The 869,418-nt window shown below is 42.7% G+C and overlaps 1 protein-coding gene and 1 non-coding gene across 2 annotated transcripts; one reads left to right on the plus strand and one right to left on the minus strand.

The window, feature by feature from the left end:
• The first annotated feature begins 23,736 nt into the window (after nucleotides 1–23,736).
• LOC124613267 (atrial natriuretic peptide receptor 1-like) lies at nucleotides 23,737–862,838 on the plus strand. The gene is made up of 13 exons (XM_047141959.1): nucleotides 23,737–23,864; nucleotides 367,856–368,021; nucleotides 462,505–462,579; nucleotides 517,461–517,617; nucleotides 565,874–565,999; nucleotides 604,317–604,426; nucleotides 651,047–651,235; nucleotides 681,656–681,791; nucleotides 691,826–692,062; nucleotides 716,359–716,443; nucleotides 727,816–727,933; nucleotides 862,605–862,706; nucleotides 862,830–862,838. Exons 1-13 carry the CDS (start codon nucleotides 23,737–23,739, stop codon nucleotides 862,836–862,838), a joined length of 1,638 nt encoding a protein of 545 aa, XP_046997915.1.
• On the minus strand, nucleotides 216,365–216,438 carry Trnas-cga. The gene has a single exon. It is a non-coding gene; the product is annotated as a tRNA-Ser (tRNA).
• Nucleotides 862,839–869,418: the final 6,580 nt, after the last annotated feature.

Raw genomic sequence — 869,418 nt, forward strand, 5'->3', positions numbered from 1 at the left:
AGAGCACCGTTTGTTATAGTACTACAAACGGAACGCTACGACATTGTTTCTTTTTTAGAAAAATTAATATTGTGTGACAGAGATGCGCGGACTCGTAATTGTCACGATCACCGAACTGAAAAGAATCGTAATTGATATGATCCATCGGTGTGCGTATGGTGTGATGATTATAAACTAATTGCTAAGAAGGAACAATAAAATTGTTCGTCAGTAATGGAAATCTCACGTGTTGGCTCCATCAGTAATTGAAGTGTGTGATAGTTGATGATCAAAATTAATGAACTGTGAACATTTTAATTGAAAGAGTGACTTGATGAACATTGAGCATTTAGAGGACTGTTTTACCGAAATAATATCACGAAGCACGAAAGCAAGATCGCATTATAGATTATCTCTGGATATGCGTCGTGCCGAAGTGAACAATTCTGCCTAGCAACGTAACAACTACTGATACTGAACCGGAAATGAATTTTTCCTCGTTTCAGTGGTGGGAAACGACGCAGTTGATGAACGATTCACTCAATACTGCAATAACTAACAAACCGGGCATAGCAAATCATCACAAAACCATAATAGACAATTAAAATCAGCAGTTCGCATCGCTGAGAAGACTGTGCGGGCTCGCAAACGGACTTTCATACATTACGCGAGGAACAATTCTCTTTAAAGATTTTCAGGTGCTGTTCCACGTTATCCGACGGGGACAACCATCACTACGCGTCGCGTCTCCATTCCACCGACAGAGCTGTAGCAGTAGCAGTAGCGGCTCAACATCAACAGCCACAACAAAAGGGGTGGGGGGACGTCACAGTATATTTGTTATGTATGAAAACCGCCGTAAAAATCGAAGACTTCAAAAGAAAAAAAAGTCGAACTTCGCGTAGATGTTATCGGTTTAGAAAGAGGAGAGAAAAGAATCTGCTTATGAAAAAATTGTATTGGATATGATTTAGACTTTAACCACGTAGGGCATAGTGAATTTACTATATAAGAGTATTTGTTTACAAAAAGAGAACCGTGCACGTTAGCCATGTGGGACAACGTGTCCCTATTTAAGTGGGTCACTGTGCCACACTGCCTTATTCGATTTCTTTTAGTTTGTGTACAAAAACGTTTTAAACATTCTCAAAATAATCCTTAATCTATGGATTTAAACCAATGTACCTACTTGTTTAGTAAGAGCATTATCTTGGAGTGCACAAAAAAATATCTTGAATAAGCAAAACTTTATTTGATTAAGAAGAAATCGTAAAACACGAGTACACACCTCCCTCACTCGACAACCTGAGTGAACTGATGCGTTTATGGATAGACGACGGTGCTGTGCCTACCAAACTCCTCGTTCTGTGGCGTATTCTAACGGCAGTTCGGCGAAATGATGCCAACTAGTCATGGTGCCCACATAGTCAATGTGTCCCGGTCGGCTCCACTTGTTCAGGAACTTTTGCTGTCCTTCAATACCGTAACGGGGTAGCAGGAGGAATTCATTTGTTGCACATGAGCGAGCTGTGCAGGCAGCAGTCGTTTCACTTCTCACTCGGTTCCCATTGAAATCACATTGGCGACAAACGTCTGTAAGGAAGTAAAAGTTTCTTAACGGTGCTAATTGGATGAAACTGCACGGTAGTTATGGCTATGACTACTACGTGCGTTTACGGTAACAGGTCGAGGGAAAGGCTTCTCCTCCAGGCAGGAGAGAAGGTGACGACGGGTACGATAACCGAGGTACAGTCGTGCTCAGAAGTATCCGAACGACTTGAATCGCATTTCGCCTGATTCGCATACAACCATCCTAACGCAGCTGTCAAGCAGGTCCTCTAATCGCTCCTCGGTACAGTCGTTTGACTATTGAAAATGGTTCCAACACGTCACCACTAGAAAACACTACTATGTATCGCAATAACTCAAAATGTAAAGTAATACCACGATACTACAAATATCAGGGAACACCTTATCACAGATAAGACTGTCCTTAAGGCTTGTAAGCTCACATTTATTACAATAAATGACATACCTGAAATGTTACCACTCTCATTATTACGTCAGATAGGTAATGCACGTAGTAAGTTTGTCGTATTCATGATTTCCTCTCCAAAGTAACATACCGTACTTATTATTTAACACAAAATTACATTAAAAATTTAAGTTTTTCACGAGCTGCTAGTTGAGAATATGTATAAACTTCAAATGACACGGCGAACTGTCTCGTTCTGCATATGCATTCAAACCCAGGTCATAGAGACTAAGCAGAGATTTCGTGACTCGCGAAAACTACCAGTCATTCCTGAGCAGGCATACAGAGAGTGATATACCTCGATTTCAGACAGTATCAGTTAGGAAATATCAACTTTAAATTACATAACGTAAATATTTTTAACGGACGTGAATTCCCACCCAGCCTCTATTGCCCCTGTCAACGAACTACGAGAGATGTTAAATATAGATTCTTCACAAGTAACTTGCTAGAAATGCCGTGAGGTAAAGCTTTGTGTTGGACAGAGATTCGAACCCAGAACCTATTCGGATTGCTATCGAAGCACAATCAACTGTGACATATCGGATTTTCTCGGCAGTAGCAAGATGTTTTAACTGAAATTACGAGACGAAACATTTATTTATTCCTTCCCAGAAATCCAACCCGACACCTATCGCTCTTATACTCTAGAGAAAACGAACGTTAAATATGGGTTTGTTACACCAGCAGCGACATTTGAGCATGTTTGAACTAGAAATAATATGACGAAGAGTTCAGTGCCGACTGGTAATCGAACCCCACACATCTCATTGTTGAATACACACAAAGAGACGTCAGCTACCGAATTTTTCTCCACCAGCAGCTCGGAATAACATCCTCGAACTTATAGTGATCTCGCAAATAGTTCTGTGTCTCACTGACAGTCAAAAACGTCAGATATAGATAGTGTTGACAACGAATGAAAATACACTAAAAATCAAAAATTATTATCCACCAGCAGATACGTGTTCTCAGGCTAGAGCATGATAATACATAATGAAAACTTTAGTGCCAGGGCAGGATTCGAACCCATTCACGCGCAATATGTGGAGATGTAGAGGAATCTGCAGATTTGAACAAACAACAAATTGTAGTCGAGCTGTATTGTCACGAAGGGATCAAATTACGCGATAAGGGCGGTCTGAGTTGCAATCCCAGTTCCGAACCAATTTTATAGACATACAGAAGCTCAAATAAAAGATGGAATAAGTGTCCTGTGACCCTACATAGCGTTTAATTCGTCACTAGAAGCAAATAACTAGTATAAGAAAGGTTACTGGTGATACAGGTTCTACATGTCGCCACTGCTGACTTTATTGTGGTTCAACCTAACGTCTACTTGGTAGAGAAGGAATATCATGTTTAATGTGAATTTCAGACCACAATACCATTACACATTCTTCACTTGGCGTAGCCAGAAGAGAATAGAATCTGTCTCTCCCTATGAAAAATCATCGGCAACGAATTCAGACCATGAGTATATGAAACTATCAGCAATCCAACAGACCACCAACACCTCTTCTCTGCGGCTCATTTTTCTATTGTAAGGCCGTTGCGCCACACTGGATACGAATTCTGACACACAGGCTCCTGGTAATGGTATGCAGCATGTTCAGTACATTCATTAACTTGGTTGACCGAATCACCACAAACTAGCTGCCTCAGCTACCCACTGCATACATTCGTCTCTATTTTGTAATCACCGAAATAAAATCACGCAACTGCCACCTACACAGAACTGCCAACAGTGTAAGATGCAGAAACATAAATAGGAAGTGTTCCTTTCCACTTGAGCTACTCTTTTGCGTTATCTGTTTGTTGAAAACATCGTGCAGTGTAAAAGAAAAGCTGTAACTGTCTGTTTCTCAGAAATCTACATCCGGCCATATGCATTATCTCACAACACTGAGGAATGCGGAAGTTCTGGAGGACTTTTTGTTGACTTCTCGAGCTGCTGTAGCTACGGTTCAGATAGTAGTGTAGCGGTAAGTGTAGTGCACTGTACACAAAACGTCGCGAGTTCAAATGCATTCATTGCTACATTTTTTATAACGCAATCCTGCTGTCTGCTGAAGTTATCAGCCTAATGAAACTTTGATTATAACCTCCCCCTCACTTATCGACCTTAATGACAGTGAAAAATTAAACCGCGTGTACCTAATGGTAATTTGGGAAAAGCAATCGTCACCGAAGTTAATCTGTCGGTAAAGAGGGAGGAAAGGGTTACATCTAAATGAAAGGAAAAATGCAAATGAAACTGATGGAAATTAATTTTGAAAAGGGGTAAAGTTAATAAAGAAATAAATGTGCGCCCGTTACGTTAACAATTAACTAGCGGTAATTAGACATTTGAGATTTGAGGGAAATTACGGTCGCCAGTCCTAAGGACAATTACTATAGTAACTGAAAAAGAAAGGTTATCACACATATAATTAGCACTAGAAGCGTGGCAACTGAAGGTTGACACATGTAGTGTGAAAACTGAAAGTTTGTCAGAAGTAATAAATTTCGCTACACTCTGACATAATTTAGCAATAGAATTAATAAAACCGGAAAATCAAAAGTTAATTTAGTGACTGAAGTTAATAGTGAGCTTTCTTTCTGAAGCACATCGAATCTACGCAATTTAGAAATAAGAGATTTTACTTTGAACTTGAATTAAATGATTCTGAACAATTAACAATGGTAAAATTTAGTACGTACCAAGCTGAGCTGCAGTCACAGGTAAGCTAAAATACGGTAACAAAACTCGCACTCTTAATTTGTGCTTGTGTAATCTAAATATTGTAGCCAGCTACGAATACTTAAAGTGAACTTTGAAATTAAAGCAGTGAAATGGAATTATGCTGGCGTTTGAATTTCAACGACACTCGGGTTCATTTCGGAAAAGGAAGGGACCCCGCCTGGCAATGCAGTTGGGACAATGAGCAACAAAGGTTCATGCTACGTTGCTGTAATTTTGTGATTCCACGCCCGGGTTCCCGGGTTCGATTCCCGGCGGGGTCAGGGTTTTTCTCTGCCTCGTGATGACTGGGTGTTGTGTGATGTCCTTAGGTTAGTTAGGTATAAGTAGTTCTAAGTTCTAGGGGACTGATGACCATAGCTGTTAAGTCCCATAGTGCTCAGAGCCATTTGAACCATTTTTTTTTTTTTGTGATTTGAACAGTTTGAAAAGCTGAGGTCTGCCATACAGTTCTAAAACTTTACGTGCTTCCAGTCTTCCTTGTTGGTTGATTGAAGGTTTGAAGCCGTCGATTGAGGATGTGGCGACAGTCACTCATTGTCGGCCGTCGCTGTTGCAGAAGCTGGATGTTGGCGCGCCTTCTTCTCGACACGGTCACCAGGCGAAACGGGCTCTTGATGTGCGCCAGCTAATGCTTCCCGTCCGCGACACCATGTCAGAAACTATTATCGCAAGTCGAGCGCAATTACATGCTGCCAAACCCCGAAAGCACGGCAACTCGCGGGAGCTACACACAACACACCTGCTCCACTCGCTACTCCAGCCAGACTCCCTCTGCCCGCGCTCCACGCGGCAGAGTTAACACTACCAAAGATCCTACACACTTTGATTCTTCACACGACCTATCGATGTAATCGTTCGATAGCAGTTTTCCCTAGGTAAGACCCAGCGTAAAAATACAAATAATCTTTACACAACAAACCAATTATGCATCGACATAAATGCATAAATACACTCCTGGAAATTGAAATAAGAACACCGTGAATTCATTGTCCCAGGAAGAGGAAACTTTATTGACACATTCCTGGGGTCAGATACATCACATGATCACACTGACAGAACCACAGGCACATAGACACAGGCAACAGAGCATGCACAATGTCGGCACTAGTACAGTGTATATCCACCTTTCGCAGCAATGCAGGCTGCTATTCTCCCATGGAGACGATCGTAGAGATGCTGGATGTAGTCCTGTGGAACGGCTTGCCATGCCATTTCCACCTGGCGCCTCAGTTGGACCAGCGTTCGTGCTGGACGTGCAGACCGCGTGAGACGACGCTTCATCCAGTCCCAAACATGCTCAATGGGGGACAGATCCGGAGATCTTGCTGGCCAGGGTAGTTGACTTACACCTTCTAGAGCACGTTGGGTGGCACGGGATACATGCGGACGTGCATTGTCCTGTTGGAACAGCAAGTTCCCTTGCCGGTCTAGGAATGGTAGAACGATGGGTTCGATGACGGTTTGGATGTACCGTGCACTATTCAGTGTCCCCTCGACGATCACCAGTGGTGTACGGCCAGTGTAGGAGATCGCTCCCCACACCATGATGCCGGGTGTTGGCCCTGTGTGCCTCGGTCGTATGCAGTCCTGATTGTGGCGCTCACCTGCACGGCGCCAAACACGCATACGACCATCATTGGCACCAAGGCAGAAGCGACTCTCATCGCTGAAGACGACACGTCTCCATTCGTCCCTCCATTCACGCCTGCCGCGACACCACTGGAGGCGGGCTGCACGATGTTGGGGCGTGAACGGAAGACGGCCTAACGGTGTGCGGGACCGTAGCCCGGCTTCATGGAGACGGTTGCGAATGGTCCTCGCCGATACCCCAGGAGCAACAGTGTCCCTAATTTGCTGGGAAGTGGCGGTGCGGTCCCCTACGGCACTGTGTAGGATCCTACGGTCTTGGCGTGCATCCATGCGTCGCTGCGGTCCGTTCCCAGGTCGACGGGCACGTGCACCTTCCGCCGACCACTGGCGACAACATCGATGTACTGTGGAGACCTCACGCCCCACGTGTCCACCCGGCCTCCCGCATGCCCACTATACGCCCTCGCTCAAAGTCCGTCAACTGCACATACGGTTCACGTCCACGCTGTCGCGGCATGCTACCAGTGTTAAAGACTGCGATGGAGCTCCGTATGCGACGGCAAACTGGCTGACACAGACGGCGACGGTGCACAAATGCTGCGCAGCTAGCGCCATTCGACGGCCAACACCGCGGTTCCTGGTGTGTCCGCTGTGCCGTGCGTGTGATCATTGCTTGTACAGCCCTCTTGCAGTGTCCGGAGCAAGTATGGTGGGTCTGACACACCGGTGTCAATGTGTTCTTTTTTCCATTTCCAGGAGTGTATATATATACAAATAGTAAAACAATTTCAATATACAAAGACACAGTAATGTTATATCTTCAGGTAACAAAACAAGGAAAAAGAAATAATAGTACAATAGATGGAAATAGAAGGATATGCATTTCCGGCGTTACACATTCACTTCTCAACCCAAAACAGTCGCATGTGGAAAAAGGGCCAACTACTGCGACATTTTGTTCTTTTCAAGTTTAATAGACGACCAGGGAGCAGATGCATCTCGAAACTTTTGTATTATGTTTGGGGAGAGCGCATCGTGCCAAAATACGTCAGAAAAGTATTTTTTGCATTATCTGTGGTGTGGTAGTGGCATTTGATTCTGCTTCAAACCTTATTTGACAGCATTAACTCAGAACAAGTTTTCTACATGCATGTAATCAGTAAATTGCATGTGCATTGTCAGACTGTTATAGATAACAACAGAGAAATCGCATATATCGTTGATGATTAATTTCTCTCTCATGTTTACAATTGTTTAAACAACACTAAAAGAAACCCCACGAAAATTGTGCGCTGTATTATAAGAAATGAAATAAAATTACCCATGATAACCTTAGACGAAAGGTTGTTTAAATAAAGGTGATCATGTGTTTACAAGCGTGCCTGTATCGAACCGAGTTAGTAAACTGCTATTCACTTAGATTTCGATTGGGTCTGTGTTTAATTGGTATGCTGTGTCATACTCAAGAGTTATGCAAATGTAGCATTTCATAGATCAAGTTATGTATTCCTAGAAACCCAAAATGTGCTTGTTAATGACAGAAAGAGGAATTAACTGTTGTGCAGCATTGTAAGCTTTTTCACCATTGCACTAGGAGCTGAAAGTATTTTCTTGCGCTTTCCTTATCGATGTTTGATCTGACTGGTTGTAGCTCTTTCACAGAAGGGATAAAAACATCAGAGTCAGCGAGAGTGGAACTGCAAACCAGAACAGACGCTATTTTCACAGATCAACATGTTACCACAGAGCTAGCGAAGTGTACATGTCTGGCATTCATATTACGAGACCAATAGTGACTATAACTCATAAATCGCTATTTATACAAAAAGATTAGTTGCGATTTCCACGTGCAACGACTTTCCTGGGCTGAAAACCGTAAATTTACAATCTTTTGTTACACCTCAAGCGATAATAACTCAGATTGTTCAATGGAAATGACAGGAAAAATCAAGTGAACTTTGAGGCTTAGTTCCGTGCATACCAGGAAGTATCGCGTCGATAACAGAGTTGCCAAACATACCTTGCCTTGTTGCCAAATCTCAGTTACAGTACCACAAGGAAGAAGACGAACCGATGTGTTCCTACAGAGGGCTGGGAAGTGACCATAGTTTGCGTCTCAAAGACGCGGCAAGCACGGCTTGGAATACGTCTGATTCGCATTTCTGTAACTAGGTTTAGGGAATGGAGCGTAATTACTAGTAATACTCAGAACTGAGTGTAAACTAAACATCATAAATCAGTAACTATCTAAGTTGTTTTTATATTTCTTTCGTAAGTGTACTCAAAACTAAAAAACCCATTTCATGGACGTTTTCGTGCCTGGCCGATAGTCGATCACAACAAACAAGAAAAATAAATAACAATGTTTGTGTGTGTGTGTGTGTGTGTGTGTGTGTGTGAGTGTGTGTGTGTGTGTGTGTGTGAGGAGAGAGAGAGAGAGAGAGAGCGAGAGAGGGAGAGAGAGAGAGAGAGAGATAAATATAAAAATGAATGAGAGAGAGAGTAAATAATTGTTGTAACGAAATTGCATCATGGTATGTAAAGAAATCTTTCATTAAAATGACACGTTGCACATCATTATGAAATGTCGTATTCATGATCTATGGAACAAATATTAATCGAATCAAATCTAATCTAATCATATTGCTGACTAGCAATGAAGAGTCAAGAATTACCGAAATTTTCGCCAACATAAGTAACCAAATCTAAACATGAAAATAAAAGACCACAGTTTTTGTAATAAACTGGGACTCCTATCAAGACCCTTTCGTTTCTGTTAACTAATCACGGAAGATGTCTGATATATCTCCATTCATAAGTAACAAAGTGTGCCTGCATTTAAAGATGAAGTGCATGATATGAAGTTCTGTGACGGATATACGAACCTAACACGTAATCGCATTGTTAACTAAGTAAAAGCAAATTTTATGTATCGGTTTTTCTTACCAGCTGCTAGGTGTTTCAATTTAAAGTAAGGTTACAAATTTTTGTGCCTGAGTGACAATCGAACCGTACAACTACCGTCCTACTTTATCATTCACGAATGTAGCTTAAGTATCAATTGGTTACTCACCAATAGCAAGATGTGTGCGAGGTTGAGCTGAAGTAACGACACCTATTGCGAATGTTGGCAACACATAAACAAGACATTAAAAATGCATGTTAATTTTCATTAGCAGGCCGGTGTGCACGTGATAGCTCTTGAAATGAAATTATGAATATTTTTGTACTGGATCAGTATTCGGACCCACATACTTTCCTTTGGAGGAGACCTAGAGGAGACTGCAGTCTTGGGAAAAGGAATGAAATGACTGAACTATACTGTTCCGAGAGATTCAGATCCTTGAGAGAGGAGATACGAATTCAGATTACAGTCCAGCTCCAAATTTTTCAACGTCTGTAGTTCAATTAAGTACAAGTAAAATAAGAGCCCTGTTCTTTTAAATGACTATCGGTTCATCAAATAAAATAAAATTTTCTAATGTAAGTAAGTTTACTGGTGACAGCATTTTTGTTTACTATGACTTCCGCGTAGGTCACTTCCCAACGTAAACCGGCTCTGCCCAGTTGGTAATGAAGGAAAGTGATGTTTCAAAAAATTGTTCAAATGGATCTGAGCAGTATGGGATTGATCTTCTAAGCTCATGTGTCCCCTAGAACGTAGAACTACTTAAACCTAACTAACCGCAAGACATCACACACATCCATGCCCGAGACAGGTTTCGAACCTACGACCGTAGCGATCGCGAGGTTCCAGAGTGTAGCGCCTCGAAACGCGCGGCCACTCCGGCCGGATGGAACGTGATGTTTAATGCGGATTCTGAATTATAACGTCTTTCTCTTGAGGTTACCAGAGGTAAAGTAAATCTGTTTGTGCCTCTTAAAAGTAAAAGCCAGAACCCACGCATTGAACCTGTGATAGTTCGTTCCACCAGACCATTGTGGCCACATTTCCCAGCCCCATGAGTGTGCTGTAAGGGATGATATGCTTAGCTTACAAAATTAGGCACGGTGGAAAAAATGCGAGTCTATTAAATGGTTAAGTTGTAAGTAGGCTGTTTAGGTTTTCTTATTGGTAACGCCACGTTGCGCTCTGTATTAAAATCACGCTGTGCTCTGTCAGTCTGTGGCTAGTTTGCATTGTTGTCTGCCATTGTAGTGTTGTGCAGCTGGATGTTAACAGCGCGTAGCGTTGCGCAGTTGGAGGTGAGCCGCCAGCAGTGGTGGATGTGGGGAGAGAAATGGCGCAGTTTTGAAATTTGTAAGACTGTATGTCATGAACCGCTATATATATTATGACTTTTGAACACTATTAAGGTAAATACATTGTTTGTTCTCTATCAAAATCTTTCATTTGCTAACTATGCCTATCACTAGTTAGTGCCTTCAGTAGTTTGAATCTTTTATTTAGCTGGCAGTAGTGGCGCTCGCTGTATTGCAGTAGTTCGAGTAACGAAGATTTTTGGTGAGGTAAGTGATTTGTGAAAAGTATAGGTAAACGTTAGTCAGGTCCATTCTTTTGTAGGGATCACTGAAAGTCAGTCCGCCCGGTAGCTGAGTGGTCAGCGTGACTGTCAATACTAAGGGCCCGCGTTCGATTCCCGGCTGGGTCGGAGATTTTCTCCGCTCAGGAACTGGTTATTGAGTTGTCCTAATCATCATCATTTCATCCCCATCGACGCGCAGGTCACCGAAGTGGCGTCAAATCGAAAGACCTGTACCAGGCGAACGGTCTACTCGACCGGAGGCCCTGGCCACACGACATTTCCATTTTACTGAAAGTCAGATTCCGTTGCGCTAAAAATATTGTGTGTCAGTTTAGTGTTGATCAGAATTGGTAAAGAGGGAAATGTCTGAGCGCGTTCAGTTCTGCTCAGCTGTTAGAAAATCAAATAATGTAAGAGGTTTATCAGCACAGTAATTAATTAATTTTTCTAAGGGGACGTTTCATACGTCGACCCTTTGCCGAGGATACCTCACTGGAATCTTCTGATTTTTTCTTGTAGTTTGTGCAATTAGTGCAGCCTTTGTATATTGCTAGCGCGTAATTGTAGAGAGAATTTCCTTTTTAGTTGTAGTTTTTCATTCTTGTACAGTAAAACAGTTGTGGCATGCATGTAGATTTGAACCAAGTATTTCGCAGCTGCGCTTGCAATTAACGAGATATTATTTTCAATGCTAAGACGAAAGCAGTGTGTTAGCGCCACCGTGTAATGAATTAACTAATGTTCAAAGTAGTAATTTGGTAACTGTGCGTAGGGAAATGGAGCGGGCTGCAAATAATGGTGTAGGCAGTGAAACAATTAGTGAACAGGGAAGCATTATCGATAGATCGGTCGGCAACAGCTTGCCTCAGGAATCCGAAATGACAGGACACAATCATGCAAATACTGTACATTCAGGTTTTGCGTCCTCCCCGTTTTCTCAAATAAGTCAAGACACATTTTCTGCTTTTCAAAATGCGAATATTGCCGGTTCAAATGCATTGCCGAATAGCACTGAGGAAGATGTTTCAGACACCAGTGCATTCTTATTACAATTAATGCAACAAATGGGACAAAAGCTTCAAAAGTTAGACACAATGGAACAAAATCTTCAAAAGTTAGACACAATGGAACAACACCAGAGACAAACACAGCAACAGTTAGACACAATGGAACAAAATCAGAGACAAACACAGCAAAAGCTTCAAAAGTTAGACTCAATGGAACAAAATCAGAGACAAACACAGCAAAAGCTTCAAAAGTTAGACACTACACTTGAACAAACACGTGAAGATTTAACTACTGAGTTACATAACATTGAATGGAAATGTCAAAAAGTCTGTAATGACGTAAAAACACAAATTTGTGAGCATTTTCAACCTATATTTTCGCGGCATGAAAATGCATTACAGAATCACGAAGCAGCCATAAAAGAACTGCAAACCATTGTTCATGAAAATCATGAGTCCTTGTGGGCTAAAATTGACTCAGTTGCATCTACCGATTCAGTTACGCTACTTGCAAAAACTCGGGAAAACTTAAAGAGCACAGTAGATACGATTTCAACACAAATGGACACTCTGAAACTTGGTTCAGAAAAACACACTGAGGAAATAAGTACACTATCGGAGAAAGTAGCCGAACTTTCGAATCAGTTCACTAACTTATCTGCAAAGGTAGATGATGATCTGAATGACACAAGACCTGTAGCCATCACTGACACAGAAGAGTATGAACAAATTAAGAAATTCAAACACAATCAGAATCAAATTAATACGCAACACAAAAGAGAAATCCGGGAAGTACAAGATCAGTTGGCACAAGTAATACAAAAATTACATATTTCAGAGGACACTCGCGCTCCAACACGGGAAAAGGAACTTAGAAATACGGAAAAGCCACAAAATAATAACACAGGGCATTTCGGAAATTATGAAAGAAATTGGCAAGGTGCACCGAATTTTGAGATGGAACCGCCGACACGACGTAACAATGACCGATATGCTACTCGCCGACACGACGATTTTGACTATAAGCTGTTCATTACTACATATAAATTAAAAACATTTAAGAATTCTGGCAACGACATTCATCCAAAAGCGTGGCTCCATCAATTCTCTCATTGTTTTCTTCCCAACTGGTCATTAGAGCACAGATTAGAATTTATGTGTGGCTACTTAGAGAATGAACCAGCTGAAAGAATGCTATCTATACGCATAGCATTTCACTTTTGTTTCTCATGAGGTAAGTACATTGACTTCTGCAGAACTTAGCTTTCGGAGGACGATAACTACAACACTTACACAGAATTATCTTACACCAAGACGCACATTTAGCGCTACAGGACACACATTTGAGTGATTAATTTTGTACTTAAACCATCTATTGTTCAAGATTTTTGAATTACAAAGAAAGTTTTCCGTGATACATTTCATTCCATTGCTGTAATCAGTAACACCTGAGGGCATAATTACATAAATCCTCAGGGGGGTACACGTTTACTTTGTGTACCATGTGTTTGGCACGCACAAGGAGCCCTAGCTAATATGGTATTTCCTTATACATATTTACACTTCGGTACCATATTTCTCTAACACATAAATTACACACCTACCTGATCATTTATCTGAGAGAGACAAACATTTTTTTTACTATGTCAGTGACACATATTTACGCAATTACACAGTTGGATAACTTCACACTTATGAAATTGTACACTCCTGGAAATGGAAAAAAGAACACATTGACACCGGTGTGTCAGACCCACCATACTTGCTCCAGACACTGCGAGAGGGCTGTACAAGCAATGATCACACGCACGGCACAGCGGACACACCAGGAACCGCGGTGATGGCCGTCGAATGGCGCTAGCTGCGCAGCATTTGTGCACGGTCGCCGTCTGTGTCAGCCAGTTTGCCGTCGCATACGGAGCTCCATCGCAGTCTTTAACACTGGTAGCATGCCGCGACAGCGTGGACGTGAACCGTATGTGCAGTTGACGGACTTTGAGCGAGGGCGTATAGTGGGCATGCGGGAGGCCGGGTGGACACGTGGGGCGTGAGGTCTCCACAGTACATCGATGTTGTCGCCAGTGGTCGGCGGAAGGTGCACGTGCCCGTCGACCTGGGACCGGACCGCAGCGACGCACGGATGCACGCCAAGACCGTAGGATCCTACGCAGTGCCGTAGGGGACCGCACCGCCACTTCCCAGCAAATTAGGGACACTGTTGCTCCTGGGGTATCGGCGAGGACCATTCGCAACCGTCTCCATGAAGCTGGGCTACGGTCCCGCACACCGTTAGGCCGTCTTCCGCTCACGCCCCAATATCGTGCAGCCCACCTCCAGTGGTGTCGCGACAGGCGTGAATGGAGGGACGAATGGAGACGTGTCGTCTTCAGCGATGAGAGTCGCTTCTGCCTTGGTGCCAATGATGGTCGTATGCGTGTTTGGCGCCGTGCAGGTGAGCGCCACAATCAGGACTGCATACGACCGAGGCACACAGGGCCAACACCCGGCATCATGGTGTGGGGAGCGATCTCCTACACTGGCCGTACACCACTGGTGATCGTCGAGGGGACACTGAATAGTGCACGGTACATCCAAACCGTCATCGAACCCATCGTTCTACCATTCCTAGACCGGCAAGGGAACTTGCTGTTCCAACAGGACAATGCACGTCCGCATGTATCCCGTGCCACCCAACGTGCTCTAGAAGGTGTAAGTCAACTACCCTGGCCAGCAAGATCTCCGGATCTGTCCCCCATTGAGCATGTTTGGGACTGGATGAAGCGTCGTCTCACGCGGTCTGCACGTCCAGCACGAACGCTGGTCCAACTGAGGCGCCAGGTGGAAATGGCATGGCAAGCCGTTCCACAGGACTACATCCAGCATCTCTACGATCGTCTCCATGGGAGAATAGCAGCCTGCATTGCTGCGAAAGGTGGATATACACTGTACTAGTGCCGACATTGTGCATGCTCTGTTGCCTGTGTCTATGTGCCTGTGGTTCTGTCAGTGTGATCATGTGATGTATCTGACCCCAGGAATGTGTCAATAAAGTTTCCCCTTCCTGGGACAATGAATTCACAGTGTTCTTATTTCAATTTCCAGGAGTGTATTTTTTCGGAAGCATTGTGATACTATGAGAGATTTGAATGATGTATTTGGTATGGGATCATTATTTTTAAAGTACGTTTGAGGTAGATGACACTATTGAAATGAGCAGAGAATTATTTTTAGGTTTTTAAATTATTGCAGAAAGCTACGACGTTTTTGTGATTTGGCTGAGTTTTTATGATGTTATTATTACGATGACAATGTGTATTATGCTGTTGAGGTATGTTTATGATTAATAAGCTGATGCTATATGAGGAATTTGATTATGCTATATATTTATTATGATGAAATATTGAAGAAGTGTCGACGAATATTTATATGTGTAATAAGGTATGGAATAATGAGTAGTGGTTAGGGACTCTGACTTGTGAAAAAGGATGTTGGAAACCAAGAATCATACTTTAAGAGTTATGAAATGTGTGTAAATGCGTGAATGTATCACAATGCCGGCGAAAATTTTTTGGACACTGTTGTATTTATAGGATTTTGTTTCTTCACATTTGTTACGCAAATTCTCGACCTGTGAAATTTTTTATATGAGACTGTCACTGTAGTGCAAACTGGTGTAAATATTTCGGTTAGAAAACTAAGCGATCTTGACATAATGCGTTATGGGTGACCAGCTGTGCGAGTCGCCTGGAGAAAAAGCCATTAGGTAGAAAAAAAAAGAGAGACCATTAACCTCACTATTGACATTCCTTTGTAGAAAGCATCGCAAATACGACACGCTCGAACTTGAAAACATATGATTACACTGTGGAGCTCTTAATTTATGATATTTACTAAAATGCCTAATGAAATGATGAGAAATATTTTACATCTATTGTCTTTCTAGTTGAGAAGTTGCTCATTTTGTTTAATATCTAGTTTCTAGCTGCACTGCAGCATCGGTTAAAATAAAATTTTATAGATGTACTAATATAAATATTTTATGCCTACAGATCCAGTAAATAATAACTTTATGAAGTACTTAAAAAAAGGAAGGAGCACAAAAAGACATTTCCAATTACAGGAATTGCATACAGAATTTTCTTTTCACATACTTGGTAATTTTTGGTAGAATAACTTCTTCTGGTGCACCACTTTAATTACATAGACATTAAGATGTGAATATACATTTCCCTTATCTGCATTGTTGTCTTTAGTGTAATATTTTTTCTGCTTGAGCTTTGTCATGTTTAGGTGTAAGTTATAGCATTTGCTGCTGCTGTTTGCGAGGCATAGTGTTACTGAATTTGACTTTGTAGTACTCTGTTAAGCCAGTTTTACTACGGATTTATTTTTCTTGTTTGCTGCACATTACCGTATATTAGTTGTAATATTGCATTAGCTTTGCTAATTTATGCTGCTTGCTTTGCCAATTTGCATTTTTGTTTTGTGCTGCTGCATTGCCTCGTCCCTTAGTTTAGCATCTGAGCTCAGTAGATTTAATTTAGCTTAAGATGGGGTAGGCCATGTAAGAGAACAAGTTGTGATGAATTGGAAGAAATGCACTGAGAAGCTGTAAGAAGATGGTTTGACCAAAAAAGTATTTTGAAAGAGGATATGAACAAAAAAGTAGGGTTTAGGGACAACAGGTTTAGGTAGGATATTCTTGGAAATAAATGATGAGGTAAGATAATGGAAAATAAATAATGAGGTAAGGAATATGTAAACATATAAATACAGAAAGCATGCTTGGATAGGTTTTTTTTTTTTTTGGTGGAAACAAATGTTGAAATAAGACGAAAGATCTATGGAATGAAGTTTTGGGTTGGACTGCAGTACCAAATGTTACACTGAAAACAAACCCTGTCCTGTATTTTTGTGTTATTACACTATGTGAATTCGTGTTTTTCCTGTCTGTGTTTAGCTAATAAGATTTATGTTGTAGAATTTTTCTGATAATATGTTACTTACCTTGTGAAGACACTTAGACATTATTTATTGCGTTTTGTTTTAATGCTCATGTGTGAAGTTGATGTTTCAAAAGTTATTCTGATCTTTTGTGTATTTACTTATGTCATAATTCCTGTAATGCTGATGTATATGTCTATTTCTATTGTTTTGTAAATCCTGTATTACTACAAATGTTATCTGTATTATTATGTTTTTAATGATGTATTTTGTACCTTTGTTATTGTATTCTTATATTATAAAATTGTAATTGACACCAGTTCATCAAATTAAGTAACTTGTAAGTTACATTTCACTGCACACGTTTCTGTTGGTCATAGTATATGGACAATATGTGAGAAGTAGGGACTGATAGTGTTTGCACGTGTGTTAATAATTCAGCATTTGTGAGTGCACAAGTGGTGGTTTATAGACTTGCTAATTCTCTGCAAGACTCTTCGATGGTGATTATGCACCTGCACAGTTGCAACAGATGGCTGCTGGCCATCTCTACAAGGACTACAGTGGGTGTACACCTTTGATGACCAACCAATACCATTATTTCTACAAGGACTGCAGTGGGTCTACATCTTTGATGACCCACCAATACCATTGTTTCTACAAGGACTGCAGTGGGTCTGCACCTCTGGTGGCCCACCAATACCGTAATCTCTAACAAGACTACAGTGGTCTGTTCTGTGATGACCTACCTACCAATATTCTTCAACTTCGACTGACTCTATTGTGGGTTTGCTCTGTTGTGGCCCATTACCTGTCTGCATGTCAAGAGTCAGCACTGTCTTTCCATTGGAAGAACAACACTACTTCTTCAAGACTGCATGGAAATCCATTACTTCCGTGTGCATTCTCTTTTACTGCTCAGACTTTGAGAAAACAAAAAACACTACAATTTTACTGTGATGAATGATCAGGACTGTCTTTACCGACTGTGAGAAAATTTTAGCTTTTGACCAAAATTGTATCAATAAGTGTGTGCATTTGATTTCTTTGTTATTGTAATTATGAAAAATTTTTTCAAATGTGTATTGGCCACTGCCCAAAACAATTTGTAAAATTTTTTGTGGGGAGCATGGGGGATATGTAAATAGGCTGTTTAGGTTTTCTTATTGGTAACGCCACGTAGCGCTCTGTATGAAAATCACGCTGTGCTGTGTGCAGTCTGTGGCTAGTATGCATTGTTGTCTGCCATTGTAGTATTTGGCAGTTGGATGTTAACAGCGCGTAGCGTTGCGCAGTTGGAGGTGAGCCGCCAGCAGTGGTGGATGTGGGGAGAGAAATGGCGCAGTTTTGAAATTTGTAAGACTGTATGTCATGAACCGCTATATATATTATGACTTTTGAACACTATTAAGGTAAATACATTGTTTGTTCTCTATCAAAATCTTTCATTTGCTAACTATGGCTATCAGTAGTTAGTGCCTTCAGTAGTTTGAATCTTTTATTTAGCTGGCAGTATTAGCGCTCGCTGTATTGCAGTAGTTCGAGTAACGAAGAGTTTTGGTGAGGTATGTGATATGTGAAAGGTATAGGTTAATGTTAGTCAGGTCCATTCTTTTGTAGGGATCACTGAAAGTCAGATTCCGTTGCGCTAAAAATATTGTGTGTCAGTTTAGTGTTGATCAGAATAGGTAAAGTGCGAAATGTCTGAGTGCGTTCAGCTCAGCTCAGCTGTTTGAAAATCAAATAATGTAAGAGGTTTATCAGCACAGTAATTAATTAATTTTTCTAAGGGGACTTTTCAAAGCAGAAGCAAGCTTCTGACGCGGAGATGGTGGTATTCTTATGTCAGCAGCATGTAATGACTCTTCTAGGCATCATTGCCTCGATGTGAAGCCATTTTGAAATTTTCACTAATTCAGCAAATTTCTTAGTTCGAGAAAAATCCACTGTGAAGTGTGAAGTTACCGGATAATTCGATTATTACCGTCACTATTACTATCATTTTCTTCATACCGCTGCTGGAACACATGTGCCTGAACATCATTTAATGCCTTTTGGTCATTATAGAAGTAGTTGTCCAAAAACAGGTTCTTTCCCTGTCTACGAAATTCTTTTCATGTTAATATCAAACATCAGCAATTACTCGTCGGTTTCGTTAAAACTGAAGTAATTGCTGAAGATGTCACTTGATAATAAAAACGCGCTGTCATCATTTACTTGCGCCTAGAAATGGCTGCCGAATACTGACAAACCAAAAGCCATGGGATCTTACTGATTTCCGATATACGTCGCTGTCAGTTCTTCCACATGATTTGGTCGACGTGATCTGTTTCAAGTTGTGTAGGACAGAGAATGTTTTAGAAAATTAACCTTTTTCCTTTGCAATAAACAGAAAGATTTTCATTCTAAGCTATCCAAGATGAAAATATTTCAATATTAGTTCAAGTTTAATATTCGCTTCTGTAATGTGGGAAAGTATTTCACAGTTGCAAAACCCGCATCCGACCCATTGACCTTACACTTAGTCGCTGACCATAAATTCTGGCTCAGAGTGACACCAGTTTAAGTAACCTAATGTAGCGAAGACTGTTTGCCAGTGCTCTTTCTCACCGGAAAATACACAGTTAACCCATTGGGCTCCATAAGTACACTGTAACAGTAATTTCTGTGTGTATGCAATGCATACGGATTGTAGAATTTAGTGGTGCTCTCCCTTCCACTTCTATATACAATATGCCTGATCTAAACGGGCCCTTTATCAATACAGACCCTGGGCAGTGCAACATCATACTGACAACAGTTATGTGCTTATACTGATAACCTCGTTGTTCGTTTTACCTGATTTAGTTACTGATTTATGATGCTTAGTTTACAGTCAGTTCTGAGTATTACTAGTAATTACGCTCCATTCCCTAAACCTAGTTACAGAAATGCGAATCAGACGTATTCCAAGCCGTGCTAGCCGCGTCTTTGAGACGCCAACTATGGTCACTTCCCAGCCCTCTGTAGGAACACATCGGTTCGCCTTCTTCCTTGTGGTACTGTAACAGAGATTTGGCAACAAGGCAAGGTATGTTTGGCAACTCTGTTATCGACGCGATACTTCCTGGTATGCACGGAATTAAGCCTCAAAGTTCACTTGATTTTTCCTGTCATTTCCATTGAATAATCTGAGTTATTATCGCTTGAGGTGCAACAAAAGATTGAAAATTTACGGTTTTCAGCCCAGGAAAGTCGTTGCACGTGGAAATCGCAACTAATCTTTTTGTTTAAATAGCGATTTAAGAGTTATAGTCACTATTGGACTCGTAATATGAATGTCAGACATATACGTCTTCACTAGCACTGTGGTAACATGCTGATCTGTAAAAAAAGCGTCTGTTCTGGTTTGCAGTTCCAGTCTCGCTGACTCTGACATTTTTATCCCTTCTGTGAAAGAGCTACAAGCAGTCAGATCAAACATCGATAAGGAAAGCGCAAGAAAATACTTTCGGCTCATTAACAAGCATGTTTTGGGTTTCTAGGAATACATAACTTGATTTATGAAATGCTACATTTGCATAACTCTTGAGTATGACACAGCATACCAATTAAACACAGACCCAATCGAAATGTAAGTGAGTAGTATTTTACTAATTCGGTTCGATAGAGGCACGCTTGTAAACACATGTTCATCTTTATTTAAACAGCCTTTCGTCGTAAGGTTATGATAGGTAATTTTACTTCATTTCTTATAATAAAGCACACAATTTTCGTAGGGTTTCTTTAAGTGTTGTTTAAACAATAGTAAACATGAGAGAGAAATTAATCATCAACGATATATGCGAATTCTCTGTTGTTATCTATAACAGTCTGACAATGCACATGCAGTTTATTGATTACATGCGTGTAGAAAACTTGTTCTGAGTTAATGCTGTCAAACAAGGTTTGAAGAAGAATAAAATGCCACTACCACACCACAGATAATGCAAGAAATACTTTTCTGACGTATTTTGGCACGATGCGCTCTCCCCAAACATAATACAAATGTTTCGAGATGCATATGCTGCCTGGTCGTCTATTAAACCTGAAAAGAACAAAATGACGTAGTAGTTGGCCCTTTTTCCACATGCGACTCTTTTGGGTTGAGAAGTGAAGGGAATTATAATCAAATTTTCATCAGACTGATAACTTCAGCAGACAGCAGGATTGCGTTATAAAAAATGTAGCAGTGAATGCATTTGAACTCGCGACGTTTTGTGTACAGTGCACTACACTTACCGCTACACTACTATCTGAACCGTAGCTACAGCAGCTCGAGAAGTCAACAAAAAGTCCTCCAGAACTTCCGCATTCCACAGTGTTGTGAGATAATGCATATGGCCGGATGTAGATTTCTGAGAAACAGACAGTTACAGCTTTTCATTTACACTGCACGATGTTTTCAACAAACAGATAACGCAAAAGAGTAGCTCAAGTGGAAAGGAACACTTCCTATTTACGTTTCTGCATCCTACACTGTTGGCAGTTCTGTGTAGGTGGCAGTTGCGTGATTTTATTTCGGTGATTACAAAATAGAGACGAATGTATGCAGTGGGTAGCTGAGGCAGCTAGTTTGTGGTGATTCGGTCAACCAAGTTAATGAATGTACTGAACATGCTGCATACCATTACCAGGAGCCTGTGTGTCAGAATTCGTATCCAGTGTGGCGCAACGGCCTTACAATAGAAAAATGAGCCGCAGAGAAGAGGTGTTGGTGGTCTGTTGGATTGCTGATAGTTTCATATACTCATGGTCTGAATTCGTTGCCGATGATTTTTCATAGGGAGAGACAGATTCTATTCTCTTCTGGCTACGCCAAGTGAAGAATGTGTAATGGTATTGTGGTCTGAAATTCACATTAAACATGATATTCCTTCTCTACCAAGTAGACGTTAGGTTGAGCCACAATAAAGTCAGCAGTGGCGACATGTAGAACCTGTATCACCAGTAACCTTTCTTATACTAGTTATTTGCTTCTAGTGACGAATCAAACGCTATGTAGGGTCACAGGACACTTATTCCATCTTTTATTTGAGCTTCTGTATGTCTATAAAATTGGTTCGGAACTGGGATTGCAACTCAGACCGCCCTTATCGCGTAATTTGATCCCTTCGTGACAATACAGCTCGACTACAATTTGTTGTTTGTTCAAATCTGCAGATTCCTCTACATCTCCACATATTGCGCGTGAATGGGTTCGAATCCTGCCCTGGCACTAAAGTTTTCATTATGTATTATCATGCTCTAGCCTGAGAACACGTATCTGCTGGTGGATAATAATTTTTGATTTTTAGTGTATTTTCATTCGTTGTCAACACTATCTATATCTGACGTTTTTGACTGTCAGTGAGACACAGAACTATTTGCGAGATCACTATAAGTTCGAGGATGTTATTCCGAGCTGCTGGTGGAGAAAAATTCGGTAGCTGACGTCTCTTTGTGTGTATTCAACAATGAGATGTGTGGGGTTCGATTACCAGTCGGCACTGAACTCTTCGTCATATTATTTCTAGTTCAAACATGCTCAAATGTCGCTGCTGGTGTAACAAACCCATATTTAACGTTCGTTTTCTCTAGAGTATAAGAGCGATAGGTGTCGGGTTGGATTTCTGGGAAGGAATAAATAAATGTTTCGTCTCGTAATTTCAGTTAAAACATCTTGCTACTGCCGAGAAAATCCGATATGTCACAGTTGATTGTGCTTCGATAGCAATCCGAATAGGTTCTGGGTTCGAATCCCTGTCCAACACAAAGCTTTACCTCACGGCATTTCTAGCAAGTTACTTGTGAAGAATCTATATTTAACATCTCTCGTAGTTCGTTGACAGGGGCAATAGAGGCTGGGTGGGAATTCACGTCCGTTAAAAATATTTACGTTATGTAATTTAAAGTTGATATTTCCTAACTGATACTGTCTGAAATCGAGGTATATCACTCTCTGTATGCCTGCTCAGGAATGACTGGTAGTTTTCGCGAGTCACGAAATCTCTGCTTAGTCTGTATGACCTGGGTTTGAATCCATATGCAGAACGAGACAGTTCGCCGTGTCATTTGAAGTTTATACATATTCTCAACTAGCAGCTCGTGAAAAACTTAAATTTTTAATGTAATTTTGTGTTAAATAATAAGTACGGTATGTTACTTTGAAGAGGAAATCATGAATACGACAAACTTACTACGTGCATTACCTATCTGACGTAATAATGAGAGTGGTAACATTTCAGGTATGTCATTTATTGTAATAAATGTGAGCTTACAAGCCTTAAGGAGAGTCTTATCTGTGATAAGGTGTTCCCTGATATTTGTAGTATCGTGGTATTACTTTACATCTTGAGTTATTGCTATACAGAGCAGTGTTTTCTAGAGGTGACTTGTTGGAACCATTTTCAATAGTCAAACGACTGTACCGAGGAGCGATTAGAGGACCTAATTGACAGCTGCGTTAGGATGGTTGTATGCGAATCAGGCGAAATGCGATTCAGGTCGTTCGGATACTTTTGAGCACGACTGTACCTCTGGCGCTGAAATATTAATCTGTCTTCCTTTCCCTTATTTTCCAGTCCGTTTTTGTTGACCCTCTGTACTGGACCCTCGACAGAGGCCTAACTTGCCATCACGTCAGTACGGCCCTCGCACCGAGGCGAGCGCCGTAAGCGGCCCTGCACCCCCGCGCGTGCGCGCAGCTGCCGGTGCGGCGTCGCGGCGTGAGGCGAGCGGCGCTGCGTCCGGAGAGCGCCAGTCGTCATGGCGGCAGCGGCGTCGGCGGCGGCGGCGGTTCTCTGGACGGCTGTGGCGGCGGCGCTGCTGGTGGCGGCGGCGGAGGCGGCGGTGCGGGTGGGCCCGCGGGGCGCCCACCGGTGGCCGCTGCCGCGCCGCGGCGGCCTGCTGCGGCCCGACAGCCACGTGCACTACAACGTGGGCGTGCTCATGGCGTCGCGCCTCGACTCGCCCTTCGACCTGGAGCGCTGCGGGCCCGCCGTCGACCTCGCGCTCCAGGAGATCAACGACAAGTACCTCGCGCCGCACGGCATTCAGCTCGACAAGGTGCAGGCCAGGTGAGGGGCCCGCTGCTCTGCTGACGCAGCCTAGCTGTGCCACACAGTGCCAGTCCTCAGCAGCAGCTTCCCGAATCCACAACTCCAGTATTTGGATTCGTACTTATAACTTTGTTTTGCCCAGCAATGCATATCACGAGCTTCGCGCCATGTCCGAGGCGGTCTTTAAGTTTCAATGAAAAACGAAATATTTACGTAGTGTTTGTTTATTATTATTATCCTCAATCAGAAACAAGGTTTTGCTGCTCGTAAATATAGCTGCCACCTCATCATATCTCATAAATGGTAATATAATTCGATGCTGTCAAACCAAATCACTACCTGGTGCTATTTCCACTGTTCTTGTAACTATTTATTAAGTAATTTATTTTTTTCCTGAATGATGCTACCACATGTGCTACATTCCACTAACAACTACAACTACAATTACAAAACGATATCCAATTGATGCATTTGTTCACGATTTGTGTATACAATTTTGTTTGAAAATACGATAGTAATCGAAAAATTGACAGTTGTGGTAGTACATGAAATATGTTCACAGTTGCGAATACCAGCAACCGTGAGCTGTATGAGGGAGTGACGAAATTTGTGCCACACACGGACTTGAACCCGGGACCGAGCGAGGTGGTGGAGTGGTCACAACACTGGACTCACATCCTGGAGGACGACAGCTCAAACTCGCGTCCAGCCATCCTGATTTAGGGTTTCCGTGATTTCTCTACATTGCTTCAGACAAATGGCGGGATGATTCATTCGAAAGGGCATGACCGACTTCCTGCCCCACCCTTCCCCTTACCCGACGGGGCCGACGACATGGCTGTTTGGTCCCCTCCCGCAAATCAGCCAATCAACAACTGAATCCGGATTTCCCACTTCATGCGAGGTGTCACATCAACTGCTTTGGCTATCCGTGTACGGTTCACAGCAACGCCCATACTTTCATATGTCACCGTTCCTGCGTGATAACCTGCGCTCGTACGCATTCCCGTACAGGGGAGGACATTTTAACTGAAACTCGTTCACTGGTACTGGCGAATAAATACGATATGCATGCATGGATATCCGAAGGAACATAGACTCCTTCTTCTTATCATTACAGGCACTGTAATATCATATTTATCCGGCGACACAGAGCAAAAAAATGGTTCAAATGGCTCTGAGCACTATGGGACTTAACATCTGGGGTCACCAGTCCCCTAGAACGTAGAACTACTTAAAACTAACTAACCTAAGGACATCACACACATCCACGCCCGAGGCAGGATTCGAACCTGCGACCGTAGCAGTCACGCGGTTCCGGACTGAGCGCCTAGAACCGCTAGACCACCAGGGCCGGCGACACAGACCAGCTGCTCTCAAATAAAATCTCCTCCCCTATACGGGAGTTACATAATCTGTGTACAAGTTGTTGGGCAGAAACGACGACATCTAGAAGTTTGGATCTGCTTGCGACTCGTGGGCGGAAAGCCAAAGCGGTTAAGGCGAACACTCGAGTAAAGAGCGAAATCTGGTTTCGAGTCCCGGCGCAGCACAAATTTTCATTGTCCTCATTCTCTTATACAAATATTGCTTGTCATGTTCGCAACATCAAATTCAATTTATATTCTTCATAACGGCTGCAATCACCGCAGTGCAGTGTTCTTTTAACAACACAGGAACTGCACTAACGTAGTTCTGTTACTACTAAAAAAAAAAAAAAAAAAAAAAAAAACCACGAAGTATGCAGAAAAATAGAAGACATAACTGTACAATATACAATATAATAAAAGGGAAGGAAAAATACAAATTAGCAATGGGCGAGTTCCCATCGCAACAGCGACGTAATTTGTACTGCGAGTATTCAAGTTTACACCCCAATAATAGATGGCTACATTGTACGAGGGCGTCCTGAAAAATAATGCCTCTGAATTTTTTTCTGGTGTTTCTAATATCGTTAAAGGTTTTACGTGTCACGCATACTACTCGGTCGACTTTCCCGCTTCGGTGATGCAATTTGCAGCCCTCTGTCGCCGAAGGGCTACGAATTGCAACGTGTAACGTGGCAGTGTGTAACGTAACAATGTCAGTGCGTGAGAGACACTCACAAAACAGGTAGCACGATGTCGAAGATTTCATCCACACGTGGAGTAGCGTCCCCTTCACCATGACAATATCATACCACGTCTACAATGAGCCGGCACCATTGATTCACTGTCATCGATCGTTCTCGATACTATCCCAACTTGTCCCCGTCCGATTTTCAGCCGTTTCCTGAACTTAAATAACACCTTCGATGACTTCAGTTTGGTAGCGATGAAGTGGTGCAAGCACAGGTGTGGTTCTGCCTCCATCAGCAAAATCAAATATTGGCCTCAGCAACAAATTGGTCCGACTGGGAAAAACCTATTAGTCGCCAGGGTGAGTATTGTGAGAAATAAATATGTAAACATGAAGAATAAAGACGTAGAGTGTTAATAAAATTTGTTTTACTTAAAAGGCTTTGAGAGTCTTCACATAAAAAATCCTGTTGCATTACTTTCGAGCACGTCCACGTATTACTGTTTCCATTTCTATCCGTTCTTGCATTTGGTGCCCAGACTGTGAAGCTATATACCTCATGTTCAAGTGAAGGGGCTTTAGTTGGAATTCACTACGGAGCACTGTTCTGCACAGTAAATTTACAACTGAATTTTGCACAGAAAATAAGTGTTTGACTTATGACAGATATGATAACAGCTTTTTTTTCTATCCTTTCTCTCTCTGTCTCTCTCTCTTTGCTTTGGTGACATTAAAGTGAATGCCGACGATTTGGACGCTTCACCGTAAAGCAGTGAGTTTCTCAAGCATAGTGTCGTCACTGACCCGTTCAATTTCACTACCGAGCACTCGAACTTCACTCGCATTCATTGTGGGGTCCTAGCCTCTCTTTTGCACACGCGGTGCCCTCGGAAGCCCACGTCGACGGTTTTCCTTATATTCTACTAGAGTCTCCCAGACATTTTATTTGTAAGATCGTTAATTATACGCCAGTTTCTGGAGCCTCATATAGCCGTTTACAGGCATGATGTCAACAGAACTTACTGTCCACAGACGTTAAGCGATGAGCAGCAGGCGACAGAGCAGTCTGGAGTCGCCACGACTTCCAGGCTCGCAGGCGCCCACCTGCCTGAGGCTGAGCCGGCCAGTGTGAGTGGGATATGTGGGTCGCCACGACTTCCAGGCTCGCAGGCGCCCGCCTGATTGGGCTGAGCCAGCCAGTGTGAGTGGGATATGTGGGTCGCCATGACTTCCAGGCTCGCAGGTGCCCTCCTGCCTGAGGCTGACCCGCCCAGTGTGAGTGGGATATGTGGGTCGCCACGACTTCCAAGCTCGCAGGCGCCCGCCTGCCTGAGGCTGAGCCGGCCAGTGTGAGTGGGATATATGGGTCGCCACGACTTCCAGGCTCGCAGGCGCCCACCTGCCTGAGGCTGAGCCGGCCAGTGGGAGTGGGATATGTGGGTTGCCACGACTTCCAGGCTCACAGCCGCCCGCCTGCCTGAGGCTGAGCCGGCCAGTGTGAGTGGGATATATGGGTCGCCACGACTTCCAGGCTCGCAGGCGCCCACCTGCCTGAGGCTGAGCCGGCCAGTGTGAGTGGGATATGTGGGTCGCCACGACTTCCAGGCTCGCAGGTCCCCACCTGCCTGAGACTGAGCCGGCCAGTGTGAGTGGGATATGTGGGTCGCCACGACTTCCAGGCTCGCAGGCGCCCGCCTTCCTGAGGCTGAGCTGGCCAGTGTGAGTGGGATATGTGGGTAGCCACGACTTCCAGGCTCGCAGGTGCCCGCCTGCCTGAGGCTGACCCGGCCAGTGTGAGTGGGATATGTGGGTCGCCACGACTTCCAGCCTTGCAGGCGCCCGCCTGCCTGAGGCTGAGCCGGCCAGTGTGAGTGGGATATGTGGGTCGCCAAGACTTCCAGGCTCGCAGCCGCCCGCCTGCCTGAGGCTGAGCCGGCCAGTGTGAGTGGGATATGTGGGTCGCCACGACTTCCAGGCTCGCAGGTGCCCGCCTGCCTGAGGCTGAGCCGGCCAGTGTGAGTGGGATATGTGGGTCGCCACGACTTCCAGGCTCGCAGGTGCCCACCTGCCTGAGGCTGAGCCGGCCAGTGTGAGTGGGATATGTGGGTCGCCACCTCTCGAAACATGCACCATGTCCTGACGGGAATCGATGTGGTGTAATTTTTATCTTGCCCAGAACGTTCCAGAAAAAAGAGTATAATGCTCAACCCATATCGTTACTGTCCCATTTACTCTTCCACGTTTCCACCCTCCAATGTTTTTTAACTGCTGTCAGCTTCTGCACATTTTCAATATTTCCTTCTTTGGCCAGTATGAAACAGCTTTGTGCTACCTAAGAGTCTGTCTAACGTATATCTAACAACTGGCGTAACCCTAGAGAAATGTTCAATGACTGTCCAGGCAGCAGTTTTAATCGAGATCCATTCTGACGTTGTTGTAATGGAGTTAACCAAGCCATAAGTAAGACGAAGGTGGCGATGTTTAGTTAATTATGATTTATACAATTTCAAATGATACTTAATGTCCACTTTAAACATAATTCAGTGAACCGAAATAGAATACGGGTACCGTCATCTATGATTGGCAGTTCTATTCCCATGCGTCGAACCGGTTTGACACGGGGTACAGTGGATAAAAAGAGAGAAACAAAGAAATTACAATAAAATGTAAAAATAAATTTAGAACAGAATGAGTTTGATATCAAAATTAACACATATTATTAGTAGATTACAAATCTGAAATCGAATTTTGTCTTGAGAGTTATTAATGCATTTTATTAAATATCTTCAGAGTTATTAATGCATATTATGGATGTTGTAATGAATTAATGTTAATTCAAGAATCGTCTTTTAAATGTAACTAGTTCTCTGAATTCGACTGGAATTTCGCAGTTGCTTCAAAATACTTTTTAAGGAAAGTGCCAAAAAAAGTTCTACAGTGTTCTCGGTATCAGATCTGGTGCGATTATTTCAGGGATGTTATCTCCGACAAAACTATTACTTCACTGAGAGTACAGTTCTGACTTTTAATAAATCTTAGTAATGTTGCGGACAACTTTTAAAAAGCAAACCAAGCGCGAAAACCCGAGGAGAGTCCATAAAGACCGATTTGAAAAGAGTCGGTTGTTTTAAACGAATGATATGTTGTTCAATGGAGTGTCCTTTACGTTACATTAGAACCACTTTTATGTAGTTCATGATGAAGGAAAAACCTTCAATTTGAAGCAGCCTAATAAAAATCCTAAATAGCGGACCATTCAACGGTATCTTCCCATACCGTCTCGAGGGCTGACCGTCCAGACGAACCATGGCTCCTGAAGTGCACTGCAAGTTTGTTTCATGAATGAGTGGAGTGCGCAGAATCCTACTCCCGTTTCATCAGATACACTAGTTACCTAGAATGATGGATAACGTCAACCAATAGTATAGTAATTTACTGGAAAACAGTCCAGACATGAGAAACTGGGGTCTGACATGACACTGACGGCGGGATCATTTTAAGACGGAGCACCGGCCCGGACTGGAGAAGTGAAGGTGAGGAAATCGGCGACACGTTGCAAAGGACACATGCGGCTGAAAAGCAGTTTCCGTCGAATTTCATTTCGGAAAGGCGTTCCAGTCTGCCACAGTATCGTGTCCCAACCAAGGTGCCATGATGTGATTCCCTCGAGCAATATTTGGGTAATAGGAACCAATGAAATACAAATGACGGCGTATGTTTGACAGAAGTAACATCTGGTGTGCTCTAAGGACGCAAATTTGGGCGTCTAGGGTTCTCGCTGTACGTAAACTATTTATCACATAGGATCAGAAGCACTATACAGGGATTGGTCAAAAACATGGGAACACCTACAGAAATGCACGCTTGAACGTAAATGCAGATGCTACCGAAGCCCGCCGGTTGCGCTGTTGTATTTGACCGCGAACGAATTCCGTAAGACGTCCTCAATACCTTGCAAGCGTCGGTCGTAGTCGTAACAGTGTTCTGTGTAGTTTTGAGGGCATTATGTCGGAGCTAAGTGAATTCTATCATTGGTAAAATCGTCGCTGCTCGTATTCTGGGTGCTACCGTAACCAAGGTAGTTGAAGTGTTTGGTGTTTCAACAGGCATCGTGCTGAAGATATATATACTAAGACGGTATCTGTTCTGTCTGAAAGAACAGATACCATCTTAGTATATATATATATAGTTAAGGCTAACCGGAAACTTGATCATCTTCTTCTTCTGTGCGGATCCACAAACAGTGCCCGAACTCTTATTATGGGAATCGGCAACGCACCGCGAGTAATGAGTAAAATGGGCGCGGGCACTACGAATGTAGTGCGGGACAATACGTTGAGAGTCCGCAGCTCGTGGTCGTGCCGTAGCGTTCTCGCTTCCCACGCACGGGTTCCCGGGTTCGATTCCCGGCGGGGACAGGGATTTTCTCTGCCTCGTGATGACTGGGTGTTGTGTGCTGTCCTTAGGTTAGTTAGGTTTAAGTAGTTCTAAGTACTAGGGGACTGATGACCATAGATGTTAAGTCCCATAGTGCTCAGAGCCATTTGAACCATTTGAATACGTTGAGAATGTGGATTTCGCGGGAGGCGTGCCAGAGATAAATCCGTGCAGTCGCCCTATCTTCTGTGTCCTCGGTGGCTCAGATGGATAGAGCGTCTACCACGTAAGCAGGAGATCCCGGGTTCGAGTCCCGGTCGGGGCACACATTTTCATCTGTCCCCGTTGACGTATGTCTACGCCTGTAAGCTAAGGGTTTTCATTTCATTGTAATCGTACTGAAGATTTGCACCGCATACAGGGAAAGCGGAAAAACGTCATCCGTGAATCCTCAACGAAAACGAAAGTATGTGTTGAGTTATCATGAAGGGCGGTAATTGGAGAGGACTGTGACGAATGAATGTCGCACTCGCGAACAATGCCAGTGCCAAAACAAAGCAAAGAGCTCCTTAAGCAGGGATCAGCAGGACCTCAGAACCACTCATCAGTGGTGCACATGCCAGTACGAGGAAAACGTCGTGGTAATAAAAGATGAACTATGGAGCATCTGTTAGGATGAATCTTCACTCTCTTTCCAACTTCTGGCCGAGTCTGAGTCGCGAAGCGATACAGCCCGCGGTTTGGTTATGAGTTGTGCAGCCATATCGTGGTATTCCGTGGGACCACTGCAAGGTAGCATAACTGCTGAGATTTACTTTGCTGATCATGTCCGTCTCATTACAGGATGTTTGTTTCGTAACGGTGACGCTGTGTACCAAGACGGTAGGGCCCCCGCCCACAAGGTTTGCTTCGTCCAGGGCTGGTTTTGTGATCACAAAGATGAATTTCCGCACATTCCTTGGCCACCACAGCCACTTAATCCCCATGTTATTGAGTATTTGTTAGCTACTTAGGAGGAAAGGGTGCGCGATCGCTGTCCACCTCCATCATTGTAATCAGGACTTTCCACAATTTACAGGAAGAACGATATTTCCGTGGAAACCATGCACGACCAGTATTTGTCCACTCCGAGGCGACTGAAAGCTACATGGAATGCCAATGGGTTTCCCACATCGTATTAGGCAAGATAATGTGTTGTTCGTGGTGTTCCCATATTTTTGCACACCCTCTCTTAGATTGTTCGCTCAAGATGTTGTTACCTGTAAGAAAATATCGTCGGTGGACGATCGTAAGGAAATGCAGAACGCCTAGAACAAAATTTTGAAATGCTGCAGCTCTCTTCGGATGTGGATAAATGCACGAGCACGTCATATCATATGAGGATTTAGAGTTAACACAAAGGCGCTGGACGTATACATAAAATCACTCTTAAGGAAGGAGCGTGGAAGATTTACTAATCAAATGCAGTAATGAACTGCAGCTCTCTTCGAATGCGGATAAATGCATGCGCGCGTCATATCATATGATATTTTAGAGTTAACATGAAGGAGCTGGACGTGTACATAAAAATTACTTTTAAGGAAAGAGCGTGGAAGATTTATTTGTTAAATTTGTAGCAGTATTCCGCTAAAATCCGGTGCATCTGTGAAGGTGATCATACAGTGCGCTAGTGCGAACGATTGTAGAGTACTGTTCCAGTGTTTAAAGTCCTTATCAAGCAGACATGAGAATAAGCGTTGGAAGCATTGAGACGCAAGCTGCGAGGAAGCTGATAGGTCGGTACAGCGCATACGAAAGTGTGACAGAAATACTCGGGGACCGTAATAGGGAATCCTTGCAAGAAAGACGACGTAGTTCTCGGGGAACCTTATTGCGTAAATGTAGAGCACAGGTATTCGAAGAGGACCGTGCGACCATTACGCTGCTTCCATCACAGTGAACAGTGGTGTCTAAAGCCATGTACAATACAGACGGTTCAAATGGCTCTGAGTCCTAGGGGACATCTCACGTCATCAGTCCCCTAGAACTTCGAACTACTTAAACATAACTAACCTAAGGACATCACACACATTCATGGCCGAGGCAGGATTCGAACCTGCGACCGTAGCGGTCGCGCGGTTCCAGACTGAAGCGCCTAAAACCGCTCAGCCACACCGGCCGGCACGATACAGATGGAACTATAAACGTATAAAGGTGCAGTGTATTACCGAAGCTGTTATTTGCACTCAGGTGATTCAACTGAAAATGTTTCTGACGTTGATGACGGTCACACGACTCAAATTAACAGACTCTGAGCGCGGAATGGCAGTTGGAGCTGGACGCATGGAAAATTGTATTTCGGCAATCGTTAGGGAATTCAGTATTCCGAGGTTCACAGTGTCTACAGTGTGCTGAGAATACCACACTGTCTCTCACCACGGAGAACGACGTGGTCGATGTCATTAAACGACGGAGAGCAGCGACGTTTGCGTAGTCAGTGCTGTCAGACAAGCAACACTGCGTGAAATAACCGCAGAAATTGTTGTGGGGCGTACGACGAACGTATACGTTAGGATATTGCCGCGAAATCTGGCGCTAAGGGGCTGTGGCAGCAGACGACCGACGCGAGTGCCTTTGCTGTCAGCACGACATGGACTGCAGCGCCTCTCCTGGGCTCGCGACCAAATAGATTGGAACCTAGACGACTGTGAAACCGTGGCCTGATCGTATGAGTTCCGATTTCAATCGGTGAGAGCTGATGGTAGAGTTCGAGTGTGGCGCAGACGCGCGGAGCCATGGACCCAAGTGGTCAGCAAGGCACAGTACAAGCCGGTGGTGTCTGCATAGCGGCGTGAGCTGTGTTTACGCGGAATGGTCTGAGTCCTCTGGTCCAACTCAACCAGCCATTGACGGGAAACGGTTATTTTCGGCTACGTGTTGACGACTTGCAACCATTTGTGGTATTCTCCCCAAAAAAGGAATTTTTATGGGTGACTAGGTATCATGCCACAGCGCCACAATTGTTCGCGGATTTTTGAAGAACATACTGAACAATTTGAGCGAATGCTTTGACCACCCAGAGCACCCGTCATGCATCCAATCGCACATTTATGGGACATAATCGAGAGTTAAGTTCGTAGACAAAATCCTGAACCAGCAACTCTTTCGCTATTATGAACATCTATAGAAGCAGAATGGCTCAATATTTCTGCAGAGGAGTTCCAAGGACCTGTTGAGTCCATGCCACGTCGAATTGCTGCACTACGCCAGGGAAAAGAAGGTCCGACACACTATTAGATTAGATTAGATTAGATTTACTTTCATTCCAATTGATCCGTAGTGAGGAGGTCCTCCAGGATGTGGAACAAGTCAGAAAAACAATACACGACAAATATTTACAACTACAAGTAAGCTAATGTACCATTCCACAGGTCCCAAGTGGAATGATCGTCATTTTTAATGAACACAAAGAGTCATTTTACAAATACTAATGCACTGAATTTAAAATAAAAAAGTTTTTTATTTATTTATAAGGTAATAAACATATAATACAACTACTGTAATACTTATTTACAATGAACACATTACTGGACTGAAATGGTGCAGAAGTTAGATTATACTTACACACACACACACACAAATTTTCTATGAACACATTACTGCACTGAAATTGTGCAGAAGTTATGTTGTACTTATATACAAATCAAAATTAGGAGGCATCTCATGACTTTTGCTATCTGAGTGTATATCTCGCACACAGATCATGAGCATTAGCTAACAGAGATTAGAACAATTGCGGAGCCATCTAGACAGTCGTTTTTCCCTGGATCATTATGCAAATATAACAGATCAGCATCGACAATATTAGTACGAAGTACTCTCCGACCTGCGTTTTACAGCGGCTTGCTGACAATATATGTAGCTGTACTTACTTTACAAAGAAACCATCGTGTCTTTTGGCTTACGTAATTCATGGAAACTGTGGAAGACCTAAACCTGGAGAGCTGGACGGAGATTTGAAAGAACGCCCTCTGGAATACGAGCCCATCGTCCTGCCACTGCACTATGTCGCTAAGGAAAATGGTCCTTATCGCAATTCCTTACTTAACCTAATTTCAGACATAACGCGCGAAAGCACCGCGACCACTTTTTATACTTTATGAATAAAACCATCCAGATGGCTTAATATATTTCTTCATTTATAACGTCGTTTCGGCTAGTGCCATCATCAAATCAGTAATTAAGATTAAACAAACATAAGAATTAAAGGTGTATATCATACAATATCATGCTGTAAAAGATGAAAAATTTAAGATCACATACCACAACTCCGAACTTGCGAAACAACGTTCAGTATATCAATAAAAGCCCTCACTAAGTGGGATGTCAACTGTCAGCTCGGCTTAAAAATATAATAGGCGTACAGTAACGAAAGACAAACCCGGAGTAGGTGACAATTTATGTTTCTTGGCAATGCTCGTTTCGACTCTTGCCAGAAGTCATCTTCAGATCCAAAGCTAATAACTGCAAATTGCATTTCGTCGACACGGCGAAGTTTTAGTCAAAAGTGACCCACACAGCGTTCCTCTTTTTTACTAACGTAACTCGATTTTTGCAAGAACGGTTATGGCGCTGCTCTCAGGAGTGCGGACCAAGATCCCATCCGGGCATCCAGATTTACGTCTACTGTCGTTTCCCTAAATAACTGCTGACGAACCCTTAAATGTTTTCTTTGAAAAGGATACGACAAATCTCCTTATACAGTGTGCTCAGAAACAGCTGAAATACTTGTATGGGTGCTGAAGGTGAGACTGCGCTGAGAAATTTAGGAAAAATAATTCAAACGTTCCACCGTTTGCGAGATATTTAACACTGAAGTTAGCCAATCAGGTTGTCGCGCATGCAAATTCAAGCACTTGCACGCTATGAAATGAAGTAATACACAGACATCTGTGAGTCAGTGAGTTTCCACTTGTTGAAATGCTCTTTACCAGTTAAAAGGAATCTTTGCCGGAAGTGATAAATTTAAGCTGGATGTGAATTAGCTACGTGTGTTCGGAAACAAACGAAGAACAAGTTTGGGGAACTGTCTCGGGCAGGCTGCTTGGATTTGCGCACGGAACGCCCGCATTGGAAAGCTTCAGTGATAAGTAGCTCAGAATCGCCTCAACACACCGAATTTTTTCATAACATTTACTTCTCAGCACAACTTTCCCTGCAACACTCTTACGAGATTTTCAGACTGTTTCTGTCCGTCATGAATACCCCCGTCCGATCTGAACTTACGCTCCGTCTCAAATTCCTCATCGTTGACGTGATATTAGGCCCTAATATTCTTCTTTCCGAGTGCTCCAACACATACGCGCATGAACACCTATTGCTCGTTCGACATAATCTAGCACAGGCGGCGCATCGACAAAATCCGGAGATGTCCTGTTTAAGACAAAGCAGTAAAGTGTAATAAGAAAAAGCGATCTTGAATGTTTCGTGTGTCAGTAGCTACTTGGTGTTATAGGTAATATACGAAAAAGTACGTAAAATAGATAGCAATGGTAACGTACATAAAAATTAAACTATACACTATCATAAATATTTTTCACGACATTCAGAGCAAATTTGCCATTCAGAGTACCGGTACAGTGGTTTAGGCCTCTTTACTTTGAAGAGCATGGATGGCATAGATGATAACAGGAAGACAAATGTAGTGAAAAGTCTTGTGTGCGCACTGACTGAGGCAAGCAGAGGATCTGACGTAACTATAAAAAGTTCTGAGAGTATCAATCCGAAGTAAGTTAACATTAGGTAACATGTTAGTGCAAGATAGTTGTTTGTAGACGAAGGTTTTAATGCATGTATGGAGGTAACATTTATTCAGCAATGTATGTCAAACGGCTGATGACCAATAAAAGATGCATATTGAAGTTTAAAAGTAGCACTGCCGATATATGAGCAAGTAACTATTTGAAGTCAGGAAATGACTATAAATGCATCGTGCGTCATTATCATACTATGCAAAAAATCCTCACTGATATGAGGAAATAGCTACTGTCCACATACCTTGTACGAACATGCCAAGAGAGACAAATAAACAAAAACGTTCTGGTGTTTACAAACAAGCTTATACCATCAAAAGCAGTTGATACCATACAAAACAGGAAATACAAGAGTGAAGACAGAAATATTTCCAATTCATTTACATGGAAATGAATCGGAAATATGTTGAAATGCTTTAAGGATAACTATAGATTTCAGGTATCATTGTTCATTCAATACATTACCCTTAGAATTATATAAATACACTCCTGGAAATTGAAATAAGAACACCGTGAATTCATTGTCCCAGGAAGGGGAAACTTTATTGACACATTCCTGGGGTCAGATACATCACATGATCACACTGACAGAACCACAGGCACATAGACACAGGCAACAGAGCATGCACAATGTCGGCACTAGTACAGTGTATATCCACCTTTCGCAGCAATGCAGGCTGCTATTCTCCCATGGAGACGATCGTAGAGATGCTGGATGTAGTCCTGTGGAACGGCTTGCCATGCCATTTCCACCTGGCGCCTCAGTTGGACCAGCGTTCGTGCTGGACGTGCAGACCGCGTGAGACGACGCTTCATCCAGTCCCAAACATGCTCAATGGGGGACAGATCCGGAGATCTTGCTGGCCAGGGTAGTTGACTTACACCTTCTAGAGCACGTTGGGTGGCACGGGATACATGCGGACGTGCATTGTCCTGTTGGAACAGCAAGTTCCCTTGCCGGTCTAGGAATGGTAGAACGATGGGTTCGATGACGGTTTGGATGTACCGTGCACTATTCAGTGTCCCCTCGACGATCACCAGTGGTGTACGGCCAGTGTAGGAGATCGCTCCCCACACCATGATGCCGGGTGTTGGCCCTGTGTGCCTCGGTCGTATGCAGTCCTGATTGTGGCGCTCACCTGCACGGCGCCAAACACGCATACGACCATCATTGGCATCAAGACAGAAGCGACTCTCATCGCTGAAGACGACACGTCTCCATTCGTCCCTCCATTCACGCCTGTCGCGACACCACTGGAGGCGGGCTGCACGATGTTGGGGCGTGAGCGGAAGACGGCCTAACGGTGTGCGGGACCGTAGCCCAACTTCATGGAGACGGTTGCGAATGGTCCTCGCCGATACCCCAGGAGCAACAGTGTCCCTAATTTGCTGGGAAGTGGCGGTGCGGTCCCCTACGGCACTGCGTAGGATCCTACGGTCTTGGCGTGCATCCGTGCGTCGCTGCGGTCCGGTCCCAGGTCGACGGGCACGTGCACCTTCCGCCGACCACTGGCGACAACATCGATGTACTGTGGAGACCTCACGCCCCACGTGTTGAGCAATTCGGCGGTACGTCCACCCGGCCTCCCGCATGCCCACTATACGCCCTCGCTCAAAGTCCGTCAACTGCACATACGGTTCACGTCCACGCTGTCGCGGCATGCTACCAGTGTTAAAGACTGCGATGGAGCTCCGTATGCCACGGCAAACTGGCTGACACTGACGGCGGCGGTGCACAAATGCTGCGCAGCTAGCGCCATTCGACGGCCAACACCGCGGTTCCTGGTGTGTCCGCTGTGCCGTGCGTGTGATCATTGCTTGTACAGCCCTCTCGCAGTGTCCGGAGCAAGTATGGTGGGTCTGACACACCGGTGTCAATGTGTTCTTTTTTCCATTTCCAGGAGTGTAACTACAAACTGAAACCTGTCCATAACTATTAATGGGAAAACCTATTTCTAGCTTATGAATAACTTTAAGATTCTGACCTAGACTAGTGAGATCGTGCTTATCATAGAATGGTTGCCATGTGAAAGAATCCACGTGAAAGAGGATTTATCAATTGCGTTGCTTGTTTGTGCGAAAGAGTCCAGTAGTTCCATGTGCTCTTTCCATCGTCAGTCAACATCCTCTATTTTGTCCTGCAATGTGAAGGATACCGGCTGCTGTACTATTCTTGCTGACGATACAATCTCTTAGGGCAAGTCCTGAAGTGTATCCTAATAACATCATCTCAGTTGTTTCAGTTTTTTTAAATCAATAAAACCATTCCGTAACTATTAACTAAAATCTTTTACAGCCTTATCTCCAAATGGAGATGGTGATAATGGATTTCACATCCTCATGATAACTTTCATATTGGAATCTCATCTGATGTTCTACAAAGTCTTTCATTCTGATGAACCCTGCATTCATTTACAACGGACAATAATTGATATTCGTACACGAATAGTCACGAGGAAAAAAACTACAGCACTTCAGATATCATTGCGATCCTGAAAGCTATGATCACAAAGTAAAAACTAAAATTGTTGCTGGATATGGAGCAGTCTCCGTTCTTAAGAGAAAATTGAAGCATTCTATGTCGCTACTTTTTCGTACCGATAGGTGCAATGGTACTCTGTTAGCCTTACAATTAATATTTAAGTGTAGACTCGTCTGGGAGTCACTTGTCCCTATAAGTTCTATCATTAGACACACAGTCAGCTCCGTATCTGACCTACGCAACTCATGTTGATGGACGGTGGTATTCCGACATTCCCGCGCCACTAGTGATACATCCACCGCCACAACATTCAAACGCTCACAGACAGCTTCGTTTCCAAAATATGACCACGCTTTGCACGAAAAATTAGGACGAGCCCAGAGGGAGGGTTCGTTGGTCACTGGCAACTCCGGTCCACATCGAGAAGCATGACAACTGTTCACTGGTTACATCTGTTGTAAAGTCGCGTTCCATACGAAAAGCAGGGTCTGCCGACTGCTCTTGAGCACTTTGTGTGCACACAGCTGCAGAGTGTAGCTTAAATTCATCTCGAATGATGCTTGGCTCCGGAATTCAGAGGCCATCCCCAGTCCCTATAGACTATGGACGGCGGCCAAGAATGCAGCACACAAGCAGTGCTCCTGCATGCTTGCATAGCTATCTTGCTCGCACATCCCCCACCACCATGTCACGCTGTCTGAGCGTGGGGATGGCGAAGAGGGGAAACTGCGAATGTGCCGCATTTAGATGGCGCACGACTTGGTTCGTAATTCATATGTCTCAACAACACAGATCTCAAAGGAAACAAATTTTCAGTGTTATTTAATAATTTTTGGCCAGCCAGAGACATAATATAATTGTTATCTGGTACAGATTGTCGGCATATGGACAGATTTTCGCCTTCAGGTTGCTACATAATTGTGACTTATTTAGTTCCATGATGAAGAAAAGCCTTTCACATATATACATTGATCGATATAATTCATCATATTAACAACCCAATAATGGAGACACAGGAAGTCTTCTCGAAGGAAACAATGTAGACTTCCTGGACAGTTTTAACGTAAAAGAACTTATCTTTCAAACAGAAATTACACTCACATCAATCAGTTCAGTCTGCTCATGGACAGGGACGCTTCCAACTGAAATGGTAAACGACCTCGCAAACAGCTCGAAAACTCATGTAAGACGCAATATCCTCAAAACGTTCAGAAAACTATTTTAAGGCCGCATACAGTTCTTCAAAACTCGAATTTTTCTTTAATTCCAGAGAACTTAGGAAATGAATGGCGTTTTTGTTGGAATTTATCCCACACAGAATGCAATTTACTTTTTAAATGTATCCCCATCAAACCAGAAATAAGTAGTTTCTCACTTTTCAGTGCCTTCTGTGGGCATTGTGCAGTCAAATACACCGAAAAGGCTAGGTGTCCAATCCATTCCAGATGGTCTAATTTTCGTTCCTGCTTTCCTGTTGCTTCATAAAATCAGCAGGGGCGGGTTTTAAATGGAAAAATCGTTCGAGGTGGGTACAATGGGTACAATTAAACTTTCGCTACTCGAAAGAACCAGTTTCCAGATCATCAGTTAATTCGAACTTCCGACACATCTTCTGCAACCCAGGTACAGAAAGAGGACCTCTCTGTGTTTCCTTAATTGTTCAAAACTTGTAAAGATTGGTACACTATTACTACTGTTTTGATAAAACAGCTTTACCCGTTCATGGTGTTCCGACACACTTTGGCTGACTGTAGTTGTAATGCAAACTGATGCTTCTGTTTAAACCCTGCGCCGCCGTACCAGTACCAATGTCTAACGGCAAGTGACGACACTAACGCTACCAACAGCACAAGTCGTGCAGCGCACAGCCTGGACGTAATACGTACAAGACTGCGTCGAAAACTTTCCGACTGACACTGCAATAATGAGCGCGACTTCAAGAAATTTGCTGTTCGTATCATCAATCTCAGCACGTGCTCTGTGCCTGCAAATTTAGCGCAAGGTACTACTTGGTGTTCAGAACAATGAATCCCACTTTATTTATTTATTGTTCCGTGGGACCAAATTAAGGAGAAGTCTCCATGGTCATGGAACGAGTCAATACATGGAATTATAACACGATAGTAGAAACAGATAAAATGGAATATAAAAAAACATATTCAGGGGATAAGTTTTAAGTTTAAATCAAGAAAATCAACAATGTAACACTGGAATTTGCTTAATTTTTTAGCTCTTCCAGGAGCTCCTCGACAGAATAGAAAGAGTGAGCCATGGAGAAACTCTTCAGTTCAGACTTAAAAGAGTTTGGGCTACTGCTAAGATTTTTGAGTTCTTGTGGTAGCTTATTGAAAATTGATGCAGCAGAATACTGCACTGCTTTCTGCACAAGAGTCAAGGAAGTGCATTCCACATGCTGATTTGATTTCTGCACCTGTCGATCGATGTAATTTTCTGCTCTTTCGTTATTTACTGCTGAGTGGAGAGCATGGCTGACTGTCATTCGGGAGACCAGGGTTCTATTCACGGTACTGCAAAGGATTTTTCCTTGGTGAGACGATTGGTACGGGGTTCATTCAGTCTTATGATGCCAACTGAGGCGCTACTCGAGCGATTAGTAGCGATTCCAAGGTCAAGAAAACCGACAATGACCGAGAGAGCGATGTGCTGACCACATGCTCCTCCATACCGCATCTGATGACGCCACTGACAGAGGATGTCATGGCGGTCGGTCGGACCGATTGGACCGTTTAGGGCCAGAACGCGCTACTTTATGTTTACCGTTTCAGCTAAGTCCTTAAATGCTTTCTTCATAGTGTTGTAACGTCGTTCCACAAAAATTAACGGTACCCATCGATTATGCTACTGCATAATACAAGTTAAGAATTCTCATCTTTCTCTTATTCGTGACGGTACATCACTACACTGCTTCTTTTACTGCTACTGGACCTGTGAGCTTCCTTTATACCATGAAAAAACAGCGAACCGTAAACCGTGCTGACATCACGATTTTGCCGAAATAAAGGATGTCATGCTGACAGAAAAATTTCATAACGCGTAGCTAAATGAAATGTCGCGCTATATGAAGAACTTCCGAAAAGAACATAGCAAAGCCAAGAGGACCGAGCCACGGCCCACAATCATGCAGCAAACAGTGCTCGCGTGCAGTTTTGCACGCCGTGGCCGACTCTTCATCAGCCGTTTGGCTGAACTGGTGAAGGCAGCCCGCCTCGCACACAGCATGGAGCAGTCTTTTTGTCTGGAGCCAATATAAGGACTCAGATGATTCTGCGACAAGCTTGGATGTGCATTTCTTGTTTTATGGTATTGGGTAGACACATGGGACATCCAGGCCGGAAAGAGGCGCAGGTAATTTGAGTTCTGCCGGCCGCGGTGGCCGAGCGGTTCTAAGCGCTTCAGTCCGGAACCGCGCGACTGCTACGGTCGCAGGTTCGAATCCTGCCTCGGGCATGGATGTGTGTGATGTCCTTAGGTTAGTTAGGTTTAAGTAGTTCTAAGTTCTAGCGGACTGATGACCTCAGATGTTAAGTCCCATAGTGCTCAGAGCCATTTTTGAATTTGAGTTCTCAAGACAGCTCATCGAACAGATCCGCGTAGCTCCAGATCTATATTGTTGATGTAGAAATATGTAGGACTGTGGGATATCAGTTTATGTCGGCGTCTTATGAACATTTTGGAGACTATAAAGTCTCGACTGTATGTGACAACACGGATTTCACAAACAAAAATCTAATGAAATTCTGATCGTCCTTGAGATCTAGAAAGCTGCAAATTCTGTGTCCATTGCCTCTATGAAGGTGCTCGTTAACATGCAGCACTGTTACCTAGTGAACAAACTACGATATTCTGGAACTCCGGAGAGTCTTTGTAACATTACTGAAGACTGCTTTGCCATTATAAATAGTATGTCGTTGTTAACAGGTAGAAGTGGTTACACGTGTGTCAAACGAGCGTTATTGGCCCCACTGCGCCTTCTACAAATGGTAACTTGGACAACATCAGGAGCTTAGCGAGACTCTACACAGGCGATGCTGTCGTATGAAGGGAAATCGCAACGACAGAAAATTGTACCAAATTCACGGAGACCTAGTTTCTCTCGTATGGAGGAGACGTCCTGGACGCTTATTAGAATAATATTCTCCTGTTTTACACGTCTTCGGACGGCCGGGGTGGCCGAGCGGTTCTAGGCGCTACAGTCTGCAACCGCGCGACCGCTACGGTCGCAGGTTCGAATCGTGCCTCGGGCATGGATGTGTGTGAGGTCCTTAGGTTAGTTAGGTTTAATTAGCTCAAAGTTCTAGGGGACTGATGACCTTAGAAGTTGAGTCCCATAGTGCTCAGAGCTGTTTTACACGTCTTCAAATAGCTAACCACGTCTTGGATATTGTGCCTGGAGCTGAGAATATTTTCAGTTCAGGGCAATGACCTATACCCTAAGACATAATGCCAGGGGACCGGCACGTACCATGTTGAATGACCACTAGTTGGCAGCAGTGATCTCTTCTAGAGAGCACCATGCGAGCACGGTATTCGTCGTTGATCATATGGTAATGACACTAATCAGCAAAGCTGAATTGCTAATTTCGTAGCCAAGATGAAGAGCCCATTTTTAGCTGGAGGTACCTTCGGCACGTGCCGTGGATAGGTAACACGTGCCTCTTCAGACCACGGAACGACCAACTGCTGCGCGTACAGACTGGGGAAGCAGCCAGCCGATGGCAAACCAGGTCCACGTAAGGCCGGAGAGCTGCATTATCGACAGCTGGTCTTGTTCTCTCGCCGTCGTAGGTACGGTTTTTGACCATTTTTCCACGGCTATCTAGGCAAATTTAGGGATGCTTCGCTCCCTCCACTTTAAAACACAGTCAGTAAATCATAGTAAACGTTACGGGCAGAACAACGTTTACACTGTCTCTATGCACCCTTGTTTCACCCACGTAGTTGATATCGACAAAAATAGCTATATAAAACATAAGAAGGTGTTGGAAACAGTCGTTCTTTAAATACTTTACAAAGGTTATATTTGAGGTTAAGGAACAATAAAACTGATTATAAATTTAGCCGATGGTCCATTATAATAGAGTAAGGCAAGTATCATAGTATTGTGGTGCCACACTCTCATTATTGGATATTATTACCTGAACAAATGGTTCAAATGGCTCTGAGCACTATGGGACTTAACATCTATGGTCATCAGTCCCCTAGAACTTAGAACTACTTAAACCTAACTAACCTAAGGGCATTACACAACACCCAGCCATCACGAGGCAGAGAAAATCTCTGACCCCGCCGGGAATCGAACCCGGGAACCCGGGCGTGGGAAGCGAGAACGCTACCACACGACCACGAGCTGCGGGCTATTACGTGAACAGACAACGTCAGTAGACGTCATATCAAACACCCAGTGGAAGAAAACTTTCGATCGCCTACGTACAGTAATTCGCCTTGACAGGTTCAGACATCTTTTCCAGAGGGGGCACGACAAAGAATTTGAATTACTTTGGCGAATTGGTTAAATTAACTTTCTGCAAGCCTTGAAGAAGAGAGAGATGAAAATCAAACATTTGCCTAACTTCAGTTTCATAAAAGTTTCGAAACTTCTCAAAAGTTTACATCTCAGCTCTTGTCTTTAAATATCGATAACTTATTCATAACAAACTTCAATAATTGTAGGAACTTCACCAAAACTTAAACGCGAAGAAAAGTTAATCTCTTTCTAACAAAATCAGATTCAAAAGCAAATAACTTTCTTTCACATAAATGTTTACTACAGCTTTCTGACAGGTAAATAAACCACTTCTTACTTTCAAAGATGTGTTTTATTTGAAAGTAGTTTTTACAATAACATTGCCGTAGGTCGTAAGTGTTCACAAGAAGGAGAAGGACTGAACTAACTACCATTACATTCAAGGTTCACTTTTTGGTTATTACATAGAATTAAGTAGATTTATTTTATTTGAATCAGAGGGCGATAACGCAATGGAGGTACGAATTTCCGGAGTTGTCATTACGTCACAAACTCGAAGCCGACGTCCGCCGTCTTACATTGCCCAAAACATTAGGCTCGACCGCGTTTAGACCTCCATGATTCACCGAGGTGATTCTTCCCCGCCGGCCGTTGTGACCCAGCGGTTCTAGGCGCTTCAGCCTGGAACCGCGCGACCGCTACGGTCGCAGGTTCGAATCCTGCTTCGGGCATGGGTGTGTGTAATAGGTTAGTTAGGTTTAAGTAGTTCTAAGTTCTAGGGGACTGATGCCCACAGATGTCAAGTCCCATAGTGCTCAGAGCCATTTGAACCATTTTGATTCTTCCCCGTGATGTCACTCTGACGTGCCCCTGTCCACTTTCGACCAATGGGGATATGTATACACTTTATTGGTCGTATCCCAAACAGCGGATTGTGCTTTGGTTGTGTGGAGACGTAGTTGTTCCATCACAAATGCCAGCTTGCGTCCTTCACTGGTGGACTAATCGATCCGATCGTAAAGGAATCACATTTGATTCGCAAGTGTAGCTGTTCAAGCAATATTTTCTTTTGTATATATGAACTGTGATTGCGGTGTGTACTTTTATTCTTTCCTGTGTTTTCCTGCAGAAACAGCAAACGCACAGGCCTTCTAGCCGCTCTGTATCAAAGGTCTTGTTCCCGCACAACATACGGCTACGTGACTGCGCTGATTGTTGGTGCAGCATCTGAAGCTCCAAATTCCTTCTGCCGACAATTACTCATTGTTTACATTTTGGCTTTGGCCGAAAACTTACAATACCCTTTTCGTCGTGCCCGCCTACTCTCGGCGTGTGAGTAAAAATTTATCCGCTTCACTGTAAGTTAAATCCCTCACGAATTTTCTTGTAAATAGTCCACTGCGCTTTAACAGGAATAATGACGCACGTCATTACGGTACCAGAAGAAAAAAATTGCATTCATTAGGGCTCATTATGGTTGTCTATAGCAGAAACAGGTGTTCACAATATTGCAACCGAAAGTTTTGATCAAATGGTTCAAATGGTCTACCCGACGGGAGACCCTAGTCACTCGACATTTATTGGTTCAAATGGCTCTGAGCACTATGGGACTTAACAGCTGTGGTCATCCGTCCCCTAGAATTTAGAACTACTTAAACCTAACTAAGGACATCACACACCTCCATGCCCGAGGCAGGATTCGAACCTGCGACCGTAGTGGTCACGCGGTTCCACACTGAAGCACCTAGAACCGCACGGCCACACCGGCGGGCAAAGTTTTGATCACTCGCCAATTGATAAAGAATTCCTGGCAAACATCAACGTTAATTTTGAAACTAAAATGAAAACGTTTTTCTTTGAAAACTCCTCCTACTCCGCAGAAGACTATTATTGATATGTGTAAATGGTGATCGGTAGGCGTTACTAACATGTATGTCTTTAATTTAAAAACAAGGAAAACTAACATATTATCAGCATGGAGGACAATTTACAAAAAATTTATCTTAATATAAAATGTCTCGCTCTATATCGTTATACAAATGATACTTGGAACATGAAACTCACTCACCATAGGTATATCTCAAAGCATGCTATAGGCTTACATTCAAAAGTTAAATGAAGTAGATGATCAAAATGATGATATGTTTGGTTACTCCTGAAAAATTGACTTACTGGCGAGAGATATTCCGGGAAAAGAAGCAAATAGGCTACTGTTAGAAAGGTGGGCCTATATGTTACACAGATCAGGCCACCATTAGTTAAATAAATGGCTTATGTACGGTAGAGCAAAATATCCATTCTGCGGGGTCTAAACCTCCAATCACATTTGCAGTACTTCACAATGCTGCAACATGTTTATTATTGGTCACACACTGACTGACGCATCACAGGCTAGACTTCAGAGTGAGGAGATGTGTAAACTACAGTGAGCCTAATGCACTGACTAATAAAACAAGAACTCTAATCTGCGTGGAGGTATACCTCTATGCAGTTCAGTTTCTTTGACATTTCAAGAAACGTTCACCTCGTTGACATGCAGAAGATACGACAGCAAGCCTTGCTTCTTTCCTCATTGCACATGTTTATGTGTTAATAAAGAACAGTAGGTTAAGTTTTTTGCAGACGTGAACATTAGAAAGTTGTGCATATGTGTTCAATGCAAACAAACAAGCTTCATTTGCTGTCGGTACAAAAACAGTAAAAGTGGCATTAAATGGATTACGAAAGCATCCTTTTCACACCACATCCTTCTCTTCTTGGTTATTCGAAATATATTATTAAAAAACAAATTACATTAACTAGCCCAAATGTGTCGTATTACTGGAGCAAATACGCTTTCAAGAACAGAAAAACGTTTGAAATTGCCTTTCTGACGCAGCGTAATTTTTAATACTTAATACAGCTGTAGCGCACGGTAGAAATAGTACACAAGAAGCAATCGTAAACAGTAGTCTGCAAATATTTTGGGCTATTTAAATCGTCGGCAGGCCCACCCCCCACTCTGGCTTCAAGACAACGTGAACCGTTAAGTCTGTAGCGTCATCTCCCTTCTCTTTTCTTAGCTCCATGGATAGCACACGCTGACAGGATCTTCTGTCCGCCTCCGGTAGCTGAGTGGTCAGCGCGACAGAATATCAATCCTAAGGGCCCGGGTTCGATTCCCGGCTGGGCCGGAGATTTTCTTCGCTCAGGGACTGGGTGTTGTGTTGTCCTAATCATCATCATTTCATCCCCATCGACGCGCAAGTCGCCGAAGTGGCGTCAAATCGAAGGACTTGCACCAGGCGAACGGTCTACCCGACGGGAGGCGCTAGTCACTCGACATTTATTTACAGGATCTTCTACCCCTCGACGACCTTCGCCTGGTGGACTGCAGCGGTCACCTCGATGCTTGGCTACTGCGCCGAAGATGCTACCGTCGTCGTGGTAATGCGCTCTCCCACATCATGAAACAGATACAAAACAACCCGTTTAGATACAAAATTGCAGTTGTAAAAGCACACAAATAATATTGACAATAATCTTACTAAGTATCTATTGTTATATTAGTAGAATACATCCAAGATATGATTACTCGCAAAATGAGCTGTAGGAAACATTGTGCAACTGTCTTGAAATATGATTACACTGGAGTAGAGTAGGCATCATTTGCTGTTTGACATAGTAACATCGTTACTGTTGATGGAAGAAGATACACATAACAAGTTTGAAAACGATTCGCATGTCCGACGACGTGTCTTGTTTGTACAGAATGTTCTACCTTTTTTGTCACATCAGATTAGAGTAAAAATTAACCATTTTCCTCATTGCCTTTGCCGTTTTTCTCTGGTGCAAATGAATACCTTAACTGCCTCCGTTGTGCCATTTTTAACGGGTAAATGATCCGTGACTGTTCGATCCCCGTTTCCAAGACGTCACGCTGCAAGAAATTGTGTTGATGCCTGCGACGGAGGATGCTGTATCCGGAAACTCTTCTTTCTGGAGCTATGACTGAAAAAATATTACAGTACATTTGATGTTACCAATAGCAGTCAACCTGCTCTGGAACACTTTTACACCTCCAAACCGTGCCGTAGATGATAAGGTTGATGCTCGATGTGGTTCCAGCATATTAAGTCCTATTGATTGAAACAGGCTGATCTACGTATGCCTCATAGATGGATAGGTGGTAGAGGGTCAATTCCATAAATTGCCTATTTACCCGATCCAAATTTATTCGAGGATATTATTTAGGGAGGGCAACTAAAAACAGTGTATACAACGCTTTGTTAATACGTCGTGGAAACCTGGAGGAGCTTACAGCCGCGTTTGGGGTTGCTTGAGGGATACAACAGTCGATGTTTCTAAGTTCAAAAAAATGTTCAAATTTGTGCTTAATCTTATGAGACTTAACTGCTAAAGTCATTAGTCCCTAAGCTTACACACTACTGAACCTAAATTATCCTAAGGACAAACACACACATCCATGCCCGAGGGAGGACTCGAACCGCCTCCGGGACCAGCCGCACAGTTCACGACTGCAGCGCCTCAGACCGCTCGGGTAATCCCGCGCGGCGATGTTTCTAAGTTTCCAGCGCGTCTTTATCTAATGATGGCATTGTGAAGAGCTTCTGCAACTGACAACTGCAACGTGTTATGCACAATACAACAATGATATTTCGATAGAGTCTAAAATCTGAAAGATTTTTTGAAATAAACCTTCTATTACATATTTTCTTACATTGATCTGAGACACGAGTCTCTATTTTGTTCAAGAATGTACAATAATATTTCCTCAGCCGTGACCGTAACAATTACATGTGGGCTCTATAGTTTCTAACAGTTGGACCGTCTCCGCGCTACGTAATACGAGAGAGGGATCAAGGAGGACGGGCTCGTACACAAGTTGTCAGGGTGTGTTGCTTAAGTGTAATCTTGTTTACGCGCCATTGCATAGAATTATGATCAAAGATTAGACAACTAGATAACATCATCATCACTTTCATATAAGCAAGAGGGTCAGTGAAGTTCACAGGAGGAGGCACCAATGCTGTACGTGTCATACATGTAATTGGCGTTCGGAGTGGCACCTTGTGCCAATGACGAGTGCCGCGAGCTACTGCGCCTCCCGCACCGGCCTGAATCAGTCTATCTAATAGTGTAAACGGTTTAAAATACCTAAAGTAGTTCGTGAGATTAGCCTTCACTAGTAGACACAAAAACGCTGCAGGGGATCTTACACAATGTGTAGAGGAAGAAGATATATTTAGTTGTATACATTCTGGCAATAACAGTTTTTTGCGGCTCACTGGCCTATTGTAAGTCAGTTACACGTCAGTTCGTGCCCGTACTGGACAACATTGAAGTGATCCGTGAAAATGAACAGGCTTGCAAGGATCGGTGAAGGTCAAACGGACGCATTCGATCGTCCACCAACAGACCTCGCTGCGAAATATGCCATTCACCACTATATGGCAATGACATCGTATTCACAGCGGCCGTTAATATTAATTCGTCACAGTTCTGCGAAATTGCACGAAACTTTAATCAATACATATCATACACTGAAGAGCCAAAGAAACTGGTACAGCTACTTAATATCGTGTAGAGCCTCAGCGAGCACGCAGAAGGGCCGCATCACGACGTGGCATGGACTCGACTAATGTCTGAAATAGAGTTGGAGGGAGCTGAAACCAAGAATCGTGCAGGACTGTCCATAAATCCGTAAGAGTACGACGGGGTTGAGATCTCTTCTGAACGGACGGCGTCCCAGGTATGCTCAGTAATCTTCACGTCTGGGCAGTTTGGTGGGCAGCGGAAGTTCTTAAGCTCAGAATAGTGTTCCTCTACCCACTCTGCAGCAATTATGGACCTATAGAGTGTCGCGTTGTCCTGCTGGAATTGCCCGACTGAGTGCACAATGGACATGAATGGATGCAGGTGATCAGACAGGATGCTTACGTACGTGTCACCTATCAGAGCCATATCTAGACGTATCAGGGATTCCATATCATTCCAACTGCACAGGCCCTACACCATTACGGAGACTCCACCGGCTTGAACAGTCCCTGCTGACATGCAGGGCCCATGGATTCATGAGATCCTCTCCCTACTCCTAAACCTCCATGCACTCAATAAAATTTGAAACGAGACTCGTCCGACCAGGCAGCATGTTTCCAGTCATCAACAGCTCAATGTCGGTGTTGACGGTCCCAGGCGAGGCGGTAAAGCTTTGTGTCGTGCAGTCATCAAGGGTACATGAGTGGGCCTTCGGCTCTGGAAGCCCATATCGATTATGTTTCGTTTAATGGTTCGCATGCTGACACTTGTTGATGGCCCGACATTGAAATCTGCAGCAATTTGCGGAAGGGTTGCACTTTGTCACGTTCAACGATTTTCTTCAGTCGTTGTTGGCCCCGTTCTTGCATGATCTTTATCCGGCCGCAGCGATGTCGGAGATTGGATGTTTTACCAGATTCCTAATATTCACGGTACACTCGGGAAATGATTGTACGGAAAAATCCCCACTTCATCGCTACCTCAGAGATGCTGTGTCCCATAGCTCGTGACCTGACTATAACAGCACGTTCAAACACAAATCTCAATAGCCTGTCATTGCAGCAGCAGTAACCGATTTAACTGCTCCAGACACTAGTTGTCCTATACAGACATTGCCGACGGCGACGCCGTATTCTGCCTCTTTACATATCTCTGTATTTCAATACGCATGCTTGTACCAGTTTCAGTGTATAAGTAAGTATACAATGTGCGTGCCACTAAAAGAAACGAGTTCCTGTGCGTTCAAGTGGTGTGGTAGCCTTCTATCCCGCATTCATGAAGAAGGTTCCCGTTTTTACCTCAAAGACTTGTTTTTCAAAATATAAGGGCTGGGAAGTTTTGCCAGAAATTTCTAGAACATTCCAGAAATAGTTCGAGACACTGGGGAAGATTCCAGAATGTTGAGGATCATCTCAAATCATTGTGGAACATTCGAGAACACTCCCGAATGTCATAGAATGTTCTGGAGCATTGTGGACCATTCGAAGCCTTTTTAGTATGTTCTGGGATTCGCCACTGGTGGGAGTACACAGTGGGTAATATAAAACAAGACCCCTCATGGGTTAGACCCTCAGTTTCTTATCAGTGACGAAGGGAGGAAACGAAACAGTGGTGCAGTGAGTGAATAGAAACATACAGTGAAGTGTGAGTAGGCAAAGCGATAGAGTGACTGAATAAAAAGTGAAAATAAAGTGTGAAAAGTGTGTGAAGCGTATTCACTGTATTTGTTATAAGAAGTTGATTTGATTTATACTTGAGACATTACCCAAAAGTAAAAGATGACAGAAAAACAAGACTTGCGAGGAAACTCTGCCGTAATGGGAGGAGCTCTACTCACTGACCAGATGACCGGCTCATTAAACTGAACAGTGATTTCTGTAACATAGAAACTGCTGAAAACGAACTCATCGATCAAATTTATTCGAACATTGTTCACAACTATACCTATCCAGAACGGCTATTCGAAGGATCAATTTTGATAACTAAAAATAATACTGTCGACGATATCAATTTTAATATTCAAAATAAAATTCCCGGTGAAGAGAGAATATGCAAATCGATCGAAACGATGTTAAACGTTATAGAAAGTGTGAACTTCCATACAGAATTTCTAAACTCTTTGGAAGTACCAGAAATGCGAATACACTAAATTCGTCTTAAAACTGGTATTCCGAACATAGTACTCAGAAAACTCAACTCGCCAAAACTATGCAAGGGAACAAGGGTGATCGTCAAATAGCAATCGAATAATATTACGGAGCCGGACTTATGAGTGGAAAGTACAAAGGACACAAACTATTTATCTCTATAATACCACTAATCTCTACTGCACTGCCATGCCAACTTAAAAAACTGTAATTTCCATTCAAATTAGGCTACAATTTTACAATCAGTAAAACGCAATGCCAAACTCTAAAATATTGCGGCGTCAACCTCAGAGACTCCTGCGTCTCTCACGCACAACTACATGTAGCTTGCTCTCGCGTGGGAAATTCGAAAAATTTTATATATATACTCCAGATAAAAAATGAAAATTGTTAATAATAAAAAAGGTTTGTAAATAGCTGGAATATGTTTTCAATAAAAGTTTCTACCTCTAAATAGTTAGAATATGTTTTCAGTAATGCTTTTTTACTTCTTATACTTTCTGACACTCCACTCCTCTTCACGTTTGTCACACATCAGCAAAAACACCCTGTGAGTGCAAAACAATGGCTCTGAACACTATGAGACTCAACTTCTGAGGTCATCAGACCCATAGAACTACTTAAACCTAACTAACCTAAGGACATTACACACATCCTTGCCCGAGGCAGGATTCGAACCTCTGTGAGTGCATTAGCGTCTCTAGAATCAGTGACTGGGATTAGGAGTTGCCCCTTATTCTAGGACAGAGCACATTGGCGCTTATCTGTGCACAAATTGTTTAGTTTCAGAATTACTGTTAAAGAAGTACACGAATTTGCATAAGTTCTGACGTGACAATGTTAGGACACGTGGCAAAATAACGCATTATGTCCTGTTTAGTCGAAATTACACTGAACACAACAATATCAGATTCAAACAGAAGGTTCTCCACAAGTTGAAGTTGGCCAATATTACGACGAATCGTCCAATTCCGGTTCTAAGTTTAGTACTATTTAGGATGACAGTCAAGTCTGCAGAGGGTGGTTAGTTTTTGTGACAAGATGTGCAAAAGATTACTCAAGGTTACTCGACTTCACAGTGGACACAAGCTAGTGAACCAACAAGTTTACGCCTCTGCTGGTGGCATTTACCTTAGCTGCGATGAGCTGTCGGCTGCTGGGCCACTCTCGCCCACTGAAAATCCTATAAAAAAGCTAATCAAAATCTTTGCTGATTTTATCAGCAGTTAGGCGAGAAAACATGCACTCATCCATAGTCTGGAAATATGGCGATATACACGTGCATGGATGGAGCATCATGTACACTTCAATGCCCTCTCAGTTCTCACAAGAACAATTAACTACATGGCTGGTTCGTTTCTCCAATGTTCGAGCTCAATGACTCCAACTAACTTCTAGCTGAATGTCAGCAGAAGTGAACGCTGTGTTCACACAAAATTCCTCATTTGGCGTCATACAGAGCGTGATGCACCCTTTTCTACACTTGACGCTGGTTCGGAGGAGAGTCCACGAAGTTTCGGGCTTGTGTCTTTAATAGAAAACTGTCCCCCATCTGTGTCCTTTCATGCTTCATGTCATGGCTTTTTCAGACCGATGGGAGCATTCCTTTCATCTTGTGGAAACTATCTCTGCCAATTGCAAAGGACCAGCCTTCAAACTGCATCAAAATTTCGCCCTTTCTACTCCTTCCGAGTTAATTCCAGCTAGTCGGACATTTATTGCCGACTCCTGACGCCTAAAGTTACACGCGTACATCACGAGTGCACCACGGGCATTTCATGTGATCAAGTGCATCGCTGGTCTATCCATCTGGAAATTTCCGAACGTAGTTTTCTAAAGCATTTCTCTGTAGCAAGCACCGCTGGCCCACTACCTGCACTCCTTGATGTATCTCCCTCCACATTTGTTATCCCTCTTGCCATGGGTCACCAACCCCTTTTTAAAAGAGCCCGCCGGTCGGGCCGAGCGGTTCTGGCGCTCCAGTCCAGAACCATGCTGCTGCTATGGTCGCAGGTTCGAATCCTGCCTCGGGCATGGATGTGTCTGATGTCCTTCGGTTAGTTAGGCTTAAGTCGTTCTAAGTCTAGGGGACTGATGACCTCTGTCCCATAGTGCTCAGAGCTATTTGAATCATTTTTTTTAAAGCGTTCCGTTGTACTTGGGCTGTGACGGCGCAACACATGTCTGCTCACAAACTAAAATGTTTCCTCCAGCAGCTTTTTCCACCTTTTGATCATTGACATTAACGATGGTTCGGTATGTTAATACTGTCGAATCGAGTGTCGTTCTTTTACATTACATAGTGTACATTTCAATAGGCAAATATGCTCATTATCGCTGAAGTATGTCAGGTGACATACTCATCTACTTGTTACAACACATAAAATCTCTCACGTAAGGTATGAAATTGACATTCATTCAATCTGCAACCTTACAACTTTAAAGTTTATCCTTTTATTCCAACTACCACATGATCTCACATAAACTCACTGAGCAAAGCCAGGTACCCTAGCTAGTAAATCCGTCTACCTATTTGTAGAAACAGTATCAAAATCTCTGCAGGAGTTCCTGAGATTAGGGGAAAATGTACAGACAGAGACCGAGCGAGCTGGCGCAGTGGTTAGCACACTGGATTCACATTCGGGAGGATGAAGGTTCAAACCTGCATCCAGCCACCCTAATTTAGGTTTTCCGTGATTTCCCTAAATCACTTCAGGCAAATGGCGGGATGGTTCCTTTAAAAGGGCATGGCTGGCTTCCTTGCCCATCTTTCCCTAATCCGATGGGACCACTGACTCCTTGGACCTCTCCCCCAAACCAATCAACCAACCAATACAGACAAAAGCGAGCAGGAGGCTTGAGTTTGTTCATAAATCAGTCTACATATTAGCAAGAACCATATCAAAGTCCCTACTGTAGTTCTTGAGATTGGCCAAAACATGCAGACGAAAGCCAGCAAAGGAGTTTACATAGTCCTAGCGACTCATCCTCCAGCCTCACAATGTTAGTATCCAGTAGCTATGGTCAGGCGACCTGTATGGCCTATCGCATTTAGTCTGCGCGCCACAGCCTACACTTACGAATAAGTTTCAGGAAGCAACATTAAGTAACTGAATATCATATCTTTGACATAACTTACACAATGCAAGAAGTGCAAGGCAGGAAAGCTGTCTGAAGGCATGAATGTTATGTGTTTCATATTGAATTGGCTTTTGGTGTGACGTTTCATGGTAATGATGGGAACACACTGTAGTATAAGTAGTATGTTAACAACCAGTGTAAATATTGTATGCAACTCAAGGATGTATGTGTTTGTGAATGATCCAATGTACATCAGAGGCTAGCAGAAGTGACACAGCTAAAATAAAAAATAAGAAAAACCAAGCATGATGTACACGTTTAGCTCGTTTTACAACTCTCTTCTTGTGAAGCTTAGTATTCACTATGATGCATTGTCGATACTTACTTCCGTAGTTCTTTGTCGAGGACTCTTTGTGACAGAGTTCTTCGGCGTGCCACGCAAAGAATCATGTGCGCATCTAGGTTTGATTTAAGGAAAGCAGAAAGCTGAAAGTTGAGTCGTCTGCTACACTGCTGAAAGAATGTTCTGTGCGCAGACGAAGACAAGTTGCTGAAGTAGTTTTTCCGAAAAACTTTTTGTAGCATAAAAACATAAAGCACTACATATTTTGGATTCGCATGTTATTTAGCTATGCAGTTGTTCCAAAACGATTACAAGGAAATTAGTGGTTAAAAATATTTTATTATTTCATATGAGGTTGCTACCTTTAAATTATTAGGTTAAAAGACTTGACCGCACCAGGATTTGCTCTCATGATCTCTTGTTTCAACCACGCACTCTACCGCTAGATTACATGTGAATACTATGCAGGCTGGAGGCACTGTTACTCTCCCAAGTTATGGCTTCGTTTCCGTAACTTAACTTTGATTCGTCTTAATTGATACAGTTTGTGCGAAATCTTTATTAATTATATACCAAAACATTCTTCATGAATCAGTGTATATGTTAGTCGAAACTGGGTCAAAACCAGTACAGCAGTTCCGCCGATTAGGCTGCAGATATGGATGGGCAGGAGCAGGCGACTTCTATACATCAAATGATAGATAAGAGAAAATGTTACGGCGTGAAGTCAGCACCAGCAAGCCAGTCGGGAACGACAGAGAAGAGATGGCTCTGAGAACAGATCAGCTGACCGACCTCCCTCCAGGACGTCAACGCGACAGCGGCGGCCACTAGGTGAAGGGGACATAAGCGGCGCGCCCTTCACGTGGCGGCCCACTTCGATAGCAGCTTCAGCGTTAGCCAATTAGTTATCTGACACATCGTAGTCTCTATCATTAGCAATCTCTATGTACCACAGTCTTGTGTTCGTCTGTTCTGACGAAGACTGGTTAGTTTGCATGTCGCCCTTTGCTTGCGACACATCTATAAAAGTTAAGTATTTGTACTTGTCTTGTTGTAATAAAACTACTTAATACGAGTTGTTTGATTATATGTATAGCGAACCGAGAGTGCAGGATTTCTAGACACAACAGAAAAGATGTAAAGAAGAGAGGAAAGTACAGTCTGCATTACACGCTTTGTGATGCAATTGCCGGCTTTGGCCAAATCAAGCTATCCTTAGATCAAAACACGGATACAATGCTAGGTATCACCTGCATCAGCTGGATGTCGTCAAAAGTGAGTTTGACTTTGAATTTTCTCTTTCGCAAGTGTTTAATGGATGACTGTCCACCTTGTAGGAGCGAACACCCTGTGAATTACGAAGATGAGTGGTTTGACATTTAATGTAGAACCTTAAGGTCTGCGTCTAGCGGTATTTTGCTTGGTTCAAGTTTTAAATACTGAAGAACGCATCGCGAGGAAGCTTTCCTCCTCTTTAAATCGTTCGGTATAATCCTGAAAACTAACGTTGGTGGCGTGGAAATGTTTTTTACATCTCGCACGTAGATTGCCCTTACGAGGATCCGGCAAAACTTCCATATTACTGATAATTTCTCCGCCTTTTGTAATCGTGTTTATAATCAAATAATCATCAAGAAACCGTTTAGATCAACGAGATACAGAACATACGCCTTTGTTATCTTACTGTGAACTGCATGTAAATCTGTATGTACTGTTGTTTTCATTGTTGTTCCGTCATAGAATCTTGAGTGCTGACCAAGATTTTCAGTACTGAAAATGCTACGCACCAGTTGACGAATGTGTTAATTACTTACCACATGTTTCGGGACGACACCACCCGATTATAAAATGCTATAAAACAAGGCACCTTTTATAACTGCGACACAACAGAATGTGTTCTAAGGTAAACGAGCTTCAAATGTAGGCTTGTCTCGGGTACTGTAGTTGCTGAATCTCAAAGGTCGTTCATTACAATGGAAACATGACGTGGAAAAACGCCAACAAAATTACATAGTGATTTTTGTAAGATGTAAAAGACTTCCCGCTGGCTTCCACTTTGAAGTCTCGAGTTTTCATGCTATATTGCTATGATATGGTACATGATTAGAAAATGTATTGTGGGATGATGCAAATCTTATTATGAAACATGTAGATCGTAGTGTAAATTATTTAGCTCATAGTGTAGATGGTAAATCAGCTAAAGGTTTACAAGAAACACTCTTGTCTTTTAGGTGCAGTAAACAAATTACTGGTTTCTCCTAAAGTGTAATTACATTATCACAGGATCATTAAATAATAAGTGAAATTAAACATTTTAAGTTCTTGGTACTGAATGATGATGTACGGCGTCTTTGGAAATATCATACTGAGGATCTTGTGGACAGGCTAACAGAATAATTTATAAAGTCGCTGACAATGAAACGTGAAAGTTTCTGCACTTACTTCCATTCTTCGATTTTCATTTATGCAACGGTATCAAATGATTGTGGAAAACTTTTACGATTTCTTGGCTAAAACAATTCTTTTTGAGTTGCAGTCGGAACGATCGACAGTCTCAGTTCATGAACTGCAGACTGTAGTTTCAGAGTCTCGTAAATCGTTTACCTTTATTTTATGGCATTTGTGTTTAATAATTTGTAGTCATTCAACATAAAGTGTAGCATTCACTCCGTGAATACTGCACGCAAAAACGATTTGCACTTGAATAACACACCCGCAACCACTAAACAGAAAGTCGTGGTGTGTTCTGCAGATTTCATTTCCAGTAGCCCACTAGCAGTACTTAAATCTATGAATGGTAAATGTTAGATAGCGAGATGAATAATGTTTGAAACGTTAGATTTTTAATTCTAAGTTGACAGATTTCTCTTGTGGCAGATTCCTTTTATTCTGTTCGCTGGTTTCTCGAGTCTCAGCTATTAGCTCTATTGTGTAACTGAAATACGTGTGCTGTCGCAGCTTTGTCTCGGCTAGTTGCACAGACCAGCTGTGAAAATAAATAAACATTTAGTACTTGGATGATTCCGCTTTCATTTCGCACCACGATACTAGCGCTGCGTGCAGCCGCGGCCTTTGGCAGAAAGACTGGACGTACAGCGGTAGCATAGGGACTAGGGCAGCACTGCGGCCCACTGCTGGATGCCGTGCTGGGGCGGCGCTTAGCTTAGCGCCAGAATAGCCAGGAAGTGGGCGCGCGCGACGCTGGGAAAGATGTGATAGCAGCGGCCGCCTCAAGTGCGAGCGCCACTTTACTGCCAGGACCCTCCCCCACCACCTTACTACCCCCCGCCCCTTCCCAACAGAGGCTGAGTGTGGTGGCGCAGTGGTTAACGCGTGACTCGTTCGAGAGGACACGGTTCTACTCTGCGTCCGGACGTACAGATACAAATTTTCCGTTATTTACCTAAACGCTCTAGGCAAATGTTGCTTTGAAAGAGCACGGCCTATTACCTCCCCAATCCCTGAAATTTTTCGAAAGAATGCCCGTCTCTAATGATGTCGGAGGAGCGTTAAATTCCTTCTTCTAGTCAAGTTGTGCAACAAATTCCTCTTCTCCTCGATTCTATTCACTACTTCCTCATAGTTACGTGATTTATCTATCTAATCTTCAGCATTCTTCTGTATCACCACATTTCAAAAGCTTCTATTCTCTTCCTGTCTAAATTCTTTATCGTCTGTGTTTCACATCCACACATGGCTACACTCTATACAGGGTGAAAAGTATTTAAACCGACAAACTCTGGGAGGTTGTAGGGGACATCAAAACAAATGTTTTCCCTAATGTCAGTTTTGCCTATGAGGAGTATTTAAACTGGTAGAGGAAGGTTTATCTGGCCGCAAATTAATTAAACCAACAAACACTTTTCCATTTTTTTATGACCAATAGACAACACATTAACGCAACCCAATTTCAATTACAGTAGATTTTCAAAAATGTCTCCATTGACACGTAAACAAAGGTTACACCGTCGGATCATATTCTGTCTGACGCGGGCAAAAGCCCCAGGAGTATCCCTGAATTGTTCCTGCTGCTGCTACTATCCGGGCAACCAGATCCTCTTCTGATGAAACAGTAGTTGCGTAAACAACGTTGTACATCTCTCCGCACACAAAAAAGTCCAGAGGGGACATATTAGGGGATCGAACAGGCCATGGTACAGGACCACCTCTGCCAATCCACGTTTCTAGGAACCGTCGGTCCAGGAACTGACGCACACGACTACTGAAATGTGCTGGCGCCCCGTCATGTTGGAACCACATGCGTTGTCTTGTAGGGAGCGGGACGTCTTCCAGCAATTCTGGCAATGCTCTGGCGAGAACCTTATAATACTGCCTGCCATTTAATAGCCTAGGTAGCACATACGGCCCAATTAAACAGTCCCCAACAACACCGACCCACACATTAACAATGAACCGCACTTGATGAGTGCTAGTAACTGTGGCTGTGTGTTATCTTCGCTCCAAACATGCGAATTGTGCATGTTGAAGACTCCATCACGCCCGAACGTTGCTTCATAGGTAAACAACACAGAGGATGGAAACTGTTTTGTCTAGACAAGACAGCCTAGACACAATGAGAGGAAGCCGAAAGGCACGCGCTTAAACTCACGCAGGCTGGCGTGAGGTCTGAAACAGGATACGTAATGAATGCTATAAAGAAAAGTACGTAGCTTCTGGAATACTTAACTTTAATCCATAATTGTATAACATCGCTCTTGTACAGATATAATCTCCATTTCAATATACTTGGTGATGGCGCCTTGCTAGGTCGTAGCAAATGACTTAGCTGAAGGCTATGATAACTATGGTCTTGGCAAATGAGAGCGTGATTGTCAGTGAACCATGGCTAGCAACGTCGGCTGTACAACTGGGCGAGTGCTAGTAAGTCTCTCTAAACCTGCCGTGTGGTGGCGCTCGGTCTGCTATCACTGGCAGTGGCGACACGCGGGTCCGACGTATACTAACGGACCGCGGCCGATTTAAAGGCTACCACCTAGCAAGTGTGGTGTCTGGCGGTGACACCACATTCCTCCCCCGCAAATCGGCGTACGGTTGTGTTATAAGGCTGCCGCCCGCCGTGGGGAGGACCTCATGTTGACGTATGCAACGAGGTGGGGAGCCTAACAACAGGCGAGGCTGTGCCACCCGCACCCGGCCATTCGGTCCGAGGGGAGCTAGGAAATGCCTGAAAACCTAGTCCAGGGTGCACGCCAACATGCGGTGTATGCGCCCGTAAAGAGACAGGAGGGGCCGAAGGGTCGACCTCCATTGCGGCGGGGCACCCGACGGGCGAAGACGACATCTGGTCCGGAGCGGGCAAGAAGTCCATGTCGGAGGACAGCTGGTCACGGGAAGCGATCGGCGACGCGTGACCCAGGGAGGCGCCCGGCGGCTGCAGCGAAGCGTCCACTGCGGGCGGCGCCGGCGGGAGAAGAGGCGGCGGCGGCGGCGGCGACGGCGGCGCGTCGCCATGGGGCAAAATGGAAGGGATGAGGCGAGCCAGTAGATGGGTCCCCAGGGCGCTGACCGGACGGCACCGTCGCTGAAAGCAGACGGGAAGCGGCAGAACCCGTGCGACGACAGTGGCGCAGCTGATTGAGATGCCGACGCACCTCACCAGATGCCCTCAAAACCAAATACACAGCGCGGCCGAGGCAGCGAAGAATGCGCACTGCGAGCCAACGCCGTGAACCTCGATAGTTGCGATAGAATACAACGTCGCCTGGTGCAAAAACAGGAGTCTGCCGCTGCACAGGAACCTGATGCGGCGGATGCAGCAAAGACATCAAGGTTCGATGAGGACGACCGTGGAGCAACTCAGCCGGCGAGCGACCATCTCGGGGCTGAGAGCGATACGATGACAAAAAGAGCAACAACGCGTCCTCCCGAGAATGCGACTCTTTCAACTTCGACATCTGCGACTTGTAAGTCCGGACCAATCGTTCAGTGGCACCGTTGGACTGAGGCGAAAACGGCGTGGATGTTAGATGTTGAATACCATTGGCCTTGCAGAATGACTGAAATTCTGCGGACATGAATTGTGGGCCATTGTCGGAAACAATAGTCTGTGGAAGACCTTCAATGCAAAAGATAGCGGATAACGCTTGGATGGTGGCAGAAGACGTCGTGGAAGACATCCGGACAACAAAAGGAAAGTTAATGAATGAATCGACCAGAACCAACCATCAAGCATTCCAGAATGGACCAGCAAAATCGATGTGTAAGCATTGCCAAGGGAAAGTGGCTTTTGGCCATGCAAAGAGTTTCCGCGGTGGTGCGGATTGTTGTTCGGCACACGCCATGCAAGAAGAGCACATATTCGTAGTCGCGGCATCGATTCCGAACCAAGTACAGTGCTGACGAGCAAGTTGTTTTGTTCGCACTATACCCCAATGTCCTTGGTGGAGAAGCCGTAAGACAGAGGACTGTAACGAACATGGGACCACGACCCTGGACTGATCATTATCAGAACGCAACAGCAAAACACCACGTCGAACAAAAAGTCTCTCATTGTGAGCAAAAAATTGTCGAGCCAACGGATCCCCGATCCGTGACTTTGACAAGGGCCACTGCGTAGCAACAAAACGCAGAACGGTAGCAAGGACAGGGTCAGGAGCTGTGGCTGTAGCTACACGACGAAAATCAATCGGAAACGAGTCGACCACGTCATCGGTTTCCGAAACAATGAACATGCAATAAAGTTCGGAGGAATCGAATGCTCTATCCTCAGCAACAGGCAAACGGGACAACGCATCGGCGTTTCCGTGCTTAGCAGTGGACCGATACAAGATATCGTAGCGGTAATGCGAGAGGAAAATAGACCAGTGAATGAATTTCTGCGCTGTACGTGGAGGTACAGGCTTGTTCGGATGAAAAAGCGACGTCAAAGGTTTGTGGTCTGTGATGATGGTAAAGTGACGACCATACAAGGAATCATGGAACTTAGTAACACCAAATACGAGAGCCAAAGCTTCTTTCTCGATCTGTGAATTATTTCTTTGCGCCGACGAGAGCAATTTGGACGCAAAGGCAATAGGGCGATCATGCAACCCATCTTTGTGCGCAAGCACAGGACCGATCCTGAAATCCGATGCATCTACCATCAACAAAAGGGGTTTCTGGGGATCGAATGGCGTAAGGCAAGTATTAGAAAGCAACGCCGATTTCAACTGGCGAAAGGCGCGTTCGCATTCCGTCGTCCAGACAAACGGAACACCTTTACGGCGTAAGCGATGAAGCGGAGCTGAAATGGAAGAGGCATGGGGAACATAACGATGGTAATAATTAATTTTTCCCAACACACTCTGTAGCTGCTTCAAATTCTGCAGCGAAGGCAAGTCCTGTATGGCACGGAGGTGCTCTGGACTCGGATGTATGCCTTGTGCATTGATTACATGTCCCAAATATGGTAAGTCACGAGAAAAAACACACATTTGTCCTTCCGCAAGCGAAGACCATTTCGTCGCAAGACCTGAAATAATGTTCTGAGATTGGCTAGATGTTCTTCTTCCGTCTTTCCGGAGATCACAATATCGTCCAGATAGTTTGCTGCAGTAGGGACCAACGCACAAACAGTTTGCAGATATTGCTGAAACAATGCAGGGGTGGATGCACACACGAATGGCAGTCTTTTGAATCGGTACAAACCAAGATGCGTGTTAACCACCAAGACGCGCTGGGATTCGTCGTCCACTGGTATTTGCAAGTACGCATCTGCTAGGTCCAACTTCGAAAAATAATTACCCGGGCACAGTTTGTCAAAAAGATCTTCCGGGCGGGGTAAAGGATAAGTTGCAATCACTAGTTGTGGATTCACTGTTTTCCTTGAAGTCCACGCAAAGTCTCAATTTTCCGGAAGGTTTTGGCAAAATTACTAAGGGTGAGGCCCAGAGAGAAGCCTGCACACGTTCAATTACACCTTGTGATTCTAAATCGTTTAATGTTCTTGCGACCTCATCACGCAATGCGTGGGGAACATTGCGCGCTCTGAAAAATTTCGGCTGTGCGTTTACTTTCAGATCCAAATGTGGTTTATAGTTCTTAGCGCAACCAAGGCCCGGTGCAAAAATGTCTGTAAATTCTTCACATAGACGAGAAACACTGGCTGAAGGCACAGTGTGGTTCACTGATAGGACCTGATTGACTATAGACAAGTTAAACAACTGAAATAAATCTAAACCAAACAAGTTCACAGCAGAAGAACGAAGGACGTAAAATGACACAAGCTTTGTTTGCCCCTTGTATGTTGTAAGAAGGCTGCACTGTCCAAACACAGGAATATTCTGACCTGAATAACTGTTTAACTTAACAATTGTGGCACGCAACGGAGGTGTGCCCAGTTGTTTGTATGTGTCTTTATTGATCAATGAAACTGCAGCTCCGGTATCGAGCTGGAATGGTATGACCTTGCCATTAAAGTCCAAATCTACAAAAAGTTTATTGTCCTGCTGACGACAAGAGCGACTGTCTCGTGCAATGTGAACAGATACTGGTACAGAAGCACTTGCGACTTGACGCGATTTCCGGCGATGTCGACGCACACTTTTTGTGGGTCGAACACAGTCACTGTTAGAGAGAGTGGCACAGGGCAGAGTGGAATTAACTACATGAATTTCCATGGGCGAAGGGTCACGAGCCTGAGTATTCTTGGTTCGATTCCGGTGCGAAGCAAAGGGCCTGGAATGGTTTTTAGTTTCCGATCTGAGCTTTATCTGGCAAACACTCTGAACATGTCCTTTTTCGTACAGAAAAAGCAAATAGCTTGGCGTGACGGGCAGTTCTCACGCGAATGTCTAGTAGCAGACCGCGGGCATGATTTCACTGCATTTGCGTGCTTGCGCGGCACACGTGGCTGTGCGGACATGCGCGAGGGCTGTTTACAGTTCCGTGCAGCTCGCCCGACGGGCCGGTTAATGTGACACACGGCTGGCGAAGTTGCAAATGAGTCCTGAGCAAAGTCAAGTGTGTCTTGCCTATCCAATATGTCCAACACTTGTTGAAGGGAGGGATTGACTAGTTTCAAAATTTGCTCCCGTATACGAACATCAGAAACGTTCTGTGCAATTCCATCACGCACCATAGTATCTGAATAAGGGAGTCCACATTCACACTCAAAAGCACAATCCCTAGTAAGGCCTTGCAAAGATGCAACCCACTCCCGATTAGTCTGACTGGCCGCACGTTTTGTACGAAAGAAGGTATACCTTTTTGCAACTACATTAACTGATTCCTTGAAATATGCATCTAATGCAGACAAAATTTCGTTGTAGGACAGTGTTGCTACGTCGCGTCGGGGAAACAATTTCACTATCACACGGTACGTCTGGACGCCGACACATGACAATAAGTGAGGCTGCCGCTCATTACCTTGAATTCTGTAGGCGGCGAGATGAAATCCAAATTGGCGTGACCACTCCGTCCAGCTTTCCATCGCCGCATTGAATTGTCGAAAAGGCGGTGCAACTGCGTGTTGTGGCTGCGGTAGCGGTGGAGCGGCGGCTGCCGCATCGTGTTGAATTGCACGTTAACCCTGGACGAGCTGTCCATGGGCATCCAATAACGCCTGCGTCTGCTGATTCTGCAAGCGATAAAATTCGGACAGTACATCTCGAGATAGTGGCGAAGCCATGACACAAGTAAATTAGAGCAATACGACCGTTAAATCGTCGTCGCCAAAAATGTTGTGGACTGGCAAGACAGCCAATCCACAGTGACGGGTAACCGAAAGGCACGCGCTTAAACTCACACAGGCTGGCGTGAGGTCTGAAACAGGATAAGTAATGAATGCTATAAAGAAAAGTACGTAGCTGCTGGAATACTTAACTTTAATCCACAATTGGTGAACAACGGTCTGACGGTACATGCATCACAAGATAAATAGCAAATGATAATGGCGTCTTGCTAGGTCGTAGCAAATGACGTAGCTGAAGGCTATGCTAACTATCGTCTCGGCAAATGAGAGCGTAATTTGTCAGTGAACCATCGCTAGCAAAGTCGGCTGTACAACTGGGGCGAGTGCTAGGAAGACTCTCTAGACCTGCCGTGTGGTGGCGCTCGGTCTGCAATCACTGACAGTGGCGACACGCGGGTCCGGCGTATACTAATGGACCGCGGCCGATTTAAAGGCTACCACCTAGCAAGTGTGGTGTCTGGCGGTGACACCACAGAAACATATGATGCATTTCGCACTGTTCCAGGTACCACTTCGAAAACTGTGCTCTGGGTGGATAATCAACTGGTTCCAGGTTGTGGACACGCTGTAAGTGAAATGGACGTAACAATTGCCCTCGAAGGACTGTTCTTACATTAGTCTGATTCGTCCCCATGTTACATGCAATTGCACGAGTGCTGATTGAAGGATCCCGCTCCACATGCTGCAAGACAGCTTTCTCAAATTGCAGCGTTCTTACTGTGCGACGGCGTCCCTGTCCAGGTAATCTGCTAAATGGCCCGGTCCTGCGCAGACGTTGGTACACAGCAGCAAAGGTCGTCTGATGCTGGATACGGCGATTAAGATATTGTTGTTGATAAACCCGCTGTGCAGCTCGTCCGTTGTGGTGCACTACGTAGTGCGCACCAACCATATCAGTGTAACTCACTCCAGGTGTAACGCTCCATTAGTAAACACAGACAATGCACTACTACACTGGTGGACAGCAGTTGCCTCCAACCAAAGATCGTAATACTCCCTCCAACAACTAAAGATCGTAATACGGCCTGTAACAACTGAAGTGCGTAATACGCCTTCCACCGGTTTAAATAATCCGCAAAGGGAAAAATGACATTAGGAAAAAATATTTGTTTTGATGTCCCCTACAACCTCCCAGAGTTTGTCGGTTTAAATACTTTTCACCCTGTATAAATATTTTCAGAAAAGACTTTCTGACACTTAAATCTATACTCGATGTTAACAAATTGCTTTTCTACAGAAACGCTTTCCGTGCAATCGCCAGTCTACATTTTATATCCTCTCTACTTCGAACCTTCTTAGTTATTTTGCTGCCAAATACCAAACTGATCTACTACTTTAAGTCTCTCTCTTCCTAATCTAATTCCCTCAGCATCACCTGATTTAATTTGACTACATTCCATTACTCTCGTTTTGCTTTTGTTCATGTTCCTCTTATAGCCTCCTTTCAAGACTCTGTCCATTCCGTACAACAGTTCTTCCAAGTCCTTTGCTGTCTCTGACAGAATTACAATGTCGTCGGCAAACCTCAAGGTTTTTATTTCTTCTCCTGGATTTTAACTCCTACTCCAAATTTTTCTTTCGTTTCCTTTACTGCTTGTTCAATGTACAGATTGAATAAACTGGGGATAGGCTACAGCCCTGTGTCTCAAACACTGCTTCCCTTTCGTGCCCCTCGACTCTTATAACTGCTTTCTGGTTTCTATACCAATTATAAATAGCCTTTCGTTCCCTGTATTTTACCGGGCCACCTTCAGAGGGTTAAACACCTAAAACATGCACCACAAATATTGCGGAAATGGAATGTGCTACTGACGTGAGGTTTTCAGAGAATGAATTGCTAGACAGAGGCTCGTATTGTTAGCCAATAAACAGTTTGTAATAAAACTTAGAAAGTGTATTTTTTGTGCAAACGTACACGTTTTTAAATGAAACAAAGCCTGTTGAATTTCCGGACTAAACACCAGGAAAATAACAATGTCAGTGGTCTTTGTTGCAGGATTCTAATGCGAGCCATTTCCGAGATATCGTGTTTTGAAAACTTCCCGCACCGACACTTGTACAATACCTGTGGTAGCACATACTAAAGAACAACACAGGTACACGCACTAGTTATGTGAATTCTGACCAGTAACGACACAAATAACTGCCACAGCTTGTGTTCAAAATTACCACTGGTAGCGGCGATAGACGCTTCCAGTGTGATATAGCAGGCCTGCTGCACACGTGGTAGCATTACAGCTGAGATGTCGCAACAAGCTGCAGTAATACGTCGCTGCACATCAACGGTTGCAATTGGTATGTCCTTGTGTACAGTGTCTTTCAGCATTCTCCACATAAAAAAGACTGCAGCGTCACATCCGGGGACGGACTGGCTGCTGATTGGCTAACAACATGAGTCGCTAACTACCAGTCCATTCTGTGCAAACCACACATCAATAGCACTTCCAATTTGCGTACAAGTTTTAGGTGAATTTCTCTGCGTATGGATATTATGGAAAATGCAAATCTGGATGACTGGACGGGAATTTGAACCTCAGTCCTCCGGAATTCTTGGTACTCCTAATTTTTTCATTTCAGACTACTTCTGAGACGAAACTCTTTAATTGCTGGTAGAGTGTTTCTTCACCTGACGACATGTGGTAGAAGCATCAATGCCTGAGAAGCATTCTGCTTGCGTTTGATTCAGCTCTCCACTAAATATATCGTAAGTTCTGCTGGAGTCAACTTCGTCCCCCCCCCCACCCCTCTCTCTCTCTGTCTCTCTCTCTCTCTCTCTCTCTCTCTCTGTCTGTGTCTGTGTGTGTGTGTGTGTGTGTGTGTGTGTGTGTGTGTCAGCTTATTATAAAATTGTGACATCTCAGTATTTTACCCTTTATTAAACGTCGCTGTCCGTAAAGGTTGTTCGCAATCAATGAGCTTGTCGTACAATCATTTAGAGTTGTCTCTAATGAGAAACGTTGTATCGCTGCTACAGCGGCAGGCGGGAAGCATCCTGCAACTGACAAGTGCCGGATGATGCTACAGGCGTAACCAGGGCAGACCATCTTGGCCGCTACTTGCTGCATACCATTGCATTCGTCCACGCATCTGTTTAAGGCGCGTCACACCGACCTCCCATATCTCGGTGACTCTCAGTGCGACAGCCAGGAACGTTGCAAGACGTTATTAACATTTCAACGACCATACAGAAATATTTCCTAGACACGGTGGAATAGAGACACCCAGTAATAGAAAAGATATATATGATTTTACTGTAGCGTATATAGTGTAAATAAATCTGTTAATGTTTCAATCATTTATCAAATGTTTGGAATTTTCAGGGTTTTCCCTATCATCTCGAACAAACTACGGACACCAAAGTAGGATTGCATAAAGGTTTCCTGCACGTTAGTTGCCTAATGTTACTGGGGTTTGTTGCTCACAGTCAAAAAAATTCTGCCTGACTCTTGAACTCTGCACTTACCTTAACCCCTGCATTTGCTGTAGACACCGAGGTTATTAGAGTCAGATCAGAAGTTGGGATAAGATAGAGATGACGAGGAAATCACTCATATTTTCTAAAAAAATGTCATCCCGGAATGCACGTTAATCGATTTAAGCATACCACAGGCAAATCTAAGTACGGGTGGCGGAACCGGCCTTTGTTGTCTATTGGCTCAACACCCGCATCATTTCATTAACTAACAGAGAGCTATGGAAGGAATCTAATGCAAGAGACAACTAGAAGTTATGGACGGAGGGGAGAAGAGAGAGACATTTCGCAATTACAAACTACAATATGTTCTGGTAGTACATCAGTATACGGAGAAGCGGAAACTGATAGGAGAAAAACTGAGCAATCACGGAATATGACTTCCAGAATATACAGAGTGTGTGTATCTGAGTGAGAGGTCGTGGGTCGGCTGGTCCGCATCTCATCCGTGACGTTTCGTTTGGTGCTGTCCCGGGCTTCTTCTGAGATATGGTACATCTCGTCTGTTATTAGGCACCGTTACGTGTGTTGGAGTATTCTTGTTTGGTCCCTCTCATAGTCACAGATATCCATGGTTGGTAACCACTCGAGTCTCCCACTGCGCGTCTAGTTATTTGTGTACATTTGGAGACTATTGTCACACATTTTTAATGGTGCTTTTATGGTACTTTTATTCCTGTTGCGGCCGGCCAGGGTGGCCGAGCGGTTCTAGACGCTCCAGTCTGGAACCGGGCGACCGCTACGGTCGCAGGTTCGAATCCTGCCTCGGGCATTGACGTGTGTGCTGTCCTTAGATTAGTTATGTTTAAGTAGTTCTAAGTTCTAGGGGACTGATGAGCTCAGAAGTTAAGTCCCATAGTGCTCAGAGCCATTTGAACTATATCTCTGTTGCTCCGCGCTACAGCTGTGGGTAATCCAGTAAAGCCGCGCACAGGGGCTCCGTTGAACTGCATGACAAGGTTCTTTACGCGCGCACGCTGTGTTTGACGAGAATTTTCAACATGCTGCTGCAGTCTACATTTGCACGCATGTTTACGTAAACGTGTGTTGCTACTTCCCTTCGTAGTTAACAATTCACATTACCGCCCAGCTACAGGGAAATTTGCCTCCAAGATCCAATGAGTCCGGTGCATGTGTCGCAGAAGTGAGTAGCAGTTGTATTTTTGACATACTATTCTATACTCAACTGATGATTCATCAATATGTCAGCTGAGGTTCCTAGTTCTCGTCCCATTTCAGCTGGGACGCAACAAATCCCTTATTGAAGTCTCCTTTCTGGTTTAAACAATCTTCTTGGCTGAATTTTGTGCATTCGATTCTTAAATCACATATAAAAGAAGCTTTGTCTGGCGGTGAGCGATGTAGTGCATTGCGTTGGAATAAGGTCTCGAAAAGTTGTGAGAAGCCGTGAAACGCAGAAAAAAAAAAAATTGAGCAACTCGACGTACCGACCCGACGTGATGCCTTCTTGGTTTTTTAAAGAATCAAACTTCTTGACACACAGCAACGAAAATCCATCACATTCAAGATGTGTTAGTGCTGCTGATAACCCGCATTGAAACTCATTGCCATCGTTGTATATGTCCTAATTTGTTGACACAATGCTAAAGACAACAGTTAATCAATTTACTTAACTTATTTCATGATCTGCAGCCCCTGTCGATTAAACTTTGAGTCATAATGGAGAACTACGTGCTCACTCTCGAGAGAACTATGACTTAAGCTTTCAGCGTACGAACAGAGCGCAGTGCTGTCCATAAGAATGGAATAAGAAAAGCCTCGATATTCCGCAAAATATGCACACGCGTTGATTTTAATCTTCCTTTCTTTTCTCAGAGTAATCAAATAGCTTCAAAATATCTAACCTGTGTTTTCACATGTGTTTTCGTTGCACGCCCCCCCCCCCCCCTCCACCCCACCCCCCTCCATGATGCTCGAACCAGGATGATCTTCTCTGCTGAAGTTTCAAGCTATAATTTTATTTACATGCTGATGAGCATTTCGTACAACTTCGATTATAATGTTATAATGGCTTGCTAAGAGGCATCTCAAAAGTTGATATTTCTCGTATAACTCTGCACCTCAAACCAAAGATACAAAATATAGTTCTTCAAAGGAAAAGGCCAAAAACCTTTAGTCTTTGTTTGGATCATAAACATAGGTATGGTATTGAGCCAAATGCTTTTTGAAAATCAAGAAATAACATATCTTCCCGACTGCTTTGATTCATGGCTTTGAAGATGTCATGTGAAAAACGTGAGTTGGGTTTCACACGATCGACGTTTTCGAAAATTATACTGGTTGTCATTGAGGGGATCTTTCTGTTCGACTTACTTCTTTATATTTGAGTTCAAAATATGTTCTAACATTCTATAATAAATGGATGTCAAGGGTACTGGAAGGTGGTTTTAAGGATCATTTCTGCGACCCTTCTTGTAGAGGAGTGTGACCAGTGCTTTTTTCCAGCCACTGGACAAGGTTTCAGTACTGAATTTGACAGGATTTCCATCACACAATACAGCTTTGTTCAGTTTAACCATTATAGCTGTATCTTAATGCCACTGGCACTAATATCTCTTCCACTCATCTCTGTAGTGATGCGAGGATTAAATTGAGACAATATTCCTAGATTCTACTTTCTGTAGGAACGTTAGAAAATGGGTTTAGCATTTCTACTTTGGCTGGCTACCCTCAATTTCAGTTGCTTGAGGACATATACTTGCTGCCACTAATACCCTGTAAATATGGCCATAGTGCCTTTGATTTTCCTGAGTGGTATTTCTAAAATATTCTGCTACTTCAGTCACTGAGGGCTCTGAGACAGAGGTTTTTGTCGTATGTGAGTAGTATGTGTTAATTCATCAGCAGTCCGTCTAGTGCTAGTTGTCTTTGTTTTCAATGTAAATTTAATATATTTTATTTTCTGCTTTTGTTAACTCAAACATAAAATATGAATGACTGTATCCAAGTGCATGAAACTTTATTTGTAAATATATTCCTTTTATTTTATTTTTGTGCAAAATTAATAGAAATTTTGTGTTATATGTAATAAGATGCTATGCCTGTGAGGTCAAAATTAATATCTGTGATTTATGATCCAGGTAGGAGAATGACAGAGTTTAGAGTGAAAAGATGGAGTGAGATGAGGGAGCTACGTTAATGGAGGAATAGTTTATATAACTGGGAAGGAAGAAGTATTTTGAAGCAATATTTAGACTGCGGCGTGTCAATTTAGTCAAGTGAATTAAACGAACCTCAAAACATTGTCATCCAGTAGAAAATAAAATAATGAAGATAAATTATACTTACAGAGCAAGCCTGTGAGAAACAGACCGAAGGTAATGGTAGCCAGTCCAACTTTACTAAAATACACATTAATTTCTATTGCAGTCTGCTGCCATATCTCGCATAACGTAAATTTTAAAGATGGTTTGAACATTTACCGCCAGAGGTTTATATTATAGGAGAAGTAGTAACGCAACTGTTTCGTCATGTAACTTTGATATGACATCAGCTTAAACTGGCTGCTGAGTGCAAGAAACAATAATCGACACATAATAAAACTTTTTACTCGACATGAATGTTTTAAATTCAGAAGACACTGATTAGTAAATAACGTATACTCAGATAAAGTCCTTTTTATACGATGCTATTACTATTCTTCATCATCATCATCATCTTATTATTATTATTTTTATTATTACTATTATTAATTTTCTACATTAATGAATTGGTGTCTTGTTTGAGTGTGTGCGTAGAGAAAATGAGGCAATGTAAACTCCGAAAGTTGTTGGCCGACGTACTTGTTGGTCGGTTCGCAGTACGGGAATGAAGTTGTTACCATAATGATATTAGTAAAAACAGTCTGGCTCGTACAGTCATTACAGCAATAAACATAAGCGGTTTCGGCCTCTAGTAGTAGGTCATCTTCAGATACTACAGCATCCAACTGACGATGATGACGCTTGGAACAGCTGTGCTGACCGTAGTTGCTGAGCAGTATTACGACTGGACTCAGCACAGCCATTGCAAGCGTCATCATCGTCAGCCGGATGGTGCACTATCTGAAGATGCGGTTCTACTAGAGGCCGAAACAGGTCATGTTTGTAATAAATGACTTTGAGATCTAGACTGTTTTTTTTCTAATTTTAGTTAACAGACAGATCGTTAATTCCCAATAATTCTATCGAAAATGATGTTACTATAGTGGTTGCCAACAATTTTGTTCAGCACAGTAAACATTTAAATAACAAACAAGATTGAGAACAAGGATAATATCCCACTTATGCCTACAGCGGAAGGCACCAAAGTAATAGCTTAGCGCCGAAAACGAACAGTCTTGTAGTTATCTGATAAGATGGGAGTCATGTACACGGGTTAGCATTATGTTAGCTTTATGCATTGTTCTCTTGACAGCCAAACGCATTTTATTTCGCATCTTTCTATAAGTCTATGCTTTTTTAAACACATGTTATGAATCAATCTCGTTCCCTTACAAGAGCCGGCCGGGGTGGCTGAGCTGTTCTAGGCGCTACAGTCTGGAATCGCGTGACCGTTACGGTCGCAGGTTCGAATCCTGCCTCGGGCATGGATGTGTGTCATGTCCTTAGGTTAGTTAGGTTTAAGTAGTTCTAAGTTCTAGGGAACTGATAACTTCAGAAGTTAAGTCCCATAGTGTTCAGAGCCATTTGAACCATAGAAGATCATGAAGGGTCCGTTCCATCATGAACTATCCTACCAGATACATATCTGTCAACTGCATGGCCAATTATTCTTTGAAACTTTCACAGGTATCCATGATTAAACAGGAACAAACATTCATGTAAAAGTGTAAGGTACGTCTTACTTATTAGATATTTACGTTGTTGAGGTGTCTTGCCCAAAATCTCTTCTTACCAGTGACTGAAATGAGGTTCGCAAAGTTTGACAGATGACCTGATTAATCTGGACGTTAGTGTCACCTTGAACGCATCGGCGTATGAAGCAGTAAATCGCAGTAGTCATTTCAGTTCGATTAAAATGCTTGATTATCAATACAAGTTGGAGGAAAAGGATTGCAACGAACAGTGAATTTCAATAGCTGTTTCGGTATTCATTTCACATACCGCGGTAAGTAACACCGGTACTTCGTCTAAAATTTGTTTTTTGGTCGACCCTCCGGTCCGGCCACATATGCGGTGCTGCACACAAAACAACCATACTTGTGGTATTAGCCCTTTAATAGCGCGGATCGTCTCAGTTCGGCAACAGGCGCGCTGCTTTCGACTGAGAACCACTTGTTGAGCCGGCACCAGCTGGTGCACGGTCAGCTCGCATTACGTTGGGCCAGCGGGGCAACAGGGCAGAGGGCACCGCACGCAGATGTGCGCGCTTCACCCTAGGCGCCACACTTCAGCGGCTGGCTGCGTTCACTGCGGCACCGACAATGGTCATCAGACAGCGCCACCAGAGGTGGCCAGACAACATTGGCTTACAGATGTGTCACAGTGCATCCGATCTGCTTCGTCAGTTTTTGGCACGGTCAAGCAGGTTAGCTTAGGTTACGTTTGAATGTATTCTGTGTATGTGGTACGTTACATTTTAACCTCTTAGGGTAGAATGGATGCCATGACACCTCTGTATTCAGAGACGAGTACTGAATAGCAGCTTCTCCTATTAAAAAGACGGCGAATACAAGTGAATGAGCTTTCCTGTCTCGAAAAGAACGTGACGAATACTGTACACTCCGTCCACAGTTATCGGAATAACCAGACAAGTTTAATGAATATACGAGATTACAAGAGAAACGTTCTGTTACAAACTCGAGACAATTCGTGGTAATCTTGAAAAGCAAATTATCAACACTACATTTCGCTGTATTTATTTAAAGTCGTGGAGACGTACGCCAATTAACTTCCAAAGACTGCCATTCAGCACTCGTGTGAAAGACAAGCATATAGTTTGGCATAAAATACTCCCTGTGAAAGACAACCACAAACTTAAGCGTAAGATACCCTGAACACCTAAAGCACTGAAAATTGGAAATACATACCGTACACTACGTCTGCCAACTACTTAATATTAACAGCCCTACTGCATAAAAATCCAGTAAGCAGTAATAATAATTTGTTGACAATTAATGCCAACCTACCACAAGAAAGATCCACTACAGTAGGGTAACATATAATTTGCGCCACCATTTTCACTTGAACAAATTATTTTTTGAGGTTATAATCTATCCCTAAAATTTCCAATGAAGATTTTGCCTCTTAGAAGTTTCCAATAAACCTGCGATTTCAGTCAATAGATTCCGAACTATATACCGATTATGATATTTTCATCCTCAGGATGCCACAAACTCACTCTTCCTTGGACTAAACTTATCAGTTTCTCACGCTCCTTATTTCATGCGGGAAAACGTCGGTCGCTTTGACTGAAGAAAACAAATCGATCCGATTTCATCTTTTGCTGTCCGAAGTCCGTACGTTAGTGCGATAGGTTTGGCTATAGTGTGACCGCACCCGTAGTCGCGTGCTGATTAGAAGAGGTCGATCGCCTTCGGCCAACGTAGGTGGTCGGCGGCACCCATGGACATGGGTGCCACGGTGACCGTAGCTTTCCAGGGATGAGTGGCAGGTGCAAAAGTGTACCTTGTAAGGTACCCACTTGTTGAAGTCACGTATCATTTCGTTATATTCCAGTTTTACAATTTTGTATCACGTCTGTAGGCATCATGTAGCATTCAATGAGTAAAGCGTTACTGCAGAACGCACAAATCGGCAGTAATATTTCAGTTCCCACGTTGGCTAAAGGAGCCGGTGGCCATTTGGCGTTACCTGTGGAAGGTGGTGTGTAGCTCTGTGGCTACACCTGAGAACGCCTGATACGTGAGTGGCAACGTATGTAGGGAAAGCACAGCTATTCTGGCGCGAAGCAATTAATCTTGCTTAATAAATATTTGCTTCTAAAATTCTTTTTATTTCAATGCAGATATTAGAAGAGGTCATAAGCACTTCCTTACAACAATATTACAACACCACATATCGATCACCTTTAAAAAAAAACTGAATACCGTTTAATCTAACGAGAATGTGTGAACAGCTACGAAATATCACGACCGTAAGTACGAGGTAGAGGCTGTGTGCCGTAGCCGGCAGTCGCCTATCAAGTTGTGTGTTAAGACCATGATCTCAGGAAATGGTTAGTTTTCAGTTAATCATTGTTAAGTGAATCTATACTATCAGCTGAATGTGTTAAGTACATAAATACGTCATAATGGGATCCCTTTTGAACGTTATTGTAACTACTATAGCTTCCCGCTTCATCACTTAAAAACACCGGAAGTACAATTGCAGTTTACAGAGAACCCGAATTCTGCGAGGGACACAGACTGTGACAGCTTCTCGGCAAAACAGGCAGGAAGAGTCCTACACCACGACTCGCTAAGATAGTCGCATTTTCTTAGTCTCAGCAAACCTCGGATGGAAATGCACGGTCAGTCATACTCTAGTCCTCTTACACCGTCCTTGGAGGGGGTGACGTGTGGGGAAGGGGTGGGGTTATTACAACCTCCTCCATGTAACGCTGCGTTCAAGACCAATGGATGATCACTGTCTGTGTCTTGTTGAACAAGCAGCAAGAGAATAGAGTAAACGTTTCAAGTTTTGTTTCTCTTTTCCTTTACAGTATGGTGGAAGACACCACCTAAGCATAAATCAATGTACCATACTACAACTAAATTAACAAAAAAAAAAAAAATAGCTATACAAAAAATTAATACACCTGCTCTTATAGCTCTCCAAACTTGCTAGATTCGTATCGAATGCGTACACTTGACCAATGTTTTGGTACAATAATCAGCCTGAATGGGTTTTCAGTCAATTTTCCACATTCATCTTGGTTACGCCCCTATTCCCATTGTTGCAAGTAATCTTCCTGTGGACACTGTATCGTTCAAATACGATGTGTGTTGTGTCCCTTCAAGAACAACCGCAGGGTTGTGTTCTCTCCACGAGTACAAGGAAGTGCAATGCTGGTTAACATCTCCAGTGTCCACGAAATGCTTTTGTGACGGCTGCTGTCTAGTTCAAATGGTTCAAATGGCTCTGCACACTATGGGACTTAACATCTGAGGTCATCAGTCCCATAGAACTTAGAACTACTTAAACCTAACAAACCTAAGGACATCACACACACCCATGCCCGAAGCAGGATTCGAACCTGCGACCGTAGCGGTCGCGCGGTTCCAGACTGAAGCGCCTAGAACCGCTCGGCCACACCGGCCGACTGCTGTCTAGTCTATTTATTTGTAGCTCTCGTGGACGATAAGAATCAATTCAGTCTGATCGCTGAGCTTTTTTTTTCTACATGCAAAAGCATAATTTACTTTTCATTTTATTACTTCCATGTAAACGTTTCAGCAACGGTAACCAGCCATGATCATCACAAAAATTGCACTTGGCCTTCTATATTGAACAAGGTCACTAATAAGTTTCAAATGGTATGTGGGTGAGTAAGTGAGTGACAAACTAGAAGTTTATAAAGCAATGGCTGCTCCTATTCTAATTTGTGGAAGCAAATCTTAAACATTAACTGAGAAAGAGCAAATACAGTGGACTCAAATGAAACTTTTAAGGAAAGTTAATGCCCCCCGGACATCAAATACACAAGCTGTAAGAAATATATTTGCTACATAAGTGTAAAAATAAAGTAATGATGCATAAAATGGAAAAAAATATAAACGGAATGGGGGAAGACAGGTAATCTATTATAAACTACTAGGAAACATAGATGCAGAACGACCGACAGCTTCAGTTTACACGCTTCGACCGAAATGACACCTCTGGATGACTCTTGTCCTAAGAAAACGATGCGCTTTTTATTGTGCTCACTTACACAACAGCTAACAATTCTTCCGTTCCTGACTAATGTTTACGTAATCACAAATCGTAGACTGAACTGAATATCGTCAATATTGGTCTTAAGCCATATCCAATTAAAAGGAGCGACCGTGCAGCTACTACTCCGCTCTTAATCCTAATTGGATTTTCTTCGTTGGTGGGCAAAACTGGATTCCAAAGCGTCCGTCGGATCGCTTTTAGCCGTGAGATTAAACCCTGCCAACACCGCCCATGATCCTGACACCCAGTGAGAGAACTAATTATCTCACTGCTCTGACGTTCGTATTTTTGAATAAACTTTCGGTCTGATGAATAAGAGGAAACTGCAGTTTACATCGTAGAAGCAGTTATCGGGTTATCGGCAGGGACGTTACTCATAATATAACTTGTATGTGAGGCATACGGAAGCGATGACCAACTGCTACCAGAAATATCGGCGTCGTTTCTGACCAGCTGGTAACACAGACGTTGAACGATGTAAATTAGAAATATATGAAGACGTACACTTGCATAAAAAAGAAAATAGTCACTTCGGAAGACTCTTATGTGAGACGTTATGCACTTGACTCGCGCCGGCCTGAGTGGCCGAGCGGTTCTAGGCGCTACAGTCTGGAACCGCTCGACCGCTACGGTAATCCTCGGGCATGGATGTGTGTGATGTCCTTAGGTTAGTTAGGTTTAAATAGTTCTACGTTCTAGGGGACTGATGACCTCAGCAGTTAAGTCCCATTGTCCTCAGAGCCATCTGAACCATCTGAACTTTGACTCGCGTTCACTAGGAGGAAGATCCGTAACTCCTTGCACAATGTGCAGAAATTTCTTTAACAGTCATTTTAATTGTTATATTGAATTTAAATCAGCTACACATAATATTTGAGTTATAAATCAATTATATGTTTCAAAGAGGACTTAACAACTTTGAAAATTCATATAAATTAATTCATAGTACTTACAGAGATGATTGTAGTGTCTATTTGTAGGGAAATACATCACGTTTTATCTCGCGTAGTTCGCTAATGCCGAGGCGCACCGTAAAGATGGGTGCCTTCACTGGACCCGAGCGTGCTGGCTGCGTGTTTTGGTTGGAAGAATCGAAGACGGCGACAACAGTTCAACTTAATTTCCGTACCAAGTACTCTAAAGATCCTATTTGTAGGCCTACAATTTATGACCGGCATAAATGTTTTGTAAACGAGGTGCTCGGTAAGACATGGGAAATCATCAGGTCGTCCAAGCACGTCTCACGACGTCGTTGAGCCAGTGGGACAACGTTTCGTCAACGGGCCTACGAAATCGACCCGGCACGCATCTTGCGAACTGCAAATCCTACATACGACTGTTTGGCGTGTGTTGTGAAACCGTTTGCATCTGAATCCATACAGATTGACGATCGTACAAGCAATAAAAGACATAAAATTTCTTGCAAGAACTTCTGTCAGGATATGTTAAATCGGCTACATGACGATGAACATTTTTTGGACAAAATCATCTTTTCTGTCTAGTCGCCTGTTCACTTATGTGGCAACGTTAACACAAATAACTGTTGGATGTGGGGCAGCAAAAATCCACTTCAAACACTGAAACATGTTCGTGATAGGCCTAAACTGAACGTTTTTTGCGTATTGAGCAGGGACAATGTGTTTGGCCTCTTTCTTTCTGTGAGACAACCATCAACATGATAGTGTACCTGGATATGTTATAACAATTTTAGTATCACAGATCGATCAGGATGGCCAAGAACGAAATATTTACTGCATGCAGGGTGGTGCACTACCCCACTGCCTGGCTGACTTCCGAGATTTTCTCAGTGACCACTTTCAAGGTCAATGAATTGGCCGTGATGTGCCAACTGCATGGCTCCCACGCTCCCCAGACCTGATACCACTCGATTTTTTAATGGGGATTCATGAAGGATATCGTGTTTGTACATCCGGTGCCGGCTTCTCTACCTGAACTTAGAGCAAGAATTTACGTCACCAATGAGCAAGTTACACCTGAAATGCTACAACGAGTTTGGGAATAAACTGACTTTCAATGGGATGTGTCCAGGATGAGCAACAGAAGCGACATACAACATCTCTAGTTTAAGGTAAAAAAAGAAAAACAAAAAACTGAAAAAGAAGAAAACTTGATGTGTTTACCTACAAAGTAACATTAAACCCAGTTCTATATCATCTTACAATAAAGTTTTATGAATTTTTGAAGTTGTGAAGTTCTCTTTGAAACACTGTAAACAACAATAATCAAGCCCATAGTACGGCTGCGGCTTAACTCGTTAGAACGCTGTCATCGTTAATTATAAACTCATCCTGATACGAAAGTGCACTAACCATGGTTCACCTTCTGCCCACTTACATCAGATATACATAAAGTACAATACTTTCTGCGACCTTCAGAAGAAACGAGATGAAAACCACTTGCTATTTTTCCGCAGTTGCTTCTAAACATGGCAAAACTGTTTACTGAAACCTTGTGAAAGTGCTCATACTCTATAGTTTCATGAAGATCCTCAAATATATGAAGCACTTTTTTGTTTTATACTACATAGTAACGTGTGTACTCGTGTATGAAATATGATATTCTACCTACGGTTGCATAAACACTCGAATTCCCAATCCTATGGTACCCAGTCTCTGGTGAGTTCTTTTTAATATTCTATTTTGCCTACAGTTGATGCATCAAGATCTGTTAGATATACGTATTGTATCTATGTGGACACTGTCAATTAATTTTAAATTATTGTTCAAACATTTTATGTGGGATATCTCTGTACAGAGATGATTTCATATTTGAATCAAGTTGTTGTCAGTACTGTTTATTAACCTAAACCGAAATTGAAAAGAAACTCATTTGGTGTTAGGTTTCACATATGAAGTTGTTACTGTATCCGTTGTTTTATCTATTAATATTTGTGGGTTCTGTTGTGTTGGCAGAAGAGCCAACGCCGTGTTACGAGAGGAGGCCGAAATGCACGCGTTTAGCTCACGCAGGCTGGCGTGAGGAGGGAAGGACTATACTGACGTGAGGTCTGGAACATGACAAGGAATTAGAATTCAGAAAGCGGACGTAATTAGTTTGATACTTAACTTTAATCCATTAATGATGAACGTCGCTCTTGAAGGTACATGGGTCACAATATTGTCTGTTCAGAAGACATAGTAACTGAATAGGGCGCCTTGCTAGGTCGTAGCAAATGACGTAGCTGAAGGCTATGCTAAACTGTCGTCTCTGCAAATGAGAGCGTATGTAGTCAGTTAACCATCGGTAGCGAAGTCGGCTGTACAACTTGGCGAGTGCTAGGGAGTCTCTCTAGACTAGACCTGCCGTGTGGTGGCGCTCGGTCTGCAATCACTGATAGTAGCAACACGCGGGTCCGACGTATACTAACGGACCGCGGCCGATTTAAAGGCTACCGCCTAGCAAGTGTGGTGTCGGGCGGTGACACCACAGGTTCAAATGATTGAAATGGCACTGAGCACTATGGGACTTAACATCTGACGTCGTCAGCCTCCTAGAACTTAGAACTACTTAACCCTAAGTAACCTAAGGACATCACACACATCCATGCCTGAGGCAGGATTAGAACCTGCGACATATAATGTGAAAAACGTATGTTTTCGGAGGTGTCCGGATACTATTGATCACACAGTGTATTTCCCACATACGGCAGAAAGTCTGTTGACATTATATCTATTTCTTCTTGCTCTTCATGTTTTTGGTGTGGTGTTTGCGCATGCAGGTTTCTCTTCATATTATGTTTTGTATATCCATTCTCACTGAATATTTCATCCATTTGTACCAATACACTCTGTAAGCTGTGAGGGTCGGACACTACACGAGCCCTGTGTACTAAAGTACACTCGTAGTTTGCGAAAGATGGCGCCAGATGGAGGCCTGTAAGTATCAGTATAAATCGCTATGGTTAGGCTTCCGGTTAACGCTATATCCAAAAAACCCGTCTTCCTTTCGTCGAACTGACACATCCAGAAATGGTGGAAAGCCATTCACTTCCATACCCATCGTAAATTTTACGTTTTCATGAATGGGTTTTAGATGTACATGAAAGTGGCCATGGGGACTAACTATGATTGTGTCATCTACATACTTTTAAAACTGCAGAGTAGAGTGCTTTTTCTTCAGAATTCTCCATTTAAATGGAGACTGCCTGTGGCAACATCGTCAATATATTCAAAATATTATCAAATAAAAAGTGAGCGGAGGTCAGTAAATGCTTAATTAATGTCGTTAATTATGCCAATGACAGAGATTCAACAAAGCTTCTTATGTAAATAGGAAACAATTTCAAAGCTTACCAACAAATCATAGCTGTTAAGTTTCAGAGTTTTTAACCTGAAAATAAGATCTGGTGGATTATGAATATGATGTTCACATGTACCTACAAAAGGTCTCAACAAAGAGGTTAAAGATTCTCGCCAATCAACAAGTCGGTGCATTTATGTCTCGCTATTTGTCAAATCGTCAATATCGGCAGAAGAGTTATACACTACTGGCCATTAAAATTGGTACTCCAAGAAGAAATGCAGATGATAAACGGGTATTCATTGGAAAAATATAGTATACTACAACTGACATGTGATTGCATTTTCACGCAATTTGGGTGCATAGATCCTGAGAAATCTGTACCCAGAACAACCACCTCTGGCCGTAATAACGGCCTTGATACGCATGGGCGTTGAGTCAAACAGAGTTTGAATGGCGTGTACAGGTACAGCCGCCGATGCACCTTCAACACGATACCACAGTTCATCACGAGTAGTGACTGGCGTATTGTGACGAGCCAGTTGCTCGGCCACCATTCACCAGACGTTTTCAATTGGTAAGAGATCTGGAGAATATGCTGGCCAAGGCAGCGGTCGAACATTTTCTGTATCCAGAAAGGCCCGTACAGGATCTGCAACATGCGGTCGTGCATTATCCTGCTGAAATGTAGGGTTTCGTAGGGATCGAATGGAGGGTTGAGCCGCGAGTCGTAACACATCAGAAATGTAACGCCCACTGTTCAAAGTGCCGTCAATGCGAACAACAGGTGACAGAGACGTGTAATCAATGGCATCCCATACCATCACGCCGGTTGATACGCCAGTATGGCGATGACGAATACACGCTTCCAATGTGCGTTCACCGCGATGTCGCCAAACACGGATGCAACCGTCATGATGCTGTAAACAGAACCTGGATTCATCCGAAAAAATGACGTTTTGCCATTCGTGCACCCAGGTTCGTCGTTGAGTACACCATCGGAGACGCTCCTGCTGTGATGCAGCGTCAAGGGTAACCGCAGCCATGATCTCCGAGCTGAAAGTCAATGCTGCTGCAAACGTCGTCGAACTGTTGGTGCAGATGGTTGTTGTCTTGCATACGTCCTCGTCCGTTGACTCAGGGATCGAGACGTGACTGCACGATCCGTTACAGCAATGCGGATAAGATGCCTGTCATCTCGACTGCTAGTGAGGCCGTTGGGATCCAGCGCGATGTTCCGTATTACTCTCCTGAGTCCATCGATTCCATATTCTGCTAACAGTCATTGGATCTCGATCAACGCGAGCAGCAATGTCGCGATACGATAAACCACAATCGCAATAGGCTGCAATCCGACCTTCATCAAAGTCGGAAACGTGATGGTACGCATTTCTCCTTCTTACACGAGGCATCACAACAACGTTTCACGAGGCAACGCCGGTCATCTGCTGATTGTGTATGAGAAATCGGTTGTAAACTTTCCTCATGTCAGCACGTTGTAGGTGTCGCCATCGGCGCCAGCCTTGTGTGAATGCTCTGAAAAGCTAATCATTTGCATATCACAGCATCTTCTTCCTGTCGGTTAAATTTCGCGTCTGTAGCACGTCATCTTCGAGGTGTAGAAGTTTATATGGCCACTAGTGTAATATCCCGGATGCACTCCCGAAAAATTTTGGAAAATTCGATTACATGGGAAAACTTCAAGAAACAAAATTCAGTGGTTAAAGTGTGTCTTCAATTAAAGCCGTTGCTGCTATCAGATGTGGCAACTCGTTGTACTCAGTTTCGCATCCTGTATGCTCTGATATCACCTACAAATTTAGTAATCTACTGATCCTATGGATAATAAGTAAAATTTGCTTTTACTATCCTTCCTCTTGTTACAATTGTAATAACCAGTAATGTACTCTCATACACACGGTGTAACGGGTATAAGGCAAATATTTTTATATGGGTACCTTAATATGTACACATATAAGTGTGTTGGTTATTTTTTGTCTGTGACGGACAGTCATCCCACAATCATGTCACGAAATTTACGACCTGCTGCTATCTGCACGGTTGTAGCATGCTGTGTGGTCGTAACTGCCCCGCAGACTGGACTAGGCCCACGAAATGCCGCGCGGGGTAGCCGTATGGTCTTGGCCGCCTTGCCATTGTTTTCGCGGCTAACCCCCCCCCCCCCCCCCCCCCCTTGAAGGTTCCAGTCCCCCTCGGGCATGGGTGTGTGTGTTGTCCTTAGCGTAAGTTAGTTTAAGTTAGATTAAGTGGTGTTTAAGATTAGGGAACGATGACCTCAGCAGTTTGGTCCCATACGAACTTAGCACCACCACGCCTGTCATATAGACTTCCCGTTTTGCGTCCATGCGTTCTCATTTCAATACCTGACCTGCTGCCCACAGTAAGATAGTTATTAACGGCTTGCATGTGCCACGCGAAAGAGGACGTACTGCCCAACCTAAAAGCATACCATTTGTAATAGTTATAAATATTAGTCTGCAAATGACGTAAATACTGATGTAATGTTGTTCAGTAAATTACCCCCTGGTATCAATAGAAACAATTGCACTTACAGACATTACACCTTGTATAATAAATAAATAATAAATGTCAGCCGGCCGGAGTGGTAATGCGGTTATGGGCGCTGCAGTCTGGAATCGAGCGACCGCTACGGTCGCAGGTTCGAATCCTGCCTCGGGCATGGATGTGTGTGATGTCCTTAGGTTAGTTAGGTTTAATTAGTTCTAAGTTCTAAGCGACTGATGACCTTAGAAGTTAAGTCGCATAGTGCTCAGAGCCATTTGAACCAATAAATGTCGAGTGACTAGGGTCTCCCGTCGGGTAGACCATTCGCCGGGTGAAAGTCTTTCCATTTGACGCCACTACGGCGACTTGCGCGTCAAACCTTGTAAATATGCTTTTATGAAAATTTCATGTGACGCGACTGACGACGTTTGAATGATGAATCGGAGCTTCACTACAAGAATTATGACCAGAAATGATTATATTCTCAATTATTTCAAACTTAAAGAATGGGTTGGAGGTTGTTACGTTTATAAGAGACACCAGTGGAATGGCTACTGTTTCACAGTTTTTGATCGTGAGCAGTTGCCTCTTCCATCTCAAACGAATGTGTGCTGATGTTTTACAACTGTCCAGATTAGTTAAACATTGCTTTTGAATAGCAGAGAGAGAAAAATATAGACCGTCGATAGGGTAATGGCAAGCACACCCGATTCATTTCACAGCTGGTTCTTTCGTTCGTTTGTTCATTCATTCATTCATTCTCATTTTGTGTTTTCTAAATGCCATCTCAAAGACGAAGTTTCAGGATAGTTGAACGAATCAAGTTATGCGTTGTTAGGGAGAAACTCTAAATGCAAGCGAGCTTTGCGAAATATGTCAACAAAATACAGATAACTGAATGCACCGCGACAGAAAAGATCTGCCGATCTAGTAAGGCATCGCAGGCAGACATGTCGCAACTCGGCGAGGTTAAATTGACGCTGAGCTATGCGGAAAATTTCAAGGTTAGTGCTGCAGCCGTTACCACGCATTGCTCTGGAGGGCTAATCTTAATCGAGATCCTTCGGAGACAAAACACAGATACTGAAGCATTTCATATCTTAACGAAGAATTTGTCGCTCTGAGAAGCGCGAACTTCCCGGTGGTGCATTCATCTTACCAGAACACTATAGACCCCTCTGGCGGCCGCTCCTCTCTATTTACTAAGGTGTGCAGTGCACGGCGCTATCGACCGGCCCATCTTGGCAGCCGCGCTATCCGTTACGTGGCGCGGCAGCTCCAGTTACGTCGGCCATCCTGCCATACGCAGCAGACAGACAGACACGTGCGCTGACCAGCAGTGGCGCAGCCATGGCGCTTACAAGCCAACATCGCCATCTCAGCGTCATATTGTAGGGGAAAGAAACCACACTTACAAAATATCAGCCCCTGCAGCCGTTCCCGGTGAAAATTAGGAACGCAATTCTGATCAGCGGAAAAATGCTCCTAATGCGAATATGTTCCTGTTTATTTAAAAGACTCTGACTGAAAGGTGGGTACGAGTTGCCTTATTCTACCTACCTCAGCATCTTTAAAAATTTTGGGATGCGAAGACATCACTGGTTTATATATATACGGAACTCACCTCAGAAACTGTAACACAATCACAATCACTAGTCCACCGCTCTATGTTACTCATGCCCTTTCCACTCCCAGTTGTCCTTTCTCACTCACTGATTCAGCAGAACTTATTGCCATTATCCCTTTGTGTGTCTCTCTCATTGTGTCCTGTGTCACAGCCGGAGTGCCCTTCGTTGTGTCCTACTGCTACAGTTTCCTCGCACTGTCACTGTCTGCCTCTTGCGCTCTCTTCCTGGTAATACCTCATTGCTTCCTTCACACGGCCGCTGTCTCTTCTCCTGTCACTATCTCCGCCTCCTTTGTTGTCATTGTCACAGAGATTGTCTCTCATTATCAGCGGCTCTCACCCGCTTCCTCTTTTTCTTTCACTTTATTCTTCCATTTCCCCCCCCCCCCCTCCCGGCACTTTCTCCTTCACTCTTTTCGTACCACTGTTCTATCACTGTCAACTGCGTTCTTCTGCTCTGCGTACCTCCCTTTCTCTAACAGTGGTGTGTCTCTGTCGCTCTTTCTACAGCACAATCACTGTCTACTATTTCCCAGTATTTTTTACTTGTCTGTCTGTCACTGTCACTGTCTTCTTGTCTTTCAGTAAATAAAAAGCGCGAGTATGGTCTCGTACGAAAATGTTTGGGAAATTTTTTAAAGGTTGTAAGGCAGAATATGGCAGTTGGTACTACACTTTTAAGACAGCGTCTTTTAAATAAACGGGAACATATTTCCACTTTTTGTACTCCGATAGGAGGGTTTTCCGCTGATTCCCTTCCTTTCCCTGCTATAGCAACGCATGTAACTCACATGAAAAGAAATGCATTGTTCAGTAAATTTATGTAAGAAGAGTGTCAGACCTCTCCGTTACAGCAAGTTCTTCAGTACTGCAACATGGGGTCCCCAGATGATGACAGTCACTTTACAGCATATTTTTCCGTGCTAAGTCACTTTATAAACTACGTTTTTGCCTCACACGGGAATCACGTGCGTATTTGACGTTTGCAAGTAGGATAACTTCGAACCTCTGTACCTCGGAAACACAACCAACCAACTGACACCGTTTGCCTAAGCAAAAGGAAGTGTGTATGGTAACATTCATACTTTGAACCTGTACTGTAGGATAATGACACTAACATGATCTTTCTGTTGGGTGTGCCGGCCGCTATGACCGAGTTGTTTTAGGCGCTTCAGTCCGGAACCGCGCTGCTGCTACGATCGCAGGTTCGAATCTTGCCTCGGGCATGGATGTGTGTGATGTCCTTAGGTTAGTTAGGTTTAAGTAGTTCTATGTCTAGGGGACTGAGGACCTAAGATGTTAAGTCCCATAGTGCTTAGAGCCATATGAACCATTTTTGTGTTCGGTATAGAAGCAGTCTTCGGCAAAGGACTATCCAGAACATTTGACCCAAACTTTTTATCGCCAGTGGAATCCCAGGTATGAGCTCTGGAAAACCCCATTCTTTTGGAAGATATTAGGTACGCAGGCTGTCACATGCATTCCGATGGCACGCACGTACGACCTTCTGAAAATACAAATTTTAAATTTTCGCAGCAATCGGTTGTTTGTCATTCGCTCCGCCCCACTGCAGCCGTTTAACCTCCGAGCACGAAGTAGTGTAAGATGTTTGTGAAATACTGTTTCGACATTGGTAACATGCTCTGTTCTTCGTGTGAAAGTGCGCCGTTTCCAACCTGTATCTGGTGTCAGTGATATTTTGTTTCTTCGGGTAGCGATTCACAAAGTGAATGAAACCAATGAGTGCATCATTAAACAAGCAAGTAGCGCTATTTGATTATTACCATTGCTGTTGTGCGTTATTTTCTTTGGCCTTTGAAGCTGGCACTGTTAATATGAAGTGCATTTTCAGGAGATGCGCCATTCTTCAACGTGACTGGGATGGTTAAATTCAAATCGAAAATCATAAACTTCATTCCATAATAATTCTTCAGTTTCATAGGTTTACTTGAGGGGTATATAAGGAGTGGAGAATGTGGTGTCACCGCCAGACACTACACTTGCTAGGTGGTAGCCTTTAAATCGGCCGCGGTCCGTTAGTATACGTCGGACCCGCGTGTCGCCACTATCAGTGATTGCAGACCGAGCGCCGCTACACGGCAGGTCTAGAAAGACTTCCTAGCACTCGCCCCAGTTGTACAGCCGACTTTGCTAGCGATGGTTCACTGACAAAATACGCTCTCATTTGCCGAGACGATAGTTAGCATAGCCTTCAGCTACGTCATTTGCTACGACCTAGCAAGGCGCCATTACCAGTTACTATTGATGCTGTAAAACGTGTACCGTCAAGAGCGATGTTCACCAATTATGGATTAAAGTTAAGTATTCCAACAGCTACGTCCTTTTTTGCTAAAGTCTAACTTCCTTGTCCTGTTCCAGACCTCACGCCAGCCTGCATGAGCTAAAACGCGTGCCTTTCGGCTTCCTCTCATAGTGGGTTGGCTCTCTTGCCAATCCACAACAGAGAAAAATTGTAACGAAATTTTAACCCTAGATAGATGGTGCCAGTAGGAACTAAAATTACTAATGTTATGTTGGTCGACAAAAGACTATTTTTAAACTACGGAAACTTGGCGCCATGCGCTCCGATGGACTCTGACGTTGAGGTGGAGACAAACAGCAAGACCTGTTCGACACGTGTGCGTATCACGTTGGGGCAGCGACGGGGCGAGCGACGTTTCTATCTGTGAACCACAACCATAGCGCTGCCCGTCAACCGACGAATGGCAACAGGGCACTCCCACGGCCAGTCGGAGCGCGTGGTACCAAGTTTCCGTTGTTTAAAAATGCTGAGTTGTCGACCTACACAACATTAGTAATTTTGGCTCCTACTGGCATCAGCTATCCAGGGTTAAAGCTTCGTCACATAATTTTTCTCCGCCTTGTATAGCTGCAGAATATCAATGTGTGAATACTGTTAAAATAATATAGAATATACATTTGTGTGAGGCTGATATACTATGCAACCTTAGTACTCAATATTTTTCGCAGAGAATAACATTTTTTCTCGAACCAGATTTCAGCACACTTTGAGCAGGTGAGTGCAGCACCCCCGCCCCCCTTTTCTCTTCCCTCTGGTTGTCAACTCGCTGCACAGCACAGCACAGCACGGTACGTGGCGCTCGGGCACCAGGCGTCCACAGAGGGGCGGAGCGGCTGCTGCACGCCGAGTTTGAAAGCCGTACTGCCAGCAGCTCTCAGCTGCGTACTGTCAGCATTATGGCCCAAATTTTCGCACCTGATCGATGCTGATATCTTGCGAGTGTGCTTCTTTCTCCATAAAATACTTGGTCAAGTTGATGATGCTTCCTTGTTACTACTGCCACCTAGGTCAAACTTCGACTCTAAATGGTACACAACCCCTCCACTCTACTTCGCCCCATTTTCGTTTTATTCGTTTATTCAGATCAATGTGAATATACAATGAAATTAAACAAACGCATTTCAGTAATTGTTTCTTGTTTGATACAATTCAAATTGAAAAGAAAATTGGAGATCTGTTAGATGATAATTTATTTGACATTAGGAAATGTAAAAGTCACCAGAGGGGACATTCTCATGGAGGAAAGGAAGGTTCAGGATTGGGGATTAAAATTCGGGGTGAAAAATCGTCTGTGATAAGATTTGTTGACTATACTGCTATCCTCACTGAAAGTGGGGAAGAATGGCAGGAACTCACGAATCTGACGAACAGTGTGACGAGCACACATTATGGGTTGAAAGTAAATCGATGAGAGAAGGAAATAATGAGGAGTAGCCAAAATGAGATTAGAGATGAACTTTACATCAAAGTTGGTGATCATATAGTAGACGGAATGAAGTAATTCTGCTACTTTGGAAGTAAAATAATATACGACGAACGAAGGAAGGAGGGCATAAAAAGCCGACTATCACAGCAATGCCTGCAGTCCTCGACAATACAATAGCTTGGGGCCACAGATTGCCTAGACACTGGCCTGGGCCAGAGAGTGGGAGAAAGAGAGTGCGCGATACATACGTGCGTACGATTAAACCCGTTCACTCAAAAATATTTCTCACCTTCATGCCTCCTCTGCTTTACCACAGATACGTGTCACTGATCTCATTAGTATTGCCGGCCGGGGTGGCCGTGCGGTTCTAGGCGCTTCAGTCTGGAACCGCGAGACCGCTACAGTCGCAGGTTCGAATCCTGCCTCGGGCATGGATGTGTATGATGTCCTTAGGTTACTTAGGTTTAAGTAGTTCTAAGTTCTAGGGGACTGATGACCTCAGATGTTAAGTCCCATAGTGCTCAGAGCCATTTGAAGTATTTGGTCATTTGTGTTAAGATTGCAGTACACGCGAGGTGCCTATTTGATTCTACCGCCCTGAGTGGAATGCATAAGTCCCGATAAACATTCACCAACCTGCAGTCTTCTATAGTTGTTGAACCTGCGCAGAAAACACTACGAAGGTCGTGAATCTGTTGTCTTGAGGCTGTAAGAACTCGTCGCAAGGAACTGTTATTTTAGAAGTAATTAAATTTCCAATCAGTTTGTTTATACGAGATGCCACTCGCTTTTTATTAACAGAACACGAGAAACTGCAGAAATACATTCCACTTTAGAGTCACAAATAACTCCTATTCTTCAACAAATTAATGAACTGAGTATTTACGTCATTACCGCTCTCACATTCACAGACTAGACGTTGCTGGTTGAGTCTTAACTGATACCGCGGCAGACAACACGTCCGTCCTCCGACACTGCCGAAGAACCTCTGTTAACAAACCACAGCTTACTGACAAAGTCTTAACTGCCACCAACCACGGCAGACAACATGTCTGTCCTGCGACACTGCCGAACTAGCTCTGATCTTACAGCCGAACCACTTCGCCTGCCATCCAAGTCAGGCAAGGTCCGAAATCACCGAAGTGCTTCGTCTACCTTTTCGTTTAGCACTTGTTTATTGTTCTGCTGGTTATTAATACTTGTGAAATAATGGAATGATAGCACGCTATTGAGAGGTGCTTTAAATTGAAATGCAAGTAAATACGCTGTTTAGTATTAATAACGTAAGATTATGATTTTGGCGCGGAACTTTCGAATGTAGCAGCCAATCCCGGAGGAGAACCACAATGTAGGCGATCTTTCTCACGATACCCTCTGTCATCGGTAGCTCACACCACATTACGTCATCTTGCCACAGCTGTCTTCTCAACTGCTCTAGGAAGAGCTTCTTGTAGCCCAATATGATGGCTAGGGGTAGCGTCTTTGATACATAATCAAAACGTCTTCAGTCCCGGGTTCGATCCCCGCCACTGCCTAAATTTTGATAATTAATCAGCATTGGCGGCCGAAGACTTCCGGCATAAGAAATGGTTCAAATGGCTCTGAGCACTATGGGACTTAACATCTGTGGTCATCAGTCCCCTAGAACTTAGAACTACTTAAACCTAACTAACCTAAGGACATCACACACATCCACGCCCGAGGCAGGATTCGAACCTGCGACCGTAGCAGTCGCGCGGTTCCGGACTGAGCGCATTAACCGCGAGACCACCGCGGCCGGCTCCGGCATAAGAAGTCAGCCTCATTCTGCCAACGGCCTTGTCAAAGAGGGCGGAGGAGCGGATAGAGGTTCAGGACACTCTCTTGTCCTTGGGGTGGGAAATTGCCCCTAAAGGCGGAAGAATCAGCAATGATCAACGACATGAGGATGCAGAAGGCAATGGAAACCACTGCATTAAAAACGCGTAACGTGTACCCACAGGACATGTGGCCTGTAATTGAAGAAGTGTCATGATGATCTCTCCATTGGCAAAAGATTCCGGAATAGTCCCCCATTCGGATCTCCGGGAGGGGACTGCCAAGGGGGAGGTTACCATGAGAAAAAGATTGAATAATCTACGAAAGGATAACGTTCTACGAGTCGGGGCGTGGAATGTCAGAAGCTTGAACGTGGTAGGGAAACTAGAAAATCTGAAAAGGGAAATGCAAAGGTTCAATCTAGATATAGTAGGGGTCAGTGAAGTGAAGTGGAAGGAAGACAAGGATTTCTGGTCAGATGAGTATCGGGTAATATCAACAGCAGCAGAAAATGGTATAACAGGTGTAGGATTCGTTATGAATAGGAAGGTAGGCAGAGGGTGTGTTACTGTGAACCCTTCAGTGACCGGGTTGTTCTAATCAGAATCGACAGCATACCAACAGCGACAACGATAGTTCAGGTATACATGCCGACGTCGCAAGCTGAAGATTAACAGACAGAGAAAGTGTATGAGGATATTGAAAGGGTAATGCAGTATGTAAAGGGGGACGAAAATCCAATAGTCATGGGCGACTGGAATGCAGTTGTAGGAGAAGGAGTAGAAGAAAAGGCTACAGAAGAATATGGGCTTGGGACAAGGAATGAAAGAGGAGAAAGACTAATTGAGTTCTGTAACAAGTTTCAGCTAGTAGTAGCGAATACCCTGTTCAAGAATCACAAGAGGAGGAGGTATACTTGGAAAAAGCCGAGAGATAAGGGAAGATTTCAATTAGATTACATGATGGTCAGACAAAGATTCCGAAATCAGATACTGCATTGTAAGGCGTACCCAGGAGCAGATATAGACTCAGATCACAATATAGTAGTGATGAAGAGTAGGCTGAAATTCAAGACATTAGTCAGGAAGAATCAATACGCAAAGAAGTGGGATACGGAAGTACTAAGGAATGACAAGATACGTTTGAAGTTCTCTAACGCTATAGATACAGCAATAAGGAATAGCGCAGTAGGCAGTACAGTTGAAGAGGAATGGACATCTCTAAAAAGGGCCATCACAGAAGTTGGGAAGGAAAACACAGGTACAAAGAAGGTAGCTGCGAAGAAACCATGGGTAACAGAAGAAATACTTCAGTTGATTGATGAAAGGAGGAAGTACAAACATGTTCCGGGAAAATCAGGAATACAGAATTACAAGTCGCTGAGGAATGAAATAAATACGAAGTGCAGGGAAGCTAAGACGAAATGGCTGCAGGAAAAATGTGAAGACATCGAAACGGATATGATTGTCGGAAGGACAGACTCAGCATACAGGAAAGTCAAAACAACCCTTGGTGACATTGAAAGCAACGGTGGTAACATTAAGTGTGCAACGGGAATTCCACTGTTAAATGCAGAGGAGAGAACAGATAGGTGGAAAGAATACATTGAAAGCCTCTATGAGGGTGAAGATTTGTCTGATGTGATAGAAGAAGAAACAGGAGTCGATTTAGAAGAGATAGGGGATCCAGTATTAGAATCGGAATTTAAAAGAGCTTTGGAGGACTTATGGTCAAATAAGGCAGAAGGGATACATAACATTCCATCAGAATTTCTAAAATCATTGGGGGAAGTGGCAACAAAACGACTATTCACGTTGGTGTGTAGAATATATGAGTCTGGCGATATACCATCTGGCTTTCGGAAAAGCATCATCCACACAATTCCGAAGACGGCAAGAGCTGACAAGTGCGAGAAATATCGCACAATCAGCTTAACAGCCCATGCATCGAAGCTGCTTACAAGAAAAATATACAGAAGAATGGAAAAGAAAATTGAGAATGCGCTAGGTGACGATCAGTTTGGCTTTAGGAAAAGTAAAGGGACGAGAGAGGCAATTCTGACGTTACGGCTAACAATGGAAGCAAGGCTGAAGAAAAATCAAGACAGTTTCATAGGATTTGTCGACCTGGAAAAAGCGTTCGAGAATATAAAATGGTGCAAGCTGTTCGAGATTCTGAAAAAAGTAGGGGTAAGCTATAGGGAGAGACGGGCCATATACAATATGTACAACAACCAAGAGGGAATATTAAGAGTGGACGATCAAGAACGAAGTGCTCGTATTAAGAAGGGTGTAAGAGAAGGCTGTAGCCTTTCGCCCCTACTCTTCAATCTGTACATCTAGGAAACAGTGATGGAAATAAAAGAAAGGTTCAGGAGTGGAATTAAAATACAAGGTGAAAGGATATCAATGATACGATTCGCTGATGACATTGCTATCCTGAGTGAAAGTGAAGAAGAATTAAATGATCTGCGGAACGGAACGAACAGTCTAATGAGTACACAGTATGGTTTGAGAGTAAATCGGAGAAAGGCGACACGGCGGCCGGCCGCAGTGGCCGTGCGGTTAAAGGCGCTTCAGTCTGGAACCGCAAGGCCGCTACGGTCGCAGGTTCGAATCCTGCCTCGGGCATGGATGTTTGTGATGTCCTTAGGTTAGTTAGGTTTAAGTAGTTCTAAGTTCTAGGGGACTAATGACCTCAGCAGTTGAGTCCCATAGTGCTCAGAGCCATTTGAACCATTTGGAGAAAGGCGAAGGTAATGAGAAGTAGTAGAAATGAGAACAGCGAGAAACTTAACATCAGGATTGGTGGTCACGAAGTCAATGAAGTTAAGGAATTCTGCTACCTAGGCAGTAAAATAACCAATGACGGACGGAGCAAGGAGGACATCAAAAGCAGACTCGCTATGGCAAAAAAGGCATTTCTGGCCAAGAGAAGTCTACTAATATCAAATACCGGCCTTAATTTGAGGAAGAAATTTCTGAGGATGTACGTCTGGAGTACAGCATTGTATGGTAGTGAAACATGGACTGTGGGAAAACCGGAACAGAAGAGAATCGAAGCATTTGAGATGTGGTGCTATAGACGAATGTTGAAAATTAGGTGGACTGATAAGGTAAGGAATGAGGAGGTTCTACGCAGAATCGGAGAGGATAGGAATATGTGGAAAACACTGATAAGGAGAAGGGACAGGATGATAGGACTTCTGCTAAGACATGAGGGAATGACTTCCATGGTACTAGAGGGAGCTGTAGAGGGCAAAAACTGTCGAGGAAGACAGAGATTGGAATACGTCAAACAAATAATTGAGGACGTAGGTTGCAAGTGCTACTCTGAGATGAGGAGGTTAGCACAGGAAAGGAATTTGTGGCGGGCCGCATCAAACCGTCAGTAGACTGATGACAAAAAAAAAAAAAAAAAAGAAAGCCAGAAATATTACGCCTGCTCCCTGTCCTATCGTAATCCAGTTCTGCTGGTCTACCTTCTAACTACACAGAGATTCAGTGCAGCTAGCTGTGTTAAAATTAGGAATGGATAACCGCAACTGTGGTTGGATAGGAGACAGCATTTCCGTTTTCGAGTAATTGATAATGGCGTTTTGTTGCCTTCAGTTTGCTGCTGCGTGTAATCCGTTTTCAAGATTTGGTTTTCTTCTCCTTGACGCTCCCGTCAGCTGTAATACCATTACCTGCACTAACAGATTACTGCCCGTCTGAATCATCTTAGCTGGCGGTGTATTGTAAACTATGCCAGCAGGTAGAATTTGTGACATCCTGTGTGAACGGTAGCTCACGGTGGCACAGCAATATACTATGTGTTGTGGCGTCACGTCAGTTCTGTGTGAACTGTGATTAATGTACAGTATTAAAATTCCGCTATCGTAAGGAATAAAAATTGAAATAAACAGTCACATATAAGCAAAAGTGTATTGTATCGATGAAACTACCAACACGAAAGAAAGAAACCATGATAGTGGGACTAGAACTAGAGGTGTGTAGTGTCGTGCAGACGGCGTGAGACCTGGTGTGGATTCGATTTCTTGGATGGACGGAGTTCCTCCCCAGCGACTGTCTCGGTCGCCCGGCTGGCGCCACCGGCTGTCTAGCCGCGCTCACCCTTGAACACAAAACCTAGCTTTGATTTTTCTTGCCCCCAACTTGTGTTGGTACTTGTATATCTCTGAGGCATTGTTTCAGCTTTTGACATCTCAGGGCATTGAAGCAGGAATACATGTACATCTGAAATATTGTGTCACGCAAACCAGAAACAAAACAACAGGATCTTTTACCTTAGAGCTTTTTGGTCACGTTCTGACGCGTTTGATTTGATAAACGAATAATTTTTACGGCATGAAATTGTTCAGCAGATGTACATTATTACTAAATTCATTATGGAACATTACCCATTCTGAATTTGAAGTGTTGTTGTTTCGAAGTAAATGTGTTTATAAATTTTATTCCTGTAAAGGTTCTGCGAGTGTGGATCACATTCCCATGTTAATCATACGATGGAGACGATGAACTTAACCCAAGTACTAACCTAAATGGAAACATTTTCGGGTGAACGTCTTTGAACCCGAAAACGTATTCATAAGTAAATAAATCAAGGGTACAAAATATCAAGAAAGTGTTCTATTAGATATTATTGTAATGTTCTGACGAAATATGACAGAGAATTCAGCTATTATATGGTCAAGTACACAGACAAAATGGGACACATTATCCTGGAAGATACAGCCCCTTGGTTGGGAAAAATTCCCTCAACATTTTAGAATTTAGTCATGGATTTTCCTCTCAATGAAGATGCTCTCGGAATACTGTCGAATGTGTTGCATTCTCCGAACGTCTTAGTGATACAATTACACTCTAAACAATGTAGAATGTGAGGAGTTGCGTTTAAAATATAGTTTTAAATGCTTTGCATTGAATGCCGAGCTTTTCCGTGTGACAAACAGCTTGATATTAAATATTATCTCCCTAAGTTCATTTACATTGGAAAATGAAATTGTATTGCGACAGAGAGGCACGCTGAGTTTTTAGTGCTTCTACCCCGCCAATCAACACTGATGAGAAGTACATAACATCTAACGTTGCATGAAAAATCATATAAGATCACATCATGAAAGTAGCGGAGTCTAGATTTTTTGTATCTCTCTTTGTCAAAAGGAAAACCTGGAATTTATATAGAAACCTCACATAAGATAAATCTTGTCGAAAGTGTCTACGAGCGACGCTGTTTCATTTTACAATAAATAGTGTAATTTATCTACAAAATATATTTCCTGCAAAATTATGAAGCTTTTTGCTGTTAACATTAAGATAAACATCCGTTCCATATTCAATAAAATACCCTCAACTTCACGACTTACGTTTTCATATGCCAGTAATGCGATTAAATGGCTACGTTATAGTGGTTCCGTAGCAGGTTCATTCACATTCTACAATACGTAAAAGACAGAACGAAGGTAAGTAGGATCACTTTTGAAGAAATCTAAAACGTATTCATCGTTGATGATGACCAATCGAATTCATTGTTAGAGTCGAAAGCTATCCACACCATAACGGCAGGTCGCGATATTCGTTCAGACAGATGGGCTCAGTGGCGTGTTACCACAGGTATTCGTGGCTGTGACGTCCGTCAACAGAGCCAGGTAGCAAGTCGGAAACTGGTAACCTAAAATTTTACAAAGAATTTACATTTCCGTCTCTTGCGGCCCTAGGTTTACTGGGCAGCACACATGACCCTTAAACCATTTGAGAATTTTCGCAAGGAGAGATTGGTTTGTATGCTTCCTCTAGCATTCTGCAGCTTGATACGGATACTACTGGAAAGTCAGTGTAAAACCCGATTCTGCAGATCACATTACACCTACATCTCCTGCTCAAGTCGCTTCACTTCTAGTGTCATTATCATTTCAAACTTTCCAATTCGCTAGTTCGTTGTGGGACGATTCGGTAACCTTTCTACGGGCTCGAATTCCTCTGAGATTCCCATCAGGTCAGCGTCTGCTACTGGAGTGACGGTGAAACACACGTCTCTCTTGGGGATCTTGCGAATCTCTTTTACTAAACGACCCTGAAAAAGGCCCCCCTCTAACGACCAATACTTGAGAAGCACTTGAAGAAGTTTCCATTAACCACTAAATTGTTTTTTTTCCTGAGCTTTGAAACTGCCCAGTTATTATCAAAGATTTTGTATTTGCTCTTCCTATTGCACTATTTTCGTGAACGCTGTATTTATACAAAATTCGTTGTAGTTGTCTTCTCTTTAGAGGCAACAGTTCTCTCTAACGCAGTCCTTCAGCAGGACTAGTTTCACTTCCGTTGTTGTCTAAGTGACGATATGTCCGCCAAACGCTGGCAAAACATCACGTTCAGTAGCTCCTGGAGAATCTAGTAAATACGAAGCTATCGTCACAGATGTACGAATCAAGCGAGAATCAAAAATTCATCCTGGTTGGAAGTACATAACGTTCTGCATGGCGGTAAATCACCACAGTACTGCAACGTGGATAGATCGAAGAACTCGTCTTGAAGAATCAACAAGCATTACGTAAGGACGGACCAAATGAAAACTACATTATTAAGTTCAAGAAATCCACACGGCCTTAGAAACCAGGGTCCAGTTCTATATTGTGGGTTTTTATTCCCGGGAAACGGTCCATATCATTTCTAGCTAACAAAAATTGCACTTACAGTATATCGAACACAGCGTACTCAATTGAAAGACGTTGTTGAAAGCGGGCGAAGCGCCCCGTGTCTACAGGGTGGTCCATTGATAGTGACCGGGCCAAATATCTCACGAAATAAGCATCAAACGAAAAAACTACAGAGAACAAAACTCGTCTAGCTTGAAGGGGGAAACGAGATGGCGCTATGGTTGGGCAGCTAGATGGCGCTGCCATAGGTCAAACGTATATCAACTGCGTTTTTTTTTAAATAGGAACACCCATTTTTTATTACATATTAGTGTAGTACATAAAGAAATATGAATGTTTTAGTTGGACAACTTTTTTCGCTTTGTGACAGATGGCGCTGTAATAGACACAGACATGTTGTTGTTGTGGTCTTCATTGCTGAGACTGGTTTGATGCAGCTCTCCATGCTACTCTATCCTGCGCAAGATGCTTCATCTTCCAGTACCTACTGCAGCCTACATCCTTCTCAATTTGCTTAGTGTATTCATCTCTTGGTCTCCCTCTATGATTTTTACCCTCCACGCTGCCCTCCAGTACTAAGTTGGTGATCCCTTGATGCCTCAGAACATGTCCTACCAACAGATCCCTTCTTCGTGTCAAGTTGTGGCACAAACTCCTCTTCTCCCCAATTCTGTTCAATACCTCCTCATTAGTTATGTGATCTACCCACCAAATCTTCAGCATTCTTCTGTAGCATCACACTTCGAAAGCTTCTATTCTCTTCTCGTCCAAACTATTTATCGTCCATGTTTCACTTCCAACATGGCTACACTCCATACAAATACTCTCAGAAACGACTTCCTGACACTTAAATCTATACTCGATGTTTATAAATTTCTCTTCTTCAGAGACGCTTCCCTTGCCGTTGCCAGTCTACATTTTATATCCTCTCTACTTCGACCATCATCAGTTATTTTGCTCCCCAAGTAGCAAAACTCCTTTACTACTTTAAGTGTCTCATATTCTAATCTAATTCCCTCAGCATCACCCGACTTAATTCGACTACATTCCATTATCCTCGTTTTGCTTTTGTTGATATTAATCTTATATCCACCTTTCAAGACACTGTCCATTTCGTTCAAGTGCTCTTCCAAATCTTTGCTCTCTGACGGTGTTACAATGTCATCAGCGAAGCTCAAAGTTTTTATTTCTTCTCCATGGATTTTAATACCTACTCCGAATTTTTCTTTTCTTTCCATTATTGCTTGCTCAATATACAGATTCAATAACATCGGGGAGAGGCTACAACCCTGTCCCACTCCCTTCCCAACCACTGCTTCCCTTTCATGTCCCTCGACGCTTATAACTAACATCTGCTTTCTGTACAAATTGTAAATAGCCTTTCGCTTCCTGTATTTTACCCCTGCCACCTTCAGAATTTGAAAGAGAGTATTCCAGTCAACATTGTCAAACGCTTTCCCTAAGTCTACAAATGCTAGAAACGTAGGTTTTCCTTTTCTTAATCTAGCTTCTAAGCTAAGTCGTAGGGTCAGTATTGCCCCACGTGTTCCAATATTTCTACGGAATCCAAACTGATCTTCCCAGAGGTCATCTTCTGCCAGTTTTTCCACTCGTCTGTAAGGAATTCGCGTTAGTATTTTGCAGCCGTGACTTATTAAACTGATAGTTCGGTAATTTTCGCATCCGCCAATACCTGATTTCTTTGGGATTGGAATTATTATGTTGTTCTTGAAGTCTGAGAGTATTTTGCCTGTCTCATACATTTTGCTCACCAGATGGTAGAGTTTTGTCATGGCTGGCTCTCCCAAGGCTGTCAGTAGCTCTAATGGAATGTTGTCTACTCCTGGGGCCTTGTTTCGACTTAGGTCTTTTAGTGCTCTGTCAAACTCTTCACGCAGTATCATATCTCCCATTTCATCTTCATCTACATCGTCTTCCATTTCCATAATATTGCTCTCAAGTACCTCGCCCATGTATAGACCCTCCATATACTCATTCCACCTTTCTGATTTCCCTTCTCTTAGAACTGGGTTTCCATCTGAGCTCTTGATATTCATACAAGTGGTTCTTTTTTCTCCGAAGATCTCTTTAATTTTCCTGTAGGCAGTATCTGTCTTACCCCTAGTGAGATAAGACTCAACATCCTTACATTTGTCCTCTAGCCATCCCTGCTTAGCCATTTTGCACTTCCTGTCGATCTCATTTTTGAGACGTTTGAATTCCTTTTTGCCTGCTTGATTTACTGTATTTTATATTTTCTGCTTTTATCAGTTAAATTCAATATTTCTTCTGTCACCCAAGGATTTCTACTAGCCCTCGTCTTTTTACCTACTTTATCTTCTGCTGCCTTCACTACTTCATCCCTCAAAGCTACCCATTCTTCTTCTACTGTATTTCTTTCCACCATTCTTGTCAATTGTTCCCTTATGCTCTCCCTGAAACTCTGTACAACCTCTGGTTTAGTCAGTTTATCTAGATCCCATCTCCTTAAATTCTCACCTTTTTGCAGTTTCTTCAGTTTTAATCTGCAGTTCATAACCATTTGATAGTGGTCAGAGTCCACATCTGCTCCTGTAAATGTCTTACAATTTATAACCTGATTCCTAAATCTCTGTGTTACCATTATATCATCTATCTGAAACCTGTCAGTATCTCCAGGCTTCTCCCATTCTTTCATGATTCTCGAACCAAGTGCTAGCTATATTAAGGTATGCTCTGTGCAAAATCCTACCAGGTGGATTACTCTTTCATATCTTACCCCCAATCCATATTCACCTACTACGTTTCCATCTCTTCCTTATCCTACTATCGAATTCCAGTCACACATGACTATTAAATTTTCGTCTCCCATCACTACCTGAATAATTTCTTTTATCTCATTATACATTTCTTCAATCTCTTCGTCATGTGCCGAGGTAGTTGGCATATCAACTTACTAATATAGTAGACGTGGGCTTCGTGTCTATCTTGGCCACAATAATGCGTTCACTATGCTGTTTGTAGTAGCTTACCCGCACTCCTATTTTTTATTCATCATTAAACCTACTCCTGTTTTACCCCTATTTGATTTTGTATTTATAATCATGTATTCACCTGACCAAAAGTCTTGTTCCTCCTGCCACCGAACTTCACTAATTCCCACTATATCCAACTTTAACCTATCCATTTCCCTTTTTAAATTTTCTAACCTACCTGCCCGATTAAGAGATCTGTCATTCCACGCTCCGGTCCGTAGAACACCAGTTTACTTTCTCCTGATAACGACGTCGTCTTTAGTCCCCGCCAGGAGATCCTAATGGGGGACTATTTTACCTCCGGAATATTTTACCCAAGAGGACGCCATCGTCATTTAACCCTTCAGTAAAGCTGCATGCCTTCGGGAAAAAATATGGCTGTAGTATCCTCTTGCTTTTAGTCGTTCGCATTACCAGCACAGTAAGGCCGTTTTGGTTAGTGCTACAAGGCCATATCAGTCAATCATCCAGACTGTTGCCCCTGCAACTACTGAAAAGCCTGCTTACCCTCTTCAGGAACCACGCGTTTGTCTGGCCTCTCAACAGATCCCCTCCGTTGTGGTTGCACCTACGGTACGGCTATGTTTATCGCTGAGGCACGCAAGCCTCACCACCAACGGCAAGGCCTATGGTTCATGGGGGGGGGGGGGGGAAGGGGAGAGGGGGGGAGGGGGGAGGGGGGAGGGGGGGAGGGGGGAGGGGGGGGGAAAGAGTCACAGACATATGGCTCACAATTTTAGACGAACAGTTGGTAACAGGTAGGTTTTTAAATTGAAATACAGAACATAGGTACGTTTGAACATTTTGTTTCGCTTGTTCCAATTTGATACATGTACCTATGTGATTTATCATTTCTGAGAACGCATGCTGTTTCAGCGTGATTATCTGTAAATACCACATTAATGCAATAAATGGTCAAAATGACGTCCGTCAACCTCAATGCATTTGGCAATGCCGCTATGTGTAACGACATTCCTCTCAACAGCGAGTAGTTCGCCTTCCGTAATGTTCGCACATGCATTAACAATGCGCTCACGCATGTTATCAGGCGTTGTCGGTGGATCACGATAGCAAATATCCTTCAACTTTCCCCACAGAAAGAAATCGGGGGACGTCAGATCCAGTGAACGTGCGGGCCATGGTATGGTGCTTCGACGACCAATCCACCTGTCATGAAATATGCTATTCAATACCGCTTCAACCGCACGCGATCTACTTGCCGGACATCCATCATGTTGGAAGTACACCGCCATTCTGTTATGCAGTGAAACATCTTGTAGTAACATCGGTAGAACATTACTTAGGAAATCAGCATACATTGCACCATTTAGATTGCCATCGATAAAATTGGAGCCAATTATCCTTCCTACCATAATGCCGCACCATACATTAACCCGCCAAGGTCGCTGATGTTCCACTTGTCGCAGCCATCGTGGATTTTCCGGTTCCCAACAGTGCATATTATGCCGGTTTACGTTATCCCTGTTGGAGAATGACGCTTCGTCGATAAATAGAACAAATGCAAAAAATCTGTCATCGTCCCGTAATTTCTCTTGTGCCCAGTGCCAGAACTGTACACGACGTTAAAAGTCGTCGCCATGCAATTCCTGATGCATAGAAATATGGTAAGAGTGCAATCGATGTTGATGTAGCATTGGCAACATCGACGTTTTTGAGATTCCCGATTCTCGCGAAATTTGTCTGCTACTGATGTGCGGATTATTCACGACAGCAGCTAAAACACCTACCTGGGCATCATCATTTGTTGCAGGTCGTGGTTGACGTTTCCCGTGTGGCTCATCACTTCCTGTTTCTTTAAATAACGTGACTATCCCGCAAACGGTCCGAACACTTGGATGATGTCGTCCAGGATACCGAGCAGCATACATAGCACACGCCCGTTGGGCATTTTGATCACAATAGCCATACGTCAAGACGACATCGACACTTTCTGTAATTGGTAAACAGTCCATTTTAACACGGGTAATGTATCTCGAAGCAAATACCGTCCGCGCTGGCGGATTGTTACGTGATACCACGTACTTATATGTTTGTGACTATTACAGCGCCATCTATCAGGAAGCGAAAAAGTGGTCCACTCAAATTTCTTTACGTACTACACGAATATGTAATAAAAATTGGGGTCACTATTTAGAAAAAAAGCAGTTGATATCCGTCTGACCTATAGCAGCGCCATCCAGCGGGTCAACCATAGGGGCATCTGGTTTCCCCCTTCAAGCTAGACAAGTTTCGTTCTTTGTAGTTTTTTCGTCTGACGCTTATTTCGTTAGATATTTGGCCCGGTCGCGATCAATGGACCACCCTGTATAAGAGTCGAAGGGAGGATGACTGGCTGAAGTGACGGATAATAAGCTCCGTCTAGGGAAGCCCACAACGCGGCCGAGGCACGCCTCCCTCCAGCCACGTCGACGGAATGTCCTCCTTGCTACAGCCCTAAGCCGCGTGGCCTTTTGCTGCGGCGAGAGCACCGTCCAGTGTGTGGTGCCTGTGGCGCACAAATCACCGTGCGGAACATTTTATTGGATTGCATTTTACTTTTCGAGCAGCGGGTCGCCAAAAATTTGGCGACGGATTTGCCCTCTGTTCTAGGTAATGTTCAAACGCGTGTGCTTAGTGTTTTTAAGTTTTGTGAATTGTCGTTAATTTTTAGCAGGATTTTAGCGAGATAGTACTGGCTCACCCTTACTTTTTGTAATTAGTGAGCCAGTAACATTTGTCTGTGCCTTTCATTTACCTCCCTTGTCATTTTCCTTGTGTTTTAATACAATGTATAGCTACTTTTTGCATGTGTGTGTGCAACAATCTTCGAGATTTTAACCACGTTCGCTTTGTTTTAATGAGTGCAAGGGCGCTGATAACCTCACCAGCTCCAAGCATGCATACGCATGCGCGCACTCACACACACACACACACACACACACACACACACACACACACACACACACAAAAAATAGTACAACAGAACCGTTAACAGTTATTGGGAAATCCAGGAAGACCTGAAGGGGAAGATGACCGGCGGTAAGACTGGCAACAGGCCCTAACAAACGTAATCAGAACGTAATCTTCTTAAACAGATGACAGCACAGATAGGTTTGACTACAAACTCAGTGATCAAGCACTATAGTGTATAGCAATGATTAAGTATCCAGGAGTACCTGTACGGAGCGATTTAGGGCGAAAGGACCACATAAAACTGTGCAGAAGGCAGACGCCAGGCACGGTGGAAAGCAGCCTAAGAAAGTGCAAGCCGCTCACGGAGGAGGTAACTAGCAAGATCCTGCTTTGATAGGTTCTTAACAGCTGTTCCTCGATCTGGGGTCTTTGTCAGCTGATACGTAAAACAAGTAAGTCAACCTAACACGTTACATGCCACGCAGTTATAAATGTTATAATGGCACGAGTAAGAGAAACGTTATCCATTTTCATCATACTTTTCAGCTCTTTAAGAAACGTGTGTATTTCTAAGGTGGTTGTGGGAGTGGCATACACTCGAAGTGTAAGGCTAAACCACTATTAGCCAAAGCAGAGCTCATAAAATTACCGGCGATTTTCCTTGTCGTTGACGGTGGAGCTTTTCAGTGAGAATTGAGGGACAGAGTCGGGCGTTGGTCACGCTGCCGAGCAGTTAGGAAATAATTAGCAGAACACGCTGTTGTAAATGCAGATGAAGTTGTTTTTTAGAAATATGGTCTAGTAAAGGCTGATTTGGGAGGTGTGATGACATTCAGGTAATGATTCCTCTGCAGTAGTAGCTCGCGTGTCATTTATGATGAGTTTAAAAGAGACAAATTTTTACCATGATATTCTTTATTAGTTTTGGTGAGTTAGTTTGGTTGTCGAGACGAGATTCAGCAAAGTTAGCTGGTCACATACTTTGCACTCAGTGCTATATATTCATCACTCCTTTACCATTTCAAGAACTAATTACATCGTAGAATTGTCTTTTTTTTTATAAGGAATGGATTTTTCAAAGATTGTTAAAATCGTTAAGGAATTAGAGTTTCACAATACAGTTTTTGAATGCTAGTCTCCTCTAGATCACTCAGATCAACCACTTCCACTGACTCCTCACGAAAATTTGTTTTGTAATTGTATTTTGCTGCATTGCACTTAATGAACACTCACTGAAAATAAACTATGATGTGCTTAGTATAGTTGCATTTCCTGACATTGCACTTGGGCAGATTTTATTTTCTTCAGCTGGTTCGCTGCTTCGCTGCATGTTAACAACATTCATTTTTGCGAGCAGTACCGAGTTTCCATTGCCGCGAGGTAAGTCACAAAAGTTTGTTGGGACGAGTTTCAAGTCAGAGACACGACACAGTAAGATCATTCACATTTAAGCCTCCCATCTTCAGGATGAGTTGAGATAAAATTCAGTTCAAATTTCATATCTTATGAAGACGTTTTCACTCTTACTGTGCAGTGTTACATTCCGCGTACGTATCAATTAGTGTTCAGAATTTGATGTAAGCATTTCGGACATCTATTCTTTCAAAATTCTATTTTTAATTTTGTGTAGAATTTTTGTTCTGTTAGTTTTGTGTGCTGGAATTGTAAGTCACGTACTGTGACGTCACGTATTGTAGCACTGTCCACTGCACGGCACAGTACAGAATTTTTCAGGACAGGTTATGGAGCATATAATTCTACGTTTTCTTATTATACACTCCTGGAAATTGAAATAAGAACACCGTGAATTCATTGTCCCAGGAAGGGGAAACTTTATTGACACATTCCTGGGGTCAGATACATCACATGATCACACTGACAGAACCACAGGCACATAGACACAGGCAACAGAGCATGCACAATGTCGGCACTAGTACAGTGTATATCCACCTTTTGCAGCAATGCAGGCTGCTATTCTCCCATGGAGACGATCGTAGAGATGCTGGATGTAGTCCTGTGGAACGGCTTGCCATGCCATTTCCACCTGACTCCTCAGTTGGACCAGCGTTCGTGCTGGACGTGCAGACCGCGTGAGACGACGCTTCATCCAGTCCCAAACATGCTCAATGGGGGACAGATCCGGAGATCTTGCTGGCCAGGGTAGTTGACTTACACCTTCTAGAGCACGTTGGGTGGCACGGGATACATGCGGACGTGCACTGTCCTGTTGGAACAGCAAGTTCCCTTGCCGGTCTAGGAATGGTAGAACGATGGGTTCGATGACGGTTTGGATGTACCGTGCACTATTCAGCGTCCCCTCGACGATCACCAGTGGTGTATGGCCAGTGTAGGAGATCGCTCCCCGCACCATGATGCCGGGTGTTGGCCCTTTGTGCCTCGGTCGTATGCAGTCCTGATTGTGGCGCTCACCTGCACGGCGCCAAACACGCATACAACCATCATTGGCACCAAGGCAGAAGCGACTCTCATCGCTGAAGACGACACGTCTCCATTCGTCCCTCCATTCACGCCTGTCGCGACACCACTGGAGGCGGGCTGCACGATGTTGGGGCGTGAGCGGAAGACGGCCTAACGGTGTGCGGGACCGTAGCCCAGCTTCATGGAGACGGTTGCGAATGGTCCTCGCCGATACCCTAGGAGCAACAGTGTCCCTAATTTGCTGGGAAGTGGCGGTGCGGTCCCCTACAGCACTGCGTAGGATCCTACGGTCTTGGCGTGCATCCGTGCGTCGCTGCGGTCCGGTCCCTGGTCGACAGGCACGTGCACCTTCCGCCGACCACTGGCGACAACATCGATGTACTGTGGAGACCTCACGCCCCACGTGTTGAGCAATTCGGCGGTACGTCCACCCGGCCTCCCGCATGCCCACTATACGCCCTCGCTCAAAGTCCGTCAACTGCACATACGGTTCACGCGGCGTGCTACCAGTGTTAAAGACTGCGATGGAGCTCCGTATGCCACGGCAAACTGGCTGACACTGACGGCGGCGGTGCACAAATGCTGCGCAGCTAGCGCCATTCGACGGCCAACACCGCGGTTCCTGGTGTGTCCGCTGTGCCGTGCGTGTGATCATTGCTTGTACAGCCCTCTCGCAGTGTCCGGAGCAAGTATGGTGGGTCTGACACAGCGGTGTCAATGTGTTCTTTTTTCCATTTCCAGGAGTGTATTTGGTAAAAATTAATTGCAGTCCAGCTATACAGTTTTAGATGAGTTCGGTGACTCATTTCACCAGATAGTGTTTATGTAAGCGCACCACATGCATTTTTCACGTTCACATTCACATCACATCACAGACATACGCGACAGTTATGGACAGGAACTAGTTGTCACACTCAATCGTCCACGCGGGAATTCTTTGGCACGTGGTATAGGTAGCGACTGTCAGTGGTGTGTTCGTTCCTAATGCGATGTCCGTGTAAATTACACCAAATTGATCTCCAATACTGCGTCGTGTAGAACTAATTTTTATTTCAAACTTTGATTTTTACTGCATTTAATTTTTCATCAACATACTCAAAGAAGCATCTTTAGCGAAATAGGTACTCTGTGGTTTGTAGCCAAGATATTTGCAATCGAATAACGAAATAAGGATGAAAATATGTAACCTGCTACTCAAAATTAGGAGAATTGATGTAATAAATTTACCGCAAAACAGCATCAAACCTCCGCAGTTTAAATACACAGCTGTTTGTTTATTCTGTTGGACTAACGGTCCTCGGACAGTGAGGAATTTTTCAGCGAAATGCTAGACGAGCATCGTGGCGCTCCGGAGCGAGGTCCGACTGGGAGTATTGTGAGAGGTGTTTTGCAGTTCCTGCTTCTGCCTTATAATCAGCCGAAACGTTTCACAGGCCTTAGCCAGAAACTGCCAATGGGAAATATTTTTAAAGCCCTTTTGGGTCAATACGTAACAGATAAATTTTGAACGCCTAGTGTATTTGTTTATGAGTGTACAGGGGAAAGTCGCTCTATGTAACGAATCATCGACGCAGTCACAATGAAAGTTACTGTTACGTTGTGTCAAACAATGGCACAATACTTCCTCAGTTAAATTGTCTTTGTATATTTTTCTACAGCAAATGCATTTGGTACTTTATATTAATATTTATTACAAGACATTTGAATAATTAATTACCACTTAATTTTGCAATTGTTCGCCTTTGGTCATTGGTTTCGCCTTCAGTGGGTGAGGCGGTTATGTTTGTACGCGGGCAGAATCAACTATCTTCCAATCTCTGGTAAATGCCTTCATCGCTATGGTATTATTCAAGCAAACTATTTTCATATTCAGGCAGTTCGAGAACAAAGATGAGGGTTTATCGATCTGCCAGTCAGAGATTGTACTATACAGAATAGACTGTATTAATTACGAGGGAAATCCTTTCAAAAAAGGGAGCTCCAGTAGGAAACAAGTGAATTTTTTAATACGAGGGTGCCCAGAAAGCAGTGCACCGAATTTATTTTTCTCAGCCGAAAACAATGCTGCGAATGCGAAACGTCACGTAAGAACTATTTGAAGTCTCCTGGCTGAGCGCGCGAAATTTGCGTCACTTTCGACAGATGGTGTAGCTGCACGACAGTTCCAAAAAGGCGTCTGTATATTATATACGTTACAAGCAACGTGCCGTCATTGAATTTCTCACTGCAGCGAAATAAACTGTGGGGAATATGCACAAACGGTTATGCGAAGTCTATGGAGCACCTGCTGTCGACAGAAGTGCAGTTAGTCGTTGGGCACGGAGGGTGAGGTCATCAGAAGGTGGTTCGGCGGAGCTCCACTATTTGCAGGGGTCGGGGACACCACCCACGGCTGTCACACCTGACATGTTGCAGCGAGCTGATGTTGTCATTCGCGAGGACAGGAGTATTACGACTCGGCAGTTGGCGCCGCATCTGTCAATCAGCAGAGGAAGTGTGGATATTATTATCCGCTCTCTTGGATATTCAAGGCTTGGTAGTGACAGGGCGTACACGTGCTGGAGAAAGGTCACAGAACGGGATGGATATTACTTGGAAAACTAGGGTGTGTAGATGAAACACCAGTCTTTCGTGTGTTTAATTCTCATTATGTTCAATGAAGAATTGTTGAAGAAAAATGCAGCGCATTACTTTCTGGGCAACCCTCGTGCAATGAAGTATGTTTGCAAACCTAGATGTGAAATAATTTTTCAAGAAGAATATTACGTCATTATATGGAAAGCAATATGAAGTCTCAGTAATGCAGTAATATGCAGTGTACAGATATACAGAAAACACATCCAAGACATATATAAATCATTCAGGTACCACGGTCAGGCAAAATGTGCACAGTAGATCAACACTAGACCTATCCTTACCTGCATAATGACTCCGGATAATTCTGTTAACATTAAGAAAGCCAACAAAGCATCATGTAGCATCAGTTTCGCAAACAACAATGAAGAATTACCAAAATAAATTACTATTATGACTGCTTAACTGAACAGTAAAGTGTGTTTATAGCACTGGAAATAAATACGCCTTAGTCAAGTTGAAAATATTCCTTCTTTCAAAGTTACATATATATGTGTATAATGAAGAGCGGATTCATAACCTATTACGCAAGAAACTAAAAAGAATTATTCCAGCAGAGGCTAAACCGGTACATACGGTAAGAAACAGCAGAAGAATTTTAACACACCATTTTCTGTAAAGTGCAGTGTGCAACAAATAGGGTTTAAGTATTTTTACTTGAAGCAATTGCAAATATTCTTATTGCCATATTTTTCATCTATTTTTCATTTCATAAAACTTACACTATATGGACGGAGACTGCCAATTAATTGGCGTTAGCCTCCAACTCAAACGTCGTCTCCACCAACACAGAGGCTAAATCCAGTCACAGCAGCCTCTCGAAGATTCTCGAACACTTGTGCAATATTTAGAAAGTGCAGTATTGCACAATCATTTCCTCTATTAGCACTAATTGAGAAACTGAAATGAAGAAACACATTCATTATGTATTGTGCACTATCGTTGTCGATGCGGGAGATGTTGGAAGCTCCAAAGTAGCGGACATAACGTGAAAAATGGATAGTTAGTTATATCCTCCAAAGACCATTTGAACGATTCTTTCATCGAAATGAAGTGGAACGAGTCAGCTTACAGGATATGTATACATTGATTGCTGTTAACGTTAATGAACACATTATTATTCTTAGTCCTACTCATGCAACTTCACTTTTTCTCTTTTTTTACTGGCTACCACTTTTTAACTTCGAATTCGTCAATGGAATGAAGGCAGTTGTCCGGAAGAAATGGTTTTAAATTAGATTCGGGACTTGCTTCGCTACCTGACAGACATTTTATGGTATTGGGCAAATTATAAAAAAAAATTTTAGTCAACATCGAACTTCTTTCTGAGCTACCGACAACTTTTTCTCTAGTGTTGTAGGTATGGACATTAATTATGAAGAATTTCATTACAAACATATGTATTGCGATGGCGCAGTTTAAATGACTAACTCCTTGAAGAGGTACATTCATGACGTCCGTGACTCAACACCACCTATTCTTACTGCTCGCTATTGTGCAGTTAATACTTTCTTTCTAAGTGAAGTTAACCCAAAAAATTATTCCGTAAGACATTAATGAGTGGAAAGTGCAAAATCCGCCAGGACGTTGATACGTTTGTTTTCAAGATTAGCAACTGTACTAAGAGCAAAAGTAGCTGAACGTGAATTGTTTGAGAATCTCAGTAATATGCTTCTTCCATCTCAAGTTTTCGTCATTATTTATGCCCAAAATACGGAGCAGTCTACGCTACTTACTGACTCATACTCATGGACGAGTGCTACATCAGTTCGTATGACTCTACTTATTTATTCCTTTCTAATGGGTTTTATTATACCGTTAGTGTCGTCTGAAAAAAGCACCAGTTTTGATTGTTAATGGCTAAGTGAAAGGTCATTCATATATATATATATAAGGCATAGGAGTGGAACTAAAATTGAGCCCTATGGGAGACCTGTTTCCGGGGCTCGAGGCTCTGTCATATGAGATGTAAAGTTTTGGTACGCATGGGCAAACATTCAGTGAGAAAGTGACAAAAAACTAAAAGAACAAGAAGTTACCGTATTTGGATTGAAACGGGCAAGATCAGACTGATGTGACACGGAAATGTGATCTGATAAACCTATACAGTACTTATAAAATACGTAAATAACGAAACTGTTCAAAATTACAAAGAAATAACATCATCGGGATCGAAATTTGTTGCTTCTAAATCAGAGTCCTACACGTAGATTAGACTGTATGGAGCGAAGGAAGATACGTGGGATATTTTTCTGCTCTTTCTGCATGGGACTGTTTATGCGTTCTCGGATTTTTCCAGCAATTTTTCACTAAAAGTTACATTAAGGCGACAACGTCGCTAAAAGTGAGACCATAGGTGAGGGTAATATGAACGGTGTTACAGCAGAAGCCCTATCACTTCATTACTTGCAGTAAACCCTAAGTCAGTCACTATGTCTAGCTTATTTTATTTTATATTTTCTGTGTGCTACAATACCTGCTTCAGGAACGTCACAGGTTTTACGCCCCCAGAGATTTGCCAAACTGTTCTGCACTTTGCTTCCCGAGATCTTCCAGACTCTTCTGATACTTTGTTTCCAATCACAGTGATACTTTCAACTCATTATTTAAGAATTACAAAGGTAAGTCTTGGTCATATAGCAGTTTCCCGAGAGCGCTTTTGACATTCAACACGAAATTCGCATTTGCATTGTATACGTAACTTAGAAAATTGCTTTTCTCTTGCTGTTTGTAAAACTTGAGAATTTTACCCATTTGCACGACTTTGTTGGTGATGAGATGGCAAAGAAGAGCAAAAGGACTGAACAGCCCTCACTTGATGGAGCTTGTTTAGTGGTTCTGCGTCTGTCTGCTTGATTAAGAGGCAGCCGGTATTTGCATGTAAACTGGAGCCGCGCTGCCCCGTGGCTCTGCGCAGCGGTGACATTCGCACAGGACACGACACGACTCGACTCGTCACGCCAGTTCCCTAGCGCCAGCACTTTTTTACGGCGTTGCGTTAATTGCGATCTGCTGTGTAGGCAATTGCATCTTCGGTCTCGCACGAATGGTTTTGTACTCTGTGGCTACCTATCACAAAAGCAGAAATAAACACTTCCAGTTTTTATGTCGGGATAAGATGAACTAATACCTGTAAAACTCTTGGTCCCAAACGTCCTTAGAGAAGGCAACATACAATAGAGATGCACGCAGTTTGGCGCCATGTAGGGAAACCTGTTTACTGCTTCTTGCATGGAACAAAAATTTTTTGTAAAATTACTGCCACTTGGACTTCTGATTGTTCTGATTGTAAAGATCATGTTCAATGAGTTACCGCTTTCCAAGTTTCAAAGTGACACAAAAAAAATTATTCTTATTCATACAATCTGAAGTAGAGAGTCAGTTTAAGCTAGGAGTACCCCAAGAGGGGATAGACCCATTGGATGGAACAAAAGAAGCCGGCCTATGTAGCCGAGCGGTTCTAGGAGCTTCAGTCTGCAACCGCACGACCGCTACGGTCGCAGTTTCGAATCCTGCCTCGGGCATGGATGTGTGTGGTGTCCTTAGGTTAGTTAGGTTTAAGTAGTTCTAAGTTCTAGGGGACTGATGACCTCAGATGTTAAGTCCCATGTGCTCAGAGCCACATGTCTTTGTGCATCGTGCCAGTAATGTGCTGGTACTTGTTTTTCGCATTTATATTGTAATATTTATAACGTTCTATTGATAAGGTAAGGAAAAATTATTTGGTATCTAGTTTTTCCTACTTAAAACCTCAAAACAAGTGTCATAATCCGTATCTCAGTACATTTTGATAATTTCTTTTATTTCCATTGGGCTTTGTGGATTCTGACCTACAACTGACATCACAGGTCGTGGCGGAACGGAGTATTGGTGTGGACTGAAGTTCCTTTCTACCCGCACTCCGTATCATTATCTTCTGTTGTTTAATTTTCGGTGTTCATATTTACTCTAACAGTTATAAGATATATTGTTATATTAATATTTTTATCTTCTCCAAGTTCCACACCAGTTCCCAACGATTCTCCACATGATGATGCCATTCCAAAATTTAATGAGGAGAGTTAGTAAAGGACCTACAAACAGAAATAAAGACTGTGCTGCGATTCTGTTTAACTATCCCTACAAAAACGAACTTCAGAGAGTTCATGAAAGCTTAATAAAAAGAAGCAAATTTAGGATGGAAAAGGTCAAATCAAGACCATTGACAAAAACAGGAAAAGAGATGTGCAAAATTCAAGTAACATATAATCTAATCTCGAAAATGGAGCAAGAGGGACTGACAGTGTCTTCACTATCTTTTGTGGATGTGCGCAGGTCTTCGTACGGGAAGTTGTAGCTTTGTTTGGTGTCAACGATTTTGTTTTCTTCCTTATGCTGGTATAAAGGCACCATTCCTCGTCAATGGTAATGGTACAGGATGGGAATGGTCGGTGTTCTTCACTAGCCAACTGAACACGAACAAGCAGAGAAGCACGTATGGCTACCTGCTCGTTTTTGTGATTTTGGCTTACAGTGGTATAGTCACATTTCTTCACATTTGCCAGTTCTCGAGTACGCTGTCGCTCATCATTGTGGATTGATACGTTTAAAGGATCTTCGTGAAATTCCGAATGTCTTTCTGATTCTGGAGAGTCACTAATCTCAAAACGGGCCTCCTTCGAACGAGAAAACCATTTTCTTGCCTTGCTCTGTCCAACTGCATACTCCCCATGCACGGCGCAAATATTTCTGGGTGCCTCCACGGCTGCCACCCCTCTACTGATTTCAAACAGAAGAATATATCTGAAACGTTCCGATTTCTCCAATTGGAACTCCATTTTCTAGCACCCACAGCTCCACACACTATGACAAAATGACAGTATGTAAACTTGAATGGCAACAATGAACTACAAATAAAAAAGGGAAGTCGATAAATACACTCATAGCAACCGGAATACCAACATGCAAAAGAAAAACGCTACGAGCTTATGCACCAACCTAATACAATAACAATTGTTGAATTCACATTAGGGAATTCGCACAGTTTTTCGGGATTTTCAAGACTTCTATATCGTAATGAACTTCAGAGATCTACATCTGCATCACTTCTCTGCAGTTCATCCTTGAGTGCCTGGCAGAGGGTTCTTCGAACCACAATCTTTATGAACTTTCTTAACTGCTGTTAGCTTCGGCCTACTTGATCATATACTTGCTCGACATTCATCCTCCACAGTATCAGTGGCTGTTTGTTTCCACCCACTCCCTGCCTGCGGTATCTCTTGACTCCTTATCTCCAGCTCCAGACCACTGCTTCTCTGGATATATCTACCTTCTGCAGTCCTCGCTACATGACCTTGCCAATTAAGTGTCCTCTATATCATTCTCCGCATAGTGAAGCACTGTCAGTGTTGATCCATCAGTGATTACTGTTTTAATATTTTTCACTCTTGTGCTTGGTGGTGGTGTACAACTTTTCTTGGAAGTGTCCGTTCAAAAGTTACCACTTTCTCTTCTAGTGTCTGCCACAAGATTGATGTTTTGTATAAACACTACAAAACTGGTGGCCAATTTTATGTTCATCTGTCTACCAGAAAGTTATTGGTTGAATAGAACACTGGTGTAGTCTATTATTAAACCTTCTTCCCTCTCATCTTACTGATTTTATGTGCTAGACCATAACAGGCTCTGTTTGCTGTCGACTGCCTGAACTTAACTTCGGTTTTATAGCTATGTGTTAGATGAAAATATTTTCCAGGAATTAAAACTCTGTCCTTCTGAATATCGAATCATTGACCGTTTGAGGTGCCTTTCTATCGTCATACTTACTGATTGTAATACACTCTGTATTCTCCTCACTTATCTGAATTCCTTCTTTTAGTGCAATGTTTTGGTACGTACTACTGACGTCAATGAGCTTTTGTCTTCTTTCACTACATCTACACAGGTACTCCTTAAGCCACAGCACGGTGCGTGATGGAGGGTACCCCATACCACTACTAGTAGTTTCTTGTTGCACTCGCGAATAGGGGGAGGGAAAAACGATTGTCTATATGCTTCCGTAGGAGCCGTAATTTCTCGTACCTTATTTTCGACATTCTTGCTCCGAAATGATTGTTGGAGCCAGTAGAATCATTCGGCGGTCAGCTTCAAATGCCAGTTCTCTAAATTTTCTCAGTAGTTTTCCTCGCAAAGAACGTCGCCTTCCTTGTTGGTACTCCCATTTGAGTTCCTGAAGGATCTCTGTAACACTTACGTGTTGTTCGAACCTACCAGTCCTCCTCTGAACTCCTTCGATGTCCTCCTTCCATCCGACCTGGTAAGGTTTCCAAATATTCGAGCAGTATTGAAGAATAGGTCGCACCAGCGTCTTATGTGCTGTCTCCTTTACAGGTGAACCACGCTTTCCTAAAATTCTCCCAATAAACCGACGTCGACCATTCGCCTCCCCTACCACAATCCTCACATGTTCGTTCCATTTAATATCTCCACGCAACGTTACGCCCAGATATTTGAACGACGAGACTGTGTCAAGCAGTACACTATTAATGCTGTATCCGAAAACTACAGGTTTCTTTTTCCTATTCGCATTGACTTACATTTTCCGAAATTTAGAGCTAGCTGCAACTAAATCAGGACCATGGAATCTGCATATATGGGACAGATTTGCTCATTCTAATTTTCTTCCTACTACTTCAAGTTTCATTGTGTCAAAATTTCTAGCGTTAGAGTGAATAGTACTAGCGTTATTGCATGCCCTTATCAGAGCTAGTATTCACCCCGTAGAGCTGAAAGTAACGTCCAATAGTTATAATCTTGCGGAATGTTTTCAGTAAACACGTTTCATATGCTCAACTTATGTAAGTCAGTAACTGAAGTTCTTAAAATCCGTGTGGTAGAGTTGGTGCAACTGAAAGAACAATGATTTCTGGTCAGATGAGTGTAGGGTAATATCAACAGCAGCAGGAAATGGTATAACGGGAATGGGATTAACTATAAGGTAGAGCAGACAGTGGGTCACTATGATCAGTTCAGTGACAGTGTTGTTATCAGAATCGGCTGCAGACCAACGCCATAAGCAATAGTTCAGTTTATGTACTGACGTCACAAGCAGAAGATGGAGAAAGTAAACAACGATATTGCCTGATAATTCAGTATGTAAAGGAATATGAATAATAATCATGGAGGACAGGAACACAAAATTATGGGACTGAATGGAAGAGTGAATTACGGCAAAATATGGGGTTGGTACTTGGAATGAGAGACGAGTTCCTCAATTTATGAGTTATATGGAATGTTTTGCGGCTGCGGCTGTATTTTAAATTTATGGCACAATTTCTACAGCTTCAGTCAAGAATTTACTAACATTTAATTGGCGCCAAATGTTTCGGCAGCATACTGCCAGCATCAGTGCATTCCAGTTACAAGTACCTTCATTAATCTGATATGTCACTAGTTTCATTTCCTTTTCTTTTTAGTGTTAATTTATGATGTGTTTGTCACTGTGCTCTTTGTGTGAGACAACTAAATTTCCCACCAAAATCATTCTGTTTTGGTATATAACCTCACTTGCACACACAACAAATGGCACTTAAGGTTAATATAATGTACATATTACTGGAATGCACCTGATGATAGCAGCACGCTGCTGAAACGCATCGTTGCACTTAAATATTAATAAGAAAGTTGCCGAGGCAGTAGAAATTATTTCAGAATAGAATTATACATAAAATTTCATGTATTAATAGTGAATACACTGTACAAAAACTTCAAGGGAGGAATTATACTTGGGAAAGACCTGTAGACCCGGCGAAATTTCATGTGGATTACATCATAGTCAGACAGAGATTCCGAAAACGGATATTGGATCGCAAGGCAAACTCAGGAGCAGATATATACTCGCATCACAATTTAGTAGTGACGAAAATAAAAAGTACAAAACCGTCCAGGAAAAAGTGTAATACAGCAATATAAATCACTCAGAAATGAAAGCCAAGGTGAAATGGGTACAGGAAAAATGTGGACAACACGAAAATTCGATGGTCATCGGAAGGACTGATTCAGAGCATAAAAAAGTCAAAACGACATTCGTTGAAACGAAAAGTGATTGCGTCAACTTTAAGATCGCAACGGGTACTTCACTGCTAAACGCAGAGAAGAGAGCGGATGGTTGGGAAGAGTAGGTTAGAAGTCCGCGCAAGAGGTAGGATCCGACGACGTGACAGAAGGAGAAATAGGAGTTGAAATGGAGTATTGCTGATCTAGTATTAGAGTCAGAGCTTAACAGAGGTTTGGAAATCTTGCAATAAGCAAGGCAAAAGGGAGACAACATTTCTCCAGTGCGAGGAAGTGGCAAGCAAGCGACTATTGAAACTGGTGTGTAGAATCTACACACATAAAAAAAGTTCTGCATCATCCCAGTTCTCAGAACTCATGAAGATAGACGTTGACTGTGGATATTGTATCACAGACACAATCCTTTTCACTGTTCAGAGATGTCACTAAACCCATCCAAAGATGTAAACAACCATGCATGAGCAGCGCCTATTAGACGGAGAGGGTCTGACAGCCGATCACTGCACCAGGAAGGAGGTACAACGGCTCGTGTTGTCTGTAGATCAAACGTGCCTAGGCGGTCAATACCGCGCTTCGATCGCGTCCGCATTGTTACTTTGTGCAAGGAAGGGCTCTCAACAAGCGAAGTGTCCAGCGTCTCAAACCAAAACGATGTTGTTCGGACATGGAGGAGATACAGAGAGACAGGAACTGTCGATGACATGGCTCGCTCAGGCCGCCCAAGGGCTGCTACTGCAGTGGATGACCGCTACCTACGGATTGGGGCTCGGAGGAACCCAGACAGCAACATCACCTCGTTGAGTAATGCTTTTCCTGCAGCCACAGGACGACGTGTTCCGACTCGAACTGTGCGCAATAGGCTGCATGATGCGCAACTTCACTCCCGACATCCATGGCGAGGTCCATCTTTGCAACCACGACACCATGCAGCGTGGTACAGATGGGCCCAACAACATGCCGAATGGACAGCTCGGGTTTGGCATCAATTTTTCTTCACCGATGAGTGTCGCACATGCCTTCAACAAGACAATCGTCAAAGACGTTTTTAGAGACAACCCGGTCAGGCTGAACGCCTTAGGCACACTGTCCAGCGAGTGCAGCAAGGTGGAGGTTTCCTGCTGTTTTGGGGTGACATTATGTGGGGCCGACGTACGCCCCTGGTGGTCATGGAAGGCGCCGTAACGGCTGTACGGTACGTGAATGTCATCCTCCGAGCGATAGTGCAACCATATCGTCAGCATATTGGCAAGACATTCGTCTTCATGGATGACAATTCGCTCCTCCATAGTGCACATCTTGCGAATGACTTCCTTCAGGATAATGACATTGCTCGACTAGAGTGACCAGCATGTTCTCCAGACATAAACCCTATCGAAAATGCCTGGAATAGATTGAAAAGGGCTTTTTATGGACGACTTGACCCACCAACCGCTCTGAGGGATCTACCCCGAATCACAGTTGAAGAGTGGAACAATCTTTATCAAAAGTGTCTTGATGAACTTCTGGATAGTATGCCACGACGAATACAAGCGTACATCAATGCAAAAGGACTTTTTACTGGGTTATTAGAGGTACCGGTGTGTACAGCAGTGTGGACCACCACTTCTGAAGGTTTCGCTGTATGGTGGTACAACATGCAATGTGTGGTTTTAGTGTTCAATAAAAAGGGCGGAAATAATGTCTATGTTGATTTTTATTCCAATTTTCTGTACAAGTTCCGGAACTTCCTGAACCGAGGTGACGCAAAACTTCTTTTGAGACTGGAACATACCATCAGATTTTCGGAAAAATATCGTCCATACAAGCCTAAAGATAGAAAGGGCAATTATGTGCGGGAACTCTCGCACTATCAGCTTAACAGCACGCAACCTGATGGCAAGAGTAATGTACAGAGAATGAAAAGAAAACTGACGATCAGAGATGATGATTATTTTGGATTTCGAAAAGGCAAGGGCAATTCCAACGTTGCGACTGGTAATGGAAGCTAGACTTCAAAAAAATCGAAACACGTTTATAGGACTTATCGATATCGACAAAGCATGTGGCAGTTCAAATGGCTCTGAGCACTATGGGCCTTAACTACTGTGGTCATCAGTCCCCTAGAACTTAGAACTACTTAAACCTAACTAACCTAAGGACATCACACACATCCATGCCCGAGGCAAGATTCGAACCTGCGACCGTAGCAGTAGCGCCGTTCCAGACTGTAGCACAGCATTGTATGGTGATGAATCATGAACTGTGTGAAAACCGAAAAAGAAGACAATCGATGCGGTTGAGATGTGGTACTGTGGAAAGATATTAGAAATTAGGTGGACTGATAACATGTGGGATGAAGAGGTTCTCAGCAAAATCGGCTAAGGAAGGAACATATTCAGAACACTGACGAAAAGCAGGGGGAAGATAATACGACATGTGTTAAGAAATCCGCGAATAACTACCATGGTGCTAGAGGGAGCGGTTCAAGGTTCAAACTGTAGGGGAGACGGAGATTGGAATATGTTCAATAAATAACTGAGGACGTTGGGTACATATTCACATATTCAACTCTGGGATGTATAAGTTGACACAAGAGAGAATTTCGTGACAAGGCAGATCAAACCAGACAGAAGCTTGATTAAGTGGTGAAATGCAGTAAAAGTAACTGATTAGCAATATCTAATTCTGAGGCTTTTTCAGTACTCCCAAGATAAATAGATGGTCAATGTGGATGTTTTCCAACAAAATCTGTGCAATTATTTTTTTATGTCTTCAGCTGTTGGTAGCATCTAGTTTACAGTTACAGAACTCTCTTCTTTTGTCTGGTATTTACCAACGCAATAGTCATCATAAATGAATGAATTATCCTCTTTAAAAATTGGGCAGGCTTAGGCAGACTATGGGTTTTCTCAAACAACCACGTGATTTCCTCCTTGCTTTATTTGGTTCATGAAGGTGATGACCTTCTCTTTAAGTCATTTACCTCTGAGTTTTACTACTTAAGTGGTGATTTTATTTTCACACACTTATTTAACTGTTTCCTCCATTCCCTTTTTCGTAAATGTACGGGCTTCTGCGTCAGTAACCGTAAGGTCAAAAAGTTCTTTTAGCTTTTCACAGATCGCTATTGGAGAAAATGTTCCATCTATTTACTTTTCGTCAGTTAACATCTTACCGTTTGTATCTTGTAAATGTTTCCGTTTCATGATTTTTCAATGCAGATTTCTTTTAACTCTTCCTACATCTCTCTCTGCTTAGACTGTTAATACATACGCTTTTTTTGTCACCGTATCTCAATCGTTGTTTTTCACTAGAGCATGCTTGTCTTCACTGTACATGTTTCAAACCAGTTCCTTCTCTGTCCTACATTCATCTCAGGATTGTTGCTGAAAGACGCTATGCTATGTTCGGCAGTTTTAAACTTCCTGGAACTTCAGATTTTCCACAAGGTTGCTGTCCTGAGCTCATGTGTTGTAATTACTATTTGTAACGAGTATAGCACGCACAAAACCAACATCACAATATAACGGATAATACTATGCGAAACATCAATAAACAAAAGCTGTAATAATAAAAGCTACAACAATATAGAAGCTGACGACAGAAGCTCTTTGTTTTCACGATAAAATGAAATTAGTGTGTAGGTGTTTAAACACCGACAATGAACAACATAAATATTTTAATACGTCTAACACAGCGCCGTACAAGAGAACAGCCACAAAAACCGTGACAGGTTGTATAAATTATGGTCCCTGCCAGCTGCTCAAAACAGCTGGGATCGTAACATGATACACAATAATAAACAAAACCCACTGGTGACAACACTTAAAGTGCGAAAGCATTTATTAAGAATCAGCAGACTCTGTGTATCATTAAGCCAGAATTCTCTCGAATGTTTCTTTGAAAGGGTAGGAATTAGACCTACAGCAACGAGGAGTTGATAGTGTCGACAGTGTGTACGCAGCGTATGGATGAATGTGCTCAGCGCTTGTGCTGTGTGGTGTCGTCCTTTGTCTGTGTTGCTCGTTACTGAAGAGAAAAGCGAAACCTCGTTGCCGGCACAGAATTTGCACCTCACGAGTAGTACCAAGACAACTGTCCAACGTATTGTACCAGCGAACGAATGGCATACCATGTGCAGTATTAAATGCTCTCACTTCGTGGAGCATTACGAAGAAGTACCGGCTTTAAACAAAGACAGGGGCGTAAACTCTTGCGACCAGATACTATTGTATGTTCACCCCATTGCCGACCTAATGGAGAAGGTGACATGCATAGACGAACGAGTCCACCAAATAACGTTTTTCAAAATTGACGCAAAATTTACTTCACTCATACATATGAATGGAAATAACATATTGGAAATGCGAATACATTTACTTTTGTGTTAAAAGGCAGTTCATTGCTGTAAATCAAATCTACACGAAGATATTCCTTTAAAAAGTACATTTAAATATGGACATGTTTTCATCTGCGTGAACCAAATGGACATGTTCGGCTTTGAATGATTTTCCAAAGCAAATATCTTGTTTCTTCAAAATAACCTATATCTTATTGTATAATACTAGCTAAAATAATCATATTACGCACTTGTAACAATGTTGTAGACGATATCGTGGAAAAAAATATAAAGTGACAAAAGTAACATTGATATTTCTTGCTAGTGTTTTCCAAAAATTCTGATTTTATTGTGACTTCACAACTGTATAAAATATTTAAAATCAGCCTAACGGAATACCAATGGCGTTACCTATTATTAGCAAAATTATTTGGGTAAGATTTATGCTTAAACATATCAATCAGAATCTTCTAAATACTCACAAGCAATTTGCTCTACCTCTCAGCTGAACAACATGGGTTTATCATTAACGATTAATGTATAGCAACTTAAAGCCTCTAGGTTTCGACAGTTTTCTTTGAAAATTGTTTTAGGTAAGCCATCAATATCTTTCTTCCTGTCATCTGAGATTGGATGACTGAGAAGTACTTCACCCTATTGTTGAGAAAAGAGTTTCATAATGGTCTATTCGTCGTTCAGAAGGTACTTCTGCTCTTGCACATATTTCTGGGACCTGTAGAATGCAGTTACCTCCAGATGAACGAAAATGCTCCCTATAGATTCGTAATTTTATATCTCTTTTAAGATATCTAAACTTCGTTGGTCGTTAGATAAGGATTTCACGTCTGTCACTCTCCAGTCTCGACCTAGGTTTCTTACTTCACCCATAGACTGGTAGACGTCATTATATTCCTTTGTTCATACAATTGTTGGCGTTTTTTCGTAGAAGTTTCTCTGTTGTTGTTGTTGAAGTCTTCAGTCCAGAGACTGGTTTGATGCTGCTCTCCTTAGTACTCTATCCTGTGCAAGCTTCTTCATCTCCGAGTAACTACTGCAATCAACATCCTTCTGAATCAGCTATGTGTATTCACCTCTCGGTCTCCCTCTATGATTTCTATCCTCCGCGCTGCCCTCCAACAATAAACTGGTCATTCCTTGACGCCTCAGAACGTGTTCTACCAACCGATCCCTTGTACTTGTCAAGTTGTGCCGAAAATTCTTCTTCTCCCCAGTCCTATTGAGTACCTCCTCATTAGCTACGTGACCTACCCATCTAAATGGAAATGGAAATGCCGTGTGGCTAGGGCCTCCCGTCGGGTAGACCGTTCGCCCGGTGCAAGTCTTTCGAGTTGACGCCACTTCGGCGACTTGCGTGTCGATGGCGATAAAATGATGATGAAAGACACACAACACCCAGTCATCACGAGGCAGAGAAAATCCCTAGCCCCGCCGGGAATCGAACTCGGGACCCCATGCGCGGCAAGAGAGAACGCTACCGCAAGACCACGAGCTGCGGATCCTACCCAGCTAATCCCCAGCATTCTTCTGTAGCACCACATTTCGAAAGCTTCTATTCTCTTCTTGTCTTAACTAGTATCGTCCATGTTGCACTTGCATAGATGGCTACACTCCATACAAAAACTTTCAGGCAGTACCTCCTGACGCTTAAACCTATGCTCATGTTAGCAAAATTCTGTTCTTTAGAAACGCTTTCCTTGTCATTGCCAGTCTACATTTCATATCCTCTCTAATTCAACCATATTCAGTTATTTTTCTCCCCAAATAGCAAAACTCATCTACTTCCTTGAGTGTCTCATTTCCTAATATAATTCCTCCAGTATAATCTAATTTAATTCGACTGCATTCCACTATCCTCGTTTTAATTTTGTTGAATTACATCTTATATCTTTCTTTCAAGATACTGTCCATTCCGTTCAACTGTTCTTCCAACTCCTTTGCGTCTCTGACAGAATTACAATGTCATCGACAAACCTGAAAATTTTTATTTCTTCTCCATGAATTTCAATTCCTACTTCAAATTTTTCTTTTGCTTCCTTTACTGCTTGCTCAATATACAGATTGAATAACATTGGGGATAGGCTACAACCCGTCTCACTTCCTTCTGAACCACTGCTTCCGTTTCGTGCCCCTCGGCTCTTATAGCTGCCATTGTGTTTCTATACAAATTGTAAATAGCCTTTCGGTCACTGTATTTGACCCCTCGGACCTTCGGAATTTGAAAAAGAGTACTCTAGACAACATTGTCAAAAGCTTCCTCTAAGTCTACAAATGCTAAAACGTAGGTTTTCCTTTCAGTAATCTATCTTTTAACATAAGTCTTAGAGTCAGCATTGCCTGGCGTGTTCCAGTATTTCTACGCAATGCAAACTGATATTCCCCGAGGTCGGCACCTGCCAGTTTTTCCATTCGTCTGTAAAGAATTCGCGTTAGTATTTTGCAGCCGTGACTTCTTATTAAACTAATAGTTCAGTAATTTTCACAGCTGTCAAAACTTGCTTTGTGTAGGATTGGAATTATTATATTCTTGTCGAAGTATGAAGGTATTTCGCCTGTCTCATACATCTAGCTCACCAGATGGTAGAGTTTTGTCATGGATGGCTCTCCCAAGGCTATCAGTAGTTCTACTGGAATGTTGTGTACTCCCGGGGCCTTGTTTCGACTTATATCTTTCAGTGCTTTGCAAATTCTTCATGCAGTATCATATCTCCCATTTCATCTTCATCTGCATCCTCTTTCATTTTCATAATATTGCCCTCAATTCATTGTCCTTGTATAGACCCTCTATACACTCTTTCCACCTTTCTACTTTCCCTTCTTTGCTTAGAACTGGTTTTCCGTCTGAACTCTTGATATTCATACTGGTTCCTTTTCCTCCAATGGTCTGTTTAATCATCCTGTAGGTATTATCTATCTTATTCCTAGCGATATATGCCTCTACATCTTTACATCTGTCCTCTAGCCATCCGTGCTTAGCCATTTTGCGCTTCCTGTCGATCTCATTCTTGAGACGTTTGTATTGTTTTTCACCTACTTGATTTACTGCATTTTTATATTTTCTCCTTTCATCAATTAAATTCAGTATCTCCTCTTTCACCCAAGGATTTTTACTAGCTTTCGTCATTTTACCTACTTGATCCTCTGCTGTCTTAATCATTTCATCTCTCAAAGCTACCCATTCTTCTTCTACTGTATTTCTTTCTCCCATTCTTGTCAATCGTTCCATAATGTTCTCTCTGGAACTTTCTACAACATCTGGTATTTTGAGTTTATCCAGGTCGTATCTCGTTAAATTCCCACCTTTAAAAAGAGATCACCAGGTAAGTTCGAAATGGAAAAGTGAGATGAATTTTTTTAACAGAACAACCAAGTGTGATTAGAATGGAAAACGCGTGACTTTAATCAGCGCTTCCTATTGGCCATGATGGACTAGATCTTATGTGTGCGAAACGTATATGTTGACAGGTTAGTTTTTACTCTGAACCATGCATTTTTACAGGACTTGTATTAAGAGACATGTCGTAAATCGTTTTAATTACGTGATATTTCTAGGCCTTGCTTATCCTATACGTACCATTCTCCTTTGTATCTCGTTTGGTTTAAATTCTGGACACGTTCGCCTTTGCGTCTCACCCTCTCAATTATGGCACTGAAATCTTCTTCCACCAGCGGAATACGAATAGTGTATTGGCTTGTCGATTGTCTTTGCATTGGCAACATCAGAGGTGGGTGCCTTCTACTATTGTATGATGAAAAGTACTGTGGACTGTTGCCTCCGGCGATTGTCCTAGTACGGGTACACAAGGGTTAAGTTGAAAGAAATGGGAGAGCCAACAGCTCCAGAGTTACGATTTCATCGCCAGTAGAGAGCTGCCAGTGCAACGGCTATCCGCGCAGCAAGGTCAGGGCTGAGGGGGCGCGACGCAGAGTCGTCACGGTCACGGCGTGGAGTGCTGGGGGTGGGGGTCGCGGGGAGAATAGGACAGTAGGGAGGGCAGCGTCCATCAGCCGATTGTGTGGCGGCTGGCTGCGTCACGGCAGACGCACCCCCAGGGAGAGAGAGCGGGCCGCCTCAGCCACGCTAAATCGACGCCCCGACTGGAGTGGACGCAAAGTGTCTTGGGAACTCGACGCTCTTGTGACACTCCAGTAACGCTTGCAGTTTAGGACCAGTCTGCCGTCTTAGAATCGTTTATTTAAATTAACCCTTTCGCTGCTACAGACGAGATCTTTGCATTCGTGCTGAGGCTGCTTTTGTAACGGCTGTACTGCTCGCCAAATGCCTGTGCCGAGAGACGGCGTTCCGGCAGATGTGAAAAATTTCTCATCGTTTAAAAAAAAAACTAAACAATTGATCTCAGAATGTCTTCGTTTGATAAAGACTTCATTTCTTTTCGTTGTATGACACAGTCACTGTGCTGCATAAAATTAAGTAAAACCTTGCGCGAAATTCTAACGATTTCGCAGAGGTAAAACTTTTCTTGCAGTTGACTTCAGTGCAGTGAATTGAATGTAGAGAAAATATAGAATTTTTATTTGAAATCGACTGCAGAAGCATATCTCATTTGGTTCACGAGTTATATCCAAAAGTAGGACGGTCGCGAGACGTGCCCATTCACGTCCTTGTGCATCGTGATAGAAACGAGGTTTTTGCAACTGACAGATCGCAGTGAGGCACATACGATGTATCATAAATGCTCTAAACTGTTTTATTCGCCGAGATGTGGAAGTAACTCGCCCGCAGCAGTGGGAGGTCTGCGGCTCAGGACGCACTCAGGCGTCCACGGTACTGTGGAAAAAGTGGGAAAACACAAGCGGCACGTGTGTACACGTCCACACCTGGGGAACGGCATAGAAGGGTGCGTGTACACGCCCACAGCAGCCAAACGGTTGATAAGAGCTAATGTCTGCCAGGCTAGTTGCTGTTCGTGGTATGAGGGTCTGTTAAACTGTGGCTGTTACATCCCATTTCATTTCTTAGTGTGCGTTTCCTTACTTCATGTGCATATATAAATAAAGCGTGGTCCATTGATAGTGACTGGGCCAAATACTCACGAAATAAGCATCAAACGAAAAAACTACAAAGAACGAAACTCGTCTAACTTGAAGAGGGAAACCAGATGGCGCTATGGTTGACCCGCTAGATGCCGCTGCCATAGGTCGAACGGGTATGAACTGGTTTTTTTAATAGGAACCCCCATTTTTTTCATACTCAAAAAAATGGTTGAAATGGCTCTGAGCACTATGGGACTTAACATCTATGGTCATCAGTCCCCTAGAACTTCTTAAACTGAACTAACCTAAGGACATCACACAACACCCAGTCATCACGAGGCAGAGAAAATCCCTGACCCCGCCGGGAATCGAACCCGGGAACCCGGGCGTGGGAAGTCAGAACGCCACCGCACGACCACGAGATGCCGACTTACATACTCGTGTCGTACGTAAAGAAATATGAATGATTTAGTTGGACCACTTTTTTCGCTTTGTGGTAGATGGCGCTGTAATAGTCAGAAACGTATAAGTACGTGGTATCTCGTAACATTCCACCAGTGCGGACGGTATTTGCTTTGTGATACATTGCCAGTTTTAAAATGGACCGTTTACCAATTGTGGAAAAGATCGATATCGGGTTGATGTATGGCTGTTGTGATCAAAATGCCCAGCGGGCGTGTGCTATTTATGCTGCTCGGTATCCTGGACGACATCATCCAAGTATCTGGACCCTTCCCCGGATAGTTACGTTATTTAAGGACACAGAAGGTGTTCAGCCACATGTGAATCGTCAACCACAACCTGCAACAAATGATGATGCCCAGGTAGGTGTTTTAGCTGCTGTCGCGGCTAATCCGCACGTCAGTAGCAGACAAATTGCGCGAGAATTGGGAATCTCAAAAACATCGGTGCTGAGAATGCTACATCAACATTGATTGCACCCGTACCATATTTCTATGCACCAGGAATTGCATGGCGACGACATTGAACGTCGTGTACAGTTCTGCCACTCGGAACGAGAGAAATTAAGGGACGATGACAGATTTTTTGCACCCGTTCTATTTAGCGATGAAGCGTCATTCTTCAACAGCGGTAACGTAAACCGGCATAATATGCATTGTTGGGAACCGGAAAATCCACGATAGATGCGACAAGTGGAGCATCAGCGACCTTGGCGGGTTAATGTATGATGAGACATTATGGGAGGAAGGATAATTGGCCCCCTTTCTATCAAATGGTTCATATGGCTCTGAGCCCTATGGGACTTAACTCTGAGGTCATCAGTCCCCTAGAACTTAGAACTACTTAAACCTAACTAAACTAAGGATATCACACACATCCATGCCCGAGGCAGGATTCGAATCTGCAACAGTAGCGGTCGCGCGGTTCCAGACTGAAGCGCCTAGAACCGATCGGCCGCTTCGGCCGGCCCCATTTTATCGATGGCAATCTAAATGGTGCAATGTATGCTGATTTCCTACGTAATGTTCTACCGATGTTACAGCAAGATGTTTCACTTCATGACAGAATGGCGATGTACTTCCAACATGATGGATGTTCGGCACACAGCTCGCGTGCGGTTGAAGCTGTATTCAATAGCATATTTCATGACAGGTGGATTGGTCGTCGAAGCACCATACCATGGCCCGCGCTTTCACCGGATCTGACGTCCCCGGATTTCTTTCTGTGGGAAAAGTTGAAGGATGTTTGCTATCGTGATCTACCGACAACGCCTGACAACATGCGTCAGCGCATTGTCAGTGCATATGCGAACATTACGGAAGGCGAACTACGCGCTGTTGAGAAGAATGTCGTTACACATATTGCCAAATGCATTGAGGTTGACGGACATCATTTTGAGCATTTGCTGCATTAATGTGGTATTTACAGGTAGTCACGCTGTAACAGCATGCCTTCTCAGAAATGCTAAGTTCACAAAGGTACATGTATCACATTGAAACAACCGAAATAAAATGTTCAAACGTACCTACGTTCTGTATTGTAATTTAAAAAACCTATCTGTTACCAACTGTTCGTCTAAAATTGTGAGCCATATGTTTATGACTATTACAGCGCCATCTACCACAAAGCTAATAAAGTGGTCCAACTAATACATTCATATATCTTTACGTACTACATGAATATGTAATAAAAAATGAGGGTTCCTATTTTAAAAAATCGCAGTTGATATCCGTTTGACCTATGGCAGCGACATCTGGATCTGGTTTCCCCCTTCAAGCTCTAGACAAGTTTCGTTCTTTGTAGTTTTTTCGTTTAACACTTATTTCGTGAGATATTTGGCCTGGTCACGATCAATGGACAACCCTGTATATATACAAAATACTGCATAATACAGTTTTCGCTGCTGCAAGACGATGAGCAACCTGCACTGCTACATAATGGCGCGGATTCCTCATCGGCGTCACCACCCCAAGGAAGTTTCGTCGGGTGGGGAAGCAAAAGGCGAAATTTAATGTAAAAAGTGAACTAGCCGTCTGAAGATGAACCTCTCGGTTCTAAATCGGTATCGGTCCTGTTTAAATAAATAAATATCATTGTAAATAGTGGCTGGTTGCTGTAATATTCTGTGTAGAAGTCAACCTATAAACAAATCAATCCTCCAAACCCTCAGATTTGAGACTCAGGACAACGACTGATTAAACTTACCTACCCTCCCCTTGTCGCAAGAAAAGCAGAAATCAGCTCAGCGCCGTCAAGTTAATACTACTTTAGTTACTTGAACTCTGTTATTACTGTGGTTTTCGCGAGTACTTTTCTGGTCTTTCAAGTAGCAGAAGAACAGAACAAAAACGCGTCACCGTATAGAGTTAAAGGAAACATTGTCACTTTTATCTGCAATCATTGGCATTAGACTTAATTGCGTGTATACTTTCACACAGCGTCAAAAATTTAAATACACTCCTGGAAATTGAAATAAGAACACCGTGAATTCATTGTCCCAGGAAGGGGAAACTTTATTGACACATTCCTGGGGTCAGATACATCACATGATCACACTGACAGAACCGCAGGCACATAGACACAGGCAACAGAGCATGCACAATGTCGGCACTAGTACAGTGTATATCCACCTTTCGCAGCAATGCAGGCTGCTATTCTCCCATGGAGACGATCGTAGAGATGCTGGATGTAGTCCTGTGGAACGGCTTGCCTTGCCATTTCCACCTGGCGCCTCAGTTGGACCAGCGTTCGTGCTGGACGTGCAGACCGCGTGAGACGACGCTTCATCCAGTCCCAAACATGCTCAATGGGGGACAGATCCGGAGATCTTGCTGGCCAGGGTAGTTGACTTACACCTTCTAGAGCACATTGGGTGGCACGGGATACATGCGGACGTGCATTGTCCTGTTGGAACAGCAAGTTCCCTTGCCGGTCTAGGAATGGTAGAACGATGGGTTCGACGACGGTTTGGATGTACCGTGCACTATTCAGTGTCCCCTCGACGATCACCAGTGGTGTACGGCCAGTGTAGGAGATCACTCCCCACACCATGATGCCGGGTGTTGGCCCTGTGTGCCTCGGTCGTATGCAGTCCTGATTGTGGCGCTCACCTGCACGGCGCCAAACACGCATACGACCATCATTGGCACCAAGGCAGAAGCGACTCTCATCGCTGAAGACGACACGTCTCCATTCGTCCCTCCATTCACGCCTGTCGCGACACCACTGCAGGCGGGCTGCACGATGTTGGGGCGTGAGCGGAAGACGGCCTAACGGTGTGCGGGACCGTAGCCCAGCTTCATGGAGACGGTTGTGAATGGTCCTCGCCGATACCCCAGGAGCAACAGTGTCCCTAATTTTCTGGGAAGTGGCGGTGCGGTCCCCTACGGCACTGCGTAGGATCCTACGGTCTTGGCGTGCATCCGTGCGTCGCTGCGGTCCGGTCCCAGGTCGACGGGCACGTGCACCTTCCGCCGACCACTGGCGACAACATCGATGTACTGTGGAGACCTCACGCCCCACGTGTTGAGCAATTCGGCGGTACGTCCACCCGGCCTCCCGCATGCCCACTATACGCCCTCGCTCAAAGTCCGTCAACTGCACATACGGTTCACGTCCACGCTGTCGCGGCATGCTACCAATGTTAAAGACTGCGATGGAGCTCCGTATGCCACGGCAAACTGGCTGACACTGACGGCGGCGGTGCACAAATGCTGCGCAGCTAGCGCCATTCGACGGCCAACACCGCGGTTCCTGGAGTGTCCGCTGTGCCGTGCGTGTTATCATTGCTTGTACAGCCCTCTCGCAGTGTCCGGAGCAAGTATGGTGGGTCTGACACATCGGTGTCAATGTGTTCTTTTTTCCATTTCCAGGAGTGTAGATTGGGTATCCTTATTTGATAATGATTTATTAAAAAGGTTATGCAGCAGTTTTGAAAAAACCTGTCCCGTAACACTCTACAGTTGCATTTCTTGCTGACTTTGTGTCTATCTTGTCTATGATAATGTGTCCATTGTGCTGTTCATAGTACCTCACCTGCATTTCTGTTCTCTTATTCAGTACTAGAGCTACTCCTGGACCATTCCTATTTGATTTTGTATTTTCAGACATATGTTCACTTGTCCAAATATTCTGTTGATTTTGGCACCAAACTTCACAAATTCTCACGATACCTAATTTCAGTCTATACAGTTCCTTTTTTAAATAGTTGAACCTACCTACATGGTTAAGGGATCCAACTCTCCACGTTGCGACGCACAGAGTTTCGGTTTCGTTTTTCCTGACGTCTACATCTTCCAGAGTATTCCCCGCCTGGAGAGCCGAGTGAGGACATTTCATTTCCAGAATATTTTTCCCAATAGAATACCACCGTTATTTAATTATACAGCAGAATAACGTCTGTAGTTTCCCTTTGCTTTCAGCCATTCGCAGTACCGGCACACCAAAGCACTGTTAGCTGATGTTAAGTGCAGATCTGTCAGTCACGCAGACTGTTACTCCTGCAACTAGTGAAAAGGCCGCTGCCCCTCTGCAGGACCAGTATGTTTGTTTAGCCTCTCCAGGGATATCCTTCCTTTGAGGTGGTGTCTATAGTATGGCTACCTTCCACTCGAATTAACTTTTTCTGTGCAACATTACACTGTAACACTTCCCCATGTAAACACCCTACGTGCAATCGTTTTTTTGCATCTTTTGCATCGGCTGTACAAATAATATCTGTGTAAGTCTCACATCATTATATTTCTCTTTGTGGCCTTCACCTTGTCACTCGATGATAACCTGAAAAGCCAAAAGCCGGTTAGTGACGAAATAAAAATTAATATTACAGAATATTAGCGTTTCTTATTTAATGTAATTGTCATGTTGTGCCAGCCACCGACAGAAAATCCAGTTAAACTTCATGTGGGTTACACATTCACTTAGTATTGCATGTGACATTTATAAAAATAAAAAAGCTCAAGAAATGAATCTACATACATGTACCTCAAAGCGAAATATGCTTTGATTCCAACTTTTGTTCTGACAAGTTATCAGGTGTATTCTTTTTTTTAATTTATTTGGTGGCCTTCAGCGGTCTACTGAGATGCCACAGAAGAAGAGATTTCTACAGTTGGTACCAGAAGTACAGTGAACGTCTGTCCGCAGCAGGGACATCGCTGCGCGCGAACCAATCACGCGCGAGAATCACGCCATCTGATGCGCCAGCACCACCAGGAAGAGACGCTCGCATAAGTAACCGCGCACGAGCAGAAGTTGTCTGTCGCTCGGATGATTCAAATGGCTCTGAGCACTATGGGACTTAACATCTGAGGTCATCAGTCCCCTAGAACTTAGAACAACTAAAACGCCGGTCGCAGTGGCCGAGCGGTTCTAGGCGCTTCAGCCTGGAACTGCGCGACCGCTACGGTCGCAGGTTCGAATCCTGCCTCGGTCATGGACGTATGTGATGTCCTTAGGTTAGTTAGGTTTAATTAGTTCTAAGTTCTAGGAGACTGATGACCTCAGATGTTAAGTCACATAGTGCTCAGAGCCATTTCTTGAACTACTTAAATCTAACTAACCTATGGACATCACACACATCCATGCCCGAAACATGATTCGGACCTGCGACCGAAGCGGTCGCGCAGTGCCAGACTGAAGCGCCTAGAACCGCTCGGCCATAACGGCCGGCTTGTCTGTCGCAAGTTGTAAGTCAATCCGAATCTTGCTGGGGAACTCGTGCAAAACGTTCGTCGTATCTCCAAGTCTTCAAATGAGATACAGTGTCCGATAGACAGACATTGGTTACTCTTCACTAGAAACAGAACAATGTATGGACAGAGACCGCCAGCCTAGAGACTAGTGGGTAACTGTTCTTCGAGGAGTACATCAAAACAGAATATTAGTTTTCTTTTGACTTTAGTTCAGAGAACACTATTTAGTTTGTGTTCATGGAACGCACCATTCTACATTGTGTGTGTCTCGCTCTGGAACCCACACACCCGTCCTACAAGCGACAGGGGGATTTCATAAAACTGGACGCGCCATGTCCACAACACTTTCCATATTACAGTTTAACCGAGAAAACTCGCTGATATTAGCTCTGCCAGATTTCTGCGTTAATTCTTACTTCTTTCCAGCTTTGCTCACATCTGACGTCGGTTCTCTCTCGATCCTGGCAGGTTCGCCACTTGTAAAGTTATTTACCAGTCATGGTGTGAAGATTTGTACAACTATCGTTGCATTTAGCTGCTGGCGCGAGGGAACGAGGCATACAAGGAGACTAGCCGTAACACACGCAATTCGTCAAAGCACTTGTGGCGATATAAACGTCGATCGGGTTTGTTATTCACTCTGGGATAAGACTTGAATTGATGTAAAATTTCGACAGTTTATTTCACCGTTCTTAATTCCCACCATCTCTGCTTCACTTATATACACTACTGGTCATTAAAATTGCTACATCAAGAAGAAATGCAGATGATAAACGGGTATTCAGTGGACAAATATATTATACTAGAACTGACGTGATTACATTTTCACGCAATTTGGGTGCATACATCCTGAGAAATCACTACCCAGGATAACCACCTCTGGCCGGAATAACGCCCTTGATTCGCCTGAGTCAAACAGAGCTTGGATGGCGTGTACAGGTACAGCTGCCCATGCTGCTTCAACACGATACCACAGTTCATCAAGAGTAGTGCCTGGCGTATTGTGACGAGCCAGTTGCTCGGCCACCATTGACCAGACGTTTTCAATAGGTGAGAGATCTGGAGAATGTGCTGGCCAGGGCAGCAATCGAACATTTTCTGTATCGAGAAAGGCCCTTACAGGACCTGCAACATGCGGTCGTGCATTTCCCTGCTGAAATGCAGGGTTTCGCAGCGATCGAATGAAGGGTAGAGCCACGAGTCGTAACACATCTGAAATGTAACGTCCACTGTTCAAAGTGCCGTCATTGCGAACAAGAGGTGACCGAGACGTGTAACCAATGGCACCCCATACCATCACGCCGGGTGATACAGTATGGCGATGACGAATCCACGCTTCAAATGCGTGTTCACCGCGATGTCGCCAAACACGGATGCGACCATCGTGATGCTGTAAACAGAACCTCGATTCATCCGAAAAAATGACGTTTTGCCATTCGTGCACCCAGGCTCGACGTTGAGTACACCATCGCAGGCGCTCCTGTCTGTGGTGCAGCGTCAAGGGTAACCGCAGCCATGGTCTCCGAGCTGATAGTCCATGCTGCTGCAAACGTCGTCGAACTATTCGTGCTGATGGTTGTTGTCTTGCAAACGTCCCCGTCTGTTGACTCATGGATTGAGACGTGGTTGCACGATCCGTTGCAGCCATGCGGATAAGATGACTGTCATCTCGATTGCTAGTGATACGAGGCCGTTGGGATCCAGCACGGTGTTCCGTATTACCCTCGTGAACCCACCTATTCCATATTCTGCTAACAGTCCTTGGATATCGACCGACGCGAGAAGCAATCTCGCGATACGATAAACCGCAATCGCGATAGGCTACAATCCGACCTTTATCAAAGTCGGAAACGTGATGGTACGCATTTCTCCTCCTTACACGAGGCATCACAACAACTTTGCAAAAACAGACATAATGTATGATGGGATAACAGCAGTCAGTGATTATAAGTAACATCACAACAACGTTTCACCAGGCAACGCCGGTCAACTGCTGTATCTGTATGAGAAATCGATTGGGAACTGTCGTCATATCAGCACGTTGTAGGTGTCGCCACCGGTGCCAACCTTGTGTGAATGCTCTGAAAAGCTAATCGTTTGCATATCACAGCATCTTCTTCCTGTCGGTTAAATTTGACGTCTGTAGCACGTCATCTTCGTGGTGTAGCAATTTTAATGGCTAGTAGTGTATGTATTGAATATGGTCATTGCTTTTGTATCACCTTCCTTCACTTCTGAAATATAAATCTGCTGGTACAACCAATTGCAGCTGACCACGGTACCATGTTACTGATCATTTAGCTAAGAGCGTCCAGCTTCGATGACTGGAAGAACAACAGAAATGTTGCCTGTTCGTTCTCACCAAGCCTAAATTCGGCTAGAGTGACTATTCGCTCCAGTGAACCAAGAGTCTACAATTTACGTCTTACCCTTGTACGAGACGGGAGGAAATGACCGCTTCCATGAACATCGTGACGTTCTCCAATAGTACGACCAGTTTTACTTCGTTATCATATGGCGTATCCTTTTGTCATACATTTTCTAGATGACGGTTTCGATGACTAATGGACGTTTCGGCAGAAGAGTAACCATTAGAAGGTGCAGTTTGCTGTTTGCTTTTCTACTGATTCACGTTAACTGATCTACATTTCTAGTTATGTTGTTCGAATGCTGGCTTAAGATTTCCTTTTCCAAGTAAAGGTACAAACAGCCCACGGTGTGTGAGATCATTGTCAGTAACGGGACTTGACCGTCATTCTTGAAGAACTTGGTTGCCGGCCAGCGTCTACTGATGGTCACAGTAACATCCCAACTTATAGCACACTGCTTGCCCCATCGTAGCGTCCAGAGTACACAGTTTAACATGCTGTACGTATTTTCGTCAAGTGCCAGAGAGGAAAATTGACGACTGCTTGTCTCTCCTACCTGCCTCTCGCCGCTGCCTCTCTGTTCCAGGATTCCGAAACATTCGTTCTCCCTCTTACACCATAACAATTAAAATATATACATTTAAGGCTGTTACTTGATGCCATCCGTACGTCTCGCTCCTTCACACTTTAGACGTGAATCTCGAGTATTCTACCCCATGTTTTATCAATGTAAGGTCGACATTAAAATGATAATAGATTGAACGGCGGCCGTTTTGAAGGGATAACAGTGGTTTACATTGTATAAGCTGCTCAGGGAATAGACTGGTGTCTCTAACATGTGTAAGTCAAGAAGAAGATTTTACGTTAATTCGTTTCAAGGTCACATTTTTAATCACAGCTGTTGCGGTATCTAATTCTGTTAATTAATAGCAAATAATTTTCTTATCTCCTTGTAACAGCAGACATATTTCGCAGCAAAATCACACATCTAGCCAATATAAAGAATCCCACCACGTAGATTTTGTAAGGTGAGGAAGATAATTGTTTTAAAGGAGGAAAAGGATTAGATTAGTATTTAACGTCCCGTCGATAACGAGGTCATTAGAGACGGAGCATAAGCTCGGAGTAGGGAAGGACGAAGAAGGAAATCAGTCATGCCCTTTCAAAGGATCCATCCTGGTATTTGCCTGAAGCGATTAAAGGAAATCACGGAAAGCTTAAAAACAGGATGGCCGGACGTGTATTTGATCCGCGGTCTTCCAGAATGCGAGTCTAGTGTGCTAACCACTGCAACATCCCGATCGGTGATTTGTTTTATAACTATGCATTTTAACTAAAAAAATTTTGGTAACACTTAGAGAATGTCATGTCCTTAACAGTACGGGCACAACATCATCCTGATGTTGTGGGTAGCGTTCCTCATTCAACTGTTAGCTCTCGTGAGTAATATCAGTCGTCTAACAGGTAAGACAAGGCACGTATATAATTCTAGTATCCACTTTTCCCAGTCTGGTTCAATACAAAGCATGGTCGCAATGGAAACAATCAAACTGGTCAACTGAGTGTGAGACGCCACTGTTTGCGCTATATGCGCTCCAAACAGTATGTCTGGGAACAGTTCACTTACTGACACAGAGATCCTTCACATTCTGGGAGAATCTGAAGAGGATCGTAGCGATAGTTTTGATGCTGATGAGACGGATGAAGATCCTACTTACGATTAACCTAATTGAGGGAAGAGAACAGACACACTGCACGATACATTACATTACTTTACATTAATGCTTGTTCCATGGATCATGAATGCGACATTTCGTAATTATATGGACCATGTGAGTTTTACATCAATTTTCATTACACAATATAATTTTCTTCAGTTACTACTTCTTATTTAATAATTCATCTGTTGAATAGGAGCTGTCATTCAGAAGTTCTTTTAATTTGTTTTTAAATGTTGGTTGGCTATCTGTCAGACTTTTAATGCTACTTGGCAAAATATTTTTGTGGCACCGTAATTAACCGCTTTTTCTGTGCCAGAATCAGATTTAACCGAGAATAGTGATGATCATCCTTTCTTCTAGTGTGGTAGCTGTCCACTTCGCTATTATTTTTGTATTGGTTTGGGATATTAATAACAAATGTCGTAAGTAAATATATCTACTGCGTAGGTACTGTGAATATCCCGACTTCCATAAATATCTGCGAGGAGATCTTGGGTGGACTCCAGCTATTATTCTGATTTCACGCTTTGTGCAATGAACACTTTTTCTCTTAATGATGAATTACTCCAAATATGATGCTATATGAAAGCAGCGAATGAAAACAGGCATAGTAGGCTAATTTTACGATATATTCATCACCAAAATTTGCTATAATTCTAATAGCATAAGTAACTGAACCTAACCGATTCAGCAGAACGTAAATGCGATTCTTCTCATGAATGCACACACCCAGAAATTTGAAATATTCTGCCTTATCAACAGACTTCTGTTCAAAGTCTACGTTTATCTGTGGTGTTATACCATTTACTGTACAAAATTGTACATACTGTGTTTTCGCAAAATTTGGTGAGAGTCCATTTGCGGAGTCCATTATTGATATATCGGAGCAGCACTTAAATAACTGGACAATTCAGAGGCTTCCTTTACCAGGATTCAGATTATCTGGCTGTTTTCCAAGGAGTTCCTTGTAGGGTGGGGGAGTGGCTATGTATGTAAAAAAGAACAGGATTCCACTTGAGTCCATAGACGTACGCCGGCACTGCATTGAACAGATATTCGAATGTTGTGCAAGGGTAGTAGAATTTAGTGAAACTAAACTTCTAGTTGCTGTTGTTTATAGGTCCCCTAACTCTGACTTCAGAGCATTTATGATCAAGCTGGAGAGGGTTTTTGATTCATTTTGTAGGAATTACCAGAAATATGTGACTTCAATATAAATTTTGTATATGATGATGCAAGGATGTTGGTAGGTCTCCTAAATTCATATGATCTGCTGCAGATTGGGTTTTTTTCAAGTAGGGTGCAGGGGAACAGTAGCACAGCCTTAGACCATATTTTTATTCATTCTCCATTACTAGACGGGCATTCTGTTAGTAAAAGAGTGAATGGCCTTTCAGACCGTGATACACAAATCTTCACACTAAAAGGCTTTTGTACTCAAACAAATGTCACATGTAATTACAAACTATGTAGGAAAGTTAATCCAACAGCAATAGAGAGTTTTTTTAAATCTTGTCAAGGACAAGAGTGGCAGGATATTTTTAATGCTGACAACAAGGATGATAAATACAATGCTTTCCTTAACACATTTCTCGCGCTCTTTGAGAGTTGCTTTCAATTAGCATGTTCTAATGAAACATGCTAATTGAAAGCAATTAGCATGTAGAAGTAGTAGGCAACCCGGGTGGCTGACTAGTGGGAAAAGGATATCATGTAGAACGAAGCGGGAATTATATCAAAATGTGAGAAGTAGTCACAATCAAGCTACGGTAGCCCATTACAAACAGTATTGTAAGGTGCTTAAAAATGTTATTAGGAAGGCAAAGAGTGTGTGGTGTGCAAAAAGAATATCTAATTCACAGGATAAAATTAAAACCATGTGGTCAGTGGTGAAGGAAGAGTCTTGTCAGCAGCACAAGGTCGACGATATAAAGTCAGTTTGTAGTAAAAATATTTCTGTTACTGATAAATCTGATATATGTACAGTATTTAACAATCATTTTCTGAGCATTGCTGATGAATTAAATATAAATTTAGTTTCTACAGGGAATCATATAACTTTCTTGGCAAACGCCTTTCAGAGATTGATGTCTGAAATACTCCTTTGTGATACACACAAGGGGGAGACTGAGTCTATAGTTAAATCACTGAAGACTAAGGACTCTCATGCATATGACGGAGTGCCTAGCAGAATACTAAAGCACTGTGCTGCAGATGTTAGCCCTGTATTTAGCCATATTTGTAATTTTTCCTTTAGGAATGGTCAGTTTCCTGAACGATTAATGTACTCAGTAGCAAAGCCGCTTTATAAAAAGGGAGAAAGAGATAATGTAGACAATTTTAGACCTATTTTTATGCCATCAGTGTTTGCTAAAGTTATTCAAAATTCTGTGTATGTAAGGATAATTGGTCGTTTTATATCACACGATTTGCTATCAAATGTACAGTTCGGCTTTAGAAGTCGTTTAACCACTGAAAGTGCTATTTTTCTTTTCTCTGCGAGGTACTGGGTGGGTTAAACAAAAGGTCTCGAACGCTAGACATGTTTTTTGAGTTAACTAAGGCATTTGATTGTGTTGATAAAAAAATATTGCTCCAGAAGTTGGACCATTACGGAATACGAGGAGTAGCTCACAATTGGTTCACATCTTACTTTAGCAACAGACAGCAAAAGGTCATTATTAACAATGTTGATAACGGCTGTGATGTGGGGTCTGAGTGGGGTACGTTCAAGTGGGGGGTGCCCCAGGGGTCAGTGTTGCAGCCACTTCTGTTCCTTATTTATATAAATGATATGCCTTCTAGGATAACAGGAACTCTAAAATATGTTTGCTGATGATACTAGCTTGGCACTAAAGAATAATCTGTGCAACATTGGCTCGATTTCAAATAGTGCAGTTCATGACCTAAGTTCATGGCTTGTAGAATATAAACTAACGCTAAATCACAGTAAAACTCAATTTTTACAGTTTCTAATACACAATTCAACAAAACCTGATGTTTTAGTTTCACGTTTGGCATATGATTAGTGAAACTCAGCAGTTCAAATTTCTAGCTGTTCAGACAGATAGTGAACTGTCGCGAAAAGCCCACATTCAGGATCTTGTTCAAAGACTTAATGCTGCCATTTTTACTATTCGAACGATATCTGAAGTGAGTGATCGTTTGACACTAAAATTAGTTTACTTCGTTTATTTTCATTTGCTTATGTCATATGGTATTATATTTTGGGGTAACTCTTCCCATTATAAAAGGATATTTTTGGCAATTTCAGTTTCGGGCAATAAGTGCTGTAAGTTCACGAACCCCTTGTCGACCCTTGTTCAGGGGCTGGTTATTTTGACATTGGCCTCTCAATATATATATTCCTTACTGTCATTTATTGTTAAGAGTATTAGCTTGGTCCCAAGAATAAGCAGTTTTCACTCAGTTAATACTCGGCAGAAATCAAACCGGCATTTGAATCGGACTTCCTTAACTCTTGTGCAAAAAGGTGTGCAGTATACTGCTGCATCCATTTTCAATAAGATACCACTCGAATTCAAAAATCTTAGCAGTAATCCACGATCTTTCAAATCGAAAATGAGGAGTTTCCCCATGGGTCACTCCTTCTATGCTGTCAGGGAGTTCCTTGAAAAATTAAGCTGATTCCTGCTGTATTGTTGATTGCGTTTACTTAAACTTATGGATTGACTTTTTTCGGGTTTATAAATATTTTATATTTATCTGTTATTACTCTTATGTTGCAATTGTACTGACACGTTCCAAGACCTTGGAGATTTGCTCCTCAGTTTGGTCCTACGGAACTTGACGTTTAAATAAATAAATCACCGCACTTGCTGGAACGAGGGCACGTGACACTGTCGAATGTCATGCGCCCCTCGGTTGCGAATGTTAAGCTTGCTGACCCACCAGGTGCTGCATGAGACAAACTGGAGAACGCGCCAAGACCTGCCTTCCCCCCTCCATATGCTGCGTTCCCCATAATAACAGAAACGTGACATTTCACGCACTCATCGACAATGGATAGATCCATTCCAGACACGCACTCAAACTTTGCGAAGGAAAGGTCACTGTGCGCAAGGAGGCTGAACGACCCTTTGGGGGTCTCTGCCAACAATGTCATACAAATTTCTCTTTAACTGTTCATCAGCCATAAGGGGTAGCGAATACTATGAATCGTCGCTTACTTTTCCTTTTGTTATATTGACTACTGGTTTGTAAAACTGTTTCAAGAACACAATAGCAAACAACAGCGCAATAAGAGAGTTACTACATGTATGAGACACCACACATACACACACCCCGTTCGCACACACACACACACACACACACACACACACACACACACACACACACGTGCAGAAAAATTCACTCATTCGAACTTCGTAGCGCGATTCCTCACATAACGGCATTACAAAAATGTCTGTCACAAAATTTCGTCCCGTGCATATTTCGGGCAGTCAATGGACGTTAACGATTGACAATCTGGCAACACTGTAAACCCAAGTATCGTAACTATTTCTGTCAAGATATTTCTGTAGCTCTGTGCGGTTTGTGCGCTTGATAGTGTTTTCGATTAGAATGCTTGAGGTTGAGGGTTCGGTTCTGGGTCGACGCTTATCTATTTTTATTCGCTAAAAGTAGTCTGTGTGGCAAGGTATCTAGCGTCGTAATCGTCATACAATGGGTACACTGGGTCTCCTACAAAACGTTTGTGGTTACGAACACAGAAAAGAAAATACAATCGTTGTGGACGCGAATTGTTTCACATCACTACAGCTACCATATTCCGAACTTGTTTTGTGTCTACCCTACCCCAACGGTCCCATCGGTTGATACCATTATTCTTGCCTCGTTCAGGTGCATTACATTTCGTTAAGGCCTGACGTCACCAGTAGTGCTAGCAACGCACTTTGCAAATAATTTCGATGGGACCGTTGGGGGAGGGTACACCCAAAACAAGTTTGGAATCTAATATATGGAGAGGTGTGAAACAACGATTGCATTTTCATTTCTGTTTTCGTAGTACGTAACCGTAGACGGTTTGTGCAAGTTCCACTGTACGCACTGTGTGACGATTAAGACGTCAGATAGCGTGCCACACAGACTACTTTTAGCAAATAACAACAAATGAACCTCGATCTAGATTCGAACCCTCAGCTTCCTGCATGTTAACTCAAAACACCTCCCAGGCTTAAACTTTAGCACAGCGCTACGTAGATATCCTGACAGAGGTAGCTACAATACAGTGTTGCTACATCGTCAGTCTTTAACGTCTTTTTACTGCTCGAAATATGTGCAGCACGAAATTTTGTGAGAGACATTTTCGTATTGCTAGTATGTGAGGAATTGCCTTGTTAACTTCAGTGCCGGTGTGCGAGCCTCTTGCGGGAATACAGAACTCGCAGCGAGCAAGCAGGTGAAAGGACAGTGGACGCTACTAGCGAGGACACTGTTGAGAATATGGACCTAGGTGGATGAGAACCGTTCCGTTATGCGGGAGATTCGGTCACGAGTGCCAGTCCGAAACAAATTTTCAACTTCCTCTGTCGAATTATTTCGATGCCTTATTGCGGCGGTCGTTCCTTCGAAATATAATACAACAGTTCTGATACTGTTCTTAATGACGCAGTCTCTTGTCGCAGCCTATTGTGCAAAATTTCCCGATATTTTAACTTACGCTGTTTAGCACTAAGTAGTTCCAATTAATTGTGAGATCGTGTCAAGAATCCTAACAATTCTAAAAATCGATTTATCCCGTACTATTCACAAATATTTACTTACTTATTGTCCGAAAAGTTCCATTTTCACATTAGAATATATTAACGAGAACATGAACTCACAACTCCTCCACTTGAGGTCTGAATCCCCATCTCAGCTTCATTGTAATGTTGAGACTGTTATTGTCATAAGGGTTGTTTTTCACTGTCTCTTCCATTTGATTAAATGTTAGTGAAAAGTAAGGGCAGAACTGTGTCTTACAGCTCTGTCTACACGATGCTTGGATGACCGCAGGCGTCGCTACATATAGTGGATTTTTTGCCTCCACCGATCACATGTCCACTGGAACAAAGCAAGCATCAATGGGCCAAGCCTGTTATTAAGTGGCAGTCCAACCACAGAGCCGCCAATTCTGACTGCAGCACCATGCGAGGAGGATCACCACAGCGGTGCTGCAATGAACTGCAGCGGTTGCAGCTGCAACCAACGCCTCCACTGACAATACCTAGGATGTTACACTGCTTTACTTTGATTTTGTGATGGCATCATGTAACTGTCGTCGGTGATAGACGATAGACTTCGAATAATTTCAGTCATCACTTACCACCGAGGGACAAGTGACCCCGGAGACTTACAATTCCTTTTCAAAATCGAATCAGGAATACCACACCTCGTGTATAATCAAAATTTATGGTATTCATCCTTGGGGATACTAATTGGGAAGATTTTATTACTTGTGTTTTTTTATTTAAAAAGTCATCTATTAGTATTACCTGGAAATATTGTTTACGTGTGTGCCCTCATTCTGGTTAGTACAGTTAATGGCGACAGTGTTATACGAGCCTGAAGTTTATGAAAATTCCAAGTAGTTAGTAATTTACAAAATTTTCGTGCCATTTGGCTTTTATACTAGTACTGCTTTCGCCGCTTCATTATGGCTGCAACCAATGTGGACATGACCACTTAAGTGCTTTTGTTGTTCCGAAACAAGCGGCAAGCACAGGAATTGCTCTTGGAGAAGATGGCCAGCGTTACCACAAGGCCGGAAACATACAATTGCCTCCCATGGATTGACACCACGGTCAAAGGCTTCTGTCCAGTGCTACTGCCTTTGCCTAGCTCCGAAATGAAAGCAGAACTAAGGGAAAATTACACAGCACGGTTTCAGCACCGTTTCGTCGCCCGTGATATCACACTTCAATTAGAGCTTACTCCGATGCTGAGATGTACAGACTGCTCCAACAGTTCTGATTCATGGGGCCGCAAGTCACATAACTTTTTAGTTGTCATGAAAATAACGGCAAAAGCTACTGCGAACTGATCGCTCAGTTACAAGGTCTTCAGTGTTCAAATCCGAAACGCAAACAGTCACGTGTGAACTCAATGGTGCACAATGTCACCGTTGTCTTTTGGCCATGCATGACGACGACATAAATGAGCTGTTGAAACTTAACGACTCCTCTTTGGCAGCATGTCTACCACTCTTTCGGGAATTCGAACTGAGAATGAGGTATCACAAGTATGGCATAACTCAGGATACAAGGCCGATGACTGCAGCTCTGCCCGTAGAATGAATGTGGACAGCAGGCACCTCCCGGACGCACACCGAGATGACAAAAGTCATGGGACAGCGATATCCACATGTGCAGAGAGCGGTTATGTCGCGTACACAAGGCGTAAAACGTCAGTGCATTGGCGGAACTGTCATTGGTAATCAGTTGATTAACACGAAATAAAAAGCAACCAGTTGCACAAAAGAAAAGCAATTTCTTTGCCAGTTTCGGGCAATGAGTGCCCTTCTTCTGAAGGTTATTCCTATCGCATTGTTTGCGAGCGTCAACAATTAGATGAATACAGCAAAATACTGTGATCCTAAAAAATAGAGGAGCAATAAGTAATACAATTCTAAATCCATTAATTCAATAAGAGCTCGTAGATGCTTCAATGTAAACAATTACGTGCTTGCTGACTGTACAGATTTACATACACCATTCAGCATAACCTATTAAATACAATACAGCTACGACAAGGGATATTCAGCTTTAAATCGTACATTACTTTTAATTTCATTGGGTTTACATTTTTTTCGCACATTCACTTTCTGCGCGATTACATTAGGTATTTCTTGCCCATAAATTAAATTACACAAATTTCAGATTTATCGGAGAAGTATACACCATAAGTGAAATAAACTGAACTCAAGGTAATGTGAACATATTTCCAAAGCGTTTAATCGAGTCAATCAAGAATCTGTATGCGAATTCGCATCAGTTACAATGTGACCATAATGATCATAATTTTTTCTCATGCTACTGACCTCAAGTCCATTTATTCACCTTATATGAAACTATAAAAAGTTTATAATCTTCTACAGATAATTCATTTTGTATTGTTTAATAGTAGTAACAACATCTTGTTTTTGCTTCTGAGTCTTGCACACACTACCTGTAACCATCAATGGTTAACCTGTTGGCAGGGGACTGTCCTATACCCTACGCTCAGCACATTATGGGTACAGATTCAATGTCGAGTGCATACAATTTTGCTCGTAGACTGACACATTCTGTGATAAGCACCACTCAGTACATCTTTCATTAATCAAAACTCCTTTTTATTTAGTAGTGAAATATCGTAGCAGTTATTTCCAGAGTAACTGAAAGTATCAAATAATGTATGGTTATCGTTCCTGATATCCTGGTACATGTTTGTGGTTACATTCTGAAAGATTAAGCTATTGGTGTCTGTGTAGCACAGTTTTACATATTGTTCCAGGAACCTTTTTAACGTGTATGCGTGATGAAATTCGAAAAAGAGGGTTTTCTTCTTACTGCTGTAGGTTACTAGGCTACATTAAGGTGGCTCAGATCAGTGCCACCTAAACTTTAGTTAAAAATTACACCTTTCTGAAAATTAGGTTTGCCAACTGACGAAGTTGCTCCATGTCTGCCTTCTCAGGATGGTGGGTTGCCTAATGTCTCGCATCTGCCACATAAATCGTATAATTTTTGCAAACTACTGGAAAAGATCTGTGGCCGCGCAGAGTGGCCGCGTGGTTTGAGGCGCTATATCACGGATTGCGCGGTTCCTCCAGCCGGAGGCTCGAGTCCGGCCCTCGGACATGGGTGTGTGTATGTGTTGTTCTTAGCATAAATTAGTTTAAGTAATATGTAAGTCTAAGGACTGATGACCTCAGCAGTTTGGTCCCTTAGGTATTCACACAAAGCACTATTGTGCTTGAATATTATCCAGGAACCTCACGTAAATTGTAAAACTCGATAAAACTTGCGAAAATCCAGTTTGTGTCGTAAACAGTTTCAAATTTCTGTAATTAATAACTTACGTTTCCGTATCATGTTTTCCGTATCATGTACGGTCAAAATTAGCGTTACGGGTTTCATACTATCGGATGGTGGTGACATTTTTTCCGGACATTTGAGAATACCTGAATGAAATTCCTTAGTACCATCTGAATAGTCGAGATCCACAGCACCTTACGTTGACATCGTCTGGTATGTTTCCCACTTGAAAGGTTTCAACATTCTATGGAGAAATCCATACAAAGTTTGACAGTGGAAGGTGCTGCCATGTTTCCCAGTTGTACAGACTACTCACATCAAGGTATAAGAAGTAAGATTTGTCCATTTTGTCATTGTTACCGGTCATGGATCTGTTGCTGGATACCGCGTATGTGCAAGAACAATGGACAGTGCCGGCTCTACTACCTAACTAGAGTTTTTTGATATTGGTTATAAACTGTAATTTTGAGTAGACCATCCCACCCCATGCCCGGCAAAGTAATGTAATATTACGCAGAATCCAGTTCATATGTTTTAAGGCAAAGGTCGCGAAAGTTTCCGTACATGTCAGCAAGGTGTGTCACGTCTGTTTTTAAATGTAAATTAGAATAGCCTTCAAGTATTTGACAGTTGAATATGCATTCGCTGCACGGTATTTGGTATTTGGTTTCTATATCTACTATCGTTTCGCCTGTTATTTCGGTTCAAAAATGGCTCTGAGCACTATGGGATTTAACTTCAGAGGTCATCAGAACCGTAGACTTAGAACTACTTAAACCTAACTAACCTAAGGACATCACACACACCCATGCCCGAGGCAGGATTCGAAACTGCAACCGTTGAAGCAGCTCGGTTCCAGACTGAAGCGCCTAGAACCCTTCTGCCACAGTGACCGGCTGCTGGTCGTAGCCACCGTGTAATTAGTAGGCAATACTGAGTGTTATATGCAAATGTACCTGATCAGAGTATGGACCAGAGTCACTTCTACGGCTGCAAGTAGCAATGGGTTCTAAAATGCATCCCATATCAGCATAGATTACAATACGCTGAATTTGGCAAATTTTACAAACACGTTCTTTCCGCTATGCGTCACCCCATTGACTGGTTTGAACTTTGCGCAGTCTCTAACTTTTGCAATGAAAATGGTGCAGACAGCGTTCACATTCTACAACTGGATGGTGACAAGCAGTGATGCTGGGTTCTGATCTCAAAAAGTTCAAGTAATAGATGTGATATAGATCTATATTAGCTACTTACAGCATCAATAGATTTACGTTTCTTGCGGCATTGCTTTATGATATGTAGCTATACAACCCAAACTTCTTTCTCATCTCTTTTGTAAAATATGACCATCCATTCATAATTAGAGGACTGCTTACCATAGGCGCTTACAGATATGCTTTCTTTCTGTTTTTCGAAAATTTGATCGAGTTTCACCTCCTAGATAACAGTATGTTGGTTAAGTTTAATTTACTTGCATCGGGGAAATGGCAAATTAAAATGACGGACTGCGTTCTTATTTACAGGATATAAACTTGCTAACATTGACCACTCAGAACTGGCAGTTTTACGTGAGTGAAAAATTTATTGCTGTCTACTTATCTGCTACCCCTTTTGACAGTTTCGTCTATAGTCCTGTATAAATTCCTTCATTTTCACTTACATTATCTCGCAACTGAATTGTATCATTCAACACCCAATTGGATATCTCTCTCCAAAAGTACTTTTAACTGTTGATCAGTAACGTAAGTTGAGTACAAATATTCACTATTTCATGCATTGTCTGCATGAAGATACATTTGCTTTTCTTCACCTGACTTGGACAAGAGAAGCAAGCAACCCAGTGAAAACTAATTTTAAAAGGATGGTTAATTAGATGAAATTTCTTCTCAGAACCACGACAATAGGCATCCAAGCAATAGGGTCCTTAAACCTAACCCTAATAGCTATCTCAGCTGTACGTGTTTTACTGCTAAATGCAGACTCAACATCAACCCATTCACGATCACTGGTCGCTTCCAATTTAGTGCGTTTTCATGCTGGTTTACCAGTTTTTCTAATGCAGTAATGTTACTAGGTTACTCGATGAAGTTCAGCCTACAAAGAGACTTCGATCACTGCAGTCTTTCAACAGCTGCTCGGTCGGACAGCTGCTTTCTGGCTTGTACGCTACTCATCTGGGTTGCAAGATGACTGATCGGCTGTGTTTGTGGCAGTAACTGCTCTCTCTAGCTGTCTGCAGATCCTGCAACACTGAATGAGAAAAAGCATGTCTTAGGAAACACAACGTAGCTGCTTTCATAGGTATCGTGATGTCGGACACAGAAATGATGTCTGAAAGGGAAACATGGACAACAAATGCCTGCAGGAGAGAAGAGAAGAATGGAAGAGGATTTGTGAATGGTATGCATAAGCCGAAACGTTTCAAGAATTAACATTAAGTGGAAGATGTAACATATATATCAGACTTAGGTTTGTTTTTGATAGTTGCCTCGCGTATCGAGGTTTCCTCACGATCCGTTACTTTGACAAGAGCCTCTCTGTTTTGATCATGTGTGATACATGGGTCAGTGCAGATTCTGCAACAATGAAAAAGAGGATGTCTGTGTGACAGCAAATAATCAGTAGGCGAAAAGATTTGTAATATATATTGGACAATTTTTTTTTTTTTTTTTTTTTTGCAGACTTGCTGGCATGTTCTAAGAAGAGGAAAGTGTTGAACAACTGCTGTGGTGGTTCATTACATATAATTCTCCAGAGTGGCTCGTCCCGATTTTATAACCCCCCTTCCAGATGAGTCAGCAGCTGCTGACATCTATGCGTGTGCATTGGTGCGATTTCATATTTCAATAAATAAATAAAAAAGAACGTAAGAACCGCCAGGTAAAGAGAAAATATATGATTTCAGACACTATCTTCCATTGCACATGTATAAGGCTTAGATCAAGAACGTATAGACACATGAAGCGGATAGCTACAGCAGACCAGTGAGGATTAGAAAAGAGACGAAATCTGTTCGGGTTAGAAGAAATTTGTCAGCTCCTATCTACGACAGAATAAGTTCATTTCATTACATTCTATCTTGATGGAGAAACAAGTTGTTAAGCTTGTAAGTAATACACAGTGCATTAACTGTAACTTTTATCTGATACTGACTGCGTAAAACTAATTATATGTGATTTCTAACGCAACATATGGAAGAAGAAAACCAGAAAGAAAACACCTCAGTTTCAAGAAAGGAGGTTAATATTAATTACTCTTCAGTGAGGGATTTACAGGAAGACAAACACAAAGTTGCTTCAGACTTCTACATTCCTTGGAGAATGTGTTCGACACAACCTAGCGCTCTTTAGCTTTCTCTTGAAAAGCGGATACGAGCAATCAGATGAAAACGAAACAGATGGGAAAAGCTAAGAAACTGTTTATTATTCAACAATTAAACGCCATAAATATAAATACAGTTATCCCTCTCTGAAAAAGACAGTCAACTTCTTCAAGAAAAATGGTAGCGATTGCCTCCTACGGATCCGCGGTTGTACTTGGGGGCATTCGCCACTTCTTCCGAAGAAAATCGATGGCCGCGAATTTCTTTCTTCAGAACTCCAAAAATGTGGAAATCGCATGGGGAGAGATAGCGACTGTAAGAAGGATGTGTAAGGGCTTCCCAGCGAAACACCTGATACCCCACAGCAGTTTCACTACCGTACAATCCCGATCTCCCCCCGCGCGATTTCTAAAGGCTGTCGATTTGCTTCAGACGAAGAGGTGCACGCCAATGTACAATCGTGGTTCCGTAGGCAAACGCAAACATTATTCCATGCAGGCACTGACCATCTTGTCTCACAGTGAAATAAAGACACTACTGGCCATTAAAATTGCTGCACCACGAAGATGACGTGGTCCAGACGCGAAATCATTCACACAAGGTTGGCACCGGTGCCGACACCTATAACGTGCTGACATCACGAAAGTTTCCAACCGATTTCTCATTCACAAACAGCAGTTGACCGGCGTTGCCTGGTGAAACGTTCTTGTGGTGCCTCGTGTAAGGAGGAGAAATGCGTGCCATCACTTTTCCGACTTTCATAAAGGTCGGATTGTAGCCTGTCGTGACTGCGGTTTTTTCGTATCGCGACATTGCTGCTCGCGTTGGTCGAGATCCAATGCCTTGTTAGCAGAATATGGAATCAGTGGGTTCAGAAGGGTAATACGGAACGCCGTGCTGGATCCTAACGGTGTCGTATCTCTAGCAGTCGAGATGACAGGCATCTTATCCGCATGGCTGTAACGGATCGTGCAGCCACGTCTCGATCCCTGAGTCAACAGATGGGGACGTTTGCAAGACAACAAAGATGTGCACGAACAGTTCGACGACGTTTGCAGCAGCATGGACTATCAGCTCGGAGACCATGGTTGCGGCTACCCTTGACCGTGCATCACAGACAGGAGCGCCTGCGATAGTGTACTCAACGACGAACCTGGGTGGACGAATGGCAAAACGTCATTTTTTCGGATGAATCCAGGTTCTGCTTACAGCATCATGACGGTCGCATCCGTGTTTGGCGACATCGCGATGAACACACATTGGAAGCGTGTATTCGTCATCGCCATACTGGCGTATTACCCGATGTGATGGTATGGGGTGCCATCGATTACACGTCTCGGTCACCTCTTGTTCGCATTGACGGCACTTTGAGCAGTGGAAGTTACATTACAGATGTGTTACGACCCGTGGCTCTATTCTTCATTCAGTCCCTGCGAAACCCTACATTTCAGTAGCATAATGCACGACTGCATGTTGCAGGTCCTGTACGAGCCTTTCTGGATACAGAAAATGTTCGACTGCTGCCCTGGCCAGCACATTCTCCAGATCTCTCACCAAGTGAAAACGTCTGGTCAATGGTGGCCGAGCAACTGGCTCGTCACAATACGCCAGTCACTACTCTTGATGAACTGTGGTATCGTGTTGAAGCTGCATGGGCAGCTGTACCTGTACACGCCATCGAAGTTATGTTTGATTCAATGCCCAGGCGTATCCATGCCGTTATTATGGCCAGAGGTGGTTGTTCTGGATACTGATTTGTCAGGATCTACGTACCGAAATTGTGTGAAAATGTAATCACGTGTCGATTCTAGTATAATGTATTTGTCCAATGAATACCCGTTTATCATCTGCATTTCTTCATGGTGTAGCAATTTTAAGGACCTGTACTGTATATTAACTTTTACGGCGATTACTTTTGAAATATTAAACTGCCCCTTATATGATCGCCGAGGTGAAATACTCCGAAGCGCCAAAGAAAATGGTATAGGCAAGCGTGTTCAAATACAGAGATATGTAAACAATTAGGGTACTGCACTGCGGTCGGCAACGCCTATGTAAGACAACAAGTGTCTGGCGCAGTTGTTAGATCGGCTATTGCTGCTATAACGGTAGGTTTTCAAGATTTAAGTGAGTTAGAAAGTGGTGTTATAGTCGGCGCACGAGCGATGGGACACAGCATCTCCGAGCTAGCGATGAGGTGGGGATTTCTCCGTACGACTATATCATGTCTAGGGCGCTGCAGTCATGGATGTGCGGCTGATCCCGGCGGAGTTTCGAGTCCTCCCTCGGGCATAGGTGGGTGTGTGTGTGTTTGTCCTTAGGATAATTTCGGTTAAGTAGTGTGTAAGATAAGGGACTGATGACCTTAGCAGTTAAGTCCCATACGATTTCACACACATTTGAACATTTGACTATATCACGAGTGTACCGTGAATATCAGGAATTCGGTAAAAGATCAAATCTCCAACATCGCTACGGCCGGAAAAAGATCTTGCAAGAACGGGACCAACGGCGACTGAAGAGAATCGTTCAACGTGACAGAAGTGCGACCCTTCGGCAAACTGCTGCTGATTTTAATACCAGGCCGTCAACAAGTGTCAGCATGCGAACCATTCAACGAAACATCATCGATGTGGGCTTTCGGAGCCGAACGCCTGTTCGTGTACCCTTGACGACTGCACGACACAAAGCTTTACGCCTCGCATGGGCCCGTTAACAGCAACATTAGACTGTTGATGACTGGAAACATACTGCCTGGTGAGACGAGTCTGGTTTCAAATTGTACCGAGCGGATGGACTACACGGGTATGGAGACAACTTCATGACTCCACGGACCCTGAATGTCAGCAGGATACTGTTCAAACTGGTGGAATCTCTGCAGTGGTGTGGGACGTGTGCAACTGGAGTGATACGGAAATCCTGATACGTCTAGATAAGACTCTGACAGGTGACACGTGCGTAAGCCTCCTATTTGATAACCTGCATCCATTCATGTCCATTCTGCATTCCGACGGACTTCAACAATTCCAGAAGGACAATGCGACACCCCACACGTCCAGAATTGCTACAGAGTGGCTCCAGGAACGCTTTTCTGAGTTTAAACACTTCCGCTGGCCACCAAACTCCCCAGACATTAACAATATTAGCATATCTGGGATGCTGTGCAACGTGCTGTTCGGAAGAGATCGCCACTCCCTCGTACTCTTACGGGTTTACGGACAGCCCTGCATACTGTCACTTCCCTCCAGCACTACTTCGGACATTAGTCGAGTCGATGCCACGTCGTGCTGCGGCACTTCCGCGTGCTCGCGGGGTCCATACATGATATTATTCAGGTGCACCAGCTTCTTTGGCTCTTCAGTGAGAGATAGAGATACACTGCCCATGGAAAATCTGTAGAAGACTTTTCAGGCAGGTCGAAAGAACGTTTCTGCATAGCGGAGATTTTAAAATGCTTGACCACAATGGTCAGCTAGCGGACAGTAACAGGAGAATGAACATCTACCTCTAATGAGTGTATCATGTTAATCTGTATACCACAAAAAACACAATTTGGAAAATTTGATGACCAAATTTCTGCTGCTGATTACTAAAGACACCTAACTAATTGTATTGTATAACCGACACATTGTAACGTCATTGGCAAATGCAGCATTACATGTTGCAAATTAAGTCTCAAAACGTGATACAACTGTCGTAGGCAGTGAAAGTGTTACTAATAAATTTCATCAGTGTACGAAGTCTGCGCAACCTTTCACTTACAGATTTCTTTTGCTTTTCGTGTCTCCAGATGTAGCGGATCGGCTTTTTGAATTCAGTGAGACGTCATATCCGAAACACATATTTAAAATTTGTTGAAATGAGCCCAATAATTATATTCAATGTGTAACAAAAATTGTTCTGTTACAGATGCACAACCAAAATCTGTATGTGACACATGTTAAGCATTTGCTTATTTTATTTTTAATGGCTGTTCCCATACTTTGATACAAGTTGTGGGTATAATCACACTACAGACAACGGAAAAAATATATTAACGTGCCTGCTATGATTAATTAATAAACTAAACAATAAATTGTTTGGCTGGATGCACTGCAAGTTTAAACAGTTTCATTGTACAGGCATACTCTCATTAAAATGGGAGGAGACAGATATGGAGCAGAATTCACACTTTTATTTATCGCCTTTCGTATTTGACTAGCTTGCATATAGGTTGGTGTATGCTTTGGTGATATTTAGCGTAATACATTAATGCATAACAGTGCAGCAGCACTATGCACACAGTAAATGGGTTGAACTGTAGAATTTAGGAGCTGTGGTTTCGCTTCACATATATGTTTTCATTAATACAGTATATGAATTTTTTTATCATGACAGCTGAAGGGAAGAATGTTCTTCCCAATGCTTAAACTCGATGACTAAGGTGCTATCGGATTACAAATAGACAGCACTCGGTAGTGTGTTTGCAAGCTGTATGATCAATAACATTTGATGGCGACAATGAAAACGAAAAATCCGAATACTTCTATAGACTCCAATACACAGTCATACAAGTCTTAGATGTGTGCGGGATTGCCTTCGCACTAGGAACGTCCACTCGTACACTCCTGGAAATTGAAATAAGAACACCGTGAATTCATTGTCCCAGGAAGGGGAAACTTTATTGACACATTCCTGGGGTCAGATACATCACATGATCACACTGACAGAACCACAGGCACATAGACACAGACAACAGAGCATGCACAATGTCGGCACTAGTACAGTGTATATCCACCTTTCGCAGCAATGCAGGCTGCTATTCTCCCATGGAGACGATCGTAGAGATGCTGGATGTAGTCCTGTGGAACGGCTTGCCATGCCATTTCCACCTGGCGCCTCAGTTGGACCAGCGTTCGTGCTGGACGTGCAGACCGCGTGAGACGACGCTTCATCCAGTCCCAAACATGCTCAATGGGGGACAGATCCGGAGATCTTGCTGGCCAGGGTAGTTGACTTACACCTTCTAGAGCACGTTGGGTGGCACGGGATACATGCGGACGTGCATTGTCCTGTTGGAACAGCAAGTTCCCTTGACGGTCTAGGAATGGTAGAACGATGGGTTCGATGACAGTTTGGATGTACCGTGCACTATTCAGTGTCCCCTCGACGATCACCAGTGGTGTACGGCCAGTGTAGGAGATCGCTCCCCACACCATGATGCCGGTTGTTGGCCCTGTGCGCCTCGGTCGTATGCAGTCCTGATTGTGGCGCTCACCTGCACGGCGCCAAACACGCATACGACCATCATTGGCACCAAGGCAGAAGCGACTCTCATCGCTGAAGACGACACGTCTCCATTCGTCCCTCCATTCACGCCTGTCGCGACACCACTGGAGGCGGGCTGCACGATGTAGGGGCGTGAGCGGAAGACGGCCTAACGGTGTGCGGGACCGTAGCCCAGCTTCATGGAGACGGTTGCGAATGGTCCTCGCCGATACCCCAGGAGCAACAGTGTCCCTAATTTGCTGGGAAGTGGCGGTGTGGTCCCCTACGGCACTGCGTAGGATCCTACGGTCTTGGCGTGCATCCGTGCGTCGCTGCGGTCCGGTCCCAGGCCGACCACTGGCGACAACATCGATGTACTGTGGAGACCTCACGCCCCACGTGTTGAGCAATTCGGCGGTACGTCCACCCGGCCTCCCGCATGCCCACTATACGCCCTCGCTCAAAGTCCGTCAACTGCACATACGGTTCACGTTCACGCTGTCGCGGCATGCTACCAGTGTTAAAGACTGCGATGGAGCTCCGTATGCCACGGAAAACTGGCTGACACTGACGGCGGCGGTGCACAAATGCTGCGCAGCTAGCGCCATTCGACGGCCAACACCGCGGTTCCTGGTGTGTCCGCTGTGCCGTGCGTGTGATCATTGCTTGTACAGCCCTCTCGCAGTGTCCGGAGCAAGTATGGTGGGTCTGACACACCGGTGTCAATGTGTTCTTTTTTCCATTTCCAGGAGTGCATTTTACTCCTTTTAAATGAACGTTGATTGACGTAAAATGATCGGGAATGAAGGTGCCAGATTTGTAAAGGAAAGAGTGTTCCATCTCATGGCTCGTGGTGTTTGCAGCTAACAGATCAGAGAGAGAGAGAGAGAGAGAGAGAGAGAGAGAGAGACGTGGAGGGCTCTCAAAGTTGCACAGCCAGAGCGGGTGCCGGACAAAGGCCGACCACAAAGAGGGCAGGCGGCCAAAGGGAAGGGCGCCCCAAGTGCTAGGGTGCTGGCTGCTGGGTGCTTTCTTCGCCGTCGTGTTCTGTTTGCAGTAGCAACTGTACCATTCGTTTCTCTCTCTTTTTTGTACTCGTTCACTGCTTATTTTAAACTATGATTCCTCCGTATTCCCGTAGATGTAAAACAAGAAACTTCCTCTAATGTCAACGTCTGCGACCAGATTACTTTCCCATTACGTAAATCACGGATTACACTGATAAATTTAAATCTTTTGATATTTCTAATTATTTAAAGTGAAAATTTGCATTCGAGGGGTTTACCAACACAATAATAGCGAAATGACACATGAATAAAAGACGTAAGACTGACATAGGATCAACACACTGCCATAGTTGGAATTAATGTAGATATGACTGGGTGGATGCACGTCCTTCCCCACAAGACTCGAATGACAAACTGTTACACAAAACACCAAACGGGGTCCTGACAATAGTATTGCGGTCTGTATCTTGGCGGTGTTCTATGTTACACATCCGGACGACCATTGAAAGCAAAATCAGTACGGAAAATTCTAGTGAAAGTAAACCTGAGAATGCAAAGGACGACTACGCGTGTACTCTAGAGGGTCTGGTTGGTTGCGATACTGAATAAATTATGCCTTCCTGATTCGTGTAGGACATGTTTGCAGATGAGACCTATTAAAATTGCCGCAGATTGTCGACTGCGGTGACTAATGCTCGCTCCTATGGAACTGATTGTGATGCCTTTTCTGATTATGACTCCTAAAATTCTATATTTGTAATATATTTTAGCTGTATGTGCGCATGTTGAGAAGACTGTGTTTTTAATGGAGTGTTCGGCAATAGTAGCAAACAATATCTCAGTACCGTACCTAAAAAGAGTGTCAGGACATATATTGGTTTATCGAACAGTATGGCACAGTGACAAAAGGGTCACTGCTACGAAGGTGGTCAGCAATCGGCAAACACATTGGTCGATCATTGGTCTTTTTTCTTCCTCATAGGAAACAGTGGATGAGTCTGTCTTGTGGTACACTATGTGATCAAAAGCATACGAACCACCCAAAATCATATGTTTTTCACATCAGGTGCATTGTACTGCCACCTACAGCCAAGTACTCTATATCAGCGAACTCAGTAGTCAAACGTGAGAGACCAGAACGGGAAACTCCGCGGAAATCACGGACTTCGAATGTAGTCAGGTGACTCGGTGTCGCTTGTGTCTTGCATCTGTACGCGATATTTCCACACTCCTAAACATCCTTAGGTCCACTGTTTCCGATGCGATAGTGAAGTGGAAACGTGAAGGGACACGTACAGTACAAAAGCGTACAGTCTGACATCGTCTGTTGACTGACAGAGACTGCCGACAGTTGAAGAGGGTCGTAATGCGTAACAGGCAGACATTTATCCAGACCATCACACAGGAATTCCAAACTACATTAGGATCCACTGCAAGTACTTTGACAGGTAAGCGGGAGGTGAGAAAGCTTGGATTTCATGGTCAAGCGGCTGCTCATAAGCCACACATCACGCCAGTAAATGCCACACGACGCCTCGCTTGGTGCAATGAGCGTAACCATTGAACTACTGAACAGTGGAAAAATGTTGTGTTGAGTGACGAATCCCGATATACAATGTTTCGATCCGATGGCAAGGTGTGGGTATGGCCAATGCCCAGTGAACGTCATCTGCCAGCGTGTGTAGTGCCAACAGTAAAATTCAGAGGCGGTGGTGTTACGGTGTGATCGTGTTTTTCATGGAGGGGGCTTGCACACCTTGTTGTTTTGCGTGGCACTAGCACAGCACAGGCCTACATTGATGTTTTGAGCACCTTCTTCCATCCCACTCTTGAAGAGCAATTCGGGGATGGCGATTCCATCTTTCAACACGATCGAGCACCTGTTCACAATGCACGGCCTGTGGCGGAGCGGTTACACGACCATAACATCCCTGTAATGGACTGGCCTGCACAGAGCCATGGCTTGAATCCAACGCCGACTTCGTGCCAGACCTCATCGACCGACATCGATACCTCTCCTCAGTGCAGCACTCAGGGCAGAATGGGCTGCCATTCCACAAGAAATCTGCACCTGATTGAACGTATGCCTGCGAGAGTGAATGCTATCATCAAGGCTAAGGGTGGGCCAATACGATATTGAATTCCAGCATTACCGACGGAGGGCGCCACGAGCTTGTAAGTCCTTGTCAGCCAGGTGTCCGGCTGCTTTTGATCACATAGTGTATGTCGATCGTATTGTAACACTACATACGTTGTAATAACGATTTTTTTTTAATGAGCACTATCACGGTGGTAAACATGACGCAAGCTACTGAAAACTTGTCTCAGAGCCTTGTTATCCTTTTACGGTAGACATTATAAAATATCGCTGAGCGGGTAGACTGCTATCGTTCCTTACATAACCATTAGCCTTCTGATTTGTGATCTGTCATCAATAACATTGTGTTGTTGGAGCTCTAACGATATGCGAGAGGAGTATTTGTGGGAGAATCTTAACGTCCAACACCTGCTGATATTATTGCAACCAGTATAAGTGTGGAGTGTTTTTGCTACCAAGTAATGCATTTTTGTTAACAGGTCTGCATATAGCAGCTCACAGGCAATTTTAGTACGCTTTTAATCCTGTGGCTCTTACGTGTCTTCGTCCGGTGGCTCACACTGTTGTCATTATTAATCGCCAGCTTTCACTGATACGGCTGGCGCCCGGGCGATCCTTGGCTACTCTTTCAACCGCCGCATTGCGACGAGGGAGGTCAAAAAAGCCGTTGGAAAACAACTGTGGAGCGTTACTCATCGGTGATCCCCCCCCCATCTCTTAGTTTGGCTATGATTTTTCCCGTGGTTACTTGGAGGCAATGAATGGCTCTTCATCTGGGAAGTGCGAGAGAGGTGTTGCACGGCCAAAGTTTGATCATCACTCTCAAGGCTCTATGCAGGCCGTTTGTACCAAGTCTTTTTATTTGACGCCACTTCGGCGGCTTGCGTTTCGATGATGGAGTTATGATGAGGACAAGACACGCATACATCCAGTACCAAGTGGATAAAATCGCCGACATGGCTGAGAATCGAACCCGATGCCCCGAGATCGAAAGTCAGCAACGCTAACCTCAAGCCCACGAGCTGTCATCGATTACGAGGCGGGTTGACGTGGTGCTGCAGCGCTGATCCACTCGGTGTCGTCGATCTCCGTGCAGAGGATTTACGTTGCATACCTATAAATTCTGTCTACTCAGTGGACGTAATAGAGCGTCCAAAAACTGCTAGAGCTGGAACTACCTCAGTACGGCACAGAACACGAGTCGAGATTTCTGTTTGCTCGTAAGCCAGAAGCAAATCTCAAAGCAAGAATTCATTCGTAAAAGAGCACTTCGGTGTGCCTCGGTGTCAACAGAGAAGCAAAGAAACGCCGCACTGCTTACAGAGAAACGACTTAAACATCTCCTAATGGCGAGACAGTGAGACTCTTCACTGGCGCTCATGTCAGTGACCTGCGTGCTCTGTCCTCTTTCAACACACGCGGGTGAGTCCTTTCACGCCATATGCCGGTTTCCAGGAGGGCCCGCCAACATCCGCATGTTCTTCTCTACCTTCAATTAATCCTCATGTACGTCACAAAATTATGCTTCCCACTACAAGGGTCATGAAGCTGCCAGCAGTTCGTACTCCGTAAAGAACACTGTTCTAGAACATTTCAAATCTCCACCTACGGCTAACGACACTGCTAATCAAATTCACTTCTCTGCTTTTTGGCTGTAATCGTCGCTCGCCGTTTCTCGTGAGAAGATCGGCAGAAGGTTAACTCACGTCCGCCGTTCCTCCGTACTAAAAGGACGCCTTTTTCTCGTGTTAAGATGTTGTCACTCTCCACCCTAAGCTGCCAGCCTCCGACTGTTTCTTAGTGGCAGGAGTGCGTCTAGCCTAAATTCACCGGCCCCGCCACAGTGAGACCGGCCTTTAAGACGTAAGGCCCCTGCCTGCACACTGTTCTCTATGGAGTATTAACACCATCCCTCTAGGTGGAAAACGTCACGTCCACTTTTGGGAACTGTCTTTGTGCCGATCCCCGTCTCCTAGGGAATGCGTAACAGTCACCACTCACTGCTGTCTGATTCCAGGTCAAATTAATTCCCAGGCACGCAACACTACAGAAAAATGGTAGTGCGTCGTACTACCCAGTACCAACCAAGAAACAATAATAAATTATACTATCAGCCATCATCAATCGCGAACTCATATCGAATAAAGTACGCAAACGAACTGATACAATACTACATGTAAGGAGGAAAAATATTGCGCGGTCGCAGGTTCGAATCCTGCCTCGGGCATGGATGTTTGTGATGTCCTTAGGTTAGTTAGGTTTAACTAGTTCTAAGTTCTAGGGGACTAATGACCTCAGCAGTTGAGTCCCATAGTGCTCAGAGCCATTTGAAAAATATTGCGGGCTCACAATCTAAACAGAAAGGAAAACAGTCAACTACTTTTCATCTGAAGAATTAAGGCGGCTGTGTAGAATGCACATTAGTTAAATTCGCATTTAGGCGATGGTCATAGTTATTAATTAGAATAGTGAACCACAATCATCTGTTCTGCAAATGTCAACCATACTCGATGACCTGGTAGCGTTACACGAACAGTGTCTGAATATAAAGAGAATTCATGGGGCTGTATGGTCTGGTCACGGTGTCATGTTCAGTTAGAGCTCCGGAACACCTTCACTGCTGATGTGGGCAACAGAAGACGGTATGCGCCCCATTAAACGTTGCTGCTCCACCCACAGAGCGCTCCTAGACCGCAAACACTGCAGCCCGCCACAAGTAAAACACCGCGTGACAGCTTCACTGTGAGGCCACAAAGCTGGTCCCGCGTGCCGAAGCATTTTGTCACACGTAAGCAGCGGTATTCATTAACGCCACACGGCGTTGAAGGAAATGGCTATTACTTGCTCGTAAGAGCGTATGAATTCGCGATAAGTGTGGCTCTCGCAGTGCTTATGGGGGGCTCTTAGTGTCAGTTTATTCCCAGAGGGCATATCAGTCGCTCTCGAGCGAGTTGCTCGCAAGTGTGTACACATTTTTATAAAAGGTTCATTCATCTGAAAAGCTGCTATGTAAATGAAAAATTGCTGATAAATATTTTTCGAAGCAGTCACCATGATGTGTAGCACACACCTCCCACTACATCGTAAGTGCGTGGATGCCTCACGAGAAGAATTTTTCTTTGTGAATGCAATCACTTGTACGCCTCGTTTTCCACCTCCGCATCGCTTTTGAAACGCCCGCCTCCCAGCGCTTCTTTCAGCCGTCCGAACACACGGAAGACGGAAGTCACTCGTGGCGAGTTCTGGTGAGTAACGTGGGTTTTCCAGACATTCAGACTTCATATCCCGTGTTGCTGCTACGTCTGAACGGACCGCACGGGGACGAGCAGTAACTAGTTACAACGAAACACCTCAGTCAGAAGTCCTCGTCCTCTGTACATGATTGGAGGATGAAGTTACTTCATAGTAGATTTGAGTACGAATTACTAGTCAGTGAAAATCCTCTTTCCATGCAAAGCTCCAAAATTAGTCCTTTTGTATCCCAGAAGAGAATGTGCATGATTTTCCGGCCGATGGTTGAGTGCGGAAGTCTTCTGGTTTTGGCGAAGAGCTGCGGCGCCAATGGTTGCTGTATCTGTTCGTTTACGGTTGGCTACAGTGACTCCAGGTTTCATCTCATGTAACAGTTCTGTGCAGATATCCATTACGTTTCAACTAGAATCGACACAGACGTTCCACACAGCCACCAACTCTATGATCTGTCAGCCTTCTCTGAACCAACACCAATATGTAAAATCTTGACAGTTTTTTCGTTCGTCATCACGGGATGTGCTTGGCCCATGCGCGAGGCAACTGCCACACAAGTTACACTGCTTTGAAAAGTGTACACTTGGTGCAGAGACACGCAAGAATCGCCGTGCTGTGCTTTCATCCTGACTTTAAATTCCACAGGTTTAACAGCCTCACTACTTACAAATGTGTCACATATTGTTGCTTCAGCGCGATGGAAGCCGATAATAGGGGAGCACTATTTGCACTGACACTATTTTTGTGACGCAACAACAATCTGCCTAGTGTTAATTATTTGTCGAAACAACGATACCTCCTACCAACAGCAAAACTGGTAGTTCAACTTTTAGGAATTCCACTGCACTTTATAAACTTTTCATTTGAATCACCCTCGTACTAGTATTTAGGCTAACAACCGCCCAACAATTTTCAATGCATTTATTGTTTGAGAGGTCTGTGTGAATTTAAATGAAATGACAGTTTCTCGCTGACCTTCAAGTGAATGCCAGTTTTCAGATGATTATTATTGGTCGAAAAAATAATGATCATCTATCTGAAATGTGGTAAGCTCATCGCACCCGTCAGAGTAGTGTGAAGTTAGTGACCGGCAGTCTCTGCGTTCCCCAAGCAACTGCATCGATACCACTACTGTTCGCAGCAAGTGAAAGACTAATTTTCTAAAGCTACTCGTGAGCAATGCTGTCGTTTCTGGGAACAAACATAGTTGCAAAATTAGTTCTTTCTCCCCTGAATAACTGAAAAGAATGCCACAATACAGTTAGCGCAGAAAATGTAGGTCTGATACCAAATAAGTTATCGAGATTAATAAACAGGGAGACTGCTCTTTCCAGAAGACTTCAGAAATAGCAACCGATGACGCAGATATAACGCTGTGCACGATTTATCAAACTGTAAGACGCGCGTCGCAGGTCTACTTGGGAATATCTGCAGCATCGCCTTCATTACCCTGCTGCAGCTCTGCCAGTGTATGGCCATTGTTTGAAGACCCCTGACCCTGCAACTTGCTCCATAGGTAGAGAGGTCAGGTGATCGGAGAGGCCACTAGAGTTTAACTTCATGTTAAAATCCTCACCTAACGGGGCACCGGGCGCCAAGGTTGTATGTGCGATGTACCTGGTGGTTATAATTAAATTTTCCCTATTTAACACGTTGGCAACATTGATGTGCAGAGTGTGGGGTGTATGATTTCGATGCGTCATAACGCAACCGTTCGGTTCCAATTATGGCCACCATATGCCGCGATCAGTCATCGTGATTCATAGCCCCATACATCTGAGCAGTCGCATTGCACTTGTTGACGTGTCAACACGAGCTTGGACAAAAGGAGCGGGGCATTATTGGTGAAGCACTATTATCAAAACAATAGTAACACTGCAGCTGCACATCGTCCATATCGCCGGCTGAAAGGATTACGGAAGGATCCTCTTTCCCCACCTGTCGTGCGTAGCATGATGAAGAAGTCCGAATCAACTGGAGAACTGGGCGTCGCTCCGGGGTGAAGCCTAAGACTAGTTTCACCACAGGTGGTTGATAAAGTCGCTGTTCCCAGAATGAGATTTTCACTCTGCATCGGAGTGTGCGCTGATATGAAACTTCCTGGCAGATTAAAACTGTGTGCCGCACCGAGACTCGAACTCGGGACCTTTGCCTTTCGCGGGAAAGTGCTCTACCACCGAGCTACCCAAGCACGACTCACGCCCCGTCCTCACAGCTTTACTTCTGCCAGTACCTTGTCTCCTACCTTCCAAACTTTACAGAAGCTCTCCTGCGAGCACTTTCCCGCGAAAGGCAAAGGCCCCGAATTCGAGTCTCGGTCCGGCACACAGTTGTAATCTGCCAGGAAGTTTCAAAATCGCTGTTACTATGGCAGGCAACGCTTCTCGCAATTCCCGATCGTCAGGCAGCGGTCGTGCTGTGTCGCAACAGCTGAACACCTCGTGGTTCACTATACAGAAGGTGCTTCGAATCATTCTCAAATGGTATTCGTACAACATCCATATCGTACAGCAGCTTGCACCACAGGACTCACGACGTGTTGATTTCGCTGTCCACTTTCTCGCAAGGATTGAAGTTGACGAGGGCTTGTCCTGGACCATCCTATGGACAGATAAAGATCGTTTTTCTCTGATGGGTGAGGTGAACACACAGAACTGCTGAGTGCGAGGATTTTCACCTCCAGTCACTGTACTTGAAGTTCCTCTGTATGGTAAACGTGCCACAGTATGTTGTGGCTTCATGGCTACGTTCATCATTGGCCCATTCTTTTCTGAACAGGTTGGCGCTCACGGACCAAAGATATGGAGTGTTACTGGCCAGCGTTACTGCGATGTGCTTCGCCAGCATGTCGTACCGCTCTACAGAAGAGAGAAACATGCAGGATGGGGCGCCACCGCACGTCTCTCGTGAAGTTCACCTGCTTCTCAGAGAAATATTTGAAGACGATCGAATTATCAGCCTCTTGTTTCCAAATGTTTGGCCGGCACGATCACCTGACCTCACTCCCTGTGATTTCTGGTTGTGGGGCCACCTGAAGGACAGGGCTTACCAGGGGAACATTAAGACATGCGCTGATCTGAAGCGCAGCATACCAAGAGAGGCATATCTACGGGCATGCTTCGTTCTGTTGTGCAGAACACAGTTCTGCCCTTTCAGACTCTTCTGGACTTTGATGGGCGCCATATTGAGCCCCTGTTGTAGCAGTAATGGTACCGGTACGCAATGGTATGATGTACTTTAGCAGCATATTAAAAGTGTTTCAGTTGTATTGAGTCTGCATTATTTCTCTTCCCCGTGTCCTTGACATAAACGCTACCAAATTTGGTTCTCATACGGCAATTACTTTGCGTGTTGTAGCATGTTAAAGTATGGACAGTTTAATTATAACCACCCGGTATTTTGCTGAGAATATCCGTACATTCTAATTCTAATTATCTATTCGCCGTCTGGATTTTGCTGGCTCGAAACTTTTTATTTTGGCAACTCTGTCGATATTTTTCACTATAGCTTGTGGACTTGTTTCAAGTGCCGTTGACACATAGATATTTCACAAACGATTCGATATACGGAAACAACATTTCTGCAAATAAGTGCGTGAAAATGAATGCGTATTTTTCTGTACAGTTAACAGAAGTATATTCTTTGTCTAAAAGATCAGTGAACCAACAATGTGACTTTCAATAATTAAGTATGACCCAAACGTGCGCTGTTAAAAAACTCCAACATATCAGAGCGCTGGAGAAAAGTGGCTGGAGAAGAAAGGTGGTGAATCAGGCTAATTTCAGTCATCATTCGTTTATTAATGGGGAAACAGAGATCATGTAGTGCTAGACACTGTACAGAATCCGTAAGGATGGAAGGCCACTTACGAGAAGTCGGCCTTCAATCCATACATTCCAGCTGCATCATGACGAGCCCTCGGAATGTGGTCTCTGTACCGCTGGACATTAATAGTATTCTTCCAAGTATCAGTTAAAATTTTTAACTCTGAACACCCATGAAACATCATGCCTGTGCGCATCAGTACTCCATTACCACCTAATGGTCTCTTTCCACCATGTCATTACAATTTCACCGGCTTGTTCCCTCCCTACAGACGAATGTGCGATTAGTTAATTAGCAAACTGGAACAGATTTAATCTCTGTAGAGCAAGTAATTGAGTTACACTCCCGATGTTTATGACTGCGCAACAGACGCATTTGTGTCGATAGTTTTCGAACGTAATGTCTGACACGATGTCTGACTTATAGACTAAGCCACCTGAGCATCCTACACATAGTTTATCGGGAATCCGAAAATCCTGAGGCATCTGTGCGATCTGGAGACAACAGTATTACTTCCATCGTCGGTATCGTGGTGCAGTTAAAGGAAAATTCCCTTCCTGCTAGGATTTGTTACTCTTGCTCGACTTTACACTGACTTAAGACGCCTATTTCCCCTGTCTTGGTGAAACGTTGAGTGACACAATGAACGATGTCGCGACTGCGGTCTGTGTATGAACTGCTTCGGAGGATGTGGGAATCCATCCCACAAACCAGTGTCCAAAAGGCGTCTTTGTGATTAACGTTGTACTTTGAGGTAGAGACTAAGCTCTCTTCGCAATGGCAGCGAAAACATAAGTAATACTTTAAGAACATATCGCAAAGATTTTTGTTATCTTTGACAAACCCGCCTCTTCGGAGGAGACAATTCTTTTTTGTGCTAATAGGAGAACTGCGGTTTGCGAGGAAATCTTTACTGTTAAGCACTATGGTTGCTCCTACCTGCCTTTTGTTACTTCTTATCCCTATTATGCTTAGCTTTCTAATAACGGTATACGATGGAATTATGCGAATGCACCTGAAATTTAATGCAGCAGTTATTGCGTCGTGAAACATGGAGATGCACATCAAGCGTGTACCATAAATAAAATCTTCTCGGTTTTCAAGCAACGTCAATTTGAATAAAATTATCGAGCTGTCGATATCTTCGTCATCATCGTCGTGTCTAAAACTACTGACATCCGGGGCTGTGCACTCTTTTTCCTTTTATACAGGGTGGAGAAAAGTTGCGTCACGAAATTTTAACCCTGAGTAGCTGATGCCAGTTGGAGCCAAAATTACTAATGTTATGTAGGTCGACATTGCACAATTTTTAACCTACAGAAACTTGGCGCTACGCGCTCCGATTGGCCGCGCGATTGCCCTCTTGATGAATGCTCTGGACAACTCATGGCCGTGAATGCTTTGCCTGCCGGAGATCGAGATGTATCCAAGGCGGTCCGCCCGCTCGGTGGTAGCACGCCAGCGTTCCACTATGTGGGTCTGGGGGCGAATCCACTGGGGTTCCGGTACATCCATTGTAGTTTCATGATAAGGCGTACCGGGAACAAACCCGTCAACAGCTGTTAGTTCGCGTACAGAGAGTCTTTTACAAATTGCGTCGGCCTTTAAAGGGTCTTTTTTGTAGCTAGGACATTGTTTGCCTAAAGCAGTTGCAAAACCCTAGTCCGTCACAGGATTTAGGTCTTGGACGGGGTGGAAACTAAATGGATCATCCCTTAAAACCTCCCAGATTAACCCATGAGTGACCCCCATATCGTGTCCAAATTCTCGAGTACTTGTCGAAGGTGTTACCTCGAAGCGCCCGAAAACAGTCTCTTCAAACGCAGCATCCCGTCGCGTTCGGTGTCTTCCAGCATCACCGCGATATCCAGCTAACGAGCCTGTTTCGACAAGCTGTTGGAGAACTGCTGTACGCGTTTGCGGGTGTGAGTGGCGTGGCGTCTTGCTGGGTACCGTTCCTCATACAACCGTCGAGCTTCATGAGCATTACTGTCGGCTAGTCCATAAACAAAAACCATATGTCTTTGTTCTTCAAATGAATATTCTGCCGCCATGCTTACTGTACGACTAAATCGCATGTGACGCGTGTGTGCTCCGAAGCGAAGCTTACGTGCCTCTGACGTGAGGTGGAGACAAACAGCAAGACCAAGTCGACACGTGTGCGTATCACGTTGGAGCAGTGACGGGGCAAGGGACGTTTGCATGTATGAACCGAAAACCATAGCGCTCCCGGTCAGCAGACGAATGGCAGCAGGTCAATCCCATGGCCAATCGGAGCTCGCGGCGCCAAGTTTCCGTAGTTTAAAAATGGTGCGTTGTCGATACACAGAACATTCGTTATTTTGGTTCCTACTGGCATCAACTATCGAGGGTTAAAATTTTGTGACACAGTTTTTCTCCAACCTGTATAGGCAAGATTGCAGCTTCTGGTACTAATCAGAGAGAGTCCAAACAATGGGTGCGACTGAGTTGGGCACCGCTGACAGTAGGTCAGGCCCGCGGCGTAACCGAGTGACGTCAGGCGTGAGGCGCCGGCGCCACGTTTGAACCTGCCGCTCCCGCCTCTCTGCAGGCGTCAAGGATCTGTCGTTGTTTCGCTTCGACATCCAAAGCCCACCAACGGTTTTATTCCTGAGCACGGTGGCGGAGATAGTCATCGGAAGCTCGAGAATTTTATTCGAACCTGCACGGCTTCAAATCTGGAAAGATTTTATTCAGACATGACACAGCGAAAGACCCCGAGAAGGGTGTACCAAGTTAGAAATATGGTGCTCTAGGAGAATGTTGCAGATCAGACGGGCAAATCGAATACCTTATTAGGAGACAGTGAATCGAATTGCGGAGAAAGTGAATCGAATTGCGGAGAAACACTTTATGGTACAACGTGACCAACTGAAGGGAATCGTTTATACGACTCATCCTGAGGCGTCACTTTGATAACTGAGGGAAGTGTGTGTCGGGAGGGGGTGGAGGGAGGCAATTACAGAGGGAGATCAAAATGCTTGTACACAGAAAGACAGGTTCCAGTGAATGAAAGGTTCAGTTATACAGAGATAAAGGGGCGTCCACAAGTTGGGCTAGCTTGGAGAGCTGCCTCAAACCAGTCTTCGGGCAGAAGAGCACACCAGCGACATGGCATGAAGCAAAGATTTGCTGTTTTTCCCAGTGTTTCTTGTGTGTATTACGTTATTTTCTGTTGAGTAGGAATTGGCATGCATGGAGAGGCCGTGGCCAGCCGCCTGCCGCCTGGGGAGGATCGGAGACGGCTCCTCACGCCCTCCCCAGAGCATCCGACGCGGCGGTTATTTGCCGGGTCCCAAGGCCGCTAGACAGAGCGGCGACACACACACACACACACTGTGCTACTCCGATCAGTCTCTCCATCTCGTAGCGCTGAAGCGATGCGGCATTCGTGACCACTCCGCTCTACTGCGCTGCTATTTCTATCTCTGCGGACAGACGGTCTGAAAGGTCATACTCCTCCGCCCGAAACATTCAGGAAGGCTACCTGCTTCCTTCTTCTTTTTTTTTTTTTTTTGGACAGGCGTCAGATTTGAATGTGCGTCGTCTAATTAATCAAACTCATAACTTATTTCGCTGATTATGACATTATACGAACGGAATCTTATGCAGCAGCTTTCGAAAGAAAATTGGGCTACACTGCAGCAGAAAAAACCACCGAGAGTTTTTCAATTCGTGAATTTCTTAATTTGGGTAAAAATGTCATTATGGCACAACTTTACTAAAGCAAAAAACCGGACAAGTGCGTGTAGGACTCCTGCTCTGAGGCTTCTGTACAAACTTAATAGTGTACATAAATAGTTCGTCCATCCCAGGAATTGAGAATCTCGAATATTTTTGCCTGTTATCGACATCGATTTCCTTCTCTTTTGCTTTGGGCCTTGTCCCGTGCCAATGCGGGGTCGGCCTTCGTTATGATGGATTTGGCAGCGTTAGTTGCAGAGGGTGGCCAGATGCCCTTCCTGCCGCCACCCCGAATCCCCCGGGATGTAAGTAGTCCACCACAGCTGTCTGCGTCTAGTGTAAGCCATGAATGAGTGCGAACGAGTTCAAATGTCTCTGAGACGTGTAACTGAGGCGAAACGTAGGGACCAGCCTGGTATTCATCTTGTGGGATGTGGAAAACCCGTAAAAACCACATCCAAGCTGGCCGGCACACCGGCGCCCGTCGTTAATCCGCCGGGCATATTCGATCGGGGACCAGCGGCCCTAGCAGAGTCCAGGAAGCAGCGCATTAGCGCTCTCGGCTACCGTGGCGGGTAGTTATCGACATTGATAATGGGAAAATATCGGTCACTGGAATTCCAACACTTTCACCAGAATGTTTTCATTTTAAGACTTAGATTTAAAATTTTGTGCAATTTGTCATTCATTCTTTAAATTTTTCAATTATTTTATTAATTTTGGAGTTTTATTAACTATGCGAATTAGAAATTGCAGATGCGTTTACTTCGTCTGCTCTCGTCCCAGTTGCGATTACTGGTAATATTTCACAGAAGTCTCCAGAAATGAATACGGTACAGCCGGCCATAGGGCTATTCATGTTACGCAAATGTCAACTTGTTCTGCTAATGATTCAACGAATGGAAGTGGAAGCCTGCATCAGTTACTACCATTACTTTTCTTTGAAACATCTGTCAGTGTACGTGCCTTAGGCACAACCTGTCAGGGAATTTTTGTATGTAGAATAAGCAGTTCTTAAAGGACCTTTGGCGCTAGTGCTAGCGTAGCGTGGTAGCCGTGCCGCCATGTGAGTAGCACCGCTTATAATGCAAGGACACCGTTTTCACAGTGGAAGGGAAATTCACTTGCACCTAGCTCAGCCAGTTTGCGTGAAATAACTGTAAATTATCTATACAAACTTTCTCTAGCTGTTACTGATAAATAGATTAAAATGCCTAGAGGAGTTGCTGTGATTTTTGGCAGGTTATAAATGCAATGTAACTGTGTAATGCCAAAAAATAACAATTTTAGCATCTTATTTTTCCTTTACTCTTTTTGTGAAATTTTGCTTCTTGTCAAATTTCATAGTTCTAGTCCAGCAGGAGGTAATATTTATGGTTAGATAAGCGAGTTTAAGATATAAAAAATAATCTGTTGATTGTATTGACTTAGAAGCTTAAATTCTTCTTACACCTCCAAGGCACGAGATTTTAGCTTGTGATGTAAGTTTGAAGTTGATACCTCTACTCATTCCAGAGAATAAGGAATCTTAACGGGTGGATAGACAAAAATGGCTCTGAGCACTATGGGATTTAACTTCTGAGATCATCAGTCCCCTAGAACTTAGAATTACTTAAACCTAACTAACCTAAGGACATCACACACATCCATGCCCGAGGCAGGATTCGAACCTGCGACTGTAGCGGTCGCAGGGTTCCAGACTGTAGCGCCTAGAACCGCTCGGCCACTCCGGCCGGCGTGGATAGTCAGACCGAAAACAAATGGCTCCGTTATTACTGATTGACGTACAGAACCGTAAAAGTGATGCTAGAGGTTCGAAATTTTCAGAACTCTAGGTATAAGCTAAATGCAAAAATGGGTAATATGCAAGATGTACAATAACCAAGAGGGAACAACATGAATGGAAGAACAACAACGAAGTTTTCGCGTAGAAAAGTGTATCGTAGGGAAGCAGTCTTTTGCCCGTATTGTGGGTTCTGTGCTTGGAGTGGCGTCACACCACCTCTTGTCCGAAGAAAAAGTTCAAAGCCGCACCTTCTGCCGGTAAAGTCATGACGACTACCTTCTGAGACTCTGAAGGCGTTGTTTAATGCCCTCCATCATGGTACATCGATCAGTTCTGAAGCGTATTGTGCTAGCCTCAGGAAATTAAAAGACAACTTCAGGGTGTTCGTCACAAGAAACATGCCAACCAACTTCTCCTTCTCCACGACAACGCAAGGCCTCAAGCAGTTCTGCACACCCAAGTGGAGCTCACAATACTTCATTGGACTGTTCTTCCTCATCCAGATCTACAGCCCGTATCTCGCACCTTCCGATTTCCAACTGTCTGGCAATATGAAGGATGCAAACAATGGGAAGCAGTACATGAATGATGGGGAGCTTATTGATAGAGGGCGGGCCGGAGCGGCCGAGCGGTTCTAGGCGCTTCAGCCTGGAACCGCGCGACCGCTAAGGTCGCAGGTTCGAATCCTGCCTCGGGCATGGATGTTTGTGACGTCCTTAGGTTAGTTAGGTTTAGGTAGTTCTAAGTTCTATGGGACTGATGACCTCCGATGTTAAGTCCCATAGTGCTCAGAGCCATTTGAACCATTTTTTTTATTGATAGAGGAAGACGTTGGCTCTTACGTTGACGAGTAGTGTGGTACCGTGTGGGCATACTGGCCCTCCCAGTAAGGTGGCGTAACGTGATCGAACTGAACGAAGGTGAAGTTGAAAACAGGCGTTTGTAACAAAAAGAGTGGGGAATAATGTGGTGTACTGGAATCCTCAATAAAACCAACGAGCTATCGAGAAACAAACTGTTGCAATACTTAATGAAAACCCCTCGTACCTTTTAACTCGGGTAGATTAAAAAAACAGTATTTTCAAATTAAACTGGAAACACTGTATAGCAGCAGGACTAAAACTATAAAGAGACTGCTCAAACTACCAGAAGGTTGCACAGCTGGTCTTACTGTTCCCCGTAGTTACATATACTAACCATTTAAAATTATTATCGTATCTAGATGAATACCATTTTCATGACAGTAATGTTTCACGTAAGATATACTACGCAAGTTAATGACATTGATATGTAATTTGAACCCAAAATAACTTGGCCATATCTGTGCAGACACCCAGGAAGAACAAAGGTATCGGTGGGAGCACCGTTCCGAACGACCGCCGTGCTTTAGAAGTGCAGTTGGACAAACGCATCCGGCACAAAAACATCTTGCATAACTTGTAAGCAACAGCTAGCGAGACTACAACCGGTGATATTAACAGGTTATTTTATACGACTAATAATTAGCCATAGGCGTTCAGTGCCAATAGTTTCTCACTACAGTACCGGAAAACAAATAGTAGCATAAACAGTGGGTGATCCAAAGCCAAATAAGTTTCACCATGCACTAACAGAAGGAAAGCTTGTAAAACATGAAAGGAGTGAAAAAGTACAGTGTAGTGGACAATACCCTTTACAACGATGCTGACATTGTAAAATAATGAACAAGTTTCACGTGCTAAATTACTTGTCAGTTCATTGACAACCTGTTCGTCAATATAACTCAACATAAAATTTTCTTCTCCTTCGCCGTTCTTCGCGTAGTGAAGTCTTGGGAAGTTCTTGCAGCTATGTTTCCTCTCTCCTCCATTATTTTCATAGTTAGCTAGTTGTTCCTGAAACTCTTTGTGGTGAACCATTTAATAACATTTTTGCTTACTCGTTTGCCTTTCCCAGTGTAAAGTTAATGGCATGGCATAAAACCATATCAGCCTCATCACGAAGAACTTTTCCTGGAGATATCATGCATGAGGACTGCAGTGCGGTACTATACAGTTTAGAGCTAGCATTGGGAATTCTGGAAGTGCACAGGTCAACAAGTGACAGTCGTCTCTGGGGAGCGCATCCCTTTGGAACATCGGCATGGACCCACCCACTACTTGGGACGAGAATGCATATCCATCCGGGACGACTTTTTTTGCGTGTGCTCTACCTTAGCACAGAGTTTTTATTTTCTGAGGACGCTTAAAGATATGCAATCCAATGTAGATTTCTTCTGATGCACAATTCTCAATACCTTCCACCAGTAGGGGAGAAATGAGAGGACTGACGCAGATGACATTGTGCAACAATATCAGATTTAGCCCCCAGCCTTTACCGATTCCTCTGGCGTCGCTATGCAAGATGATGGAAGTAGGTCTGTCCTGCTAATTTTAGAATCCAAGACTGTGCACCTAACCCACTTGTCCCAAGTTTAAAATGTTGGGAAATCATGGGTTCTTTCTTATCCTTCTAATTCCACACCTAACTGTGCAGCCCATATGGTTGCCAGGCTTATTTGGATCACTTGTGTTAGATTTATAATTCAAGATGGCAGAACGAAGCCATTTCTCATACTCCAGCAGCTGCACTGTAAGTGAGGTGAGCCACACAGGCGATCTCCCCTACCAGTACAGGAATGATGTAACGACTGTGGGAGCTATTTCAAGTGCATATACATTCCATAGCTGGAGGAGCATGCATCGCTGCATGACCTACTTTTCCTATGCAACGTTGCCAACCTGCTTGTGGAAGAAAACAGTTGATTCAATTTGCACGGTGCTGCAGTCGCTTCCTTCCCCCCCTCCCCTCCCCCCCCCCACACACACACACACAACTCCTCTAACATCCAGGCTCACCAGCCACACTCAGCAGACACACTCTGTACGTCCTAGTCAAATGTTAGTCATCATCATGAATGGTCATCAGAGATCCTCCACCCTCAAACCGAGGAAACTGGTTCCCACAGTCAGATGTAGGTTTCAGCCCCTATCAATGTTTATTCCACGTTCTGTATTTATTTGTGTTTTCTTTTCTCCCTCACAAAACACTCGATTCATCTGACTTTTTTTCGTAGAATTTAACTATACGTAACTGCATCACCTGAAAAAAGCAACAACTGGAGTTGCTGTTAATTTAGTCTGCAAATGATTAACATAAATTACAACATGAACAGCAAAGCATCCAGATTACTTCCTTGAGGCATGCCTGAAGTTACTTCTAGGTTTGTTTTTGACTCACCAGGACGTTAAGTGCTGCATCCTCACCACGAAGTCACATATCATACTTTCGTTAACGTCATTGGCGCGGTACTAGCAAGGGAAGGGTGAGTGACAGTACTCACTGACTTGTCTCAAACTAAGTGAGTTGAAGTAGGTAGCTACCACTTTCAAGTACCTACAATATATTGAAGTGCTCCTTAGGAATAGATGAAACTATCTCTATAGATATTGGTGTAGAATGAGAGGGTAGTTTTTTCTTTTTTTCAAAAATTTTCTAGTCAGTGGTGTGGCGCAGCGGTCAAGCACGCTACTTTATAACTTGCTTGGTTGTGTTAACTTCTCACTATTACCTTTTTCGTCTTTTTTTCATTGTATTTCATTCCTCTTGATGTTAAACTATTAATTATAAAAATTAAATATGTTTAAACGGTTCATTTTATACATAAAATAATGCATCCATTATAGTTCAGATTAATTAACTAGTATATTTAAACAGTTAGTTTTCATAAATGGGTGAAGTTATAAAAGAAAGAAGAATCCTAGAAGTACTCAGCACTTTTAATTTATTGTTAGAAGGAAAATTTTGAATTTTTTAGGGTGCTAATCGTCAAAGAAAGTTTTAAAACACAAAGGTTTAGCACAACATGTGAAACACCGTAGTAAGTGAGGCTAAGGGAGTGGTAAAGTGCCAAGCCACAAAAGCCAGAAAAAAAAATAATAATTAGAATTTTGAAGAGTGCTACAAGTAGTTATGTATTGGTGTAACACGCGAAGTTCGAGTAATTGAAATCAATGCTAGCAAATAAGCAGTACATCGTTAGAATTCCAAGTTGAACAATTCTGGTGATTCTGTTTCACCAGAGACTGGACAAAATGTTTTACGAACTAAGAGAAATAAATATTCCAACTAACAGGTGTTCAAATGGTTCAAATGGCTCTGAGCACTATGGGACTTAACTGCTGTGGTCATCAGTCCCATAGAACTTAGGACTACTTACACGTAACTAACCTAAGTACATCACACACATCCAAGCCCGAGGCAGGATTATAACCTGCGACCGTAGCGGTCGCGCGGTTCCAGACTAGCGCCTAAAACCGCTCGGTCACTCCGGCCGGCTAGGTGTTCAAGAAATGTACTTTTGGTTATCAAATCGAAAGAGGCAATAAGCCAGAGTAAAAAAGGAACTATGAACTAATGGTCGGCGGTGTACAAATTACACTTAAACAACAACGCTCGGCTCTCTTCAACAACGAGTAATAAAATTAATCCTGACTGCCAGCACAAGTAATATTGATAAATTACAGATTGGGTCCGAACCTGATGGACAGGAATACCTTTAACACGGGTAGACAGAAACTTTAAGCATTCTACAAGCTTGATTTTATTATCAACAGGGCTCAAAGCGCGCAAAAGGAAATAATAATGACATGAAAATTTATCGATGTAATCTAGGACGACTAGTAAACTCCCTTTAAATAGTACTGGGTTTAATTTAAGCCCAAAACACACAGTAAAAAGAACCCTATGCCACACCTCTGAATAGCAGCTCGTACAGTCTACACGTTAAGATGATCAAACAAGTCCATATTCCTCAGCCTTTCCACTTTTCCCGTGGTTTCTCTAAGTATCAAACAGCAGACGATACCAAGGGCGTCTTCCACTAAACGTCTAGCAACGTGTTTCTTAGGCGTGTAAATTGGCAGCGTAGCAACACATAGTCTCGTTCAAAGTGATACTCAGCTCCGGAATTTCCTTATAGCGCACATGTAGCACATAACTAACAGCTCTTGCCGTTAGATGGATTTCCTCCAGCGATCGGTGGTCAACGACTGAGAGCGAGCTGATGCGGGCAGTGGTTAAGGGGTATATATGAGAAAACACGTGTACATAAGCTGACGTAACTTTCACTGTTTGAGAGGTAAGTGAATCACTTTTTGCACATGCTGTCACAATGTTATTGGTTACAATTCGAGATATTTCAATTTTTTGTCAAATATGTTGATCAGGACGTTGTTGGACACTTTTACAGCATGTACTATCGCATGAGGAACATTTTCTCAAAGGTTTACCTTACCTATCACTTTCGAAACATGGTAGGCTTGTCTTAGAAACTAGATAAATAAATCTGTGCACCAGTTTTTTAATATCAAATTTATATCTGTTGCAACAATTTTTTAAATTTATTTGTATTTCACTAGAAAAATATTCTATCACAGGAAGTTATATTTTAGTACACACTTCAAAAAATGTTTTGCATCAACTCGGTTCCGAGAGTTCCGGAAACTGTACAGAAAACTGTAATGTAGATCAACATAAACACCACTTCCGCCCTCTTTATTGCTCATGAAAATCACACATTGCATGTTGTACCACCATACAGCGAGAACTTCAGAGGTGGTGGTCCAGATTGCTGTACACACCAGTACCTCTAATGCCCAGCAGCACGCTCTCTTGCACTGATGCATGCCTGTGTTCGTCGTAGCATACTACCGACAAGTTCATCAAGGCACTGTGGTCCAGATTGTTCCACTCCACAACGGAGAATCGCCGTAGATCACTCAGAGTGTTTGGTGGGTCACGTCGTCCATAAACAGCCCTTTTCAGTCTATCCCAGGCATGTTCGATAGAGTTCAAGTCTGGAGAGCATGCTCGCCACTCTAGTCAAGCGATGTCGTTATCCTGAACGAAGTCATTCACAAGATTTGCACGATGGGGGCGTGAATTGTCGTCCATGAAGACGAATGCCTTGAAAGTTTGCTGCCGATGACTAATAGTCATGGGCGACTGGAATGCAGTTGTAGGGGAAGGAGTAGAAGAAAAGGTTACAGGAGAATATGGGCTTGGTACAGGGAATGAAAGAGGAGAAAGACTAATTGAGTTCTGTAACAAGTTTCAACTGGTAATAGCGAATACCCTGTTCAAGAATCACAAGAGGAGGAGGTATACTTGGAAAAGGCCGGGAGATACGGGAAGATTTCAATTAGATTACATCATGGTCAGACAGAGATTCCGAAATCAGATACTGGATTGTAAGGCGTACCCAGGAGCAGATATAGACTCAGATCACAATATAGTAGTGATGAAGAGTAGGCTGAAGTTCAAGACATTAGTCAGGAAGAATCAACACGCAAAGAAGTGGGATACGGAAGTACTAAGGAATGACGAGATACGTTTGAAGTTCTCTAACGCTATAGATACAGCAATAAGGAATAGCGCAGTAGGCAGCACAGTTGAAGAGGAATGGACATCTCTAAAAAGGACCATCACAGAAGCTGGGAAGGAAAACATAGGTACAAAGAGGGTAGCTGCGAAGAAACCATGGGTAACAGAAGAAATACTTCAGTTGATTGATGAAAGAAGGAAGTACAAACATGTTCCGGGAAAATCAGGAATACAGAAAAACAAGTCGCTGAAGAATGAAATAAATAGGAAGTGCAGGGAAGCTAAGACGAAATGGCTGCAAGAAAAATGTGAAGACATCGAAAAAGATATGATTGTCGGAAGGACAGACTCAGCATACAGGAAAGTCAGAACAACCTTTAGTGACATTAAAAGCAACGGTGGTAACATCAAGAGTGCAACGGGAATCCACTGATAAATGCAGAGGAGAGAGCAGATAGGTGGAAAGAATACATTGAAAGCCTCTATGAGGGTGAAGATTTGTCTGATGTGATAGAAGAAGAAACAGGAGTCGATTTAGAAGAGATAGGGGATCCAGTATTAGAACCGGAATTTAAAAGAGCTTTGGAGGACTTACGGTCAAATAAGGCAGAAGGGATAGATAACATTCCATCAGAATTTCTCAAATCATTGGGGGAAGTGGCAACAAAACGACTATTCACGTTGGTGTGTAGAATATATGAGTCTGGCGACTTTCGGAAAAGCATCATCCACACAATTCCGAAGACGGCAAGAGCTGACAAGTGCGAGAATTGTCGCACAATCAGCTTAACAGCTCATGCATCGAAGCTGCTTGCAAGAATAATATACAGAAGAATGGAAAAGAAAATTGAGAATGCGCTAGGTGACGATCAGTTTGGCTTTAGGAAAAGTAAAAGGACGAGAGAGGCAATTCTGACGTTACGGCTAGTAATGGAAGCAAGGCTAAAGAAAAATCAAGACACTTTCATAGGATTTGTCGACCTGGAAAAAGCGTTCGACAATATAAAATGGTGCAAGCTGTTCGAGATTCTGAAAAAAGTACGGGTAAGCTATAGGGAGAGACGGGTCATACACAATATGTACAACAACCAAGAGGGAATAATAAGAGTGGACGATCAAGAACGATGTGCTCGTATTAAGAAGTGTGTAAGAGAAGGCTGTAGCCTTTCGCCCCTACTCTTCAATCTGTACATCGAGGAAACAATGATGGAAATAAAAGGTAGGTTCAGGAGTGAAATTAAAATACAAGGTGAAAGGATATCAATGATACGATTCGCTGATGACATTGCTATCCTGACAGAAAGTGAAGAAGAATTAAATGATATGCTGAACGGAATGAACAGTCTAATGAGTACACAGTATGGTTTGAGAGTAAATCGGAGGAAGACAAAGGTAATGAGAAGTAGTAGAAATGAGGACAGCGAGAAACTTAACATCAGGATTGATGGTCACGAAGTCAATGAAGTTAAGGAATTCTGCTACGTAGGCAGTAAAATAACCAATGACGGACGGAGCAAGGAGGACATCAAAAGCAGACTCGCTATGGCAAAAAAGGCATTTCTGGCCAAGAGAAGTCTACTAATATCAAATACCGGCCTTAATTTGAGGATGAAATTTCTGAGGATGTACGTCTGGAGTACAGCATTGTATGGTAGTGAAACATGGACTGTGGGAAAACCGGAACAGAAGATTAGCACTTGCAACCTACGTCCTCAATTATTTGTTTGACGTATTCCAATCTCTGTCTTCCTCTACAGTTTTTGCCCTCTACAGATCCCTCTAGTACCATGGAAGTCACTCCCTCATGTCTTAGCAGATGTCCTATCATCCTGTCCCTTCTCGTTATCAGTGTTTTCCACATATTCCTTTCCTCTCCGATTCTGCGTAGAACCTCCTCATTCCTTACCTTATCAGTCCACCTAATTTTCAACATTCGTCTATAGCACCACATCTCAAATGCTTCGATTCTCTTCTGTTCCGGTTTTCCCACAGTCCATGTTTCACTACCATACAATGCTGTACTCCAGACGTACATCCTCAGAAATTTCTTCCTCAAATTAAGGCCGGTATTTGATATTAGTAGACTTCTCTTTGCTAGAAATGCCTTTTTAGCCATAGCGAGTCTGCTTTTGATGTCCTCCTTGCTCCGTCCGTCATTGGTTATTTTACTGCCTACGTAGCAGAATTCCTTAACTTCATTGACTTCGTGACCATCAACCCTGACGCTAAGTTACTCGCTGTTCTCATTTCTACTTCTTCTCATTACCTTCGTCTTTCTCCGATTTACTCTCAAACTATACTGTGTACTCATTAGACTGTTCATTCCGTTCAGCAGATCATTTAATTCTTCTTCACTTTCACTCAGGACAACAATGTCATCAGCGAATCGTATCATTGATATCCTTTCACCTTGTATTTTAATTCCACTCCTGAACCTTTCTTTTATTTCCATCATTGTTTCCTCGATGTACAGATTGAAGAGTAGGGGCGAAAGGCTACAGCCTTGTCTTACACCCTTCTTAATACGAGCACTTCGTTCTTGATCGTCCACTCTTATTATTCCCTCTTGGTTGTTTCAAGGGTGGGCAAGGAAATTGGCCGTGCCCTTTCAAAGACATCGCACCCGCGGTTAGGGAACTCACAGGAAACCGTCTAGGCATGCTTTAATGACAGAGGCGTGTTCCTCCTTCCTGGTGGAATGACTGAAAACTGATCGGCTGTTGGACCCCCTCTGTCTAATAGGCGCTGCTCATGCATGGTTGTTTACATCTTTGTGCGGGATTAGTGACATCTCTGAACAGTCGAAGGGACTGTGTCTGTGATACAAAATCCCAGTCAACGGCTATCTTCAGGAGTTTTGAGAACTGCGGTGATGCTAAACTTATTTTAATGTATGTATGTACAAAGTCTGTAGGAAACTCCACGTTTTTATCTGTTGCTGCTCAGCAGAAAATGTTTCTTGCACATCGAAAATGAAACTTGAGGGAAATGCGGGAAAAAGATTTTATTAGGTTTGCATCCCGCCTGGAAGGTCGCGCGTGGATAGGAGCAGGAGCAGGAAAATTACGTCGGTACGGCAGTGAATAAAGGTGGTTTACTGGTGCAAGAAAGAATACATAGCTCTGCACAGATGCGAAGTCTTAGACACGTCGTGTGTAGAGCAAAGATGAAGGGAAGTGTCCTGGTTGTCTGCACTTGATGAAATGGGCACAATCTGTATCGGAGATCGTTACTATAGATACCACAAATAGTGTTTATGCCAGAACCTTAATGTGGCCACAATCATACATTTGGTGGTTTTGTCCTTCATGTAGCTGTTTTCTCCTAGTGTGATCCTTCTGGTGTGTCTTTTATGCAATACGCTTCACTGACGTTCCAGATCCTAATCTCATAAGGTCCTGATCCTTCCTGTGTTACCATCACTGACTAGACGGGAATCATAAATTTTAACAACAGTAGATGAGGAAAATGCTGTCTTTGGGTGTCTCTTGTCGGTGATGTTATTAAAGCTTTCTTCGGGATTTTGTGTTCCAATATGTGTGCATTTCTTTTATAAATCGTAGTTAATCGCATCGCAAATGAGCCGACAGCCTTCTATACCAAACTGATGTCTTCTATGATGGCAGGAAATAATAAAATATCGCAAACAAGTACAGACTAGCGTAGAATAGAAGGTGTGGCACTTCATATTGGTTGAAACAAGATCGCTGTTACATAATTTGCAGCACGCATTAAACTATGAAAATTGGAGACAAAAGTTATAACATGTTACAGAGCTGTCTGGTGGTCTAAAATATTCAATATTTTTGACCCGTTTTGCATACATAGCCCCGGAAGTCAGCGCGGCGGAGCGCGTGGAAGCCCTGTGGCGACATTCGAAGCAGGCCAGGTACAGGCAAACAGCTTACATCGCGCTTTCGATCACAAATCGAAACAACGCACGGAAGGAAGGAATATTAAAGTTTAGCGTTCCGTCGGCTAGTGGTCACTGGAGACGAGCCGCAAATTCTGATTGTTTCAAGGGTGGGCAAGGAAATTGGCCGTGCCATTTCAAAGAAATCGCACCCGTGTTTAGGGAACTCACAGAAAACCTAAATTCGGATGGCTGGACCCGGATTTGAACCGTCGTCCTCCAGAATGCGAGGCTAGTATACTAAACTTTGTGCCACCGTGTTCGGTAACAGCGCACGGGTCACCATTCACGTTTCATAAAAGCAAATTTTGAGAAAGAACGTTTTTACCGGAATATACTGAGGTGGAAAGCACACTTCATTCAAGGTTTTTAATTGAAGGTATTTCATCCCTCAGTTTTTATGCATACCGAATCACTCATATGAAACAGGAGCACCGAGTTGATTCTGCAAGGATGAATGTATTTTAACTGCATATTCTCTTGACGATAATTGTCGCTTTTGTTGTAGCTTTTCAGACACACTTTGTAGGATTTTCATTAAATTTTTGACTCGATGGTAGAAATATACAGCACTGGGTTGCACAAGAGGAGTACATTCGGGGTGGAATGAACTTCATAGTACGAGTTACTTCGTGTTTCTCATCATGCAATGTCAAATCTAGGCAGGCCGCGGTGGTCTCGCGGTTCTAGGCGCGCAGTCCGGAACCGTGCGACTGCTACGGTCGCAGGTTCGAATCCTGCCTCGGGCATGGATGTGTGTGATGTCCTTAGGTTAGTTAGGTTTAAGTAGTTCTAAGTTCTAGGGGACTGATAACCACAGCAGTTGAGTCCCATAGTGCTCAGAGCCATTTGACCTAATGTCAAATCTGCTTTGCCGCCACGCGAATCCATCAAGAGATGGAATTTATTCTTAGCAAATGTGGCTTTAATGTTGTTTCCCAGAATTTTGCGTACGGCTCTTTTATCAGTTTTCCTGATTTGGAGAAAGTAACGTCAACATTCTTATTATCTTCTTCCAATCTCTTGACAGTACCAGCAATTCGAGGACCAAATTTATTCCCATGCTCTTCCATAATATAATCATACAAAGGGGAACACTATTTCCCTGAAGCGAGAACCGCGCTGCTGCTGCGGTCGCAGGTTCGAATCCTGCCTCGGGCATGGATGTCTGTGCTGTCTTTAGGTTAATTAGGTTTAATTAGTTGTAAGTCTAGGGGCATGATGACCTCAGATGTTAAGTCCCATAGTGCTCAGAGCAATTTGCACCATTTGCACCCTGAAGCGATTAAGCTGCACTGTGCTGTGTAAGAGTGGGTGGTTTTGCAGGGATTGAGTTTTTTCACCTAAACTGTCTTTGCACTCTTGTGTTTTAATGAATACGCTGACTCAGACTGGTACCCAGTCTGGTGGTTGTTACTATATAATCTAGTTTGAAATTTGCCATTATGTGTCTTGTCCGAGCACAAAGCTTCTCTGCTGCTTTCGCCGTCTCTTCCAAACTTGAAATATCATTTTTGCAGAGGAATTTTGGTGATGATTCGCAGTCTTCCTGAATGTTTACGTTTGATGTTTTTTTTACCCAGGTATCACTAGCAATAAATTATTATATTTCTGACAAAGATGGAAATGCGTCTGCCATTGTCCGTTGTTGTAATGTTCTAGTTGTCACTTGCTCATAACAGCTTTGTGCGTCCTAAAATCTTTCGATGTTTCGGCAGTGACGAACATAATTTAGTCATTTCTACTGCCACATCCTCCACACTGGGAATCTTGCTTTGAATCATGGGAACTTCTGTTTAGGATGAGCATCAGCAAAATCGATCACTTTTTTCTTACCAGCCAAGTAAGCCGAAGCACGAGAGGAACTTGCCGAGGTAGTTTGTATTTCAAGATGGAACTTGTTGCAAATGTCGCAAAGTGTGTATGTGTGTGTGTGTGTGTGTGTGTGTGTGTGTGTGTGTGTGTGTGTGTGTATAGAGGGAGGGGGAGAGAGAGAGAGAGAGAGAGAGAGAGAGAGAGAGAGAGATAATGAGAAAATTCGCGTGCCTCGTCTTAAAGATTATGTTCGTCGAGTTTAATGTATAATTTAATATCTCCATTATTTAGTATGAAATTATCATACGTAATTTCAGTAACCTGCTCTGAAATTGCTGGACCCGTAGTTGTTGCTACAGAAACCATAGACGCAGTGGTATTGTCTGTGACCATTACTTTTTGTTTAGAAAGAGAAAAATCATAGTGGTAAGCACTGGCGAATTTTTCAAAAAGTCTTTATAAAAAGTTGTAGTTCCGATTTCCTCACCAGTCACATCACTGACAGAACAGGCTTGCTGGATTTCCATTTTCCGATAAAATAGGTAGTTTTTATGGAAAATCAATGCAGACACATGGCGAGACGCTATTGACATCTGTGAAGACTGTTACAAACTATATGGATAAAGGTCTAGTAAGGGCCGACTTTATAGAACCATAAACAACTCTTGTTTAAATATATTAATTTATTAAATTAAAGTAATCTTAGCTGCAAGAGTATTTTAGTTTGAAGAGTATAAATTCAACTGTTTAAATACTTTTTAATCTTGTAATCGATAGTTTAACATTTCGAGGAATAAAAGAAAATGAAAAAAAGCACTGTAGCAACGAGAATCGAACCCAAGCCGGTGCAGTTGGTGCAAAGTGCGCTTGACTGGTGCACCTCGCCACTAACTTGAAAATTATTGTAAAACAATCCCTCACTCTACTCGAAAATCTTTAGAGAGCGCTTTACCTTTTCCTGTGGCCCACTCAGGAGAGATATTCTACGGAGTTGAAAGGGGTATGTACCCGCCTATGCCGACACAGTTTGTGACACACACACACCAGTGAGTCCCACTCCGCGACCTCTAGTTATAAGCCAAATACTTTGGGGATTGTAGGTGAGAAACGTGCGAGTTGGGTTTACGTGTGAGTCCGTTCCTATCACCTGCTCCCAAGTGTTCCTTGCTTTGATACTGGACGTTACGTAATGACTGACATAACGTTAACTGCAAAATTTTGCCGATGTCCATTGACCAATGAGTGTGTACGTATCACTTGCTGTACTTTTTTCTTTCAGCCGGTAGTTTTTGTTTCTAACTGTTTTCTTACATTCTTGAGTAATACTTCCCTCTATCGTTTCTTCTTCTCCGCTTATGATCGTTGCAGTTCAGTTTCTTTTGTACGTTTTCCCTTTTAGTGTTGGCTGATAACTGAGAATTTTGTAGACAGTCTCTCGTTCGATAAGCTCTTTTAGTAACTCAGTTGTTGGTCCTCAACTAAAGTTTTTCACCAGTTTCGTCTTATGACATCTAAAAAGATAAATCAATGTATCTCAAGCATCAACTGTCCTTATCTCCACTGTTGAATGTTCAGCTCTTACATTCATTAGTTTATACATTCAGTTAGTGTTTTTGTCTCATTACTGTTTTTAAAGTAAATCAACTTTCCCGTCTGAAAGTGCATCAGCGTGTGTTTGTCTTGGCAGGTCTTGCAAGACTCTGACTTCCTTTCATTGCATGTATTGTTACTGGGATAACGAATTAATACGACTGATCCATGATGATTTCCAAACATATGTCGGATTCACCGATATACTATAGTTTTTACTCGTTCCACACAAGGTGTCTTCACAGTGAATGGTTAAATGACTTGGTACGTACGAACGTTTCGTCTTGTTTTACCCAAGTTTTTCTTAACAAGGAAATTTGCCATGTCGCAACATACACGCAAGTTTCTGACAATTTATTAGGTCACATGTTACCAGAAATCTTCTTTACTGGATTCATAGCACAGAGAGTTTCAAAGAAATATTTGAAACAATTGTCCATCACTCAACTTGACCATTTAACAAATTGTTGCGGCACTTTTCAGTTTCTTAGATTACTTTCAGAAGCTCAAATAATCTATCTAAAGGTCTGAGATTTAGATGCATTTCAGATGGAGCCATTTCTTCAGAAACCAGAAACTTCGTCAACAAATGTTAATGATGTAAAATACAATTTTATAGCGTGTAATTTCCAATTTTTAATCATTAGTTAAGTCAGTCTCCGATAAAACAACTGTATCACATAAACTGCACTATTGGGAATATGTTACTGTCGTGTTGCTATAATTTGATTGATGGCTTGTTGTTGAATGTCCCTGGTAATTAACTGAATGCACAACATTGACAGAGTCAGCTGGGACAATGCTACAGCATGAATTAGTACCTCTCTACTTCGTAATTAGCTGTAGATGCTCAGTATGTCACGCTAATTAATTACATTGACGGCTTTTGAACGGACTATTTCATTAATGTGAGTAGTTTCTGGCTACGCATAACTTCCTCTTAGTCCCTTGAGTGGAGAGATACATTAATGTCTATCAGCAGTGAAATATACTGGGGAGAGAAAAAGTCACGCAGGAAGATGCAAGCATCATATCTTCGCTCTGCAGTGGAGGCGTTGCTTCACTTGGGTACCGTCTGTTTTCTCCTGGATGCCACGGACTTGCACTCCTATTTAGATTACAATCATAATACTGCTGCTCAGTCAAGACGAACCATAATCACCTTTCTGTCGTCAGTGTAACTTTATTACGAGACAAGCGAGTCTAGGCATCGTTTCAAATTTCCTATTAAAACAAAAGAAATGGGTTACCCAGTTATGTCGTATTTTATGTCTTAGAACCTTTACAGGAATAATGAGTAAGGCATATTCACTTCAAACTATTTTTGTGCAGGTGTTCGGATGATCTATGGAGAATTTGAGGAAAAAACTTACGGAAGATACTGGAATCAGATGAATATCTGTTCTGTTGCAGACATCTAATACTATAATTAGTCTGGAAATATTCCGAATACCTAACGTTTTGATCATTTGCGTAATAGTTATCACTGAATCAAATATTCTTCACCGTTTTAGAAATCTGACACAACAGTCGCCTCCCGAATGCCAACTAGTGAATAGTTATAAGTTAGGACCGTACAGACCATCCTGACTCTTCTCTAGAAAGCCAAGCTCTGAAAAAGAGAAGATGGAAAGCTCAATTTCAAAATTCGCTACAGATCTAAGGGCCTACTGCATGAACAAGAATAGAATAACGATGATAAATAAGAAAACTTTCCACCGCGTTCAAAATTTAACCACTGTTAAATTTAGTTGCCAGGCCAATGGAAGTACAGTAGTCACACTAGTCGATTTTATAACTAGTGTATTCAAAATAAATTCTGAAGCACTCTGATGAAAAATTAAGCACCGCGAAGAGCAATACAGGGATGCGTGGGACTGTGTGAGACAATGACACGTCAGTCTCTAGAACAATTTGATGGAAGAATGAGTGAGGGCTTTAGCGGGACTTTGAATGGACCGAGTGAGCGCATATGATGACAGCAGCAGGATGCGCCGAAGTATTTATGTGAGTTTCGAAGAAATGCGCCCCACAGATGATACAATTAACATCAGGAGTAGGGAAAAGTGGGCACGGCCTCACCTTGAATTGTTGCCGGATTTATTCAAGATGGCGAATTCGAGACGTCGCAACATCACAGCGACGTCATGGTGGCATGTTCAAAATTCTGTGACGGCTCCCAAACCCAAGGTCCACGGTGGTACTTTTGAGGCAGCCACCACAAATTGTATAAAGCGTGGGTAGTGACCAGGATGTAGCTGTGTCTGTTGGCAGAAAAATCATTAATGACAAGAATTGCGCCAGCTACAATGAAGACATAACTTTTCTTTATTTCTGACGAAACGTGCACCAGCAATACAAGTCCAAGTAATATCCAAGAATAATCCGTGTGCTGAGCCTAGTCGACTACAATAGCAAATATCACACTGCAATGGCTCCGCTATAAACTCCACGAAAGGCTAGCAATAGACATCAGACTGTCCGTCTCGGGGCCAGCGCTCCTCCTTATATGCAAAAGGCAGAGGGCGCTGCGGACCCGAGCTCAGCCATGGCGCGATCTCTTCCGTCGGCGGTAACGGCCTGAGACGCCGACGGCCGCGACAGGAACTGTGGCCAGCAATGCCACGGTCAGAGCGCGCGTGCGCGAGTTGGTTGGTTGGTTGGGTCTGAAGATACAAAACAAAATGTGGCAGCGTCACTCGCTAAGCGCTTCCTATCGCGTTGCTAGTACCCGCGACCCTCCTTGCCATCTTTGGCGCTTGGATACCTTTTGTTATTGAGCACGAACTGCTTCAGGAGTTATTGCATCTGGTGTTTCAGAATATTGTCACGCACATAGCTTGAAGATGTCACAGGGACTAAATGTATCACTGCACAAACAGAGAGAGAGAGAGAGAGAGAGAGAGAGAGAGAGAGACAGCTTTTCAGATGACGTGAGAGTATTTAAACAATTACTCGTATTATTCTGAGGATTACCACCACTGCCACACTTGAACACAGACTCTAAAAAGTTCGCGATACACTTGTTAAACGGTCCCTGAGACATTTCGCTCGCTTCTCTGGGAAGTACCACAGCCTTTCCTTTCCTTGGAGCACGAGCTACATCAAGAGTTACTAAATCCAATTGAATGTATCTCTAAACTCACTTTCAAAAAGATCACTGCACAGTAGTTTGCTTCACTTTTGCGATGTATACCACCACACTGGCTCTAAACGAAAAGATCGCGGCAAACCTGTGAAACTTCTCAGTCTCCTTGACTACTCAGCTTTGGTAAAGTTTTTAACTACCCAATACATTTGCAGATCTTGCTTTAAAAATTTTGCTTCATACAAAGTACCACACAAAACACTGCGCTGTCTTCACAGCCGGCCGGTGTGGCCGAGCGGTTCTAGGCGCTTGAGTCTGGAACCTCGCGACCGCTGCGGTCACAGGTTCGAGTCCTGCCTCGTGCATGGATGTGTGTGATGTCCTTAGGTTAGTTAGGTTTAAGTAATTGTAAGTTCTAGGGCACTGATGACCTCAGATGTTAAGTCCCATAGTGCTCAGAGCCATTTGCACCATTTTGTCTCAGGTACGTATGGAACGTAAATAAATTACGGCAAAATAGACTTGCAAAAATACATCGCAAACATAAATGAGCGCAAATACAACGCGTGGAAACTCCGACGATCTTGCAAAATATTGTCAAATACACTATCACAGTAGTTTGCGACACGAGGCAGGGTGGTAACTGGGGGACTCGCAAAGGGGCGACGCGTCCTTCAGAGGCCACTGCTCCCTACAGAGTGAAGTCCAGACCGGAAGCAGGGTTTCTCTGGCTGTATATCGCAGCCGATCAGACCAGCGCCAGCTTGTCTGCGTGTTCTGAGCAGCATTCATCTTCTTCCGGGGGGGCAGTCCTATTGGCTCCTGTGCAGAACTTCCCATCAACCAGCCTTCTTGGCTGATTTCCCATCAAATCGGCGAGTCTATATAAACCCTACCCCTCCACTCCTTATCTTTAGTTTTGTGTGCGTCTGTTTGTTGCTGAAGATGAAGCCTTCAAAGACGTCAAACACCATCAGTGTTACCGGCAAACGACGTTTAATTGTAGAACAACAAGAGCATGAAGTGCTACGCAAGTAAATAATTTGTTTTTGTGAATATATGGTTGTGGTGTTGAAAGTGGAGAAAAATGTAGTATGTTAATAAGTTGTCGGTGGTACTTCAGTTTCTTTTCCTTATATTATAGCGAATGTCCAGGATTTTATCCTGGATTGCGAGGGTAGATGAGAGGAGGAGGAGGAGGAGGAGGAGGAGGAGAAGGAGTAGCAGGAGGCTGGGCCACTGCAATTCTCTCCTCTGGTGGAAAGCCTGCAACTAGCAACTAGTGCTGGAGGCTACTGCATCATATCGATTCTGGCGAGGAGGATGTACCTGAATGGCTCGGGGAAATGGACATAGATGAAGAGCTGGAAAGGCAGCGCGACCTAGCCCGTTTAGACGAGGAGGATGATTTCCCTGAAGAGGTGGTAGAAATATTGGACGACGCTGATGAGCTGCCCAAGCCGTGGAACCAGCGCAGGAAAGGTAATTACTCATTCCGCTTATAGGCATGCGATCGTCTGTATTCTTTCTTTCTTTCTTTCTTTCTTACAGCAAACGTTGTAATTATGTTTTTTTCTTTCACCTACAGTGGACGCATCTCCGCAGCACAACGTGGTGCTCACACCAGTGGTGGTTAAGCCTTCTTCCTCGCCAAATCGGTGTCCGATATGGCACACATCGCCTAGAGGGGCGCCGTTAGTCGCCGCAAGGGAAGCCGCCACCGCCGCCCCCGTTGCCCCAGCACCGCTGTTCTGGCGTCCGTGGGCGGAGCAACGAGCTACCGCCCGTCAGATTACCGGGTCAGGCTTGCAGCGCAGCAACAGCATCAGGAGCCATAGCCACAGACAGGTTCCTCCCATTGGCCTCACCTGGCAGCGCCACCTCGTCCTCCTCGTCAGAACCGTCGCCCAAGAAATATATGTCTGCCACGGCGGGTACCATTCAGCACCTCACCGACCTCATCATCGACGGTATAGACCTCACCTTGTCTTAGTAGTAATAGTGGTAGTAGTAGTAGTAGTAGTAATAGTAATAAAAATGATCATGTGGCTTGTGGCAGTGCCCTCTCCCGTCCTTTTTAGTCAAGGGCATCCGGTCAGAGACCATATTGCATTTAGAAAACTAGTTGATTGCAGACGCCTTTGAGGATCGAAACTCGTTCACGAGGATCCAGAATCCAGCAGGAGGATAGCGCGACCCTATCGGTTTTCTAAGGCCGCTTTTTCTGTCGTGGAAAACGAACTCCTCAAGGTGGTCAACGACCCACAGCATCCCGCGATTAAATGCAGTGCGGCGCTCTGCGTCGAACTGTCACACTCCCCCCCCCCCCCCTCCCCCTTTTCTCCACCCCGCTGTCCCAAAGTTGATTCCAGCAAAGAAGAGACAAGTCTTCATTATCTTTGGGGGAAATGATGTGATAACGCGGAGGATGTCACCGAGTGGTTTCGTAAATCCACCTTGACTGCCTTACTGGCTCTATTTTCCAAGGTGGAAGTGAGAGGGTCACCTAAATCACTCAGCCGAATACTACATCCGGACATCCAACAAATGTCCTGTGGCCCGGTAAATAGAGGGTCTATGTATATCAAGCTCCCTAAGGATATTACTAATGAGCAGGCTTGCATTAATCTCGAAAATAGAAAGGATCAGGCTTTTTCTGCATGGTCAATCCTGTCTTACGAGAGAAATTCCATTCTTACTGATCATCCTGAGCATTTTGGTACATACCATGTAGGTGATAGTATTCGTGGGTGCTATAACTTTGAGGGTATCGAGTTCCCCATAAGATCTAGGACATACCTAAATTTGAGGCGCAGAATACCGTAATACCGGTTCATGAATATGGCCTGAAGAGGAAAAGCAAGCCTGATGTCCCGGACAAGCATATTCTCGTGTGCCCTGTTTCTCAGAATTTGGCGATGAGTGTAAGATCAATGTAAACATGCTACTCTTCTCTGAAAGTGATAATTATCATTATCTTTGATCAAAGACATGTCCATGCTTCTCGCCTCTCATATTCATATTAGCTTGAGGTGCCTCATTGCCTTTTCCTCAGACAAGTTGTTGGTGACACATCTAGGAGACTTCGCTTCCAAGGACCCGGTACGTGGTATTATGCCACCTGAGGAAAACGAAATTCATGAAGTTTAAAAATGCTCACCACCAGGAGCGATGCCCGTTTGTAGTGTGCCGATTTTAAATGCCTTCTCGTTCCTGTGACCCCCTGTGAACGTGACCCCACGACCTCACGTACCACATTTACGGGAAAACACGTGCCATATGCGGCAGCGTACGAAATTGCATCATCCTATGATTCGAGTCTTAACCATTACAAGTCTTATGTCGGGGATAATCCTGCAGTTTGGTTGTTCACTGACCTCAAAAATCTTTCATGGAAGGATTAAAAGCTTTACAGCAACAACGTTCTCATGACCTCGAAGGAGAATGAAGATTTGTACAGCAACGATGTTCTCTGTCACGTTTTTGGGCTGCCATTAGACAGTAGGGACCACTGTCATCTTACGGGGAAGTTCCGTGGCGCAGCTCACAATACGTGCTATCAAGGTACAACATACCCGTTTTCTTCTATAATTTAAATGGATATGACGGTTACTCTCTAGTTGAGCATTTGGCTGATTTCGACATGGAGAAAAATCATGTCAGTGTCCTACCCGAGAGCGTCGAGAAATATATTTCATCTGAAAATGAATGAAACCAAGAATTACGCTGCGCTTTCTTGACGCGCTACGTTTTATACAGGCGCCACTCCAGACACTCACTGAAACTCTAACTCGGGGGGATATGCATACCACCAAAGATGCATTTTCCGACGAGAAAAACTTATGACTAGGGAGTTTTCCCATATGATTATGTGGATGGTGCGGCAAAACTCAACGAAACAGGCTACCCGACATAACGGCATCGTCCAGCAACCTTACAGGTGATGCCATAAGTGATGCAGAGTATGAGCATGCCGTGAATGTTTGGCAGGAATTCAACATCTCCACTTTAGGCGAGTATGCACGGCTTTCATGGACACAGACGTGTGCTTACTTGCGGACGTTTTAGAGGAATTCCGGAGTCTACGCATGCCCACATATTCTCTGGATCCCGCCTTTTATTACATGGCATCTGGATTGTCAAGGGACGCAATGCTGAAGGAAACGAAGTGCGATATCGAATTTTGGACATGAGGGATCCATGGGGGAGTTTTCCAATATGTCCTTAGGCAAGCAATGGCATACAACCCACGGATGGGTGATAGGTTCAACACATCCCTCGATTCGAGTTACATAATGTACCTGGATGTATATACCTTATACAGCGACCGATGACCTCGCTGTCTGGTCTCCTTCCCCAAACAACCCAACCCACCCTTATACAGCCACGTCATTCAGCAATCACTGCCGATTGGTGAGATTCGATGCAACCCTGAAGACAAATGTAAGGAATTAGATGGAAAATCATGGGGGTATGGCAGGTGATTCTGATGTAGGGTATGTGATGGAGGCAGAACTCACATACCCTATTAGCCTGCATGATGTTCACACCGATTTGCTGCTGTGTCCAGAGCAACTAGTTCCGCGAAGAGGCTCCACACCAAAACTGATGATGCTGGAGGATAAGCGGAGATACATTATTCATTATCGTAATCTACAACAGTGTCTGAGCTTGGGGATGGAGCTGGTTAGAATCACTGAGGCTCTCTCCTTCAAGCAGTACCCCTGGGTGAAGGAGTACATTGATTTAAATACGAGATAGAGAGCTTCCGCAACGTATGACTTTCAGAAAGATTTTTACAAATTAATGAATAATTTTCGGTAAAACAACGGAGAATTTGAGATAAAGACGTGAATTCTGATTAGAACCGAACGGAATGGGTGGGTTGGCGTAAGAAAATGCATTGCCAGATCAGATTTAAAGAGGGTCATACTGAATAAGAACTTTGCTGCTGTGGAGATGGCGAATACTGCATTAGAGTTTACGAAACCTATTTATGTGGGGATGTGCATACTAGGCCTACACAAATTCCACTCATTTCGCAGATCCTCAATTACTTTATATGGATACAGACAGCTTAATCTATTGGGTGTAGAGCTGCGATCCATACGGAGAAATGAGGTACATGGTAATGAATTCTACATGTCCTCATACACAGCCGATAATCCTTATGGTATTGTTCCTCAAAACAAAAAAGTTTCGGCCTTACGGAGAAAGAGGCGGATGGACGACTGTGGAGTTTGTAGGTCGCCCATTGGAAGGTGCCACCCAGAAGCGAGCTACGTGTGTGCATCGTATGATATCGAGAGCCATCTCTATCGAGTACTATTTCGGGTGCCTGTACAGCGGTGCTCGCGTTGCTGCACCGCAGCCGCCCCATGTGGTATGGCAGACTAGTATTCGACCGAGAGGACACGAGGTGAACACTGTGCTACAGTCTAAAATCGGCCCCTCGCTTCATGACGATAAAATGGTTATTCGTGATGATGGCATTGAAACTCTCCCGCACTCACACTACTCACCTGTAGCGAGAGAATGGGCGGGGGACTCTGAGAAAATGAGTGTGAAAGAGAGAGAGTCTACAGAGTAATAGTATGACACTTTTATCAGAGTGTAAGTGATTTTTCTGTGTGGGTGTGTGTGTGTGTGTTGTGTAAATATTTATGTGTACTATGTATGCATGTATATACACACACATAGACCAAAAACAAAAAGGGGTTATATATTCACACATCCTGTGTGTATAAGAAAAAAGTTAAAAAGCATAAACAAAAAATTTTAAAAATGGCTAAACAGAAAAAAGATACTTGTCTATTTATTTATTCATATGTAACGTATGTGCACCTCTAAATATATATCTACGCACCATGTGCTCCTGTAAATAGAATAGATTTTAACGCTTTCACCTGATGGTTCAAATGGCTCTGAGCAATATGGGACTTAACATCTGAGGTCATCAGTCCCCTAGAACTTAGAACTACTTAAACCTAGCTAACCTAAGGACATCACACACATCTATGCCCGACGCAGATTTCGAACCTGCGACCGTAGTGGTCGCGCGGTTCGAGACTGAACCGCTCGGCCACCCCGGCCGGCGCTTTCACCTGATTCTAGCTGTTTCAAGTCAGATTAGTTTTTAAACGTACCAATATAGCTCACAATCCATTAGAATTATTATTGTTGTAAAAATCTTTGCTATTAGAGCTGCTGAAATTAAATTCTAAGTTTTCAAGGTCCATGAATATTATTCTAACAGTTATGCTATTGGAACTGTGGAATTTGGTTGTAGTAAACGTATATCTGCATTAGTTTTTAGAGTGAACTTTGTCATTGTAAAAAAAAAATTGTCGACCAGTGTTGCTGTCATAGTGTTTAAGTTAAAAGTATCTCAGCATTGAAATAGCAGAGTCAAATTGGACCTCAAGAACTATATTGGGCCTCCAGAACTGAACTGTAATCTCATGAACTGATTTGTATTTGTGTGAGCTGAATAAAGGAAAAAACTTGTTACCATACGTCTTTTTTGTTGTTATTTACAAGAATGCTTTCCCCTATTGCATTATGTATGTATATATGTAAAGACTGTGCATGTCACACGCTAGTTTTTCTGAAGATGAGTGTTATTAAGGAGGTGAAGCTTAAGACCGAGAATAACTAAATACGTAGAATGGTTGCATGGAATTACGTCGATCGCGAAGAATGAATTGGTTCTTGAGGAAAACCACAGACATAGTGTCTGGGTAAAACAGTACACTATGAAAGCTGGAACCAGGTGAAGACAAATCATACAACAATTATGAGCAAAAATTCCTTTATTTCTCATCCCACTCAAAAGAAATTTTACATTTTCATAAGCATACCCAGCAAAGCTACTGTCACACATCTTCATCTTCTTGAGTTGATGGAGAGCAGAAAACCTGAAGAATTGCAGGTCTTCAACAGCAGAAATCTTCAAGATTCGCCTCATTTGTGAGATTTTCTCCTTCCGCATGAGATCTTCTTCTTCGCCTTCGCGGAGATGATGGTATCACTGAGGTCGAACAATGGAAGGGACGTCACCATACCTTTATAGCGTGTGCGAGGATCATCCCAGTGAATTCCATGGTAGAAATGTGTTAACCACATTGCACTCTTCCGTATTTTAGCGCATTTCACATCCTGGAAAGACCTCGGTGATGCAATGTTTGCTGAGAATGTCTCTATTATTTCGAGATCTTCTGTGCATGCAGAGAATGGAACATCTTTAAATATGAACTGTCTACCCTCACCATATCAGAAACCCCCAGCGTCTGCAATGGTGTTCACACTTAGAGATGCCATTATGGAATGCTCTAGGTATGGCACAGCACCTGTTCATTTATACAGCTCAGTGCACAACACTGGTGAGCGGGCAGCTACTGATCACACGGGCATGTGGAACTAGAATGTACGCGGCACTATGTTTCGGGAAATTTGCTGACGATTCTAATTCAATTTGCACGTCTATAGGTCAACACTTAATTATCTCGTTCTGTTTCTATCAGTCTATTATGATGATTGGTGACAGCTCCTTGAATTTCCGTGGACTGAGTAAGACAACTTCCTCCTTCTCCTTCAGCACTTTCATAGTACGAAGCCTCGTGTACATGTCATATGTAGACTGTATACATTTTCATCCCACTGCAAGTGTAAATTGTCATATGGATAGAATTATGAATTCAGGTAGACTTTTGCACTAGATAACTTTCTGTTGTCGAATACAGTGGAATCATTTGTTATATTCCCACTTATATCAGACTGAAACGCAAGTATGATGAATCAAGCTGTCTCTCACTACAAAGAGGTTTTAATAGCCCATGTATGTCTGCTTGCAGTCGGTAGCACTGTGTGCTCAAAAACCTCCCAAGAGCGGAATGTTAGTGATTCACATGTACCGGAAATCAGAAATTTTAAAAGCTTCAAACGCTCCTCGTCTGATACGCTGATATGAGGTATTTTCCATATTATCTTGCTGATTGTGATTATATTCTCCTCTTGAGCTCCTTGAATATAAGAGTTATTATCCGTCGCACACAGTACCAGAAAAAGTTCCTGTTTAGCATTAATAAGAATGTGCTTTATATCCTGAAAGTAGTCCACAAGTATTTTTAGAGGTATGTTTGCAGTAAATCGCTTGTACTCTGCATCTGCCGTCTCCACCGGATCGTCTATGAACCACCCCGCATTTTCTAAACCACACAAATCCGTGGGCGATACAGATATGTTTTAAGGGTTGATGTTACTCTCACATTCGGTAATTTCAGACCCACTGAGTTCATAGCGTATCTCTTGAAACAGGAATAGTAAGGCAATGTGTGTAAGCTTGGATCCCATTGTAGCGCTGCCGTCGGCTTTCTTGAATGATCCCTCCAAATATATGAAACTCTAGCATGGAAGCGTCAGCGCCGGATGAAAATCTTCATTTAATCATTCTTGTTAAATGTGGTTGAAGCGTAAGGTTTATGCGAGAAGTATTCCTGACGAATATTTCGCTCATCATACTCTACAGGATTATCGCTTTGCTGTTCGGCACTGGTTGTATACTGTACGCCCATTCTGCCTTAAATGTAATCGTACAATGATTTCCTCACTACGAAATTCAAAAAGTTTATTATTCTGGTCCACAATACTAATCTCCAAATAGTCCAATGTCTGAACTGTCACTGGAAGGTGTATTGCATTAGTCGGAGTCTCAACAGTCTTACACCCTGTTGCAACTGAGGGGAGAACCCGTAAATAGCATGAATCAAGACTCTCGTTGAGACAGGAGCTCGTTGCGATGTTACACTAGACTGTGCTGATGGGCAGTGTGTCCACAGTATGATCTGACTTGCAAATACATATGTTATTGGGTGGGGTCCACCTACAGCAAAGCACAGTTTTTTTTATCCCAAATGTGTTTCACTGCAGTTGCAGCATTACCAGTGGTCTTTTATTTCATGGCTTTTTACCACATGATGTGGTTTTCCTGACGTGTTATGTTTTTACAGTGACTGATTTCACGGTTTGTCTTGTTTTCTGTGTTCCTCATCTTCTTCACTGTGCTTTTGATGTCCTCCTTGCTCCGTCCGTCATTGGTTATTTTGCTGCCAAGGTAGCAGAATTCCTTAACTTCATCTACTTCCCGATCATCAATACTGATGTTAAGTTTCTCTGCTACATCCAATTACTTTCGTATTTCTTCGATGTACTCTCGATCCGTATTCTGTACTGTCGTATCCTGCCCACTCGTCTAATTTAGGGTGCCTAGAAAGCTGTTTCTCGGATAGCTGGACAACAATTCAAGCAAATTTTATTACTGAGGTTTATTACATTAAAATAAACTGAAATACTTTGCGTTTTCACAAAGAGCTGTAGTAAGCAATTGGCGACATGCAAATAATCAATGTCCTTTGATATATACAATTTAAATGCAAGCAAAACACAACAGTTCATACGACACGGCTAAAGCGTTTGGATGCCGGCTCCTCTTCAAGCGCGGCCCCGTGTAGGGGGGAGCGGCGCTTTATTGTCTTCGTATAGGGACCGCTCCTGTCGTGGTGTCTTTCTAGTAAGCGTGCTATTGGCTGACATCGTCTCACAGCCCTCTCTGCTGTAATGTTCCAGGTCGACGTCCCGGCGCTTGAAGTTACGCAGGAACATGTACTCATTGGACTTTGATTACAGTGAAATAGCTATTTACAGGGTGGTCCATTGATCGTGACCGCGCCAAATATCTCACGAAATAAGCATCAAACTAAAAAACTACAAAGAACAAAACTTGTTTAGCTTTAAGGGGGAAACCAGATGGAGCTATGGTTGGCCAGCTAGATGGCGCTGCCGTAGGTCAAACGGATATTAACTGCGTTTTCTTAAATAGGAACCCACATTTTTTTTACATATTGTTGTAGTACGTGAAGAAATATGAATGTTTGAGCTGAACCACTTCTTTCGCTTTGTGATAGATGGTGCTGTAATAGTCACAAATGTATAGCTCACAATTTTAGATAAACAGTTGGTATCAAGTAGGTTTTTCAAATTAAAATACAGAACGTAGGTACGTTTGAACATTTTATTTCGATTGTTCCAATGTGATACATGTACCTTTGTGAACTTATCATTTCTGAGAACGCACGCTGTTACAGCGTGATTACCTGTAAATACCACATTAATGCAATAAATGTCCGCCCCCGGTAGCTGAGTGGTCAGCGCGACAGACTGTCCATCCTAAGGGCCCGGGTTCGATTCCCGGCTGGGTCGGAGATTTTCTTCGCTCAGGGACTGGATGTTGTGTTGTCCTAATCATCATCACTTCATCCCCATCGACGCGCAAGTCGCCGAAGTGGCGTCAAATCGAAAGACTTGCACCAGGCGAGCGGTCTATCCGACGGGAGGCCCTAGTCACACGCCATTTCATTTTCAATACAATAAATGCTCAAAATGATGTCCGTCAACCTCAATGCATTTGGCAATATGTGTAACGACATTCCTCTCAACACCGACTAGTTCGCCTTCCGTAATGTTCGCGCATACATCGACAATGGGCTGACGCATGTTGTCAGGCGTTGTCGGTGGATCACGATAGCGAATATCCTTCAACTTTCCCCACAGAAAGAAATCCGGGGACATCTGATCCGGTGAACGTGCGAGCTATCGTATGGTGCTTCGACGACCAATCCACCTGTCTTGAAATATGCTATTCAATACCTCTTCAACCGCATGCGAACTATGTGCCGGACATACATCATGTTGGAAGTACAGCGCCATGCTGTCTTGCAGCGAAACATCTTGTAGTAACATCGGTAGAACATTACGTAGGAAATCAGCATACATTGCACCACTTAGATTGCCATCGATAAAATTGTGGCCGATTATCCTTCCTCCCATAATGCCGCACCATATATTAACCCGCCGAGGTCGCTGATGTTCCACTTGTCGCAGCCATCGTGGATTTTCCGTTGCCCAATAGTGCATATTATGCCGGTTTAGGTTACCGCTGTTGGTGAATGATACTTCGTCACTAAATAGAACGCGTGCAAAAAATCTGTCATCGTCCACTGGCAGAACTGTACACGACGTTCAAAGTCGTCGCCATGCAATTCCTGGTGCATAGAAATACGGTACGGGTGCAGTCGATGTTGTAGCATCCTCAACACTGACCTTTTTGAGATTCCAGATCTCGCGCAATTTGTCTGGTACTGATGTGCGCATCAGCCGCGACAGCAGCTAAAACACGTGCTTGGGCATCATCATTTGTTGCAGGTCGTGGTTGACGTTTCATATGTGGCTGAACACTTCCTGTTTTCTTAAATAACGTAAGTATCCGGCGAACGGTCCGGACACTTGCATGATGTCGTCCAGGATACCGAGCAGCACACATAGCACACGCCTGGTGGGTATTTTGACCACAATAGCTACACATCAATACGATATCGACCTTTTCCGCAATTGGTAAACGGACCATTTTAACACGGGTAATGTACCACGAAGCAAATACCGTCCGCACTGGCGGAATGTCACATGATACCACCTACTTATACGTTTGTGATTATTACAGCGCCACCTATCACAAAGCGAAAAAGTGGTCCAACTAAGTCATTCATATTTCTTTACGTACTACACGAATATCTAATAAAAAACGGGGGGTCCTATAAAAAAAAAACCGCAGCTGATATCCGTTTGACCTATGGCAACGCCATCTAGCGGGCCAACCATAGCGCCATCTGGTTCTAATGGCTCTGAGCACTATGGGACTTAACATCTATGGTCATCAGTTCCCTAGAACTTAGAACTACTTAAACCTAAGTAACCTAAGGACATCACAAACATCCATGCCCCAGGCAGAACTCGAACCTGCGACCGTAGCAGTCGCACGGTTCCGCACTGAAGCGCCTAGAACCGCTCGGTCACACCGGCCGGCAGCGCCATCTGGTTTCCCCCTTCAAGCTAGACGAGTTTCGTTTTTTGTAGTTTTTTCGTTTGATGCTTATTTCGTGAGATATTTGACCCGGTCACGATCAATGGACCACCATATATATATATATATATAATATCCTTTCACCTTGAATTTTATTTCCACTCATGAACCTTTCTTTTATTTCCGTCATTGCTTCTTCATTGTACAGTACTAGAGAAAGATTCCATACCTGCATTATACCCTGTTTCATCTGAGCCCTTCGTTCTTGGTCGTCCATTCTTATTCTTCTGTCTTGGCTCTTGCATATACATATTGTATTTTACCACAGCTTACCCCCATTGTTCCCAGAATTTGGAATATCTTGCACCATTTTACATTGTCTAAAGCTTTTTCGAGGTCAACAAATCCTACGAACGTTTCTTGATTTTTCTCTAGCGGTGCCTCCCTTATCAAATGCGCCGTCAGAGCTCTCTATCTGGTGCCTTAAGCTTTCCTAAAGCCAAACTGGTCGTCATAGAACACATTCCGAACTTTCTTTTCCATTCTCCTGTACATTATTTTTGTCAGCGACTTGGATGCACGAGCTGTTACGCTGATTGTGCGATAATTCTCGCACTGATTAGCTCTTCCAGTCTTCGGAATTGTATGGACGATATTCTTCCGAAAGTCAGACAGTACAATGCAAAGTCAGGCAGTATAATGCCAGACCCATACATTCTACTCACCAACTTGTTGCCACTTCCGCTAAGTATTTTAGAAGTTGTTGGAATGTTATCGATCCCATTTACCTTATTTGATGTTAAGTCGTCCAAAGCTCTCTTAAATTCTGATTCTAATACTGGATTCTCTATCTCTTCTAAATCGACCCCTGTATCTTCCTCTATCACATCAGACAAATCTTCCCCCTCATAGAGGCCTTCGATGTACTCTTTCCACCTATCCGCCCTCTCCTCTACATTTAACAATGGAATTCCGGTTGCACTCTTAATGTTACCACCCTTGCTTTCAATTTCACCGACGGTTGTTTCGATTTTCGTATATGTGAGCCAGTCCTTCCGACTATCATTTCTTTTCCGATTTCTTGACATTTTTCATGCAGCCGTTTCATCTTAGCTTCCCTGCACTTCCTGTTTATTTCATTCATCAGGGACATGTATCTCTGTATTCCTCAATTTCCCTGAGCATTTTGGTACTTCCTACTGTCAGCGATCAACTGAAGTAATTCTTCTGTTACCCATGGTTTCTTCGTTGTTACCTTCTATATGCGTATGTCAACTTCTGTGATTACCATTTATAGAGGCGTCCATTCCTCTTGAACTATACTGCCTACGGAGTTGTTCCTTATTGTTGTATCTATAGCTTGGGAGAAATTCATGCGTATCTCTCATTCATTAGCAGTATCCCATTTCTTTGCGTATTGATCCTCGTGACTAATCTCTTCAGCCTAATCTTCATCACTACTATATAGTGATCTGAGTCCAGATCCGCTCCTGGGTCCACATTGAAATCCAGTAACTGATTTCGGAATCTTTGTCTGACCATGATGTAATCTAAACCAAATCTTCCTGTATCACTCGGCCATTTCCTATTATACCTTCTCCTCTACCGATTCTTGAACAGAGTGTTTGCTATTGCTAGTTGAAATTTATTTCAGAACTCAATTATTCTTTCCCCTCTATCATTCCTTTTCCCAAGCCCGTATTGTCCTGTAACCTTTTCCTCTACTCCTCCCTTCCCCTACAACTGCATTCCTGTCCTCCACGACTATTAGATTTTCTTCTTCCTTTTTGTAATGTATTACCCTTGTAGTATGCTCACATACTTTCTCTATGTCCTCATCTTCAGCTTGTTACTTCCGCATGTGTAACTGAACTATCGTTGTCGGTGTTGGTTTGCTGTCGATTCTGGTAAGGATAACCTTATTACTCAACTGTTCACAATAACACACACTCTCTGTCCTACCTTCCTATTCCTGACTAATCCTGTTCTCATTATAACATTTTCTGCAGATGTTTATATTACCCTATACTCACTTGACCGGTCTCTATCATCCCTATCACATTTAAGCTTCTGCCATTCCACGCCCCGAATCGTAGAACGCTATCCTTCCGTTGATTATTCAATCATTTTCTCAGAGTCTCATCCCCCTGGCGGTCCCCTCCCGGTGATACGAATAGGGGACCATTCCGTATTCTTTTGCCGATGGGTAGATCATCAGGACACTTTTTCAATTACAGGCAAAATATCCTGTGTGCCGGCCGGGGTGGCCGAGCGGTTCTAGGCGCTACAGCCTGGAACCGCGTGACCGCTACGGTCGCAGGTTCGAATACTGTCATGGGGATGGGTGTGTGTGATGTCCTTAGGTTAGTTAGGTTTAAGTAGTTCTAAGTTCTCGGGGGCTGATGACCTTAGAAGTTAAGTCCCATAGTGTTCAGAGCCGTTTGAACCATTTTGTCCCGTAGATACACGTTATGTGTCTTTACGCAGTGGTTTCCATTGCCTTCTGCATCCTCATGCCGTTGATCATTGCTTATTCTTCCGTTTTTAGGGGCAGTTTCCCATAACAAGGGCCTGTGTCCTCTTTGAGAAGGCTGTTGGCAGATGAGGGTAACTTCTTATACCGGAAGCCTTCGGCCACAAATGCTGGTTATTGATCAAATCTTAAGCGGTGGCGGGTTTCTAACACGGGACTGAGGACGTTTTGATTATGAATCAATGAAGCTTTCCCTAGACCACGGGTCGACTGAAGTCTTTGCTTATTATTGTATATGCCTTGTAGAACATTTCATGAAGGTAAGGATCGCCCATGGTGTACAATCCCTGTGCAGAGACTACTAAAGAAACAGCGACTACTGCTCAACAAGTGTGAAACAAAGCAAAGGGAAATGCTAAATGAAACGTATTTATCTGTTAAAATGCTGTAGCAGAGCAGAATATTATCGCCTGGACTCTCATGAAGCCCACAGAAATTCTGATCAAATACAAATGATATCACTGGCATCAAACTTAGTGTACGTAGCGAAAGCATAACCTCTGGACTCCTTTTCACATATTCCTTTACACGCTGCGTGGGGCAACCGCGCGGTCTAGGGTGCCTTCTCACGGTCCGAGCGGCTCCCCCCGTCGGAGGTTCTAGTCCTCCCTCGGGCATGGGTGTGAGTGCTGTCCTTAGCGTCAGTTAGCTTAAGTTAGATTGAGTAGTGCGTAAGCCTTGGGACCGATGACCTCAGCAGTTTGGTCCCATAAGATCTTACCACACACACACACACACACAAGCACATTCCTTTACATAGAAAATTGCATGAGTATGACCCCAGTCCAAAACTCTCGTCGCTGCAAAGATAGGGAATATACACTACCAGGCAAAAAAGATGAAGTACTCGGAAGACATGGTCGGATGCCAGTGTAATTTCGTACACAAACACAATTTCAGTGGGGATGTAAGTGATCAGAGTTGCAGTTCTCTCTGACAGGTAGGACGGCCACCAGAGTGCCGTTCAAGAATCTGTAGAGGAGAAGGTATACCTGGAAATGACCGAGTGATACACGAAGATTTCAGTTAGATTACATCACGGTCAGACAGATTCCGAAGTCAGTTAGTGGTTTGTAATTATTACCCAGGAGCGAATCTGGACTCAGATCACTATGTAGTAGTGATGAAGATTAGGCTGAATTTGAAGACATTAGTAAGGAGGAATCAATCCGGAGAGAAATGGGATACGGAAGTACTAAGGAATGACGAGGTACGCATGAATTTCTCTAAAGCTATAGATACAACAATAAGGAACATCTCCGTAGGCAGTATAGTTGAAAAGGAATGGACATCTCTACAAATGGCAATCACAGAAGTTGAAAAGAAACACATATGTATATACGAGGGTCAGTCAAAAAGTAATGCCTCCTATTTTTTTTTTCTACGTTTAATTGTCAGGAAATTTAAATGCAATTACATAGGTTGAAAACCACAACATTGAGGATCATTTTGTCATTTTTCAATGTAATCTCCGCCCATCTCTACAGTTTTGGTCCATCTTTGAACAAGGGCATGTATCCCAGCACGGTAAAAATCACAGCTCTGCTTCCTAAGCCATTGACACACGGATGTTTTGACGGCCTCCTCATCTTCAAAATGAATCCCACGATGAGCTTCTTTTAGTGGCCCGAACAGATGGAAGTCTGATGGTGCCAGGTCAGGGCTGTATGGGGGATGAGGCAAAACTTCCCATCCAATTTTGACAATCTCGTCAGAGGTGTGACGACTGGTGTGTGGTCTTGCATTGTCATGCAAAAGAAGAACATCTGCCATTGATTTTGTTGGGCGAACTCGCTGAAGACGTGCTTTAAGTTTGTTGAGGGTTGTGACGTATTGTACAGAATTTATTGTGCATCCCTGCTCCAAAAAATCAACCAGAATCACACCCTCTGTATCCCAGAAAACTGTTGCCATAACTTTCCCTGCCGATCGCACAGTTTTGAATTTTTTCTTCCTCGGCGAGCTTGTGTGACGCCACCCCATTGACTGCCTCTTTGATTCGGATTCAAAAAAATGCACCCATGTTTCGTCCCCGGTCACAATTTTTTTCAGAAACTCATCTCCCTCCAAACGGAAGCGCTGCAAGTGTTGGGAGGCTATTGTTTTCCTTGCCTCTTTATTCTGATCGGTTAACATTCTTGGAACCCACCGTGCACAAACTTTTGAGTACCCCAATTGTTTAATAATCGTGATCACACTGCCTTTACTAAGAGAAATAATGCGACACACTTCATCTGCAGTCACCCGACGGTCACCACGAATGATGTCATCAACTTGCTGAATGTTGTGTGGAGTCACTGCACTCACCGGCCTGCCGCTCCGCTTTTCGTCAGTCAACGGTGTTTGCCCTTCAGCTTCCTTACAACGACGAACCCATCGTCTAACAGTGCTGACATCCACTGTCACAACACCATACACCTTCTTCAGTCTTTCATGAATGCGTATGGGCGTTTCACCTTCTGCATTCAAGAATTCAATCACACAACGCTGTCTCAAACGAACATCGATGTCGGCCATCTTACAAACTTCTGCTGTGCTGCCACCTGTTGACACAGAAAGTTACTACTGCAGTGGATTCCAGAAGGTTTGAGGAATGGCGCCAAATTCAAATTTTTCACTTAACTTAATTTCTTTAAGTAGAAAAAAAATGGGAGGCATTACTTTTTGACCGACCCTCGTAGAAGGTAACTGCAGAGAAACCATGGATAACAGAAGAAATACTTCAGTTAATCGCTGAAAGAAGGAAGTACAAAAATGTTCTGGGAAATTCAGGAATACAGAAACACATGTTGCTGAGGAATGAAATAAACAGGAAGCGCAGAGAAGCTAAGACGACTTGGCTGCATGAGAAATAATTGGCGATGGAACCGACTCATCACCCGCGGTGAAGTTAAGAGCAAGAGTATTAACATTAAGAGTGTAATGGGTATTCCACTGTTAAATGCAGAAATCGAATAGGTGGAAAGAGTACACTGGGGGGCTCTATGAGGGGCAAGATTTTGTACGTGACAGAAGAACAAGGAGTCGATTTAGAAGAGATAGGGGATCCAGTATTAGAATCAGAATTTAAGAGAGCTTTGGAGGACTTGAGATCAAATAAAACAGAAAGTACAGAAATCATTCCATCAGTATTTCTAAAATCATTGGGAGATGTGACAACAAAACGACTCTCACGATAGAATGTATGAGTCTGGTGACATATCATCTGACTTTCAGAAAATTATCATCCACAATTCCTAAAACTGCAAGGGCTGACAAGTGCGAGAATTATCGCATAGTCATCTTAGCATTTTATGCATCCAAGTTGCTTACAAGAATAATAGACAGAGGAGTGGAAAAGAAAACTGAGGATGTGTTAGATGACGATCAGTTTCGCTTTAAGAAAGGTAAGGGCACCAAAGAGGCAATTCTGGCATTACGTTTGATAATGGTAGAGCGGATGTAGGGAAAAAAAAGACACGTTCGTAGGATTTTTTGACCTCGAAAAAGCGTTAGAGAATGTAAAATAGTACAAGATGTTCTAAATTTTGAGAAAAGTAGGAGTAAGCCATAGGGAGAGACGGGTAACGTACAATATGTACATGACCAAAGAGGGAACAATAAGAGTGCAGCACCAAGAACGAACGGCTCGGATGAGAAGAGGTGTAGGGCGGGGATATATTCGTCCGTCCCCATTGTAAATCGAAGAAGCAATGACGGAAATAAAAGAAAGGTTCAGGAGTGGAATTAAAATACGAGGTGAAAGGATATCAATGATACGATTCGCTGATGATATAGCTATCCTGAGTGAAAGTGAAGAAGAATTACATCATCTGCGGAATGGAATGAACAGTCTAATGAGTACAGAATACGGACTGAGAGTAAATCGAAGAAAGGCGAAATAATGAGAAGCAGCACAAATGAGAATAGCGAGAAACATTACATCATGATTGAGGTCACGAAGCAGGTGAAGTTAAGGAATTCTGCCCCCAGGCAGTAAAATAACCAATGACGGACGGAGCAGGGAGGACATAAAAAGCAGACTAGCAATAGCAAAAAGGCGTTCGTGGCCAAGAGAAGTCTGTTGGTATCAGACATAGGCCTTAATTGGGGGAATACGTTTCTGAGAATGTAAGTTTGGAGTACAGCATTGTTTCGTAGTAAAACATGGACTTTCGGAAAACCGGAACAGAAGAAGCATTTGAGATTTGGTGCAACAGGCGAACGTTGAAAATTAGGCGGACCGATAAGGTAAGGAATGTTGAGGTTCTGCGCAGAATCGCAGAGGAAAGGAATATGTGGAAAACAGTGGCAAGGAAAAGGTACAGGATGCTAGGACACCTGCTAAGACATTAAGGAATGACTTTCATGGTAGTAGAGGGAGTTGTAGAGGGCAAAAACTGTAGAAGAAGGCAGAGATTGGAATAAATACATTCAGTAAATAATTGAGGACGTAGGTTGCAAGTGCTACACCGAGATGAAGAGGTTGGCACAGGAGAGGAATTCATGGCGGGCCGTATCAAGTCGACTGGTATATAAAAAAAAATTATCATAATAAAATAAAATACAAGAGATCATAAAGAACTTAAATGCGATCACGAATGGGTGTACTGAGATGTTAGAGCTCAGTATGTTGTCCTCGACGGCAGACAAGGGCATCGTTAGGAGTCACCCAGGGAAGTTGCATAGGACCACTGTTATTCTCTATACTCGTAAATGTTCTGTCGGACACCGTAAGCAGCAGTTTGCGGCTGTTTGCTGATGATACTGTGGTGTATGGACAGGTGTCTGTTGCGATGTATGACAGCTAGCTGCAAGTGTAGGAAATTGCAAGAAATTGCAAGAAACAAAGCCATAACGTTCGAGTACAGCTTAAGCACGGTGCCGATTGACACTGTCACGTGAGGTGTAATGTTTCAGAGCAGCATGAAGTGGAATAAGCATGTAAGGAAGGCGAACGGTTACTTCAATTTACTGGGAGAATTTTAGGAAAATCTGGTTCATCTGTAAAGGAGACCGTATGCAGTACACTAGTGCGATCCAATGTTTAGTACTGTTCGAGTGTTTAGGATCTGTGCCCGGTTGAATTAAAGGTATACATTGAATTCAGAGGCGTGCTGCTAGAGATGTTACCGGCAGGTACTAACAACGCCCAAGTATTAGGAGAAGCTTCGGGAACTCAAATGGAAACCACTGTAGGAAGGGAGACACTCTTTTCTCTCTATCGAGAGAATTTAGAGAATCGGCTTTTAGAGGCTGACTGCGTAACGATTCTGCTGCCGCTTACGTACATTTCACGTGTTTTTGTGGTCATCAGTCCTGAGACTGGTTTGATGCAGCTCTCCATGCTACTCTATCCTGTGTAAGATTCTTCATCTCCCAGTACCTACTGCAGCCTACATCCTTCAGAATCTGCTTAGTGTATTCATCTCTTGGTCTCTCTCTACGATTTTTACCCTCCACGCTGCCCTCCAATACTAAATTGGTGATCCCTCGATGTCTCAGAACATGTCCTACCAAACGATCCCTTCTTCTAGTCAAGTTGTGCCACAAACTCCTCATCTCCCCAATTCTATTCAATACCTCCTCATTAGTTATGTGAGCTACCCATCTAATCTTCAGCATTCTTCTGTAGCACCACATTTCGAAAGCTTCTATTCTCTTCTTGTCTAAACTATTTATCGTCCACGTTTCACTTCCATACATGGCTACACTCCATACAAATACTTTCAGAAATGACTTCCTGACACTTAAATCTATACTCGATGTTAACAAATTTCTCTTCTTCAGAAACGCTTTCCTTGCCATTGCCAGTCTACATTTTATATCCTCTCTACTTCGACCATCATCAGTTATTTTGCTCCCCAAATAGCAAAACTCCTTTACTACTTTAAGTGACTCATTTCCTAATCTAATTCCCTCAGCATCACCCGACTTAATTCGACGAAATTTGATTATCCTCGTTTTGCTTTTGTTGATGTTCATCTTATACTCTCCTTTCAAGACACTGTCCATTTCGTTCAGCTGCTCTACCAAGTCCTTTGCTGTCTCTGACAGAATTACTATTCAATCGGCGAACCTCAAAATTTTTATTTCTTCTTCATGGATTTTAATACCTACTCCGGATTTTTCTTTTGTTTCCTTTATTGCTTGCTCAATATACAGATTGAATAACATCGGGAGAGGCTACAACCCAACCACTGCTTCCCTTCCCTTTCATACCCCCTCGATTCTTTCTGTACAAATTGTAAATAGCCTTTCTCTCCTTGTACTTTACCCCTGCCACCTTCAGAATTTGAAAGAGAGTATTATAGTCAACATTTTCAAAAGCTTTCTCTAAGTCTACAAATGCTAGAAACATATGTTTGCCTTTCCTACACCTTTCTTCTATCAAGGGAACCTCCCCATCGCACCCCCCTCAGATTTAGTTATAAGTTGGCACAGTGGATAGGCCTTGATAAACTGAACACAGACCAATCGAGAAAACAGGAAGAAGTTGTGTGGAACTGTGAAAAAATAATCAAAATATACAAACTGAGTAGTCCATGGGATGCATAGGCAACATCATGGAAAGCATATGCTAAGGAGAGCCGTGGTCCCGTGGTTGTGTTAGCAGCTGTAGGATGAGAGGTCCATGGTTCAAGTCTTCCCTCTAGTGAAAATTTTACTTTCTTTATTTTTGCATAGTTATTATCTGTCCGTTCGTTCATTGACGTCTCTGTTCACTGTAATAAGTTTAGTGTCTGTGTTTTGCGACCGCATCGCAAAACCGTGCGATTAGTAGACGAAAGGACGTGCCTCTCCAATGGGAACCGAAAACATTTGATCGCAAGGTCATAGGTCAACCGATTCCTCCACAGGAAAACACATCTGATATATTCTATATGATACTGGTGACGGCATGTGCGTCACATGACAGGAATATGTTGTCGACCCACCTAACTTGTACACTTGGTGAATGGGTAAAAAGATTATTCTACCTTGACCGATTTAGGTTTTCTTGTGGATGTGATAATCACTCCCAAGAAAGTGATGAAAACATAGGAGTTTGTCACATAAACTGAAAATAAAAAATTAAACTTTTCACTCGATGGAAGATTTGAACCAAGTACCTTTCGTTCCGCAGCTGCTAACGTTACCACGACACCACGGAGCTCGTGCGATCCCACTGTCCTTGATGTTGCTTATCATCCCATGAACTACTACTCAGTTTGTATAATTTGCTTATTTTTTCACAGTTCCATACAACTTCCTCCTGTTTTCTCAATTGATCTGTGTTCAGTTTTTCAAGGCCTATCCACTGTGCCAACTTATAACTAAATCTGAGGGGGGTGCTATGGGGAGGTTCCCTTGTAAGATAATTCGTAGGGTCAGTATTGCCTCACGTGTTCCAACATTTCTACGGAATCCGAACTGATCTTCCCCGAGGTCGGCTTCTATCAGTTTTTCCATTCGTCTGTAAAGAATTTGCGTTAGTGTTTTGCAGCTGTGACTTATTAAACTGATAGTTCGGTAATTTTCACATCTGTCAACACCTGCTTTCTTTGGGATTGGAATTATTATATTCTTCTTGAAGTCTGAGGGTATTTCACCTGTCTCATACATCTTGCTCACAAGATGGTAGAGTTTTGTCAGGACTGGCACGTCCAAGGCTGTCAGTAGTTCTAATGGGATGTTGTCTACTCTATTATCATATCTTCCATTTCATCTTCATCTACCTCCTCTTCCATTTCCATAATATTGTCCTCAAGTACATCGCCCTTGTATAAACCCTGTTTATACTCCTTCCACCTTTCTGCTTTCCCTTCTTTGCTTAGAACTGGGTTTCCTTGATATTCATGCAAGTGGTTCTCCTTTCTCTAAAGGTCTCTTTAAGTTTCCTGTAGGCAGTATCTATCTTACCCTTAGTGAGATAAACCTCTACATCCTTAGATTTGTCCTCCAGCCATCCCTGCTTAGCCATTTTGCGCTTCCTGTCGATATCATTTTTGAGACTTTGTATTCCTTTTTGCCTGCTTCATTTGTATTTTCTCCTTTCGTCAATTAAAATCAATATTTCTTCTGTTACACAAGGGTTTCATCTACATCTACATTTACATCTACATGATTATTCTGCAATTCACATTTAAGTGCTTGGCAGAGGGTTCATCGCACCACAATCATACTATCTCCCTACCATTCCACTCCCGAACAGCGCGCGGGAAAAACGAACACCTAATCCTTTCTCTTCGAGCTCTGATTTCTCTTATTTTATTTTGATGATCATTCCTACCTATGTAGGTTGGGCTCAACAAAATATTTTCGCATTCGGAAGAGAAAGTTGGTGACTCAAATTTCGTAAATAGATCTCGCCCCGAAGAAAAACATCTTTGCTTTAATGACTTCCATCCCAACACGCGTATCGTATCTGCCACACTCTCTCCCCTATTACGTGATAATACAAAACGAGCTGCCTTTTTTGCACCCTTTCGATGTCCTCCGTCAATCCCACCTGGTAAGGATCCCACACCGCTCAGCAATATTCTAACAGAGGACGTACGAGTGTAGTGTAAGCTGTCTCTTTAGTGTCTCTAAGTGTCCTGCCAATGAAACACAACCTTTGGCTCGCCTTCCCCACAATATTGTCTCTGCGGTCTTTCCAACTGACGTTGTTCGCAATTTTTACACCCAGGTACTTAGTTGAATTGACAGCCTTGAGAATTGTACTATTTATCGAGTAATCGAGTTCCAACGGATTTCTTTTGGAACTCATGTGGATCACCTCACACTTTTCATTATTTAGCGTCAACTGCCACCTGCCACACCATACAGCAATCTTTTCTAAATCGCTTTGCAACTGACACTGGTATTCGGATGACCTTACTAGACGGTAAATTACAGCATAACCTGCGAAAAACCTAAGTGAACTGCTCAGATTGTCACCCAGGTCATTTATATAGATCAGGAACAGCAGAGATCCCAAGACGCTTCCCTGGGGAACACCTGATATCACTTCAGTTTTACTCGAAGATTTGCCGTCTATTACTACGAACTGCGACCTTCCTGACAGGAAATCACGAATCCAGTCGCACAACTGAGACGATACCCCATAGGCCCGCAGCTTGATTAGAAGTTGCTTGTGAGGAACGGTGTCAAAAGCTTTCCGGAAATCTAGAAATGCGGAATCAACTTGAGATCCCCTGTCGATAGCGGCCATTACTTCGTGCGAATAAAGAGCTAGCTGCGTTGCTCAAGAACGATGTTTTCTGAAACCATGCTGATTACGTATCAATAGATCGTTCCCTTCGAGGTGATTCATAATGTTTGAATACAGTATATGCTCCAAAACCCTACTCCAAACCGACGTCAATAATATAGGTCTGTAGTTCGATGGATTACTTCTACCACCCTTCTTAAACACTGGTGCGACCTGCGCAATTTTCCAATCTGTAGGTACAGATCTATCGGTGAGCGAGCGGTTATATATGATTGCTAAGTAGGGAGCTATTGTATCAGTGTAATCGGAAAGGAACCTAATCGGTATACAATCTGGACCTGAAGACTTGCCCGTATCAAGCGATTTGAGTTGCTTCGCAACCCCTAAGGTATCTACTTCTAAGAAACTCATACTAGCAGCTGTTCGTGTTTCAAATTCTGGAATATTCCATTCGTCTTCCCTGGTGAAGGAATTTCGGAAAACTGCGTTCAATAACTCCGCTTTAGCGGTACAGTCGTCGGTAACAGTACCATCGGCACTGCGCAACGGAGGTATTGACTGCGTCTTGCCGCTTGTGTACTTTACACACGACCAGAATTTCTTTGGATTTTCTACCAAATTTCGAGACAATGTTTCGTTGTGGAACCTATTAAAGGCATCTCGCATTGAAGTCCGTGCCGGGTTTCTACTAGCCCTCGTCTTTTTACCTGTTTGTTCCTCTGCTGCCTTCACTATTTCATCCCTCAAAGCTACCCATTCTTCTCCTACTGTATTTCTTTCCCCCATTCCTGTCAATTGTTCCCTTATATTCTCCCTGAATCTCTGTACAACCTCTGGTTCGTTCAGTTTATCCAGGTCCCATCTCCTTAAATTCTCACCTTTTTGCAGTTTCTTCAGTTTTAATCTACAGTTCGTAACCAATAGATTGTGGTCAGATTCCACATCTGCCCCTGGAAGTGTATTATAATTTAAAACCTGGTTCGTAAATCTCTGTCTTACCATTATATAATCTATCTGATACCTTTTAGTATCTCCAGGGTTCTTCCATGTATACAACCTTCTTTCATGATTCTTGAACCAAGTGTTAGCTATGATTAATTTACGCTCTGTCCAAAATTCTACCAGGCGGCTTCCTCTTTCATTTCTTAACCCCAATCCATTTTCACCTACTATGTTTCCTTCTCTCCCTTTTCCTACTCTTGAATTCAAGTCACCCATGACAATTAAATTTTCTTCTCCCTTCACTACCTGAACAATTTCTTTTATATCCTCATACATTTCATCAATTTCTTCGTCATCTGCAGAGCTAGTTGGCGTATAAACTTGTATTACTGTAGTAGACGTGGGCTTCGTGTCTATCTTGGCCACAATAATGCGTTCACTATTCTGATTGTAGTAGCCTACCCGCACTTCTATTTTTTTTATTCATTATTAAACCTACTCCTGCATTACCCCTATTTGATTTTGTATTTATAACCCTGTATTCACCTGACCAAAAGTCTTGTTCCTCCTGCCAACTTCACTAATTCCCACTATATCTAACTTTAACCTATCCATTTCCCTTTTTAAATTTTCTAACCTACCTGCCCGATTAAGGGATCCGACATTCCACGCTCCGATCCATAGAACGCCAGTTTTCTTTCTCCTGATAACGACGTCCTCTTGAGTAGTCCCCGCCCGGAGATCCGAATGGGGAACTATTTTACCTCCGGAATATTTTACCCAAGAGGACGCCATCATCATTTAATCATACAGTAAAGCTGCATGCTATTAGGGAAACATATAGACAGTAGTTTTTCCCTCCCCCTGTTTGCGAATGGAACAGAAGAGGCATTGGCTAATAATGGTTTAGGGTACCTTTCGCCCTGCACCATTCGGCGGCTTACAAATTACGTATGCAGATGTAGGAATTCGGCCACACGACAAAAACAACACTTCCTTCCAATTTCGGAGGAACTCAATGGCAAACAGCCTCCACTAGGAACCCTCTGGATGAAAGTGAGGGATCGCTGCCTCTAACCCAACGCTCATTTTCTTTGACTAATAGCTAGCGTTACATTTTTCCGGAAACAGAGTTTGGATCTGGTGGCTTGTTATTGTGGTCTAACGAAGCATCTGGCAGCCACGGAACCAGTCACTGGGGGACTGCCTCAGCTGGGAGCGGTAAGTCAGTTGCTGTGAGCAGGCAGTGCAGAGCAGTCGGCGCCAACGGCGGGCAGGCGTCTGCGCCCTCTCTGCGCCGCCGCCGTGGCTGCATTATTCATGGCCGACAAAGGCGCCGTTACACGCGCCGGCAGCCGATTCTGGGCGAGAACGTCTGGAGAGCAGCAGGTCGCCGAGATTGTGTGTGAGGGAGCGAACTGCACATCATCACCTCTGAGGATCGTTGGGTACTTTGTTACCGGAGATCTCTGTGCTACCGGGAGGGTGGACGGTGGGCTTCGAGCGTAGTGCTCTCGTGTCTGAAGACTCGTAGCGCCTACATCGGCCGCCATGCTGTATTTATACAATACGTCTAAATCGGTCTATAAGCGATTAAGGATTGTTTGCATATTTCGGGTTGTAAACCTTATGTCACCGAGGCAATATCTGAAGCAGCAACGTATTAGAGCATCAAAATATGGCAATACTTCATTAAATAACACACACACACACACACACACACACACACACACACACACACACACACACACACATACATACACGAGCATAATAACAGCCTCCTTCAAAAAATGTCGCTCTCTATCGCGATTTTGTCTGATTTTGCTCCTGCAAATGGAAACACGGAGCTATGACCAATTCGTTAATTTAAAATCAGGAAGGCGGATGTTCAGTCTATGACCCTCGGCAAATATACAGTTATTTGCAACACGGTGTTCGAAATCCCTTAATCGTCACGTTGTACACGACTCTCTGTTATTAAAATAGAGACATATTGCTGTCAAAAATGCAGACTGCTACCTTAAAAACACTTCATTTAATGTACTTTGCAGAGAAATTCATGGCCGGCCTGGGTGGCCGAGCGGTTCTAGGCGCTTCACTCTGGAACCACGCGACCGCTACGGTCGCAGGTTCGAATCCTGCCTAGGGCATGGATGTGTGTGATGTCCTTAGGTTAGTTAGGTTTAAGTAGTCCTAAGTTCTAGGGGACTGATGACCTCAGATGTTAAGTCCCATAGTGCTCACAGCCATTTCAACCATTTTTAGAGAAATTCATGGTCGCATTGGAAGTGGATCTCCTTATCTCTTTACACAGAGTGGCAACATAAGCTCTTGGCTGTGAATCACTTCAGATGCCAAGTGTGTAACCGTATGTATTATAAGAGCGTTGGAACTTAAATAGTGGCTACTATTTATTCACAACCGATACAAAAGTCTTACATGTTTTCACCTGTTTCTTTCCTTTAAAGTAGTCACCAGCGTTGTGTAGAACCCGTTGCCAGCGATTTGGAAGGTGTAGTATAACGTTAGCAAAACCTGTTGTGTTGATGGTGCGAATGGAGCGGTCTAAAGTAATGGTGATTCTCGTGTACGACTCTGATGGTGTTGTCCTAACGCATTACGTTCCTTCACGGCAGACCGTCAATGCACAGCATTACTGTTTGTTTTTGGAGCATCATGTGCGACCAGCTTTGCGAAAGAAGCGGCGACACTTTCTGCGCAAAAACCCATCATTTTGCACGACAGTGCTCGGGCGCATACAGCGCAAGCTGTGGCTGCTCTCTTCGGTCGATGGGACTGGGAAGTGCAGTACCATCCACCATACTCCCCGGACTTAAGTCCTTGTGGCTTTCATTTGATTCCGAAGATGAAGGAACCACTTCGTGGCATTCCCTTCAGAACTGTTCTAGAGATTCGACAGGCAGTAGACCACTCCATTCGCACCATCAACAGTACAGGCTCTGCTAACGGTATACTACGCCTTCCACATCGCTGGCAACGGGTTCTACACAAGGTTGGTGACTACTTTGAAGGACAAGAAAAGTTGCAAACATGTAACTCTTTTGCATTGGTTGTGAATAAATAGTTGCCACCATTTAAGTTGCAACCCTCGTAATTTGTACTAAGTGATGCACTTTTTCTGCGCAGGTTGTACTTCCGTAGTTTAGACGTAAATTTTATAATCTTAACTAGTTGTACCAGACCAAGCTTTGTTGTTGCTCAGTCTGTTTAAATGGAAAAGAAAGAAAATAGAACGCAGCCATTTCCACTATATATGGGAATTGGATGTATGTCCTAATCTACTTCTCTCCCCTGTCCGTCACCTCCTCCCCCTCTCTCTGTCCACCTTCTCCTGCCCCCTCTCTATGTCATTCTTCCCCTTCCAGATTTCTATGTCCATTTCCTCCCACTCCTCCACTTCCTCAGTCTCTCTGACCTTCAACCTTGTCTACTGTTACTGCAAATTCAGCTTCTGCAGTAGTAGTTGTAGTAGTAGCAGTAGTAGTATTCTAATCGTAAACCAGTACACCATAAGTACAACTTTCCTGTCTGTTAACAACGTTTCACTGTAGTATATTTTATAACATTTCGATATTATTAAATTCATATAAATTTGTGTAATGCATATATTTAAAAATAGGTAAATAGAAACAAACACACATATCACTGGAACATTGTATCAAAATTTCAAAGCAATCTGTCAAGAACTTCCGGAGACTAACGATTTTGAACAAACCAACATTTACATTTTTATAACGTTTACTCTTTTATTACACATATATTACATGTATACCAGATATCGGTCCAGTAGGTCTATAAACACGTGTATTCTAGCGTAAAATTGTTTCAAAATTTAAAAATAATCCGTGAAGAACTTTGGGAGATTTTGAAGAAACGAACATCTACATTTGTACTTTAGAGACTGTAAATGTTCCTAATCACAAATCGTCGAACGTTTCTAACCGAATGCTTTGAAATTTTAACACAACGCTACATTCAAATATGCGTATGCTTTTATATGACTACTTTTTTGTTATATAATAATATAATTCTTTTATAAATTTTATAACAGAGAAATGTTGTTACAAAAAAAATGTTAAAAAGTGAAATATGTGTTTAAAATACGCCTGTATCACGGTGCTACCTTGTGCCAAAATTTCAAAGCAGTCTGTTGTGTACATAGTTCCGCGTAGTCAGCGCGTACACAACTTTCCCACTAGAGCGCGCCCCGCTAAGCACAACAGCGCAGGCGCAGCGCTCATCCGTCTCTGCACTATGAGATGGCGCTGCCATAGAGACGGACCAAATTCTGCTTCCGCTGATCCGCGTATTAATATGTAACGCAGCCAATGAGATTGCCGCTAACGTAGAACCTTTTCTCCTCTCGGATCACACTCGCGCAGTGATACATGAACACGCGAGGTATTATAACGAGTGTACAGACCGCCGATTAGTCAGTCTTCATTAGTCTGTAGCAGTCTGTACGAGTTCTACATTTCTCTGTTCCAGTCTATAGTCAAGTTTCAGTCTGCGCCTAATAAGATTACCATATTCCTGTACATAGCCATGATGATAATTGTATAGACAGTTTTGTCAAGTATCAGAGATACATGTGAGAATAAGATTAACGTACCAATACCAAAGGAACTTCAGATTGTCAATTGTAAATAGCATCCAGAACCAAGTTAAGTAATTTTTATGCTTGTTATTTTAATAAATGTGTGTGAAAATTAACCGAGTTCTGTTTATAGTTGGTCACCATCAATCTGGTACTCTAAGCGTGCAAGTGGCATTTCTATCGTCTGACCCAACAGCAGAAGATAAACACGCCACGATAAGACCACGAGACATATTGCTGACACTCGCCTACTTCGTTAGAGCGACAAGTCAAATAATCCGATGGTGTGTGTACTGAAGGTCTTACAGTATGCACACCACACAGTCATTCCAGAACTTTCAGAGACACACGATTTTGAACAAACGAACATTTACATTTTTGTTTACATAGACTGATGTGTCAGAGCAAATGATTTCAACGCTGTTCCTGTGACACTTGCATTGTCGGATCATTTGGTACCATGCATTATAAGCGCTTTAAAATCTGACTGACATAGCCGGCCAGGGTGGCCGAGCGGTTCTAGGCACTACAGTCTGGAACCGAGCGACCGCTCCGGTCGCAGGTTCGAATCCTGCCTCGGGCATGGATGTGTGACATGTCCTTAGGTTCCAGAATGGGATTTTCACTCTGCAGCGGAGGTGCGCTGATATGAAACTTCCTGGCAGATTAAAACTGTGTGCCCGACCGAGACTCGAACTCGGGACCTTTGCCTTTCGCGGGCAAGGCTCTACCAACTGAGCTACCGAAGCACGACTCACGCCCGGTCTCACAGCTTCACTTCTGCCAGTATCAAATTCGCAGGAGAGCTTCTGTAAAGTTTGGAAGGTAGGAGACGAGATACTGGCAGAAGTAAAGCTGTGAGACGGGGCGTGAGTCGTGCTTCGCTAGCTCAGCTGGTAGAGCACTTGCCCGCGAAAGGCAAAGGTCCCGAGTTCGAGTCTCGGTCGGGCACACAGTTTTAATCTGCCAGGAAGTTTCATATCAGCGCACACTCCGCTGCAGAGTGAAAATCTCATTCTGGAAACATCCCCCAGGCTGTGGCTAAGCCATGTCTCCGCAATATCCTTTCTTTCAGGAGTATTAGTTCTGCAAGATTCGCAGGAGAGCTTCTGTAAAGTTTGGAAGGTAGGAGATGAGATACTGGCGGAAGTGAAGCTGTGAGACCGGGCGTGAGTCGTGCTTCGGTAGCTCAGATGGTAGAGCACTTGCCCGCGAAAGGCGAAGGTCCCGAGTTCGAGTCTCGGTCGGGCACACAGTTTTAATCTGCCATGAAGTTTCATGTCCTTAGGTTAGTTATGTTTAATTAGTTCTAAGTTCTAGGTGACTGATGACCTTAGAAGTTAAGTCCCATAGTGCTCAGAGCCATTTGAACCAGTTTTTGACTGACATAGTACCTAAGTTATCGATGTTTACTTTATCTCAAGACGTTTTCACAACTAAAATGAACGAGTGAAGTGTAAGCGAAAATCAGGCAGAACCAACTTTATAATCTGTCTGTCCATGTTTGGATCACACTTGAAATTGAAATTAGAAGGCAGAATTAGCGCCGTTTCTTCCACGAGTTGTGGAAGAAATGTTCTTTTTTCAGTAATCTTCCACTCCCGATGTAATAGATTTACGGGGGAGTATAGCTGGAAAGTATTTTACTTTGGACTCCCGTGCGAATTTGTAACCGCCATGTTGTAGTTGGCCAAGAAAGAAAATTCGAGGGTCGTTGGCTGGCGCTCTCATGTAGCAGCTGTTCGAGCTTAGATAGAAATTAGATGACTGTTTGCTACACAACACTTGACTGCATGAGAGAAGTATTTACAGTTTCTTGTTCAAAAAAATGGTTCAAATGGCTGTACGCAATATGGGACTCAACATCTGAGGTCATCAGTCCCTTACACGTAGAACTGCTTAAACCTAACTAACCTAAGACATCACACATAGCCATGCGCGAGGCAGGATTCGAACCAGCGACTGTAGCATCAGCGCGGTTCCGACAATTTCTCGTTTCCAGAGTCAAAGATAGTAGAGTAATGTAATATTACGTTCACCAAACAGCGAATGGCTTTTAGGAAGGACGCTCCACTATCGGTACAACTTTCGTTTTACCTCAGATAACCGAAAAGTAAAGAGAATTTAACCTTGAAACGCACTTTGGTTTCATAGACTTCGGGAATGCATGTGACAACGCTTTTGTCGAAGAGCTATGGAATAGAATTCAACTCAGAGGATGCTCCTCACATGTATTACTGGTAGGTAATAGTACTTATGAAAACACAGCAATAGTGACAGACATTGATGAAAAATTAACAAATCAATAAGCACCTAATAGAGGCGTGAAGTAAACATACAATTTACCTCGTACGTTATTCAATCTTTGATTTGGTAATGCCGTTTGGAGATGTTCAGTCCTGAGTTTTTGACAATCTCACATAAAAATACAATACATAATCTGAACCAGATATACATATATATAAATGTTCTTCTTAACACAATTAAAACAATGTATTGTCAAGTAAAAATTCAGGCTCAAATTGTAGTTATTAAGATTTTTAAAAGCTACCAAACGATATAAGACGCAAAATTCAATAAATATGAGGACATTGGGAAAGACTGGGAATAGTAATATTCAGTAAAGGTCTAACACGAGAATTACAGAAAGTGTCATGGTTATTTAGTGAAAGTTATTTCATTTACAGACAACAGTAATTTCCACTTGAAATAATAAAAAAATTAGGAGATGATGAGGTTAGTCTAGGCTTCTAGGAGTTTATTAACAGAGTCGCGAAATTCAAGAAACTGCAACTAAAATTTTTTTCTTCATTCTAATGGTATATAGCTGCTATTAGAAGTTTCAGTACAAGCGCTGACAGTTCGAGTGGGACAGCGTACCGGCTTATTGCTTCCAGAGTCTTCAGACGTTCTCCTTAAAGCCTCTGGCCCGTCACTGCTGCGATGCGATGTATCCCAGTCGCAGACGCAGTTTAATTCAATGAAAGGAAATGGAATCAGTGTCCTCCAGCGTTACTCGTCAGGTCGACATGCTGAGACTTTTCGGTGAAATTCGATGTAGCCACGTTCCTGCTAAGCTAAAAGATTTCTGTCGGAGCACTTCTTTTTTCCATTTATTATGTCCCAAGATTTGTCAGCTGCTGGCCAGTACCACTTTCATCACTCACACCCGTAGTTTGATGGAATTCGTTCTACTCTGTAGAACAATGATTACCTATGTGCCTCGAATAAATTAAAAACGGTCCTGATGTTTCTTGGAACAATGTCAGTCAGAAATATTAATACTATACTCGCAGCTAAGCTCTTCAGGGTTGCTGGCAAGTTTCTGATAATGTTTGGTCCTGAGTCATGAATAGCTTTCTGTACTCAGGCGAGTGGCTCAGCCTTTATAAAGATTGTCCTTCTTCCTGCTACTGTTTTCATGAACTGTGCTGTTGCCTTGACAGAGATATATTACTTACGTCACATTTCACTAACTAATAAATATACTGAGAAACATATCTTTGAACAGGCTTCTATAATACGTTCTTCAATTTACGCTGCATACAATTTGTAGTGCAGATGGAAAAATTTACCTTTGAATGTCAATTACCCCAACGCATGGTATCACATGACGTAATGAAATGTAAATCTGCAAACAGAGTCAACCTTTTAATGCTTAGAATGTTAAGAGGTTCTGAAAAGAATACGAATTAAGTGTGGTGTCACCGCCAGACACCACACTTGCTAGGTGGTAGCCTTTAAATCGGCCGTGGTCCGTTAGTATACGTCGGACCCGCATGTCGCCACTATCAGTCATTGCAGACCGAGCGCCGCCACACGGCAGGTCTAGAGAGGCTTCCTAGCACTCGCCCCAGTTGTACAGCCGACTTTGCTAGCGATGGTTCACTGACAAATTACGCTCTCATTTGCCGAGACGATAGTTAGCAGAGCCTTCAGCTACGTCATTTGCTACGACCTAGCAAGGCTCCATTACCAGTTACTATTGATGCTGTGAAACATGTGCCGTCAAGAGCGATGTTCACCAATTATTGATTAAAGTTAAGTATTGCAGCAGCTACGTACGTTTTTTGTTAGTCTCATTTCCTTGTCCTGTTCCAGACCTCACGCCAGCCTGCGTGAGCTTAAACGCGTGCCTTTCGGCTTCCTCCAAACTCCGTGGGTTGGCTCCTGCCAATCCACAAAATTAAGTGCTACAGATTTTGCTGGACGCCCTAGCCAACGATAAGCTAAATACAAATGAAACAAAAACGTGATAAGCAAAAACTAAATAAGCATTTGAAAACTACCTTTAGAAGAGTGAACATAACTGAAACATGTGCACTATTTATGCTATTTGGGTAGTGCATTCACTAATCAAAACAGCAGCCAGACGTCAGACGTTAAAATTAATGATTAAGAACTAATGTAGAAATAAAGAGTCTTAGCACAGAAATAAGATTAAAATGTCGGCTTATTTATTTGGTGTGATCTAAGCTAAATCTGTGAATCGTGGATCCTTGGAGAACAGTAAAAGAATAAATTAAAACCAGTGAAGTTGCAAATGTGGTGGGGAGTAACAAAAATATCAGGGAATGAAAACAAACGTAATGAGCAATATTCAGAGAAATCAAAGAAAAAGGACACTGATAATAAAAGACAAAAAATGAACTTATTAGATTAGCTGTTGTGAAGCCATCGTACAACTTTTTCATGAATCAGTACCGAGAATGTTACGCTTCAGTTGTTGAAAATGTATTATGTATTTACCACAAAATGTTTAGGGGCTTCATTATGAAGAATATACAGTTACTATCCCGTTAGGTACCATTAAAAGTAAGAACCCAGCAGCAAATATACATTTCCAAACGTATAAAACTATTTCTTGAGCACTTAATGTTGGCACAAAGCTCTCATATTATGTGCCATCATCTCGAGTCTCCACCGAGCGAGGTGGCGCAGTGGTTAGACACTGGACTCGCATTCGGGAAGACGACGGTTCAGTCCCGCGTCGGGTCATCCTGATTTAGGTTTTCCGTGATTTCCCTAAATCGCTCCAGGCAAATGCCGGGATGGTTCCTTTGAAAGGGCACGGTTGACTTCCTTCCCCATCCTTCCCTAATCCGATAAGACCGATGACCCCGCTGTCTGGTCTCCTTGTCCAAAAACAACCAACAACAATCTCGAGTCTCTGTTCTTTTGTCTTAATGATGGACCCCAGTACAAGAAGGCGAAGGAGCGGATCTCAGGCTTTCCATACATCGTCCCGTGTCCCGTGTCAAGACAGTGGTCAGCAACAGTACAATTTTCTGACTAACCCAATGTAGAACGACGTCTACGATTATCACATCTGTCTTTAACAGTGCGACACGTCTGCCCAATGTTAAGACTTCCCGCACTGGCACCGGAGTTTATACACTACTAGCCTCCTCAGATCTAGGTCGGCTTCAGCGGAACGCATCATCATTTGCACTCTTATTCTTGAACACCTGCTCTTTAAAAGGCATACCACCAACATTAGGGTAAAAATCATACTCCGTTTGTTCTGGCTGTTCTCAAGGTTTACTGCATGTTGTTCGAATTGCATTACGGAACTTCTTATCGGAGTACTCATTCTCGACAAACACAGAGCATACATAGCGAAGCTCTGCTGATAAGCTCTTTCGGCCTGAAGCAGGTGGAGTCCGAGTATAAAGCAGCATTAGGGCAAGTGATGGCAACTCGTAGCTTATAGACACAGGACTGTGTGTGTGGTCTGCGGACCGTTCTGCGACCCAAGGAGTCGGCTTCACCGACTGAACTGCTTTACCCTTGACGTCTCCCATAAGAAGGTTAGCTGCTATGAGGGGCAAAGAACTACACTGTGTGTTTGCTCAAAATCGATGGTCAAATAAAAAGTGAATAGAGATAAATAAATGTCTGGAATGATGTGAGTTGGCTTGTTCCACCTTAGCTGCTCTGAGTTGTAGTGAATCCATCAGAGGGACTCGTGTGAACAAAGATACCATGCCGAGTCTCACTAATGCGTCGGTTCTTCAGTGGTGCAGGTTCTTCAGTTACCCCATAAAATCTTTGACTTCCGAAATGGTTCAAATGGCTCTAAGCACTCTGGGACTTAACATCTGAGGTCATCAGTCCCACAGACTTAGATCTACTTAATCCTAACTAAACTAAGGACATCACACACATCAATGCCCGAGGCAGGATTCGAACCCTCGACCGTAGCAGCAGCGCGGTTCCGGACAGAAGCGCCTAGAACCGCTCAGCCACAGCGGCCAGCTTTTACTTCCGAATATGGTGTTCACATTTCACTGCAAAAGTACTCAAAAGATAAGCTAGATGTTTTGCTAGGTAATATGTTCTCATTTCTATATTGCTCACACTGGATCGATGGGGAACTTCTCCTTTACGTATAAATGGTGGGCCATAAAGTCTTGGTAGAAAATTTAAGATGGGCACCAAAGTAATTGGATTTGAGTAAGCCAGATGTCTTCCGTTGTTCTGCATCCGTGGAGCTCTTTGGGAGACGACGATATGCCGGGACTTGCAGTAAATCTGTCTTGCCAAAATAAGATTTCGCAGACAGTACTGTAGCGTCGCAAGTAGATGAGATTAGTATTTTTGTAGTTTCTTTTAGTTATCAAAATGATGTTCCTTTTTTAATGCTGACGCTCTGATTAGCTTCGAGCATCCTAGTTACGGCTCCGTAAGTCTCTCGCCCGATTTCTTCAGCAGTCTCCCTGGCAAGTTTCAAGACAGCCTGCTCAACGCACTGATAAAATCTTGATGGGCAAAGTCTTTGGAGTGTGCGTCAAATTTAATCCATTTTGCAACATTAATGTCGCAGCGTCACTCAGTGGAATGTCTGTGAGATTACAGTTCGTCTGAGTGGTCTATCTTCTTCCGATCTAAGGCGATGGGCCTTGGAAATCTGACTTGGCGTGACGGGCTGCCGCGTCCATTCCGTAGCGATCGCATTATGTTGTCCACCCATGGCAGCCACCCGGGTCTGATTCTTCCCAAGCAGGTTGTATCTCTCACCAGTGTTTTGCTGGCTCGTTATTCAGTCCTCGTAGAGGCCGCAGAGTCTGTATAGTGGGTAAACTTGCCAACCGTCGGTTTTGTCTGCTGGTCCAGACATTCCCATAAAAACGTGAGAGAGCATAAGTCTATTTCTCTTGTTACGAAGTCTATGGAACTCGTATGTCCGGTTAACCATCTGCTCCCCGTAGAGGTACCACATGTGCAGACTGATGCTTTCCCAACATAATGGCTACTTGAAAGGTTCACGTGCGTTGTGTCCCGAGGTATAGTCTAAAGTTGGCGATATTTCCACGAGTCAGCTGCTCGTCATCTTCAGTTGGGACTGTAGCCTGCTGCTGCGGATCGCCAGTTTACGCGCTGACTCGCTAGAAAAGTGTACGCGGTCTTCACATTATCAACACATGGAGGCCCAGCTGCAAGTCACGGATCCAGCTAAAGCGTTCGGTTTAACGGTCCTGGCTTCGATTCCCCATCTGTGTTTAACTCGTTGGATTCGTTTGTTTGCGACCGATGGTGCCACGGTGCTGCCAGTGTTAGTTGCCGTGCTTTGGTGGGATGAAATCCCATGTCTTTGTTATTAAGTCGACTGCTTCTTTCATGATGCGGTACCATGACGTGGACGCGCACGAGAGGATCATGTTCTCCGTGGATCTTGTCGAGTCCTCTCTCAAGACGGTGTTCGGCAACAACAGATTTTTCTGGCTTGCAAACGAATGCAACGAGTTAACATAGATGGAGATTCAAATCCAGGACAGTTGGGCTAAGCGCAAATTGAGACTCCTATAGGAAGTGTGACGTGACACGACACTACAGCCTGACGCGCGCGTTCCGCACGCGCGAGGCTGCTCCAACGAGTACTGAGACGCGTACACATACACGTCGCATACGCCGATTGACGACGCGCTGTGTTGACAAACTCGAACCGCGCGAAACCTATAATCTTCCTCAGACAATTTTACAGAAACTATTCAGTAAAAGTATTTGAGTTTTGCTTCACTTGTAGCGTCATATGTCAGCTTCGTGATGATGTGCTTATCATCTCGCTAACGGTCATACATATTGTGACATACATATTTTTGTAAGACACAGGGCAAAATTCGAAAAGTTTGCATTGAAAAATTGGGTTGCGATGATTTTGCATTTGGTCCGTGTTACACCATATGTTGTTGGGTATGAAATTTAGCTAAGATACTGAATTTTTCTTTAGACTTTGGAGAAGGTCTGTATGTCCCTCCGGTCTCGAGAAAATGGATCCTATGCAGCGCGTTCAGTGCCGATCGCACGCCCGCGAGAATGAATCATTCACAACATCCCTCTTATCTCTTAATCCGCTCTAGACATCGAAACGAGATTTTGGCGAACGATAACATACAAGGAGCGGAGTATTTTTCCAGTTCGTAAACAAACGAAACTTTTTTTATCTATGGCGATATATCAGAAGCTATACTTTCTATTTCATTTTTTTCCATTGACTGTAATTTTTTAAGAGTTATCGACAGCTAGTGAAACAAGAGTTTCCTAGTATGAAAATAAACATGAAATTTTTTCTCTTGTGTTACTGCAAACGGACACAGAGCTTTTGCGGAAGCTGTTGAGCTCTCGGATCGCCAATTACTTGTTTAATGAGGCACCCTGTTTCAGAAATCCGCTGCAATAGCTGCTGCGAGATGAGTTTGTGCAAATTATACTTAGTTTTAGCAAAATAAGTACAATTAAACGTGTTACCAAGAGACTGTGGGCATTACTCATAAATGATCATGTTCTTTCGAATGAGGAAAAGTTAATTCACACACAAATAAATCACCAATTTTGGTTCAATCCCCGTAACACATCGTATTTTCAACACTGAACGACTGGAACAGAAACCTACCCAGGGATTTTATTCCTTTCTTTTATCTGAGAAGTATTAAAATAATGACGAGCGTAGCTTTGATGATGATGTTAGGTTTGTGGGGCGCTCAACTTCGCAGTTATCAGCGCCCGTACAAATTCCCAACCTTTGCTCAGTCCAATCTCGCCACTTTCATAAATGATGATGAAATGATGAGGACAACACAAACACCCAGTGATCTCGAGGCAGGTGAAAATCCCTGATGCCACCGGGAATCGAACCCGGGACCCCGTGCCGTACCTTTGAGGCAGAACGACACACACATGTCAGATGCTGGTTACACACTTACGGCTTGCAAACTGATAGTGCGTGATTAGCGAATAAAATAGTTGTCTTTGAGATAAGTATGCAACTGATCCCTCGCTCAATACAATGGTCAGTGTATTGTCAGGAGCTGAGAATAATACGCGCAACAGGAATGTGGAAGCTAGTCAGGTTGTAACACCATAGCTCTAATGCTGTACTGATTTATTTTGCTTTTATTTCATTTAATGTTACATTGCTGTGCTTCTGTAAATGTGTTTTGTTTGAATAGATAACACAAAACTGTATACTCCTTTCTTTCTAAAAACTTTGAGTCATGGTGTGATTCTATGCGGTGTAGTATATTGTCGTTTAAATGCTTTGTCCCATTTGGAGGGAACAAAACCTACTGTATATGATTGTAATTTTGTGTGAATAATTTTTGGTAGAAATGTCAATACGTGCAAATGTTCTGTTTTATTTAATGTATTTGGTTGCTGTTATGTAAATTGCTGATCCTCACTTAGGATTCTCAGTTATTCAGTATGTAAAAGTTGTTGTGGTTCCCCTCGGGAATGGAACTGTGTAGCGCGCGCAAATTGTGGCTGGTCTATGTAGAAAAGGTGGAACTCATAGTCAGTCGGGGACGAGCTGCGAGTCGGGGACGAGCTACCAAACTGTGCATTGTCATGTAAATGTTGCATATCGTGCTGGTTCCGAGAGAGGCTTTTCCTGCCGCTTTCCAGTGCCTCGGATGGATGGATAAATAGCTGGAACTATTCTGGAATTTGTATCTATCATCGCCACCAAGAAATGACAGAGTCCAGCAATTCTGCCTGCAATTCCACCTACCAACATGCAGTTGCCACCACATTGCGCAATCATTGCAACGTAATACTATAATGATGTACAGTGAAGGATCAGCTTACTGGATGTGTTAGTGTGCTCAAATATAAGGTAATTTATGTCTGAATTTATGTACCTACCTTGATTTTTCTCCTCATCATAACACCTCTCAGGTTCCTCTCCGTTTGAACTAAAGTGATATCCGAGTGTCCTTACTAAAAGAAATTAAAGCCTAGAGTTTTGCTAATTAATGCCTCTTGAACTTAGTAAAAAGAAAGTTAAAGTTAATGTGGCAAGAGAGTGAGGAGTGAGTTAAAGTAAATGTTGTTTGCTGAAAATAATTTTCCTATTAAAACTGCTATTTAAAGTGCTGTTGCTAACTTCAAAATTAAAAGTTCTTAAGACTGAGGCTTATAAAGCAAATGATCACATTGTTGTCTGAGTCAGTTTCTTGCAATTTGGTCAGTATTGTGTTTCGCTGTAGTAAAAGTGAGAAAGCTGCAGTTGTGAAACGTTATATACTTATGTTTGCTAAGTGTTTGTCTATCTTGTGTGTTAGAAGTGCATATTAATAGTAATGTTATAAAGTCCATTCACTTTATGTAAGCCTGAAAGTAATAGGGTGTTTCGGTGTCTCTTATAATTTTGCAAATAGTTTGTGCTGCTCCAGTTGTTAGCTTCAATCTTAAAACATATGTGTGTGTCAGAGTTCATTGCACTCGCGTGTGGCCAAGTCTAGGTTGTGTTTGTCCGTTATAGTTACTTATACCTACTTTCTTAAACGACAATGTTAATCATTCTCTTGCCTAGTTAGGCTGGCGACCGTTTTCTTTATACGTTAAACAGTGCAGATAGGCAAAAATCTTGTTTGTTACTGTTCGAATATTTACGTAATTCTGACTTTCATTTCCGATAAGCCACCTCCGTTAGGTACAGCACGGTCAACCTAACAAAATTCCTCTCAGAGGGTAGCACTGCTCTGTCGCTTTATACCATAGTTGCTTTAATAAGATAGTTTCATTTCACGACCTGATTCCAACTTTAAGGTTATGGTATACCAGTAGCAGACGGGAGTGTTATAAGGTGTGCCTTATGAGAGGAAGAGTTCACATAGTTCGAGAAACATTGTTATGAAAGTGGATCTGCCTTTCTTAGCAATACATTTCAACAAATTAAATACGTCAAATCACCGCACTCATTCCGGATACTGTTACTTTCGGAATAATACCGATCACTTCTTTATTTGTGTAGCCCGATGTATAATTAGTTTATTAATGCTGAAATGCTTTTTCTCGTCAGGACGAGCCACTTACAACATTGTTCTTCGTGAGTGCTTTTCTGCTATTTCTAGCTTGCATTGGAAATGTGATGTCCATATGCACCTAGTAACATCCATATCCAAGTACTGATAGTGGAACTTAAGTACTTCAGATCTTGGACGCTTTTTACCAGGACCACAAAGGGGTCATACCTTTGGCGATTACGCCTTTTCGACTATTTGTAACAGATCGTAGAGGTTCGTCAGCATAACAGGCAGCAAGTAGATAACATTGTTTGGCTCTTCCTTATTCACTACCCTCACGATGTATCATCGGTCTCTTCTTACGATATGAAAACATTGTGAAGGTAGAAGATATAATCCCAGTGCTTAATGGTTCACCAGTTATTGATCTGCGCATTGTTCTTAACAAAATAATAAACAAAACAAAGCACTACACAGATATATGTAACAGAAAACTAATATTCACTAACGAAAAGAGATGGAGCGCTTAAACGGCGATAAACGAAACACTACTTACTAACAATAAAATTCAGTATACAGTAAGGCTGTATTTTTCAGATGGGCAATACTTCCACTGCCCATATGCGCCGTGCCGAAGTGAGCACATGGCAGGACTGCGTTCGCGCTCCACGCCTCACCTGCTCCGCAGGGCTCTCGCGTGGCGTGCGGCGCGAGAAACGCTACCACAACCACAACCACGACGTCGCGCGACCTGGCGAAGGCGCGTCGCGACGCAATTTCCGCGGTCCCATTTCAACCTGTGAAGTTACAAAAATGCGCTCTGCGCCGCGCCGCGCCACAGCCGCTGTAAGCGTCTCAATTTGCGCCTAGCGTTTAAAGGCGAGAAGCAACGGTGTGGCCGCGGGCGTTCCCTGGGGTCCACAGCTTGAGTCTGCGCTTTTCCGCGCCTTGCGTGCCGAGTCCGTGGCCCATTTTCCCGGCAGGGAGCGTTGGGTGCTGACGTCGCCTGCGCTGACGTTATGTCTGCGTTCCTTGGCGCCTGCGCTTATTAGCGAGCCAGCGCCTACAACGGTGAGCAAAAACAGCATGTGACGATCGCACTTGGCGTCTCTGTCTCGTGGAAATATTGTGCTGAGGCGGAGCTAAAGCAGCAGCTCTATTCGACTCGGCGCCCGCCCTGTTAGTCATTACTGATGCCGGAGGTGACAGCTCCGTGTACTAAGATTCGCACCCTGTTGCTCCCAAATCACATAACAATTTAACAGTGTATTCTTACTAATACCGTGTACGCGAAAAATAAGTAAAATTTCGTTATTTTCAACCATACTTTCAACCATACCTGTTGTTGTGAGCTTAAACTCTAACAGTGTTGAATGTTTTTGTGTTAGCAGAAGAGCCAACACCGTGTTACGAGTGGAGGCCGAAATGCACGCGTTTTAGCTCACGCAGGCTGTCGTGAGGAGGGAAGAACTATACTGACGTGAGGTCTGGAACATGACAAGGAATGAGAATTCAGAAAGCGGACGTAATTAGTTTGATAGTTAACTTTAATCCATTAATGATGAACGTCGCTCTTGACGGTACATGATTCACAATATTATCTGTTCAGAATACATTCTTGAAATAATTATAGAACTGAATATGGCGCCTTGCTAGTTCGTAGCAAATGACGTAGCTGAAGGCTATGCTACACTGTCGTCTCTGCAAATCGGAGCGTATGTAGACAGTGAACCATCGCTAGCAAAGTCGGCTGTACAACTGGAGCGAGTGCTTGGGAGTCTCTCTAGACTAGACCTGCCGTGTGGCGGCGCTCGGTCTGCAATCACTGATAGTGGCGACACGCGGGTCCGACGTATACTAACGGACCGCGGCCGAATAAAAGGCTACCACCTAGCAAGTGTGGTGTCTTGCAGTGACACCACAAATGTATTCGACATACGTGGCAACTGACGCTGTAATAGGACGTTATGAAAAAGAATCGACAGCTTCCCAACACCTCAAATGATGTAGAAATTATAATCTCTGTGTAATATTGTCGCTACATTTTTGTTTTAAAATAGTTGGTAGGTCTAACTCAGTTCTTTTTGTGCCATTGATTTACTTCCTGGTTCCTTTTCTGTCTGCACAGAAAGCAGAAGGTAACGTTGTTGAACCATTCAGATTAATTACATATGCTGCAAGGCTGTATAACATTCATTTAATGTTACTAATATTTCCTGACAAAACATTCTTTTAAATATTTTCACACGCTGATAACTGTGAGAGCCGAATGAATTTCGGTGTTACTAAAACGGTGACGTCACTGATCGACCGCCATGGCTCTTGCCTTAAAACGCATATTGCACAGTCAATAAAAGAACCTACGTTTGTTCAAAATTCGTTTCGCGGAATCAGATCCTTTTAAAAGAAGCATTGCTGCGCAAAGCAGATAGTAGCGTCTAAATACTAATATTTCTTTCATGGTCTCACTCACTCTGTTAGTAACGCACAAACAATCGTTGATTGTATCGATTTTACCCCACTCCCGTCATTAAGATAATTCTGCTTCGTCTTCTTGCTAATTGCATAAAACAAATAGCATTTAACCTTTCATTCAACAGGAGGAGGATTTATAAGGTGTTGTCAGAAGCTAGAAGAGGTTGTTGTCGAACGTCGCTGCTGCACGTAGGGATGGTACAACGCCAGAAAACTGAAACGAAATTGAGGAAACGCTACAAGGGCTGGCAGTTCACCCTTGAACGCAACTAAAAATATAACACATTGTGGATAAAAAGGCGGTGCGGTCCACTACTGATGGATAATATTATTTCCGATAAATCATTGGAAGTAGTAACAAATGTGAAATACCTATGAATAACCATTGGAAGGGATACAAGGTGAAATAGTAACATGAAACTAGTTGTAGGAAACAGGATGCCAGGCTGAGATACACTGGAAAATTCTTAAGGAAACGTAAATAATCCACGATAAAAGTGGCTGAAACAATTAATCGACCGATTCTCGAGTGTTGCTCATCCGTATTGTAATCTTACCAGAGTAAATTAATAGAAAATATAGAGCAGGTTCAACGAAATGTGGCACGTCTCTTTGAGGAATCGGTTAGTGAGCACGAGGGAGTTACAGAGATGTTAAACAAATCCTGTATCGAACACGACAAGAGAAGCGTTGTGGATATCGGAGAGGCTTATTGTAAAAACTGTGAGATCGTTCCTTCCAGGGAGAGCTATACAGGTTCAGCATTAATAAAACCGGCGAACTGCAGGGAGGAATTCCTGACTGTAAATGGATGAAAACAGGAGTCCGGAAATGCATAATTGTCACGGTAGATGGCGAAAGTTCGTCCGTCACGTACCGTGTGTCCTTTGTCTGTTAAGGGGCTGGAAACGGTCAAGAGGCAGCACGGCTGCACGAAAACAAGTACCCTGACAGACACCAACAACAGCACACAACGTTTGTAGGTCCTCTTAGACAGATGGACCTGCGGGGATTGTGCGTACACCAGATTTAGAGGACTTGGTTCTACAGGATATTCAGAACACTGGCACAAGTTGCAGGCAAGTGGCCAACAAACATGGTGTAAGCCAAAGTAGGATTATATGTATCCTGCATGACAGCGCTACTATCCCTGTCGGTTGCAATCCCATGAAGGACACTTTGAACATCTGTTGTCATGTGGATGCGATGCAGCTCTGTACTGTCTTTCGGGACGATTTGTTGTTGCACGCACACCGGCCATTTTCGGACACACCTCCATAGGATTTTTCTTCCTCGATTTCCCGTTAGCAATCTGTCCCTGCAGTTTCTTGGTTTTATTAATGTTCACCCAGTCTTCTTGCTTCCACAACATCTAGCTCAATAAGCAAGACGGGAGAACCAGGGGAGTTAGAGCTCATACGAACGCCTTGCGACTATCTTTCTTCCAACAAACCAATAGCGAATGGAAGCCGGAAAGAGGGAAATTGTAATGTTGCCAGAAGGACGCCACGCCACGCATCGTATGCCAGCTTGCGGGGTACAGATAGGGATGAGCTAAGAGGCGTACCGGTACGAAAGAATGAAAGAAATACATTAAATTTCACTTGTGGCATGGCGCTCGACAGCGCGCCACTTCCAACTTACACCCACTGCAGCTTACACTGCTTGCCGCATATGTTTATGAAATATGGCCTTATTCAAAGGGGTATCTAGAAAATTTCTCCTCGCATACTGTCTGAGAATGGGGTGAGAAATGGTTGGAAACATTCTGCTCTCCAGTCCTAGGCGCTGCAACATGACTATCACATGGCTACTTGTGAAAATGTTTATATGAAACTCACGCACATAAACGGCCTCTGGGATCATTCTCGGATCTCAGAAAGTTCTCCCCCGATAACTCATTCTAAGATGAAGCTCGTCGATGAGTGTCATGTTTGTGTGTGCAGTTGTACACCCTCCGATGTTGAGCTCTGTTTCACACAGAGCGTATCTGTAGACTTGCTGTGAGGATGTGAACAGGTGACACAGCAGACAGCCGCCAAACGCCGCTGGGCCCGCTAAAACTTTTGCTAGACCGGGCGGGCCGATGGCGGATCAATAGCTGGTGTCATCTGCGGAGAGCCGGCTAGTTAATTACGTTGGCCAAGTCTGCCCGGCCCTCTCGGTCTCCGCTAACTCGGCTATTAACGCTCTAGACGAGCAGCAGAAGAGTGATCTTCCAGACGGCGACCTCGCCGTGCTCTCTGACGAGGAGCGCTAGGACACTGTGGGGGCGTTGTCCTGCAGTGCACCGTCTAAGAAGCAGCCAATGGACGTTGGAGTTTAACGCCACGAGGCCGTCAGTAGGGCTGTAAGAGTAACGGCTAAGTCTTGTACCGCGTGTATTCGGTAACTTACACATTACAAAGTTCTCGTTACTCTCGTTACTGAATGTCATTAGATACAAATTTTTTCCTCTTCTTTTGTGCCCATTCTCTGAAAGTATTATTTTAGACACAAATCATACTTCGTATTACGTCCTGACTCTTATCTGGAAAAAAATAGATATTTTGCTCATTTTCCACTAGATAATGGCTGCACCACACAATCAGGAAATGTACTGAAGTGTTTCTGTGCACACAATTCAGCACACATTGTTGAACATGGGACACTGCTGCACTGCCACACCTGTGTGTTTCTATACTGACCCAATGAAATCGTCATGTACGACTGCAGTGGTGGACACGAGATCATTGTCATTGAACCGTGGTCCAACGGAAACGTGTCATCTGGTCAGATGACTCTGATTTTTTGTTACACCACATCGACGCCCATGTCCGGATACGCCGTCATCTTAGATTAGATCACCTGCCGGCCGGTGTGGTCGAGCGGTTCTAGGCGCTTCAGTCTGGAACCGCGCGACCGCTGCGGTCGCAGGATCGAATCATGCATCTGGCATGGATGTGTGTGATGTCCTTAGGTTAGTTAGGTTTAAGTAGTTCTAAGTTCTAGGGGACTGATGACCTCATGTGTTAAGTCCCATAGTGCTCAGAGCCATTTGAAGCATTTTTTTTTAATTTTTTTTTTTACAAAAGTCCACGTCTAAGAGACTGACAGCCCTGGCGGCATCCACCACCAAAATCTTTGCCTTGAAGTTGTATGACTGATACTGTACTTGGGCTATGAAATGTCCATTAAATTTTATAGTATCACTGCTATAACTTCGCATTGAGGTATCAACGGGTGGAGAGGAGTTCATCCCATCTGTAACTTATTCCCAGTCAATCATGATCGTGGAAGATCCTGTATTTATCTGCAGGAAAATTATCATTTTTTTGATTTTGACAGTTAGTTATAGACTTTCTGTGACGTGTGGTAACACTGACTGAATATATGCTACATCTGGGTATAGTTCGGCCATGTTGTCTGCTGCCATATTTGGAGAGTCCAAGTGTACACAGGCCACTGACGTTGATTGACACACTCCAGTTCAATGTCCAGATTTCGCAAAAGAGGTGTGCCAATAATGTCACTGGTGTTACAGATGACTGATAAAACACTGCCTACAGAAAAGAAGCTGTTAAAACCGCTGCTAGGGGGGTTGTGTCTGATAGGTCAGGTGTACATAACTGGGCTAGAGCAGTTGAAAATACTTATACGGGTTCCTTTAGGGTAGCCCTGATGATGGGAAGTGAAATTTCTGAAGTTGGGTACTTGAGTTTCAAGAGATCATTTATAAGACCATCATCCGGGGCAGACACTAAAGTCATATCTCTAACAGAAAGAAGCGGCATATGATTGTTTGCACTCTGGGTTAATGGACTAAAAACGGCACTCGCAAGATAAACCATTTATGTGGGATATCTGTGGTCTGTATGACTATATCTTGTGTTGGGGTGCTGCTACGTTCACGTGACACACAAAGTATTCAACTTGTCACTTGGAAGGGTATTGGGCTCTGCATCCGAATTTAGTAGTCGCACCGATGGTTTTCATATGGGACGCTGTGAACGAGGAAATGCCGCTACTTGCATGCAACGTGTGTCGCTCATGGTTCGATCTCCCTGTCGAATAGCTGGGAAGCTGGTGGCGCTGACCAGAAACTCTTCACCATGGAGCTGAATGCTGTGAGGAGGGAGATTTCTGGAGGTGACGTGGAGCTGGCTGCCAGATACTTGATCGGGAGTTTGTGAGTGCACTGCATCTGCTGAAGCAGTATCAACAGCTGGGCACAGGGATCCACCGATTTCACCACGCCGTAAGCAGCGTCATTATGAGAGTACTGTCAAGTGGAAAACACATGTAACATCGTTGCCAACTGACATGTCTGCAAGTGACTGCATGAAAAGTAGCCAGGTAACAATGACTGAACAAGATTATTTATCGAAGATGAATAGCACATCCGCTCCAGTGTGTATTGAAACAAAAGTTGTTCTTGAAGCAGAACAATAATGCTTCTGGCAGCTGATCGTCGGTTGGATTGTCACACTAAGTTTAGTAAATTCAGACTCCCCTGGGGAGAAATAATGTCCACAAACTCCCATAGGAAGCAAACCCGTTTGTAGTGATTTGGCAGTTAAACAGGAATAAATTTACGAGTCCAAAAGTCTGCCACGACCCAGCTCAGCTTCTTAGCTCAGGACACAAACACTCTAAATCTACAACTGGCGGCTGGCGGCTCGGATAAGAATTCTGATTGAGGGAATCCTTGCGGGATCGACGCTTGGCCGAGGATACTCACTTCGAGCGAAAAGGTCTGGTCTGGCCCGATCGCTGCCCTACATACTACTCGGCTCCACGGTAGAGCCGGGCCTAATTTCGATCACGTTTCTTTCGGAAGAGAATTATGTCTGCGCAGCCCACGGCCTCTAGCAGCGCTTGCGTTGCCTCCTGGTGGACGGTGGGAGCAGGGTCGTCTGTCCTCTGCAAAACGGTCCCTTCTCTCATTAACAATTTGTCCATTTTATTCTCTGTTAGTCGTCTCTGAAGAACTGATGTGATGTTGGCTGCTGACAGAGCAACCGTTAAGCCTCGATACTGAATTCTGGCGGAAGAAAAGCTGTGGGGGTGGGTCGTGAGTCGCACTTGGATAGCTCTGCTGGTAGAGAACTTTCCGCGAAAGGCAAAGGTCCTGGGTTCGAGTCCTGATCCGGCATATAGGTTTCATTTGCCAGTAACTTAGACATCACTGCACAGTCTTCTGAACAGTGAAAAATTCATTCTAGTGTAACTTCCTTACATGACCTAGCGCTGCATTTGTCATGAGACAATTGAAACTATATAATGAGAGTGATTATTCGTTTTGTTAATATTTACTGAAAATAGTAGCAGAACTAAACAGGATGTACTTAAGTACTGCTAACTTCTTTTCAAGGCCTTTTCACGTACGTTCATGAGATTGGCATGTTAGGCAGATGCCATTTTAAACCATTTTATATACGCCACATTCTGATTTCAAACGGATCACTCACAGCACATGCCTCTACTGCAGTCTACTAGAGTTTTATTTCTGCACGGAGACTTATTAGTCATGAGTGAAAGTTTATTGTTTACATGATGGCGTCAAAACTGAGTATATTTTAGTGCTCCTCTATTGAGCAGTTTCCTTATAAAAAACTAGAATGTGATAACAGACGTAAGGAACTACCTGTGATAAGAAGAGTTCAATTATTAGCAAACAAAAAAGTAGCAGATATTCTTGATAAACCTACTGTCAGAAACTCTCCACACTCCTGTGAACTAAAAGTAAACTCCGTCCGAACAGGCCTTGGAAAGGACAACGGTAGCGACCTGCTGGCGTGTCATCCTCAGTCCCCAGGCGTCACTGGATGCGGATGTAGAGGGGCATGTACTCAGCACACCCCTCTCCCGGCCGTATGTCAGTTTATGAGACCGGAGCATCTACTTCTCAATCGAGTAGCTCCTCAGTTTGCCTCACAAGGGCTGAGTGCACCCCGCTTGCCAATAGCGCTCTGCATACAAGATGGTCACTCATCCAAGTGCTAAGCCTGAAAGCTTCAGAAACTTGTCTCGGTGTTACTCTGACATACTTTTATGGTCAAAGTAAACTGAAGAATTCACACTTGATAGTTCTCGTTCTGATTACAAAAATTTTCAAGCTTTGAGCAACGTTGCTATGATTCAAGTAAAAACTGACCATAATACCTAGGAAATCGTAAGAATATTTACAGCCGCAAATATAGTTAACTGAATTAAACAGTAAAAGCATGAAATAAAACAAAAATAACCAGTGGGTCAACGTGTAAATGTTGATCTGTAACGCAGAAGGAAATGCTTTAAATCTTATCAGAATCAAAGTTTAATATTAGTAGTCTGGTTTTAAGATCGCAAGTAGGACAGCAAATTCGTAAGCTTAGTGGCACCCACAAGGTAATATAATTGTCAAGTGATGTCTCATCTCCATTTTATGAAGACATTAGTTGACTTAGACAGCTGATTCTTTCCATACGGGTGTGGCTCTTCATTAAACAACAATTTCACTGATTGTGAGACAGGTTAGTTATCCTTCTGATAATATTAGGGTCATGGGAATGATAATTCCACCACAAATGCAGATGCTAAGCTAATATACTTGATGAGAACACCAGTTTGTGCGTGAGTGCGCTATTGTGAATGTGTGCGGGCGCGTGTCTGTGTGCATGTGGTCCACGGCTACTTGGTTTGCACTAAATTCCGTTTCTGAAGAGCCTGGCAGAAACCGATAGTTATGTGTGACACAGGGAACGATGAAGCTTCAGGTTCACATTCACAAGTTACAGAGAGTGACGTTTGTTTCAACGTGAAAACTGGATCTGAAGTACGCCATTTTGTAAACCTGTCGTCCAATCAGGCTTCACGATGTGAAGTTTGTTTTACGCGGGCGGCTTTATTGTCGAAATCGATTACTTGTGGTGGGTACACGTCACACGTCAGGGTGTGAAGGAGTCGCCAACGACGTTGCGTGTGAATAGATTATGTCAGTGAACAGCTGACTGCATCGAGTACAGAGTTTTAAAATTCTGAGGACGTTGAAAGCTGAAAGCAAAACAGTACACGGGTTTTACAACACCTTCACAAAGAAAAGCTTACACTGTGCATAAATAAGAAAGTGAATAGACAAGAAACGTTTTTGAATGACAATTATTACAATACCACAGAAATGAACTATGTTGAAGAAAAACTTCTAGATGTTATTTGACAGTTACAAAGAAAACAGTACACAAACGACACGGTTAAAAATCACTATGTACTGGGTTCTAAATATTGGTTCATGCGTTGATATGTATATGCAGGGTGGGCAAATAAAAGTGGCCGGGACGAGTGGATACGACTGGACGTCAATGTATGCCTATAAGCACGGCCTGTGACGCGCACACTACGTGTACGCCCGCCAAGTGATCCACACCGGTTCACAGCGTAGTGCCGGCTGTGTCAAGAGTGACAGGAGCAGCGTAAAGGGGGCGCCGGTGGTCACAGCGGAGCAGCGGGTGTTCGCTGTGGAAAGTTACGTTACAACAAAGTCGTGCAAGCGATGTGGTCAATTGCTGAGAAGTTTATTGGTGTCAAAGTGCCAGCAATCAGTTCCATGGAACGCTTTGTCCGAAAATAGCGTCACACAGGATCGGATCTGAACAAGTCAAAAAACATTAGCACACGAGAAAATGTGGCTGCAGTTCACCAGAAGATGCTTCAGTGTCCTACTGAATCAACCAGACGGCTGTCGTAACAGACCTGCGCATGCCGTCGATCGTGCGGACGAGTACTCCAACTGGAGCAGCAGGCTACTTGCGCTCCCAGTTGGTCACCTAGCTGACCTGATGCGTCAGTGTGCGATTATCTTGCGCGGAGGGGATCTCAATTCTAAGCTGTATCGCAACACCTTTCACAGTCCTCAAGAGTTGCAGCAGAACATTTCGGAAGAGACTGCGGGAATTCCAGCAGTCCAGCTTCGATCAGCCTTCAGCAGCTTGCTGACTAGGGCCCAGAACTGCCAAGAGATAAATGGTGATCATTTTCAACATCTGCGATAGTTTAGTACTGTATTTGCTGTGTTTCTTTGGACCATGGAACTCTATTCTCCAGGCCACTTTATTTGCCCTACCACATTTTTTCTTAAGCAAATTAATGTTGATGTAGTTTTCCCACTTTTTCACTTCTCACGTTGTGATTAACGTACCATCCACTGTTTCTTTGGCTGCGGTTATTAACTGTTGTATCATTGCTAGCTCCTTACTGCTTTTACTGTGTTCCAACTTTTTATTCTCAGAGTTTACCTACACTGAGAGAAACAACCACGCTTCATCAGAATAATGTCCCTGCCTCACGCGCAGTCTTCACTTTCCAGATACCCTACTGATGCCAAACGACAGTATCTGAACTCTCCGGGTGAAGTGCTGCCGTTGCATTGTAAGGTTTAAGCCGTAGTCTGCGTACAGCTCTGCGATTAGATGCTGCTGGTGGCTGGCGTATCTGTTTGAAGTATTACATGGCGCAGCAGTCTGCCCACATTTAATTCTAAGGCCGCTGAAACCAATACGCGTTCTGCCGGCATCCAAGGAAGGCCTGCAGCGTATACAGCGATGAGAACCCTCCTTACTGGTACTGCAATGTCGGACAAAGCGCTCGCGCAGCAGGTGAAATGCCCCGTGTATATTCCTAAACGAAACTCGATCTTCAGTGAGTAAACTATCACCCATAAAAGCCGTCGGTGACGTTCTGAAAAATTTTTTAATCTCTCTCAAACATATCGAAATATAAGTAAAAATATAAAAGCACTAATCCACGTCTTGGCAACGGAAACGTTATGTTTCGGAACAGAATTCCAGTTGGTACGTATTACGAATTACTTATTTGTTACACTGATTTAGTATGGTTAGTGCAAGAAATGGGAAGTATTCGCGATGATTTCCTGAGTGCAACCAGTAAACTACCTGCCCTGGCATTAAGTACTAGGAGCGTTCAATAAGATGTGCAACACCTTTTTACTGAGAGGGCTTTATGCTAGCATGGTACCATTCTTTCATTGGCGGCGCCAGGAATTCATGGATGGGCCAGGCTCCAGGTTCAGCATTACTTGTGCTTGACAACATCTAGGTTACTTTCGAGAAAAAATTTAACATTTTCCTTAACAATGGAATGAAGCGAAAAGCTAGTTAACAACAACCGATGATCACAGAGCGCCATAAGGCCTTAAAAATTTGCTTCGAAATTTATCTCTCTTTTTAAAAAAAAAGTTTCAAAAGATCAACATCGATAATCATAGAGCGTCAGAAGGCTTACAATTTACTTTACAATTCTCTCTTTAAAAAATTTACAACAATATCAAAATCCATATTCAACAAGCGTCAGAAGCCTTAGAAATTATCTTGAAATTTTTAATTACTAAGACAAGGTCAAGATAAAACAGAGCCCCAGAAGGCTTAGAAATAATCTCTTTGAATAAAATTAAAAAAATACTTTAACAGAAATAGATCAAGATATTTTACAAAACAATTTAAGGAGTAAATACCTCATTGGAATTCAATATGGTTCTGGCCCACCCTTAGCTTTGATGACAGCTTCCACTCTATCAGGCATACGTTCAATCAGGTGCTGGAAGGTTTCTTGGGGAATGACAGCCCATTCTTTGCGGAGTGCTGCGCTCAGGAGAGGTATCGATGTCGGCCAGTGAGCCCTAGCACGAAGTCAGCGTTCCAAAATATAAAACATCAGAAAGGTGTTCTATAGGATTCAGATCAGGACTTTGTGTAGCCCAGACCATTACATGGATGTTACTGTCGTGTAACCACTCCGCAACAGGCCATGCATTCTGAACAGGTGCTCGATCGTGTTGAAAGATGCAATCGCCATCCCCGAATTGCTCTTCAACAGTGGGAAGCAAGAACGTGCTTAAAACATCAATGTAGGCCTGTGCCGTAATAGCATCACGCAAAACAACAAGGGGTGCAAGCCCTCTCCATGAAAAACACGACAACACCACAACAGCGCCGCCTCCGAGTTTTACTGTTGGCACTACACACGCTGACAGATGTCGTTCACCAGGCATTCGCCATACCCACACCCTGCCATCGGATCGTCACATTATTTACCATGATTCGTTACTCCACACAACGTTTTCCTCTGTTCAGTCATCCAATATTTACGCTCCTTACACCAAGCGAGGCGTCGTTTGGCATTTACCGGTGTGATGTGTGGCTCATGGGCAGCCGCTAGACCATTAAATTCAAATTTTCTCACTTGCCGCCTAACTGTCATTGCAGTGGATCCTGATGCAGTTTGGAATTCCTGTGTGATGGTCTGAATAGATGTCTCCCTGTTACACATTACGACTCTCTTCAACTGTCGGGGGTTGAAAATGGTTCAAATTGCATTGATCACTATGGGACTCAACATCTGAGGTCATCAGTCCCCTAGAACTTAGAACTACTTAAACCAAACTAACCTAAGGACATCACTCACATCCATACGGTAGCGCGGTTGCAGACTGTAGCGCCTAGAAGTCCTCGGCCACTCTGGCCGGCACTGTCGGAGGTCTCTGTCAGTCAAGAGACGACACCGGCCTCTACGCTTTTGTGCTGTGCGTGTCCCTTCACGTTTCCACTTCACTATCAAATCGGAAGCAGTGATGTATAATGACAGCTGAGGTCGCTGGTATGGAATACCTGGCAGTACGTGGCAACACAAGGCACCTAATATGAAAATCGTATGTTTCTGGGGGTGTCCGGATACTTGTGATCAAATAATATATATATATATATATATATATATATATATATATATATATATATATATATATATAGGGCGAGTCACCTAACATTACCGCTCGATATATTTCGTAAACCACATCAAATACTGACGAATCGATTCCACAGACCGAACGTGAGGAGAGGGGCTAGTGTAATTGGTTAATACAAACCATAAAAAAATGCACGGAAGTATGTTTTTTAACACAAACCTACGTTTTTCTAAATGGAACCCCGTTAGTTTTGTTAGCACATCTGAACATATAAACAAATACGTAATCAGTGCCGTTTGTTGCATTGTAAAACGTTAATTACATCCGGAGATACTGTAACCTAAAGTTGACGCTTGAGTACCACTCCTCCGCTGTTCGATCGTGTGTATCGGAGAGCACCGAATTACGTGGGGATCCAAAGGGAACGGTGATGGACCTTAGGTACAGAAGAGACTGGAACAGCACATTACGTCCACATGCTAACACCTTTTTATTGGTCTTTTTCACTGACGCATATGTACATTACCATGAGGGGTGAGGTAAACGTACACACGTGGTGTCCGTTTTCAATTACGGAGTGGAATAGAGTGTGTCCCGACATGTCAGGCCAATAGATGTTCAGTGTGGTGGCCATCATTTGCTGCACACAATTGCAATCTCTGGCGTAATGAATGTCGTACACGCCGCAGTACATCTGGTGTAATGTCGCCGCAGGCTGCCACAATACGTTGTTTCATATCCTCTGGGGTTGTAGGCACATCACGGTACACATTCTCCTTTAACGTACCCCACAAAAAGAAGTCCAGAGGTGTAAGATCTGGAGAACGGGCTGGCCAATTTATGCGTCCTCCACGTCCTATGAAACGCCCGTCGAACATCCTGTCAAGGGTCAGCCTAGTGTTAATTGCGGAATGTGCAGGCGCATCATCATGCTGATACCACATACGTCGACGCGTTTCCAGTGGGACATTTTCGAGCAACGTTGGCAGATCATTCTGTAGAAACGCGATGTATGTTGCAGCTGTTTGGGCCCCTGCAATGAAGTGAGGACCAATGAGGTGGTAGCCAATGATTCCGCACCATACATTTACAGTCCACGGTCGCTGTCGCTCTGCCTGTCTGAGCCAGCGAGGATTGTCCACGGACCAGTAATGCATGTTCCGTAGATTCACTGCCCTGTGTTTTGTGAAACCCGCTTCATCGGTAAACAGGTAGAACTGCAACGCATTCTCTGTCAATGCCCATTGACAGAATTGCACTCGATGATTAAAGTCATCACCATGTAATTGCTGATGTAGCGACACATGAAACGGGTGAAAGCGGTGACGATGCAGTATGCGCATGACACTACTTTGACCCAGTCCACCGGCTCTCGCAATGTCCCGTGTACTCATGTGTGGGTTCATGGCAACAGCACCTAACACACCAACTGCACCCGCTTCTCCTGTGACGGGCCATTTACGGACCCGTTTGCGTGCTACGACCATACCTGTTGCATACAGTTGGCGGTAGATGTTTTGCAATGTGCGGCACGTCGGATGCTCTCTATCCGGGTACCGTTCTGCATACACCCTGCAGGCTTCAGCTGCATTTCGTCGACACTCGCCATAGATGAGTATCATCTCTGCCTTTTCAGAGTTCGAATACACCATGGTCACAGTTCCTACAACACTACACTATCACAGACGTCTGGTAACACGGTGTACTACAGTTGGTGTGCGTGCGGAGACGAATGCAGGATAACAATAGCAGCAAGCGCTACATGCGGACACTGCGACAGCTAGACCAAACCCCAACAGTGCACTACAGCAACACTCGTAAACACGGTCGTCATCGTAAACATGTCCCTGCAGATGCTGCTCGCCGACCGTGGCCCGTGTTTGTTACAACACGCAACTGAACGTCAACTTTAGGTCACAATATCTCCGGATGTAATTAACATTTTACAATGCAACAAACGGCACTGATTACGTATTTGTTTATATGTTCAGATGTGCTAACAAAACTAACGTGGTTCCATTTAAAACAACGTAGGTTTGTGTTAAAAACCATACTTCCGTGCATTTTTGTATGGTTTGTAGTAAACAATTACACTAGCCCCTTTCCTCACGTTCGGTCTGTGGAATCGGTTCATCAGTATTTGATGTGGTTTACGAAATGTATCCAGCGGTAATGTTAGGTGACTCACCCTATATATATATATATATATATATATATATATATATATATATATATATATATATGTGTGTGTGTATGTGTGTGTATGTGTGTGTGTGTGTGTGTGTGTGTGTGTGTGGTGAACTAAACTTTTGATTTGGTTAAATTTAGTAACTGTCTGATCGCTTGAAACTGTCCGATTTGTGCAATTTTGAGGCTTGATTCCGGGAGGGGAAGGCAGAAAACGGCAAATTTAACGAAGAATGGGAAATTAAAAAGATCAGTGGACTGAACTTAGCTATAAACATGAGAGCTTAAGTAACCGATGACCCACAATCCCAACTCGGCACGGAATAGCGGTCCCATTGAGGAGCTGGTACCGTCCTCCGCCCAGAACCGCGGCCGCTACCTCTCCCATCCCCAAGTCGGCTGGCTGGAGAGGCACACAGGAACACTTTGTTGGACGGACGATAACCAGGAGCTAGGTCAGCATACAATATGGCTGACCAGCGCAGCCTGCAAAACTGATAACCTTCACAGATCCACCAAAAAGCACTACCACAGGCAACTCAAATAATACTAAAACTAGTCACTGTGCAGCAACAGCGACCAATTGCAAGTAATCAGGGGCACAATGAACCCAGAAGGGGTGTAACAGATCGTAACTAACTGTCCTCATCTCTGCATTCTTCCTTCTACTAATATACCAAAGGAAATGTAGTCTGTATAATAGAGAACTGAAAGAAGGAACGGTCACGATGTGATGATACTACACGAGTTCGAACATTAAATATTCTACGTGTACAGAAAAACTGGAGAATGTTTCTCCAAGCTTTCCAATGATATTATGTCCGAGAACAGCTAGCTATGCCTCGTTGTATTCGTCCACGACAAATTGCCTCATGAATACTTAAATCTGCCGGATGAGCATCCGCTTGGCATCTGCATTAATTTCAACAATTTTTTGAAAGTAAAGCAAGAGACACGTATACTACTGCTTTTTAAATTTTCATGTAAAACAGTAATCTTGAAAATTACCATGAAGTGCATGAGGAAAGGTCCTCTATTGTTCAATATGTGAGTGCCGTGTACCGCTACACATAAAAATTCTCTGTCATGATATTTATTTTTATTGTTTACTCATTCACAGATCTTTTCTAAGAGAGTCTGCTTTGCCATCGATGGTTGGTACCCGACTGTAGGTTAAAGTGCTTCGTTCCAAGTACTGTGTAGTACTACAGTGCGGCCTTGACGATTCGAGTAATATCTGAGCAGCTCATGAGAGAACTGGATTGCAAAGTGAAGTAGCGTACTGCGTCGGCAAGACAACCTGTTGTGACTTGGCAAGATAGCCAAGCCACTAGGACAGGAAGCCGAAAGGCACGCGTTTAAGCTCACACAGGCTGGCGTGAGGTCTGGAACAGTTAAAGGAGTTGAGTCTAGTAGAAAAAGTACGTAGCTTCTGGAATACTTAGCTTTAATCCATAATTGGTGAACATCGGTCTGACGGTACATGCATCTCAAGATAAATAGCAAATGATAATGGCGCCTTGCTAGGTCGTAGCAAATGACGTAGCTGAAGGCTATGCTAACTATCGTCTCGGCAAATGAGAGCGTAATTTGTCAGTGAACCACCGCTAGCAAAGTCGGCTGTACAACTGGGTCGAGTGCTAGGAAGTCTCTCTAGACCTGCCGTGTGGCGGCGCTCGGTCTGCAATCACTGACAGTGGCGACACACGGGTCCGACGTATATCAACGGACCGCGGCCGATTTAAAGGCTACCACCTAGCAAGTGTGGTGTCTGGCGGTGACACCACACAACCCAATCGAAGAATATACCGTTCGGGAACCTAAACGTTGAAATTATTACGTTTGTACATTCACTATCCAAAAGACTATAGAACATTCATTGACATGATGGGGGCAATAGTATGCAGGATATAACGTTTCGCGAGGGAAATGTTACTTGTGTTTAATGGTTTCCGTCTCTTCCAGTCACAAATGAAGACAGTAAAAGCTTGTGTAGAATGTCTTTAGGCGAGCTCCTGTTGGTTTACACTTTTTCCTCAGAATCTAAAGGATACCCACAGAGTCCACCGTGTAATCTTCTTCTTCCGATTTCTCAAGTATGTTTTCATAAGATATTCATTGCCCGCTACTTTACACCTTTTTTGATTCTTATACTCTCTTGCAAAACAAATAAATCTGTGACTATTTCTGAAATCCCTGGACTAGCAGGACAGTGCGGATGCGGTTATATTTGTGGAAACGGGCCAAAATAGGTCACTGTCAGTTGCAGTCAACATATAAATTTCTTAAAACAAGCAATAACACAATCAAGAATCAAAACTCACAAGGTTTTGACGAAAGACCTCCTCTGATTTGATTTTGATCGGCTGAAGGCCACGTCGAAAATCCAGGGCACAAGGCCTAAGCAAGGATTTGAGGTACAGGAGTTCTTCTGGAGGTTTCACTTCTTTAGATTTTTTATCTTCAATATAAATAGGCTTAAAGCCTTAGCTTAAATTTTTCCCACAGAACTCGGATGAAGGCCTCACATTAATCAAGAACAGTGTTACGACTTAAGGCCGAGACAAAGATTTTTTATCTTCAATATAAATAGGCTGAAAGCCTTAGCTTAAATTTTCGCCACAGAACTCGGATGAAGGCCTCACATTAATCAAAAACAGTGTTACGACTTAAGGCCGAGACAAAGATTTTCAAAGTTTAATCTAAATAGGCTGCAAACTCGGCTGAAGGCCGCATATCAAGAAAAAAATTCAACGGCTTGGCGCCTAGGAAGAGGAGCTTTCAATTTGAAAAGGCTAAAGCCCTTATCTCAAAATATTTTGTCTAAAACTCGGTGAAGGCCTCATACTAAAGAATAACAATCTTATGACTTAAGGGCAAGAAAAGGATTTTTAATTTAAGTGAGGTTAAAACTCGGCTGAAGGCCACACACCATTCAGAAAACAATTTCACGGCTTAAGGCCTAAAGGAAGGAGCTCCTAAATTTCAACTAAACGCTTTATCTTAAAATACTTCACATAACTCTCGGCTGAAGGCCACACACGAAACCCAAACAATCTCACGGCTTAAAGCCCAGACAAAGAAATTTCCAATTTCTAATTTAAGCTGGAAAACTCGGCTGAAGGCCATTCAAAAACTAGAAAATATTTCTTACAGCTTAAGGCCTAGAAAATTTTTTTCAGCTATTGATTTAAAAAGGCTGAAAACTCGGCTGAAGGCCACATACCAACTTCAAACCAATTTACGACTTAAGGCCTAGGCACATGGAATTTTCAATTTTAAGTTTTGAAACGCTGAAACTCGACTGAAGGCCAAATATCAAACAAGAAACAATTTTTTTATGGTTTAAGGCCTAAGTAGAAAAGCCTTGCAATTTTAATAAGCTAAAACTCTGCTGAAGGCCACACAGAGTACTTAAGACTAAACAGGAAATCACTATGTGAAACACAAGGAGCGTTGTTCAGAAGGTTCCAAGGATTGGCCTGGGAAGGTAACACTAACGCACGTTTAGGTGAAACAGGCAGGCAGACCGACAACCTCGTAATCGGAAGGCAACCCAACCGAAAGTCAGCTGACAAACCAACCAACGAGATCGGTTTTGCTCCACCTGACGAGCAAAGCGACAAGATGTCAATAGCACAACGTTCTGGATACTGGTGCCCAATCCAGCCAAGTCAGAATAAATGCCCAAACTAGCAACAGCATTTCGTCCGTCGAACTACACGCCGTGCTGGACAGCATCATCACGACGAGGAAAATTCATTGCGAAAAACTGCGTCAACGACCAGGGCAGGTCACCGGAACGTCAACGGCCACAAGGCAGAAGATACCGCTGGTACACTTCATTAATGAAGGAAAGAATTAAATTAAGTTAAACACCACACAGGAAGATGACTGTAATTCTAGCCGACTTAAATGCGCACACGTTGTTGCTCGTGGGAATCTCCCAGAAAGCGACAACCAGGATCAAACGATGAGATGCGATAGCAGCTGAGGCTTGATAGTAGGTTAAGTGAGTACTCAACTTTAGTGTCCAGGATCGGTGGGCGTCGAACTTCGCAACCCTCGCCAGAAGTCCCTCACAACCCCAACCACAGAGTGCACGCCGCCACCGGCTCTGGCCTGACCGCGCGCCACGGAGACTTCCCAGCTGCTCTGCCCCAACCGACCGACCGCCGCACACGGCACACCCGGAAAATCTGTCCGCCACACCATAGTACAGCAGTACTAGTATCGATACACGCTGCTGCTGCCACTCACAGAGAGAAGACAACAGCGCTATGGCGGTAACCGATGAAGAAATAAGACACTACTGGACTGCAACTAATGATAAAAGAAAGGCATGACTTGAGCCAGCCACTGCTCAATTTCGTTTAACTCTTTTCATTTTTAATTTTTCCTTTGCTCCTCCCTAGCTGCATTTACAAATTAAGTCCGCAGCTCGTGGTCTAGTGGCTAGCATTGCTCCCTCTGGATCAGGGGTCTCGGATTCGATTCACGGCTGGGTTTAGGATTTTCTCTACCCAGGGATTGAGGGATTGTGTTGTCCTCATCATTTCATCCTCATCATCATAATTCGTGACAGTGGCTAGATTGGAATATGTAAAAACTGAACTGTGTAAAATTTGGGACTTTGTATGGGCGCTGATGACAGTTAAGCGCCCCACAAACCAGTCATCATCATCATATGCAAATTAAACAGTTTATAGTCGAGAAAGAATCTTTTGTCTATTGACAGAAAATCTTCCTGTCGGATAAAAAATGTGATGGTCAGTTCCACACTCCAACCAGGAAACCACCGCGTAAAAATCACCAAAAGATGAGATAGCCACCTTCAGCAGCTGGCCAGCATATAAAACCACCCACCACAAACCACAAGGAATCAATATGGAGAGCTACCGCTCAAGCTGAAGGATCCGTCTGGAGAGTCTGAGTTGCCCAGTGGCAACTTAGATGCCTCTACACACGCTGGATTAGTCTAATCCTGACTTCGCAGTTCCTAGAAGAGCGATATTTAGAATCGCTTCTCGAAACTTTATAGTCACGCTTAAGCAGGGCAGCATCTGTAAGTTTGGAATTCTCAGCAGTTTTGGGACGATCTCTCTTAAGACAAATTAATACCCAGGTAAGTAGGATAGTAGTAAGAGTTCGAGACCATTGGATAGCGGGATAGGTAAACCACATAGCACGCTCAGTTCAGGAACAGGAGCCAGGGAATAGGCAGTAGGATAGTAGTGACATTTCTGGCCCAGTTTCAAGATCACTGATGAAATCACTTCCAGTGTTTCGCAATTGGTCTATCATTCTGGGTCACTTCCAAGGTCACTGATGATGTTACTTCCGGTGTCCTATTACACTCGTCATAGTATTCAAGCTTCACGGTCAACCTCCTCCCACTCCTTACCAGGTCTGGCCATGCACCTGAGGCACTGCTAACATCATGTTACCGTCAGCTTTGCGCATATTGCAACAAATGACCTAACGGATACAAATTATGCGTGTAGTGCTCCGATCCCTGGGGAGGCCGAGAATTTTTCAGACAGACCTCGTATGTATACAATATTTACGAGCATAAAAAAAAAGGTTCAAATGGCTCTAAGCACTATGGGCTCAACATCTGAGGTCATCAGTCCCCTAGAACATAGAACTACTTAAACCTAACTAACCTAAGGACATCACACACATCCATGCCCGAGGCAGGACTCGAACCGGCGACCGTAGCGGTCGCGCGATACCAGACTGTAGCGCCTAGACCGCTTGGCCACCACGGCCGGCTTACAAGCATACTCACACACACGTTTGTCAAGTGGTTCATTCAGCTAGCCCCCCCCCCCTCCACACACACACACACACACACGTCCACTACAAATATTCACATAGTCACTCAAAGAATGGTGGAAGTGCTGGAGAGTCCCAATCCCATCTCCACAGATGAACCGTTTATTGTCCTAATTCAACAGACAGAATTTTAGCTGCTGTGTAGACTACTTCAGGCACCACACGTGAAGCGGTGTTAGTGAACTCGAACAAGCACATCATGTAGTCGTCAGTCGTGAGAACTTTTGAGGCTGCACAATGAACAAACTTAGCCCTTTACTGTTCTTACCTTCATTTATGTGGTACGTGTTATTCTGTGACCTGAGGCCCACAAACTCCCCACTCTGCAACCCATTCACCTCGTCTTTTATCAGGCAGATGAGCTTCTTATTTTGAAGTGTTATACCATAAGGATTATCGGCCGTACATTCAGACACTTCGATTGTTTCGGGACTACCTAATTATTTCCTATGTTTCACAGCCTCTCACACAGCAGATGAAACTGTCTGTGGTCATATAGAGTAATTTGGGGTTAGCGAAGTTTGGTTTCGCAAACTAATAGCGAAAACAGTAAATGTGGAGTTTGGAACGGTCCAGAACATACATACCGATGTAGATAGGCTTCGTGAACTACACTAAATCTTAGCCATCTCCACAGCAGCTAGTGCATAATTGAAGATGGAGGCATGCTTCAAATTTGGCCAAGCGATGTAATCCCTTGCACCAAAAAGCCCATGACAAAGGTAAACTAAAATGAATTTCATGGTATTCCCTAACATTTTCCGTTGTTTTTCCGCAAATTGAGTTGTTCACTAATCTGCTAAAATCTGTTTCGAAAGTACACGTCCTGGACTCCATCTCTTCGGTGTTTAAATCAATGCACTCCAGTCAGCATGACTGGTCGAAGGAGATGCCGCAGGTGATTCTAACAGGTTTCATCGGCAACCTGAGACATTCCTGGAGGTTTCTGTACTGCAAATGTGTGTACGCTTGTTCCCCAGCGTTGTCAGCAGGTTTGGGATGGAACATTTCCACGGAACCATCCACTGCGGACAGAGCGGCTATTCGCGGTGGGCGGGATATCTGCCTCCAGGACATATCCCTTACTACCATTCTCAGCCTCCTTTACGAATTTTTCCGTCAGTCTGGCGATTTCCCAAGTGGACATCCATCGGAACCATCCAACTGGCAGAAGCTGCAGTATGGCTTGCCTGCAGAGGTTATTTACATCCAAGTAAAGGATGTTACTGAAATCGTAGGATGCTCACAACCCCTCCTCGCTCATTCACTTGTTATTCACATTCGCATGCTTTTGTGCGCACTGACTAAAAGCACTATGAATCTTACATTTGAAGAAGACCAGCATGTAATCATCCTTCTACAGTTCAGTGTCAATAAGCATCTTCCTTAACATTGTGTTCCAGAGTGACATGGCGCGGAGAAACAATCCTTCAAACCGAAATCACCAAAGTCCTCTACGAGAAATTGGGCATCATACCCATTTAAATCATCTAAGAAAACAAGTATATGCCCGGGCAGTTGTACTTCAAAATGCTTACAGTGTAGTCTGCGCAGCAGAATTCTTCCATTAGGTTGCAATGGTCCCCAAGTGGAGTTTCCCTTTCCAATCCAGTGGCAGCCCCGAATATTACAATCCAGTGTCTTCTTGTACTAGACATCTTTCTTCTGTGAGTTGGCCTTGTATACGTTGATGTTACACTATTGGCCGTAGAAGTTGCTACACCACGAAGATGACGTGCTACAGACTCGAAATTTAACAAACAGGAAGAAGATGCTGTGATATGCAAACGATTAACTTTTCAGAGCATTCACACAAGGTTGGCGCCGGTGGCGACACCCACAACGTGCTGACATGAGAAAAGTTTCCAACCTATTTCTCATACACAAACAGCAGTTGACCGACGTTGCCTGGTGAAACGTTGTAGTGATGCCTCGTGTAATGAGGAGAAATGCGTACCATCACGTTTCCGACTTTGATAAAGGTCGGATTGTACGAGTAGCCTATCGCGATTGCGGTTTATCGTATCGCGACATTGCTGTTCGCGTTGCTCGAGATCCAATGACTGTTAGTAGAATATGGAATCGGTGGGTTCAGGAGGGTAATACGGAACGCCGTGCTGGCTCCCAACAGCCTCGTAGCACTAGCAGTCGAGATGACAGTCATCTTATCCGCATGGTTGTAACGCATCGTGCAGCCACGTCTCGATCCCTGAGTCAACAGATAGGGACGTTTGCAAGACAACAACCATCTGCACGAACAGTTCGACGACGTTTGCAGCAAAATGGACTATCAGCTCGGAGACCATGACTGCGGTTACCCTTGATGCTGCATCGCAAACAGGAGCGTCTGTGATGGTGTACTCAACGACGAATCTGGGTGCATTAATGGCAAAATGTCATTTTCTCGGATGAATCCAGGTTCTGTTTACAACATCATTATGGTCGCATCCGTGTCAGGCGACATCGCGGTGAACGCACATTGTAAGCGTGTTTTCGTCATTGCCATACTGGCGTATCACCGGGCGTGATGATATGGGCTGCCATTGGTTACACGTCTCGGTCACTTCTTGTTCGCATTGACGACACTTTGAACAGTGGACGGTACATTTCAGATGTGTTACGACCCGTGGCTCTACCCTTCATTCGATCCTTACGAAACCCTAAATTTCAGCAGGATAATGCACGACCGCATGTAGCAGGTCCTGTACGGGCCTTTCTGGATACAGAAAATGTTCGATGGCTGCCCTGGCCAGCACATTCTCCAGATCTCTCACCAATTGAAAACGTCTGGTCAATGGTGGCCGAGCAACTGGCTCGTAACAATACGCCCGTCACTACTCTTGATGAACTGTGGTATCGTGTTGAAGCTGCATGGGCAGCTGTACCTGTAGACGCCATCCATACTCTGTTTGACTCAATGCCCAGGCGTATCTAGGCCGTTATTACGGCCTGAGGTGGTTGTTCTGGGTAGTGATTTCTCAGGAGCTATGCACCCAAATTTCGTGAAAATGTAATCACATGTCAGTTCTAGTATAATATATTTGTCCAATGAATACCCGTTATCATCTGCATTTCATCTTGGTGTAGCAATTTTAATGGCCAGTAGTGTATAAATCCCATCAACTTGCTATGTGTTGTCTTCGAGCACAGAGAGCAACCATCTTGCAGGATTACCCCAAGGTACGATTCAAGCTTACTGTGACTGCTGTCACAATAGCATACAACAGGATACGCTGCCCCATACAGCGAGTACCATTCTATGAAGGTGGTATCAGAAGCAGTGGTGTTGCCTTCACAATGTGCCATGGGAGGAAGGAGACACTGAATTTCTGCATACACAATGAAGGGACATCGGTCTTGGTGGTGAGCACTCTTAAACGTTAAGAAGTTTTTATGCTCGGTAGGCATTTCCGCACCTACTGGCTCGTGGTTCAAGCAATCAGACAGGTACCTCACCAAGTACCTGACAGGATACTCAATCTACTTGTATGGGGGGTCATGACCAGCTAATTTTTAAAGTTGCTTGATTTCTTTCTCTGCACTGCGGGCTCATGACCATCTTCTTCTTCTGGCTCACTATTTTCTATTACAGGCTGTAAACATGGGCTTAATATTGTGAATTCTACCTCTCGAAGTTTGGTAAGTTCTGGAGTTTGACAAGGAAGGAGGAGACTTTGACATTGTAATACAGGGTGATTCAAAAAGAATACCACAACTTTAAAAATGTGTATTTAATGAAAGAAACATAATATAACCTTCTGTTATATATCATTACAAAGAGTATTTAAAAAGGTTTTTTTTCACTCAAAAACAAGTTCAGAGATGTTCAATATGGCCCCCTCCAGACACACGAGCAATATCAACCCGATACTCCAACTCGTTCCACACTCTCTGTAGCATATCAGGCGTAACAGTTTGGATAGCTGCTGTTATTTCTCGTTTCAAATCATCAATGGTGGCTGGGAGAGGTGGCCAAAACACCATATCCTTAACATACCCCCATAAGAAAAAACCGCAGGGGGTAAGATCAGGGCTTCTTGGAGGCCAGTGATGAAGTGCTCTGTCACGGGCTGCCTGGCGGCCGATCCATCGCCTCGGGTAGTTGACGTTCAATTCAGACGATAAGGTTTCATAACTAACCTTTTTCGTAGGACTCTCCATACAGTTGATTGTGGAATTTGCAGCTCTCTGCTAGCTCTGCGAGTCGATTTTCCTGGGCTGCGAACAAATGCTTGCTGGATGCGTGCTACATTTTCATCACTCGTTCTCGGCCGTCCAGAACTTTTCCCTTTGCACAAACACCCATTCTCTGTAAACTGTTTATACCAACGTTTAATACACCACCTATCAGGAGGTTTAACACCATACTTCGTTCGAAATGCACGCTGAACAACTGTCGTCGATTCACTTCTGCCGTACTCAATAACTCAAAAAGCTTTCTGTTGAGCGGTCGCCATCTTAGCATCAACTGACGCTGACGCCTAGTCAACAGCGCCTCAAGCGAACAAATGTACAACTAAATGAAACTTTATAGCTCCCTTAATTCGCCGACAGATAGTGCTTAGCTCTGCCTTTTGTCGTTGCAGAGTTTTAAATTCCTAAAGTTGTGGTATTCTGTACTTATGGACGTTAAACTTTTTGTATATACTTGAAAACTGTGCATGATTTGCGTAATTTGTAGTACAAGCCAGAAGTGACTACGCAAGCAATATTCACCCCATTCATCCAGATTACAGACGTTAGCGTGTGCCTGTTTAGCTGGGGTTCAAATGGCTCTGAGCACTATAGGACTTAACATCTGAGGTCATCAGTCCCCTAGAACTTAGAACTACTTAAACCTAACTAACCTAAGGACATCACACACATCCATGCCCGAGGCAGGATTGGAACCTGCGACCGTAGCGCTCGCACAGCTCCAGACTGTAGCGTCTAGAACCGCTCGGCCACCCCGGCCGGCGCCTATTTAGAGCCAATATCTTGCGAAAGAGATATTAAATTGGTCAACCGATAATTAATTGAATAAAATACAAATGAGTATACATCTAGATGGAATAAACAGAGCTGAATGCCTTAAAGAAACCCTGATTCCCGCATTTCCGAAAAATGGCGGAGTATGACACTCTTAACAACGTTTTCCATACCACTCTGTGATTGAATTGGCTCTTGATATCAAGTCGGTTTCACCCCCAATTAGGATAGGATGACGCTTTTCTCCTCACCAGCATCGCTGTCCTCTTTTGGAGGTGCATCAGCTCAGAGTACAGCACTGTTTTACACTCAATGGTAGGATACCACAGATCACCGATGATTTTGGGCAGAAATATTTCTAAAATGCCTTGGTGGGTATCAAGCAAATTTGTAGGATCTTGATAGCTGATATTCCAGTTTTCAATATGGTCTGATGAGATCCTCTCTCTAAAAGCATTAGCACCCACAAAGTAGCCCAATGTGGTCCATAACATAGCATGCCGGGGCGCTGCTCCTGGTAGGCCCAGAATCAATGACGCAAACGTCCATGGCGACTGAGAAATGTTACAGATCGCGGAGAACGCGGCTGCATTGGAAAAAGAGCTGGTGTCATCAGCTCATACCATGTTGATGATAACAAACTGGGCTGTGATTGCGTTTGCAGTTGTGGCAAATACACTGCCGACAAACCAGGCAGGGGCATCTTACTATTCATTATCGGGTCAGGTGGTGGAGTTTTTATTGCCAATGCAAGACTGAGTCTGCGTAAATTCATCATACCTGCAACGGAAGAAAAAGAAGAAGAAATTCATCATCAGATTGCAGCCACGTAGAACACACACAAACACCCAAAAAAATCGTCTTAAATACGTACCTATAAGATCACTGGAGTCTAATTCGGGCCACGTATTAGCGCCTGACGGACAATCATCATAATCCATTACATAATATGGTTTCATCTTTGCTGATGCTGTTGGCACTGTTGATATTCGTGCTAGCACATCTAAAACTGCACTGAAACACCTCACACTTATGGCCAGAAACCGCATTCTTTTATTTATTTCAGCCAATAAGAGTTTAGTCTGCTTATACCTAGTCCTATGGTTTTTAGGCGGCAACACACCAACTTGCAGCAGTGCATCTCCAACACCACCTTACCTCATTTATATTGATGTTTTCAAATGTAGTATTATATTTCAGTAGTTGTATGCACAATGGCCCACTACGAGAGTGGTCGTGGAATGCAGCAATATCAGGTGATGAAACAGAGAATATTTTGTCTAGACTTTGAGGGTTACAGCATTTCACACGCGTTATCTGCGAGTACTGCCCACGCGTTTGGCGCCTCTGGTCTGTATTTCTGTGCTGGCTACAGCGTTTTCTGCAGTGAGCGACTCTGCGATTTTGTTATAATAATATGGACAATCTGATATTTGACCCCCAGTATGCTTATACATCCTCAACAGCAAACATCTCAGAATACATTATTTTGTATGAGCACACCAATGCTTCGAGTTTCTGTAATCGATTTATACAATAAATAATTAAAACTAAAGCCAGTCAGGTAATGATTCGCATTAGATCCCCACCTGAACAGGACAGCTTATTCATGTGCAGTAACAGGTTCAAAAACCACAGCATGTAGACAGCACCTAAAATGCGTTTCTGCGGCTTTTCTAACACTCATTTAAATGTTGACAGGATCCACTTTATAGCAAAAGTGTATTTGTTTATTTAAAAAAAATGCATGGTGGTAAAATGTGAAACATTAAAACCATAGGATGGTGACTGGCCATCAGCATACGTGATAGCCCTGAGATAGAGACATCGAGGGACCTTGTCAGTTCAGCAGTGACAGCCCTACCCTCCCACAGTAGCGATGAGGTTTTAACAGGAATCTAGGTCACAGCATCTCCAGAGCCCTGTCTATCCAATGTGTGTTAACTCCCCGCGATAACAATCAATTGATATGTGTCTAAAGTAATATATTTCCTAAAACTTATACTGCCAGAGAAAACAACCGAAAAAATTATTAAATTTAAGATTAATATTTTAAAAAGTTGGACAAACACCAAACAATAGTGGTAGTTACTAATCTATGTCAGCAGATAAAATGTATGCCACCCATATTGTGAACAGAGCCCCTCCATCGCATATCAGCAAAATTATCGTGATTTCATCAATAGTATCATCAACATGTATTCCAGGTGTAACGTTTTCCATTTATCGAATTACACCTCCTTGTATTGCATCCAAATATTTTACGATTGCAAATACATATAACTTGCAACTCACATACTGGGGTAGAATACAATATTCAATATCCAAATAAATAACAACTCTGTTTCCACATTCGCACTGAAAGAGCGGGAGAATGGCTATTTCATCTTGTCACTTTGTCTCTCTAGAATGCACTGTCCTTTAGCTATTAAAGCACACGTGGCGCCAATCCCTCTCTTGTATCTAGTTATCACATTAAGGACTTAAAACCGTTCTCTAACGCTCTAATGCTTATTCCGATTATTCCATCTGTATAATTCTCTTTTACCTGTAAACGTATATGCGATGTCATGTTACTCCCTTCATCTGTATAAATAACAAACTCCATATATTTCTTTCCAGTGGTCTGTGACATTTAGCGCAGGCCTCTCTCATTTTTGGAGTAAATGGTGCTGTGATTCTAATAGTACATAAATTGTAGCTTTCTAGGAAAGTCGCAAGGAGATCTTCAGACGCTTTGGCCTGCTTATGTCACAAATTTCGAACTCGTCCCATATAAAAATCCAGACAGCCTGTATGATTAGATGATATCTTGATTTTACTCTATTTTTGACATTTTTATCATTTTCCTATATGTTTCCACGTTTTTACGTTATTTCCACAGTTCCCACATATTCTAGCTTTTTGCATACACTCCTGGAAATGGAAAAAAGAACACATTGACACCGGTGTGTCAGACCCACCATACTTGCTCCGGACACTGCGAGAGGGCTGTACAAGCAATGATCACACGCACGGCACAGCGGACACACCAGGAACCGCGGTGTTGGCCGTCGAATGGCGCTAGCTGCGCAGCATTTGTGCACCGCCGCCGTCAGTGTCAGCCAGTTTGCCGTGGCATACGGAGCTCCATCGCAGTCTTTAACACTGGTAGCATGCCGCGACAGCGTGGACGTGAACCGTATGTGCGGTTGACGGACTTTGAGCGAGGGCGTATAGTGGGCATGCGGGAGGCCGGGTGGACGTACCGCCGAATTGCTCAACACGTGGGGCGTGAGGTCTCCACAGTACATCGATGTTGTCGCCAGTGGTCGGCGGAAGGTGCACGTGCCCGTCGACCTGGGACCGGACCGCAGCGACGCACGGATGCACGCCAAGACCGTAGGATCCTACGCAGTGCCGTAGGGGACCGCACCGCCACTTCCCAGCAAATTAGGGACACTGTTGCTCCTGGGGTATCGGCGAGGACCATTCGCAACCGTCTCCATGAAGCTGGGCTACGGTCCCGCACACCGTTAGGCCGTCTTCCGCTCACGCCCCAACATCGTGCAGCCCGCCTCCAGTGGTGTCGCGACAGGCGTGAATGGAGGGACGAATGGAGACGTGTCGTCTTCACCGATGAGAGTCGCTTCTGCCTTGGTGCCAATGATGGTCGTATGCGTGTTTGGCGCCGTGCAGGTGAGCGCCACAATCAGGACTGCATACGACCGAGGCACACAGGGCCAACACCCGGCATCATGGTGTGGGGAGCGATCTCCTACACTGGCCGTACACCACTGGAGATCGTCGAGGGGACACTGAATAGTGCACGGTACATCCAAACCGTCATCGAACCCATCGTTCTACCATTCCTAGACCGGCAAGGGAACTTGCTGTTCCAACAGGACAATGCACGTCCGCATGTATCCCGTGCCACCCAACGTGCTCTAGAAGGTGTAAGTCAACTACCCTGGCCAGCAAGATCTCCGGATCTGTCCCCCATTGAGCATGTTTGGGACTGGATGAAGCGTCGTCTCACGCGGTCTGCACGTCCAACACGAACGCTGGTCCAGCTGAGGCGCCGGGTGGAAATGGCATGGCAAGCCGTTCCACAGGACTACATCCAGCATCTCTACGATCATCTCCATGGGAGAATAGCAGCCTGCATTGCTGCGAAAGGTGGATGTACACTGTACTAGTGCCGACATTGTGCATGCTCTGTTGCCTGTGTCTATGTGCCTGTGGTTCTGTCAGTGTGATCATGCGATGTATCTGACCCCAGGAATGTGTCAATAAAGTTTCCCCTTCCTGGGACAATGAATTCACGGTGTTCTTATTTCAATTTCCAGGAGTGTATTTTCCATATTTTATGCAAAATTATGCTCTTATTGCTGACACTACGTGATGTGGTTTACTACTTTTTACTATCCATCTCTGATACAGAGTCCCAAACCAGCCAGAGTATCTAAAACTATTCTTCTTGCAAATAGTAACATACATAACATTAAATGCCAAAGCCAGCGCTAAAACATATGCACATAAATGGACTGTATGAAGATAGTGTTGATGTTTTTCTTATAAACACATACATAGCTCAGGTACACTATTTAGTGTCTCAGCTTTCGGCAGGGTCCTCCACGGCGCTGGATATTTTCAGGACAGGGCTTGGAAGTTGTTTGAAGAAAGCGATAACAGCAGATATAAACTTGTACGTTTGCTGCAGGGCCAACAGCCTGGCCTTAATCAACCAAGACGGCGTTGATGTCCTGGAGCTGTGACTGGATGAAGGGAAGGGGTAACTACAGACATATTTTATCCTGAATGCATGCAGCTCTACTATATGGTTCAATGATGGGTAAAATATTCTGCAGGTAAAATAGTGCTCCCATTCAGATCTCCAGATGGGGACTACTCAAGAGGATGTCATTATCAGGAGAAAGAAAACTGGCATTCTACAGATCGAAGTGTGCAATATCGGGCAGGTAGGTTAGCGAATTAAAAAAGGGAAGTGTATAAGTTACAGTTAGGGGTAGTGGAGTTAATGAAGTTCGATGGCATGAGGAACAGGACTTCTGGTCAGGTAAATACTTTTCATCAGGTGAATGCGGGTTTATAAATACAAAATCAAATAAGAGGGATTGCAGTAGTAGGTTTAATAATGAATAAAAAATAGGAATGTGGATAAGCTACTACGAACAGCATAGTGAACGCATTACAGTAGCCAAGATAGACAGGAAATCCACACCCACCACAGTAGCACAAGTTTATATGTCAACTATCTCCGCAGATGACGAGTCGATTGAAGAAATGTATGATGAGATAAAAGAAATTATTCATATAGTTATGGGAGGCGAAAATTTAGTAGTTATGGGACGTGGAATTTGATAGTAGAAAAAGGGAGAGAAAGAAAAATAGTAAGTGAGTGCGGAATTGGGGAACAGACTGAAAGAGGGAGCCGCCTGATAGAATTTTGCACAAAGCATAATTTAATCACATCTAAAGCTTGGGTTAAGAATCATGTAAGAAGGTTGTATATGTAGAAGGGACCATGAGAATCTGGAAGGTTTCAGATCGATTATATAATGGTAAGACACAGATTTCGAAACAAGATTTTAAATTGTAAGACAGTTTCAGAGGCAGATGCGTACTCTGACCACAATTTATTGTTTGTCAACTGTAGATTAAAACTGAAGAAACTGCAAAAAGGTAGAAATTTAAGAAGATGGGACATGGATAAATTGAAAGAAGCAGAGGTTGTAGAGAATTTCAGAGAGTGTTGTGGAACGATTGACCAGAACAGGAAAAGGAATACAGTGGAAGAAGAATGGGTAGCTTTGGGAGATGAAATAGTGAAGGCAGCAGAGGATCAAGTAGGTAAAAAAACGAGGGCTAAAAGAAATCCTTGAGTAACAAAAATAATATTGAATTTAACTGACGAAAGGAGAATATATAAAAATGAAGTAATTCAAGAAGGAGTAAGGGAATACAAACATCCAAGAAATGAGACTGACAGGAAGCTCAAAATGCCTAAGCAGGAATGGCTAAAGGACAAATGTAAAGAATTAGAAGCACATATCACTAGCAGAAAGACAGAAAATTAAGGAGATCTTTGGAAAATGCATCGCTGAATAATGTTTCTTTGGTCAAAGAATGTGGTGGCTGTGGACGCGCATGCGTGGTGTGGCAAGAGACATGTGGTGACATATCTGTGCATACACAGAACCATACTCGATCCCATTGTGGTGTCGTTACCTTGAATGTACCATATATTTGTGCATGGGCAGGCCTTAGGGGACAGGGAGAGGTGTGTGGGCAGGATGTGTAATCTAATACCCATGATCAAGGCCGTCTAGTATGCGCAGTTGCCTAATGTGTCAAGGCCATTTGTATGCCCCAGGGAGGCTAAAAAAGAAAAGAAGGAATGACTTCTAAGCTTTTGAAAAGCTCAATGTGTAATTTATTTAACGACATGTGACATCACCAACTCGTGACCATTTCTTGGCTGACGCTACAGGTCTCAAACACTATTATACACAGTCATATCACCAACCAATTTGTATTTCATATTCATTCCATAACCTCTAATAAAAGCAAATAAAATGCATCATTTGACAGTTTACACATATCATGAGTACGAATACACACAGGTTTATCAATAAGAACAGTTCCTGAAAAATAAGTTCCTGTAGAATCTTCAGATGGCATCATCATAAATGTCCAGTACCCAATTAAATCATTTGGAGTCCGCAGCTCGTGGTCTAGTGGCTAGCATTGCTCCCTCTCGATCACGGGATTCTGTGTTCAATTCCTGGCCAGGTTGGAGATTTTCTCTGCCCAGGGACTGAGTGTTTGTGTTGTCCTCATCATTTTATCATCATCATCATCATCATCATCATTCGTGGCAGTGGTTAGATTAGAATGTGAAAAAATTGGACTGTGTGAAAACTGGGAATTTGTACAGGCGCTGATCATTGCACAGTTGAGGGCCCCACAAACGAAGAATCATCAAATCATGTGGAGAGAAACTTTCGAAGTTGTAGCTAAAGAACGGAACGCTGTATCAAGATGAACGACAACAACAGTAAACCAGGCTTGAGAAGGTTGAAAAACATGAGTCAATGCAAAATCAAAATCGTCACCACGTAACACTGCTGAACAATGTAGCATATCAAAATTTCCAATGACATTAACATACATATTGTAGTCAGTCTCAACATCTAAAACATTTGTATCAAGTATGCCCAACCTGACACTGGCAGTGCCTCTGGTCTATGGGCAGCTCTGAAGGGAGTGAGTGGAGGGGGAAGGGTGTGACCCAAAAGCTCTGCCCAGAACACTAGCACAAGTGTCATATGACAGCAGAAGTTATAACATTTAACTCTTTGCAGTATTATTAGTACTGTCACAGGAAAAAACCATGTTTAACATTAAAACGTCAAGTCACACAGAGACAAGTATAACGAAACACATGAGTAAGCTTCTCTTCTAAACGTAGCCTTATGCCAGAATGTTCAAATCAGTACCTTCTCTAAGAATTTCCAAAAAATTTACTCCCAAAGTAGATTCTAAGTCTTACATTGCCTAAATTAACGTTACCCCTCTTAAAAGAAATTTAAAAGTTTGTGTGACCATGTAGTATATGACTAATAGATGCAAGTGTTTGACTGTTATTTCATATCTGAAGGCATTCCAGTATAGAGCAGTATTAGAGGTAATAATGGATCGAACAATTAACCTTTTGATTTCAGGCCTTTCATGTGGTCAAGACTATTTATAAGTGGTCACTAGTCTAATCATGCATGAAGTTAAGTTCATTTGGTTGTTCTAAAGTGAAATTGTAATTCGCTGTTTGGTATATATTTTACTGTACTTAGGAAATCAGAACCTGTTTCTCATGTACAACACAACTGCTTCTTTCCTTTTAGAGAAATTACACACTTCCTCTATGCTTTGTGAAAGTCATATTATTCAAGTATAAAAAAGAAAAACTGCCATGAGGTGTCTCTATAGGTTAAATTTGAGAGTCAGTTGTTATTTTAAGTTAGATAAGCAAAATTACTATGTTATGATGTAATATAGCCAAGTTGTGCGTGCCATGCTGCTATAAAACAGCAGTTTTCATCTCAGGCTATTTACTCAACGATTGATGTGTAAGCCACTATCATGCTAAGCGTAATATGTTGCCTCTGTCACTGGTGCATAGATACTAACTTCCTCCTTGTTCTACTTAGCTGGAGTATGGCAAATCATTCCACCTAGTCGCCATCGTGCTTTTCCATTCCATTTGAGAGGAATTGCTAGTACCTCTATTATATTCCACCTAGGCAACTTTAATGCCCTCAGCATGAACCAGTTCCCGAATCGAGAATATTGTTTTAACACATTTACCTTACTCAGAAATAAATTGTTTTCGAAAAAGGTTTACAAATTCTTCTTGTTGCAGTTTAGACAGATATGTACTTTATAACAAATTTGTCCAAACCTCTTTACTTTAACAGATAAGCCATAAAACTTACGACCGAATCTTATAAAGTAGGCTGTAAAAATATTTTTGTAAGGTTATATATACATAAGGGAGAATTGTGTTCATATGTCCCTGTTTGCATGATGTTTCATAACAGGTGTCAATTCAGTAACACAAAACTACATCTGCGTTATCTTTAACAACAAATCTCTTTAAAAATAACATTCTTATATATCACACATATCATTTATCTACTTAATATCCAAAACACTTGACTTTTACTCAGAAAATTTAATTTTAATAAGCAAAATTATTTACATACAAACACAAATTTTACAAAAATCTTAATTCATGCTGCCCCATATAGAGATATGATGGCAGTCCATTTTTTGTTTTAGGATATAGAAACCAATATTTTTGTTGCACAAATCTTGTTTGCCTCTTTATAAAAGTTAGGCATTCAGTTTAACACATTTCTGTCTTATTGCATTTCACAGACCTGATGTTGGCCCTTATATATATATATAAATTAGGCAGTCCATTCTTTGCTATGTGATTCCATCTTCCACTTCATACTACTCTGACTGTACAAAACATTTCTTAGCTGTCCACTATGTGTCACTTTGGGATTCCTTAAATATTTATATATATCGAAATCTGAAACTCTTGTGTTTCACATTATAACATAACACAATAATTGTACAACTATAATCATTATACAGTCCTATTCAGTTCTAGTTACATGTCTTCCTAGTCGACGATATTTGAGATCTCCAATGATTTTTTTGGATGTGAGGTATAATATAAAATATGCATTTGGGTGCGAAATCACCCTTATTTACAAAGAGCCATTATATATAAAATTCTCATCATTTGATGGTCCTCTTCAGTCCTAGTTACATATTCTCCTGGTTGATTATATTTGTGACCAACGATTTTTTGGATCTGAGGTATATATATTTCAATAGTTACTTCATTTGATTTCTCACATGTTTTAGTGAGAACTAACTCACCTATAATGAATTAACCACTTTTTACTTTTCATCATTTCTTTTAGCTCTAGTGTCTCCTTTCCTGTTCCAGTTCCTTTTCCTTGTCCAGAAATATTTCTTTTCTGGATGGAAACCCAAATATTTCTTCGATTAAGCTTTTGCTTTTGTAGCCTATCACTATTTTGTCATGTGTGAAACCAGTGCATTCATTTTGTAATTTTTTCATTATTACTCCAAAATTTGTAATAAATTTGTCCCAAGTTCTATGATTTAAGTAACTGCAAGTCCTATATAATATTCCAAATTCTCTCATATAACCTTCCTCAGGCTTACTAGATGTGAGGTATAATGATATGTGTGATACTTGTACTCCTTTTTCTCCATAATCTGTAACTGTAGTTTAACAATAAACTGTTATTCATCGTCTGACAGTACTGTTTTATTGTTCCTATTTCCTTAAAGTATTCTAACACTTTATTAAACACTGCTGTAGGTGAAGCTTTTCTTATTGGATATAATTTTACAAATTTTGAAAATACATCTTAAGTTACTAATATATAAATGAAATTTCCCAAAGTCTACTGATAGTAAGTAAAGGTTATTATTTGGTCTTAATCCATGTATAGGAGAACTTATGTAACTATACCTAAGGTCTTTGGCAATTATCACAAAATTTACGTTGTTCATTTACTTTTAAGAGTGTTATTGTGTATCCTCATTAAACTTGATATTTTCTTATTCTACTTTTTATTGTCCACAATGTTCTTAGGCTACTTCAAGTTGAGATGGCCAGTAAAATTGCCATTCTTCTCTACTGCTTCCCTTCCCCCTGTACAGCACTCCTTTAAACATTTTATAATACTTCGATATTTGAGGATATTCTGAACTATCAGATTCAATTTAAACAAATTTCCATACATCATCTTCATTCTGAAAGCTTTTATGTTTCTATAAACATTATCTATTCTGTTATTACCTGAAACATTTTTAAAAATAAAGCATTTTAAAAGTTCCTTCCTCGTGGTATTACTTGATAAATTGATATTTATCTTCTAGGAGCCAGAAGATTCATGTGAAAACTGGTTGTCTCTGCCTTTTGCGTAATGTATTTCATAATTAAACTGTTGGAAATATAAAGCCCAACACTATAATCTTTGGTTTGTTATTCGACAATCCTTCAAAAATGCAAGTGCTTTACGATGTGCATGTCTTATTATTCTGTGACCTCATAAATAATTGCGAATTATCTTCAATCGCCAAATTAAGGCTAATGCTTAATTTACTTTCGTTCATACTTCATTAAAGTTCCGCTAGTGAAAGCAGTTGTTTTTTGGATTATTTCTTCTAGCTTTTCGATTCCTTGAAAGATTTCTACTGTCCTATAATTATTACTATCGTTATTGATATAAAACGGTAAAGCTAAATCAGGATAATGGAGAGCATAGTTTGTTAACAATTCTCGTTTTATTTCTTTGAAATCCTTTTGACACTTACTAGTTCAAATAAAAGTGCAGTTCTTTCTCAGTAAACAGTTTCAAGCTTGACTGTTAAATGCTTGCCCATTTACGAATTTTCTGTAAAATTCACGTAAATCCTGAGAAAGTTTTTCATTGGCTTTACGCTTTTCAGAGTTTCAGTAGCTGTAATGATATGGCCTCAGAATTTTGTTTCTTGCCTAATTAATTCACACTTTCTAAATTTCAAAATCATAACCCCTTTTTGTAGAGCAATGAATACTTGTTCTAACATTTGACATTAAGCTATTAATAAATCATTTACATAACTTGTGAATTTTGTACTTAAAGGTCTTCCTAATACTCAGTCTAATGCACGAGTAAACATGGAATCCGACATGTTTAAATGTATCTGTATCTCATTGCAATGATAACACTTTCCAGCAAAGAGAAAAGCGATACATTTTCGAAATTCAGTATAAAGGGCGATTTGCCATTAAATGGCTGTCATATGTTACAGAATCTTTGGAGAATTTCGTCTGATTCTGGCCAATATATTTCTCTTCTCACAAATTTCTTCACTGTCCTGACATCAACAACTATTCACACTCCTCCATTCCTTTTTCTTACAGTAATCAGTGCATCATTTAATCACTGTTACTGTGTTCAATGATTTCTCATCCAATCATTTCGTCAGTTTCTTCTTGAACAGCTTGTTTTATGGTACTGGATATGGACAAACAAAAAAAGATTCATGTGGTTGTGTTTCCATATGGTATTCAAACTCGTTACCCTTCCAGGATTACCTGAAAGGCCTATAATTTTGAGAATTGTGACAATTCGTCTCTTTGAACTGTATCTAAATCAGGTTTTTCACTGACAAGTTTCCTAAATTCTTCTAGCATTTGGTCTAAGCTTTTAATGCTCCTGATGTGGTAGCCTTCAAATACTTCTGATAATCCATCATTTTACATCATACAGATAAATTCCTGGTCTAGACTCTCTTCTACTTCTTTGTAACCGATATTTAAGGTTTCCGCTTCATTCTTTATGTTGATAATTTTATTGGCTCAATTAATGATTACTTTCAGTTTATATAATCAGTCAATATCCAGAATTATTTAGGTTTATACATAATTTGTACCTCCTTATTCCTTCACTCGTTTAGCTTGTGCTTTGTATTGTAATTTATACTATTAGTTTGTTCTTTAAGCTGTTCGTTCATATTACTTGCTTTTGCTTGAAGTTTTCCATTAATAGTACTAGTTTGTGCTACTAAACTTCGCAGTACTCTACACAAATCTATCTTTGCCTGTCTGTTTGGTTCTGAATTGTTTTCACAACTGCTTCTTTTTCGTCTGACTCCAAAGTTTCTTTCTTCATCTGTGATGGGTTCAACATGTCAAAATGTTGACACTCATATTGAAAACCGCCTACAAAATTTTGCTGCTGTAATTTAGATTCCTCTGTACACTGATTATCACAGTTACTTGCTGACACTTCTGCTGTCCAATCTTCTCCTTGTATCCCCCTGTTCTGCTGTATTCTGTACTTCCTGCCTGCCTGCCTTTTGTTTCCTATTTTTTGAATACTGTTTGAACCACAGGTACTAATTTAATTTCCCGTTTATTTTCCTGGTAGTTACTGTAGTATGTTCATGAAACTGTACAATTTGTACCTCTACCGACTTTGCCCTGGTTTCAGTATCCTTTTATTAAAATGTGTGTCATAATGACAAACATATCACAGAAGAATGCTTTGAATAAATAGACAGACATTAGCCACCAAAAAGTCCTGTCACACGGCGGCAAATAAAAAACTTAACTCTTTTATAGTATTATTAATACCGTCACAGTAGAAAACCATGATTATCATTAAAACTTTCTGTCACACAGAGAAAAGTATAACACTACTCATGCGCAACCTTCTCCTCTAAATGTGCCCTCCTGCCAGAATGTTCGAATCAGTAACTTTTTTAAGAATTCCTATACAAGTTACTCCCAAAGTAGATCTTATGTCTTACATTTCCTACATAACGTTACCCCTTTCACAGGAATTTAAGTTTGTTTGACCATGTAGTGTATGTGTAATGGACACTAGTCTGAGACTATTAGTTTGTATCATGAAGGGATTACAGTATGGAGTAAAATTACAGGCAATCACAGACTGAATCAGTAACCTTTTAGTTCTACATCTTTGATATGGTTAAGATTATTTATGATTGGTCACTTGCCTAATTAGGCATGATGCTAACTGCATTTGGTTATTCGAAAATACAATTGTGATTTGCTATTTTATATGTATCTCACTGTACTCAGGGAAGCAGAACCTGTTTCTCATGAACAGCACAGCAACAAACTTTCAATCGTCCATTGTCAATTCCTGAGGGATTTTACTGCAGTTCCCAGATACCTTAACGCTTGCCCTATTCTTTGTGGAGGTATTACTCAAATTTGGGAAAGAGAAATAGGGGGTCCATATAATTGAGCAAGTTCTTCTTCTAAGCTTGTTAAACAAAATCACTATGTTATGGTACTAAACAATATTGACAAGTAGTTTGAAATTATCATTCTTACATTTATGCACAATCTCAGCAATTAAGGAGATGGTGGCACTTTAACAGTATTTTTACTGCGAATGCCCAAAACTTTCAACGCTTATGAAACCTTCACCGAACATAGTTCGAAAAATAAGACAAATTTAAATGATTAAGTTTTCTTTTGATTACAGAATTGGATTTAAGCAGTATCTTGTAACCACTTTCAGTATACTACTTTACTTTACATTATTCCTCAAATTAGCAAATTTTTTGTTTTTAAGTAAATAACTTTCTTCCTTTAACGTTTTCATTAAACAGATGTTTCCTTTCATTTAGTAACTAACATGTGGAGTTTAGCAAAATTGGAACTTCCTGTGTGGTGTCACCACCAAACACCACACTTGCTAGGTGGTAGACTTTAACTCGGCCGCGGTCCGTTAGTATACGTCGGACCCGCGTGTCGCCACTGTCAGTGATTGCAGACCGAGCGCTGCCACACGGCAGGTCTAGAGAGGCTTCCTGGCACTCGCACCAGTTGTACAGCCGACTTTGCTAGCGATGGTTCACTGACAAATTACGCTCTCATTTGCCGAGACGATAGTTAGCATAGCCTTCAGCTACGTCATTTGCTACGACCTAGCAAGGCGCCATTATCCTTTGCTATTTATCTTGTGATGCACGTACCGTCAGACCGATGTTCACCATTATGGATTAAAGTTAAGTATTCCAGAAGCTACGTACTTTTTTACTAGACTCAACTCCTTTAACTGTTCTAGACCTCACGCCAGCCTGCGTGAGCTTAAACGCGTGCCCTTCGGCCTCCCGTCCTAGTGGCTTGGTTGTCTTGCCAAGTCACAACATGCTGAATACTTTAAATTTAATGTTTCAGAAACAACATTAACTGAATGTTGACTGTAATACTCCCTTTCACATTCTAAAGGTGGCAATAATAAAACGCAGGGAGCAAAAGGCTATTTACTATTTGTGCAGAAACCAGATGTTAGTGATAAGCGTTGAGGGGCACGAAAGGGAAGCAGTGGTTGAGAAGGAATGAGACAGGATTGTTGCCTCTCCTTGATACAATTCATTCTGTTTATTGAGCAAGCAGTAAAGAAAAAAAAAGAAAAATTTGGCGTAGGAATTAAAGTCCAGGGAGAAGGAATAAAAACTTTGTGGTTTGCCGATTACGTTGTTATTCTGTCACGGACAACGAAGGGCTTTTAAGAGCAATTGAACGGGATGGACAGTATTTTGGAAGATAGATATAAGATGAACATCAACAAAAGCAAAACAAGAATAATGGAATGCAGTCGAATTAAATCAGATGATTCTGAGGGAATTATTTTAGGAAATGAGACACTGAAAGTAGTAGATGAGTTTTGCAATTTGGGAAACAAAATAACTGATGATGATCGAAGTAGGGAGGATATCAATTGTAGAGTGGCAATCCCAAGAAAAGTGTTTCTGAAGAAGAGAAATTTGTTAACATTGAGTATAGATCTAAATGTCAGCAAGTCCTTTCTGAAAGTATTTGTATGGAGTGTAGCCATGTACTGTGTGTAACTGAAACATGGACGATAAACAGTTCCGACAAGAAGAGAAAAGAAGCTTTTGAAATGTATTGCTACAGAATAATGCTGAATATTAGATGGGTAGATCACATAAGTAATGAGGAAGTACTGAATAGAATTGGGGAGAAGAGAAATTTGTGGCACAGCGTCACTAAAAGAAGGGATCAGTCGGTAGGAGACATTCTGAGGATCAAGGGATAACCAATTTAGTACTGGAGGGAAGCGTGGGGGGTAAAAATCGTAAACGGAGACCAGGAGATCAATGCACTAAGCAGTTTGAGAGGGATTTAGGTTGCATTAGTTACTCGGAAATGAAGATACCTTCACACCATAGACTAGCATGGAAAAGTGCTTTAAATTAGTCTTTCGACTGCAGACCATAACAACAAAATAAAAACACTTTATTTGGCTAGATTAACTTTTCAAAATTATAGTTCTTTATAATTTTAGGAAACTGGGAAACATTTTCACTAGGATAGGTATATGTCTGAGGTATATATCTGATGAAAATTGAAGTTATTTGTACCAGTGTATGATAGCAACAAATTATTATTTATAAAAACACACACATACAAAATTTACTGGTTCAAGCTGTTAGTAAAGTTCTTAACCTTTTGCCATAGGTGACATGTGTGGCATTTCAATATGGGGCTACACAAGCCATCCATTAGCAACAGTGACTTGTATTGGATGTTGCCATTTGTGGGAATGAGTAAAGAATCACACAGTAACAAAAGCCATTTCAGAATCAGACACGTATTACTACAAACATATTGTACAGCATTAAACAGTACACAGTAACCAACATATGTGACAAAGCACACTCTAAAACGTAACACACAATGGATAGAACATTATTGTGAATGTGTTGGTGTTCTTATTTGTCCATCAACAGAGTAATGTTCAGTACAGCTAATTACGTCAAATCTGCTGTTGATCGTTAACAAAACAGGCTTTCATCTGATTTCCACACATTGAAATATACACGTAGTAGATTCATTTGGAGAAGTCACCATGTTCTTGCTTATCCATGAAATGAATCATAGCTGCCAGATTTACTTTTTGCTCTAAGTTGATCAGAAGCAAAGTCTGGTACAAGACCGGTAACAGATCAGATTCAAGTAACTCGTAAGTAGGCGGAAACACTGGGTGACAGTTTCATGGTGGCAGAATGTTGTGTGACAACCTTGTGCAGAATGAAACAGGGTCATCTTGGGACATTCTGAGCCCCATAAACTATATTGTTTTCAGTTTGCGATTTTTTAGTCCAGCCATCATTCACTAATAGTCGTTGAAGCCGTTTTGACTCCTTTACGTCTCAGAGAACGGTCTATTCTTCTGAGATTTAGCAATAAGATGTTTCTAGTCTTCAGGAACCATAGATTTAAATAAATTTTTGTGATGCTCAGTGATGGCAATATTGTCACACGATAAGAAGCTAGACGCCATAAATTTATGGCATATTTCTGTAAAATACTCACTACGGTTGAAATACACATATAGAGAATAACTGCACCAATTGTTCTGATCAGCACAACGGTCTGTCCAAAATATAATGTCATTCCCTGACCATGGGTTAGGTTCTGAAAATATGTTACTATATGTTTCAATATACACGACGCAATTTCCTTAGAGTCCCGTTTGACAATTTATTGATGCCATAAATAAATAGAAGCATGCCCTGTACCCAAGCTGTGAACAGCAAAATTGTAACATGCGTACTGCCTTTGGTGGTACATACTTGAATGCGTTAAGGAAAGGGCAGTATAGTACTTCCTGTAAGTCAACACATAAAGTGGTACTACCGATGCTTGTAGTGTTATTTTCAGTTTTTTATAGGCTTGTTCAGTTCTATAGTGATGCGATTTACTCTCCTGATCTATCTTAACTGCTCTGCCTCATTTTCAGACATTGTAAGTTTAATGTAGTACAAATCACCCTGTCGGCATGTATCGGATTTGGCGCACCAAACCTTAAACGGTCAAATATTCCTTCCTACAATTTCAGGATGACTGTGATTTGAGGGTTTTGGGTAATGAATACTCTGTACAGATAAATCATGGCTTCAGTGATGCTTTCCCGTCACATTTCGACTGTAATGACTTGGAAATGTCGAGAAGCTCTTTTTGTGGGCTCGTACTAAATCGCGAACGTCATCACCAGTTGCATGAGGCTTATTTGTCTGTCTTTAGCAGCGATGTCTCCATTTTAAATTTTCTGTTGGAGAGTTTCTACTCGCCGTCAGCTTACAACAAGAATATAACAGAAAGTCTTTAAAGAAACTAGTTGTCGGCCACGTTGTAATGGAATTTGGCCTGGCTTCTAGATGTTTGTTCTGATTTTCCCGAACGTCTTCTCACAGCCTCATCTATACCGACATATTTATGGAGAACTGATAACATATGCGAGTTAGTAATCTCTGTGATATAAATCAGTCACAAAATCTATATTTGCAGTCTTTTGTGCATGATGCATTACAGATTGTAGTATAGAACAAAAGAAGAACGACAGCTGCTCAGATTATAAAGTTTTATTGAGATAACTACAATTAAGAAATATTAAGATTTAAATTCCATGGCTTTGAAAAGTTTAATACTCCTATATACAAATATTTTAGTCTCGAAATACGATAATAATGTCTTGCAGGGGTACATACACTAACCGGTGCAGACTTCACAGAAATCTGTTTCCCACTGTCTCTTAGATTTTTACGATTCTTATCTTCGCACTCTTATATATTTACCTTGTAATTCATGTTGTGTTCATGTTGAAAATAAAAAGTGATCACTACGGATTAATGTATTCGTTAGTGTTAATATGAGCGCAGAATCACATTGTGATTTTACATTTCTAATCAAAAAAATTTGTGATATTTGTTCATGTAACCAGCGTAAGGTATTGCAAACGACATATTTTAGTTTTCTTGGTCTCTCATTGCTTCCAACAGAAAGTAGAGCATGTGCTGTTCACCAGCACTTTTGAGCAACGTCGCGAAACCTGAACGCAGGAGGCCAAGCGGCGACTATCCATCACTGTCGTGTCTGCGCAAACTGCGCACTCCTCTAAAGAATCAAGTAGTTGTGAACCTCGTGTTCATTCCTACAACGCTGCGTCAATTATTGCGGACGATAAAGATGTATGATGCGGCACATGTCCGATTCCGATTGAGGGAAGAAAGGCTAAAAATGAAAAATAGTGCAGAAACTGGCCAAAGTTCTAGAAGAAAGTTCCTCAAGGCAGAAACAAAATTTTTCAAGGCTAACAGCACAGTCGATTACAGCTGTAGAAATCTTCCTATACAAGAGCAAGTCAGAAGTCGCCCTTTGTTCCCTAAAGGCAGACGTAGAAATTATTAGTATTGCGTTCCCAGTGCACAAGTCACGACCGTTTCCAGTGTAGGTGACACCTAGACAACAACAGAATTCAAAGAAGAGTTCTGAAGCCATCAGGCCATTCTGTGCTTGTCTTGGGTGGCCAATCTCATGCAGAGGTAATTACACGTGACATGAACATTTAGGCCTGCTTGAGTAAACCGACCATCCTTTCCAACAGTACTCACAATGGACTCACATTTGACAAAATCGTGATTCAAGAGCAACTTTTCCGTGTATTCCTAAATCGATCAAGTCGAATACCTTAACGTTCCCTTGAGAGGGAAGCATCTGATTTCCTTCCTCAGCCTTGCTTTGTTCGAGTTTATGATACATTTCAACTGACCTCGTCGTCGACGTCACGTTAAACCCTAAACTTAGTTCCTTTTCTGTGTACAAACAATCTTAACTCCCCTCAATGGCGCAGTTTAACAACTGGAAAGGATGATAAAAATGGGAATGAAATGATATTTCTTCAATAACAATACTTCTGCGCTGCAGTGCAACATGTATGAGTTAAAGGAATGTGTGGAGCGTCTCAGACTTCTAGTGCAGGTGAAATCTTTGCTGTCTTTGGACGTAGAGTCCAGAATTGGTTGGACCATATCAGCAGCATCACTCAAGATGCCGCTTATGGAGTTTAGACGGTAGCGGGTCTGTAGACGGAACGCGCAGTCGGGTAGCGAAGGAACTGTGTGAAGGTTCCAGTGCAGAACGTCGAGGTTTAAAGACGAACGTAGTAATTTTAGTCCCAAACGACCCAAAAGAACCGTTGATTAACCATATAATAAAACTAAAATTTGTCTCATTACTTCGCGTGTTTTAACATATTTACAACTATTATATCACTTATTATTTTAAAACTGAAAATTCTTTGTTATTTATTAAAACCGATAATTCTTTTTTATTCGTAATAAAAAACACCTTACAGGATAGAAAGTTATGCGCCTGTTGCTGTAGATCCATTTCTAGGGTACTGAGAATGAGCTGAAAATGTTCGTAGCCGATCAATACGGTATTTGCTGTTTCTTTGATATGTTTTTTGAATAGTGAATCTGTGAACTACGGAGCCATGCATTACAGGATTAAAATGCGGTGCAGTGGCTCACCTGTATCCCTGCATCAAGTGCACGAGTGCTGTGGAAAGTCTGAAGGACACGTAACTCCTGTGCGAGACACTCAGTTCATTACGTGGGGACGAAAGAAAACATTGCCGTGATTGAAGACCGTGCGTAGAACACGAATATCTCTGTAAACTAAAATAATCACTGTTTTGGATATCAGTGCTGGCTAAGCTAGCAGCATTGCCCATAGTTTGCAGCGACTCGATGAAGAGCATAATTATGACGCAGCGGCCTCGGAGAAAGCAATGAGTGAAGATTTGCTTTCTGAACTCGACGATGTGATAGCTTGCTCTCTGTGCATGACATAATACTGTACGCTCTATATCGCGTCTAACCACACGGGACTTCACCGGTTCGTAAAGCGGGCACTTTTTGTAAACGGACGCTCAGAGAGTAAACAATGATCCTCTAAACTCTAAAGTATCGAGCTCCCATATACAAAAGAGCTTCATACGTCTTATTGCTTCACAAACGGGTTAAGGTGTTCAATATTTGCCTCTGAGCAAGTAAGAGAGATAAAATTTACAAAAGGTTTGAAGTGGTGTATAATGTTTGTTGTAAGTCGCTAAGTTATGAAACATAGAATGAATAAAGTCTAGGTACTTCGTGTTCCGTTTTAAGCAAAAGCTAGTATCTCACTCATCTCAGTGATTATGTAATCGTATTTCCTGAGCTATGTGTCGTACAATCGTAGAGTGATGTAATTCTGCACGTACATTCAGTGATACATCCCGGTATTGTCTTCAAAAATATGAAGCGAATAGACTTAATAGTAAAGAAGTAATAAGTTAAAACAATATGCATGATGCTGAAGTTTTACTGTATGAACAACGAAGGTGTATTAAGGGATAAAATTTGTTTTCTTTTCATCGTTTTGGGACGTCAGCGAGAAGAAAATTATGTGTTAAGTGTTCTGGACGTGGCTAAGTGTTCCCATTCTCAAATAGTGGCTGAATATAGTCCGGATAATATGCCCGTCGTGAGCCACGGAGCCTCAAAGCGTATACACTGCTTCTAACTGTGACTTTTTTCTTACTGTGTTAACTCCTTAACGTAAGATTATACTTTTAATGAGTAGATAATGACAATATTTTGAAATTTTAATTTCGGTCAATAATTACGTGAAATATTGAAAATCAAACTTTTGTTGCCTCTCGAAGCCGTCAGATATTCTGCGACTGGTACTGGGTGACCGTGCCCGATATTAACCGATTAGTGATGCAGACAGGGTCGATGCTCGGGGCTGAGGAAGATGTCTGTAATGAAATGTTCGTCCGTTGCTACTAAATACGAGGACTGCCCAAAATGTAATGCACCGCATTTTTTTCTTCGACAATTCTTTATTGAACATAATGAGAATTATGGCCTTCCTCCAGCGCAAAACAAGGCCGTTTATGTCATGTCGGTACCTATCCTTGTCCTGGCGGCGGAGTCTGTGCTTAGCTGTGTGAATCATCTCCTTATCTTTCTCAGAATGTCTTCCACGAATAGTATTCTTTAATGACCCAAACAAGCGGAAGTCCGAGGGGGCTAGGTCAGGGCTGTAGGGTGTATGGGGTAACAATTCCAACCCTGGTTTCCAATATGTTCAGCAGTCTTCAGACTTGTGTGGGGACGAGCGTTATCGTGTTGCAGCAAAAAATCTCCTGGGTTTGATGTGGCCCCCAAGTTGCCGGAAAGGCGTCTTGAGTTTTGTTGATGTGTTGGCATTCTGACATTCTGCCTCTAGGCATCACATCAATGAGAATCACAGCTTCACAGTGCAGAGAGTGTTGATCATGACCTTACCGGCGGAAGCAGTTGCTTTGAATACTTTCTTCTGTGGGGAGTGGGAATGGCGCCATTCCATTGACTGTCGGTTTGTTTCGGGCGCAAAATAGTGAACCCAGGATTCATCACCTGCCAAAATCCGGGACGAGATGGCCTCTCCCTCAGCTTCAAAACGTTGCAGCAAATCGAGATAAATGTTTTTTTCTGTGCACTTTGTGATCCAGCGTTAGACAATGCGGAACCCTTATTGTACACGCTTTTGAATATCCAAGAGTACGCATAATTGCATCCACACTTCTTTTGCTGATTGACAGATGCAATGCCAACTGCCGAGCTGTAAAGCGTCTGTCCTCGCGAATGACAACATCAGCTCGTTGCAACACGTCAGGTGTGAGCCGGCCGTAATGGCCGAGCCGTTCTAGGCGCTTCAGTCTGGATCCGCGCGACCGCTACGGTCGCAGGTTCGAATCCTGGCTCGGGCATGGATATGTGTGATGTCCTTATGTTCTGAGTTCTAGGGGACTGATGACCTCAGATGTCCCATAGTGCTCAGAGTCATTTGAATTTGTCAGGTGTGACGGCCGCAGACGGTCTCCCCGGCCGCTGCAAATCGAGAAGCTCAGCATAACCACCTTCTCATGATCTCACCCTCCGTGTACAGCGACCAACTGTACTTCTGTCGACAGCAGATGCTCCATAGACTTTACACAAGTATTTGCGAAAATTCCCCACAGTTTCTGTCTCTGCTGTGAGAAATTCGATGACGGTACGTTGCTTGTAACGTTCATCACCTACAGACGCAGTTTTGAAACCGTCCTGCAGCTACGCTATCAGTCGGAAGTGGCGGAAACTTGACGCGCTCACTCCGGAGACTTCAAATAAGACATATGTAACGGTTGGCATTCGTAGCATTGTTTTCGGCTGAGGAAAAAAAGCGGTGCATTACTTTCTGTCGGGATTTTCTCTGCCTTGTGTGATGTCCTTAGGTTAGTTAGGTTTAAGTAGCTCTAAGTTCTAGGGGACTGATGACCATAGATGTTAAGTCCCATAGTGCTCAGAGCCATTTGAACCATTTTTTAACTTTCCGTCGAGTCTGATGAAACTTGTATTAGCTTAAGGTGACTATCCAGTCTTGGAAAAAAGTCGCGTACTAGTATGCCACGACATATACACTCCTGGAAATTGAAATAAGAACACCGTGAATTCATTGTCCCAGGAAGGGGAAACTTTATTGACACATTCCTGGGGTCAGATACATCGCATGATCACACTGACAGAACCACAGGCACATAGACACAGGCAACAGAGCATGCACAATGTCGGCACTAGTACAGTGTATATCCACCTTTCGCAGCAATGCAGGCTGCTATTCTCCCATGGAGACGATCGTAGAGATGCTGGATGTAGTCCTGTGGAACGGCTTGCCATGCCATTTCCACCTGGCGCCTCAGTTGGACCAGCGTTCGTGCTGGACGTGCAGACCGCGTGAGACGACGCTTCATCCAGTCCCAAACATGCTCAATGGGGGACAGATCCGGAAATCTTGCTGGCCAGGGTAGTTGACTTACACCTTCTAGAGCACGTTGGGTGGCACGGGATACATGCGGACGTGGATTGTCCTGTTGGAACAGCAAGTTCCCTTGCCGGTCAAGGAATGGTAGAACGATGGGTTCGATGACGGTTTGGATGTACTGTGCACTATTCAGTGTCCCCTCGACGATCTCCAGTGGTGTACGGCCAGTGTAGGAGATCGCTCCCCACACCATGATGCCGGGTGTTGGCCCTGTGTGCCTCGGTCGTATGCAGTCCTGATTGTGGCGCTCACCTGCACGGCGCCAAACACGCATACGACCATCATTGGCACCAAGGCAGAAGCGACTCTCATCGCTGAAGACGACACGTCTCCATTCGTCCCTCCATTCACGCCTGTCGCGACACCACTGGAGGCGGGCTGCACGATGTTGGGGCGTGAGCGGAAGACGGCCTAACGGTGTGCGGGACCGTAGCCCAGCTTCATGGAGACGGTTGCGAATGGTCCTCGCCGATACCCCAGGAGCAACAGTGTCCCTAATTTGCTGGGAAGTGGCGGTGCGGTCCCCTACGGCACTGCGTAGGATCCTACGGTCTTGGCGTGCATCCGTGCGTCGCTGCGGTCCGGTCCCAGGTCGACGGGCACGTGCACCTTCCGCCGACCACTGGCGACAACATCGATGTACTGTGGAGACCTCACGCCCCACGTGTTGAGCAATTCGGCGGTACGTCCACCCGGCCTCCCGCATGCCCACTATACGCCCTCGCTCAAAGTCCGTCAACCGCACATACGGTTCACGTCCACGCTGTCGCGGCATGCTACCAGTGTTAAAGACTGCGATGGAGCTCCGTATGCCACGGCAAACTGGCTGACACTGACGGCGGCGGTGCACAAATGCTGCGCAGCTAGCGCCATTCGACGGCCAACACCGCGGTTCCTGGTGTGTCCGCTGTGCCGTGCGTGTGATCATTGCTTGTACAGCCCTCTCGCAGTGTCCGGAGCAAGTATGGTGGGTCTGACACACCGGTGTCAATGTGTTCTTTTTTCCATTTCCAGGAGTGTAGTTCCTCAGTAACGTCAACGGATTAGATGCGTAACGTCAGAATTCATATACATGGTGATTCAGTTGAACCTACCGATTCATTTTGTCCAGTCCACGCCATGTCTGTATCAGGAACGGTATCCAGACAGGCGATACCAACCTAGTCCATACGAGTTCCTTCTCAGGGCTTTGGGCGATTGTTGGCAAACGGAATACAAGACAGGGTTGTCCTTGAGGTATAAGGTTTTTTTGGACTATTTACTTCTGCCATACTTACCCAAGTTTCTTTAATCTTTCTTTGTGTAATTCATGGTGCAGTCCTACAGGTTTTGGACGTCTCTATAAGTTTATTCTGGTTATGGTACTTAACCTGGAATAAGAGGTTACATACCGGAAAGTTGTTACTTCCATGCTTCTCACTTTGATATTCCCTGTTAATTTCATTTGCTAATAACACTTCATAAGGTAACGTTGCTGAAACATTTACGACAGGTTAAGTACTGTAAACTGAATAAATCTACAGAGACAACTAAACCATTAATGAGTAAACCTCTAATTACACAAAGAAATATTGAAGACACTTCGATATGTAAGGCAGAAGCAAGGTATATCTCGGTCCGAAAACACCATGTAACTGACGGCCAATCCTCACGTGTATTTTTTAGAGTTTTTACGGTTTGTCGTTCAAAACTCTGAGAGTGCGAATAGTGCGGACTGCAAAAAACGACCTCGGTTGACGCAGCTGAATCAGCCTCCGTAGCTAAACATGTAATTTATGAATGCTGCTTTTATAGTTGAAATTTTTATTTAGGTTTCGCTGTGGAGCTTTCTTTATTATAACCGAATGAAAGACGAACACACGTACTGGCAGACACTATGATTTTGCTTGTTGAATCATTAATAATCGTGATATTGATTTACAATCAGTAAATAAATATTTATCAACATTTCTGTTTATAGCACAAAAGACATTCGCCAATTCGAAATATACCTCTGTTATTAACAGTAAAGTTAATGACGCTCGTCAAAGATAAAGTAACAAGGTTAAACTATCTAGAGTAACGATATATTTACGTTACTATCTAAGATGGGAATTTGAACAAGTTCACTATCTCACTCAATTTTGCATTCAGGTACTTTTTTCTGTATTGCACATTATTATAAATAACAAATTATCACATAAATTTTTAATGTATTTTGTCTCACTAGGTCAGTTTTGTGAAGATTCATGTTAACATTACTCGATGGGTTCATTAAGTTTCTGTTTTTGTTGCCATACCGATGCAGCTTCCTAGGGAAGATATTCCCACTGTGAGGTACTTTACTCTATGACTGATGAGACGCAAAAAATTAACCCTGAACATACAAAAATTTCTCTATGTGTGCTGACCTCTAAATGAAATATTAACCCCGCACACGGGAGGACTGCATTATTTTGTCACCAGTGACGGGAACTGTATGTGAAGGGATGCTAATAAGAGACAGACTGTATTAATTGAGCACTGAATAGGTGCAAATGGACGCAATCAAGTGGTCATCCGGACCTCCCTGAACAAGAGGCCCGGAGTAGTCCTGGCTGTCCCTGCATGAGGCGTAATTGCTACCTGGAACACAAAATTAGTCTCTCGCTTCTCGCTGAATGTGGAATAAATCAGCCAGAATGGCTTCCACTGGTCGACGGTACACAGTTCAGCCTGCAAGTGCGCTAGTGAGTCGTGTACCGCGCCAGAGCACTTTTGAGCAGTTTCCATGTACCGGGTCACGACGGCTAAAGCAATGAGCTGCCAAAACATACTAAGAGGCAATGCAACTTCACGTCTTTATTCCCGCGGAAGGAAACGCCATCTTCTGTTATGACACAGTGGTCGGCTTTGAGCTTACGCACATGTCTTCATACACACAGCACATTCGTTTGATTGTTCATCTTCTGCAGTGATAGCTAATGATACTGATGTTAAGAATCAAAACATCCTGAATGAGTTACCCGTCACAGGTTTCAGAACACCAAATGTCCCTACGTTGTAGCAGAAACTCATTTATCAACACTTTTAATGACCTGAAATAGAAATGCTATCTGGAGTGTCCATGAAGTTTCATATCATTTCAAAAAATCGTAGCTTGGAAAATATTGGAGATGTAGCATCGTGATTTGTTGCAAAACATTTAGCAAGTCGCAAAGTTTTTTTCTGTTATGCCAGAATTTCACTGTTTGCCCCACTAGTCATTCATAGAACACCGTTCGATGTATATTTCTGCCCATGCGCGAGTCATTACTGCAACATGAACATTCCTGATTGCTACAATGGTTCGTCCATGAAGAGTAGCAGGTCACTCACTGGCGTCGTGTTCACGCGATTCTTGACGTAATCTCACAAAAAGAAATCTAGAGGCGTGACGCCGGGAGATAGCAGCCGTACGATGTTGCCATCGTAGCCAAGCCACCTCTGAGGAAACGTGTCGTTCCGCGTAGCATACACGTTCAGGCTAATGTGTGATTGCACCATCATACTCTAAGACGATATAAGGCTGCACTTCTTCGATCTGTGGTAATAGGAACTGTTCGAGAGCATCCAAGTAAACATTTTTCCGTTATGGATTTCTCTACGAAGGTAAATGGCCTAACACCATATCGAGCAGTTAGCGACAGCAGACATTAGTCTTCACAAAACATTTTGTAACGCTACTTACTCCGTTTCATGGTCCAAGGAGGAGGCAGTGAAACTAGAGATATATAAGATGCTAGAATGGGGAATAATTGAACCGTCAATGTCACCTCGCAGCAGCCTGTTACTAGCAGTTACCAAAGTTAGTGGAAAAATACGTCTGGTGTTAGATGCTCGTGACATTAATGTGGGCATCACAGATATGTTAACGTGTGTTGCGTAGCTTTTCGGTGCCCCTCGTGACACGCAAGTACACAGATCCTGACTGCAATACGTGTGTTGTTTCTTGACATAGTCAGACGGAGAGAAGCGACCTATAAATGTTGAAAGTTACCAATTCTTTCCCACGCCCGGGTTCCCGGGTTCGATTCCCGGCGGGGTCAGGGATTTTCTCTGCCTCGTGATGGCTGGGTGTTGTGTGCTGTCCTTAGGTTAGTTAGGTTTAAGTAGTTCTAAGTTCTAGGGGACTTATGACCACAGCAGTTGAGTCCCATAGTGCTCAGAGCCATTTGAACCGTTTTTACCAATTCTTATACATAATCCATTACTAGTAAATATCGCAGAAATAATTTCTAATCTTCATGACCAATATCGGCTAAAACAGCTAGAGATCCTCCAGATGAAAGATGACAAAGATATCAGTGTCTGATCCTTAGTCAGGTCTGCTACCGACACGGTGATTAGACACAGTTGTGTTCGTCATATTTGATCAGAAGATGGCCAACTGCTTAAGTTATCACGATTATAAATAATTGTTGCGGGCTTTACTAATAAAGAAGAATCCATAATTATTGTAATACTTGTCTTAGTGTGTTAAACTTTCAGCGTAAGACTTTATCTCTGAATGAGTGGTTGACAGATTTTTAAATTCGGTCTGTTATTAAACGAGGTATTGAAAATCAATTTCTTGTTTCCGCTGGTAGACATCAGGCAGGCACCTGCCACTAGTACCATGCTCCCTGCACCGTCTTAACCGTTCAGAAATGTAGGTAACACATGTTGAAATTCAGAGTGTAACCTTCAGCTGTCATTTATTTTGCACAAATCGTTACTAGTTTTGGTCAGTGATCATTATCAAGTTTTGCCTAAAACGAATAAATCAAACTATCAGAGATTACACAGTTTAAAGGGAAATATAACTTACTGGCATAAATTGTAGGAAAGTGATACCATGATTTGAACAAAAGTTATTTGCCCTTTCAGGCCCATCATAATACGTAAAAAATTTCTCACAATAATAGCAGTGTACGATAGTTTACGTCATGAAGCAAGTCCACTTCAACGGCTAGTAACGCAGTAAAACATGTAACTAGGCCTAACAGTGGAGGAAACAAAGACAATGCCATGTCAGTCAGCTATATGGTGAACTTCCATATACGGCGACGTTTGTGATCTAAAATACATCGTAACTGCAGAAAATAAATCACTTTAAACCGTAGAAAACCATTTAACGACGTCAATACATCAGGTAAGACCATACTGGTGAAATTTGGTGTATTACAAATCTTCGTAACTGCCGATAAATGAGTCCGCTTGGACATATTACTTGGCTAGGATTTTGTTATGTTTAAAGATAAAAACCAATATAGCATATTCTAGCAAGTAAACATCAGCTCACAAAATGATGCAGCGTAAAAAAGAATGCCAACCTCACACAGCATCCTAAATCAAAATATATTATAACACTAACATGCATTCCTCTTGAACAAAATTTATGACTTTTAATTCCACATACCCAATGGGAGACGCGGGGGAGTGGGCAGGTTGTGGAGAGGAGGGGGTCACTTTTCTAAACAGTAGAAATTTTTTGATGAAAAATGTGAACATAGAGACTAAAACTTGATCACAAAATTAATACCACATAGCCAAGGTGGAGGGCACGGTGTTTGTGGAGGGGTGGGGGGAAGACCTTTCTAAACAGTAGAAATTTTTTGATTAATGAGAGTGCAGAACGCAATACAGAGAAATCACACGAGACATAGGAACCCACGGGGGTGCTCATGAACATTAAAATGTATTTCTTTCAGTGGTTTTTTCGCTAATTCTCTTTCAAATGTCCTTAAAAATGTTTTCACAAAGTTTCGTTGACCTACGTTCACTTGTCTTCGTTAGGGACCTCCCCAGTAGCGAAAGTTTAATTATAACCTCCCCTTACTGAGGATGTTACTAGCAATACTCTCAAAAAAATTTTTAGTATCAGAATATTTTGGAAATCTTGTTCTTCTCATTCAGTGTTGCAAGCAGCCTCACCGAAGAACTGTTTGGTCATGACAAAATTCAGAGCTGTGATCATAGTCCATCGAAATACTTCAAAAGACCGAAGCCTGATCTGACTTTTTGTAAAGGCAATTTGAAGATTACAAAAAGAAGATGCACAACGGTGAAAGAAACACATATCGAACTAGCAAAGTAAATAATAGTTGGTTCTTCACTGAGGAATACAGCTAATAAATATGGAATAAATTTCGTGATGCTACAGCGTTTTTAAAAATAAAATAGATTCTGCTGGTAATAACATTTATAGCTACTCGCTATTCTGCTGTTTCATTAACTTGGAAAACATTATTGTACATAAAGTAATGGAATGTATATTTTAACATAAGTTAGTTTTCAAATTTATTGCTGTTCTCCACAAACAATACATTGAATCAATGTGTAAAAGAACGTTACATCCTCTTTCTCTTACTTGATGAAGGTATTCTTCTCAGTTTAAGAGCTATGTTCAGCTGTGCCTAATACTGCATACAAGAAATCCCACTGAGTTTGGTTAATGGAGAAAACGAGCACAGCGTGTTCACATCAGTAAAACAGGAATTCTACTCCACGTTACAGAACCTGAAGCAGCTGGGTGGTGTTTGAAGTGGAATGTCTACTGAAAATATTGGATAAGGGAGTAAGACACCCAATCTTAAGCACAAGTGGTAGAAGCAGGGAAGGCAAAGGGTAGGGGAGGGGGTTATTATGTAACACATTCGTGGTCAAGGGAAGGCCAGTGACCTGGTTCATATAACATCACGAATGCCAACGAAGTGTAGCAGGACCTAGGTCAAAGTAACTAACATAGGTCAATGAGCTTAGCATAGGTCGCAAATGAATACAAAGTCAGCCACAACCGCTATAGCAATACTATAGTGATGTATCAAGTATCATTCAAGTTTTCAAACATGTTCCCTTGATATCTATGTGAGTTATAGGTTAAAGAGAGGTCAGCCAAATTTTGTTTATGGGAGTGGCATGCATTCAGGACCAAGCACACATTTGGGAGCAATTATATCTTCATCCTCCCATTCAGTTACTGTTATGCAGTTTGATTTAAGACTCCACTGGGGGTTGGTTTATGAGCCCCTTGGGATATTCCACTACTCTGATCCTCCACCCCGACCCCTCCCACTCCCCCTCCTCTTCCTCCTCTACTACTCTGATCAAAAGGGATGCCAATCCTAGGACACTTTTTTTTCACCCCCTCTCCAGTTTAGTTCTGAGCTACATCCCCCCCCCCCCCCAGAAAATCCCCAGCCCTTGTCCCATCTACTGGGAAATCTCCAGCCATCCCCATCCATTCTACCCTTCCCCTCTCTACCCGTTTCCCCCCACTCCTCACACCCACATGGAAATTGGCTGGAAATGCTCAGAATGTGCAGATTTGTTGAAGTACCTCATGACAACAAATACAAATCATTGTCAGCTACTTTGCAGAGGACATATTAATATATTGTTTTTTTGTAAAAGTCAGTTTGTATATTCTTTATTTAGTCATTTTGTGGGAAATAGGGCTCCTCCTCTCACCTCCTCCACTTGTGGCTTGAAGAGAAAAGGTTGGAGTGGAAGGTCTGTCTTTATTTTTGAGAGAAAATGTATTCAACTGACGATATGTTGGTGTTGAACAGAGACGAGTTTAATAAGTCTATTTCCTGTAAGCACACAACTGTGGACTGCACCTGTAGCCTCCTATATGACGAAAAGGAAGAGGCAATAATGAATGATCATAGGGGGAATACTTTTCAGCAAATAATGGTGATGCAGCAGGACTGACTGAAGACGCATTTGCCGGCCGGTGTGGCCGAGAGGTTCTAGGCGCTTCAGTCTGGAATCGCCCGACCGCTACGGTCGCAGGTTCGAATCCTGCCTCGGGCATGGATGTGTGTGATGTCCTTAGGTCAGCTAGGTTTCAGTAGTTCTAAGTCTAGGGGAATGATGACCTCAGATGTTAAGTCCCATAGTGCTCAGAGCCATTTGAATCATTTTTGAAGCGTTTCGCAACTTATAATGATTGTTGCCTGTGCTGGTACAGCTCACATGTTTTGAAATGTCAGTCCACAGCGTGGAACACAACCTCGACCTTCCACTACCTAAGACTTAATGAACCAGAAGTGCTTGTCCTGGAGTGTGGGTCTTGTAAAGGGTTTTGTTCCTCTTTCCAATGACATGTCTGTATATGTTCACTTTACTGCATGTGCTAGTCCACGATACCACTTGAAATTGGCGAGAAATTACCCTACAACCACTGCTGGAAGAATTACCTACCATCTATCTACAAGCATGTAGTATGGTTCAAATGGCTCTGAGCACTATGGGACTTAACATCTATGGTCATCAGTCCTCTAGAACTTAGAACTACTTAAACCTAACTAACCTAAGGACATCACACAACACCCAGTCATCACGAGGCAGAGAAAATCCCTGACCCCACCGGGAATCGAACCCGTGAACCCGGGCGCTGGAAGCGAGAACGCTACCGCAGGACCACGAGCTGCAAGTGTGTAGTAGCTGAGGAGCATATAACTGGAGACATGTTAAGAAGGGACTGGTCAGAAAATTATCACTGAAATGTAGGAAGGCCAATACACACTACCACAACTGACAGAAAATGCTTCATGGCTCTAATTAAAGCTCAAAATTATCGTGAAGGAACAATCAACTGTACACGAAGAATCATAATGCAACACGTGCACTGAGAATTGAGAAAAATCATTTTAATAACACAGCTACCACAAAAAAAACTCCAAAAGATCTCGTCAGGAGAGTGTGAAGGCAGCTGCATATGTGTTCACCTCGATGTGTGTATACAGAGTAAGCAGCTTAGAACCTATCTTACCACCCTTCCTACCTCCCACCCTCCGTCCGTCACCTTTCCCCCACCACACGTAGCAAGGATTACCAATTTTCAAGGCCGTTTGTAATCCATCGCCAATGGTACACAAAGAGATGAATTTGCTGGCAGTGTTTCCAATGTGCAGAAATCAGCCAACGAGATAAACAGACACAACAACAGGACGTTTCCCACATGTTGTTAAAACGTATTTCCCAGAAAGACTGCCCCCCCTGGAACAATTGCCAAATACCTGGCTATCCGTCATGGATGAAGAACTGGATGGTCAATAGCAGCGTAGTTTTGTACATTCTGGATGTTTTGGCACTGTCTGAAAGTGGTCCTCAGTAAATTCAGCCTAATGAAAGGGAAATCTTGTAATAATATGTCCTGCTTAATTGAGATATGCCAGATATTGTCATCTTACTGTGGTGCAATCTGTCCACCGGCCCATGACAGACGGAGAGCAGTGTCCCACTTGCTGCCTTCCACCACTGCTTGCAGTTATAGCCCGTCATTGCCTGCATCAATTCTACGTCTTAATATAATGTGTCCAGAGACTCCAGAATGAGATTTTCACTCTGCAGCGGAGTGTGCGCTGATATGAAATTTCCTGGCAGATTAAATCTGTGTCCCGGACCGAGACTCGAACTCGGGACCTTTGCCTTCCGCGGGCAAGTGCTCTACCAGGCAAAGGTCCGAGTTCGAGTCTCGGTCCGGCACACAGTTTTAATCTGCCAGGAAGTTTCATATCAGCGCACACTCCGCTGCAGAGTGAAAATCTCATTCTGGAAACATCCCCCAGGCTGTGGCTAAGCCATGTCTCCGCAATATCCTTTCTTTCAGGAGTGCTAGTTCTGCAAGGTTCGCAGGAGAGCTTCTGTAAAGTTTGGAAGGTAGGAGGCGAGGTACTGGCAGAAGTAAAGCTGTGAGGACGGGGCGTCAGTCGTGCTTGGATAGCTCAGTTGATAGAACACTTGCCCGCGAAAGGCAAAGGTCCCGAGTTTGAGTCTCGGTCCGGCACACAGTTTTAATCTGCCAGGAAGTTTCTGTCAAGAGACTGTTTGGTAGAGGTTTCAGATGCTCCACTATGCCGAATAACAGTTTTGTGCATGCGTGTGTTTGTGTGTGTGTGTGTGTGTGTGTGTGTGTGTGTGTGTGTGTGTGTGTGTGTGTGTTTGTGTGTACGTGTGTTCTCATACCATGAAAAAATGAGGTATTCTGCTTGCCTGACAGAATGTCATCCTTATTTCTGTTATCTGGAAACTTCAACCAAAGTAAAATGCTTTGTTGGCAGTGCTCTATGTACATCCATGGGTATCTGAAACCTGGTCCATATAGAATATGCACACACTATCTTTGAGGGATGTTAGTGTTGAAAGAGAAGCATTTCTTCTATACAGACAGTGGAGGAATAAACAGTAGAGAAATTTTACACAGGTTACTTGCTCCTCTTGGATTAACAAACTGCATGTCTGCCTAAAGTTCTGCAGTTCTTAACAACTCAACTGTAATGCCAGACAATTTACCTAAAAAATGCGACTGAATAAACATAGACATTCATTTGCTGCATGCAGTATCACCATTGTGTATTCCTCAAGTGTGATTCTTATGTTTGCTACAATTAAGATTGAATCGAGAACACTGAGTTTTCCCCTGAATGTACTACAAAATAAGCGCTTAACCACCCAAAAATCCTTAACATACACAAGTTCCACATACTGCCCATATCATAAGGCTGGTTGGACTAAACAACACCATGATAAGTAATACTGAGCAAACACACCTGTACGGATACATGTGTTTCTCTTGTGAGTGGTACCAGTGTATCTTAGAAGAGAATGATGTAATCCTCTATAGAAGCGAACAACAATAAAAAATCACAATAGCAATGCCTATGTTATGCAGCGAGAGCATCCTGGCCTAGCTTCTACAGGAAGACAAAAAAGTGTAATAACATGACACAGCTATCAGAAAAAAAAGAAACCTTCCATTGGAACAGTGCGTGTGTCTTCACCTCGATGTGTGGATGCACACTAAGCAGCTTATAATCTGTGTTACCTCCCTTCCTACCTCCCCTCCTCCATCCCTCTCCTCCCCCACTGGTTTCCCAGGCCTGTTCTAACTTTTCACTGATGGTACACAAAGAGATCAATCCATGACAGGTGCTCTGCTTTGGTCGGCGTTCAGTTGACAATGATATATTGATTCCAGTCTGCAGCTGTACCCTCCCATAGGCAGAGATACTATTTTCCAAGCCTTTTATAACCTCTCGCTTATAGTACACAAAGAGATCCAGCTGCTGGTGATGCTCTGCTTTGGTTCATGTTGGGATGACAATGTTACAGGCAGTTTCATGTCTGCAGAAATGAAACGTATTCTGGGATACGTCAATCCCTGAAACAACAGCAAAACACTTGACTATTCATCACAGACTGGGCAAAGACAACCCTCCAGGAGAGAGCCCTTGGCTACATATCCTGGTAGGAAGAGGCGGCTCCAGGGCTGCACTCGGCAGAGGCGTGGGCGCCGTGACCAGTGGCTGTTGAGGTCGCTGCAGGCGGTCGCTACTAAAAAAACACAATAGCAACGACTATGTTATGCTGCGACAGTAACTAGGTTGACTGTCCCCCGCACCAGGTGTCATTAGCCACTTCTGGCAGCGCCATAGTCCCCAAGCACCCAAAATTAGTGTCTGTAGAAGACTTGTAAATAAATTGCTAAGCACGTAGGTATTACATACATTTCAGACACACAAATATGAATATAGAACAGCAGTTTGGTGCTATCTTTTCGCATGTTGAAAAAAAAAAAACACAGTCGTTTTAATACATGGCAACAATTTACATTCCCTTTCCTCGTAACTTCGTATCACCCAACTGAGTAAAACTACAAACTTGGTCTACAATACTGTTGTCGATGATGGTTGAGCAGACTGCCAAGGTCAGAGCTATGTAACCACATGTCTTATAACCTATTAACTTATGACACATATCTTGTACATGTCTGCTGTGCATAAAATCAATGACACATCCTACATGAATCGAAAACTTTCACTATTTTGTCGTGAAAACTACCGATCACAACTGAACGTCCTTATTTCGGAGCATCCATCTGAGTGCAGGTGAGAACTTTAATCTCCAAATATATTCAATTTATCAAAACATCTATGCTATTAAGCTATTGTGTGACAGAAAGTTTCATAGGAACAGATCTCATTAACGTCAACATACCTATTATAAGCGACCAGCTATTAAAAAGAAACACACACTCGTGATGATAACAAAATAGCCAATATTCCACAAGAACAGATACACCTTCAGAGTGATGGACAAATTTGTGTTCAGAATTAGTGTATGTTCAAGTCTTGTAAATCAACTGTCGTCGACATGGGTGTTATATGAATTTCAGTCGCATGAAATGGGATAGTATCTTTGATGTTATCTATTCACTTGTCAGGAAAGAACCACAATTATGTTTACATTCAATAGCAATCATTTTCACGTCTCTCTCTCCTCATTATTTTTATAACATCCAACAGAGTACAATTACGAACTATTAGAACTTAGCTAACGTCAGCTGGAAGAGAACTCGATAACACTTTTACCATGTCCCTCTCTTCCAACATATTGGAAACAAGTAGTATCCATGTGTTATTACTGAGCCTATGTGGTGATCCCATTAAATATACATGTATAGATCCACTGGATCAGGTGGCCAGTGATCCAAGTCCCTTCCACAGACCGGTATACGGTTTTGACGCCTGTACTGGGAGAATATCATGTCCGACAGACTGTCATTCGCACCAGAGGCTTCCTGTGTTGTAGTTTTGTAAGCAGTGAGATAATTTTTGTTTTGTTTTTTTGCTGTAACATGGCTACGCTGTTTATGACTATAGCTTCATACACTGTCATATATTTTCTTTTCACACCATGACTTTGGTCTATGTAAGGTGCTAAACCGACATTAACACTTTTCTATCCATTGGCTCTCACATAAAACTGGATATAGAATAGTGTGGGATGTGCTGCTCCCACAACACACACAGGTTGCTGGAGATAAAAGACAGAGGCGATTTTCTTACTGACAAGAATGTGGAAGACATCGCAACATATGGAAACTGGAAGAGTCTGCGGCATCGTGGAGCATTTGCAAACAGCTGTCTTCAGGTTATGACCTAAACACTGAATCTCATGTTCCAGGGTGATAAGTATTCCGTTTTTAAAGAAACCAAGGGCATTGATTCCTCATATTGCACCCAGGTACGTGATCACTATTTTGGCGTTCTAGGTGTTGGCCATCTTGAGCTACAAATCTCTGGACACTGCATATATTATTTAGATGGCTTACAATGCGTAACTGTATGTTGAATAGGAAGTATTCTGCAGGAATTTGCAAATCGCAAAACGTCGAAACATCCTGTATGTGTGTAACCCTAAGTAATTTTGTGTGCCAGAAAGTCAGACCACGACCCTAAACGTGCTTGTAGACTTGTAGCGGCGACTTCAGTGGCTTTTTTGGAAGAATTCGACACTTAAATGTCACTCAGGACGGCCAGGAAGGCTAGCGTCATTAAGTATCCTGGCCCCCAAAATTTTTGGACTGAGTCATTACTATACCACTCTGTGTCTTTCAAGATGCATTCTTTTCTATGGCTTACTATGCTTAACGACATGTAGGGGGAGCTCTTGGCATAACTGCAGTCATGGTCTGATGTTAGGGAGAATTAAGTGCTCATGCATAGAGGGATATGACAGTTTTGTCTTGACACCACGTCTCTGTTATACACTGTCCTTCCACTACTGAGACCTATATATCCTCAGACCACTTTCCCCACAGGACACACAATTGTATTTACTTTGGCCAGTACTCCAACATGTGCCCAGTTTTCAATACTGTTTACCGTAACTGCTAATAATACCCCAGTCATAACCAGATTTCCCCCTTTTTAAAGCTATATGTAAACCCTCTTCGCATTTCTGCAATTGCTACTTCTTTTTCGAGCTACAGTTGCCTTTGCCAGATACCTCAGTTCTCGTTTCATAGCTTCGATGTCATGTAGCTCCAGCTATCTATATTGTACACAAATCACATTGTTTACAAATGTTAGTTTTTCGCTTCAACACACAAGTATAGTTAGAGTGCAAGTAGAGTCATTAAGCATTTCCCGTCAGTTGTGGCAGCTTGTATTGGCCTTCTCACACTTCAGTGATAGTTTCGTGCCCTACCCTTTCTTACAACATATCTGTGTACAAGTTCTTCAGCAGCTATACAGTTGTAGGCTGGTAGGATACAACTCTTCCCACACGTCTGTGACGGTGTGCTACCCTGTCTCTTCATACCACGTATATGTGTGCAACTTCCTCAGCAGGTATACACTTGTACATCGCAGGCAGTTCTTCCAGCAGCGGCTGTAGAAGAATTTCCCGCCTATTTCGAGTGGTATTGTAGACAAGGGCTTGCAGCAAGATGCACATATACACACACACAATGATAAAAGGGGAAGAAAAATCTTTTCAAGCGTCCTCAGTTGAAGCCCATATACCAAGGCGAGCGCCTTTGGTTCATTCAGTCTCGAATAGTGGAATAAGACGAAGTTGTCCCCTGCACTGTGAATTGACGGATCATTTCAAAAACCATGAACAGCTCCAAAGCAGGCAATAGTCAATATGAGTTTCTAAGTGCATCTACAGTTCGTCCTGCTGCATAACCACTATTTCCTGAAAAGTATTTCCCCTAAGCTCATCCATTATCACTTCCTTCCATGCCCCACGCAGGAGGCTTTGGGCGTAGTCCTTAACAGTATGCTTAAAGGTAATACACTTGCTAAACTCTTCTCTGTCCAGTGCCAACATCCTGTCAGTTGGAAACAGACTATCTTCTTTGCGATTTTGTGGTTTTGATCCACTTGGTGTCAGTTATAGTACAGAATTGCAAGCTTCTCGAATCATATCTACAAACATGTACCTTCGGGCTTTTTCACACTTACTATGTTCCTTGTCACTAACCTACATATTCTGTATAACTTAGCCATTAGAGTTTCGTCACTGAACACTGTTTTTCTTAACTTTCACTACAGTCGACATGATCGACTTTAGATATTCAGCAATTGTTTAGACAGTTAAAAAAGTTCTCATTTGTTATTGCATCTCAGTTGCATAGTTTTTAATTAGATTGTATATGACACTGAGTAGAGAAGATGGGCTTCAGGCACAACTAATTAGGAAAGTTCTACATTTATGTACAATTCCAGTCCCTCCTATTTATTGCAAAATATTAGATGCTACATATATAATTTACTTTATTTTAGATCTGAACAGTGATCGAAACATGTAATCTAATCAAAAACTGTGTGAGTGAGATAAAATAATAAACGAGCTTTACCTTAATTTATTAACTTTGTTGAGTGATAACATAGAAAACTTTGATCATATTTAAAATTCTCAGCTAGATCTTATTTTTCAGCAAGAGAATAGCCACATTTCCTTCCTACGTTTGTGTCCAACTCATTTCCATTCTTTAATTTCATTTTCACTGTGTTAAAAGATTATATATATGTATACATTGGTGTAAGCCCTGTAATTATTCCATGCTTTCACATAGGATAGCAATATCATCAGCGAATCTTGTTGTTGATATTCATCCATCCAGAATTTTAATCCTGCTCCTGAATATTTATTGTATTGTCATGATTGCTTCTTTGATGTACCGACTGAACAGCAGGGCAGAAGGATTGCATCCCTGTCTTGCACTCTTATTAGTCCTAGCTCTTCTACCGTTCTTATTGCTCCTCCTTGCATCTTATACCTATACCATGTTACCTGTCTTCCTCTATAGTTTACATGTATTTTTCTGAGAATTTAGAACATTTTGCGTCATTTTACATTGTCCAACGCTTTTTCTAGGCCGATAAACCCTAAGTAGGAGTACTGATGTTTTAAAACTTCCTTCCACACTCAGCTTCCTCTCTGGTGCTCTAACCTTTGCGAAAGCCACACTGATCATCATATAACTGATCTTTAATTTCCTTTTCCATTCCTCTGTATAATATTCTTGGCAGCAACTTTGATGCATTATGTGTTAAGCTGATTGATCAATAATTGCCTGCGCTTGCCATTTTTGAATTGTGTGGATGATCAGTAACATCAGAAATTGAGTCCACCTTAATGCAAAACAGCTTGTTATTCGTTTATTTCTGTATTATCCCAAACTAGTTTCGGCGACGAATATCACCATCATCAATGGGGTTTTTTAATCTAAAACATGCAGAAAATGGCATGGTTGTACAAACACAGTAAAACATTGTTATATTTTTACAATTCGTCTTTTGAAATATACTTTTCTATTGGCACTTTCATCCTACCTTATTTATTGTATGTTACAGCATGTTTTAAGCAATTATTGGCGCTGTTCGCGACATATTTTCTGTGCTCTGTTTTTTCTGTTGCCGTCTTTTTTACTTAGCGAACATCATGTCATCTGCAACCATGTGGGTGGCTGTTAGTAAACAAATACTAAAAGGTGAACTTCGTATGTCAGCAGTATATACTTGGGGTAGTGGTAGCGTTGTGGAAACCAGTTAGTTACTTGGTGTGTAACGAGCTGTTGCTTAGCTATTCGTGTACTCACGTTCGCTAGATGGTATGTGGCTGCTTTTGTACACAGAAAAACAAAACTTTTGCACTTTGTTTCTGATCCAGAATATTACGCCATCTGGCTGTTCGCGTGTGTCATGAGAGACGTATCGCATGTGACGAGAAAGGCCATGAAAAACTGTAGCGCGAATTACGACGACTTCTGTTCATTATTATGCCTCTGTGTGTGATGGGGAAGTGCACAGAAAATATGTCGCAAACAGCGCCAATAATTGCTTAAAACATGCTGTAACATACGATAAATAAGGTAGCATGAAAGTACCAATAGAAAAGTATATTTCAAAAGACGAATTGTAAAAATGTAATTATGTTTTACTGTGTTTGTACAATCATGCCACTTTCTGCAGGTTTTAAATTAAAAAAACCCACTGATGATGGTGATATTTTTCGCCGAAAATAGTTTGGAATAATAAAGACATAAACGAATAACGGGGTGTTTTGCATCAAGGTGGACTCAATTTCTGATGTTACTGTTTTCTATGCAAACACGGACCAAATAGAATAGTTCCAAGATAACATTATTGTGTGAATGATATTTTTTGAAAACATGGAGGTATGTTTCCAGTGTCATAGAGTATACAAACGAAACTGAATACCTGTTTGGTTGGCTTTTCCCCGATTGTTTCTTTTTTTTTATTTACAGAGATTCCGAAGGGTAGTTGTCTATGTCGTTTGCCTTATTTAACAGCAAGTATTCCAGAGCTCTTTTAAACTCCTTGACACTTGATCTACTATCCCTTCCAAATCGGCCTCTTGTTCTATCAAGTCAGCGGATAGTTCCTCCTGCCCCTAACCCCCCCCCCCCCCCCAACACACACCATTGTTCTCTGTATGTTTATACACTGTCTCCTCTACGTCTAACTGTGAAATTCTTGCTTTTGACACCATCGAATACTGTTTTACTTTCCTATATTCTGAATTCTTCCTTCCAACGACCATTCACTTCTCGGTTTTTTCACATATTTCCTCTAGCTACTTCGTCTTAGCTTTTCTGGACTTCGTATGTATTTCATTCTAAAGTAACTTCAACTGCTGTATTGTTATTCTTTTTTGAGCATTTTTGTACTTTCTTCGTTGGTCGATCAGTTGAAATTTTCCTTCGGTTACGCAACGTGTTTCGTAGTTACCTTCCTTGTAAACGGAGACCTCCATTCCTTTTCAATTGACTCTCCTACCGTTTAGATTAGATTCGGTTTTAGTTCCCAAAATACCCGATCTGATTGTTGGGATGAAGTACTGTCAGAACTGAAATACCAACATTTTTAATTCAGATGGTCCAACAGTTTCTGTTAAGATATTCATCTATAGAGTAGAAGTCGCCTGCCAAAAAGTCTTTCAGACTCTTTATAAACTCAGCTTTATATGAAGCCAAGTTATTAATAGTTGGTGGCAATTTATTGAAAAGGTGTGTTTCTAACTACTGGACGCCTTTTTGGACCGAAGTAAGTGATTTTAGGTCTTTATGTAGATTGTTCTTACTTTTAGTTTTGAAACTATGTTTTGAGCTATTTGTTGGAAGTAGAGACATATTATTTGCAAAAATTTCTCAAGGAAGTAACATACTGAAAAGCAGTGATTAGAATACCCATTTCCTTGAACAGGTTTTTACGTGACATTCGTGAATCTACACCACAAATGAGTCTCATTGCACGATTTTGAACTCTGGAAACTTTTGTTATGTTTGACGAGTTACCATAAACATATGACCCTATATGACATAACACAATGAAAGTAAGCAAGTATACAAGTTTTCTTCAATATGTATATCTCCTTCATCTGACATCATTCGCATTGAAAATACAGACTTGTTCAGGGGCTTCAGCGATTCTGCGGTATGCGCTTCCCAACTGAATCTACTATCGAGTTGTAACCTTGTAATTCAAGAAATTTAACACTGTCAAACTCTTATGTCTCCATGTCTTCATATGATTTACGTATGCTGGAAAGAAATCTCTTACAGGTTCTAAGTACGTACTGTGGGTCTTTTAAAAGTTTAATGACAGTAAATCGGCTTTAAACCATTTATTATTGTCAGTGAAAATTTGATTTGTAGCCATTTATAAATCTGTACTTGACTTACTATTTATTGTAACGTTTGTATCATCTACAAACATAACAAACTTATCATCAGGAAATGTGATGTACAAGAGGTCATTAATGTACATAATAAAAAGCAATGGATCTAAGATGGAACATTGAGAAACATCACAAGTAATTAATCCCCACTCAGATGAAGACTGATTGCTTGATCCACAGGTATTTCGGAACGACAACTTTTGTTTCCTGTTAGTTAAGTAAGACTGGAACCATTTTGCAGCACTGCCAGTGACACTATAATATTCTAATTTACTTAAGAAAATGCTGTGACTCACTCAGTCAAAGACTTTTGGCAGGTCACAGAGATTTGCAATAGTCTCTAATTTTTTATTTAATGAATTAAGTACATTCTTACTGTATGTCTAAACAACCTTTTGTGGTATTCATTACCGCAGTGTCTGCAATCTTGCATAGTGTCAAACACAAGTCATCATTGCTCGTAACATTTGTGTCCTACTTCTCTCCACAATCAGTCTTCCTGACGATTCTTTTAAGCTACAGTCTGGTCTTTATCTCCTGGGTATGCCTTAACTCGCATATCTGATATCGGAATGCATGCCTCAACATGATGTAATAAGTTAGTAACTTTCTGTGTCTCCAGGCCGTTTCTGGACAATGCATTGGCTATTACCAGTTGACGTTAACTGCTCTCTTTCCTGCCACTTATTCTTACTACTGAGCTCATATTATCCCGTAACACCATGTTCAGTTCCTTCCCTACGACAGCATTCTAATCCCACTGATTACTAAAGTACCACCTCCGTTTTTAAATTGTGTTACTCGTGCCATGCCATCGCATGCTCTCTCTCTCTATCGCATTTTCCGCTTTTTACGACGCCGTATACACCTGGATAATGTTTGTTGGTGTTGGTTTGTAGTCGATTCTCATTAGAAAAAAAGCTGTCACTGAAAGGCTGAAATTACCTCTCTGACGTATCTCTCTATACATTGTTGTTGTTGTGGTCTTCAGTCCTGAGACTGGTTTGATGCAGCTCTCCATGCTACTCTATCCTGTGCAAGCTTCTTCATCTCCCAGTACCTACAGCAACCTACAGCCTTCTGAATCTGCTTAGTGTATTCATCTCTTGGTCTCCCCCTACGGTTTTTACCCTCCACACTGCCCACCAATACTAAACTGGTGATCCCTTGATGCCTCAGAACATGTCCTACCAACCGATCCCTTCTTCCGGTCAAGTTGTGCCACAAACTTCTCTTCTCCCCAATCCTATTCAATACTTCCTCATTAGCTATGTGATCTACCCATGTAATCTTCAGCATTCTTCTGTAGCACCACTTTTCGATAGCTTCTATTCTCTTCTTGTCCAAACTATTTACCGTCCATGTTTCACTTCCATACATGGCTACACTCCATACAAATACTTTTAGAAATGACTTCCTGACACTTAAATCTATACTCGATGTTAACAAATTTCTCTTCTTCAGAAACGCTTTTCTTGCCATTGCCAGTCTACATCTTATATCCTCTCTACTTCGACCATCATCAGTTAGTTTGCTCCCCAAATAGCAAAACAACTTTCCTAATCTAATTCCCTCAGCATCACCCGACTTAATTCGACTACATTCCATTATCCTCGTTTTGCTTTTGTTGATGTTCATCTTATACTCTCCTTTCAAGACATTTTCCATTCCGTTCAACTGCTCTTGCAAGTCCTTTGCTGTCTCTGACAGAATTACAATGTCATCGGCGAACCTCAAAGTTTCTATTTCTTCTCCATGGATTTTAATACCTACTCCGAATTTTTCTTTTGTGTATTTTACTGCTTGCTCAATATACAGATTGAATAACATCGGGGGGAGGCTACAACCCTGCCTTACTCCCTTCCCAACCACTGCTTCCCTTTCATGTCCCTCGACTCTTATAACTGCTATCTGGTTTCTGTACAAATTGTAAATAGCTTTTCGCTCCCTGTATTTTACCCCTGCCACCTTTAGAATTTGGAAGAGAGTATTCCAGTCAACATTGTCAAAAGCTTTCTCTAAGTCTACAAATGCTAGAAACGTAGGTTTGCCTTTCCTTAATCTTTCTTCTAAGATAAGTCGTAAGGTCAGTATTGCCTCACGTGTTCCAGAATTTCTACGGAATCCAAACTGATCTTCCCCAAGGTCGGCTTCTACTAGTTTTTCCATTCGTCTGTAAAGAATTCGTGTTAGTATTTTGCAGCTGTGGCTTATTAAACTGATTGTTCGGTAATTTTCACATCTGTCAACACCTGCTTTCTTTGGGATTGGAATTATTATATTCTTCTTGAAGTCTGAGGATATTTCGCCTGTTTCATAGATCTTGCTCACCAGATGGTAGAGTTTTGTCAGGACTGGCTCTCCCAAGGTCGTCAGTAGTTCCAATGGAATGTTGTCTACTCCGGGGGCCTTGTTTCGACTCAGGTCTTTCAGTGCTCTGTCAAACTCTTCACACAGTATCGTATCTCCCATTTCATCTTCATCTACATCCTCTTCCATTTCCATAATATTGTCCTCAAGTACATCGCCCTTGTATAGACCCTCTATATACTCCTTCCATTTTTCTGCTTTCCCTTCTTTGCTTAGAATTGGGTTTCCATCTGAACTCTTGTTGTTCATACAAGTGGTTCTCTTATCTCCAAAGGTCTCTTTAATTTTCCTGTCGGCAGTATCTATCTTACCCCTAGTGAGATAAGCCTCTACATCCTTACATTTGTCCCCTAGCCATCCCTGCTTAGCCATTTTGCACTTCCTGTCGATCTCATTTTTGAGACATTTGTATTCCTTTTTGCCTGCTTCATTTACTGCATTTTTATATTTTCTCCTTTCATCAATTAAATTCAGTATTTCTTCTGTTACCCAAGGATTTCTACTAGCCCTCGTTTTTTTACCTACTTGATTCTCTGCTGCCTTCACTACTTCATCCCTCAAAGCTACCCATTCTTCTTCTACTGTATTTCTTTCCCCCATTCCTGTCAGTTGTTCCCTTATGCTCTCCCTGAAACTCTGTACAACCTCTGGTTCTTTCAGTTTATCCAGGTCCCATCTCCTTAAATTCCCACCTTTTTGGAGTTTCTTCGGTTTTAATCTACAGGTCATAACCAATAGATTGTGGTCAGAGTACACATCTGCCCCTGGAAATGTCTTACAATTTAAAACCTGGTTCCTAAATCTCTGTCTTACCATTATATAATCTATCTAATACCTTTTAGTATCTCCAGGGTTCTTCCATGTATACAACCTTCTATCATGATTCTTAAACCAAGTGTTAGCTATGATTAAGTTGTGCTCTGTGCAAAATTCTACCAGGCAGCTTCCTCTTTCATTTCGTAGCCCCAATCTCTATACATATGCATTCATAATAAATCCTATTATCGTTACACGATTTCCAGACGCTGTTGTTATCCAGACTGAGCCCTCGTATTTCCCTTTTCAGATTTATAATTGCCTACCACATTCAGATTTGTGACGTTCCACGCTCCGCCATTTTGTTTGTAATTCAGTGCTTTTCTCATGATCACATGTCCCTCGGTAGTCTCCTCCCACAGATCCAAATCTGGAATCTTTTGCCAATGGAGAGATCAGTATGAGACATTTTCCTATTGTAGGTCACATTACCTGTGATTTCCATTGCATTCAGCATCCTCATGATTCTTCTTCGTTTGAGGGACTATTTCCCAATACGAAGGGCAAGAGGGTACCTGAGCCTCTTTCCGGTCCTCCAACCTCTTCGATAAGGCAGTTGACAGAACGAGTGCGGCTTCTTATATCATAAATCTTCTACCACCATTGCCGATGGTATTTTTTCAAAATTTAAGCCACAGATGGGTTCGAACTCGGAACCCTGGTCTTTTCGAATGACAGTCAGGGACATTATTCCTAAACTATAGTGATTAATAACCTCATTTATGTGACGATTGTTTCCTTGTGTACATTAATCACTTTCCTTCAGTGTACGCCTCCGTCGTTCTGTTACCATAGCCACTTATCCTCATCTTGTCTCCTCAGTTTTCCATTATTCGATTACTTGAATATTACTGTGCAATCAGTTTCGTATCACATGCGTCAAAAATGTCCAAAAGAGTACTTTACACGACAGCAGAATGGGAAACTGAAAGTCTATTAACTGAAGAACAGATAAACTCTGGGAAATGTGGTTAGCTAGTTATTATTTTAACGAAAAAAGGCAATGCAGATCGCAATAATTATTGATTGATTAATCATCCGGAATTGATAAATAAATAATTATTGCGATGTGGACTGCCTCTTTCGTTGTGTTGTTATGTACGATCGCTGTCGTTCCACTACGACAACAAAATTGTTTATTTATCTATTAATCGTTGCAAGATTAGTGTCGTTAAGTTTTGTTACACCTCACCGCTCGTTCTACATATTTTAAATTGCGTTCGTTACTAGACCATTTTTCAATAGGTTTTACTTAAAACTTTATTTATAACCTTGTGGAAATAAGAAACACAATCTATATTCGTTCATGAAAACAGAACAACAAAAATTATTAGAAGCAAGTAGATCGAAATTGCGGGCACTCGCAGCAACAGACGTGAAACATGTAATCGGAGAGGGAGGAAAAGAGGAATGGGATAAAACCCAGCCGATGAAGTGGATGGGAGAGAAAGTCGCGTGACTGGTTGAAAACCGAAAAGCGAAAGTAACGAAGAAGGGAGAAGATGGGAGCTTCTGCTTCCATGTTTGACGAAAGAGATCTTGCTGTAAACGTTAATTTTTTAGAGAAAAGTTTGACGAAATGAAGTGTTTCAGCGGTATTTCCTTAATGCACTGGCCATAGCGTAGGGCGCAGAGAGCAGGATAGTTTGTTCCAGAGACGGACATCAGCAACACCTAGGAGTTGGCGAATGGGTTTGTGTTACAGATAGACACACCTAGGACACTAGATACGTGAGAGAATATGCTGCCTTTGTGTTGAGATGACGGGTAAATGGTCTTTAGTTTTGGGTACTGGGGCACATTCGCACTAAGTAACCGATTAAATACGTTTAGGGTATGGAAGTAACATAATTTGTCTGGTCTTAACGCAGTAACATGGTCAAACTCACGGATGTTGCAAACAAGCGTTAGTGGTTAGTTATAGCCGTTCAGAGATTTCACTTCTCGTAACGTGTTGAATAATATGCCAATAGCTGAGGTTTGGCAGAACGAGTAACTGTACAATTTTGTTTTTCACATCCTTTGGAAGAAAGTTACAAAGCTTCTGGAGTGTATACAACTAGACGAAATTCCATAACTTGTGGACGGTATAGAACCAAACGGAAATCACCCTGCTTCGGCAACAGCATATTATCCCCAGTAGAGGGGGTCCCCCAAAGTTATACACGACCTCACCGGTTTCTTACACAATATTGGGATATGTTCGAAAAAAATAGGAAGCATATTCACGGAAATCGGAAGTAATTAATTTCTACTAGCATATTGAAACTGCTTGGACTTCTTAGCATTAGTTTTTAAGCCCCAGAGTCCATGCCCATTTTGGCGCTGAAGACAAATCATCATTCTGCTAGACGACGACTTTAATGACATCTTCAATTGTGACATTTGCATAGAAATGGTATTTACAAGATGCTGGAAACTACGAAATACCACTGACATGCGAAGAGGCCAATGATAATCCCAAGCATGACCCCTGTGGCACTTCTGTGATAAAATGCTTCGCTGAAGACTTTTGTTTCTCATAGACAACATTCTGCTGTCTGTTTCTCAGGTAGTTTTCAAATCACCTTACTGTACTAACGACAGATTTTGTATCAACGTTGACAGTATAAAATACCATACTGAAGTTTAATTTAGTCAGTACTGTCGTAGCGAACCTATTGCAGATCATCGGTTTCCTTAGGTAGTGAAATGTTTGTGCTGTGGTGTTTATATAAACTAAGCTGAAATCTGCTAAGTAAGTTGAATTTGCGTAAGTAAGCTGTCTGTTGATCATAAACAATGTATTACAGGGCTTTGTATACAGCAGATAAGTTGCTGACTGGTGAGTGTAGGTTTTTGTTCTTACAGACAGTCGGGCGATGTCTTTTTCCCACTGAGTGGGACATGCCCCACCTACGGGATAAAGTAATGGCGCTCCAGCAGTACTTAGCCTAATTATAGAGAGCAGATTCGAGAATGATTTTGAAACATTTATTGCGTTCGTTGATTTGGAGAGGATCTGAAATGCATAATGGAATAAAATGTTTTACGTTCTAGACAGACATCAACCGCTGGTACGGAAGGGTAATCCATTCTCTTTATACGAAGCAGACCGGAGAGGTGCAAGAGCCCATTATAGAGAATTGTTAGTCATGGGCAGAAATTAGCACCGCACGGTTCGGTAATGACAGCAGTAGTCGCCGAAAGTCAACAGACACAGTCAATTGAACGTGTGGTGAAAGATGGGTGTAGCATACACATAGACAGAAACAAAACTAAAATAACGGTGTCGGCAGCTAGTAGACACGCAGGATTGCTGAAGTTTAAAGATCGCAAGCAGCTCTTGAAGAGGTGGATGAATGTCGCTGCGCCGGGAACTGAATGGGCGAGAGGAAGCAATATGCGAGTAACAGCAGTGATTGCTCTATGTAAAATAACTTTCTATACGAAGGAACAGCAACTAATGTCAAAAATTGAGACCAGAACAATGCTCACGGGAATCTAAGTTTGGACCAAAGCCGTGTGTGGAATCGAAACAAAGAGAATGGGAATGAAAGTTTGGACAAAGGGAACTAGCGCATTTCACGACTAACACGCTAGCGGTAACCGTGCAAAGCCTGCCTGTATGCTTTTTTTCAAATTTCAATATCATTAAATAGTTTATATTATCCAAAATTATTCCAAAATAATAATTCTCGCCGTAGAAACTTCGTTAATAAATCAGTCGCTACAACAAACTTTCTTCAGATGTGCATTACTTTCGGTACTGAATAGATTACAGAATAGTCTTATTCGCTATCGCTTGCTGTACTAGAACAGAATTGCGGATGATATTTGCCGTAAAGGCAACCAAAACACAAATGCGTGGAGCACCACGAAGCTACTGCCTTGCACGCACACGGATTTTTCAGAAGCGGTACCAGAAAACACAGTTCGTTTAAATCAACAATATTTACTCTCTCTTCGATTTACTTCAGCTGCGATCCACACGCATTTAATCATTCGTGTGAAAGCATGTGCAAAAAAATTGATACTGAATTAAAGAATGTATGTTTATTATATTTTCCCTTGAAGCGATTTCTCTATTGGTTTTTAATAAGTTGGGAGGATATTAAGTTTCCTTCGTGCTATATTTAACCTGCCTGTAAAAATAATAACGGGTTTTGCAAAGAGGAGTACATTTGAGTGGTATAATTTGTATGATGCAGGTGCATGGTTTTCTTTCATCTACAACGATTTGATCATAAAGTGTCTGATCAGTCACCCCTCCACACGAATCAATAATTTAATTAATTTTTTTCCTGTCCCACGTTCAGGAGAAAGACACGCTGTAAAAACTCTTCGTTCAGCACTTTCGTGAACTACTCTGATTTTGTGCAGGTCACAATTAAATTTTTTGTTTCATGAGCCAACCCGTCAATTCTTTGTTGAAATATCTGATCTATTTCCCCGGATGGTTTGTGCACAAATAAGGATTAGAGATTAGATTAGATTGGTACTTGTTCCATAGATCATGAATACGACACTTCGTAATGAAGTGGAACGTGTCAGCTTAATGAAAGGTGTCTATACAAGATATTACATTAGACAAAATATTACATGACACTCAATTTTTTTTATTTTTTATTTTTTTTGTGGGGGTTGGGGAAATTACCCACTTACTATATCCAAAAATTCATCTAATGAGTAGAACCTGTTGCCATTAAGAAATTCTTTTAATTTCCTTTTAAATGCTATATGGCTATCTCTCAGACTTTTTATGCTATTAGGTAAGTGACCAAAGACTTTTGTGGCAGCATAATTTACCCCCTTCTGAGCCAGAGTTAGATTTAACTTTGTGTAGTGAAGATCATCCTTTCTCCTATTGTTGTAGCCATGTACACTGCTATTACTTTTAAATTCGTTCGGATTGTTAATAACAAATTTCATAAGTGAATATATATATATATATATATATATATATATATTGTGAGGCTACAGTGAAGATCCCTAGCCCTTTAAATAAGTGTCTGCAGGATGATCTTGGATGAGCTCCAGAAATTATTCTGATTTCACACTTTTGTGCAATGAATACGCATTTACTCAATGATGAGTTACCCACGAATATGATGCCATACGAAAGCAGAGAATGAAAACAGGCGTGGTAAGCTAATTTACTCAGATGTATATTTCCAAAATTTGCAATGACCCTAATAGTATAAGAAGCTGAACTCAAACGTTTCAGCAGATCCTCAGTGTGTTTTTTCCAGTTCAACCCCTCATCAATGCATACACCTAGAAATTTTGAATATTCTACCTTAGCTACCGATTTCTGATCAAAGTCTATATTTATTAATGGTGTCATTCCATTTACTGTGTGGAACTGTATATACTGTGTTTTGTCAAAGTTTAATGAGAGCCCATTTGCAAGGAACCACTTAATGATTTTCTGAAAAAAATCGTTTACAATTTCACCAGTTAATTCTTGTCTCTTGGGTGTGATAGCTATACTTGTATCATCGGCAAAAAGTGCCAGCTTTGCATCTTTGTGAATATAGACTGTCAAGTCATTAATATATATTAAGAACACCAGAGGAACCAAGACCGAACCTTGTGGCACCCCATTCTTGATTGTTCCCCAGATTGAGATGTCACCAGTTTTTTGCATATTATGAGAACTGTCTATTTCAACTTTCTGCACTCTTCCAGTTAGGTATGATTTAAACCATTTGACCACTGTCCCATTAATACCACAGTACTTGAGCTTATCTAGAAGTATTCCATGATTTACACACTCGAAAGCCTTTGATAGATCACAAAAAATCCCAACGGGTGATTTCTGGTTACTCAGAGCTTTTAATATTTCATTAGTAAAGTATATATAGCATTTTCCGTTGAAAAACCCTTCTGGAAACCAAACTGACATTTTTTAAAACTTTATTTTTGCAAGGGCGTGAAGTTACTCTACAACACATTACTTTTTCAAGAATTTTGGATAACGCAGTCAGAAGACAGATTGGGTGGTAGTTGTTGACATCAGACGTATCCCCTTTTCTATGCAGTGGTTTAAAAATGGCACACTTCAGTCTATCTGGGAAAATACCCTGCTTCAGAGAGCTGTAACATATGTGGCTAAGAATCCCACTTATTTCTTGGGAACAAGCTTTTATTATCCTGCTGGAAATGCCATCAATTCCATGTGAGCTTTTATTCTTGAGAGCGTTTATTATCTTCCTACTTTTAGAAGGAGAGGTGTGTGGAATTTCAATTGTATCAAATGGTGTGGGTAAGGCCTCTTCCATTAACTGCCTTGCTTCTTCTAATGAACATTTAGATCCTATTTTCTCTACAACATTTAAAAAATGATTATTCATAATGTTTTCGACTTCCAGCTTGTTGTTAATCAAGTTACCATTCGCTTTGATGGTGATGCCGTCAACCTGTACTCTTGGTTGCCCTGTCTCCCTTCTAATAATATTCCAAATTGTTTTGATTTTGTTATCAGAGGTATTAATCTCAGACATGATGCACATGCTTCTGTACTTTTTAATAATCTTTCTTAATGTAGCACAGTGTTTTTTATAATATTTGGCTGTTTCTGGGTCATTACTCATTCTTGTTGTTAGATACAGTTCCCTTCTGTGGTTACAAGATATTTTTATTCCTTTAGTAAGCCAAGGTTTTTTGCATGGTTCCTTATAATTAGATTTAACTACTTTCTTGGGGAAACAGTTTTCATATTCTCTTACAAGTGTATCATGAAATCGATTATATTTTAAATTAGCATCAGATTCTTTGTACACCTCATCCCAGTCTAACTGCTGAAGATTTTCTCTGAAATTTCTAATTCTTCTGTCATTAATTGAATGCAAAACTTTGGAGGTTGGTTTTGAATTAGTGGATGTAGCTATCTCATACACTGTAACTAGCTGAGCATTATGATCAGAAAGCCCATTCTCAACAGGACAAGAATTTATGTTTTTAAACCTATCTTGGTCTATAAAAGTGTTATCTATCAATGTGCTGCTGTCCTTTACTACCCAGGTAGGAAAATTAATTACAGATGACAAATTGAAAAAACCGAGCAAGAATTTCAGGTCATTCTTTCTATTACACTCTTTCAGTGAATCAACACTCACAAATAATAATTTGCTTTCCCCTATCTGACAGATAGCATAACAAGGCATCCAAGTTTTCCAGGAATAAATGAAAGTTTCCTGAAGGGGACCTATATACTGTTATAATTATAAAAGAGCCCTCCTTCAGTTTAAGTTGACAGACAGATGCTTCTATATGTTGCTCCAGACAAAACTTTTTTGGATCTAAGCTTTCTACACAGTGATAACTTTTGACATACGAGGTGCGGCTAGAAAAAAACCGGACTGATGCTGGAAAAAACATTTATTTACAATTATTTACAATTTCATGTTATCTCCTTCAATGTACTCTCCTCCTCGGTCTCTACACCGCTCCATACGAATTTTCCACTGTTCATAGCAATGCTGCAGATCATTTTCGGTAAGTCCATACATTACTTCCGTCGCTTTTTCTTTTACTGCTTCAACAGTCTCAAATCTAGTACCTTTCAAAGCTGACTTGACTTTAGGGAAAAGAAAAAAGTCACAGGGGGGCCAAATCAGGTGAGTAGGGTGGATGATCTAAGATGGGAATGTTGTGTTTTGCCAAAAACGTCTTCACTGACAACGCACTGTGAGCTGGGGCATTGTCTTGGTGAATGATCCATGACTTTTTTCTCCACAAATCGTTCCGTTTTCTCCGTACTCGCTCACGTAGGGTAGCCAGGACGCTAATGTAGTAATGCTGATTCACTGTTTGTCCCTCTGGTACCCAATCAATGTGCACAATCCCTTTGATGTCAAAAAAAAAACAATCATCATTGCCTTGAATTTCGATTTTGACATTCGTGCTTTTTTTTTGTAGTGGAGAACCAGGAGTTTTCCAATGCATCGATTGGCGTTTAGTTTCGGGATCGTAAGTAAAAAACCACGATTCATCGCAAGTAATAACATTTTGTAAGAAGGTGGGATCACTTTCAATGTTTTCCAGGATGTCAGAACAAATCATTCTTCGGCGTTCCTTCTGTTCAATTGTGAGACACTTTGGAACCATTTTTGAACACACTTCGTTCATGTTGAAACTTTCATGAAGAATCTGCCTAACACTTTCCTTGTCAACTCCTGTTAACTCAGACACTGCTCTGATTGTTAAACGGCGATCCTGTCGAACAAGTTTACCGATTTTTCAATGTTTGCACCAGTTTTTGCTGACAATGGTCTGCCAGTGCGAGTGTCATCACTGGTGTCTTCGCGGCCATCTTTAAATCGTTTAAACCACTCAAACACTTGTGTTCGCGATAAACAATCATCGCCGTACACTTGTTGTAACATTACAAACGTTTCACTTGCAGATTTTCCTAGTTTGAAACAAAATTTGATGATAACACGCTGTTCTTTCTGTACACTCAACATTTTCCGACGCACAGACAAAACGTCAACTACTTAAAACAGACGCCACGGGCAGACTGAGTGCAGGAGGCAGATGAAACTCGAGCAGTAGGCGGAGAGAGAGTCACGTGACAGGCCACGCGACTTTCAGCCTTATTGCATTCGTTTTATTGTTTCACCAGTACTAGTCTGGTTTTTTTCTAGCCACACCTCGTATTTAGCAACTCCTCGTCCCACCTTACTCTCTCTATTCATATGTGCAGCTAGTTTATAACCACTGATATTTACCTTTTCCATATCAGATACAATGTGATGCTCAGACAGGCATAGTATATCTATGACATTACCAGATTCAATGTCATCTAAACAAATCAGGAGCTCATCTACTTTATTCTTCAATCCCGGAATATTTTGGTGAAAAATGGTAACATTATTTTTTATTTTACTTTTGCGAGAATCTACTTTCTTCTATAATCCACCAATATTTTGGTTAAATATGGTAATATTATTATTTACTTTTCTGTTGTGAGATTTTTGTGAGTTTAGGACCTCTTTAGCAACTGCCTGCCTGAACTTCTCATTGGACACTGGTATTAGTCTAAAAAAGAGGTACATCCATGAGTACTTGTGTCCCCCCTTATGGAGTTCGCTAACAACTCTGCCAGTTTACCCTTCCCTTTCCTATTGAGATGTGGGCCATGCCTTGTGAAACGTAGGAGAGTATCTTTCCTCACGCATTTATATTATTCTGTGCTGTGAAAGAATGTTCTAATCTTGTCCGAATCTCTCTTTTTTTTTTTTTTCTTGAAAAGAAACGGTTTTCGCTCTATGTTCCGCAAGCGATCAACTGCACATCGATTTGTACTGGTAACCGCTTTGATCGGCATTAATTTCATAACTGAGATCAAAATTAAAAATGAGTGCTTCCATCCGTATGTGGAATTGTTCCACCGCTGATAATACTACGTCCATCGTTGCTAGCTCTATGGAGCTGCCCAAATGTTTGGAATTTTGAAACAGAGAAAGAGAAAAAATGGTTCAAATGGCTCTGAGCACTATGGGACTTAACATCTGAGGTCAGCAGTCCCATAGAACTTAGTACTACTTAAACCTAACTAACCTAAGGGCATCACACACATCCATGCCCGAGGCACGATTCGGACCTCCGACCGTAGTGGTCGCGCGGTTCCAGACTGTAGCGCCTAGAACCGCTCGGCCACACCGTCCGGCTAGAGAAAGAGACATTTGAAGAAAGTGTGCTTCCTTTCTTTCTGTCGTTTGGTAGCGTCTCTGTCGGGTGAACGTCTTTTCCTTTGACACCATTTAGGCGATTAACGTGTCGGTGATAATGAAATGATGATAATTACAGCACCTCAAGCAGTCCCCGAGCAGGCAAATTCCTCCACATGGCCCGCAATTGAACCCAGACCCCATCGATTGGCATCCATCCAAGCCGACACAGCAGATGCCGAGGCGGACAGAAAGTGTGGTGTAATGACTGGTTTATTTACGAAATTACTACAGCGAAAATGACTAATTTTAAATAATTTTGTATGGCACGTACTACTAAATGATGCCCTGTACGGTGAAATTGGAAAGAAAAGAGAGCACAGGGGGGTTTTGAATCCATACCGCCACAGTAAAAAATTGGACCTTAGCCCCTGTGTTACACTCGTTCGACCGAAACATAATTAGTGTTTTTTAAACCTTGTTAGAGAACAAGAGTGAGAGGATGTTTATAGTGCCGATAACATAGATATATGCCAACTAGCTCTGCAAACAACGAAGAAATTGATGGCATGTATGATAAGATAAAAGAAATTATTCAGGTAGTGAAGGGAGACGAAAGTTTAATAGTCATCGGTGACTGGAATGCGAGAGTAGGAAAAGGGAGAGAAGGAAATATAGTAGGTCAATATGGATTGGGGGAGAGATATGAAAGAGGAAGCCGCCTTGTAGAATTTAGCGCAGAGCATAACTTAATCATAGCTAACAATTGGTTCAAGATTCATAAAAGAAGATTGTATGCATGGAAGAATCCTGGAGATACTACAAGGTATCAAATGGATTATATAATGGTAAGTCAGAGATTTAGGAACCAGGTTTTAAATTGTAAGACATTTCCAGGGGCAGATGTGTACTCTGAACACAATCTATTGGTTATGAACTGTAGATTAAAATTGAAGAAACTGCTAAAAGGCTGGATATTAGGGAGATGGGACCTGGATAAACTGAAAGAACCAGAGGTTGTACAGACTTTCAGGGAGAGAATAAGGGAACAATTGATAGGAATGGGGAAAAGAAATACAGTAGAAGAAGAATGGGTAGCTTTGAGGGATGAAATAGTGAAGGCAGCAGAGGATCAAATAGGTAAAAAGACGAGGGCTAGTAGAAACCCTTGGGTAACAGAAGAAATATTGAATTGAATTGATGAAAGGAGAAATGCAGGCAAAAAGGAATACAAACGTCTCAAAAATGAGATCGACAGGAAGTGCAAAATGGCTAAGCAGGGATGGCTTGAGGACAAATGTATGGATGTAGAGGCTTATCTCACTAGGGGTAAGATAGATACTGCCTACAGGAAAACTAAAGAGACCTTTGGAGAAAGGAGAACCACTTGCATGAATATCAAGAGCTATGATGGAAAGAAGGGAAAGCAGAAAGGTGGAAGGAGTATATAGAGGGCCTATACAAGGGTGATGTACTTGAGGACAATATTATGGAAATGGAAGAGGAGGTAGATGAAGATGAAATGGGAAATATGATACTGCGTGAAGAGTTTGACAGAGCACTGAAGGACCTGAGTCGAAACAAGGCCACCGGAGTAGACAACATTTCATTAGAACTACTGACAGCCTTGGGAGAGCCAGTCCTGACAAAACTCTACCATCTGGTGAGCAAGATTTATGAGACTGGCGAAATACCCTCCGACTTCAAGAAGAATATAATAATTCCAATCCCAAAGAAAGCAGGTATTGACAGATGTGAAAATTACCGAACTATCAGTTTAATAAGTCAGATCTGCAAACTACTAACGCGAATTCCTTACAGACGAGTGGAAAAATCGATAGAAGCCGACCTCGGGGAAGATCAGTTTGGATTCCGTAGAAATGCTGGAACACGTGAGGCAATACTGACCCTACGACTTATCATAGAAGAAAGATTAAGGAAAGGCAAACCTACGTTTCTAGCATTTGTAGATTTAGAGAAAGCTTTTGACAATGTTGATTGGAGTAGCCTCTTTCAAATTCTGAAGGTGGCAGGGGTAAAATACAGGGAGCGAAAGGCTATTTACAATTTGTACAGAAGGTAGTTATTAGAGTCGGGGGGTATGAAAGGGAAGCAGTGGTTGGGAAGGGAGTGAGACAGGGTTGTAGCCTATCCCCGATGTTATTCAATCTGTATATTGAGTAAGCAATAAAGGAAACAAAAGAAAAGTTCGGAGTAGGTACTGAAATCCGTGGGAAGAAATAAAAACTTTGAGGTTCGCCGATGACATTGTAATTCTGTCAAAGAGAGCAAAGGACTTGGAAGAGCAGTTGAACGGAATAGACAGTGTCTCGAAAGGAAGATATAAGATGAACATCAACAAAAGCAAAACGGGGATAATGGTATGTAGTCGAATTAAGTCGGGTGATGCTGAGGGAATTAGATTAGGAAATGAGACGCTTAATGTAGTACATAAGTTTTGCTATTTGGGGAGCAAAATAACTGATGATGGTCGAAGTAGAGAGGATATAAAATGTAGACTGGCAATGGCAAGGAAAGCGTTTTTGAAGAAGAAAAATTTGTTAACACCTAGTATAGATTTAAATGTCAGGAAGTCGCTTGTGAAAGTAATTGTATGGAGTGTAGCTATGTGTGGAAGTGAAACGTGGACGATAAATAGTTTAGACAAAAAGAGAATAGAAGCTTTTGAAATGTGGTGCTACAGAAGAATGCTGAAAATTAGGTGAGTAGGTCACATAACTAATGAGGAGGTATTGAATAGAATTGGGGAGAAGAGGAGCTTGTGGCACAACTTGACTAGAAGAAGGGGTCGGTTGGTAGGACATGTTCTGAGACATCGAGGGCAGTGTGGAGGGTAAAAATCGTAGAGGGAGACCAAGAGATGAATATACTAAGCAGATTCACAAGGATGTAGGCTGCAGTAGGTACTGGGAGATGAAGAAGCTTGCACATGATAGAGTAGCATGGAGAGCTGCATCAAACCAGTCTCAGGACTGAAGACCGCCAGAAAAACAACAACATAGATGATAAATATAATGCTTTCCTTAACACATTTCTCATGCTCTTTGAGAGTCTCGCGACTGACGACCGCCAGAAAAACAACAACATAGATGATAAATATAATGCTTTCCTTAACACATTTCTCATGCTCTTTGAGAGTTGCTTTCCATTAGTACGTTCTAAACGGGTTACTAGCAGTAACAGGCAGCCCGGGTGGCTGATTAGTGGGATAAAGATATCATTTAGAACAAAGCGAGAGTTATATCAATACGTTGGAAGTATTCACAATCAAGCTACAATAGCCCATTACAAACAGTATTGAAGGTGCTTAAAATGTTATTAGGAAGGCAAAGAGTATGTGGTATGCAAATAGAATAGCTAATTCACAGCATAAAATTAAAACCATGTGGTAAGGTGTGAAGTAAGTGTCTGTTCGGCAGCACAAGGTCGACGATATAAAGTCAGTTCGTAGTAAATATATTTGTGTTACTGATAAATCAGATACATATACAGTATTTCTGTATTTAACAATCGTTTTCTGAGCATTGCTGGTTAATTAAAAAAAAATTAGTTTCTACAAGGAATCATATAACTTTCTTTGGAAATGCTTTTCCTAGATTGATGTCTGAAATACCCCTCTGTGATACAGACAATGGGGAGACAGAGTCAATAATTAAATCACTGAAGACTAAGGACTCTCATGGTTATGGTGGAGTGCCTAGCAGAATATTAAAGTACTGTGGTGCATATGTTAGCCTTGCATTTAGACATATTTGTAATTTTTCCTTTAGGAATAGTCCGTTTAGTGAACGGTTAAAGTACTCAGTAGTCAAGCCACTTTATAAAAAGGGAGGAAGGGATAATGTAGACAATGTTCTATTTCTATGCCATCGTGTTTGCTAAAGTTATTGAAAAGGCTGTGTATGTAAGGATAATTGATCATTTTATATCACACGATTTGCTATCAAATGTGCAGTTTGGCTTTAGAATTCGTTTAACAACTGGAAGTGCTATATTCTCTGTTCTCTGTGAGGTACTGGATGGATTAAACAAAAGGTTTCGAACACTAGGCACATTTTTTTGATTTAACTAATGTGTTTGATTGCATTGATCACCAAATATTGCTCCAGAAGCTGGAACATTACAGAATACGTGGAGTAGTTCACAGTTTGTTCACCTCTTACTTCAGCAACAGACAGCAAAAGGTCATTATTCGCGATATTGAGAAAGGCTGTGATGTGGGTTCGGAGTGGGGTACATTCAAGTGGGGGGTGCCCCAGGGATCAGTGTTGGGGCCACTCCTGTTCCTTATGTACTCTAGTGTTATGAGTAAATGTAAAATATTTCTGTTTGCTGATGATACTAGCTTGGTAGTATAGGATGTTGTGTGCAACAGTGGCTCGGTTTCAAATAGTGCACTTCATAACCTGAGTTCATGGCTTGTAGAAAATAAACTGACGCTAACTCACAGTACTTTACAGTTTCTAACATACAATTCAACAAAACATGACGTTTTAATTTCACAGAATGGGCATATGGTTAGTGGAAGTGAACAGTTCAGACAGATAGTGAACTGTCGTGGAAAGCCCACGGCTAGGATCTTGTTCAAATACTTAATGCTGCCACTTTTACTATTCGAACGGTATCTGAATTGAGTGATCGTTCGACTCGAAAATTAGTCTACTTTCCTTATTTTCATTCGCTTATGTCGTATGGTATAATATTTTGGAATAACTCTCCCCATTCTAAAAGGATACTTTTCGCTCAGAAACGGGCGGTTCGAGGAATAAGTGGTGTAAGTTCACTAATCTCTTGTCGACCCCTGTTTACTGGTCTGGGTATTTTGACATTGGCCTCTCAATAGATATATTCCTTACTGTCATTTCTTGTTAACAATATTAGCTTAGTACAACAAAAAAAAACAACAGCTTTCATTCAGTTAACACCCAGCAGAAATGAAACCTGCATTTGGATCGGACTTCCTTAACTGCATCCATTTTCAATAAGCTACCACTCGAATTCAAAAATCTTTGCAGTAATACACGCACTTTCAAATCGAAACTGAAGAGTTTCCTCACGGGGTCACTCCTTCTATTCTGTCGAGGAGTTCCTTGAAAAATTAAAGTGATTCTTGTCGTATTGTTGATTGCGTTTACTTAAACTTATGGATTGACTTTTTCCGGTTTCATAAACATTTTGTTTTCATCTGTTGTTACTTGATGTTGTAATTTCATGTACTGACACGTTCCATGACCTTGGAGATTTTCTCTTCCATTTCGTTCTACGGAACTTGACGTGTAAATAAATGAATACATAAATGTAGGACCCGTGTACAAATCTTCAGCATTGATGTACCCGGAAACTGGAGGCCGTCGCACGAAAAGCTGCTGACAGGGTACTTAGTACAGGTCCCTTTACAGCGTACATAAGATTCATAAACATCCATGATTAGCAGATGAAACGATCTCCTTGTGAGCGTCATCATGCAGTGTATGAACCAACGGGAGACAACAGTAAGCGGTGCCGCCTACGTTTTCAGTGGGTAGGGGTGCTTTGCTGCTGGTTACCTGAGTAGACGGGAATCCATCTGCGGGAACGTAGGGTGCGTGCAGTTAACGCACTGTTTCGTCAGACGCGACAGACACTGCGTTGGTGCGCAGAGCCACCAGAGTATTCACGCCGGGAGATGCTGGAAGCGGAGCAGTGAGCTGCGGTCGGTGAGATCAATCATTTCTCTGTGACGTATCTCACTCCGGAGCGATCAGACGGGATGAAGTGCTCCCACGCCCGCCTCCGATTTGGGCCCAACCGAATTAGCGTGGCTTTCTTCTCTGGCGAAAAGGTCGACCAGTATTGCTCGCTTTCAGCGTTTATCGATTTGAGTTTGGATATACGGGAGAGAGTGCTTTCGATGAAACAGCCCTAATGAGGTTCATTTATTTGCAAGGCCTGGCATCGCCAGGCCAGGAAGACAAAGTGATGCATATTATTTATCATAAATTTTGTCTTGATCGCAGTACAATGTAAGAACAGCTAGATGATAAGCAGTTTCGGTTTACAAGGAACCATCCTCAGATTATGCTTACACCGTAAATGCTGCTTAAAGACAGTGTTAACATCAGGACCATCGTTATAAACCATAACTTGTGAATAACCGAAGGCTGGCCAAGGTATGACTTAGCGTTTTAAAGGAGTAGGAACCTTCTTCTTTTATGATATTAATAGCTCCTTTTATGGGTATGTTAGTGCGTACGTTTTTTATATCCATTGAGAGGAACATGGTACTTTCAAATATCGTAATATTTTTAATTTCATGGGAAAATTGTTTTGTATTCCCATTCCATTTTTTCATGGAACGTGGGAAATTCTGTTAACATAAGTTTAATCTTCACATTCACTGTGGTATGTGTACATAGGTGGACTAGAACTACTCACGTTAGTCCAGCCATATAAAGATACCACACAATTAGGCAGTAATACAGCACAGTTTGTGAAAGGTTTGAAACCAACCTCATTTATACGCAAATTGTAATTTTCCAGCATGCTACCTATACGTCGACGCTTATTGCTTGCATTTCCTAGAATATGAGCGTTGTGATTTCCCAATTTCATTAGAGAACGCTTTTGAAGGAGGCAATGTGCAACTGGATGTAGAAGTGTGATTAGTTTGCACACGCATATCTACTCCAGCATGTGCAGTTGCAAAGCAGAGCCAGCTGGAACAGCAAGCTAAGTCTGTAACACGAAATGTAGGCGATGCCACTATGTAAAAATAGTTCCCATCATGCCACAATCACCGTGGTATGAGTCTGACGTGTAACGTATATATTGTATTGTAATGTATGTTTCCCGGGACCTAGAAACTACGGAGAGGCTCCGTCCCCGCCGCAGCCGCAGTGGTCTGCAACCCCACGACGACTACCGCAGTCCACTTCACCCCTCCGCCTCCAGGGTTATTGCGCGGTTCGGCCCCCGGTGGACTCCCCATGGAACGTCTCACACCAGACGAGTGTAACCCCTATGTTTGCGTACGTGGAGAAGTTGTTTGCGCAGCAATCGCCAACATAGTGTAACTGAGACGGAATAAGGAGAACCAGCCGGCATTCGTCGAGGAAGATGGAAAACCGCCTAAAAACCATCCACAGACTGGCCGGTTCACCGGACCTCGACACAAATCCACCGGGCGGATTCGTGCCGCGGAGCAGGCGCTCCTTCCCTCCCGGAAAGCCGCGAGTTGGACCGCACGGCCAACAGGGCGGGCGTAACGTATGTACTCTCTCATGACAATGTGCCGCCCCCGTTACAGTCACGCAAGATTTAGACAGCGAATTCATCGATTGCAGAGGAATGAATAATTCCTGTGCGACTGCAGCGCAGAGGGTGGCACCAACCACAACATCATCCGCTGTTATCCGCGATCACAATAAACAATTGTTTACTATGGAGTCCAGACAGTTGTGGAGAACAATAACTAATAGTGTGAAGACTTTGTTAGCAACAAATGATTTCATCGTATGCAACCGGGTATTCAACTTTTTAACCACCAGCCCTTTGCGTGTACACATTCGTGTTAGTAGATATGGGACTTACATCATTATAATACAGTTCGATAATTTTGTGCTATACACTGCTTCTGTTTTCATGTATTAGAGGCTGCTGAGAGGATGTTCTCCGAAGAGCAAAAACAAATTCCCGTTAAGAGCACAATTTTACATTTTCTACATTCTTCTGTATCATTTTTTGCGCAGGCTGATTCTGTCTGGAGATACAGCAGGATATTACTAATATTTTTAGCGAATAACATTCCCTCATAACACTCCCAGTACAAGGCTAGTGGCTTGCTCCGAGAACATAAATTTATGCTGTGTGTGGCCGTTAGGGTGTGCTGTCAGGTGAATCAATGTTTGCATGTACACTACGTAGTCAAAAGATGTCCAAAGACCGCGCTTTATGTGTTGTTGTATTGACTCTGAAACTTCATGTGCGAGTCTTGTTCTACGCTGTTTGCTTTGTAAACGTCAAATCTTCAGATTTTTCCGTCAAATCATAAGTTAGGCTTCTCGCTTTTCCTGACCCATTACGCTTGGGTTTTGGTTGATGCCAAATCTGTCAGCCCTTTGCCATTGCTGGACATGTGACAGACACGCGAGGGTGTACCTCCAACAGAGCGCCCAGTTTTTGACGTAAAGTGAGGGCTGTGTCTTCCTGTAGAAGTAACACGAAGAATATCGCGAGTGGTTTCACCAACATGTTTTACCAGCTGTTCGGTGCCCGATCGCTGATGGAAGATACTACTCGACACGTCTTCTCTGGTGATCACTGGGATGTACGGCTCGAGTCCGGTTCATGTCCTCCCCATGCATGGTTTCATCAAGTTTCTGATGTGGTGCACTCATAAAGCGTAGCGAGTGCAGAAAGCGCAGCTTAATGTTTGGGCTGATTCGCCTGAAAGTCAAGTGTATTGTTCAGTGCTCTCAGGCAGGACACTAACCTGTCTTATGGTGCCTTACCATATTAATACACATATGCTCCAGAGGATGTTACAAATTTAGCATGATTTCTGTGAAAACCTCCTTACGTATTTAATGAACACACTTTCAGTGTGCATTATATCCAGCAGACATGCCTTACATGTAGTTTACAAGACAATATAAATTTACTGACTTTCCATCGTGGGATGTCTGAAGGACTCTTCATGTGTATGGAATTCAGACATTGATGGTAGGCGTTATGTAGCGTGATACATCCTGCAAGATGTGCTTACAGGCACTACAGATTTCCTGACACCTCTGTCAGAGTACTGTATTTGGGAACAGGGTGTTTCTTAAAGGAGACACGTTTTCTAGTTCATCTTTAACAACGTTAAAGCATTATAACTTGTCAGCAAGTGCAGCGAAACGTATTTTAATGGCAAATAAAACACACATCTAGTACTGATAATGCAAACATGAGCTCGTTACAGTGTTCACTTTTTCTGAACCTTGTTTAACAATGCAAAAAGTTATAATGCACCAGTAATTGTTAATTATCTTTCGTTTTATACTTAATACTGTCCTGGTAATGCCTATGGCATATTTTCCAAATTCTAAGCTTGGACAGGTAGTGGTGGTAGTGACTGCAGTGCCATGGAAATTGGAACACCTATTTTTTTGAGTTGGAGAAAAATTCAGCCATCCATATATGATAGTGACGCTGATTGATCTTCAAATTCAAATTATTCGTTGTTGGGTTCGTTACATTCTGTTTCCCAGGCCATTTCATATGATCATATTGCATTATAAACTATGCTGATGAGATGAGGCTAAATATATAGCTATCAGGTATCAATTCTGGATCACAAATTACAGTAACTAAGAAAAGGGTAAATTTTGTGCAATAAATTATTCCCATTAAGATAATAAATTAAGTTATAAACTTGGCTAGAAAATATTGGATAGGAGCATAAATGGCCTACTGTGGAAGGAACGGAGAGAGAGGAAAGAGGGGAGGAGAGGGGAGGAGAGTAGAGGGGAAATACGGATAACAGGTGGTGTTTCTTTATATAAGTGTCATAAATCATTGCCCGAGAACACAATCAGTCTCCTTAGTCAGACAGTCTGTAGTGTGGAGGTGCACACTGTACCTGCCCCTCTTCCTCCTCTTTTGTCAATCACTGCGACGATATAGAAAATTTATTTTTGGTTTCACACACAAAAATAAATTTTCTATATCGTCGCAGTGATTGACAAAAGAGGAGGAAGAGGGGCAGGTACAGTGTGCACCTCCACACTACAGACTGTCTGACTAAGGAGACTGATTGTGTTCTCGGGCAATGATTTATGACACTTATATAAAGAAACACCACCTGTTATCCGTATTTCCCCTCTACTCTCCTCCCCTCTCCTCCCCTCTTTCCTCTCTCTCCGTTCCTTCCACAGTAGGCCATTTATGCTCCTATCCAATATTTTCTAGCCAAGTTTATAACTTAATTTATTATCTTAATGTGAACCACAACTAACGATATGGGCAGCTGCAGGATGGATGCCCTTCACGAACAGCGAGGTGTCAGCACGAGCAACGACGCGCCGGCGACTGGTTGCTGCTTTAAAGATCTCCTTGTTACAGCGTGTGTAGTCACACTGAATGTATGTTCCGGTGACACAACATGATCGTACGTAGTGGCATTCAGTCAACGAATGTTTATGTTAAGCATTGTGTGAACCTAAGTTAAAAGGCTCCTAAATTTCACCAACATCTCGTTCCATTCCTTGGCTCCACTTTTCTGGGCGGTCTGTTTCTTTACTATAGGATGCGATATCTACTACGGAAATCAGAGGAAAAGAGCCCCAAGATGAAGTGAGAATTGCACTCAGTATTGCTAACCTGGAAGAGAAAATTTTCTCAACGGAAAAACGCATTTCCATATACAGGATGGGTCACTAAGTATTGCCACCAAGAGTAACTCCGAAAATATGATAGAAGCTGAAAAGGTTGTGAAACCAAAGTTACATGGGCAACGGGGGCCATATGACGTTGGTTTTTTGTTGCTAGGTGGGGTCGCTTCAGAGATATGAATTTCAACTTTGTTTTTTTTTTTTAAATGAGGTGCTATAGTTTGGTACTTATTTTCTGATAGCGGCTATCGAGACGAATCCAACGATTTGTAACAAAGTACTTTGAAGGTCAACGTGGGCCACAAAGGTTGCATGAACGTCCATTTGCAGAAGGTGTTCGAAGTGATGACCACTGGTATCAGTGCAGTGCTGCAATCTTCTTTTCGTGGATTGAGTGGTATTTCCTATCACTTCGGCACCTACCGAAGCACATGCTCTGACAATTCTCTCTAATCTGTAACGGCCGACTTTAATCTAGAAGTAGAAAAAATGTATGTTAGACTGAGCAATAAATCATCTCTAATTAGACAGAGACTGTCACCGTGCTGACTAAATAGGAAAGCTGAACAGCTTGGTTCCATAGGACGGTCATGTAACGCAGCTGACGATAGTAAAACTAATATTCCACCTGAACAGAAAAATTGGTTCTGGTCTTAACAAAACAAGTAAGCGAAAATAGATTTCATTCGGATTTCCTCATTCAGAAGTCATACTGCGCTTAACCGTAGCGTCAGTGGTCTCCACCTAAAGTGGATGTCGAACTTCAACTATCTGAGCGCGCTGCAGTAAGGACGTGCCTTAGTTTCTTACCTAATTGCAATATGATTTCCGCTAAGATAACCATAACGCAAAAGAAATAATTTCCATTTCTGCGGCCATATGAACACATTACACTGGAAGTTCTGGAGAAGAGCAAAATGAAGTCTTTCGAAGCAAGTGCATAAAACGGTGACAGTTTTGATATGTAATTTCAAACCCCTAGTGAAATTCGGACCCTGAAAAGTTATTCAGAAAATTTGTTCTTCACTAGATTGAGATTTTCAGTCTGCAGCGGAGTGTGCGCTGATATGAAACTTCCTGGCAGATTGAAACTGTGTGCCGGACCGAGACTCGAGCTCGGGACCTTTGCCTCTAGTGGGCAAGTGCTCTACCATCTGAACTACCCAAGTATGACTCACGCCCCGTCCTCACAGCTTTACTTCTGCCAGTACCTCGTCTCCTACCTTCCAAACTTAACAGAAGCTCTCCTATGAACCTTGCAGAACTAGCATTTCTAAAACAGAGGATATTGCGAGGACATGGCGTAGCCATAGCCTCTGGGATATTTCCAGAATGAGATTTTCACTCTACAGCGGAGTCTGCACTGATATGTAACTTCCTGACAGATTAAAACTATGTGCCGGACCGAGACTCGAACTCGGGACCTTTGCCTTTCGCGGGGAAGTGCTCTACCACCTTTTTTTTCTTTTTTTTCTGCTCGGGGCGGGACGTCGTAAGACATCCATTTAAGTTCGTGACTGCCTGCCGCACATCTACGTCCGACAGGAATCGTTGACTCTACATGGCGTTCTTTAAATGACTGAAGGTGAGATAATCGCTTGGGAAAATTGGAAATTTGTGGTAACGTGTTTTCGGACCAAACTGCTGAGGTCATCGGTCGCTAAACTTACACAATACTTAATTTAACTTAAACTAAATTACTCTATGGATAACACACGATGACGGAGGGAGCACTGGAATCTCCGACGGCGGGAGCCACACGGACCGTGACAAGGTGCTCCTAGACCTCGCTGCTAATCGCTTGGGGAGGGATCGGTACTGTTAGGTGGGTGTTCGAATGTCTCCCACTTGTGTCTGCGTAACTTCCTCGTTAGGGCAGGGTCATGCGTTATCGTGCAGCAGCATGAAGTTGTCACACCATTCCACAACAGGGGTTTTCGATACACGTGCTGTCTCATGCACATGTTCCATTTTCTGGTGTATGCTGGCGTTTGTCCTCCAGCACCCAGGAAAAAATTAACAGCACGTTGGTCCTCTTTGGACGCTTTTGGTAACAACGTCGCCATAGTTCACGTTTCCGCCTTTACCGCACTCACGTCGGAAAGACACCAATGCCACACTAGCCCCTTCACCACATGGCGGGACTTATACACCCCCTCCGGAGTCGCGCCTCGTTGCATATAGTCTGCAGCAACGCCCTCAGACGGAAACTGTTAGATAGCCCCTTATACATATGATTCTTAGAGTGAAGTGCCATAAAAAATTCAAACGTTTCTTGAACCAAGCTGACATTCTTTGCTTTGACGTACCACTATTGACGGCAAAAACTACGAATGAACCAACAAAGTGCTCACTAAGTATAAACATATCGAAATGTACTACTTCTTCGGGCTCTCATTTATTCTAAAAAGTAGTAGCTCCCACAGAACGTTTGCTCCCCACTTGAAAAACCTGCGGCCACCATCTAACTAAAATCGGGCAGAAAAATATTAAAATTGAAGGAGAGCGCTTATCACTAACTTACAGTACGGACAACTTTCACGTACGGAAGGCACTGGCAGGAGGTACACTAATTACAAACTACTGAACTACACTACGAAGTAGCATACTACGTAACACATTAAAGGAACTTCACAAAAAAATCATATGGAATTTTCGGAATTTTGTGACGTCTCCATGGCATAATTCGCACGAATAAATACGACGCGGCAAAGAAAACTGAGAAACATTTCGAATTTTTGTTCAGCCTGTGTGTATAACTACAAATGATAATTCAGAATCATAGCAAAAATGGTTTTCATGCAGCCCACACGTTAATAGTCTCCTGTTATACAACGCACCACATGCAACGTGGAAGCTTCTTATGTTTCGCTAAAGGAACAAGTGACGAAGCAACATCTGCACGAACGGATACGTATTCTTCTTTACGAAACTTCATGATCTGTCTACACAGTTAAGCAAATTTCCGTATTCAAGTGAACTCTGCAATCGATTGTCATACATCGATAGGCCTGAAAAAGGTTAAAAAAGATATTTAATGTTCACAGTGAACGGGTTATCTAAAGGAAGGCAAAGACTGATAGCTTGTCGCAGTTTCCATCGTACTGTGCTGTACCGACGACGCGCTGAAGAGGAAAGTACACTAACTGGGACTTACTATTTAGTTAACTTTCGCCTTTTTTTGCGAAGACACTCAGTCTCATCATGCGAAAACGTTGTATCAAAGTATGTCCCATATTAAGAGCTATTTAATGCCGTCATTCCATTAGAAAGATCAGTTCAGTACATCAACCTGAGAAAATTAATTAAAGGTCACAAGTATGTGTCAAAGTATTCAGCTCTTTACAAATGAACATATGCTAGAAACCTTGTGTCCGATATCTGGAACTGCTTGTGAAATATCCACGGCCTGTCCATGTCGCGTGTGGCGTTGGCTGTACGCGCGGATCTCAGTGTTTGCAGAGGTACACACATACAAACACACTTTGTTTAAACTGCGATATAAAATGGGGCTGCGCCTGGCCCCAACGAAAATTATTGAATAAAACTGGAAAAACAGCAGCGATGTCCCTCTCTGCGGCGTGGACGGCTATTATTCCGTCCAACCCCCTGAGTTGTGCGATGAACAAATTCACTGCAGGTTGTACCGGGTGCGACACGTATCCGCAAAACGCAACTGGAATTAATGTTTATTATAACCGTAACTGTTATTATTGTTATCATTTGTTCATCATTGATACCAATAAAATTTGTAAGCTATGTAACCGCGTTGTTAATTCATGTCGATCAACGTCCTTATCACTACTGGAAGAGTGAGGCCACGATGGTGCAGGTCAGTGGAAACAGTGTCCGAAATGGTGATCAACACCGCAATGTGATGACGCAATGGCATAACGCGAAAATGCTTGCTAATTGGAACACCAGATAGAGAAACCACCATTATTATTACAAATGCCAATGAAATATTAGTTTTTTCTTGTTAGGATTTCATAGGCACTGAATGCATAACTGACATCTGATTCTTTCCAACACGTACGCCACACAATAGATTCGTTATGAAATTTGAGTTACCAAATACGTGTATATGAAATAAAAGTAGTTTAAGTTTCAATATGAGTAAAGAACAGACACAAAAAAAAAATTTCTCTTTGTTAAATGGGAATTAACTATCCATTGATTTATTCTTCTTTTCTCTCATCTCCTGAAAGCATTTACTATAGGTTTTTCTTCCCATAAACTACATGTTGTAGGCCTCGATTAAGTGGCTTCATAAACGACTTCCGTTGCAATTGGAATAAAGTGGTCCTGATATAGTCTTTACATCATTCTGATATTTTGATGAAAACACTGACCTTCTTCATCACCAATATCATACAAATTTTCAGTGAAGAGACAAGCAGGCTCAGGCTTGTCAAACAACCTAATTTTTGTACTTTTACAGCACGTTGACAGCAACAGAAATATAATGTGCATGCTCTTTGACGCCTAAGAACTCAATTACAATCTCCTCGAATGATAACGAAGCCTCCTTCTCAGTTAGAGACATTTCTTGATTCAAAGTTGGAATCGGGCTCATTTTTCGAATATCAGGTCCAACAACTGGTCTTTTTCGAAATTCCCTTAAATGGTATATGTTCTCGTAGAAGCACTTAAATACATTCCATATGTTTGAAGAAGCCATTCACAAACTGTTTCATTATGTTCAGCTTAATGAGTAAACGTGGCAATAGAATTATTTTTTTCATTTTTTTTTTTTTTTTTTTTTTTTTTTTTTTTTGGAGGATCTTGCGTGAAATGTTCCTCTCCGCAGGCTTCAAATATTTTTTTCCAGGCCATTTTATTCTGGAACAATGCTCACACCTTGCCGGTGATTTCATTTATTGGTAAATTGATACTTGATTAATGTTGATCTCTTGCCCACCTATGTTATTTACATTAGAAACATTTTTATAGTAAAGCCACGTTTTTAGCTTAGGGTCATACATAATATTTTTAAATATATTTCAGGCGTGAAGGGAATAACTGACTTTATTAATAGTGTGTTAAGATTTCCGTAACAACCATTCTTAAGCACAGATTTCTAAGCTATTCAACACAGACACAACATACCTTACTTTACCCCTGTGAATGATCCTGATCATCAAATTTATCTTCAAACTATGACGAGCACAATTTCTTTATCAAATATGTGATATTCCTCTAATGCTTGTTAATCACAAACTCACCACAGGAGTAAGTAAACAAAACTTTATACTACTTTCAGAAAAATTTATTAACCGTCTCCTGCACACCTAACTGTAAACAATTCCAAATACATTTATCAAAACTATCTGTTTAAAACACCTGAGAAAGTGTCTGCTGTCTTTCTGTACATACCTATACGTATATTCCTCATTTGTGTCGCCATACTGTCTGTAGTTGCATTACGATTACTTAGGGTATTTTCGATCTTCATGCTTCTAAGAGATTCTCTTCTCTGCGCTTGGACCAAGCGGATTAGTTTTTCATTCGTTAAGTCCGAAGACGTAAGCTTATCGTTTAGCTATCTTTGTGTAAATAACTTTGATTATAAATTGTTGAAAATTCAGTGAAACACATCAGCGACTTGTTCATCTGCATCGGATTGCGTATCACCATAAATATCTAGTATGACGTGAAAGAAACTTATGGTGATTTGGGAACAAGAAGATCTGGTCCCTAGTCTACTCGCCAAAAAGCAAACGAAATGCTAGGGAAACTTTTTACTTTTTCTTATTTTTTAATTTGCAGCCAGTAACTTGAACACAACAGCAGTAAAAATCGCTAACGTGATTTATTGGCTCCCTGATATCGTTGAAACAGCTAATCTACAGGTTAGTTCCATATTTGGCTTTTTATACTAATAAATTATGAGATATAACTTACATAGCATACCTTATGCCCATGACTTACCCTGACCGACAAGATTTTTCCCATAATATGGGAAGTATATTTTCTGCACGAAATCTGTAATATTGCTGGGTTCGTCCTTAGTCAAAAACTTAGGACAAATGCAGCCGAACCTATTAGAATAGTATTTACAACCAGGACTAGTCACTGTGTTAGACACATTCACTGACAGGTAGAAGGGCGAGGTTAGCTGTAAATATAGAAGATCCAAACAGCCTGTCATAGCAGCTACGGTATACACTGAGGTGATAAAAATCGTGGTGTACCTCCTAATACCGTGTCAGACCTACTTTTGCCCGGCGTAGTGCTCCAACTGGACGTGGCGTGGACGCAACAAGCTGCTGGAAATACCCTGCTGAAATACTAAGCCATGCTGCTTCTATAGACGTGTTGCCGGTGCAGGATTTTGTGCACGAACTCTCGATTACGCCCAATAAATGTTCGATGGGATTCATGTCAGGCGATCTGAGTGGCCAAATCACTCGCTCGAATGGTCCAGAATGTTATTCATACCACTCGCGAACAACTTTGGCCGAGTGACGTGATGCATCGGTTTTTGGGAACTGGAAGTCCATGAATGGCTCCAGATGGTCACTAAGTATCATAACGTAGCCATTTCCAGTCACTGATCAGTTCCGTTGGACCAGGGGATCCATGTAAACACAGTCCACACCATTATGGAGCCACCACCAGCTTGCACAGCGTGTCTTGCTAACAACTTGCCTCCATGGCTTCGTGAGATCAGCGCTACACTCGATCCCTACGATTAGCTCTTGCCAACTGAAATAGGAACTCATCTGACCAGGCCACGGTCTTCCAGGCGTCTAGGATCCAAGCGACGTGGTCAGACCCCAGGAGAGGCAGTACAGGCGATGTCGTGCTGTCAGGAAAAGCACTCGCGTCGGTCGTCTGCTGCCATTGCCCATTAAGGCCAAATTTCGCAGAAACGGGTAGGTTCGTCGTACGTCCCACACTGATTTCTGTGATTATGTCACGCAGTGGTACATGTCTGTTAGCACTGTCAACTCTACGCAAACACCGCTGCTCTCAGTCGTTAAGTGAAGGCCATCGGCTACTGCGTTGTCCATGGTGAGAGGTAATACCTGAAATCTGGTAATCTCGGCACGCTCTTGACACTATGGATCTCGGAATACTGAATTACCTAACGATTTACGAAATGGAATGTCCCTGGCGTCTATCCCCAACTACCATTCCGCGTTAAAAGTCTGTTAATTCCAGTCGTGCGGAAACCTTTTCACATGAATCATCTGAGTACAAGTGAAAGCCTCGCCAATGCACTGCCGTTCTATACCTTGTGTACTTCCGTCATCCCTATTTGTTCGTATCGCAATCCTATGACTTTTTGTCACCTCAGTGTCTACGAACCAGTGTCACTACTGCCAGCTAAACTTCACCTCTGTATTATCAACCGAAATAATTCGCCATAAGTAAGTATACCAGTGAAAATAGCTAAAAAAGCTTAGATAACACTGAGTGAACAGAGTAATAATGGTTGGTCATAGTACTTTTTTGGAAGCAAACTAAGTGACAATGGCTGAAGCAGAAAGCATATAAAATTGAGAATGGGGTATAGGTTAGTAAGGAAGTGAAACGTGGTTTACAGAGAGTACAAAAGGAAGATAACAGAAGCTTTTGAAGCCTGGCGCTACAGAAGAACGCTGAAGGTTACACTTGTAGAGCGACTAATTAATGAAGAAGCGGAAAGAAACTGCGGCACAGCGTGATTAGAAGCAGGCATCTGTTGATAGTATACATCAAGAGACACCACGGAATCGTCAACTTGATAATGGAAGAAATTGTGGGGGAAACAACTGCAAAGGTAGGCCAAGGCTTAACTAGGCTAATCAGGATCAAATTTATGTAGGCTGCGATAGTTATGCAGAGACGTTTGTACTGGATATACGGTCATCGATAGCTGTATCAGACCAGTATTCGAACTGAACATCATACAACAGCAACTGCAACGAATGTTTTTGTTACGGTATTAGGATTCCAGACACTAGGAAAGAAGTATGAAAACAAGATTACTTAAGTAAAGAATGTTGACGCAGACATCTCTGGCTCTCTGGCCACTGCTCTGAAGAACGCCATGGTGGATGTATCTGGAGTGTCATGATTTATGACAACTGGACATTTTCAGTCTGTCTTTGACTGTTTTTATTACCTCGGCAGTTTCAGATGGTAAAAACAGCGATCAGTAGACGGAAAATAATTTTCTATCCTCACTTCCAAGCCATTGCTCCCCGAAGGTTCTGGACAAGGGGTCCAACTGTTTTTATTTTATATTTTACGTAATAAATTTTTCGTTTGTTGACAGGTACATGCCTGTCCTCCTGATACATGTTGAAATCCAAGCACCGCGATACGGTAATACGCCTTTGGGGTGCCAAAACAAAATGTCGCTCGTGTTGTTAACACAACTCGTACATTATGCTTACTTGAATCACTTCCATGATTCCCAACCGTATAGAGACAAATATTAATCTGTCCTGAACTGAGTATTTCAATTAAGGAACTAATAGTCGTAAAAGAATATTTAATTTTGTATTGGCATAACCAACTCAACTCATACGTTATAGAACCAGATTAAGGTCAAAGCCACTGTTCGAACTAACAACCGCCTCTCTATCATACGCTATGTGATACAAAGTATCCGGACACCTGGCTGAAAATGACTTACTTACAAGTTCGTCGTGCCCTCCATCGGTAATGCTGGAATTCAATATGGTGTTGGTCCACCCTTAGCCTTGATGATAGCTTCCACTCTCGCAGGCATACGTTCAATCAGGTGCTGGAAGGTTTGTTGGGGAATGGCAGCCCATTCTTAACGGAGTGCTTCACTGAGGAGAGGTATCGATGTCGGTCGGTGAGGCCTGGCGTTCCAAAACATCTCAAACATGTTCTGTAGGATTCAGGTCAGGACTCTGTGCAGACCAGTTCATTACAGGGATGCTATTGCTATGCAACCATTCCGCCACAGGCCGTGCGTTATGAGCAAGTGCTCGATCGTGTTCAAAGATCCCATCGCCATCCCCGAATCTCTATTTAGCAGTGGGAAGCACGAAGGTGCTTAAAACATCAATGTAGGCCTGTACTGCGATAAAGCCACGCAAAACAACAAGGGGTGCAAGCCCTCTCCATGAAGAACACGACCATACAATGACACCACCGGCTCGGAATTTTACTGTTGGCATTACACACGCTGGTAGATGACGTTCACAGGGCATTAGCCATACCCACACCCTGCCATTGGACTGCCACATTGTGTACCGTGATTCGCCACTCCACTCAGCGTTTTCCCACTGTTCAATCCTCCTGTGTTTACGCTCCTTACACCAAGCGAGGCGTCGTTTGACATTTACCGGCGTGATGTGTGTCTAATGAGCAGCCTCTCGACCATGAAATCCAGGTTTTCCCACCTCCCGCCTGTCATAGTACTTGCAGTGGATCCTGATGCAGTTTGGAATTCCTATGTGGTAGTCTGGATAGATGTCTGCCTATAATACACTACGACCCTCTTCAACTGTCCGCAGTCTTTGTCACTCAATAGACGAGATCGGCCTGTACGCTTTTGTGCTGTACGTGTCCCTTCACGTTTCCACTTCACTATCACATCGGAAACAGTGGACCTAGGGATGTTTAGGAGAGTGGAAATCTCGCCTACAGACGTATGACACAAGAGACACCCAATCACCTGACCACGTTCGACGTCCGTGAGATTCGCGGAGCGCCCTATTCTGCTCTCTCACGATGTCTAATGACTACTGAGGTCGCTGATATGGAGTACCTGGCAGTAGGTGGCAGCATAATGCACTTAATATGAAAAAAATTATGTTTTTAGGGGTGCCCGGATACTTTTGATCACATAGTGTACTTTACACTCTCTCAAATACCCCCGTTGGCTTTTGTACAGCAATGGCCCTACAAACCGGTTCCTCTTCAGTTTGTAGTGGGAATTCATACACCAACTTTAACCAGTCCCAGAGGAAAAAAGACCTCGGAAACAACTTTGTATTATTTTTCAGTGTAGCGTCATCTCACCATCGGCAACGCACAAACATAAGCGATTTGTAAACAGGTTCTTCACATGCTTTGCCTATTCAAAACCTCATATCATCTGAAATGTTTCCCCTTAGACATTGGCTTCTATTCTAAAAATACTTCACTTTGAACCTTCTACCATCTGTATAAAGTTCACAATGGCTAGAAACCAAAGGTATATAATTGACGACGAAGAGAAAACGGTACTAAAGCAGTGCAATAGTTATTTTACTTTTATTACGTTGTATCTTCGTGTCAATGAGTCAAGAGTAAAGAAACAAGCATTGTGACGTGCAAGTACTAAACTCAAGAGTGTAATATTATGTAGCTCATAAGGAATGATAACAATAATATAATATTAATAATCTGACGGAAACAGTTAAATAAATCTTTTGCATAGAATACCCAATGGAACTAGATTCAGAATAGCAGCTGAAAAAACAAAATTCATGACAAAGCCAAAAAAAGCTCCTAAATATGTAGAACCACTTACAGGTAAAATAGAACGACTTAGCAAATTTACCTTAGCAGAATGGGCTAGAAATGTCTTAAATAGAATAAAACTGAAACATAATATGGTTGAACTAAAAACGCGTACAACAAGAAATAAAACTATACAAATACAGAATTAAAACACTATACCATAATGGTTGGACTGAAATGTTTACATGTATATGGATACTTAATTATCACTTATACAGCGGAAAATAATGAAGTGATGAAGAGCAGGCTGAAGTTAAAGAGGGTATGCAAGAAAAATCGATACGCAAATAAGTGGGATATGAAAATACTAAGGAATGAAGAAATACGCTTGAAGTTCTCTAAAGTTATACATACTGCAATAAGTAAAAGCTCAGTAGCCAGTTCAGATGAAGAGGAATGGACATCTCTGAAAAGGGCAGTCACAGACATTGGAAAGAAGAATATAGGCACGAAGAAGGTAACTGGGAAGAAACCATGCGTAACAGAAGAAATACTTCGGTTGATCGATAAATAAGGAAAAACAAAAAAGTTCAGGAAAATTCGGGAATACATTAATACACGTCGCGGAAGAATGAAATAAATAGAAAGTGCAGTGAAGCTTAGACGAAATGGTTGCATGAAACATGTGAAGAAATCAAAAAATAAATGATTGTCGGAAGGACTGACTCAGCATACACAAAAGTCAGAGCAACCTTCGGTTAAATTAAAGGCAAGGGTGGTAATATTAAGAGTGCAATGGGGACTCCACTGTTAAATGCGGAGGAGATGGCAGATAGGTCGAAAGATTCACTGAAGGTCTCTATGAGGGGGAAGATTTGTCTGATGTGATAGAAGAAAAAACAGGAATGGATCTAGAAGAGACGGGTAATCCAGTATTAGAACCGATAGACAGATTTGGACGACGTAAGATCAAATAAGGCAGAAGAGATAGATAACATTCCATCGGGATTCCTAAAATCACTGGGTGAAGTGGCAACAAAACGACTATTCCTGTTGGTGTGTAGAACGTATGAGTCTGGCGACATACTATCTGACTTTCGGAATGTATCATCCACACAATTACGAAGACGGCAAGAGCCGACAAGTGCGAGAATTATCGCACAATCATCTTAACAGCTCATGCATCGAAGTTGCTGACAAGAATAATATACAGAAGAAAGGAAAAGGAATTTTAGGATGTATTAGATGACGATCAGTTTGGCTTTAGGAAATGTAAAGGCACCAGAGAAGCAGTTCCGACGTTGCGGTTAATAGTGGAAACAAGACTAAAGAAAAAGCAAGACATTTTGATACGAACTGTCGACCTGGAAAAAGCGTTATCCAATGTAAAATGGTGCAAGATGTTGGAAATACTGAAGCAAATAGGGGTATGCTGTAGGGAGAGACGGGTAATATACATGTACAAGAGGGAATAATAAGAATGGCGATAAAGAACGAGGTGCTCGGATTAAAAATGATGTGCGATAGAGATGTAGTCTTTCGCCCTACTGTTTAGTCTGCACATAGAAGAAGCAATGGCGGAAATAAAAGAAAGGTTCAAGGGCGAAGTTAAAATTCAAGGTGAAAGCATATCAATGATAAGTTCCTCTGATGAAATTCCTATCCTCAGGGAATCCTCAGGATTGATGGTCACGAAGTAGATGAAATTAAGGAATTCTGCTGCATAAGAATCAAAATAACCAATGACGGACGGAGCAAGAATGACATCAAAAGCAGACCAGACCTGGAAAAAAAGGAGAATTCATGGCCAAGAGAAAACTGTTAGTATCAAACGCCTTAATTTGAGGACGAAATTTCTGAAAGTGTACGTTTGGAGCACAGTACTGTATGATTGTGAAACAAGGACTGTGGGAAAACGTGATCAGAAGAGAATCGAGTTATTTGATATGTGGTGTTACAGAAGACTGTTGAATATCAGGTGGACTGATAAGGTAACGAAAGAGGAGGTGCTCCGTAGGATCGGAGAGGAAAGGAATATATGAAAAACATTGGCAAGAAGAATGGATGCGGTGATAGGAAATCTGTTAAGAGATCACGGAATAACTTCCATGGTACTATAGGGAGTAGTAGCGCGTAGAAACTGTAGAGGAAGACAGAGACTGGAATACGGCCAGCAGATAATTGAGGATGTAGGTTGCAAGTGCTACTCGAAGATTAAGAGATTGGCAGAGGAGAGGAATTTGTGTTGGGCCACATCAAACCAGTCAGAAGACTGATGATTAAAAAATAAATAAATAAATAACTCTAATCTCTGTCTTCCCCTATAGTTTTCACCTACTACAGCTGCCTTTACTGCCTGGATGCTGTTCTCTGATGACTTCATACGTTTCCTATCGTCATGCCCCTTCGTATTTTCAGCATTGTTTTTATCTTCCTTCCCTTCCAGATTCTCTGTAGAATTTCCTTATTCCTTATCTTATCAGTCTACCTAATTTTGAAACAGCTTTAGCACTACATTTAGAACGCTCCGATTTCCTTCTTTTCCGTTTCCCCGATAGTCCTAGGTTCACTATAAATAATGCTGTGCCCCGGTCATACATTCAAAGCGAAAGAATATTAATGACAAGACTCGCCGATGACATTGTTATCCCCAATGAAAGTGAAGGATTGCAGCATCTGTTGAACTGAATGAACAGTCTAATGATTGCAAAATATGGTTTGAGAGTAAGTCGAAGAAATACGAAAGTAATTAGAAGTAGCAAATATGAGACCAGTGTGAAACTTAACATCATAATTGGGGTTTACGAAGTTGACGACGTTAAGGAATACCGCTATTTCGGCAACGATGTAACCCATGATACACGTAGCAAGGACGACGCATAAAAAAAAGGACAGGCAAAGAGGGCATTGCGGGCCAAGAGAAATCTACTGGTACCAAACACAGGCCTTAATGTGTGTATCGAATCTCTAAAAATATACGTTTTGAGCACAGCATCTGAGGCGAAATAACTTACTAAAGTCAATCGAAAATTAGGAAACATTGTTCACGTAAAGTGGATTCAGGCTCGTTTAACTAATGCACGTATCCTGACTTGAGATATCATCGTTTTACCAGATCATTCGTGGTGAACGTCGGGGTTTCCAAGCAGTTCTACTTTTTATTATATGTATTCTTTTTCTGTCTCGAGACCAATTTATTCCTTGTTTGGTGGTGATTTCATTCTATGGCAATAGCTTCCTCCTGGTAGTTTTTTTGTTTGTGTAGCTCTCTATTGAAAATGAGTGATGGGTTTTTGTGAGCTATTCCTAAATCCTTGTTGACTTGCCGCATCCACTGTATGGTTTTGGGACGTTCTACGAATGTCGTAGTTTTGCGAGTCTTGTTGTTGGGAGTCTGTGGATATGTTCGTAAAATTCCAATCTCCTTTTCTTGTATCCGCCACTAGATTTAGTAGTTCTTCGGTTGTTTTTCGGGACTGTAGTCTGTATTTATCCTCTGCTCTTTTGGGATTGAGTTTCTTCCTTAGAATTTAGCATTCTTTATTTAGCATACTTTCCAGATCATCATTTATGTCGAGTGTAACTGTGTCACTAGCGCACATCACTTCATTTTTGATACCTGTGTAATAATTCCTGCATTTTGTGTACATGGACATACATTTTTTGTTGTGGATCTTGTAGATTTTACCGTACACTCTCTTTCTTTGCCACTTTGCCCCCCTGTAGGTTCAAAAGTTTCGCCTAGGTACTCGAAGTATGTATCTCACTCGGTTTGTGGTCAGTTTTTGAGTAGCATGTTTTTAGCATTTGCATTTGTGTCCTTCGAAGAATATTTGAAGGTCAATTCTTTCACTGCATTCCTTGAGAGTTTCCATCCGTTTAATTGTTGTCGTGTCGTCGGCAGCTAGTATTGCTGACCGTCTGCGGAAGCTAGTCAAGAATTGTGGATGTACCTATTATCATTGTTAGCTCCTCCCGTCGAACAAATATCACCGGGCAACAACTTCAGTATCTCGTCTTCGTATGTCGTTTCCTGTTTTATTTTTTATTTTTTAGTACATCTTTAAAGTATCCCAACGTGGTTTTCCTTTCCTCCCTCCATGTTGTTCCCGATTTATTATATTTTCTTTTCACTTAAAACATTCTAAATGTAGTATTTTATTCTTAAAATAATTTCCTGTAGTTATTTCTGAATAATTGATATTGTTACTTTCTGTTTCTTTCCTTAATTCTGCAACCGATACTATTGTTTTCTTCCTTTTGCAAAAACACGGGAATATTTGTTTTATTTGTTAGTTACATGTCCAAAGAGGATTAACCTAAGTTTTTCCATTACTTCTGTCAGTCTGATATATCTTCTCCATATTTTTCACTGCCCGACCTTATGTTGTTTGCATTGTACCACCTCTTTTTCTAAAAACTCATCTTTCGAATATCTCTATTTTGTCCGCTTTTTCTATTCTTCAGTCCATATCTTGTGAACGCTATGTGTTCATTCCATTCGATAAATCCTGTAATTCTTCTTCACTTTCAATGAGTATAGCAGTGTATCAACAAATCTTATCATTGATATCCTTTCACTTCACTTACTCTTTCCACCTATCAGCTCTCTCCTCTGCATTTAACATTGGGCTACCCATTGCACTGTTAACATTACCACCGTTTTCTTGATTTCCTACATGCCAAGTCAGTCCTTCCAACAATCATTTCTTTTTCGAGCTCTTCACGTTTTCCATGAAGCCGTTTCGTATTAGCTTCCCTGCACTTCCTACTTATTTCATTCATAAGTGACTTGTATTAATGTATTCCCGAATTTTCCTGAACACTTTTGTACTTTCTTCTCTCATCGGTCAGCTGAAACATTTCTCCTGTTACCCATGGTTACTTCCCACTTACCTACTTTTTACCTATGTTTTTCTTTCTGATTTCTGTGATTGCCCCTTTTCAGGGATTTCCATTCCTCTTCAACTGAACTGCCTACTGAACTATTCCCTATCGCAGTATCTATAGCCTTGGAGAGCTTCAGATGCATCTCATCATTTCTTAATTATTTCGTATCCCACTTCCTTCCACATTGATTCTTCTTGAATAGCCTCTTGAATTTCAGCCTACTCTTCATCACTAGTAAGTTGTGGTCTGTGTCTATGTCTGCTCCTGCGCACGACTTACAATCCACTATCTACCTGACCGTGATGTAGCTAAAAATTTTCCTGTACCACCCGGCATTTTCTAAGTATACCTCCTTGCCTTGTGATTCTTGAAAGGAGTATTCGCTATTACCAGCTACAGTTTACTGCAGAACACCATTAGTCTTTCCCCTCTCTTACTCTTCGCATCTAGTCCATAATAATCGGTAAGAGTTTATTTTTATTTTTGTTTACATGACAAGTTCCAAAGGACCAAACTGAGCAGCAAATCTCCAAGCTCATGGAACGTGTCAGTACATGAAATTACAACATTAAAGTAATAATAGATAAAAATAAAATGTTTATGAACCCAAAAAACGTCAAGCCATATGTTACAGTAAACGCAATGAACAATATAACATACGAATCAGGTTAATTTTTCAAAGAACTCCTCAGCAGAATAGAAGGAGTTACCCATGAGGAAACTTTTCAGTTTCAATTTGAAAGATCGTGGATTACTGCTAGGATTTTTGACTTCTTGTGGTAGCTAGCTAAAAATGGATTGAGCAGTATACTGCACTCTTTTCTGCACAGGAATTAAGGAGGTCCGATCCAAATGCAGCTTGGATTCCTGCCGAGTATTAACTGCGTGAAAGCTGCTTATTCTTGAGAATAAACTGTTATTGTTAATAAGAAATGACAGTATAGAATATAAATATATTGAGAGGCCATTGTCAAAATACGCATGCCAGTGAACAGGGGTCGACAAGAGGTTCGCGAACTTATACCACTTATTGCCCGAATCGCCCGTTTCTGAGCAAAAAATACCCTTTTAGAATGGAAAGAGTTACCCCGAAATATAATACCATACGACATAAGGGAATAAAAATAAGCAAGGTAGACTAATTTTCGTGTCGAGCGATCACTTACTGGAGACACCGTTCGAATATTAAAAATGGCGGCATTAAGTATTTGAACAAGACCCTCAATATGGGTTTTCCACGACAGTTTACTGTGTATCTGACCACGTAGAAATCTGAACTGTTCAGTTTCACTAATCATATGCCCATTCTGTGAAATTAAAACGTCGGGTTTTGTTGAATTGTGTGTTAGAACTGTAAAAACTGAATTTATTTCCTACAGACCATGATCTTATGAACTGCACTATTTGAAACCGAGCCAGTGTTGCACGCAACACCCTTTACTATCAAGCTAGAGTCATCAGCAAACAGAAATATTTTAGATTTATCCGTAATACCAGAAGGCATATCATTTATACTACTCCTTCCCCTACAAGCCCCCCAGTCCCCCATGTCTTTTAGATTTTCATCTCCCTTTGCGTGCTGAATTATCCTGGTATACTTTCTCTGTTTCTTTATGTTCCGCTTGCAGCGTAGGTACGTATACGTGAACTAACGTTGACGATGTTGGTTTTCTGGCGATTCTGATGAGAACAACGCTATCACTAAACTGTTCAGAGTAACTCACTGTCTAGCCTACCATCCTCTTCATAACGAATCCTACTCCCTTTATACAGTTTTCAGCTACTATTGATGTTATCCTATGTTCATCTGACCAGAAATCCTTGTCTTCTTTCCACTTCGCGTCATTGAGACCCACTATATCTAGACTGAGCAGTAGCATTTCCATTCTCAGATGTCCTGGCTTCCCTACCACGTTCAGACTTCTGACAATCCACGGCCCGACTGGCAAAATGTTATCCTTTCGTTGGTTATTCAATCTTTTTCTCATGGTCATATCCTCCTTAGGAAATATCCAACACGTATTTGACGACGTTGGGTGTGCTACTCGGAGATGAAGACGAGGCTGTGAGAGGAAAAAAGTCGTGAGAACGAGATGGAGAAAGATTTAACGTTATGCGAAGCTTCAACCAATATCTGATATAATACTGAAGCGATGGTATGATGATAGGTATTTGATATGTGAGGACAGGCATTTAGAATACGAGTGAGACGGAAATCGACGAAGGAAACCTAGCGTGTTAAAATCACGTTGCTTATCCAGTCGCTGCCAACCTAACAAAGCATAAAAAGGACTGCTGTGGTCAGACAACAGAGAGCTAGATACGTATATTATGGAAGCAGTCATAATTCTTTCGAGTCACCACTGCAGAAAATAATGATCGTTCATTTTATCGGAGCCATTTGCAAGGAACAATTATCGAAGCACCCGTGCCGCGCCTTCCCCCTTGGCAGGATGCTGGGAATAGCATCACAGCCCCAGCCAGCCTCGTATCAGGCGGGCTGAGGGGCGCCCGCTGCCTCTGCGCGCCGGGCTGTGACGTCACGCGTCGGGGTCGTGCTGCATCGCTGCCTCCCGCGGCGCGCACTGGCCACCGCTGCAGCTGCTGGGGTCACGCCGCTCCCTGACCCCACACTGTGCATTACTCGGCTGACAGTTGCTTCGTGCCTCGTCGACTACCAGTTGTGATTTAACTGCTGGTGGGCCTAGTAAAGCGTTTCCGCGACTGTTGTCGTCTTCATTCCGAAGACTGTCTCCACATTAATCTGTGCGAAACTGTTGTAACCTGCATCCTCTTGAACCTGCTCAGGGCAGTCAGAGTTCGGTGTTCCCCTCTAGGTCCCTCTCCCCTCACCTTCTAACGCGTTACCACCACTACCAAACTGACGATTTTTTATCCGAGACCCATGTATTTCTTTTTCTCAAAAGTGTTTTACTTGTTATTGTCCATCAACATTTTACGTCCTCTCTAGTTAGAGCATCATCAGTTATTTTGTTGCCCTAATAACAAAACTCTTCTACTGATCCTACTGTCTGATTTCCTATTCTAATTCCCTCAGCATCGCCTGATGTAATTCGACTACTTCCCATCACCCTCATTTTACTTCTGTTAACATTCATCTTAAGACCTCTTTTAAAGATACTGCCCATTCCGTTAAACTGCTCTTCCAAGTGTTTTTACTTGAAAGATTTTATTTCTTTTCCCTGAAATTTATTTGCAAATTTTTCCATGGTTTCTTTCGCAGCTAGCTCAATGTACAGACAGACTGAATAACATTTGGGGCAGGCTATACCCCTGTCTTACTCTCCTCTCAACACAGCTTCCCTTTCGTAGGCTTCTTGTCTTATTACTGCGATCTGCTTTCTGTAGAACCAGACAACCTTTCGCTCCTAGTATTTTATTCCTGCTAACTCGTATCTCGGTGAAGATCGTTAAAAGCTACGAATGCTACATATACATTTAGTTTTAAAAAAATATATAACTTCGAAGTCGTAGGGCCAGTATTGCATCGTGCCTTCCTACATTTTTCCTGAACATAAGATGAATCTTTCCCCAGATAGACTGCTGTTAGTTTTTCGATTATTTTGCAAATAATTCGTGTCAGTATTAAGCAAATGATATTGTTGGTTCGGTAATATTTACATCTGTCGGAATCAGCCGTCTTTAGAACCACGTCAAGTGAAATACTTTTGTCATGGTTTGTTCTCCCAAGGATGTCTATAATTCTGGAGATTGACGTGTAATCCATGTGCCTTAGGGTCTTTCAACGATCTGTAATGCTTAGAGTATCCCATCTCCCATCTCTAGTCTTCATTATACTGCCCGAATTTAGTGTGGATCTGTGGAGACACACATTGTATTCTCTGACCGGAAAGTACGGTAGGAAAGCTTCTGCATTCATCATTTGTCCTGTTCACATGGGCGGCGTTCCTCTTGTATGAGACCAACAGCAGTTAGGATAATGGACGAGTTCCTCGAAGATACCAATGTTATGCACGACATTTTCTATGTATAACTATTACGGTCTTTAGAACGCTTCATAACTGATAGACAGGGGCTGTTCACTTTAAGTCACATCGACAGGAAGTATGGCAATATTCATAGAACGAATATGCCCCAAACACTTCAGGTGATGTCCAGCAACAATGGCTTTAAAACACTTGTTATTGCACTCTTCCCAAAACGAGGATTCAGCTGACGTGAACCTCCCACTTGATGCTGATAATAAAACTAATTCAATGCTCGTGAAGTCACTCAAGTGCTGTCTTTTTTATGTTTATATGTTAAGGATACAAGCTTCACAGGTGTAAAGCAGCGTTGAATGGCAACTGAAATGTCCATACCCACAGTACTAGAAAAAAGAATGACCGTTATCACTCAATAACATAAAATGACTGACAGTTTTTTGAATTTAATCTAAAATCGTTTCGTTTGGATAACTCTTTCTACTCTATAGGTTTTTTTGCTTAAAACCTGAAAGCTCATCAAATCGTTAATGTGATAAAGGTAGGCCAGTGTGACAATTAGGAATTTGTAAACAGCCAATCCTGTGAAACATGTCACTTGTATACAGGATGCCTGACTATTGTAGGTTTAAAGGAAGGGGCCAGTAAAGGATAATGAATTAGCAAATAATCCTCATAAATCTAGTTCTAGAAACCAGTGATTTGCCCGATACGACGTATTACGACTGGGTATGTGAACATCTTATAAAAAGGTACCCGAGAGTCCAACTGCAGATATGCACATGAGAGTGCATGCAGTTCATGACATAAGTTCCGGGGTAGTAGAAACTAAAATAAATAACAGTAAGTTTCAATTTTTAAAGTTTCTAACACACAGTTCAACAAAACCCGACGTTTTAATTTCACAGAATGGGCATGTGATTAGTGAAATCGAACAGTTCAAATTTCTAGGTGTTCAGATAGATATTAAGTTGTCTTGAAAAGCTGCCATTTTTACTATTCGGGCGATATCTGAAGTAAATGATCGAAAATTAGTGTACTTTGCTTATTTTCATTCGCTTATGTCGTATGGTATTATATTTTGAATAGCTCTTCTCTTTCTAAAACGATATTTTTGGGTCAGAAACGACCGGTTCGGGCAGTAAGTGGTGTAAGTTGGCGAACCTCTTGGCGACCCCTTCACCAGTCTCGGTATTTTGGCATCGGTCTGTCAATAGATATATTCTTTACTGTCGTTCCTTGTTGACAATATCAGCTTATCCCCAAGAATAAGCAGCTTTCACTCAGTTAATGCTCGCCAGAAATCCAACCTACATTTGGATCGGACTTCCTTAAATCTTGTGCGGAAAGGTGTGCTGCATCCATTTTAAATAAGCTATCACAAGAATTCGAAAACCTGAGCAGTAATCCACGCGCTTTCAAATCAAAACTGAAGAGTTGCCTCATGGGTCACTCCTTCTATTCTGCTGAGGAGTTCCTTGAAAATTCAATCTGATTCTTATATTTTATTGTTGACTGCGTTTACTTAAACTTATAGCTTGACTTTTTTTGGATTCATAAGCATTTTACTTTTATCTGTTATTACTCTTATGTTGTAATGTCATGTGGACAAATTCCATGACCTTGGTGATTTGCTCCTTAATTTGCTCCTACGGAACTTGACGTGTAAATAAATAAATAAAGTTAAATGAGAACATTTTTATCACTTTTTAATTTACTCCTCACTTACAGTATTTCGAAATATGCGTAACCTTAGACACTAACAGTGTTTTAACATTGGCATGGCTACACTTGTGAACATGCTGTATCGGGGTTAGTCACTGGTTTCTGGACCTATGTTTACCAGGATTATTTGACTGTTTCGCTGTCGTCTACTCACCCTTTTCGTTTGTACCTACACTTAATAGTGAGATAGCCTGTACATCCTGTAAACTGACTCATTCCACATCGTTTCGATAAAGAAATAATTCAAGTGATCTCTGTAACATGTATCACAATGTTTTTTGTCTGCATATGGAAGTCCTTATTCCACAAGATTCGTTACGTCAGTCTTTTGAAGGCATGCGATTCGTCAATCCTAATCCTTAGGCTTTTTAACAACCGTGCTCAGAGAAAATGTTAGCCAGGTAGGGAAGTACTTCACATTAATCCCAGATGCAGATGTTGTAATCTGGACAGATCGTATCTTCAGCGGTTTGTGCTAGTTATTTGGTTTTACGAAAGTTAACATGGAGACTGAATTTCAATCCTTGTGTTGATTTACTGACGTTGCACCACATCCGATGTATTGCGTATTACAGTTCGTCATTTTTTTGTAGTTGTGTTTAGTTTTATTCGAAATCAAACCAGTGCAAACTGCGTCAACGATACATACAGCTGTACCGTAGATGCAACCAACACGGAGGGGTATCTGTGGAGAGGCCAGACAAACGTGTGGTTCCTGAAGAGGAGCAACAGTCTTTCCAATACTTGCACGAGCAGTGTACATTTCATGAAAAGCAGTTGTTTAGCATCGGTTGTGAGATTAGTAAAAAACATTATGTTTGATTACTAATCGCTGGAAAATAGAGATTTGCGAATTTTATATTCGGAAAACTATTAAAAACAGAATATTGTCTAAAATCAACAGCACTGTGACAGATTAATATGAGAGGAAGAAAAAGGTCTGTGCATCCAAGCTAGTGGACGATCTTCTTTCCGGTAGTATTGGACAATAAATGGGAAATTTTGAAAGAGGGTTTTTTACTTAGCGAAACGCCTATCAGCACCGAGCGGATTAAAAGAAGAGGTATGCTGCAAGTCCAGTCCACAAATGTTATGGATGTGATATGGCTATGGACGAACGACGATCAGTTTGGCTTTAGGAAAGGTAAAGGCACTAGAGAGCCAGTTCTCCCGTTGCGCTTAATGATGGAAGGATGGCTGAAGAAAAATAAATCCGCGCTCATAGGATTCGTCGGCTTAGAAAAAGCGTTCGATAATTGAAATAGTGTAATATGTCGGAAATTCTGAGATACATAGGAGTAAGCTATAGCAAAGACGAGTGTGCAAGAACTAAGAGAAAACAATAAGTTGGAAGACCAAGAACGAAGTGTAGAATTAAAAAATTTGTCAAACAGAGATGCAGTCTTTCGCCATTACTTTTCAATCTACACATCGAAGAAGCAATGATGGAAATAAAATAAATGTTCGAGAGTGGTATTAAAATTCAAGGAGAAAGGATATCAGTTGTAGGATTTGCTGGTGACATTGTTATCATCAGTACTGTGAATCAGAATTACAGGAACTGTTGAATAGGATTAGGAGTCTAATATGGATTGAGAGTAAACAGACGAAAGTCAAAGGTAGTAAGATGTAGCAGAAATGAGATTATGAGGAAAATTAGCACCAGAGCGTGATAACGAAGTAGCCAAAGTTAAGGAACTATTCTATATTCGAAGCAGAACAAACAATGATGGTCCAAGGAAGGGGGAAAAAGCAGACTAGCAGATGAAAAGTGGACTAGCACAAGCTGAGAGGACATTCTTGGCTAAGGGAAGTCTACGGGAATCGAACATAGGCGTTGATTCGGCGAAGAAATTTTTGCGTATGGTATTGAATCATGCACAGTGGGGAAACGGGAACACAAGCGATTCGAAGTGTTTGAGTTGTGTTGCTACCAAAGTATGTTGAGAATTAGGTGTACTGATAAGATAAAGAATGAGGAGCTTTTTCGCAGAATCAACAAAGAAAGGAATGGAAAACAGAAGAAGGAGGACATGTGTTAAGACATTATGGAATAATCTTCATGGTAGCAGACAGAAATGTAGAGTGTAAAAACTGCAAGGAAAGTCAGAGATTGGAAAACAAGCAACAGATAACTGAGTACGTAGAGTACAAGAGTTATTGGATACGAAAAGGTTGGCACAGGTGACGAATTCTTGGTGGACAGCATGAAACCAGTTAGATGACTCAAAAAAGAAAAATAGTGAAACGACTGGCTTGTTTAGTAACCAGATAACTAAATACTGGTCCTCTTTAACATCATTGTCCTACGCTTACTTAATGCCAAGTGTACGCGCTGTCGCGTTTCTTTGTGTGTAAGAGAGATGGAAAGAGAGTCAGGGTCGGTAGGAGTGGACCACTGGGAATTGCTAGCATGCCTTGTATTGTATTTACATCCCACAAAACCTCTCAGATTAGACACTAAAGAAAGCTGCTCACCAATTTTTGGACAGAAACAAACTGCTAGGGAACGTTTTAACAAATGAAACAGGGAACAGTACGCAAAAAAAAATTTCCCCTACAGTTAATTGATCACCTAGCCACAAGGCTCCCTACACATATCCGGTTTGCTATAGTGTATTGTTAAGTACACCTCTGGGGACTTGTAGCTCCAAAATGTGTTTCGTGTAGACGAAGCCAGGAAAATATTCTCGTTCTCTTGCGAAAACATCATGCTAAAAATTCAAAGAAGTGCTTCATGAAAACAAATGATTTTCTTCTAGTTACAATATTTTAGCAAAAGTTGAGATATAGCTTTCAGTAACAATAGACTTGATGACAGGTAATTAATTTAAAATGTGTTTACCATACTGGATGAATAAAATTTGATGGTGTCGGGTCACCTTTTCAACTGACAGCAGAAGGTTTACTGCAATTTACATTGTTAGTCATTTTCATCATTACTAAGTGTGGCTTGCATGAACTGTAAAGAAGTGTGTTCGTGAAATGACCTGAGTGGCATAGCACTAAAGAGCCATGTGAATGGTGTTATAAATACACTGCTGGCAATTAGAATTGCTACAGCAAGAAGAAATGCAGATGATAAACGGGTATTCATTGGACAAATATACTATATTAGAACTGACATGTGATTAGATTTTCACGCAGTTTGGGTGCATAGATCCTGAGAAATCAGTACCCAGAACAACCATCTCTGGTCGAAATAACGGCCTTGATACGCCTGGGCATTGAGTCAAACAGAGCTTGGATGGCGTGTACAGGTACAGCTGCCCATGAAGCTTCAACAAGATACCACAGTTCATCAAGAGTAGAGACTGGCGTATTGTGACGAGCCAGTTGCTCGGCAACCATTGACCAGACGTTTTCACTTGGTGAGAGATCTAGAGAATGTGCTGGACAAGGCAGCAAGCGAACATTTTCTGTATTCGGAAAGGCCCGTACAGGACCTGCAACATGCGGTCCTGCATTATCCTGCTGAAATGTCGGATTTCGCAGAGATCGAATGAAGGGTAGAGCCACGGGTCGTAACACATCTGAAATGTAACGTCCACTGTTCAAAGTGCCGTCAATGCGAACAAGAGGTGACCGAGACGTGTAACCAATGGCACCCCATACCATCATGCCGGGTGATACTCCAGTATACTCATTAATAAACGGTCACAACGCCCATATAGTATTAGGGACAGAAAGTTGGCTAAAACCAGACGTAAACAGTAATGAAATCCTAAACTCAGATTGGAATATATACCGCAGAGACAGGCTGGACAGAGCAATAGTATCGAAGGAAATTGACGGAGATCCGATATGTGAAATAATTTGGGTGAAAGTCACGGTTAAAGCAGGCTCAGACATGGTAATTGGATGTCTCTATAGGCCCCCTGGCTCAGCAGCTGTTGTGGCTGAGCACCTGAAGAATAATTTGGAAAACATTTCGAGTAGATTTCCCCACCATGTTATAGTTCTGGGTGGAGATTTTAATTTGACGGATATAGACTGGGAGACTCAAACGTTCATAACGGGTGGCAGGGACAAAGAATCCAGTGAAAGTTTTTTAAGTGCTTTATCTGAAAACTACCTTGAGCAGTTAGAGAACCGACTCGTGGCGATAACATATTAGACCTTCTGGTGACAAACAGACCCGAACTATTTGAAGCCGTTAACGAAGAACAGGGAATCAGCGATCATAAAGCGGTTACGGCATCGATGATTTCAGCCGTAAATAGAAATGCTGAAAAAGGTAGGAAGATTTTTCTGTTTAGCAAAAGTGACAAAAAGCAGATTACAGAGTACCTGACGGCTCAACACACAAGTTTTGTCTCAAGTACAGATAGTGTTGAGGATCAGTGGACAAAGTTCAAAACCATCGTACAATATGCGTTAGATGAGCATGTGCCAAGCAAGATCGTAAGAGATGGAAAAGAGCCACCGTGGTACAACAACCGAGTTAGAAAACTGCTGCGGAAGCAAAGGGAACTTCACAGCAAACATAAACATAGCCAAAACCTTGCAGACAAACAAAAATTACGCGAAGCGAAATGTAGTGTGAGGAGGGCTATGCGAGAGGCGTTCAATGAATTCGAAAGTAAAGTTCTATGTACTGACTTGGCAGAAAATCCTAAGAAATTTTGGTCTCATGTCAAAGTGGTAGGTGGATCAAAACAAAATGTCCAGACACTCTGTGACCAAAATGGTACTGAAACAGAGGATGACAGACTAAAGGCCGAAATACTAAATGTCTTTTTCCAAAGCTGTTTGACAGAGGAAGACTGCACTGTAGTTCCTTCTCTAGATTGTCGCACAGATGACAAAATGGTAGATATCGAAATAGACGACAGAGGGACAGAGAAACAATTAAAATCGCTCAAAAGAAGAAAGGCCGCTGTACCTGATGGGATACCAGTTCGATTTTACACGGAGTACGCGAAGGAACTTGCCTCCCTTCTTGCAGTGGTGTACCGTAGGTCTCTAGAAGAGCGTAGCGTTCAAAAGGATTGGAAAAGGGCACAGGTCATCCCCGTTTTCAAGAAGGGACGTCGAACAGATGTGCAGAACTATAGACCTATATCTCTAACGTCGATCAGTTGCAGAATTTTGGAACACGCATTATGTTCGAGTATAATGACTTTTCTGGAGACTAGAAAAAATCTACTCTGTAGGAATCAGCATGGGTTTCGAAAAAGACGGTCATGTGAAACCCAGCTCGCGCTATTCGTCCACGAGACTCAGAGGGCCATAGACACGGGTTCCCAGGTGGATGCCGTGTTTCTTGACTTCCGCAAGGCGTTCGATACAGTTCCCCACAGTCGTTTAATGAACAAAGTAAGAGCATATGGACTATCAGACCAAGTGTGTGATTGGATTGTAGAGTTCCTAGGTAACTGAACGCAGCATGTCATTCTCAATGGAGAGAAGTCATCCGAAGTAAGAGTGATTTCAGGTGTACCACAGGGGAGTGTCATAGGACCGTTGCTATTCACAATATACATAAATGACCTTGTAGATGACATCGGAAGTTCACTGAGGCTTTTTGCAGATGATGCTTTGGTGCGTCGAGAGGTTGTAACAATGGAAAATTGTACTGAAATGCAGGAGGATTTGCAGCGAATTGACGCATGGTGCAGGGAATGGCAATTCAATCTCAATGTAGATAAGTGTAATGTGCTGCGAATACATAGAAAGATAGATCCCTTATCATTTAGCTACAAAATAGCAGTTAATTCCATAAATTATCTGGGAATACACATTAGAAGTGATTTAAAATGGAATGATGATATAAAGTTGATCGTCGGTAAAGCAGATGCCAGACTGAGATTCATTGGAAGAGTCCTAAGGAAATGCAATCCGAAAACAAAGGAAGTAGGTTACAGTACGCTTGTTCGCCAACTGCTTGAATACTGCTCAGCAGTGTGGGATCCGTACCAGATAGGGTTGATAGAAGAGATAGAGAAGATCCAACGGAGAGCAGCGCGCTTCGTTACAGGAACATTTAGTAATCGCGAAAGCGTTACGGAGATGATAGATAAACTCCAGTGGAAGACTCTGCAGGAGAGACGCTCAGGAGCGCGGTACGCGCTTTTGTTAAAGTTTCGAGAACATACCTTCACCGAAGAGTCAAGCAGTATATTGCTCCCTCCTACGTATATCTGGCGAAGAGACCATGAGGATAAAATCAGAGAGATTAGAGCCCACACAGAAGCATACCGACAATCCTTCTTTCCACGAACAATACGAGACTGGAATAGAAGGGAGAACCGATAGAGGTACTCAGGGTACCCTCCGCCACACACGAACAATACGAGACTGGAATAGAAGGGAGAACCGATAGAGGTACTCAGGGTACCCTCCGCCACACACCGTCAGGTGGCTTGCGGAGTATGGATGTAGATGTAGATGTAGATGGCGATGACGAATACACGCTTCCAGTATGCGTTACGCGCTGTCGCCAAACACGGGTGCGACCATTATGATGCTGTAAACAGAATCTGGATTCATCCCAAAAAATGACATTTTGCCATTCGTGCACCCAGGTTCGTCGTTGAGTACACCATCGCAGGCGCTCCTGTCTGTGATGCAGCCATGGTCTCCGAGCTGATAGTTCACGCTGCTGCAAACGTCGTCGAACTGTTCGTGCAGATGGTTGTTGTCTTGCAAACGTCCCCATCTGTTGACTCAGGGATCGAAACGTGGCTGCACGATCCCTTACAGCCATGCGGATAAGATGCCTGTCATCTCGACTGCTAGTGATGCGAAGCCGTTGGGATCCAGGACGGCGTTCCGTATTACCCTCCTGAACCCACCGATTCCACATTCTGCTAATAGTCATCGGATCTCGACCAACGCTAGCAGCAATGTCGCGATGCGATAAACCGCAATCGCGATAGGCTACAATCCGACCTTTATCCAAGTCGGAAACGTATTGGTACGCATTTCTCCTTCTTACACGAGGCATCACAACACGTTTCACCAGGCAACGTTGGTCAACTGCTGTTTGAGTATGAGAAATCGGAGGGAAACTTTAATGTCAGCACGTTGTAGGTATCGCCACCGGTGCCAACCTTGTGTGAGTGCTCTGAAAAGCTAATCATTTGCATATCACAGCATCTTCTTCCTGTCGGTTAAATTTCGCGCCTGTAGCACGCCATCTTCGTGGTGTAGGAATTTTAATGGCCAGTAGTGTAGCATTTCAGTAAGTAAACTTAAGGACATGTTTCATGTGTCTTCCGTAGACTGGAACAAATATAACGCTGAACGTAAGTATTTGTATACAAAGTTACTCATTAAAAAATGCAGCATCATGAAGGCAGCATGGAGCAAACGTCGAACTGGGGAGAAAGTTGCGTACTATTTACTTGGATATGCAAATTCAGTTCAAACGCACAAATTAGATAGTAGTAAAGCTATATAGATTCTGCTTATGTGGATGACGTCGGGTACTAATTTGTACACAATTGTAAGGAAAGATGGGCTACAGAGGTGCGGCAACCGTCGTCAAACGAAAGCTGGACAGGAGATTAACACAACAAACAGAAAAATTACTTAAACTGTATTTCTCCAAACATACGAAGACTCATTAAAAATAATTCAGGAAGAAGCAGATAAAACAGCAACAAGGATGAGGCAGTCTGAGCTAAAGCGCGAAAGATGGTGTACGAGCTGTGACTAGGCGGCTTTTGCGAAGCATCAAGTAGCAAAGAGACTCCAAGCACGAGTGGGTCGTGTGGCTGCCAGTGGCCATCCTATATCAGGGTGCCAGGGGGCGCTGGTGGTACGGAACAGCAGGAGGCATGTACCATGGGGACCATCGGATCCCACTATCGGCATCTGACGGAAACTTGAAATTCCACTACCAACTTTGAGTCAGCAGTAGGGTGGCTTCGATACGTGATACCATAGATGACAGTGCAGCTGTTTTCTCGTTGAGAAATTTTGGAGGTGTATGTTTGTGAGAAGACCGAGTTATGCCTCGTGTAATAATGTTAAGTGTCTACCAGTGCATGTCGAGATTCGCCAGTAGCAGGGTCGTGACCTGTTGAGACAGTGGTTTATCGTTCTGCGACACTGCTGCTTGCACTAGTCAGAATTTAACAACTGCCCCATGAACGTGGAGTGGACAGGTTCTGGGGAGCCATAAGGCCATGCACGTTGCCCGTGCTGTCCTGAAATATCTCGGTACAGGGGGTGTTCGACTGTTGGCCTGTTAGCACGTTCCCCAGGTCCCTCGCCCGGTAAATACACCTGGTCATGGATCCTCGACAGAGTGGCGCGCCGCAACTCGTCAGTCACTGTACTGTGTCGACTCTGTCACAGAGCAGTAGCAGCGTGCAATGAGAACCTGCTTCTGTCACCCAATCTCAGTTCGAGCCGATGCCCAACTAGCTTAAAGCCATTGTTCCCAGCGGTGGCAGCCTTGATCCTAAATTTAGCACCCTGTAGATACTCTTTTTTTTTTTTTTTTTTTTGGTCATCAATCTACTGACTGGTTTGATGCGACCCGCCACGAATTCCTTTCCTGTGCTAACCTCTTCATCTCAGAGTAGCACTTGCAACCTACGTCCTCAATTATTTGCTTCACGTATTCCAATCTCTGTCTTCCTCTACAGTTTTTGCCATCTACATCTCCCTCTAGTACCATGGAAGTCATTCCCTCATGTCTTAGAAAACGTCCTATCATCTTGTCCCTTCTCCTTATTAGTGTTTTCCACATATTCCTTTCCTCTCCGATTCTGCGTAGCACCTCCTCATTCCTTACCTTATCAGTCCACCCAATTTTCAACATTCGTCTATAGCACCACATCTCAAATGCTTCGATTCTCTTCTGTTCCGGTTTTTCCACAGTCCATGTTTCACTACCATACAATGCTGTACTCCAGACGTACATCCTCAGAAATTTCTTCCTCAAATTAAGGCCGGTATTTGATATTAGTAGACTTCTCTTGGCCAGAAATGCCTTTTTTGTCATAGCGAGTCTGCTTTTGATGTCCTTGCTCCGTCCGTCATTGGTTATTTTACTGCTTAGGTAGCAGAGTTCCTAAACTTCATTGACTTCGTGACTATCAATCCTGATGTTAAGTTTCTCGCTGTTCTCATTTCTACTACTTCTCATTACCTTCGTCTTTCTCCGATTTACTCTCAAACCATACTGTGTACTCATTAGAATGTTCATTCCGTTCAGCAGATCATTTAATTCTTCTTCACTTTCGCTCAGGATAGCAATGTCATCAGCGAATCGTATCATTGATATCCTTTCACCTTGTATTTTAATTCCACTCCTGAACCTTTCTTTTATTTCCATCATTGCTTCCTCGATGTACAGATTGAAGAGTAGGGGTGAAAGGCTACAACCTTGTCTTACACCCTTCTTAATACGAGCACTTCGTTCTTGATCGTCCACTCTTATTATTCCCTCTTGGTTGTTGTACATATTCTATATGACCCGTCTCTCCCTATAGCTTACCCCTACTTTTTCAGAATCTCGAACAGCTTGCACCATTTTATATTGTCGAACGCTTTTTCCATGTCGACAAATCCTATGAAAGTGTCTTGATTTTTCTTTAGCCTTGCTTCCATTATTAGCCGTAACGTCAGAATTGCCTCTCTCGTCCCTTTACTTTTCCTAAAGCCAAACTGATCGTCACCTAGCGCATTCTCAAATTTCTTTTCTATTCTTCTGTATATTATTCTTGTAAGCAGCTTCGATGCATGAGCTGTTAAGCTGATTGTGCGATAATTCTCACACTTGTCAGCTCTTGCCGTCTTCGGAATTCTGTGGATGATGCTTTTCCGAAAGTCAGATGGTATGTCGCCAGACTCATATATTCTGCACACCAACGTGAATAGTCGTTTTGTTGCCACTTCCCCCAATGATTTTAGAAATTCTGATGGAATGTTATCTCTCCCTTCTGCCTTATTTGACCGTAAGTCCTCCAAAGCTCTTTTAAATTCCGATTCTAATACTGGATCCCCTATCTCTTCTAAATCGACTCTTGCTTCTTCTTCTATCACATCAGACAAATCTACACCCTCATAGAGGCTTTCAATGTATTCTTTCCACCTATCTGCTCTCTCCTCTGCATTTAACAGTGGAATTCCCGTTGCACTCTTAATGTTACCACCGTTGCTTTTAATGTCACCAAAGGTTCTTTTGACTTTCCTGTATACTGAGCTGTCCCTCCGACAATCATATCTTTTTCGATGTCTTCAAATTTTTCCTGCAGCCATTTCGTCTTAGCTTCCGTGCACTTCCTATTTATTTCATTACTCAGCGACTGGTATTTCTGTATTCCTGATTTTCCCGGAACATATTTGTACCTCCTCCTTTCGCCAATCAACTGAAGTATTTCTCTTGTTACCCACGCTTTCTTCGCAGCTACCTTCTTTGTACCTATGTTTTCCTTCCCAACTTCTGTGATGGCCCTTTTTAGAGATGTCCATTCCTCTTCAACTGTACTGCCTACTGCGCTATTGCTTATTGCTGTATCTATAGCGTTAGAGAACTTCAAACGTATCTCGTCATTCCTTGGTACTTCCGTATCCTACATCTTTGCGTATTGATTCTTCCTGACTAATGTCTTGAACTTCAGCCTACTCTTCATCACTACTATATTGTGATCTGAGTCTATATCTGCTCCTGGGTACGCCTTACAATCCAGTATCTGATTTCGGAATCTCTGTCTGACCATGATGTAATCTAATTGAAATCTTCCCGTATCTCCAGGCCTTTTCCAAGTATACCTCCTCCTCTTGTGATTCTTGAACAGGGTATTCGCTATTACTAGCTGAAACTTGTTACAGAACTCAATTAGTCTTTCTCCTCTTTCATCCCTTGTCCCAAGCCCATATTCTCCTGTAACCTTTTCTTCTACTCCTTCCCCTACAACTGCATTCCAGTCGCCCATGACTATTAGATTTTCATCCCCCTTTACATACTACATTACCCTTTCAATATCCTCATACACTTTCTCTATCTGTTCATCTTTAGCTTGCGACGTCGGCATGTATACCTGAACTATCGTTGTCGGTGTTGGTCTGCTGTCGATTCTGATTAGAACAACCCGGTCACTGAACTGTTCACAGTAACACACCCTCTGCCCTACCTTCATATTCATAACGAATCCTACATTTTCTGCTGCTGTTGATATTACCCGATACTCATTTGACCAGAAATCCTTGTCTTCCTTCCACTTCACTTCACTGGCCCCTACTATATCTAGATTGAGCCTTTGCATTTCCCTTTTCAGATTTTCTAGTTTCCCTACCACGTTCAAGCTTCTGACATTCCACGCCCCGACTCGTAGAACGTTATCCTTTCGTTGATTATTCAATCTTTTTCTCATGGTAACCTCCCCCTTGGCAGTCCCCTCCTGGAGACCCGAATGGGGGACTATTCCGGAATGTTTTGCCAATGGGGAGATCATCATGACACTTCTTCAATGACAGGCCACATGTCCTGTGGATACACGTTACGTGTCTTTAATGCAGTGGTTTCCATTGCCTTCTGCATCCTCATGTCGTTGAACATTGCTGATTCTTCCGCCTTTAGGGGCAATTTCCCACCCCTAGGACAAGAGAGTGCCCTGAACCTCTATCCGCTCCTCCGCCCTCTTTGACAAGGCCGTTGGCAGAATGAGGCTGACTTCTTATGCCGGAAGTCTTCGGCCGCCAATGCTGATTATTTATCAAAATTTAGGTAGTGGCGGGGATCGAACCCGGGACCGAAGTCGTTTTGATTTTGAATCAAAGAGGCTACCCCTAGACCACGGGTTATAACCATATAAGTTGCAAATTTAGTCATGTACGCGTTAGATATGCAAAATTTCGTTATTTGCTGTCCTCTGTGTTAAAATTATAATGGCTGCTAGAAGCCTGTTGTGATTTGAAGACTACTTCTTGTTCATCAGGTGCCCCGTGGCTACGCAGGTTAGACTGATGCTGATTGTGTGGTGTCACCGCCAGACACCACACTTGCTAGGTGGTAGCTTTAAGTCGGCCGCGGTCCATTAGTATATGTCGGACCCGCGTGTCGCCACTGTGTGATCGCAGACCGAGCGCCACCACAAGGCAGGTCTCGAGAGACGGAATAGCACTCGCCCCAGTTGTACGGACGACTTTGCTAGCGACTACACTGACGAAGCCTCGCTCCTTTGCCGAGCAGATAGTTAGAATAGCCTTCAGCTAAGTCCATGGCTACGACCTAGCAAGGCGCCATTAGTAACATTGCATGTATCTAAAGAGTCTCACTTGTATCGCCACAATCTCCAGATGTACCAAAAGGATGGATTAAAGTTAAGTATTCCAGAAGCTACGTACTTTTCTTTATAGCATTCATTACGTATCCTGTTTCAGACCTCACGCACCCTGCTTTAGCTTAGCGCGTGCCTTTCGGCTTCCTCTCATTGTGTCTAGGCTGTCTTGTCTAGACACAACAGATTGTATAACCCCAGATCATAAGAATGACAGATTATCCCCCATGAAACTACAGACTACTCGTAAAATCAACTGCCGTGCGCATAGAAAACTTTATTTGATAATTTTGCCTGCTACACATGCTGTTCTTTAGAACAATCGGTATGATTGGAAATGAAGAACACACTTCGTATGCCGCGATCGCAGTGTAGATACTTTTATTGTTCCAAAATGACCAATTTCAACAGTCTTATGCTGGCGTCATCTGATCAAATCTAAGCGGAAAACATGAAGATAATAAAGGGTCGAGGGAGCCTACAAGTAAATTCACCAAGTATATAGAATACTAAATTCCACATACCTTATAAAACTTGTTATAAGATTGCCATGTTACATTACATGAAGTCAAAGTTTACATATCTTGATAAAAATACAGTAGGTAAAATGCAGTCAGTTGATAAAATGCGCGCGGCTGATAAAATCCTTGTACCCTCCACGTATACTGGCAGCGAATATGACTCTCCCAGACTTGCCGCACGGCACTGCGCTGCTGGCGGAGTGCTCACATGTAGGCGACAGATCCTTTACAAAGTTAACCCTGTCGCCGCTGGATGGTATGTGTGGTACAGGCTGAATGATCACACGCTGTGGCTACAAGCAATTACTAGAGGTGCACCTGAACTCGTCATGCGATTCGCCTATTGCTTATGGGGGAGGACTTGGGAATTTCAGTTCAGTAATTTACTTTAATGGTTGTCGAATGACAGTTTTATCTGGTAAAACAATATTTATTCAAGCAATGCACAAAAATTACTCAGGACAGATAAACGTCGACGTAAATGGAAATGTCGTGTGACTAGGGCCTCTCGTCGGGTAGACCGTTCGCCGGGTGCAAGTCTTTCGATTTGACGCCACTTCGGCGACTTGCCCCTTGATGGGGATGAAATGATGATGGTTAGGACAACACCCAGTTCCTGAGCGGAGAAAATCTCCGACCGAGCCGGAAATCGAACCCGGGCCCATAGGACTGACGTTCTATCACGCTGACTACTCAGCTACCAGGGGCGGACAACGTCGAGATTATAAAACAAGATAAGAAAACTGAGTTGTTATCAGGGGCGCCACCAGCATGATGGTAGACAATTGCGGTTGAGGTGAAGTCCAGGCACGTTAAGGACACGAATTACAATTTCAACCGTGCTTCTAAACTTTAAAATTACATAAAAAGGGTATGAATTCGAGTAGAGCACACAACAGGTCATTGAATAAAGAAGGAATAATAAAGGAACGTCATCAGTCGGATGAGCTCCAATGAGCTAACTCGACAACGAAACAAAGCATGGCTAACGGAAGATATCGTTTTTTGTAGATTGCCGTTGTATGAAGCACTTGTATCAAGTTAGGAGGACTAAAAATAAAAAACAAGATCTCCTCTTCCTTCAATATATCTGCGACCTCCAAAGTCGCGAGTGCGCATTGCCATCGAGGCGGCTGCAGACAAGTCTCGTCGAACTGCGGCCACTGCTAACTGTTGCTGTGAATCTCGGATCCCGTCATCCTCCTGATTACTAGTCGAGGATGCGACTAGGCCCCAAAGTGAAACTTCAAGGACTTCATAGGAGACCGAAGTCAAGAAAAACACGTACGAGCAGCCAGTCTAAAGTATAGTCACCAAGTTCAAATGAGAAGTCCAATCTTAGTATTGATAGTTTGCCTTCAGACCTCGGTAAGGTACCCGGCACACTCTTACTAGACAGTCCCAGAAAGGGCCTATGTGCTTTTCCAACGAGAGATATGGAAGTCCACTCCCTGCCTGCGTCCATAAACTTAAAGATGTATCCATCAATGAGATACATGTACACTCATAAGCCGTAACATTACGACCACCGACTTACTATCGATGTAAACCCGTCCAGGTAACATCAGCGTGATCTGGTGAGCAATGACTGCTAGTCACAAACACGCACGGTGCATGTAGCATCAGTGAGAGTAGTGTCCGTGTCTAGAATGGGGAAGACACGCGATCTATCTCAGATTGACCGAGGGCAGTTAGTGATGGCCCGGAGGCTTGGCACAATCATTTCTGAAACTGCACGACTTGGGGTTGTTCGCGGAGTGCTGTGCTGAGTGTTTTCAGCATTTGGCGAAACCAAACTAGACGTCGTGGAGTTGGGCGGCCACCGCTCGGATAAGTGTCGGACTTCGTAGGCTGGGCAGATTGGTAAAGCAGGACAAGCGGCGAACTGTGGCAGTACTAACCTCAGAATGCTGGACAGAGTACAAGTGTGTCTGAATGCACACTGCAGAAAACACTCCTAATAATGGGTCTCCGCAACCGACGACCATGAATAGGCCAATGTTAACACCACGGTGTTGGGGTGTCGGACTTCGTAGGCTGGGCAGATTGGTAAAGCATGACAAGCGGCGAACTGTGGCAGTACTAACCTCAGAATGCTGGACAGAGTACAAGTGTGTCTGAATACACACTGCAGAAAACACTCCTAATAATGGGTCTCCGCAACCGACGACCATGAATAGGCCAATGTTAACACCACGGTGTTGGGGTGTCGGACTTCGTAGGCTGGGCAGATTGGTAAAGCAGGACAAGCGGCGAACTGTGGCGGTACTAACCTCAGAATGCTGGACAGAGTACAAGTGTGTCTGAATACACACTGCAGAAAACACTCCTAATAATGGGTCTCCGCAACCGACGACCATGAATAGGCCAATGTTAACACCACGGTGTTGGGGTGTCGGACTTCGTAGGCTGGGCAGATTGGTAAAGCAGGACAAGCGGCGAACTGTGGCAGTACTAACCTCAGAATGCTGGGCAGAGTACAACTGTGTCTGAATACACACTGCAGAAAACACTCCTAATAATGGGTCTCCGCAACCGACGACCATGAATAGGCCAATGTTAACACCACGGTGTTGGTAACTACAACTGGAATGGGCACGTGGCCATCGTCTTTGGACGTTGGCGCAGTGGTTCAGGAGGTTCAAATGACTCTAAGCACTATGGGACTTAACATCTGAGGTCATCAAGACAGAACTACTTAATCCTAACTAACCTGGGGGCACCACACACATCCATGCCTGAGGCAGGATTCGAACCTACGACCGTAGCAGCAGCGCGGTTCCGGACTGAAGCGCCTAGAACGTCGCGGCCACAGCGGCTGGCCAGGCGCAGCAGTGGCAGAGCGTTGCTTTGTCTGGTGAATCCCGATACCTTCTTCATGGTGCCGATGGGAAGGCGCGAAACCATCGTCTTCCAGAGGAACAGTTCCTTGACACCTATACTGTGATATGGAGACAAACTTGCGGCGCTTCCATCATGCTCTGGGGAACATTCACGGCTACCCATGGCTCCAGCGGTGCTCGTGCAAGGCACCATGACGGCCACAGCGTATCTACGCTGGTTGCAGATCACATACACCCCTCCATGACGATCGTGTTTCCCGTATGGTGGTGGCATTTTTCCACAAGGTAGTGCGCCATGTCACAAGGCTAGGAGTGTGATGGAGTGACTCAAGAAACAGACTGGCCCCCAACCCGACAAATCTGCACTGAAACGAATACATCTGGGATGTAATTGAACGTGGGATGAGCTCATCTCCCCCATCCTCAGAATTTACAGGAATCAGTTGACTTGTGTGTGTGTGTGTGTGTGTGTGTGTGTGTGTGTGTGTGTGTGTGTGTTTTCAGATGTGGTGCCAGCTCCTTCCAGCGACTTATAAAGGCCTTATTGTTTCCATGCCACGATGCATTGGCACTGCTATCTGTGCCAAAGTTGGACACGCAAGCTACGACATAGATGATCGTAATGTTCTGGCTGATAAGTTTATATGGAACTGCAAACGAGTGTCGCCCTGTTCCCACAACCAGACTTGACTGTTGAAAATTCCGGAAATTTTGCTGGGCTTTGCACAGTATTCCCTCGGAAAGTGCAAAGTGTGCCAATTTCCAGACACGCAAGTGGTTATATATTCTGCTTGAGCAAATTTATCTAGAGACCACATACAGCACGATAACGGCAAGTGGACAGCTAAGGACTCCATACAAAGGTTTGTTAACAAGAGAAGTTCTCATCCCTTCCAACAGTAGTTTCCCATTCTGCTCCAGAGGCCATCAGCATTCCATTCCATCGCTCATTGTCTACAGAGGCTGAGTCAGGGGGATAATCCCTGAGAGGCTCACCCGTCTTCCCGTGCTCTCAACTAGCATGAGGCCTGCCTTCTTAATGACTGGCAGATATTCCAGAGCATGCAGAGGTTTCTCATGTTTTCGAACCAAAGTTCCCTCGCTCAAGACCAGATGTATTTAACAGAAAAAAGTACTTCAAGAATGAAATGTTAGGTACAGAGAGGTAGGTAAAGCATGTTCGTGCAAGCTATCCCCTGACCACTTCTGTGATCAGCACGCAATGCGAGCGAAAAGTCGACAAAGTGAAAACTGAATAGGATAGTACATGAAGCAACAGAGTCTCGTACACTAATTCCGTATGCAAACAGGATAAAATGTGCGGAGAAAGGCCTGAAATAGGCCTGAAAAAGGTTTATTTATTGAGAAGTTGTCTCTATAAATATTTCCGTTATGAATGAAACCTTGTTACTGTTATTTATCATCCTCGTTTACCCACGGAGAAAAAGTCCAGGAAGAAGTCGAACATTAATATGAGTCAGAGTGAATGATGATTGTAATAACAGTACTACAGTGGATACTGTAAAATTCCTACCGTTTTTTAGTCAAGAAAACGTATACGGCGCAAATTCTGTGGCAATGGCCACATTCATTTTCACAGTTACTCTCATCATTAGAGACAAGCATAGGTTGGTTTTCATATGTTGACTGTACTGACACAGATAAACCATGATAAACGTTATTCAGAATACTGGATGAGTACTGACTATGGTACTGGGGTGTAACCAAAGTGCACATTCCTCGGTATGTACTTCGTTGGTGCAGTGATGATTTTAGAGAGCCGGGGAGGTGAGGGGAAGATCGTAAAACGTGACAGGTAGCGTGTGCATCTGGGTGAGCATAAAACAGGCGCTGATTTACCTGTCAACTTGCTTATGGTGGTGACACTTAGACACTGTACTGTTCATTATGAGTAGCACAATCAAAACACTTCAGGTACTACATTAACAAGCGACGTGGCAGGTAGAGAGGAAATAAATTTGCTAGGGCGGGACAGCAGCAGAAACAGTGGCCCAAAGTGACATTTGCCACGGCTTTGCTAGTTGCCAGGACAAACAACGGCGGGAGCGTGTGGCGTGGGATAGACGCAGAGAGCACCCTGGCGGCCCTTCTGTCTCTCCCTTTCTCTGTGGTTCTGCAGAACTCATCACGAACCGACCGTCTTAGCAGCACAGCTCTGTAATATGAGGCTGTGCGGTCCGGTGTGGGAGGATTCTTTCCCCCGTGTGGACCACTCTGATGTCCTCTATATCCTCGTGGCTACCTACCGGCAGGGCCGTCACTAAGCGAGACGCTCGTGCAATCTGCTGAGGCGCCTGCGGCTGCGACAGGATTCCGCGAAGCCGGCCGCTGCAAATTAAGTTCGCCCGGGGCAGCCGAGCTCTCCAGACGGCCGAGCTGCGGGATTTTGTCGTTTTCTTCTTCGCTCGTAGCTCTGCTAAAATTTTCTCTAACCGCAAACAGTATTCCTTAAAAATACGAACTGATTACTCCGTAATCTGGTTCTGTGAATGCATTTTTCCTTTCTTGGCCACTACTTCTGTGAATAATTTCGCCGATGTTACGCCATCTGTGTTGTAGAAGATAGAGAACTGTAACAAAGGAAATCGAGTCTATACTTTTCTCAGTCGTCCACTATTATCTGCACCTACATCTGCATCTACATAGATACTCCGCTTGGCACTGTAAGGTGCGTGGCGGTGGATGCATGTACCACTACTTGTCATTCTCTTTTCTGTTCCACTTGAAAACAGACAGAGCCCTAACTTATCGTATCTTATCTTCGTGGTCGTTACGCGCATTTTATGTTGGCGGTGGTAGAACCGTTCGGCAGTTGGCTTCAAATAACTTCTTACGAACCTGCATTTGTGAAAACTGTGAGACCAGAAAGGATACATGCGACAGAAATTAATTGTGCACCGCAGGTAATGTCATGGCTTTGTCCAAAAGATTAATATGTAAGGGATTAAGATTTCAGAACTGTACATAATCTCTAAATCTGAGAATTCTGCATTGTTTGAGGCCAACATATACTGCAAAAAGTGCTTTCACTCGGCATATTATAGGAACAACGCACCTGGAATCTTCCTGTGGAAATTCTGTCTACACCATAGCACCGTTAGGCTAGTGTATTCTATAACGGTAAGTTTTCGGCATGTTTTCGCGACTAACCAGCAGTAATGGAACGATACTTCACGAAACTAGGATACTGACTTGAACTTCTAGATCTCTGTGATAAAAACGAGATGTGGCGATACAGTCGTCAGCAAGTAACATCCGAGCCACGTACTGTACCGCATTTGTTTCTACGTCTTGGGGTTCGTAGGACGAACATGAATGTCGCTCACAACGAAAACTCCTTCAATGGGTCAGATGGAATGTTGGTTGAAACTACGAGACAGTCCCCAAAGAAAGCCCTGCAGAGCAATCAGCTTCCAGTATGAAACGTCTGGAATATAGCGTCCGTATCAAAATATATGTATTAGTGGTAAAGGGAAACAAGGAACATTCGACAGGATGTCGCCTTTGTACGATTAGGAGCAGTAGAATTACGAATTACGAATCTAAAATCAGTGATACGTTTTCACAGTGGAATCCTGTTTATTGGAAAAATAATCGTTCATCAAGCTGAGCGGTTAGTTAACTGTAGGTTTGGGAGTTCTCTGTTGTGGTGCAAATGCATAAACTCCATAATTCGGGAAATATTGTAAGCAGTGATGCAGAGGAATTACTGAAGAGATAGTCGGATATAGATGTCCGAACATTACGAAGGGGTCAACATGGATCATGAAAAATGTAGCATTTATTATTTCTATTGAAGATGAAGGTAGGCTTTATTTATGCAAAAATGTGGCCGTGTATACCAAACTCCCTGCGTTGTTTGAAGTTTCAGGAACATGGCCACAAAACGCATGCATTGAAGGAACAGAAAACGTGTGACAGATGTGACAAATCACATATGGATTCAAAATTTTGTATGAAGTGCTTCGGCTAACACGTAGCATGATGGAATGGACAGTGCAAGCTTCGTCAGGGGGAACAGAAGGTCAGCAGATCAAAAAGTGCCTAATGCCGAGATGAGGGCAAGGCCTGAATTAATGTAGCCACCCACTTGCACTACATCTTTCAACTTAGCAGTTAACAAGTCTGTCATCAAAGACAGCATATCCTATCACAAGCCGATCAGCAGCATAAGCCCACATACACGAGAGCATGCTGAAAATTATGCTCCGAATTTTCTACGTGAAAACCAAGCGTGGTGCGCAGTGGTTAGCACACTGGACTCGCATTCGGGAGGACGACGGTTCAATCCCGCGTCCGGCCATCCTCATTCAGGTTTTCTGACATTTCCATAAATCGCTCCAGTCAAATGCCGGGATGGTTCCTTTGAAAGGGCACGGCCGACTTCCTTCCCCGTCCTTCCCTAATCCGACGAGACCGATGACCTCGCAGTTCGGTCTCTTCCCCCAAACAACCCAACCAACCCTCTACGTGAAAACTCTTAAAACGCTTTAAACAAAACAAACGTTATTAAGATTCTCCAAATTCTTTTTTTATGTCTGCATATTTATTTCTCAACGGACTAACCTGCGGCGAACACATTTGTCACAGAAAGAGAGAGACCAGTTTAACACCGCCATTTTAAAGTGTTTGACGTTGTTGGCGGGGTCAAAACTTCACCTCTGCTTGCACCGCTTCGTCCCTATTAAAGTGAAGTTCTCGAAGATGTCCTTTACGTTTTGGAAGCATATGAAAGTCAGGCAGGTCCAACTCAGAACTGTATGGAGGATGAAACTTCCTGGCAGATTAAAACTGTGTGCCCGACCGAGACTCGAACTCGGGACCTTTGCCTTTAGCGGGCAAGTGCTCTGCCATCTGAGCATGTGCGGTTGTACATTTCAGAAACAGGAAGCAGCATCTAGACAACTGGCGCATCCCTTAAGATATGTACATTAAAGGAAAATATGTCAAATGTATGATTTCTCTCTTCACCTCTATGGTGCCATCACATTTTACTGAAACAACATGAATGCCTGAGGAAAACAATCTTGATGGTGTCTGCTTCAAGATATACACTGAAGCGCCAAAGAAACTGGTTGAAAATACCGCTTCAGTTGTAAATTACTTTATTTTCACACGACTGGTTTCTGACTGTTATAAGCCCATCCTCAGGTGTCGTAGCTGTGCTGTGGTCCCTGAGCGCCGCGTGTACCATGCATAGGTATGCGTATTCAAATACAGAGATATGTAGACAGGCAGAATACGACACTGCGGTCGGTAACGCCTATGTAAGACAAGTGTCTGGCACAGTTGTTAGATCGGTTATTGTTACTACAATGGCAGGTTTTTCAATATTTAAGTGAGTTTGTAAGTGGAGTTATAGTCGGCACACGAGCGATGGGACACAGCATCTCCGAGGTAGCGATGAAGTGGGCATTTCCACGTACTACCATTTCACGAGTGTGCCGTAAATATGAGGAACCCAATAAAATATCAAATCTCCGACATCACTGCGGCCGGAAAAAGATTCTGCAAGAACGAGACCAACGACGATCGAAGAGAATCGTTCAATGTGACAGAAGTGCAACCCTTCCGCAGATTGCTGCAGATATCAATGCTCAGAAATCAACAAGTGTCAGCGTGCGATCCATTCATGGAAACATCATCGATATGGGCTTTAAGAGCTGGAGGCCCACTCGTGTAGCCTTGATGACTGCACGACACAAAGCTTTACTACTCGCCAGGGCCCGTCAACAGCTACATGGGACTGTTGATGACTGGAAACGCGTTGGCTGGTCGGACGAGTCTAGTTTCAAATTGTATCGAGTGGATGGACGTGTAGGGGTATGGAGACAACACTGCATGTCAGGAGGGGGTCTGTTCAAGCTGGTGGAGGCTCTGTAATGATGTGTGACGTGTGCAGTTGCAGTGATATGGGACCACTGATACTTTTTGATACGACTCTGACAGGTGACACGTACGCAAGAATCCTGCCTGATCACCTGCATCCATTCATGTCCATTCATTGTGCATTCGGACGGACTTGGGCAGTTGCAGCAGGACAATGCGACAGCCCACACGTCCAGAATTGGTGCAGAGTGGCTCCAGAAACACTCCTTCGTACTCTTACGGATTTATGGACAGCCCTGCAGGAGTCATGGTGGCTATGCCCTCCGGCAATACTTCAGACAATCGTCGAGACCTTGCCACGTCGTGTTGCAGCATATCTCCTCGCGGGGGCCCTACACGATATTAAGCAAGCGTACCAGTTTTTTGGCTCTTCAATGTCAGATGCAACCGTTGTGTCTACGCTGCTTAACAAATGAAAATGATTACATTGACTGGTCTTAGAGGAAAAATATTTTTTTTTCATTAGTAAGGTCACAGATCGCATTGGGAAAATGTTAAGCAAGTATGGTGTGGAAAGTATTTTTTTAGACCCACCAGGAAAATAAAAGAATATTTAGGATCGGCAAAAATGCACAACATTCTTTGGCTACACCAGGGGTATATAAAATTCCTTGTAGTTGTTTATTGTTTTATATCGATACCACAAAGAGATGTGTGAAGACCCGTCTGGTTAAAAATAAGAGGAATTGCCGCCTGGGTTCCACGGATCAATCGGCCGTAGTATCAGGGAGGTAAACAAGAAAATTCAGCGAGACGATCGTCATATCTAAAACCTCGCATTATTATACGCACATGTATAGAGAGGCTATCGAGATTGATAAACACCGTAATAGCTTTAACACGAAAGAGGAAGGTGTTAAACTGGATAAAATATGTATGTCAACGTTGCAACGGAAACGTGACAATCGATTACTTTCAATCGATAATGTCGGCATTATCAGAGACAGTCTCATAGCCGACGCCACGTGAAGGTCAGTGGATTCCTGTGCACTGCATATGTCATCGGCGCTTCTTCGAGTTCTCTTTGCATTTCGCCGCTTTACCTCGGAGGATGTCTCCCGCAATCGGAGACGAAACGTACGGGGAGAGTTTTGTACATCGACCACAGCCAATCAGCCCGGAACTTTTAAGTGAAGACAATACAGGCCGTGAAAGCCTACATTGTATGATAAAGTTGTGCTGAATTAACACACTTCCTAGACATCGCTGAGTATAAGGAACAGACGAACACGCACAAACAATATTCTTCACGCTAGCGGACATAAACTCGTTAAGAAACGATACTGTGTGACCTCAGAGACTGCAACTTTGCTTTACCTACCAGAAGAGGCTATTTTCTCCACCCTTCTCTACTCCCACCACTAGTCAATAATTTCCTAAAATAACAGAATGTAATAAGTGCCGCCACAACATTCTAGTAAATAACGCAGCCCAGCGCAGATAAAACAGCCTTTCCTGAAGAAAGTTTAGGCGATAGTGAACAATGGTTTTCACCACCGTCGTCAGGGTACTGAACTACATATCAACCACACGCATTTGTTCTGCGGCAAATTTTATTAAAATGTAGACTTTCACGGCCGGAAATATCATGTCCATTATAATTATCCATTCCACTTGAAGTATGTGGTCGTCAAACAACACTTAAACAGTTCTGAAACATCAGCAGGAAAAATTCGATACTTAATGATGTATTGGAGCAGCTGGATCGAATTTTTCCTGCTGATATTTCAGAACTTTTTAAGTGTTGTTTGACGACTACATACTTCAAGTGGAATGAAGAGTTTTATGAGCAAACGGATGGCGTAGCTGTGGGAAGCCCCCTAAGTCCCGTAATTGCAAACTTCTTTATGGAGAAGTTCGAACAACAGGCCTTAGGTACTGCCAGCAAAAAACTAAATATATGGTTCCGATAAGTGGATGACACGTTTGTGCTGTGGAAACATGGTAGGGAGGAACTAAGCCGGTTCCACGAACATCTGAACAGTATAAACTCGAGAATTCAGTTTACAATGGAGGAGGAGGTAGACGGCAAATTACATTTTCTCGATGTGCTTGTTTTTAGAAACGAAAATGGTAGTTTGGGCCACTCAGTATACCGCAAACCCACGCACAGGGACCGTTATTTCACCGGGATTCGAACCACCACCCACAACAGAAGGGGGGTGTTATCAAGACGTTAGCGGACAGAGCTAGAAATATTTGTGAACCTGAGTTGCTCGACGCTGAGATGGAACATCTCCACAATGCACCAATGACGAACGGATATTCGTCCGCCGAAATAAAACGTGCGTTGAGGCAGCCACGCAGAAATCATACTGATGTACAGGTTACTGCAAAATCTAAGGTTTTCCTGCCGTTTGTTAAAAATGTAACGGAAAGAATAGGGAGGATCTTGACGAAGCGGAATGTTACCGTAATTTACAAGCCCACCAGGAAGATACAGGAATACCTCAAGCCTGCCAAGGACGCTCGCAAGCCATTGGAAAAAGCTGGAGTGTATAGGATCCCATGCAGCTGTGGAGATGTTTATGTGGGTACCACTAAAAGAACTGTTTCTAAACGTTTGGAAGAGCACAAGGGAAATTGTAGAAGAGGAGAAACGGAACGATCAGCTGTTGCGGAGCATGCTTTCCAGCCAGGGAACCACAATATTCGTTTCGAGGAGACGCAAGTACTAGCGGCCACAAGCGGATATTACGAAAGGCTGTACAGGGAGGCAATCGAAATCGCTAAACACCCAAATATTTCAACCGAAAGGAGGAGGGCGTGAAATTAAACGGTATATGGATGCCGGTGTTAAAGAAGATGTGTACCATCCGTCCACTACTGGGTGATGGCAACGGCGATCGACGGCAACGGACAGCGGCCAAATGCACTGACGTTTTCAAAACACGTGACGTCACGCCGCGGCGTGGGAGCGCGCGGACACGGAATTTAGCTGCAGTCAGTAGCGAGCCAGTGGGTGTGTTGGACCTTCCATCGAGCTACGGACCCCCTTGAAGATGTCTCCCACAGTCGGAGACGAAACGTTGGGAATCGATACAGAATTCATCAACCGACCACGGCATAACAGCCCGGATAATTATAATGGACATGGCAAATTTTATTGTTGCACCGAGGGGCCCCTTAGGGATATGTCCGTCAGAATGGGAAGGAATCCAGTGTGCATTCTGTGCGCGTACTGGGAGGAGTCAATTCAGATTTGAAACCGGTGCTTGCGGATGACATGAAGAGCACAGGGTGCAGGTGATGGCTCATCCCGGTACTAACGACGTACGTCGCTTTGGGTCAAAAGATATTCTCTCTGTTTCCGTATGACTGATTGAAGTGTTAAGGGCTGGCAGTCATGCTTTCAGGATGAAGGCGAAGTTTTCATGTGTAGCATCGTCTACAGGACCGATTGCGGATCTTTGGCACAGAGCCGAGTGAAGGGTCGAAGTAAGAGGTTCAGACAATTCAAAAATGGTTGAAATGGCTCGGAGCACTATGGAACTTAACATCTGAGGTCATCAGTCCCCTAGAAATTAGAACTAACTAACCTAAGGACGACGCACAAATCCATGCCCGAGGAAGGATTCGAACCTGCGACCGTAGCAGTCGCGCGGTTCCGGACTGAAGCGCCTACAACCGCTAGGCCACCGCGGCAGGCTTCAGACGATTCTGCAACCATGCAGGCTTCAGATTTCTCGACTTACGCCATCAGATGGTGGGTTTCTGGGTTCCACTTAACAGGTCAGGAGTCCACTACACACAAGAAGCAGCTACTGGTGGAAGCTTTGTGGATCGGAATGGACACTCTTTTATGTTAGAGGGTCTCAGGAAACTACAGAAAGAGAATCAGGTTTGAAGGATGCAATCAAAAACAGCACGAGGGTACACCTTCAACAATCAGTATTGTAGTAGTAAGCTGTCGTAGCTGTGTTGGGAAGAAACCAAAGCTCCAAGCGCTAAGTGAAAACATTGAAGCTCATTTCATTAGAGGTACAGAAATCTGGCAAAAGTCGGAGATAAGTTCAGCCAAAACTTTTACAAAGGTACTAGCCGTTTTCAGAAAGGATTAATTAAATTCAGTTGATGGTGGCGTGCTTACTCCCGTTAAAAGTAGTTTACCTTGTAGTGATATTGAAGGAGACAGTTACTGTGCGTTAATATGGGTAGAGGCTATACCTGAAACGAGAAAAAATTAATAATTGGTACCTTTTACCGACTCTCCGACTCAGATGATGCAGTTGCTGAACAGTTTGTGATTAACCCGTGAAAAGATTTATTTCCACTTATAAATTAATTCCATGACGTTCAGTGTTAACGTGGCAAAACAAGGAATAACTATGTAAAAAAAAAACGAAGAAAACACACAGTGCAGATCGGAGCCATGGAACTGTCGTACAGTGTACACCACTGCATTGCACGAATGTACACTACTTGATCAAAAGTATCCGAACACCCCCAAAACATACGTTTTTTTTTCATATTAGGTGCATTGTGCTGCCACCTGCCGCCAAGTACTCCACATCAGCGACCACATTAGTCAGTAGACATCGTGAGATCGGTCAGGTGATTGGGTGTCACTTGCGTCATACGTCTGTACGCGAGATTTCCACACTCTTAAACATCCCTAGGTCCACTGTTTCCGATGTGATAGTGAAGCGAAAACGTGAAGGGACACGTACAACGCAAAAGCGGACAGGCCGACGTCGTCTGTTGAGAGACAGGCACCGCCGACAGTTGAAAAGGGTCGTATTGTGTAACAAGGCAGACATCTGTCCAGACCATCACACAGGAATTCCAAGCTGCATCAGGGCCCACTGCAGGTACTATGACACCGGTAAATGCCAAACGACGTATCGCTTGGTATATGGAGCGTAAACATTGGACGATTGAACAGTGGAAAATTCTTGTGTGGAGTGAAGAATCACGGTACACAATGTGGCGATGCGATGGCAGGGTGTGGGTATGGCGAATGCCCGGTGAACGTCATCTGCGAGCGTGTATAGGGCCGAAAGTAAAATTCGGAGGCGGTGGTGTAACGGTGTGGTCGTGTTTTTCATGGAGGGGCTTGCAGCCCCTGTTGTTTTTCGGGGCGCCTTCTTGCTTCCCACTGCTGAAAAGCAATTCGGGGATGGCGAGTGCATCTTTCAACACGATCGAGCGCCTGTTCATAATGCACAGCTTTTGGCGGAGTGGTTACACGATAATAACATCCCTGTAATGGACTGGCCTGCACAGAGACCTGACCTCAAACCTATAGAACGCCTTTGGGATGTTTTGCAGCGCCGACTTCGTGCCAGGCCTCACCCACCGACTTACGACACCTCTCTCCAGTGCAACATGCCTTGAAGAATGGGCTGCCATTCCCCAAGAAATCTTCCAGCACCTGATTGAACTTATGACTGCGAGAGTGGAAGCTGTCGTCAAGGCTAAGGGTGAACCAACGCCACACTGAATTCCAGCATTGTTGATGAAGAGCGCCACGAACTTGTAAGTCGGTTTCAGCCATCTGTCCGAATGCTTTTGATCAGATAGTGTAAGTTGGTGGTCCTAGGGTAGTGAGACTATGACGAACCGTTGAGTGTTTGAAAGTGACTAACGTTATTGATTGTTTCGTTATCTCTGTAGTAGTCTTGTATATTTCGTGTCCCCAGGGATCACTCTGACTGTCGTGTAGCAGTATAGTTCGCCTTACCTTGTGCAGTCATGTTCGTTGATGTGTCGCTTAATCTTATACCAAATACTAGCCCCCTTAACTTAATTTTCAAACTGGGGAAGAGGAGCTAATCACATCTGTGTCTTGCGTGGACGACGGTTAGGGGAGCACTCCCGTATTATATTTAGTAAAAAATGTGTGAGTAATGTAAGCCATACGCGGACGTGTGTTGCCATTGCAGAGTATCCAGACGTGCTCGTTTCCACCTCACGCCATCCCTTAAATGCCGCAGAACATCGCGGTGGAAACTCGACCGTCTCACGAAGAGGGACGACTTCTTTGTGAACAATCTCAAGAATGCACATTTTACTTGACGATCCTGCAGCCGTCGGAAGCATATTGGAAGGATATTCACGGAATTGCGAATTCTTTTAGCACCAGCTGTTTTGGAAGTGGCAATACTACCCCTGGGTGTCACATGAAATTTTATGCTGGACCGGGGCTCGAACCAGGATTTCCAGCTTTTCGCAAGAGGCAGCTTTGCCGTATAAGCTACCCGAGCATCCTACCTTGGGAAATGTTATAAGCTCTCTGCTGTTCGTGATCTACACAAACGATTCTTCGACTCTTTGCAGATGATGCTGTTATTTACCGTCTTGCAACGTGATGGCCTTCATCGGACCGGCAGGATTAGATTACACTGTGAGACGAGGACTTAGACGGCGTGACGTATCCAAGTCTCGGTTGTTCCGAGGGCGTCTCGGGTAGCCTAAATGGCAAGGCGGGCGCTCGCAGCAAGTGGGAAATGCAGGTTCGAGTCCAGGACCGGCACAAGGTTTGATAGCTATACCTGGTACAGCTGATTCGAAAAGAAATCGTAATTCAGAGATTATATTTCGAAACAATTTTAGGAATCTGCTATGAGCACGTCACCGTATAGCTACACACAGTACAGCTGATGCTAAGAGAATTCGTAATTCAGTAGATATATTTCGAAAAAATCGCAGGAATGTTATCAGAGCATGTCAACGTATAGCTACATCCAGTACATCTGATGTTAAGATAACTCGTAATTCAGCGAACATACTTCGAAAAAATCCCAGAAACATCATACGAGCAGGTCAACAGAGACTTAACGTTACTCTTGACTAAATTAGAATTATATTAATACCTTCAGCTGCTGACGGGCGCATATATCGACGGGGATAGGTGAAAATGTGTGCTTTGACCGGGACTCGAACCCGGGATCTCTTGTTTACATGGCAGACCCTCTATCCATCTGAGCCACCGAACGGACATAGTGCGACTCCACATCAATATAAGTATATTACTCTTGACTTGTCGAGCATAGTTTGGCTTACGTGAACAAGGACGATTGCTGTTCAGTGTCAGGCTGGTTGCCGTAAACTAAAAAACTGTGACAACATTTGGAAGAAAGCGTGGATCTTTCTGAAGAAGTTGTTTAAGTTCCCTGCAGAGTTAAATGCGATATTGCTTCTGACCGTCTTGCAGAACAAAATTAGCCGTAATCCTTCTTACGTCCAATGCTTCTGACAGAACACGTTCAAATGGACCCCAGAGGCGCAGCAGATGTCTCTGGTTGCTTCTCTACGATACTGCTGAATCATATTTTTCACGTTCTGTAGATTTTATGGTGTGATGTCAATTGACGGCCGAGCAGTACGGGCGTAACGTCAATCGGTGTTCACCGCTTTTGCAAAACATTTACACCAGTCGTAAGTACGTATCTGACCTAATGCGTCGTGCCCAAAAGCTTGCTTTGACATCTGGCGCGTTTTCCCGAGTTTAAAACAAAACTTTGTACACACTGATCAGCCATCGCAAAAATCGCAAACTCACGGTGTGCAAAGAACCGCTGCTTGTGTTTCAGGATACTCGTAATCATTTGCGCACAAAATTGTAATTTCCCAGCTTTTGGACACTTACTCGTACTATCACCGATTTCTGGTTTTATTTTAGTTCGTCACACAGTGGCGTGAAGCGCTCGTCTGCACTGAGCTGGTGGAGTAACGAGCCTCGTGGTTTGCCCGCAGTTACCCGTCGTGCTCCGGCGATATGGCGCCCGGGCTGGCCACGGACATGCGCTTCTGGGACAACGTGATGGCCTTCATCGGGCCGGCGTGCGCCTTCGCACTGGAGCCGGTGGCCAGGCTCGCCGCCTACTGGAACATCCCCATCATCACTGGCATGGGCGACCAGGTGAGCCACGCACTCTGCCACTACACTCATATTATGTATCGATGTTATACAGGGTGATTCAAAAAGAATACCACAACTTTAAAAATGTATATTTAATGAAAGAAACATAATATAACCTTCTGTTATACATCATTACAAAGAGTATTTAAAAAGGGTTTTTTTTTCACTCAAAAACAAGTTCAGAGATGTTCAATATGGCCCCCTCCAGACACTCGAGCAATTTCAACCCGATACTCCAACTCGTTCCACACTCTCTGTAGCATATCAGGCGTAATAGTTTGGATAGCTGCTGTTATTTCTCGTTTCAAATCATCAATGGTGGCTGGGAGAGGTGGCCGAAACACCATATCCTTAACATACCCCCATAAGAAAAAATCGCAGGGGGTAAGATCAGGGCTTCTTGGAGGCCAGTGATGAGGTGCTCTGTCACGGGCTGCCTGGCGGCCGATCCATCGCCTCGGGTAGTTGACGTTCAGGTAGTTACGGACAGATAAGTGCCAATGTGGTGGCGCTCCATCTTGCTGAAATATGAATTGTTGTGCTTCTTGTTCGAGCTGAGGGAACGGCGAATTCTCTAACATCTCCAGATACTGTAGTCCAGTTACAGTAGCACCTTCGAAGAAAAAGGGACCAAAAACTTTATTGGCTGAAATGGCACAGAAAACGTTCACCTTCGGCGAGTCACGTTCATACTGAGTTGTTTCCCGCGGATTCTCAGTGCCCCATATACAGACATTGTGACGGTTGACTTTCCCGTTAGTGTGGAAAGTTGCTTCATCACTAAACACAATCTTTGAAACGAAATATTCATCTGTTTCCATTTGAGCAAGGATAAATCACAGAAATCGAATCTTTTAATCTTATCAGCTGCAGACAGTGATTGAACCAATTTCAGACGATAAGGTTTCATAACTAACCTTTTTCGTAGGACTCTCCGTACAGTTGATTGTGGAATTTGCAGCTCTCTGCTAGCTCTCCGAGTCGATTTTCCTGGGCTGCGAACAAATGCTTGCTGGATGCGTGCTACATTTTCATCACTCGTTCTCGGCCGTCCAGAACTTTTCCCTTTGCACAAACACCCTTCCTCTGTAAACTGTTTATACCAACGTTTAATACACCACCTATCAGGAGATTTAACACCATACTTCGTTCGAAATGCACGTTGAACAACTTTCGTCGATTCACTTCTGCCGTACTCAATAACACAAAAAGCTTTCTGTTGAGCGGTCGCCATCTTAGCATTAACTGACGCTGACGCCTAGTCAACAGCGCCTCAAGCGAACAAATGTACAACTAAATGAAACTTTATACCTCCCTTAATTCGCCGACAGATAGTGCTTAGCTCTGCCTTTTGTCGTTGCAGAGTTTTAAATTCCTAAAGTTGTGGTATTCTTTTTGAATCACCCTGTATTCCACAATCACTTAGAATAATAATTATTATTTTTGAGTCATCAGTCTTCTGACTGATATGACGCGACCCGACACGAATTCCTCTCCTGTGCCAACCTCTTCATCTCATAGTAGGACTTGCAACCTACTTCCTCAATTATATGCTGGATGTATTCCAGTCTCTGTCTTCCTCTATAGTTTTTATCCTGTACAGCTCTCTCTTGTATCATGGCAGTTATTTCACCTTGTCTTTTCTCCTTGTCAGTGTTTTCCGTATATTCCTTTCCTCCCCCATTCCCTGGAGAACTTCCTCATTCCGTACCTTATCAGTTTCTCTAATTTTCGACATTCTTCTGTAGTACTATTGCCCACAGTCCTTGCTTCTCATAAAACAATGAAAAATAGTGTTAGTATATTGCAAGATGTTCATAAAAATACAGTGAAAAATAATGTTTAATCTATTGCGTCACGATATTAGGGGTTTAGAGAAAAGTAGATGAGCTTCTTGTTTGCTTAGAAGATTTAGAAACTGAGGATGGAATAGATGTACTATGTCTGTCTGAACATCATATAGTCACAAATGTGGAAAACATAAATGTAGGTGGATACAAGGTTTCACTGCATGTAAGTAGTGATACTATATACAGAGAAGGAGTTACCATATACAGGGTGTTACAAAAAGGTATGGCCAAACTTTCAGGAAACATTCCTCACACACAAATGAAGAATAGATGTTATGTGGACATGTGTCCGGAAACGCTTAATTTCCATGTTAGAGCTCATTTTTGTTTCGTCAGTATGTACTGTACTTCCTCGATTCACCGCCAGTTGGCCCAATTGAAGGAAGGTAATGTTGACTTCGGTGCTTGTGTTGACATGCGACACATTGCTCTACAGTACTAGCATCAAGCGTTGTTGGTGATGTCTTGATTGGGCCCCGTGTTCTTCCACCTACGCTCAGTGGAGCACGTTATCATGATTTCATACGGGATACTCTACCTGTGCTGCTAGAACATGTGCCTTTACAAGTACGACACAACATGTGGTTCATGCACGATGGAGCTCCTGCATATTTCAGTCGAAGTGTTCGTACGCTTCTCAACGACAGATTCGGTGACAGATGGATTGGTAGAGGCGGACCAATTCCATGGCCTCCATGCTCTCCTGACCTCAACCCTCTTGACTTTCATTTATGGGGGCATTTGAAAGCTCTTGTCTACCCAACCCTGGCACCAAATGTAGAAACCCTTCGTCCTCGTATTGTGGACGGGTGTGATACAATACGCCATTCTCCAGGGCTGCATCAGCGCATCGGGGATTCCATGCGACGGAGGTTGGATGCATGTATACTCGCTAACGGAGGACATTTTGAACATTTCCTGTAACAAAGTGTTTGAAGTCACGCTGGTACGTTCTGTTGCTGTGTGTTTCCATTCCATGATTAATGTGATTTGAAGAGAAGTAATAAAATGAGCTCTAACATGGAAAGTAAGCGTTTCCGGACACATGCCCACATAACATATTTTCTTTCTTTCTGTGTGAGGAATGTTTCCTGAAAGTTTGGCCGTACCTTTTTTAACACCCTGTATGTTAAACTTACTTTACTTTTTAGTGTCCGGGCATTGGTTTCCGGTGATGGAAGATTTGGCCGCTGTCCGACTGGGCAACGTTTCCGGGGAGCGCCGGCATTTTACTTTCTTACCATATATGTTAAAATTTGTCATAGTGTGAAAAATTCAGAAACCGAGAATTTTGTATAGAGTAACATTTAGAAGCACACACCTATGAGCTTACACTAAAGAATGACATTTTTATATTTGTAGCTGCATACAGGTCCCCATTGGGAAATTTACAGCTACTTCTGAACACCTTGGATTCTTTGTTGTGTTGTCATACAGAGGGAAGCAAATTATTGTTTTCACGGATTTCAGTGTAGATTTTTTGAAAGAATCTTACAGAAAGCATCACCTTGAAGTATTACTTGGTTCTTTAAATGTGGCATCAGTTACTGACTTTCCTGCTCACGTAGTACTGGAAAGGAGTACACTGATAGATAATATTTTTATAGACGAAGAAAAATTTAATCAAATAAAAACTTTTCCTGTTAAGAATGGTCTTTCTGATCATAATGCACAGCTACTACAGTATATAACATAGCTCCATAAAGTAATGCAAAAAAATCTTCAAAAAAGTGCACTCCATTTAGTAGTTGCAAGTTTTGGGAAAGCTTGCAACAATTAGACTAGAATGAGTTTACAGGGCACCTGATGCTAATTTAAAATTTGACCTGTTTCATGATGTCTTTGTAAGTATATTTGAAAACAGTCTACCTGAGAAAATAGTGAAATTTAATCATCTAAAAAGCCATGGCTTACTATTTAAAGAGATAAAATATCTTGTAAAAACAAAAGGAAAATGTATCTTATAGCTAGAACGATTAATGATCCAGAAACAGTCAAGTATTATAAAAACTACTGCACTGTATTAAGAAAAGTTATCAAAAAGTCCCAAAGTATGTGCATTATGTCTGAGATTAGCACTTCTGATGATAAAATCAAAACTGTTTGGAACAATTAAAACAATTTTCAATACTATTAAAAGGGATACAGAGTAACCGAGAACACAGGTAGACTGTATTGCTTTCACATTCAATGAAATATTTGTTAACAGAACATGAGAGTTATAAAATATTTTAATAATCATTTTTAAGTGTTGTAGAGTATATGGGACCCAGATGTTCATTATAAAATGCAAGGCTGTCTATGAAAGAGGCAATACCTATACAATTTGATAAAATTGCCGGTCGGTTTGGCCGTGCGGTTCTAGGCGCTTCAGTCTGGAACCATGTAACTGCTACGTTCGCAGGTTCGAATCCTGCCTCGGGCATGTATGTGTGTGATGTCCTTAGGTTAGTTAGGTTTAAGTAGTTCTAAGTTCTAGGGGACTGATGACCACAGATGTTAAGTCCCATAGTGCTCAGAGCCAATTTGATAAAATTGAAATTCAACCCACCTCTCCTACTGAAATTATCAAAATATGAAATTCACTCAAAAGTAAAGGCTCACATGGAATTGATGGCATTTCCAACATGGTACTAAAATCTTGTTCCCAACAGATGAGTAGAATTCTCAGTCACACGCATAGTAGCACCCTGTTCTGGATAGACTGTACAATGCTATTGTTAAACCATTGCATAAAAGGGAGATAGGTGTGATGCTAACAACTACTGCCCAATCTCACTTATGACAGCTTTATCCAAAATTCTTGATGAAGTAATGTATTCAAGAGTATCTTCACATATTTGCAAAAATTAAGTACTAACAAACTGTCAGTTTGGTTTTCAGAGAGACTTTTCATCAGGAAAAGCTATATATGCTTTCACTGATCAAATATTTAATGCTCTCAATAACCAAAATCACCCACTGGAATTTTTTGTGATCTCTTGAAGATTTTTGGCTGTGTGAATCATGAAATTCCTTTCGATAAGCTTAAGTTTTGTGGTAGGAATGGGACAGTGTTCAAATGGTTTAATGCATATTTAACTGGAAGAATGGAGAAGGTTGAAATTAACAGTACAGATAGTCTGCGTACATCAGCAGAGTCCTGTGGCTGGGCACGTATCAAGAATGGTGTCCCACAGCCTTCGATCTTGTGTCCTTATTCTTCTTAATATATACTAATGACTTGCCTCTCTATATTCATGAATAGACGGAGTAAGTTCTTTTCACTGATGATACAAGTATGGTAATCACACCCGCAAACAAGAGTTAGCTGAGGAAATTGAAAATAATATCATTCAGAAAATTTTTAAATGGTTCTCTGCAAATGGACTCTCAAGAAAGGAAAAGAGAAGTAATGGTACAGGGTTCCCTGCACCACTCAACGTATGCTGGTCTGCGGAGTAGGTACGAGTAAGTAGATGTAGTGCGGGTGCATGAAAATAATCGATAAGGACAGCTGAATTGTCCTTTATATACAAATCTGGTTTGAATAGTATTGTCAGCCCTCCACCTGTAATTCCAATCATTTTGACTATAATTAAACAGTCTGATTGTGATTACATTTCTTAGCATAAAATGAAAGAGTATGTTCAGGATAGGAAAGCTTACTTTTCAACAAGACCTGAGAGCACTGCGGAGGGAGTACTGGCCTTAAGCGATCACAGTGGAGCCTGTTATTTATACGGGGAACAGCTGCATCACTTAAGCCCTTAACAACACCCGTATATCGAAGTAGTTCCGACCAGTTCACGAGGGAGAGGATTTGATCTGTATTGAACTAGGCAATCTGTTATCTAATTTGTGAAGACTGTTCTGTAATTCTGAAGATACTGCTACTGGTGCCCCGAAAATTTTAGTATATTCCAAGGGTGATGCATTTTGTTATATGTGACATCTGAAGTTTTCCCGGCGTATTTATTCGGGTTTGCAGCCGGATCCCATCAACATTCTGCCACGATATTTCGGCCCAGAGATGTCCGGCTATCGTTAGGTGAGTAGACGAAGTACTGGAGAGACCTGGTGCACTCACGGTGTTTATAGTGAATTCCGCGTATGCGAATCGTACTGGCGGGTTACGGCGCATGCGTTAGGTGACATGCGCGAGGCAGCCAAGTAGTGAAATAGTGAGTGAGTGAGTGCTGCCCTCAGTGGTGAAGTGAGAACTGTCTAATAGCTGAGTATCGACAGAGCATGTCGATTCCACTGTTACTGCATTTTTTCTTTTTTTTTTTTTGGTCATCGGTCTACTGACTGGTTTGATGCCGCCCGCCACGAATTCCTTCCCTGTGCTAACCTCTTCATCTTAGAGTAGCACTTGCAACCTACGTCCTCAATTATTTGCTTGACGTATTCCAATCTCTGTCTTCCTCGACAGTTTTTGCCCTCTACAGCCCCCTCTAGTACCATGGAAGTCATTCCCTCATGTCTTAGCAGATTTCCTGTCATCCTGTCCCTTCTCCTTTTCAGTGTTTTCCACATATTCATTTCTTCTCCGATTCTGCGTAGAACCTCCTCATTCCTTACCTTATCAGTCTACCTAATTTTCAACATTCGTCTATAGCACCACATATCAAATGCTTCGATTCTCTTCTGTTTCGGTTTTCCCACAGTCCATGTTTCACTACCATACAATGCTGTACTCCAGACGTACATCCTCAGAAATTTCTTCTTCAAATTAAGGCTGGTATTTGATATTAGTAGACTTCTCTTGGTCAGAAATGCCTTTTTTGCCATAGCGAGTCTGCTTTTGATGTCCTCCTTGCTCCGTCCGTCATTGGTTATTTTACTGCCTAGGTAGCAGAATTCTTTAACTTCATTGACTTCGTGACCATCAGTCCTGTTGTTAAGTTTCTCGCTGTTCTCATTTCTACTACTTCTCATTACTTTCGTCTTTCTCCGATTTACTCTCAAACCATACTGTGTACTCATTAGACTGTTCATTCCGTTCAACAGATCATTTAATTCTTCTTCACATTCACTCAGGATAGCAATGTCATCAGCGAATCGTATCATTGATATCCTTTCACCTTGTATTTTAATTCCACTCCTGAACCTTTCTTTTATTTCCATCATTGCTTCCTCGATGTACAGATTGAAGAGTAGGGGCGAAAGGCTACAGCCTTGTCTTACACCCTTCTTAATACGAGCACTTCGTTCTTGTTCGTCCACTCTTATTATTCCCTCTTGGTTGTTGTACATATTGTATATGACCCGTCTCTCCCTATAGCTTACCCCTACTTTTTTCAGAATCTCAAAAGCTTGCACCATTTTATATTGTCGAACGCTTTTTCCAGGTCGACAAATCCTATGAAAGTGCCTTGATTTTTCTTTAGCCTTGCTTCCATTATTAGCCGTAACGTCAGAATTGCCTCTCTCGTCCCTTTACTTTTCCTAAAGCCAAACTGATCGTCACCTAGCGCATTCTCAATTTTCTTTTCCACTGCATAATTTTAGTAATTGGATTCCAATTTTTATCCAGCTGAAAGCCTCTATCACGATTCGTTAAATTGTCGGCAAGATGTATTTCCACGGATTCTTTAATTACAGACTCCCTGAAGCTGAAAACTGATGCTAACATTTTGGTGTTATTGTATTCCATTGAATGTCCCGTGGAAATACAATGTTCTGCTACTGCTAATTTTAAGGGTTGCCGCAGACTGGTGTGTCTTTCATGTTCTACACAGCGTTCCTGCACCGTTGTTGTCGTCTTATCTACACATACCGCGCCACACTCACAAGGAATTGTATAAACACCCGCCTTCCTCTATTGTAAATCGGCTTTAACGCATGCAACTAAGGCCCCGCTCTTTGCTGGTGGACGGAAGATGACATTAGTATTATTCTTCCTAAGCAAATCTGCCTATTTTAGAAGATAAGTTGCCCGCATATCGAAGGAACGCAGTTGATTTATAGTCATCAGTATCATCAGAGCGTTGCTTCTTGCTATTATAATTGTGCATGGCCTTCCGTATTTGACGCGAAGTATAGCCATCCTCTTTAAAAACCTTCTCCAGATGCAGTAATTCTTCGTCAACGCTATCAGCATCCATATTACAAGCGCCCGATGAATTAAAGTACTGAGAACACTTGCGGTTTGCGCAGGGTGATGGCAGCTGGACGCCTGGAGATATAGCTCTGTATGTGTGGGTTTTCTGTACACCGAATGTCCAAAAGACCCATCATTCTTACGGGGTACCAACACGTCTAAAAAGGGTACAGTTCCATCTTTCTCATTCTCCATAGTAAACTTGATTTTCTCATGTAAAGAGATTAAATGACAAAGGAATTTTTCCAGTTCTTGTCTGCCATGAGGCCATACAACGAAAGTATCATCTACGTAACGCCAAAAAACCGTAGGCTTTATGACGACAGACTCGAGAGCTTTCTCCTCAAAGTCTTCCATAAAAAGACTAGCCACCACAGTGGACAAGAGACTCCCCGTGGCGACACGATCAGTTTGTTCAAAAATTCGTTATTAAACAAGAAAGACGTTGAAGAGAGAATACGTTCTAACAAAGCGGTCAAATAATCACTGAACAAGTTACGAATAAGATGTAGAGAGTCAAATAAAGGCACTTTGGTAAAAAGTGAGATCACATCGAAGCTAATTAGTAAATCCGAGCTGCTCAGCTTAACAGTCTTCAAACGATTGATAAAATCCTTGGAATTACCTATATGGTGGCAGCACTTACACACATACAGCTTGAGTAAGGAGGCCAGATGTTTTGCAGTCGAATAAGTAGAAGCACCAATGTTACTCACTATCAATCGTAGTGGAGCTCCATCCTTGTGAATCTTGGGCAGCCAATACCGTCTTGGTGCAACAGTATTGTGAGGTCTCAGTCCCTTGATAACTTGCTTAGGTAAAGAACTATCGTTCAAAAGAGTAGCAGTCTTTCTGGATATACGGCTCGTTAGGTCATTACCGATTTTGCGGTACAAAGAATGACTTAGATGTCTATACAGGGTGTTACAAAAAGGTACGGCCAAACTTTCAGGAAACATTCCTCACACACAAATGAAGTAAAGATGTTATGTGGACATGTGTCCGGAAACGCTTAATTTCTGTGTTAGAGCTCATTTTAGTTTCTTCCACCTACGCTCAATGGAGCACGTTATAATGATTTCATACGGGATACTCTACCTGTGCTGCTGGAACACGCGCCTTTACAAGTACGACAAAACATGTGGTTCATGCACGATGGAGCTCCTGCAGACGAAGTATTCGTACGCTTCTCAACAACAGATTCGGTGACCGATGGATTGGTAGAGGCGGACCAATTCTATGGCCTCCACGCTCTCCTGACCACGACCCTCTTGACTTTCATTTATGGGGGTATTTGAAAGGTCTCGCCTACGCAACGCCGGTACCAAATGTAGAGACTCTTCGTACTCGTATTGTGGACGGCTGTGATACAATACGCCATTCTCCAGGGCTGCATCAGCGCATCAGGGATTCCACGCGACGGAGAGTGGATGCATGTATCCTCGCTAACGGAGGACATTTTGAACATTTCCTGTAACTAAGTGTTTGAAGTCACGCTGGTACGATCTGTTGCTGTGTGTTTCCATTCCATGATTAATGTGATTTGAAGAGAAGTAATAAAATGAGCTCTAACATGGAAAGTAAGCGTTTCCGGACACATGCCCACATAACATCTTTACTTTATTTGCTCAGTCGATACTCAGCAATAATGCTGTTCTTACTTCACCAGTGAGGGCAGCACACACTACCTGGCTGCCTCGCGCGCGTCTCCTCCCAACGCATGCGTCGTAACCCGCCAGTACGATTCGCATGCGCGGAATTTGCTGTGAATACCGTGACTGCATCAGGTATCTTCAGTGCTTCGTCAGTAGGGGGGCTACCTTCTTTCTGGCACATTTTGTTAGTGCGGGTTGCCTACATCAGGAGCAGGTATGCACTCAGGGGCTAACCTATTGTTCTCCTTTGATTGACAGGTACTTAGTCTGTTGTTCTGTTATGTGCTTTTCCGTATCACCCCCCTTTTGATTGACAGGCACTTATCCAGTTGTCCCCCCCACCCCCACCCCCTCCCCCTCCACCAACCCGCTTCCCCCCCCCTCGCTGCTAGAGCTACAGTTTCAGGTCTGAGTTATTGGAATAGCTCCTCTTACTCTTATCAGTTTGAGTACTTAATTAAATTTATGAATTAATTAACCTCTTACCTAGTGGTAAATCCAGTCCCCCTCCCCTTTCCTCCCACAGAAAATGGAGGGAAGTTCCATCAGGACAATGCAACATACCACGGCTACCTCCACTAACCTAAGAAAATGGTGGGAAAAAAAAGGGCACTTGTGCTACCTTTATTAACCTAAGTCACCCGACCACCTATTCCTAGGAATAGGCTGGAGAAAGCCTGTGCTGGATAGAACGGTCATAAGTCTTACTAACCTACAGTTCTGTTAAGTGGTTTTCCATGTCACCTCCATTTCCTTAAATTATTGTACCGTCTTTCACGCCAAATTAAGTAATTAGTTAGGTGACTGTTGTGGCCTAGCGGTTATAGGTGCTTCAGTCCAGAACCACACGCCTGCTACGGTCGCAGGTACGAATCCTGCCACAGGCATGAATGTGTGTGCTCTTCTTAGGTATGTTAGGTTCAAATAGATCTAAGTCTAGGAGACTGATGACCTCAGATAATAAGTCCCATAGTGCTTAGAGCCATCTGAACCATTTTTTGAACTAATTAGTTGTCCTTCCACTATTTTCTGGTACACTTTCTGAATTTCACATGCTTTTGAACGCCATATCTGGCATATTCCTCTCTGTCATCCACCCCCTTTAACTATCGTACTGCGTTTTACATAAAAATCATGCAAATTAACACAGTGTTACGCATTTAATCTGCTGTTCTGCTCAATGTCACCCACTCACGCACCCCCCTCCATCCCCCTTAACTATGTACAGCTAACACCACATTGATATAAAAAATGTATGCAAATTAATTAAATCGATTTTTTCACATGTATGGGGTAGTTTTTTTTAATTCACAGCATCCTATTGATCAGTGAAATTGATGGTATACAGTTTACACAAAAGATCGCTAATAAGAGACACACACCCCAAGCTCGACATCTGACACCACTGCCACCCACTCGACACCCGACGCCTCCACAGCCGCCGCCGACGTCAGCAGCGAAGCGTCGTACAAGGTGTCAGTTTGGGTCCCGCAATGATGAGGCAGTGACAACTGTTTCATACATGAAACCCAAGAAAATTCCAGTCGAAACACGTGTCCACCTAGGTACTGTTGCTGAGCAATGACGCATAACTGTGGTGCGGGTCTAGCGCCAAGATAGATTCCCCAATGCTTCCTAGTATAGCACAGGCTCCATTCTTCTCAGTGATCGTCACTGAATTTACCCCCCAAACTGCTGCTGGTGGTGGTGTGGGAGCTCCGTAGTAGTTTTTGCTGGAGTGCTATTAAGGAGGCAAAGTTTAAGATGGAAGATATCAAAATATATGTAATGGCTGCATCGATTTACGCCTATCACGCAGCAAGAATTGGGTTATGGGAGCAGAAGGCACGTGACCATGTCTGCTTCCAAAGATATATAGCTGACATGTCTAAAATTATATCTCCTGTACTTGAAGAAAACCACAGACAGAGCATTGGTTAAAAAATGGTACATCATCACATCAGGAGCAGGGTTGAGAGAAAAGAACACAGAGGTTGTGAGGTAAAAATTCATTTATTTCTGCTCCAACTTAAAAGTAATTTTACATTTTCATAAGCAGACACAGCAACACTTTTTTCGTACATGTTTTTGAGTCGATGTAGAGAAGGACACCCGTAGAATTCCAGGTCTTGAATAGCAGCAAACTTAAAGATTCGATGCATTAATGAGATCTTCTCATTCCCCTTCACACAGTCGATGGTATCTGTGTGATCGCATAATTTAAGCGCCATTATCATATCTTTATAGGGTACGCAAGGATCATCCCAGTGAACTCCATGGTAGAAATGTGTTAACCACTTTGCACTCTTCCATGTCTTAGTAAACTTCACGTACTTGAAAGACCTCAGTGATGCAATGTGTTGTGGCTTGGCAAGACAGCCAACCCACTAATAGGAAGCCGAAAGGCACGTGTTTAAGCTCACGCAGGCTGGCGTGAGGTCTGGAACAGGACATGGGAATTACACTAACAAAAAACGGACGTAGCTGCTGGAATACTTAACTTTAATCCATAATTGGTGAACATCGCTCTTGACGGTACATGTTTTACGGCATCAATAGTAACTGGTAATGGCGCCTTGCTAGGTCGTAGCAAATGACGTAGCTGAAGGCTATGCTAACTATCGTCTCGGCAAATGAGAGCGTAATTTGTCAGTGAACCATCGCTAGCAAAGTCGGCTGTACAACTGGGGCGAGTGCTAGGAAGTGTCTCTAGACCTGCCGTGTGGCGGCGCTCGGTCTGCAATCACTGATAGTGGCGACAGGCGGGCCCGACGTATACTAACGGACCGCGGCCGATTTAAAGGCTACCACCTAGCAAGTGTGGTGTCTGGCGGTGACACCACACAATGTTTGCTGGGAATGTCGCTATTATTCTAGCATCTTGTGTGTTTGCTACAAACGCAACATCTTTAAATATGAACTGTCTACACTCACCATCATAGAAACTCTGAGCATCTGCAATGATGTTCACACCTTGAGACGCCATTGTGAAACGCTCTAGGTATGGTGCAGCACTTATTCATTTATACAGCTCGTTGCACAACACCAATGAGTGGGCACCAGTTTATCACACAGTCATGTAGAACTAGAGCATACGCAACAGTGTGATCTGGAAAAATTGTCCAAGATGCAAATTCAGTTCGCACATCTATAGGTCCAGATTTAATTATCTCGATCTGTTTTGAGCAGTCTCTTACAATGATCGGTAAAAGCTCCTTGAACTTCCATGGACTGAGTAGACACCCTACTCCCTCTCTCTAGGCACTTTCATAGTAAGAAGCACGAAACCTTGCATACATGTCATAAGCTAAACTGAATACATTTTGATTCCACTGCAGATGTAAATTGTCACATGGGTAGAATTCTGAATTGAGATAAACTTTGGCATTAAATAACTTGCAGTTGTCCAACACGGTGGAATCATTTGCCATATTGCCTCTTTTATCAGTCTGAAACGCAAGTATGATGAATCTAGGTGTCTCTAGCTGCGAAGAAGTTTGATAGCCCATGTTTTTCTGCTCGCAGTCAGTAACACTGGGTACTTGAAAGCCTCCCACGAGTGGAATGTCAGTGATAGAAATATACCGGAATTCAGGCCTTTTAAAAGCTTCAAATGCTCCACATCAGATACACTGATGTGAGGCATTTGTGATCGTATTCTCCTCTTGAGCTCCTTGAATGTATGAGTTATTGTCCATCGCACACCACACCAGAATTAGCTCCTGTTTACCGTTCATAATAATCTGTCTCATGTCCTCGAAGTACCCCATAAGCATTTTAGAGGTGTCCATGCATTAAATCGCTTGTACTCTGCAACTGTCCTACCCTCTGGATAGTCTATGAACCATCCCACATTTTCTAAACTATGCAAATCTGCATGTGATGCCGAGACGTATGTTTTAATGGTCGATGTTACGCTGAAATTGCGTGTACAGTCGATCTCAGACCCACTGAGTTCATAGCGTATCTCTTGGGACAGGAATGGTAAAGCGTTACGTGTATGCTTGGATCCCACTGTATTGCTGCTGTCGGTTTTCTTGAATGATCCCTCTAGGTATATGGAACTCTTGCATGGAAGCGTGAGTGCATCTTGGTGCTAGATGACAATCCTAATTTCATCATTCTTGTTAAATGTGGTTGAAGCGTAAGGTTTATGAGAGGAGTATTCCTGAAATATAATTGTCTCATCATACTCCACTGGACTGGTTATGTTGAGTGAGGACGTCATTGCGCAGTTTCAAGCCAATTGTTTTAAGAAACTCGTAGTTCACACATGTTATCACTTTGCTGTTCAGTGGCGAAGTGATACGCTATGGATTGCGTGCACTTGTTTTATACCGTTCGCCCATCCTGCCTTAGATGCAATCAGTCAATGATCTCCTCACCACGAAAGTCAAGAAGTTGGTTATTCTGGTCTACAATACGCAGCTCCAAATAGTCCCATGTCTGAGCTGTCACTGGAAGGTATATTCCATTGGCAGGGGTCTCAACAATCTTATACCCCATTGAAACCGAGGGGAAGAATCCGTAAATAGTATGGATCAGACTATCGTTGAGGTAGACTCGACTCGGATTGTGCTGATGTGAAGCATGTCCACAGTCTGATCTGAGTTGTAAAATTTGCTTGAATCCTTCTTCAAAACCTGCCATTTTGTGAAACCCAGCAGGAGCTATATTGAACCTTTTTCAATTGTTGAATTTACAGTCCTTATTTCAGATTGAAGTGTATTGATGTTTGCACGTAGTTCAATAACTTTTCCAGACTGTTTTAAGACTTCGTTTAAATAGTCGATATCGTATGCACCTGGTTCTGTTTCCACAATATCTTTCTCACCATTAATATCCAGATGTATTTTGTTGTTAGTCTCAGTGATATTTGGGATGCTGTTGTACGTCTCCAGTCCAGTCAATGCAATACTCCATTCACCAATGCTCAAATCAATTGGCAGGAAGTAATTTGCACACAATACAGATGATTCTTCTTTTGTTCGCCCCCGGTTGCTGATAGGTCAGCTCGACAGACTGTCAATCCTAAGGACCCGGGTTCGATTCCCGGCTGGGTTGGAGATTTTCTCCGCTCAGGGACTGGGTGTTGTGTTCTAATCATCATCATTTCATCCCCATCGACGTGCAAGTCGCCGAAGTGGCGTCAAATCGAAAGACTAGCACCAGACGAGCGCTCTACCCGACTGGAGGCCCTCGTCACACTCCATTATTATTACTGTTCTTTTAACGTCAAAGTGTACGACATTGCATCTGAACCTCAACTGATGAAGGAATGTTTAAAGCTCTTCCTTACATAGCATGCTTCTTCTTCTTTCTAAATGCCAAGAGATTATGATGCGCAGATGTCCACAGAGGTATGCATTAAAATCCCGATAGCGCCTATAATTGTAAAACACATGTCTTCTATGACTGAAGTATCGTTGTAAATGTCAAAACAGTAGACGGTAACCGCATTTTTCATGACATATGATACTCAATGTGTGCCGAGGGCTCCAGCAACATCTAAATTCACAATACAACATTCACCAGTTTTCCACATAGTCTTCGGTAATGCATCCCGCATGAACACACCTTGGAATGCTGGTATGTTGAATTTGTTTCTAACAAACTTAAGAAGATCAGTATTTGTGAGTGGTCGATCTGGTAGGACCGCTAATGGGCTTTTTTTTCATTTATGAATAGACCAAGCCCTTTCCTGTACAGTTTCAGGTATAATCCATTTCCGATGGCTGGAGTTGAGGGTCGACTCCTTCCGGGGGATGCTAGCACTGAAACAGTGATCACGTACATGACTGCAATGTGAGGAAACAGTCGAAATGGAATACACAGCAATCAGATTCGGACTGTAGTTTGGAAACCCACGCGAACGCAGTAAAACTATTCCAATTTCGTTATCTTGTTAGTGAATTTTACTTAAAAATCATCGAGAGTGTGCTATAGTAGCAGCAGTAAAAAATTTATTATCACTGTGCGAAGTCTAGAGTTGTCGCAGTTGACCTATCTTACCTCCAAAATTCAAACTTGGAGGCTTGGCAGGGAGGCGCAGCACTCTCCCGACGTCATGGGTAGCAGTACTCACGTCATCAACTGACGTCAATCGCGTCACTGTGCGAGGTCTACTTTTCTGCGAGAGGCTGTGTTAATGTCAGTTTAGAACTTGACACAGACCTCGAAGTCGTGGTGGGAAAAAAATAAATAACATGTTTGACAGCGTGCAAAGCATGTTAGAGCAGAAAAATTAATGTTTCAAACAACGAGACATGGTCACAGGGCGCATCTCTTGCGACTTACAGTATAGTCATCGGGATACGATCATTGTCCTACAGTACAGATAGTGAAACTTTAAACTGAGGTGTGCAGTTGATCAAAACGTGTATATTTAATAGGACCATCGCATGTGGTCGATGACTGCACGTATGCAGTATATAGTATTCGATATATGGTAGGAGAGAAATGGTGTGAAAATCTTATCGAGTTGTCTATCAGATGAAGTTAGTGGAGCTTTTATAGTTGGTTATATTTCTCTGTTGGATGGTACAGAACAACGAAGATAGATGTGAATGGAGCGGATCTGTAGTACTTATATGTAGTTTGAGAGGGCGCACCGCAGTACCGTAGAAAAAATCATTGTCCTTCTAGCAGTTCTGGTTTTCATCGAGTGGTTAAAACACTGCCATGTCACTGTAACGCAGCTTAGCCCGTTTCTACATGGGTTGCAGAAGGTAGGAGATGTATTTTCCCCCGACTCCTAATCAGTGCGATTTAAATTGGAACGATGAGATTCGTAAAGCTGGAGAAATGGCTGCAGTTGCATGGGGGCTAATTAAAACGGGGTTGGGATTTTACTGTAGCAGATCGGCTCGAGAAAGGTGAGTCGTTTCGAGATATGAGAGTGCTATAAATATGATTCATTAGTGGCTGTAATAAAGGACTTCTCCATAGGATCCTACGCTGTTATGTGCATGAATACGAGGACTTGATTCAAAATCGGATACTGCATTTCTATGGGATGGCGTAGCACTAGAGATCTGAAAAGCTAATGTACATATCTTACGACATCATCCACTGTTTGCGATCCTTCTCAATCAAGCATCGCGTATAGTCCACTCGATATATCACGGAACCTCCGACATGGCATAGAGAGAGAGAGAATATCTCACAAATACTGGATAAATGATAAATATCTAGCCGCAGTGGCTTGGGGGGGGGGGGGGGTTGAAAATACCGGGTCCTTAGCAGAATAGTTTTCTAAATTGGAAGAATCTGGTTTATAAACTATATGCTTGTGTTCTGAGATGTGTGCAAAGGACATGACTGTGTCCAGTGGTAAGGAAGGCTTGGATTTGATGTGGAATACTGTGACAGCAAAGGGGAGAGTATGTCAAGTGATAAAACGGTACAGATATTTCTGTTTCCAGAGCCGTAAGCAGGGTGTATTTCGGATTCTTAGCTCATTGTCGAGTGTCATTCAGTTGTAAGTACAGCGATCAAATAGATATAAGTGATCGATTTGGTTGGATGATTCTGTCCATCTGGGGTCTGTGGTGGGGATGATTCAAATTTCCCGCTGACACTGGGAGGCCATCCGAACGCAGAGGGCTGTTGCAGTGCGGGAATGTATTTGACTTAACTGTGTAGTCGTCTAGACGACCGAATAGCGAACTAATACACAGTATGTGTTGGACAGCTTTCGTTATCAAGTGGCAATTTGACAAGATTGAATATGGATGTGTGTTTGCACTGGGTCATTATTCTGTTAACTTGTAAATTGTTCGGTAGAGTGTTTCTCCGCATTTGACTTCTTTATTTAGTTGAGAGGAGGTCTGTTGTGGAGTGTGCATCTAGCAGGTGGAAGACACGTTTTCCGGTTGTCTAGATATGAGAAAGACGTTATTTGACTTTGTTAAATTATAGGGCGTGATTTGGAATCTGCTAAATCACGGAAATATGTACTCGTGAGTGGAAATGTCGGTTTATACGTGAATGTGTTCGGAGAGGTGATGAGTTTCTAAGTCGAACGTGAAAAACTATATAGATTTTTGCTCATAAAACTGGACTTTATCTATTTTGGTGAAAAATAGAACATTTATTGTGATCGGAAATGTTTTGCTTTACTATAGGAGCGAAGTTTATGTTAAATAAATAATAATAATCGGGCGCTGAAGGGTTACTCTCGTCCGGCCCTGCTCGAGCGTACTACGTGACGTAAAAACAAAGTCTGCGAACGCGAGACGTTGTGGGGCTGTGACAGCTATGATTCGTAGGCATTAGGGACGAACAGGATGCACTTGAAGGGGAAAGCGGGGCTCTTGAGGTGAGGCATTACGAGGAGGCAGGTGCCGAGCACAGTAGCTCGATCTCCCACTGGCTTCGGTTAAGGTGTGTGTGTAGTGAACTCTGACGTCAAACAGCGATAGATGGTGTATGCTTCGAACTAACAGACTTTTTTGAACTCATCTCAGTCGAACAGTAGGATCTAGTGAGTTGAAAGTTTTTCCCCTAGCATGTAGGCGTAGAGTAGAGTTTGAGAGTTTCTGTCGATGGTTTCGAGTGGTATAATTTTTTTTTTCAAACAGGATAAAACGATTTGTCAGTTTTTTGCGTAGTATTGCGGTTCTTGTGCAGCGCTATGCATATATTTGTGTAATTGAAGCATGATAAGGTGAGTTGTATAGTCGGTTTTTGCGATTTTAAGCCGTCCTTAAGCAGCGGTGTGCATGTAGTTGTGTAATTATGACCGATTGTGATTAATAATGTAATTAGGAGGGATATTTGGGTCAGATTCCTGCATCTGCAGAGTTTCCATACGTTAGGCTTTCCACCCAGTAGAATTAGGGTTCGAGTGGTTGATAGGTTTTACTTGCACTGAGTGTTTGTGCATTGAATTATTTTCCGGTGTTTAAATGTTGTGGGCGTCTCCCGAATGCGAGAGTAGTGAGCTAGACACTGCGCGACCTCATAATTTACGAGTTGTTTGCGTCTCTGCACATCATCGTAATGCATTATTTTGGAGTACTTTCGAGATCTGTAAACTGTGTATTGTGACTCCAAGCATTTATGGTGAGTGTTTTGCATCGGCGTAATAAATGAATTAGTTGATATCCGTAGCTTAATAAATTGTCCAAAAAATAAATGAAGTACAATCCTTCCTCTCTCCAGCAGCCCAGAACATGCTGTTTCGTTTTTCACACCTATTTTCCCTCCCTCCAGACCGCCGGCAGGGTGAGTGTTTTGTATCAGCGTAATAAACTACGTGACATACGTCCCTCGATGTATGTAGGAAATGTGGTTGGATTGACCTTTAAAAGTAATTGAAACTAGGTAGTTAAAAGAATAGTGAACCCCTTTCCTTACCTATGTAAAGCTTTGTGGGACTTCGGCCTCACGTAAGGCTGGCGCAGGCGGACCTGAGTTTTCTTAGAGAAAGTGAGAATGTTTGAGTGGCCGCCATACGTCAACAGGTGACGAATGCAGGCGGGCGATAGAAAGTGTAAATGTCTGTGCCCGGCTGGGGACAACTAGTGTGAGAGTAGGCTAGTCGAGTGTTGTTCGTAGTACCAGCGCGCGACAACGTGACAAATCGCGAAGGGCAGCCTCTTGTGACGATAACACGAAACTAATGCTGTAGATAATAAATTATATTGGAATTGAAATTAAGCTCTTAGAGCAAAAAATTCGAAAGTCGAGGAGGATGGCGAGCACACTTGATAGTGGTACTGTTTTTAATTGTTTAAGTAAAGACTTATGTCCAGTCCATGTAATACAGCTATCGATATCTCAACCTCATGTAGTGGTAACGCAACACTAATGCTGTAGGTAGATAATAAATTTAAACAAATTTAAATAAATGTAAACAAATTTGTAGATGCTTAAAGAATTTTAAACAAATTTATAGAAATTATACTCGAATTAAATGAGCAGGCTCTAGTGGGGGCGGTACCATACTAACACTGCTCAGCAAAATTTTCCAAGAGGATGGCTAGCAAAATTGATGGTGGTAGGTTAGTTCAAATGGCTCTGAGCACTACGGGACTTAACTGCTGAGGTTACCAGTCCCCTAGAACTTAGAACTACTTAAACTTAACTAACCTAACGACATCACTCACATACATGCCCGAGGCAGGATTCGAACCTGCGACCGTAGCAGTTGCGCGGTTCCGGACTGTAGCACCTAGAACCGCTCGGCCACACAGACCGGCGGTTAGGTTAGCGGAGGTAGTCCAAATACCCTTTCTTTCATGCCATTTTTCTTAGGTAGCCCCATTGATCTACCTCCCCCCCCCCCACACACCAAGATTCAAACATCCGGCCAGTTCCTAGGACTATGTGACTTAGGTCTGTGGAGGTAGTCCAACTGCCATTTATTTCCCACAATTTTCTTAGGTAGCTCAGTTGATCTATCTTCCCGCCAAAAATTCAAACTTCTCGCGAATTCGTAGGACGAGGTGGCTTAGGTTAGTGGAACTAGTCCAATTGACCTATCTTCCCGCCAAAAGCCGCAATTTTGGACAACGGCCACACTTGATGGTGGTAGAGGCTCTAATTGTTTAAATAAAGACTTGTTTCCAGAGCTGAATGAGTGTATGTAATACAGCTATCTATATCTCGGCCCTTGTGGTGGTAACACGAAACTAATACTGTAGGTAGGTAATAAATTTAAACGATTTTAAAGAAATTTATAAAAATTATATTCGAATTGAATGTAAACTATTAGAGCAAAAAATTCGAAATTCGAGGAGGATGGAGAACACACTTGATGGATGTACAGTCTTTTTTTTTTTTTTTTTCCTGATGAAGTGCTGTTCCCTGTGACGAATGGGGTTTTCTTGTTTGAACATTCTGGATATCAAACTCGTTTCCAAAAATACGACATTCTTCGTTTTTGAGCAAAAGGCAGAATTTGTTCGAGTGTATTTGTGCCAATTTATTTACCATCGTTTTGAAGGAGTGCAGATTGGCGTTATAATATATGCGAGTCGACTCGTTCAGTTAATACCTCTCGTGTCGAGATGCCGAAGCATAGAGACAAGCCACCCGCTGTCTGCCAAACGTAAAAAGTTCTCCGAGTGCGGCCTTAGCAGTGCTTGGGTTGTATTAATAAGTCCGATCCCTGTTCAGTACAGCCGGCCGGAGCGGCCATGGGGTTCTAGGAGCTACAGTCTGGAACCGCGTGACCGCTACGGTCGCAGGTTCGAATCCTGCCTCGGGCATGGATGTGTGTGATGTCCTTAGGTTAGTTAGGTTTAAGTAGTTCTAAGTTCTAGGGGACTGATGACCACAGCAGTTGAGTCCCATAGTGCTCAGAGCCATTTGAACCATTTTGAACCACTTTACAGCTTCTGTCTCTGGATGTTCATTTTTAAAAATCTCAGTACTGGTTGGCGGGTGCCGCCTAGGGTTTCGCCGAAGTTGGCGGTCTTAGACGGACCATTTGAAGTTTCATGCACGCATGTGTCACTGCATCACCCTTCTGTAATCACGGCGAAGGAGGACGCAAAACAGAAGGGAAGGGAAGGTAAAAGCAGCCTTTGTTACTTCGGGTCACGTTCAAATTTCGTCGCACGGTTTTCAACGAACCCTAATGGTTCCAGCTTGTACACGATAGCGAAATTTGCGGTCACACTCCACTTCAAAGGGGTGCGATTACTTTTAATGGCGATGCCATCCACAATGTCTTCAGAGAAGGGTTCAAAAGTCCGATGGTGTCAGCCGTGTCACAGGTTGTCAAGAACGCCTTCGTGCGAACTATTGTTTCCGACCGCGAGATGTGTGGGAATCAACGACACAAGGGAAGAGATGGTCTCTTTTGTCCCCTGTATGACTCCTCCTGAGGCCTCTTCGTCTCGATTCTTAGCGGTGGTGTGTCTAAAATATTTTCGTCGGTCACTCACAAGCAAAACGCGTGATTTCAATCCTCGGCATCGTGATTCTGACCTCCATCGCAGAGGCGTCAAAAGATTGGGAGGAATGGGGAGAGAGGCGGTGATGACACGTCACATGTGGCGTTGAACAGAATTGTCGAGCAAATTGGTGCCAATGCGACATCACTGGCGTACCTTACGATTTGTCGACCCCTCCACTGTTTGCAACTTCGTACAGCCCGGGGATGACGTGGCAGGGCGCCAAGCTTTTGCACCATTCCGGAGAAAGGCTGTAGGTACCTCCGAGCCAAATTTCAAACCAACGCAACGCATTGGGAGGCAATTACGAGACTTCGAAACAGTGTTTCTTTAATTTTGCTGCACAGTGTAATGTGATGACTCTCATCGCTGCAGTTGACTCCAGGTTCTGGTCACGTAGTTCACTTACGCTGCCAGCTTTTATAGCTGCACTATGTGATCAAATGTATCCGGACACCAGACTGGAAATGACTTACAAGTTCGTGGCGCCCTCCATCGGTAATGCTAGAATTCAATAAGGTGTTGGCCCTAAGCCTTGATGACATATTTCACTCTCAATCGGATGCTGGAAGGTTTCTTGGGAAAGGCAGCCCATTCTTCACGAAGTGCTGCACTGAGGAGAGGTATCGATGTCGGTCGGTCGGTCGGTCGGTGAACACTCCAAACGTGTTTTATAGATTCAGGTCAGGACTCTGTGCAGGGCAGTCTATTAGAGGGTTGTTATTATCGTGTAATCACTCCGCCGCAGGCCGTGCATTGTGAACAGATGCTCGATCGTGTTGAAAGATGCAGTCGCCATCCCTGAATTGCTCTTCAGCAGTTGGAAGCAAGGAGGTGCTTAAAACCAACGTTGGCTGTGCTGTGATAGTGCCACGCAAAACAACAAGGGGTGCAAGCGACCACACCATAACACCACACCTGCGAATTTTACTGTTGACACTACACACGCTGGCACATGACGTTCACCGGACATTCGCCATACCCACACCCTGTCATCGGATAGCTACGCTGTGTACCGTGGTTCGTCACTCCATAGAACGTTCTTCCAATGTTAAATCGTAAAATGTTTAGGCTCCTTACACCAAGCGAGGCGTCGCTTGGCATTTACCGGTGTGATTTGTGGCTTATGAGCAGCAGCTCGAACACGAAATCCAACTGTTCTCACCTTCCGCCTTACTGTCATGGTACTTGCAGTGGATCCTGATGCAGTTTGTAATTCCTGTGTGATGGACTGGATAGATGTCTGCCTATTACACATTACGACCCTCTTCCACTGTCGCGGTCCTTGTCAGTCAACAGACGAGGTCGGCCTGTACGCTACTGTGCTGCACGTGTCCGTTCACGTTTCCACTTCACCGTCACATCGGAAACAGTGGACCTAGGGATGTTTAGGAGTGAACTAATCTCGCGTACAGACGTATCACACAAGTGACACCCAACCACCTGACCACGTTCGAAGTGCGTGAGCTCCGTTGAGCGCCCCATTCTGCTCTCTCACGATGTCTACTGACTACTGAGGTCGCTGATGTGGAGTACCTGGCAGTAGGTGGCAGCAAAATGCACCTAATATGAAAAACATATATTTTTGGGTGGTGTACATTCCGCCGTACAGTGGTGTAGACTCTAAGACAGTTCCATGGCTCCGAGCCGCACTGTGTTATTTTTTTATTACATAGTTATTCCTTGTTTTGCCTTGTTAACACTGAACGTCATGGAAACCACATGCACCTGTGTAATTATTTTTTAAGTGGAAATAAATCTTTTCACGGGTTAATCACAAACTGTTCAGCAACTGTTTCATCTGAGTCGCAGAGTAGGTAAAAGGAACCAATTATTAATTTATTCCCGTTTCAGGTATAGCCTCTACCCATATTAACTCACAGTAGCTATCTCCTTCAATACCACTACAAGGTAAACTACTTTTAACAGGAGTAAGCACGCCACGCCACCATCAACTGAATTTCTGCTCTCTCGGTCTAATGACTACTGAAGTCGCTGATTTGCAGTACCTGGCAGCAGCTGGCAGTACAATGCGCCTAATATGAAAAACGTATGTTTTGGGTGGTGTCCGGATACTTTGATCACATAGTGTAGGTAAATATTGATACATAAAACATGTCTTCATGGTTCAGCATTTATTTTCTAAGCGAGTCATCTAGGGTGGACGTGGCTCTCGTCCGACATGCTTACACACTGTTATCAACTTATATTTGGTTAGATTTTACAACAATAAAAGCACTGTAGGTTTGCCTGACCTACCACAACATCAATGCACCCTTAAATGACGCATGGTGTCCACAAAATATTTGCTTAAGTACATGACTCTTCGAACCAATTTAAGGGATGAGTTGTCACAAAACAAAGTATAAAAATGTATTTAACAATATAATCACGTTGCTCAAAAGCCGACTAGCTCTTTCTTGTTTTGTATGAGAATAACTTACAAGAACTTTTCTGTTGCACGTCAAATCTGTTTGAATTTATATTAATGTGGTTATATCCTTAAACCTGGCTGCCACCTTAGAAAAATAAAATAAATAAAATTTTCTCGAATTTAGAGTAATTTTCGTTTTCATTCCAAAACTACTCTTAGAAGCTATGGCTGTTTTAAAATATAGATTTATGTTTTATTACATGCATTCAACTGATGGATTTGGATTGCAGCTGCATGTTTAAATCATGGTATTTTGTCCTGCAGCATCTATTTGATAAAAATTACTTTTCAGATTGAATTTGAATATTAAACAGCAGTTTCATCTGTTACGCGATGGAATTTTGGATTTAGCCTTATGAAAGCTTTTACCCTACTATGGTCCTTAGTTGCTATCTATTCTCAATTCACGTCAGCAAAAGTATGGGGTCATAAAATAAACTCTATTTAGCATTCTAAATATAGATTACTTGCAGGATTATTGTAATAGTACTTCGGAAAGATTATATTGTGTGTGTGGTATTACTAAGCGCTCAGCAATATTGTATTGTTGTCAGAAATACGTCTTATGTATAAAAATCGGGAATTCACATTATACAAAAATTTTCGTTCTTAGGTGTCGCGACCGACTTTACTCTTATCATCGATTATTAAGTTACACCGTGCTACACAAGTCTATTCGCCTTGCGTTAGACGCCCTGTATCCCATGGGCGGATACTTTGGATGAGCAGTCTCACGGCGTGCCCGTCTGACAATGCTCCAACGGTGGCTTTATCTGTAAGTCTTGCGACGGAAACACATCATCATCATCATCATCTTCATCATCATCATCATCATCATCATTTAAGACTGATTATGCCTTTCAGCGTTCAGTCTGGAGCATAGCCCCCTTATACAGTTCCTCCATGATCCCCTATTCAGTGCTAACATTGGTGCCTCTTCTGATGTTAAACCTATTACTTCAAAATCATTCTTAACCGAATCCAGGTACCTTCTCCTCGGTCTGCCCCGACTCCTCCTACCCTCTACTGCTGAATCCATGAGTCTCTTGGGTAACCTTGCTTCTCCCATGCGTGTAACATGACCCCACCATCTAAGCCTGTTCGCCCTGACTGCTGCATCCATACAGTTCATTCCCAGTTTTTCTTTGATTTCCTCATTGTGGACACCCTCCTGCCATTGTTCCCATCTACTAGTACCTGCAATCATCCTAGCTACTTTCATATCCGTAACCTCAACCTTGTTGATAAGGTAACCTGAATCCACCCAGCTTTCGCTCCCATACAACAAAGTTGGTCGAAAGATTGAACGGTGCACAGATAACTTAGTCTTGGTACTGACTTCCTTCTTGCAGAAGAGAGTAGATCGTAGCTGAGCACTCACTGCATTAGCTTTGCTACACCTCGCTTCCAGTTCTTTCACTATGTTGCCATCCTGTGAGAATATGCATCTTAAGTACTTGAAACCGTCCACCTGTTCTAACTTTGTTCCTCCTATTTGGCACTCAATCCGTTTATATTTCTTTCCCACTGACATTACTTTCGTTTTGGAGATGCTAATCTTCATACCATAGTCCTTACATTTCTGATCTAGCTCTGAAATATTACTTTGCAAACTTTCAATCGAATCTGCCATCACAACTAAGTCATCCGTATATGCAAGACTGCTTATTTTGTGTTCACATATCTTAATCTCACCCAGCCAGTCTATTTTTTTCAACATATGATCCATAAATAATATGAACAACAGTGGAGACAGGTTGCAGCCTTGTCTTACCCCTGAAACTACTCTGAACCATGAACTCAATTTACCGTCAACTCTAACTGCTGCCTGACTATCCATGTAAAGTCTTTAATTGCTTGCAAAAGTTTGCCTACTATTCCATAATCTTGTAGAACAGACAATAACTTCCTCCTAGGAACCCGGTCATATGCCTTTTCTAGATCTATAAAGCATAGATACAATTCCCTGTTCCACTCATAACACTTCTCCATTATTTGCCGTAAGCTAAAGATCTGGTCCTGACAGCCTCTAAGAGGCCTAAACCCACACTGATTTTCATCCAATTGATCCTCAACTAATACTCGCACTTTCCTTTCAACAATACCTTAGAAGATTTTACCCACAACGCTGATTAAAGAGATACTTCTGTAGTTGTTACAATCTTTTCTGTTTCCATGTTTAAAGATTGGTGTGATTACTGCTTTTGTCCAGTCTGATGGAACCTGTCCCGACTCCCAGGCCATTTCAATTATCCTGTGTAGCCATTTAAGACCTGACATTCCACTGTATTTGATGAGTTCCGACTTAATTTCATCCACCCCAGCCGCTTTATTGCACTGCAATCTATTGACCATTTTTTCCACTTCCTCAAATGTGATCCTATTTCCATCATCATTCCTATCCCATTCTACCTCGAAATCTGAAACATTACTGATCGCATTTTCACCTACATTGAGCAACTCTTCAAAATAACTTCGGACAATTTCGTCGCTTTCCCATACATTTTCACACGGTTCTGTCTGAAGACAGACAGTATAAAAATGGTACTGCTTCCTATGTTGGTAGTGATTACGTTAAGTCTTGAACGGAGCAGCAGAGCAGTGTAGCTGAACGAAGAGCTTAGGCAGCGTGTACTGTAGTATTGGCGAATAATCTATCAGCAGAATACTCATATGCCAGAGATATTATTGCGCCTCATTCGAGCAGGTCACCAAGCGAAGTGGCGCACTAGTTAGCACGCTGGTCTATCATTCGGGAGGATGATTGGTCAAATCCACGTCAAAGCGTCCGGATTTAGAATTTCTATGATTTCCCTAAATCGCGCGAGGCAGACGCCGGGTTGGTTGTTTTGGAAGGGCACGGCCGATTTCTTTCCCCATTCTTGAATCACTCCGATGTTGACAGGACGTTATACCATCTTCTTCCTTCCGTTCTTCAAAGAGACTATTAATCGTCTTTTTTCACAACAAAATGCGCTTAAAATATGCTTTCTAAGCCATATCCTCCGTAAAATGTTTATCCTGGTGCTCATGACAGAGGACGTTGCTCCTCTGATGTTAGGAAAGTAATTACCAACCTTAACTTGATTCGCGCTCAAGTCCAGGGTGCGTTGCTGACAGCTGAAGGAGTCTGGAAAGGCACCGTGAGGAACAAGTTATTTGTCTCGCCTTTCTGAAGAACTGACTCTGCAGCAACAGCTGTCCAACTGGATTGGTAAAGCGAACACTGGAACAGCCAGCACTACAGTGGCTCGACTTGAGATGAACGACAGTCGGCTCTACTACCAAACTGTTAACTCGACTTATGTTACGATAAACATTTATTGTAAGAAATACAATACTAATAATTGCGCAAAAGCACAAATATGTCAGAGAAGACGGATTTTGCGTGAATAGTTATATTTTGTTTTTTTTCTTCACCACAGAGCTAACAGCCATCATGCACGAACATTGTTAAGACACTTCATTGAGACAGTAGGCTCCAAAAAACCGAGCCACGAACACATCTGGCCACTCCTTCGCACAGAAACGATACTGGACACTCTTCTGCACTGTGGCATGTGGATTTCCGTCGAAGCAGTGGTTTGAATTACAGGTGACGTCCATAACGATACTTATCAAAACATAGGGTGTCCCAGGAGGAATGGCTAATATTCAAGGATGTGAAAGGAACGATCATTCGAAGCAAAAAAAAGTCTGGTAAATGTGAGCTCTAAAACGAATACCTTAAGAGCTATGAGCATTTCTTCATACTCTATACTGAGAAACAAAGCTCTTCCACTGCAGTCTTTGGTTTCCATATTTTGGGGGAAGGTAGCATCGATGAAAAGAAGAAAAAATTCTGTACTATACATGGGCTCTAAAATGCATAGCTTAAGAGCTATGAGCACTCTTTCAGTAGAAAAGATGTGTTTCACGGTAGCGAAGATGAACCAAGTATGCAAGATGAGAAAGTGGTCATAGTTGTGATGATATGCTTTTTACAGCCCATGTATAATAAACTATGTTGCTTCGAATGACCGTTCATGTCATATGCTGGAATATCCGCCATTCCTCCTGAGTCATGCCGTATTTTCATTGCAAACGGTATTTGAGGAATTATTCGAAGATTAGTGATCGACAAAACTTTTATTGTCTAGCTTTACTTCCTGCAAGAAGTTTTTGTAGCCACTGGCGGTGAAAACATACAAGCCAGTGGGATGCTTCTTCTTCGCACTTTTTTACAAGGAACGTAGGTAATTCGTTCGCCATCTCTTCCTATGCCGCGCTAGCGTTCCGTCCGTAATCATCTTGTCACCGATGGGACGTGGCCCTTAACTTGCTGTGCTTGAAACTGTTGAGTGTCGCTTGGCATGTAACACGAAGTCGCCAGCGCTAGTCCTCTCTTGTACATCTCAACTTCTAGCAACGGTGTCTCTCCCCAGCTGATTTTTCTTTTCCGACTTTTATTTCTGTACTCCAAGTAGTGGAACGGGCTGTGTGAGATGAGGACCATTACGGAAACGCAGTGGTTTTGAGCCAAGTGTCATTGTAGGTTGGGATTGAGGCAGAGGGAATACCAGTTGTGAGTACTTGGTTCCGGAATGCCAGTTCCAGTATTCACCTGATAACCGAAGGAAACTTCCCTAAAATCCTTCAACACGGGCAATAAAGCTATTTTAATTTATTTCTGAAGTGTTCATGTTAATTTTCCTACACAAAAATTTTAATTTTGTGTATGTGTGTAGATGAGAGTGTGTTGTGTGTGTCAGTGAATGTGTGCGTGTGGGTGGCCACTGAAAACTGAACAAACCTTTATAATTTATGCAGTTTTCAACCACACAGTCTCCTGCTGGAAAGTATACCATTCTTCAATATGCACCTTCTGTAAGGTTAACAAGGAGCTCAATATCTCTTTTTCGATCCCATCATTACCACGTGCTTCATTCTGTGCTCACGTCATATTCATACACCATATCTCTTGTGTCTTCTCGTTGTCACTGTGGGCTTGTATCAGGGGAAGCAAGGAGAGAATATTGTTTAGTGGTCGGTAGCCTCTTTCTGTAACACAACTGTACGCATTAATAATAGGGTTCTTCATTCACATAAAAAAAGAGCTACTTAACTTAAGAAAGGCCGGGTGTTGTGGTACAAGGTGCCCGCATCTCGTGGTCGTGCGGTAGCGTTCTCGCTTCCCACGCCCGGGTTCCCGGGTTCGATTCCCGGCGGGGTCAGGGATTTTCTCTGCCTCGTGATGGCTGGGTGTTGTGTGCTGTCCTTAGGTTAGTTAGGTTTAAGTAGTTCTAAGTTCTAGGGGACTGATGACCATAGATGTTAAGTCCCATAGTGCTCAGAGCCATTTGAACCATTTTTTTTTTTTTTTGTGGTACAAGTTCTCCGTAATAGTCCATGTTAGCCTCTTTGCTGGTGAAATACAAGTCTCGCTGTGTACTTTTCTTCTGGTAACCAGGTAGTGACTAACTCTGAGCTGGAGGCTGAGCTAACTGTGGGTGCGGCTCCCACTGGGCTGAGCCTGATGACCAGACTCATTGCCTCAGTGGATGACTTACTGCCTGACTGAGCCATCTGCTGCGCGGCGGCAATCTAAATACTGGCAGTCGAGAGGTCGGCGGCGGCATGTTGCCTGCAATTCTATTTTTGGCCTCTCTCCTTATAGGCGCGTAGCTTGCACCTACTATCGATCTTCTAACAACCTCTTTGCGGACTGATGTGCTTGCGACAGCTTACGCCAACACATTCCTCTCCCCTGAAACGCCACACCGTTGCTGTGTAGTGACGCTGCGAATGACAGTGGGGAGGGGGGCAGGACGCTGGATGTAGAGATGAACTGGAAGCCGTGACTGTGGAGGACGGCGTACTCCCGACAGTACACCTCCATCTATCTGGCTTGCGGGGCAACAGGAACATCCTCCGGGAAACTGCTGCCGAGGCACACATCCAGGCCTGAGGGTGTGTCCTGGGGCACTGACGACGACGGCGACCACGACGCCCATGGCGGGTCTAGGTCCATCGAGTGAACAAGTGAGCACTGCGGGGGCGACGGCGCATCGTCCATCCGCTCCTCTTGAGGTGCCCTGGTGGCACCAGCGGTAGGCTGCGAAGGTCCCGTGAGGCTGTGAATGTGGGGGAAGAGAAGCAGCAGAATGACGGGGCGAATGACAAGCGCGGATTTGGTTCTGTTGTGGTGGCGTTGCACTCAATACATAAAAGAGCTAATGCTTTCCTGAATCACAGCTCTTTCCCAGCGGCCACGGCGCAAAGCGATATTTGCGGACCACTGGAGTTGCTGGATGCTGTGGTGGGTGCTGCAAGTGTAACAGCGTCCCATGGTGGCGGCCACGCAGAAGTTCCTCCGGTGATGGTTCGTCTCGTGGGTGGTAGCGATAGGAGGCGGATAAGCGTTGCAGCGCCTGTTCCCGTGTATCCGTGGCCATCCGTTGTTTAAAAGTGCGTAAGAAGCGTTCTGTTTCTCCATTGGATTGGGGGTGAAAGAGAGCCTTGTTGGATTACGAATGCCATTTCATTCACAAAACTGTTCACAGTTGATACGTGGTACTTACTGGAATTAAGGAAAACGTGGAAGGGAGGAACCACAAATATAACTTTCTTTTCACACAACCTGTTTATTTAACAATACATAAACTGTGTTTTGCTAACAATCGAAGGATTTAACCATAAAATTTTCTTTAACAAAATGAACAAATTTGCAAAATTCTTTTGAATAAGCTTTTAATCTTTGCAAAAGAAATCTGAAGCGCTGAACCTGAACCGCAAAACCGCAAACAATAGACAACGATTACAAGACGGCAGGACCTGCAGCCCGTCTGTTATCGGGTGAAACAGCGGTGTTTACTACGGCTCTGGACACAGTCTTTCTAATTAAAGGCCCTTCTGCAACACATGAAACTATATAACAGCCATTGATGACAAGAGTGATTTAGTAATTCAAAACGACACAACTTTTAATTTGAAAGCTGCATGTCGAAAGGTTCGGGGTTAAGATGCGCTCCTGTGCATAAAGGTTAATCAGATTATCAAACAATATGACAATGATCAGGCTTACTTCAAAACAACGAAACTCTTAATTTCGATGGGCAACCAAGGTGCGACTGGATCTCAACCCGTCCCTTCTGACAATTTTAATTTGACTAAAGCCCTGGTGACAGTTGGCTGTTAATATTTTCAAACTGATTGTCACTTATTAAGACCGCTCTGAAGGAACGTCTTGAGACATTACTTCTGAACACTTGTTAAAAGAGAACTCAATCAGCGGAACCACAAGATCCAGCTAAAATACACCAATAGTGACTCGGTCTTTCAAACACAGAAATGAACAGCATAGTACAACCGTTTGTTCAGATTATAACTAATGACTGAGAAATGCAATTACAATCAATGAAGTGAACCCGTTAACAGCTAAATATAATCACAATATCCCTCTTTTGTTTAACGGCAACCTGTGCCTTACTACAATTGTTCCGGCTGTACTTACGACCAAGAGAGGATTAATTAGAACATTAATGATAGGGTACAAACCAGAAAAGAAAGGCAATATAATAGCGAGACAAATCTTCAAACGACAGCTAGTGGCCTGCCGGAGTGGCCGTGCGGTTCTAGGCGCTATAGTTTGGAACCGAGCGACCGCTACGGTCGCAGGTTCGAATTCTGCCTCGGGCGTGGATGTGTGTGATGTCCTTAGGTTAGTTAGGTTTAATTAGTTCTAAGTTCCAGGCGACTGATGACCTCAGAAGTTAAGTCGCATAGTGCTCAGAGCCATTTTGACAGCAAGTGCGTTAGCACAATAGTACTGTCTATATTTACGACCAAAGAGTCGGCCGTGTAAAACTCTGAGGGTCGGGTACAAACTAGAAAATAATAAGGAGGCCAGGTAGACAATCACCACGAGGATTACTGAACGTTACTCCCCTTTATCAGCAAGCAGTTTCATGGATCCACGGTACGGCGCAGTGGTTACTGAGGGGTGCCGATGAAAGCCAGGTAGAAGAGGGCAGCCAGGCCACGAACGGTCGTCCGACGCGAATGTTGCCAACCGACAGCCGGGATGTCGGCCTGCTGCTTGTAGTCGACGCTGACCCCGGTGAAGTACTGCGGTATCTTCGCTCTGCGCAGGCCCTCCTTGCGTAGCTCGTGGCTTCGGCCGCTCGGACCTCGTGAAACCTATTGTCGCGACGCTATCGCCAATCCCCAAAATTCGTGCCTCACTCTTGGGCCAGTGAATCCCGTATATATATATCGGCAAGGAAAGACCTTCAAAGGACACAACCCACAGATACCAACTCTTCCTCATAGATATTGACATTGGGGCCGCAAGAGGGATAGTCGATACTACACCAAAGCCAGTGGCGCGAGACAGGTCTACTAACTGAATGGCGCCACTGCTCAACAGTCACGTGAAGTGAACTGTGGTCTATTGTCTGACACAAGTACTTCTGCCAAAGCTTCAGTGCAAAATATTGAGGAGAACGCTTGAATGGTGTTACGTGATGTGGTAGAGTTCATAGGCACCAAAAATGGAAATTTACTAAAAAAGTCTACCACTATGAGCCAAGGGGTATTCCAGAATGGTCCTGCAAAGTCAATGTGCACTAGTTGCCATGACTGTTGAGTTTTAGGCCAAGCTGAGAATGTCTGTTGTGGTGCAGATTGGTTTTCCTCGTATGCGCGACACTGTGACGTCATCTGTTCAATGTGGGTGTCCATGCCCTGCCAAGTACAGTGCCGTCGCGCTAGTTGTATTCCCCAATGTCCTTGCTGGAGCAATCGCAACACGTCCTTTTGCAACACTTTGGGAATAAACACACGCGATTGTCCACTGTCATTTTGAACTATAATCACAACGTGTTGAACTGAATGATTATACCGACTTGCAAAATACCGGCACACAACTGACTACTGTTCAATGGACGTGGTCAAGACTTGCGAGTGTAACGCAACAAAATCTTGAGATCTGTGCCTGCATCCGTGGCCTGTGCTATTTTTCTGTAGTGCAAGGGAAAATATTCCAACAATTCAGAGTCCTGCGCATCGATATGGCAACAAAATGCGGCAGATGCATAAAAATCAGAGTCTGGGCCTATCGGAAGGCGAGATAGGGTGTCTGCATTGCCATGCTTTGCCGTAGGCCCGTACACACTTTCATACTGATACTGCAGAAGCAACAAAGCCCATCGTTGCAAGTTATGAGCAGTTCGTGCAGGAACCGGCTTTGGCGGATGAAATATGAACTGCAAAGTCTTGTGACATGTCACTAAATGGCACTTACGACCATATAAATACTGATGGAACTTGGTGACACCATACACAATAGCGAGAGCTTCTTTTTCAATTTGTGAATAACTGCACTGAGTTTGAGTTAACAGCTTTGAGGCAAAAGCAATAGCTCTGCCTTGTGCACCAGTTCTGTGCGAAAGCACAGCGCCGATTCCGTAGGAAGAATTGTCAACTTGCAAAACTACTGGCTTGGCAGAGTGAAAATGCACTAAACATTCTTCACTGAGCAAAGCATTTCTGAGTTACTGAAATGCCTGTTGACAGTCTTTACTCCATACAAAAGATTCATTTTTGCGACGCAAGCTGTGCAATGAAGCCGCGAACTGAGCGGCACTGAATACGAACCGAATGTAGTACGTTATCTCGCCCAGTACTAACGGCAGTTCAAAACCAATACGAGGGACATGGCAGGTGACGGAATGCAAGAAAATGAGAGCGGAGGAGGTGTACACGCGGACTCATTAACACATGACCTAAGTGCTGTCGTTCAGTTTGTAAAAAGTCACACTTTTCGAGACGACACTTGAGTCCTGCTCCTGAAAACCCTCGAAAAAGTGTATGCAAATTGGCAGTGTGTTCCTCTGGTGTACGAAATGAGACTAAAATATCGTCAAGGTAGTTTGAACGAAATGGCACTTTCGCAGTCACATCTTCCAAGTAACCATATTGCAATGCCTATGTTATTCTGATGAGGCTGCACTGCTGCGACTACAGCCGCTGCGAAACACGTCATATGAATTCGCAATTGCGAATAATGACTACCACCAGTGGTAGAATGGAATGACGACAGTGAAAACTTGTGCAGGATCGGGACTCGAACCCGAATTTCCCCCTTTTCGGGAGCGGTCGCCTTACCATTTGTGTGGTATACACCACTTCTAACAAACACCGAACAACGCGCTCCAGTACGCGGCCGCCAAATACATCGCTGGCCGCATTTCTCTGGGCGGCCCGCTGCTTCCATCGCTGGCCGTCTTCACACGCACGCTCCCTTACGTGGCCGAGAAATACATCGCTGGCCGCACTTCTCCGGGCGGCTCGCGGCTACCATCGCTGGCCGCCTTCGCGCGCGCGCGTTTGTCAGCACACAGCAATTGGCTACGCCAGGAAACACTGCGATTGGTTTTCCCTGGAAAACAGCGACCCCAGCCGACGGCTCCATTAACTAGCAAGCCTTATATAAACCCGGCCGCCGCCGCAAACGACAGTTCTCATCGGGAAGTGCAGTACGCCGTGTTCCAGCTGCTTGTGGATGACTCGCCGCACCACTCGAGGTTACCTGGCTGCTCGGCGGGAGAATCTTGCGACTTCACTTGGAGAGACTGAACTTCACTCGACTTGGGAATAATTACGGGACGTGCACCCCACTATGCACATTTGGACATTGGTATAACCAAACTTTAATTATGCATTACTTCTGAGTGTGAGCCTGGGTAGACGCTTGGCTAACATAATTGTTAAAAAGTGATTTATGATTTAATAAACCAGACTGATCGAGGTTATTGTGTTATTCCTGGTTATAACAATTTGGCTATCCGTGTATGACTCGCAGCCACACCCAAACTTCCATATGTCATCAACCCATACGTCTACGATCTGTACTCGCACGTCCATGATGTGTATTCCCGTACAGATCAGGTGCTGTGCTTGAAAGTCGCCTGCCCGGTATCGGCAGATAAATACCGTATTGCAGTGTCTTTGTTATTTTGATGACGACGCACTGCGGTGACCACAGCCGTTACGAAACGCATCAAATGATATGTAATTTCTTTTCAATGAAAACGTGTGTACCTTGTCCTGAATCAAATCTTCTTATTTTATTATTTGGAACATAATGTTAACAATAGCTTTCTTTGACAGTTGGATGTATGAGTGGCTGGACTCACAAAAATGTGTGAGAGGGGTCTCTGAGATCCCTACCACAGAAAAAATACAATCAGCGATTTATTAAAGTAATATTATCAAATTATGATGGATTTCGTGGCACACACTGAACGAGAAGATATTTATTATATTACTGCGACCTTCCTTTATTGTGTTATATTTGCTGTGGCTGAGCTCTCTTGTAACGTTCTGTAGTTCCTGATTGGACGAGGAGAGGGTGACACGATTGGTGGGTAGCTTGTTTCCTCTTACTAGAACACAAAATGCACACGTGGTTAAAATATACTTTATTACAGTAACGAATTGAGTACTTAACTTCAATGATGTCCACTCTCAAGTTCCGTGCTTAACACCAATCAAGTAACATGTACTAATTCTTAAATCTTGTTCGAATGGTTCAAATGGCTCTGAGCACTTCAGTAGTCTTCCTTCACTTGGAGAACCATAAGATAAGGATTTGCCATCCTGCCCACCAGCATTCTCTGAATCACAGTTATCTTGCTTATTGAAAAAAACCTAAGCTTCAATCGATTCAGAAAATGTTGATTCTAAATCCTGATCACTTGTGCTCACTTCAGATGATGATCTGATGCTTCTGACAATTATATGGAACCCATGCAATAAGTAAAGGGTAAACATACCTTGCACAATAATACTATTTATAAAAGTAAACTTATGCTCGCCTGAAACAATTTGCTATCCTAAAGTATACTAAGTTGGAGGTTTTTCAGTACTTCTCCCTTTTCAACAACAGCTGTACGTGTATAGAACTGTTAATAGTTGTCAGTTATCGTGTCAACATGGTATTTCCATTAAGACCAAAGATGAACAAGTTATTAAAATATTATTTGTTCGCTAAGCGGTCTAAAAAAACCTATCAGGCATTACACGTGTAGTATCGCGAAATTAATAAAGAAAAATAACTAATTTGATTCACACTGGACTCGCATTCGGGAGGACGACGGTTCAATCCCGCGTCCGGCCATCCTGATTTAGGTTTTCCGTGATTTCCCTAAATCACTCCAGGCAAATGCCGGGATGGTTCCTTTGAAAGGGCACGGCCGACTTCCTTCTCCGTCCTTCCCTAACCCGATGAGACTGATGACCTCGCTGTTTGGTCTCTTCCCCCAAACCAACCAACCAACCAACTAATTTGATTTGCACCAAGTGACGTTTCTCCTAAAGAAAGTCAGTTGCACTTGTAACGATTACACTAACTGTAAAAATTTAAAAAAATTTAAGACAGTTCATTGATAAAATTGGAGCCTGCCGGGTCCAAAAGACCCCTGTTATATATGCAAGAGTTAAATTACATTCAAAAGTAAGTCAACATTTCTGAATTTTAAGCGAAGTTATGCATTTACCATTTATGTTACCATCTGTACTACTCATTTCTGCATTATGAACGTAGTTTGGATATTCGTCACAACCTTGAAAATTTGGGGCATGACTAATGACTATGTATGTAAGCAAAGCAGTCTGTCCTGACACACGACAATATAATGTACCGCTGCTAGTAGCTCAATGTTATAGATGGGGCAGAGATCATTTTTACAAGCAGTTTAATATTTTCAAACCACTTCATTCGACAGTCAGTATGTACAGAAATTAGCTACTGTAAAGGAAATACTGTGCAAATTTCAAAACATGTGGAAAGTAGAGGAACGTTAAGAGAACTTCAGATTTTACTGATATAAAGAAGCATTTGGAAATAATGTCAGGAGGAGCAGCTTTTTGATCATCATTTTTTCCAACATAGACGCTGTGCCCATCACGTACACAATGAACACCGAAACTACATGAGAAGTTAACTTTGGATTATGATGTGTCTCAGAGCAAATAAATCACGCTGGCACCTTTCTTCCTCCTCCCTTCACGGTAACGAATGTTACTGTTATCATCCGTGTTATTTTATTTCTAGTTTTGACAACAGCAAAAAATGGTCGTGTGGAATTGTTGGCCGGGAGAACCCAACCGGAGAGGTTCGGCCGCCGGGTTGCAAGTCAGGTGACTCCACGTTAGGCGACTTGCATGTCGGTGATTGTGAGATGACGGGGAAGATATCACAACAGCCAGTCCACGTACGGGGAAAATCTCCAACGCGGCCGGGAATCGAACCCGGGTCCACTGCACGGCTAAGCGGGCTGAAAAATCAGACATATCGCGAGACTGTGCTGTTCGTAGATGTCGGATTCGTCAAAATACGCTAGCGCACATACTCTTTCCGTACTCTGTGCAACTGAAAATTTAGTAGGCTGCTCCTTTAATTCACCTGCTAGATTGGCTACTGCAGTAGCTTCTCGAACAAAAGTCGAAAGTCGATAAACGGCTACTGTCATAATGACGTCACACATGAGTTGGACGGCGTAAGCCTAACATCCTCCGTGCCAGAAGAGGAGGCGCCTGGAACTCGGCCGGCCGTGGGCCGCGAGACGCTCCAGCCCTGTCTGCCGACGATATATGGCGGAGTGCATAACTCGCGATCCCCGCAGGGGCGCGGGTCTTTTGCCCCGGACGTGCCGGCGGCTGCCGCCAGGGGATCTGGCCGCGGATTGGCTGCCTGCCCCCACACGTGGACGACTGCTCTGCCCCAGCCGTCATCTCCAGCGCCAGGCAGAAGTTGAGGCACAACGAGGAGATATATTCCCTCCACCGCGGGTTTCCTTCCATTATTACAGGTCGCAGTGTCTTTTGTTTTTTGTGCACTGCAAGTGGCAGAGAGAGCTCTTTTAGGGGTGGCGATTATTTTCAGCCAGTTATCAGACGAGCCGGTAGTGCGACTGTAGGGGTTCCCAACTGAGAATAGAAAGGAATCGCATATGAGTCCCTGTAATTACTGGGAACTGAGGAAAACCACCAGAAGACCTTCGCCAGATGTAGGCCAATCTAAGTGCTTCAGTTTATTTCTCGTATGTTGTCTGTAGGGTCGAAAGATGTAACGTCAGCCACATGGAAGTCACTACAAAAACAGCATGAAGCACGTGCAGTCTTACACAATGTAGGTATACTGCCTAAGAGAGACATACCAGCTGTCCGGTAAAGAAGTCTGTTATTGCATTCCTCAGCCTCGGCTCAGAAATGACCAGTTTTGACTTCTTAATAAACCATCATCAGATGATCAGTTTAAAACGAAAAAAAGTGGACTCTTAATATATACAATATACAATTACGCACACTTGAATGCGTTACATAGTAACTCGCCAAAGTACAAAAGAACACTCCAGGCGAGGTACACTCATTGTGAACGTACCTGTTTTCTGGTCGTTGGACCTGAAGGCTTCAGTGAAGCACGTAATACTACTTGTACGTATTTGGTAACTGTGAAATCGCAAATACAAAATTAAAAATATTCCCAAAACTTATAGTGGAAAAACTTCTCTAAGTCAAACCCAATATAAAATTATGTAACTACTTGTGTAGGTAAACTGGATAGATGACGCCTCCCTGCAGACGCGATCCGCGAGTAGCGAACTGGTTGGTGGTGGTCGCGAGTGCAGCTACGCTAAACAGGTTCGCATGGAAGAGCTGATAAATCAAACTACCACTAGACAAGTGTGAGCCAGCAGAAAATCAACCGCTAGAAAGGAAAAGGCAAGAAAAAGGGGACAAATCATAATAACAAATCAGAAAAGACTTACAAAAAGTTTCTGTTGTGTAATTAACCTTGCACATTAATTACCTGATTTGGGTATTTTTTAAGTTGGTAAAATTTTCAATCTCTTCAGATATATCCAAATGGCATCCATTAGTAGTACAGTGACAGATATCTAGCTGTTGATCTTTCAGTCCTAGTTTATGTCCTCATATTTTTGAAATGAGAACCAAATCTGTTTTATACACTATGTGATCAAAAGCATCCTGACACCTGGCTGAAAATGACTTACAAGTTCATGGCGCCCTCCATCGGTAATGTTGGAATTCAGTATGCTTTTGGCCCACCCTTACCCTTGAAGACAGCTTCCACTCTCGCAGGCATACCGTTCTATCAGGCCCTGGAAGGTTTCTTGGGGGATTCATCGCAGAGTGCTGCACTGAGGAGAGGTATCGATGTCGGTCGGTGAGACCTGGCAGCATCCTAGGGATGTTTAGGAGTGTGGAAATCTCGCATACAGACGTATGACACAAGTGACACCCAATCACCAGACCACGTTCGAAGCCCCTGAGTTCCTCAGAGCGCCCCATTCTGCTATCTCACGATGTCTAATGACTACTGAGGTCGCTGATAAGGAGTACCTGGCAGTAGGTGGCAGCACAATGCACCTAATATGAAAAACGTTTGTTTTTTATGGTGTCCGGATATTTTTCATCACGTAGTGTATCTCTTGCCAATGAAATTTTATTCCTAATATGAAATTTGGGTTCACGTGCGTGATTCTTACTTCAACATACGGGTTAAAGAAAGTTACCTATAAGCAGCACTTCTGTTTCACTATATTCCTATCACGTATATGCCTTTCATAAGGTTCGACTTTACTTGCTGCTTCTGGATGTTGTGGGTTACTTGTTTGTCTGTGTAAATTGTTCTTATTTTGGCCTAAAGGGTTTCACCAGACCCACACATTCAACAAATTTATACTAACTTTTGAGTATTCTTCTTGGCCTAGCTTTCATAAATCTCCATTACCTTCTTATTTCAAGTAATTGCACTGCTATGATCGGTACGGAGGAAGCCAAAGCTAGCTTTTCATTCTGATGGAGTAGTCATATCGTTCTGACAGAGTGGAACCGATGAAATGCTAATGTAGAGGCAATCCAATTCCTTTTCTTTCATATTTCACTTATATCTGTCTTACTGAAATGAAAAAGCGCTCATGGGACACGTTTAGAACATGTGTCGAGGGTGAACTTGGTTTCAGCAGCGATGGACTGAGATTAATGAGTGTTGATGTTGCGCACGCACACACACGCACACACACACACACACACACACACACACATACACATACACATACACACACACACACACACACACACACACACAAAGTATTTTGTTTCTGTTATTTCCGCATAATGTAGGCAACGCGAAAACAATTGAACTGTTTACATACAGAACGTAAACGACAGGGTATACAGATAGACGCAGGAGAAGTCTTTTCCGCCCACCATTCCTTCCTTCATACAACTAACTGCAGATACAAATTCACTCCACTCAACGCAGGCTCTGCGAGCATCTAGCAAAATGGACTGTGAAGTGATGCTTCCAAAGATAGAATCCTGTAAACAACAGAGAAAGAGAGAGAAAGAGCAAATACGGGAAATAAATAAGTGTACACAAAAAGCAAAGAGTAAGTAACAACATTTTAAAATTCTTATTTAATAAAATTTTATCGTGTAAGTTACATACTGCGCACGGAAGAAGCTGGAACATTCACTAAGCGAAATACCTGTAGGGAAAATTGTGAAGAAATCGAAATAGAAATGGTAGTCGGAAGGACAGATTCAGCATCTACAAAAATCAGTTTTGGGTTTAGTTAAAATCAATGTGTAAACGCGTATAAGACAAAAACGGCAGATAGGTGGAAAAAAAAAGTGAATCCCCTCATGAGGGAAGGAACAGTACGGTGATGTGCTAGAAGAAGAATTTGGAGTCGATTTAGAGGGCATCGGGGATCCAGAATTACAGTCAGTCTGAAAGACATTTGGAAGATGTTATAACCAGTAACAACACAATAAATATATCACCGTTATACGGTTTATTGATACAACACTGATACAAATAATTTTATTACCAAGCGCCAAGTTGTAGATTAATACTTTATGGAAAATTATATAAATTGGTGGTGGTTATACCAATATCAAGGAAGTACAAGTGAAATGTAGAATTCCGGCGGAGTCAAAGGTCCGTTGACATATTAGGCCCAATGAACGCTGAAATCCAAGTTCCAGTATAGCATTAGTATTCTAAGTCCAGCTAAGCTGCCAAATCAACATCGAACAGCATGTCCAACACAGCGTAGCACTTCCGAGTTGTTGAGTAGAACGTAGCACGATGAGAACTGGCCTCTAGACGTCAGAAGCGGCGTTAAATAAGGCTCCGTAATTTAGGAAGCCGGCAGCTGGGGTGACTACATGTTCTAGCCGCCGAATACCTGAGTGTTATGGGTGGCCAATAGCTGTGGTTTGAAGCGCGCGCGCGAAGACGGCTTGCGAAATTAGCAGCCGGCCGCGCAATCAGATGTGCGCCCAACGATGCGTTTATCGCCACGTGTAATGGAGCGCGCCACTGCTCGGTGCGGAACCTTAATAGTGGTGGGTACCACATCCCTTCCCCTGGGGGAAGCGGAGAAGCGTCTGCTGCGATCGAACGCCACATCCATGAGGCCCTCCTCCGAGTCCTCAGCGGCGCTGGTGATTCGGGGCACAGGAGCACACTTCCCGCCTGGGGACGAACGTTGTATGGTATTGACCTTGGCAATGGAGCCGGTGGAGCAGGAGCAATCAGCAGCGTGTCTTCATCCTCATCCGAAATTACTCTTGGTCGGTGACCGGGAGATATTTGTAGTCCGGGATGGGCAGCCTCTGGGACTGGGCGATGTCTGTGGTAAGTCGCTCTTGTTGGTGTGTGATCAGCTGGTTATGGGAAAAAGGCAATTATAAGTCCATTGTTACACTGTCTGGGCGGCTTGGGGTGGGATGGAAACTAGATGACTGGTAACAGTGGTCTGGAGAGGGGTATGAAAATAACTAATGGGAAACTAGGCGGGGACGAATGTGATTGGTGTGTCACAAACCTCCTGGTCCGGAAGATGTACCCGAAAACCTCCCGGCCCTGGTGCTGGTTGCCGACCAAGGTCCCAGGGCGAAACATGGAAGCAGGCAATAGCGGTGCTGGCTGTGGCTTCGGCATGAGCAGGCTCAAGAGGGTCCGGGGCTGCCACCCATGGAGAAGTTCTGCAGGACGTTTGTCTCTGATGTGTGTGGACCTCTAATTGTTCAAAAAGAAAGTATGGTGGAGTGGTCCTGGAGGTATTTCTTCATCTGAGTTTTGGAAGTGCGGACCATCCTCTCAGGTTCCTCATTAGATTGTGGTTGGAAGGGGGGAGGGTGGGCGTTAGAATGCGGCGAATGCCTTGCTGGGCACAGAAATCACGAAACTCCTCACTAAGGAATTGTGGACCATTGTCAGTGACGGGCACTTCCGGCAGACCTTCAATCGCAAAAATTTTTTCTAAGGCTGAGATGGTGTTGGTGATTGACGTGGCACTGCAGCGGACAGTATACAGAAATCGGAAGTAAGCATCGACCACAATCAAGAACATGGCGTTAAACACCGGCCCGGCAAAATCAATGTGTTCAAAATGGCTCTGAGCACTATGGGACTTAACTTCTGAGGTCATGAGTCGCCTAGAACGTAGAACTACTTAAACCTAATTAACCTAAGGACATCACACACATCCATGTCCGAGGCAGGATTCGAACCTGCGACCGTAGCGGTCGCGCGGTTCCAGTCTGACGCGCCTAGAACCGCTCGGCCACTCCGGCCGGCAAAATCAATGTGTACCCACTCCCATGGGAGAGCACATAGGGGGCCAAGAAGCAAATGAATGTCTTGGGACTGGCTGCTGATTTTGCCAGGATAGACATGTTTAGGTAGGTAGTTTAATCTCCTGGTATATGCCCAGCCAGTAAGTGAACCTGGAAGCCTGGAGTTTAGTTGTGGAATCCCCCCCTCAGTGACTTTGGTACAATAGCTGCAGGACATGCTGACGTAAAGAATAAGGAATGAGTTGTCGTTCGGGCCACCCATGAAGTATGTGACTCCGGACTTGTTGGAGTATCTCGACATTACCGCTTGCGTCTGCGACCTGGGAGCTGGTAACGAGAAAAGAATCTGAGACGGCTTCTGTTTCTTCATCGATATGAAAACACAGAATCTCTTCTTAGTCGAACTTGGATCGGATCCCCATGGAAGGCAGGAGAGGGCATCAGCGTTGGTGTGCTTAGTCGTGTTGCGAAAGTGAATATGATCCTAGTAGCGCGTCAAAAATAAAGCCCAGCGCTTCAGGCGGTGAGCGGTCCTGTGTGGAATCTTTTTTGCTGGATTGAATAAGGAAATCAGCGGTTTATGGTATGTGACGAGATGAAATTTTGTGTCACAAACAAAAACGTGGACATTTTTTAATGCGAACATGATGTCCAGTGCTTCTTTTTCTATTTGAGAGCACCTGTGTTGGTGTCAGTCAGTGTTTTCGATGCATGGCCACGGGTGCTCAGAGCCATCCGCCTCCCTGCGAACCAGGACTGCCCCGACGCCTGTATCAGATGCGTCCATTGCAGTAACTATCTGCTTTGTGGACCAAACCGAGCGAGGCACGGGGCCGCCAACTATTGGGATTTCAACCTGTGGAAGCAGCGTTCGCAAGCTGTATACTGAGCCTGTCCTTCCGACAAGCACTGCTTTCTCGATTTCTTCACATTTTTACTGCAGCCATTTCGTCTTAGCTTCCCTGCACTTACTATTTATTTCATCCCTCAGCGACTTGTATTTCTGTTTTTCTGAGTTTCCTGGAACATTTTTGAACTTCCTCCTTTCATCGATCAAATGAAGTACTTATTCTGTTACGCATGGTTTCTTCGCAGTTACCTTCTTTGTATCTATGTTTTCCTTTCCAACTTCTGTGATGGCTCTTTCTTGAGATGTGCATTCGTCTTCAACTGTACTGCATGCTGAGTTATTCCTTATTGCTGTATCTATAGTTTTAGAGAACTTCAAACGTATCTCGTCATTCCATAGTACTTGCGTATCCCACTTCTTTGCGTGTTGATTCTTCCTAATGTCTTACACTTCAGCCTGCTCTTCAACACTACTATATTGTGATGTGAGTCTATATCTGCTCCTGGGTACGCCTTACAATCCACTGTCTGATTTCGGAGTCTCTGACCATGACATAACCTAACTGAAATCTTCCCGTATCATCCGGCCTTTTCCAATTATACCTCCTCCTTTTGCGATTAACGAATGGAGGATTCGCTATTACTAGCTGAAACCTGTTACAGAACTCAATTAGTCTTTCTCATTCCTTGTTCCATGCCCATATTCTCCTGTAACCTTTTTCTCTGCTCCTTCCCCTACAACTGCATTCCAGTCTACCGTGAATATTAGATTTTCGTCTCCCTTTACGCACTGTATTACCCTCTTAATATCCTAATATGCTTTGTCTTTCTCTTCAGCTTGCGACGTTGGTTTGCTGTCGATTCTGATAAGAACAAACCTATCACTGAACTGTTCACAGTAACACACTCTCTGCCCTACATTCCTGTTCTTATGCAACGGTTTTCGTTGCCTGCTGCATCCTCATGCCGAGATTATTGCTGATTCTTCCGCCTTTAGGGGCAGTTTCCCACCCCAAGGACAAGCGAGTGTGTGATCCTCCGTCCGCTCTTCCGCCCTTGTTGACAAGACCGTCCGCAGAATGAGGGTGACTTCTTATGCCGGAAGTCTTCGGCCGTCAATGCTGATTATTAGTCAAAATTTAAATGTTGACGGGTTTCGAGCCCGGGACCGAGTAAATTTTGTATTAATCAAGCACGCCACCCCTAGACCACGAATACTTCTTGAAGTAGGTACTGTAATTCAGAATGGTCACGGCTACGCCATTGTCTACTTATATTGAACTGCTTTCTATGCAATTTGCACTTCTACGAAAAGCTTATTGGAGGTCTCTTCATCGTCTATAGTGGCTACCAGATTAACATAAATCTGTTGGGTAGGAGGCTGTCTTGCACGATGCAACTTACGACATGCAGCAGGTGAATGTGTACCGTCTTGTACCGCAAGGAAGTAAGGGACGGTTTTTAATTTACAAGAACAGGAATCCGTTACTTGTCTTGAATAGAGTACATGTTTAGTGGTACAAGCTCATTAGTAATAGTCCTCTTGCAGACAATATCGGTAATCTTGCTATTATGAACTGGAGTCTCGCTATAGTCATTAATCTGGTCGGTATGTACTGTCGTAAACTGCGATGAACTACCTGTATACCCACTCCGTGAGTGGACTGACAGACGCCAACTGGATGAATGAGCCCATCACTGCGGCCCCTGGTCAGTGGCGGTGGCCAAAATACGTGCTGTCGAGAGGGCGCTGGCGGCGTGTTGTTAGTCCGTGTGTCTGGCCTCTCTCGTGATAGGCGGATCCAGCGCCTACTATCGATCTTTGTGCTACATCTTTGCCGACCGGCGATAGCTTACGTCAGCACATTCCTCCCCCCTCCTCCTCCTCCCCCCCCCCCCTCGAGTTACCACAGCATTTGTCATGTAAAGAGGAAGGGAACGACAGCGGTCGGGGGAAGTGGGGGAGGGACAGGAGGCCGGACATACAGATGAGACGGCATCCATGACTGTGGAGGACCGCGTACTCCCGACCGTACCCCGCCTTATGGTTTGCGAGGCAACAGGAACATCTTCCGGAAAACTGATGCTAGGGCACACGTCCAGGCCTGAGGGTGCGTTGCTTGCACCTACTATCGATCTTCGCGCAACCTCTTTGCCACCTGATGGGCTGTGCGGCAGCTTAGGCAAGCCACATTCCTCCCCCCTGAGACGCCCACCGTTGTCGTGTAGTGAGGCTGAGACTCACAATGGGGAGGGAGGTAGGACGCTGGACGTAGAGGTGAGCCGGGAGCTGTGACTGTGGAGGGCCACATACTCCCGGGCGTACGCCGCCATGTGGCTTGCGAGGCTACAGGAACATCTTCCGAAGAACAGTTGCCGAGGCACACGTTCGGGCCTGAGGGCGTGCCCCGGGGCGATGACGGCCTGCCGGCAGCGACGGCGATGTGTATATCAGCTGACAAACCCAGCATTGTTCAGATATTCATTTTGACAGTTTTCTATTAGAAGCAAAAACAAAAAACGAAGTATGTTTGTAGTTTAATATTCCGGACAGTTTCTGTAAGCTGGACGCAGCTGTTTCGCTTGTCTACAAATCGACTTTGTGATGTCTCTATGGCAAAGCCTCTTCATAGCTCCGTTTTATCCTACAGCAATTTTTGCATCAGTTGAAAGCTGTCAAAAGCGCTTCCAGGTGTCAGCAATTTCGTTACGTTTAATCAACTGCAAGAGTGTCTCACTAGTAAAGAATGAAAATATTAAAACTTCATACATGGTGTGCCATTTTTTCCCCGCATCTCAGTGTTTGTGACCTCATATGCCCGAACTGTGAGCAAATCCATTATAATATTTTGTAGGTGCATTTGGATATTGTCTGCAAAATTTAATGCGAATAGAGCTAGTAGCAGTGAAGTAACAAATTTAAACGTAATGCATGCTGGGCAGTTTCTGATGGATCTCATTGTTTATGAAGTCCTATCTCCTGAGCTATGGTAGCAAGATGGAAATTATCCCCACAGTGATTGCTGCTTGACAATAAGAGATATTACCAAGAGAGATTACCACGTTTGACTGAAATCCGTCGAGTGGCTTAGGAGGAGATGTGGCAAACACACACACACACACACACACACACACACACACACACACACATACATACATACATACATACATTTTTATAATATATGTGGATATATAGTCTGTATTTATATATAAAATTTAAGTTATTGTGGGTCATTTAGCTAATGAAGTCTAACATTAATCATCAAGCAGAAATCATTCTATAAATTTCTTTCGTTGACAGTATAGCCTAGGAGAAGTGTATTTGTACATGAGTAAACGGTGCTCAGAGATGAGAGTGAACATCTGCGTAACCCACGATTTTCCAAAATTGGTACACCTGTAGTGTCAAAGAAGAGCAATTAGTGTTCGGGAAAAGCAACACAATGGTAGTCAGGAAGTAGAAGTACAAGGAAAATAATTTCCATTTCGCTCAAAGCTGATAACACACGCACGGTTTCTGTTTCGGAGGAACTCTTCGACAGCCAGAGCGGCACTAAGGCTGTGTTTGTGTATCAGACAGTCGGCGGCTGTGCCTAGTACCGCGGGAGGGGGGCAGGTTCCTGTGTCCGAGGAGCAGGTACTTTAGGGTGATTAGGACGGCCCGGGCGCGGGTAAGCCCGACACAAAGGGAGCCGGTATTGGGCGCGAATCTCACGCATTTCTGGTTGGGCGCGTAATATCACTGGGTGAGATTTTCATAGATATAACCTAAAGGTTTCTGTCCTGCGCTTTCACGAAACCTTGTAACTTTCATCTGTCTTTTCTACTAAAGCACTGAGCGAAGTGGTGTAGTGCCAAATGCAGTAGACTGGCATTCAGGAGGACCGGGTTCAGCCACCGAGGTGCCCGTCTAGATTAGGGTTTTCTATGGTTTCCCTAATAGTCATGGGCGACTGGAATGCAGTTGCAGGGGAAGGAATAGAAGAAAAGGTTACAGGAGAATATGGGCTTGGGACAAGGAATGAAAGAGGAGAAAGACTAATTGAGTTCTGTAACAAGTTTCAGCTAGTAATAGCGAATACCCTGTTCAAGAATCACAAGAGGAGGAGGTATACTTGGAAAAGGCAGTGAGATACGGGAAGATTTCAATTAGATTACATCATGGTCAGACAGAGATTCCGAAATCAGATACTGCATTGTAAGGCGTACCCAGGAGCAGATATACACTCAGACTACAATATAGTAGTGATGAAGAGTAGGCTGAAGTTCAAGACATTAGTCAGGAAGAATCAATACGCAAAGAAGTGGGATATGGAAGTACTAAGGAATGACGAGATACGTTTGAAGTTCTCTAACGCCATAGATACAGCAATAAGGAATAGCGCAGTAGGCAGTACAGTTGAAGTGGAATGGACATCTCTAAAAAGAGCCATCACAGAAGTTGGGAAGGAAAACACAGGTACAAAGAAGGTAGCAGCGAAGAAACCATGGGTAACAGAAGAAATACTTCAGTTGATTGATGAAAGAAGGAAGCACAACCATGTTCCGGGAAAATCAGGAATACAGAAATACAAGTCACTGAGGAACGAAATAAATAGGAAGTGCAGGGAAGCTAAGACGAAATGGCTGCAGGAAAAATGTGAAGACATCGAAAAAGATATGATTGTCGGAAGGACAGACTCAGCATACGGGAACGTCAAAACAACGTTTGGTGACATTAAAAGCAACGGTGGTGACATTAACAGTACAACGGGAATTCCACTGTTAAATGCAGAGGAGAGAGCAGATAGGTGGAAAGAATAAACTGAAAGCCTCTATGAGGGTGAAGATTTGTCTGATGTGATAGAAGAAGAAACAGGAGTCGATTTAGAAGAGGTAGGGGATCCAGTATTAGAATCGGAATTTAAAAGAGCTTTGGAGGACTTACGGTCAAATAAGGCAGAAGGGATAGATAATATTCCATCAGAATTTCTAAAATCATTGGGGGAAGTGGCAACAAAACGACTATTCACGTTGGTGTGTAGAATAAGTGAGTCTGGCGACATACCATCCGACTTTCGGAAAAGCATCATCCACAGAATTCCGAAGACGGCAAGAGCGGGCAAGTGCGAGAATTATCGCACAATCAGCTTAACAGCTCATGCATCGAAGCTGCTTACAAGAATAATATACAGAAGAATGGAAAAGAAAATTGAGAATGCGCTAGGTGACGATCAGTTTGGCTTTAGGAAAAGTAAAGGGACGAGAGAGGCAATTTGACGTTACGGCTAATAATGGAAGCAAGGCTAAAGAAAAATCAGGACACTTTCATAGGATTTGTCGACCTGGAAAAAGCGTTCGACAATATGAAATGGTGCAAGCTGTTCGAGATTCTGAAAAAAGTAGGGGTAAGCTATAGGGAGAGACGGGTCATATACAATATGTACAACAACCAAGAGGGAATAATAAGAGTGGACGATCAAGAACGAAGTGCTCATATTAAGAAGGGTGTAAGACAAGGCTGTAGCCTTTCGCCCCTACTCTTCAATCCGTTCATCGAGGAAGCAATGATGGAAATAAAAGAAAGGTTCAGGAGTGGAATTAAAATACAAGGTGAAAGGATATCAATGATACGATTCGCTGATGACATTCCTATCCTGAGTGAAAGTGAAGAAGAATTAAATGATCTGCTGAACGGAATGAACAGTCTAATGAGTACACAGTATGGTTTGAGAGTAAATCGGAGAAAGACGAAGGTAATGAGAAGTAGTAGAAATGAGAACAGCGAGAAACTTAACATCAGGATTGAAGGTCACGAAGTCAATGAAGTTAAAGAATTCTGTTACCTGGGTAGTAAAATAACCAATGACGGACAGAGCAAGGAGGACATCAAAAGCAGACTCGCTATGGCAAAAAAGGCATTTCTGGCCAAGAGAAGTCTACTAATATCAAATATCGGCCTTAATTTGAGGAAGAAATTTCTGAGGATGTACGTCTGGAGTACAGCATTGTATGGTATTGAAACATGGACTGTGGGAAAACCGGAACAGAAGAGAATCGAAGCATTTGAGATGTGGTGCTATAGACGAATGTTGAAAATTAGGTGGACTGATAAGGTAGGGAATGAGGCGGTTCTACGCAGAATCGGAGAGGAAAGGAATATGTGGAAAACACTGATAAGGAGAAGGGACAGGATGATAGAACATCTGCTAAGACATTAAGACATGAGCGAATGACTTCCATGGTACTAGAGGGAGCTGTAGAGGGCAAAAACTGTAGAGGAAGACAGAGATTGGAATACGTGAAGCAAATAATTGAGGACGTAGGTTGCAAGTGCTACTCTGAGATGAAGAGGTTAGCACAGGAAAGGAATTCGTGGCGGGCCGCATCAAACCAGTCAGTAGATTGATGACCAAAAAAAAAAAAAAAAAAAAAAAAAAAAAAAAAAAAAAAAAAAAAAAAAAAATTGGTTTCCTAGTACACTCTAAGTCTAGCCAAATGCCAGGACGGTTCCTCGTAAAGACCATATCGCTTTTCTCTCCTCCAGTAATAAAAAATTCCAGCAAGGCTCCGTCGCTAATGGCATAAGCTGACAACTTATTACTTCCTTGCATCCACCACAGCAAATGCTCGATGTGCCTGCGATGGCGGGTCCAGGTCCATCGAGTGAAGGAGTGGGCACGGCAGGGGCGAGGGCTTATCGTCCATCCGCTCATCCTGGTAGCACCAGCGGCGTAGGCCGCACTCACACGTGAGGCCGTGAATCTGGGGGAAGAAAAGCGCCAGAATCACAGGGGAAATGGCACGCGCGAATTTCGTTCTGGTTGCGGCGCTGCAAACCATCGGGACCTGCAATCAAGCACATAAAGGAACTAATGTGCTCCTGGATCACAGCTCTTCCCCAGCGCCCAAAGTTGTCATAAGCCCTGAAACGACCAATTCGCGGGGCGCAAAGCGATACTTGCTGACTACTGGCAGCGCCGGACGCAGCGGTGGGTGTAGCAAGTGTAGCAGCGTGCGATGGCGTCGGCCATGCAGAAGTTCCGCCAATGACGGTCCGTGTCTTGGGTGGGAGCGATAGGAGGCCAGAAAGAGTAGCAGCGCCTGTTCCCGTGCGTGAGTGGTGCCAATCTTGGCCATCTGTTGTTTAAAAGTGCGTACGATGCGTTCTGCTTCTCCGTTGGATGGGGGGGGGGGGGTGAAACGGAGCACTTGTTAGATGACGAATGCCATTTTGTTCACATAACTGTTCAAAATCACGTGAACTGAACTGTGGTCTGGCACAAGTACTTCTTGCAAACCTTCAACGCAAGGTATGGAGGACAACACTTGAATGGTACTACGTGATGTGGTAGAAGCCATAGTCACCACAAATGGGAACCTTTTGAATGAGCCTACCACTATGAGCCAACAAGCGTTCCAAAAAGGTCCTGCAAAGTCTATGTGCACTCGTTGCCATAGGAATTCAATCTTAGGCCAAGCTGAGAATGTCTGTGGCGCAGCAGATTGGTTTTCCGCGCTTTCGCGACACTGTGACATCTTCTTTAGTTCTCTTCACTATGTAAGAATAACCTTCGTAGTGGCGACATGGCTTACCGTCATTAGTGGTTGAAAATTCCATATCTGAGTTCACATCGTGCAATTCGTGTATTTTTGACACAGTAGTGCTTTAAGTGTTATAAATTGCCTAAGATGGCATACCATTTATAACACTTAAAACAATTGATAATGGCACTTTGAAGCCGAAATCATGATTGTGTATGTGTATATGTAACACTGTAAATAAACAACAGTCAAATGGTGGTACTGACTTTAAAGAAATATATTATGCCTGTGGCCCCACATTATGAAAAACTTATTGACTTGCCGCTTGTGCCTCCTACAAGCAATTACTGGAGTGTAGGGAGTCGTCATTCGACAACGTGGTCGGGGGAGACAGGAAGCCGGGTGGCGCGAGGAGCCGGCAGCCGCAACTAGGACCGGCGTCGATCCCCCGGCTGCGCCCCGACCACCGTCCTGCGCTCCGGACGGAACATCGGCCGGGAAACCCCTGAGCCGGTCTGACGGAAAACGGAGAGGGCGGCGATGACGTTGGGGACGGCGTAGGGCCCACGGCGGGCGCCAGGACGAGCGCTGGGAAGTTGAGCTGCTGCGACGGCGTAGGCGATGTGTTCAACTCTGGTCCGCAGGCGGTGCCGAAGAGGAGGTACCCGGGGTCGGTCGTGTTGGCCACAAAATCCCGGTAGGATGCGGACCTGGGACCGAAAATCTGCGGAAGAATCTCGCAAGCGACAACCACGAATCTGATTCTGATGGCGGTGCAGCAGCCCAGCAGGATTAAATACATGCAAGCGCCCAAATTTCGAAGAATCTCTCTCAGTGCCTGGTGCGAGCAAAAGCTCTGAAAAGGATAGAATCCTTAGGCACAAAGCGATATTTTGCGGAACATGGGAGGCGCCTTGCGCTGCAGTGGTTGCAGAAACTGGAGCAGCGCACAGTTGCACCAGCCATCTAGAAGCTCCGCCGGCGATGGACCGTCACGGGGCTGGGAGCGGTACTTCGTGAGGAGAACAGCAACGCCTGTTCCCGTGTGCAGGAGACAGTTTGGTCATCTGCTGCTTGAATGTAAGCATAAGTAGTTCAGCCTCTCCATTCGAATGACGATGAAACAGAGCGCTGGTAAAGTGAGTGATACGATTGGCCGTACAAAACTGTTTAAATTCCTGAACCATAAACTGTGGTCCACACAAAAGGCACGTTACTCCAGCGCAAACTATGCAACGGAGCCGCGATATGCGCTGCGATGGGTATCGGCCTGATATAATATGTCAACTTCCCGAGACTGCAATTCCGTCACGTTCTGCGGGTCAGGGAGTTCGCGGATGGCCAATAAAAGTGACTGAAGGGAATGAGCACCTTGCTTATTAAGAATATGGCGTAATTACTGAATTTCAGTCTGAAAAAGGCCCTTTTGTCCAGGCGACGCTTCAGACCTGCAGCTGAAAGCACATGAAAAAGCGTACGAACGCTACTAATACGTTCCTCCGTTGGGCGTCATGACACCACAATACTGCCCAAGTAATTTGAATAGAATATAACTTTTGCGGTAAGATGTTCTGAGTAGCGTCGGAATATGGTAGGCCAAATCGTAAGCGCAAAAATTTGGACAACCCTAAATGTGTGTTGACCACACACACACTTTCTGAGACTCCTCATCTAACGGAATTTGCAAATACATGGCGTAAGCCAATTTTTGAAAAACAGCGCCTACACCAAGCCTGTCCATTATGTTCTCAGCCCGAGGCAACAGGTTATTGTTTTTGGATTGCAGTCAATTTCAGATACTGTTTTTGGATTACAGTGGATTTAAAGTCAATACAAAGTCTTCCGCTTTACTAACATGACTAAGGGAGAAGCCCATTCACTAGCCTGGATGGAAGCAATAACGCCATTATCTTGCCATTCTCTACGTTCACTTGCATCTTTGCCTCCAAGAGTATTGGAGACGGGACGCGGCCCGAAACTTTGATTGCGCAGTGTCCTTCATTGTAGCATGCACCACAGAATTATTTCCTCTGTCAAGTCCTTCAGAAAATAAATCAGGAAAGTCAACTAAATAACACTGTATTTTGGTTGAAAGCAGAAACAAAAGTTCATTGTTCTGAAAATAAGAGCAAACAAGTCAAATGAATCTCTGTTGTTGTTCTGGTCTTCAGTCCTGAGACTGGTTTGATGCAGCTCTCCACGCTATCCTGTGCAAGCTTCTTCATCTCCCAGTACGTACTGCAGCCTACATCCTTCTGAATCTACTTAGTGTATTCATCTCTTGGTCTCCCTCTACGATTTTTACCCTCCACGCTGCCCTCCAATACCAAATTGGTGATCCCTTGATGCCTCGAACATGTCCTACCAACCGATCCCATCTTCTAGTCAAGTTGTGCCACAAACTCCTCCTCTTCCCAATCCTATTCAGTACCTCCTCATTAATTATGTGATCTACCCATCTAATCTTCAGCATTCTTCTGTAGCACCACATTTCGAAAGCTTCTATTCTCTTCTTGACCAAACTAGTTATCGTCCATGTTTCACTACCATACATGGCTACACTCCATACATATACTTCCAGAAACGACTTCCTGACACTTAAATCTATACTCGACGTTAACAAATTTCTCTTCTTCACAAACGCTTTCCTAGCCATTGCCAGTCTACATTTTATACCCTCTCTACTTCGACCATCATCAGTTATTTTGCTCCCCAAATAGCAAAACTCCTTTACTACTTCAAGTGTCTCATTTTCTAACACAGTTCCCTCAGCATCACCCGACTTAATTCGACTACATTCCATTATCCTCGTTTTGCTTTTGTTGTAGTTCATCTTATACCCTCCTTTCAAGACACTGTCCATTCCGTTCAACTACTCTTCCAAGTCCTTTTCTGTCTCTGACAGAATTACAATGTCATCGGCGAACCTCAAAGTTTTTATTTCTTCTCCATGGATTTTAATACCTACTCCGAATTTTTCTTTTGTGTCCTTTACTGCTTGCTCAATATACAGATTGAACAACATCGGGGAGAGGTTACGACCCTGTCTCACTCCCTTCCCAATAGCTGCCTCCCTTTCATGTCCCTCGACTCTTATAACTACCATCTGGTTTCTGTACAAATTGTAAATAGCCTTTCGCTTCCTGTATTTTACCCCTGCCACCTTCAGAATTTGAAAGAGAGTATTCCAGATGACATTGTCAAAAGCTTTCTCGAAGTCTACAAATGCTAGAAACGTAGATTTGCCTTTTCTTAATCTAGCTTCTAAAATACGTCGTAGGATCAGTATAGCCTCACGTGTTCCCATATTTCTACGGAATCCAAACTGATCTTCCCCATCGTCAGCTTCTACCAGTCTTTCCATTCGTCTGTAAAGAATTCGCGTTGGTACTTTGCAGCCGTGACTTATTAAACTGTTAGTTCGGTAATTTTCACATCTGTCAAAACCTGCTTTCTTTGGGATTGGAATTATTATATTCTTCTTGAAGTCTGAGGGTATTTCGCCTGTCTCATAAATCTTGCTCACCAGATGGTAGAGTTTTGTCAGGACTGGCTCTCCCGAGGCTGTCAGTAGTTCTGATGGAATGTTGTCTACTCCCGGGGCCTTGTTGCGACTTAGGTCTTTCAGTGCTCTGTCAAACTCTTCACGCAGTATCATATCTCCCATTTCATATTTATCTACACCCTCTTCCATTTCAATAACATTGCTCTCAAGTACATTGCCCTTGTATAGACCCTCTATATACTCCTTCCACCTTTCTGCTTTCCCTTCTTTGCATAGAACTGGGTTCCCATCTGAGTTCTTGATATTCATACAATTCGTTCTCTTTTCTCGAATGGGCTCTTTAAATTTCCTGTAGGCAGTATCTATCTTACCCCTAGTGAGATAAGCCTCTACAGCCTTACATTTGTCCTCTAGCCATGCCTGCTTAGCCATTTTGTACTTCCTGTCGATCTCATTTTTGAGACGTTTGTATTCCTTTTTGCCTGCTTCATTTACTGCATTTTTATATTTTCTCCTTTCGTCAATTAAATTCAATATTTCTTCTGTTACCCAAGGATTTCTACTAGCCCTCGTCTTTTTACCTACTTGATCCTCTGCTGCCGTCACTACTTCATCCCTCAGAGCTACCCATTCTTCTTCTACTGTATTTCTTTCCCCCAATCGTGTCAATTGTTCCCTTAAGCTGTCCCTGAAACTCTGTACAACCTTTGGTTTAGTCAGTTTATCCAGATCCCATCTCCATAAAGTCCCACCTTTTTGCAGTTTCTTCAGTTTTAATCTACAGTTCATAACCAATAGATTGCGGTCAGAGTCCACATCTGCCCCTGGAAATGTCTTACAATTTAAAACCTGGTTCCTAAATCTCTGTCTTACCATTATATAATCTATCTGATACCTTTTAGTATCTCCAGGCTTCTTCCATGTATACAACCTTCTTTCATGATTCTTGAACCAAGTGTTAGCTATGATTAAGTTATGCTCTGTGCAAAATTCCACCAGGCGGCTTCCTCTTTCATTTCTTACCCCCAATCCATATTCACCTACTACGTTTCCTTCTCTTCCTTTTCCTACTACCGAATTCCAGTCACCCTTGACTTTTAAATTTTCGTCTCCCTTCACTATCTGAATAATTTCTTTTATTTCATCATACATTTCTTCAATTTCTTCGTCATCTGCAGAGCTAGTTGGCCTATAGAGTTGTACTACTGTCGTAGGCGTGGGCTTCGTGTCTATTTTGGCCACAAAAATGCGTTCGCTGTGCTTTTTGTAGTAGCTTACCCGCATTCCTATTGTTTTATTCATTATTAAACCTTCTCCTGCGTTACCCTTATTTGATTTTGTATTTATAACCCTGTATTCACCTGACCAAAAGTCTTGTTCCTCCTGCCACCAAACTTTACTAATTCCTACTATATCCAACTTTAACCTATCAATTTCCCTTTTTAAATTGTCTAACCTACCTGCCCGATTAAGGGATCTGACATTCCACGCTCCGATCCGTAGAATGCCAGTTTTCTTTCTCCTGATAACGACGTCCTCCTGAGTAGTCCCTGCCCGGAGATCCGAATGGGGGACTATTTTACGTCCGGAATATTTTACCCAAGAGGACGCCATCATCATTTGTCCATACAATAAAACTGCATGCTCTCGGGAAAAACTACGGCCGTAGTTTCCCCTTGCTTTCAGCCGTTCGCAGTACCAGCACAGCAAGGCCGTTTTGGTTAGTGTTACAAGGCCAGATCAGTCAATCATCGAGACTGTTGCCTCTGCAACTACTGAAAAGGCTGCTGCCCCTCTTCAGGAACCATACGTTTGTCTGGCCTCTCAACAGATACCCCTCCGTTGTGGTTGCACCTACGGTACGGCTATCTGTATCGCTGAGGCACGCAAGCCTCCCCATCAACGGCAAGGTCTATGGTTCATGGGGGGAGGAATGAATCTAACCAAAAATATTTTCTCAGTCTTTTTTTTTTGGTCATCAGTCTACTGACTGGTTTGATGCGGCCCGCCACGAATTCCTTTCCTGTGCTAACCTCTTCATCTCAGAGTAGCACTTGCAACCTACGTCCTCAATTATTTGCTTGACGTATTCCAATCTCTGTCTTCCTCCACAGTTTTTGCCCTCTACAGCTCCCTCTGGTACCATGGAAGTCATTCGCTCATGTCTTAGCAGATGTCCTATCATCCTGTCCCTTCCCCTTATCTGTGTTTTCCACATATTCCTTTCCTCTCCGATTCTGCGTAGAACCTCCTCATTCCTTACCTTATCAGTCCACCTAATTTTCAACATTCGTCTATAGCACCACATCTCAAATGCTTCATAAATGTTACTGTTCTGGTGTGAGAGTGGAATGTCGAGGGAAACTATGTACCAAGCACTGGAATGTCCTGATCTCTATGTGCAGTACGCTGCGTACAAGATTTTGTCAACTGTGGACAACGCAACAGTTCATAAGTGGCGCGTTTAAGCAATGTAACGGAAGCGCCAGTGTCTAACTGAAGTCGTACACAGCGTCCGGCAATGACTAAGTTCACAAGCAATTTGTTTGGCTGTAGCTGTACAGCACTTGGATGGGGTGAAGGCACATCCAGAATTTGGTCATAACAAGTACCGGTAGCCAGTTTAGGAACAGCTACGTGTACGGAGTGAGAAGGTGCTCTGCACTTAACGAGAGCCAACGAGGGTAGAGTTCTTTTTCTGTTGCAAGCACACGGACTGTACATGACCCGGCTTTCCACAAGCTAAGCAAATCATGTTCCACGGATGGCAATGTTGTCTTTTATGTGTGGGAAAGCAGCGGGGATATTATTTCACAGCAGAAATTCGCGTTGACAGTTGTTTACGCTGGCCACGCAACGGTGGCTTATTTGTACGCGGGGGTCGGTCGCATACCCATTTGTCACCTTGGGTTACACTGCAGATGGGAACAATCTCAATGTTTTCCACAGCACAGTCATATGAGTACTGACGTTCAATAATCTGTAACGCTTCTTTTAAAACAGGATCTGAATGTTTAAGAAATTGTTCACGAATCCTACTGTCTGGTACATTGTGCATAACTGCATCGCAAATCATCGCATCACTCTAGTACTCTCTACAGTTCCATTGATAACGACACTGTCGTTTTAAATCCTGAATTTCAATGATCCACTGAATATATCTATTCTGGCTTTTTCTGCAATCGAAAGAACTTGTAACGAGTCGCAGCAACCTGTACATAATTCTCGTAATACTTAATGAGGGTGGAAACTAAATCTTCAAAAACTAGCAACTCTGGCCTATTAGTCGCGAATAACTTCTGAGCAAGGCGCAGACTCCTGTGTCGGCCGTTGACAAGAAATAAGAAAGTTTGACAGTACCTTGCACTTGATGTGCAGCAAATGAGCGTTGAAATAAGCGTACCACTCGTTCCATTCCTATTGTTGTGCATCAAAAGCTCAGAACGGTGGAATGCAGAGAGGCAGTGCCTTGGACGTGGCTGGCTATTGTGTCCGAGATGAAGCAGCAGGGGCTTATGCATTAATAAGCTGCTGCGACATGTGGTTGTTCTGAAACTGAATAAACTGCCTTACGTCAAACACAGCAACAGCCAGAGCTGTAAGCGCAAGCAGTGTACGAGGCAATTTTAAAGAGAGGAGAACCGCAACAAGTAACACAAATAGTAGCAATGTGCCTCTGAAAGAAAAGAGAAACATTAGTGGGGTGCTGTGATGTTGTATTGGCTACTGTGAGAGTCAACACCGATACAAACCGGGAAGAAGAGAATTTTCATTGTCCGGTAGCGGAAAATCATCTGTACAAAACTTGAAGATTAATATAACACTTTATTCCTAAAAATAAAATAAATATAACTTAACTCGAAGTGCTTCTTGTGTCTCCTACGAGTAATTGCAGTTCACTCTTACTCCTTGCAGAATGCAGGCTAAGTATCATCTTCCTAACTCTCACTACTGGTGCTCTCAAAGTCTGCGATGAAATGGGCAGACCAGCTATGGGCGCCTGATTGAATTAGCATTGACAGGGAGCACTGAACTCGGTATGCCTTGAGGTGTGGCACTGCCCGCAATGGTCAGTGCCTTGTTGGTGCTGTTCACCATGTTTTACTGTTCGGTGTGCAGTCGATGCTTTGGGACTCCATACCAAGGATGTATGCAATCACAGCTGACCAGAGGGAAGGAAAGAAAGGAGACAGATGATGAGAGGAAGTGGATGAAATGGACAGAGAAAAGGTGGAGGAAGGGGTGAACAGAGAGGAAGGAAGGAGGAATGAATATTTAGTGTGGGGATGGAGGAAATGGGTAGAGAAAGAGGGAGGAGGAGATATACACACAGATATTGGGGAAGGAGGTGATGGGCAGACAGAGAGGGGGAGGAGGAGATGAACATTTAGTGTGGAGAGGATGGAAAAGGATAGAGAAAGAGTGGGGAGGAAATGGACAGAGGGAGTATGAGGAGATGGACAGAGAGAGGGGAAGTAGGAAATCAACAGAGAGTTGGAAGGGAGGAAATGAGCAAAGACATGGAGGGGAGGAAGAGTTGGACAGAGAGATGCATTACTATTCACGTATTTTCGACATCATTTTCTAAACCACTAGATCGATTTATGTCAAATTTGGTACACTTACTGCATACTGTGGTGGTAAGAACAACCTATATCTCAAGGGTTGAGATTGGGGGTGAAGATTGTTTATAATGCCTGACATCTACGTTGCCTTGCATGGTGGTGATGTTGTGCAGGTAGAAGCAGAATGTGTTCCAACAGATATAAGTGCTGCCAAGCATGGCTGGCGAGTGGTAAGTGGGAGGTAGATAGTGATAGGCGAAGGATGAGATTCACTAAGGGAGGGGGAGTGGGAGATGGCAGAGAGAGGGAGAAGGAGAAGACAGAGAGATGAAAGAAGAATAGACAAAGGGAGGATGAGGAGATGGACACAGAGAGGAGGAGCAATTTGACACACAAAGGTCGGAGGAGGAGACGGTGTGAGGAGGAGATAGAAACAGGTGGTAGGTGTAGAAGTACAGAGAGAGATGGTAGGAGGAGATGGACAGAGAAGGATGAGTTGGAGAGGGAGGGGCATGTAGACTGAATGGAGGAGGAAGAGGAGGAGGAAGAGGAGGAGGAAGAGGAGGAGGAGGAGACAGGAAGGGGTGATGATAGAGAGGTGAGGAGGAGATGAAAAGGGGAGAAAAGGGAGATTTAGGAGACAGGTGAAGAGAGGTAGTCAGCGCAAGAGGAAGATGGCGGGGGGGCAGGTGTAAGAGGAGGAAAATGTGAGATGGAAGGGGGAGAGGGCATGATAAGGCAGCTGGATGAGATACAGAATGTGTGGTGGGAGGTGGAGTAACGTCTGGGTTTAATGAAGCAGATGCAAAGGAGAAGAAGAAAGTAGTGAATTAGGGGATAAATTGAATATTTTCTGATCAACATTAGTATCTAATCAATAGCTTTTTGGGTCGCTAGGCTCATTGGTCCAGAGGATGTTTCACGCCTAGGTGGGTGTGCGCTTTGGGGGAGGGTGGGGGGCTGAGAGTGTTCAAAGATAGTGGTGTATCAGCGTAATGCCTAAAGCAATTTCTACCAAACTTGGCATGCATATCACTTGCAACGTGTAAAATGATTTCTGTGACAGTAAGTACCCTGCAGCAGCGTACAGTTAGGTGGGTGGTGAGAAGGGGTGATAGTGTCGCCTGGAGAAATTTCAAACGAATTTGGTGCATACGTGACTGATAGTTTGTGTTAAAATAGCCTAGTCGTACAATACCCCCGTCACTCGTAGGGATGGGGATGGAGATGACAAGGTGATGATACGTAAAAATGTTGTAAGACCATCTTTTGCTTCTTCTGTCCTGTATCTAATTGACCTGGAATAATTTAAAAGCATGAAGTGCAGTTCGTCTCTTATTTTTGCTGTGTGTCACTCAGCTTGCAAGAATGAGCACTGCAGCGAGCCAGTACTTTTATCAAGTGTTTCGTGATCAAAGAAGTATGGGTGGATAGCGTAAGATAAATTTAACGTTCTCCCTGGAGTCGCAGGCTGTAAATCAGAAAAGATTCGATTATGTGTGCCATGTACGTGACATAATACGCACAGCTGCGGGTAAAAGTATACAGTACGTACATGAACCGAGAAGAAATGATGAAAATGATTGTCAAAGCATGAAGTGTTCACATTGAAAATGGTGTCAGTCAGGGTTGCAGTCGTTCATTCCTACTGTTCAGTCTATGACGAAAGTAGAGTTAAATTCATGAGTGCGATAAAAATTTTGTGTGAAAGAATATCGGTAAGATTCAGTGATAGCACTGCTTTCCTCATTGACAACGAGGAAGAACTGCAGTATGTACTGAGTGGAGTGAACAGTTTACTGAGCACGGAGCATGGATCGAGAGCAAACGGAAGAAAGAAGAAAGTGAAGAGAGGTAACAGAAATGAGATTAGCTATAAAACTGAGGACCACGAAGTAGATGAAGTGAAAGAATTCTGGTACCTTGGAAGCTACGTAGCACATGACGGAAGAAGTCAGGACATAAAAAGGAAATTAGCACGGACAAAGAAGGAATCACGGAACAAACTTTTGACAGTGGAGATCAGTGTTTCTGCTTTCCGTAATATCTTAGAGACAGCGTTAAAATTAGGAGACTTACTTGGTTTGATTTTAAATTCAGTTGTATGTTATATTTATCATTCTAGTATTTGACATTTGAGACGATAATTTTCATCACAGTACGACGCTACATGGTAAAGGTCATTAATGTTCTATGTCATTGATAAGAAGAAAATGCACAACGCGTCCTCTGTGCCACTTTAATCATAAAGGACATCGAATGTCACATTCTACCCCACGCCACTAGCTTGGACGCAAATGAAGCGGGGAAAATGAAAGGCGGTGTTGGCAGGCAGGCGCGCCAGCGACGCAGCTGCAAATCACCCTGTGCTCGCAACGCGACCCCCCAGAGCGGGTAACCCCCTGCTGCGTCACAGACCCTGATTCCAGCTGAGCCCCGTTGTCCGCTTTCACAGCGGCAGCTTCGGCTGAAAGCGTCACTTGCGTCGACCAGTGCCGGATCTATCACAAGTGAGATCGTGCTAGGAACTTCGAAGTTAAGCAGGAACAGCTATTTTTGTATGTAACCTATTTTTTTTATTGTGATCACAAATTCACGTGGGCTATATCTCTCGGCGTGTGTACCATACAGAGGAAACAGAAAATTACATGGCGATGTGACATGATTTTCAGTGTTGGAAGGGTGAGCTGTAAATAAGTAGCGTGAAAAGAAAGACGAGACGAGGTCCTTATGACTTATCCTGTCCCAGTTTTAATAGGCAAAATAGAGATTGTATAGCACACTGTGAATGCATGAAACGATTGTGTTCATCGTAAGGTACACAAAGCTGCATGGCTGTGGTAGGAGTTCTGGTTATGCAATTAACTTCATGATCGATACCAAATTCCGTATTGTTTCCTGGTATCATGTTTCTGGCATTTGGGTACAGTATGTAGTGTATCTTGAATACGTACGAGTACCACTATAACTGTTTAAATCTATTGTTGCACATGGGTTTTCACTCCTGTGTCCATAGTTCAACGTGTTATGCAGTGCTGTGCAAAACTTAAAGACGAGATAGATAAAGTAACGTATCAACAATCGGTGGAGACGAATAAAACTGAGGGAGCATGTTGCCAGCGGTCCCCAGTCCTGTGCAAGAAGCCGGACGTCACATAGCGAGAGGTCAGCGTGACGGTCGCGCCAGTTGGGGCTGCCCTGGCAAAACGAGGGAGTTGGAAGAATGGGAAAAACGTGAATGTCAATCAGCGAGCAGTTACAGTGCACTGTGGTGGTGTTCTTCATTACAGCATGGCCCGGAGACAACACTTGGATGACTTAACACACGCAAGAATCATAGGGAAACTGGAAGAAGGACGAAGAGTGGTGAGTGAAGCCCTGGAGTTTGGTATTCTTTAAGCCATTTTTTTACGTGCACGGAGAGCGTTCTGAACCAAATTTTTTGCTGCTCATAGGAGAAAGAATGGTCGACGCATTTAACGGGACTTCAAAGCACGCAACCTCACGCTGGCCGACAGTCTGGGGGTGATCTGTTTTCCCAACGACTGGTACGTTGTGTCCCGTTGTCACCTGCAGGTGGGCGGCACCGTTCGCGATGGCGCCAGGAGCACAGGGACTGGAGCAACGGCGAGAGGGGTCGCGTGCTCTTCTCGGATGACACCGAGTTCATTGTATTGAAAATTTTGGAAATTTGTGGTAAGGTCTTATGGAACCAAACTGCTGAGGTCATCGGTCCCTAGCCTTTACGTAATCTAACTGAAACTAACTTACGCTAAGGACAACACACACACCCATGCCCGAGAGAGGATTCGAACATCCGACCAGACGGGGGCAGCTGAGCGAACCGTGACAAGACGCCCTAGACCGCACGGCTACCCCGTGCGGCTTCATTGTACTTATTCTGGGCCTACTCACGTATTACAAGGGCTGGGAACACGTAACGCAACTTGGAACGTTGTCGAACTCGCTGTCTGTAAAGTCCTCGACAGAACCGACTGTGGTCTTTGGTCCAGAGCCGAGAAGAGGGTCTGAATGAGAGGATCAGACAGTTCTGCAGTCGGGTAGGTTGCAGATTCCTCGACTTGCGCTGTAGAGTGGTGGGTTTCCGTATTCCGCTAAATAGGTCAGCGGTCCACTACACACAGGAAGCTGCTACACGTGTAGTGGGGACTGTTTGAATGGGACTGGGAGGTATTTTTAGGTTAGATGGTCTCGGTGAAGTTCAAAAAGTGTTTCAGTTCCAAACGGTGCAGGACGAACACAGGAAGATGATATACATAGCAACAGTCAATATTACAGTTGTAACATTGTTTCTTTATTTTCCAGTTTTAAAGTTTTGTATCGCCTCTGCAGCTATTATTCGGCATTCAGTCAGTAAAGCTATAATGCAAAACGCAGTTCCCACCCCTACTAAAGGAGCTGTTGGTCATATGGCACTGCCAGTGGACGGTGGTGTCATATATTGTTGCTAGACATAAGAACGCACGGTACATAGGGAAGGCCCAGTTAGTCTGACGTAAAGTAGGTAATCTTGCTTGATAAATATTTGCTAATGAAAGTCGCCTTTTTCAATATAGATCTTAGGAAAAGCTATAGATCATTAGCACTTTCTTACAACAGTATTACAATGCCTTTAATTGATCGTCCTAATAAATAAATAAATAGTGTTTAAGCTAAGGAAAATGTACGAACGGCTAGTTCTGTTGTAAGACCGTGCCCTCAGGAAATTCTTAGTTTTCAGTTAATCGTAATTAATTGTGTCGACACTATCGTTTAAGGGGTTTATTAAATAAATGCATCATATGAAATCCTTTTAGAAAGTTATTACGGAAATACAGCTTCCCGCTTCATCGCTTTGAATTACTGGAAGTAGAATTTAGCGGCGTGTCGTTTTTTGGATCTCAAGGCGTTGACAAAAAAAAAAAAATACTCGATCACGCTTTACACATTATCCGTCATTTTGTGAGAATCAGAGGAATCTCATTTGTTAAATATTGTCAGGCGCCCAGGTCCATTTAGCCCACTAATGCAGATTGCCACTCTGTAATTATTAAAATAAAACAAAGACGAAACGTTAAGTAGGATAGTTGAACCTACAGGATAGGCTCCTGAAAACTTATGGTACCTACTAAACTATAATAGAATAATACGTATCGAGGACATGCTCTCAACAGAAATGAATAAATAAAATAAAACAAACAAATAAAAACAACCAAACCTTCCTACTCACCTACGTTTTGCAACACTTGAAAACAAGGTTGTGGCTCTTAAATCTAAATTTGTATCTACAGCAAGAGTACAAAAATTAATTGTATTTTGTAGATGAGTGATATCAACTCTTCACTCCATTTAACAAATATAGTAGTAGGGAAATTGATAAATCGATACCTTCTCTCTCTCTCTCTCTCTCTCTCTCTTCTCTCTCTCTCTCTCTCTCTCTGTTTGTTCCTTGAGATGACTGAATACTGCAAACAGTTGACCTCCCAACAAATTATTATTTTAAAGAAAGATAAGTTTACATGACTGAAAAACTATTTAAATGAAGACAAATTTATGAAGCAGTTTGATAAATGTGAATTCCCGGTTCTCCAAACATGCTTATATACGACATAAATCGTATCAGAAGTCACATCATTCATTTGAGGGTACGGTCAATGTCAATGGAATTAGTTCCATGATCAAAATCCTGCTGATCAAGAACACGATTCTGGCAGTGGACATTGATGTCGTGCTTCATCAAGAGGCATGGACTGATGTGCGCATGGATGTTCATGAATACACTTGTTAAGGCAACCCAACTGCAGACGGTGGTATGACCATACTAATACCAATGGCATGGAAGTAAGCATGACGTTGTGCTCACGAAGGATGCGGTCAGCCTGGAGTGACAAAGCGTCAAGAGTGAACAGTCTGTTACTCTCGTGAGGTAGCTCCATTGTTTCAAGGTGCAGAGCACTTAGTGGTGGGCGGGGATCAGATCTGTCACCATGTCCCGTGTCCAGCCCTTCACTTCACGGTCAGGGTACCACCTTTACATGATAAATGGATGGTGAGTGAAATGGATGTACGTGCTTCACCAGCGAGGATGGACAGGGCAGACGTCTCCCGAGTTCTTCAGGCAGTGACATTCTGCAGCGAGTTGTCGCCCACTGCATTCACCAACCATTTGGTCTTCATCTGTGCTGTGTCTCTGCCACAAGAACAGACGACCTATAGTAGATCACCATGGACTCTTAGCGTCAACATTCTCCAGGAAGAGGTTTGTCGTCTAGCCGTCACTGATACCTGGCGCAAATGTGAACGACGGCCTTATTATCTACGATTCCGCTATACGATGGTGGACACACAGCGCCAAACCAGCTATCCGCCACACGCTCATGGTATGTGGGCGTGAGATGGGCCTTTGGCAACGATCGACTTCTGAGTTCTGTCCACCAGATATAACCACACCTCCTACAGATCATGACCGCCAGACTGGAAGGCACGTGGATTCGAGCGAGACTGAAAGATTCCGTCTCAGAGGAACGCGTTTCGTCAGAAAACGGAAACATTTGAAGAGGCTACTCATCACGACAGTTAATGTGGCGGATGGGTATCGTGTGGAGATACACACTGCCATCTCCCGTGCCATCACAGATTATTACCACACACCCTATCTGGCTGTTCAATGGTCTGACATTGACACTGAAGACACCCTGCACCACCTGCCGCCTTCGGGTAGGACACAAGGTCTTGCACTTGAATTAATTTTATAGTATCTCGTCAGACCTGATGGGGGAAGTTCGGCGGCAGTTGTGCTGCGAACTGCCGGGTCCGGATATTGATGACCGCCCCCGGCCTCCCCCTTCCCTTCACCCCCCCCCCCCCCCCCTGCTCCAAAACTGAGTGGAAGGTGCAGACCGCAAGACTTCCAGCTGTTAACGTTAGTGGGTTACAAGCTGTTCGCACGCATACTTCGTGCTCGCCTCATCGCTACTGTCAAGAATGCCATTCGTGCCGACCAGACACGCATGGAAGGTGGCAGTAACATACACACAGTGTTTAGTTTCTAAAGACATATGGTGGCACTCGTGCTGGCGCGTCGTTTAGAAGGCACCCTCGTGGTGATTGACCTAGACCACGTGTTCGACCGAGTTGAGCACAGTTTCTTGCAGCTGTCTTATAGAAGATGGGTCTGTTCCCAGTATCGGCTGGCGTGGTTCTCCTTCTCATGTGCGATGCCCCTTCCACTGTCCTTTTCAATGGCTGCCCCTCACCATTATCCAGTATTGTGCGTTCTATGCGGTAAGTCTGCCCTCTGTCAACCTTTCACTTCGACGTCGCCCTTCACGGTCTGCGCCATCGTTCCAAGGGCGTTCGCCTCCGTGATGTGCATTTTAAATGTTGTGCCTACGCGGTAGAAGTAGTTTTCTTGGCGTGGTCGCAGAAGTATACGTACGGCGATCGCGCGTCTCCAGCGCTACGGAGAGGTGGCTGGCCTCCGTATCAATCTGCGGGAGTTGCACTACGCGCATGTGGGCAGAGGACTGACTATCAGTACGCCGGTGACCGTCATCACGGTCGCAGTGATAAAATATTTAGGACTGATCTTCCTCGGGAAGTTGCAGAGTACGGCAGGAGCTATGTATAACAGGCTGTTCAATACGATTCGCACGCAAGTTCGTCTCCATACCTTTCGAACGCTTCACTTGATCATGCGGGTACATTCTGTGAACTTCCACCTGGCCCCGAAACTTAATCACTACGTACACGTTCTTCAGCTGCCCACTACAGTGGCTGCCGAATTCCAGGCGGCCTGTGGTCATTTCGTCAGCGATGGTAGGGTATTCAAGAGCCATTATGAGTCACTGAGGTTGCTCACACGTGCGGGCAGCACTGGAGTGATAAACGTGCCAAACAGAGAGCGCGCTCTCGTTCTGCGTACGATCCATTACCTACGTCCTTCGGACAATGTCACACTCACTCTAAGGACTTCTGCCGCTACTTTCAACTGACACTGCCTGCTAATCTGATAGAACACCGAAATCCGGCGGTTGGCTGGGAGTGGTTGTGGAGTAATACACACTTGCCTGTCCTTCCCACCGTGGTGAGGGCGCTGTGGAACGTCATAATGACAGAAAAATCCCCTAACTGACAACGTTTATACTCTGTACCTCTTGCCGAGGCCCCCCCCCCCCCCCCCCCCCTGTCCCAGATTCGCCCTGTCGATTTCTGTAGGCACCGTTTCCTTTGTGATACGGTTGCCGACTGCTGGCTTCTCACACGCCGCATGTTGGCGTTGCTGCAATGGACGTCTCAATCGTTAGAGCCCACCGAACTGATCCATCCCTACGTCACTTACCAACGGTGTGGGTTAAAGGTAAGGCGCTGCCATACTTTTTTAGTGACGCCGTTGCGGAGTTGATAGATTTTTGGTACTGTTTAACGAGCAACTACAAGGTTTTACGGCGAAAGGCTCCTTATGATTCACACTTTGCGAATTACTTGGGGTCTTGTTTACGAACCCTCTAGAGCATTGGGGTGTACAGGGTGTGAAAAGGGATTGAAGATACAGCAGAAGATGGACTGACGAGAGACATTAACAGTAATTATGATTTTTAACCCTCGATGAACGATAAGATAAACTGGACACCCCACCATATGGCTGCAATGGACATCCCAGAAAGAAAAAAGAGAGAAAAGAAAATAAATTACATTAAAAGCATTTTACTCATTTTCTCCCTTCTTTTTTACAGAACGATCGGAGGCTTTGGAGGTTAGATAGGTTTTGGGGTATTATGAGTGTTAGGGGCCAACGCCTAAAGTGGAAAAAGAAAAAAGAGTCGATAGGTCTCCTGCCCGCGAAAGGCAAAGGTCCCCAGTTTCGGTCCGGCACACAGTTTTAATCTACCAGGAGTTTCATATCAGCGCACACTCAACTGTAGAGTGAAAATTTCATTCTGCAAACCAAGAAATGAAGTAAGAGAAAAAACCGCCAACTGCGAGAGACTGCACAGAAATTCTGTCCTGTACTCGCCTACGTGAACCTCTCTCCTCTCACTTTGGTTTCTCTCTCTTAAACTGTCTGAAAATTGAACAGCTCATTCATCAGGTCCTTGGCAAAGTATCACCAGCAGTTGTATAGTAATCATTACGAGTAGACGATACTTTTCCTACATTAGGCTTTTATAGACTGAATCACAACTTTCCTCAAAAATTGCATACTAGAGACAATACTGTCAACGCTTGCAGTTCTTAATCCACATTCTCATCTTAACTGCTTCTTGTTTCATGTCGCCGGCCGCGATGGTCTAGCGGTTCTAGGCGCGCAGTCCGGAACCGCGCGACTGCTTCGTTCGCAGGTTCGAATCCTGCCTCGGGCATGGATGTGTGTGATGTCCTTAGGTTAGTTAGGTTTAAGTAGTTCTAAGTTCTAGGGGACTGATGACCTCAGATGTTAAGTCCCACAGTGCTCAGAGCCATTTGAACCAGCCATTTCTTTCATGTTATCAGAAACTGTAACTGAACTTGCCCTGCACTCAATCACTTGTTCAATTTTATTCACGGTTTTCGAGTAAGATATTTCGGTTACTGTGCAAGAGTTCCCTCCACAGTTTGTTTTTCTTGTTTGGCACTATTTAGTTGTGTTATTCGCAGCTTATAAAATTTCTTTGAGGACGTCTGCATTCAGTAACAAATGTTACGTTGTCTTTTTATTTGTGTTAGAGGTAGTGCCAGTATTAACCTTCTTAAGGAAAACTGTTTTGAAGTGTATAATATCAGGAAGACCGTTATTTACTCATTAAGTTAATAGTGTCTGGTGAAGTTAAAAAAGTCGTTCACTTACCTCCAGTAAGCCTTTTAGTTCACAGTATGCTTTAGACAGAAAAATAAAAATAGATATGACAGTTACTGAAGGCGAGGACTGCCCAAATAATTCACCCTCATCTTTATTGATCAATTTCTAGTTGCAGTCAGCACACCTGGATAGTATTCGAAACTATGTTTCAGACGCAAATCGTATTCACAGGAATGCAAATTAAACTCACTGGCCTATAGGTATTTTGGGTCCCAGTCAACGTGGTGGCCACAAGTGCGTCCCCATCTTCGAAGCACAAACTTCCTGATTGCTAGCCAGGTCAAGAAACACATAAACGCAGCCAACGTATATTCCTATCGCTCGTGAATTGGAGAATTGGTAACACTGAAGAACACATTTGGCAGTCACGTGGTGGGCGATTTGCTTCCTGGTGTGGTTCAGAATGATCCTGGTAAATTCACTCGATTTTTCATGCTATTGGCTATAAATTAACTGATTCTGAGTTAAGATGTCCCAGTTGTGTTACCAAATTTTTCATTTAATTCCAGGACGGCCGTTTCACGCACAATCTACAGGATTATTGCAAATGATTGAAGCGATTTCACAGCTCTACAATAACTTTATTATTTGAGATATTTTCACAATGCTTTGCACACACATACAAAAACTCAAAAAGTTTTTTTGGGCATTCACAAATGTTCGATATGTGCCCCTTTAGTGATTCGCCAGACATCAAGCCGATAATCAAGTTCCTCCCACACTCGGCGCAGCATGTCCCCATCAATGAGTTCGAAAGCATCGTTGATGCGAGCTCGCAGTTCTGGCACGTTTCTTGGTAGAGGAGGTTTAAACACTGAATCTTTCACATAACCCCACAGAAAGAAATCGCATGGGGTTATGTCGGGATAGCGTGGAGGCCATGACATGAATTGCTGATCATGATCTCCATCACGACCGATCCATCGGTTTTCCAATCTCCTGTTTAAGAAATGCCGAACATCATGATCGAAGTGCGGTGGAGCACCATCCTGTTGAAAGATGAAGTCGGCGCTGTCGGTCTCCAGTTGTGGCATGAGCCAATTTTCCAGCATGTCCAGATACACATGTCCTGTAACGTTTTTTTCGCAGAAGAAAAAGGGGCCGTAAACTTTAAACCGTGAGATTGCACAAAACACGTTAACTTTGGGTGAATTGCGAATTTGCTGCACGAATGCGTGAGGATTCTCTACCGCCCAGATTCGCACATTGTATCTGTTCACTTCACCATTAAGAAAAAATGTTGCTTCATCACTGAAAACAAATTTCGCACTGAACGCATCCTCTTCCACGAGCTGCTGCAACCGCGCCGAAAATTCAAAGCGTTTGACTTTGTCATCGGGTGTCAGGGCTTGTAGCAATTGTAAACGGTAAGGCTCCTGATTTAGCCTTTTCTGTAAGATTTTCCAAACCGTCGGCTGTGGTACGTTTAGCTCCCTGCTTGCTTTATTCGTCGACTTCCGCGGGCTACGCGTGAAACTTGCCCGCACGCTTTCAACCGTTTCTTCGCTCACTGCAGGCCGACCCGTTGATTTCCCCTTACAGAGGCATCCAGAAGCTTTAAACTGCGCATACCATCGCCGAATGGAGTTAGCAGTTGGTGAATCTTTGTTGAACTTCGTCCTGAAGTGTCGTTGCACTGTTATGACTGACTGATGTGAGTGCATTTCAAGCACGACATACGCTTTCTCGGCTCCTGTCGCCATTTTGTCTCACTGCGCTCTCGAGTGCTCTGGCGGCAGAAACCTGAAGTGCGGCTTCAGCCGAACAAAGCTTTATGAGTTTCTCTACGTATCTATAGTGTGTCGTGACCATATGTCAATGAATGGAGCTGCAGTGAATTTATGAAATCGCTTCAATCATTTGTAATAGCCCTGTATATGTAATGTCATGTTCCGTTTCTGTGAAGACCACAGCCTCTAAATAAATCGTAAAAGAAAATGCAGCGTTGTAGGCTGTAATGTAAACGTTCTTCTTTTAAATCATACGATTAGCTAATTTCTACCATAAGTCATTTTCAGGCATCTGCAATAAACGAACGTGGAAAAACCACACAATGTCCGCATACGTCGCCATGTATAAACAAAAAGTTACACAACTCGCGTTAACAAAACCACATTACAGCGCAGTAATTCAGCTTACATGCGTCATGTCATGCATTACACAGTGTAACTATCAGATTCTAGTGTATTACACACACAAAACCAGGCGTTATATTCCATAATTACATTAGGACTGAATCAGCATAAAATAATTTACAACACCACTTGTCACGTATCACGGATTTGTAACTGTACTCCAAGTACTGCAGCATGACAACTATCAACCGCTTTTATGATATTCTCAGTGATACACCTACATCCCAACATTGCAAATCTGTTGATAGCAGCATAGAAGGCTACTTCCTTGACGTGTTGGATGTCAGGTTAACAGCGATCAGAGACCGCTTATGGGTACACAGACAAATACAATAAAATATTTTATTCAGTCCATTGAAAGTAATTTATGAAATAAGTACGGACTTCATAAAACATTTAAAGAAGATTAAAAATTAACAAAAACTGTCTTGTTTGCGTTTTCAGATTTTTTACTTGTAGGCAACCGGATTGGTTCCTTTCCTCGGTCCATCTCCAGGATTACACCGCTATAATACAGTAATCGTATGTATACAGTATAGGGGGAGGAAAATAGTCTAACAACGTCTATGATGAATACGCGTTATTATTGTATTAGAGCGGTGTAAGCCTGAAGATGGTCCTAGGAAAGGGCCGAAACCGGTTATCAACAAATATAAAATGTCAAAACGCGAGCGAGACTGCTTTCATTGATTTTTTTCATTTTATACCAAGAAGAAGAATAAATTAATTGCTGGTGTGCCAAACGCAACAGATACATTGTATCGTAGGTCATCAATGAATAAAGACAACGATAGAGAGACCAGCCTATTGGCATTTTATACGGAAGACTAGGCCATAAGAAATACAAATTTCGTACAGATGCCAACAGCAATGGACGTACACCTAGGATGCATTTTGTAACACAAAACAACTTCTTCCTTACACCAGATGCACAACATTACATTTTGTGCCCTCAAACTGGCCTTTGTTTCAGATTTTTAGTTATTTCTTTTCCCAACCATTATTTTCTTTTTATAACGTTGATACATAGTGGTTCCCATCCTCGTTGGTCATCCTGATTTAAGTTTTCTGTTTCTTCCTTTATTCCTTAAATAGGTTAAGACAAATCCTGGGATCTTTCCTTCCCAATCCTAGCTTCTCTAATCCATAATCATCCTTTCTTTCTTTTTTTCCCAATATTGGCCACTGAATGCAAGTGTGTCACGAGGATTAAATCGTCGCAGTTCTTCACATTTGCCAATTGTTGGGTGGACCGTGGTGGTTGACCATAAAAATGTCCTTCATGCAAGCGTATTAGATTTTGAAACTGCCAAATAATTCACATCTAAACGATCCTAATTGAAACGAGTAAACCGCTTTTTGACTTGACTTCTTCGATGTTCTTATGCTGTACACGGTATAAATGTGTCCAGCAGCCTCCGCTGCCTGCAACCCTTTAGTAAATCGGAACAGAACAAAATATCACAAATGTTAGACCTTTTTTCCGCTTCACGCTCCGTTTTCTAAACCTTAAACAACCTTCAATTACGCCAAATTCAATAATTCACCGGAAGTATAGTTCTATAGCATCAAATAAAACTCTTATGATTAACAAATTTACTCATAACAGACCACGTGACGAGAAGCCGAACAAAATACCACAAACGTATGCACCTATATAAAGTTTCAAGGAAGTTTTCGCTACAGGGGTAGATTCCGTATTTCAGTATTATTCACATCGTATACTGCACGACAAAAGGACACAACGCCATTGCCTGCTCAATTGTATGAGACTGAATATGTTTTAAAAACTAAAGAGAAGAGTGTGGTGGTTTTCTCAGCTGTGCGTTTACACTGCGCTAGATTCTCCATTAAATCTTAAATACATACAGTACCATTGCAGCCCCAGTGGAAAGTAACACTTTCAACAGAGATTTCCGTCCGTCCCCTATCGAGTTACGTGCGACCGTTATGTGAGTTTATTTCAGTGATAACAAAATCAAGTCGAAAGTAAGCGTTAAGTATCGAAGGGAGCTGGAGATAGGCGATGTCTACGAACCAGGAAATGAAATTTTTGAACGGGTTTAATCTACCTCCAGGTAATCAGAATCCTCACACAGTCTGAAGCACCCTTCGTTAGAACAAAACCATGAGCCAGCCATATGTGGAGTTCGACTGTCTGTTGGAATAATTCTTTGTATGCTCAAAGTCTGGATTTGACTCTCACTTCAGGCAACAGTTTTTAACAAGCACGAACTGACTGTCTTCACACGGGTAATTCCAATCGAACAACGTAGGGTTGCAACGTGGTTCCAAGTGCACCTTACACGCGATGTCCCTTCGCTACGGACTGGAGCAACGTCGGTATACACTGGGTCATGACAGAGTGAAAGTTGTGGCATGTAGAAACTCTGTCACCAATAGGCTCTTTTACACCAGATATTTTATTTTGTTAAACAAACAATCGTGATTCAGATCATCTTGTATTTGAACATGTGATGTTGAAAATATTGGTGATGGACTGGGATTCGAATTCAGATCTCCCCTTCAGAGGAATTTGACGCCTTCGGGACGATGTAGTGCCATCGCTTCGTTGTTTCCCTAATATTCCAAATTCCTCAATGTCTCCAACAAAGCCGCATGCCTGGGTTCGAATCCTGATCACAACGCATTTCAGCATGTCACTTTAAGCTGTACACCAAACAATAGGTGAAAAATAATTGACTTTCAACATTTCTCCTATCGTTGTCAGCAATAACGATTGGTGTCGGTTTCAACTCCCATTCTACATCTACATCTACATACATACTCCGCAATCCACCATACGGTGCGTGGCGGAGGGTACCTCGTACCACAACTAGCATCCTCTCTCCCTGTTCCACTCCCAAACAGAACGAGGGAAAAATGACTGCCTATATGCCTCTGTACGAGCCCTAATCTCTCTTATCTTTGTGGTCTTTCCGCGAAATGTAAGTTGGCGGCAGTAAAATTGTACTGCAGTCAGCCTCAAATGCTGGTTCTCTAAATTTCCTCAGTAGCGATTCACGAAAAGAACGCCTCCTTTCCTCTAGAGACTCCCACCCGAGTTCCTGAAGCATTTCACACGTGTTCCTCACATTTTGCAGGTTCAAACATGCCGCTCCTACCTTCTTCAGTTCCGTTGTTAACATCTGTTCATATATAGTCAACAAAGATGACTGGGGTTTGATTCCTAGTCACGTTACTCTAGTTCAGACATCCGCACATCACACCACTGCTGAAATAATGCGATATTTAACGTATGTGGGAGCTAGATAACGATGACAATGGGTACTACGTTCGAGTCCCGGTAAGGCGGAATTCTTTGCCTCGTAATTTCAGTTCATCATCTCATCATTGGTGAAAAAATTTGATATTAAACATTCGAGTGTGCTTAGTTATCAAACTGATTAGGTACAGGATTGGATTGCCAGTCCAACAGAAACTTTACGTCATGTTACTTCAAGTTTAAACATGGCACACTTTATTAGTTGTGGCTTCCCTCTGCTTGGTCAACAGTGACAGTAGTTGCTGGTTAGGAGTCCCAGATCCCTATCCAGTACAAAAATTTTCGTCATGAAATTTCATGTTGAAAATTGCTTTTTGAAACATCATTTGTTGTAATCAATTTCAATTTACAAGGGCTGAAGACTGTGTTATCTCTAGGGTCGTGTTTCCCGATATTTGCGTCATCGTGATATTACTTTGCATTTAGATTGGTACCGTCATTGAGCTATATCCACTATTGGTGTCTTGTAGTAAGCGTTTGTGTAGTCAGGTGACTGTATCGAGTCTGGAACCGCGCGACTGCTAGGGTCGCAGGTTCGAATCCTGCCTCGGGCATGGCTGTGTGTGATGTCCTTAGGTTAGTTAGGTTTAAGTAGTTCTAAGTTCTAAGGGACTGATGACCGTAGATGTTAAGTCCCATACTGCTCAGAGCCATTTGAACCATTTTTGACTGTTTCGAAAAGAGATTAGAGGAACTGAAAGACAGTTACGTTATGTGGGTTGCATAGTAATTGGGCGGAACGCAATTCAATTCATTCGGATACTTCTGCTTATTTCATACTTCAAGACTTTCTGATTACGCTGTTCCACATATTAATAATCTTTGTGGCATCGTTTGGAATGATCGTCATGTAGCCAAGTCCACACGAGATACATCAAGCTTAGTTTTGGTCCATCACTCATTCTAAACGCTGCACATACCCAGTCCCCGCATTAACATACCTAAAAAAATGGAAAAGTATCCTCAGACGAAGCACTTACGCAACATTATCCCACAAATCTGTAAGAACTCAAACCTTACTACTTCTCTGTGTAACATGTAAAGTACTGTATATTAGAACACGTAGACATCGTCTGTCGACACTCTTTTGTGAAACGAACGCTCCATCAGTTTGTTCGTCGCCCTTACTGACTGCACTTTAGGTGACCAGAAGCGGCGCACTAACCGGACGCTAGCTTAATAATCCGCTTACAGGCTGCACCCTGGCCAGGCGAGTGACCACCACCGACGTCCGTTTGCCCCGGCGGCTGCGGTCTGAGACGCCTGTGTGTGCCCAGCTGCTCACACTAACGGCTTGTGAAAAACCCGTTGCATACATTTCAAGACTGCGATTTTCACTCAGAAGGCCACTCCTGGCTGGCTCTGATGTCGTTTCGAGAAGCGCCTGGTCCAGCTTCCGCATCCGTCCCAGTGAATGTCTTCAACAGTTTCGTGGTTTTACTGACAATAAGTATTTGCCATTTTGAAATTCCTCTGAGGCGTATAAATCGCGTAAGCCCATTCTTCCTGTTCAGAGGCCACGTTTTGGTGCAATGGCGCTATATTTTATACTGCCTCCGCAGGGGATTTTGTTCCGGAAACAGTGTCTCTTGCTTTTATTCAAAGCTCGTTTGAAGTATTAATCAGAGCCGTTTGGAACATCACGTTTTATAAAAAAGGCTGTTTCTGAGGTTGATGCTTTCTACAATATTGTTAAAAACATGAAAAAGCTATCCAGACGTAATTAAACTCTTTTAAGTAACAAAGAACGAGGGCGTCGCCATACACGAATGTTTCGAGCTTCGGTCAATATTCAGTTTTAATTACTTCATACCTGTACGCAACAGATGTTTGCTTTTGTGTTTCATTTAAGCTTCGCCCCCCTACTCCGACTGATCGCAGCAGAATTCTTTCTACCTAAAAAAATTCGTTTTCAGATGTCACATTCTAGCTGTATTACGACGTATCCGAGACCTTTCAATGTGGAGTCGTTAACTTTTCTAAGTGTATATGTGTAGTCTACATCGCGATGCCGCGTTTGATATGATTTCGGCAATCAGTAGCTTCAATACATTTAATTTTTGCGGTTCATGTTTTACAACCTCCTCCTACACTTTTAATTGTATTGTGTGATTCATGTCGCTGTCGCATTTCCTTACCGAAGTACATCGATCAAAATAATAAGGGGAACATGTCCGACATGATAATTTGTTTCGATACAGACGGTACCTCTGCTCTTATTGCGTGGCTTGAGATCTTTGCATTCTGAGTAAGTAACACTTAATATAATTCACCAGCTATTGACTTGTTATGCATTATAGTATCAGGTGAATTCTCAGAAGGAAGTGAGCACCGGTGTCCCAGAATTTTCTACTGAGATACACAGATATCACTTCTCACTAGTGGACGTTGTATTCAACAAAGCTATATCTTAATGCCGTGCAACTTGCAAGGACGGTCTGTTTGATCCAAAATATGGTTGAAATGGCTCTGAGCACTATGGGACTTAACTTCTGAGGTCATCAGTCCCCAAGAACTTAGAAATACACTCCTGGAAATGGAAAAAAGAACACATTGACACCGATGTGTCAGACCCACCATACTTGCTCCGGACACTGCGAGAGGGCTGTACAAGCAATGATCACACGCACGGCACAGCGGACACACCAGGAACCGCGGTGTTGGCCGTCGAATGGCGCTAGCTGCGCAGCATTTGTGCACCGCCGCCGTCAGTGTCAGCCAGTTTGCCGTGGCATACGGAGCTCCATCGCAGTCTTTAACACTGGTAGCATGCCGCGACAGCGTGGACGTGAACCGTATGTGCAGTTGACGGACTTTGAGCGAGGGCGTATAGTGGGCATGCGGGAGGCCGGGTGGACGTACCGCCGAATTGCTCAACACGTGGGGCGTGAGGTCTCCACAGTACATCGATGTTGTCGCCAGTGGTCGGCGGAAGGTGCACGTGCCCGTCGACCTGGGACCAGACCGCAGCGACGCACGGATGCACGCCAAGACCGTAGGATCCTACGCAGTGCCGTAGGGGACCGCACCGCCACTTCCCAGCAAATTAGGGACACTGTTGCTCCTGGGGTATCGGCGAGGACCATTCGCAACCGTCTCCATGAAGCTGGGCTACGGTACCGCACACCGTTAGGCCGTCTTCCGCTCACGCCCCAACATCGTGCAGCCCACCTCCAGTGGTGTCGCGACAGGCGTGAATGGAGGGACGAATGGAGACGTGTCGTCTTCAGCGAAGAGAGTCGCTTCTGCCTTGGTGCCAATGATGGTCGTATGCGTGTTTGGCGCCGTGCAGGTGAGCGCCACAATCAGGACTGCATACGATCGAGGCACACAGGGCCAACACCTGGCATCATGGTGTGGGGAGCGATCTCCTACACTGGTCGTACACCACTGGTGATCGTCGAGGGACACTGAATAGTGCACGGTACATCCAAACCGTCATCGAACCCATCGTTCTACCATTCCTAGGCCGGCAAGGGAACTTGCTGTTCCAACAGGACAATGAACGTCCGCATGTATCCCGTGCCAGTCAACGTGCTCTACAAGGTGTAAGTCAACTACCCTGGCCAGCAAGATCTCCGGATCTGTCCCCGATTGAGCATGTTTGGGACTGGACGAAGCGTCGTCTCGCGCGGTCTGCACGTCCAGCACGAACGCTGGTCCAACTGAGGCGCCAGGTGGAAATGGCATGGCAAGCCGTTCCACAGGACTACATCCAGCATCTCTACGATCGTCTCCATGGGAGAATAGCAGCCTGCATTGCTGCGAAAGGTGGATATACACTGTACTAGTGCCTACATTGTGCATGCTCTGTTGCCTGTGTCTATGTGCCTGTGGTTCTGTCAGTGTGATCATGTAATGTATTTGACCCCAGGAATGTGTCAATAAAGTTTCCCCTTCCTGGGACAATGAATTCACGGTGTTCTTATTTCAATTTCCAGGAGTGTACATAAACCTAACTAACCTAAGAACATCACACACATCCATGCTCGAGGCAGGATACGAACCTGCGTCCGTAGCGGTCGGGCGGTTCCAGACTGTAGCACCTAGAACCGCTCGGCCACCCCGGCCTGCTTGATCCAAAAGAATGGACTTTCGGTCATATCGCTGCAGATGCCAATACCTCTCCACGTGTCATTCATAGGTTGTGGACACTGTTGTGGCGTAACCAGACAGCTACGCCACACTGATGTAGCCGAAAGGCACGCGTTAATCTAGAGAGAGATCTGAAACAGGATACGTAATGAATGGTAGCAAGAAAAGTACGTAGCTGCTATTACTTAACTTTTAATCATCCTTGTTGTATACATCGTTCTTGATGAGACATTTCATACGATAACTATCAAACTATGTAAGGCTAATGGCGCCTTGCTAGGTCGTAGCCATGGACTTAGCTGAAGGCTATTCTAACTATCTCTCGGCAAATGAGAGAAAGGCTTCGTCAGTGTAGTCGCTAGCAAAGTCGTCGTACAACTGGGTCGAGTGCTAGTCCATATCTCGAGACCTGCCTTGTGGTGGCGCTCGGTCTGCGATCACACAGTGGCGACACGCGGGTCCGACATGTACTAGTGGACCGCGGCCGATTTAAAGCTACCACCTAGCAAGTGTGGTGTCTGGCGGTGACACCACAGACACACTACAGGGAGATAGGTCAATACCCAAGGCGACTTGGACAAGATCGCCGACACGATAAAGCCCCCCGTGGAGTCCGACATCTGACCAGTTGTGCTATGCGGCTTCGTAAGCATACTTCGAGAGCACTGCATGGCGATCTCAGAAAGGCCACTGGAGCCGCTGTGTCCGATAACACTACGAGGAACAGGTCACGAGAGAGGACTTTAATAACGACCCAGATCATTTGACACGAAAACATTTTGCAGCTCTCCTCATTTCTGTCATTCTCGTATCAGTTGACAACCACGTCACTGTCGAAAAGTGTTATTGACAGACGACTCCAGATATCGTGTGAGGCAAGGTGATATACACTATGTGATCAAAAGTATCCGGACACCGACCAAAACATACGTTTTTCATATCAGGTGCATTGTGCTGCCACCTCCTGCCAGGTACTCCATATCAGCGACCTCAGCAGTCATTAGGAGTTGCGAGAGAACAGAATGGGGCGCTCCGCGGAGCTCACGGACTTCGAACGTGGTCAGGCGGTTGGGTGTCACCTGTATCATACATCTGTACGCGAGATTTCCACGCTCCTAAAAATCCCTAGGTCCATTGTTTCTGATGTGATAGTGAAGTGGAAACGTGAAGGGACACATACAGTACAAAAGCGTACGGGCCGACCTCATCTGTTGAATAACAGAGACCGCCGACAGTTGAAGAGGGTCGTAATGTGTAATAGGCAGACATCTATCCAGATCATCACACAGGAATTCAAAATTGCATCAAGATCCACTGCAAGTACTATGACAGTTAGGCGGGGGTTGAGAAAACTTTGATTTCATGGTCAAGTGGCTGCTCATAAGCCATACATCACCCCAGTAAATGCCACACGACGCCTCGCTTGGTGTAAGGAGCGTAAACAATGGACAATTGAACAGTGGAAAAAAGGGAGAAAAGTTGTGTGGAGCGACGAATCACGGTACGCAATGTGGCGATCCGATGGCGGGGTGTGGGTATGGTGATTGCTCGGAGAACGTCATCTGCCAGCGTATCTATTGCAAACAGTAAAATACGGAGGCGGTGATGTTACGGTGTTTTCCATGGAGGAGGCTTGCACACCTTGTTGTTTTGCGTGGCACTATCACAGCGCAGGCCTATACCTTCTTGCTTCCCACTGTTGAAGATCAATTCGGGAATGGCGATTGCATCTTTCAACACGATCGGCCACCAGTTGATAATGCACGGTGGAGTGGTTATACGACAATAACATCCCTGTAATGGACTGGCCGGCACAGAGTTCTGACCTGAACCCTATAGAACAACTTTGGGATGTTTTGGAACGCTGACTTCGTGCCATGCCTCACCGACCAACGTCGATACCTCTCCTCAGTGCAGCACTCCGTGAAGAATGGGCTGCCATTCCCCAACAAACCTTCCAGCACCTGATTATACGTATGTCTGCGAGAGTGGAAGCTATTATCAGGGCTAAGGGTGGGCCAACACCATACTGAATACCAGCATTACCGATGGAGGGCCCCAGGAACTTGTAAGCCATTTTCAGCCTGGTACCCGGATACTTTTTATCACTTAGTGTATGTGTTCGTGTGCGGAGACCCGTCGTGAGTGGTACATGACAAATGTCGATCAGGAAATCGTCAGGTTTTCAAGGTTCTGTGATGCTGACTCCTATACGGATCTTGTCGTTGTCCATGGTCGCCTTACCGCGAGGCAGTACATCCAACCGATCCCGTTGGACCATAAGATGGCTGTTGCATACGGTGGTGGCCCTGATTTCCTTATCAGGGCATGGCATATGTGCGGGGTGCGACTAGGAATGTCTTGCGAAACCTGGACGTTGAAATAATGGAATGGCCAGTGATGAGTTCCGACCCACATCCCACGGTGCATATGTGGGACATTCTTGACAGAAGTGTTCGTGGTCGTCCTGTTCCACCACAGACTCTCCAAAAAGTCTCACCGACTCTCATTCAAGAATGGAAACGGATACCACAGGCTGACTTCTGTAGACTTATACGGAGTATGCCACATAGGCCAGGCACTGATAAACGATTACAGAGGGAATTCCCGTTATTAAAGCTCTCATAATCCAATGAAAATCACCCAGAATTACGGAATGAATGATTGTTTCCACTCTGTTTCCGACATCAGTCGAACATTTCCGTTCTTTTTAAGCAAACGATGGAGGATGAAATGATGTTTTGTTGTCCGTTTAATTTGGTAGCATACCGAGTCGTCACTTACTGCTCAGTGGAGTACGAGGACGTCCAAAGTCATGTTCCCCTAACTGTTTTGAGCCGTGTATTTAGAGGGCCTCTCACGATAAAGAAGGCATTTACTCGTCGCAGTTACGGTATGCTACTTTTTATTCGGGTGAAAGATGATTAAAGCCCTTTTCACATTTAGGTTTTGCGTGGTTTCCGCTTACGGCGAATGCTGGAAGTGTTTCTTCGAAAGAGCACAGCGAAGTTCCTTCCCCTTCCTACCACCTAAGTCACGCCGTCTCTCATGAGTTTGTCATCGACGACGCGTTAAATCCTTATTTTCTTGCTTCCTTCCCATGAGTTTAAGCAACAGATTTGGGGTGAAGCTCCACCTAAAGTGAACGTAAAGAGGTTCCTTGTACACATTCAGTACGCATCATTTACACGTGTGTTTGTTCCTGAATGGAATGCCGATAAATCCCGTACTCACCACAGATTCCTGAACCAGCGCCTTATCAAACAGCAATGTGCGCCAGAAAACTTGAAAAAGATATTGAGCTTTCGAATCAAATACACACACGTCATTCTGTATGCTATGGCACTGGTTCGATTCTTATCTCGAGCATCGCACGCAACTGTGTTGTATAGTGTGTACGAAATTGCACATCGCCCGTTTATCGGAGTGCCACAACCGTTTCTTAGACGTCCGATCATATTTGTGACGGGAAAACGACAGTTATCAACGCTACCAGCTGGCGTCTAAATCCGCTGAATGGGCAGGAATCTCCGAGTCTTCCCCAAGCATTACGTTATTTAGCTTCCTGCATTCATTCGTATTCCTCGTGCGTGTTTTCTGATGTCATCTACCCAGCATCAATTAGTTTGTCATCTCCCTCTCTTCTTATATGCCGGAATTCAGCAAAGAAAGTCCTTTCTCCTCGACCACCTATTTACTTTTCCTGTCCAGTGGACTTGTGTTTGTACTTCAGTTTGTTAACAGGTGCATTCATTGGTCTTCCTGTCTTCCCCAGTTAACACCTAAAAATTTTGCATGGTTTTAGAATTTAAAATTCGTTTATCATTGTAATAGCTAAAACGCGTAGTAAATACCAGTAGAAGATTGGAACCCTGACACATCAGAATCTTACTTTTGGAAACAATGACTAGTGCACAAAAAGGAGCCCTGCCCGTTTTTACTCTTCCGTTTCTTTCCTTTCCAGTCTATACATGCGTCGCCTTCAGCTGCTCCAAATAACAAAGAACAACTTTTCAATTCGTTCCGTGGTATCAGACTTGCACCTGAATTATCTAGGTGCTGCTGAAAGCAAACTGCATTGCTAATGACATATTTTACAAAATGCATAGCACTGTTCGGTCTGTGATGTTGTTATTTATTATGCTACCGCTTTTGATTCTAAACGATCAGCAACGGCAGCCGTAACTTATATGACAGCATGTGCGACATGTGATATATCTGTGATAATCATTCTCCCATTGATGAATAAATAACAATATCACAGGCAGCACAGTGTTACGCATTTTGTAAAATTTGTAAATGCTGTTGACCATCGCTAAGTAAGATGTTCTGTTCAGACACTGTGTATGTCTAGTCAATTATTTTGCATGCAAAGAATTTTGCTATTAGTATTTTCAAATGCTGCCTGTGGCCTCCGACACTTTTCTTTAACTACAGAATGTTAGTAGACTTAACCGCACCCTAACCCATCAGCTCACATAACAGCCAATGGCGACTAAAATTAATCAACCTTCAAACAAGAAAAATAATACCAAGAGGGGTGGTGTGTGGGGGGGGGGGGGGGGGGCGGGGGGTTGGAGAGGGAGGGTACTTTATGTCCATCTTCTGAAAATATTGGAATATAATCAATTACCTTATATTTTGAAATTCTGAAAAAAATATTTATTGTTTTTAGTAATCTCTTCTACATGATTCCATAAATGTTTTGAACTTTTCAGTGAAACTTAATCCAAAACTTTAAGTGTTAGTAGCAGATGTCACTTTCAGCATTGACTGTCAATTCAGTATTTTCAGCTTCAGGATGCTGAGTACATATTGGTACCTGTTTAAAAAGGATGTTGTGAGTAAAAGTCAACAACAGTTAACGAAATTTGCATTTTTTACTCTTCTTTTTAGGGTGGGCACAAATTACCAACAACCCCACCCTCCACTTGCTAATACACGTTATTGCAAATGTGTGTATGTTCGTAAGAGTGTGCTACAAGTTACTTGCATGTTCTGGACCTTAGTAACGCATCAGGACCTCTTTAGTAATTATGTTGTTAATATAAGTCAACAAAAACCAACGAATTCGGTTTTTTATTAAACTTTTATTACGGTAGGAATAAAGTAAGCCCGCCTTGGCAATGTGCGTTGCGCAAAATGCCTTGGTATAGCTAGTGTGAAGCTTACTGAAACTAATGGCAGCATCTTCAGTACATAAATGCGTAATGAAACTTCGTAGTACACTGGTGGAAAACTGAAAGTGAATACCCCGAGAAGACTGTACTAAATTATTGTATTGATCTGCATATATATATATATATATATATATATATATATATATATATATATATATATATATATATATATATACTTTGCGTCGAAAGTAGTTGCGCAGTTGTTAAGGCGTTAGCCTCGCATCAAGGTCCAATGGGGTTTAAATTCCTGCCCGGTTATCCTGAGTCAGGAGTTCTGTGGCTCCCTCGTATCAGCTAAGGCGACTAGCTGGGAGGTTACTTCGAAGAGCACATCACGACAAAATCCCTCTTCTCTCCTCGCCCTCCTCCCTCCCTTAAAATCTACATGTGCACTCCACAAGCCAGTGAACCATGAGTGACGGACGGAACTTCTGAAACCAACCTCACAACCCTCCCGCTTTCCGATCTTCCCTGTTCCGTGCAGGAAGGCTGTCGCTAAGCCTGAGATCTAATGTCTCGAATTTTCCCGATGTCCTTTCGCTAGTCCTGCTCCCCGACTCTTCTTGGAACCTGCACTCTCGGAATTCCAACAAAAAACTTCCCCACAATGGACGACGCAGTTCTTTTAGCGTCTGCCACTAACACTTACTGAACTTCTCCATAAGGCTGTGGCACTTAGTAAGCTACTCCGTCACGAAACGCACCGCTTTTCGTTGAATCTTCTCTACCTCTTCAATTAGTCCAGCCTGATTATTCTCCCAGGTTGGCAAGCAACACTCAAGAAAAGGTTGAGTGAGTGTGGAGTGAGTGTGGAGTGAGCCAGTTCTCTCGCAGAATATTTTTGAGTCATCATTCTTTTCACTGGTCTGATGCAGCCCACCACGAATTCCTCTCCTGCGCCAGCCACTTCGTCTCAAAGTACTGCTTGCAACGTACATCACTGGAAGAGCCTTAACAAGCTGGAGCTTGTTCCTGTGAAGGGAGGACCATTGGCGAAAGGGGCGGCCACAGTCTGGGATTTCCGCAGCAAATCAATGACATGGATGGACAAAGTAACGATATGGTCAACTGTAAAACGTCGCTCTCGAAATCCACACGGTGCATTCGTCAGTAAACTGCGAGACTCGAGCCACCATACCAGCCGGGCATGAATCATACATTCCATCACCTTGTAATCTCAGCTGGTAAAAGAGATGGGGCGGTAGCTAGAAGGAAGGTTTTTGTCCTTACCACGCTTAGATATGGGTACAACGGTGCCTTCACGCCAGCGTCCGGGAAATGTGCCCTCTGCCCAGATGCGGTTATTCGTGTTAAGCAGAAAGCGCTTGCCCGCAAGAGAAAGGTGCTGGAACGTCTGAATGTGGATAGCGTCTGGCCCTGGGGCGGGGGATCGGGATGAACTGAGAGCATGATCAACTTCCTCATAGTAAAGGCGACGTTGTAGCACTCACGATTCGGAGAAGAGAACGGTATCCCCCGACCCTCCTCCATTCGTTTCCGGTGGAGGAAGGCGGGTTGATAGTGGGAAGAGCTCGAAACTTCCGCAAAATGACGGCCAAGGGTGTTGAAGATAGCAATAGGGTCCACGATGACACCGTCTGCTACTGTCAGGCTGGAAATTGGGGAATGGTCCTTGGTTCCACAGAGCTGTCGGTGGTTGGTCCACACGACAGAGGAAGGGGTGGAATTTTTAAAAGAACTAGAAAATGAAATCCAGCTAGCTCTTTTGCTATCCCGAAGAACGCGACGACACTGTGTACAGATCCGTTTATAACGAATGCAGTTTGCCATCGTAGGATGTTGGTTAAAAACGCGGAGAGCACGTCTCCGTGCGCGAATTGCTTCGTGGCATGCCTCAGTCCACCAAGGGATTGGGACACGACATGGTAAAGAAGAAGTGTGAGGAATGGAACGTTCTGCAGCAGTAAGGATAACGTTTGTGAGATATTCCACCTGGTCATCACAACTTGGGAAACCCTGTTCTTCGAAGGTTGCCAGGGAGGAGTAAAGCTGCGAGTCAGCCTTAGTAAGCTGCCATTTGGGCGTGCACGTGGATGGGGCAGGAGTCAGCACACGGATAGCACATGGGAAATGGTTCCTCACGTAGGTGTGAGAAAGAGCGGACCACTCAAGACGATGGGCAAGCTGGGGAGTGCAGATGGTTAGGTCCAAATGGGAATAGGTGTGTGAGGAGTCGAAAGGAAAGTGGGTGCTCCAGTGTTAAGGCAGAAAAGGTTAAGTTGATTAAGAAGGCCAGCCAAGAGGGCACCTCTCTGACAGGTCCTGGGAGAACCCCAAAGCACTGTGGCCGAGCTGTTCTAGGCGCTTCAGTCCGGAACCGCGCTGCTGCTATCGTCGCAGGTTCGATTCCTGCCTTGGGCATGGATGTGTGCGATGTCCTTAGGTTAGTCAGGTTTATGTAGTTCTTAGTCTAGGGGACTGATGAATGGTTCAAATGGCTCTGAGCACTATGGGACTCAACTGCTGAGGTCATTAGTCCCCTAGAACTTAGAACTAGTTAAACCTAACTAACCTAAGGACATCACAAACATCCATGCCCGAGGCAGGATTCGAACCTGCGACCGTAGCGGTCTTGCGGTTCCAGACTGCAGCGCCTTTAACCGCACGGCCACTTCGGCCGGCGGGACTGATGACCTCAGATGTTAAGTCACATAGTGCTTAGAGCCATTTGAAGCCCTAAGGGTATGATACGCATTAGGCCGTGTCCTACGTGAGCGACAGTGGACAACTGCTTCAGGGGTCCTGTTCTGTATCGTTCATACCGATCGGTGTAGTAGGTTAGTCTGGTAGTGACGTAATTTTCGGTTCTTTATCGAAATATCCAATTCAGTAAGCTTCTGAGACCTGTTATCGAACCGTCCTCCCACCGATTTTACGACAACTCTACCGAGAGGTTTTGGATTTCGGTGTGGCCCTGTCGATTTGTGAGGTGAGCTGTGGTTTATGTACGCCTATAATTTGTTATATTAAACATATTTAGCGGTTTTAGCTCCGTATTTAGTGATTGATTTACTAAAGAACCACCAGAGAATGCATCCGATTGGAAAGTGAATTCATAATAGACTATTTTCCTTTGTTAGAAATAAGGTTAGGGTGGGTTGTTACTGTGAATGATTACATAAAAAAAACGTTTTCGGTCAATATTCCCTCAAAATCCGTGTTACTTTAATGCAAATAAGAGTTTAAATATCATTAAATATTAAGACATCGGCTCTGCTTACATATATTAAATGAGTGTAAACCGACGTTACTAGTTACTTTGTGTACTTTTTCCCACAAATGTTTTAGTTAGTAATTATCGAAACATGCTTACAATTTTCAAGTAACAATGGAAAGCAATTATGTGAAACCTGATATCGGAAACTTTCCAAACTGTCACGCATTTATGACTTACGCAACATCGTTTGGCAAGGAGTTCAGCCTACGTTCCTCTACGCAATAGTATGAGAATTGAGCGCCACGTTTCTGTTGTTTGGCGTGGTCAAGTGGCCAAGTGGCAGCCGGCACGGTAGCTCAGCGTGTCCGGTCAGAGGGTTTAGCTATCCTCTCTAATAAAAAACTGAGTGAACGGATCAACGAACAACCTGAACGAATGTTATCAGACGTCCGCGACGAACAAAGTCAACGAACAATATAGAACAAAATGAGATTTTAAAAAAAAGTGTTTAGCACGCGGGAATGCGATTCGAAAGGACACGGGTTCGCGCACGGATGGGTGCAAATTTTTTTACCCTGTTCATATATGCAACACGTTCTGAGACATTGTTATTCGTGTAAGTTTTTTCTTCAACATTCGTTATTACTTATATGTAACAGTGCGCTTCCTCAGTAATGATTTCGTGATTTATGTGTGTTTAAAAAACGAAATAGTTAATGAAACAACCGACAGTGACCTTTTTATTTTTTCTTGTCAGAACTAATTCACCATTTTTTCCGAATATGTAGCGATTTCCGAGTATGCGGTTATATAGGAATCTAAGAGCACAACTTAAATTACTGGGAACGTAACTAGCAGCAGTCATCTTCATAATCTTGCTTGCCACAAGTCTTCATCTGCGATCGAATCCTCAACAACAGTAGACAGAGATGAAAAGATATCCGCCGTGTTATTTTTAGACTGTAGCACCTTATACGAAACATTTTCATTCATGACATGCATGTTATAAACTTCGACGAACTGCAGGAGCTCTCGAAAATGCTTTTTTTCAGTTTTGTTTTTAAGACCCAAATCATTCACATATCACATAGGGAAGTGGGCTACTTAACCATTTGGATCTCTAGGAGCGAGTTATAACCACATTCTGTTGGTCTTCTTACTCTTTGAAACTCTCAGAATCAATTTTTCGGGTGTTTTTAGAGATGTATTAGTACAATGTGGTACTACACGCTATTTCTAACTCATTTTTCTAAACGTAAAATCCAAAACACGATGTCAGTGTGAATGAGAATAAGATGGCATAATGCGGCTTTTACAACAATCTGCAGAATACAGTCAAATACGCTATCATTATGATGCATGCAAGGAAACATGCGGTCAGGGAAACTGTAAAAATTTCTATATATTTCAGGTGAGAATCATGGAAATGGATATCCTGCGCCTGATATTGTTAAGGGGTATGCAAGAGCGATGAAGGCGGGCACGTCAGCTGGATGGAATACGGCGTCATGCGTTATGGCAACGTAAACGCAATTTTTGGTACTTGGAAGAATAGCGCGCCTGTGTCGTCTGCTAGGCGCTTTGTGTTCGTGGCGCTGTGCGCGATGCAGTGCGCATGCGCGGATCTGCGGCCGCTTGCTTTTGATGAAACGATCAGGACAATGGCGTAAAAATACAGAATAGGCACCCAGGCGACAAAACACAACCGCAAGTGTAGTTACGGAAGTGTCCTACGTGAGCGACATCTGTGTCGCTGCCTGTTTCTCGCTGCAGCTGGCGACGTTTGAATTCAAACGTGTTTGGATCTTGTGGCTGCTGCACGCGCGTCCACACGCGTCTTCTCGGCAAAGCAGTGGAGCGGATGCGACGGCAGCTATGAATTACTTAACATCCGATTTTAAGAAAACTATTCGGTGAAAAAATTTGATTCTTCAACAACCTATAGCTTGATATCTTTAAACGATAAAGGTCTGAATTTATTTTCGTTATTCGTCATAGTTACTGTGCTGCAGGAATTTGAGTATAAGGCTGCAAGAAATTTTTAAGAATTTGCAGAGGTAAAATCACATTGCGTAGTCTTCCGTATAATTCGTTTAAGGCCATATATTACTGCATATGAAATGTAACCAATATATCTAAATTGTATTTAAAGTTGAGATCGGAATGATATCTCGTTTCATTCTTTAGATATTGGTTGTTATATCTGCGGACGGGTCGCTAGCGGCGCGTCCGAACCTGTCCTGCGTTTCGGGAATGAAGGGTCAAGATGTCGAAATGACGAATTTAGGAAATGACAGCACGCAGAAAGGACTATTTTGTCATATGATTAACACTCGATACGTTTTTGTTAACGCGCGAGCAGAGTGAAAACAAGACTCCCTGTAACTTACACTATGACGTTTTGTCGAAATTTTCCTAACCAAACAAAGGGAGAGAAACAGGTAAACAGGGTATCAAAATGACCAGCATGAAGTCTAGTTTGGCATGAAAATATTTGACTGCTTGAAAGTAATCAGGATAATTAACGAAAACTTAATTACTAAGCTGAGTTGAAATATTTCACGAATAGCTGTTCCCAAGCCATGTAAATGAAGTGTCGAAAGTTTCATCTCTTCAAGACCTAGCTATTTTGCACAGAATAAGATACATTGGTGCGGTATTTAAATATTAAAAAGTCTTCCTTCGAATCAAGTATGTTAGGAAGGCAAATGAGGAGTCAGTAAGATCATGCTTTCTGAATAAAACTTGAAATTAAAAAATGAAAGAAATCAGTCAAATATTTTATGAAATGATTTCTGTAAAATAAATAAGTAGATCAGAGAAACGTTATACGTGCCTTTGAATGACGATCGAAATCATGAAGAGAAAATGAGGTGCACCAAACGTTTCCCTAATATTTTTTATTTCATACTTTTAGACAAATCATTATAAACAAAACGTTTGACTTTATTTTCATAAATTTTGTAAGCTTTACTTCTACAGACTATTTAGAGTAATAGAAACGCTTGGCCTTAACATTGACTGCTGATGAATTACGCTCGCAACATCAAATATCTGTAAAATTTCATGGTTCTCTGTAATTTATTAGGAATTAAATGTGTGTGATATACTGGGATAGGTGTGAAGATCAAGTTCTTTGGCAAGGCTTAGCGATGCAGTGTAAACAGTATACATAAAACTTAGTATACAGAATTGAAACTCAGTAAAAGTACTAGAAAGGCCCAGAATCGAACCCAGGACCTTTTCCTTTTTCATTATCACGAACTGTATACGATAACTATAAACCACAGCTAACCTCTGTGCATAGATGTCAGTCTGTGTACTTATGTTTGTATTTAGCATAGTTAGACATGTAGTAGTCATTCCTCCGCATTTATCGGCTGTTAAAAGTTCTTGAACATGTAAAAAAACATTCGTATTTAATTTATTGATGAGATAGTGGAATGCTCCTCTGCTCATTCACGTCTTTTCGAAGAATTTGTTTGGTGATCTTTGTAGTTTATGATATTTACGAAATTCTCCATGGAGGTTCTGAAACGTCCCCTTAGAAAAATTATACATGACTGTGCTTAAACTGACACAATATTTTTAGCGCAACGGAATCTGACTTTCAATAATCCCTACAAAAGAATGGCCCTGACTAACATTAACCTATACCTTTCACAAATCACTTACCTCACAAAAATCTTCGTTACTCGAACTACGGCAATACAGCGAGCGCCACTACTGCCAGCTAAATAAAAGATTCTAACTACTGAAGGCACTAACTACTGATAAGGATAGTTAGCAAATGAAAGATTTTGATAGAGAACAAACAATGTATTTACCTTAATAGTGTTCAAATATATATATATATATCAGTTCATGATATCCAGTCTTACAAATTTACTGTCTCTGTCCAGATCATCCGCTCTCAAAATTCTGCCATCTCTCTCCACACATCCACCACTGCTGGCGGCTCACCTCCAACTGCGCAACGCTACGAGCTGTTAACATCGAACTGCCCAACACTACAATGGCGAACAACAATGCAACCAACCACGGTTTGCACACAGCACAGCCAGTGATTTTCTTACAGAGCGCTAGGTGACGTTACTAACATAAAAACCTAAACAGCCTGCTTACATAGCCCCCATGCTCCCCACAAAAAATTTTACAAAATGTTTTGGGCAGTGGCCAGTAATGATTTGATAAAATTTTTCATAATTACAATAACAAAGATATCAAATGCACACACTTATTGGACAATGTTGGTCAAAAGCCAAAATTTTCTCACAGTCCATAAAGACAGTCCTGGTCATTCATCACAGTATTAATTACAATTTTATGCACAAAGTCTGAGCATTAAAAGAAAATGCACACGGAAGTAGTGGATTTCCATGCAGTCTTGAAGAAGTAGTGTTGTCCTTCCAACAGAAAGACAGTGCTGACTCTTGACATGCAGACAGGTAATGGGCCACAACAGAGCAAACCCACAGCAGAGTCAGTCGAAGTTTTGAAGAATATTGGTAGGTAGGTGATCACAGAGCAGACCCACTGTAGTCCTGGTAGAGATTATGGTATTGGTGGCCCACCTGAGGTGCAGATCCACTGCAGTCCTTGTAGAAATAATGGTATTGGTGGGCCATCAAAGATGCAGACCCACTGCAGTCCTTGTACAGACGGCCAGCAGCCATCTGTTGCGACTGTGCAAGTGCACAATCACCATCGATGAGTCTTGCAGAGAATTAGCAAGTCCATAAACCTCCACTTGTGCACTCACAAAGTTTTTGGAATTGTCATTGGAACCAGCAATGCTGTTAACCAGTCCCTTGCTGAATTATCAACACACGTGCAAACACTAACAGTCCCGACTTCTCACATATTGTCCATATACTATGACCAACAGAAACGTGTGCAGTGAAAAGTAACTTACAAGTTACACAATTTGATGAACTGCTGTCAATTACAATTTTATAACATAAGAATACAATAACAAAGGTACAAAATACATAATTAAAGAACATAACAATACAGATAACATTTGTGGTAGTACAAGCTTTACAAATGAATAGAAATAAACAGATACATCAGTGTTACAGGAATTATGACATAAGTACTGCCCAACACTACAATGGCGAACAACAATGCAACCAACCACAGACTGCACACAGTACAGCCAGTGATTTTCATACAGAGCGCTAGGTGACGTTACTAACATAAAAACCTAAACAGCATGCTTACAATTCCCCCGTTCGTAAATTTCATGCACAGCATTCCTTTTCTGTTTATTTTTTTTTTAAGTAAACCTAATTCTGTAGCCTTACTCTTGAGCTACAGTATTCTACAGGTTATGGACGCCGTTTTATAGAAACAGCTGGTTGCCTCTAAGCAGCCGTCTTGTAGCGCGACAAGGTCGCTCGTACGCAGGAAACCCAAGCTTTTCACCTGTTGCTGCCTGTCGCTGGAGTGTCGCGTATCCAGAAGTCGATCGCTGTCGTTCCCTTCTGTCACTCACATAGGACACTGCCTTGAAGTAACCGAGTAGCAAAAATAGGGGAGGTAGCTGCCCAATAAGCTGAAGGAAGTCTGCCCTGACGACATCGAATGATGGAGGGACGTAAATGGTTGTTGTTGTGGTATTCAGTCCTGAGACTGGTTTGATGCAGCTGTCCATGCTACTCTATCCTGTGCAAGCTTCTTCATCTCCCAGTACTTACTGCAACCTATATCCTTCTGAATCTGCTTATTGTATTCATCTCTTGGTCTCCCTCTACGATTTTTACCCTCCACGCTGCCCTCCAATACTAAATTGGTGATCCCTTGATGCCTCAGAACATGTCCTATCAACCGATCCCTTCTTCTGGTCAAGTTGTGCCACAAACTTCTCTTCTCCCCAATCCTATTCAATACTTCCTCATTAGTTATGTGATCTTCCCATCTAATCTTCAGCGTTCTTCTGTAGATCCACATTTCGAAAGCTTCTATTCTCTTCTTGTCCAAACTATTTATCGTCCATGTTTCACTTCCATACATGGCTACACTCCATACGAATACTTTCAGAAATGACTTCCTGACACTTAAATCAATACTGGATGTTAACAAATTTCTCTTCTTCAGAAACGCTTTCCTTGCCATTGCCAGCCTACATTTTATATCCTCTCTACTTCGACCATCATCAGTTATTTTGCTCCCCAAATAGCAAAACTCCTTTACTACTTTAAGTGCCTCCTTTCCTAATCTAATTCCCTCAGCAATGGTACAGAGGGAAAATGTCAAGTGGGGAAGGAATAGGCGAACTGCAACAGCTTGAAAATGGGTAGTCAGGGAGATGGGTTGTCTATGAATGCCATCCCGTATGAGCAGCATGACGCCCCCATGAGATGGAATCCAGACTACAGGGGGAAGTTCAAAGCTCAAAGTGGTCGTGAGGGCGCAATTTCGTTTCCTGAAGGCAGAGCACAAGGGGACGCTGCGATGCTAAAAGGAGTCGTAAATCCTCTTTGTGGCATCGAAGGCCGCGAATATTCCATTGGAGGAGAGTCATGATGAGGAAGAGATGTGGGGGTGTCACCTCGGCGGCTGCCTAGTAACAGCCAGCTACTACATGGCACAGAAGCAGGAGCATCCTACTACATGGGGCCCACAGAAGCATCGGCTTGCTTGTGCGGTCGGTCTGTGGAGTCCACCGCTGAAAAACGGTTGATGGTTCGCACCGACAACACGGAGGCCGGCAAGGCTAAAGTATCACGTGGCGAAGGAGAAGACCATTTCGCTTTAGTGGACTTCTCCGAGCCTCTCCGGATGCGGGAAGATTCGGGTGTTGTTTGACTGGAGGGATGGAGGAACTCTTCACGGGAATACTCCCCCAGTCCTTTCCTACCTACTGGGTGTGTAGCTGGTGGCTTCGCCCCTTGAGGCAAGAGTCTGACGGCTTGTTGCACAGGGGGATGGCGATGCTACCTTGATACTGGGCGATTTCACAACCTCAGTGTTGAATTTGACGTCGCACGCCTATGTTGCCATGTCCTCCATGGAGCGAGAGGTAGCAAGAACAGAACTGTAAGTACCAGACTGGAGAACGCTGGATTTGCGACTAGCCAATAACTTGCGAGCTGCTGGATAAGGCACTTCTTCCTTTATCCGCATCTCTTGGACAGCCCGCTCATCAAGATACACGGGACAGTCCCGAGAGGAGGCGGCATGGCCGCCAGGGAGAAGGAGGCGGACAATCGCCCTCGTTCCCATCCCTACCACAGGCTACACATTTTTCTGGCTGTCCACAAGACATTCGAGAGTGGTTGAAACGATCACACTGGTAGCAGCGCATCGCGTTCTTAATGTACGGCCGGACTGTGATAATCTCATAGCCTGCTTCGATTTTCTTCTGGTTTTCCCACAGTCCATGTTTCACTACCACACAATGCTTCTCAAAAGCTTCTTCCTCAAGTAAATGGCTATTTTTCATACTAGTAGACTTAAGTATATTTGTTTTTCAGTTTCCGTCATATTGTACGCTACGTGTTTCAGAACTGAAACAGTCTTGACTGCAACCAAGACTGTTTTTATTCCGAAATAATTAAAAACCGGTGGCTGCACCACCTTGCGCCAATGGAATGGAAAAAAATTGTGTGTTATGTGCTTTCTGGGGAACGCCGCGCTTGCAGAGGGAGAGGCACGCCGCGCCAGCCGGGGCGAAGCAGCTGGTGGAACTCGGCTCTGGTTCTGGTGCTAATGTGTGTCTTTCTGTGTGCCGCAGCCGCCGTCCGAGGGCCAGCTGTCGGTCTCCTCCGGAATCCTGGGTCGCCTGCACAAATGGAAGAACGAGTCCTCGGTGAGTATCCAGCAAAAAGCTTAAATATTTTTTCCCCTGTTGTCTGCTGACTGATTTGATGGGTTCTGTCGTGACGTCCTCTCGTGCGCCAATCTCATCATCTCAGAACAGCACTTCTGCTCAACGTCCTCAATTATTTCTTGGAAATATTCCAGTCTCTATCTTTCCCTACAGTTTTTGCCTTGTACAGCAAGCTTTCAGAGTCTTTGAAGTTACTCCCTGATGTCTTAACACTTCTACTATTATCCTGCCCCTTCCTACAGTCAGTTGCTTTCTTCGCCGATTCAATCTTATCAGCCCACATAATTTTCAGTATCTTTGTGTTGCATCACAAAGGCTTCGTTCTCTTCTGGGATTCCCTCAGTACGTGACTCCAGTGCTGTGTGCAGAATCTACTATCGCACTCAAGTTCCCGAACGACCGGAACTGCGTTCCGTCTGATTTGAATGCGACCTGCATAAAATAACAGCCTCACAGCTCCTCAGTCTCATCTTAGCACAGTCGTTGACTAAACAAAGTGATTACAGCAAGACGCCAGCAGAGATCACTGCTTTACACGACAATCAGTCCATATGTAAATTACTACCACGATATTGCAAATATCAGGTAACACTTCATTAGACGGAGCAGCCTTTCCAAGAGGTCGCGTTTACGCTGCGTTCTTTCGCGACAAGAAACAGTGAAGATTTTATAGTTCTGATTACCCACGAAAACCGTCATACACACAGTTAAGGATTTGACTCTTTACTTACTACTTTGTTAACAACTTTATTTGGATATATGTAGTAGTTTTAGAAATAGTTGAAGTTATCCCTTACTGATTTATTTTGTACAACATTAAGTTCTGCTGATGAAGATCTCACTTGTTTGTTGTTGGAACAGGGAAAACATTGTAATGTCCACTTTTTATTGTTATCGATGGAGCCCCGTGTTATCAGGGTCTCCGCACTTGCTATTCCTCAGACCCTCCGCGTGAAGCTTGTTTGCGGGCGAAGTTGTTTCACTAATGAGTTTAGTATGAAATTACTGGCTACATGTTTGAGTTTCGCCTTGTTTACATTTACACCGCTGAACACTTGATCAGGATGGAGTACTTCATTTAACAAAACGCATTCAGCTTGCTGGTGAATATGCACCAATTACAATGCTTACAAAGCCTATATAATATTTGATATGCCCGCTTAGAAGTGAACAGCTGCTACAGTTGCTGTAGGCGTCTAACCGAGAAATGCATAATACACTCTGTGCTGTCTTACAATACATTTATTCTCAAACGGTTTCGATTATGGAGCATCTTCACAGTGGAAAAGGTATCTGTTGTGAGAACTTCACATGGCATACATGCTATTAAACCAGAAAACTATACGTCATTCGCCGGCCGCGGTGGTCTCGCGGTTCTAGGCGCGCAGTCAAGCACCGTGTGACTGCTACGGTCGCAGGTTCGAATCCTGCCTCGGGCATGGATGTGTGTGATGTCCTTAGGTTAGTTAAGTTTCAGTAGTTCTAAGTTCTAGGGGACTGATGACCACAGCAGTTGAGTCCCATAGTGCTCAGAGCCATTTGAACCATATACGTCATTGTTACTTTCCTAGTTAAACAGCATATATGCCTTTGGAGTTCTCACAATGGATATTCTTCCTCTGCGAAGATGATCCATAATCTAAGCTAGTAGTAATAACGATTGTATAGCATTGATGACCGGGAGTCCCCACTTGGGGAAGTTCGGTCGCAGAGTTGCAAGTTTTTTCAGTTGACGCCACATTGGGTATCTTCCGTGTCGATGATGAAGAGGTGATGATGAATACCACACAACAGTCAGTCCCCGAGGGGAGAAAATCTCCGGCTCGGCCGGGAATCGAACCCGGGGCCGCTGCTTGTCAGTCAGACGCGCTGACAACTCAGCTAAGGGTCGGGCAGGTAGTAGATAAAGGTACTGTTAGAGAGCACGAAGTATACCTGGAATTTCTCCAAGTATGTCAGTCCTGTTGACAGTTGCCTGAAAAAAAAAATATATTTTTGGTCGTAAGCTACGCGACTGAACTAATACTACACACAAGTGAGGCTACGCAACATGACGCTGGTGTGGAGAACGTTTATTGGAGGTGGAAAGAAAATTTTCACATTGAAGCAGTTCGCCACGTTGATACAAGATCGCCGGTGGCGTGTTCAAGAGGTTTACTTGGAAACTTGCGAGCTGGCCATCTCATCCAGTAGGCCATATCTCCGGGATTACCCCAGTTACCCCTCCGTAAAACATGCACTCCTTTGAGACTTTTTTCGCTCCAATTGAGAGTTACAACCATGTTTCACATTAGTTTTTATAAAACCGAAATAAATGTATTTATTTAAGTCTTCATTCCCCTTCGTTTCTAACAGTCGTTTCGTCTTGGTAGTGGCTGTAACGTAAATTCTGCAAAACTTACGTACTTTTCAATCCACAGAAGTGCATGGCACAGGCTAAGTAATGTGGTACCACATGATCGAATCCCGTATGTGGTGCGTGCTGTAATTAGTCTAAATTTGTCCTCACCGTTGTTCGGGAGCAATGCGTAGGAAGTTGAAGAATATTTGTGGATTCTCACTTACTACTGATTCTTGAAATTTCGTAAGTTCGCTTTCGAGGAATATTTTGCATGTATCTTCAAAAGGCTGCCAGTTGAAGTGTTTCACAGTCCTCGAGACGCTCTCACATGAGGCAAACAAACGTGTGAGCATTCGTGCAGCCCTTCTTTGTGTACGATAAATATCACGTGTTAGTCCTGTCTGATACGGGTCCCATACAGTTGGGCAATATTCTAAGCTGGGACGCTCAAGCGGGTTGTAAGCAGTTTCCTCTGCAGACTGACACAACTTTCCTGGTATCTTGCGAATGAACCGACGTCTTGCACCCAGCTTACCACTGACTGAGCCTATATCAAGATTCCGGTTCGTATCTGTACAAATTGGTACCTCCAGGTTTTTGTATGAGCTGACTGATTCTAATTTTGAATCATTGATTTTGTAGTCATGTAATACCAATTTTTGTGTGAAGTTGATTGTTTTACATCTCTGTACATTTAAAACAAGTTGTCAATCTTCCCACCAATTTGAAATCCTATCAAGATGAAACTGAATATTTATGGGGCTTCGTCAGAACGCACTTCATTATGACACCATCCGTGAAATGTCTGATGCTGCTGTTAATATTTTCCACCAAGTCATTAGCACAATGCTGACAACACGCTTCCCTGTGTCGAGCCTGAACTAACTTCTGTCGAGAGCCCTCCATCCAAGACACCGAGCTGGATTACGAAACATCGACACTTTCGAAATCCTTACTAGTTAGCATGAATGAAGTCATTCCGTCGAAATAGCTCATTATACGAGGTGCATTCAAGTTCTAAGGCCTCCGATTTTTTTTCTAATTAAGTACTCACCCGAAATCGGTGAAACTGGCGTTACTTCTCGACGTAATCGCCCTGCAGACGGACATATTTTTCACAACGCTGACGCCATGATTCCATGGCAGCGGCGAAGGCTTCTTTAGGAGTCTGTTCTGACCACTGGAAAATCGCTGAGGCAATAGCAGCACGGCTGGTGAATGTGCGGCCACGGAGAGTGTCTTTCATTGTTGGAAAAAGCCAAAAGTCACTAGGAGCCAGGTCAGGTGAGTAGGGAGCATGAGGAATCACTTCAAAGTTGTTATCACGAAGAAACTGTTGCGTAACGTTAGCTCGATGTGTGGGTGCGTTGCCTTGGTGAAACAGCACACGCGCAGCCCTTGCCGGACGTTTTTGTTGCAGTGCAGGAAGGAATTTGTTCTTCAAAACATTTTCGTAGGATGCACCTGTTACCGTAGTGCCCTTTGGAACGCAATGGGTAAGGATTACGCCCTCGCTGTCCCAGAACATGGACACCATCATTTTTTCAGCACTGGCGGTTACGCGAAATTTTTTTGGTGGCAGTGAATCTGTGTGCTTCCATTGAGCTGACTGGCGCTTTGTTTCTGGATTGAAAAATGGCATCCACGTCTCATCCATTGTCACAACCGACGAAAAGAAAGTCCCATTCATGCTGTCGTTGTGTGTCAACATTGCTTGGCAACATGCCACACGGGCAGCCGTGTGGTCGTCCGTCAGCATTCGTGGCACGCACCTGGATGACACTTTTCGCATTTTCAGGTCGTCATGCAGGATTGTGTGCACAGAACCCACAGAAATGCCAACTCTGGAGGCGATCTGTTCAACAGTCATTCGGCGATCCCCCAAAACAATTCTCTCCACTTTCTCGATCATGTCTTCAGACCGGCTTGTGTGAGCCCGAGGTTGTTTCGGTTTGTTGTCACACGATGTTCTGCCTTCATTAAACTGTCGCACTCACGAACGCACTTTCGACACATCCATAACTCCATCACCACATGTCTTCTTCAACTGTCGATGAATTTCAATTGGTTTCGCACCACGCAAATTCAGAAAACGAATGATTGGACGCTGTTCAAGTAAGGAAAACGTCGCCATTTTAAGTATTTAAAACAGTTCTCATTCTCGCCGCTGGCGGTAAAATTCCATCTTCCGTACGGTGCTGCCATCTCTGGGACGTATTGACAATGAACGCGGCCTCATTTTAAAACAATGCGCATGTTTCTATCTCTTTCCAGTCCGGAGAAAGAAAATCGGAGGCCTTAGAACTTGAACGCACCTCGTATATGAACTCAGAATTTGTTCTGGTATACCTAATGTCTGTCCCGTGAGTCATCAGGCGCAGTTTCTCTGGTGTTTCTGCAGGTATTTGCAATTTCCTTTTTGCAACTTAGAGCTGGCGTCAGCCCAAACGAAACCTGCTCATCACGTTTATACGACGCCCAGGGGCAACGGAAAGCGTCGTTTGTTTCCTTTTAAAGTGGAATTTGATGTGCCAACAGAGCAGTCCCAAATTAGTCCAGTGCGATATTCCATTTATCGATATGCATCATTAACAGGACAGAAAAACACGAAGCACGGCCAGTACTTCAGCAATGACTGCACCGCCATGTTCAGCGCTGACTGCTTCCGTCATGAAGAAGCGTGTTGCTCAGCCGCTGCCGCAGCACTGGCTGTTCTTCGTGTTTTACTGTCCTGTTAATGATGCATATAGATAGAAGGAATATCGCACTAGACTCATTTTTGACCGCTCTGTTGAACTGGCACGTCAAATTCCACTTTAAAGGCATTTCGTTTGTAAACGGAGAAACGAATGCTTTCCTACGTGCCAAGCTTCATATGGAGGACGTGGTGAGCATCATTTGTTTGCGATGACTCCAGCTGTATATTCAAAAAACTAAATTGCAAATGTCTGCCGAAACACAAGATAATATGCGCCTGACGACTCATGGGAGAGACACTCGTTGTAATACAGAGACGTCACTGACTCATTTTGGACCGCTCTGCTGAACTGGCACGTCAAATTCCACTTTAGAGGCATTTCGTTTGTAAAGGGAAAAACGAGTGCTTTCCTACTACGCCAGGCTTCGCATGGAAGACGAGGTGAGCAGTATTTGTTTGTGCTGACTCCAACTGTATATTGCAAGAACTAAATTGCAAATGTCTGCGGAAACACAAGATAATATGCGCCTGACGAGTCATGGGTGTGACACCCGTTGTAACACAGAGACGTCACTGACAGTGGACAACACTTTTGTAGATTACTTCGGTTACCCTTTTTGTAGATAAGACTGACCTGTATTTTTTTCCAATCACTCGGTTCGATTTCTTCGTCAGAGGATTATTATTCCGAAAATGGAAGATAACTACGGTACATTATCGAGAATCTTATGAAAGTTTTGATCCATAAAAAGCAGGCTTCTGCAAGTACCGTTCTTACAGTAAGCTATCCAAGCACGCCTCGATTTCGGCTCAAAGAACAGTTCAGCTGGTACGTCCTCTGCTCTTTAGAAGACATGCAGCGCATGCAGGGGCGCGTCTGTGAATGGGAGAGAAGTGCTTACAGGAGCTGGCGGTCTGCGAAGTTCTGCGGCTCAGCTGCTGAGTGTGGCGTTTCAGATAAGCTACGCAACAATTCTCTTGTAAAAGAGAATCAATTGTCCATGGTCATAACTGCTGCCAATGTTTCAAGCTTCTTACAGTATCGGGAAGTAATCAAGGTCTTTAGAGCCTGTTTTAGATACTTAAGTAGCCAAAAAAGTAGTAACTACGGTCTTCTGCTCTTGATTATGCTCACTTTATGCCACATTTACCAGTATGAAATAACGCAGCTGCCTAATTGATTAACTTGCGAAAAGTGGCATGAGAGCTTCCTGATTTATTCCAATCTGATTTTTAATGCCTTTTGCTTATTGAGCGGCGCATAAGGTGATTTTATGAAAGAGCCACTAACCGGAAAAAAAACTGAATCACATTTACTTATATTTAGCCATTTTCATATGTATTTAACAAGCTGTAGTTTCTAATCACAATTATACGTTCCTACAGATGGTCATATCATACGTTATGGTAATTATCGTTCTGTGGTCGGTTAAATGAGCACAAAACAGACACCGTACTGGACTTGAATCGAAGATCCACCTTGATATGCAACGACTTCATGTGTTACGGCCAGTCTCTACCTATTGACTACTCTGACGAAGAACTTTATAATGAAAGCACGTTTGTACCGAGAGTAACAATGTCGTCGTGTATCATCTGAAAGTGAGGAGCTAAGTGGTCTTCACGAACACTGCAAACTGTCAGCCGTGACGATTAAGTTCTTCTGCTGCTTTTTAATTATTACTGCACATAACATTTACACTTGATACGAATAAGTGAAGAACAACTCACAACAGCACAGCTGCACACATCAAATAGAGTTTTACATCACCTCGATTCCGAGAGTTCCGGAACCTGTACATAAAACTGGAACAGAGACCAACATAAACATCATTTCCTCCCCTTTTATTGTTCATGAAAACCACACATTGCATGTTATGCCATCATACAGCGAGACCTTCAGAGGTGGTGGTCCAGATTGCTGTACACACCGGTACCTCTGATACCCAGTAGCACATCCTCTTGCATTCATGCATGCCTGTATTCGTCGTGGCATACTATCCACAAGTTCATCAAGGCACTGTTGGCCCACGTTGTCCCAATCCTCAACGGCGATTCGGCGTAGATCCCTCAGAGTGGTTGGTGGGTCACGTCGTCCATAAACAGCCCTTTTCAATCTATCCACGACATGTTCGATAGGGTTCATGTCTGGAGAACACGTTGGTCACTCTAGTCGAGCCATGTCGATAACCTGAAGGAAGTCATCCACAAGATGTGCACGTTGGGGGCGAGAATTGTCGTCCATGAAGACGAATGCCTTGCCTTTGTGCTGCCGATATGGTTGCACTATCGGTCGGTGGACGGCATTCATGTATCTTATAGCCGTTATGGCGCCTTCCATGACCACCAGCAGCGTACGTCGGCCCCAGATAATGCCACCCCAAAACAGCAGGAAACTTCCTCCTTGCTGCACTCACTGAAGGGTGTGTAAGGCGTTCAGCCTGACCGGGTTGCCTCCAAACACGTCTCCGACGATTGTCTGATTGAAGGCATATGCGGCACTCATCGGCCAAGACAACGTGATGCCAATCTTGAGTGGTCCATTCGGCATGTTGTTGGACCCATCTGTACCGCGCTGCATGGTGTCGTGGCTGCAAAGGTGGACCTCGCCATGGACGTCGGGAGTAAAGTTGCCCATCACGCAGCCTATTGCGCACAGTTTGAGTCGTAGCACGACGTCCTGTGGCTGTACGGAAAGCATTATTCAACATGGTGGCGTTACTGTCAGGGTTCCTCCGAGCCATAATCCGTAGGTGGCGGTCATCCACTGCAGTAGTTGCCCCTGGGCGGCCTGAGCGAGGCATCTCATCGACAGTTTCTAGTTTCTGTCTCTCTGTATCGTCTGCATGTCCGGACAACGTCGCTTTGGTTCACTTCCAGACGCCTGGACACTTCCTTTGTTGAGAACCCTTCCTGGCACAAAGTAACAATGCGGGCGCGATCGAACCGCGGTATTGACTGTCTAGGCATGGTTGAACTGCAGAGAACACAAGCCGTGTACCTCTTTCCTCGTGGAATGACTGGAACTGATTGGCTGTCGGAACCCCTCCGTCTAATATGCGTTGCTCATGCATGGTCGTTTAGATCTTTGGGCCGATTTAGTAAAATCTGTGAACAGCAAAGGGACTGTGTCTGTGATACAATATCCACAGTCAAGGTCTATCTTCAGCATCATAGTATGAATACCAGAAGATATATCTATCTTCAGGAGTTCTTTGAACCGGGGTGATGCAAAACATTTTTTGATGTGTGCACTTATATCCTGGGAAACGTAACCCTGCAAGTACTGAATGTTTTAACACGTCTTGTTTGAAGCAGAAGTTTACCTTTTGGTAACATAGTACTTCTGTTATGCCCAGGGTCGATCTACTGGTCATTACTGTGAGTCACACGACTTCGCTTTATCAGCGACTTCCGTCTCTGTAGAATTACGATTTATTAACTTTCAAACATCGGTTGTGAATAAACACACAGTTTAAAGTGTATTATAAAATTAGTTTTATTCCGTTTGAGCCGTTCGACTTGAGCTACTTCACAGCTGAAGTGCAAAGCGTCAGACACGCTTTCGATTCTTGGCAATGCCAACGGCTTTTTCTTGGCAGAAGAATTTTAGGCGCCACTGTTCAGCCCAGTGAGCACAGCAGAAGTGATAACTGAAGCCTATTTATCATAAATCTCTTGTATTTTTCAGTCTCAGTTGCATATTTTAATTAGATTAATTATTTAGATCATTCAGTGTGTTCTCCAGTTCTGAGTAGGTGTATCAGCAACCCGTCTTGTCTTTTCGGAAGAACATATCAGAGTACTGTGATATGTGGTTCTGAATGAGCGAGATGGATTGCTGACGCAACTACCTAGATCTGAAGACGATCCTGAGTGATCGAAACGTGTAATCTAGTTAAAAATGTGCAACTGAGGCTGAATATTAAATGAGAATTGTCTTGAATATCAATAGAGTTGTCTGATTCTCATGAGACGAATATGTCGGCTATAGTGAATACTGAAGCGAGTTGCCGCTTCGGTTAGAAGGCTGGTGTTAACCGCCAGGAGACAGGTGTATTCTTCTGCAGTCTCGCCCAACGACAAATCCGGCAGAGCACAACACGGAAGTTGGTTGACAGTGCGTGGGATCTGGCTTCAGCGTGGAATTCACCAGTCGTGATCTAGTTTTCTGGTAACCACCCTATGCCCCCGCAAGAGCTGGAACTATACTCCGGACCAACTAACCGAGCAAGCTAGCTTAGTGGTAAGACACTGTACACACATTCAAGAGGACTGTCTTACAGACGAACGAAAAGCCGTCCGTATTTAGGCTTTACATACTTTCCCTAAAGTGTTTAATGCCATTGGTGCGATTGTGTTTACGAAAAGAATACGGCCAAATTATTTTTAAGTCTTGTCTTTCTGAGCTTGAGTTTAGTTTGTAATGCCCTTGTCGTCGACTAGAACTTAAACCGCACCTTCCTTCCTTCCTTTCTTCCTCTCTGACTCACCTTCATTGCTAAAACCGCGGACAAACGAGAGTGTAATGTAACACACTGACAAGGAATTAGTACCGCACCGAAATTAAAAGAAAAAAATATGAACCACTTCAGTTTTATCTGTAATTATGGAATTTAAGCTATTATCTCGTGCTTTCAGAAGGTAATAATAAATTATAACGGTTCGCCTCCTTGTAACACCACAGTTTTGTTGTATTGCCCAAAAATATTTCTACAAATTTCATGAGGTTTGGGTAGTAAAACGAAATTGTCTTCTTGCAAGAAGGCGGAACCTTGCAATTATCACTTTCGTATTGAAGATAACACTGAGCTGCCACCCTCTAATAGTGATAAACGTCATCAAGTAATAGAAGAAAATGAGGTAAATCCAACATACTTACAAGAAAATAGTACAGTTTAATAATGAAGTCGTAGAACCGGCTTGTGGGTTTTTGCATTTAGGGCAGTTAAAAACGATGATTCCATGGTCAGCTACAGTAACAAATACAAGGTTAACAAGGGGCTGCAGTTCTTCTGGTAAACCAAGTAGAATTTTTAAAACTAAATTCTGAAGTGCATGAAGCAGATAGTTTACGTTGTGTGTCGAGTACCAGTTTTGAGTTATGGCAGTACAACATCACAAAACTACTCAAAAGCTGAGGATTGCTTAGCAAGCGATGGAGGTTTGCATGCTGGAAATTACTATAAGAGAAAGGACAAGTAATGGGCGTAGGACCACAGTGGAGGGGAACACGTAATTACAAGTGTCAATAAAACGAAATGGATCTGGAGGGGATATGCAGCCAAGCGAAAGCAAAGTGTATGGGCCAAGGGAGTTCCTTAGAAAATTCCCAGAGAAAGGATAAGACTAAGGCGATGACCCAATGATAAGGGGTAAGACAACATCACAAAACATTCAACTGCAGTGTAGCTGCCGTGAAGACCACTAAGCGCAGTAAAGCCTAGGGATGACCTTGAACCAGCACTGGATGGTAAACGGTTGTTGACACTCGTGTTGATGACCTTTGAAATCGTTGCCACGTAACACATTTAGAGCTGTCGCTAACAGCCGTGCAGTTTTTATGACAGCTCTTTTAATGCAGGTAAAGGACACCCAGAAGCGCTAGAGTTTCTAGTGGAGAAGTACCAGAGAGATGAATACACATCTGACTTGCAAATCCTTCTGCACATTTTGTGGACTGGAAGTAAATGCGTCGCTTGAGAGTAGGAAGACGAATAGCAAGGGCGGACGGATGTTGGTGCGACGTGACACGTGATTAGAGGTACGTCCAAGATACAAGCAACTGCTAAGTGCAAAAGAGTTCTTCAGTGAAGCATAAACGGAGGGAGTTTCCCAGCTAATGACGGGCAATACTTGCCTCCACATTGAAACTGTGCCGTTTGTTTCGAGGAGCAGTGCTCTCTGATTAGAATAGGGGAGTGATTCGAAGGTAATGAAAAGTAGTTCATTATACTTTTAACTACTCATTAAACTGTGCACATTGATTGCGAGTAGAGTGTACATTCCTGTTGAATTTTGCCGTAACGCTGTCGTTGGACCCTTATTTTATCCACAACGATTCGACAACGCTGAGGCTGATTTCATAAATATCACTAAAGGAAAACCTGCAACCAGCCACACGTTTTGAATGGACGGTTCATATCAGGCCTGGGTCCTTCGTCAGACGGCAGCGAGCAGTTATTGCACAACCAGTGAGCCCCCACCTCCGACCCTTTAAAAAATCAAACAACAGTGCAACAGACAGTTTCAGACTTCTGATCTCGGTAATTTGCGCTCAATTTTAAGCTAAAGCTAGATTTTTTTACTCATCTCTATGTTTATGACGTCATACCGCTTGAACTAGATGTTACACAATAAGATAATTTTCCAGGTACATTCAGTGGTGTATTTGGATTGTGTCTACAATATATGTTACAAATAGAGTTAGTACTAAAGAAGTAATAAATCAGAACGCCACGCCTGATGCGGCAGTTTTACGGTATGGACAGTGCAAATGTAGTAACCAATAAACATTATTCCTGTCATGTTTTTGTGCGGGGTGTCAGTGAAAAAAAGTTTGGAAAAGGTTTTTTTTGCAACTCAATAAGTGCCCTAATTCTCATATATTGGATGAATATCGTCTGCCTCAAGACATGTACACTCTTTCCAAATATAATGCTGCCCTAAATGAGTCAAACTTTTAACATATCTCTTAATAAGTAGCTTATCATAGTACTTTGATTTCTGTCAATAATTTTATGAAATACTGGAAATCAAATTTTTGGTGCCTCGGGAAGCCGTTAATCAACCTGCAACTAGGATTGTGCGCTATGAACAGTAGATCAAGTTAACTGTGTACTAATACAGATTTTTCCGATAATTCTACATCTACATCTGTTGTTGTTGTTGTGGTCTTCAGTCCTGAGACTGGTTTGATGCAGCTCTCCATGCTACTCTATCCTGTGCAAGCTTTTTCATCTCCCAGTACCTACTGCAACCTACATCCTTCTGAATCTGCTTAGTGTATTCATCTCTTGGTCTCCCTCTACGATTTTTACACTACACGCTGCCCTCCAATACTAAATTGGTGATCCCTTGATGCCTCAGAACATGTCCTACCAACCGATCCCTTCTTCTGGTCAAGTTGTGCCACAAACTTCTCTTCTCCTCAATCCTATTCAATACTTCCTCATTAGTTATGTGATCTACCCATCTAATCTTCAGCATTCTTCTGTAGCACCACATTTCGAAAGCTTCTATTCTCTTCTTGTCCAAACTATTTATTACTTATTATCCAAACTTATTTATCCAAACTATTTATGTTTCACTTCCATACATGGCTACACTCCATACGAATACTTTCAGAAATGACTTCCTGACACTTAAATCAATACTGGATGTTAACAAATTTCTCTTCTTCAGAAACGCTTTCCTTCCCATTTCCAGCCTACATTTTATATCCTCTCTACTTCGACCATCATCAGTTATTTTGCTCCCCAAATAGCAAAACTCCTTTACTACATTAAGTGCCTCATTTCCTAATCTAATTCCCTCAGCATCACCCGACTTAATTAGACTACATTCCATTATCCTTGTTTTGCTTTTGTTGATGTTCATCTTATATCCTCCTTTCAAGACACTGTCCATTCCATTCAACTACTCTTCCAAGTCCTTTGCTGTCTCTGACAGAATCACAATGTCATCGGCGAACCTCAAAGTTTTTATTTCTTCTCCATGAATTTTAATACCTACTCCGAATTTTTCTTTTATTTCCTTTACTGCTTATTCAATATACAGGTTGAACAACATCGGGGAGAGGCTACAACCCTGTCTTACTCCCTTCCCAACCACTGCTTCCCTTTCATGCCCCTCGACTCTTATAACTGCCATCTGGTTTCTGTACAAATTGTAAATAGCCTTTCGCTCCCTGTATTTTACCCATGCCACCTTTAGAATTTGAGAGAGAGTATTCCAGTCAACATTGTCAAAAGCTTTCTCTAAGTCTACAAATGCTAGAAACGTAGGTTTACCTTTCCTTAATCTTTCTTCTAAGATAAGTCGTAAGGTCAGTATTGCCTCACGTGTTCCAGTGTTTCTACGGAATCTAAACTGATCTTCCCCGAGGTTGGCTTCTACTAGATTTTCCATTCGTCTGTATAGAATTCATGTTAGTATTTTGCAGCTGTGACTTATTAAACTGATAGTTCGGTAATTTTCACATCTGTCAACACCTGCTTCCTTTGGGATTGGAATTATTATATTGTTCTTGAAGTCTGAGGGTATTTCGCCTGTTTCATACATCGTGCTCACCAGATGGTAGAGTTTTGTCAGGACTGGCTCTCCCACGGCCGTCAGTAGTTCCAATGGAATATTGTCTACTCCGGGGGCCTTGTTTCAACTCAGGTCTTTCAGTGATCTGTCAAACTCTTCACGCAGTATCATATCTCCCATTTCATCTTCATCTACATCATCTTCCATTTCCATAATATTGTCCTCAAGTACATCGCCCTTGTATAGACCCTCTATATACTCCTTCCACCTTTCTGCTTTCCCTCCTTTGCTTGGAACTGGGTTTCCATCTGAGCTCTTGATATTCATACAAGTTGTTCTCTTTTCTCCAAAGGTCTCTTTAATTTTCCTGTAGGCGGTATCTATCTTACCCCTAGTGAGATAGGCCTCTACATCCTTACATTTGTCCTCTAGCCATCCCTGCTTAGCCATTTTGCACTTCCTGTCGATCTCATTTTTGATAGATTTGTATTCCTTTTTGCCTGCTTCATTTACTGCATTTTTATATTTACTCCATTCATCAATTAAATTCAATATTTCTTCTGTTACCCCAAGGATTTCTACTAGCCCTCGTCTTTTTACCTACTTGATTCTCTGCTGCCTTCACTACTTCATCCCTCAAAGCTACCCATTCTTCTTCTACTGTATTTATTTCCCCCATTCCTGTCAATTGCTCCCTTATGCTCTCCCTGAATCTCTGTACAACCTCTGGTTCTTTTAGTTTCTCCAGGTCCCATCTCCTTAAATTCCCACCTTTTTGCAGTTTCTTCAGTTTTATTCTACAAGTCGTAACCAATAGATTGTGGTCAGAGTCCACATCTGCCCCTGGAAATGTCTTACAATTTAAAACCTGGTTCCTAAATCTCTGTCTTACCATTATATAATCTATCTGATATCTTTTAGTATCTCCAGGGTTCTTCCATGTATACAACCTTCTTTCATGATTCCTAAACCAAGTGTTAGTTATGATTATGTTGTGCTCTGTGCAAAATTCTACCAGGCGGCTTCCTCTTTCATTTCTTAGTCCCAATCCATATTCACCTACTATGTTTCCTTTTCTCCCTTTTCCTACACTCGAATTCCAGTCACCCATGACTATCAAATTTTCGTCTCCCTTCACAATCTGAATAATTTCTTTTATTTCATCATACATTTCTTCAATTTCTTCGTCATCTGCAGAGGTAGTTGGCATATAAACTTGTACTACTGTAGTAGGTGTGGGCTTCGTATCTATCTTGGCCACATCTACATCTACATTCTACATTTATACTCCGCAAGCCACCCAACGGTGTGTGGCGGAGGGCACTTTACGTGCCACTGTCATTACCTCCCTTTCCTGTTCCAGTCGCGTATGGTTCGCGGGAAGAACGACTGTCTGAAAGCCTCCGTGCGCGCTCTAATCTCTCTGATTTTACATTCGTGATCTCCTCGGGAGGTATAAGTAGGGGGAAGCAATATATTCGATACCTCATCCAGAAACGCACCCTCTCGAAACCTGGCGAGCAAGCTACACCGCGATGCAGAGCGCCTCTCTTGCAGAGTCTGCCACTTGAGTTTGTTAAACATCTCCGTAACGCTATCACGGTTACCAAATAAGCCTGTGACGAAACGCGCCGCTCTTCTTTGGATCTTCTCTATCTCCTCCGTCAACCCGATCTGGTACGGATCCCACACTGATGAGCAATACTCAAGTATAGGTCGAACGAGTGTTTTATAAGCCACCTCCTTTGTTGATGGACTACATTTCCTAAGGACTCTCCCAATGAATCTCAACCTGGTACCCGCCTTACCAACAATTAATTTTATATGATCATTCCACTTCAAATCGTTCCGCACGCATACTCCCAGATATTTTACAGAAGTAACTGCTACCAGTGTTTGTTCCGCTATCATATAATATTACAATAATGGATCCTTCTTTCTATGTATTCGCAATACATTACATTTGTCTATGTTAAGGGTCAGTTGCCACTCCCTGCACCAAGTGCCCATCCGCTGCAGATCTTCCTGCATTTCGCTACAATTTTCTAATGCTGCAACTTCTCTGTATACTACAGCATCATCCGTGAAAAGCCGCATGGGACTTCCGGCACTGCCGGCCGCGGTGGCTGTGCGGTTCTGGCGCTGTAGTCTGGAACCGCGGGACTGCTACAGTCGCAGGTTCGAATCCTGCCTCGGGCATGGATGTGTGTGATGTCCTTAGGTTAGTTAGGTTTAAGTAGTTCTAAGTTCTAGGGGACTTATGACCTAAGATGTTGAGTCCCATAGTGCTCAGAGCCAGAGCCACTTCCGGCACTATCTACTAGGTCATTTATATATATTGTGAAAAGAAATGGTCCCATAACACTCCCCTGTGGCACGCCAGAGGTTACTTTAACGTCTCTCCATTGATAACAACATGCTGTGTTCTGTTTGCTAGAAACTCTTCAATCCAGCCACACAGTTGGTCTGATATTCCGTAGGCTCTTACTTTGTTTATCAGGCGACAGTGCGGAACTGTATCGAACGCCTTCCGGAAGTCAAGAAAAATAGCATCTACCTGGGAGCCTGTATCTAATATTTTCTGGGTCTCATGAACAAATAAAGCGAGTTGGGTCTCACACGATCGCTGTTTCCGGAATCCATGTTGCTTCCTACATAGTAGATTCTGGGCTTCCAAAAACGACATGATACTCGAGCAAAAAACATGTTCTAAAATTCTACAACAGATCGACGTCAGAGATATAGGTCTATAGTTTTGCGCATCTGCTCGACGACCCTTCTTGAAGACTTGGACTACCTGTGCTCTTTTCCAATCATTTGGAACCTTCCGTTGCTCTAGAGACTTGCGGTACACGGCTGTTAGAAGGGGGGCAAGTTCTTTCGCGTACTCTGTGTAGAATCGAATTGGTATCCCGTCAGGTTCAGTGGACTTTCCTCTGTTGAGTGATTCCAGTTGCTTTTCTATTCCTTGGACACTTATTTCGATGTCAGCCATTTTTTCGTTTGTGCAAGGATTTAGAGAAGGAACTGCAGTGCGGTCTTCCTCTGTGAAACAGCTTTGGAAAAAGGTGTTTAGTATTTCAGCTTTACGCGTGTCATCCTCTGTTTCAATGCCATCATCATCCGGGAGTGTCTGGATATGCTGTTTCGAGCCACTTACTGATTTAGCGTAAGACCAGAACTTCCTAGGATTTTCTGTCAAGTCGGTACATAGAATTTTACTTTCGAATTCACTGAACGCCTCACGCATAGCCCTCCTTACGCTAACTTTGACATCGTTAGCTTCTGTTTCTCTGAGAGGTTTTGGCTGCGTTTAAGCTTAGAGTGAAGCTCTCTTTGCTTTCGCAGTAGTTTCCTAACTTTGTTGTTGTACCACGGTGGGTTTTTCCCGTCCCTCACAGTTTTACTCGGCACGTACCTGTCTAAAACGCATTTTACGATTGCCTTGAACTTTTTCCATAAACACTCAACATTTTCAGTGTCGGAACAGAAATTTTCGTTTTGATCTGTTAGGTAGTCTGAAATCTGCCTTCTATTACTCTTGCTAAACAGATAAACCTTCCTCCCTTTTTTTATATTCCTACTAACTTCCATATTCAGGGATGCTTCAACGGCCTTATGATCACTGATTCCCTGTTCTGTACATACAGAGTTGATAAGTTCGGGTCTGTTTGTTATCAGTAGGTCCAAGATGTTATCTCCACGAGTCGGTTCTCTGTTTAATTGCTCGAGGTAATTTTCGGATAGTGCACTCAGTATAATGTCACTCGATGCTCTGTCCCTACCACCCGTCCTAAACATCTGAGTGTCCCAGTCTATATCTGGTAAATTGAAATCTCCACCTAAGACTATAACATGCTGAGAAAATTTATGTGAAATGTATTCCAAATTTTCTCTCAGTTGTTCTGCCACTAATGCTGCTGAGTCGGGAGGTCGGTAAAAGGAGCCAATTATTAACCTAGCTCGGTTGTTGGGTGTAACCTCCACCCATAATAATTCACAGGAACTATCCACTTCTATTTCACTACAGGATAAACTACTACTAACAGCGACAAACACTCCACCACCGGTTGCGTGCAATCTATCCTTTCTAAACACCGTCTGTACCTTTGTAAAAATTTCGGCAGAATTTATCTCTGGCTTCAACCAGCTTTCTGTACCTATAACGATTTCAGCTTCGGTGCTTTCTATCAGCGCTTGAAGTTCCGGTACTTTACCAACGCAGCTTCGACAGTTTACAATTACAATACCGATTGCTGCTTGGTCCCCGCATGTCCTGACTTTGCCCTGCACCCGTTGAGGCTGTTGCCCTTTCTGTACTTGCCCAAGGCCATCTAACCTAAAAAACCGCCCAGCCCACGCCACACAACCCCTGCTACCCGTGTAGCCGCTTGTTGCGTGTAGTGGACTCCTGACCTATCCAGCGGAACCCGAAACCCCACCACCCCATGGCGCAAGTCGAGGAATCTGCAGCCCACACGGTCGCAGAACCGTCTCAGTCTCTGATTCAGACCCTCCACTCGGCTCTGTACCAAAGGTCCGCAGTCACTCCTGTCGACGACGCTGCAGATGGTGAGCTCTGCTTTCATTCCGCTAGCGAGACTGGCAGTCTTCACCAAATCAGATAGCCGCCGGAAGCCAGAGAGGATTTCCTCGGATCCATAGCGACACTTATCATTGGTGCCGACATGAGCGACCACCTGCTGATGGCCGCACCCTGTACCCTTCATGGCATCCGGATGGACCCTTTCCACATCTGGAATGACTCCCCCCGGTATGCACACGGAGTGCACATTGGTTTTCTTCCCCTCTCTTGCTGCCATATCCCTAAGGGGCCCCATTACGTGCCTGACGTTGGAACTACCAACTACCAGTAAGCCCACCCTCTGCGACCGCCCGGATCTTGCAGACTGAGGGGCAACCTCTGGAACAGGACAAGCAGCCATGTCAGGCCGAAGATCAGTATCAGCCTGAGACAGAGCCTGAAACCGGTTCGTCAGACAAACTGGAGAGGCCTTCCGTTCAGCCCTCCCGAATGTCTTTCGCCCCCTGCCACCCCTTGAGACGACCTCCCACTCTACCACAGGTGAGGGATCAGCCTCAATGCAGGCAGTATCCCGGGCAACCACTCTGCTCGCTGGCTATAAGCTACTAATTACGGTGTAATCCATCATTCTTGGAAAAATGTAGCTTTTTGCAGTTTCTTGCTTCAGTAATATTTTTAATAATGTATATTTTCAATTTATATAAATTTTTAAAATTTATTAATATATATTTTAATAGTATATATTAATAATATACTTACGCCTTAATCCCTGTCAGATATGTACAGTTAAACTTACAATGCTACTGAGACCGTCAAGTATTAGTTCAAATATTAGACGGAAGTTCCTAAACAGAGGAAAAACTAGGTGTACCGCACCAATTCTGCAATAGGACCAATACGGTGCTTTAAGAGTTGGTCGGAATTAACGCACGTCTGCGAGACAATTGTGTGCAATCGTCGCGGTTACCTCGAGAGCAGCGTCTTGCTTGTCGGAGACCCAGTGTGGTCAGCACGCGTGCGAGGCGCCTGATAGTGCTTTCTCTGTTCGTGGGCCGGCCGCTGTGGCCGAGCTGTTCTAGGCGCTTCAGTCCGGAATCACGCGTCTGCTACGGTCGGAGGTTCGAATCCTGTCTCGGGCATGGATGTGTGTGATATCCTTATGTTAGATAGGATTAAATAGTTCTAAGTTCTAGGGGACTGATGTCCTCAGATGTTAAGTCCCATAGTGCTCAGAGCCATTTCTCTGTTCATGGCTGTGTCCGTTTATTGCAGAGCTGAGTGGAGACAGCATTGGACCCTGAATAAATATAGGGATGAGCTCTTCACATATGAATCCACTAGCACCTTGCTGACTGTGTTTATCTGAAGGGAAACTGCAGGGAGAAGAGGGACCAGTTCTGTTGGTTGTGGGAGAGATTCGACAGCCTCCGTATCTGTTTTTGATGATCGGAGGAAAAGTGTTCTGAGGCACGGACACGACGCATGGAAACGTCGTTTCTTATTTATCATCGGTACATTTGGTCCTGACCTTCTCTCTTCTGTCTGTATAAGCTCCTTTTTGGGTGTATTTCTTCGCAAGTGAAGATATCCAGCGCTTACACCAGCCAGCGAGATGTGAATTCTTTAGAGAATATGTTAGTCTCTTCAAGAAACAACTTAAAATTCATCAGCCGATACAAAATTCTCGGGATTCCCAAACAGATATCTCTGAAGAATGATATCGATTGTTTTCTGAAACTACCTTGCTTTATTATCATCAATGTTGGATAAATGCCTCCTCTAGACCTTTCCAAGCATTAATATTACAGTGCTACAGCTCAGTTGACGGTCAGCTCTAAATACATGATTTTAGGCTATCCTCAAAATTTTTCAAAATGAAACCACGGTCCAGCTAGGCTGTGTGCTACTTTTTATCCGTACAATTGGCCAATTCTATGCTACGGTCATCTTCAAGAGCGTATTTTAAACTTGAAAATGACCCTCAGTTGAAATTATCCACTTGCACGGATCATACACATAATACAGCCCACTTGGACCATATTTTCATTCCCAAAACAAATCGAGGCCGTGAACCGACACAAAAATAAAATTTAATCCTAGAAAAGTTCGTAGAGTTGTTCTAGCAGTAAAGATGCGAGTTTACCACTTGTTGATTGTCCCACAGAAACTTTAGAATGAGAAGTGTATCTGCTTAACGAAGTGAAATAGTCGAATAGGTTTTGTGAGGCTCCATAAAAGTTTTCACTTCTCTCTTCCTAGGTGGATAATAACGTCAAGTAGGTTCAACGAGGTTCTAGTGGTAAATTATAGTATGTTTATGGCAGGGTTTCACACAAACAAGGGAAGATGATTCAATGGTTGCAGTCCGTAGTGCTCCAGACAACGCCGCACTTATGATGCGGCAAAGAAGCACATCCTTGACTCATGGTACGAGAAACAGCTGTGCGATTTTGCACTGCTGAGCGAATAGTGCGTGTCCTCTCTGGCGCTAGTTGCTTATGGTGGTTGAGGTAATGCATAGCGTTGAGTACTGTCCTCCTGAACCCACCGAATTCATATCTGCATGACATTCGTGGCATCCCAACCAATGCAGACACAAGCATCGTGGGAGGATAAACATATTGTTTCAGTAGGCCACAAACCTGCTACTGTTAAATTCCAACGGGCTCTGCTAGACCTTTTTCCTGCTTTCAAGAGGTGTAACATGATCTGCTCAAAAGCAACTAATAGCCAAACACGACTTCTTAATGAGAAACCTGTTGTGTAACATTTCCTACTATATACAGAAAGCAGATCTCATTGTTCGTACCTGCTGTGTGTGGTTGCTCTGAAATTATAATCATATCCAAACATGTAGTACCTTCTATGTCTATCTGAGTCTTTTTTTTGCATGACGCAATTTTAATGGCCTCTCTGTTAAATGATTCGCCTTTGCCCACCAGATTCGGAAAGGCATTCAACGTTCTGCCGCCACTGATCGGGATACCGATTAGCGTCCGTGATATTCTCAGTGGTTGAAGGAGGAAAGACTGCTGTTTAACGTCGCGTCACTTGACGAGGTCGACAGAGATGGAACACGAGCTGTTAATTAGGAAGAATGGGGAAGGGAACAGGCTGTGGGCCCTCAAAGGTATCACTGCAACATTCTCATCAGACGAGTTAAGGATACCACGGAATACCTCAACATAGACGGTCATATCAGATTCCATAGTCTTACCACTATCTCACAGCGATGTCTTCTAGTCTGTGAGCCGCTTTTCAGGCTTCAGTGCCGTCTAGAATAACATTACGGCAGGAAAGAGTGTCTTGATTGAGATTTTATAGTACCATCAAAACGCAACATTTTCCCTAACAAAAAGAATTTGTTTGAGCAAATGTTCTCCTCCAGTACCAGAGAATGAAACTAATATGTTCTGACTAACGCAGAACTATTCAAAAGGTGCTACCCATGATGACCAAGTGTATTATTTTGTCATCAAGCACAATTTTTTTCACTAGTCCAATCTAATCATTAAGCAATAATATAATTTTAGTGAACTGACATTCCAGTAACCAGACTACGAAAGGACTTTCATTCTGGGCTACTGTCAGTAAAATGTGAACTCGTTTTGGAGTGAGACAATGTCCTCGAGGCTTCAGCAATGGCCCAGCACCCGACTAATGGCGAGACAACACTTCAGGGCGGCATTAGTCTCGTGGAGAAATGTCGGCATGGAGCCTTTAGTATTCAATCGCAATGCAATTTCAGCGTCGCATCGACAATGTGAGGGCGCGAGGGTACAGTAACCATGCAGTGGTGCATCGGATACAAGCTACTAGACTCCCAGGAGAGTTTCAATGTGGTGACTTAGCAGCGCCACTATCGTAGATGTACACTAGCAGAATGACCCCCATAATGTCCTTACGCAATAACCAAACATCCGAATAATGGCGAGACAACTCCAGTAGGCGGTATTAGTCTATTCGAGAGAATTTAGCAACGAGCCTGTAGTAGTCTAACACGATGTAATTTCTGTGTCGCATCGTCAATGCGAGGGTGCGAGTGTTACAGTAATCGTGTAGTGGTGCATTTGATACAAGCTATTGGCCTCCCAGGAGAGGTTCCATTCAGTGACCGTAGCCGCGCCAGTATCATAGATTTACACTAGCAGCATGACTCCAACAATACCCTCGAGGCTTATGCAATAGCACAGCACCCGCCGAATGGCGAGATCTACGCTGTGTCTTGGAGAAAAGTCGGCATGGAATCTTGAGTATTTAACTGCGATGCGATTTCTGTGTCGCATCTTCAATGTGAGGGGGAGGGTCACGGGAAACGGGCAGTGGTGCATCGTATACAAGTTACTAGGCTCCCAAGAGAGTTTCCTTGCGGTGAAAGTAGCCGCGCCATTACCTTACATGTACACAAGCAGAATGACTGTGATAGTGTCCTAGAGGCGTATGGAAAGGGTCCAGCACCCGCCTAATGGCGAGACAACTACTGAGGGCGGCATTAGTCTCTTGGAGAGAAGTCGGGATGAAGCCTGCAGTATTCAGTCGTGATCCAATTTCTGTGACGCATCACCAATGCAAGGGTGCGAGATTTACAGTAAACGAGCAGCGGTGCATCGGATACAAGCTACTGGCATCCTAGGGAACGTTCCACGTGGAGATGGTAGGCTCGCCGGTATCATAGATTTACACTGGCAGCATGACCTCGAGGCTCATGCAATAGCCCAGCACCCACCAAATTGTGAGACAGTTGCTAAGAGCTCTTTCAGTCTCTTGGAGAGAAGTCGGCATGGACACTGTAGTATTCAAATGCGATGCAAATTCTGTGTCGTATCGTCAATGTTAGTTTGCGTGAGTTACAGAACACGGGCAGTGGTGCATCAGATACAAACTAATGAACTCGCAGGAGAAGTTCCATGCGCTGACCATAGCCATGCCAGTGGAATGACCCCGAAAATGACCTCCAGGCTTATGCAATAGCTCAGTACCTGCGTAATGGCGAGACTCCCGATGGCGGCAGTAGTATCTTGGAGAGAAGTCTTCAAGGAGCCTATAGTATTCGGTCGCGATGCAATATCTCTATGACATCGTCAATGTGAGGGTGCGAGGGTTATAGTAAACGGGCAGCGGGGAATTCCATACAAGCTAATGGACTTTCAGGAAATGTTCCATGTGCTGACCATAGCCGCGCCAGTATCATAGATGTACATTAGCAGAATGACCCCGACAATGTTCTGGAGGCTTATGCAATAGCCCAGCACCTGCGTACTAGCGAGACAACTCCTAAGGGCGTCATAGGTCTCTTGCAGAGACGTCGGAATGGAGCCTGTAGTATTCAGTCGGAATACTACTTCTCTGTCGCATCGTCAATGTGAGGGTAGGAGGGTTACAGTAAACAGGCAGTGGTGCATCAAATACAAGCTTTTGGAATCCAAGGAGCGGGTAATGCGGTGAGCGTAGCCGCGCCAGTATCATAGATGTACACTGGCATAATGACTCTGAAAATGCCCTCGAGGCTTATGCAATAGCCCAGCGCCCGCCTAATGTTGAGACTACTCCTCTGGTCGGCATTAATCTCTTGGAGAGAAGCATGAAGCAGGTAATACTCAATGGTGATGCAATTTCGGTTTCGCATCGTCAATGTGAGGGTGCACGGATTACAGTAAACCTGCAATGGTGCATCAGATAAAATCTACTTGACTCCCAGGATAGGTCACATATGTCGACCGTAACTACACCAGTATCATGGATGTACGCTGGCTGTGTGACTCTGACAAAGTCCTCGATGCCTGTTCAACACCTCAGCAATGCCCGTTCTCTGTAACCCACGCGCCCTCACGTTGACGATGCGACACTGAAATTGCATCGCAATTAAATAATACAGGCCACATGCCGACTTCTCTCGAAGAGACCACTGCCGCTCTCAGTAGTGGTTCGCCATTATGCGGGGGCTGGGCTACTGCATAACCCTCGAGGACATTGTCGCAATCATTTTGCTAGTGTACATTTATGATACTGGCGCGGCTATGGTCATGGCATGGATCCTCTCTGGGAGTACAGGAGCTAGTATCCGATGCACCATTGCCCGTATAGTGTAACCCTTGCACCGCTACGTTGGCGCTGCGACACAGGATTTGCATGGGACTTAAATAGTACAGGATACATGCCCACATCTCTCGAAGGGACTAATTCCGCTCTCACGAGTGGTCTCGCCAGTAGGCAGGTCCTGCGCTATTGCATAAGCTTAGAGGACATCGTCGGAGTCATTCTGGTAGTGTACATCTCTGATATTGGCGCGGCTATGGTCAGCACAAGGAACCTCTCCTGAGCGTCCATTAGCTTGTATCTGATGCACCACTGTCCGTTTTCTGTATCCCACGCTCCCTCACATTGACCATGCGACACAGAAATTGCATCGTGATATAATACTACAGGCTCGATGCCAACTTCTCTCCAAGGGTTTAATGTTGCCTGTAGGAGTTCACTTGCCATTAGGTTGGGCTACTGCATAAGCCTCCAAAACTTTGTCATTGTCATTATGTTAGTGTACATTAATTATACTGTCGTAGCTACGATCTTCAAATGGAACCTAACCTGGTAGTGCATTAGCTTGTATCTGATGCACGACGGCCTGTTTTCTGTAACGCTCGCATCCTGACATTGGCGATGCAACACAGAAATTGGATCACAATTAAATAGTATAGGCTACATGCCCACTTCTCTCGAAAAGTCATAATCCTCGAAGACATTGTCAGGGTTATTCTGCTAGTGTACGTCTATGTTACTGCTCGGGTTCAATCTATGCATGAATCAGTCCTGGGGTCCAGCAGATTGTATCCGTTGCACCAATGCTCGTTTACTCTAGCACCCACAAGCTCACATTCACGATGCGTCACAGAAATTTGATAATGACTCAATACTGCGGACTCCATACCTACTACTCTAGAAGAGACTCTAGCCGCCCTCAGTTGTTCGTCATTGGGCGGCTGCTGGTCTGTTACACATGCACCCTCGCGTTGGCGATGCATCACAGAAATTGGGTGACGACTGAATACTGCAGGCTCCGTGCCCACTTCTCTCCAAGAGACTAAAGCCGTGCACTGGAGTTGTCTCGATATTGGGCAGGTGCTGGGCTGTTATCATGCCTCGAGGACATTGTCTGTGTCATTTTGGTAGTGTACATCTATTATACTGGTGCGGCTAAAGTCAGCGGATGGAATCACTCCTGGAAGTCCATTAACCTGCATCCGATGCACCACTGCCCTTTTCCTGTAACCCTTGCACCCTCACATTGAAGATGCAATTCAATAATTGCATCGTAGTTGAATAATACAGACTCCATGCCGACTTTCCTCCAAGAGATGCTTAGCATAGGTCTCGCCATTAAGCAGGTGCAGGGCTGTATCATAAGCCTCAAGGGTACTGTTCGAGTCATTCTGCTAGTGTACATCTGTGAACTGGTGCGGCTACGGTCACCACATGGAATCTATACTTGAAGTATCTTGTATCCGATGCACCACTGCCCATTTACTGTTACACTCGTCCCCGTAAATTAATCATGCAGCACAGAAATGCACGCGACTGAATACAACAGTTTACATTTCGAATTCTCTCCAAGAGACTAATGCCAGCTCCAGGAATTGTCTAGCCATTAGGGAGGTGCTGGGCTATTGCACAATCCTCAAGTGCAATGTCGGGCGAATCAAATTCTGTGTCGCATCGACATTGTGAGGTTGCGAGGTTTACAGTAAACGGGCAGTGGTGCATCAGATACTATTTATTGGACTCCAAGAAGAGGTTCCATGCACTGACCCTAGGCGAGCCAGTATCACATATGTACACTAGCATAATGACTTCGACAATTGCCCAGTATCCGCCTAGTGGTGAGACAACTCCTGAGGAGGGCATTAGTCTCGTGAGAGAATTCGGCATGGAGCCTGTACTATTCAGTCGTGATGCAACTTCTGTGGTGCATCATCGGTGTGATTGTGTGAGGGCTACAGTAAACGGGCAGTGGTGTATCGCATACTAGCTATGGACTCCAAAAGAGGTTCCGTTCAGCGACTTTAGCACGCCAGTATCATAGATGTACACTAGCAGAATGAGTCTGACAATGTTTTCAAGGCTTATGCAATAGCCCAGCGCCTGCCTAATGGCGAGTCCACTCCTCAGGGGCATTAGTCACTATGAGATAAGTCAGCATGGAGCCTGTACTATTCAATCGCGATGCAATTTCTGTGTGGTATCGTCAATGTGAGGATGCAAGGGTTACAGTAAACTGGCAGTGGTGCATCGGATACAAGCTACTGGTCTCCCAGGCGAGGCTCTATGCAGTGACCATAGCTGCGCCAGTATCATAGATGTACACTAGCTGTATGACTCTGACAATATCCTCAAGGCCCATGCAATAGCCCAGCACCCAACTAATGCTGAGACGACTAATATGGGTGGCATTAGTCTCTCAGAGAGAAGTCAACATAGAGCCAGTAGTCTTCAATTGCAATGCAATTTCTGTGTCGCATCGTCAATGTGTAGTTCCGATGGTCATAGTAAATGGGCAGTTTTGCATCGAATACTAGCTACTGGACTTCCTAGAGAGGTTCCATGCGCTGACCACAGTCGCGCCAGTGTTATAGCTGTACAGCATAATGACTGCGAGAACTGCCTTGACGCTTGGTAATGGCCCAGTATCTGCCTAACGGCGAGACATCTCCTGAGGGCAGCAGCAGTTTCTCAGAGAGAACTCTGCATGGAGCCTGTACTATTCAATCATGATGCAATTTCTGTGTCAGTCATCGTCAGTGTGACAGGGTGAGAGTTACAGGTAATGATCAGTGGTCTATCGGATACAAGCTACTGGACTTGCGGGAGATGTTCAAATTCAGTGTCCACAGTCGCGCCAGTCACATAGATGTACACTTGCAGGATGACTCCGACATAGTCCTCAAGGCTTATGCAATAGCTGTGCACCTGTCCACTGACGAGACAACTCCTGAGGGCGGCATTAGTCTTTTGGAGAGATATCAGCATGCAGCCTGTAACACTCAAACGTGACGCAAATTCTGTGTTGCATGGTCAATATGAGGGTGCCAATGTTACCATAAACCTGCAGTGGTGCGTTGGATAAAATCTACTGGCATTGTCCTCGAGGCTTATGCAACAGTTCAGCACCCATCTAATGGTTGGGTAACTCCTGATGGCGGCAATCGTATCTTGGAGAGAAGTCGGCATGGAGCTTGTAGTATTCAATCACGATGCAATTTCTGTGATGCATCGTCAATGTGAAGATGTGCGGGTTACAGTAAACAAACAGTGGTGCATCACATACAAGGTACTGGACTTCCAGGTGAGGTCCCATACAGAGTCCGTAGTCATGTCAGTACCATACATGTACACTAGCAGAACGACTGCCACAATGTCTTCAAAGCCTATGCAACAGCCCAGCGCCTGCCTATTAGCGAGACAACATGTGGGAGCGGCATTATTCTCTTGGAGAGTTGGTATGGAGTCCATAGTATTCAATCGCGATGAAGTTTCTGTGTCGCATCGTCAGTGTGATGGTGCGAGGGTCTAAGCAAATGACCGGTGGCGCATCGGATACAAGCTACTGGATTCCCAGGAGAGGTTCCATATGCAGACCGTAGCCGCTACAGTATCATATATAGAATGACTCTGACAATGATCTCGAGGCTTATGCTATAGCCCAGCACCAACCTGATTGCAAGACAACTCCTGTGGGCGATATTAGCCTTTTGGAGAGAAGTTAGGATGGATGCTGTAGTATTCAATCACAATTTAATTTCTGTGCTCATCGTCAATGTGAGGATGCGGGGTTACTGTAAACAGTTGGTGGTGCATTGGATGCAATCTTCTAGACTCCCTCTTAGAGGTTCCATGCAGTGACCGCAGCCGAGCCCGTATCATAGATGTGCACTTGCAGAACAACTCCGACAGTGTCGTTGAGGCTTATGCAATAGCCCAGCACCTGCTTAATGGCGAGTCCACTCCTTCTCTTGGAGAGAAGTCGGTGTAGAGTCTATAGAATTCAACCGCAATTTAGTTTCTGTGTTGCATCATTAATGTGATGGTGCGAGTGTTACAGTAAGCAGACATGGTGCACTGGATACAAGCTACTAGACTGCCAGGAAAGGTGCCGTCTGGTGATTGTAGCCAAGCCAGTATCACAGATGTGAACTAGGAGAATTAGTCTGACAGTGTCCTCGAAGCTTCTGCAATAGCACAGCACCCGCCTAATGGTGAATCAACTCCTAAGGTTTGCATTAGCCTCATGGAGAGAGGTCGGCATAGAGTCTACAGAATACAACCGCGATTCAATTTCTGTGTCACATCATGAATGTGATAGGGCGAGTGTTACAGTATTCAGGCATTGGTGCATTGGTTGCAAGCTATTGGAGTCCTAGGAGAGCTACCATGCGGTGACCGTATCTGCACCAGTATCATGGATGTACACAAGCAATTCCAATTTAATTTCTGTGGCGCAATGTCAGTGTAATTGAGCGAGGGTTGTAGTAAATGGGAGGTTGTGTATTGGATACAACTTACTGGAATCCCAGATGAGGTTCCATGCAGTGACCATAGCCATGCCAATATCATATATGTTGTAAGGTGGGGGAATAAATGGACAGATTCCCACCTTACATGAGACCTTTATACATCACAACGAGAAGGTGAAGATACCTAACGTAATTCGGCGGTTGCCGGCTGCGGTGGTCTAGCGGTTCTGGCGCTGCAGTCCGCAACCGCGGGACTGCTACGGTCGCAGGTTCAAATCCTGCCTCGGGCATGGGTGTGTGTGGTATCCTTAGGTTAGTTAGGTTTACGTAGTTCTAAGTTCTAGGGGACTTATGACCTCAGATGTTGACTCCCATAGTGCTCAGAGCCATTTGAACCATTTTTGAATTCGGCGGTTATGACAACATTTGCCTATCAGTATGGAATGCAAAAAGGGATGATAGCCAATCGACAGTAATTAATATACCGTTCCTATATAGTGCCTGTCTTTGAGTGGAAGGTGGAACAGGCAACGCAAGGCGCTTTTAGTTTTGAAAAGCCAGCCGTAAAATGGTGTAGTGAAGGCACACTACGGGGGTTACGACGGAAACCACTTAAAGGGGTGGCGAGAGGAAGGTCAGCGACCCTGGGCCAGATGATTCAGGCCAGAGGACCGCGTGTAGCGGCACATCTGCACAAGGGACAGAGAAAAAGCTTTAGAAAGCTGCATTTCGGAATTCCAGTGGGATATGAACAAAAGCCAGTGACGCATTTCGACCAGCGAGTGCGACACACGGAAAGGTCAATGTACTTTAGGTGTCTAGAACGGGCACTAAACGTCCAATTGGCAGAAAAGCACTAGGAAAGAGAAAAATACTGAAGTTTCGAGGCATTTTGATAGAAGGAACATTGTGACTGGTAGAGAGAGTTTCTACAACATAAGAGGAACGCTCCTATTGGTCGAAAAAATCCATGACGTGAAGAAGGAACCCAAGTGTAGGGCGGTAGTTATGCCACGAGTAGGACAAGAGAGAAATTTTCACGGGATTCTTCTCTAAACTGGCATCAAGTGCAGAACGGAACGTTTAATGCTCTGTACAATGCAGAGAAGAAATTTGTGTAGACACTGCGTTCACAGCAGCTGCACTCCAGCTAGAAATTAGCTGTAGCAACGTTTAGCTCCAACTGTGGAGAAACGAATAAGCCAAATTAGTTAACTGGTCTTGTGAGAAGTGAGAGGGCGCTATAATATGCACGCTGCTTCAAACATGGACGTGTATACTGCCACATAAGAAGACTAGAGCTGAGTACATGTTTTCTCGCATACAGAGAAACGTAGGCAAAGTTTTTGTTGCAAAGTTTAGCAAAGGCCAGATTAGTTTTGTAGGAATTTCAGTGGGAGAGAGCGTCCTTGCAGTCAGTAGCACGTCGCAGCTTAAGGTAAATACTGCGTGCAGCGGCATAAACTTTGTTGGTTCACCAGCTTGCGTCCACTGTAAACTTGAGCGTCCTTGGGTAATCTTGCGCTCAAATTTGTCACTTAACTAACCATCCACCTTAGACTTGATTGTCATCCTAAATCGTACCGAACTTTCAACTGGAATTACTACGATTTTCGTAGTAATGACCAACATCATACTATGTGAAGGAACAATTTTCTAAAGAAACTTCCAATTACAAATTCATAATATTGTGTCTAGGATTAATTTTCTTTCAGAGAGTTAATATTTAACATTGTTCTGTATAAAATTGCGACGTTAAACTTGTCATTTCAACTTACACAGTTGTTCTCAATTCGAGAATAAGCAAAACCGCACCTTGCAATCTACACTAGCAGAATGACTTCAACAATGTCCTCAAGGCTTATGCAATAGCTCTGTACCCGCCTAATGACGAGACCATTCTTGAGGGTGGCATTAGACTCTTGGAGAGTAGTCGGAATGGACCTGTAGTATTCATTCGCGATGCAATTTTTGTGTCCCATCTTAAATATGAGGGGCGAGATTTATAGGAAGCGGGCAATGGTGCATCAGATACTAGCTACGGGCTCCCATGAGAGCTCACATGTGGTGACCGTAGGTGGCTCAAATGGCTCTGAGCACTATGGGACTCAACATCTTAGGTCATAAGTCCCCTAGAACTTAGAACTACTTAAACCTAACTAACCTAAGGACATCACACACACCCATGCCCGAGGCAGGATTCGAACCTGCGACCGTAGCAGTCCCACGGTTCCGGACTGCAGTGCCAGAACCGCTAGACCACCGCGGCCGGCTGACCGTAGGTGCATCGGTATCATAGAGGTACAGTATCTGCATGAATCAGATGATATCCTCGAGGCTTATGCAACAGCTCAGCACCCACCTAATGGCAGGATAATTCCTGATGGCGTCAATGGTCTCTTGGATAGAAGTTGGCATGCAGCCTGTAGTATTCCATTGTGATTGACTTTCTATGACGCATAGTCAATGTGAAGGTGTGAGTGTTATAGTAAACGGGCATTGGTGCATCAGATACAAGCTACCGGACACCCAGGAGAGGTTCCATGTGGTGAACGTAGCCACGCCAGAATCACAGATGTACACTAGTGGGATTACTCTGACAGTCCTCGAGACTTATGCAATAGCCCAGCACGCTCCTAATGGCGAGTCCACTTCTCAGTGCGGCATTAGTCTCTTTGAGACAGATCGGCATGCAGCCTGTAGTATTCAATCATGAGTCAATTTCTGTGACGCATTGTCAATTTGAGGGTGCAAGGGTTACAGGAAATGGACAGTTGTGCATCGGACATAGGCTACTGCACTCCCAAGAGATGTTTCATGCTGTGATCATAGCCGCTACAGTATTATAGATTTACACTAGCAGAATGACTCACACCTATGTCCTCAACGCTTATTCAATAGCCCAGCACCCACCTAATGGCGGGACAAGTCCTAAGGGCGGCATTAGTTCTTGAAGAGAAGTCACCATGGAGCCTGTAGTCTTATATTGTGTTGCAGTTTCTGTGCCACATCATCAGTGTGAGGGTTCGATTGTTACAGTAAATGGGCAGTGGTGCGTCCAGTACATGCTACTGTACTCCCATGAGATTTTACATGTGGTGACCGTAACAGGGCATTTATCATAGATGTACACTAGCAGCATGAGTCCGACACAGTCCTCGAGTCGTATGCACTAGCCTAGCAACCACCCAATGACGAGACAGCTGCTGAGAGCAGCATTAGTCTCTCGGAGAGAAGTCGGCATGGACTCTGTGGCAATACATCGTGATATCAGCAGTGGGATGATCACATTTAGAATTTAGAGAAGTTGATAGAGCTACAGAACGTTTAATGAAAGAAATGAAGAAATAAATATGTTATTATCTCGTGCTGGTCCTCAAGCAGTTAATGAAACTTTAAGACAAACTTTTATTCTTTTAAAGTTGTTTGTCAATGTTTATGAATGTACTCTTATGTAATTGGAATGCAACTGTATACAATTGAAGACAGACATCCAAATTGTGAAGATGAGTTATGACTTTATTACAACACTAATTCAGTAACTTTATGTCAACAAGTGAAAGAATCTTTAAGATTTTGTTGGCATAATTTTTCCTATATTTTAAATGATTACACTAAAAATGATTAATGATTAAATGACACTTCATCAAAATTGAGGTAATATTTCTTTAACAACATTTCTACAATGCGGACAAGTTTCCATTGTGTTAAGCATTTGTCAACACACTCTTTATCAAAAATATGATTACAGCTTGTTTTTATAAACTGATAATTTTCAGTACTTATTCACATACAACAATCACAACCTTAATGAAGCTTGATTATATTTTTGAATATAAAACAGAAAATTCATCAAAAATTGTTTTTAACTAATGGGACCTGTTCCAAGTACATCTACTTCAGCTATTACACCATTAATGAATATAATTCAGTACAACAACAGGATTTTATATAACATTAAAGAAGTTCTTGTGATAATTGATAAGTAGAATAATCTTTAGTTTAAAGCTTAATATTTATGTGATATAATGCAATATGTTAATGCAAGAGATGCCCTGAAGGCTAATGTGAAAAGTAAATATACGTAAGAAAAATACAAAGAACTATGGTCTAGCCAACAGTTATACGCATCAAACTTGGAACAACATACTGTATTTACTAATGAAGCAGGTTTATATTCATTAATCAAGAAGTCAAAAATGAAAGAACCTGAACAATTTCAAGATTGGGTTTATTATGAAGTTTTACCATCAATGAGAAAATATGGTGTACACAAACTACAATCAACAACTGAAAATTTATAAGAATAAATTGAAGAATTACATATCAATAAAGAAATGGCTATATGTGTTCTGAAGAAAAGAAGAGAAGAAATTCAAAACTTATGCCAATGAATTAATGAGGAAGATGAAATAATTAGAGTAATATAGCCACATGTTGTTCTACTAAATAATAATACTTATTTAAGATATATCTTTTCTCTCCTAAATTTATTTGTTGATGATTGTAAGTACAAGGAAGAAATTTACTTAGTTATTTGGAATTGTAGATACACATCCAAACTGTGAAGAATTGTAAATAATTGAGTATGATACTAACACCATAAGTTTATACCAAAGAAAGGAGGAAAATTTCAGGATTGTCTACCATCTGAGCTATTCTAGGATTGTGGATGACTATACAGAAGAACAATTGATTAATGATATAATAAATCTTCATGAGATTGATATTTTATAAAATTGAATTACTTTTATTCACACAACTCTTATGTGAATTCCAGAAAGGTCCCGAGTTCAAGTCTCAATCCAGCACACAGTTTCAATCTGCCAGGAAGTTTCATTGTGTGAATTATGAAATCATAACCATTTAACATATACTTTATCTACTTTCTTTCTCAAAACTTATTTAACAAGGGATATATCAGGATATTTTGTTTTCTGTTGTTGATTCTCACCAAAATTTCCTTTTACTTCTTCACTACTTAGACCCTTTTATTTATATGTTATTGGATTAGAATCAATAACAGTTTCAATTTCAAAACTTTCTGTTGACCAATTACCAGTGTATCATTTTTCAAAATTACTTTAAGTTTATTGACTCTAACTTCATCTCCTTTTTTAAATTTCACTTTTTCATTAGATACAGCTTGAGTTGGTTTATAATTATTTCCTTTAATTTTTGTATGTTTCATTTTTGTGGAATGTTTTGTGTTACTGTCTTCATCAACTAATTTTGAGAGTAGATCAGTCCATTTCTAATATCTTGTAAGTCCAATTTTTTCGACATCATTTCTTTATGTGTTCTATTAAATCTTTCAACAACAGATGCTTTGAATTCAGTAAAAGTTTAATAATGATTAATGTTGTGTTTTTCATCATTTCTTGAAAACTTTTACTATAAAAGCCTTTTGCCATTATCTGTTTGTAAATATTTTGATTTCTATCTCTATTTTTTCAGAAGTATCAATTACATTCTTATCTCTTTTATCTTTAACTGGAATAATGCAAACAAATTTTGGAAAAACAACAATAACAATTAATAAATATTTATATCCTTTATTTATTTTTGGAATTCCTTGTAATTTACCTGAATCCATTTCAACTAAACCAGCTTACCGTAAATAACATAAACCAAGAGAATTACATTTCTTCTTTTAAACTTTTTCCCATCAATTTATGTAGTTCAATATTTATTTCTTCATGGATGAACGATTTGTTCAACTTAGCACTTTCCCCAGTGCTTTTTAAGGCGTATTGGAGATGGTGTTTAGATTTTCATCATGTGCATTTAGAAGCATTTTTAACAAACTTACTCTCTTCAGTTTTAAATACTGTACAAAAATCTTCCATTCTTGTCCTCTATTTTTAGTTGTTACTCAATGAGGATAATGTGTTTCAGTAGATTTTTTACATTTCAAACAGTAAGTGTGATTTTCCATTTATATAGATGAAAAATTTAATAAAACTTAAATTATTGCTCCATTCTAACATTATCATTTGATTCTAAAATGATTTTACCAAACATGAGTAAATCACCTGAAACAGGTACTGTTTGAACTAATTCATTTAGAGTTATAAATTTTTTATCTTTCACGTTCACTTCAAGTAGTGGATTACTGAACTCAGTTGGATATAAAATTTGATTTTCACCGATATTATATCTCTATATCTCTATTTTAAAATCAGTAGCTGACAAATCGCTATATATATTGGACCCAAATAACATAATTCTCCTTATTTTTACATCATATTCAAATGTATATTTGAATATTTCATCATATCTAACAACATGAAATTCCAGTTTTTATTTGTCACATTCTTTTCTGAAGACTAGCTAACTGACTTAAGTGTGGTGTTAAATCTGCCTTTGAGATATAACCTGGAAAAAGGTTTTCCCATTTGCTGTTTTGTAAAGTAATTTATTAGATAATTTTTAATAAGTTGATTAATTTTTCAATAAGTTGTCATGTAGTTGTCATATATTTACTGACTTGTGTTAGAAGATTTGTGTACTCAGGCTTTTTAGCTTGAGTGTTTAATTTACTTTCGACCTACTGTTTTGTAACTAAATAATAAACTTTTATTGAATCTTTTATATCTACTATCCTTCTACCTTTAAAATAAATATAACCTTTAGTTGCTTTAAAACTGTTATGTAATTGCATATGAAATTGTTTACTATATTTATTTGACCATTACTCATATGCCCAATGGGCTGCAGCTTATTTTCAAAAATGTCCATTCAAAAGATTCAAAATATCTTTAAATTTATAATTATTTGAACACAGTTTTAAAACAAACAGACATAAGTAACCACAAATTACTTTGTCAAAGTTTTTTGTTCTCTCGAAGACTCATTCCACAAGTTCCTCAGGCACCAGGAATATATGGTGTACCAAAGGTCCACAAAGAAGCTTTTCCCCTGCGACCGACAGTGAACAGTATTAACTCACCGACCTACAAAGTAGCTAAAGAAGTGGCTCCGAAGCATAGGCATTTAGTAAGCCACATAGGTTCTTATGTCAAGGACTCCACCCACTTTGTAGCAGTTTTGGAAGAAAAGCTTGTCTCGGGTACGGATCTGATGGTCAGCTTCGACGTGAAGTCCTTATTCACGACTATACCCGTGACGGACACCATTAAGATCTTAGAGGAACGCATGACACCTGATATCGGCGACCTAGTGCGCCACTGTTTCAAGACCACCTCCTTCAAGTGGAGAGGGGTTTCTATGAGCAAATGGACGGTGTAGCTACGGGTTCCCCTTTATTGCCTGTCGCAGCAGACATTTTTATGCAAGCGTTCGAAGAAACAGCACTCCCGTCCGCTCCCTTACGCCCAGAATGCTGGCTACGATACGTTTACGACACCTTCGTCATCTGGCCACACGGAGAAGAAGAGATTCAGAACTTTCACCAACATCTCAATCAACAGCACAGCAAAATTCCCTTTACTATGAAGACAGAAAAGAACGGGATATTGCCTTATCTCGACGTGAAGTTTGCCATAAGCCTGATGGGATGCTTGGACACAGAGTTTATAGAAAACCCACCAAGCATCCTCCTACCACCATCCCACCGAAAAGAAATCAGCCCTGCAAACTTTAACTAAGAGACCCTACAGGATCAGCGATGAACACAATCTCAAAGCTGTACTATAGAACCTCAGGTCCGTTTTTGGAGCCAAAGGCTACAACGTGAGGATGATACAAAAAACTATGGGGCCGAAGGTGGAGGGCTATAGGGAATTGCAGTACGAAGCACAGACCGCCGTCCTGCTACCATAAGTACAAAGAGTGACTGAACGTCTGCGCAAAATTTTCCGTCGGGCAGGTATTAAGCCGAATTTTCGTAGCAACATCAAAGTAAAAGACGTTCTGAGCTCGACGAAAGATACAATAGACAGAGTTCATGAAATCGAGTGTGAATGTCGACAGGTGTATGTGAGGCGAGACTGGCGTCCAATAAGCAAAAGGTTATCTGCAGTGAGAGATACATCCGTCTCAAACAATAAAACAAATCAGCGGTGGCAGAACACCACGAACAGTGCAGGATGAATTCTGAATTTCGAGAGGCCCGCGTACTGTTGAAACAGCCGTTTAGCTTTAGGAGGAAGATCAGAGAGGCTTTGAAAATAGCCAAGTGAAGTGTCAATGTGGATAGAGAAGTCGCGTACCGACTCCCAGTGTCTAGGCTGTCAGCAGTGACAGCTTTGCGGAAGGACAGCTCTCGCAAAGCAACAGGTGCGCGGTAGGCCTCAGCGGCGGAGGCAACACAGAGCGCTGACGCGACCTAGTCGATACTAGGCAGTTCGTACGCAGCAGTAGCCGATCGTTTTCCTATTCGCCCATTTCCACCAATGGCAACCAATAAAGGAAACTCGAATGGAAAACGCCTATTTCCGCCAATGGCACCGCCTCACCCTCATATCCAGTCACTCCACTCCTCCATAGTATATAAGTAATCGAACTAGCGTCCATTCAGCAGTTAGCAGTACACCCTGAGGAAGGTTTCTTGCAATTATAGCCGAAACGTTAGGATTTTATAGTTGACATTGCGGTCCCCAAACCCCGAAAAATTTTATGAAGTGTGACAACGGCTGTAGAAGCCTAAGTTAACAAAATGTTAAAACCCTTACCACTCTCGTTTCACTAAAATAGCGCACATCCTCACTTGAATTTGCTTCTACCTTCGTTTAAAATGAGGTGTGTAGTAGTTTACACACCACAGGCATCAAAGACGGAGAATCGTCGAGCATGAAGGCATGTGAGAAGGTGCAGTGCCGCCGCAGCAGGTCGGCCAGGCCCACTTCAGCACGCTAGTGTGACCGGCGCAGCGTGACGAACGTCGCAGTTGTTTTCACGCGCCACGGCTTATTCCCACTCACTGTCAGCCGGTTCTCCTCACAGTTTCATGGTTCTCTGATTCAACAGCGAAGTAACAGTCTGCAGGGGAATGGAATTGTGTGTCACATGGCGTTCCTAGGCTGGTCAACCCGTTCACTCGTTTCCCCTGATATCCAAGAGGAATGACGCCTCTTCCCCTGTTGTTGGAGAGAGAACAGTTTGTCCTGGATTAACTGGATTATTTACTCTGATACATACCTCTGCTGCAGTGATTGCAAGCACTAAAGGAATCGGAGGAGATGAGAACTTTTTGCCCAGAGGACGTCTCAACTGCTCCATTGTTTTCGGGATCGCATGGAGCTCTTCGTAATTACTGTCTATTCACGGGGACAGCATGTCCTAGAGGTAGGTGCGGGGAACACAACAGGGTAACCAAAGGCGTTCCCTAGTTTTGAACCAGCAGTGTAGTCCGCTTTAAACCCGTGATGCCTATCTAAAATGTCATGTAAAAAGGAACGCTCTAAGACTTCTAGGTTGAGGAATTATAACCTCTCTTCTCTGCCCATTCCTCCAGCCATGGAATACTCAAATACAAATAAGGAATTGTTGTTCCAAGGCTGGAGAAGGAACAAAATAAGTCACCCTCAGACAACTCTGGGTGGGAGATTTACCTGCCGACGTTATGCTGTTAATAGCTATGGCGAAGAGAGTGACACTTAAAACGCCTTAATGAGCCACCTCTCTCTTTGTCAGCGTAGCTGGAGGAAGCACCATATAAAAATGCGAAGATGTCTCGAAAGCCCCATTCTGGAACTTTCCAAGGATTTTGTGACTTCAGATACTAGCGTAGACCTTCTCGATGTCAAAAATAAGCCTTTTAAGCGATGCATCTGCTGGAGTGCCTGTTGTGTAGATGCTTCCAACAGACCAGGTTGTCAAACGTCGAGTAATGTCTCCTCAAACAACACTGAAGTTTTTAGAATTGGAATTAAAATAGCGTTCTTCTACGAGTTGTGAAAGTGTCGTGACGTCAAAATAAAGTTAAAAATGAAGAGTAGCATTTCCTTGCTTTGACTATACTATAATGGAATATACCGTCAGCAGGTGATGTGTCATGAGCCACAGTCACGGCAGTATCCAAAGAAAAAGTGACAGTTGTATTCTTCCCATCACCGGTGAAACTGTAGTAGCAAGTGCCCTTCTCAGCTGCCATTCTATAAAAGCACGGTCGTGGCTGGCAGTGTCGATACTTCTCCCAAAATATTCCGCCACCGTTTCGTTACTGTCTCGCAAATTGGTCTGGAGACTTCCGTTCCTCGTTACAGCAGCCACTGTGCTTCTCCCACCTTTCCCAGAACATCTCCTGATGGGCTCCCATACAGTTGTGTTAGTACTGGGTTTATGGTGTTCAGAAGCTGATACCATGATCTCTTCTTGCTCTCTCCAATAACTCCCCGACGTTTCGCCGTCGCTACCTGCAATCATGCGAGATACTCTGCAGTCGATCGGCACTTGAACCTAAGCAGAGCCGTCCACCTGGCCCTGATTGCGGAGCGGCGTTCGCCAGCGGCGTGGTGGGTCGTGTTGGTGATATAAACGACCCATTCCTGCATATTGTCATGCTGATAAAACATAGAAAATTTTCTCTGCTACAGAGCATCCATCGTGGCTTTCTTCCAGGAACTGCTCTGTCCGGCAGGTGAATCCAGATCGGAAAGCGATATCTTGAGCACAATCATCGATCCACGAAATACAATATACGAGAACTGGAGAGCATCGATAACACTGACTGAATGACCCTGTTGCATTGCCAAAGTGCATATTCTGTCCCATGTTCAACAGACACATGTGATGGCATGAGAAGGTTCTCAAATGCTCTTCCTCGTGGGTAGGCAGTTGCAGAACCTCGCAGCACGTTGTGTGCGTTAAAATCTCCACTCTGGAAGAATAGTTTATGGGTATTGAGCAAACAGTTCACTGAGAGCCTCTTCCCTTCGTCCAACACGTCATGTAATGTAGGTGGAGTAAACATGTTCTCAACCTAGGACTCCCTTACACTGACATAACGACTGCTTGTAGTCTAGTTGTTTGAAAGACAGAAGTGTAGGTGCTTTTTACAAAAATGGACATCTCCTTTTAGCTCTTACTCCACTAAGGTGTCCTCTTTGTGGACGATGTAGTAAAACGTCTCTCCAGCAAGTATGTACACATACCTCTGAGCTAACATATGGCAGCCATACTAGCGGCGAAATTTCACTCGGACTATCCCGTGTCGTTTCCTCTGTGGTGATGAGTTACAACGGAGCTCGCTGGTTCCATCAGTCACACTGACGTCCATACTATCGATCGTATGATCATCGTGTGATTCATCAGACAGGACGAAGGTCGAACCGAATGATTTGATGGTTTTGGGCTAGATCTTTTCGGGCTGTTGTTTTTCGTCGCCAGATTAGATTTTGGGGGCGCTGGTAAGGCTTTTTTAACACGAATGTTGCTATTTTTCTTTCTCCGTCTCCCATGAGAGTGTACCATTTTCCCAACCATATATTTTGCTGCCATCATTGTTGTAGTTGGGGCAAAACCTGTTGGCGTAGCCAGTGGCGCATTTTTGCATCTACATTCACAGATGCAGGTCATTGTACTCTTATCAGCCTTCACTGTCCGGCTGCCAACACTAGTCTCTGGTACAGTCTGTTTCAATGCTGTGGCGGATTACTTCACGTCATCTTCACGTCATCTTCGCCTCGGAGTTGCAGATGTGGTGTGTAACTTATAATTCCTGATATTTTTTCCTGGGATGCAACCCATTCTTGGTTCCAAAGTGGAAGTTTTGGGCGAGCAATCGATACCTATTGCTTTGGCAATACATTGGGTGCCTTGATCTTGGGCTGCTGAAACCAGTATTTGTAGCATGAATTTTGTATACCGGGGGGTGTGACGAAAGCGTTGACATTTAAAGCAGCGCATAGGAACGTTAGGTACGTAAACCTAACTTCAAGGCAGATGAATCCTGCTGAAACGCGCGGGAACTTCGGGGAGTGTGAAGACAAAATAAAAGTTGTTGTCTTCGCGAGCTCACAATTAAATATTTTCATAAAATTCCTGAGCCTAATTACACCTTCACTTTCCCGGTGGCATTCATATCCATGATATCGTATCAAGTAAAATCTTCTTTACAGCAATGCAGCCCAGTGTGTAGGACGCTGTTAATGGCATCTTTTTCAAGCGAATGAGAATGTAGGACCTTGTTTACTTGAGAAGCTTGGGTCGTATTGACCAGAAGTACACTGTTATACTATGCAAACGTTGCCCACCCCCTGAAGACCTTCATTCCCGTAGATAGTTTTTCGAAGAACGTTCAACATGTTTATTGTTAATGCTTCCTTTGTACTGACAGACATCTCAGGTCAATTAGCTACTTGGGGTCTCTGTGGGGTTTGAGGGTTAATACTGCCCAACGGACCACCCCAACTGCAGGAAGTGTTTGGATTGAATGTAGGGTTTAAGGACGTCCCTCGAGCAGGCAGGGAAAGAGATGTCTACCCAGATGTAATCCCGCTTGCTTACATAAGCCATATACTCGTACAGCTGAGGCGCGGCGGTTCCTCAGAGGATGTCCGCTACTGACTGTTCCGCCTCGACAGCTGTGCGTCACACAGCACCGCAGCACCGGTGGTGCTCAACTCACTGCAGCTCAGGAGAGCCGTGTTTGCCAGGTCTGTGCCGGGCGGCCTCGTGTGGCTTCATCGAGAATACAGCGGATGCCATGAACATTAACACGACCCCACCCCTTTCAAACAAATTACACAACATGATATCTATAGGACAAATACTCACTCATAAATTTAGGCTTTCAAATACCTGCAATAAATACATAATGACTTCATCTTAATGTAGCTGCAAATAATGATTATACCCGTTCTATAAATATATCTTACAAGTCTACTTAATTTAGTATTTTTTAGGATATGTTCATTCGTGCCACTTGGTAACCTCAGTTTATAACTGTGAAATTATATGTATCGATTTTTTTTGTAATTTTACTTATAGTAGAAGGCGTAGTCGTAAAGTTTGTATTATCACTTTGAAATAATTAAGCTACGACCATGAAAATTGGTGTTACTTATCTTTCTCTACAAATTATTCATCCTTCAGTTCGACTTATTATTGTCAGCGATGGATGACTTCGCGAAGAAATTTGTTTATTGAAATTTGTTCAAGAAAGTTTCACTCTTAAAATCACCTCTTCGTAATTCGGTAAATGACTTTCACGCAGTAGTTTCTTCAGCCGGAGTCACTGGGTACCACGTCACAGGGTAGGGTAAAGCAAAGTGTGGCAGCCCATAGGATCAGCTGTGTTGTGCGCAGCAGGAGCTGGGGCGTTGTCGTGCAGTAGAAACACGGTCTGAGACAGCTTCCCGCGGGGTTCCGCGTCTACAGGCCCCCGCAACCCCATCAGGAGTGTTCGGTACCATGCTCCTATGACAGTGTGATTCTTACGAGCATGATCTGTTGGCACCTCATCAAAACTACTCTTCGTGCAACGGTGCGTGTCCTCCAAGATGTTGGGGACTGATCGATTACTGATTTTTACTTTTTCCACTACGCCTAGACTGTGGTACTCCGCTCTTCGAGAACCAGAGCCTCCAGTTGTCTTGCGATTCCCTGTTCTTCAAAAAGAGATGCTCGGCCCTTCCGTTCTTCGTTGGAACATATTGGAGCAGCCTGCACCGCCCAACCACTGTGTCGTGCATTGCTACTGCATAATTACACCAACTCAGCACGAATTCTTGCAGCGTGTTTGTCCTTCAGATCAAGAAAACGAATTGCCGCAAGACGTTGCACTTTAATGATGGCCTGCGTAATTATTCTGGCTTCTCTAATGGCACCCTAGGGCCTTAAGCGCACAGATCTCAATATCTACGAGGACTGTAAAGATGAATATGGAAAAGAAAATTGATTACGTAAATTTGTTTTTCGAGTTGGTGGTTAAAACATTAACAGTTCGCGTCGCATTTCCAATTTTGAAACCTCTCTGTCGTTTTTTGTAAGAAGGTACAGGCAACGAATTCCGAACTAGCGCCAACTCTGGGTTCAACTTTTGTTTCTGTAAATATCTGAGTCGAGTAGGCAGTTGATGTACCGCTTCGGCATGGTTCTTATTACAAGTGGAACTAATCTGTTTCATAAGTTCGATTTTCTGGTGGGTGATTTTTTTTATTTTTATTAGCTAGTAGTTTATATATAATACTTCTCATCTTCATGATACATTTATTTTAATTAAAGGAGAAATATAGATGATATTTTTCATAAACATTCGCAATGCCTGCAGATAAGATTCAGGAATTTATTCGTTAATAATTTTCATTTATTGCTTTCACCCACTAATCTACCGAGCCAGTTAATGTTTCGGTTAGTTTTTTAAATCATTTGTTTATCGTCAGATATTCTGTCGTTTACATATATCTAGGAGTTGTATTTTTCAGAAACGTTAGTAATGATATAAATGTAGACCTGGGTCATGTATGGCGACTCCCTGATAGTTTACTGCTGGAGAACCCACTTCCGTAGCCGCGGTCGCTGGCAATGACGAGTGCGGGGACAGTCGATTCCGCCACCAGTAATTAGTCTTCAAGAGCAGGAGAAGTTGCAGCGTAAAGTTTCTCAAAACATTGAACCAATGTCTTGGATTGAATACCAAATCTCTCCACGGGCTCTCATGAAGCGAACACTTTTGACATTGTTCATCGCCATCTGTCCATCAGAGTGTCCCTAGAGTGGTATTTTACAGAAGTAGGCTGTGTTCCAGCACTGGGCTTCAGCCTCTACTTCTCTACAACACAAATGTGATACCAAGCTATACACATACTCATACCCATTACAGTAACCTGCACTCAAGAGAAACACAACGTCATATTCAGAAACATGTATTAAAACAATTTTTTTCTCACTTATGTCGGCATACACTCTGACTGTAAGGCTCCAACCTGAGAATTTTAAAGCTGACAGCCAATCATCTACATATACATCTACATCCATACTCCGCAAGCCACCTGACGGGGTGTGGCGGAGGGTACCTTGAGTACCTCTATCGGTTCTCCCTTCTATTCCAGTCTCGTATTGTCCGTGGAAAGAAGGATTGTCGGTATGCCTCTGTGTGGGCTCTAATCTCTCTGATTTTATCCTCATGGTCTCTTCGCGAGATATACGTAGGAGGGAGCAATATACTGCTTGACTCTTCGGTGAAGGTATGTTCTCGAAACTTTGACAAAAGCCCGTACCGAGCTACTGAGCGTCTCTCCTGCAGAGTCTTCCACTGGCGTTTATCTATCATCTCCGTAACGCTTTCGCGATTGCTAAATGATCCTGTAACGAAGCGCGCTGCTCTCCGTTGGATCTTTTCTATATCTTCTATCGACCCTATCTGGTACGGATCCCACACTGCTGAGCAGTATTCAAGCAGTGGGCGAACAAGCGTACTGTAACCTACTTCCTTTGTTTTCGGATTGCATTTCCTGAGGATTCTTCCAATGAATCTCAGTCTGGCATCCGCTTTACTGACGATCAACATTATATGATCATTCCATTTTAAATCACTCCTAATGAGTACTCCCAGGTAATTTATGGTATTAACTGCTTCCAGTTGCTGACCTGCTATTTTGTAGCTAAATGATAAAGGATCTATCTTTCTGTGTATTCGCAGCACATTACACTTGTCTACATTGAGATTCAGTTGCCATTCCCTGCACCATGCGTCAATTCGCTGCAGATCCTCCTGCATTTCAGTACAATTTTCCATTGTTACAACCTCTCGATACACCACAGCATCATCCGCAAAAAGCCTCGGTGAACTTCCGATGTCATCCACAAGGTCATTTATGTATATTGTGAATAGCAACGGTCTTATGACACTCCCCTGCGGCACACCTGAAATCACTCTTACTTCGGAAGACTTCTCTCCATTGAGAATGACATGCTGCGTCCTCTTATCTAGGAACTCCTCAATCCAATCACACAATTGGTCTGATAGTCCATATGCTCTTACTTTGTTCATTAAACCACTGTGGGGAACTGTATCGAACGCCTTGCGGAAGTCAAGAAACACGGCATCTACCTGTGAACCCGTGTCTATGGCCCTCTGAGTCTCGTGGACGAATAGCGCGAGCTGGGTTTCACATGACCGTCTTTTTCGAAACCCATGCTGATTCCTACAGAGTAGATTTCTTGCCTCCAGAAAAGTCATTATACTCGAACACAATACGTGTTCCAAAATTCTACAACTGATCGACGTTAGAGATATAGGTCTATAGTTCTGCACATCTGCTCGACGTCCCTTCTTGAAAACAGGGATGACCTGTGCCCTTTTCCAATCCTTTGGAACGCTACGCTCTTCTAGAGACCTACGGTACACCGCTGCAAGAAGGGGGGCAAGTTCCTTCGCGTACTCTGTGTAAAATTGAACTGGTATCCCATCAGGTCCAGAGGCCTTTCCTCTTTTGAGCGATTTTAATTGTTTCTCTATCCCTCTGTCGTCTATTTCGATATCTACCATTTTGTCATCTGTGCGACAATCTAGAGAAGGAACTACAGTGCAGTCTTCCTCTGTCAAACAGCTTTGGAAAAAGACATTTAGTATTTCGGCCTTTAGTCTGTCATCCTCTGTTTCAGTACCATTTTGGTCACAGAGTGTCTGGACATTTTGTTTTGACCCACCTACCGCTTTGACATAAGACCAAAATTTCTTAGGATTTTCTGCCAAGTCAGTACATAGAACTTTACTTTTGAATTCATTGAACGCCTCTCGCATAGCCCTCCTCACACTACATTTCGCTTCGCGTAATTTTTGTTTGTCTGCAAGGCTTTGACTCGACAACGATTCAAGAGGAAGGACAAACAAAGACGCAGAGAGAGCGGACGGCCCCGAGGCACTCCCGTACGAGAACAACCGGCGGCGTCAGCCGTCCATTGACCACAACAGACGCTGCAATGTTCTGGTACAAGTTAGACACCTGCAGGACACCTGCAGGATCGTTAAAGCCAACCATATCCAGCGATATACGCTTGACTAACGTCATCAAATGCCTTAGAAAAATGTAAGAACGCAAAAGCACAATGAATAGATGTAACAGCCGCCACCGAAACCACATACCTATATTCTACCATCTGACATAAAACTGTGCGACCACTGATGTTTATCAATCACACAACCAAGCAACAAGGACAGTCTGTTGTTCACAGCCCGTGAAATGATTTCCCATTCAAAATTGTGCAGTATATGGGGACGAAAATCAGCTGCTGTTAAACGGCCCTGAAGCTTTGGAATGAGAATAGCTTTCCCCAAGCTCGAAGGGACCACTTTGTCCCGCAATATCTCGTTTACAATGGAAGTAAAAGTAAAGCCCAGGAGACGCCAAAAATGCAAATAAAATTCTTTCTGGAAGCCCACCGAATCATGAGATTTATGGGAGGGGTAATTAGCAATAATTGTGGTGATACAAATTGCGAAATTGCCTCCGATCCTCCTGTGGAGGCTGAGGCGGTGGTGGATTCCTTCTGCCTTGGGCGTCGATCTTATGGAGCCGCGTCAGGGGTAGGGCGCGTCTGATCCGTCGCCGCCAGCGCCCCTCCCTCACAAGATATCGCAGTCTGACGAACAGCGACGCGCGACCCTGTGTCTGCGTCGATCGCTGTCGAAGGCACGTACGCAGCCTGAGGAGCTTCCGGTACTGAGTCTTGTACTGCAAGAGTCGCCCTACGTTGTTCCAGTCTCGTCGCCTGCCGAGCCTGCTGAGCCAGTTGTTCTGTCCCGTCTGTCGCGCCGAATGATGCCACTGCAGGGGTTACTTTTCCTCGTCCAGCGTGGGCAGATTCAGGTATTTTGTTTGAACACCCTGCTGTTCCTGCTGCCGAAGTGATTCTGTCACACCGCCAGCGTACACAGCGTGTCCTACCAGATGGGGTTGTCTCGCACAAAAAATCACGGCGTAAGTGTTCTGCAAGGCGTGGGATTAGATCCAATTCCGCGGACTCTTCTGTGCACTCCTGAAGGGATTGATGGCATTGATGGGCTTCACTTTTGTCCCACATTGGTATATGACCCAGGTAACAGTTTTGTTACTTTGAATGTTAGTCACGTTGAACTGAGTTTCGTCTCGCTGCTCTTCGACAGTTTATTTATGTTTCTAGCGGAGAAAGTATTGTTTACCACCTTTTCTCTCCACAGGTTTCAGATCTCTTTCAATGCGGCGCCTGAAGATTCGACTGGTACTGCTCTATTGTATCGTGAATGTATTTCCGTCAGGAACACTGAAGTTATTACACAATAATCAACATTCTGCCCGCCCCGATAGCTCAATGGTCAGAGTGACGGACTGCCGTCCTAAGGGGTCCGGGTCCGATTGCCGGCTGGGTCGGGGATTTTCTCCGCTCAGGGACTGGGTGTTGTGATGTCTTCATCATCATTTCATCCCCATCCATCGCGCAGGCCGCCCAATGTGGCGTCAAATGTAATAAGACCTGCACCAAGGCGGCCGGACCTGCCCCGTAAGGGGCCTCCCGGCAAATGACGCCAAACGCTTATTTAATTTCAACATTCTCTCGCTATGGTCGTTCTGAACTTTTGCTACACTGATCTGTTAAAACACGTCACCAAACCTATTCTGTTTACTTACACCGTGCGTAACTATTCCGGTAAACCTATTTGAGAAACACGAACACACATCTACTTTCCGTATACTTGCGTTTCTACTTTTTATCATTAAAGCAGCACGTATAATATTTTTTTGGTGTTTTTATCTGTTTATGTATTTCGTTATACTCATTGTTTTGTGGGTGTGTCACACTGATTATTCCCGTAGGGTGTAAGAGTAAATGTTAGTCGTCAGATATTTTCGTACTTCCATTCGTTCAGATTGGAAGATTTCGACATTAAGTTCAATTTGACAGAAGAGTGTGGCTCCTGAAGACATATCTAGTGAGGAAGTGGTGTTGTGTCCACGTTGTGTAACGACGTGAGACAGTACATATTTACTGCAGTACAGTATAAAATATATGTTATGTATGAGGAGGACGCTAGTTTTCCTCGCACTTGTTAATTACAACCGGAGCTTTTGCAGAGCACGTTAAACACTAATACAGATTCGATAAAGTTAACCTATCTGGAAACAGACGTGGCTGTTAATCAGTGAGAAGGTGGAGTAGTTAGGACTCTTTTACGCATTTCGCACCGGAATGGATGCGTACAGTCTTCTTAGTGCACCAGGCACCAGCCAAATGTGGGGCACACAATGTTAGACTTGCAGCTGCTCTGTGCCGTTGTGCCAGCTCATTAGGGGCCGTTAGTGTCACGTGCAAGTGCATAGCTTCACTATCACAGTTACAACTCGTCATATCGTCTTCATATCTCGTCCTCCAGATGCCTACGATTGTACACACGAATATGAAACTTAATTGTAAGTATACTGTTCGTGGAGAGATAGATTTCCCTAACCCACATGCGTTACCAGTATTTACAGAATCTCTTTCACGAATTTCTGTGCGACCTGAATGTCAGAGTGATTTCATAGCATTTGTGGAGACGTTTCTTCACATTAATATGAGAATAACATTGAAGGGATATTCTATAAGCAGAGAGATGGATAAGACAGAACCGATTAGAATATCACTTACTGACGCAAAAATCAGTTAATCGGTAACGAAGACATTGCCTAACAGAATGGCGCTTTTTTTTGGATTTCCTCCGCGGAGATGACCGCTGACTACCATTCAGTGTTAGGGCCAGCGTTCTATGGGACACAAAGTGAAGGTCATCCTTCTTCACTGCTTCCCATCTGGAAGACGAGTGCATCAGCTTAGGCGAAAGACGTGTAACGTTTATGTGGCAGGTGTATTACATACTTTTAGGATTTTTTTTGGGATATTGCGGAGGGAATGAGGTTCTTCACAGCAAAACAAGAAATAATTCCATGTAAACATGCATCCGAAATTTTTTGGGTATCTAGTGAAATTCCGAATTTTCAAAATACGCTCTGTTTGCCTGTGCTGACTCTTGCACCCACCGCGTCCTTTCACTCTAGGGTGGTGTAGAATAGCTTCGCAGGTTTCCATTAGTCGCAGATGAAGCGTCGCTGCATTAGGAGTGTCTGTTACATAGATCTACTGATTTGAGTGATCTCACAGACATTAAGCAAAGTCAGAGATCGAGGGAACGTGCAAGTCGTGGAACGAGTCCTATACTGCACGTAATTTTCTGAGCAGAGTCTGGTAACAACAGAACTGAACTTGCGATTTATCAGCTTCATGTTGTGGTGACAATGTGGCTAGATATATTTAAAATGGACTTTCACAAGCATAGAACAATAGGGTGTCGATTTGGGTCCGCCAGTAAGACGTTTACTTTACCGAGGGTGGCAGGAATCGCGTTAAGTCGCACATTTGCCGGATCACACAGGCGACAACACTGGACGTTGTTTACTCTTCAAAAAGAAGATAGGTCACTTTGTGAATGAATTGTACTGCTAGTTAGGTCAGGCAGTTATTGTTCCAATAACTTGCAGTTGCGATGGAGATAACAACAACAACAACAACTTGGACTTCCGTTGGGTACCTGATACCACTTTAATCGAATCCATGAGGTGGCGGCGCTATCTGGTAATCGAGAGCGGCCGCGGTTGAGCTACTAATTACCTCTGCGAGAGCGGTTGCCCTTCTCCGTTACGCTAAATGGACGCATTACTTTAGTGATCCGGCACCCACGGTTAATTCATTTATATGGCGTAATCGGCCGTGCAGCTTCTGGAACGCTGGCCGCGGCAGTGTTGCGTGCGTGTGTGTGTGTGTGTGTGTGTGTGTGTGAGAGAGAGAGAGTGTGTGTGGGTGGGTGGGTGGATGGGTGATTGGGTGGTCTGGGCGCCAGAACTGCCGGACGCCGGCAGTGGCAATTACAGGAGTGGCCGCAGGGAGCTGGGACACGGGAGGCGGCGGCGGGCGAGCCGGCCCTTTCATCTGGCGCCTGCTCTGCTCCCAGCCCGGCCACGGAGCACAGTACTGTGCCACAGAGCTGTCCCCTGGGGGCACGGCTGCGTCGCTCCAGACAACATAAACCCGCTTCCATTCACAGGACCACTGTCTCGTCGGATGAGTCCAGTTTGAATGGCCAGGCCGCCATTATACTTTACGCCCGCACATGGAAGGTCCTATCGGCAAGATAGGAACGGATGAGACGGACGTGCGACGCCGGTACCCCAAATTCAAAAAGTTTGAATAAGAGGCCGCGGTGCCACACACACACTCTATCGAAATCACGCGACACGTCCAGGAACACCGCGCCGAAGAGCTCGCGCTGCTCGAGGGCGACGAACGCATCTTTCACTAGCCGAAGGAGTTGGTGAAATGTCGAGTGGCCCCTGCGAAAGCCGAACTGCTCTTCGGGCAGGAGGCCTTCCTCGTCAACGTGACGTTGCAGCCGCCTGATGTACACCCTTTCAAAGACCTTGGAGACGGTCGGTAGTAAACAATTAGGCCTGTAGTTCGCGGGCTGGCGCAGATCCTTCCCCATCTTCGGAATCGCTACGATCTCTGCACGCTTCCAGGACTGAGGAAAACTGCAGAACCGGAGGATTACATTAAAGACGTCGGCGAGATGAGTGACAGCCACCGGCGGCAATTTCTGGAGAAGGGAGTTGGAAACATCGTCTGGACCCGCAGCTTTCCTGGGGTTCAGGGCACGCAGGATGGACGACACCTCTTCCGCCGTCGTCTCGTCAATGACGTCATCGTCGTCGCGTGCCTCCAAGTAGCGTGGGAGCCGGTCAGCAACCAGGTGGTCGTAGACAGAGTCGGTCTGGTCTTCTATCGGCGTAAACGCAGTCTCAAAGACATCTGCGAGTACATCAGCTGGTTCGCAGACAGCGTGACCGTGGACCATCAGCGGAGCGATACGTTGCGTGCGGCGTAGGAAACGCTTCGTCGTCCGCCAGGCCGTGCCGTCGTCAAGGCAGAGGGTGGCGACCTTGTTATTCCAGTCGCGATGGCGATGGTTGTCAATGGCGGCCCGGATGTCCCGACGCATCCTTTTGAGGAGGCGCTTGGTGTTGGCATTTCTTGTCCTCTGCCATTGCCGGTAGACCCGGTTCTTCTCAGTGATGGCCGCAAGGATGTCCGGCGGCAGCTGTCGGGAGTAGTCAGGCGGAGTGCGTGGTCGGGGCGGCGTTGCTACGTTGGCGGCGTCGATCGTGGTTGCCGCGAAGTGCAAAAGTGCTGCGTCCGCTCCAGCTTCCGCAGGGGGCGGCTCGGTGGCGAGTGAGTCCGTCACGGCTGCTTGGAACCTGTCCCAGTCGATGCCAGCAAGTGAGATGCCTCTCCTGGGCTGTTGTAGGGCGTCTAGGTCTATATCAAAAGCACTGGGACATTATCAGAAGACAGTGCCGTCCTCTTCGTGGCGGTTATCTGATGAGGGATGCCCTTGACGACCGCGATGTCGATGGTATCCGGGAGGCCACGGGCAGGGAAGATAGTCGGGTCATACGGCCCCACCACAAGCTACCCGGAGCAGGCAGCGTCCAACGGCATTGGTGATCCTGGAGTTCCAGGATACATGTTTACTATTGAAGTCCCCGGCGACGAACACCTGCCCCCTCAAGGAGAGCAGAGCATCGATGTCAGCAGGGTCCAGTGGACGAGACGGCAGTCGATAGGCAGCGACGAACGTGATGGCACCCGCCGAGGTATGAACGACGACACCAGTGGCCTCCAGCGTTGCCAGCGGTGGAAGTTGTATCACATGATGACGAATGCCATTGCGGACGTAAGCGGCTGTCCCACCACCCGCCGTCAGTCGGTTGGTGCGATAGCTGGAGTAGTTTGCCGCCCTGACGTCGACCCCAGGCTTCAGGTGGGTATCGTTGATAAGGCAGACGTCGACGGCTTCGTCTCAAAGAAATTGGCGAGATTCGCCGGCTCAAGTGCGGACGCCGTTGGCATTCCACGCGGCGACCGTGAGCCCTCTAACGCTGCCCACGGTGCAGCTGGTGAGTGTTGACAGCGGTTGAGGCCAGGGCGGCCATCGGCACTGCAGCGGTGAGTTGCTGCGACAGGACTTCGATCAACTTCGTGGCACTGGTCACCAGGGCAGTGAGCTGCGCGACGAGGCTGGCCAGGTCAGCGGTGGAGGCAGCCGGCGCGGCCCCGTCGCTGGAAGGGGGAGGCGTGGCTGCTTCGCTGTGAGACTCCACTTGGGGCTGCTCGACTGACGGTGCTGAGCGCTGGGTACCCACGGGGCGTCGACCCCCGCGTCGGCGGTTGGCGGGGCGCGGTCCGGCCGACGCGCCGGGAGAGGCAGCTCCCGGGTCCACCACTAGCAGCTGTGGAGGAGGCGCAGAAGCCTCAGGCGTCGGCACGGCCTCGGATGCGGCGGGAGCAGGAGCGGCCGACGCTGTCGGGAGGACGGAGGGAGCCCCTGACGCTGCCGCCGCGAAAGAGACGCCGGGTCGCCTCGTTGCTGGCGTCTTCGGACGTGGCGCTGGTGTTTGGCCACGGTGGCGAGCGACGGCACGCTTCCACACCTCACACCCACGATAACTGGCCACGTGAGCACCGCCACAGAGCGCACACGTCGGCTTCTCGGTGGGCGGACGGGGGCACGCACGTCTTGCGTGGGCGCCGGCATAGAGCAGTGGCGCGCGACGTGATTTATCCCCCTGCAGCGAAAGCACTGCACTGGGGCTCTCCGGGAGCAAAGATCTTCGGTCCGAACTGGCGACCCGCGTCAATTGGTAGAGCTTGCGGTTCTCCACGGTGTCGGATCAGACGACCAGGAAGAGCGGCGTATCATCGCGTGATTTAGGCGACTTCGTCTTCACGACTGCCCCGATGTAGAAGCCCAGGTCAGTGAGTTCACGATGCAGGTGATCGGCTTCCATGTTGGACGGGAGGTCGCGGATTACAATCTTCGAGACCTTGTCAGTTGCGGAAGTGTGGGTATAGAATGGGATACCACGCTCAGACGCCTCCTGAGTGAACCGGCGATAATCGTCAGCAGTGCTTCACGGTGTACACGGCCGTTGTCCAGCTGCGCAACAACTTCTGCAGTTCCCCATAGGGCGGCCGAAACTGGAGGACCACCGGCGGAAGATGGGAGTCTTTCTTCGGCGCAGGATCGCGCGGCAGCCGTTCCGGCGCGTCAGCGAGCGCGTCGAGTGTTCCGTCTGTGGTCCGCGCCCGCCAGGCTCGGCTTCAATGGACACCTCCAGTCGCGCATGTTCCGACTGCCGTCCGCGCCCGAGGCACGCTGTTGAAATATCGTGCGAGAACGAGGCGAACATCCGGCTGGATTCCCGAATATCCAAGATGTCAAGAGATCGCAGGGAAAGCATGAAGAATTAAATATGACACATGTTTCCCTTTCGTAGCACTCAACAGACTTACCTCCGTGTGAGTTCCCCCTTTTCCCCAAAATGTAGCTAAACTTGAAGGGGGAAATATTTCATACAGTGCAGGAGATTCGAAGTGAATCGTAGAGGGTACGTTGGAATTGGTGTATTGTCTCTCCAAAAGGGACAGATGGTCTTCCTTCGTCGAAGCGAGGGAGGGCCCCTCGTTACAAGTGGTGGTTGATTGTTTTTGTCGTTTTGCAGGTGTGCGAGGAAATGAGAACAAACGCAAATTTCTCAAACTACGCGGCTTTGAGGACGCTGTCCTTTCTTGGGTACGTTTTGTGGGTCGGTATACATCTTTGAGGGTTGTCACTGATCGTTGCACATTGAAGATCGCGCCTTCGAATTAGAAGTCTCTCCGGGTGCAGTACTGGAACATGAACGACGCTCGCATACCACCATTTTGCAGGAAATCCGAATATTGAGATATCCATATCTTGTGTAACGCATATTATATCGCGTATATCTTTCCCCTTCCCAAACTGGTATCGAAGAAATAGCAGAACTGTCTTTTATACATTCTGCTATTGTATTCTAAAAGTGGCACTCACAGAATTTTGGAAGAAAACCAGAGGTACAAGGAAGGCAACTGCGAAGAAACCAAGAATAACAGAAGAAATACTTCAGTTGATCGATCAAAGAAGGAAGTACAAAAAGGTTCAAGGAAATTCAGGAATACAAAAATACAATCACTTAGGAATGAAATAAATCGGAAGTGCAGGAAAGTCAAGGCGAAATGGCTACATGAAAAATGTGAGGAAATCGAAAAGGAAATGACTTGGGATAGAGAAAGGTCAAAACAATCTTCGGTGAAATTAAAAGCGAGGGTGGTAATATTAAGACTACAATGGGAATTCCGCTGTTAAATGCAGAGGAGAGAGCGGACAGGTGAAATGAATACATTGAAGGCCCTTGTGAAGGGGAAGACCTGCCTGATGACGTGATACAAGAAGAAACAGGGGTCGATATAGAGGAGGTACGGTATCCAGTATAACAATCAGAATTCAATTTGGAAGACTTAAGGTCAAAAAAGGCGGAAGGCATAGATATCATACCAACAGAATTTCTGCGATCTTTCGGTTAAGTGGCAACAAAACGACAATTCACGTTACTGTGTGGACTGTATGAGACTGGCGATAGAGAATTATCGCACAATCAGCTTGAAACGTCATACACCAAGTTGTTGACAATAACAAGATAGAGAAAAACGGAAAAGAAAATGGTCGATGTGTTGGGATGACGATCAGTTCGGCTTTCGGAAAAGCAAAGGCACCAGAGAAGTAGTTCTGACGTTGCGGTTGATAATGGAACCAAGACTAAAGGAAAATAAAAACACGTTCATAGGATTTGTCAACCTGGAAAATGCAAAATGTTCGTAACTCAGGAAAATGGGGTTAAGCTATAGGGAGAGACCGGTAATATGAGCCCACAAAATGTGGAATACAGCGACGTGGTCTCTTTCGTTCCTACTGTTTAATCTGTACATCGAAGAAGCAATGATAGAAATAAAAGGAAGTTTTAAGAAAAAAAACTTCTCCAGGTTCTCTTTCTAGAATGCACTACTATCTGTGCAGTTTTTACCACACAAATTTGAGATACCCTGCACAGCTTGAAAAGTACACTTTACCATGCACCTGATGGTTACTCGTAAGGTGCAGCTCGAAATGCAAGTTCAGCAAATACTTAATTTCGCCATTTGAGATGAAGGTTTTCCAGGATAACGTGATAGTTTCACGAAACACCTACCTTGGTCTTATAATAATTCGTTGACATTATGGAAAGGGAGGAGGAAGTGTAAGATCGAAACAAATAACAGTATGCTTTTTCCTTGGTGGCACTCATAAAATTTCAATGATCAGCTGCCGAGGCAGTCGCAAGAAAGTACCAGAGTTTGGAGCTATCCTAAGAGCGTTAGAGATTCCAGATTACTAGGTTCATGAAACTGGCTAAAACCCAAAATTGTCAGCAATGAGATTTTTGTGTTGTATTGGTAGAGTATTTCCAAGCCTTATAAATCGGGGCGAAGGGAACGCACATTGCTGAGGTCAGGAGGAGATGAAGGGGTTTCCACGGCTAGAGGTGCACGCCGCCAGTGACCAGTTGCTGCAGTAACAAATACCACGCCTTTCATATTTAATACTTGCTTTTTTGCACAGTGTATTCTTTGTTTTTTGAGCGCCCGATCCAGCACGGAGCAGCAGGCAGTGTGTGTAAGTGACGCGTCGGCGCTGGGCGGTTGCAGGGCATCTTCCGGGAGAAGACGCAGTACTCGACGCTGACGCGCATGTCGTACTGCCAGTGCCGGCTCAAGCTGGTGTTCGCCAGCATCTTCCGCCAGTTCGGCTGGCGCCACGTCGCCCTGCTGCTCGACAGATCCGACCTCTTCTCGCTCACCGTGGGTAAGCGTCTTATTCTGTCTAGCCCCGTTTAAGTGCCAATGAATCAATTCTCTCTCAATACACCTTCCATTTCATCGATAAATTAATGTTGATTAAAACAGTTACAGTTGCTGCTTGTTTTGTCATGTTTTACATTCATACCAGATATCAACAAGACGTAACAAGGCTGAAGGAATTTCATTCATTCATTTGGCAATTTTTTGTCAGTATCACTTGTGATAAAATCGCCAGGGGTTGACTACAGGGAGCGAAATGTCATCTAATACTTTTACTCTAGATATAAAAGTAGAAGGACATGAAATCGAGGGAGTAATTGGTAAGTGAGTGAGACAGGGTAATAGTAAAGTGTCACTCATTCTGTATGTAAAGCAAGTTGTAAAGGAAACTGAAGATATATTTAAAAAGCGTATTCCAATTCCAGAAGAAGAAACGAAAGCTTTAAGGTTTGTCGATGACTTCGAAATTCTGTCAGTGACGGCAAAGAATTCTGAAGATAACTTCAACGGAATGGATACGCATTAAAAGGAAGTCATAGGAAGAACATCAGCGAAAGTAATACACACCAGAAAAAGTTTAGCGTCACCCTTTCCGAGAGTTCCGGAACCTGTACAGAAAATTGAAATTCCGACCTTTTATTGCTCATGAAAACCACACATTGCATGTTGTACCACCATACCGTGAGGCCTTAAGACGTGATGGTTCCGATTGCTGTACACACCGATACCTCTAATACCCAGCATCACGTCCTCTTGCATTGATTCATACCTGCATTCGTCGTGGCATACTATCCACAAGTTCATCAAGGCACTGTTGGTCTAGATTGTCCCACTTCTCAACGGCAATTCGCCGTCTAGATTGTCCCACTTCTCAACGGCAATTCGCCGTAGATCCCTCAGAGTGTTTGGTGGGTAACGTCGTCCATCAACACCCCTTTTTAATGTATCCCAGGCATGTTCGATAGGGTTCATGTCTGGAGAAGATGCTGGCCACTCTAGTCGAGCGATGTCGTTATCCTGAAGGAACTCATTCACAAGACGTGCACGATGGAGGCACGAATTGTCGTCCATGTAGAATGCCTCGTCAATATGCTGCCGATACGGTTCCACTATCGGTCGGAGGACGGCATTTATGCTGCCGATATGGTTGCACTATCGGTCGGAGGACGGCATTCACTTATCGTACAGCCGTTAAGGCGCCTTCCATGACCACTAGCAGCGTACGTCGGCTTCACATAATGCCACCCCAAAACAGCAGGTAACCTCCATCTTACTGCACTCACTGGACAGTGTGTCTAAGGCGTTCAACCTGATTGGGTTCCCTCCAAACACGTCTACGAAAACTTTCTGGTTGAAGGCATATGCGACACTCATCGGTGAAGAGAACGTGATGCTAATCCTGAGTGGTCCACAGCGCGTATTGTTGGGCTCATCTGTACCGCGCTGCATGATGTCGTGGTTGCAAAAATGGACCTCGCCATGGACGTCGGGAGTGAAGTTGCACATCATTGCATACAGATTGAGTCGTAATACGACGTTCTGTGGCTGCACAAAAAGCATTATTCAACACGGTGGCGTTGCTGTCACAGTTCCTCCGAGCCATAATCAGTAGGTAGCGGTCACCTACTGCAGTAGTAGCCCTTGGGCGGCCTGAGTGGAGCATGTCATCGACAGTTCCTGTCTCCCTGTACCTCCTCCATGTCTGAACAACATCGCTTTGGTTCACTCCGAGACGCCTGGACACATCCCTTGTTGAGAGCCCTTCCTGGCGCAAAGTAACAATGCGGACGCGATCGAACCACGGTATTGACCGTCTAGGCATGGTTGAACTACAGGCAACACGAGCCGTGTACCTGCTTCCTGGTGGAACCCGCTGTCGGGCCCCTCGTGTAATAGGCGCTGCTCATGCATGGTTGTTTACATATTTGGGCGAGTCAAGTGGCGTCTCTGAACAGTCAAAGGGAATGTGTCTATGATACAATATCCACAGTCAACGTCTACCTTCAGGAGTTCTGGGAACTTCGGTGATGAAAAACTTTTTTTGATCTCTGTACAATGATAACGGAGTGTAGTAGAATTAAATCAGGTGACACTAAGGGAATTAGCAAGGGAATGAGACACTAAATGTAATGAGAGCCCTTCCTGGCGCAAAGTAACAATGCGGACGCGATCGAACCGCGGTATTGACCGTCTAGGCATGGTTGAACTACTGTTTAGCTGTAAAATAAGAGAAGATGGCCGAAGTAGAGAAGATGTCAAATACAGTCTGGCAATACCAAGAACAGCGTTTCCTGCAAAAGAGAAATACTGTAATAAGTAGACTGGATATCTGATGTAGAGGTGTTGATTCGAATTAGGAAGAAAAGAAATATATTGCACAATTTGACTAATAAATTTTGTTAATAGGATACATTCTGAGGCAGCAAAGGATAGTGAGTTTTGCAATTGAAGAAGGTGTGGTGCCAGAATATTAGGAGATGAAGGAGTGACCACAATAAGCAGGTTCCAGTGGCTATAGGTTACAGTAATTTTTTTATTTTTTTATTTTGCAGGGGCGAATTCGTTTACATAGGCTAGACTAATCTAAGAACTGCATCAAACCAATTTCGAACTGAAGACAGCAACTTCGGCAAGATCAGTGATGCGGCAAATTAACGAAAATTTCGTTCAGGTTGGTAGCACATCTATGCTGTCTAGGCAGTACTTCGAGATGTTCACAAGTTTAATTGGAAAACATTTTTGTTAGTGCAAATTGGTACCATTCCTTCTTGAAGTACGTGTGTTGTTATTGCGAAGTATAGAGTTCTACGACGAGAGCGTGAGAGAGTAGTATTTATGTTTTGCATTTGATGGCAATATAGGGAGGACAAGGGTTCCCTCGCACAGCCTCAACTTCTGGAATATCATTAAGGTGGATCTTCCAGCCTAACGTTCTCATCCTAGAGACGATCACTAACGGCATTGCATGATCCCGTTCAGCTGGAAGCTGTGGACAAATCCCACGTACACACCACGCGATACGATGAAGTGAAGAATAATGCCGATGCGTTATCGGATGTAGGCAGTCCACACGGTAATTTGCATTTGTCCATCATCGTTCGAGAATAATCATTGAATGAAGCTGGAAACTGATTTCTTCCTTTGTTTAAAATCCGATATTATTATTATTATTCCTCCTCTACATTTCATAACTATTGTTACCTTCAACTGTTAGTCGTAACAGCGTGTATCTCTCACGATATCTCCCCACATGATGAAGATATTCAAAATTCCCTTCATTTCAAGGTACTTATAATCAAAGACACTGTAGTGATTCTTTCAGTGTCAACTATTCTTACAACATACAGTGGGACCAGTCATCAGTAGTCAATAAACATCTAATTGCGAACCTATCTATCCGAACACAAGGATTCGATCTCCCTAGTTATCAGTGAAGGATCATGAATCCGATCATAGCGAGCAAGGAAGATGTAGGGATGGGTTCGTTCTGCGAATTGTGTCTATGGTAGATCCTTACAGTCAATTCAACATATCGTCACTGACTGTCTTCTTCGAGAGTACAAAGGAATGATAACGTACATTCACCACTCATCGGATGTTGCTATCGAATGGGTCAGTCTGCTAGATCTGGAAATTATGACTGTACGAGTTGTCACTGTCCACATTTGTCCACAGAAGTTGTATGTATTTATTTGTGAGATAGATAAATAAAAATTTATCTTCAATATTTCGAACATTAGAATGTGATCACCGCTTGATATCCTGAATAAGCGTTGCTAGTTCCACAGATGCTGACTCGTATCACAGTAATTTAGTAATGATGATGAGTAGACTGAAGCTGAAGGTAATCGTCCAGAAGAATCAGTGTGTAAAGAAATGGGATGCTGAAGTATTGAGGAATCATGAGATGCATTTGAAGATCTCTGAGGCTGTGGATATTGCGATAATGAATACTTCAGTACGCAGTTCAGTTCAAGAACAATGGACATATCTAAAAATAGTTTTCACAGAAGTTGGACGAACATAGATACAAGATAGATAACCATGGAGATAACTTGAGCAACAGAACAGAAAAGACACTTCAACCGATGGGCGAAAGAAGGAAATATAAAATGTTCAGTGAATTTTCAGTCACTTAGGAACTAAACAAACAGGATGTGGAGGGATTCCAAGGTGAAATGGTTGTAAGAAGAATGAGAACAAATTGAAAAAGATATGGTCATCTGACGGAATCATTCAGCATATAGCAAAACCAAAACAACCTTCGCTGAAATTAAAAGCAAGAGTGACAACATTAAGAGCGTAATGGCAGTCCAACTGCAAACACAGAGGAAGAGCTTATAGGTGGAAGGGTACATCGAAGGATTCTACGAGGAGGGGGAAATGTCTGATCAATTTAACATAGACTGGGAAGACCTGCGACGGATTGGGGAGACTTTCGACCAAATAAGGTGAAAGGGCTAAATAAAATCCCTTTGGAGTTTCTAAAATAATTTGAGGCAGTGGCAAACAAACGACTATTCAGTTTGGTGTGTAGAATCGATGAGACTGGAGACGTACCATCAAATTTTCGAGAAGCATTACATCTGCGAGATCCCGAAGACAGCAAGGACCGATAAGTGCTAGAACTATCACACAATCAGCATATGAGGCCATGTATCCCACTTGCTAAGAGGCAGAATACACAGAAGAATGGGAAAGAAAACTGAAGGTGACGATCAGTTCCACTTTCGGAAAGGTAAAGGCATCAGAAGGGCACTTATGACGTTGATTCGTAATAGAACCGAAACATAAGAAAACTCAAGACAGGATCATAGCCTTTATTAACCTAGAAAAATCATTCGCTAACTTAAAACGATTCAAAATGTTCAACATTCTGAGAAAAATAGGGTTAAGGTAGAGGTGGGTAATACGCAGTATGTGCAACAACCAAGAGGGAGCAGTGAGAATGGGAGACCAATAACCAAGTGCTCCGATCAAAAAGGGGAGCAGGTACACAATATTTCTCCATTATTGTACAGTCTATACATCGAAGAAGCGATGACGGAAATAAAAGAAAGGTTCAAGAAAGAAAGAATGCCATTGATAAGATTCGCTCAAATACGAGGTCATTTCAAAAAATTCCAGAACATTCGTAATTTCGCGCCAATGGTATGTTGGAGCGATATGTGGTTGGCATCCTTGCACACGCCTTAATGTGTAACTGTCGGAAGTTTCATTTTTGTATGTCTATTAGTTACTGTCCAGTGATGTACCGAGTAGAGCGTTGTATCGCTCAGTATGCGAGTTTTGAGACAGCAGAGTGAGAAGAGCAACACGTCGGCACAAAATTTTGCGTTAAACTTACGAAAACCCTTACAGAGCACGTCAGATGATGCAGAAAGCCTACAGTGATGAATGCTTGAGCCGTACTCGGCGTTACGAATGGTTCACACAATTTAAAAATGGGCGGGCACAAGTCCTTCAGGACGTCCTTCGACGTCTACGGACGACGCTCATGTCAGGTTACCGAAGAATGTAACATTTCAGTCAGATTATGTCATGAAATCCTGACACAGCATCTTGGAATGCATCGTCTTGCCGCCAAGTTCGTCTCACAGCTCATGAGTCAAGACCAGAAAGACCTTCGCCTCGAAATTTATGAGGAGCTTTAAGATCGCGCAAATGAGAACGATATGTTTGTTAAGATAATCGTAACTGGTGAAGAGACGTGGGTCTGCAGTTACGAAGTTGAGACTGAGGTTCAGTCTTCACAGTTGGTCGGGAAAGTTTCTCCAAGACCAAAAAAAGCTCGTCAGGTCAGATCATATGTCAAAGCCATGCTGATAATTTTCTTTAACTTTGAAGGATTAGTTCATCATGAATTAGAGTCACAGGGACAAACTGTAAATCGATGGTATTATCGGGACGTGTTGCGACGCCTACGAAAAATGTGAGAAGGAAACAGGCTGAAATGTGACAAGTCATGGCTCTTGCATAACGATAACACTCCCTAACACTCATCCCAGTTGGTGAGTGACTACTGCACAAAAAATGAAATCACTGTGCTGCCACACCCTCTATACTCTTTTGACCTTGCCCCTGCAGACGAATTTTTATTTCCAAAGTCTAAAACCCCGTTGAAGGGACGCAGACTTGCAACGATAGACGGCATAAAAGAAAATTCTCATGCGCCGCTTCACGGAATCCAGCAAGAGGGATACCAAGACTGCTTCAGGAAGTGGAAACGGCATTGGACGTGTTGTATCAATTCTGGAGGAGAAGATTTCGAAGGAGACCGTACACTATAAGCAAAAGGTAAGCGTAGAAAAATTCTGTCGACAAAGTTCCAGAATGTTTGAACAGACCTTGTATTTCTACTCTCAGTGAAAGTTGTAACCATCTCTTTTACAACAGTGTAAATGTGATATTTAAAAGTGATATTTAAAAGTGTTCGGCAAACCTCGATGGCGAATGTTACTGTCACGTGCGTAAATAATTTTCAGTATACTGAGAAACAGTAGTCAGCTATGGTTATGTGGCATAACACCTCATAAAACCTAAAAATTGTTTAATGGCTTATCTTTGCTTCTTCCTTGGGATTTTCTCGAAATTTTTCATTGGCATAGGGTATCTAGAAAGGTATTTCATATCTGCAGAGGAGAAATCCAAACAAAATTTACGTGTTTTCGAAAGTTTTATTACATCGAATTTTGACTTTATTAAATGTATCGAGTTTTATACTAAATATGAATGTCTGTCACTGACAAGTTTCATTATAAAATGAAGATGATTTACAGCAGCTGTTGAATGGAATGATCTGTCTAATGAGTACACAATATGGACTGAAAGTAAAGTGAAAGCAATAAGGAGTAGCTGAAACGAAATTAGTAATAAATGTAACATAAAATTGGTGATGACGTAGTAGGTGAAGGTATTCTGATAACTTGAAAGCAAAATGAGAAATGATCGACAGAGCAAGGACAGAAAAAGGACACTAGCAGAGACAAAGAGCATTCCTGGCCAAGACAAGGCCAGGAAGGAAGAAATTCGGATAATATACGCTTCGAGTACAATATTTCTTGATAATGAATCATTGACTGTGAGAAAATAGGGAAATAAGGGCATCAAAGAATTTGAAATTTGAGATGTGGTACTACAGAAGAATGTTGAAAATTAGGTTAACTGATAAGGTAGTCTTCTGGCTGATTTGATGCGACTAGCCACGAATTCCTCTCCTGTGCCAACTTCTTCATCTCAGACAGCACTTGCAAAATACGTCCCCAATTATTTGCTAAATGTATACCAATCTGTGTCCTCCTGTATTATTTTCACACTGTACAGCTCCCTCTAATATCATGGGAGTTATTCCCCGATGTCTTAACAGACATAGTATAAACATATTTCTTCTTCTTGCCAGTGTTCTCCATATGCTCCTTTTCACATCGATTCTAAGGAGGTTCTCCTCATTCTTTACCTTACAAGTGCACCTAATTTTCAACATTTTCTTGTAGCACCACATCTCAAATTTCAAATTCTTTGATTCCCTTATTTTCCAGTTTTCTCACAGTCCATAATTCATTGAAAATGAAACACTCTACTTAAAGCGTATATTATCTGAAATTTCTTCCTAAAATTAATTTGACACCACTAGCCTTGTCTAGGCCAGGAATGCTCTTCGTCTCTGCTAGTCTCCTTTTTCTGTCCTTCTTGCTTCGATCATGTCTCATTTTGCTTTCAAGGTATCAATGTTATACAGCTCTGAATGGAGTTCTGAAATTTCTATGGGGTGGTTCGAAGGTGTAGAACCACCTTTCTTCAACGAAAACAGGCGGATATACTGAAATTTATAGTCCAGTAGTATGAGGTGGTAGGGGAGTAACGCTTGGGAGACTATGATACCAACTTGTCCGCCCGTCTGAAAGCCGTCGTCCTGGATGTAACTCTTATTTCTGAAGTGGAAATGAGATCATGTGAGTTATCAATTATCATGTGGTATATCAAGTACATAGAAAAATATAAGAAAAAAAAACATTGGAGCATAGTTTTATCCATTACCGACTTATGTCGCATTTTGTACAGAACAAGGCAAATGATATTGATAACCCATAAATGATACCGTATGTACAAGAGATGTAGTCACGCATGTTATAAGGCTATTGTTATCCACTTCGCCCATTGTTCGTATCATAGGCTTTAGGCAAAACATGAGTCGGAACGCGAGCGCATACATCAACAATCCTTTGCCTGAGGTGTGCAAGGTTTCCAATTTCACCGCTGATAGAAAAGCTTTCACATGTCTACACAATCTAAATTAATGTACTTACATTTGAATAACGAGTCGACCACATCATCGAGTCTGTACGTCCTACACTACCTGTCGGAAGTATCCAGACATCTGTTAGTGGACATTAATACGGGGTGTACCCATCAATACCTTTATGACGAATTCTGCTGGGGACGCTCTCAATGAGGTGCCTGATGTCCGCGGATGGATGGCAGCCCATTCTTCCCAAAGAGCCGAAAGCAAAGAAGCTAGTGATGCTGAGCAGTGTGATTTGGAGCGAAGCTGACGTTCTAATTCACCCCCAAAGGTGTTTCATTGGTTTCAGGTCGGGACTCTAGGCAGGAATGTTTTTGTCCACAAAGCATTGCTTCAGATGGGCTACTCTGTGACAGGGTACGCTGTGTAATATATTATTAGTGGTTAGTTAATTTAAAATATTGTTTATTTATTGTTATAAATAAGTATTCTTTATGTGTGCTTTTATTTTAATTATTGGTTTAGTTATTGATTTTAGTTGGTTTAGCGTAGTTCCTATTTCCTTTTATCTTTACTCTCCTGCAAACCTGGAAAATATAAATATTTCGTTTTAAATACCACATAAGAGCAAGAGATGTATTCCGCAGCGCCGATCTTGTGGAAACTCCTCGTCGTTATATGCTCTGCCTGAAATCTCTAAAACCTTTACTCGCTACGCAGATTGTTGGGTACAGCTGTGTGGTATGTTGTTTGGTGAGTGATGATGATAGGTCTAACAATTTAGCAACTTAAAGTTTATTTATTCGGAGATAATCTCTACGAATTCTGACAGTGGAAAATGCAGGTTCGCACTATCGTTCCAAACTTCACCTCCGAACGATCTACGTCTCGTAATATCTGTACCGTGACAATTAACTAATTTCGGTATGGAGATATACACAACTTGAATACTTGATGTTAGTTATTGGACTTTATTTTGTGCAAAAAACTATTTGAACGTTTACTATGCACCGTAATGGCGTCTTCATAAGAATACAATCTCTCTCATCCTCTCACACGTCCGATAACTCCATTTCCTTCACAAAGAATCCATACAACAAAATCTTTGGCTCTATAAAACATAGAGATGCGGGGAACGTCTGATTCTCGCACTCGGTATATGCTGTTCGCCACAATTCCTAGACCACTCTGATCACGTGCTTCAGGTTGGATTCCTGAAAGTGTTATCATTTATACGAGTGCGTTACCGTGTTGTATTATTTCAGTTTTTGTATCGCCTAACAGCGATTGTATATCCACTAATTCGGCGTTGGTGCCTTAGCGGCTATTACCCCAGGATAGCTAGGAAGCCTTGATGTGCGCAGTCCTCTCGTGCAGGGCCCCTTGCCATGTCAGGCGGACTCGCGGACCCCCCGACTCTTGCACCGCCGCCCCTCGGGGAGAACCACGTCGGAAACGCCGCTCGTCCCGGAGCCCCGTCGCGCATAATGCTCCGCCCACCCCGCAACGGGCGAAGGATCGCTTGAATCGCGCCAACCGCCACAAATCGCCGGTGGACACCACCGGCACTGAAACCGATCATCATGAAGACTGTCCACCGTCGCGTGTCAGCGTCCGTTCATCCGCGTCGTCGTCGTCGTCGTCCGACGATTCACCTGACCGCCTAGTAATTGATCTTTCTCGTAGTGAGGCGGCGAACACATCGGCTCTGTCTGACCACCACCCGGCTGTACCTGCACCTCTTTCTACGCCGTCCCGCCACCGTGGCGAGTCTTCTGGACACCCTGACCCAGTCGGAAAGTCCTCTGGCCGTCGCTCCAGACGCCCCTCCGCCCACGCGGGCTGTGGTGGTAGCGGATCGTGTTCCGATACCCCCCTGCCGGGAGACGCCGCACCGGATGGTCCTGTGGATGAGGAAATGACTCATGCTCCCGACCCTCCTTCTCAAGAGATCCCATCAAGCCCTCTGAAGAAAGGGAGGATACCCCGCATTGTGGTATATAATGTCACTAATTACACGAAACTGAACACTGAGCTCCAGCGACTCATTGTCGGCCAATTGAGAGCTGTTTACCAAAAAGATAATGTGAAATACCTGCTTGACAGTAGGGACGACTATCTTACCATTCTCGATTTCGTAAAATCAAAGGCGATGCCTTACTTTACCCACCAGACGTCGGGTAATCGCCGCACCAAAATCGTCATCAAGGACTTGCCACCAGATGTTACGGCAGAGGAGGTCAAGGAGGAACTGCTTCGACTCGATTTCGAAGATCCTTTGGTCCTCCAGTATAGCAAGAGGAATCCTGAGACCAGGGCATTGATCCCCTGCCCCACCCACGTCGTCTCCCTTTCCCGGAGGGAGGACGTAGAGCGGATTTACCAAATCCGGTATCTTCTGTACACGAAAGTCCGGATTGAATCGTACGAGGGCCGCAACGGGCCAGCCATCTGTCGCAAATGCCAACGTTTACGACATACTGGGAATTACTGCTCCCTGCTGTTGCGATGTGTTAAGTGTGCTGGCCCACATTTAGTGGAGAACTGCACACTCCCTGCTTTGGAGAAACCTACCTGTGCCAGATGTTTGGGAACGACGCACGATCCCCACCACATGGCATCCTGGAGGAGGTGCCCTGTTTACCAGAATGCACTGAAGTCTTCTCGTCCACCCAAAAAGAAACCAAAAACAAATCGACCTCCCCCACCGCTAAGGGACATGACCAACTACCCTGTTTTGCGGGGTCAGCCTGGTGCACTGTCCTCAGCAGCCACTCTGGTACCAGCCACTCAGGCACCAGATGGTTCGGTGGCTCCTGTGCCCCTTCCTGACCAGACTCCCACGACATCCTTTGCTGCTGCAGCCTGGTCTCCTCCTCATTGTCTGTCTTCCGTAACAGCTCCCACTGCTCACCAACTACTGGAGCCAGCTGCAGCTCCCTCCAGTCCATCTGTGGCTCTATCTCAGCCTTCTGCCCCTACCCCCACTCTGCCTACTACGACACCTGCTTCTGCGCGCCGTAGGGGCAAGCAGACCACCCGGGACCCTGCCCCAGTGGTGGAGACTGATGCGTCCTTTCGGGCGGACATGCGTGAAATCCTCCAGGTCATCTCCTTTTTCACGAAACCCCACATCCGGGCTGTTATTCGTGACACTGCACAAAAAATCCGTCAGTCGGAGGACGGGCTCTCCAAGGTCATCGCCCTAGTGGAGGGGCTTAGTCAAATATTGTTGTAATGGCGAATGGACCTCCACACCACCACCAGCCCCCTCGGGATCTTGTCACTTGCATTTTTAATGCCAATGGCATAAAACGTATGAAGACGGAATTGAACACCTTCCTCCATGACTATCGTGTGGATGTTTTACTGGTCACAGAAACACACCTCAAACCGGCAGACGATTTCCGCCTTCGCAACATGGTGTGTTACCGCTCTGACCGCCTCGACCGCCGTGGTGGAGGCACAGCTGTATTCCTCAACAAAGCTCTTGTCCATACCCAAGAGACTCTCCAGCCAATGGAACACATAGAGGCCACAGCAGTTGCCATCTCCACACGCCTTGGTGCCATTACCTTTGCAGCAGCGTATTTGAGCCCAAACAAGCCACTGCTGGAAGCAGACCTCCGCACATTGTCATCCTTTGACAGGCTTATCATTGGGGCAGATCTCAATGCCAAGCACCCAGCTTGGCATTCTCGCGTGTCTAACCCCAAAGGCCGGCTCCTCCTTGACCTGGAGGATACTTTAGCACTATCAGTCTATGGCCCCCACGAACCTACCCATATCCCAGTCCGTACTAACTGCCAGTCAGACGTTCTGGATGTGGCCATCTTCAAAAACATCACCGTTCAGTTTTCGCTGGAAGTTCTCCACGAACTGGCCTCTGACCATGAGCCAGTAGTCTTGCACCTCACCAATGCTGCCCTTTCATTTGATGCTCGTTCCACTGCGACCCTCACCAATTGGGACAAGTTTACCAGGGTACTTAATAACACCACTCGACACGACCTCGATTTGACAACACCGGCCAATATAGTCCGTGCTGTGGATTACCTTACCGCCAAAATACAGAAAGGAGTGAAACTCTCCACCTCCACTGCACCTCGAAATTTAACACCCCTGGACGACTTGCCCCCTCTGTTACGAGAGCTGAAGGTGCAAAAGAACCGCTACTGCCGGAGGTGGAAGCAGTTTCGTGACCCCCCCAGGACAAACGCCAAATGAGGCGCCTCCAACGCGAATTCAGCCACTGGCTCGCCGAATGGAGGTCTGAACAGTGGGAGGACAGGATGTCCACTTTCCTACTCCACCAAAAATCTGACTGGGCTGTCATTCGGACCCTGCGGCGTTCTAAGCCAGCGACTGCCCATCCTATTCGCACAGCAGCGGGCTTGTCATATGATACCCTGCAAATTGTGGAAACGCTTGCAGATGCGTTCGAGGCCCAAAATCGCCCTCTGGTCCAGGACCTTTCTCCGAACGAACTACAGGAAGAACATGAAGTCCTGACAGCTGTTGCTGCTTTCCACAACCGCACACCCCAGTCTGCTCCCCTTCTTACGTCCATGGCAGAAATTCAGCGCATCCTTCGACGGAAACGTGGCCGGTCGGCCCCTGGATTGGACGGAATTTTAAATGAACATCTTTGCCACCTTCCCCGCACACCACTCATCTTGTTCACCAAGATTTTGAACTGTTGTCTCACATCTGGCCTTTTCCCCCCTCAGTGGAAACAAGCCAAGCTGATTGCGATCCCCAAGAGGTTCAAAGACCCTACAGTCCCCACCAACAACAGGCCCATCAGCCTCCTAAACACTATGGCGAAGGTCCTTGAATCTGTGATCCTTCACCGACTTTCCCAACCTCTTGCAGCAGCTGAACAGTTTAGATTCACTTCGCACCTCTCTGCTGAACTTCAGGTCCTACGGATCACTGAACACATCAGCAAAGGCTTCAACACTGCCAAATCGACAGCTGCCGTTTTTCTGGACTTGCAAAACGGCTACGATAAGATCTGGCAAGACAACCTCGTACACAAGATGCTGACACAGACCCCTATACCGGATATTTATGTCAAGATCGTGGATGACTTCCTCCGTGGTAGGACTTTCCTAGTGGCTCAACGGGGAATGCGTTCTGGCATTCGCCAGTTGTCGGCAGGCACTCCGCAAGGATCGGTGCTATCTCCCATCCTATTTAATATCTATGTCAATGATATGCCGGTCATCCCCGAGTGCCACCTTGCACAATACGATGACGACACAGCGCTATACACCACTGGCCGCATTACTGACGCCGTCGTCGCCCGCCTCGAGCGACAGGTGGACGCCACTATCACCTGGTGCCGGACAAACAAAATAGCTCTCAATGCCGCCAAAACTACGGCAGTTTACTTTACGAAACGGCGCCCAATCCTCAGCCGCAATATCTCGATTGCAGGTGTGCAGGTGCCCTGGTCCCCGACAACCACCTATCTTGGGGTCCAGATGGACCAAAAGTTGCTCTTCCACTGTCATGCGGAGTATGTCACCAACAAGGGGCAAAAGCTAACCAGGGCTTTGTACCCGCTCTTTCGCAGTAGGGAACTTAACCTGCATACCAAGCTCCGCATTTACCGAACAGTTATCCTGCCTGCCCTCACGTATGGATCTGCTGCATGTGCCACGATTAGTGTCACCAGGATGCGGACATTGCAGCGCCTGCAGAACAAGGTGCTCAGGTGGAGCCTGCACGCCCCGCCACTCACGAGAATTGTCACTCTCCACGAGGAAGCAGATATCGTCCCCCTAAAGACGACCATACGCAACAACGCGCGGCGGCTCTATGAGAAGGTGGATGCCTTGCGGGACACTGTCCATGGGTTACGCCACGTTGGGACCACACTTCCACGCCGCTGGCATCGACATCCGGTTCCCCTAACCATCCTGGAGGAAACGGATTCCGACCATGGCTAACGATAGGTCTGGCACGCCCACCACGGACGCATCCTTTGGCGGGACTAGCCCTCATTCTACGTCCAATACTTTCCAATCATACCTGCCCATGTTAGGCTAAATTTTTCTGCCTGACTCATGTAGTACTGTCACCGTCAGAGGGTGGTACGGGACTACAAGTCCCACCGCCACACCTCCAAAGTGAATTGCAGTGACGCAGTCGCTGCCCTGTGGAAATTTACTGCCTCACCAACACAGTTAGACCACAATAGACCGGTGATGCTGTATTGTAACAGATCACAAAAAAAAAAAAATACTCTGTTTAACGCAAGCTAAGGAAGCAAGCTAAGCAAATTGTCGATGTTATTTTCTGAGTAGTGCTGGGGGAGTCTTTCGGACAGCCGGAATACGGACTGATAGTTAGGGAAAATAGTAAGTAAGGGCCTCGTTCACGTCGGCCATCCCGCGCTTACTGAGGCAAAGGCATAGAATCAGGGCAAGAGATAGAACCCGCGAGTAGGATTATAAACACAAGACAGAAAGGCCACACAAAAACCCAACGTGTCGAAGCAAACTGAAAGGCCAAGACAGAAACGGAAGCAAAACAAACAAACGGACACGGAACCACCAAACCTCATGAATCAACAGCCGGAAAATCACACGAACGAAAACACCGAAGACCAACACCCGCACACAAATGATACTACAGGGGAACCATACCAGCACACAAACCAAATTGCGGAAGGGCCGCACCAGCCCCCTCTTACTGAGGAAACGCTGGACCCCAGTCAATCCCTCATCAGCGTAATTATAAAAGGCAATGAACACGACGGTTACTTCGCAAAAGTAAAATCGAGAAGGAAAAGTCATACGAGCGACACCTCGTCGGATGAGAAAGAACCGCCAATCACCCATGCCCAGAAATACGCAGTGAGACTGACAAACCTTGAGAAAGAGGAAACTACAAAGTCTCTGTACACAAAACTAAAGCAAGTCAATCTCGCCGCGGAAATCTTGGACATCAAACTTAACAGAAACGGGAGCGCTGTCCTAGTAAGCCGAAATCCAAATCTCGAAGAACTCAGAATCAAAAAGCTCAAAACACACTGTAGGCCCGAAATGAGAATACAGTCAATCAAGCTCTCCGAAATAAACCAAGAATCAACAAGACCAAAGTCTTTCTCACCAAGCCTAAGTGTCGTAATCACTAAAGTTGACTTCGATGTGACAAGGCGACGTAGAAGAGGCGCTCAGAGAAATAGATCTAAAATTCGAAAGAGTGGTCAGAATCCGTTCCAGGGCGACAGGAAACGCAATCGCAAAAATGCGAGTGATCACCCGCGACCAGGCAACGGTGGATTCGCTTCTAGCAAACAACCTCAAAATGCACTGCAAGGTCCACGAGGTAGAGACATCAAATCTCCCCCCTCCCCAACCAGCGCAATGCGCCAAGTGCCACAGTTATGAACACCTAACCAGCAACTGCAAAAAACCACCTGTTGCAGTAAATGCACCGGTCAGCATTTTAGCAGCAGCTGCACCGCAAAAGACTCCACACCCAAATGTCAAGGCTGCGGAGGAGAACACCTTGCAAACGACGTTCGATGTCCGCTGAGACCAAAGGAACCTGCATCATTTGAAACCACCGCCCCAGTCCGCTGCATCAACACCCCAGCTGAAAAAGAGGCAAATTCCGACGACGAGAAATACGTACAGATGAACGACCTCCTTAGAGCTGTCACCACTGCTCTCGTCAACATACTACCTGAGCGAAAGGACAAAGTTGAAACAGCCATAAACGACATAGCCAAGAAATTCTTCAACAGAAAAATTGCAGTCACACAAAGCTGGAGCTCTTTGCATGTACATATAAGTGACATGCCAACAGAATATCATTCCTCAATCGCGCCACCAAAGTTAACGCCCCAAAGAGACGCCCAGTCGCAACCTCGTGAAACGACTCTGAAGATACCCCCTGCGCAATCAGACGAAAGTGCAGCACCAGCAGTCGCCCAAACAGGCGGAAAACAGTAGAGAAGCAACACAGTTCCCCCCCCCCCCCAAAAAAAAGACCCCACAGTTTCACCAGGGACAAAATGGCTACCAAGGATAGAGAAGACACTACCGAAGGCTCCGTCATTGCCTTCGTTAACTCAAATGGGATAAGAACGAAAAAGAACCTCATTGAACACCTAATTGAAAGTGAAAACATCAGTTTGCTAGGAATAGCAGAAACGAAGGCAACTGACATCCCAATAGACATCAAAAACTTCACCTGCCACAGGTTTGACAACCCGCAAACTGGAAGACACGGGAATGGAGGAGTAGCTGTTCTACACAACATAGATTTCCCAGCCACTCGGATAGATATCCCAGAAACATTTGAAAACATACAGGCTGTTATACTCAGAACCCAACCAAAAACCAGGAAAACGGTCTATATAACAACAATGTACACCCCACCAAAAGCAAACATCAGAGAAGATTTCATCAGATACTACGCAATCCTAGGCACAAACATTATCATGGGCGATTTTAACGCACGTTCAACCATGTTCGGGGATACAGATACCAACATAAATGGCAGAACATTGGAAAAATTCTTTGAAACAAGTAACATCAAAAGAGTGGACAATAGGCAACCAACCTTTATCAATCACAGTGGATCCTCCATATTCTTTTCACTGCCTCAATTGAAAAACAAATAACCACCCATTGGGTTGGAAACAGTATAACAAGCGACCATGTTCGTATTCTAATAAGAGCAATCTTATTCAATGCCACAAAGATTCACACAGACACAAAAATAATTTACGGCATCAAAAACATGGATGTCAAAAAATACCAGCAAAGCCTAGAAACAAACTTACCAGGAACTGAACCCATTATCACAGCAGATGAACTAAACGAATATAACAAAATCGTAATAGCCGCAATAACACAAGCAGAAAGAGACACTGCACCTACAAAAAGGATTAAACCAGGCCTCAGCAGAATCCCAGAACATATACTAGCCACCATCAAATTAAAGAGAAGAACGTACAGACAAATGAAACGAACTCAAGGAGACGAACATAGAATAGAATGGAACAGGCTTAACAATCTAGTCAAGAGGCAGCTGGCGGAAATCAGAGCCCAAAAATGGGAAAGAACGTGCCAATTCTTAGACCATAAACAATTAACGAGATTCTGGAACACCTTCAAACGAATTACTGGCGCTAAAACAAGAAACGACCCACCACTTGATAACGAAGGAAATATAATCACGGACAGTCAAGAAAAAGCGGAAATTTTCAGAAAAGTCCTTATGGACACACATCAAATACCAGAAGACCCACTCTTCAACTTCTCTCACAAAAATGAAGTCGACAAACAAATAGAAAACATAATAGCGGCCCCAGAGATACTCGATAAAGAACAGACCTCACTCCTTCAAGAAATAACAGACGAAGAAATAGAACTAGCGTTAAATAAAGGCAAAAACTCCGCCCCCGGCCTGGACGGGATAACCAGACAACACTTAAGACTGGCACCAAAGAAAGCCCTACCCACATCACTCCACTGTCTTTTCAATGCTGCACTAAATCTTAGACAAATTCCGACACAATGGAAAACAGCAAAAATAATTATGATCCCTAAACCGGGGAAACCAGTCAACAAACCGACATCCTACAGGCCAATCACCTTATTACCCGTAATAGGAAAATGCTTCGAAAGCATCCTACAAAACCGCCTACAACGCCATACGAAGAAACAAAATATAATACCGAACACTCAAGCTGGCTTTAGGAAACAACACTCTACGATAGATCCAATCCTGAGGCTAGTCAACCACGTAACAAAAGCCATCAATAGATTAGACTGTGCATTAGCCCTCTATCTTGACATCGAAAGAGCATTCGATAGAGTGTGGCATAATGGCCTATTCCACAAGCTAATAGACTTTGGCGTACCCAGACAACTAGTCCAGCTTATCAAGACCATCCTAAACAATAGACCATCAGCAGTTTCAGTAGAAGGCAAATTTTCAATTACTTTCTCACCAGAAGCCGGTGTACCACAGGGGGCCGTACTATCACCGCTGCTATACAGCATATACACAGCAGACATACCTCGCCCTAACCATTGGAATGAAGGCCTTGCACTATATGCTGATGGCACAGTATATTGGTGTCATGAGAGAACAACGGAAGAACTGCAACTCACAGACACCACATACCTAAAAAGGCTAGAAGAATGGTTCAGCCAATGGCTAATTAAACCAAATGCCCTTAAAAGCCAGCTGGTGGTTTTCAGACACCGAAATTACACTCAAAACCGGCTACAAAAACCGGAAGATGTCAGACTACAGTTATGGGGACAAGAAATAAAAGCAACAAAAAACGCAAACTATTTAGGCCTCATTATGGACTCCACCCTCTCATGGAAACCACACATTGATAAGGTGATTACAAAAGCCAGGAGGAGAGAAGGACTGTTTAAGTTGATCAAAGGCAGACTCAACGGAGCCCCAAACGACACACTAGTATATACATATAAGTCACTCATCAGACCAGTACTAGAATACGCAGCACCAGTATGGATAGCAAACGCATACCAAACCGATAGGATACTAAGTACAGAGAGGCGCATCCTAAGACTAGCCACAAGATCTGGCGCCTATACAAGAAACAGTGAAGTCTATGACACAGCAAAAATCACAACGCTAAAAAGTCGACTTATCAAACTGGCAAGCAAGATTGGCCTGAACAGACTGCACTCCAGCACATTGACAACTGAGCTGCTACAAGAAAACATCATCACTTTCGACTTCCCCAAATATCAATATAAATATCCGACACACACCATAATACAATGCATTAGACACACACAAGAAGATTTTGACGAACTTAACTTACAGACGGGACCAGAAGATAATATTGGACACTTACTAGAAGAAGACTAAATTAGAATTAAGGAAGAGATCCAGAAGACAATCTAAACTGAAACCAACAAACCCAGGTGAGGTTTTAGAGGGGTTTCCCTTACCTGTAAGGCAAATGCCGGGATTATAAAACCACCTCCTCAGAGAGACAGAAAGAAAGAGCATATACAAAGTATATATAACATAAGGAAGTATGAATCAAATGAATCGATCATCATCTTCTCCCAAATTACAAATAAATGGAGCCCCAACAGCACAAATATCCCACGGCTGGAAAGAACAAAGCTCTAACACCAGCCCGCTCTCTCTCATGAGAGAGAATGAAAGATGCAAAAAAAAAAAAAAAAAAAAAAAAAAAAAAAAAAAAAAAAAAAAAAAAAAAAATACGGGAAGTCATCCCACTACTAAAACACCACATACGCACCCCATTATTGGTCCCCCGTGTAACGACCGTTAATCAACGCACTCCAGGAATTCGGCAAACCTTAACGCATCCAATTGGATTGCTAGGAGGGGTAGCGCGATTCATCGCTCTGAACCACTCGCCTCCAGTCGCCCACCCTGCAGTGGCACCGGCCTTTGCGCCATCCCATGCGTCGCGCAGCGCTGACTAGACAAGTGTGTAACTTGTGAGGAACTGGTTAACCAGCGTACCACATTCCTTTTAACTCCTTACGCACAGATCAATGCGCTGAGTGGAGAACTCAGGAGTCATTCCTTCCTCTGATTTCACGCAATTTTTGACAACCACCCTTCGCAGTGCCTGATGGTCCCTACCTGTCAATACATGAGATATACCTGATCTCGTTTTAGCTGCGGTTGTTTATTCGCGACTCCACTTCCAATCACATCACCAATAGTCGACTCAGACAGCCTTAGAAGGGCTTGTAAGTCAGTGACGGATCTGTTACTCAGGTGACATCCATTTACTGTCCCACATTAGAAGTCAGTGAGCTCTCCCGACCGACCCACTCTGCCGCTGCTGCTCCTCCACTGACAACACACAGTGGTACTCCACCCCTCCGCCTCTTCCACTGCTGGTGGTTAAGCCCCTCGTGACATCTAGTGGCCAGTTTCGCTTTGTGTACAGGGGGGGGGGGGGGGGGGGAGCGATTCTTTTGATCATACAATGCATGTATCACCAGGAAAACTGAATATTATTCACGTGCGGATGACATCAATTTCTGAGAAGAGGTTGATTTTGATGTTGATGTTGATATTGTTACATCTGTAGTAGCTTTCAATCGTTCAGCTTTCCGTTTGTTTGTGACAGAGCCATTTTTATGCAATCTGACGAGAGATTTCACCACCGCACTATGAGTAATGAGTGGGTCGTCTGGGTGGCGTTGGCTGAAATCCTCTGCGAAAACAGTACTATCTCTTTCAGTTACAATGCCGTTCAGAAGACGCCGTGCCTGTGTGCTATCTTGATTATTTGAACCCATAAAGCGTGAGTTCTAACATTATTGAGTAACCATAAGACAGTATTTAATAGTTATTCGAGGCCTTACAGCGAATGACTAATGTAGTCGACTTCGTGTGCAACCCAGCTCGTGCTATTCTTACACGACATCCGGAAAGCCGTGAAGCAAGGCACTCAAGTACATTACTGATTCTTGAATTCTGAAAGGCATTTGACTCAGTACCACACATATGCATATTATCGGAAGTACGATCATACGGGGTGACTCCCATGTTATTTGGGATGGAAAGTCATCGACAAATGTAGAAGTAACTTCAAGGAAGTGTGTTGGGACTTTTCCCGCTGACGTTGTGCATTAATGACCTTGCAGGCAATATTAACACGAGCAGTAATCTCAGACTTTTCGCAAATGATGCAGTTATCTATAATGAAGTACTGTCTGAAAAAAGCTGCACAGATATATAGTCAGATCGCGATAGGATCTCAAAGTGGTGCAAAAATTGGCAACTTCGTTTAAATGTTAACAAAAGTAGAATTGTGTACATTACAAAACGTAAAAACATAGCACAACGTACTAGTTTCTGTTACTGAAGATGCACTGATGTGCATTGTGGTTTCGCGTTATGGCGTACTCAAGTCGGAAACGAGTCTCAGCTTCATATACACAGCACTTAAACTGAAGTAGCAAAGTCTATCGATGGATTAGTGACGGGTCCCGTTGCAGCAAACGTAAAGAGAGATTCAGTCTGGGTATGTGCTAAATTGATTGTACTTCTCATTCTCTATGCAGCTGATGCATTTAACATAATTTTCTTTTCGTAATCCCCTTATATTTTCAAACAACTTCTCAGTTTCTTGACGGAAGGCGCCTATTTATAACTGTTTATATCTGGGCTTTACCGTAAGATTAGGCCGGAATTTTACGAGGTCCGGGACGTAAAAGTTTGAAGCCTACCTGTAGAAGTTACATCGAACTTTTTTCGCGAAGTAAACAGAGAGTGCGTTAGAGCTCTCTTAATTTCCTTGGATATCGTTCCCTTAAAGCCTCGTAAATCACTCCTCCTCCTGAAATGCTCTGAATGTTTTACGGCTCCCCCGTTGCCGTTGAAAAGATTCTTACGTTATTTATATTGGAAAATGTTTCCACGGTGCCCATCGCTTAAATTCTACGGACTGAGAAAAGGAATGCATATTCCTTTGTACCAGCGCGTCCACTACAGAGAGTTTATGATGACTGAAGTGTTAATGTTATATAATGTTAACCACGGACTGCCAACACATGCGAGCATATTTCATTCAGTAACTGAAAAGAGGAACGTCCTCACTTTGTTTGTCCCTTATAAATTTACCTTTAAAAATCCGTGGTCCCATCGGACCATATGGATCTTCTGAACTGTCCTTGGTACAAGATACTACTAAAGAGATTGAGGAAATTACACAAATAACCTTGGAGGTTACTTCTCTTTGTGGCTGAATAAATGTTGTTTAAGTCTTCAAATTAACTGCAGTGTCCTCTGTGGCCTTAAATATACACATATTTCCACTTTCATGTGTCACTTTTCAGTTCCATATTTTGGTATTGTAGTTGTAGGTGTTATACAGTTCTGACACTGCTACATTTTGTAGTGTGTATGTTAGATTACTTGTTTCTGTGTGTTGCACTGCATGTATGCTTGCTTTTCTGGCCACCTGCCTCCACCACCATTGACTCTTGTGAGCCCAAGACAATTACTGTTTATGCACGTTACAACCATATGATTATGTCTTTGGCCAGTTCTAGCAATCCGTTGTTCATGGACGTTTTACTTAAGTTAAACGTGCTGCGCTAAGTGACAACCTAGATGTACGAGGCCACTGAAGATGCTTCAAGTAAAAAAAAAAAAAAATGTATGGAAAATCAGAAGCTGCATTTATACAGTTTCAAACAGGCAGAACAGCAAAATCATTACTACAATACTATTAGCAGCTGCGTTTTGATAAATCAACAAGATTACGAAGGTTTAACAGACTTTTTTTCTGATTTATAGACTGGATCTCGGTTCTTCCTGTCTGTGCAGTTTTCTTGCTTCACAGGTAGCACAGTGTATTTTATAAACCCGCGATTTGTCAGCCTTATTTTTATTTTTACCGTTATCATGCTACAGGCTGTATCTCACCAGATTATTTGTCTGGAGCGCTATTTTCACACCGTGGAGTCCGTGAAGTTTACAAACGTTAGCGAACTTTTACGAGAATGTTTGAGTATGGCATAGTGATCACTTTCACTTTGCCTTCGTTTAATTTACTCCTTCTGTTCTTATCTTTCTGCAGCAGTTTATTAACAATATCTGACCCGTAGCCGTTGCCGATGATGTCAACATGCCAGTGAGGCACATTGCCTGCTCTGCGCCCTAAGCTACGAAAAGCAGTCAGTTGATAAGCCTGTCGATGGCATGATGATTGGGAATGACTGTGTCAACTGCTGTATGCAAGGATGTGCCCAAATGGGCGGGGAGGGGGGGGCAGGGGGGGGGATCCAGGTGTTCCGGAACACCCCCTCCCCTCTATCGCCTAGATAAAATTACGCGCGACCTAGTTGCCGTGTAGTGAAACTGAAATATATAAGAGGCTATCAAAAGTTTTCACTTGAAGACGTTGTTGCATACATGCAACGGGGAAACACAGGTGAGATATTCATCGGAGAATGAAGAATGTCTATGAAGCAGCTTATCTGTCGAAGACTGCTGTTGTGGCATAATGTGACAAGGGGTGTTCCTTCAAAACAGTGCACGTCCCCATATCGCAACCGTCGTAACGCAGAAGTTACTCAGACTCAAATGTGAGACACTCGAGCGCCCGCAGGCAGCTCCGGACCTCTTCACGCTGCAGGAGACGGCGTTCTACCAAACGAGTATGCTCAGCCTGGTGCGTCGGTGGGATTACAGTCTCAGTGCCCGCGGTGTTTCTGGTTTCTGGCATACCAATTCTGGAATGTGCGGCCTTCGAACGGAAACTTTTTTATCGCCCTTTATACGTATTCTGATTTTTAGCCATAAGATGAAAAAGCGATACACATTATCGATAGTCATGTCCATTGATAGAATTAAGCTATCGATATGCTGTCTCCTACCCCTTCTTCAATCACGACTAACTATTGTACACCGTTGGTTCAGCTAGAATTCAGTTGTTTTGTCATTCAGTGCAGTTCTTACTTGTAGTTGCATTTAGTGCAAGTGTTGCCGTTCATTATTTTCATGCTGTGTGCTGCCCTGATAGTTTCTGATTTTGGAAAGTTTGTAACTAGAAAAAAGCGGAAATTCGATTCCGATTCGTCCATTAGCGTTATGGAAAGTTAAAAACATGTACGCTGTACTACACTACTGGCCATTAAAATTGCTACACAACGAAGATGACGTGTTACATAAGAGAAATTTAACCGACAGGAAGACGAAGCTGTGATATACAAATGATTAACTTTTCAGAGCATTCACACAAGGTTGGCGCCGGTGGCGAAACCTACAACGTGCTAACATCAAGAAAGTTTCCAAGCCATTTCTCATACACAAACAGCAGTTGACCGGCGTTGCCCGGTGAAACGTTGTGATGCCTCGTGTAAGGAGGAGAAATGTGTACCATCACGTTTCCCACTTTGATAAAGGTCAGATTGTAGCCTATCGCGATTGCGGTTTATCGTATCGCGACGTTGCTGCTCGCGCTGGTCGATATCCAGTGACTGTTAGCAGAATATGGAATCGGTGGGTTCAGGAGGATAATACGGAACGCCGTGCTGCATCCCAACGGCCTCGTATCACCAGCAGTCGAATGACAGGCATCTTATCCGCATGGCTGTAACGGAGCATGCAGCCACGTCTCGATCCCTGAGCTAACAAATGGGGACGTTTGCAGGAGAACAATCATCTGCACGAACAGTTCCACGACGTTTGCAGCAGCATGGACTATCAACTCGCAGACCATGGCTGCGGTTACCCTTGACGCTTGTAACTCTCCGGTTTAATCTTCTGACTTATCCCGCTCGATCGGGATCTGATAGCAGCCCAAATAGATAATAACTAATGTGACCGTGTACCTAATGGGGCTGGCAATCGGATTGGACTGCTACGGAGTCGTTACATTCCATTTTGTCCTTCTCGAATGCTGTAATAATAAAATGTCTGGTGGCAAGAAGAACAACAACACAACTTCATTAATCAACGACCTATATTCATCACCAAAAACACCAAAGTAAGGAGACAGCCACTGCCTTCGTCGTACAGAGTTAATAACGGCTAATCTCAGCACAGGCCCTTTCGTTATTCCTTATCGTCAAACGCAAATTTTAATCACTGTATCCAACACTGCAATCCAACATTGCAATCCAACACTGCAATCCAAATAATGCCGGCGCGGTAGACGCGTAATTACAAATATCGGCACTGAAATCTCACTGAATCACTCTATTAATTATACTCTTCACTTTCCCGTATATTTTTAACACAGAGGGGTTAAACCACGGCGATGGCCACTCCCTTTGTCGGTACGGTCTTGCATTCCAGCAACAGACCTCCACCCGGCTCGGCCCGCCGCGCGTACCACACTACTATCTCAACACTCGCTCTCGCTCTCGCAACCCGACACACACTATCGATTGTTTGTCCTGTGGACCTGTGCTGTCGGAAAACTTATAGTAAGGGCCTACGGACCCCTTACATCCCCGCCCACGAAAACTTCTTTGAAGCCACAGGCGTAAAAGAATCGGCTAGGGAATTAGACATCACTCCATATGAACAAAACACACAGTGCAAATAAGTAATTAAATTACAATCACCAAGAAAATCCTTGACTCCGGTAGTGGGCTGCCTCTACAATAATATTCTACAAAAAGTTATTACATCTCAAAAATATGGCATTGTCCAAATAACACACAACATCAATCCTACTTACTTAACATAGCATGGTAAATATTTTTTTTTTTTTTTATAAACTTATCTTACCAAAAATTTCCAAAAACTCTTCACTTTCAAAGGTTTGTACGAGTCATTAACTACATATCTGTTATAACTTGCTATAGCAAAGACAAGAAAAGAAACTAGTTGAATGCCAGCTACCCCTTTGGTATGCCGTCCTTTCAGCGGGGTTCGTGCCGTCCATACTACTATCACTCTAATTTATAACTCACTTGGCCAACACTTATAAAAGTTAAGGAAGAAATTCACAACTTGTTCATTACAGATTCCATAAATTTAAATGCTACATTGTACCGCTAAGCATGTCTTACATAATTATTCGCAACACTACAACTAATGTGGTCACCCAATGAAAAAATTTTAAACTACTGATCATTTCATTTTGCCAAACATCACTTCCATATGTGAATTGTTATCAAGAAAGCTTAGATGAGAGGTACAATATCTCCTGTTATACTCACATTAATTCAAATCCACTATATGTATATGTGTCATTCATTACTCAGTGCCAGAATCCTGCTTCTAAAGCTTGACCTACGTATAACCATAATTGACTCTGATAGCTAATTGGATACATGAATTACTAATTATTCATTAGTTACACCTTGTTTTATCAGCATACTTCAGATAAACATGTATACCTACAAATAACTTGCAAACAGATGTTGCTCATGTGCTAAATGACATACTTCAATATTTCAAACATCTCATACTCCATACTCTTCATTATACATAACTTAACACCAACTTCAACTGCAAATACATATATATCTTCAACCTATATCAATCCTCCATATACTTCAACACTTCAAACCTCTCATACTCAATATACATCATTACACATAACTCCCTCAACTTAACAGCAACTTCAACTGCATATATATCTTCAACCTACATCAACTCTCCATATTCGCTGCAATAACCACATAAAAATACTACTTCAGGCTCCTTAGCCTCTCCATTCATCATATTTCACATCATTTATCCGAACAACTATCTCCTTGTGTATTTGTTTCTTTATATGTTCATCTACTTACAAGCTGATACATTACTTCAATTTTCTTACAACAGTTTGACCTTTTCATGCCTCATAAAACAACTCTATAAGATTACCCAAATTCTTGTTTAACCAATTAGTTTACCACAACATCATGTAAACATTCGCTTTCTGATATGGTTCTCATTTTATTCCTTCTGGCATTATTAATTTTGGTTATTTACTCACACTAAACTGAGCTTTTTTTAAGTTATTGATTCTCTGACATCTCACACTCTACATCAACAGCAACTACTACAAATTTACTACATGGTTCCTGACTGAATTACTTGGATGACCACTACCAATCCTAACTACTATTCACTAACTTTCTTAACCTAAGGATAGAGAAAGATGGTAGAGGAGTGACACTTGAAATTAGAAATAAAGTCTCATCCAGCTGGGAGTGTACCAGTCGCCACTTGGTATACCAGCAAAAGAGTTGCTAGCTTCCTACACCTTAACTTTCTTCAATTCGTACCTCTTCCTCATCTGGGTTATCCCTGTTCTCGTGTGAGTAGTACCGTTTTATGTTTTCCACATGTTCCTTACCATGCACTCTCATTGTCCGTGCATACTGCAACTCCACAGTGTTAGGATGACCAACTTTTATAATCCTGTACGGTCCCTTATAAACGTGGTTAAATTTATGTATTCCAGAGTTTATTTTCTTTGATTTTGCATGAACCTTAGTCCCTTCCTTCTTCTTGATTCCCCAAGTGAAGGCCTCGCCTTCCATTGCAACCCTCTGATTATCCTCTTCTCGTCGCGTGGCTATAGCATTTGTCAGATTGACAGCCAATTGGTTTTGCCTATCTCCTATCCCCTTAACCGCATCATTACATTGTTTCTGCATCTGCGTTATCTCGGCGATTCCATGATCGCAATTTGTTTCCACTTCGGTGATTCTTTCTCCCAATTCGGCTTTCGTTTCTTCAATATCGTCTTCCATCTTCTTTGTTAGCTTCCCTTCTATCTTCTCCACGTCTCCCTGGACTTGGGCTATATTCTCCTGTAGCTTCCTCTCTCTCTCGTCGATGTTCACCTTCAGTTGTTCGGGTAACTCCTGCATTTCCTCCTTCAGATTACATTCCATCTTCGTGTATGATGTTTTGCTATCTTGTGAACCTTTCTTTAATGATTCTTGGAATATTTCGCTCCTTTCTCTATCTTCTTGGAAAACTTCCTTTATTGCTTTTCATAAACTTTCCTGTAAACTCTTCCTTAATGATTCGTAACTCTCTTGTAAACTCTTTAGTGATGCGCTATTCTCCTTTATCAAGCCTACCAACATCGACCACTTATCTGCATCCTCGGAAACTGACTTATTTCTCATCGTTTGTTCCAGTGTTTTGGGATAACTAGTTGAGTGTGCTAATGGGCTATCTAATGATACTCCATAATCACTGATTCCCGAATCTTCCCTGTCTTCCTGTCCTATCCCTTTCCTTTCAACTACTGCCTCACAAACCTGCTTATCCTCAGTAGACATGTTTGGTTATTTTTAACACACAGGAAAGTAATATAGAATAACCTCTAGTAACCCAAAACACTCCTAATTACCATGAAACTAATCAAACAGTACCTGAAGTATTATTCCATTAATCCCTAAATTGATACAATATGCAAGAGCATCGAACATAACAACTCTCAAAACCTAATCACTTCAAATATCAATTTTCACATACACAGCTTATGTAAAATGTTTTAAATAAGATAAATCACACCACTCATAAAATCTATAAATATAAAATCCCCCAAAAACAATAAGCATATCTGTATAATTATCATTTAGACAGCACAGTATGCATAAATAAGTATGCTCAATTTCAGAGTATTTTTCGCAAACTTTTCGGAAATTACTGCAATTGGGCACTTTTCCTACACGTAATTCAGTTTAGAAACGTTTATTTACCGCGAAAACTGCAGATTGCAATTTAATGTTATGTCAACCAGTCGTCTCCACTCACCAACTGACGTTACCACGAGTCGCGATGTTTTGACATTTGAAGTGGGCGTGGCGCTGTACTGCCGCCGGAACCACGTGAGGTCTCGCTGTGGTGGGACGTCGTAGTTCTCAGCCGGCCGCTCTGGGGCGCTGCAGGCGGGCGCTGTTTGTAGTTCGGCTGCTAGATGTCGGGACGGCGCTCGGTGTCTCGAAGTCGCGCGGCTTGCCATGGCGGGCGTGTGAAATCACCTCGCAGATCGAAGCTCTTTGGCGCAACTGCTACAAGGGTCTGCGTGACGTCACTCAACAATTGCATTGCTACATAAATTGTCGCCTGCATAACAGTTTATAGGTCCACATGAAGCTGTCCGATTTTCACTATTCAAAAAACAATTTCAGTCACAATATTACTATTAAACACTTCTGTAAAGCTTTCGTGGCGAATTCTTGGCCCGTTTGTCGTAATAATGTTCACACGTGTCTTTCTTTGGTGTTCACTTTTCACAGTTTTTCGTGCGGATTTACGCATTTGCACATTATAACACAGTTTGTTGACACTATTATTTTCATCTAATATGGCAAGAAAAAGTTTAGTCACAATCGTAAGGTGCTATTACTTCGTATTGTTCAAAATGCACTGTTTCTTGTCGCGATTATAAAGTTTATGCTCTGTCCCGATTCAACACTGGAAAATATTTTCTCACGTTAATAAGATAATATTACCTATTGTTCTTTATGATTCGTCCGAAAACTGCACGTCTCCTTTCACGGTAAGCCAAGGGTGTAACTCTCCGGTTTAATATTCTGACTTATCCCGCTCGATCGGGATCTGATAGCAGCCCAAATAGATAATAACTAATGTGACCGTGTACCTAATGGGGCTGGCAATCGGATTGGACTGCTACGGAGTCGTTACATTCCATTTTGTCCTTCTCGAATGCTGTAATAATAAAATGTCTGGTGGCAAGAAGAACAACAACACAACTTCATTAATCAACGACCTATATTCATCACCAAAAACACCAAAGTAAGGAGACAGCCACTGCCTTCGTCGTACAGAGTTAATAACGGCTAATCTCAGCACAGGCCCTTTCGTTATTCCTTATCGTCACACGTAAATTTTAATCACTGTATCCAACACTGCAATCCAACACTGCAATCCAACACTGCAATCCAAATAATGCCGGCGCGGTAGACGCGTAATTACAAATATCGGCACTGAAATCTCACTGAATCACTCTATTAATTATACTCTTCACTTTCCCGTATATTTTTAACACAGAGGGGTTAAACCACGGCGATGGCCACTCCCTTTGTCGGTACGGTCTTGCATTCCAGCAACAGACCTCCACCCGGCTCGGCCCGCCGCGCGTACCACACTACTATCTCAACACTCGCTCTCGCTCTCGCAACCCGACACACACTATCGATTGTTTGTCCTGTGGACCTGTGCTGTCGGAAAACTTATAGTAAGGGCCTACGGACCCCTTACACGCTGCATCACAGACAGGAGCGCCTGCGATGGTGTACTCAACGACAAACCTCGGTGCACGAATGGCAAAACGTCAATTTTTCCGGATGAATCCAGGTTCTGTTTACAGCATCATGATGGTCACATCCGTGTCTGGCGTCATCGCGGTGAACGCACATTGGAAGCGTGTATTCGTCATCGCCATACTGACGAATCACCCAGCGTGATGGTATGGGGTGCCATTGGTTACGCGTCTCGGTCACCTCTTGTTCACATTGATGGCACTTTGAACAGTGGACGTTACATTTCAGACGTGTTACGACCCGTGGTTCTACCCTTCATTCGATCCCTGTGAAACCCTACGTTTCAGCAGGATAATGCACGACGGCATGTTGCAGGTCCTGTTGGGCCTTTCTGGATACAGAAAATGTTCGACTGCTGCCCTGGCCAGCACATTCTTCAGATCTCTCATCAATTGAAAACGTCTGGTCAATGCTGGCTGCTCACAATACGCGTCACTGCTCCCGATGAACTGTGGTATCGTGTTGAAGCTGCATGGGCAGCTGTACCGGTACACGTCATCCAAGCTCTGTTTGGCTCAATGCCCAGGCGTATCAAGGCTGTTACTACGGCCTGAGGTGGTTGTTCTGGGTACTGGTTTTCAGGATCTATGCAGCCAAATCACGTGAAAATGTAATCACATGTCAGTTCTAGTATAATATATTTGTCCAATGAATACCCGTTTATCATTTGCATTTCTTCTTGGTGTAGCAATTTTAATGGACAGTAGTGTACTGGACTGCAATGCAAATTTCACATTGTTCAGATACTTTCGAGCATGGCATCATAAAGGCTGCTCAGTGCCTACATGATTGGCAGTTGTTTTAATTTCCTTTAAATTACTGTAAATGTAACTAGCAATTTTGCTTTAATGGCCGGCATTGTTCCTTGAAATGTGGTATATCTTCATGAATTGTTTGTGATTTCATAGGTTCATGCGGTATATCTTCATGAATTGTGAGTGGTCTCATAGATTAGATCGGTCTCGCTTGTCACATGTTGATGATGATGATGGCATGGTTGTGTGGCTTGTGATGTCATGCATTTTCCTTAGGCATGTCATTTAGGAGAAAGCTGCACTAAAGGGTAGTTTGCTGTATTACCTGTGGGTAGTCTAATTGAAGTAGTTGATCGTGAGAGAATTGGATTAGGAAAGAAGTAGTAGATGGGTTTTGCTGTCTGGGGAGCAAAGTAACAGATGATGGCAAAACTACATAGGATGTAAAATGTATACTGGCAACAGCAACAAAAGCATTTCTTAAAAAAGGAAATTATTAACATGGAATGTAAAATTAAGTATTAGAAGAGGTTTCAGATGGAATTTGCCTCTCTTGTAGCCCTGTACTGAAATGTCACATGAATATATATATACAGGCTGGTTGTTAGGGGTGTAAGTTCAGATATTGTCATCACTGGTACCTTAAAGTGTACTCACTTCAGTTAGTTGATTTTTCTCTGCACATAACAGTCTTCCTACAAATACCTCACATAATTTCAAAATTTCCACACTTCAACGTCTAACGTGCTGCCCAGAGGATAATAACCCTTAATGGCTTGCTATCGCTACACATATATATTACTTCCAGCTGATGAGAGGAGGATGGGCAACTGTAGAACTTCCTTATTTTCAGCCAAATATCTCAACAGGGATTGGGAGTGTTGTGGGAGGAATGTCAATTAGGAATTCTCTGGAGGAGATTTCTTCATGTACTTCTTTTCTTAATTGTTGTTACATCTCCTTCATCTCATATTGGGTAGAGGATAGAGGATGAGGGTGCAGGAGTCTGTTGGCTGTAAGTGGTACAAATATTCCACTCTGCAGACAAGTATAAAATATAGAAAGTTGAAGTAATAAAATAAAGAGAATTATTTGCGTGTTTTTAGTTATTCAAAAGGAAATTTTTGTTGATTGTATTAAAATATTTAATCATTAGCTTTATTCTTTTTTAATTAAAAATGACAAATCATATATAAAGATGGTGCTGAAAAGTGAAGAGTTTGAAGTGAAGCACTGCATATTACTGAAAAGCTTAGAGACCTACACAGTGAAAGGATACATATGTGAAGGAAAATTAGGTGTTCTTGAGGGTCGAAGGGTGTGGGTTCGCCGCATTGTAGCTATGGAGCTGAGGGCGCATGATAGGAAACAGAAAGGGAATTACAGATTAGGTTGTGGTTCAGATCACAATATGGAAAGGAAAATATGTGGAAAGGTGGACAGACAATTTATTGGATGAATAAATATATAAGCAGGTTTCGTCGCCTGTGAGCAACTAGGTTGAATCTTCATTAAGAGAGAGCATGTAGTGTGCGTAGGTATGGTAATGGTGATATGTGTTGTTATAGGCATGACAGCATACAAGATTTAGAAAAAAAATGTGGGTGGCCAGGCAGTACAATGGGGTTACTGACATGTAATATATGTAGAAGTATTCAGTAGGAATGAGGAGATGTGGATATTTGACCAGAAGATAAAAGAGCCAAGGGGGCAGAGGTAGACATGTGGAAAGCGAGGCAGAGTCCATGGTTACAAAGTCTATTGAGACAGTATTTGCACAAGAGAGGATAGGTGGGATCCAGGTCTTGTAGGTGTACAAGACAGCAGCCAGTTTCAAAACCTGCGTTTTACCAGACAGTAGTTTTGCCTGTTTTACTCTGCTATGGGCTTTTTGCTCGTTGATCGGTTAATTGTATTTACATGTGAACTGCCGATTGAGCATTAGTGTGAGGTATTTTAATGTGTTGGTTAGCAGAGTAGGACAGTCATAAATGCTTAAGAGGAAGTCATGGGGACAGGCAGGGCAAGTGGTCCATTTTATAATTATTGTCTGTATTTGGATTGTCTTGAGGATCCATTGGTTGCATGAGCAGTTAAACTGACTAAGGTGGCATTGTGAAGGTTGTTGGGATTGATGGAGTGTAGAATGGAGTATAGTGTATTGCAGGAAGTGAGTAGGTGGAGAAGGCTTAGGCATTTTATCAGTGTAGAGCATATGATGGAGAAGAGAGAGGCGAGAGCCTTGGGTCTCATTTGCAATAAGCTGAAAGCCCTCTTAGCTTTAGGGGTGAAGAAAGAAAAGATTTAAAAGTGACTGTGAATTGTGTATTACGTGTTATCATGGCTAGAGCGATCCACAGTGCATGTGGCAGTCTACTCAGCCCATCTCTGGCAGCCTGACCTGACCTGCCCCATCCAGGGCTGGCATAGCTGGATTGCTGGACTGCACAGCTGAGCACAACCCATTGGGCCATGCTATCCCGCTGTGTCCCCAGCTGATTGGTTGCTTAGTGGACCAGCCTGTTGCCACTGCTGTGTAACGTTCTGCATCCAGCTACAAAGCCTTGTATTTACTCTCCTCTATGATATTTGGTGATTGTGATGGCCTAGTAGGTAGAGCACAAGACTCCACCTCTGAAGATCCCAGGTGGGAACAAGGATTTTTCGGCGTTCCAGTCCCTCCAGGATGTTTCCAGGTCAACTCAGTATGCTGTCAGAATTGGTACTGGGGGATCTTACCCATGGATAAAAGGCGGCCAGGGCGAAGGACCCGCAACACTTCCCCCTCCTAGTGCCACAGAGCATAGAAAGTCTGAACTCTGTCTGCAGTCAGGCCGACTGTAAGCTCATGGGTTTGCGCCACAGACTTTACTTTTTAATTATTATATTTGATTTTCAGGAAAATTTTAGAACATGTCTTGCTAACTTAAAATACGAAGTAGGAATTTGTGACAGTGGCACTTACAGGTGTTTACAAAAATAGGGGACCGCGAACAACACAACACACTACCATAACTAATATGGTGTAGGAAAGCAACTGGCATTCAAAACAGCGTCCAGTCATCTCGGAATGGATAAATACAGGTCCTCTATTGTTTTCAATGGAGCCATATACCATTTTCCCTGCACGATGGTGGCAAGGCGGCAAGGTAACATTGATGGAGGTGGCTAACGACCTCGCGCCCTTCTCTCCAAAGTAGATCACAAAGGCTCAATAATATTGAGATATGTTGATTATGGTGGCCAGGGGAGATGCGGCAATTCATCCTCACCCAACTACATCTGGATGGTGCGAGATGTGCAAAGAGGGGCCCTGTCGTCTTGGAACACATCACCACCATTGGGAAACAGATGTTGTACCTTGGGCTTGACCTGAGCAGCCAAAAAGATAATACAAACTTTGGCAGTAAAACGAACTTGCAGAGTAAAGTTAGGGCCCTTAGGATACCACGATACGGCTACTCTAAACGTCACCGAAACCCCAACCCCTGCTTTACCCCACTCAATCACACCCCACTCGTTCTTGGCAGCAATCAGTCTGCATTGTATACTTGAGACAGCATATGTGAGCCATAAGTTCGGCCAGAAATTTGGAACAGTGTGAAACGAGGCTCATCCGACCAAATTACTTTCTTCCATTGATCCACAGTCAACGCTTTATGGCTTCTGCACTACGTTTTTCTGTTACAGGCATTTGCATTATTGATGTGTGATTTTAGAATTCCAACTCGCCCAGCAATTCTCCGCTTATGGAGCTCCTTTCGTGTTATTTTGGTAGCAAAAGCATTGGCGAGTGCAATACCAGTTCTGCAGTGACTTTTCCGGTTCTCGTCCACCTATTTTTTGTCACAATCCTCATCAGTGATCGCATCTCACGATCACTCAACACACACTTTCGTCCGCGTTGTGAATTAGCGAATGACTTTTTAGGAGGTATAAATCTTCGTTACGGCCCCTCTTGAAACACACCAGACATTTCGACTACCTTGCTTATGGAAGCTCCGACTGTAGGAGCAACACCAATTTGCCCACGTTCGTACTCTCTTCGCTCCGACATGCTTCACTCACAGAACTACACAGAACACTGTTATGACCACTACTGACGTTTGCAACGTACTGCCAACATTCGGCAAGCTCTGTTCGTGGTTAAGCACAACAGCGCCACCTGCAAGCTTGGTTTATGTTCCTGTGTGTGTACAGCGCTGTGTAAGCACATTTTTGTCCAAACCCTGTAACTGAACCGCCATCGTTTCGCTGATGATGTCGTTGCGATGTTTCTCTTTATTGTAGCTAAATTTCAACAATGAATGGAACAAGTTAACAATGCATATCTCAAAGCAGCCCTGAAAATGAAATTTATGTTAAATGAAGTGAAGACGTAATTGTGACCATACTCAAAAATAAAATGGAGATGGCGCGAATGCAGATGGTACAGAAACACAATAGATAAAATTCTTTGTTGGGTTCCAAGACGTAAGGACAGTACAAGACGACGAAGTAAGAGAAGGTAGCAAGACATTAGAGAACAAGCATGAGCAGTTTGTGCTCATACAGGTGAGGACTAAAAGTCTAGAGGATATTTGTATGGCGTTCTGGTTAAAATCCAATTAAAAAACAGTATAGAGAAAGCGTCTATCCGTCTATCCAGCTTCAGATTTCATATGGCTAAAGCTCAAGATGAATGCTACCAATTTTATAATTTTATAGATGTCACTCTGCATGTCCATTAGGCCTTCCCTCAAGTCTGCGTAGTAGAAAATTCTGGACAACAACGGACGTCATGTCTACTATGGTGTTCGCATGTAAGCTGCCATGCACACACAACCCTTCCCCCTCCCCCTCCCCCCGGCACAGATTTATTTAAAACCAAGTGTGGAAATTCTTTATTTGCTGTTGCGAGGTGAGGTGAGGGGCGAACTCACAAATGGATGAACGCTGTTAAGGTTACTGACCATGACTACGTGCGTAGCGCCTATGCCAGTTTCCCAATAGATTTTAACACAGCCTGTTTATTATTCATTTCAGTTCACATAGATAAGCCGGACATTGCTGGTTAGCATTCTTTCTCTCCTCAAGTTTCCCCGGCTTCCTTACCGTTTATATCAATTTCACATTTTATGTTTATTAATATTCTGGATAATGGCTCTCCTCAGAAATCCGAATGTCTCCACTATACACCATCAACCAATTGACTGGCTAGAAAACCCAAATTATTCCAATCCGAAACGTCCATTGTCAGCACTAAAACGCTCAATGAATGTCCGTCTGTCAAAGAACTTGGATCAGGTGGAAATGGTAGCCAAACACCCTATGTCATTCAACAAGAATCCACATGACCACTAGACATTTAATGATGGTGAATACGGAGATAGTCTTGTGGCAGCCTTCGGCATTCATCTAAATACTTTAATTGCGTTACTTTCTCTGGAACGAAATGAATGGAATCACTGGGAATGATATTACTGAAGACCCAACGCCTTAAAATGAATAGCGTGGTCAGATAACGTAATAGTTCAGGCGATTGCTGTCGATAAGCAGGAAATACGGATTCCAGTGACAGTCTACCACAGATTTCGACTTGTCGCAACATATTCATTACATTAACACTGCAGGTGGGGTATTTCTTATCGACAAACTGCTTATTGGCTTCTGTGTCGGTCTCGGCAAACTATTCTTTGATGATTTTTCTGACTTTTAGCGAGCGTGAGTGGCTGGCATTGTCGAAGCTTGATCCTCTATTGTTGGTTGAGGAGTCGAGCTCAGCCACTTGTGCTGCAGAAATGTCAGAATATATCATCAAACGAACGATGGCCGAAGGAGTCTAGACAGAAGCCAACATGCAGTTTGTCAACTAGTGGTCACTAAAGCCTTAAAAATTTTTATTTCTTATCGGTTGCCATTGATGTCATTTATGACTTGTGGCAGTTATCTCACCCATATTCCCTCTACTCATATCATGTTGGTGAATTTAAATCACTTGGCTCGTATTCCTGCTGTATGTTAGGGCACGCTCCATCATCAAGTCTTTTCCCACAGCGATGTTATTCTCACGCAACTCATGGGAGAATGTCTAACTGTTCTGTTCAGAAATAATAGAAGGAAGAATTTAAAGAAGTCGGTAACATATGGAGAGAATGGGTGTCTGAACTATACTCTGTTCATCATAAGAATAAACCTGATGCAAACAGTACGCCACGTATTCTTTCGCCCTTGCTTGAATCTCGTTGGATATCGTTTCACGTGCAGCGAAAGCCAAGTTGCGACCTGTGCAGTCAAGTACGGTTATAAGGGTACGTTTTATGCTGTGTTACGCGCACACAGACTGCCCGATAGTATACGGGACAACCGCTTTACTGGTGCGTTTAACTTGGGCGGCACTGGCTAACCAGTTGTACAACAAGCCTGCAATGATGTGAGCAGCTGCAGTTCAGACGTAAAAAGAGACGGGCAGAGAAACAATATAGCTTCGAATGTCATTTAATTTTTAAAGAAAATGAAGTAATATTCGGCAAAACTGTAGCATTACCGCGCGCTTATTAGGTGACCAGACGGAAAGCATAAAATGCTCTCGTTCTCACTTGACACAGTATTCTAATTACAAACAAGAGTGATGAAAATTCCTAACTGAAACACACAGTAATTTTTCTGAAGTGTGATGCAAAAGCATAGTGCAGGGATTTCACCTTACTGTTGAGTACTTGAAGCCACTGAAGGTATTAATTTGCTACGGTCGCTGGTTCGAATCCTGTCTCGGTCATGGATGTAAGTGATGTCCTTCGGTTAGTTAGGTTTAAGGAGTTCTAAGTCTAGAGGACTGATGACCTCAGGTGTTAAGTCCCATAGTGCTTAGAGCCATTTGAGCCATTTTGAAGGTATTAATTACAGTCAGTCGTCTGGTACGCTCTTAGCTTCTTCCTTATCCGAATCCGAGAAACACATTTCAGTACTGCAACTGTCACCAGCTACGTTGATAACGAGTCGATCGACGACAGAATCCACTAAGCCACCCAAGCGCCGCGTTCTGTCCTCTTCTTTTATGACTTGCCATTTTATATCCCGTCAGCTTTCGCGATGTGAAAAGCCTGCGTGCGTTAGTTCCAGTACGTCTGGCAGCTTAAAAGTCTTCTTATTTCTCGGGCCAAATCCGTTAACTTGGCTCCAGGTCAGTTCTGTTGGTGTCATATTGTAATGGTACAGTGGCAAATGTAAAAATGCAGCATTTGTACGGTGTGCTCGATGCTGTGAAAATGACTGTTTTTCATGTCTCTACGACAAATATCTACATCTGTGGTATAAAACAATGGACATAGTCCAAATAGAGATTATTTAGTTTTTCATTTTTGTATTAAAAATCAAATTGTTATGTTTTCTTAATGTAAGCAACGTTTATTAGGCGTCTTTCATAAAATATCGATAACTGAGAACGTATATTTGAAATGAAAACACGAATTTCACGTTCTATACGTAATTAAAAACAAGAAGACGTGCATTATGTATTAAAAAAAAGGTGATTAATTTTACAATTACGAGATGTAAGTAACTCAAATTAAACGAGAAAAGGAATTGACTCGAGCCACCTAACCATTTATTGCATAGAGTTAACGTAATAGTAAACTACTGATTCCTCTATAGACCTATACAAATGTGGCCTTGAGGTTCAACTGTAGGTAATACAGTCCCTCGGAAAACTTCAAAGCCGTTCATCTGTGTAAGTTTATGACAAACATTAAGAACAATCTTTTTAACCGTGTTCCACACACGTGTTTCACTGCAGAACAGGAAGCCGCCTCCATTTTAATACTGCGTGTTAGCAGCACGACAATCACAGCACATCAGTGCAGAGGCTGTGACTATACACAATTTTTGAAATAAAAACTACATAACTAAAGCGTGATTAAGAAAAACGTTAATGGCTGCTAATACATCTGAATATCTTAAGGTTTCATTTAATGTAACTTAGTAGGTCCTACTTATGTATTAGATATATTGCAACAATACCAGTGCACAGTCGTGGACAAAACGAGCGAGACCCCTCGCCTTTTCCTAATGCTGATTCGCACAGCTTCAAAGTCTGCTACACAGCATAACAGGCAAGGCGACGAAGTGCTATCAAGATACTATGCACAGGCGTGAAATTGACAATTTATCCGAACTTTGTCAGACTGTTTTCAATCATGTCTAAGACTATATTAATGCTGATTATTGTGTTAAACACAACACGTGAATATAAGATATAAATAGAAAAAAGGAACGCTAATTAGTATGAACTGTACTAATAAAAATGAATTTCAGTTTATCGAGGTAACATAATTGTTTTGGTAAGACAAAATACCCAAGATCGTTACGAATTAGCAAAATATTATGCGCATTCGGCTGCGACACGGTCTGTGTCAATGTTAAGACCAGCCATAGTGGATTACCTTTCCTGTCCTACCATGAAAGTGTGCAAATTTAGCAATGCGTGGAGATTCATAACGAAATTCAGTTAAAAATCATTCAGCGCCACACGTAAGTCAATTCAATTGTTGTCAGAAGCGGAAAAAGTAGGCAGTAACAAGTATGAAATTCCGCATGATCTTCATATTTACATCCACAGGACGCCGATACAGAATAAAGGTAGCAATAAAACGAATTGGGGGCGCGCGAATTTCTTAAAATTGCTTTGCTGATAGTCTACCTGCCTCCATCGAGATTAGAACCGAAAACAAACCAGACCTCCCGTGCAGTAGCAAACACGTTTCACTACTCTAGTAGACAACCCAGGCAAACAGCCCTCTATTATTACACCAGACATGAATAAGTCGATAATTCGCAATGAAAATGGCAAAATGATGTGCACTTTCTGTTGCATAGAGCTTTTTGGAGTCAAAAACATACTTGTTACTGCCTACTTTTTCCGCTTCTGTCAACAATTGAACTGACTTACGTGTGGCACTGAATGATTTTTAACTGAATTTGGTTATGAATCTTCACGCATTGCCAAATTTTGCACACTTTCGTGGTAGGTCAGCAACAGTAATCCAGTATGACTGGTCTGAACGTTGGCCGAATGCCCATGATATTTTGCTAATTCGTAACTATTTGGGGTACTTTGTCTTACTAAAACAGTTATCTTACCTCGATAAGCTGAAATTCATTTTTATTGGTACAGTTCATACTAATTACAGTTTCTTCTTTCATTTATTTTTTATATTTGCGTGTTGTGTTTAACACAATAATCAGCATTAGTATAGTCTTACACATGATGAAAACAGTCTGACAAAGTTCGGATGGTTTTTCAATTTCACGCCTGTGCGTGATATGTTGGTAACACTTCGTCGCCTTACCTGCTATGCTGTGTAGAGGACTTTAAAGCCGTGCGGATCAGCATAACGAAAAGGCGAGGGGTCTCGCTCGTTTTGTCCACGACTGTACGTGTGCTACGGCTTCTGACCAAACAGCGCGTTTGTGTTTGTTTACATCAGGTTTATTATGATGAACGGAGTATATACATGGGAATCTCGCTTTAACGTCCTGAGCAAGGTCGCAGCGGTGGGAAGGGTGGAAGGGGGGTGGTGGAGAGGGGGGGCACGTTTACGATTGCCTTCCTCGCTACAGTTGTGAAGTGTCAAGAGCGTATCTGTCTCTTGCGGATGATGGTGATGACTGATGAGTACTTGCAGAAAGCGCACAAAATAAATTATACCGTACCCACACAGGCTTTGTAATTGAAGAGGGGACAACTGTAGTGATAAGAGTTCCGCTGCGAGCGGCCAACCGGCGGCAGGAGAGTCAAAATTCAACGGCATAGACTTACTCACTGGCAAGCCTCTAAGGTAGAGCTACCGAGTCTGCAAGCGATCGTATTTTCAGTTTACCTCAGTAGACCAATGATTCGACAAGTCAGTGGCCTCTGAGAATGAAACCCAGCTCATGAAGCACTGAGATGGTCTCTTCTAATGCAAACTCGACAGCAGAGAGAAGACTAGAACGGTCACCCCTGCGCAACACAGGAGTGGATTTACCTAGCGCCGAGAACGAAATTGTTCAGACGGCTCTGAGCACTATGGGACTTAACTTCTGAGGTCAATAGTCCCCTAGAACTTAGAACTACTTAAACCTAAGGGCATCACACACATTCATGCCCGAGGTAGGATTCGAACCTGCGACCGTAGCGGTCGCGCGGTTTCAGACTGTAGCGCCTAGAAACGCTCGGCCACCCGGCCGGCGCTCAGAACGAGACTGCGCTTCTGTGTACATGCCAAATTAATTTGTCCGGGCTTTGGAACGTTTTGTTGTGTTTGAGGACGAATGGAAGGGAGAGTTTGGAACCTGGTGTCGGCATGTACAGGGTGGCAATTATTGAAGTATATGAAATAAAATCGTCATAGCTTCTGAACGGTTTGCATTAGGAGGTTCAAACTGGACGTTTGGTCGCGGGACATGATGGGAATTAATAAGCGCTGTGTGATTTGGTTTAGCGACGAAGCCCGCTTTCATTTGGATGATTCATCAATAAGCAAAATTAGCGCATGTGCAGGACTGACAATCCGCATTTCGCGATGAAGAAGTCTTTTCACCCTCTAAGGGTGACTGTGTGGTATCCAATGTCCAATCACGGAATAATCTGAGCGATATTCCATGATGGCGTGGTGACTACCAAACGATCCGTGAAGGTTTTGGAAGATGATTTCATCTCTATTATCCAAAGTGACCCTGAGTTCGACAAGATGTGGTTAATGCAAGACGGAGCTCGACCCCATCGAAGTTAGAGAGTGTCTGATATCCTGGAGGAGCACTTTGGGAACCGCATTCTGGCACTGAGGTACCCACAGGCGACTGTCATGGGCCTTGACTGGCCGCCATATTCTCCGGATCTGGACACATGCCACTCATTTTTGTGGGGCCGTATTAAAGACAAGGTGCACAGCAATAACCCCAAAACCATTGCTGAGCTGAAAACAGCCTTTGAGGAGGTCATCATCGGTGTTCCGACACATCAGCAGGTCATGCAGAATTTCGCTATTCATCTGCTCCACATTATCGCCAATGATGGATGGCGTATCGAACATTTCATAACTTAAATCTGCACACCTGTAAGGATATTTAAATCTTGAATAAAGTGTGCACATGCCGTAATTTGTAACTAATTTACATTTTTTTCATGTAGTTCAGTAATTGTCACCCTGTAACCTACGACTCTCAGATAACAGCAAGGGTTGTGTCGATCTTAACGTCCCCAGTCGACGGACGGATCGCCGCCAACAATGCGGAGAGATTTTCAGCTTGACTCTGACACATGATCAGGAACTGTACGCCAACCAACTCTCCTACATTTTCAGGCCAAAAACCAGTGATGTCAACAGCTGGAATTCGAACGAGCTACATCTGAGTCGAGCACCAAAGCGCAACTGCGTGTTAGGGACTCGGTGCAGAGAAGTATTTCGTTAAGAAGGATAAAAATTAACAATCGTACCTGGTAGCGCACTCAGAGCCTAATGTTTGGGGAAACATTTGGAGAAACAAAAATTTACTCCTCAGTACGCAGGTTAGATCCACGAGATATGACGTAGTGAGACAAATAGTACCAAGCGACGAGAAGCTCAGCAAAATTGTCTTACTTCCGAAACCTTTCTGCACACACTGCAACATCTTAGATTCATTAGTCCATATTTTAGTCAGAATAAAAGGTAATTCGCTAATGGACTATGAAGAAGATGGCCCTTATCAATAAAACTGAATTTAGCTACACTACCGTCCAAGAGATACTTCAACTCGCATGATACTTATTTCCAGTGTCATAATGCTTACTCTTCGCGGGCAGGACATTTTATCACTAACTACAGGAATTTCACACTGCGAAACTTCGAAATTTTCATAACGAAAGGCCACAAAAATCCTTAGAAAAATATCTGCATTTCCTGCTCATAGCCTTATAAGATGACGAACTTCAAATATTGGGGCTCTGATAATAGTCCAGTCAAATTGCAGATATACCTTGCAAAAGGTGGGGTAGAAGAGTTTATTTTTTCAACTCGTTCATATGGTTGGAAATATTGGAAAACCGAGTTTTGCCAACAAAATCTCGCTTGGGAAAACTTTCTGCAGTCAAAAAACGTGGAAAATTTCGGCCTTTTTTCCGTTTTTTCAAAATATCTCAGTTTCATTTGCTCCTATCGCTTTAACGTCTATTTTCTTTTTTAAAGAGCACAAAATTCTCTACAAATTTGATTCTAGCCATTTTTTTCTACTCCCAATATCTAAGGCGCTACAGCGCCTCAAAAAATACCATTTTTGAGCATAGTGGCAAGATACCTTATTTTTGAACACTATTTTTTCAGTTTCTGTTTGTGTAGTATAAATACATTATACATCATGTTATATGTTGGACTTTATCACCTCACTTTCAAGTATTCAATTTCTCTGTACGCAACATGAGGATTGCTGGGCACCCAACTATTGTGATTCTTGCATCACTACCTGAAGTTCACTATGGGGCACCTCAGCCTTGGTATTTGTAAAACTATAAATATAAAAATACATCATTAAGACACACACACACACACACACACACACACACACACACACACACACACACACACACGCACGCACACAAAATAAATTGCCTCGGGAAACTGAACTATTATTAGCTACAATAGGCAACCTAATTAGGTAGGTAATTATTCTTGTGTATAAAAGCCACACAGTTGACATTAAAAATAAGTAGCTTTATTACAATTAAAATGCATTGTCTGTTACTAAAAAATGTTGACAGTTCTGGGTGTGTAATACTTGTAATATCGCACATTAGCCCACTTGAGACAGATATGAGCATCACTTCCAACGTTTTGATGGGCCAGGTTCCTCAGTGTCACCAGAAATACCTTGAGTTACGGATTCAGGGTCTGTACCTAGAGTTGATCCCGGATTGACCTCTTCTTTAAGCAGCGAGTCAGCGTCAGCAAGTTCGTTGATTTCGTCAGCGGTTTCCTCAACACCCTCCATAACATTTTCACTATCTTCATATAAAAATTTTGGCACGTTTTCACAGTTGACCCCAACACATTTCTTGCAAATTGAAGAACATTTCAAACCCGCTTTTCTGCATGAGCACGCTCCGCCACAGTTCAGCTTGCATGAGCATGAAACAATGTGAAGAAGTGCTTCAGGTGCTGGATCTTGGCTCATTATAACGGGTATTGGACCGCGGCCACTGTGATTCCAGCCCCATTTCTCAGGAGGTTTCAAGTTTCCCATCCAACTTTGGACTTGTTGGTAAGTCCGCAACGAATGATGTTGTGCAGCATCTAGTGTAGGTGGCAACCGTGCAAGATTCAGTTTGCTTTTTGTGGCAGGACTTGGCGAATAGCTGGTACCGCAAATGGTCTAGTGTGTGGGAACTGCTGACACCTCCACTATACAATGCGATAGTAACCTGTTCTGTTGTTGTTATTATTTCTTCACGGGTAGCATGTGGTTTATTGAACGTGCAAAGCGCTGAGTTTAGGTGTTCATTTTTCGCAACAATATTGCAGCACTTAATTTTTCCTTGACCAAAAAAAGCGGATGTTGTATCACATCCGCTAGAGGCGTGAGTGAACAGAATACATTCACTGTCAAACTTGTAAGAGGCAGTGGAAAACCACTTGTCTTCTGCATTTCCTCTTCCTGGCTTTAAGAAAAATAAGTTTTCAATGCCTTGCCCCAAACCGGTCATGAGCACAAGCAGATCAACATCTTCTCCTACAATGACAACACTTCCAAAATCTTTGGTTCTTGAAATGACAGATGTTACAATCATAACGTCAGCATCTTCTTGTGCCTGGTGCACTTCAACGCTACACTCCAGAAATTCCTTTTTAAGAAGTGTGATCAAACGCATCTTTTTTCGTTCGTTGTACAAGAACTTGTCCTGAGGGACTTGGTTCACCATCTCTGATTCAACCACAACGTCAACCAAAGAATGTTTTTTGGACCTAGGAATCCTCTCAGCATTCTTTGTGCTACATTTGTCTCCCTCACATTGATACCCATCAAATGCAATAGCAAATTGAGATCCAAATTGACGTTGCAGGTAAGAAACATAGCATTGGGCTATTGACTTGAAGCAAACATTTCGAGCCCAAGGCACTTTGTGGATAAGGTACCCTCCATCAAAATTTCGTTTGGCATATGGCAGTCTTAACTGCTTGGTTAAAAAGTCATCAGAATTCCCTTTTGCACATAAGAAGCATTTCTCTTTGAACTAGAACTGACCTTTCTCCTGCGACCGACGTAGCACGCCTGTTGGTTCCTGAGGATGTCGAAGGCTAGCTGCTATCATTCTCTCATTAATGTACTTCTTGTAGCATGCTTCATGCACTATCACTTCACTGAGCGTTTTCAAAAAACGGGTGTGAGCAGACTCCCTGCGTTTAGCACTACAATCGATAAGTGTGCTCAGTCCTTTCTTTTTCACATTGCATCCACCACTCACCACAGTTTTTTCGCAAATGAAACACAAATTCATGTCAGACATACCCATTTTCAGCACCACAACATATACTGAATGGAAGCGACTCCTAACTGTAGGACCCTTATTGTTGTGTGCTAATAGCTGTCAGCGCGCTGTGAACAATCACCACAGATAATCGCCTTCCGCCCGCCAAAGAATAAATACGCTTTTGTCCGCTAAAGAACAATTCCTACATACTTTTCTTTATAACTGATCATTAACGTCAGTCAACTGTAGAAAATGTACGGCACGTGCATGCAATCGTATTACATATTGTAACACAAATAAATTTCACGCAATCCGACGTGAATGTGTTCGTAGTTACTGAATATGATGCTGTTTGTCCTGGCCCTGCAGCAGAGTGAGATGGTAAATTCCAATGAATAACATGATGAGTAATATGTTTATACCACACAAATAGAAACTGAAATACAAGTGTTCAAAAATTAGGTAATATGCCACTTTGCTCGAAATTTGAAAAATTGGTATTTTTTACTCGCTGTAGCGCCTTAGATATTGGGAGTAGAAAAATATTGTATAAATCACATTTGTAGAGAATTTTGTGCTCTTTAAAAAGGAAAATAGACGTCAAAGCGATAGTAGCAAATGAAACTGAGATATTTTGAAAAAACTGAAAAAAGTCCGAAATTTTCGAAGTTTTTTGACTGCAGAAAATTTTCCCAAGAGAAATTTTGTTGGCAAAACTTGGTTTTCTAACCTTTCCAACAATATGAACGAGTTAAAAAAATAAAATCTTCTACCCCACGTTTTGCAAGGTACAGGCTATTTTTCTGACAGTTTCACTGGACTATAAAAAAATGTGCGCAGATGGACTTCAGTAAGCAGAACGCTTGAGGTACCAGTTTCGTTTTCAAAGAGGAAGAGAAGTTTAGCAACGGAAGTTTCCAAAATGTACAGATGTCATTCTGAAAGAATAAAGCTTTGGTACAGTAACTAAGTAAGGTCACATTTCTTATACTGTAGATCCCTTGCATATCTTCATAGTTGGAAAGAAGAGAACTTTTATTTTGATTTATTTATTTACGTTTCAGTGGTAATCATGCGAAATTTTTTTCTCTTTAGGATTAAATTTTATTAAGGAAATGAAGTGATAATATTAAGGAAAACAGGAAATTTAGTTTCCACTTCCTGTCAGGAACAAATTTTCAGTTTTTAGTACATATTCACCGCTAAATATCAGTTTTCATGCCTGTGACTATGCACTCATATGAAAAAACGTGACAAATTTCCATTTATGAATAAATAAACAAATGCACATAATGAATGTGCATCCAGAGAAAGCCTGTGGCCTCTTGCAAGCCAAGTGAGCAGCGAGTGGTGTTTTCTGCGTGTGCACTTGTAATATTCCTAATTTTGACTTGTGTGTGTTATTTACTATCTTGATATGTAAAACCAGATGTAATACTTCCATGTATTTTTGTATTCTCTGAATTGGTTTACAAAACATATTGCCATGCAAAGCCAACTGTAATATTCTTATACTATACTGTTAATAATAAGCAATGTAACAAACAGAAATACAGTTATCTATCCTGACAGCAAAACCACAAAAACAAGTGTAATAACAGTGTGTGTTAACCTAAGAAATAAGCATCAGACTTTAACTCGTTTCTTCAAATAAGTCATTAGTTCAGAGGTATGGCAAATAACAGTAATTAGACCACTATTCTGCATCGATAACAATATGTGTGGTTGGTGGTACACTATTATTCGCCAGTCTAATTAGGCACACATAATGAAGCTGAGTAGGTCAGCAGAAAATATTGCAACTCCCTACTTACCTAAGAGACTTCACTTTAGATTTAGATAAAAGATGGTTCAGCAATACAAGAAAAGTTTAGCCGCTGGAAACAAAACTACAGCACCCAATTGCGTAATCAAACAGACTGATTTCATGAAGACAAAAGTAAACTGGGACAGGGGGGGGGGGCTCTACTTCAACATATTTGGTACTCAACATTTCATTAATTCACTATAATCTGTTTAACGTTACTATTTATCACCATTAATCATCAACTTAGTGTTTCGTTTCATTAATACGTATGTGGCATAACCTCACATAATCATTTTAACACGGAAAATAATAGCAATGTCAACTATGAAATTCTCAGTTATTCCTTCCATCAATTATTTCACTGATTAATCACTGATTTGTCAACAATATATTAAATATTTCACAGTCTTGGCTGAAGACAGGTCACTCGGAATTATCATGTGCCAGGTTAGGATCCTGCTTGGTTTATGAGGGGGATAAATTATCAGGTGGACACAGTTGTTAATCTGGATGATGGTTATTATTCTAAAAGCAAATTTCAACTTCCTGGCACGCACTATAATACACAGCCCAAATGTCGTGCCCTGTAAGCTGTGATCAGCGACGGTGGCGTTGGTGGCAACAACTGCATTAATATCAGAACGGCCAAGAGCAGTTATCCATGTCGAACCTATTTCCTCTTCATAGCGATGATCCATCTCATAATCAACAGCCCGTTTTTCTCCCCATACCAGGCCGTAATAAACGGCAGTTTCCAAACGAGTCAAGATGCAACAATACGGCGCAGTGCACACTATGCTGGCGCTGTACGTGCTGCCTCTAAGATCACTGGCCACCGACTGACTTTGTTCGCGCCTGCCAAAGCGCGCCAGTCTTTTCCGCCCCCACCTTTTCCTACGCTTACACAGCTTTCCGTTCCTGACGGAACTACTCCATCTTTTATACTATACATATCTCATACAGCCCTAAGTGAGTGCCAGTAACTATTACACACATAATTACATTATAGCACCTTTTTACATTTAATAATTATAACAAATAGATATATTTACAATATTTAACAGTAAATATTACACCCTTTTTCTTAATATGTACACTCATTTTAATCTTATCAAAGAGTTTCAGTATCGATTTCGCTTCCAACAAAATGTCTCTATTTCTGCTTTAACAGTTTCAATAAAATATTTACAAAAAATTTTTTAAAATATGAACAATAATGTCACACACTCAGGCAAGAACCTGGAGCTGGGCCTGAAGCAGGAGGGCGTGCTGAAGTTCGTGCGCGAGCTGGACGGCAACGAGGAGCAGGAGGAGGTGCTGGAGCAGTACCTGCGCGACGCCAGCATGTACGCGCGAGGTGAGTGCACGACGGCGACCAGCCCCTCACTGCCGCTTCCTGCCACATCAGAATTGTGTGCCAGCAGGGACTCTGACCCAGAAGCTTGCCTCTCATACCAGCTCAGCTGTACAGGCACGTGCTTAAACTGCTTAGTTGGCGAGAGCATTGCTTGTGAAACGCAAGATCTGGTGTTCGAGACCCAGTCCCCCACACAGTTTTGATCTGCTTGGATCTTTCAAAACAGAGCACAGCCTGTTGCAGAGTGAAATATTCATTCAATCACTCCTCGTTCTTTTCCATGACCTCTGTAGCAGCTACATCGAGTATTTTCAACTAATAATTCATTTCTTACTGCATAACATTTTAACATGTTTACTGATACTGTAAAACCCGATTATCCTTAAATTCCCAAGCCCTCAAAAATAATTGTGGGCAGGCCACTTCTTAAAGATCTTCCGTTTAAATTTCAATTGGCCGCAAAGTTAAGTGGATAACGCGAAATTACCGCCCTCGGCATATTCCTTAAAGCCCTGACTGGAACAATATTTATTTCTATATGATTTACTGTCCGCAGCTCTTGCTCTTGCGGTAGCGTTCTCGCTTCCCGCGCACGGGGTGCCGGGTTCGATTCCCGGCGGGGTCGGGGATTTTTCCTGCCTCGAGATGACTGAGTGTAGTTGTGTCGTCTTCATCGTCATCATTCATTCACGATAAGGTCGGAGGAAGGCAATGGCAAACCACCTCCGCTAGGACCTTGCCTCGTGCAGCGGTGCGGGTCTCCCGCATCGTCCCCTGCGCTCCTCGGAGTATGGGACCTCATCATCACCATCATATGATTTACTGTGATGGAAAGTATTTCCCTGAACACTGGTTGATTGCATCTAACTTACTACAGTGAAGGTACCAAACAGAAATACTGATTAATTAAACACTTAAATCTATTCAGAAACACATCTACTAAACAACATATAAATTCCGCTATAAAAACAGTGACAATTGTGTTTCTAAATTTAAATATGAGTTTAAGTTGATAGCAGTGTTACTTGCCCATCTATGAATTTACTATAGGCCCACTTGAGAATTCACACTCTAGTGAAGTACAACTGCAATCTTACGTGTGCCTCATAGCTGACTGGTCAGCCCAGCAGGGTGTCATGGGAGGGGTCTGCGTTCGATTCCTGGCTGGGTCAGACACTTTCTCCGCTCGGGGAATGGGTGTTGTGTTGTCTTAATCATCATATGATTCTCATCAACACGCACATCACCACAGCGGCGTCAGCTAAAAAGACTTGCACCAGGTGACCAGTCTCCCTAACAGGAGGTCCTGGACACACGATATTTCACTTCATTTGCAATCTAAATATCCTGAAAATTCCGGGCGGAAAGACTGACTGGAAGCTGATGACGGTCCCCAGACATCACACATTCAATACAAGTGCGATGAACCGGAGACCGTCGATCTTCCTGGATTCGAAAAGCGTGAAATCTAGCTGAGCTACTCTACCAGACCTGCGAGAGATCCTCATTCAAAAGATGACGAAGTTGCGTCAAGCTACACGTTGGACAAGCGCGAGGCCCTTCGTGAAGACGAAGTTGTCACCACCGTGTTGCAACTCGAAGATGTTGAAGGCTCAGCCAAAGTGTAACGCCAACTCGATCCACCCTCCATTGCTTCTGTTCCTGGTTCAATCCGGACACCTCCTCCACCGAATTGCAAGCTGGTGTGGACACCTCTGCGATCGAACCGGAAGCTAATGTTGACACTCCCGTGACTAAACCATTGTGACATTCACTTACGCCCTCCAAATTCCTTCCCACCAGACGTTGCTAGTTGCCAGTTGCAAAATTAAGTAGCACTGCCGCCCAATCGCGAAGACTCCCTCCAACTAGAGAATCTCGCCACTATAGTGCTCCACGTTCAGATGCTAATTACAGCATTAACATCGCCCCTACTACAAAAAAAATCGACTTCAGCATTACGCTTTTGAAGTCACAAGCTATAACGCCAACTGCGCGTTTGGCCTTGCGACTGGGGACTTGAGAAATAAAAGAAATGAAAGAAAATAGCTGCGCCGGCCAGAGTGGCCGAGCGGTTCTGGGCGCTACAGTCTGGAACCGCGCGACCGCTACGGTCGCAGGTTAGAATCCTGCCTCGCGCATGGATGTGTGTGATGTCCTTAGGTTTGTTAGGTTTAAGTAGTTCTAAGTTCTAGGGGACTGATGACCACAGATGTTAAGTCCCATAGTGCTCGGAACCATTTTTGAAAATAGCTGCTATGAGGCAAGACTTTGATACTCTTAGCCCTCGCTTCCTACAAGCGGCGGATGTTTATGGTCAAAGGAGGTCCTCAAAACACGGCGCTGCACTACTCATCTGAAAGACACCAGGCTGTGCGGCAGGACGCTGAGGACGGCCGTTCCGGTCTCCGCTCAGAGAGCCCGTCACCCGATCGCTCCCATTTCTCCAGTCTGTTCCTCGCTCGCCCGACCCACATCTAACCAAGTGTACATTCACATGCGTACTGCAAATTTCCACAAACCAGAGAGACCATCATCATGTCAGTAAAGGAAAGAAATGGAAAGCAGAGAGGGCACCCTGCTCCCAGACACAGCGATTCCATCTCATCAGTAGCTCTCATTCTGACTCACCCTGTTGTCAGTTACTGAATCGCAATATCACATTCGAGTTTTGAGTTAAGTGGCATGCAGAATTGTCTACCGTGTTACATAACACCGCTAATCTATTTAAAATATTGTTCTGAAGGCACCCTCTTGAGCTAGGTAGTGGTGCAGCTACAAGCAAAATTTTGTCTCCAACACCTCGATTAGTTTGTTCAGCCTTTGGCGTGCCTCAAGGTCAGTCCAGATTATCAAACGTCAAGAGACACCGCAATCCTTAGTGCGTCATCTGATTATTAGTACCACATTGACTCCACCAGATTCAAATCCAAGGAGAATACCCTAACCTCATTACTTAGGGCTGGATTATGAGCAGAAGGCAAATCCTTAGACATGATGCTATCTTAACCAATAAGGACAAATGATCCAGCAAACAAATAAAGAACAAATCTAAACTCACAGGTCATAGTTAATATTACATTCAGCAGCATATTCTTAAAACTTACTCTGCCTGACATTTAAGTTCTGTCGTAGAACATTCAGATTACGAGGTAACTGACTTAAGGTCATTGGTATTTGTCTAAGGTTAGGTTAGTGTTGTTTTAACGTCCCGTCGACAACGAGGTCATTAGAGACGGAGCGCAAGCTCGGGTTAGGGAAGGATGGGGAAGGAAATCGGCCGTGCCCTTTCAAAGGAACCATCCCGGAATTTGCCTGAAACGATTTAGGGAAATCACGGAAAACCTAAATCAGGATGGCTGGAGACGGATTTGTCTAAGAATGTGTAGTATATAAAGTGTAATTCCTGGACTGACATTGAGAACATCCATAATGAAAGTTTGTACATTTGCAGCCTCATATGATATTGAATTACTCTTGGTGCTGACCAAACACGAAACAACGAAATCCAAAACTGAGCATGTGGGCTTTAGGCGTTTTAAACATTGGACATTATTAATAAATTATCAGAGAAATTTCCTATGACTACCCATGTTTCAGGAATATTTACATAATTCTATGAGTATTGAATGTACTCCATCCTAACTGTAGTGTACACTTAATATCTACACAACAACATCGACATAGCCAAGGGTCTTTTGGTCGCACTCTTATGACCTAACATGTCAAATTTGCCACATTCAACACAAGACATTAACAAAATATACATGAGACATGGAATTCATAACACAACAAGGTCAATGAACAAAATACTCATCTACAAATAGTCAATTAAGAATGAGCCTGATCTACCTTTTAGAAAAAATATTTGTTAAATGTTACATTCGTGCTGGTTCTCTGACATATGTGTCTCTTGGGGGTCACTTAATGCACAAAGAACTCGGGAAGGGTACGCAGAATAGTCTGACACAATTGTCTCATGAAACTCTGCAGTAAGGGCATGTCGCTACACTGGGGCAGGCAAGGCACAGGCCAACAGATGGGCCACCTTCTCATCCTTGATAGTTCAGAGAGGGTTGACTATTGCGCCTTGACATATTCATGCTCGACTGATCGTGGCTAGCCCTCAACATCGTAGTTTCTGGAACACAGGCGTGTGATCCAGAACAGCAGTCATCAGTGTACGAAAGTGTGTGCGGATGCAGCTGGTACTGGTTACTGATATCGTTTCAACTGTGCTCTGATGGTGATTACTATAATCGCCTGGGCAAAACAGCAATTTTATGGACTAGTTGTCCGACAACTCTCTACACAGACATTATGGTTTAATGAAAATAAGGTAAGCCAACCTGTATTGTCAGTACTGTTAGCTGTGGCAGGTAGCGCTCATTGATGTCTTGTCGTCAGTTGACTTAGACGGACAGAATTTGCATCTGGCATATTTGCTTTTGGTTGCCACCCATGGGGCTTGGTGTTAATGGACTTCCTGTTTGTGTTCTTCTAACAATGGCAGTTGACTTTTCACTTCGTGGTAGCATTTTTCTAGCTTCAGTGTAAAGAGTAACTAGGAGTCTTCCCAGTTCGTTGCGAAATAGTCTTCTTTTGTAGAGTTTCTTTCTACCCTGGATTATTTCTCTCCACAGCACAAATGCATTGAAGGTAGAAGTATCAATAATATTGTGTGAGATGATTGTTGGCAGCAATCTGTTATCGTCTTGAATGTGTAGGTGTATCTGATGCTTATTTCCTCACTGTTCTGCATTATGCTCAACAGGACAAGCTGTTCATTCTTCCTCGGAGCATTAGATACGGCAATGATAAATTTCGTAAAAGACAACTTTGACATGTGAACATCTTCTGCACTTGATATGTAATTAGGGAGTTCAGGCTTACTTTTCCTAACCACTCCCCACCCCCAGCATTGTAAGGTGTCTTTTGAGAAGTCCTATGCCTAATGCATATGATGTTAAGAAATTGTCACATGTGACATTTTGTCCTTTTAGCTCGTATGTCAAATCAATGACAATTCTTGATTTTTCTCAGGTGCTTGTCGAGATGGTTTTTCTGTACAAATTTCTGCCTTAAAAACGTCAGAAGTACCACTATCACAATATGTCCATGTCCTTACCCCATATTTCGAAGGTTTACTTGGTGTATAGTGTTTCGATGGACAACATCCTTGGAAAGCCATCAGTTGGTCATCAACGGTTACATTGTCAGTATTTCTACCCACTTATCACACAGAATTCTCTTAGGTGCAAATTTGTCATTTACTCTTCGTGCTCTTCGATCAGACTTGTCACTTAAAAGTAACACACGTGAGATGCAGCAGAACCGATTCAGCGACATTTCGGGTGGAAAAACGGCTCAGTCTGTTTCTGGTCCCCACAGACTCTTTGATGATTCATCATATGATTTATACACATCAGCCAGTAATAGCAAGCCACTATAGGATTCAAGTGTAATTTCCTCTAATGCTTCCCAGCTATCCCCATAAACTCTTCGACCCTCAAAATTAGTCATTTCCACCAAAATATTCTGAATATTATCGTTCATCACAACTCGAAAAAATTTTATATGCCATACTTTGGCGATAGTGTATCTTCTCGGGCCAGGAGTCCGTTTTTATAGTGTTTGCACTAGATGCTCTTCGAGTTTGCTTAAAAGGTTCTAAGTTCCATGTGATTTCTATGTCTTTAGACAGAACAGGTTGAACAGCTTGCACATTGTCATTTTGGGTATCGGCATGTGAAATGTCTTCTGAGTCGGATGAAGAATGAATGTTGTCATCGCTGGTGTGATTTTCTTCTTCAGAAATAATCCCCAAGCAGTCAGATGGATTTGTTAATGCTTAAAATTGCTAATCGGGAAGAGCTCGTTTTGTCATTATAGCCACAAAGAAATTACTATGATAGATACGGGAATTACGTCTGCACACAACAGTTGATAAAATGCAGCTGTTAGCGATAATGTGCTGTAATAATCTGAACGCAATCAACATCTTGCATTGTTACATAACCATCACACATTTCAATAATAAGAAACCAGATATTTACGTCGTCATAAAAACCCGTTATAGATAAACGGCAGGCATGTAGAAATAAAGCTTGGCTATGATATTTGTACATCCTGTGAATTTTTAAGCCCCCTCGGTCATACTAATACGAGGAACAAAAGTGTAAGAAATTAGACTTTACTAAGGGGGAGACAAGCAATTTTCTTTTACATTTGAGCTTTAAAGTCCGTCACTACTGTCTATTCTTTAAGTAAAGAAGCGGGAAGATGTTTTTCTTTGCAAATAATTGTTTCACAGGATGCCGTTATGGTACATTTATTTAAGAAACACTGTGCAATGAACTTGATCACACCGATTTAAGCTAACTATTAACGGTTCAGTAGCATGGTATATCGCATGACTAGATCGAAACCCATCCAATCGACGACTGTCTACTATGGCTCACAGTCTGTAACCTGAGCGTACAATCGGTATAATTCATATAAGATTGTACATCTTTGGTTATGCAAAAGTTATTCATTTATTTATTAATATCAACGTTTCCTGGCATTGTAAAATTACTGAAAGGTATTATTTATGAGCCATAGACTACTCCTAATGTCTGAGTGCCAAAAGGCAACATTCGCTAGCAGATATTTATTAATAACAATTATTTGATTCGCTCCAGAATTAATGTACTTTCCCTACGTATCTCTTTGCTGACGTCACGAGTGATTTCGTCATCGGCACCTCATCCCGCTGTCTCTGAAAGCGCCAGATGGCCAACCGCCTCTGTTAGCCATCGTGGGAACCTACCTCTCTCTCCTTACTTCGTACGTACCGCAGCACTGATAAATTCACTTCACGTATGTGAAAAAGCAAAACTGGAAATGAAGTGAAATGCACTCTTCTCTGCAAATAAGGGGTACCTTACAACCCTAAAATAACAGCAAGATTCAAGAAAATCTTTCGCGGTGGGATGGACTCGAAATCAGTGAATATATACTGAAAGAAACGATTTTTTTTTGTCAAAATCGATTAGTACAGAGTGTTTCAAAATGACTATACGGGTTTTAACGCTTTGTAACATTTATTGAATTAAAAATATGGCATTTCAGTCTTTCATCGCTATTTTTAATTTCAATGACCGGTTTCAGGCTAGCTGTCCATCTTCAGATCATATATTGCTGTTACAGAGTAACTTGTCAGTACAGAACAATCGGTTCGCTGTCATAATAGTTATGATATATGATATATATCCCGCGTGTTGTGTCTTTTGCCTGCATTAATAGGCATAAAGTGCCTATGTCTTTCATAGATCGTACTGCCGGATTTGCACTCGGTTTGTATTTAGATATGTAGATGGGTTTTATTTTGTGTTGTTTTAATGTGTTCTGCCATTGCATTGATTTGTATTGTAGGCCATTATCCGAAATTATTCGTTTCACTCGACCTACTTGTCTGAGAAAATCTTGTCTAAATGCTTTACTTATAGTATGACCTTTGCCCATTTTAATGGTGTAAAGGTAACATATTTAGAAGTAAGTTCCAAAACCACAAATATGAAAATATATCCATTTTTCGTGCGTGGGAGGGGGCCCACCAAATCCGTTGCAGCTATTTGTTTTCGACTATTTGTACCTTTCAGAACAATTATTCGTTAGCAAAATTTTTCAACAAGATATTTTTCTGACCTAGTTAGGCATGTGGTCGACCTTCAATCATGGTATTTTATAATCCTGGCCATTCTCTAACATTCTCCATGGTGTCTGTTTGTTCTATGAGACTATCGATGATATAATCAAATACTTAAAGATTTCAGCGTCAGCTCCATGGCACTCCCTGTAGAAGAATCTTAATACTAACTAAATTTAGTGGGAGAGGTTCAAGGCTTTCCTATTTTTAGTTAGCTGGTAAAATAACGGCGAAAAAGCAGTTAAGTTTACCATTGGAATTTTTGTTCTACTCACAAAACATTGTTTATAAATTGCGCTATTGATGAAAGGAAATATTTTAATATAGGATGATAAAAACCAACTGCGTTCAACAAAAATGTGAACGAATATCCCCTGAAGGGGTTTCCAAGTTCTATAATGGATCGATGGATGACCTATGCCATATAACATCTATAATCTAGTTTTAAATTGAGTTTCATAAAAGAGAAAACTATCAAAAATGGTCTACAGTGACCCTCAATTATCTTTAATTATTTATTTAACTTGTCGTAAACTACAGTGGCTGATGTGGCTTCTCAATAATTATATAACAGAAAACCACGAAGTTTAATTGACGATCGACACTAGTATTACGTAAAAAGGGGATGTAACAATGAGACTTCTGCAGTTCTGAGTGTAACAACTCTCTCGAACTTCTCCTTACTACTGTTTACCTAAGTTGGTTTAAGAAAAAGGTATCTGGCTGTGTTTTCAACTGACCAATCTTGGTCTCAATGTTAGCCTTAAGCTCCGCCTGCAAAAATTCTGTCTATACAATGAGAAACTTTATACTTTTCATGGTGGGGCAATGTTTTTAATGTTTGCTACACAACAGAGACGCATATAGTCTCACGTTAAAACCTGCAACTTGTGTGGCCCTTTTAGTGTTATCGTAATATCTATACTGTTCTTCTGGAGGGCTCTATCTTTTAACGTGGGCTGGGAGGTGGACCTCCCAGCGATCGGCTGGCGATGTGGGTGTCCTTTATCACAGGGCCTTCTAGCGTACACGGCTCTGCTCTCGGCTTCTGTTCTCGTTTCTCCCCTCAGAACTGCGTCTGTTTCTCAGTGGGAAGGTATGACATGCATCTAGGCGTTCTTGTGTTAGTCTGTGGAATTGCATTTGCTCACTCGTTGATCGTATTACTTTGGTTAATTTAATGTCAGGATTTATTTGGAGCTATGTGACATACTGCCGGATTTGCTATCATGTCAGGATTTTCATGGAAGGTGTTGGATTTGCCTGACACATTAGAAAACACCTCAGTGTTTCTGTTCTCTTAAAGTAGCTTTGCATTGTGTGTTGCTACTTTATGTGAAGATGTTGTTACACTAAGTAATGCTAGTCTGCTGATGTATACTCAGCGGTGTGTAACTATATCTGTCTTGAGGTTTAGCCATTCACGAGTCAAATATCAAACATTAATAACATTATCATGACAGTCGTGCAAATGCAGTGGTCAGATTTGATTGAAGTACTCCCTGATAAGTGTTATTCAGCACACAATATATACTAAGCACTGCATAATTAGTACTAACTTAACAGTGGAAGTTATTAAGGGGTGCTAAATTTTCGGATCATAAATTATGTTAACTGAGTATGTCAGTTATCACTAAACACTCAGTTTAACAACAGTACAACCTCAGACTACTATTAAGTGTAAAAAAAAAATCATGCTTCTTGTCTTGCGGTGGTAGTTGTAAAACTTAGTAGCTCATTGTTTAAAAACATAAAAGCAGTGGGCTATTTTTCATTTAGCATTTGGGATGCCTTTAGCATTGTTTTCTAACGTGGTATTAGAATATACATGTCATAAATGCTGGATATTTTTAATTTCCTGCTATTTTTACACTTTCATGTCGTATAGGCGAACTCACATTGCAATTCACTGCATCTTGGGGACCCTTTGATCTTCTGTTATCTTGAATTGGCAGTGTTTGAGTATGCTCTCAAAGAACATCTGCCATCTTGTATAAATATGGCAAACATGCATGCTATGGTGATTCTGTTAGGCAATAGGATAGCGAACCATTCCCTACTTTTGAATTGCCCTCTATTTAACGCCTATTCAATTGGCCTAGAAGAAAGAGGGTGAGGCAAGTGGAGGGCATTTTGAAAGTGTGGGGACTGGGATGCGTCTGAAATAAACTCGTTACCAGTGTTAACCGTGAACCATAAATCATGCACTGCAGATTGCGTTTCCTATGCCACGTACGCCAGAATGCTCCCTGCCAAACCACTAACGCTATTAAGCAAGTGGTCATAATTTTTAGCTCATCAGTGTTTTTGGGAATGGTTATTAGCCACATATTGAAAGACCTTGCAAGTGCGAAGAAAGTAAAAGGAATGAAAGAATCATATATCGATCCAGAGTGTGTAAAATAACATGCACAGGAATTCATGCAGTCACTGTGGATAAGTATACAAACATGGGATGACCATCTAGAGACCATTCAGGAATCAGCAAGGAAACTCAACACACCATCACAACATACAGATGGTGGTACCTAGAATGTGACGGAGCTGTGGAATCCCATATCCAAGCCCGTAAGAATTTGAATAGCCGCCAAATTTCAAAGAACTGGCACAACTTCTTAAAAATATAGTAAATGCATCCAAAAATCAGACAAATTAAACGCACGTACCTGTTTAGAAGATGGGAGGAAATTAATAATGACCGATGACAGAACAAAGTGCTAAATCTGTACAGATTTTTTATCACAGAACTAGCAAACTACAGGCCACCACGTACTACATTCCGCTGCCCAGACACGTCACTCGAGACGAACAGAAAGACTAATTGTGATAACCTGATGCATTACTTCGAGGAACTACACAACTCCAAATCTGCTACAGAAAAAGTACAATTTCCACAGACACATGATACAATACCGAAACATTAAACCTGAAAAAAAAAAAAGCATAGGAATGGTGGAAGACAATTTAACCGCTGAGATGTTCAAAATCGGGGGCAAACTAATGGCTGACGTATTACAAGCCATCATAGTGAATATAAGGAAAAGCAAAGTTATCCTACAGTTAGGAAAGATGGTTTTGTTCATCATCTACACAAAAAGGAAGGCAAGACGAACCCAAAAAATTAATGAGGCATTTGTCTCCTGCCAGAGACTACAAAGTACTCTCTCGTGTCCTCCTTACCAGATTACATCAGCTGACAAAATTGAAGGTAGGTCAATATCATGAGGACTTTCGACAGCGGCGATCGCCGGCCATTGTGACCGAGCGGTTCTAGGCGCTTCAGTCTGGAACCACGCGACCGCTAAGGTCGCAGGTTCGAATCTTGTCTCGGGCTTGGATGTGTGTGATGTCCTTATGTTTAAGTAGTTCCAAGCTCTAGGGGACTGATGACCTGAGATGTTAAGTCCCATAGTGCTCAGAGCCATTTGAAGGGATCTGGTCAGAACAGATACGAAATCTAAAAATTGTGCTGCAGCACCACCAGTCGTTTCCTGCAGTCCTCAAGCTTGCAGTTTAAGGAAGACAGCGTGTATCACTCGATACAGCTTCACGCTGTTTAATATACACTATGTGATCAAAAGTATCCAGACACCCCAAAAAACACACGTTTTTCATATTCGGTGCATTGTGCTGCCACCTACTACCAGGTACTCCAGATTAGCGACCTCAGTAGTCATTAGACATCGTGAAAAAGCAGAATGGGGTGCTCCGTGAAACTCACGGACTTCGAAAGTGGCCAGGTGATTGCGTGTCACATGCGTCATACGTCTGCACGCGAGATTTTCACAGTCCTAAACATCCCTAGGTCCACTGTTCCTGATGTGATAGTGAAGTGAAAATGTGAAAGGACACGTACAGCACAAAGTACTGGCCGACCTCCTCTGTTGACTGACCGAGACCACCGACAGTTGAAGACAGTCGTAATATGTAATAGGCAGACATCTAGCTAGACCATCACACAGGAATTCCAAACTGCATCAGTATCCACTGCAAGTACTCTGACAGTTAGGCGGGAGGCGAGAAAACTGGGATTCCATGGTCGAGCGGCTGCTCATAAGCCACACATCACGCCGGTAAATGCCAAGCGATGCCTCGCTTGGTGTAAGGAGCATAAACATTGGACGACTGAACAGTGGAGAAACGTCGTGTGGAGTAACGAATCACGGTACCCAATGTGGCGATCCGATGGCAGGGTGTGTGTATGGCGAATGCCAAGTGAACTCCATCTGCCAGCGTGTGCACTGCCAACTGTAAAATTTGGAGGCGGTGGTATTATGGTGTGGTCGAGTTTTTCATGGAGGGAGCTTGCACCTCTTGTTGTTTTTCGTGGCACTATCACAGCACAGGCCTACATTGACGTTTTAAGCACCTTCTTGCTTCCCACTAGTGAAGAGCAATTCGGTGATGGCGATTGCCTCTTTCCACTCGATCGAGCATCTGTTCATAATGCACGGCCTGTGGCGGAGTGGTTACACGACAATAACATCTCTGTAATGTACCGGCCTGCACAGAGTCCTGACCTGAATCCTATAGACACCTTTAGGATGTTTTGGAACGCTGACTTCGTGCCAGGCCTCACCGACCGACATCGCTGACTGTACATATTCCTGCGAGAGTGGAAATTGTCATCGAGTCTAAGGGTGGGCCAACAGCATATTGAATTCCAGCATTACCGATGGAGGGCGCCACGAACTTTTAAGTCAGTTTCCCCAGGTGCTCGGATACTTTTGATCACATAATGTAGTACACGAATGCCGTAAGGATAGAAAAAAAACTAACTGAACCAGTCAGACTCCAACATACACAACGTCTAAAATAAAACTTGTGAATAATTTATCCAAATCTTTTTATATAAATCCGGCATAAGGTATGGTGATGGTATATGTAGACGTTTAGTAGATAGGTTACAAAATATAACGGAAATATACACTTAGGAATAAATATGAAGCCAAAAAGTAAAAAAATCAGTATTACCTTTGGTGACTACCTAGAAGTGGTAACCCGGACTGCTGCAGATGATATGAGAAAGCTTAATGAGACCGTCATCAACACTAGCCTCCAAATCCCTTATTAGAGGACACCGTTTGTGGACTCAAAACACGCGAACCGTGATATGGCATCAGTATTACTTCAGTAACTTGATGAAATTGTCAGGACCACTGACAATGGCAAAGCCATGAAACACTTGCAGAATAATTGCGTAGAGCCCACCTAATGATCTGAAAAATGTATAGCATGGCATCCCAACCCATCAAAGCTAAACTATGCCAGTGCCAAAGAATCGTTCTCTCAGTAGGAGTAGTTGAGACATCTTCATAAATCGATATCGAGAAAATGGAACGACAGATTCTGCGTAAAATATTGGGACCCAAGAAACAAGACGGTATCAGCTTGCTCAAAAGTTCTAATATAATGTGTACCCTGAACGATTATTTTCATAGCACGAAAAAGACGTCTGAAATATTATTGTCATATAGCACGAATAGATGAGGCATGATGAACCAAGAAAATCATCAGTATCATAAACGGGAGCCGAAAAACCAACGTACGACACCAGGCAGAAATCAGAAGGAAGTCGCTGTTGACAAGTGGCAGCTACACAGACGACACACAGGCGCAACGCCCACTCTCATAAGCTCACCCCACACAACTGACAAAGGAACTAAAAAGCCCAACAATGTTAGAAAGAAGATACACGAAAAGTAACTAGGTAAAGATGTTATGGGATGATAACAAGACTAAAGCTAACGAGTGGCTCTAGGTTCTCATTAGAGGGTCGAAAGTAATAATTATAATCGTAATAATAATAATAATAATGAAATACCAAACGCAAAGATCAGACGTTAAATATAAGGTGAGAGTTGAAACAAACAATTGTAATAAAATGAAATCTATTGGATAACTGGATTAAATAAAATTATTTGGAAATGCTTCTGAAGAATATATACGAAGCAAAGAAAATGTAATAACCGAAATAATTGAAAACAATAATAGTATGAAGAAAATGAAACAGGGTGTTCCATCTGGTAGACACTACTTGGTATCATTTAAGACGGTAGACGGGAAACAGAGGAAACGAAGTCCATTCGAAAAACAGGTAGAAAACTGACCAAATATTCTTTAGATTCGAGCATTGTTCGCGAGATGCATCTCAGTATATTTTCTGTCGTTGGAAGGTCAACGGTAGTGAAAATAATTACGTGCCAGAACCAAAACGAGATGAGGTGTATAAAATCATTTGAAGTGGAAGAAAGGATGGGGATGATGTTTCAACAGAAAATGTTAAAGCTGACGGAAAAATTAGACAAAATGAATTTGAAATTTGTTTACGAAATATCATCGGATGAAGATAATTGTGCAAAATTGTGACACGATTGTAATTTCTACTTCACAAGAGGAGAGAGAGACAAGACAGAGTGAACTAGAGGCGCATCAACAACACCTACGTAATGTACAGGAGTTACCACCAACTGCGCATAATTTAACCAGGTAAACGAACCAGCTGGATTTAGCAAGCTACGATCGAATTACAGAAAAGAGCAGCGAGCGCGAATCACAGCGTAGCCTGGTTTCCAAACGTTTGAGAAGGCTATTGCCTCAAGTTGTACTGAATCTGGACTTACAGCTCTGTAGAAATCAGACATTGATTCATCTTATGTTAGTATATTGAAGCTTTGAAATTAGGAAGGTTTCAGACAAGGAGACTGCTTATCACAAAAACTGTTCTCAGTAGTTACAGTGGAAGTTTTCCGACACTTAAACTATGAAAAATAAAATGGAAAATGTGTAAAGCATTTTCGTTTTTCTAGTGATTACAAAAACTGAGTCAAGAACAGATAAACTTCAGCAACTAATGAAAGACGTGAGCATTACACGTTCGAAAGCTAGCCTGAAACTCAATGAAAATAAGACTAAAATAATTAATAACCTACAGATTAGTACACATTTAAAATGAAGTCTTAGAAGCAGTGTAGTTTATGCATTTAGAGCGGTTGAAAGACAACGCCTGTAAGGACGGCAAAGAAAAAGCAAAGGGAAAAAATTCTATAGAGTAGGAAAGAAAAATACCGACCAGTTAAAGCCGATACCGGTATTTTAGTACTGAATACCTGGTATTTTTCGTTATCTGTTTCGTCTCAATGACAATTTTTATTTATTTTTTGCCAATAACCGGGAAAATAATCGAAATATCAATTTACTGCAGAAGCAGTGTTACAAGTTTTGGCTTTTAAATAAAACTTTTTTTTTTTAAATGAGTAATATTTATTTGTAAAATTAGCATACCTATGAAATATTGAATTATTATAGAATCTATTTTTAAAAAAGTAACGCCTTCAGTTATAAACTAACAACAAACACATTACATAAGAATAGGTGTAAAGATTCCACAGACAATATTGTACCTGTCGCCATGTGACGTGGCCTATTATGCACTACGCGTGTACGTGAAGTTTGCGAGACTTGCAGCCACCCGTCTACACGGTAGTTTCTCGTTGTCGTCCTCGGACATCGAGAGTACTGCAGCATGGCACCATGACTGATTTGCAAGTATTTTACGAAGTGCGGCAACAGTGAAGTACAGTGCTCCATTTGCGTTAAAAGATTAAAAACTGAAGGAGGCACAACAAACTTTTGATATCATATAAGGGGAAAACACCGCCAGTGTTCCTTGGAAGATAAGGTAATTTTGATTAATAAATGAACCCTTAATGTTGTGGTTGCTTCAGGGTGGAAACCTGACAACACCCAAACGCGACGGTGCAGAGAGGTCGTCAACTTGTGACCTTTCGCTCTCGCTGTCGCCACGGTCGTCTACTTGAACTTCGCAATCTTTGGTGGATGCAGTGAGACAGATTTATTCTGCAGTCTCAACCCCGTATCGATCGTGATCATCTACTCCTTCGCCTTCGTGAGAACTTTTCAATTTCTGTTCTTCGGGAAGTAATAGCAATAAAAAACCGAAACTCGTTTATTTCAGGAACTGGTTATTCTGAGCGGTTTTAAGAGTCACGTTAAACTGGAAACGAGAAGAACAGGTGTAACCGAAAACTTGTTGTGCCGACCGGAGTGGCCGAGCGGTTCTAGGCGCTACAGTCTGGAACCGCGCGACCGCTACGGTCGCAGGTTAGAATCCTGCCTCGGGCAAGGATATGTATGAAGTCCTTAGGTTAGTTAGGTTTAAGTAGTTCTAAGTTCTAGGGGACTGATGACCCCAGCAGCTAAGTCCCATAGTGCTCAGAGCCATTTGAACCATTTGAAAACTTGTTGTATAAGCGATAGTCAGCATCATTGCTATAGAGAGTTTTCGGTAAAGCAAACATGTTTTCAAAAGTAAGCTTCCCATTTTCCTGAAAAGGAAACTCTACAAACTTGTAATACTGCTTTGGAGTTATGACAGTGAGCTATTGGCTGCAAATGCGAGAGGCAATAAAATAACGACTCACTCATCGATCAATGGAGAATCACTAGGACAGACTGGAAAAGAAACTAACTGATTGGGAAACAGACCGCAGACGATAGACGTACATAGGGTCTTAATGGAAGTGAAATGGTGATGGGCGAGACGTGGAATTAGGTGAAAGGATGGAAGCAAAGAAGTTATTCGCTGGATTCCCGGAGATGCAAAAAGAGCACAAGGACGACCTGGGTTGATGCGTACAACAGGAAAACGCAGTTCACTGGAACATCTAGGGAGGACTGTACCCAGCCGTGGAAGTCAGATCGCTATCGATGATGATGGTGATGACTTAAAGAAATTTTACAGGTAAAGTCTTTGAGAACAAGTTTTTATTTCTCTGTAAGTTCCTCTTAAAATGACTTCATCATAATCAACAGCAGCAACAGTAATATCCGTTTCATGTCCATTGGTCAGTAGAAACATACTCTAGACTTTTCCATGAATCTGCGATGCCGAAGTATATGCTCGGCAGGGATTTTAATGATTTATTAAGAGGGGGGGGGGGGGGGGAAGCTGAGAATTCGCTCACACGTGATCCTCCCAGGCTAAATCTAGTTTACTCTTATCTGGACTTCGTTTGTGTAATTTCTTTTAGCGTCGTTTCAGTATTTTGAGAAATATCGTCTGATATAGTTTTTAGATACAAATTTCTTTGTAAATTTGACAAGCCTTTTGCCAACTTTCTGGAAAATTGCTGTTACAGTTGTCAATTCGACATAACTAGATAAAGCGAGTTATGGTACCTGTGAATTGTTAGTAATCTCTGCTTAAATTGTGAATGGCCGTATGCGAGTAATTCGGAGTTAATCGGGCGTCCGAATAAGTACATTTTTTTTATTTCTCCTTTTCTAATAAATCAACAGAATCCTTACCGACACCTGCATCTAGTGTGCAGTCCTCCGCAACTACAGTACAACACTGCTTCACGTAAAGATGTGTCCATTGTAATTCGTCTTCTGGAATTAATCCCCACTAATCTGTTCCGTCTGAATTTAATTTATCTGGTGCCTTACAAGCAGGCTGCTTGTAGACGATGAGGTCACTTTTAACCAGGGAGGTGAGCCTGAGCTCCTTTGCGGCCAATGAACTGCCACTTTTGCTCAGTTTATTGCTTGTCATATGCTTCCTTTGCTAGTTTCTGCATGTCGCTGGAAGTAGGGATCTTACTATTAAGCGCTTTAAGCTTTCTAGAAAGGTGACAGATACAACAGTCTTATTACATTTTCATTAAGATAACTGCCGTAAGATCTCACGCAAGCGTAGCCTGATACTGTTTAAAGGGAGAACTCGATGCACTCGCCTTAACTGAATTCTGCCTGAGACAAGTTGTATCATTTACATCTCAATATTGCTGCTCCATTTCCGCCTGTTTACTGCAAATGAATCGCTGTTATAATTTAGAGCTCAGCAGCTCGACAAAGTCTCTGCGGCAAGGAAATTGACGAAGTTCAGTTACGTCGGTACCTAGCCAAGGCGAAAGAGCTCATTGCAGCGTTCCTTTATTAATTTACTGTGTAGTCAACCAGACCGCGCGACGTTGGCAGTTTGGGCAAAAAAGAGACTAAATTTTCTCCTACGACCTAACTAGGACTCTTAGCGTCCATCACAAGCGCCGTTGAAAACTCTAAAGCAATCAGACCTGAATCTTTTTGTTGATTTAGAAAACTTTATTCTATGAGGGAATTCCTTTTCGCGATCGGCGGAATGTTCCACAGATATGGCCCCTGCTGCAAATAAAGGCGCCATAAGTCATCCATAATCTATCAGTAAATCCCGTTAAGAGATTTAAGCCTTGTGACACAGCGCCTCTCAGTTTACTTAACTTTGCTAGACTGAAAATGAAACGCCACATCTGTGACCAATATGAAATCAGCACTAAAGAAGAAAGGTACACATACTTATTATTTGGGTGTATTATTAATATTTTCTGTTGTAAGTACGTGCATCACATCAGAGATTCTACTTTATTCAGTAGAGTGAAAATAGTTTTTGATAGTTTCAAAACTTCTCTTTATTTGAGCCATTTTGACTATTTTTCAACCGCGACTGTCTCAATAAAGGTTTTTTAAATTACCGCTACCAGTCACAAACTTTGTCAACTATTGTATTACTTATTTATTTAGCGACATGTTTAGTGGGACTACCTCATCTTCAGGCTAAATGGCATTACAAAAACAATTTGACAATAAGGTCCTACTGACGTTATATAGTCTTTCAGAAGTGCTGTGTTTATCCTGTGGAAGAAGAGAAAACTTAGTAAGAGGCAATGCCAATTTGGAAGCTAGAATGATGTTTGCATGAAACTGTTTTGTAATGGTCACTCACTTTGTTCTTCTGGCATGGCAGTCTCGTTGTGGAAACACCTCAGCGCATCACAACGAGACTGCCACTCTCTTCGTGGAATAAGGATTGAAGATGATGACTCCCTTGTGCACGCTGCCAAACAGTGGCTCCAACAGGTTGGTCCAGAATTTTACCATGCGGGTATACGGGCACTGGTTCCAAGATGGCGTAAGACAGTTGAGAGGGATGGAAATTATGTGGAGAAATGAAAATATTGTTCCCAAAGGATGTATCTACACACTGTAAAACTTTCAAACATGTAGAATAAAAGATGGATTAAAAAAAAAAAATAGCGTGCATTTCTTTTGGAGTGACCCTCGTAAATAAGTAATACAATAGCTGACAAAGTTTGAGACTATTATCGGTAATGTAAAAAACGTTTACATATTTCTCTTTATTTACTGCGATACGATACGACAACCATGTTTCTTGGCACTGTTTGGCAGTATATTTGGGTCAGACATAGTTTCCTTATAAAATCAAGCGCTAACTTAGGATTACTATCTATTTCTTAATCAGTATTTTGAACAGACTGATGACGTTAGCGTAGGGTAGCAATTTGTCGTCGCTGGTTATATCATTTATGAATCACTGAAGGGGCTCAGCAACCAACTGCAAACCGTCGCATCTGAGATGGGATGTGGATTTTATGAAACAGAGTTCAGTGATAAAGTCTAGATGAAACATTCCACATTGTACTAGCTGAGTATCCGGCATTGTGAGGGTACGTATTTACTAGTCCTGATCCTCCTTCCCCCTCTCTCTGTCCACCTCCCCTGTTCATCTCCTCCACCTTTCCCTCCCTGTCAATCTGCTCCTTGCATCCATCCCTCCTTCCCCTCTCTTTGTCAGTCTCCACTTCCCCCTCTCCTTCTCTCCATCCTCTCACCCCTCTCTATCCATTTCCTCTCCCTATATCTTCACCTTTCCTCTCTCCCTGTTCAAGGACTTTCAGTGTCCGTTTTCACCTCTCCCCTATCTCTGTCCATCTGCACCTCTTCTCTTTCTCTGTCCATTTCCTCTCCCCCCTCTCTGTCTGCTAATCTCCTCCTCACACATCTCTCTGCCTACCTCTCGCTCCCCCTGTCTTTGTCCATCTCCTTCAGTTTCCTTTCTGCCTATTTCCCCTTCCCTCTATCCATCTCCTCCTCTTTCTGCCTTAGCCTATCTCCTCCTTACCCCTTGCTGTCTGTCCATCTCCTCGTCCTCGTTTCTCTTTCCACGTTGTCACACTCACTCCAATAGGAAGATGCTGGTTCTTACTCCTAAAGTATTTCTTTACAGATGATAACTAAAATTTGTACCTAAGAAAATCGTTCCTGGGGCTTAGAATAAACTTTTTACCCGGGGCTTTGTACGCATATGCACTTGTCAAATATATTTAAAACATAGTTATCATATTTCATGCGTATTTGGACGCATATTTCACCTGTATGTCTAGCGAATTTCACCCTACACTTTCATTTTCATGCAGCTGAGTGTTAATGGCGTCATATCTCCTGAGCTATCTGCTATGCAATGTAATTTTTCAATTATATCCAGTGGTAAATGTGCGTACTGTCTACGAAATGTTTTGTGAATAGGGTCAGTATCTGACATCGCATCTCTTTAACTATGTGTCGTACAATGATATATTTTTGTAGGAATACTGCGAAACGTGTTGCGAATAGAATTAGTAGCAACGAAATACTAAATTTAAACGTCTTCCATAATGCGGCAGTTTTTCACGCATCCAGTATTTATAATGCCATATCTCCTGAACTAAGTGTACAGCGATGAAATTTTTCGGGTACATTAAATGGTAAAAGTGGATACTGTCTCAAAAATATGTCACGAATACAGTGGGCAGTATAGAAGTAAAACATTAAAACGTCGTGCTTCATGTGGCAGTTGTACTATATGAACAGAGTAAATGTAGTAACTGATAAACTTTTTTCCTTTCAACATTTTGTTGGGGTTGTCAGCGAGAGACAGTTTCGTGCAGGTTTGAAACCGTGTGTAAAGTTTGTTGCAAGTCCCTAAGTGCTCTCATTCTCAAATATTAAATGACTAAAGTATGAGTGTTCTCGTGTCGTGAGCTACATTGTGTTTTCACCCACACCCCAACCCTTGAGAGATGGGTGGTTCTTATCCCACACTCATTCTCCGTAGACAGTAATTGATATGTGTACCAATTTGGCTAAAATCAGTTTAGTGGTTTAGGATGAGATGTAGTACATACGTGTATATATAGATACGTACATGCATTTTTATAATTTGTGTGGCTTACTCAACTCCTGCTTCTGGTTTTTGTGGTGGTGGTGGGGGGGGGGGGGAGGGGGGGCACAACTCGTTATTAGCCTTCTAACTGGTTGATACGGCCTGCAACGATTTCCAACACTGTGTTAATCTCACCTCAGAGCAGCATTTACATCTGACGTCCACAATTACTTGCCTTGCATCTGACTTCCCTTACTAATTTTGCCGATGTTTGGCGCAATTCAATTTTATTGTCGCTTCTTATACTAACGGTTCTCCACATATTCCTTTTTTTCACCGTCTATGCGGAGAACTCTTAATTTCTTGTCTTAATTTTTAGTATCGTTACATCACTTCTCAAACGCTTTGATTCTCCGCTATTCCTGTTTGCCCGCAGTCTATGATTATCTCCCACTTAATACTGTTCAAAATGGTTCAAATGGCTCTGAGCACTATGGGACTTAACATCTATGGTCATCAGTCCCCTAGAACTTAGAACTACTTAAATCTAACTAACCTAAGGACAGTACACAACACCCAGTCATCACGAGGCAGAGAAAATCGCAATACTGTGTCCAGACGTACATTCTCAGACATTTCTCTCTCAAATTAAGGTATGTATGATACTATGAAACTAATTTGCGAAAGAATTCTATGTTTTCCATTGTTAGATTGCTATTTATCTCAGTCTTGCTGCGTCAGCAATGTATTTTGATTCGAAGGTATCAGAATTCCTTTACTGCGTCGCCCCCAAATTGCATGTTAAAATTCTCCTCAGTATCGTTCCAGTTTTTCTTCAACATTTTCGTCTCTATATCGTTTACTCTGAACCCCTATTCAGTGCTCATTAGACTGTTCATTTCGACGACGGTTCATGAATTTTCCTCACTTCCGCCGAGGATTGCAATATCATCGATACTTTTTGTTCATATCCTTTCCCCCGGAATCTTGATCTCATTGAATCCTTCATTGTTTCTTCAATGTACACGTTGCGCAGTAAAGGAGTAGGACTGTACCTTTGCCTTACACACATTTTAAAAGAACCCTCTTTGTCTTTCATTCTTATTGTTCTCTCCTACAGTGTGTATAATATCTCTTTGCCTGCAGTGTATACCTATTTTTCTGTGGGTTTTTTCTGCCACATTATATTGTCGAACTCTGTTTCTATGTCAACAAACCATATGAAAGCGTATTGAGTTTTTGAGTTTTCTGATGTTGGACGTTGCCGGTGTCGTTACCAAGCTCATCGCTACCTGACGGATAGTCAATTACTTTTCCTATGCTTTTGGGTATTGTTCTAGTTCTGGTCACCAAGCTGCGTTGCCTGCTGTCAAGATGTCGGTACAGTTATCTCGTCAGGCAAATGTAAGGGGATTTCAATACCACCAGAAAATGGTATAGCAGAGGTACGATTCGTTACAAACTTGAAGGTAGATTTGAGTCCGCTACTAAGGATTATTCTCATCACAACAGAAGCCAGTCCAACGGCAACAACAATAGTTCAGGTTTATATGGGGATGTCACAATCAAAAGATTAGTTGGTTCAAATGGCTCTGAGCACTATGGGACTCAACTGCTGTGGTCATAAGTCCCCTAGAACTTAGAACTACTTAAACCTAACTAACCTAAGGACATCACACACATCCATGCCCGAGGCAGGATTCGAACCTGCGACCGTAGCGGTCGTGCGGTTCCAGACTGTAGCGCCTTTAACCGCTTGGCCACTCCGGCCGGCCAAAAGATTAGTTGATAGGGGGTGTATATAAGGACATCCAACGACTAACTCAATGTATAACTGGGAACGAAAATCTAATAAACACAGCGTAATGGGACCCTGCTGTGGGGAAAGAACAGAAAACAGGGTTACGCGAGAATATGGTCTTGGTAGTGGGAATGAGAGAGCATAAAGGCTAGTTGACTTCTGCAGTAAATTTCAGCTAGCAATATGAATTGTATGTACACGAAATAAGAGGCGGAGGTAGACTGAGAACACTGAAGGATACTAGCTCGATTATGATAAGACAGAGAATATGAAATTAGGTTTTGGTTTCTAAGGCATAGCCAGGAGATCAAAATTTAGTTACCACGAAGAGTAGGCTAAAGTAGACAGAAGTTTGAGAGAATCCTCAGGAGAAATCAGCGGTGGAGGAAGAGGGATACTAAAGAACTGATGAGTCCTAGAGAAACGTCTTTATCTTGTTTCTGAAAAGCTGTGATTTGTCGGAGTCTTGTCAGAGCCCATTGAAAATGAAGAAAGCTACGCACGTTTGACCAAAAGATGTACTCGTAGTGTAAATATCGCTGTCTGGTCTTGTCTGCAATGTATTATTACTAATGACCGTTTTAAACATATTAGTATCGCCTGTGATCGAAATCCGACCAACCGCGTCAGTGAATCTGATATGTGGTGGCAATTATCATTTGTCTTAAAGTGTCTGAAATGTTAGTCGCAGAATTGATCCGTGGCAAATACTACATTGTAGATACGTGTATTCTTGGAATATTTCTTTGTTTTCTTTTTTATTGTTCGATTATTTGAAGGGAGACTTTTATACACAGCGTTGAAAAACAAATTTTATATTAGTGGGAGCAAATCAACTTTACCCCTATGACAACACGATGTCAATGCCGTTGTATCGCATCAAGATACCTCAGACGCGAAATAGTTTGCTTTACAAAACCTGCAGTGTAAATTCCTCAAACCGCAATTACAGTTCTCAAAATTACTTGTAATTCTGTTCAGCGCACATTTAAAAGTACACTATGTGATCAAAAGTATCCGGGCACCCAGAAAAACATACGTATTTCATACTAGATGCATTGCGCTGCACCTGTTGCCAAGTACTCCAAATCAGCGACCTCAGTAGTCACTAGACATCGTGGGAGAGCAGAATGGGGCTCTCCGCGGAACTCACGGACTTCAAACATGGTCAGGTGTTTGTGTGTGACTTGCGTCATACGTCTGTACGAGAGATATCCACACTCCTAAACATCCCTAGGTCCACTGTGATAGTGAAGTGGAAAAAAGCGTACCGGCCGACCTCGTCTATTGACTGACAGAGACCGCCGACAGTTGAAGTGGGTCGTAATGTGTAATAGGCACACATCTACCAGACCGTCACACAGGAATTCCAAACTGCATCAGGATCCACTGCAAGTACTATGACAGTTAGGCGGGAGTTGACAAAACTTGGATTTCATGGTCGAGCGGCTGCTCATAAGCCACACATCACGCCGGTAAATGGCAAACGACGCCTCGCTTGGTGAAAGGAGCGAAAACATGGGACGATTCAACAATGGGAAAATGCACCGTAACACAACCGCCTCCGAATTTTTCTGTTGGCACTACACAAGCTGCCAGATAACGTTCACCGGGCGTTCGCCAAACCTACACCCTGCCATCAGATCGCCACGTTGTGTACCGTGATTCGTCACTCCACAAGCATTTTTATGGTTTCCGCATAATAAGGGAACTCGAAAGTCTTAGTTATTGAAAAAGAAGAAATTGATAATTAGGAACTTACTTCAAATTTTCTGGTGATGGCAGCAAATGACCACACAGTTATTCTTACAGAAAAGTAAGAGAAACAACGACGCCAATAGAGAACGTCGTTTACAGACTTTGTTGCTACGATATGTTGATTTTCACTGCTGACGTCATCGACGTTGCAGTTGTCGTAGTGTAGCTTCCCGGTATGTACGTTTTACTGCAAATGAACCATGTAAACATATAGAATGCGATTTGTTATTTTCGTGTTCATAGAGTATCTACCACAGCATTTGATCGGTGCGCAGGGCAGAGGGTGGTATCTCCTCAATTTTCGAAGATGGAGATTTTAATGTATAATAGACAATGAAACATCAGTGTTATGAATGTGAAAGCTCCTGCTTCCTTTTACCGCTCTTAACGCCTACATACACACGTTATATTTTCTTCGTGTACATCTGTGGTAAAGCACCTTTCGAACTATATAAGGATCATTGGCCTCCTGTTACAATTAATATTAAAACTCGGTACTTCAGTACTCGTGTTCACATCGTAATATTATGATCCTTGTTGGTATCACGTAAGTTAGTGTTGCGGTATCAGTGTACACAATCTAAGCTTCTTAAATAAAATCTGACATTAGTTTCACGAATGAATACCGTTTCGGTCACGTAACTTTCATTTATACAAGCGAGAAGAGTATGACATACAGTTAACAAGTGTAAGTTTACGAGCAGATAGGCGTAAAAACGATTACTATACGCTTACGGAAACGACATCGTTCTGTTCTAGTCTGTCGTGTTTCCTGCAGCAGGACATTGCTTTAGTAAGAGTAAAGGGTGAGGCCTGTACGAAACAGACGGTTCCGTAGACTTTGCTGTGGGGAACTCGGCGTCATAATTTGCGTGGCCTTTCCGTTGAGAGGCAGCCCACTAGCGGGCCAGGAGGGCCTCGGGCAATTCCGTGGCCTCGAGCGACTGCCTGCACCAGCCACTACTCTCCCAGCGACAGCAGACCGGCTTTGGTTCTCTCCCAGCCTCCCATCACCGCTCAGACTCGTTTCCACAAGGCTTTCATCTGTTACCTTCCGCTCTAACTCTTCCCAGCTGCCTTTCTCTTAAAGTGTCACTCTTTATTATATCCACAGAATATTAAAACTGTTTTACATTCTTACCCAAAGTGGAAAATGTGCTGTGATAATACTCCTAGCTTTTCGTTTTGGTGTTCTTCTATAGGACGATACTGTAGAAGTTCTCATGAAATCAGTGAAGTGAAAAATGCGAGTATTTTGACTGATTATTTGTATATTCAAGCAGACTTCCGAGTTTTCGTTTAAGAGCAATATAAATTCGCTTAGAAATGTTAGAGCCTTAACATTTTACGTACAAAATAATAGTGTTAGTGTCTTTTCCTTATTGTTTTTCACTGATTGTTTCACAACTTGTGTGCGTCATGATACGTTTTGAATTATTTACAGTTTTGAAAGCTAAAGTGCAGCGCGGAAACGATAATCCTCATTACTGAATGTATCGTCAGTTGTAAGCTACAGTTGTGCTTTCTATATGTTTTGGTAACAGCATCCACTCTCTAACAATCGATTCTCTCGGTTTTATTTCTCGTAAGTATATATTTACTTGACTGAAGGTATATTTTTGAATTTTTTCGGAACCCTGCGAAGGTCACAAATAACTCTTAACAGAAAATCGACGACTGTGAGCTAGAGTTGCGTATTCTACAAATTCTGTCAGTGATATCATTTTACGTAATCGTTTCTCTTAACTCAAGTGTAGGTACATACACATTTACCACAGTTTCTTTCCGCTCGTTGGCTAGTTTATTAAAAAGACGCAACCATGTGAAGCAGTCTTAGATGACGTTCTCGTCTCAGTCATAATGAGGCATATGTATAAGTAATTTCGAAATGGGCCACATGAACAGTAGCCTCAAGTTTTTGACAAACGTTGCTCTGATTTATAACGAGTATTATCTGCTAAAACCATGAACGAGTATCTAGCCAGAAATTAATACGATATAAAGTGGTGCACAGATTGAGAATTTATTGTAAATGTGCTGAAATATAAAACATCATTTGTCAAGAAGTTTCGAGGGCACCTGATCTGCTCCAGGGGGCTTTAAAACAGATATGATCTTAGGAGTGCGATCTTACTTTCTAAGACAAGCATTAATTCTGTACTAAGCTAAAAGTTTTTTGGATGTCGACAAATGCTGAATCCGCCTATTTAATTTGATCCATGGCTTCCAGGATACCATGTGGGAATGGCATGACCATTGCTTTTTGTACTTCATACTGGTTGTCATCGGGACCAACTAAGCCGTACAGATTCTGATAAGGACTCCATCGAGCCCTGGTAAATCGTTCAGTAATAAATTAAAAGGAAGATCAGCGTAATATTGATGTTTTATTGATAGCAGAATCGATTGTCGATCACATATTGATCATCTTCAGTGCTGTGGTGTAAAAATTAAACTCATTGGTGTCTGAATTTAATTTGTACACCACAGCACTGAAGATGATCACTATGTGATCGAAAATCGATTCTGCTATCAATAAAACATCAATAATACGCTGACCTTCCTTTTAATTTAACATATATGGTCGTTGTGCACACAGACCTCCATGCAGTCGCCAATCAATAGTTCAGTATTACTCGATTTAAGCTTTTTCTCAACGGTACATCTACTGACACCTTTATCAGTCATATTAGTCGTTTCTGCAGTGATTCAAGAATTAAACGAGAAAAGAAACACGACAAAGCAGTACTGCAGCTACCTACTATTTGCCGCACATTCAGGACCTATGCACGTACGGTATATAAATGCGTACTGTACCCACAATATAAATAGACCAATCAGAGAGCTTTTAAATCAACACACATATGATTAAATCTGCCAGCCACACCCCGGTGATTTCGAGGCCAATCACATTTTAGATACGTGTTATTAATCGACGCTTCCTTGGCCAACTACAGAGCTTTTATGAATACAAATACCTAGTTAGATTTCCCAGTCACAGCCCAGTATTTTAGCGACCAATTATATTGTTTCAACTGCGCCTTAAGTAGCTCCGCTTGGCCAATAAGAGAGCTTCTAAGTCAAAGCACACATCCTTTGCTCTCCTCCAGTCTTAGCCCACAACTTTACCCTTTCTGTATTTTCGTGGCTGAAATAATTATATTATTTATCAAAAATGCAGCAAATGCTCTACCTGAAATTCTGCCTCACCAGTAAATTTCATTGTTCTATTATCTTTTACGCTTCACTCTTTCTTTACTTCCAGTCCTGCAGTGTATAAAGAGAACCTTAAGGGCATGTGGTTCATAAAATCAATTTCACACACGTCATTACTGATGTTAAAAAATTAGAAATGAACTCCTTAAGTATAAACTGATGCATGCATTCGGGGTAATAGTAATAAATATGAGCAGTGTAATGGTAGTCACCATGTCAACTGCCCGTCATTACCTCTATAGTACCAATTTAACATGAATGAGTTCAAATAAATATTCATATGTGAAGAGAGAATCGGTTTTATGAGGTGGGCTTGAGCAAATTTTACGTCTAAATATCAACAGAACTCACGTCGTATGTGAAACACTGTACAGACTGCCCAACAGACGTAAGATGAGGCGCTGATGAGGTGATTTTAAGAAATAAAAGCTGTCGTCCTGGACGAAATAACAGACTTCGGCACTTTGACGGGTTCTTAGATTACTTCTGGAGGAGGCAGAGTTGATACTGTATAACTTACAAAATATTAAACCACTCTCTTATAACATGAACAAGACGCAATATTTAACTCTGTAAGCAAGCATGTGTATGCGTATGTATTAATGTTACTGTTACTGAACAGTAACGCGTCGCTTGATAAAGTACAAAATAATAGTCTCTTCTCTCGAAGTACAATCGACTGTAAATTTTGCTACATAGTTCTCTCTAATACGACTGTCGCTTTGCTGGCTCGTTAGAGAGACGACGCTGTAATCTTCGGCGAAGATTGCAGAGTGGGGCTGAACGGCGTTCCGCTCTTACGTAAGTCAGTCCTCAGCAGCAGCGGCGGCGTATGGAAACTGTGTTGGCTTTTTTTACGCCCACGTCTCTTATTCGTCGTTGCGTGTGGCGGCGACTATGCTTACTTGTAGTTCCGTCTCGAGATATCAACCCTGTTTAGGACCTCGCTCTTCAGACAACACTATAAAAATAGTTTTAATTATTTTACAAGTATATTTTCTATAGATTACTTTACATCCCAGATATAATAACAGGAAAGAACGACTTCTGTTTCTGTAAGAAGCCCGCAGATCTAGAATGTGGAGCTCATTAGATGCAAAGACATTGCCTGTGTTGATACTACAAGTATGACAAGCCATAACAACGATGAGCATGGGGGATATCATGTTAGTCTAGTGTTGCTAGCAATTCCATAATGTCTGCACGTGATTGTCTTCAATGCATCTCACCAAGCCGCCTCAAAAAGCTATATATATACAGCGTGAGTCACCTAACGTTACCGCTGGATATATTTCGTAAACCACATCAAATACTGACGAACCGATTCCACAGACCGAACGTGAGGAGAGGGGCTAGTGTAATTGTTTAATACAAACCATACAAAAATGCACGGAAGTATGTTTTTTAACACAAACCTACGTTTTTTTAAATGGAACCACATGTTAGCACATCTGAACATATAAACAAATTCGTAATCAGTGCCGTTTGTTGCATTGTTAAATGTTAATTACATCCGGAGATATTGTAACCTAAAGTTGACGCTTGAAACCTCCGACGTTCAGTTGCGTGTTGTAACAAACACGGGCCACGGTCGGCGAGCAGCATCTGCAGGGACATGTTTACGATGACGACCGTGTTTAGGAGTGTGGCTGTAGTGCACTGTTGTGGTTTGGTCTAGCTGTCGCAGTGTCCACATGTAGCGCTTGCTGCTATTGTTATTCTGCATTCGTCTCCGCACGCAGACCAACTGTAGTACACCATGTTACCAGACGTCTATGATAGTGTAGTGTTGTAAGAACTGTGACCATGGTGTATTCGAACTCTGAAAAGGTGGAGATGATACTCATCTATGGCGAGTGTCGACGAAATGCAGCTGAAGCCTGCAGGGTGTATGCAGAACGGTACCCGGACAGACAGCATCCAACGTGCCGCACATTGCAAAACATCTACCGCCAGCTGTATGCAACAGGTATGGTCGTAGCACGCAAACGGGTCCGTAAAAAGCCCGTCACAGGAGAAGCGGGTGCAGTTGATGTGTTAGCTGCTGTTACCATGAACCCACACATGAGTACACGGGATATTGCGAGAGCCGGTGGACTGAGTCAAAGTAGTGTCATGCGCATACTTCATCGTCACCGCTTTCACCCATTTCAAAAAAATGGTTCAAATGGCTCTGAGCACTATGCGACTTAACTTCTGAGGTCATCAGTCGCCTAGAACGTAGAACTAATTAAACCTAACTAACCTAAGGACATCACACACATCCATGCCCGAGGCAGGATTCGAACCTGCGACCGCAGCGGTCACGCAGTTCCAGACTGAAGCGCCTTTAATCGCACGGCCACACCGGCCGGCTGACCCATTTCATGTGTCGCTACATCAGCAATTACATGGTGATGACTTTAATCATCGAGTGCAATTCTGTCAATGGGCATTGACAGAGAATGCGTTGCAATTCTACCTGTTTACCGATGAAGCGGGTTTCACAAAACACGGGGCAGTGAATCTACGGAACATGCATTACTGGTCCGTGGACAATCCTCGCTGGCTCAGACAGGTAGAGCGACAGCGACCGTGGACTGTAAATGTATGGTGCGGAATCATTGGCGACCACCTCATTGGTCCTCACTTCATTGCAGGGGCCCAGACAGCTGCAATATACATCGCGTTTCTACAGAATGATCTGCCAACGTTGCTCGAAAATGTCCCACTGGAAACGCGTCGACGTATGTGGTATCAGCATGATGGTGCACCTGCAAATTCCGCAATTAACACTAGGCTGACTCTTGACAGGATGTTCGACGTGCGTTTCATAGGACGTGGAGGACGCATAAATTGGCCAGCCCGTTCTCCTGATCTTACACCTCTGTGCTTCTTTCTATGGGGTACGTTAAAGGAGAATGTGTACCGTGATGTGCCTACAACCCCAGAGGATATGAAACAACGTATTATGGCAGCCTGCGGCGACATTACACCAGATGTACTGCGGCGTGTACGACATTCATTACGCCAGAGATTGCAATTGTGTGCAGCAAATGATGGCCACCACATTGAACATCTATTGGCCTGACATGTCGGGACACACTCTATTCCACTCCGTAATTGAAAACGGAAACCACGTGTGTACGTGTACCTCACCCTTCATGGTAATGTACATGTGCGTCAGTGAAAAAGACCAATAAGAAGGTATTTGCATGTGGACGTAATGTGCTGTTCCAGTCTCTTCTGTACCTAAGGTCCATCACCGTTCCCTTGGATCCCTACGTAATTCGGTGCTCTCCGATACGCACGATCGAACAGTGGAGGAGTGATACTCAAGCGTCAACTTTAGGTTACAATATCTCCGGATATAATTAACATTGTACAATGCAACAAACGGCACTGATTACGTATTTGTTTATATGTTCAGATGTGCTAACATGTGGTTCCATATAAAAAAACGTAGGTTTGTGTTAAAAAACATACTTCCGTGCATTTTTTTATGGTTTGTATTAACCAATTACACTAGCCTCTCTCCTCACGTTCGGTCTGTGGAATCGGTTCGTCAGTATTTGATGTGGTTTACGAAATACATCCAGCGGTAATGTTAGGTGACTCACCCCGTATATATAGCATCAGGGCTATCGATAGTAGGTTCGTGTTACTATCTGTGGAGCGACCGCGAGTATTTCCGGGTTCTGCTCTGACAGGAACGAGTCGGTGCAGTGAGTCGGTGTAGTGAGTCGGCAGAGTCACTCGGAAGGCAGACAGTCGCATGTTAGTCCGTCGGCTCTGAGTCTCAGTCGCTTTTCGGTTGTGAACTGAGTCGGGTCCGTCGTTACTCGGCTGTTAGACGAGTTGGCAGTCAGTAGCAGGCAGGTCCGCAATGTGCAAGTACGCGCCGGGACCGTGGTCGACGCAGATGGAAGGCCGTTGGTCGGTCGGCCGGCTGGTCGTCGGATGGCGACATGTGGTCTGCTGAGCACTGACACCAGGACCAGTCGGTAAGAGTTGGCAGCCAGCAACGGTCGGCTCCGTATGGTGTCAGTATTCGCCGGGAACGCTGTTGGCGAAAGTGGGCTGCCGTTGGTCGTTTGCTCGGTTGGTCGTCTCTCTGGACGACGTCTTGGATCCTCAGGACGAGCACCATTTTCCGAGTCGGGATGAGGTTGGACCTTGTTGGTTCGTTGGAACTGAGCAACGACGTAGTTTCTACAGCGCGAAGCCAGGCCGGGGCTTTTGGCAGCGGGCACGCGCTGTTGCATTTGGAGGCGCTAGCTGTGTGAGCGACTTTTCGCTTTCCTCCGAAGCAGGATCCTCAAGTTGAGTAATTAGTTGCCGGTTCTGAAAACTCGACTGTTACTATTTCTTCGTTTTGGTGGATTGTTCTTTCCTCAGCCGTTAACGCATGTGATAACAAGTGATGTATGTTGTTGCCTAGAACCTGCAGCCTTCTTCCGTAGCGATTTGACAGTTGTGACTCGTGTTTTCTGTATTATTTTAAACTTGTCTTGAGTGGTGTGTGATGCCTTGATCTTACTGAGGCCGTGTTCGAAGTATAGGTATTTTGATTTACTTGTCATCGGCCGATATTTTCTTTAATTTGCGCAGTTTTATCTGACGGTTGGAAATCGCCCAGATAGTCGGTCGGTCGTGAACCGTACCTGGGTTGTGCTGCCTTCTCTTTTCTGACCTTAAGCCTTGGCTGCCTGACTCACTTCCCTACACCCGTAAGAAACCTTCTCAGGCCGATCCTGGAGCATTTTCTAAACACCACTTATTATTGTGTTTTCGACTTTTGCAATATTCTAAGTACTGTGCTTAGCCTTCTCTAGTGTATTAATGCTGTTTTAATGATTGAAATTAGCCCTTCAGCCGTGTTTTATTTAAATTTCTTGTTTGTTCTGTGTCTAGGCCTTCAGCCGCATTTGTTTCAGAATCTGTGGCTTTAATAGGTAAATCCTTGTCTGTAAGGTTTCACTTTAATTATCTTGAATTCTTGAAACGGTCTTCAGCCGTGTTCTGGGTATATTTATCTTAAGGTTGTCTTTAATTATTCTTGAGTAATTGCTTGGGCCTCCAGCCGACAGGATACTTCAAGGTTTCTTAAGATGTTTCTCTGTTGTACTGTGTAAAGGCTTATCTTTAAAGTCTCTCTTGAATTTTCCTTAATATGACCTTCAGCCGGAATTTGTAAATGTTTGGTTTTTAAAGAATTTCCCTTGCTGATCTGAAATATTAATTCGGCCTTTAGCCGAGAAGATATTGCAATCTTACTTAAGTAAGGCCTTCAGCCGTGAATTGATCTTTGTTTTTTAAAGTGAAAGCTGTGCACTGGTTTGAGGAATAAAGTTGTGTGTGTTCTTGTATAACTAACAGTGATTGACCTTGGACCCTTTCCACAACCTGATCCGCTCTGACCTGTGAATCCAGAAATGTAACGTTTAATTTCTGTTTAATATAGTTTTCCCATTACATTTTCACAAAACAGACAGTGACTGTAACAGAATCTGACGGGTGCATAACGAGTGCATAAACACATTGTCTGTCATCTTTTAATTAAAACTTAGAATTATGTTCATAATCTATCCAGTAATTTATTTTACCAAATATCATGCACTGAACAATGTTTATGAACAATAAGAAGTACTATTCCAGCATATGATTGTCAGAGCTGTATTTGATACTTGCTTGCCACGTAAGAAGTATCAAAGTGTGAATGAGGCACCTGATTTCATAAGTGATTTAATATGTATATCCGAAAAACTCCATTGATTTAATGGTTAGTGAAGTTATGAGTCTGTGTGTAACCGAGACTATATTTCTGAAGCTGATTGACAACAGAAGACAACAGTGTTGTTTGACAACCACTTGCCATTACAGCCTAGAAACGCTCATGTATTGAGAATGCAAATACACGAAACTAATAGCTTCTGAAGGACAGTAAACTAGGATTATCGTAAAATGCTGTTATGGCTACACTTCGTCACCGACGTAGGATCCTGACAACAAACACACAGGTGTAGCTCATTTTAGTGTAAACAGGAGCGCTGCTCCTAATCAAACATTGAGCGTGGATACCAATAAGCACAACTACTGAAATTGCCACAGTTTTGATTCCAAAATCCTGCATTTATTGAATGATATACAAAAACTCGAGAGATCTACGTACTATATTCCTGGTGTGGTAGTCCTGCTTTGAAGCTAAGTCAGACTGGAGCATAATACAATACTCTTTGAGGAGTAGGCATTGTCCTCCTCAGACAGATGAACTGTGATCAGTGGAGCCGTTGTGACTGCTGTGACCCGAAGCAGAACGAGAGCTGGTATGGGCTTTCACTGAAAATCTCGTTGGAACTCTGGAGAACACTCTTGAAGGCACTCCACTAGTTAAGCTGTGAAGTGTGACTTACATCTTGGTGTACAGCGATACTAGCTCCACACTTGTTCCACGTGATGAGAGTAATGTGAGTGTTATGAGGGACATTCAGTTAGTTTTGCATTTTTTCTGAAAGCAGGTTAGTTTTATTCAGGATTCCAATACATCATGTTATTCCCCACTCATTTGGCCACATGTTCTTCAGATAATCCTCATTCAATGCTACCAGCTTACACCACCTTACCAGGAAGGGAGGGGCTTCATGCTCACATGGTACCACTCTACTGGTCGATGTAGGATCATCCATGTACTATGTCTCGTGAAGTGCATCCTTCATTGGGCCAAACAGATGGAAATGGGAAGGTACGACATCTGTGCTGTAGGGTGGATGAGGAAGAAAACACCTTTGAGTACCCCAGAGTAGTAGGGCAACAACGACATCATGACAGTTTGCTATTGTGGGTTCCCTACATTCAGGGGAAAACCTATTGTTCTCTTTCTACTGACAAGTCCTTAACCTATTGCTCTGCTGAGAGGATTATGACTCGCTGGTGATAATGCTTTCTTTTGAATGACAGGTCCTTAACCCATTGTTGCCCCACCCCTCCCCTTTCCCCTCCTCCTCCCAACACCTCAGCAAACCTGCAACCCTCCCCCTCTCCCTCACTGATACAGATACACTTTCACACCTCAGTGATTCGAATAGTCCTCTCTCATTCTAACTGTTCCATTGACTTTATAATTTAACTGATGATGCAATTCACTCCTCCCCCTCTGATGAACCCCCAAACCCTCCCCTCCCCTTCCCCCTGCACTACCTGAAAATTGGCAGCTCCGTACTGGAGAGGAAGGATCTCATGACAGGAAATTAAATTACATAGCACAAGGTATATTGCTTGTTTATAATAAATTGATTTTTCAGGGGAGGTATCTCCCTTATCATTTTCTGCTGGTTGGAAAGATGCAGGTCTTCTAAAGAAGTAATTTAGTCCATCGCTTTCTTTAATCCCGATTGCTCAAGGAATACTATCATGAAACACCCATCTCACGTAATTACAATGTTAAAAATCTTTCGATTACAAAACATGTACTGTCAGTCATCCACTGGCGCAACCAGAACGCAACCCTCGTAGACTGCCTGGAGTCAGGGTGCACTGGTAGCCCCCGTGAAGGCATGGACACGTCAGCGGCCGTGCCACGCGCCAGTGTCCAAGAGGTGTCCGCTCGGATCCTGCAACTGACAGACCGGATGTCACGCTAATCCCCCGAACAAAAGCATCTAAGAAATTCCTGTCGAAACATGTTCTCCCTCTCTGCATCTCCTCCTGTCCTTTTGGGCCTGCGCACGCTGTCGGTCGTGGTTGGACTGAACTGCAAACAAAGCAGCGTTTACCCAGCAAACGCCTGTGGAAATGCAGTCCTCGTGAGGGACGTCTTCCTTCCAAGGCAAATGTCTGACTAGGGATCTATCCAGAAATACTACTGAAAATAAATAATTAATTTCCGGTCACGTGATAATGATGTAGAGAATACAAAATGTACACGGTAGCTAGTAGCTGGCTGACTCGAAATAGACTTTTAAAATGAGATCATTCCATACAAAGAGAGGGAGAGGGCTATAGTTTGCTTTGTAGATGACAAAGGAACTAGCACGAGATGTTTAATTCAGTCATGTCCTTCCTTGTCTCGGAGCCAGAATCATACTATAGTGGTTTAAAGAGCGTTATCGTTAACTCATGTTGATGTCTCGGCGTCCAAATTCGCCTGATATATTATACCCTATGGAAAACCTGTGGGTCGCTATTGGGTGCCACCATTGCATACGCAAATCAGCTGCCCGTTATTTACGTGAATTAAGTGGCCTGCGTGTAGACATCTAATGCCACATACCTCCACAAACCTACTGTCGGATCGCTGACGTGCAGAATCAGTGATTTATTTCGTGCCAAAGATGAACAAACAAGCTATTAAGTAGCTGTCATAATGTTTTGGCTCATCAGTGTTTGTATTATCATCAACATTATTAGATATAACGTAATGTTTATGTAAGTTACGTAATTACGAAATACTTGTCAAAGACAGGTCGTGGATGTTGAATGTAATACGCAAAGAACCAAAAATTCAAGAACGGTTTGTAGCAGAACTAGAATGGGCGAGTGTAATGAACGAAACGAAGAACAACTCGATACTGAACTAGGAGGTCACCCGAAAAAGGCCGAGTCCAGCCGAGCGCGACCGAGATGGGAACGGGACCGAAGCTCGAATAACGGCCGAAGTGCCGTTGCGGGAAGGGTTAACGACCGTTCCCCACTCCACGTACCTAGAAGTAGACCGCCGAGTCGAAACAAGTGAATGATGAACGACCATTCTTCAAAAATAATTCCTCTGTCCTTCCGTTCCCCTTGGTGAACCGTTCCTTCAGACCCTTCAGCTTGCGAACGATTCTCTTAAAGTCCGAACGTCTATAGCAAGCACTTTCCTTCGCAATTTTATCTCGGAAACTGGTAGAGGTGGACTGCATTCACTGACAGGTGCAATTCCAGTCGGATTCAAAATCGTCTCTCGTACATCCTGTCCATTATTTCTCTTTACAACCACTACCGTGTTACGTGGCTGCGAGTGGTACGTTCACAAAAATCATATTATAAAATTTTTTCGCAGAATAATAATGAGAAAACCGCTTAGGTTGCCACAGAAAGTACTGAAGAAATTGTGTCTTTCATTAGGCTTCAAATTTCTTTGTAAGCATATAGAAAATACGACCATTGATTTTTTATTACCTCAATCTTTCCACCCCGCTTCACTGCATAATATATATTTGTCAGGTGTGCACATGGAAACTTATTTCTACTCTTGAGCCAAAATGGGAGCCTAACGATGTTATACACTGAGGTGACTAAAGGCATGGGCCACCTCCTAATGTCGTGTCGAACCTCATTTTGCTGGCACAGTGCAGCAACTCGACGTGGTGTGGACTCAACAAGTCGTCGGATGTTCCCTGCAGGAATACTGAGCCATACTGCCTCTGTAGCTGTCCATAATTGCAGAAGTGTTGCCGGCGCAGGATATTGTGCACTAACTGACCTTTCCATTATGCCCGATAAATGTTCGACAAGATTCATGTCAGGCGAACTAGGTGACCAAATAATTCGCTCGGATTGTCCAGAATGTTCTATAAACCTAACGCCAACAAATGTGACTCAGTGACAACTTCATCGTTGTCTGGGAACATGAAGTTCATGAACTGCTGCGACTAGTGTCCAAGTAGCCGAACACAACAGTTTCCAGTCAATGATCGGTTCATTTGGACCAGAGGACCTGACCATTCCATTAAATGCAACTCACACCATTATGGTGTCATCATCAGCTTGCACAGTGCCTTGTTAACAACCTGGGTCAATGGCTTGATGGGGCCAGCGCCACAATCGAACCCTACCATCAGCTCTGGCCAACTATTGTCGGGACTCATCAGACCAGGTCACAGTTTCCCAGTCGTCTAGGGTCCAACCGATTTGGTCACGAGCCCAGAAGAGGCGCTGTGGGCTATGTTGTGCTGTTAGCAAAGGCACTAGCGTCGGTCCTCTGCTGCCGTAGCCCATAAACAGCAAATTTTGCCTCATTCTCCTAACGGCTATGCTCGTCGTACGTCCCACATTGATTTCTGCCCTTATATCAGGCAGAGTTGCTTGTCTGGTAACACCGAATACTTTATGCAAACGCCGTTGCTCTCGATAGTTAAATGAAGGCCGTTGGCAACTGCGTTGTCCGTGGTGAAAGGTAATACCTGAAGTTTGGTATTCTCGGCACACTCTTGTCACTGTGGATCCAGAAATATTGAATTCCCTAACCATTTCCCAAATGGAATGTCGTCTGCGTCTTGTTCCAACTACCATTCCACTTTCCAAGCCTGTTAGTTCCCGTCATGCGGCCTTCATCACGTCGGAAACCTTTCCCCAATAATCATCTGAGTACAAATGACAGCCCTGCCAGTGCACGGCGCTTTTGTACCTCGTGTACACGATACTACAGCCATCTATACGCGTGCATATCGCTGTTCCATGTCTTGTGTCGCCATAGTGTATGTGTGCTACTGGCCTTCCTGTTACGCCACATCCCCATAAATATATTGTAAGACTTCATCGCCTGAGTCGTGTCTGTATTTAACATCGAATTTTATCTTTTCGAGAGCGGGAGAAATGGAAACTCTTTCCTTCAGTTTCACTAAGAAACGGTAGGGAGAGTAGATTTACCGCTACAGCCTCCTTGTATCAGAAACCTGATCACTGTCTGGCAGTTTATTGCTAGAGTTCATGCTCAATATGTACACATAAATTAACGATAAATTTTGAGAATGCTTCCCGAAATTTGCAGAGAGGATAACAGCTGCGCACACAAAATTCTAAGTGGAAAAAGCGTGAGCGCTATGGTAAACGTCTATGACACAGGGCGCGCGATGCTTGTGAGGTAACTGTGACGCGTTTGGCCGTGTTGCAGTGGTCATCCTGAGCGTGCGGGGAGTGCTGGTGCGGAAGTTCATGTTGGCGGCGCACGCACTGGGCATGACCAGAGGCGACTGGGTCTTCCTCGACGTCGAGATCTTCCAGGTAAGCGCTGCACCAGCTCTGGACAACCGCCTCCAGCCGTAAGCCGCAAGGCATTCTGTTGCTCCAGCTACTGTCTGGTGACCAAAATATATTAGAGTAGCGGAACAGTTTGTACTCTGACATGAGGGCATCAATTTTCGACACTTCTTAGTACTTTTGTTATTATTTTTTGTTAATTTTAATTTTGGACATCAGTGTTAAGTTATCACGAACGTAGACGGACTGAAGCAGTGAGCCTACATCATAAATGACAATGGTAGAACCGACGAAAGGTGAAAGGGAAATTTTTATTACCAGACGTTTCGTAAAAAAAGTCTTAAGTGTTGTTTTATTTTTACTTTGTCGTTGCTGCACTTCATTCCACTCATAACATTTCTGTAATATCAATGTTCTCGACTTTTTTTCTCGATTTTCTCCAAGGATTTTTCCTTCCACGATGCTTTTTTAAGACGGTTTTACGTCCAATTAGGTGTCCAACTAACTTAATTTTCCTCTCTGTATAATATTGTCACATAGAGGGAGGTGTAAGCAGATGAATGACGAACACTAACTTCACTTAACGAAAGTTTATTCAGCACTTGCACATACAAGAGCGCGGAGCGAACTGCCTCCGGCCAGAACACATGCGGTATAATACAGCTACAGAACATTCCAGTACAATGATTCTGGCAATTTTTGGATACTTCTAGAATGTACTCGAATCGAAGATAGAAATTAAAATGTTTCAGTTAAGGTGAGTTCTGAACTTACGATCCTCCACGAAACAATCTAGCGTTATAAACACTACACTACGGCGACTGCGCTCCGCGGCTTCTTCTGCGACATTGCTCCCTCCTTAAGAGAACAGCATCTCGATGTTACGTCCTCCTAGTCCGGGAAGGAGTCATCGGTCCTGCATACTCCGACTCCCGCTGACTGATGTTCGCCCTGGCGGTGATCTTCATTGAAATTCATTGCCTCTAAGTTCTTCGTTATCTTTCCGCTTGTTGCCTGTCGCTGGAGCTTCGAATTTACCCTGGGTTGCAGGATCCTGATAGGGCTTCATTCGAAGGACGTGGGCCGTATCTCTGATCTTTCGTCGTCTTGTGTCGGGGTCGAAATCTTCAACTTCGTAAGTAACATCAGACAACTTACAACCTTATAAGGTCCAGGAGCTCCTCAGAGGACCAACCTTCGGAACAGGAGTGAAGATCCAGACGAGGTCACCAGGCTGGTAGACAAAAGGGCGGTGGCTCGCGTCATACCTTCGGCGATCGTTTCCATGCGCCTGCAGCGTGCGGAGTCGAGCTAACCGCCGAGCTTCTTCAGCTCTGGTTAACACCTGGCCGATGTAGTCGCCGTTCACGTCAAAAACAGGATGTAATGGAAACACATTGTCCATCGTCGTCGTCGCCTCACACCCATGCACCAGAAAAAACGGCGTAAATCCTGTGGTGTCTTGTTTCGTGGTGTTGTAGGCAAACGCCACGAAAGGTAGCACCTCATCCCAGTTGCTCTGCTCAACACTGATGAACATTGATGGCATTTCGGCCAATGTCTTATTAAGGCTTTCAGTAAGCCCGTTAGTTTGCGGATGGTAGGCAGTCGTCATGTGATGAGTAATGTTGCACCGACAGTTTGTCTCTGTCACAAGATTCGATTGAAAAACTTTCCCTCGATCCGTAATTAACGACCTTGGGGGCACCGTGTTTTAATACAATGTCTTCTACGATGAATTTGGCTACCTCGAATGCTTCGGCTGTTTTCACGGCTTTTGTAATGGCATAGCGCGTCAGATAATCCGTGCAAACAATAATCCACCTATTGCCACTAGCAGACGTTGGAAATCGGCCGAGGAGGTCAATCCCAACACGCTGGAAAGGCGTTTCGGCTGGTGGAATTGTATGAGTCGGCCAGGTGGTTTCTGAGGAACTGCCTTTCTCCTCTGGCACTCTCGACAGTGCGACATATAGTGACAGACACTCCTAAATAAACCTGGCCAGAAAAATCTCTTGCGGATCCTATCGTATGTCTTGATAAATCCTAAATGTCCGGCCTCAGTTGTGTCATGTCTGTATAACATCGAAGTGCAAGGCTTTAGGAACCACCCATAGCCACCTCTTTCCAAACGGATCAAAGCTTTTCTTGTAAAGTAATCCATTAACTACCTTAAATTGTCCTTTTACATCCTCTGACCGAAGCATAATTTGTCATATCTTGGAATACTTCTGCTCAGCAGAGAGATCCTGGAGTACAGCAAGACAGTCACTATCTTCATCAAAGTCTTGATGGTCTTGTACAGGGTTTCTTGAGAGACAGTCGGCATCTTGGTGTTTTCCTCAACTTTTGTGTAATGTCATATTCTTGAAGACTTAGTGCCCACTTGGCGAGTCGTCCTGTTGCAGCCTTAAGACCTGTCAACCAGCAAAGTGAATGATGGTCTGTAACAACTGTGAATGGCCTTCCATAGAGATAATGTCGAAATCTGCACATGGCCCAGATCACCGCAAAACATTCTCTTTCTGTAGTTGAGTAGTTTCTCTCGGCTTTTGCAAGTGTCCGAGAAGCATAGGCTACAACCTTCTCTTTTCCATCCGAAATTTGTACCAGAACAGCACCATACCCACTGGCATCTGTGTGTAGTTCCGTAGGTCAGTAGGTGCTCTCTCATAATAAAGACCAAGTACTTGGTCAGTCGTCAGAGCTTTTCGCAGTACACTGAAAGAATCTTGTTGAGCACCACCCCAGATAAATATAGAATCGGCTTTTAACAACTCTTGGGGTGGCCTACCTTTGATTCAAAAGTCTTTGATAAAACGACGGTGATAAGAACACAATCCGAGGTCTCACATTCCTAATGCTTTTAGTAATAGGAAATTCCGTTATAGCTCTCACCTTTTCTGGATCTGGCCGCACACCTTCGCTTGACACAAGGTGCCCAAGTATTTTGATTTCTTTTTCTCCAAAGAAACACTTTCTTGGATTAGGTTTCAGTCCGGCTTGTTGGAGACATTTAAGAACGGCCCTCAGTCTTTTTATGTGTTCATCGAATATCTCTGAGAACACTATAATGTCATCTAAATAACAGACACATCGTCCACTTCAGGTGCCTTAGAAGATTATCCATCACTCGTTCAAAAGTTGGTGGTGCATTACACAAACCAAACGTCATGACCTTAAACTCATACAGGCCCTCAGGGGTGATGAATGCAGTTTTCTCACAGTCAGCCTCGGCGACAGTTAACTATCCACAATTCACTGAATCCGTTCTTAAATGAGATGTCAGAGGCCGGGATGACCAAGTAATTTTTCAGTGGTATGCTTCTCTCACATTCCACTACAAGATCCATGAGTTGATGCATGGTGTGACACATGAAAGCTATCTTTCTAGCACTGACTGCAGGAATGATCACTTCATCCAACATACATAGTCTCCACACACTCAAACGGGCATCTTCCTGTCCACAGTTTCTCATCTCGTCTAGCATAATCCTCGAGCGACCACAATCTATAATTGCTTGAGAAGCTTTCAAAAAGTCCCATCCGAGAATGACATCATGACTACACTCTTGTAAGGCAATGAATTCTAGGGGCTTTGTATGGCCACTTACAAGCACACGGATGACACATTGTCCTGTTGGTTTTACATATTTCCCATTAGCCACCTTCAGCAGAGACGTTTTGCTGTCGACGAATACGGTTTTCTGCAACTGGCGACGGTACTTCTCCGAAATTACTGAATATGATGCTCCAGAGTCCTCAAGAGTTTGGGCTGGCCGGCAATCCATGAGGATATCGACGTAGTTTCCTAGAAATTTTGTAGTGATCAACGGCGGAGGATTTTTCTCTTCCAAGGAAGATCGCACCCTTTAGTTTTCCAGGTTGCGGCGGCTAGGTGATCGGCTGGACCTTCTAAACGGCGATGGAGACCTTGATCGGCGTGTTGGGAAGCGTCGTCTCCAGCGGATAGCTTGCGGCGATGGTGACCTATATCGCCCTGCACCCACATCTTCGTGTTCATCTTCGTCGTCCAGGAGTTGGCGTCGGCTAAAAATGGTTCAAATGGCTCTGAGCACTATGGGACCTAACATCTGAGGTCATCAGTCCCCTAGAACATAGAACTACTTAAACCTAACTAACCTAAGGACATCACACACATCTATGCCCGAGGCAGGATTCAAATCTGCGACTGTAGCGGTCGCGCGGTTACAGACTGAAGCGCCCAGAAACTCTCGGCGTTGGCTAAGAGCGGTCTGCTGTCTTCTGGCGCGTCATCAAATATCCGCCGCCTTTCTCGACAATAGTGCACCTCATGTCAAGGTCGTCTGCAGTGGAAACATACTGGTTGGTTATCCTGGGTCCTCCAGACATCAGTCTTTCTTGGTGCCCAAACAGTTTCCTCATGCAGCATTCTAGGAACTTCGCTTGGGTCTCGACTTTCGTACCGTTTTAAAGGGAAATGAAGGGCGAGAGATTGGGTTCAATGTCTGTTTCACTTCCTCCCTTATGACCTCTTGAAACGTCTCGGTTTTTTGCTCGCCGTGCAATTCAAGTGCCTTCTGAACTTCCTCTCTCACTATCTGACGAAGAACACTTGCGAAATCAGTTTCTTCCTCCAGCAGAGACATCGATACGACGTTTGGAAGCCCTTCGAACTTCTTGCATGTAATTCTATTTTGATGCATTGTCTCTATTGGCACCATTTTAGGACGTCGTCTGCTGTCGAAACCGCCTTCAGAAGTAGAGCTTGATACATGTCCTCAGCAACACCCTTCATGAGAGGTGCAACCTTACCTTCCTCCTTCATTCTAGGATCCACTATTTTACACAGCTAAAAGACGTCTTGAATTATGATGCTGTAGTTTCATCTCGACGCTGTGCTCTGCACTTCAGTTTATCTTCAGCCTTGCACATCTGTCGTTGTGTGTCGCCGAAATACATTTCCGCCTGGAATACTTCACAGCTTGTGAACTTCTCCTCGTTGTTCTCATACCATTGCCTGGCAGTGCCCTACAAGTAGAAAAATACGTTAGCCAAACACACGGTGTCATCCCATTTGTTAAATTTGGCTATACGCTCATATACATTCAGCCACTTGTTTGGATCATGGCCAACGTCACCAGAGAACCCGGAAGGATGTCTCATGTGGTGGCACACAGTTGCTGTCATCGTAACGTCCCCTTCTTCTTCTGTCTCCGATATACTGTGTCATGTTGAACATGGCTCGAACTCGGATTTCTCGCCATGTAAACGGCTGCTCTGTCGTGGCATGATAAAAGCCACTGTTTCGTCGATAATGTGCGCTGTCACAAGTTCCAATACCCGGCGCACAAGAAGGTGTAATTTGATGAATGACGAATTTCACTTAACGAAAGTGTATTCAGCACTTGCACCTACAAGAGCGCGGAGCGAACTGCCTGCGGCCAGAACACATACGCTATATATACAGTTACAGAACATTCCAGTACAATGATTCTTGACATTTGTGGACACTTCTAGAATGTACTAGAGCCGAATATAGAAATTAAAATGTTTCAGTTCAGGTGAGTTTTGAATTAACGACCCTCGATGCAACGATCTAGCATCACAACCACTACACTACGGTGACTGCGCTACTTGGCTTCTTCTGCGACAATATAAATCAACAGCCTTTTTCTCTTAAATTTCTTTTAGTATTTATTCATTAGATTTAATTTCAGTCCGGTATGTTTTCTTGGTTCTTCTCCATCTTGAAGTTTGTGTAGGATGTTCTCATATGGAGGGTGGTGGGTCTGGGTGAACTACAAGCAGCTCGCTCTCAGTAGAAGCCTTTCTCTGCTTTCTAACAGATTGTATTAATGACCCATGCACGCATTTGGCGGGCGTATGTTGTTGTGCTACTACCCATGGAATTCAGCAGTGAAGCATTGTCATGAAGATACCTTCAACTACACAAACCTTTTTTGGAGATCCCATCATTTTGAATGAATATACTGAATTATCAAACAGTCCACTCCATAATTGTTGTTGTTGTTGTGGTCTTCAGTCCTGAGACTGGTTTGATGCAGCTCTCCATCCTACTCTATCCTGTGCAAGCTTCTTCATCTAACAGTACCTACTGCAGCCTACATCCTTCTGAATCTGCTTAGTGTATTCATCTCTTGGTCTCCCTCTACGATTTTTACTCTCCACGCTGCCCTCCAGTACTAAATCGGTGATCCCTTGATGCCTCAGAACACGACCTACCAACCGATCCCTTCTTCTGGTCAAATTGTGCCACAAACTCCTCTTCTCCCCAATTCTATTCAATACCTCCTCATTAGTTATGTGATCCACCCATCTAATCTTCAGCATTCTTCTGTAGCACCACATTTCTAAAGCTTCTATTCTCTTCTTGTCTAAACTATTTATCGTCCATGTTTCACTTCCTACATGGCTACACTCCATACAAATACTTTCAAAAACGACTTCCTGACACTTAAATCTATACTCGATGTTAAGAAATTTCTCTTCTTCAGAAACGCTTTCCTTTCCATTGCCAGTCTACATTTTATATCCTCTCTACTTCGACCATCATCAGTTACTTTGCTCCCCAAATAACAAAACTTCTTTACTACTTTAAGTGTCTCATTTCCTAATCTAATTCCCTCAGCGTCACCCGACTTACTTCGACTACATTCCATTATCCTTGTTTTGCTTTTGTTGATGTTCATCTTATACCTTCCATTCAAGACACTGTCCATTCCGTTCAACTGCTCTACCAAGTCCTTTGCTGTCTCTGACAGAATTACAATGTCATCGGCGAACCTCAAAGCTTTTATTTCTTCTCCATGGATTTTAATACCTACTCCGAACTTTTCTTTTGTTTCCTTTATTGCTTGCTCAATATACAGATTGAATAGCACGGGGAGAGGCTACAACCCTGTCTCACTCCCTTCCCAACTACTGCTTCCCTTTCATGTCCCTGGACTCTTATAACTGCCATCTGGTTTCTGTACAAATTGTAAATAGCTTTTCGCTCCCTTTATTTTACCCCTGCCACCTTCAGAATTTGAGAGAGAGTATTCCAGACAACATTGTCAAAAACTTAGTCCATAATTATAAAAAATATTTTAGCTTGATTCTAAATAGCCAAGACTAACACTTATAAACACTCAACGCTAACATATTTTCTGTTACAAACCTGCATAACTGCTTCACAAACAACTGTTACTATGATAGATACACACTTTGTAATATAATAAAATTATCACACCACATAACTTCGATACCGCTGGAGCATTGAAGTTGGCAGTATTACCCACTGCCCAACATGATATTTGGGTAGTTTGCCCTTCTCTTTTTGTATGCCTTCCTGCCACTCCAGGGTTTCTGCATTCCGTATTTTGATGCACTTTTGAGTTATGGGCTGCTATCATATACGACTGTTAAGTGTCCTAGTCATTATGGCAGCTGACTTAGCATTTTCAGTATGATTGTGTGCATTTATTCTGTCTTCCCATTCACTTGTGTATATAATGCACTCGTTGGCAATTTCGAATCCACAAGAGCCTGTGAAGCTCTTTCATTAACTCTGACATGAAATTGGTTCCGCACTTAGTTATCTTTGTCTCCAGTACCCAAATTTTAAAATTCAGTCGTTCACCATTAACTTAGCTCCCGTGTCAGCATTTTGGTTCAGCATAGCAATCAAGGTCAAATAACGTGGAAAGTGATCGAATATAGTTAAAACATATCGATACCCTGCCAATGTCTGTGTGAATGGTCTGTGAATATCAATACCAATGAACTGGACTTGTGCGTCAGCCTATGAAAATTTGTGTATTGCAATTTGCTGATGACAAAGCTCATCTTTTTGTGAAAAGGCTGTGCAGTTTCTCACATATTGCTCCACATCTTGCTTACATATTCTCCCACCAATAATTTCCCGCAACACATCAACATATTGTTCAGTAGTTCCACAACCTTCATGCCTGCTAAGATAGACTTGTGCATCTGCCTTAACACTTTATCATCTAAACTTGCTGGCTAGATACTATGTCGCCTGCACTTTGTTTGTCTGTGTAATCCATCATCACCAGCACACAACTGGGTTTGCACTGCATCCTTAGCCTCACACCACTAGTCCGCAGATATACTAATACGTACTAACACATGTAGATGATTTGAAAACTGACTGAAAAGGTCCAAAAGTAGTATCAGTTAATAAAGACAAACTTCTGTGCAACTTTGACAGTTTTCTACACTTTTAATAACCTATCATTGTTATTGTTCAGTTTTCTAGTTTGATCAATGTACTTCGCTTTCCATCAGCATAGCCATGTGTTTTCCTAGGATGATGTACTATTTCAAAATTAAACTCACGAAAAAGTAAGACCCTAAGACAAGTAAGATCCTAAAGGTCCATTAGCCATTTTAATTCTGTGTAATCTGTTACGATTTCGAAATACCTACCATACAGGTACCAACGAAAATGTGTGGTACCTGCATACCACAAAGCGCGCTCAGTATCTCGTTCGCTGTAGTTGAGTAGTTCTTTTCTGCCTTTTGCAACTGACTAGAAGCTAAGGCTGTTGATTGTCCTATCCCATATATTTCCTGGCTTATAATGTACCCATAAACTGGTACTCTCTTCCATTATTATGTCACGAAGGTATTGGTTTATGAATTCGTCCATGATTGATTGGAGGTGATGTGAATCTTGGAATGGTTTGTTGTACACTGCCAGTTCATCCCCAGTGAGAAAACTATGATGTGTTACTGGCACAGTTGTCAGTGGTCCAAGATGGTTTAATAATTCTCAGTATTCCAATAAGAGTTTTTCCATTATCTCCCTATTTCTCATTAACAGATACAACACTTTTCCCCACCATGTGGCTACGTCAGCAGACTGTCTACGCTTAGAACACCTTACGCTGAAATATCAATCCAATTTTTCTTCCTCTAACTTTTCCACGTTGGTTATCAGTGCACATAGGGATAGATCCACTCCCACTGACCTAAAATTATTTACACTGGTCGACTTCTGTCAATCTTTTCTACATACAACAAACTATGGCATACAAAGCCCTGTGCATTGTCTCGTTCCGGATTTTCCGCTAAAGGTTCAATTACACACAACATATTAACTGAAAAATATGCCCTTACGTCTACCCAGATTAGCTTCCCTGTGCCTGCAATATTTTACCCTACAAGTCGAGTCTAAGGAAACATGCACACAGTTTAAGCTTCCCTGACGTATGGGGCGTGCCTATCAGCATTACGGTTTATGAGGCAGTAAAACCTAAACATAAAGATGTCCCACCCAATTGTACTACGTGTCGTTCTAGATTCTCGGCCGGCTGGGGTGGCCGAGCGGTTCTAGGCGCTTCAGTCCGGAACCGCGCTGCTGCTACGGTCGCAGGTTCGAGTCCTGCCTCGGGCGTGGATGTGTGTGATGTCCTTAGGTTAGTTTGGTTTAAGTACTTCTAAGTTCTAGGGGACTGATGGCCTCAGATGTTAAGTCCCATAGTGCTTCGAGCCATTCGATTCCAGATTCTCTGTGGGCTGATGTTTACTCAAACAATCAACTCCAAGGATGACTGTGCCAGCCCACGGAACTATTTTCACGCAAGCAAAGAACCGAGTGAATGAATACTACCCCCACCTCTGCCATTTAGTCTGTAACGGGCTGGGTTCTAATTCTTTACAGCAAGTATAGCCTCACTTGCTACTGATACCTGTGTTTCCACATCCAGTAAAAATTTAAACACTATTCCACCTAAGTAGCTGAACAACAATGGTCTACCACTGATTTAGCACATGGGTATCCAGTGCTCATATTTACTGGGAATGATCCACAGTGGCTCCATCATTCCCTTTTCTCATTTATGGCTGGGCTACTAACTCTAGCATGTGGGAACCCACACAGAGGAAACCGTTTTGAGTGTCTCACTACCTTTCACCTATCACGCTGACGTTTCTTACTTACAGAATGCTGGATGGCAACAAGGCAGCAACTTGAAATAATTCAACAAAATTGTAAAAAACCGTGAGAGCTGAAGTCTGTCTTTAGGAACTGATGACCACTTTCGGACCTTTTCAGTCCATTTTCAAATCACCGGACCGAGCGAAGTGGCGGAGTGGTTAGCGCAGTGGTTCAAAATGGTTCAAATGGCTCTGAGCACTATGGGACTCAACTGCTGAGGTCATTAGTCCCCTAGAACTTAGAACTAGTTAAACCTAACTAACCTAAGGACATCACAAACATCCATGCCCGAGGCAGGATTCGAACCTGCGACCGTAGCGGTCTTGCGTAGCGCAGTGGACTCACATTCGAGAGGATGACGGTTCAAATCCGCATCCGACCATCGTGACTTAGGTTTTCCGTGATTTCCCTAAATCGCTTCAGGCAAATGCCGGGATGGCTCCTCTGAAAGGGCACAGCCGATTTCCTTCCCCAACATTCCCCAGTCCGAGCTTGTGCTCCGTCTCTAATGACGTCGTTGTCGATGGGATGTTAAACATTAATCTCCTCCTCCTTCAGATCACCCACACAACTCAAACGACAACATTCATTATGTGTGGACGCTGCAGGCAAGGCGTGCTTGTGTGTGTGTGTGTGTGTGTGTGTGTGTGTGTGTGTGTGTATGTGTGTGTCTGTTTGGCCAAGTGCAGTATATAATTTACAATTATTTCGCTGCATGCTTCACTGCAGGACTGTTTTGTGTACAGTATGTTGCACTCGGCCACATACAACAGAACAGCGTTCCCACGGAATGGATGCTGTTGTATGACTTATGCGGATGATTTGAAAATGGACTGAGAAGGTCCAATACTAGAATAAGTTCATGAAGCTTTGACGGTTTCTTACATTTTTTTTTTTTACTCGTAAGTGTTATTGTTCAGTTTTCTAGTTAGATCGACAAAACTTTTTACAGGCTCTCTCTTCCTGTATGCTACACTACTAAACTGTTCACAGAAGAACATAGAGATATTTTTCCACGTTTTATTAATCATTTTTTTAGATCCTGAAAAGACTGAGCATTTCGCAACTTCTTGTGGCATATTACGTATGCCCTAGCATCCCCTGTTGAGTAGAGCCGAGTCACACTTAATAACTACCAGCTGAAAATTTTCCAGCTGAAAGTAACTTGCCTACCAAAAATCAAAATATCTATCCTTTATTTACCTGAAAAAGAAGTTACTAACGTGGGGTTACTGGTACCTACGCCAGGTAAAGACGAATTAGAAGACATGTGCTCCTTTCTCTTCTCCCACAAACCTTCAAACTCCTTATATAATTCTAAGTTATCAGTTAGCATTTGAGCAAGCTTGTTCAGAAGGTGTTTATTTTTCCTAAACTCAAACCTTTCCACCCAATAACATTTTGGTCAACATCTATCACTACCTAAAAAACCAAGAAACAAAATACCAAGTCAAAGAAACGAGAAGAAAATAAATACCCATAGAGGTTCATACAAAATCTGGAAATCGGCACTTACTTACATTTTTCTGTTGTTGCTGCCATTGTTGTTGCAGACGTTGAACCATGGTAACAGTTTACAGCAGTACGTTTGACACCCCTTCTACGGGGTGTAGTAGGTGTTCTCCACCAGAGGTCGGTGTGTGGGAATGAGTCACAAGCTGCTTGTTGCATTGCGTGTAAACAACTCATGCGCGCATCGGTCGGACGGCAGATGGTGGGTGTTGACCCACAGACCTCGTTGACAGAGCCTTGCTTGAAGATTTCCGGCACCTACCACGCCCAGCCGTCCCGACGTTGAGCCACCCTTATCTGTATGTCGGTTCAGTAAAAAATTTTCAATTGATTTTACACTAACTTCCTTATGAGCTACAGACTCGTAATTTTAAACGTATCTCAGAACCGGATGACAGTACATTATTAACTCGCTTTCTTCTTTGGTGTGGTGGAGGGTACTCTGTGTGTCACTGCCATTTCCCTCGCATTCTGGTCCAGTCGCAATAGGTCGTCGAAACTATTGCTGATAAATCTCTGTGTGATCTTGAGCCTCTAATTTTTACCTTCACGGTTTTCTCAGACGTATACCTAGGAGGAAGCAACATATTGGTTGAGGAAGCAACATATTGCTTGAGTTAGATATAGAAACATTGAAATAATCCTGAAATTCACCACGTGTCTCTGTTGGAATTTCATCAAATTGTTTAAAACGTATTGAAAAATTTCACACGCATAGCACTAAAACGCAAAAAATAATTATTTAACTATTAACGAATTTTTAATACATCCCATTTTAAATCAGACTAAAAAATATACAATAAATTCTGCTGACCTTGTACAGACTACTAACACCATACAGAGACTCTTGAAAATTTGTGATAGTGAATTTTTTGGAGCTATGAAAATACTAGTTACAATTACAATGAAAAACGTGGGGTGCGTGCAGTATATATTAGAAATATGAATAGTTCATCTCCTAACCATAATCTACTGCATGCGCCCCAAGCTTTTCGTTATAAATCTTGTAATTTTTTTCATGGCTAAATAAAATTCACGACAGATTCTCAGGACTATCTGGATGGTGTTATGAATTGTATGGGGCTAGGAGCACTTATTTTATACTTTTCAGTCCAACCTAAAAATGTGGTATATTAAAAGTTTATTTGTATTTAAATAGTTATTTATCTTCTTCTTCTCAACCACAGCTTAAAATGCTCCAAATAAAAGTCCTGATGAATTTGTTTCTTGTTTCTGCGTTAAGGTGGTTGTTTGTTAGTAAGTAACTTATTTGTTAATGCTTGTATGGTCACCCGGATCCTTTTTTTACTTCTATGATACTTCCGTTGTTATCTGTTATTGTACTTCAAAAGCAGCAAAATTAATTTACTTGGATTAATATTTTATTTGTATCTTAATGTTTAACACGCTATAGATAGAGTTTCGTCGAAACTTATTCCTGAAGGAATAGCCGCATTTATTAGCACATAGTGAAATCTTTCATGAGCTTTTGCCCTTTGGTGCTACTTCCTTTTCTAAATGCTATCTTTTTTATGTAAGTGTGTATGTGTGAGTGCGACAATTGTTGACTGATAATATCGAATTTTAATAAAGCTGGCAGCTGCCGATTTCAAAAGTTGTGCAGCAGTTATATAAAAATCAAATTATTATTTGTTGTGATGAAAATGACACTTGTGTTACTCATTGGTTCGCCTTATAAGAAGGAGCGAAACTTCTGTTTTTCAAAAAGTACACAAAATAGCCACCTATTTTTAAAACTTTTGCTTACAAACTTCCTTTTTCGCTCTGGTCAATGTTTGGAGTCTTCATCGGTCGTCCCTGCCTGATTAAAAAGTTTTGTTGGTCTATGTAATATATTTGGAGTCAAAAGTTGCGACTTCAAGACATCAAGAGACATCAAGTAAATGTCTGTTACTTTATTGATTTTTCTCAGTTTTTTATGACAGAAGAAACTAACCACATAGGAGGACATTCGAATCACAAACAAAGAAAAAAAATCTCTCCCCCGACATTATTTCCTTCAATGCTTCATTGGAACAATAACCCATGTGTACCCAAATGCCTCTCCGGTCTGGATACTGGAGTCACAGTAAAATCACACAGGCATGTGAAACCACTGGCAACATTGGTTATCAACCGCACACCACTGGACTAAAAGTCGATGTTCAGAACGTTGCCTCGAACGGCAGCCACTCGTAAATGTCGTGGCACTGCGTCATACTGGTGCAGACGTAACGGAGTAGCTGAAGAACTGTTTATCAGCGTGGCACCTGAAAGTTAATGTTGATTTATGTATTTCTTTTTCACATTAAAAGCCTGTATTATGCAGATACTTCTTTTATTGACTATATCACTACTACTAATACAAAGGGATTGGACAAAATGTAGGAACACCCCGGGAGATGCATGCATGAACATAAACACGGATGCTAGCGGAGGCTGGAAGTTGCGCTGTTGTTTCTGACCACGAACGGATCGTGTACAACGTTCTCAATATGTTGCAAGTGTCAGTTGTGGTAAGAACAGTGTTCTGTGTAACTGGGAGTGCCTTACGTTAGAGATAAATAATTTAGAATGTGGACAAATTCTTGGTGCTCCTATGGTGTGTGCTATGTTGGTGTTCCTATGGTGTATGCTACTGTAAACAAAGTAGTCGAAATGTTTGGTGTTTCAAGAGTGACCGTATCGAAATTTATTTCGCATACAGGGAAAGCTAAAAAACAACACCTGCAAAGTCACAACGCGAACGAAAGAGAATTTTCACGAAAAATAAGGGACCGACAGCTGTAAAAGTCACTGAATAAAATGGATGTCACATTTCCGAACCTCGTCAGCACCAAAACAACACAAAATAAACATAACAAGCATTGATACAAACACCCGTAGCATGAACACGTGGTGACGAAGCCATAAAATGTGAACTATGGGGTGATAGGAGAAGGTCATCTTGTCTTGTTTCATAATGTTTGCAAATTACGGCCGAATTTAGCTTCCAAGAGTAAAACATGACCGAGTGTCGGTGACCATAGTGGTGTTCCATGGGCCCCATAGTTACTCTGCAAGGTAGCATTACTGCCAAAGATTATGTTGCTATTTTGGTTGAACAGATCCACCCGATGTTACAGTGTTTGGTCGCAAATGGTGATGCTGTGTTCCAAGTTGACATGGGACCTACACGCACAGTTCGCATCTTCCGGAACTGGTTTTGTGAACACGAAGTCGAGCTGTTGCATCTCCCCTAGAGACCACAGCCACCATATCTCAGTACTATTGAACCTTTTTGGTCAATTTTGGAGAGAAGGGCGGGTGATCGCTGTCCACTTCCATCATCGTTACCTGCACTTGCCAGTATTTTGCGGGAAGAATGTTATAAGAGTCCCTTGAAAACCACCCAGAGCCTATGTTTATCCATTCAGAGAGTAATGGAATCAGTTTAGAATGCCAAAAGGTTTCCTACACCGTGTTAGGCCAGGTAATGTCTTGTGCTTTTGGTATTTCCCTAGTTTTGCCCGCCCCCTGTAAACCTGTTAATTGCATTACAGCTACAGTCTAAAAGGCTTTATAATGTTCAAAGGTCGATTAAACAATAGGAATAGAAAAAAGTCGTAAATTAAAGCAATTTGTATAAACCTGTTTTGCAAAATGCTAAAAAATACACTGTCAAAAAAAATATAAACAAAGCACAAGAAAAGAAAATATTTTTTATACTTTTGTAAAATAATGCGTTATTGTATCGGTTTGCAGCCAAAGATATATCTTCAAAGATGTGCATGTAAAACATTTAACCTATAAATGGGAATATCTGTAAAAGAATTACTTTGCCCGACTGAAACGGATAACGTTTCACAACACTTTCCACAAATGTGGCGTCATTTTGACGTCACGCGCAATTTCGACGACCGCATGGTCGACTATCGACTTTGTGACAAGAAAGAATATGTTTTTACTCGCAGCAATTTAATCTGTCCTCTTAGGTTGCTGCTCAACCACACACTTAGAAGTCGCCACGTATCCGGAAATAAAGAGCCAAATATTTGTGAGAAGAAAGAATAAGAATTTAATTGCAGCTCGTTTTAGTCAGAGCATTTAAAAATGCACTCTTAGGTTCGCGCCTAACCACACACTCGAAAATCGTTACATATTCGTAAATAAACAGCGAAATATTTGTAGCAAGGAAGTATATGAATTTCTGAGATTTTCCTGGCGTATGTTTTCTTCTAATAATTTTTGGGTGTGCGGCCGGATCCCGTCGACATACTGCCACGATATTTCGGGCCAGAGACGTCTGGCCATTTTCGGCGAGTAGACTACTACTGATGAACGCAGGCGCGTTCACGATATTTATGTTGAATCTCGCTCATGCAGAATGTGGTGGCGTCTTTCGGCGCATGCGCCAGGTGACGAAATGCGCGGGACAGCCGAGCTGTGTATGCTGCCCTCAGTGGTGGAAGTGGGAGATGAGCTAACCATCGAGTATCGAATTAGCCCTTCCATTCCGCTGTAACTGAATAATTTTAATTATAGGATTCCAATTTTTATCCAGCTAAAAGCAGTCTCTGACGATCCATTTTTTTTTTTGGTTGATCACCAAATACCAGGTCGCTCTGGCATTGGAATCGAGAACAATGCCAGACCACTGGTCAGGTAATCAAGGGTAGACAGCTTTCAGTCAGATTTCGGGGATGGCCTCGCATCATATGGAAGTAAAGATCACAGGCCCTTTGCAGTCACTCACTCGGCAGGCCAGCATTGGCATAATTGAAGTCCACAAAAACTCCTTTCGATTGGTGACATATGCGCCATTGCAATGGGTAGTTCATGAGAGGTGGGGGCCAATTCTTTAATCAGAGTTCCTGTCAAGCTGCACTGGCGGTGATTCCACATTTTCATCATCATGATGACACATAAAGCAGCTGCCCTAATCCGCAAATTGACAGTTACGAGACCGCCCTTTGTGGCAGGGAATGTGAGCACGTCGTATTGCACTTTCATTATCATTCCCGCACTGGAAAAGTGGCGAAGACTGCTTGTAAACTCTGTGTCATCGTGTTTGGCATCAGGAGGGCGGTGGGCAGATGGGGTACCCTCGATGGTAAATAGATGATGATGCAAGCCACTTGCTGTACCATGTCCAAAGATTCTGGCATGTTGCTGTGGACATCTGTATGTTTGTTTGTAGGAAACGAATGTGGGTAATGTGCTTTCCATCGACTGTCATGCATAAAGATATCCCAGAGTGGATATGGGACCAAGCTCCCTTCTCGCAGTCCAGTCAGGTGATCTTTGGACTTCGTCTACCGAATGCACTAACAACACCAGATTGTCCGCATATGCTCGGGGCAGACAAAGATATGGTCTCTCAATGTAAGTCCTTGCAGCCAGCATCGTGGTCGTGTAACAATGGCTCCATGGCAATGGCATACGCAACCACTGACAGAGAGCAACCATGCCTCACAAAGCAGGGAATTATGATCTTGCTCGCTATACATCCATTGATTTTAAGGTGCATGACGGTGTTTATGAAGCACTAGTTCAAATGGCTCTGAGCACTATGGGACTTAACTTCTAAGGTCATCAGTCCCCTAGAACTTAGAACTACTTAAACCTAACTAACCCAAGGACAGCACACACATCCATGACCGAAGCAGGATTCGAACCTGCGACCGTAGCGGTCACGGGGTTCCAGACTGAAGCGCCTAGAACCGCTTGGCCATCCCGGCCGGCTATGAAGCACTGGCATAAGGGCAGGTGTCGCAGCACGTTCTCAAGATAATCGTGGCATACACTGTCAAAAGTGTGGTCAAAGTCCACTACCACTAAGGCTCCATGCACACGATACGCCTCCGACAGTGTGATGACATTGTGGTAATCACTGAGCGCTGTCTTCTTGTTGCTGTTACTGCCAAGACACGTCTGGCCTGTAAAAAGGACTTGGTGCATTACACTCCGAATTTGGGTAGCCATGGTCAACTCCCCATCCAGCAGATGGCTTGTTGACCAATATAAGGAACCCGTCAACAAAGCCAGGTCGCATTTGCATTGCAAGGTAAATTTAGTTTCTGGTACATCGTAACTCATCAGATAACCACAACATCACAGAATGTGCGTTAGAACTCACCTGGGCCCGGCGATTTGTTGGCTGCTCCTTTGTTGAGGTCATCAGCGACGTCCTCCACCGTTATGGCGTCCTTGAGGGTCGCCTCCGCGTTGACATCGCGGGTCCGAGGTAGCAAGCGGAGGACTTTAGCCGTCACCGTAGCGTCCTGGTCTTCTGCAGCATAGAACCGCCGGTAAGCCAAGAAGGCTTTGTCAATATTCTTTTGGGCTTTCAGGCAGCAGCCATCTGGCATGTCCACCGGAGATCAGTACTCTGTGACATCTGCGATGTTCACTGAAAATATAATACACGGCTTGTGGTTCACCCCCAATCCAGTCTTGTTACACATGCATACAAGCATGCTCTCGAGACGACGTCGTGTAAGCCTTTTGATCTTTGCTTGCAATCTTCAGACCTCTACCTGACGGCGACAGTTGCTGGTAACCTCAGCAAAGGGGCAGCCAACAAATCGCCAGACCCAGATGGTCTCCCAATAGAGTTCTATCATACATTCTGTGATGTTGTGATTATCCGATGGGTTACGGTGTATCAAAAACTAATGGATCCCGTAATGCAAATGTCACCTGAATTTGTCGACGGGTTCCTTATATTGGTCCCCAAGCCATCTGCTGGACGGGGAGCTGACCGTTACTGGCCTCTTATGCTGCTCAATAGCGATGTCAAGATATTTACGAGAATTCTGACTACTCAAATTGGTAGTGTCCTGCACCAAGTCCTCTTTACAGACCAGACGTGTTTTGGCGACGGTGGTTGGGCGGATATTACCCGTAGTAGCATAAAATTAAATGCTATGTTGTGTCGTTGCCAACACATAGCCTCTCGAGCGTAATTCATCATCACACGCTGCAGTGCAAGTTTTGCTCAATTGAGCCACCTCTGAATCGTGAAAGGAAACGTCGGATGCTGCCTGTCACAGATCGTCCAGATCCCCACTACCCTCTGCCGACACTCTGTATCCTGGAGGAACGCTACATTCACCTTGCACGTGCACCGCCTCATCCTCTATCGTGGGAGGGAGATGGTCCAGGGGTAGGCATCATGATCTGTAAAGGCCACCGGCCATACCTGTTCAAGGCGACTCGCTAAATGACCAGTAACATATGTGTATCCCTGTCTGTTGAGCCATGGATAATCCTCCATGTGTCGACAACACGAAGTTCTGGCACCAGTGTGGTATTTGATCCCTTGGTGGCATGATACGTCGCCCCCTTGGATGATATGATCGTAGTGTACCTCGAATAATTACACCCTCCACATAAAATCTCGATCGTTCTCTCCTCTTGTCTGTACTGGAGGGACATACACAGTCACAATCCTGACGACATTATATGTGATAGCAAGTCCTCATGCTGCCAGTAGGTACGTCACACCATCGATCACGATGTCTTCCTTCACAAGAACAGCTGTACCACTGCCATGATCCGCGCATGGCACGTTATAAACTTCTCATCCATGAAGAGGTAGGAACTGGACGAAGCACTTTTCCTGGAGGAGTACTACATCGAGATCTGCCGCACGCAGCAATTCACGAGTCATCTGCAGCTTGGACTCAGAACTGACGGTACTGAGGCTGCCGAGCGGGATTAGCCGAGCGGTCTGAGGCGCAGCAGTCATGGGCTGTGCGGCTGGTCCCGGCGGAGGTTCGAGTCCTCCCTCGGGCACGGGTGTGTGTGTTTGTCCTTAGGATAATTTAGGTTAAGTAGTGTGTAAGCTTAGGGACTGATGACCTTAGCCGTTAAGTCCCATAAGATTTCACATACATTTGTTTTTAGTACTGAGGCTGATGGTGCCAATCCAGTAGGCCTGGCATTGAAATGTGGGAGGTGGAAGACTTGAAGAAGGTCCTGCTGTCAACGATGGGCCGTCTCCTATGTCCACTGGCATTTAACTGTCGTCGTGTGAAGCATCTGCAAACGCTTTAGCTACTGCAGCACATATCACGTCCTCGGCATCATCGGCCCACGCAGGCAGGCTTGTGCTGCAGCCATCCCTCAGAATTAAAGGGGCGCCCGAAGGCTGCAGTACGTCCGTGATAGGGACAGATGCTAAATCTGTCTGCTGTTCTTCATCCAGAAGCGTGGCATTGTGAAAGGTCTCATTCGAGTCCGCTGTTGATCGAATCCCGTTAGAGGAACCGACAATCATATCTGCCTGCTGGGGATCGTCGTGACCGTCGAGACCTTCGTATTCTTTTGACTGCGTCCTGCAGGTATCCGATGGAGCCAGTTTAAGTTTCTTCCGACGCACTGGAGCTCGTTGTTTTCCGTCATGAGTGTCGGTATGCGTCAACGACTGGGGGGTCGTTGCCATCAGGGACAAAAGCATCAGTTGTCACCGCCGAATCTGCGGTGTCCAATCTCTTCTGCAGGGCCATTCCCTCTTCGCATTGCAAAACCAATGCCGAAAATCTCTCTGGCAGTGCAAAATGTCCATCTGTAGTGGCTTGCTACTCAGTGCCGACTGAAGGCGACGCTTCTGTCGACAGTCGATGATCAGGTGGAACAATCTGAAGGATCCCCACGTTTGTCAGTGGGATCACTGTTAGGCCAGGTGACATCTTTTCTTCCCCCGTCGGCAGTTGTGTGACGTGACGTTGAATACAGCTTGATCTGAGATTTTCCTCTTGTCCGCTCCCGCAAAAGTCTTCGGCTGGCCGTTGCAGATAACAATAGTACAGCATCCGCGCGATGTAGGACGAGACATGTTTAGTAAGGTCGATGCCTATCTGGCGCACCCAACTCAAACGGGCTACATGGTAAAGTGTGACCATTTTTCCGCCGTATGGCTGCATCAACTTTGCTTTTTACACGGAACCACAGTAATTTTTGCTGCTAGTATTGTAGTTCTGAAAGCGATGCAATCAATGCCGTTTCACTCTAGTAATTGCAATATCTATTGTTTAGGATTTATCGGATATGAACATGACCCGCCCGGATAACGTTGCACGTTAGCACTCTACTTCTGGCATTCGGGGAAATTCGCCGGTCCGGGATCGAATCGACCTGGGGGTTGGGGGGGGGGGGGGGCGGAATAATGACGAAGACCGGCGTGCCGGCCTATTTGGATGTGGTATTAAGGCGGTTTACCATATCCGACTAGGTGAACACCAGGTGGTACACACGTTCCCCGTCAGTTCCACGATTCGCAAACACTTAGAAAACTTAAGCACACTTGCATACTGATAACTCTAGACGCAGACAGTTAAGATACTCAGCTTCCGTCCTAGGGGGAAAGTGGTGGCACAAACAGGAGACATCGGGCCGCCCTAAATTTGCCAAATACAAAAATTAACAAGTCGACCTCGTGAAGATGTGCGCTAAACGCGAGAAAAAAGAAGAGAATTCAACATGAAACAGATCGCTGTCTTACGCGGAAGTTCCTGATTTCATACCCAGATAAGAAATCCGTTACGTCGGATAAGGAGGAAACAACGTGTTGGATCGCTGCTATAAAGAAAAGAGGCAGCGTGGAAATATATCTTTCATTCTGTCCAAGTGGTTCATGTGTGTCTACCGCTGGTTAGTTTGAGTAATTATTTAAATAAAAATAGATGTTTAATATAACGCGTTTTTAAATCGGATTAAAAATATAAAATAATTTCTCCTAGTCCCATAAAAATCCCTAACCATGTAACAAATAGTTTTGGAAATCTGTGATTGTGAATTTTTAATAGCTATAAAAACGTTCTACGAGCCGGGGCGTGGAATGTCAGAAGCTTGAACGTGGTAGGGAAACTAGAATATCTGGAAAGGGAAATGCAAGGCTCAATCTAGATATAGTAGGAGTCAGTGAAGTGAAGTGGAAGGAAGACAAGGATTTCTGGTCAGATGAGTATCGGGTAATATCAACAGCAGCAGAAAATGGTATAACAGGTGTAGGATTCGTTATGAATAGGAAGGTAGGGCAGAGGGTGTGTTACTGTGAACAGTTCAGTGACCGGATTGTTCTAATCAGAATCGACAGCAGACCAACACCGACAACGTTAGTTCAGGTATACATGCCGACGTCGCAAGCTGAAGATCAACAGATAGAGAAAGTGTATGAGGATATTGAAAGGGTAATGTAGTATGTAAAGGGGGACGAAAATCTAATAGTCATCAGCGACTGGAATGCAGTTGTAGGGGAAGGAGTAGAAGAAAAGGTTATAGGAGAATATGGGTTTGGGACAAGGAATGAAAGAGGAGAAAGACTAATTGAGTTCTGTAACAAGTTTCAGCTAGTAATAGCGAATACCCTGTTCAAGAATAACAAGAGGAGGAGGTATACTTGGAAAAGGCAGGGAGATACGGGAAGATTTCAATTAGATTACATCATGGTCAGACAGAGATTCCGAAATCAGATACTGGATTGTAAGGCGTACCCAGGAGCAGATATAGACTCAGATCACAATATAGTAGTGATGAAGAGTAGGCTGAAGTTCAAGACATTAGTCAGGAAGAATCAATACGCAAGGAAGTGGGATACGGAAGTACTAAGGAATGACGAGATACGTTTGAAGTTCTCTAACGCTGTAGATACAGCAATAAGGAATAGCGCAGTAGGCAGTACAGTTGAAGAGGAATGGACATCTCTAAAAAGGGCCATCATAGAAGTTGGGAAGGAAAACATAGGTACAAAGAAGGTAGCTGCGAAGAAACCATGGGCAACAGAAGAAATACTTCAGTTGATTGATGAAAGGAGGAAGTACAAACATGTTCCGGGAAAATCAGGAATACAGAAATACAAGTCGCTGAGGAATGAAATAAATAGGAAGTGCAGGGAAGCTAAGACGAAATGGCTGCAGGAAAAATGTGAAGACATCGAAAAAGATATGATTGTCGGAAGGACAGACTCAGCATACAGGGAAGTCAAAACAACCTTTGGTGACATTAAAAGCAACGATGGTAACATTAAGAGTGCAACGGGAATTCCACTGTTAAATGCAGAGGAGAGAGCAGATAGGTGGAAAGAATACATTGAAAGCCTTTATGAGGGTGAAGATTTGTCTGATGTGATAGAGGAAACACAGGAGTCGATTTAGAAGAGATAGGGGATCCAGTATTAGAATCGGAATTTAAAAGAGATTTGGAGGACTTACGGTCAAATAAGGCAGAAGGGATAGATAACATTCCGCCAGAACTTCTAAAATCATTGGGGGAAGTGGCAACAAAACGACTATTCACGTTGGTGTGTAGAATATATGAGTCTGGCGATATACCATCTGACTTTCGGAAAAGCATCATCCACACAATTCCGAAGACGGCAAGAGCTGACAAGTGCGAGAATTATCGCACAATCAGCTTAACAGCTCATGCATCGAAGCTGCTTACAAGAATAATATACAGAAGAATGGAAAAGGAAATTGAGAATGCGCTAGGTGACGATCAGTTTGGCTTTAGGAAAAGTAAAGGGACGAGAGAGGCAATTCTGACGTTACGGCTAATAATGGAAGCAAGGCTAAAGAAAAATCAAGACACTTTCATAGGATTTGTCGACCGGGAAAAAGCGTTCGAGAATATAAAATGGTGCAAGCTGTTCGAGATTCTGAAAAAAGTAGGGGTAAGGTATAGGGAGAGACGGGTCATACACAATATGTACAACAACCAAGAGGGAATAATAAGAATGGACGATCAAGAACGAAGTGCTCGTATTAAGAAGGGTGTAAGACAAGGCTGTAGCCTTTCGCCCCTACTCTTCAATTTGTACATCGAGGAAGCAATGATGGAAATAAAAGAAAGGTTCAGGAGTGGGATTAAAATACAAGGTGAAAGGATATCAATGATACGATTCGCTGATGACATTGCTATCCTGAGTGAAAGTGAAGAAGAATTAAATGATCTGTTGAACGGAATGAACAGTCTAATGAGTACACAGTATGGTTTGAGAGTAAATCGGAGAAAGACGAAGGTAATGAGAAGTAGTAGAAATGAGAACAGCGAGAAACTTAACATCAGGATTGATGGTCACGAAGTCAATGAAGTTAAGGAATTCTGCTACCTAGGCAGTAAAATAACCAATGACGGACGGAGCAAGGAGGACATCAAAAGCAGACTCGCTATGGCAAAAAAGGCATTTCTGGCAAAGAGAAGTCTGCTAATATCTAATACCGGCCTTAATTTGAGGAAGAAATTTCTGAGGATGTACGTCTGGAGTACAGCATTGTATGGTAGTGAAACATGGACTGTGGGAAAACCGGAACAGAAGAGAATCGAAGCATTTCATATGTGGTGCTATAGACGAATGTTGAAAATTAGGTGGACTGATAAGGTAAGGAATGAGGAGGTTCTACGCAGAATCGGAGAGGAAAGGAATATGTGGAAAACACTGGTAAGGAGAAGGGACAGGATGATAGGACATCTGCTAAGATATGAGGGAGTGACTTCCATGGTACTAGAGGGAGCTGTAGAGGGCAAAAACTGTAGAGGAAGACAGAGATTGGAATACGTCAAGCAAATAATTGAGGACGTAGGTTGCAAGTGCTAATCTGAGATGAAGAGGTTAGCACAGGAAAGGAATTCGTGGCGGGCCGCATCAAATCAGTCAGTAGACTGATGACCAAAAAAAAATACTTGACGAAAAGGTTGGGGTGCACGCAAAAGATAATTGATGCATGCACAGCTCACTTCCTTACTACCCCACTACATACTAACTGATGTATGAATGGTTTACCTTCTCTTATAAGTTGTGTGCGGCCCACGTTTTCCGTTATAAATCTTACAAGTATTTTCATAGTTATTAAAAATTCACAATCACAAATTTCCAGAACTATGCATATGACTTTAGAAGGAATTATAATATTTAGTCCCATTTACAATCGTGTGGTGTTAAAAATTTATTTTTATTTAAATGATTATTTTTAGCTTTTCGTCTTGTGTGTGAGAAATTTGTCAGTGGATTTTAAACATTTTGATGATATTATAAAAGGGATGTGTTAAATTTCTTTATTTCAGTTTCTTTTCATCTGATCATATTTGAAATAGAATAGCGTTGTCACAATATGTGAATGTGTTTGGTTGTTATTTTCTAAAAACAAAATAAAGAAGGAAGCAATATTAATTTTGTAAGATTCTTTTATAAGATTTTTATTTCAAAATTGAAACAAGTTAACGCTAGATCTTTGTTAGTTATCAATTTCAAATATATTAGTCACTTACGGTGCTCGTGATTTCAGCTGTCTCTTTCTTACCACCTCCTTCATTACATATTGCACGGTGTGTTGCCAGTAAATTCTGAGAAATCGAGCCCCTCTATTTGTAACCCATTCAAGGAGCTGATGCGAGTTAATGCGACGTATACCTACTATTTAGAAAATAGTGTAGATCTGAGGTGGCTCACCGTAATTTCTTGAATTTTATAGGCTGTGCAGGCCCAGCATAGTATTAGCGGTACTTGTGTTTGCTCGATTTTTCTGTATTTCGGAATGCTGGAAACTCTATCGACTTGGCTTTCATTAAGTAAAATGTCATTTCTGCGAGTCGATATGAACCGATGGAATATCGATGTCGTACATCTGATCACGATAGAAAAAAAGGCCAAACTATTTTAGAGATAGTGCCCACTGCAGCATGAATGAATGTGTGTGAAATCTTATGGGACTTAACTGCTAAGGTCATCAGTTCCTAAGCTTACACACTACTTAACCTAAATTATCCTAAGGACAAATACACACACCCATGCCCGAGGGAGGACTCGAACCTCCGCCGGGATCAGCCGCACGGTCCATGACTGCAGCGCCTTAGACCGCTCAGCTAATCCCGCGCGGCCACTGCAGCATTTATAAGCCCTTGCTCTACTTTAATATTTGAGCGAAACATCACTCCAGCTCCGTTGAAAATTTCCAACTTCTATTTCAACTCTCATGATGTCGCACTAGCAATCCTGAGCCCGAATTTCTAAAATTTGCTCTGCGTGACGATATTGTTCATGAACGGCTTTGATGTGTGCATCAACTTGTGAGCGTGCTGGATACAGGATAATTCCTCTGTCCAAATCAAAATCGCTAGATGCCTTTTTCAGCACATTTGACATCAATAGATCAAACTGTTGGGCCTTCATCTCAACGAGACGTAGAGCATTGAAAAGATCTGCAAATTTTGCGTCGCCGTGATGTCGCATGTTCCACAAGCCTGAGGAGAGTCTCAAGAAATGAGCTGCCGCAATAAATCTTGCAGGCTGGTAGAATCCTGTGGTCCTCGGATAGGTGGCAACTGAAACAAATCTCCAAAAACGAGAATACTGATGCCGCCTATTGGTTCCTCCTTTTTCACTTGTCGCAATCTAGAATCGGTCATGCACAACATTTCGTACGGAACCATTGAAATTTCATAGACGAAAAGGAATTTGATATCCTTCCACTAATTTCGAAAGACCTGCAAATGGTGACCAATGAGTAATCCCAAATTCCCTACCGCTTTCCGTCTTCGTCAACTGGTAATTTAAATAACGTGTGCAGCGTTGTTCCACCAACAAATCGCGGCGCTACTCCAACCAATGAGCCCACTGCTGCCTCACCACAGCAGCGACGGACCTTTTCTTTTAATGCACTGAGTGTGAATGTTTAGCCAACACCATCACCTTCGGTGACAAATATTCTGATGCGACTCAGACTCCCGGTCATTTGGCACTGGATACTTCGAGTAACGGTGTTCAATAATTCACTGCAGCACACACGTATTGGAAATGATGATTTCCCATCGCCTGTTGGTGCAAAATGGTGCAAATGGCTCTAAGCACTATGGGACTTAACTTCTGAGGTCATCAGTCCCCTAGAACTTAGAACTACTTAAACCTAACTAACCTAAGGACATCACACGCATCCATGCCCGAGGCAGGATTCGAACCTGAGACCGTAGCGGTCGCACGGTTCCAGACTGTAGCCCCTAGAACCGCTCGGCCACTCCGACCGGCGCCTGTTGGTAATTTCATCTTCAAGTTCTGCCTCAACTATGTTTTGTGGATTTTGAAGAAGACTGAAAATATGTGACTGAATGCACTTTTAGGTTATCTGTCTCTTGCACGGACGCTTGCATTGTTATGTACATCAATTAATTAATTCCCTAAATAAAATGGTTCATGTTGTACGAGCTAATTACGGTCTAAAATCATTTGGTCGATGTACGGAGGTTCTCCCGCAGTTTCAAAACATGGCTATTCAAACTACACTACTATTTGGAAGTGTGGATTTCCCCGGTCCTGAAACTCAATTCACGTCCGTAAATCAATGACGTTTCTATAAAGAAGATTTTCATTTCGTTTGTTTGTTTCTTGCAACGATCGACACGACCAGAAAAATATGGGATCAACACAACAAGACACGATTCAAGCAAACGCTGAACTCCATTAAGATGTACTTGGCTAGGATATTCATCAGGTCTGCAATCTGCAACCAAAAGTTTTGCGCAATAAAGCCGATCCAAATCATTGCAGCTTAAGGTAGTAAGTTAAGCTGGAGTACCGAGACAACGAATGAATGCACTTAATTGGTTGTGAGCTGTTCGCCAGCACGATCCGGATCCTCTTAGATTCTTTAAATGTAAATGAAACTCCTCGACGTCACCTTCTTTCTTCATTCTGCTCTGCCACAGGCACTAGCCACCAACTGCATTCGAAGTTGTTCAAACATCGAGAGCGCTTAAAACAAGTAGTTCGCTTTTGATAACGCGTATCCGTTCCTAGAATTCGGTGCTGGAAATAATGCAATGGCACAATTTTTACCGAGCTCTCCTCGTTCAAGCCATTGGTGCCATACGGGAAGAAGTTGGTTGGTTGATTTGGGGGAGGGGACCAAAGAACGAGGTCATCGGTCCCATCGGATTAGGGAAGGATGGGGAAGGAAATTGGCAGCGCCCTTTCAAAGTAATCATTCCGGCATTTTTAGCAAAATCACGGAAACCCTAAATCAGGATGGCCAGACGTGGGTTTGAAGCGTCATCCTCCCGAATGCGAGTCCAGTGTGCTAACCACTGCGCCATCTCACTCGGTACGAAAAGAGATGGAACCACGAAAATTTTTCTGCTTTCAACTTTCTATTCACATTCACAATATTGTTCTCAGTTTTTTCGAACAATTTCGATTATGTTTCTGATTCCATGAAATTCACCGCTAACATGTGGCTGCCCATGATGGGTTGCTGCCATTACAGTTGTCTCTACAGAAACGAATTGCGATGCATTTACTGAGTCTGATTCTAGGTTATTTTCTGCCGGAATTGTATCGACGGTTGAGTCTGTGACGTTGCTCCATTAGTACAATTCCTCCTTTGACGACATGTATGGTATTAACTTAAAACTGTCTACCGACACTGGAATTCACACTTCGGCGGATAATACGAAAGAATTCGTCAATAGTATTGCATTCGATGACACATTTCCATTTTGTTTTCCGCTTTTTTGCTTTGGCCTGGGTGAAAGGGAATCGGTAAAATGAAACCTGTTATCATAATAAAAGAAACGACACGCTCTGTCAATAACAGTCAAAACTCCAACATTATGTTCAGCGAACAATCAGTTTATCGAAGTAGAGAGATTTAGGAAACTAATTCCATCGTTCCCCGTGTCACATAAACTACCACTGAAGGCGCCATTTAAATCATCGAATGTAAGAACAAAGACATTGCCAAACATACCGATGTGTTATCTTACAATATCAAGATTTCTGATCTCTAAATTAAAATTGCTACACCACGAAATGGTGTGCTACAGACGCGAAATTTAACCGACAGGAAGAAGATGCTGTGATATGCAAATGATTAGCTTTTCAGAGCATTCACGCAAGGCTGCCGCCGGTGGCGACACCTACAACGTCCTGACATGAGGAAAGTTTCCAACCGATTTCTCATACACAAACAGCAGTTGACCAGCGTTGCCTGATGAAACGTTGTTGTGATGCCTCGTGTAAGGAGGAGACATGCGTACCATCACGTTTCCGACTTTGATAAAGGTCGAATTGTAACCTATCGCGATTGCGGTTTATCGTATCGCGACATTGCTGCTCGCGTTGGTCGAGATCCAATGACTGTTAGCAGAATATGGAATCGGTGGGTTCAGGAGAGTAATACAGAACGCCGCGCTGGATCCCAACGGCCTCGTATCACCAGCAGTCGAGATGACAGGCATCTTATCCGCATGGCTGTAACGGATCGTGCAGCTACGTCTCGATCCCTGAGTCAACAGATGGGGACGTTTGCAAGACAACAACCATCTGCACGAACAGTTCAACGACGTTTGCAGCAGCATGGACTAACAGCTCGGAGACCATGGCTGCGGTTACCCTTGACGCTGCATCACAGACAGGAGGGCCTGCGATGGTGTACTCAACGACGCACCTGGGTGCACGAATGGCAAAACATTGTTTCGGACGAATCCAGGTTCTGTTTACAGCATCATGATGGTCGCATCCGTGTTTGGCGACATCACGGTGAACGCACATTCGAAGCGTGTACTCGTCATCGCCATACTGGCGTATCACCCGGCGTGATGGTATGGGCTGCCATTGGTTACACATCTCGGTCACTTCTTGTTCGTATTGATGGCACTTTGAACAGTGGACGCTACATTTCAGATGTGTTACGACTAGTGGCTCTACCGTTCATTCGATCCCTGCGAAACACTACATTTCAGCAGGATAATGCACGACCGCATGTTGCAGGTCCTGTACTGGCCTTTCTGGATACAGAAAATGTTCAACTGCTGCCCTGGCCAGCACGTTCTTCAGATCTCTCACGTCTGGTCAACGGTGGCCGAGCAACTGGCTCGTCACAATACGCCAGTCACTACTCTTGATGAACTGTGGTATCGTGTTGAAGCTGCATGGGCAGCTGTAACTGTACATGCCATCCAAGCTCTGTTTGACTCAACGCTCAGGCGTATCAAGGCCGTTATTACGGCCAGAGGTGGTTTTTTCTGGGTACTGATTTCTCAGGATCTATGCACCCAAACTGCGTGAAAATGTAATCACATGTCAGTTCTAGTATAATATATTTGTCCAATGAATACCCGTTTATCGTCCGCATTTATTCTTGGTGTAGCAATTTTAATGGCCAGTAGTGTAGCTGTGATTATCAGTTGGAAAGACATCTGGTCGATTTATAGTGTCCTGATCAATCTGTCCGCAAAATCCATAGCCTTAAATCATGTTTCAATTTGAAGCACTGGTATCCCACAGGCTTGGTGGAAGACTGGCACGAACTGAATTTACCATGATAATGGTGAAACTTTAGTATCCAAGCATGTCCGGATTGAAGGATATCTTCATTTTTTTATTCCAGGAAGCATGTACAATTCGCGTTGTGTCATTGATTCGCACGCAAGTACTACGAGTTGGATCATCAGTACATATTTCATATAATTTATTTGCTCCTTGTGGCTGAGCTGGAATAACGCGGGTGAACTCCAGCGTATTTAACAGCGCAAATCTATTTACTCTTACATCCTTGCAAAGCAGACTATTTTCTGTAAGCCAATCAAGTACACTGTAGACACGATTCGTTGAAATGTTCTAATATCTGGGTACATTCAGTTTCTACATAGTTTGAGTCTCCACAATTCGTACGCCTGCGATCTTAAGAAAAAGCATTTCAGGAATCTTTTCGCTGACGTATAACAACATATCGACAGTAAACGGAGCGCCGGCCGCGGTGGTCTAGCGGTTCTAGGCGCTCAGTCCGGAACCGCGCGACTGCTACGGTCGCATGTTCGAATCCTGCCTCGGACATGGATGTGTGTGATGTCCTTCGGTTAGTTAGGTTTAAGTAGTTCTAAGTTCTAGGGGACTGATGACCACAGATGTTTAGTCCCATGGTGCTCAGAGCCATTTGAACCAAGTAAACGGAGCTGCATTTCCTCTGAAATCTTATTGACCATATGTGCCAGCAAATTTGATCACAGTGACGTAAGGATTGACGCACCGACGCAAAAATCGTTCTGGTCCAGTTAGTAGCGCAATTTCCGTGGGAATATCACTCGGTAGCAAGTTATTCCAAAATGCCTTGGATGGAGCATCACTTTGAGCGCTTCAGGTGAGCACTGAATCGATGGTAAACGAGCAGATCACTTTTAGCGGTGAGTTTCGGTCGCAAATGTGGATATGGCGCAATCAAACAATATTTCACTATATGATTAGAGTTGGTTTGCTTGCGTCAGACGCCATTCGTCAGAAAAGCTGTTCATGGTTCAGTGAAAATCTGCCCCATCAGATTGCCGTCGAAATCTTAGTCTTGCTTCACATTCCTCACTTGTCTCTCTAGCTCTTAATTCAAAGTATCGCAACACGGCTGATCCCAGTCGAGTTACACGCGCTTCAGTAGTCTCAGTCGCTCTTGTTTGAGCTTGACGAAGCACGTTAATAGCAAGGTAAGATATATTCCCTTCGTTCGTTTAATTTGCTCTTCCTTGAACAAGTCATCGACTGTTACTGGCAAAACGGGAGGAATGTGCATCCACCCTCTAAATCGATCTCGCTTGAGGCATTTGTTCCTTAGCATTAGCGCGTTCTACAATGCTCTGCTTTTCGAAAAATTCTGTAGCTCGCTAACGCCTTTTGGTTAATCTTGCAGACTTAATTGCTCCCGATTCCTGTTGAAGTTCCTCTTGTCGTTTTTGCTTCTCCTTCTCTAGGTGTCGCTTACTTGGGTGGCTATGTTCTCGAGTAATAATGAAATTGTCACTATTAATCTTATTATTTTATTGTTGCGAACTATTGCGACCGTAATCTCACCAGGATCTGGTAGGACTCAAGAAACCAGCAGAAGCCGGCTAGAGCCCGGCAACAGCGGCTAGCCGAGTGCGAACAGGAAGACAGCAACAAGGGGAGAACGGACAACAGAGGCGGTATGGCAGAATAACAAAGTCGAAACGAGCAGTCCAATAGCCAAAATCTAAGGAGTAGTGAACATATGGAACGCATTCCTCCACAACATCCTGGTCTTTCAGGGTAGCGTTACCAACCCTTTTCATCCCCAGCCCCATTCGTGTGGGAGCTAGTTGGATCAGGCAGACAAGAAAGAGAGTTAAAATTGCGTTGTCATCCAGTGTGGAGCTATGTTCAGATTTTCAAGTCTCTAGCTCATTAGGAAGTCAGTCTAAAATCAATTGCAAAATTTATACCGAACTGAAGGACGGAAGAAGTGATCTAATAAAAACGAATAAAAGGAAAATATTTTTCCCGAACCAAAAAAGTAAACATGCTACTTCCTTACGGATAAGGCAGAAAAAGGTGAAGAGAACAATGGAGCTGCAAGTACAAAGATATGCTGACGACGCTGTCCAACGAGAAAGACAAAAACTTGTTATTGGAATGGCACTTGAATACTACAGAGGTGGTGAAGATGAGCAGAACGAACGGAAAAGTTGTTCAGGTAGCTGTTGCTCGTAATCCGTATCTTAGTACCAGAGAAATTGCGATTTCTTCTAGAATAAATCAGCCTGGCGTAGTTCGCTTTTCCTCCAAATCGTTTCCATCTGTATCATGTTTCAGCTCACCTGCAGCTTAATCAGCAGGATTACAGAAGACGCATGGAGTTATATCACTCTGTTCTGATGGGACGTCATGGAAACAGGGTTTTCCTTCAAAGAATTCACTTTACCGATGAGGTGACCTTCATAGATCTAGAAAAGTTGGATGTAAGGAATGTGCGTTATTATTTTGCCACTGAGAATCCACACTTGCTGAAGCTGGCTGAACATCAAAAACAGTCACGTATGAATATTTGGTGCGTGGTTACTGAAGATTACGTGATTACTCGCTAATCAACTGAAGAAACCTAAATAGATAAAAGATATCTACAATTTACTATCGAAGTGCTACCAGCTCTCCGAGAACACCACGGGAAATATATGGTCATATGTGGTACCATAACAAATATTACCTGGCTCGTTACTCACTTGTGAGTAGGAAAGCGCTGATCCAGCCCTTTCCTGGTCACTGGATAGGACGTGGAAGTGTTACCAGTCGGCTTGCACGTTCTCCTGTTTTGACACAAGTGGACTAAACCAAAGACGAAGCCTACGCACAAGTTCCAACTACCAAAGAGGATTTAAAGTATTGCATTATTGCAGCACGTGCAGTTACATCGAAGGAATCTCTTCAGTCTGGCCAGACGCATCTCGAAGACTTGATAACATAAGTAGAATTTTTTATTCTTTTGCTATTTTCTTCTACTTGCTGTTGTTGACGTAGATTTGCAATGTGTGTGTGTGTATCTTGACATTAAACCCATACCGTGTAGTTATTATCTGGCAAGCTTTATGCGTCAGTTCCCTCTTTCGAAAATCTATTCAAGGTTTTTACGTGGGCATTTTTCTTCAAGGCTGTAACCTCCCCGCAAATAATAAAGAAGGATATTACTCAAATGTAAATGGACATAGAGCTAAGTGTAACCTCCCCACAAAAATGAAAGATATTACTCAAATGTAGAGCTAAGTGTAACCTCCCAGAGAAATTTTGAACACAATAATTGAATGTTAACGAGAATAAAACCTAATGTAACCTCCCAGCAAATAAATTTAAAGACAATGACAATTAAATGAAAACTAGCTATCTGACCCAAGTATAAGCTTCCCACAGATAATGAAAGTCAATTCAGTGATAATAAAATCTCAGTGACAATGAAAACACAAATAGACCAAAACGTCGATCTTAGGCCCTGATTAAACTCAAATTCTTACCTTAGTAAAACTGCATCTGCTCTTATTTTTCGCCATAGCTTGGAGGAAATTCATTGCAAAAATTTTGAATTTAAGGGAAACTTTTCTTTAAGGAATAGCAAGGGAAACATTTCTTTCATTAAAGGATTCTTTGTTAAAAAATTGCTTTGAAAAAAAAATTATTATTGGGGCGATTCTTGGACAAATTAGTTACAGTTAATTTACATCATTAGCTGAGCGCAATGCTGCTTCATTACCTTATTTAAAAATAATATACCTCGTCCTGAATCTTGACCAGAATGCCATGTCGACGCCCGCCGACTGCTCACACACAACTGCTAACTCCCTACATGCAACTGAACCATCTCGCAACTCGACTGCCACAGAACTGAACTCTCCCGCGGTCAAGCGCAGACTAGGAATGACAAATAGCTCTCTGGTCAGAGACTCTGCAATGCCTCGCCATCGCCGCCACACAACATACGTGTTTCATAACCCTCCACTGGGGGGGGGGGGGGGGGGGGGCAAAAATTTGGCAGCGATGGTGAGTCATTTGGACTTGCCAAGCGCGGCAAAATTTTTTTCTTTAATTAGTCAACTTTTATAATTTACAGAATATTCAAATGTAGTACATGAATTAAATGTGGTGCACATGCACCAAGTACAAAACATTTCAGACAAAGACAAAATATAAGTACAAAACATCAGGAAAATGTATATACAAATTATTTTATAGAAAAAATTCTTTAGCATTTTCAGAACAGAATGGCAAAAAATCATGTTGACAAGTGACATAAGTGCACATGCAGTGCAGTTGAGAATATATCAGCAAATCACAAAATGTATTAATAAACGGCAAAAATACACACGCACTGTAGTACAGAACATATCAGAAAGTCACAAAATATATACGTAATGAGTACAAATTATATTGAAAAATGAGAAAAGTGCACACGCTCTGAAGTTCAGTAGAAAACATATTAACACATAAGTGCACATGCACTGTAGTTTAGAACATATCATCAAATCAAAAAAAAAATGTATAGGCCATGAATACAAATCATGTTAGCAAAAAATGATCTTCACTATGTGACAAGAATTAGGATAGGAAAGGGAAGGATTGCATCATGGTTGTAGCACTTTAGATTGCACATAGCTGCTTTGAAAGTCCATTCCTTTCCACAGAAGTACAACACTAAGTGAGACAATTTGCAGTTCTTTTCTCAGAAGTATTTATCAGCGTATCCAAGACACTGAAATGTCGTTGTAATATTTCCTGTTATCATTTAGGCAGTACATCAGGTACACCAAACAGAGGGCCCATAATAACGTCTTCATCGCTCACAGTGGTGGACAGCATGTCGTGTCAACACCACGCTCTTACAAGGCACACCAACGTAGAATTAGTGCAAAAACCAAATATAGTGCTCCATGATCAGGAGGATGTACAGGACAAATGGATATTGCAGTAATTCAGGGTAGTTAGGTCAGTAGTTAAGTCAAATATCAGTCTTAATTAGCAATTACATTAGTAGTTTGCGGCATTCATAGGCCAGTTATTGAACATTTCTGTACCACATATGTAATATTACAGAATAATGTTCATAAAATTAAATTATTGGCATCATGGGTAATCGTATTACAATAAACAGTGGCAGTCCTTGGCCAGTTACAAAGCATATTTAGTATGACAGAATAATGTTCATCAGAAGTCTTCATTGAAAAAAAAAGAGTCAATTATTGGCCTAGCATTAACATAATACATTGAGTTATACAAATTATTGGCACTCATTGGCCAGTTACCAAAACATGAAAAGTCATTGAAAACAGGATCTAATTAATGACATAATTAATAACATAATTGATTTAGTGACATTAATTATTGGCACTCAGTGGCCAGTTATAGAACATGAAAAGTCATAATTGAAAACAGGAGCTAATTAATGGCATAATTAATAACATAATTCATTTAGTGACAATTATTGGCACTCAGTGGCCTGTTATAGAACATGAAAAGTCATCATTGAAAACAGGAGCTAATTAATGGCATAATTAATAACATAATTCATTTAGTGACATTAATTATTGGCACTCAGTGGCCAGTTATAGAACATGAAATGTCATTATTGAAAACAGGAGCTAATTAATGGCGTAATTAATAACATAATTCATTTAGTGACATTAATTATTGGCACTCAGTGGCCAGTTATAGAAAATGAAAAGTCATAATTGAAAACAGGAGCTAATTAATGGCATAATTAATAACATAATTCATTTAGTGACATTAATTATTGGCACTCAGTGGCCACCAAGTATTGTATAGTATAAAACATTGTTCATCATTCAGTATTATTCAGAACTCTCTTAAATGAGTAGCATTATTTGAAACTGGTGATACACACCATTAAGAAGTCATGATTAAAAATCAGTTAATTACAGTCATAGCATTAATAATCATGGGCATTATAAGTAGTCTCATCACAATAAACGTTGGCAGTTATTTGCCAGTTACAAAGCATTATTTTATATTTTTTTGTATCATTAAGAAGTCATTACTAAAGTGACATACTATTCAGAGCTGATCAGTATTATTCAGAATTCTCTTAAACTAGTAACATTATTTGGGACTGGTAATACTTTTTTTTTGTTTCTGTGCTAGATAGTTAGCAATGCATTGCTTTGGGTAATTATAAGGGAAAGCAAGAAGAAAAAAAGAAAAAAAATTGCTTCTGGGTTGTTCCTGTAAATGAAAAATGTGTAACGTCATTCGTCATGAGTCAGCTGTAGCAAGGTTGTGACACAAGTGGGTAAAAAAAAATGCAAGTACTAGTATAGGCTTAATAAGTAACAAGTTTAGTAACTATCATGAAAGGCTTCTCCTGGAAAAAATACAAAATGAATTATTGAGCTGAAAGAAGAAACGCATACTATGCTGAAAAGTGGTGAACTTCGAATTAACAGGTAGTGAAATGTGTATAAAAAATGTGTTCCATAGCTGTCCTTTCCAAAACATTCAGTCATCATACCATACGATATAAAACATACTGTCAAAACAAACTGCAACAAATACTTAAATAACTACATAGCATAAATACATAAACTTCAACATCATCCTCATCTGTAAAGAAAAACTTCATTATCCATATTATCATAACTTCATTATTATCATCACCTGTAAAGAAAAACCTCATTATTCATAGTATCATACTCTTCATCATTATTCATCAGCATTCATTATCATCTGCAAAAAAAAATCACTTCCTTACTCATTATACAACTATTCCTTATCTCTAGCATATTTCATCACTAAAACTAAGATGTGTAGTTCTATCTGACAGCTTGCATCAATCGCCTTGTATTCTGAAAGAAAAAATTAGTTAAGACTGCTATTCTACGATGAGTATAGTATATTCTTGTTAATGCTTGTTAATCCTGATCCATTTACTCTTCCTCATAAAGTTATTGCATCTTCTTTCGTTTATTCCGTAGGTGAAATTCCCATTTTTGTTTAATTTATTTCCTTTATACGTTATTTCTTTCTGAAAATGATGAACAAAGATTAATATCGTGCATTTACATCATATACTCACTAAATAATGACTGGTTTAAGGTAACATAATTAAGCATACAGCATAACATGACAGAAAACGTAATATGTCAAAGACATTGACAGTGTTCAGATGCAAAAATGTACACAGAATATCACAATGCAGCAGCAAAAAATGTAAAACAGTCACGATCTTTAGATGTCATAGGGCAAAAAAATGCAAAGTCAACTGGTGTGTGTTATATCTTAATTATTTCACAGTGCATACAAACAAAACATGAAAAAAATCGTATATACATAAGAAAGAAAAAATGTGACGTTCGTTGTGTTCAGTTTGTATGTAGTGTAGTTAATAGAGGCGCCAATTAAAGCCTATAATGGAAAAAAATGTAATGAAATTAACATGTCATTAGATAGCATTGCATAATCATTCATAAAATACGTAAGTGTCTCTGAAAAAAAAAATGTGCACAGTCTGATATATGACGACAAGAAAAGCGACCTGCTAACCTTACCTTGCCGGGCACTTGCCAAGAAAAATACGATAATCATCAGTAATTAGTCATGTAATTATAATTGCACAAGTGCTCATAAAAAGTGTAAATTCATCTGGAAAATATGCACGGTCTGACATGTAACGACAAGAAAAGCGACCTGCTAACCTTACCTTGCCGGGCACTTGCCAAGAAAAATACGATAATCATCAGTAATGAGTCATGTGAATATAATTGCATAAGTGGTCATAAAGATTAGTAAATGGCATCATAGCATGTTACATCATAAAGCGGTTTCATTCAATAAACGGTGTAATGTTTGAGGTATGGTGATTGCCTTTGGATTTTCTGGTTCTCAAAGTTTCGACGTGTACAACATTGGGGTGAGGAATGCTGCGAATCCGATATGGACCTGCGTATAGAAGTTCAAATTTACTGCACTTACCTTTTATTCTGCTGGATAAATAGTGTGTACGTACTAATATCTTCTGTCCAACGTGAAAGTCACGGCGTGTACAAATCTGTTTTTGCTGTCTTCTCCGGCGCTCTACGGCACGTTTGATGTTGTTCAGCGCAATGTTAATTATTTCATGGTGACGTAGGCGACGACTTGTAGGGAAGTTTACTAATTCTGTGATTTTGTTAGGTGGTTCAACATTTTTCAGTATAACAGACGGGGATAGCATAGTGGACTCATTTGGAATCGAATTAATTACATCTTGGAATGAGAATATGTGTGTGTCCCAATCAATATGTCTTTTGTGCCAGTATATTCTACACAGTTTACCAATTTCTTTCATTAATCTTTCACAGGGGTTCGAAGAAGCATGGTACTTGGATATATAGATCGGAGAAATGTTTCTAGCTCGTAACATACATGTCCATGTAGCAGAACGAAATTGTGATCCATTATCAGAAATTACTCTCATCACATGCCCTACATGAAATAGAAAATGTTTTACAAATGCTTTCGAAACAGTTTTAGCTGTAGCTTTGCGTAACGGAGTGAAAGTAACAAATTTTGAAGTGAGCTCTACAGCGACAAATATGTAGCAAAAACCTCTGTTAGTTCTCAGAATTGGAGCAAAAATGTCTACAGCGGCCATGTGTCTTAATTTAACAGGTACAATGGGATATAAAGGAGGAATATGTGAAGTGGTGTCTGACTTAGCTTTCTGGCAAATTTTACATGACGCTAAAACTCGTCGTATATGTTTCTCCATGTTGGCAAAATAACAGTTCTGTCTCAGTATAAGAAAACATTTTCTGGCTCCGTAATGTGCGTAACTTAAATGAGTGTACCAGATTAATTTGTTAACCAGTTCGTCAGGAATGCATAATAACCAATTGTTGCTGTCTGGATGAGAGCGGCGAAACAGAATGTCATTGCGCACAGTGTAGTGGTTTCTAATCGTAACATTATTCTTATCTTGCCAAAGGTGTTTAATTTCTTTCCACACATTGTCTTTATTTTGCTCTTTTGCTATGTCCTGTAATGACGATGAAATAAAATTTTCAAATGCTACTTGCTGAATGTACATGACACTGAAATTTGCTTTGCAGAAGTTGGTTGCTACGTCTTGCTGATTGTTGCTGAGAGAACGCGATAGTGCGTCTGCTATAACATTTTGTGTGCCGGGAATGTGGACAACCGTAAAATTAAATTCCTGTAAATAAAGTTTCCATCTGCTTAATCTGTCGTGAGTGAATTTAGCCGAAAGTAAAAATTGTATCGCTCTGTGATCTGTGTAAACGGTGGTATGTCTCCCATAAAGAAAGTGCCGAAATCTCGTAAAAGCCCATACAACACATAATGTTTCCAATTCTGTAACGGAATAATTTCGTTCAGCAGGTGACAGAATGCGACTTTTAAATGCGATGTTTTTAATTACTGTTGAGCCATCTTCTTCAATTTCCTGAAAAATGTGTACGCCTAAAGCGGTGTTGGAACTGTCGGTGGCAATGGAAAAATTTCTAGTAAGATCTGGGTGCGATAAAAGTGGAGCATTCAACAAAGCTTCTTTCAGTTTCACGAATTCAGAATGTGCTTGCTTATCCCAGGACCAAATAGTGTTTTTACCTGTTAATTGGCATAATTTAGGTGTGTCTAAAGCAGAGTGATGAATAAATTTACGAAAAAGTTAATTAAGCCCAAAAAACTGCGTAATTGTTTCTTCGTTGTAGGAACAGTAATGTCCCGTAGAACTTGAAGTTTTTCCGGATCAGGCGCAATGCCTTCTGCTGAAATTACGTGTCCAAGAAATTTTATAGAAGTTTTACCAAAATGCGATTTACTGAGATTAACTGTGAGTCCTTGTGCACGAAAAGTATGCAACAGTTGTTCTAGAATCAGATTGTGTTCAGTCCAGTTAGCTTCTGCAATAAGAATGTCATCTACGTACGTCGTAATTCTGTCTTTAGGTTCTGTCGGGAGAATAGTGTTCAAACCGCGAATAAAAGCTGCTGAAGAAATAGTTAAGCCGAACGGTAATTTACAAAATTGATAACAGCCGCCAAAACAGATAAATGCTGTGTATTTTCTGCAATTCGGATGAAGTTGAATTTGCCAATATCCCGATTTCAAATCTAATGTGGAATAAATAGCAGTACCATGAAATTTCTGTAGAAGTTCTTCTAAAGTCTGTGGTCGATCTGTTTCATTAATAATAATGTCATTAATGTGACGTGAATCAAGTACGAGGCGAAGTGAGCCATCTTTTTTCTTAACAATATGTAGCGGGTTTATGTACGGACTAACTGCTGGTTCTATAATTCCTTGGTCAAGCATATCCTGCAATTCTTTTTTAACTTGTTCTCTATGAATATACGGAATAGGATAATGTTAGCTTTAAATGTGTCGTGCTGTTTGACTTGAAATTCATACATAAATCCGGACATAGTACCAGGAATGTTGTCGAAAACTGGAGCTTGCTGTAAAAGAATTTTGTGTAGTTGCGTGCGTTCGTCGTCTGTATTTGCACTGCTCTATTTAACTTTATCAGTAATCATCTGCATTACATCGTAGTCATCTTCGTCTGGAATGTTATAGTTATGCACGTACGTATCCGTGAACAATGTGGAATTACAGTCTATGTTACGTGACACGGGAATGACCTCTGTGCGGTTAATTGTTTGTTCTTCCGCAGATAGTGAGTGCTGAAATTCTATAGCCAATTGCACATTTTCGTCCTTCAACATTAAATAAGAATTTTGAAAATCAATCACTGCGTCGTGTTGTACGAGAAAATTCGTACCTAAAATAACGTCTGTTGTCAATAAAGGAACAATCCAAAAATTTGAGTGAAATGTGTGACCTGCAATGCAAAATGACAAATGCGTCTGTAATTTAACGTCTACTCCTTTGCTCGATACTGCTCCTTTCACTTTCGTTTTGCCTAAAGGTAATGTGGGATAGGTGTTCTCTTTGTTACACTCGTTAAAAGTTTCTTCATTTATTACTGACATAGGTGATCCGGAATCAATTACTGCTGAAAATTTCGATGAACCTATTTTAATTTCGATGACAGGATGTGAAATGGATTTCTGAACAACTGGTTTTTCCTGCAAAAGAGTGTCTGTGATATCGTCAAAAGTAATTACATTTTCATGAACAATATTCTGCGTGTCTAAAGTAGTGCTTGTGTTACTGCAAGATGCGATCTGTACTGTATCTAGTCAAATTCTATCTGACGTATTACTATTTTCAGGAGGATGCTGTGGCATTTCTACTATTTGAACAGTCCTATTACTTCTTCCAGACGTAATACGCTCTGGATGATACCTACTGTCGGGTTCATTCATGAGAATAGGTTCTTGCGGATAATTCTGCTGTTGGTAAGACCGACTGTTATTGTACGTACGCTGACAAGTGTGCTCATCGTTTTTACGTTTGTCGTGATAGTAATTCCTATACGGTGCATTGCGATAGGAATTGAAATACTGTGTTTTCTGTACGTAGTTGTTCCTTTGCTGCCGTGCGTTACTATTTGTTGCAGTTGGAACTTATACGTCCACGCGGCGAAACATTAAAGTTAAGTTGACCTTGTAGACTGCATTGTTGGTTACGTATGCTAAGCGGCTGACTTTCATGCTGTTGTGGTGAAAAACGTCGACTGTTACCCAAAAATGCGTTTGCTGTTAATTTTACACATACTGATGATTACGATTTTTACCTGTTATTAAAATTCTCGTGGTTGTCATTTTTGGGGTACCTAATGAAAATTGTCACATTCGGTAAAATTTTGTCATATCCGGTATTCATTACATTTTTCTTAATTCTAGGAAGAGCAATAGTTGAAGAGCTATTTTGATAGACATAAAGGATAGTAGAAGATAAGGCAGCAGTGCAGAAAACTAAAGATGAAACAGCACTACTACAGCTCGGGGCCCCTATGCTCGCTACGGCACATATTCATTAAAGCGTAATGAATCCCCTGAGGTCAATTACGTACTGCAAAAAGCAAATTGTTGTATTCTTGCTAATTCCAATTTCTGCATTACAGGTAATGCTGATGAAAATACAAAAAAAAATTGTCGTATCCAGTTCAAAGCCAGCTTCTGCATTACAGGTAATAGCGGTGAAAGTACAAAAATAAATTGACGTATACGGTGCAAATCGTGTATCTGTGCTCTGTCATTATTAAATTCCTTAGATTTTCTTACGAATAAAAATTGCTCGTAATCTACGTTCTCGTCACTGAATTTGAGAACACGTTCAGGTGTGTGTGAGAATTTGTTTGTCTGTGTCATTTCGGATTTCAAGTTGCGTAGCTTTTCAGATTTTAAGTCGCGTGCCTTTTCGGATTTTAAGTCGCGTAGTTGCTGTAAATTGCTCAAATTATACGCGCCGCGTGACTCCGACAAATGCTCGCAACTTGGCGGTTTCTGTGACGTATTGGTGACTGAAATAATTTTCAATTCTGTTACTGTAATGCTTCCGTCAATTTGGTTGTTGTGTCGTTCACTTTTATTAACAACTTCCGTATTCACAGTGTGTGAAACTTCCAGTGACTTTAAATTAAACTCGTCGCGTATCTGTACTGCGTTTTTAGGGCATTGTTCAGTGACTGCATTAATTTCGTGTATCTGTGTTTCGTTTGCTGAACATTGTTCAGTGACTGCATTAATCTCGTCTTTATGTGATTCTGTTGTGCCTACACGTGTGCTACTTAATTCTTGTGCAACAGTGCCAACTTCTTCATTACTGTTATTATTACAAGCCTCAGTATGCACACGTAATTGTTCTTTAGTGTCCTGACATTGAACGGTAACAGCTGTAATCTGTTCCCTAACTTGTTTGTTCTGTTCATTAACATTATCGTGTTTTTTGTTCATTTGTTTAAAACGTTCATTAAATTGTTTGTTCTGTTCATCAAGTTTTTCATTAAGTTGTTTAAACATTTGTTGCAAAAATGCTATAATTTGAGCCTCAGTAGCATTACCTACTCTATTCTCTGTACTGTTTAATGGCGTACCTGCAATTGTCGCGTTTTGTGTGACCATTTGGTCATTCTGTAATTTACAAAAATTTTCCCAGTCGAATTTACACTGTGGGTCATTATTTCGGAATTAAATAAATCCATCGTACTTTCAGTACACTGTCCATTTTCATTAGAAAAATTTGTCTGTACGTTACTTAAATTTTCCAAACCGGGTGTGTTATGCTGGGCAGCGCTCATTACAATAGTGCGCCCCGCGTCATCGATTGTCGTCAAATCAACAGAGGACATAACCGAGTTCGTGTGTTCATCATTAAAACAAAAATCATCATGAGTGGTTGGAACGCACTGATTGTCAGTGAACGCAGGATTGTCATCATTACACTGCGTGTCACTAGTACTATTGGTGAAGTTATTTAATTCGATTATTTCGTTCATAAGACCTCGCGATACACTATTCACAGTCTTTCGCGGCATTTTCACAATAGTCACAATTATTCACAAAAGAAATAATCACAATGCAAAAAGCAACAAACAAAAATACAACAGAGCAACGAATTGCCGATGGTCTGTGGAAAGAAAGTCACAAAATTAGTAAAAGCGTTGCGCCAAATGTTAATTATATTAAATAAATAAGAGCAGATATCTGGCTACGTTTCAGAAGATTCTCAACGAAATACGATCCTGGACCGGGTGTCGCCAAGTGTAACCTCCCCGCAAATAATAAAGAAGGATATTACTCAAATGTAAATGGACATAGAGCTAAGTGTAACCTCCCCACAAAAATGAAAGATATTACTCAAATGTAGAGCTAAGTGTAACCTCCCAGAGAAATTTTGAACACAATAATTGAATGTTAACGAGAATACAACCTAATGTAACCTCCCAGCAAATAAATTTAAAGACAATGACAATTAAATGAAAACTAGCTATCTGACCCAAGTATAAGCTTCCCACAGATAATGAAAGTCAATTCAGTGATAATAAAATCTCAGTGACAATGAAAACGCAAATAGACCAAAATGTCGGTCTTAGGCCCTGATTAAACTCAAATTCTTACCTTAGTAAAACTGCATCTGCTCTTATTTTTCGCCATAGCTTGGAGGAAATTCATTGCAAAAATTTTGAATTTAAGGGAAACTATTCTTTAAGGAATAGCAAGGGAAACATTTCTTTCATTAAAGGATTCTTTGTTAAAAAATTGCTTTGAAAAAAAAATTATTATTGGGGCGATTCTTGGACAAATTAGTTACAGTTAATTTACATCATTAGCTGAGCGCAATGCTGCTTCATTACCTTATTTAAAAATAATATACCTCGTCCTGAATCTTGACCAGAATGCCATGTCGACGCCCGCCGACTGCTCACACACAACTGCTAACTCCCTACATGCAACTGAACTGTCTCGCAACTCGACTGCCACAGAACTGAACTCTCCCGCGGTCAAGCGCAGACTAGGAATGACAAATAGCTCTCTGGTCAGAGACTCTGCAATGCCTCGCCATCGCCGCCACACAACATACGTGTTTCAAGGCTATGGCAGAAACAAGAGCAGAACTGCTCCGTAGTTAGCTGGTGAACCACCTTTAGATGCCACGTCCTTTCCCTTCGACTTGGTATGTCGGACCAACCATAAATAACTTAATGTGATCAGTACCAGATCCAAGTCAAACTTTCCTCCATTATTCCGATTTTGTAAGCAGACATTCTTAGCTTCGTCATGTTGGAGCGCCCCATCATCCTGACGCTTAAGGCAGCAATCGGTTTCTGTTAAAAATACATAACTCCTTAATTCCACGTATTGTAATTTCTCCGAAACCACTAATCGGATTTTAAAGAGTAAATTGCCATTTAATCTGAATCTTTTTTAACTACGACATCAGCAGCAGAAATTGGTATAGTTCTAGCTGCTGGCGAGTCTTCCGGGTTGTGTGACCGTGGTCCGAGGAACTTTTCTGTTCCGAACATATCGTCCGGAGCTGATCTCCTGGCAACGCTGATTCTTGCCGGCTCAGCACAAACAATAACGACTTTCGAGGCTGCTTAAGTCTGTTGAGAAATTCTCTTGTAGCAACAGTTCACATGATTCTTCGCCCACAACACATGTATGGGGCTGATCAGGACGTTCATCACCAGATCTACTGCTGCAAGAAACGTAATCGATTATCATGCCAGAATATTAAAGTGTTTGAGAAAGGAAGGGTAAGTCCAATATACTGGGCGGCTCCTCCATCAAGATATCGCAAGAGCTTATTTTATCACCACTGACACTGTCAGTGCCTTGCTTATAAATACTCCCGTTTGGTATTCAGCGCATTTTCAGCGTATGCTTCGTGGTAGAGCTCATTTAGGGGAGATCAGGACAAGGAACGGCTACTAGGACTGGGATAGTATGGAGATTACTCATGAACTAATTAGCTGATTGGTGTGTGATTGTTACTTATGCACCATGATGTCCTAGGGAAGAGAGGAGACCATAACTCCGTTGTATATAACTGTACTAAATGTCCTCCTGGAACATTTATGACCTTGGAAGGGAACTCACTATGAGGACGAAGGGGCACCAGAAGCATTTTTTTGGAACGTGATCCTTACTGGGTTGTGGGCAACGCTTTGACTGACCGCCCTTCTGTACCAGAAACGTTGCTTTATGACAGGACTCCTGTCGAGAGAACGATGAATCGCATGAGGTCCCCGTTCTACTGCTGAGTTGATACTTTGCTGCAGATCGCCTACCGGCTAGATGTGTGGAGAGGGGGAAATGACGGATATAAGCCTACGTTGAAGCCCATAGCCCGTACCATCCTTGTACTGCACAGTTGTTGCTTTGTAGCAGGGCTCCTACAGGGCAGACCGCGATTGAGAAGTAGGCGGCAGTTTTATTGGCTATTGATTGTACAATATGGTTGTTGCTCGGTGGTAGGGTGGTTGGCGGCCGGACAGAAAGTGACTTTCTACTCCGATTAGGTGCCTCTGTACAACATGGTTATTCGTTTTTGGTAGGGTATCAACTGGGGTGACCACGACAGATGGGTGACTGACGCTTTACTTTGACTAGCTGCCCTCATACAAGACAGTTATTGTGATGTGTCAGTGGTCCCTCTGGGAGTGAGAGGGGAGTTGATCTCGAAAGGGCAGTGGGTTATGCTTTACCCTGACTAAATGCCTTTCGACATACAGTTGTTGTTTCTTAGCTGGACACCTGCTGGAGACGACGACAACTGTGCAATGGATTACACATAATTCTTATACTTTGGTTGCTTTCTGGCAGGTTTCCTTCTCGGAGTAGGGTGACAAGGCAACGGACGACATTTTATACAATCAGACTCCCTCTTACAATATGACTGTTGCATAGGGTTGGGTTGGGGTTGGGTTGTTTGGAGGAAGAGACCGAACTGGTTCAAATGGCTCTGAGCACTATACGACTTAACTTCTGAGGTCATAAGTCGCCTAGAACTTAGAACTAATTAAACCTAACTAACCTAAGGATATCACACACATCCATGCCCGAGGCAGGATTCGAACCTGTGACCGTAGCAGAGACCAAACTGCGATGTCATCGGTCTCACCGGATTAGGGAAGGATAGGGACGGAAGTCGGCCGTGCCCTTTCAAAGTGATTTAGGGAAATCATGGAAAACCTAAATCAGGATGGGCGGACGCGGGATTGAACCGTCGTCCTCCCGAATGCGAGTCCAGTGTGCTAACCACTGCGCCACCTCGCTCGGTGTTGCATAGGGACAAGACTCGTATTGAGCAGATGGTGACTGGAAGTGGATTACGCTTTACTCTGATTGACTTTGTACAATGCGATTGTGGTTTCCAGCTTTTGTGGCAGATGTGAAGCCGCGTTGAGAACAACATGCTGGCAGGTGACGCTTTGCCCTGACTACCTGCCATTCTGCAACGCTGGGTCTCCCTCGGCTGGGCCGCGGCTGACGCTCTGCTGCTTGCTGTTGTGCGGCAGGGCTCGTACTGGGGCGACCACGACTGGGCGGTGGGCGACGCGCACGACGCGGCCGCCCGGCGCGCCTACGAGGCGCTGCTGCGCGTCTCGCTGCTGCAGCCGACGGCCGGCCCGTTCCGGGAGTTCGCCAACGAGGTGCGCGCCAGGGCGCAGCACGACTACAACTACACCTTCTACGAGGGCGAGGAGGTGGGTGCGCTGCGGCCTCGCGCAGTTTCGTGCTGCATCCTCTGGCCGTTCTTAATATGCAGGCGTGAAGATCGTAGCCGCCCTTTGCACCAAGTCGCCAATGGAAGTGAATTACGAGCCATGCTAGTGGAAGAAAGTACACTAAGGACTATTTAGCTGGCGAGAGTAGGAGAAGTCGTATAGTCGATAGTAAACAGTATCTGCAATGAAATGCTATTGTGCATATTGCTGCAGTGTCTCACCACTGACTAGCTTAGAGCATGATCAATTGGCTAGCTTACAACAGTACAGATTACAATCCAGATTAGGGACTGATCACCTTAGCAGTTAAGTCCCATAAGATTTCACAGACACATTTTTGAACAAAATCCAGATTACTTAAGAGTCTGGTTCCAAATAATAACCCATAAGTAGAAGCCCCACTGTCAAATGGCTGCTTCCTGACTTTTTAACAGAACATTTAGATTGATAAAAACCTCGCATGGCAGCCCTTTCAAGTACTCATGACTCATTTGTCCCTTAGTAAAAAAAAAATCATAAATGAAAGACAACATTTCTAAAGGTTTTAGACTTTAGATAAATCCTAGTTTCATTGTTTGTAATTTGCTTGGCTTTTGTAGTGTTAGAGGCGCAAAGGAAGTGGTAATGTGCTGGGCCGAAATTACATTACACATTTTATCAACAAATGATATATTAGACGGAGACTGGATTTTAGTATTAAAGCTCAAATTCAGTTTTCTTTCACAGTTAAACGTCACATACCCTCACCTCATACTACAGTTTCGACACCATGTTACAAATCAACAGCTGATCAGTTTGATCGCAAGATGCGTGAAATCAAGCTCATACTACTAGTTTTACACACACTGGCTGTAATTCAGGAAAAAGAAGGTTTCAAAACTGACATGAGTTTCAAAGAGTTTAGGTAATAGCAAGTTATGGCCTGAGTTAGAAAACTTACATGCTCGTGCACAAATAAATTATTAAGACTCGTAAAAGGCTTTACAGCGAAGTTTACTGGAGTGGACATATTTTTAAAAGAGCAACAATAATTACATAACTTCAGTTAGTGAACACTTCAAAATTTAAGCTTCAGTACACAAACACTAAATAGCCTAGATCTCAGGCACACGGCCTTTTCAAACAATATTTACCTGTAGGATCTGATTCATGTCATTAGAAACAGTGATAGTTCCAAGAAAACAGTTGTGACAGCTTAGAGTTAAATAGCGATTTTCTGTAACTAACATCAAGTAATTACCGCCACTGACTAGCTTAGAGTATGACCAATTAAAACATTGGCTAGCTTACAACTGGACAAACTAAAATGCAGATTACTTAAGAGTCTGGCTCCAAATAATGACACATAAGTAGAAGCCCCACTGTCAAATGATTGGTTCCTGGATTTTTAACAAAACACTAGTCGTCAAGATGACCTTTACAGCGTGTTAAATAGAAGAACTTTTGGACAGAAATACCTGAAACACAGATTTGTTACTATAACAGTCAACATAACTGAAACATAAGGGACGTCAATTATACATTTGTTACTGGCAATAGCTATTAATTTGAATGTTAAGAAAATACGACCAACTTACGATCACAGCAGTGTTCAAACGTTGACATGAGAATAAACATAACTCGGCTTTCAGATGTAGCCAGGTCGCGGAAATAGTACAAGTAGCCCAAAACTTCTGACCGTTTTCTGAAGGACTCGGTAGAAGAAAACCACCGGCACATTGTATAGCTCTCTAGACCAGCTACAGTTAACACGGTAAGTCTAATTGGCAAGACTCCTACAGTATTCTGACACAATGTCACCAATAGATCGGAGGGTCCATAAGAGTCCGTTCCACAGATTTTCAAACTAGCACAGTGTCACCTGGTGTTCTCTTCAGGATGCTAACAGCCCTTCGAGACACAAGTGCTTGTAGCAGTGACAAGCCGGAGCACGCAACTGCACAAGTACGGGTCAGCTGGAGCCGACTTCCCGCGGCAGCCGTCCGCCGCACAGCCCACGACTCTATTCTCGCAGCGAGAAACACGGCAGCGCGCGCGAACCAGAACAGCCTCCCACTCGCCGCACAAGAAATACTCTGACGGGAAAATTGCGAGACAACAATCGAATTATCCAAGAAATTAGAAGGCGCAGCGAAACTAACGCAAAAGAATTTGATAAAAGCAAGGCTCATGTTTCAACAACGAACATTAATGTATATAAATGTATTTTTGAAAAGTAATAACATTGTGGCATTTTTTATTTCGTGTGACAATTTTCTGCTCATATTTTGAAGAATAATTTGCTATAACGGGAGAGAATAGCTTCAAGGTAAGTGGTTCAACACGTTTACACATCATGTATTACTTCAAGTTCCAAGATACTAGGACTAATTATTTTACGAGGAAGAAAGATGCCGGTAAGTACGTCAACAGCATAACTTCGGCAGCAGCCTATATATTGTTTGCCGATGGTTCGGTCATCTATAGATCGTGATCATTTCCCGATGCGTTACATCGTTACTTTCAAAATTCATCAGTGGCACGCTACCCTGCACAAGCACTAATAACAGCCATCCATGCAATACAGTTCTACATCTAACACGTCTTCAGCAGATGGCACCTCAACTTGGATCTGGTAAAGAGAGCACTGTATGGTATCCTTAGTAAATGGTTAAATTGCCCGCCGATTGGCTGTGCGGTCTAACGCACAGCTTTCTGAGCGGGAAGGAGCGCCTGGTCCCCGGCACGAATCCGCCCGGCGGATTTGCGTCGAGGTCCGGTGAACCGGCCAGTCTGTGGATGGTTTTTAGGCGGTTTTCCTTCCGCCTCGGCGAATGCTGTCTGGTCTCCCTTATTCCGCCTCAGTTACAATATGTCGGCGATTGCTGCGCAAACATGTTCTCCACGTACGCGTACACCACCATTACTCTACCACGCAAACATAGGGGTTACACTCGTCTGGTGTGAGACGTTCCCTGAGGGGTCCACAGGGGGCCGAACCGCACAGTAACCCTGGGTTCGGCGTGGGGCGGCGGAGGGGTGAAGTGGACTGCGGTAGTCGGCGTGGGGTTGTGGACCACTGCGGCAACGGCAGGGACGGAACCTCTCCGTCCTTTCTATGTCCCCGGTTAACATACAATACAATACAAATGATTAAATTTGTTTAATCATTCATGCCTGATTCTCGGACTAGCTTTCTTTACTGTTGGGCATTCTTGCTATGATTTGGACAGTTATGCCGGTTGCACATGTTTTAACCTTGCCCTGTAGGGCAACACGTGCTACGAAATTAGTAACGAAGGTGTAGCACTTCGTCGACGTAAAGGAAATTAGAGTTCCAATAGCAACTGAGGAAGGTTAAGAAACAAACAGACAACGGGCTTATCGAAGAAGCCATAATGGCTTTCACCTTAAGTATATTAAAGGTAGGGAGAATCGTGATTCCAAGATGAATTTGAGATATTAGATATGTGACAATACACAAACGAAGTTTACCTAAACACTGTATTCGAGGAATCAGTACGGTTTGAGCCCCCACGTGCTACAATCATTTGAGAGAACGGATACCGTTCGTGATGACAGTGTTGGCAATGTCGGTCGTCTAAAACAAAGTGAAGACGCCTGAAACATTGAGAAGAGAAACGCCGTGTTTCAAACCAGCCTCAGGAAATCGATCAGATGAGCTGCACTACAGTAGGCAATCAACCGGGAGACACTGTGACAATTTGTTGCTTAAAACCTGCACCTCTTCCCACACAAACCATCATCCATTAAGCCCCAGGGCCATGGAACAGCGGTTGTGTTTGGCTAACACAGTTGTTCACAGAGATGTCGAACAGGACTTTGATGTGAATATGGTTTGGTTTAGCGACAAAGCCCACTTTCATTTGGATGGATTCAACTATAAGAAAAATTGGCACATTTGGGGGACTGAGAATCAGCATTTCGCAATCGAGAAATCTCTTCACCGCCAACCGGTGACTGTGTGGTGTGCAGTTTCCAGTCACGGAATAATCTGTGCGATATTCCTCGATGGTCCAATGACTACCGAATGGTACGTGAAGGTTTTGGAAGATAATTCCTGATTTCGATAAGATGTGGTTCATGCAAGACTGAACTCAACCCCATCGAAGGAGAAGAGTGTTTGATGACCTGTAGGAGCACTCTGGGGACTTCATTCTGCCTCTGGGGTACCCAAAGGCCACTGTCATGGGTCTCGATAGGCCGCCATATTCTCCGGATCCAACCCATGCGACTCCTTTTCGTGAGGCAACATTAAAGACAAAGTGTACAGTAATAACCCCAAAACCATTTATGAGCTGAACACAGCCATTCAGGAAGCCATCGACAGCATCGTTGTTCAGAAACTTCTGCAGATCTCACAGAATTTCGCTATTCGTCTGAGCCACATCATCGCCGATGATGGCAGGCATATCGAACATATTATAACCTAAATCTGAATATCTTTAGCCGGCCGCGGTGGCCGTGCGGTTCTAGGCGCTCCAGTCCGGAGCCGCGCTGTTGCTACGGTCGCAGGTTCGAATCCTGCCTCGGGCATGGGTGTATGTGATGTCCTTAGGTTAGTTAGGTTTAAGTAGTTCAAAGTTCTAGGGGACTGATGACCACAGCAGTTGAGTCCCATAGTGCTCAGAGCCATTTGAACCATTTTTTTTTAATATCTTTAGTGACGTTGAATAAAGTGTGTGCACTCCGTATTTTCTAACTAATATACGTTTTTCCCATATAGTTAAGTAATTGTCACCCTGTGCATCACTCGTCGTATAGAGTCTGAACCTTTTCTGTAACAATCTAGTTCGGTCCTGTTACCCTGCCAGTCGCATCTGTAACCTCTACTATCGAAATGTCTCGCAAAGAATAATTATTATGGATATTTCTTTAGTGTTATTAGTACTTTGGTATTCTAATTATGGCACTGGAGAGCTTTGCGTAACATAAATTTTAGACACTGTCACCAGTAAACAGTTCAAGACCTTTGTTGTTGTTGTGGTCTTCAGTCCTGAGACTGGTTTGATGCAGCTCTCCATGCTACTCTATCGTGTGCAAGCTTCTTCATCTCCCAGTACCAACTGCAGCCTACATCCTTCTGAATCTGCTTAGTGTATTCATCTGTTGGTCTCCCTCTACGATTTTTACCCTCCACGCTGCCCTCCAATACTAAACTGGTGATCCCTCGATGTCTCAGAACATGTCCAAGCAACCTATCCCTTCTTCTAGTCAAGTTGTGCCACAAGCTCCTCTTCTCCCCAATTCTATTCAATACCTCGTCATTAGTTATGTAATTTACCCATCTAATCTTCAGCATTCTTCTGTAACACCACATTTCGATAGCTTCTATTCTCTTCTTGTTTAAACTATTTATCGTCCACGTTTCACTTCCATACATGGCTACACTCCATACAAATACTTTCAGAAACGACTTCCCGACACTTAAATCTATACTCGATGTTAACAAATTTCTCTTCTTCAGAAACGCTTTCCTTTCCATTGCCAGTCTACATTTTATATCCTCTCTACTTCGACCATCATCAGTTATTTTGCTCCCCAAATAGTAAAACTCCTTTACTACTTTAAGTGTCTCATTTCCTAATCTAATTTCCTCAGCATCACCCGACATAATTTGACTACATTCCATTATCCTCGTTTTGCTTTTGCTGATGTTCTTCTTATATCCTCCTTTCAAGACATTGTCCATTCCGTTCAGCTGCTGTTCCAAGTCCTTTGCTGTCTCTGACAGAATGACAATGTCATCGGCGAACCTCAAAGTTTTTATTTCTTCTCCATGAATTTTAATACTTACTCCGAACTTTTCTTTAGTTTCCTTTATTGCTTGCTCAATATACAGATTGAATAACATCGGGGATAGGCTACAACCCTGTCTCACTCCCTTCCCAACCACTGCTTCCCTTTCATACCCCTCGACTCATATAACTGCCATCTGGTTTCTGTACAAATTGTAAATAGCCTTCCGCTCCCTGTAGTTTACACCTGCCACATTCAGAATTTGAAAGAGAGTATTCCAGTCAACATTGTCAAAAGTTTTCTCTAAGTCTACAAATGCTAGAAACGTAGGTTTGACTTTTCTTAATCTTTCTTCTAAGATAAGTCGTAGGGTCAGTATTGCCTCACGTGTTCCAACATTTCTATGCAATCCAAACTGATCTTCCCCGAGGTCGGCTTCTACCAGTTTTTCCATTCGTCTGTAAAGAATTCGCGTTAGTGTTTTGCAGCTGTGACTTATTAAACTGACAGTTCGGTAATTTTCACATCTGTCAACACCTGCTTTCTTTGGGATTGGAATTATTATATTCTTCATGAAGCCTAAGGGTATTTCGCCTGTCTCATACATCTTGCTCACCAGATGGTAGAGTTTTGTCATTACTGGCTCTCCCAAGGCCGTCAGTAGTTCTAATGGAATGTTGTCTACCTCCGGGGCCTTGTTTCGATTCAGGTCTTTCAGTGCTCTGTCAAACTCTTCACGCAGTATCGCATCTCCCATTTCATCTTCATCTACATCCTCTTCCATTTCCATAATATTGTCCTCAAGAACATCGCCCTTGTATAGACCATCTATACACTCCTTCCACCTATCTGCTTTCCCTTCTTTGCTTAGAACTGGGTTTCCATCTGAGCTCTTGATATTCATACAAGTGGTTCTCTTTTCTCCAAAGGTCTCTTTAATTTTCCTGTAGGCTGTATCTATCTTACCACTAGTGAGATAAGCCTCTACATCCTTACATTTGTCCTCTAGCCATCCCTGCTTAGCCATTTTGCACTTCCTGTCGATCTCATTTTCGAGACGTTTGTATTCCTTTTTGCCTGTTTCACTTACTGCATTTTTGTATTTTCTCCTTTCATCAATTAAATTCAATATTTCTTATGTTACCCTAGGGTTTCTACTAGCCCTCGTCTGTGTACCTATTTGACCCTCTGCTGCCTTCACTATTTCATCCCTCAAAGCTACCCATTCTTCTTCTACTGTATTTCTTTCCCCCATTCCTGTCAAGTGTTCGCTTATGCTCTCCCTGAAACTCTGTACAACCTCTGGTTCTTTCAGTTTATCCAGGTCCCATCTCTTTAAATTGTTACCTTTTTGCAGACCTTACATGAAATGAATGTTGAAAATTCTAAAATGTCCATTCTTCCAAAACTTATAAAACAGTTATTGAAATTTCACGCGTTAAAAAGTTACGCAGACAACTGTTCTTCACAGTACTGGAGCGGCTCTGATTCCATATCTGGTCATCAGTTCAATGTTTAAACATCTGCTGCATGAAACCACGTTCCACCGCCTTGCCATCGGCATTCTCTTTACTGGGCGTCAGTTAGGAATGTGGGAAGGGCAGTACACTGGCCACACAGCACGTGCAGCTTATCACCATCGGTCAGACATTTTGAAAGCATTCGCGTGAGGGACAGGGGAGCGTCATAGCGACAGATCGCGCAGGCAGCTGGCTGGGTGTAGCACAGTGACTGCAGAGCGACTGATGGTCTGGTGGGCGTGGGGGGGGGGGGGGGGGGGGGAGGCGCGGCAGGCAGTACAGGCGCGCGTCCCCCCAGGATCGCTACAGCACACCAGCAGGTGGTAGGACAGTTCGACTGGATCTGACGAATAGACGAATGAGAACATCTGAAACCCGGGCAGAGGTTACAGCAGTGTCGCCACGAACCGTCGGAAAGATATTTGATCCATACTTCTTCAACGTTAGGATCTCTGGTGTAAGGGGATATTGGGTATGAGAATAGGACTGATTTGATAATTACTGAATGTGTCAACGAACTTGATTGATGTTCGCTTGGGACTAGACGTATGTGTATCTATGTATCGGCATTATTTCATTTTATTTTGGACATACATTTAACTTTGTAAGCCTTGGTTGGTTCGAAAAATAGGTAATATCCCGAAACCGGTCACCTACTGAATAAACATCTCTTTTATTCGTAACTCTGTCTGTCTTATTGCATCAAAAACGGACTGGTGTTGCATTCTGTAACTCTTTTCATTTCCGTTAGTGTATGTTGTGCACGTTGTTGGTGCGTTAACCGAGCACTTGTACATTTCTCATCTTCGGGTTTCGATAGTAACACGCCTCAGTGAATGATAACGGCTGGATATGAAGTGCTATGGGCATACCCGTTTGTTACGCAGCCTGCACCTCACGTTTCTTCTTCTTTCTACGATTTCGGCCATGTGTGGACCACGTGAAGTACGTAGCTCATGATTTTGTCTTCTATCCTGATTTTCGGTTTTTCCGGTACTTCTTCCTTCATCTGTCGTTACTAAGACGCCCGCTAAACCTGTTGCGCATTACAGGTGATCAGGATTGTGGAAAGGTCCAAATAAGCTGTCAGTCAGGTTCACTCAAAATTGCAATTTACTGTACTTTAATAACACCTTTAAGCCAAAACGACACATAGCCGAACCTTTAGCACTACGAGGTTCAAAAAGACAATTATTTCACGGCTGAAGACTTCCAAACAAGAAATCTTAAAGCAACAAGATAAATCTCAAGTGGTAAAAACATGCAGCTAAAACTGCAAATAAAATAATTAACACAGATGCAATACAAACGGCTGAAGGCCCACAATAAAATTTTCAAGATTTTAGAATAAATTACCATAACCTTTTAAGTCAGAAGGCCGCAATGTTTTTGCTTAAAGGGTAATGTCAAGAATAAGGTTTTAAGCGGCTTAAGGCACCCCAATTCATTTTCCAAAATTCAAAAATACATAAACAAACAAAAGTTTCATTAACATACAAACACCGGTGAGATGGACAATAAAGAAAACGGCACTCAGAAGCCTCCAGCGAGGTCTGTCTGCCCTCTTTCACTTAGGCGAGACAGGAGGTGAGCCCGACTACACTTGATCCGTCAGAACCCAACCAAGGGGCAGCCACGGACCAACCGACACAACGACTTGCTTGCCACCAATCAGTACATAAGAAATGAAACACGAAAGGTTAAGAACTAGATTATCCACAATGAAATATGTATTAGCTGTCAAAACTACACACCATGTTGGACAGCAACAACAGGTGAGGAAAGGACGCTGCCTGAAATTACGTTAGTGGCCAGGGCAGGTAAACGGAACACTAACGACAACAAGGCAGAAAATTCCGGTGGTGCACTCAAATTGTAGTTAACCAATATAGTTAATTGCACCGCATAGTGGCTAAATTTCAGCAATAGAAACACTCGGTGTTGCTCAAGCAGCCGGCCCGAGTGGCCGTGCGGTTCTAGGCGCTACAGTCTGGAACCGCGAGACCACTACGGTCGCAGGTTCGAATCCTGCCTCGGACATGGATGAGTGTGATGTCCTTAGGTCAGTTAGGTTTAAGAAGCTCTAAGTGCTAGGGGACTGATGACCTCAGAAGTTGAGTCCCATAGTGCTCAGAGCCATTTGAACCATTTTTTGCCCACAGGAAAACCTCCCCAACAGCGAACCACCGAAACGAACCACACAACGTGAATGAAAGTGGCTTGGATAGTTGAAACCCCTACTCAACTTTGACGTCCTGGGTCGGTGAACCACGAAGCTCGTAGCGATCGGACAGCTCCACACACGCTCCGACACTGCGCGGGGACCGCCAGCGGACCCAGCCGACTGCACTGCGCGGAGTTAACTTCCCTGGTCCGCAGCAACCGACCGACTCCTCTCAGAATGCCGACTACATCTAAAATAGTCGTCAGTGGAAATAACGCCAACTACACACACAACCTGACAAACACTTGCACGAAGAGCTGAACGATACTGAACAGTAACTAAGCATCCACGAAGTCAAATCGGGAGTCGATGCACACGCACACACAGCCGACTCATGAACGATCGGCGAGCCAAAAGGCATCGTCCGGTAGGACGACCGACCGACGATCCACCAAGAGAGTGGCTCGGCTCAAGTGATGCCTCGCGGCAATGGTCGGGCGAGCCTTGTGGACGCAGACCTCACTGCTGCTCCAACCCGACTGCACTAGTGCCGCATTACAACTCCCCGACAGGCAGGTCCGGGCTGCGCTCCAGACGCGTTCCAACTGACTGGCAGACCCGAACTCGCGACCCGAACTCTGTATCCGAACTGACTTCGACAGACAACGACTGTGAAGCAATAGCAGTTAAACAAAGCTACTACGAGATGGGATATATCGATACGCGCTGCTAGCGGCGCTCACGGTCAGGCAAAGCAGCGACTCGGTGACGGTAGTAATTTAAATTAACGTAGTGAGGTGGAAGTACGTTAAAAACAGGGTGTAAAATACATGATGGCGGGAACACGAGCCACGCACGGCTCAGTTATAGCAATGAGCATTCTGATACTTTCCTGAAAAACACCAAGCTTCCTAATCTGGTTTCGAAAAGTTTGCCTGTCTAGAATTTTTGCTTTCGTTGCTTTATTTTTGTAAATCCTTTTTCACTTCCGTTGAGCCATCTGAATTGGATTTTAGTATTTGTGTCGAAATGGGCACAAAAATTTTAATGAGTCTTTCTGAGGTCGTTCATATTAAGTGATCCTGAAAGCAAACACTCCTTTCCCTGTGAGCATCAGATAGTTTTCCAGTTTGGGACGTAGATTACTCAATTATTTCTTCTCATCCACCCACTCCCAACCTTTCCTTACTACCAACTTTTCTTTTTTCTCCAGCTCTTCAGTTTTTCCCTGTTGGATAAGGACTAAAAATCCCGTCGCGCAAAAACACTCTGGGTTAGTAACAGTCTTGTAATGGTGGATTTTTGTTTCTACTACGACAGATTTGTAAATGTTCTTCGATAATTGATAGGCCATTCCAGTTTTCTGGGTCCTATTTCTGTCCCGTTCTTTACCAAATGGCTAAGCGTTTATTCACTCTGTTGGATCTACCGTATATTGTGGATAAGAATTTTGGAGCACTTCTAATGTTCGCTATGCACCTGATGTTTATTTCAGTCATTTCTTTGCTTATTTATTCTTTGCACTTACAGTCTGTTGTATGCTCCATTTCTTGCTAGGCTAGGAGTGAAATCTGAATTGAGTTAGATGAGCCGTTAGACGAAAAGTTTACGTTTGAAACACATTTGTGCTAACTAGGATAATACTTCATACTGAAGTTTGTGCCTACTCGCAACCGTACACTCACCTCCGATTGCGAATCCATGCTTACTAGGTCGTTTTTGCTTCTATTGCCGCACCGGTATACTTTTACCATGTCAATTTTCGCTGTTAATTACGATACGCCCTGTATATTGGTGGTATGCCTTCATTGTTTTCAACAAAAGTCGAAATTGTCGATTTTCTGTGCATGTAGTACGTGCATCACTTTGCACCTATTCTCCCTGCCTCCTCTATATGACATTCATCTAGGATGTACCTTCATATCTTGCCACCAAGCGCTCGTCGTTCACGGAATGCAGGCATTACACTAGCGAAAGTGCTCTCGACTTGCCTCAGCGACAGACAACACGTCATCTGCAAATGCTGTCAGTCAAGTCACGTTACCGATAGTACGTAACGTGTGTAGTATGTGGTCCAGTGCCACTCTGAGCAGCACACTACCGCATACAAACCTCCGCCGTTTCAGAGTCACTGTTATCGTGTTAACACCATACCGTCAGTAAGATGGTGAAATGGGTAAAATAAAGTATCAGGTGCCAGAGTGTGTGACACACAGACACCACGTCCACTTGCGAAATCATTGCAGGGCGCTTTACGAGCCTAGCACTGCAAGTTCGTAGCTAAATTCGTCAGTTTTCATGGTGGCCGTAGTGGGGACATTCGGCGTATGCAGGATTCGGACCAGTCGTATGTTCGCAAAGAACGTGCTTAATGGCGCATCGGTGTTTTAACTTAATGGGCAGTTTCACTGCTCTGCCGGATCATCACGTTTAATGGGGACTGTGGGGCGTTCCAGGTCGCTTGCCTAATCCACATCCAGCTAACGGACCTCGCGTAGGCCCGCAGCGCTCAAATGGAGTATTTGGAAGCTCGCAGAACCCTGAAAATGTTTATCCAAGTTTCCATACACGACAAGGTCAACTGTGCTCCCGTCAGAGTGTCATCCTTGCCGTGTTAACGTCCGAGAGAGAGATGCTTTATTTCCGTTCCGGTACTTTTAGATATGGGTCGCTGTCATCTGTTACTGCAGTTAATCATCACTGATATTACGCTGTGTTTCTCGTTTAGTGTGTTTCATTCACAATTAATGCTTCGTAGCACCTCAGACAAACACATCTGCTACTAATTACTATCACAAATGGAGTATATTGTACTAATGGTTCAAATGGCTCTGAGCACTATGGGACTTAACTTCTGAGGTCATCAGTCCCCTAGAACTTAGAACTACTTAAACCTAACTAACCTAAGGACATCACACACATCCATGCCCGAGGCAGGATTCGAACCTGCGACCGTAGCGGTCGCGCGGTTCCAGACTGTAGCGCCTAGAACCGCTCGGCCACTCCGGCCGGCTATATTGTATTCTTTGAATAGCAAACTTCAAGTTTTTCATATATGCAAAATTCATTTGTTGTTGTCCGAAAGAATATCTAGTAGCTTATTTCAACGTAATTCAAATACATGGAATTCGTCACCAATAAGAGCACGTAGTTTCAGATATTTCCTTTGAAATATTATTTCCGGAATCACACACCATCTTATCAACTTTTCTTGACATCAGGTACAAAGCTCTTCAAGATTATTATTATTTTCTTCTTTCGTATTATTGAAATAAAGTGGGACGAAGCTTTTGACAAAGCAGCTGCTGTCATCTCGCAGTGGCTGCCCATCGGCCAAGTCTAACTCTATACAATGTACCAGACTAGTGCAGGGGAAATCGAGACAAACTGTATTACATTAAACACTTCATACTGAAGTCTGTGCCGACTCGTAACGGTACACTCGCTGCCGATTGTGAATCCATGTTTACTGGAACGTTTTTGCTTCTATTATCGCACCGGCGCCACGCGAGACTTTCAATATCGTCTCCCTTCCCTACGCCACCGGCCTAGGCGGCGTTTCCGTTAACATTAGTTACTGAAACTATTCGTGACGCTGTTGGGAGAAGAAAGACTTTTGTAATGTTATGCGGAAGCTAATCACGCTTACAATGCCGTCTACACTTAACCTGTACAAACACCATAGTTCAACAGGAAGAAGTCCACACAAATAAAACGATGTAATTGTTAATTTTATGCTGTTAAAATTCACTATATCTTAAGTAAAATTTACACAAACGTCAGTTTTACATTTTGCAAGTTCAAGAACAATCTGTTTTTAATATTGATGGAAGATTTCAGGCGAACTCTAAGCGGTGCCTATGTCCTATAGCTTAGGTAGCTTTTGAGGTAACTTCCAGACCTGGTAGACCACAAATGTCCTGCGTCAATTTGTTCGTCTCGATTTCACCTACAGCACTGTGGTACATTGTAAACAATTATCTTTTAGAACCCTGTAAATCGCTGTGGCCGAGACTGCAAAGATCAGCGTTAAGTGAAAAGCACGATACCGCGTTGTCTCAGTTCCCGTTAGGTCTACTCGAACCAAAGAAAGATACACATTTGCTTGAACATGTTGACACGCTCTTAACGGATATTCGTAGAACATAAAAAGTTTAACATTTACTGATGTCGCATAGACGGAACAGACAGCAATGTTGTTGGCAGTATTTACACATTACAGTTGTCGAATTTTTGCGACCAACATCATTGGTCATGCTTTTCCGCTCGCCATTTTTAGTTGCATTTATCCATACAACTACTTTTCTTTGTCAGTGTCATAGTCATCTGTGGCGGCGTAATTGTAGTCTGCTGATTCGTTCATGAAAGACTGAGACAACTGTTTCTGTTACTGCCATATTGTCAGTATCACCGTCAATCAGAATAAGTGTCGGGTCCAGTAACAAACACACGCTTTCGTAACATGATGCAGATATTATATTTTAAACGCAAAGTGCAAAACTCTGCTGCTTTAATTTTTTCAGCGAGATGCTAAACTTATTGTCACCGAAAATTTCACAGTTTCCAACAGCTGAAGACAAGGTGAAAGGGCAATAATGAAACATTGCCTCACAGTGCTGATCGGGACTGACCTTTCACTCTGCGATGGACTGAGCTGTTTTGAAACTTCCGACGGATTGCAACTGCGTAACGGATCGTAACTAGAAGGCGGCCCCTTGTCTCCTTCCTGCCCTTGTCTTCACCCGGCGCCTGGGTACACAAGGCTCTCCTTCCCATCCTTGTCACCATTTCTCTGACGTTATTCTCCATAATTTCTAACTACTCGCGATTAAGAGCCATCTATTATTCTGTATCTACTTGTACCTGGTCCAAGATGCCGGAGAATTTCCGGCAGAACAAATTTGTTGCAGTAGCTCAAAGGATCACGTCACTTTCAGATAGCACTTCACACTTACTGCTAGTGATGTCTACAGGAGACTACTTCTTTGAAAGGATATACAAGAGGACTTCGACAGTATCTTCACTTACCGTACTAATTGGCAGCTCCCTGTAAATGCGGATAAATACAAAATAATGTCCATAGGGGAGAGAAAGAGGCTGTTAGTATATCATTACAAGATATGTGGCTATTGTTCTACGGTCTGTCAAAATAATATAATTATCCTGCTGTAATATGACGAAGTAGTACGACGTAGGACGAATATATAAAACTGAAACGTGGTGAAAACAAAAGAGAGACAGATGTGTTACAGTATTTTTTGAATGTGCATTTCGTCTGCACAATAAAATTTATTCAAGGCAGTAGTGCGACCAGGTCTCCCTCGTTTTGAAATCTTTATCAGGTAGGTACGACTGAGTACATCGCAGGAATTCGTAGGTGCGCTGAAGACATCGTATCAGCACGATATAGGCAGACGAAAGTGTCACAGAGATAGTCAGGCAACTTAAATATCTGAAAAAAAGGCGACGTTATTCTCGTGGGCTATGAAAGAGTCCTGCTGGCTCCGTCGTGTACCTTGCTTAGGTACCGTGAGAATCAAAATTAGAGAGATTATTGCTTGTACCGAAATACATAGACAACCATCTTTCCCTCATTCCGTTCGCAAATCGAATAGATTAAAGTGGATGGTATCAAAACGAAGTACCCATTCCCAGTATTGTACTGGGACATGCAAAGTATGTTCTTAAAAATCTTCGTGGTGACACTTTTCCATTGCATCTCGCGGTCATCGCCCCATATTGCTAATGTCATCATATTTATGCTGCATCATTGTTTACATGCGTCTAACTCCGCTGGAAACAACACGGGACTGGTTTAAATACTCATAACATAAAACTGAATTCAGGTGACGAAACCACAATGAGTTGTTTAATCGTACTGAAAACGGTGAGTTCCGTTATTCAGTGGAAATATTTTCCAGATAAATGTGACATGTTGTTGTTGTTGTGATCTTCAGTCCAAAGACTAGTTTGATGCAGCTGTGCATGTTACTCCATCCTGTGCAAGCGTCTCCGTGTTCGAGTAACTACTACAATCTATACCCTTCTGAATCTGCGTACTGTATTCATCTATTGGTCTCCCTCTACGATTTTTATTCCCCACGCGTCCCTCCACTATTATGTTGGTGATCGCTTGATGTCTTAACAAACAAGAGCCAGTGACTCATTTCGTCCAGCAAGTATGACACACGGAAAGGTCAATGTACTTTAGGTGTCTAGAATGGGAACGAAACGTTCGATTGGCGGAAATGCACTAGGAAGGAGAAAAATACTGATGTTTCGATGCAGTTTGATAGAAGGGACATTGCGATTGGTAGAGAGAGTTTCTACAAAATAAGAGGAACGCTCCTATTGGTCGAAAAGGGCTGTGACGTGAAAAAGGAACCCAAGTGGAAGGAGGGAGTTCTGCCATGAGTAGAGTATGAGAGAAATTTTCTAGGAGACTCTTCTCTAAACTGGCGTCAAGTGCAGAATGGAGCGCTTAATGCTCTGTGTGACGCAGAGAAGAAAGTTGTTTGGACACTGCATTCACAGTGGCTGCACTTCAGCTAGAAATTAGTTGTAGCAACACTTGGCTCCAACTGTGGAGAAACGAACCAGCCAAATTAGTTAACTGTTCTTGTGAGAACTGAGAGGGCACTATAATATGCACGCTGCTCCAACTATGCACGTGTATATCGCCACATAATAAAACTAGGGCTGAGTACATGTTTTCTCGCATATCGAGAAACATAGGGAAAGTTTCTGCTGGAAAGTTCAGCAAAGGTCAGATTAGTTTTGTAGGAATTTCACTGGGACAGAGAGGCCTTGCAGCCGGCAGCACGTCGCAGCTTAAGGTACATACCATGTGCAGAGATGTAAACTTAGTTGTTTCACCAACTTGTGTCCACTCTAAACACGAGCGGCCTTGGGTAATCTTGCGATTAAATTTGTCACTTAACTAACCATCCACTGTTGACTTGATTACCATCCTAAATAGAACCGAACTTTGAACCGGAATAGGACGATTTTCGTAGTACTGACCAACAAAAAAATGTTCAAATGTGTATGAAATCTTATGGGACGTAACTGCTAAGGTCGTCAGTCCCTAAGCTTACACACTATTTAACCTAAATTATCCTAAGGACAAACACACGCACCCATGCCCGAGGGAGGACTCGAACGTCTGCCGGGATCAGCCGCACAGTCCATGACTGCAGCACCGGAGACCGCTCGGCTAATCCCACACAGCTACTGACCACCATCTTAACGTATGTGTAGGAGTAATTTTGTAAATAAACTTTTTAATTAAACTTTCATAATATTGTGTTTAGGATTAATGTTCTTTCAGAGAGTTAATATTTAACGTTGTTGTGTATAAATTTATTTTACTTTTTGATGTTGGCAAGGTGCCTTATCCATTGTGCTGTTTTTATGTTGTCGAGTTGAAAACTGTGTAAAGGCGTGTAATTTTGTGAGAAAAATTGCGACATTAAACTTGTCATTTCACCTTACACAGTTGTTCTCAATTCAAGAATAAGCAAACCGCACCTTACAACTATATGAATAATTTGTTTTATCTCATCATACATTTCTTCAATCTCTCCATCATCTGTGGAACTAGTTGGCATATAAACTTGTACTACTATGGTGGATGTGGGCTTCGTGTTTATCTTGGCTACAATAATGCGCTCACTATGCTGTTCACAGTAGCTTATCTGCATTCATATTTTTTTAAGTCATTATTAAACCCACTCCTGCATTACCCCTATTTGATTTTGTATTTGTAACCATGTATTCACCTGACGAAGTGTTCTATTCCTCCTACCAGTGAACTTAACTAATTCTCACTATATATAATTTTAACCTATCCATTTCCTTATTAAATTTTCTAACATGCGTGTCCAATTAAGGGATCTGACAGTCCACACTCCGATGTGTAGAATGCCAGTTTTGTTTCTCCTTATAACGACATCCTCTGGAGTGGTCACCTCTCGGAGATCCGAATGGGGGACTATTTTACCTCCGGAATATTTTACCCAAGCGGATTCCATCATCATTTAACCATACAGTAGAGTTGCATATCATCGGGAAAAATTACGGCTGCAGTTTCCCCTTGCTTTCAGCCGTTCACGGCACCAGCGAGCAAGGTCGTTTTGATTGATGTTTCAAGGTCAGATATGCCAATCATCAAGGCTGTTGCCCCTGAAACTACTGAAAAGGCTGCTTCCCCTCTTCAGGAACAACACGTGTTTCTGGCCTCTCAACAAATACCCCTCCGTTGTGGTTGCACCTGCGCCACGGCTATTTGTATCGCTGAGGCACGCAAGCCTCCCCACCAATGCCAAGGTCCATGGTTCATGGCGGGAGGGTTATGACATATATTCCGTAATTAAGGTATTTGCGATATACAAGTATTCGGAATGCAATACAGACACACGGCTATCGGCGGTAACAAATTACGCTGGTGAACTGAAAGTTTGCCAGGAACTTCATCCTATAGAGGCCATAGAACTAATCGAAAGTACATAATAAATACGAAGGTTACGTGGAAATTACCGATACGAAACTAATAAGGAAGGACGGAAAGACCATTTTCATCACGGTTGGCAGTGCTGCTGTTTCCTCCATTGCCTACATTGGCTTCACAATTCTATACACCTCGGTTTCGTCGCTCGAGTGCCAGAAAACGTGCTATGTCAATCCCAAATTTCCCCAAGTACGCATTTTCTGCAGGCAAATTTGAAATCATCTACTATTTGTCATTACATCATTCCACTTTCAGTGAAAACGTGGCCAGTTAGTAAAAAATGGCGAAATGATAGTGTGACTTTCAAGTGGTCATGTTGACTATGCGGGGATGCGGGAATGGTTGAAAGGCCATGGATCTCCAAGAAAGTAGATCGACGAAGGTTACAGAGTGATTAAAGCTAAAAAAAATATTCATCACTACCAAAGAGTCTACGCTGTTTGCGTTGTTGAGTTGCACAGAGTGAGAGTGCTTAGCGCAGCCCAATCCAAATAATCTCAGAACGAGCAAATGTATCCCTCGTGATATGGTCTTACAGCAAACAGTACAGTAAACAATCTGACGTGGCAAGTGATTTTTAACTTTTTATAATTGCCATATCATTATAGGATTTTAGTTGTTTTTAATAGACATACAGTATTTCTGTGGCACTGCAAAGTCCTTTCGAATAGAACTTCAAGGATAACACGTGTGTGGACCTAGACCAAACAGTAAGTGTCCCGCGGCCAGACGAAGAGGCCCCACAAATGTCTCTCCTAATGTGCTAAAATGAAGCAAACACTTGACACTGGTACAGTTCGCGTGTTTACCTGGGCAGGTGAAGCTAATATGTCTTGTGTTCGGCTGGTGAAGCCATCTTCCACTTTGCTCGTGAACCTATTCAGCCTTTCACAATGTTTATGACAGTGTGGTGCGATCGTACAGTGAAAAGTAACGTGACATTGCCAAGTCCGCATGCACTGTCTTTCGAAGCATTGTAAAAAATTATAAAAATGGAAGTGTGAGAAACAATGTAGGCCCACGAATGAGAACAGCAACTAGTGAGAGAAATGCAACTATGCCAATACTGAATTACAACGCATTTCATCCTGTCCATACATCGCTCTATCTACATATTGGTGGAAGTGACTTTCAAGATCGGTCACATTTCTTCGAATGGTGTGTACGAAAATTGCAAGGTGATATGGTGTTTCTACCCAAGATATGGTGTGCAAGTGAGTCATCGTTTACAAACTGTGTCCAACACATTTTCACCATTATCTACTACCGATCAGCTGAAAATCCGTGCTGGCTCACGGAAATGGATTGGTCAGTCATCCTGTGAAGCGGACTATTCAAGAATCACATCACTGATCCTTTTATTTTAACGGGACTCTGAACGGCCACAAACAGCTACAGTTCCTAGTAGATATGTTGCCGCACCTATTGGTTGATATACCAGCGAAATGCGACATTCTCTGTGGTACCAACGTGACGGATGTCTCGCCCACTCCACACAGATAGTTACAGACCTTCGTGACAGATCATCTGGAAACCGTTCGATCGGTCTTCCGGGAAACACAAAATAGTCTCCACTCTCACAAAAAGTAACTCCTCCGGACTTTTATCGGTGTGGGAAACTAGACAAGAGAGCTACAATGAAACACTGACAACGACCAAGGACATGAAATTCTGCATAACAAGTCCGCGTACTGCGACACTGCAGATGAAATTCGACATGCAGTGTTGTCCGTCTCTGATTAATTTTATAGTACATATCAATGTCCAGGGTCAACATTTTGCGCCGTGACAATAAAACACAGGGACTGAACCTGACTTACTTGTTTGCTTTTTACATTTGGTACAGCTGGACAGACTCCGTGAGCTCTCCCCTCACGACGGCACTGTGGTTTGTGGTGCTGTTATCTTCTTACTGTTTCATCAAATTCCACACATATTACGTCTTGAACTTCTCTTCGAAGACATTGCTCCATGCCACAGAAACTTGTATAGTTCGATTAAAAGAAGCAAACTGCGTGTCATAATTCGATAGCTATAAACGTTAAGAATTATACACGTTGCCTTCTTTGTTTTGGAGGTCTCTCTCCCGAAGTTGCAGTTTTACGTATAATACGGGCTGTACACCGTCTTTTGGACAGTACTAGAGTCTATTGTTTAAAGCATCTTCAGCGATTAAAACACAAAGTACACGAGGTAAATGTGGATAGATAATAACATGAAAACTAGAAAATATTGTATGTCAGTGCAGTGCTGTTTCAACGCTTGTGTGTAGAACAAAGCACGGAAACAACGAAGGAGCCGAAACACTGACGACTGAAGATGGTTTAAATAAAAACGAAAGGGGTCAGCCGAGACAATACTTTATTACAGCCGCAAAAGGCGGAATAACTCTCATATAACTAGTTAAAAATTATTTGTGTACTTCATAAAATTTGCAATGTTTTTCACTGTAACTCAGCGAAAATTTCACTTGGGCACGTTTACTTGTTCTGGGTATATTATGGACGTGCCTCACCTGCCTCATGCAGTGGAATGAGTGCATCGGTGTACAGACAACTGAAGAAAGATGTGTGTGCTATGATGGAACATGGCGGAGAGCGGTTTAAGAAACATCGTTGATTTATTAAAAGCAGCACTGTACCACGAGTTGAAATTTTCAAACATGATGGAAACAGCTCGATAATTAGCGCTTAAAGAATTAGCAACACATTTTAACTTCCCAGATAATTTTTTTCTATCCGACACATTTATTCACATAAGATACAAAAGAAGAACACATTAGCAAGCTGAGAATAAATGAAATGATCGTATGGCATTGTTGGCCGGGAGGCCCCATGCGGGGAAGTTGGGCCGCCGTGTTGCAAGTCCTTTTTAGTTGACGCCACTTCGGCGACTTGCGAGTCAATGATGACGAAATGATGATGAACACACAACACCCAGTCATCTCGAGGCAGAGAAAATATGATCACTGAAATTTAGTATTAAATGTTGGACACTCCAAAGAAATACATTTGTAAGTAATTATAATTTTGAGACAATTTCTTTGCTGATGTAGAAGTTACAACTCTATGATAAAATTAAAGATGTAATCAAGGATTGGGAACATTGAGATGCGAAACGATAATTACACCAACATATCTGGTACTTGACACCAAAACCAAAACGAAGTTTTTGCTATTTTTTTTTTATTTTTTTTATTTTTTATTGTCTATTCCCAAGTCTTTCAGATTCATCTCTTACATTCTCCGCCTGTTCACAGGCACTGATCCTGTCAGTAAAACTAATTTTGCGATCAATTTAATCCGCCAATAATGAAGTCAAATTCCAACGGAGAAGTGTGTTCTAGATGAGACAAAATTTCGCGTTACAGCTATATCGTATATCTGACAAAAGCTTAACGGGTAGAAATGCACTTAAAATTGAGATTTTCTGTTTTTGCGGTTGGCAGCATAACGTACTGCTTGGAAGTTTATGTATCACTCAACAATGAAATGATCGCGAATTCAGTTGCATATTGCACTTTGGTGGATTCAGCGAAGTACACTGGTATCAACGTCTACGTGTGACAGGTTTAGTTTTGTTTTACAGTGCCATAAATATACAGTCCATAAGGCTATAATATATTTACTTTTAATTCCAGTGTCCGGTTTCAGTCTACATGTCTATTTTCAGATATGAGATTCTGAAATGTGTAACATAATGGGCATGTATGAGAAAACTACTTCGCCTTAAAAACTAACATAAAAGCAGCATAGTTATAAAATAAAATGATGCGTTACCAGAAGACGTGTGAACCTGGTAGATGGAGCTGCTGTGGGTATCAATTGGTACCTATCACCAGCTGCTAACGGACTAGCAAAAGCTAGCCTCTGTAAAGGGGAAGCATCGTTTCCCTCTTGAGCCATAATAAAAGCGACTAATATTCACAAATACAGTAAATGCAAACATAATGCAAAGTTGCTTAACGTTCACAATACAACACAAAACCTCGCTGCTTGGTCACCTCCCCCACATCAGCTAACCAAGATATTTTTAAAAGTTTCTAAATGAATTTATGGATGTTAAGCGATTGTGTATTACATTTGCATCTACTGTATTTGTGAGTTTTAGTCGCTTTTAACATGGATCAAGTGGAGAACGGTGCTTCGCCTATACAGCGGCTAGCATTCGCTAGTTAGTTAGCAGTTCTTAACAGGTGCCAGTTGGTAGTCATTACAGCTCTATGGAAGGGCTCCACATGTCATCTGCTAACACACCGTTTTATTTTATAATTGTGTTACTTTTGTGTTAGTATGAGTGCTATGTGTAAACTTAAGTGGCAAAATTCGTGGATACCTCCTAATATGGTGTCGGACCTCGTTTTTCTCGCCGTGACATGGACTTAACAGGTCGTTAAAGTCCCTTGCACAAATATTGAGCCATGCTCCCTCTATAGCCGTCCACAACAAAGTGTTGCTGATACAGTGTTTTGTGCACGAACTGACTTCTCGACTTTGTTCCATAAATTTTCGATGCGGTGGGATTCATGACCGACGATATGGTTGGCCAAATCATTCGCTCGAACTGGGGGCCGAACTACACAGCAACCCTGGGTTCGGTGTGGGGCAGCAGTAGGGTGAGTGGACTGCTGCAGCCTGTCGTGGGGACGAAGCCTCTCCGTCGTTTCTAGGTCTGCAGCTCAGTACATACATATACACATAATTCTAACTGCTCAGTTAAATAATAAAATACTCTGAACTGGAGAGCCAGCAAAATTTTTAAAATGAATTAGCTTTTGTGAGAATGAATTAAACTTTTTTCTTAGGTGTACCTTTTATAAAAAAAAAATATATATTAAATTTATTTTCTTACGTTCCCCTTTTGTATGAAGAAATAATTATTTTATAGCAAGTGAACATGATAAGAAAAATATTTATTTTTATTAATTTTATATGTAATTTAATATAAAATAGAGGCTTTTTAAATGAAATTACGTGAGTTGGATCTAAAATTACGGCCGGTAGTAGATATATTTGGTAGATCCTAGGTATCTTGGGTCGGTCCTGGCGTGAGGCAATCAAATATATCTACTCATCATACTGCACCCAGTCACGGCCAAATCCGGTAGTGCATGCTTCGACATTTGCCAGCAGCGTCAAGGGAAATCCTTCTCGAATGTTTTAATCTTATATAGCAGACACTTAATTTTCCTAACTCGTGGAGAGAGGCAATTCTGATACCTCTCCTCAAACCAGGAAAGGACCGCACTTGTCCCAGTAGTTACCAAAGTGCTGCCTTAATGAGCTGTGTAATAAAGACCATGGAACGAATGATTAATCGTCGTCTGGTCTGACACCCTCAGTGTGGATCCCAGAGAAAGAACTGAAATGTCTGACAGGTCTCGAAAACAAAGTGGAAACAATCATTCATCCGGTCATCTTTGGTGATTTTCATTAGACTTTGAGAGCTTCAATAATGTGTATGCACTCCATAAGCGATTATCACTCGTGACACATACGGGACACGCGCTGTATAAGTCTTTAGAGTTCACCCTTGAAGGAGAGCCCACGAGAGTTGTTGCAGAGTGTGCTGTGGAACAGGATGACCATGCAAACGTCTGTCAGACATGTCCGACACATTCTCGATGGGGTGTAAGTCGGTACTCGTCGCCAGTCACAACATTGCTTCAGTGTTCATGCTTTGCAACACATCCCTGGTGACGCCTACCACATAGACCTTGGCATGAGAAGGAATTCGGGCCCACCGTCGTATGCAGCAACCACCACATGATCTAATAGGATTTTCCTGGCTATAAGGCAACCATGGACAACGACAAGATCTGTATGGCTGTCAGCAGTGAATCCTGCCCATAAAATCTCAGAATCTTGGAAATCTGACGATATCCTGGACAACATTTGGCAGATACCGCTTACCTCGTGTCACCACACAAGAACACGGTCATCAACTTGCGTCAGACGATATCTGGACTCGTCTCCAGAGATTGCACTTGACAAGGGAACGGCAGAACTGAAGGCGATCTGCAAGATGTCGTGTCAAGCGGTATACTCAGACACGACATCCGTGTCGCAAGGCTTTCTCGTAAGTTGTTCATCACAGTCTCATCGCATACAGCGGCTCCAGTGGTCCTTCTGAGGTCGTCTAGCAGTGATCTGGCAATATCAGTACGTCGCTGCTACGCAGAGGTGGCCACATATAGGTCTGAACGTCGTTTTATAATGCGTCGGCGACATTGTCCAACTCGACTCGTGTACTGACCTGTCTCCCCGAAGTGTGACCAGAACATGAAGACACTTGGACAGGCATTGGCATCTACAGCAACCCGACCAAAACGTCATCCTTTTTTAAGCATGCATATCACCTGTGCAGTTTGCAGTGAATTAAGATGCTGCAATGCATCTGCTTGGTTGAATACAATGTCCACAAATGCCAACTGTCATTTGTTTACCTCACCAGAAAAAACAGGGACTGGTATCCACTTGCTTGTGAGAGGTCGCCTGAAACTGCAACGCATAACACAACCAATAGACTCATTGTCACCTGCATTAAAAGAAAAGAACTCAAGCCATGCAGTAAGACCACAATGATTTAACGTACAGAACGTTGATACACCTGTTCCAGTAACTATTTTGAACAGTGTGTAAAGGCAAGTAAATGAAAACGATGCATGTATGTGTGCGATACGAATGTTTACACCTAATACGTTCGACTGGCAGTAGCAGAAACATCTACTCGGCACTTCTCTACATATATTTCCCGGAGAATGTTGACACACACCTTTGTAAGACAAACTGCGATTTAGCGTATCGTGCAGCGTGCTATCTTGCGAGTTATGGGTGAGTCAGACCCGGAACAAACATGCGCGGCTAGTTACCTGTCTTTGTCCTGGTATGTGGGCTAGTCTGCATGTGGATTTTGCGTGGTTTTCACTGCTATTGCAGTACTGGTCCCCAATGTCGGTCTCAGAAAAGACGATAACCCACATAACAGTGTTTACATGATTCACAAACGGATGGCGCACATGACTTCCTTCCCTTTGGCAACTGACGACTGAGCCGACAGGCAAGGTATCGGGTCACAAAGCGAAAGTAAAATAAATTTTCCAAATCGTGAAAAACACACGAGTTGTTAGTGGTAACTTGTGTTTTTTGTGTTTACAATACATACTACACGTCACATTCAAAATCCCACTACATTATTTATCCGTTACTCACCGGAAACTGACGACTTATTTACGCATTTACAGTTAAAACACACTGTACTTCATACCACATATTGTCATATCACCTTCATAAAAAAATCATACAGTTTTTCTGCTCTTGTTTTCCACTCTCTTTTTTCCTGATGACGCTCCGAAATTTTCAGAGTCAAAACATCCCTAACATCCCTACAGTCAAACGAAGTTCGCCCTACATACTCGAACAGCAGCTGAATGCATTCCAGTGGCTCAGTGTACGTGAGGATGACGACCTCGATCACCTCGCTTCGCCCCCTTCCTTTACTGAACACATTTCTCTTTTTTACTGTATCTGCTTAATTTAGCTGGTATTTAATCACTATTGTGGTTCGAACAATCCACGGGTGTACTGCCGGTCCATAGTGTCCAACAGGCACAATATTTCGGCATTCAGACATGTCGCGAACCTGACGATGGCGACATGTCTGATAGCCTAAATATCGTGCCCGTTGGACACTATGGACCGGCATACACCCGTGGACTGTTCGAGCAAGAAATACGTCGGGAGAAATTGAAGAATCACACTATTGCTGTTGTTTCACCGCATTAAAACCCTCGCGTATGTTCACTCATCTACATCTTCACAACCGGAAATTTGTATTCTAAACGAAAATACACTGTGGTGACAAAAGTCATGGGATACCTCCCGGATATCGTGTCAGACCTTCTTTTGCCAGTCATGGTGCAGCAGCTCACGTCGCATGGACTTGACAAGTTGTTGGAAGTCCTTGCAGGAGTACCGAGCCGTGCTGCCTCTATTGGCGTCCACAACTGCACGAAGTGACCTCTCCATTACATCCCGTAAATGTTCAATGAGACTCATGTCGGGCGATATGGGTGGCCATATCATTCGTTCAAACTTTCTAGAGTGTTCTTCTAACTAATCACCAACATTTGTGTCCCAGTGACGAAGCGCACTGTCGTCCGTAAGAATTCAACCGTTGTTTGCGAGCATGAAGTCTATGAATGGTCGCAAATGGAAATAGGGCAACATAACCATTTCCAGTCAATGGTCGGTTCAGTTTGACCAGAGGACCCAGTCTATTCCATGTGAATGCAGCTCACATCATTATGGAGCCACCTGCTTGCTCAGTGCCTTGTTGACGAGTTGAGTCCATCGCTTCGTGGGGTCTGCGTTACTCTCGAACCCTAACATCAGCTCTTAACAACTGAAACCGGGGCTCATGTGACCAGGCGACGGTTTACAAGCGCCTAGGGTCCAACTGATATGGTCGCCGGCCCAGGAGAGGCGCTGCATTCGAAATCGTGCTGTAAGCAATGGCACTCGCGTCGGTCGTCTGCTGCCGTAGCCCACTGACGTCAAATTTCGCCTCGTTATCCAGCGGGATACGTTCGTCGCACTTGCCACATTGATTTCCACGGTTATTCGAAGCAATGTTGTTTGTCTGTTCGCACTGACAACTCTACGCAAACGCAGCTGCTCTCGGTCGTTAAATGAAGGCCGTCGGCCTCTGCGTTGTCTGCTGTGAGGCCGGCCGGTGTGGCTGGGCGGTTCTTGGCGCTTCAGTCTGGAACCACGCGACCGTTACGGTCGCAGGTTCGAATCCTGCCTCGGGCATGGATATGTGTGATGTCCTTAGATTAGTTAGGGGACTGATGACCTCAGATGTTAAGTCCCATAGTGCTCAGAGCCATTTGAACCATTTGCCTGCGGTGAGGGTTGATGTCTGGAGCGTGGCATTCTCGGCACACTATTGACACAATGGATCGCTGAATGATGAGTTCCTGAACGATTTCCGAAATGGAATATCCCAAGCATCTAGTTCCAACTACCATTCCGCGTTCAAAGTCCGTCAATTCCTGTTGGGCAGACATAATTACGTCGGAAACCTTTTCGCATGAATCACCTGAATACAAATGACAGATCCACCAGTGCACTGCCCTTTTGTGCCTTTTCTACGCGATATTACCGCCGTCTATATATGTGCATATCGCTATCCCATGGCTCTTGTCACCTCAGCGTATTTGCTCTAATCAGAATAGACCTCACGATTAGTTTTTTAATCGCCAGTCTGTGCACACACAGGGTAAATCAGGGTGATATAGTGAACAAAAAATTTGGGCCTCCTAGAAGACAAGAAATTGTTTATTTAAACAAAATGAAAACACTCTCCTTTCACAAAATACATAAGTAACACATTAACAGTACCATATCCTCTTTAAGGTACTACAAAAGTTTAAAAAATACTTATTTTTATCAATTTCACCATTTCATCCATGAATATGGGTGAAATGGCGAATGCCCTTTGGGTGAAATGGTGAACTTTTTTCCCTTGCCTTTTGCCACATACGTCACACATAGATTCATATTTTGAACAGTCTTCATGCAGCCAACGGTGGCAGCTAATACATTTGATCCAATCCACATCCTTTTTAGTGCAATTGTACAGTTCACCGCACCCTACACAACAACACTCTTCATCATCCGCTTCGTCATCATCGTCTAGCAATTGGATATCCAGCGACGAGTCGAATTCGGTGTCAGTGGTAGACGCTTTTCGTTTCTTAGGCTGCTTGTTTTTGATAAGTCCTTTGGTAGTCTCTTTCGTTACGGTTTTTGCTTTGGTTACGGTTTTTCTTTTGGTTACGGTTTCTCCTCTAGTCTTCTTTTTAGCATTTACTCTACTCTTCTCTGACTCATTTTGTCGTTTTCTGTTTCGCAGGTTGTCGATGTTTTCTGGAGAAGTCAAAACCTCAGCTAAAGCTCTGGACCTCTTCCTTGCAGATGCAACTTTATCTAGGATAGTTATCGGCGAAATATGCTCAAAGAGTTTGCCAGGGGTATTTTCGATTCTTCTGTTGCCACTTTCCAGGTCATATCTGTTGCTTCTGATGAAGACTGCATGTTTTCCTGTGGATTTTCCGCCCGCTGCGAACAGCCCAGATGTGGTGAAACTTGTATGTGTTCAAGTCCCTGATCGTTATCTACGTCTGCAGTTGCTTCTTCCGAGGGATTAGGTATCTCCTGCCAGTGCGAACAAATTGGTCGAGATCAATTAGGTCTGTTTCCACGTCGTTCGTTGTTTTCCTGGTGTTGATCTGAAGCTGATGTTAAAAACTCGTATTCGGGGATGACCTCAGGATTAAACGGGATGATTCCCGTGCTTCTGAACCCCGATATTGCATTCTCTGTCGTAGCTGCTTGAACCCATGCCTGTGTAAGCAGTCCTCCGAACACTAGTCTGGTAATTTTTCTATTTGGATTCATTTTAATGTACGAATTGTAAGCATTGTGATAATAGGATTTGAGAGCTTTAAAAAATGCACTGTCTAGCGGCTGCAGATAGTGTGTGGTGTGGCTGGGTAGACAGAGCAAAATTATGTTTTTTTTTCTTCTGCAAACTCTGATGTATCCACGATGCTGCAATGAGAGCTGTGTGCATCGAAAACCACGACTGTCCCCTCAGGCTTCCTCGGTGCAAAATGGTTCCTTACCCACAGAAGAAAAATATCAGTTGTTACGTTCGCCGACTTTCGTGACATGAAAATCGTGGAACCCGGCGGCATACCGTCCTTGTAATCGGTCATTTCATTTTTTCCCTTCAAAACACAAGCTGGGGGTAAAAACACGCTCTCTCCACTGCAGCTTCATTGCAGATATGGTTTCACCCTTTTCACCGGATGTTATCGCTGGAACGCTCTTAGACCCCTTTGCTGCCAACACGTAACCTCGTCTATTATTCAGCTGAAGTCCGGCCTCATCTACGTTGAATATATTTCCCGGCTTATCAAGGAAGTTATGCTGCCGGCCGAAGTGGCCGTGCGGTTAAAGGCGCTGCAGTCTGGAACCGCAAGACCGCCACGGTCGCAGGTTCGAATCCTACCTCGGGCATGGATGTTTGTGATGTCCTTAGGTTAGTTAGGTTTAACTAGTTCTAAGTTCTAGGGGACTAATGACCTCAGCAGTTGAGTCCCATAGTGCTCAGAGTCATTTGAACCATTTTTTCGAGGTTATGCTCTACCAAGATGTTCTGCAGCAATGAAAAATAGTCTGAAACGTTTTTCGTATTTAAACCCCTTGACCGTGCTTGTGAAACACCTTCCGATTTGCTGATTGAGAGTTCCGGATTTCTTTTTAAGAATAAATGTAGCCAGTCCATTCCAGCAATTTCCTTTTCTCGGTTAAATTTGTGATGTTGGTTATATTTCTCAGCTAGTTTATATGCGATGGTACGTACTTCTGTCCTTGTCGGTGCAAATACCAAGTTTTGTAATTTTATGATATGTTTTATCAACTTTTTCTCACATTCTTGTGTTAACACAGGCGGTCCAACCAAAAGTTTTTTCATAAAGCACCCGTTTGCTAATCGTCTCTTCAGCGTTGGCCATGGAACGTGAAACTCCTTTGAGGCTTTATTCAGGCTCATTCCATTTGGCACCGCTTTTACGGCATCGTTAAGTTGCTCCTCTGTCCAATCAGCACGGGTGGATCCTTTATTTCTTTTGTAAAATGTAGGCATCTTTGCTTGGAACAATGGCGGTAGTTGGAATATTTACTTTTTTAACCACTGGCAAACCAAACTGTATTCGCAAAAAATATAAATAAAAAGTAATTTTTAAATTAACGATTGTACTGAAACGTCGGATAAAACAGAATGCTAACATTTAATGACTTGTCAAAAACCCTGGTTGGGATGTACCTAAATAAAAACTTTATGCTTTACACATAAGAAAAGTCCTTCATCGTATCACCCCTGCCCGAGTTCACCATTTCTCCCATTTGCTGTGGGTGAAACGGTGAATAACACGGCAAGAAGTTCAAAACACTAGACGCAACGATTTCTAGGTTATGTAGTACATAAGCAGTATAAGAAGGCAGAATATATCACTAAATACCTCGTGGACTACGCTACCTGAAGTAACATCTACAAATGCATGCAACATATAAAAATTATTTAGCATCGAAAACAGGTTTGTGCAAAGTACTTACGTTTTTTTAAAACGGAGCTTGTTTTCAACACGTGCACACTGCACAGACGATCAGATACTGTTGGCATGCAGACATACAGTGACATCTATTTAAGCAGTAAAGAATTAAATCAATTCACATTTCACCCGATTCACCATATCACCGTGACTTACTCTAATCTGCAGGTTTTATAATCCTCACCCAGACAATCTGGAGCTAGCCGTATATCTCATATTTACTATTTGTTACCTCTGATTTATGCTGCGCATTCATGGTAAAACAGTGGTGAGCTGCTGTCGGCAGGTGAACTTCTTCATCGGCGCTTTCTACGACGGCGTGCTGCTGCTGGGCATGGCGCTCAACGAGACACTGTCCGAGGGTGGTGACATCTGGGACGGCCGGGCCATCACCAGCCGGATGTGGAACCGCCAGTTCACCGGTATGTCGCGCACAGCGCAGTTCCGCTGACTTCGTAGCTAGCAGGTTGCCTGAGTTTCATTGTCCTCCAGAATAGAGCCTAAAATGATATGGACGTACACCTCTCACAAATAAAACACACGACTCTGGAGTACATTTTTCAATAGAAACGTAACACTGCAGCGTTGACGCCTTTAGTTATACTAATAATGTCTAGTTTGTGCCCAGTTTGCACCGACTTTGACTCCAGTATCTCTGGAGCGACAATGCCGATGACGTGGTCGATTCGGGCATGGAGGACTTGAAGGAGAAGGACTTTAGCAATCCAAACATCATTCTTAATTTATCTCCTGGAGAACATAGCACAAGACCTGATTTACGGAGAAAGTGGTGGTCACTGTACGAGTCTACCTGATATCCACTATCCGTCCTGCAACAGTGTCAACAGGATTTTGTCTTTCACGTGCCCAGTGTGGTTGGTCACCGATTTTCTGGAACCATGCAGGCGCTTATAAAGGTGCAAGCTGTGGAAAGAAGTATTCGATAATTATGTCCAGCTACAATTATACATTGAGGGAATCTTACCGACTGTTGTTTTAGACGAGCGGGGATGGGGGGGGGGGGGGGGGGGGGGGGAGTTGGAGGCGACGACGTGGTCTCTATTTCCAAATCTAAGTTTTCCGTGGTTTCCTCAAATCGCTTAAGACAAATGTATGGATGATCCTTCTGCAGCCTCAGCTTGTTCTCCGTCACTAATTGCCGTGCCATCGACGGGATTTTAAAATCTTATTTCTCTTCAATTTTCTTCAATTCTCTTCCATTCAACCCAATGCCTACGTCATCTATGAACGTTATCATTGGCACCTTCCCCATTTCATTTTTATTTTGATATTTTCTTACATTTTCTTATTTCTTCTTTCAACTAACTTGACTCTGATCTGGAAATGTGTCTTAGGTGAAGGTTTTGGTTTTGTTTTGTTTTTACTCCTTCATAATTGCCATCATGCACACTCAAAACTAGCAATGGAATTGCTTAGTAGTGAATGGGCATTGTAAATGGCATTGATGAATAAAGAGAAAAATGACATCTTGGGTTGTCGGGTGTTCTGCCCGATATCAGCGTCGTACTTGCACGATATTTCGGTCACGTAGCTCGTGACCTTCATCAGGTGCGACCTGAGACTGCTCCTCGAGTGGACCTGGTCCAGTATTTATGCCTATGGCCTTCCCCCTCCACCAACGGCTGCAGGCGCTTCCTCTGTGGTCCGCGCCCATTCCCTGCGACCTGCTGGAGCGTTGCTGCTCTGTTTTCCGTCCGCTGCGGTTCTAGGTGTTCCCTCTGCGGTCCGCGCCCGCCAAACCCGCTCCTGGCGGTTTCATCTACGGTCTGGGGTACCAAGCGTTCCCCCTGCGGTCCGCGCCCGCTCACCACGACCTGTTGGAGGGTTGCCGCTCCGTTTTTCGTCCGCTGCGACTCTGGATGTTCCCTCTGCGGTCCGCGCCCACCAGTCCCACTTCTGGGTGTTCCATCTTCCGTCTGGTGCGCCTGGCAGTCCGTCAGGGGCTCGTTTTCCATCTCCATGTCTCTGGTTCTTCTGTTTGTGTAGTGTTGCAGCTAGCCCCGTTGCTCCTTTAACAATTCCAGAGCCGGATCCCAGGCTCTGCTTAGCTGGTACCCTGTGTCACGGTTCATAAGATCGTCAGCCATTTTAATTTCTATCGATTCTCTTATAACACTGTCCCAAAATCTGGGTGTTTGTGCTAGAATCTTAGTATCCTCATACTTCATGGCATGATCTAGTTCTAGACAGTGTTCAGCAATGGCTGACTTAGTCACCTGTCTTGATCTAGTGTGCCTCTGATGTTCATTGCACCTGATCTCCACAGTTCTTGTCGTCTGGCCAATGTAGGACATGCCACATTGACAAAGTATATTGTAATTCTTTGGTTTTCGTAACACCAGGTCGTCTTTGACACTCCCCAGCAGTCCCCCGATCTTGTTGGATGGACAGAAAACACACTTGATATTGTGTTTACAGAGGATCCTACTGATTCTGGCAGAAATACAGCCAGCATAGGGCAGATATGCCACCTTCTTTGCTTCATCTTGGTCTTCTTCAGGAAGGTGTGGTATAGTGGCTGGTTGGAGTGCCCTCTCAATTTGTCTGTCTGTGTATCCATTCTTGGAGAAAACTGTTTTGAGACGTTCTATCTCTATAGGTAGATTCTCTTGGTCTGACAGGGCACGTGCTCTGTGGACCAAAGTCTTCAGAACCCCATTCTTCTGTGCAGGGTGGTGACAGCTGCTGGCCCGCAGATACAAATCAGTGTGTGTTGGTTTTCGGTACACACTGTGGCCAATTGATCCATCTGCTTTCCTCTGGACTAGTACATCCAGAAATGGTAGCTGGCCATTCTTCTCCATTTCCATGGTGAACTTGATATTAGGGTGGCATGAGTTAAGATGTTCAAGAAACTCATTGAGCCTGTCCATCCCATGTGGCCAGATAACGAAGGTGTCATCCACATACCTAAAGAAGCATCCACGTATTTCCTGTACAGAAACCAATATTACGAGCAAACTGAAGGTGTAGCTATGGGCAGCCAACTGTCCCCTGTGGTTGCCAGCATGTTTATGGAGAGGGCATTGGAGACAGCCACACTTAAACCCACATGCTTCTTTAGGTATGTGGACGACACCTTCATGATCTGGCCACATGGGATGGACAGGCTCAATGAGTTTCTTGATTATAGCACAAACACCCAGATTTTGGGACCGTGTTATAAGAGAATCGATAGAAATTAAAATGGCTGACGATCTTATGAACCGTGACACAGGGTACCAGCTAAACAGAGCCAAGGATCCGGCTCTGGAATTGTTAAAGGAGCAATGGGGCCAGCTGCAACACTACACAAACAGAAGAACCAGAGACATGGAGATGGAAAACGAGCCCCTGACGGACTGCCAGGCGCACCAGACCGAAGATGGAACACCCAGAAGTGGGACTGGTGGGCGCGGACCGCAGAGGGAACAGCCTGAGCCGCAGCGGACGAAAAACGGAGCGGCAACGCTCCAACAGGTCGTGGTGAGCGGGCGCGGACCGCAGGGGGAACGCTTGGTACCCCAGACCGTAGATGAAACCCCCAGGAGCGGGTTTGGTGAGCGCGGACCGCAGAGGGAACACCTAGAACCGCAGCGGACGGAAAACAGAGCAGCAACGCTCCAGCAGGTCGCAGGGAATGGGCGCGGACCACAGAGGAAGCGCCTGCAGCCGTTGGTGGAGGGGGAAGGCCATAGGCATAAATACTGGACCAGGTCCACTCGAGGAGCAGTCTCAGGTCGCACCTGATGAAGGTCACGAGCTACGTGACCGAAATATCGTGCAAGTACGACGTTGATATCCGGCAGAACACCCGACAACCCGAGATGTCATTAGATCGCCGGGAAAGCCTGAAGAGTTACAAAGAGAAAAATGAATTGAACAGCGTCCCAGAAGGTATTTCACAACAGGCTGTGAAGGGCGTATGAAGTTCATTAGCAGAACACAGATAAGTTTAGCGGAGAGTGAAGATCCCACATACATATACGTAGCTTAACTGTTCAGGCATCGGACAAATTTAGATACCAGGCAGTGTGGTTCAACATAGGACTTAAATGAAAACCAGGTAAAGATGATTTTTCAACCTGACGAATGTGCTGATCATATTTCAAGATCTTTAAAACTGTAATTTAACAAATTGTAATTTATGCCTTTGAAAACTAAGGGGAGTGAAAGAAACAAAGAATCGTTTTAGGGATTTAGGATACCTGAAAAGGACCGGATGGGTGAAGAAGGAAAATACAGTCCCTCAGCAGTGCTAGTGTACATTAGTGCATCTAAAATATCCTGTGCCCTGAGGCAACTTCGAATGAAAATGACAACCAACACGAAAATTTTCTGTGACGAGTGTCGTACACCAAAGCTTTAGATTTGTTTTCTTACTGGCAGGATGAATTTGTGTCCAGTTTTTAGTGCAGGAATGGTGTTTTTTATAAACAGTACTCAGAAGAGACTTATACTTAAATTCAAAACAAATTGTATGCTAAGGTCATTAGATGCACAAACCATTAGATCACACCTTTTGAATAGCGGTACTGAAAAAGTGCATTATTCATAACACATAAAGAAAAGATTAGTAAATGCTAGCAGACATTATCCGGCTAATTCAGTAGTAGCAATTGGCAAAAAACACCGTCCAAACAGGCCTTGAATGTCCAACAGTACCGACTGGCCACCGCATCATCCTCAGCCCTTAGGTTTCACCAGAAGCAGATACGGAGGGGCATGTGTTCAATTGGCCTCACAAAGGGCAGAGTGCACCCCACTTGCCAGCAGCACACGGCAGACCCGGATGGTGACAAATCCAAGTGCTAGCCAAGCCTGACAGCTCTTAACTTCGGCGATCTGACGGGAACCGGTGTTACCACAGTGACAAGGCTATTGGCAGTACCAATTCACAGTTATCAAGAAAGATTGGATGGCGAACCAGGTGAAGAGAGAGAAAGGTGGTGAGGAGAGAGAAGGGGAGAGATTAACAAGTCATAATTCAGTGAGAGCAGATTATTTTGACAGCTGCCTGAGTGTCAGCTTGCAGGATTTTGAGACTCAGCAAAGGCGGTTCAGTCTTGCTACCATTGTCAAATTAAGAAGTGTGGTGTCACGATTTGCGAGTAACAAACCGAACTAAATAATTTGTCGTCCCATTACTTTCCCTACTCTTCTAATGCTTCCGCACTCAACGGATACGTACACCAGCATGCCACTTAAACTGCGGGTGTGTGTCGCCTGCCTGATGAGTATAATGACTGCAGAAGTGTGTGTTGTTTGCATGGAGTCCGACTAAACATTAAGGCTGACTGTCCTCTATGGGTCCTACTTAAAAACACCTATCTAAAGAGAAACAGTCGGCTAACGAAAATACGAAAATGAAACTATTTTTTGTGACTCTTGTAACAAATTCCGAAGAACCACTCTCTGATGTAAGATTACTAGTCCCTGGCGACTGTTTCCCTTCAGTTTCACTTTGTAGACAACTCAATGCAGGTGAAAGTGGAATCCTTCTCACAACGTGCTCATTTTTAACTGAAATCGTCATCTTAGTGCTAGTTGGTAAGTTATTAATGACAAGAGTTGTTGAGACTCAAATAACAGGGAAAATACTACAATGCCTGAGGAACTTTATTACGATGTCGCCTCGGGAACTTCCACGAAATTAATATTCAAATTTAAGTATGTACTTTCTGATAACTTTTGATACATATTTTTAAAATAGTTTATTGCTTCTCTTTGCTTTTACGTGACTGTTGAATATAAACATAATATCTCCATCCCCTAAGCGAGTAGCATCACATAAGGTTGTGATGGAAAACGATCTGGCCCAACAAGGAGACTGGATGAAGTCACTTGTAGGCAACATGTTAAAACAATGTTTGATCTTGTCGGTCTATGATCACTGGATGGAGTGCTTTATCTTCAAAATCCATTATCTTGATCATCTTATACAACGTTACAGTGACCGAGTATGACTACCTACGGAGTGAACATAGCTTACTGCACATGTCGGTCACATCAAACCGAAATAGTTGGGTGACATTGGTAGGTCGCTGTTGTTCTCATTTTGCGCTATAACCGAAATTATAATATTATATGTGTTTTTCCCTCTTTACACATGTTTGTTTATTAGTGAGAGCAGTGGTGATGCTTTCTTGCCACTATAGATGCAAATCGAAATTTTGTTAAAGGAGGAAGATTTACTTTTCATTAGATCACGATGGTTTTATTATAGATATCATACTAGTGAGATGTGCTTTGTGTGTTGATTAATTTCGAGACAAAGTATGATAAATCCATAAAAATGGAGGACTAATTTATGTGTCTGTACGTTCATATACACTCCTGGAAATGGAAAAAAGAACACATTGACACCGGTGTGTCAGACCCACCATACTTGCTCCGGACACTGTGAGAGGGCTGTACAAGCAATGATAACACGCACGGCACAGCGGACACACCAGGAACCGCGGTGTTGGCCGTCGAATGGCGCTAGCTGCGCAGCATTTGTGCACCGCCGCCGTCAGTGTCAGCCAGTTTGCCGTGGCATACGGAGCTCCATCGCAGTCTTTAACACTGGTAGCATGCCGCGACAGCGTGGACGTGAACCGTATGTGCAGTTGACGGACTTTGAGCGAGGGCGTATAGTGGGCATGCGGGAGGCCGGGTGGACGTACCGCCGAATTGCTCAACACGTGGGGCGTGAGGTCTCCACAGTACATCGATGTTGTCGCCAGTGGTCGGCGGAAGGTGCACGTGCCCGTCGACCTGGGACCGGACCGCAGCGACGCACGGATGCACGCCAAGACCGTAGGATCCTACACAGTGCCGTAGGGGACCGCACCGCCACTTCCCAGCAAATTAGGGACACTGTTGCTCCTGGGGTATCGGCGAGGATCATTCGCAACCGTCTCCATGAAGCTGGGCTACGGTCCCGCACACCGTTAGGCCGTCTTCCACTCACGCCCCAACATCGTGCAGCCCGCCTCCAGTGGTGTCGCGACAGGCGTGAATGGAGGGACGAATGGAGACGTGTCGTCTTCAGCGATGAGAGTCGCTTCTGCCTTGGTGCCAATGATGGTCGTATGCGTGTTTGGCGCCGTGCAGGTGAGCGCCTCAATCAGGACTGCATACGACCGAGGCACACAGGGCCAACACCCGGCATCATGGTGTGGGGAGCGATCTCCTACACTGGCCGTACACCACTGGTGATCGTCGAGGGGCCACTGAATAGTGCACGGTACATCCAAACCGTCATCGAACCCATCGTTCTACCATTCCTAGACCGGCAAGGGAACTTGCTGTTCCAACAGGACAATGCACGTCCGCATGTATCCCGTGCCACCCAACGTGCTCTAGAAGGTGTAAGTCAACTACTCTGGCCAGCAAGATCTCCGGATCTGTCCCCCATTGAGCATGTTTGGGACTGGATGAAGCGTCGTCTCACGCGGTCTGCACGTCCAGCACGAACGCTGGTCCAACTGAGGCGCCAGGTGGAAATGGCATGGCAAGCCGTTCCACAGGACTACATCCAGCATCTCTACGATCGTCTCCATGGGAGAATAGCAGCCTGCATTGCTGCGAAAGGTGGATATACACTGTACTAGTGCCGACATTGTGCATGCTCTGTTGCCTGTGTCTATGTGCCTGTGGTTCTGTCAGTGTGATCATGTGATGTATCTGACCCCAGGAATGTGTCAATAAAGTTTCCCCTTCCTGGGACAATGAATTCACGGTGTTCTTATTTCAATTTCCAGGAGTGTATTTATGAGACAAGTGCTAGGCACATTCAGCAGTTCTGGTATGTGCTGCCAGTGAATCTATTGAAAGTACATACATTTCGAGCAATGTTCATTTGCAGATAAGATTTATATGTGACTGTCTGAGTCATATCCTGAGTATTACTAAGTTTTAAAAGCCACTCTGCTTATTTTCTAGTAGACACAAAGTTTCTATGACGTGGTGAATTATTTTTTAAGTGCGATTAATATTTTCGTTTCCCTAACGATGAACAAAGATTACAGATGTTGTAAAGTAAGTAAAAGCGCAAGAATTTCATCCACAAAAGATTTCAAAGTGTGATAAATTGCTAATCTGCTGCATGACACTGGTCGAAAGTCGATGCTTCTCAAGACAGTTTTGTATACCGTACTAGGAGCCGATGCACGGTAATACGATGAAGTGCAGTGCGAAACCTAACAACAGTGGTGATTGTCCCTATACCTTAAAGAATAGCGATATCTGAGCTGTGACCGTAGTCGCAAACAAGTAGAATATCTTTGTTTTTATCTCTTCAGCGTCTTACACGAAGTTCATTGCAGATATCGAACGCAAATTGTTTAGATCCCTATGAACTACAAGAACAAAATTAACGGGATGTGTAATGGAGATGTGTTTGTTCTAGAGATGTAATCAGCTCGAAAATCAGGAGGTTGTCTATGGGTGAATCTTACGCTGTAGCACACTCACATGAGGTTTGAAGTGAACGTACACTGACGAAAACGGTTCTGTTCTGCACATTTGATTGCTCTCATCGTGGGTACTCGCACTCTGTGGTTACGCTGTGTGCTATCGCCCTGAGGTCCACAAATACTTTGATGGTACCGTATTCTCCTTCAGGCTTCGTTCCATTACTGAATGCAGTGCCATAACTGCTCATCTAGTACCTTCAGTATCGATTTTTAAGCTCCACCTTCTGCAAAACACAATGGGTTTCTGTTTACATTTATTCAAAGGTGCTTCGACACCTGTGTGGCTTTAGATTCCGTAAAAATATTACCGAATTTTTTTTCTTGATTTTCAGTTTCAAGCACGAAAAGTATACACTGATCAGCCACACCATTAAGACCAACGGTCTACTATCGATGTAAACCCGTCCAGGCCATAGCAGCGTCAATTGGCGAGGAATGACTGCTAGTCAGGCACACGCACGACACATGTAGTATCAGTGAGCGTGCCGATAGTGTTGTAGAATGTGGAAGGCGTTTGATATGTGTGAGACTGACCGAGAGTTTGTGGTGGCCCAGAGGCTCGACACGAGAATTCGGAAAGTGCACGACTTGCCGGGTGTTCAGAGAATGCTGTGGTTTCTTCAACGACCAGACGTCGTGGGGTTGGGAAGCCACCCCTCATTACAGATGTCGGACGTCGAAAGCTGGGCAGACTGGTAGAACAGGACAGGTGGCAAACTGTGGCAGAACTAACATCAGACTTTAATGATGGGCAGAGTAAAAGTGTGTCTGAACACACAGTGCACCGAACACTACTAACGACGGGCCTCCGCAGCCGACGTCCCATGCATGTGTTAATTTTAACACAACAGCACCGGCAACTATAGCTGAAATGGGCATGTGACCATTTGCACTAGATGTTGGTGCAGTGGGAGAGCATTGCATGGTCTAATGAATGCCGATACCTTCTTCATCAAGCTGATGGGAGGGCACGGATCCGTCGTCTTCCAGGGCAACAGCTCCTTGACACCTCCACTGTGGGACGGAGAGAAGCTGCCGGCGTCTCCATTGTACTCTGGGAACATTCATGAGGGCATCCATGGGTCCAGTGGAGCTCGCGCAAGGCATCATGATGGCCAAAGAGTAGTGTACACTGGTTCCAGATCACATACACCTCTTCAGATCGGTCATGTTTCCTGAAGGCAGTGGCATATTTCAGCAGGATAATGCGCCATGTCACAAGTCCAGTAGCGCGATGAAGTACTTCGAGGAAAACAGTTGCGAATTCCAGTTGATATGTTGGTCCCCCAACTCGCCAGATCTGAACGCAATCGAACACATATGGGATGTGATTGAATGTGGCGTCAGAGTTCATTACCCCCCTTCCTGGAATTTACGAGAATTAAGTGAGTTGGGTGTGCAGATTTGGCGGCACCTCCCTCCAGCGACCTGCCAGAACCTCACTGCTTCTATGCGATGATGCATCGCCGCTGTCATCTGTGTCAGAGTTGGACGTACCGAGTATTAGGTATGTGGTCATAATGTTCTGGCTGTTTTGATTGCTCACATGGAACTACATTAATCGAAAATATGTATCTTTTGAGGATGGCTTGTTCCTATGTTTTTGACAGCATGATAACTACTATGTAGTCAGAAGAATTAGCTTAAAGGTGATTACTTAGTTTTGAAATACTTTTCGAAACTAGTATTAATGTGTGTTCTGTACTTGAGTTTTCAGACCTGTTTGCACGTTTGTTCTGTTTTCTTTTTCTGTTGTCGTTGTACACAATATTTTCCACACCTTCTTGCCCTGCACCTCAGCTGTTGCCACGCGTTTTTTCCACGAAATCGAGATCTGGGAGAACACTTATGCCGCCACATGTCTGAAACGGCTAGTGCCTTGACGTATTGTGAAGCGAGAGCGGCCCGCCCCACCCGGCCTTGCACTGCGCCTCGAGCGCGCCGGCGAGCCCGTAGCGCGACTGCAGCCGCGGCGGTGTGTGTGACTGGCGCAGGCATCACGGGCAGCGTGCGCATCGACGACAACGGCGACCGCGACGCCGACTACGCGGTGCTCGACCTGGACCCCATCACGGGCCGCTTCGTGGTCGTGGCGCACTACTACGGCCGCGACCGCCAGTACACCGCCGTCGAGGGGCAGCGCATCCACTGGCCGGGCGGGCGCGAGGGGCCGCCCGCCGACGTGCCGCTCTGCGGCTTCCTCGGCAACCACCCGGACTGCGCCGACACCGGTACGTAGCTGTCGCTGGCGCCGCGCTGCAGCCCTTCTCTAAACTAAACAGCGAGCGGCGCTTGTTATTGGTGAAGTGGCCATCCCTGGAACAACGCAACAACTGCAGTGCAGAATCAATTTTCTGTCATGCGGTAATTTAAGTAGAGTCCGATGCGTTTCTTCCTTTTTTTATTTACTTTTCTACATTCTGTAAACCGTTGACGCAAAATCCCCCATCTCCTTCAGCTCTTGGAATGCCTACAACTCACCTACATTTCTTGGTCTGCCCCAATAGCTGAGTGGTCAGCGTGACGGATTGCCGTCCTACGGGTCCAATTCGATTCCCGGCTGGGTCGGGGATTTTCTCCGCTCAGGGACTGCGTGTTGTGTTGTCTTCATCATCATATCATTCCCATCCGGCGCGCAGGTCGCCCAATGTGGCGTCGAATGTAATAAGACCTTCACCAAGGCGGCTGGACCTGCCCCGTTCGGAGACTCCCAGCCAATGACGCAAAACGCTTATTTCCATTACATCTCTTGTAACGCCCTACAGTTCCTCCATCCTTGAGGATCGTGACCTGCTCATGCGCCTCTTGTCATTAGGTCCCACCTTCGCTCCGCCTCCATGCACTCCATATCGTTTCCCTGCTGCGGAATTTCAATCGCCTTGCTGTCCCAGACACCGAATTCATCCCTGAGATCCACCACTCCTTCGAAATATAATGCTTACTAATCATTGCACACCAAATGAAGGCTTCAACCCACATTTTCGTCACCCAGCTAGCATCCCACTCCTATCATAGCATCCACATCACAACTACGAATTCCTTCCTGCAGACACACACCACTCTCTCTCTCTCTCTCTATCGAACATAGTCCCTAACAGCCCCTACATCAGAACTGACATTCCCTGAGATCTGAAACGCCCGCTAAACCCGCTGGGCAAAACAGGTAATAGGGCTGTGGAAAGGGCCAAGGGTTGAGGTCAGTTTCTTCTTCTAACTGTCATTAATTGTAATTTAGCAACTCTTTCATGGCTGAAGGCCTCCAACAAGAAATCTTAACAAGATAAAAATCCAATTGAGATAGCAATAAAATAATTCAAAAAGCAACATACTCAAAGTGCAATAGAAATGGCTGAGGGCCACAATTAATTTCCAAAACTTTAGAATATCTTACCATAGACCTTTAAAGCCAGAAGGCCAACAATACATCTTCAAAAAATCAAAATTCAATTAAGATAGCAATAAAATAATTTTAAACCCGAAAGGTAACATATACACCATGCAACACAAATGGCTGAAGGCCACAATTAAATGTCAAAATTTCGAAATATATTACCATAGACCTTTAAAGGCAGAAGGCCATCATGTTTGACAATAATAAATCTTAAAAATCAACAAGATAAAAGTCCAATTAAGATAGCAGTAAAATAATTTAAAGAAACAACATACGCAAGGTGCAATACCAATGGCTGAGGGCGACAATCAAACTTCAAAATTTCAAAATATATTACCATAATCTTTAAAGGCAGAAGGCCACAGCGCGACTACTACGGTCGCAGGTTCGAATCCTGCCTCGGGCGTGGATGTGTGTGATGTCCATAGGTTAGTTAGGTTTAAGTAGTTCTAAGTTCTAGGGGGCTGATGACCACAGATGTTAAGTCCCATAGTGCTCAGAGCCATTTGATCCATTTTTGAGAAGGCCGCAGTGTTTAAGCTTGAAAGATAAATTTAAAAATTAATCTTGTAAAATTTTAACAAACAGACAATACCCACAAGCCTAAAATTTAAAGTAGCTGACAACAGATAATTAAACACCGGTGGCACTCAGAAGGCCTGCAGGGAGGTCAGTCTGCCCGCATTCACACAGGTGAGACAGGTGGTGTACCCAACTATATTTGATCCGTCGGAACCCAACCAGGGGGCAGCCATGGACTGACCGACACAACAACTTGCTTCCCGTCAGTCAGTACATGAGAACCCCAACTGGCAATGTTACAAACGTGATAATCCACCTTGGAGCACGTATTACCTGTCAAAATTACACATCATGTTGGACAGCAACAACAGGTGAGGAAAGGACGCTGCCTAAAATTACGTTAGTGGACAGGGCAGGTAACCAGAACACTAACGGCCACAAGACAGAAAATTCCGCTGATGCACTCAAATCGTAGTCGACCAAAATAGTTAATTGCAACGCATGGCAGCTAAATCTCAGCAGTAGAACCACTCGGTGTTGCTCACCGGAAAACCTCCCCAACAGCAGACCACCGAGGCGATCTACTAAAACATGAATACACGTGGCTTGGGTAGTTGAAACCACTACTCAACTCTGACGTCCTGAATCGGCGAACCACGAAGCTCGTAGCGATCGGACAGCTCCACACACGCTCCGACACTGCGCACGGGCTGCCAGCGGCCCCAGCCGACTGCATCACGCGGAGAACTTCCCTCGTCCGCAACAACCGAACGACTCCACTCAGAATGCCGATAACATCTAAAATCGTCGTCAGTAGACATAACGCTAACTAAACACACAACCTGACAAACACTTGCACGAAGAGCTGAACGCCGGCCGGTGTGGCCGTGCGGTTCTAGGCGCTTCAGTTTGGAACCGCGTGACCGCTACGGTCGCAGGTTCGAATCCTGCCTCGGGCATGGATGTGTGTGATGTCCTTAGGTTAGTTAGGTTTAAGTAGTTCTAAGTTCTAGAGGACTGTTGACCACAGATGTTAAGTCCCATAGTGCCCAGAGCCATTTGAACCATTTTTGAAGAGCTGAACAATACACAACAGTAACTAAGCATGCACGAAGACCATTTGGGAATCGATGCACACACACACACACACACACACACACACACACACACACACACACACACAGCCGACTCATGCACGATCAGCGAGCCAAAACACGTCGCCCTGTAGGACGACCGACCGTCAATCCACCAAGACCTTGGCCCAGCTCAAGTGATGCGTGCCGGCAATGATTGGGCGAGCCATGTCGACGCAGACTTCACTGTTGCTCCAACCCAACTGCACCAGTGCCGCATTGCAGCTCCCCGACTGGTAGGTCCGGACTGCGCTCCAGACACGTTCCAACCAACTAGCAGGAACTCGCAACCCAAACTGCCGACGAACTGCCTAGCCGAACTCCGACGCCCAACTAACTACCACAGACAAGACCGGAAAGTAATAGCAGTCGAGCAAAGATAATAAGAGAGGGGATATATCAATACGCGCTGCTAACGCCACTCACGATCAAGGAAAGCAGCAACTCAGTGACAGTAGTAATTTAAATTAACATAGTGAGATGGAAGTATGTTAAAAACAGGGTGTAAAATACATGATGGCGGGGACAAGAGCCAAGCACGGCTCAAGATCCATCACTCCTTCCACATTAAATGCACCCTTCCCATTTCATCCTAACATTTTCCTCACCCAGCTGGCATACCACTCCAATCCTAGCATATGCACGACAACTATGAATTCCTTCCCACAGACGCACACCATTCTCTCTCTACTGAACATAGTCCCTAATACACTCAACAGTCCCAATACCGTCCACATCACAACTCACATTCAGTCTTACCTCATATTCGTAATTATTTCTGTGTTTTTTGAGCCTGCTGCTCAAAAAACACAGAATACACACTGCATAAAAGAAACTATTTAATATGAAAGGCGTGGTTGTTGTTACTGCAGCAACTGCACACTGGCTTGGTGCACCTCTACACGCTACTATACCCGTGGAAATCTTTTCATCTCTGCCTGACTACAGTAATGTGCGTTCCCTTCGACCAGATTTCTGAAGTCAAGGTCCGCAGCTCGTGGTCGTGCGGTAGCGCTCTCGCTTCCCGCGCCCGGGTTCCCGGGTTCGATTCCCGGCGGGGTCAGGGATTTTCTCTGCCTCGTGATGACTGGGTGTTGTGTGATGTCCTTAGGTTAGTTAGGTTTAAGTAGTTCAAAGTTCTAGGGGACTGATGACCATAGATGTTAAGTCACATAGTGCTCAGAGCCATTTTTTGAGATATTATCTCATTTAGTGGAAAAAACACTGTCTGCCTTGTCTGTAGACTGTGTTGACACTGATAAAAAAGGCACGCTGCGGAAGAGGTTATAACTTTGTGAAATAGGTGTATATGCTCGTTGCGGCTCACTTAGTTGGTAGAGAGAGTGGGGACTCGGCTGCTCGCTCTTCAGTTTCCCTATTGAGGGCCCTGCAGCACTGGGACACCACACATGCGCTGGCAGCACTCCGGTCTGGGGGTATGAGACAGCAGCAGAGGCGCCACAGGAATCTTCTCCGTCTCTGCTCAGTATCCAAATGGACATAGCAGAGCTGGTAGCAGTGCCTTGTGTGCGACGTCCAAATACACTGAAGTGACAAAAGCCATGACATAGCGACATGTACATATACAGACGGTGGTAGTATCGCGTACATAACGTATAAATTGGACAGTGCATTGGCGGAGCTGTCATTTTTACTCAGGTGATTCACGTGGAAAGGTTTGCGACATTATTATGGCGGCACGATGTGAATTAACAGACTTTGAACGCTAAACCGTAGTTGGAGCTAGACGAATAGGATATTCCATTTCGTAAGTCGTTTGGGAATTACGTATTTCGAGACCCCCGGTGTCAAGAGTGTCTCGAAAGTACTAAATTTCAGGCATTGCCTTTCACAACAGATAACACAATGGTCATTACTTAACGACCGAAAGCAGAAAAGCAACATTACGTGAAACAACCGCAGAAATCAATGTGGGACGTGCGACGAACGTATCCGTTACCACATTTTGGCGATATTTGGCGTTGATGGACTAGGGCATTAGACGACCGACTTGAATGCCTTTGCTAGTAGCACGACATCGCCTGCAGCGTCTCTCATGGGCTCGTGACCATATCGCTTGGACCCTAGACTACTGCAAAACTGTGACCTGGTCAGGTGAGTCCAGATCTCAGTTGTTCAGAGCTGATGCTAGGGTTCGAGTATAGCGCAGGTCCCACGAAGCCCTAGACCCAAATTGTCAACAAGATAATGTGAAACCTGATGGTGGCTGGTAATTGTGTTGTTTATGTTTGCATGCAATCGACACGGTCCTCTAGACCAACTGAGCTGCTGATTCACTGTAAATGGAGACCATTTGCAGCCGTTCAACGACGGAATTTTTGTGGATGACATTGCGCCATGTTACAGGCCAACAATTGTTCGCGATCGGTGGGAAACACATTCTGGATAATTCGAGCAAATGATTTAACCACACAGATCGCCCGATATGAATCCCATCGAACCTTTATAGGACATAATCGAGAGATCAGTTCGTGCACAAAATCCTTGCACAGCCAAAATTTTTTTCAATTATGGACGGCTATAGAGGCAGCAATACTCAGTATTTCTGCAGGGGATTCCCAACGAGTTCCTGAGTCCATGCCACGTCCAGTGGCTGTGCGGTTGTTTCACGTAATGTTGCTTTTCTGCTTTCGGTCGTTAAGTAATGACCATTGTGTTATCTGTTGTGAAAGGCAATGCCTGAAATTTAGTACTTTCGAGACACTCTTGACACCGGGGGTCTCGAAATACGTAATTCCCAAACGACTTACGAAATGGAATGTCCTATTCGTCTAGCTACAACTACGGTTTAGCGTTCAAATTCTGTTAATTCACATCGTGCCGCCATAATAATGTCGCAAACCTTTCCACGTGAATCACCTGAGTAAAAATGACAGCTCCGCCAATGCACTGTCCAATTTATACGTTATGTACGCGACACTACCACCGTCTGTATATGTACATGTCGCTATGTCATGGCTTTTGTCACTTCAGTGTATTTGGACGTCGCACACAAGGCACTGCTACCAGCTCTGCTATGTCCATTTGGATACTGAGCAGAGACGGAGAAGATTTCTGTGGCGCCTCTGCTGCTGTCTCATACCCCCAGACCGGAGTGCTGCCAGCGGATGTGTGGTGTCCCAGTGCTGCAGGGCCCTCAATAGGGAAACTGAAGAGCGAGCAGCCGAGTCCCCACTCTCTCTACCAACTAAGTGAGCCGCAACGAGCATATACACCTATTTCACAAAGTTATAACCTCTTCCGCAGCGTGCCTTTTTTATCAGTGTCAACACGGTCTACAGCCAAGGCAGACAGTGTTTTTTCCACTAAATGAGATAATATCTCAAAAGGAGCTCCGACGCGATATTGGGAGGTATCCCATGACTTTTGTCACCTCAGTGTAGAAAAAGATTGCAGAAAAAGTCGTAGTTATGGGTACATTCCTTCGTTGCTGATAGTCATATGAACGGGTTATTTAGCACACTATACAATGATTTAAGAAATTGCTGTGATATATTTTTCAGTTTCGTGTGAATGTCAGTACGTTCGTTTGACGAGTTATTGGAGTTGTGCCGAGATGAACTATAAGTATTTGAGACAAGAAGAAGGAGAGTTTCCCAAATTCTTTACGCATCTTATTTCTTAAAATAATTCTCCGCATCTAATGAATCACACCTATTCGTGACACTCACTGCAGCAGGAGACGTAGCTGCGTTATTTTAGTCTTCAAGGAGGTTCTGAGGAAAACTTATGCACCCCGGATAGCAATATGCCTTGTCCGAGTTACGAAGTTCTTGCGATTCAACATATCGTGAAGAGACTGAGGAACGATAATATCCACGTACTTCAACTGACCATTGTCCTGAAAGTGAGTTGTTAAGTGGTTTGTGTGTGACTCTAACGTGGAGAGGTGTATATAAGTGGCTATTTTCTTTTGTTTGCTAAAACTTTGAAGTGGGCTCAACAGAGACAGTAAAAGCATCTTGTTTTCGTCCTGCGTCATTCCCTCTGCCGTATACTTGCATTAAGCACCTTAATTAACGGGACATCGTCTTCTTCTTTCTGCCCCCTATCTTTTCTTTTCGACTGCATGCCCATATTCGATTTGTTCTTCTTCTCTTCTGCCGGCGGTCTTGATTGAAACATATATACAGGGTGGTCCATTGATCGTGACCGGACCAAATATCTCACGAAATAAGCGTCAAACGAAAAAACTACAAAGAACGAAACTTGTCTAGCTTGAAGGGGAAAACCAGATAGCGCTATGGTCGGCCCGCTAGATGGCGCTGCCATAGGTCAAACGGATATGAACTGCGTTTTTTTTAAATAGGAACCCCCATTTTTATTGCATATTCGTGTAGTATGTAAAGAAATATGAATGTTTTAGTTGGACCACTTTTTTTGCTTTGCGATAGATGGCACTGTAATAACCACAAACATATGGCTCACAATTTTAGACGAACAGGTAGGTTTTTTAAATTAAAATACAGAACGTAGGTACGTTTGAACATTTTATTTCGGTTGTTCCAGTGTGATACATGTACCTTTGTGAACCTATCATTTATGAGAACACATGCTGTTACAGCGTAATTACCTGAAAATACCACATTAAACCAATAAATGCTCAAAATGATGTCCGTCAACCTCAATGCATTTGGCAATACGTGTAACGACATTCCTCTCAACAGCGAGTAGTTCGCCTTCCGTAATGTTCGAACATGCATTGACAATGCGCTGACGCATGTTGTCAGGCGTTGTCGGTGGATCACGGTAGCAAATATCCTTCAACTTTCCCCACAGAAAGAAATCCTGGGATGTCAGATCCGGTGAACGTGCGGGCCATGGTATGGTGCTTTGACGACCAATCCACCTGTCGTGAAATATGCTATTCAGTACCGCCGCAACCGCACACGAGCTATGTGCCGGACATCCATCATGTTGGAAGTACATCGTCATTCTGTCATGAAGTGAAACATCTTGTAGTACCATCGGTAGAACATTACGTAGGAAATCAGCTTACATTGCACCATTTAGATTGCCGTCGATAAAATGGGGGCCAATTATCCTTCCTCCCATACATTAACCCGCCAAGGTCGTTGATGTTCCACTTTTCGCAAACATCGTGGATTTTCCGTTGCCCAATAGTGCTTATTATGCCGGTTTACGATACCGCTGTTCGTGAATGTCGCTTCGTCGCTAAATAGAACGCGTGCGAAAAATCTGTCATCGTCCCGTAATTTCTCTTATGCCTAGTGGCAGAACTGTGCACGACGTTCAAAGTCGTCGCCATGCAAATTCCTGGTGCATAGAAATATGGTACGGATGCAATCGATGTTTATGTAGCTTTCTCAACACCGACGTTTTTGAGATTCCTTTGCTGCAGGTCGTGGTTGACGTTCACATGTGTCTGAACTCTTCCTGTTTCCTTAAATAACGTAACTATCCGGCGAACCGTCCGGACACTTGGAAGATGTCGTCCAGGATACCGAGCAGCATACATAGCACGCGCCCGTTGGGCATTTTGATCACAATAGCCATACATCAACACGATATCGATCTTTTCCGCAATTGGTAAAGGGTCCATTTTAACACGGGTAATGTATCACGAAGCAAATACCGTCCGCACTGACGGAATGTTACGTGATACCACGTACTTACACTTGTGACTATTACAGCGCCATCTATCACAAAGCGAAAAATGTGGTCCAACTAAAACATTCTTATTTCTTTACGTACTACACGAATATGTAATAAAAAAAAAATGGGGGTTCCTATTTTAAAAAACGCAGTTCATATCCGTTTGATGTATGGCAGCGCCATCTAGCCGCCTAACCATAGCGCCATCTGGTTTCCCTTTTCAAGCTAGACAAGTTTCGTTCATTGTAGTTTTTTCGTTTGATGCTTATTTCGTGAGATATTTAGCCCGCTGACTATCAATGGGCCTGCCGGAGTGGCCGAGCGGTTAAAGGCGCTACATTCTGGAACCGCACGACCGCTACGGTCGCAGGTTCGAATCCTACCTCGGGCATGGATGTGTGTGATGTCCTTAGGTTAGTTAGGTTTAAGTAGTTCTAAGTTCTAGTGGACTTATGACCACAGCAGTTGAGTCCCATAGTGCTCAGAGCCATTTGAACCATTTTTTACTATCAATGGGCCACCCTGTATATTCACTGTTCCTTAGGGATGCATCTAATCCTGACTTCCCTGATGTCTTGCGGCGCAGTTCAAGACCTAAAGAACCCCTCAGATTCTGTCTTCCGTTCTGTAACGAACAATGAATGTAGTGGGCGGGGGGGGGGGGGGGGGGAGGATCTGTGCTTGCAATGAGAGACAGATTTGCTTAGTGTTTTATTAAACATGATCATCCCCAAAAGTTGCAAAATATTTATGTTCACTAAAATGAAGTTAAATAGAATAATATGTTTCTGAACCACTCAGCTCTTCTGTGTCTTCCAAACTCAATTGTTTTCTTCCGAAAATTTCCAGAATTTGTCGCCAATCCATTTTTTTCAGTTTGCATTTTGTGTAGTACTGAGGTGATGTGACCCAAATCGCAAGTCTCATCTGAATCTTGCACATAAAAGATTCGGTGTCAGACCCATCCGCATTGCTCAAGTGAAATTCGAAGATACCTACTTACGGGTGAGCTGCAGTTAGCGCATTACCGCTTTGGTGCAGGAGCGTTCGACTGGACGCGCTGCCTGCCCAGCGGTCACTCAGTGTGTGCCAGGTACAGTAGGCTCCACGGAGTCTGGCGTTTCCGCCAGCACAGCTGTTGTGGCATCCCAGTGTGTAGGGACCTCGAGTATTCCCGCAAAACAAGGACGCGGTGAGGTGGCGCAGCGCTTCCACTGGTCGTGGTACGAGGGTGGGGCAGGGCCCGCCGATCCAGTCGCCCCCATTTGGTTTTCTCGTAGTCACCTCGACTCCACACATACTGACGGTCGTGAAAAAGAAAGCATGTATCTATACGTCACACAGAGATGTTATTTGGCAAACCAACAGTACAGGATTTCCTTCCTAATCTGTACATATAAGAGGATTAACTAAATTAGCCCACTGCAAAAAGTTCACTACAGACCATTAAAATTGCTACATCACGAAGATGACGAGCTACAGACGCGTAATTTAACCGACAGGAAGAAGATGCTGTGATATGCAAATGATTAGCTTTTCAGAGAATTCACACAAGGTTGGCGCCGGTGGCGACACCTACAACGTCCTGACATGAGGAAAGTTTCCAACCGATTTCTCATACTCAAACAGCAGTTGACCGGCGTTGCCTGGTGAAACGTTTTTGTGATGCCTCGTGTAAGGAGGAGACATGCGTACCATCACGTTTCCGACTTTGATAAAGGTCGGATTATAGCCTATCGCGATTGCGGTTTATCGTATCGCGACATTGCTGCTCGCATTGGTCGAGATCCAATGACTGTTAGCAGAATATGGAATCGGTGGGTTCAGGAGGGTAATAAGGAACGCCGTGCTGGATCCCAACGGCCTCGTATCACTAGCAGTCGAGATGACAGTCATCTTATCCGCATGGCTGTAACGGATCGTGCAGCCACGTCTCGATCCCTGAGTCAACAGATGGGGACGTTTGAAAGACAACAACCATCTGCACGGACAGTTCAACGACGTTTGCAGCAGCATGCACTATCAGCTCGGAGACCATGGCTGCGGTTACCCTTGACCCTGCATCACAGACAGGAGCGCCTGCGATGGTGTACTCAACGACGAACCTAGGTGCACGAATGGCAAAACGTCATTTTTTCGCATGAACCCAGGTTCTTTTTACAGCATCATGATGGTCGCATCCGTGTTTGGCGACATCGCGGTGAACGTACATTAGAAGTGTGTATTCGTCATCGCCATACTGGCGTATCACCCGACGACATGGTATGGGGTGCCATTGGTTACACGTCTCGGTCACCTCTTGTTCGCATTGATGGCACTTTGAACAGTGGACGCTACGTTTCAGATGTGCTGCGACCCGTGGCTCTACCCTTCATTTGATCCCTGCGAAACCCTACATTTCAGCAGGATAATGCACGACCGCATGTTGCAGGTCCTGTACTGGCCTTTCTGATACAGAAAATGTTTGACTGCTGCCCTGGCCAGCACATTCTCCAGATCTCTCACCAATTGAAAACATCTGGTCAATGGTGGCCGAGCAACTGGCTCGTCACAATACGCCAGTCACTACTCTTGATCAACTGCGGTATCGTGTTGAAGCTGCTTGGGCAGCTGTACCTCTACACGCCATCCAAGCTCTGTTTGACTCAATACCCAGGCGTATCAGGGCCGTTATTACGGCCAGAGGTGATTGCTCTGGGTACTGATTTCTCAGGATCTATGCACCCAAATTTCGTGAAAATTTAATCACATGTTAGTTTTAGTATAATATATTTGTCCAATGAATACCCGTTTATCATTTGCATTTCTTCTTGGTGTAGCAATTTTAATGACATGGCCAGTAGTGTAAATAAATGTTCTGTACCAGCTGGCTTCACTCAGTAGGTATAAAAGTACTCATAAATGTAACTAAAATTAAGATGTACATAATTCTAGTGAAATGTTAATACTTTGTAGTCATTTCTGTTCTACATATCACATCTGTTAACCTATTTGGCCATGGAATGAAGCAGTCTTTTCGCAATCACTGAAGTAATAATTTACTATTCTTGTTGTAGACATTGTTTCAGAGCAGCCTTACTTCTTATTTCATGTTTTCCGACTACTCTTCCAAGCGTTCTCCAGAGATGTTCAGTTGTATTAAGGTCTGCGCTACGAGCAGCTCAGGGTGCTGCAGGGCCGATGAGCAGGTGCATAGCTAGGGCCCAACTCCACGTCCATACTAACGTCAAGATCGCAAATTATTGAACACCTGAGAACGCTGTACTCGCAGCAGAAAACTCTACGCAAAAAAGACGACAGGAGCGGAGCCACACTTACACGCGAGCCATACGGTCAGCAGCCAAGGATCCGCATAACAAAAATTTTAATAATAAGAGGCTCCTGTTGAAAATTGTGGTCTGGGTCCATATAAAATATTAAAAGACGATTTTAAGATGCAGTTTCTTTGATGCTCCTATTTGACTGAATTTCTCACCGGGCAGCTGGCGTGAATAAAGGGAACGCTGACCTTTCAAATCTTACGCCCATCGCTGCAAACTGCCAGTGGCAGCCTGTCACACGTCTGTCGCTTCAGTTGGCAAAACGAAACGGGACTTTTAAAAGAAACGACTAACGGAATTTTGGTAGTCTGAAAACAAGTTCGATTTCGTAGAAATCCCATTTCTCCCATGCCTCACCTACCCACAATAGGACTGATGAAGTTGCCTTTCCAATACCGAACTCGCTCTAAGAATGTATTATGAATATACTCATACTATTACTGCTCTATCATGCACCAATTTGGACGGCAAAAGTGTCGTAAATTGAAACTGAACCAAGTTACATTAAATAACAAACTAATTTTTTTCTAACGGACCAAATTTAATCATCATTAATCAAACCGAACGTCACCTCTTCACTGAAATAATACTTTCTGGTCCTGGATGTTGATAACATTTCTGAATAACGAAGAGGTAAACAGAGATAGTAATTTAAAACATCAGTTTATTAAAATGAGGAAGTGAATAAAAAAATACATAAAGGGTCTTGGATCTTCAGTCACATTGACTGGGCTGTCATCGCACAGTGGTTGGGAGTGAATGACACTGTGGCTTCTCTGATGAGCTGCCTTGGGGGTTTGATGCTCACCTACGTCTTGTACCAGCTGTGGCGGAGAATTAGCAGGCGATGTGGGATGGACATGTGTCATGGGCTGCTGTCTCAGACGCACCTGGGTGGGTGGCTTATACGTGACGGATAGCAGACTGAGCGAGGTGGCATAGTGGTTAGCATATTGGACTAGCATTCGGGAGCACGACTTTTCAAACCGGCGTCCAGCCATCCTGATTTACGTTTTCCGTGATTTCGTTAAATCGCTTCAGGCAAATGCCGGGATGGTTGCTCTGAAAGGGCACGGCCGTTTTCCTTCCCTAATCCGTTAGGACCGATAACCTTGCTGTTTGGCCCCCTCCCTCAAATAAACCAACCAACTAACCAAAGGATAGCAGACAGCAGTTGGCAGGAGAACGTTGAAAAATGGTTCAAATGGCTCTGAGCACTATGGGACTTAACATCTGTGGTCATCAGTCCCCTAGAACTTAGTACTACTTAAACCTAACTAACGTAAGGACATCACACACATCCATGCCCGAGGCAGGATTCGAATCTGCGACCGTAGCGGTCACGCGGTTCCAGACTGAAGCGCCTAGAACCACACGGCCACAACGGCCGGCGGCAGGAGAACGCTTCGGTCGTTTTGCGTGAGTGAAGCGGATGAAGATCCTTATCCGCCGTCCGCGACCACTTGGCATTCAGATAGGCGTTTCAACCGACCCCTAACCAGTAGTCTGACATATACATGGAGCTTGAGGTATAGATTAGAATGTCATCTTGGAATTAAAAGTGGTATACGAAAGAAATTGATATTAACACTGGGTGGCATGGAGAGAAATTATAGGGTGGAGCGGGATTCAGAAGTGGCACCATAGTAATCGGAATAGAAAAGAATAGCGGTGCTAATCAAAATGACTCACTGGCAGCATGGTGAATAAACCGACCTGTGCTATAATCCGAGTAAAAAACCAACATCACCGTCAGTGTAAGAAGACAATCATCAGGAACGGAAACAAAGTTGAATTCTTGACGAAAAGCGTATCAGACTGGAAAGAAACACAACATAGACATCATTGGTAACCAGCACACTACAGTGAGGTGCCAAAAGTGAAGGAATACCTCCTACTATCGTGACGGACCTCCTTTTGCCCAGCGTAGGACAGCAGCTCGACATGGCAGGGAGTCACCAGGTCGTTGGAAGAAATACTGAGCTATGCTGCTCCTATGGTGTTGTTGTTGTGGTCTTCAGTCCTGAGACTGGTTTGATGCAGCTCTCCATGCTAATCTACCCTGTGCAAGTTTCTTCATCTCCCAATACCTACTGCAACCTACATCCTTCTGAATCTGCTTAGTGTATTCATCTCTTGGTCTCCCTCTATGATTTTTAGCCTCCACGCTGCCCTCCAATGCTAAATTTGTGATCCCTTGATGCCTCAGAACATGTCCTACCAACCGGTCCCTTCTTCTCGTCAAGTTGTGCCACACTCTCCTCTTCTCCCCAATTCTGTTCAATACCTCCTCATTAGTTATGTGATCTACCCATCTAATCTTCAGCATTCTTCTTTAGCACCACATTTCGAAAGCTTCTATTCTCTTCCTGTCCAAACTATTTATCGTCCATGTTTCACTTCCATACATGGCTACACTCCATACGAATACTTTCAGAAACGACTTCTTGACACTTAAATCTATACTCGATGTTAACAAATTTCTCTTCTTCAGAAACGCTTTCCTTGCCATTGCCAGTCTACATTTTATATCCTCTCTACTTCGACCATCATCAGTTATTTTGCTCCCAAAATAGCAAAACTCCTTTACTACTTTAAGTGTCTCATTTCCTAATCTAATTCCCTCAGCATCACCCGACTTAATTCGACCACATTCCATTATCCTCGTTTTGCTTTTGTTGATGTTCATCTTATAGCCTCCTTTCAAGACATTGTCCATTCCGGTCAACTGCTCTTCCAAGTCCTTTGCTGTCTCTGACAGAATTACAATGCCATCGGCGAACCTCAAAGTTTTTATTTCTTCTCCATGGACTTTAATACTTACTCCGAATTTTTCTTTTGTTTTCTTTACTGCTTGCTCATTATACAGATTGAATAACATTGGGGAGAGGCTACAACCCTGTCTCACTCCCTTCCCAACCCCTGCTTCCCTTTCATGCCCCTCGACTCTTATAACTGCCATCTGGTTTCTGTACAAATTGTAAATGGCCTTTCGCTCTCTGTATTTTACCCTCGCCGCCTTTAGAATTTGAAACAGAGCATTCCAGTCAAAATTGTCAAAAGCTTTCTCTAAGTCTACAAATGCTAGAAACGTAGGTTTGCCTTTCCTTAATCTTTCTTCTAAGATAAGTCTCAAGATCAGTATTGCCTCACGTGTTCCAATATTTCTGATCCTATAGCCGTCCATAATTGCAAAAGTGTTGTCAGTGCAGGACTTTGTGCACGAACTGACCTCTCGATTATGTCCCACAAATGTTCGATTCATGTCGGGCTATCTGGGCGCCAGATCATTTGCTCAAATTATACAGAATGTTCTTCAAATCAATTGCGAACAATTGTGGCCCAGTAACATGGCGCATCGTCATTCATAAAAATTCCATCGCTGTTTGTAAACACGAAGTCTGTGAATGGCTGCAAATGGAAGTAGCAGAACAGAGCCATTTCCAGTCAATGATCGGTTCAGTTGGACCAGACGACCCAGTCCATTCCATGTAATCACAGCCCACACCATTATGGAGCCACGCTGCCTTGTTGATAACTTGGGCTCATGGCTTCTTGAGGTCTGCCCCACTCGAACCTTACCGTCAGCTCTTAACAACTGAAATCGGGGCGTATCTGCCCAGACCACGGTTTTCCGATCGCCTCCGGTCGAACAGGTACGGTCACGAGCCCTGGTAGGCGCTGCAGGCGAGGTGCTGCTAGCGAGGCACGCGGTTCCGTAGTCTGCTGCCGCAGCCCATCAACTCTCCTACCGGATGTGTTCGTGGTTCGTCCCACGTTGACTTCTGCGAGTATTTCACGCAGTGTTGCTTGTCTTTCAGCACTGTCAACTCTGCGTAAAAGCTGCTGCTCTCGGTATTTAAGTACAGACGATCAGCCTCTGAGTTGTCCATGGTGAGAGATAATGTCTGAAATCTGATATTCTCAGCACACTCTTGACAACGTTGATTTCGGAATATTGAATTCCATGACGACTTCCGAAATGGAATGTCCCCTTTGTCTAGCTCCAAATACCATTCCGCGTTCGACGTCTGTCAGTTTCCCTCGTCCGACGGAAGCCTTGTCTCGTGAGTCACCTTGAGCACAGTTCCGCCAATACACGCTCCTTTTATACCTTGTGAACGCAGTCACTGGTAATGTGCATATCGCCGTCCCATGATCTTTGTCACCTCAGTGCATGTATTATTCTCGTGCTCATTGGTGGTACTGTAAGACTACAGTTCTCACAATCCATGGAAATACCTGTCCTGAAGTACTGTTGTCTGCGTTTCCTAGGTTTTTATTTTTAAATGCAGCGTTGTTTTCGCTGTTGAATACTACTACAGCACTTTATATTTTTAACAAGCAAATACTTTTGCAGATAAATTGTAAAAACCCGTCGTTATTAACACAGATTATTCAGAGACTAGGTCAAAGTTTTTGTCGAAAGCAGAAGTTCTTACCTTTGATACATGGCCGACGCAAAATTGTCACGTTATAAAATCTTGTTCTTTCGAACACAAAAACGTTTTTACCACTTCACTTCCAATGACACACGTCCAGTTAATCTGGTTCAAGCAAACATTTTCTCCTCATGCCACTCGCTTCGAGTAAATCAGAAAATAGAGACTTTTTTTCACTGATCGTACGGTAACTATATTGGCGTTAACACACCTGTGTAATCAGGTATAAATTGGAGCTATAAAATATTACTTCATATAAGGTCAAGAGTGTATTAAAACAAACCGATATACTTTTTTCAGATCGTTCGAACTTTTCGCTATCGTACCAATTTCCGCCGAAGATGCGGTCGACCGACGCTCATCTTCTCGCAATCACAGACTCGCTTCCTGGGGCTTGGCTGCAGGTTGCTATAGATCGATGTTGCTTGGTTGCAGTCTCACACAGGGAAGATGAAACATAAACCAAACACCACAATTCAATTATGCTTAGCAAATTACACATATAAAACATTTCCTTTACTTGCCATGTGTGACTGAAGGGGGAAAGCATCATTTTTTCATTGTGTGTCATATTTCCTGAGCGTCTTGTCACGTCATTTTATCATTGGCTGGCGATTTATCACTGCCAACCAATGGGCGATCCTTTCAGGGCAGCTGTCCTTTATTCATTCCTCATTCGAAGGTGCCGGCTTTCTTTTGGACTACCCCAGAAGCCAAAAAGTATTGTATTTGTGGCGGGTCTTTGTGGACTCTCGGGCCTGCAGGCCTCCTCGCGGTGTCACATTCCCTGAACGTCTTTGCTCTGGTGCCAGGCTGACGACTCGTGGTGTGTATCTTGCACAGTTCTGATGGGTGTGGCTGAACACCTGCAGCAAAGTAATGCATCCACTACGTTTCTCGAGGATGCGCTGGCTGTACGAAAAGACGTGTTTTCCTAGCGCAGAAGCCTGAAGCTCTCCAAAGGTGCAATTGTCAGCAACTAGTAGGGCCAGAGCCTCCCTCTTGAGTCGTAATAAGCGTTCCTTCTGTTAACCCTGTTCTCTGCCTATTTTGCCTCCTAATGTTGGAGACGTCATCAGAGGCTATAAGGACTCACGTAGCAGTTTGAAACGAAAGCAAGCTTAGCATGCCGAACTGTTACCCGTATCCACTCAACGGTGTGTTAGTAACGTTGTCAGACCGCTTTCTGAAGGTGCGAATCCAATGTGGTGCCTGTGGCGACAGAAGCCACGTCGTCTGTCCAGCGGCACTGAGACGTAACTGGCGAGAAGTGAGCCGCGCGCCGCTTTTTTTAAATTTTTATTTTTGGGCCTCCTACCTCCCCTATAGCCCTGCCTTTTCCTCTCCAAGAATGCCGCCATTCTCTAGTGTCGACGCAGCACGTAAAGCAGGGTGCTGTTAGTAGCAGGACTTACTGCCATAAACTAAAATAAAAGCGGAGGCATACTCTGCTATGCCTCAGGGGGCGACGACACACTACTCAGAAACACACCTCTCTCTGCAGGTGTGAAGCAAGTGAGGATTTTAGAAACTAAAAAGAAAGAAATAAATAAAGACAGAAATGAAGGCAAAATAAAAACAGGGACGGCAGCACACTCAAATGAAAACAAACTGGCGAGATAATCCCATCGCCCATAGAATTAACGAAGTAATAATCCTCTAAGATAGATTACGTGTTTTCCAACTTTCCAATAATTTTTTTTCGTCCAAGGTTCACACAATTTCCAAGTATCATAGAACAGTCTACTCTAGTGATGCCCAGAAGGTCAATGTCAAATCTGGGGTATAGGCAAGTCAAGGGTTGTTTGAAAGTCCGAGTGACAAAGATCCAGGGGTACACTCACGCAATTCTTGTACGAGGGGGCTTAGTCAGCCCGGAACACCTTTTGATAACCATGAACCATTGCAACTTTAAGAAATCTTGCAAAAGTAATGGTATATTTCCGGTCAGATTTCGCCAGGCGATGCTGGCTCCAAAAGTAGTCCATGAAAGAGACAACATCAGTGAGGCAAAGGTCATAGATCGTGAAAATGGTGTGGCCCAAGAGCCACACCATTGCGTTACGTCGTGTTCGGGGGTTGGACTGAATATCAGGGGTGAGGAACCAGTCGATTGACACATTGTCGGGTGTAGTCCCACCGATCAGCGCTAATAGCACACGTGCAAGGTCCCACACTTCTGTGACATGAGGGCATAAGAGACGATGCTCTCTGGTGTCTACGTCACCACATCGGCCCCAAGGAGCCGAGGGCCGTAGACGGACGGCCGCCAGGCGATGATTAGTGGGTATTAAATTGTTTACGACGCGATACCATAGCGCTGAAACTTCTGTGGAGAGGGCTGGGTGGTTGATATTTGCCCAAGCTTGGTGCCAGAAGACCGACGGTCGTCTGTCCTCCAATTTATGTGGTGTGGGCTGGCCTCGAAGTGCCTGGTAAAGGCGCTTCGACGTGGGTGCCTTGTCAGTGGCCACTGTTAGGACGTAACTTTGATTGAGGTAATAGTCCTTGACTGTCGTCATCCGGAACGGAATATGTGTCAAACATACTGGTGCACGCGCCGATGGTGGGCGATAACGGTCGAAAAGCACCGCTGTTGTCCCACCTGGGTCAATCTCACGCAAAGTGGCGATACGGTGAATCAGGAGGGCCGCACATTTGCGGGGAAAGTCAATGAGTCCAAGGCCACCATCGACCTTTGGCAGTGTACAAGTCTGCGCATCAATTTTGAATAGTGCATGCCGCCACAATAGCCAATATACTGTTTGTGAGATGGCTCTGCCGGTTTGTTTCGGTAGCGTAAGGAGTTGTGCTACATACCATGCCCGTGATAGGATGTAAGTATTAATCAGTTGGATTCGTTGATGGAGGTCTAGTCGTCGATCAGCGTGACTCACGCGAAGTCCTCTGATGCGCGTGAGAATTCGCCTCCACGTGAGTGTTAACATGCGCTGCGGACAGGCAGTCACCTCAAGGCCCAAGATACGTTGTTCCCCCACAATCCGGTACCATGGGCGTTCGATGGTCAATGATCGTGGTCCTAGCGGGATTAGCACCGTTTTTTTGTCATTTAACATGGCACCGGATGCTCGTTCATAAACGTTGAGTACTCGGCGAACTGAATCGATGTCCCTGGCGTTTGCTACAAACACACCGACACCATCCACGTATGCCGCACTGCGGAAGGTGACGCCTGGGAGAGCGACACCATCGACCATCCGTCCGATGTCACGCAGCATGGGGTCCAGCGCCAAGGCGAACAAATACATTGACAAGGGACACCGTTGTCGAACTGATCGTCTGATGGGAATTGGTCGCGATCTGCTCCATCCAAGAAGTGCCGGATGACTCTTATGAAGCGCTCCCCGAAACCCATCCGCGACATAACAGCCAGCAGGTATGGATAGGAGACCCTATCGAAGGCACCGGCGAAATCTAGGGAAAGAATTGCAGCCGGGGTTCGAGCGTCAGCGGTGAGTAAGACAGCATCACGGTATATAGAAGTGGCGGTGAAGATGGTTCGATTCGAAACGCCACATGATTGAGTGGGACAAAGTTCCTTATTCATTACCTGTTTAAGACGTGAAGCCACGCTTTGTGCCACCAACTTACAATTTGGTCGCATCTTTGGAACAGGCTGTACATTACGCGCAAACAAAGTTGACACTCGGCGCGGTGGCTGATGGGAGTGACCGTAAAGGCGTTTCCCATTTATAGTTAGCCACCGCGCCGACTGTCAACTTCGTTTGCGCGAATATTATGCAGTTATGCAGGGTGATTCAAAAAGAATACCACAACTTTAAAAATGTGTATTTAATGAAAGAAACATAATATAACCTTCTGTTATACATCATTACAAAGAGTATTTAAAAAGGTTTTTTTTCACTCAAAAACAAGTTCAGAGATGTTCAATATGTCCCCCTCCAGACACTCGAGCAATATCAACCCGATACTCCAACTCGTTCCACACTCTCTGTAGTATATCAGGCGTAACAGTTTGGATAGCTGCTGTTATTTCTCGTTTCAAATCATCAATGGTGGCTGGGAGAGGTGGCCGAAACACCATATCCTTAACATACCCCCATAAGAAAAAATCGCAGGGGGTAAGATCAGGGCTTCTTGGAGGCCAGTGATGAAGTGCTCTGTCACGGGCTGCCTGGCGGCCGATCCATCGCCTCGGGTAGTTGACGTTCGGGTAGTTACGGACAGATAAGTACCAATGTGGTGGCGCTCCATGCTGCTGAAATATGAATTGTTGTGCTTCTTGTTCGAGCTGAGGGAACAGCCAATTCTCTAACATCTCCAGATACTGTAGTCCAGCTACAGTAGCACCTTCGAAGAAAAAGGGACCAAAAACTTTATTGGCTGAAATGGCACAGAAAACGTTCACCTTAGGCGAGTCACGTTCATACTGAGTTGTTTCCCGCGGATTCTCAGTGCCCCACGCTGAACAACTGTCGTCGATTCACTTCTGCCGTACTCAATAACACAAAAAGCTTTCTGTTGAGCGGTCGCCATCTTAGCATCAACTGACGCTGACGCCTAGTCAACAGCGCCTCAAGCGAACAAGTGTACAACTAAATGAAACTTTATAGCTCCCTTAATTCGCCGACAGATAGTGCTTAGCTCTGCCTTTTGTCGTTGCAGAGTTTTAAATTCCTAAAGTTGTGGTATTCTTTTTGAATCACCGTGTATTAAAAGAGTGCCACTGGACAGGTGCACGGATACTGCTGCTGCACGACTTGTCTCGCTTCAGACGCTGCGTTGGAATCGCATCATAAGATCGAGGAATTGTGTCATGGAGCTTCATTTAGCACTGAGGCCCACAATTTGTCCGATTCCAACCTTTCTTCATCCGGCACAGTAACAACTGACATTTAGTAAATCTCGGAGAAAATTTGATCTGCTGCTGCCGATTTATCGGTATTATTCAGGCGATAGTTGCTCTTGTGTTTATCCTTCCTTTTTTTCGGATCAAGCACTCGGGTCAGGTAACCCTCAAGTTTGTTTCACCGTCACTACGATTTTATCAAGATCCAATCGTTACCATGCTAGGATGTTCACAGAGGCCACAGAAATTTAAAAAAATAAAAAACAGCCTTCACATAAAGGAAGAAGGACGAAAATTAGAGAAATTGTGGGCCTTAGTGTTAAACAAACCATAAAGCTCCATCTCCCCCCCCCCCCTTCAAGCTCTGTTCACACGTCGACAAGCCTCCACAGTATTAGGTAGCGGACTAATGACGTCACGAATCGACGCTTGTGTGGATACATATAAACAATTCGGCTTGCTCAACTTGTTTACTTTTGAAAATGCTAACTGATGATGCTTCCAGCTTCAGAAGATACATAAATACGCGTTGGAGCATGGCCTAGTGCACACTAAACAAAATTGATGAAGGACGTAAGTATAAGCCATGAGAGCCTGCATTGTACTTTCTCGGCAATTTTTAATCTCACCAATTCATAAAATCGTAAATTATATAGTAGAATTTCATATACGTAAATAATGAACCTTAAGTGCCGAGTAACAGACTTTTAATGCGAAAATTTCTCTAAAATGCCATTTTTCTGTTAGTTATCTCAAAATTTTCCTTGGTACGGCACGCACCACGCATTCTGCCTAGGGGTCTATGCAGTATGCCAACGGGAAATGGTCCCGTTCCTGGTAAACTGCCACCTGATGAAGTGACTATAACAATGCTCTAGCTGCTTCCAGTAATGAAAAAAGGGGTTCTCCTAACTCACGTAGCCAAAAAACTGTATTTAATACAGAATTCTAATATAGTAGTGTAGTATTTAGTCTAAACGGGGATGTTTTCAACGTAACTCCGATTTTACGTTTTATTTTCATTCGAACGTAAGCCTAAATATGGCAGATTTTAAGGGAGTTGTTCGAAATACTAGGAATGGAATTTGTATTTTTTTTTTTTTTTTCTAGGAAAGATTTGTCACGATTACTTTTCATCCGGATATTTTTTTTTTGTCAAATCATAAGCTGCAGTTCTTTCCGAAATTCCCGCATTTGATTATGACAAACAGGCACAATTTTGTGATCTCAATTGTATTCAGATGGCTGATGTAAAGAAAGAAACAACGGAAGGAATAGTGTCTCGTCTCCCATATCTACTCATAGGTTATTTAGAAATCGTTAAGATTAACAGACCGTGCGTATAATTCTATGCATTATAACCAGCAGGGTGCAAACCTTGAAAGGCAAATTAAAGGGCAGATCAACCCTGGAAACCAAAAGAGGAAAACATTCCAACAGGCCTCATAGAATACCGGATAGTGGCAGAGACTTAGTGCTTTCCAAAGCAAGAAAACCACTAATGATGTAGGTACAAATGTGTTGTTTGTGTGTAAGCTCAGATCCGAGCGCGGGCAAAATTTTCACGGAGAATTATCCTCAACTAAATGGTAGCGAAAGTGTGTATATAGATATTTTCAGAAGCCATTCGATATTTAATTTTGGTGTGCCGTTATCGGATGTTTTTCATACAGGACAAACCTCATATGCCGAGTCTACGGAAGGAATTTTAAAAATTGAAAAATAAAGTGCCGAAGCAGCTCAAATCTGGAAGCAGCACACCAACTGATAATATTGTCAGTTTCTGCATCTATCTTCAGTACGTACTCTTCTGTCCACAGCTTTACCATTCTTCTATACTTTATTAACAGCATTACTCTTACTGTAACATGGCAATACATAATACTCGAAGTACCACCGTCCTGACTTTTTTCTGGCATGGAATCATTGCCGGGAGAGGCTCAACAGAAATACCTTAGTGCACTGTGAAGTATGTTCTTACGCATTTCAATCCGCTCAATGATGGTGATTCTCAGAATCTGATAATCTGTCTGTTCTGACATTGGGCAGAACAACAACGGGTGGATGATTTCCTATTTCCGAAATCTAATTGTTCAATAATATTCTTCTAGTTCAGACCAGAAATGCCGAGTTACAAGGCATGGTTTTCTACTATGTGATAGAGATTTTGCACCTATAGATAGGAACAAAAGATGCTTTCATGTATTACTCAGACGTCTCAAATCCAGTCCTTCCTAACGCCTAGGCCAACGGATTGCTTTTCTGCAAGATGGAGCCAGACGATTTCAAGAATCTTAGCGCACTAGACAGGGGTTCAAAAAGACTCTTTCAAAATAACTGAGTACATCTGTCTACAGATTTCATGAAACAACCTTACTGTGCTAAAGGACGAAGAATCATGACATTCTGCAACCACTGGTTTGTCAAAGCATTGCAAAGTAGCCGAGAGGTATTGGGAAAATAAAACTTCCGCCATCAAAGATTTCATTTTCGCTGTCTTGTATGATAAACATTTGCCAATAAAACGGATGTATTTGACTTATCCCAGTTGAAAAACGGTATTTTGTTCAGCAACTACCTCTTTCCGGCAAAACCCACCCGCCAAGGGTTGAAAATCTGATGCTGAATGTACATGTTTATTGTAATTGTGACAGAAATGGTGTTAATTTTTTAGGTTCGTCTGCTGCTACCTGTGCAGATTTTTATTATAGTAAACATAATGTGTTTTGTGCTGTTTGTGATATTTCTCAAAATAAGCTTCCTATTTCTGCAAAGTAGAAACAAAGGGAAACCAGTGTGCTTCAGCAGTATAACGTTGTAACTGCGAAGATGCAACATTGTTCGTCCAGGGAAATTGAAAGAGTGCTATTTTTCAAAGATAACATAAGAAACTGTGTAATAACTGTTGCAAAAGTATGCAATCGCGTTTTACCTCGTTCATACTGCCTGTATCGGGAAAGCCCAAATAGTTAAGCACAAAACCGTCTTTTGTTCTCCTCTAAAATTTCCTTTTTAGTGGTGAAAAAGTTGTTAATGGTGAATTATTCAGCTAATTTTGAGGATCTTGGAAGTATCTTTTCTCAAGGGAATTTAACTGCACGTTGTGCGTTGTTCTGCTACATGCGTCCTGCGTTGTCGGACTAGTCAGAGCACTGGTGCACTAATGTAATAGCAGAAAAAAGTTGGGGTGAAATGTCGGCCCTCTGTTGCCATAGCTAACACCTAATAGCTCACAATTTTTTGTCTTTCAGGTGTGTACACGATGGTGTTTTACGGCGGCACAGCTGCTATCCTCTTCATAGCCTTCTCGTGCACTTTCGCCTGCGTCGCTTACAGGTAAGAATAATGTAAAGCACCACTTTACTTAAGTCATAAATTGAATCACATATGACAGTACAACCAGGACTCTCCAGAAAATATCTGGAATATTTCTGGCGGAAACTTTGTGTTATAGGAAGACAGAACAAAAAGTGAAAGCCATCCTTTTTATTTTTTTTTGTTCTATTTTAGGGTTAAATTGAAGCTGGCCACCTATGTTTGCGTCTGTCCCTTTCCAGGGACCTCTCCTGCCTCACTAGTTCAAATTTTGAAGAGGTATATCCTTCCCAGAGGTTCTTGGAAGTATCTTTACTCAAGGGAATTTAACTTCAAACTCATTTTTCATTTCCCCATCATATGTAAGTTAACCTAACCAAAAGTTACGAGTTTTAATTAATAACGATATAGCAAATCAATTATGAAACCAACACCTAAGTAATTAGTACGATTAAATCTACCATTAAGGTTAAGAGTGTGCTACTAGGAAATGTGGTCATCAGGTTAAATGGTTCTAAAATTATGCATTTCGGCTCTTGGAAAATCACATCCTAGTCATTCTGGAAGTGACCGTCACGCAATTGTTTCTTCATTCGGTGGTAATGGAAAAAGTCACCGTGTGCCATTTTGGGAAAATAGTGAATGCGAGGCAAACTTCCGTAGCCCAGAGGAGCAGCATATGTGACCGCATCCTGTGCTCAACATCTCCTTTCCTGATAACGGATGGCTCTTCGCCTTTATCGACGGCGATAAATGCACATGTGTCCACTGCTTGCTTCGCTCTTTTGTCCTGGGGTCACAGTGACACACCCTGCCCTCGTCCACGGGCAATTAGGTGGCTGACGACGTCGTCTGGATTGGCCTGACACAGCTGAAATATTTCAGCTACTGCCTCGATTCATCAAGCTCTTTGCTGCTTCAGTGGTTTGCTGTGATACTGTGTCGCAGGGATTTCAGTGTCTGCGAGGACTGCAGACATGTGCCTGCAAGCAAAAGATTAACTACGCATTTTTTTCCAGACGATAATCAAAACCTTATTACTACCTCACGTATTTAAAAAAATAAGTTGTCCCATGACTGAATACGTGGAAAGACAACTTTGTCTTCTTTCTTCATTCAGATTCTTTCCCTAGCCCTATTTGGCTTTTCTGGTCTCATCAGTAGTGTACATTCATTCTTTTCCGATGCTTCTTTCCGAAAAAATAACACACTCCGTACTTACTCAGTGGGCCGGATTTTCTGCAAACTTACACCTCAGGGTAGCGGTGATATCTGTCGTTATTCGAAGAAGTTCTACGCCTGCATCTACCGCTACACATGCTCGTTCCACTTCATATCGTTTTGCAATTTTACGCACAGATACTTAAACGACTTGACTGTGTCAAGCTGGACAATAGTAATACTTTATGCGAACATTACAGGTTTGTTCTTTCTACTCATTCGCATTAACCTACATTTTTCCATATTTAGGGCTAGCTACCATTCATCACACCAATTGGAAATTTTGTCGAAGTCGTCTTCTTTCCTCCTACAGGCACTCAACTTCGACGCCTTACTTTACACCACGGCATCATCAGCAAACAACCGTCGACTGCTGCCCACCTTGTCCGCCAAATCATTTATGTATATAGAGAAAAAAAGCGGTTTTTTCACAGTTCCCTGGGGCAGTCCTGACGATACGCTTGTCTCTGATGAATACGCACCGTCTAGGACAACGTACTGGGTTGTATTATTTAAGAAGCCTTCGAGCCACTCACATATCTGCGCACTTCTTCCATATGCTCGTACCTTCGTTAATAGCCTGCAATGGGGCACCGTGTCAAATGCTTCCCGGAAATCTAGAAGTATGGAATCTGCATGTTGCCGTTCATCCATAGTTCTCAGTATATCCTGTGAGAAAAGGACAATCTGAGTTTCGCACGAGCGATGCTTTCTAAAACCATGCTGATCGTGAACGTAAGCTGTTTAGCCTGTAGAAAGTTTATTATATTCCAACTGAGAATGTGTTAAACGATTCTGCAACAAACAGAAGTTAGGGATATTGGTCTGTGATTTTGTGGGTCCGTTCTCTTACCTTTCTTATATACTGTCACTGTGATTTGCGCTTAATCTCCAAGTAGCAATATTTTACTTTGTGTGGGGAGCCCTCAAGTCTAGGTTGTATCGCAACAACCCTCATAGTCTGCAAGAACTGTAGAAGAACCTTTCAAATGAGACTGCAACAGTTCCAACAGTCCAGCTTGATCCGCCTTCAGTAACTTGTGGCCAGGCCCCAAAAGTTTGAAGAAATGAATGCTGGTCAGTTTCAACATCTGCTATAGTCAGGTTAGTACTATATTTCCTTTCCTCTGATGTGTTTCTTTGTACCCTACAACTCTGTCCTCCGGGGAACTTTTACTTGCACCACCCTGTAATTGCATTATAGTTGCATCTTTGCTAATCACTACTCATTTGCTTCACGATCATACTTTGTAATCTCTTGAGGTCTTCTTATGTCCCACTGCGATCACTTCTTCTGCCTTTTTATCCCATTTTGTACCCCTAAAATATTTCACAAGTCTCATTTTTTGTCTGTAGGAAATACATAAATCCTATTCTACTATAATCTTGCATCACTTAGTCACATAACTTTCATGGTTCAGAAAAGATCTGCATGTTTGACTTCAGGCGGTTTAGTAGTTCTAATTCCTCTACGGAGAAAAGTCTGTCTTGTTTGCTTGCCTTCATTACATTTCCTGTCCATCCCAACAGCTGAGTGGTCAGCGTGACGGATGGCCGTCCTGCATGCCCAGGTTCGATTCCCGGCTGGGACGGGGATTTTCTCCGCTCAGGGACTGGGTGTTGTGTTATGTTCATCATCATTTCACCCCCATCCGGCGCGCAGGTCGCCCAATGTGGCGCCGAATGTAATAAGACCTGCACCATGTGGCAGGACCCGCCCCGTAAGGGGCCGCCCGGCCAATGACGCCAAACGCTCATTTCCATTTCATTACATTTCCTGACATTGATATTAAATACAAAATACCTTCAACATCACGATTGTGACCTAATCTTCTGTATTAGTTCCGTTAGCAATTATTCCTAAGAAATGACATCTTCCATGAATGTTAATCCTGCAAAGATCATTCTGATCCGCAATTGCATCTCATTTATAGTTCTTGTTAAAAATATTCCTTATTGTATCACTCTGCTCACAGATGGTAAATTTGTTGTAATTTATGGAGAACTGTGGTAGCATAGAATGCCTTTCTCACAATTATTGTTAAATCAATTTCTCCAGATCATATCATTCGGATTTCAGGCTGATTGGCTGTCACAACTTTACGCGTTTTAACATTCTTGACTATTAAAAGTGTATCAAGAAGAATTATCTGATTTTAAGATGCAATGTCGACACAGGTGCTGTGCCGCACAGTAAATTTGTGTTGACCAAATGGGCGTGGCCTAGAATCGCCACAAGATGCCTGTCAATGCGTCTGAAGCAAATTGGCGTCCCCTCAACAGAAGGAGCTTTTTGTACTACTGTTAGTAATAGTGAATCGGTGGTTGCAGTCCAGCGTTGAGTTTAGTCGTCGTACTGAGAGTGATCTGTCACTGCTGAAAAACCTTCGTTGTTGGTATCATTAATTTCAAGAGAAAAGATATAATCCAAAGGTAAGAGTGCAGGTTGACCCTACACTTCTGATGAAACAGTGGAAAGAGTTCATAATCCACAGAAATCTACTCGTCGCGTAAGCAGCGAACTTGTGACTCCTCATAGAACTGTCAGGCGACTGTTAAGGTGACAAACCATATAGAATACAATTAATGCGAGCTCTTTGGGTTGATGATAAAAGAAAATGTGTTGACTTCAGCAATGTCCTGCCGGAAGTAATGGTAGACGACAGGTTTTATTCATGTTTCGTTTACAGTGATGAAATTACGTTTCATGTTAGCTGTAAAATGAAAAGGTAGAACGGTGATCATAAGACGACTTCAGAACCTTCATAAAACTGTTGAGCATGAAAGAGAGTCGCCTTAAGTGAACATTTTTTGTGCCACATCTTATGAAAGTTGATGCCACCTTCTTCCCTGAGCAAATCAATGGCACGAATAAGCGATCTTTAAATGCTACGGATTTTGTTTCTCCCACGGCTTGAGAATAGTGAGTTCATTTTCCAACAGGATAGAGCTCCACGCCACTGGCACAGAATTGCACTATAATTCCTCAATGAGGTGCTGCCTGAGCGCTGGGCAGGGCTCACAGTATCCAGAGACACAGCCCTACACTCTTAGCCTCCAAGATCTCCAGGCATGACCCCACGCGATTTTTTCTTGTGGGGATATGTGAAGGAAAGTGTTATTATCCCCTTTTTACCTCATGACACAAATAAGCTGAGGAGCAGAATAATAACTACACTAATTTCTGTCAATATAGATATGTTACATAATGTTATGACACATTTACTTATCTTTTAGATTTTTGTGCTACTCCTGGTGAACACGTATAGTATTTGCACTAACCTAAAAACCTGGCCCAACAAACCATACTAAAAGTGGTGTGTTTTAACAAGGTCTTTATTGTACTATATCTCTTAAACTGCATATTTTCGTAAGATGCAAGTGCAACGCTATAATACTCCAAACACAACATGTAACCACAACACAGTCAAAGCAAATGTTGGACAAGGTTCCATACAAAGATCTCACGAAAATTCGATATTTCCACCAAAATAAAATTGTCTGTATTATCGAAACACAAATAATTTCAAGATCTTGATGACATTCACAGTTTGATTATTGATCCAAACTTTAAAGACACAAAAATTGCCTGAGTTATTTATCAGAATATTTTTTAAAAAATCTGTAACATTACAAAATGCACATGGCAGTACTGCTGATATAATCTGTATGTTACGCTGCATTTGTTGACAAGCATAGTTTGATTATTGTACCATGCTATAAGGAAACCAAAAAATGTCTGTATTTACCAAATTACATGCAAATTTGTTCTGTAACATTATAAAACACAACTAATGGTGTAATTCATAGATTAAGCTGCACTTGCCAGTGACTTGATCATTGTACCACCCTATAAAGAAAGTGTGGTACACAGAATGAACTGCGCTATTTGACAAGTGCTGCTTAATCTGCAAGTTAGATCATTCGTGACAAGTCATATACAGTTACTGTCAGTATCTTTATGTATTTCTGATATATAATTAAAAACTTTTGAAAAAAGCATAAAATTAAGATCATTTGAATACTTCGGAATACTGCGAAAATGGCGGGTATATACTGATTGGCCTGTTTCATTTCAATGGCTGGGGAAATACTATAAACAGTCCATGTACTGAAACTGCCAAGGGAAATGTGACTTCAGCACAGTAGGTGTTAAACAAAGCAAGAGCTATCGATAGATAGGTGCTTCAAGAAACATTATTAGCTGTCAAAAGGACTATAGATGAAGCCTTCCACAAATTCCACAATAGACTCTTATTGAAAAACTTATCACATAACCCAAATAAATTCTGGTCTGATGGCAGTCAGCAGCATTACGGTTGATATGCAGATGCTCATAGGTGAAACAGCAACTAACAATGAGGGAAGCCAAGTTAAACAGACTTCTGCATTCAAATATTTCTTTGCAGAGGAGGTCCCAGGAGTAATGTTATAGCTTAAATCACACTCTTCTGTAAATGTGAGTGGCATAAAACTCAGTTTCAGAGGCTCTGAGAAACAGCAAACAACAAAAAATCATTGAAACTGAATTAGCCTGAAATTCCTGTGGGAGTCTTATGCACTATTTGCGGCTTAGTTAATGCCTCTCTTAACCAAAATAAACTGTAAGTCTCACAAACAGAAAACTGAGCACATTAGTTAGAAGATTGCACATCTTGTGATTGCCTTCAAAAAGGGCAGCAGAAATGATCTGCAAAACTGCCATCAAATATCAGTGACACTCTTGTGTTGTCGAATCTTAGAACATACTCTGAGTTCAACATATGCAGGTATCTCTGACAGAATGAACTTGATACAAAGCAGCATTATTTTTGAAACCATCAGTGAGGCAAAATGCAACTACCACTCATTTCACGTGACATTCTGAAATACATGGATCAAGGTAGTCATAGTATCCTATGATTACAAGATTAATGAGTCACAGTTGAAATCAGTCAACTGATATAAATACCTGCTGTGACAGTTTCTGGGAATATGAATTGGAACAATCACATAAGCTCAGTGGTAGGTAAAACAGATTGTTGGTAGGCTACTATTAAAATGTAGTCAGTCTCCAAAAGGAGTATCGCTTAAGTATATGAGATTCCCACCAGATAGGCCTAACAGGGAATACTGAAGGCAGTGGAGGCCAGTTATCATGTGCACTTTGCTACAACGCAATGTAAATATCACATTAAAATTATACAATTTCTTTTCAAATGTGAGCCGGAAATTGTACTAAAATTACCCCCCTTTCTTCGAATGCATGCTGGTAATCAAGTAAAACAGATGAATAAATGATCTATAGCTCCCTCTTTGTGATAACTAGAAACCAGTGTCGAGTGTTGCACTGATGGTCAGTCACGCTACGAAAAGCTTGGAGAAGGGATACAGCTGTCTGCTTTTGACAGCGCATGCTCTGATGTGACTGTATCCCTTTTGCCACTATGAGTGCTACGTTGCTTACAGCACAAAATCAGTATTTTCCTTTGAAAGTGCATGTAACATACTGTTCAAGTGTAGAGTATGAGGGAATTTTGTGCAGCAGTTGACATAATGGCTCTGTGGCCAAGTTGTCAAACACACTGACTGGCAGTTCATCAGCTCAGGTTCGATTCCAACTACTTCCATCATTTTTGTTTTCATTTCATTTTATTCCTCATGGTGTTAAACTATTAATCACAAATTTAAATATATCGAAACAGTTCAGTTTATATATGTTAAATTAATATATTACTTCCTTTGTGAGTGAAAAGGAGGTAGATAGAGGTAAAAAAGCGAGTATATGAGAGAATTTAGTATTAAAGTGTGTTCTGTAGGTGATCTGTAGGTGGTATGCTAAAAAGGCTCTTTTCTAGTGGATCATTGGAGGTGAAGGTTAGATTTAAAGAGTTAGGATGGTACAGGATGAGGTTCACCAATTTGGCTCAAACTATCTGAACAGAAGTGCATAGGTGCCTGTCCCTTTCAAATTCCTACAGTATTTCATCTGAATAAGCCTTAGGAAAAGTAAAAACGCACTCTAAGGATTTACATGTAGAATATGAGGCATTTCGAGCAGCTGCTCATGTATCTGCATGGTAGACCAGTGATCAAGTGCACCAACAGGCAACTTATCAGTTTGGGTTTTGTTCCCACTGCTACAATATTTTTTTCATTTTATCTTATTCCTCGCAATTTTAAACAACTATAAAATTAGCTACATTTAAACATTTCATTTTATAGATATAAAATTAATACATTCAATTTAGTTCTAAGAAGCACAATTAATTGAGGAATCTAGGAATGTATTATAGCCCCTCGTATATTTCCCACAGGGACTGGAAAGATAAAATTAGAGTATTTACAGTGGACGCAATGGTACTGATGCAGTCATACTTCCTATGATGCAGATGGGAACTGAATGGGAAGAAACTCTTTTATGTTGTATTTTGCAACCCTACAATATACATGAAAGTGGTTGATTTATGCCATAATGCCTAGTAAAGTCTAGCATCATGAAATTCTGAATTGTTTATTGAAACATTGAACAAAAGTTATTATAATTGCTAGGCCATAAGGAGTCCAGTCCAGATGCATCTCTGTTACTGTCATATGCCTCCAGTACATGCATGATGCAATGTTCTAGAGTTACGACATGAGTAATGTTTGAAATACAGTGAACACAATTTTCGTTCATTTAAAATATGTAAGCATAACATGGCTTCAGCAGGACTTCAACAAAATACTATATGACTAAAAGTGAGAAATATTTCAAACTTGGTGACAACCATCTACCTTTTTTGCTATCATAACGCAATTAATTCAGTTTTTGTATGAGTCTGAAAATTGTTACAAGAGCCCTTAAATAATTTCTTTTGTTTGAAACTTATGTTCCATTAATTTAGTGGATTCTGTATTGAGAGTAGGTCAATAAAGAGTGAGAATAATTTCCTTTACTCACATAATCATTTAAAGTAGCATCAATAGAGACAATGTCTACTTTAATGTAGGCCTTTTTGAGCTATATGCACTTGACCTAAAGTATGTGCGCATCAAGGAAGATTTGAATGACATTACTCCAGGTCTGTATCCTCCATTTCTGATTCAAAACATGCTCTGACGTTAGACAGGGCAAAAAAATAATGATTAAGCTTTGGGTAGGAAAGACACATAAAAATCAGCATTCCTTTTGACATAGCACTAAACAGCAACATTGCTGGTGATGTGATAGCGTGAATTACGACATAAGCATTGAATAAATAGATACTCTGGAGGCATTGACTAACTGGTGTGTGTAGGAGTAAGATTACATTATAAGGTCAAAAATTCCATTTGGATTCCATAAGAATGCTATTTCTTCCCTACGCTCTGAACAACGTGGCCGTACGTGGTATTACTAAATAATGTGATTTACATTCCTTGTTTGCGTGTTGGCTTTCTAGTTGGTAATGTTGTAGATTCTTTCATAAAGGTCTCGCCAGTCATACAGACTACTGAAACTCACGAAAAACCTCCATCCCTACCTACCATTTCCATTCAAGCATTGTATTTCACGCAATATTTCACATATCACGATACGCATATTACATCAAGAAGGAAAGCCTTCGGAAGGGAGAAAGGAGTCAAGTTAATGTAATTCATAGTAACACACACATACCTGGTTATTCTGCGAAGAGTACTAACAGTCAGCTACTAGTATTGCTCTACCAATAGTTGCAACCCTCGCTGTCAGGTGACAGTCATACTAACTCATAAACCTGAAATTATATCACTACAATTCTGAGCACACTACATAGATATGCCCAGTATGCAGGTTATTCAGTAAACCAGCGAAAGCAGTAAAATTTGATACATTCAGCACATCTGTCGTTGCATCCATTGTTGATGATGTCCCTTCGATGGCAGCTGGCTGTCATACTAATACTGATATCGTTCACCGTAATGAGTGAAGCAAGCAGACTTCCATATTCTGAAGTCAATGCACAGTCCACCATAAACTGTTATACCATGAAATCGCAGTTTATTGTGGAAAAGTATCTTCATGATGTTCTTGTTGCAACGTTCTATGAGCGTCTGTTATGTATTCCTGTAGAAGAAAGTAGGATTTTGAAACCACATCAAGCTTGACGTGATGAAATCAATTTTTTGTAGGTGATTGTACATCCATCTTACTTTCGCTATTGCACTGTTCTCATTTGCATGAACGCAAGCACTGTGTGTTGTGCTGCCGACCCCGTGTGACTTGTTCCCATGAAACATTTTTTCACTGTCATATACGCAGTGCATAGGAGAAAATAAGCTCATTCTCACTCTTTATTGACCTGTCTTCAAATTAATTTTTGCATTTATCAAAATACTTTGAAAATGCATGCCAGCATGTGTCTTCTTTAAGATCATTCACATTTTTGTGAAGGAGTCATGTACCTTCTGCCATCAAACAAAGCTTTTCTTTGATATTTCAGGAAAGCAGAAAGTCACACAGGGCGCTATATGGAGAAGACAGGGATTGGAAATGCAGTCTGTCTTATGGGTTGGCCATGGATTCAACAGTTGTGGCTGCTGATACGTGATCGTATTGTAGCAGTGAAGCAGCAGACAACCTGTCACTGACTTTCTTGCATATGTTATATTTTTGTGCAACTTTGACAGAGGAATCTTAACAATTGTTATATGGTCTTGCATCAAAAGTTTTTAGGATATTCAGTCTGGCAGTTTAAGTGGTACATTCTCATGAAGAAATCCCCTTCTCTTTCCTTTCCTGGAATTCCTAATAAACCCTTTTCTTAATGGCTCATTTGAAATCAATTAGGTGTTGTGTTATCTGTTTCACTCTTTTGATGTATGTCTTCTGTTTCTCCCATGGGAATATTTGCATGTAGGAGAAGGCAACAAAGTGCAAGAAGTTCTTTCTGTCAAAGGTGGCAACAAAACTAAGGATCAGAATGAATGTTAACTTGCATTTGCTTCTTAGGTGATGATCATTGCAAGTGACTTCTCGTCAAACATCCTATGAATCTGCATCCGTATGCTTTTACCCTAACAATAGTTACACTGGTTTCTGAATATGAAGCTATGTGAGCATTGATTCAAATGGCCTCGTCTTCCAGTGAAGCCTTATCAATTTCCACTAATTATTGACACCAATTCAAGATATTCAAGGACACAGACAGAAATAAAAATAAGCATTTCAACATTGGTATAAAATTTCAGTTAAAAAGACTGCCCTTACCACAATGCCATCAACTTCTTTTCCCTTTCATTCACACTCAACAGAAAATTGCAGCTATACCATTATCTATCTCAAGTTTTCAACTTCAAGTGACTTGAACTTCCTTATACCATGTAATCAGTATTGAGACTATCGGAATCAATGAATACAATTATTCACATCAATATTAAATAGCCACATTTTAATACACAAAGAACTTAAGAAATAAATCGGTCGGTAATAATGCAGTTTTTCGCTTGTTTTGATGTCACAGACATCATAATACAACCTCGCCTGGATATTTATGATCAAAATAGGCATTCTTAGATTGAACGACAGAACAACAGTCTGCTCTGCAGAAATGTGAAGCTTTAGAGTATGCTGAACAGACCAATGAGTACTACTACCATTTATTTTGTTATAATGTGGAACATCGTCTGAGAAAATGTGAAAATTTAAAATAAAGAATGATTAAAATCTTAACAGCCTAGTTAGCAGACAGTAAAACATATTGACATCTCAGGTATACCTAGCGTTCAATATATTTTTGTTTCTGTCCTAAAAAATATATTTCTAATAACATATTTTAAGTGAAAACTAACACGCTCTTTGTTCATGCTTTCATTTGTGTGTCGTCATCTGAGCGACCTTGCATTGACTGTCCAGTTACGTTTCTAAAATTATGAAACATTTTTGCTTGAGGTATATACTCGTGGTATTCTGCTCTAGGTGTATGTGCAATTAGACCAACAAATTTATCAGTGTTCAAAATAATATCAATGGAAGCTTTTCTGATGTGTATTGTTTATTTCCCTTCTTGACCTCTAATGCTATCTGAGTTTACAACTATTAGGCATTCGACAACTGCTCTCGTCTACACATACAAGTTTGCTGACTACTTGTGGGTCCTATGCATGAAAAACAGGTTGTCCTTCTCTCAGTCTCTGTGTGATATGTCTCAATGGCTTCAAACTTTTGCCTGTATAATGTGCTGTTTTCACAGACACATGCAAGTGGTGGCTGACCTGAACAACATGTCCTGGAGGATCCGTGCTGTTGATGTTTTACCAGAACCCAGTAGGCCATTCTCTTCAAGACTAGTACTGCAGCAGAGGAATGAGGTACAGCGTACTCAGGAGGCAGCCTCAGGCAAACAACTCCTAAACCCACTTCCTTAGCTATCAATTCTTGTTTGAGTGTCTCCTCTGTTTTGCCTTAAATCTGTAAGTTATTTTGGCACACATTTAGTAACTATGGCATTTCTCATTGTGCTTCCTGTTGCACAGACTTACCTGCATATAATAACTGTTTACAGGTCATCAGTATATAATAGCCTGCAATCCCACATCCCAAATCCTAGATGAGAAACCTTTATTTATTTACTTTAAGAATGTCTCTTAGGTCAATATATAGCTTTGTTACATTTCCAAGAATTTTTGTATGATTATATCAAACATCTGCAGTTTTATGTTTTAGCATGTATAGGCCGCAAACATAGCTATAGCCTGCAATATTAACTAACTAGATAACAAAACCCAATTGCAAAATTTTTACTGAAAAACTCTATGTCTCTTTTCTAAAGAAATGTTCACTCAATTTTGCATCACCACATGCTATGCATGTATGTTAATGCTTATAATAGCGTAGCTTTTAGTTTCCAAATGCTATGTATGAACATATAGAAAAAAATTTTATGCCATAATTTGTTTTAAATTCTCTAATATAGTGTGAAAAGTTAGTAAATTTGGTACTCATTTTTGCTTTATGTGATCTCATGTTCATGTTGAATGCAGAATCCAAGGATTCGTATATGTAAAAGGGGCAAAAATGTTTGAATAAAACGCTAAAATATAGTAGTGCTATCACGATTCTGATTATCATTACCACTACAACTTCTGATTCTGAATTTCTGCAATGTACAAATGTACTATGTGATGCCTTTACTAGCAGAGAAAGTAGATGGGGATCATAGTAAGTGTCAAAGTTACTGTCTTACATGATGAATGTTAAACACTGTCGATGTATATAGTCTAATGACGACAAAAACGTAACAGGACAATGCAACTACTCCATGAGGAAACAAAAAATACTATACTTTATTCGGCTTCACTGTTGTGCCTCCTGTATTGTCGACCGGAAACCTCTAAATATCCTACCTGGATCCCACATTTGGGTGTCCTGACAATCATATGACTTGGATGATGAGTGATTAACTGGGCAAGATTGCATAAACTTGGCACAAGTTGTCATAATCTGGGACAGTCATGATCATTCTTAGTAAACAACATACTTATCACTTGTTTTAAATTTTGTAACTCAGTAGAAGCCAAGATTCTTCTCAAACAGTTTCCATTTAAGTTTGTGTTAGTTTTACTGCCCCAAGATCATCAACTTGCCACTAGAACACTTCCTTTCTACATTAGTTGAAGCAATCACTGTTGTCCTCTTGCACCTCACTGATTTTCTAATTTAGCATCTTCCCTCCGTTTGGTGCATCTTCATTGCATGAATTAATACTCTCTCCTTAACAATATTGCAATGCAAGTATCAGTGTGCATGTGCATCTTAACTCTCATCAAAATTTCAAAGACGTTAGTATTTCTCCAATACTATGGTATGTTGAATTCTTTACACACTGAACTATTCACTCTAGAGAGTCGTGTCGTTATTAATATGTGTTCAATCATTTCTGCCTTATAGTACCCCTTGAATTATTGAGAATTAGAGCTAGTTCCTCTATTGGTAGTTACTGGGTGTGTATTACCAAAATCATTTTTCTGTAATTACACCTTACTCATTGATTCCACTGATTTTTTGTTCTTTAGAGGATACAGCCAGATAAACCTGGTAAATACCTCAAAAAGTTTTTTGTATTTTGTTATATCCAATACAAGTATACTGAATACTTCAATGTGGCCCATACAATAAGTATATAAGGTTTGACTCTCTTTGAATAAAGGGAAAAATATTCCTTCTTTCCTTATTTTGGTTTGAATTAATCATTTTACACAGTTACAGATCACTCATTCTACAATATCTGTCAAATCTGGTATACATTCGTAATATTTTTTCTTTCCATTCCCTCATCATTCGCTGAACAGCACAGTGTCCTTTCTTGAGAACAAACTTGATACTTTCACATAAGCACTAAATATAAGGCCTTTTTTTTTAGAATATTCTCAATCACTGCCAAACTGTCGTCTTTCTCTTGAGTTTTTCTGATTCTAGCTATTAAACTGTCATCAAAACCAAACAGTACATTTACATATTGACTTAAAGCAGTTACATGTTTCGCTCTAGAACTTGATTCAGTGTTCTTTATTGTAGGAATACTCTTCTGACACTCAGTCCCATCTTTCACTCAGAATATCCTAGAAGCATTAACAAATGCTGACACTTCTTGATCACCAGTATTACATTTTCCCCATTGAGCTGTTGTTCTTACTAATGTGGGACTGGAATTAAATTGTCAGAAACTGGAGAATTTAATTGTAGCACAGCTCCAAGGTCTTCTTTGATTGCATCTGTGTGCTGTTCCATTTTGTATTTATGGTTGTAGATTTTTACAACTGGGTGCAATGAAAGGATATCTTTGAACACTTTGAATGCTCACCTCTGCTCTTCTTCAACTTATATTCCTGGTTGTTCTTCAGTGAGTCGTTCAGTGTTTTGGAAACTTTGGCAATCTGAAATATTAGTCCTTAAGTATCCTGTTAGCGTCTAGTGACCCAATATTACTGCAAAATAGTTTCTGTTCTAGAACGTTCGAAAACCTTTAGTCAACTCAGATGAAGGCTGTTTCCTTGTTACTGCATAGTACATTATGGTGTGACTATGCATTAACTGAACAGAATATATATTATTATATACTGTTCACCCTATGTATGTAGTACTTCTTTAATAAATCAAACTTCGTTAGTAGTTGCAGTGATATTTAACCCAAGGCAAACACTCACACCCAAAGAACAGGCTCTACATCGACTGAAAAAATTGATGATTAATGACTGCCAACATTAAATTTTGGAATGATAATGCAGAACACACTATAAGGTTAACTATCTTTTCTCTTTGGATCTTCAGCAATATAGATATCATTACTTGAAAGTTAACTGGAATAATATTGGGATCAGTTAAATCTTGTAAATAGACAGAATGAAGTTCATTTCATTCATATTTTATTATCTCATAAGAACTGCATTATTCATGTGTTATCAAGTCAAATAGTAACAACAAAATAAGCTAAAGGCTAAATGACACAAGGGCAAATAGGCTTTTGCAAATGTATTAATCCATTTTACTAACTCATGAAGTCAGGTAGTGGATGTGAGTAGCATCAAACAGCCCTAAAATTGTTGAATATAACAATTTTGGATCTCTCTTTTTCCCAGCAGAGATAATGCAAGTGGGCAAAGTATGTACTTCAATATTTATAGCCGTCAATGGCGGCAAATTTGAATTACGTTGTAAACAAGGGTAGAGCTATTCAAAGCGATTCCCTTTGACAAGTTAAAATATTCTTTTAACATGTGCATTTTCAACTTCTCGCGGCGTAATGAATAATCCATTAAATTTTGGGCATGCAGCCGCGCAAATAAAATTTCCTCTACTGATATTTCGGCCGCGTATCGTCCGGCCATCTTCAGAGCGAGTCACAAGACTGACGACAAGGTGCCAAGCGCGGCCTTATATGCTCCACCACGGCGGTACTGCGCATGCGCGGTACAGATGCTGGTCGTCGGCAGAGACATACGCTTACACATGCACCGCCTGTGGCGAAGGCATACAGACATTCAATTCGCTTACCGATGTTTGATCGGCGGCGGTGACACAATGACGACTTTTTTGCAGTTTAATTAATCCAAGTGCCGGATTCCATACTTTGTCCAAATTAAAACCATTATCTCTGTTTATTAAATTGTTGGCTAATCGAATTTCTATAGCTTCCTTGAATACAGATTCCCAAAAAGAAGAGGTGGATGTTAAAATCTTCACTTCACTGTAATTCGTGGAACGACCCGTATCAATACAATGTTCGGCCACAGCTGACTTGTCTGGTTGTAATAAGCGTGTGTATCTTCGGTGCTCCACACACCTGTCATGAATGGCGCGTGTTGTTTGACCTATGTATGACTGCAGTATTTTGGGTTTTCCAACTGAAGGGACTGGTTGTCTTAACATCCCAAAATTGGATGGCTATGATCCTGAAAGAATCAAATGAAACATAGTCATAAATAAATAGTGGTTTAAGTTTAATGAGGAAAAAATATAAATTGGGATTAGTCACAAACAGGAGGCAGAGGTAATTTACCTTGCCCTCCTCGATAGCATACAGAGATGTCAAAGATTAGTGATCTATAATAAACTGATTTATTAACTTTATATTTTCTTCTCACTAATGCGTCCATATATACTGTTCTTGTTGTAATTTCTTAGCGTTATGTAAACCACATGCACTCCTGGAGCGTCCATGAAGTTTTTGTTTCCCCCTTAAATTTCATGGACAGTTACATCAGCTGATTTGTGTTACGCTACACATTGCTGTCTAGTGGTGAGCTCGACTGTTGCTTCCTGGCACTGCACAGTCTCAGTTCGTTAATAGTCGCATTCACATATGGAAGACACATGTATGTTTATACCTGGTAAAGTCTCCACGTGCCTCCACACACAAGATGACACACTATAAGAGTTCAGCTCCTTCAGTCTGATGTTGCGGTGAAAGGTAAGTGTTATTTATTCATTGCTTTGTTTGCACGACTTTACCTTGTTTCCTTCTGTAGTCCTCTTTATAGTACCACTGCACTCATGTATGACTGCATAGTCTATATCTTTCCTGTTTATATTAGTGCTCTGTGTATATCAGTATAGGATTCGCATTACCTGTCCACCATATGACATTGTAGACCACACTGCAAACTCTCCTGTGACCATGGACTCTCCTACATGGGAAAAATTAAATAAATCTATAATGGTGATATGTTAATTATAATCTGATAAATTCTGTCAGAAACTCTGCTCCTTACTGTTCTGGATAACAGGCTTGTCTCATAAGATTCTTTCTCTCACAGTTCGACAGGTGCGAATGATCACATTGTGCTCGTTCCCACAATTACACCAAGCCACCTTAACAAGTTCAGTGGAGAATCAAGTGACCAGTAACTTAATGGAATACCGTAAACTGGAAATTTTCAGACTGACTCTGAACTTTGACTAGAGATCTAACTTGAGCTAGTGGAATGTCTCATAATCCAGATATTAAACAACCATATCATGACTGTATCAACTTTAATGGCTTGGCTGTCGTTCGAAATGTTTTCCACTTCGCATATAAATGCCTTATACTTCTGTTGTATTTTATGAATATCAAATCTATATATAAACTGTATATTTGTTCACTGTCAGATAACCAAATATTGTACTGAGAATGAAATGTTCCGCGACGGCACTGTTGTATAAAACATTCTTGGACTACTTGCCATGTCAATTCAGGATGTAGCATCTCCCTTATCTTCTCAGCAGGTTGTCGAGTATGACTTATGCCTCATCTTTCCAGGACTCTGCATATTTTGCTGGATGTAACGTAGTAGAAGGGAAGGAATACAATTGGTGGCTAATCCTGTGAATGTTCAACATTTTCACGTTTCCTTTTGTTGGGGAATGATGACTTCATAGCAGCTCAACTATAGTCATTCTTCCAGAATGCGTACTTCAGATGATTAATTTCGGAGCTCTATGATATAAATTGGTGAGCATTAGCTTTCGGTTGTCAGGATGATTGAGGTGTCCACCCGACTTTTGTTGTACCAAAATTTATTCTGACAGTTCAAAGTGTTAGAGCATAGTGCCCCCCTAATATTGTACCCATTTTCTTAGCTATTAGTTGGATTTCTTGGTGTTCGCCTATAGCCTATTCCTCAGCCACCAATTCCGCATTATATGCGGCTAAACTAAGTTTTCCTGACTGGAAGTGGATGGTCAGCTTCCATCGTCCGACATCTTCCTGTTGCGCTTCAGTCCCTACGATTCAGATTTGGACTACATCCTGTGGGCTGGTTCTGTTACCGACAGTTCGTGTTCTGGTTTTTGTGACCCAGATTAAACTGGTGATCCTATCTTTTCTGTTTTCTATGGATAGTTATTATAGTTCCCGTTATTATTGTTATCATTGCTATGGGCTTCACCATTAGCACTCTGCTAACTATGGTCGTTAGATTGGTTTATCTGGCCATCATTGTAGTCACTGAGAGTACTGTTATAATATTTCCCATTCTGCGAAGAGACCTGTGCCTCTTCATGAGTTAGATAAACTGAATGTAACATAGAAATGAATTCTCCTTTCTTTAACTCAGAAACATTTATCAGTTTCTCGTTAACATAAATGAGCAATTTCCGGTTTTAGGATAACCACATCGCAATCTGACACAGGATTGTTCAAAAACCCAGTCTCGTTAAAATATTTTTCAAAGTACTTGTGGAAGCTCCTATAGTGCGACTGGGATGATTTGGGTTTGAAAATTTCTTTGCGCAATCGCTCTTGTACACCAGCCAGCCAGTATTTCACCAAGAACGCCCAGTCAGATTCATCACAAGTTTGGCAATATTCAGCTTCTTCCACATTACACAAAAACGTATTATGATAAGACTGATTCTTAGGGATCTGCTTGGATGAACCTGTTCCGCATGCAGTTCTCTGAGCATCCAACTGTGATCAGGTCGTAGCTCCACGAAATGCGCTTATGAAAACAACAGGATGCATACTTTTCTTATCTGGAACATAAACCTGACACTACCAGTGTCTTATTAATTTTTCCTCTACCATCATCATTGTAAAGAATGGGACCACCCAGGTATCACATGACAAATTGTGCGAAAGAGCAGTGGGCACATCAGTTTACACATGCGGTATTTTGTTGGCTTGGAAACGAAGTTTTTCTCCAAACCTGCTGCCTCTGATCTGTCATCATTCACAGTATACTACACGTCAGTTAATCTTTTTTTTTCATTTCTGCTGTCCTAATGAATTTTGTAAATCCATATGGAATTTTGTCAAAATTGTCAACAGAGCCAACTTTTCCATTGTAAGTCAAGAATCGATATTTTAAAACACATATTCATCTTTGCTTTGTTCTCATCTACGGGATGAGTTATGTACTACAAAATGAGCGAATAAACTGAAACCTAGGTATCCTGTCAAGATTATATTTGCATCCTGAAATCTTGAAGCATCTATTATGTCATAACCATCTTTGTGATAGTAAATAAAGTTGGCTATCACAATCAGGAGCTCCTTTTGCACTTAGAAACATAGGGCATTTTTAAATTTGAGAGCGTTTATGTTCATTGTCGCCCAGATGGCGAGTACTAGGTGAGTTTACAGGACTCCACTGTTATAATGTCGTGTACCTTCTTGCTTGCTAAGCCTATTACAATGTGGCGAAGAGTTCTTGGGCTTCCAGCCGAGTGGCGGTGTCTTCAGACTGCGACGTTTCGACGTGTGACATACTCATAATCTTCTGGTGAAGTGACTTCGCCAGAAGATGATGAGTATGTCACTCGTCGAAGTGACTTCGCCAGAAGATGATGAGTATGTCACTCGTCGAAACGTCGCAGTCTGAAGACACCGCCACCCGGCTGGAAGCCCGAGATCTCTTCGCCAGCTGTATACGCCAGGAAAGCATACATTCACATCCTATTACAATGTGATTATTCTCCGTCCTTCTCTCTAACTCCAATGTTATACTGTCATCATTCGTCTGCTTTTATTGATTAGAGGTCAGATATGGCTACTGAACGAAATTCTCACTCTCTCTGTTTCAGTAAAAAGGCAGTGGTTCAGATGTGTGCCTTTTAGAGATATGGTCTGATGTGCTTATAAAATTTGAATGTACTAACAAATCTGTAGAATGGAGGATTAGGATCGACTTTGCTATCTGGTTTGGCGAAAAATATTAAATAGGTATGTGAAGAGGGAATGCAGAAATACACACTACACAAAGCCAAAGATATTTGCTTTTCTGTATGCTTCCAAATCAATTGTTCTGTTAAAAGGTGAGGAAGGTGAGACCAGGTGGCTGGACATATGGGTGAATGTGATGCACAATTGAGCTCTGCTGAGAAACCAATTGAAAAGTGAGGACTGAAAACAAACTTATATACATAGACGCGAGACGCACAATACTGTGAACAGTGGTAGTAATGGGACGGTCAACAGTGCAGGTCAGGTGCATGACGTGCTGTACTGTGCATGTTCAGTATGGACCAGGCATCAGTGTAGGTTATTTACGAGTAGTGCAAACTTCGTATTTGCATTCAGAGGCCGAGATCGACGTGCAATGAAAGGTGACGATGATGATGATGATGTTTGGTTTGTGGGGCGCTCAACTGAGTGGTTATCAACGCCCATACAAATTTCCAAACTTTGCTCAGTCCAATCTCGCCACTTCCATGAATCATGATGAAATGATGAAAACAACATAAACACCCAGTCATTTGGAGGCAGGTGAAAACCCCTACCTTCCCGGAAATCGAACCCGGTACCCCGTGCTCGGGAACGGGAACGCGACCACGAGACCACGAGCTGCGGACTGCAGTGAAAGACCTGAGTTCCAAAGGGGGCAGATTGCGGGGGCACGATTATCTTGAGCATCAGTAACCAAGACAGCCAACTTATTGAATGTTTCAAGAGTCATGACAGCTTACACGAAATACGGAAGGACATCAACTATATGACAGAGATCGTCATACCCTACCACTAACACAAAACTACAGCAGATAAAGTGACTGAAGAGCGCCATAGGCATATGTGAGACCGTGTATTTATCGATACTGTCTCAATAAACGGCCTGCATATCGAACCCATGAGTGATGACAACCAACGCAAAGAAGCATAAAACATGGAGTCAGGAGCCTAAATCCTGGACAACTGACCAGTGGAAACATCATATGGTCTGGCAAGTCAACGTTTTCGTTATTTCCTACATCAGGCTGGGTATACGTCTGGAGAACACGAAAACAAGCTTATAATCCTGATTACTTGATTCCAACAGCTAAGCATCGAGGTGGAAGTGCGACGTTGTGGGCAGCCATATCATGGTAATCTGCTGGTCCCATCATTGATCTCAAAGGCTATGTTGCACTCAACGGTTATATGACCATTTTAGATGATCAGGTGCACCCAATGATTCGAATGTTGTTCCCCAGCAATGATGCTATATTTCAGGACGCTAATGCACCCATTCATAGACAATCGTGGTATGAGGAGCATGCAACTGAACTGCAATGTCTTCCCTGGCAAGCAACTCCCCAGACTTGAATATTATTGAACCCTTGTGAGTGGTATTGGAGTGCAGACCTCCCTTGTCACTACAGGAGTTAGAAGAGGTTCTGATCAAAGAGTGACATAGCATTCCACTGGAGACTATACATTCATAACATACCATTATTCCAAGAAGAATCACAGCTGTCTTATGGGCAGATGGGAGTCCAACCCTTATTAATAAACCATTCCCAAGTAAGTACAGGTATTCACATTATTTTGCATATATATATATATATATATATATATATATATATATATATATATATAATCGCAACATTTAAAATGACTTACATGTCCTGTCAAGAAACGTATTAAATGAAAGCACTCTCTACCTTACATTCAAAAGATGTGCTCCTTATTTTGGTGCTAAATATTGCTGAGGTATAGATAAGAGGGAAGCGGTAAAAGAAATAGCTGTCTACAGATAATAGGGGAAAGAGTACATAAAAAGCTTGACCAGTTTTCCATTCATATACTTTGAATTTTTTTGTTGAGGTTTTAGTTAAGAAATATGTATCCAAACACTGAAATAGTCGAGAATATTTTTGACAATGACAGTGATTGCAAAGTCTTGTTACCACAGCTTCAGGAAGTTGAAGATGTTAAACTACTTAAGGTCTAGTATAGATGAAAACAACCTGCCAAATTGCTTTGTCTATAGAATTCATCAAGCTGCTACTTGACTTCAATGACATAATGAGTTTCCTTCTCTCAAAACAAAGGAACGCAAAGTAAAGTTGTGATAAAAAGAGGATTACTGCAAAGGGATATTTCCTAGTTCTTAATTTTAGCCCCTTTTCTGTTACTTATAATTAATAATTGATGCTCCACTGTTAGGTTCAAATCAAATCTGTTCTTTGCTCTACATCACACTAAAAATAAAACCATGTCTGCCAAAAACAATAAGATGTGGATTTTGTTTTACATAAATTCTTTTAGATATTTTACACTACTTTCATTTAATTATGCAAAGCTTTATTTAATGTGCTGTGTGCAGTTTTTTTCATGAATATATTTCATTTAAGCAATTAATTTTTGTTCAGACTACTTACAAAATCATCTACATCTGTGTAGAAAGAAACTGCATGGTCATAGTTTTGTGGGAGGCCCAACTTTGGTAGTTCTGTCAGGGACACAGTATCACCTTCTTATGGCTCTGTATGCAGTACACTTCACACAGTGACTTACGTTACACCTTCAATGTGTTTCATAAAGGTATCAAAAGTTTTATTGGGTTTGTGTCACCAATTTGTGGTCTGTCCTGATATGAAACAATTGAAGATTCATGTTGCGCTATTCCTAGATGTGTCTAACTAGAAGCAATTTATATTGCTCTTGCATGTTTCCCATTTTCATTACTTTATTGCTTAGCTGTTTCCTTCACTTTTAGAATCCAAGTATGAACTTTATCTTTCTTGGTTCACCTACAATCGATTCATCTAACATTCAATACAGTGGTAATATATTTCATTCTAAGTGCACATTTTTATTTCCTGTTTTATAAGAAGGTGTGATATAAATTCACACTCTCATTTGTGTGGCTCCTTTGCACTTCTTTGTCTCCAATTTACTGTGGACAGTGATACAGCAACATGAAGAAGTAGTAAGTTGTCATACACTGAGGTGTCAAAAGTCATGGGGATGAGGATATGTACATATACGGACTGCAGTAGTATCATGTACACATTGTATGAAAGAGCAGTACACTGGCAGAGCTGTCAGTTCTACTCAAATGATTCATGTGAAAATGTTTCTGACATGATTATGGATGCACGACTGGGAATAACAGACAACATGGAATGGTAGTTGAAGACAGATGCATGGATTCTGGAAATCATTGAGGAACTCAATACTTCGAGATCCACAGTGTCAAGATTGTGCCAAGAATACCAGGTTTTATGCATTGCCTCTCACCATGCACAATTCAGTGGCTGATTGCCTTCACATAACGACCAAGACCAGCAGCGTTTGCATACTCAGTGTTAACAAACAACAACACTGTATGAAATAATTGCATAAATCTATGTGGGACATACGAGAAACCCATTGTTAGGGCAGTGAGGTGAAGTATGGCGTTGAGCTATGGTAGCAGACAACCAACGTGAGCGCTGCAGTATCTCTCCTGGGCTCATGACCATGTCAGTTGGACAAGTGGAAAACAGTGGTCTGGTCAGATGAGGCCTGATATCAGATGGTAAGGTAAAGCTGGAGTATGGCACAGAGCCCACGAAATCTTGGACCCACAGTGTAAACAAGGCACTGTACAAGCTGGTGATGGCTCCATAATGGTGTGGTCTGTGTCTATATGGAATGGATTTGGTTTTCTGGGCCAACAGACGATCACTGTCTGGAAATGATTATGTTTGTCTATTTGGAGACCATTTTCAGCCATTGATGAACTTGATGTTCCCAAACAAGGACGGAATTTTTATGGATGGCAATGTGTCATGTCACCAGGACCCAGTTGTTCGCAAATGGTCTGAAGAGCATTCTGGATAATGTGAGTGAATGATTTAGCTACCTATTGAACATTCATGGGACATAATTGAGACATCAGCACGTGCACAAAATCTTGCACTGGCAACACTTTCGCAATTATGCAGTGCTATAGAGATAGTATGGGTCAGCATTTCTGTAGGGCACTTCCAACGACGTGTTGAGTCCATATCACGAAAACTTGCTACATTGTGACAGGCAAAAGGAGGTCGGACATGATATTACGAGGTATCCGATTTGTCACATCAGTGTATTTTTCTGTTGTTGCTGTTGCCCAGAGTTCTAAGGGTCACTGTCGAAGATACATGGTTTTGTATCCCGCCTGGAAGGTGGCGCGTGGGTCTGCTCCTGAAATCTTACAGGTTGGCCGAATGAAGGAAGCGAGTAGAAGCAGGTGAGGTTAAACACGTCGGTACTGCTAGTAAAGTAAAAGTGGTTTTACTATAGCATAAATATATGCAAACATACTAGATAACTTTAGGTGATGAGCATGTAGGTGTGCAACCAAAGTCCTGATGAGAAAGTCTCAATAGCTAGCTAAGCTAATGCGATGGTTCTCGGCCGTCTGCTCTTCATGAACTGGGTGAAAGTGGAGCAGTGATCGTAGAGTTCCACAGCATCGGTTAGAGGGCGCTGTGGTCGGCGAAGATCTTCTGCTCTCGTAGTGCCAACCTACACTGTGACATCGGAACTATCGTTACCATATCTAGTAATATTTCTCAGGATGCCTTATTCAGCACTAATTTTTTCGTAATGACCAGGCCAGCTCGGTAACAACTTTGTAGCTCTTCTTTGCACTTTCGCAGTTATACAGAGCTCATTTTTGTGAGATTCACATTGATATTCAGTGTTACAGTTACAGTCAAACGCCTTCATTACTGATGTGTTTTGGTCTGCTTCTCAGAATCCTTATTTGTTTCACTTATCAGAATACTGTATGAGGGTTTGCTGAAAGGTTACTCCCCATAATTTTTTATTCTGTTCTCATTATTGGTTTAGATATTATATATCACACATATTACTGAGTCGACTTTCTCGCTTCACTAACGCAAGACGCAAAACTTTACAACTAGAAGTCTCTGAATTTTAGCATGTAACATGGCAGTGTGTAACATAACTACGGCAGTGCATGAGAAACGGCGTGGTGTAATCGTCTTCCTAACAACAGAAAACTTTGTCCACACACGGAACATCTTCCTCTAGAGCATGCAGTGCCAGACCTTACTTGAGCACTGTGACATCTGCAACAATCCGACAGCTCGTGTTCAGCAACATCGATCTTCCTCTACACAGTTGTGACTTGGTCTCATCTGATTTTCATCTGTTTCCACAACTTTGTATACACCACACAGATTTGCTGGATCATAAGGTGGCTCGGTGGTTCAGTAGAAGATTTCTGGCAAAATTACAGGACACACAAACAAAATACTACAATAGAGACCTGACTGAAATACTGATGGTACAGCTCACTCAATTTTCTGCACTTGTGAAAGATTTCTCTCTAGAACAGCATATGGGCATTACAAGGGCTTTACACCAGATCATATGAATGGGGTATGTAGTTAAGTTATACAACAGTACAACGTCCTGGCACTGCAGTGAAGGAGGCTTACGCCTAATGGATATTCATCAGGTGACAATAGGCTTATTCATCACCATTTAAAAAAAAAAAACCATGACAGAAATTCTATGACAATGTTAAAGCTTCTTAATTTAATACAACCGAGGCTATCAGGCTATATCCTACTGTAAACATTGTAGCTAAAAATTTTAAGTTTAAACATGTTCACACATATTTTGCAAAAATAATCTACATTCAAAGAACACATAAGACTACACGAAATATAACCAACCATACTTCACACACTAGTAAAGAATAAAATGAAGAACAAAACGGTGGCAGAGAATGAAAATAAAAATTGGAGAATACATAGAAAAAAAATTCGCTGCAAGGTTTAACAACAGAAATAAGATGTACTTGATATGCTGTGAGCAATGACTATACCACAAATAATAGGTTCCAAGCAATAGGTGTAAGCTATTCCAAGTGGTGTTGCAATGATGTATCAGGGAACACATTAGTATGCCAATTTGCAGATGAGGTTTGTAGCTCTTTATGAAGCAGTGTAAATGAATAAATCGATTTTAGAAGAAGAAATGACTGAAGGTACATCACTTCTGCAAGACTGTCTTCGCCAGTTGTTATTTATCTCTAAAATTAAATTAATAATGCAGTTCACAAATTTATTATATATGTATTCTGCATAAGATATTTAGACTCAACTGATGAGTACAAACTTCGTATGAAATATGAATTCTGTAAAATATAGTGGATGAGATCACAATAGAAACTTTGGTCATATGTTAGAAATATATTTGGTAAGTAAGGACAGAATAAATTTTGCTGAAAAGGGACAACAACCTGCAACCAGAACTACTGAATAATGACGAACACCACATGTTCTTTAAATTTATGTGTATTATGTTTATATATGTCTTTCATGTAAATGTATTTTGCGAAAATTCAAGCATTATGTTAACTGAAAAAACTAGTTGTCACATGAGCCTCACATGCATAATGTCCCTGGTTCGATCTAAAAGAACAATGACATTCAATGCAATGACCTCCATCTATGCAACCAAATGTCTGAGGTTGTATACTGCCATGTGGAGATGTGCAGCAACTAAATAAGTGAAAAATAAACTGCTGAGTATATTTGGAAAACTATGTGGTGTGACATAGAAAAACTGTCTGTGCTACAAAAAAGTAAAGCATGATAAAAAGTTCTTAATGTCACAGTACAACATAATGAAAAACATAAGTAAAATTTTGTAGCCTCAGATACTTGTGTTATCCGCTAAACTATAGATATGCACCCTGCATCCGTATATGTGATGAGTAACTCCAGAAACATACTGCAGCTCATCGACAGAATCATATCTTACTGAATTAACGTTGCTACAATAACAATGTTAAAATTGCAGCCTAGAAAGGGGGCTTCAGAAGTTTTGATATTCCCTTACATGGACTGTTCTATCCTGTAGAACTGATACACTTCATTTTCCGAAATATTTCAAAAGTAAAAGCTAACATTCATTAATATACTACAAATAATGACACCTTCACTAAGACTTAACTGTTTAACGAACCATAAGAACTTGCAAGATAAGTAGTTCAATAATGAAGATCCCATGTTCTAGACTGGAACGATGTTTTCATGTTGATTCATTTGTCTGCATAGTAGGCAATAGAAATATTGTAGTGCATCAATTTTTTTTCATGTTCTTTCAAATGTATAGCCTTTATTCCAGAAATTAACTCAACTCAAAAAGGCATAGTCGACATGTAATACGATGAACCCTTATCTCTGACATAAATTTCACAAATCTGAAATGTCCAATAAGCGATGACATCATATGAATTGAAATTATCTAGCCCTTTTACTTTATCGACTTTTGGTCTACATACAAGAGCAGCGGTGACACAGCTGTTACCGAGTTCATTCATATCCTTGTTAGCAAGAGTGGAGCCTGAACATAAAAGTACAGCCTGAATATAAAAGTAACAATTTGAAAACATCACCTGAATATGAGTTTAAATACAAAGTCTTCACAAATTCTTCAAAAACACTAAAAAATTAACTGGAAAAAACATTATTAATTGAAACAAAAGTACATAAAAATGATTGAAATTTCTTTATTTTTTACAAACACAAAGTATTTACAACAGAAGGTAAATATATATGATGTAACTAAAATAATAAATAAATAAATCGTTGTTAGTTAAAATACTAAGAGAAATCAGTTACATGTATAAAGTTGTAATTTTTTATGCTTAAGCTCTTGTATGAAATAAAAACAAGTTTATCATGTAATATGTTTAAAGAACGTCTGTCTTATGAATGTATCAGTCATGTGAGAAAAGTTTTTTAACTAACATAAAGGTACCTTTCTTACTACAATTTGTTCCAAGAATCTCTAAAGAAGAAACTCTAGACACACTATTAAATTGGAATGAGATGTTCAAATTGACAAACAGTGAAAGAAGCAACTATTTAGTTGATGAACTTGTGTACTATATAATATTTATTTTATATAAAAAGAGGCTAATTAATTCCATCAGCAAACTGAAAGAGTTCAACACAATTTTTTATTTACAAACTAGTGTAGGAACTGGTTACATAAAGTATTGGAAAACGTTGAATGCAAATTTTATGATCTATGTTTGTAATTGCAATGATGATTTATTTTGTAGTTTTAATAAATAATCAATTAATTCATCTGAAGATTGTGATGCAAGGGAATTTTCATCTACCACAGATCATATAATAGATTTACTCTTTAGAGATGAAAATAAACTAATAGATATTTTACAGTTTAAGGGTTCTTAAAATAATTTTATGGTAATATTTCGATTTTATTTGCTATGACAATTTTTTTCATAATCATGATGACTTAACATATGTTTATTCATTTCTGCATTATATTTTTACAGTTCTTATTAACTTCACACTTCTATATTCATCTTTATTATTGCATAAAAATTTATGATAATCCTCAAATGATAACCTATTTTTAAAACTCATGTTCTATATTTTTAGACTCTTACTTTTTTCATCAAATTTATTTGGATACATTGTTGCTCTTATTTCTAAATATTGTTCCACAATTTTTCACACACACACACACACACACACACACACACACACACACACACACACACACACGCACACACAGAAATACTGAATAAATCAGCCATCACCAATATTCTTTCTTGGTTTTTCAGAAAATCATCACTAATCATGCAACTGTCTGTGTTATCATAAAACATTTCTGCATCATATTCATATGCATTAATTCTTCGGCTAAATTTGAAATACTCACTCCAACATAAACTGGTTTAGCATATAGAGTTCCACTCTTTTAGACCTGTAATACAACAAGATTGTTCTACTTTAAAAATCACCACATGCTTTCACATTTCCTAGAAACACCGATTAGTTTTATATCTATTGTGTTTCTTATATTTTCCATCATTTTTCCAAACATTGATTTATAGATTAGACTGTAGAAATAATTCTAATGATATGTAGCATTTGGTGTCATCTGCATATTCATATATATTTCGTTAATCTATCAGATTGGTTGTATTTTAAAATTTGACACATATTTGTTAGTTTTTATTCTAGTTTTAACTAATGTTTCAAGTTCTATAGCTATATACAGTCATCTGCTCCAACAATTATTTTATATTTATGAGTAAGTGTTGATCATTCATCTGAATATTCTTCAACAACTTCTAAGATATATCCTAAATCTTAATGTATCTTTTTGAAAAATCGAAATAAACTTTTGGATAGTTTAACCCATCGACCCGCCATGTGTAAAAAACTGAGGCGTCATCATTTTATACAAATTATTAGCATCTAATTACAGGGTGTTCCTAATGAATTTTCCAGGTTCAAAACGTTGTAGATAGAGAACCAATGTTCGGAATGACGTGAAATTTCAACAACATATTACTGACGCACATGCAAATGTCATGGAACAAAAAAATTAATAAAAATTTGACCTATAGATGGCACTGTAAGCGCTAGAATATGCACACCAACAGATGCATATCACATGGCTGTTCCTCAGTTTACATCTGAGATGCCCAACATGGCTGTCTCCATGAAGGATCACCTCCTGCTGTTAAAGTTCATTTACGTGAATGGCGACTGTGCACCACTAGCCCTGCAGAAGTTCCTAATATTCAAAGATTTGGAAAAAGGCATTAGTCTGGTATCTGCTAAGGGACTGGATAAAATGATTATAAAACTCGAAAAGATAGGTTCTTTCGAACTGCAATGTGGCAGAGTAAAGAAAGCAGTTGAGTCTACATCTGTCGATAATGTGGCCACAGCATTGGAGGGGGGGGGGGGGGGGTTGAGCAGTGGCGTGTAAACATGCAATGCACAGGGATTTGCCCAAATGTTGGTCATGCATAAAACCTTTGCTTCCTGCTGACCTGTCAGCAAGATGAACTTCGATCTGGAATTCTTGCATGAAAGTGGACAATGGATAGCCATGGAACATGCTGTGGAGACATGAATTCCATTTCCAATGACATGTCACTATGCAGAATTGCAGAATATGGGCAAGAGAAAATCCACAGATGCAGCTATCTGTAGCACTTCATTCTGCAGAGGTGGCTATGTGGTGCACATTAACGGCATCGTCTATCAAAGGCCTCCATTTTTACAAGCAGACGAATCCTGCAGACCCTCTTACTAGTACCATCACTGGTAAATACTACGAGAGTCTTTTACACGCCAACATCCATCCAACAATTCAAGAGCATGGATTTTTCGGTTGGATCATTTTTATGCTATTTGGCGCTCCTCCACACGTCGCATGGCCGGCGAATCGCCTGCTGTAGAGGTATTTCCCTACAGCCTGACTTTCCAGAGTACCTGATCTTAATTTGTGTTACTTCTATCCGTGGAGTTAAATGAACGATGTTGTGTTCAGTGCTCCAAGTACGTACATAACTGAACTGCAGGGACACATTGCTCAACTCATTCTGAAAGCGACCCCTGAGACACTCTTATCCGTTTCAGAACTTGGTGTTACTCGATTTCTAAATGTGACAGAAAAAGGTAGACTGCATTCTGATTATGTCTTGCACCAGTCACACAACAATTAGAAACGGATGTAATTTTTCTCTTTATGTGGTTTTTGTTATTAGTAAAATTGCTTTTTATTCAGTTTTAAGATTTGGGACACTTAAAAACCGAGTTTGCCCATCTGATGTGGTATGACATGGCGTATGTACTGACCAAGAGTGTCACAATTGTGAACTACCGACCTTTACCGACATTTACATTGAATAGTAGGTATGGTGTAATGTGCAGCTCAAACCATAGCTGTCATATTGCAATCGATCTGTCATCATTTGTAACCAATTTCATTTTCATTAAGACGCTCACACTGCCATCTATTGGTAAAATGTTTGTTAAATTTCTTTTGTTCCAATGACTTTTTCCCTAAGTCGATAATGTGTTGTTGGAATTTGACACCATGCTACTCTATCCTGTGCAAGCTTCTTCATCTCCCAGTACCTACTGCAGCCTACATCCTTCTGAACCTGCTTAGTGTATTCATCTCTTGGTATCCCTCTACGATTTTTACCCTCCACGCTGCCCTCCAATGCTAAATTTGTGATCCCTTGATGCCTCAGGACATGTCCTACCAACCGATCCCTTCTTCTAGTCAAGTTGTGCCACAAACCTCTCTTCTCCCCAATCCTATTCAATACCTCCTCATTAGTTATGTGATCTACCCACCTAATCTTCAACATTCTTCTGTAGCTCCACATTTCGAAAGCTTCTATTCTCTCCTTGTTCAAACTATTTATTGTCCATGTTTCACTTCCATACATGGCTACACTCCATACAAATACTTTCAGAAACGACTTCCTGACACTTAGATCTATACTCGACGTTAACAAATTTCTCTTCTTCAGAAACGCTTTCCTTGCGATTGCCAGTCTACATTTTATATCGTCTCTACTTCGACCATCATCAGTTATTTTGCTCCCCAAATAGAAAAACTCCTTTACTACTTTAAGTGTCTCATTTCCTAACCCGACTTATTTTTACTACATTCCATTATCATCGTTTTGCTTTTGTTGATGTTCACCTTATACCCTCCTTTCAAGACAATGTCCATTCCATTCAACTGCTGTTTGCTGTCTCTGACAGAATTACAATGTCATCGGCGAACCTCAAAGTTTTTATTTCTTCTCCCTAGATTTTAATACCTTCTCTGAACTTTTCTTTTGTTTCCTTTATTGCTTGCTCAATATATAGATTGAATAACATTGGGGATCGGCTACAACCCTGTCTCACTCCCTTCCCAAACACTGCTTCCCTTTCATACGCCTCCACTCTCATAACTCCCATCTGGTTTCTGTACAAATTGTAAATAGCCTTTCGCCCCCTGTATTTTACCCCTGCCACCTTCAGAATTTGAAAGAGAGTATTCCAATCAACATTGGCAAAAGCTTTCTCTAAGTCTACAAATGCTAGAGCCGTAGGTTTGACTTTCCTTAATCTTTCTTCTAGGATAAGTCGTAGGGTCAGTATTGCCACACGTGTTCCAACATTTCTACGGAATCCAAACTGATCTTCCCCAAGGTCCGCTTCTACCAGTTTTTCCATTCGTCTCGAAAGAATTCGAGTTAGTATTTTGCAGCTGTGACTTTTTAAACTGATAGTTCGGTAATTTTCACATCTGTCAACACCTGCTTTCTTCGAGATTGGAATTATTATATTCTTCTTGAAGTCTGAAGGAATTTCGCCTGTCTCATACATCTTGCTCACCAGATGGTAGAGTTTTGTCAGGACTGGCTCTCCCAAGACCGTCAGTAGTTCCACTGGAATGTTGTCTACTCTGGGGGCCTTGTTTCGACTCAGATCTTTCAGTGCTCTGTCGAACTCTTCACGTAGTATCGTATCTCCCATTTCATCTTCATCTACATCCTCTTCCATTTGCATAATATTGTCCTCAAGTACATCGCCCTTGTATAGACCCTCTATATACTCCTTCCACCTTCGTGCTTTCCCTTCTTTGCTTAGAACTGGGTTTCCATCTGAGCTCTTGATATTCATACAAGTGGTTCTCTTCTCTCCAAAGGTCTCTTTAATTTTCCTGTAGGCAGTATCTATCTTACCCCTAGTGAGATAAGCCTCTACATCCTTACATTTGTCCTCTAGCCATCCCTGCTTAGCCATATTGCACTTCTTGGCGATATCATATTTGAGATGTTTGTATTCCTTTTTGCCTGTTTCATTTACTGCATTTTTGTATTTTCTCCTTTCATGAATTAAATTCAATATTTCTTCTGTTACCCAAGGGTTTCTACTAGCCCTCGTCATTTTACCTATTTCATCCTCTGCTGCCTTCACTATTTCATCCCTCAAAGCTACCTATTCTTCTTCTACTGTATTTCTTTCCCCCATTCCTGTAAATTCGTCCCCTAAGCTCTCCCTGAAACTCTGTACAACGTCTGGTTCTTTCAGTTTATCGAGGTCCCATCTCCTTAAATTCCCACCCTTTTGCAGTTTCTTCAGTTTTAATCTACAGTTCATAACCAATAGATTGTGGTCAGAGTCCACATCTGCCCCTGGAAATGTCTTACAATTTAAAACCTGGTTCCTAAATCTCTGTCTTACCAGTATATAATCTATCTGAAACCTGAAACCTGTCAGTATCGCCAGGCTTCTTCCATGTATACAACCTTCTTTTATGATTCTTGAACCAAGTGATGCTATGATTAAGTTATGCTCTGTGCAAAATTCTACCATGTGGCTTCCTCTTTCATTCCTTACCCCCATTCCGTATTCACCTACTACGTATCCTTCTCTTCCTTTTCGTACTATTGAATTCCCATCACCCATGACTATTAAATTTTCGTCTCCCTTCACTACCTGAATAATTTCTCTTAGCTCATCATACATTTCATCGATTTCTTCGTCATCTGCAGAGCTAGTTGGCATATAAACTTGTACTACTGTAGTAGGCATGGGCTTCGTGTCTCTCTTGGCCACAATAATGTGTTCACTATGCTGTTTGTAGTAGCTTACCCATACTCCTATTTTTTATTAATTATTAAACCTACTCCTGCATTAACCCTATTTGATTTTGTATTTATAACGCTGTATTCACCTGAGCAAAAGTCTTGTTCCTCCCACCACCCAACTTCACTAATTCCCACTATATCTAACTTTATCCTATCCACTTCCCTTTTTAAATTTTATAATATACCTTCCCGGTTAAGGGATCTGACATTCAAAATTGTATTATAATCATATAACAAATATGGCAATTATTTAGCTATTTTTGACATTATGTTCTAATTTAATTGAGGTGCTATGTAATAGTAAGTAAAATTTAAACTGTATAATCTGTTACAAATTACTCTGAGATTTTCAGTTTCATCTGCTAATAACAGGACATCAGCTTTTGGAGTATAAGTCATGGAATTAAGGAAGTTCTGTATGCTACATTTTTCTCATCTTATGCATGTGCATAATCTTCATCAGTTACATCACATTCCTTCTGTTTACTGTAAATTTGTTATTCAATGGTAGTTGATTTTCTTCACATATTTTTCAGTTATCCATATAATCATTGGAATAAATACCTTTTCTTATGAATAAATCTACTTCATCATCTGGAAGGAACTTCTGATTTTTTCATATGGTTTCTCTTGTCTAAATGTATACATGAAGTCCATTTTAAATTTATTCTTACATATTTTAAAACTGTCTATTGTTCTTCATTGTTCAGAATGGTAATGGTGTTTTTATCTATATTTCTTCTTTACAAAGAGATGTGTGTCACATCTGTTCAGTTGTGAAAATATACGTTAGAAAAACTGATAATTTATTAATCAAACTAGAAGAACTGTGTGTTGTGCCTCTGAATTTTCCACGATAACTATGGACCATTTTCTGCCACTATTTTTGTTCCTTCTCCAATTTAGATATTTTCCACTGATGCATTTACTTGTTAAAATACTATGACATACCCCAAATCATCATCGTTTCAATATTTACTACACAGTTCCTTAAACTGATCTCCATTGAATCATGATAAATAACTTTTAAATTTGTATCAGATTGCTGAATGATCTTAAAATCATTAAGATTATCACTAACTGTTTAGCATCATTTCAATTGGTTTGAGCTAAATAAAAACAATCTATTCCCAAATATCTTCCTCTAGTAAAGTTTTCTCTAAATACATCTTGGTTTTAGACAATTAAGTCATCACAGCAAACAACTGAATCACTTTGACATTCATTCAGATGTATGGAAATTTCATTATTTTCGCTGACATTAACAATTTCAGTACCCAGTTTGTCTTCAGTTTTATTACATCTCTGTATAAATTCTTCATACTTAAGTTGACCTATGCTTCTGAAATAATGAAACACACGATCTATTTTATTCCAGTTAAACATTCAGGATCTATGATATATCATTCATTAAAGTATTTTCTATGTTCACTTGGAAGTATAACTAAACATTCATTCAAATTGAGTAATAATTTTCTGTTTTTGTGTTTGGGTTTCTTTTCCTGTAATCTGACCTTCAGTTCTTGGTCTGCTTTACTCCTTTATCCAGATGAAACGTTTTTATGTAAATAGTTGGGTGGACTATGTCTGTCAGAAGTCTTCATTTCTATAAGACAGAATTAAAAATCCGAAAAAGGCCTTTAAACAATTTACTATAGTTGAATTGTACTCAACATTTTAACTCCAACTGCTACATCACAAAATTAGAGTTATACCAGCTGAAGAGACATAATTATTCCGATATGTCAATACAGATTAAAAAACTGGGAAATTTATTTACACAAATAAACATAATATGTTCATAAGAGCAGACACTGTTTCAAATAGTGTTGTAATTAGGAGTGACAATAAATTTTATCCAGACATAAAAGACAGTATTGGAAGTCAATTAGGGTTTCGTAATCAAACTACTGCACCAAATGAAAAGGCAGTTGGTAAAGAAGTACCTAAGATTATTCAGCTTCAATTGATTGATGTAGGCTTTAATGTAGGTTGTAATATGTCAGTTAAAACTATGAGCATTTCGACAGTGACATGAATATTATTCCATCTATGCAGCTACATGTAAATATAAATATTTATTTGTACAGATACATGATAAAGCTCAGATATTAATAATAACTATGATGAAAATGATGAAACAGTTTATCTTAAAGGAGCTAATGTAACTAAACTTTTAAATATGCAGTACAATAATATTCTTTTTAGTATAAATAAATAAACTCAAAAACTATCAATTTCAGCCATTTTCTGTGAATAACGAAACTTAAAGAAAGATGTAGACATTAAAACAAATTTTAATAATGGACAGTTAGATCTTAATTGTCCTCATCTGTATGTGTGTTTTAGTATTATCAGTGCTAATAAAACAGATCATTGAGCATATGATGGAATATCTATTGCAACCATATTGATAACTGTTAATTCGATAAGAATAAGGAAGGGTGATAATATTTAATCATCATTTGTTTTGCTGTAGTTCGCTACATCATTTACTGATAAAAAGTGTTTGGAAAGTTATATCACATATAATGGCGAGACAGCTAAATAGAAGAATGAAGTTTCATTTTGAATTAAAATTGCTAGTAGTACTCTTTAAAGATAATTGAAAAAAAAGATGGCAAAAGAAGAGTGAAGTATCTTTCATGAAGAGCTCCAGTGTTACATACTTTCTTCACAAGTGAACAGATAAGAAAATTCAAAGGGAGCTCTCCCAAAAGGAAGAAAACTTACAGATGGTACTGAGAGTGGAATTCTAAAATTTCATATGAATCTAAATGAGAGATTTATTTATAATAAGAAATCCTCAAAAACAGGAAGCTCCCCACACTATTCCATGTCCTAAAGACTCAAGAGTTGGTAAGCATCATTTCAAATCAGATATCACTAATTACTTTACACCTGCAGTATTTCAGACACACAGAAAACTAATTAGCTAACAGACTCATCACTAGTTAGTCACATTAAACCCCATTTCGCTACAGAATGTAGTGAGGTATTCCTACAAGAGATGTGGAATTTAGTCCCTCAGATAAATTTCTAAAAATTTATGGTTTATTTTACAATTTAAAATGTTTTGCACAACTGCAAATGGAGTTTTGATATGAAAATATATAATTTTGTCGCTAATTACAAAATATGTTATGAATACTTATGAGTATTTGATTTTTTAAATGGCTGGCATTTGGCAGCAAAATTGGCAAAGTATGTTGAGCCCCTTGCCCAAGAGAAACTAAATTTTTTTCTTACATAAAAGAGCTGATCAAAAATGCAATCAGAATTTAAAACCTTCAAAATAAAAATTTATTTAAAATAAATTTTCTACATCTTGAGGTAGACAACCCAGTGAATATGTTAAGTGAAATCCCTCTGAGATTAAAATCTAAAGTGGAATTACCTTTGACTAAGGTACTTCCTCTTTCAGCAGTATCATCTATGAATAGCAGTTTGAATTAACATGCATTAGAGTCATCTTGTGGGTAATTTATAAATTAAGCTTCTATTTTGGATCTAATTTTCTTTTTACTTATATCACATCCAACATTTATGATTATTCAGTTTCTGTAGAATGAGCAATATTTTATCACATATTCTCTCTCGTTATTTTTATTAACTAATGATTTGTTTTCAAATTTCTAAAATATTCTCACATATAAGTGATTGTAATATAAGTAAAAACTCTAAAGTTGTACCAGTACCAAACAATGTGTAGGAGATATCCCTTTGTAAAGTACAAATAGTTTCTGGGTTGACAAAAACTCAGTAGTGCTGCCAGTTTCATAAAGCTATCTTCACCCTATTTTCTACCTGTAAAAATATTAATTCAAAGAAGATGTCTCTGTGGGGTCAGTAAATATAGGCGGACAGAGGTGTATGCATATATGACAAAAATACTAACAATACCCTCAAGAAGTTGAACAATACAGTTCAGTTTATCAAAGTAAAAGATCTTATGATTAACAACTAATATAAAGCTTCTGTTTGAGACACTACTAAAACATCATATGGCAATAAAGTTTAGTGTACTTTTATGTCAGGTGTACAAGTATCTTACATCACACATGTGTTAAGAACATCGATAAAAGTTCTGTAAATATGCTAAACGATAAATGCATTCTTGTAACATACAAATGGTTAAATGACACAAAAACGCAAGTCTATGCATGTAACTGAATTTTTTTCGTATTTTACCTACTTCAGATTTATTTTTTAATTCATACTTTATTTTATTTATATCACATTATATTTATTTTCAATTCTAGACAATATATTTTTGAAAAATATATGATCTTTCACTTCTGTTGCATTTTTCAGTTATTAATAATTTATTGCACATGATTTCTTAAAACATACAAAAGTCTGATGCTTTTCACTCATATTGTGGTGTTTCTTTTGAGTGTTTACTTATCTTTCATGTTCATTTTTGGAGATTTTAGAAGTTTGAAAAATGAATGTAAATTAAACTTTCGAGAAAAGATGGTATTTTTGAAAGAAATTTAGAAGAATTTATAATTGTGTCAGATGCCGTGTAAACCCTCCTTCTGCAGCAAATCTTTTCATGGAGCTCTTACAAGAAAATGTGCTATCCATTCAATCATCATTTAACAAGATGGGGCATATTGCTTGAAAGTGATTTGTACAACTTTGAGCACTGGTGAAGTATTACTAATTTACATTTTTCATCCTGCTGTGAAATGTTTAAGCAGCTAAGTCAGATTATACAAAGCTAAAGTCATCTAATCATTAAATTTAAACTTTATACCTATGACACAAATCAGTCCACAGCCAAAAGAAGTTATAGAAAATTCCTCTGAAATTCATCGATGTGAGGAGTGTCTTGTGACAGCCAGAGCGAGAGCACCAGCAGCAGCGAGTACTGTTTGTATAAAGCGTTTATTTTGCATTTTGTTTACGACCTTCCACTAAGGAAGGGATTGTATTTGTGTTTATCTGCTCTGCATAGTAACTAACAGTTCTTGATAAAACTTTACGTAGTTTTCGTGTTAGATTTCTTAGTGTTTTCTTGATCGTTTAGAACAGAAAGCGCCCTAAAACCGTCTTTTGTTTGTTTCGCGGCCGTTAGCCACTAGTCACTTGAATCAGCAGTTGTCTTGTGACAGCCAGAGCGAGAGCACCAGCAGCAGCGAGTACTGTTTGTATAAAGCGTTTTTGTACTTATTTGCTGCGCTTAGCTTTTAAATAGTTTTTCTGGGAAAACCTATCGTAGTTTTCGCGTCTCGTATTTCAGTGAGTGTTTCTTGATTATCAGAGTAGCTCATCAGAAGATTATCTTGGGAATTTATCACCGTATAGAGTAGGGTAAACATAGTCATGTGTAGGGACTGTGGTTGTTGTGAGCGGACGCAAGGAGACTTGGCCACTCTTCGGGGGCAGGTGGAGGCTTTGTCTGTTAGGCTCATCGAGCTCGAGGCGCAGGCGTCAGCTCGTAGTGGCGTTGGGGCAACTGTGGTGAGACCTATGCCTACTTCGGTGGCCTTGGAATCACATGGAACCCCTGATGTCGCTGCGTCTTCCGGCAGTGACCATCTTACCGGTCAGCCATCACTCCAGGGTGAATGGCGGACAGTGGTGGGCTCGCGCGTGCCTGGCCGAAAGGCGAAGGTGGGATCTGGCCGCGTGGCAGCTGCCTTACCCCTTTCCAACAGGTACGGGGTGCTTCCTAGTGGTGATGACATCGTTTCCGAACTACCACAGGATGCCTCGCCTGTTGGGCCAGTGGCCGATTCTCCGGCAAGGTCCCGACAGTCACAGAGGGCGGGCCTATTAGTTATAGGGAGCTCCAACGTTAGGCGGGTTATGGTGCCCCTTAGGAAAATAGCGGGTAGGTCGGGGAAGAATGCCAGCGTGCACTCGGTGTGCTTGCCGGGGGGTCTCGTCCGTAATGTGGAGGAGGCCCTTCCGGCAGCTATTGAACGCACTGGGTGTGACCGGCTGCAGATAGTAGCACATGTCGGAACGAATGACGCCTGCCGCTTGGGTTCTGAGGCCATCCTTGGTTCCTTCCGGCGGCTGGCTGATTTGGTGAAGACAACCAGCATCGCACGCGGAGTGCAAGCTGAGCTTAATATCTGCAGCATAGTGCCCAGAGTCGATCGCGGTCCTCTGGTTTGGAGCCGTGTGGAGGGTCTTAACCAGAGGCTCAGACGACTCTGCGACTATAATGGTTGCAAATTCATCGACCTCCGTTATTGGGTGGAGAGCTGTAGGGCCCCCCTAGACAGGTCAGGCGTGCACTACACACCGGAAGCAGCTACTAGGGTAGCAGAGTACGTGTGGCGTGCACACGGGGGTTTTTTAGGTTAGAGGGACCCCCCCATGGGCGAAACGATAAAATACCTGACGGCTTACCAGAGAGGACATTATCATCGTTGATAAAGAACGTCCGTCCTCAGAGACCAAAAACAGGAAAAGTTAACGTAATATTGGTAAACTGCAGGAGTATCCAGGGCAAGGTTCCTGAATTAGTATCTCTTATTGAAGGAAATAGTGCGCATATAGTATTAGGAACGGAAAGTTGGTTAAAACCGGAAGTGAACAGTAACGAAATCCTAGACACAGAATGGAATATATACGGCAAGGATAGGATAAACGCCAATGGTGGAGGAGTATTTATAGCAGTAAAGAATTCAATAATATCCAGTGAAGTTATTAGCGAATGCGAATGTGAAATAATCTGGGTTAAGTTAAGTATCAAAGGTGGGTCAGATATGATAGTTGGATGCTTCTATAGACCACCTGCATCAGCAACCGTAGTAGTTGAGCGCCTCAGAGAGAACCTGCAGAACGTCGTGAAGAAGTTTCGTGATCATACTATTGTAATAGGGGGAGACTTCAATCTACCAGGTATAGAATGGGATAGTCACACAATCAGAACTGGAGCCAGGGACAGAGACTCTTGTGACATTATCCTGACTGCCTTGTCCGAGAATTACTTCGAGCAGATAGTTAGAGAACCAACTCGTGAAGCTAACGTTTTAGACCTCATAGCAACAAATAGACCGGAACTTTTCGACTCCGTGAATGTAGAAGAGGGTATCAGTGATCATAAGTCAGTGGTTTCATCAATGACTACAAGTGTAATAAGAAATGCCAAGAAAGGAAGGAAAATATATTTGCTTAACAAGAGTGATAGGGCACAAATCGCAGAATATCTGAGTGACCACCATCAAACGTTCATTTCTGAGGAAGAGGATGTGGAACAAAAATGGAAAAAATTCAGAAACATCGTCCAGTACGCCTTAGATAAGTTCGTACCGACTAAGGTCCAAAGCGAGGGGAAAGATCCACCGTGGTATAACAATCATGTACGAAAGGTACTACGGAAACAAAGAAAGCTTCATCATAGGTTTAAGAGTAGTCGAATCATAGCTGATAAGGAAAAGCTGAACGAAGCGAAAAAGAGCGTAAAGAGAGCAATGAGAGAAGCATTCAACGAATTCGAACATAAAACATTGGCAAACAATCTAAACAAGAACCCTAAAAAGTTTTGGTCATATGTAAAATCGGTAAGCGGATCTAAATCCCCTATTCAGTCACTCGTTGACCACGATGGCACCGAAACATAGGACGACCGAAGAAAGGCAGAAATACTGAATTCAGTGTTCCGAAACTGTTTCACTGCGGAAAATCGTAACACGGTCCCTGCCTTCAGCCGTCGCACGGACGCCAAAATGGAAAATATTGAAATAAACGATATCGGAATTGAAAAACAACTGCTATCACTTAGTAGCGGAAAAGCATCCGGACCAGACGAGATACCCTTAAGATTCTACAGTGATTATGCTAAAGAACTTGCCCCCTTTCTATCAGCAATTTATCGTAGATCGCTGGAAGAACGTAAAGTACCTAGCGACTGGAAGAAAGCGCAGGTCGTTCCCATTTTCAAGAAGGGTCATAAATCAGATGCGAATAATTATAGGCCTATTTCGCTTACGTCAATCTGTTGTAGAATAATGGAACATGTTTTGTGTTCTCGTATTATGACGTTCTTAGATAATACAAATCTCCTTCATCATAACCAACATGGATTCCGCAAACAGAGATCATGTGAAACTCAGCTCGCCCTATTTGCCCAAGAAATTCACAGTGCCGTAGACACTGGCGAGCAGATTGATGCCGTATTCCTGGACTTCAGGAAGGCATTTGATACGGTTCCGCACTTACGTTTAGTGAAAAAAATACGAGCTTACGGAATATCGGACCAGGTTTGTGATTGGATTCAGGATTTCCTAGAAGAAAGAACACAACATGTCATTCTTAACGGTTCAAAATCTGCAGATGTAGAGGTAATTTCGGGAGTACCGCAGGGAAGCGTGATAGGACCTTTATTGTTTACAATATACATAAATGACTTAGTTGACAACATCGGTAGCTCCGTGAGGCTATTTGCAGATGACACGGTTGTCTACAAGAAAGTAGCAACATCAGAAGACTCGTACGTACTCCAGGAGGACCTGCAGAGGATTAATGCATGGTGTGACAGCTGGCAGCTTTCCCTAAACGTAGATAAATGTAATATAATGCGCATACATAGGGGCAGAAATCCATTCCAGTACGATTATGCCATAGGTGGTAAATCATTGGAAGCGGTAACGACCGTAAAATACTTAGGAGTTACTATCCGGAGCGATCTGAAGTGGAATGATCACATAAAACAAATAGTGGAAAAAGCAGGCGCCAGGTTGAGATTCATAGGAAGAATTCTAAGAAAATGTGACTCATCGACGAAAGAAGTAGCTTACAAAACGCTTGTTCGTCCGATTCTTGAGTATTGCTCATCAGTATGGGACCCTTACCAGGTTGGATTAATAGAAGAGATAGACATGATCCAGCGAAAAGCAGCGCGATTCGTCATGGGGACATTTAGTCAGCGCGAGAGCGTTACGGAGATGCTGAACAAGCTACAGTGGCGGACACTTCAAGAAAGGCGTTACGCAATACGGAGAGGTTTATTATCGAAATTACGAGAGAGCACATTCCGGGAAGAGATGGGCAACATATTACTACCGCCCACATATATCTCGCGTAATGATCACAACGAAAAGATCCGAGAAATTAGAGCAAATACGGAGACTTACAAGCAGTCGTTCTTCCCACGCACAATTCGTGAATGGAACAGGGAAGGGGGGATCAGATAGTGGTACAATAAGTACCCTCCGCCACACACCGTAAGGTGGCTCGCGGAGTATAGATGTAGATGTAGATGTAGATGTACACTCTTCTTAATCCAGACTATCGTTACAGTAAACTATGCCTCTACCTCATGCATTCATAGTAATTTTTGAGAGACAGTTCCTGTTTAAATACATGTGATGGACTCAAGAAATATGTTTTATGTTTTATTTGTGATCCTAGCTCCTTGCTTGCAGGGAAATCAAAGAAACATTTGGAGATTTGTTCTGGAATATAGCTTTGTCATCTAATGTCATATGAAGCTGAATAACCTCTCAAAACATAGAAAATGTTTTGGTAGACGAGAGAAAGTTATTGAAGTCAGAGAATTCGTAAAAATGTTTTGTAGACATTGGAAATTGCTAATACATGTCTGTATCTCTTAAGAGTTCATATTTCGTGTGGATTCTGTCTTTTTTGTGTGCACTTGCGCGTATTTCACACGCTTTAGTGCATATATGTCTGGAATTTTAGTACATATCTGTAGCATTTATATTGCATAAATACATGCACATTTTGGTTAATTTTAGTGCATAACCATTTGATGACTAGTCATCAAAGTTCCCATTGTAACCCAGAGAGGGATGACAAGGATGTAAGCTCACTGCATCTGGACTCATATCTAGGAGGACTGCAGTTTCAATACAGACTCAGACTTTTATTTTCTGCAGCTTCTATACATCGCTAAAGTAAATACTTAAAAGCAAGGTGAGCAGGGAACGAAAGAGTAGGTCTTATTAAACAAACTAAAAAATTAAATGTCCAATAAAACCAAAACAATAACCAAACTAAAAGCATCCTGATAGAAATTACACATCCATGAAATAAAAATCTGCTGGTGGGTACCAGTGAAATCATTTTGTTCAGTCCTGGGCATTCTAAAACCCTTGACTAGTCCTTGGGATGCTGTCTGCAAAGCCGTTGAGACGTTGCTGCTCAAGACTGCTCCAGGTTTAGATCGAATTTTTCGGTGTTTGAAGAGAGCTTCTCTGACGACATACTGCAAGGTTAAGTGGCCCAAGGCATGTTATTTGGGTTAATGTTAGCAGATGCTACAGGGTATTCGGTTGAGTAAATTCCATGCTACAGCTGTCTGTCTTCCCAGCTTACTCCAAAAATTTCCTTGGCATTCTACTCAGTGTATGTACAAGCCATAATTTGAAGTACCTTATCTTCAGGTGATATTACTGGCGATGGGCGAATGCAACAAACTGTATCTTCAGTGTTATATGCCTCATGATAGCAGCTGATATTCAAATGTTATTGCTGTGGTGTACAGTTATTCAGCAGGCAACTTCCTGAGCCAAAAGTCCTTCTTGCTCTTGGTGATAATGTATGCACAGCCTAAGTTTGAAATACCCTTTGAAGTAAGTTGCCCGACAGTGCAGATCTACACAAGCCACATTGTATCATTTACGATGGTTGACATAGTCACGTAGATGAACTGCACTGGAGCAACAGATTCACTTTTACTCGCATTACACAATTGGCCGTACTTATTGATCTTCTGTGGTTAAAAGAGCTTTGAGAAACAGTTTTCTGATCAAGAATAGTCACAAGCTAAGAGGAGGGTATAATATTTTTCGAGCGCTTTGGTTAACCTGTGGAATTAAAGAGAATCGACAAGGAACATGATCGTGAGGCGGAAAGAGAAAAGATTTGTAATAGTTTCAACTACTTCTGAGAGGTGCGACCAGGTCTGCCTACCTATGGCGCCAGAACCATGAACAATGGATTCAGAAAGGGCGCAGGAGAGGAGAAATTAACTATTAAAATCCTTGGATGCAAACAATAGAAATGTTGTCAGTAAAATTTCTCACGACAGACGTTATTTACATGATTCATCTTACAGCTCTGAGTAAGCTGTGTTGCTGGAACATCCTGTCCGGGTTGCCTGATAAATGGCTACCACCAGCGTCGCCAAACTAATCAAAAGCAACAGACGAAGATGAAAATCGATTTTCGGGAAGTGATTTCCGCTGTCGTGTTTATATGTAGGACATGAATCAATTTTACTTCTCCATTGTCAATACTGACTTTCCTAGCACCAAGTTTTTGAATGAATCATGCATATAAATCAGCCGTTCTGATTAGTCAGCATGGGTAAGTTACGTGATCCATACCTTAGTAATTTGTTTATATAAAGGAAGTACAATTTTATTTATGCATGTCAGTGAGCACGAAAGGAGGAGAAAATTATTGAAGGACAGATATTTAAAAATCTTATCCACAGAAATTAATGTCTGTGAAACTGTTCTATTACAGTCACCTATATGATATAAATAGAGAATACTTCGTCACCAACCACTGATTGTGGGCGAAAGCTTTTGTCGCTATACAGAGACTTGGTAGAGCAGCTTAAAAATTAGATAGCTATGCAGGATGTAGGTATTTTGCCAAGTAAGGCGATTTTGGTACTTCTGAAAGTATACCAGTACCTATGCATCTCTCTTCATCTAAAAGAAATAACATACGATTTTCTTGAAATTAAGTAAAAAAATTAATAATTTATTTGCCAATTCAGTAGCCCCTCTTTTCTCTCAGTCCACACAGAAACACTTTGTCTACATCAATCTGCATAGAAGTGCTTGTAAGTAGGGTTTTATTTTTTACGCTACAAGTAAAACGTTTTCCAAAAAACTACTTCAGCAACTTTGGTTCGTTTACATACAGTACATTCTCTCAGCAGCGCAACAGATGATTCAGCTTTCAGTTTTCTACCTTCCTTAAATTCAACCTACATGTGCAGATGATTCATTGCTCGGCGTGGTGAAGAAGTCTGCCATAAAGAGTCCACCACAAGAAACTGTGATATTAAGTCTCAACGATGCATCAGAGCAAGCACTAAACTTCACCCAATACCTACTGAGTCACTTACACATACAAAACCCTCCATGGTTTGCATACAGTATTTAAAACATATTAACTATATCACTGTGTACTGTCACTGTTGCCATGATACGTCACTCCAAACGTCACCTCAACATGGATCACTTAGCATTCATGGCTCCAGATAACTTTCCTCTGTGTGTTGCTTACTTCATATAACTTATATGAAAGTAATGATATTTAGTTACTTAACACTCTACTCTGAAAGTTATTCCTAACGCAATGCAAGGTACGCCATACACATTGTCTCATTATAGATACTTAATGCTACCTGTGTCAAGCTGGGCTGGGTCGCTAATTCCTGTATAAATATTACTTCTGTTCTGGGTGGGAATCTGCTCTGTTTTCAGCCTTTCAGTCTGAAGGTTGGACCTGTAATGGCCTGTCTCTTGCTCAGCCAACCATCTACAGTCTTTGGTGGAGCAATGACTCCCACTGGGGGAACATTGCTGTCATGAGTCACAGGGCTGCCATCTGAGTCAATACTGATAAGGAGTTGCGGGCACCATTATCCACTGGGCCTTCTCGTGGCCGAACTAGTGGGTACAGGGAGTAACTAGTGGGTCCAGGGAGCAGACCATCATCCATCATCAAAGGGACGTGAAGATGCCACTGCCAACCTTCTATTCCTGTAAGCAGGGTTCAATGTTGCCAGCCGTTTTCCTGTTGGCTGCCCACATCATGACTCCACACGACTACATGCACTCTGTGCAGAGCTACTGGTGCCTCTGCAGCATGCCGTCTATGTTACAATCAGTCGTTTCCCGATCACCCACTTTTGGGAGCTGCTAGCAGTCACAGCCAGAGTGAGCGACGTCACCCGCACAGCGTGGCCTCTCGCCCTGTGACATCTCTGGGTGCTGACACTGTGGGTCCATTGCTGTTGCAGAACGAGGCTTTAAGCCACAGGCAGTGTCAGCACATTCTTGGCGTAGTGCATGCCACTCCTGTCCTGCCACTACTGGCGGCATGAGAATCAGGACAGCTGTACATCTTTGGGCGATATATGTTTACTGTGCGAACGATGTTTCAGTGGCTCCTCCAGGCATCTGGCAAGTCATCAAACACTAAGTTGCTGCTCATCCTCATCTAGGGTCAGTGAGCCAGCTAGTTTCTGATCTCGACAAACCATCGTCACACCAATTATAGCTTCCAGTGCCACAGAGCACAATAGTACATTGTCGTAATATTAATGCTTGTCTACAGGACTGTCTGGGTGGTATTTTTGCTATACACCATACTTCTGTTTTCATATTTACAAATTTTATTTTTAAGTAGCTATCCTGTGCACTTCCTTACATATGAATTTAATGGGACAGATGTGAGAATACGAGCCCATAGTACACTGTCTAGAAAACTTTTTCATCAGCAACATTTGAGTTATTTCATATAATGAGGATCGAAAATTTATCTTTTTACACAGTCCAAGTCCCTGCTCAGCAGCTGATTAACCTGAATAATGATTTTTATCATTTGTTTAACCGCCCAGTTTACTAGAAGATACGTCTTGATTTATTTCTTCTGCGAAGGTCATTTTGAAGTGATTATCCATTGTGTCAAGGTGTTCTCAAGTTTTCTTTTCAACATCATTTTCCTTGTAAACACTGTCCCAGGAGTAAGACTGAAGCAGATATTGAATATGCTGGTACTGCTATAGTTTTTTATTCTCTATCTGCACATGAATGCAGATGATTACATGCCCTTTGTTTGTGTTAAAGGAAGGCTAAAGAAATTATCTTGATCTTTCTCTTATGTTCAAATACCCTTTACATGTGTAGACTACATTAACTTTACATTCATTATTCCATTATACCTCTCTGATTCTTCAAACAGCTGAAGATGGTTGGAGTCTGAGAAATTGAATTCTACTTTGCAAAATTCTTTATTATGGCTCTCTTCCATGATTCAGTAAAAGTTGTGGCAGAGGGGTTGTGGCATACAAGTGCCTACTGCATGCGTGTAAATGACATCCCGCAATGCTGACAGAGTGTAGCATGGCCAAGTACTGGTGTAACACCACAGCTTCTGTCAACGATGTACCAGATGCGTCAGCTAAGGCGGTGATGTCCAGGCATGGCTGTTGTCTTCAGTACTTTCCAGCTGGTGACAATGGGTGACACAGTGACTGTGACCCACTGCATTAATACTGTGGCTGGCATGCATTGCTCTAGGGCTCAGCCAGCCCCGCAATGGCTCTGCATCTCTTCATGTCCCAGGGCAGGCTGTCCTGACATGAGGTCGAACTGCAGACCCCATACAGCATTCCGGATGGCGCCCTTAATGGCACAGCCCCATGGTGGTAGTGCTGCAATACTAACTCAAGAGAACTGATGACTTCAGCAGTTTGGTCCCATAAGACTTTACCACCTTACTAACTCAAGATGATTTCAGTAAAAAGTGGCTAAGTATATATACGCTCTCAGTTGTGCTTTGATATGCCTTGCAGCACAGATACACTATGAGATCAAAAATATCGGGACACTTGGCTGAAAATTACTTACAAGTTCGTGGCGCCCTCCATGGGTAATGCTGGAATTCAGCATGGTGCTGGTCCATCCTTAGCCTAGATGGCAGCTTCAACCCTTGCAGGCATTCGTTCAATCAGGCACTGGAAGGTTTCTTGGGGAATGGCAGCCCATTCTTCACGAAGTGCTGCACTGAGGAGAGGTATCGATGTCGGTCGGTGAGGCCTCGTCCGAAGCAGGCGTTAAAAAACATCCCAAAGATGTTCTGTAGGATTCAGGTCAGGACTCTGTGCAGGCCAGTCCATTACGGGGATGTTATTGACGCGTAACCATTCTGTCACATGCCGTGCATTACGAACATGTACTCGATCGTGCTGAAAGATGCAGTCGCTATACCCTAATTGCTCTTCAACAGTGGGAAGCAAGAAGGAGCTTAAAATATCAGTGTAGGCCTGTGCTGTGATAGTGCCATCCAAAACAACAACCACCGCCTGTGAATTTTACTGCTGGCACTACACACGCTGGCAGATGATGTTCACAAGGCATTCGCCATACCCACACCCTGCTATTGGATAGCCACATTGTGTACCGCGGTTCGTCGCTCCACACAACATTTTTCCACTGCTCAATCGTCCAATGTTTACGCTCATTACAAGAAGAGTTTTGCATTTACCGGCGTGATGTGTGGCTTATGAGCAGCCGCTCAACCATGAAATCCAAGTTTTCTCACCTCCCGCCTGTCATAGTACTTGCAGTGGATCTTGATGCAGTCTGGGATTCCTGTGTGATGGTCTGAATAGATGTCTACCTATTACACATTACGATCCTCTTCAACTGTCGGCAGTATCTGTCAGCAAACAGACGAGATTGGCCTGTACGTTTTTGTGCTTTATGTGTCGCTTCACGTTTCCACTTCACTATCCTATCAGAAACAGTGGACCTAGGGATGTTTAGGAGTGTGGAAATCTCGCATACAGATATATGACACAAGTGACCCCCAATCACCTGACCACGTTCAAAGTCTGTGAGTTCCGCGGAGCGCCCCATTCTGCTGTCTCACGATTTCTAATGATTACTGAGGTCGCTGATATGGAGTCCCTGGCAGTAAGTGGCAGCACAATGCGCCTAATATGAAAAATGTACGTTTTGTGGGTGTCCAGATACTTTTGATCACATAGTGTACTATCTTCCATGGTTTCTGCTTTGTCAGCTATTACCAAATCACACCTGACTAGATAGCTTCACAATGTGCAATAGCTGTGTTGTCTTTTTGTAATGCATAACTTCCGCACTATCCTGTGGCCGGCTTTGCTGTAGTCTACTTCCTGCATTGTATGTTTCTGACTGAATATGGTCGATGCACCACACTGCCCTTCACCTTAACAAGAGCTGGTAACTCAGGTCACCTTAACTAGACTGTCCTTAAACACTAAAATGACAGATTCTTATGGCTGGCTCAGCTGGCACCAGTCCACTTTTCAAGATTAGTTTTGCCATCAAGTTCCACTTCCAGCAACAGTGAAGATGGCAGGAATCAGAGAGACTGGTTTTTGCTCTCCAAATTCCTTTATTATGGCTGTCCGGCATGACTCATTACAAGCAGCAGCAGTGTAGTTGAGGCATCCATTTTCGTCCTGCGTGTATGTGCGGGATGTCCCGCACTCCTGACAGAGCACAGCATGTCCGAGTGGTGGTGTAACGCCATCGCTTCTGTCAGCAACGTCCTGGACTTGGCAGCTAAGATGGTCATGGCCAAAGTACAGCTGTTGTCTTCAGTGCTGTCCAGTTGGCAGCAATGGGCGATGCAGCGACTGTGACCCATCGCAGCAGTGCCATGCTGTACCGGGGCTCAGCTGGCCCCACAGTCATGTGGACACTTCGCGTCTCATGTCTCAGGGCAGGCTGCCCCGATGCGTGCTCAAACTGCGGGCTAAGTATAGCATTCTGGATGGTGCTTCAAGTGTCACAGCTCTGTGTCGGTAGAAATACGAGATAATTTCAGTACGAAGTTGGCTACGTTATATACTCATGGGCTTTGCTTGCTTGCGCTGTACTTGCCTTGCGGCACTTTTACTAAATACTTTTGCGGTAACTGGTGTGGAAAAGCCTCCGCCTTCTTCCGCTTAGGTGCTGCTATGTTAAGCATTTCGACATTCCACCTGGATGGGTCGCCTTGCCACACTCGACGGCTGTGCTGCGTTTCTGTAGTGCGTAACATCTGCACTCGTCTGTGCACTCTGGTGTAACCCACTTCATAATTTGCGCATTTCTGACTGAGTGTGGTCGATCCACTAGACATTAAACTGAACTGACAGAAAGATTATCTCGTTAATGCCTTCGATAAATAATGGTATCATTTTTTTTTTCAAAACTGCTTGTGCATGTTGCACCATACCTAATACAACTTAAAATTGTAAGTTTCACATCATCAAACCACTATTATTACTTTATACCATGTAATTTTCTCCATACACTATCATCTTTGAATCTGAAATTTCACTAAATCTTTCCATATTTCTACAAATGACATCCTTCTAGACAACTTCTGTTCAATATGTCACATTACCACGAAAAAAAAACAAAAGACTGTCAGATACTATTCTTACAACGAAATCAACTTCCTTAATATTCTTTATATCATCATCTCTATATTAAATCATAATAGAATATAAAGTACAGATGGCCCTATAATTTTATCTAAGCATCTTATTATTACTCTGAATTCGTGCTGATGCTAGACGATGTCTAATGCGCCACTATGGTCTGAGATGAACAGATCGAGCAGGGCATAAACCTTAGCCTCAAAGAACACCAGTCATCAATCTTCTGGACATTTCCGTCTGTAATCACCTCAGAAGTAAAGTGTGCAACCATCCCACCTACACTTCAAGTCATTTAGGGCCATCACAGTAAACCCAAATCTAGATGGCAGAAGAAGATTTGAACTGTTATTCTCCTGAATGCGGATCCATTGTGCTAACCATTGCGCCACCTATATATATCTCTAAATCTATTATAAATACGTAGTTAACATGGCGCACTTATCACTTTCAGTTTCTTGGTCCCTTCATTTAGTTGTAACTGTAGGTAGGCCTACACATTCACTAAATCTGTTTTGGAAAATTATTGGATTTTCGAATAATTCCTCTAGTCTCTGAAGATGGCAGAGGTCAATATGGCTCTGGCATTGATGGCAGTCTTTTAACTGTTCCAAATGTGTAAAGATCAAGTACCTTCCTTACTAGCTATTATGGACGATGCCTGTTGACCTGGTTGATGGATGTTATAACACCATTACTTGTAACACATCCAGTTCCACTTTTACCAGACTGTGTGTAGCAAACGGGATTGGGAAAACTCTGAAAAACTGCAGCTAAACCTAGGATTTAAGTGATCTGTGAGCTGTAAACTTTCTGCATCAGCCCAGGTCAGTTTCAAATGACTGCACATATTGTGGAAAAATATTTGTCAATTGGATGAACGATAGGTATCAGAGACAATTCAAGTAATGTGCCAAAACGTCATTACCACCTACTTAATAGCCTGATGGTCCACCTTTGGAATGTAATACAGCAGTGGTACTGTATGGCATGGTTTCGAAAGGTCCTTGGTAGGTTTCCAGAGATATATGACATAAGATATCTATGCACATGTCACGCAATATCCATAAATTACGGACAGGTCGTTTGTGGGCGCAGAACAGCCACCTTGTTACGTCCCAGATGTGTTCCATTATGGTTCAGATTACGCAATTTTGGTGACCAAGACATTAATGTGTTCTTCAAGCCACTGTAGCTCAATTACTATCACAGGTGCCACGGAAGCCCAGGCAAATATCCACCATACCATAATATCACCCAAACCAGCCTCGATCCGTAGCACTGTGCTTCTTTTCAGCAGCCATTTGCCTGCATGATGGCGTATCTGGACACTATCATCGACGTGGTGTAACAAGAAACATGATTAATCTGATAAGGCGATGCATTTTCATTTACCTGCGATCCAGTTTCGATGATCCAATTCCCACTGCAATCACAGTTGGCATGTGAACGTGTATGAGAATCCTGTGCTGCAGAGTCCTATGTTGGACAATGTGTGCTGAATGATATCCTTTGATACACTTATGGCTGCACATCTACTGTACTCTGTCATCAAATATGTCACAGATCGCCTTCTATCCTGCTTTACATAGGGGGCAAGTCTCCGACCACCATGTTCTGTGATTAGGCATGGACGTCCAACATCTTGTCATTTATTGGTAATTTCATTGTCTTCCAGCCACTTCATAGATGCTCAGATAGTAGCATGTGAACAGCCGATCAGCTTCGCCGTTTCCGAGATCTTAATTCCCAGGCTCCATGCCACAACAATCTGCCCTTCGTCACAGTCACCTATATCTGTGAATTTCTTCATTTTCTGCCCGCATCGTAGCTAAAATGAGTCCATGTTCTTTTTGGACTTCATTGTTATTTCAATTCACCACTTAGGGTGCATCCTGGCAGCTGATAAAACCGCTCTTCTACGAAACATTTTACATATCTAAAAGAAGTTTTAAAATACATTGGAAACAGATGATAATAAATAACCACTTTTAAAAAACACATTTTGTTGAGTAATTTTTATGATCTTAAAAAATTTTTTAGATGATTTTACATTACAGTTAAAACATAATCCCTGATGATAATATTATGGCTGCTATAGTATGCTGATGACGCCAGTGGTACATGAAAATGATCATTTTAATGTTGGAAGTGGAATGATGAGAATGACTATGAGACCCTGTGCAGTGGCAGACAGCGACTAAAGATCACTGAGGGGGAGAAAGAGGAGGGTGGAAAATGGAAGGAGTAGTGTGAGGTGTGGCTTTGTGACTAGCCCTGGAATCAGGCATATATATGGGCACACATTCGATCATTAGACAGAGGGAGATGGTTGAAGTTCTGAGGGTGGGGGGTGGGGAGACTGCATAAGACATGATAATACGTGGTACATGGGCTATTGGTGTAGTGGCACGATGATGTACTGGATATATGATTAAATAGTACGATATTGGGTGCTGGGATTCGGTTTTGTGATTAATGTATTGGGTCTGAAGGTGTTCCAAAATGAGAAGAACCCTTGGGAAGTGGTCGACATATTACAGAAAGTTAGGAAAGGTAGGCAGGCGCAGAGGAAGAGATGGAGTGCATATCTTTCCAGGATTTCAAGGATTTTTTAGAAGTTAGGGTAGGTGAAGATGTTTTCATAAGTTAGGATGGGACACCTGAGGGATTTATAGGTGAGGACAATGGTGGAAGGCTGTAGTTCCCAGGTGAACTGTGTTAGTAGTTTTAGAACATTTAGTCAGTTTCAGAGTTGTGTTGGATGGCAAGGAAGGGTGCAATCCGTGTTGCTTTTCTGTGAAGGTTTAGTCTTAAATACTTTGTTGTGTTAGAAGGATGGTTTGGTTGCAGGTGGAAAAGTGGAAATCAGGACGATGAAAATGTCGAGGGACGTGACAAAGATGGTGGCTTGGTTTTTCTGTGGATTTGTTGACGTATTACACCACTTCATCAACAGATTCAAGTGGCGTTGGAGGGGGGCACGAGAGAGTTGGAGAATGTGGTGGGTAGCCAGATACATGGTGTTGTCAGTATGTGGCAAAAGGTAGGTGGGTGGTTGGTGGTTTTGGAATGCCTCCAGTGTACAGGATACAAAGGAGGTGCGACATGACAGAGTACTGAGGCGCTTCTACAGCAGGGTGAAGGAAGTGGGAGCAGATGTAGTTGGCTGTAAAATTATTATGTAGGGCAGTGACGAAAGAAGAATAAGGATGTTGTAAGATGGCAGTAGTCAACTGGGAGTGCATAAGTTTGCAGCTTGCAAAGCAATTCAGAATCCAATATCCAATAAAAGGCTTATCGGATATCAAGGCAGGCAAGCAGGGCACTTTTTTTTTAGGTTGGCATGAGGTGAAATGGGTAATGTAAATATGTTGGACGTTGAAGCAACAGTGGCAACAAAACACTGGGTGTTGGGGATGGGTACGTGTGTTTCAAGCTGCTGATGGACTGGACGAGTAGTGGTGCTTTCAACGATTTTGCTGAAAACTAAATTGAGGCTGATAGCGTGAGGTCTGCAAGGGTCATTTATATGGTTTGATAAACAGTAGGACTTCGGAAATATTTCACTGCTCTTGGACATGGCCTGTGTAGAGAATGGTATTGTAAAAGATGGCCAGGGTTTCGTAATAGACTCTGGGTCCTTCCTTGAGGTGCCGGTACGCAATCGTGACCTCGAGCAGCGTTTCGATCATTAGCAAGTGTTTGTTTTATGCCTTCAGCTGTTATTGGTGTCTTTGGTTCTGTTCGTATAGTGCTGAGTAAGAACTGGAACTTTGGCGCAAGAGATGGTATATGTGTGTTTATACATTCATAAACATAGGGATCCGCAGAGTTATCAAAGTTGATGTCATCTGTGATCATGAAAGTATCTTCCAAATAGGACGTGAACTGATATGGTGAGGCTGTCAGGTAAGAGTATGTTGTTACAGAGGATGGGGTGTGTGTGAGTGGAATTCTTTCCTGAGAGTCTATACAATTCTTTCCAGTATTTTGTAGAGTTTTTAGACGGTTCGTTTAGTTTAGAGCGTATTATGCTCCAGAGCAGACATCGTTTAACTTGCAATTAACTGTGAACGTGTCACTGGAGCTGTCGACAGCAGGTGAGCATGTCTAGGGTCACGAGTACAAAGGGATTCTCTGTAGAGGCAACAGCATTTTTGGAGCAGAGAAAGAGCACATGTATGGAGTGTGGGATGGCTACAGCAGATATTTCGGAATGGGATGTGACTGGCAGTTGCATTTGTGATGGTTTGTTGGAAATTAGTCTCATGCTGCATTCGTCAGGATTCTGGAGGTTGGAGACGTGGTTTTCAATTAGGATATGATCATGGGCACAGTATGCTTTCCAGTCTGCGTGGAAATAGTGTTGAAATTGTCGGGATGGATGATTAGGACAGGGGCAAAGGAATTACAGTTTCTTGCAAGATCACCAAAATTAAGCAACGTTGGGCATGACCAATACTATTGGCTGCTTTCCCTTTTCCTTTAAGGCAGAGAGGAGGAGAGGCAGTGGCCTAGTGAAGTCCCTGATCACCAGTCTTTGTGCCCAAGTCCTGGATTAAATTCCAATCCTCTCTGGAATGTCTCTCGAAGTGAGAGCTTTTGACATTGTTCATGGTGATTCATCCATCGAATGGGGACATTAAGCTTGGCGGCCCCTTTAGTGCTGTTCGAGAGGAGTAGGCAGCGCGCCGGCACCGAGTTTCACCTTCTCCCATCTCTCATCATCGTCATCTAACATAAACATGACAACACACTTTACACACACCCATTACACTTCAGACACACAATTCTCACCCTTAGCGACGGAAGGGACACATTATGTTGGGTAGGACAGAAAAATATTTCCAGTTAGGATGTTTAGCCAGCCCTGTGGCGTATCCCAGCCAACAACGCCATACGATTTTACACTTATTTTACTAGTCAGGGTTGGGTCCCCACTCGTCTCTGCTTCGCTTGTGTACTTCCCTTACCGCGTCACGTGTCCACAATGGCACCAGGTTGTCTTCAGTCCCGCAGTGGGCAGTGGTCATAATGTTTTCACTCATCCACATATATTCTCATTAATTTGAAACCCGAACAATGAAAAATCATGAAGATCCATAAGGTTATTTTCTGTCGGTAAAGTTACCACTAAAACTGTAAGTACTCTACATACTTTTTATACTTACGCTGCACTGCAATTTGGCCTCTGAGTCTTATTGTTTGTTCACTCTATGAAACTCCTCGAAGCAGTGATAGTTGGAGTGGTGGACAGTCAATATGGCAACGTGTGACCATACTGATGTGCGACATTGCAGTAGGAGTGGCGGTTATAGCTGGGACAACCGATTTTGTTTCGATGCCAGTCTAACCTGACTGATAAAACCGTTCAAAATAACCGGTTTCTGAAATAATTGAATTTCGGTTTTTTATTCCTATTACTAGCGAACGCAGCAAAATTTCGTAGTCTTTAAATATGCATGGGAATTGCTTATACATCCTAAATTGCTTGCCCGCCCCTCTCTCCCTGCCCATCTTCTAATCCCCCATTTCTCTTTCTATACGTCTCGTCCTCTCCCCATTTCTCTGTGGGTCACTTTCTCCATCTTCTCTCTGTCCATCCCCTCCTCCCCCTCGCTGCGTCCATTTCCATCCGAGTATCACGTAAAACTTGGAAGTAAATCAGTCTAGCACTGTTTGAGATGTGTGGTAACAAGCTACCCCGTTTATGTATTACACATACGTGTGTATATTACATATATTAAAAATATATAGCCTGTCTGCCTATGCCTGTCAATATATATGGAAGGGTAGTTACCAGAAACCTCAAAAAATTCTTGAGTGGTTCAGTGAAAATTTTTACACGATTTTCTAACATTTGGACAGACATAGGAAGACAGGCTATATATTCTTTTAATATATGTAATATATACATGTATGTGTAATGTGTGTGTGTGTGTGTGTGTGTGTGTGTGTTACCCTAAGACAGCGAGAATGCTCTGTGACTCCCATATAAAGAGAGATAGATTGCAAATTAAATACTATGCTCGAAGTGACAGAAATATGTGGGGCACTGTCTGGTATACTTTGATGTGTTCGAGAATTAACACTGAATGGACATGCTGCACAGTCATCTATCCATGTTCGCAGTGATACTTGTAAAGTGGACAGGGGGTGGTTTAGTTATGATACTGAAATTGGGGAAACATGCTGTCACATCATTGCCGGTGTTGAAGTTACTGTAAAATTGCTCCATTTGTCTGTGCTATCAACTGCGATGCTCATTATTAGAGTACATCGATGGTGTCTTTTCCATCCCATCCATCCACTGGCACGCTGTTGGTTACTGGATAGTGATTGACTGATATTGTTTGTTTAAGTTGTGGGATAAGTTTTGGGTCGATGGACAGCACCTTCTGGGGTGGATGGCGCCCAAACATTGATCACCTACATGCGTGAAATATGGGGATCCGCCTGAGGGAATGCAGAGCCGTCGGCTATTCCGTCAGTGTGAGTGACGAGTCTAAATGTAGAGCTCGTGAGTCACCTTCGGACTGTAGTTTGGAAACCTATGCCAATGCCATAAAACTCTTCCAGTTTGCTTATGGTGTAACTGTCTTTTATTTAAAATCAGCCAATGTGTGGTGTGTTATGCTATCCGCTGTAAGAATATGATTTACACCAAGCAACATCTAGTTTCCTGCGAAAGGCCATGGATCACAACTTCTTAATGTCATTTTAGAACCTGGCACAGGTCTCGAAGTTGTGGCAGAAAAAAGGAAATGTTTGGCACTGTACAAAAGTGTGTTAGAAAACAGTGTTTGAAACAACTGAACAGGACCAGAGGGAGCGTCTCATGTGATTTGGTATAGTCTGTGGGATACGATCATTTGCCTAGAGCATAGATGGTCAAACTCTAAAGTGGCCTCTGCGATGCCTGTATATTTAATGGGATCGTGTCATACAAGCAGAAGGAGTAGCAGCAGCAATTTAAGGTGTAAATTCGGTGAGGGACTGGGTATACCGTTAGGAATGCTTGGATGGCTGCACGCTGCGCTATTCTGGGGAGCACTGTGAAATCTCATTCTCTGCTCTGGACCGCACCACAGCTATGCGTCATTGCACTAGCATTGGTACCCAGGTGACACATAAATCGGAGGAGCTATTATAGTTCGTAATTTTTCTCTGTTGGGTGGTAGAGAATAACGATGATAGCATGTTGGGCTGATTGATTTGAATGGACGTGGACCTGCTTCGGGGTGCAGTATCTGTATCTAGTTTGGAGACGTACCACATTGCAAGCATCGAATGGTCAAAACACGGTCCTGTTGCAGTAACTCAGGTCGTTCTGTTTCTACAACATGGGTTGCAGAAGGTGATGGATTTGTCTTTCTCCAACTTCTGCTCAGTTCTGACTTAAATTGGAACGATCACTTGCAGAGAGCTGTAGAAATGGGAGTAGTTGCAAGATGCGTAGGGGGTGATTAAAACCAGGTTGGAATTTTACTGTAGCAGCTAGGTTCAGGAAAAGTGACTTGTTTCGAGATATGAGAGTGCCTAGACACGAAGCTCATGCCTACTACAGTAGTACAAGTTTATAAGCCAACCAGCTCTGCAGATGATGAAGAAATTTAAGAAATGTATGATGAGATAAAAGAAATTATTCAGGTAGTGAAGGGAGACGAAAATTTAATAGTCATGGGTGACTGGAATTCGACAGTAGGAAAAGGGAGAGAAGGAAACATAGTAGGTGAATATGGATTGGGGCTAAGAAATGAAAGAGGAAGCCGTCTGTTAGAATTTTGCACAGAGCATAACTTAATCATAGCTAACACTTGGTTCAAGAATCATAAAAGAAGGTTGTATACATAGAAGAATCCTGGAGATACTAAAAGGTATCAGATAGATTATACATAATGGTAAGACAGAGATTTAGGAACCAGGTTTTAAATTGTAGGACATTTCCAGGGGCAGATGTGGACTCTGACCACAATCTATTGGTTATGAACCGTAGGTTAAAACTGAAGAAATTGCAAAAAGGTGGGAATTTCAGGAGATGGGACCTGGATAAACTGAAAGAACCAGAGGTTGTACAGAGTTTCAGGGAGAACATAAGGGAACAATTGACAGGAATGGGGGAAAGAAATACAGTAGAAGACGAATGGGTAGCACTGAGGGATGAAGTAGTGAAGGCAACAGAGGATCAAGTAGGTAAAAAGACGAGGGCTAGTAGAAATCAATGGGTAACAGAAGAAATATTGAATTTAATTGATGAAAGGAGAAAATATAAAAATGCAGTAAATGAAGCAGGCAAAAAGGAATACAAACGTCTCAAAAATGAGATCGACAGGAAGTGCAAAATGGCTAAGCAGGGATGGCTGGAGGATAAATGTAAGGATGTAGAGGCTTATCTCACTAGGGGTAAGATAGATACTGCCTACAGAAAAATTAAGGAGACCTTTGGAGAAAAGAGAACCACTTGTATGAATATCAAGAGTTCAGATGGAAACCCAGTTCTAAGCAAAGAAGGGAAAGCAGAAAGGTGGAAGGAGTATATAGAGGGTCTATACAAGGGCGATGTACTTGAGGACAATATTATGGAAATGGAAGAGGATGTAGATGAAGATGAAATGGGAGATACAATGCTACGTGAAGAGTTTGACAGAGCACTGAAAGACCTGAGTCAAAATAAGGCCCCGGGAGTAGACAACATTCCATTAGAACTACTGACGGCCTTGGGAGAGCCAGTCCTGACAAAACTCTACCATCTGGTGAGCAAGATGTACGAGACAGGCAAAATACCCTCAGACTTAAAGAAGAATATAATAATTCCAATCCCATAGAAAGCAGGTGTTGACAGATGTGAAAATTACCGAACTATCAGTTTAATAAGTCACAGCTGCAAAATACTAACGCGAATTATTTACAGACGAATGGAAAAACTGGTAGAAGCCGACCTCGGGGAAGATCAGTTTGGATTCCGTAGAAATGTTGGAACACGTGAAGCAATACTGACCTTACGACTTATCTTAGAAGAAAGATTAAGGAAAGGCAAACCTACGTTTCTAGCATTTGTAGCCTTAGAGAAAGCTTTTGACAACGTTTACTGGAATATTCTCTTTCAAATTCTAAAGGTGGCAGGGGTAAAATACAGGGAGCGAAAGGCTATTTACAATTTGTACAGAAACCAGATGGCAGTTATAAGAGTCGAGGGGCATGAAAGGCAAGCAGTGGTTGGGAAGGGAGTGGGACAGCGTTGTAGCCTCTCCCCGATGTTATTCAATCTGTATATTGAGCAAGCAGTATAGGAAACAAAAGAAAAATTCGGAGTAGGTATTAAAATCTAGGGAGAAGAAATAAAAACGTTGAGTATCGCCGATGACATTGTAATTCTGTCAGAGACAGCAAAGTACTTGGAAGAGCAGTTGAACGGAATGGACAGTGTCTTGAAAGGAGGATATAAGATGGACATCAACAAAAGCAAAACGATGATAATGGAATGTAGTCGAAATAAGTCGGGTGATGCTGAGGAAATTAGATTAGGAAATGAGACGCTTAAAGCAGTAAATGAGTTTTGCTGTTTGTGGAGCAAAATAACTGATGATGGTCGAAGCAGATAGGATATAAAATGTAGACTGGCAATGGCAAGGAAAGCGTTTCTGAAGAAGAAAAATTTGTTAACATCGAGTATAGATTTAAATGTCAGGAAGTCGTTTCTGAAAGTATTTGTATGGAGTGGAGCCCTGTATGGAACTGAAACGTAGACGATAAATAGCTTAGACAAGAAGAGAATAGAAGTTTTCGAAATGTGGTGCTACAGAAGAATGCTGAAGATTAGATGGGTAGATCACATAACTAACGAGGAGGTATTGTATAGAATTGGAGTGAAGAGAAATTTGTGGCACAACTTGACTAGAAGAAGGGATAGGGTGGTAGAGCATATTGTGAGGCATCAAGGGATGACCAATTTAGTATTGGAGGGCAGCGTGGAGGGTAAAAATCGTAGAGGGAGACCAAGAGATGAATACACTAAGCAGATTCAGAAGGATGCAGGTTGCAGTAGGTACTGGGAGATGAAGGAGCTTGCACAGGATAGATTAGCATGGAGTGCTGCATCAAACCAGTCTCAGGACTGAAGACCACAACAACAACAACAACAACAACATGAGAGTACCAGAAATATGACTGAGTAATGGTTGAAATCGTTAAAGGAATTGTCAATAAGATCCAACGCAGGTATGTGCTTGAATGGTAAGACCCGATTCCAACTCATGGACATCATTTCTAGCGGATAGTGAAACACTAGAGATCTGAGAAGCAAGTGTACATTTTCTTACGACCCGAATCGGCACATCATCTACTACTACTACTGTTTGTGTTCCTTATCAATCAGCCATCGCCTATAAGTCAGTGGATATATCTCAGAACCTCTGATATGGTCTCGAGACAGAATGCGCTACAAATGCTATAGAATTATCTTGCTGGGGAGGTGTGAGGGCGTCGCAAATACCGCTTATATACCACGTTCCTGAACCATATCACTTTCAAAATGCAGTAATTTTATCACGAGTTTGCATCGAGAGCTATGTGTTGATCTGATAGTACACATTCCTACGATCACCGTCACGGTATTTTCTGGAAAAGAAACCACCTCATTCAGAGGTAATGTCGTACCTCGATTCGTAAAGCGGGTATAGCTTTTAACATGGATACTTGTGTGCACCTGTAGAACCAAGATTGCTTGTGACAGTAACATGCAGTAGTTGTTGAGATCGGGTTTTTTAACATCTGGTCGATTACGTCTCTCTTTCTAAGACACAGTGGTAGCACTCGGAAGAAAAACCTAAGAGACATGTCCACCCATCGTTGATTTTCGGTCAGTATTATTTCGTATCATAGGCAGTCAGCTATTGACAAAGTATTATACTTAGTAGTAGTAGGGGATGCGTCGTATGTTCGCATTTGAGCATCAGGTTCTTACAATATGTGTTTCTGGAATGGAAATGAGTATGTCCAGTCGTAAGGAGGGCATGGATTTGACTCGGAGTACTGTGATAGCAAAGCGAAAAGTATGTCAAGTTATAAGAAAGGTAGTGATAGTTATATTTCCAGAGCCACTGCCGACAGTAGGGTGAATTTCCAATACTTCGCTCATTGTCGAATGCCGTTTAATTGAGACCGCGACCATAACATTTAATTGTAAGTATAATGATAAAACATATATGTGATTGGTTTTGTAGAATGATTCCTTGTATGCATGGCCTGTGGTTGGAATGATTCACGTTTCCCATTAACGGCAGCAGCCGTCCGAATGCAGAGACCTGTGGGAATGTATCTGAGTTACCTTTGCCGTCCTCTAGATAACCGAATAGCGAACTAATACTTAGGATGTGTTGGGCGGCTTTCATGATCAAGTGGAAATTTGAGAAGATTGTGTACAGAGGTGCGTTTCCGCTGGATCGTTATTCCCTCCCACGTAAATTGTTCGGTTGACTGCTTCTGCGCATTTCGTACCTTTATTTAGTTGAGAGAAGATCGATTGTGGGGTGTGCATTTAGCATGTGGAAGACACATTTGCCTGTTCTCTAGACTTCGGAAAGACCTTACTTGGCTTGTAAATTATAGGAATGATTTGGAATCTGGTACATCACCGACATCGGTATTCGAGAGTGGAATTATCAGTTTCCTCTATTTGTTTGTAGTTACTCAAGGGTTTACAGCACGTTGCACTTTACTGAAGTTTGGGATTTGTAGAGAAATCATTTCGGGTCTATATTTTGGGAATCATGTTGCGCTAGCGATCGGTAGGATGCTGCCTAGTGCTTGATATCGAGAAGTACCGCGAAAATGGTATAATATTATGGCTGCCCATGCGAAAAAATACATGTGTTCTTGTCATCCCCGAGTCTGGAGATGAGCGTAGAAAAGCGAGCAAGCAAGGAAGCAGGTTCGGGGGCAGAAACAGTAACTTGTGTGTGCCAAGGGGAAACGATCCCGAATTTATAGAACAGTTCTGAGAGCGACTTCGGCCCGCTGAGGCGCTGTGGGTACCCATCAGGCATAGATGCCCTTGTGCTGAGAATATATATACGGTACTGCCCGTCTTTGCGGTATATGTACAAATGATGTAAAATGAATGATTTTGTATGGCGAAGTATATGAATTGTATATTTACTGCAGCGACACGGTATGTGGTGATAAATTGCTGGGTTGGCGATCGGTTTCACGGACAAATATTCAAGCTTCTGTCCTCGTTGAGAGAGCATTGTAAATGAGTAAGAGTCTTTCCGTATTTGAAGATATGTATGGCACTTTGCGACGTTTAGATGTCGTTGCAATATGTTGACCGGTGTAAACTATTTTATTGCCGCTGAAAGTCTCGTCTGCAGAAGGAAAAAAAAGGGTGATGGGGCCTTGATACCGGCGGCATCAGCAATTCAGCAGCTAAATTCCATAAGAGCCAATCAAAATGCTCGATTCATTCACATCCTTTGTGCTGGGATATAGGAGCCTCTGCACAGAAGAGGGAAAATTTGTGTGTGTTGAAAGCACGAAGGGTAACATGTGATGGACTGAGTACCACGTCAGTTCCGCGAGGAAGACTGTATTCAGCGTTATTTTCGTAAACAGGTTCTGTTAGGGCAACAATTTCCGTACATACAAGCCGAGACATCAAGAAAGTGGGCGGTAACTGCTTCTGGGTCACTATACAATTTCTGAGACGTCGATTGGCTGTTATTTTTTACAAAGCCATGTGACATAGGAATAACATTGAGAACCTTTTAGATGGCGAATCGCCACCATTTCACAGCGTGGTGCCAGGCACACTGGGGGCAGATAAATATGGCTGGACACAGCCCATATGTTCCACTATGGGGAAAGCAGCCTGTGCTATTCTGTCATCAATGGTAAAGACGAGTACTGGCCGGAGGTGTCTCACGCACGAGCCCAGCATGAGAACGCTTAGAAGTTCTGTAATGTCTGTATAACAGTGACTGTATACTCGACAGTAGAGGCGACTTTCACCTGTGTCCGGCGGCGGCTCGCCGCTGTGCACACCCGTGGAGCGTCAGCACCGGTGTCTCAGTGAACTCGTATTTTGATAAGAATTTCGCAGGTGACAAGTATGAAAGGGATGTCACCACCTCATGCCTGAGGGCACCTGTGTGTGGTTAGACAGCTGGCGGCCATGTCACTTTGTAGAGGTTGCTGCTAACCTCCTGTGCAGTCCAGTAGAAAGGGTGTGGGGGGGTGTTGATTGCGTGTCTATTGCATTATTTTGCAAGCAGGCCTCTAGGCTCTGCTATGTGCTGTTTGGACAGTTTACGAGTTGATTTCACGTCTGCACATCTGTGTACTGCACTATTTAGGAGTAGTTTGCAGGTCTGTACTGAAATTATTTCGGAAAATTAGGAGCTGTTTGCATGTGTGCAGACTGTGTATTGTGACCCCAAGCACATCAGGGCTACTTTTATGTGTGTGTGATAAATATACTACATCCCTAAATAAAATGTTCCAAAATAAATAGAGTGCACTCCTTCCTTACTCTCTCCAGCAGCCCAGCGCAGGCTGAGTCATTGTCGAGCCATTTTCCCCCTACAGACCGCCATCTTGGATTACGTCACAGGAGGGATGACAGGTGGGAGTATTGCGTACTACCTCAGTTGCAGTCTAGATCTCATGGTGGAGACACTACCTGCAAAATACAAACTCACGTTCAGTACAGGCAGAGTCGTTTCCCCGCCATTTACCCCCACGATCTTGGGTTACATCTTGAAACAGACGATAGTGCTCTCTGGTGGTGGCACTGAGTACTAGGTCCAGACCTTGTGGAGAACACACTGTTTGACGCCATCTTTGATAATGGTACTTGCGTCATCACCTCACATCATGGCCGCCATCTTGGACGACAGCACCCTCTGCATTTGGATGTATTATTATTTTGACAATTTACGACTTCTTTGGCTCTCCTGACGTAAATGTATTGCATTATTTACGAGTGGCTGTCAATACGTTATTTTTGACAGTTTACAATTAGCAAGTGTGTGTGTAGAGATTTATACATGAGTTATGTAGGAGTAGTTTGCAGGTGTGTATTCTGTGGGCTGTCAGAGCATGTGTTCAGTATCACTGTGGTAAATATACTCCATCCCTAAATAAATTGCTCCAAAATAAATAAAGTAAACTCCTTCCTCCCTCCATCAGCCTTGTGCAGGCTGAGTCCTTTTCCCATGAAACCTTAGGAGGAGGTGGCGGTTGGGTGACAGGTTAGTGGAGGTAGTCCAAGTGCCGTATCTTTCCCTCCATTTTCTTAGGTGTTCTGCAATGTGCTGATGGAACTTCAACTTCCCGCCATTTTTCTGGGGGAAGGGAGGGGAGGAGTGTTTAGGTTAGTGGAGGTAGCCCAATTTATTTATCTTCCCATCAAAATTCAAACTTCCCTCCAAAATCAGCCATCTTGGATGACGTCACATCCGCCATCTTGGATGACGTCATCGCCGCCATCTTGGATAACGGTACATTGAGTGACGTCCCCTTTATCCCCCTACTGCTGCACCCCTCTGTTTACTCCAAAATGGATCTGTTTTTAGTTTTGTGGAGGAACAGCACTTAACTGAAACTGAATTTCAAATGGTTGAAATGGCTCTGAGCACAATGGGACTCAACACCTGAGGTCATCAGTCCCCTAGAACTTAGAACTACTCAAACCTAACAAACCAAAGGACATCACACACTTCCATGCCTGAGGCAGGATTCCGACCTGCGACCATAGCAGTCTCACGGTTCCAGACTGAAGTGCCCTGAACCTCTTGGCCACTGCGGCCGGCAAAACTGAATTTGCTGGACAGGATTGCCAGTGTACAAGGTTCATTATATTGCGATCATCTACTGAAGCTGAGGGGGTTTGTATGCCAATTATTTCTCTCTTCACTATTTTATAACTACAGTCATTGCCTTATTGTTTCATGATGGCTTGTCTGCACTGGAGGATGAACTACGTTCAGCCATTCATTGGTGAAGACAATGTAGTTAAATATCAGCTACTACAACACAGTGGAGGATACATATTGTAATAGGATGACTGGAGCGGGTGACGTGGTCGGGGTTTTAGGGCATGGCTGGGTAGAAGAGGTGGCTGTTTTTAGTAATCTTCCTCTTTATTGTTGGTTCTTCCAATTCATTTTCCAGTAGCTCAGCCCCACCGCTCGTGTCGTGGTGGAGATGTGGTGATGCGCACAGCCCGGGGAGTGCGACACAGTGCTCGGTCAGCAGCTGCGCAGGCGGTAGGAGGTCAGCAGCACGAGGCCCGGCCTAGCTCGCCTCCTGCAGACGCTGCAGCTCGTGACGACGCCGAGAGTCCCTCGTGCAACAGCGGGCAACGCCCTCCGCCGGCCGGTCCTCGGGGACAGCGTCACTGACGACGACGACGACGTAACAGCGACCGAACGCCCAGTTGGTCGAACCGATGCCGACGCCCACCTCTGATGCCCTTAAATAGTGCAGACCGCTCCTGAATCCGGCGGTTACGCGGCGCCGTGTTTATTAGAATGTTCTCGATGAGCTGGCTAACGCAACCGCACCACACTCGCCGCGCCTGCGTAATTCTGCTAATGCTGCGTTCTGGCTGTTGATGGCTGCCGCGCGCGTACACACATACCGACGCTAGTAGCAAAACGGTGTCACCTGAATAACGCGCCAGCCAGCCGTCGTCTCCCGTCTGCTAAGAGGCTGGCGCATCGCGCACTGAAACACACCAAATCACAATTTCGCACCATATTTCCTAAAAATAACCACTCGTCCCCTACAATATGAACGGAAGCGCGGTGTGCGCGTCCCTCCTCCCTTGCGGGGCCGACCGCTTTGCCAGCCACGCCGCCACCCCCCCCCCCCTTTTTTTCCCTCTCCGCGCTGCTATTCGTTCGTTTCTTTCGTCAGTCGACTCGACTGAATCGAGTTATCGAGTAGTTGTAATTTTCAGTGTTGCGGACACTGGACTCGCATTCGGGAGGACGACGGTTCAATCCCACGTCCGGCCATCCTAATTTAGGTTTTCCGTGATTTCCCTAAATCGCTCCAGGCAAATGCCGGGATGGTTCCTTTCAAAGGGCACGGCCGACTTCCTTCCCCGTCCTTCCATAATCCGATGAGACCAATGACCTCGCTGTCTGGCCTCCTTCCCCGGAACAACCAACCAACCATGTAGCACGCGCGTCCGCGACACGGTATTTTATACGTTTCTGTCTGGCACGCAGATAGCTAAGACATACCTACGAGGCCGGCCGAAGTGGCCGTGCGGTTAAAGGCGCTGCAGTCTGGAACCGCAAGACCGCTACGGTCGCAGGTTCGAATCCTGCCTCGGGCATGGATGTTTGTGATGTCCTTAGGTTAGTTAGGTTTAACTAGTTCTAAGTTCTAGGGGACTGATGACCACAGCAGTTGAGTCCCATAGTGCTCAGAGCCATTTTTGAACATACCTACGAGAAAAGTCGCGGCCATTCTAGTGATCTCGATACGTTATTCTGTCTGGCATTTGTTCGAGAAAGGTCGCGAATATTTCTTGTACAGAGAACCTTCGATACTTAGCGTTATAAATACGGACTACTCGCCTAATAGGAAGCTAGTTTACATTCAGAAGAAGAAATATTAAGACTGAAGAATGAGTAAGTAAAAAATCCTAGTTCTAGTAAGTGCAAGTGTGAAGATTAGCTGGTCTCGGCAGAGGTTCGAGTCCTCCCTCTTGCATGGGTGTGTGTGTTTGTCCTTAGGATAATTTAGGTTAAGTAGTGTGTAAGTTTAGGGACTGACGACCTTAGCAGTTAAGTCCCATAAGATTTCACACACATCTGATTTTTTGAAGATTAGCCAAGAGTGAGAGTGATAATAATAATTCGTAGTAATTTCCCAGCAAAAATTTTGTTACGAGACTAGCAACAATATTTTTACTATTAACGAAATGACAGTTTCCTATACCGTGAAGGTAGCTCACGATATCTTTACCGTCCAATCCATGAGGTTTTTCTGTATCCGCCACTGCTTCGACGTCGTCATGCAATGTTCATTGAGCAACGCAAGCTACCTACCTACCTCGAATGACTCACTGAGTCATTTTTAGAACATCATTAAGACTTGAATCTAATTTCTTTAGTACTTTTGTGCACATTTCATGATATCTTGCTAAATTTACCAATCCATCTTGGATAAGAGATTCAGCGTATGGTCGTGCTTCACACGCCTGACATCTGAAGTTACATAAGAGGCAAAATTTTTCTAAATAAGCTACTCGGGATTACTAAGTCTGACCACTTTGATATGTCACTGATTAAATTGAATGCAAATAGATACTGCATACTTCTGGTGCTCGAAGCGTTTGGACAGCAAATTGCAGATATTGTAAAAAGATAAGCTAGTAGGTTCAGTAAGGGGCTATAGTTTTTGCATCACCCCATACAACACACTACTAGAAGACATCAATAATGTTCTTTGATAAACAGAATCTTGAAATCATCATATGCCTGATAGTACAGGAACAAAAGGCAGTGATTAACTTCCCAGCTCTGCTTCGACTCGTTCAAATACAGCAACGGAAGAGGTAATGATATTGTACTGGCACACTGTGTCACTTCGTGAGCAGCTGCAGCAGTTGTTGCAGTTGTGCTCTGGTTATAGCACCGCCATTTTCCCTTGCTACAACTTCAAGAACTTTGCGCGCTGACTTTAAGTATACGGGGTTTGAGTCCTCGTCGCCTCTTTTGTACTCAAAAAAACCCTGTAACCTGCGCCGAACAATAGTCTCGCATAGTGATGCTCAGTTTCAATAGAACAATAAACAGATCGCGAGTTTCGCGAAACAGTAATCAGCGTCTTGTCCACAACCACTAAGCGCCTATGGATTAACTGGAGAACTTAAGGGTTACGTACCTGCCAACAGATGGGGGCAAGTGACTTCGCGGGAGAAGTTGTAAGTCAACCTTTCCAGAACCACAGCAAAGCCGGTCAACGGCAGAATACAAGGTGTACAAAGAGAAAAACAAAATTCACTTACACGTTGAGGTCGTCAGCACTGGTCTACTATGGCACATATTGAACAGTTTCATATAGCACTGTGACCTGCTCCGACCTTTTTTTTCATACTTTTCATTCCATAACAATAAAGATAGAGAGGCCTATTCGAGTAATGACCCGCTGGAGTCTCAGGGACTTTTTAAACAAATACCAGGTGAACTTTTAGTGTGGCAGAGGAAATCCTGAATGGAAATATTTTGAAGATGATTTCAGTTCAGGCATTTGCCTTGCAGTCGAGGGAAACTCTCGAAGACCTTGGTCCGAAATGGGGGATAATGCAAGTCAGAAAAAAAAAATTGTAGACCTGGTGTATGTGTAACTGTATTTAAACGTATCGAGAGAAAATTTGATGGCTTGTTCGACATGCTGAGCAGATATATGCCACTTCCTATGCAAGCACTAATTACAGTAAATTTGAATATAAAACTGTATGAGAATGAATCGGATGAGTTTGACGTGACGATGGATGTCTGCGATAATAATGCTGCTGACCGTGTTTGTGTTGGAGCTGCGGTAATTCAACCGGAGGTCGTCTTCAGTAGATTGATTATAAGCCCTGGGTAAAAACAACAAAATCGAATTAATAGACGGGAGAAGTAGTAGCATCTGACTGTGATAATCGAAAGGACTGAGTGCAGGAGAATCGGATGCTGTACAAGGGGAGATGGGATTGAAATTAAACAACGGCTTCTAGTTGAGACAAAGTAAAATGGGAGTGGCTATCAAGAGTATATCGCTATGGTATTAACGTGAAATATAGAACGGGAAGCCTGTGATGCATGTTGGATTATATGAGTCACACCAATGGATTGATTTTTTGGGGAACTGAGGCCACAAATCCGATTTTATCATTGTTGGTTGGTGCTGCCCCTACGGATTTGTTTGGATATAGTAGCGTATTGGTGGGACACATGGGTTCTGTTAATTTAGGTTTCATGGGAAAAGGATTTAGTTTGCATTTATAGGAGTAGTCTGGGTGGGATAGGTTGCAGGTGTTACGAAAGAGTGGGGATTGTAGATTCGAATATTGATTCAGAAGATGATGCCTTTAAAGGCAGGGCAGGTGCGTGGATTTTACAGTCTGAAGTGAGGTATGACAGGTGGGCATGCGACTGGAAGTTTCAATGCGGCGTGTTCGGTGGTAGAGGAGAGCCCCATTGGTAATGAGGTGATCGGTAATTGTAGGCGGCTTTGAAAAGATGTGGGCTGGCAATGGGGGACCAGAGTTGCTGTAAATGCGTAGGACATTTCGGATCAGCAAGTCAATATTAGTGTTTTATTTCCACTCAGACTCACTTTCTGTGACCTTAGGATTTACTCCCTTGATCACAACAGTAAGTGTAGGTGGGCGCCAGGAAGGTTGGAGTTGTTTGGTGCGTGGAGGACTGAGTAGGAGCAAGGATGAATTAGGAGCAAAGATTACAGCAGGGAATTAGCGCAGCAGGAGGGAGTAGAAGTGGGAATTTGAAGATTTAATAAGGGACTCAGCATTGACACCACATCCATTCCAGAAGTCAAAACATTACCACCTAGACGTGAGGTCAAAGAACCCACAAACTCAGCGCCAAAAACCCTTAGATCTCCTTGGTTCACACCAAACCTGACCAATAGTTCTTTAATCCAAAAAACCTAAATTTTGAATTAGTAAAGTACCTGCCTAACTTAAAAATGTACCAACTTATACCACGTGAAGACTCCATCATTAAGATTTTATTATATTGGAGTCTTCACGTGGTATAAGTAGGTACATTTTTAAGCTAGGCAGGTACTTTTCTGGTTCAAAGTCTATGTTTTTCGGATTAAAGAACTCTTGGTCAGAACCAAGGAGATCTCAAGGAGTTTTGGCTCTGAGTTTGTGGGTTCATTGCTCTCACGTCTAGGTGGTAATGTTTTGACTTCTGGAATGGATGTGGTGTCAATTCTGAGTCCCTTATTAAGACTATTTTGAAAAGTTCTTTGTGAGGATGTTGGGTTTTCTGAGGCCCAGAGCACGGTCTGTTGAAAGACATATTGAAGCTGATGGAACTGTAGCTAGTGCAGGTGCGGAGATGGTTGCATGTGGTTCTGTCTGTATACTACAGTGGCTGCATGCCACGAAGGCTGCATGCGATGTTGGCGAGGCTGTCACTGTTGCATCTCATGGTGATGCATCTGTGATTGCTTTGTATGAAGGTGATAGCGTTCTGAACAGTTCCAGCTGCTGAGTATGACAGTGACCTTAGTGGAACTGCTAAAGTGCGCGTCATATATCTTGGCGGCCGAGTTTAGGTTCGTTCTGCGCATCTGACGTCACAAAACACAGTCAGCCAATGAACAGAGAACGACGTTGCCAGATCTCGACAGCAGTACAGAGGAGGGACGAGTGTCTTCAGTTTTAGAAACGTTCAGTCATAAATAAAGTAATAGAACAAAAGCAATCTCTTGATAGCAGACTTTCTTTTACAGAAAGTTTGGAAAAAGCATTCTTTTCCGCTTCATATTCTATTAATTAATTAAACCAAACAAGCAATAAGACTCCTAATTCAGGCGATAGCAAGGAAAGGTGTTTGTTTCAATCTCACGAACTGCTTTTTCGCAATAAAGAACAGCGGTAATTGTTTATTTCCTATTGTACTTCGACGAAGCGTGAGTATTTCATAGTCATACCAACAGTGTTTAGAAGTAGCTGCGTGAGCTGTTAGAGTCCTTATGGAGTTACATTGTTTGTTGAGCTGAGGTAGCGGAATGGTGAAGGTGTTGGACTGCTAAGTGAAATGTTATGAGTTCAAATCTTGTGTGGTGCTTAATATTTTCTTTATTAAAAAACAAAATTGGAGTGCCTTACTTCACGAATTTTATTCATTTGAATGAAATTTCTAGTGCTTTGCCTCTTCATTAACTTTTTCGCTGCTGCAGACACGTGCTCCCCTCATTCCGCGCTGTGCGCGATTTTGTCATCACTGCACTTCTCGCCTGTGCAGACACATGGTGTTCCCACTGCTTTGACACACTTATCATTCGATTTCACAAAAACTATTTGGCCAAAAAATTTGATTTTTACACGTCTTCTTGCCTGATACCTTCCCCCCATAAATGACTTAATTTTGTTTTGATGTGCAGCATTAAATGTAGTAAACCATTGCACGAAATTTTGAAGAGTTTGTAGAGGTAAAAGTCCATAGCGTATACTTTCCGTATGGTCGATTTTAGTTGCCACAATGTTGAGAATGAAATGTGGACAAGATACCCAAATTTCATATAATATTTACTGTATAACAATATCTCATTTAATTCAAGTACCACATAGGTGTCGTATGTAATATTGATAAATATTCAGTCTTTCGCGACTGTAATAAAAGTTTTATATACACACGGCGCGTTTGGCTTTATTTTAAAGCACTTCCATCGGTGAAAGGTATGGCACATACACAATGGTATTCATGTTCTATTTCTTGTTTTTGTTCCACAGTCACAGTTTTACCAATGGTATTGAAATATATCCCTCTTCTGCAACTGTAATAAGCGACTTATTTAGACCAGACGCGTTTCTCTCTTTTGAAGCACCATAAGAGGACTGTATTTTGCGTCCTCCATTGCCAAGTCACCTTTCGTAGTTTTGTGCTGCGGTAGCACAATATTCAACGTTTGTGTTGGCTCATCAGTGTTTTAGCAAATAAATGCTGTTTGTGTGTGCCACACACAAAATTATATTTGACATAGCTCTGAGCACTTCACTGACAGACGGTATATTCAAGTCCTAATGTTTTTGTAAGTCCACAGTTTTGTTTAATGTATTTTGTCTACTTCCTTTTGATTGATTGAAGTGCTTTAAAATAAAGCCAAACGTGCCCAGTGTAAGTAAAACTTTTGTTACAGTCGCGAAAGGTGGAATATTTCTCAATATTACATACGACACTTATGTGGTACTTAAATTAAATGAAATATATAGGTATCTTGTCCACATTTCATTCTCAACATTGTGGCAACTAAAATCGACCATACGGAAAGTATACTCTATGGACTTTTACCTCTGCAAACTCTTCAAAATTTCGTGCAAAGGTTTACTATATTTAATGCTGCATAATAACTGCGTTGAACATCGAAACAAAATTAAGTCATTTATGGGGGGAAGGTATCAGTCAAGAAGATAGGTAAAAATCTAATTTTTGAGCCAAATAGTTTTTGTGGAATCGAATGATAAAGAGTGTCAAAGCAGTCGGACCACAATGTGTCTGCACAGGCGACCAGTGCAGTGACAAAATCGCCCACAGCGCGGAATGCAGGGAGCACGTCTTTGTAGCAGCGAAGGGGTTAATCCGGCCGTGGTGGCTTTACTTCATGAACTGCGCGCACCCCCACTACACGTAAGCTTGCGAACTATGCTATACTATGGCGCTGCTTCTATTGGCGCGTGCGTCGTGTGCAACTGGCAACGCAGCAATCTCCAGCGTCTGGGCGGGCATGCGCGAGCCGCCAAGATAAAAGAATTGAACTATAGACGTCCATGAATGTCAGAGGCTGGGAAAGGAAATGCTGGAGGCTCCGGTGTAAGCTGCGGACTTGACGTCAGAGGGTTGCGCGGCTGAGTTGGCGGCTGCTCGGCCTCCACAGTTGCGCGTCGCCTCAGTCAGGCCCTGCCTCCCCGCGGTGTGCCCCTCTACTGTGTGTGTTTGTGTGTGTTTTACGAGTGGCACCCCTTCATTCAAAGATATGCTTTGGCTTCCTCGGGGGCATCGACGGCTGTCTTTGTTGGCACGTCACGGTGATCTTAAACTGCGGTACCCTTTCCAGCAGACAAATTAAACTAGCAACTCTTTAAATTTTCATCTCTTCGTGTATGGAGTGCGCGATGACTGCTTAAATGCACGTTTGGATACTGTATTTAGTCTAATCTTATCTTCGCCCCCTCTCTCGCAAGTGATACATAGAGATCTGAAGGGTATCTCTAGATTCTTCACGTAATATCGATCCTGGAAACATTTTAAGATTTTTTTTTTAAGTAGGCTTTCGCTGAATAAGCGCCGTTTCTCTTCAAACGCCTGACAGTACATGTTCTTCGGTATTATTGTGACGCTCTTCCTCAAGTCAAACAAAATGTAATAGTTGACATTGCTCTTCATTGTATACATTCAGTATTCCCATACACAAGTGTTTTGTAAGCAGTCTCTTTTGTCAATGTTCTGTTTAATACATTTTGGAGCACATTGCTTTATATATGGAACTATTTCATTTACGATTTGAATTTTCCATTTTTCGAAGGTTTCACTGTCTGATCTCCAACTCTATTTTATGGTGATCAACTGTTACTAGAAATGTTCTGGATTGTTAAAAATTACTCCATTCCATTGTGGCAGGGTGCAACAGCTACCAGTTCCGAATTATTTCAGGATGAAAAACAGCCTTGGTGGCGAAATTATTTAATATCAATGACGCGTTTCGCCCATTTGGGGCATCAGCAGGCAGTCTATAAAAACAATAAACCAATCAGTTACAAGAAATAGAGGAAAACTGTTTTTTATCCTGAAGTAATTCGAAATTGGTTCCTGTAAACCCTACCACAACAGAACAGAAAAATTTTTACACGAATTTGCCTTTTCAGACAAACAGGATGGCAGCGGCCTTCTTTCAGAAAACTAAATTCCAGATTATGAAGGCTTCTATGAATATAATGCTTAATAGACAGTGTTTCAGAGAGAAGTTCATTACAGTGCACCTCCATAAACACCCTAGAATACGTAGAAACTAATACCCTAGCAAGGATGTACCTAAATTCGCCAGGACATTTATTGATTGTGACATTAAATTCATTTATAAAGAAAAAGACTCAATGTTTTAGCGTTTGATGCGTATTTTTCTACTGTGAAAATTTTGCTTAAGAATCTCTTACATGATATGATGAGTGTTTTGAATGCTTTGGTTTCAGAAAATAGTCAATTGATCAGTTGATCGCACCGACGCATTAAAGTAAATTGCCGAAGTTACGGAAGGATGTGAATACGCATCTTCCTTTGTTGAGCGGGTAGTAAATCTCACGGGAATATACTTTAGTACACAGTAGTGGGACTTATTAAATAAAAGGGCTTAAATATAACATCCAACCGCAGATACATCATAAGACAATTACAGTTCTGGTGGCAGATTTAAAAATTGCACTAGATGCGATCACATGCAACAAGTCAGAAAAACTAAAATTGATGGGTAAGGCCAATGATCTCATTGAAAAGGCTACCCATAAAAAATCCAGTACTTAAGATAATGTGATTTTAAATTCTATTAATAAGAAATTGATGTCAGAGGAAGAATTAATTGTACGGGCTGATAAGGGTAATACATCGGCCCTCCTTTGTAGGAAAGATTATATCGCTTAAACATTACAATTTTTTGAGGAGAACAACATCCAACAAACAGATTGTTAACCCACCGAAACATACACGAGTCGTCCGTAATTAACGGTATAGGTAACAAGATGAACCTGCTATTACGGAAAAATTTTGTCTATAAAGAAAATTTTGCAATCTGCAATAGAAAACAGGTGGTTCACCTTCCAGGTGGTAAATCTTTCCCACCTGATTGCAGTTTGTTTTCCCTCGGTATTGAACATCTGTATACAAATGCACCTCTGGATGAAATGGTCCTCAACATACAAGAAAATTTTCCCAAACATCGGCGTCCGAGGACAGACGAGATAGCAGAATTAATCACCTTACCGAGGCTGCTCATGTCGTACAACTGTTTCGATTTGAATGGTCAGTATTACGAACAGAGTGATGGTCTGACCATTGGCTACTGTTCAGCAGGTTGTCTCGCGGATATTTTTGTCAATCATCTAGGGTGTAAATATCTTAGACAGAACACTGATCTCTGTCAACAGGTACTATTCTATTGCCGGTATGTAAATGATATTATTATTGTCTTTAACGGCCCCATCTCTAACATATCGTTGCTAGCTGAGAAACTGAATGACTTACACGAAAATGTGGTATTCACTAATGAAGCGATTGACCATAATAGGACGCTTAACTACTTAGACTTACAACTTAGGCTTTTTGGGGGTGTTACTCGGTTTGTCATCTATCCTGCGACTCGTGAGTCTATAGCCCACGCTTCCTCCTATCACCTTCGTCAGCATAAGTTGAGTTCCTGCAAATCTATGGTACACCGCATTAGTGAGATACCGCTCAGCCAGTCCTCCATACGAAAAGAGCGAATTTGAAATACATCGCTGTTAGTGATGCCTATAATCCTGCAGTCGTTGGTTAGCTATATAAAGAAAAAAACATTGGTAGCTGAGCACCGAGGTTTCCCCGTTTTGCTCTTTTCGATGTCAGAATTTGTGAAGATCCCGTTCACGGGAACCTCTAAGCGTCTTAAAAAAACATGATTTACGTTTTGTTCTAACTGCTGGTAATAAGCCTAAGCATAATTACGTTCACAATGAACACCTCCATATCGTTAAGTATGGAGGGTCGGTTGTATACAAAGCAGAGTGTAGAAATCGTGAAATGTCATCTATAGGATAGACTGGCAGGATGTTTAAGACCACGTTCATTATTCAGAAGGGAAAAAGCTGAATCTACTCGAGGAGCTGGAACTTGTTAAACAGCTCTATGCTGAAAAAAGGCAAATTGTCGAAAGATCAACTGATTAGCAGAAATCAAATATACCAGGTGTAGAAGAATGAAACCGGAATTTCCCTGTAGACGGTCTAGCCGTCAGTGTAGAGCCCGTGAGTCCGCGACTGCAGCGCCATCTGCTTCCTGTAGCGGCTGACGAGTGTCAATACACAGTAAACCAAGTTCCATAGGTCGGCATCTGTTTCGAACCCATAACTATGTCGACTTTTGTGCCTACGAACTACGATTTGCGGACAGCATTGGTTTTGTGTTATCATTTGAGGAAAACTGCTCTAGAATCGCATCGAATGTTTGTCGAAGCATTCGGCGAACATGCTTCCGAAAAAACACAGTGTTTCAAGTGGTTCAAAAAATTCAAAAATGGTAATTTTGACGTAAGAAACGACGAGCGCGGGAAACCACCTAAAAAGTTCGAAGACAACGAATTGCAGGCTTTATTGGATGAAGATGATACTCAAACACAACAGGAACTAGGGAAACAATTAAATGCGACGCAGAATGCCGTTTCTCTTCGATTGAAAGATATAGGAAAGATGCGGAAAGTGGGAAAATGGGTTCCACATAAACTGAATGAAGTACAGCAAGCAAATCGAAAGACCACTTGTGAAGTGCTGCTCGCCGGATACAAAACAATGTCGTTTCTCCAACGAATAGTGACAGGTGATGAAAAGTGGATATATTTTAAGAATTATAAGCAACATAAATCATGGGTGAATCCAGACAAACCATTAATATCCACTGCAAGACCAAATTGCTTTGGAAAGAAGGCAACGCTCTGTGTTTGGTGGGATTAGAAGGGTGCCATCTATTATGAGCTGCTAGAACCTGGTGAAACCGTTAACACTGGTCGCTATCAAAAGCAAATGAATGATTTAAATCGAGCATTCTTGCAAAATGACCGGAATGTGGAAAAACGCAACGCAAAGTCATATTGCTCCATGATACCGCCCCATCTCACACAGAAAAACAGGTCAGCGAAACGATAGAGGCGGTCAGTTGGGTAAATACTAGGGCATGCGGCCTTGGCTCTGTCCGATTATTATTTATTTGCAACACTGGGACACGTCTCGCCGAACAACGCTTCAATTCGCATGAAAATGTGCGAAAATGGCTCGCTGACTGGTTTGTTTCAAAAGAAGGACTGTTTCTTTGGGGTGGCATTCATAGCCCGCCGGAGAGGTGGGAGAAATGTATAATTAGCAATGGAGATTATTTTGAATAAAATATTGTTTATCAGTTTCAAACAAAAGACTTGTAATTATTGCAACCGAATTTCAGTTCATACTTGTACGCCTGGTATCGTGATACAATGCTACAAGTTTTGAAGTGTTGCTGTAACCAGACCTTCTGTCGACAGTATCATTTTTAACGTGTTTGCTTTGTTGTGAATGAAGACAGGGAAGTTATCTTTCAAGGGGGACTTATTAATGGCGTTATTTTACCTCTTTATATTCTGTAACTTATATATTTTTTATTTTAATGACTAGAAATAGGTCTTTTGTCTCTAGTTTGCAAGGCTTACGACTGCTCCTGATCCTCATGCCTTGATGTTTGGGTTGTTGGTCTTCCATGTATACGTTGTGTTAAGCACTTTAAAATTTAGCTATTTTACTCGTATGTCAGTTTTAATGAGGTATTTTGACTTGCTATTTTTATGTCATCGTTTCACCTTACAATAATATGTTTACTTTTGTTTATTAACATACAGCTATAATCGGCGGTGGAAATATATTTGCAGAGAAAAGCACATACAGAGTAGTCCATTGATCGTGACCGTGCCAAATATCTCACGAAATAAGCGTCAAACGAAAAAACTACGAAGAACGAAACTTGTCTAGCTTAAAGAGGGAAACCAGTTGGCGCTATGGTTGGCCCGCTAGATGGAGCTGCCATAGGTCAAACGGATATCAACTGCCTTTTTTTAAAATAGGAACCCCCATTTTTTTATTACATATTCGTGTAGTACGTAAAGAAATATGAATGTTTTAGTTGGACCGCTTTTTTCGCTTTGTGATGGATGGTACTGTAATAGCCACAAACATATGGCTCACAATTTTAGACGAACAGTTGGTAACAGGTAGGTTTTCTAAATTAAAATACAGAACGTAGGTACGTTTGAACATTTTGTTTCGGTTGTTACAATGTGTTACATGTACCTTTGTGAACTTATCATTTCTGAGAACGAACGCTTTTACAGCGTGTTTACCTGTAAATACCAAATTAATGCAATAAATGCTCAAAATGATGTCCGTCAACTCAATGCATTTGGCAATACGTGTAACAACATTCCTCTCAACAGTGAGTAGTTCGCCTTCAGTAATGTTCGCACATACATTGACAATGCGCTGACGCATGTTGTCAGGGGTTGTCGGTGGATCACGATAGCAAATAACCTTCAACTTTCCCCACAGAAAGAAATCCTGGGACGTCAGATCCGGTGATCGTGCGTGCTTCGACGACCAATCCACCTGTCATGAAATATGCTATTCAATACCGCTTCAACCGCACGCGAGCTATGTGCCGCACATCCATCATGTTGGAAGTACATCACCGTTCTGTCACGTAGTGAAACATCTTGTAGTAAAATCGGTAGAACATTACGTAGGAAATCAGCATACATTGCACCATTTAGATTGCCATCGATAGAGTGGGGGCCAATTATCCTTCCTCACATAATACCGCACCATACATTAAGACACTGGACTCGCATTCGGAAGGACGACGGTTCAATCCCGCGTCCGGCCATCCTGATTTAGGTTTTCCGTGATTTCCCTAAATCGGTCCAGGCAAATGCCGGGATGGTTCCGCTGAAAGGGCACGGCCGACTTCCTTCCCCATCCCTCCCTAATCCGATGAGACCGATGACCACGCTGTCTGGTCTCCTTCCCCAAACCAACCAACCAACCATACATTAACCCGCCAAGGTCGCTGATGTTCCACTTGTCGCAGCCATCGTGGATTTTCCGTTGCCCATTAGTGCACATTATGCCGGTTTACGTTACCGCTGTTGGTGAATGGCGCTTCGTCGCTAAATAGAACGCGTGCAAAAAATCTGTCATCGTCTGTAATTTCTCTTGTGACCAGTGGCAGAACTGTACACGACGTTCAAAGTCGTCGCCATGCAATTCCTGGTGCATAGAAATATGGTACGGGTGCAATCGATGTTGATGTAGCATTCTGAACACCGAGTCTCGCGCAATTTGTCTGCTACTGGTGTGCGGATTAGCCGCGGCAGCAGCTAAAACACCAAGTTGGGCATCATTATTTGTTGCAGGTCGTGGTTGACGTTTCACATGTGGCTGAACACTTCCTGTTTCCTTAAATAGCGTTACTATTCGGCGAACGGTCCGGACACTTGGATGATGTCGTCCAGGAGCAGCATACATAGCACACGCCCGTTGGGCATTTTGATCACAATAGCCATACATCAACAATATATCGACCTTTTCCGCAATTGGTAAACGGTCCATTTTAACACGGGTAAAGTATCACGAAGCAAATACCGTCCGCACTGACAGAATGTTACGTGATACCAAGTACTTATACGTTTGTGACTATTACAGCGCCATCCATCACAAATCGAAAAAAGTGGTCTAACTAAAACATTCATATTTTTTTACGTACTACAAGAATATGTAATAAAAAATGGGGGTTCCTATTTTAAAAAACGCAGTTGATATCCGTTTGACCTATGGCAGCGCCATCTAGCGGGCCAACCATAGTGCCATTTGGTTTCCCCCTTCAAGCTAGACGAGTTTCGTTCTTTGTAGTTTTTTTTCATTTGATGCTTATTTCGTGAGATATTTGGCCCGGTCACTATCCATGGACCACCCTGTATATGTATATTGTATTTTAAGCCAATAGACATAACTAGTTATTGTAGTGGTTTTGAGTATCTTTACTGGTCAGGACTTTTACGCCGACTGTGTGCGGCTGTTTCTTGTTGAATCGTCTGATCAGTCGGAAGTTGCTTTGCAGAGGGGGGTAAATGACTATTGAAAATATGATTGTTTTTGGATAGCTCAACATGTATTTCCTAAGGGACCGAAGTTTATCATGCATTTACCAGTAGGATAAGGTGCAGATAAAATATTTCGCCGTATGTAACTTCCGTCCGATTTCGACGAAACTTTGCAGAAACGTAAAAGAAAATTAAATACGTGTGGTCTTGAAGTAGTGAGACATAAGTTCTATACTAAATATTTAGTCCATACACAAGTTCCATTTAACTTTGAATTTATGGCAGTCAATAGATAACGAACTTACATCCTTCGACATTTCCAGATACACGTCACACAATATAGCTTCTCACATAAATCTACTGCTATACAGTATGGTACTTTCACATTACAGTAAAATAATATTATTTAAACAATAATACTATGGTGGTAAGACATACGTGTCCGACACAGATTAGAAGAGACAAAAGAGAGTAACTGTTCATCGGGAATATCCCGTATATCAAAAGAATGTGTAAAAGATTTTCTACTTTTGTTCGCCTTTCCCGCAGCTGCTTTCATAGTCAATAGCTCACAGCATCTCTAACACGTCACGTCACAGGACGCTCGTTTTTTTTTTTGTTTTTTTGTTTTTTGTTTTTTATCTCCGCAACGTTATTTGCTAACATATAGCAGTTGCCGAGCGACTGCTCGGTTAGTGAATGATTTAAAATGGTACAGCAATCACATAATGTTACATTGCCTTCCATGGGAATCTTGGAAATCAAGGAGATTACCAAGATTCACAAGTCGCCGTTAACATTACGGGATTGAGTACTTTGCGGATTTACACGTATTAAACATAAAATTTCTGTCATTTGACTATTAGGATTACACAAATATGGTGATCTCTCATTCTGAGACAAAACACAATTCTGAAGGTAAAGATACATAGAAAAATTTAAAAACTAAGACGGTAAATCTACAAAGTTTACAATGGAGATTATACATTATGCTCATTATATTCCATTTTACAGAGTTCATAAGGACTATCTTTGTGGCCTCAAGTTATTGTCCAGAACTCATCATAGGCTCTTTGCTCCTGAAAGAAACCACATAAATATTCATCTTTTTGTACACATATACACTCCTGGAAATTGAAATAAGAACACCGTGAATTCATTGTCTCAGGAAGGGGAAACTTTATTGACACATTCCTGGGGTCAGATACATCACATGATCACACTGACGGAACCACAGGCACATAGACACAGGCAACAGAGCATGCACAATGCCGGCACTAGTACAGTGTATATCCACCTTTCGCAGCAATGCAGGCTGCTATTCTCCCATGGAGACGATCGTAGAGATGCTGGATGTAGTCCTGTGGAACGGCTTGCCATGCCATTTCCACCTGGCGCCTCAGTTGGACCAGCGTTCGGGCTGGACGTGCAGACCGCGTGAGACGACGCTTCATCCAGTCCCAAACATGCTCAATGGGGGAAAGATCCGGAGATCTTGCTGGGCAGTTGACTTACACCTTCTAGAGCACGTTGGGTGGCACGGGATACATGCGGACGTGCATTGTCCTGTTGGAACAGCAAGTTCCCTTGCCGGTCTAGGAATGGTAGAACGATGGGTTCGATGACGGTTTGGATGTACCGTGCACTATTCAGTGTCCCCTCGACGATCACCAGTGGTGTACGGCCAGTGTAGGAGATCGCTCCCCACACCGTGATGCCGGGTGTTGGCCCTGTGTGCCTCGGTCGTATGCAGTCCTGATTGTGGCGCTCACCTGCACGGCGCCAAACACGCATACGACCATCATTGGCACCAAGGCAGAAGCGACTCTCATCGCTGAAGACGACACGTCTCCATTCGTCCCTCCATTCACGCCTGTCGCGACACCACTGGAGGCGGGCTGCACGATGTTGGGGCGTGAGCGGAAGACGGCCTAACGGTGTGCGGGACCGTAGCCCAGCTTCATGGAGACGGTTGCGAATGGTCCTCGCCGATACCCCAGGAGCAACAGTGTCCCTAATTTGCTGGGAAGTGGCGGTGCGGTCCCCTACGGCACTGCGTAGGATCCTACGGTCTTGGCGTGCATCCGTGCGTCGCTGCGGTCCGGTCCCAGGTCGACGGGCACGTGCACCTTCCGCCGACCACTGGCGACAACATCGATGTACTGTGGAGACCTCACGCCCCACGTGTTGAGCAATTCGGCGGTACGTCCACCCGGCCTCCCGCATGCCCACTATACGCCCTCGCTCAAAGTCCGTCAACTGCACATACGGTTCACGTCCACGCTGTCGCGGCATGCTACCAGTGTTAAAGACTGCGATGGAGCTCCGTATGCCACGGCAAACTGGCTGACACTGACGGCGGCGGTGCACAAATGCTGCGCAGCTAGCGCCATTCGACGGCGAACACCACGGTTCCTGGTGTGTCCGCTGTGCCGTGCGTGTGATCATTGCTTACACAGCCCTCTCGCAGTGTCCGGAGCAAGTATGGTGGGTCTGACACACCGGTGTCAATGTGTTCTTTTTTCCATTTCCAGGAGTGTAATTCTCACACATGGAATTTCTTACAAGTGTCCATCTACCATTGCTCATTAGTTGTCATGATTTTTATGCTTTCATTATTTGTGTATCTGACAAGTAAGTTAAAATTGATTCTTCTCCATATGAAGCTTATCCCTTGAGAAGTTGGATTGCTACTTTGCGTTCTCCGAGAAGAAAACTTTAAATCAGCTCTGGTGGGTGAGTCTCGCTCGCACGTTAGGTACACACGTTACACGTGACAAAAAAATATAAATACATTTTAGTCTAAGAACTAAGCTTAAATCTAATTGTAGGACTTGGGATTCATAGGAATCTGACTGTCACTGTTCGCGTCTGGTTTGGCTGTTCGCATTTTATTCACGGGACTACATTTTCTTATGTTGTGAATCCATATAAGAGTCTTTTATTTTGGGAGCGGCTTTCAAGGAAAGTCCGTTTCGTTGAACTACAGCGAGAGCGCTGTGCTGCTACATCACTTAAAATTTAACGCGTTTGTTGCGTCGATGGGCATTGGCACAGGCTGATTGTTAGTGCCGAATCGCAAATCCAGGCGCTCACTAGCCGCCATGCGGTATTTCAGCCTTCCCGCGCACGGTTCAGTGAACACGTTGCTTCGATGGTGTTATGGTGTTATGTGGTTTGCTGAGCTGGTGCGCAGGGACGACGATTACCGGGGACAGAGACTCAATTGAAACCATCCTTGCCTCCACATTTTCCAGCCGATTTTGAAGATTTTAAGGTAGGCTAGCGCTCGCACTTTGCAAAGCAGCTAAATCTTACACTTGGTTTCCGGTGCACTGCACTTAATCACATCACCGCCTTCGGTTATACAACCGGAGTATCACTGTCCATCGGCATATCTGCACGTTTAATATCTATTATTTTCATCGTAAATGGAATTATCACTTATTTATGACAACGGCGCATTGCTTCATGTCTGTGGCTGACTCCCACAGCATTTTCAGCATTCACTTATACACTATTATGTACACACTTCTTTTTTTTTTTTTTGACAGTTTGTGATCAATTAGTTTGTCCCAACTCGAAGCTTGCTAATTGAGAGCTTCGATTATCATGTCCATTTCAGTTTCTGTTGCTTTTTCGGTAACCACCTTAGCATTTCGCTTTATACTATTCATCATCTTTCTCTAAGACTAATTACGCTTTCAATTCACAGCCACAATACATTAGTTTCTCAGATTTGTTAGCATTTTTTTGTTTTTTTGTTTTTGGATTCATTTGAATCGTTCTTTCTATCCATTAGCTTCATTTAAGTTATCACTGTCATTTCGACAAAAATTTCCTTTTTACTAGATGCGAGGATCAATCAGTCACACTTGATCGCCCTCTCACATGAGAGCAAAACACCATTCAAGAAGATATTCAAATTCCTTATCGCGATCGCAGTTTGCGTCTCGGATTGACATTAAAAGAAAAAGTAAAGACATTTCAAAACTAGCTTTTCTCGGTTTCGTACACGCGTTTCCTTTTGAAAATAGTTTGGCAAACCAGCCTTCCACGTCAACCGCATTTCTCAATCTGTGAAGTCAAGTTTACGAGACGGGTTTAGGCGGATTAGGATATTTACACAAATTCAGAAGAAAGACATAGATATAATAGTACATAGAAGACGAAACATAGCAAACAACTCCTTGTTCCTTATGACTTAGAAACTAATCTTTCTTTCTGTCATACGTCTGCGTACGCACTGTAATTAAGAACTACCTGCTTTGTTTTACTGGCTGTTTCATTGTCATCTTATTCTCGCTTTGACGCCTGCTTGCGTTCCGCTGCATTGACCTCTTATGTTTGGTATTTTATTTCACTTGTGTCTTTAAATGTATCTGATCTGCGTATTGAAATTGCAATTAATGCTACTCTGTTCATGTAGCTGAAGGATAGCGCTTTCGTTGTCATGTTGGTATTTACAAATAACTCATATGCTTCGTAAGCATTATGTTATTTTAATGCAGAGATGAACTTGTTCCAGACTTCTATGTACATTAGACCTTAATCTAGACATTGCTGACTTAGAAACTAGTTATCCCTACTTATTTTCATTTTTAGTGGCATCATGAACCATTAACTGTCCTTGACGAAAATAAATTTCGTTTTTCTACCATTGTTCCTTGAACTTAAAAAAAATTTCTTACATACTACGTTTTATTTTTATTTCTTTACCATTTCATATCGCAGAAGCCGGCTTGTTAGGCTCATCCTTCGCATTATATTTCATTTTTCTCTCATAAATATTGTATTCTTAAAACTAAATCTTAAAACTAGATTTTTCGGAGTTGATCACTTTCTTTGTTAAACAAGAATATTTCATCAGCTTGTCTGTACATAAATTTTGGCTCAACATAACATACTTTAAATTCTCTGCTGTATAGCAAGACAGGCTCATTGTCGTGTAGTTTATTCTAAGCATTTTTAAAGAAGTCAGATCAATTTTCACGTAGTTACTAGCAGCTAACCTTCTCTTGCCATTATAAAGCTTTCTCTTGGCTTATTTTGCAGCACGATGCTTTTTAAGATCAGAGTGATAGTATAATCCTTTTATTTTCCCATTTGCGGGTTCAGAAATCAGATAACAACCTGTGTGCGGTATACGAAGGATCTCCTAAGGTCCCTCAGAAAGACTTTGCCATTTTCGATTTTTGCGTGAGAGCAAACGACGGTTTAAGGCACGTTCTTAGCAAGACCTTTTCACCTACTTCATAAGTTAACACCTTGTTAATATGCTTGTCATATGCCTTCTTGTGTAAATTGGCTTGGTTGGTCAATGTTGTTAGAGCTTGTCTTATTATGGCGTCTAAACTAGCGCTTGTGTTCTTACACTTAGGAATTGAATTGATCCATTCATTTTTCTCTTGGTCAGAAGACATCAACTCACTCGGAGTGAAACCAGAAGGCAGGTGTGGTAGATTATTCAAAATTTCCTCGAAAGGTGACACAAAGTCAACCCAGCGAGTCTGCTGATTTGGTACATACGTAAGAATGAAACGCTTAAACTCCTTGCAGACTCGTCCAGTCGGGTTCGACTGGGGCCTTAATTTTGAGATAAAGATTTGCCTAATTTGATGACGAGCAAGGAAAAGTCTCCATCTTTTGCAAACAAAGTTAGACCCATTGTCTGAGAGAATTGATTCAGGTCTTCCGAATCTAGGGAAGTTGCCACGTTCTAAACGACTGATGATTGGCTGAGTGTTTGCAGATCTCATAGCGTACAATCTCAAATGTTTGGTAAATAGATCGACGACAGCTGCAGGATACCTTAGCCCTCCACGACCTCGTGGGAGTGGTCCTGCCAAATCTATGCCTAGGATTTGTCTGGGTTTCTCTGTGATGATAGGATTCAGAGGCAGTATATTCCAAAGATTAAAAGGTTTTGCCTTTTGACAAATGACACAGTGTTTCAAGAGCTTGTGAATTCTCCTATGAAGGTTAGGGATGTAGCAATACTTTGCAATTTTACGTGTACGGTTTTCTGGACCAAAGTGTCCCCATGATGTGTGTGTTTGCCAGAGTAAGTGTTCTACATATTCCTGCGGAATGAATACTAGCCAATTTTCTGATGACAATGATGTTCGGTGGAAAAGAACTTGATTATGCAATTTACAATATTTGCACATGCGATGGGTAGGATTCGTTTCGAGGATCTGTTTGACACCTCTCCACTTTTGATCAGTTTCCTGCAGTTGAACAATCTGGTTACAAAGATCAAGAAAATATTTGCGATGTATTGGATCCTTCATAAAAAGAATTCTGTAATTTGACATTTGTTCCAAAAGTTCCGTACTGTCAGAAGAGCCTTCAGGCATGCGAGATAGAGCATCTGCAATAATGTTATCTTTGCCTTTTATATAGATTATTTCCCAATCATATTCTTGCAAAAAAAGACACCACCTCGTTAAGTGAGGATGTAGGCGTTTACACGTCAGAAGAAAACTAAGAACCTGATGATCACAATAAACTTTGATTTTATTTTTAATTGCGCTTATTCCAGGAATCAGTGAAACACTTTCTGTATTAGTTACACGTGGCGTTACCAGTTTTTAGTAGCAATTAAAAGATCATCAACGTAGAGAGTGACTTCATCAAGAAGATGCGGACCAAGAACATGATCTAGGGCAGAGATGACTCCAGAACTACCATTCAATCCAAAAGGCATGACCCAGAATTGTTAAGATTTGCCGGCGAAGATAAATGCCGCATACTTTCGTGAGTTAGGATTTAGTGTCACTTGCCATTATGACATATTCAAATCGATGTTACTCAAATGTTTAATTGAATAAAATCCCTGCAGGTGTTCTTCAATCGCTTCAGGTCTCGTTCGTGCTGGTATAATAATTTTATTTATGTTTCGCGCTTCAAGTACAAGTCGTACTGTGTATCCTGTTTCAAAATCGTCAACAAGGGGCTACTGTATGGCGAATTAGAATACTCTATGACTTTTCAGATCAGCATCTTCTTAATTTCATTGCGACCTGTTTTCCTTCTTGCATACAGCATGGGATATGTCGTCCGACAGAAAGTTTGGTACGGCACCTCTTCCATAATATATTCATAGTAGTTTATAATATCAGGTCGTTTGGAAAATGCGTCGATATGTTGTGACAACAAATTGAATAATTTCTGTCGCTGAGGTTCGGATAACTCTGTTGATTCTGAAGTCTTATTGGTTATTTCCTGCCGAGAGGGTAAGTCATTGACTGTTATAGTATCATTAAATGTATCACAGTTACCATAGAATAAACTGAAATGATTACAACAAGGAGGTCTTCTGCCTATCGTTTGTAATCTACTGCTATTACAAGTGCCAAAGTTTTTTACTCTTTCTTTCACTAACTCCAGTGCTACTTCTGTCTGCTGTACTAACAGTGTGCAAATGCCAGTATAAAGGTCTATTCGGGCTCTATATCGTCTTAGAAAATCCATTCTCGAGAGACTGCCAATTGCTTGACAACGAGAAAAATACATTTGATGGGTATTGATTTAATCTCCCGTGTTACCCAAGTTTGTATATTGACCATTTGTGTCTGGGAGCCGATGGCTCCTGTTATTGAACATCCTTGGGCGGGTAATGTTAGAACTTTAATTAATGTACTAATTTGCTTATAGAAACATAAGGACATAGCTTTAGTATTTGCACCTGTATTTAAGATTACAGTCGTTAAAATTTCTGCTATAGTAAGTTTTGTCATGTATCGGTTCGTCACCGTCAGTCATCTCTTTCTCTTGTGATAATTCTCCCCTCATGTCAATTCCGTCATTGTATCCCAGCACAAGTACGTCATGGTTAGTCTATTTGTCAAAGTGGTCGCCCCCTCACAGCATCCCTTAGGGAGCTTTCAGACGCTCAGATTAGTTTTCCTGTTTGCGTGGTTTTGATTGGCCTTCATCATTAGGAAGTTCGACCAATCACATTATGATAACACTGAGGAACAAAATTACTATTATGTACAAACCTCGTGTCAAAGTGTTGTTGCGTTTGTTCTGGTGTCCAGTATGTGTTACTGTCTTCCGCGTTCGCGAAAAATACAGGGGGGTTGTACTGCCTTCGCTGGGTCTGATGATTTTTATTACCATTACGATTTCCGGGATTGTTACGGTGAAATCCACCTTCACACTGTGGCTTGCCGTTAAACTGTTAGTTTCTGTACGTTCCCTGCGCTTGATTTTTACTAGGCGCGGAGTTGTGTTGGTAGAGTGGACGTTATGAGCTGTCTGTTGCTGCCTGTAATCTGCGTGTTGGCCATACGAGTACGGTGCATTCCATTGCGATCCGCTCTGCTGTTTCCAACCCTTTCGAATGAAACCATTTCCAAACTTCTGCTTGTACGGTTGACTGCCTTACTAGTCACCAGCCGTGTTATACACGGGATTGAACCGATTGTGTTGATTATGTTTGTACCTTTTGTACCGATACCCATTGCCTTTATTTCCGTTTGGCAATCGTTACTATTTTTGTAACCGTTCCCTGGCTTTTCATAGCCGTTACTCTCGTAATGTTGTGGCCAAGAATTATGTGGAGAGTTCCGCGGTTTGTTAGCTCTCATGTCCTCGTAGATCAGGTCTAGATTATCTGATATCGACAGAAAGGTATCTGGATCGTCATCTGGTACGGCTATCAGCTTTTCACGAATTGATACGATTAATTTTAGACTTGAGGATCATAATTACATCTTTACTATTAATAGAGGTATCCCAATATCGGATTTTTCCAAGATATTTTTCGAAGTACTTTTTCCGGCTATTATTCCTGGGCTCAAATTGTTCCGTGTTGCCGGCCGGTGTGGTCGTGCGGTTCTAGGCGGTTCAGTCTGGAACCTCGTGACCGCTACGGTCGCAGGTTCGAATCTTGCCTCGGGCATGGATGTGTGTGATGTCCTTAGGTTAGTTAGGTTTAAGTAGTTCTAAGTTCTAGGGGACTGATGACCACAGATGTTAAGTCCCATAGTGCTCAGAGCCATTTGAACCATTTTTTGTTCCGTTTTATAAACCTCTTTACGAAGGCGCTTCTGAACACCTTCGCTCCAAAAGTTGCTGAAGAAACAGTGCTCAAACTCCTCATTTGTTCGACACTTATCAACCATTTCTGTTCCCCATATTGCCGATTCGCCACCTATATATCCGGTAACAAATTGGATACGCTGTCTATCAGTCCACAAATTTGGAAAAATGCCGGAGAATCCACGAAGAAAAACAATTGGGTGGATATTTCGTTTTTCCGGGTTAAAGGTTTGAAAAACTCGATGCTTTATCATGCTTTCTTCCTTCATCATTTTTACTACTGAGTCAGATTCTTGGTTTCGGTGACTAACTGGAATATGTGGTGGTGAAGTGTGTTCATTAGATACAACAGGTATTCGGAATTGACGAAATAATTCATCTTCTTCCTCTGAGGCTAAAGAGTTAGGAAAATTCGGTCGCTGTATTCGGGAACTACTACTCACTTGTGCCTTCAGGTTATTTAGCTGTTCCGTTACCTCTTGCTTCCAATATGGTAATTCTTGCTGAAGGGTACGCCTAATGCTACCGAGTTCAGACATTACGGTATCTCCGGAGCTTCCAGGAGCTGACAAGATACCAAGAGTGGTTGCTTTCATAGTCTCTACTAGGTCTTTGTTAATTTTATCTTCGACAGATTTGTCCTTTCCAGCAATCCAGTTCTCATACTTTTCTCTAAATTCTCTCTCGTGACTATCTAGCGTCTCTTTTACTTTTGTTTCAGTTTCCAGAGTCAAATTTGACATTCCCTCAGTTAGTTTTTCCACCTGCGTAGTTACTCTGCCTAATCTATGATTAACCGTGGTTGCAGAGGAGTCAAGATTCTTGGTTATGTCTCGGATGTCAGGTCAGCTGTCTCCCTTCGATGGTAACTAAAGTGTCATTCAGTTCGGAAATTATTCCACTTCGCATTTGAGAAACTGCGTCCTTGACTTAATTTGTTACTTCGTTGGCTACGTCTTTTCTAACAGTTTTTATTTCTTCGCTTACTGTGGGAAGTTTATCTTCAAGCAAACCTGACATTTGTCTATTTTCCTCCATCAAATCTTGTTTCATTTGACGATTTTCATCTTTCAAATCTTTTCATTCGAATGGAATTCACCATTTGGCGATTTTCTTCTTTTAAATCATTTTGATGGAATTCACCATTTGGCGATTTTCCTCTTTCATTTGGCGATTTCCGTCCTGCATCATTTGACTTATTTGATTCAGTAGATGTTTGAATACAGCGTCAGATGTCACTACCCCTGAATTACTTTCACCTACCTCCCTTGTAACCGGTATATGGCTACGTCTACTAGTTGCAGAAACTGTGCTGACATTGTCTAGTTCAGTAACATTATGGTGTGAGGCACCAAAGTCCATGCCGGCCGCTGTGGCCGAGCGGTTCTAGGCGCTTCGGTCTGGAACCGCAGAACCGCTACGGTCGCAGGTTCGAATCCTGCCTTGGGCATGGATGTGTGTGATGTCCTTAGGTTAGTTAGGTTCACGTAGTTCTAAGTTCTAGGGGACTGATGACCTCAGATGTTAATTCCCATAGAGCTCAGAGTCATTTGAACCAAAGTCTATAATATTTCCTACTTTACTTTCTACAGTTGTTTCGATTGGTGTCTCAGTCCTACTAATTATCCTGCGGGACCGTAAGCGGCGCGACACTTCACTCGTTTCATTCTGTTCATTTGAATCTAGAGATCACATTTTATCGTCTGCCATAGCTCACTTATTTACAAACAGTAAGTCAATGAAGTTCGTTTGAGCTACGTCCGTCGGCTATAGACAGAGATGTAATTTATTGGTAGCGAGTCGGTTGTCACTGCTACGTCACAAAAATGGTTCAAATGGCTCTGAGCACTATGGGACTTAACTTCTGAGGTCATCAGTCCCCTAGAACTTAGAACTACTTAAACCTAACTAACCTAAGGACATCACACACATCCATGCCCGAGGCAGGATTCGAACCTGCGACCGTAGCGGTCACGCGATTCCAGACTGAAGCGCCTAGAACCGCTGGGCCACTCCTGCTGGCGCTACGTCACAAGATCGGAACGTCGGGAGTTGCAAATCACGAGAACGAGTGACTATTCTAGACCATAAACAAAGTATGGTTGCACACGGAAAAAATTAATGAAAACTAGTACTGGTCAGCTCCGTGAACAGACAGCGGACATTTAAAAATAACTGATACACAACAACGGGATTTAAGCAATCGCTAAAAAATGACCAATCTACTAAATGTAAACAACTAGATTTGAAGCAAATTTTCTACTGCAACTACTAAAGACCGTCACAACTTGAAAGGTCTCTGTTGGATTCCTTTCATGTTTGATTTCTTAAATCTGTTGTCATTTATGGAATAAATTCCTCTTCTAAATTTACTGTGGCGTTTCTGACTATCTGGGAGGAGACTGAGTTGTGTAACGTTGTTACTTTAATTTGTGGTGTATGCGGAACTGATAGACAAGACCATAAAAGTGGGTTAAAAGCTGTGAGCTGTCTGGGGAAGTTAACCTTGCATTACTGAGAAACTGTTTCACCAGGTATCCAGTCTAGCTTACCAAAATCCAACCAGACTAATATTAATTGTAATATTTTAATAGTCATACGACAAACGGTGATATATATATATATAAAGAGAATTTAAATAAAAAGAAATAAATCAATTTATATTTGGAAATTTATTTTAACATTGATCATTGAAATTTCAGCATATTAAACTAAACTGGTGCCTTATTTAGGATTGTGAAAATGTGAGTTTGTAATCTTACTGAACACATCAAATATGGAGCCAAGATTGGGAGACTGCATACAACACTGCATTCATAAAATAACACACGAAGAACGTTGAAACATTTGCAAGAGGAAATTAACCACAACCAACCGATTCAATTCTCACCCAAAGAAGTTACACTCGTAGCACAATCCTGTCCGTCATGTAATTACCACACACTGGTATACTAAATTCATACTAACTCTCTGTGAAATCTTCGCAAAAAGAATAGCTGAGGGCTACTTTGATGATTACACCACATGCTTCACGTGGTCAACTTGCTTTACACAAAGCGTGTAACTCCACAATAATTTTGATAATTAAAATAAATTAGATCGAAAAGCAATTTACAAAAGAAAAACCTCGAACAGGCTACTAACGTCTTACTATTAACCTGATGGGTCAAACAATTACATAAGCACGTGGTAGTGGTCTCACAAAGTACACCCCACGTGGGTTGAACATAAAGAAAAGTTGCTATATTGAAAAATATTGTCAAGACGAGATGTTATAATCTCACGCACACTCGCATTTAAGATTGATGATCTTAGTTAGATTTACTGATCAACACGTGGTTCCACTTTACTCACAAAGTAGTGACAAAGCAACTACCGGAATATATTCTGAACTTCACACTCGAATTACACTGCGTTGCAATTTAAGATAACATTAGATATTTTAGAGCTAAACCTGAAATAAAGGTGATTAAATTTTCAGTTGGGCTGAACTTAAGAAATCCATTGTCCTACGGACTTTGCAGACACGCGCTTAGCCGGAGATCTTACCACTTCAGACGCTCGCCACGGACAGACTGACCTGGTCCCTTTCTGAGGGTGGCTCACAAATACAAACGGAAGTGGCCAAGGGGCAGCTTCCTATACCAACATGACAAGAGACGGACAGGACCATACTAAGGATAGAAACCTCTTTCCTTTTAGAAAGCGTAGCTACCTGTTCCAACGTTGGTCCTACTGTTCTCTAGCAGACAGGCTTGTCTGCTACCCTCAAGCATGCAACTAGAAATACATTTGCTCATTCATCCTCTCACACAGAAGGGAAGGGGGATGACAGTATCTTATCATATACAGTATACAAAAGAAAGCGGATGTAGGTTCCGTATGAGACTGTGTGACATGAATTACATATAAACTGTGTTCTAAAGTGTAGTAGTGTGACAGATCGTTCTTATTTATGTGTAAAAGTAACACATTCCACTACTCAGTCTCCTCCCAGATAGTCAGAAACGCCACAGTAAATTTAGAAGAGGAATTTATTCCATAAATGACAACAGATTTAAGAAATCAAACATGAAAGGAATCCAACAGAGACCTTTCAAACTTGATTAATGACCGCTGAAACTAAGGAAGCTTGGGTTCGGCTGACAAAATTTTAACTTACGTTGCTGATGACCACCTTCGGCGATGCAACTAGATTTTCCCACAAATTCTGTTCCAAAAAATCTCTTTTCCGCAAATTTCTCTGATTGCCTTATCTCGTATGTTCGCTCGATGAAAATGTTGTTGGATGGTGTTTGATGCACATAACAAATCAAAAGCATGAGATTAACTACAATTCTTTAAGAAAATTTCCACAATGTGTATCTTAATAAAAAAAATGTATTCCCTTGAGTAGTACACGAGTTTTTTTAATTCGTTTGAGTACCTTTACTGGTCAGGATTTTTACGCCAACTGTGTGCGGCTGTTTCTTGTTGAGTCGTTTGATCAGTCTGAAGTTGCTTTGCAAAGGAGGGTAAATGATTATTGAAAATATAATTGTTTTTGGATAGCTCAACATGAATTTCCTAAGCGACCGAAGTTTATCATGCATTTACCAGTAGAATAAGGTGCAGAGAAAATATTTCGCCGTGTGCAATTTCCATCCGATTTCGACGTAACAATTCGTGAATGTGAACCACCAAACTTTGCAGAAACGTAAAAGAAAATTAAATACAGATGGTCATGAAGTAGTGAGACATAGGTTCTATACTAAATAATTAGTCCATACATAAGTTCCATTTAACTTTGAATTTATGGCAGTCAATAGATAACGAACTTACATCCTTCGACATTTCCAGATACATGTCGCACAATATAGCTTCTCACATAAATCCACTGGTATGCAGTATGGCACTTTCACATTACACTAAAATAATATTTTTTAAACAATAATACTACGGTGGGAAGACATGGGTGTCCGACACAAATTAGAAGAGACAGAAGAGAGTAACTGTTCATCGGGAATATCCCGTACATCAAAAGAATGTTCTTCTTTTGTTCGCCTTTCGCGCAGCGGATTTCAAAGTCAATAGCTTACAGCAGAGCCGCACAAGGAGTACAGAAGACGGCTGCGCTATGTTGACGACGGTGCAGACCCCCGCCCCCCACTCCTCGGCTTTGCACAACAGCGCTGCCTCTCACCTCCTTAAGGCCGGTTCCCACTAGGGCTGCCGCGCGTCAAAACCGCGCGTTAGCGGCGTGGTTGCCATGGAAATGGCGTCAGCGGCAAGGCGCGGCGGGCTCTGCGTCGCGGTTTGACCATGTCGAACCGCTTCCGCTACCGCGTGCCGCGCTCCAGGTGCGCGCCGCCAATCACAGAACGCGCTGAGCGTGACGTCAGGTACGGACCCCCGGGCCACACGAACTTTCGCCGAACCGCTGGCGCGGACGCGGCGGCAGCTATGAAATACTTATCATCCGATTCCAAGGAAACTATTCGGTAGAAAAATTTGATTCTTGGGCATGTTACAGCCTGATATCTTCTCTCGATAAAGGACCGAATTTCTTTTCGTTATTCGTCGTGGTTACTTGCTGTATCGCATTTACGTAAACGTTTACACGAAATTTGAATGAGTGTGCAGAGGTAAAAACGCATTGCGTGGACTTTGCGTACAGTTCATTTTAGGTAATACATTATTGCGTATGAAATTTAGTCAACATATCTAAATTGTTTTTAAAGCTGAGAGCAGAACGATAGCTATCACCGTTCTCGAGATATTGGATGATATGTCGGCGGACGGGCTGTGCGGTGACCGCGCGCGGGTCGCTCGCGACGCGACTGATACTTTCGTCCTGCTCGTCGTAAACCATGTGGTTGTATCAACTGCAAATTTCGTAAACGGTTCAAGAAATCGAAACGTGTTTTTTTGCAAACGATAACTTGTAAAAACTCATGTATTTCGTCGCATGATAAATATCCAAAATCTGTTTAACTACCAAGATATGAAAGAAACTACAGTTTTTTCGGAAGGGATAGATGAATTTTTTTAAACAGCATTTAATAGCATGTGTAATGAGAAGTTAAACCGAGACTAATTTGTTGGTATGTCATAAGATGTAATTTGCTAATTATCTACAGCTATTGATTATTTCCTTTGGAAGTAACAAACGTTTTTTTCTTTATCCAGTGTACTTTATTGGTTCAAGATGCGTTTCGCCTTTTACTTTAAGGCATCTTCGGTGGAATCTAGAATGATTCAGTTTTGTTTTGATATGTGATACTTGCAGATTATAAAACAGTTCACATCTTTTTTTACGTGAATAACTGATTACTCTGAACGGAATGGACAGTGTCTTGAAAGGAGGATACAAGATGAACATCAACAAAAGCAAATCGAGGATAATGGAATGTAGTCGAATTAAGTCGGGTGATGCTGATGGAATTAGATTAGGAAATGAGACACTTAAGGTAGTAAAGGAGTTTTGCTATTTGGGGAGCAAAATAACTGACGATGGTCGAAGTAGAGAGGATATAAAAGTAGACTGGCAATGGCAAGGAAAGCGTTTCTGAAGAAGAAAAATTTGTTAACATCGAGTATAGATTTAAATGTCAGGTAGTCGTTTCTGAAAGTACTTGTATGGAGTGTAGCCATGTATGGAAGTGAAACGTGGACGATAAATAGTTTAGACAAGAAGAGAATAGAAGCTTTCGAAATGTGGTGCTACAGAAGAATGCTGAAGATTAGATGGGTAGATCACATAACTAATGAGGAGATATTGAATAGAAGTGGGGAGAAGAGAAGTTTGTGGGACAACTTGACTAGAAGAAGGGATTGGTTGGTAGGACATGTTCTGAGACATCGAGGGATCACCAATTTAGTATTGGAGGGCAGCGTGGAGGGTAAAACTCGTAGAGGGAGACCAAGAGATAAATACACTAAGCAGATTCAGAAGGATGTAGGCTGCAGTTGGTACTGGGAGATGAAGAAGCTTGCACAGGATAGAGTAGCATGGAGAGCTGCATCAAACCAGTCTCAGGACTGAAGACCACAACAACAACAACTGATTACTTACAGTGAATCGAGTTTTTGGCGGACATCTGCGTTTCCCCTCACCTGGTCACATGCTGGAGGTTGAACTAAAACTTAGATTATGGAACATAAGCACATTTTCATGTTCGCTCTTTTTTCTTCTGTCACTAGCTGTAGACATTTTACCGACAACACTGATTTGAAGTCATAACTACAGTGTGTTCACCTCATGTCCCTTCCTGTTTGGTTTGTTTATGTGCATGTTGCCAATCTAAAGAATTATATGCTGAAAACTAATGTTTGTTTATTTCTGTCCTCCTTATATCTTTATGTGTGTGTGTGGCTAGCCAGTGATAGTTATAGAAAGTTGAAAGAGAATGCAGTAGTTGTCAGACAGTGGTTTAAAGATTTGGTGTTCAGCTGATTTTAGTTCTGGTTTAAATGTTTCGTGGAGAAGTGCATGGAATAGTAAATTCACTGCTTACATTAATCGATAAAATAGCAGAATAGCATTTCAACAGATGATTATTATCAGAATACTATCACCCAACCCCTTTGTCCTCACTCTTTGACGCCTCATAATATGTCCTGTCAACTTACCCCTCTTGTAGTCAAAGTTGTGCCATAATTTCCTCTTCCTCTTCCTGCTCTAATTCCGTTCCTCTTCTTTAGTTACACGATCCTCATATCTAATCTTCAGCATTCTTATTGATCACCTCGTTTTGAAAGCGCCCATTGTCTTCTAGATAGAACTGTTCATAGCCCACGTTTCACTTACATACAAGGCTGCACTCCGCACAAATACCTTTGTAAATTTGTACCCAATCATTAGAATTTATATTCGATGTGAACAAAGTTTCTTTTTCAGAACGCTTTTGTTGCTATTCACAGTCTTCATTTTATATCCTCTCTACTTCTTCCTTCTCAATTACTGCTTCCGTTGCAAGTCATTAAAGTCTTAGAAATGCAGTTTGGTTTCTGTACAAGTTGTAGATAATTTTGTGGCCCTATGTTTTAGAGCTTCAAAGAATGTTTTAATTAAGATTGTCAAAATCTTTCTATAAACATGCAAATGCTATAAACACAGTTTCGCAGTTCTTCAGTGTGTCTACTTAACTAAGTGGTAGGATCAGTATGGCCTTGCGTGTTCAGACATTTCACAGGAATCTAACATTGTGCTTATGTTAGTTTGTACAACCCCTCCCCCTCTCCTCTCTACATATTCCTTCCACTTTCTAGCCTTCTCTTGTTTGCTTAGTTCTGGCTTGCCAGATGAGTCCTTGGCAGTTGCTTCTCCTTTGAGCAAAGTTTTCTTTGTTCTTTCTCATTTTCATTCCCCTGTTTTCCAAGTGCAAAATCGCGTTGCAATTTTGGACTTTCTGTCAACGTCATGTTTAGACATTTCTGTTTCCCATGGCCTACTTTATTTGCTGCATTTTTATCTATTTCTCTCGTGTCAAATTTAATGTATCACGTTTTATCTAACGATTTCTAGTGTACCTTCTTCCTGTTCACATACTCTGCTGCACTCACCACTATTTCTCTCAAAGATATCCATTCGTATTCTAGCGGATTCCTTTCTCTGTTTCAGTCAGTTGTTGCATTACGGTAACTTTAAGATTATCGAAAAACTGTGGGTCTTGACTTATTCAAGTTCCATTTCCTTAATTTGCTACCGTTTACTGTCTCTTTAGTTGTAAACCGCAGCTCGTAACCAATAAATTATTGTAGGTTTGCGTCTGCACCAGGAAATATCTTATAATTTAAAATCTGGTTTCGAAAACTTTGTTCCAAGCATGTATTATTCTTTCATGATTCTTAAGCAAGGTGCTGGCGATGATTACATTGTGCTCTGTGCTAAATTCTATCAGGTGGCTTCCACTTTCATCCCTTCCCCCAATCCATTGTGTTTTTAGTGTTTTCCTGTACCTGCTACCGTATCACACTTTAAATTTTTGTCTCGCTTAACTATCTGAATAATCTCTTTTATCGTACATTGTTTCAAAGTGTTAGGAGATAGTGAACAATGAACGGTAGTCATGAAATCTGTTTATGGTGAAATGAGAAAACATGAATAATGAAATATGTGAAAGAGTACAATGTTCAGAAAATGAAAAATTGGTATGTCTTCACCAACTTCGTCTTTCCTTCATGTAGGTGTAAGATATAGTTATTCAAACAAACCGGTCGTTCCGGTGGGTCCCAGCCCGTACCTCAGTGGCTGTCCATCATTGGCTACCGCTAGCGTCTGCCGCTTCCAGGTGGGAACGCCAATTCCGCGAGCCGCCGCGTCAACGCGGAAAACGCTTGCCGCTGCCGTTGCCGCACGCCGCGCTGCCGCGCTCTAGTGGGAACCGGCCTTAAAGGCTTGTGTCGCTCGCGCCGCCTGTCTCGACCTGTTTCAAGGCTTTTACCCTGTTGTCTTCGTCATTGCCAGATACTAATGTACACTAGGTGGAGAGCTTAGTTTGGTGTACCGGTACAAAAGACATTTATAATATAATAACTGTAATAGTAACAATTTTAAATTTGGTTTCAACACAAATGTATCTTCCTATGTGCTCTTTATTTTATTTGCAATTATGCTGCTAAGATCTGGAACAAGAGATTGGCTAACAGCAATTCTGAGAGAATTTTTTAAATTACAATTAGAAATACTCGCACACAATCTAGTTTTTGTACAAGACAAAACAGAAAAAAGCCTTTCACATACACAAGTGGAACCAAACATAGAAATAATCTTCGCTGCTTCTCTGTGTAACTTGAGAAATTCTTCCTTCGGCAAATTCTGGTAGAATTGGAGCAAAACCTTTTGTATTGTAAAACACATCGTTTCGGTGAACATCGCTTTGCAAATAAATTAGTTCGAAATGTAAATCAGAAGGCGCACTTTCAATATCCATCGAAAAAGGTTTCACAAAAACATCGAGAATTGGCGGCAGGTAGGTAATTTCCTGCAACAATAACAAAGCCAATGTTAATATATGAAAGTAATATAAGCCGTTGTTTCGAAGTACTAAAATGCGATAGATTTTAATAAGTATGTAATGTGTACTATTAGTTTTAATGTAATGTTACACTTGCATATGTAACGCAATCTCCTTTATTTAGCTGTATGTCATATACCGGCACATTACCTGGAATCGGTCGTTAAACGCATTTTCAAGGGATTGTAGCACCTCGACGTATTTTTCAAAGCGCGCCCCTTCCTGCACAGATGCTGTCAAACAAAAACATAGTACCGTTTTGATTAGAACGGTTATAAAAATCAAGCTCTTTTAATAAAGGTACAATTTATATCTCGCTTACCTAGTTCAGGAAAGTGTTGCGTATTTTTCTCTGAAATGTTGTTTTTGAGGAGCTTCAGTTTATACCGGAAAGCGTTTATTTTGCTGATCATATCGTTGATGAGATTGTTTTCTTTTTGAAGTTTCAGACTTAAATCATTTAGGAGAGCCATAATGTCTGCTAAAAATCCTAAATCAGCTACCCATTCAGGGTCATGAAAATGTGGCTCCGGACGTCCTTTGCTCTCCAAGAACTGAGCCACAGTGTGGCGTAGTCGAAAAATTCGCTGCCTGCGCACCTCAGCGTGGTAGGGAATATCTGGATACTCCTCTTCAAAGGAAATAAAAAATTCTTTGAATTGGCGATGAGTGAGTCCATGAGAACGAATGTAGTTCGCGATACGCACCACACAGCCCACATCTCGTGGTCGTGCGGTAGCGTTCTCGCTTTCCACGCCCGGGTTCCCGGGTTCGATTCCCGGCGGGGTCAGGGATTTTCTCTGCCTCGTGATGGCTGGGTGTTGTGTGATGTCCTTAGGTTGGTTAGGTTTAAGTAGTTCTAAGTTCTAGGGGACTGATGACCATAGATGTTAAGTCCCATAGTGCTCAGAGCCATTTTTGATACGCACCACTACCTTCATCACATTTCGAAGACCGATAACTTTCGCACAAAGAGCCTCTTGGTGCGCAAAACAATGAACGGAAGGTAAATTCGGCGTGTTAAGTTTTTCCGCAGTAGGCCAATAAACCCTTTCGCTTTACCGCACATTGCTGGTGCCCAGTCTGTGGTTACGGAAAGCAGCTTTTCCCAAGGGAGTCCTATTCCTTCAGCTGCCATTTCAACAGCTGCTAAAATATTCGGCCCCGTAACAGTGTCCTTCAGCGAAATCATATCCAGGAGCTCTTCCGTTACATGTAGGTCGTCGCCCACGCCACGCAAAAATATTGCTAACTGAGCCGTGTCGTTAATATCCGTGGACTCATCAAGTGCGATGGAGTACGCTAGGAAGTTTTCAATTTTGGCTGCCAATTGTTCATGCAAATTCTCAGCAATGTCGTTGATTCTCCGATGTACTGTCGTCCTGGAAAGTGTTATTCTACTGTATGCGGGAGCTAATGTGGGATTCATTGTCTCTACTACGTCCAACATAATGTTTTTTATTAATGGCCCGTCCATAAAAGGCCTTCCAGCTCTTGCTAAACGTAGAGGAACTTTGTAACTAGCTCTGAGAGTCCTTTCGCAACACCCTCATCTTCTTCAACCTAAAATAGAGAAAAAAAAGATATGTTAGAAATAATTTATGCGAAAACGAAAACTAAGGAATCTAAACAAATGTTGATTCTTTTCGCATGACCTTTAACCAAAATATACATGCTAAAGTACTTGCAACAAACCTCGTGATGACTGGGTGTTGTGTGATGTCCTTAGGTTAGTTAGGTTTAAGTAGTTCTAAGTTCTAGGGGACTGATGACCATAGATGTTAAGTCCCATAGTGGTCAGTGCCATTTGAACCATTTGAACAAACCTCGTTTGTAGATACAGAATTCTCTTCTGCAAGGGTTTGCAACTTCCATAATTCTTCCTCTCTGGCATCCCCTGTTATATCACTATACTTTTCTGAATGCAGTTTGCTGTAGTGCCTTGCAATAGACGATTTTCTGACACACGTAATTAGTGTACCCCAGATTAGACATTTGGCTTTATCGTCGCAACGCACAAAAAAGTAGGAGAGTTCCCATTCCGGTTTAAATGGACTTTCGGCAATTTTCCCTTTTTATTGGAGCAGATGGTTCCATTATTCCGGTAATTGTCTTGCGCTTACGTATTCCAGTGTTGACTGAGTCGTCTGGCAGCGCACAGCGTCGGCCTCACCCAGCAAGCCGAGTTGAGGCGAAGTATGCCGAGTTGAACCGATGCACTGTGCAGGCACTGGCTGCACCTCGCTTTGCACGCGTGCGGTTTTCCGTGTTTGTGCGGCCCTGGCTTACAGCATCTCTGACGGCGCTTCCACAATAAACCCGTCACGCCACAAGACGTTCGTTTTTCTTACATTCTCGCAATGTTATTTGCTAACTATAGCTGTTGCCGAGCGACTGCTCGGTTAGTGAATGATTTAAAATTGTAGGCAATCACATAATATTACAAACTATTTTTTCTGCTTTGTATAGGGGTACCTTAATGTACTTTTGGTTTCATATGATTGCAATGGTTTTCTTATATGCATCTGAATTTATTAGTTTGCGTGGTTTTTGTATTTCGTAAATGTGCCTAACGCCTGTCATGCGCTCCATCTGGTCACCTTTTGTCGCACTAAACGCTGTGTTTGCATCTTGATCTGTCACTGTAGTTTCCGTGTACACGCCAAAGGGCCTTTGCGCTGCGCGCGGCTCATACTGTGTTTATTTTGTAAACAAGGCCCTATTATGTACTGCTGTGGTGCAGTCAGCTGGTGTGCTCAAGGTAACATGCGATAGTCGTTGAAATTTTTCCACCACCTTCCTACCTTCTTAATGATAAACTGTCGGTTTTCTTTTCATTTAACTAACTCTTAACTAGATCCACCTTGCATTTTTTATGTTTCTATGACGGATGGATTACATATCCAGTTACTGTTGCGCCCATTTTCCATTTTATAGGGCTGTGTGACGGATAGCTTATATACCCATCTACTAAAAAAATGGCTCTGAGCACTATGGGACTTAACTGCTGAGGTCATCAGTCCCCTAGAACTTGGAACTACTTAAACCTAACTAACCTAAGGACATCACTTACATCCATGCCCGAGGCAGGATTCGAACCTGCGACCGTAGCGGTCGCGCGGTTCCAGACTGTAGCGCCTAGAACCGCTCGGCCACTCCGGCCGGCACCCATCTACTTTTACGCAAGTTTCTATTTGTTTTAGTTGATTTTACCCGCGTAGTCGTACAATATAGGAACATCTCCCTTCTTCTATGTATTTCTAATTGATTGGTTCGTTGTTTCTATAAACAACCTCATGATACCTCAAAAGGGTGAAACGCGTGATTGATATTAAATAATTTGGCAAACAAGACAGTCATTTTCTTTATTCTGGAGTATTATGTTTTTATGGAATTGGACGTAATTGAATTATTTCGCACGCATTGTCCTTCTACACGCTATTTCAAATTGTGCGTGATTCAAAACTTGCGCAGCTTTTTCAGTATCTCAGACACCCACAAAATCCATTCTTGAGCATTATCGCTATAGGGAATTACATTACTTGGCCTTCTTCTGCCGATTTTGTAACTAGCTGCACCCGGCATGCGTTACAGTGCCACGGAAGAAGAAAACATGTGTTTGGTTTTATAATCTGTTTATTGAAGCGTTTTTGGATACGTAATGTTTTTGGGTTTTCCGTCTGGTGTGTACACGAATAGGTCAGTAGGTTTCCCGATTCGTGAGCAAGCACGTAGAGTTGTCATATGAGAAAGGTGGAGTTTTCCCAAATTTAGTCCATACATTTATAGTGACCGTCCCTGAGTCTTGTTAATGATCACTGCAAATGCTAGTCGCACCGGAAACTGCAAGCATTTGAATTCGAGTAGCATATCTGTTGGAATCGGTCGGATGCGATTGGGAACATTGACATTTTCTAATCGTTTGTTCTTCATAACAAAACTCGGAATGTTCTTGATCGTTTGGTTTGAAATTTTGACACAACGTTGCATTGGAATACGCCCGTGGTTTTATATACTTTTTAATACGTTTGCGAAATTTCTTGCGAATAGCTTTAGCAGTAGAGAAATAATACAACAAAATATCATGCCTGACGTGGTAGTTTCTCACTCATCGGGTTGTTTATGACGTCGTATTTCCTGAACTATGTGTCGTACAGTGAAATAAATTTTCCAGCACATTTAGTGATATACGTGTATACCGTACGCAAAAATGTTGCGAATAATTTTGGTAGTATCGAAGTAATACATTAAAGCGTCGTGCCTGGTGCGGCAGTTTTACGCCATGTACAGCGAAGATGTAGTAAGCGATAACCTTTCCTCCTGCCAACATTTTGTAGGAGATGACAGCAAGGAAAACTGTCGTAAAGGTCTGAAATTATAAATGAAGTAAAGTTTGTTGCCAGTCGCTGAGTGCTCCCATTCTCAAATAGTTTATGCAAGAATCTGGGTATTTTCGCGCAGTGGCATCTCATTGTTTATGACGTCATATCTCGTGAACCAAAGCCAACGAGATGTTGGGCCCTGTGCTGTGCTGTGACGTATGCTCTACGACTTGTCTTTATCTCGGGCCTCGTCGTGAACGGTGTGTCTAGGCTAGAAACCTTCGTGGGCGTACGAAGAACAACTCACAAAAGTCTCATCGCAATCAGATGAATGGTTTAGGAACGTATTGAGGATAGATATACAAAGAAATATTCATTTCTATTTATGTAGATTGATGAATTTAGCGTGGATTGTGTAGACCCTACTGTTGTACTCCTTGGCATTTTTCATGTAATTAAAAAAAATTTGCATCACAGTAGATTTTATGATGGTCTCAGTAGGTTTGACGAAGTGGTGGTGATGGTGGTGGTGGTGATTAGTGGTTTAGGGCACTAAACAGCAAGGTTCTCAGCGCTCTCGCATGAAATAACGAGAGACTAGCGTGCTCAAAATCTATGAAAAAATTATCAGTAAATTTGAGAGCGTAGTTGTATCAACGTGTAAGAACTGAAAGTACAAACCTGATGATGTGAGATCCACAAAATACTAAAGTAGCATTAAATAGTTCAGCCACAATGCCTTAACAAAGTGCACCACAATAATAAATTTACGTACGATTAGGGGAGCTTGCTGATAGATACTTTTCGCAATACATAGGCAAATAACAAGAAATAACTTTTCAGGTTCTCACTTTCAGAGAGAGAAAAGTCAGCAATATCTCCAAAAACTGCAATGAATGTCCCAATTGTAGGTACATTGAGCTGCTGCTGTAATTAGTGTAGTAAAATACCTACCGCCGTATAGGATAACGATACCGTGAAAACAACATCTATTGGCGTCTTCGAGAAACCCACGACATCACTCCCAGTTATCGGCCCACATGTTAGGTGACAGTCAGGATGGTGCCCCACCACTGTCTGGGGCTTCTCCAGACACGTCTTTTCTGGTCCGGGCCTCAGTTAGAAGCCGGACTTGTGACTGAATACAATTATGCTCCAGTTAATGAGATTCGAAGCCGAAGATGTGTCTGGAGACACCTCAGATGGTGGTAGGATATCAATCTGACTGTCGCCTGCCATACAGTCTGTCAACCAGTAGTGATGGTCTGGGAGGCCATTCCTTTTCATAGCAGCACATCTTTGGTTATCACCCGCGGCGCTTTAAGCACTGAAGTATGTCGACATTATTCTACTCCTCGATTTGTTGTCCTTTCATGGCGAACTATCCTGAACTTACATTTCAGCAAGATAATGCCCGTCCGCATATGGTGAGAATACTACATCTTGACTTCGTCCTTTCCAAAACCTACCTTGGCCAACAAATTCACCGGATCTATCCCCAATCGAGAACGTTTGGAGCATTTTTGGCATAGCGCTCTAATCAGCTCGAAATTTTGACGAAATAACGTGCCAGTTGGACAGAATTTGACACAATATCCCGCAGGAGGACATCCAACAACTTTATGAATCAGTTCCAATCGGAATTACTGCAACCATAAAGGCCAGAGGAGCACCAAAGCGTTACTGAGTTGCTCAATTTATGAAACTTACTCTCTTGAATAAATCATCCAGTTTTGTCTGAGATTGGAATCATTTGTTTGTTTGTACATGAACATCACATCTACCTATTTTCGTCCCATTCAAACAATTACTTCGTGGTTCGTCTTTTTTTTGTTTTTTTGTTTTTTGTTTTGTCTTACAGTGTATAAAGCGACACGTTCCCTGTGTTGGTAATATCAATAACCTCACCTGGCGGTAGATCAAACATATCTACCTCTTCATTGTTGCCAGATGTGGGTACAGTATCCTACACTTATCTTTACATGGTTTACAAAATACAAGCACATACTCCCCCCCACCAGTCAAGATAAAGATGTGAACAAAATGTAGCTGATATTCGTGATATTGGTTCCTCAGAAAAATTGATTTAAGTTTCATTTCTTTTTGTTGTAAACCATCTGCTTCTGGCAGCATCACTACATCAATATCGACATCTATACCCTGAAAACCACTGAGAGGTGCATAGCAAAGGATACTTACCACTGTGTTAAGATTACTTTCCGTTCTAGTCGCCAATGGAGTGCAAGCAGAATGACAGCTTAACTTCCTCTGCTCGTGCTATAATTGGTCTACTCTTCGTTGTCGTTACAGACGTGACACGTTGGGTGTTAGGGCATCTGCCTAAATTCCTCAATTAATATTTTCTCTTGAAACTTCGTTAGTAAGCATTTGTGGGCTAGTTGGCATAAATCATAAAGCATCTGCAGGCTCAGGATTTTCAGCATCTTGGTGAGCTCTCACGTGGGATAAATCAACCTGTCGCGTCAACGTACTGTTATTCTTTATATACATTCAATACCCCTTTTAATCCTACTCGGCATGGGTCCCACACACCTGATCAATATTTTGAGATCTGTGACACTAGTGTTTCATACGTTACTTCCTTTTTAGATTCATAACTTTTCCAGTGTCTTATCAGTGAACCGAAGTCTATCATCCAGCTCACCTACGACGGAGCCTATGGAATCATTGTATCTAGGCATTTTATGAGCTGACTGCTTCCAACTGTGTTTGTTTGACATTGTAGTCATAGGCTTTTGTTCAGTGCAGTGCAAAATTTTACATTTCTAAAAACTTGAAACGAGTCTGTCATGCGACGTCTCAGAGTTGCGTCTTTTGAAAATGCGCTTATCGCCGATTGCAAATGAGAGTGTACATTTTTCTTGAACTGCTCTCATGTGTGGGCTTCTCTAAGTACTTATACTCTGTGTTCTTTCGTACCTGATGTTACATTGAAATAAAGTATTTAGCTACCAAGACGTTTCCGAGGGATTACTACATGCCAAGTCACAATGTTCGCATACCTTAAACATGGATAACTCCATAAGTCAAGCGGAAGAAGTTGCCAGTCTCCGAAAAACTTTTAAATTTTATCAATAATTGGCTGAATATCTGTGTAATTCTTGCAGACAGTTCTTTATTACATATAACTACATCATAATCTACAAAAAGTCTGGCCTTACTCTTAGTTTCGTCTGTCAGATCATCAATATACAACATGAATAGCGAAGGGTCCCAACACAACTCTGTGGAGCAAGCCTGAAAATACTTATACATTTCTGTTACTCTCCATCTGAGATGTAATACTGCATCCTATTTATCAAGAAATCTCCAATCTAGACACAAATTTCCTTTTATACCCCTTATGATCATACTTTTGTTTGCAAGTCGCTTTCTCTCTACATAACTACTGCAACTTGCATCAATTTGGGGCGTCCTTACGGCAATCAAGACTTAATCTCCTTCTACTATTTTTTTTACTCCCCACAGAACTGAAGATTTCACTACAAGACCAATAAATTATCTTCAGAGACTACATGCAGCCCTGGAAATGTTTTGCAATTGAAAATCTACTTACGTTATGTAATCTACCTGAAACCTCCGCAGTCTACAGGTTTCTCCCACGTATGTAACCGTGTTTCCGACTCGTAAACCAAGTGTCTGCAATGATTAAATCGTGACATGTGCATAATTTTGCTTAGCGGTTTCTCTTTCATTCCTTTCCGCTAGTCCATGTTCTCCTATTACTTTACCTTCTCTTCATTTTCCTAATATCGGATTTAAGTCGCCTACACAGTTTTAAGTTTCGTCTCCCTGATCGAACTGCATAATTATTTTATCTTATCATATTTTCTTCAGTGTGTTGAGCTGCAGAGCTAGTGGATATTGTGGTGTGTGTTTGCTCTGTGTCTGTCTTAGTTATGATGCGTTCACAATGCTGTTCATAGTAGCTCACCTTTGTACACTGTAGGCAGGCAGAATATGCAAGAAATTGATTTATTTCTTTGAATTTTCCTTCATGGGTACCTCGTGAAGTTATTGTTGTGAATTGGCAGGAGCCAATTCACGGGGTTTGGAGGAAGTCGAAAGGCACGCGTTTAAGCTCACGCAGGCTGGCGTGAGGTCTGGAACAGGTCAGAGAAATAAGACTAGCAAAACAGGAGGTAACTGGTAGAATACTTAACTTTAATCCACAATTGGTAAACATCTCTCTTGACGGTACATGCATCACAAGATAAATAGAAATTGATAATGGCGCCCTGCTAGGTCGTAGCAAATGACGTAGCTGAAGGCTATGCCAACTGTCGTCTCGGCAAATGAGAGCGTAATTTGTCAGTGAACCATCGCTACCAAAGTCGGCTGTACAACTGGGGCGAGTGCTAGGACGTCTCTCTAGACCTGCCGTGTGTCGGCGCTCGGTCTGCAATCACTGACAGTGGCGACACGCGGGTCCGACGTATACTACCGGACCGCGGCCGATTTAAAGGCTGCCACCTAGCATGTGTGGTGTCTGGCGGTGACACCACAGTTATCCTAAACTATATCAGGCCCTGGGCTCGCTGACACCGGATACTAGCTGGACGGCAGCCACTTTATGCAGCGTCCGTGTGATACTGGCTGACAACGTGACGCCACGACCAAGCGTCGCCGTCGCTGTTGGACCACGAACTGCACAGGGCGAAGCCAGTCACAGGAGAGGGATCGGTGACGAGTGGCCCGGGGGCCAGCTGAGGGGCGTGGGCGGCTGACGTCAGGCCAGTCTCCTCTCTGCCAGCCCTCGGACTGTTCACACATAGCTTCCGCTCCTCTCCGGGCGTGAGGCCTCCACCTTCTATGAAATATTCAGACTTCATTTCTGTATCCATTAAGGATGGACAATAAATGATCCCGTGATTCAGTTTCACTATTAAGCTTTAACATTTGTAATTTCATACCCTGCAACCACCTCCTAAACCTAAATGCCCACTGGCTCCTGTCGTACACCTTGTCGGTCAAATCTTTACGCGCTTGCACACCTTCATTGCTGTAACCCTTTTCTTATACAGGGTGAGTCACCTAACATTACCGCTGGATATATTTCGTAAACCACATCAAATACTGACGAATCGATTCCACAGACCGAACGTGAGGAGAGGGGCTAGTGTAATTGGTTAATACAAACCATAAAAAAATGCACGGAAGTATATTTTTAACATAAACCTACGTTTTTTTTAATGGAACCCCGTTAGTTTTGTTAGCACATCTGAACATATAAACAAATACGTAATCAGTGCCGTTTGTTGCATTGTAAAATGTTAATTACATCCGGAGATATTGTAACCTAAAGTTGACGCTTGAGTATCACTCCTCCGCTGTTCGATCGTGTGTATCGGAGATCACCGAAATACGTGGGGATCCAAAGGGAACGGTGATGGACCTTAGGTACAGAAGAGACTGGAAGAGCATATTACGTCCACATGCTAACACCTTTTTATTGGTCTTTTTCACTGACGCACATGTACATTACCATCAGGGGTGAGGTACACGCACACACGTGGTTTCCGTTTTCAATTACGGAGAGGAATAGAGTGTGTCCCGACATGTCAGGCCAATAGATGTTCAATGTGGTGGCCATCACTTGCTGCACACAATTGCAATCTGTGGCGTAATGAATGTCGTACACGCTGCAGTACATCTGGTGTAATGTCGCCGCAGGCTGCCACAATACGTTGTTTCATATCCTCTGGGGTTGTAGGCACATCACGGTACACACTCTCCTTTAACGTACCCCACAGAAAGAAGTCCAGAGGTGTAAGATCAGGAGAACGGGCTGGCCAATTTATGCGTCCTTCACGTCCTATGAAACGCCCGTCGAACATCCTGTCAAGGGTCAGCCTAGTGTTAATTGCGGAATTTGCAGGTGCACCATCATGCTGTTATCACATACGTCGACGCGTTTCCAGTGGGACATTTTCGAGCAACTTTGGCAGATCATTCTGTAGAAACGCGATGTATGTTGCAATTGTTTGGGCCCCAGCAATGAAGTGAGGACCAATGAGGTGGTCGCCAATGATTCCGCACCATACATTTACAGTCCACGGTCGCTGTCGCTCTACCTGTCTGAGCCAGCGAGGATTGTCCATGGGCCAGTAATGCATGTTCCGTAGATTCACTGCCTCGTGGTTTGTGAAACCCGCTTCATCGGTAAACAGGTAGAACTGCAACGCATTCTCTGTTAGTGCCCATTGACAGAATTCCACTCGATGATTAAAGTCATCACCATGTAATTGCTGATGTAGCGACACATGAAACGGGTGAAAGCGGTGACGATGCAGTATGCACATGACACTACTTTGACTCAGTCCACCGGCTCTCGCAATGTCCCTTGTACTCATGTGTGGGTTCATGGCAACAGCAGCTAACACACCAACTGCACCCGCTTCTCCTGCGACGGGCCTGTTACGGACCCGTTTGCGTGCTACGACCATACCTGTTGCATACAGTTGGCGGTAGATGTTTTGCAATGTGCGGCACGTTGGATGCTCTCTGTCCGGGTACCGTTCTGCATACACCCTGCAGGCTTCAGCTGCATTTCGTCGACACTCGCCATAGATGAGTATCATCTCTCCTACAACACTACACTATCACAGACGTCTGGTAACACGGTGTACTACAGTTGGTCTGCGTGCGGAGACGAATGCAGAATAACAATAGCAGCAAGCGCTACATGCGGACACTGCGACAGTTAGACCAAACCACAACAGTGCCCTACAGCCTCACTCGTAAGCACGGTCGCCATCGAAACATGTCCCTGCAGATGCTGCTCGCCGACCGTGGCCCGTGATTGTTACAATACGCAACTGAACGTCGGAGGTTTCAAGCGTCAACTTTGGGTTACAATATCTTCGGAAGTAGTTAACATTTGACAATGCAACAAACGGCACTGATTACGTATTTGTTTATATGTTCAGATGTGCTAACAAAACTAACGTGGTTCCATTTAAAAAACGTAGGTTTTTGTTAAAAAACATACTTCCGTGCATTTTTGTATGGTTTGTATTAAACAATTACACTAGCCCCTCTCCTCACGTTCGGTCTGTGGAATCGGTTCGTCAGTATTTGATGTGGTTTACGAAATATATCCAGCGGTAACGTTAGGTGACTCAACCTGTATAACTATGAGTGCTTTACATCCTGCCACAGCACTTCACTAATTCCCATTTCACCAGACTTAGACCTATCCATTTCTCTTTTAACAACATCCTGTTGAACAGTCCCCACTCAGAGGTGGTACTGTGCGTATCATTGCGTACCGTGGCTTTTATGATGTAACAATCATCTGCGAGCTCTACTAATGTGGACCTTGCTATGTGCACAAGGTGCTTTTTGATTTTTATTTATGACAAGCCTCTGTATAAAGTGCTAGGTTTTATACACTGACATGACAACCTGGCATGAGGTTCAACTCAAAATTAACGTTTTATAACAACAATTTTTGAAAGCATGAAGATGACAGCTAAGTCTGTCGAAACCGGGTTGTTGCAGATAAAGAAATATTTATGCGGCCTTGGCTTTACAAGCTATTTACCAATTTTTTTTGCTACTACAGTTCTTGCCTTAGAGGTGAAGTTTCTTCTGTTCAGAAGAATATTGTGGAAAGCAGCCACGATGGTGTGTACTGCTTCAGTGCTCAAACCTGATTTTGCTAATTTCTCGGCTGGGGGATCGATCGCGTCAACTTCTCTCAATGAATTTCCGCGCCATAGCAGAGAGAGCGCTAATTTGAAATAACACGTAGCACGAATAACGCCATCTACATTCTGTATGTAAGAAAAGCTTAGGAAGCAATTTTCTCACTCAGAAATAACATTTTAATGTAATTTATTCTATTTGTGAAAAGATAGTGTTATATCTCGCTTAAAAAGAGAAATATGAACTAGCATGTGTCGTAATCCGGTACCGGTGCCGACCCAGCGATATTCCAACACCATGACCACTCAACCAGGTGCCATTACTATTTCTGTCTCCCCTATACTGCACTTCTTATTCTTGTATCGTTCACGGTTTCTATTTTACCCTTTTTTTCACAGTTCATTACACCTTCTTCCTGTTTTCATGCTTGCTCAGTGTTCGGTTTTTGATGGGCTGTCCACTGGCTCTTCATGCCACTGAATCTGAGGGGAGGTGCAATAGCGAGATTCCCTTTCAGGCGCTGGAAAAGTCTACCGAACAGCTTACCAGAGGGCACTCTGCACTGTGGATATTTTTCAGCATAGAGGGCAGGAGCTCGCAGGCTACGTCCATTTGCTAAACCATAGTAGTACAACAAGTTCACCATTTAACTTGTCGAGTAATAGGCTTACATTGAAAACAAGTGATGGATGAGAGAAAATGTAAATGTACTACACCACATGTACGAGAGGCGTTTGAAAAGTCCGTGCAAAAATAAAAACTACTTACATGTTTGGGGTAAACCTTTTTTATTTTTCGACGTGATCTCCTTTTAGACTTATACACCTCATCCAATGCTGTTATAATTTGTTGATCCATTCCGAATAATAGGAATTGTTAATGTCTGCAAAATAGCTATTGGTTGCTGCAGTCACCTCCTTGTTTGAATAAAATCTATGTCCCACCAGCTATTCCTTCAAATTGGGGAACAAATAATAGTCCGAGGGAGCCAAGACTGGAGAGCAGGGGGGATTTGAAACGAGTTGGAATCCTATTTCCATTAATTTTGCGACCACAACTGCTGAGGTGTGTGCTGGTGCATTGTCGTGATGGAAAAGAACTTTTTTGCGGTCCAGTCGCCAGCATTTTTCTTGCAGCTCGGTTTTCAAACGGTCCAATAACAATGAATAGTATTTACCTGTAATAGTTTACCCTTTTCCAGATAGTCGATGTGGGATATCCCTTGCAAATAAAGAAAGTCGCCATATCCTTTCCGGCCGGAGGAATGGTCTTCGCCTTTTTCGGTGCAGATTCTCCCTTGGTAACCCGTTGTTTAGATTGTTGTTTTGTCTCAAGAGTATAGTAATGTATCCATGTTTCATCCACAGTGACGAAACGACGCTTGAAGTCCTGCGGATTCTTCATGAACAGCTGCAAACCATCCTTGCAACACTTCACACGATTCCGTTTTTGGTCAAGCGTAGCTTTCTCATGTCCTAATGTCTATGCAAAATATTATGTACCCATTCATCCAAGATGCCCAATCACACGCACGTTAACTCTTCTGTCATCCATCACCATATCATGGATTTTATCAATGATTTCTGGAGTTGTAACCTCCACAGAGCGTCCAGAACTTTCAGCATCACTTGTACCCATATGGCCACTCGGAATATTTTGAAACCACCTATAAACTGTTCTAATAGAAGGTGCAGAGTCACCGTAATGTTTATAAAGCTTCTCTTTAGTCTCCTGAGGCGTTTTGCCTTTCATAAAGTAATGTTTAATTACCACACGAAATACTTTTTCGTCCATTTTTTGACAATCAATCGACTTCTTTGATCACACGAATGACAAACACAAAGAAATAAACCAATATGGCTGAAACTTGGTGTGCGTTCTTTCCAAAGATGCTACTAACTAAACATGACCTCGACACGCACCGGTGGTGCCATATCTCGGACTTTGCATCGACTTTTCAAACGCCCCTAGTGCATACAAACAGTAAACACATAAGTGAATCCCCATCTGCAAGAAGGTAAAACACTATGATACGTGCCCAGGGTTGACAGTACTGTACAATAAGGCACACAAACACGACGAAAACTAACGTAGCCTACAACGCTGCTCAAACCACACAACTGACTGCAGACCACTTCATGGCACATAGAGTATTGTGAGCAAGGCCTCATAATACCCTGCTGACACATTTGACAGAGCGCCAATGCAACAACTGTGCTATTATACACAACCAAGCACTGCACAGCCCTTACTATAAACACATGTTTATCTCAGAAAGTATGCATTTCCAGCCCCATGTTTATTGGACTTATTTCCCTTCTTTCAGTGACTTTATTTGACACTTTTTTCAACAGCCGGTATAAACTATTTGAGAGACAAAGATTGTTTGCAGATGATGATATCATTTATCGTCTTATAAAGTCATCAGAAGATCAAAAGACATTGCAAAACGATATTAAAGAATACCTGTATGGTGCGAAAGTTGACAGTTGACCCTAAATAATGAAAGTGTGAGGTCATCCACAAGAATTCTAAAAGGAATTCGTTAAATTTCGGTTACTCGATAAATCAAATACAAAGGCTGTAAATTCAGCTAAATACCTAGGAATTAAAATTACGAATAACATAATTTTGAAAGAACACAGAAAATTTTGTGGGGAAGGCGAACCAAAAACTTTTGAGTAATTGGTAAAACACGTAGAAGGCGCAACAGATCTACTAAAGAAACTTCCCACACTGTGCTTGTCCAGCCTCTTTTGGAGTACTGCTACGTGGTGCTGCATCCTTACCAGATGGGATTAACGGAGTACATCGAGGAAGTTCAAACGACACTAGCACGTTTTGTATTATCGAAGAATTGGGGAGTGAATGCCACGGACATAATACATGATTCGGGGTGGGCATCATTAAAACAAAGCCGTTTCTCATTTCGGAATCTTCTCACGAGCGCGAAAATGGTTTTTTGATGCCGACCTCCATAGGGATCATCATAATAAAAATAACCAATCAGAGCTCGCATGGAAAGATATAGGTGTTTTTTTTTTTCTGTGCCTTTTCGAGAGTGGAACAATACAGAATTATTGTGAAGCTGGTTCGATGAACCCTCTGTCAGGCACTTAAGTGTGATCTGCAGATTATCTATGTACATGTAGATGTAAGATCGGGAGTAGCTATATAACCAAACTGATTTTCATTTTTGATTAAGACCCTTGTTTGATGTTGGCCCTGCTCACCAAAATCCAAAAATATTGTTTCTGATGTATCACATATAGATTTTCGAAGAAACTTGTACTATTTGTAATTAAAATGTAATTAAAATGCCGAAATAGAAGTACAAATATTTATTTAAAAGTTAATGAACAGTTTGAAGTATTTAATCTGCCATTACCGTCTTCGCAGATGAAAGTATAATAATACAGGACATGTCACCAGTCGGCAGCACTTTCCACTGTTATAATGGTGGAAATCAGATACAATTTACTCAAATAATGCTGGGCAACAGTATGAAGCAAGGTGTTTCAGTGGACTATGTTGTTTTCGTTTATTTGTTGACTTGTAACCAATCAGGAGGAGAAGGTGTTTCAACGTTCCAAATATATTTTTTTACATTTGTGGACATTTTACGGTCACCACACGGGCATTGAACAAACCCTCATTTGTTAAATATGTTTATTTTGCTTATTTTGGCGTGAAACTAGGGGACCATGATAAATCATGGGCCCCTCATGGAGCATGTAGTGTTTGTGTCGTGGAGCTAATAAAATTGTCAAAGAGAAAATTAATGTCCAAAGTCCCTTAGTTTCGGATTCCAATGGTGTGTCGTTAATCAAAGAAACTCCTGGATGACTTATTACTTCATTTGCAAAGTAAAAGGCTTCAATGTGATAAACAAACAATGAATGATTTATCCTCACGAAGACCTGTACCTCATGGTCGTTATGTACCTGTACCTATCCCTCCTAAGAACCTTATCAGACGAGCCTTCTGAATATTGTGATTGAGCTTGTGTGCAGGACAGACCTCAACCTATCATACGACTTGAGCTAAACGATTCAGTCACGGATTTAAATCTCCCAAAGGATACTTCAGAACTCCTGTCTTTAAGAATGAAAGAAAAGAACTACTAGCTCCAGCTCCAGGAACAAGCGTAATATTTTGTAGACAGAGAGAGGAAGACTTATAATAGTATTTTGAGCAGGAAGACTCTTTAGTCTATAGCGTTGACATTCTAAACTCGCCTCTGGTTGGTAATTAGTGAATGCTATGTTTGCATTGTATGCACGATTCCACTTAGCACGCATAACGGAGTTTGAACACGATCTGTAAGGAAACGTGCTATTACTCACATTTGTTTAGATTTCAGAAGAATAGTTGCCATCAATGTTCCTAACATTTCCCAGTGAGGTAGGAAGGAGACCTCTGTCCTAGAATAGACAACAATCATTACCTGTAATTGGATTCATTGGAATCACTTTTGCACACGTTGAGTCATTACAATGCACAAGTGTAATCTCGGGTATCACCTGTTCAGACAAGGGCATCCTGGTATTAAATTTCTCAAATAACATAAAATATAAAAGATCAATAATATCACAAAATTCAGGATAGTTAACTATTTTAACTGAGAGAAAGACTCTCTGGTGGAAGACTATCCTAAGGTCGAGCTGAACAATGTTACTGGCTCTCACAAATTTTATTCTCCCTCAACAAATATTAACCAAACGTGACCATCGAGCGCACGAATAAAATAAATTAATTTCGGGAAATACTACAAAGAGGACAATTCTTCCTACTCTGGGTTTCGAATCACTGGAGTAAAAACTGGCTTACGACACGACATTTTCATTTAATGGCGTGCTGCGTTCTTTACCTTGTATTGCACAGCGTCATTGGCTTGGCTGCTGCCGTCTGTCATCAGATCCGTAAATCTATCAAAATCCTATACTGAGCCTGGCTGATTCTATATGAGCAAACTTGCCCTACGTTTTCGATAAGCGAAAAAACCTTAACTTCGCCCTAGTCTGCTTTTAATGGCTAAGCACACACGCAAGGCTGGCGCGCCGTGTGTTACTCTGCCCTTTCTGTTCTCGCAAGAATTTAACTAAACACATCAAAAAAAGTTTTGCACCACCTTGGTGCCTAGAGTTTCGCAACCTCTCATAAAATTGGAATAGAGATCAACATCATTTCCGCTCTTTTTATTCCTAATGAAAACCACACATTGCATGTTGTACCACCATACAGTGAGACCTTCAGAGGTGGTGGTCCAGCTTGCTGTACACAACAGCACCTCTAACACCCAGTAGCACGTCATCTTGCATTGATGCATGCCTGTATTTGTCGTGGCATACTATCCATAAGTTTATTAAGGCACTGTTGGTGCAGATTGTTCCACTCCTCAACGGCGATTCTGCGAAGATCCCTCGGAGTGGTTGGTGGGTCACGTCGTCCATAAACAGCCCTTTTTAATTTATCCCAGGCATGTTCGATGCGGTTAATGTCTAGAGAACATGCTGGCCACTCTAGTCGAGCGATATCGTTATCCTGAAGGAAGTCATTCACAAGACGTGCACGATGGGGGCGTGAATTGACGTCCATCAAAACGAATGCCTCGCCAATATGCTGCCGATCGGTTGCACTATCGATCGAAGGACGGCATTCACGTATCGTTCAGCCGTTACGGCGCCTTCCATGACCACCAACGGCGTACGTCGGCCCCACATAATACCACCCCAAAATAGCAGGAAACCTCCACCTTGCTGCACTCGCTGGACAGTGTATTTAAGGCGTCCAGCCTGACTGGGTTGCCTCCAAACACGTCTCCAACGATTGTCTGGTTGAAGGCTTATGCGACACTCATCGGTCAAGAGAACGTGATGCCAATACTGAGCGGTCTATTCGGCGTGTTGTTGGGCCCATCTGTAGTTCGCTGCATGGTGTCGTGGTTGCAGAGATGGACTTCGCCATAGACGTCGGGAGTGAAGTTGCGCATCATGCAGCGTGTTGCGCACAGTTTGAGTCGTAACACGACGTCCTGTGGGTGCTCGAAAAGCATTATTCAACATGGTGGCGTTGCTGTAAGGGTTCCTCCGAGCCATAATCTGTAGGTAGCGGTCATTCACTGAGGTAGAAGTCCTTGGGCGGACTGAGCGAGGCATGTCGATAGTTCCTGTCTCTCTGTATCTCCTCCACGTCCGAACATCATCTCTTTGGTTCACTCTAAGATGCCTGGACACTTCCCTTGTCGAGAGCCCTTCCTGGCACAAAGTAACAATGCGGACGCGATTGAACCGCGGTATTGACCGTCTAGGCATGGTTGAACTAAAGACAACACGAACTGTGTACCTCCTGCCCGGTGGAACGACAGGAACTAAACGGCTGGCGGACTCCCTCCGTCTAATAGACGCTGCTCATGCATTGCTGTTTGCATCTTTCGGCGGGTTTCGTGCCATCTCTAAACAGTCAAAGGAACTGCGTCTGTGATAAAATATCCACAGTCTACGCCTATCTTCAGGAGTTCTGGGAACTGGGGTGATGCACTACTTTTTTTAAGTGTGTATATTGGCTCTCTTCGTTCTCTACTCAGGAGATTTACGAGCAACGTCTCAGGGGAAAGTGCCCGTCATGCAAGGCAGTTGCACGTCTCCTCAGCCTAGCTTCCCTTCCCTCTGCAGTGGGATTAGACACTGGATGGAACAGTCTATGACAGTCGCTCTTTCATTTCTAGTAACCATGGCTGCCCAATCAGCAAATGGCCTAATAAGTACAGTGTCGTATAATTGGCTGACTTTCATGGGAACAGTCAGGTTTGTTTCCCGTTTATTAACACTCCATCGTCCACAAGAGTGGCAAGTTCCATCCTCACGCGCCGCTCATATGATTTACTGTTCTCTCTCCCCCGCAGTTCTCTGTCGTGCCCGTCACCTGCGCTTGACCGTGACTAGTCTGTGGCTCTGCACGCCTTTGTGTCACAGCGTGGCTAACAAAAACTGGCTTCCCCTTCAGTGATGCTTCCACCCTTTTCTATCTAACTTAAAAGTGCAAATTTATATAAGGGAGTTATTTTCGTCAATCTTGATGCCCCGATTATTAAATCTCAAAAAAGTGAAATATACACACGAAAACCCATCCCATGTTGCAAAACCACTGTCTTGCAACATTATAAACAACACGTAAAACTGGGACGCCCGACATGTAAGATGTCCAATATTCCGACGCCTTCCATGCCTCGTTAACAATTTAGGAGTAGGTAACGAGACCGATGACATGACTCCCATCATTGACTCAAGTACGAGAAGTTTACAAGGTGTGTTCCTGCATAACGCCTATATTATAGTATCAGTTCCAGTCGCTCATTCTGTCCATTTGAAGGAGTCATATGAGAACTGCTACTCGTAAAAGTAAAAGTAAATTATTGTGAACATTACAAGCTAACACTCCAGAGATGTTCAGGATCACATGCGTTTCCTCTTCGTTGAAATATCTTGGCTCAAACTCGACTAGGGGTTGAACCGCACTTGTCGCATTACACGCCCTAAATTAGACACTTATGGCCCTTTGGTTAAATTGTCTGGCTCATGGGGAAGTCTGCGAAATACAAAGTTAACATAACATATAATAACAATAATAATAATATCGGGAACTAAATTAACGACCCATAAATGATGTAGACCACACAGTTGCGATTTTGTTACAATAATGTATATTCAGAAAGCAAACTAATAGCGAAAGTGGTTGTATTTAGAGTTACTGTTACACTCGAGCGCATATACATTTGACACGGTTCGAGCATTCACAATCTCATCGCGAATGACAAGTCCAATATTCCACACGAAAAGTTAGAGTTCACAGCAGGCGCGCGGCTGCTCATGCTCAGATAGCGATACCACACAACGCGAAATCTTCTAAGTCGTTTCACTTCCTAGCTACCTAAAGACCGACCGTCCGCTTTCACGTCACCACCAGCACTGTTCACTTTGGTGTCTCCAGCCGAACTGTCCTCTTTGGTGCCTAGACCAGAACTCTCCCTCTCTGCCAGTCTCATGCCGCGTTTTCCCGCGCGCCGAACATCCTCACTCAACTCGCTAGGGCAGTTCCCTTTCCTCAAGCCGTCCATCTGATTGGCTACAGCTTATTCAACATCATTTTACATTTTAACATATTTAAATAATCAAAGCTTGATCACTTTCATGTTCTAAATAAAGTAACAATAATATCCATTACATAATAAACGTTAAATTCTGTTACGTAAAACCAATACAATTTTCTTCTTAGCTTTGAATGCCACGGCCAGTAGCCTTGCACCAATGTGCTTTCTGATAACTAAAGAACAAAAGTAACTATTATGCACTAAACTTTACAACAAATATTCTATTACCTAATGATTCAATAAGGTGTCATGCTGTCGTCGTTCAGAGTGTTTTGTGTGGAGGAAATGACGAACTGATGTTTAAGTGTAAATACTGATAATTTAAATTTACTATAGCTTTTAAACAAAGTAAGTTACAGAGTTGATATTTAGAAAATTTGTCATTTTGATGATGCGCTTCTATATGTAATGTCGATCGTTAAGATCGACCAAAGCGTTGAGATTTTAGCATTCAGGTCTTTGTTACAAAACTTGTTAATTTCACTTTAACAATAAATCCTAAACTATTAGAGATATGATGAGTATTCAAGTTTTATTGGGTACCCCAAGAAATTTTATGGAGGATGGCGGATTGAAATTACTGTGGCTTCATTCCCTGTACTACTACAGAATTAAATAGTTTTCATAAATGTTTCCCTTTAAGGCCGATCTTAGGTCCGCCATATTTAACACTGTTACCCTCTTTGACCACAAAAGCCTTCTACTGGGTTTCCCTATGATGTAGGTCTTGTCTGACTCACTCGCACACTACAGCGCCTGGGCCTCAATAGAAAACAGACGCCTGTGAGTTTCCCCATCTCATGGTGAATCTGCGCCCTTTGTGGCAGTGGCATCCGGTTGTGGATGACAGGGTTCGTTTTACAATTCCTTAAGGCTCACTCTTTCGGCCACATACTTAAATGAGAGCGAAATGCTCGATAACTCACAATATCAATGGATGGTCTGTGGTGATTTGAAGGTTTGTGTATGTTTTTAGGGCAACAACAGGGTTATACCATGTACCCATGTTACATTCGTGAATGGGACTGGCGAGATAAAAAGAACCACTGGCAACTCGAGAATGGCCTCGAAGAAATACACTAATTCTGGATCCAAGAACATCATCAGGAGAAGCTTAGTACATGCTCAAAAAATTCTGCTATTAGCCTTACATATTGAATTGGGACTAATGAAACAACTAACAAAGGCATTGGATAAAAATGGCAATTGCTTTAAACATCTGATCAACAAGTTTACTGCGCTCTCAGAGGCTAGAATCAAAGAGGGTATATTTGTCGGGCTGCAGATCAAAGAACTATGTAAGGATAAAAGTTCTGATGAATGTACTACTCTTCAAGAAAAGGAAGGTTGGACTGGTTTCATAGAAATGGTTGAGAAGCTCTTGAGAAGTAAGAAAGATTTAATGTGGAATACGTGAGCAACATCCTGGAAAAATATAAAGCCTTAGGATGCAACCTGAGTCTGATTGTACACTTACTCCACTCACATTTACACAACTTTCCAGAATTCTCTGGGTCAGTGAGTGGAGAATAAGGTGAAAGGTTTCATAAAGACATTAAAGGAATGAAAAGGAGATATTAGGGGTGATAGAGCATCTTGGTAGTCTTGCATGGCACAAGAGAACATGTGGCACGATAAGTTTTTCATCTAAATGACAGCAGTACTGTTGACTTTTTCATGTAAATGGATAATATTATTGATTTTTTTATTTTTCTTTGAATTTTCCTAGATTACAATAAGTCTTTAGTTAGTGTGTTTTTTTTATTTCGTTCACAAACTCTCCTTCCTCTATGAAAATAGTGCAACACAATATGTGTTTAACTCGTACAACAGAATATGCATTTAATAGGTGTTTAGTACATTGTATGTGTCTTATACCTCATATAAAATGTTGAATTGCAACTTCATAGGATGTGATACAAGAAAATGGAATTCTATAATATTGATCACGCATATTCGATTTCAAAAAGGCACTCACTTTTTGTTGTTGTTGGGATGAATAAGTAGTAAGATTGCCGGTGTATAACTAATCTACTCGCCGAAAGGTCGAAGACTACATTTTCATTCAAGAAAGAGAGCGCCGCAACATACATTCCAAGTAAGATAGAAGTTATCTACGCCTATGAAACTGTGATTACCTTCACAACATTGCCTGTGTTTCTGCTACTCTACATTTTGGCAATCATTTACTCTTAAATTACTGGAAGAATAAAAACAGTGCCTACTGTAATGTAGCTGTAGCCGCTTCAGTTGCCAAAATTATCTTGTATCAGATAGAGTCACTTCCCAGTAATTTCCAGGAATAATTGCCTTTCGAAGGCGCGGGCTCCTAACGATATATATCGAACGTGCGACACAATGTCGACTACACGACTCGCGAATCATGGTAAATGTTTAGTACGTTTCCAGAGCAACATAGTTTATCGTTTTCGGTTGTGGATAGTAATGGGTGAATCGTTACAATTTCTAGTGCCAATTATACCACGCAGCGAAATCTAATTCCTCTGTTATATAGTGTGGAAATTATGTGAAATTCTGTTGAGACTTCGGATTTCTTCCGAATAAGGATAGCAGGAACTGTGTAGGATGTAATGACCTTGGTGAAACTTCGCAAGAAATGTACGGATGCTGATTTTCTCTTCCAGTCGTACTGTATCCAGTGCCACAAGAAAACATCTTTAAGAAAAAACGCTTGGTTTGATAGTTCAAAGTCATCCACTGAGAAGAGCACCATTTTAATTCCTTGTTCGATATAGACTATACGTTACAAGTGACAGCTACTGAAGCACGATTGTCCACGAACTGCCTGTGTGACGACTTCAGTTTCTTCTACGAAGTCTGTTACGTCATAGTCACGACTGAATTGTTCCAATTAGTGGACAAAACAAACAAGGTTTTCGAAATAGACGAATCGCTTATACCTACTAGGAAATACCAGAACGGATGACAGTTGACAAATGTAGTTGAATTTATTTGACTAATTGGGGGCTTTGAAAGAGAATCTCACAAGAGCTTTATTTTTCCCGTTTAATCAAGGGGAAATAAAACTTCAACTCTCTGATAAAGCAATTTATATAGCCAGATACGAAAGTGATGGCAGACGGCTTTCCATTACAGAACACATTAAAGAGAGAAGGATTTCAACATGAATCTCTGAATCTTTCTGTTGAATTTGCATCATCGGACGATCCAGCAGTCCTCACACAGAATGTCGCTCCTGATGCTAGCCCGATATTTCTGACTGACATCGCAATTGTATATTCTGGTTATGGGAAAAAAGGATTGTTGCCGGCGGCTTGTACAACACGAGGAATAGTGCGTGAAGAATACGTGTCTGACGAGTGAAGTAAGTAATATTACTGCTTTCATTTGTAATTAGTTGTAACTTGGTAAAGCTTCGTCTTCTGTTGAGGCCCTAGTGAACGCTGTAAAAAGGACACCAGAGTCGTTTGGTCGACGTACAATCGAACTTTCGATATATATCGTTGGAAGCTTGCGAAATCAATAGGCAACTATTCTTAGAAATTACCAGTTTCCCTAGACATCTTATTGTAGTACTTAATAAGAAATATTTGAGAACTCGAACAATTTTTCTGCCTTGTATCTTCCAGCTGCACCGACTTAAAATCGCTACACGTCAGTTTATGAAATGTAGTTATATTATCTGCTCAGTTTGCAAATATGTCTGAAGCAAGACAAGTCATTCTTCTTCATTCTGTTGTCCAAATGAATCCAAATATAAGTTGCAGCTTCTTTCAGGTTCATATGAACAGTACAAATCATTCTCATCATTTTTAAAAATAATTGCTACACAGCCGTCCATAATATCATTAGTCAACCACTTATTCTCAATTTGCAATGTCTGACATTTTACGAATCTACCATGTCTGGGGAAATGGAAACATAAATCTGGTGGACACAGTTGCTCGTACCAGCGGTGAATATTTATTTAATTATTGCTCTCTAACCTCAGTGCGGAAACTGCAGGTAGGGCTTTTTGCTGTAGGTTAAATTGCCTAAAGCTCTTAATCGACTCGTTGACCTGCGTTCATTTCTTCTTACAGAACTCGAGATGCCCCTAGTACTGGTGGAGCAAGTGACATGTGACGACGCGAATATTTATTTGATTATGGCCCTCCGATCTTAGAGGGAAATCTTTAGCTCACACATTTTCGTAGTTCGTCAACAATCCATATCTCCTGTTCCGCTCGATATTCTGTATACATTTTGATACACAACTGAAAGACAAACCGCTAGCACAGATGGAGCAATTGACTTGTGGCACAATGGCGTAGCAAGGAGTTGCAGGGGGGTTTGGGGCGAACTGCGACGGGTACTAGCTCTATGAGGGTGAGAAAACCCAGTCGCCATAAGAATACCCCCAGGAGCTAACAGCGCTGTTGCCAGCTAACAGCTGCAGCACTTAGCACAGCTGATAGTGTTGTGCGGTAGCAATTGTTGTCTGTTGTGTTACTTATACAGCATCTTACCGTAACACAAAAACTAAAAAAAAAAATCCACAAGGTGTGACATCAAAGTGCGATTTATCTACTGGCTGCGACGTAAACATTTCCCTTGTGATAACTTTTATCTGAATATGCTATTGACGTGTTGGCTCGAAGCAAAGACTGTGATGTAGTTTGCTTGCCGTCATATGATTGCAGTCTGAACGCCATACTATAGGCATGATCAAATGGCATTTTGGAGAGACCAAAATATCAAGGGAATTTGTATGCCACAAATATGCAGAATCCTGTAGTCACTTCCAATCTGTTACTGCAGAAAAGTGTAACGTATGGGAAGAATACTATTCATGCGGTGATGTCGTCGAAATGGCTGTCAATAAAATCTAACTAAAGTGACCAGGCGTCCCGATTTGGCCGGGACAGTTCCGGCTTTTGGAGTCCTGTCCCCCTGTACCGACCGGGTTCAGCCGGGTGCCTAAATGTTCAGTTTTTACAAATCAAATCCAAGTCTCGGTCATGGGAAGTTTCAACATGTAACTTCTCATATTTTTAGCATTGTAAAAGTGTTTCACACTTTATTTCCATATCGTATCCCAAACCTAACATAACCACATTATAGAATTATGGTCTGTTGACACGTTCAAGTTCGAGACCTTCAACAATACCTGCGCTGAAGTTGGTATTACTGAGCTGGATTTCCCTGGTGGTATCTCTTTCGTGATTGTTTTGTTGGCTTGGTTATTGTAGCACGTACAGATTGTAAACATCTTCGCAATGCCCAAACGTCACTGCGATTTTAGCTCCGAACTTCACGAGAGGTAAGTAAAGTATTCATAATTCAGTGTCATGAACAGTGTGGTAACTCTGCTACTATGGATCATCTCTCAGAGCGCAACAATTTTCTTCTACTGTGATGTTATGAGACACCCACGTGAATCGAAGTTGGCTCTACTTATTGGATGTGATGTATGGATGCCAGAACTGCAGTTTTTTCCTTATTAACCAGCGATGCAAACAGAGGGATGTTAAAAGTTTAAAGCGTGTTTGTGTGTGTATGTCAGTGGCATAATAACCCCGAAACGAAAGGTCCGATTGTAATGCAGTTCTTTAGTTGACAGCTGGTTTAATGAGAATGGTTCTTGGCTATGTTCCATGAAAGTTTGTACAGCAGTTGAAATATCACCAGCTAAATTTTAAGTAAAAAAAGTTTTATGCTAGCTCCCTTGATGATACGCTATATAATACGATTCATAAGAGCTACATCAAGTTACAGTACGTAATGCCAGATAGCAGAGTTCAACACGTTGCCTGCCAACTAAACTACGAAAGAACTGGCCACTAGCGCCAACTGCGAATTAACTCGTAGGAAACAAGTTTCTACGTAAAGCCAGATACGAAAACATACGTAGCAAATACGTGTGATTTACAAGTTTTGGGTGTCAGGAACAGGCATAGTAAGTCATCTGGACGGGGCGAAACATAATTTTTATTTTCCCACTTTGAATAAAGTAAGACAAAGTGCACACAAAATTTCATAAAAAATATTTGTTTCAGACGAAAAATGTATGCTGTGTCGCTAAAGGATATGGAAACAAAGTTTTGTTTTAATTGTCAATATGTTTTAAAGCAGAGGTTCCCAATCTTTTTGTCCTGGTCCGGTATTTTTTTTTCCTGGACCAATGATTTTTTTTTTTTACTATACAGTAGAACATTTGAAAGAGCTATCGCCCCAACCGCTAGTTCTCCTGCTTTCCACATTGATTCCAACACTTGCGAGAATACGGAGAAGATGCATTACTGAAGTGCGTAAGCTCTGCGCGAGAAAACGTTGTCAGCCCTACTGCATTGCCCCTTCTCCCTCACCTCCCCTGTTCTCTATTGATGAGAAGTATGTAGCTATCTACTTTTAACTGTGAACTCCAAAATCGGTTCAGAAGACGTTATCTTTATTCCTAGGACTGGTTCAAGTTCCAATCGGTTTATATAAAGCTATTGATTTCTTCTGAAACACCGATGTTGAAAACCCTGATTCACACTTATGTATTGAATCTAAAGGCATTAGAAATTTCATCTCTTGTTCTGCTAAGGCGAGATCTCTTGACGACAATGTACAAAAAATCTGTAACACGACAACACAGTTAACGAGGCAGCATTTAAATCTGACAAATTATAGGATTCTAAATTGACTGAAAATAGTTTCCTTATCCACGTTCGGCTGCTGTTGATTGTAGGAAAACATTATTTCAGATTAGTGTCAACTGTCCAGTCCCAGCAAATGCTCCTTGGTAAGAGTTGCTGTATCGAGCGGAAATGAACCTATGTTGTATTCTCTTTGAAACTGTCTGTGCTTTATAAGCCTCAGTGTTAGGCCAAATGCAGGACGATCGTCACTAAAGAAGTATCTTAACGACGCGCAATTTCAGTATATACTAGAGTAAGTACAACTAATATGTAACATACAAATGGCATATGATTCCCTTCAGAAACTAAGTTTTTTTAGTTAACTTGCTATTGCTAAAATGTGATTATTTAAGAACGTTCGTAACTGTAAGCTGTCAATTACGCCGACGAGATATTTGTGCGACCCGGTATTTTATTTTCTTGTCCCGTCGCCGGATCGCGAGCTCTCAGTTGGGGAACACTGTCTTGAAGCATTCTTCCACGCAAAGACTTGGTGTTTATTCACAAATTGGTCAAAAAACGACGAGATTGGTAAAAGGCGATTAACGGTAGAATCATTTAAAAAGTACACAGGCGTACACCACTAATCTGGGAAATGTACTTTCTCCTTCTGCTCCATTTCTTTAAAGTGTAAGACGATATTATTGCGCATCTGAGGTGAACTTTCCACTCTTCACACCAACTACGAGACAATTCGCAGGCTCTATTTTCTCGTCAGTGGTCGTTTAATAAAAAAAAAAAAATCGTAGACAGATGGCCTACAACTGAGACGACGAATCAAACTGTATGAACCGTTTAACATGGATTCTGGGAGCAGTTCACTCATTTTGGCCGTGGCTGTCAACGTGTTAAAAAGATCTAAATTAAAGTCTTCGAAACGGTATGTTTGCCTTATACGACTGACCAACGATGATGATTTTTGTCTTTTGAAGTGTGCCGAGACAGGGTGTAGTAGGCAAGACCTGAGTGAGTTGAGCTAAGCCCTGTAACAACTTCTGAATCTACTGCTCTTGCAGCGAATGAGTTGGGAAAATTGCAGCTCTGATAAAGAAAAAGACATTGTGATACACTTGAACACACAAACTGTGTGGGACAACACTGCTAGCAAATGAGAAACTTGAACCATAGAACACTGAAAACAGAGTAGCAGCATGAATGAGAATTCACACTGGTACACTTGATAATGAAATGCCTCAACTATGCAGGAAAGAGGAGATGGAGGAGGAGGTTAGTGTTTAATGTACTGTCAACAATAAGGTCATTAGAGGCGGAGCACAAGCTCGGATTAGGAGAGGATGAGGAGGGAAATTGGACATGCTCTTTCAAAAGAACCATCCCAGCATTCGTCTGATGCAATTTAGGAAAATCACACTAAAATTAAATCAGGATGGCAGGATGTGGGTTTGAACTGTCATCCTTCCAAATGAGAGTCCACTGTGCTAACAACTGCACCACTTCACTTGGTTATGTAGAAAAGACAAAAATTACTAAGATGTACTGCTGGTGAAGATCACGATGAGGTAGGCTAGGTCTGCTGGCTTGGAGCACCGAGACAGAAGTGTTGGTACTGCCAATTTCTAGTGCTAGAACTGTACTGCTGGTGTGGCCAGATGGAACTGCTGGTACTGTTGACCTGGGGTGTAATGGTTTCACATGGTCCAGTGGTAGCCTAAATATTTAGGAATGGATGGACATGGGCATGGTGCTGTGAGGGCGCGTGACCTGGCACATGAAAAGAGTACCCTGCCAACAGCACTCTCCACTGCAAAAGGTATGCTGCCTGTCAGCAAGATCAGCATCCCCCAGGTGCTTTGGAGGATCATGTAACTCTGTAGTAAAGAGATGAGGCCATACAAGGAAAATATCTCTGTTTTGATGAGAGCCATTTGCTTTGATGGTAGAGCCATTTCTGCATGTCCTCTCAGAGGGTGACTGCCCACATGGTGTGCCTGGTGTGAGATAGAATTGACTATTGATTGCATACAACAGAGTACATTATTCATTCAATATTAAATTAAATATTCTAAGTGCTGCAATAAAGCTGAATTATGTTAATTAATAGACAGTAACATCTGGCGCAGTACTCCATGTAATAGTAGATATTTTGTAATCTTGCTTTCATCATTTTATAAAATATTAAATATTCTACCAGACTCAGATTTCCTCATTCCTTTCTTTAACACCCAAGCTAATGAAGATCCGATTATCATTTAATTCATGAAAGGCACAAAGCATCAGATACCATTCATGCACATCTTTGGACAGATGATGTTGGCATACTGTGGTACTCGTGTAGTAACTGCAACTGTAAATGTGATTTAGTTGATGCATAATGAAATGTCTTTGAAGAACTGAGTTACATTTACATAAAAATGAAGCAGAGCTGGAAAAAAAAGGAAAATGAGGGTGACATACAGGACATCTCTATCTTCTTGGGTGCCAACACTGTATTTTACTCCAGCTCAGTATGTGTTACCTGAATTCTCAGTTGCAAAACAGTATTTGGAAGGATCCATTTCAGGTATGAGTTTCGTCATATAAATACTGCTTCACCTTCTTGATAACACTAAGTACAAACCTGTTAACTGGTTTTATTTGTTACAACTGTAAAAAGGTAATACATAACTCTCAAAACATACCAACAACTGTTTACTGTTACTGCATGTGTTATTTACACATCACATAAGTAATTAAGTAAGTAAGGATGGAAAGGAAATTAAAACTGAAATGAAACAACATAGTGTTCTGTTCAAAGTTTAAGTTTTTGTTATAAACACTAAGGAAATGATTGAAGAGGAAATATGAAGAAAGAATAGTGAAAAAAAGGGGGGGGGGGGGGGAATTTTCTATAACCAAATTAGCCAACCACGTCATAATGGCATAAAAGTAAAGAAATTTAAAGATATTGCATTATACATCATTATTGGAGGTAGCTACAATTTTAAATAACTTTCATGATTCAGAGATGAAAGGCAGTCTGAGATTGAAATAATATAATACTATTACTGCATATAAGAACTTATGCGGGAAAATTGTTAAAATTATTGTACAAAAATTATTTTGGTAGCATATTCAGCAAAACAATGCTCCTGACACTAACAGACAAGTAAATGGGAGATGTGTAATACATGCACTGGAATATTCCAGTACATATCTCAAAATCAGTGATACAGTATCTCAGTGAAACTTTTCCAGACACTGGAGGAATAAAATATTTCGAAAGCATTATGGAGAAAAGAAAAAACAGGTGATAAATAAAGGCGCAAAAAACTGAGAGCATCAGGCAGGTATTAAGATAAACCAAAAATATTGGATCCAGAATAATCTCAAATGTGATGTTTAACAGGCAGGGTGAAAAGGCAAGGACAGTCCTTGGTAGAAGTGAATGTTACAGCCCTAGGCAGAACAAGAAAATATTCAAACACAGTTCATTATTACTTTGATAAAGGAAAATGATAAATATGCATACTACTATGAAAATTTTTTGTATTGGTGAAAATTATTTTCATCAGTAATTTTTTGAAATTTGACTAATGACAAGCACTGGAAATGCTACATAATTAATGTCTTATGCACAGGGTTTTGGAAGAAGATGATTACATGATAGGAGGTGACAACTTGTAACATTTTATAGAGTGTCATAAAATAAGCAAATGCTCCATCATAAAGAGTTTCAGATCATCAGGAATGGTTGAAGTAAAAGTGACAGTCTATTAACAGATCACTACTTTTTGTGATTTTATTGTCAGTTTTCCTTTGCAGCCAATGTTGAGCAGGGTTACCACCAAAACTTAACCACATTTTGTAGTTTTTGCAGATGTGTGTTATTTTAGAAGTGGTATCTACATTTTTCCTTAATGTGCAGATAGAGTTCATTGAGGTAACAAATTATCGTTCATGAGATATGTGCAGAGGTTCCTTTCTGCACAAGGGTTTTCCCAAAAATTTTTTCAAATGAATATCTACAGATGCAGTAGTTGCTCCACCATGTTGGATAATAATATGTAGTATAATTTACTGAAATGAATTTTTAATGTAAATTTCCACTGTAGTATTTAAATTTTCCTCTCATGATTGTTGCACTTGAGGGTCATCTCAGTATTGAAATGCTGTTCACATTAGCTAAATTAATAATTCAAATGCTGTTGTTTACAATTTTGTAGTTATGAAAGCACTGGATGAAGCTTTCTGTGGAATATGTTAATCCAGAGCATGGGAAATCATTCACAGGAGGGAGACATTCAGACATGGATGTGGCTGATCGATCACCCCTCACTTGATTGTGTCATACACAATAAGGTTTGCATCTGAATCGTTCTGGTAAGAGGCTTCTTGCATGGCTAACTGTGAGAAGCACCTAGTCCCAGTGCAGCGCCCATCTTATTCCAGTGATTACGAACAAGTTCACCATCACTTTTTAGTACAGAAAGAGCTTGAGAATATCAGCAATATTATGAAAAGGGTAAATTGCTATTCACAGAAAAGTTGACACTGTTGAGTTGCAGACAAGCATAAGAAAAAGACTGTTTCATGTTTAGCTTTTATCCAGAGCCTTCTCCAGTAAAGAAGACACATCCACATTCACACAAGCAAGCACGCCTTGCATACGTAACCATTACCTTTGGCCACTCTGGCCAGCATGCAGTGGTGTCACATTGAAGGCATGCAACAATCCTCTGGATGAGGGGGAGGGATACCAGGATACGAATGATGGTAGAAGAGCCAGTGCTGGCTGTGGAATGTGCAGGGATGACATGGTAGCCAGACAAGGCTGTGAGGTGCAACACTGGGAGGCTATGTGGGTGTGAGGGGGCCGGAGGGGGAGGGGGTAAATGGAGATTGGAAAAAGAAGAGGAGCAGAGAAGGGGTAAAATACTGGTGGGTACATTGGCAGAGTGGTCTCCCGACACTGTGTCTGGCAGCCTTGTCTGGCTATATTTAGTACCTGTATGCTCTGCCAGGCAGTGTTGACTCCCCTTCCTCCATCCATACCCTGCTATCCCTCGCCATTCCCTACACCACTCTGGATTGCTACTTGTGCTCAGTGTGACACCATTGCTTTCTGGCCAGAGCGGCAAGATAGTGGTCACATCTATGAGAGGTTTGTTTGCTTCTGTGCATGTGTGTTTGTGTTTTTTTTTGGAAGAAGACTCTGGCAAAAAGCTAAATGTGTAATTGTCTTTTCATTGATCCTGTCTGCAACTCATCATGTCATCTTTATGGTGAGTAGCAATCTATCCTTTTCATAACATTGATGATGATCCTTCCTGGACCATCCAGAGCTTTGGAATAAGTATTGTTACAGTTGATACAGCTACTAGCACTCCAAAGTATTGCAACTTCAGGGTGATGATTTTTCTAGAAAACCTGAAATTCTCAGTGAATTAGATTTTACATGGAAAATCTTAGGTTTTTTTAACCTAGCATTATATTTAATATTATTAAGGTTTATAAATCATGAATTTTAAAGTGCTTGATATTTAAAAAGTATGTTAATTATATGAATAATATTTCCTCTGTACAATCAATATCTAAAAACTGTGGTTAAACTACTGTTTGTTAGCTAGTATGTCTCAGTCATGGGGAAAGGAAATCCATTTTCTGATATGCTCCCTACACTCTCCTCCCCCCACCCCCCACCCTCCACCTGCCCTGTTCTGCTGTTAATTTGTCAGGATCTTCTTATGATACCATCTTCCTCCTCATACCTGGAATTTCCAGGGGTTTTTCTTTTCCACTTTTGAGTAACCAGCCTGAGCTTGAACAAAGCCAAGCATATTAAAGAATATGCACTCAGTCTTTTCATCAATGCATAATAAACATTGTAAATAAAAAGATGAACTTCTCATTTCCATTCATAAAAATGAAAGAACAAATGGAATGTCAGCAGACTTGTTATGCATATCAGAACATAACCTGGAAGTCACTGTAATTGAATGGATTCATATCATGTCACTGTAGAACAAATAGAAAGAAATGAGCATTGGCTATATATTCAAAAAATAGACTTAAGTCATAGGCCCTTAGCAGTTAACAAATACTATGCTGAAAAACTCAATGAGTGCTGCACCACAATAGTGAATCAGGAGACATACAAACCTGTAGTACTGAAAATTTACAAGGCACCGTGAGGAGGTATATTAAGTTTCAACAAGCAGCTAGAAACAGTTTAACTGGAAAATGTTGATTTTTCTGTCAGCAGTAGTGACTAAGTGCGCACAGAGTTTTGACATCCTGCTTTGGATTATTTTCCACAGCAAAATTCCCTTCTAGGACTGAAGGACAGCTATTAACAGTTTGTTCTCAGACCCAACATCCTCCAGTGATGCAGATGTCCAACCTATAATCAATGGTTTATCTAGTCATCATGGTAAAATGCTAAAAATAAAACATACTAAATAGTTGGGTACAGATCATTGAAGGAAAGCATCATATCAGAGAATCATACACAATGACTGGATCACAAAGTTTTGAGATAAATGTGGGGAGAAGTTTATAAAGCATACTCTGTTGAAGGAAAACTAAACTCTTTCTTATACATTTTCCTACAGCACTTTGAGTTTTGTTTTCCTCCAAAACAATAAGACCAGAATTGAACAAAAGCAATGATAGAAGGTATTTAACTCCTGGGATTAAAAACTAACGTATGCTAGGAAAAGAGAGCTCTATGTAACTCAATGAATAAACAAAACACTCAAAGAAAAAGGCAAAAACTATTTAAAAAATTATTAAATAAGGAATAAAACTAGACATCAAAATGCATTTGAGCCCCAGATAATACTCTTGACAGCAATGGTGGCACCTTCAAATCGTTAGTCACAAAGTTCAATGATTCCTACCTTACAGTGGGGGCAAACCCTCTACCCAAAAATTAACAACTGAATACAGATGCATTAGATTTTCTTGTGCTGATATTACATGCACCACCTACAGACACTAGTTTAAAGAATACAACCCCCAAAGAGGTTATTGAATTCATCAGGTCACTAAGAAGTATTGATTCTGCTTGCTATGATACTCTTAACAGAATATTAAAATATTATGCTGACTCAACAGGCTTACTGCCAAGCTATCTTTGCAGACAATAATGATTCAAAGTATGTATTCTGCCAGACTTAACCTACATCTGAATCTACATCCATATTCTGCAAACCGCCACAAAGTGCATGGCAGAGGGTACGTTCTATTGTGCCAGGTATTATGGTTTATTCCCATTCCATTCATGTACGTAACATGGGAAGAATGATTGTTTGAATGCCTCTGTGTGTGTTGTAATTACTCTAATCTTGTCCTCATGATACCTATGTGAGCAATAAGTAGGGGATTGTAGTATATTCCTAGAGTCATCACTTGAATCCAGTTCATGAAACTTTGTTAGCTCTCCACAGGTCTAACAAACCTGCGACCATTCATGCTGCCATTCTCCATACATGTTCAGTATCCCTTGTTAGTCTTATATGGTATGAGTCCCATACACTTGAGTAATATTCTAGAATTGATTGCACAAGTGATTTGTAAGTAATCTCCTTTGTAGACTAATTGCATGTCCCTGGTATTCTACCAATAAACCAATTTCTATCATGTGCTTTACCCACTACTGAGCCTAATTGATGATTCCATTTAATATCCCTACAAAGTGTTACACCCAAGTATTTGTATAAGTTGGCCAACTCCAGCTGTGTCTCATTGATACTGTAGACATGGAATACTACTTTTCTTCATTTTGTGAAGTGCACAGTTTACGTTTCTGAACATTTGAGGTAAGTTGCCAGTATCTTTGCACAACTTAGAAATCTTATTGAGATCTGACTGAATATTTAAGTAGCTTCTTTCAGACAGCACATCATTACAGATGACAGCATCATCTGCAAGAAGTCTGAGGCTAATGTTAATATTGTCTACAAGGTCATTAATATACAACATGAACAGCAAAGGTCAACTGTGGTCCTGAAAAGGACCAAGATGATGTTTCTGGTGTGAAAGGATCAGCCGCCAGAGAAACCTGACCGCTCGAAACAACCTAATTCGCAAACTAGCGGGGACACAGTGGGGCTCACATCCACAAACTATTCACTGTTCTGCAATGGCACTGTGCTTTTCTACTGCTGAATATGCTTCTCCAGTCTGGTACAGGTCACCTCATGCCAGAAAAGTAGACATTACTCTCAACGAAACCTGCAGGTTGATCACAGGTTGCTTAAGACCTACCCCAACTGATAAACTCTACTGCCTGGCTGGAATAGTGCCACCATGGATACGCAGAACAGTGGCTGCCAACAAGGAGAGACTGAAAGTGGAACAGGAAAGTGCCCATCCACTGCACAGACATAATCCACCACAGCAACGGTTGAGATCGCGAAAGAGCCTCCTGAGAACGTCCGAGAAGCTCACCATTTCACCAGAGAAGGCAAGGCTGGAATTATGGAAGTGCCCTACATCCTGCACGAAGATTGATCTCCTGCAAGCCACTCCAAGCGCCTTGGAGGTTGTAAAGTACTGGGCACATGTAATATAAATACAATTTTTGTATATATATATATATATATATATATATATAATAGAGGGAAACATTCCACGTGGGAAAAATATATCTAAAAAGAAAGATGATGAAACTTACCAAACAAAAGCGCTGGCAGGTCGATAGACACACAAACAAACACAAACATACACACAAAATTCTAGCTTTCGCAACCAATGGTTGCCTCGTCAGGAAAGAGGGAAGGAGAAGGAAAGACAAAAGGATATGGGTTTTAAGGGAGAGGGTAAGGAGTCATTCCAATCCCGGGAGCGGAAAGACTTACCTTAGGGGGAAAAAAGGACAGGTATACACTCGCACACACACACATATCCATCCACACATACACAGACACAAGCAGACATTTGTAAAGGCAAAGAGTTTAATTGTATACTGGATTACGGTAAAAAAGGAGAAGGTGAATAGAAAGTGATGGCAAAAACAGAAGGAGGAAATAAGACGACAGAAAAGACTTCGAAATGTAACAGTGACAATAACGATAACAATAACAAACGTAAAGCCAACAATCACGTTTGTTATTGTTATCGTTATTGTTATTGTCACTGTTACATTTCGAAGTCTTTTCTGTCGTCTTATTTCCTCCTTCTGTTTTTGCCACGTAAAGCCAACAATCACGTTTGTTATTGTTATCGTTATTGTTATTGTCACTGTTACATTTCGAAGTCTTTTCTGTCGTCTTATTTCCTCCTTCTGTTTTTGCCATCACTTTCTATTCACCTTCTCCTTTTTTACCGTAATCCAGTATACAATTAAACTCTTTGCCTTTACAAATGTCTGCTTGTGTCTGTGTATGTGTGGATGGATATGTGTGTGTGTGCGAGTGTATACCTGTCCTTTTTTCCCCCTAAGGTAAGTCTTTCCGCTCCCGGGATTGGAATGACTCCTTACCCTCTCCCTTAAAACCCATATCCTTTTGTCTTTCCTTCTCCTTCCCTCTTTCCTGACGAGGCAACCATTGGTTGCGAAAGCTAGAATTTTGTGTGTATGTTTGTGTTTGTTTGTGTGTCTATCGACCTGCCAGCGCTTTTGTTTGGTAAGTTTCATCATCTTTTATATATATATATATATATATATATATATATATATATATATATATATATATATATATATATATTGATGTGTATGGCTACTATAAATTTGTATGTTTCTGATTCGAGAATAATATAAAAACAGCAAAGGTCACAGCACACCAAAGTTACTTCTACATGTGACGGTGACTCTCCATCCAAAATAACATGCTGCGTCCTCCCTACCAAAAAGTCCTCAATCCAGTCACAAATTTCACTTGATACTCCATCTGACTGAACTTTAAACATTAATCATAGATGTGATACTGAGTCAGATGGTTTTTGTAAATCAAGAAATACTGCCTTGATCCAAAGTTTTCAATATGTCATAAGAAAAATGTGATTTGGGTTTCACATGATATGCTGGAGTAACATCCATCCACAAAACTGAAGATAAGCAAACTGCCTCTAATTACAAACTTATGTAATCCTTCCAGTCTTTACAAAAATATTTGAGAAAATGGCCTGTAGTAGAATACTGACTCGTTTAAATGAGCGGAACACATAGTCACTTTTCAGTTTACCTGTTTTAAAGGATTCTCCACAAAAAAATTAATCCAAGTTGTAACAAGTGAAGGGTAAACAGAGGTAACCAATAAAAATTATCCTGTTGGTACATTCTGTAACTTTTAAATAGCTTTTGGCTGTGTGGATCTTCAAATTCTACTTCACAAAATAAAAGTCTTGTGACTGTACTGGTGTCCCTCTTGCGTAGGTACAATCTTACCTCCATAACAGAAAGTAGAGGGAATCTCAGGCATGAAAATCATCTATAGAAAAAGAAAAAGTAAGGATATTAATATAATAGAGGGAAACATTCCACGTGGTAAAAATATATCTAAAAACAGAGATGATGTGACTTACTGAACGAAAGTGCTGGCAGGTCGATAGACACACAAACAAACACAAACATACACACAAAAGTCAAGCTTTCGCAACAAACGGCCGCCCCATCAGGAAAGAGGGAAGGAGAGTGAAAGACGAAAGGATGCGGGTCCCAAGGGAGAGGGCAAGGAGCCACCCCAATCCCGGGAGCGGAAAGACTCACCTTAGGGGGAAAAAAGGACAGATATACACTCGCACACACACACATATCCATCCGCACACACACAGACACAAGCAGACATTTGTGTTACACTTTCCACCTTCTAATACCATGTCACCCTCACAACATCCCCACAACGACCCCATTAAGTTTTATTTACATTCCCTCTGCAAACATGCCTTCGCCCTAGCCAAATTACACTCCCATATTTTATTTTCTCAGGCTTGTCTGACATTTGGCATTACCCCCAAAGGCCTCACACTTAAAGTTCCCATCTCTGGCTGTAACCCTTCTTTCCATCAGTCGCTATACCAGTTCCAAACTGAACAATCCATTGCCCTCACCCACCTAATCCTTCACCTACACATCAACTCAGCCAATGAACACACCCGTCAACTCCTATCCTTAATAAAAGTCCTCAGTCTTTCCTGTCCCACATCCACACCGGCTGTTCAGAGCATCCTCCTACAGGCCAACCGCAAATTAGAACAGCATGCCACCCTCCACCTCAAAAAACTATCCAATCTCCTGGTTTCCCACCTCCGGAAAGGCAACTCACTCACCCTTCACAACCTTTCCAGCAAACCTCAACCTCCTCTCATTGCACACAGACCCAGTCTCTCCCATCTACTCAATCTCCTACTACCAGCTCCGCTCCCACCCAAAACCTCAAAATTCCAATCAACACAATCTGCAACAACAACACCCTAATTCAGTAGTTAACCTTTCCTCCACACCTCTCTCCCAATCCGAAACCTCTGTCCTATCCAAAGGCCTCACCTTCAGCCCCACTCCCAGATTCAACCAAACAGCCCTTGTCAAAGATTTACTGTCCTACACCCGTACTCTCTGCTGGAAATATCACTTTGCCACGAAGTAAAATGATCCTAATCCTACTCTTAATGATCCAACTCCCCAAGACACTATCCAAATTGAACCCTGCCTGGAACAGTTCCGTTCTCCGTCACAACGGGACCCACCTCCTCTTCCTCAAAATCACCCTCTCCAAACTTTCCAGGAATTTCTGACTTCCAGCCTTGCCTCTCAATCCTTCCTAAAAAACCTTAATCCTACTCCCAACATCACCACTGCTGAAGCCCAGGCTATCCATGATCTGAAGGCTGACCGATCCATCATCATTCTTCCGGCGGACAAGGGTTCCACGATCATGGTACTTGATCGTCGGGAGTATGTGGCTGAGGGACTGCATCGGCTTTCAGACAACACTACATACAAAGTTTGCCAAGGTAATCCCATTCCTGATGTCCAGGCGGAGCTTCAAGGAATCCTCAGAACCTTAGGCCCCCTACAAAACCTTTCACCTGACCCCATCAACCTCCTGACCCCACCAAAACCCCGCGCCCCTACCTTCTACCTTCTTCCTAAAATTCACAAACCCAATCATCCCGGCTGTTCCATTGTAGCTGGCTACCAAGCCCCCACAGAACGTATCTCTGCCTACGTAGATCAACACCTTCAACCCATTACATGCAGTCTCCCATCCTTCATCAAAGACACCAACCACTTTCTCGAACGCCTGGAATCCTTACCCAGTCTGTTACCCCCGGAAACCATCCTTGTAACCATTGATGCCACTTCCTTATACACAAATATTCTGCACATCCAGGGCCTCGCTGCGGTGGAGCACTTCCTTTCACGCCGATCACATGCCACCCTACCAAAAACCTCTTTCCTCATTACCTTAGCCAGCTTCATCCTGACCCACAACTTCTTCACTTTCGAAGGCCAGACATACCAACAATTAAAGGGAACAGCCATGGGTACCAGGATGGCCCCCTCGTACGCCAACCTATTCATGGGTCGCTTAGAGGAAGCCTTCTTGGTTACCCAGTCCTGCCAACCCAAGGTTTGGTACAGATTTATTGATGACATCTTCATGATCTGGACTCACAGTGAAGAAGATCTCCAGAATTTCCTCTCCAACCTCAACTCCTTTGGTTCCATCAGATTCACCTGGTCCTACTCCAAATCCCATGCCACTTTCCTTGACATTGACCTCCACCTGTCCAATGACCAGCTTCACACGTCCGTCCACATCAAACCCACCAACAAACAACAGTACCTCCATTATGACAGCTGCCACCCATTCCACATCATACGGTCCCTTGCCTACAGCCTAGGTCTTCGTGGCAAACGAATCTGCTCCAGTCCAGAATCCCTGAACCAATACACCAACAACCTGAAAACAGCTTTCGCATCCTGCAACTACCCTCCTGACCTGGTACAGAAGCAAATAACCAGAGCCACTTCCTCATCTCCTCAAACCCAGAACCTCCCACAGAAGAACCCCAAAAGTGCCCCACTTGTGACAGGATATTTTCCGGGACTGGATCAGATTCCGAATGTGGCTCTCCAACAGGAATACGACTTCCTCAAATCCTGCCCTGAAATGAGATCCATCCTTCATGAAATCCTCCCCACTCCACCAAGAGTGTCTTTGCGCCGTCCACCTAACCTTCATAACCTCTTAGTTCATCCCTATGAAATCCCCAAACCACTTTCCCTACCCTCTGGCTCCTACCCTTGTAACCGCCCCCCGGTGTAAAACCTGTCCCCCGCTCCCGGGATTGGAATGACTCCTCACCCTCTCCCTTAAAACCCACATCCTTTCGTCTTTCCCTCTCCTTCCCTCTTTCCTGATGAGGCAGCAGTTTGTTGCGAAAGCTTGAATTTTGTGTGTATGTTTGTGTTTGTTTGTGTGTCTATCGACGTGCCAGCGTTTTCGTTTGGTAAGTCACATCATCTTTGTTTTTAGATATATTTTTCCCACGTGGAATGTTTCCCTCTATTAATTCATATATAAAATAGAGGGAAACATTCCACATGGGGAAAATATATCTAAGAACGGGGATGATGTGGCTTGCCGGGCAGGGGCGCTGGCGGGTCGATGGACACACAGGCAGGCACAGGCATGCACGCGGGATTCAGGCTTTAGCGGCCAACGGTTGCTTCGTCGAGGGGGGAGGGATGGGGTGTGGTTTGCGGGGGAAGGGTGGGGAGTCGTTCCAGTCCTGGGGGCGGAGGGGCTTGCCTTGGGGGGGAGGGAGGGACGGGTATACACTCGCACGCACGCCCATGTCCGGCCGCGCATGCACGGGCACAGGAGGACATTTGTAAAGGCCTTTTTTTGCCTTTACAAATGTCTGCTTGTGTCTGTGTATGTGCGGATGGATATGTGTGTGTTGCGAGTGTATACCTGTCCTCCTTTCCCCCTAAGGTAAGTCTTTCCGCTCCCGGGATTGGAATGACTCCTTACCCTCTCCCTTAATACCCACATCCTTTCGTCTTTCCCTCTCCTTCCCTCTTTCCTGATGAAGCAACCGTTGGTTGCGAAAGCTTGAATTTTGTGTTTGTGTTTGTTTGTGTGTCTATCGACCTGCCAGCACTTTCGTTCGGTAAGTCACATCATCTCTGTTTTTAGATATAAAAGAAAAAGTAATATTTGCTGATCACATGAGAGTACTAATCAAGGATCCAAATACAACCTCAGCATACAGCTCAGATCGTTTTTAAGTACCTTTGAGAACTTACACTGCCTTCTCAATCTATTACTCTTTAGTGGTTTTTTTCCACAGTTACTAAAAATCAATTTCAACTAAACTGTGATATACACAGCCACAATACAAGACACATAAATAATACCCATATAGACTTTGCCTCCCTGCCTAGGGTTCAGAATGGGTTTATCTACTGTGGTGGCAAGATAGCCAACATGCTCACCTCTCACATAAAGCCAGAAATTGATAATCCCTGCTTCATTCAAAAGAAAGTTAAAAACATACCTCATTAGTCTATTTCTAAAAATTATCTGTATATCTAAATTGAGGGTCGAAAATTTATGTTACCTAAAGGGCAAGTAGTAGTAGTAGTATGAAAAATAGTATTTGTAGATGTAAAAAATACTTTCACAAATATCATTTTAATCAAGTAAATATTAAGATACTAACAGCTGATAAACAGCAGCTGTTGAATAAAACTGAGGAGACAGTAGCATATTTCAAAGTACCAACTTTATTACTAATTTACTTGATTACATTTATATGGTGTAAGTGTGAATGGCATCAGGCAGTTTGGTGATTGTTTATTGGTAATGAAATATACATGTTAAGCTGCTGTGATGTCTTTGCCTCATTTAATAAATACCATGATTTGTTCCATATCCCTGAAGTTCTCCTTGGTGTGATCTGCAGAGTATGATGAATGAATTTTTACCTACTGTTGCGAGTGAGTTGCGACTGTTGTTGACTTCTTCTTAGGTTAGTTCAAATATTCCAACTGACATAATTTATGAAATGAATTCAACATTAGCATCTTAGAATCAACAAAATCAGTAATACCTGCAATGATCTCCTGCCTCTATGTGTGAGCCTTACACATAGTGATATTGGTACAATAACATGCCCCACAGACAATTATGCAGGCTACCCTACTGCGCATAGTTTGTTTTCCTACACATATTCTATGCATACATCTATACTCTGAAAACCACTGTGAAGTGCATGGCAGTGGGTAATCCCCACTGCATCGTGTATTAGGGTTTTTTCCATTACATTTACAAATTGGGAATTGGAATAATGATTATTTAAAACCCTCTGCCCACCAGTTTATTCTTGTCTTCACAGTCTCTATGGGAGCAGTGTTCTAAGATGGACTGCACAAGTATTTTGTAAACAATCTCCTTTGTAGGCTAGTTGCATTTTCCCAGTATTGGACTGGTGGAAGTCTGTCAACTGCCTACCCTGTGAGATCATTGTATTTCATATCCTTAAAAACTGTAACACCGGATATTTGTATGAGATGACAAATTTCTGTTGTGTTTCCTTTATGTTGCAGTATTAAAATAGTATGTTGTTGCATTTTGTGAGTCCAGTACTTTATATTTCTGAAAAATAGAAGGAGCTTTCCAGTTTATGTACCACTTTGAAATCTTATCAACACCAGACTGAAAATTTGTGCAAGTTTTTCAGATAGCACTTCATTGTAGAGAACTGCAAAAGGTTTGAGGTTGCTATTAATATTGTTCACCATATAAATAATGTACAACATGAACATATCTAAAAACAAAGATGATGTGACTTACCAAATGAAAGTGCTGGCAGGTCGACAGACACACAAACAAACACAAACATACACACAAAATTCAAGCTTTCGCAACAAACTGTTGCCTCATCAGGAAAGAGGGAAGGAGAGGGAAAGACGAAAGGATGTGGGTTTTAAGGGAGAGGGTAAGGAGTCATTCCAATCCCGGGAGCGGAAAGACTAACCTTGGGGGGGGGGGGGGGGGGGGGGGGGGGGGGGGGAAGGAAAAAAGGACGGGTATACACTCGCACACACACACATATCCATCCACACATATACAGATACAAGCAGACGTATTTAAAGACTGCTTGTGTCTGTATATGTGTGGATGGATATGTGTGTGTGTGTGTGCGAGTGTATACCCATCCTTTTTTCCTTTTTCCCCCCCTAAGGTAAGTCTTTCCGCTCCCGGGATTGGAATGACTCCTTACCCTCTCCCTTAAAACCCACATCCTTTCGTCTTTCCCTCTCCTTCCCTCTTTCCTGATGAGGCAACAGTTTGTTGCGAAAGCTTGAATTTTGTGTGTATGTTTGTGTTTGTTTGTGTGTCTGTCGACCTGCCAGCACTTTCATTTGGTAAGTCACATCATCTTTGTTTTTAGATATATTTTTCCTACGTGGAATGTTTCTCTTTAGTACAACATGAACAGATGGACTCCCAATGCACTTCCCTGTGCTACATCTGAAGTTACTTCTACAGCTGTCAATGATTCTCTGTCCAAGATAAGTTGCGTCCTCCCTATCAAGAAATCCTCAGTCGAGTCATAAATTTTATGTGATATTCCATATGATCATACTTCATTTTAATAAACATTGATATGGTTTGGAGCCATATGCTTCCTGGAAGTCATGAAATACTACATCTACCCGATTGCCTTGATTCATACTTTCAGGTAGCCAAGTGAGAAAAATAGAAGTTAGATTTTGTGCAACAGATTTTTTTCAGAATCCATGCTGGCTGACATGAATGTAGTAATTCTGTTTGAGGCCCTTAATTATGTTTGAGCTCAGTGTGTGTTCCATGATTCTATAACAATAGATGTCAGTGAGCCTGCGTGATTGTTTTGTGAATAATTCTGCTATCCTTCTTGTAAGTGGGTGTGACCTTTGCTATCTCCCATTCATTGGGCACAGTTCATTGTTCAAGGGATGTGTTAAAATACTAGGTAACTCAGCTACAGATTCTGAATAGAATCTGACAGGGATTCCTTGTTTAAGTTTAGTATTTTTAGCTCTTTTCTCAGTGACACTAACACTAATAAGTACTTCACTCATCTTTGCAGTAATGCAAGAATTATACTGGGGTAGCAAGTATTTCCCTCTGTAAAGGAACATTTGAAAACTGAATTCAGTATTTCTGCTTGTTTCTTGTTGTCCTTAATGTCAGTTCCTGTGTCATCCTTAGAGTGTCTCTCAACACTAACAATAGTCCCACTGACAGCCTTTACATATGATAAGAATTTCTTTGAGTTTGTGAGAGGCTTTTTGATGATTCTGCTTTGGTAGTATTTATAGACTTCTTGCATTGCCCTTTCAACAATGGAATGTGTTTCATTTGGTGTATTTCTATCTGTAGTCCTATTCATTGTTTTACACCTAACATTAACTTAGAAGGTTCTTTACAAAGGTTGCATACCATTTAGAGTCATTGTCATTATCAGCTATTCTGCTAGATATATTTCTTACTGCATACATGCTTGTTCAACTATATTTTTAAACATGAGTCATAGTTGCTCTACATGCTCCTACCTACCCACCCAGAGCTAAATGTTTCAAGTTGCTTCAAGAGATAAGATACTACTGCCTCTTTATCTAATTTACTGCACATATAAATCATTATTCTTGTTTTAGTTGGCTTTGGTACTTTGGCAGTTGTTCTTTCTGTAACTACCTCATGGTCCCTAATACTAATTTCAACATGGACATTCTCAAAAAGATCAGGGTTTGTTCTGACAATTAGATCTGATATAGTCCATCTTGACTGCACTTCAGAACTACTTATTCTGGACAGTTTTCAGAGATGGCGTTTAGTATTGATTCACAGGATATTTTACCATGACCTCCACCTTCAAAACTGTAATTATTTTATTCAGTCACTGGACAAACTAACTCTCCTCTAATAATGACAATATGTCTAGAGAACATACCCACTGGCAATATGAGGTAGTTAAAGATTTTTGGATACATTGGATGATGAGTCTGCTGGTCAGTAGAAGGATCCAATTATAAATCTATCCCAAGCCTTAATACTGAGTGTAAATTGGCTCACACACAACTTCAATTTCGATCTCACATGATTTCAGTTTCTTGTCTGCTGTGCCGACTACACTATTTCCACTTCTAATTAGCCTATCCTTTCAATATACCCTTAGATTTACCCCACTCTTGTGAATTTTGGAATTTAGGTCGCTTTCTCTACTCAGTATTATGTGCGCTTTGCTCCTTTTGAGGACCACTTCAAATTCTAGCACTTTGTTGCAAATGCTCTGGCAGATAATCACTAGGATTTTGATATTCTCGTCTGTAGGAGGAATTTCACTGTATCATACACTTATACCCTATGTTCTCTTACAGCTATCACAAAAAAAACCTTGAGTGCAATGCAGTCATCCACCTGGCTAGAAACATTTGTCGTATATTGAAGCCCTGACCCATTTATAGGATTTATAGGATTGAGTTCTCAACCTTCTCTGCCAGTCACTTGACCAGTCACCTTGGAGCACGGACTACAGGCATTGTTTGTTATGTGGGCCTATATCTGCACGTGATTATATGCTGGTTGCTCAATGACTGCTGGAAAAGCCCCTTACGCGTTTAATAGGGCTTCTAGACACAGACTGCACAAAGAGTGCACTAGAAGATCCTTCCCATAAGTTTGTCATCCCTCTGACAAATAACATTGTTTTTCTGTATGTTTGAACTGCTGATGATTACAGATCTCTACCCTCTTCCATTTGCTTCCCCATGACATGAGAGACAACAGGATTCCTAGTGTGTCATAGTAGCTGATTTTCAGTGAGATACAGCACCTCATACTTGTTGGTTAAGGGATGAATGTGATACTCTTGAGATCTCTCAGGTCCCTGCTTCCCCTGTACACACCCCTGTACCTACTACTGACATACCACTCACAGTCAACTGGACCTGTGTTAACAGATTCTGTACTTCCTTTATCTATGGAAAAGAGGAAATGTTCATATCTGTGGTTGGTGTCCCTCAGCAGCCCTGCCAAGACACCCATTTGCAGCAGCTTACAGTTGCTTAACAGGGTGATCTCCAGCTGCTTACAAATGTCAGCTAACTCATCCCATGCCTGGGAACAGCACTCACAATGGGGCTGCATTACAGCTCAGAACCCCCCCCCCCCCCCCCCCCCCCCATGCCCCTTTCCCAGAACAATGAGCAAATAACTTTTATAAACTAAATTTGCTTACTCTCTCCTAAATTTTGTTCATTGCACATCATCCAGCTGCTCAATGAATGTTATCTCTACTTAATTTCCTTTTGTCCTGATGCAACATATATAGACAATGGGAACAGGAAAAATATTCACAGATCATGTCAGTCTTTTTAAAAAGTACTGTTCTAAAAAAGTATTCTTCACTGAATAAACCATAGTTATTTTTAACATACAAGTTGGTTGGTTGGTTGGTTGGTTGGTTGATTGATTTGTGGGAGGGGACCAAACAGCAAGGTCATCAGTCCCATCGGATTAGGGAAGGATGGGGGAGGAACTCAGTTGCGCCCTTTCAAAAGAACTATCCCGGCAGTTACCTGAAGTAATTTAGGGAAAGCACAGAAAACCTACATCAGGATGACTGAGTACAGGTTTGAACCGACTGCCTCCGAATGTGAGTCGAGTGTGCTAACCTCTGCGCCACCTTGCTCAGTGAACATACAAGTATATCACGCATTTTTGTTACAATGAATGTTTATATACTGGTACTTGATATGCTATCACTGCTTTTTGAATATTTGTGTTGTTACAAAACAGGATAGGAAATACAGTAGTAAATTGTTCCAGTATTTGTAATTCTGTACAAAAGAAGATTTCATTTGTAAATTTGTGGAATTTACAAAGATACTTGACAGGGTGGTCAGTATCTAATTACAGGAGAAGGAGGAAGTATTAAATCAGAGCAAATTCAGGGAAGGTAGGGCACAGAACTCTATCCCATTTGCACAAGAAGTGCATATATTTCTGTATACATAACTAATACCTGCACATCCAACTGGCCAACATGAAAAATATTGTGAATTTCAAATAGTTTTATTCTGAAGCTATTTGGAATAGAGAGTATTCTTATGTAGTAGTTTTCCTTCAGAATGGTTGGTACCTTACCATCTTGTAATGTTCCCCCATTTCCACTAAGGGGACAATTTCATGTGTTTATTTTGTTACAGTAACTAGTAAGATAAATGTCTCCTTGAATTGCATCAAGTGTATCCATATAATAAAGAAGACTAAAAGAATGTAAATTAATCTTAGAGTTTGAATTCAGTTAAAAATTACGGCAATAATGACAAACTGAACATATAGTATTCTTGTACAGTTTTCATAGTATTCCAAAAATTTTATTTTTTTCTGACAGAATTGTGCAATGGGATCCATATTTTGTTCCTTATAATGACAGTTGAATTCAAAACATGAATATTCATAGGAATATAAAGTGTTAGGTAAGAAAATATGAATTAGTCGTCTGTATATATGTGAATAAATATTTTTAATTTTCTGTGCATAGTAGAGTTTTAATTAATTTGTTTTTACTCTTCAGTTGAATTGATTCTATGGAAACAAAATTTCAGTGGATTATTAAATATCACCAAGCAATGAATGTTGTGTTATGACAAATAAACATATGACTGCATTCTGCTTATTGTTGTTGCATATAAATTAATGCAGTATATTTCAAAACATGGTGTTAGAAGCAATTCCAGTGTAAGAAGTCTACAGAACATGAATAATTTTTATGTGTATCCATCTCTCTATTATTTCTCACAGACAAATGAGCTGACAGACAAAATTAATAGTTCCCATGGATCCATTGTCTCCTGCAATACTATGATGTCAGCACATGTGTACACTACAGTTGGCATTTACAAGGTAAGTAACTTTTTATGCATTACCTCAAAAATATTTAGTTTCTATGATGTACTTTTCACTTGTATGACATAATTTTCAATGAAGATAAATGCAGATAGGCTGATAATTTGGTGACTTGTGTAGATTGTCTGATATGCCACATGTGCTTCAAAACAATAAAAATTCTAAGGCTTTCCATTGAGAAAGAAACTATCATTACATTAAAAATATAAACTTTAAGAGTTGTATAGGCAACAGTTAAATAGCACACTGGACATGACTTTAGGAGGAAGATGTTTCAAATCCCTGTCCAGCCATCCAGATTTAGGTTTCCCATTATTTCCTTCAATTGCACAAGGCAAATGCCACGATGGTTCTTTTGAAAAGAGCATATAATGAGTAAAGGAAATAAATGTCTTCACAAGTACAGTATGGGGTCTAAAGGTGAGTCCTTTAGAAAGTACTGAGATTTATGCAGGAATCAGAGTTTTGACATTGGTGATGTGGAAGGCAGAGTAAATCGGCGAGGCATGATCGGGGAGCTGTAAGGGGTTGAGATGTGATTGGATCAGAATGGTAGGCTTTTCCTTGGTTGTAGGGAATCCCATGCAGGCATAAGACAGGATAAGCTGGGACAGTTTCAGAATCCCTTGTGGGCATATGACAAGATTAGCTCTGATAGCTTCATCAGATGGTGCTGGGAATGCTGATCCAACTGTGGAAGACCAAAGAGTTTCTATTGTAGTGATAGTATTCGTGAAGTTGTGGTCACAGAGTAAAAGGATTTTGCGAAAAGAGTAGAGGCTGCTAAGTATGGTCTGAGTTAGCATTGTAAGATTATGAAAGACCAGGTTGGTGAGGGTGAGGGACTGATAGAATTGAAAAGGATGGTAGGATGGATGACAGGCTGAGATGCCAATTTTAACAGTAAGCCCATTAAGTGGTAGATCATGTGTGAGACAAAATTTCAGAATGAGAATGCATGATTGGAATTTTACAAGGGCAAAGGAGAGTTTTTGGAACTAACAAAGGTAGAATGAGCAGAAATTTATGGTTGGATGGTCAGGAGACAAAAGGAGTAGCTGGCAGTGGGGAGTTGAAAGAGGCCAAGGGAGTGTGCATTTGGGTGTCTGTGTGGTTGTGTGTGAGAATGTATTGCATTGTATTGTGATGTATTTATTGGCCCTGTTGTCTACAAAAACATATTTTGCATAAGACACTGGATGAGTCAAGTTACAAGTACAGCTTAAAAAATCATTTCTAGGCATACTGATTTAAGGTTACAATAATACACTTTATACACGTATTTATCTACTAACTATTATACACTAAATATTTATATAGCACACCTCACAAATTTAAATATTCTTCGGTGAAGTAAAAGCAGTGATGCTGTAAATATGGCTTTACAGATTTTCCAAAGGTGTTCACCTCAGTAATAGCTTTTATGTTTTCGGGAAGTTTGTTATGAAATTTAACTCTGATGTAGAAAGTACCTTTTTGGCACAAAGATGTGTTGATGTGTGTTATAGGTAAATTTTTGTTTTGTGTGTACTTTTATTGGAAAAAGGGTAAGAGCTTGAAAGCTACAGTGAGTATTGTTGCTCCACATGTCAGTTTGCTATAAGTCAGTGGGAGCCTTTCCTGTAGTTTATTCAATGAACTTCTTATAATTTTATCTACATGAATAACTGTCCAGAGTTTTAACAATCAGGTATTGTTGGTTATACTAGGCGATTATCAGATGATAGCTGAACAAGGTCATAACTAATATGTAGCAAAAATTGAACATATTAAATGTAACATGGTTGTATTATACAGTTTCAAATAAGCAATTCTTACCATAATTAGGAAATAGTAAATATTACATAATATGTAGATATCAGAGTTACTCATAGTAGAGCTATAGTTGAGAACTAGAAAAGAACCAAACTCCCTGAAAGAAATTCTGAGAGATGAACATAAAATTATATCTATAGTGTGCATGGCTGACATGATGAATAAAAATGGTCCCAAAATCTGAGACATATGTAGAGGAATTGCTTTACTGGGTGGCATCTTGCCTCCAGTAGAACCTATAACTTGAAAGATAGCTGAGGACTACCAGTGCATTTTTTTTTTTTTTTTTTTTTTTTTTTTTGAGAAAAACATCTATATTATACTCTTATTTTCAGACACCAGAGATGCCCTGGGATTTTAAAAAAGATGTCAGTATTTTCACTGGTGGTTCTCATATAATAAATATACAATTCAAACTGTCCCAAAATGTAATTTATTACTACTTCTTTGACATTCTGCAAATTATGTGGATTGCTGTAACACAACTGCAACATCTCACTGCTGCCTCAATTTGGTGGCCTTTTCGATTGATTCTTAGCAGTCATGAAACCCAGCAGATGATGACAGTGATGTTCAAAATATCATATTAGAAGATGAGAACTGATCTGTTCCTGATTTTAACTTTTTCCACTATTACCTTGAATGTGATGTGGTGGTCTTTTGAGCATCAGGGCCTCCAATTCTCTTGCAGATCTTGGTTCTTCAGAGAGAGATGGTCTTCCGATTTGTTCTGAATCACTTTGACATGTTTGACCATACTGATTGCATCTGTGCCACATGACCGCTGTGTCACTGCATTGATCCTGTACACTTCCAGCAACCAACATTTTCCTCTTCAAATGCATAAAATTAATTGCCACACAGTACTTTATTGGCAGACTGTATCATTTTGTTTTGGATCCTCTAGCAGCATGCTCTGGTACTGTGGCATGGGATTTCATTGTGTACTAGGACTGACAGATGACATGTACCTACAAACAAACAATACATTAATTATGTAACTTTATCTTCAAAGATGATTATTAAAATTTTATGCCTGCTTCTCATATAAATACATTGTGCAGATTCATATTTAAATCCATCGAGTAGAAAACTAAAATGAAGCTAATGAACACAAATCATAATGGTATTCAACTCAAAAGAGTGTTAATTAGTAGGACTGCTCACACAGAAGATGTATCAGTAATAAGCAGTCCAAGAGTAGGTCTGACATATATGTTACAGAACTATGGAAACAGAGTGTACATCTAAAGTAGAAACAGCAAGTGAAGATACATGTCTTCTGAGAGACACTTTCCTGATCAAAAGAGTTTTCACCTTTCAAAAAATGAGAAGAGAGAAACTCAGAAAGAAATGTAAGGATTGAGTCTGATATAATGCTGAAAATGAGCCATGAGTTAGAATTACTCACCAAATATACTGCTAGTAAAGCAAATAATAGTCAACAGGTTGCAAATAAGTATACAGGGTGGCCCAGAAATGTGACAAACTTCATGGGTTTGTAGAGGGTGTCTAAGGGTACAAATTGATGATAGGAATTTGTGTCACGAAATGTTATTCTACGATGCTACAGAGCATCAAAGTGGATGATTGTTTTGGATGTGGGTTTCCATTTGCAGTTTATTATTCTCCTGGAACCCTATAAAAGTCTAAAACCTCATGTGTTTCTTGGTATATGGGAGGAAAATAAACTCCAGATGGAAACCTGTGTCTGAAACTGTCACCCACCAAGGCAATAAACCATTGCATTCATAGAAGACAGGCCTCGTTATGTAGCATCTATCTCTATATTCTCCACCAATGATCATGGCAGTCAGCAGTGATCACTTAATAGTGAACAATATTTGAGATATTCTGCCTACAACCCATCAGTGTACAGTGTCTTGTTTGCTGCTGAAGGGGTAATCTGGTGGCAAATGCCAGCATCTAGTAATCAGATGCTCTGTAGTGTCATTGCAAGATGTTTTCTAGCAGTTCCTATCTTTTATTTGTTCATCAAGACACTCTCTACAACTCCTCAAAGTTTGTCACAAAATTTGTGGGGCACCCCGTATAAATTTAAAAAGGAGAAGAAAAGATGATTGTAAAATAAAAAAGTTTACGGTATGTGCATCCCTTTTCATTTGTACTTCCAAATAGCTTTTCTGTGCCCACTGCAATACTTCCATTTGTAAATATATGTTTCTTTTGTATTGCTTTTCATTTCTACACAGAGTAAGGAGATCACATGTTCTGAAAGTTCAAGAGTTGATGTTTTTATGGTTTGATCACTTATCACTCAGGTATTCAACATTGAGCAGTTGCTGATCAAGCAGTTTTATTCGATCTTATATACTAACAAAACTACTGATGCAGAGAATGACAGATTTATATATTTGCATTGGCTGTTTAGGTGGGTAAATAGCAGAACGAAGGCTGCGTAGATAGGAAAGTAATTGAACTCAATATGCAGTCCTCAATGAGAAGTGTTCACCAAAGAGATGTGTATCATCAGGAGTGCCCCATGGAAGTGTGATAGGGCTGATTTTATTCTCTACATACATTAATGATCTCAATATAATGGAAGGAAACATTCCACGTGGGAAAAATTACATTAATGATCTGATGGATAGGGTGAGCAGCAATCTGTAATTGGTTGATGGTGAAGTGCGCAGTAAGGTCTCATTGTTGAGTGACCATAGGAGGATACAAGATGTCTTAAACAGAATTTCTAGTTGGTGTGACCAATGGCAGCTTTCTCTAAATGTAGAGAAATGAAAGTTAATGCAGATAAGTAGGGAAAAATCCTATAACATTAGAATACAGCATTAGTAGGGTGCAGCTTGATGCAGCCACATTGATTAAGTATCTAGCTGTAACACTGCAGAGTGTATGAAATAGAGTGAACATGTCAGGTTGCTGGAAGAAAAAGCTAATGCTTGACTTCATTTTATTGGGAGAATATTAGGAAACTATAGCTCATCCACAAAGGAAATGGTGTGCAGAATGCTAGGCAACCTGTTCTTGAGTAATGTTTGAGTATTTGGGATCCCACCAGGTTGGATTAAGGAAAATATTCAAGCAATTGAGTGGCCGGCTGCTACATTTGTTACTGGTAGGTTCGATCAGCACACAGTTATTATGAAGATACTTTGTGAACTGGAACTCCCTGGAGTGAAGAAGATGCTCTATTTGCAGTGCATTATTGCAGAAATTTAGGGAACCAGCATTTGAGGCCAATTGCAGAATGGTTCTACTACAGCCAAAGTACATTTTGTGTGAGGACCATGAAAATAAAATACAAGAAATAGGCTCATAAGGAGGCTTTTAGATAGTTGTTTTCCCTTGTTCTATTTGTGAGTGGAACAAGTAAGGAAATGACTAATAACAGTACAAGGTCCTTTCTGACATACACTATACAGTGACTTGTGAAATATGTATGTAGTTATAGATATAGAGGTATCATCAGCCCAAAGGTTGGTTTGACACCACAGTGATTTACTGGGCACAGTTCTTTTGGTGTTGTTATGCTCTTGACTTTTTGAAATCTTTGAAGAGTATCACCCATCCAGACATATGGGAAACTACAGCTTGACATGGTGTCTGAACTGTGATGCGACTCAGAAAAACACAATAACAAACATTGCCAGAGATGGAAGAAATGGTAAAAAATAAAAAAAAAATAAGTAAAGCAGACACATGGGATTGAACCCCAGAGTTGAAGAACCATAGTCCAAAACATAATCACTGGAATGGAATGTTCATATGGCATTATTGTCTGGAAGGCCCCATCTGTGATTCTTCAGCTACCTATCACAAGACTGTTTGATATCACTTTGGCAACTTGTCTTTATTAATAGTCATAAATGTGCCTAGTATTTGTGCCAATGCACATGCAGTTGTTACAGCAGTGTAAGCACTTGTTTGGCTGTTAAAAATATAATAAAAATTGTGTAGTTACTTTTGTTCAAGCCTGGAGAGCATTTTTGTAAGAGATGTTCAAGCATTGTTGGCAACTGTTAAACTCCATGTACTTAACTGCTCATCGCAAATACCTCAGATTTCCCTTTCTTACTCTGTTGCTAAGTGTCTATGAAATGCCTTTAGACATGCTGATGTTAATTATGAGCCATTTCCAAGAATATGTACAGGAGTATTTATTATGGGCCTCATTATGTACATCGACAGCTTAATTCAACTTCTTATATCAAAAGAACTATTCTTAACGTCAGCAGTGTGGGAGTGTCAACTACAACTTCTTTCTTCTTCTGCTTCTTCTTTCGAATAACCCATGTGGAGGGTACGATGAATCTGCTTTGGCTACTCTTCATTGTATTAGGTTTCCTTAGTTTCCAAATTTCTTTCATCCTTTTAGAGTGTTGTTCCCTTTCTTCTTGAGGCCACTTTTGTGTAGATGTTTTCTTTCTCTCCTGAAATTCTGCCTTTAGAACAGTCTTTCTGAAATGTGTTCTGTTTTCTATTGTGTCTATTGTAATTCCAGCATTTTCCATGTCCTTTTTAGTCTTTATGAACATGTAGCTCTTGAGTAATGTGAATCCACTTGGTTAGTCTATTGTTATCCATTCTGAATATATCTCCAATAAGCTGTAATCTTCTCTTCCTCATTACGTCAGTTAGTTTTTCAGTTTTCAAGTATAGCTCTCTGTTTGGTCTTAACCTGTATTCAGCATTATCGTTCCTTTTAGCGCCCAGTATTTTCCAAAAAATTCCTCTTTCAGCCTTCTCTAGTTTTTCAAGATCTCCATTTCTTGTTAGTTTGTGTTTCTACCACATACAGAGATTCAGGTCTGGCCACTGTCTGGTAGTGTCTTAATTTTGTGTTCCAGGCCAATGATTTTTTGTTATAAACATTTTTGGTCATATGAAACACACTTTCCATTTTGTGCACCCTAGT

The sequence above is a fragment of the Schistocerca americana genome, chromosome 4 (assembly GCF_021461395.2).
Source record: "Schistocerca americana isolate TAMUIC-IGC-003095 chromosome 4, iqSchAmer2.1, whole genome shotgun sequence".
In the NCBI taxonomy this organism is placed as follows: Eukaryota; Metazoa; Arthropoda; class Insecta; order Orthoptera; family Acrididae; genus Schistocerca; species Schistocerca americana.

Bases quoted from the DNA above. Each gene is read 5' to 3' on its own strand.
- LOC124613267 (XM_047141959.1), top strand. From the start codon at position 23,737: ATGGCGTCGCGCCTCGACTCGCCCTTCGACCTGGAGCGCTGCGGGCCC. The intron at 517,618-565,873 runs GTAAGCGTCTTA...TCACACACTCAG, and splicing joins CCTCTTCTCGCTCACCGTGG to GCAAGAACCTGGAGCTGGGC. The intron at 716,444-727,815 runs GTAAGAATAATG...CTGTTTTCACAG, and splicing joins TTCGCCTGCGTCGCTTACAG to ACACATGCAAGTGGTGGCTG.